Raw genomic sequence first — 1,077,508 nt, forward strand, 5'->3', positions numbered from 1 at the left:
TGTCTGGATCCACAGACATGCTGACTGTTTGCCTCTAAACTTCTATACAGTCACTTGCCAGGCTCCAGGCACCACCTTTGCTGTACTCTCTGGCACAAATATTCTGTATGACACCATTGCTTAAAAGGAGAGTCTTTCAGTTCCCCATCCCTTACTTCCAGGACCAGTATTAACCTGCCCAGGGCATTTAATGAGGTAAATCATCCCTGCTCTCTATCTGGCTGACCAGTTTCATCTGTACAGTCACAAACACAGACAAGGAAATCAACACAATGTGCAGAGGGATTTTAAGAGCAAACCCTCTTTGCTTTAGCATGAAAAACGGACATATCCAGATAGAACAGTCAACTCTCCCCTGACATTTTCTGTGCTTACAGTTATTCTTTAGGATTTGGGTATGTGTCCTGCCAGGATTTGTGAGTTTCTTCTCTTCAAGTACCTCTTTAGCTAAGGCCTTCTCCTTCAAACATGGAATATCACTCTGACCTTTCCAGTCAGCATATTTCAATGTCAGGAATTTTAGAGAATAAAAAATGCTTTTCTCCTCATGGGAAAACCATCCTTTTCAGTGTTTTTCTTAGTTCCTCCTCAGAGTTCAACAGTATGTTATCGGATTTCCCAAATTATCAGAAACTTCCTATTATTTCCTGGGTAAATAAATACATGTACATGACATTTAAATGAGTTAAAATACAGTCCTTTTTCAAAACAACTGAAGTGACCTAAAAAAAATATTGGGATATAAAACCACAAGCAAAAGTGTCAGTAGGACAGAATATAAAGTGTAAGACCTGTCATTTGTAGTTCAGCTGTATCATGTTATCTAATTTTTATTAATAATCTAATTTTTATACTCACATGTGTGAGTTTTATTTACTGAAAGAAAAACATTGGGTGTTGGGTATTGGGTGAGGGTTTTTTTAGGGAGAGTACCATGTTTGTCAAATTCTGTGGTTAACAATGTTATCTCAATGTTTTTCATCTTTCTCTTAATTCATACAATGGCACTGTTTTTACTGCCTGTCTCCCTCGTGTGAGGACAGGGTATTTACTTTCACATACCACATTGTTTGAAAATAATAGTGAAAAGGCACATGAATGGTAGAGATATCTCCCTTGAGGTCTTGAAGGGAAGCTCTGGGAAATTTTAGGGTGGATGTCAAGACAGATCCATGCACTGAATGTGCGTGGTGGGGATTACTGTCACATGAGCCTGCAGAGCTTTAGCACAGTGCTTCATGATACCACAGTGGGTTCTGGCCATCCATACTCTAGCAGCTGATACAGAACCTCTCAAGCTAAAGAAAAACATGGTAAAGGAAGAAAAATCAAATAGTAAGGAAAGCACCTTGGGCAAAAGGCTAATAATGAAGAAGATCTATAGCATTCTTGCTTTTCTGTGGCTGTGCTATAAGGAAGACCTGAATTCATAAGTTCCAGAGAGAAGTTTCTGAAAAAGTGTTCTGCTTCTGCAAACTGGGCAATGTCTTTGAGTCCAGCTCCTGCTGCCACAAATGTCAGAGTCAGTGTTGGAATGAGATCTTGCTACATGGCTTTGCAATGTACTTTGAAATATCGTCACATATAGAAATATACTCTGAAGCAGATAAAGATGCTGCTTTCATTAGAATACTGATTATTAGCAGTCACACAGTAAATGAGTGTAGGTGGGAGGTTCCTGGTATGGCACGAGGACCAATTAAATCCTACTCATTGTCTCCAGCATTCTACTACAGAAGGTGCAAAGAGATATTAGGTCTGACTTTTAAGTGGTCTTTGTAAAATATGCATCTATATTGATAAGATGTACAAGGATCTATCTTTTCCCTGCTGAGCTGAACACCTTTTATTCTCATTATGAATTTATTAGTAGTGCAGGATGTTCAGCAGTACAAAAGAATGTTCTTTTTATCAAACAGTCTTCTGGTAAGTTCTTGTAAGTCACTCTGTTTTAAGGGAAAATGCTGCTCCTCCATTTTGGAATACAGCTAAATGAGAAATCTTGAAAGGAGGGCATCCATGAGATATGCCACTGGCACAAGTGAAAACTGGGGGGTGGTCCAGGGTTGCACGGTCAGAGATTGTTAGTGTCGTTCCAGAAACTCATCACATTCACAGGGGGGTTCAGCAGCATCCTCAGACTAATAAGCTCAAGGGAGTGGGTATCAGCATGGACCCTTCTGACTGGCAGTTAATTTGAAAGATGAAACTTTATTTTTTCCTCCCAAGAACACCTGGCTGAGGAAGAGATGTATTGCCTCTTACTTTCCTTTCTCAAGGTATTTTGCTGCAGCTTAGCCCTAGCAGAGATGAATTACATATTTGGGTTCATATTGTCAGTTTGCCTTTTCACTCCTCAAAAGTAGTTGAAATAAGCTAAAAATTGTATTTGTCCCCATATTCAGCATATCAGCAAGGAACTGCAAAAGCTTGGTGAACTTTAAAACTCGAATTACACATAAAGCTTTGTAGATGTTTCTGTCAAATGAGAAAATGGAAACTAGAAAACAGCAGCATTTCTGTGGCCAGCATTTCAGATGCTTAGGGTGCTGGAAAGAAGGAATAATGGAAGCACTTGTCATAAGCTGGAAAATAGATTTAGTGTGTATAGCATGAGTAAGGTAAACAAACAAGATCAAACAAGAGCTGAGCAGGCTTCTGTGTAACCCAATGCCACACGAAGTGCAACTGCTGAAAGGATTCTGTGAGAGGGGAAATGAAAGTGAGCAGACAAGACAGACGGCACAGTCTAAGTTCAGCGCTTTCTGATGACACTGGAGATTTGCACTCGTTTTGGCAGCTGATTTGGTGTTTTCCCCTGTTGAAAATGAGCTGGGGAAGTGCATTGTGTGCATCTCTTGCACCTCTGGTGACAGAGTCTGCAGATTCTAGATTAAACATGTTCTTGGCAAACAACTAACATCCAGCTCTTTGAGTGCAGTGACTCACCAGGGTGAAAGTTAAGAATATTTAAGAGTTGTGTTGTCTGTATTCTTATGGAAAATGTCTCAGGGTTGATATTTGATATTTTGCCTTTGTGGCCACTTGCTTATTTAGTGGAATAAATTTGCTTTTCCTTTTCTTTTATTCTTCTGTTTGTATCTTGGGATTTTTCTGTATGATGAACTGTGTGATATATTAGGCTCCAAATATGGACAGCACTGACTGAATAGTATTATCATCCCATTCTGATATTCTCAACTAGTAGTAAACATAAAGGGAAGTTCCTCTGCAGTATGCTGAGTACATGCACACATTGCAAAGTTGCTAACACGCTGTACTGTAACATTCTGGTTTTATTGTACAATAACTTTCTCTCATAAAAAAGCTCTCATTCAACTTCTTGTCATACACAGAGATACAGGTTACTACCCTGACAGTACCCAGACAGGGAAATGCAATAAAAAGCACTGCTGACATGCAAATATTTTGGAAGGAAGTGATAAGCACAGGAACTACCTTGGTTTTCAGCATTTTCTTTTCTGTAATCCCACTTTTAGCCATCCCCAAGCATATTCCCTGCCTGCCCGCTGTGATCACAGTTCAGTCACTCAGGCCCAGCTTTCTGGCATTTTTTGTGCCCTGGAAGTCTGTTATTTCTCTGTGGTCTAAAATTGTCAAGGAACTATTTAAGAAGGAATATAAGATTTTCTTTTACGTGTTTATTCCTCTAAGGAGGAAAATTGATTACATCAAAGTCTAAGACCCACAGGGTCAGTTTGCAAGATACAGGCAGAGAACTATCAGGAAATTCTGTGTGCTGCTTTCTAGTTTATCATGTGTAGTCTAGGGAAGCATGAATACGATATGTATAATGTTCTTACTGTGTGTCTTAATGCTTTTATAACCCACTATGTTTCTGATAAGCCAGAATACCTGAAAAACATACTAAAAACTCAGTTGCAGGATTGTTCTTTATTACCCTTTGATATTAGGGCAAGGATCATCTGCACAAGTAATCATAGTAGATTTACACTGGTCAGTTTGTATTTGTTGAGAGCTAAAAATATTTTTCCAGTCTTTATCTGCAACCTTGTAGTCAGGAGACATTATTTTTGCAGAAGAAAGGGCCATTGATCAGGTTTAAATATCATCATAGCAAAAAGCAGTCAAAACAAAGCCTACTGAAAACTGCCTTCCACGAACACAGTAGGTAAAAACTGGTGACACAAATCCCTCCACTGGTACCTTTGTGCTAGATTTGCAGCATTGCAGAATATATTCACTTTACTCTGCTCAGCAGCACAGTCCTGTATCCTGACAGCTGAGTAATGTTCTGCTCACGTCTTCCCTTGTAAAATGAAAAAAGTAGATAATTTAATATAGATGTGACAAGTGCAAGATAGATTTCTAGCCAGCACAGTTCACTGCTGAAAGTATGAGGTTGAAAACCTTCTTTAAAGATAACCAGATTCTTAAATTCTCCCCCATCACCACAGACCTCCCCACCTCCAATTAAACACAATACAGAGAAAACTAAAAACTGAATTTATTCTTTGATCATTTCAGTATGAAAAAAAATCTCTCCTGCCTACTGTTCCATAAAATAAACCAGTGTCTTATTTCTGCCCAAGAACAGGTTTTCTGGGAGACATGCGAGATACAATGCTTTTGTTTTTCTAGTGCTCATTTTTTTGGTCCATCACTGCTTTTCTTTTTTGTAGTTTTTGCTGTCTCCTGAATCACAGAAACAGTTTACTGCTGCTTCTTGTGGCTGTTGTGGCTGTGAACTAAACTTATTACCTTCTTAGGCAAAGCATGACCAACTCTTTCAATCCAAATTACATTTCTGAGTCTGGCAGGATCTGCACTCTGATTTCACTGGCTCCTTAAAAGAAACACATCAGACAATCCCCATACCTGTGTGTGCATGAGACATTCTGAATGCACGGCATTGTTGTGCTGTCCTCATGCTGCAGTGTAAGTCTTATATCCTGTTCTCTGGTCTTCAACCCATTTCTATTCCTCCCTACCATTAGTTGTGTCTGCTGCTACAGCCTTTCTGCTCCAGCCACAGACCAGTGACTCGGTGCTTGAGGCAAGCTGTGCTGTTCCTCTGTTCCTCTCCTTGTCTCCAAGACAACTCAGGAGCAAAGCAGAGCTGTGACTGGTGTGGGAAGTCTACGAGTCTTTGAGGGATAAAGTTGTGTTGAGGTGAGGAGAGTTTAAAAAGGGATCCAGCACCATTGAGGAAGCTGCAGCCGTGGTAACGGAAAAATCAGATTGGATCAGGAAAGGTAGAGGTTAGCATGGGATTCAGCTCTCCTAAATCCCAATGAGCTTTTCCCAAAGTCTTCAATAGTATCATGGATTTATTTGTATTCTTATACTGCCTCTTAAAATCAGTGTTGTAAAAGATCCAAATGGTTGTGACCCATCACTAAATTGATTTCATAGTACCTATTGCTGGCTAAGGTAATCCAATAGCAGAATTTGAAATTTTGGGACAGTGCTTCAGGAATATTGAGAATGGACTTTTTTTTTTTTTTTTTTTTTAATTAACTTAAGAGGGGATTTGCCATTGAGGTGAATGGGTGAAATGTTAGGCTGCTGCCAAACATTAAACCCCCTCATGTTTGCTGCCTCTGGGCATTGACCGGAATGTATCTTTCAACCTGGAGTTTTTCATGCACAGTTATCTATGTCAAAGGAGTAACTTTTTTTTCTGTGCACTTGATGTGGTACACACATGCTGCATCTATCAGGTTCCTCCACCATGCTCAAATGTCCCCACACAAAGGAAGGAATACAAATTAAAGGATTGGATGAAAAAGACCTCTCTTAATGTTTGCGCCAACATCCTGCTTACAAATGACTCAAACACACTAGTTAAGGAGAGAACTAATCTCTTCAAACTAAAAGGAATATTTTAAGCTAGGAACACTTTAACAGCATTACTGAAAAGTTCATAAAGATTGACTGTTTGCCCAAACTTGTAGTGCTGTACTGTTGACTCTGTGTTCAGCCCTGCACAGACAGTAACTCCCATTCACTTTGATGGGAGATTTGCCTGGGGTAGGACTGCAGAGCTGATGCCTAGGATGTTAATTAAATGTACAGTCAGCTGGCCAAAAAGTGGATGGTTGAGTCATAAGGACAGATCTTCCTGGCTTACCTAAGAATACTTCTTAGTATATAATTAAACCACAAAAACTGACATCAAAGTAACGATAAGGGACTAATGTAATGCACATGACCGAGGAAATTCAGGCCAACATTCCTTCCTTTGATCAACTAACTGGGCCAAGCTAGTACACAAGTCTGGGTCTGGATACTCCCTTTCTCAAGCATTGGTAGAGGTGAAGGAGTTAAAACTGATGGAACTGGCTAGATTGGATGAACTGGTTAGGAGGTAATAGTTTTTGTTGCATGTACCTGCAGAATCCCTCCACAATTATGAGACGGGAACAGGGATCTTTAGTTAAAAGGTTTCTCCAGGGTGTGAAGGAACACTCAGAGAGTATGCTCACAGACAGCATACCTCTATAACTTGATCTCCATACTTCATACCACTCCAGACTCCATGAATTTCTGTATCAGCTTATGGGTTTTTTCCCTTGGATGTGATTTCTTTACACTGGGAGAAAGTTTGAGCAGGTGAAGGAATAACACCCCATGGGTGTAAAACTACTCAGGGAGTGCTATTTGCAGGCACAAAGGTACTAGAAGTCTAGGAACAGTGTTTCTATCCCATATCTCTTGAAGCTATAAATCTTAACTTTAGAGATACTTTAAAGCATTCTTGTTTCACATAACATTCTCTTAAGGAAGCTGGAAAAACAAGATGTAGAAGAAAATCTACTGTGAAGTCTTAGCAAAATGAGCTGGGAAACCAAAGTCAAAGAATAAAGATTTACTATAAATAGGGAAGGATATATCAAATGTGGTTCCACAGGGATCTGTCCTGAGCCAGATACTGTTAAAATATTTCATTAGTGACTCCAGTGATAAGATAAAGAATGTTTTTAAATCTGCAGATGCCACAAAGCTTTGAAGGCTCCAGGTATAGAAAACATGATTAGAATTCCAAGGGATCTTAGCAAATTAGAAAGATGGTATGAAAAAAACCCAGGATGCAATTAAAGACAAGTCCAGTTTCTGTGCTTGGACGAGAAGAATCATTCATGGAATCAACTCAGTGAGAAACAATTGACTAATTTACAGTCATATAGGAAAGGAACCAAGGGCTGTAGCTGACTGCAGCTTGAACATGAATGGGCAGTGCCATACTAGTGTTAAAAAAAGTGGGGTGGAGTAATTTTGAGTTCTACAAACAGGAGCACAGCCTGCAAAATGAATAAAGTATTTCTTCTGGTTTACAGCTGTGAAAAGTTCTAAGCTAAGTTAAGGTTTAAGTCTCACATGCAGCAGAACAGAGCAATATAGTGACCTATGAGAAAAGTTTACAAGGTTTGGGGTTGTTTAGACTAGAGGTTAAAAGACTGAGAAGAAACATGATAGCCATCTTCAAATATGGAAAAACGTGATGCAAAGCCAAAGGGAATAACCTTGGACAGGACAGAGAGTGAGTGATTCAAGTGCAAAACAAAATGGTTGCCTAGGCTTTAGGCAAAAGCTTTTTTTGACAATAAAGCTAGTTAAACACAAATTACCTTTACCTTTTTTCATTATGTTGAGGTTAGAAAAAGGGCCTGCCTGGAATGAGAAGGGTATAGTTCAGCACGTCTTGGGGTAGGCACAACATTTTTTCTTGGAGTTCCTTCCTATCCTGTTTTGTAGCATTTTCTGACCTGTTACGAGAGGCTTTAGAAATCTCTCCAGGTGACTCATTTCCGTGCTTACCCCTGGGCTGACCCTGACTGGTAGCTTTAAATCACAGTCTCAGAGCCTCCCAAGGACTGATCCATATTTTGGAGATGCAGGTTGGCCTACTCTTTGGCCAGCTTTCTGAGTTAGCTGAGAGCAGGGTTTATATGATTGGGATTAACAAATGGTTGCATATTGGTTTCCTGACTAGTTTCCTCACTTGGCACCCTAGACAACTATTTTCTGGGATCCTAGGAAGCTGCATCATCAAAGACATGGGTAGTCCCAAAATGACAATTTAATTCTCTTCTTACAATGAAAACAAAATAAAAATTTGTTGGTGGGGCTGTGGGTGTCCAAATTCAGGGGTTGGATGGTTTTTTTCTTATTGAAAAAGTTTCCATTAAAATTGTATCTGAACACTGTTCCAAGGCTATGGGCTCCTGAGGTAGAATATATGCCACAGGAGCCAGACACCTTTATAAATAGGATTATTGAAAGCAACATGGAAGATCTGGTATGTAAATAAGAAGTGACTTAGTGTGGGTAGCGACTGGAAGCCAAGTAACCTCTTTGATTATATTAGAAATTAATTGTAAATTAATTGTAGTTATGCATGGTTCTAGGTTTTGGATTTTTTTTTTTAAATTATGGCCTTGAAGCCTTTTTGACCAAGTATCCAGTGAGGCTTTTTATTTTAAAAAGACTTATTTATTACACTGAATATCTGACTGGTCTGATGTTTTCTTGGCCACATGGAAGGCTGCTGGGTTTTCCTATGTACAACATTTCCAGCAAGAATGACCTTCATTCCAGATTAACAGCAACAAGGAGTATGTTTGTCCTCAACACCAGTCCTCAACAAATAAAGTAAAACTGACAGGCATCCTTAAAGGTTTAAAGGTGGATCACCTATTAAACACTGGGTTAAGCATAAGTTATGTAAGGTCACAGAAAAACAGTAAGCACCAGAAGACTGAAATGGATGGTACTTATCACTGGACAATACCATGTCAATCAAGTGTGAGACATATTAGCTGGAAGTAGACAGATAATTTTATTTCTCTAGGCCCTATTTGATTTTAAAATAACACTAACATTTGTTTTCAAACAGTAGGAGGCAGTGAAAAGTGCTTCAGTGCTTCTGTGTACAACCTGCTTGAAGTTCTTGGGTAAAGACGTTCTTCTCTAGAACAAATTATTTTCCTTCTGCTAATGAGAAAAACCAGGGAAAACAGATTGCAAGATCTTAATAGGCCTTTTTTTTTTTCAGTAGGTTCCATGCCAAATTCTATCCTCGCATGAGCTCTTGAAACCTCTCTGATTTCACAGGGACTTTGTGACTGTAAAAGAATAGATTTTTTGGTCTTCAGGTCTAAAAAGCTTCCTTCTGTATAAAAAGCTTTACACATGGAATGGCTGCTGAAGCAAATTGACTCGAATGGTAGTCAATTTTACACTGCTGCCCTCCCACCTGAAAAGCACTTTCGGTGCCCTACGGAGAAAAGAAATGAAAGAGGAGGGGTAGAAACATGTGCATGCACACACATTTATAGAGAAGAGATGCTTGAGAAGAAGCCTTTAAAAAGTGAGCGAAAATGAAATAGTACTGCGTGCTCTCTGTCCTACATATTTGTTGTACTGAATGGGGAGAGGTGTTTCTACAGGATGGAGCATATCCAGTGAATGCACACTGAGCTAAATTCAGTTCTTATCTGCACTAGGACATTAGCCTCAAATAGCTTTGCTTAAGGGCTAGAATATTCCCTAGTTGAATCTAGGGAAAACGAAGATTTTAAGTTCAAATCAGTTTTAAAAAGATGTATACCTGCTTAGTGTCTTCCTATATTGTAGTTTTTAGGGACAGCTTTTCTACTGATGTTAACCCAGCATATCTCTGTTGAATATGTTATAATTGTACTGGGGTTACATCAGCTAGATTTCTAGCCCCATATCATCAAACTGATCTACAGGTCAAATATTGACCAGATGTCTTTAGTTAAAAGTAAAATGATGTCTTCTGTAAAGAAGGCTCCTGACAGCACTTGACCATGTGCTGGTCATGAAGACTGTGAAAGTCTATTCTAGAAAATAATCTTCAGCATATTTGGTCAAACAGAAGTGCTGCTAATGCAGCAGCTCCGTCAGCAGGGTGAGAACGGGAGCGAGAGGAGACCGCGCCAGGAAAATATGTTGATTATGCAAGGTCTCTATCTTTTGCAACAAGAATGGTGTAGTGATATGACATAAGATTGAACAGCTGTTTCTCTGAACATTTGAGAGCTTTTGGAATATATTTTAAGGATGTCTTCTGTGTCCAAAAGGCAGCCTGTTGGGGGCTGTTCTTGAACACTCTGGCTTTATTTTCAGGGATGTAGCAGAAAGGATACACAAAATAAAATACGACAACTCCAAATGTTGCTCCATCTAGGGCCAGCCTCGTATCCTCATTATGGTACATGGACATTTTTTCATTTTCTATTTTGTTGCTTCTACTTATAAAAGTAGCTACTATATCAAAGGTACAGCAATAAGCATCATATTTACTCTTCAGAGAACTCATGCATCAAGTTTTCTCCTGTTTGCCATTCCAGATCCACTGGGATGACAGAAGGTTTGTGAACTAATTTTTCCTCTTCTAAATTTGGAATTTGACCACTGAGTGCTAGGTTCAAAAGTTATCACTCATACTGTTGGCAGGAAAGTACCTCAGTCTACTCCCACAAATTAAAAAAAGCCTTTAGTAAGGTTTGAAAACCACTAAAATCAGGTTTTGTTTCTTTTTTTTTTTTTTTTTTTTTTACCATACAACCATATTCATGGTAATTCAGGTCCTTCTGGTAAATAAGCAACATCCTCCAGTATGTTGTCTGTCTAAGACAGAATGCTGGAACAGTTACATCACAGCTAGGCTTTCCATCACCACACAGGACACTGTGTAAGAGACAGTTTTCTATTATTGCTCATATAAAATACCTTAAAAAATATTGAAACAAAGTCTGTTTTCAAGGATTTTATCTGATTTCAGAGCTCAAGAAAAATTTCAAACCCCTTCTCAGAATTTCACATCATTATGGAAACCCTTTTTTAAATTCATTATTTTCAGGTAAATTTTCTTCTTTTACATAAACTGAGGCTGTTTGAGTACTGGTGATGGTGACAGTCTTTGCAGTGTTGTCATTGGTTTTCATTTTTCATCTGAAAAAGGTTTTGGTTTATAGTGTGTCTAAGGAAGCATTCCTCTTTACAAATGTTGATTCTATGCTCCTCATTGGTTCAAGATAAGGAGCAGATTCTCAGATATTGTAAATTGTCATAGCTCCATCAACTCATATGCTGATTTAGACAATCTGACTGACTAATTGTAATCATATACATTTTTTCTAATCAGTAGCGATCTTACATTAAAAATAATGTGAGATTTCTATCATCAAAGCATTAGAGTTACACATTATCTTTTGATGAACAGTAATTTGTATGTTTATTTTCATTCATAGGGAAATGTATAATCAATTCTTTCTACCCAGTTCATTTTAATTAGGTAAATGTCTGGATCTATATTAATTATGTCTAAATCTTTAATTTTATTAGGTAGATATGATCTAAACATAGCAGGATCTTGTTCATTGGAACATCTCTTTAATGAAACTTCTTGTTCTCCAAAACTTGGACTATGTGTCCCAATGTGCGTCATTTGTATTGGAAATTCATTATTTATGGGTAGCATATCCCCTCCTGATCAGTTTTATAGAAGTTTAAAACATTTTACATACTAAGTATTCTATTTTCTCTGAATTTGGTCCTGAGTACAGTGTTCCTTAGCTTTCAGTCAGTAATGAAATTATTTAGGATCTGTCACATTCTTTATTTTTCATTTGATCTCTCTTCTACTCCATGTCACCTTGTCATCAGTCAGTACCAGAACCTGGCCTTCAGCTTGCAAAGTTAGTATTTTATTAAAATCATCAGGAAATTAAATGGAGAATTTCAAGAACACTGCTACTTGCATCAGTGGCAACTGTTAATGTGCAAGTCATTTCTGTCCATGTGGATCATAGCAAAGAAATTCAGACATGAGGCAGGGTCACATTATACTTTTGAGTTCATCTGCTATTTCTGTTTTGTGCTTTTCATACCCTCGGTCAACAATTTTAAAGAAAGTGATATGTGTGTGACTTAAGAAGTTACACGGCTCATTAGCTGCACTGTAGCTGACAATCTGATTTCAAAGACTTGTTTCTTAAGTTAGCAGATTTTTAGCACAGCCTAAGACACTTCAGACCCCAGATGTGCGAAGGAATAAAAGAATGAGAGCACTCTTGCCTGTTCCTATTCCTGGGGCTCCCCGAGGAGCAGCAGTTATCCTTGAAAGCTTCTGTGCTAATGCAACTGCTCCTACGAGGAGGAGCCTCCTCAGCTGCCCGCAGGCATAGCAGAATGGAGGAGGGCTTTCAGAAATGTAGGGAGATAAGGCGAAGGAAATGGGCTGGCAGTGATGTTTATCTTAAATTTTAGAGTTCCTAAAGTCACAAACCCTACAACCTGAGTGGATGTTGTAGCTGACAGTACACTTTTCCAAAATCGTCGTGACCCAAAATCACTGAGTTTGATGCGGCTCTAACAAGGACTCACTGAAGCTGGGAGATGAGATCCCTTTAAAAAGCAAAAGAATTTAAGTGGACTTGTGCCTCCTGAAAGAGGGGAGCCAGCTATAAAAGAGCAATTTTCAATCTGCAGCTGAATTAACTAGGAAAATGCAGCTTGCCAGTTATGGACTCTCCTGAATCCATGCCTGTCACTGTGGTGAAGAGGCTCTTTTTCGAAGGACAAACACCCGTAGAGTTGAGGGAAAATGTTTTTTGTGGCTGGCCACGTGAGCTTTTGCTGAAATACCAATTCAAGCACAGAAGCCTGACCTATGACTTTTTCTGTGAGTGTTTTTGAGGCAGAGTCATGCATATTCTGCGATGAATGGAACCTGAAATGAACAGGCTCAGCATTGCTACTAGCAGTGAAGTGCCTGACTATAAATAGTGTACTTCAGTCAATTTTAATCCTGAGAAACAGCATTTATCTCATGACAGTCCCTTCTCTTCTTTTTTCTCTTTCTGTAAACTGCTTCCTCAAAGATCAGTTCAAGCAGATATACAGACACATTAAGTAATAATTATGGTAATGTAAACAACATAAAGGCTAGAACATGTTGAGAAATATATACATCCTCATCAAATGCTAAGATTTGTAATAACCTGCTCCAACTGTACTTTTATTGTAGTCATTCAGTGTAGTCTCACCTGTTTTACCTGTTACTTTTTTATTGTCATAAAATTACAAACTACAGTTATGCTTTGGTCTTCAGCCATACCATGGTACATCACACACACTGGAGGCAGGGCACATGAGCAGAGCCCAGTTCATCTGAATATTTACACGTATGTTTAAATTTAAACATGTGAGCTCTCCTCCATTAAGTGTTGTGCTGACTTGAAGCCTACCTTCTCAGATGATGTCTTAACTTCTTTGCTCGACTGTGCTCTGAGTTTATGAAATATGTGCCTCCTGGTGAGAAAAGAAACCGAAGGCTGGGGCGACATTCACACATCTGTCACGCAAATACTGTTTGTACCTGTGAAGCTGCTTGTGCTATTGGATCTCCTGCCTTGATACGTATGTCCTTTTAGGTGCCCTAGCTGAGAAGCAACTTTGAAATTGTGAGCTAGAGCTATCGAAACCAAAAATACATAAATTGGATGTCTTGTCAGCTAATACCTCTTGCTTTAATGACAATAAAGCCTGCTGACACATGTGGTCGTGGCGAGAAGGCTTTCTGCAGTGTGAATGGAGCAGCTGCTGCTGATCAGGGAGCGAAATCAATGACTCAGCATTCATCAGAAGCATCCTCCTGCTGGTCACCACTGCCAAGTGCCGACTCATCGATTTTCCTCCCTGCTAGGCGTAGACTGCTCTATTTTCTTTACAGCAAGCTTTAAAATGTTTCCAGTGCACTGTACGCAGCTGTCAGCTCCCATTGGTAGGTCTCAGTAGGAGCCCCCCAACACATGAATTGTACTGGGGCTGGGGCATAAATCTCGACTTCGCCCAATGGAGTTTTTCTCGGAGTGCCTGAAGCTCAGCGTGTGTGAATCTACAAATCACCCCATCTACCCCAATCAGCACAAATGAGGTGTTCTGCTCGCCATAAGCTCACTAAATATTGTTTTCTTGCGAAGTGGCAAATGGAACGCAATATGCATGGCTCACAGATTCACAGTCACTGAAACAAATCCAACAGCATGCAGTTGTCATCAAGAAATATGTCTAGGAAAACCTCTACAGCCACGCAGTTTCAGCACAGCATGCGAGTACCAACCAGTTCTTCGATATTCAGACAAAGAGATTGCCATATATAGTGCACATGAGGAGTGCTGTCCTTTGATTTCTCCTTTTAGAAGAAATCATCCTTGCAGCTGTTCTCTGTTGTCCCTCGGTCTTGAATATCTTCTTTATTTAAAGAGACCCTGGAAATCAAAAATAGAGTCAGAAAGGGGTCTTTGTCTGCCAGTATTAAAATCTTGTGAGTCATGTTTTCCCAAATCTTTCACAAAATTCAGTCAGAATTCAGCTCACAGCTTCAACTTCAGGAATACTGTGAAGGTGACTACAAACAATGATATTCATTTAAAATTTGAAAAGCTCATTTAGGCTGAAGTGTGTGATATATTCACATACATCTCTTTTCCGTTTCATTTACAAAGAGCAACAGAATTGTGGAGTTGAACAATAAAGCTTGAAAGGTTTCAGTTCCATTCCATTTTCAAGATGCAAATGAGGCAAGTTCTGAAATCTGCAACCCAGCTTCTACTTGCTGATTTTAATCTAAGAAATGGCATATTTACTAGGCTACTTACTTAAATAGAAGATTTACTTAAAAACAATATCTCACTGTATTAGAGTTGCAAAGATTTTCAGACCCGTAACATTGCTGTTCTCTTCAGAAACAAGGAAATATGCAAATAAGTTGTTATTTATAATAAGCTGCCACTTGCTATGTTTGTAAAATAATTATATTTACCAGTTAATTGACCTTGTGTGCACAATAGGGACGAAAATAAAGAAATGATGCATGAAAATTCAGAGTAACACTGGATTGGATTGATTTGGAAAAGTATATTAACTGTTAATTTTCAAAAATAGCAAGCAATTAATTGCTGCTGTAATGAACATTTGTATTTTACTCTGGCAACCATACTGTGTTAACATAATGCATTGCAAGTCAAGGCAGACCACTTGATTGCAGTGTTTGCACTGTAGTAAGTGCAGTTTTGGTTTAATGTTAAATTTTCATCTCAGATGTTCTCACAGGAATGCAGATGTTGTCCTATTTGTCGGTCTCGTTAAAACCTTTGTCATGTGAGTGCCAGTGCGTGTAGTAACACCTAATAAATTATGTAAAGTGTTGCAGTGTGCTGTACTTGTATGACCATTTCAATATACTGTAATTGTTTTCCACACTTCCCCCACAGGTTAGTCTGGCTTCCAGCAGAGGCAGAAGTGAATAACAAGCCAATCAACATACAAAATATTGAACAGAGCAGCTCAGCCACAGCCATCAGCCAAACATGAGATTAGTGTGTGGTTGCAGACAGGACGGTGAGTCTTTACACTTGGCTTCCTGAGCTTTGCACATCTGCTTCCTGTGTCTTCTGAATCACACTTCTGTTGTTTATTTGTCAAAATAAGTTGTTTCCATGTCAGCAATGGATGATTAATACAATGGCAGAGGTAGGACTAGGTTATGTTCACTACAAATTACCACCTAGGGTCTTCATTTTGCCTGTTTGGAGCTTTGGAACTGTATCCTGAGGAACTGAGGCTGAGCCCCCAGTCTTGATTCTGAATGGTAACTGCAGGTAATGTGGATGATGCTGACCAGCACTTGCAGTGAGCAGCACGTAGGGGACCCTGCTCTGATGTGTAAAGGCACTTCTGGGTTTTCATGAGGAAATTTGATTGCATTTACAGTGTGTGATTCTGCCTCTGCTGTCCCCAAGTGGTACACCTACTGTGGTAGATGTGACTTTTGGGGGCTGCTGTCCAAAGACATTTAGTTTGTGGCTGAATGAGTTGTCTGTAGAACAAACCTGGGTCTGTTATTTGTACTATGGTACTTGGAGGACCTGTTCTTGGTAGATGTTTTGGCCTGTGCCTTTCCATGCATCCCACTAAGCGAGCACCTGCACTGGTGCCAGTCAAGGAAGCTCCTTTCTGTAATGGGAAGAGCTGGCACTGCCAACTCAGCTGAAGCCACAGGTCCTTCTAGATGGGCCACTCTTTACAGATTTTACAAGGTGGCAAATTTCAGTCACTATTTGCCTGTGGTGGTTTAGCCAGTAGTTTGAAAATTAAAATCCCTGAATTGTATGGCAAATCCCCTAAGGCATCCAGCATGGTTTTTTTGTGATTTAACACGTTTTTCCCTCCATTTTTTTGCATTTCTGGAATTCACATACTGTAAGACTAGATGGATAACTGCCTATAATTTGGCTCAGTTCTGGAACAGTCAGGTATCTACAAGTTAGGAAGCATTGACTTTTGCTTGTGTAGGTTGGTGCCATTCTGTGAAACATGTAGAATGTTTTTGCTGTATCTTTTCCAAAATGGAATATTTTACAATCCTGCTCTAGTGCCAGTACACCCTTATGAGAGCAGCTAATCTGTGCTAGTGATTGTGTAAGAATAAAATGGAAAAAAAAAATGAACATAGGAACTTCTCTTCTCTGAATTTATGGCATTACAGTCCTTCCCATGGCAACACAGATAGTCAGATGGTTTGGTAGCAAAGTACAAGCAGGAAGAAAAGGCAAACAATGACAGAGAAAAAAAAAGGCAAAGAAAGCAATGTGATTTTCTCTCAAAATGTAATAACTAAATGGTAGAAGAAAATCCTTATAAATGGTACTGTCTACTTGTAAAGAATATCCTTCATGTGTTCATTTCTTTCTATTAGACTGGCTTGTCTAAAACATATACAGAAAGCCCTTTAATATCCCATTATACTGTATACTAAAGCATTCAGGTCTAATACTATTACTGATAAAGAAACCAAAAGCATATTTACAGAGACTGAATGTCTATAAAGAGCAGATCAAGCAAGTCTCTTGAGAAAGGAAAGTCCCATATCAGATTATTGCATGAAAAAAATAGCGTGCTCATCTCAATTACAGCACCAGTTGGGTTTATTTAAAAAGGAAGTAATTCTGGGTTTATATCATAAAATCACTTTTTTAAGCCTGTAAACATCCAATAAATTAAATTTTTAGATAAGATCCATTTTGCAAAAAGCTATTTATGAAAAGCTTCAAATAATAATTAGAGAGGATTTAATAACCTAATCACTGACTAATACTAGCACACAGTAAGTACTCTGAATTAGATCCTTCTGTGGAGTTACTGTTTTACCTCATCTCATTTGGCAGTTTATTATACAATGTAAGTTGCTCAAGCCTATAATCCCTACACCAGTGAATGTGGGTAGCAGAAAAATTCCGATTGGAGTCTCTTGAGTTTGTAAGTAAAAAATCTTTAATAATGTTTGTCAGGGTAACAATCTAGCTGAACCTAATGCAAAAGCAGAGTACAGTGTTACACTGTAAATGTATGAATATTAATATCTGAAACATAAAAGGAAGTTATGCTGTTTAGCATAAACATAGACAAATTCAATATTGTCGTTATGGTAAAGAATAGTAAAGCATTTTCTTTAAAACTATGTGCATATTATGGCTTGTGTTAACTTTAGTGCTCTACTAAACGTTGTAGGTACTCCACTAAAGATAATATCAGCCCTTTTGTTTATTACAATGTACTTTGAGTCAGACCCTGGAATTAATTTCATTCCTGGTCATGCAATTTACCTTTGAATAAAAATGAGTGAAATGTCACCCTGAGCCTGGCAAGAGAGAGAGAGGGGTGATGGCCCAAAATCAGAAGCACTAACACAGAACAAGTTATATCCCTTAGAACTAAAACTACCACTCTTACTACTTGAATCTTTTCTAGTGAGATTTAATTTAATTTTTAAGAACTTCAGGGCAGGTTAATGAAGGTCTACTCCTGTAATAGGCACAAGGTATTTAAAATGGGTCAAACCAAAACCCTAGACAGACCACTGCAGTACTTTGGGACTTCAAAGTGTGTTAGCAACACTTGGCCATTCTTGCTCTTAGAACTGAAGCTATCAGTGGTCACTACCACCATCCCTCATATTGGAACTGCCTTCAAGGAAGAAAAAGGAAAAATTAAAAACTGTCAGATCAGCAACATGGCCACTTCCATAGGTACTCCTCAGGTGCCATTAAAAAGTTTCCACTGGAGTGGTGATGTGGCAGTGATACAGCCACAAAGATACAGCTCCTAATTACTCCAAGTGGTGTGTGCCCATGGAACTCCACCTGAAAGGCAGTCAGGTGGCCATAACAGGGAAGAGAGAAAACTGAGGATTTTTAGGCTTCGAACAAAAGAGTTTTAAAACGTGTATATATATGCCTGACACAAAGTTAGCACTTAAAACCCTATGTAATTGCATGCACTGTGTTTGTGGAAGTGTCTTATTGCCACTGCATTGCTATTAAAATGCAAAGCAAGTGCAAACATGTCATGTTTATTAAACCACTAAAAAAAATGTTCCGACAGCATTATGGCTTCTGTTTTCAAAGCACAGAAATGGGCAGGGCAAAGAAGGGGGAGGAATCAGAAACCAAATTCTCAGTTTACTCTTTCGTGCCTCATTATTGGAACATACAGTGTGGATTATGTAGTCCTTGGAAATGTCTGCAGTAATAATCTTAAGGTTTAGAATAAATGATCTCAAAGTACATTGCAAATTTAACAGTTTGATATCAGACTTAAGCACGAGATGACTGCAGCTATATCTGAGATTTTCTAGGCAAAAGGCTTACAGCAAGGGAAGAATATGTTCTTTTTTTTTTCCCCCCTCTAAGAAACAGCAAAGGAATCATAGATGTGCAGGATGTAATTATGCAGGCTGAAGTGAAGCCACTTCACTATAGCTAATTCCTTGTCCTTTACAAAATGTGCCACAGATGATTAGGTTGTCAGCTTTAGGTATCATCTGCAGGGTGGCAGCTCCAGTAGCTTACCCAACAACGTGTCCAAGTTTTCAGAGCATGGGATAAATCCTGGCAGGGCAATGTGCAGCATTTCTCCTCGGTTCTTCATGACCCCACGTTCTGCATCAGTAGAGCTGTAGATCCAGTGCCTTCTCATTCATGCTTTCAGCTTAAAGTTTCCATTTATTAAATCAGCCCTTCCATTATCATCATTTATGTACTATTCATACATCATTTCTATCTATTGTAGTACTTCTTCCCAGGATTTAAATAACTCTGGCACCAAATAGCTTGTGCAATCTGAACAAAGAGTCTTAAGCCATCAGAACAGCTTTATCTAAAACATACGTACAAACAAATGAAAAGAAGAACATTATTTGTGTTCTTTTTCTGTTTTATGAATAGGAGTTATGCAGGAATAGAGATACTCAGCATTGAGTACCTTCTGGCAACAGTCAGATGCAGCCCCAACATGAAAAAAGTTGCTATGACTTCAAAATGAACTCTCTCTGCAAGTTCTGGAGCTGTTCCTCACTGTCCAGTTAATTACATATCTTCTTATTTTTTATTATATCTGAGATATTGCTAAAGACTTGATAACCTTGGGCTTGTTTTAAATTTTAGCTCTCTCTTCTAAATCCAAGTGTTAATTTGAGTCTGTTGCTAACACACCTTTCTGGTTAACATCCTTTGGTCTTCTTTAGCTGTTTGTTTCATAAATCTTCAGCCAGCCAGATATCACCAATCCAGCATCATGTCCAGATTTTTAACTTGAAAAACTGCATTGCTGCCATTTCTTTGCATCAGAACTGTTGGATGTTGTGCAACATCACAAATTGCTCTGAGATCATGAGATAAAAATAGACCGTTGGGAATCCAGCAGAGATTTAAGCCAGTAACCACATATAATTCTTGCACTCCAAAGACTTCATTGCAGATGCAGTTTTTGAGAGAACACGTAAAAAAAAAATGTTTTCAAACTAAAGCTAGGCTCAAACTTGGAAATTCCCCTTCAAAAAACCAAAAGTCTACTATGTTAGTAGAGTCGTGCTAGAAAAGAATGGATATGGGGGAAATATGAGTGATGTCTAAGAGGGGCTTCTCCAAGTCCCCACTTTTCCTCAACAGCTCTCAGAGAGCTGATAGAGGGATGGTTCTGGTCATTGCAAGCAGTAGTAGAATGCACTTTAACCTAGGTTTTCTTAGGCCCTTGTGCAGCAGAGGGTGAAGCTCCCAATACACATCTCCCTCTTCTTGTGTATATCTGAAGATATTCAGAATCCTGCTGAAAAAGTAAAATGGGAAGCACTGACATCTATATTCTTTCATATAATGTGTAATGACCCAAGTTGCATGAGCTGTGGCAAGCCCTTGCATATGGTAGGTGAGGAAAAAGGGAACGAGGAGCAGCTGCTATTTAGGCATATTTTACAATTACATTAGTTTTGTTTCATTTCAGTTTCAAAGTGCATATTGTATGTCAAGTTTTGATGAATGTATATTCAAGACAGGAACATTTCATTCATACCTTTTGTATTTTAGGTACAAATTTCAAACGGATGATCAGAAATTACTTTCCCAAACCTGTCAATTCATAGGCTTCTGACAAGGCAATTCTCAATCCATTTGAACCCCCTCTGTCTTTCCTTGCACTCTGTTTTGCTGTGTGTTTCTCTGCATTCTGCTATGTTTCCTTTATGAAATTATACACTTTTATGTCCTACCTCAAGGTGGTTCATAGCATGTAGGAAGTCAGAGTCTGTGTGAAAGGGAGAACCCCTTTCACAGATTGTGGGCAGGACACAAGCACTTTTACTGTCAGTCATTTAGTTTTGGAAAGGTGGGAATGCTGGCTAAACACAGTGCAGCTGCCACCTTGGCTCTCAAAATTGAAATGGCACTGGTACTATATTTAAGAGCACATATAAGAACAAACATGGTTTCTGGTGTTTCACACTTGTGCTTATCTGTTTTTCAAAAGGGGGAGAATTCATTCTTGCATATCCTGTTAAAAAGTTGTACCATAATAACTTGATGCAGGCTGTGCACACCTTCCTTCTCTGGGTAAGTCTGGTCAGAGAACAATGGTTTCAAATTCCTGAGTTAGAGTGTTCAGAATGGAGACTTGCTAACATTGTTTGCTTTTTACTGTGGAGTTCTTGTGTCTGTGATTTGGTTTTGTGTGATAATTTAAGGACAGATGTAGAAACATTCCTTCCTTGCATCCCTGGAAGTAGGCTGGCAGTATTCAATCTTTATTACATTAAGATGATTCAAGGCTGAGAATACTGATGCCACCCTTCCCCCAGCACTCTGTAGACACACAGACACATGCACACAGGCGTGCACACAGAGTATTATCTCTGTTTGCCTTACTAATGTCATTGTGCAATATTCCATTTTTCTCTCTCTTCTTGTCCCCAGGGTCTGTAACAAACCCCTGCTGGACCTTTTATCCACCCACTAAGTCCAGATTAATTTATTATACTCCATCTAGTTTTTGAACTGTTCCTTCTAAATGTGTGATGGGGCTTAGGGCTGTGCAAAGGGGATTCAAGGATAAGGGGAGAAAACATCCTCAGGCTCCAGCTTACAGTGAAAGGTTGTGTTACAGTACGAGCACCTCTACTATTATTATGCATAGCCATGGAAGATGATGCAGGAGGAATGACTGATTAGAGCTCATATTTAGCTAAATTAACATCTCAAGTCCATTTTTTGTGTAAATCTGAGTTCATCATAATCTAAAAGCAAATATTTGCCTTTAATATCTCTGATTTATGCATAGAATACAGTGTACTCTTCATTTCCTTCTTAATTATTATTATTTTTTTAAACAGCTTCCAGGCAGAAAGTCAAAGCCTGCTGTGTTTTATATTATACTCGGCAACTCATTTTCCTGTTTTTTTTAATAAAACATCTAATTAATCCATGTAATCTGAATGCTTTCTGTTTAAACTCAATGTGCTAATGAAAGAACTGAATTAAAATGTAGCTAATTTGTTGTACCTATGTAAGTAATAGGTAGGTAAAAATATATAGAGATTAAAAGTTGAATACTTTATGACTAGTATGTGAATGGTGACTGAAAACAAATAATAATAATAAGGGTAACTTTGAGTAGAAAATGTCTGAAAAAAAGGTTTTTAATTAAGTGAAAATTATGCTCTTCATTTTTGCCATCTCATTTTTGCTCCTTGCATTACATAAGCTGTGTCTGATGATCTTGCATTGGTACCAATAAGACTGCTATTTCTTTTCCCTTTTTGAGAAGTCTCAATGGGAGCTTTTTACAGGATCCTGATAAAAAGAAAGCTTCAAAGATTGTTGCAACTCAGGCCTCTTTATCTTGGGTTGAGCACAATGAATGACTAGTTATGTTAGAAGTTGCTTTATCTCTGTTTGACTCAGCATCTTCTCTGGGGAAAATACAATCAAGAGGAACTGGGGCCAATCATGTATTTAGAAATTAAGTGTGTAACTTCAGGTGGCAAAGTCTGTAATAAAAGAAAGGGATTAGAAAAATGTACCTTTTGATGAATTATCACCAGTACAATTTTTAATGGAATGTTTGTCAGGCTTTTGCATGAAATACCAGCAGCTCTTTAGAATTATTACCTAGACAATTTCCAGTAATGACGAAGTTGAAAATCGATGTAGGAAATATTACTATAGTAAAAGTAAAAAGATGCTTCCAAATGGTAATGTACGAAGCCTCACAAGGGAAAGCTTACTTGCCTATGAAGCTTTCCCAGTAAAAACATTATAAATCATACATAAGTCAGAGTATGAATGAGAAAAAGACAAATAACTATCAAGATAAAGTTTAGAATTACTTAAAGTGTTCATGGTGTGGCACAGACAAATGCAAAGAGAACATGTTTGTTAAGCACGGTCAGCAGAAACCTGGCACCTCACAGTGCCTGAGTGGAAGCTTGGAAGTCCTGTTTTTTTGAAAAATGCATTAGATCCATTTCTCTGCCCTCTTTTACATCTGCACCAAAATCAGTCATGACACATCACTGCTAAGTAGTTGTGTAGCAAATGGAGAGTCATTTTTTACTCAGGAAATCTCACTGTTGAGGCAGTATGATTTTTGCATGGTCTTGCTTTTACCTATTTTTGCAATTGAGCCTACCAAGACAAAAAAGGATGTGTGGCTTCCCCTCTGGCATAGAGTTGGTAATTCACATTTAGATTCCAGCATGAAATCTCAGCCCTGTTGTACCAGTGGCAAAAATGCAAATGACTTAAACAGGAGCAGCAGCCTTCTTATCCCCCCTCCTTTGCTAAATTCAAGATACCATTTGTTCTTTGCAGTGACTATTTACACTGCAAATACAAATGGGCACATTTTAAACTACCCAGGAATCTCAATGTTACCAAATCAGTTGGATTTTTTTTTCTAGATCTAATTTGAAATTAGGATGAGGAATGTCATCACTGATACCATCCTATGGCTTCATTCCTATTGTGCCCAGGATCACTTTGTCTTCATATTGTACAGAACAGTAACAAGAAGATTGTCTCCATCCTTCTTATGGAGTTTTATAAATTATGTGCTGAATGAGGGAGAGCAGGTGGCAAAACAAGGACATGAGTGACGTGGGAAAATCAAATAACAATAAAATAAATGATGTTCAGCAGGGGAGCTTGGGCAACATTTTCTCAACAAAACCACTCTTCTGGGTGGGAAGCTGCTAGAGACATGTACCTTCTGCTGTGTAGGTACAAATAGGACCTACACATGGCTGGCAGCTGGACAGTAACAAAAACAGGAATAGTGACTGCATCCATTTTCCAAGAAATACATACCTATTTATACTGCAATGTTTTGTAATTAATGATCAACTCAAAAAACATCCACGAGATCATAAAAGCAGCTAATAGTGAGCACTGCAGATGCCCAGATTAGTTTCTGTCATAGTTGAAGCCAGAATGACTAATATAGTATTCCACTTCAAAAGAAAGCTTTCTAAAAGATAAGAAAGCAAATAAAGATTCACCGTCTATTTTAACTTTTAAATCGCCACCAAATCATGCTCTTGTATTGCAGAATCCTTACAGAAGTATCTACAAAAGTCTTTTCTGTAGATACATCCTTATTTCAATGTCACCATATCTCACCACTGGCTACAAGTTACCTTCATCACCAACATGTTTCATGGTAAGAGAGTTGGTAAGATCTCAGTCACCTGCCGAGGTAGCTCCACATGGAGCCTCCAGAAAAGATTTCAGATGACATCAGAATTGTCTTTCAAAAGGTTCCTGTTTTAATTTACACAAGGACAGAGGGGTGAATACTGAGCTATTTACAAATTCAGCTGTGCCCTATTTCAGTCTGAGGCAAAGTCACATTGCATAAAGGTAATGCTGTATGCCTGATTCAGATAATTTCTGACAGTTTCCACTTCTCTCTTCTCACCTTGCTTTGGTATGAAGGAAATGCCTTACCAGGGATTTGGGTTGTGTGCTCTCCCAGCACACTGCTTGGCCAAGCACAGCAAGAGCTGGTAATTCCCCTACTATGAAAGCATATCCTCTTTTTTTATATGATGAGCAGGATAGCAGAGTTTCCTGGTCTTTAAAGCCCTGCAAGAACAGCTGGCCAAGGCTGTAAAATGGCAGAGGTGCTGGGAATCAGCTATGGTCTCATTCCCAGCTGGCAGATTGAACAGGCTTCCTGCCTGTGAAAAGATGAGTGGGTTACATAGAGGGATGTTTTGCAAAAGAGAAGGCAGAGAAAGGCTCTATGGCCAGGGATTTCTGGGGTGCTGTAAAGAGCTGGTTTTTGCTGCCTAACTTGCAGAAGATAGGCAGCCCTGGCAATTTTTCCTGTTCTCAGACTGAAAATAACAACTTATTCTAGAGGATTTTTACACCAGAGTGCTGGTAGCTGTCCCTGCATGGTGAGCTCACGTGTGCTGCTGCCTGCTCCTGATGTGAAAGGTAAAGGCATTGCTGTTATTGATGCTATCCTGCTGTTACCCTCTCTTTTTGTGTCATTTTGTCATTCTTCTTCTGCAAAGGCAAAAATTTAGCTGCTTTCTTAAATCTTTGCTGGCAGAGGAAATGTCTTTGGAGCTGCAAAAATGCAGAAAGCCCTTACAGAGGTTCACCATAGCCTACCTATTGCCCCTGCAGGCAGTGCTGCAGGTCTGGCCTGATGGTGATTCGTCTCTCCCTTGCTTTGAAAAGAAAAGAAACAGGAGAAATCATAAAACACACTCAAGTCACTTGATTTGAGGTGGAAGTGCAGTTGTGAGAGCCATTACATAATGACACTTGGAAAATGTAGTTTTGGACACTTGTCTTTATGATTTCACCAGGAAAAAAAAATAATGATGCCTTTTAACTTGTATGTTGACCTTTACTTACTTTTATATTTACCTTGACTTATGTAGATTTGGGTCTCTGTCTACTGCTGGCAATTTTGATGGCAGTTTTGTGTCCTTTGGTACCAAGCACTAGTAACAATCACATTCCTGCAAAAGTAATAAACTGCTGCATAGTGGTTTTAGTTCATCAAAATAGGGCTGCCATATCTTTCCTGTTTTAATCCCTGGCATGGTTCAGTCTCCCTTTGAGTGGGGAAACCACATAAATAGAGGAAAAACTTCTAAAGAGTTCTCTAATAAAAGTCCTGAGATAAGGAGGAGGCTGTTTCAGGTGAGGATTGTTCTTATTTTTTTCTACCCATTGATGCAGATGAGTTCATGTGGCAACACTTTCATTTTAGGAATTCAAACTCAAATAATACTGTTTTTTCCAGTTATTCTGCTCTTGTTAATGACTGAAGCTTAGGCTGAAGCTATGAATTTATTTATGACTTTGACCTCCTTTGAGCCCCAGTTTACTTGGAGTCAAACTGATGATTGCATAGAGGCTATGCCTTTTTATTTTAGCTAACAATCTGAGTTATAGAGGTAGCTTATATTTGAAGCCTTCAACAAATATTTACTAAATGTTTGCCATTTGTGTGGGTAGAAAGGCCCTAGGAAAAAACATTGAGAGGAGCACAAAAGCTGTAATGCACAATAGTGAATGAAGACTAAGCAACACAGTTTTACTAGACAAATCTGAGCATCTGTTTAAGAGGAAAAGTCTGAAGGGGGTCATCCAGTCCTATTAACAATCCTAATACAGTAAATGTTCTGCTCTTTCATACATAAAACTTTTCAGAACTGGTCACACGGACTGGAACTTTTCAGTGTTTACATCCAGGACCAATTGGACAGATGTGTTTAGGGAGGATTGCTGTTTGCTGATGTGATGTGAGGGGGCTAAACACAAGTTCAGCAGCTATTTCTGACTAAACAGGAAATAGCCAAAGCCAGGCTGGCTCCGTGCTTTGTTGTTCTGCAATGTGTCACCTTTACCGAGGATAAAAGTGAGTCAGATATTGAATGTCACTGCTGAAATTACTTTTGTTTGTTAAAACAGGAATGCAAGTTTGTAGAAAACATAAAAGTATCTTCATGTACACACATAATATCTTTTAACATGTTTGAAGCTCTATTTTCAGAAGCCTACTTCAAGTGTACCTAATGCAAAATGTTGCAAAATAATTCTGTAAGGCACAGTTGTTTACTAATAATAGATATTCTATGCAAAGCTGTTTGAAGTGCTGCTTTACAGTCATCTGCTGAATTGAAAAATCCTTTGCAAACAACATTTTTACATTTCAAGGTAACAGTTAAATTATCTAGACTTGGTATCCCACACTCAAAATTCCTCTTTACGCTGGCACAGGGAATACTTATTTTAAGCACATCCAGTAAAATACATATTTTAAATGATATTTTACAGTTCAGTGGTTTCTCTAACCTGGAGATCCCAGATGGAGGTGAAGTTAGCTTAAGAATAGTCCTGTGAGCACAATTATTTCCACTTTGCATACAGAGAAAATGAGCAATGAAAACTGATGGTTTGTTGAAGGTTGCACACAGGTGCTGGCAGTAAGAATAGAACCTGCACTTCTTGCCTCCCACTCCTGTGCTTTCACTGTAAAGCCGCTATTAGGCTTTGCACATCATCCTGTGATTGAGTAACTTTCATTATATCAGTGGAGATTCAGGAATTCTGAGCTAATTAATGCTCTGGCACTTCTCAAACCCTCGTCTGCTCTTTACCTCTGATGGTTCCATAGGGTTCGATGACTTGCAGTGATGTGTCTCTGAAGAGACAACAAAGAAAGGCAAATAAAGGATGGGGAGTCACTAACCTTGTCTGACAAAGGTAGGGGCCATACTCAGAAACATTTGCTTAGGTTTTATAGGCTTCTTATTCTTTTTAAACAGAGGGTGTAAAAGCTTCTAGGAGGGACCCTGTCATGTTAAAATCTGATGGTTTGAAAGTTCTTCCTTATCACTGCCAGCTGCACTGCTCTTCCACTGATTACAGTAAATCACCTGAATTCTCTTTTGAAACTCTGCCTTTTCCACGAGACCAAGGTAAGAACCATGATTCCTATGTAAGCCACAAGGAATCAAGTATTACAAATACTCTGCCAGCTGTACTTCTAAATAATTAGGGAGGGACATAAGCTGCCACTCTTTGATCAGGATCAAACCTCCCAGAAGTTTGGGTTAAGAAGTGTTGCTTCAAATTTTTAACACCACTCTTTACAACCCGCTGTGTGTAGAGTTAACTGTTTTAACTTTTCTGGTAGTAAGAAGATTAATTGTGAAGACAATAAAGAGGCTAAGCTATTAAGAGTGATGAATTTTGGAGCAGGTAATTTTTTCAGTCCAATTAACAGCACATGGCCTGTCAGTAATGGTCGGGCATCAAGAGGCAGTACATTGCAAATAACCAGGAGGACTTAAGAACATTCATCATTAAACTGTAATGCCATCTCAATTCTCACTGTTACTCTTGGTCTCTCTCCACATGGCAAGGGTTTATGTTTTGTTTACATTTTACTTTGGTATTTTAATGTGTTCCAACAACCCACAAGTGGGTCATGAATATGTATATACCCAAAATAGGTAACTTACCATGTTAGAAACAAAATATACAAAGCACAAGTTCTTTCTAAAACTGCTTTTGTTTGGTGTCAACCAAAATCATAGAAATATGATGTTTTGTGAACCTTGGCCTCTAAATATGACTTTAAAATTATCCATGCATACTCATCACTGCAGTAACTGAATGGTCTAAATGGTAAAAAAAAAAATAATATAACTTGCTCTCTAAAAATCTATGAGCAAAACAGTGTGAGGAACACAGGGATGAAATAACTTTACAGTGTTAATAGGGTTTAATATATAAAGCATTAAGCACTGCTGTAGCACTCATAAAACACCATGGCTAATGCTTAAACTTGTTTGACATTGGAGCCTTTTTACTACTTATATTCCAACATATTTACAAATTGAGAAGAGGCTTGTTGAATCTTGTTCCATGATAGACTTCTGAAGTATTCGGGCTGGCAGTTTTCAATTACTTTATTTTGGCTGAGATTCAAAGCAGGACAGCACAGGGGGAGGACGGCGTTGACCAGCTGAAACACAAGGGGAGAACACAAACCTGTAAGAGGAAGAGCCCAAAGACTGGGCTCTTCTTGACATGCATCATTAACTATTAATAGAGATTCATTATTTTGTGGATTTGTCACAATTGGCTCTTAGGACAGGGTGTCTACATGCTTTACTAATTATCCCTAACCTACTTGGAGGCACGTTTGTGAATGCCAGTCATTTACTGCCAATTTACATACTTGGAGGAGGGGTTTGGGGAGAGAGATTCATGATATAAAAACAGGTTAGAGTTAATGCATTAATGTTACCCTCCAGATCACCCTGTGCTATGGCTTGACACACATCCATCTATGTCCTAAATAAACCTAACCTCTTGCATCCTTCACAAGTGACAGGAAAGCTGAACGATTTCCTCAAGATTTCTTGAATTCCTTGGAATAATGTCAGTCATTGTGTGGAATTTTAGGGTGCTTTTAGAGCATGAAATTATATATTTATGATACGGTCCTGATTTACTTATTTTATAAGAAATGTCAATGTTTTCTTTTTGCATAACCCACCTTGCAGTTTGTCAGGAATCATATTCCTAACGATCCATGAGGGAACATAAACCTCCTGTTTGAATGCCTGTTAGTTTATTTTACTCCTTGCCTTGAGGTTTGAAGTGACTTGTTTTCACACAGTAAGAGGGTGGGCAGAGCTCAGGGTGTAGGTGTTGGGTAGTAGCATTAGCCACCCATCCCTAATCCGAGGTGTCATGCCTGACTGTACTGTGCCGTCATCGCCGCACTCGCCGTGCTTTGTCATCATTAAGTGGGTGGCTGCTGTGCCAAGATGCTCCTGTTCAATGAATCAATCGTAAAATGAATGTTAGACTTCTGCAGGGGGAGGTATCGTGCCTCCTTCTGTGACTTCCCACCCCCAAACTTTTTCTTCCTCCTCCTCTGACATGCTGCAACAGCTTTATGAAAATCAAATGCTTTAATTGTAAAACTGCCACTTAATTGACAATACACGGGATTTTTTTCAGTGCTCACCTAGTAGAGATCACTTTATTTGGCATTCTCCTATTTTTTTTCATTTCTCCATCTTACCAAGCAAATTTTAATATTTAAACACATGCCACGTTGTTAAGGAGGCAAGTGTCAGCATAATAGTGAGCTTTAAAGAAGTAGTTTGAAAACTTCACACTTTTTCAGCATTTCTTTTATCCAGGGCTGGGTTCTTTGGTCATCTTAGGCATAGGACCCCTAACATGGAAAGCACCAAGTTCTTCCTGCAGGACAGAGTTCTCCAGAACAGAAGGGTTCTGCTGTACACAGTCTGCTGTGGCTTGAGACTCCCAAGGATTTCACAGTTGCTCCTTCAGCTATTATTTAGGATGATGCCACTCCAAAATACCAACCATTAAGCTCCTCACAACTCCTCCTCTCAAATGTACTGCAGCCTGGAAGTGATTTCAATATGACTGGAGAAAATTTTTGCTTATTCCCTTCGTGAGGGCACCATGAACAGGATGCTCAGTTAATGTAGAGGGGCTGCTGCTGGTATGGGGAGGTCTCTAGCATGCCTTCCACTGATAAAGGGGATTCATTACTTTTCCAGAGCAGTTCCTACACGTATTTAGGCTGAGCATGGTACAAAACTGCCCCCTACCCTGCTGACAAAGCAGTCCTTGGCCTCATTTGCCAGACACAGAAGGGGCTGTGTCCCGCCATGTAGGTCTGTGTCACACATGTCATGAGCATGTTTATGGACACGTGGGTGCTGCAGAGGACTACTGTACTGTGGGGAATTTTAGCAGTCCTGATCAGAATTGGAATAAGCACATCTAAAAAAAAAAAACCAAACACAAAAAAGCAAAATGTAAAATAACCCCAACAAAAAAACCAGGCTGGAGTGAAGCCTGGCAGGATGGAGCCTGTGCAGGGTATCCTGCTGCTGGACCTTCCCAAGAAACTGCAGAGCATTTCTGTGGGGTGCGACTGTTTTAGATGTTGCTTGATATTGATCAGTTTGGAAAGTCTTACCCTTGTCACATAAACCTGTGGAAGAGGGAGTCTCCTCCTAGCATGAGCACTAGTGGTGAGCAGCTTTGCACGCTGTTCAGCTGGCTCACACTGTGTGAGACCAGCTTTTCTCTGCACTCACCTCACTGAGGTTGCCTACAGATAAACGAGGGTCTGTTTTAGCTGTGATTTCTAAGTATCTGCCTGGGGGTTTTTTATCCCATTTATTCAGAAGTGGCTTCTTCTGAAAAAGAGGAGGAGGTGAAGAGATGCAGCTTCCTAGGTAGTAGTAAAGTGCATGCTGCGTGTGCATGACAATATAGGTCTCCGAGGTTTAGTGGATCTGGAATTATGCCATTTGTCTCACACTAATTGAAGCATGTGTCTACAAGTGTGCACTGCAAAATATAGGATAAATGATGGTCATAAAATAAGGGTACTGCATAATCTATCTTATTATTAGATAGGCAGTTACATTTTCAGGTGCTGTGCAAGTATGTTTGTGAAGAAAAGATGCCCTTTTTTGTGTATACATATGTGTATGCATATTAAGCTAATAGGATTTATTTCTGCTAAGCCAGTCTCAGACAACACACAGTCTTTTACAGCTTTTCAAAATCTTTTCTGTACATCCCTCATGTTTAAGACAGCAGCACTTTTAAAATTCTGAGTCCAGAGTTCAACTTAAACCTGCTTCTGTTTGAGAACAAGACATCTCAAAGAGTAAGCATTGTATCTTAAGCATGATTAAACTTCATTTTCTCATGCACTGGAGTCTCTAGAAAAAGGTTTCTGTATTGTGCAGTTTCAAGAGACAGCTGCTGAGGCTGGACTGGATCACAGTTTAAAACAAACTGAATGTTACTGGAAAGAACTGGCATGTCTCTGTTCCTGACAGAGACATTCCATGCAGTATGAAGGTTAGGGTAACGTGGACATCAGTGTAATTTGTCATTACGTTTATTATCATGGTGTACATGAAATCTCATTGTAAATGTTTTCAAGAAAGTGAATTAATGCATTTTTGTTATGTGAGGTTTGATTTCAGCAGCCAGGGCAAGTGGATCTGTGCTACTGACTTCGGGATCAGATATTTATATGTCATTTCTGTCAGTTTTAAATTAAAAAAATCTCTTCAGTCAGTCTTTTATCTTCATTGCTATGTCTACAGTATTGCTCAGCTGTATTGAGCTATGCAAGTGGGTGGGGAAGAAAATGAGAAACTTAGTCATAGTCTAAAGATATCAAACCATTAAGAGAGGAAACACTTCTGCTGTGTGCCTGATCCCTGCAAACAACTGAGGCATCCACTCACAGACTTGGGGAAAAAAAGGGAAAAAAAAAAAACAACGAGGAAAAAAACCAACCCCCAAAGACATTTTCTATCTGTATGCTTCAGTGCATAGCAAGTGGTGTATGCTTTTTAGGCATGATTCACAAGGCAGATTCATGGCAAGTGACTCTAGGTACAGCAGTGGGGGTGGATCTGGATCGTGTAAGGCCAGTGCAGAATGTAGGAAAACATCTTCCTCCCACTCCCCACTAAACAATGTCAAATCAAAAGGTTTACATTGCAGTTTTATTGTTAACACAAGAAGAGATCTGGGTCACACCAAAGGTCCATTTAAACTTATATTCTTTCTAGAATAGTAGTTAGTGTCTGATGCTTAAGGAAGGGTAAAAATGAGGACAGATAGAGACAGACCTGCAAACACTAGTTTGCATTTCTTGTGAGTAGAGGTAGTATTTGAACCACTGTGCCCAGAGCAGCCACTGGAGTTACTCTGTGACTGTCACTCTACTTACACATTACATCTACAACAGTCTGTGAAAGTAAGCCTCTGCAATTTAACTGTGTACTGGGTGAGAAAGTACTTGTCTTTGTTCTTTGTTTTAAGCTTCCTACCTAACTAATGGGTACACTGACAAATTATTGAGATGTGAGGAAAAAAATTATTCATAGGCAGTTTCTCTTTTTTATAGCCCTCCACCTTACCCACTCATTGTTATCACTTTTTCAGTATGAAAAATCCTAATTCTCTCTGTGTAAGAAAGTTATTCTGTACCTTTAAGCAGCATTGTTGCCACTGTTACCTTTTCTGTACTTAAAGAAAAAAAGAACAACCAACCAACGAACCGAGCACAAATACCCACATACAAAATCAAACCATAAAAATAAAAGGAATCATTCAGAAGAAAAGTTCATTAGAAAGGTCAGCTCAAAGCAGAAGTTAGCACCAACTCCACAGCTGAAAGATGACAAAAGTATAACCATGAGGAAATAAGTGCTGTCAGATGCTTGATTTCAAATCCTAATGATTGGTCAGAAGCATGAGAGATATTGTAGTGTTTTCTCTTGGCTAATAGAAAATAAACCCTAGAAAGACTGGGAAAACTCAGGATGGAAGTTATTATCAACATACTCTACAAACTTTTTGCTTGTTTCACTCTCATGCATTCATATTTATTTCAAATGGGTTGATGGCAGCAGCTGATAAATGAGCTGCTGTCAGTTGTAGTCCATTGTGTTTGTCATCAGTGTAAGTTCACTGTAGTCAGTGATGAAATTTCACCTGCTGTGTGAGAGAAAATAAAATGCACAGTTGTGGTTGTAATTAGGGTTGAAAATCAATAGTAAAAGATGTTTTAAAAATGAGAAGGACGGTAAAAGAGAAAATGAGGAGAAAACTGTGAAAATAGAATTAACTGGGGACAGATAAGAACACTGAATGCAGAGGCATATTGGAGGAAATGGAACATTAATCCAAGGTGGAACAACTACAACCACTTTTTGCAAGAGGCTTCATTTTGAGTATAAGAAAGAATGTCTTTTCTAGTAAAAATCTCTCTTCCTGTGGTAGTATGTGCATGTGTATGAGCAGAAAGTGGAGCTGCTAATGGTGCCTTGAAGATCTTCACATTTTTTCTGCTTCATTCCCTTGGTGGCCACCATCCTGGAAAATGAAGGACTTGGATGAAACTCACTTTAGAATTCAGGAGGGGACATACCTGAATTAGTGAGAGAGCAGCATGTCACAGTACAGTTCACAAGAAAGAATGCTGCACCTAATTTTTTTTTTTTTCATTTTCCTTAAAACTATTCTCTAATAGCCTTTGAGACAAAGTGTCTGGGGGTTTGGATATGACCAGATGGCTGAGCACTGAGTAGTCTTCTAAGTTGCTCTTAAAAAGCACCTGTACTAAAAGGGTGGAAAATTGAAAATTCTTGTTGGCTCCACAGGGGATGACTTGTGTTTGGTTTTGATGGAGTGGAATATCTTTGGCTATTGCTGATTATGAAAGGGCTTATTACTGGCTGGGGAGTAGAAAAGGCAAAGCATTTCATTCTCTGCTTTTCTAAGCTTTCACCTCAAGAGCATCAGCTTAGGAAATAGTGTGTCAGAATGTCAAAGAAATGCTCGAGCAGTTTGTTCTTTTTGTTTTATCTTTCTCTAAATATCAAAAACCCTGATCATAGAAAAGACAGTTTTTCTCTTTAATAAGAGTATTTCCAGTACAAAGCTAGTACAATATGACAGGCCAATACAATAACCTTATTAAAGCATCTTCTGTATAACACACAAATGTGTGAAGTGTTTTTTCCTCAATAAATAGCCTTCAGTAAGGTACATGTATTGTGCTTAGGCACTAGACTGCATTCTTGTATCACTTTGAAGCTACATCTGCTATATTTTAAACAGTAGCCAACAAAGTATGACGAGATGGCAGAACAGTTTAATATCATGCCCTTTATCTGCCCAGAGAGCACAAAAGAAAAATAAAGCAAATGGGTAACACAGAAAGGGAGAGCATGTTATTCTATCAGTGCAGACAATTCTGCTCCTGTTTGGCACATCAGTGGTATAATACAGAGATAAAAATGAATCCTTGCACAGTGAACTGAATATTTCCTAGAAGGTCTTGTTGGAAATTGTTTCTGATGTTGTTAGTTAAGGAAGATTTATCAGAGTTTATTTAACAGACATCAGTTTCCCAATGCACAAATCCACATGAAAGTAACATCTCATGGGTATTAATGAACTTTTTTTGAAGGGACAATAAATCTATCAAACAGCTGGCTTTGTAGAGCTTTGGTATATGTCATGTTAAGGAAAGATATCCAATAAGCAAAGAGATTTCATGTGGTTTTTGTAGAAATGTACGAAGGCTAGATGACGTCTGACACTGCGTGCGCTTGTAAGGGAACAAAATGAGAACAAAAAAGGAGGCAGACAGCTGGTTCAAGCCCAGTTCAGCAAACATTGCCCACAAAGAGCAATGTTTGCTTTTACATCTGGGCATACAGGCTTTGTGAGTCAGGGAAGTCTATGGAACTACTCTTAGGAATAAATAACATCCAGTGGGACTCCCTGCTCCTGCAGGCACAGTCACAGTGCACAGAAAGTGTAAGCTGTGGTTAGAGTAGTACTGTAGCTTTCTCATACCTGTTTAAGGAAAGTTTGTGGGCTTCTTTGGTTTGCGTATCTCAAAAACTCCTGTAACTGTAGATAGAAACAACTTAAAATCCAGAGCCTCTGTTGACACACAGTGAGGCTGTGGGTTCCAGAGTCTCTGGAGTCAGCATGTCCCTTGTGCACCTCTGCACACCCTTGCTCCAGACAAGGTGAAATTGGATTCTCGAGCTGAGTATGTGGCACTCCACAGCACTGCTTACATGTGGATCTGAGCTGATTCTCAAGTCCCAGCTTGTTCATCATCAGTGTTGTTTATGCACAAGCCTGTGCTGAAGTGTGGATTTAGGCAAAGCTCCAGAGCACACCCACAGGCAACAGCCCAGCCATTCTCAGCTCCCTGTGGAGAACAGAGCTCCATGGTGCTGGCAGGATGGGTTGGATACCTGGTCCAGCAGCACGAATTCTACTGCCAGTTATCCTGAAGGACAGGGAAGATGGGCTCCAGCTGAGCTGTTAGACAGCAACGTGCACACCTCAAGTCCCACCATGCTGAACTTCATCTTTTCCCCTTTCAGTGGAGGTGTGGCAGATGACAGCTGTGCATCTGCAGGACTGAAGCACCCCCCTCTCACTGCAGGTCCACAGGCTGGTCCTCCACTTATCACATGCACTTCTTTTTTTTGAAAGTAACAGTGGCAATCAGCGAGGAATCCATTTGCTCTAAAAAAAACCTAATTCTCACGTGGTATGAATTGGAAAGTGATTTAATATTTCAGATGGTAATGGTGTGCCTTCACCCTGAATGGTAGAGTAAATGGCTTCCTTATATAAATAGGTAACCCTTAACATTTACATTTTTTAAAATGTCAGGATGTAAAACCAATTGGAAGGTTGAAAGAGGGGGAAGAAGTGTTAGCACTGCATTGTTTACATAGTGTACAGAACACAGCCCTGTAAAACCGTTATAGAAGTCTAAGCTCTGCTAGTTATGGGAAAAAATTGTAAATAACTAGCCATATCTACAAAATCAATTGCTCAGCCTCCTCAGATTGAAAGTTGGCTTAAAATTCATGAGGATTTAAAAATAATGTGCTTCAATTTTTTATTATTCTAGCTCTTGATTATTTTGAGATGTTTTTGTCTTATTTTCAGGCTTTTCTTTTTCACCAGAAGCTCTTGAATCTGATCAGAATTTTGAAGGAAAAATAATTAAAATCCCCTACTACAACACTGCGAGATTACAGTTACAGTTTTTGAGAACTGCCAGTACCTACTGAGATAATGAATCTTTGATCTGATTACAGAGACCTGAGATCTGGAAATTAAAATTTACAGGGCAAGAATTAAGTGAAAATAGAAACAAAAGTACTGAGCAAATCAAAGTAAGGATGAGTGCAGTCTTCAACAAAAACATAGGCCCAGTTCCTCAGATGATGTGAACAGCCATAGAACAGCAAAAGTTTCATTAGCTGAAGAGTCCTGGCCCAGGGATTATCAGCCAGTGTTGATCCAGTGAAAGAATTTGAACTGTATTTCTGCTTTGCAGAAGGAATCCTAGGAAAATTACAGTTTGGTATTAAAGGACCATCATTAATTAAAGTCTGTTATTAGGACCATCATAAGAACTTCGGATTTCTTGAGCATGATGCTCACACCTGCAATAACTGTTGAACATGTGAAGTGATGCTGGTCTCACTGCAGGGGCTGTAGGCCATCCCTACCCTGACCTGCTGAAAAGGAAAGAATCCCCTTAGGTTATCTGGGAGATACAATTCTTAAATAACTGATTTGAATTTGTAGGAGTAGATAGTGTTTATGACTCCTCTCTGCACAAGTATTATTTTTTTAAAGTTCAAATAAACACTATCCTGACACATATTTTCAGTTTTCTATAAGCCATAAAGCACATAGTGATAAGCTTTAATGCCCATAAACTCTAATGCCCATATTATAAAATGTTTCCCTGCAGATGTACAAAAATCTCTAACAAGTTACAGAACTGAGTATATAGACTGTAGAGTTTTGTTCTGAGATGATTCAAGGGACAAATTAATATATAAAACTGGTGAAAGGAGAGAGTTTGCATACAACCAGACCCTCGGTGTAAATTAAGATTAACCTGTACATTTCTTAGGGACTTATGTGACCTAAGGATCTGATTCACACTTTAAATATTTCCTTGCACAATGAAGGAGTATCTTGTAAAATATTCTGAAAAATTGCATTTTTAGGCTTAAATATCTCTAGGAAAATAGGAGGGAACTCCAAAACCTACTGCCACCTCCAAGAGTGGTGTTTCTAGCAAATATTTCCAGGCAGTTGTGCTCCTAAATTCAATTACGCTGGTGGCTCCAGCATAGATCCTGCTGGACAATCATCTACATCATAAAAAGTGCAGGTCATTTGCCACAACTGAGCAAAACTGTCATTTTCTGCCTAAAAGAAGCTGGGGCTAAGCTAAGGCAGAAAATAAATCCTCTGTGACTCATAAAGGGAGCGCTTTTTTAGGTCAGGTCAAGAACAAAGACATTGGCAGCGCAATGCTGAGAGGCTTAGAGTGGTATATCCCTAAGGACAATTCCCGACACCAATAGGAATTTTTTTTCTTGATGGGGTGAATGGTTTTTGAATGGATTTGTAAATGCCCTTAAAATAATCAGTTTATTCAATTAGCAAATTGTCCTATTGTCCTTTAAATATGGAAGAACTATTTTTTTTATTTTTTTTTTTTACCAAATATGATGTTTAGTGTCTGTAGCAGGAGGAGAAAAGAAAGAGATGGCTCTGAGAACAGGAACAGAGTAAATGCTCTGGGGAGGGTGAGGCTGAGAGGGAATGTTACTGCTGCTCTCCCCTCTGCCAGGCACAGGCACACACACTTTCACAGCACTCCACAGTGTGGAGCAGGGAATGGAACAGCCTCCCACCTTGGAGTCGAGGTGTTTGCTAATATTACTGAAATTAAATTATAATTTTACCTCCAACTTCAAATGTTCTTGTGAGTCTTCTTGTTTCTAAGATATTTTTGTTTCCAGAAAAGGCCCAGAATCAAACAGCTGCTTTCCTAATTTCCCACATGCTACATTTTCTACTTTTTTTTCTTTCAAAAACAGCATGCTTAGGTTTTCCTTCCAAATCCCATGGTGCTCAGTAACAGGAACCATCTCGTGGTGTATTTGCAGTGGATCTGCGTGTTAAAGGCTGATACTAACCTAACTCAGATGGGAGAAGGTAAAATCTTTCCTGAAAAAACAGGTAGGAGAGAGTGCAGAAAAACATGGTGTGCTTGCTTGTTTTAGTCCATGACTTCTTCTAGCCTTGGGTTTTGGATTCAGTTCACTTTGAAATGATAAACATTCTTTAGAAAATAATTTTAGAGAGCAGTTTCAGGTTACTTGTTATGTTAACATTGATTTTATTTATTTTTTTTCCCCCAAATACTGTTGTGAGCTAACAGTTTTATACATGTAAATTTTATTCATCCTTCCACTTTTGACCAAGGTTTAGAGTGGGCTGATTTCAGAACTGACGATATGCTCCTTTTCCTGCCCAAGATGTTCCTTTCACACAAACTCTCTACTTCCCCACGAACGCAGGAAACTCTCCTGAAGGCTCTTGTGAACCCCCCCACCCCACCCCAGTAAGTGGATCACTGGGAATAAAATCAATTTCTGCCCTTCACTTCCAGAGCTCCAGGAAAGGTGACAAAGTCCACAAGTTGTAAATGGCCAGTGGAAACCTGACTCCATGCCTTGGGCTCTGTGGGAGACAAGTGAGGGTAATGAGACTGTTCTGGCAAACAGAGATGTTAGAACCCCTGGGAGAGAAGGGACTCTGGAGAAGTTCTTCATCTACTGTACTCATCCATGACTCCTTCCTTTGCTGCTGGAGGGTCATGGACAGAATGAACCTCACAGGACTGAGAGATCTCCCCTGTCCATGTCCCCAAAAGTGGGGCTTCTCTAGAGGTGTGTGTGATGCCATATGGCTCAGTGAATGTCTTCTGTTGAGTCTCTGTTGGTCGAAAAATGGAATTGTACAAATTGTATGTGAGTTAACAGGAAGAGTTTGCTCTTGGGTGGTATTACAGCTCTTGTAACACACCAAATTAGGGAAACTACAAATGCTTGGAAGTTCATAACCAAAGAGGAGACAGGTGGGAACCTCCCTGGATCCCCACTGAACAAAACTCCTCTGGCAGTTGTGACAGAGGTGGGTCTCTCAAGGCAGCCTGACTTGCTGAACTTTGCTTTGAGGAAGTGAACTTAAGCTTTTTCATGGGTCTAATATAAACTTTTCAAGACTTTTCCACATGCTCAGACAGTAGAATGAATGCAAAAATGCCCTGTGAGGAAAGACAGCCCTCCACAATTTTCAGTCTCTGCTAGACCAAGGTGTACTGTAAATCTAACATTAAGTCATTTTCAAGTGGCATTTCTACCCTGACTTTTTAGCTGAAGAGCTTCAGATATAAGCAGCCAAACTTCTGAATCCTCATGAATCCTTGTGGCTCTTTGAAGCTTTGCCCATCATTAATCAGCCCATCCATAAAAAAATATTCCAGACATATGCACCATATGTACATGCATGTGCTTCTGTAACTATTAATAAAACCAGCAATATTGTCGTCTCTATATAATTATAATCCTCACCTTATGGAATTGTCTTCCTAGTGTTTGAGGTTTAAGAAACCAGATCCCCATCTCTGTTGTATAAACATTTTAAAAGCATCACCTAGTTGCAAAGCATTCCCCAGATACATGTTTTTCTTTGAAGATATTCCTGCTAACGATGTGTTATTAGTGTGAAGGGCCAAATTATCTACTCATCTAATTGGTTCAGCTCCACTGTGCCACAGAATTTGACATTATCATTTCTCAGGGTCTAACATAATTCATACAAAAGATCAATTTGTTATACTTATCATGTTAGTATAGAGAACACTTAATAACAGGACATTTAATGCAGCATTAGCTTTCCAGCATTTTTAGTGTAGAGAAAACATCCCTTTTTTCTTAGCATTAATTTAAGCAGTCCTTATTCAAATGGTTTTACCCCTCTGCTTTTATAAATTAACTAATATAATTGTATTGTAAATATTTATCCTCCCTAAATTAATGTGGAATCAAAATTAATTAGTTTGAAAAAATGACTTGCCATTCAATATCACATTTAAACATATACCAAATTAACAGGATAATTCTTCTGCTCTACTCCCTGCTTGTAAAACCTAGCCAGTGAAAACCTCAGGATATGGTTTCCTTGTTCTCAGTTGTCATTAAGCGCGGGCCTCTTTTGACAAGTTTTTGACACATTGCTCTTCCATCAGGTTCCTTACTTTCGATTGTGGAATGACAAGTCTATTTTGTGGCGGTGTGAAATGAACCATGTACTGCTACCGCTGTCTCATGTCTCATAATGGAAGGTTCACAGCATGGACAATTGGGAATTTCTCCAGGCAGGGGAAAAGCACTTATTTTCAACCCCTAGCTTTAATCAATCAAGGAGAAACTGGAAATCGCTGTAAAGTAATGAATGTCAATTTATGTACATGCTATTGATTTTAGAAATTTAATGCTCTGTTTCCCTATTTTGTGTTGACCTTATGAAGCTTAAAGATGAACACAAAAGGTGAATATTCTTGAGACAGAATTGGTTTTCCCCTGGAAATGCGAACAATAGATTTTGTACCTTCTGTGTATGGAAGGGAAAATAAAGAAAAAGGAAAGAGAGGGGGTCATCTGGAACTTAAAGCAAAGGGCTGTACCAAGTCAAGGGATTGGAGGAAACAGGGGCATGTTATTAAACCCGTTTGTTGCAAAATGGACAAAACCATTCCTGCAAGACACATCCCAGTTGTTGTTGTGATCTTGGCACACTGAGGATTTGGGTTATTAAAATTTCCCCTTCGGTTAAGTGCAGTTTTGATTTAACATTTGTTATTTTTATATAAAGTGTGAAGGTATTGTTTTGAATAATTCACTGTTTATCTACCTTGTAGATTGCATGCTTTGTGCTCCTTCATAGCACTCTGACAGAGTGAGAGAGAGATTAGTAAACATGACCCCAGAAGACCTCTGTAAGTGCCTGTCTAGCATAACTTATTGGCTTCACTTTCTCTGCTCTGAGGATCGTTAGCTTTGCTGGATACATTACACACGAGTTTTGCTATTGCTTATCTTCACAAAGTTTACATCTCCCTGGTTTTCATTCCCAGATAAGAAGCTCAGGCACTGTCAGCCTGTACTCTCAGGAACGCGCCCTCTCCCCTGCAGAGCAAGAAAACAATGACTTCAGAGATTATATAATTTGAATCCATGTTGAAAAACCTCATTCTCATAATGTTATTTCTCTAATTCCTCCTAAGCATAAAAAACAATTCCAGTAAGAAACTACATGTTACACTGGTGTTTTAATCAGTCACAACATTCTGCCCCTACAGAAGCAGTAGGAAAACACATACAGAATGTTTTGTTCACTTGGAGGATTTCTTGTTGATCTCCACTGTATATTTGTACAAAAGCTCTCAGGGGACTTCTCATGTTACTTCCCTGAATACACAGTAACAGGATTGCACAGGAAAAGCGCTGGTAGTAGCAGTATGCTCTTACCCAGCATATTCCTCTACAGCTCTGACTAGTGCAAAAATTGAAGCCAGCTCTGAAAGACAGGTTTTTCCCCTCTTTGCAATAGTTTTACAAATGAAATCACAATACTCCCTGAGATTACTAGTGCACTTGACTCCACGATCAATTTACTCCGTTTTCAATATAGACTTTGACAAGGATGATTTGTTTATGCTGTCACACAAATCAGTCTCAGTAAATTAGACCTGTCAAAGTTACTTTTTCTGCACAATACAGTTTGCTTTATTTTTGACACCTGTGCAGTTGGGAAAGCTATTGTAAATAGTGTAAAGTCAGAAGGTAAGCTATCTGCCTTTGGATCCTGCTCCCCGTGTCAAAAATACATCTCCACAGTTCACAGGAGTATTTTGTACTTTATTTGGAATTGATAATGATAAAATTGTTATTCGAAATTTGGATTTTGAATTTAATACCAGTGTGTACTGAAATGCACATGAGAATCAAGGATGCATCTGTGAGAGCATGCAGGCAGCAGAACTTTGTACTGCAGATCAACACATCACCATCAAAGTATCTACACATCATGTCATTGCTGCCTCATTAGCTCCTTTTTTTTAATTACTTTGTCCCCTTTTCATCATTGCATTTTAGCTAAAATCAAGGTCTAGACAGTGTCCTGGGGTCAGCTGGACCTCTTGCATAGCCTTGGCGTCAGTGAGCCCCAGTAAACTGAGGTGAGCTCCCTCCCTGAGGTCTTGCTGCCCTCCGTGTATTGACAGACTGCTTGTGCACTTGTCCTAGGTGGAAGCAACAGCTCAATACTAATGTACCCAAGTTTGTTCCTTCTCATGGCCTGATACATGTGTGACCCAGATCAAAACTGAACCTTGACACCAGATTACACAGCGTGCTTCGGGGAACCGAAGGGGAATAATTGTAATGATAATTTCTTATGATAACAACACACCATTGAATCTGTTTATGAAAATTAGAGTTGTTTAAGTGGGTTAGTCCTATTCTGAAGGGTCAACAAGAAGAGCCCAGATTTATCTGTGTGACAAAGTTGCATCAGTTGTACGTGCATATTTTGGTGCACGATTCTATTTGCCTGCCTTTTTCCGTGCCAGGGAAAACTTTCAGTTTCATTTAGACTGATGTGTGGCCACCCTGAGTTAAACCCCAATAAAGCCACTTTAAACCAGTGTAGCTCAGATGTTTTACGTAACAGGCTGTGTTTAATCTGGAGCAGCCTTTTTACGTCGACAGGCCCTTAGTGCTCATTAAAGCGATGGAGTGATGTCTGCTCAGATCGAGCCTGAGTTTTGCACTTAAGGAAATCTTCCAAATTGAGGAGGAAAAAATGTGAAAATACTGAGGTAAACTGAAATCAATAACTGCTAAAGTAAAACAAGGCACAACAGTGATTATCAGGGTGATCTGCTACTAATTAGCTGAAGAACCAAATTACTTTGGCTCTCTGGTTCCTTAACTCCGCTTCTTACTTTCAATTTACCTATTTCTTTTCAATTTGAATGTTCTGCTAGAAAGTAAAACACTCAGTGCTTAACAGACCTTCATGGTAGAGTTCATTTGATCCAACCAGGCCCAATTTATAGCTTCTTCTCCCTAGAGCCTTTTTATTTGCTAAGATTATGATTTGCTGTTGCAATATTGGGATGTCAACAAAAGAAGCCAGAGACAAATGTTATTGATTGATGGTACCCCGTGTTTCTGCAAGAGAAGTGCTTTATCAACATCATAAAGGACCTTATCCTTTCCAAAAATGGTGGGTTTTGTGGCCATGAAAAACAAGAAGGGTTTTATCATTAACATTGTAAGCAATTTTGTTTCTGTGTGTCCAAGAAATTCCTGGTGCATATTTGAAGTGTCACTTTTTATTTGAAACTGAAAGTAAATAGTAAATGCGGGATTTTTAAAAGGAAACTGATTTTTAGACAACACCATTGTTTATTGTTGCAGTTTTCCCTTTCTTCCCTCCAATTTGCAATTTTGGATAGTCAGGGATTTTTATTATTTTGAGAGTAGAAAAAAATTAGTTGAATGGTCCTGTGTATTTTGTAAGACTTTGTTGCAGAAATCTGTCTCCATAATTGGTAAACTGTCTTGCAAACCATAGCTTGTGTAAGTAGTTTTTACTTATATGAATAATCTCATTTACTTCCTTGGGGCAGGAATACTTAAGTAGTCTTAAGGAATATTTAAAAGATGAGGCTTTTGCTGGCAGTAGTTTTTAACTCATACTATTCTGCTTCCTTTTCTGTCCTTTAATTAATATGTACATGGATCTGACCTCAGAATCAAGAGAGGCTGGATCTCACCGGCTCCAACCGGTGGAACCTGCACTCACCGGAGCAGTTCCAGTGGTTTGGAATAAGGGTCACTTGTGCCTATTAAGCTTTGCCCTTATTTCAGTGTTAGGATATGACGTGCTGCAGGCATTAATGCTGCACATGTGTCTGTTGATAGATTTGACAGATACCCCCCGAGAGCTCTCAGGGCCCCACCTGCACCAACGATCCCCAATGCCCCTGCCCAGCCCCTGGCACCCCGTCCATGGCCCAGGAACCCCTCTGCAGCTGAGCACTGGGGCTGCTGTCCCTGCAGTGTAGGTGTGCATGGCCCCAGCCCTCCTCCTGGAATGTCACTTGGATTCCAATTGACCTTGGACTCTGTGTGTAACCTGCTGTTCACCTTTGGCTCCCTGAGCTGTCACCAGGACCCGCTGCTGTCACTGCCCTGCTCTGCTCGCTGGGCTCAGGTGCTGTGGGGCTGTGCCCTGGGGCTCAGCACCAGCCTGTGCTGTGGGCTCACAGCCCCACTTGTGCTGTTCCCTGATGGGAAAGTCGGGGAGCTGCTTGGAAAAGCTGTTATGGTTTGTGTTTCACACCTCGAGGGAAGCCCAAAGAAGAAGAGTGTATTGGTAGTTTTTGCAACATCCATTAACTTCTAAAAGCTCATTTTTCCTAACAGAGATTTACCATCTCTTACCCCAGAGGATGTGACACTGTCTATTGTCCTTATCTTGCTGATGGTGCTCAAACTCCTTGACTATTGGGAAAAAAAAACAAAACAAAACAAAAAAACAAGCAACTAAAAAAATGGTTTGCACAGATTCCTTACTACAGCTCTGAGCTTGAGATCCTTGCTGAGGCAGAGTTACCAATGAACCTGATGTTTCTTCAGCACACCTGGCCTCAAACAGTGGACAGGCTATTGAAGACTCCAGCTTATCAGTGCTAGGATCAACTTTTCCTTTTTCACTCAAGTCCCTTCCACCCCACTTGCAGTTCCCACCCACATCAATTCCCTTACCTCTTTAAGACATCCTTTCTTTCCCCTTGTCTCTGGCTTCAGTTGCTTACCTACCTCAGCATCATTATCTGATGTGCCCCACTTCTCTCTTTCCTAAGACAAGTATTCCTCCTTCTGGGTACCCTTCCATTGTTTTTTTTTTTCTGGGACCCCCAGCAGGCAAGTAGGAGTGAGGACAGAGGGAAGGTATTTCCCTGTCAGACCAGTCAGAACATGCAAGCCTTGTTATCCAGAACATGTGCACACTCTCCCAGCGCCCCATGCATGCTTCTTACCTGTCAGCCACAGATAACCCAAATAAATTGTCCTGTTGTCTGCATTCAACCCCTGGGCAACATGATGAGTGGATCTAGTCTAATATATGTGCACTATAGGTCTGATTTTTCTGTTAGTTTATGACCACCTGCTTTCCTACAGTTGTATTTGATTTATAGGGTGTAATAATGTGGATGTATTTTTCGTGCAGATGGTACAGCCTCTAACACTACTCAGTAGACCTTGTGCAGAAGGGGGAACGTATCTTGAGATCCTGAAGCTGTGTACAGTTATTGGTGAAGGAGTAATTTGCACTTCTGCAGCTCTCCTTAGTGTGGAAAAGGAACAACTACTAGAGCCAGGAGTTGTTACACCTGGCCAGTGAGTCTGGTACAGCTGTGAAGGTACAAAAGGGCTTCACAGTAGTCATGACCATTGGCATCTGGGGAACAAATTCATCTGTCAGCATTCAAAGCCCTGGTTTAGGGATCTATTCTGCATCTAGTGGCTATCAGAGAGGAGTTTGGGGACTAGATTCTCAGCTGAGGCCAGTTGGACAAGGTTCAGCAGGGCCAAGTGCCAGGTCCTGCCCTTGGGTCACAACAACACCCCTGCAGCTCCAGGCTGGGGGCAGAGTGGCTGGAAAGTGCCTGGCAGGAGAAGACCTGGGAGTGCTGGTCAACAGCAGCTGAACATGGGCCAGTGTGTGCCCGGGTGGCCAGGAAAGCCAATGGCACCTGGCCTGTACCAGCAATAGTGTGACCAGCAGTGACCATCAGGACCAGGGCAGTGACCATCCCCCTGGACTGGGCACAGGTGAGGCCACACCTCAAGTCCTGTGTTCAGTTTTTGGCCCCTCACTGCAGGGAAGACACTGAGGTGCTGGAGCAAGTCCAGAGAAGGGCAACAGAGCTGGAGAAGGGTCTGGAGCACAAGTCTGATGAGCGGCTGAGGGAGCTGAGGGTGTTCATCCTGGAGAAAAGGAGGCTCAAGAGGAGACTTCATCACTCTCTACAACTACCTGAAATGAGGCTGTGGCCGAGGGGGGGTCAGTCTCTTCTCCCAGGTGAGAAGCAATAGGACCAGAGGCCTCAAGTTGTGCCAGGGGAGGTCTAGATTGAGTATCAGGAAAAATTCCTTCATTGGAATTGTCAAAGCACTGGAACAGGCTCCCCAGGGGTAATATTTATACCACCATCCCTGGAGGCATTTAGAAGGGATGCAGATGTGGCACTGAGGGACATGGTAATGTGGTGATTTGGCAGTGCTGCATTAATGGTTGGGCTTGATCATCTTAGAGGTTTTTTCCAATCTAAACAATTCTATGAAATGTTCCTTCAAAGCCAATTCCATGAGGTGCTGGGGCCTTGTTGTAAGGCTGTTAGAATGTTCAGGGAAGGTCATGGCTTCTGGGTATCAGGCAGGATTAAACCCAGAGTTAAACTTGGAGTCTGAATTTTGGAAGCAGCAAATTTGTGCACGGCTGGCCCACAGAGAGAAGGGAAGAAGGTTTGTTAGGATTTGGGTAGTATACAGAGGAATGAGTGCGCATGCTGGGATGGGATTTAAAGTTTCAAACCAATTAGAATTTTAATTGTTTCTTTTTTTCCTGTTTGTTAGCAGTTGTGATTAACTACCCTAGGCCAACAGATAGCTAAAGCACATCCCTGTGTAGGGATGCCACAGCCCTACCTGTTTCAGAAATTTCTAACAATGAGTCCTGAATCATCTCTAAAATATCCACAGTGCTCAAAGACTGTATAAACCTGGTAAAAGCAGCGAGTTTGTTTACTGCTAACAAATTTTAGGGCAAATTGAGAATGTTTATTCTCTAAACACATTCCACTGTAATTTTGAAATGATGGCTTTTTTCCTCTACAAATAACAGTTTCAATATCCTTTGCTTCACGAGTGTTTGATCTAACCGCAGTTGATGTTTAGCCATGGTAACACTCAGGATCTTTTTTTCATGCCTGTTGCTTTTCTGCTCCCCCCCCTCCACTCCCCGAGACAGATTGATTTGGAACCTATCCAAGTTCTCTCAGGAGTGGTATCAAATTCACTCTGTTGTCTCCACACCTGACCCATTCTGGCTTCCTTTAAGCACTAAAACTAGCAAGGGCCCAGCCGTGATGGAAAAAAACCCCCAACAACCAAACAAAAAAATCTCCTTATATGTTATTCCTGTACAGGAAAGGTGGCTAATGGGGGAACAGCGTTTCAATGGATGTATAACAGACTATGTTAAAAGGGAAATTACTAGTCAGGTTTCTTTTTATATCAGATCATATTTTAAAAAGAGGGGAAAATAAATATAGGCATTGCTAGAACAGCTGCAACTACCTCTGCCCCACTCCATCCGTTTATAGGCCTTTACTCATGCAATAATAAGAACAGCCCTTTTCCATATTCACACTTTAAAACACACACTGCAGTTCAACCTGGTGTTTCATGTAATAATCAAACCAATTCCCCTGCTAATAGCTGCACACACATTTGTGCGTCAGTTCTTTAAATACTCAACCTTTGGGAAATAGGCCCAGGGTTGGAGCAGGAGGCACTCAGGCTGAGCATACAATGAGTTTAAATGGAATAAGCTAATTTGTCACTGTTTTGTTATGATTGAATATATGTGTTTAGAATGAAATTTAATTTAAATCCAATTTGTAACATCTCTGTGGGTGGGACAAAGGAAAAAAAAAACCCAAAGGATATATTAACTAGATACTGTACTGTGAATGTAATAGGACTTCTGAGTTTAATGTTCAATTAAAAAGCCCTGCATGTTCTTATTACTGTTTACAGGAGTGGGTTTGGGGGAGATTTATTTTATAAAAAAAACCACTGTACAACCCCTTTTTTTGTCACCAACTCATTCAAACTCTTTACCTAGTACAGTTCAACCATCTGTTATTCTTGAAGGAAAATTCAGTCACAGAGGTATCAAGAGATAAAAAGCTCATTTTCATATAAACATTTGCCTGAGTTGCCATGTTGGATATTTTTTTTTTTTTTTACTCGAGAAAATGAAGATGAATTAGTATCCCTGGCTGTTGTGTTTTGATATGAACCAGAAGAATCTAAGTGGAATAAACAAGCGCGAGCCTTGTGGGCGCTGATCAGTCACAGGCGGCCGCGCTGGGAGCGGCGCTGCACCCGCGCCAGGCTGGGGACCCGCACCCAGCTCTGCCCCCTGCCAGCGCCGAGCCGAGCCTGGCATCCTCTGCCCCCCCACCGCCGCCCGCTGCTGTGAAGTAGCTGGGAAACGTGATGAATGGGAGGAGGAGAAGCAGCGCTTTTCCTGCTGGTCACTGGATTGGCAGTTTGTTATCGGCTGCCTGACTGGGAGGGGTCAGAGTTTCTCGTTGGGGTCCCAGCTGGTAAAAGTCAGGATTGCTTGTTGGGCTGCAGTGAAATGACACTACTTTACGTTGGATTTCTTCTATCAGTTGTTTTTTTTTTCTGTCTCCTTTACTTAAGAAAAATTTTGCAATTATCATATATTAAGCAGGGTGATTAAAGAAGGTTCAGAAAATGATACTACCCCAGGAATGATAAGTCAGAGGGAGGGAGAGAGGGTGAGCAAGAAGGTACTCACTGTCCTTTATGTGAAGCTAGAATCAAGGTATCTAAGTTTGAGTGTATTGGCAATCATTAGTTCATATCACCTTTGCACTGCTTATTTAACCTTGAATGTCTGTATCGAATATATCCTTTAAATAATCGCTATTCATAGATAACATAAATATATACCTATAATAGATCCTGCAAAGACAGATATATTTATTATAGACCCTTAAAATACATACAAATAATTAAATACTTTGTTGCTTATACAGTATGTTCTTTCATTTGCATGTTATTTGCTTAATATTAAGTAAGGACTTATTACAAGCTCTCAAAACAGATATATCCCTTATTGAGTAATTAATACTAATCTTGCAAACACATTAACAACACAGAGGCAGTAATAGCTATCTTAGGAGCTGTTACAGTCCGTCTTATAAATCCTGTCTTAGTGTGTGGATTAGTTCATGTTCCTCTGGAGATGTGAGAATCTACAGCGTTGATCCTGATGCCATGCATGAGGCCGAGTCTGTGGGGATCTCTTCCCCTCCAGAATTTGAGGGTTTTTTGAATGCAGCTCTAACAGTACATTTGAAGTGTATGAACATGTGGGTGGGTGAGAAAGACACATGAAAACCACACCTGCAATTCTGAACTGCTTCAGAGCTTTTCATTGTATTTGACTGGGATTAGGAATAAGCAAATTAGGTCTTTAAAATTAGTATTTAAAAGTTAATAGAAAAAAGTAAGAAACCGCTTTTAGAAAATTTGTTTATTAAAGTCAACAAATAGTGTTGGGGGGTTTTTGGGGTTTTTTTTTGTTTTGTTTTTTTTTTTAAAGTCTCAAGAACCTGCAAGCATAATGTTTTTCCTCAAATATAAATATGCTTTCAGGTTGTGACCTCCAGAAATTACTTCCATAAAGGGAGTGCTGACTGAAATGATTGTAAGCATGATTTTACTGTAATAACTTGCAGAATAGAGATGGTGCAGTAAGTGTGATGGTTTCATATACATTTACTTGAGGCTTTTAAAATCACTTTTGTGGCTAGATGGTAGGGCCACCCTGCTTTATCTTCCATATGTATATTTATATTTGCCTGTCCACAAGAGCTGTATTAGCCTGTCTCTGAGTAGGAAGTGCATGGTATCTCCTGCCAGCATTGCCTACGCTGGCTGTGCTACACCCTCACAGAGCCAGTGATGTTACCTGCTGTCTGTGCCTGCATTAAACTTCCTAGAAATACAAGAGCAATTTTATGGACGCAAAGAGGAGTGTTTTGGGTACAGTCCATGTTTGCAATTCTAATTGGGATTAATAAAGAAAACAGATAGACCATACACACACACACACACAAAGGTACAGTGGCAGAGTATTGATTGAAATTAAATGGGTTCTGTTCATGTAACCAAATTAACTCAAAAGTAAGCTAGGTCCACATTCAAGGATGTGTAAGAGCTGAAGTCATTGTGAATCCAGAACCACTTTCTGAGATCTGAAATACCAGGTTACTGCAAGCATGGCAATAAATATTTATATTTACAGTCTTGTTTGGTTTGAAACTTGGCTTATCACATATTTGCCAGGACAAGAAACACTGTTACATTGATTGACTGTATACAGCATCTCTGACATAGTCTGTCTTAGAAATGAGCGTTCCTTCAGTTTTCATCCTCTTTCCTTTTCATCTGCACTGTCAGATCAGTGTTTGTAGTGGCACAAAAAAGGGGATATGCTACGAATAGTCCAACTTTCATTACACTGGTGCCCAGCAATGCAGAGGTGGATTTCGGTTCATCATGGGAGAGTCACTGTAATTGTCTCAGAGCTTCATTAGCTGTCAGTCCTCCCCTCTGTGTCTGACATGTCAAAACCCAGAGACAAGCTGCTAATTTCTTGTTGAAAGCAGCCACAGTCTCTAGAGCTTGAAAAGATACACAAGCTCCTTCCTTTTATGCTAACACACCTGACAAGTGCCAAATGCTCTTACCTCCTGGTGAAATCTGAAATCAACAGGTTTTATGGGTGCTCAGAACTCTCAAGTGGCTTTTTTAAACACAGAGACTACAGTGCCTTAGCTGAGCTGGGGTTTGGGGGGGTTCTTAGCATCCATCTGTGACTGCCACGTGCATCCTGTTGACAGTGAGCAAATCACTTAGTCCACATCCTTGTCAGCTTCTTGATCTCAAAATGGTGCCCTAACAGGTCTGTGGTAAACTCCTGAGTATTGATAATGTGTTCAGGTTTTATGGTGATGGTTATTTTACAGAAAAATGTCATTAATAATATTTGGATCCTTAAAGTGTTCATATGAAATTGTTCACACTGTGTCTATCCTGACTCCACAACCGGACATGATTTAGGTCCTTCCTAGCTCCTAGTCTTGTTTCCTCGAGATGGAAACTCAAGAGCATGTGTTGGAACCCAACCAGCATGGGTGCACCATGTGGGTGCCTGTGGGTGCACATCTGCCCTACATCTGTAAGATGAGATGCTGTGACAGGCAACACAGTTTGTCTTCTGCTGAAGCTTGACTTTCTCAAGTAGGTTGGAGGCAGCTTGGCAGCTTCGTTATTCCCAGCCTATTCCTAGCGGATCCAAAGCAGTCCTGGGGTAGGTCTGTGAAGGCTGTGGGTTCTGCCTACATGGTTGCCTTCAGCAGCAACATGATAAGCAGCAGCTTGTGGCACCATCACACCCTCCCACACTGGGGATGACTAGAATGTGCAGTTGTCTTCCTTGTTTCCTAATCTAGTACATGATTTTATAGCCCTTGGATCCCGCGCTGATCCCAGACAGGCATACGGATCTCACACAGTGTTACAAAGGAGGAAACCCTGAGAAGTGCTAAACGTCTACAACTTAGGCACAGTTGATAGTGACTCTCAGAATTGCAGCTCTTCTTTCATTAAAGTCTGATGTATGCAACCATTTTGCATTTAAAAAAGAGTTTGTTGTTGGGGTTTATTTTGTATGAATGGCATCGACCAAAGATATTGTCTAAACACACAGATGTTATCTAGTCTTTACTGTGATTGCTTTCTGCAGTTTTGGAGCTGTTAATTTTAGCTCTCCATTTCTACAGCTAGACCTTTTGGCATCTTCATGGAACAGGAGCAGTGTCCTGATTTAGCACAGCTCCATGACACTGACATTGTATAAGTGAAGGAAGGAAATAGCTCCCTTGGTATGTGCTTTTACTGTAAGCAGCATTGGGATATTTGTTGAGATTCATTGAGGACTAGAGGCTGTAAGAAGTTGTGTAGCTTTCCAGCAGAGGACAAGGATATGGAGGCTCCAAGGGAAAGAGACAACATTTTAATTCTAGTAATGCTTACTATCCTCTGCTTCCAGGATGAGCAAAGCAGTAAATATTGAACAAAGAAGTAAATATCAAGCAAAGGATGTTGATTTGTATGCACAGCAATTGTTGGAATAAAAATCAGTTCAGACCCCGGTGACTCTTGCCAGTCCTTGTTATGGCTATAGAGATGTGAATGCACAGAAAGTAAACACAACTTAAAATTCAAGGTACCCATCAGATTGTAACTCCAAATAGATCATTCTCCTTTCCAGAAATGACTGGAAAGTTTCCATAGGAGGGGAGAGGCCTCAGGGGAGCAGGACCTGTGGAACCGTGTTGTGTGGGGAGCTGTATCCCCAGCCCTGAAATGCTGCTGCTATTTCATTTGTTGTTAAGGAACACAAAAATCTATTGCAGAGCAAAACAAAATGAGAACTCTGTATCAGAGTAGATGCCAGACATGCATTAATAAAACAATAAATGAAATTAATAATTTATCCGTGGCTGTTTTTACATTTTGGGTGGGTTGTTTTTGGTTTTTTTTTTTCCTAACACTAGTAGAAGAATATTTCCATTCAAACTAAACTGGAGTGAAATTACTTTTACTATAGATAAAACGTATTCAGATGAGTGGCATGCTTTCCCCACAAAGCTAACTGCAATCCCAATTAACACTTCTCAAAACTGAATTTATTTTTTTCCCCCTACTTCCTAATGAGGTTTTTTCCTCCCTGCTGTCTTGATACAAAGCTTTATGCCGTATGAGTGTGTTCATATGGTGCTTGAGTGCGTTATCTGACCTTGATTGGTGTTTTGGGAGCCAGTTAAATAGATTACATAGAGGTTACCTTGACAACTGTCTTTGCTGATTTAGCAATGCAGTTCATTCTTGGGCACAAGACTCTCAGCAACTGTGGAATTCCACTGACTTCATATTAATCATTAACACAATGTTCTGGGGAGGCTCTGCCGAGCTAGCAATAAGGACTGTATTGAAATTATTTTTTTTACTGGGTAAATGTTATAGACCAAGATATGTTTACAGTATGAAATGTTGTTCACAGTCATAAAATGAAAATATATGTTCCTGTTTATTTTTTCCTCTCTCTTCTAGTTTCAACAATAATATTGGAATAATAAATCTCCTATCATGTCTGATGGGAAAAGATGGTCTTTTAAATGAAACTCTTTCCTTAACATTGATCTTACACTGTACCTTCTTTTAGGTCTGTGCTGTAACCTCGCAGGCATGACAGGTAGTTAAATTCGGTGTGCAAAAGCTTATAAGCCTGGAATCTGATCTCTATTAACTCCAAGGAGATTGCTTCCGATTTACATTAGCCTTACATATGGGTCAGAATCTGGCCCTTTTCAAAAGATGTTTTTTAAAAGACAGCCACTTCCTTTTTCAGAGCTGTTGTCCAAAATTGTTTACAGTAGCTTAAACATTAAAGCTTGTGTGTGACTGGGGCTTTGGGCTTTAAAATTAGTATTTTTACTTTTAAGCACCCAGCTCAACCAGCATTTTGCAGGAGGATGTCAAGATCCTGGGACTGTATTTTGCAAGAGGCTGGAAACCTTGTGGAAATTAGACGAAGTTTTTTATGAATTAAATATGAAAATGAATAATGTAGTCAGAGCAGGGGCCACACCACGGTTTTTCTTCCAATATCATATTCAATGTATCTCATAATGTCTTGTCCATCGTCCCCATTTTCAGTCAGCACCGTTGTACTGCAAATCCAACTGGGTTTTTTGGGTTGAAAATGCGTAACTGAGTCATGCAAAATTTCATGTACAGAGTGAAGAACATAGTTGAGGTCTAGAACACACGGATTTCACATGTGGGGGAAGATTGTATGGAACTGACATTGACTAAATATTTTGTACTGCTATCAGGTGATGAAATACTAAACTGTTTAACTGCCAGCATTAGTTTTCAGAGTTAGTCCATTAAAAATAAGACAGTCATTTGTACTTCCTGGAGCAGTTGTTTGCAAACTCAGAAAGACAGAATTAATCATGGTGTCTTCAGCTCCTGATTGTGAGTTCGTGTTCGCCCAGTTTGAGAAATATTTTCTTTAAGCTGAAATTATGCTGAAGAATAATTTTCCCCACATTTGTTCTTTCATTCTTTGAGCAGTTTGGTGCTGGGCCAGTACCACAGGCATGAGCCCTGTTTTTTATTTGGGGTGAGGTCAGTGCACACATTGCTGGGCCGGGTGCTGCTGGGAGTTGACAGCAGAGCCTGTGGCCACCACAGCTACTGAGGGTTTTTCTAGGTGTTTTCTGCAGAGAGCACTAGAAATAGTTGGAACTTTTCTCCCAACCAGGGTCTGGGAATGGTCATATATTCTTTCTGAAGCCAAGAAGGACCTTTCACTCACTTCAATGTGGAGGCCTCCACTTGACTACACAAAGAGGCAGCTTTATCTAAACTGATTTCAAATTTTTTGGAGGTAGGTGTCTACTATCATTCATAAATGACTTAGGGGGACTTTACAACTGCCTTTGTACTCCTATTTTGCGTCCCCAAGGTTGCCTTGGCATGCTGACAGCATTTGAGACAAAACATTAGAGGCATCAGTGGAAGAGATTGTGGGGCTGAGTTACTGTACCCAAGGACAGTTCTTCCCTGGTCCCCTCCAGCAGAACTCTTCTGCATGCCCAGCTTAGGATTTCTTAGCATAAAAATACACAGGTCTGCAACTGGAGCCTAATTTTGGACATGCACCAAAGTATCTCTGATACAGTATACTTAAATTTATTTTTTGCTAGTGCAAGTAAGATCAGAATCAGTCTGAAGCAGGCTGGTGGGGCTGGCTGGAAGATTTTCAGAAGAACACCCAAATCCTTCACTGTGAGTGGAATTACTTATGGATTGCTTAAGGAAAGAGCAGAACTTTTTTTACTAAAAATTTTAATCTGTCACTTTAAAAGACAGTGAATGTTTCCAATACATGCTCTAGGGTGTTTCACAACTGGCAGAGCTGATTTATTTTGGAGGCCTGTAACCCTGCAAGAATTCAAAAGTATTTTTTGAGGCCTCTGATTTTAAGTTACAGGGTACAGCTGATAGAGATTTCCTTGACACAGTTTCTCTCTTTTCACTTCCAATATCTGAGTTTGAATATTGAGCATAGTGGTGCCCACCTGCCAGCCACCTGATTATGTGGTGCTGCAAAATTGGTCCTCCTGGAGAAGGACATGGAATAGCTAAAGTATAAATAGAGAGAGGGTTGGTTTAGGGTTTTCTGTTGCAACTAGGACAGTTCCTTTTATCAAAGGAACCTACAAGCATGAAACATCTAACTTCTACATTTTGTACTAGAAGAGTTTCCAACTATCTTTGACTCATTTGAAAATCCAAGGATCAACAAAAGTCTTATTTTAGAACAAGATCCATTGCAGACTGCTTTTAGCCCTATGCCATTTTTACATCCATGTACTCATTCCTGCAAGCTGTGACTTCATGTGATCAGAATCCAGCCCATCACTCCATCTGCCTTTCTGACACTGCAGGAAAAGCAGGGAGATATTTTTGTCTTTCCTGATAAATAAATATTTCCCTTGTTCATATGTGAATCCCCTGTGTAAACCTGGTGGCCCTATATACTGATAATTGCCACATTTCAGCATTCACAGGAAAATGGGTTTTCATAAGTATCAAATTACCACCGGTAACAGTTTTAAGAAAATGTAATTTGATGCCAAATATCTATGCATATCAAAGCTTAATGACTAGTTAAGACAAACATCCCATGGTAACATCTGGGATATATCTATGCTTTAGCTATTTAACCAGTGTAGTCAGAAGTTTCCAGGCAGTGTCCATCTGGGCCTGAGAAAATTTTTCCAAGACTATTAGATACAGTTTGAGGTCTACAGACCTGAGATTAATGGCCATTTATAGCTTTTAAATTCTCTGAAACAAAAAAGCAGAAACTTTCACAGGCTCAGATATTACAAGAGCCACTCATGGATTATGAGGAGGATATTTTAATTAGATACTATAGAAATAATGTTAAATTATGAATAGCAGCCAGTGATATATTCTCACAAGACATGGTCAAAACAATCACTACTGAAGTTATGCAAAGAGTTAAATAAGGCTTTCTCCAGGCTGATGAAGCAAGTGGCTCTGGAACCTATTAATTCTTCTCCCGGAGAATACTTCTGTGGTATTGGGGCATGGTTCCTGATGGGCTTTGGACAAAAGACATGTTTAGATGCTGATGCTGGAGGCTGCTCTAACTTATGCTTGGGGACTGTCTAGCAATTAGGTTGGGATCAGGGGATTTCAAAAGTCACCTTTGCACCTCCTGTTTTGAGCTGTAGTGTGCTTTTTTATATTGTATCACAGATCATACCAGGGGAAGGGACTGGAGCAGTAATTTACTGTATTACTTTTCCCTACGCACCAATAAATAGAAAACATTTTGTATTTTTTCCAGATTTATTCTTTTGAAATAACTCCAGAATTTAGGATTGGTACAATATTTGTCTGGGAGGAAAAAAAACCTTAGCAGACTTTCTTTGTTATATATGTTTCTCTAAAAGATCCTTAATGGAACAAGATAATTCCACCTGTGCACCATCATTCAATATAAGGGTGAAGTTGTCAACAGATTGTACAGGGAGATGAGCACTCTGGTTTCCTTCATAGTAAAGTAAGATATATGTGTGTTATTTCCTTACATGTCACCTGGAAGGTTTCCCCTGAGTATTGCCAAGTCATACAATTAACACTGCTGAATTCCCCACAGGACTCTGCACTTCTAATTTTCTACCCACACTAAGACAGTGATTTCAGCCCCAGCCCAGCTTCAGTATTGAGTAGCAGTCAGGTACAGGTAACTAGAAAACTTGTATGACAAAGGCTTTGTTAAAGCAAGACAGAGGACTAGCTTAGAATACAGAATTATTTCTCTGTCTTTGCTTTAGTTTTCTTTTTTTAGGGGGTGGGGAAGTGGGAAAAACAACCTCTCAGGTCAAGGTTGAAGACTTTGTAGTGCAGAACAACAAAGCTTGACTGTGATAATCTACAGAGCACCTGCCCTGAGGATAAACAAACAGTTCACATTTTTGTGCTTTCAAGTACGGTATGAGCAAAATAGCACGAGCAAAAGATCCTTTTGAACCTTATAGAAAAGGGAAAATGGAAATCTTAAGAACAAACAAAATATTTTATATCTTGTGATGGATTTTGTAACAGAAGCTGCAGCATGCAAATTTAATTGATCAAAATCAACAATGTCATTAACTACGTGGTTGGATCCAAGACCAGAAGGTGTTTTCCCACTTTTTACCAGTTCATTCTTGAGCTTAATTTTGTCTTCCATACCCTACACCTTGCTGATGGCAGAAACCCACTGCTCACCTCATGAACCATGCCTGTGTTTAGTTCCTCAGAGTCTTTATTTCACCCTGTTACAGATTCCAAATTCCAACCCATGACTTAGCTCCCCACTGGAATTTTTGGTCAGGGCATTCCTGTTGCTTCACTCTCTGATCCTGTGAGCAGTACAAACTGCATGTACAAACTGCAACTGAAATTTTGCCAATTGATTTATTTTTTTTCTAAGTTGACTGAACAGCTGTTATGATTCTCTCATATCCAGTTTCCCTTAAGCAGGGTGATTTTTCCAAAAAGTTTTCCTAGTTGCTATTCTTTAATAACCTTTCCATGTACTCCAGAACTTCCCAGCACCTCCTTTTCTTTATAGCCTGAATAGTCATATTTTTAGACTCTGCTGTAAACCCTTCTCATAGCTAGTAGAATTTTCATAACTAACACACCACACACCCATCACATGCTCCATGCTGATCATCCCACTGACATACATGCAAGTTTTTTCCTCCCTCTTTTGGATTTCTGTTGTTCTAATATGGTGTTGCTGAGACTCCAGGAGAAGTCTTGCATGATCTCTACTTTGTGCATAATCTACTCTCCAGCCTTTGTGAAAATGTTATTTGGGGTAATCCTTCGAGGAAAAAGTTCCCCTTTCAAGTACAGGACTTTAGTCTTCTAGCACAAACATTGAGCAAATGGGCTTCTCATAACTTTAATTTTACATCAGATGGTATTCTGATTGATACAGAAATTAAAAATGACTGAGGAGGGAGAGCATTTACAGACTGCACAGGGAACCATTAACCAGGAGTATGTTAAGCATGGATAGTGAGCTGTGTGGTGTTCAAAGACAGACCAAGTGAAAGGGAACACAAGCCTCAGGAGTTCACATCAGGCTGAACAGCAACAACTGAGTCCAACAAACAGACACGCTTGGATTTCCTGAGGGCAGACTTTGTCCTGTTTAGGAGACTGGTTGACAGAGTCCCTTGGGAGGCAGTCCTGAAGGGAAAAGGAGTCCAGGAAGGCTGGACATACTTTAGGAAGGACATCTGCACAGGAGCAGGCTGTCCCCATGTATCAGAAGAGGAGTCAGTGAGGAAGAAGACCAGCCCAGCTGCAAAGAGAGATTTGGCTGTAACTCAGGGAAAAAAGGAGAGTTTATGAACTTTGGAAGAAGGGGCAAGCAACTCAGTGGTGGACTTGGCAATGCTGGGTTAACTGTTGGACTTGGTGATCTTAGAGGTCCATCTGAAAAGATTCTATGATTCTAAGCTTGCTGGTGTCCTGAGAGTTGTTATTGACTACAGCCAGGCTCCATCTTGATCCCACCGGAAATCCCTAACAAAATTCCTATTTATTTCCATTGCTGAACAATCCTGGGAATAATAGAAATATCTATATGCAAGGAAAATGTGTATGTGTTTGTGATTCTCCTCTGGGTTCTATTTTCTGTAGAATCAAAGTCCCAGTTCCCATTTCATGATGAATCTAAGTCTTCAGTTCAGCTTCACTTCTGTTAGCACCACAGAGAAATCTCTGACAAGACAGATGTCTGCAGCCACCAGAAGCCTTAAATTGAACACCTAAAAATAGAAAGCTGCAGAATTTATAAATATTTTTGCAAATCAACCTTTTATAACTACCCTCCTTTTGTAGCAGTGGTAGTTAGCATTGAAATCCAAGTATATTTCAGCAAAAGAGAAAGCTGACCAAGCAGCCCAAGAAATTCTGCAGAGTTCTGCAAATTGCAGGAGGCCCAGGGAAGGAAATCACTGCATGCCAAATTTTCCCACTGATTTCTATTGTCTCTACTTATCGTATGTAACACTGGGAATTCATTGTGGAGCACTGTATCTTCCCCCAATTCTTACCTAGCTAATAGCCTGATTATGTTTTATGACTTTGTATTCTCATTCAACATAATTTACTCTTCAGTTAGAAAATAAGACTGTCCCCAGAGAAACAGCCAGCCCTTTGTTCTCTTTGTTCACAAATTAGTTTGGAGAAGGATCGACCGGTAGTGTAGAAAGCCTGTATTGGATCTGCTAAGATCTCTTCCTATTCAGATTTGCTTTCTGTGGCTGGAGGCTACTCTTGATAGTTATTTGGAATGAAATATTGTTCATCCCCTTAACAAAGAGATAGTTGGTTCCATTCAGTACTTCCATGAACCTCAGACAGTGTTTATACAGCACGTATTCAAAACACGCCAGCTATTTCTTACCATCCTATAGTTTCTCTGACCGTGGGCTGGGCTTCTCTTTTGTCAGAGGGCTTCTGTTTACCTGGCATCTTTTTTGGTTCTTTTGTATCTTTCTCTGTGCAATCATTTCCTAAACTGTCTGAGAAAATATGATTATGAAGAGGAAGAACTGCAGAATTCCCCTGAAATAAGTTCCTTCAGCTTTTCTTCCAAAGACTTGCTCCTCTCTCCCCCTATCTCACACCTGAGGCTGGATACTCCCTTCTTCATTTCCCTGACTCCAGCATGTGGATATTGCTGTGGAGCCCACCAGCAGGTCACTGTGGATGATTTCCATTTATATCTCATGTCTCAGTAAACCTCCTCCTGAGGACTTCTCTCTTGTGCATCCCCACAACCCGTTTCTTTCTGGTTTCACATTGCTACTGGATTGACCTGTGCCAGATGAGAAAAAGTCAGGAGACTCTTTTAAATAGAAAGTTACTCAGCCTGACATCTTTGCTGTACAGTATATCTCTCAGAGTTGATCTCTACTACCGAGACTTTGCCAGGAAAGTCAAACCAGTAAAGGCTTCTTGAGAAGGATTGAGTTTGGCATATAAAAACTGTCTGTATTGCTAACCAGGCTTCCCTAGTTACATAAGCCATCCTGCAGAAGATTTCTTTTGCTGCTGTAAATTGTGCCAGCCCAGGTGACTTCCTTTCTAAACTGTTTTGGCAAAATGCTGCCTATGCAAGCATTGTAGGCTAAACAGATCCCTTATGGTGGATTTTTTTGGACCAGGTGAATTCTTTCTATTGCCCTGCTGTGAATATCTGTGAAAATCCAACTTGGGTCAAACCAAAGCCTTTGGTTTAGCTGCAGTAGTGGGAACATGGGAGGAGGAAGGCAAGAGGCCCCTCTATTGAACTTAAATCCTAGGCCCTGCAGCTAAAAAAGCCCCCAACAGATCTCAGTATGCCCAATCCAGCAAAGTAGCTGACAAAGAGATATATAGATATATATAGATATATACATATATATAGATATATAAACTATCACCAGAGGATGTGAGCACTGACAGTGTGTATCCTTCCTCTTCTGTGTGTTGAAGTCATCATGGACAGGACATACTGGGCATTTTCTTATGCTTCTGCAGCCCTTTGAAAATGCTGGGCCAGATGCACAACTCCTTTAGATTAATGCCAGTGCATCTCTTTACACCAGCTGACAGCCTTGCCCACAGTTCACTAAATGCTATTTATTATTTTATTTTGTTTGCTAGAGTGACAATGGAAATGACATTGATACACAGGTCAATTTAATCCTGCTGACATAGCCTCGAGGAGTTTTTTGTTTATTTTTTATTTTTGCCCTTTCCCAAGAGAATCTCCCTTACAGTTTTATATTTGGTAAGGTTTATTAAATAAGATCAGCATATTAGCAGTCTCGTAAGCTTGTTATTTTATGTATCTCTTTATTTCTTTAGCTTTATTAATCGTTATGGTACTTGAAGTTGCTAGCATGAAAAATGCACTGTAAGAATAAATAACCATTATTATCAAAGTGCTTTCATAAAATGATCTGTAGGATTAAATCCTTATTAGAGCAGCATTATTGGTCATGATTATCATTATTATTACATATTAATTAGCAGTACCAAGATAGTGCAGCTTTCAGAGTGATCTTTACCAAAGTCAGTTAAATATGAAGGTTTCAAATTTCAATAGATTTAGTGGTTTAGGACATGGTAGTGGGATTATAGTTAATATTATTTATTCAGTTCAGTACTTGAAAAGAGCTGATGATGTGCTCAATGCTTGCACAGCAGAATTTGCTGCCTGAAACACATGCTCTAAGAAAGGGAAAGGAAATAGTTGCACTAGAGTAGGGCTTTTTTTCTGAATTCTGAAATCCAGGAGTTCAGTGTTGTTTATGGCTCTGCCACTTCCTGCATCTATTTAATTTTGTGCTTTGTCATTTATTTAATATTTCTCTGACTCAGTGTATTGATGTGCATAAAGTATGTTCCACTAATTAATCTGTGTAAAGCATTTTGAATTATAGCTACCACGTAAGAATGGAGCAATTTTTCCCATACCTGAAGAGAAGCTGTAGTTGACACAGATTGCCATGTTATGTGTGTACTTTTCATAGATGTGGTGCCTGTTTGGTTAATGTAACTGTGAGGTGACATGATGGGCAGATTGTGTACAGCACACTTCTCTCTTTTTCTTTTATCTGAAATGATACTATTACTCCTTCCCTTTGATGCAGTAACCTAGTCAAGCTTCAAGAGACATAGGATAAGAAAAGACTGACAAATAAAATATTATTATGGCAGGTGTCACGAGATGGTACTGTTATATAAAGTCTCCCAAGTTCTTTTATTTTCCCACCTTGTTATGTGAGCAAACGTTCAGTCTTTGGAAGACACGCTGTGTTCGTAAATTTTCTTTTGCAAGGTCCTGGATAGAGAAAGTCAAATAAATAATTTGTTTTGTTGCCTCAGCCTCTGGATGGAGTTGTTCTGGAGACAGTTACTCTCCAATAGACAGGCATTAGTACTTGGCTAAATGCCTGAGCAAAGCCATTGCCCTGCTGTTGCCATCTCTCTTCCAGGTCTAATTTTGCTTGTTGCCTTCCCTCTTTATGCCATGCCTCATATGTAGCATCCCAGGATTTTCAGAGGAAAGACTCTGTGTGAGATACAGAAATCCAGCTTAGGCACAGACTCTGCCTGCAAAGCAGGACCAAGTGAGGAACTTAAAAATGACAGTCCCAGAAGAGAGCATATTGAAGGGGAGCTGGTGAGTGAGGCAGGAGGATATGCCTCAGAGAAGGACGGCCTTTCACTCTGGCCTCTGAGTGCATAGGTGTCCCCTGCTACTCTGAAATTGGTCCTAAATATCGATATGCAAAAAGAGCTGACCCTTTCCTACAAAAACAAAGTGAGGGAGAGACCATTTCTTTTTTCGTCTGTTAATTGGGCCTCTTCTAGGAAATTGGAAGCTAAATGTCCCTCTGCCAAAACTGGCATATAGAGCTAAATTTAGGTCTCTCATGTCTCAGAAGGGGCTCTGCCCATCAGGCTTTTTGAGTGCTGTGGGCTCTCTCAGCCTCTTCCACTGACACTGCTCCAGTTTTAGACAGTGAAACACCGGCAGTTGAAAGAATTGCTTGATGAGATGTCCTAACTTTGTAACCTGCCATGTGAGTGATGTAACCTTGTTTTACAGGATCTTCCTGTCGTAACCTTTCTGAATTGAGAAGAGCCAGAAGAGATGAAAGAGATCTGGGTTGAGGTCCCCATCCAGGTGAGGCAGAGTGGGGTTTAAAATGCAGATCACCCAAGTCACAGGCACATCCCCTATCTCCTAGAACATGGGGTTTAGTACATGTTTTAAAGATATCTACTCAACTGGTCCCTGCTGGTTAGTAAATGGTCTCCTGTGCTGAGTAACCTGGTCTAGATTCTTGCCATTAGTGTGCCACGGGGGGCTTAACATATTATGGACATAATGGCTCTTCTTTAAAAGCACCAAACCCTTCTTGCACTCAGTGTCATTTTGGGGTATGCAAGGAATGCACGAGCAGGCTGCTGAGAGCAGCAGCTAGTCATTTGAGCAGTCTGAACTTTTTGCTTGGCTGCCCTATTTAAAATGGGTACCAGTGGAGCAATAGATTGGCATCTGATGTTAGTTAGAAAAAAAACCCTACACATTTAAGTGAAACAGTAACAAAGTGATTTTTTTCTGTAAATCTCTGGAATTAATAACTACAGCTATTTGAGAAGAGAAACAGTATCATTCATACTGAAAAATATTCTCTTCCCTCCCACAGGGGAAGCCTGTGTAGGTGTGGAGCTGTAGTCTGGGAAATTAAAAAATGCAAATTAAAAAATGCAAATGTAAGAGAGAGGCATTGCTTGCTGCAGTGCTCTAAGGGTTTTCTTGAATAGCAGCAAATTAAAGAAATGCTATGTAATCAAAGTTTATATCAAGCCTATGAAAGAAAAGCAGCATTATTTCTAAATATAGTGATAGGACTCTCTGCTCCTGATCCTTTACATTGTGTACATATTACCAGTAAATTACAAAGATACTGTATTATGTGTTTCAACAAGTCCTTGAAGAAAATGCACATTACCCTTTTATGTGCCACTTTATTCTGTTGTATTAAAACATGATGATTAGGAAGGAAAAAGTAGTTGGGCTACTTGTTTTTTCAGCTGGGTTCATTCAGGTTTTTTCACTCCATTTCCCTCTGCTGTCAGTACCAACAAGGGCTTCCCAACCGCAGCTCTTCGCTGCCGATGGTAATACAGGTCAATCACATAAGTGGCATTGATTGTGTGGAAGTTTAGATAGTAGATCTGTTCTGCCTTCTACATCCTCTCTCAATTTATCCCTGCATAACCCTGTCCTCCTGCTTTTCTCAGTTCGACATCAACTTCATTTGTGGTCTGTTTGCAACATTTCCCACAAAAGGCCAACGCAGCCCATCTAGGGAAAATAAATGCACATGCAAATACTATTTGTTCACCGTTTCAAGGTAAGCACAGTGCAGCGAGGAGGAATCCAAGCCACATGGCTACTTAGGAACTTCCCAGCATAAGGGTAGATAAGGGCAATATCCAAATGGATTAACAGCACCGAGAGTGGGCAACGTGGCTGAGGAAGAGAGAATCAGGCAAATGGTGCATCCTAGCAACACCCAGGTAACCTGTGGTCTCCAAGGCAATATGTAACTGGTTTTGAGAGGGATGAGATCGTTGCCAACTAAAATGAAAAATAAGCTGTGATGGAAACTCATATTTATTTGACTGGTAATTACAATCACTTCCACCAGCAGAACTCGGGCACGACTAAGAACAGAGGTGCAGCCATGAACCACATAGCTGGGAGTCTCACCAAAGGTAAGGAAATTAGGTTTTGATTCTTCTGTTTTAAAGAACTTGTATTCCTTTGTGATGTGATGATTTCACAAGTTTCGCTATTTTTTTGTGGTTCTTGGTCATTCCTCTTTGGCAGAAAACTCACTGGGACCAGAGGTTTGTCCATGACTGTCTCTGGGCCCCCACAGAGACTGGGTGGGAAGTAAAATAGAAATGGAAGTTTCATGGAGTCTTCTTTCCTCAAATGTTGCAGGGGCAACTTGCAACCACAGCAAGGTGCAGAGCCTGGAAGTTGTGGAAAGTAGAGCAGATTTGTGTAAAAGCAAAACAGGCCTTACACAAATGCTTGTGGCCAGAGAATTCAGATTCTCTGGACTGAAAATACGCCTGCAGCCTGAGCTGCACACAGAATGCAGCTCTGTGGATTTGGCAGATTGAGCAAATGAAGACTTCAGCAGAATCTCTAGGTACTTGAAAAAACTAGGCCAAGCACACCCAGGTAGATAGCCACTGAATAAAATATTTTTTAGATCCTGATTTTAATTAAAATAAGGCATAACTACCCCATTGTGACACTGCTACAGTTTACAAGTCTTTCTTCATTTATTTAATCAATCAAAGTAGATAAATCAGCAAATAGTGCTTGCAAAGTCTCCTAGATTAAAAGATGAAACTCAGATAACCTCTACCAAATATGTTAATAAAACCAGAATTAGCAAAATCCTCTAAATAACTCTATGGATGAAAAATACTAAAGGGATTTGAAAACAGCTCTTAACAACAGTTGTAAATAGCATATTTTTTAAATTAATACTGTAATATAGGATATGCTGCCTACTGTTCTTTCTCGTTAGGTGTGGATATTTGAATAAAATTAGGCCTGGGTTGAGATATCCTGCAGTAGAAAAAAATGTGGCATTTTCAGCAGCTGTTATCACCATGGTGTGGTGAGGTGGGCAAAGATTCCTCCAGGGCATCTTCTTGAGCTACTTCATATATTTCAATGACTTTTCCTTTCTCTTGGGCTGTCAGAGGGAAGAAAAACAGAACTGCATTGGGGGTGCAAAACACTCACTGGTAGGACTATGAAAGTCACTTATGGTGTGACCTTCACTACCTCAGTGGTGAAAAGATGAACTTCTCCAACCCCAAATGATTACTTCAAAGGAGTCACCATCACTGTTTCTTTACTCACATATTGTATCTTAACAGGCTTTTGTAACTAGCCTAGCTCTGATTCCAGAGTGACAGTTTATTAGAAAAGAACTTAAGTGTTTCCATGATTAGCATTCTAAATACTTCATGGTACGACATATGAAAGGTAGGTCTACCTCTCCTTTGACATTTTAATCCTAAATTGAGGTGGCCACTTAGATTTTACAGTCATCAGTGTGTCTCTGTGGTGTGCATTTAGCAGCTTTGAAACTCTTCCAAATTGTCTGGCTTTAGCTGCTGAGAAGAATCCATTACTCTCAAATTCAAATACCATCATAAAATCTGCTGTAACACCAGGGGTCCTCAAAAGGTCTTTGTCCAATTCACCTAACATTATCAAAGTGCTTGTAACTGGACATTTATGTTACATTCCTAACTTAGTCTATTTTTAATGTAATGGGCATTGGGAAAAGATGGTGAATTTCTCAAGGTCTTAAAAGAATCTAATATATCTTTTCTATTGGGTCTTCTGTTATTTACTCTCATCCCTTGCTCCTGACAGCTAGAGTCAAATTCTGCTAACAGTAGTTACTGGTTTTATGGGTGTATTAGGTGTTCTGCAGCCTTTAAAACAGCCAAAGAAGTTACCGAAGTCATTATCATTTCTATGGCAAAACAAGTCGAGGTGTCAGGCTTGTCATTTTCAAACAAACTAAATCATACCTTCCTGCCCTGACATCACTGGAATTACCCATCTGTTTCCTGTATTTTAGTGCCTTGTTGATTTGAGGAGTGCCCCACTCACGTTTCTAACTAAAAGTGATGTGCTGAAGCACATCAGCAGGCATTGAAGCAAGCTTGCAGCACCTATTCAGTGAAAGGATTGAAGGACTTTTGCCTCTAAAGCTATTAATCTTGTAACTTCCAAGCAGAGAAATCAATGACGTTTTGGAAAGTCAAATTGTTCATAAAGGAACTGTGGGTGGTGTCAGTGAAGAAAAAAAAACATAGTTACTGGAAAATACAGACAAATGTTTGTATTTATTTGATATTGGGTGGTGTGTACGAGAAATGTAGCAAATACCTGTAGCAAGAAACAAACAAGGAAATTTTTGTAAAAGCCTTGTTGACCGAGGAAAGGGGAAAACAGATCTAAAACCAGAAGAAGCAGGGCTGTAAGAAGTAATAATCAAATGCACATAGTAACTAGAGCTGGAGTACAGTGTGTAACCTTTTCCTTCAAATGTGGATTGAAATCTTTCCAAATATCAATTAATCCCTAATCTACCATGCATTTCCTAGTTGCTTCCTGTGCATTATTAATGGACTGGTCACCCTGAGATGAAGGTAGGAAGTAAAAGCAATTAAATTCCTCTCCCACCCCTGCAGATACAATTGACCTAGAGGATTCAGCTACAAGTGAAAATGAAAAAGCTCCAAAAAAGAATAAACATGTCCTTCTTGCTTGAGCCAAACCATGTAGTTTAAAAAGCCACATGCAAAAGCAACAGCAAGCTCTCTTTATATAAAACATCAAATTCTAAGATTCAGGGCTAATCAAGGAAAAAAGCAAGTGCCCAGTCTCTGCTGATTTTTGCTGGTGTTGTTCTGTAACTGAATGAATACTTTGAGCCAGAACTCCAGACACTGATTCTTTTTTCAGTGTAGAAAAGAAAACCCCATCTGTCTCCTGAGAGGTATTGATCCCATTTGAATTTGAAGAAACAATTTTAACTTCATGTTTTTGTGGAGGGTGATGGCCACAGAATTCAGGAAGGTTTCTGACTGTATAATATGGTTAAATCTGGCCTGAGAGGGATACAGTCATCCTAGCCTGCAATTATCACACAGATCAGTCAGCAAGGATAACAAGGAGAGCTCTGTGGCTGTTGTTTGCACTGTAACGTTAAAGACTCGTGTTTGTTTCCACAGTGTTGTAACGCCGAGGTGAAAGTCTATCCCTTTTGCCCTGTTTTCAGCATCATTGGAGATAAATACCAGGCTAAAATAGGCATATTCCCAAATCACCCCGATTGTCCATCTGTTTAGAAAAACTCTCCTACCTTAACAAAGATTATGTTACCAAACTCAGGGTGTATAAAGAACTAACTGGGAAGAGAAGAAGGAGGAAAATACTGACAGTGCCTACACAGGGAAGAAAGAGGAAGGAGTGTCATATGGTTTTGTTCATGCAGAGGGTCCTTTCTGAATGTATGTGAGTGAGGTCCTTGGTTATACCCATCTTGTATGTGACTGGAAGTATTTTCTCACAGTTTTTTTCTCTGTATTTCTTTCTTGGTCTTGTAGGACCACAACATCTTTGAGATATTGCTCAGTTGAGTGACAGGGAGAAGTGAGGGAAGGAAGAAGGAATTATTAAAAATGTGAGCTAGACCTCCTTTTGAGCTCGAGACATTTGGGCTTTCTTATGATAAGAAATCTCAGAGGGGTGGCAAGAGGAATGCAAACAGTTAGAAAAAGAACCAGTGGCCCTGTAGACAAATGGATCATAGGTTTTCTTGAACCCTTATTTTGCTGGTGACAATAAAGGTTTTGACAGCAATATATGGTTCTCTGAATCTGTGCTGATCTCAGGTGAGTCCAGTCCACAGGCAGTGCTGGCTCTTCTGAGTGACTCTTTGGTTTGGTTTAGAAATGAGCACCTGGGTTTGCACAGGAGCCCAAGGTGTGCAAGAAAAGGAATGACTCAAATGTGATCGTTGTGGGAGGGATAAGTCTAGAAACTTCACACTTAGGAACAGCAAGGCTTCAGGGTCATGGGAGTGATGTGGAAATTGTCACAGGAGGGAAGAGGAAACTGAAGTCCAAAGGAAAAGCACAGAGGAGAAGAGCTGGGGGTAAAGTGAAGGAATAAAATTCTGGGAAAGCAGCCATCCTAGGGCTTTGTTGAGCTACTGGCTTTCCACATGGTCATATTTATTTCCTCTGTAACATTGCATGTATTTTTTCAGAATAATTTATGATAAAAAGGGCAAGTTTTTTTGAACATATTAGTTTTTTGCATAAAGCCATCAACTACTTCAAAGGACTTCATTATCTCTTTGGGGATAGTCAGTAGATGTTGCCATTAAGATACACACAGCAAGTGAACCAAATTTGGCTCTCCTTGCCATGCAATCCTGTTGCAGTCAGGAGAATTCCAGCAATAGAAACCAGGGCTAACTCCTGCTAAAAGGGTGAGTTGGGCTCAGAGTGGGGCACAGATGAGGATGACTGGAATGGAAAACAGGAGGTGTTCCTTTTGCATTGTAATGAAGAATGGCTTTAGAAACAGGGAGTCAGAAAGATGGGCTAATATTAGCTAAGACTGAAGTGACCATAAAACCACAGGCAGGATGCACATTGGTATTGTCATAAAATACTCAAACAAAATAATATCAAGTATTAAAAACTGTGCTTACATGCCAGCAAGACTAAAGCAAGAACTGAGTAAAGTGACAGAACATGAGCTTTGGTTGATTCTGCGCCTTTTAATGAGACCATTGTGCCCATTCTTCATAACAATATAAATTAAGGAGAGACTGTCCACTTTGATTTTGAATTTCCATGTTTGTCAAACTGAGTTTCTAAAGTGATTTTTTGCCTCTTTTTCTTTTCAATAGACAAAAAATGTGGAGATCATATTATATTCTGATCACTTGTCAAAATTCCTTTTTTAAAATCAAAGCTGCTTAATGTTCAAGAACCCTTTTTATGCATATAAATTACTATGTTTTACTCTTCTATGATGTAAAACTGATTTTATTAATATTAGCAAAAATGTCCTTGCAGACAGACTGAACTCTTGTGCCTTAACTCAAATCACAGCTAATTATGGCTCAGCTGTAAAGTTATAAACCCTTGAAAAACAAGGTTTATAAGAGAAGTATTGACACAGTCTTAACTATAGCCATGTGAATGGAGCTACTGTAATATTGTTTGGAAATACTGTTCTAAAAGGGAATCTTTTATGAAAAGAGATGCCAGCTGTTCACTTTGGAAACATTTATTTCATTGGCCTGTGATAAAATTGGCTGTGGAAGATATTATTCTGAAACACAGCAAGTTCTTAATTTCATTACGACCTGAAGTCACTGAGGAAGACATGATGCCTAAGAGCTGAGAAAAGAGATTGTCACTGTGTTTTTTGCTTATATTGCTTTTCAACAAATATACACATTTTCTTAGAATAATTCATGGTGGGCAGGCCCTCAGCTGGTCACCAAGTATCTCCTGCTCAGAGCAGGAGAAAATAAAGATGCACCATTTTTATTTCATTTTTGGAACAAAGATTTTATTTTTATTAATGAAACCAAACAAACAAACAAAAAGAAGGCTTAAGAAGGCTTGCTTTTAGAATATATTTTCTGGCTTTGGCAATACTTTGCCAGAAAAGAGCCACTTGCTTTGCTTTGAGGGGCAGAAGTCTTACAAGCATGGCTAGAACCACCTGCCAACTCCAGCCATGCTACACACAGTCCAGAATCACATAGGAATAGGTAGATAATTGGCTTTAACCACAAGAACCCAGAATTTAAAGAGATAGAAGAGAGCGGAGTGTGTCCTGTTGGCTGACTCATGACGATCTGCCATGTGGATTCTGAGTCAAAAAGGTTGCTGTGTCTGGGAGTGAGATCCAGCATCCAAGAGTGCTGGCAGGGGAGATGCAACAGCTGAAAATGCTGCTCCAGTGATGTTTTTCTGAAGAGAACCTAACAGGAAATAGCTGTCTACCCTCAATAATAAGATCTGGCATGAGTCTCTTGTACATCACATGGAGTTGTTCACCTCACAAAATCCCCTTGTCTCAAAAGTAACAGGGAGGTATGGAGTGGTGTAACTCTCTATGTGCCCAGGTACACCTGGGTATGAAGTCCTGAAACATATCCTATATTATCCTATATTATATTCTATATATCTTATATCCTATCATCTTTTAATGGTGCAAAACTCTCAGAAATGCAGGGGAAGAAAGAACTGTTTACCTGAGTTATTTTTCTGTAATGTACATGCAGTGCTAAGACACATCCATGTGTGTTCATTCCTTATTGTTAAATCTTCTTGTCCTTGAACAGTGATGATGAACTTCTTGTACTGGCCAGTGTCTGCTGCTATTATTGACTGCAGTCTCTATCCTCTGCCATGTCATTGAACTTCCATCACCATTGGCTTCATTAGCAATTATTGTTTTGGTGAAAAAAAAATCCTATACCACATATTATGGGATGACCTGAGACCATTATGGAACTGAACGTTCCCATAAGGATAATCTAGCCACAATATATCAAAGTGCTGAGAAAATATCCTTTGTCTCAGGTCATGTAACCAATGTGGCTGTTAAATGTTTTAAAAGCAGTTATATAACTGGCATTTAAAATGTTTTATTGAAAACCCTTAATGCTACTGTAACTAAAATGACCTTTAGTGGAGTAACACACATCACATCTTAAAATGGGATTTGATTAAAAAATATCAAATGTTATAATGTGCTCATGGCTGTACGTGCACCATCCTGTCATACCAACCACAGAGGCAGATGCATTCACTTTGGCTTTTCAATGTTATTTTCAGCTTAAATTTACAACCTAGTTACTTTACAAGGAATGACTGTTATGAGCTTTTAAACATTCCTTGCAATATTTGACATATGAGCACTTTATTATTGGTATTTTTTTATGAACAGGTGGTATCTTTTAAGGCAGATGTTCCTAAACAGAGAGCATTTGATCTAGGGAGAGTTGGCTGATCAGAGGATTTTCACTGGCTTCTCTTCTCTTCCCATGCTATGATTAGATCTTTCTGAGAAACAAAAAATGCATCCATTAATCTGTACTGTCGTACAAGAAACCACAGAATTGCGAGAAAGTAGAAAGGTGATTTTACATGCTAATGCAAAACAAGACAGCTGTGAATTATTTTTTTTTCTCTTAAGAGATTGCCCTTACTAGAAGCAATTTTAAGAGCCCCACAGAGAAACGTAGATGTAAAAAAAAAAATATTAAATGTCATGTTACAAGTCATATACTGCTGATGTTTGGAGTTCTGAAACACAAAATTATCTGAACAGTGAGTGGAAATGTTTTTGAACTCAGGATAACAAAGCTAGAAGTAGAACACAAGTGGAAAAAAAAATCCTTGAATAACAATTGAAATGAGAGATTCTTTACAAAAATGGAGAAATGCCCTCTCTGAGACTACCTGGCCCACTAAGAAACATAATCCTTTTTTCACTTTCAAGTATTCTGAAGAGGGGTAGGTGGAAAAAAACTTACTCCAACATATGAGAGCAAAAGATCTTTTTATCTTTCTGCTTAATTTCCTTATAGCTTTTTTCCCCACAACCTCATGAGCACTGGTCATTCCAAACAGATTATCCTCATTATTTTACAGCTAGGAAGTTCAGTCATAAAGGAGTAAAGCAGGGTGTCCAAGATCACTGAGAAGGCCCAGGATAGGTAGAATCAGGAGCTGAACAGAGTCCTTAACACATGCTTCCATCACATAAATATTCTCCTTACCCCAAATTCCACTCCCAGTGCATATGCAAATATCTCACCCATATTGAACTGATATATGCAGGATGGGCAAGACTTCTGTTGTATATGAGATTGTCTGGAGCAGGATTCTGCAACCCACCAGATGAATTTGTTACTGAAGTGTTTTTAAGTAAACTGAACAAATGCATGGCCAAAATAGACATACAACTTTGAAAAAAAATCCATCCAGAAATACTGGGGGAAAGTTTTTCAGTGTCAGGGAGAGAATGAAGTTTTATATGAATAAAATGGACTTGATAACCTCCCCATGTCTGCTCACACTTTCAGAAAGTCACCTCTGCCCCCACAAACTTACAAGATACAACCACCACCTTGGTGCAATTCTACTAATTGAACATTCAAGGCAATAATTTAGCAACAGCTGTGGCAAATGAGGGAGGGTCCTGCAGGGAGGCAAAGCTTTTTAGGCTTCGTGGGTGCTGCTGGGAAAGAGGCTGCAGGTCTGCAATGGTGAGAGAAAGGCTGAAAAAGAGGAATCACTTGGGGGCTGGAAGCAATTCAGAGTCCTGGAGAAGCCTGGAACCACAATGAGGAAAGATGGGAGCATGAGGTGAGTAGGAAACCTCAGCAAAACAAATGTTGTACTAAAAATTTTTTGAGAAGTGATGCTTTGGGTACCAAATTTATTTCTCTGTGGCTGCCATTTGTCTGTGAAAACTGTAGAGGTTGGCTGGATGAGACAAAGTTGGTGCTGTTATTGCCAGAGCTGCTGCATGTAAAAGGGGACTGATCTCTGGAGCCACGGGTGTGCCTTAGGAAAATGTTTCTGAGTTGCTGAAAGTTAAGAATCCTATTAAATACATTTAAACAAAAGCATGGAGAAACCTCTAATATTGGTAGCAATTGCACAAAACCTCTGGAAGTTGAAACCAACCAAGTGCTGCAAAGAGGGAAGTTTGAGGGAGGTTGAAAATAACTCTAGTTGTGAAGATCATACTGAACAGTCAGATCAGCATTTGTGCTCAGTCAGACCAGGACTTGTCTGCCAGAGAGTTTGATTTTTGCGAAGGGAGAACAATGGAGTCGTGCATGCAAAAAATGATGCTTTGTGGAGGGGAATGTTTCTTGACCAAAAGGAAAAGACAGACTTCGGGAGCATGGGCCAAACTGATGCTTAAAATTTATAAATGGGAGCAAGAAAAATTGGAAGAAATAGAGAAATGGAATAAGCAGAAATTATAATATCCCTCGATAAAGAGCTCCAAAGTCACTGGATAAAATAGCAGGCATAATGGTGGTGGCAGTTCCTGTAATCTGTTGGGCCATGGTGGAGATAGCAGTGAGTTTGTAGTATGTTACTCATTTTGGTACCTTTGCAATAATAACTGAATAGTAACAACAAAACTGTTCTAAGAAATGTCGCTGTGGAGCTGGGAAACCGGAAGGTTTCCTGTGGAATTCCTTCTAAAAGGGAATAACTCAGGGAACAGTGAATCCCAGTAAATGTTTATACACTAAGCCTCACTTGCTGATGAGCAGTTCAGTCCCCCTTCAATATAGGGCCCGGGAGTGGAGCTGGCAATTAATCTCCAATTGCTTGGGTGGGAGCAGTTCACAGCTGAAGGGGCTCTGTGGATTATAAATCTGGCAAGCAAAATGGGAACTCAGAGGACTGGTAATGAGGGAAGTGCCAATAGATAAAGCTATAATCATCAGAACTGTAGGGCAGATAGTTGACACCTATATGGCAATTTTCAATTCAGTAACTAAAGCTAACGGAGTTGCCTAACAACACCACTGAGCTGCGATTACAACTGGCAGCATTATGTAACTGTGACAACCAGACGAAGCGGAAAAAAAAAACCTGAGAGAGAGAAATGCATATATATTTCCAGTCTCAGTTACTGAAGGAGTCTGGGGGATGGAGCCCCATATTTGAAAGCTGCAGAGAGAACATACTCCAATCCATTTCGGATACTCCTCCTCAACACCCCAGGGATCTACACACACATAAAGAAAAGGATTAGACAAAGGCACTTTTTTTTTTTCCCTGCCATGAAAGTGGCACCAGAACCATATTTTTTTCCATTCATTGAATAATGCAATCCAAGTACACTTAAAGAACCTGGAGGCATGGCTAGCCTCAGCTCTAGCCACCAGTATGGAATTTTGCACTGCAATGTTCACATGCTCAAATTTACCATAGCAACCTCCACATCACATTTAATACACAGAGACATCCCTTCTCTTGCCTGTTTAAAGAGCCCTTGTTAAGTGGTTTTGCTGTATTTTAGATGCCAAGATGTCGGTAAGATTGATGGAAGGGTGCACAATCAAACTTGCAAGGAGAGCCTAGCATCTAGCTCATTATGTAAGAGAATTAGCAAGGCAGTTCTTTTGACATGACAGTCCATTATGGCGGCTGTCAATCATACCTTAACATATGCTTTTTTTTGTCCTCTTCGGTGATTTTTTTTTTTTTTAAAAAAAAAAGGTTGTTCCGTTCCTGTTCCTCAATAAGGCAGTGTGTAGATGCTTTGTGTGTGTGTGCACAGTAGCTGGTGCAGATCTAGATGGGCATTGCTTTCTCCACATAATCGCTGGGTAACATATAATTATGCACGCATGTGTAATCTGGACTTGTGTGGCTCTTTGTCCCAATTATATGTGCACAGAGGCTTTAATCTGCTATTGCTTCTCATCCATCTAATAGTTTTGGCCCTTACATATGAGATAGTGGTGCTTAGGTGTTTTGGTGCAGAAATTCAAGGTTTACTACCTGAGGAAAATCCACTTGGAAGGGCAGTTATATTTATTAACTCCCTCTCCAGCAGAGGGAAGAAAAGAACTAAGAGTTGTCCTAATGACAGTGAGACCAGAATAATATCTACCACTTTTCATAAAAATAGTTTCATATAATGAAGAGAGATTAATGAACTAAGCCTGGAAGATTATTCACTGTTAGAGTAGTTGGTAAGTGGGGAAACAGAGGCACAGGGAATCTCAAGTTTCTGATTCCAGTTCAATACCCTTCCCGAAGTCTTCTACAATTGAGCCATCTCCTATATAAAAAGGAACAGAGATGGAAAGGAAGCAACTTCTGAGAAAGGCTCTTTTCATCTCTGGAAAAAAAAAAAAAAAACATCTGAGAGGGGGGAGGGAGAACCAGAAGGACAGATTGCCTCTGAAAAATAAAGAAGGTCATCTGTACAGGCTCATCTTGACTGGTGTGCTCTTTTGAGAGAGATGGTAACTGGCAGTAATGCATACAAGGGAGTCTGGGAAGCTAATACATATCAAACAATAGTGCATTTGCAAACATAGAATATGTATTACAGTAGAATTATCTTTTCATGTTATTTTTAAGAGGAAAAAATACTCTACAAGGCAACTCTTCTAAATTGTAGCTTTGTCTGCTTTGATTCATACATGTACATCAAGCACTATAGTTGAGACTAGGAGTACCCTTTACTGGTTTTGGTCCATTTATGGGAGGGAACGCATGGATAAGTTGGGAAAAGAAGCTTTGTTGCTGCACATCCATCTTTCTGCCACTCCTTTCTTAGTATCTCTTCATTTTAGCCCATGTGAAACCAGTCTTCTGGGGCAACAGAAAGATAGCTGGTAAGACAATGCTGCACCAATGGGAAAGATGTAGCACATCTGTCCTAGTAAAGATGAACTTCCAGAAGGAGGTTGGTTCACTGGGAAAAACAAGGTTCAGCATGATAAAAATGCTTTATCTTGATTAGAACTTTTATTGAGGTGAATAGGAAAATGGGATTGCACTTCAGGAGCCCAGTGAGAATGCAAAGGTTTGGGAAGGTTTCTTCCTGAAGTAAATGTTTTTTCTGAAAAGTCCTTTAAAATATTCTCCAGTTTCTCCCTTAGTTTATCTGGAAAGGAGTGATGTGTGACTCATTGCTTGGTGTTATGGTGTTACCTATAATCCTCGACAGGCCTGGATATCCATATAAATGCAGATAAATTACACCCTCTACCCCAAGGATCACGCAGATTAAGGTTTCTGTCCTGGAAATTGCTGACTGAGGCAAATACTCTTGTTCGCATACATGACAATAATTTCGAAGGGGTCCTCCAGAGCCAAGGCTTAAGAGACCTCCCAGCAGAACAGGTCTTGGACAATTGGTATCATAAACATTGTCTTCCTGCACAAATGGATCAAGCATCATTGACTTCACTGGTACTGCTCAGATGTGCAGTGGTGTGCAGATGTTTGCTTCTGACCTTTTAACGTTATTTTCCATTAAAGATAAATGAATGATGCCCTAAAATACCAAACAGGAGTCCATTCATATCATTCTAACTGACTGTAGGTTAGGTGGTTTTCCCTTCTGTGCTATCATTTGATATTCCTTAATAACTATTCTTCTTTATTTGAGGAGGAGAATATATACACACACAGACACACACAACCTATTAAATAAATTCAAGGATGCTTCCTTCTACTATTTCATCCTGAACCAGCCATGTAGTGACTCCTCTCCTGATCTGGTCTGCAGTGAAATCAATGGGAAATGTTCTATTAAATTCATTTGGCTTCAGATCAGATGCTGCCATTGAAAACTCTAATATAGGCAGCCTGGTCTTTATGATATCTACCATAATGGCACAGTGTGGTCCCAATCCTGCAGTCTGACTCTGGGAAAATCCCAATTGACTTCAATGAGAGCTTTCCTAAACTATAGATTTCACAATCAGGTAATGAGAAGCAATGAGCATACGCTGCCCTCTCTATTAGATCCTGTAGTCAGACTGCTTCTGATGGGCTTCTATAAAGTGATTTTTCTATGGCAATCTGTGCTTGCAGCAGCACCTGCTCTGTTAGTCTCTCAATTCTTCACTTAACAAAACAGCTTGACACCTCAGGTGAAAGATTCTGAAATGTTTTAATTAACTAGCTTGAGCACCATTTGATTTCTATCTCCCTAGATGTTTCAGAAATTCCAAACTGCTTGATTCCGTGACTGCCATCAAACAGGATTTGAATGTATGAAACAGGCTTCTATAAAAGGAGGAAAAGGTGCTGAGTTTATATTGTAAAGTTTATATCAGGCTACTGTAAACACTGTGTGTACACAGCCCGTTATCACTGGGAGATTGGACCAGCAGTATTTCTCAGGCTGCAAGAATAATTCTAGAAATCATGGGCCAAATCTTATAGCTCTGACTTAATCCAAACTCCTATTGATCTTGGAACTTTTGGGTTGAGGCTCATCTTGAGCTCCAGAGAATTAAATGAAAGATCAATGGGAAGAGCAAAAAAACCCACCTAGGGTTTTTTAAAACTATTCATTTTTCAGGTTATTACAAGAATATGCATTTTGGTGGGCTGACATTGCACAGAAGCAATCAGAGCTCTCGGTCATACGAGAACCTCTAGGTCGTACGGTGAAATAATTACTGAAATGTTCTGGCCATATTAGCATAGCTCAGTTCAGTAGGTCAGTGCTGTGCACCTACCACCTCTCAAACAGGGATCAAAGGAAGGCAATAAAACACAGTGCTGGCAATCTTTCTGAGACAGCCCACACCTCGGGCTCCCACGCCCAGCCTGGCTGCTTGGGATGGCACAGGAGAGCTGGAGATACGGGCTGGGTGTCTGACTGCAATGAACAGGTTCCTCTTAAAGAGCTCAAAATGGACCTGTATTGAGCTGGGGCACAGTCAGGCAGGAGTAGCTATTACAGTTTATTTACATGTATCAACCAGAGTTACTTGCTTACAGGATTTGATATAAGGCTTCTGAAAAAAAAAAAATGGGAAAAGTAGGCATGTGCAAGGAAGGAAAGCTATCAGATGTCTCTTGTGGCCAGCAGGAACTTCTTTTAGTCCTGCCAAAATGATGAAAATATACCTTTAGTTAAAAGATAAAAGCTAAAATTCTTCTGTAACAACTTGCCTCCACGATCTGAAATATCACAATGCTTATAAAGGGATGAAAGCAGAACAGTTTTACCAGTACAGCAGCAAAGCACAGTGTACGTTTCTGGAATCTGGGATTTGAACATTATTTAGTCTATATGGAATGGGTTTAAAATGTTCTACACACAGGAAGAAACACCAGTTACCAACAAATCTTTAATAATTGGGAAAGTGCTGCTGGGAGAGAAAAATATCCTTTTTTTTTCTTTTTTTTTTTAATCTGGGGTTATGACACAGGTATCTTTGCAGAATTATGCGGATTACTGCTCTGAAGTCAGAAACCTTAATCTGTAGAGTTTTTTCCCCTCTCACATTAAACCCAGTAAGCTAAATGAAGTGTTCTGTGCTCCATTGTGTCTTTTCATAGTTCCTGAACAGAAGCCAATTTAAATAGTTAAAATCCATTTATGGGTAATGTTCCTCACAAACACTGCACCACTGAGACTATTTGTCTTTCTGAAGTTGTGCTACCGCTCACTGCATTAGCAGTTTAATCAGATTTGTTAATGAATAATGTTTTGCTTGCAAAGTATATCTTACGTGCATTAAGCTCTTAATTGTGGAGTTGCCACAAGCTCTGGATAAAAGGCAGTGCACGCTGAAGGAGTTGGGGAATCCAGATTCCAGCTGGGTTCCTGCTTCCCCTTGTTCCTCTGTGTAATTCCCACTGGCTGGGTAACAGACGCTGGTGAGCCCAGCCTGGCTTAGCTGAACTTTCTGGGTGCTCTGAGTCCTTAGTGGGGCTCAGGTAGCAGGGGCAAAAAAGATGATTTTTGTGGTGTGCATGGTGAGGTTTGGTGGGGTTTGTTTGTTTAGGGTGTCTCTTTTGGTAACTTGTTTATTCCTGGAAATACTAATTTAACCCCCTAGAGTAGTTTCTGTATTGTTGATTACTGATGTGGTTTTCCCTACTGATACCTTTGCTCTAGACTTGGAGTTTACTTTCAGTCTGTGGCTTAGCATTTTAAGAAATTAACCAAAAAATGGAAGTTTGATATAGGTCTTGGGCTGTTTTAGCCTGGTATTTTTTAATGCCCGGTCCTTACTTTCATCTTGAAGTTCATGTCTTTTTCTTAAGTGGATTTAATTTATTAGTCAAATCTATTTACAGTTGGGCATCACAATTCCACAAACTGGGCAGTCCTTATTAAAGTACACGCTAGCTTGTACATTCTGACTTGTGATAAATCACAGTACTGTGTATGAAACTACTCATTTAATTGCAACATAGAACAGTGGGGCAGAAGTAGGAAGTGAGGTTTTATTTCTCTTTGAAGTTAAACACTCCACTTCTCATTTTCTTATCAAGTTTTCAGTTTCATATGCCTTTGAAATACAGCAATTATATAAAACACTGCTTTGAACTATGTCATAGAAAACTGTGTGCCAAATTTTTTTAAGTCCTAGAAGTACATATAAACATTAGTTGTTTCACATAAGATCTTGTTTTGTGGGGCTTTTTGGAATGCAAACTAGAATATTGAATCAGAGTAAGGCACTTCTTTAAGGACATAATGGAGTCTAGAAATCATCAAGTAGGAAATCAGGTCCTGAATCTACATATTAGGGATCAATTCCTTCCTCAATTTGCTTGGCAAAACAATTCTGCAATGTTTTTAATATATCTATTTCCCTCTGTAGGGATTTCATTTTTTTTTTCCTCAGGAAAGACCAGTGTGGTCTCTGGTTGCATTATCTCAAAGTGCCTTCCTTAAAGCATCTTTTTCAATACCGTAAATTGCAACTTTTATTAAGTCATTTTGAAATCTGTCCAGCTTCACAGAAACGAGACAGATGTGTTCATCATCGGGGTGGTTTTGTCTGCTCTGTGCCTTCAGTGTAGGGTTGTGCCCCAGAAACCTGAGGAAGCCCTGGCTGTGCCCACACACAGGGCACAGCTGCCAGTGCTGAGCACTGGCAGTCTTGAGCTATCAAAAGCACCCGTGGGCAGTGAGCTGAGCTCAGTGTTCACTGTCCCTTACCTCAGGTGACACCTCACATGGCTCAGCCGTAAGCAGAGGTGAAGCACTGCCCGTGTGGGAGACCACTCATGAAAGCCATCACAGATCCCTGTTACCAGCACCTTTGCCCATCAGCCCCGTCCTTTGTTGCCTCCCGGCCACTGAGCTCTTTGTGGGAGGCAGCAGCTAATGGTCCTCCGCCCCCTGAATGTCATCAGAAGCTGCCTACACACACCTTCCCCCAGCTGGCTCTGGAGGCAGCAGTCTCAGGTGAAAGGTGGTGCCAACAGCTGGGGCTCTTGGCAGTAGCACAAGGTACTTATTCAGGCAGACTGTATTAAACGTCCCTCTGCCTGCTTCACTCACTTGTTCCTGCCCTTTCCCAGCTGATACAGGGAATTGCTCTGCTTGAGTGGTGCTAATTCAGGAGTACGTTGCTCTCCTGGGTTTTTTTCCTCTAAATAAAATAAATAAATAAATTAAAAAGGAATAAAATAAATTCCTTTGTGCTCTCCTTGCGCAGTGGTTTCACAGGTCGGGATTAGCTGGTAGCACAGCAGCGATGTTGTGGCACCACGGTGGCACAGCTGCTTCCCAGGCAGGGCTGGAGGGCTGGGGGCCCTTCTCCCACGAGGCTCCGCCACCAGGCACCGCGTCCAGCCGGCGGGGCCACCGCCGTGTCCCCAGGGCGGGGTGAGGAGCCCTGGCCGGGGCTGACGCGCCCAGGGCGGGCGCGGGGCCAGCCCCGAGCGGGGTCACACCGCGCACGTCACCGCCACCGACGGCTCCCCTGCTGGCCCGCAGTTCCTTCCTGGCTTTATTTATTCCTTGTGGCGAGCACCAGCTGAATGCTCCGTTTTATCCCCAGCAGGACAGGGCACACCCAGTGAGGAGGAGAAGGGAGAAAGTTCATCGCGGCTCCAGCCAAGGCTGGGAGTCTCCGCGGGGTTACTGTCGACAGGAGCGAGAGAGGCTCATTGGACTGGGGAAATATGAGGAGTAAAACTTAAAGAAGGAGGCAGAGCCAAGCGTGTCAGCTCTACCCAAAGCAGAGCTAGGTAAACCTGCCGCTTACTGGGTCACACCAGCTGCCGTAGCCCTTCTTCCTAGTGAAAAGGCACAAAGAAACCAGATTGTGACTGAAAGCCTGATCTTATGTTTGCTGCTCTGACACTGTATTTTGGTAGTCAGACGGATTGAAATTGTTGAAATTAACGTATATGTGACTGATTGCTTTTGTTGTGTGTACTTCTGTGATGTTTATGTATGGGGTGGCACACCCCAACGTATCCCACTGATTCTGAAGCTGATCCTTCTGCTTTGAGACATCCGTACAAGTTTATCTGACTGTTCTTCCTAATCACTGCAAGGCTTTTATTTAGCACCTATCACTGTGTCAAATTCTTTGTATCTTCTCCCTTCCCAATACACTGTCACTGCTTGCCCTTCAGCTGATTCCTCGGCAGCCCCCTTGGCAGAGAATATTTCAAAATGTTGCTAAGCTGACACCATTTTTCTTCAAGCTTCCCTCATAAATCCAGCAGACTTGGAGGAAGTAATTGCTCCATCTTTGGCTCAAGATAACTTTTGACACCATGTAATGTTTTATAAACACTCGAGAGGCAGGTTTTTCAGGAGAGAAGGCACACTACCTATTATTAAGTGTATGAACAGTCAGCTCTGGCTGATTTTATGCTGGTGTTTAAAAACTTCTGAAGTTTTACTTCAGTAGAACCAGGATTTCACCTTTTTGGTAGACACAGGATGCTCTCAGCTGTTCAGTGTGATTATCAGCAGTCACATCCACACCAAAATTATGATTTCATTTCTTAGTTATGTTCCTGCTTGCAACTGGACACCTCACCCCTAATATTCCTTGGGTAGCTCTGGTATCTTTTTATGTACAGTCGTACTTCCTTTCTGGACACAGTACTGAAATATGACCAGGTGCCAAGGTATAAAGTGCATATGAAGAGCAGACTGGCTCACCAGCACACCAACTAGTGCTGCAGCCAAGGGTTTGTGTACAGGCTACATTTTTGTGTGAACTGAACTATGTATGCTATAAACACTTGAGGGAGAGTCAATGAGAATATTGTTACATAAATAAAGTCATTTATTTTTTTGGCCTAAGAAACTGCTGTGACTAAAACATAGAGGGAGATCAAAGAGGAAAAAAAAATAAGACAGTACTAATTGGTGAGTCCAGCCTCCCTCTTATAAACTGGTCAAGTGGGCCAGTGCAAGTTCTTAAGCCCTGGAATACAACTGGAATAACGCTGCAGAGCATAGGAGAGGGGAGGCTGTTCTTGGCTGGGTCCTGGCTAACATAGACAAGTTATCTAAAGGTGTAGCTGAACCACTGAGCAGCAGCATGTACAGAGAGTGGTGCTGTATTTCACTTGAAAATGAAGCTTTCTCTTTCATTAAGAACACATGTAAATATCTGAGGAAAACTGATTTTTTAGAACACTTGAGGAAATGGGCAAATTAAGTCTGACAGACTAGTGATAGATAAAACAATGAATCTAAGACAAAAGGTGCACCAGGGAATTCTCAAGACATCTTTGATAATAACAAAGCCAAAAGCCCTGTGAGATATGGAAAGATAATTTTCTTTCAAGATATGGATTTTTTTTTTCCTAATTTTCTGACATGCTGTTCCTAGTCAGAGGCCTGGGAGCTTCTCCTCCATCTGCCTGCAATGCTGGGTCTTGCTTGCACAAGACATCACCAGTGAGTAAAGTTACTAAGACTTCATACTCACAAAGTATTTTTTTTATTCCTGTTTTAACAGGAGAAATAAAATATTGAGGCCTTACTAGTATTCAAGAAAGGACAATTAAATGTTCAGAAGCAGGTCATGAGCTTATCTACACTGATGTTAACTAGGATAAAAATCTTAAGAGATTTAAATGCTTATGATTCACAGCGTATGTAAGTACTGACTGATGAGACTTAAGGAAATATTTCCCTCTAGGGCAGGCTTTTCCATAATCAACCATTACAGGCACACTTTCTCTGGTCCACGATACCAGCCTACAGGGACAGCAAGTGTGATCCAGGATGGCAGTTCCCATCTTCCTGCAAGGGGACAGCTGTGGCCGACAATCCCTGTTCTCTGGGAGACGTGCCTATGGCAAATGTACAGCCCATTTGGGGGTTTCATCGGGCAATATGGGGTTTTCCACTTATTTCTTTTTCCTCATTTTAAGCTCCTGCCCAGGTAGCCTCATTGGAAACACTTCTAGAATCACTGTGTGGATTGATTGTTGATCTGATGTTACACCCTACTAGTCAGTGGCTGGTCGAGCAAGGAGTGTTCTCATACATATGTGTTGTTGTTGAAGGCTGGGCTGTGGACTATGCAGAGTATAATTTCAAGACAAGATCACAGTTAGTCTGGAAAAATATATATATATTGGGAAATTACTTAGTATGCTCTACTGTGGTCAGAGTATTTCTTCTGTAGTCATCACATGCCTTACTTCAAGGACAGCAGAAACTGTGAGTGGGACTGGCAGGAAAGCAGGTGTGACTTTGAACAAGTATGGTCCTGTTAGATCAGCAGTGAAACCCATCATCTCCTGCCACCAAAGACAGGGGTCCTGTGAGGCTGCTGCTTTTATGCTGTGAAACTAATGTATGGATACATTTGTAGGAAAAGGGAGGGCTGTCTGAGGTACACAAGTAGGGGGATCAGCAGCTGGGGTGGGTGCCTGCGTCTTGCACTTCCAGGGGGCAGCTTTATACACTCAGTGGAGCAGCTTGGCATCCACTACAGTGCTGTGATCTGTAACAAGTCTCCTGTACCGTGAAGGCACTAAAAGTTGAAATCAACTCCCTTTTCTGTTGACAGCTCTTTATGATCCTCTCACTGGAAATACTGAAGTTTGCAGTTAAAACGGAAATATGTTTAAGAAGTATACTTTTGTCTGTGTTTGCCTTGGCTAGAGGCTGAAGTGAGTACAGTGTGCAAGTGTGGTGCAATAAAAGAGGCTTCAAGAAAGAAAAGAGTATGAGATGTATATGTTACAGATGTAAATATCACTAGCACAGCTGTGCTGCAGAATAAATTGAAAGGTTTATAATGGGTTTCTGTCAAGAGGTTGCATAATGGTTAGGAAGGCGATACATGGTTCAAGTCTAGAAATGGCAGCAGATGGAAAAGTATTGATTTATATTAGTGACACTAGAAAAATAAAGGAAATAATTGAGCTACAGCAGTTAGTTTCATGCTAAAAGAACAGTGTTCACATTCCAGTTGCTTGCTGCTACTAGGTGTCAGGGTGACACCAGGGGAGATGCCTGTATTTCAACCACTGATTAGCAGCTTTGAGGACCAAATAATTTAATAGCTATCAACACGGAATTTAGTGGCATTATTCTGTATTCATCTAGTGCTACTGGAAGCAGAACTTTGTCTTAATAAGAAACAAAACAAACAATCTGTATTTCTACCAGATTCTATGTAAATCACAATTCTGCTCAGCACCGGAGAATGGGGAAGATGTCAAAATGCTACTATAACCTCCTATGTGCTGATCAATCTATACTGACTGACCCTGAATGACTTAAAAAATGATGATATCACTCCACTTTCCACTACTGGACTGGAGTTTACATGAAATGGAGGATCACTAGAGCAGAGCATCCCAAATACCCCTTTGTTCCCAATTAAAATCCATAATGGAGTTGGTAAGGCACAGAAATTTTATCCCTGTACTGAAGGAGGGGTTTTTTTCTGGTCACATAAAGCAAAATCTGTTCCTTTGTGCCACTTTTAGAGGATCTGGCTTTCTAACTTGGGGCTTGTAATTCACCTGTATGGGGGCTGTATCTAGACTGAATGGTTTAGGAGAGTTCCCAGTGGGTCCAAGTTCCCCAGGCATGCAAATTGTTTCCCTGCTGCCCAGGCAGCCAGGCTCCTTCCCATGAAATCAGGAGGGACGATGGTGGATTGCTGGGTCTCCCCTTGGGAGGGGCTACCAAGAGAGCTGAGGCAGGAATCTGAAATGGGAACGTGCTCCTCTATCTTGCAGCTGAGCCTATGGTGTAAGCATGGGCTAAACTCTCAGCTGAAGAGCTGCATGCAAAGGGGGTCCTGCTCTCTCCACTTCTTTACTCTCCCTTCCTTCATCTCTCACTTCTTTTCTGAGCAGAAATGCTGAGCTGAAGCAGGCTGGGTTCCAGTTGAGTCTCATTTCCCACAGGATACTGTGCTGCCCTTTCTTGGAGCTTGGACAGAATTCATTTTGCTTAAATGCAGCTTCTCTTGCAAATGTAGTTGCTTGGAGAGATGCACCTGAATGTAGGTCTTCATGTAACTTAGCCCTGGAACAATAAAAGTTTTGTAAATTAGGATTAGGACTTTAAATCTGAGCCAAAAATTATACAGGGGTCAACTAAGGCTGTGAATTGTGTTGTGCAAAACTATGTGCTTTCGTCAGCCTCTTTGCTCACTTAACTTGTAAGGTACAGGCTCCTCCAGCTGGATTTGCACTGTGGTGAGGCAGCTGTCTGGCAGAGGTGGCCAGAAGTTCACACTGGCAGAGTGAGGCCTGAAGGACCTTTCTTGTATTCCTTTGGAAAGAAGGAGTGTGCCGAGTTCTGGGGCTGCAGCTGACTTATCCTGCCCCAGTAAATGACAGTGCAAAGCAAGAAAGATGACTGGGATTTCTGGAGGGACCTAGGCTTCCTCCTAAAGGAGTGGCTGCTGCAGGAGCAGATGGGATTTGTAGGAACCCCAAGCTCCATCTGTTCACAATAGATGTGATGAGCCCAAGAATCCAGGGCACAGCTGAATGTGATGACCAGCCCAGCACTGTCAGCTGGAGGTGAGGAACAAGTGGGTCAGAGCAGCAAGATTAGAAAACAGGCAGGAAAGCTCTCTTTCAGTAGAAAATAGCAGAAAACACTTTCCACCACTGTTGAAATATACCTGTAGTAGAACCAAAAGTCTAGCAAGACAACCTTCTAAATACCACTGGCTGTCCTTTGAACAACCTTATTTTCCTTTCAAAGTTGCCCACGGTTGTGGCTGTACTGAAGGAACCAGAGCCGACTGCAGCCTGCAACCTTTTACTTAGTGGGTGGAGCTGGCACAGCAGCATTTGTAACCTCAGAAGCTTGAATAACCCAGTTTCTAAAATCATCTTACTCGCCAGCCTATGCAAAGAACATATAATTAGAGCAGCCTTGACTATTTCAGTTGAAACAGCTCTTGCAGCTTCTTGTTAGTTCTGATAACAGGAATGTTGCTGCTTCTGCACTAATTGGTGTAACAATCTTCCGAGGGCTCAGTCCTGCAGTCAGTACGTACCATTCCTGCTGAGCAGGCTGCTCTTAAAACTAAGGGACTGTCAGCCCTGGCAGAGCAGGGAGCAGCATTGGCTGATGTTCTGCAAGTTTTTCTTGCATGAAAGGTAGAAAAGACATTATCAATTGTTATTGATGCAGTTCTTCACTGTAATCTGCTCAGCTAAACATCCATCAGGATGTCCACAGCTAACTTCTGCCAATGTCCACAAGCTTAGCTGTGACCAGGAGCCATCTTTCTCTGCTGCAAAAAATTAGCCCCCATGGGTAAATGATGAGTTTGTCTCAGACAGCATCCCTTGCTAATTAACTCAATACTTCATATGGGGAGAAGCTGCTTAAGCTACCTTGTTACCTTTGACATGTTTGCCGTTCTCCAGGATGGGAGAGCTTACACCTTATTTTGGCTGTGATTCTCAGTTACCACCTGATATATCTTCACCTGCAGCACCAGGGCACCCTTTGCCTCTCCACAGCATAAACTCCTAGAACTGCTCAGCCTCAGATGAGGCCACATTTTAAGTGGACTTGTTTTGTCAGCTGTGGCAATCTCAAACTATAGCTGTGCATGCACAGAAGACCAAACCAACTCTGTATCCCGAAATGCCTGAGATCATCAGAACTTCTCAAAAGGCAAAGCTTCCCTTCGAGAGCCTCGGCTGGTATTGGTGGTGTCAGGCTAATGCATTAGCACACCAGGATCTTGCCCATGTAACATAAGTTAGAGTGGTGTATTTGAAATACTTTAACACAAATTTATCAGTCACTGCCTCTGGGGAATTTGCCTGATATGTTGCAATCATCTGGATATTTTAGCAGAGTTTCAATAGACTTGCGTCAAAATCATTTTGCCATCATCTTGACATAGTAATGTAGTCTCCAGTGACTGCAGTGACATTATTTTGCCATCATCCTGATATCATCTATTACACCACTGTGCTCCCCATGCTCTGGCATTGCTGAGTGCTTTGCCTCATTATATTATTTTCATAAGCTTGCTCTGAAATTAGTGCAAAATAGCTGTGGTTTTCATAGCATGTTACATGCATAGGGGGAGTTCCCTGAAATCAGAAAAGATATTTCAAGTATACTGATCTGTTATTTTAAGAACACTCCAGATTTTTAACATTTTTTCTTTAAATGACCAAAATGTTTAATTCATACAAAAGTGCCAGAAAAAAATGTTCACTTAGGAGGTAAATGATGTTTTCCTCAGATTTTGGCAGGAGTACTGAAAACTGGTTCCAAATTATGCTTTGTTAAACTCTCCATCATTAAAAGCAACATAAACTTAATCTTTTTGGGGTGTATACTGGAGGAAACATTGCTTATTGCAGCCTGAAATAGCCTCAGTATTCTTATGTTTGTGATTCAATGACTCCTATGTTTGGGATCCAGCTTATTTTGAATAAGCTCAGTCCTTGACTGTATCATTTTAAGTCTTGATCACAAACATATCCCAGATATCTTCACAGGCGTGGATAATTTCAGAAATGGATAGTACTGCTGAAGTGTCTCATATAGGGAAAGGCTTAAGTCTGTGCTTAGCCTGGCCACATTTAGCTAAAGCCATCTTAAACTCAGCCATTTTCTGTGGTTAAGACAAACAGTTTCTTCAGTGGGATTGTTCCTGCGAACACTAAGTACACACATAAGTACTTGGAGAATCCAAGAGTGCAAGAGACAGATGTAAAGATTTCCACTGACTTTAGTGGCTTTAAAATGGCTTCAGTAGCTTTACACTGGGTCCATAGAGAGCTTCTACTTCTCAATATTTGTAGAAACAGGAGGATAACTTGAGCTTGGTGCATCAGTCGGTGCACAATGGTGAGCCTCTGGCAATCCTCTAAGTATTGGAGTTTAAAACTTAAGTATGGAAAATGCTGTCTGCTATGTTTCAGCTCTCTGTAAACACTAGGAATGAAGAAGTACAACACTGACATCACTGGAGACCCAGGGCTTGATACTACATAGAAGTTCATATTTTGCAACCTTTTTGTAAATTGCTATAGGGTCCCTGCTTCTTAACACCCTGCCTTGGTGTTCTCATGTCTCTATTCCATGGGTCTCTTTTCCACCTTTTTAGTTAATCACATTTTCTAAAGAGAACAGCAGTAAAAAATTAGGTATCCAATTAAGGCATTAATCCTTTTTTTTCATGCCCTCATAGGAGGCCATCAGATTATAAACAAAAAATGAAAAAAAAATAGTTTGATTATTTCTTAATTGAGGGAAAAGTAGCTGGAGTTTCCATTTTTTTGCTATTGATGTTACTGTTTTCAAAAGTACACACATAGCAGGAGTTTTAAAGTTTCAGCTTTTAAAGTATGTTGTCTCACATTCCAGTACTGATCCTTGCAGTATTGTCTCTTGGTTGGCTGCCCTTTCATTTCTCTTCAATTACAGCTCCCTCAAAAGCTGTATAGAAAAAGATGCAAAAGAATAACACAGGCCATTATTCTGGGCTTTCAGTGGTGATAGACTCCACTATAGCAGACATTCAAATAATGACTGAACTATCACTCCCCTCAGAAGCTGTTCTAACAAAACACCACCAACAAAATTCATGGGTTAGTTAATGTTTAATTGTGACAAGTTATGGGATGATATGGAATCACTTTTTGTTCAAAACCAGAATTATCTCATGGTTCTGTTGGCTATATTAAATCTTCATTAGTCCAAAAATGAGACTGAAATCAGGCCATTCATAGACTGACATCTGCTGAGCTTGCAGATGAATAAAACTTTGTGCTTCTCCCCTACATTCAGTGGGTTGGCAAACAAATAATTATTTTCTGTTTCTATTTTGTTCATACAAAGCCACCAAATCATGGTGCAAATACATGCAATAGTAAATCTCCCATTGTCTCTAACTGGAGCCATGTCTGGGCCCATCTATATGCGAGTTGTAAAGTCTGTCCTGAAAAAAGCTGCCTGGTAACCCTGTGAGTATGCCAGTGATCATAAATGTGGGCTATTTTATAGGGCATGCTGGAAAACTACTTGTGCTAGGGAAAAAGTTCTTGACAGCAGCAGCCACTGTCCCTGGGTACGTCCATTAGTGATTCCTTTGTCAGTAGGAGCAGCTTATCTTCTTAATGCAGCCAAGGGAAGGCTGAATTACTATCAGGAAAACAGGCTAGTAGCTACTACTATAAGCTGAGTGGAAGGAGGAGAATGGGGAGCAGGTTGGTGGGACTGTCCTCTGCTGAGGGGAGTTAGATAAAATCAAAATAGGGTCAGTGTCAAAATGAGAATGTTTAATTAAGAGGCAGCAGCAATGGAGTGAGCAGGGACAGGAGATTACATGAGGTAAAGGGACGGTGGGGAAAAGTGACAAAGACAAAAAGCTCAAGGGTTGTCTTCTAATTATCTGGTTTCTTCTCAAGGAGGGAAGTTGCTTCTGGAAAAGAATCTTTGCAATACTTCAGCAGTTGTGCTGGTAGGAGCTGCAGGAGGAAAGTCTGAGAGTGTTTCATTGATCCTCAGTGAGGAGGGGATGACCCTGGGGAAAAGGACAAGGCTCCTAAAGGGGAGGAGAGGCTGTGTAAGGAGCACCTCTTACATTTCAGTGTAGGTGAATAATAGTAGATGTTCACATCAGGGACAGGCAGGTGGGAAGCCCCTGTTCTCCAAAGGCAGGGAATGGCTTTTGTGAGCCCGTGTACAGAGGCTGGTGGGATGAGGTGTGTGAGGAAGAGCTCAGCGTGAAGGAAAAAGGGCTTTTGCTCTGGGTGCCCACAGGTTGAAACCCAGCACAGTGTTTAAAATGCTTCTGCCAGGCTCTGCTTGCATCTTTCATTTTAAAACAATGAATATAGTTATTCCTAATTTATTGTAGGATGCTCAGAGCTGGCAGAGCACCAGCATTTTCCTCTCTCCTTGGATTAACCCAGCATCCTCTGCATTTCCCTGAGCTGCTGCCACCGGTGTTGTTTTGAATCCTGCAGCACCAGCTCAGTCAATCAATCACCACAATCAGTGCTGGCATTAAGACACAAAATAACATGGAAAAAAATCCACTGTGTAACCCAGGGAAGGGCTGGGTGGCACTGTGAAATCAAGAGCAGATACATCCTGCCAGTGGCTGTATCAGCTCCTCATTCCCTGTTCTCTCTGTGTGTACGTTTGTGTGTGTGTGTGTGTGTGTGCATGTGTTGTGGCTTTTCTCCTTCCTGCTACAAGTTTGAGAAACTTGGCCCAATGTGACAGAAAAATCTACTGAAACAGCAAAATATTTACTGAATCCTCTTTATGCTTCAAATTCAGTCCAGGCTAAGCAGACTGGGGGAAGGATTTGTGTTTAAATAATTAGTTTGATGTATTCTTAATACACGTTTTATTAGCATGTAACTAAGTGTTGTTAACTGAATGAAGTATGTTGTGTAACAGATCACACCTCCTTTACAACTGACGCCCTATGATAGAGATCAGTGCTTGTACAGGAGGGGAATGCGAGAACTCTTGTGCACTTTTCCTTTTCAACCAGCAGACAAGCTCTGCCTCCTTCTGATTCCTCCCCAAATTTATTATCCTTGCAGCGATATCTCATGCTGTGTATGTTCAGATACACTAACTTTCTCATTTTCTGGGAGCTGTGACTTTCTACAGCACTGTGGCTTCAGTGGCCAGAGATGGAGTGAATTTTGTCCAGGACTACTCTGGGTAGGAATGTGAATATTTCTGTGACTGTGAGCTTATTGATTGGTGTTCTAAATACCGTTTAGATTCAACTGTGTCATTTTACACGTGGCTCGATCTGGGTTTAAAGGCATTTGTTGTAGGGATAAATTCTTGCCTAGTGGCCAAGGATCCGATGTCTTCACTGCATGTGTGTTACTTACAGGTTGTTGTGCAGATGCTCCCAAGCAGGGCACGAGGTGCAGCGGGTAGCACACGAGACTGTAACTTGGGCTTCAGCATTTCTATGGTTTAATGAGAGTGCTCAGTACTTTATTTCCCTCTGAAATGAGTTTTTAGCTAGAGCATGGAGTGCAGGTTATGTTTTCACCCAACAGTTCAGTCTCCTGGAAATGTGGAGCAGAACTGTACATTGAGTAAAGCCCCTCCGTGTCCTTCAGCAGCACTTCCAGGCTGAGGGCTGCTGCAGGTGTGAACGGTGGGCAGTTGTGCTGCACCTTGGCAGGGAAAAGGCTGCCAGCTGAGCCCCCGCTTCAGTAAAGTGTTGAAATGTTAGTTCAAGTACAGAGATGCCTGCAGGAGGGATTGCCTCTCTGCTGGAGGTGAAGCACTGGCTTACGCACCTGCTGAGCCGCTGACGCTGTGAGAGGCTGGGATTGCTGTACTGTTGTGCCATTCCAGCATCTAGGCATGGCTTCCACTTCCCCAGAGCAAACTGTCCTTTCAAACTAGGGGAAAAGTAGTCCTCATAAAGGGAAGTGGGTTTTTAGGGGTCATCCAAGTCTGTCACGACTTTAAAAGCATAATTTCTGATGAGCGTAAATGTTGCATACTCTTGAAACCTTCCAAGGAGAGAGGCTCTGCAGCCTCCCCAGGTGATCTTTTCCAGTGCTTAACTAGCTGTAATATTACCAAGTGTTTCCTAATGTTTAACCTAAACTTCCTGTGCTCCTGTTTAACCCAATACTTCTTATTCTATCCGTAGTGGGTAAGGAAGATTACTTACTCCTTTGCTCTTTAAGTGTGTACGTATATTACATATGTAGTCTTTCTCAACCTTTTCCACAGACTATATGAGAACGTTCCTTCCAATTCTCCCTGTAGCTGGTGTTTCCTAGACCTCTATCTACTCTCAGTGCTCTCTGCTAGATCTTTTCTGTTTGGTACCTTTTTTTAAAGCTGAAATGTGTTGCCTCAAACTGGCTACCCTGCTCCAGCTGCCAAAAATCACATTGTATTCTAAGCAAACATCCTCAGACTGGCCTGTGCAGCCATTCTCACTACTGCTGTATGCAGAAAGTAAGTCACTATGATCTAACACACAAGACTGCAGTAGAAGTATTTCACAGAACCAAATCCAGGACAGATGCCTGCAGAAATGTATTTAACAACACAGTTACAGCTTGACAGAGAATTTTGTAGGTGGAGGGAGACCATATTTTTCCTAACTCACTTATGACCGTGAGGAGGCTGATCCTGGAAAGCTTTAATAAAGTTGAGATTTATCTATTGCTTCTCCTCTATTCCCACTAAAGGAAATTAAATTGGTTTAACAAATCTGTGTTTTTGACAAAGCCATGCTAGCTGTTACTCATCTCCTTGTTATTTCCTGAGTGGTTACAAATAATGTGATTGTTTCCGTATTTTTCCAAAAACTGACCTTCACTCACTGCTCTTTAATTCCCCATTACAATCTTTTCCCTCCCTGTAAGGAAACACACACTATGTGCCATTTTTCTGTCTTCTGGATATTCACCCATATTCCCAAAGATCTCCAAAAAAACCACTAACAGTCCTGAGGTTGCTTCAGATAGTCCAGTAGGATACTTTAAGACAAATTGTATCTGACCCAGCCAATTTGAAAGATCTGATTTATCTAAGTACTATTTAATCTGTGTTTTCCCTGATTTCACTGGTGTTTCTCCCTCTTTGTCACTATTGCCGTTTCCTTCCTAACCTCATTTGACATTTTTGGTAAAGATTACAGCAAAAAACCTTTGAGCCCTCAGCCTCTTCAATATCACCTGGCAATAACTTTCCCCATCTTGTTCAATAGCCAACATGTTTTCCTCTCATTATGAAGTATGTTTGCATCATGTTTTCTTGTTATCCTTTCTGCATTAATGTGCTCCCTGTTCGCACTTGACCCTCCTGGTTTGGGCCCTACACTTTCTCTTTTCTTTCCTCCTGGTCTTCAGTAATCTGACCTAGGTTCAACTTTCTGTGCCCTCCTGGTGTTTGAGGTCAGAGAGGAGTTCATGATTTAACTCAGGTGGTTTCTTACAACACTTGTAATGGGTTTGCTGCTTTGGGATAATTTGGACTCATGCTGCTAATAGAACTATTTTAAGGAACTGTCAGCTACTCTGAGTACGTTCCCCATGAGATAATACTCACCAATTCTCTGAGTTTATTTAAACTGGCTTTTTTCAAGTCTACTGCTTCTATTTCCTGTTCATTTTCCCTTCCAGGAGCAGTAAGTTTTCTCATTCCATGATAACTGTCACCAAATTGCCTTCTATTTGCTTATTTCTAAACCTGTTTCTCCTGACTCTTAAAATCAAAAGTAAAGAACCTTCTTCAGCTTTGGTAGCGAGACATTGGCAGCATGGAGTTTATCCTGTGATACCCTGTGTCCCAGCAGGCATCTCCATTAGCCTCCTGCCACGTGCCTCCATCATCTTCAAGCCCAGTGGCCTGGATGTATGATTCATCTTGTTGCCCTCCAAAAGAAGTAGCTCCGTCCATCTGTTCTTTGTGGCTTTACTCTGTACACCCCACACCCCCCCATCGTGATAACACCTGTGTTCATTCCCCCTGTTATTATTAGCTAGGGATTTTCAACTGGTTCATCTCTTCCCATGTTTTACACTGTGAAGTGAATATGTCTATGGACAGCATTTCATCCTTCTTCTCCTTGAACAAACTCCTCTGACTGTATTAATATTCCAGTCATGTGAACTATCCCAACAAGTTTCTTGTGCCAATTAATTCATAATTTTGAGCACGTATTAAAACTTCCAAGTCCTCCTGTTTATTCCCTGTATTTCTTGCATAAGTTCTTGTGATTACTTTTTGTGATTACACCCAGCATCTATCAGGAATAACTCTGTGAAGTCAGCGGGTCGTGTTTTGCTGTCGTTTACATGAATGTCAATCCAAATGATTCTACTGATTGGCAAGAAGTTATTTCAGTCGTACTTATGTGAATGTAAAGGAAGAATTTGGCCCATTGAAATGAATTCTGTGTGAAATAGGTCTGGGCCAGGAGGATTAACATGTTTCTCTAATTGCTAGATGTGTTATATTGTATGTAATCAGTGTAGTGGCAATAAAATATGATCGCCACACCCAGAATATTTCATCACCGAGCTTTTTGGATCCTTTAATTGTCCTTCACTTGTTACTGTGCTCGCATTAATAAGGTGCAGGGGTTTACATAATTTAAAAAATAAAATAATTAAAAAAGAGAAATCTGAAGTGTACATGCAAGCAGACTGTACCATGTAGTTTCTGCCACAGCAAAGCAGCAGAATGAGGTAGAAAAAGTCAGCTTTTGAGGTTTTATTACTTTTTGCTTTGTGATGACTGGCTTCAAGCCCACACATTTCTTGAATACACAATAGGGAGTTGGGCAAGACTGCAGAAATAAATTTTATTAACACACAATCACTGCAGCACCAGACAGAATAATCTCCTTTAGTCTCCTCTAGCTGGCAGAGTCCTCTTTGTACCAGGTCAAGTCAATTAGCAGTATAATGTACGACAGGTTTTATTTAAAAAGGGTTTAATTAAAGTTTTGTTACAAAGCTCATACAAACTAACAATCTGTCTTTTAGGGATATGTATTATCTAGAAATTGATTTTAACTTAAACACTAATTTATAGACTGTCCCCTTTAATAAGTATAATTCCTTGGAAGATATTAAGGTCCTTCTGCCCCAAATAAATTCAGGTCCTGATTCAGCAAAACACGTAATTACTAAGGACTTCAATGAAGCCACTCATGCACTAAAAGCTGAAGGTGTGCTCCAGCACTTTGCTGAATCGGGGCCTTACTGTATAACCCTGCCCTGATTACACACATGGGCCAATTCAGCCATGTCTTTACTCAGAAACATACTGGAAAGAATTTGTGATGTCTTTAAAATATCCCATACAGGCCATTAAGGATGGAAACATTTTCTTCTGCTAGATATAGATGGCTTTCACTAGTCCTGGTATCTTCTCAGTTCTTACATCTAAATGCAGTGATTTACCTGTGCTACCTTTTTAAAAGAAAAAAAATCACCCCACTAATCAGTGGAGTTTTTTTCCTTTTTCTTTTTTCTCTTCCCAAGAAAGCAAAGGCTGGGCTCCCCAGCAGATGCAGCTAAGTAGAGCTGCATTAACTTAAATGGAGCTGTCAGGTTATGCCAATAGAGGATGGTACCTCAAAAATTTAAGTATATTTTTTAAATGAAAACTAGCAGTGTTACTGTAGTGATTGCTAACTATAAACTTTCACCTGATTATAATCCCTACAGAACAATAATACTCTCAAATACTGAAGAGTATCTCACATTTTAGAATAACTTAAAATCATTGTATGTGACCTGTTTTGTTATTCACAAGCTATATAATTTAGAATAAGAAACAGGTGACTATAAAGGATTTCTGTGTAGGAAAGATGATCCCAGGTGTTTTTCTGGCACTCTCCTGGGCACTGTAGTTAACTTACATCAAAACCTCTGGACCATTACTTTTCCCAGTGACCAGGAGGCAGACAAACCGGGCTCTGTAGTCCTCCTCGGAGACACCCCAGAACTTGCTGCATGTTTATAGCATGTGCTGTAGCCAGGAATGCTGGACCCTGCTGGGGCAGCCCCAGTGGGGGGGTCAGACACTTTCCCCACGCTGGGAGCAGTGCTGGGACAGAGCCAGCAGCACCCGTTTTGGCAGCTTGCAGCCAGGAATCCACAACAATGGCCAGAAGACACCAAGAAGCCTTAGAAGGCATCTGTCTTCCCTTCACAGCATATTTGGGAAAGTTGTGCCTTTTTGTTGTAGTGTTTATTACCAAAGCAAAGCCCCCTCATTTTTTATTTTTACTTTCTAAATCTTTGAGACACATGGAACAGCAGGCCAGAATTTGCTTTGATTAATCTCCAATCTGGTTCTACTGTGCTCTTCCCCATGGTGTAAATCTAGACTGCAGCTGGTAGGGGGTTGTATGCTTAAAAAAGCCTCAGCACCAAAACATGCAAAGTAGCAAGCTTGTGTTGCTTACTTCTAAGTCTGAATAGTCTGAAAACCAAAATATAACTCAAATACTACTTTTGCTAATGCCTTCTGCCCCATCCCACCAGAGTTGGGCCAGGGAAGGCAGGTGTGTATTTGAAATGTGTGACAAGGGAATAAAATGAGGGAGGGGGCAAGAAATGAATTCAGAAAAGCTGTAGAAAATAATAAAGAAAAACTGGAGTAGAGTAATAAATTCTGTGGGGCAAGTCCTGCACTGACGGATGCAGTGACAGATCCCTTGATTTCAGGGAGGCTGCTCAGCGATTTTCCCGAGATGACCCTACTTGTTTGAGCAGAGCTGCTGGGTGGGGATGCCTGGCCTGAATATACATCACAGGCTGCCTGCTAGCTAGAAGAACAGGCTTGTTCATTTAAAATTGAATCAGGTTTCAGGCTTAAGTTTGCAACAGGGAAACATAAGAAATGAAGTAGTTTGCAAACAAGTCTTAAGCAATCTGATAGATTCTTAAACAAAACTCTTCAAGACTTCTCCAGGATTATTGCCCAGTCATCTTGCAAGTTAAATGCATGATGGTCAAAGTGTATTTTACCAGACCTAGAAGAGCCCTGGTACCCAATAGGGTGTGAGGTTCCTCAGGAATAACCACCAGGCCTGGGTGTGCACAAGGCACAGCCAGTGCTCCACCAGGCATGGCCAGTGCTCCTCATGGAGGCTGCCAGGCTGAGGGATGACTGGCCCCTGTAATCATGCAGAAATATTTTCACTGCTTGGATTTCTTGTTGGCCAGTTAAGAGGTGTGGGGTATCTTTACTTGCCGTTCTACAAGTCTCTGTGTGACCACGTTATCCACAGTACACGGGGAGAGATGTATTTAAGCACTCGAGTACTGTTTTCCCAGCTCTGCGTACACAGACACACAAGAGCATGCTAGGGGTGGTGGAATGGCTGTGTTTGAACATGTGCAATAGGTGTGAGCACTAAGGAGAGGTGGAGGCTGACAGTATGTGGCAGGGAGAGAGGCAGGGTGTTGGGGTGAGCTGCTGGGAACAGTCGGATGTTGGAAGGTGCACCAGCCAGAGCAGGTGACTGCGCTTTCCGGTGCACCAACTTCCAAGGTCCTGCAGCCTTCCAAACATCTGCAGGTTCAAAGCTAGGCATGTTTTTAGAAGTGCAGTGCAGTTGAGTTTGGGGCCAAATTGATCAGCATTTTAAGAGTTCCAGCCCAGAACTGTAAAGCAAAATAAACCCAGGCCTCCATTTGCCAAAGCCTAATGTGTTAGCCCGCTCTTTCATCCACCCTTTCCTTCCCTCCCCTCCAGAAACAGTCTCACCCAGTTTTACTGCACTGTAATGGAAAATAGGAACCAGAATGCACTGGGATTTTTACCAAATTTTTTAGTGTCCAAATAGGTCCCACAGAGCTCTCACCAGGTGATTTTGGTTCTCTCAGTAAAAGTACCCACCTGGGATAAAATACTAACAGCATTAATCCTAAAAGACAAAATACAACAGAAGAAAGAGTTGCAAAGAATATTAAAATATCTGCATATGAATTTAGCCAGCGTCCACTGTCCTTTTAACATTCAGAGTGATCTTCCTCTGGAAAAAAATAAATTAAGGTCAACACACAAACTTCCTCTGCTTCCTGGAATTCTTACATATTTTCACTATGATAACATGATTTGTGTGTGTGTAAATGCAAGGGGAGAGGCAGCCGAAAGCTGGCGGAGAGCCCCCTCCCCCTCGGTCCTGGGAGAATGCCTGAAGCATGAGCTCAGCTGTTCGGCTCCGCGCATGGTGTCATACACTTCCACAAGCAAATTCACAGTGACATTAAGAAAAGAAGATCTGGGGCCCTAGTCTCTAAAGTGTTCACAGTGTCCACGAGACAGCTCCTACATAAAGGGCTGTTTATTTGTTGAATTAGCAAATTGTTACCCGTGGAGGGGGTTGAAAATATCTGAGCAGTCCTGGGGTTTTCTTTGGTACGGTCACAAAAATGTGTTTTCTTCTATGTTAGTTTGCTCTGAAAGAAGCCCAGGTCTTTTCATTTCTGCTTCTTCCACCCCACCCCCCCATATATAAATACCCATAAAAAAAAAGGTAGCTCACAATTAGCCATTAATTAAGTCTTTTACTGGTTTAAAATAAATAATTGCTGAAAGCTTAGGACGAGGATCTCAGCACAAAGCACATCTGTACAGCATGGTGTGCTTCTGAGAAACAGAATTTAAATGATTTGCATATGGCCACCTAAATATTTAATGGGTTTGCAGTTTAGGAAGGCAGGCTTAAAACTCTGCTGTGCAGCCTATCATATCCTCTGGCTCTGCTGGCTATGTTGGGTCAAATGTGTTGTTATTTTTAGGGCCTGATCCTGGAATTTCAGGAGCTGTCGGAGCACTTGGCACCATTTTAAACAGAGGCTCCTCTCCAGCGTTGTGTCTGTGCACAGCTGAGCCTAGGACATGTTTCAAGTTTCTAAAACTGCTGGAGTGTTTGAGAATCTTTAAGCCAAAACCTGGCAATGTTGTTCCCTTCACAAAGAAGTTTCACATTAGCATGGTATCAGTTCTCAAGCTGCCTTACAGCCCCTTCTTTCTTCCCCTGCCCCACCCCCCCGCCGCCATGGCCCGCTATGTACACGCTCCCAAACCCAGCTAAGCATTTCGTGGGTGTGCAGGGCTGAATGCACATTCACAGGAAACAAAACCGTGAGATACTTTCAAAAATGCAGACACACACAACGCTTCTAGACAGCTACAGGCAGGTGCAGTGTTTACGCTTCAGCTGACTGTCCGGTGTTACAGCGGGACCGAGGCATTCCGATGGGACTGCGCTCCGAGGCCACGGTAAAATATTAACTGAATGGAAAAGTTAAAGAAAAAGAAGCAAGCTCTTCCCAGTGGAATTGTAGCATTCTCTCCTCTTCACATTCTTTTGAGCTCATTCATTCCTTTGAGCTGCAATAACAAGTCAGCTCTTTGTATATGGCAAGACTTGTAATGGAGAAGAGAAGGAAATTCCCTCTGAAGCAGAATCCTGTCTTGCACTTTTTGCAGGGATGGCAATGCTTCTGCTCCAGCCACAGGTAGACTTCTTCCCAATTCCACTTCCAGGCAGCCTGACTCTCTGGCACAGATGCCTGGTCCCTGTGCTTTAGAGATCAAGTCTCCCATCACAAATATGCATCCAAATAACCAGCATTTTTGAAGCCCTCATTCCAAGTACTCCATCAGGTAAACACTGGGGCTGGGGAAGCCAATAGCCCTAGGGATTCTTAATCTCATGCAGAGTCAGGTTTTACTGGCCGAATCCTGGCAATCCAAAATTCCTGTTGACCTCAATGGGAGTTGCAGGTGCTTGAAAACCTCTCAGATTTATGGATCGCTTCATTCATCATTCCACTGCAGCCTTGTCTGGACAGGAAGACAGTAACCTTTAAAGAGCAACACTTCACAACCATTAAGGAACTAATATTTTATGCATTTGTATCACAGTTGGCTCCAAAGCCAACCTTGGCAAGTGTCTGGAGGTTTCTCCTGAGAGTCATTTTGTCTGTTAATACTGCTGCTCTGTTTAAGGTGTTTAAGGGTTGTTTCTCTGATCCTTCTTCATTAGAGGTAATTGAATAGTTTAGGAGCCCAATCGTTGTTTGGCTGAGTCTTCCACTCAACAACCTACTGATTGAATAATCGCTCACAAGACACAGAGGCACAGAAAGATAAGTTTATCGCAATTTTCTAGCTCTCAGAACATCTTCAAAGTGCTTGGCAGGCCACTAATTACATTTTTATAAACAGCTGTGGATTCCAATCTTGCCAAAAAGCAGAAAGATGGCCACAGTTTGTGATTTCAGTTTTCCTACGACTTCATTGGTGACTTCGGCAGCAACATTCACTGCACAAACTCCTCACTTGGGGAAAAAAAATTCCCTCCAGTTGCTTTGCAAGGAGGTTCTGTGCAACCCCAGGTGCCAGCCCCTTCCTGCAGGCTTCCGAGCAGCTCCGTGTTCTTTCTGTGCTAAGAGATTTCATTTCACCACCCCCAGCGAGACAGAGTCTACCTTCTGCCTGAGGCTGAGCTGCAGCTCAGCCATGCCAATTATAAAAGATGCCTCCCAAACGTGTATTCCTGGTTTCCAGAGTGACTCCGAAGTGCTACCACACCTCTCTTTAGAGTGGCTAAAAGTTACCAAGAGGCAGTGTGGTCACAGGGAGTCACATACCGTGGGGATGAGCACAGCATGAATTGCTAACTAGGCAGCCTGGGACACTTGGATTCTCCTCCCAGAACCCCTAAATGACAAAGGCAAATCTCTTATTTTTTTGTGGGTGAGTTGCTGCTTGGCACTGCTGGAACATGCCATGCCTTGCTTCCCTCATATATGGGCATTACACCTATTTGCCTCCTCCCCCCCCCTCTTCAGGCTGCTCTGTGTCAGGTGAGCCCCAGTGAGGAAACTGCTCCATTTCATTGCCATAACTTTCAATCCAGCTGCCTTGAAAACACTTTCCCATAGCCCCTGTGGAAACTGGGATACATGTTCATACCAGCACCTTTCCAAAACCTTTGAAACAGTGTGAATCCTGGGGAATTATGAATGTGTGATTGCTTTCATCCTCAGACTGCTGACTCCCCAAAAGCCTCAGAATCATTGCACCAGAAATTGTATCGAGATCTATGGTTAAGTGTCCAGAGGGCAATGCAGCCCGAGCAGAGTGGCATGACTGCTGCATACAGGGGAAGGAGTACAATAATTCAGCAGCAGGCTCGTTCTAGGGTCACCTGTGCTGTAGATATTTCAAGTCCATCCAATTAAACGATGTTAATTAGTGATGGTTCTTTTTTCTAGAACAATCATAGCTGTTTTTTCCTGTCTAATAATGGATGATGCCACCACCTTCAAAAGTGATTTCTAAGGACTGATTAAGGAATATTTGTTCAACTTAGAGAAGAATGAAGGCCTAGATATATGTTAATATATCCCCATAACACAGAATGGCTTTCTGTTGTTCTCCTCTGTCTGGAACATGAACAATTTATATAGTCTCCTGCTGCATCTAATTAGTGGATCTGATCCTTAAATTGAAACAGTAGAGGCTTGTGATTTTTAAGTCCCACATTTCCAGGCTCTATTATGGAAAAAAGGCTTCATCAAAGACTCAAGAGATGCAGTATTATGATATTTAAAAGCCAGTCAGATACAGCCAGAAAATAAAGGCATGCTCTGAAGCAGTTGCTTGGCTGTCTTGGTTCATATTCACAACACAGAGGGAAGGTAAACTGCTTTCAACATGGATATGTGGGAAGAACTTGGCCTTGCACAACTCCTTCCTTGGTACTAGCCAAGATAAAAATACATCAGGATTACCAGCATCTAGGAAACTAGCATATGGTGCTACCACAGAATGTAATATTAATATATTTAGAAAACCATTATTTTTCTCTTTTTGAGCAGTTTCTCATTAATCGAGATGCCATTCATTCTCTGCCTGGATTTTTCCTGCATTTTTCCCATGAAAAGAGAGGATATGCTTGAATTAATTTAATTGCCAAATGTTTTGTTCAAATAGCTGTGGCAGAAATAACTTTTCCTAGCCAGGTTAAATAGCCCCTTCAGCACAGCAGTTAACACGTATTGTTGCTGTCAGCCCCTCTGCATTGATTTGGGATCATACTGCTATTAGTGCTGAAGTGGCTTGGGAAGTTGCAGTGCTTCCTTTTCTCTCTCCTTTCTTTTTGCTGCAAGAGCAAGAGGGTCTCACCTTAATCTGGGAATAAGTTGTTTTCAAATACTTTAGGAAGAGCCAGACTGCTCAAAAAGAATTCAGGGGTTCATTTCCTCTGTGGGGCTGCACTGTGCATGAGGCAGGCAGGGGGGGACTGGAAGCTGCTTCCCACCTTTTCCATCCTCTCGTGGCAAAATGCAGCTTCCCACAATTTAACGTGTAAAATGCAGGTGATGTTGCTTCAGAAAGCAACTGGAAGGCAGAGCAGAGCCGGGTGATCACCATCACCTCTCTGGGAGGGAACTCCTTTGCCTGTCCCAGCTGCACCAGCCACAGTAGGAGGAAGGGAGGGAAGCTGATTCATGTACCTCTTGCAATCTTTACCTGCAAAGGTTAGACTGGCTGGTCCTGTGAGGGCTGTGCCCTGTTCTGCTGTTCCCAAAGTTAATCTATTCTGTGCTGTACATAAACAAGTGAGGGTGAAGTGAGAAGTCAAAAGAAAATACAATCCTGTTGATTCTGTCATTTCTGCCACCGCTGTCAGCCCTGAAGATTTTTTATTTTTGTAAACAGAGAAGTCATTATGACAGGCAAGCGACTTGAGAAAAGTGATGGTAAAACAGAGGTTTCTTTTTTGGAGAAAAATATAAAACCAAGCCCATTCTCAAACCACTGAGATGGATAGGACCAAAGGGAGCATGCAGCACAGTTGTCAGCATCTTTCTCCAAATCCCACAAATGCCACTGAACTTTCATCAACAGCCAATGATTGAATCATAAAGGTCCAAAACCTTTTGAAATCTCTTGTTGGTCTTTAAAGTCCCCCCCGTCAGTGGGCAGGCAGCCTGGTGCTGTCCACAGGACCGTGTGCCATGTCCTGGCAGCAGCCGCTGCAGCAGTAGGTCAGAGACAGACCTGTCTCCACCCAGGAGTATTTCCCTTGGGAAGGGAAGGCAACAGAGTGGGTAGCTGGGATTAGAGGTGTAAGCACAGCAGAAGTACCAGAAGTAAGTCTTAAGGAGTAATAGGGCCAAAATGAAAAAAATACTGTGGAGGAATGTGCTGGGTAACAAGGAGCAGAAGATGGGCAGGAGAACAGTGGGATCGGGGAGGGGGGACGGTCTGAGAGGACACAAATGCTTGAGCTCCCAAGGGCTCACAGTGGTATTCTCCTTTCAATCTGCCCTTACAAGTGCTGGCAATTCAACTATTGGCCCTATTTTACAGTTACTATATCCATCATCCTTTTGCACTTGCATGTTCTGTAACTGGCTTGTAACAGATCTGTACCTAAAAGTAGTTAAATTCAAGCTGTTTCTTGATTTATATGAGAAGTCCGAGGCTGTCTCGTACTTTTCTTTGGGGGACCTGGAGGGAGGGTAGTGTAATTTCTCAGAATTGTGCCACCTTACTAATTTCAATAACCAAATGTATAATTCCGGATGGATGCCATACTTTTGTTGATGCTGTATCAGACATAGAAATGTATCTTAATAGTTGTTATTCGTTCCTGTACTGAAGGGAAGTAAAGCCATATTTTTTGGCTCAAGAAATCTGACACTAGTTGAGACAACACACATTTTTACAGAAGGCTGCAGCCGCTAGCAAGCGGATGCATATTTATATGACAGGATATGCTCAGTAGCCCTGGGAAACCAAGATTTGAAATCAATAATTTCTAGTAAATCACAAACTGACATTGGCAACATCCTAGTCTGGCTGAATATCTGTATCATCACAGACACTCTTCTTTAATAAACAGAGCATACAATGTTTCATGCATTGGTTTTGCATTTTCTTGACAACTGCATAAAAGTATAATTTCTAAGCATGATCCAAGGGATCTCTGACAAAGGGAAGAGGGTAACATTTGTCTCTGTGGGCTTTATGGTTTTAAATCTCAGGGCCAATTCTGCCATCAGGTAGTTTATGAATATTCATGTAAATTGTTTTGAGTTGAAAAATATGTAACTTTGCCATGTATCTGGCATGGAAAGAAAGGTTTGACAGTCATGAAATAGAAAATGCTTTAAAAAATAGTGTCAGCTGCAGCAAAGAGAGGACAGCTTTAGGAATAAAAGGAAAAATTAAGGAAGAAAGGTGTGTTTCCAAAGGAAAGAAAAATTATATGATCCTATCTTAAAAACAACGAGTATAGAAACATTTTCTCATGCTTAGATATTTAAATTTGGAATATCTTTTATCAGGTATGGGTCAATTCTGCCTTTTTGTTGTCTTCTAGAGGAGTTGAGGCAGGTCCATATGTCCCTGATCATTGCTTGTGTGTATGAACTGTGAGAAACAGCAAGGCTAGAATTATTACTAAACCTTGTTTATGTTGTTATATCTTCTGAGTGGTGTCTTATTGCAGTCAGGTACAGGAGTCAAATAAGTGCGTCCTATTGCCCAGGCCTGTCATTAACTTGGAAATTTGGCAAGTGATGCCTGTCACTGTTTGCTCCTTGATCCAATACCCCGTCCTTGGGCTGTGGAAGCTGGTTTTGTGCCCATCTGGCTGCTGGAGCTCTGCAGCAACTGACAAATGTGAGAACACTGCCGAGAAAAGGCATCTCCTGGGTAGCGACAGGCATTGCTCACACGGGCTCGTTTAGACGATGCCTGTGGGCTCGCGGGTACCTTTCGGTTCAGTGTGTGGTGGTTTTTATTCTTAGATGTAGCTGAGGCTGCAGGTGAAATGCTCAGCCCTGCCATCCCACACACCTGCAGCCCAGCACACAGACTGTGCTTGCTGGGCAGAGCCAGCAGCCGGCATGCCACAAATCAAGGGGGATAATGTTTTATGCACAAGTCAGAAGTGGAAAAATGTCATTAATTAGCAAACATTTCAATGTATTGTTGCTAGCAATAGAGCTATTAGATGGGATATTACATTCGCTTGTATCGTCTTCTGTGCTTTTAATGGAAAATCTTATTAGCTGCAGGAGGTCAGAATTGAAATGTCTGTAAATCTGCTACAAAAACAGTCCATAGAATCACAGAATGGTTTGGGCTGGAAGGGACCTTTAAAGGTCATCTGGTTGAACCCTCCTGCAATGAGCAAGGACATCTTCAGCTATATCAGGTTGCTCGGAGCCCTGTCCAACCTGACCATGAAAGTTTCCTGGGGGTGGGGCATCTACCACTTCTCTGGGCAACCTTTCAGTGTTTCACCACCCTCACATTATAAATCTTCTTCCAAACATCTAATCTAAATTGACCTTCTTTTAGTTTAAACCCATCACCCTTTGGCCTGTTGCAAAAGCCCCTGCTAAAAGGTTTGTTCCCATCTTCCTTCTAGGCCCCCTTTATGTACTGGAAAGTGCTATAAGGTCACCCTGGAACCTTCTCTTCTCCAGGCTGAACACGTTGGTCAAAATTCAGCCTCTCTGTAGATTTTGGCATTGACAAAGGGGCAGCGGGTATTTCATGTTCTTGTAGCATTGCCTCCCAGCCTCAGTCCTGGTGGGGATCTGCATTCAGAGCTCTTTGCAGATTTCTGTATGGCCTGATTGCAAGGGGAGAGAGCGAGAGGTAAAATATCGCAGAGCTAAATCTTGCAGGCTGGATTTGACTCAAGTGAAAGTGGAATGCCTGGATGAGATCCACAGACTCGTGTTTACATGAAAAGATTTTGAGTAGCCGTCTTGAGTTTGGGATGTCAGTAGAGTTGTGATTTTGCCTCGTGCAAGCAAGTCTTGATCATCTGTGTGTTTACCCCAGCACACAGGTAATCCCTTCCACTTCTGAGATACTTGTACATAATGTGAAGCATGTGCTTAAGTGTTTCTCTGAGCTATGCAAATAATTGATTTCTGAGTTTAAAATTTAAGATCAAAGGAGATCAATTTGGAACAGGCATTTGGCAACCAATATAACAACTTCATTTTAACCTGTGCTATAGTGGAAGATACACACTTCATGCTAAGTATCTTTCTGTGGAAATATGAAGAAATTACTCATAGTTGTCATCTCTTAATTCCTAAGCAGGGAGATTAAATTGGTGTCTATTTTTCTGTACAAAAGACAAAGTTTTAATTCACTTAAATTTATATAATTTTCTAAACTAGTTCATGTACCCACTGAAATGGTATCATGGCAGGCCATCCTTTGATGATTTTACCTATACATTCTTCCATGGAAATTCATGTAAATAATGATTTATGGAAGGGAAAGTTGATCAGCTGTGTTCTTCTTTTGTGTCAAATGAAGGTCATGCTGAAACCCTTTAGTTAACTGCTCACAAACACTTTTTCCTTGAAGCTTCTTATTTTCCTAAAAGTAACATTACTTTAAAAAATTAGAATTTATTAGAATTATCAATTATAGACTTTTTCTATATGACTTATAAAATTACTTAATGTAGCAAGCATTACTGAGGAAATTAAAATTGTTTATTGATGCAATTTATCTATTTTCAGGTATTTCCCATATACTTCTAGTAGGAAAAAATCATGTAGTGTTAGAAAAGAGCTAAACTGAAAAAAGGTATATTTAGATTAGATATTACAAAGAAATTCTTCCTTGTGAGGGTGGTGAGGCACTGGCACAGGTTGCCCAGAGAAGCTGTGGCTGCTCCACCCCTGGAAGTGTTCAAGGTCAGGTTGGATGGGGCTCTGAGCAACCTGGTTTAGTGGAAGGTGTCCCTGCCCACGGCAGGGGGTTGGAAGTAGATGGTCTTTAAGGTCCCTTCCAACACAAAACACAGCATCATAGAATGGCTTGAATCTATGAAAAAGAGCATGCAATTTCATGTTCAGAAATGATGTGAGATGCTGCTTTACTCAACACATGGTGTTACTGATGGTGACAGCATCATGGGTTTCAGAAATGAATTGAAATTTTGCATGCATTAGTAATTTCATCCCCAATATATTATGGTGTCCTGTGGGGAAGTACCAAAAGGACATGAGCCTTCCTGGTTCTGAGCATCAGCCAGTTACAGATTGGCTTTGCTTAAAAAGAAACTTGCTAAGAAACTTGCACCACTGCCTGCAATTCAACCTGCAATTGTTCAGTAAAGGTTTCTTTTCTATCTTGTGTTGCATCAGCTATTGCCTGTGGTCAGAGACGAGATACCAAATCAGCTGGATCGCTGATCTGATCTAGCATAAGAAATGCAATGCTGACCAGTCAAACCCAAGGTCCATCTGGCCAAAGCCATTGATTTCCCTTGATTTCAGGTTGCAGATATGTAAGAAGAAAGCATCACATGCTTTCCATCCATCTGGTTCTGACACATTTGTGAATCCTTCAGTGAATCTGTGGTGCATCCTTGGGCTGCTCAGTTGCCGCTTCCCTTCAGTGTGCAAGGCATGCTGTGGAGCATCCCTTGTCTGCTTGGACTTTTGTTGTCCTTTCTGCTGTCAGGAACACCCAGAGGCCAGCTGGGAGTCAGGCATGGTTCTCCTGGGAGAACAGAGTCCCACCATTATGTTTACTTGGATGCTCAGTTTTAGCATGTTTAGTTCACACCAACCTGGGAGATGCAAGTCCTTTTTCTAGCCCTTGGCCATCTTATACTGGCAGTGCCTCTTGCTCATACAACCCATCAAAGCTGTGTCTGAGTGAGTGATCCTTTCCCTTGGTGAACTTAACATTGGGCAGTTATTTAGGAAATTGCAGCTTTCCAGCTAGCAGTTCTCCTTAGGTAAAAAAATAATGCTTTTCAGAACCATCGAGTAAAGGGCTTGTTTAGGGTTCTTTGGTTTGTTATGTTTTCTTGGGGTGGGGTTTTTTTGTCTTGTTTTGGTGTTTAGTTTTTTTGGTTTGGTATTTTTTTTTCCAGAAAAGAGTTCAAAGCACTCTTTTCATCAGTTTGTTGTTTTTCAGATACAGTTATAACTTCTCAGCTCTCAGACTCTGGCTTTTTAATAAGACATCTCCATTTGGAAAGAAACACTAGTTCTATAAAGGAATGAAGCAAACTGTATTTTCTATGTATATTAAAGATGCTAAATGAAATGTGGCAAACTACTGTAAAATTTGTAAAGAATGTGATTAATCACAGCCAGTCAAGCCCAGGTTTGATGGCCAGTGTCAGGGGAAGCATTTGAGGTACTAGGATACATTCTGTCAAGCCTCATGGCCATAACAACAGCCTTGATGCCCTTAGAATTGCCTCTCTCCTGCAAAATCCTACAGCTCACTTTTTCAAAATAAGACAGAAGCACAGCAATAAGATAGTCTGCAATTCGCTTAGGGGAGGCCTAACCTGGGAAGACAAAATACTGCCCCAAAGAAGCCAGTGAAAGTTTTGTTATTGATTCCAGAGCAGCCAGGGATTCCCCCAGGTCAGCTAGAGTAAATATCCCTAAAGAAAGGGGTCATAATTTAATCACCAAAGACCAAAATTGCAGCCTTGGAATCCCCTGCTTAGCCATTACCCATCACTGAAAATGAGTGATCTCTGTGAGGGATTTGCTAAATGCTCACACTGTCTGGAATTAGGCTTCTGTCTACACCCAAACCTGTCCTTGTGCCACTGTACAGCTTTGCCCAATCAGCCCAGTGCACCAGGCTTGGCAGGATGGGAACATGGGCACTGGGCTCCCAGAGTGAAATCCAGGCCCTGAACAGCTCCAGCCATTAGGTTTGGAAAAGAAAATGTTGCCACAATTCTGCTGTGGAGTAACTGATAAAAGCGCTTGTCTCGATTTGACTTTCCTCTGAGAGCACATCCCATCTTAGAGAGGAGAACACAAACCACTAGCTGGCAAGCAGATCCTCTTGGCAACTAAAGGCAGCAGCATAGTTCCTGCTGCTTGAGCAGGCATGGACAGGACTCCTGTACACCCTACTCACATCGTCTTCCTTTTGAGGAAGGCTTTTGGTCTAGTTTTATGAAGTGATCAAAGCAAATGACACTTCTTAGGAAATACTGTCATCTGTCAGGAACTTCAGATGTCTGGCAAGAATCATAAATGACAAAACTTCTGGACCATGACTGGTGTGCACTGTAGGTGCTGCATAGAAAAACTGACATGGTCCCACTGTTCATCATCTGCTCACGGTGTTGTCAGTAGGTCCAGCTACAGAGTGTAGGAATCCCTGTGTGTCCCTTGTTTCATACATGTGTGTTTTAGTCCAAAATGCTCCAGGAAGAAAGATGGGAGCCCTTACACAAACATGTATCTTCAGGGGAGCGTTTCCAACATTGCACACTGGGCAGACAGTGGCACCTCCTTGCAGGTGGAGCTTAATTCCATGATGAATGTGTGTCTTCACTGAGCCTGCTCAGTATGTTAGCTCTTTTAGATCTCATGCTGATGCCCTAATGCTGTGTTTGAGCCTCAGCACCTCAGGCAGGGCTGTAGATTTGATCTGGACAGCAAACCCAAACATAAGTTGTCAATACAACCCCCTCCTTAGACAGTGAAACCTTTTGAGATTTGACCCTCAGAGGCTGTAGAATTCAGGGTGTTTACACCCACACAAGTCTATTATTTTTTGTGCTTCTTTTTTTCAATTGACAAAATACATCAAAGTAATTTTAAATAACGCAGAAGGCAGAAACAATAGAAAAGTGTCCAAACAGTGTAAAGTGAAGTACCACAAATACTGCTCAGGTAAGTGGGCCCATTGTTACAGCTGTCACAGGCAAGGGAAAGGCTTCAGCAAAGCTGAAAACCAGTGTTTCTCTGTTGATGAACTGATATTGCCCAAATTTATTAACTCGGGGTACAAAGATGGGTTTGGTGGTCTATAAGTTTACTGCAAGTTGACGATAATTGCTGTCCAGAAAACTTTCAGGAAAGTGAGGTCAGAGTCTGACTCTACTTTTATATATTTGGCTACAGTAAAAGGGTATTCAAATAACTTTCTTTGTAATTTTATAGAGATAATTTACTAATATTACTATTTCAGGAATGATTTAAGAAATTAGGCACTTTATTACAAATGCTACTAAGTCTTCCACATCTCATCCATTGAGTCAGTGTACTGGGACAGGGTTTCTAGCATCTCTGATCTATCAGCACAAGAGTGACAATTGTACTGATTTAGCAAGGTAATAAAATGAAATTATACCAGCAATTATTTGTAGACCTACTGTGCTCTTCTAGCTGCCTGCAGCTTGCTCTTCCCAGTTCTTTCTGCACAGTCCAAGAAGAGGTCTGAACAGGTTCTCACCTTTCTGTTGGTGGTCTATCAAAATGAATATTCAGAGATTGCAGCTTGTAACAAGCACATTTTTAGTCATATGAGAAGTGTGTGGCTTTATGGGAGCTCCCTATTTTGAATTGTACCTGTCTTCAAAAATACATGCACATAGCACAAAAGGTGAAAATGAAACAACTCTACTGTTCCTTTCTTGGTAACCTGGGCTCACCTGTGTGAGAAGAGTTTAACCCTTTTATGAGTGTTACGAGTGCTGAATATCATATCATAGGGCATAAAGGGACAGGAAGCTACACTCTGTAACAATAACTCAAACCATGCCTCGGGCTCTCTTTTCAGTGGTTTGTGCACTTTGATTTAGAAGGAGAAAAAAAAATCAATTAATTACCAGTACCTTTTTGACCTACCCAACTTTGTGTTAAATGAACCTGAAGCTCTACAAGGAAGGCACTAAACATGCTAAGCAGCTTTTTGTGTGTTAAAATTCGGACCACAGGCTGGATAATTTTCACCTTCATGCCCAGAGAAAAAACATAAAATCCTTGGATCTGTGAGGTGTCCAGTTTCTGTAGAGAAGAAAGTGTTACTTCCCCTTTAAGCCTGGAGCAGTCCGTGTGTGTGTGTGTGTGTGTGAGTGTGCGGTCTGTGTGTGTGAGTGTGTGTGTGTGTCTCCTCCTCTTTGAGTGACACAGCACTTAGATATGCCTATCAGTAACTTAAACCCCACAAACTCCACCTTCTAAGTGAGGAAGCTGTGGGTTGATGGAAATGTAGTGAGCAGATCGAGACAGACAGTGAATCATTAGCAAACTGCAACGCCAGGATGAACTTGTCTGGAACCTAAAAGGCGAAAACAGGCTGCGAGTCCTCTGCGGCGCTGGGTTTGCTCAATACAGCCAAAGTGGATCTAAAAGCCGGTTGATCCCCAGTCCAAGATGCTGCTGGTTTCCCAGCGGGTAGAAGCACCACGGATGGAGCCACATATTCCAGTAAGTCGCATTTGAAATCGATATGGGCCGGGAAAGTAGGAGCTGGTTTAAAAGGACTTAAACACCCTCGGAATAGTTGCTCGCCGGGCTCGGCACGGCCGCAGCCAGGCTGGAAAGTTTGCAGGGGCGGTTCAAGAAGTGCCCACCTTGGGCTGGCTCTGCCCGCGGGTCCCGTGTGCCGGGGCCGCCGGAGGGAAGGGGACAGAAACTTGAGGGGGAAATTTCGCCCTCCCTTATGGCGAGAGCTCAGCTCGGACCACGGAGAGGAGGGAGGGAGAGGGGGGTCCGCGGGCTGTAAAATGGTGGTGAAGAAGATGATTTGCGGTGCGGTCCCGGGCACGGCGGCGGGGCGGCCAGTGCGCGGCGGCGGGGGACGCTCCGTGGGTTTCTGTGTCATTGCTCGGGTAGCGACGCGCTGGGCTGCGGGAAGAGGCGGTGGAGGCTGCGGGAAGGGGCAGTGGATGCTGCCGGGGGCGAGCGGGAGCGGGGACCCGCCGGTGCGCCCGGCGCCGCCAGCCCGCGGGTCCCCGTGTCAGTGCGGCCGGGCGGGCTCAGCCATCGGCGGGGGATTTCCAGCTAAACTTGGATCAGACAGCCAGGGGAGGATAAACCCGTCATAGCCCGGGGACTCCGCCGGGAGGATGTCACGCGTGGAGGGGCTAGCGCCGGTCCCTGTAGTATCATTTTTTTTTTTTAATAACTCCTGGTATTTGTGCTGGCAGTCGCGTGCCTGGTTATTTTGGGAGCCTGAAGCGCACGTTCGATAGGCAGCATTGCGAACAAAAGGCTGACGGCAGAGCCCCGGAGGAGCCCCGGGTTGTTGCCGAGGGCAGCGCGGAGCCCGGCGCTCAGCCCCGCGCTGGCGGAGCTGCGGGCGCGCGTGTGCGGGAGCAGCCCCGAGTGCGGGAGATGGGGCCGGCGCGGCGCGTCCGCCGCTCGCTCCCAGACCATCCGTGTGTTCGGAATAAGAACGCGTGAACAAAACGCGTGCTGACTCACGCTTTAAACTGTTTTGGTTTCTCATGCTGTGATTAAGATCGGGGTTCAGCGCGATCGCAGGGTAAACACGGCGCTCGCTGGCTCCGTCCCACGTCCCCCCCAGGCAGGGGCTGCCCCTCTCCCCCGTCAATAGCCGGTCCCTCCTCCCGGTCCCTCCTCCGCCGCCTATCCCGGCCTGTTGCTCGGTCCGGGACAGCGCCGGGGTTGGGGGCATCGCGGCTTTTGTTCGGCTTTGGCCGGAGGGGGATTGTCACCAGGGTGACTCGGAGGGATCCCGGGGAGAGCGGCCGTTTCTGGGAAGAAAACGGGCTTTGGTTTCCTTTCACACCGCCCGCTCTCCCCTCCCACCCCCGCCCCCCCCCCCGGAACAATAAATTAAAAGGCCGCTTTTGTTTTCCACGGTGCTCCCGGCGGGGGGGGCGGCGGAGCCCGGGGCCAGGCAGCGGGGCCGGGGGGCTCCGCGGAGCCGCGGCCCGGCGGGACCGGGCGGGCAGGTCCCCGGTGCGGGGGACGCGCGGCCGCCGAGCCTCGTCCCGTCGGAAGCCGATAAATCCTTCGGGCACCGGCCGCTCGCAGGGAGCCTCCTGGAAGAGCTTTCCTTCTCCTCCTCCTCCTCGGGCAGCGGGGGGCACCCCGCAGTCCCTCCCCCGACCCTCCAGCGCGGAGATTAACTGCGTCTGGCCCCTTCCGCGGGCCGGGGGCGGAGGCGCCGGGCTCCCACCCCCCCGCCGCCGTGCGGCCGCCCCGGCTGGGGCGGAGGGCGGGCTGTGGGAGCGCCGGGAGGGCGGAACGCTCCCCCGGTTATATAACGCGAGTCTTCCCCTGCTTAGCCCCGTAATCTCCGGGTAATGCCCTAATGCCGGTGCCCCCGGGGGACTGGGGGGCAAAGGGTGGCCGCTGCTCCCGGTGCTCCCCCTCTGGGCCGAGCTGATGGGGGAAATAAAGCTGCTGATGTGCGATGGACCATATGGTGCCTCGGGGAAGCAGGGAGTTGGGACGGCCTTGAACCTGCCGGTGCCGGCAGCTGGGTGCTGGCCCCCCCGCCCCGGGCTTCCCCGGCATCCCGGGGTCGGGGCGGCCCCCGCCGCCCCCAAACCGGGCTGCCCGGCCCGTGTGGTAGCAGTGTGGTACCCCTGTGTGGCAGTGGGGAGGAGCTCGATGCCGGAGGAGAACAGCGGGGGGGAAGGCACTGATAGCGCCCTGGGGAGGAGCCCCCGCCTCGGTGCGGGAAGCCCCCGCGCACGGGGGACTCTTCGCTGCGGCCGCACTCCCGAGTGAAAGGCGGCGAGAGCAGTTGGAGTAAGTTACACGCGAGCACCTAAAAAAGCAGCGATCTAGTGCTGGCACTGCCCATTTTCAGTTCTCTCTCCCTGCCATATGTTTATAGGAGAGAAAAAAAAAAACACTTTGGGAAGGATGCTCTCAGCTGAAGGAGGAGGTGGGCTGGGGGACGAGGTACAAGGAAATTCCATGTTAGGAAAGCATTAGCAAGGGGTGACTTCTAATGTTTTCCTGCCACTGACGTTGACAGTGACACACATGTGTGGGTTGATATTGGAACGTCACAGAGTTTTTAAACTCAACCAGGAAATAGTCTGTTGCTCAGGGATAAAAAACAAATAGTCTGTACTGTAAGGCAGGTAACATGCAGTTAAGAGCCCTTGAGTGAGTGAAAAGCTGTTCAATGTTTAGAATTGAGCAGCTCAAATTTAACTTAGCTTTTTATTTTCAGACATTTTTTTTAATCCTATTTTTAATCCTTTTTCACTAATACTTCAGAATCAGAAAAGCATGTATTGACAGGGCTTCACTTTTGGTCCCTTGTAACTAAGTAGTTCAAACCTGCAAAGTCTCTTGGATTTTTTTTTTAAAGCTAAGGTAGTTGTTAAAGGGTTTGAAGGGGAATTAGTAATTAAAGGAAGCAGTTATATTTTTAAAAATTCTTTTGTATGGCTTCCTGTTAACACAGGTAGGAGCGCTTTATAAATACAGTGGGTTTGGTTTTGCTTTTTTTACTGACCCTGTTATAAATGTTATAGTGTGGCAGCATCCAGAGATTTAAAATGGGATTAGGGAGCTATTGTGCAAGATGCTTTCTGAACATGCAGGAAGATTTGCTGGAAGAGTTCATGATCCCAGGTGTCAGGCTGACACTCTTGCCCTGACTTAAATGGTCAGGGCAACCTGCCTGGATGTGACTGTAGGGCAAGGATTGACCTAAGAATGGGCTTCATGAGAGAGACAAAAGTTAGGGAGGCAGAAGGTAACACAAGGGCAAGGACAACAGTAAGTAAAATCCCTGAGTCGTCCTGTAGGTTAAGTACAGTGCAATTCACTGGTTCCCAGTCATTTAATCAATAAATGTTCTGTGCTACTTGCTACTCTGATGAAAGTTGCCTTAAAATAACTTTTATGAGTGCATAGCCATGGGAATGTGAAGTAAATCTTGTAGGAGCTGTGTCAAATGGGTTTATCCAAACTGGGGGATTGAGTAGTAGAAGGTTGAGCTCCTGAAACAGGGAACGAGGCAGGATTCCCAGGTTTTCATTGTTCCCTGGTGCTGGCTGTGTCAGCGTTTTTCAAGATTTAGGCGAAGGTGACTATAAGTTACGATTCATTAGTAATTGGTATGGTCTCCAAATAAAGATAGTTAAATCAGTTTAAATGGTGCTGGCACCTCTCCAAGGAACCCTCTTTATATCCGACACATTTGCCGCTCACTTCTTTGAGGAACAATTAATATTGTACATTGCTATTTCTTCCTCTGTGGGAAGAGCAGTGGTGTAACTCACTACGAAGGCTTTCTGCCTGATGTTCCAGTTTGACTTGCTTTGTTTAAAAAAAAAAAAAAACCAAAACCAACATTTTGAACTGAAGGAAGCAGAAGACATACCAAGGCTTTGCGTTGAACTATTTTATATCAATATTGATTTTTAAAGGGGGTTTGTGTTATAAAGAGGGAGCTTTTATGCCCCTGAGCTCTTTGGCAATTATCTTCCTGCCATAAATGTTGATACGCACATAATGGATGTAACTAAAAAATCTCCTTATCCCAGCAGAAAAGGCTGACTGTTTGTTGGAGCAGAGAGAATGCTGAGAGTGTGAATAGACAAACCCATATGTCGCTGGTGAGAGAGATAAATGATGGACGAACAGGAGTTGGTTACTATGGATCAGCACAATAAACCAATTCCCATCATACACCTCTCTTAATAATATACCAGTCTCAATGCCATTGACGGGTAACCTAGGTAGCACCAGTCAACTGTAAGTTTTTCAACTGTTCTTTTATACATCTCAAAGAACAGTTGGGACATTTCTAATTTTTTCAGATGTTGAGTGCTAAAATTATGCAGAACTTCCTTCCTTGCCAGTAATTTTCAAGGGGAACTTTAAATCATTGCTGTAAAATGCCAAATGTGCACAGTAGCACTGTGTACTTGTAGTAAGTTTTGTGTTGTGCACCCCTGAAAGGGGTGCCCTTGAAAAGGCAATCGCTTAACAAATATGTGAAGAAACTGGTTGGTGTTTATTAGTACCCTTATTAGGGTTGTTTTTTAGGATTGGACTGGATATTGGAAGATACCAGAATATTGTTTTAAGTGAAAATAGAAAAAAGAATAATGCTGTTCAATTAAAAAAAAAAAAAATCCCAAACCAACCCTGCAGAATAGGCAGTGATATTGATCACAATTTTAACTTTCTGCAACACATTTCAGAGCTGCCAGCAGCTGAAGGGAAACTTTGCAAAACAGTGTGTGCTTGTATCACAGTCTCCTTCCCTTATTCTGTATTACTACTTTTAGTGCTTTGCACAGATAATTGAAGTTTTTATCACTTAAAGGTTTCACTTTATGTTCTTGTCTTCTGGTAGATCTCTTTCATTGCAGTTGCTATGGACTTGCCTGTTAGCTCTGTTCACAATGGAAGTATATCTCAGGGTGACAGTGTAAGCAGGGCTCATGGTTCTTAGGATGCAACTCCATGGTTTTAGAAGTCACCAGTTGCGCTACCAGAGAGCAATGCAGTCAGAGGGATAACGTGCAAATGCAAATGAGCTAGGAAGAATTCTTATTCCTCTTGGGAGCCCTGCTCACTGATAATATTTTTCATTTTTTAAATAGAGGAAAATGTATTACTAAGTCGTTACTTTCTTTCAAGAGGAAAATACCTTCTTTATGCCGCGTTTACTTGCAAAGCTCTTTCAGAGCTGTTTACTTTGGTGTGCACCTTGGATGAACTGCAAGGTGTTTGTTGGGCCTGATGGTAGGAGAGTACACCCAGGTTTCTTCTATCAGGCCCAGACTAGCAGTCCTTTTCTCATTTTGTAGTAGATGAGACTCAGTTTTCATCCTGGAATTATGGGCTCAAGGATCAGGCCCTTGAGTAGGGACGAGGGATTGTTGTGTACCCCTATCCTGCTCACGCTTGACTGAAGGGGGGAATGAAATGGAAGCGAAGCAGGGCTCAGATATTGTCTCTGATGGCTGAATTTTACCTGGATCTTTGCTCCTGTGGGGGACCAGTTGTGCCCAAAGGGAAGAGCAGGAGAAAAAGCTGTGGGTTTCCTTCCTCTACTCCCTACCCCGCAGCCCAACCAGCTGGACTGGCTGGCAGACACGTGCTGTGCCCAGGGAGTGTGTGGCCAGAGGCTGTATCCGTGGGGCCAGTGGAGAGCCAGTGGGGCCCAGGCGTGGGAGATGCAGCGGGATGCAGGATTTCGTACGGCCCTTCACTCCGAGCGCTGCCTCATCGCTACAATGAACCATTGATAAGCGCTGACCTGATTAAAGGGCTGCTGCTCACGGGAGGCTGGGGTGCGCTCCAGGCCTCCGACAGGGCTGCCAGGCTGGACAGCATTCCTCTTTGGGAATGGACAGCCAGGCTGAGGAGGGGGAAAACAGTATTCATTGTCGTGCCCTGTCCAAAGAGATGTGCCGTTGAGATCCACACTGGTTTTCCCTGCAAGGGACTTGGCAGTTTTATTGATAAAGGAGTGTTACATAAGTACCCCATCAGGCATGTCCTAATTTGTTAATAATTGATGATCTGGGTAGTACAGAAATACTGGTGGTGTTAATGGGCTCCCACATGGATCTGCAATCTCTACAGGCCTCCTGTGTGACTTCTACTTGAATTGTAATACAGGCATTTTACTTTTTTTTACTTTTTTTTTTACTTTTTTTTTTTTTTTACTTTTTTTTTATTTTATTTTTTAAATTTACTTGGTGATCCCTCTGCAGGTGCCTGTTGTGCCTTCCTGTTTGGTCAGGGACAGCTGGGGACTCAGTCTGGTGCAGACATGATCTAGATTGCTTCTGCAGGGCTGGGTGTTACCAGTGGGATTGTGTCATCCCATGTCAAACAATCTCTTGAGTAGCAACAGCATTAACCCAGGGAGAAGCCGTTTCTTTGCACCTTCCACCTTTGGAGGGAAGATGTCAGTCCAGTGGGACAGAGGCAGTGATACCTCTGCAATTCCTGCACCAGGATTTGCCATCAAAACCAGGGAGCCAGGACACTTTTCATGAAGCAGAGTGCCTTTCATTTACCCTCCTCCTGATAGGAGGTTGTGTTTGCATGCATTTAAAACCCAGCTACTTTTGTTGTGCCACAGCTAGAGAGATTGGAAAAAACATTTACCTCTGTTGACACACACACAAAAGAAATACTTGCTGGGTATCATCATCATCATCATGATCTGGCTGCCTCCTTCTTCTTGTGTTCTTTTTCTTTTTCTTTTCTGTGGAAGTTTGGTTGTTTTTTTTTTTCTCTAGAATTAAGTACCTCAAAACTCTGAGCTGGTTCGGGAGTTACACCGACCCCAGATATAGCTGGTTACTGCTTTCAGAGTAACCCAGCACTTTTACTCTGTTGTGGGCAATGAAACCCATTACCTGCATTAAAATCCGAAGCAGCAAGGTAACTTTCTAGTTGTGTTGTGAAATATAATGCCATTGTTCGCTTTTATTAACATCTCGAGGTGGATTACACGGCGGTTACAAGCCTGTTCTGCTGGGCAAAAGACTGTCTGTAATTTCAAGTGGCTGATCCTGATCAGGCAGTTCGAGTGGCTGCAGCAACAATCCCGTGGAGCTCTAAATCACATTTGTCACAAGATCTGCCTGGTAGTATTGGCTGCTCGAAGACTTACTCCGACTTCTCAGCATTCCATCCCTTCGGCTGGATCGCAGTGGTGAGGGACTTGCCAATCTTCCCTGTTCTTTGTGCCTAATTCTGAAAGACTGGCAAGCATTATGCTCGGTTTTCTGAAGAGGGCCCTGCTTTACTAAGCTGCCTGTCTGTCAGGGATTAATTTAACCTCTAATTACTACATTTTCTTCACAGTTTGCTGCACACGAGCGTGTTATAACAAAAGCACAAAGAAGTATGTCATTTTATTTAGCCACTACTCTGAAATTAATTTAGGGGGTACAGAGTCAGATCTGACACACTTGGTGTAAAAATAATTGTACTGGCATTAGAATTAAAGTACATAATCTTGTTGTTTCTAATGACACAACAGTACTAGTGTAAATAGTGTTGTTAACTCGTTAGTCATAGCCACAGTAATAGAAGTGATACCTAGTTACAGAAAAGCATTCAAATAAGCATCACAGCAAAAGTTTCCCCAAAATAATTAATGGTTTCCTCAAAATAATGCATGGTTTCTGCTTGATTCCCATCTCACATTTTGGTTTAGGATTACATGTCTAAGAGTAGTTGCTTTTTCTCAAAAGGTGTACCAAATTGCAGTAAACAAACATTTATGATGGCTTGGGTTTCTTCCAGCCTGGATAATGATTTTTTTTTTTTTTTTAAACATGCAGCATCATGGGAACAGTACAAAAGGCCGTATGTCCTCTTCTCCCTGCTCACACTGACATCAGCAGTGCCACAGTTCACGCTGCATTGAGAGCAGCCTGTTGTCTTGAAGGGAGTGAGTCTGCTCCTGTTACGAAACATGGAATGAATTTCTTCTTTTCCAGTTCTGTAATATATAAAACAAAGGCATGGGTTTTTTTTTTTTTTCCTTTGGAAAGGTTAGTCTTGGGAAATGCAGCCTGTCTACAGTTTAGGTAAATGTAGCTAAAAGAGCTGTTGTTACATCAGAAAAGTGCGGTAGTTCTCTTGTTATCCTGCCCCCTGTTCCTCACCTCTGAGCCAGACTTGTTGAAATTATTTTGAAAATGTGATTTCTCACATAGCGTTGGAACTGAAAAATCATTGGTTATGTACTGATAGTTTATTTCTAATGGAGACAGAAGATTGGTTCTATACTTTGTATCACGTATTCAAATTACAAAGCATGGGCCCAACTCACTAATTCTCCTTCAGTAAAAACTGTAACTGCATTTGATGGGAAACTTCCCCTAAAGATTCCCCAAGGTCAGGTAGGACACAGTTACAGAGTCATATCTTGTGTTCCCTTTCTCAGAAGGAGAATTAATGTGGCATCGTTATCCAGGCTTGTGACAACAGTGACACAGGATTGCCAAAAAGACTAATGGAAGGAGAGCGATGATTGATTCCCTTTACAGTAGTAGATCAGGTTATTTCTCTGAATTCTTTCTTCAGTTCTCTCAATTCCCAAACTGTAACCAGTTACTGTAATTATTTACTCTAATTACTTCCAATCTACAAGTAAATCGAACATAAATTAAGATCGACTGATGCGAGGGACGGGATGGTTCAGTGAGCTGACAGTCGGGTATGGAGACACTCTTGCTGGTCAGTAATTCCACAGGATGGTGGTTTCATAGGTGTGTGGAAGGACTGGGAAGTCCCTGCTCTGATTTTTAGGATATGAGTTTTCGTATAACACACTGAAGGTTTTCTAAGGTGGAAACCAAGCCTGAGTAATGCCTATTCTACTTTCAAAGCTGACAAGATTTTCTTTCAAAGGGCCTGAATATCTGTATGTGTGTATTGCTGGAGGAAATTTTTGGAGTAAATAGTTCCCAGGTTCTTACTTGTCTGTTGTAAAATGGGAGTAATAGTGCTTTACCTTTACCTGCACACTAAACATCCTTAACTAGTTCAATAATTCGTAAATCATCAGTGTTTGTTACTAGCTGAGGTCTTTAGAGTCTTTTCAAGTAGTTGGAAATTACATTCAAAATAAGGGCAGGTACATCCTACTGTAAGCCCCCTCAGTATGAACAACTGTTTTATTTCTTTGCTTTGGCTGTAATGCCAACGCAAGTAGATTTTTTTTTTTTTAGTTTTTTTTCCCATGATATCACATCATGGTATCTTTCATTTTGCTGAAACTTCAGAATTCTATGTAGGGGGAAAGAAAATATTTAAAGACAAAAATGGCATCTACCCTCAGGCATGTATTTTAATGTTTCATTTTCTGTTACGGATCTTCATAGGTTAAGTTTTAGGCAAAAGTAATCAGGTCAATATTTTATGAAGACATTTGTAGTACACAGTTCCACTCACCCACGAGAAGCTTTGTCCCTGTGCATTAGTATGTAACATTTAGTATGTAAACATTTGCATTAGTTTAAGAATAATTATGCAACACTCATTTCATGTGGTTATCAGAATAGATATCGAGTATAATTTTACTTTGCTTTGAGTAGATACTTAAAATCTTACTAGGATTTTCACAAGTATTTGTATAAGGAAAAAATATCTGAATGTGTCCAGTATTTCAGGAACTCAGTAGATCATGCTGATGGTCAGGTACTTTATAAGGACTTCACTTTTTTTGTTACTTTAACTTACTTATTTTCCTAATTAACTGTGTTGATTTAGATAAAGTCCCAGAGAAAAACTCAAGTATATACAATCTTCCAGTCAGAAATATAGGCAAAAGGTTTTGATCTCTGAGTGTCAAATGGTGACTCATTAAAAAGGAATTTTTGTTCCTCCCTTTTCAAATGGTTACTCACTACCAAGCAGTAAATATCTAGTTTTGATGCTACTGCATTGAAATGCTTGACATTGTTGGTGTATTAAGTCCAAACTCTGTAAGATTATTTGATCACAGGCTCCATGATTTTTTGTTGTTGCTGTTTTTCTTGATTAAAAAAAACTCACTGGGGGATTTTCTTCAAGCTTTACCCAGTCAGTTTGGGTGCAGACTAAAATGAAATATAGTTGGATTTTAATAACAGAGGACCCTTTCCATACTTTAGGCAGTGGGTCATTCAAATTATTTTTAAACACATAGGACCATGCAAGCACTAATTTTTTTCTAATTTTGCATTGGGTAACATTAGACAAGGACATTGGAATTTGTCTAAATCAAAAAAATGCTCTTTGTTTTCCACATCATGGGCTGTGTGCTAAGCATTTTCTGATACTGCATTGCATAAAGCTGAAAATAAATTGTACTGAAGAGACACAGACAAAATCCAGCCGAAGGCATGCCCTTTTTCTCCATTTCCATATTAATCTTGACTCTCTGAGCCATCTCTTTTGTCTTCCTGTTCTTACCTATTCTACACATTTGATGGAAGGGCACAAAGGCATGTTTGAATCTTCCATCTCATCTCCTCTTCTTATGTATGGATTGGTTGGTTTGAATCTACACAGCATTGGAAAGATGTTTTCTTGGTTACAGCAACACTTATGTTTGACTTGAAGCAGGAGAGTGCATTTTAGCTTTTCAGACTTTATGAGAGGTGAATCTTGGTCCGTGATCCCAGAAGGTAGATCAGCCTTAATTTCAAGTGAAAGTCCTGCATCTTCAAGTAACTTCCCATGTCAGTTAAAGTTCAATATTCTTGAATTCCAGAGATATGGATGAGTCAAACCTGAAGTTTAGGGCAAGTGTGAAGGATGTAAAAGAAAATGTAGATGTTTCTTCTGACGCCGCTCTCCCCTCCCCTTCAGGGCTCCCACAGTCTGTCAGCTGTAACAGAGTGATTTGATTACTTTGTAGTGTTAAGCTAAAAGAATAAATCTGAGTGCCTTGGGAATGGGGAACCAATCCAACAATCAAAACCAAACAAGTTAATAAATGTGAAGCATCTCTGCACGGCGCTGCTGTAGAAATGCTACTTGCAGAAGTGCTTGGGGCAGCCATGGCCCAGTCAATTAGTGTAAGTATGCTCCCTGTACACACCACCATTAACTGGATGCTGGGGGCTGCGCTCTGTGTTCTGAAGGAGAAGTGTGTGTTTTCTGTTGGTTATAAATTATGAAAATCTTTAATGTCGCAGGCTGAACTGTTTATTGCTCACCCTGTCACTTCCCAGTCTCTCTTTCTCTGTGGAAAATGCTTGGCTTTGGCAATCTGGATCGCCCTTTCTTTAAAAGCATTTTGGCTTTACACATCATTTACAAATTTCTATTTTCCCCTTGTCAGTTCTTCTCTCCCCCACCTCAGCATGCCACAAGCTAGATAGAAACAGAGCGTTTCAGTGACTGTCCACAGAGGTGGTTTGAAATCCAAACGATCCACTCAGACTGGTTTCTGCTGCCCACGTGCCAAGCTGCGTACAGTCAGGAGTCACTTGGAAGGACAGTGTACTTAGAAATACTGTGAGCTACAGCAACAGTGTTAAGTGCTGTTGTGTAAGAAGACCTGTACTACTGCCTGCATGGGTAGCTGTTCAGATAAGGCCTGGATTACTTACCAGAGGTCTTGTGCCAGCCTGTAGCTTTAATTTTATCATATCTAAGAAAGGCAGTAATGATGAACTAGCTGGGAAATGACCAATTCTGGCCACCCACAGGACCTCCCTGTGGAGCATCTACGTGTCTGTTATTTCAGGATATTCAATGGTCAGCAAGTCCAGCAAATGTCCATTTGTTGGCGTTCGTGCCTGGAACAGAAACAGGTACAGCCCTTTATATGAGGATGGCAGAAAATGTGCCATTGAGTGCTTTGCCATCTGCTACCCAAACCAGTTCAATAGTGGAGCAAACTGTTAAACTTTACATGGAGCTTAGGTGTTGATTACCTTAAATTACCATCCTGTGGTGCATGTTTGCAATGCCAAGACGATTAGGTGTCATGTATTTTCAAGAAATACACGTTCATTATTAAGAAAGGTTATGCAATAACATCCAGTGGTCATTTCCTTTTGGAGCATAGCTGTGTTGGTAGTGTAGCTCTTGTTTGTGCATTTGTCCTGCTGGGTCCTGGTGAGGAGGTGGACTGGCACTGCCAGCACAAGCTGAGCGGCTCTGCGGCACCAACTGGCCCATCTGTGTGGGCTGGTGCTGCTCAAGCCACAGATGGAGAACCAGAGACCTCGGGGTGTAGAGGTGAAGAGGTCCAAAGTACGAGGAGGCAATGGTAGGGGAGAGAGAGGGATGGGCTGGGGTGGGCTGGGACCAAAGAGAGGGCAAAGCCAAGGAGACAGAAGGAGAGCTGAGGAGGCTGGGCAGGTATCTGGGAGATGATGGAGGGATGGAGGCACAGCAGGTCCAGATCCACCTCAGTAGGGCTGGAATCCCTCCTGTGCCTGGCCCACCAGGTCCAGCATCTCCAACAACTTCCGTTCAAACAGTAAGTGTTTCTTGTGCGCAAGCTCATTCTGTCCTTCTTGAACACTGACTTCCAGGCACTGCTTTTCTTTAATTCTGTTTTTTTCAAGTTCGCAATTCTTGTTTTTCCCTTGTACTCTTGCTTTTATGCCTTTGTTGTGATTGCTCTGCTCCGAGTAGCTCACCCGGTGTCACCTCTCCAGACACAGAGCTGTGGCAGGGAGTGGCTCAGTGCCGGGGCTGCACAGTTCCCACGATCACAAGCATGGTTTGGTTTAGTTTGGTTTGGTTTGGTTTGTCAGGAGGATTTTTCTTTGGGCGAGCTCAGTGCTGGGGCAGCCCAAATATCACACAGCTGGCCTGAGCACACAGCTGCTGTTCCACGTGCAGCTATGGGATGTGCCCCTTGGATTTGAGCCGTGCTAACACTGGGACAAAAGTCAAGGTATGACAGCTCTGCTGTCCTTATTGTGTAAATTGGCTGGTTGGGGCAGAAACAGTGAAGACCGCTTTCACCTGGCTAACCTGCTGCTCGCTGCCAAGTGACAGCAATGGCTGCATGAGCTAAGTTTGAGCTGCAGAAGTTGCTTAAGACATTAAGTAAATAATCTGGCACTTGACCCACATGGAACAGCAGAAGTGCCCGGAGCAGCAGGACTAGCCTGCCCCGGGTCAGCCTTCCCTGGGCCAGCCTCCCAGGCACGTCTGCATGAGACTAGTGCACCTTGCTGGGCACGAGAAGCTGGCTCAGAAGGTCATCTGAAGTGCTAATGAAACATCTCCCCAGATCTCCTTCAACAGAAATTTGGAATCTTAAGGTGGCCTTGGATTCTGTCAGAAAGGCGTTAATGTTCTCTTTTACAGCTGGTTCTGAAGCATTGTAGCTTCTCTGAAGTAAGGAGATGTAATTCAGTGTTTACAAAGGCAGACAGGAAAGTAAAAGACTCTTTGGTTCTCTCTGAGAGCTTTTTCAAATGTAGAAAGAATGAGTCACTCGACATTTCATTACTGAATAGGAGCTGATTTACAAGTGTGTATGCCCCGAGATGAATGTTGGTGGATGAACTCCAATACTTTCCTCCATGACCATGCTGTAAATGGGCTTCAGCCAGTTTGATGTAATTCATTCTGTGGCACTGTGCTGTCTTTTGAAATGGAAGCATCATCCTTCTTATGATCTTCTGAATGCTAGAAGGCCGATTAACGTGGGAATTCCTGATTAGCTTTAATTCAGCTCTACTACTCCAGGAAAGCACAGTTCCTGAATTGCACAAAGAAAGCCTCTTCAAGCACGGATCCAAATCAGCATACTGGAGATCCTGTTGGTAGGTGTGGTGACTATGATTAATATTTACTTGATGCCTTTCATCTTCCAAGTACTTTACACAGAACAAGCATTTCATCTTCACAAAAGATGTATGAGTTAGGTGAAGTAAGTTTTACTCCCTCTGCTTTATTAATAAAGACAGGGAAACGGAAGCAAAGAGATTAAAGTACTTTGCTCATGGTTACAAAGAAGGCCAGCGCTGAAACTGTGTAATTTCAGGTTTCTTTTTCTGTGTCCAGACTAGAGTGTCTTCTTTGTAAGAAGCAGTGGGACAAACTTTGGAGAAAGAACATCGTAAGAATTTTGTGAGGCACCTAAGTAGATGCTGCCACTTAGGCTGGTACCCTGCTGAGGTTGTGCTGCTCTCCCTCGGCACCTCAGTCTCTCATCCACCCTTACAGAGGCATCCCCACAGATTGCTGCTTGAGTTGCAAAGCATCCGTGGACCTTTCCTTAGGCCAATATAATGGCTCAGTTTAGTCACTACTCCGGCTGGACTACTGGAGAAATAGGTGTGTGCTGAGATTTCTGGAATAAAGGAGTCTCTGCTGGAGTGAATATGATGAGATGCATACACAAATTTATTCAACTCAGTGACTTACTGCATTAGAAAGTGCTTAAATTATATTATTGAATTTTAAGCATGCAAGTGGTCTCATTAATATGGAAAAATTATTTGTTTACCTTTGGTTTGGATAGGGCTACTCATAGAGCTCAATTTAAGCATACACTGAAGTTCATTGCCAAATCAGGGCCCTGGTTAACAGCAAAGGCCATGTCACCCTGAACTGCAGACTGGCAGGGAACCTGTTGAGAGCCCAAAGGTAGTTTTTGGTTTAAAGAGCTTCCTATCAAGATGAGTCAGTGGACAAAGCTTAACATCTCAGAAAGTTCTTATCTGAGAAGACATCTGACCTTTTGAAAGAGAAGCTTCCTTTGTAGATGCACAAGTTGTGTGCACCCTCAATCAGATTGTGCAACCAGTTGACTGTAATAGAAATCCTAACCTGGCTCCTCTGGGAGCCTCCCTCCTTCTGTGTGGGGAAGCACCCTTGCCTTTTAGTTCTTCCAGTCCCACCTTAATGAAGGAAAAAAAAGATGCCTTTGCGTGAAATCCAGTCAGAGATTGTGGCTGTAGAAGCCACTTCCTTTTGTCTAGATTTGACTGTAACTTCAGTCTCCTGTTTCACGTGGAGTAACGATTTTAATGCTGCGGTGAGGAATCACTGGGTGGGAGAAGGGAGGCAGGAGAGCAGAGTGGTGCAGCCCTGCTCCCTTGTAAGGCCGTGGTTCAAAATGCTTAATTAGTTGTTTCAAACTGGTGGCTCTTCTCCTTTGAGGCAGCAATGATGTATCAGCAAAAGCTGACCAAATTGATGTAGCAAATCAATTCTATGGTAATCCGTTTATTTAAACTTTGGTACTTAAATTTATAAGCTCTTCTCAAGTGTGCCTGTGCTGCTGTTCATTAGCCCGTATTCTTTTATGCTCTTGCTTGGAGGTTTGTGCTGCAGATAGCAAAATGACCAGGACATGCCACTCGAAACTGCCTCCAAATGTAATTCAAGCAGGTCTGCAATAATAGTACTAAAAGAAGAGCTATTTAGTGGCATTATTAATGGGCAAAGAGTTCAGGCAGGATTATGAAAAAGTAAATTTTTATTAAGAGTGGAGGAGCTAGAAGAATGGACTGATTGCCCTGAGTCCTCTGGGCCCTCGAGCAATCAATTTCCCTTTCTAGTATTCAGTTACTTGCTAATTGTATTGATTTTTATCAAATATGTGTACAAATCAATTTTATATTTTAGTGCTATTAAAAGCTTCCTTCCTTCCTCGCAGGCAGCGCTGCTGTGATCATTCTCATTGTCTTTCTCTATTTTAATGCTTTTATCCTAATGCATATTTTCGTTAGGACACGCATGTTTTTCTTTAGGACATTGGGTTGGGATTTTACCTTGATGCTCAGGGGTGGAGCAAATAGGCGTCACTCAGTCCAAACCTCTGTGAACTTGGTGGAACTGTCTGCTTAAGGAAAAATGGCAGGAAAGGGATGTGTGGTGTCGTAAAATGGGTGGGTGCAAGTGACCACATAGTGTGACCCTCTGAAGAGCAGGAAGCACGGCTGGCGCAGGAGGGCAATTGTGCTGCAGAAAGCTTGTAATGAGAAACAAAGAAGGGGATAAGTGCTGAATGTGATGCACTCTTACTGAATAAATGGGAAAATGAAGGCAGGGTGACAAAAATGAAAACTCCTGTTTTATCAGTATGACCCCCATTGGTGCTGCAAACCAAGTCACTCAGGCACTTCAAGTAAAGTGGATGCTGGAGACGTCTCTGAGCAAAGTAAATGTATTGAGCTCTGAACAAAATAAAACAACATTCTCCATTTGTGTTTGTTTATGCCCATGGCAATTTAAATTGTTCCTGTCAAAGGTACCTATTTTCTGAGATAGCACATGCTCACATTCTCCTTTTAATGTGAGCCACACAGTTTGGAGTTGGGGAGAATCTCTTTGGCTGTGTGTGAGCCTGAGAAATGGACTCTCATGATTGAAATGTTTGCGGTATGTACAGTGCTGCCAAAGATGGGGGGAGACTGAACTTTTAATGGTGTGAGCAGTAGTCATGAGAACAAGGGGAGTCAGAGCTCTGCTTTTTCTCTTGCCTCTGACTTAGTATTACACTGCAGACTTCATGGTGCTGTGTTTTCTGCTCTTATTATCCAGGCACGTGCAAAACAATACTTTTTTGCTTTTCTTCAGGAGAGAAGACTTGTGTTAGCAAGTGTCTGAGTATATACACATTCAGTAAATACACCTCACATTACATCATACAAATACACCTTACATTAAATCATCTAATACAGTGGTACAAACATAGAGCATTTTGTATTTTACATTGATCACTTTAGTCCTTTTGGTTTTGTTCTCCTCCCTGGTTCCACTGATGTTTCTTCATCACACAGCAAACCCAGCTGGGAAAATCAGCAGAAACCACAGCTTTCTCAACCTCTCCTCCCTGCCAGTAGCTGCTTCCAAAGGCAGTGGTGCTGTGGTATGAGAAGACAGACCGAAGCCTGTTCCAATGGCACGTGGGGACCTGGGTGGTGGTTCTCTGGGAGCCCCCAGACAACAGCTCAGTGGGGAGCAGGCATCCTTTGTGCCCCATCACATGGTTTTGCTGCGCTCCCCAGTTGCCACAGTAGCTTTTCTTGCTACAGAGTGCTTGCTATTTTCAGATCCAGTGTAGGCACCACAACCATCACCATCAGGGTAATGTTGTAGAAGCTGGTTAGGAGAAACCAGTCTTATTCTCCTTTGATCCCTGTGCACGGTGAGATTCCTCCCTGAACTGCCAGCTAGAGTGAGGGGGTGTATCCTGTGTGTGTGGATATCTGCCTGCCCCTGGAGCTGGCAGCTCTGTCCCCCCAAGGGCCAGGGCTCCGTGGGAGCAGAGCTGCTGCAGTGCTGCCGCTGGCCCGACATCGCCTGGCAAACCGTGAGCACGTTTTTGTCATTAGGTTTGTACAGCACCTCTTGTACGAGAAATCACAGACTGGATAAGCCGTGTGAGGGGTCATTATAACACAGAGAAGATAAATGTACCGGTTCTGCTGGAGGCTGTCCTCGGGCTGTTTGTTATGTGTCTCTAACACTGTCACTACATCACACACTTCCTCGATCTCCGTATTACCCTACAAGCCTGTCTAATGGGATCCTCTGTTGCTGATTCCGGCTTACCCTGACCTACTTCTTTCTTGTGTCCCAGCAAGCTGTCAGGAGCTATCAGAGCACTGGGAGCTGAAATAAACACTCACTGAGGGGAAAAGCAAGGCTGTCTCTAGTGAATTTAATTAGCTTTGTTTAACTGGCTTGTTTGCTTTGTAAATCACATCATTTTTAGTCAAATTTAAGGGATAAAAAAATCTGTAATTAAAATCAAATGATGCACAACCTTATTAAAAGTCAAGGGTTTTAGAAGTTCTGTACAAAAAGTCATTTAGTTTGTAACACATTTGCACTGCTCTGAATATTTTAGGCAGAAGAAGTATGAAATTGAAATTCTTTTCGGTTTTGGGATCTTTCTTCAGACTGCAAGGAGATTGGGTTTTTTAAAGTCATTATCTTTACCTTTCCTTGAATTTGGATTAAAAATTTGCCATTTTTTTAAATTAAGACTTTGGTCTTTTCAGCAGCATTACAAGCTTGTTGGATAGAATTTTTGAATCCAAATAAAGATTCGTGCTGCTCCTTTCTGCCCTGTGGCCTAAGCATCAGTGTATTATCCATAGTTTGAATCCTTGCTGTTGTGTGAGGCCATGGTTTAAATCCTGGCTTCCCTTTGCACGTCTGTTGCATTTTTGGGCATTGGAACAGAAGTCATTGTAGTTTTGGCTCTGCCAGACAAATGAAGCACTGACTCTGCAAGTCATCACTGGGTTGAATTTGAAAGTGCTTAGAGTGTTTTTATCAGACAGTACATTATGTCTTTCAGATGCTTTACTGTATTTCAGTGTGGCACATATTTCTTTTAACAATTGATGTTCTTGCTCTTGTCAGCGTAGGGTCTAATCCTCTTGCTGCTGAAAATGATAAAAGCCCTATGAATTCCTAATATGTCTTATCAAAATCTGGCTAAAATATAAAACGTCTGACCCTAACTTCTGATTCTTCTTCAGCAGAAATATGTTTCTGCCTTGCACCATGCATGCATATTGATCGAGCCTCCTGAGCACGCGGCTTATAGAGGTACCCCCGTCCTTGTGCTGAGCTGCAGCACGAACAGAAAAGGATTAAAGGACCACTGAGAAAGAAATGGGTATGGATGAACTTGCAGTGTGCAAAAAGGTAAAATGTGGGATAAAATGACTGCCAGAGAGTATGAGAGGAATTAAAAATGCAGTACTTCTTCCCGTCTTTTGAAGAGGACGTAAGATTAGGCAACCTGTAGTACTGCACTGAGAATTACTTGTGGTAATAATTTCATTGAGGGGTATAATGAGCAGCCTGATTGCTCAATGACTTCTGAGTAACTCACTAACTTACGGATCACTGCGAGGTTTCGGAGGAGGAAAAGATAAATGTTCTTTTCTCAGTGGGAGTTTTGGAGGTCCCTTGGCCCCACTTGGAGGGCGTGGTGCTGGAAGGTCTCTGCTGTGCCGAGGTGAAAGTCGTATGGAAGTCTTACCAAAAGAAACACAGGGGGAGACTTCAGCAGTTTGGCAAAACAAGAATAGCCAAGTGAGGGGGATAAACCAGCACCAAGCTGTTGAAGTCAAGCAACCAAATTTTTGGTCTTACAGCAGTGGCGAATGAGGCAAGGGAAGTTGAGATGCCCCAGTTCAATTCAAATATCTCAATGACTCCACTGAACAGAGACCAGAAAATTTGAGGTATTATAACTTCAGGAACTTTGCTCTCATTCTGCAGCTTTACCAGATCCTGTATATCCCTTTTGGATTGAAGTCTTAAGTATTTTTGGCATCTGTAGCTGAGATGTGTAGAGTGGGAGGAATACAAGTACTTCTCCTGGGTCACTGCTCTGGAGAAAGTGGGTGAGGTGGGTATTGTGGAACTTTTGCCATGGGCATGGAAGCAGGCATGTTTTATAATCTGATCCAGTGTGAATAGCAAGAAAAAAAATTATTGTCTGAATACCTGAGCAAGAGATGAGTGGTGGAGCAGGGAGGTATGAAGTGACTGAAGCTAAATGCTCATTTGGACCCATTAGCTGCCAAGCGCTGCTCACTGCAGCTGAGAGCTGGGTGTGAGGACAAGGAGACCTCGGAGCTGTGGGAAAGTGGGAATTTGGTGTGTTTAGCAACAAACATGTGATTAATAGCTGCGTGCCTGTCATCTCTGAGATAGCACCGTCGTCCCTCCATTCATCTCCACGGTGGCTGGGGGAGGGGAGCAGGAGAGTGGCTCTGTGTTCGGGGGGGACATGTGCTCTTGGTGGAAATTGGGAGCCAAGAAAGGGCTCTGTCCCAGCACCTCCCTCCACACACAGAAAACTGCCTGGCATGTTTTGGGCACCACTGTAATCTGAGTAGCAAACATGAAGTTCCAAGCTCCTCATATTTGGCTGCAGTTGTTCTGTTCAATGATGTTTTGATTAGAGGACACAGAAAGGGACAAATGTTCATAAGACTTGAGCAGTTTAACTTAAATCAACCTCCTCCTACCCACTATTGACAGATCAAGAGAACCAATGAGGCATGTTTAATTACACATGCAGACTGCTTTTTTTTTTTTGCCTTTTTTTTTTTTCTCCTCCTGACACAGCAAGGAAAGATTTGATCCTGCAAGAGGTTTTACTGACTGTAAGACGAGCAAGGCTAGGGTGGGGGGTTTTTTTCCATTTTAAATGTAAGTGGAATGTTTTTATCTTCTAGGTCAAATGATTTAATCCGATGCTCTAATGTGACATGGTTTAGCAATCCTTCTGCTCCCCTTCTGCTTGTAATAAGTGACAAAAGTACGGCTCCTTGCTTGATAAATGGGTTAACAGTATTCACAAGGCAGGTAATAGAAATCCATATTAATAGGTGGAAATTGGCTCTTGATGCCAGGCAGGAGATTCTAATGAAAGTATTATTGTTTTAGCTTCCAGCTCCTTTGGAAGGTGAAAGCTAAATGCCCGTATTACGTTCTTATTACCTATTTATCACACCATATAGCTGAGTGGATGTTTATTAAATTACATTCATGTTTAATGCCTGTTTGTATACTTTTCATTCAACATGTTCTCAAAGGAAATTTTCTGGAAGTGTTTCAGAAATGCACAACTATATTCCCATTCTCTTTTTATAAAGTAAACCCATTGTTGCCAACTGTCAATATACAATTGGCTTGGAAATAAAATTGTTTCCTGCTAAGCTATAAAAACCAGCTAAACCTGCTCTATTTAATTTAGGAAATAAATATTTAAAAATCTGAAAAACACACGGTGTTCTTGAGTAGTGTTGATTCTATTCTAGTCTTTGAAAATACCCAAGATCCCAGGAGTTGGGCTTACCTAGTTTCAGCTTTAATTTAGCATTAAATTGCTTCATCAGGGATTTTATATATGACCTTCTGTATGTTTGTGATTCTTTTGAGAATATTTAAAATAGTACTGAATACCATCAAAGATAAGAAATTAGAAGCCTGTTTATTAATACACCTACTTAGGGTGCTTCTCCACTTTTACATTTGTATTTTCCTCTTAAGCAGCACTTTCAATTCATTCCATCAAGATAAAAAAAGAAAAGGAAGGAAAGCAAACTAACAAAAAAACAAACCCAAAACCCAGCACAGCTCAAATATTCCCACATAGCTTTGACCTGCAGAGTGCTGGGATCTCAAGGGCTTTCTGCACATCCTGGGAGGGGAAAAAAAAAAGAGAAGGTGGGCTTGCATTTTCTTCCACCATATTATTGATGGCTCATGCCCCTCATCAGAGCACTGTGACCCTGCAGCTTGGGGGGTGATGCATCTTTGGTCACAGCATGAGTCAGTTGAGGGCCATGGCTGGTAGCCAAGGGCTCCTGGTTGCCTCTCTACCTCATCCTGCAGAGTCACACCACTTCCTTTCCTGACCTGGCATCCTGCACTCACAAACCAGGCAAGAGGGATGCCTGATGTTTGTGGAAGTTGCATGTACTAGTCCTGGGCTGCAGCCACCCATGGCTGGAAATCTGTGCCAGTTTATTTAAGCGATCCCAAACAGGAGGTTTGACTCCCACTCTTACACTGAGAAATAGCTGTAATGCGTAGAAATCTGAAGGGTGTATTCTTTCACTTCACCAGGTTATTATCAGATGCCTCACAAATACCTGGGGCTTGGTGTAGACGACTCCTGTGCTTGCAGAGAGCTTTGGTGGCTCTTGCAGGGCCCCTGACCAGGGATGAAACAGCCCGAGTGCCAGTGAAATGCAGGGGCTCCTGCCCATGAAATCCTGCTCAGGGGATCAGGGGATCAGGCTGTAAGATCTGGTCTTGGATCTTGCAAGAAGACCAAGGTTTTTTTTTTATTCAGAGACTTTGGTAGCTCTTGTCTGCCTGAAGTTTAAGTTCAGTGGAATATTGTATTGATCCCTCAATGCAATCTGTTAAATGCTATTTGAACCAGTCTTACTTGTTTATATTAAGGATAAATAAATAAACCAGAGCTGCCACACACATTTCAGCTCTCTGCAGTGCAGGTAATAATACAAACACTTCTGTAATGAGCAGGTTAGTTACTTGATCACTTTTATTAAAATTTTGCTTCCACTGCCTTTCAAAGAACTAATCTTTGTCATTAGTGGGTCATAACAATGCGCAGTGAACATACTTTCAAGTTAGACTGAATATTATTAACATTTTAAGAACCATTGCGAGCTTAGATTTTATATATGTAAATATATATATATTCGCAGGAGAAAAGGTAATATATATGTGTATATGTATATGTAGAGAGAAACTCCATCTCTGTTAAGCATTTTAGTTGTCATGGGAATAAGCTCTTCAAGCTGTTACTCTTTCAGTTTTAATAATCTTAAGTTCCTTTTCAGTACTTGCTGCTCTCCTTTACTTTTGTGTTCACTCAATTTCATAAAGACTCTATTGGCTAATTAGTTTCATTTCTGCTTATGGTTGATCTCTGATAGTTTTCTTCTTTTGGCTTTTCAAATCTTGATCAGTGCTCCGGTGTGTTTGCTGTAAGCACTGCAGGAAATGATTGTTCTCTCTTCTGTACCCCACTAAAACACATCACAGCACTCGACTGGTTCCCTGTTTTGTAACACCTTTAAAATGTCTTTGTTTGAGTCAAGGTTTCGTAAAACATATTGATAGAAAAGTTGGGTTTGATCCTTTTTCATGTATTGTGACATGAATTTATGTATTTTGTGTATTGTGACATGAAGTACAGCAGAATTTATAGCATTGGAACTCATCTGAGGGACACCCATAATAACACTACTATTTTCTGACCTGCCTTAATTTCTCCTCTTATTCCAGGCATCTATAATTGACTGTGTTAATTTTTTTAATGAAGTTCTTTAAGAGGAGTCTTTGCCAATTGGTGTTTGGGCAAGTCTTTAATAAGATCTTTTATTTCCTAAAGTTTTTATCTTACTCTCCAACAGTTTGCGCATATTTGAGTTTGGATTCTGTCCAAGTCAACACGAAGTGCTTAGCACGGGGCAGAGATCTTGTAGATCCTGCAATAACATGAAAGCAGTTTGTAGCACTGCAAACAACAGTGCAAAACCACTTACAGGTTTAATATGTTTGGATAGGGAATGCCCAAGAAAATGTATTTCTGAGCCTCGTGTTAAGTCACAGTGACGCACAGCCGAGGGCCCGAGGAAAAGTTCAGAAGTGGCAGAGCTTGACGGCGCAGAGAGCAGGGGAGAAACTTGTCGGTGGAGCATTTCTGTGCAGATAGTTTGTCGGCTGTTTATTGATTGCTCAGGTCATTGGTGAAAGGTCAACAGCTCTGCTGTGTCGGCAGATAAAGACAGAGGAATGGCATGTTGAGGTCACATTGGAAAGGAATTCAGTCACGCTAAAGAAAGAACATTTTAAACCTTTATTTACTCAAAAAGGGTTGTGAGGTATCGAGCTTGCACATTTACGACCCTTCAGTGTAAGATTAAGAAACCTTATTCTCGGCTTTCCCTGGGAGTTTTCCCCTTCGCTTTACAATCTGCTTTTAGAGTTGAACCATTTTTAGCTCATTGCTGTAATCCCTTGCTTCTGCTTTTGTGTGGTGCAAAGCATTAGAAGAATATTTCTTCATGCAAAGAAACACTGGTAATTTTTTCTGAATGACCAAATTTTGAAGCGATTATGCCCTATCATTAATTTATTTTTTTCCTCTTTTTTCCTCAAATTGCCTATAGAGTACTGAGCCCTGTTTACAAAGTTTTCTTCTACTGTGTTTTGCTTTTACCCTATATAAAGGTAACTATTACATGGCAGAACTGAGATTTAACACATCTGAAAGGCGAACTATGTTCAGGGCAGAATTTAAATCAGGAGTACTCGGATCTTGTCTGAACAAGGTAACGATGCTGCTTATCAGCTGGTATGTGCTGGGGTTTAGGCAGGCTGGATAAAAACAATCCTTTCCATTTTATTTACCTCTACTAGGAACCAATTTAAATGAAAGCTAATAGGCCATTATTGTACTTTTTAAAAAGTGTTCTTATGCAAACTGCTTAAGTTCACACTTTTAACTAATCCAATGCAGATTTGTTGGGCAGTAAGGTGTAAGGATGGGTGGCTGTTTTCCAGATTTAGGGACCAAAACACCTTCCAATCAGCATGGTATTTTTACTAATGTAAAGTCCTGGTCCAGACCTTCCCAGTCACCAAATTCCACTTAATCCCTGCAAGTCACACAGGGAAGTACACCCAGACACAAAGTGGGTGACAAAGAGCACGTTTGTTTCTTTAGTCGGGTTGGGCACAAAGGCAATAAGCGAGTAAGAATTGCCTGTATAGAAGATGTTAGAAAAGGTTTGTATGTTGGAGATAGGGTTGCTTTGACTGATGATTTTAATATTGTCACTTAGTCTGGGCTTCTAAACTCCAAAATTACATTTAAAAACCCCCCACATCTCTTTCTCTAGTGATTCAAAGCCTCTGAGTTTATTATCAGGGTAGATTTTTTAATATTTTAATATTAAAACTAATAAATCGTGCCTGCTGGATCTTCAAAGACTGCTCAGGTAGTTTGCTTCCCCTCTGCCAGACTTGATGCAAAGCTCCATGAAAAGGTAAACTCTTCTACTTTCATACAGTTTGATAAAGACACTCAGAACTGCTCAGGAAAAGATGCTAAGGAGCACATCCAAGGACTGGGCACATCCCAGCATCCTTGAGCACCCTCTGCATCATCAGTGCCAACAGGACCTTCTCAGCTTTATAGGTTGATATGTTCAGTGCAGTGAGTTCCCTTCTGTACCTTACAAAGAACATAGTAAAAAATAAACATCTCACCTGTATTTTGCAATCACCTTATCTCTGCTCTTCCCCAGCAGCCTGTACGTGGGTGGGGACATGACTGTATTCTTCCAAGCTCTGCCCATTGAGCAGGGGCCACTGGCTGGAAGCAGCTCATGTGCCCTGCTCTGTCACCATCCTAAGAGGACAGAGCAATGGAGAAGCTGCTTCCAGCAGTTGGTGTAAGACATCGGTGGTGGGAGCTGTGTTTTGGGTGAAATTTTGATAATATGAGGAAGAAAGCTGTTCAGAGGCTAAGCCCAATGTGATGACAAGCACAGGATTTATTTAGTCTTAGGGATGTGTGGCAATACTGTGATTCCTCATAGTTTTTCTTCATACTGGAGGAGAGGGGTAAGAGGGGTGTGTATTATGTTAGACGAGTAGTGACTATCATAAAAGAAAAAGACCAAAGTAAAAGTGAATAAACTGAGTTTTAGTTTGTTAAGAAAAAAAAAGGAGTCTTGAGGATGAAATGGATACACTGCTACTTGCCTGTAGTTGCTGAATCACATCCTGCTCCATCCAGAAGTAACTACATGTTGGCACCTAAAGGCTGTTGAGTCACCTCTGCAATATGAACTGGTGATTTACATTCATACAACCAGAAAAGTGTCTCTGTTTAATAGAAAAAAAAATCATTAAAAAACCACTTTTGCAAGGGACTGTCCCAGAAGGACAGGGTTAAGATTTCTGCTGACAGCAGACGGGCAAAACCTTGCCAGAAACCTGCCCCATGTAGCTACTGGGAGAAGGTGGAGAGATGCAAATACCCAGCTGCAGCTGGGTAGGAGTATTGGCCAGGAATATACCCAGGAACACATCCAGGAGGCTGGTGCTGGGGGTGCAGGAGCTACAGCTCTCTCCTTTTTCTTAATACGCAGTCCCTAAACCTGAAGCAGAGCCTGGGGAGCAGACTCCTACAACTACTGGCAGAACAACGTGCCAGCACTGTGCCCAGAACACCGTGACCATGTTTTCTGGTGTGTGTGCCCTCCCATTGCAGAGAATCAGCCCTTTGTCTGAACAACTCCTTTCTCCTTTTCTTTTCTTTCTGAAGTTTTCAGTTGGCGACTGGAAAGGGGGGGAGGGGGGGAGCCTGCAAAGATGAAGCAGCTCATGAAAAGAAAGCTGCTGAATAGGCAAATTGTTTTATCTGGATGGGTTTTGTGTTCCTGACTCTGTGTTGCAAGGGAAGGTACAGTACAAACAGTGTTCTGGCTCACACGCTCCTGCTCCAGCCAGGACATCGCTCTTTCTCCTGCTGCTGCTGCTCGAAAGCCCTGAGCTTGTGTTGTCTTCTTCCTCCTCCCCCTGAAGATATCTGTTCACTGCTGATGGCATTTCTGTTTAGTAACGGCCGTGTTTACACACTAAAAAATGTGAACTAGTCTCAAGGATCCTGCCGCTTTGTGCGCCCCCGCAAAGTGGTATTTCCTATGGCCACAGACTCCAAAAGGGTCCTGTGTTCCCAACCTCACTTGCTTAACAGTCTGGAAAGAAATCTGGGAAGTTGAGGATAAAGCATCTAAGTGAGCTTTAGGAGGAAATGTGGAAGCCCAGGCTTCGAGTGGGGTTCTGAATTGCTCTGCAGTGGCTGAATCTTCTCCTGCTTCTTTTTTCTTCCTTCAGAAAAACTTTAGGAGTAGCTGAGGCTCTGGTCTGCTGGTGGTCACTTCAGTAGCCTGTGTAATCCCAGGATCCAACATGGGATGTGTTGATAGTCTTTGAAACAGAGAGGCAATGGTCTCTGTATTATTAAAGGTCATCAGGCATCTGGTACGAGCTGAAGGGATTTTGTGCTGTGAAGGCAAAGGAGCAAAAAGGGTGTATAAATTTTTAAAGGAAGAAAAGAAGAGGAAAAACAAATGATGGTAAATTTAGTGCTTCAGGTTCAACACAGCAGGGAGGGACAGGAAGGTGGAATGTGTGTGTCCAGGCAAAATAATCCTGATTAAATAAGTCCTGTTGATTCAGGGCCCTTGAAAAGAGAATTCCTCATCTGATGCGACTGGTTTTTTTTCCTCATCCTGCACTGTGTCAGTGAGACACTGAAATGCTCATCAGTAGGGGGGAAAGGAATGGGGCTGGTGGCCCCTTCTGTGCTAAAATCATGATTTAAGAATAAGGGGGGCTTTAGGGCTGCTGGAAGTTTTCTGGTGTTCCATCTGAGAATAAAGTGCTGAGACATCCCCCTGCTGAAAGGTAGGAAGCCAGTGAGCAGGACTCTCTGCAAACACAATGGCTCTATCTTGCTCTATTATGCCACAAAGGAGTGGCTTGCTTAATCTCCGAAATTAATAGAGCAGAGAGGAAACGGCTCTTAAAGAGATGTGTGTCTGCTTCCTTCCTGTGCGGAGCGCGGGGAGCCTGGGGCACCGAGGCAATGTCATTTCACATAACTAGAGGGCTCTTCCTATAAAGGACAATTACAGTAAGTGTAGCGAGGCTGGAATTTTTGACTTTTCAGTGTTTTTTTTCCTGCTAGGGTGGTGGGGATTTTTGTTTAAAACATTACATATTATTTTGGTGAAAGATGATGCGTAAGAGTTTGCCCCGTGTGTACTTTTTCAAGAGATTGATTTTTTTTTTTTAATTTTTTTTTTTGGGTCTGCCTCTTGTTTAGTGACATCAGAGAGAAACCAGCCTGCTGCTCCATTCCCTGCCATGCTTAGTACAATAGTCAAAATGTGTTTTAAGCTGTTGTCCTAGGAGAATGTCAGTTCAACCAGAATTAACGGAGTGTATTCTAGTAGAACAGCTCCTTTTTCACACTGTGTTGGCCCTTTATAGCAGTGTGTTACTCTTGGTGCTAAGCCAAATCGACTGATAAGCAATGCACTAGATTTTCCTGCACGTGGTCAAGGCTGCTCACATCTATCCTAATGTTTTTAGCTTTAGGAAAAGGACCTAGCAATTACAAAACTAAACCCCACCTAGCCACTGTCACTTCAGAGGGAGGGAGAGAAAAAAATTGGCTTGCCAAGAAACCTTCAGGATTTTTTAATTGCTTCAGGGAGAAAGATGGGGAGAGCAGGAAGAGATGCCATGGGGACCAGGGCTCCTGGGTACTGTGCTGCCTCCAGCCCATTTGATTTGGGAACCAAGGGATGCTGCTCAGTATATTTCAGGAACTGACTTTAGTTGGACAGTTGGAGCTATGCTCTGCTTTCATTCTTTAACTTCTGTTAATAATTTATGTGTGATACTGCACAGTAGAAATATTCCTCCAACACTGCATTTTGAACCTCTGTCTGCAGTGGCATAAATGATCCAGCCATGTTGTGCATCTTGTGCATTTATTAGAAAGAAAGGGTGTGTGAGGCGTGTGGGTTTTGAGTTACTATCGGGGGAATCTGTAATAAAATGACTATCTGTAAACTGCAGGACAGTTTGTTCCCTCCTAACAGCATGATGTATTTTACATACGAACAATAGTAGGTTGCTTTGCAGAAAATGTGTTTTTGATATTAGGATTATCAGTGCTGCCACCCCTCGTCCCTCATTTATTATTGGACTCACCGCAACAAAACTGCCAAGCCCTTAGTGCTTTTTCAGCTTTCATTCAGCTGCATGATTTGTAATGACTGTGGTGAGCTGAGGAAAGGAGGAAGTTTAAATTTGGGCGGTTGTGCATCTATCCACAGCTAACGAGGCATCTAATTTCTCTGCAAATCCAATACAGCTTCACCACAGCTCTGGCTGTGGCTTCAAGGATGCCATTATTTGTTTCAGTTTTTTTTTCTTGTACATTTGCCATTGTCTGTGTTTTTTAAGCTTCATCTATTTTTTATTTTTTTTTAATTTATCTGAAAGATGAGATAGAGAACTGACTTTATATCAGTGCTGCTCACCAGTGGAGCAGGAGGCTCAGCAACCTTTGGCTGCCTTACACCCCACTTCCCATGGATGTTCTAACCAGGTACTGGAAAGGGCCAACTCTCAGTGGAGATTGTATTCCTGCAGTGTCCTTTTCCTCTTGAGGCATTTTCAGGAGCACCAAGTAGCTTCATCCATCTGTCCATACCATCACTTTAATGCCCTGCACCAGATCTTGGAGCAGGGACCAACCTTTATCCTGGTTTTGGGCAGGTACCCAGGACCAACCATTGTGACCTTGTCTGTCTTGCAAGGAATTACTGTGATTCACGCAGTACTGGCTGAGAACAGGCAGCAACACAGCACAAGGTGGGATGGCTGCAGTTTAAAATAGAAGATGGCATAATGAAGTTCTTAGGCTAAATGCCAATGTAAAATTAGCATTTAACCTCCCCCTTAGTATTTGCCTGTTAATTAGGTATCACCGTCTATATTGGCATCATTTTTAGAGGTTGTTACAGCAATATTAACATGACTGAAATGCATTGCATGAAGTTATATTACCCATCAAAGTTTTCTCCTGGTGGGGGCTTAGATCATTCAGCCCAGCTGGGAATGGTATTATTTTACTTGTTCTATTATAGACATCTAGACAGATAGACAGCCCTCAGACTTAGAGGAATGTGTCTGCAAGTTGAAATAATAAGTGTATACCAGACAGTCCACAGGATTATAAGGCTATTTAAATGAGAAGAAAAACTGGGGGACAGATGAGAAGGGAGGGAATTATATGGCTTGGAACAATAACCTCTTTCACCTTCCAGCTAGGACTTCTCAAACTGGATCAGGGCACTGGACTTTCTCTTCTTAAAGCCAGGTTCAAGCATCCTGGAGCAGGTTGGATAGAGAGGATTTCCATCACATCCTTTCTTTTGAATTTTTTTCTTTTTACTAAATCTTAATGCAGTGCCTTTCATGCATTTTGATGTGAAGTTTCAAACTTGCATAAAATTTCCACTTCTGGCTGTTCCCTCAAAATAGATGTATAGGTGTGGCCCTGAACTGCTGTTGTTGGACTTCTGTCTGCTCCAGGACCTTTCTGAAATCCTGTAACAGTCTGGGGTCCAGTGTGTGCAGGGCTGCCTGTTTTTCACAATGCCTCCCATTCCCATGCAGTTACTGTCTTTCTTGGGGGCCCCCCAAGGTGTGGGGTCCCATCTGACTGGTCTGTTCATTTTCCCCAGCTCCATTTCCTTCCCGCCTCGTAACCAGCACAGAGTTAGAGGGATGCAGGCTCTGGGGTCCTGTGCACCACAGGAGTACCAGAAGGCAGGCAATTTGCATTTTAATAACTCCCTCATTATGTATTTGTCTGATCTTGTCAATATTTTGCATTTTTTAAATTTTGCTGACTGCAGACGTTGTGGACTATCAAGTCGATAATTAGATTGCCTGATTTTAAACACCTCGGTTATAAATCAGAGCAGTCCGGTTCTACAGCCCAGTGCTGTGCCTGGAGAGCAGCTGCCCTATATATGGAAGGCAGAAGATTTGAGGGAAGCATTGCACACGGGTTTACTGCTGTTAGGAATGCCTTTGGGACCATACTTAAAATGAGAGGGGATCGACCCTTTTTCAGAAATAAAAGTTACAGAAATTAAATCTTTATCACAGGACATAGCATCCCCTTGCCTGTCAAGTGAGTGTGATTCTCCTCACACCAAGCAGGACTGTTGCAAATCTCACCTTTAGTTTATTCCACCTGTCTAATGAGGTGGAGTGTTTTGTTTCACCTAAAGCTTGAGCTAATGGCAAAAGCATTAAATGCAAATTGCACCTTCAGGACCCCCCTTGAATCACACAGCACAGCTTGCACTGCTGTTGATGATGGGTTTATCTCACTGTTGTCTAAGGCTTTGGAATTATAAATGTTTGTGTTAGACATGTACTTTCCCTTCCGTGTAGTGCAGTTATTTGTATTACATGTGGGGTTTGAAACAAGTCAAATACGGTGAGTGCAGAAACAACAAAATCTCTCCAGATGCACAGGTATGTGAGAAGTGAGGGTAAGTGCTGGTATCATTGTAAAAGATGTGGAGATAATTTCATTCTCAAAAGAGGTAACTGTGAGTAGATACACAGAGAAATGCCCACTGAAATCAGCAAGAAAGCTTCCAATTGTTTCAGCAGCTCAGGTCCAGTTATAGAAGAGAATAGGGATTATTCTGAATATAGAATATCCTAAAGACAGATTTCAGAGAGGAAAAGCCCAAGTTCTGCTTTTATTTAAAAAAACATTGCTGATGAGCACTAAGATACCCAAACAGAAATGTGTTTGATGCATGAGGCAGTGGAGAGCCTGGACCCGATGAGATCTGCAGTTGGCATTGGAATGTGGCAGAATGGGTGCTGGGAGGACATCTGCACGAAGGAGCCTCCAAGAACAGGTGAGCACAGACAAGGGCAGGGTTCGCTCCTTTAGATTTGCGTCAGGAACCAAGGGAAAGTTGTGTACAGATGCGTTGGAGAGGGAGGCAAAGCAGCATTAGAGGCTGCATTATTTCTCTTACTGTAAATAGCTTTTCGTTCAGCATGGAAAGACAGCAGCTCTTCCTGGGGTTATTTGCTGTTCTTGCGTGACTGCTTGATGGTTCAGCTCGTTAATGGACCAGGTTTCTATTAAAAGTGTTTAGTTGTTTGACAGCCATGTGGTTCACAAGCCAGGAACTTATTATGTGCTGGTGAAGGCTGCTGCTGCTTTCCTATATGGAGATATACACCTTTTTAAGAGGTAGTAAAAATTCCTCCTGATTCTTGGATTACCCTTAGAGTTAAGCACAAACCATTAGCAAATAGAGGAAATGTACTTGAGGTTAATTCTCCTTCTCTCCCATTCAATCCATGAGCTTCTGCACATTTTAGGGAGAAAAAAAGTTTGGCCTCTTTCAGAAAACCCCAAACCAGTATGTGTCAGTGAGAGATCCAGACCACGGCAATGTGAGAGGTGTCCAGGAATCCTGTGGCAGCTCTGTTTTGGCACAGTGAAACGGGCAGTCCTGATGAATCAGTGTTTTCCAGAGTTGTCTTGGAAGAGCTGCCCAAGGTGCTCCCTCCATCCAAGCCCCATCCCACCTGGCACCCCAGCACCCCGAGCCCTGGGAGCAGGGGCACTTAGTGATGAGCAAAATCTCATCTTGCACAAGTGCTTGGTGAGGAAACGTGGTGACATGGCGTCTGATCAGCTTGCACTGCCGTTCTTGCAGGGGATTGATGTCCTTGGCTGGGCTGAGGAACGGGGCCTCACACTTTGCTGGGGATGCAGCTCTCTCCCAGGAACCCAGCGAGTGCTTTCCTGCAGTGCAGCTTCATGTCCCACACCAGAATCGCTGTATCGTAAATGAGCAAAGTTTATTTTCAGGGAGTTGCTCATATTGACACTTCTGACTTACTGTCTGTCTTGTTACAGAAGAGATTTGTCTCAGAGAAACCAGGAAATGCTCTGTAAGGGTGCAGCTGGAGCAGAAACTTCCTTAAATCAAAGGTCTGCCCCAATGTCACTCTATTTCTCCCACGCGTTATTTTTTGTGTCTTCTCGTGTGCTAAGGGAAAGTGCTTCAAATTGAATTCAGTATTGTGAGTTAGTCCTTCATTGGTCGTGACCAAATATAATACAAATTTGATTTTTCAAAAATGACCAGCAGTACAGATGGCAGGATCTGAAAGAGACTGGATGATCAATTAGGACCTCTAGATTCTCCAGTGCTTCAGTAAGGCATGTTTTCTTGGCAATAAATAGAACCTACAGAAAGGTAAGACAATTATTGTAAAAAGAAAGGACTAATCCAAGAAGGAGATTTTTTTAATTGGAGGATTGATAAATTGTCATGCATTCTTCCTTCAAAGATACACTTATCTGTCCCTGTTAATATATAATAAATGGTGAGGAAAAAGAGGAAAATTGTATTTCAACTTAAGACCTTTAAGAGGAAAAGAGGAGTAGTTTTACTAGAGAAAGACATGCTCTATCTGATTGCTGTTCCTTATTCCTTAGGACCATTAGGCTGTCATTTACACCTGGATAAAGTAAATATAAAATGCTGCCAGGTTAGAACGGTACTATTTTACATCCATTGTCCAAATGATTGCACAAAGAAACAAGGTGAAGGATTAGGTCTGTGTTGGTTTTCTGCCTTGGATTTTTTAATGGAAAAAAAGTGAAGATGACTAAAAGGGAGAAATATAATAGCTGAAACCTCTGTACAAATGTGCTTAATTATAGTACACCTTTTTCGTGCATCAGCACCTCTCATGTCCGTACAGAGCTCAAATAATATCAGTTCTGTAACAGACTTTACACTGGTACCAGAAGAATAAAAAATAGGGGTTTTAATTTTTGTTGATCTTACAAAATTAATTCAGTTAAAAATGCACAGCACGTTTTATGTTTGAGTACAAATAGGTATAAAACAGGCCTTTTTCATTAAAAAAAAAATATATATATATAATTAGGCAATGTTTCTGGCTTTCTGTTTGTTTTTGGCTCCAGATCTGACTCAAATGTTTGTGTAAGAAAGGCTGCACTAAAAAGTGCAAGGTCAGGTCCTGCTGTGCTGCTCAAACGTGTCATGGAGGGAAGGGGAAGAATTGCTGCAATACATAAGGTTGACATTTCCTGCCCGTTTCCTATATCATGTCTGGTAAATCTAGTGACTGAAGCACGGGAAACCAGGTACATTTTCTCTGCAGTTTCTGCAAGCAATTTCAATAGAAAATAAGTTTCTTTTGAAGAACTGAAGCTCTCTTCCGCCAAAGCAACCACAGTGGTGGGATGAGGTGTACAGGGCTGGGTATGTGCCACAGTATGGAAACAATGGTGCTGGTGAGCACTAGGAGGGACTCTACTGAAAATTTTCTTCAGAGAAGTGGCCTTTGTTAGGAACTTGGGAATGGGAGACTGGTGAAATGCTTGTTGGTCAAGGTGGTTGCAATGCTGTCAGGGACCTGGCTTTGAATAGGTAAGTATGGAGGTGAGGGATTGCAGCCTTGGTAAGCACTTGGAACTACTGAAGTTAGTCCATTTGAAGTTTCATTTCCTTCTACAGAGCAGTACCTGACAGCCTCTGTGCCAAGGTGAACTAAAATGGTTACCCCCAGCCACTTCTTAGTGGTTCACCTGTTTCAGCCTCCACTGCATTCACAGTCAGTCAGTGCTTCTCAGCTGCAGTTCAGCTACTTCCACCTGAGGGACTGTCATTTCTTATAGAGGACAGTCATCTTACCGTGCTTCAGATGTCCCTGTTCACCAGCACTGAATAAGATAAGGGGACTTTCTCTTGGTGCAATTCCACTTGAGATTGCTGAGACGACCTGGGTGCAGCACATCCAATGTCCTGCTGAGGTCCCAGCATGGCCCAGAACGGTAGGTCACGTTAACACAGTGCTCACCCACACTAACTAATCCCAGAGCAGCCTTGGCTTTGGAATGTCTGAGCCCCAGGGAAGGAATATGGTCCAGAGTGATGAAGTGATCTCAAGCATCTCTGAAATGAACCTCCTCTCTTTCTCTAGGGTTAAACTGGTGCCCCTTCAATTACCTGAATGCCCTGAAACTTGAAGGTGGACTCAACATGGTGTTTAGTGGCAGATCGGAGCACTTCCAGCAAATCCAAACTTTTGTTCCCAGTTTGCAAGGTCCTTGCATCTCTCCAGTAACACTCCATAGTGCCATCTGGACATGACAGTTTCCTGATCGTTGCAGCAGTTGTATCCTCACTAAACAGTAACAGTAGCTGAAAGAGGAAGTTCCTCCCATTCTTTCAGAAAAAAAGTGAAGCTGCCCTCCAGCTCTGTGCTTTGAGAGAATTCATAGTTCATTCAGGTTTGCAAAGTTTGGTGTGAATGGTTGCATGGGCAGCAACTCACCATCAGCTGCCATCTGGGCAAGCCAGCTCCTCCTGCCCCTTGTCCTTGAAGGCAGACAGGACATCCCCATTTCTGTGGCTGTGGGTGGCTGAAGCCCTTTGGGGAGGAATGAGAAAATTCTCAAGAAGTCACTGGATTCAGTGACAGCTGTGATAAATTAATATAGAAAAAGAGTTTTGCCTTTACTTTCCAACACTGGAAGAAGAGCATGTTCTTGGGCTTGAAAACTTTTAGGGGAAGTAGAGTAATTCTTGTGGGTAAACTGAAATGTCATAACTAAAAGGCAGCAACAGGTTTTTTCATCCTAAACTAGATATGTACAGTTTAAGTGCTCTGACCTTTCAAGAATCTGTTTGCTCAACTCCAGACACCGTGTCTGTATTAGAAAATGGAAGGGTGATTTACTGTTGATGTTCAAAAGCATACGTGAGTTTTCCTGTAATACTGTTGTTTCTTAGCAAAGGCTAAGTCTTGCAACCCACAGTTCCCAGTTAAGGAACCCTTACTGGGATGAGGACCATACCCTAGGATGTCAACCTTGTACTCTGGGTGGAGGAAAAGCCCCTACTCATTTGAAAGTTTAAGTACTTTAAGAAAGGGCTCAGGGGGGGAAAAAAAGAAAACAAAACAAACAAACAAACAAACAAAAATGAACAAACAAAACCACAAAGTGTCTGCAGGTTTTTTTCTTTTTTCTTAACCTGATGCTCAGGTTATGTAATGTGAACACTTTGGACAGATAACTGTGATGCTCTTGATTGAACATGTGCTATGCTTACAAGGGAAAAATAACTCTGACCAAAAAAAAAGAAGAAATGCAGATGAATATTTCAGACATAGTGCACAGTGTGTGCTGCTGCCTGGCCACTGCCTCCTGTGCATCTCAGCCTTGCCCTGATGCTGTTTCCCCAGTGCTCACACCTCCCAGACATGACCATACCTGTGGCAGGGTAGAGGAACTAATGAACACAGTTTGTTTGGAAAGTCCCATCATCATTTAAAGAGTTTTAATAACAGGTGTTTGATAGCACATAGTAATGAGAGAGAAGATAAGTGAAATGTGGAAATGAGGAGCCCATTTGTGAAGCACTCACAAGGTCTAAGGTTTTCTAAGGTTTTCAGGTTATCTTGTCGCCTAGAAATTAAATTAGAGCCAAGTGTCTAGGCTCATCTGCAAACCTCAGCTAAGGCACTTAATGAAAAAAAATAGTTCCTTTACGTGATTCCCTTCCCTTCACCATTAACAGGATATATAGGATTCTATCAGTACTTCCTCTGTAAATCAAGATATTGTCTCCATGTGCAGCTCCAGCTCGGTGTGGAAAGCATTTCATATTCAAAGCTTCGAAGGTCAATCATCTGATTAATGCTGCCATTCCCACGATGAGTGTTTTCTCTCTTTGTGGTAACCTGCAGTTCTGAAATGCCTCATGCAGATGACACTGAAAGCATTTCCTATGCACTCAGACTTGACCCAGCTGCTACAGCAGAACTGGGGGTGCTGCAGCCATTGCAAAAGTTCCTCTAGGGAGTGAAGGAACAAGCTCCAGCCATCCAGGAGGCTTGCGTAAGATAGACCCACTACAGCCAGCAGTAAGTTTCAAGGCTGTTTTTGCCCCTCTGCTGTACATCTTCCTAGAGTTTTACAGAGACCAGGACCACATAAAATATTCCCAAACCGAGCAGCGTGCTTCATCCTGTGTATTCCAAACTACCTCCTCTGTTATGACAGATAACTGCAGTCTGGCTACAAAATCTGTATCAGGGATTGGTAACCCTCCAGGATGGTACTTGGCACTCAAGAGCTAACACATGTTTTTGTTACATGAGCATGAGTCTAATAAAATGGCTCACTGGTTTAATATGCCCCTTTGTAAAAACAAGGCGCAGTTGGGTTTAGAAATTGTGATGATTTGGCAAGTTCAATTATTAACTTCTCTTGCAGGGTTAAGCTTTGACCAGAAATTTGCCATGAACTCACGGGCACATCCTGCTAGGAAACAACATGCAGAAATCCTTCGCTGTCCTACTTGATTTATCTGCACAGTGCAAACTTAGAGTGTAGAGCTGTATTTTCCCTGGAGGAAGCCACAGCAAACTCCATCACCATGCCAGAGTAGCATGTTCTGAGGTTTTATTGTTTCAGTACTTCGATATAGTTCTGCTCTGCTCGAGACCGTGCATTGAAGGAAACTTTGGCAGGTCTTGAACTGACGAGTTTTATAGTCCACTTTCACCATGTTTTGGGAGAAAAGTTGGAATGTGGTGAAGAGCCCGAGCTATGTTAGCTATGCAGTGTCCTGTGGGATTGTTTGTGAACACAGCAGCTAAAGATAGAAGCGCACCACAGAGATGCTAAAAATATTGTCCAACTCTACGGTGGTTGTTTAGCATTTGGAGCGCTATAGTTGGCCTTACACAGACAAAGGGAAGATGCAGTTTTGCAATTTGAATATGCAAATGAAATCCTGATCTTGCAAATGTGCAATCATATGCTTGAATCTAAAAAGACCACTTGTATTCCTGAAGTTAAGCATTGGCACGATTAAGAGTTTAATCAGTCAAATACAGTGTCATCAGAAGTCAGTGTGATTGCAATGCAATGCAGACACTTTGCTTCAAAAAACAGCCAAAAAAAAATCACATTGTGTGATTGAGATCAGATCTTTACATTCCACATGTTGATACTTGGAACCATGTTGTCTGATAAATCATCTCTTATTAACGCAGTAGGTTGCAAACAGTTTCTTCTTTACATTTATATGCATGATTTAGTAAACAGTATTTTAATATCGGTGGGAACACATGCTATGCTTCATAGCTTTCAACTGTGTGACCTTTCAAGGCAGAACAAAAGCCTTAGAAATTAGAGTTTACATAAAAACTGAGAAGTGTAGAAAGCTTAAAAGGCTGTGTAATTCACTTCTGCAGCAAGAACACTATTTTCTCTAACATTGTTTGCACAAGTCAGCATTTATGTTGTCAATTTGCAGTGATGAATGTGTGATTAACATTGCTTCTGGGAGAGAGGGGAACTGGTATCTATAGCAAGTGGAGAGGTTCTCTGGTTAAAACCTAAGTAACTTAGGCATTGCATATTCTGCTAGAGAGAATTTCTCCAACTCCTGTACATTTTTTTTAATTCACTCCTTTAGTTAATAATAACGAATGAACAAAGAGTGAACTCTCATCCCTGATGAAGTCACTGTCCCAAAATATTTATGGAATCATTTAGGTTGAAAAAGACCCAAAATCATCGAATCCAAATGATTTATTTCATTGAGGCCAGGATTTTAATGGCTTTATACAGGATGAAGGCGTCAGGGAGCAGCCTGTGCTTGGCTTGGGGTTTTTAGTACCACTGATGTGCAGAATCCCCTTAAAGGTCCCTGGGTAAGTAACAGTTACTGTTCAAAGAGCATGTTACAGGAGCCAGAGCTGTGTGCTGGTCCAGGAGGAAAGGTGTGTACAAACACCATGTTGCCAATGAACAATGTTCCTATTCCAGTTGATACACACTGAGAATTGTGGAGGTGCTAGGTAGATAGAGATGAAAGTGATGGGATAAAATGAAGTAGGGAGAAACAAATTAAATATTCACTCTTCTGCTTTACAAAACATTTCTGCTTCTATCTGTATGAAGACTTCTCTCTACACCTAGTGGGTCACTCACTAGATTCATCTTTTTTCTCTAAGCGAGGCTTGGTTTTTTGGTTTTGTATTAATCAATATCCTGTTTATTGTTTCATTTTCTGAAAGGCAGAGGAACATCCAGGAGGCTACAAAGGGCAGGAGAGGAGCTTTGGGACATTTCCTTTTCTTGCACATTTCTCCCATCCATCTTAAAGTTGTGTTCCAGTTTCTGATACCACTTATGAGAAGCCTCAAACTGCTCTTTTAAATGTTTAGGTCCCCACCAAGCCTAGAGGAGAGCTCTGGATGCAGTAAGGCATCTCTTTCCAGTACAGACAGTCGGCAGGAGGGCACTGGGCTGGCAGTTGCAAGGAGACTGGTGGTAGCATTCGGGTGCAGCCACACAGGGGAGGCTGGACCTATTATTCTTTGGGAGAGTAAGTGTGAGTACTTCAGCTGTTGGAACAAAAATACCCTTTTTTTTCTGACTGAAATCCCATTGTTTCTTACTGTTCTGTGAATTTCAGAGCTTTTTGTGCCTAGTTTTGACCTAATTGGAAGCTTTGCCTCCAGGCTGTTAATTCCCCAACCATACCTTTTGACAAAATGGCACCAGTAGTTTGGTAAAACTGCAGGAGTAAGTCTTCTGAGATTTTAAAAAATAATGCAATATGTAGCAGAGAAAAAAAGAGTCAAACCGGGTTTTATCTGGTTATCTAGTAAATGGTAAACTTACCTTATAATTTAGGAACATGTACAGCCTGTTTCTTCTACTTGTGGTCATTGCATAACTGTGCCAGTGTTAGGGGATGAAAAAGAGAAGAGAAAAATATGTTACAAATCCTGGGAGACCCAAGTAGCAAAAACATCACTTTTTGCTTAGTGGAGAGGAGCTGCAATTCTCCAGCCTGGCTATTGCCATGAGAAATTAATGTAGTCTACAAAATTACTGCAAAGTGTTCCACAGGACTTTGAAATTAATGGACTATAAAAAAGATATAAAACAATACTGCTGGTATTAAAACTGAGGTAAGATGAGGTAATACTGATAGAAAGGCGTTGAGTCTAGGATTGATCTTGATTTATAGCCAGATAGGAAAGAAATGCTCTTGCACTACAGCTTAAAACCAAGAGGCAGAGAACTTGTTCTGTCTTCAGCTGTCTAGTTAATAACACTTGTCATTAAATGGAACGTGGAAGTTACAGCTAAACAATATGTGTGACGTGATTGCTGTAAGTCTTCAGATGACTAATTGCGAGGCATCTGTACAGAGATCTCCTGCTAGCAGCACAACACAGGAGCAAGCAGTAGTCCTGTTCCTCCAGATCCATTTGTCAACAGCAATTTTTCTCCTGGAAAAATTTCCATTTTAGCAGTGCCATTAATACTGAAAGCAGACGAATTGCTAAGGAAAGACAAGATGGGAAGTCTCTGAACATTTGTTTTGATAGGGCAGATCTCTGTTGGTGCCTCCGAAATGAGTCTGGTGATTCTGTCTGACCTGAAAAGTAGCAATGCTGCTCGTTTGGTTTTTTTTTTTCTTTACAGTGAATGTTACTTGGTCTCTTGCATGCAGCTGGCTTGTGTGGGATGGCAAAATAGGTATATTCTTGGCTGTGTCTTTTTTCTCCTTGGAACTGGTCCTACATTGATCTCTTCATGCGAACATTAGTGATGTTTCCTGTAATTTTACAAAAGGGTATTTAGAAAAAGCTTGTTCACAAACGTGCTGCTCTGTAGCCTGTCAGTTGTTCCAGTTTAAAGCAGGATATAGATCACACATACGTCTGTCATTATGAGCATAATTGCATTCACACAAATCAGTATGAAAAAGTATTTTCTTCCCTTTAATTTTTTGTAAAAATTTAGAAATTTTAGAAATTTACCTTAGGCTCATAGTAGTCCAGGTTGAATTTCCTGTTAGTTTCTGTGGTTTAAACTTATTGTAAGATCACAATTCAGTTCCGGTTTTGTATAGTCATGACGTTTGATCTTCGGGATTTTTGTGCTTACCAGCTGAACGTCCAGGTCTGCAGTCACCTTTTAGAAGTTCACATAGATTTAACAGTCAAACAAGAGACCTGTTGTACTGCAGGAGTGTCACAGGAAAAGGGGATTGATCATAGCTCTGGAGCCACTGTGCAAGGGAGCAAAACCCCGTGTCGTGGTCTCTGGCGACACACACGAGGTGTGTCTGTCAGCCCAGACCCCGGTGGTGCACACAGCTCTGCTGGTTCCTACAGCTTTGCACTCACAACAGGGAGTGTGGAATTTATTAAGGCAAAACACACACCTTATTTTCTTTTTTCCTCTTTTAACACAGCTTGAGGTCCCTGATTTACTGAGGGAATAACTGGAGAAGATCTCAATGAGTGGTGACAGTAATGGGGCAAAGGATCACAGCACACTCCTATCAAGTCAACTGATGTGTGCTGATGGGAGATCAAATTCTACTAATGCAGCAGCAGTGTTTAGGAGGTGTTTTATGTGTGCACAGCTTAAGTAGCAGTTTTGAATCCTTTTTAATATATTTGTTTTAAGGATGGCAGATTTCATATTGCCACTGTAAATTAGAAATTGGGAGAAGCTCTAGTGTCAGGTAAAAATAATCCACATAATGCATACAAGCTAACTAAGAACCAATGTCCTTTCATGGTTAAAGTGACTGCTTACATCCCCGGTTCCTCTTCCTACATCCTCCCTTCCAGTTGCCTGTTTCTGTGAGCATGATGAATAGAAGGAAATCCACCCTGTGAATTTTCCCTATTCGTAATCCTTTCTCCACCACCACACCTCATTATAAATGGATCTGCCACCTTTCCAGCCTAAAAGTACCCAACAGCCCCCAAAGCGGACTCTGCTTTAGCACTCCTTAGCTGAGGAACTGGGGAATTGTTTTTTATAAGCACACTGAAACACGTCTCTGGTAGCTTGGAATCACAGTGTGATCTCTTTCCTGACAATGTGAAATGACAACTTTATGTCCATCCATGCTGAAATCGCTTGAAATCAGAAGGGTCAAACAGCCTAAAGCAGTAGGAAGAATGTGATTTTAGCTTATGTTTAATCTTGGTGTGGAGAAAGTGAATGGTAGTTTTAATTGCTTGAGCCTCCTTGAGTTCTCCTTGTAGACTGAGATGTGACTTCGATAAAGCGCAGTTTATGTTCCTCCTGGTTAGGTACTGCTTTGGCTGCTCACTGGTTGGCAGGAGGCATTTTTTCTCAGATTCAGGTATATAATGTGAGTGTCTGTTACCAAACTGCAGCCAGCATGCAGGAGCAGAAACTTGCAGATGTGCTAAATGCACTTATTGCAGTGCCAGGTCCTGCTGTAGTGGAATGGGATCATTGCCCATAAGCGTTTGGGCTTTGCTGTTCATGTGCAAGCCAGCCTGTTACCCAACACAGCACGTCTGCAAGGAACTGCTGCCGTTTAAGAGGTAATATTATATCAGATCCACTTTCCAGCCTTCAAACACACAGGCACATTCTCACCTCTTTTTCACAAACTGTCCTCAAAGATTAGTAGGACACTAAAATCTATCTAGAGTGTGGATAAATGAGCAATAGAGAGCACAAAACTTTCCAAACTGTGAATTTAAGGCACGGGAGAAAAAATTGTGAAGTTTTCTTGTTTTATGTGGAAAATTGCCAGTTCCATTTTCTCATTGCATGACTGTTTTTGTCAGAACAGATAGAAACATTTTGGACTGATGGGCAGATAGGTCTCGCTGAAGCTTGTTGAAGCCACAGAGGCAGAAGTCTTGATCGCTGAATGCTGCAAACAGTTTGCCTCTGGCAAATACATACTTCCAGTTTTGGCAGTGTCTAGTGTTTGAAAGAGACAGAGAGTGATAGATTCTCTGGTCAGTTCAGTTGAGCAAACCTTAGACTCAGGTTTTATACTTTGCAGAGAGTAAAAACAGTTTGCAATATGCCTTGAGAAAATACTGGGGAAAAAAAGAAGACTTCTACTCATCTCAGGCTTTTGCCTTCCTCAGCCCTTCCACCAAAAATTAAACGTGCTCTCTCTGTCAAAATAATTCAGATATGTCAGATCTTAGCAGCCTGTTGGTGACCTGGATTTCCCAGGTGTTTTACTCTGAAAGGCAAAGCTGCCACCACATTAGGAATCCCAGGATCTGTGGTGAGATGGATGTTTTCTCCACCTACCTCGTCTCCTTTTACCATCATTTCTCTCTTTTCTTCAATCAAGTAAACAAAAAAGCCAACACCTGGGGTTTCCCAAGAGTTACAGGAGTCTTGAGATTGCTAGTGAAAGAAGGTTATCTGATTCCCATTCTGGATATCCCAGTCATGGATCCATAAAATTTGATTTATTAAATCAGGAGAGTCTGCAGCAGTGATGCTGGGTACCGGACAAGGGGCAGGTGGACCAGCTGCTGAGGGGGGATGTGGATGGCAGCATCCCCCTGGTCTCAGTTCTCACTTGGAGTGGCTGCGTAGGTGTGGGAATCACTGCTGTAGGTCGGATCTGTCCATGGCAATGAGTGGGGTGGGGTGGTGCAGATCAATAGTCAGCACCTTGCGGTCGCTGTAAATCAAGGCTTGACTCGCTGACAGGCTGCAGGCACCAGGAAGAGACACAGAAATACCTTGCCTAACATTTTTCCTCTCTCATTTCTGCATTATCTTGACCTAAATATGAATCTTCTGGTGGAAGGGGGGGTCATTATGAGGCTGGAGAAGTGAGACTCTCTGGTGCAGGATGCGGTTGCTCCTTTCTCCTCAATTCCCACCTGCAGGTGAAGGTGTGAGTGACAGGTGGAGAATTAACAGGGCTGGCAGGAGGGCCATGGGGCAGCCTGGATCACAGGGAGAGCTGGGGTGGCAGCTGAGGACAGCTGATGTATTAAGAGAGGAGGAAGGCTGAGTGCTGGCCAGGCAGGGAACCAGTCCAGAGGTGCCCCTTTGGTTGGTTGTTAAAATCCAATGGAACCACCACAGTGGGTATTTATTAACCATTTTTTCTCTCTGCTTCAGTTTTTGTCACTTCCCACCTTCCTTTCTCCCTTTGTTGAGTAATAGTAAGTTACTCAAGGCCAGCACCACCTCCTGAGTGTGGAAGGTGCCTGAAGCCCAAGGTCACCCGAGTGGGCAGGGCACAGCCAAGGACTGGTTTCTCTTGCCAGGTCTGCCTTTCCCTCCTTGCACAAGAGGAGCCTGTGGAGCACTCTGCCCACATGGAGGGAATCAGTTCTGTGTGGACTGGGAGCATGTGACAAATTAGCTGTTTGTAACCACAGCTGTACAGCTTCCGTGGACAGAGCAGCGTAAACAGTTATTATTTATTCTGGTTGTGCTGCCACTGCGAGCTAACAGGGCTACTCCTGTGTGACTCGGGTCTTTCCCAGAAAGAAAGCCTGCTGGTTTAGAGAGGACAGTGGTGCTGGGATCGTGGCACTCTTCACTTCTAAAAGCAAACCTGAGATAATGGAGAACTCATAATCGGATATTCCCCGAATCGGAGGGCCTGCCTTTGTTTCCCAGGTATTCCCAAACAGAAGTTGGCTTGTGCATGCCAGTGCATTTTAATGCATTTTGACAAGGTCGCAAGAGCCCCTTTGTTGCTTGTCTGCTTTGTCCTTGCTTGCACATCTGAATGAAGCTTTCCCATACAGAGCTACAGGCAGCCTCAAGCCAGCTTAGGAGTGTGTGTGTGAGTGTGTGATGCATTTCTAAAATATTTCTCTTCACTTCTCAGGTATTCAGTTTGAAACACAGCTGCCCAATATACTAATCAGCAGAGAAAGGGGAAGAACATATTTTGGTGCTCTTCTCCTTTCTGTTGATTTTGTCAAATTGTGTAAGCCCTCTTGGAAAAAAAAGGAGAAAGGGTTGGAATAAATTGGCTCCTTCCTGTGGAATCTCAGGCCAGATGAAGAAAATGGATAGTAAAAATGTTTTTGGTAAGGGAAGAGTTTACAAAAAGATAGGCTTTAAAGAGGTGGTCTTGAATTGTCTGGGAATACTGCCTGAACATTCTGCAACAAGCAGCTTCTTGAGTTAGTGAGGTCAGGAGCTCCTGGTCCTAAAAGTTGTAGTGCCTTGGTGATGCTCTCCTGCCACTGTTGTGGTTGGCATGTCTGAGCCAGGCTGTGTCCCAGTAACATGAAACTGTGTTGCTGTCCCCTGCACTGGTCAGGGCTGCCACAGCAGCACGTGCATGGGGAGCAGTCACTGGGAGCTGGGCAGGAAACTGCTGGCTCCTCAGAGCCAGCACCAGCCAGGAGAGTGCTGTGTGGGAGTAACAACCACCTGGGGATCCGTGGGGAACGCTGAAACCAACCTCTTAGCCAGCCCAAGGAGGGATTTCTGCATGTAGTGGATACTTCATACTTAAGTGCCTGGTGAAATACTGTCATCTGTTTTTTTTCATTGGTGATGTGCTTGAAGCAGAGGGCTGATGGCACCCAGGTGTCCCTTCTAACCAAAATTATTCTGTGATTTGTTTAGTTGCTTTAAGGAGAGTTATCTTTTTCTCTCAAGTTGGGTCTGTAGTCAAATCTATCTTAAGCAAAGCAGTGCTACTAAATTCTGTGGAGTTATATCTGCCTGCACTGGGAGAAATTGGTCTTCTGGATTTTATGGTCCTTCTACAAATACTCACCTGGGAAACAGGAGTCTTGATTTTCAAGAGAACATGACACTCAATGAATTTCATTCCCTCTCTTACAGCCAGGCTTCTCAGGAGGGCTAAGCAACAGCATCCTATTTAAAAGTCCTATCCCAGTTTTGGAATGCCCATGCCATCTGAAGCTATGGCCTTATTTTATCTGTTTATATCTAGTAATAGTCTTGGGGAAATGGAGTTTTGTTTTCCCATCACATTTATTCCCCAGTGCAACAGTTAAAAAACTATTTTTCAGAGTGTTTAGAAAGCCCACATTTTTCCCCAGTAACTCAGAGCACAGGAATGTCCTATGGCAAAGGAAGAGCTGGCAAGGACATGCATGCCAACATGTCAGCTGGCCAAGGGTGGGAGATCCCCCACCACTTCCTGCCTTAAGGTTCCCAGGGTGCAACTTGGGAATGCACTGTGTTTGTTTTGGATGTGTGAAGCCCCTGTAAAGATTCTCTATACATGTCTGGGTTTTAAATATATGTAGTTATGCTCTACCAACATGTTTCAGCCTACGCAGGGCAACATCTGTTGAAACATGCAACCCTGGCTTAGTTTTAGCAAAGAAAATGAAGGAAAACAATTTCATCCATCATTAGACTAATACTTGGGAGAAGAGTTAGGCCTCATTCCATTTCCTAAAGCTAAGCAAATTTTGGCCTCATCAGCCCAGAGGAGTAAGCAAATGGCTGACGGTTCAGCAGTGTCTGGCTGTGGTGCAGGGACAGTCTCTTCCAGAGAAAGCAGGGATCCCAACCCTGCCCAGCACTGCTGCCCAAAGAGGCACTGGAATCAACTCTCCAGTGTTTTTTGAGCACAACCCGTGTCAAAGCAACTCCATAAGGGATAACTCTTAGGGAGTAAAGGGAAAAAAACCATGTGAAAAGGGCTCTGCCCTAATGCCAAAGCTGCTGTGTCTGTTGGTGGAGGGTAGATGAACTCCTCCTAAAAGCTGATCAGTAATCTGCAGACTTGCCACGATGGTCATGAACAAATATATTCTTTCACTCTCCTTCAAATGTCTGTGTAAGCTGGATACCAGCATGACAATGTCCAATACTAACCCCAAACTGCATCTACAGCCTAAGCAACTGTAGGCACAAATCTGTCATGGTCCCTCTGCCCACCAAGTTAGAAATGAGTGATGAGAGGGCTCTGGTGTGAGTTCAGCTGAGTGAGCCACCAGGCAGCTCTCCCATGTTCCCAGGTCACAACAATATACATTTGTGGGCGATTGCCTGAAGACAGGCTGAGTTCAGGGGTGGCCAGTAGCTGTTTGCACAGTGACCTTCATGTGCACGGTGCAGAAGGAGCCACACATGGTGTACCCACCCTGTGCCCTGCAGCCTCCACATCACACATCCTGTGACACTGTTGTCTGAGAGCACCAAAGTTGCTGCCAGTTGTGGAATGATTTAGGCAAAACTGTGATGTGTTTAAAAAGTAGTGTAAAATTTAGAAATTGGTCATAACCAGCACAACCCTAGAGTGGGTCTGGTTATGCTGGGGTTAGGTGGGAGGGATTTCTCTGGTGATATGAGCTCTTATTAGATGTGAATTTTTTTGATGGCACCAGATGAGTGGCAGCACTGGGAAACATAGCCCAGAGCTGAGAGAGGCTCTACTGTGAGCTGGCTTAGAGGAACCACTGTTCTTTAGTTTTCCCATTGCTGATCAGATACTTTTCTAAATGCTGCCTCCCTCTATTGATAAACAAGGTCATAATGCTTATTTCCCTTAACTTGAAGCACCAATGTTAATGTTCAATTAATCCTGTGACATACAGGTCATGCTTGTTAAAACTGAAAGCCATGGATGATTCTATTTGGAAGAGATTGCCGTATGCTGAATTAGTATGAGAAGTGTTGTTTTCAGTTTCACTTTCTTTATGTGTAGAAGGCAGGTTTCTTTTCCCTAAGATTTGTGGATTTACAACTCCACCATGTCTTGTAGATGAAGATATTTATATAATGGTGTTTTGAAAACACATCCATTTTTATGAATGAGTGGCAATCCTTCAAAGGAGCAAAGCCCACAATGCCTTCGACTTAGAAGAATAAACAAAAATTAAGGAGTTTAGCTGTTATTTACTCTTTCTGGAATCTAAAACGTCTGTGATTAGGAAGCTGGAAAGTCTGTTTAGATAGATAGCTGAGAATTTGTTTTGTTTTGGTTTGTTTAGAAAGTATGCCAGTTATTTCAGATGTTCTGCCTGTAAAGAATGTAAAAGAATTTAGTTGTCTCAGGTCTGAATTTAATCCAAATCACTGGCGGAAGGTCACTAAATTCAGTACAGGGTTTCATTCAGATCTGCCACTTAGACCTAAAAAATGTTACCATAAAAATGTTGGCATGTTTGTTATGCAGGGAGTATAATGTCTTAATTGAAATAGAAACTATTTAAAAAACTTCTATTACAGTTCACATGACAGACAGTGTTTTATAGCTTTAACATCTGTTTTAAGGCCAACACATGAGATTTAGCCTTTGTCTGACTATAACTCTTTTGATTTCAGTAAAGTAGCACCCATTTAAATCCTGATTGAGTTTGCTTCACACGACTGGGTTTTTAATTGTATGATTTGATTTTTTTTTCATCTCCAACCCAGTGTTGCAGTATGGACTTCAGCACACATCAGAATAAGGTCAATAATGGATCCTTTCTTCTTGCTTTTATATTTCCACAGTTACAGGGATCCATTAAAAGAAAACTGGAAGATGACAGCTCTCCTGCCTCCAGTGGCGTGCCTGATGTCATTTTCCCAAATGACAGTAAAAGACTTTGTCTCGATGACGTAAACCTTGCCATGGGCCAGGGTGCCAATCCCAACGTGGCGTGTCCAGAAATGCAAAGTTCTCCGTTCTCCACCGGTCACGGCGCTTCTTCCCTGGCAGTCGCGGGGCATCCGGTGCTCCTGGAAAACAATCACATGAATGGAGGTGGCATTGGCTCCCCGTTTTCAGTGGCACCCAACACGGAAATAAATCAGAAGGGGTCAATAGCAGGGCAAACCAACAACATTGTCCACTACGACGAGAAAGGAAACAGCTTACAGTCTGTGGACCAAGAGCTGCAAGATCTGTTGGAAGAACTGACAAAAATGCCCGATCCTTCTCCCAATGACCTGGATCTGGAGAAGATTTTGTGCAGCAAGGCTGAAGATCCACTTGGTCTGAGTCATTCTCAACCAAGCATAAGTACCACTCCAAAGTCCTCCCCACAGACTTCACACTTGGAGAACCATGTTGCTAACAAAGATTTTTCCCCGGGCTGCAATCCAACCAGTGGAGGATCTCCTCAGATGAGACCAGCGTCTGCTGGAGCCAACTTCCAAGTTCCTCCCTCGAACAAACCTGCTGCATCGCCCATCTCTACAGCAGCTCAGAGCAAGAACCAACCACCACCGATGCTTCCAGTGCCCCTGCCCAACATGCCCAGCTCCAACTGGCACGCTCAGCAGCTAAAGCAGCTGGCAGCAAGCAAGCAGGTGTCTGGTACTAAGCAACAAGTACAGGCTCCCAGCTGGCCAACTATGTCTCCTCCTGGTCTCTCTCCGCCTTACAGGACAGGATCATCCCCACACCATCAACCTTTCAGTCCTCAAAATGTCATGGTGTCTGGCATGCCTGCTAATAATTTACCGGGAAACAACATCCAGAGTCCTCAGAACACTCTGCTTTCAAGCATGACTTCCAGCAGCACCCCATCCAATGGCCCCTCTCCTCCTTATGGGTCTGACAAGCATTCCAGTCCGGCTCTGAACCAGCAGCCCTTCAGCCCACAGAGCTCCATGCTGCCTGCCCTGACAGCAGCCAGCTTACCAGCCAACAGCATTAAAAGTCCACAGAACAACATGGTTGGCAGCATGGCCTCCACAAGTACTGGACCTTCTCCACCATACAGGCCAGAAAAGCTGTCAAGCCCAGCTCTGCATCAGCAGCCTTTCAGTCCTCAAGGTACATTAATCTCTAACATCACTCCCACCAGCAACCCCACAAGTATGCAGAACTCGCTTTTTAAATCAATGACTACAAACCAGACCAAAAATATGAACATAATTATGCAGCAGCCATCCAGTAGCTTACAGCCAGGTCTGGTGAATGAGAGCCCTGTTAACCAAGACCAGTTTTCTTTCAATAACACCAAACCACTGTCTCACTTTGCCTCAGAGTCAGCTACTCAAAAGATGTCCCCTCTGACAGCAGGACAAGGACAGCAGTCTCTCATTCACTATCTCCAGCAGCAGCAGCAGCAGCAGTCTCCAGCCACACAGCAGTCCCAGCAGACCAACAACAGCCAGTTTCTCCAGCAGCAGTTCCGACAGCTGATGCAGCCGCATCGGGTGCAGAGACAGATGCAGCCTGCCACGCTGCCATCTCAGAGCAGACAGGTGAGAACATCTCTTCTGTCTTACATGGCTTGTGTGAAAATATTGAGTCATTTATTTTTTATTTTTACTTTCCTTTGTGTTTGAAACGTGACGTCACTAAACTTCTGGGGTGTGTGCAGTGTATATATGGACAAGGCAATAACAAGGTTCTGGTGTTATCAGAGTAACTTTTTTTTTTCAGTTGTAATATACTGTAATTCCATGCATTGTCTCTTCTAGCCCAGTGGAGAACTTTGTGCTAATAGGCAAAGCACATTTCATATCACTAAAATAATTTTCTTTTATGTGTATAGGTGATATTCTTATTGAACTTATAAGCTGTAGAGATACTGTCATTGCATTTTTCCTGTCATCCTTTCAGTGGGAATATCTTCTTTTTATCTTAGTGCCCTTCAACAAATTCATATCCGTGTTATGCTTCTGAGGCTAGAAAAGATCAGGTGGGGTGAGAAGTGAAGTTAAAATATGTCCTTCATGGACAGCAGGTCAAACAGTACAGCTCCCGAATAGCAAAGAGGCAGACTTGAAATACCTGTTACTGGCATTTGCCAGGAGCCATTCCCTGCTTTGGATGAGGGCCATTCCCCACCCATGGTGATCTGCGATACCGATCGAGCTGGTAAATGCGAAAGTGCAGCTGGCAGAAGGGAGGCACAGCCCTGGTTTCTCTCCAGCCACCTTCTCCCTGAGACTCACAGAGAGGTGTGACTCTGCTACTACCCCAGATAAGAGACACGTACTGTGAACAGGGACTTGGGAGCACAGAAGGGCTTGGGGAGTCAGTCTGAGAGCAGCCTGGGTGTGAGGAATAAACAGTTGTCTTTTTGTTGGGAAGAACAGTTGGGAACACAGCCTCACCACCAAACCAAGGACCTTGTTAGGGTGAACCAGTACTTTGTAAGCAGAGTCCTCCATCAGCTGTGCACAGAGGTCCTCCATCAACTCCTTGGGAAGGACTGAGACACTTCTCTCCCAGCAAACCAGAGACTGATCTCTGAAGCTCTGCTGGGATCCGTGTGAGAGCTGAGCTGGGGAATGCACTCTAGAGCTGGGGTTTCTTTACTCTTCTTCCCTGCTAAGTGACTGGTTCTTATGGAGGTGGACTTCTTCAGTGTAGGTGACTTGGTGTTACCTTGTCCTATGATAGCAATGAGAAATAAGGGGTAGTTACTAAATGTCAGCTTCTTGCTGGTAAATCAATGAGGTGCATTTCCACTCTGCTCTCTTCCAAGTTGTACTCCCTCACTTCATACAGCAGCTTAAAACAGGCAGCAGGGAAGAAGTGGTGACTCCCTGAATTTGTTACACAAATGTAGAACAGGTAACAATATGGCATCTATACTGCACTTCAAAGGGTTATCAATACAAGGCCCTAATTAAACAAAGACTTGGAGCAGTTTTGTTGCTTTAAGTGCATGAGGACCCTGTTTGTGTTCCTCACACAGTAGAGGACCTTACTGCTTTGGGATCTAGATGTATGGATGGACATTCCAGGGAAAGGGAGCAAAGTGCAGCAGCTTCACTAATTATTCCCCACCAGATGTTTTACTCTGGAGGCAGGTGTGGGTGAAGAAACACATTTCCAATGGTTTTTTGCATCTTGGGTGAGGGCTAGTAAGTTGTTAACCACAGTAACATGATCACTTTTGAGCATACGTCCATAACCTTTGAGCATTTCTTTGGCTCCACCGCTGAGTCTGTGGAGTTGCAATATCCCTGTTGGATTCCTGAGGTTTCCTATGCCCCAGTTTTCCCTACTTTGCCTTTGAACCACCTCTGAACCCCCTACATAACTGATTAGCAAAAAAAAAAAAAAAAAAGGGGGGGGGAGGGGGAAGGCAGGGGAGAAAAATTCATGCAGCTTCTCTCTAATTGGCCAAAATAGTCCTTCTTCCAGCAACTTTCCTGGTACTCTGCCTATGCTGCATTTTCAGCTGATTCTCACTGTCAGAGAGAGAGTTATTCTAAGCTGGCTGCTATCAGTAAAGATCAAGGACAGTTAAGACAATGATTACAGGTGATGAGCATTTTACATTTTCAGACTAGTTAGGTAAGCTTATGGTGCCTCCCTCGTTTTACAGGGAAGACTTATTACAGTAATTACACACCAGATGACAGTGCTTCAGCTTTACAGTCTGTTGAGCTGCCGAAGAAAGATGGTGGATGTTCAGGAGTGGAGCATTTTGCAAGATTTTGATAACTTCACTGCAAATCTCATAGAAGGAAATAGATCCTGAGTGCCGAATTAAAAGAAAAATTACATGGGAAAATTATTGTAGGTAGGAATCTTTGAGAGTCTGAGATACTTGCTATGTTTCTTGGAATCTAGCATGGGGATCTGTCATTTGCCTGCAATAGATTTCTTATTTACATTGAGAGCTTGATACTGAATTTTGGGCCCAACCTGCTGTGTACCAGTTTTACTCCATTATAGTGAAGTAGCCCCGGTGACTGTGGTTTGTTTTCCAGCAGCGTACCCAGAGCTGAATTTGAGCTTTGCAGAACCTCAGTGCCAATTCTCTCCTGAGGCAGGTGATGAGTAGGACTTTTCAAGCATAGAGCAGTTGTTTGGTTAAAAGGCAAAATGTTAAAGATTCAGGAGGCAGGGGAAACAACTTCTTCATCTCAGGAATTAGTAGCCTTCCAGTGGAAAAATGCCCTTTTTTAGCCTCATTCACAGAAATTTGCCCAGAGAAAAATAACAGCATTCTCTGGAATGTTGTTTAGTGCTTAAATGTCGTCCCCTTACTCTGTGTGTGTGTTTGCAAATGTGACTAAAATTTATAAAAAGAAGGCATAGTACTTTCTTCTTTGGAGCAAGAGGTGCAGCTTTGTACGGAGGAAGAATGTGGATGGTGGCCAGTTGGAGGGAGAACAATAAACCATGAAATTTGATCCTTGTAGCAAGCACAGCAACATGGGGAAGAGAGCAGCAGCCAGGACATAGACCTGGAGTGAGCATTTTGCTGTTGTTTAAATGCATATTAAAGCAGAGACTCCACGTTCCAAAAGCAGGGGGTTACTCCTGGTGCCTCACAACTCTACCATTCCTGTAGTTAATGACATATCTCTTAAGTGTAATCAGTCTGTGTCCCAGATCCTGTATTGCCTGGACAACTGGTAAATCTGACAGGGGCTAATCTGCCCCCATCTGAAGCACTGTGTCTGTATTGTTGAGCATTGATGGGTATTGATGGAGGCGCTGACAGTTCATATTGTGGGACAGCGCAAAGCCTGGCGGGGGCTCACGCTGCTCTCCTGGGTAAGGGTAGGTTTTAGTTTTATTCCTCTAGGACTGGTGCTTGTGAGTGAAATTGTACTCAAAGGTCTGGACTCGTAAATCCCCGATATAAAGATGGTAGTAAATGCCAGAGAGTCAAAGATAGTCTCCAGAACTATCATACGCAGTTTTGGGGCTTAAGCTTCGCCACTTGACTTTATTGGCTGTTTCTGAGTGCATGAAAAGCTGCATTTGCCCAGGCAGGTTGAATAGTTGGGCATCTCCCTGATTTTCATGTTTAAATAGAGTTTGTACTTGCTGATCTCCTATTCTGGCAAGTCAGATACATTGGGCCCAATTCTGCCTTCAGCAATGCTGATACAACACGCCTGCTCCCAGAAGAGCTCTTCTGTTACTCCCTCCGGTGTGAGAGCAGACACAGGGCTCTGTGCAGGGAAAGGAGGGATCCCCTCCTCCCTGAAGGCAGCAAAACAAGCTGGTGATCTTTGCAGTTGAAGTCAGGCTGCAATAAAATAAACCCTTTGGGTGGCAATTCCCTTTCCAAGCCCATATTGATCTGAGTGAAAACTTGGTAGTCCCGGGAAGGAAGGCAGCATTGCCCACTGCTCTGTGTGTGAAATGCTGAGAACCAAAACACAGCCCAAAAGGTTGTTATGCTGGGGGGATGTGGGTAATAAACAGCCATTGTCTGGGTGGGACACGCTGTGCTTCTCTGAGCTCCTCTTGCGTGGTAGGAACTTGTGCTATTCTTAGAGCTCTCCGCATTCCTGCTGACAACCAGAGAGTTGCATGCTGGATTGTCAGTGAAGGGTGTATTTGTTTCATCTCCATTGCCAAAAATGACAGTAGAGAAAAAATGATAGGAGAAGAGACACAGAGAAAATTAATATTATTTGCAGTAAAAGTGGCTGTATTTTTACTACATGTGGACTGCATGTGAGATGGTGAAGAACACGCCGAAGATTAAAAAAACCTTTGAAAAGCAAAGTGTTTCTTTAACTGTGGTAAAAGCAGCAATACATTAGCTGAGTTGGAAGAGTAAATTGTAGGTTGCAGAGAAACACCAAAACCCCTGAGCTAGATTAAATATACTGGGGGGGGGAAATTAAACAAAAAATCTTGTTTCTGACCATGAGTTCTCAAAATATAGAAACAAAACTGAAGAAGAAACACACTGTTATAAAGAGCAAACTGACCCAGAGCTTAGATGTCAAAGGTTAAATAAATATAATGGAATACAAAATACAGCTTTTATTAATATAAACAGAAATGGTAATACCACAGACTAATTCCTGGGTGTCATATGTTATGTGAAGTTATTTCTGCCTGTGAAGAGTCAGTGCACTGTGGCTGTTAGATGAGACCATTCTGATCCAGCAGCACTTTAGAAGCTCTAATGCAGGTTGATGAACAGTTTGGAAAAGCAGAGAACACAGCCTACAGCATCTGGGTACATACAGTCCTCTTGCAAGTACAGGGAAGAATCGTGGTTCATTTGGGATTTCCAAGATGTCACAAGGAGTCTTGCTAACACATAAAACAACCGTAGTATCATGTATTATTAATAAGACCAAAAATACTGGCCACATTTCATCTGAAGTTTCAATCCCCCATCATTTTTCTTTTAAGTGTCAAACTTATTTTTAAAGCCACTTTCAATGAAGTTCTGCTGGTATCTCTTTTCTCTCTTCTCTTCTCTTACTCTTCTCTTCTCTTCCTCTCCTTTTTCCTTTCCTTCTTTCTGTGAAAAAAGTTTTTAAAATACTACTCTTTTTTTTTTCTTTTACTAATGCTATGGAGGTGAAAACCAGATTTGATTTCAAAGGGCAATGGTAGCACAGTACCAAAACAAAGCCTTTGAGGGATGGAGAGCTTTTGAAGGCAAAGCAACAAGCCCTTCAGCTAATTAAGTGCCTTTGAATAGATGAATAAAGGAAGCTGGTGATGAACCTGGATTACAGAGAGCAATAAGGCTGAGCCTGGAGTTTGGCCTCTACAGATGTAAAAACACCTTCTTGAATGGTCATTTCTGAATTTATATTTATCTGTGCACTTGCAAATGAGTTGATTTTTTTTTTCAAACTTGAAGACTTTCCATTCCCTTTCTCAAGAGAGTTGGAGAGGAGCTTGACTGAAGCTATCCACTGCCATCTTCTCCCTTCCTCCCCTCCCTGTGAATAACTAATGTCAGATAAGTTTTGGAAAGTAAGGAGTAAACCTGTGGAAAGAAGTGGGGTGTTTGGCCTCAACATGTCAACAGTAATATAACATTTGCAGAAGTGCCTTAATCAAGATAAAAAACCTTAGTTCACATCTGGTCTTCTGAGCACATTGCTCTTTTACAGTGTTTTTTTAAATCGCGTGTGTTGTCTTCTTGATTTCAGGTATTTCAAAGCATTCCCCTGTTGTAGTGGAGCCCTTGTAGCCATGTCTTAACCCTCTCACTTCTTTGGCTTGTATTTTAAGATGTTTACAGGCACTGATGTTTCCAGCAGCTCTGCCTAATGCACTCATAATGCCTTCCAGTTTAGCTATCTGTTGTGCTGAAAGCACTCTTGGACACCACACAGCACATCATTAGGGGAAGCAGTCTGCAGAGAAGAAGCTTGTAAATAGGCCAAACCCTTCTGAACACCATGTGGGGAGCATCCTCTCCCACCCTCACCATCGCCCTCCTTTTGGATCCAAAATTAATGCGGACACTCCATCAAAACTGCAGCACTTCCCTTGACCCAGACAGGTCTTTCTCTTGGTTATGACCTGTTTAATAAAATGGAAGATGTTATTCCAGCAGTTTAGCATTTAGGACACAGACAACTCTATGGGAATCTCACTCTGGACAAATTAAAGTCTAATTGGAAAGAAAAAAGAGACTTGGGAAGTACTACAAACACCCATGAGGGGTGCTGGAGGTGCTCAGGAAAGTCTTTCTTTTCATTACCTGCAGGACAATGAAGTGATGTATGTGTGGGCTGGTGGAGTGTTGTCCAGGGTTTTGGTGGAGAAAGAGTAAGTAGTCCTTATGTACTGTGAACATGTAGATGGAAATGTGACTTATCCCAGAGGAATTTAGGGCAAGGTGCTGCATTTTCAGCCTGACAAGGCTGCTTTCAGTGAGTTTCCAAGTGCTCAGGGTAGGGCTTGTGTGTCATTGCAGTGTCCCCTACTCCACTCCTGGCACAGCCATATGCTGAATCAGGCCCCAACTGCACATTTTCTTGCTTCTTTTTTTTTTTTTCCCAGGTAACCCAATTTGCTTTCTTTATTTAAAAAAAAAAAAAATCCATATGCAGAAATCTTTAATTTATAAGCAGTTGAGCAAAAGGTTTTGAACATACATGTTTCCTCAACTGCGCTCTTAGATGCAATGAAGTTATAAACATCCCAGGAATCTAGGGAAAGACTCGGCAACCTTCTCACTGCTTGGCTTCAGGATGGATGCTGTAACTTCCTTCTGTGTATCATTCTTAAAAATAACAACTTGTAGAGTGGTTAGTGATGGCTAAGGCACACCACTTGCATCCTCACTTACAAGTCAGCACACCCATAATTCTTACACTGCAGAGGTGTGTTCATGACCCGGCGTGCTGAGGAATAGCAATGAGGAAATGGTTTCCATGACCCTATTGTACACCCAACTCATTTCAGCTGTGCTGTAAATCCCCATTAATATCAGAACATCTTCATTCCATTTTTCCAACAGTTGTGGAAGATAGGTTTGTTCACCATCTGTATTTTCTGTCTCTTTCTTAGTAAATGGCAGTTATGTTGAACTAAAGGCAGCCTGGCTTTTGGAAAATGTGCTCACTTCCCCAAAACCATGCCCTCCTTACTATCTCAAATTCGATGCCTAAATTAATAAATCATTTTAATACTTTCTGCAGTGATACTGTGAAAGCATGGTGTGCACCCTTGAATTTTGGGGTGCTTTCTACCTAGTGTTGTCTTATCATAGTCTAAAATTACATCTGTACTCCACAATGCAGAAATATGTACAGAACCAAAGTCTAATTTAACAAATAGAATAACAGGCAAACAAATGAGTAGGATAGTCCCTGAGATGCTGTTAAATCCCGTGCCTGGCGCCGGCCGGCGGTCCGGCAGGGTGGGGTGACGGAGCAGCCCACTGCGCCTTTCTGCTCTGCTCCTCTGTCATTTCTGCCTGGCTGCAGTGAGTGCTGCACACCAGCTCGAAGTACAAACATGTTTTGTTTCAGATGCAATACCTAGAAATAACTTTCCTGGTAAAATGAACTCAGTCTCTCTTTTTTTTCTTTGGGCATTTTGGAGAAATTTCAGTGTGTGGGTGGGGGAAAACAAAGCCGAGGCTGTAAACAGGAACTGATATTGTCTGTGTGACTGAATGGGGAGAGAAACTGGACTGGCCTCGGTGGCTCTCTCATACATCTGTGAGTCTGGAAACACTGGGATGATTCACAGTTTGCTGATTAATACAGGAGCAAGCAAAATGGTGTGAATTAACGGCCATTACAGAGCTGCTGGATGGCAAATATCCCCCTAGAACAAATGATGTTTCACGAAGATTGCTTAGAGGAAAAGGTAATGGGTCTTAAATACAAATTAGAAGCAGTCCCATCAAAGCTGTTAACATTAAGGTTTGAAAGCCAAACACTATTATGAGCTGTCTTCAAAAACTGTACATTTAGGAAGCCTATCAGTCTGCCCTGTTGGCTGTGTAATATTTCTGTCTCAAGCACTTTGGACTGTTTCAAGCAGCCGGCACTAATAATTGATAGAAATCCTCAATCAGAATGCAGCAGCTCTTTGTAGGGCTTTGAAGGCTAATCACTCTGTTATATCTTTTAAAGTTAAATTTTTATAGCACATATAAAGGCAAATATTATCATTAGCGGTACATCATTCTGAAAAGTACTGCTGTTAAGAAGTAATCCTGTATTACAGTTTAACCCTTTGCATATAGGAGTGTTAAAAGAAGAAGATAGGAAATGCATTATTTCCGTATAAATAATATTCTCTGTATAACCAGGAAAATTATTTAACATTTGTCACTGAAGTAATGAAAATATGATTCCTTGGATCAGTGTCAGACAGATGCAACTGTGAATGCCGGTTACAGACAAGCTGTGCCAAGTTATTTTCCCCCGTTACAGAATTGATGAGAGACCCACAAGGAGGGTAAGCCCTGTAATGCAGACAAAATAGTATGATATCCCGGTCTAAGACATTACATTAACAGCTTGATCTTGTAAAGATTCAAACACACGCCTAAATTTACGCAGTGGGAGGTCATTCCAGGGCGACTGCAGGATTACTTCTGAGAGCAGAGTGAATCATGTAGGTATCTAGGCTTTGTATGCTCAAGTAAGACCAAAGGTGGAGGAGGATGCAGCAAGGGGCACAACAGTCATTGGCAATGGCATATTAGTGCTGCAATAAAAAAAGAGAGGGAGCTGGAAGCTTTGGTGCACTTGAATCTACCTCAGCTTAACTTTATATCTGAATTATTTTTGGCTTTTCTGGTGACTGTTGTTGTTGTTACTTGGGGTTTTTCCCCCTAGAGGTTAGCACCAGCATTTTGCAAACATGCCAAACTTTGAATAAGTTCATGTTTTAATCAGTCCAGTGATTATATTCTCAGTCCTCTGGGGTTTGTCTTTTGTGGTCATCAGTTGCAGAAGCCACATTTGGCCCTTGCAGGAAGAAAAGCTGCCCCCTCCTATCAGGCACAGTAATAAAAGCAAATGGGCAAAAAAATCTTAACAAAGACTCTTTCCCTCTCTTCTGTGATTGCAGGCTGCTAATGTTAATCTGTTTCTTCCCCTTCCAGCAAGATAAGGACATACTATCCTGAAATATCAGTAGTAGTATTTGTCCTTGCCGTAAACAAATCAGTTTCTCTGAGTGCTTAAATACTCAGGGCCTTTGGAAGCTTCTCTTTGCATAATAAATGTGTTTAATATTTCCTTTACTCTTTGGCATTACTAAGTATAAACTGTTACTGTACTTGATTGAAGGGTAGTTTACATGGCACTTGTACTTGGGTAGTCTGTTTTCTTTCTCTGTTGCTCTGAAGGGTGTGTTTAAGCAATGAATGAGTGATCATATGAGTATTATTTTTTTGTTTTGTACAGCCCCCTTTCCCCCCTCCTTCCCAGCTCAGTCAGCACACTTTCTGCAGCGGTATTTTAGTTTTCTACGTGGAATTGTGGCGTTTTGCAGAATAGCTGCATGATGAGGATGAGATACTTTTTTTCTCCTTTCCCTCCTCTCCCAAGAGATACCCTGTGACTTCCTCTATTAGTCCATTAATCGCCGTAGCTCAAAATTCAGTCTGATCAAAGGAGCAGAACGAGGTTGAAAAGTGCAGATTCCAGCAATTGACTTGACTGTTTAGATTCCCCGCTGAGCTCATTTAGAGCTGGAATTAAGCTATTCCTGCTGTATTTTTCGTCCTTGGCTCGGCAGCAGCGCTGCACCGGGGAGCGCCAAAGGCGGTGCAGCCACTCGCTCCCCCAGCCCGGACCCAGCCTGTGCCAGAGCAGCCTCCCCTCCCCTGTGCCAGGAGAACACTGAGTGATCTTGGCTTAGTTTGATAAGAAGGTCGGTGTTCAGATTGCATTAGTTATTTGACCGCAGAAAAAGTGGAGAACCTGTTCCCTGAAGGTGCGGGAGTAAAATCTTGATGATTCTTTGTTTTTAACTTAAGCATCGAGTTTCCCTCTCTTGCAGCTCTTTGCTGAGGCTGGGGGCACATGGCGTGAGTGGGAAGGGAAGAATTAAAACAAAATGTAAATGGGAAATTTGTAAACAACATGAAGTTTCTTGTAAAAGTTTTCTTTACGCGGTAATGACTCACTTGAGGAACATGGTTTTAATGCGAATTTATACGTGCATTTAGCAACTGGTGCTGTTTTCTCTCATTAATAGTCTGGTTGGTTCTTGTTTGCTTAAGGCAAAAATGCAGACTGCTCATACCTGTGTTGTTTTCTGCAGATTAACATCTGATTTTGCAATTCTTGCACATCTCAAATTCCTGTTGATGTAACTGGGAGTTACAAGTTCTCCAGGAATAGTGTCGGACTCTTGATGTCATTATTTGTGATTCTACAGTTCCCCAAAGTCTGTTAATATCTCTCAAATAGATGAAGAGTAATTTGATGTGTAAGTTCTTATCTCATTAGAGTGAATTATTGTTACTGAAATGTGAAAGGCATTCTATTATCAGGGAATATTATGTATTTAATGGTTTAAGAGTGCTTAAGGTCAAGAAGAACAGAGAAATGCTGATAACATCACCATAGACTGTGTGATGGTCCTGAAATGTGAGTAAATCTTTAACTGAAAAAAGTTTTGCTAGACATACCAGCATTTTCCCATAGTTTAGGACTTCAGCTAAAATCCCCAACATTTATTTATGTTCTACTTTACTTTTTTAAAGGAAATTAAACATTACTATTTAATAAGAACTATTTTATTAAGAAAAAATAGGGGTATTGAGAGGGAATATGGACAAATCCATTTCATGCCCTGTCTGGAGTCTGAGCGTTTTCCTACACAGATGGCATATATCTATATGTCTATAAATTTTATTTTTTAAAAGAACTGTGACCTTCATAAGGGACCTTATGTAGAATAAGATTAGTAAGGAACTCCTGTCCTGGGTGTTCTCCATTCTATGTTGACACAATATATAACATTATTGTGCTTTGGCTTATAGAGGTTTCCTCGAATTTCATCCTTTATAAACCATTTATCAGGATGGTGGGCTAAAATCTTGTTCTGTGTGATTTCTTTTTTTTTTTGTGCTTATGATAGCAGTGTTGAGGCATTTCATAAGATGAAATGCTGTCTAGCTGCATTTAAAATACACATTTTGCATTTTTCTGTCTTGATTGAGCCAGGGGGAGGATACGTACCTGCTGCCCACATTACTGTCAGATTTAACCGAAAGTAGAGTTGAATTGTACTCTGTTCTCCTAAGAGAGCCTATTTGCTTCTCTGACTGGGTACTAAAAGGCTTTTACTGCCCTACTGTACTAACTTTTTCCAAATAAAATATTTTTACCAGTTTCTGAAGAAGTAGCAGAACAAGTACCACCTTAGACATGCTGGAAGGAGTCCTGTGCTGTGGATCATAAACCAAAACAGTTGGCCAGAATAAGGAATTAAAGTAATCCCTGATATTAGGAACATGAAAATGAGATGACCTTCTGTATATGTGGGTTTCTAACCCAGTTGCACCACAGGCTCCCCTCTATCGCTGATCTTCCACACCTTTACTGGGCAGAAAACAAAGACCAGCCATTCAGCTGGGAAACTGGAACTCATGCTTGCAAATGTTACAGACTTTAAATGCATTGTATTTTTAACAGTAGTTCGTGATTGGAATGACAGGAAGGAAATGAGCAGAAAACATCCTATTCTATCTCTATATGAAATCTTGCTTGTGAAAGATACAGTTACCACAATAATGATGGGATGCTAATTGATTCATTGTGCTGGGAGACAAGTGCTGAGCTGAGGAGCCAGCGGGGTCATTTTCTTGCTCCAGCTCCACTTTGGTTGTTTGCTGAGGAAGGGCAGGAGAGGGTTATAAAGCTGCTGCCACTACATTCAGTGCATGTTTTTCTCAGAAAAGAAGAGACACCGCCAGCCAAGATCTCTTTCCTTTGGAAATTGTGGCTGGGAAGGGCCCCTTTGGCTCGGCAGACAAAGTGGGCAGTCAGACAGCCCCTTTCCTGAATCCCAGGCAGGCACCAGACGGCTGAAGGAAGAGAGGCACCAGGCTGAATTAGATTGCCTCCTGCTTTGGACAGTACGGCAGGGAGGCAGGCTTAATTGCTTTGCAGCTGTTCATTTTTTCCCCTTCTCCCTCCCCTGCCTCCTCTCCCTCCTCCCAGCTGACTCCGGCAGCAGCCCCTGCTCCAGCCCCATGGAAACCTCCCCAACTTGGGGGCAGAGTATCAAAGGTTTGTGGACTCGTTTTTATCAGCCTTTGTACCCTTATCTCAAGCCCAGCAGCAAATGGGAACAGAAAGGAAAGTCACTTTTTTTCCTGGGTTAGTTTGTGCACTGGTTTCTGAATGCTGCCGGGACAGGGGACACGTGCCAGGCAGGTGGCTCAGGCGACATCCTGTCGGGAGAGGCAGCAGGGTGTCATCACTGGCAGCTCCTGGCATCTTGTCCAGTGGACAAATCAGGAGAGCCCCCTGTGATGTGGCATTCCCTGCAGCAGGATTTACAAGACATTTGAGATTTCCTCTCCAGAACTGCTGTACTGTTTATGGAGCTCTCCCAGGCTCTTGCCGGGCGGTGTGACTGTCAGCTGGGATGGGTTAGGTGGTACTGTCACTGTAAAACAGCCTCAACACCAACATGTTCTTGCCATGAATATTCAAGGCAAAGCTCCTTTGAACCTTGGAGAACTTGCAGAGTTCTCCAACCCTCAAAAACTGGCTCAGGCCAGACTTGCAGATTTGCATGTATCTCATAATCCCAAACTGTCTGAACCCCACGTTTGTTCAGGAGACAAAGTTTGTTTTCTTAATTGCTCTCACTCCCGGATTTAAAAATTTAAAAACGTGTTTCTGTGCTGAAGTGATGAGACTGCAGGCAGCGTTGTGCTCACCTGCTCTGCAGAGAAGGGCTCTGCTCGCCTGCGACTCAGCTCAGCCAGGCTCTGTTCACCTCCAGCAGCAATGTCAAGCTAACCCAATTTTGCAGCTGGTATTGAGTGCCAGAGGCAAGCTTCGGAGATGTCTCTTTAATTCCTGCACTTGTAGAATTTTGTGTATATTTTCCCTCCAGTTCCACTGACTCACGCAGTCCTTGGGGGCGGAGGCAGGGGGAGAACACGAAGGCTGTAACCCAGGTCTAATTTACCCATCTGGTACAGCCAGTTGTCAGTGAGCCTTTCCCCCCTCTGTCCACAAAGATAGACCCTCTCAGGGGGTCTGTTTGGCCTCCCAGTTATAATTATGGCAACTCTAGTTTCGTACTTGACTGTCCTAGGCCAGTGCACCTCCTCTGCCGGGCTGTGTGTCCGGGTGATAGCATTCCAGGGTGAAATGCTGCTGAGCTGACAGCGCAGGGCACGCAGCCCCGCGTTGTGCAGGAGCACAGGCTGTCGTGGCACGCTGATCTCTTTATTCTGGACCTGCTTATTTTATTATAATATCCTTAACAGCACAAACCAGAACTTGAGGTGGGCACCAGTGCAGGGTTTTGGTGCATTTTTTTTAAGGCACAGAACTGGTAATGGGGATCATTGCTCAGGGCCACTGGAGAGATTGAGGGTGTCATTCCTGGAAAGGGAATGCAGCTACCAGATTCTTCGGTGGTCAGAGGGATTTGTGTCTGTAAGAAATGGATTTAGAAATAAGTTACAGTAGCATGGAAGTGACTTTTTCCTTTTTTTTCTTAATCTGTTCAACATGCAGCTACAAAAGCTCTGCCAGTTAGATTTGAATTAAAACTGGCTCCACAAGGTACAAAGGCTCTCGAGCCTCATTGCCGAGACCGGAAATCCATTGTGGCTCCTGATTAGTGCTGGTGAAATCGGAAACCTTTCTTGGGGCAGATAACAATCTCGCAAATGAAAATATAACCTGTTAATCCTGAATTTTAACAGGATGGTTATGCAACTCCAGGTCAAATCCAGGATGTGTCTTATCCGCGTGCCCCTTGGTCAGAAGGGCTTTGCCAATAGGGCAGTGTGGGGTTGCATCCCTGCAGTACCCTATCCTCAAAGCTCCCCTGCTTTATGGCTGGCCTGTGGCCAGAAGCAGGAGAGGGGTGCTAGGGGTGAGCCTGAGTGCCAAAATTGGGGTTCATGTGTTGGGACTGCCCCTCTGAACCTCTTGGCTCAAGTACCTTAAGATGGAGCCTCTATTTAATGTTCCTCCCTGTGACAGTCACCACTGCCAAAGGAGGGGTGGTCTGGCTGGGGCCAGGCGTGCTTTTGCAGTCCCATAATAGTCCCTTTAATTATGGGTAACAATAAGTTCTGGTTTTTCCTATGTTAATAACAAGTTCCAGGGTATAAATAACTCTTCAATTAAAACAAAACACCTAATGATTTACCATTTGACACCTATGCAGTCTGCCGGAGCCTTGGCTGTGCAAAGAATTTTTTCTCCTGTCCTGAATATTTTATAATTGTTTTACAAAGAGCACATGGATGCTCCAGTCATTAAGAAATGCCAACCAAGGTACATTGTGGCACCAGGGAGCAGAGAACAAATAGCTACGCCCATGCAGCAGCCGGAGGGAATGCTCCTTTCAGACCTGCAGCCCTGGTTTGTTTGACTAGTTCTGTATATTGACCTTTGTTTTTTTAAGAAAAACACAAACAATGAGGATTGCTTTCTTGTAGGACCCATTAACTCCTTCAGAGGCTTTGTGGTGCCTGTTGATGAGAGCAGCACGTGTGGCTATGTACTGCCAACTGGAATACCTTTGCTGTTCCACTTTAGTTGGCTGTTTGCAGGCAGGTGCTTCATAGCCCTTTGTTTTTTTGCTTTTGGAAGAGCCAGTCTGTATGTAAAAATGTATGGAAATAGGCCTGGGGATTTTAATCACATTGGCCAAGGAGATAGGGGCCAGATAGGGGAGAGGGAAATTCACCTCTGCTTTCCGTGGGGAGACATGGAGCACTGACTGTCATTTCCGAGACTGCCTGTGATGTGTTTGATGTGGAGCCTGCGAATGGAGTTGCTTAAATACACAATTGTGCCTAAAAATATAAAAATAAAAGCAGTGCTATTTTAAGCCTCTAGAATCAGGGATTATAAATAGCCCAGCTAGTGTGTTACTCCTGGCTGGGTGTGTCGGTCCTTAAACATCACAACTGTCACTTCCCTTTGAAGCAGCTTGTTGGCTAATGACTGCGGCTGCAGAGCCTCCTCTGCATTCCCATGTTCTCCTGATAAGCACAGGGCAATGATAAGGTGCTCTCCAGGCTGACAGGTCCATCACACCAACCCTCAAATTGCCATCTTGGGGCCAGCAAGCACTCACAAATGGAAGGTGGGCACAGGCTGACATGAGCTGCAGAGCTGGAATTCAGTGGAGGGAGGCAACGTTGGCAGGGTACAGTGGAGCTGGGGCTGCTGAACCCCAGACAAAAGGCAAAAAGCTGCGTGGTTGAGCGCTGGTTTGGGCCTTGTGAGACGAGGATTCGGCGCTCTCCATTGTCGGCCTTTCTCTGTGACTGGTTGGGATTCATCTTCTCCCATCATTTAGGCTCCTCTTGTGGCCAGTGGAGGAAAAGATGTTTAGAGGGTAATTTCAGCTCACCCTAATGTGCACCTCTGAGGTGTGGTGGATGGGCTGTGGTGAGGGAAGCCCGGACAACATGTCTAGGCTTGGCCCTTTGTCTGCTGGAGGTACCTTTATTCCCTGTCTGTGGAAGCAGGAGCAGCTGTGGTGATCCAATATACAAAAGTCTGTGAAGTCAAAAGTCACACAGGTACCTTAAATAGCAAACTTTTGACTTTCTGACTCTCAGAAATCATTTTTGTTTGTCTTTTTTCCAGTGTGGTGGCTGGAAATAAGCACCTTTGATGGTGTGTTCCACAGCCTCTGTACCATGGGCAGGCAGCTGGGGGGCAGGCTCTTCCTTGGTGGCCATTTCCAAGAGGAATTCTGGCCGACTCCTGCACCAAGTGATGATATGTTTATTTGCAATATATGGAGCCAGGAGCTGTCACTGGGTGATAGGGATCTGGAGACTAGTAAACAAAAGAAAGCAAGGTTGGAACTCAGACTGTAAGAAGGCTTGTTTGGTTCTAAAGAAAACAACTATAAAACCAAATAATGATGGTGCTCAAAAAGGTCTAGAGTGGTGTATCTCAGGACAAGGTACAAATGTGTCTTCCAAGCTTTTGCACTGGTAGGTTGCCAAAATCTGGGTTATTCTCCCAGGGAGCTCTAAGCAGCTTGTACCCAGAAGATGAAGCAAAGGGAGCTTGTTGGTCATTTATTCTTTTGAAAACAAATAGAAATGGGCCAGGAATCTCTCCCGGTGTAGCTGAGTCTTCTTCAGAACAGAGGAGCTTATTTCATGTTCTCTCAGTGGAGGAAAGCTTGCAAATAGCCATTTGTAGAAGAAGCAAAACACCCTGATGTGTGAAGGTTTCCAAGAGTTCATGCTGAATTCTTTGTCTGTAGCCTGATAGTAACACAGAGGAGCTGTGTCCGGACAGGATGCTGCCCTAGCACAGCACAAGCCATGATGGTGATAGAGAAGGTGATTTCCATCGGGGCACAAATGGGTGCAACAGCAGTGGTAAATAAAGACCTCACAGGTTCAAACCCTATAAGCTGACAGCTCCATTCCCAAACCTGGATGTCTTCAACTAACCAGCTAAAACCAGTATTTGGCAATCTGCTGACTGCAGTGTGCACCTGCCTTCTGCACACTGCTGGCAGTCAGGAAGTTTCTGGGGGGCCTGGACATGGACCTGAAAAGTTACAGTGAAGTGCCAGGCCAAAAATTGGAGCCTTTGTCTGAAAGTGAAGTTGTTACTTCAGTCTGAAAGCAGAGACTTCTCCCATGGCTTGTGTGGTCAGAGCTGCTCCTGGAGGGCAATGGAAGGACTGATTTAATGCTCCATGTCTCTTTCCTTTTACACTGAACTCTTAATCATGCCTGCGTTTGGCTGCAGCTTAGCAGTGAGTGCAGTGCAGAGCCTGAGACCCCTGGGGTGCCGTGAGCACCTAGATCTCTGCCCTGACCCTGGGGTGTGTTTGCAGCCGAGGTCTGTGGCTCTGGGGATGCACACACACACACACACACACACACACACACACACACACACACATTACGATATGAAGAAGCTCAGTTTGCTTTTTATTCCCTCCCTCCCCCACGCCCCCCCGCCTTCTCCTTTTCTATAATCATTGCAAAACAGGAACAAATGAGTGTGTCACTTTAAACCATGAAACCACTTAGTCCGTAAAGACAGATTTGGCGTCTTTGTGCTGGCAGTGACAGGCCAGCGTCGCTCCATAGTGATCCCACTGTTCTCCTCGGCCCCGCACCCCGCCGCTGCTCCCCACCCCCTCCGAGATTTGCTCCGTGTTTGCCTGCCTCTGTTTTTGTGGTTGGTAACCAGCAGAAGAATGGAATGGATTTAATGATTTGTTGGCTGTGGTGCTGGCATGATTAAGTCAATAAAGCTGCAAGCTGAAAACAGTGTAGTTACAGTATATGACTTTAACCTTGTTAATGCATGTTTATGTCCTCCTGCCCACTGTATAGCTGTACATTGCATAAAGAAGATCTGACCAATCTTTAACCCATTAAATAATTCATAAAGTGAGAGCAGACATCAGCTACTTGCAGAGCGGATCAGTAACCATGGGGTCAGCAATAACTTTGGCTCCCTGGACCATATCCAGCATGTTTAAACTCTGGTGATGTCACCAGGCAAGCTTCTAACCTTAATCATTTGGATGGGAACAAAGGGAAGTTAACTGTTGACATGCAGTGTCTCTGCTGTAGAAACACTTGCGAGCATTCTGCAACATCTTTGCCTCACAGGGAACGTGGCCGAGCTCCAGCCTCCAAGCTTCTTTTGTACGCTTCCCTCCCTCCTTACAGCGAAAGTGTGGCTGGCCAAATGTTCAAAGGCACGTGTTTCTCAGACTCCTATTATCTTAAGTGACAGAGACACCAAAATCCCACAGAATTTCGGGGAAATCTTGGCTGACGTTAGAGGATGGTATTTGGAGGCACTTGGAAGGTTTTCTTCATCGTGGATAAATTTCAAATGAAAAATGTCTCCTGCCATGTAAATGATGGAGAAGGACATATAATGGGGATGGAGCGGGGCTAGGGCTGCAGGAGAGGGTGTGGAGTGAAACTGGATAGTTCTTATGGAAGTAAAAAGTTGTCACGATAAAATATCAAGCAGGACTCGCAGAAAAAATCCTAGGATTCTCACCAATAACTACCTCAGCCAGCCTCTTCTTTTCATACCAGGCAAAACATAGGGCTGACATGTCCTAGCAGCCAACCCTCCCTACACAGCTCCCAGCTGGGCACTGAGGGATTCTCCAGGTGCAGCAATGTCCGTAGCTGTTGGAGCAGCATCTTTTGCAGCACGTAAGGGTCGAGTCACGGGATCACAGGGCATGTGGCTGGGACATGCTGCGCTCCACTGGGCTGTGCAGCCAGGTTGGAGGCCCTGGGGGACCATTACAACTCGGTATAGTTTAGTGCTGTGCTGAGATGCAACCAGCTGCGGCCGGACCTGGAGGAGAGATGCAGAGAGGAGAACATGACAGTGCTTGTACATGGAGTGAAGCAGGAAAAGCCCTTCCACCTCTCACCAGTGAGCAGCAAGAAGCTGCCGCAGGTCTGCGGGGTCATAATCCGAGGGCATGGGAAAGGCGCCATTTCAGGAGCCTGGAGATGTAAGCCCCAGAAAATTACCCTCATCCCCCTTTTCTGGGACTAACTTTAATTCCTTTTGGAGGGAACCTGAGGCAGAGAGAGCAGTGATGTGGCTTGCCCATAGTCACAGGAAGAATCTACATGTGACGAAACTAGACCTGATCTTGTAGCCGAAGTCCATAGGGATGGCTTTGGCCATCCCTATGACTCAGTTGCAAAACAAACTCACCATTCAAGATCACCTCCTTTAGAGGCTTGGGAGCTCACCTGTAATGATCCCATTTTCCACGTCTCCTCTGACGAATTGCATGCTCACAGTCTCATGAGCTGACCCTCCACTGTGTGTCCAGAGGGACACTTCTTGTACAGCTGAACTCCTCAGAGGCCTGAATGCCTGTCTGCATGACACAGAGCCAAGGGTGTTTGCAAACAGACCTCCATGATGTGCATGTCTTCATGACTAGGGCTGCTGAGGCTATTAAAGGCACCCAGGTAAAAACTCTCGCATGGTTATTTGTGAGCCAGATGGCTGCGTACAGCAGAGCATATCTCAGAATCCACCACATCCGCCCAGTAATGAATTTTCCAGGTGCCAAAAGATAGGCACCTTGTGTTGGAGATTAGAGCCAGGACCTTCAGTCTGTTGTTGCCAGAATCTGCAAACAGAGATTGGGAGTGAGACTGACCCCCAGAGCTAGTGCTGATTATTCTCAGTCACTCAGTTTCTTTATGGGTGTGTTATTGAAGACTCTTAACTCAATTTACCCTGCTTTTTTTTTTTTTTTTCTCGGTTTGGGTTTTGCTTTAATCCAGAACAGCAGTCTCTACATCAGAGAAGATGTTCCACAGTTTGTGGCAAGTCAAATCTGATCTGAGGAGAAATTCCATGTTCCGTTTCCTTTGTTTTTAACTCGGAACGTTGTGCGATGCGCCTGAAAATCTTTCTTTACTGGTCTGTTGATTTCGATGAATGAACCCACATACACCCAGTGATGTTTTATTATCACTCACCCACCATAGGGTATAGAGCAGCTGGTAATTTTTGTGCATTGACTGCATTTTTTTTCTGCTTGATGGAAAACAGAGTCTCTCCAAGCATATGCTAATGCTGAATGGGGGGATTCCAACTTCTGACCCATAGCTAATATCCTGCAAGTCACATGAAGCTTCCATGGATTCTTGAGCTGGAGTTCGAAATGCCTACGTTATCAGCAAATAAACACCATTAATTGCTTCTAATATGACATGCAGTGGTTAAATGACAAGTTCCTTATTAATATGTGTGTATATCAGCCTTTTCAGTGTGTATGAGGGGGAGTATGAAGTGGTAAAATTATTTAAAATTAGTGGGGAGTATTTACAGGAAGGCATAAAGAACTGTCATTTGAGGAAAGCAGCATTTTATGTTCTTGTCCCGGATGACCTTGCTCCAAGGACAAATCAGAGCTTGATGAAATGAAGCTGCAGATGGCTAGTGATCTCAACTCTGTAATAATGAAATGACACCAGAAAAAAATGAGACATCTACAGTTTGTAAATACAATCCGAATGGAAGGGGAGAAAAGGGATTTTTTAAGGGGAGATTGAGTTGACTTGGTTACAACAGTTCAGCTTCGGGTGTTTTAATAATAATTTCCATTTAAAAACATAATGGAATTGCTCCTTGTTCCCCATACTCAAGGTCACCTTAATACATTTTTCTTTTTTAACATGTCAATATCTTGGTTTTAAAAATTTGATCATGAGGACTACCTAGTCTCAGCCTACTTTGTATGCATTATTTTAGCATATTATTGATCACAGCATTTTGTTTTGTAAGTCATGGTGGTGATTTTTGACATCTGATACAACCCTTTTTAGATGTTTGACTAGTTTCGTCTGTTAAGAGAGAATAAGGTTTTGAGAGGTTTAACACTGAAAAAGTGATGTGATACTTTGTGCCAGAGCACGCTTTGTTTGTGCACTTACATGAGAAATCAGGAGTAAATCTGCTGAGTTTTGCATGCAGGCGGGTTTTCATGCAAAGGGCTTCTGAGCAACCAACTGCTACTGAGAGTGAACACTTGGGCATCTGCCTCTGCAAATTGATCCTTTGTGTGCAAAGGAAAAGGAAAATTCATGGAAACGTTAACTTGGAGAAAGCAGGGGATTTGCAAAGTCTCAGTGATACAGATCAGCTCACTGCAGTTCGCAGAGCTTTTCAGAAATGGGCAGGTAGAGAACTGATTTATCCCATTTGCTCAAGATTTTATGACTTTCACTTTGTTAGTGTGAAATCTTCAGGGTTTTGGTTTTTTGCCTTTTTTTTTTTTTCAGATCTTTTCTGCTCCCCCTAGTATATAAATTCACCAACTAGTCATTGCATTTCCCTGTAGCAGCTTCTGCCGGGTGTTGAGCTAACTTGGCTCCTTTGGAATCTCATCGACACCTCTGAGAGCATGCCTTGACATAACACAAGGATTACTTGAGTCAAACCACTTTATAGATACGAGATGTTGTAGTTTGTCATCACAGCTAATGCAACCTTGTAGAGACAGGCAGAAGGACTACCAGCTGAAATTGGGTGAGATAAATACAGTTTTAGATTATCTCATTGAATTTATAGGCAAACTGCCCTCCATGAGAATGAGAGCGTGGTGTCAAGGGTTGGAGAATCATGACAGCTGTACAAGCCAAATATAAATATTTTGTTCTTTGCAGAGAATTCAATTTTGGATCTTGACTATATGTTATACAGACAGGTACAAAACACCCATCTCTGCATCTTTGGGTGTATACACAGAAAAACAGTAACAGACACAGTTTATGTTAAAGAATGGTGGGGAGGGATGAGTGCAACCCTAGACTGCTGCTCTCAGGTGGAAGAAAAGTGTGTTAACACTGTGGGCACCCAGTTCCCACTGCCATCAGGGGTCTGGTATAGCCTCCGTGGGTCTCCAGTCTTCCTGAAAGGTTTGCCTTGTGTTTGGGATGGTGGATCAAAGCTGGTCTCCAGGCTGCCTTCACCCGTGGCCTGGGAGTTCACCTGGGCCAGAGGATCTGCTTGCAGGGGAGCTGCTGTTGCTGGAGTCTTGATCGTGCCTCTTTACAAGCAGCACAGTTCCTGGGAGGTTGTGTGTGTCTGTGACACACTATCTCTCCCATCTGGGTTGTCCCTCAGGCTCTTGGCTGCTCCCAAAGCTGTTTCCCATGTTCCTTCTAACAACATGATGCCTCACTGCTTGATTTCCACGTGCCTGCTAAAGGATGCATTTTCATCTAAAAGAAAAATCACTATTGCGATAAATCACTCTGGATTTTCTGTCTTTCTATTGCTCTGATTGCTGTTGCTCTTCAATGACATGTTTTGATGGATGAAACCCGTTCTGAAAATATTGGTAGAGCCTTTGCACAAAAGTGTTAACTAATGTCATTAATTTTTTTAAGAGGGGAAGTGGACTAAGTTCTTATTAAAATTGTGGGTGCATTAGAATTGCACTCTGGATACTTTGATGGGATTTTGTTTTGTTTTGAACAGCATGCAGTATAAGAACAGCTATAGGGAAATGAGTGTTTCATCTGCTTTGCTTTAAGGCAGGAAGGTCCTGATACAATTGCTAGACAGGTGTGGTGATCTTGTCACTGCTCCTAGCAAAGAAGGGGGACTACCTTTCAAGGAAGCTGTGCATGCTCGTGAGGTATGAAAAGAAAGAAACACTTAAAAGAACTTTTTTTTTTTAACAAAACTGTATACCCACAGATCACTTACAGTCTTGAAACAAAGCCTTTTCCTGACTGACAGCCCCCACGATAAGCTTAGAAACTTGAGTCTGGCAGTATTTCACATGCTTGTGTATCAAGTAAATGGGTGAAAGATGGGTAAAAAAAAAAAAAACCAGATCCACTGAACTGCACAGTTTGTTTTATCAATGTTCATACATTGTGCTAAAGCAAACACGCAAACAAACTGAAAGCTTTGGAGTATTTCTAAGCTGAAAGACTGTTTTATCTTGAAGAGCATCTCTGAATTGCCAGCAGAATAGAGGAGGGAAAAAAGACAGAAAACTTCCAAAGAGTAAATGGAGAGCTGTGTTAAAGGCGAGAAGCCGAGGTAACCCCTGACTTCTGTGTGAAGCAAGTGACAGTGGCATCTCACAGACATCACACTCTTGAGTGGGCTGACACGATCCTTCTGCCAAACCGTGACCCTGGATTTTGTTTACCTTATTTTTATGCATTGGCCAAACAGATTCACCATCTTAGTATCTAAGTGGACTAACAGCTGTGGAGGCCATGATCCTTCTTTGTAAAGGTGGCATCAAGGTTTCTTATGGGTCCACACAAGGTTACTACACATCAGGGGTCTACATGTGGCTTCCGTGTGGTTCTAAGACATGAAACTCCTAAAACCATAAAATTGGGTGAGGCATTTTTAATGCTATTAGTGTTTTATTTGCTCAGTCTGTAGTATTTGCAGAGTGGTTGTGCCTATGAGTCTTATTCCTGGGCTTCAGAGCCAAGTGCTGCCCAAGCATGAAGTCCCCACCGCAGAGATGCAGTGCAGCTCCTGGATAGGGTGGGCAGGTGGGAGTGCAGAGAGTAGAGGGGAACAAGGGGCATTAGTTTGAAACCAGTATTTGCATTTCCTCAGCAGAGTGCAGAACTTCCCGTACGTAACACGTGTTCTTAAAATACAGAACACAACTCAGTTGGTGAAACTGCACCCCACCCCTAGAGAAGAGCTGTCCCTGCAGAGAACACGAATCCCCCTGGAGCCCCAGCCCAGCAGCCGGGGCCTGGGAGCGGGTCAGTGGCAGTGGCTCTGCTCAAGACCTGTAGCCATGGTTTTCTGGTTTTGTTTCTTGTTTACTGTGTGATGTCGTGGTAAATACTTCAAACTAAGTTATCTTTGGTTACCAAAAAAAAAAAAAAAAAAATCGAACTGGTGGAAAAAGCAGTTTGTCCCCTTCTCGTACTTAGAGCAAACATCCACCCTGGGCGAGCATTGCCTTTGGTCTTTGGCTTTTGTGCTGCGGCTCATCTCAACAACCCTTCTGCTTTAAGCTCTGTAATCCCTGGATTCAGCTGGATGCCCCACTGGAAGTGGAGGGGATATTTCTCAAATTAGCAGTGTCTTTTGCAATGGAATAAACTTTTTAAATGCAGGTACTGGAAGTATTTTTAATTAGCCACGTTTCCTTTCTTCCACTGCTGCTAATGCTTTCAGTGAGGAAGTGCAGCCTTCTCCCAACTCTGCAAATATCTACCGAAATTTGCAGTGCTGCCTGCCTCTCTCAGTAACCTTGCTGTGACCTGGTTATCTGTTAGAACCACAAAGAATTCAGTCTCTAATTAGTCCATCTGTTAACTATTGAAATTCATGACTTGGTTTTATTGTCTGTGTCTTTACCATAATGCTGAATGGTCTCACCTGGCAGCTTATTTCTTATAAAGCAAATGTGCCTTTCCAAGAGCCATTTTGGTGCAGATAACTGTCTTTTCAGCATTGGACAAATGACTCTGTCTAGCAGCCTGCAGTCCCCTTCCTGCCCTCACTGAAATAAATTGTACATCTCGAATAGCTCTGGGCTTAAGTCAATACAATTTAACATGTACAATTTCTTTGTTATATTCTTTGGAGTTACACCGTAAGAGCAGATGGGAAAGTTTAATAATGATAAATGAGTTTAGTGTTTTCACATAGTCCTAAAAAACAATGAATGTTCTTTATTAAAGATTAGAGGGATTTTTACATACTTGCCAAGGAGCGATTAAAGCTCTGGTTCAGATCCTCGGAAAGTCTTGCTTTTAAATTCTTTTTGGACTGTTTGTTAATGAGGATTCAGAGGAATTAGGGGCCATAAATTTCCTCATTCTCACTTAAGTGAAGCCACAAAGTGATTACTGGATATATAACTAAGTGCTGAGGACTGAAGTTTATCAACCACGTTCACGCAGAACAATTCATCTCCGCGCTTATTTGCTGCAGTTGTGCATCTTGTACGTAGTCAGATGATGTGTCTGGGCAGGTCGAGCTCGCCAGTGGATTTTTGGAAGGATGTAGATTCATGAATGGACGTGGTAGGTCTCAGTGGGACTGCTTGCACGCCTTCCATCAGGCAGTTACCTGATGGTTTGTTGGACCAGGCCCACGCTCGCTGCTGGGCGCGGGAATGGGCAGATGTGTTTGCCCATCGTGCACAGCTGGGCGGCTGCAGGGCACTGGTTTCACTGGGCTGTGCAGTGGCTTTTACAAGTGCAGTCAGTGGTGGAACACTGACACGAGCAGTATACATTCCTGCAAGCCTGGAGCCTGATTCTTTCCTCCTTGCTCTTGAAACTGGTGCATAAGATACAAAGTCGAAACTGCACAGTTAGTCCCAGTGCCTTTTTGAAATTGCCCCACCGGGAAGCCCAGGGAGTGCTGCAGGAGCTCCAGACCTGCTGCGTGAAACTTTGCCTGGCAACAAGAACACACGTTCTCAAACACACTCTCCAATTCCAGGTCTGTGTGGTGTGCCAGTTGGTTAGGGATTCTGACCATATTAATATTAGTTTGGGGAGGGGAGAATGGCAAAAAAACCCTGATACCTACATGCAAATGTCTTTTTTTTTTTTTTTTTTAAGTCAAAGAATCAGAACCCCCTGTAGCCATCTGTACCCTCCATTGTACAGCTCGGCCACACGGCCCCTCGGGTGGGAACACCCACTTCCATCATTCCCGGCCTCAGCACCAGAATCCTCTCTTTGCTGTCTTCCTGTGTTCTGTAGTGGGATTGTCCAAACCACAGATGAGTTAAGATTATGGCTGGTTTGGCTTGGCCTTACTATGGGAAGGAAAGTGATTTTTCTTGGGGAGCGATGAAAAGGAAAAATGTTTAAAGTTCATTAACCTTTGGTACAGATAGCAGTGTCCTTTAGACTACACCAGAGCTATTCTTAGTCGTGACGTGCAAGTGGTTATTTTTTATTGTACAGGAATACAGTAGTTCCCACTAGTGGTGAAAAGAGAGAACTTTTTCCTTTTCCTTTTCCTTTTTGTTTTTTTTTTTTTTTTTTTTTTTGGCTTAACCTAAATGTGAACTTGTAGAAGGCAAGATTTTGAATTAATTCCTTGTCTTTCTATCTATGCTATTTTGTCCTAATTTCCCCCAAAGCAAACTGTATATCTATAGATTGTTTCTTTACTGGCTAATTAAGTGTTATACAACTTTGCTCTGAAAAACTCAACAACCCATTCTGTGTATTTGCAAATGAACTTCACTGATTGTCATTATTGCTATAGGGTGCCTGCAGAAAATCCCATATAATTAAGCTGTTGTACCGCCACAGCACCAGAGCAACAATTAGTAATGTGATTTACACTTCTTTACCATTAATAATATGGAAAAATCAACATTATTTTCTTGATGATGTTTAGGAGAAATTAGAATGAGGTGGACATGATTAGGAAAAGAGACTTTAATGTTATGACTTGTTAATGCAATAGCCCAGAGCAAGACATCAGAATGATTGTCCTTGCACTAAACTCATTTGCTTCAGTAAGCACAGACCCTCTGCACGCAACAAGACAAGTTTGGAGGAAATTGGATAGATGGCAGGGATTTTGGTGGTATGAACATTTCAGTGTCTTTCATGTGCAGAGTACACAAACTGAATCCCTCCACTTTCAAATATTCCCCCAGAGGCAATCTGCATTATTCAAAGCTTAACTGTGGCTGCAGAATCCTGTCTGACATGAAAGCGGAGTGCCAGCTTTACGTGAACTTTCATATTTACATCTGTAGTAAATCATATTTACTTTTTTTCTCCCCTTCTCTTTTTCTGTGGGAGAGAGGGAGTAAAATGGGTAGGAGGGAAGGAGGAGGAGGAGAGATGTCCAGCAGAATTGTAAGCAAAGCACCGGTAATAAAATCTAGTCTTATGAGACTGCCCATGAATAGGAATGATAATGAGAGCAGTGATGAGCTGCAGGTTTGTGTCTTTTAGTAAATTATCTAGCAGGCATTTACATTTCATCAATTGTGCTTTTGCATAATAGACCGAAGTGCTACAACAAAAGGAGGCACCATAAAAATGAGTAATTTCAGTGACCTTCTTGGTAATCCCTCTTACAAAGAATATCTTGGAAGGAGTTGGGTGATTCCTCATAGTGAAGCTTTTGTGGAAAGGTGCCCCAGGCCCGAGAAGCTTTCCTGGTGACAAATGCCTTCCAAGGCTTTCTTCTGACCACTCTGAAACATGGCTCGTATCCTGTTTTCTCCATCTGAGCATGCTTCTAATTGTCAGATGTCAAAAGGCAACAACCATTTTCTTCTTGCTTATCTCCTGATAACATTGATTCTCAAACAAAGGATGTGGGCTTCCATTCTGAAAACAAAGGAAGCATGGCCCAGCTAAGGATGCTGGATATAATATACATACTTCTGCCTGCCAATAATAACAAAACATCATAAATAATGTAGAAGCTGGATGTGAAAATGGAGAATAGGGAATACGCTGGTGCTGCTGTTCCTGGATACAGCACTCACAGATTCTTGTCCTCAGTGAGGCCTTGACTTATTCCCTCATTTTGCTCTTGTATTTCCCTGAATACCTGCCAGGTCTTAAGAGCTCTTTTTTTTTTTCCATTTTGTTTTGTGTCTTCATCATGTTCTTGAATTTTTTTCTTTTCTCCCCAACATGCTCTTTCTTTGGAGGCAAGTCCTCAGCTGTCAAAGCCAACTCAGATCTTCCACTGAGAACTTAAAACAAGGCTGGTTTGCACCAGGCAGGATTTGGACCCACTGCATTCGTTACTGATTTGTGTCCAGGCATTTTTGCATCTTCTCCTTTCCTTTCTCAATGACCTCTCCTCATTCCTCTGATCATGGAACTCACAAAAACCACTTCAATTCCAGGCCCACATTTTCCCCATCTCTCTGAGTTCCTGGTCTGATGGCTCCTTTTCCCCTCTTCTCTCTTTAGTTTGCTCATTTTCTGTAGCCTTCTCCTTTACATTCACGTGCCAAATCCTACCCTGATGCAACTTTCTTTTCCTTCTGTCTTTCAGTGTAACAGTTGGAGAACTGGTGGGAAATGTGACGCTTTACTCACTGCCAGCCAGGCAGCCCTGACTGCAGCAGTGATAGTGAATCAGTTCCACAGCCTTGGGCTACTCGTGAAGAATTTTGGATTAACCTTTTGCTTGTCTCACTTCTTGTTGTGCTGATGCTCAGATATCAGAGCAGTCCCCTGCACCTCACTGTAACACACAGGTCTATGTGAATCCATGAGGTGTTTTGGCCTTGGGACAGCCAAAGACCAGAGAGAGGGCATCAGCAGAGAGGATAAGGGCTTCTGTTGTTACCTCCCTGATGAGATTAATTTTCTTTTTTCCGTCTTTCTTGGCAGGATCAAAATCCTGGAATTGTTGCCAGACTTCAGGAGCCAGGCTCCATCCCAAGTGGGGGCTCTGTGCCGGCACCAGCCACGGTCAATGGGTACACGATGAGGAACCATTTACTGAAGCAGCAAATAATGAAGCGACAGCTGATGCAGGTACGATGCCTCTGTGGGGTGCTGTGCTGTCCCCCTCACTGGGAAGGACAGGACTGACTGGAATGAGGAAATCATCAGTCAGCAAACACCAGGGAGTGACCCTGGAATTGCTAGGCTGAGTCAGACTAAGGCTGTGGTGAGTCTAGGCCAAGAGAAGCCAAGGCCAAGTGCTGCTCAGCAAGTCTCAGAGCAGATCTGCCCCCGCGTATGCAAGGGAAGGATTTGGTCACTTCCATATTGCTGCCGTCATCCTTGGTCAGCCACAGAGCTGGGAGGGAAGATGCAGAGCAGGGAGGCTTGGAGAGTGAGTCAGCCTCAGGAGACATGTTCTCCTTGCTTGCCTTTCTTTCTGGTTCCCTGGGGATTTACCAGAGCAGATGCTAGACTCCAGTTTGTCCAGGATTTGACTGGTCTCTTTAGCAACAGAAGCCCCTGTAGGATGTTTGTAATAGGCTGTGTGAGGAAGCCAGGGTGGGGGAATCCCACAGATGAGTTGGGTGAGGCAGCTCTGACCATGTGCCTCTGACTTTCTGAGCGTGCTGCCCGATTTGGGTCAAGGAGACTCGTTTCTGCAGATGAGAAATGAGATGAGAAGTCGCTCAGTAAAACCCTCAGTGAAGCCGTGTCCTGCCCATTGATCAAACTCCCTTTCAAAGCCAGCTCTGCCTCCCTGATATTGTTTGGCTTCAAGTTTTACTGGGCTGGTCTAACACAGCAGGAGCCAGCCCTCAGCTCCCACCATCCACAGACAGCTCCCCAGGTCACAGCTACTGTTCACAGCAGGGATGCGAGTGCAGTGATAAGTTCTGGGTTCTGGTTCAAATCAGGTCACTTGGAGTAACCCATCTATTCCTTGCTGAAGGAGCACCTGCTGTGGATCCCTGGCTCCCTGTGTTCTGGTTAAAAGTGGCAACCAGCTCACAGGGGGATGGTACACAAGGGCAGAGCCGTCCTCCAGACAGGGTAAAGGCCACCAGTGCTCTCCTGCTTGTGAGTGTGTCCCTGCAATGCTACCACACAGTCCGGTCACTAATGGACTTCTGGACGCTTTTTGTCCCCTGATCTGGTGCTTCAGAGAACACATCCAGATAGTCTGCACTAGAGGTGCTGGGGAGATGCCAGGATTCCTGCAACCTCCAGCTGCAGCACACTTCACTCATAGGCTGATGAATACGGGAGTCTCCACGTTTGTCCAGCTCCCCTTTGGCTGCCTGCACAGCATCTGCTGAAGGCTGTGCTTCCCAACGCTGGGCTGTCATCAGGACACCTTAGCAAGAAGGGCCATGAGAGCAATTGTGGTCTGGAATGAACTGTCTGGGCTGAATCTCATCAGAGGAGGCGGGGGTGTGTATGGAAGAGGTTGTTAATGATAACAGTGGCTACACTTCAAGTGTCTGCTGCTCTTGCTTGTCAAGAGACTACAACTTGACTATTATGCCCCTTGTCTTCCAGGAAAAGCAGAGACAAAACATGCTGGGAGTAACATCTGAGCAGAGGAGTTTGTTTGCAGCTCAGCAGATAAACCAGTTTCAAGGTAAGGAGGGAAATGGCATGCTATGAAAATCCTTAAGAAGCCGGGGCCTGAGGTCTAGTTAAATACGGAGACTTAATGTTTCTCTGCCCTGAATTAAAAGCATTTCACATTTTACCACATATCTTGAGATACCCCCATTTCCTTATGGCTCCAGTATAATTCTGTTACAAATAGCACAGAGGAGAGGCCCATGACATGGAAGAGAAAGAGCAGGAGTTTTTAAAGGTTCTGCCGCATTTCCAGGGCACTCACAGCTAACGTGTCTCTCTGCCCACAGCCGTGCAGCAGCCCCTTCCCGCTGACTGCAACCAGGTGATGCCGGCTCCTCCGCCCAACCACCGCATGCTGCCTTCGAACCCGGCCATGCTGCAGAGCACCCTGGGCTCTGGCATGGCCCCAGCCACTGCCAGCCAGAGCAGTGGGACGATGGTGATGATTCCACACAACCCTGGCAAGCAGCAGGGGATTTTCCCACCTAATTCTGACTTTAACATCCCCCTGCGGCCAAGCCAGAACTCACTGGGCATGAACTCGGGGTGCCAGACGGTGCACAGCCACTCCACTGTGCGGCCGGGAATGCCGATGGGAGGCTTCAGTTCTGGTTCCTTAACAAATCACTCTGCAACACAGCAACACTTGAGGCAGCCGAGTATGCCAAGAATCCCCAATGTCTACCCCAACTCATCTGGCCAGATGTGGACGCCGACTTCTGTGCCAAGGATGCCAAATCAAAGCCAAATGGATACCAGCATGCAGCAGTTCTCCGGGAACACGCTCTTCTCCAAACAGAGCGTGAGGCCGAGCACACCGGGTCAGGCGTTCTCCCAGCAGGCCGTGGTGCCGCCGAATCAGATCGCTCCCGGCGTGCAGGTCAGGCAGATGCAGAAACTGAGCATGGGACAGTCTGGCCAGGGCTTGAGCTCGATGAGTAATCAGAACTTGAGACACAATTTAACCAGGGGACCGTTGCCAGCTATGAATGTTATGAAATCGGTGCCGCAGGGAGTGTCCAGTTTTAACCACCTCAATCCCACCCCAGGCCTCGGCCCACCGAGCTACCCTTCCACTGGGCAGCCGCCCGACGCCTTCAGCAGGATGAGCGCCACTGCGGAGCTGCCGCAGTACGACTTTGTGTCCCAGCACAGCAATTCCATCCTGCCTGCCAACTGCAGCGACACCGACTTCCTCGACTCCCTCATGAAGAACAGCAGCAGCAGCAACGACGAAGAGTGGTTGAACAATCTGACAATGATAGATGACATTTTGGGACAGCACGCTCAAAGCTCTGGACACGTTTAGCTCGGAGAGAAGCAGCCTCGTTGTAAATAACTCGCATATGGCTTCAAACAGAACAGACAACCCATGAAAGCCGCCACCTCGTTCAATACTGAGTGAACAGACTCAGCCAATTCTTTGCCTGCATCAAAGCTTAATATTGGCAGTTTTTCAGATGACTGTATATATTTGAATATTTTGTAAATTATGTTTTCCTAAACCTTAAATGTAGAAGTATTTATACTTCTTTGCTGGACTCTTTGTAAATAAATCTATAGCATAACTTTTGGTTTTATTATAGGGATTTCATTATACCTTGTTATAAATATGCAAATAATATTGTTAGTTTCAGTAATACTGTGTATTACAGCATAAAATACTTATGTTTTTGACATAACTTAACACATGATCTAGGGGTGTCATTGCAACCAGACTAAGCAGAAATCAAATGTGGCATCTGTTCTCTCATATCAAGAGGAAAGATTGAAAAGTTGCATTAAAAAAAAAATAAAATCCCTAAAAGGAGCTGCTGATTCCCCCATAGCTCAGTCTTGCAGCCCAGTCCTGGTATGTAGGTCCCATCCAGGCCCGCAGTGCATACAGGGATCTGTCTGCAGAGATCCCTTTGCCAGATCCTGGGCATGTTCTCAGCTTGATACACTCCAGTAGGTCAATTCGACCCTGACAATGCGCCGTTGCTGTCCTGCAGTGAACGTGTGGTTGTGACGTTCCAGCTGCTGGCCAGGGTGTGTCCATGTGCCCGGGGGTTGCAGGACTGGGGGCTCAGCGTGGCGTGGCCCGTGGTGGGTCACACTGAAGAGGAGGCACTGCCCAGCCTGCAGCCGCTGAACCCGTCAGCGAAAAGGTAGCTCTGGTTTGTGCACCTCTGCCATGTATATTTGTAGTGTACAGGTGATTTGTTCCTGGTTTTAAGGCTTTTCATAATTTCTGTTTTAATGTGAGACTTTTTTCAGGGGAAAAGTCTATAAACATTAATAGTTAATTTTTGATGTTTTTCTGTCAGCTACTATTGTCCTATGTATATTTAAGAGTCTGTTTATAAAAGATTCACTGTACTGTAAACTTCTTAAAATGTTCATACTTTGTGTAATCATATTTTAATAGTCACGTCATACTTCGCAATACATTTGTAATATAACGTCAGCTTCAAGCACAGAATGTTTTTTTCTTCATACCATAATAAACTGCCAGGGGAAAATTGCATATCCTTTATGTGCTCATTTCTCAGCTACAGCATTTCGTACCTGCAGATATTTGAATTAATTTGATTTGTCCAGGATGCTACAACGTCAATCTAATAACATGTACAAATGTGTATGTGCTGTTAGTAGAAGCAGTGGGCTAGATGGAGAGTTGAAGCAGGCTTTAATTTTATTTTAAGATGGGATTGCTTAGGCCCACTGTCCTTTTCCAGTGTAATTATAAGTGAATGTGAAATTAATCTCTGTTGGTTTTTTGTTGTTTTTTTTTTTTTTACATAGCACCATGTTTATTTAAGTGACAGTTCTCGTGTATAAACACCAAGGGTGAGGTGGTGAGGAGGGGACCTTGCTCATTCCGTGACGCCTGCGAGGGCAGTGGCAGGTATGGAATGTCACTCCTTTGACACAGAAATTGTCTGATTGGAGAGCTGATGCCTGTCCTGTGGGAGGCCAGGCTGGGAGGAAGGGTAGGAAGGAACAGGAAAATTTTAGTAACGTTAAGTAAGTGCACAAATAGAATCTGGAGCTATAATTGCCTCCATTTAACCGAGCCAGACGCCGCCCCAGCTTCCTAGAGCTGGTGCAGAAAATGTGTCGGTGCTGCCCTTTGTCCCAGGGCATGCTGTGGGCATGGCAAGGCTGAGGAAATCTCCTGGGGGGATTCCATGCTGGAGGGAGGGGTTTGGCAAGGTCACTCCTATCCTGGAATGGGTCATTCCAGAAGACTGTTCTCCAGAGCTGGATGGCAGAAAACAGCTCCTGGAGTAAAAAATGAGAGGGGATATTCAGGGTTTAAAGCAGCTGGGCCCACACTCTGCTAGTGGTGCTCACATGGGGAGGAGACCACTCCGAGTAAAACCACCCCAGGCATGTCAGGTCCTTCTGGCTTCCTGATGGCACTGGCAGGTCCTCACGGAGCAGCTCTGAGGGGAATGACCCCAACCAGCTTTGTCTCGAGACTGGCATGCACCTGTATGAAACCAGGGCGAGGAGGAAAGAAACCAGTTTTTCCAGCAAAGGAACCCAAACAATTGCCCAAAACAGGCTGTAGAACTCGGTAAGTGTCTGAAAGAGGCAGAAATGCCGACTTGCCTCCAGACAGCAGAGAGGGGGAGAAATGCCCGTGAGTGTGTCTGTGGTGAGGACAAAGGTGAGTTTGTTTGGCTGTGAAAACTGGCACCATTTCAGCAGCTTTTCTGTCACGAGCTGTGTCCTGCCAGGACACAGGGAGCTTCAGGCAGCAGCAGATCTGACCACAGGTCTGGATCCAGAGGCGCCTGAGCCCTCCAGGCCAACAGAACAGCAGGCACTGGTGGCAGAGAAGGCTACTGCCTGCACACTCCTCTTTGGGATATTAATAAAAATAGCAAAAGTGCCATCTTTTCATTCTTCATTTTGCTTGTGTCAATGCACACTTCAGTTTTTCAGTTCTGCAGGATTTGGGTTAAAAACAGTGCAGGGAGGATGTCTTCAAAAGCCAAATATTCCCCACAGAATTTACAGAAAACAGTTTATCTTGTACCTGTGTTGTGTACCCACTTATTTGCACTCTTTTTTTTGTTTGTTTTTGTTTTTATGGGTTTTTTCGGGGGTTTTTTTGGTTGGGCTTTTTGTTTGGTTGGTTTTTTATCTAGCTTTTCAGCTGGTAGAGCTTTTCACCCCTCCATATCCCAGTTCCTTGCGCCTGAGAGGGAATGATGATCCTTCGTTGCCACAGAGGTGGTGTGAAGAGTCAGGACTATATCAAGCTTGGAAGAAGAACAGGACTAAGTATAATTACTATTATCCTGCTGTCTCTGGTTGCACTTGAAACTGCTGATTAGTAAACATGTCTTTTGGGGAGTTGGCACAACCGCAGTGGCCAGTGCCCTGCTTGGGTTGCAGCCCAGGAGTGGGGCTGCTGCCTCTCCCTGGGTCAGCCGGCAGCTCAGGCTGGAGCACAGGCACAGGGATGTGTGGGGTGAAGGCATAATGACTGTGGAGGAACATTTCAGGAATTGGAGCATCAGCATGGCAGTCCTGGTTGGTGTCACAGTTAATGATCACAATAAATTGTCTGTTTTGTTCTGTAAGAAAATACCTCTGTCTGTACTTTGCCTTCCCTTTTCTTCTCTCTGTTTAAAGTGTGAAAATGCCCAAAGTCTTATCCTGCCTTCACTCTCATGGTCTGTGTCACTAAGGTAAATAGTTACAGCTAGTGAGGGCTAGTGAGGGAGTAGCACTAAATATGTCTGCATTGTTCTCCTGCTGTGTTTACTGGACCAGCAGATCACCCCACAAGACATACATAGACTTATGCCACGAGCCAAATTCTGCTGCCTCACATGCAGTGTAAAGACGGAATTGATCTTCTGAAGGCAGTGGTATAGCATGGGATTTGCACAAACATTAATAAGAGCAGCATCTGGTGCTGCGGCAGTGCAAACTGAATTTGGATCTCTAGAATAGTTACAAGGGATGAAGTGTCTGACAGCGCTTGCTGTTGAAAGCCATCATTTATTTTCTGTACAAGTTACGTCACCAGACTGCCCTCATAATTATGGCCATGAAAACAGAGGCAAGGCAGTAAGCTTTTCCTCTTAGGTTCTAAAATAACATCAAATGCCTATAAAGGCCAGAATTTCCAAAGACCTGAGCTCACTAAAAGCCTGTCTCACAGAAGGGTTAGTAGGATAGGTAAGCCAGACTTGCTACAGAAAAATTCTCTTTGTGGATTGTATTAATCTAAAGCAGCCCATTTATGACAAGGGCAGAACAGAAAAACAGTCATTCCTGTCAGACAGTACGCAGGGAGCACCCAGGAATAGATGTCGTGGGAGCCTGGATCAGGCAATTTCCCTGGGAAGCATAGCCCTGACTTATGCAGAACCTGAGCCCTGCTGCTCAGTGGCTCTCTAGGATTGATTACATGTCTGTCCTAAGAAGCTTTCAACAAAGGAAGCTGCACTGATGTTGAAGTGTAAGGTCAAGCTCTCCTCTTGTGTAGGATGTTGTAAATCAGGAGCTATTCCACTGCCTGCCGCAGGGTAACCCCTGATTTACACCACTCTGGGAGCAGAGCGAGCACCTGGCAAGAATCTGGCACTTGTCTCGTGGTCCTGCCTGGATGGCCCCGCACGGTGGGAGAGGAGCCGCAGATGTGCGGGGTGGCCCCAAGAGAGGACGCGCTCCGTGCTGGCACCTGGTCACAGGGCAGGCAAGGACGAGGGGAGGAGTGAGGATGAGCGGCGGTCACTGCACCGGCTCTGCCTCCTTTTCTGCTGCCGTCTGCACTGACGGGCAGGTGGCACACGGCCCCGGGGGGACACTTGGCCCTGGCACATCTGCCCAGCCAGCTATTCAGGCTGAGCTCAGGTTTTGGTGCTTAATGCCAAATTAATGCCTGTTCCACCTTCTATTCCCTGCTGTATATATAGCATATTTTAAAAAAATATATAAAAGAGTCTGGAAGAGAGTGAGGTGTTTTAAATACCAATAAGAGTCTCTCCTGGGCAAGCTAAAACAGAAGTACTGGTCGGCAGCTGCAGGAGTTACTGAGAACTTGAGACTGGCTGGTCAAGAGGCCTCCTGTGTACAATCTTGCATGAAACCGGGGACAGGCGCCTTATTAAAGCAGTCGGGCTGAAACCACTGGTGCTGTAGTTAATCACAGCCATTTTTGTTGCTCCCTCCCGTCTCACTCGATGGGTTTGTAGCACTGTGCAGAACAAATACACTGTTTTATGCACGTCTTGATCCATTTCCCATTACGCGGCAGGTCTGGGACTTGGCTTTCGTCCTCGCTCTGCCCGAGGCAGCCACTCGGCTGACAAGGGCTTGTGCAGTGTGGGGCTGTGTGATTTGGGCTGTGTGTGCTGGTGCTAGGCCGTGTGTGCCCCCTGTGTAACCACATGCACATGACCATGCGCATGGTGAGGCCATGGAGGCCGATTTCTTTGCTTTCTGGAGCTCAGGAAGTAGAGACATTTGGAATTTTTTTTTTTTTCATTTTTATCCAGGTTGGCATTACAGTAGTCTGGGTTGCATCACAGATATGTGTCAATTAAAACAACCCACAGCTACAGCAGTGATTTGTCCCCACAGCCTTAAGAGCCCTTTGCTGCGTGGATGAACCCCACTGCCAGCCTCAACATGTATCAAAGCCAGAAACCAAGTAAGAAGCTCCTGAGGTTTGTGCATCACGTTGTTTTTGTCCTTATCAAGGTTTTTGATGCTGCAATTTAATGTCTGAGCTTTAAACAACTTGGTTGGAGAAAAAAAAAAAGAAATGCCATTTAAGCTCAAAGTTGGATTTGTATTAAAAAAGGACATTTTAATTGTTCTGATGTTGCCTTAATCCCTTTTCAAGGAATGAAAGGACCCGCATGCTGACCCTGCTGGGTTCCACGTCCTGGAGCTGTGCTGTGTTTGATGAATGGTTGGGACAGACAAGACCCAGGGCAGTGGCAGGGGTGGTGAGACTGGTCTATTTTCACTCCCTGAGGGGTAACCAGCCTGAAGCTATAAAGCTGTGAAATATCTTTTTTTCTTTGCTAGTATAGAGCTGTGCTTGACTCCATCCAGCTGCAGAAACATGCTTTGTTTCAAGTTTACAGACTGCTCCTTGTCAGCCCTGCCGACTTTGTATGGCAGCCAGGGAAACAGAATTACCTGGGAGACCGAGACCCTTGTTTCTTTCCTCTTCTCAGCCCATAAATTATTATTCTCCCTCACCTATTAGCTGGCTGGACTCTTTGCCTAAGCGGTTCCCATTAACCCCCTGTTTGAGCCTCACAATCCTTAATAAATATATATGTTTTCCTGTGCTCTTTCAGGATAGTTGATGATGTCCATTAACAGCAGGGGACCGTGAGGCACAAAAGGCTCAGGACTCGAATCCCAAAGATATTTAAGTGCCTAATGAGGCAGGCAGACACCAGTAGGATTTTTCAGCAGCTACTTCTTGCGAGCAGTGGATTGTGTATTCCTGTCAGTGGCTGCGCACAGCTTTGGACTTTGTTTTACAGTTCCGAGAGGATAAGCTGTTTGTTTCTGTATGGCTTGTTGTGGGCAAAATGGGACTGTGAGTCAGGGCCCTCGGTGTCTTAATTTTCCAACCTCAAGAGCCAGTTGGCTCATTCCGGCCAGGGAGAGCATGCAGCCCAGCAGGTAGGCAGTGGAGGATGAGCCATGGATTTCACCTCTCTCCTGTGCAAGCACTTTGCTTTACTCAATGCCTTGTTCCCACCTCTGGGACATGGCACACCTTGTCCTGCCAGAGGGCTTGAGCTCACGTGAAAATGGGAGTGGGTCACTCTTCTTGGCCAATATTCCTGCCTACAAACTCTAGTAAAGTGCCATCTGTGCATCTTGAAGAGCAGGTAGAGTCCTGCTCCTGCTTCAAGCCTCCAGATATTTACTCTGCTAAGGTTTTTGGTTTATGATGTGGTACACTACTAATACTAATGCAGCAAGTACCCAGACAGCTATCAGGGGAAAGAAGTCCTGTGTGGAGATAGCAGGAGAAAAGGGGCAAATTTGAGTTTTGATCCAACGCCAGAGGAAGCAGAAGGTGAAACGAAGGAGGGAGGCAGCACAGATACACTGGAGACAGCATGGCTAGAGCTTCACTTACAGCCTCAGTTGACCCCTCCTCCTAGGGACAGATCCTGTGGCACAGTCACATCCCCACCCAGACCAGGGCGTGCAGAAATGTAATGGTGTTTCTTTGTCAGTGGAGAGCTGGATATGTAAGAGGGTGGGTTTGCTGTGGAATACTCTTTTGCTGCTTTGCAGAGCCCTTTCCTTCCTTCAAGGAGGCTTTCTAGCCTAGTGGTGAGCTCATCACTGTAAATAAGGAGCTGCTGGTGTCTGTGCCTCAGTTTACCTACCCATACAACTGAAATAGTCCCTCATCCACAAATGGTTTGAGGGTAACTGTTTAACACTGATGAAGTGCTTTGAGCAGCTAGGACTGCAAAAGTGCCAGCTATTATTATTAGTTCCATGTCAACCAGATCAAGGAGCCTCCTGGTACCGTAGCAGCCTCCTGCAGCACCTGCTCCCCACACAGCACAGGCCACGCAAAGCAGATTAGCCTACAGCTGGCCTTTTCAGGACAAGGGCAGCAGTTCCCACTGCCTGTGGTGGGGGACTGAGCATCCAAAGAAAAATTTAAACTAAATACTTGGTTGCAACAGGCTGAGTTTTGCTGCTTGAGTGACCGAGAACCCAATCACTTGTTTAAAAGGGAAATGGGGGTTTACATCAGTGAATCTCGGGCCACGTTCTGAATGTACCAGGAAAATTTCTGTGGTGGTGTTGTTCCACAGTTTGTGGGGTAACAGTGCATTTTTAGTTATTTGCAGCCACTGAGAGACTGAGTTCATGCTGTTCAATTACACAAGTACTCCAAGAGGGTATCTGCTCTTGGATTCACAATTCAGCTTTGATGCATTACTTGACCAGTTTTCCCCAAACACTGGAAGTGATTTCTTACAGATCTGGTATTTCTAGCTATTCTGACATTTTAACTAACATGTGCTTGCTTTTTTTTTTTTTTTTTAATCTCCTCACATACCTATATATTTCCTTTATTTTCTTCACGGAATCCTTCACACACCTGTGGACTGCCATGACTGGCTGTAAATAACAGTTGATGGGAATCTAAGGCTGCAAGAAGTGAATGGGTAACTATTTGGAAAGTGACCCCCTTCAGTCTGTTTGAGACCCCTAGACCAAGTGTATTTTGAATTTGGTACAATTAGCCAACAGTGAAAAGTTATTTAGTTGGAGAGGTGTGGGGGTGTACCTAGATAGATACACATAGAAATGATTGCATCAGAGTCATTCTCAGAGGGACCTGGCTAGAAGTGAGTTGTGATATAGATACAGCATTCAACAGAGAGGAGCCAAACATTGTTTACTAGAGGTAGCAAAAAAAGGTCATTGCATCCTGGAATGGTAACCAGTGTACAACCCAGAAAACATGCTCACAGTTCCAGCTGCTGTGCCAAAAGCTAACATGCTGAGCCATGCGTAGATCTGCCATCACAGGCTCACACTTTTCCAGCACTCTGTAATTCATGATGGTATAAAACTGCTTCACCATTTTACCCACTGCTTCATCTTGCAGACATCTCCATGATCGACTGGTTTAGAAACTCAAACCTGACACTTCTTGAGCTTCTTATGGATGGCTAATGTGCCCAAGAGTATAGCAAGACACCATCTGCAACTGTGCTTGGCCTGGCATGAAATCAGACAGGGAGGCTCTTTTCATCTTCTCGCATCTTTGAGGTCTGATCCCTCAAAATAATGTTTTCATTTTAATTGTCTGTCAGTGGGTAATTGTATTCCTGATAGCTGTAGCACCTCCTGTTCCACATCCTCAAATCATCCTCAGACTTAAACTCTGAGCTATTCTAGAGAGCAAATATCTTCTTTGTGTATTTTATGCAGTGCCCAACACAATGAGGCCCTGGTTTCAAGATGCTACAATAATACTACTAATAAATAATAACTCAACACTGAGATTAACACTGCCACACAGAGACCTTCTGATTTGGTACATTAACTTCTTATTCTTTTCATGCTGTGAATGTAAGCTGTAGCTGGAGATAAAAAGTGCTGTGAAGATTACTGTAAGTACTCTGATCTTCTGAACCCTGAATGAGGGTCGCTGTTGTATAATAAATTGCATTAAAATATAAATGAAAAGAAATCATGTACAATTTTTCCAGCAAGAATTATTCACAAGAAGCTTCATGGAAGAAATGACTGCATTAACTCCAATAAAAGCCATTATTTCCTTCAGATGGCTGCTTGAAGCTTTGCTAATTGTCTGAAGAGCCTATATCAACACCTGATGTTATAGTCAGGCTGCTGAAGACCTCACTTGTCTCAGTGATTTTGCAGAACTGAGAAAGGGTTTGTTTCACTCATTAGAGCAACTAAAGAAATTCCACTTCACAATAAAATTATTTTCTCCTATTCACCAGAGTGCAAAGATGAGCCAGGCCAGATGATCCACAGCAGCACTGCTCTTTCAGTCCCACAGGAATGATCCTTGGGACCTCGGGAGTTAAGAGAAAGATCTTTATTGATTGCTGCAATGGAGGTTCCTGCTAACACCACAAATGCCAGTTGGTTTTAATCCTACCCATAAAAGGCAATTTTTTCTAACAATGAAAAAGAAAATTGCATTTGAAACCCATTTTCTCGTCTCCCTACCATGACATATTTAGGCAAACTGACTATGTTGGTGTGTTTTTGGTGTGTTTTCTCTTTTATTATAAAGGATTACACCTTGGAAGAACAAGATTAGATCCATTTTTCCTTACAGAACATGGTTGGGGAAATTTGCATTAAACCAAAATCAGTAAAGCATGAACCCTGGAGAACCCAAAGTTCCTCTCAGTTCCTTGAGCTGAGCACTGGCAGCCTGTGCTGACATAGGCTTGAATCCAACCTGAAGTTCATCACCAACACCTGAAAGTGCAGAATTTCTTCCAAATTAATGTGTCAGCTGGGCTTTGGAGAGAGAAATCAGAAAAGCTCTGGTGAGCAGTAGTGGCTGGAAGAGGTTGCCAACGTTTTGGTTGCCTATCCTTCATAAGCAGTCACTTCTGTTGACAACATGACAGCAAATACTATCATGGAAATCAAGCAAAAAATATGTTCTGATCTAAATAGATGCAGATCCTAAAGAGGTAAGGGGAAAGGCTTTCCAAGTGCTGATCTTTCTGCAGGCTCTCTGGCCGTTCGGCAGCCACAGTTTGCTGCCTGGAGCATGTCTGAGTTTTACAGCTACCTCCTCTTTGTTGGGGGATGATCTGAGAGGGGCTGTGCTGTGTTTTCCAAATGCACAGATATTCCACTGCAAGTAGGAAATGCTGGTTTCCCACCCTGTCAACATCCGTGACTCTTGAACTGTAAACCAAAAATCTTTTCTGACTAGAGCATGTATTTAATTCTGTTGTGACAGCCCATCTCTGTCGTGTTCATCTGCATACTTAAAATTACACTTAAAATAACTCATATGCTGAATTTTAAGTGATTCAGACACTACTGTGGTTTAAGCTGCTCATGTGTGGACCCTGACAGTAGGAGGAAGGTGTTTGGGGGTCCATCTTGCACAGCTTTTTATGCTGATGAAACCGTTTAATGCCAACATGCTTTTGCTTTTACAAGATATTTTACCTTTAACCACTTCAGTCCTGCAGTCTCAGCTGCCCTGTGTCACTAGAGTTCTTTCAGGATTTGAATGAAACCTCAGCCCTTTGGAGAACTTCAGAGCACAGAGCAGAAGCAAAGCACTTAACAGGTATTAGTCTAAAAGGTCCTTCTGTTTTACGAGCTGTAGTTACACATTTAACAGGTAACTTTCTATTGTAATTTACATTTATGTGTACTGGAAGCTTATGCCTTTGTGTGCTATTTAATTTAAGAGGATTTTCTTCTATTTCTCTTAATTAGGGGCATTGTTCTGCTAAAATTAATTCGACTATCAGTTCGGGTAATTCAGTGGATATTACTAGCTTCCATTTGTTTGGTTCTTCTAATCCAAATTCATTCCAGTCCTCTTAAAATCTTTACTTACTATGCAAATTAGGTATGATACATGTGAGAATGAGTTTGTCTTCCTATGAAATGCAGCTATTTCTCAAATAAAACATACTAACTGCTTCTAATATTTGCATGGAGATAATAATAGGGGTTTTTCCTACCTAAATATAGAACCAGTAAGTACCTGATATTAATTTTCTCTGTCTTGAAAGACAAAGAATCAGCATCTAATAGAAGGTATCTGCCTACTAGTCCCAGCAGATGTGTATATTTATGTGCATACACATATTTAGGTATATGCATGCATCAGTGCCAGGTTTTGGTGACGGCAGTGCTGTGTATGCAAACCCAGGTATCTGAAAGCAAGCCAGAATCTGCCTGGTATCACAATAACAAGTATGTACATTCAGCCAGTGTTTCTGAAAATGCTTCCCAAAATACAATTGCTATTTCCAGCCCTTGGGAGCCGCAGGATCCAGAAATACAACAAGCCTCTTATATAACTCACCTTATTGCTATTGTGAGTCAAGCAGCAAGGGGCAGATTATTTTTTTTCAGGGTGCTATAGGTGTTTTATTTGGTAACATGTTACTTGATAAAGAAACGATTAGGCTAATTGAAGGAAAAGCTAGACAGAAATAGGTTAAAGAGGTCTTAAAGTACAGCTTAAAAGAATTAAATCTGGCGGTCTTTATTTAGCAGAGACAAAAATAAACATCAGGTTAAAAACAAAGGACAATGACAGGAAACAAAGGGTGTAAGTAGCACCGGGCTAGAAAAGCAAAAGATGCACTGATATACCATATCTTTTCTAATATCTAACTCCTAAAAGGAAAAAAAATGTACACACGTGAACATACAGACATATCTATGGATGTGTGATATGTTTACCACTGCATTGTCTTTTCCAATTTATCTGTCACAGGCAACTATAACCAAGAGAAAATTACTGTGCATTAAATGGATATAAATAATTTTTCACTTGACCTATGGGCTTGATTTAAAGATGCAGACTCCCCAGCTCCACTTAGTTTTGCCCCCTTACATAACAGTAGGAAAACAAGCTAATATTATTATCAGGTATGCTCCCAAATTGCACTTTGATATCATCAATCTCATAATACCTTGGTTCCCCCTGGCATGGCAGTTCTACATGTGTATTTATTATTTGCATTACCATAGTGCTGCAAGAGCCTGATATGGATTGGGGTCAACACTGAGAGCTTTACAAAGGATGAAATGAGAGAACTAAGGAATCCAGGCAGGATAGGTAATATAATGAACTGTGACCCTGCATTGTAGACATTACAGGAAGGAGAGGTTTGAAGAAAAATTACCAGCAACTTTTGGGCAGTTTATAGGATCTTTTCAAATAAAAGGCAGCCAAAAGAATCCACAGAAGAACCCATTTAAACGCATTACAAGGCTGTGAAAACTGGCATCGTGCGCTGAATGGAGCTGTAGTTAGATGTCAGGAGGGAATGGAAATGGCAAGTAGACAGGCTACTGAGACCTTCCAAAGTAAAGACATGTAGGTAAGAATCCACATGACAGAGTAGGTTGAGCCAGCACAAAGATGGAAAGAGTGGAGTAACATGGTGAAAATGACAGACTAAGAAAAATGGTCACCCTAACAGCATTCTCAATGAGTAAGACAAGGTTATATTTTTCAAGGCCAAAGGAAAGGATGCTGCAGTAATTGAGATTTGAGAAGATGAGAGTTTAGCTATATGGACAGATTTAGACATAGTCTGACCATAAAGGGCTAGGGAAAGGTCTGAGTCAAAGATGATTACATACAGACAGATAATAGCGTAATAGATAAAGTAGAGAGTACTTGTGGGAGAAGGCTTGACACTATTTTAACTGTACTGAGCTGAAAATGACATTAGCATTGTCAATTAACCAGTTTTTATCCAGATGGTCCAGGGATTGGAGGCTGGAGTATTTGTGTGCCGTCTGGGCTGATTACAACCCAGGCACCATATCCTGCAGTACAACAGAGCGAGGACCAGGCTCAGAAATACAGAGACAGCCTAAACATCCCCGAACCATGCTCACACACCAAATGTTAATAAAGCATGCTCTTGCAGGTTCAAATAGTTACCAGGGGAATCATCAGTTAGGGGACTCAAAGCACATTTCTTTCAATTCACATCATCTTCAGTCATCTGACCACGCAGGTGTGGCACTCACGGGGTGTTTGTGACTGTGTGCAGAGGAAGGTGAAGTCCCACAGAAGAGTCATAAGAAGGTACTAGAGATATAAGCTAAGAGTTTATTTAGGAAAGCACGTCAATCTGCAGTAAAGAGGCATAGCTGGGAAAAAACTGAGTGGAAAATGTTGTTTGGGCTGTGGCTGTAGTACACATTACCTCGGGATAAAATGTGGATTAACTAGAGCAGCGACCCAAGGAGAAAGGCCTGGTTAATGTCTACTGGAAGCCAGAAGGCATGTAAGAAACAGTCCCTTAAAAATGTGCCAGTAGGTGCATTAGAAATGTAGAAGGATAAAAAGGGAGAGGTCAGTCACCGAACAAGGGCGGAGAGTATTTCACTTCACAGATTCAAGTAGAATAATAGTTGTGATCATTAGAGGTTATATGAGCAAGAGGCTGTTTGAGACTTTATCTTTTGAAAGAAATGCAAAGGGCATAAGCCAAGTTGGAAAAGATCTAGGACAAAATTGCCGGAAACAAATTTATGAGAACATTTGTGGAGAGCACTTTTAGTGATCTGAGTCACGAAGTGTCAGAAATGAGTAAGGAAAAAAAATCTTTCAGTTTCCATGATGTCAGAGAAAAGCTTTAAAACATGATTTGAATGAAACCTTGAATGAATGATCAAATTAGAAGGATCCTCTCTGTGTATACACACACATATGCGTAGACCTGTACATATAACTGTGTGTATATATATATATATATATATATATATATACATACACCCATACATGATTTATGATTTACAGTTGAAAATACCACACTAGAATCAAGCAAAGCAAGACTTCAAAAACTACATCAGTGAATTTTCTAGCTGATCTTTGCTGAGAGGATGATGTGGCTGAAGTGTCTGGTACAAAATGCATGGTTCACCTCTAAGCGCCTTTAGCTCAGAGTCAGCTCTTCAGATGATGTAAGTATTTATTCATAGACAAAAAATAACTGCCAAAATTAAACTGAAGAAAGACTTTTTCAGGAAGACATAGAAAAGCAGAGGTGATAGTTGTTGGTATGATACTTGTGAACTGGCAGGAGACATTATCCCTCCCAAAGGAGCCGGTGTCAGCCCTGTGCTGGTGTGATGGGGCACTGCTGAGGCTGAGATGTGTCTTGAACTGAGTATTGAGTTCCTAATTGTTCGGAATCTGAAGGGACTCAAGGTTCCTTTTTGTATTGTGTTATTCCCTTATTTTTTCTTTGATCAGCTCTTCTGTGGTATCCAGTCCTGTGAGCAGGGAGGAATTACCCTTCCACTGACAGGGGAACAACTTAAAGTCGGTCACACCTCTGGAGAAGCTGGACATTGTTCTTCTGTAACTCAAAAATATGTTTTATAACATCAAAAAATGCATGGCAATATCACAAATCCCCTTTTCCTGAGAGCATGGAGCATCAGACAACAGTAGAGGGTCCCCAAATCCCACCGTGCCCTCCAGACATCCACAGCTGCTCCCTGTACTGTGACAGCAGGCCAGTTCATAAAGAATTTTTATTTAATTTTTTTTTTTCAATTTTACGCGAGTGAACCCTCTGCCATCTGCATCATCAGTTCTTTTACTTCTTTTATTATAGTGTTTATTTTTATAGTTCACTCTTTTTATCATAGGGGCGGTCAGGGGGCATCCAGGGGCGTCCTTGATCACTCGACCAGCTCGATCTGCTTCACACTGGCCGCACGTCCCTTTCCTTCCCTCCCTTTTCTCCGGGTGTTTCCCTCAGGAACGTTCTATGGGACACGGACAGGGGCGGGGACATCCCCGACCCCTCAGAGACGCCCGACCCCTCACGGCCTCAGGGGCCGCCCCCGCCCCGCCCCTCGGCCCCGCCCCCGCCCCTCGGCCCCGCCCCGACCTTCCCCCCGCCCCCAGACCTCGGCCCCGCCCCCGTCACCCTCAAATTAACCCCGCCCCTCAACCCCGGCCCCGCCCCTCGCCCGCCGCTCCCGGCAGCCCCCGCGGGGTGGGGCGGGCGCGGGCCCGTCACGTGAGCGCCGCTCTGGGGCCCGCGGCGGTGGCGGCGTCGGGAGAGTCGCTGTGGGACCCGTGAGAGCCCGGTGAGGGTCGGTGAGTGTCGGTGTGGGACCCGTGAGAGCCCGGTGAGGGTCGGTGAGTGTCGGTGTGGGACCCGTGAGAGCCCGGTGAGGGTCGGTGTGGGACCCGTGAGAGCCCGGTGAGGGTCGGTGTGGGACCCGTGAGAGCCCGGTGAGGGTCGGTGAGTGTCGGTGTGGGACCCGTGAGAGCCCGGTGAGGGTCGGTGAGTGTCGGTGTGGGACCCGTGAGAGCCCGGTGAGGGTCGGTGAGTGTCGGTGTGGGACCCGTGAGAGCCCGGTGAGGGTCGGTGAGTGTCGGTGTGGGACCCGTGAGAGCCCGGTGAGGGTCGGTGAGTGTCGGTGTGGGACCCGTGAGAGCCCGGTGAGGAGCCGGTGAGTGTCGGTGTGGGACCTGTGAGAGCTCTGTGAGGGTTGGTGTGGAGCCGGTGAGTGTCGGTGGGACCCATGAGAGCCCAGTGAGGGTTGTGTGGAGCCGGGGAGTGCCGGTGAGAGCCCCGGTCGGTGCCCGTGGGCCCGGCGGCTGGCCGGGCTCGGCTGCCCGGGCTGTTCGGGGCCGCTCAGCTCCGGCCTCTCCTGCCTCACGCCCCGACGTGCAGCATCAGTCCGGGAGCAAGATTTCTGCCTTTCCTGCTAAAAGAAGTCCTCCCCAGCGACGTGAAAATACCCCGAGTGCTCTTGGTTCTCTTTCAGACCTTCAAGCCTCTGTAGCGTTCATTTCTGACTGGTTTAAATTTCGTTCGAGGCATGTGACTTCTTTCGGTGTTCACGGCTGAAAAGCTGAAACCTTCCGTCGCAGAGCAAACTTTTTAGTTGATTTAAAGCAAGAAATTACTCTTGAACACGACAGGCTGTTTCTGCTTGCTGGGTTTTGTGCTGTGGCAGTCAAAAAGCATGTTTTCTGTTTTGTGTAGTTGGTGAGTTCTGGTTTGTTTGGTTTAGTTTATCTGTATTTTTTCAGATGTACGTTTATTAAGAGCATAAATAAGGACATTGCACAGAAACCTCCATTTTTATTGGTACTATAGAAAGCAGTAAATTCAGTATTAAATATGTGTAGATGTTAAATGTTTTGAAGTTACCCTATATATTGACTTGTCACAATAGACATTAAGCAAAACTGTGCATATTTAAAGAATACCTTGGCTCTATGGCACAGCACCTGTTCTGGGCAGTGTTGTGCTCACTGCTTGCTAGTGGGCATACATTTGTTTATCATTAGCCAGATTTGAAGGACAAGGTATGTTACGGTACAGGAATAGTGTGACAGAAAGCCAGAAACTCCTTCCTGCTGTAGTTTTCTTTTTAACGTTAATTTGTGGTTTAGGTGGTTAAAAAAAGTTAGGCTGTAGAGTTATTAACAAAGCTGGTAATGAACCTTAACACAGGAACTTCTGGCACTGCATGTGACTTCATTGTGTGGCAGATGTCACAGGAGATGTTACAGAGCTGTTTTCAATAAAACGCAGAATTTTCCCTTTTTGCACTTTTATTTATCGTTCTGTGATTGGTCAGAAGGAAACTTGAAAAAGATGCACTTGCTGAAGAGAGAGACTTATAGCATCATTGAGGCTGAGCAAACTCAGGTGCTAATGTATTCCTGTAGGTAGAGTTACAGTGTTAACTAACAGTACTTAATTTAAAGTGCGAGACTGATTTAATGAGATGTAACTGTAAATCTCTCAAACTGTAAATGTTGTGTGTGTTCTTTTAAAGGAGACAACATACTAGTTTCTCTAAGACCTTGAACTGGTTAGAAATAAGCTTTGTTTCGTGGTCTCTTCCTTCTGCCTTGACCAAGTTACATAGCAACTTTCATATGAGAATCATTCCTGAATGTATTTGGGAAAAGAAACAAATAGCAGTGTTCTTTGGGAAGGCTTGAGAGAGGAAATGCTTGACTGTGTGCAGCAAGATGTCCAAATATGTATGGGGAACATAAGCATGGTTAAAGGTCTGCATAAGACTGATTTTAAAACATTTCAAAACCAGATCTTATAGGTTTAGAAGAAAATGTTCTCAATTCCAATTACTTGATGCCAAGCCTCCTGACACAAGGTAAAACATAAAAAGAACTAGTACTGTTTGTTTCCTTTCTCCAGAATGTTTTAATAGAACTGTTCTGGGGTTTTGCTTCCTTTCTGAAGTTTTATAAAAGTAGTATCAATTGAAATTTTCTGGCAGTGTTAACAATGTTTTCCTACCTGTTCCCTTCCTGTCAGGGGCCAGCTACAGCACGAAAGTCAAAAGTTGTTGGAAAGTTGAAGGAATGACCACACTGTTTTCCTCCCATCTCACTGAAGCAGGTGTATCTATATTTTATACAACTGAAATGACTTATTAAATCTGGAGGCTTCTGAGCAAAAGAACAAAAAGGTAAGTGTCTTTAAGTAGACTGCATTACACCTTTGTATAAGATGAGGTGTGTGTTTTTCAACAAAATCTAATTAATGTGCAACATCTTGGCTGTGTTGTTGCATGTAGTGAGTGGAAAGGCTGTGTGCCAGAAACTGGGATGAGACTGGACCCCTCAATGTGTAACATACACAGGCAGGTGTGGGAAGTATCAAACTCTCTCTGCCTGTTGGTTGAAAGAGAGCACACCCAGAAGTGTGGTGCTGCCCCATGAATGACTTCATCAGGGTAGTCCCAGTCTCCCCTTTCTTAGGCATGGAAGCAAACAGTGGTTTGTGGGTGACTTCATCATAGTCTATAGGGTCACAGTCTATTTAGTCTACTCTTTTAAGCACAGACCAGCTCAGAATGGTACTTTCTCTGTGGCATTATGTGTATTCATGTAGTGGAAGAAGGAACTAAACAGCAGATGACAGAGGATGAGTCTGATGCATTGGTTGTATATGTTCTCAAAGGAAAGTTGGAGAAGGGTCTGAGAAGGGGATGCAATTTGAACTGTTAGTGTCATTTTAGTACTGTTAGTATCTGTGTAACAGATACAATTTCCATTTCTCTTGCGGAATCATCAGTTAAATCTTTAGCAGTAGAACTACAGTGGCCTAAGGGGATATCTTTCAAGAAGAATGAGCAGAGAACAACTGAAAGCTTTCTTAATAGAAAACTTGGAAGCTGTGTTTGCTATCCCATAGGCTTTCCTGTCAACTGCATCAGCTTCTGACAATGTGGGAGGTATGCATTCCCTGCAGGGGATGCAGAGCAGTGAAAATAGACTGGGTGGGTTTAGAAAGCCACAGATCAGCCTTCAGGCAGAGGTTTCCTACAGATGTAATGTTGATTCTAAAGGTAATCTGACAAATGGTTCCTTAAAAAACCCACTTATTTCTGTCATGGCACCTAATCTAGGTAGGTTTAACTGTAAGAGAGAAAACCACTGCTTTCTTTGATCCACTCACAAGACTGAACTTTCATTTAAGAACTCAACTACCAGATTGAATATTAAGAAGCAGTCTGGGAAAAAAGAATCGTGGCAAGAGAAAGGTAATACACATAAAACAAATACAAGATTAGCAATAGGTGAGTACAAGTGGACAGAAATAATTGTTACTGTAAATTGCAAGAAACAGACCTCCAAAAATTGCTGGAAAACAGGCCTTAGCAAATAATTATATGTATTACCACTGAAACAGGTGCTGCTTTTCTTTGTAATGGTGATATAAAGCGTGAAAATTATCTAACGGATCAGAGTCCATCAGCAGATAAGTTATTTAGTGTCCATGATGCCATGTGTCTTACTGTATCATCTGTCTTTGTGAGAGGACTTCTAACTCTCTTACAAGAAAGCTTGCCAGGATAAAAGCTAGGGATATCACCCTAAGCTATGTTTTCAAGATAATTTGAAAGGAGGAAGCAGTTGGGTTGATAATTAGAAAAAAGTAACATTACAAACCTTTATGGTAGGTCTTGTTGGAAGTTGAGATTTACTTTGAAAATAGGGTGGGAGTTAAATTCCATGAGAAATTAAGAGAGTAAAACAAAAACCTTCAAATGGAGGCAGGAGAAATATCAATCAAGGCAGAGCTGAGGACTTTTTTTACTCCCTCCAGCTATTATTTATTCAATACCTGGCTCCAACGTACAAGCTACAAGAATTTTTCTTAAGGAAGGTGTACACAGAAGTGCATAGGGATCTGGTGGTACTGAGATTTTTTTTTTTTTGGCCAAACTTTCTGTCAAGCTGTTGCTGCTTGGTGCCATTTGTAGAATTCCATTGTCAGGATACTGCTTTTTGTTAGTGTGAGGGCTTCCTGCTAATATCTTCAGAACTCCCTGGTATAGTGAGCCTGTGAAATACGAGTGGGCAGGCAACTGGTGCACTTCTAATTTGTTTGGTGAATTAGTCACTTGGCTGTTGTGAATTGTTGTTTGTTTGCATTTGTTCATGTTGAATCCTTTGGGGACAATGACTTGCCCTGTCAAATGCAGGGCACATTAGGGAACAAGAGAATGCTTTTTCTGGGAGATGGAGCGTTTCTGGCTCTTCACAAACAAATTCAGCAGTCCCTGTTGAGTTGTACAGCTGCTCTTCACAGTCTAGTAGAGAGTTGGCTACATGAGGGATTCTGGAGTGCATCTTTCTTAGGGACAGGAAGCCTGGTGTACTTCTGCTGCCTTATTTTTGTTTCTGAGTATATTTCTTCTGTGCTAAAATATAACTGGTTAAATGAGCTCGAAAGAGATGTATTTATGTCTATGGACTTGGTTAGTTGGTTGTGGCACTTTGGTCTCTCTGTGTTTTATTTTGGTTGATTGGTGCTGTTTGGTTAGGGACAGCTGATGTCTGGAAAACTGCCTTCGTTGCTGTAGTTTTTTATTGAGACTTGGTTTTGTATCCCTGTACTCATGCACAGTATTACTAGTGTAATACTATTTTTCTTCTATTTGAAATAATTGCTTATTTGGTCTAGCTGTGAAAATAACTTCATTTCTGTCTAGATTGGCAGATGCCTTGGAGATCTTCATTGATTAACCCCATGCACTGATCGCTTTTGGGTGTCATATAATTGTCCAGTTGTAATTTTTGGAAGTGCTTCATTTATTTTCTGAATTACTGTGACAGCAAATGAAAGGACATAGTAAGTTTTGTAACTATTTAGGAGAGGCCTGGGAGATGCACAGACTTTATTCATTCTTGCACAAACCATTACCTGGAGCAGGATTGTGAGAACTTTGTGTGCTGTGGTTATGAATCTGTGACAGAAATCTAAATGATTCTAGAAGATGTTCTGTTGAACTTTTTGTTGTTTGTTTTTTTGCATAAATCTGACTCTTATAAAAGCAAATAATTCTCGTGCTTATCTCATGCCTGTATATTTTATAAATATATAAACACACAAAAATTTCAACTATAATAATGTGAATCACGAATGTTTCTTCTTCATATTTACCTCTCAGTATATTCTGTAAATGTCTTCGGTGCATGGTATTTTGCAATTTACTTTCCTCAGTCTTTCCACATTAACATACTGAACATTACAGACTATACAATGTGAAAAACTTCCATTTTTCATTGAGCGTTGTCAAAATTGCTGTTGCTCCAAATGATTGATATAGGTACGAATTTGAAAGTGATTTTTTTTGAAGTTTTAATCCAGTGATGGAAGGTAAAATATTAAATGTCTGGAAAGGGGTGCTCACAATTTACTTGATGCAGTTTACTTGAGTGCAGATGTTTGTGGTAGTAATCCTTTGGCAGATGCAGATTATGTTGTTCGGTTGCAAACTACTTTATACATGTAAAGATTTTAGGTTGATAGAAACATGGCTCAGGCAATAGTTAAAATTTTTTTCCTGTGACTCTGGTGTGAAGATGAAGCCTTAAAAGGCTGAGCAAAATGTCAAATGAGCTTTAATTTATTCTTAGGTCATAAACAATGAGAACTGGTTTCACCAGATTGTTGTCAATCGTAACATGTCGTAATAAGAGTCTTGGTGGTCTTTCCAGGTTGCACTGCACACATTCTCTAACCTGTTGGCAGTGAAGAACCTTAAAGGAGCTGGTTGTTTCAAATGTCTCAACCTTCAAAAGCTTGTTTGTGTGTTTTAAAGCTTATTTAGGTTTTTTGTGTGAACGTATGCTTGTGTCTGTTGGCATTTATTCACAAAAAGCAAGTAGGATCCTTGAATTGACTTCTTAAAATCTGGCCCTCAGTGCCTACCCTTTCAAACATTGTGCCTCCATTCCCATGAATCCTAGGAAGCACAAGTATAAATATCATCTTTAATGAACACAGAGATCCCAAACAGTTTAATTGTTATTGTAAGATCATTGGAGCCCACGTTTCTCGATAGTGTTACTATATTAAGTTCTGGTAATTTTAACAAAGCTCTGTTTATTAGTTCAAGTTAAATCCAGTAAAATTGCTTTGTCTCCTTGCTATTCTAGATTCAGGGAAGAATGTTCAACTGTTTGTAACTGCAGAATCTCATAAACAAAGTTGTCTGATTTGTTTTAAATTTGCAGAGTAATTGTACTTCTGTTCAGCTGCTGACAAGCGTGAGCTTTATATGGTTTTCAATTTCTGTGCGAGTGTAGAAGTACATATGGGTGATATTGGGGAATAAAACGTGTTTGCAGTGGAAAACTACTTGCAAGATTTTTTTCCTTGTGTGGAAGGACTGCTGCTGCTCTGTGATAATGAGAAAGTTGTAGCTATTTTAAGGCTATGGTGGACTATGTTTTTTAAGTTGTTCATGGCAATATTACTTTGAGAGGCTGCCAGAAGCTGCTTCTACAATTTGACAGAAAAAGAAATAATATTATAAAGGGAAATATTTCATGTTCATTTTACATCTTTCTGAAAACTTATTTTCTCTTGACATAGAGGAGTCCACTTCCTTAAGGGTTTGTCCTTGTTTGATGGGTACTTTTGATGAGAACTTAGTCTTGTCTGTTGTCTGAAGGTCACACAAGCATAATGTAATCCAGGTTGAAAGGGACTTCAGGAGGCCTTGTTCAAGCCCTTGCTCAAAGGAGGATCAGACCCAGTTGGTCAAAGCTCTATTCAGCTGTGTCTTAGAAACCTCAGAGGACGGAGACTGCAACCTCCTTGCACCCTGTTTTCTCTGCCTGACTTTTACCTTATGGTGCAAAAGGAGGAGTTAGTGTTACTTGACCATAGTTTACTTCTGGAAATGTGGGTGGTTATAAATCTGCTTATTAGTATTTGGGGGTTTTAGGTGTGATTGGATTTCAAAGTAAAATTTTTGCAGCATTAGAAGAATCCTTCCACTTATATACTGATGAAATAACCTGCATTAATTTTAGTGAAAATGTTTGGATTTAAAAAATACCCTGACAGATAATACCTTATCTTCATTACATATTTATTCAACTTGATTAGCTCTGAATAACTCTAATTTGCATCATTAAAGTGTTGAAAATGAAACAGAGTAGTTGGTTGTAGTTCTATAATGAAGTGTTCTATAGAAATTGAAGTCAGATAGCAAATTCATTCTCACTGTAAAGTATGTTGAAAGAAATGAGTCTCATGAAGAGTTGGGGCAATTTTACTCAAAGGAAACTTGCATACACAGAAACACAAATTGCTGCAAGAGCTACAGACACCTTGTTTACTTGAAGTGGCCTGGTGGGATGGCAGCATGGAGGGGAGCTCTGACCTCTGTGATGTCAGGTTCCTCAAAGAGAAATTTTTCTGAGAACCTGAAAGGGTCTGTGCCTGTTTCTTTCAACTTTTCTACATCTCAGTGTAAGTTGTAGTCAGTGTTCTGGGTTATTTCCGAATCTCAACTCACCTCATTTAATTCTACAGTTCAGCCAAAGCTCAGTGAGTGTGCAGTAGGGGGAGGAAATAATACAGAAAGCAAAGGAGGAAACGGAAAGGCTTTTGAAACACTTGGTGCTGTTCCCTGTGTGAGCAGCAGGAGTAACTCGCGATTGGAAGGGATAAGGAACGTCCAGACGAGCTTTTGTTCTGCAGAGCTTCGGCAGTGCTTTGGCTCCAAGGTGAGTGTCCAGGAGCCTGGGTGGGCTTGTGTGACCTCTGCTGAGGTCCTTCCCGTGGCTTCGCTGGGGGAGTAGCTGTAGTTGCAAACTGAACAGCCAGCTCGGGTGTGCCAGTACCTGCTGCAGTCAGAATTTCCATTTTGCTGTGCAGATCTATTCAGGGTTGTCACACCTTCTAAAAGTCACTTTTCTAGGGCTTGTTTGTGCACTCTTGTCTCTCGTGGTTAGTGCAACCTTAATTTAAATTTATGTGAGCTCCAGTTAAAACCGCTTAGTCTCTGCTGACATAGAAAAACTGCTGTGCTGCTGTGCCTCTGTCTGTCTCACCTGGCACTTCTCACTTAAAATACAAATAAAAACCACTTCATGTGGAAAAATTTTTAAAACAGGATTCTAGGTAAGTATATGCCTTTTACCTTTATAGAACGTTAAATTTCTATCGGGGAAGTCATCTGAACAAATATTGGATGTTCATAAGTTAGCATAGTAATATAGCAAAAGTTAAATCTACCTTAAGTTTTGTGGTATTTAAGATACTGCAAGGAAGGAAAAACTGTGAAAGTATCTTTCCTTTAAATTTTATTGTCAAAACATTAGACTCCAGTGTTGCAGTAGTATTTCTGTAAAGGGCAGATTGAAAGGGCAGTGATTTAATTTTGATTTCTAATAGCTTTTCATTTAAACTGTTCACATTGCACTAACATTAGTTCAGGACCACTGTTTCAGTGTTTGGAGAAAACTGAGATAACTGGAGACCCAGAAGGGACACACAGGCTCTGTGGCATTCAGAAGTGTTTTTCTTCATTTTTTTCAACTTAATGTGTGTTCCTTTGTTAAATATTTTTTTGTGGAGGGATCTGATTTTTTTGCTGATAAGCTGTATCACTGAATATTACAAGTCTAAACACAGCGTCAAGTTTCCTGTGTTCTTTATGAGATATGGAAGGCTTGGGCAGCAAACCTGTAGAACTTCAGGTTGTGGTTTCCCACTTTAATCCTGCACAGACACATTCCTGTGCTGTTATAGTACTGTCAAAGCACTTTGCCTCTTGCAGTCGGGTCTGTCGCTGTCACTTGTGTAGGACTGTTGCAGTGTCACTGTCAGCCCACTGCTACACAGGAGCATGGGCTGACTTGTCAAGGTGCAGAGAGATCTGGGCAAACTTTCTGGTGTTGAGAGGGGAGAAAAAGTGCTTATTTAAGACTACAATGTTACATTTATGGAATAGGAACAAAGATTGTGTAGTCTGTAGTGCATTTTCCCCCCCAGACAAACAGAACCCCTTCAAGATTGCTGTGGGATGTCAGATCAGTTGATGAAGGATGTGTGACGAGTGAAAGGGAAGTATGAGTGTTTTCCCAGTGTTACTTCTGGAGACCCCTTGTGCACTGTTGGGAAATTAAGATGTTCATCCTGTGTCGTGAGATTCTGTCTTTTATTAATACCATTTAAAAAATAAATAAAATCCTTTTCCTTCAAGTACGTGAAAGTTGTTCAGACCAGAAGGCTGGACACTCCCTCTTCTGGTGTGCTAACTGAAGCTCCAGTTAGGAAATGGGGGATTGTTTTTAAGTGGAGAAGTACTGTGGAACTCCTGCTGGGGTTTTTTTGTTGTTGTTGTTTTTTAAACTTGAAACACTTAAGTGTATGGACATGCTTGTGACTTCAAGAGCTGTGCAATAATACTCCAGGTAGGTTGCATTTCATAATATGTGTTTCCAGTCACTTGAAACAAGTACTCTAATGTCTGTTGACTGAACTAATAATAGTATTCCAACAACTGAATTCCAGTCTAGAGCTTGAGTCAGAATATTTCTTATAATAAGAACCAATTGCAAAGCTAGTAATGAATTTGTTAGATTTAGATGCTTTTAAAGAGTGACCCTCAATTATGAGGCATTGTGTAGTGTTTTTAATTACCAGTAACTTGCAAAACATTCTTGTAAGTTCTTGATGTCTACCTGTAGACCTCCAAAATCTAAAAATCTCTCCTGTAAATAGTATGTAGTCCAGGAGGAAGTTTAAGTCTCCAATTTGTGCTTACTTGTCAGATACCTGGTATGGCCTCATCGTCAACACCTAAATATAATTCAAACTCCTTGGAGAGTTCAGGTAAAAGGGTGAGTGTAACTTTCTTCATATTTTTATTTTTTTTACATCAGAGTTCTGAGAGATCGTTGTCTTGCATATTTGGTTAGAAAAATGAGTATTTATATGAACTCTTGAATGTATCTACTTATTTTTATTGCTAAAATTCTAATGCAGTTAACTGAGTTGATTTAAATATCTTTTGGAACGGATGGGTGAAGTATTTGCTGTCACAGCTAATGAGAGCCTCCTTCAAATCAGTTCTAATGTACTTTTATCCTTGAAACTTTTTGGCTCTTTTTGCCCCAGAAAGATTCTGTATTGCAATTGCAAAGTTAAACCTTGTTATGTTTGTTTGGCTCAGTTTTAAAATGTTCATCTGCAGTGAAAAATACATTAAGACAATCTAAATGTCATCCCCCTCTGCTTTTTGATGCTGTGCAGCTGAAGAAAATGTAACCTGGGTGCAAGAAAACAGAACCTACTGAACGTGGGAAAGTCACAAAAGAGTAGATTGTGTGTGATAGTTGTGAGTACATTGCTTTAGTAATTTCAGTTGATTTGGTCTTCCAAGTCCGGTCTACTTGGAAAATTAAATGCACAAAATCTGCAGAGAACTTACAGTATAGAAATTTAATTCCAATTTAATGCAAATATAATTGACTGTTCTTTTAGGAGAAAGACTAAAACATGCTTATGTTTCAGATCCGTTCAACCTTTAAATGTTTAATAGCTGCAGTTTAAGATAGTGGTATGTTCCTGTTTTGGTTCAGTCTGTCAGTTCCTACTGTGGCAAAACCTGTTCTTTCCCATGCAGGAATTACTTTTAAGGGGTTTTTTTAATCTGAAACCTGAAGAAATTGTAAATAAAATATGGTGTGCTGTTGTGCTTCTCTTCTCTAGACTCTAAAAGATGGAACTAACTGGGAACAAAATGAAGAAATACCTCGTCTACCAGGAGAGACCAGAGTTACAGGTATAAGCTCTAGAGCTGCCTGATGCCGTGTGTTCAGCACTGGCAAATACATGTATCTTACTGGATTGTTTTGTAGTTTGGCCTGATTTGGGCTGGGGGCCAAAGTAAGTCATGCTGAAATGTCCTGAATTTTTCCAAGTAATTGTGAGAGGGACTTTTTATCACATATCACAAATGACTTTTTCAGCCTTTAACATCTTGATTTCCACCCATAGCAGATCCTCTGATAGAAGGAAATTGCAAGCCAAGTTGTGTCATAACTGTGTTTACAGACTGAGTCGTGCATGTCTAGTGATGAGAGCTCCTCCAAGCTTTCCAAAGTCAGAATTCCACATGCCACCCACCATGTACTGATACCTTGTACAGTAGTGTGGAACCTGAGCCCAAACTGTGACTTCCCTAAGTATTGTCTTGTGCGTCCTTGACACTATAGGACAGGAACAGGGCTACTCTGCCCTTGGTGGCCTTTACATACAGTGATGTTGTAGCATAAGGGAGATTAAAGTATTTTGTTCAGTTTTCTTACTTGATGGAGGATCTTCCTGAATTGGACTTTTTGTTGAGGTCTGTCTTTTTTTTGTGGAGCTTCTCCTCCCCCCGCTGAGGATTTGTTAGGTAGGTTTGTAAACAAGATTGGCTGAGGTGAAAGCAAAGTGGTGATTCAGAGGAAGCAGTTTTGTTTTTAATGAGGAAGGCATGAGGGAGAGGGTGTGGGACTAAGATGGATGTATGATATGATCCTTATAAAAACTGTCTGTGCTTCAGGGCATGACACTGGAAGGAGGGTGCTTGTTGTGGAAGACAGATAAGTAGCTTGGGCTAAAGAAATGAGTGGATTTGATTCCTCAAATTGAAACGTAATGTTTCTCTTCAGCATGCTGAATTCCCTAAACACCTCACAATTTGAACTACTACTTCAAAGCAGAATTGTTTACAGAAAGATGTAATGGCATCAACAGTGTATTTCTTCTGGGATAGTGAATAGAGTGGTACAGTAATAGCAGGACTCACTGTTCTGTGTCCCACCCTCTCCCATGTACTGCTGAGAAAGAGAACACAGATGTAAGCAGGGAAGGCTACTGAAATCTGTGCACTTAATTTGGACAAGTTTACTATATGAGTCGTTCATATTTTTTTAATAATTCTAGTGGATAAAACTCAAATTTATTACTTTTTAAATTCATTCATCTCTGAGTGGCTCTTATGAGTACAGCTCTCTTTTTATTTTACTGCTACTTAACTGATGCTGTCTTTAGGTCTCATTTTGTCTTCTCACAATCTTTAAGAAGTGCTGCATTTCTTACAGACAAGGATGTTATTTATATGTGTCCATTTAATGGCCCGGTTAAAGGAAGAGTGTACATCACAAACTACAGACTGTACCTAAGAAGTGTGGAAAATGTGAGTAATATGCCACAATTACTTCCATGGGATGGGTTGGCTTGAAGTCCCTTCCGTTCACCCCCACTGCCTTTGATTTATTTTGTGGCCAGTTAATTTGTTTTAGTTTTGGCACACATACGCTTGTGGAATTGCATGGGAGGCTTTTTGCTTGAAATGGTCCATAATGTTTGTGGTAACCACATCTTAAATGTGTAATGGCTAAACAGTAATTGCCTTTGTGCCACTGAGAAATCTGTATAAAAACAGAAGTTCTTGAATGTTAAATGTGTTGTAAAAGGGTAATTTTTGCCTGGTAAAATTGGTTTAGTCACACTGAACTGATACCTTTATGTTTTGCCTGTTGGACCTTTCTTCATAGCTGTTCCCTATATAGGGCAATCAATAGAATATAACAGAAGGCATCTTTTAGGATGTTGCCACCTATTTTCTCTGTATCCTGTATTAGGCATGAAATATTTCTGTTGCATGTTAAATTGGATGGTGCTCAAGGCTGTAGGGTGACAGTACAGACTTCATAATATGTTGGGAGGGAAGACTCAGAGGCAGAAACATGCTTTTGCTTCCTGTATGAATTTCATATCTGCTTTCTATTCTGGAATGCATAAGAACATTTTGCTTGAGTCTTCTTTTCAGATTAATCTTTTCCTTACTCAAAACTTCTTTCCTTGCAGGATCCAGTTGTGGTATTGAACGTTCCATTGGGCGTAATTTCAAGGATTGAAAAAATGGGAGGAGCTTCCAGCAGGGGAGAAAACTCTTATGGATTAGATATAACCTGTAAAGTAAGACTTTCCAGTAATTAAATAGGAAACGAAATCTAGAGGTTCCTTTTCTAATTGCCTACCTATTTATAGGAAGGAAAAAGTACATGTTCCTTACAGCTGAATTTAAAAAGAGCTTTTTGGAACTGGACAGGGAAATACCTTTTGTATAAAGGGCTGTGTAACTGTCCTCTCTGCATGCAAGGAGGTTTGGTCTTGCTTTTTGAACCACTAATTGACAAGAGCTTTTGCACACTAGTCTTGCTTTAGGACACTGTTCCTGCATTGCTTCATTATTTCCTTTGTTCTAGGAATTTTTAAAATAATTCTGTTATCTCTGAAAAACACCTCAAATAGGGCCTTTGTAAGCTGTAAAGCCAGCGAGAAGTTTGTGTAACAACCATTTCTATTTTGTTAGTTTCACAAAAAATTGTTGCCATAAAAAAATATGGTCATAGGGGAGTTCCCAGTGGTTAATTCAGGGTCCTTTATTGGACTCATTAATCGAGTGTGTTTGCACATTTGATTCTTAGCAGTTAATGTGCAGAGAGCTTATTTTTGACACTAGTGGTGACAAAATAACCAGAGATGTATTCTACACAGAATATTGACAAATTTTCATTTTGAAAACATAGCATAATTCCCATCCTACAAACATTCAATAGCTTGGGAGGCTTTTTAATGAATCAGATACGGCCCTTTCTGATGGCTTCATGCCCAAGTGGCGTTTGCACCACACAGAGTGTGGTACTGCTTTATTTGTACAGTTCTTAAACTCTATTCTGTTTTATGGGATAAGAAATAAAACTGAACGTTCACAAGGGTTTGAGGTGTGTTGCAAGCAGATTCTAAATCATGTTTAGTGTATAATATAGCATTTGTACAGAGAGAAGCATCTTTCTGCTTTGGTTCACCTAAAAGATAATGGCTTTGTTTTAGGATATGAGGAATTTACGGTTTGCATTAAAACAAGAAGGGCACAGCAGAAGAGATATATTCGAAGTCCTCACAAAATATGCTTTTCCCCAGTCTCATAACTTGGTAAGTTACATCATTTATACTACTGAGTTGTCTCTTAATGCAGAGTTCTTGCCAATTAACTTTAACTGTTTGACCTACTAATGGCTACATTACAGCTGCTTAAAAAGAATAACCATAGAATCTGCTGTCAGCATAAACTAAAAAAAATTAATGCTTCCATTTTGTATATTTACAACAGTTCTATCTATATATTTTGTAAAATTATGGATGCTATATGCTGTACTTCAGGTAAACTGCTGAGCACCTCTGCTCCACACAGATTTCATTGCTTAGAAACTGCAAGTTATCCTCTCTAATTAGGGAATATAATAGTACATGCCTTACTTTATTTCTTGAAAATGTTAAACTATCAGACAATCTCCAAAGCAATGATAAATGTGGATCACCAAGAGTTTTACTTCAGGACAAAAAGACATGGTAAGACAACACTTGTTTTATTGAAGAAATTTATGAAAAATATAACAGGCAGCTAATCCAGTAATGAATTTACACAGATTTATTTTAGGTTAAAAGAGCTATGGAAGTCTTATGGAAGGAATTGAGTGACAATAATGCAAGCTAACCATTATCTTCTATTTCTTTGACAAAATCTGTGTATTGTACTTGGTGTGAATAATTTGGCATCTCTTTAGTAAATGCTGTATTTTGTCCTTTGTAATACTTAGTTTACACTTTATTGGTGTACCTTTATTTAGGATAGTTGTATAAGAGCTCCATTCACAAAATATTGGAGGGTTCTGCTCTGAATTTTTAAGAACTGTGTTCTGAGAATTGTTTGAGTATATGAGGCTGCAGCAAGAATCTTATTTCCTTTTACGAAGATACATGTGAGTCAATGGGCTAGACCCTGTAAACATTTAATTCTTTAAAACTTCTTTGCAGAAATTTTGTGTTCTGTGTGCAAACTGTGAAATGAAAGCATGAGGAAAAATAAATGCTTTTGCTTAGCATATTTTGTAGTGTTGACTAATAGGTCTTTAGAATTTAAACAGATTTCTATATTTGTGTAGTGTGAGCAGTTCTGGTCACAAAGAAGATGAAGTGATTATATCTCTCAACTCTATTGGCATTTTACGTATCTTGCAGTGGAGAATGATTGAATGCATGACAGGATATATGGACTTAGAAAGTATGATGGAAAAGAGGAAGCTATATGTAGAAATATCATTAGGTCCTGGCTTCTGTTTCAAGTAGGACTGTAGATTAGGTTATCCAAGCCAGTTCTGGAATATTTCCTGTGAGGTAGATTCTGTCATGTCTCTGGGCAGTCTCATCCACATGCTCATGGTGAAGAATTTTTTTTCCTTACATTGAGGAGTTGTTGACTTGCATGTGGTGAAAATGGATAAATCAAGTTGTAACTGACTTAGGACTGAGTGCCTTGTGGAATTATTTTTTTAATGGTGTCCAATCCAACTCTAGGGCTTGAATAATATGTTGATGAAATGTGGACTTGTATTAGGTTTTGTCACCCAAAACGACCCGATGATCATCTCTAGTGATGGCAGTGACTAATATGGGGAGTAGTTCACTTCCTGCTTTATTTGCTGGACCTTTTGAACCAAGTAAAACTCATCCTTATATTGCCTGCATGAGTGTAACTTGCCAGTAAAAGTTGCACTCAATAACAAAAGTCTTGGTCGAGGCAGTAGCAATTTTGCCTTTGGATTCAGTAAGACACCGAAGTTGGGAAGATAGTGACAGTGTGGAGCATGGCTGTACTTTGTCTCAGCTATGTCTGAAGCAGGGTATACCCATTAGAAATTATGATTACTTTGGAGTGAAATAAAGTGTTCCTGTGTGACATCTGAAGTTGCACCTGTGTTTATTTTCTAATGGCACAGTGTGGATGAGCCCTTAACTTTACCAGGAGGTAAGCAAGGGTGTGATTCTTTTGGCATTCATTCACTCTGTTTTGACAAGCAGTTTAAATTGATCCTGCCAAAAGTGGGCATTTCTGCCTGTTTTTTCATCCCTGCTGTGGTTTTTCTTGCATGAATTTGAGGCTACATGATAAGCCAGACAGGGAACTGAAAGGAACTAAAGTTAAACAAAAAGATAAAAATAAAAGCTTTACACTAAGTTGTTTCCTGTCTTATTAGACCAATGTGAGAGTGGGGTCAGGGCATCTATGGGTGGATGTGAATGAAGAGAAATGATGGCACTGCCCTTCTCAGTGGCTGGTTTAGAACAAGGTTTCACTGTCTGAATGTGGCAGTGTATCTGAATGGGCTGTGCAGTGCCTGCCTTTCCCTTTGGGTGTACTCTAACACTCTGGCCACGTAGCCAGCTCAGTCAGGGAGATGTTCTGTAAAGAATGTGCTGTGACTCCACATGATAGCTGGATGAAGATGGTGGCCCTCTGCTACTCAAATGCTGAGCTCTTGCTTTTCTCTGGTCTCCTTCTCTCTGCTTTCCAGCCATGTGGTTCATTATTCCTCTAATACCAAACCAGTATTTGTATAATCACTAAGTAAGCCAATGTAGCTCAGTTATCCAGCACAAAATATTCTGTATTCTGGTTAGTCTTGTGCCACTTTTAATAAGTTGAGGAGACCTGTTGTGAAATCATTATGCATTGGAAACAGTGCAAGAGAGGGCATGTGAGTGGAACAGGGAGCAGGGAGGAGAGAAAAGAGGGGATTGTTCTGTTTTTAGTAATGTTAAATGTTAGTTTTGCTCAGACCCCCTTGTGGAACTGCATCCTTGATCTTCAGCTTTTTCAGCAGCACTGATGGTTGTACAGCAAAGGTCTAAAGCTTTATTGTCCTGATTTTTATCTGTATTTTTATATTTTATGTCAGATTTCTGTGTGATTGATCTTCAGCTGTAGTGGAACCATATCCTTAGAGCTGATCCTAAACAGGAACTTGCAGAGATGCCTCTGTTTTCTTCACACTGTACCATTCTCAGACAAATGGATGGTAAATACAGGCCAAAAGATGGAGTGGAGTGTACTTACTGTTTTCAGGATTGGTCTCCATCACCATCCCAACAGCACTGTTTGAGAGCCTGTGATAAATCACAAGTCTGTTCACAACTGTTCCTCAGTGCCTCAGCATTGTCCTTTGTGCTTACTTCCAGCAGCTAATTCTTGTTTGTTTCCAGTTTGAGTACAGGTTGGGTTCAGGTCAAATTGAATCAGTAACATCAAGTAAAATCTGATAGCTCATCTGACTGACAGCTTAGTTGGTAGGGAACAAACAGCTGCTGTTCCTAATCCTCTGTTGCATTTACAAACTTGAACTAATTGAAAGAAAACTGTTGCTGAAAGTGTTTTTAAAAAAGTTTGAAAAAAATAAAACCAAAATAGCCAAACCTCCTGGTGCACCACAAAAGATGAGATATATTTAATCTCTGTAGTTCAGTTTCTGCATAGCAGCTGCTTCACTTCCTGAGCTTATCTTGAAACTACACATCATCATTTTTATAAGATTATTTGCCACCATAATATCTGCATGCTGTGTGTTTATTTCTAAGCGTGATAGCTCTGTGGGAATGCCAGTTTTGATGAGACACTGGTAGTCATGCTGTCTGACTCGGACCTCAAATGATCAAAAGTTAGTTACATAAACACTGCAATGCCTGATCTGAGTTTTTAGATGAACAGGTAAGATGTATCTGGCTGAGTTGTAGTAATGGCATATTAAAGGCGAGGATAATGATACCTTTATTTTTAAATACACACAAAGATTGGCCAAATATTTAATAAATTGTGTATACGTTGTATATTCATTTACAAGTATTTATCTACTGTGATTCCATAAAGAGTAAACATTTAACTACTGTATTTATACTGATATTTATATATTTATATAATATTTATACTGGTAAATAGACTGCTTGCCAAACTGTACCGTCAGACTGCAGCTGCTTTCTCCTTTATCTCACAGAACTATGTTGTATTGTGAGCAACCAGTGTATCACAAATTATTTTTGTGTACAAAATGATAAGGATAAATTGAATGTTGAAGACAAGTACTTTGTCTGTAGGAGACCTGAAAAAGAGACTGCACGTGTTGAAATTGTGGGTTAGCACCTGCAAGGAAGTAAACAATTATTTGTACAGTGGAGCATAAAAAGTAGTTTACCAAAAATGTTACAAGATTTAAAGGCTTTTTTTTGAAGTGAAGTAGTAGTCTTCTGCTTCAAGTGAAGCAGTAGTTGTTTGCTTTTGACTGTGGATCTGCAATGAAATCCCTACCTTCCTTCTGTGCAGAGGCTTTAATTTGCTTTTGCAATGATGAGATGTATGATGAGTCTTGCTTGTTTTTGCCAACTGCAGGTATTGAAAAGTCACAGGCCTTGCACCCTGTAAGTGTTCTGAGTGCTGATTTACTATCTTTTTTTTTTTTATTATTTCTTACCTCTTTAACTCTTTCCTTGATTTCTTCTTTGTTTCCCATGGCAAAAGAATTTGAAACTGATTTATAATTAGTTGATGGGCTAATTGGAATTGATGGACTGGCATCAGACATGTAGCATTAATCTCCATCAAACTTAGAATAGATGTGGTCAGTACATTGGAAGTGACTGAAAGCTATCCTGCTTTGAACCCAAGATGTGAGATAAAATTAATGTAGAGTTGGCTCAGGTACACCTGTACAAACAACAGTTCTGCTTTATGATTATATGTTCTTGATTTAGAAAAACCTGTTCATGATCTAAAAAAAACCGCACTGAAACACTTTTATTTTACTGCAGTATTGTTCTGAACCTGAATATCTTTTGTGTGTAGTGTTTTTTGGTTTTTTTTTTGTTTAATTTACAATAATTTTTGTAAATCAAATCTGGACACGTCTGATGAAGCTGCAGTTGACTTAATTCCTTGGAAAACAGACTTGGTGCAGTAGGAGCTGTGGAGAACAGCTTTTAGTTGGAGAGGCAGGATTAACAGTGAGAGAAGGAATGGAACTTTGTGTGTGGAGGGAAGAAAGAAATGAGTGGAGGTCAGGGTGGAGACTCAGAGTACCTAAAGTATTGTTTAAGGAGAAGGAGGTTTTAGCAAAGATGTACCATAGCTGTGAAGGGAAGGGAAGATCTGTGAAGAAGGTGCAGAACTGGCCAACTTTTTTTTTTTTCTGGTATTTGAAAGGCTTACCTGTGTGAATAATGATGCTCTGAGAGAGGCTGGCAAGGCTTTTCTGCTTTGTGGGGACGTGTGATTCTGATAGCTCGTCATGTAGTTCCTTTCTCTGACCTTCCTCTGCCCTCCACACTCTGAAGGATATAAATACACACCCAGCTGGTCTGTTCTAAATGCCTGTGGGCAGTGAAGTGACCTCCCTGCTCTCATCCCTACACGAGAGCTATGTGTGTATGAGGGGCTCTTATGTGAAGGAACCTGTATCCACAAAAAGCTAAGCCATGTAATTTGACTAAGATGGCACCTCTCAAATCTTACATCAAGTGATAAGAGAACCTATGCATATTATATTGTCAATGGCATAAGTTTTTCTTCCTGTAATTTCTTTCTGTCCCATTTGCCTGCTGTGCTGTAGAATTGCCTTCAGACTGTGTGCCCTGTGAGGTAAAAGCTTCAGCAGAGTTAAGTTAATCAAGACATACACCTACAAGCATACTGCATTTAATCCATAATCTTGGGTTATTTAGGACAAAAGTGGAAATATGTGGGTCATTAGTGCAGATGTGAAACTTGCCTGAACTATAACAAACCGTTCTGGGATCTAAATATGTATTTACCACCTTGACTTCTTTGCTATAATGGGGTTTGTCAGTTTGGTGCATTAGAATAAGAAAATATCCCATTCAACGAAAAGCATCATTCAATAGAAATTACTTAATATTGCTCATTATCACATTTTGTTTCTAAAAGATAAAAGTGATGTCCAAATACATGCTAAAATGGCTTGTACTGACACAGCTCATAAAATACAATTGAATCGAAGCATAGATCTTATGTTTGCTAAAGTGCATGATTCTTGGTATTAAAATGGTTATAAATATGGCTCGCTTGTTACACTCAAGTTAAACTGTAGTTTGAAATTAAATAGAAATATATGAATTGAGTATAAACGTATGCAGAGTATCTGAATGCTCACATAAAAATCCCAGTCCAGATTTTGCTCCATACACCTTTGCATTCGTTGTAGTGTTCTGTGAGTCATTAGATTTCAGAGTTTTGCTGGTTCATCCATTCTACTAGTGAATTTTTTTTATTGAGCAATATAAGAAGAATTTGCACTACCCAGAATGTCAACAGAATTGATGAAGCATAATTGTCCACCTAAATAGTTGTGGTCTGTGTGAGTGAAATCTTTTGTAGCAGATGTGGTAAAGCTGCTGTAGCCAAGCATTTTGAATGAATCATGCTGTACACAGCAGGACATTGTTCTTTCAGAAAAGATTCAATCCTTCCCCTCCTCATGCATAGTAAATTTAACCCTGGTTTTTAAAAGGTGGAAACAAAATACAGTTTTCCACTTGATTTATTGTGAATATTTTTGTGGGTGACGAGCAGTGTAGCTGCCATTTGTTTTTATTTTGGAGCAACAACATTTTTTATTTTTGTCAGTAAAGAACTGTTCTGCATAACAGCTATCACGGTGCCCTGTAATAAACTCATGTGTTTTACTTGATTTATCATGGCTTTAGCTGGGTAATTTTTAAGTTCTCATGAGGAAACTTGCAGTAAGTAGGAACTTAAATAACTTATTCCTGCCTTTAAAACATTTTTTAAGTGATCTGTTAGGATTCCAGTGTTTCTATTTCCTACTGTTATAAGTTTCTCCTTTGTCTCTGGTTCCCTAGTGAATTCTTAGCATAGTTGCTCTTTGGGATCTAGCAAATTCCTTTGGGAGGAGGGGATGGCTCTTGTGTGTAGCTGTTTATTAATAGTTAAGCAAATCAGTTGGATCTATGGCTTCAGATAGTGATATTCTTGTTTTGCTGTATTCCTACTTTGCAGTTAAAATAACCATTTTCAGTTTTGCTGCTTAACTTTTGATACTTGCATGTACTTCTAAGTGAACTTTTTTTTCTGATATGGTGTATGTCCACCTTTTCTTCATCTCTCCCTCCATACCACTTGATACCAGTTTACTTAGAAGAGTTTGTAATGTTTACTTGCACTGCAAGCCTACCCCTTTAAAAATGGCAAAGAAATTCTGAAAACAAAAACTGGGGATGCATTTCTTACTTCTGCAAACCTGCAAGTGAGTGCACTTGCTCTAAAATAGTGACTTAATTTAAAATTCCAGTTTATAAAACCAGTGAGATAAAGTATCTTGTGCGAGCAGTAACATCCTTTTAAAATACTTGTTTATTTGAAATACACGAGGAAAAAAACTCCTCATTTTTGAGGGATTCAGTTTTGTGTTTTGATTAGAGGTGTTTAAACCAGTGTAACCTATTGGGCTGAACAGAATTGCCTGGGGCCATTAGGGGTTGCTTTCAGAAGATCTAAAACCTTGTCCCCCTGGGGCTGTGGTGCCCGTGTGAAGCATTGCTGTACCTCTGTAGCCATAATCATTCATGGCACCTTAGACCACATATTTTTTTCTTGCTTGCTGTGCTTTCTGCATTTCTACTCAGCTCCAGTCTGCACCTGTGAAAATTATGCAGATGGGATGTTTGGTTTAACACCCAATCTTTTAATGCTCTTGAATAGCTAGGAAGCTTTCAGCTCTTTTGTTACAGATGAACTATAATGGCCTCTAGAGTACTTTCTGCTCTGGCTACTGTTGCTCAGTTAGCTCAGGACAACACATTCTCTTCTGTATTTTTTTTTTATTTTTTTGAAGCAACTTTGTTTCATGCTCCTTTTGGCATCTGAAGAATTTGTAGGTCACCAAAATCAATTTTCTCAGTGAAGGAGATTCTTAAAATAAACATTATTTTTGCTTTCATCATAAACTGTAAAAACAAACCAAGTAAAAAAAAAAGGGTTAGTTAGGTAATACAGCCCACTTGGAATTGGTTGAAAGAAGGAGGAAGCTAAAAGGTATGAGGAACTTGTTGGAATGCTGGTTGAGGATGCTGTGTTGTATAAATGAGTCATGAGAGTGAGCAATAAAGCAAGAGAAAAGTAGATAGTGTAACCACATAATTTTCAGTGGCAACTTTTAAATTTTCATGGAGTTTCACAGTAAATAGAATTTCTCTTAGTGAGGATCAGATGGGGAGGGGATGCAGAAAGGCAGCTGCTTCCTAATGGAAATGAATAGCAACTGCAACCTTTTTACACTTTGAATTTAGCATTTAGTGTTGTGTGTAGTAACTGCAGCTGTGCCTATTGGAGGAATTTTGGTGAGAAGATGGTAGTTTACTTCGTGATAATGTGAAATACAGGAAACAAACCATTCTAAAACATTTAAACCTCCTACCAGTAAAAAAGATCCAACTGTTTAAGCTTTATAGTTTTTATTATTTTTTCACCTCCTAACTATTGTCATATTTTCATTATTTCAGTAGCAGATCTGCATCTTCTGTTACTTCTTACTCTTTGCTTTACAGTCTTGGACATACCAGATTTAAATGGAGAGAGTGGGGCTGGCATGGAGCAGTGAGTCCTGTCTTGTGGTGGGGATTAGGGTACAACTGATGATGAGCCCTCATATTTGCCAATACCAGTCCAAGTTTGGTGTAATCAGCTTCTCTTACATCTTACAGCTTTTTTTTGCCTTTGTAAATGAAGAAAAGTTTTCTGAAAATGGATGGATGGTGTACAACCCGATGTCCGAGTACAGGAGACAAGTGAGTTATTAAAGTTGCCGTTGCCTGGTGCTTTCACATCTGACAACTTGCACAGAGGAGTTAGTGTTTGTGCATTGCTCTTACCAGTTTTTGTTATTTGGGGGGGGAGCTGAGAATTGGAGAGGATGGAAATGCAACTTCAAAAAAATGAAAGAGAAGAAATAAAACACTGGAACCTTTAAGAAAACAAGAATGTCACAGGAAGGTAGTCTTTGCTCTTTGAAGGAAGTTATTGATGCTTCTTACAATGTGCCCCTGCTAAGGCCACAAGGGGTGGGGAGAATGTGCCAAATATGTAACTACAGTGTCCTAAACATAGATTTGATTTGGTCTCCTTCTTCCTGAAGTAAAGGGGGGGGGAAAGCAGCTTGTTTTAGAAACAGTGTTACTTTACAGAAATTATCAATGTCTATCAGTATTCTACTGATAGAATAGGTGATTTTGGAAAAATGTCAATGAAAGAGGGTGATATATTTAATTTTAAAATGTCTTTTAGATAATTTATTTTTTGCTTCAAATACAAAATTTAAAAAGATTAAATAGCAAACAATAAGAACTTCCTTATTTTTTATTCCTCTGTAGTTTGTTTTTTTTTGATTCATGGTTCAAGCCTAAGACCCAAAAAAGTGAAAATACAAACACCCACACAAATCCCCATGCTGTGTGTGTGGAGGGCTTATCAGTATTTCTCAGTTTCCTGGAAATGCCTTACTGGGCAGACTGCAACTAGGAGTTGCTCTTTCTCAATCAGAAAGTTACCTTGAATCTTATTTTTAACCTGAAGGTAGTATTGGGCTCCAGGGAAGAAAGGTTATTATGGGACTTCCTCCCACAGCTGCTTAGGACCACAGCAGAGAAAGTGGAAAGGCAGAGCTTTAAGGAAGGAGAGAAGCTAATTTTCTTTCCTCAATCCCACAGTTAAAGAAATACATCTCCTAGTTTCAATCATTGTTTTGTAATTTACTGTAAGAACTCTGTCCATAAGGGTATGAGATGGCTGTGCAGCTGTTTAAGGCTGCAGATCCATCTGCAATGATCTGGTTTGTGTGTTCCTGTAATCTTTTTCTTCTGTTGTTTTGAAACAGTACTTCAGTTAGGTTAAATTGGTAGATTGTTGCCACCATGTGGCCATAATGTCATGTAAAATTCAAGAGCAGAATTAACTATTTGTGCAGCCAAAGACAAGCAGCAAAACCGTGTGTTAACGTTTCAGGGACTGCCTAACGAACGGTGGCGAGTGACTTTTATTAACGAACATTATGGGCTGTGTGACACGTACCCAGCACTCTTGGTCGTGCCATATAACGCAACAGATGAGGATCTCAAGAAAGTTGCTGCCTTTAGGTCCCGAAACAGAATCCCGGTGAGTGTTATGTGATGGAACTTCCCTTAAGGTGCAACTCGTTTTAAGTACACATCCGTACAACTTTCTGCTGAACATGACAAACAGGATGCTTTTTTTGGAAATGCTTACAGCAAAATAGTTATGATTGGCTGGTGGTTCTCACTCCTTGCAACTGGTGTCTTGGCCAAGCCACGCTTCCGTTTTTCCTCCACAACAATCACCCATTCCAGCTTCATTTGTTTAAACTTGACTTTTCTGGTAACAACAGCCAGCAGTGCAGTTTCCCTTTTCTTAATGAAGGATGAGCCATCTGCACTGGTTGGTTGACTACTGCTGGATGCCCATAATGTTATCCTGTCAGCAAACCACAGGGCATTTAAACATAGTTCCAATGGTCAGTCCTAAAATAAGACCTCATGCATGGTTTCTCTAGTGAATTCTTGGGCTTTTCAGTTTGTGCAATTTAAGAAAAACCCATTTGACTTAAGTATATTTCTGTAATGAAAATTCTTTGAGGTAAGAGAATTTTTATGTGTCAGCTCTTTACAGCACTACAGAAAATAGTAATTTCTATCCCAATACTTGTTTTAACTAATATTTGCATTTGGCAAATGTGGAAGATGTGCTGTATTTTTAGCCAGTATTGGAAAGCTGCCTTGAATCTCAGTTAGTTTCAAACAGATGCACAGCTCATATGATAAATATTTATTAGATATGGTATCTACTGACAGACTAGGCCTATAATTGTAAATTTACTATATATATACACACACATATATCTGTATAACATGTAACATGTATAGAATATATATATGTAAAGTATAGAGTGTTCATATAGTTCTTATAACTTACCTGTATCATCCCTGTCATCTCAAAATTCATGACAGGGTTTTTCATATGCCTGTACAGTGAGAGTAATTTCCTTGGGAGTAGTAATTTTGTTAAAATAGTAATTTTAAATAGTAATTTTATTCTTGTCAGGAAATAGCCACTCATGCTCACCTGCACACACACTGGCAGGTCTTGTTTCTGATCTACAGCTCAGAGTGTATTTCAGGGCTGAACACTTTCTGAGGATTGTTTTGGGGGTTTTTTTGAACTCTGATGTTCTTTTACTCTGTAACCCACAACTTTCAGACTGGGTGCGAATGCTCTTTCTTAATATTTTCCAACAATGAATTTGCATTTTTTTGCTTGCTTCTTGGGTTTCTTGCTTATCTTTAATCTCTGGCACAGCATCTGTTCCCCAGGCAGTTCTCTCTCTCTCTTTTGTGGCAAGTCCTCTCCGGCTCAGAACAACAACAAAGGCAGCATGTGCTTTGCTCCAGTGCCTCCTCTTTGTAAAGAGGGCTGAGGAACAAAATGTGCTTTAAAGAGAACAGAAAACATTCAAGATACTGCAGAAAGGTTTAACTTCCCTTCTTTATCCAAAAAAAAAAAAGGGGAAAAGTTGTTCTTGTAGAATCGGAGCATCTTAGTCACTCTTTCTACAATGAGTTCCTTCTTCTGAATTATTTCTTAGTTTCAACAGATACTGCTGTGTCTGTTTCTAGTTTGCTTTTCAGAATTATTTGTGTATTCTAAGACTTGTAGGAAAATAGTAAAATACACAGGATTATATAGTAAGTATGATTTCAGTAAGCATTAAATATGTAAGAGAATGAACTCAAAGAATATTATTAAATTTTATGAGACTACAGTAAAAGCAGGTGAGGTGTCTAGGGATTGTATTTTGACAAAATAAAAGGTGTTAATGTCCATGTTACCTGTTTTAAAGCTTTAAATTTTAAGTTATGATTTTTTTTTATAAAATGCTGCTTTTCTGATGCGTGTGTGCCACGTGAGCAGGTCCTCTCGTGGATTCACCCCGAGACTCAAGCTGTGATTATGCGCTGCAGTCAGCCCCTGGTTGGAATGAGTGGCAAGCGGAATAAAGATGATGAAAGATATCTTGATATCATCAGGGAGGCCAACGGGCAGATCTCCAAACTGACCATCTACGACGCCAGGCCCAATGTCAACGCAGTCGCAAACAAGGTAAACGGATACTTTTAATACCCTAATTTTTGAAGGGAGTGGGGAGGACACTTAGTTTGAAGTTTTCTGTGAGGAGGTTTTGGGGAGTAGTATAATCTTAATGTAGGTAAATTTACATAGTCAAATACATATCTACATAATCAAATACTGAGGCTTAAGGCTGTGAAAGGACATGAGTGCCTAAAGAAAGCAGGGTTTCAGGACCATATGTGGATTTCCAGATATGCTTTACTGTGTCATCAGTCAAGCACAGATCTTAGCATGGGACTGAAATCAGGCATGACTCCCCTCTGCACTGTGAGAACTGGGGAAAGAATTAAGTTAATGTATTATGGACAAACTTAATACACAGATGTGTATTGAAGCATGAAGCACAGTTTGCAGGTTTTTTTAAAGTTCTGTGTATTTCAACCATCTGTTTTAATTAACTCCTGACATGTCTAAATACGAAATGCTCAATCAGAGCAGTGGAAGAAACAGAGTGCATTTCTGGGTCTGAGGGACAATGATCTAAAAAGTGCAAGTCAGTGTTGATCACCACTGGAAAAAGTTTTTGGGAACAGCTGTGAAGATTAGCATAAGCAAAATCTTGGGCTTTGCCACTCATGCATTCCTGTGTTCCTTGTACATAGGTCAAAACCACACAGTCAATAGGAGTTGCAGCAGCCCTAATGCTAAAATTACAATCATTCCTCACCAGGACTTCATAATACTCAAAGGGAAGAGAAAAATACTATCATTTCTTCTTTCAGTGCAGAGCCTGGCAGCTCTGAGACTAACACCACAGTTGAGAAAGGAGATGGGAAGCATAGAGTAGAGATACTGTGCTGCTGTACAGCAATGTAGGTGGTACTCATGGGGAAAGGCTATACTGTGCTTTAGGCTGTTCTCTGATGTGCAGTTGGTGGCTGGAATGGCTTATAAAAGTAAAATTTATTTATCCCTATTCATGGCATGTTTTTACTGTCTGCAAGAAATGCTGCAATTTTGCAGCTCTCTGAGGCTGAGGGAGCTGGGGGTGTTTATGCTGGAGAAAAGGAGGCTCAGGGGGACCTTATCACTCCCTACAACTACCTGAAAAGAGGATGTAGTGAGATGGGGGTTGGTCTGTTCTCCCAAATAACAAGTGATAGGGCAAGAGGAAATGGCCTCAAGTTGTGCCAGGGGAGATTTAAATTTGAAATCAGGAAAAATTTATTCACAGAAAGTTTGGAACAAACAACTGAAATTATATATTGCCCAACTACAAAATAAAGTATAAATAACATTCATTCCCTTCTTGCTCTGTTGAAAGGCTGTTATAACACTGTGCATATGACTAAAGTTAATTTCAGATCTCCTGTTTGTAGGCAACTGGGGGAGGATATGAAGGTGAAGATGCATATCCCAATGCAGAACTTTTCTTCTTGGACATTCACAATATTCACGTCATGCGGGAATCTTTGAAGAAGCTGAAGGACATTGTTTATCCTAATGTGGAAGAATCACACTGGTTGTCCAGTCTGGAATCTACCCACTGGCTAGAACATATAAAGGTAACTGTTCCTTGATTGTTTGAAAAGAGTTTGTCCAGATCTGTTGTATCAGACTTGCTTTCTTTGCTGAGCTTTGAGATAGTCCTGATATGGAACTCATTGAACTACTTGGACTAAAAAAACCAGCATCAGTGAGTGTTGACTTTTTTGCCAACTAATCTGAGAGTATATTATGAGATATCATTACTAAGCAACAGTATTCAGTGTTTGTCTGCCTCAAGTTAAATGTCTTTAATAGAGGAATGAATTCTTAGACTAACTGTCTTTAGGTGTGTGCAAACTGATTTTGGTTTCTGGCAATATAGGACTACAGATAACTGTCATTGTGAAAGATTATTAAATACTTTAGTTGCCAGTATGTATGTGACTTGATTTTGTGAATTACGATTTTGTAAATAAGTCTTGTAAATTTAATTGTAAATTTTGTAATTTTCATCTTGTAGCACAAGTAAAATACTTAAACTGGTAATTCACCAATGTTCTTATTAGTTGACCTCTGAACCTTTTGCTTCAAGTACAGCTGTGCAAAAGTATTTAGAGTATTATGTAATGAATCCTATTTAATAAAATTTTCAATTTATTTTAATATTTGGAAAATAAGCATATTGGAAGGGTCCGAGTTCCTTTTTCCAACAACTGAGATAATTCAGTAATTTAGTTCAAAGAAAGAAGCCAAATGAAATAATACAGAATTTTTAGAGAGTATATCCTAGGGTAAATCCTCTCTTTCTTTAAAAAAGAAGCTTATGTTCTTTGGTTTATCAAGGTTACTGTTTTCTGCCCCGTTTTTTAAGAATTTGCTGTGAGATGAATTTGATCTTACTAAGGGATTAGGGAACCAATCCGTTTCTCTATTTTTATACAAGAAATTTTCTTGATCTCCTAGAAAATTCTTTTCCAATTAACTACACCGCGCTTTTTAGGTCTTTGAACGGAAACACTATTAATTTAGGCACTGTAGATGCAAATAAATCAGTGCAGCATTATCATTTCAGCAGAAGTCAATGTGTGTTGCTTGGTGTGTGTTCCTCCCTGCCAGCTTGTGCTGACAGGGGCAATCCAGGTGGCAGACAAGGTGTCGTCGGGCCGGAGCTCTGTGCTGGTTCACTGCAGCGACGGCTGGGACCGCACGGCACAGCTCACCTCCCTGGCCATGCTGATGCTGGACAGCTACTACAGAACCATCGAAGGCTTTGAAGTCCTGGTGCAAAAGGAGTGGATAAGCTTTGGACACAAGTTCGCATCGGTAAGAATTAAAAGATAATCGAGAGGACCGTGCGGTGTTAAATTTTTAAAAAGGTTTCAACGTTAAGATACTTGGTTTGTGTAAAGGTTTGATAATTCATTTCACTTTTTTGGAATTTGGATTTAAAACATTTCCAGGTAAACTGAGTAGAGCTTTTGTTTTTGGACCAGTTTGGTCAATGGTTTTCTTGCTATTCTTTCTCTGAAAATTCATATTTTGTCCTTTACATCCTTTTTAAAACCACAGAATTGCTAGGCTTACTGTGGTTATTGAGCAAGGAAAATAAGAAGGCAGAAAAATTACATCCTCTGAAACTTTTCTGCCAAAGATCAGAGAAAGCTGGGACGTGAGGTTCTCAGTCACTCTCCCTTTGGACTGTTTTGAATGTCACAAAAAGCAGATGAATGAGTCTGGCCAGTGTATATTGTGATATTTTGAATGCTGCTTCCCAAAATGTTCTAAACTTGTCATTATACCTCTCAAGAGGCTGTCACCAGTAATGCTGGCTCTTGTTCTTTTCAGTTGTCTTCTGGATGCTTAGAAGGTTAAGTAGAAATTGGCCATAGCAAGTCCTTAATATCCACATGTTTATACTGTTTGTGTTAGAAAACTTTTCAAAGTCCAAGTGGAACTTCTACTAAATTTGACAGCTACCCATTTAACCAGGAAACCTGTATGAGCAACCTGGAGAAGCAGAACAGGTTGCCAGGGAAAATGTGCTGTTCCTGCAAACATTACAGCAGTGTTACTTGTTGATGCTGAACCCTGTAATTCACAGTAAGAAGTTTCCAAACCTTCAGTAGAAGGTTCACGTTTAGCTACTCAGCATGAATCCCTTCATTTATGTGTGCTTGTAGGCTGTGGCAGTTTTTGATCTAGTGTTCTAAAGGTGCTTTGAGGCTTAGAAGATTTGCATTTTGGCTGTTGAGAGTGATACCTGATGTAGTCCATCTTTTTGTGTACTTAACTTGTGGTCTTTCAGTAAGGATATGTTCTATATATAAACCTTTAAGTATTCTGTCTTGGTACAGCCACAGGAAAATGTGAAGCCATTGGCTTGACTTTTTATTCTCACATTTTATTTTATATTTTAAAAAAAAGTTAGGATGCAGATAAAATTAGATAGTATAACTAGGAGACTTGTAGCCTAGTGCATGCATTATAGTTTAACACAAAGCTTAAAAAGAAAGATGTATGTCCTTCACCATTATGAATAAATTCAAATAATCTGTGATTCTTTTTGTTAAACCACTCATTTTAGTTGGGTAGTCAAAGGACTGTGTTCTCTCTTTAATGGATAATGTTTTTCTGCTAATAGTGAAGCAAGACTTCACATCCCTTCCAGGTGACTTGCTCAGTCCATTGGTTTATGTCTGACAGTGCAGCAGCAATAAGGATGATTTAAGTAGCTGCTTTTGCTTAAACTGCTATTTTATTTTCCCAATTTGTTCACTCAAGTAGCAATCTTTGCAAATGGTTGAAGCCACTCTTCTTTAGCCACCTGCTGTAATCTGAGAGCACTGTAAATTCTAATGTGATGGATTGTTATGCTTATAGTGAAGGTAGGTCTTTACTGAAGTGTTCTGTAGAAGTGATGGAGTTAGGATCCCTAGAGGGATTTAAAAACCTGTGGGGGACATGGATTAGTGGTGGAGTTGTCAGTGCTGGGTTAATGGCTGGACTTGATGATCTTAAAGGTCTTTTCCAACATGAAAGACTCTGTGAAAAAAACCTGATAATGCAAGCAAAAAATATTTGATCATACATACCCTGGTTTAGTTTGGTAATTATTTGGTTGAGCTGTGAATTTGAATAGTGAGGGCTAGACACTCAGTGCAGTTAAAGCATTTCCTGAACATCACCTCTGAAACCTCCGTTGTGTTTTCCCTCAAGTGAGGAGTTGAGGACTAGGATGTTACTTATATTGTCTGGGGTAGAGAAAGCTTCACATTTTCGTGGAACCAGGGTTGCAATTTGCATTATTTAATATCAAATCACCAAATAGTAGAATACTTAAGTTCCTCTCCATATTTTTTATCTAATGATGTGTGCAAGAAGTTTCCCTGTTGAAAAGGAATTCCCTACACCAACTTTTCTATGTGTAGTGAACTTAGTGCAGTATGCAGTTGATAAAATTGCTTGTTATGTGGAATTTCATTCTAATATGGCAAATACAAGACATAATTATAGATGAAAAATACTCAGACATCCTAAAACTGCTAATGTTAGTGAAAGTAGACAGACTTTTACTCCTTACTGAACACATATATGACTGTTAAAAGATAGCAAGCATTTCAAACCATGAAAACTGAAGAGCAAGGAGGCCAATTTGTTTGTCTTCCCTATAGTGCTTTTCGAGTAATTTGCTACTGTTGACTGAGTTCAGCTGCAATCTCTCATCTCCCTCTATTTCCTGCCACTCAGTTCTATTATTTTAAACTATCTTGCAAGCCATTGTACAGAGTAGTGTAAGGGTTTTATGATTTTTCATGTCCTTAAGACATTAAGCTGGTGATCTTACAGGCAGATAGACAACATCTTAGTTCAACGTACTAAAACTTGCCTGTCTCCTCCAGGCAAGTACATTCAAACAGAATTGTGGAGTTAATAGAATCTCTATTCCCTGAATCTTAACTGTTCTCAGCTATCAGATGCTAAAAGGAAGTAAACAGCTTTTACCAAATGTAAATTTTTTTTCTGTCTGTGGGAAGAATTCCTTTGATTGTTATTTCAGGCTCCTCAGAATAAGTGGTTCACCCAAACTTCAAAAATCTGTATTAATTTTGTGTCAAGAACATGAACATTTCTTTGAGCTCCCTTATGTTTGCTGACTACTTAAGGCTCAAGTGTGAAGGGGGAACAGGGAATTTTGTGTGGGTAGTTTGATCTGGGTTCTCCAGTGGCTTAAAATACAAAAGAAGACAAAGTATGTAACTCAACTTTTGACAGACTTACTATGTAAATATAGTTCAAAATATGTTTTGATTATTTACTAAGTAATGCATGCTTCAACAGTTCTGCTTGTCCAATAACTAACAGGTTTTTGTAACAGGACCAGTTATCACTTTGGAATTTTTTCAGACATGTTTGGAGCAGCTTTGCAGTATTTCTCTATATCTGAATCTCTCCTCCTTGGTGCGGTAGCTCATTTGTAAATTATAAGACCAGGTTGCTCTGTTACAAAAGAATGCTCTAGTACAAAAGAAGAAATAATGTCTGTTGCCATAAAATGCCTGTTTTGGTTAACAGGAGACTGTATTACTTCATTTCAGAGAATAGGCCATGGTGATAAAAATCATGCTGATGCAGACAGATCACCCATCTTCCTCCAGTTTATTGATTGTGTGTGGCAGATGTCTAAACAGGTATGTTGTGTTATTCTTCAGTAATCTCTTCACACTATTACCTTCTGAATCAAACCCATAGATCTTTGTTTTTAGAAATGTATTTGAAGAGGACAGTGTACCCCTCTGCTCTGACCTGTAGTCAAAAAGTGTCTATTTACTTTTAAACTGTGCCATCTCTCTACCCCGTTTCTGAAAGTGATATACAAGCTTGTAGTTACATTGCTTGACATGGCATTGGCTGTGCAGGCACGGCTGATGTGTCCTGGACATTTCTTGGAAACATACTGAGGGATGTTTTGTACCCAGCAGAATGCTTTTACAGGAATTGCATCCAACTGGCTTAATGGAGTCTGTTGTTTCATTTCACCATTCTGTGAAGCTGTCCCTTGAACTGCAGGGACATGTTTTGTCAAAGCTTGAAAAGGAAGCTTGGGATCTTCTGAGTGCTGTGATTTAAATATTGTATGTTCAATAAGTAATGAGACAAAGCAGCGAACTTGGTCTGTTTAAGGGCAAGGATTAGGATGTAAACCTTTTTTTTCCTGTATGGTGCTGCACTATGAGTGTACTATAGACATAAAACATAAAAATGTATCTGTCTTCTATTCTTTTTATAAATTAAAGGCACAGAATTTTGAGAAGAGTTTCTTTTAGTGGCTAGTTTGAGAAAGTTGAACACCTTGTGTCATCTGAACACTTAGTCTACTATGCAGTACATGAAAGTATTACCTTAAAAATTATTTGTACGTGTACCAGGCTTCTAAACTCTACCTTTAGCCTTTTAACCAGGGCATGTGCGTATCTCTCTGCTTTTTCCGTGTAAAGAATGAATTTGTCTTTTCTGGTTTTAGTTTCCTACAGCCTTTGAATTCAATGAGCAGTTCCTGATTACAATCCTGGATCACTTGTACAGCTGCCGCTTTGGTACTTTCTTGTATAACAGCGAGTCTGTCAGAGAAAAAGAGGTTAGTAAAACCACTGCTTGTTTAATTGCATTGTTGTCCTGACTCTAGGTGATTACAGAAAGTTTTGGTTGTATTGTATTTGGTTATAGCCCTTGGCTTTATTCTTCTTAAACAGTAGTTGTGTGCAGTCACTGAAATACTTGTCAAGCATTGATTTTGGAATCTTTCTAATACAGTAACTTGCACTTCGAAGTAAACCAGAAGTGTATTAATTTTAGAATGTAACCATGGCTTCTGTGATGGATTTCCTGATCTTTTTTGCAAATATTTACTGTTCTCATTTCAATTTCGTTTTAGAAAGTGACTGAGAAAACGTTATCGTTATGGTCTTTGATAAACAGTGAAAAATCGAAGTACACCAATCCTTTTTATAGTAAAGAGCTAAACCGAGCACTCTATCCAGTAGCCAGTATGCGTCACTTAGAGCTCTGGGTCAGTTACTACATCAGGTGGAACCCAAGAATTCGGCAACAAGTAAGTAAATTCTCTATAATGGACAAAAAATGCTTTTAGACTTCGGAAATATGAAAGATTTTGTGTTATAACTGACTTGTAGGATAGTACCTGTAATCTGTTCAGGTTTTTAATATTATATTCATAAAGATGGAGAAAAAAGGTGAAAGTAATTACTCATTTCTCTCTCATTTGAACTCCTCAGAACACTGAGCTTTATTTCAGTGTTTAGTAGCAAGTCATCCTCGACTTCTTTCTAGCCCCTTTTCTTGGAGACAGCTGCGGGAACATTTTTTAACGGCATTTGATGCTACTAAATGCTGAATGACAATGCTTAGAAATAGGGCTTGCTGATCCCTGAAGAGTGAGGGCATTAGCATCACAAACATGCTTAGTTGCACTTGCTTAGTCTTTCTCATTTTTCTGAGAGAGGGTATGAAGTTCTTTAGAAATTAAATGACCTTTTCAGTCCTTTCAAAACTGTCTGTATTGATGGCTTCTATTGATGGTAAGATGTAATTTTTTTATTTAACTTTGATGATCCAACTTTGTTTACACTGTGAAGGAAGGCTGTTATTGAAAATTATATAAGTGGCTCAGATTGGAAGCCCAGAAAAGCTTTTATCAAGTTACACATAGTTGAGTTCTGTGCTTTTAATGTTTAGTTTATGGACAGTGGATGTTTGTTACAGTCTTGCTCGAAATCTCAGCAATGCGGCATGTAAAGATAGTGCACAGAGACTAACTTGTCTTTCCTTAACAAGTTGTGGAGGTTTGGGTAGGACAAGATAGAGGGACAATTTCTTTGACAGAAGCAGTCTTCACACTCCAGCCCCTGGAATGAGTCAGGAGTTTTGAAGCAATGCACTTCCTTTTCCACAGCTGATCTCCTGCATTATTTACAGCACTTTAGAAGCTGCAGGGAAGCCAGGCAGTTTGCTAGGGCTTTTTACAAGTATTTTCATTTGAAGTTCTTGTTTTAAAGCTTTTTTTGCTGACTGTGAAAGATGAGGGTGTTTTGCAAAAGGTGAATCCACAGATTTATTTTAGAAAGTGAAAGATTATAAGATATGCAAATTAGCTGTAGATCTACTTAAAAATGCACTTTGTCATTATTCAGGAGAGGTTTTTGGCAGGAGTTTCTTAGTAGAAATGCAAACCCATGTGACAGTATTCCATGCTGCTACTACTGGTCCCTAATTTTCACCATTTTTTTTATACTAAATGCGAGGGGTTTTTTTCTGCTCCTGAAATTTATGCTTCATCTTCACTTAAGCAGCTGAATTGTGAACACATGGCATGAATCATTTTTTTGAGTACCTTTGTAAGTGCCATCACTTCAAAGCATGTTCTGCATCAGACCTCAGTCTAATGAAGAGTCTGGTCTGTCACTAACAAAATCGTTATCCCTACATCACCAATGATCTTAGTACCTGCATTCAGCATTGATCCAACTTCCCCAGTTGCCTCAGCATTCATCATGATCCTCATATGGGTGGGCAGTGAGTGGTGCCCCTCAGAGTGCAGGTTCAGCTGGTTTGGGGAGGCATTTCCATTTGCTCCTGAGACTGCACTGCTGGTAGCTTTGAGTTACAGGCAATTAACTGTGAAACAGCAGCGACTTCTGAACAGGTATATACAGCTGAAGGTAACTTTAGGCTCTGTATCTGCCTTAGAGATTGGCAATACTTCTTTTCCATTTGTTCCATTACTCTGTCTAATAAAGTGGAAGCAGTTAAAATGCTCTCCCAGAGTAATCTCCTGAAAGCCAGGGCAGTTGATTTTAAACATATTTAAGTTTACTTACAGAATTCACTAATAAAGTTTTTTTATTTCACTTGTTCATTTACACTAAGTTGCAAATTTACTATTAAAAACTCAAGTAAATCTCATCAGTGAGAGAAGTTATTTAATCTGAAGACATGGATTTCATAATCTAATCTGGCTAAACACTGTTTTTTAGGGAAGATGGTGAGACATCTGGCCTCTGGAGTCTAAAACCTTTTAATAGTCAAGGAAAAAGCTTTGGACAAGGTATATGAATAGCTACTTTGCACACAATGTTAGATAACAAGAAAATAAAATCTATATGCTCCAGGAAGTGGTGGCTGATTTTACTGAACTCGGACAAACTGTTCTGTGCAAAGGTTTTCTTTGGGGGAGACAAGTGGAAGGCAGTGGGCTCTTGGGTTACAGAAATGAGTATTTCTGTTTAGCTGGAACCTGCTACATGTGCTAGGAAACCACGGATACTGCAGCATCCTGACTGTGTAGAAGTAGTTGGACTGAAGTGATAAGACTAACATGGATCTCTTTCTAGCAGCCAAACCCCGTGGAGCAGCGTTACATGGAGCTCCTTGCGTTACGAGACGATTATATCAGGAGACTTGAAGAGCTACAGATCACAAATAATTCTAAGATACCCAATTCATCAGCCTCATCAACATCTCCCTCACAAATGATGTCCCAAGTACAAACACATTTCTGAAGAAAGTGTTGGCTTCTTTCTATACTGTAGTAGCAAGTGGTGCTTCACATAGATCTATAGCAAAAGGAGGAATATTCTAATGCCTTACGTTAGACTGTCCTAACACAAAGTATTTTAGACTGTCTTTATTTGAGGAGGACTTCAGAACAAACAAAACCAACTCTTTGATTACGTGCCTTTCAGAACCTGTGGACTGGGAACATTATTAATCAACTCATAGTTATGGAGGGCTTTTTAAGAGTTACTTTTGAAAGTCTGGTACAATGGAAATTAAATTGATTTATTGTTTTCATAAGAATGCTTTAATTTATTACATTGTAGGTCATGTTCCTATAAGGAAATTCATGCTCAGTCTTGAATACATGTCGTGAATAAACATATTAATGGCAATAGGAATATTCACATTGTGTAAAATTAGGTATGTGTGTATTCCTGTTAGGAATACATATGAATTCACGAGGTGAAAAATAACTTCTATTATAAGATTTCAGAGAGAAGTGCTGAAACTTTCTGGTTATCATAGAATTCCAAATTTTCCTTTTTTGAAATAGAAATATGGAAGGCATTTCACTGCTATGCTTCTGATTAAAAAGTTCAAATAGCTCAGTAGATATCAAAATAAAAAAAAAACCTTTCTAATTGTAAATTGATTTTATTTAAAAAAAGAAAAACAAATGCCAGTTGTACTGGATTCAGAGAAGTCCTGTTTTGGCTAATTGTTCAGATCTAAAGTATATTGCAAATCATCACTGTGGGCAATATTGGTTCTTTGGATTAATCCAGAATAAAATGTTTCTAAAGACGGTTTATATAATTAAAAACAGACCCACAGAGACATTACTTAAATATCCACCAATAGCCATAGTATTAAAGCTTCTGTTCGTCTTGTTAAAGTAAATGTGCCTGTTTAAAGGAGCTTTTATACCAAAGTAGGGAAAAATTCTCAGTTATAAATAATTTTGAAAACTTGTACATTTATAGTTTACTGTTTAAATTAACTTCTGTGCAGCAAATTTTATTCTTAAGTATTTAAGGGGCTTTGGTATCCAAGATTTGCATATAGTGAGTGCACTTACGTTGAACCTTCCTGTGAGCTCTAGTTTCAAGCCTTCCTTTCACAGGCTTTTTTTAAACCTTTAATTTGTTCATTTCAGGTATTTTTTAAATAGCTGCAAGCATTTCTTATGACAGTACAAACTTTGCTCTTGATATTTAATTAAAATTTTGCATATTCTCATAAGTTTAATGATGTTCAGGCAATCCAGGAAATACTGCAGTTCAGAATCTGCAGAGGACTCTAATATTGTTATTTTTAAGGAGATGTTTTGATGCTTGAGGCTTCTGTCAGTGTAAATTATTGTACATGTGGTGAGTTTTGATCTGCAAGATATAATAGGATTATATATAAATTAAGTTTTGTGTAAGTATATATAATATAGTTTATTAGAAGTTCTGCAGGTTTATAAAGTGTAAATATTTTGCATATGAAAACTAAATTTAAAGCTATAGTTCCATAAAATAAGTCAAAGTTTAGAGGACAGTGAATATTTTTAAAACAGTATTTTTTCAAAGGAATAAAAGTATACCGCCTCTTGATTTAATTCATTATATGCACTGAGTTGCACTATGTTTTTCAGGGAAGTTCAGAGCGTACAACATGTATGTTCTAAATACACAGGATTATACGACTTATTTTGTCCTCTAAATTTCACTCTCCCGTCTGTGTTCTCCAGTATGTGTATCCAAAATAGCAATGTTGTCCCAAAATCTTGACTTGTTAAGGTAAAAAGATGAATTACGTCAGGTAAATGAGGAAGGATACTCAATTGTTCATGATGTACTTTACATTTTAAAAGCTATGCATACTCTGGTATATTTGCCTTCTACTTGCTCGTGGTTTATTAAAAAAAAAGCTATTTTTATTAGAATATTTAAAGTTTCTGTATTTGAGTTGAACATATTGGTGACATCTCTGAGTGGTGTGAAGAATTTCTGAAAATGTAATAGTTTTTACTGTTTAAACACTACATGGTAACCTATTGCATTTGGGAAAGTGTAATATAATGGAAAGGATCTTTTTGCACTTACTCCATTACATATATACCATTTTTCATATTACTGTTCAGCCGAATTTATCTTTGAAGCTCTCTAACAAGGCTCTGTGTGGGCTTGGATTTTTCTCAAGTCAGCAGATAAGATACTTGTTTTAATTCTGTTTTTACATATTAGACCAATATAAGGGTGGTTTTAATCCAATACATATTGGAAGATACTACTTGTGAATGTAGGCAGACAAAGTGGTCAATGTTAACACCTCTCTCCTCTCCCTGTAACGGGGTGATCTGGGCTGTTGTTCTGCACACAGGCTGTGTCTGTACAGCACCTCCTGCTCTGTGCATGCTGCAGGAACAGCTCCCTGCCAGGAACACATCTGGGGAAGCTGCTGAGGTGGTGAAGGAGAGGTGAAGGTGCCGAGTGCCTTTTCCAGGAGGGGTGAAAAAGCAGAGCTGGGATGTCCACATCACCAGCAATGAATGCCCAGTATCCCATAAGAAATGCCCGTCTTGGAATGCTAGTTTAGGGGGTTTTTTATGTGTTCTTACTTCCATGAACCTGAGGAAATAACCTAGTTTTTTTTGCTGGGCTTCAGTTACTTAATTAGAAAGGTGGTTTGTCGAATGCCTTGTTTATTTGCTCATGCCTTACCCCCCCCCAGCATCACTGTTATGGCTGTACCCAAGACATGACTTGTGTGCTACCTCCTGATGTATTGTTAACCTCTGCCTTGAGTTCAGGTGTTGTCTCGCAGCAAGCATCCTGTCGTGCATGAGAAAACGTGTTTTATAACCGAGCAGGATCTCCTCAGTACTACTGTTTCCTCAGTAACCGTGCCGCCCGCCCTCCCTGGACCGCTCCGGAGCCGGGCCCTGCGTGTCGGGCGGCGTTGGGGCGGGGGGAGAGGAGTGAACATCCTCCGTCTGCCGTGTACGTGCGGGGCGGGGAAAATAAAGATGTCAGTGTTGAACCCTCTGTCTCCGACAGCCCTTTCACTGGCGCGCCGTCCGTGAGCTCGGGTGTCCGTGCGGGGGCCGGAGGGGCGGCGGGCCAGGGTGTCCATCCCATCCCATCCATCCCACTCCTCCCGGCCCGGCCCTCCCTCCGCCCGGCCCGGCCCCGCCGCCCGCCCTCGCGGCGCGGGGGCCTCTGGGAAAGCGGCTCCGCCAGGTGACAGCGCTCGGCGCCGCCGGGGCCCCACCGGGCCGGGCTGAGGCGGCGGGGCCGGGCCGGGGCGCCGGGCAGGGCTGGGAGCCCGCCCGCCATCCCGGGGCCATGGAGCGGGCGGCGGCGGCGGCCGGGCCGGCGGTGGAGGGCGGCGGCGGGAGCCGGCGAGCCGTGCGGGCGGGGGGCGCGGCGGCAGCGGGCGCGGGGTCGCGGCAGCCCAGCACCGAGACCCTGGACAGGTGAGCGGGGCCGGAGCCGGCGGGCGGGCGGGACAGGGGGCGGCGGGGCCTGCGCTCCCCGCGGCGCCGGGCGGGGAGGCGGCGGGAGCCCCTCGGGCCGAGCCTCGGCCGAGCGCGGCCCCCCGGCCTCGGGGCGGCCTCGGCGCGGCCTCGGCGGAGCTGCAATCTGGGGGCGGCTGCTGCCCACGGTCCGCGGCGGGAACCGGCTGTTGTCAAAGTTTCCTCTGCGGTTGCCTGTGCCGGCAGTGCCGCCTCCGGCGGGCCGAGGGCTCGGGCGGCCGCGCTCTCGGCCCGGGGCGGGGGCAGCGTCCGTGCAGCCAGCGGGGAGAGCGACCGCGGGCTCGGAGCCTGTTCCCGAGGGTGCTGTGCATGTGCTCGGTCTGCAGAGGTGTGACTGTCCCTGGCACCGCTGTGTGCGACCCCGCTGTGCGCTGTGTGTCGGTGTGCTGCGAACCAACCCTCCCTCCCCAGCCCCCCCGCGGTGTGCCCCGGTGTGCTGTGCGTGTGTCCCGGTGCTGTCCGTGTGTCCGCAGGGGTGTGCCGTGTGTCTCCCTGGCTGTGTGCCTGCAGGTATGTGCGGTGTGTCCCGCTGTCCGTGTGTCCGCAGGTGTGTGCCGTGTGTCCCCCTGGCTGTGTGCCTGCAGGTATGTGCGGTGTGTACCCTGTCCGTGTGTCCACAGGTGTGTGCCGTGTGTCCCCCTGTCTGTGTGCCTGCAGGTATGTGCGGTGTGTCCCGCTGTCCGTGTGTCCGCAGGTGTGTGCCGTGTGTCCCCCTGGCTGTGTACCTGCAGGTATGTGCGGTGTGTCCCGCTGTCCGTGTGTCCGCAGGTGTGTGCCGTGTGTCCCCCTGTCTGTGTGTCCGCAGGTGTGTGCGGTGTGTCCCGCTGTCCGTGTGTCCGCAGGTGTGTGCGGTGTGTCCCCGGTGCCCGGCTGCCCGCGGGATCTCACCGGGACGGTGCCAGGAACTGGGCGCCAGATGGGACCGCGTCTCCTCCAGCAGCTGCTGGCAGTCATTCCTTCATTTAGAAGTTTCCAGCTGAAGGCAGCCTTAAGTGCTGAGCTTAAAATCCTTAAACGAGGAGTTGAAACTAACAGAAACCTCACCGCGATGAAAAATAAATAAGCAAACTTTATTTAGAAATCAGCGCCAGGTTCCAGTCTCTGTATTCTCTTATGTCTCTGTTAGGAGAAACCTGGAGTTTTACATTGTTCATCTAGTGAAGGTGGAAATCAAATGTCTATTTTCTATCACCAAAACATGCACTTTTGTATTCCTTATTAGTGTACTTTCTTATCTTAATTCTCAGCTTTCTTTTCCTAATCCTGTTCTACCCTGAGGAAGTTATAATGTCCATTGGTCATATGGCTTATTTATTTGCCAGTGTGTCAGTAACAGGCCACGCTAATGTGAGTGACTGCAGATGAGACAGAATAGAAAGGCAGTCCTGGTGTGTGCCCCACTTGGCCGATGGTGGGAAGGCAGCGGTGTGATCTCTGGCACACTGACACTTCCTGACACTGGTCCTAGGGGATGGTCCTGCATGCACATTCGTTTTCCTGCTACTATTTTAACTCTGTTGATGTAGTGATCCCTGGTGAAGATAAGCCATAGAGAAATTAATCCTTTTCTTAATTAATAAGTAAATGCTTATTTGAAAACAAACATAGGCAAGCCCTAAAGAGATGTGAGAGAAAGAGAAATAAATGAGATCAGAAAAGGATTACTGTAGGATTTAGCCCTTGCGCTCTTAATTGAAAAACTTAAGTGAAAAGTTTCTCTAAGTGAATCTGGGCTCCAGTTCAGCACTAACCTGAGAGTTATCTTCGTTGTTCAAAGCAGGACTGTCGTAGATCTGTTTTAGGTGCAAAACAACATTGTGAGATCTAGTGCTGTATAGAATGTGCAGGTGGGAAGAAAGCTACTAAAATTTACCAGGAAAGTTTTGGAAGAGCTTTCATTTCAGGTGTGAAGTTGTTGTCACCTGGCAGAGTCAATGCAAGGAAAGACCTCTAGTTAAGTAATAATTGGTCATCTAAGGCTGTTACCCCACCCTCTTAATGTCAGAGGTCTGGTGCACCTGTTGGGTGCTGGGTGTGTATGTATATTCACTTCAGTGTCACGAGATACTTACAGAATCCAAAGCTATTTTATGGATGAATTAAAAAAAAAGATAATTAACATTCCCTTGCTGTATTTGGCTTCTGAATAAGCATTCAATCTGTAGAAGAGCCCAGCTAAATGGTTTGAAGAAAAATGGCAGTTATCTAAGGTGTCAGCTGAGGCTTCAGTGGCACTCAGGGAACAGTTCCCTCTGCCATTGCCAGTTTTTCATCAGATATTGTCATGTTTGAAGACCCAGTGCACTTCAAACTGTCATTGCTTCTCACTCTCAGTTCTGCTTTACTTGAGAGCAGCACTGGTTCAGGTGACTGTTCTCAAATTGCACCGTCTGGGATTTAGTGCAGTTCTGTGGTTCAGATGCTTTAGGGTTCTTACAAACACCCTACACTGCAGAATTCCTTGTTGTGACGTGGAAAGGCCTGCCCTGAAGATTATTCAGAGATTATTTTATGAATTGGAAAAAAACACAGCTAACTAGAAGTTACCCTTTAGAAAACATATATTTTCGACATTTAACATTAATATAGAATACAACACTAGCATAGTTTAAATTCTTTAATACTAGCATAGAGTAATTTAATTCTGAGGATTTGCAGAATAATCAGGAAATATTAATAAGGACAGGAAATATTAATAAGGAGTTTCCTGTTACTTGACCAAACTCATTCTATGAATGGCTTTAAGAAAAAAGTTTGTGAATGGTGAAAAAAATTACACTGGATACGGAACATAATATTTTTATAAGTTCATAGGATCCTAACCTCATTTTTAACCTACTGACAGCTCTGCATCTCTGATTCGATATAATAAAAATCTTTTTCCTAATTTGATCAGCAAAATAGTTGCATTCTGCCCACAGAGCAAGCTAATTTTTATGATGTTAGTGATCACTTACAGTGTTACTTTCTGGATGTGCTCAGTTGCTATGCTGTTTTCAATATACATTTTTAATTACTGCTAAATAATTTAAAATTTCTGGTTTTGTAGCCCGACTGGATCCCACGTGGAATGGTGTAAACAGCTGATAGCTGCGACCATTTCGAGTCAGATTTCAGGGTCTGTCCCATCAGAAGGTGTGTCCAGAGACTACAGGGTAAGTGGCTTGAGGAATACATTGATTTGTTTAAGATAAAAACGTGAATGATCAGGAAAGCCCTTGCTGTCTTGATTAGCAGGTGGTAAGTACCTGAGTGATCACTGAATGTTTCAGAACTAGAAACATGTCATTATGCGTAGGAGTCCTTTGAATCTGCTTTGTGTTTTCCTCCACATTTGGAATAGTGGCATTGAAGTCTACAGAATAATAGTTAACAGAGAGGTGAAAAGAAAATTAAACAGTCAGTGTTTTGCCTAATATGCCAAAAGTGAGTTTTCTTTTGATTACTATATAATAAAATTGGTAGAGTAGATTAACAGTTACAGGTTGAAATGGTTTCTAGTATGTGTCATTCTGAGTACAGAATTGAGCTCTCCAGATTTCACAAAAAATAAATGCATGTCTTTGCTGCTGTGCAGAGAACATAAATGACTATCATTTTTCATGGGGTTTCACCAGAGACAGAGAATTTAACATCAAACAAACAAACAAGTCACCTTTTTCATTCCCTCCCAGCAACTTTGTTGTCACTGAAGTAATGACTGCAGTGTGGTTTACCTGACAGTTCCATTATGCTTTTGTGCCCCTGTTCTTTCACGCTCACTGGCCGTTCTCCCCATGCAGCCAGTCAACTGAACTGTCAGCAGTGGAGCAGGGGCAGTTTTTCTTCTCTCTGCAGGTGTCTCTGGTGTTTCAATTCTCTTTAAGAAGCCCAAGCTGCTGCTTTCTGGATCCCTTTTCCTTCATAGATTTGAAACAGTTTTATGGTCTTCTTGCAGAATGGCCAGAGGAAGATTTTATCTTTTTTTATGTTTAGGTTTTTTTGGTTTAGCTGGATTTTAATTCTGATATGCTCTGTGATTACAAAGTTTGTTATCTGGAAACAGCATATTTTGGATTCAGTGACAGCAGGTGAGATTCAGCCCAAGCCTGAAGATAAGTCCACAAAATGTCTTGGACTATAGCCTGCTTCAAAGTTTACCTCACAGAGTTTCAGACTCTTGGCACAGTCAGCAGCTTATGGAGCACAGCTCCTGCATGCTAGGACAGATGAATTGCAAATGCTTGCTCCAGGTCAAGGCTAACATCTTTGATAAAACACCCTGGGAAACTTTGCATTGCAGCTGTTGATGTTGTATTTGCCCTGTGGATTAAGGACTTCATTTTAATAAAATCCAAGTGTGTAAGCTTGGTGTTCAGTTTATCTCTGAGTTAGAATGCATTCCTCTCGAATAAAGAGCACTTTTTAATTCTCAGTAACCTCCTTCTCTGTACCAAACTCATCTTGGATATTTTTTAACAGGAGTAAATCTTTTAAGGCCTAATTAAAATTCTACTTCATTCTCTGTTTCCTAGGAATGAAAGAAAAGAATATAAGCCCGATGGTTTAAATTCAGATTTTTTTTGTGGATAAATTGTATTTGGCATCATTGCATTCCTGTGGTTTGAAATCCCATATTTGTATATAACTTCATTGAATTCTTTATCCTGGAACGTCTTTAGTTATGTTCAGGACCAGTATCTTGTGAAGCAGTGTCTGTGCTTTAGGAGAGGGTTTCTTTAGCACTTAGCTTCTGCAGAAGTTCAGTGGTACCAATAGTTGCTTAGTCAGTACCAGTAACAGGTTGGGTTTATTCCTTATTACTGTGGAATTCACATATAAAAAGTCAATGCCCATATATAACTCAGATTTCCTTTGAGATGTATTTTCCTTTTGATGCACACTGGTCACCTTCCTTGGTCTTCATTACCTTTGGTTACCTTGAATTGCTGCATTTAGAGACTGTTTTACAACTCAGAACCTTCAGTTTGGGCCAGATTTGAGTGTTTGCTTCTGGAACTGGTCAGGAAGTTCTTTTGCTTTCTGCTTTCATGGAGTATAACCACTGTACCTTTCCACAAGGTACAGTGGTTATACTTCATGGCTGTTAATGCAGGCTTATTGTCTTCTACCTAGAAGGATTACCAGGCTCTTTCTGCTCCTCTCACAATAGTACATTGTAGCTGCATAAAAGGGTGATTAGGAATGAATGTTTCCAAAGAGCTTGGCATTTGTTGCATCACTGAAATGAAGTGTCTGAGATTTTTTTTTTTAGACCAAAACAATCCTGCAAATGAGAGTTACTGGTTCTGCATCGTTTTGTTCTTTCAAAATCTGTCTACAATGTTTGAGAGTAGAGTTCTCTTGAAAATCTGATGAAATAAGATATTTAGCAAATCAGATCTGTGTGTTTCACTGGATAACATTTTATATTTTAACTAACAGGTGTACAGGAGGCCGGTTATACGGGTAAGATTACCTTCGGCGAGCAGTAAACGGCCTCCTACCTGTTTGTCTTTTGTGCTGTGTGAGAGCTTGGTGTGTCAAGCGTTCCTCTTTACACCATTAATGGGTTTTATGAACCAGTCAGACCATTTTGCTATGCAGTGCAACAGCTTCTTCGTCATAGAAGTGCTTTATACACGTTACAATGTTTTCGTGAGCAATAAAAGTCAATGTGTAAGAGAGCAGTATTTTAAAATTATGTTATGAATGTGCAATACTAACTTCAGTTTTATTACATTAATTTTACAAAATGGATGCTTGAAACTGAGGTTTACATGCTTTGGACTGCAGAGTACTGTGTTAGCAGCTCTAACATGTCTATGCTAAAGAATACCAGTGGTAAAAGCGTTACGTCTGTGTCTGTCCTATTTAAATAAGTTCCAAATTCATGTTTGCCTTTGTATGTGTGTTACCAAGCTGTAGAGGATTGAAAGTTAGGTTTGGAGTTAGGCACTAGTGCAATGACCTGCATCTTTTTAATGGTAATTTTGAGACTAGGTCTTGCCCATTGTTCACTGAAGATATAAAAAGGGCATGCCTTGTTTTCTTGCTCCTCTTTCTCAGTATCACTTATGGAGTGAGAAATGATCTGAGGAGTGTTCTGACATTGTTCATCAAATGTGTGGAGCACTTTTATTCAAACAAAGGCCTCTTGTTCAGTCTGAAACCAAGACATGAAGTCTGAATGATTTCTTTTTCTCATCTGTTGTTTACATATTTGAAAATTATGTGTTTAGTCCAATCATACAAATCCACAAGTTGATTTCCTTTTTCTTTTGAATAGATAGCTGTGACTTGAGTAACAAAAATTGGGTTTGTTCAGTGGTTCATAGTTCTTTGTAAAGGCTTTGATCTTTGAATGATCTGCTGTGCTTCTCTGTCTTTCATTTATTTAAAATCTTTTGATGTATTTGCTCCTTGTCCTATTGGTTTTTTTCCAGAAATCACAATATCTACTTTGATTTCAGAAACAATATAATTATGACCTTAAATTTAAGTAATTGCTATTTAATAGAATTTCACCCATAACTAAATGTTAGTAGTCCTCTATAATTTGAAAGAGTTTTTTAATTAATTACAACTTTTTAAACTCATGTAGAGTTCAAATTATCTGAACATATCTGAAGTCCTTCTTCTAAGTTGTTCTTTCTTGAGGGCTTCTGTAAAAATACTGTAAAAAGAAAACTTGACTTTAGCAAACATTTGTAAATTTAGACTGAGGCTGATTTTACAGTCTGACCAAGTGAGAAGTTCTTTGCATGTGAACTGGGAATAACAGACTGTCATGAGCACAACTTCTCCCCAGTTAATAAAAAAAGAAGACAGAAGAGCATTTTTGGCTGAACGTATTAAAACAATTCCTTCATCTGACCTGATGACATTTGTGCTTCTCTCTGGCGTGCATAGGGACCTTATGTTTATTAAAGAAATTTAATTAATATTCAAGATTTGCTGCCAAATGATGCAAAAATAAATTAATATGAAAATGTGAATTGTTTGCATATTTTGCTAGGAGGAGTAATTTTAACTTTTGTAAAGTTTCAAGTAACACCATAGAAGTTACTGGAAAAACATGTAAAACCATAAAGCTGAGAGTTCAATTAAAACACGTTTTACACAGTAAAGCATTTTTAAAGTGTCTAGATAGATCTATTTGATGTCGACCTATTTTTTCTGTGAAAGGTTGCATGAGATTTCCCATAATGCTACCATTGCAAGCTGTACTCAATTTCTTCTATTGATAAGCATGTGGCATACTTGAAATTAATTTTCTTCACTGTAAGGTTGTTTGTCTTAAAAAGACAGTATGTACTTTCATGTTCTTATCTACCAACACTGAGTCTTTTGTGAAAAAGGGAGTGAATTTTTCATTTTGTGTTGTGCCAAATAACAATTAAAGGATGGTGCTAATAGCTTGGATTCCTTTCTGTGGAAAGTTGTGTGCCCAGAGTGGAGGATTTTGAAAAACTAAACTGGAGTTAAAGTATGTGCTGTCTTTTTAAGGAAATTGAAAAAAGGGAAACAAAAAAAAAGAGAAGATTCTGTCCTTTCACCTGTTGTCTGCATTTTTTTTGCTGTTACTTCTCTCTTGCCCTACTGCTGCCTCATGCAAAGCAGGAGATTCAGGATGGACACAATGGCTATCATTCTGAAGCAGAACCTGATCAGGTGGCAAGTTTTACTCGTATTTCATTCATTAACTGTGTAGCAAGGTACTATATATTAGTACTCATACAGTGCATACAAATCTTATATTTCTCATGCAAGAGAATCCCTAAAAAGACATTTAGTGTGTAAATGGTTATGTTCTAGAGTGAGTTTTCAGGTAAAGTCATGTAGTCTAAACTGTAATACTGCAGGTAAGCCCCATCTCACAGAACACATCCATCCTCAATTTGTAAGCACTGGCTAATTCTCTACACATTATTTTTTATGGCTGGGTGCTGAATGTAAAATTCTTTTAGTTTCCAAGGAAGTCTAAAGCCAGAGATCATTTGACCTATCTTTAGAAATTATTCTAAACAAGAGCTTGGGGTAGTTTGGAAGCAGACAGATCCTGCCATTTCTGTGTATGTGGGTCAGAGCTGCAAGACAAAGGGAGAGTTACTTGTTTGCTGTAACATAGCCCATTATATTTATTCCTCATTGAGGATGTAGAAAATAGAAACCTTAATATCTCCTAATTTTGACCTGAGAGAGATGACTTTCTCACATGGTCCTTAAAAGTCCCACAAACCCTTTTATTCTTAATTAAAATCCTTCGTACATTTTAAATCTTAACTGCCAACAAAGGACCCGAAGGATTAATCTTGTATAATTCAGGAATGAAGCCATTTACCTAAAAGAAAATTTATGGAACTAACCCTTATTTTAAAATTGCTAATTGCTATATTTTGTTATTAATTCTTAATCTGACCTTCTGGATCCAAAATTGCTATAATGAACCTATTCCATAATCTGTGGCACTCTCAGTAGGGTGTTGATTGAAATAGAGCATCATAGGGTGCACAGACTTTTTGCTATCAAAACCACAAAGTTAAAATGTTAAATAAATAGTTTCTACCATATAACTCTTTCAGATGAAAATACTCAAATATTAAATAAACAACATTAAAAAAAAATTAAAAAAGAGCTTTAAAATGTTCTCAAGTAGATAAAATACCCAAAATAATACCTGCATTTAGCAAAAGACTAACAAATTATTAATTACAAATTTAGGCTGATCTTATTGTTCATATTTTTGTATGCTATATGTAGCTAGCATGTGAAACTGATTGTTGCATAAATGCTTTGTTACTAATATGTTACTAACGTGCATGTCTGTGCAATATTTATAATACCAAGTTTCGTGTTTGTTCCTTTTTTTTTTAAACTGTGATACTGTTTAGTACAGTTGTGCCTTGTAGAAAAAGACCCACTTCTTGTGTTCCAGTAATCTGGTAGTAAATGCACTTTGCATCAAAATGTATCGATGTGGCACAGATGGAAAGTGAGATTTACTCATGACTTTGGGTTTCTGCCAGGCACTGCGGGATGGAAACAAACTGGCACAGATGGAAGAGGCTCCACTTTTTCCTGGAGAATCAATCAAAGTTATCGGTAAGAGTACTACTGAGTGCTACACTGAATACTATTAAATTGCTAGTTTATCTATTTAAGAATAGAATATTATTTCCTTTTGACTTCTCTTATTTAGTTTAATGCCACTTTAGATTAGCTGATTAGATGTGGATTTCTTTTCTTTGTCTTTTAAATTCAAATGTAGGAAGGAGAAGTCAGTTCCAGAGGATGACTTGCTCTATATAGATAAATCTTTTTTTCAAGGGATAGTCTGTTCCATAGAGGTGTATGGGTTGTATTTCTGCTTGGGGATGCCAAGGATACTTGGTAGATTCAAACTCTTGATAGCAAGGAAGATGAAGTTATGGAAAACTTTAGTTTCCATTTCCTGATGAGATTTATTTCATTTTGGCCTGTGACAGCAAGCTGTGCATGGGCAGTGTAGTACTTGTCTAGAAAACAAGACTAACAAATAAAAGTGAAAATTAAGACATGGGCATATAACTGAATTATTTGGAGGTTGGTTTTGTATGGATCAGTAACTGCCCCTTTGGATGCCCTCCCTAGGGTTGGTGGGGGTGCTTGACAGCTCAGGGCAGGGACCAGAGAATGCCTGCAGGGTGCTGGTTGCCTGCCTGCCCTCCCTGCAGCCCTGCTGGCTGAGCCCAGCCCCAGGTAGGTGCTGAGCAGCAGTGGGACTGAGGAGTTTGATTGCTGAGATAAAGACAACTCTTTCAGTCCTGACAGCCTCTGAAGGAACTGCAGGCTTCCCTATAGAGGTCAAGCATCAAAATCCTACGGAGCTGCCAAAACCTTGCTATTTACAAATAGAAATAGATTGTTTTGGAACAAATGTCTGTAATTGTAAAACAAAGCTTTAGTTGGTCTGTTTTCCAGCTAAGGACGTTATGTACATCTGTCCATTCATGGGAGCAGTCAGTGGGACACTCACAGTGACGGACTTCAGAATGTTTATCAAAAGTGTTGAGAGGGTAAGACTTCACTGTCCATCTGCCTGTTGTTTCAGGTAGGAATGTTGCTGAAGTAGAATTCAGAAAGTGACATATTCAGTGTAAGTGAAGAATGATGTTTCCCAGCAGTCTGTTAAACAGGAATGGTTGTAGTGAAACATACATGAATAATATAAATTTGTGTTCTTCCTAATGTAATAAAATTCATTTATTTCATATACAAATTTCAGGATCCACCTTTTGTTGTCGATGTTCCCCTCGGAGTCATAAGTAGGGTTGAAAAAATTGGAGTACAGAGCCATGGAGAATACTCGTGTGGTATAGAAATAGTTTGCAAGGTAAGGCATGGTAGAGACTTATTAATATTAAAGTATTTTCATTTCATTTTTCTGTAGAAAGAATATACCAGCCCATGTGCTGGTTTTCTGTCTGATCAGTTCCCTATATTTGAACCCTGCTTCATTTAGATAATATATTTCAATTCCTCTTAGGATACTTGCAGTCTTAGACACTTCTGCCTTTTGTCTCAGGAGTGAATTCAAAGGAAAAGTGGCTATTTTTATACCTAGCAACTGTAATGACAGTCCTTATCTAACATAAATGCTTACAGAATTCTGTTCCAATGTGGGTTAGGTGATATCAGTGACTTAGTGCTGCATATACACCTTCCTTCAATCAAATTTCTTACAACTGCCTTTTTTATTTATTTATCCATCACAGACTAAAATAGTGTAACTTACTGTTGACAGGATATGAGAAATTTGCGGCTGGCCTGTAAACAGGAAGAGCAGAACAGATTGGAGATCTTTGAGAACATTGTAACACGAGCATTTCCTGTTTCTAACGGGCTGGTGAGTCTTAAGATGGAGAGGAGGCTGTCACTGGCCTCTTGGTGGAAAGTGTAGGGGAGGAAATGCAAGGCCTGTATAGCAAACTTTGAAATGTTGATTCATAAGATCTGCTGCAGAGTGGGCAGGATGCTCTGACCCTGTTTCCTTTATGCATTAATTCATAAAACATTATGCTGTGTTCTGCTAGTGGTGAAGTTAGTTAATTTGTACATAGCCCTTGAAATCTAGATTTGCCTATTGTTGCTGATTAAAAATACATATGTATTAACTCTTTATTTTCTGCAGTAGATAATTCAGTCTAGAACTTCTGTCTGAAACAACAAATAGGTACAATTAGTCTTATTATTAGTTAGGTGCAGAATTCTATTTCATTTACTTGTGTGGATAAGGAACTGGTTGGGAGGCAGGAAAACAATTTCCTCAACCTGGCATTGCCACTGATGTGTTCTGCCATCAGAGGCAAATAACTTCAACTCTCTCTGTTTCCTATCTTGATTTTGTTAATTTTAGGCTTGTACTTGATGCAGGAAACTGTTTTTCGTCTTCTTACTAGCTCACTTGTCCAGTCTTGACTGAAATGTTTAAGAAGTTTAGAAGTGTTAGATTTGAAATATTGGAATGTTCACTGGTTTGGAGCTTATTGTGCATACAGCCCATCAGGCAGCAATTTATAACTTTGCTTTGTTGTCTTTAGCCTCTTTTTGCATTCAGCTATAAAGAAAAGTTTGCTGTTAATGGCTGGAAAGTGTATGATCCAATGGCAGAATATAAGAGGCAGGTAAGTTATAGAAGTACTTGGTGTATTTTTTTCCTGCATCTCCCCTAGAGCCATTTAAGCAATAAAAAAAAATTACAGAAAACTCAACATTTTCAGCTCTCGCTACATACAGAAACTGTCTACATCTCATGTATAGATAATAAAATACAAGTGGCCTGACTTTGAGTGTGTTGAGCACCTGCTAAAGTTGATGGAGATAACAGGTGCTGAGTACTTGAGCAGATTGTTCTAACTTAACATGGTTCTTAAATCCTCATTTTCCAAGTGCTGTTTCTACAAAATACAGACTTTATAAAAAATTCAGTTTGAATAAGCAGTATTAAGCAGAAGAGTAACTGTAGTTCTTCAGTGTAAATCTGTATTTTCCCAGTTGCAAAAGTGTTTTTATTTCGCTTTATGATCACTTTTTACCTGAGTGTGCAGCCTAATCAAATGGTTATTTTGCACATCAGTTTTAAAGATATAAGTAGGAAAGGCTTTCAGTGTACTGGTTTATGATTCAGTATGAAGACCTAAGTTTATAGCTTATTCAGAAGAAAAATGTGGGCATGCCTATTTTTAAAAAGTACATAGCATATGAAAATTTTCATTGCCCCTAACCTCAGATATGTAAAGGTCTAACCTGAAAAATACAAAACCGTTTTGCTTTCATACAGGGATTGCCCAATGAGAGTTGGAAAATATCCAAAATTAACAGCACCTATGAGCTTTGTGATACATATCCTGCTGTTCTTGTTGTGCCAACCAGTGTAAAGGACGATGACCTCTCAAAAGTGGCAGCATTTAGAGCAAAAGGCAGAGTTCCAGTAAGTGAAACTTCTACAAGGAGATATAAGTGCTTTAATAATTGGTATCTTGCAAGAAATTATCAGAATTCTTTTAGACTTTACTCTTAACAGTGGGATAGCTTCCCTCCTGGAAGGGGACAGGGGGAAGCAAAGAAAGAAGAATTAGGCTCAATGGGTTTAGAGCTGAAGAGAGCTACTCAACTGTGAGTTTAATTGCACGATTATTGTGCTCTGTAGTAAGGTTTTTGTTTGGAGTTAACACTTCTAGGCCACAGTGGTGTCTGGTGCTAAGGCACATATTAGCGTGGTTCTGATTTGGAGTAGAATGTGTTACAGCCATAGTGCTTTGCTTGAGAATAGACAAGATGTGCAGGTAGCATAAGAACCCCTTAAAAACACCACCATCCAACATATTTAATGCTGTAGATCTGCTTAGCAAGGCAGCAGGTCCCCAGACTTCCACATGGAAGTGTTTTTTCTTCCTCCGTTGCTTTTTTTTTTTCCTGATTAATAAGATGCAGTGGTAGGCTTAGTTGCTACTGGAAATAAAAGCTAAGATGTTTGGAACCACTTGGTATTTCAGGCTCAACTTTGGAATGAGCAGTCAGTGCTAGTGTGCTGTCAATATGATTTTGCATCAGCCTGTCCTTAAATCTGCATTTGTTGATTTGCCAGGAAATAATGCCATGTGGTGAGTGTGAATTGTGTAATTCCACTCTTGGCCTGCTGCTTTTATAGTAATGTGGTAAACTAAAATAGTTTTCTTTTATTCCAGGTGTTATCCTGGATTCATCCTGAGAGCCAGGCAACAATAACACGATGCAGTCAACCATCAGTAGGCCCAAATGATAAGCGCTGCAAAGAAGATGAAAAATACTTGCAGACAATAATGGATGCCAATGCTCAGTCTCATAAACTTATCATCTTTGATGCCAGACAGAACAGTGTTGCAGATACAAACAAGGTAGGTTGGGAGCATAACCAGCATTAGTAGTTCTATCTTTATTACAAGACTGGAGATTGAGTAAGAGATGAGGATGTGGAGAACATGATGCTGAAAACTGATAAGAAAGGGTCCCTGAAGAGGGCAGGGGAAGGAAGGTAAGTTACTTGTAGCATTTTGGAAAGGCTGGCAGGCAGCATGAAGATATAGCTGAGAAATTATGCAGTAAAGCTCACAGAAGACCAGAGGTTTCATTAGTAAAGAGGGGAAGTGTCGTGGTTTGGACCTTGTGTTTCCCCTAGAGGCTAAGAAAAGTGGTAGACCCCAAGGGGTGGAAACCCCTGGAAGTTTTGAAGTTCTGTCCAATGGGCGCTCCTGCAAAAATGTCAACATCCCACAAGCTCACCGGAAGAGATGAGTTGTAGTTTGGTTGTTGAGGAGAGGTGGCCATGTTGTGAGCCACGAGGAAGGGGCTCTGAGCCCCTTGGGCCCTCTGGGGCCTCCCAGCCCCTGGCTGGGGGGGGACTACAAAGAGCTGGAACAGTGTTAGACTGGACTGAGTGTCTGTAGTTATGCCGGGAGATGTTTTCCTCCATGGGCGCAGAGCAGCAGCCGGCAAGTACCAGAGAAACGGTGGCAGAGAGCCAGGATAGATAACACCTGAACTGGAGGAGCAGCAGAAGCAACATGCAGCACCAGAGAAAGGACTCCTGGAAGGAGAACCGGGAAAAAGAGAACCAGCAGCCTGAGAGACAGAGTTCTGGGGGTAAGACTGTACCAACCCCCCAAAACTCCTTTGAGATCCCTCTGAGGAAAGAGGGAGATGGACTCCTATTAAGGAGAAGAGTTTTAGACATGCAGCACCAGAGAGAGAGGAGCTGAGAAGCTCAGAGCGTCCCGGAGCTGGACCGGGACGGCCAGATGGAATGCGGGGGGAGTTGACCTTGACTCCCCCCCTTGCACTGCTGCCACGGTGGCAGCCTGAGAGACAGGGCACAGAGGCCCTGCAAGGAGCTGAGTCTCCTGGAGATACCAGACCGTCACGAAGACCCCCCTGTGTCTTCGTGATATGACGTGGTGAAACGACCTTGTCTGGGGTTACGAAGCCCACGGAAGACCCCTCGGTTGTGAAGCGATAGGGCCAAGAGAGATTGGATACCTCCCTCGTGGATGCTGGCAGAAAGCCAGCTATCAGCTGCTGCATGTGGAGAAGACAGACAGACTGCTGCCTCAGAAGATGCTGCTGCTTAAGGACTGGAAGGGATCTGTCCTTCTTTCCCTCCTGGACTTTTATTCGGAGGGGAGAAGAGATCTGATCCACTGTAAATACTATATGTCATGGTAGAGATAGTTGTGATCATGTGTATAATGTGCTATGGTATTTATTTGTACAGTCATTGTAATATTTTCCCTTTCCCCCACTTTGAGTCTGGTGTGTTTTGTCTGGAAAAACCCATCTCACATTAGGTTGAGATGTGCGAGGGGGGATGGAGCTAGGGAATTGGATTTTGGGGCTATCTCAAACCATGACAGGAAGGTATATGGATGTCTTATCATTCTAACCTATTGCAATTAGAATTTCTTTGACCTAAAGGAAAAAGTACTCTGGTTTTTCTTAGAAAAACAAAAGCCAAAAGTCTGCTTATATGTTTTTGTTAGGGCTAAAATATCTCAGCAAATGCTAAAACCTGACCAAAGTAACTCTCTCAACCTTATACTGAAGTCCTGTACATGTTCTTTTCTTTGTCTGTTTTTACTTTTTGAATGACAGGCAAAAGGCGGAGGATATGAAAGTGAAAGTGCCTACCCAAATGCAGAGCTGGTCTTCCTGGAAATTCACAATATCCATGTAATGAGAGAATCCCTGCGGAAACTTAAAGAAATCGTTTATCCTACCATTGATGACACTCGGTGGTTATCAAACCTGGACTCCACACATTGGCTGGAATATATAAGGGTAAGATGCTTTTGATGTAAAAAATCAATTGCTTTGTTGAACCATCTTTTTAACTTGCATTTCTGAAAATGTTACTAAATGGTCACTTTGAGTGCAGCATTTTAAGCATTCCATAATGACTTTGTATTTCCAGTTTTATGTATTGGTAGATAATGAGTTAATTCCTGATAGCACAGTGTCGTATTTACTGTTGGACAGTGTTTTATTTTCTTGAGAAGGAATGTTTGTGAGCGGTTCAGGGTTATCCCTGTTCTTTGGAAGAATGCCCTGGGAATTTCAGATTATATTTGAGCAACGGCCAAAAGGTCTTGACTGTGGATTCTGCAGTCTTTCCCTCCTTCCCTCCTTCAGTGCAATGTTACTGTTCTTGTGATGGGCACCTACATTTCCTTGGGCTGTTTATAGTCAGTGCTCTATCGAGTTATCATCTACTCTATCATTTAACATAATACTTAAATAAATCACTACCACACTCAGTTTCACTAACCTTTGAAATTATTTTAGAGTAGATTATTTCATTACCACATTCACTCCCCCTGTTTATGATGAATATGGATGGATTGCAATTTATTTTATTAGCAGCTGGCTCAAATGTCACTCATGCAAAACATGTTTGGGATTGTTCATTAGTTTTGCACTGTTAAGTAGTGCCTGCTGACAGCTGCAGGTGAGCCAGTAGAGGGAGCAAACAGAAAATTAAGAGTCAAATTTAATAATATTTTGGGAAGCATTTAATTTTCTTGTTCTCTTGAATTTCAACTATTTCAAACACCACAAACTGCAGCTTGATTTCTTAAAAGCTGCCATTCCTGCATGAACAGTCTTGATAGTATTTCCCTGGGCTTTTATCCAAGAATTCCTTGCCTTCCTTGCCTTTGGCTTGTAATAGCATTAACAAATCCACAGCTTTACTCTAACACATCTACTGTTCTCTAGGCTCAGACCAGTGTGACTGTGTCCCAGTTTAATGCAGTACATTACTGGAAATTCAATTTCCTACCCTCGGGCACTGACAGCACTTCAAAGATGGTTGAGGAGTGTCTGGGGAGGCACCAGGAACTGAAGGCAGTAGTAACAGGAGTAGAGTTACTTGGTGCTTTTTGCACACCCAGGGTGTTTCCTTATGCCCTCCAGAATATTTTCTGTCTTTCAGGGTAGAGCTTAATTATTTTTAAATCAATTCTCATTTTCTAAACCAATCCAAAGCCAGTTATTCATTAGGAGCCCTAAGTGAAATGGTTACTAAGTTTTGAAACATCTATAAAGGACAATAATAGTTTGTAGGGGAAGCTGTTTTCTAAAGGCTTTTGTCCAAAGTTGAATAAAGTGCTTTACCTACTCTACACATATTTGCTTAACTAATAGTAACTCTGTTTTCTGTCTCCTCTGCTTATTGCCTGTGTCTGTTCAGTCCTTTATTTCCAGCTGTACTCCTTCAGAGGTACCTGTGTTTTCTTTAGGACAATTTAGAGCAAGTTATTGCATACCTGTATGTTATATAGATTATTATTAGTTTTTTGCTTGTATTGAAGACCAAATTACTTCAATATTTGCACTTTTTTAGTTCAGTAGAGCTTAGTAACTGAAGTAATCAGCAATTAACTTGTTCAGGCCATATAGGCACTTCGGTATTGTTTCTTGGTATTTTCATCCTGGCATCCTTCAGTTTTACCCTAAAAGATATGCTCAGTGAAAGATACAATCAATGAAAATTGTCTCTAAAGCTTGCTTCTTGAAATAGTTTGAAGGCTGGTTTTGTGCACATCTTCTCCAGCAGATGCTGGCTTTCCTACTTCCCAGAAGACGGTTTTGCATGCCTGTGAAGGGAAAAGTGCAAGTATTTAGCAAGATTCCATTTTCTGATGTTGGAATGCAGAATAGGAATTTCTCCTGTGGTCCTATTTTTGGTGGTTGGGTTTTTTTCCCACATATTTTTCGGTGCTGTGAATGGGTCATGTCAGAGACAAATCTTCACAAGAGAGAGTTTAGTTAAGTTTAAAGAAAGCCTAGAGGGTGGCATCAGAGAACAAGAGTGGCAGGTTTTTTAGTGGGGAGAAGAATAACAAGTTCACACAGGTGATCTCAGTCCTGTGCCATCTCTGTCCTTTGCTCTCAGGCATGCTCCTGAATCCAGGCTATTGATGGTCTGTTCAGGGGCTGAATATGACATATACTCCATGCACCAACAAATCAGAACAGACTCCCAGCCAGGGGTTTCTGGTTTGTTTGGGTTGTGTTTTCATTCAGATTAGCTGGATGGTTTGTCCCTTTCTCTAAACTCAGTTTCAGTTGAACTGAAAACAGAGGAAGAAAGAGCGATTGATTAATGTGAAATGGACTTTTAAAACACTGAACTTTCAGCCTTCGGAATAGATTACAGTATTTTTGTCTTTTCATCATAATACAGAATATCAACTAATTTAGAGAAGGGATTCCCAAGCTCCTTTGTTATGTGCTGCTAATAAGGGAGAGCTGCTGGTAAGAACTCTCTCCTGGACAACAGAGTGCACACAGCTTTTGTACCTCTAGGAGTATACCTGACACCATTTGGAAACCTCTAATTTAAAGCAATGTCATTAGGGTGATTATGTAACTAATATGAAATTTTAAAAACATAATGGCTTGAAAAGTATAAAACTATACCTTTTTTTTCAGAGTTTTGGTTAGCATTTAATATGCTTGTTTCTTGAATTTTGTTTGTTGAAGATGCTTCTTGCCGGAGCAGTGAGAATTGCAGATAAAATCGAATCTGGTAAAACCTCTGTGGTGGTTCACTGCAGCGACGGCTGGGACCGAACTGCACAGCTCACTGCACTGGCCATGCTAATGCTGGACAGCTACTACAGAACCATCAAGGGGTTTGAAGTTCTTGTAGAGAAAGAATGGATAAGTTTTGGACACCGATTTGCAATGGTAAGCTGGAAGGTTTAGTGTGGAATTTGTCACCTTCGGTGCTTCTGTTTTGAATAGCATGTTTTCTCACTGTGCTCTGCTGCATTTTGGTTATTATCTCTGGTGTCCTTCTTTTACTGGTCTGAATGTGTCAGAGCATTGTGACCTGATCATTTTTAATGGGAAATCTCTGTGTGAGGTATAATAATAAAGTAAATGAAAATGAAGTGGCTTGAACACGATGGTTAAAAAAAGTCACGTGGCTTTTGTATGAGGAAGAGGGATTGTAACACATTGCTTCATCTCCAGCCAGCTTATGAATGGAGAAACAAGGAAAACAGTTAAGATGTCTATAAGGTAAAATTGCTGGAACCATTACTCTGATTTAAGGTTGAAGTGTTTATTTTAACACATGGGCTAGTGGGGAATTAGAATAAATTGTTGTGACATTCTGTGGGCTCTGACTCTAAGATGGTTTAGGAGAAATGACATGTGGTTATGGCAAGTGGATATGGAATAATCACTGTTTCAGTACAGTTAAAGTAAATGTCTACCAGTTTTACCCACTGGTAGAAATCAATGGCTGTGCAGTAGAAGATGGGGAAACAACAGGCACAGCTTTGTTGACCAAGGGTCTCTCCAGCTCTGCTCAACAGCAGATGCATGTCCGTAAGTGAATATTGGCATGCATTTTTAGTAGTTGGAAAATACAGGTTAGTTATGGAAGATTTGCTTGTCTTGTTCACCACTGGAACATATTTAAGAGTTGCTGAACTTTACAGTGCTGGGAGGGCACTGTAAACACCCCAGACTGAAATGAAGTGTGCTTTGACTTTCAGCGAGTAGGACACGGAGATGATGATCATGCAGATGCTGACAGATCTCCGATTTTCCTTCAGTTCATTGACTGTGTTTGGCAAATGACAAAGCAGGTAAGATGCTTCAGAGGATACTTCTATGAGGTTTCAGTCTTTATCTTGCCAATGTAATTCATGTAGGAGAACACATTCCTTTGCAGTAGCGTGTTTACCGAAGTTGGTTGTGCTGTGGCTGCACTGTGCACACAGAGGGAAAATTTCTGCTCAAAAGTGAGGTACGAGGAGATAGAGTAGAAGTGTTGTCTTGAGACCAAAATACCAGCAATTCTTTTTGTTTAAAATAGGCTTTTGGAGGATTCCTTGATTACATGAATGAGGGTTATTGATAAATGATACAAATTATTTGCATTGCATGTTCACTGGTGGAGTAAATGTTCATATGGATTTATATTGTCTTTAAGAAAGAGCAAAAATCCAGGCTGATTGTGAACTGAGGGCAGGAGAGAGTTCTTCTATATATATCTCAAATGTAGATGTTTTCATTGTTATGCAGACAGGACAGCATTTCTAACATACAAACCTATTCTCTGGTATGTTTTCTTACTTCCACCTCTGGACCAGGGGAGATGTTTGAAATTAGTGATACTTAAGATACCAAAATACTGAGCTTCTCATTTTTGTTCTGAAAAGTTAAATTATCAAATGGATTTAGCCATCATTTTTCTTACAAGGAAAAACCCAAGATTTTTCTGAGCTTCTGTATTGCTGTTCTTTAATAGGGTTACTGAAGTAGATTGTCCACATGAAGGCTTTATTTCCAAGTGAATTATGAGTGCTTGGTACTTGACTCCTTTTTTTTTTTCCTTTTTTTTTCCTTTCCCCCTTTCGCTTTTCTTTTTTTTTTTCCTTTTTTTTCCTCCTAGAAGCTCACATAGGTCTGTGCTGTTATGGTAAAAGCTGTTAGCATAGTATGTGATTTGTTCTGAAGATAGAAGGGTAACAGTCTGGTTCTGTATGATCCTAGCACTTCCAGGTATGTTACGTTAGTCTTCTTGTTCTGAACATGGTTCTTAAAACCTTACACCACAGTTTCCAAAACTTGTATTCAAACCAGTCATCTTTGGTGCTTTATGAAAGTTCCCTGCTGGTACACTGGGCCTTTGTCCAGGGTGTCTTGTAAACTTTCTCTTTCTGTATATCTGTGTTTCAGCATTAATGTGCTGCTTAGTATGGCTAGAGAAAATAAATGTAAAATTCTGTCCCTCTTTCAGAGGAAAGCTAATAACAATAGCAGAGAAAAGCAGTTCTAAACACCTGGTAGGAACAAAAGTCCTCTGGGGAGTTCCTTAATTGAGAGCAGCCTCTTCTATTTTTGTGATCTCCCTTGCTGCCTCTTATTTCTTGCTATAAACAGTTCCCTCTAGTTTAAAAAACAGAAAGGGATGGGGGCAGGGGGAGAATCTGTGAAACATTTTGCCAATACCACATCTGTTCAAAACCTGAATCCAGAAACTGTTCTGAAATTCATGGACACCAGTGGCATTGAAAAATCATTAATGTTACACAGGGAAAGATAGATAACATGGTTCTTGAACAGTTCCTGCCTACTTATTTCTATTTTTTAGTTGACTTGAACACCTAGAGAAGAGATGTGAAGACTGTGATTACCTTGACACGGACTTTGAAAAGCAGGATTCTATTTTATCCTTGTGTAGATAGATCACTTGCTCATAAAACAGTGGTAGTTTCATGCTTCAGAGTTCATGGTAAACATATGTGAAATGTTCCAAAGCCCAAATAAGTGTTAATGGCTGCATGAGGGTGTAAAGGCTCGGGTTTGGGCACGGGCTCAAAGCAAGCAAATTTGCCCTTTTGGGTTCTAAGAGTTACATTCTTAAAACAGTCGACTTAATGTAGTGAGAGAATCTCTAACTTCCCACTAAGATACAAATTTCCAGACAGCTTCAGACAATGAAATTTAATCCTTGACAGCCTTATATTTTCCCTTGGTTTTATGGTCTTCGTGACACACAAATACAATAACAGAGAACTTGAGAGAAGTACATTGACATCAGATTTTAATAAAAAAACATATGGTGAAGTGATTTCCCTCCTCTGTTAGTAAATTCTGGTGATTTTGAATAGCAGATGTCAAATTGGAAAGGCCACATGTGAGCTGATGAAATACTGATGCCCTGTTAAAAATGAAACAGAACTGTAAAATTTGCATGTAGCACTGCAGCATCAGTAGTAACTTTCTACCTTTCATGCACAGAACCCTCACAGGAGGAAAGGTCTGTTTAAAGTTGGCAGACAGTTTCATCCTGTTTGTAACTGGGTGTCAGCTGTTCCTAGAGGTGTATTAGATGCATTTTTCACTGGATTCAGCAGTGCCCTCTGTGTTCAGTATCCAGTCCGTTCTGCAAAGTGCTTCAATGTGAAATGTAAGTGTAGCACAGAACGAGTTCATTGATTAAAAAGCAAGTTTATTTTGCATGTCTCTGAATCAAATGCCACTTGGCATCATAAGACTTAACGAGAGAATTCCTTTTTTTAAGTACCTCCTTTAAAAAAAACCCCTAACAACTCCAGCAGCATCAAGTGGCAGATTTTAATGACCCGTGTGTTTTCTCACAATTAGTGGATTTGACAAGAAGTAAATTTTCATTTGGGGAATTTTTCCACCTGAATCTTCAAACAGACACTAATGGGCTTGGAACTACAGAGGAAGGCATTTTTAGGTCAGTGATTTTTCAGCAGCAGTAATAGAAGCTTTACAGTCTTGATACATCAGCTCCAACAGTACAACTCTTGTATCCAAAGACAGGCCTTCAATAAAGTGCTATCACTTATTAAAAAATTAGTTGGAGTGCAACCACTGATGTATGGAATTTTGCATATGCTTCACTGGATTGGAATAGTGGCCATGTCGGCATCCATCTGATTAGTATGGACCTGTCACAGCACAGAACCCTGATGTGACAAGGCTCATTAAATGCTTTCAGTTAAAGAGGGTCCCTTTAGGAGAGGCTTTGTCTTCAAAGTTTTTTCCAAATATCATTTTGATGCTTTGCAAATTATTTTTGCTCTCTGTATCTGATTGCTGCTTTGGGCTGGACACAGCAGACTGGGGTCTCAGACCCCACTCGATTTTCTCCTGACTTGGTTTGGCACACCTGCTTGTCAAGTTCCGTTCATGCTTATTTAAAATCATAGCTGTTTTGGTAACATCCTTGTTTTCTAATTAAGTTCCAGCACGATTTCCTAGAGAGAGGGAAGTGCTGTAAGTAATAACTTTGGAACATGACTGGAAAAGAGAATTTGATAATCTTAAGTTCCTCTATGTTTTCTGAAAACAAGTGGTTGGGAGGTGAAAACAACCCGTGATTTCTGAGAGAACCCCCAGTGTGAGCTGTGCTGGTGAACAGTGTGCAATCTGTAACAGAGTCAGGAGGAAGGTTCCCATTCACTTTCTGAGTAATGATGTTGATAATTCCCTTACTCAAAATTTTCAGTCAAAAGTTGGTATATATTAGCTTGGAAAGAGAATGTTTTTACAGTGTTTGACTTACATAAATCTTCTTTTAATAGAACATTGTTTAAAACTTAGATCTTTCTGGGTTTAATACAAGCACACCCATTGTGTGTTATTCAGCTCTTTACTTTCAACATGAATAAACATTTGCCTTTCATAAATCACAGATGACACTGAAGAGGAATTTCTGGATCAGCTAGTTCACCCACAGTCCCAGCTGCTGTGTTATTACTCCTAGTTATACTTATTGTCTTCTTTTATTTAAAGTAGCTCTTGAGTCACTTGCCAAGGTGTTCAGTATTCTTCAGTGTCAAATAACAGAAACCAGTCCTCTGCATTTCTCTATATAGCAAGAAATTCTGCCTCATGAATCTGTAGCCTGCCTCTTAGACTTCTATAAAGATTTAGTCCTTTAGTGGGAATGAAAAAATTTTGTTTCATTTGTCCTGAAAATTAGTCTCTCATAACATTCTCTTTCATGTTAATGAGAGAAATGCTACTTCTTAAGTTTTCCTTTAGTCTTCTCAATTTTTTCTTCTTCTAAATGTCTATCATTCCATATCTGTGTTTGCAACCCTTGTCATACTGAACACAAAGTTATTTTGACACATCAAGCCACGTGTAGTCCTATTATAAAATTTGATTGCAGGAGGACTTTTTCTATCTGAATGGTTAACAGCCCATGCAGTTTGCAGTGATTTCTTCCTTTATGATTCTTAAGAGCGCTACAGATTAAAAGAAACATTTTGAGTGTTTTCAGATTTCTAGCTCTTTTTCCTAGAATGTATCAGGTAACCTCTGCTTGTGAATAAAATACCTAATGGTGCTCAGGGGAATAACGGGTCTTTCATTTCAGATGTACAGGATTTACTTTCCAGTACAAAAGAAGAGGGATTAAAGGCTTATTGTATATGGCTGGTAGTAAACTCAAGGGGTGAAATGGAGAAAAGTAACTTACTTGGGTAGAAAGTTAAAGACAAATTTTAAATATATGTTAAACACAATGTATCTGCAGCAGTCTTTATTGTCTAATTCATGCCATGTTAGAAAAGGAAATAACTCTTAAATACCATCATCTTGTTGTTTCTTTTTTTCTTCCCAAAAAATGTTCTTTTGTCTTGTAACGAGATAAAAAGTATATGTATTTAAGAGTATCTCTCTGGAGTGAGAACAGAATACTGTTAGAGCATCCTAAAATGGATTGCTTTGTATCACCAGTTTCACATTAGCTAATGCTTGTACTCTAGTATACTTGGATAACGAATGTAAAGTTTGTCTCTGAGAAGTATTTATAAAGAAGTACATAGGTGGAATGTATTGCAGTGAGAGTTACTGAAATTCCTTAGTTTTCCTTGAAATAATCTCTAAATAATAATAAAAAAAAACCTTACTTGAATCTCTTGGTTATTTCTTATGTCTGAGTTTCTTCCTTTCTACACTGCTTAAAGTAAAGTAATTTTGCCAATTTTTTTATTTCAGTTTCCTGCAGCCTTTGAATTCAACGAGTTATTTTTGATCACCATTCTGGATCACCTTTACAGTTGTCTCTTTGGTACTTTCTTATGCAACTGTGAAAAAGAGAGATTAAAAGAGGTAAATAATTAGTGTTATGCACATTCTTAGTTTGCTGATTTTATAAAAGAATGCTTAGAACATTTGAGCTATGGTTTTGGGATACATTTGTCACATAGTCTTAAAAGACAATGTGCACATGAAATTTTCATGGTATAAGAAATACATACTGAATGTCCTGGTAATAAAGGAGGTGGCACTTCTGTTTCTTTAGTTATTATCTGTTCAGGGGGTTGAGGGTTTTAGTAAGTTGTCTTGCAGGTATTTTTAGCCAACATACACAATTATAAGTAATAGTAATTATCAAATTATATTAGCATTTATTTCACTATTTCCAAAGGAACTCAATGCTGACTTTACAGGTCACTTTAGGACATAGAAGTTATGGTTGAAGACTACAGAAATTATCTAAGTGAAATGAAATGAACTCACTGAAATACTATAGGTTTGTGGGGAAAAAATTTAAAATCTTGTTAATATTCCAAGTACACTTTTGCTTACTTCTGGCTTTGTTGTTTTAATACTTCGTATTTTCCAAAGCAAGTTGCAATTCCATACTACATTCAGCTTTGCTGTTTTCTTGTGGTTTGTCTCTGCTGCTTCTGTAGGGGAAAAGTTGCATGTAAATTCCACAAGATGGAGCTGAATAACACGTTCTCAGCAAATGCAGTGTTTCCAGGCAGCTTTCTTTCATAAATGAATAGTCAGATGTAATTCTCAATAAAGAAATGCAATTTAAGACACAGCGGTAGTAGAAACACATGCTTTACAGTGCTGAAGGAGTGTAAAATTGCAAGATGAATCTGATACAAGTTCAGGTTTACAATCTTTGATCTAACCATTATTATGCTGGTTAAATTTAGGGTAATACAACTTTCAGAAGTGCAAATAAAGGTAAAATAGGCAATTTAAAGCATAGTATCAATTGGTAGGAGCAAGTAGTATGACTGGGAAAATTGAGTAATTATTTTTCACAGGTGCTGTTTTGGATCTTCTAAACAACTGATCACTGATTTTTCTTGTCAAAACCAGTTTATTTTTTTTTGTTTGTTTAGCTGGTGAGTGTGTAGCCATATCTTTAAGTAGCTGTAAACATTGCTGTAAATTATAAGCAGTACAAGTTGCTTTTGCTCATCTGGACTTAGTGTCTCTGAAAATAATATAAATCTCCTTTCTCTGTTAGCCTTGGACCAGCATAAGTGTTCAAATGTTTTGCTAAAGTTTTAAGGCTGTTTAATGATCAGCTTCAGGAAGTGTTCTCAGTCACCTTGCAGTTTTCTAGTAGATAAGGTAAATTTCACAGGCAGAATTACTGATATATAGACATTAACATCATACTTCAAGGTTTTGTAATCCACGTAATTAATTTTTTTACTATTTTTTTTTTCCATCAGGAGGTGAGCACTAAGACTGTGTCACTGTGGTCCTACATAAACAGCCAGTTAGAGGAGTTCACAAATCCTTTCTATGTGAACTATGAAAACCACGTCCTGTATCCTGTTGCCAGCCTGAACCATTTGGAACTGTGGGTGAACTACTACGTCAGGTGGAACCCGAGGATGCGGCCTCAGGTATGAGCTTTCACGTGTCTTTTGTGTTTTAGTGAAGATCACAGAGATTAAGAGAAATTACTGTTTTTTGTAGTGTTGAATGCAGCATTTAATTTCAAAAGTGCTCCTCTGTTGCACGTATTTCAGCTGATAGGGAAAAAGGTGATTGTGTCAAAGAAGATGCAGGATGTGTTCAGACTTGGAAAAAGGATGTTTTCTTTCAAGTCACCAGTAGAATAGGGAGTTACAGTATTACTGTATTGGCTTGTGAAAGGTAACAGATTAACAGTCTTTGATGTCAGAAGATTATTTTTATACCACTTCTGTGATACTTTGTAACCCTTTTTAATACTTTTATTGCCCTTAACCTTCTTGTAGAGTTTTGTGTACCTTTGTTTTTAATCATGTTTTGCCCTTTACCAACAATGACATAAAATATAGCAGCAGTTTCTGAAAGAATTGGAGTATATAATGGCTCATTTTGCAGGCTTTCTAAACTTAGCACCACATAGATGCTTGTTTTCAATTGACCTTTACGATTTCAAGCTGGCATACTAAAGATTAAACACTCACTATACATGCTCCTCGATTCATCCAGTTTTTGTTCTTGTAAGTAACGTCTGCTATTCAGATAAATCTCTCAATCTCGTCAGACAAATACTCCATATGCTCTCATGCTTAGAAGTCTGAAGGAAGAACATTCAGATTTTGTCACAGCCATAATATATCTGAGAGTGCTACACCATCTCTTTATTAAGGTAACATTCCAAGGTACCCCCCAGCATATTATGATAAATTACCTGTATTAAATGACTGCCTGAAAGCTGCTTTCATCTTGGAGTGTTAGAATGAGATGTGAGTTTCAGATTTATTAGACATCCACCAGTCAGAGGCTGTTGTAAAAGATGGTGTTCCAAGGTAGATTTCAAGGACAGTACACTGGTAGAAGTCCAAGTATCTGAGAAGTACCTTGTAAGGTCCTGGAAAAGTCTGGATTAGTTACCTTCTCACTGAGGTGTTTCCTCTGAGCTGCTTTGTTTCTCTTAACTTGTTAAAACTTTGAAAGGTCGCGTATTTTAAGTTTTACCATTTTTAAAGTAAAATTGTCAACTGCTTTTTAGCAAAATAACATCTTTCCTTTAGCCTGTTTGCTGAACACCATTTTGGGTGGTTTATGTGCATTTTAGTGTAACTGACTGCAGCAGTGTCAGTTTATTACTTGTATTTGATTGAGCTCTGTAGGCCCTGAGAGCAAGCAGTCTTTGTAAACACACATGAAAGCTAGTCCTGGTCTGGAAGAGGGGAGGGTGGGGAAGAGATGACATAAGAAAATATCAGAGCTGTCATCTGCTTAGTGACAAGCCCTGCTCACTGTCCTGTCGGAGAGCACTCTGCAGGCACTTTGGCACGTGGGACCCACTGGTCTTCACTGGTCTGTGAGAGCAGGTCCCTCAGATCAGCAGCTGAAGGTAATAAAATGTGATGGTCCTGGTAACTGCCTTAGCTTCACTACCATGTGTTTTTCTTGGAGTACTTATACAACTGTTTCAACTTTTTAGTTCTACCACATAAGCTTTGTCTTGTGGAGATATATCATCCCTTTCCTCTTGTCCCTGGCCTGAATTTATATGATATTTATGACAAATATTTGGAAGTGTTTCCCATCTACTTGGAAAAATTTGCTGCAGAAATAACAGTCTTTTTGATGCAGAATTGCAGTCTAATTATCAAAGCACAAACTCATACAAGCAAGTAAATAAGCTGTCTTTAATCACAATATACTGTGTGCTTTCCTTTGTGTTTCCATTGTCTGATGTCACACCCTGTTAACTGATTCAGTAACATTCAGACTCACCCATTCCATGACAGAAAAAAAGACAATGACCCTTGTGACGCCCAGCAGGTCTTCACTTATCTTCAGTGAAAGAATTTCTTAATCAGTGAATTTATTAAAAGAATGGGCATCCCTGCATACTGATAAAAGGTGATTTTGTTGAATACCTTTTAATGTGTTCTCTTGGTTTTCAACTAAATATAAGGGAAAATAAATTTAATGTTAATGAAGAGCTCTCTGATGAATAAATAGCTCAAGGCAACCTCACGTGCTGTTTCATCAGCTGAAAAAACATCTTCAGGAAATTAGGAAATGTTTATTGTTTTCTAGGAGCTCACCAAAAAGGAGAAATACCCAATAGGTGAATTTAAAGGAAGATGAATAATAATCCTTTAATATAATCAGAAATGGATCTTTCATACCTGTTTTCGACCAACTTTGTGCTAGGGGAGAGAAAACTCATAAGAGCAGAGGGGCAGGTTTTCGTTTGAGGCAATATTTTAGGTTTTCTAATTTCAGCTTGATTAGTGAGCTCAAATCTTTAAATGGACTGAGAGAAGTTAATCATTGCACTTCATTACCTTTTCTATTGGAAATGAGCATATATGACCTTTCATTTTTTTAATTTTAGAATTACTGAATGCCAACTTGATATAACCATTAATTTTTGCATTATTGTACTCTGTCTTCAAATATCTGTGTCTCATCAGACCTTTACCAGCGTGGTTAGGTCTGAGCATACTCTTAATTGCACTAGGACATACAGAGTTTAGGATTATTCTTATGTTCTGTAAAGAAAAGATTACTTAGAATGATATATCTTTAGTTCAATCTGAGTTTTGTGGAAGCCTGAGATGGTGGTTTTGGTAGTGTTTAATTGCATCAAGAACCCTGTTTATTTTGCACTGCAGTAGATCCTGTGCACTTAGGTGACACACAGCCTCTTTCCATAGGGTTCAAAGCTCAAGAGTCTGAGAAGTGAACACTGTGGAAGATTCTAGGTTAAATGTGGATATTTCTTGTAGACTCCCCTTTTGCTAAATTGTGCTTCAGCAAGGTCATTTTAATTCTTAAGTGAAATAAAATGTTCTGTGTTTTGAGTTTGGAGGTGTTACATCATTATTGACTTCTTGTCCCGAGAAAATTAGATAGATTTAAATTCTATCTTACTTGAGTTCATTGACTGAGAAAACTTTTTTCAGATTTGTCCTTCCCTTCAGTTGGAGAAATGCATGTTTGTGTATGACATCTGGAAGATAAGTTCTTCCATTCTCTCATACAGAGGTGTGGGCTCTCTGGGTACCTACTCCTGGGCTTTCAGATGACCCTACTAGTCTGGAATACATAACATAATATGATGCTTTTGAATTTTTTCAGTTGATATATATTTCCCTTTCCTTTTCCATGTAATCATTCTGACCTCTTCTTGACACTGGTTTCAGGAGCTCTGGCTGCCAGATGTCATTAGGTATCTGCTTGGGCAGCTCTGGAAGGTGAGGAGAGCACAGCAATTATATTCCTGAGTATGACTTCTGAAGCAGCAGTGTTTTTGAAGTAGTATACCCTTATCATTCATATATGCAGAGCATGAGTAAAAGTTCTGGTCCTTTTAATTCAAGCTGTGTCTTGCTATGTGAGAGGCAAGGAAGAGAATGTATTTTAGTCACCAAATTTTGCATAGTCCATTAGGATGTGTTTAGTTGTTTTTATGCCTTCTGGGAAGTGGCATTTTAACCCTTGTAGTTAGAAACTAACCCTTGGGCTTAGTTTCATTTTGGTTTTATGTAGGGTTTTTTATTCTTCTATGCCTGATCATTTTCCTTCAAGCTCTGTTCTGTAAATTTGGCCACAGTGTTAGTGATAGTATCACAGGAATCCCTATCATTTTTTCAAATTCATTCTTTTCTTTGTGTGTGGACTGTCATCCAAAGTAAAAGGCTAACACCATCTATAACCTAGAAATTCAGTTCAACTACTGAATCATCTGCTGAAGGCAGTCCTGGAGCTTCTGTTAAAATCCAGGGAAAGTCTGTTGGTAGATTAGCAAAACTCACTCACAGAAATGAAAGGAAAAGGTAGGAATAAGTAAAACTGCTTGTTCAGTATATACAGAAATTACTGTAAAGCATATAAATAGCTTACAATTGCTGCTTTTATTTTATGCTATGTATAGAATTGCAGAAGGGTTGGATGTGTGGAACAGTTGTGATCAGATGTCAGCTGAACTTCACTGTCAATAAACACAAAATATTGTATACTGAAAAGAACAAATAACGTGCTAAATGTCACTGGGAAAATTGCTGAGAATAAACTTGAAAACATAATTACTGACATGCTTTATCCTGCATATAATAGGATAACATAACTTACTGCATGGAACTTACTGTCTGGCATGTGGGATGTTGATATTATTTATCACATTGCTTAGTGTGTTGCTTTCTGAGTATGTTGACATTGGTTGTAATATTTTTAAAAGTTCATACATTTGATTTTAACACCATTTTGTGGCAGGACAAAGCCATTGTGTGGCTCTGGAACTGCTTGGCATTGCTGACCTTGAGTCCATCTTTTTGCATGAAAGAATGGGGTGGGAGATGTCAGAAGGAGCCACCTTGTAGAGTGTTGCCTAGCAAAGGAGATTTCATTCCTGCAGTTAGCAAAGAGTTTCTTGTGAGATGAGGCAAAAGTTTCATGCAGTGCCCGGTAGTTTCTCTCTAACGGGGTGTCAAGATTTCTGCAGATAAAACTCCCAGCATTCAATTTATATGGAATAAAATAGAGACTAACTGCCTATCCTGGGTGCTGAAAGACTCTGTAGTTATTTAAGGAAAAAAAAATCGGTATCCTGTAATGAGCACAGCATCAGAACATGCACAGAATGAGAGAAACTAGTACTGTGCAAATTATCTTCATTTTTGTGAGTTTCTAACATATTTTGAAGGGCAAGCACTCAAATAATTGCTCTCATCTATCAGATGTCTAAATCTAAATGGGCTGTAGGTTTTAACAAGCAATGGCATCAGCTTGTAGCGTGTACAGTTTCCCAAGTCTGGTTGAATCTAGCAGTTGTTTGCAAAAATCTCTGTTCCAATTCCCACCTGGTAGGATTCCTAATAATTTCTGTTTGCTTCTCCTTGCTTTTCCAGAAGGCTAGGGGGTTTTGCTTGGTTTCTCAGGAGCACACCTCTACAATAAGTGTGGAAGTATTGATTATTATTGGAAACCAGTGTCTTCATCATTTGAGACTGGCTTTTGCTGCGAGTATCCTGTTAACTAGGCTTTAAAAGCAAGACTGTCAGAGTTCCAGCTCTTCATGAAGATGAGCAAAAAAGCTCAAGTGAAAGATATTGTTGTCTTTCCAATGCACAGAGTAGGTTTTTGGAAAACTGACAGTCCTAAGTCAAGCAATGAATTTAAAATAACCATTTTCCTCTGCAGCCTTTCTTCCGTGTTGCTAAAATAGATAAAGTGTGCTCGCTGAACAAGACAAAATGCATTCACTGTTGAACAATTTTCATTTGAATGACTGTCCTTGAGCTAGTACAGTAATACACACTAGATATCCATCCAATTAAGACTTGGCAGTGCTATAAGTGAGTAGCTATTATAATTTCTCTTACACGTATCCTTGTGTTGACAAATTTTGCTGTCCAAAAGCACTTGAGGATCCTGAAGGATTCCTTGGGAATGAAAACCTGAAAATCAATACTGAAAGTGAACTGTAGTAATTCTGTGAAGAGGAAGGTTTGAATTTTTGAGGGAATGGAGCTGTCTTACGTCTAGGTAGTTTTTATATGGGATGTAGCATGTAGATTGTATAGCATAATTATAGTTTCTGTGTGGAGATAATTTTAAAAAAACCCAACTTTATCTTTCCCAAGCAGGAATAAATTGTTATAACTGTGAAATGATGTGTGCTGAGAGTTACACTACACCAGGTTCTGATTTTGAAGTATGTGGGTAATTCAGTTTAAAAAATAGTTTCGTGTCAATGCTATTTTAAGCAATAAAGAATGTTTTTAGCAGTGTTCGTCAATATTTTTCAGCTCATTATAGGCAGTAGGTACCTTATATTTAAAGTGTAGGAAAAGTATCTGCTTTGGAATGAAAGAGACAACAAGGTAGGTAATCAGGAAAGTAAAACCCCACCCATTTTAACTGGTTAATTTGCAGAAACCTACAATCTGTTCTTTCCGAGTGAAGAATGTTACTTGGCTCGCTCAGTTTTGCAGCATTTTGCTGCTTCTTACTGTTTGGGGACATGGTTTCAAGAATTGCAAGTATGATTAGCAGTGGGAGAATTATCTCAAGTCTTACAGGGAAAGAGACTGCAAGTACCACAGAGGAGTACCCTGGGGATAAAGGGCAGCTGGCAATACCATGGATCTTAGATACTAGTGTGAGTTTTGTTTTGGAATGATAAACTTCTAATCTGTTTTTTGTAATTTTTATGTGATTAAAGAAATCTATTTCTATTTCTTATAAATAGTTCAGAATTTTTTTATGAGGTTAACCTGTTAACCCACCAAAATCTGTTAAAATTAATGTAGTGCTTCACCTTTATGTTTCTACTTTAATTTTACAGGAATGTTTTGTTAAATCACGGAAATGAAATTTATTGTTTTTCAGCACACTGAGGTAATAATTTGAATAGCACAAGAAAAGCACCCTCAAGAGCAATGGCCAGGCAATTTTCCAGCCCAGGCAAACCACAGATGTGCTGCAGGGTTAGGTTTCATCTGTGTAGGCTCCTCTCGTGCAGCAGAAGTAGGTCTGTGCTTTTCCCTGGCTTATGGACAGGAATAATGGAGCTGGCTGTAGCAGCCAGGTGTTTGTTGCCTGGCAGCATCACTGTGGGGATGCTGGTGTGACAAAGGAAGGGCTGCACACTCTACTGAAATGTGTGGAGTGGAGCAGCACAAATAACTTGAATGCGTCTGGGTGATGGGTCCAGAGTCATCTTTTGAGCTTCCACTCCTAATTTGAGAGGCAGGATGAGAAAGTAGAAAACAGTACAGGTGCTGTCAGCCTCCCAACAAATTCATGTCAGGCAAATCAATTACGTGATTTCTTAACAAGACTGTAATAAAAGCTTGCCTTGGAGACACTACTTGTGCTGTGCAAGGACACACTTCTAGGGTTAAGGTGGTAACAAGATCTTTTAATAAACGATTTTCTTCAAACTTCTTATTCCTTACAGAATCTGTCACTCTTCCACTTCCTTTTATTCTTAACAGTGGCAAAGTAAAGGAGAGCCTTGTTCACAGCAAGCCATTACAGGTGTTATTGTAAAGGTTGTTGGACCTCTTTTCTTCTGAAGAAGGCTTTGTTTGAGAGAGAAATGACATGCTGATATAGAATGGTGTGAGGTGACAAAAATGGAGATAGTTATCTGTAAGAATTTGCATGGAGTGATATAAGAGGAGACACTGACAGCAACAGGTCTGCCTGGGGATACATCTTTAGGAAATGTGGAAAAGAACTAAAGTTCTTTTGTTATTATTATTTTAATGGGTTTTGTGACAAAATTCATTTGACAGTGCTTCATCCTTTTACTTTTACTCCTCCTTCCAAGATGGAAGGAGGCTTCCAGAAAGCGTCATAATTCCAGTTCTGTTTGGTTCTCTGAATGGTTTAATTAAAAAACAAAAACAAACAACCCCCCCCCCCCAACTGCCTAACTTGATGCTGAGGGTTAGGGGTTTTGTTTGGGCATTTTCCTCTGTTTTCACTCTATCTTTTCCCCTTTGAATTTGTTGGGTTTTTTTTATAAACGAGTATTACAGTAGCAGCGTTGAAGACATCTGGGGGAAAAGCCAGGTCCCCATGCCAGGCTGATTTTCAAGTCTTACTATAAGAACTTCTGTAATACTTCAGCTGCCTCTACCACCTTTTCCTTACCCCATGAGTATGTAATTTTAGCATGAACCTTTATCACTAAAAACATCAGTCATTGCTGCTTGAAAATGCTCAAGACTTTTCTAGACTGAATCTGACTTCTTACTTCATGAAATTAAAGTATGTGTTGGGAGTTCAGTGTGTGAAACCTATTTTTGGAACTGTTTTACATCAGTGTGCACCTACATGATGCTGTGTTACTGGCAACCAAAAAGAATCTTTCCTGGGAAAGACTTGAAATAGAAAACCCCTCGTGTTTACACTACTATATGAAATGGCATGGTGGTATTTATGTAGAACTGTCTTGCAATGTTTACATCTAACACACCCTTATTAAAACATGGCCAATAATTTTTTTCCAATTATAAGACCCTTCTCTGCCTTGCTTACAGCTTTGCTGGGCTCTAATGATTTGTATTGAGTCACCAAGTATGTGTGTCTGACTGAATTGTTTTGTAAAACTTCATCCAAGAAGGCTCAGTTGCTTATGGGAATGTGACTAAGAAAAATGTTTTCCCATATGAAAATATGATATTGTGAACTTCTGTTGGGGCGAAGGGCTGTTTTTCTGTAAATATTCCATCTCTAGAGCAAACATGGGATTTTAGTAAGAGAGATTGTGTTTCAGAAACACGCCTGCTCATATCCTGGAAGAAATTCATCCAATTTAGAGGTCTGAGGCTATAACAATCTCAGTGAATTCTCAAGGACTGAGAGTAAATAAAAGGACTGAGAGAGAGAATCTGTGAGAGAGTTATCACTAACTAGGAATAGGATGTAGGACTAAATAATGCTCCAAGTGCTGAAGGTGTTTGCTTTCTGTTCAACCCGTGGAATACAGTCTGGGAAAGTAGGCTGGAGGGGACATGCCTGCAGACAAAGGAAGAGTTGTCCCGTGGGAGAGAGAGCGTGATGCTGCTCCAGAGAAATGAAGTTTCTCCCTGCCTTTCCCCCAGGATTCCTCTGTTGTAAGGGAGCTCACCTGGAGCAGTCATTCTGTGTATGCTCCTTATTTACTGGGTGTCTGCTTGCTACCCACTTGGCCCAATTGCAGAATTCCCAAGTTCTCTGTTAAACCAATTGGAGATCCAAGGTACACAAAATCAGGGAGGTGCCAGCTTCAGATCCTTGTGTGTACAAGTGGAGTGTTAGTACTCCCATACCTCATTAGAGTGCTGTAGAAATAAATTTGTTTCTTGACGTGAGATGAAAGTACAGAAGAGGAAACTTAAACATCTTAAGTTCAGAAGAATAAATAAAAGATGGGGTCAGACATTGCAAAGAAAGCTAAATATTGAATAACTGCTCATTAATTAAGTAGCATCAAACTGTGCATTGAGTAAATGAGGAATACAAGGGGGAAGGCAGTATTTTAATGTTTATTTAGCCAATGATGTATGGTAAGGCTGAATTGAGTTTGGAGAAGTCATCTTCAGTCTGACACCTCCTCATTTTGTGAGAGCATAATTTTGCAGTCTCAATGTTGAAGAGTTTTGTGTGTGACTTGACTAGACACAGACTTTTTAAATGTCATTATTATTATTTAGCTAATTTATTTAAAGGCAGTTCTGCTCTTCAAGGCGGACCTGTGGGGACAACAGCACTTGCGTCAAAGTTGGAGCGTGTGTCTGTTCAGTGAGGTTCTGGGAATGCAGAAGGAGGATTGAGATGTGCAGCCACGCTTTTCCTCCTTGAAGCACTTTACAGAGCGTGCCAGATTGTGCAGCAGCTTTTGTGTAGTGTATCCTGAAAGGATTTGTGGCAGGTTCCCCGAAAGCTGGTTGTGTGGAACTGCTCTTTGTGAGGGCTTGAGCCCTGTGCAGTGGAACACAGCAGCCAATGCCCGTGTGAAAGCTGTCTGAGAGAAATTGGCCTGGTCTGCTGAGTCGTGATTAAGCTGTGCAGAAATCAGGTGTACAGATCTGCGGTGACCCAGGGCTTGTGTGACTAATGATGCCAATGGTAAATCACTGTGCTAGGGACCTAAGTGTTTCAGGGAAATGTCTTCATAAAGAACTGTGAAGTGGGAGTCTGTGAGGAAAGGATCTTTTATTCGGGGAAAAAAATAAATGCAGGGGTTGCTAATTCCTGAAAGTCTCAATCTGCACTGAAATTTGAATTTTCCATAGTATGTGTTAGAGCACCTTGGACAAACTTCATCACCAGACTCAGTTCTGCCATGTTTCTAAGTATATACACTTTCTGTAGGCTGCCTCACAGAAATGAGATTTGCTTTCTGGAGGGTGTGCTTTGTGTCTGCTGTAGATTTGTGGCCTCACTTGCTGAAGAGTTTGTATGGTGGATGCAGGATAAAATTGCAAGAGAGGGAATTCATTGCACAGTGTAGGCAGGGCTCCAGGGTCACTGGGAACTTGGTGGTGTGCAGCGATTGTTCTGCTGAAGACTCAAAAAGTTATGCTTTTAAAATTGCTGGGGATGACATGCTGTATGAATTGATGACTCCCAGGGTACTGGGAGCAGCACTTTTTGAATACACTGAAGTTTCTGTTCGTGGGCTAAGCCACAAACAAGAAAAAAGTGTATGGCCAAAAAATTGTTGACCTAAAAAGACTGCTGGCACTATTTTATTGTTTTAAGTTAGAACCAAAGTTGGAAATTAAATGTTATTTTCCTGTGTCAGAAACATGAGTGTTAGGTTCTGAAAATATGTCAGTCCATGGATTTTGCTGTGCTTCCTTTAAAAAGCCAGAATTCAGAAAAACATAACTTGTGACTCAGTTGTAGTTGATGGCAAGAAGAGAAACCCTTTCTGGTGTTTGCTAACTCCTTCACATAGCACCATGTGAAAATGGCACACTCAGGTGTTCATCCCAGCCCTGTAATCACTTCTAAGCAGTAGGAAGCAATAGGGGGTGAATGCAGTTCCCTGGAGCCTGGCATTCCAGCAGCCCAGTGACAACATCCAGCAATCCATAGGTTTCCCAGTGCTGCATTTCCCCGTGATTGTTGCATCAGCCCCATTAAATTCTTTTCCCATCTTACTCTTTCCAAAAGTTATAAACAATTAGAGTTTATATAGGATAAAATAAATTAAAAGCAATTTACAGTCAAACTTTTTTTGCCTTTCTGTGGAATTTGGAAGAGGGGGAGGTCTCTCTTTGCTTGTCTGAGATAAAAAATCCAGCTGCAAAACCTGGTGTGGCTTGAATCTTCCTTTGGCCATGATATAGTTGAACGTTTCAGATGAACATGAAAAATGGTGAGAACCCTGGTACAAGTGGTGCATCTCTGGTGTCTGTTGCGTACTGTCAGAAGCAGAGGCAGAAACCTGCACAACCCACTTCTTCTGTGAAAGGTTTATTGGAGTGTGACTCTGGGAGGTCCAGCACAAGCACCATTCACTTGGCTGCTGCACTTTTCTCACTGGAAGGGGTCAGGCTCTTGGAAAGATGCCTGGTTAGAAGAGTAACAAGATGCTCCATATGGAGCCAGCTTTGTGAACTCTACTCTCTTTATATAAGTCCTGCCCCCTGGGGCAGGGGAAATAGTTCCCAGGAAAGGCATTTTAAGTTCAGCTGACAGTGGTATTGATAAGGGATACAGGTACATTTATTGGAATATGTTTCACTCTTCTGAATAGATTTCCTGCTGTGTTGTTAAAAGGGGACAGTTTCCTGAAATGCTTCATTTCAAATGACTAAAGAAACACTTTTCCTAGATACTGATATACTGAAAGATGTTGGATTCCTTGTGTTACTTTAAGGCAACAGCAGCAGCATTGCTGGAGAAGATAACTCACTACAAGAGTCAAAGTAAGTCTTTTCTTTCTTTACCTGGCAGGTTCCAATCCACCAAAATCTGAAAGAGCTCCTGGCCATCCGGGCAGAGCTTCAGAAGAAGGTTGAAGATTTGCAGCGGGAAGCTGCTACACGTTCCATTTCTTCCTCCTCTGACAGAGGTTCATCTCCCTCCCATTCTGCCACGCCAGTGCACACCTCTGTGTGATGTGGAACAAAAGCCATGTGAAAAAAAGCAGCATCAGGTAATACAGAGAGGAGGGTGAAATGCTTTTCCCATCACAAAAGGATTGTGAGTGACTTGTAATTGCTATGATCTACATGCCTTATTCTGTGTCTGATATTATCACAATGAGGCCAAAAAGAGCTTCAATAGATGTGATGTATTTTCTTGTTGGCAGTTCCCACATGTGTTTTGACATTCTAGCTAAATCACCAATTGTGAAATTAAACTTTGTTTTGAGCAACTAACAATTTAACCATCCTAAAAAGGAATCCATCTGCCAAGCAGACAGAAAAATGCCTCTCACACTGCGTAGGGTACCATGCCTGGTTGAGAGAATCAGATGAAACGCCACATGATGCTTACACAGAACGTTTTTCTGAATGGGAGCTCCTTATTTCACTCAGTAATATATATATATTTTTTTTTGCTAGAGCGATTTATTTTTTTTAGGGTGATGCACTTGGAAATTGATTTTAAAATAAATGTTTTCCAGTGCAGTCAGTTTTACATTTTGACTAAATATGCCATTAAAAGTGGATGCAGTTAAGCTGGATTTATCGAGTACACCACACTGACTTGTATGATGTAATATATTTGGTAAAGCATGTATTTTAGGTTTTTTAATGCCTTTTGTACAAGTTGAAATAAAGTCTTTTGACTGTTTAGCTTATTGTTCAGTTTCAGCCTCCTGGGCGAGGGGTAAACTTACTCATGTCAAGGTCTTGTACAAAGTAAAAGTTTGTTTTCTAGCAAATGGTAATATTTGGGGTTGGAATGACACCCAGCTGTGTAAATTGTATAGTCTGTATAGCTCCACATTGTTAAGTGTGTTTTGTTTCAGAGTGTACACACGAAATGCAAAGCTGTGTGCATTTATACCCATGTGTATGTGATGTTAAACATATGCATCCTCCCGTGGGTTTAAGCTGTGTGTTCAGAAAATGGATCCTGCCTGTCCAAAATCTTTTGAGGACCTTAACTTGCAATGACTTTGTTTGACAAAGTTTTTGAGTAATATGATAATAATTGGTTTTCTTGAAATAAAGCCTCTTGGCTTTTTGTTTTTTAAGTTCCTACTAGCATTTCTTCCGTAAATGAATAATTTAACTGTGTTTTCGTGTAATATATACATTCTCAACTTTCTTTCATCTCCCCCCCAAAAATACTCATATCAGAGAGATTTGATTACTGTAACATTCCACCTTTTAAAAATTATTCAGTGGCCTTCCTGGAAGGCCCAGAAATGGTGCATGCTGCAAATTTTCCCTGGATTGTTTTCCTTGCCGTGTTTCAATGAAAATGTGGTTCTTCTCCTTAGGACACTTAAATATTGCAGCTCTGCTTTTTGACTCATGCTTGTATTGCTCTGAGTTCTGCTGGTGGGAACTAAGCCCCATTCTTAAGAGCCAGTTGACTCCCTATGCTGATTGTGGGTTTCAGTGACTGTGAGTACTCATTTGTTGCTGCTCATTTGTTCCTAATACGCGTCGGCGCTTTTCTGTCTCATTCTCTGCAGTAACTCCACACAGCACGTAGTTAATGAGCAAGGTGAGCTGCTGAGCACTTTCCTGACTTCAGCTTGGAAAGGCTGAAGTGCTGTATCCAGTCTTAAACGTTTACTGTGCAGTGCAGGGTATTTCAACATGTCCTTTTTACTGTAGTGAATGCTTTTTATAATAGATATTCACGTACAAGAACAGAGTTTGAGAAGGCTTGCAATGTTGCATCTCTTGAACCTCAGGCTTTTTATAAAGACGTGAAAGATGTTTTCCTGTAAAAATGGTTCTGCTGAACAGTGTGCCAGCAGTGAATTTTACATTGCCAAAATATGTTGAGATGGTATTGAATTAAACTCTTCCATACTTTGGATTTCCTTGACATTTTAACTGTATATTAAAGTAAAGCACATTATCTCTAAAATGCAGTGCTAAAGAAAATCTTTTGAAGTTTTTCTCTTTATTGGTGCTAATAATCACAACATTTTCTCTGTAATTATTGCAAAAGTGATGACTGGATTAGCTTGGGCATTCTGAGATTTTTAAAGCTTGGATTCCTAGAGCTAAACTCAGAATTTGGTTTTGCACAGAAGAACACCAGTTATTTCAGCTGACTGGCTGTGTATCCACCAGTTTCAACACAGCTCAGCGAGTCTCTGATCTGCATGAGAGCACTGGGGGAGGGTCCTGGTGTCCTGTGTCAGCACAATGGATGGGTTTGTACGTACTTCACATGGAAATACTCAAAGGTATACTACAGCTCATATGTGCTAGTTAATTGAAGAGGTCACTGTCACCATACTCAGTCTGCTTCCTGATAATCAGATTTTTTTCCTGTTGATTTAACACCTAATTCTGTCATTACTTTTTTATTGCTCAATAAGGTGGTATGGAATTAGTTAAGGAGAGAGCAGAACCCTGTTCCCTGTCTGATGCACTTTGGACAGAACTATCAACTTCTGGTTCAAAAGCTGTAACTTTTTGCTTTGATTTTTGGTTTTGACTCTGCTGGATATAAAGGGAATGTGCAAAGACAGCAAGCAGTTGTGTTTGGCCTGTAGGATTTTCCTGTTGTCAGTGATGTCATTGACAATGTGAGAGGGGGAACAACCCACATCCAGTGTCCCAGAGTGGGATGAAGCCTTGGTAACCAGCTGACACATTTTTTGCTGGTAGAGTAAGTCAAGTGAATCATCAGCATCAGACACTTTGCCATTATAGTTGTTTCAGAGCTGAATTTACATTTCTTTCTCCTTTGTAGATAAAAGTAATATTTTGTTGTTTCATTAAAATGGAAGAAGGCTTTTAAATCTGGTAAACACTCCTATCTGCCTGGTTCTGTTCCCTGCAGAGGCAGCCTTCTCAAGGAGTTAAAGCTTTAAACAAGAAGTGTTTCATTGCTTTCATTTTCCAAGAAAAGCTGTACTAATTCATATGCTGTATTGTAGTAACACCAAGAACAGCTGGTTCTCTATAAGCTGGAAATGAGACAACAACTCTCATTCATGTGCATTAAGCCCCAAAGCAGAGGACATAGTGAAAGGGGCAATTCAGATTATTCCCCAAGTGAAGCATTTATGGTAGAAAACAAAAAGGAATGTCCACTTGCAAAGAGATCACATCTGCTGAAGTAAGTGGGTATCGTAGAGAGCTTCTGCCTGCCAGATCTTGTGCAATTGGGAAGAAAGAGTTTTATCTCCACAAGAAGCACGAGTCAGAAGTAGCTAGTTTGAAATATAAACCACCCTTTTTGACTGTGAGACTGAGCATTGCATCACTATACAAAGGTCAAAAGCTTAGTTTGCACTGCGTGGGAGATTCATCTAGTGGGTGTGAAAATCCAAAGAAAACTTTCCTGGATTTTGCAGGAAACCTAGGGCAGCAAAGAGGGCCAAAACCCAGCCAAAAAGGACCAAACTCAGCCATGCTGAGTGCAGCCAGGGGCACAGGGCACTGCCTCAGGTAGAGCTGCTGGGTGACCTTAAGGGGAGCACACGTGTGCGTGCACGTGTGCAAATACTTCATTTTTACCATTACATTACAGTTTTCATAATGATATTTGGTTTTATCAAAAAGTTCAGTTTGGGGTTTTTTTACATCTTTGGGGTAGTCACAGAAGAGGTGATGTGCTGTAAGGATATAGCCCACCACTTGCAGTTTACTTGCACCATGAAAAAAAAAAAAAGAGAAAAAAATCAAGCTTAAAATGTCTTACTAGTCAACTTGGTTTATTTGGTGTTTTCCAAAGGTAGTCAAATTCTGATTTTCCCCCCATATCCCTTACATGCACATTAACAAAAGGAATCATTTTTTCTGAGAGCGTAACATTCAACCTCTATTTGGAACAGGTTGCTTCTGCAGCAGCAAACAATCTGCCTGCCTTTAAGTGAGAACTTCACTCAAAAGAAAAGAATTCTCTAATTTCACAATCCCGTTGTTTCTGAACTTCCTTTGTTCCTGAACCTCATCTGTTGCAGAAGCAATTTTTAAAGCCTCAGCCTGTCGACTCATCCTATTTTTTCAGAATCTGAAATGGTATTGTGGACTAATTCCACTTTTATCACAACAAATGAGTAGTTAAGGATGACAATAGAGCACTTGTAAGGGTTAGTTAGTGGGGTTGCATGAAAATGACTGAGTTTATAGTGCCAAAAATCTGAAATTCATGTCAGAGTATTCTCAACTGAGGAATCTAAAACAAAGAAAGTACTACAGTACTGCCAAAGGAAAATGCAAGTAATTGAGAGAATAAACAACAGAAAAAGAGCCAGCTGAATTCTTTCAGTTCTCTCTTTTCTCTGTCATTGACAAACCTTTTCTGAATCATTTTATTACCATTAAAAATAGCTTTAGTTAAGCTGAAGAGAGGTCATTAAAAAAGCACAGGTAGTACAGAAACTCTCAGGACATCTGTATATATAGGTTTTGGACTCATGAAAAAAATCCCAGTTTTCCAGTGTTTTGTGGCCTTTCTTTATAAAGTTCATACCATATATACAGAACTTAAATGCAGGATTTTTAAAAATTCCATATTCAGATTTAAAGAGAATATTAATTAAATGAAACTAGAAGTCAGTGCTGGGTCAGCTGTTCCAGAACTCAGATCACTACTAGGAAAATACACAGGAAGCCTCTCAGTTGCTATAATGCCTAAAATATGGATGATGTATAAAATCCCTGTTTCTCAGAGACTGGTCTGGCAGTTCAGATGGAGAAGGGGACAGCAATAATTTGAGCCTTTGCTGACATTTCACACTAAGACTTTGACTTTTGTCCAGTTTTGAAGAGACCAAGTTTAATTTCCTTACTGCAGCATTTGCCAATATTTTCCTATTTGAAATCCTAGAGAAAGAGATCTTGAATCCCGTTACTGGAAATTTTGCGAGTGTTCTCTTTCACTGTGCATTTGTGGATTTCCACATACCCAGACATTACACCAAAGTCAGAGAAAAGCCTTGGGCATAGGAGCAACTTCTGAGTCCCAAAAACTGGGTTGGGTTTTTCAGTGAAACCCCTTGCTGCCTTTTTTTTTTTTTTTACTTTAAACTGCAGAACTGCAGTATTTTGAATTAGACTCGTGTTTCCTCTATGTCCTGATGTAAGAGATTCCCAAAGGAGCAAGAGGGGCTGTGTTCTTTGAGCCACACTGGACTCTGTTGCACTCTCCTCTGGTCAAACAGGGAGAGCAGGGGAAAACCCCTGACCTGCATCTACAGGAACATGGACATGGGCAAAGGGAAGAACGGAATAGTGGTCACTGGATCTAAGCTGGGAAAGCGGCTTCTGGTGATCATCAATGCCATGCTGTAACACTTCATCTACAATAACTTCCAGAAAACACATTTCATGCTACAGCTTTCAGGTGTGTTTGGGTAAGAAAAAAAACAGGTGCTGGTGCTTGGGACTGGAGATTCACAAACTCAGCTGGGCTGGCATCAGAGCGCCTGCATGTGATGATCCAAATCCTGCAGACCACACTTCCTCCATGAAAACCTTTCTCTGGGAGTAAGCACAGAGTGCATCCCATCTCTGTTTCTTCTGCTTCTGTTATGTGAGCAGCCAATAATTAAATATTTTTCTTTCCTATTCCAAACACATCCATAAAACAAAGCAGCAATAGTTTGTAGTAGTATTGTTTTAGCCTAAGTGTTCTGGATAGTCACGAGGCACCTTATAAACCACTGTAGCTGTTCTGCTAGAGCTAGTGTAAGGCTTTAAAAATGCAAGTGTTAAAAAGAGCATAAAGAATTGTGCAGCTATTGCAAAATACTTAACCAAATTACTAGGCAATTTCCTTCCAAATGGAACTGTTAGGCAGCGATACTCCTGGGCTGATTCCCCTCCTGGCAAGGCCTTCTGGAAGCCAGGTCTACCTGAAAGCTGTGAATTTGTACATCAAACTAAAAAGGTTTTTTTTTTAATATGTATTCACAAAATATGGGGTTTGCAAACCAATACAAAATGCTCACATTTTAAGTTTACATATAAATAACGAGTACCTCTTACACTATGTAAAGTGAAATTTCATTCACTTGAGAGCATGCTTTTTTTAAGTAATCATTGATTTGGACAAATGTATTGGAAAGTGGCAGTATCCACATTTTAGCAACAATAAAAAAGGGTTGGGAAGAGATTAGAAATCTAAACAGAAATTCTTGCAAGCTAGTGAAGGTCGGGCCCGGCGGCCCTTTGGCAGCCCCGCAGAGGGCTGTGTGTGCACTCTGTCCTGGGGCAGCCCCACAGAGGGCTGTGTGTGCACTCTGTCCTGGGGCAGCCCAGTGTCCTGCTGAGCACAGCCCAGTGCTTCCCAGACAAGCAGGACAGTGATGGAGGACCTGTCCTCAGGAGATTCTGCCTTTTTTTAAAGGTTAGTCAGTGACACAAAGGGTGAAGCTTAAATCCTTTTTCTGCCTCTGGGTGCCTGGGAGCACTCTCAATAGTTGCTGATAAAAGGAGAAGGTGGGGGGGGACTGCATCTTTTTAAGCCTGGCTTCTGTTCTGGTACTGAGCGTTACAGGTCTTAACAGATACCTCCTTTGTTTATTTTCTTTTCGGTTAAATCTGTCATTTGTTCTAGTGTGACTGAGATCTGAACCTGTCCTTGAAAGCATCCAAACACACACAGCTTTCATTGTGGTGACAACTGAAGGTATCTCATGTCACAAAGACAAACTGTATCATTTCTGCTCCGTTCTGATCTGTAGCACAGCAGAGCATTCAAATGGCATGTGCTGAAAGTGAACACTGCACACACTGCTTTTACCTGTATTTGTGACTTGGCATGAAAAGCAGGTCCTCTGATTTGGTTGAGGAGCCCAGCGCTGTGTGGTGGTGGTGAAGCATCCTGAACTCCTGACTTCGGAGCAGGGCTCAGCCCGAGGCCCCACGTGAGGACCTACCATAGGCACTTCATTTTTAGGTGTAGCTACACTAAGGACTGCAATCCACCCTCAGGAAATGTGCAGCTTTCAACCCCGCCGTTGGAAGTGATGTGCCCAGAGCTGATGGCAGAAGTTGGCTGGAGGTGCTTTGCAGAGGGCTTTGCATGGTTTGGCTTTGGATTGCTATTTACAGGCACTTCACTGTCCTCATACCTGTAAGCTCCTCATTGACCACGGCTGAAGTACCTTCTGTGGGTTTCCATACAGCTGCACACCAATCCTACAATATTACTTCGATGTAAACATAAACCTCTTTACAAAAAGTAAACACATGCTACCAGTCTAACCCTAAAGCCTAGAGCAATAAGAAGCCAGTTCAAGCCTAAGTACACATTAAATAGCTTTGGAGTCAAATTAAATAAAAAGCTAAATTACAAGCATGTTAAGATCTCCATTGCTGCTGAGTATGTTCTAGCTCTGGGTCACGCTTTATATCTTCGCACTGTCTTGTTTTGGTGGTTCTGCTGACTGCGTTTCCAGGACTGAATATTTAACTAGGGAGAAAGAAAAAAAACCATGAGTACAATAGCACATGATGGAACCAGGGCGCAAGCAACGGGCACCGGCACTTGCTGATTGTATGTGACATTGGAAAAGCCTTTGCAGCAGCCTTGATTGTCTGTCACTGAAAGAAGGATCACGCTTCTCTTGTGCAAGACACTCGATGGCTGGATACATGAAAGCTAAATATTAACTGCCATCGTTTGCAGCATGAGCTCCTTGGGTTTTTACCATGGCTTTCCTTTGTGTGCAATAAAGGGGGAAAATCGCTGCGGTGGGTGTTTCACAAAAAACTGCAGCACCACCTAAGCAGTGCCCTCATCAAAGGGACACAGCAGCTCCATGCAGCACCAGGGACTTTAAAGAAGTCCCTGGGTAAAGCAGCTTTTGTGGCCAGATGCAGGCAGGGGTAAGGGACGCAAGGCTCTCACCTTGGGGCTCCTCGCTCACAACAGCTTCCATGTTTTCTCCTTTCACATACTCCGCGTTAAGTCCCTCTGAGAAGTATAATGAACAGAGTGAGATGGGAAGGGTATGAAGTAAAAATTATTTTCTTTGATGCCTTAAAAACTCTGGTGATGGGCCTGTGTGCTGTAAAAGCCAAGATGCCTTTTTGCAACCTCCTCTGCAGTGACAGCAGAGCAGAAGCCTCAGTAACCCACAATCAGTGCTGAGAGACTCGCTGGGTTTCAAAGTGCCCACAGACTCTCCTGGCAGACACAGCTCCCAGCAGTGGCTCTTTTGTCTGAGGCTCTTGCTTCATCTTTATCACGTGAGGCAGCACAGCTAATTCCTGTGCTGAGGCGCTCAGCCTGGAGTGCAGGGAGGAGGAGGAAGGTTTCCCGGCCGGGACTGCTGTGCAGCAGGAGCTGCGCCTCGGCACAGAGATGTGGCACAGCCTCATTAAAAGCTAAGTTATGCAGAGCTTCCAGCAGCAGTTCAGAGCAGGGCTGTGGTGATGAAGCAGGATCCCAGTGCGGTGTCAAATCCCGAATAAGTCCCTTATTTAAATGCAAAGAAGTTCCCAAGGTTTGCAACAAGTGGAGCCCAGGCTAAGGAGCGAGGCTGAGCTCTGCCGAATAAGTCCCTTATTTAAATGCAAAGAAGTTCCCAAGGTTTGCAACAAGTGGAGCCCAGGCTAAGGAGCGAGGCTGAGCTCTGCTGGGTACAGGGGTGGCTGTACAAGGGTGGGCAAGGGGAAGGGGGTGGCACTGCTCCCTGAGGTCCAGCTCAGAGCTGCAGGTGAATTCAGACAGTCTGGGGTGTGCCATGGACCTCAGGCATCCTCTGCAGCTCCCTCTGAAGGATGAGTGAGGGGAGAGGCAGAGGTGGGAGTGCTGTGCTAACTGTAGCATCCGTTAGGGAGGGACCAGAGAAGGGGAGGGGATCGAGCTGTTTGAGAAGGAAGCTTGAGGCAATCAGGCCATGCAGCACACATTTTTTAGGCATCTGAACTTGTTTGCACATCTAAATGCAGCGCGAGGTGTGGCAGAGACTGGCTGTGCCTCACCACCAGGTCTGGATGGAGTTCACTGGTATCTGCCAATGCAGGAGGGAGGCACAGAATGGTGCTGGGGCCAAGCCAAAGCAGTGCCATAGCCCAGGGACACAGCCGGGTACACGGCAGGTGAGGTGTAGGATAAAAAGGTGGGATGAAGATTTCTAGGGAGCACTGTAAATGTCCTTCAGAGGAATCAGCAAATGCTCCTCAGAAGCGACTCAAAGCCGAGGAGCGGAGCCGCAGCCTCGGCCCTGCAGGACAGCTGGGCAAGAGAAACAGTCCAGCCTGTTCCTCCTGTGCCAAGAGAGTGGTCACTGCACACCACCACTGCCTCCGCCCTGACATGTGTTTTGCTGGGATAACACCAAATGCAATTTATGTTTTTCAATAAAAAGCCACTTTTGCAGCGGCTGACAGCTCTTAGATTTCTGTCATGCATTGCAATGCGTCTAAGGCCTGACATTAGCCCAGCATGCCATGTCTGATGGCTTAAATTAATCCTCCTTTATAATTAACTTTAATTTCCTGCCGCCTTTCTGGGGCTTTGTGTCTCTCAGCTTCCCCCTCATCAAAGCCTTTACTCCTTTTTTTTCTTATTATTTATTCTTGCCAAAATAACATTTAAGTGGGGGGAATATATAAGGGGTGTTTCATTCCATCACATTCATTTGACTTTTCCTGCTGATCTAATTTACCAAAATGCTGTTTGTTTCAGGCACAACTGGGAAAATAGCACGATTCCAGCAGAAATTTCCAACCCCAAACACCCTTTCCCTAGAGCAAAGGGGACTCACAGGAGATTTCAACTCATCAATTTAGAAGGGAGCTTCTCCCAGCTTTTGCAAGCCCTCTCCTATAAGGGGCTGCAGGAACCAGGTGGGTGCTATGGGCTGAGGCTGTCAGGCCACTCCTGCAGAGCTTGCACTGAGCAGCTTTGCAGGGCACCTCATGCAGATGGTGTTTTCTGTGAACAGGAAGTTTTGCTGCTTAATTTGCCCTTAAGTGCAGGGACTGCAACACACCTGCTGAGGGTGTGGTGGGCTGAACTCTCCTCTCTCCCGGGCTGCCACAGCTGCAGACACTCCCTCTGCTTCCTCCCCTGCTGCCTGGTGAGTTTTTACTGCCTCTGAGATTTTGGAGGATTTTTTTGGTTTATTTTGGGGTGGGTTTTTTTTTTTTCATATTTACCATGTTTGGTGTTGATACTTTGGTCTTGGGCTGTGACTGTCTGTTGAGGGCCATGCACAGCCCCTGGGGTGGCAGGGGGTCCTGGGGCTGTCACTGCTGGTGGGTACCTGCTTGTGGAAAGCCTGATGTGGTGTAAGGGGGGACTCAACAACCTGTGCTTGGGGCTTTGTTCTGCCAGCCTGGGGGCACTGGGTGCCTGAAACCCCATCTCCAGGCTGGAAAATAGCAGTGGGGTTCAGGGGGAAAATAGGAGTGTGCTTGCTCTGTGCCCCCAGGGTGCTCAGGGAGGGACTTACGCTGGATGCTGAAGCAGAACTTCTTCTGCTGGTAGGAGATGTAGCTGGAGACGGCCCCGATGAGCGCCATGGCCAGGCCGCTGGCGATGCCGGCGATAGTTCCTGTCTCTGCCACTGTGGGGCACAGAGAGAGGGGGGTGCTGTGCAGTAGGGGCATGCACACCACCCATCCCAGCATCCCACTGCTGCCCCCGCATCCATGGCAGCACCTACCTCCACTGTAGCTGTCGTCGGTGTTGCCCTCAGCACCTGCAGAGACACAAGCCCATCAGTGGCCCTGCACCCCTCTGCTCCCCCTGCTGCCGTGCTGGGAGGGGGAGGGCACACAGCAGAGGGGTGGCAGTGCAGCCCTGGGGCTGAGCAGATACCCCTGTGGGGTGCAGCATCTCTGCTGCCCCATGGCTCTACCAGGCTGCCCAGGGCAGCTTGTTGTTGCTGCTCAAGAGGGGTCTGAAGCTGCTCCTCTCTCTCTGTGTGTGCCTGGGGGGAGCTTTGGGGGAGCCTCTGCAGGACACACCTCTGCCTGCATGATAGTTACCCTCATCCCTGCCCTTTGCAGCTCCGCTGCTCTCAGTGTAAGGAGAACACCTGAAAGACTGTCAGAGCATTACACAGCACACTGGTGCCATCACAGGGAGGTGACTGGCTGAGCTCCATCGTGTCAGGGAACCCTCACTTGGCTTTCAGTGTATTTCACCTTCCCTGGAGAAACGGGGCGGGAGGAGAAGCTGCTCCCACTGGAAGCTGCGGTCCTTGCAGAGTCACTTACATCCTGAATTTATGGAAGCAGGTCAGTGTTGTATTAATGCCTCTGATGCGTCCTGTCCTTGGCACAGGGATTCATTAAATGTTGATTGGGCTTGTGGCATTCAGCTCTTTACAAGGCTGCTTTTAATATTTAATACTGTGGATCCTCGCGAGCACACGGGCTTATCCGACGGCTGCTGGTTTTCCCCCTTGTTCCAGACAGTGGTGGTTGTGTGGTGGAAGGCAAATGAAGGTGTGTGCCCTCTCATAGCACTGGGGTGGGCACCTGCCCTCGAGGTGATAGGGGAGATACAGGCCCCACCTGCCCTGGTGGCAGCTGGAGCTGCAGACCCGCCACAGGATCAAAACCAAGCACCTCCAACCGGTAACACCAGGTGTGACCATGGAGGCCAAAAACTCTTCCCCTCGGCTCCACGGCTGGGACCCTTTCTGCCCCTGCCATGGAGGGGAGTGCTGCTCTGTTCAGGGGTCTTTCCAGGAGTGTGGTAGATTATTGCCAAATTACCAGTTTGGTGATTGCTGAGCCTGAGCTGCAACTGCTAAAACAAACAACCGTATGCAGGTCACTGCTTACCCTTCTTCTTGTCCGGGCTGTATCCGCCATCCACGATGCTGAACAGGTCATCATCTGAAATCCCTTTAAAAGAAACAGGAATAAACAGGGTTGGCACCTGTGGGAGCCGTGGCTGTGATGGAGGTTGATGTCATGGCCTGCTCAGACCCCTCTGAGAACTGGGACTGCTGAATAAGCAGTTCTGCTTCTCTCGCGATTACCAGACGTTAACAAAATGTTTAACCCCAGATTATTTTAAGGTCATAGAAGAGGTAACAACTGACTTCAAGTCTAGCTCAAAAGAAATACCCCTAAAACAAAGTTGAAATGCTACTGTATTATTTTTTTACTGAAATGACTGATGTATTTAAGAGTTCACGAAACATTTTGGTACCCGGGCTCAGCTGGCAGTGGAGGAGGCAGGAAAAAGTGGTTTGTGTCTGCAGTTGCCATGCTGCCAGGGACCAGTGTGCTCTTGCCCTGCCTCTGGTGAGACCCTAGCAGCACCAGCTGGGCCTGGGGTCCTGCAGGCAGGAGCTGACCCTTACCCTTCCTTGAGGGACAGAGCAGTCCAGGGGCAGAACTGAGTAGCAGCTCTCGGTACAGGTGAAAGTGGAAATGTTTAACTCATGCAGGATAAGAACAGAGAAACATGGTCTGTGAATCTGCAGCTGAATGAATGGTGGTGTTGAACACCTCGGCTCTGGTCCCAGAGGGAGCCTTGGTGTGCAGCAAGGCGCATGATGGCAGAAGAGACCCAAGGCCGAGCCAGCAGAAGGCTCCTTCTCTGATGCTGAGCCTTGGGAAGGGTTTCCTTTGCCTTAACGGCCTGGAAGAGACTGCCTTATTCATCAGCTTACCACAAAAAACAGATTTATGGGCTTAGTAATGAGTGTAAAAAGAATGAAAGCCCTGACTATGCCAGAGCCTGGAGAGGTCCCAGGCAGTTGAGGGAGCAGCGGTGCCGGGGGAGCGCGTGTGCTGGTTTGCAGCCAGTGCCACGTTCCAGCGGTTCGACACCTCAACCTTTCCTGCAGGAGCCTGAAACCTCAGCAAGCCCAGAATACCAAAGTGCAGACAAGTCACCTAGTTAATACAATGTAATAAAATACCTGACTGTTAATTACGCGTGTGAGCAGGGTATACGGCCATCCCGACATCAATAAACCAGCCGTGCAAAGTCTGTTTCCCAGCTCAAGTGCTCAGGGGAACAATCCTCATAGACAAATGATTCATTCACTGGAGTATTTCAGAGAGGGAAAAAAAACCCTCCCAGCCCATAGCACATGTTATGCTGGGGCTTCAGCCTGCTCTAGATTTACACCTTGGCAATGACTGTGAACCCCAGAAGCACACGCCCTCGGTTAAAGAGCTGTCAGGTACAGGGGCAGGGGAACTCAACAAAACTACTGCAATTTAATGGGTCAAAAGAGACCCTGGGGAAAAAAACCTGCAGACAGAGAGGCAGCAGGTCATTAGGAAGAGCCCCCTCTGCCAGGGACTGTTGAGGCAGGGGCTCCTTCCCTCCCCAGGGCTGAGCTGCCTGCGGAAAATCCCCAGTGTGGGCAGGCAGGGCAAGGGCAGTGGGTGAGGCAGGACCCCAGACCAGGCAGCGCCTGTATCCCTTTATCCCATCACTCAGTGGGGGTGGTGTCTGGCAGTGAGGGGCTGGGGAGGATCTCCTGCAGGTTGCAGGGAATAGCAGGACTGGTGGCAAGCAGGATGGAGAGGAGAGGTCAGCATACCGTCACCTGGCCTTTGATCCGGCCTCCCAGGATCTTTCTTGGGATCGTTCTTATCATCCAAGGCATCAGCCAAGTCAAAATCCATAGGGTCCTTTTCTAGAAAACAAGACCAGGGTTAGCAATGTGGCTTCAGGCTGAGGAGCTCTGCAATTAATTCATTAATCAAGGAAACATTCAGCTTTGCCAGGGAAAAGCACTGTTGAAAGAGATAAGGTCTCTGACACAAGCATCTCCCAGTTCCACTATTCAGCCTTGTGGCAGATCTTCTAAACCCATCCCATTCCATGTCCCTGTGGTGGGAAATGTCATATCCTTCCTGCAGAAACAGTCTCGCCATGGCTGGATTGCCAGGCAATTGGATAAATGAAGCCAGTAGGAAAGGTCAGAGCCACACAGGCACTCCAAGGGCCCAGCCAGTGGAGGGGAATGAGGTCGTTGCATCACCCTGATGTGCTGGCTGGAACAGCCTGTGACTTGATTTCTTGGAGTTATTTTCTTCCACGAATGCCCAGTTGGTCCCCCGAGCAGCCTGGCTCTGAGAGAGGTTATTGCCTCTGCTAAATGGCATCAAAAAGGATGGCATGGAGCCAACTGAGCTCCTCAGCCCTCCCACCAGTGCTCACCTGAGTTTGTTCTGATCCAAAACTGGGGTTTTTTTTAAGCCTGGAAGTGCCTTTTGCCAAAACTCTGCCTGAGCAGGCGGCAAAACACCCGGCTGACAGGGTGCCTAGAGCCTGTGGGGTGGGTGTGCTGGTGGAGCCCAGCCTGGCTGTGCCATGATGGGGAGGACAGCGAGCTCACAGCCTTCCAAAAGGTACAGGGATGAAAAATGTCCAGGAACCACTTAGGGCTCCAGGGAAGTGCAGGGTAATGCTGAGATGCCCTGTCTGCTCTGTGGGTTTTTATATTTGTTTTTTTCTCGAGGTGTCTCATGTGAGCAAGCAGACTAGAGGCTGGGAATACAAGGGCAGTGCCACTGTCATGGCACATCCCAAAGCCTCTGCCTGTGCCAGCAGCAGAGCCAGGGCAAAGCTGCAGGGGCTGTGGGGCTGATGCTCACCTGGATTACGCTTAGGAGGGGCTCTCGTAGTTTTTGGCTGCTTGGTTGTGGTGGTGCGGATGACGTCCCAAAAGCTGTTGTCTGAAGAGAGGGGGAAAAAAAAGACCAAAATTATGTTCCCTTCTAAAACATGGGTTCAGGCAAGTGCTGGGAAGGGAAAGCCCCCTCCCTGCAGGGAGACAGGGGCTGCACTGGGCTGGTTCAGTGCTCTGCTCTCTCCACAGCTTTACTTGACACAGTGGGCACCCCTGCCCGTGGGTCCCTGGGGATGCTTGAGCCCACAGGGCATTACCTGGATTCCCTGGCCTGGGGTAGGGCTTAGAAGTCGGCTTGGCTGGTTTGGTGGTAGTCTCCAGAGGCGTGTCAAAGAAATCAGCCAAATCTAAGTCTGCAGGAGAGAAGGGACTGTCAAACCTCTGCTGTCTGTGGGGATGGTGTGAGGCTGTGGGCAGACATCCTGCCCAGAAGCTCTGCAGGTGCTGTGCACCTGGTGCTGCACCACTGTCAGGGGCTACTGGAGCCCACATCAGCCTGGAGCTGGAAAGGGCATCCAGCCACTCCACTGCTTAACTGTGAGCTACAGCAGAGCCTTCAGACCAGCCTGGCTACCATGCTCTGGCTGCTGCCCACCCCCAGCCCCAGCAACCCCAAAATAATGTGGGGGAGCCTGCCAGTATCGTGCAGCATCTGCTGAGAGCTGCTGCAGATGGGAAGGTGCTGGACACACTCTGCTCCCAGTGCAGCTGCCTGTGAGTGACCAGCTGAACAGGGCATGCATGGGAACGGGGCCAGGGCACGGAAACCCGCTGCAGGAGCCCCTCAGTGCCATCGTTCATCCGAAAAGGACCCCTGGGGAAGAAGAAACTGTCTGAGAAGAAGCCTCAGCATGTGTCCATTTCCCAGGGAGAGTTTACTGGATCGAACAGCCTCTCGTTCGGGCTGCAGTCCAAACGCTGAAGCCCTGCGCGTGCTTCTGGCGCTCGGCTTTTCTTTTCCTTAGCAAAGACCATGGTGTCCAAGGAGTCAGACAGTTGAATTTGCTTAGATTTGTGCCAAGATCCTCGTGCAGGGGTGAGCGGATTCACTTCCGAGCGCTCCCCTGCCGCAGTTTATTTCAGGCTCCTCTGGCGGGGTTGAGCAACGCCGGGCTCCTGTGACCACGCTATATTTAAATAGCACTCTTTGGCCACAACTGAGCCAGAGGAGCTGCTGGCAACAAAACTCGGGTGAATTTAAGGGAGCTTCTTCAACTGTGGCACTGCTGGGAGCCAGCCAGCCAGCACATCTGATGTGCACAGTCAGACAGACACTCTCCCATAGATGGGGAAGTGTTGCCAGGCTGGGACTTTCCATAGAGGTCAGGGATATCTTGGAGTAAAAAAAAAAAAAAAAAAGGAAAGAAAATATCCTCTGGGCTTCCTTCTGGAAGGAAAGCTAGCAGGTGCCACGCAGCCAGGAACAAAAGCCCTTGTGTAGCTGAGCAGTGATTTGTGTCTTTTCCATTAGGATACTGCAAAGTGTGCGAAATTCAGCCTTGGCTGTAAATGCTCTGCTGCCACTTGCCTTCAGCATGGACAGAAATATCAATATTGCATTTCTTTGGCTGCACAGGAGCAGTGCATGTGCACACACTGGCTCCAGCTTCCCTATGGGCAAATGAAGGGGTCCCAAAGCACCTGCTGAGAGCACCACCCAGCCACACACAGGCACCTGTGGGGGCCTACAATGTTCAAATCCCAGTGGGAAGCAAACCCCATGCTGGGCTAAACATGCAAGAAGGTCTCACCTGTTCCACCTGCAGGCTTTCTGGGGCCCTTGGGAGTGGCTGTGACAAAACAGATGGGGAGGAAAAATGTTAATCATGGGCATCAGTGAAAATGTCACCTCTAGACTGAGAATAACCAGCAAAGATTTCACCATGACTTTCCGACGTCTGCATTTGTAGACTCGGGGCCCAGAGCCACGAGCACCCCATGCACAGTGCATGGCCACAGGGAGCAGGACTGCCCACGGACAAGGACAGAGCTCAGTGCTCCACAGGGCACTGCTGTGTCAGGCTGAGCCCTGCCCTCGGGCAGCCACCATCCCACCCCAGCTGGTGAAGAGGAGGGAACGGTAACAATCTGCTCTGAATTAAGGCTCCTGGAGACAGCAGCAAACAAGCAAGAACAGACACTGTACAGAACAGCGTGGAAACCAGAAGTGAGTTGCCAGTGTTTTGTTGTCCCTGGTGGGTCGGTGGGTTCAATGACAGGTAATTTCCAGTGCCGTGTTATGTACAGGAGGTTCCCTGTCAGCTGGAGGGATTTTGGTGACACCCTGATACCCAGATCCCAGCCCCCTGACTGCTCCTGGGCTAAAACAAGATACAGCCAGCCTCTGAGGGGGAAGGGACAATATGGAAACCACTACCTATTAATAGTGGCTGGCATTACCAAGTATATGAATAAATTATGAGCAAGAGCTGTGGCTGCTCCATTCCCATTAATTTCTGTTAGACCGGAGTGGTGCTGCTGGGCTTCATTTCCAGTGTGTCAGTATGGTTTGAAGTGATCCAACTCCAGACCCTGGATTTGCTATTATTCTAGGGCTGACACAATGAATCCAGAGTGGGATGCAGCAGCTGAGGAGGCTGCAGGGACAGCGCTGCCTCTTCCCTCCACTCACTGCTGGGACTCCAGCCTGGGGAATGCCGCTTTCCCTCCATGTGAGGTGGCCATTAGTCATTTCTAACCAGGTCTCCTCACATGCTGTATTAAAGGGCTTGCAAAATGAGTTGAGTCAGCCCTGTGACCAAGCCTGAAACCCCATGGTCTATCCTCTTCCCCTCCTGCTGAACCCGGCATGCAACAGGAGAGCTGCACAGAGCATCCTGACACTGTTCCACATAATCTCCAATGTAACACAGCACAAGTGTCTGCATGTTGTTAGAGTATAGCATAAGAGCTTAAGCTATAACCCTCTTATAGCTTTCACTTAAATACATGTGGGTGTGATCCCAGAGCCCAGCTTCACTCATGGAGCACTCCCTGCTGCCGCCTGGCCGGGCACTAAGTCTGGGGACAGTCACCTTGAGCCACGTGGGGAGGGATGGGCAGCGAGGGGTACTGGGTGTTGGTGTTTGCAGCTCCACCACAGAGTCTCCATGTCTGGGCAGCAAAGTGGAGCCAGAGATGTGTCTGGGTGCAGAGTGATGCTCTTGGGCTCGGCACTGGCAGGAGGTGTGTGATGTCCCAGGGAGGGAGATGAGCTTCCTCCCATCGGGTGCTGTGCCGGCAGTTAGGTTCTCTTTTTTGGGTGTAAAACACCAAATACTGAATCTCAGCATGCCAGCAGTGAGGCACCCCTTTCGGAAGGGAGTTTCCTTTGACTGATGGGCTACAGTGGAACTTAAGTGAAGCAAAGCAGCAACCTAATGTGCCATTTGCTTTCCCAGACACTGCACTGCAATGGCAGCAGGGAAGGACCCAGTGCTGCCCTGCCTGGGTGGGCACAGTGAGCTGTCCTCACCAGCTTGTAACTAATGGAGGCAAGGAAGCCAGAGGGACGTGTTCAGTGCCGTTGCTATGTCGGAACACAGGTGTACTGTGCCTCTGTGGCTCCTCACAGGAATCGGGAAGCGAAGGTCAGCAACCAGCTTCTCCAGGACTGTCCCCAGTCTCAACACAAACCTGGACCCTGTGTCTCCCAGGTAGAGATGATGAGGTAGCTGTATCCTTCACCACCCTCCCACCTGCATCAGATACCAAAGAACAAATTGCATCTATTAACATCTATCTGTTTTCCCCTCTTTAAAACAATACATAAACGTGACTTACGTCGCTTGGTGGTGAGGTCAAACAGGGCGTCTTCTAGGTTGAAGTCATCTGCATCATCCCCATGACCTGGAGACAAAGAATCAGCAATGGGTGTACTCACAAAGTAAACCACCTTTAAATAAGGCATGGCTAGACTCGTTTGCTAAAATTGCTTTAGTTTTTTGCTGTTTTTTTTCCAAGCCTGACCCAACACTGGTGATGAGGAAGACATCGGCCCTCTTCGAATGCTGTGACTGTTAAATTGCAGAGCAGTCATCTTGAGATTTTCCATTTGTCTGCCCTAATGGATGCAGTATAAAGACACATGCTATGCTTAAATTTGTCAAGGAGAGCCTACCAATTCATCTCTTGAGCTGCCACTCATCTGTGGCTGTGCTCACGATTATATGTTTGCTAAACACCATGAAAACATTGGGACAGCGCAGACAAATTCAGTGAAAAACAAAAAAGCCCTATGCCCCTCTTCTCAAGTGCCTTCCAACATCAAAGGCTTCATATGAAAATGCTGCTGCAGGCTGCCAAGCACGACTTAGCATTTCAGAGGCTGCCTGCATCATTCTGCCTCAGAAATGTGAACCAGGACCAAACCCCCATCCCAGGGATATACCTGACAGGCACAGGCAGATTTTTTTTGTTAGAGATGCCTCACCACAACTCCAGTCCCATATCCAAGGGATAACTCGGTGCTACATCATGTTCTCCTGCAACAGGGCCAGCTAATCCTTCCTTTCTCTGTCTTTTTTTCCATGGCATTAATTACTGTTGACTTACCCTAGTTCTGAACGTATTTGTCTTGATAAATTCATGCTTTTACATCTCAGAGCATGCTGAGTAATTAATATCCTTTGGGTTTGCTAAGTACTGCAGCACTGCAAGAGAACATTAAAATGGCTTTCCTCTTATTCCTACTGCTAAATGGATTTAGCTATTGCCACCTGAGCTCCAGCATGCTTCATGAATAAATTTAAAGCTTTACTGACAAGGACAATAACAACGGGAAGGCATCAGTCCATCAGAAAGCAGGTATCAGCATTTCGGTGAAAAACTTCTACTGAGAGTGGTCACTAAGTACTGCAACAGCTGCAGCTCTGGTTCCACTTACTCACACATCACATCTCATCTCGTTTGCCGTCTGTTAAACGTACACTCAGCAAACCTGAGGGTGATGTATGTGCAGGGTCTGCGGCTGGGAAGTCGCTATGGGCTTCTCCCCCCGGCAAAGGCTCGGCATGAGGCACTGCTGAGAGGGGTGTGTAAGGAACGCGTGGCCCAGCCCACGCAGTGCTTCTCATCGAGCTGAACGATGCCGATGCTCCCCTGCCAGCCCGGAGGAACGGCCAGCAGCGGGCAATGCAGGGAAATCCGTGTGAAATCCACGGAGAGGGGCATGTGGAAGAGCCTCTTTCTCAGCGCAGCAGGGCTGTGCCAGGCACTCTCAGCCTCCCTCCCTGCCCCACTCCTCCCTTCCCAAAGTATTTCCCTCTTGGGCCTTATTGCCGGTGAAATATTGGCACTGTGAGGCAGGCAATGCTCTCCTGCTCCGACAGGGTAAAGTCACAGGGCTAACAAGCAGTCTGTCGGTGCAAAGGAGCAAAGTAAGGAACACACAGGACCATCCACAGCTCTGAAAAACACCTGCCCAGCTCCAGCACTTGCACAGGAGGCTGCTGAGCCACCAGCATCCCTGATGAGACCCGACACAATCATCACTGCTGTGGCCAACTGTCCCAGGCTTGTCAGTCTGACAACTTCATGCAGTCTCCCTTTCCCAGCACAGATTTTTTCCCCAGTCTTTACTGGATTTTCCGGAACCAACAGGGCCCCGTCGTTCTCATCCTTCTGTTTTAAACTGTACTTAAAAATAGGTGGAAGGGGAAGCCCACGTCGCGCCTCTGGCAGGATGAGAAGCATTACAAACCCGGCTGGGGGAAGCGCACTGTGGCTGTGATAGCTGGCAGGAGGGATGAGGTGGCAGCACCAACTCACATTGGTATGCCAGGAACCACCCCTTCCCTCTCCCTCGCTCCCTCTGCTCTCCATGATTAAGTAAATATTAAGGCACTGACTTGCTGCGCACCAAGCCCTGTGTTAGCACATCCTCCCTGAGCTTCACCTTCCGTGGAGGAGCCCGAATACAAAGTGGGGGAGTGGACACCTGTGAGGTGTGTGCAGCTCACCCATTCTCCTGCTGAAGGGCCGTGGGGCTTGTGGGCCCTGCAGGGAATAAAAATGCCCCCCCACCACCTGGCTTTGGGAGTCTCACCAGATCCACCAGCTGGGAAGCACTTACACCTCCCTGGGTTTGCTGACAGCTCCCCTTGGCATTTCTCTCCGCAGGACACAAGGAGGGTGCCACTTCCAAAAGCATTCTCTGAAGAGCCAACTGGCATGTGAGGGCGCCCAGGTGGGTTAAAGGTGCTCAGGGCTCTCTGTGCTCTCAGGGCTGATGTAATGTCCTGGGCTGGAGCTGCATCCCGGGGGCTTTCCCACACTGGTGGGAGAGGTGTGAATGCTGCCCAAGGGAGGGTTGGAAAAACTGTCAATGCACTGAATTGCCCAGTGAAACCTTCCCAAGGAGCTGCAGTGCTTGGCACAGCCCATTACCCAGGGCTTTCCCACCGCCATCCACGGCAGACTGACATCCTTTTCCAGGATTCCCATAGGTGTTGGCAAGGATTAATAATAGATTGCCAGTTAATTGAAGCTGACAACATCTCTATTTCATGCAAAGGGTGTTATAGAGACATATTACACCTTTTATGGATCAATAACAGAGCACTGCCGTCACAGGCACGCAAACTCCCCTGCTTGCTCCGACAGATAAGACGGGAACGCTCTCCTCGTTCCTTTATTCCATTATTAAGCAGTAACAAACCCGGCACTTCACAGCCAGACACTGAAAGCCCCACCAGCTCTTGGTACACATTTACCTTGTGCATGCAGTTCTTTGGGAGGCAGCACTGCTTCTCCCTGCACTGTCCTTTGCAAATCCCTTTGCTCTGGAGCCCTGACACTGCTCTGTCATCACTGGAGGAGTGGGGATCCCAAAACCCATCCTCTGATGGGAACCCACACACAGCACACAGTATCTTTACATTAAGGGTTTATACTTTTCAGGAGAAGCCAGGGCACATTCCTACACACCAGCACTGACAGGCTGCTGAGCTGCAGCAGAGTTTGTCAGTAGTGCCCACACAGCAGTCAGGGTCCTGCGTGCCCTGACGTGTCACCTCCCCCACAGGACATCCCTCCACCACCTACAACCCCTTACAGGGCCATAATACCACTGATATGCAAAACCATCCTCTGCTGGCTGCTCAGTGCTGGGGAGCAGTATGGGATCTTCACCAGGGTCAATGACTAGACTAGTTTGGGGTTTTTTTCCCCGACCTTTGCAATGAGTCCTTGGAGGAACTCTGCTCTCTGGCTGCTCAGAGAAAACACACATCCCCAAGGGTAGCTGGGGGTGACTCAAGCCCTGTGTGCCACCAGCCAAGGGCACTGAAGCATCCGTGGGTCTGCAGCTCTACGCTGGGGGGAAACAGGCAAATGAGATGTTTACCACATTGTTCTTTAATCTGACAATCCAAAGAGACCAAGCTGGGACATGGTACCTAATATGAAACCCCCAATCCCAGCATGGGGAGATGGGGGGACCCCAAGGCTGCAGCTGTGCCAGGCAGAAGCTGCAGAACAGGGGTAAGAGTTATGGCCGAGCCAGTGCTGCAGATTCTCCTGCCTCTTGCTGAGTCCCCTCGCCTTGCTGGGGGTATTTTTAATCAGAGCTAGCTGCTCTTTGAAGGTAGAAGGGTTTTGTGCCTTAATGTATTCTCTCCTCATTATTTTCTGTAGCAGGCAGCTCAAACGCACAATTGTACTCGTCAGCTTTTTAGTTTTTACAATTATATATATATTCTAATTAAGCCCCACTGTTTGACAAAGCTTGAATTACAGTATCATAATTCACACCCAGTATATTGCCAGGCCGTCTGCAGCACTCGGAGCGAGGTGTATTCCATTTTTAGCGCCAGCCCACGGATCTCTTTGTGCAATATATATGTGTTTAGCTTCCCTGGGAATTGAGAGCCTGCGACGGTGCGAGATTGACAGCCCGGGAGATTACGGGAGAATGCAAAGCAGGTACAAGGGCAGCGCAAAGTAATTCCAACTGCCTGACTTTCATGCATCTACCTGAGGAGCAACGTGGCAGGTGGGAGAGCAGGAGGAAAGCAGGAAAGTGCGTGCTGAGGTAGCCCAGAAGGGTCTCTCCAGTGACCAGCCTGACCTTTTTGGCTCCACGTTGTGATGTCGGCACACGCAGGTGGTTCCCTGATGCTGGGGGCACCCACAGCTGTGCTGGGGCCTCTGGGCAGGGCGCTGGGGATGGGGTTTGGGTGCAGAGCTGTGTTACTGGGGCTGGACTGAATCCTCGCAGGGGAGTTTCTGCTGTCTCAGCAAAGATACGGCCCCAAAGGTCTGTGGGGAGTAAATGGCTGCTCCTCTGCGGGCACAGGTCTGCCCTGCAGCAGCTGAGGTGTCTCTGGCAGCACTGGGGGTCCCCAGGGACCTCTCCTGGTGCAGGTGAAGGCAGAACACAGCCGGCCAGAGCAGTGATCCTGGTCAGCAGAGAGCAGAGTTTCAGACTTGCCAATGCTCTCCACCGCTGCTGTCTCGGCACTGGCCCCAGCCACTGCCAATGTGTGAGAAATTTACTTGCAAGTGCCAAGCTTCTTGCAAATCCCAAATTCTTATTGACTGCTAAGGCCAAAGCTCAGTTCCACGTGTGTAGGGGGAGCAGTGCTCCTCAGAGCTGAGGTGTCACAGTCTCTGGGAGCAGCACTGGTGGGGCACGTGGCTAAGGGCAGCTTCACTGCAGCTGCACTGCTCTCTGGAGACAGGCCAGGCTGCCTCCTCAGCACAGACATCCTCCTCAAGGTAGTTTTGCCTTGAAAAGCAGACTCTGAACTTCCTCCAGCTCCTCAGCTGCTGGCAGGGAAGACTGGCTGCCCAGAGACATGCCCTGCAAAAACAAGCCGTTGGCAGCCCGCAGGAGCAAGGGGTGGCAGGGCTCTGCTGGGAAGCAAAGTGGGGGAGAAACTCAGGCCCCTGCATCTGCCACAGCAGTGGGACCAACAGCTAATGCCAGGGGTACATCATCCCAGTCAGGGGCACGGCCAGGCAAGAGCAGGGAGACACAGCCCCTGGCTGGGATGATCCCTGCTTCTCGTGGGGGATGAGGGAATGCTGCTGTCCTTGTTCTCTATTCCCAGCGAAACATTTTGATTTCCAGAAGTACTAATCAAAAATCGCTCTTGATTATGGCAAAAACAACCTCTGCTGAATTTTTTTTTTTTAATGCAATTAACAAGGGTATATGGTAATTCTAAGCAATCTCGCTCTTGAGATTAAAGGAAAGCCTGCCAGGAAGCACATGAATAAAGCTTTAAGATGAGAATTTGCATAATGAAGACTTTCTCTTTGTGGAGGGACTGACAGTGGTTGTGTTTGAAACCTATTAACAGAAATGCCTAAAAGCCTCTGCTACAGCCAGGGCGCTGCTGCCCTGACCCATGCTGGCTCCATCACCTACACTGCCCTCCCTGCTGACAGATCCCCACGGGAATCTCAGCTCCACAAGAATCCCAGTTCTGCCCTGTCCTCTGACTGGGCACCTGGGATGGGGCAGGACAGGCAGTGTGGCCCCAGTGTGAGCTCTGCTGGCTGCAGCTCAGGGCATACACCTCCCCTGGGCTCTGAGCCACAGCACAACGCCAAGGTTCTGTGCGCCGGGGCAGCCGGATGAAAAGCAGGTGTCTGTTGCAATTTGATTTCAAGGCTTACTTGGAATAATTTGAATTATTCGGTGGCAGCACACGATACGCTCTACAGCCAGCAGGAGTGATGGAGCTGCTGAGGAAAATGCGACCAGCAAAACCAGCCTGCATCTGGTGGGCTGCAGGCTCCTCAGCAGACACCAGCAGCACCATGAGGTGGGGCCGGGCCAAAAGGCCTCCTTGGTGAGCAGGTGAGCCCTCGCTGGGAGCTGCCCTGCCAGGGGCTGGACCTTCAGGGGACGCAGTGCCCATCCACCATGCACCCTGCTGAAGGCTGCACGAAGGTCTGAGCACATTTTCTCCCCACCTGGGGTGAAAGGACAGACCTCCAGGCTGCTTCCAAAGCACCTGAAGAAGCAGCACCACCCCTCATGCCCTGCTGTGTCCCACAGCCCCGGGAGAGCAGCCAGTGGCTCAGCCTCTGCTGCCACGGCCACACCAGGAGCTGCCAGCAGGTCCCTCTGCAGAGACCAGACAAAAAACACAGCAGGGAGGAGTTTCTCTTCTGCTGCCATCTCGCACAGCCTTTCTCACTCCTCCACAGCAAGATTTAAAACCCCAGAGGGAAGCGCCCTCGACTTCTCTTTCCCAACAGCTGCATCTGGTAACCGGCTCAGAGAGCCCGCTGTATGTACCATGGAGGCTGCTAGGAAATCCTGAAAGCTGAGGGCTAAGGACCAGTGCTGGCCTCTTCTTCCTGAATACTGCCACGTGAGCAGACCCCCTGCTCCAGACCTGTTTGCAGGAGGATGACCTTTGCTACCAGGTTGCTCATTACCCACCATCGTCCTTCTTGGAGCAATGGCAGCTCCCGCCACCAAACCCACCAGCCTCCACCACCAAACCCAACAGCCTCCACCACCAAACCCAACAGCCTCCACCACCAAACCCAACAGCCTCCACCACCAAACCCAACAGCCTCCACCACCAAAACCAACAGCCTCCACCCACACCCAGATGGCTCCCAAAGGGGCAGAAAGCACCCTCAGTCCAGAGGTGTTTCTTCATGCTGAACTCTCATCCCAACATACTCCTTTATCTCAGTGTTTCTCTTTTACTTGATTCTTCCAGTCCCACTCAAGCTGGTGGCAATTACTGTATTTCCACATTTTATTAAAAAGATAAGACAAGAAAGGCTATTGGCTCAGTTGTTGCCACTTGATTTTGATTTTCCAGCCAGCGTGGGGCTGCCAGCTCGGAGCCTGCAGGAGCGTGGCAAAGAGGTCTTTCTCCACATCCCAGTCTGTGACAGAGCAAACTCTGTGTCGGTGTGTCACGGAGCTAAAGCTGGGGGGGGGCCTGCAGGCACCAGCTGGCCACGAGACACTGTGGCTCTGCTGGAGACACCCTAATCCTGGGCTGACGTACTGAGTGCCCGTGGGCAGCCACACAACATCTGTCTGGGGGGGTGCCCATCCCAGGGCCTGCACCACAGGTCATGTCCCGTCAGCCACTGCCACGCAGTGTGACAGGGGTTGGTGTAACAGCAGCAGGGCCATGGAGGAGCCCCAGTGCCTGGGGGACCATCCTGTCATTGCAGGCTGGTTGGGCACGGGCTGCAGCCCCGGTGTTTGTGGCACAGTGAAGGGCCCTTGAATCGCCTTTAATGTGATTCCCACTCCACCCTTTGGGGACAATCCTAAGGAGGAGTATGGATGCATCACATCACCCTCACCAGCAAGCTCTGTGCAGAGACCATTGAGCTGATCTGCTGGATGAAGGTGTCTGATCCCTGAGAGGCTGCTGGACTGGAGCCCTCAGCTCCAAGGGAGACCAGCAAGCCCCTGACCCATTTATGCACCCCAGATTCCACAAAAGCAACCAGCCAGAGGAGTCCCCCTACCACAGAGAGACAAACACCTCTGGGTGCCAGGAGCAACTCTCAACAGCTCAGAGGGAAAAGCAAAGGGCATCACAACCACAGCCAGGAAAGGCTTCACATGGGGGTTTCCCTTGAAATGCCCCAGACCAGCAGCCACTGTCCAGGTCTGCCCCATCTCTGGCTCCACAGCACTGTCCTCTCTCTAACCCCACATGAAACAAACGTTTCACCATCTCTTCCATCCCAGCATGGTCAGAGAGCAGGTAGCCCTGCTCTGGCAAAGCACAAGATGCCAATCGAAACAGGTTTTTTTCAGCATCAGCACTCAAAGTTTTCCAGGTTTCCAGGGCACTCTGCCATCTCTGCACACAGACTGGGTGATGTTTTCTAAGCAACTTTATTATGGTAACTGTTTTTTGAGGTTTGTGTCAGAGAGGGCTCTACCACAGCAGAGCCACCGCCAAAACCTGCTTTCAATTAGTCCCAGATGAATTGCATCAGGAGCAAAAGGCTGAAAGGTTTGGAGCACAAATATTTAAGGTTCCTCCCCTTCTGGGGAGTGCTTGAGCCCAGTTGTACCTGTGACGAGGATGGGATGATGCTCAGCTTTCTGTGCCTGGGCTGAGTACTGAGACATTCCAGCCAAGGACTAAGGAGGGCAAGGGGAGCTCAGGCTGTGCCAGCTCTCACAGGAGCTCTGCAAACCTCTGGCCCTCTTTGGGACTCTGGGAAAATATGCCAGGTAACTCTCAATACCTCAAAGGTGCATCTGATGAGAAAGGGAGTTGTTTTTCCTTTTCACTTTTTTGCTGTTTGTTTGGGATTTTTTTAAGGAAGAAAAATTTATTGTATCTAAAGGGGAAAGGATGTGGACAGCATAATCTTTTTATTCCCAGGCACCAACCACTTTGCAAGTAGCAGAGGGGAAATTAGCACTGACCCCACTGCACAGCATAGGGAGTGGTTAAAGGTGACTTTTTCAGTGATGGAAAAAACAACAGTGTCACCCTGGGTTCAGGTTTGTCCCTGCCAGATGCACTCTGCAGGTGTCTGCTGGATAACTGGATTACTGCTCTGGCAGCAAGGGAAGGGGAGATGTGGGGGTGCTGTGACCCTGCTGCTAAGCAGGCATCAGCCTGTTTTCCCCCTAGACAGGCATGGTCCAATCCAGTGCTGCTGAGAACCAGTCCTGCCTGGGAAAGACAGCTCAGGAGCACGAGGCAGGATCTCACACCACTTTGGGGGCAGCCTTGGCATGTCCTGTGCCTGGCTGTGCTGCTTCCAGCTTTTACCCAGCCTTATCAGGTATAGAGTGGGACACACTGGCCCCAACTCACTTGGGTTGTGATTCTGAGACAAGGTCAAAAAACTCAGCAAGTTCCTTTTCCTCCTATAAGTGTGGGTACAGGGCTGAAAATTGGGGGGGGTGCTGGTTTGTGCAGGGATAGAGCTAATTTTCTTCACAGCAGCTAGTATGGGACTGTGGTTTGGGTTTGTTCTGAGAACACTGTTGATAACTCAGGGCTGTTTTCATCATCACTGAACAGTTCCTATGCAGAGCCAAGGCCTTTTCTGCTCCTCACTCCACCCTACCAGCAAGGGGTTGGGGGTGCAAAGGAGTTGGGAGGGGACACAGCTGGGAGAGCTGACCCCAGCTACCCAAGGGATATCCCAGAACATATGGGTCGTGCTCAGCATATAAAGCTGGGGAGAAGGAAGTGGGGTACACTTGGACTGATGGTGTTTGTCTTCCCAAGTCATCATTACATGTGATAGAGCCCTGCTGTCCTGGGGATGGCTGAACACCTGCCTGTGCTTGGGAAAGGGTGAATGAATACCTTGTTTGCTTTGCTTGTGCATGTGGCTTTTGCTTTACCTACGAAGTGTCTATCTCAACCCACAAGTTTTCTCACTTTTGCCTTTCTGATTTTCTTCCCCATCCCAATATGGGGAAAGTGAGTGAGCAACTGCGTGGGGCTGAGTTGCAAGCTGGGATTAAACTGCAACAGCTGCTTCCATGTTTTCCTGCCTGCTGTCCACCTAGAAAGATTATGATGTACGTTCACATTTTAGTCACTTGATTTCTGCTCACACATTAAATAATGTCTATGAATTTGCCTAGGGCCAAATATGCCTGTTTATCAACCAGACAAAAAATTGTCATGAAAGCATTTTGTTCATAACCCAGTGCAGAACAACTGATGACAAAGTCTGTGATGTAGGAGCCCAGAGAAAACTGAAGCGAGAGATTAAATCCTTATCACCTGATTCCCCATGGAAAAAGATTGTTCTCATCAGATAAAGATCAAGAGAAGATGCTGTAGTTAAAAGTAGGTAAATAGGGAATTGTGTAGTAAAAATGCTGGTTCATCACTTGGGATGTGGTGCTCCTGTCATACCGTGCTACTTAGAAGCAGAGCAGTAGTGGGAATGAAGACTTGGGCAATGCTGACAGATGGAGGGAGGCTCTGGGAGAGCATGGGGGGCTCAGCCTTCTCCTCTGGCTGAGGCATCTGTCTGCCCTGTCACCACAGCTGCACTGTGGGGCTCCTGCCTGGCTGTGCTGTCCCTGCATCCCTGCCTTCCCACAGCACCTTCCCGTGCAAGCATAGGGTATCTGGATCAGGTGGGGGATAGTTGAGACTCCAGCCCCTGCTGCTCGCTGTCTGCACCCTCCTCCTCCTCCTCCCTCACTCCTGCTCTCCCCCTGTTCTGGGTCATTCGGCTCCACTGCTCCCAGAGCATCCCAGATCCAGGCAGTGCTGCCATGGGAAGGAGCCAGCACGGAGAGAGAGCAGGGTGGGGGGCTGCACCCACCAAATAGGAGGCAGCAGCAGAGATCTGCTGGAGATAATTTTGAGCAGGTGGTGCAGGAACTGGTGGTCATTTTTAACCACCCAGCTGGCAGCTGTGAGACCACCCCTCTTGGCTCGCCCACAGAGAGGGAAGCTGTGCCACATCCCTCAGCCTTTTGCACAAGCTCACTTTCAATAACATGAGTTTGGTTCCTTGCTTTCATAGAGCACTTTGGAGAAGCCCCTGAGAAGTGGAGTTTGGGGTGTTTATCCAGCTTTTGCTATCTCCTGTACCCAGCACAGGCTGTGTCCCTATCCCCAAGGGAACAAGTGCTGTATAATCAGAGCACCCTGTGCTATTGATGGGGTATGAAATAATTTAAACATAAAACTAGGAGCTCCCTGAGTTGAAAGAGAAATCCACTAACAGGTCACTTGCTCTCTCTGACCCTACTTGTGGAGGAAACAGCACCAACACTTACAAACCAACTGTTTGTAAAGTGTTACTTTAATTCAAGTGTTGATGCTCTCAGATTTTCTCTGTGAAAGTATCTATACAGTTCACTCAGTTAAGACCATCATTACAAAAAAGAAAGAAGGAATACACTTTCTTTTCAAATATATGTTTAACCTCAATTAAAAATGCTCTATTTTCTGCATGAGGCCAAAGACACATTTGGGGAGCTGTGGCTGTTTTTAAAAGGACCGATGAGCTCAAAGCTTAGTGGTGTCCAGTGGAAATAACAAATTCCAGTTTCCTGGCAAATAATTACACAGAAACTGTGTGGCATGGGCTCAGTGTCTCTTGACAGCGTGTGAGACAGTCTGTCACCAGCAGCAGTAGCTGGTGCCCAGTGAGCAGGGCCAGGCTGAACACCCACCCCAGATGAAGCTCCTGGGGTAGAACCCAGGCTGTGGCTGGGTCACAAAGCAGGGATTTGCCTGGGGGTGAGTGGGGACTCAGGGCAGGCTTGCACCAGCTGGAAGCATCACACTGAATGGGATGCTTTGTGTTTGGGGGCATGCAATCTCTTATGCCCAGTGCTGCACTGGCATCAAGGTGCATGGGGATTTTAGTTCGGAAATGAGAAGGAATTGCTTCACAGAAAGGGTGGTTAAACATTGGACTGCCCTCCCCCCCTGAGAGCTGCTGGACTCACAGTCCCTGGAGGTGTTTAAGAAAAGACTGGATGAGGCACTTAGTGCTGTGGTCTAATTGACACGGGGCTGTGGTCAGTGAAAGGTTGGACTCAGTGATCTCAGAGGTCTTTTCCAACCTAATTGATTCTGTGATTATCTAGCCAAAAGAACTTCCAGGGTGGGAAAATGTGCTGGGCAAAGGGGAAGTTTCACCAATTCTGGGTCTGCCTACCTCTTCAGGCTCTGTAATGGAAATTATGCAAAGCTCCAAGAGGAAGGCTATGTGCCAGATGGCAGGATGGGACCTGGGAAGGTTCTTGCTCCAAATTTAGGTAGAGGTACTCTACATTAGTCTGGTATTAGCTTAGCTCAGATTTTATTGTCTGGAAAGATGTCCCAGGTCCTGCAGTAGCAGGGACACCTGAATGGAGGTGGTTGGTCACCACAGAGATTCATGTTCCACCAAGCTGCTTGCTTTCATCCCACATGGAGATCATACAGAAATCTGACACAGAGATTTTCCCCAAGCTCCTACTCCTAAAGCACACTTTTGACAGCAGACAATGCTTTATGGTCACAGGTTATTGTGCTGTTCAAAATCTTATCATATATCTAACATCTCTTGTGCAGCATGAGCACCTCCTTTGCTGCTCACAGCTGGGGCTGGAAACATCTTCTGGATGTTTAGCTTTTGCCTCTTGCCTTCCCTTGCTGTGGTTACCCCTAAACACCCAACCTGGAGCACATCCTTCTGAAGTGGGATTTCAGTAAGATTATTCCAACTTTGACAAGTTCTTTCTACCCAGACTTCTTTGTGCATGGGCAAATAGTGCATTTCAAAGGGCGAGCAAAATGCTGAGCAGCTCTCTTTTCCCAGCACTTTGTTTGCTGGAGCCAACCCTGTGCCAGCCTGTGGAGCCTTCCAACAGCAGAGAGATGCTGTTCCCAGTGTCCCTCTTCCCTGTCTGAGCCACTGCCTCCAAAATCCTGCCAAGGCCTCTGGTTTTGCTTGTTTTGGCTGTTTTACACATACGTGCTGTGACAGCACTGGATCCCTACAGAAACTTGGCCATCTCCTTCCCTGAAGGTGCTGCTCCTGTGGTTGGGTATCTCAGGGAAGAGGAGCTCACACTCAGCATCAGCTTTCTGCCTGTGGCCCCAGTTCTCCTTCCACAATAAGTTTCTGTGTTTCCTAGACAAGGTTGAAAAGCAATGAAAAAGGATTTTGGAGTCACTGCAAGGCAGTTTTGTAAATCTGCATTAGCATTAACTTCATCCCCATCATGCCAGCAGGCTGAGCTCTCAGATCAAACCCAAATCTGACCCTGAGCAGCTCCACTGAAATCCCTGTGAGTGTACAGGCAGTGTTCTCCTCTCTCTTTGCCACAGCTGACAGGCTCGTATCGGGACTTTCTGTTTCCTCCTCAAAAGCACTGCTCCCTCAGAAATCACGTTCCCGTGCCCACATCCCAAATCACAGCTAGTGGCTCCAGCATCTGGATCCCCAACTTTGAAGTTTCCTTTTCAAAGTCCTTTCATGTTCTGCGTTTTGATGTGCCACGCTCGTCTTCTCCCATTTTTCCTCTGTTCAAGCTCTTCCACCGATTGTGAATTTCAATCGGATTACAAAGGAATTATTGCAAAGCTTTTCGCCTTGCCATCAACGTTATGTAGTTTATTAAACATATGTTTTGTTATTAGAGTAGCTTCAGAAGCACTCTCTAATAAAACCCCAGTTTTTCCTTTAGTTAATTGTAAAGTCAATGCCTTAAACCTCCGACACATATTTTTCCAAGGAGAAACAAATTTGTTTTTAAACCAAGCAGTGCTAAAAGTTTATTCCAGTCAACTCAGGAGATCAATAGACACTTCTGTTTTATGTGCTTTAAGGGCTGAAATGGTTGCAACAGATGTAAGGAAAAAAATCACATTTTTGTAGAGGGGAAAAAAATCCCAAGAGTTAAATGGCCATTTCTGAGCACAAATATCACTAGGCTGATAGAAGAAAAAACTTCAAAATACAAGCAGAAGTATGAAAATTAATTATTTCCATAGCTATGTACACAAATATCTGGTCATGGCACATTTAATTAATGCATATTTGTTCAAAGATCAGAGATAATTTTTAAGAAAACCAATTTGGCTTCTCCTGCTTTGTCATATGCGCTAAAGACACTATCAAAGTAAAAATTATACTTTAAATGTATTACTTTGACTCGCTGCTGATACCTAGTAATTATAACTTTAATAACATAATAATGTATTATAATAAAGATTTTTAGCAGCTTTATACAATGCTGCTATCTCCTTCAGCTTCGCCAACAACACCAAACCAAGCCTTTATCTTCTACTCCAAATAATTCCTCCCTGAAACTCTCCCAGTACATCTGTGGTGAGTGACCCTGGCAAGTGATGGGCACAGAGATGGAGGGTCACTTGGCACCAGCACCCCCTTTTCTGCCAACTGCATCCATGGCTGCCCACTGCAGAGTCTGGACACCTAAAAAAAACACCTGGGAAAGAGATGGCTCCTTTCTGCTTTCTCCATGCTCTCAGCTGGGCACCGTCATGCCAAGCTAGCCCAGAGGAGGCGCCTGCAGTGACTGCAGCCATCTGTGTAACAGTTATATATAGCTAATTATACTGTCTGGTATTACTTTCACATTTAAGTAATTATTGTAATTGTCGGTGGGATACTGTAGTCACACTCGAGAGGAGAGGTGATCTGTGAGACCCTGTCTATGAAGACACAGGTGACAACACGAAGAGTGGCTCGTCACTGCTGAGACAGTAACTTTGAAGGACACGCCCAACTGCTCTTGTCTCCGGTTTGTAAAGTGAAGCTTTTCTCCAATCTTTTCTCACACAACATAAACCATAAAATCCTGCACGTGCCCCTTCTGCCTGTCCTGCAAAGGTAACCTTGTGCTCCCTGCAAGAACAGTGACCTCAGATGTCTAATTTGTTGTCTTTCCATGAAAACGCATCAATGAACTTCTCTACTGGCTTATCACGAGAGTGAGGACAGGAGAAGGGAAACAAAACAACTGTGGAAAGTTCCTTGCTTCACTGTCTTACTGTTTTGCACAAGTATGAGGCTAACCTTGGATGACAAACATAACTACTTTTCTGGAAAAGCCACAAATCTGTGCATTTAAAACATCATGCAACATGCTGGCATAGGGAATGTTTGCCTCTGGCTGCAGCAAAGAGGCTTTGCAGGGTGTTTGGCTTCCTCCACTGCCTCAAAATACTTTAATGCTTCTGCCCCAACTACACTGTGGGAATAAGCCAGAGTTGAGTGGCACTGGGAAACAGTTTGGTGCCCTGTGAGCGATGCCTGTTTCCAGCATTGCGCCCGCAGCCAGATTGGTTGTGGAACAGAGGGAGCACAGGAGCTTGGAGGTGCAGACTGATCAGCACAGCTGTGCCCAATAGTCCACCTGGTGCTGAAGCACACAGTCACGAGTGAAGGGAAATGCAGTGGAATTTGATCAAAGAGAAACCCAAACCCTTTTTTTCTCAATTAAAAAGTGGAGTTTGTTCCTGCTTTACTGGACAGGCACAGACAAGACACGTCAGTCTTGTGTCAGTGGTGGATCCGGACCCCAGCCACAGGAATTACCCTAAGTACCAATTTTGTTGTTTGTTATCGTTAGTTCTTGATAATTTGTAAACCTTCAAGCTTGAAAGAGACTGGGCTGCCCACCACCCACCTTGGGCAGTGCTGAAGCAACTGTTTCAGGACAAGCAGCCAAAAGAAAAGCCAGGGAATAGAGACTATGAAGAAGTGTGATCTCTATTGATGCTCTACTGAGAAGCTGGGATACAAAGCCCTGCCTCAGAAACCCACTGCCTTCCCACCACCTGTTTTTTTCCTGTGGGTACAGGATGATGGCAGGGAGTCTGGACTGGTACCTGAAAGGCCACTTGAGTGCTCAGGTGGGGAATGGCTCCCAAGTCTCTGACAGGGAGCTGCAAAGCTGCTCCAACACGTTTGGGAGAGAGACAGAGGAAGGAGCAAGCATCCACCCACGAGTTGGGAAAGCCACTACCGGATACCGACACAGCGGGGGAGGAACCAGAGACCACGTGGAAAGACTGAAGCCGTGCATCAGGCCCTCGGTTCCGCGTGTCCCGTGTCGGCAGAGCTCTGCACAGGAGTGGTGGCAAGCCCAGAGCCCGCTTACCCTTATACAGTGATTGCCATGGAGAGGCAATTTAAAGCAGCTCAGAGAGGAGACGAACTTAATGTTGTTCAATTACCTGTGAAGCCTCACGCTGGCAAGAATGATTTATGGACGTTTCAGTGAAATTCACTTTGATACAAACACAGCCAAGGATATTTAAGAGCTGGACCCTGCAGCCCAGAGCTCCAAAATGAAACAGAACAGCATTTTTGTTTGCCCACATTGCAAAGAGCCGAGAATGCAAACAGCTTTAGTGTTGACTAAGCAGATTTTTTTTACTATTTTAACATAAATCAGGACTTTATGCACAGTTTCAGCTCAGCCTGTCAATCTGACATCCACCAATTAAAAATGCAGCCGCTAATCTGGTCAGCATAAGCAACTCTGTACCACGCTGTTACCCTTCCAGGTGCACGAGCAGGTAAGTACCAAACACAAACTGAGACTAATTCCAGACTGACTCATGGAAAACCTAATCTAGTCCAACAGCAAAAGCTGTTTGGGGTTCAGTTCACTATTCACTTTGATGATACCCTCTAACCAGTCTATGTTTGCCAGGTGCCTCCTGGCTAATAGCAGGGGTCTTTTTTAGAAAAACTTTCCCGAGGCCTTTTACATAATTGCCTCTTATTTTCTCTGAATAACCTTTAAAAGGGCCTTTTTTTTTTCTATTCACACAAACAGCTTTTTAAGAGTACCTTTTTTTTTTAAGGAAACAAAGAGTTGTGGTGAGCTTTGCATTGATTTTAATTCCTCCCTCGCCCTCCTCCCCCCCCCGGAAAATAAAGGGTATTTTTTCCCCTATCTTCCTAGTTGCTGTTCAGCTGGGACTGATTTCTGGGTTAGGCTATTCTGATCTGCAGAAATAACAGTGGGACTAAAAAAGAGTGAGGATACAACCAGCAGCCCGACAAATTTGGGTCACACAGAGAATCCGCTAATCCAACAGCTCAGTGAGCACAGAGACAGACCCAAACTCCTTTCCCGATGACTCCATGAATCCCTCTGCTTGGGATTAGCTGAGCCCCAGGCTGCTCCAGCGCTTTATACCTGCAGCATCGCACATTCTAAGCACCGCTGTGACACTGTCACCCGGAGGCAGACGCTGCGCTCCGAGATGTGTTCGTCATCATCAGTGACACATAACGCCGGGCTGGAGCCGCCCTACCTGTGGGTACCGGTGCGGGACCGGCCCCACGGCGAGCAGGGGGGACAGAGGCAGGGTCGGCGGGGGCGGGCAGAGCCCAGGGTGGGGATCGGGAGAAGGACAGGGGACACGGATCGTCTGTGGCCCGGCCCCATGCACAGGCTGGCACCCCGCCATCCGCTGCGGAGTCGGGGTGCAGGGCGCAGGGCGGGGCCCAAGGGGTGCAGACCCCCTACCCGGGGCGATCCCCCGGGGGTGCATCCTCCCAGCCGAGGACCCTCCTCGGGGCGCATCTCCGCGGCCCCGTGAGACCCCCGGGGGGAGGCAGCGCGCTGCCGGGGAAAGCATCCCCCGCGAGAAGCCCCCGCGGCGGGGATGGGGATGGGGGTGTGGGTGCGTGCGTGCGACCCCCGCGTCCCCCGGGGGTTCATCCCGCCGGGATACCCCGGGCGGGGGCGGGGGGTCCGCCGGGCCTGGGCCGGGCCCACGCCGCGATCATGCGCAAACCACCCGCGCCGCGCCCCCCGGGGCCCCCCTTCCCCCGGGCCGCCCCCTCCCGCCGCCGCCCCGCCGTGCCCGCGGCCGGGCCGTGCCCTACCTGCGCCCAGCAGCGCCGACAGGGCCAGGAGCAGCCCCAGGAGGCGGCGGCCGACCATGGCGCGGCGGGGCTGCGTCTGCCGCGGGCTCGGCTCCCGACTCCGCCGGGGCGGGACGCGCCGGGGATGGGCGGGCGTTCGGCGCCGCCGCCCCCCGCTCCTCCCGCCGGCCCCGCCACGGCGAGGGGGAGACTCCGCGGAGTCCCCGCGGCCCCCCCGGCGGATCGCTGAGCCCCGGCACCCGCCCGCCTCTTCCCCTCGCGGGGAAAACGCGCACCCTCCCGCCGGGCGTGTGCGGGGCTGCTCCGCATCTGCTCATCCGAGCGGGAGACTCCCCGCGGCAGATAGCGATGGGAAGACGCGCAGGGAACCAGGGAGGGGCTGGGGTTGGGACTGCTGCTGCTGCCGGGATGTGATGGGCGGCGGGGGACCGGCGGCAGCACCCCCGGGGTTTGGGGAGCCGCGTGTGCCCGTGGGCGGGACCCCGGAGCTGCGGGAGCCGCGTGTTTCATCTGGGCAGTGGCAGAGGTGCAGGGATGGAGCGATGGTGCCTGCGCGTGTGCTCTGCGTCGCTCCAGGGAAAATACGGGGGAAGGAGCTGTTGCAGTTTCACCCTTTAATGCCAAATGTTTAACGTGGAGGTTGCGTAGCCATGGAATTGTTGGCTGGAAGCGACCTCTGGAGGTCTCCAGCCCAATGGCCCCCTCGGAGCGGGACCCACGGAGACCAGGTTACATCAATCGAAAACCTCTGAACGCTGCCCCACCTCCCTGGGTGACCAACGGCCGTGCCGCCCCACTGCCTTGTGAGGAAGATTCTGCTGGGTCCAGTCTGCCCTTCCCACTGACCATCACCCCCAGCTGTGTTGACTTTGTCATCTTAATAACTGCCCTTGATTAGCCGTAAACTGCCGTTATACCTTCCCTCAGCCGACTCTTCACGAGAGCAAACAAGCTGCCCCTTGTGCACCAAGTGTTGGACCCTCTTCTCTATAGGTCTTTTGAACGGGGGTAGGAAATTTTATAATAGCACGGTAAATATTTTCTTTGTGATACTTATAGGTTGTTTTGCTACAGAAGAGGGGGTGAGGACGCAGCCTATTTTGTGGAGGAATTCCTGAAGCTTTAGTGGGGACTGAGAGCCTGAAGAAGTGTCTGGGTTATCCCAGTCCCACGCCACCTCACAGCAGCTGGGAGACAGCGCTGCGCCCTGCTGCTCCAGCCACAGGGGAGTTAGTGTCCTCCTTAGAAGTGCCTGGGTCGGAGCATGCGGTGGGATAACAGGGGGAGGGATCCTGTATTGCTGACTTTCCTCTATGGCCACACAGCAAACTGCAGGCTCCCCAATGCCTTGCCTTCCACCAGCGTTCCGGGGGGAAGGTCTGGGTGTGGGTTTCGGTGAGTTAATGTAACTGGGCACGCTCGTGTCGTGCCATCGCAGCTGCAGATGCTTCTGTGCTGTGCAATTCCCTTTGCTGCTGCAGCAACTAAGGGGAGTTACAGGGATCCCAGATACAGAGAAGCGATGCTGGAGAAGGTGCAGTTCAGCTGCTACACAAGGACATTTGTACATTCACAATATTGCTTCTCTCCCTGTTTATACAAAGAGAAACTAGGGATTACAGTCCCGTTCGAGTCAAATTAAAGGAAACTAGCAGGACACCATTTGTACCTTCCCAGCCCGGTTCCCCAATAACCTCTCCATGTGCTATTTGCATTTCAATGGCTTTCCAAGCCTCTGGTAATTGTTGGGGGAGGAGGCGGGTAAAAAGGCTATTATTATATTAGCGTTGGATCAGCTTTAGCAAGCCTGAAGGCATGAGAGAGCATCGTGCAGCTGATGCAACCCGTGACAGTACATTGTTTGCCATTCTGTGTGAGCCCGGGCTGCGCACCGCTGCCTGTGAGTTGATTCATAATTACAAAGAGATGTGTGAATGTAGCACTGAATGGGCAGGAAGGCAGCAGCAGTGCTGAGCTCCGAAGCTGGAGGGAAATAGGGCGGTACGAACCAGGAATTCATATTGGAATAATGCATCTGTCTATAAACTTCCCGACATCCGAGGGTGCCATCCCTGGCTGGTCATGCCCAGCTGGAGCTGGGGCTGTGTGCAGCAGGCACAAGTTGTGTCTTTAAGGGAGGCCGAGCCCAAGGCAGCTGGAGAGCCTGGGGCCTGGCCAGCAAGTGACTCAGCATCGCCTGACCTGTGCCCAGGAGCCCGGGCTATTCTTGGTTCGGGCGGTGTTTAAGGCAGCCGAGGCTTAAATGCTTCCAGTTTCACCACAGAGGATGTGTTGGGAGGCTGGAGCCTCGAACATGTTGCCCAGGGCTGCACTGCTGCCTTCCTGTTGAATCGCTTTCCTCCAAGCTATGACCTTTCCATTTTCTTCTCTTGAGCTAGATTAAAGCTGTAACCTTAAAAAGTGGAATAAACAGCCATCGGAGAAACTTTCAGTGGGAAAATATACTCACTTCCCATTATATTTTAGCAGGTATCATGCTCAATTCTTTTTGCTGCCTTTGAACGTCTGCTCCCTTGGCTTAGCACACTTTTGTCTATCTGAGCAAAATATATGGGCAGGGGAAACACTGATTACGAAAGGTAATGCTGGGTCACACAAAAATCTGATTTAGAATCTTTTTCTTCCTAAATCTATTCAAATAGTTTAGCAGGCTCAGAACATGTAAACCGTTAGATCTCAGAGCCCCTCACAGGCACTAATCAATTACCCTCGGTAAGTGATGGACACATAAAAAGCATCAATTTAGCTGCTACTGAAGTGCTGCTGTTTTAAAAGCAGAACGAACTGTCATGTAGCAATGTACAGCCTTACCACACAGTTAACTGGAAAACAAAAATACACCATTTAAAGTGAGCAATTTCAGAGGCTGAATTACGTTTCCACCTGTGACTGTCTCCTGCCTGAGGTATTGTTTTATAGACCTATTCCCAGATACAATTCTTTTTTAAGTAAAAAAATTGCAATTTTGGGGGTCTTTTAAATTCCTTTATGAAGCTAGAATGCATCTGGTCAAATTTTCTAGATGCCTCATTTTCTAAAGTCTTGATTAAAGTTATGATCCAAGTGGTTCCTTTAAAAAAAAAAAAAAAAGGCAAGCAGCAGCATGAGATGGCAGAGCTACAAGCAGCAGCCCTCAGTCTGCATCACTCAGTAGCCCGCGGCTACTGGACTCGGGGATATTCCCCGGCTCTTCTGTCACAGCTGCATCACCGTGGAGAAGGAAGGAGTGTTTTCCTGGGCAATGGGCTGGCGGGTCGCCATGCTGCCGGCTCTGGTCCTGCGCCAGAGCTGAGATCCAGCAGACTTTCCTCCTTCAGTGCCAGCAGCTGAGCGGAGGGAAGCGGTTTCGGGGCTCGGTTCCCCCCCAGCCCGCAGTGCTCTGTGCTGGCTGCGGTGCCTTGCCTTGTGCAAGTCACGCCTGAGTAGAGCTCCCTGTAAACAGACTCACCTGCTGCTCACCGCTGCCAAGTGCCGAGCACTGCTCGCTATATAACCCTCTTCCCAGAGAGCCGATGCACTGGGGAATATTTGTACAAGCTTATTTTAAGTCTGTCACTTCTCAGCCGACATTAGATGTCTAGACTCCTGCTATAATCAAAGGTGAGAGGTAGGTTCCTAATTACAGCGAATCACACCCTAAAAGATCCCTTGTCTGTATGGGGAGCACGGACACCTTACACAGGTGGTTAAAATGGTTCTGAATGTTGCCTGTTGTGTGCTGGGTCTGCCGCTGTGACTGCAAACAAATACAGGACTGCCTCGCCTTGTGTAAATCAAATGCTTTAGCGGCACTCTTAAGGGAGAAATGTTAGTAGTACTCAAATGGAAATTAACTGGAGAGTGCATTTATTTTTGGCCAGTCCCCTGGGAGCACCTGCCAAGCATTTCCTCTCATTTCAGACCTCGCTGTTCCTGCTGCGAAAGTCTGATGGAGCTTCGAGTCTGGGTCAAGGTGAGTGCCTGGCTCTTCATCAGCTGTCTGTGCCATTTAGAAGGGAAAGAGGAAAGGAAGATAAGCAGCAGGCTGGGTGTGAGGAATGGTGTGCTCCTGTGAGAGCATGCAGGAATGCGAACAGGACTGCTTGTGTATGGTTTATGTGCCAATGAAATCCACCTGCTGGTCCCCAAGCATCCGTGTACAGTTTTAGAACAAAACTATTCAATCATAAATTAAATAGAGAAAATTAATTCTGGCCTTGCTCATTGCAGGATGGCAGCCAATTGCCTAAACCAAGGCTTACTTGTACCCATTTGAAACCAGAGTAACTGGCACAAGCTGTAGTGCCCATGTAAGAGGTTTCCAAGGGTTGTGGACACTCAAGCATTGGTGATGGGGACTTCAGCATCAGGTGGACCAGGCTCTCTCCTTTTGTGGGGACATGACTTGCGTGTGCACAGGCATGTGCCTTGCAGGGAGCCAGGAGGGCCCCGGTGCTGGATGGGAGCTGGCACAGCCAGGCTGCTCCTCTCCCACCTCCCAGCACTGTGTGGCTGGGAGCACACTCAGAGCTGGGTGCTGCTCTGCCCTTCTTATGGCAGGACTTGCAAGCAGAGATGGTTGGGACTTTATTTTATCAGAATAACTCCTATCTCGGATGAAAGGACGCTGGGGCATTGGGGTCAATTTGCATCTTTTGCAAATGCCTTAGAAGCTCATATTTGTTCTCTGGATTCCTGAAAAGCAGAAAAACCTGGTGGGTTTTTTTTGGTGTAGTGGTTGGTTTGTTTTTTTTTTTTAATTTTCCACCAGGGACAGAAGTTGCTGGCTGAGAATCTGAGGTCTGAACCCAAAAAAAACATGTCTCAAGAAGCAGTGTAACTGCTCTGGCCAAGGTTTTTGTTTTCACTCAGCCTACTCCAGAAGTCTGCAGGATCCAAAAGGCAGAGTGTAAGGTGAGGTTCAGTGGATCAATGAACAGCTGTAAAAAAGCTTTCCTGCCTTTCCCAGCAGTTAATAACTTTGTTGCACAGAACTTAGTTTTTCAGAAAGACCTCATGTGATTTTTGGCTGACTGAGGTGAGGGCTGGCGAGGAACGTGCACAGTTACAAATGGGAAGAATTTTTTTTTTACAGGAAAAAAACCCAAACCCTCAGACAAACAAACTTGCTTTCACCAAAATCTTTGTTCCTGTTTCTGAGAGTGTGCAGTATTACCTGCAGTAATAAAACAGTGCATAAAAAGCAGCCTTATTCAGACTGAGAAGTGTGGAAATTGGAGTGCAGAACAGGTAGTGTCAGAGCAATCAAGGTGTCTGCTTGGGATATTTTCCCTCAGGCTGGACAGGGGTGATCTATGTGGCTGGGCTGGTATAATGGCAAAGAGCAGGTATGACTCAGGGCTGATACTGCTTGGGAGGAAAGTGTGTTTGTTGCCAAATTCTGGATGCTGGCTCTTGGAGAAGAGAGATGACTGTCTTCTTGGCTTCTAAACCTAGAGGAGACTTTTAGCGCAGCTAAATTGTACGTGTCCTTTGGGAAGGCTTTTGAGGCCAAAACCACTAAAAAACCCAGACTCTTTCATCTAAATACAGTCCTAGGAAATTACCATCCTCTCAATCTAATGTCTCTCTTGGAGAATGTTATTCCTCTTTTGCAAATAAGGGTTTGCTTGTTTACTCATCCTTCTACCTGTAATGGAAATGTTCCATTAAGTATAGCAGAAGTTATATACAAAGAAGGAAACTGACGCTTATAAAACTCAAGAAGTTTGGGATTATTCTTAAGTTATTGTGTGTAGATTGTTTGTTTGGTTTTCTTTAACCGTGTCATAACATTTTGTAATTGGGCAGTGATTTTATATGAAATATTATTACAGGTTCAAAACCCTGTCAAAAAGTGCTCATATGTCTTTTTTTTTTTCTCTGTGACTCTTCTGTAAATGTGAGAGAGTTAACAACCCAACCCAAAGTGCTGGAGATGGGCAAGTTCTTCTCAGACCAGTGCACAGATGTTCACTTGTTGGGACCATTCAGGCTCACCGCAGGCTGGTGATCTCTACCATGTTAGCTGGATAGATATGAATTTGATGTTTTTAACTTAGTATTATGGGGATAATTTTCTTTTTATCAAAATCTTGAGCCAAGCACAAAATTTGTTGTGCTTGGGCTGGTCTCCACCTTAAGGAATTTGTGACCTGACCCCTGCTGGTGACCCTTACAGTGACACAAGTGGAAGGGGTCACTCAACCTGTTTTTGAAAGAGGTTACTTGCTGACAAACCCTATTGTTTCTACTGCTGATGCCATAGAGTGGATCTCCAGGTGTAATAAAACCCCAGGGCTAACAAAAAGCAGAGCTGGTGGGTGTTTAACTGCTGACTTAATGAACAGAGAAAAATCTGACACTATTTTGACATATGCCTGAAGTGATGCTGTCTTACACTCCTGTAGCTTTGGATTTTGTTCCTGTCTTCATTTTAACTCTTTTCCCTCTTGCTGTTGCTGTCATCATAACACTTTCCTCCCCCCCTTCTCTCCTCCCGTATTCTTTAACATCTTCACGGTTTTGGGGGAAATTACCAGGCTCGTTCTGTCCAGTCGGGGCGGGATGCACGTGGCAATAACAAACCCGCTGAGATGCACAGTCAACGCTCTCCAGCAGAGCAGGCTGACACATCGGGCAGCCCTCCAGCTGCCAGGAGGTGATAGCAAAGTATAAACTCTGCCCTTACTGGAGAACAGAATCAATCCTTTGCTAGCACAAGCCTTGGCAGAAAGCACGTGAGCGCACAGATGTATTCAGGTCTAACACAGTTTGACTGAAGTTTTGTCCTCTGCTTGTCAGCCCAGGTGCTCTGGGCAGGCTTAGAAAGGAATGGTGCTAAAGATCTTACAATCAAAACAGACTCTTATTGCTGGATCATAATGTAACAACCAACTTTCATGCCCAGAGAGAATTCCCACTGATGTCAAAGGTTTTATTTCCACTGAGAAATTGGTAAGCGCTGCGGATTTTGGAATATTATCAACATTAAAACAACAGTCTGGACTGTGTTTTCCCTGCTGTTGTCATGTGAAACACTTAGGGGTGACTATAAGTGTAAGTCTCTGTTACTCTTTCATTTTGTTCATTTGATGGCAGAATTGCTGTCTGCTCAGTTAATTAATTTCTCCTGCTGTGCTCGGGTCTTTCACACAACACTGGGGAAAAAAAAGGTCTTGGAGAGTGAGACAATGTAGCACAAACCCACAAAAGTTGTGAGAGGGACCCAGGGGAGGAGAGAGGTTTGGAAAGCTGGATTTATTGTTTAAAAATGGTTTTCCTGTAGATCACAAGTACATGTGTCACTGCGGAGTCAGCGGTCAGAGCAGCTGAATGGGTAGGAGTTTGCTTGGCCTGCTTGGAAACCCATTATGAAATTCTGTGATAATTCCCTGTAAGCAGGTTCATAAGTGATGGGGAAGCTGTTTCTTCCCGTTCAAAGCTGCCAGACCTTTTTACTGCTGGGAAGAGATTTGTGCTGTCTCCTGTGACTCCACACTGGGAGCCCCACTGGCTCCTTGGGCTCCATTCATTCCCGCCGTGGTCAAGACATGAGCTGTTCCTCACAGGTAAATAGCACTGATGATAATTAAGTTTTCGTTCCCGCATCTTGAGCCAACTGCAGAAGTGTAAATATTGTTATTGCAGTTTTACAGGTGAGGGGAAGACATGTGGGGAGAAATGAAATTAGTCCAGAGAGCTCAGCCTCGTGGCCGTGCTGTGAACTGAGCAGCTTGCACTGATGGGGTGACCTGTGAGAGGCTGGAGAAAGAGACCCTGTGTGTTATTGTTGCTTTGGGAGAGGCTGAAGGACCCCAAAAACATAGAATGGTTTAGGCTGGAAGGGATCTTTTAAAGGTCATCTAGTCCAACTCCCCTGCACTGAGCAGGGACACCTTCAACTAGATCAAGTGTCTCAAAGTCTCAAGAGTCCCATCCAACCTGACCTTGAATGTCTCCAGGGCTGGGGCATCTACCACCTGTCTGGGCAACCCGTGCCAGTGTTTCACCACTCTCATTGTGAAAAAACCTTTTCCTTACAGTTGAGGAAATCAGCTCTCTTTCAGTTAAAACCTTTACCCCTTGTCCTATCGCAACAGCCCCTGCTAAAAAGTTTGTCCCCATCTTTCTTGTAGCCCCTTCAGGCACTGGAAGGTGCTCTAAGGTCTCCCTGGATCCTTCTCTTCTCCAGGCAGAACAACCCCAACTTTCTCATCCTGTCTTTGTAGGAGAGGTGTTCCAGCCCTCTGATTATCTTCATGGCCCTCCTCTGGTCCTGCTCCTGCAGGTCCTTCCTGTGCTGAGGACCCCAGAGCTGGACACAGTACTTCAGGTGCCACTTACTTGGTTCTGTGCAGAACACAGATTCATGAGTCTTTAAGCTGGCTGTGGGCTGGATTGGGCTGAGGTGCATCAGAGCCCAGGCTGGTGGGGCTCTCACAGTACTGTTTCCAGCTGTTAGAGCCAACACTCACCACAGTTCTTTCCTTCTTAGCATCTTTCCGTGGCCGGGGATGGTACTTGGCCCCTTGCTGCTGGGTGCACGGAGATTATAAAATGGTCCATGTCATCTGGTGTGTTTGTGTGTGTTGTGACTCCATGGAAAAGCTCAGTGCTTTGAGCCTACTGTCTTCCAGATGCGATGTCTACCATCCCTGCTCCTCCCGGCGGAGCCAGTGCTGTCCCTGGTGGGAGTGTTTGCTACATCAAAGCCCGGTTTGTGCTGCGAGCCGATGATTTCTCTGGTATATTTACACTTGTAAGGGAAGATTTTTTTTTCCCCTTGTAAATATCACGGCACTTCTGTTGCTTCTGTGCTGGCCCATCTGTGCACCATTTTCACTTGTATTGACTCATGTTCACAGAGTAGTAAGAACTGTCTGTGTTTTAATTTCTTGGTTGGAGTGGGCCCATTTTGCTCTCCCAGTTAGCTCAGAGGCAGATGAGTGCTGGGCTTTCTTTTTCCTAATAACATCTCTGGACTCTATTGCATTTGTAAAGATTTTAATGAAGTAGTTTTCACTTTTCTATTCATATTTTTCAGGACTTCCCATGTTTCTGGGGTTTGTTCTCTGCAGTGAGATGTGCTTTCTGCCTGTTTTCTGCATGGCCGGACATCACTGGCCCCCTCTGAAAGTGGGTACAATGTCTTTAGTCTGTCATAAGGTTTCAAGTTCAGATATTTCAGAATAAGGAAACTTTAGGTTGTTCATGCAGATTGTATTCAGGCCCCTTGCATTGTGCTGTGCTCTTTTTAATGAATGTTCACATACTGATTTTCTCCACCTCTGTCTCTATAGAGTAGACCTCTGTAGAGACACCTCTATCTGTTTTCAGAGTAGCCAGAAGCTATTTATTAAACTACTTTTGAACATTTTGACTTGTCTTTGCTGCTCCCTGTGCACCCAGGGTTGTGTTCATTGTCTGCAGGTCAGACCTTGCTCTGTAGCCAGGCTGATCACAGGCTCTTTTCAGTAGTAGCTGCTTCTCCAGTGCTCTGTTCTGGCCTGGTACCTCAGAGACCCTGCAACCAAAGGACACAAAACCAAAGGGCAACAAAAGTTTGCAGTGAAAGCCCCACCACACCCTGTAGCCTCAGGAGCATCCTTGGTCACTGTTGGATGCTGTGTGTGTTGCCTCACCAGTGTGTCTGGCACAGTGGGGGAACCAAGCTTGCTCAGCACCGAGGGTAGTCAAAGTTATATGGGTATATATATGTCAGAAGCTGAAAACAGCCAAATTTTGATCCTTTTTTCACCCTGAGAATATGAAGAGACGTGTTTCACAACAGTCAAGTCTGCCAGTATTTCAAGGTATTGCTTTTAGAAGCATGGAGATGTGAGAATGTTTCAGTAAATTACGAAAAGATCCTTTTAACAGGGGCAAAGGAGTCTTTTTCATTAAACATATTCTTGGGAAAGATTCAAGCCATTTCAGCCAAAATGAAAGAGTTTAGCCCAAGGCCAAATCCAGCTGGAGAAGTTTTCAACCAAAACAATTAATTATACATGAGGTTACGAGCAACCAAAACTGGAGTTTATACAACAGTCACCTGTAATTACAGCAGCACTCTCAACTCTACCTGGAACATTGGCATCAGTGTCAGTGCAAGTTCTTGGGTGACTCTCTCAGGAAGAACTTTCTTGCAGAGTTATGATAAACCCCAGCTTGCTGTTTTGAGGGCATGGGAGCAAACATTCCATATCAGAAATAATCTGCTTCTGAAAGATGAATTAACTGGTGACTTTCAGAGCAGTGTGTTGTCTGTGTTCAGTGTTTACCCAGGGTCAGGTTTAAATGGGCTATTATGTTCCTGTTGCACGTGGGAGGAAGGGTGTAATGAAGAGGGAGCCTCCTATGACGGGGAACAGCTCAGGCAGGAGGAAACTGGGGTGGCAGAGATTAATGGGGCTGCGTCCCACATGCAATATCTCCATCTGAGCAAGGCTTTCCTGGGAAACTGGAAGGTAACCTCCAGATGATGGAGGTTGTCCGTTGTAAAAGCAGTTCCTTGCTTAGCAGGGAGCGAGGTTGCAGGTGTGTCCTGAATGAACAGTTCCTCATGGAGATGCTCATGCCACACAGACACGGGTGCACATTTGGGAAGCTTGCACGTGGGGTGCTTGCCTCCCTCAGCTGCTAAATTGAGCTGCATGTGAACTCTCTCAGCAGTAGAGGTATGCTGACAAACAGTCATCTCCGGTGATGAAAGGAGTGCAGGTGAGAGGAAATTTTGTGGGAGGAGATCCTGCTCTGAATTTCTCGTGGAAACCGTAATTATGTGATTGAATGCAGAGAGGTATGAGGGTTTCCAGTGTAAGCTCTGAAAAACGCTTAGGGAAGCAGCCTACGGATGAGGCTGCTCATTCAGACCTTATCTACTCATGTGGGAGCGTAGAAATCTAAGCACTCTACCTTATCTCTTCTCCCCCGGGAGATCACTGTTGAGAGAGTCTGACCTCTTGCTTACCGTTTCAAATCAAACCCGGTGTAATAGTGGCTTTGGCCATGCAGTGCCTCAGTCACTTAATGAAATAATCTTGTTCCCTGCCCTTCTGGGTAGATATATGTCTTGCCCAAATACCACTTAAGTGATACCTGGAGGATAGTTGTAACTGAGCAGAGCTGTGCAGAAACATCCTCCCTTACTCCAGGCTTTCCCTGCGGATGCAGAGCTTAAGATGTTCGAGGCTGTGGAATTTTGTCACTCTACACTGGGGCAACTCCTATGTTGTATATGAAGAGGATCCCTGTTTTCCCTTGCTCCTGGGCTTCTGCAGTTCCCTGCAGGTTTAAATTAACTTTGAATCAATGTTGATTAAAAGCAGTCAGTGCAAGGAGATTCCCAGATCTGAAATGAATGTTCTCCAAAAACAAGGACAACTCAGTGCCAGCACAAGGGTATCCATACAAACAACTCTCAGCCAGATCGAGCCAGAATCTGTTTTGCTTTCTCACACTTGGAGCTGGTATATTTTAAAGGATGTCAAGCAGTAAATGTGGCAAAGGGGAAAAATTGTTACAGACTGTATTTGGCAGAAAACCAGCAAAGATAAAATACCATACGTTCTGTGCAATGAGCTCCTACATAAATGATTCATTCACTAGAACACAGCTGGGGTCAACGTCTTCTATTTGAATAGCCCAAAGTTATGCAAATATTTTTATGGAGATTTAAAAAAAAAAAAAAAAAAAAAAGAAAAAGACAATATATTCTGTTCCAATAAAAAAGCTCTTTATCTATGTAACTTTTAAGAATCAAAATCCCACAGGAACAGTGTCACTGTGTTATACACATATATACAGCAGCAAATGACAAGATATACCCTAGAGATGCAAACTCTGAAAAGATTGCTTGTTTTCCTTTGTATTGCCAGCCAAGTCTGTGTTACAAATTGTGTGTGGTGGAGATCACACTATTTCAAAATATCAAATTGCTAATTAAAGAAACTACTCAAGGAAACTTTCCAGTAGAACAATATATGCAGTGGGATAATAGTAGTCACTATTTCTTTAATGAGTTTCTTTCCTAACCAAAATTTCTTACAATGCATTCAGTGCAGCTATTCAGTTAGATTATTATGAATCACATGTGTATTATTTCTGATTCGGTATTAACATAAAAACTTCTGATGAACCATAGTATTACAAAAACAGGTCTGGTGTATAGAATGGCAATATCATTTCTGCTGATGAAAGACTGGAAATGAAGGTCCTTATACAGCAATACAATTTAATGTGTTAATTCCTAGACTTAATTTGCAAAGGTGCTGAGAAACTACAGGTCCAACTGAAGCCAAGGAGGGCAGGGTGTCTCTGTATGGTCAGATATGTTGATCCACGTCCTGAGCATTGCTCTGCAGTGCAACATTGCATTCTGTGGGATCTGAATCAGCAAAAGGTAACAGGAGGGAGAAATCTTTCTTGGTGGGTGTTCTTGTAACATGGTTGATTGAGCTGGTGATTTTCTCAAATACTTATATTTTGCTATGTTGCTGTAATTTAGCCATGTCATCCAAGGGACAGTGTGTACATCACACCTTGCGAAGTGATGCAGGTGGACAAGTCAAGCAAAGAGTAGTTTAGTTGTGTAGCAGAGATAAGAGCACAGAACATAAGAGATCTCTTAAATTCCTTTGTCCCTGTTCTGTGAGAGTATGGTGGTGAAAATACTCCCTTTGGGTTCTGAAGGGAAGTTGACATAATGAGGTAGATTTCCAAAAATATTCCAAGAAGGTGGACAGCTTTTTCAGTGGCTTGTTGTTGGTAACTGGGTGCCTCACTTGGTATTCTTGAAAATCCTTCCTTCCTTCTAATTAACTTCTCTAGTGTCTATTTCATGTTCTCTGGTGAACATGAATGACTTTTTGATCTTGGGTTTTGTATTCCTAAATAGCCATTCTTTGTATTCTCGTCAAATAAAGAAAGCAAACAACCATTTAAAGCAAAGAATGCAAAAGCTTCCTAAGTATAAAGGTAAGGCTTTTCCTCCTCATATGATTGGAGTGGTTACTGGGCATTAGATAAGTAGTCCTTGATGAGTCCTTGGTTTGAATCATAGAATGTGACCATTCCACACAGTCAGAGACCTGTGGAATGATTGTTCCTCAGCTGCCTTAAAAATCTGTCTTGTAGCCTCTGGTGCTCTGAATGATTTAGCCTTTTCTTTATCATCAGATGCGATGATGAGAGTAGTGTTGGGATAATGGCTTTGGATAGTTCTTCCACAGCTGGTCCTCACCCTGACACTGGTTACCATGACTCTTCTGCATGTCCTTCCACTGATTGACTCCCATTCCTTTCCAAATAAGAACTGAGACAAACCCCATGGGAATGAATCACTTGGAGGAGGACAACAGCTTTTTTTACTTACATCAGTAAGACAGTACTGTGGTCAGGCTTCTTTGTGCCATTGTTTTCTTGGCATCTAAACTTCCCTTGGATGTTTGCCATGAGAGTTAGTGGCCAGGTGAGCTGTTTCAAAATATAACCTGTGGAACACGACTGAGGTCAGGGAATACAGATCAGCTTAATTCCCATGTGTCCAAAGCACCCTGTCAAATGAAAAAATATTGGACAGTCTAACAGGTCAGACTTCCCTCACTGGATCCAGACTTGGCTCTTTTGTCTCTAACATATAACAGACAAGCCAAAATCCAGTCACCACTGCCCTGAACACCTCCACAATGTGGGTTGGATGTGGATTCCGTCTACTGGGGAAATCATGAGTCAGTGTTCCAAGATGCAAATAAATGCTGATGGCAGGACTACATCACAGGAAAAAAAATCAGGGAAGAAAGATGGAAAGGATCAAAGACCAGTATATTTTTCTGCCTTAACTGGAGCCATCCCTAGGTGGCTTCTCTCAGTCTGGAAGGCATCATGTTGGATCTGAGAGTTACTGATCTGGGAAGCTGTTGACACCTGAATGGTGGAAAGAGTAGAGAGAAGGAGAAGTTGGTGAAGGGCAGCAAGAGAGCACAGAGTCCCTCACCACTGATGACCATGGGCTCCTTTGTTTTCCTTTGTTTGATGATGGCTATTCCTGCACCGCCTCAGATGCTCTCCCCTTTCCTGCCTTGCAGAGCTTTGCTCTTTGCATCTCAGTGGATTTATTCTACTCCTTATCTAATTTTAATTAAAGCTCCTATCTCCCTCCCCAACATAATCAACTGAAGAAAAATGAGCTGGTAAGTCATTGTTTTTACCACTTTGGCAGCAAACGAATGTTATGTCTGGCACGCTCGGCACCAAGTCAGAAAATGAATCAGCAGCTGTTGTGACAGAAGCTTTTTCCTGAATGGGGAAACAGAGACAAAAAGAAAACAGGCCAAGGGGAGGTTTCTGCAGTGGGCACTGCCAGCCCCCATCACCAAGAGGAAAGTCTTTGCCCTTTGCTGGGGAAGGAGCCCTGGCTGCCGGCGGGGCAGTGGGGACAGGAGCTGTCATTTTGTGACTGATGTCAGCTGGGTGCTGATGCCTGTGGCTGTTCCCAGGAGGGGAGTGATGGGATGAGGGGGTTTATGGAAAGCAAGAGTGACCCAAATCCTTTCAAGCCTTCCTGAAAGCCCCATCTTGGCCAGGTGGGCAGTGGGAGTTCATGCAGGCACATCCATCAAGAAACACTTAACTTGTCCTGGCGTGGCACTGTGGCATGGTTTGTTTTGTGCCTGTCCATGGGAAAAGGATGAATTATTTCTTTGTGTCTGGACAGACTTAGATCATATTTAATTATTTTAAGCGGTAACCTTGCATGTATCATACAGAGCATGAACAAGGTCTTGGAGGAAAGAGTGGTTTATGGTTCACCCAGATCACCCTCATCCTTTTGCTTTATCTAATGGTTAACTTCTCTTAAGGACTGAATTTGCTTTGTGACCTTTGGCATCTGCTGCTTCTTTTACACCAAACGTTTGAGGGCACACGAGAAATGCTTTCGACTAATATTATGGCCTTGTTAATATATTGCAAACTATTTCTACAGGAGCAGCATCAAAATTTTACCTGCTAAATAAATATTGCTGGGCTAAGCTAATACACAGAGTAGATCTGGAGGCATTGCCACAATGCAGCAGACACAGGATCCAGCTGGAGAACTGTACCATTCAACTGGGTGATGACCAACACTGGGGCTCCAGCAGGTTAGTCTGAGGCAGAGAACCAGCCCCTGTATCTCCTTGGAAAGGGCTGATTTTGCTAGACTGTTTTTAATGGGAATTAACAGACAATTAAGCCAACTGAGTGGGAGACTTGCAACCTGCATGGTTCCAGTGAAGTCCAAAGGGACAGTGTGTGGTTGCGAGTCAGTGCAGAGGTTGTCCTGGGTTCGTGGAGGCACTTGTCACAATATTTATAGCTCCTTTCAGGCCAAATGGGCAAGCTATATGTTTGTTCTTTACCCATACCTATACATTCCCTCCTCATCTCTGAAAAACATGCCCACCCTGTCACACACCACCTGTGACATGGGTTGGAACCGGGGTTTCTTCTGTGGCATGCTTGAAGGGACCCTCTGTACCCCTGGTTTTCTCTTACTGAGAGGTATTCATAGTCCAGCCCATGGCTTCACCATGCCAGAAAGCCTTCCTGCTTTTGGTTATGTTTGTCTGGGGTGGGATGGGCTGTTTTATGTTAGTATGACAGAGCACTATGATTACAAGAAGAGTAAAGATGTGGGTCAGGTCCTTTTGACATTTTGTGTATCGACTGACGAGGCTTTCATTGAATTTGCACATTCCTTATTTCCCTTTCAGCTCCCTTCACTGGCTCCCTCATTCCTGTGGAAATGTTGGGCACAAAGCACCTGCAACTTCACATGATCATCCAGTCAGAGGAGAACATGGTACTGACAGCCTGTCCCACCACAGTCAAGGAAAGGTGTTTTGGTAGAGATCTGTTATTCACTGACTGAAGCACTGATGTGACAGTGACAGCCTCCAACATACCACTGCTCTGAGTCCTCAATTACCTGGTTTATACAGGAAAAAAACTTGAGAAGGGTTGTTCTAATATGTGTGTGGTTACTTTAACTTTGGTTTTGTTTTACGACACGTATGCCTGCTGGATTTATAGCCCACCAAGAGGAACCCATTAGACCTCACTTTCTAGGAACACTGCTTTTTATTATCTTAATATTTCATTTATTTTCTCATCCTCATCCTGCAAAATTTTTACATCCAGATGCAGTAGTGCTCTTTTTGCTTGTGTGGCAGCAGCTCAAAGGACCACAGCCCTGCTGGAACAAGGACAGGACCCAGCAACAGCCCAATGTTGCCCCAGAGGCTTCTTTAACTCTTGAGTAACTTCATCCTGAGCTGCTGAGGGCAATGGGAGATGGACCAGTCCTTCAAAGCAACTTCACATCAATCATTCCCAAGTGGGCTTTAAGTTCATTGATCCTGTTTGCAAAGGTGAAAAGGAAGACAAGGTGTGCTACTGGCGAGCATGTGCCGTGCCCACTGAGGTGATGTGGAGGGATGTTTTCCAACCCACATGTAAAGAGTATTGTGCCTGATTCTGAAGGTGTACATGCAGCTTGCTTTACAGGATTTACTGAAGTCACTCCTGATTTGCTCTGGGCTGTGATTATTGAGAGGAAAATGAAGTTCATGGATTATCTGAAGAATCCAAATCAAAGTTGAAGGCAGGAAAGGTGCAGGGAGGTTTCAGGACTGACCATCCACCCCTGCAAGCAGGAGCTACATCTTGAGCAACAGGCAGAGTCCACCTCCTTCAAACCACGGAGTTGCCAGCAGTGCTGACAGCCCTGGGCTCTCTCGCAGCAGCACCCCAGGCATGGCTCAGCCATTTTAAAGGCTCTCATGATCAGGCTGGGGCTCCTGCACATCTGCAGTGCCTTGTCCCTATTTTACATTCACTGAAAGATTTTTGAATGGACTTCAGAAGCCATTAGGAACCCAAATGTCGACTTGCACTTGCAAAATGTCTCTGGTTAATGTTTTCCTACCGACGCTCTGCTTTGCTCCCTGCCTGCCAGAGTTTCCTGTGACCTATTTGAAATATCACTCTCCTAAGTGAAAATGTGCCTCTCTTTTTCAAACTTGCAAAACTCACAAAAATAAATAGCCTAATTTGGCCAGTTAATAGCCCTCTCCTGGGGCTCCTCTCAGCAACTAAGAGGCCTTTTAAATACAACATTTGTGACTGCGTCATTAAAGCTCTGCATGATCCAAGCAGACTAAACCAAAAAGAAAGAAATGCCTTATTTGATCTAAGTTTTCTTTTCTTTTAAATAGTGACACTAGAGACCCATTTATTTTTAATTACACAATTGCTTTATTAAAAGCCTAAATCCTGCAGTCCCTAGTCATTGCTCAGGCAAAACTGCTATCATTGAAGGAAGGACCTGTAGGAGTCAATCCTAAAAATAGGGCAGCTGACAAAGTCTGCCTTTAAAAATGGGTTTGCTTTATTTCTGAAGGATTTCCCAAGTCAAAGAGAACTTGCCTCTGCTTTGCTTTTCAGCTCTGTGGCAATTTGAAAGCTGAATTTAGGAAAGCAGTTGCTCCAGAAAGTGAAACCACCCTCAGTTTTCCTTTCAGACTGACTTTGCTGCCCTTTTTACCCTGAAACACCACCCTCTACAGAGCCATGGTAGTATTTACTGGCATGAGATATGCCTGAGAGTTCATAGAATCATAGAATCTCCTGAATTGGAAGGGACCCACAAGCACAAAGATCATCAAAGGCCAACTCCTGGCCCTGCACAGGACAGCCCCTGAATCCACACCATGTTCCTGGGAGCATCGTCCAAGTGCTCCTTGAACTCTGCCAGGCTTGGTGCTATGTCCAGTTCCCTGCTGGAGCAGTGGGAAGCCCACTTTGAGCCCTGAAACACCTCTCTGCAGCCCTGCTTCACATGTGGGGAATAAATCCAGCTGCTGGGAGACTGACAGAGGGCAGGACTGATCCTGTGCTGCTGATCCTGTGCTACCCAAATGCATTTCTGTCTTTGGACTCTGAAGGTCAGATCTCCTTGCTGGGTTAAGATGATGCTGCTAGAAGTAGGAGAGGGAGCAGGGTAGCCAGCCACATATACTGGATTATATTTCTGGGCTAAACTCCAGAGCCTTCAATTTTATTATCTAATTACCCAACCAAACTCATTCATCTTTATTTTTCAGTCTTTCCCACAGATCCCAGTTTAAATGCAGCTCTGCTATCTGAAGTGCTGCCCAGGCACTCTCTGCTTGGAAAAATTCACAGTTTCTCAGCTTTATTCGCTCAAACTGTGTTTTCTTAGTGTAAAGGATGAGAATGGCAGAAATCCCAGCCCTGGTCAGCAGCAGAGGTCTGCGTTTGGCTGTGCTGAGGTGAAGGTCGCTGCATTATCGTGGGAAAGTGTATAAGGGGAGGTGAAAGAAAGCAAATAAACCTCTAGTTAGAAGCAGGCTTCATCACCTGTGTGACACATCATTAGGTTGCACACAGGGCTTTGTGGTGTGGCTCACTGTGATACACGGCTTTATCACCCAGTATAAACACCAAGAGTTAGTAAATAAGAACAACAGGGGGGAAAAACTGCCCCTCCCAGAAATTAATGAGACATCAGGAGTACATGCATGGAAGATGGAGCCTAAGGAGGGAAAGGTGGTCCATCCTTTTTCTCTTCGGGTCAAAGCAGGGGCTTGGCCCTGCCCTCCCGTTCTTGTGTGCCGGGCTAAGGCGTGGCACGAAACCCCCCAGCCACGCGTGCGGGAGGGGAGCAGGACGTGAGCCCTCCTCTCCATATGTTACTGCCGTGTAGATGTAATCCGTGTCCCATGCTGGGGCAGAGGCTCCTGGTTAGCATAACCCTGCCCCGGGGAGGGGCTTAGCTTGCAAATATATTGCTTTTTCAGTGCTCCTTGCCTTTATTTCCTAAGGGAATGCAGATCCTGGCAGGTTCACTGAGCATCCAGATAAGGTAAATGGCTAGGAAGTAGAAAACTTCTGCCCAGATTTAACAGTATTCCTGTTTGCTCTCCAGTTTACAGGAGCTGGGCAGGGGGAGAGAGGAGAGAGGTGGCAGATGCTGCAGAGCTTGAGGCTGCTGTCTTGCCAGCTTGCCTTCGTTTGAGAGAAGAGAGATGGGAGAGAAGCCCCCATGCAGCCTTTCTCCCTTGGAGGCCTCTTGCAGAAGGAGCCCTCCTGGCACTGCTTCCCAGCCCCAGCATGCAGCCCACTGGATTTGGGGGCTGCCTCAAAGGAGGCTGGGGCAGGGGCACAGATGCTTTGTATTCAGTTTGCCCTCCTGGCCATCGACTGCCCGCTGAAGGTGTTGGTGCTGTGCTGTGCCATGCGAGGAGCTGCTCAGCAGGGCAAGGAAGGCGTGTTGCAGCCCAGGTAGGTTTGTGACAGGAAGGGGGCTCTGGCCAGGCTTGCACTAGTGGAGCAGATGTTCTGCAGGAGGTGGTAGCACCTTATGCAGGACAAGCCTCAATTCTTGCTGAAGGAAGGAGCCTCCTGGGGCAGAGCACATGGAGCAGAAGGGGAAACAGAGATGGGTCTGGTCCAGAGTAGGGAATGAGCAGTGTCTGGTGATGGAGGTGCTGAACCCTTAGTGTGCCAGGTAAAAGCCCATCAGGCTCCCAAGTCATGTTGTGCTTATGGGGGCCTCACTCAGAGATGCTTTCACATGTGGCCACAATTCTGTTCATCCTGCTCCTCTGGTGGCTATGGTATTTCTCCTCACCTCGTCTCTACCTGCTGTTGTCTAGGCTTTCTCCAACCAGGGACCAGCTGACTTTATCTTCCCAGATGTTTCTTGTGATCTCTCCCATTCTAGCTTTTATCCCTGACACAAGCAGCACTTGGAACAATTAACACCTTGTGCTCCTAACATCTTATGGTTTACAAGGCAGCTGGTTACTAGGGCAACAACTGCACTTTTTTCCTTCAGTGTATTGACTGAAAATCAACATTTTATATTAAAGGAAAAGAAAAATAATATTCTCTCTAGCCACAGTGAGTTACAACACCATCTCTCCTGTAATCAAGATATTGCTGAATTATGGTGCTATAAACAAACACTTCTGATATAACCACAAACACTGTGGGACATGTAACACATTGGCAGTATATTTCAAGTGACAAACTCATTTATTGCAGGGAGTGGAGGGAGGAAAAACACCTTTCCAGAAGCCACTGCAAGGAATTACAGCAAAGAATGACCGGAGCTTAAGGATACAGGAACAAAGTAATTCTAACAACCTGGCCGGAACAATGCACTTCAAAGTATGAACAAGATCAGAGCAGTACTGGTAGCTCAGAAGGTGAGGACACAGGACTGGGTTATTTTCTCCCTCCAGGTGGCATAAATCATGATTAATTCCACAGCACTTAATAGAATCACCATGCTCTGAGGCTGATGTAAGGCAGTAGCTCCCAGGAGGTTGGGGAAGCAAGCCCACAGCTATCCCATAACCTTTGTAGGCCAGTGTGGAGGCTTCCCTGCTTGCAGGTGGGACTCGGGTAACAATCATGAATCATTAAGGTACATAACTATCTGGGAGATCAAAGAGATCAGCAGCTTGAGAGGTGAAATTAGCTTGTGCCAGATGCTGTGGAGGCAGAGAATAGGCTGGGAGCTTCTTGCCAAAGAGATTTCATCTCTTGCTGTGTTCCAGGTGGCTGCTGGGTCACTTTGGTCAGTGGGATTGGAAGAGAGCCATCATCTGCCTCCTCGACTGTCTGCCAACCCTGGTGTGTGGTGAGTTCCAGGTCATGAGACTTCCTTGCCCAAACAGGGTGATTTTGTGGGCTGTTTTACTATGCTGCGATGTGCTAGGCTGTTTTGGTAGTGACCTGCTGCCCAAGCTGTTAAATACATGTGAGCTGTCAGTGGTGCCTCTGTTGGCTGTGAGCAGGACTGTGGATGGAGGAGGGGAAGCAGGATGAGCTGGGCAGCTGTTCGGTGTCTCCCCAGCCACATACAAAAGGACAGCCATGCTGTGCAGTGGAAATGGGAGGAGGAAATAGGGATATTGCCTCCCCACATCCTCTTAGTAAACCTGCCCCTGGAATAGGTAATGTATATAACCATCTAGGTGCATACATAAATTTGATCACTTGTGGTCAGGAGCTACCAGTGCTTAAAGCTCATTGTCTTTGTCTTAAAACTTCTGTATTTGTACCAACATGCAGAGTATTAACAGGTTATCAAAAGCTTGCATGGGGTTTGCAGGACTGACTTTGAAGTAAAAAACCTGCTAGATTCTGATGTGAAAGGTGACATAGCTGATGCTACTGGTGAGGATGATCAGGGTGCTATTGCTTCTGGAAGGCTGAGTTTCCAAACATGGCCTTACAAGAACACTGGGGTTCTCTGCCTTTGGTTTTAAGTGAGTTTGGGAGTGAGGGGAATAAAGCGTCAAGCAAACACACCGTAGAGCTTGTAAATGAGCACAAAAATGCATTGAATGGGAGCTGTTCAGCTTACAGACTTCTGATGGGTTTGACAGCTCAGCTCAAAAGTTCCTTGAATAATAGGTCTGTGATTTCTGGCAGCCTGTAAGCACTGAACTTCTTTAGATTTCAAAGCAAATAGATACATCTTAACAAAGACCACCTTGTGTCAGCTATCCTTAAAATTATAGCACATAGATTAAAGTAAAATGTGTGTACTTGTCCCTCCTGGGACACCAGGGAAGGGGAAAGCATTATCAGAATTCTTTAAACTCATCTTAACAGTATTGAACCAATTATTTTGTTAAATCTGGGTTTGTTTTCTGCCTCTCAATGAGAACATTTGAAGTCTATCATTTCCATCATTTACGAGTTACCAGTATGCAAGTGTAAAATTTCCAATTGGAACATATGGTATCAGAGGGAACAAGGGGGAAATATCTGATTGCTCACGCTCCCCAAGCTCCAAATCTACTCCATTTAGTATTTTGCTCACAGTTCCTGCAGGGGGAAATAAAAGAAATCATCTCTGAGCTGAGACCAAGCACTGAACATTTCACCCTGAATAGGAATCTGTTTGAGAAGCTTATAAGCAGCTGAAAAGGGAATAGAATAGAAACTACATTTCTGTTTCTTCACTGGGGTTGTGGCTATGGGCAGCTAAGGGCAGAACCTACTGCTGATAAAGCCCCTCTGAACCTTCTTCTCTGAGTTCTGAAACCTGGTTTGGTGATGTGCCTGAAGCCCATGAAATACCAATTTTCCCTGTGAAAGGAGAGACTCTTGGTGACTGCACTAATAGAGGAACAGACGCTTCACCTGCCTTAACCCAGGTAGTTGCCCCATTTGTTCAGAGGCTTGCCATGGATGTGGAGCGGCCTGGGGTGCTCAAGGGTGGTGAATGAGAATGTGCTGGGAACTGATCCCCAGCCCGCAGGGATGGCTGAGCTGAGGTGTCACAGGAGCCGTGGCTGGTGTGATGGTGGATGGACAGTGTGGGTTTGCAGTCCCTCCCTCTGCCTGCAATGTTGTTGTACCCTGAGGTTTTACACAAAGCTAGGTTCTGGGGTTTTGTCAGTCCAGGCATGAAGGCAAAGTAACGCTGCTGAGGCAGCCTACTCCTGCACAATGGCCTTGCCTCCAGCCAGTGCATGGGGACAGAGCAAGGAGCAGGCCAGACACCAGTTGTTCTCCCTCCCCATGGCATCAGTGAGGCTGGGCATGCAGGCAGTGGGGCTGCTGTGGCCTCTGCAGAGCTCTGCCTCTGAGCCCCAAGGTACCCAGAGGCTGTGCAGACACCTTGCTGGTTGTGCTGCCCGGGCTTACCCCACATCTGAATTTGGCCTGACACTCACCTGCAATGACACAAGACCTTTGAGATCATTGGGCAACACCAGCCATTGGGCACTGAGTAGTCATGATGCTCCTGTAAACAGTCAATCCCTTACTGGCCCCCTGGTACTCCAGTGAGTTGAGCTGTTCCTGCATGGGCATCCCTTTACCTTGTTACAGAGAATGATTGTGCAGACCTTCCCTCTGTGCAGGATAGCAAGTATCCCCTGTGCTTTCCTGCACAGCAGAGGCTTAGCCCTAAGTAACCAGGCTCCAGAATGCAAGAAACTGGCTTCTCACTCTTCATCCTGGCCGAATCAGGAGGGCCTGAGCCTGTAGCCCTGGCAATTGATAGGACCAAATCACAGAATAGGAGCCTTTCACTTGGCAGCATGATGGTTGTGTAGTGCCACATGTACAACCAAATCTATCCTCCCTGCCATTCAGACAGAAAGCAGCTTGTTTTGGAGTAACTTCCCTGGGAGGGGGAGGAACAGATGTTTGAACCAGAAGCGTATGTGACAGTTGGGAGAGACAGCGTGGAAACGCACAGTTGAAAGGAGAAGTCTGATGGGAGTGTGATGACAGCAGCAGGACTTCAGTGACAAGGAGTGGGAAGGAGAACAAGCAGGGAGGAGTGTTACTTCAAAAGCTGAGCAAAGTGCACAAGAAGATGTGTCAGGAAAGCGTCAGAGAAAGGAAGAGAGGAAACGCGAGAGTAGAGACAGGCTTTGGGATCTGTCTGCAAGCATGTGTGACCTGTTGCCTGACAAACAGAGAAAGGAAGGCCTTTTATTCCTCTGCCTTCTTCCACTGAGTTAACTCTTCTTGTGGCCAAGCTGGCTGCCAGTTCTGCTAGAGCTCTTCGAGGTCCCAGTTATAGCTCCTGAAAGGTGAAGCTTCCAATGCTGTTTCAAAGCATGGTGGTCTGGGGGTACAGTGTGGAGGGACTGTAGCAGGGATGGCCAAGCCTTTCCTCTGCCTTTGTAGGGTGGCACAGTAGCTATGTGCCTTGGGGTTTCTGGGCACTGCAAGAGGAGAAGAAGGAGCAGTGACAATCTCACAACAGGCTTCGGCTCTGCAACTGTGCCATGATCACAAGGGCAAGATGCAGAGGAGAGAAAGACAAGTGTGTGTGAGTATTCCTCCTGCAGCAGGGAGGGACCTCTCCAGCAGTGCCTTAGCCTGGTGACATCAATCACAGCTCTGCAGTGTCCAGTTTTACCTTAGTTCAGCAGATGTGCAAGGCAGACTGGGAGTGTGCCGCTGGAGTGTAAAGCCTCTGAGCTGGGGGAGGGGGTCTGTAACTTCTTCGGCTGAGGGATTTACAAAGGCAGTTTTGCAGACCCCTCCCTGTGCTCAGACTCACCACTGACCCCCCCGTATGCCTTGAGAGATGCAAAGTCTTGAGAGATAGTCCATTCTGCTTTGTGTCCTCTTGTAGAGAAGGGAGAATTTCTCTAAGTATGGAGTGAGTCTTGAGATGTGATAATGAAGTGATTGCAAGGTAGATGCCAGCTATGCTGGATAGGCCAGGAGCTGGGATCTGTCTCTGGATGTTGCACAGCTGGTGACTCTCTCCCACTTCACAGACACATTGGCATTTGTTTCTTGGTGAGAAATCTCAGCAAATTAGGGGTCAGGCAATATCACTAATATGGGTGTGCAAGGGGAAAGGCTGTACCAGGGTGATGGAGACAGGTCAGGCTGTGCTATGTCTGGCAGCTCTGGGGGAGAGGGGTCACACCACGGAGCAGCAGAGACCTGTCAGTATGGGCTGTGTAGGGTCGAGGCTCAGCCAGCAAAGCGTTCCTTTGTTTATTTATTTTAAGGAGGAAATGGATGGGGAGGAACGCGAGGGGAAAACAGTGTCAGGACATCACAGCAGTGCAAGGATGTTGAGTGCTGGTGGAGAAACAGCTTGATGAAGGTGTGAAAACCTGAAGTATCTGCCCTTCCTCACCAGGAGAAGCAATGTAGGCGCATGGTAAGGGAGGAAAGTCTGGGCAGCATAAAGATAATGCACAGATGATGTTGGGAGGGTGAAGGTGATGAAGGCCTTTCTGGTGCCTGCTGTATCTGCTGACCCGGCTGCAGGACCCTTCTTGGAGCCAGTCAGAGGAGAGCAGCCATGGGCCCTTCTCACTGATCATTACTTCCAAAGTCATATGGAGAGAATTTGGGCCAGTATGGCTTGTACTGGTTGTTCTTCCCCCAAGGCTGTGGTGTGAGGTCAGGTGGTGAGGGGCAGAAGGAGGGACCTGCAGGCTGCCAGGGTGGTTTCAGAGAGAAGGAGCATGGAGGAACAGGCACCTTGGTATTTTTCACCCAGGAACAATGAACTTCACAGCAGGACAGGGCTGAGCATGCCCCAGATGCTTGGCTTTGTGTAGCAGAATCACACCTTTCTTCCCATTAACTTGCACAGGATCTTGACCTTTGACTTCACAAAGAGTCAGGGTCAGACCCAAGGTGTATTTTCTAAAGGAACTCGTGCAGGTACTGAAATTAAAATCTCATAAGTGAAGACCTGTCTTCCCTTCAGTCTAAGCTCAGAACAACAGAGCAGCCTTTAGTCTCAGGAGATGATATAAAAACCTTCTCAAGGTCTGTGCTCCTTGTGGAAAAAAAATTCAGATGGCTACTTGCTCCAGCTGACAGTGGTCAGCCCTTGATCGATACGATAAGGGTACTGTGTACCAAATCAATCAGGGATTCAACTCCATGCTGCCTCGTACCTGGGAAACAGTGCATCACCAAAGCCTGGAAAGATGCTGGAATATCTCTGGAAAGCAGGCTGCAGAAGAACACAGGTGATTTCTGCCTTAGCCCTCCCAGCCCAGGCTTGCGGGGAAGGTTTCCTTAGGACCGGCAGCCTGGCTTCCTCTGGCTTTTGCTGCAGCCACACTCCTCGGGGAGCAGAGCCATATATCACCCGGCATTTTATGTGTGCCTAGGAAAGGGAGCCTGAATCCCCTTCCTGCACAGAGAGCTGCCAGGCTGGGGGCCAACACACAACCCTCGGCATTTTATTTATTTACTATAAACCTCTTACATAAAGGCTAGGGGATGTTTTTCATTTGCCGTGTTACTGTATGGAATCAATCACTATAAATTCAAATGGAGAGCTGGTAGGAGCACACTTACCTTTTATATAATAATTGTGCAAGCGCCGCTGCCGAACTGCTATTAGGATTATTCAGAGCTTCTCGGATTTCATTGTAAAACATTAGGCTGCGAGAGGTACTGTAAGGGTGTGATTATCCAAAGAAGGTAAGCAGTAGTAAGCGTTGTTGGCCAGAATTACTACAAGAGGGAAGAAATACTGAGTAGCTGGAAGTAGAGGAAGCTGAGGAGCAGCTTCCATTCAGAAATACAGTGCGCTGTGTATGGAGAAATCCCACCTGATTTCTATCTGGATCAACACAGGCTTGACAAGTTTGACTTAAATTGTCATCAGGCGCGATTCAAATCTTTGGCTGAGCGTAGGTGTTAGCCTTGTGCTCCTCTGTGGAAACCATAACACAGACTACGAGTCATGCTGACACTCAAGACAGTGCTGCAAAATCCCACCGGTGTGTCCACACTGGCTTGGGGCATCAGAAAGTTGTGCTCTGCCTTTGATGGGTTTGACTGGTAAGGACCTGTCACAGGTCCAGCTGTGAGCTGGGGGCTGGAAGGGGCTGCCAGCTTGGTGGAAGGGGTGACTGTTCTGCTTGCTGCCCCTGCTGTGGATGCAGTCTCCTCTCCTTCTGAGTAGTGCAAAGAGCTGGGAGACAAGCAGTTGGTGAGGTGGGTGATGGCTTGGCTAGAGGTGCGGACCTGAGAGGAGCAGGGACCCAGGCTGGGGGAACACAGGCAGGGCTCGGTGTCTGGTGACCAGAGAGTCACTGCTCTGAACAGAACCGAGAAAGGACACGGTGCTGGGATGGTGCTTGGCTACCCTGGGACAGGCGTTGACCATCTCACAGTGTCACCTCCGTAGGGACAAGGCATCTGCAACTTCTTCTAGGAGGCAGGAAAAAAGGAGCAATTCTGTGTAGACACTCGTCTGCTGCCTTGATTCTTCACCTGTGATTGAGATTTTAATTTTGCATCCCATATGATTTTCCTGTTGTAACACACGCCTCTGGGCTGTCACTGTAACAATGCCTTTTCTTGGCAGGGAAGGCAGATCTGAAAGGGAGCTCTTGAGCACTCTACTGTGTGAGTTCCTCAAATGATGGCTGTGTTTCTCTCTTGTTCCACCCGTTTTCAAATAATTTTCATGCTGGGAATAAATCTGAGTGCAAAACAATCATGTTCAGCATATGATAACCAGAGACAATTGTACGTACACAAGCAGCCACATGGAAAACAAATGAGCTGATTGAAGGACAAAAAGAGCACAAGACAACCCAGACACCACAGTTACTGTGTTCACAGTAAGATCAAATAACTGCCATTTACATGTAATTACACTTTTTTTTTTTCCCCAGGAAAATGGGATTCTGGAAAACATTTTTACCTCCCCAGTTTATGCAAAAAAAAAAAAAAAAAAAAAACCATCTCCCAACAGTGGTGGGAAAAAACCATCTCCCAACAGCAAAAATACTATGGGCCAATTATACTTAAGCAAGACAAAGTTGAATTCTGTCCTGAATTTAATCTGTGAAATTCCAGTGAATTCAGTGGGGTTTTGTAACCAGAGGTCAGGATTTGGACACTAGTTTATAAATCAAAGAACAGCAGGGCCTGTGCAGGGTCTACGCTATTTGGATATTTTTAAACATACACTGGGCTGCTGCTGATATCCTAAAAGTGTGTTGCCTCTGATGATACAAGGAAGGAAGTTTGGCAGATTTTTTTATTTTTATTTTGCTTTAATCTTTTCAGTATGTTTGTCTTTCTTTTGTCATTGAAGCTGTTTCTCTTTGAAAGGCATCTACTTTTAGTTGGGGGAAAGCATAAAGCTGAGATTTTTGGAAGAATTTTATCAACTACCTTTGTCTTGATATGAGAATTTGTAATTAATTAAAAAAGTTAATTATAGATATACAATACACACCCCAATCTCAATAGACAATGTCTTTTAAACTTGAAATGGGTTAACAAACCTAAAAGAAAATTTAAATAGCGCAATTTTTTAGGAGGAAGTTCATCTTCCTTTAACTGTAAAGTGATTCTTAATATATGTGTGTATACATATGTGTGCCTCTATAAAGAATATGTGCACACATAAATTAAACAACTTAAAAATCATTTTCATTGTAAATATATTTTCTGTTCACTCATTGTAATGTTCCTACACTCCTATGCATAACAGGGATTAAATATGTTAACAAAACAGATATTCGGTGAATGTAAAGCAGAAAGAATTCAGGAGAACTTGGCAGAAATCTACACCCTTTATTATTAAATTCCTTCCCAAATCAATTGTTCCTTCGACATCATCAAAGATCGATGTAAGCACTTGCTGGTAGCAACCTGAGTTGGATACCTTGTCAGAGTCTATGAGCACAGAGTTCCTAGGCTTTTCTGTGATGTAAAGATATTCGTGTAAGTCCCCACTGTGCATTGCAACACTCCCTTTCCTCTCCTTCATTGCTTCATCATCCTGTTGACCTCTCTATCTCCCTGCTGTCCTGCTGACAGGAACACCTGCATGGTCCAGCAGCAGGATTGAACCTCGTGTGCTTTGGTTTTTGCTCAGATCCATCCTCACTGCTGGGCATCACTTGGGAGGCACCTGGACCTCTGGTCTTTCACAAAATATCACCCCCAGGCTCTGGTAGCTCGGGCACTGCTGGCAGTTTGGTCCTTGCCAGCACAGAGGTGTATGCAGGGGAACTGCCCAAGATGGACCCAGCTGCCCTTGCGGGGAGTTGTGGTCCAGATCTCTCTCCAGAACTTGAGGTAGTTACTTTAAAAGCAGCTTGGTGTGCCATGGGAGCTGCTGTCATACTTTGATGACAACGTAACTGTATACAAGTGCACTACTGAAAACATTCCTGCCTCTACTGATAGTTTAATTGGTGGCATTTACTTAATTGTGTATGTTCTCTTTTAGTGGAAATAAACCTAGCATTATGCAACTGAGGATTTTTCCAGGGAGTCGCTCAAGGCTGCTGCGGTAGGAGAGCCCACCTGAGTCAGCCAACAACTTCCAGTTGTTCGAGCTGCTGTTTGCTGTCTGTTGCTATGGTGAAGTGATGGCTCAAAACTGATACCAAAAAGGAAACGATATTTTCTGAACAGATTTATAAGAAGAAAAAAAAAACACATAGGGGAAAGAGAGGTCATGGGAAAGAGTGGGTGAAGCTTAAAGGACTTTGAGGGCTTTCCTGAGCCAATGTTTCTCCTTTGCTTTTTAACTGAAGGTCCACCCAACCCTTTGAAGACAATCCAAGAATCCACCTGTGCAGTGTCACCCTGGTGGGGTTTTTTTATAACCAATTTAATATTCTCCTAAACTGTAAATACTTTCAACTTCACATTCTTCCCTTGCTTTTTGGAAGTTTACATGCATATAGGCAATGTATTAATGTCCTAGCTTTACAGTCAGTTTTTCAGATCTCATGTCCCAACAGTGTAGTGCAGATCACAGATCAAGAAACCTGCTTTACTCTCCACTTTGCAGGACCTATATTTCTAAAAATTAGATTTTTAACCCCTCCTAAAGCCCTGTTGTGCTGGCAGCATGTTTCCCCACCTGGCCAGAATCACCCAATGCTTTCCTTGTTTTCTTACAGCCAGACCTTCAACCTACTTCAGATGCCAGCTGGAGCAGCTGGACTGTGCAATGCAACCCCGCAGCTGATTGCCCAGCAGCCTGACCAGGCAGGGAAGAGACCGAGCTCCTGTGGAGAGAACTTGTTCCTCCTCTCTAGCCAAGGATTTTGTATGTCACTCCCTGTCTCACAGTGACACTGGCGTTTGGAGACAGGCAGCTGGTCTTGAAAAATTACAAACCGTGGCCAGACCCAAAGCTTCATTCAGAAATCCGTTGTGGGACAGCATAGCACCAAGATTATGCTTCTTGAAGAACATTCTCCTCTCTCACATATCTGCATGAGTGGTTTTAGTGCATCATCTCATCTGTATGCCGGGTGCTGTTTGGAAGTGTGGTCAGTGGCAGGATGGCCAAAGAGGAAAGGATGCACACTGGAGTTCAGATATTGCTGAGTGGGGGGTGTGGGTGTGGAGTGGGGGCAGGGGCAGGTATTCATGGGTTTGGAAACAGTTATTTGGTGATCTGAAAGCAACTCTCCTTATAGCAAGATTTCAGGACTGTGAAATAAGTATCCAGTGCAGCTTTCTTGTCCCAGTGCCAGACTCTCTGATTGCTTCGGTTAGTGGCACATCAGTGGTGTCTGAACTACACTTTACCTGCATCATCACTGGCTTCTCTCTAATGTGGGGTCATGCTTCCTTTTATATCCAGCCCTTTGCTGGACTGCTCTTGGGTTGTAATTGCATTGGATTCTTAATAGAGTTTCTTGGTCTGCTGTCACAGCGTGATTGCAAGAACTTGTGTTGCATTGAATGTGGTCTTGATTACTTGCCAATTAAAGTGCAAGGGAAACACTTACAATCTTCTCCTTTAAAATTACATCTAGATTCCATCTCCTCTGAAGGCTATGTGAAACTTGCAGAGATTGTTTCCAGTTGTCCTGTCTTCCCACTTTTAAGTCTTTGGCTTGGTGAGGTAGGTAGATAAATGCGCTTTTTTTTATTTTTTTCATTCATTAAATACCTTTTTCTTTTGTGTGTGTGATTCTTTGCATTGAAAATGGAAGCAGAAAGGCTCTCTGAAGTTGAGTGTTGCTCACTGCTCTTACACCAGGTCGTTTGGGGTTTACAAGGTTTGGGATAGTGCATCTCTAAAAAGAAGATACGTGAAAACAGATGGTCTTGTGGTAGCTGAGCAAGGAAGGAGATGCCTGAAGAAAGTGTGTTGTGGCAGGAAGGATGTGTTAGATGAGGGAGCAGAGACGAGCCAGGAATGTAAGGAGGCAGTGTGCAGGGGGCACTTGATTTCCAGGAGCCTGGTAGCGTAGGAGGTGCTGTACTGCGGTGGCAAATCTCATGGAGCAGGTGTGCAGGGGCAAACTGCCTGCCTGCCACCCCCTGGGCAGCCTGGCAGCGTGTGCTGGGAGCGAGCCAGGGCCGAGGTGTGAAGGGAAGCAAAAACAGGGAGAGGAGAAAGGAAGGAAAAAGCCAAGAGGAATGTGGACAAGATGACAAGATGCAGGGGGAGCCCACCTGTGAAGGTAACAGTGAGTTTCTGTTTATCTTGCCTGTGGTTATACTGCAAGGAGGTTTTGAACTGCTGCCTAGCATGGCTGTCAATTATTTTAACTTGTATTTCTCACCTCAGTCCCCATGAAGTGCATTTGACAATAATTAATTTTGCGTGTGCAACTGGGAGTGTATCCTACTCCTGCAGAGGTGTCAGCTTAATGGGATATGGCTACAGGGGATAACAGTCTGTGCCACCCCACTGGGGAATCTGGGGGGTCACATGCTCATCTGGACTAATATTTAAATTGTTGGAATATTAGGTTTCCCATAGTTGAATTGGTACCAGATTAACCTGTCTCTCTGAACTTACATGCTGCCAAGCTCCTTAAACAGCATTGCTAATTTTATTTTCTACTTTCAGCATGTATTTAAGATAACTCTTTTTGTTTCATAGGTTAAAGAGGAAATATTCTAACTGGCTGAGATCCCAGTGAGCAATTACAAATATTTTATTATAGTTACGGGATTTGGAATTCAGCCTCAGGCCGTGGGCATCAGAAAATCCATGTGTGGAAATCCCACATGTTGTAAGACTAGGAGTGTTTTGTACAGAGGGATTCCTCCTCATCTTGCTGAAGTCAAACTCTTCATCTAAAAATAAAAAGCCCAGCTCTCGGACTTGTAAATCAAACCTCTGCAAAGAGTTTTTGACTATACCAGTTAGAGAAGGGTTAATTGAGCCTCTTCATCTCCATTGCATGTTAACACAGAAGGTCAGTGGTGGGAGAAGCTAGGTCCACACTGAAGGCTTTTGAAACAGCCCCCTAACTAGCCTAATGAATATGCTGGTGAGATGAACAGGTCATTTAACACTTTTCATGTCGCTATTGTCCATCCAACCTTAAATGTCAACTCTGTCACTCTGATAGGCTGGTTCTGCTTAAAAAGGTTTCCTGGCTTTGTTAGATTCCTCAGAGGGATTTCCCCCCCTCCCTTATTCCTAATTGCTGGCAGAACCCTACGGATGTATTTATATCAGCCTTTTCATTCGGGTCAAGTCTTCACTAGAGAATTTTGCCAGTGGGTACAGGTTGTGAAGAGATATGATGTGGATAGAAGTGGAAGCGCCAAATGCAGTTGTAATTATCCTGGTGGAACTGCAACTCAGCGACCACAACGGAATGACTGGCTTTGCTGAGGGCAGGATGGTTTGATACCTCTGATGAAGTGCTGGGATTGCTGTGTCCAACACTAGGAATGTTTCACAGGGCTGGTGAGCAGGAGCTCAGCTGTCTGTGAACCCCCCAAGTCCACTGGGGTGCCATCCTCGAGGCAGGGCTGGGAATGGGGCTGGTGGAGTGCACCTTCTGCTGGCACCTGCCTTGGAGCTCAACCCTCGTGACAGAGTGGGTATCCCCTTCTCTGGTGTTTCTGCCAGGGCTGTGAGCACATCTTTAGTGTGGTGATGTTGAATGTTCAGGTTGCTTGAAAAAACACCTCATGTGAACCAAGTTGCATGCGTTGGTAGAACTGAATATTTTTCACAAATGTTTTCCTGAACTTCCTCACTCTGTGAAACAGCAAGCGTGTGTCTTTTGGGGAGACTTAATTTTTTTCTGTGACCCATGGTGTTCTGTTGTCTAGAAGGCCTCAGAAAATTACTTATCTCAGGAGGACAGCAGGCAGATGGTCCCAGGCTCTCCTGTGAGATTTCTTGTCTCCTGTACTCCTTGCCTTGAATGAGCTCCCCCCACATACCCCCCAGTGGCATGGTCAGGAGCACAACAGCACGGGTAATTCTGATTTAACCACACAGTCATGGGCTCAACATATTCCGAAGGGGGGTAAAGAGCAAAGGGACTGATGCTGTGTTGGTATCCAATACCTCATTGCAGCTATCTGCAGACTTTCTTGGCTTTCTGATACCTGCGTCAGCTGACGGATAAAAAGGTGGAAATTCAGGTATCAGCACTGGAAAATAAAGGCTAATTGGGTGAAATAGCATATCTCCAAGTGTGTATGCTAGAGACCAGAGGAGCTTATGTGGCTATTGCCAGTAAAGCTGCCAAATCCGAGTCCAAGAAGCTCCTTTGTAAGGAAACTGCTTTGACAACGCACTGTGTATTTAAACTGCCCCTCCAGAATGGGAGCCAGGTAACTTTTATTCCCCTTGGAAATTTGTGTGTTTGGGAAGCTTTTCAGCATGATAGCTCATTTTGAGCATATCATTGCATTGAAGGCAATCCAATTCACTGAGATGCTTTACAGTTTCAATGTGTGAATTCACACCAGCCTCCTCCTAGCTAGTTGGTGATTCTGCCCATGATGAAGATAGCCAACAGAACAAGCACAACATGCTCTGCCCAATATTGGACAAGCCCAGTAAGAACATCCCTTCAAGGCATTCACTGTCTCACTGATGGGAATGAGATGGTGGAGGTACCTTGTGATGAGCTGTGGATGAGCTGTGGAGCTGATCAGTGGTGGGAAGGATGTAGTTTCCCTACTACACCCATAGAAGAGTGTTCCACAAAAATCAGTTATGGCTCTGGTCCTTTTCAGCACTTTTGTTTCTGAACAGCTTAAGTACATGGTGGGCCTTAATTTGCTGGACCTCTGGCACAACAGGAGCTGGACACAGCTGTGAGAAGGCCAATCCCACCAAGCTGTCACTAGTGTTCAGGTGAGATCTGGCTGTTGGCTGAAGGATAGGTGAACTTACTCTAGACCTCAGGCAATTACGGGGAGCAGAAGGCGGCGTTTCATTGCAGATGACTTTCCTGAATTTAAAGTATATTTATGTAGTCTGTTGACTTGTTAGAGAACTCAGTGACTCCAGAGTTTTTCACAGCAGCCTCCCTGTTCCATCATCTCCAGCAAAAGAGAAGATATTGTTCCATCTAGGCAGGTAATGGTGTGGTCTCAGGTGTTTGCAGCTCTGCCATTTCCCAGACAGCACCAACAAGATGTACGTGGCCCAGAAGCCTTCCGTGTTTGGCAGCTCTAGCTGAGACTGGTCTTTGCAATCAATCTTCTCAGCAGCAAGCTACTGTAAGTATTGGGAGATGTCTCTTTGCTATGGGACCTTGAACCACATTTTATGCCTCAGTTCTTTTATTCAAGATATTGCCTGGCCTGGGTCCCTGCTGTGGGAGGCAGGGTATGGCTGACGGTTGCTTAAAAACATAGCATGTGTTTGCAAAATAAATCCTACCTGGTGGGAATCAGGTCAGAACTTTCTGAAAGGAAGGTCCAGAACTCTTCATTGAGCTCTCCTAGCATCACTGAAAACCTTGCTGCCTGCTGTGCCAAAAGCCAGGCCTCTTAAAATTTCTTTTGGTTTTGGTTTTCTTTTCATGCTTCCTAAACAAAAAAACCCAAACAACCCCACGAAAAGTTGCCAAACCTACACTTGGGAGTGTGTCCCTGCTCCTGGCTCTATCCTTTTGCACACTCCTTTCCCTTAGCTCTGGTACTCATCTGAGTCCTTGGTGCACTGGTTCAGGCCACTAATCCAGCAGAAAACTAACCTAGCAAAAAAACAGGTAGAATTTTGGGCTTTGTTTACTTTTTGTCGGGTTGGTGAGCTGCCTTGTCTCCCAGAGGGGCCAGGTGAGGACCCAGAGCTGAGCTGTGAGAGGCAGAGGGACTGCATGGCCTGGAAGATGTTACAGCAGAGGGTTGTATTTGCTCAGCCAACTTTCTAGGCTGTTTTCTTGGTGCACGGCAGGAAGGCGCCCGATGCAGGGGCCAGGTGCAATGTGTGGGGCAGAGGCCACTGCAGGAGAATTTCGGCAGTGGCAGTTCTGGGGGCGAGTCGAAACTTTCCCTATGGGGGTTATGTTCACCCATTTGCTACTCAGCCCTCCTCTGCTTTCAAAAGCATGCTGCGAGTGCTAGGATAAAACCTTCAACCCAGCTGTCTCTCAGCTACCAAAATATCTCCTTTGCCCCTTGACCAGCTGTCAAAACTTTCCTGGCCTTCCTAGAACAAGCGTCTTGGGGAATGTTTCTCTTGGCCAGTGAGAAATCGGAGGGATGCTCTGGAGATGACTAGCAGGACTGCATATTCGATGCCCAGTGCCTGTCCTAAGCCAGCTCCTAAACAGCTATCCATCACCTTGGTAATGCTTCCTGCTTGGTGTTCTCTGTAGGATGAAATTGTGGTTCAAGGAAGAAAGTATTTCAGAATAAAAAAATTGTGCAACTCAGGAGCCAAGGAAAAAAAAGCCTTAATTATTCAACTAGTTTAGAACACTTGAAAGTATCCCTAAAAATAGGTGAGAGGGAGGTTTGTCAGCTACAAAGAGATTATCCTGCAGTAGTATTGCTTGTCTTATTTTATGATGATGCTACAGAATACAGTCCCTCAGGTAGCATCATTAATGTTTATGAATGAACCCCTTGTTTTATGTTTTTGGTTTTAGAAAGTAGAAATAGGGCAAGAGGCTAATAAGACTGGTTTTACCATATATGCTTTGGAAAGCCCAAGGACACGGGTACAAGGTCTCCATAAGCATATGGATAACAATTGGATTTTTGGCGCTTGCTAGACTGGCTGAGATGTACCCTAAGGGAGAAATCCAGCCAGGACTGTGGCTAAAATCTTGGGTGAAATTCTGCACACTTCCCAGTGGATCTGTCAGCAGGAGGTTGGCACTCTGTGTTTCATCAGTCGTTTTGTTTTGATCTCTTCCGGCAAAGGCAACCTGTGACCATATGTTGTTATAGCCATAAGCACTTCCACAGGGCAGTATCTGGTAAACCCTGCTGCCTGACAGCGTCTCAGCCCAGGGTGGAGGCTTCTTTTCACTATCTGTTCTTTAAAGAGGGCAACTGTTTCTTCTGGCTATCATAATAGTGCGGCAGTTACGCCCAGCCCATAACAGTATGGGGTGGTTTCTGAGTCTTACCACTCCATCCTTAAAAATAACAGCTCTTTTTTCCGAGCCAACCAACAGTTGTGGTCAGCCACTAATACCAGTTTAACCATTTGGCAGCTGCCCTATAGGAAATAGCTCTTTCAAGAGAGCCAAAGGAGCCTGTGGCCCCAAAGCCGCGCTGGGCTGGTTTCAGTCAGCAGAGCGTGTTTACGGATTTCCTTGTGTGCAACCAGCCTCTTTAATAACAACCAAATCCTGGAAAGTTAATACCAAACAAATTGTGGAAGTATGTTAGAAAGAGTAACTCAAGTTGATCCTTTCGGCGTTTTATTTCCTGAACGAGCGGGCAAAGCTCCGTTCCTCCCCACCAACGTGCAGTTTCTCGCTCTGTAGTTCCTTTTCCATCCATCGCGTGTTGGGACTGTCAGCAGAGTTTACTTTGGGCTCAGTTCCCTCCCTGCTACGCGCAGAGTACCAGCCGGCTCTACAAACAGCGCGCTGCGACTGGAACCGCCCCTTACACGGCTTTAGGGCAGAAATCAGCAATAAAGGGTCAGTGCTACTGTCGCACGGGGTGCTGCCCCAAATCCCTGTGGCTCCGCTGCACTGGCTGCGGGGCTGACTCTCCGGCGGGGCAGCGGCGTGCGCGGCGGGTGAAGCCCCCCGGGGGTCCCGCTGCGGTCCGGGGGTCCCGCAGGGGGGGAATGGAGGCGGGATCCCCGCGCCGAACTCTCCGCGCCCGCCGCGATCCCCTTTTTTTCCTTCCCCCCGGCGGGCGCTTCGTTTTGAATGAATGACTTCACCCGCGCCCGCCAACCGCCGCGCGGCCGCGCTTAATATTCATGAGGCGCCGCGCCAATGAGCGGGCGAGGAGGTTGTTTTAAACGGCAGAGCCCCGCAGCCAATCAGGCCGCTCTCGTAGGCAGCCAACGCGAGGCTGAGCCGCGCCGAGCCCCGCGTCGTGCCCTGCGCTCCGCTCCTGTCCACACTACCGCGAACAATACAGGTACGTGCAGCCCCGCCGCAACTTTTCGGGGGGCGGCTGCCCCCTGCCCGCCCCGCCCTGCCCCCGCGCCTTCGCCCCCTCTGCCCTGCCTTGGCCCCAGCCTGCTTTTTTTTTTTTTTTTCCGCTTTTTTGCCCCCCTTTTTTTTTTTTTAATCGTGTTTTCCGTTTCTTCCGTCCTCTTGAGTTTTGGTTTTTTTTTTTTTTTTTAATCGGAAAAAAAAAATCGGGGAAAATCACCCAAAACTTTGTTTCTCCCCCCCACTCCCCGCCGCCTCTCTCACGCGGGGATCGGCGGTGCCGGGGCAGATGCTGCGCGCAGCTGGCGGGGCGGTGGGCAGCGGGCGAGGCGCAGCCTTTGCCCCCCGTCCTCTTCCCCTGCCCCGCCGAGAGCTTCCCCCGCCGCGGAGGGGCCACCTGCCCCCCGGTGCAGCCCCGTAGCTCCGCGCCGGGCTCCCGTGCCGCCGAGAGTAATATGGCTGGTGCAGCAACTACACCGGGACTAACTCCTCTTCTCCCCCGCATGGGCAGGGATTTTTCTCTGCCGCCTCCTAATGTCGCACGGCAAAACGCGCGGCGCCCTCGGCTTTTATGTGCCCCCTTCCCCGGGTGGGCTCGGTGGGGCTGGCGGCGGTGGGAAAGTTGTCGGCCGTGCGCAGTGCCGTGCCCGCTGTTTATTCTGCATTAATATGGCTGTCGCTTTAGCATCTGACAGGGATAAACCCTGCGCGCTGCGCCCGGCGGTCCCGGCCAGGCAGTTTTTTTCTCGCCGCCGACGCCTCCAAACTCCCCCGATCCCTTCGCTTCTGCCTCCGCTGCTCTTCCCCCACCCGGGAAGGTGTCTTTGGTGGGGCTGCGCCCGCGGCGGGGCCCCGCATCGCCTTCTCCCCGCGCCGCGCCGCCCGTGCTGTGGGCATTAATATGGCTGGCGCTGGAGAGCCCCGGCGAAGGGAAGAAAGACGTGTGAGCGGCACGGCGATAGGGAGGGGGGTCGCGGCGGGGAAAATCTCCTTCCCGGCGCCCCGCCGGGGGCTCAAACCTTTCGCTTTCGCCCCGGCTCCTCTCCCCCCACCTCCTCGTGCCCTCGGACGGGCGCCCGGGGGCCGCCCCGGGGCTCCCCGCACTCTTTTTCTGGCGGCGCGGAGGAGCGTAGCGGCGGCGGTAATGGCTGCACGGGAGCCTTTGTTAGAGAGCGCTGCGCTAGGCAGGGGCCGGGGGGGGGGGGCTCCCGCCCGCGCCCCGGCCCCGCCGCCCCCGTCGCCCGCCGGGGGGCCAGCGGGGAGCCCCTTCGCGGCGGGGGCGGCGTTTTGGCGGGGCCGGCGGCCGGGGGCGGCGGGCGCGGGGGGCCGAGCGCGGCGGAGGGGGAGCGCGGCTTTGTTCGGCGGCGCGGCGGCGGCGGCGCCGGGAGAAGCCATCTTAGCGAGCGGGGCCGGCCCTGGGCGCGGAGCGCGGCCGCCGCCGCCGCTCCCGCTGCCGCTCGCCCCGGCCGCCCGGGGCCGGCCCGGCGCCCCGCGCCCCCGGCCGCCGCCCGGCCCCCCGCCGCCCCCCGCCCGTCGCCCCGCCGCATTTCAGGGGCACTTTCTTTCATCAGGAGGCGTTTCACAAAATGGAAGATGAATTATTGGCGTCTGGCGGAGCCGCCGCTTGCCCCCGCCGGCCCCGGCCCCGCCGCAGGTGCCCGCGCCCCGCGCCGCGGAGCGCGGCCGCCGCCGTGACCTTGGGGGGGCGCGGGTGCGGGAAGGGGCGCGGAGCGGGGCCGGGCCGGGCCGGCGCGACCGCCGCGGGCCGCTCGCCCCTAACTTCGCCCCCAACTCCGCTCCCCTGCCCCGCTCCGCGCCCCGGCCCCCGGTACCGCGGGTTTTCCGCTCCCCGCGGGGGCAGCCTGGCATCCCGGCAGCGGCCGGGACGGGCAGGGAGCCTCGCAGCTACTTGTGCTGCACCTGGGGGGGTTAATGGGCGCAATTAAATATTAACGTTGTGCTAATAAAAGTTGAATTTTCAAACGCCTGGGAAGCTGTAAATAGGAAATATTGTTGCGGGATTATTATTTTTTTTTTTTTTTAATAAAAGGGGAAAAAATTAATGCGGAAGCGGGGAAAGAAATAGAGCCCAAAAGTTAGCATCATCCTCTCGGTGACTTGCTGATCGCATCTTTGCGCTGACCACTATGCCTGGAGCATGTGTCACTTGGTGGAGCAAGAGCAAGCACTGCTCACCTCGCAGGGCTCCACGGGGTCCCATCGTGGTTAAAGTCAGCCTTTATTTGCGCCCTTTTTTATATATGAAAGGTTATTGCACTTTTATGGGGCGAGTAATCTGTCCTACCTTCCTACCTGAGCAGCAGCTGCTAACATGCGAGCTCCAGCTCTTGAACGGATAAGTCACAGCCTGGCACTGTGCACACCCAGTGTGGTAGCCAACTAAAACAAATATTTTATATTAGTTCATATATAAGGCTTAATAGGTAGAAGTATGTATATTTAATAGGCTGCCTCCAGTCTTTTGGACATGATGTAAATATATATTAATGTAAAATTTAAATCCAGTGACTGGTTTCTCTTGGCTTGTCTGCAACCCAAGTGTCAAGGAAGAATAATTTAAGTCTCTGTATTGGGAATGGTAAGAGGTGTCTGGGGGAAGAAAGGCCTGTGTTACTGATGGGACATAATGTCAGGAGAAGGTGGTGTGTATATATAAATATGTGCACACCATATATGTATATATATATAGGTGTATGCATTCATCCATATGTCATTCACTTGTTATTTTTTCCTCCTCTTCTCTGCAGAGTCAAGATGGCTAAAGGTGATCCGAAGAAGCCTAAGGGCAAGATGTCTGCCTATGCCTTCTTTGTGCAGACATGCCGTGAGGAACATAAGAAAAAGAACCCAGAGGTTCCAGTCAACTTTGCAGAGTTTTCCAAGAAGTGCTCAGAGAGGTGGAAGGTACCTTAATTTGTGGCTTCCTCAAGGGATAACTTCTTACAGTATCTGCTAGGATGACGTGTGTGTGTCTGAACACCAAGGGAGCTGGTGCTGTTTTGGTCTGTGAGCCGTTCTTGGCAAGCTGTCCTGGCCATTGATTGCGTGTTGCTGATGCCTGTAGCACTTGTGAAGGTTTCAGCCTGGTATATCTGCTCACTTAGGTGCTTCCACTACAGTCTGGCCTTTTTTCCTCTTCCCAGGCAATGCCCTTTAGCAGTTACCACCTTCTAGACATGTGTCCCGAAGAAGACTCTGGCTGTTCTTGTTCCATTCCCTTTGCTTCCCTCTTACTAAGTATTCTAGTAGTGTCTGTGATTCCTGGTACAGGACCTTCGTCCCCAAGGTGGTCCAGTTAGAAAACAAACAGATTCTGAAACTCCCGTATTGAGTTGGTATGTGTTGGCTTGTTTACATAAAGTTTGCCAGCTATTGAACAGTTGGGTAATCACAGGTTTGGTGTCTTGTTTTTGGGGGTTTTTTTTAGACCATGTCAAGCAAGGAAAAGGCTAAATTTGATGAAATGGCAAAGGCTGATAAGGTACGATATGATAGAGAAATGAAGGACTATGGACCAGCTAAGGGTGGCAAGAAGAAGAAGGACCCCAATGCCCCAAAGCGACCACCGTAAGTAACTTTGAGGCTCTAAATGCACAAGTATTTTCGTTCATTTTCACAGTCTGTGTGTAACACAGGTTTCCACGAAGGAAGTAGATGGGGTCATAGTGTTGGTGTAGCAGGATTGGTAGGGATACTGTCCTGTAGACCTTTTAGGCAGCCTGTAATCTTGAGCATGCAGAGCACTAAGAGTAGTTGTCAATACTTGATACTGTCAAACTCATAGTTATGGAAGACATGGAAGTGACTGTAACATAATGAACCTTGTGTATCTAAGATGAAATTGGGTGGGGGGATACACAACACTTAATTAAAAAGAGCATTGAGTGAAGGCTGCAGATCTGGGCCTCAGTAAAATTGAAACATGTTTGGGTTTGTGTTTCATTTTATAAATAAAAATAAAGTTTCTACTGAGTGTGTGAGTGCACGTTTGAGTGTTGTGGATCAGGGATGGAGGAAGGGAGTGTTCCCCGGGCATGCTGCTGCAATGCTGACTGTCCTCTCGTGTTTCTCCCCAAGGTCTGGCTTCTTCCTCTTCTGTTCAGAGTTCCGCCCCAAGATCAAGTCCTCAAACCCTGGCATATCCATTGGGGATGTAGCGAAGAAACTGGGTGAAATGTGGAACAACCTCAGTGATGCGGAAAAGCAGCCTTATAATAATAAGGCAGCTAAACTGAAGGAGAAGTACGAGAAGGTAAGTCTAGGTGTCACTTGTGCCTCCTCTGTACCGGCTCTTGCATTGATGTGTTTCTGTAATGTAGACCCAGCTCGGGTGGCCCCAGCACAGTGAGCACCTCCAGCTTACAACCCTGTTCTCATCGTGCTGCGCAGCCAAGCTTTGCGTAGGTTGGGGCAGAGCAGGATAGAGAGCCACAGGCGGATTCTAGCGAGGAGGGAGAGCTTTGCCCAGTGATGCACAGTGTTGCTCCAGCAAAGGGTTTGCTGTGCTCTTACAGGAACTTTGTCCCATTATCAGGAAACTTTTAAGAGAGGCTGGGTTCTCATCTCCTCTTCAAAGAAATAACCATAAAACGCAGGGTTCCCAGCCTCCATCATCCGTGGGCAGTTGAGCACCCTGAGGTGTCAGCACACCTGTGTACTCCAGTGCTGGCTGTCTCCCCTCTGGGGGTGCAGCTCTGGAAGGCCAGTCCCTTTTATATAAACACCTGCTGCTGTACAAATGCTCTGTATGTTTGCTGCTTAGAGCAAATTAAGACATCCCCTTGACTTTGCAGGATGTTGCAGACTACAAGTCTAAAGGAAAGTTTGATGGCGCAAAGGGAGCAGCAACCAAAGCTGCTCGGAAAAAGGTAGAGGAAGAAGATGAAGAGGAGGAGGAGGATGAAGAAGAGGAGGATGAAGATGATGATGATGAATAAAACTGTACAATACTTGTCTCCATGTGAATACCATAGAGTAGGGGAAACACCATAAATGAAGCACCTCTTATTCGAGATGGTGTCTCTTGCCCGTATTAGGCTTAATTAAAAAAAAAATTTGGATTCCGATCGCGTTGTAGTTTCTAAAAGTGCTCTAGAAATTGTAACTGGTTTACATGAAGTGGCCATGGGTGTAGTGAGCACCCTGAAACTGTATCAAAGTTGTACATATTTCCAAACGTTTTTAAAATGAAAAGGCGCTCTAGTGTTCTCCTAACTCTGTGCACTTTGCTGTTGGTGTAACAAAGCATTTAAAAATGTTTCAAGCATTTTTTTAATTTGTAAGGTGGTGTTACTATATGGTTATTGGCTAGAAAATCCTGGGTTATAAACTGTACATATCTATAGTTTGTAAAAACTAGACAGATTCTTGTGGTACATGCTTAGAGTTATGATGCCTTAGAGGAGCAGTGATTACTTGGAAAGGCTGTACGTTCCCCGGGGTGCCATGGCCCAAAGCATGCACTGTGAGGGTAGATCTATTTACACTACAGTGGGCGTCCATTTAGCTTAAAGTTGTCTTTCTGTATATAGTGAAATAGCATTCTGCTGCCATTCTTAGTTGTGGAAGGGGGTTCAGCTGGCATGAGAAGTGTATGGATTTTTTTAGTTAAGTGCGGTAGTTTTTAAACTGAAACTGTAGACACCTCTTCATCGTCAACTAAGTGAAGAGCCAGTGCAGCAACTGAAGTTCAAAAACACTCTGTACTTAAACGAATTTGCAACGTTCTGTTTTTTTTGTATGTTTAGAATGCTGAAATGTTTTTGAAGCAAAATAAACAGTATTACATTTTTAAAACTGTTCTTGACAACATTTTAAATTTCTGGTTTTAAAAAAGGATCTTAACAACAGCAAGAGGTTCATTTTGAAGTCTGTGGCATCCCTCAGGGCTGGTGACATAGGAAACATTCTGACTCAAGGATTAAAAAAAAAAAAAAAATTAATAAAAAAATGGTGGCCAGCCAAAACTGGCTGAATTGAAAGAGATGGCTGCTCCAGCTAATATGCAATCGTAACTGTTTATGGCTGAGTGGCATAAGATGCTATGCAAGTTTGAACTTTATTACTTGAACTTGGGAGCCTAAATGAACATTCATGACGTAATTGTTTGTTTGTGTGTGTATATAGCAGCATTCAGAGATGCAGAGAAAGGTAGGTGGCTAGGAATGAGGCTGACACCATGGAATAAGTATAAAAGCATAGTTTGGATTTTTTTTCAGTTGTGTTGGGTAAATTTATAGCCCAAATGCATTGCTGTACATATTAAAATGTGCCTTTTTTGTCCTGTGTTAAACTGTTTCAGACTTGTGGTTTTTTCTAGCCTCTTGATTCGTGGCAGGAGCCAGGCGCCTACCCTAACTCCCTGCTGAAGTAGGAGCGTGGCGCAGGTACTTAGTCTGTGTCCTTTCTCGAACAACGCAAGTTTTAGCAGGAATTGGGTGCTGTGAGGTGGGTTGGGGCAGCTTGGCATGTCTTCCCCCCTTTGTTGACCAACTGGCTGTGTTGAAGTCTTACCTTCTTTCCAAATCCGAGCTGAGGATGTTTTGCAGCCCTTGAAAGCAAAAGGTAACGCCTGGTCTCTAACTGGTGACTCTAATCTCATTTTTCCTTAGCACGGAAATGGCACCAACTGGGAAAACTACAGCACTCCCTCTCTACCCCTGAATTTCTCCCTTGTGCTGGCTGTAGCTAGTAGTTGGTGTTTGCTTGGCAGAGAGGAGGAGGAGATGGGGTGTGCCAGGGTACTCGGATAAATAGCAGGTTAAAGCTGTGGGCTGCTGTGTTCAGCTGATTTAGGAGTCCAGGGTAACTCAGGGGTGTAAATGGTGGGTATGGGCTGCTGCCACTGCTGCTTTGGAGCCAAGCTGTAGATTAATGAGGGCCAGGCTTACAGGCAGTAACTACTTAGAATGTGGTTAAAACTTCTTTGTTGCCTAATTGGGTAGCACATCTGGCTTCCTCTGACTTCTCAGCAACCCTACCATAACTTAACAACAACAGCTTGGCAAAAGTCTGATCTAGTGTTGAGATGAACTGAAACCTGAAAGCGAAACTTTCAGGATGGAGCAAGCTAATAAACTTTCATGAAACATAGCAACATGTAGCAACTTTTATTTTTAAGGCAAAGTTACAGTTTGATCACTTAGAAATACTTTTATAGTTGCTTAATTATGCTAATTTTTAGTGTCTTTAATGCACAAAAAAAACCCAAGTGTGAAATTTGCCCCTATTTTATGGGCAGTTGCATTTTAAAAGCCTCAATAAAGCTGCATCTGGAAAAGAAATAGGTACTTTTGTATTTGCTACCCTTTCTGCATGTCTTCTGATGCAAGGGAGAAGGCAACTGGAGATTCCAGCACGTGGAAATTTGATGGGGAAGTGGTGGAGTAGAATAAAAAAGTGATGGCATCAGTTCAGGAGCTCTAATACTGTTTCTATTGTCTAGTTGGCAAAATCTCCCCTTAGCCACATATGGGAATTAGTGTAGATCACTGCTGTGCAAATCGAGCTTGGCTTTGAATTAACTGCTAGTGAGCTGAGCCCCTATTGATAGTATTAGCAAATGAGGACTAGAGCTGACACCTCTTTGTCTTTGTTATATTGGAAATCTATTGAGTTGCAGAGCTTGATTAAGGTCTTGGGCCTTACAGTACACTGCCTATTGCTGCTCTGCACACACGTAAAATAAGGCATGCCTCGGGAATGCTGTTCAATACAGCGCTAGTGCAGGACTCCAGGGACTCAAGTTTGGGTATTGCAGATGTGATGTTTCTTTCCCCAATACTCTGCTGTTGATAAATACCACAGTGTGGATTTATATAAATAACACAGTTCCACCCCCCCCACTGTTCTCTATTCTGAGATGTCATCTCAAATATTGGGAACTGCTTAATTTTACCCAGCTCCGGTTTTTTTTGATAGAACACCCTCCAAATGCTCTTCCTCTGCTTTGAAATGGTTGTGATGTTTCAGAGCAGACAGTTCTGCTTTGAGCTGCTGCACAGCTCACACTTCTAGTTTGACTTTAGTCCCAAGCCAAGCAGAGTAAATATGTCTCTTATTAACTCCACAATATGTAGAGATGGGTAATAATAAAATAGATTTGGGCAAAGGGAGGGGAGGGATGAAAAGAGACTCTTCCTTGCTTGACTTTGACAGAGCTAGCTTGAGAGTGCCAGCGTTTCCAAAATGTGATGTGTTGCATCCCCCTGTGCCTGCTGAAGTTGGGCTGAGGTGGGGACTGTGGGGGACTAAGGGGCTTGGTTAAGAAAAAGGGAGTGTCCTGGTTCTGCAGCTGTTAAAACCCCGCTCCCTGCTCTGGGGAGGCAGAGGGTGGCTTGGCTGGGCGGGATGGTCCCTCCGGATGCCTAAACCAGTGGCAGAGGTGTGAGAGGTCTTGCTCAAGAGAAAGTGTCTGAGGGTGTTGTGGGGCAGAGACAGCACTGACCCGTGTCATGCAGGTCATTTCCCATGGTTGGTGCTGTTTGATTTGCACTCAGGCCCGTGTGTACTTTTGAGAACACAGTTGCTACCAAAATGCACCACGTCCCTCTGAAATCAAACCAGCTGGGGAGTGAGAGGATGAAGAGGGCTGCTGAGCTGTGCTGTGCAGGGCAGAGCCTGCCTCTGCTGAAAATGAGCCCCGGAGTCCTAGCACTACTCAGGGAGGCAGAGGATACGGCTTGGTACCCTGTGTATTCCAAAATTCAGTTGAGACATGGTAAATGTCTGGTATGAGCCAAATGTGAGCACTTAGACTGGGGGGGGGGCTGAATTGGGGGAGTCCCCCTGAGGGTCTGGGGGTCACTCTCCACAAGCAGGCACAAGGAAAGCCACGTTGCAGGATGGTTTCCTACTGCTGTGTCGGTACCCTAACGCATCTGTGGGGAAGCAGTGCATTAATTTTTCTATAATAAAAATTAATTAAAAATCCTACTCCAAATGCATATTGAATCAATTAGCAGTGAACGTCTGCAGCTCTAATGGAGGTCCATAGGAAGGTGAGAGTCTGCTTTGGGGATAGGGCTGGGGATACAGGCAGAGTGAAAACCTCTCTCTTATCTGCTCCCTTTGAACAGCTGATTTTTAGGTAGTTTTATTCACTCCTAATAAACCCTGCAGGAACAGCAGTGAGGTGCAAGGGCTTCTGTTGGCTCTGGGTCAGGCGGTGGCAGGTGAATGGCTTTTCACTTCCAGCCTCCAGCACAATTCTGGCAGCTGCCTCAAGTTTGTTTTCCCTCTGCTCACTCAAGCTGTTGCTTCCCAGGCAGAGGAACATCCCCTAAGTAAGCCCTCTTCTGCTGCAGGTTTTGGGAAGCTTGGATGAGGAGGAGCAGCTGAGATGGGAAGTCCCCACTGGGGTGAGAGCAGGAAGCTGCATTTCTGGCCAAGCTTCCTGATGAGCCCCACACTCCCCTCTCTGAATATTCACCCGAGCTGGCTTTCCTCTAAAGGATAACGGGAGGAACTGTGACAAGTGGCATATTTATTTCTTTCTACTAGGGCTGCACCACATTTTAATGCAATAAACTGAATTGCAAATCACAGCAGCACTGCAAACACAGTGTGCTGGAGACCCTGTTAGGAAGCTGTTGCTCTTTAAATGTGTGTCAGCTTGCAGTGGGGAAGGGAGCAAATAACCAGCATGCCTGAGGGGAGGGTTCATCCCCTATGAGGTATCTTTGTCCCTTTCTGGCAGGCTGGGCTCCAGTGGGAGTGTGATGTGTGCTTGCCCGTGCTTGGGCAGCATTTGGCAAAGCACTTTGCAAACATCTCATCCTTCCAATAGGTCTGATCTGTACGTGGTAAAGCAGTATGTGGATGAGGGGGAGTGTTCCTTGGCTGTGCTAACAGTCTTGATTGGAGTTGTCTGCTGCTAAGAGCTCTTCCCTGAGCACCCTCCTGCACCTGGATCCCTAAATTAGGCAGGAGGAAGCAGCACAGCCCTGGTGGAGCTGACAGCAATGTATTCTGAGTGGTGAGTACCTCCTTCTCTTGTTCCTGGATGTGGCATGTCCTCACAGAAACATTGTGAAGTGGCTAAACCAGGGCTAGTCTTTTATGGAGCAGGGATGGTAGGTGACCCTTCCAGAAGTGGAGAGCCTGAATGTTGAGCAGCAAGCTGGTGCTGTGGTGGAGCTAAGACCTTTGGAGGCTGGGATGGATAAAAGCAAATCTTTGTCTTGTTGAGATGAAAATGCATTAACTGTGGTAAAGGGATGTCTGTCCTGTGTGCCCTGACACGGTTGACATTTTGTCCCTGGCTGAATCCAGCAGCCAGGAAAACCACAGCTGGGAACCAAGCCTTGCTGTGGGGCTGGGCGTTCTGATGGTATTTGTGGTTGACTTTTGAGCCCATGAGTTGCTTTTTCTTCCCAGCCCGTCCCCTTTGCAAAGCCCCTTCAGGTATTTCAAGTCAGAAAAATGCTCTTTTTTAAAATATTAATCAAACATGGCCTGGCTTTGTTGTTGTAAGAGCTTATTGCTTGTAAGTGTTTTTAACTGCTGCTTTGTGAAGCTTAAAATTTGCCTTATTTAGTTTAGAAAATTAATACCCGTAGCAGGATGAAGTGGTTTGAGGGATTGCTTGAGACAAATGCCTCTTGTCTGCTGCTAATGACTGTGTGATTGCTCTTTTACTGTATGTTACCTGGGATGTACCAGCAGTAATTAATGGTCCTGCAAAAGAGACTTGAGAAAAGTGTAAGCGGGGACAATTTGGTCTCCAGTTTTCTTACAAAATGTGTTGGTGGAGTTTTGTTTGCTTTAGCTTTGTAGCTCAGACTGGGGTTCTTCCCTGGACTTGCCTTCTGCAGTTATTTAAGGTAGCTGCTACCTGCAGCTGCTAGCCAAGGTTCCTCCCCAGTAGCAGGGAGAGCAGAAGGAAACTTGCTGGGTTTTCTGTGGCTTTATTTCATTGCTTCATATAGTAACTTAGTTTTTGTAAACTGCTGGGAAGTTTTTCAAAGCAAGCTCAAAGATCAAGGTGTTGTGTTAAAAGTCTTAGAAGAGAACCCTTTCTTTGAAGGGTTTGTCTGAAAGTAGACTAAAACGTGACCAAATAGAATCATTGAATGGTTTGGGTTGGAAGGGACTTTAAAGATCATCTCATTCCAACCCCCCACCATGGGCAGGGACACCTTCCACTAAACCTGGTTTCATAGACCTCCTGGCTTTTAAAGATCCTATTCTTCACCTGTTTAATTTCCTCCTCACCTCCCATTCCCTGCCCAGCTCTCCCTCATTCCAGTGCAGCAGCCGTGCTCAGTACATCCAACCCAGTGGCTTATTTGAGGTGGTGTAATTTACACCCAGGTTTTGGGAGCAGACTGGCTGGTGTTTTCCCAGTAGTTGGATCACTTAGGGAAGATCTTCAGCTATCGTGGGCTGTTGCTCTGTGCCAGCTCAGACACCCACTGGTGCTATTCCCCTGAGATTTTTGTGCTCACAGCACCATCGGGGTGAGGGTGGAGGTTACAGGGGTGCAGGAGCTGCTGCTCCAGGAGTGTGCTGGACCAGCCGGCACGTGTGGGGTTGAACGGTTGTGATGGAGGTGGGAAATGGGAGCAGGAGGCAGCTGAGGGGTGCGGGTCTCCAGGTCTTGAGCAGACGGCATCCAGCCCACAGGGTCTCTCTCTGTGTCGGGGACCATATGGTGCAGTATTTCACAGCCGGCCCTGTGTGATAAGGTTCGGCAGCGAGTATAGATGAAAGGGAAGGGGTGGTCCCAGAAATGTTTGCTGCTGCTTGTGCTTGGGTCTCTCGTGGAGATGGTGACTGCCAATGAAATAGGTTAGGTTATGCCACAGCTGGGCTGGACACACCTTCTCATGGCAGGGACAGGAATGGGCTGCTGTGGGGTGAGATAAGGTGTTAGTTAATGTGTCAGTGGGAAGCACCTTCATATATATCCTCATCCTGCCAAACCTGAGGTTCCTGCCCATCAGAGGCACTTTGGTAGGGTCTCTTCCCCATTTACCTCTTTCCAGGCCGTGCTTGGTTAGTGGGGCTGTGCCAGAGCAGGTGGCAGAGCCACACGATGAGAGCCTCTCCTAGCACAGAGCTGCAGATCTTTGTGATTTGGAAGTGGGATTGCCTCCAGCCCCAGAACCCCAGGGGAGTGAGAGCCTCCCTCTTGCTAGGAGTGCTTGGGCAACCCCATGGGGAGGGTCCTGACAAGGGCTCAGGATGCCCATGGTGGGAGATGGGATCCTGCCAGAGGAGCTGCCGGTTTGCTAGAAACCTCCTAAATATGGACATGATTATTTTTATTTATTTCTTTGCTTGCTCTGGAATCTTTGCATTTTTCCCTTAATCCTAGAGGAAAATCAGCAGTGCCCTGCATGCATGTGACATGGCTGTGCACAAACTCCTTTTGTGACTTCTTTCATGGGAGAGAAACATATTCAGGAAAAGCAAGGCCCTAACAACAGGAATCAAGTGTTTCTAAATATGGACATCCCTTTTTGGACTAAAAAGTCTTTTTTGTACCATGCATATTTCCCCTGTTAATCATTTCCTTTTGTTCCTTGCAAACTTGGGTCCTCCAATGTTATAGAAGGAATTATAGCCTCTCTGTTTGTAAACTTTCCTTTATGATCCATGAACTGCCTTGCATGTTGGACGGATTTCTCTTTAATGTGGTTGGAAAGGCCAGCACTCTGGTTACTCACCCTTGGCTTTCCCTTTTTTTTAAAAAACAGTCATATTTGGCCTCAGCCCATCTCGAAATATTGGGGATTTTACAGGCCATTGAGCTTTGCCTGGTCCTATTCACTGCTTTTGTATTGCACTAATTGGCTTGATAAAGAAGGGCCTGGGCTCTGTGAGGCGCTTCTCCTCCAAGGTGAAATGTGAGATGGAGGGGGAAATATTCAGATGTTCACTAGCAGTTATGCTCGCTGGATAATCTGAATGCATCAGAAATGAGCTAGAGCTCAGACAAAGTAGAGGATTAGGAGTCTGAGATGGGCGAGCGGGTGGACATCTGGAAGCCTGCTGTTTAGCTCGTCTGCTGGGGTGGGTTGTGTCTTCAGTATATGGGTTATAGGCACCGAAAATGAACAGCAAGCTGGGATCTCTGTGGATATATTCCAAAATAACAATTTCTGTTGTTATTTACGGAGGACCCCACCCTCCCCAGCAGAGCTGCGTGCGTTCAAGCTCCCCCTCTGACGCTGGAGGGACATGCTCCGATGGCACTGTTTGTAAGCACCACCTCTGCCGGCTGCTCTGAGGTTTTGGGGAGAAGCCTCGCACACCCCCGTGGCTGGTGTTACAGTGGATGCTCAGGCCCTGGGTTGCACAGTGCTCCCTGTGATTTTGGACAGGCGCCCAAACAGAGCCCCAACAGAAAAGCAACTGCTTGGGGGAGGAGGAGAGAAATCCAACTCGGGGCTTCTGAGCCCTTCCCGTGTGCAGAGCCCAGTTCTCCCGAAGTTGAGCTTGCTGTTACAGCACGGGGCTGCTTCTGCCCGCACCAGCATCTGCTGTGGAGCATTGTCTGCCTGGGGTCAGCTTCCCCCGCCCCATCCCGCTCTCCCCTGCAGCCCCTTGTCCTGATCCCTGCGGGCACGAGGATGTGACTCGGTCCTCAGAGCGCGGGTGGAACAGAGTTTTCTTCATTTGATGATGAAATAGGAGTTGAAAAATCCTTCTGCCTTTTTGAAAACACAGTGTTGGAGAAGGAATTACAAATATGTTGTGAACAGAAATAGCGGACTAGTGGTTTGGTTTGTTTTTCCCCCAAAAAGTAATTTCTTTCTCAGCTTCTCGGCGTGTTCTCCCTTTCTGCTCCTCCATCTCCAGCACTTTGCTCATGTTTCCATCCCCTTTCTGGACAACCTGCCCTGGCAGCTTCAATTTTGGCCACAGCTGCAACGTCACTAAATGTGGCTGTACACAGCTGGAGCCTTGCAGTGCTCCCAGCAAATACCCACTGCTGCTGGAATAGTGTCTCACCTGCCAACAGGTGGGAAGCAGAAACATCACACTGAGCAAGCTGGCCTTGTGAGGTTCCTTGTTCAGGGGAGCAGTGTAATTCTCACCCTACCCCGTTTCTGGCAAAGCCAAAGCAAAGTGGCTTGAGGGGAAGGTAAAGAGGGGACCTCCAGGCATGAATGCGTCACCCTGAGGCAGATGCACGAGGTTGTGCTGCTTTGGGTCATGCTTGGGGTGATAAAAGCAGGGGAATTTTTAATTAAAAAGAATAATCAATACTGCAGAAGAGAGGCAAGTACCAGGGCAGTAGGGACCTGGGAAGGCCTGGTTGAAGGACATGATGCCCCAGGGAATTAAAGCAGGACTGAGGAGTGAGCCCGAAGCAGACTCTTCTGTGTGGCAGCATCCACTGAAAGTGCTGACTCAGCGATACGTGCCCGTGTCATGTCAAAGCTGTGCAAAATTCAGGGAGAGAAGGAAAGCACCGTTTCCATTTTTTTTGTAGTTTGTGGGGGATGTTCTTGTTTTGCCTGTCAGCTACACACAAACTCATCTGGCCCGTGGTGCTCTGGGTACAGCACCGATGGGTGGCGGTTCCTGCTGAGCTGCCCTTTTTTATCACCTGTTTTTGGCAAAACTGCCTTGTTTTTATTTGTGAAGACCTTACTGGGGAGCAGAGCTGGGTCCTGGCAGGCACTGGCAGCATTTTTACTTGGCGCCTCTATGACCTACTGGGGCTGAAATGCGATGTCTTATATTTTCTCCATGTGAGCTTAGGGAGCTGCTGCTGAGGGCGACCTGCAGGTGCTGGGTGGTGTGTGGGTACACAGGTAAACCAACTCCTTTGTTGGGATCAGAACACTGAGGATCCTGCCTCTCGGTCTGTGCTGGCTGCACCTTTTGTCTGGAGAGATGGAGGTCTGGAGGAGTGGTACAACACTGCTGCCATCACCTGTGGGCACCCTGGAAGCCAAACCTCTGGAAAGCTGGATTCAAAATCCTCCTTTTCATCCCAGGATGAGAGGAAGAGTATGTTTTACCTGAAAAGCAGGGCCAGAAAGGTGTGTCTGTGCTGTGGGGGGACTCCAGATTTTACACAGACTAAGTGCAGTTAAGCATCACGGTCCCAATTCTTCTGCCAGCAGCTCAATGCATTGGAATTGCTCCATGCCAGAGGCAGAGCCTGAGGGGCTGCCCAGGGGTTTTAGGAGCCCCATGGCAGGGACAGGGCACCCTGCAGCTCCCTGATACTCTTCTGGGCTGGCAAAGCCTTTGCTGTGAGTGGAGGGTCCAGGTTTGGAGGAGGCAGCCCTGAGCCCCAGGTCAGTTCCCCAGCTTCAGCGGGGGATGCTCCTGCAAACAGGAGCTGCTGGGAGTTTGCATCCCCCTCGGCCTCAGCCCCAAAGGAAGCCTAAAGCCTCGGTCAATAATAAGCTTATAAGACAGTAAATCTTGGTAATGAGAAAAACAGAAGACGGCATCTGCTCAACACAATGGTGCTGTGTATGGTCTGGTAAACAGCTATTGAAAGGAGTTGCCCGTTATCAGAAGGGTTGCAGCTGAACAGCCCAATTTCCCTGTAGGATCGGGGGGTTTCACTGCCCCCAGCCCTTTGGAGTGGCTGCTGGAATCCTGTTGGGGCTGAGCATGGGGAGAGGTGACCTGTTGCCCACAAGGCTGGGTATTTGCCCGCAGGCACAGCAGCCCCTGCCGTGAGACCAGAGGCAAGTTGCCATTGCCCTTGTGATGTGTGGAGCTGGAGGTGGGACCTTCACAGTGGTTGTCTTCTTCTTCTCCTGTGCCCATTCCAACACCTCCTTGCAATGGCTGCACTGAGAGATGTACATAACTTTGGAGGGTGCTCTGCTGCAAATGGTTGGGGTAAAAATGGGAAACAGTTTCTTCTCTTGTCGTGTCTTTGGAGATGCCAAAGTGAGATGACGTGATGGGCAACAGGCACCTGAGCATGAATGAGTTGTGCAGGGGGCAGCAAGAAAAGGAAGAGTCTGGATCACCTGAAATCCACTGGGATGAACCTGGTGCCCATGCGGTGGGAGCTGGCAGTGATCTTGCTCCTGCTCCAACTGTGTGAAGCCAGGTCTGCAAAATGGGGAGGAGGAGGAGGAGGAGGGGAGAGTTAAGGGGAAGGAATCTGCATATGGTGTGTAATGCATTTATGAATTGGGTCTTTAATAATTTACATTACCAGTTTAATACTTTGAATACAAATTATCTTGCCCATATGCTGTGCTGACAAACATAAAAATGGAGTAATCAAAGCTGTAATAGCACTACAGCAAAAAGACATAAAATGCCACTAGAAGGCTTAGGATAAATTATTGCATGCACACACTAGCTCTACGGCTCCCTGGTGCCAAAGGATGCATTGCAATTTCTTCCTTAGACTTTGCATTTGGGCTTGAGAACTGGTGCAGTATCAGGAGCACTGCTCAACATTCTGTAAGATGGGCAGCGTTTAACAAAGAAAAGGAAAGAAAAAAAGGCTCAGACTTGTTTGATAAACACCACAATTTAAATTCTTCTCCTGCATTACATGGGCTACCAAGAAAATATAGCCCTCTTATTTGTAGGGAGCCCCCTTCTTCTTCCAGCAGGGTTATTTGCATGTATTATAAACTGCAGTACTGGCTTGCCATCTTCAGGCAGCTGCCACACACTGCACAGCATCTCTGTGCATCCTTGTCCATCCCTGTGCTAGTTGGAAGTGGTGGGTCCAGCCTGGGTCCACAAGGGATGCCTAAACAAGAATGCACCAAGTGATCTAGGCAGTGGGCAGCATCAGTCCAGGAAATCTAGGCAGTGGGCAGCATCAGTCCAGGAAAAACAAAAGTTTCACCTCATTCCTCTTCACAACTGTACCTGCTCCCTTCTGATGCCTAAGTTCTGAGGGGCTGGAGAAGGTGGGAGAGGATGAAACAGTCCTGGGCCTTTGGTGCTGCTTTTTGGCCATTCTTGGGCTGCAGTTTGGGTACAAGGAAACAGTATGGGTGGCCCTGAGAGCTTGTGGATTCTGCAGGTGACTTAGTGGTTTGTTTTTAACAGTCTTTTGGTGCATGTGTGCTGGTGTACCAGGCATCCCGAAGGGCATGGGGCTCTGCAGCAAAAGGAGCAGGTTTGCTGCTGAGCACAACAGCAAGTTGTGCTCACAGGGAATAGCTGCAGTTTGTAGATGTCAGTAGACCTTGTGTTGTACCTTGTGGCAGAGCCTCTGCTTTTAAATACAAACCCGTTCATTGGTGCCACATCTCAAACGCATCCCAGCTACAGGCAATCTTTCACAGAAAGAGCCATTTAAGGCTCACATTTGCATACACTGAATTTCTCAGCTATCAAGGTTACTCCATGCTGTAATCCATTCTGTGCTTCTAATACGATCAGTGAAAAATGAGGCTTCTTCCCAAATAAATCATCAGCGATGAAGGAAATGGTGGTTTTCCTTAAGGCCTGAGGTTCCTGTGGTAGCAATGTCTTTTCCAAAAGTCAGAGAAATCTGGGCAGGCTCCTTCTGTGCTGCCTGAGCTCACTACCAGTCACCCAAGGACCCAAACCCTTTGTATATGAATGAGTTTTTCCTGCCTTTACCTCCCCCAGGATCTGCTGGTGTGTGTCTCCCTGGAATGTGGTACCAGCAGCTGGGATGTAGCACCCCCAAAGGCTTGTGTTGCCACTCTTTGGCTCATCCATTAATCCATGCATTGGTACACACATACCTCTCTCTAATATACTGAGAGGAATGGATGCCAGTGTTTGGAATCCTGTGTCCTGGTGCAGTGGTTTTGTTCAGGGCTGCAGGAAGAGAGAGCAAGCACCCTCCTCCTGCCCACCCTGCCTGTCCCTGTGCTCCACCTTGCTCAGCTTCTCATGCGCCCCCAAAGCCTGGGTTTCCCTCTGAACAGGGCATTTTGAAGCAGTCTCATTCCACCCCCCTGGCTCTGGGGAGCAGTCATGTGGCACAGAAACCCTATTATTGCAGCCAAAACCCTTGGTGCAGAGGGAGCATGAGCTTGTCCTGCCAGGGGCGATGGTAGCTGCCTGGGTGGGCAAAGGTACCTGCATGGGCCAGAATGGGGAGGGACAGGTGGGCATCCAGCCCCTACTGGAAGAACTTTTCCCATTGCCAGGTCTTCTGGAGAATAAGGCCCTCACTGATCCTTTTGCTCCACAAATAAATTGGATGGATCAAGACCACAATGAGAAATATCCCCATCCTCATCCAGAAGGGATTTTCAGCATAAAAGGCTTTATGTGACTCATAAACTCTAACATTTATTTCTGCACACGAGGTAAATATTTCCCTCTCTGAACGTCTAAGCAATGCAATTTTGTTTGAAGCCTCCATTTGTTTAAGTCTGGAGGTGACAATAATTCACCTGTTTTCCCTTCCTGTGTTCCCCCAAGCAATGGCATAAGCCAAAATAGAGCAAACTCAGCTCTGGCTGTTTGTCACTTGTCAGCTCCCTCCTTCAAATATGTTCAGATGAGCTTTGTCCTGGAGTTTACATTTGGGCACCTTCTGATCTCTAGCTGTTGGTAAATGGCCCTGCATTCTCCTGTTTAGAGGAAGAAAAACAGCACACCTGTATGCAGCCACTGCCAGGGCAAGCAGGAAAGAGAGACATAACTTAATCTAACTCCAGATAAATCACGATTTCACAGCAATCTGCCTGCCACAGGCAGTTGAGAGTCCGATCTCCTTGGCACCGTAACAACACTTGTCACTCAATGTCCCAAAGAGACCTGCTCATGGCCAGAGATCACAGATGACTGAGAAGATGCCTGCAGTTGTAAATGCCATCAATCTGGAGAGAAGAAACACTCCCAGGAGCCAATGTCAGATGGGGATGTACGAAGTCAGTGCTTGTCTCTGCAGAGCATGGGATGTGCCCATGGGCCACACAGATCCCCAGCCTCACACCTCCCCAGGTCTGTTGCCACCTGAAGCTCCAGCAGATCCAGGAAGGCAGAGTGCTGCCAGTCCTCTTCCCTGGGAGGGCTTGGGTCTCCAGCTTTCGGAGGCCCACTATGTAGACCCCACACCCCTCTCAGGAAGGGGGACCAAAGTAGGGGGTAGCTGCAGAGGGGCAGAGGTGTTGGGGGGTGGCCTTGAGGCACTGTCTGCTTTTGCTCTTTGAGGGAGATGAGAAAAGGATGTTCCCATTCCAGTGGTAGACATGGCTTCTGGTTCCTCTGCCCCTGCTCTCCTGTTCCCACCCAGGACTCCCCTGTTCCCCCTGCAGCTCCCAATGCCTGTTCTCCAGGACATGTCCACATCCAAGCCTAAACTCAATGCTAACGTGCACAGCCTGTTTCTTTATCTGTCTGCCTCTTTTTTTCTTTTTTTTTCCTTTTTTTTTTTAAAGGAAACTGAATCCAAGGCTGCCATGTAGTGATGATGATGACATTATTGTTAGTCATTATTTCTATTTCCATAGCTCCAAGAGGCGGAGAACAGAGTCCCACTAAGTTAAATGCAGCACATGCTGTAACAAAAAGACAGTTTGGGTGCCAAACAACTCACAATCTTCTTTTAAATGTAAGGAATGTAAAATTAAGATTACTATAGCAACATCTTGCCCACGTTGCACACAGATAGGATTTGTTGGTCTTTATATATATATATGCGTGTGTGTATGTGTATATATATGTAACGTACATATACAAATCCTAAATATCTCTGGCAACTTTCCTTATAGTTGAATTTATATTTAATTTCAAGCTCTCTGTATCTCAGAGAGATAAGTTTGCATCCAGCTTTCCTTCAGCAGCCTTGCCTTTTCCTTCAGGCTACTTTGTGCACACTGCATGCCAGGCTCAAGTCCCCTCTGCCTGGGGAGAGCACTTGGCCCCTGGTTGGGAGCAGGGACAAGCCCTGACTGGAGCGGGGGTCATCCCATCTACTGGGGGTTTCATTTTAAGTGGGTACAACCCTGTTAAACCTTATAACTGACTTAATGTTAAAACTCCAAATTTGCTTTCTTCAGTAAGGTTTTAGGAGAGTAGGGTGAACCTGAGACATGCAAATCCCAAATTTTTCTTCCCATCTCTCTTCTTTCAAGTTACTAGTTCAACTTTAAATGAAATTTCCTATGAGTTATGAACTGCAGCTCTCATTTCTTCTCCATGACTGAATAAAACCTGTGCCCAGAAATGCCTGTGGGGAGGGCAGAGCACACCCAGGAGCTGAGGGAAAGGCAGCAGGAGGACAGATGCTCTACAGCTTAGTGTCCCTTAAATTCTCCAGGAAAGCAGCAGAAATGCAAGCACAGTTTTCACCTTGTTGCAGAGGTAAGTGGAGTTACTGATAAAGGAGAATTTTAACACCTCCAGATCTGAGGAGCTGTCTTTGCTTACGAGTCTACAATCAGGGAGGAGGGGAAAACCAGGCACCAAACTGTGCTCAAGAGATCCAAAGGGTACTGCTTTCTGCCAAAGAAAGACACATCCGAGGGATACCCACTTCTCCTGAGGAGCAGGAGGAACTTGCAGCTCGTTTGTAGCAGCTTTGAGGAGCTGTGCAGTCGAACGTGCACAGTTGGAGGGCTGGTGGATTTGCTGTTTTGAGACCAGACTGTAGTGGAGATCTGAGAACCAAAACTGAAAACGTCTGCTGGCAGGTCTGGATGGAGAAGCTGGAAAGCAGCCTGGAGTTGCCAGCTGCAGATTTCTGGTGTCTCTGACTTAGCAGAATTAAATACAAGGAAATAAATCACAGGCAGCACTGCCTGCAGGGTCTAGAAGGAAAGCAAAGTGGCTGGGGTGAGGCAGGTGAGCAACCCCACTTCCCAGCATGTCTGTGGGCATGGCAGAAGCGGAAGAGTGAAGAAGGGATCTGCATGGCACAGAGGGGCCAGCTTTCAAGGCCCACGTAGGCAAACACAATGGCTTTTCTTCAGACAGAACTGCTCTATGAGCAGGAATCAATACCCTTCTGCAGAGCCTGCAAAAATGCTGACGGGTGTAAGTGTGCAGAGCTGATGCCGAGTAGGAGGTTTCTGGATGGAGCTATTGAAGAGATGGGCAGGACAGAGCAGGCGTGAGTGACGCTTCACACAAATGCTGGGTGCTGGTGTGGATCTTACAGTGGCAGCAGAAGGTACAGGGGCAGCTGAAGATCGGATCAGGCAATGGGGAGTGGGTTGAAGACCAGTGGAAATTCATGAGCAATCATGTGTTATAGGGCAGAGCAAAGTGATCGTTGTAAGATGGGCACTCAGCTGTTTGCTGCAGGAAAGTTGTCCCTTTGCTGAATCAGCCCTGACTCTGGGCTAATCCATAGGCAGAAGAGACATTGCTACCTCCTTCCCCAAAGGAAGGACTAAAGGCAGGCGCCAGGGGTCTGACAGGGCAGCAGGACTGGCAACCTGGCCTGGGAGGAGCCAGCAAGGTCTGTAGGGCTTAAGAAGCCATCTCCAAGATCGTTGTTTAAAATGCACACACATTTTCTCATCCTTTTCTCTGGAAAGGGAACCCACCAAGACAAGAGACTGTTTATGATGAAAGTTAGTTCTGGGCTTCTATGGGTAAGGGCAGCTGCTGTGGGCAGTGTGAGCACCAGTGCACTGGGTAAAGGTTTGGTGTGCAACCTCAGCCCAGAGACCTGGTTGTTCACCCCTTGGAAATGCTGTGGAGCTTTGCAGGTGTGCTGGAGTGTCCAGTGAAATCAGGGCTTTTGGTGTGAGTACGCCAAGAGAAGGGAATAATTTCCCTTTCCCCAAGGGGTGCAGAGTTTCCCATCTGGGGGCTGCACATTGCTGATACGTACCAAAGTGGCAGCCTGAGGAAAGGGAATCTCTTCACTGGGGAAAAAACTTTGGCTTTGGAGTCAACTGGCTGCAGCCCCTCTGTTAACTCTGCCACGCTGACGCTGTGGGTGGCTGCACTTCCGTAGGGGCAGGTGGGTACCACATGTCCTCCTTGGCTTCACGGCACTGCTGTGCCAGCCATCATCCCCATCCCCTCTCCACTTTTTATTTCTCTTGACCCCCGTGTTCCCATCAGCCAGTTTTAAGCAAGCCTGCCACCAAGACCATAATCGGTTCCCATGTCCTCCTATTTATGCTCTCACCCAGCAATTTGCGCAGAGCTGTCGAGCTCTCTACTCATAATTGACAGGGGAAAGCAATCTGCTTCACAAGAGGAAACATCTCCACCGGCTGCTGGATCTGAGCAGGCTATTTCCCATAATGAGGATGAAGTAAAACAGGATCTCACTAACAGCCGCGGATGTAGCTGAGCCCTCATTACTGCAGGCGCAGAGGTGCTGTTTGGGACATAATTAAGAGCTTGATATTTGGAGTGCAGTGTGTCGCACTGTCCTTCCCATGCTGCTGCCTCATAGCAAGGCAGTTAAGAGCCAAGTGCTCCTCAAGTTTGCTCGAGTCACAGCTCCCACAGTCCAGGCTGCAGGAGGGGCTGCTTGGGGAAAAGGGAAAGCTCTTTTCTTTCTTAAGACAGTTGTTTCTCTCCTTGCAGAGGGTGACCGTGGCAAATTTCAGCCTTAGCACTGGAAAGCAGCTGCCAATGGCAATGGCTTGCACTGTCCCCAGCTGGAAAAGCAGCTTGGACTTGGTGTGGGCAGAATGTTTGCAAGTGGGTGTGCATCTGGGTGAACTGCAGTGCAAGTAGGGGATGGGAAGGGCGGGAATGTGGAGGGGAGAGTCCCCAGAGCACCTCAGCAGTTTCTGTCTCACACTGTTCCCGCCCGACAAGGCAAGGTGCCTGAGCCATGCTGAATGTCTGAGGTGCTGCACAAACTTTTGGGGGTGTTGAAGATAAGAGCAACCACCTCTGCTTGGACACTATCCATGGAGAGGAGAGCTTTCCCTCCAGGCTCTCAGGAAGGTAGCCAGTCTTATCTCCTAGAGGCCCAAACCCCACCAGCTGGATCATTTCCATATCTTTCCTTCTGCAGGACTGTCACCTGGGCAGAGTCCTCTGCTACCACTGGGCTGAACATCCTCCCTTGGCAGCCTGCACAGCAACCAGGCTGCCTTTGCTGGGAGCAGGCCCTCTGATTTGGGATTTTTTTGGGGCAGGATTTAGTAAAATCATTGAAAACCCCCACGTTTTGTCCTAGCACCTTGAGACCTGTAGTAAGACCTGTAGCAAGACCTGTTCTAACCTGGCCCAGCGCAGGATGCTGCCTGACACAGCTGGTGGTGAGAGCTACCCCAATGCCCAGCAGGTGTGTGCCCAGGGACACGGAACTGGGTTCAAGCCACTGATGGTGCTGCAGGGAAGAGCTGGAGTTTCTGCGCACGCATCGGAAGGGCTGGAGTTATTTGCTAGCAGAGACTGTACAAATCCCATGCATAATTCAGCTCTGCCATACAAATCATCCCACCAGTAAAAGCCTTTTCAGAAAGCACGATTTGATTGCAACAAACTTTGACCCAAATGTGCTGCAGCCGACAGCCCCGTATGACAGGTTTTAAACTTTTGCCGTCACTTCCTTCTGAGAGGCAGAGTGAATCTAGGTCACCCTCCCTTGCTTGTTTGTAATGAGGCTAATTCTGATTTCATTCATGTTGCATCCTTGAGTTTGAGATGGGGGGAAAAAAATGGGAGATTTGAAAAGGCAAGTCAGCCTCAAAGTCATTCTTCCTAAATCCCATCTTGGAGCAAAGGAAGTGGTTTGATGTTGCGTCCCAAGGCAACATTGATGGTGTCGTTTAATATTCAGGGTAGAAAAGGAATACAAAGTTTTTCTTCTTTCCCTTTTTATTTAGATTGCAGTGTTAAGCAGTTGAGCTGAATGAACAGGCCTGTGTCCGCAGCTTTTTGGACGATTAACAAAAAGGCCTATTCTGGGTGAGTGAGCTGTGAGCTCTGCGTGAGGCTGCTGCTCCAGGGACAAAGAGGGGAAGTGGCTGAACACGAGGTTATTAGTTTGTCTGGAGTTTCCAGGCAAGCACGACGGCACAAATAGAGCCGCTTGTTTGTTGATCTGTTCTGCGAAGGCAGCTCGGGGCAAGCTACTGTACTCATCTGTTTATTGCTGAAGCAGCCAGTGCTGTTTTTCCCAAGACTGGGATTCTCCTACGCCATGCGCAGGACGGCTGTGCTGCCTCTGCAGTAAACAGCTGCACAGTCCAAATGGACAAGAAAAAGTTTGGGAGAGAGGAACTACCGCTGTATGTGTTTGGCTAGAGAGCTGCAGGTGGATAATGGTGATTCCCTCTCTGATAATGGTTTGGAAACAACTCTGCTTCCCAGACACATGCTGGATTTAAGGACAGAATTGAGTTATTTGCTCTAGGGAAACCACTAACCTGCCCTGTGATCCTGGTGGTCCCTGTGCTCCTGGTGCCTGCTTTTGCAGGGAGGGAGTTACAGATCAAAGACACCTTGCCTGCACCCTGCCTGCAACTAAGTCAGCATAGAAGTTCAGGGGGAGGTTTCCTGGTGCCCTGATTTTCTGTCTTTCTGCTTTATTCTCATGTCTCTTCCTTCCTTTGAAGTGGGACACCAAGGCACCTTTGAATGAGCTCATGTTGGAATTCTGGATTTTCCATCCTGGTATTCCTTATCCAGTGCTAACCTACGTGTTCTAGGGAATGCCCAGGGGGCCACTAATTATTTTGGTAAGCATGAGGAGTTCCCCAGGTCCAGCTAAAGGGAATGGGTATGTCACTGTCACTTATCAGGCTCAGTCAAAATAGCAAGACAAATTGGCCTTAAATATGCCGAATTCTGTAGAGTAGTATTTGTGGAGAACAGCCATTGTCTTTGTATATTTGACAAAAGTTAATTGTCTCTGTGACAAAATCAGTGTAGTAGTCAGCCTCTCCCTGTATAGGAGGAGAAAAAAAATCCTTCATTTATAAGCGATTCATTAAGTAGCATTAAAGCTGTCTCTGAAGACAAAATAATCTTTTTAAAGAGGACTCATGGTAGTGAGAAGGAAGATTAATGCCTCAGCTATTTTTCAATTATGTAAGCTTTCATTTATTACAGTATACCTGGATTAACTCTTACTAAGCTGTGTGCCCTGGTAGGTAGGTTTGGGAAGGGGGGGTGTTTTGTGCCCCTGGACACGAGGCAGGGGCACAGAGAGAGGGATGAACAATTCTCTGCACATAGCTGCTGTGATGGGTGTGAGTGGCACGGCAGGAGTGCCCCTCTCAGCCTCACCATTACCAAAGCTGTGACATTTTTGCACAAGGAGTGTGCATTTATGGTGCTTCAACATTTTACAGTGATTACATTCTACTTGATCTTCCTGTTTGCATACAGGTACACACCCTCCCCAGTGTAGTTTGGGTACTGAAGAGCTCTGGTTTCTGACTCTAATTCAGTTGCCTTCTCCTGCGATCGTGTTCATGATCCTTGCACAAGCAAATGAGCCTAAATTCTTCTAACACACTGGGGATACTCTTATTTCAGTATGATTTATGTCAGCGGTTTCCAGTAAAGTGTAATTAAAAAGGTCTTATTGATACCTCTACCTTCATTTTTTTCCCTTGCCACTGCCTCCTAGAGTCTTGTCTTAATTGAAGCAGTGAGGAGACCATTTAGCAGGAAGGTGGGAGGAAACAGCCTCAATATCATTCATCTAAATCACTCTCGTTGCTCACTACATCTATCAAAATTTCTTCTAAGTGTCTTACGAGAGATTAGTTGCTGCAACTGTGCAGATGCACACGTGCCTGGTAGAGCTCTGCAGGCCTTCCCATCCAGGGCACACACACCAAGGTGTGGAAGAAGGCTGCTTTTTGCAGGTATAAATTATGCACCAAAATAAGTTGGGCAGCTTTGGTGCTCTTGCCAACACACCTGTATATAAAGTTCAGGTCCTCTGAAGTCACGTCCCAGCTCTCCACAGCTGAAAACCACCCGAGAGCATCTTAAAAGTGGTGCAAAAGCTGTCAGGGAAGAGCAGAGTGAAGGTGAAAGGTGCTGAAAGGATCTGTCCATATGAGCTGACCCTGCTTCTGTACCACAGGTAGGTCCTGAACACAGAGCAGCTAAAAGTCTGCAAAACTATGCAGAATTCAGTGCAGAGTCAAAAGGAAGCCCAAAGAAGCTCAACTTCAAGCCAAAATGCTCTTTTACAATTTGAGAATTCAGGACTTTGATCATTACCTTTAAAAACTCCGTTTTTGTTTCAAAACTGAGTGGTCTCCAGCCACGGGGAAAAGGGAAAGAGACATTTAAGGCAGGTTGTCTCATCAAAGGTCTGAGTGCAGATGCGGGGCTGGCTCTGAACTCGCACCACCAGCCTGGGACAGACCCTGTTTGCTGCTGTTTTCGGCTGTGCTGTGCTGCTGCTTGTACTCTGCCGGCGGGGAATGAGCCATCAAAGCGTTCGCTTTCAGCTTTGTTATTGATTCACTCGACCGGGCAGTTGTAAAACCCCCATGACGGGTTGTGACACAGGCTCTATGTTTGCTTGGGCACTTTGACCTGCACGCAGAGGGGTGGCTTTGGGCCGAAGCCAGAGGAGGTGGCGATGGGCAGCCCCAGCGCCCCTGCCCTCTGTCCTGCCCCCACCCGGGCTCCAGCACAGCGTCCTGACTGATGCTGAGCAGCCCTGCTATGGAGTCAGTCTGAGAGAGTTGGAGTTGTTCAGCCTGGAAAAGGTTCCAGGGACACCTTACAGCATCTTCCAGTACCTAAAGGGCTACAAAAGAGCTGGAAGAGAAGTTGTAGATGCTCCCTCCCTGGGAGTGGTCAAGGCCAGGTTGGATGGGGCTCTGAGCAACCTGGTCTTAGTGGAAGGTGTCCCTGCCCACAGCCAGGGGATTGGAACTGTGTGATCTTGAAGGTCTGTCCCAATCCAAACCATTCTACAGTTCCATATTATCCGTAAAACTTATGTTCTGATTTTGTTTTCTAAACAAAGCTGAGAGTTCATGTGGTTGCAGTATTGCGGCCACAGTCTGACCACAGAGGCTTGGTCTCTTCTCGCTCATGCTGGTGTGGAATGAAACAGAATGTGCCGGGAAGCCCCAGCCGCGGGTCTGGGCTGCGGGAATCCCGGCTGCGTGCTGTTTTCCTGCGGCTGAGAAGCGTGCCAGGGCGCTGGCTCGAGTTTAAATTGTTGCTGAGGCTTCCGCATCGCACACATTGCAACCGGTAAAAGGTATTACACCGAAAGCGAATGGTATATTATTCCGTGGCGTAAGTGGTTGAAAAAAGTCCCTGTGGGGATGGGTTTGCCTCGGGGGTGGCTGGCTGGGAGCGGAGCCGCGGGGCAGCGGGAAACACAGGCAGAGGGAAATACAGGCAGAGGGAATCCTTCAGCTACTCGGAAAACGTCCGAGGGCGGGAGCGTCCCGGCAGCAGCGCAGGCTGGAGGCGCTCCCGGCCGGCCGGGAGGGTGACTGGCGGGCGGGCGGGCAGGGGGTGCGGGGCCGGTGGCCCCGAGCGGCCGTCGGCGAGTCCCCCCCGAGGGTGCGGGGGTCCCCCCGCCCGGGCCCGCCCCGCGCTGCCCGGCGCGGCCGCGCGGTGGCGCCATCGGCCCGGGAGCGGCGCGGAGCCCCCGCGCACCGCGAGCCCCCGCCCCGGGCAGGGCGGCGGCGCCGCGGGGAGGGGGCGGCGGGAGCGCCCCGGGACGGGCCCGCGCGGGGCCTGGGGTGCGCTCCTCCCCGCGCCGGCCCGGCGGGGAGCGCTGCCGTCGGGGCGGGAGGAGGAGGAGGGGCCCCGGCGGCGGCGGCGGCGGCGCGGGCAGAGGCGCGCATGGAGCGGCCGGGGAGCAACGGGAGCTGCCCGGGCTGCCGGCTGGAGGGGGGCCCGGCGGCGGGGGCCGCCACGGGCCTGGCGGCCGTGCTTATCTTCACCATCGTGGTGGACGTGCTGGGCAACGCGCTGGTCATCCTGTCCGTGCTGCGGAACAAGAAGCTCCGCAACGCCGGTGAGCGCGGGGCGGGCGCGGGGGGCGGCGGCGGGCGGAGCGGAGCGGAGCGGCCCCGCACCGCGCCCCGGGCTCCGCTGCTCCGGCCCCGCACGGCCCCGCGGCCCGCTGGCGGCGGGGCAGGAGCCCGCGGGGGGCGGCGGGGGCAGGACCGCAGCCCCGCAGCGGAGCCGTGAGGGCATCTCCGCTGGGGACCCCCGGGTCCGAGCTGCCCCAGCCGACGGGTCCGAGCTGCCGGGGAGCCGGAGCAGCGCCCGCCCGTCTGTCCTCTCCGGTGAGCGGGCTGCCGTCGGGTTCCCGGCTCGCTCTCTGTCCGTCCCGTCCCGCTGCTGCTGTCCTCCGACTTTTCGAAACTTCTGTCCCCCAGAGGCAGCTGCACGTGGAGGAGCCCGAACTCAGGTAAAACCCACGTCCCTCCACCCGACCCGCGCTGGGAGGAGCGGGGCAGAGGCGCAGGTGAGAACTCCGAGTGCCGTGTCAGGTGCGGAGGAAGAGCGCTCGGGTTTTTGAGACGAGTCCATTACAACGCTGAACACTTGCTTTTGTGTTCCAGCCTTGCAAATGTTTTAGTATTTTCATCGTAAAGCTGCGATGCTGAAAGCAGAGTAAGATTTTACATGATTTTTTCCATGGGTAATTTGGAAGTCTGCTTTGAAGCCTTATGTATTAACCTCCCTAATGAATTAATCCAGGAAAATTGTGCAGTGGATACTATTAAACGTCTTTAAGAAGGCTTTATGGTTTGAGGGTGTAAATTTTTTTTCCTTCAAAGTCTTGTTATTTTAACAAATAGTACTGGATATCAATTTTAGCAAAGTAATATTGGATGTAAGTTGCTCTGTAAGGAGTTTCAAGTAGTGTGTTGCTTAAACTGTACTGTAGCATATGTTTTGCTGAGGAGTACACCGCTGTCTGCTTTTATAGAGAAAGACATAAAATGACCTTCAGTTTCATAGCTTGTAAAGTGGTTTTAATGAAATATCTCCAGTGTTCATGATGTGTTGTAAGCATTTTGAGACGCTGATCTCTGTCTCTCTCGGTCCTCCCTGACTATGGAGTAACTCAACAGAGTTCTGTAAAAGTACCTGATGGGTAAGGCTGACGGGACAATTTCTCCCCAGTGCCTTTAATATTTGATTGATTCATTAATGATAGGTAGTACAGAAATGGCCATTGGCTTGAGCAGGTGAGTTGCTCTTTAACTGGTACACAAAACGCTGCCCCTAGTACCCACAGTACACAGACATGCTGTACTGGGTTTATGAGAAATTTAGTATGGTTGGAAAAGGTATTTGCTGTTCCCTTCAGCTTTGCTTTAAAATGTGGGTGTTGCGAGCTTGTGATCAGTGGTTCTGGGAAAGAAAAAGAGACACCCTTCCCTTCTCCCAAGATAACTAGTGGTTAATGTTATCTGGCTGGTTGGGAAGCAAGCAGATTTGAGTCTATTAACTGCTTTTATTACCTTCAAACTGTTAATCGCTTGAATGTGTTTCTTGTTTTAAGACTGCCTCTGCTGTGAGTTGAGTTAAAGTTCTTGTGGAAGTGAAAAGAGCAACTTTCTCTTGAAGTGATCATGGAGATATTTTCCAAATCTTAATCCTTGTCAGTAGCTTGTTGTCTGCTCTCCATACAAGCTATTGGGGTGTATGAGTAAAGCTAACACAAGTTGCTCACCTTCCTGATCTGAGGGAAGGTGGCTCTTTTTGTACACAAAACTTGAGTGGGGAATTCAGTGTGACAGGCTTTGAAGCAGTGGTAAGGTCAGGAGACCCATCCTGCTTTATTCACCTGAGTTCACTTCTGCTTCTCCTTCAGTCACAGCCTAAACTGGGAATGCCTGTGCCCAATCACTAAAGTTCAACAGCAGAAGGGTGACATGGTCAGGTTGATGGTGATGGTCTGAAGTTCAGTAAGATTAAATGTCTAACCAGCATCTAACTGTTGTCTTTTTGCTGAGAAGATCATGTGTGTTTAGGATGTTCAGACAATACTGCTTCTCTCCATGTTGGGAAAAAAGCAGTCTGTCAGCCTTCTTGGACCCAGGACAAAAAGTCAGGGATCTCAGCTCAGTTCATGCTCCTCCTGACATGTGAACAGCCACGTGAATGAGAGGGGCTCAGTTGGAGCCCGGCAGCCAGTTTGAAGTCCTTTGGACAAAGAGTTTATCTGCTCATGTGCAAACATACCCTAAGCCAGTTCAATAAATGAAAAGGGCACCTGTGATGGCTGTGTCAGCTCTTGTCAAATCCTGGAAGCGCCAAGCTTCGTTCCCTCCATTTCTGGAGCAAGCCCATGCAAGGTTGTCCAGCTGGACCTAAAACTGCATTGGCAGGATAAGCTGTGTTCAGGCTGGGATGTGTAACTGGCACTGCTTCAGTAGCCGTGGTGGGTGATCACTCTTGTGAGGATGGGGTTTTTGGTCCTTTCCCCTGGACTTCCCTGCAGTACTTGTCACATTTCGGCATCTCTGCTCTGCACGCAGCTGCAACGGGCAGAGTACGAGTGTGTCTGTAGGGCAGGGTCTCATATCAGCAGTTGCCTGGAGCTGAATGAGGAGAAGGAGGTGGGCGGTGCTTGTGGGCAGAGGAAATCGGGATTCACTGAAAGCCACAGGCTTCCTCTGTGATGGACAGTTCGCGTTCAGTCAGTCTTGCTGGAGAACTGCTGGCGTTAAACTTTCCTACATTCAGCTACCCGGACACTTGTAGTTGTTTGTGTGGTCAGAGAGGTTCAATCAAAGCTGCAGGCTTTGGTCTGTATGTTCACAGTGCAGGACAATTATGTGATTGAGGGTGAAGGGCGTGGGAAATAACTCTGCTCCTCTGGCAGGAGAGATGTCTGTCTGTCTTTATGGGAGAGGTGAACTTCTATGGCAATTGAAAACTCTGACAAACCTGGCCACCCTGATATCCCTGCTCTGGGGGAGTTGGGAAGCAAAAGAACTCCCCTGTAAAACTTACCAAGAGAAATCACATTACTCCACTTTCCATGTGGGAAGGTGTAAGGTATGTTGATGTGTCCAGTGTTGTTACTGGAAGGTGCTCAGAGTGCTGAGCACAGATTAGGACCCAAGTGGGAAATAATATGAGTGAGCCATGTATTATGTGGCACGTGCAGGATCAGGACCAGCCAAAGGCTGCTGGCATGGCTGAGTTGACAGCTTTCCATTTCTGCCTCTGGCTAGCTTTACAAGTGTGAAAATCAGCACTAAAACCAGCCAATGTTTTTCAATGAGTTAGCCTGCTCCCTGGGCAGAGGCTCTGCAATACCCTTCTCTAGCTCTTCTGAACTCACTGCAAACTTAGGCACACAGCCCAAACATGCATTCCCTGGAAACCCACGTCTCCCAGCAGTGCTGCCTGGAGCTTTGTGTGCAGAGAGCAATTTCTGCTGCCTCACGGGCCCTTTTCCCTCTTGGGAACGTCATCTCTTGGGGGATCCAAAACCTCTGTGGGGGCAGGCAGTGCAGGTATAATTCTAACGAGGTCACTGGGCTCAACTGGCTCTTAAATCCTCTGGATATACACTATACACTGCTGTTTGCACAGTGTGGGGGATTTTGTTCTTGGGCTGTCACACCAGCCAAAGTCAGGCGTCACACAGAAGTCTGCGTGTATTATGTCAACACAGTTACCTTTGTCAGCCAAATGCAAACTCTCAGAAGAAACACTAGATCCGTTTGACAAGCCCTCCAGCCAGAAAACTGTGTTGACTAACAGGAGTTGTGTTTCCACCCCCTGATTGCTGGCTGCTCCCTGCCCTGCCGGGAGCATGGGCAGGGTGACCAGCCTGCACTTCCCGGGTCAGCCGTTTGCCCTCTGGAAATACTGGCGCAGTGCTAAGTTTTTGTTTGCTTGAGCGGGGTTTTTTATTTATTATTCCAAGACCTCTGGAACTTCCTGGCTGGCCTGGGACATGTTTCTGGTGTTTTGTTTTGTTTTTTTTTTTTTTTTTCTTTTAAGTCAGTGTTGGGAATTTGGTGAGCTCCTTCATATGCTCTGAGTGCAAGTTTTCTAGCTACAGATGTGAAGGATGGTTAGCAGATGGTGTTGGGTATCTTCCCAACTGACTTTTCAGAGAATTTTGCTTCTATAGCTGAGATTTAAGTCATCCTTATTTACAAAGATAAAAAGTATTGCTTATATTTCCACCATCTTGTATATCAGGATACTTTCACTTTTTTAGCATCAAGCCTATTGTATTGATAAATGGTTGCTTTTTTTCCTGATGTACCTATTGCCAGTAGTTATTTTGATATCTTTTAGCTTTCTTTATTAAATGTGTTGATTTCTAGCTCTAATTTTATAGCGAGTTCTCAATTTGTTACATATTTATTTTTAAATTTGTGTCTTGTCTTAAAAAATTCTTATTTTAAACCACATAAACATTTTTTTTAAACATAGTATTGCTGGTTTTGGTGCGAAGGAGGGCTCTACTAAGGCATCTTTAAACATTTCCCAATAAGGATTGTCACAGTTACTTATATTTAGGTGTTTTCTCTCAGTTATTTTTGTTTGATTGTTTCTAGTTTTGGGAAACTGACCTTTTAGAGATGTTGTGTTGGACCATGTTCTGTTTCCTTACCTCAAATGCAGTTGAGAGCTCTGATTGGTTTTCTTTCAGCTACTGCAGGATTTCCTTGTCCTAGAAAGCTATCTATATGTAGGTGTGTTGAGATTTATTTTTTTTTTTTTAGCACCACAAACCCTCCAGCATCTGCCACAAGCCTGAAATTACATCTCTTCTTGCTGTAGATTGTGGGTAGATGCTTCAGGAGCTGCTCATCTGTTCTGCTGATTCATTTGTCTACAGCAGACTCCCACCAGTGCTGCTGATGTACCCAGCCTCTGGCCCTCTGAAGTGTGGGGGACCCTGCCCAGGTGGCTGGGCTTTTGGGGGGGCTCTACTGAGGGAAATGTGCTGTTTATTGATTAAACAGTTCAAAGGTTGCAGGGACTCCGGGGTCTTCCCTTCCCCACTCGCTGTGTCCTCTGGTGTGGGAGGGGGACACCTGGCATGCCCCCAACTGGGATGGGCACCTGTGACATCCAACGGATGAGCTGCTGACAAATGGTCCCACTGCTTCTTCTCTGCTGTTGGTGGGGGATAATCCATGTCAATGTTCTCTTTTAGCTTCGTTGTTGACTCACCCAGCTGGTTGGTGATGAATTCGCCGTATCAAGCTGACTGTCAGTGCTGCTCCCTGTACCACCAACCATGGGAATGGTACCTGCAGCATTAGGGCTGCTCTGGAGAAGCCTGGCTGGGGCTGGGGCTTGGGCTTGGCATGGTGATGGCATGGGCTGTGGGGTTGGTGCAGAGAAGTTGCTGGAAGTGGTCTGTTGTGGGGGGTGTACCTGAGTGGGCTCTGGGAGTGGCAGAGCAGGAGTGCAGTTGGGGATGTGTCGATCCCTCCCTGCATCCCTCTGCTGCAGCCCCCTGCCCCCATGGCAGGCAGGTGCTGGAGTGGTGCCATTGGCTGCAGGAGGTGGGAGAAGCAGGAGTGGCAGTAGGATGAAACCTTTGACAAAATCAATTTGGATTAAGGTGAAGAGTGAACTTCAAGCATAATAGCAGTGCAAAGTGGGGAACAGTCTTGATCTGTCTTTTTCTAGAAGGTAACTTGCATAGTGAGACACAGGCATGTCCACAGCTTGGTCCATGTCAGAGCTGTCCAAGAGGTCCATGTCCAAGCTGATGTGGAGAGGTCTCCAACAGCATCACCTTCAGCTGTTCCAGCTTTGGTGAGGGTTCAGGTTGGGTTCCCACCCAGGGCCTGGCACATCCCTCCTTCCAGCAATGCTGCACTGGGTTTCTCCTGGGCTGTGGGAGCAGCGTGGTGCCCAGAGTGCTGAGGAGGAGGCTCAGAGCCACCATCCTGCTCAGAGTGGCATTTGTGACCCTGTTCTCTGCTGCTCCCATGCTGTACTCCAGGAGCTCTGGAGGAAGCGGCAGCTCCCTCAGGCATGAGCAGCTCCTAAGTTGCTTTGGAGTGCAGTAGCTTCAGAATATTTCTAAATTGGTCCTTCATGCAACTCCATAGGGGTTCCCAAGGGGATTCCATCCCCTCAACTCTGTGAGGTCAAAGCCATCGATATTTGGGTTTGCTTCTTTTTTTTTTTTTTTCTGTTTTTGTTTTTCGAGGAAAAAAACCCCTTCATGTAATTGCAAGTATTTTAGGAGTGTTGGATCTCAGGAGCCCCTTTATGAAAGTTTGTGTAACTTCCAGCAGATATCTCTGCTCTCCCTACTCCCAGGTGTTGGTTTTCAGGACAACCCCAGTTTGGAGCAGGACTTGGACACAGCATTGTAACTTGTGGGTGTGTGGCTGGGGAGTGGAGTTGAAGCACTGTTAGTCACTCAGTAAGTCAGCAGTACTCAGCATGCACTTCAGGTGTACCAGTGGTTTAAGAGCCAGATGGTATGTGGTCAAGTGAGTGATTATATGATAAATACATGGTTTGAGAGGAATGAATCAGGTTTCCACTAGAAACAGTAATTCTGGCATTTCTGAACTGAGGAATATTTGTCTTTGCAATGTTTAACAAAAATTCTGTTACACACATAGGTCTCTATAAAGTTACTCACAAATTAGTTGAAACAAAAATCCTATAATTAGTCAGATTTTCATCTTGTATCATGTAAAATAATACCCAGCCTACCCAGGAAGGCCACCCTATGGACCTTTGAACAAGAGAGCAAGCCAGGTTCAGCCCAGTGCTGAGCTCCTGTTCTCCCTTTCTCAACCCTTCCAAGCCCTTTGCCCTTCCCTGTCTCTAGAAAAGGTTCTTCTTTTTCTCTTTTCAGCCCCAAAGGACATTGCTGCCCTAGGACTTGATGTTCCTGGAATTTTTGGAGAGCCAAGTAGTTAATGGTAAATAATTAATTACGTTGCAGACAGTCCTTCAACATGAGCTGGAACGCGTTTTGGGAAGGGAGAAGGTGGGCATACCGGCCCAAAGTAACTGTTCCCTGTGATTAATTAAAAGGCTCAGAAGTATCATCTGATAGCCTATAAAGAAAATGGAAATTAATTTAGGGATGAGGTTTGTGTGCTTTTTTTTTTTTATTTTGTTTGCATTTTGTTGTTTGCATTTTGTTTGCTTTTCCCTCTCTGCTGAAATACCCCTGCCCAGCCTTTTTAGGGGTTTACATTTGCCCTCACAATGCATTTGTCAGCACTTGGTTTTGGGGCCTCTGTGGGCCAGCAGAGAGTCCCTGGCTCAGAGGAGAGCAGGGTCACAGCAGCCTTGGCAGGAGGGATCCAGGCTTCCCTCTCTGCTGGTGAGGGAAGAACTGATGAGAGCTGTGTTTTTAGGCATGCTGATAGAGGAGGGAAGGTTTGGGGGTGTCAGGGAAGGCATGTGAGGTTCCCACTCCTGTCCCTGAGGGAACAGTGGGACAGGGATGGCAGCATGATGGCACTTCCCCTGTGCTGCTGTCGGTTTTTCTTGGCCGGTTCCTAGGAAAATGGATTATACCACATTCAAAATATTCACTACTGGATTTAATAATATTGCAAAAATAGCTTACATACAAAAATGTATTTCTTTCAGAACCTTATGGTATTCCATGGAAATGCGTTCTGTTTATCTGCCGGCGTTGCCAAGCATGTACTCCGAAGCCAGTGTTCATGCAAGTCATCACTCTTTTAAACAGAATACAAGAACAATAGCCTGTGTCATTAGCTTGGCCCCGTGCTGTCTGAGGACAGTGGCTGTGTGTTGTATCATTCCCTACCTGCAGCTTTTCACTGAAGTTGTCTGGGTCATATCTTTGTGTTGGCATCGCCAGAGAGGCGCCCTGGGGAGCAGAGCCAGGGCTGAGTGGCTGGGAAGCCTCCTTCCACCACTACACCTTTGCCAACTTAGTTTGTTTTTCAGCCTCTGCACCTATAGAGACTGTTCTTCAGTCTCTGCATGTCAAGGGCCTTCCTCCTCATCCTTTCTTTGGAGATGCTCTGGAAGTTTCTGGACACTGCCTCAGTTGAGGAGTAGCTGGGAAGGTGGTGAAGGTCTCTCAACCCTGTCCTGATGTCTTCTCTGCAGAGCTGAGTGAGCCAGCCCAAATAAAAGCAAACCCCAGTCCCTGGGATTGATTCCTCAGCTGAATGAGGTAGCCCAGCCTTACAGCACCCCTAGGACAGACCTGTGGCTTCTCTGCATTGTCGGGGAGGAGGAGATCAGAGCTGAAATTCAGGAAGAGTTTGGCTAGTGGTGCCACGAGGATGTGGCATAAGGAGCATTAACTTTACCTCAAGTGTAGTAAACACTCTTTCCAGTTCCTGGTACAAAGATTAAAAGCAAGGCATGGAAACAAAAATAACCCTGGAGTAATCTTCCAGTAGCATTTGGAAGAGTCTGGAGCTGGCAAAGTTAATATTTCTGCTTTCCTCTCAAGCTTCCCTCTCATCTCCACTCTTCTGACTCTTGGTGGGGGGCAGATCATGCTCTCACGATCAGTATCTGTTAATATCTGACTGAAAGTATCTGTCTCTTTTGAGGTTTGCACTGTTAGCTTATTTACAAATGGCCAGTATGATCTCAGCAGCTCAATAAACAGCAGGGGCAAAGATCATGGAATCATAGAATAGTTTAGGTTGAAATGGACCTTTAAAGGTCATCTGGTCTAACCCCTCTGCACTGAGCAGGGATGTCCTCAACTAAATAAAGTTGTTCAGAGACCTGTCCAACCTGACCTTGAATGTTTCCAGGGATGGGGCATTTACCACCTCTCTGGGCAACCACTTTCGGTGTTTCACCATCCTTATTGTAAAATACTTTTTCCTGGTATTTAATCTAAATCTACCCTCTTTTAGTTTAAAACCATTACCCCTTGTCCTGCTGCAACAACCCCTGCTAAAAAGTCTGTCCCCATCTTTCTTGTAGACCCCTTTAGGTACTGGAAGGTGATCTAAGGTCTCCCTGGAGCCTTCCCTTCTCCAGGCAGAACAACCCCAACTCTCTTAATCTTTCCTCCATAGGAGGGGTGTTCCAAGATGAAGATGATTTAAAGAGTTAGCTGTCCTCTGCTTTCCATCACTAGTTCTTTCTATTTTCTTTCCAGCCTTTCCAAAAATATTGGCACCATCTCTGGGGTTTTCAGTGCTGTGCTCTGCAGGGAGAAATTAGGCTTGAATGAGGTATACTGGTCCCTTTTGTGTAAAAGTAGATGTTGTCAAGGCAGAGATTATATCTTGGCTTTTCCAAGGGAAGACTAGAAATGGTAAAAACCTCTTCTACCGTACCTAAGATGTGAGCATTAAGTCAATGGTGAGCTCTGCCTTTATGTCTTATGTCTTAAACAATCTTTTTATTAATCAAAACTGATTAGGCAAAGTTATTTGGACTAAGTTGAAAGCTTGCTGACAAAAGTCTTTAGAGTCAGTGTAGCTGATAGGCACTGAAATGGTCAGATATTGCAGTATGGATTGCAAGCTCTGCCTCTCTCATGCTCATCTGTAGGGAAGGCAGAACCGTGAGACGAAAAACACAGGTGTGACCTGTGCCAGCTGTGCCCTTGCACAGCACCCTGTGTTTTAAGGGTTCAACAAACCCAGCCTGTTGGAAGGTGCCCTTCTCAGATCACTTCTCGCCCAGGTTAGGAGTGGACTGAACATCTAGGCATAGGTAGTGCTCTTCTGGTCCTTAAGGGGTAGAATGAGAGAGTGGTTTTGTTTGGAAGGGACCTTAAAGATCATCTCATTCCATGCCCACTGGCACCAGTGTTATCATCATAGCCAATTTGTTAGGCAGTGCACTCATGTTGTTCCTGACAGGTGCTGATGAGCCAGTTCTTAACAACCCAAGACTTTGCTGGAGAGTTCAGAGGGCTCTGCTTTCAGGAGGACAAAACATTCCCTGCCTGCTCTAGATTCCTATGGAAAGGTGAGGTGATGCTGTCTGCCACCACCTAGCTCAAAGTCCTTCCAAAAGGCAAGTCAGGACAGAGGAGCTGGAAACTGAGAGAAAACCTAAGTGGGAAAACCAAGGTTTCTCATGCAAGACAGTGAGGATGTAAAACTGACTTGCCCTGCCTAATTAGGACAATAGACTAATTAAGTAATGAGAGAAGCCTTTCCAGTGTGAATGTACCATTGGAAGCCATTAATTAAAAGTCTTACTAAATCCCAGGTTAGGCAAAGCCTTTGATAATAGTGTGCAAGAGCAAGAAATAACCAGCATTGTGTCCCTTAGCACATACACAGCCTTCTCCGCCTTCTCTGCAGAGTTTTTAAAATAATAAATTTGCTTTGGAATAAATTATACAGATATGGAAACAGAACAGAGGGGAAGCAACAAACAGGGCTTACAAGGAGCTAGACTGTTTCAGTCTTGCTGTGGCAGCATCTGTTCTTCCTTACTGGTATTTTGACTCCAGTTCTCTCATTTGTTATTTCCTTTTTGAGACAAATTTCTCCCAGGAGAGGCTGGATTTCTTCTGATTGATTGTTAGCCTTACAAAACCAGTTGCTGCTGCTGGGCTGTTCCCATTGCTTTGACAGACCAGGCTTTTACAGTTTTATCTTTGAAAGTGATTCTTTTGCCCATTTGTAACAAATGTGTAAAGATACCCCATTTTCCTCCCATGTGGAATGAAGACAAATGATCAAACTCTGACACCTTTTTCCTGGAATGTGATCCTAGTTTGTAATCAACCTTTCTACCACAGAAGATAAAATTTGACAGAGGTGGCTGGCATGAAGGCACTTCTGGTGTAAAGGGAAGGGTGGTTGTGCTGTAAAGTTGTGTACTGTGGTCCTGAGGTTGTTGCCATACAGCTCTAGGATTAGGGTGATACACCTGTGTTGTAAGGGTCCTTACTGCAAACCTGGGGTGTTGTTGTACCAAGCCCTTGGCCACAAGCTGTCCTTAGCTGGGGTAAAATTCTCCCCAAACTGGAATGGGAGGATATAGCATGTCAATGAAGAGGGAGGGCTGAGCAGCCCTTTGCTGAGATTTAGCTTTCTGCCTTGGACATCTAATTCATTTTGAAATAGAAAGCTGACCAGTTATTCTACACTGCGTCATGCAAGAAAAGCACTTCTTTTTTTAAAGAAGAAGAGAAGCCGGTTCCTGCAAAGCATTAGTTTTGTGTTTGTCCTTCCACAAACCCTTGCTTCTCTAATTCTGCTGAGACTGATCTTTCACCGAGGAAACGAGGAAGGCTGGGGAAAGATGCTGCGTTTGGGGCATCTAAACGCGCTCGGTTGCTGACTGCAGGATGAGGATGCCAGCACAGACAGGCTCCTGGCAGTGTGTTGCACTTCTGTCTTTGGAAACCAGTGACCTTTTTTGTTCTGTTGGGTCTGTTTTAACTCTTGGACTTTCCTCAAAGCAGGGTTCTCAGTGTGTGCTGAATCCTTTCTAAAGTATTTGGATTGAATTCAAATTGGCAGCCCACTAAATACTGTAAGTAGCTGGTGGCAAAGCTGCATTTGTTGTGGCATCCTGGCTGCAGTGCCACAAGCAGAGCATAGTGTGTTCCCCTTTGCATAAGAGGGACAGATGGTTGGCACTGTGTCGTGAGCGTTGGTGTTTTAATTCTACCAGTAATGCAGGTAGAGTGGGTGCTTGTCCCAGGACACGGCTGTCCCTGCTGGGTCACTTGCACTGGTTTTGCAGAGAGGAGATGGTGCTGTGTGCTGCAGGAGGCTGCCTGGGAGCCTGCCATGCCAGTGCTGTGTGTAGGGCTGGCCCTGCTGTGGCCCTGCTGAAGGCTGGAGCACTGACCTAAGAGCTGCCATGCTGATGGGGACTGCAGAGCTTGGCAAGTCGCTGCTGGGAACAAAGGCAATGGATGTGACATATGTTGTGTCCATGTGTAGGACAGTGAGTGCCTGTCCTGTTGTCCTGCTGTGCTGTGCATTCCTGGGGGCAGGAGAGTGGGGGAAAACAGGGTGGATTCAGGAGAGAGAATGACCCTTGCCCTCCCAGGCATCCTAGAACTCAAAACAGAATCACAAAATCATTAAGGTTGTAAAAGACCTCCAAGATCATTGAATCCAACTGTTAATCTAACACTGCCAGGTCCGTCACTTATCCATTTCCCTACGTGCCACATCTACGTGGTTTTTTTAACACTTCCACCAGTTTCATTGCTCTTCTTTGGACACAAATCACTTGAATATTACTTGAACATCTAATGGGAAGATAGATCCTTTGCAATCATGCTAAAAAGATACTGTATAAAAGTCTTCTGATTTGGGACCTTTTGTCCTTCTGATTGGTGCTGACTTTAAAGGAGATGAGGTCTCTACTAGAGTGGCCTTGAAGTGGCACAGGAATAGAACAGGGAAAGCTGTTGTGGAAGTTCCCTGCAGTGTTGGCGAAAGGACAGTCTGAAGTTGAAGTGTCCTTCAGTGGCAAAAGAGATCAAGGTAGTTTTGAATACAACCCCTTTCTTACACCCCTGCCTGTGATCTCTGTGGCTGTGTACTTGTCAAAAATGGTTTTCAGTTTCCTGTTGTGGAGGGTGTGAGTGGTTAGAAAGCTCTTGTGCTGGCTTTCTGGGCAGCTGTGAACAAACCTCAGTGCTGTTGATATCACCACCACAAAACTGGGCCTGGCAACATTTATTCTTATCCTTCACCCTTGGGAAAGTAAGACAGAAGATGTGATTTATTTAGCATGATGATGAGCTGTGGGGCTGTAACGAGAACATCCTTTCCAGGGAACTGCTGCTGGACCAACACACTTCAGACCCACTATGTGCTGCTTTCTTTCTCCTAGACAAGGAGATTTAGAGCTGTGATACCTGGAAGAAGCTAAGATGTATTTGTGTCCATCTATCCTGCTTTCAGCTGGGATAGAGTTAATTTGCTTCCTAGTAGCTGGTACAGTGCTGTGTTTTTGATTTAGGACTAGGGGAATGTTGATAACACACTGATGTTTTAGTTGTTGCTAAGCTTGATTTAGTGTTTACACTAACTCAAGACTTTTCAGCTTCTCATGCTGCCCTGCCAGCAAGGGGACTGTGGTGCTCAAGAAGCTGGAATGGGACATAGCCTGGACAGCCGACCCCAGCTGATCAAAGGGATATTCCAGACTATAAGTCATCACACTCAGCATATAAATTTTGGGGAAAACTGGCCCGGGGTTGCTGCTCAGGGACTGACTGAGCATCAGTTGGCAGGTCCTGAGCAATTGCACTGTGTTTCACTTGTTTTGTGTGTTCTGATTCTGTTATTATTGTTATTACTTCCTTTCCAATTATGTCCTATTAAACTGTCTTTATCTCAACACACAAATTTTGCCTTTTTTTTTTTTTCCCAATTTGCTCCTCCATCCCATTGGAAGGAGAGGAAACTTAGTGAAAGGCTGTGTGATGTTTAGTTACTTGCTGGGTTAAACCGTGACACCACCTCGTGTTCTGGTTTACTTTACTTCTGTCAGAAGTGCCTAGTTTGCATTTTAACAGCTTCAGCAGGGATAACGCTTCTTCCTCTTGAATAATGCTGGTGGTAGGATGTGAGATGTATAGATCAGCCTCCTGTGGGGCTACAGTTTCACCTCACATTGTATTAGTTTCTCTGTCTCATTTCTTCTCCCTTCGTTTAAAGTTACTTTTGCTTTTAGGTGCATTTCCAAGCTGTGGAAAGCTACTGACATTCAGAAACTCTCAACCTTCATCACCAAGAGCACAGTTCTTCTGCATTCTCTGTCAGAAAGTGTATTATAATTCATTATTCTGCTAATACCTAAGTTTTCAAATGCTTAGGGGTTGTTTTTTAAATACATTAACTCCATTAATTCAGAAGGCACATGTCTGCTAATGCATCAAATCTAGTCCTTATGCCTCTTGTATTTCTCTGTCTTCCTCACAATCATGCTGTATTAATTTCTTCAGGGACTGACAGTGTCTGCCTATAACTGTGGTGGCAGAAGTAAAAAGCCAGCTGAAATTCAGAGCAGGACAAGGCAATCTTGATATGGAATTTGAAAGTGCTGCAAAATTATACATAAAAGAGATCAAGCACCTCTGCTTCTGCCCTTTCCCTTCCCTCTGAGTAGTAAATGACTTGCATTAAAACAGTTTAGCTGAACAACAAAACACAGGTAGATGTAAGCAGCAAAAAGACAGAAATAGAGCAAGAGGAATCCAAAATGATTTTGGGAAGCAGCATGGTGCCTTTTAACTTAAGATCTGTGTTCTGAATCATTGTGCAGAAACATAACCCTTAGTCCATGTAAATGGATTTCAATAGTGTGAGATGAAGTTTGGTGTTTGGGTTTGCTTTCAATAAGCACACTGTTTTGGGGTCACCTCTGCTGTCATCTCAGTCCCCCCTTTCCTTTCCCATGGAAATGGGCCAAGGCAGTTTCATGCTGGGAAGTGATGTAAAGGCAATGAGCAGGGTTTCACAGCATGGAAAATATTTGCTCTCTTCTGCCAGTCTTCTCCTTCCTTTTCCTTAATCTCTGAACATCTCCATGCATAATCTCATCTATAATTATAGCTGCATTGAAACCAAGAGCATGGTATCTATTAATCACTTAATTAATATTTATTTGTTCACATAAATTTAATTCTTTTTCACCTATGTTAAAAAACAGATTTTTATTTGCCATCGTTCAAAGTCAAGAATGTAGAGCGTATTTAAAAAAACACAGACAAAACCAACCCTTTTTCTGTTTGAGGGGAAAAAAATCCCAACCACAACCCGTGTTCTAGCCTTCCCAAGTATTTAAGCAAAAGTAGTCATTGTCTTTAAGAAGTTAAACTTGTTGAGTTTTAACTACATAACCCTTTAAGGTGGTTGTGGAAAGGAAAGATCTGGGGTATGTGTCCAGTTTGTTGTCTGGCTCTGGGATGTCTGTTTTTTCAAAGCAGCACCTGGGGAGGTTTAAGGGGCTCTAAAGGTATAACAGGAGTGAGTTAGCCTTGCAACCTGCCCTGTCCCTTTGCTGTGAGCAGGGACCATGCTTGGGCTGCCAGACTGGAGCTCCTGTGCTGCTTGGCCCAGGCACTCACACACCGACACGAGTGACTCGTGTGCCCTGTCATCTTACCAAAAGTTACAACTTCTGCAAAAGAAGATATTGTTTTATCAGTGATTCTGGCAGCTCAGGCAGGGATTTCTGTGAGCAGCTGACTTAAAGGCTAGAGGGACCAAACAGGGATGCATGGTTCATGTTGTTCTGAGAAAACAGAGATGAGCCTTCAAAGCTGGATTGTGCTGGCAAACACAGCCAACCAAGTTGTTTGAACTGAGCAGTGGAATTTTGAATTTGATAATTGGTAGACAGAAGTTTTCTTGAAATGTGCTGGTTAAAGAAAAGTAATGATTGCATCACTCGGATACCAATACATCATAGAATTGTTTAGATTGGAAAAGATGTCCAAGATCACTGAATCTGCCTGTTAAGCCAATACTGCCATATTCACCACTAATCCATGTCCCTCAATGCCACATGTACAAGTCTTTTAAATCCCTCCAGGGATGGTGACTCAACTATGTCCCTGGTTAGCCTGTTCCGAAGCTTGATAACTCTTTCAGTGAAGAATTTTTTCTTCATATCCAATCTAAACTTCTCTGGGACAAATTGAGGCCATTTCCTCTTGTCGTGTTGCTTGTTACCTGGGAGGAGAGACTGATCCCCACCTGGCCACAGCCTCCTTTCAGGGAGTTGTAGGGAGGGAAAAGGTCCTCCCCGAGTCTCCTTTTCTCCAGCCTAAACACCTCCATCTCCCTCAGCTGCTGATCATCAGACTTGTGCTCCAGATCCTTCACTGGCTCTGTTGCCTTTCTCTGGACACGTTCCAGCTCCTCAGTGACCTTCTTATCATGAGGGGACCAAAACTGAACACAACATTTGAGGTGTGGCCTCACCAGTGCCAAGTACAGGGGGACAATCACTGCCTGTCATCCTAGCTCGTGGCTTTATCTAATTCAATGTTTGATTTAGATTCTAATTTTTCACCCCATTCAGAAAACTTCCCTGAACAAGGAGCAGGAAGGACTATGGAAAGCTGAGCATGTGTTGGCTCTTGTGGCTCAGCCTTCTACAGTCTTATTCCTCATCTAACTAGCAAAGCGTGATAACTAGAGGGCAGCATTTTGTATAAACTAATCAAGACAACCCAGTGTCTTGCAGGGTTGTGCAGAGCAGGTTGTAAATCAGGCAGTGCCTCTTAAGATTCCATGTGGCTTCCTCTCCTTCTCTGAGTAGATAAAAGGAGTATGAAAGAGAGCAGGTATTGCTCATGCCAACTTTACACATGATGCTTCTTTTAGGAATGTTTCCTTCTCCAAAGAGCCAAATAAGAACTGTCATCCTGAAAATGATGACTGATTAAGAAACTGCAACATGGAAATTTTAGGAGAGGGAACAGCATGTGACCCTTATAAAGGGCTGTAGCAACTGTGGAGAACAAACAACTGGATTTGGTTCCTGGCGATACCTTTAAAAATTCAAACGTGAAGTAACCCGAGAGGAGCTGATTGTGCAGCTGTGTGCATCACTGGTGGTGTGCTCTGGTTTTGCTCCAACGCCTTCAAGCCAAAACTTTGGAAGAGTTTCAGTACAAAAAGTACATTGTAATTACACAGTGGTTAAAAAGATATCGTTTCTTGACAGAAGTGTATCTGGCCAAATTTTAAAGACTTTATTTTCCTCTTCTTCCATGTCTACTTCTGTTTAAGACCTGTTTTGCAACAATGGCAGTAAAACCAAAGCTTTTTTACTTTAGAATGTGGCGGAAGATAATGCAGATTTATTGGCTGGATGTATTTTATTAACAGCACCATGGGGGAAGCCTAATTCTGATTTATTTGCAGAAATTTCACCATTTGGCAGTGCTGTCTGGCAGACTTCCTCTTGATTTTCAAGTGACTGAATATTAGGGTTGATCTGAGTAGAAAGTTTTGTTTGAATGGGAACTTCAACTAGAGATTACCTATGAACTTTCTTGAGATCCTGAGACACACACGTGAATGTTAAGAGTTTAGAAGAAGCCAGTAGTTCCTGATCAATTCAGTCTTTTTGAAAAGTTTGAAATAGAACTTTTCCAAAAGCTTTTGTCTAAATTTAAATGGACTGTTTATAGCAACCAGCCAATAATATAATATACTGAGCAAAATGTGCTGAGCATGTGAAGCAAACAGGGTTATTAAGCCGTGAATAAATCATTGGTTCAAATCAACTTGCGGTAACGATAGTGCCCATTTAAAGAAAATGTACCACGTAATTCAAAGTGTTTTAGAAATAATAATAATAATTACATTCTTAATCACCAGGAGGCAATGTTTCTTTCCCTTATGGCTGAGGAAACCTTAGTAATGCAGGATTTATACTTCTCTAGATATAAGCCTTTAATTTCCCCATGGCAATCATATTGGACAAATGCCATTGTATGGGATTATTCCCCTCTGCTGAATGGGGAAAGGCAAAGAAAGATTACAAATTTGGCCCTGTATATTGTTTTAGCAAGAGAATGACTTTGACTCTTAATTTCTCTACTATGGGGAATTGCTATGTCCAGATTTGAGTTTTGGTATTTAGAATTGGAACAAACAGACAGAATTCACTGCAGACTGGAGAAGGTTGATTCCAGCTTGTCAAAATACTTTATTACTGCTGAAAAATGTAAATATAAGCATATAAGGTAAAATTGAACTTTTCAAGGCAGCTCCTTCTGGCAGTTGGCACGGGGCACAGGACCAGATGACCCTCGGGTCTGCTTTGATGTGGCTGTTCTCATGCTGAGAGTGTTCATCAACCCTTTGGTCTCCATGAGGTATGGGAAAATACTACCTTAGCAGACCTCTGTGGATTAATTCAGTGTGGTAAATATTGATGTTATTTGTTTGGCTTTCTGGAAACTTTTTGCTTCTAGTGAAGTAGTAGTGAAGTCCAAGGCATTATTTATATAGAGAGCTGAAAACACAGGGTACTAAACCAGAAGGAAAGCAATCAAAAAATGACCTTTCTAAGAGCTTGTCAAAGACACCATGTATTACAACTCCTTGCCTTAGTACTGTGATTTCTGGGGAAGCCTGTTATTTATTATATGGGAAATAACTATTTGACTTCATACACTTTAGATATATACAAGTATATTCCCAATCAAGAGGGAGAATTTAAAGTTACTTTATGAGCAAATACTTTCTGCAGTTTTTACTTTTTATGGTGCTTGATGCTTTTCATCCTCCTAAAACTCGAAAACAGGACAGTTCATGCCATGGGATGGGATGAGGTGGAGTTTGAAGAATAGAAAAGCACCAGAAACAACTTCTTAACTTATAATGTTGCCTACAACTCCCTGCTAAATACATCCTTCAAAAGCATTTTTAAAGTGGTGGTCCTGATGTTGTTGCCACAGGAGCAGTGTGAGTGTTCCTGCTCGCTTCAGTACACCAGGATCAGCCCTGTTGGGAGTGTCCTGAGTGGCAAAAAAGGGGAAAGAGGGAATTTACCCTTGAGACTTGCCAGTCCTGAGAAGGCAGATACCAGGTGGGTTAGATTTCCTATAGTATCAGGTTTCCCGCCGCAGCTGCTTTGCTGAAAAATAGAAGAAAGCACCAAGGGAGTGGGATAGAAATGAGAAAGAGAGGAATGGTAAGGATCTGAAGGATTCCATAGTCTGTGGGATGTGGATTTATGGGCCTCATAAAAGGGCTCATGGTTTTCTGCTTTTCCTAGTGAGAAGTAGTCATCCAGTTCTGTTCTCTTGAAGAGAAGGATAATTTATGCTCTCAGCATGAGTGCTATTCCCAATTTTCCACATCCTTTCAGTGCCTCCACCATGTTGTGTGAAGATTTCTTTTTGCCAGGAAAGGTTGGACCAAATGATCCTTGGGGCCACCTTCCAACCTGGTATCCTATAATTCTATGATCAAGTGTGTATGTTGGTTCTTGTTATTTTTTTTGCCTTATGTGGTTGTGTGGTGTCCTCCATTAAGGCTTCTGTGACTGTATCTCTGGGAAAGGTGGGTAGATAGGTAATCATTCTCATAATACTGTGAGCCAGAGTCAAAATCTGGGTAATTATCTAAATGACTGCGCACCTCGTAGGCTGCAGAGTTGAAGAAATTTGTGGCTTCCAAGCTGGAATTTATCTAATATCTGGTTTTGTGTTGGATATTATGTGGGTAATTCACATTGTGTCATTCAAGTTTGCAAAATACATCTCCAGAGTATTGGCTTTTGGATGGTTAGTAATGAACATTAATCATAATTACAGGCATGTCATTCTTTGAACTTTTGAATTTGTGTCCTCTCAGTGTTTATGTGACTGTTGCACCAGCTGCAAATATTGTTGTAAACACAAGACCACATCCATGGAAAGAAATCTGTAAATGATCAGGAGACTGTGATGGATACTGAAGTAGGGCTTTCCTTTCATGGAATTTAAATAGTGTCAGCAGTGCTGTTACCTTCCCAACACATTTTCCCTTTTCTTCATAATACAAAGAAGAGCAAACTTTGCCTTCCTTTACAACAGAGCCCTGCACATGGATAACAATCCAAATTATTCCTGATACCATCTTTATATAGCATTTGCACATTGCAGGAGAATGTGTAAGTGAAAGAGGGTAAATATTTAGAGAAGGTACTCTCATAGCCTAGCTAAAGGGTGTGTGACATGGACACATCACCCCCAAATGTGTACTAGACTGCACTGTGGTGAGGTGGGGCACAAAGCATCTTTCTCATCATGTGCCAAAAGAGGCTGGACCCAATACTTCCAAGAATCAGGAGGGTTGGGTTTGTTTCCAGAGGGCTTGTTCCCACGCAGTCTCCAGCATGCTGCCCTGGCTCGGGCTGCGTGTTGTGAGCAGAGCATTTCAATTTCCAGCTCTGCCTATAGGGAAATGAAGGAGCATGTGTTTTAGGACCTACTACTTCTCCTTGCAGAGGTCACACTAGTTCAGTGAGAACTGGATCTGGCTTCCCATGACACAGCAATCTGAGGGGAAGAAATAAGTGAATCCCGTTTTAAATGGATAATGTGAAATGCAGATGTGTCAGTCTGCCTTGCCCTGCTGTCTACAGGAACAGGGCTGAACCTTGTGTTGCTGCTGACATGGGTCTTGCATTGTTCCCTGAAAGTGTCAGAAGTGGAAGGCAAGCTGCACTTTTTGGGTCCCTAGAGGGAGTGTGCCATGCCCCCACCCCCTGACTTCCCCAGCATCCCTCCATCCTTGTCCCCTTCCTCCCTCACAACCAGTCTCCAGGTTTTGGTCTTCCTTCAACCCAATCCTGTATGCAAACAACAGAGAGAAATGGGAGTGGGTATCATTTTCCTTCTGCTGTCACATCCATCACAGAACGAATTGAGGCATGGCTTATGAACTTCAGGTGAACTAGCAGAAGTTCCAAGCATCGTCCTGCACATTCTGCTCTTGCTCCTGATTTTTCTCTATTCATTGAGTGCAACCTCATGTTGGGGATTTTTTTTTTTTTTTGCATGGTGAGGAAGAATAAAATAGTGGGTTTGTCATCTTCAGAAATTAAGGTTTTAATGTAAAACTTCCCTGGGGATAAAACCCAATACAACACTTCAGTTTTATAAAGAAAGTAAAAGAGCTTGAAGCCACAGTGAAATATTCTGCTCCTATTTTGTTCATTAAGAAATTTCTTCTTGGTTGATGCACTGGAAATTCCATTTTCTGAAGTAATAATGCAAAAATTGTGTTGTAGCAGAAGCCAAACACTCTTGTTCCAAACCAAAGGCTGTTTGTACAACCTGTATACTGGAGTGTGCCAGGAAGTATGCAAGGAAAGAGCAGTGACACTCCAGATGCCACACTTTGCCAATCCTCCCATTTTCAGTTTTTTTAAATTACCAAGTTTATTTTATGTTTTGGATGGAATAACACAGATCCAGATCCAACAAACAGTTTGTCTTCAGTGACCTGATAAATCGTTCTTAATTTTCTGGAATACCTAAATTTCATTTAGGTAAGGAAAGGCAAAAAAAAGCACACTTTTCAGGGCACTGCCAAGTAGAAGATTAAGTCAGCATCAAATCCATTAGGGAACTGATTTTTCTATGTTAGCTAACACCATCTCAGCCTCTTTGTCTGACTTTTTTTGTTTTCCTTACGTTGCAATTTGGGTAACCCACCATCTCACTGCTGTATTGCTGCATTACATGGTGGCTGCTCTGCTAAAACCAGGTTTACTGCCCTCTTAAATTTTTTTTAAGCAGATTTAATTTAGTTTTATTTTTTTCCTTGGAGGCTTTTTCTTCTTCTGCAAATGTACCATTTCTTTGAAAACTCATTTCTGGGACTATTCATTCCTAGTCATTGTAGGCTGCTGCAGAACATGCCTGCAACATTGAAGTTGCCTCTATGAATTGTGCATGTATATGTGTCCATTATTATTCAGTGCCAGCTTTGAGTTTCCTTTCTGGAAACCTGTTCCTGGTCTCCATGGTGCATTTGCTTGCAGTTTTCTTGGAGGTCTTTGTTTTCCTGGAGACTTTTTTTACCTTTGGAATATTTCTGATGTGTCTGTCTTTTCTGGATTCTTTGCTAATTTCCTGATCTTGGATTTTTCAAGTTCTACCAAGAAATGTGTATGCTGACAATTTTCCCCGCCTTTGCCAGTGTTGCTGAAACAATCAGGATTTATGGAAAAAGTAATGACTTAGAGGAGACTTCTACTAATAACTTCTTGCCCACAATGAGTTTTCATCTTTTAATTTGAGATGTTGAAGATGACTTAGTTGTCATCTTCAAGGGTCAAGGGTGTTGTGATGTTAGCTCTGATTTTCTTAGCCTTTAGCATCATTTGTACAGAAGATTAAAGTGTTGATCATCAAAATGAAACCAATTTTTGCATAGGCTGGTTCTGCTTTTTGTTGAATAAGACCTAGTGAGAGATGTGTAAGCAAGAGGAGCCTGAAGGGGAAGCCAAGGCTGGACCTCAGTTCTTTAATCTATAGTCTCTGGGTACAGGGAATTAGCTTTGGGCTCCAGTTACAAAGAGGGGATTGTCTGCAGGCTGTGTGTGACCACCTCTGTTCCAACACAGGCATAAGTAAGACAAGGAACACTCATAGTTTACCCCTGAGCCGCACCACTGCTTTCTCAGATGCTGACCTGTGAGGCCGTAGGCACCTTCTACCCTGTTCCAGAGGGACAACGGTGTGGTTGTTCTTATGCAGTGTGATTTGGACACTTCAGACACACAATGGACCTTTGAAATTATCCCCTAAAAACCAGCTGGTGAGGTTTCTCTGGAAGAGATTGTCAAGTGCTTTGTAAACTGACACGGGCTGCAGGCGTGGAAGCGTTTCCTGTGACCGCATTCAGTTGCATCCAGTTTAGAGCGTGAAAGAATTTCAAGTCAAGTGGAAACTGCGGAGTAACTGCTGGATGCCGTAGTCCAAGTTAGGAGTTAATCAAGGGCTCTTCTGATTCAGAACACTGTGAATTCCATGTTAACCCTCCTAGCTCTATCCTTTTCCAGGACCAGCAGCTCCAGTCATTGCACCTCTAAGCAGCAAAACGCGCCTCTGGTACCATGGTGGGGGAACGACTCCATATAATTGTGTGGGAAGTGAAGTTCAGCATTTCTCATCAAAACTCTTTTTGCTGTGGGGGGTTGAGGGGAATGCCAGGACCACCACAGCCTCTGCCAGTTTTATGCCACTTCTTTTGATAATTCTTGCGTATCTCAGGCTCCTGAGCCCGTTCTGCACGGGGCTGTTCAGAATGAAGTGTTCAGGGTGGGAGCACTACCCCAGAGCCAGAAGGTGAGCATGTCAGAAATATTTTAATTTCTGTTCTGCCTTGCAGTGAATGACATCCTTGTTCTTTTAGGTATCAGTGAATCCAAGGGAGTCAGATCTTCTACTGGCAGAGGCAGTGGCTTGCTCATACTATATGGCAATTAACTGGAAAAGTCCTTACTTGAAACAAGGACTTTTGTCCTTAGGTTCAGTTTTCCAATACGAGATTAGCTCTGACTAATTAAATGCAGAATTACGCACTGCAATCACCTCCTGTCCTCTAAAGAAACAGAGAATAAAACCTGTCAGCACTGTACCCTCCCGCTGTGGGATAATCTGGAGCTGGCTGGCTGGTTATGTACTTAATTTGTTTGGTTTGTCAGTGTTTATTTTTGGCCTGGTTGAAGCAAAATCCCCTCAGGAAATCAGCATCCTTCGGCAAAATGTGTAGCTTGGCTTGCGAGATATTTTTTCAGCCCTGAGAACTCCCTGTGGTTGCTGTGGTACCTCCACAAAATCAACTTCAGGTGTGACTTGTATAAACCTTGTGCAGTCCTGTTCCCTCCTGGAAATCCCAGCAGTTTTCATGGGTGAGACCAGTGCCTGGTGGTGTAGAGAATTTGGGAGTGCTGATATTTGGTGACGGGTGGGGCCTTGACCTATCTGGGAAGAAGGAAATGTGTGGTCTGGTCCAGGATGGCATTGCTGTCACTGCTGAGTACTTGCATATTATGAAGGAATATTGGAACACCAAGTGAATAACAGTAAAATTCAGTCTGGTAAGATTTATTGGAGGATTTAAGATGATACCAGATTAACATATTCATAGGGTTTTAGGAGCTGCTTGGGTATTAAGAGTTACCTTTTAATCTGAAAACTTAGCTAGGGTCTGATGTCTCTTCTGTGATAATGATTCAGTCTGTCTTTATAAGAGGTTGAATTTCTTTACATGATGTTTTCAGACTGAGGGATGAAAAGAGGGAAAATGGCCCTTAATTTTAACAAGTTCCCATTTGGTTTAACAGCTACTGTGAGGTCTGCCTTGTCTTTTCGGCTGTATTTGCCACTTTGGCAGTGTGTTTCTGGCTGTTGGAGTCATACAGAGTTTTAATGAAGTGCAACACTTTTCTTTTTCTTTTCCCCACGGCTGTTATTTGTCATTTGATAAAACTCTGCCTTGTGAGAGTTTTATTCCTAAATAAATGATAAAAGGACAGCTAATATCAGAAGGCATTGCTGGCATGAGAGTTTCTGCTTTGTTGCCAACATAGGAGAATCCATTACTCTCCTTTTAAAGGATGTGTTGTGTGGCTGAATTTGGGAAAGACTTTCAGCTCCTGAGGGAACCAAAGTCGACTTCTTCCCCTGTTCTGCCCTTTGGTGCTGTCCTGTCCTAGTTAGCAGTTACACTCCACGCCCTGCGTTCCCAGTGCCAAGACACTGACTTCTGTCAATCACTGCGGGTTTGTTTTTCATTGTGGTGCAGTAAATGCTGTTTGTTTCTCCACTGTGCTCCCAAATGAAGGCTGTGAGACGTGCTGAGTCAGCAGACGTGGACCTGTGCTCCTTGGGGTTCACCTTCCCCCCTTGGAGTGGGGGATAGGGTGGTCAGAGCTGGGTGACGTGATAGCCTGTGCACAGTGTGCCTCTGGGGAGGCTCTTGGGTGGTTCAGGCTGAAGAGTTTGCTGCAAGATCTGGACTCTGTTATTTTGTGTAAATCTCTTACTGAAGCTGCAAATCCTAGTTCCTGCTAGCTCTGACGTTACAAATAACCTCCTGATTCCTTGGAGTATAGGCAGATCTTGACTGAGCTGTTTGAGTGTTAGACACTTCACGGGGTTGTGCAAGGGTGTTCCTGCCAGGCTGAAGGTGACTCCCATGCTCTCAGAGCTGCCTAAATGAATGTACATTGGTGTACTCCCGTGCCTGACGGGGGAGTACACACCATAGCACACCATGCTGCCAGCTCTGCTTGGGAAGCAGAGAGTGTTTGCTGGACTCCACTCGCTAATGTGCAAAGCTCTCGTCCATTGCCAGCAATGTGCCAAGGAAATTTTTTGACAGAATCTCTGCAAACATCTTTGTAGTTCATGCTAAGCCTGCCTTGCATCTCCCTGTCCTCTCTGTGTGCTTCTAGTTACTTGCCTTTGGGGCTCCCTGTGAAGGAGAAGGTGGACAACATGCTGAGAGTTTTCGTTGCCTAGCTTAATACGTCTGTGTTACACTGCCAAGGACTTGGAACTGTCATCCTTTCTAACCCTGCCAAATCAGCCCCATCTCAGGAAGGTATTTTTAATGATATGTGATATTCCAACTACCCTTAAGATTTCACTATGATTTATGACATCAGTGATTGTGACAAGCATTTCTCACTATAAGACTCTATATTCAGCCCATGCTTTGTTTCATCCTTAAATCTTCTCTTCATTTGGAGTTAGTTCATAAACAAAATTACTTTATTGATGACAGATAGCAACATGGGATTTCAGCAATTAAATGAAAAATAGCAGGGAATCCTGCTAAGGAGAGGAAATGGAGGGTCACAAATGGCTCTGAAGAGACTTGAAGGCAGGAATTAATATCTTATGCTTAATGAATGACAGCTCTTTAAAAAATACCGTTGTTAGATAAAGCAGTATAGGACTGGAGAAGAGAGCTTTTCAGAAACTGCATAGAGAAAGAGAGGTTTTTCTTTTAGAAATTTAGGAATCTTGACCATTTCTCTTGTCTTTGGAGAGGAAGGCAAATGGAAGTGTGACCCCTAAAACTGATAAAAATTCAAACACTTCAGGAGCAAAAGGCGGTGTGAAAAGCCATAGCTCTTCCTCTATTTTTTTCCCTGCCTGGGGGGAGATCTCACACTGTCTGAAGGTGCTGTTCAGTTATTCCTTTGTTTCTGAGATTACTCAACCAGCACATGCCTAAACCCCTTTTTTGTAGGAGGCAGGGTAGAATGTAGCTTGGATTTGAATAAGGGCAATATCTATGTAGAAGTCATAGAGTCATAGATTCATCAAGGTTGGAAAAGACGTCTAAGAGCATCAAGTCCAACCATTAACCCAACACTGCCATGCTCTTGACTAAACCATGTCCACAGCTGCCACATTCACACTTTTTTTGAATGCTTCAAGGGATGGTGATTCCACCACTTCTCTAGGCAGCCTGTTCCAAGTGAAGAAATGCTCCTTCTTGTCAGTAATTTTTAGGAGGAGATGCTCTTACTGAGGGGGATGGTCAGCCGACCTTGCAGGGTCCCTTTCACTCTGTTGTTGCTGATGGGTTTCATAGTCAAACCCTTGGCTATACAAACACTGAAGGGGGGAGCAGAGTCTCCCTTAACAACCACCAATTGACTTAAAAGGCCCACTTAGGGTTAACATGTAAAGGGTTGCATGCAGCCCTCTCCAAGCCTCCCTGTTTCCTGATGGGAGTCAAGTTACATTTTACCACTTTCAGATATGGTGGTGTGGATGTTAAGTAGCTTCAGAGAGAAGAAATCTCTTTGATTTATTTCTTGCTGAGAAAAGTTCAAAAAGTTCATTAGAGGGAAAAAGGGAAACGGGGAGAAAAGTTTTAAGGGGACACTGAAAGCACCATCACTTGATGGTGATTATACAACTCTAAAAGTAGGCCTGCCCTTATCACTGCAGATGAGAAAGTAGGACTCGGGTATTTCAGGATTAGGCAATTGAGCTAAGTACGTCAGAGTTTCTTTGGCTTATGTGGCTGGCCTTTTTTCAGCATCTTTTATTCTTTCTGTGCTTTTTTTTCTTTTTTTTTTTTTTTTTTTTGAGGGCAAAACATTGTGTGGGAGCAGGATGCAGTGATGCTCTTGTATTGGAAGCTGTTGATAGCAGAAGTGTCTGCCAGCCTCATCAATTATTATCCACAAGTGTGAGATCTGCCTTTGAACGTATGTATTGCTGCCTACAAGTCTGACTTCTGACTTCAAGATGTTCCTCTAGTCACTGAGGTGTCACAGTCCCATGGAGTCTTATTCACCTTCAAGCCAGATGGATATTATCCACCATTAGACTCCCACTGAGCTCAGTGTTAGAGCACACCCCCTTGAACCATTTGTTCACACAGATTCATGTTGGAACATGTTTACTGTGTACTTTAATGCAAAAACGTATTATCTCTTTTAATAGACCCACACATTGCACCTCAAAGATAAGTAAGTTTAATAAGTCCTTAGGAATAAACAGAAGCAGATGCCAATGAATTTGCCAATACATTTGGGACTCCCTAGTCCAAGTTTCTCATGTGATTGATCATTCTTGTTGCTCTTTCTCCACCCAACCTTGACACAAGTCCTGTAAACCCTGTGGAACATCTGGAGTGAAGCTTTTGACGGTGTTCTGGGAAACACTGATTTTTGGACTCCTTTCTGGGAAAAGGAGGGCATGAGAGCATTTTTTTCCCCTGCCAGTATCATTATTGCTCTTGCTGAATCAACTTTAACTGTTTGCATTGGTCTTTTGCTGATGTAATTGTATCAGAGTCCCTAAAGTGTTTGCAGGTGAAAGTAACTCTTCATGGGATTAGTAGTCCAATGGGATTAGTAAATAGTTATGAATTGACCAGGAGTTCCAGAACAGATTTTCTTTTACTTTCTATGCTTCTATTTGCATGAAGTACTTCTCTCACAGTTCCCATAGTCTTGACGAAGCCATCAAACCTTGGGTCTCTTTCTTTGCTCATCCATAATGTAAGGAGTATTACTCCTCTTCCTAGCAAATTGTGAAGCTCAACCTCAGGTAGCTCAAACTTTTTCCTTGCTATAGGGCTGGATGCTGGGTTTGGAGGACTAACTATGGACAGGAATGTAAGCAGCTCCCAGTCATTTCCTGTCCCTCATGGCAGTGTTTCTCTTCCAGCCTCATCCTCGCTGCATGTGCATACTGTGGCTGTACCTGCCTCATTACCAATTTTAGTGTGAGAACACAGGAGAAACACATGTGGGCTGTATGGAATTCTGTGATCTAAATCCACCCCATGGGAATTTTTTGTATAACCTGCTTTTGTAACACTGGCCACCAATTTTTTAAAAAAAGCACGTTAAGGCCATCAGAAGAAAAGCCTCACAATTGCAGCACAGCACTGTAAGGCATACCAGGACTGTGCTGTAGCCTGCAACGAGACTATCACCTTGGAGATAATTTGGGTCCAAATTGCGTTTCTTTTCCTAACTGTAGGTAGGAAACTCTGCTGTGCAGAAGTAGAATAAATATCTTACCATGATTATCACCCTGCTACTGCTCTAACACCCAAGCCTTCATTTAGGTAACCTCTAATCAGTTCAGTACTTAACTAGCAGTACTTAACAAAAGTTGAGCAGAGTGGAGCTGGTTTGTTACCAAGGCCATTTATGAGCAATCTAGTACATGCTCAGCATGTCTCCATTGACACCAGAGTGTGTTGGGCCCTGCCCATGAGTCATGGTCAGGGATGTCTTTGCTTGGCCAGTGAATTCCTCACCCCAAGCCCAAATCAAGGAGGGACCAACTATGATTTAGGGAGGCATCCAGCCATTGACTGATCAGATCATAGGGTGCAAACTTGGTGCATGAGACAGGAAGACCCAAGTAGGTTAAGTCTGGGGAATATCCAAGGAGTGAGGATGGAGAGAAGCAGGTCTGCTTTCCTCCATTCCCTGCCAGCCCTATTTTCAGCCTGTTTACTCAACACATTGTTTATAGCAAGAGGAAAAGGATGCTGTGCCGTTACATTGAGGACAGATTTAAGGCAAATCTAAGCTGTACAAAAAAGGACTGCTAAGGCACATGAAAGGCAGCTCTGTCAGGGCACACTGCAGTGTTCATTTGGCTATGAGCAAGGCAGCTTCCTGCTGTAGGCTGTGCATCCCACAGCTCTCTGCATGATGGCTCTCTTCCTTACATCCCTGCATTCCCCTTTCTTTGACACCTGCTTTCAAGACAGCTTTTCTTCATTAATAAACCTAATATTTGCCCTGTAATACTCTTAAGAAAAGTGCAGACTGGTACAACTTAAATTTCATGTCTTTCTAGACAGCTTGCAGGGGTAGCAGATTGACAAGCCCACTTGTGCTGCATTCATTTCAGACTGGCCCTACCTATGTGAGATCAGATTCTGGTTCAAGGAATGGCATTTGTTTACCCTCTTCAGAACAGATGAGAAAAGAATTTCAGCCAAATAATCTGTATGGCATGGACTAATCTGTCTTGGCAATGGAGAACTGAAATTCATTAAGTTCCTGAGGAGGCAAGATCAGCTAGGCAGGGAAACAGCCTGCAGAACAACCCGGAGTGGGGAAAGCAGATCACCTTCTCTGGCATGTGAGCCCATCTCTGCCTCCCCGAGGTGAGGATGCTCAGAGCACAGCTGCTCTGTCTTAGTAACTGTACCCAGACTAACTCTGTTCTTAGCTCAAGCTCTTCTGTTACTATTCCTCTAATTATTGATTTAGGCTTGGTTATTTCATATTTTGATTACCTTTTTGGTCTAAAAATTACCTCTATCTTTGTACAGCAAGTGACTTTGTATGTTAGTCTCTTGCTCTTGTTGGACAGAGTGCTAGAGGAGATACTGATGCCAGGATCAGTACGTGTTAGAGGTCAGATCAGTCTGTTAGAGGCTGGATTTGGGGCAGCATACTGTGTTGTGCTGGTCTGTGTCCAGACTGAGCTTTTTCCTTATGCACTAGGCTCGACTTGCTCTCCTCTGAAGTTGGGTTCTGTACAATGCTACTTTGTTTCAAGTCTGAATTTTTGAAAAGGTTATTAAGGTCTACCTTGAAAATGGCATCCGAGTTTGGTATCATGGAACCTGTGTGTGTACACAAACAACCCTCATAAAGCGGCCTTTAACACCTCCTGGGAAAGCCGGCTGCTTGGAGTCTCCCCCTCTTTGCCTTGGACAGTCCTCACCTCACACAACTCCTTCAGTCCATCCTAAGGCTTAATCAACAGACTTACCACAGCCTGCCTCTAACAGACTTGAACAAGATTTGGTTGAGAATGAATTAAAGGCTAAATGGCCTTCACTGATAGAAACATTTTTGTCTGGTAACTTTTTTTTTAGTAGGTTCATAATTTCTATATACAATTAAAAAGAGTTACAAGATAAAAACCCACCTCCTGTTCCCACCAACTAAGCAGAAAAGGCTGGGACTAGGGAGACTGATCCCTGGGATGGCAAGGCTGGGATGTCAAGCTGTTAATTGTGGCAGGGTAACATCTGCTCCTTTTGAGTGGATGTCCGTGGGTGTAGTGGCTGGTGCCCGTCACCAAGGTTTAGTCAACAAACCATGCTGGTGAGGCACAGGGAGGAGAAGGAGCAGCTCCTGGGCTCAGCTGTGGTGGCTCAGCAGGGCTCTCCAGGGCAGTCAGACAGGATTTTTATCAATAAAATCAGCTGTGTGTTCACATCCGACTGTATGCTCTGCCTGACAGCTGCCTAGGAATCGGTTGCTTGCACACAGCCCCTTTCCAGGCCAGGAACACACTTTGACCAGCAACAATTGCAAAAGAGCATTATTAAGTCTATTAAGCCTGAGTTCACAGATTTTTTTCTAGAATAGTAACAGATGGCAAATGGTGGCAGTACAGCTGCTGGGACCTGGAGAGGATGGATGTTGGTTTGTCATTTCAATGGATGCTGGCAATAATAATGTTTTGTGTTTATACAGGGCCTTTCCTCTTTCAGGGCACTTTACAAACCAGGTGAGAAATAATGGACTTGGAATTAACGTGGGCTGGTAAAGCTTGCCCCTGTGCCCATGTGGCCAGTATGGGAGGGTAAACATAGGGGCATTGGCCTGCACTCCCTACACAGCCTGGATGTGAATTAGGTGACTTCTTAAAATCACATAGAGCCACTCAGCAGGGATTTCAGGCAGAAGGAGACAGCTGGAATTCAGAGGGTGACACTGGTATCTGAGGTGTCAAGTGTGAGTTTAGGTACCTGGACTCACTCTCCTTTGGCTGCATGGGGTTTTGTTTAGGCTCTTCCCAGAGACCACTGTCTCCCAAGAGAAGCTGCCTTAAGGAGTAGGTGTCCATCAGCCATGGTGTCCTTGCAGAGTCAGACACTGCAGCCAGTGCCATGCAGGCTCAGCTGGTGCTGACAGAGGTGCTGAGGCTTCCTCTTGCTCGGTGCAAATTGGAGGGTTGTCCCAAGGGCCTCCTGCCTCCGACACTTGCTCTCCATCAGCCTTGCTGCGATTTGCTGTGAAGGCAGGAGGTGTTTCCAGGCCCATCTTTAGTCCAAGAATTTGGAAGTGATACAGGGAAGAACCAAGATTTTAAGTGGATTGGCTCTCTATCTCACAGCTTTAGTGCAGGCGATGAGTTCAGTGGATAAAACAGTGAAATGTCAGGAGTCTGGAACCCATAACCAGAAGGGGCACTTTTTAGCACTTTTTTTGTATTTATTAAGAGCTGGATCAAGACCACCACTTATTCCTCCTCCATTACTAGCAGATTCAGTGGTCATAGTTGCATCCAGGAAAAACATCACACTAACAAGAGCTAAGTTTAGAAATCCAGAAGAATTGCAGCATTGTGGTTTTCCCTCATGAAAAGGGTCAGAATTTCCAGGAAAACACAGGAAGAAGTCATTAAAAGGCACTTAACTGAACAGAAAACAGTATTTTTAGAAATTTGAAAATTTTTGGAGGTAGGTAAAATGTCAACTTTACATTGTTTCCCCTTTCTTTATACTGTGTTCAGATCATCTTTTCAGGAAGGTTTGCCTAAGCTGAGCAGGACATGTTAGGATTAATGGGGAATAATGGGGAAACTTGCCAAACAGTGTTTCTCTGGGATGGTCTAAGAACTTCTTTTTGTTTATAAAATATCTGGAACTCTGAAAATGGGGAAGTCGCTCTGCACTGGTACAGAAGAGGGCTGACCACTTTTTAAGGGTTCAGAAGAAGATGTAATTAAAATACTTTTTATTCATTCAAGAGTGAATGTCCAGCTACCATCTGCGTCACAGCCAGAGAAAAATCCTCCCCTTTACATTGTTTTCACTGTAAGGGTAACTGATATAAGGAAAGATATGAAATCATGTGAACAGGGCTGGTCTCTAATTTCCAGCCCATTTCCCCAGACCTCTGAGCTCAGCCAGGACTGTGAATCTCATTGGCCTTAGCCAGAGGAAAGTTATGATTCTCTGGGGTGTGAGCACTGCCAACTCATGCCCTTCACTGCGTTCTATCAGAGCAGCTGAAGGCATGGCTCAAATATGGTTTTGGCAGCAATACAATTAAAAGGTCATGACCTAAAGTAAGTGTAAAATTCAGTAATCCAGTCCTTCACCTGGCAATGTAAGCAATTCTTTAGCCATCAGCCGAAAGAATATATGGTGCATAACAAAATAAATGTAATTGAAACAGGGGGGAGGTCTGGTCCTTTCTTCTCTGGTAAATACTGGGATGTTTTTCTCCTCCTCCTGGAAGCAAGTCTCTCTCGCGGGTCCAGAGGGAAAGGCAGCTTTCACAGCTGGAGCGAGGTACTGATGAGAAGGCTCATGTAACTGATGGTCGTGGCTCCAAAATGATGCCAAAGCACCTGGTCAAGGAAGACAGAGGAGGAGGAGAGTTCCTTCTGCAAACTACCTCCTGCACTGCCTTGGCCATGCTCCTGTGCATCTACAGGGCTGGCACAAGGCAGGGAGCAGCTCTAAGTGCCCACAGTTTTCCCATGGGGAATGATGCCAACAAACAAGGTAATGGTAGCCCAGCACATGCTGCTGTTCTTTGTCTTCACGGTTGTGCCAAGAGATCTCAAAGGACTATTTTCAGGAAAAAGTTAAATTATTCTGGAGTTTTACACATTTTTTAGGACCTTGATGATGTCCTTAAATTGGATATTTCTGTGTTCTCTAACCTTATGTCCTAAGGATACTATGGGTTGGCAATACCTCCTGTCCTTTGTGTTATTACCCTCTGTATCATTTTGTGCAGCACTGTCAGGATTTGAGAGCAGCTGGCAGCCCAACTGCACTGTCTGTTTAACTGCAGGAAACCACGCTTTATCCCCCTCTGAATCCTAATGGAGTAATGATAACAGATAATTAATTGAATGCCTTTTCCTTTCTTTTGTTTATTCCTCTCTTTGAAAGGACTCCCTAAATACACAAATAAAATCCTCAATTAAAATTTATGGATTAATGAATTGAACAACAAATATTTTTTTTTCCCCCCTATTGCCTGTATCTCAGGGAGAGTTTCTCCAGTTTTCACTTGTGCTCCCCTGTCAAACATTTTCAGTTGTCAAAATGAGTAAGTACATGCTGGGCTGTCATGTGGGCATGTCAGATGTATTAGTGCTTATCAGAACGGTGGAAAGAGATGGCAGTTAACAGTCTGGGATTCCTCCTGTGCCATTGTCTGTGGTGTTCACAGTGCCCTGGAATCCGGGAGCTTGCATGGAGCAGTGCCATAGGTCATGGTCCCCAACAGAAGGATGGTTCTTAATGTGCTTTGGTGGGGTAAATATTGTCTACCCCAGAAATGACCCTTTAGAGTTGGTGATATAAGAAATGCTTGTCAGAGCAAGGGCTGCAGGAACAGCATCCCCCAACACCAGGGCATTGTTACCCATTTAAACTGCAGCAGTACATGATCAATATGATTGCACGTGGTCAATGGTATCTTTATGTTATAAAAGGAAGAAAATTGATCGGAAAGTGTTTTCTATGAACTGCCACTTAGTTTGCAGAACACACTTCAGATCTGTAGGCTGGAGGTTAGTGACACACAAGCAATCACACAGCAAAGTGGCAGGTAAAAACAAACAGGAAAAGGAGACTATCAGAGGTAATAAAGAGTCTTGTTGCATGCTGAATAAAGCTCTTTATGACTTTTATCTTTTCGCTTGGGGCAAACAGTACATTTTGTTTCTGCTTTGCAGTGAGCATAAGCTTTGGAGGGTTAAACAGAGAGTATTAGATTATGATAAGTGGTCATCAGAGGCTTGCTTTACAGTCATTGCCTGTTAAATTGTTTACTGAACCTCATTATATATATATCTCTGTGAGGTTGACGTGTGTCTTACTTCCAGTTTATCTGGGACACATGCGTCTGTTGACTTTTTCATAAAACCTGAATGAACAAACATAAAGTTTAAGATTCTATTTATTGTAAGCTGTGGCTTGTCATTATGATAGTAAAAAGTCACTGCAAACATACCAGTCACACCAATAAACTTTTAGCATTATGTCATTGTGTATCTTAGCACCTTTTCCTCAATGTAGGTTTTTAGACTTGCTTTTCTGCAGCTGTCAGTTATTCTGGTAGCAGCTGGACAGATGCCAGGGTCTGATGTCACTGCTGGGAAGAGGTTGGAGCAGCAAGGTGACTGGTCATGCAGTGAGCCCCCTGGCACTCATGTCCATTGTGCTCATGGGTCAGCTTCTCACTTGCCACCTTTGAGGCTGTTGTATGTGGTTTTGTTTGCCTCAAAATGCCGTGCTGGGCACTGTCTATTTGGACTCAAATCCCTGCACAGTGGCTGGGAGGAAGGGGCAGCCTGGACAGCAGGCTCAGTTGGAGCTGGACTGTGCCAGCTAGCAGAAGTTGATCCACACAACTGTATTTCTGGTGCAAATACTGTCATTCAGGACAATTCAGTTTCAGCGTTGGCTTTACAAAATAACAGTACTGACTTCAGGTTGCATTGAGCATCTCTGTCTTGTTCACCTGAAGGAAGCAGTTCTGTAGCTGTGTAATACTTCAGCAAAGAATGTGAATGTGAGAGAGCTTTATATGGATAACAGAGAAAAAAGAGGTTTGGGTGCTTGCTTTGGACGTTTTGAGATGTAGAAAAAGATACAATTTTCGTAAAAATATTTTACCTCCCTCCTCCTCCCTCCTTGCCTTTTACCCTCTCCTGTAGGTTCAGGATACCTAAACCACAGCCTGTAAAGGACAGCCCACAGCTGCTGTGTGGGAACAGTAGGGAGAGGCTGGATCTCTAGGACTGGAATTTGAGCACCAGGGGATTTCCAACAACCTCTTGAGGCAGGCAGGGCCAGTGACCCTGCTGTTTCTACAGCGGTGCTCAGTTAATCTCTGTGGAACAGTACCACAGAATGAAAGTCAGGTGCTGTTGGGGCAGCCTGCCAGTGAAGAGCTTTACGTATGTGGTTTATTGATTTGCAGAATTCATTGAGGTATTTCCACATTTCTTAGAACCAGGGCTTGACAATAAGTCCTCATATAAACTGTGTCATTGGATAATCCAGGCAAAATGAGAGGCAGGGCCAGGGAACTGCTGAAGTACAGGAGCAGAGTTAGAATGAACAGAAATAGATTTATGGGAGGGAGAGGGGGAGCTCAAAGACAGGAATACTAGGGTAGAAGATGTTCTGGGATAAATTCCCGCTTGTATTATTTGCACATGTCTATAATCTGCTCAAGCAACTAGGCTTCAGGTTGTTTTGGGGTGGGGGTTTTTTTCCAAACAATTGTGGATTACACTGTGAACAGTGTATTGTACCTCTATAACCTAAGCTTTGAGTTGGACTTCTGTAATATAAAAGGATTTATAGTTTCTCTGAAAATGTAGCCAAGTCTGTATTACCAGTATCCATGTGTTAGACATGCTTTTCTCCACCATCCCTCCCTCTTTATGTGTTACTCCATAACTGGGGGATGGAGCACAGTGGCACACAAACCAGTTTATACTAAGTAGAAGTTAAAAAAGGAACGGAAAATGTGAAAGCTAATAAGGAAATACAGTCACATGCCAATAAAGATAAAAAGATACATCTGAAAATAGTGTCACAGAAGCAGATAAATTTAAGTTGGAGATAAAGTCCTGATGGTATTATTTATGGGCAAGACTCTTTTGTTTTATCATGGAAAAATGTAAAAAAAGCAGTGATGAAGATCATGTATCCAGTAGGATACTGGTCTTTACCTTCCCTAAAAGACACATTAGATGGCTTAATATTCTGCAGTGTCTTTGGGAATGAGGGTCTCATCTCATCCTCTGGAGGGAAAGACATGAGCTATTTGCCACAGAGCTCGGCACACAGTGGTCTCACAGCAAACCAGGGATTGTGAGGCTGAAGCAATGTTTAACCCAAGTTACTCCTATTTTAATAATTAGCCAATAGCACAGAGCATCAGTGCATGGCCTGGGAACCTGTGCATGGTGGCTGGTGGTGCCACCTTGGCCATACTGGGCTGATCCCCAAGCAGGAGGGACACCCCAGGGGTATTTGACAGGGTTGCTGTGAAGGATGCCCATGGCAACAGCTTTCCCACCAGGCACTCCAAGCCCTTTGTTATGGGCAAAGCCAGCCCCTGGGGACATGGGGTGCAGGCCAGGGCCCATCTTTCTCCCAGTGGACCGGTCACAGACGAGCACCATTAGAAAACTGAAATCTTTTGTTAAGATTTGATTAGAATTTTAATTATTTTTAATTATTATTATTTCATTATTTTTTAATTAAGATTAAATGTCTTAAGATTAAGGGGCCTTTGTGGCCCATGAGGTTTATGGGGCCTATGGGGTCTATGGTGCTGCTCATGTGCTCGCTGTGGGCCAGGAAATGATCTCCTCTTGTCAACCTGAAAGGAGAGAGAGGGATTTGTAGAGGCTGCCTGGCTCCCACCAGCCAACACCTGCTGGGACAAGGATGCGGGAGATGATGGGGCTGCAGAGGTGGGGTGCACAGAGAGCCTCATCCTCCTGTTCCCTGCCATTCTTGGCTCTCACTGTCTCCTTTTCCTGCTTTTGGGGCTCCAGCCCATGGCAGGCCCAGCAGCTCAGCTGCCTGCACTGGCTGTGGTGCTACCTGGCAGCAGGACATGACCAGGACAGGACTTGTGCCACCACGGCCTCTGTCCCTGGGCCCCCTTGTCCTAGCTGGGATGGCTACCAGTGCTTCTCCAGTTCTGTGTGCAGGAATGCCATGATGGCCTGTCCCCACAGAGGGCTGAAGCCTGGCCCTGGCTGCCCTGAGGCTGCTGCTGGTCCATGTGCAGGGAAAAGGAGAAGGAGCTGTGGGAGGTGTGGAATGGAGGTGGCAGCCTTGTCACAGTGCCAGTGAACCTGACCCTGTCCCTCAGCTGGAGCCTCCTCTTGCATATTCTGCTTTGGTGGCATGCAGTGTGCCACCTCTTTTCAGTACTCAGTCATTAAGAATGCACTGATTTTCAGGACTGACCTTCCAGTGTCTGTTATATGGGTCTGACCTTCCCATTCATCTCACCAGAAGAAAATTATGAAGTTGAGCGCTTCCCAAATAAAATGGAAGATGGTTTTCTTTCTGTGAAATAGTACTGAGTGAACCTTTCTGACCATATTTTCAGGCACCTAGCACCCTGCCTGTGCCATAGATGTGCCAGCTGACAGGGGAGCTGAGGCTGCAAGGTGAAAGCCTGGGGCAGAGGAGGGCAAGTTTGCTCCCCACATGGAAGAGATTATTCTTCTCTTGATAAAACCATCTCATTTTCTCCCCGCTGGAGCAACATGCAATGAAGTCGTGTCAAAATAGTACACATAATACTGTGCTCTTGGATTGAATCCAAACTGTGAAGAGCATCCTGTGAATATTATTTTTATAGATTTTTTCCTTTATATTTTTTACTTCCACACAACTATTCAAGTTAGTGAAGAAAGACTGGTGGAGACTGCTTATTTATCCCAGCAGCTGGCAGTGATGTGAGACTAATAATTTTCCCTATGATTTTACTAAGCTTTGGATTAAATCCACTGATGTGCTGTCTTAACTAGGAAATACTCAGCTTTGTTCTGTTTTGCCTGATTCAGAACTGGGTGCTGAATGTGACTCTCATCCCCAGCAAAGGCAGAGACGTGCTCTCCAGCTGCGTGTGTATTTAAACGTGTATCCCAGTGAAGAGTTGTGGTCCTATCAGTTGAGTCTGTCTCCAGGCGTCCTCTGGAAGTCTCCTAAATTGGGTTGCTGATACCTCTCTGTTTCTCTGCCTTGAAAATGGTTTTGGAAAAACTTTCCAAAATGAAATCCTGGTGCTGGGGACGCATTTTGTTGAAGTGCATATTTTTGATAGAATGAATAAAATTGGTTCAGAAGAGCGTTCCATCTCTGTGGCGCCTGCACCATCACAGCTTAGAACCAGTGGTTCTGCCCTTGAGAGTGGCACAAATGGAGTTATTTACATAGGGACCAGCTTTGGTGACCGCATTTTATAGAGCTCTCAGTAAGTTATTAAATCAGCAAGAAAGCAGCACTGAGGCCCAGCAACCAAAGAAGCTGTGTGCTCTGGTAAACCTCTCTATGTAAAATTTCTCTCTGAAAAGATTTCAGCACTCCACATGACCTCCACTAATACTTATTTTTAAGTGACACTGTGTCAGCTGCCTCAGCTCCACAGTGCCGGGGGCTGTTCCCAAGTCTGGACTGTTTTCCGGTCAGCATGCAGTGGCCTGATATGAACTGTTGACTTGTCCTGATGGTTTTTGTTGGCACAAACATAGCAATGAGCCAACTGCAATAGCAATGGGACCATGCTTTCCGACAGCCCTTGGGTGTGTTTTCCAAGTCCTAAAGCCACTGACCTGGCTGAACTGAGATTTGAGAGTCCTTTCATGGATACTACAGAAAAATACCTCTTTTTAGTGATTTTTTAAAAAATATATGTATTCTAGTAGACAGCAGGATAGGAGGGTTTGAAGAGGAAGTGCAGGTGTGAACAGTTGTCTGGGATGTTGCCTGTATCATATAAGGGCAGAGGTGTTAACACCTTAAATGTGTTACACATAGCCTCTACTGTATATATACACTCTCTCTATATATATTTATATAGATCTACTATCTAGTAATGTTTTCCTTTACACCACTGCGGATACACCTCAAAGTAGCAGAGTTTGGTAAACCACTACTTTTTCTAGTGTGCTGCCCTAGAGTTTCAAGTTCCAAAAGGAGACTAGAGTGAAGCCCATGAGAAGAGTTAGGCCTAAAGAGGAGTTCTGAGTTGCAAGTTGTCTATCTGGACGTATGTTAACCTCTCGTGGTCTCTTTTTCTTTTCTGTAGGCAACATCTTTGTCGTCAGTTTGTCCGTCGCAGACCTTGTGGTTGCAGTTTATCCATACCCTCTGATCTTGAGTGCCATCTTCCATAATGGATGGACCATGGGAAATGTCCACTGCCAGATAAGCGGGTTCCTGATGGGCTTAAGTGTCATCGGGTCCATTTTCAACATCACGGCGATCGCAATCAACCGCTATTGCTACATCTGCCACAGCCTTCGGTACGACAAGCTCTTCAACCTGAAGAACACCTGCTGCTATCTCTGCCTGACCTGGATACTCACGGTGGTGGCCATTGTGCCAAACTTCTTTGTTGGTTCCTTGCAGTATGACCCCCGGATTTACTCCTGCACCTTTGCCCAGACGGTGAGTACGTCCTACACCATCACAGTGGTGGTCGTTCACTTCATCGTCCCGCTGTCCGTCGTGACGTTTTGCTACCTACGGATCTGGATTTTAGTGATTCAGGTCAAACACCGGGTGAGACAAGACTGCAAGCAGAAGCTCAGAGCAGCTGACATCCGGAACTTCTTGACTATGTTTGTGGTTTTTGTCCTTTTTGCTGTGTGCTGGGGACCATTAAACTTTATTGGCCTTGCTGTTTCCATTAATCCTTCAAAAGTGCAGCCACACATTCCAGAATGGCTTTTTGTCCTGAGCTATTTTATGGCCTATTTCAACAGCTGCCTCAATGCTGTGATCTATGGGCTTCTTAACCAGAATTTTAGGAAAGAGTACAAAAGGATATTGCTGACACTGTGGACTCCCAGGTTGCTGTTCATCGACGTGTCCAAGGGCGGGACAGAAGGGATGAAAAGCAAGCATTCTCCAGCCATAACAACCAACAACAACCACGCTGAAATACACTTATGAGTCAGGACATACTATTTATTCTGGATTACAATTGTATATATAGTATATAAGAGCCTTTCTAGCTGTGTGCATTGCACAGCTGGTGTTGCCTGACCCCTCATGCAAGGAAGGAGTCTGCTACCTTTCATGCTTAGCTTCCTGCTGCAGCATCAAGGCTTCGAGTGAGGAATGTCAGAATGGAAAGGACTGATTTTTTTTTCATGTGCCGTCTTTCACTGTGTGCCTCATTAATAGGTTTGGTTGCTTTTGCCACAAACATGCCAATACCCCAAAAGGGAAGCGTTCAGAGTGCATGGAGAAATGCAGTTATGCTTGAAATGCAACCTTCAGGAGACAGCAAAATTGCCATTTATTACATGTAAACCTTTCTCCCCTCCCTCTGAATTCTATTTTTCTAGCATTAGCTTAACCCATACTATATAAAATGAAGTTTAAACTGCATGGCTTTTTACCTTTTAGTTAGGTAAAGGCTGTATTAGCCAGCAGGCATACATATGGGCCTGGTGACTTCCACTGTGTGTGCGTTCACTTCCCTTTTTCTTTCCTCTTAAGATTTAGAAGCAAGCCTGGACTAGATGTGAGGCAGGCAGAATCCAGACCAGTGAGTGTCTGATGCACTCATTTTAATTGAATATCTACAAATATTAAGTACCCTTGCACTCTCCTTCCCAGGCCATGAGTAAGAATATAACGTATGACATAATCTAATTGCAGGAAGATACTTGGAGCCTGATTCTAATTTAGGCAGTATCCTGTCATGGCCAGCATTCATTCCAAATGTCTCTTACAAGTCACTGCTACATGAACATCATAAAAAAAAAAAAAAAAGAACATAGCAGAGTCCCATCTGTGTAATGCAGATGCTGGCTTTTAGGTTCCAGTACCATTTACACTTGGAGGAAAAGGGAGAAGGGGAAGGCAGTGTTCCAAAAATCCTTGCTTTTGCCCACCACAGAACATGAATTTGCTGTGGGGAGAAAAAGTGGACTTTTTTTTTTATTTTATTCATGTATAAAACTGTAATTAACGCATGGAGCTGGGAGACAAAAGCTACTTAAGCATAATTATGCATCAATTCTGTTAAAGCCTGAAGTGTGCTATCTGTATGATTGGAAACAATGTCCTGAAGTGCTGGGGAGTCCACTATCACATTAGTAACAAGCACATGGGCAAAGATAAGGCTATTTCTTTAATGGAGCGTGTGTGATGGCAGCTCTCTGTAAATATGATGACTTCTTTGTTTTCTTAGTTTCATTGTGAATTCATCTCTTTATGCTTTTAAATATGTGGATCTTGCTTTGAAACTGTCCCATAAAATCAACAGGTAAAACTCCCCCTGGTGTAACTGTGCCTTCAGGCTAGCACACCTGACTTAGTGCAGGTGCACCGAGTGGCACAGTGGGGAGAGGAGCAGGTCTGAGCCCCCGGTGAGGACAGCAGGCAGCCCTGCCCCTGGTTGAAGACAGTGGTCTTTTCTCTTTGGTTCTAGTCAAAGCAGGACTAGTTCACAGGGCTGAACCCTGAAACACTTGAGACCAGACTTTGCAGTATCATGTAGGCACCTGGAGATGGAGGCACGTAGGATTTCCCAAACCCCTGGCCGGGCTGTGTGCCTAATCCATAGTGATGATAGCGAGCCATTTGTGCGTTGCTTGCTTAAAGCAACTTGCTGCTGAATGTTCTGCTGATTCTTGGGGGGAAGAGGAGTTGAGAGAAGTTAAGTCCCTTCATTAAGTGGGCCAAGAAACTCTGCATGAGTTCTGCAGTGTGCCTGCTGCCATGTGGGGTCTCTGCAGTACCAGGGGGGTCCCTGCATTTGTAGAGCGCCCTGGCACTTTATGAAGTTTCAAACTTGAACATCTCAGCCACTTCAGATGATTGTTGTTTTAAAATGCACTGCAGCCAGCCTCCCATAATAGGAATCAAACAGAGTTCTGTTTTGGCCTCTTAATATGCCTGAGCATGGCCAAATAAAGGTATTTTGACCCTCAGAAAAAAACGTGGTCTGTTTGCCTTCCAGAAAAACCACCCTGGGTGAATTCACACCATTCCATGCAAGCAAAATCATTTGGAGTTAAACTAGGATAAGAAAAGCACTGAGGAATCCATAACTGCAGGGAGTGTTTGTCCCATTTCGCCAGGGAGATGTCCTGTGTTCCATGACTAGTCTTCAAAGTCATTTGCAATTAGCCACGACAGTGTTAGTTAGACTCACATTAGCAAATAATTTGATGCATCTAGCACCAAGGGAAACGTACTCCTTTAAGACAATCATGAAGAATCTTGTGCATGTTTGCCAAATATCTCAGATACCCCAAAACTGGGGTTTCATCTTTACGGATCCTTGTCTTTTTAACTGAATGTTCAGTGAAGGCAATGTGGTTTGTTTTTTTTTTTTTAATTTAAGCTTGTATTTGCACTATTTCTTATTCAGGCTCCGAAGTAACAGCCAGCAAGTATTTGAACCAAACCAAGTCCAAAGAGGTCCCAAACAGGCAAGCTGTGAGAGTCCCTGCTACACCTGGTAGGAAGGGGAGCAGCAGGAGGGTGGTAGGTCATCTCTCCAGGACTCACAGAGAGTCACTGAACCAAACTATGCAAAATGGTAGTGGAATCTGCTCATCTTCTGCTGTTGGGTCTGAGCCTAACTCCTGCCCAGGTCTCCACAGGGCACAGGCTCAGTCCCTGCTGTGCTGGGGTGGATCTGAGCAGCTCCCTGAACGTGCAGGCCCTGCTACCACTGCAGGGTGGGGATGAGTCTGTGATGGGCACTGTCCATCTGACAGCACAAAGAGCCCTGGCATGACCTGTTCAGAAGGGCTCTGGGTGGCCCAGTGAAGGTGCCCAGAGCCGGGCTGATGCAGCCACCATGGTTGGAGTCCTGAGCTCAGTCTTGCTGGAGCTGAGGTTTGCAATATGAACCATGAAAAGCAGGGAACATGGCCTCGAACACTGTGCCATTTGCTAGCACTTTGATAGAGGCAGCACTTAGGATAGGATAGAGTTTTATATTGACTTATTTAAAAACTACCCAAGCAGCTCCTTATTTTTATGTTAAGAAATGGTTAACAGGGTACAGAGAATTTATTTTTGTTAACAGTTGTTTACAGAAAAAGGGAAGTGTGTTATAACAGGGAATCCTGAGCAGTGTCACAGTTTACCTGTGGGAATCTAGCTTTAATCCAAATTTGAGATTTCAAGGGGATCCCACCGCTTAAATCATGCTCTGACAATTCCACCTGCTGCATACCTGGCCTTAACTCTCTCTGAGATCTCACATAAAGTGATTTCATATCACTTGCTCTAGATTTGACCTGGTGGTGTTGAATACCTATTCTAGCCCCAAACTCTAAGATTGTTGTAGTGGAAACTTGTGGAGAGTCAGTAGTGCTGTGAAAGAAGATGATTCTCTTGCCATGAAGAAATATTTTTGGATATTGCTAATGAATGTTGTTTAATCTATTTAAGAAGAATGTAACCAATATATTTATATATAAATGTGTATTGCATATGCTGTTTCCATTTTATTGTTTAATTAAGAATCGTTCAGTATACTTTCCTATTGCTATTTTTGTTCATAAAGTAGATTCATTCCCTTTACTTGTTAAAACTGTAATAAATCTGCCATTGGACTGCTTATTGATATTTCTTTTCCACTTGCAGTTATTTTTTAATAAATATTTGGAACAACAGCTTGGGTTTTGTTGACTCCCACAAAGCAGATTGAATTGACAAATGAGTTCAGGTATAACTCAGCTGTCCAGCTTAGACCTGGAAGTGAATGACCCAGAACATCTGAGACACATCCTTGGATTCATGTGTTTTCTTCCACCTGCTGTGAGCCAGCTGCCTGCTGCACCCTGGCCTTCCTCATCAGGGAAGAAACTTTCTCTGTGCTGCTGTTGGTCTCCTCACTGTGTGTCCCTCCAAGGCCCTTTGCCTTTCTTGTGCCCATGTGTATCCACTGGGTGCTGTGGAAGCAGAGTTTGTCACAGCCATTTCCTTGCCCTTTCCTGGGAAGGAAAGCACGGCCAAGCTGTGAACAGGAGGGTGTGAGAGGGTGGTCACAAGTCGGGGCACAAGGTGGCATTGGGTTGTAGGCAAGGGGTGGAGACAGAGAGTCACCCTGGGCTGGAGGCACTGTGAGGGCTGACACGCACTTTCTCCATTCAGGAGCTTTGTGAGCATGAAGACTGCTGTATCCAAGATGTTCTATCTGTGTTCTTTCCCCACCTCTGTTTTTGGGCAGATTTTGCTGTATTCCTGCAGTTCTTCAGCCAACAGGTTCTGTCCATAGGCTGCACCAATTATATTTCCATGCTGACTTAAGCTGGTTTTTGGGGAGTCTCAGTGCTGCTTCCGAAGCGGGGGAGATGGGAGTATGGAGTCATCCAGTTGTAACTGCAACCTGAGCTCCTGTTTCCTAACCAGATGTCACATGAAACTGTGGTGTTAAGGTAGTAAAGGCTGAGATTATCCACTAAAGAGTTGCTGAAAAACCATGGAGCAGACGTGTTGAATGAACAGGCAGTGTTCATTCAGTGACATCCCAGAGCAGTACTGCTACTTTTTTTTGCTAATCTTTTCCAACAGGCACTGGACTTCACCTGCTGCTTCCACAGTAAAGCCTGCAATGCTCAGTGATGGGACACACTGAAAGCACTGTTAATTATAGTTGCAGATGCCAAAATGTCTCTCTGAGCAGAGCTGCTAGAAAACCCTTGCACAGACTTGTACCTGCTGTTTCTGCCGCATGGAACCGAATGAATCAAACTGTCAGAAGTGAGGCAGTGTTATTTATTTACTTACTTGCCACAAAGTAATAGTAACTGGGAGATAAGATAGAGCTATAAAAGGCAAGAGGTGTGATAATTCAATACCAGGATAAAATCTCACTCATGGTGACTATTTGGAAGTCAATATTTGTCCTAATGTATTTCCTTCCAAGCTTATAATTTATAACATGAAGTCACTCAATAAAGAGCTACTGCATATGTGTTTAGAATTTTATTGGAAAAATGTAAATTACTGGACCTAATGCAGTATTTCTTAGCATAAAAACCCTGAGATAAGAAATGCAGAATGGGTTCTTGCAAGAACTCTGTGATGGGATATGCAAATTTTTTTTGCTGGTGATAAGAACCATAAAATTTGTATCTCTCATGAACTACAGTTGTGAAGGGAAGCTCCATAATATTGTTAACTGAATTTTCACTTTGTAATTCTTGTTTATAGTATCCATTATTCATGTACTATAAGTAATGCACTGTACAGCAGAGATAGAATTTAGAGTCCATGGTCAGTTTCCAGAGCAACCAAGGTGGGTCTGAACCATTAACTGAAATATGTTTCTATGTTTTCTGCCAAGCATGGTCTCCTGATAAGGTTTTTAGCTCAACTGATTGCTTCTAAGAGGTCAGGGAAACTTTAATGTCTTTTAGATTAGTTGCAATGTCTGTGCAGTCACAGCTTGCTTAGATTACCTTTTAAATAGACTTGAGTCATCAAACCATTTTATAAGTCTGTCCAGTTGGAGCACATAATTTATTTTGTATCTAGATATTTTATCACAGCACGTTTAATAAACTGTTACGTTTTTCCTTCTACATTGTACTCCTTCTGTGTGCAAAATTTTTGAATTTCCCTGTAAATAAGATGCAAAATTTTTTCCTCAACTGTAAGCAGGTTGCTTTACCTGGAGGTAGGTTTCCACTGGTTTTGATAACTGTGTAGGATAGAAATACTAATGTGACATCAAAATACGACCATCTCCTGGGTGAAAAGTGACAGCTGTTTTGCAATCAAAAAAAAAAAAAAATAGGCATGGAAAAAAGTCCAAAATAGTTTGCAGGAAGTAATTTAAATAGACATTTCTGGTTGAAGTAAGAGAGGAATATTTGGAGGGATTGTACATACTCAAACTGGGACCTGGCCAGGACAATGAAGTTAATGAACCCCTTAATATAAAAAATGGGATTTTTATGACACAGGGACACACAGCTGGCACAAAGCCGGATGTCTGGCTGCAGGATCCCCTGTGACATGAGCAGAGAAACAGGAAATACAGAAAGGACAACTAAAGAAACCTAGAGAAGACCAGAGCATACTTCGGAAAATATTAGATGCATGCATGCACTGGTAGTTAATATAAAAGTTTAGCAAGATTTTCCTTTTTGGTCTGCTTTCTCTTTTCCCTCCCCAGCTGCGATTCAGTTGTAAATAAAATGAAGGACCATTTTGTTTTGGTTTGGTGGTGGCTTTTGAGAGCCTCAAGCACAGCTGGGCCAGGCAGGCCTGGGATGGGGCTGATGGGCTGATGAGCTACCCCTGTGCAGGAGGTGTCACACCCACCTCCATGGGATTAAATTCCCCTGGGGAGAGGACGTGTTTTCCTGGGCAATGTATGGCAAGAAAAGGTTGAAGCTGCTGTGCTGTGGCTGCCAGAGGGGCCCTGGGGGCATTACAGGGCTCCAGCATCCAGTGAAACCAGGACCATGTCCAGTTGCAAGGGGGACTGGTGAGACTAAAACCATGAGAGGTGCCTCGCTGAGGTAGGAGGGGCTTGTTTTGCCCCAAGAGTGGGGGTGCTGAGAGACTGAGGCTTGCTTCCTTGGCACAGTGCTCTTTTTGTGGGGAAGTCAAAAGATGTTCTGGAAAGCAGATGTCTCCTGTGAAAAAACAGAGGTGCTCTATCCTGGAAGCTTTTTTACCTGCTGATGGTGATGCAGGAATTAAGGTGACAACAAGGGGGTTTTTTTTGAAATGCAGAACCTGTCCCTGTTGTTGCCCTACACTGGCAGTTCTGCTGCACAGCCCACCCCTGCCCCACAGTACCTGTCCCTGCAGAGCTGCTGTGTTTGTGATGGAGCTGGTGACACTGAGCCCCAGTGCACCCAGCCCAGCCTGGGGGATGTGAGAAATGAGAAAGACGTAGGCAATGAGACAGGCTAAACCCTCTTTGGGTTAGTCATAACCACGCTGGCATGAAAGCAGCCCTTGTCTGCAAACCTTGAGGGCAATTGCTTCCACATGAGACTCTCTCCTGATATGTCCTATACCAGAAATTTCTCTCCTTCCCCTCCTGCTCAGGGCTCACCCCTTGCCTGCAGGCCAGCATTGAAACAGAGGAATAGACAGGTGAAGGAAAAGAGCTGCACTTAGACCTGAAGCCCTTTGGATTCTAGAGTAGATCTTATGCTACTTTCCTCATTGTATAGAAATGTATATGTGTGTGTGTGTATTTATATTTACACATCCTGGGTTTTCCTAAAGCAATCAAGACCAGTCATATCTTACAAAGTATTGACTGCATAAAAGTTCTGGTTTTTTTTCTCCTGGGTACTTCAGAGCAGATGGAAAATGCAGCAGGTGCTGCTAATGTTTTTCTACCCTTAGGAAGACTTGTCACAGTTACCTGTTTATCTTATTTTGACATTTTATTGCCTGAAACTGCTCTGTAACATAAAAGCACATGCAGGGCGGTTAGAGGTGAAATCTTACAGATTCACTTGAACAACTGAAAATCAATAAGCTACAAGCAAGTAAAAAAAATATCTTTTTCTGTGTATGTAGAGGAAGGTTGGTATTTTTATTTTTACTGAGGAAATACCATGGAATCACAGAATGATTTGGGTTGGAAGGGACCACAAATGCTCATATAGGCCCAACCTCCCTGCCATGGGCAGACACACATTCCACTAGACCATGTTGCTCAGAGCCCCATCCAACCTGGCTTTGAACCCTTCTGGGGATGGGGCGTTCACAGCTTCTCTGGGAAATCTTTGCCAGTGACTCACCACCCTCACAGGGAACAACTTCTTCCTTATATCTAATCTAAACCAGCCCTCGATCAGATTGAAGCCATTACTCCTAGTCCTGTCATTCTATGCCCTTGTAAAAATCTCTCTCCAGCTCTCTTGTAGCCCCTTCAGGTACTGGAAGGTGCTGAAAGGTCTCCCTGGAGACCATGTATTCTCATCAGGGAATCCAGGGGTTTGCATTTTGTGTATTAGTGACTGGAAAGTGTAAAATGAGCTTTGCTTTAGCTGCCATGCATGTGCTTTTTCCTTTGCTTTTTCAGTAGGTGATGGAAGCCTCTGTTTATTTTTACCATGTTCTCAGGACTGCACAGAAGTAGAATTAGGAGACTGGTAATACAGACATTGAAGGGGTTTTGTGCCCAGCATGTTTAAAAAGTGAAGTTTATAGAAGATGAAAAGCAAGGCCAGTCCTGCTGGCTGGTCTGCATGAGTCCTGCTCTGCAGCAGTGCCTTTGTAAGAGCTCAGTGCCTTTGTAAGAGCTCAAAACTGGGGATGCTTCTCCCCTGCTGATCCCATCTGAGGAGTGGAGAGATTTGGCCAGGCTTTATTCCAAGAAGAAAATAAAGAGTTTGTTTGTAACTGGGGGTCCTTGGGCTGGCAGACTGATGTTTCGGATGCCAGACCTTTCCCTTGCTTTCTTCTCTGATGCTGAAATTTTGAAAAACAATGAATAGTTTTTACTTCTCCCACCCTAATAGGTGGCATCTTGCAAGTGCTTGTAGCTGGTTGCTCGCCTTGGAGTGCGTTCCTGGGTGGTGTTGTTTGAGGAATTGCTGTTACATATAAGTGACCTCTTAACAGGGGCACTGAGCTGGGTTGGAACAGCCCAGCTGGTGATAATAGCTGGGGTGGTAATTGCACAATCTCTCCATCTTGGTGCTTTGTGGAGTATGGTAATCAGGCCTTTGGGTAAGTAACAAATTGCACCTCCTGAACTGCACTGTCCCCAGGGGCTGCAGCAGAGAGTACTTATTACAGCCTGGGATGGATGTGGGATGGCCACCTTGTAGCAATTTCTGTAGGTCTTCTCAATTCTGAATTTGCTGGTAACTCCGACTTCTTCACTGTGCAGTCACATCTGAAATTCACTTTTGAGCCTTTGAAGTAAAATGAATCCTGAACAACTAACTGAATTCAGAACTTTCAGATGAGAATTATGTCTTAGTATTTAACAGAAATTAATATTAGCCATTAAACCTCTCAGCTGCTAATTAAATGGACTATTTCTATGTTATGTGTAAATCCATCCATATCTTCACATTGCAGGCAAATAGAATTTCATTAAGGCACTTCAGTAACTGTGAAGGGACAGCAGCAGCATTTTGGGGTATTTTGGTTCTAGTGAATTATGTCACTGTCTTGTATGGATTACTAAATACTTTAATGATATGTCTTGTAGAATTTATTTTTTGTTTTGGCAGGACCATTAGGATGATAAATGGCTTGTCAAGGAAGAGTAAGTTACAGCTGAGCTCAGAGGAGGTGCTTGAATCTTTGAGTCCATAGTTGCTCTAAGTTATTAAAAGGGTGTGTAAAAAGAGCTCGATAACTTTGTATACAAGTCTATTTGTCAGACTTACTGTGTATCAAACACTGATTTAAGCTGTGTTCCTTTATATGATCAATGTGGAAAGGCTCCCTTTTCCCAGCCTCTGTTCTCATAGCTTTTTGGTTAGCAGCTGGTATTGACTTGGTTTTCTAGATATTGCATCAGCTTGAAGAGTGGGTGCTACCTAGTGGCTGAAGCAGAGGACTGAGTAGAGGTGACAAGTCAGGACATCTTGCTTCTGTTCTTGCCTCTTTCTGCTTGTTTTGTGACCTTGAAATGAAGTGTGGTTTACCTTTGGTTCAGAGGTATGGTTAATTACACTGCAAAGCACTGAGGATGAGACAATTATGTTATCTAAGGGAATTGCATAATGATTAAGCCTTAATTTGCTATGTGGTTTCTTTCTTTCTCATTACCTCTGCTGAAGCAGGACCTTTGAAATGAAAATCTAAGGTGAACATACTTTTTAAAAGTGTAGAGGACTAAATGAGTCAGCTGTGACAAGGGTTTGCATAGCCTTTTGTTACATATTGGCCTGGGTCTTGGTCCTGGGTAACAGTTTATCACATTGCTGCAGTCCCCTGGTACTTTATTTTTTTTTTTAACTGATGTGCTGCTGTGTGGGAGCTGATGTGGGGGGAGGGAAGAAAAAAGCCTGCAAAACCCAAATACCATGTGGCAGAAAAACACTGACAACAAAGAAGCACAGCCATCTGAGTTTTGATCTGGTCTTCTAGCTCATGATCCCCCCACCACCCCAAACGTGATGTATGAAAGGCAGGAATATGTTCACTTTGCTATTGATGCTTCTTGTGCAGGTTGGATGTGGGTTTACTTGTAAGGATAATAACTTGTCAGTGGGGGAAGTTATCTAAGCAGGACACTTGGATGTCAAACACTGTGACCAGAAAGATTCCCAGGTACCAAAATGGAGTTGTGATCTGCTCAGCCTTGGAAGGGGTGGGATCTTTTTTTTTTTCTGTAGCAGAGCAAGTGTTGTGGGAACAGAGCAGTGGAGGAAAAAACAGATCTGCAGGCCATGTTTGATTTGATTAAATGTGTCATTATCAGTAACACATTAGAGTCCAGTCAAGCCAATTCATCATTTCCCTCGTGGTATTTATTGAGTTGTTTTAATGCAGACATAAGACTGATTTTATTTTGGTTTATTTGGTGTTCATACTAATGTGTACTGTCTAATTCTACTGTATGCAGGGGTTGTGATAACTTAAATGAGCCAGTTTTTATGGTGAAAAATGACTAATGAAAATGAAACATCGATTTGCTGCAATACTCTTTGGCCCTACTGAGTAATTCTTCCTCCAGTATTGGGTCATGCATATGTACTTGTGGACTAAACTCCTCCTGTGATGTAGTAGGGAGTAAACAGTAAGACTGACCTTTTTCCTTTGTTTCCCAGGAAAATGAACAAGACTAATTTCACTGAAAGCTGTGGTTATGCTAATGTAAAACTAGTGTAGGAGGAGAACTGGGCTCAATCCAGTATGATTTGGTTTCATCAGTTAGAAATTAGGACTGTTGGAGGTTTAAGTGGCAACAAAAAATGAAATTGAGAAGTGATTTATTGGTATAAGTATAAATAGATTTAAAAATAAATTGAAGATTGCTGCAGGAGTTCACGTGTAGACAAAATTAGCAGCATTTTTGTCTGTGGGGGAAAAGTACCATGTTCAGCTGACATGGGGCTAGGGATTTAACTGGAGTTGGTAGGCAAAAGCAGCAGCCCTTCTAAGAAGGCAGTGCAGGAATTACTGTCTGTGTGTGAGGCTGGGGGTCAATCTGTCTCACTATATCGATTCCTTTTGGTATTAAAAAATCATTTCTGTACTTTACAAAGCTACATCGTGTCTGAATTGAATTTTCTTAAATCCAAAGGAAGATTGTATTTGGAGAGAGAAATTGGAGATACTGCATTAACATATATATGAGCACACACAGGTAATATTGTTACTGCTAGAGTCTCTCAAGCTGAGGAAAAGTAGTGGTGGCCGTGTGAACTCGTGAGAGATACATTCATGTAGAAAATGTATATTTTAAGCTACAGTGAAGGCCTGTCAAAACTGAAGCATAATAGCTTGTGCTCTCAACAAGAATATCTTATCACTTAGATTAGAATCGTTTAGCTTGGAAAAGACCTTTAAGAACACAAAGTCCAACCCAGCACTGCCAAGTCCAGCACTAATCCATGTCTCCAAGTGCCATGTCTGTGTTTTTTAAATCCCTTCAGGGATGGTGACTCCACCACTTCACTGGACAGCCTGTTCCAGTGCTTGATCACCCTTTCAGAGAAGAAATTTTTCCTAATATCCATTCTGAACATCCCCTGGAGCAACTTGAGGTCATTTCTCCTTGTCCTGTCACTTGTTGCCTGGGAGAAGAGACTGATCCCCACCTGGCCACAACCTCCTTTCAGGTAGTTGTAGAGAGTGATAAGGTCCCTTCTGAGCCTCCTTTTTTCCAGAATAAACACCCTCAGCCACTCATCAGACTTGTGCTCTAGACCCTTCCCCAGCTCCATTGCCCTTCTCTAGACATGCTCCTTGTCGTGAGGGGCCCAAAACTGGACACAGGACTCAAGGTGTGGCCTCACTAGTGCCCAGCACAGGGGGATGGTCACTGCCCTGGTCCTGCTGGCCACCCTACTGCTGGTACAGGCCAGGTGCCATTGGCCTTCCTTGGCCAGCTGCTGTCAACCACCCCCCAGGTCCTTTCCCACTGAGCCGCTTTCCAGCCACTCTACCCCCAGCCTGGAGCCCTGCAAAGCTTTGTTTTGTTGAACCTCATACATTTGGCCTTGCCCCAACAGTCCAGCCCATCCAGATCCTGCTGCAGAATCTTCCTACACCCCCCCAGATCAACACTCCTGCCCATCTTGGTGCCATATGCAAACTGACTGAGGGTGCCCTCGATCCCCTCATCCAGATAATTGATAAAGATAATAAACAGCACTGGCCCCAACAGAAACTGTCACAATTAGCTGTAAAATTGCATCCACTGCTTCAGATTGTCAGCTGCATTGAGGCCTTACTGCTACTAATTCACTTGGGATGAATTTTTTTTTTAGATGGGACAAGACTCGTGAGGGGTAAATGTTTTGCAGACAATTTCACAGCTGCTGTGAAATTAGATATTCAATTATATTGTCTGCTGGGTTTCATTATTCAGAAAGATATCTAAGGCTTTTGTAACATCCTTTTCTAAATTATTTAACTGATTTTAGGACTGTTGTCAGCTGTGTGAAATTCCACCTAAATGCTTGTCCCCGGGCCAGCTTCATGCAAGCAGCTTGTGCAGTGACATACTGGCTCTATGCCATGTGCCTTAGATACCTGTTTCTCTCCATTTCCCTGCTACTGGGGCTTGGGTGATTTCAGTGCTCAAATACAGCCCTAAAATGATGTACTACAGTGGAGTTAGGCAGGAATCCTGAGAAATGTGGGCGTGAATTAGGAGACCACCTCAGCACTGGACTCAGCTGGCCAATGGAGATCTTTGAACACCAGTCTGGCTCCCTCTGGACTGCTTTTGGCTCTAGATGAGATCATAATATTATTGTTATTCTAGTAAAGAATAATTACCATGATGGTATTTCTTTCTGTGAAGGGAAGTGCAATCACTTCTTCCTTTGACTTACTTCCGATAAGCTGGTTAAATCTGCTATTAAATGAAGGTGTTCTGTTTTGGGCCTTCTATTCTGTTAACAGTGGAGGGTATGAGTCAAAAGGGAAAAGGAACACCAATAAAGTGGGCAAAGAGGAAGATGAACAGTGGTTACTCTGAGGGGATTCCCTGGTCGTGGGATCTACGTGCTCAGTCAGACCAGAGCTCTGCAGTCACTTGTGCCAATAATACCATCTCTAGTGGCTTGGCCTTTGGGGTGCAATTCTGCCAGAGTCCTTCACAGTGCACAGTACTGCTTGGGAAAGTCTGTGGAAGGGGCTTTGGTAGCCAGCCAAGCCCTGGTCAGTCCTCATTCAATGTTTGTGTTTTCTTGTCAGCATAAAATATGCTTGGGAGTCCAGTGATAGGAAATGGGGACTAATGAGTCTGGAGGAAACACTGAAAGATACCAGGATTACTGCTCCTGTCTTTCCTTGTTTCCACTTCTGTCCTCACTTCACTGACTGTGCTTGGCCAGTTCCAAACTGAGAGGATGGCTAGAGCATCAGTGACCAGGTGGCTCACTGTTGTAGGACTCCAGCAAAGCTGAGTGCAAGAAAAGCTAAGAAATACCAAGCAGGTATTTGCAGTGATGAGGTGAAAAAAATGCATTTATTGATTACTTTTCAGGGTGAATCAATCTTAAAAAGAAGAGCCAAAAAGACTCTTTTTATTATAACATTATTAAGACTTGACTTGGGCAAACTGCCACTATAGCAATTACTGTACTTTGCTGTTCTTAAGACTCCCTATGAGACAGGGTTAAGAGGTGAAACCATTTGTTATTCCTCTAGTATCCAAATAATATAAATTATGTGTCCTGTAACATTTGGTAGGACTAGACTTCTAAGAGAAATCAGAAGCTCAATTATTCATGTTCTATCAATATTTCATGCATAAGAAGAGGCATTTATGTGAGCCTCGTGAGATTTTTAAGCCTCCTTTATTTTTGTGTTGTATTTAGGGAAATACTTTAACTCTGGAAATGGGCCTATAAACTGATGCATGCACTTAATTCATCTGAAGTTGTCCTGCTCAGCTGCAACTTCAAAACAGAACGATGGGACCATGCCATAGTCAATCCTCATCATGGTGCAGATCCCTCTTCTGAATATAGTGTGGGACATGGAGCTCTTGAGACATGATGGGAAGTCTTGCTGTTAACTTAGCAGGATGGTGGAGCAGATCCCATCTGGGTGACATGCACCTCAGTTTTGAGGACTTTGTGCACACAACTACAAATTACATAGGTGTCCAGAGGGAAGCTTCACTGAAATACAGGTCACAGAGCCCAGCAGTCTTTTTCAGAAGCCTTACCTTGTTAATCTTTAGGATATAACCTTGGAGAGTTGCATGTTCCCATCCAACAAATGAGATGAAATTGTTTGCTCTGCCGATGTGCAAAGATGCTTAAGTGGTCCCCATCTTGACTCTCCTGTGTTCAAACTTATAAGCCTATACTTGAATTTGAGTTGCTCTGGTGAGGAGAGAGAAATGCCCAGAGTAGGCTGAATCCTCTATTGGTGAGTACCATAATAAAGCCTAGATAAAAGGAAAGAGCATTTCAGAAAACCCAGGGGAATAAAACCTGGTGATTTCTACAGGGATAAGGTTCATGGAGATGGGCAGGAAGCTTTCACTGAAGGACTCATCGTGTTGCAGCCCTGCAGTGGCTTCCCTCTGGCATGCCCTGGTCCTAACAGGGGGATGTTGAGGGGAGAGCTTGTGGCAGAAAAGGAAGATGAACCAAAACACTTGGTCTCTTCCACTCCAGCATATCTATTAACCCAAACGTTGCCCATTGTTTGAGTTACCTTTCTTGTCTGCACTCTTCTCCCTGATGTATTAAGAAAAAAAAAAAACAAACCTGCTTTTTGGCTAATCTGATTATGATCAGGTCACAGCCATTCAAAAAAAAAAAAAAACAACAAACAACCAAAAAAAAAAAATTCCCTTTCTGAAGTCTTCCCTTTGTGCCATGGTTCAGCTTTGATGTTTTATTAGAGCAGCAGAGTTCACACTGCTGTAATCAAAGGGCAGCTGGTACTTCAGTACAAACCTGGATTCCCAAGAGTCTCGTAACTCGCCTGTAAAACAAGTAAATAGCTGTTGTCTTGTAAAACTGAGGTATTGTCTTAAAAGTATTAATGCCTTCTCCTCCCTTTACCTTTCTGTTTGCCGCACCCTTCCCACCACCAAGGCTTCCCCCAATACTCCTGCTCAAATTTAAGCATACTGCAAGCAAGCAAACAGCTGATGTTGGCAGAAGGAATGGTCAGGTGAGGGAACAGAGAGGAATACATGCTCCTTGGAATGTGGCATTTTTTTCTGTTGTGTAGAGCTGTCCTGTGGATGTTTTACTCGGTTTTAAAAGCATCAGTGACATCTAAACAAATTAGGGTAAGTGGAAAAACAATTCGAACTTGAATGATGCTCTAGGATTGAAAATGGCTCCTATATTTTTGGGCCTCTTCCTACTGCAAGAGCTGAAGGCTTCTCAAAGGGTTGGAGAAGTCCTGTGAAGAACCTCCCAGTGTGCTTTGACTATGACTTTTCAGTGATGCTCTGCATCAATCATGCTTCCAACAACACTCTGCAGTGTCAAAATGGCACTAAACATTAAACAGAATCATTGTAATTTGCATATGAGTTTGCCCTGGCTGTACACTTTACCTCTAAGTTTGGTCAAGTTAGATGCTTCAAAAAAGGAAAAAAAATTGCTGTCAGCTTGCTTTAGGATCAATTGAAATACCTAATAAGTCTAATAACTTTTTAAAAAATGATGCTTATTTCTGCTGCTGTCCCTTGAGGTATATCTGTATCTAATACTGACTGACTACAGCAGTACACTCTGCACTTTTTCGTCAATTTTCCATTCATTACCTACTGCTGATGGCAACACTTTCCTTACATCTTTATCTTGAGTCACCATGTTCTGTTATTTGGAAGAGGGGTTGATACTTGCTGTGTTCTTGCAGCAATATCCAGTATCATTAGGCTTGAAGTTAGCTGCAAGTATCGGTCTGTGTTCCACTGCTAGTACTAATTGATGTCAGTTTTAATTTTGTGAATCCCTGACTATTTGGATGTGTTTATATATATACAAGTATACAGAATGCCTGTCTAAAACATCATGTCACTGGTGTTTGTGGGAAGCGCTGGGATCTCCTGTGAAGCATCTTAATTAGTTTTGCCTTTCATGTTGGCATCCTAAATTCTAGGCTTGAGTTATGTATTAGATTCCCCCCCCCTTGTTTGTCAAAACAGAACAACTTCTTTAGAGCAGAACGTAATGCAAATATTAATTAAAACTGACAGGTCCAATTGATGTCACCTATTTTTAAGAGGAAGAAAAAAAAACTGAGTAAGAAAAATCTATTCTGCCTTTGTTGAAGCTGACTGAAACGTGATTACTGAAATCTGTGAGCACAGAATGAAGCTCCCTATTCTGCTTCTGCTGTTCCTTGAGGCAGGAGTCAGCCACCCGTGACTTCAGAGAGCAGAGCTGTTGCCCATGGGGGAAGGACAGCAATCCCAACTCCCAGTTTGCTTTCAACGCTGATGTGCTGCAGTCACCAAGAGGTGGTTTGGTGTTACCTGCTGGCAGATGGCCTTTGGCCACATGTGCAATCTGAAGAGATCAGCTTGTGGGGTCATATGTGAGTGTTGGGACAGTAATCATCAGCTCTGTCTCTTCAAGGTGCTCTAGAGACTGCTCAGAAGGAGTGCCTTGGTTTGAGCCTCCCAGTTTGTATCCTACAGGAGCATTGCCCATGCCACTACAGGCAGAGTGGTGAAAGCAGCCTCTTTCAGCTGCTGTTTGGCAGGGGGAAAGGCAGGTGCTGCCCACAGAGTACTGGCTGTTGTCAGAGCTGACAGGAGCGTGGGAGCCCTTATTGTGTAGCAAGGAGTTTGGATGGCTGATAATTACTTCTTTCCCTCCCTCCCTGGGAGGCAGAAGGTGTTAGAGGCACCTAATTATCATAAAAACCCAAGAAGTTCTTCAGTTTAAATCTGGTTTTCTTCCAACACGGAGCACTGCATCATTTCCAGTGCGTCCTGGTGGTACTGATGGGGTTCTGATTGGCCCAATAAGTAGTAAATGCCTACACTTATTTGGTGAAGTGCATTTCCTTGATGGTGAGACATGTAGGTGCTGAGAACAAAATTATTTCCTGTGTGGATAGACACCATGTGTTCAGTGCAACCCTAGCGTGCATAAACCTTCATAAATACAAAAATATATTAGATATGCTCTGATCATGTCTTAAAAGAATCTTTGTGCTATGATGATCAGTGCCTAGTATTCCCTTTCAGTCTGCATGCACAACTAGTGATAGCTACTATTTATATGTTTCTTTTTTTCCATGTCTTGTGAAGACTCTCCCGCTGCTCTCCAAAAGCCTGGTTCTTTCTTGTGGCTGTTACTCTTTAAGCCACCCCTGGGATCCATCAGTGTGTCAGCTGCAGTGCCCAGTGAGCTTCTGAGTGCTGGAAGAGTCCCTAGGTCAGTGAGTTTTTTTCCTTACTCTTCTGGCAGCCCTCTTTGCCTGGGAAGGAAAGACTATTATGGAAGAAAGCCATTGCCTTTTACTTCCTCCAAATCAAACCCTGTTTTTTCATTGGCATGATGGAGTATTACTCAGGAAAAACCCATTGCTCATGTTTGACTTTTTTTGTTATTTCAGAAAACCCAACACCCCTTCTTTCTTTCTGAACCATTGTAGCTTATTGCAGTGGCTGGAATGGGTTGGTTTGTCTGTAGCTTGAGAATGAATTTCCAAGAAATATCTGAGTATCTCTTTAATTAGAATTCACACTTCTTGTTGAGCTTTGAGACTAAAACTCTTGTAAACAAGCCTTTCAGAGCACAAAACACTTGAGAGAGGCTCCATGACGCTCCAGGGAAGCAGGCTGGTATAATCCATTTGCACAGATGACACTCGGGGGGCAGTACTGTGGCAGTCTGCTGAAGGCAAATAATGGCTCCCATTTTTTTTTAATGTCTGGGCTTCTGCAGGGTGAATGGAATATCTGTGTTTTTCAAATGAGGATTGAAGGCCAGATGCAGGGCTGGGCTTGTGCCAGTTGTGGTTTTTAAAGTTTAGGTCTGGAATATGACATGAGCTGCAGTGAGGCACGTGGAAAATCAGATGTCTTAAAAGGCAAAGTAGCAATCAGTAACCTGACTTAAGTGAGACCATGGGAGACACTGGGGACACTGATCTGCAGTCTTCTCTCTAGGGAAGGTAACTCCCTGCTCTGGAGTTGCAGGAGAAGCTCTCTGCCTGGGACATGAGGCCTGTCTGCTTGTGCAGCAGGCACCATTGCTGCCACCCAGGTCAGATCTAACCTGTGCTGGTGGGTCACTGTTGTTCCCAACACCTGAGCTACCTGAGTGGGACACTGCCAGGGCTGTGAAAAAGCAGAAGTGAAGTACCTGAAGTCAGCCAACATGAATCCACATCTTGCCTCTTGAGATGCAGCAGTGAAATTCAGGCAGAGATAGGTAGGTGCTAAATAACACATCCCTTAGAGCATGGCCATGGTGCTGCAGCTGAGCCTCATGGGGCAGATGCTGTGGTAAGAGACACCAAGGAGCAGGAGGAAGAGCAAGTGGCTCTGAGCTCTGGAACACAGAGGAGCAGATCGATGGCTCCGTAAGGATCTTCCCAATGGCTTCTGTTCATACCAGACAAACTGCTCCAGCAGGAGAGGAGAATATTGAATACAGAGCTGAGAAGAAAAAAACCTAAACCTGCTACAAATGTGTTCTTTGTAACCCTTAGGCAGCCAATTCTATTCTAAGTGAAGCCCCATGTGACTTGGACCCATTTCCAGGGAATCACAGTAGTACAAGTATACCAGACTTTATGCCACTGATCACCAAGGAATTGGTGTAATCACTGGTAAAGATCTAATCCTTATTTATGAGAAAACCTTTCTCTGGTGACAGTGCAGCCTTGCTTCTTTACATTTTTGAAACAGGTGAGCACAGACCTGAGGGAGTTGTCTGGGCACTTCCAATTTTCCATCCATATGTTAACAGCTTCAGCAATGGGAAATAAAAGCTTTTCATTGTTTGGCAGCAGGTAATGGTGTGATGTGAGCCTGTACCACTCTTAACAATTAATACCACATTAAAACCAACAGGCAAGAAACCTGCTTTTAAGTAAGAGTGCAGTCTCAAGTGAAAGTTATCATGGCAAAAGCTGTCCTTTCAGCACCATCTCTGTTGGAGTTGAGTAAGGGGCACAGTAGGGACTGGATTTCCACACATGACCCAGGGTTGGGCTCTCTCTGACCTGAGCAAGTGAGTGGAGCTGTTGGAAAGGACAGTCAGTGGGACTGATGGAGGGAGATGAGGCAGAGCAGACTGGGGTCTGGCTGCTTTTCCTACAAGCTGTGTCTCCCTTCTCACTGCCTCCTCCTGGTGTGACCTGTGGGGAGCTGAATGCTTTTGCACCAGAAACATGGTGATAACCTGGATGTTATCACAGTAATGGCTTGGCTGCTGCAGGTTGCTGTGAGCACACAGCTCTCCCCAGAACAGCAGCATGTTTCTGGGGAATAGCTGGGTAACACTGCTCAGCAGGGAGAGGGCAGCTCCAGAGCAAACCCTTCATGGCTGAGGGCAGCACAGGTTGCCATGGGCCCAGGGGCTTTTAGCTCCCTGAGTGCTGGGGCTCATGTCTGGGCCTGGGAGAACCACTGCTTTATCCTGAGACAATTTTCTTCCAGTATCTTATCCCACTGTGGTAGTGCAATCCAGTTGACAGGTCACACTGGGATGCAGTCTAAAGCTGCACTTGCTGACTGCTTTATTCTGAATGAGTCCTGGCAAGCAGCCCATGGGCTGTAACATGGCCAGCTAACAGCAGGCTTAATGTGTATCTGAGCTGGATAGTTAAAGCCTCAGCAAAAGTAACTGGAAGATGCTCCTAAAACATTTCATAGGAAAAACTGTATTTTTTTCCATGGAATTGCAAATAAGAGTACTATTCTTTGGCTGAATTTCTTAGTGTATGAAATTCTGAATTATTGTCATTGCTGATTTTGAGAAAAGCCATGAATTGGGATCAGCTGAGAGGAGCTCAGCTCACCTAATGTCAGCCTGCTGTTTCTACCCAAGATCTTGGCTTGTGACTGAGTGAAGCATGGAATCCATCTACCAGATGCAGAAAAGATCTGTTCTAACATCTGTCCAGCATGATAGTCACATCTTTCTGTGATGGATATCACAGTTTATTTAACTGCCCTGGGTAAAGTGCAGTTAAATTGCCAAAATACTTGGCCAGTTTTGCACTTCATGCAGTTTTCCAAGGTTAATGTTTCTCCTATTTAATTACTAGAGGTAGTGAAGCGAAGATTGACAGATGACTAAAACCAAAAAATGTTGCAGGTTTAGGTAACTTGCAAGTAATACTGGAGATATGAGACTACTGAAATGCTGCTGTTTCATAACCAGCTTTGCACATGTAACCCTGCTAATAGCAAAGATACTAAAAATTTTGTATAGTGATATCTTCTTAGAGACGGGGGTGTTTAGTTACAATGTGGGTTGGATGCTGTTATTTTCTAACTACTGTTAAATTACAAATTTTCTGGTTTTCTCTTAACACTAGCTACTGCTTTTCTTGCTCTCTGGTGTTTTACCTGACAGATACCTCAAGCTTTCTCTCCTTAACAGCTCAAATCATGTTCAAAGTAGAGTATTGTTAATAATGACACCAGGCATCTGTCTTTCTGAAGGCAGATATTGAAAATTCAAAGCTAGAAGACACAAGCAGAGACCAGCAATATTTGAACGTAAAATCTGACATCAGTTTAGATTCTGGCTTTAGTGCTGATAATCTCTCAGAAATGTCAAATGCAGAGTCCCTGAGGGTAATTTTTCTTTTCCTTGAGATGAAGGAAGGAAGAGAATTGTCTGGAAATGCAGAGTTTAAACCTTGAACACTGGTTCATACATCATTTTTTGAAGTGAGAGACATTTAAGTTTTTATTTTTTCTCATGTTTACAAGTGCTACACAAGTGAAATCCAGCTTTGCTCTATTAGACTGAGAAAGCTTCTTCAGCAACTGGTGTTGGGAGGTGCTGAGGCCCTTGGTGTAGCACAGCAGAAGCTGTTGTAGTCTAAGAAACGGCGCTTCTGAGCTGTTCAGCACCTGGGTGCTCCTTCCACATGGTTCTCTGGCCAGCTGAGCAATCCTAATGGCTTGACCTCAGTATGGTTTTTAAAGACTTCTGGATCAGGATCAAGGGTGGGTGTTGTTTTGCCCTCAAAATGCCTGAGTTACGTCAATGACTTGGATTTATTTGAAAACTTAGGAAGGAAATAGAGCAGTAGCAAAGGGGAAGGCAGCTGAAAAATAAAGATATGGCTCAGGGTCAGCGATACGTAGAAATAATCAACATAATATTTTTGAGAAATGCTATTAATGCTAGAAAGCTGTGTCTAAATGAAGACTACATTGACCCATGATACTTAACCCCTGAATCACTCAGTAAATAAGGACACTTGGTGTTCCCTGGCATGGCTTGTTCATGGATACTTGATTTAGGATTGGGGTGTAAAGGCTGCATCGTGCTCAAGTTGGGCTCAGCAGGTGAGGATCATGCCCTAGTGATTAAAAAATGAGGTTAATGTAAATCAACAGTGACACATTTTATTGTTCTATTGTTGTTGTTTTTTTTCCCCTTGGTTCTTCTGCAAGGAATTTAAACATCAGGAAGTAGCTTCATTTTTCTTATGGAAATTTTCAGCACAGACAGACCTTTCTGTTGCAGGGGAGATAACTGACATTTGACTGTCACAAATATGCAGAACTTTTCTCCATTGCTTGGAATTTGCAGGACCTCTTTCTGTGGAGTACTCATGATCTGTACAGTAGAGAGGATATGTGGAGACTAAACAGCTCTTTTTAAAAACAATAAGAGGAGCAGAACATGTGAAGTGAATGCCTTGTAGTATAAATCCATTGTGTGTTTGCATCCTGCCACTGTATGTCAGACACAGGCTTGAATTAGTTAATCTGAAGAAAGTAGGGTAAAAATTCTCCTCTTTCCTGAGGGACCACGAAGGAGTCAGCTGAACAACCTGAATGAGGTCACCCACAAACTGCTGGTGGCTCTGACCTGACTCTTGCAATGGGATTGCATATTGAGTGCCTGAGCTAACTAAGTGTGGCTCAGAAAGTCTGCATAAAATTTTTTTTTCCCCAGATAATTTTGAAGAAGATGTGGGTTTCTTGCCTAGACTACTCTTGTCCCCAAGTTTTTAGTGTAGTCAGGAGCATGATTTAGTCCATGAATGAGAGAAGTCTTGTCTTTCCCCCCCTTTTGTCCATTTAGTGATAGTTATGCTTTTGATTTGCAAGGTTTAATCCTCAGGGAAGCCTCGAGGAGTACATTCTCTGGGTGCTCTGAGGCTGGCAAACAGTTTTGCTCCCAGGTATGGATGCAGCTTCATGGTGGTGGAGGATGCTCTCTTTGAAAGAGGTACTGGCTGTGTACATGGAAGGATGGATAGGTATTGTAATGTTTTTTACCTAAGCAACTTCTCCTTGATGTTTGTCCTGCTCTCAGCCCAAAGTAGACAGGAACAAGCATAGGAGCAGAGATGGAGCCCTACTGAAGCCTTTTAACTGCTCGTGGTAACTAATGGCACTGGTGTGGTTGTGCCTGTCAGTCAACAGCACCCAGTCCTAGCAAATCCTGAGTAGGTCTTGGATAAAGATCCTGGTGCTGTTTATTCAAGATCTGGAATCACAGGGAAACTTGGCCATGGGAAGAAAGAGAATCACACAGATTGAAGAGTATAAAGGAAAACCTCTGGGCCTGACAATCGGGGAATATCTGTGAGTTGTTTTCTGAGATGTACAGGATGTCTTGTTTTGAGGCAGAATAAATAAGAGATCCTTGTGTTCTACTGAAATGCAGTTAAGGGTCAGACTTGGAAGGAATTTCTTGACTGGGTTAATGAGACTGAAATCATCTTTTTTAGTCATGGTTCAAAATTTTGGACTAACTTTCTGCAAATTAATTCTCTGCAGCTTCATCACAAGGAGTTGGAAGCTCAGAGTGGCCTGCTCTCCCAGTCTGTTCCTTAACAATTATTGAAGAAATATAATCAAACTCTTGATTTAATTTCTTCTCATTTGGCTCTACTGGTTCTTTCCCTGGGCTCAACCAGAGACCAGCAGTGATGGAGATGGAGATTAGTGGTGATCAATCTAATTTAGTGGTTGGTACATCTCCAGTGAACTTAAATGGACTATAGTTAATCTAGTTTTCAAGTATGCTTGTGTTGTGAGTGCAAGTTAAAATTTGCTTTATATGCCTCTTACCAGATGGCCTTACAGCTAAAAGTATCAGAGTGGGAGGAAGGAGATCTGGCATTAGTTTGTAGCTTTTCTACAGCTTCTCTATCTCATCTTGTCATGACTCAGTAAGGAATTCTCCTCAACACAGCGACTTAAAAACCTCTTCCCCCCCATTTCTTTTGGAGTAAGAGCAGCACACATGGTTACCACAGCTCAGCTTGTGTGGAGCCTTAGAATCACAGAATGGTTTGGGTTGGAGGGAACCTTAAAGACCATCTAGTTCCAAACACCCTGCCATGGGCAGAGACATCTGCCACTAGACCAGGTAGCTCCAAACCCCATCCAACCTGACTTTGAACACTTCCAGGGATGGGGCATCCACAGCTTCTCTGGCCAACCTGTGCCAGGGCCTCACAGGGGAGAATTTCTTCCTAATATCTAATTTGAGTCTGCCCTCTGTCATTTTAAAGCCATTCCCCTTTGTTCTGTCACTCCATGTCCTTGTAAGAAGCCCCTCTCCAGCTTTTTTTGTAGCCCCTTTAGGTACTGGAAGTTGCTATAAAGTCTACCTGGAACCTTCTCTATTTCAGGCTGAAAAAATCTTGGGAGTTTGTTCTTTCACACTTGATTCTGCATCAGGTAAAGGTCTTCTTGCACTACTAGTAGGTGAACTTAATGAAATAAAAAACATTATTATTTTTTAAATTTTATTACCTATATTCTAAGATAAACCTGGGGCCAACATCTCTGATGATCAGGTTGCTACTGAGTTCTGTGCCTCACTGACTGTGCAATTAACCACACAAAACAAATTAGAATGCAAATAGCAATGAAAGTTGTGCAGGTGAGAAAATGCTGATGCGTGCTGCTAGTAAAGGTGGACATATGAGGACTTTCTTGCCTTTCTTTTATCTCTACTGCTGTTTAGTTTCTATATTTCCAAAGGCTAACAACCAGAAATGAGGCATTGAAAGGATGTTTCACTTAAATCTTTTCCCCTCCAGCCTTTCATGTGGATGTCCAGGTAAGCCTCTAAAATGTATAAACTATATTTATAAAAAATTCTTCCCTGACAAAATGAGGCTAATTCAGATTCTTAGAGTTTTACGACTCAGCTGAATGCAGAAGCCCAGGTGTATTAATTTTTTTTTTAATTCCCTTTTAATCTTCAGAAGGCAGCATGTTCAATAATTGCTGTTTGATGCAAAAATATTTCTGATTCTCCCTCATTAGAGCTTACCTTTACCACTTGCAAAATTCTAGGGCTGTAAACCCCTCTCTCACTTGAATGTGTAATTTGTGAAATGAATGGGAGGGCAGAGAGGGGAGAGGAACATCCCAGGGCAGCTCCTTGCTTTGGTGGGGACACACAGGCATGAGGTGGAGTGTGGTGCAATGACACCCACAGGGTGCAGGTGGGCTTGAGGGTTGCCAAAAGTGAGGAAAAGCAGCAAAACTGAAATTAGCCAAGATAGTAGGAGGTTGCCCAGGAATCTTCTATGCATATCTGGTGGTTTGGACTGCAAGTCCCTTGCCCTTGTAGATGCTGAGATGCTCAGGTTGCCCAGAGGGGTGGCAGATGCCCCATCCCTGTAAACGTTCAAGGTCAGGTTGGACAGGTCTCTGAGCAACTTTATCTTGGTCCAGTAACAATGCACAGATTTTTGTGTTAGAGGAAATCCTTATTCTGTCATATGGCAAGGCATGTCAAAAATGAGAAACAGCAAAAGATTTGATGTTATTTTCTCTTTAACAGTTCTTTGATTCTATGACAAAGGTGAAAATGACCTCTAAGATCACCAAGTCCAACCACTAACCCTGCACCACCATATTCACCACTAAATCCCCAAGTGGTATTTTCCAAAATAACTGCTCACATAAAAAAAACCCAACAAAACACCACGACTTTTGATGCCACAGTATTGTGTAATCTTCAACTACAATTTGTGTTAAGTAGTTTATTGCAATTTAAGGTAGAGCTTGTAGTAGGATCTTGGTGTAAAGCAGGCCTGGTTTGCTTTAGCTCACACAGATGAAGGTGCAGAAGCCACTTTTCAAGGCCTTCCAGCCCCATGTTTTAGGGAAGTGTATTTCCAGTCACTGGATGGGAGGCTGTGGAGTGGGACGTGCTCAAGCAGGAGCTGGCAGGAGATATCTTTGCAGAGGTGTGGGAGACCACCCTTTCTATCTTCCAGCATGCTGTATTTGTAGGAAAACATCACTTTTCCTCCAGGCTCTGACAAGGTCTGGTGGAGGATGGCCATGCTTCCAGGCACAGCTGGGGTGCTCATCCAAAAGCACCCCCTTGGGCAATCTGGATGAATTCTTTGATACAGCCTACCCTCCGTTTCTGAGGGATTCTATTCTCTTTTTCAAAGTAACAGTTAAAACAGTTGGTAATGGCACTGTGTCTGTGGATGGATTTTCCTCAAGCTCCCCTAGATGACAATTTGCTGTAGGGTGTTTTGTACATTTTACCTTGTTCTTAATATTCACCTTATGCAATCCGTGAGTTATGAAGAACTACATAATACAGCAGTTATTATGCTGTTTTGAGGATTCAGAGCCAGGTAATGAAAAAGCTGAGAAACCTGCAACCATAAATTGTTAATCCATGCTCAGTATTATTTTAATATTTAAATATTAAAAAATTAAAGTTCACCGTATCATTTATATTAACTGTATCTTCTATGTCATGATTTGGTGCTCTTGTGTCTTCCTTCCAGCAGCAAGTCATTACACTTTATTGTCTAGGCTAGAAGGGAGTAATAAAATAAAATCTCCTTTTTCATAAATAACTGGATTGTATCATAAGACTATCAGCAGTGACTTGTTTTACGGCTAACCTTACTGAAAGTCACTGTTTCCAATGGTAGCATGAATTACAGCAGCACAAGAACAACGTGCCCTGAGGATGGGGAAAAAAATCATGGCATGTAAAAATGTTTCTTGGAATGAATTTATTGATGTTGTGTCATCCCTCAATGAAATAAAAATCATATCTATATGAAAAATCATTAAGCAAGGCATGGAAGTGATTGTGAAATCCAAATCTTGAGTATTGATACTGATTTGTTGTATGGTTGAGAGGGTTTGGAAAGTTAAAGAAAGATAGTTTATAGTGATGAACTTTATTACAGTCACAGCATTCTCTGAAATTTCCCTTGTGAACTGTAGCTGAATGAGAATTTATCACCTGACATAGATTTCCACCTGAAAAAAATCACTGGCATGTCACTTTTAGGGAGTTTTCTATGCTGAGAAGGCTTCTTCCAGGCTTTTGTTTCTGCATGTCAGCTTTCTGAACTGATAATTCCTGGAAATAGTGTCAGTAACTCCAGTGTCAACCTTCTTCCCTTTGAGTCTCCCGTTCAGTGCCCAACACCCAGGGCAGGGGTTGTGTCCCTGGATGAGCTCTGTGCTTTCTGGGGCTTCTCCCAAGGTCATGGTGAAAAGGAGACTTGAGGATCTGAACAGGACCCTGATCTCTTCCCACAGGTTTAGTATTCCCAGACTCCAACCCAGAGGCCTGGCTGCTGTAGGGATTTCTCTATGACACAGCACTGGCATGTGCATCTGGATGGGCACAGTCACTGCTCTCCCCAGTGAGTGTGAACCCTTCAGGTTAATTGCAAATGTTTTATGTGAACTCAGCTGTTCTCCTACGTGTATCTCCTCGGGTTCTGCAAATTACCTTTCTCTGATGGATTCCAACACGTTGTGCCACATCCAGGCTGACATTTTGATTATGTATTATTTGCATTGTCGAAGAAATTAACAGTTGAAGCAGCTGAAGCTTTTCAGGATATTTTTCCCCAAATAAATTGTATTTTGAGCGCCAGCCAGATTCTCCATATGGCTAAAATGTACTAGAACAGAAAGACAATTAGCATGGCTTAATAAACTTCATGCATGGTTTGCTATTGCAATATCAGAAAGAAAACAAATATAGCCACTAGTTCTCCTTGGAATAACTTTGTTAAATTACTGTCGTTTGAAATGAACTCTTTTATGGCTTATGGCTGATATAATTTGCATTGTGATAGGTAAAGCAGCGTTCTGTATGTTTAGTGCCTTTGGATGTGATGCAGGCCTGCTTGGGTATTGTATAAATTTTCTCCCCAGTGAGAGGGGAAAGATAATAAATTGAGTTTTGGTATGGAGCAGAAAGCAATGGATTTGGGGGACACTTGGGGCTCTATTCCAGACTGTACCATGCAGCACAACTTTTGCTGGTGGCTTTTTAACCTATTTTCAGTCTTTGCCAATTTGCTTTTCTTGGTTAAATGCTGTGTTTTGAGAGCCAGACCTTGCTGGGCACACAGACCAACTTTCCCCATGTCTTTCACCAAGTGGTGAGGTGTCCATAGGTACATTTGTGCTGATGCATTTAATCTGTCAGCAGAGGATACTGCTGAGCACACTGCTAATTGCTGCTGATTCAGCATCTGAGTTTGGTATGTGTAGCATGGGGGGGGAAGCAAGCCCAACGTGTCTGAATTGTGACTTAAATGAGCTCTGCACAGATAAATCTGGCAGTCAAACGCTCACAAAAGTTTGTGTTTGGGTTTTGGGCATGAATGATTTAGAGAAGACAACTGTGTGTGTGTATGAGATTTGCAGGGCTCAGGGTGTTATGCTGTATTGTGGCCATGAAGGTGTTGTGAGAATCAGGGATAAACTGTGCCCTTAGGACACCACTAGTTCCCTGCACATGGCCTGCCCATGGTGACAGTGTTCAGATCACCCTGTGGTAGGAAAACCTGCTCTGCTTACCACAGGTGTCTTCTTGGATGCTTCTAGGTGTGGGGTTACACAGAAGGATCTTCTAGTCTCACCACAGAGATGCTGGTGCTGGATCTCATGCTCCCAAACCTCTGTTCAGCATTTGGCACTGAAGGAGGATGAGCCTGGGCTTGTTTCCCCTCAAGGAATGGCAGATATCTCCTTGCTACTGATGCAGTTTGTCTCCCATGTTTTCATGAATGAGAGTGCCTGTGAAAAACATTTTATTTACAGACCACTAGTTTGGAAGCACTTGATGTTTTAATTAACTTTGGGGGGTTATGGTCAGAATGGTTCACACAGCTATTCCATAGCCTGATTGGAATCTCTCTGGATTCAGAACGCATCCACCCTAATGCCTTCGGAACACATGAGTGAGTTTGGATTACCAATGTGCACAGGATGAATGTTTCTATTACCCCATCATCATTATCATCACCATTTTACTCCTTGCTAGCAGAGTTGACAGTGAGGCTGTAATTAGTATTGATTGTGCAAGGTGGCAGGAGTAATGGGGAAGGTGTTACAAGAGAGGGGCAGGCTGTGATTCCCTCACACTAGTACTGCTGGCAGCCTGTGGGTGCAGTACTATTTAGAGAAGGGGGAAATGCTGCTAGAAAGCAATCTTCCCTGGGAACACTGTTTTCTAGCACTCTGGGCTTAGGAGGTCACAGTTCAGCTCTGGCAGTATGTGAGTCTCTGGGCTGCCACCCATGCCATGGGCTTAGGAGTATTTCTCTGCTGATTTCTGTTCCATAAAGAAAAATACTGCAGGTAGGAAAAAACTTCAGTAACTACCACAAGTATGTAAGGTTTCTTATCTCACCTTAGTGAATGCCTCTCTCAGACTGCTTTTCTTGGGTAGGAGATCCACACCATTTCCATGCTGTGCCTGCTCATATCACCCTGTGACATATCTTGTAGTTTTTTTCCTGTAACCTTTGTATTCCGCTGTTTCACGATGCATTTGGTGGATTCACTCCTGTTGATTTAGAGAAGTAACAATTTCAAAATATTTTCTTTTCCTGTAGCGCACTGCAGCAAGCTGGCACCCCAGGTCTGCAGTCTGTGCTTAACTGCTTGCAGCTGACACCAGGCTCTTGAAAATACTGCTTTGGCACAAAAAAAGAGATGTTTGCCACATGGAAAAACCTGTAGAGAGAGTACAGTGCTCTGAAGCTCTGTCTCTGGGGCCTCAGCCTCAGTGAGTCATTCAGGGATGCCAGTCAGGGTGTGGGGGAATCCCTCTGGCTTCATGCAAAAGCAAAGAGGAAGTGGAGCTGTGGGTAGGAGATACCCAGCCAGTAAAGCTCGTGAAGGTCCTTGCGGTAATGCTGGGGGGAAATCTGCCTTCACTGCCTTGTCATCGCTCTGCAGGAGCTGCACATGGAATTGGTGCTGGTACAAACTGGAGCAAAGCGTGGTCGAGTGTGTGTCGGCTGCCTCTGCGAGCCACAAACCTGCTCAGTTGAGAATAGCTGAGATGAATGGCATGTCTGAACACAGCACATAAATAATTGTATGGGTAGCTTAGTGCTCCCATGCCAGTGTGTATAAATATTCATATTATTCCATGAATCTGTCATTATGTGCAAGTGCTTCATCTTTCCAACTTTACTCCTGCCAAAAGTCCTCACTCATGGAAACACTCTCACTGGAGGCAATCAGATGATTGATGTGAGTAAAGGGCTGGGGGAGCTCTTCTAACAGCCTGATTTACAGCAGTATTTCATTCCTAATTTCTGCACACTGGGAAACAAAACCCAAACACAAACTCAGCTGTTTTTGAGAGACTTTCTCACTGTAGGGTTCTTAACTTCATGAGGACTGAATGAAACTACAGAGCTTTTCCCCAGCTGCTAATCGTCTGTGTCTGCTCATTATTATCAGCAACGTTAGTGAAGTAATTTCAGGGGCTGAATCCTGTCTCCTGAGCTGCTGCTTTCCACAGTCTCAGCCAGGCTTCTGGCATGGATCATAGCCCACAGGAGTGGCTCCCTTGTTATGGGTTGTTGCAGTTAGTGCAGGGTGAAATAGCTGGGAAGTGATGGAAGAGCGAAGCGTGCTCTGAACTCTGATACCTCTGGAGCATATATTCAAAAATACTAAAGTTTCCCTTACTGAGGTTTTAGTGTGGCTGTATCTCCTGTACTAAGTTCCTAATGCTCTCTGCATTAAACTGGATGGTGTTACCCACCATGGCAGGTTCAGGGAGCCTTGATACTTACAGCAAGCTATCTGGGGGAAAATGAACAGCAGAAAAGGGGCATCAACTCCAACAAAATTATCATTTCCATAATAAATCTTCATATGAAAGATGAATATTACTTAATTTAATTTTGCCCTTTTGGAGTGCTGATTCCTGCTTTAATCAACCAGCCATGGATGGTAACTAGTAAGGTTGATTTAAGTTGTTTTTAACAAGAGGAGAAGTGTTAACTATGACAAGCCCAAGTTTCCCTGAGAAATGCCAGTTAGATTCCCACCATTGTGGGAATGATACCAACTGGTAGTTTCCACACGATTCTTCTCCCTCCCCAAGACTTTTTTTCAGCAGTTATTAGCAGTGCTGAAACAGAACAAGTTGTGTCAGCCCTTGCTTGAGATGCAAGAGCTCTCAGACTCTTAGGAGGCTGTGGAAGAAAGAAACTGCCTGTGTGAAAGATGTTTGGAGGGAGATGAACCTCCTGTTTGTGCTTCTAGAGAAAAGCTGAGACCTTTATTTCCAGAGCTGGGGGGGAAGAGTCCTGGGGCACTGGTCATCTGTTCCATGGGTTGTGGTGGAACTGTTTTGCCCCTGCTCTGTGACAAGGCAGTTGTATTTTTGGCTTTCTGGGCGTGCTTCAGAAATGTTGGTTGATTTTTGTAACCCTTTTCTGGATGTGTTCAGCTAAGTCCTGCCTTGTCTTTCTGGGATGTGGAGGAGAAACTACTCAATCCAATCAGTCTTTTGTCTTCCCTTTGTAGGACCTGAACCCAGTCAAAGAAAAAGTTTGAGGGAGCACCTTGTGATTGGGAATATCAGATGAGGCTACATGGTGACCCCTCTAGGATCCACAGGCAACACATGAGCTGGCCAGGGCACCAGGCTGGCAGCCCTTCTTGGAGAACGTGTACCAGGAGTAGGAGAGGGCAGAGAAGGAAGCAAATGCAGCCTAGAGGAGGCACAACCAAGCTTACAGGGCAGGTGGGAGAACCAGCTCCTGGTGTCCTCTCTTTACACCCAGCATGACAAGGCAGGGAATCCAGAGGGAGAGCACAAGTAAACTTAACAAAACCAAAAATAATCTCACGTTTATATATCCAGCAAATTGTAATAGCTGTAATCCTTAAACATGTATTTAATTGAATGGCATGTAAGATTTCATCTTTATTGTTTACTGGGCAAGCAGGACAGACAGTGCTTATGCTGCAGCTTTGTTTCAGTGCATTTTTTTTTTTATTTTGGAAAACAACCAAATGTACTGGACTGCAAGATGGACTATTTGCTTGCAAAATGTCTTTTTGCTATCAAAACTGATTCCAATCGTGAACACAGTCGCCCACCACTATTGACAAACTTGTTTTCATTTCCATATTCTTCTACATATTCTCTTCTTCAAGAACTTTGAAACAGCAGAGGTGGATGGTGCCTACAGCTTCTGCTCAGTTCAGAACTGAAGAGAAAGGCTTTGCATTTTCCAGCAAGTGGCTTCTCTTGGTGTGGCTGACAGACACAGAGGCTCTGGGTGATGCTGTTCCCCAGATCCATCCATGCCTAGTGAAGGGACAAGGACCAGACTTTTTGCTCTTTTGTCTTATTGCCTCCTGCTGGCATCAGTGCTTGAGATGGCATCTGTCTGCCACCCTGGGTATGGCATTTTGGACAGAACCTTGTCCTGCCACATTCCAAATTACAGCATCGGAGCATGAGCGGGTGTTGTTGCCTATCAGCTGAGGTGCAGCAGCTGACTGTCTGTGTGCTCCTAACTGGCTGAAAATACCCTCTCTGCTGAGTTTGTGTAAACCTTGAGTTGCAAAGAGAGACACTGCAATAAGTACAGGCTGATACTAGAGAGAGAAGGGATCAGTGCTTTCCCATATGGCTTTCATGGTCACATGCCTCATCTGTACTGTTTCTACGCCTTCTCATGCTTAAATCCTGGTGTTGAGTGTAGAAGAGCGTGGATCAAAATGAACACAAACGCTGGTGCCAATTAAAACTCCCATTGGAGAAAAAGTGTTGGCAGTTTTCCCAAAAGTATCCTTTTCTCTGTTTTCATGGTTGTGTAGGGCTGCTAATTTCCCCATGATGAGTCACTGGAAGCATTTATAGAGGTGTAAGAGGGATTTCATGCTCTAAATATAGTCTCAAGTCAGCCCACATGGAGCAACCACAGGAGCTGGCTGCTGAACTAGTAAATACAACTCAGTGCTGGTCCCAGCTCCTCCTGACTGATGGGGTTTTGCAGGAAAGGAACAGTGAGTTACAGAGCAGGAAAAGAATCAGCATGTGTAGGCTGGGGCCACAGGCCTGAGATCACAACATGGTGAGATAAATCACAAGATGCAGATGAATGTGGGTGACAATGGGAGCCCTTTTTTGATAGCCTGTTCTCAGCTCCTCTTTCAAGCAGTAGTCAGGTTGCAGCTGTCCCCATCTTTCCTGGCACTAGCTGTTGCCTTCTGTAGTTTAGTTTAAAGGAAGGAATATGGTGGTTTCTCACCAGTTAAGTCAATACTTGCTTGGATCTCAGCTTTGGCAATCCAAATTTTTTCCTAAGTGTTTTATTTGCAATGATTCCAAAGCTGGGTGGGTAAAGATCTCTTAAGTCTTTCTGTGTTTGAATAAACCTAGTGGAAAGTTTTGAAGGCTGATGTACTCCTGGTTTTAGGTCACTTAAAGGAAAATCCATCAGAAAGAATCAGACAAACCTCTGCCTTCCAGTGGTAAGAATTACCTGAGACTTATTTCTGCTCTAGTTGTTAATTACTAAAAATTTAATGTGAAATTAGATGCTGCAAGAAATGTTGATTTCTTGCTATACATTTTGAAAACGTGATGTATGTGAAACTGTCAGTAAACCATGAAAGGAAATCATCTGCTTATTTGACATTTGACCTACATTTTACCTGATGGGAGGAATCCTCTACAGGTCATAAACTATAACCTAAATTCATGATAAAGCCAGAGTAATGACCTGTGTGTACAGGTGTTGTGGTTTAATCCCAGCTGGCAACTTGGGGTCAGTTGGGGTCAGCTGTCCTGGCTGTGTTCCCCCAACCCCATGTGCACCCCCAGCCTCTTGCTGGTGGGGTGAGGAGCCAAAAAGGCCTTGTCTCTGTGTAAGTGCTTCTCAGGAACAGTACTCAACACAAATCCCAAACACAGCCCCAGACTAGTTACTATGAAGATAATGGACTCTACCCCAGCCTAAACCAGCACAACAGGACTACAGATGATCTGAAAATTTTTATTGTATTAGCTCTAATGGACTTTTCAAAGTTACCTTGAACATAGCGTAGGAAAAAGATTGCCTGCATGCTTTATACTATCTGAAATCTATATGATGACTTTAGAATTCATTTAGGCAGAACTGGCTGTAAAAGGAGCTAGAAATATTTCAGAGTTTAGACAGACCCTAAAAGTCAATTTATAGGAAGGCTTCTCAAAGCAGAAATTATCTACTTGGGAACAACCCCAATAAATGCACAAAACTGCTTTGCCAATACGAAAAATGAAACTGTATATTAAACGAGTACTTTACTCTTCATTAATTCTGCTGTACTTTCATCCCTTCCCTGTGACTGTTCCTCCCAGGCCAGGGCTGGGCAGAGGCAGCTCCTCTCCCTACACCTGCATAACTGAGCTCACTCTCCCACTGGGGTGGGTGTCGCTGTGATCACGTTAGTGTGTGAGCCAGAACAGACAATTACAGAGGTATTTGCACACATCATCTCCCTCCACAGCATTTTTGCTATGCAGACACTGGAGGGAGGGTGTCTTGAGCTACTTAGTGAAGTAAATGACGTGGGGGACAAAGCTAAACAACTCCTGCTTTTTCCTGTTCTCCTGGCCCCTGGTGGTGTTAGCTGTGAGGTGTGACAGCTTTGGGGGTACTTACTTTGGTTTTCTCAATCAGTTTGCTTATTTTGGGCTAATTAACCACATCCCTCTCGGTGTGTTTCCAAAGAGGTTATCTTCAGACTGCTCTTTGTTTGCCTACAAGGTCTCTGGGCTCCTGTGTCATGACAAGTGTGTGATGGGTGTCCTCATCTGTTCGGGGTGCAGGATGTGCTACCAGGGCACTTTCCTGCTGCCAAGTACATCTGCTGGCAGTAAGCCTGGAGGGTGGCTCTGCTGATAACATTGTGGTGTCCATCAAGCTAACATGAATTAGAAAGTTCATTTTGTAAGATTTTATCAATGCTCTTTGGCAAAGTGTTTGGCCAAGGCTAGCACATTTGTTTTTTTTTCTGTGAGCAGATAAGACCCCTTTGATGCTGAAAGATCCTGAGCTCTGGTAAGAACAACACTTGCTTGGTTTTCACTGACCCACTGGGATGTGGCTTTCTCTAGCCCCAAGGCCTGAGCCTGCTCCCTGTCTGCAAAGCAAATGAAATGAAGGATTCATTAATGTATTTATGTTCAAATGAAGTAAAACAGCTCAAATGGGAGAGCCCAGCAAGCAGCAAATATAGGGGGCCAAGGGATGCTCCACCCCAATGGTGTATTGTGCTCACACAGGTTAGTGCCAGGAGGAAAAACTTGGTATTGGACTTGTATCCTGGGAGGCTTTGAGCCTCTGGACTTGCAGCATCTCAGCTGGAATAATGTGTTTGAGCCTAATGCTGTGTTTTAATTACTACTTTGAGGGTAACACCTGTGTCTTGGCTGGACAAAAGGTAAAGGAAGGTAAAGCATTTTGTTTATTTTTCAGGCAGTCTAGTGCTGTCACAAAGACAGTGATGGAAACGTGGGCTGGGATGCAGGGGTAAGTCACTGGGGTATCTGTTCCAGCAGTGAGGGCAGCCAATGTCAGCTGAAACTAATGTCAAAACTCAAAGTGGGGATGCTGCAGAGTCCTTTTTCCACTGCCTGAGCTGCTCATTCCTGCCCTGTAACCCTTGGTCTCCCCTGGCACTGGCAGGGGTGTTATGAGGCTATGCAGGGGGCAGGACTTGGTTAGAAGTCTACATCAACCTGCAATAAAAAACCAATTTTGGTCTAAACCAGTCCTCCAGTGTTGCTTTTCCGAGTGCAGGAGGGAAGGGCAAGAGCAGAGAGGAACCAGCTCTTTGCTTTAAGTGATGCTTTCTGTTAGCTTAAGGCACTCATGAAATTACAGTGTAGGCAAACACGTGTGGCTGTGTGTGGGAGCTGCCCTGCCTGCTGCCAGCACAGGACACGGAACAAGGAAATTTGCAAGAAATGTCGTCTTTGAGAAGATTAATGAGGCCTGTGGCAGCCTTGGTGGGTGTGCCTCTCGTGCTCCAGTGCGTGCAAGGGCGGAAAATGCAACCTTTGATCCAGCACTAATGGATTCACTGGTTGTGTGTGAAATGTCCAAGCGCCCCACTCGCTCGTGCCGTGGGCACACGGCAGCACGTGGCTGCTGGAGGGCTCGAGGGCTGACCCTGCCTGTAACTGCAGAGGGGGACCAGGGAGAGCTGTGGTGACACTTGGTGTTTGTGGCTGGAAACACAAGAAAAAAAAAAAGAGGAAATGCATCTCTCTAATTACATATGTTTATTGTCTACAAAAACGAACACAGTTTTTAACGTCACACTTGCATGTTAAACTGGCTACTTGTATTTCTACGGGTTGTGGTTTTATTTTAAGGGCAATTTAGAGCAAGAGAAAGGAAGGGTTAAATCCCTTGACTTCAAGAAAACTGACAGGGAACATGCTTTTGTTTTAGCACATCCTGACAGCTGTTTAGTTGGGTTTTCTACGTATGGTTTGGGAAGTATGATGGGAGCCCAGATCATAAATGCATAGGTCACAGAGTTACCATCCTTCCACGAGAGGACTCTCTTCCCACCCTCAGAGTGCTTTGCTATGTTCCACAAATGCTGTGTTAGGCACCAGTTTGCTCTAAGTATGGAATAACTTGTTACTTTCTGGGAAATCAAGGAGCTGTTCTGCTGCTGTGAAAGCACGTGGCCTGGCTGTGTGCAGTAGCAGGGGGCAGCACTCAGGAGCATGGAAGATCCATGCAAGTCCTTCCAAACAGATTCTTCCCTTTTATCATCCTGGTCTTGTGTGCTGTGGCTCCAGAAGGCCCATGCACATTGCCCCAGTCCACCCAGGCAGCATCACTGCATCCAGCAAAAGTGGGGACTGAGTTTCCTGGGAGTGCCAAGCTAGTATATCCAGCTGCCAAAAAGTGTTGGCATCTGGCAGACCAGGTCTGGGACCCCAAGTTGACTTGGGTGCCATCCAGGCACCTACCTGCTTTCGAGTATCAGAGCAATATTTCACTAAGTAGATAGCTCTTCAAATTGGATTGGTTGAGCAGTAGGTCCCTGGTTCTTGGAAGCTTCTTGGTGGAGGAGAGAAGTCCTGAGCTCCTGGCTTGGCTCTCTGTGGGGTCTATGGAAGTAGCTAGAACTTTTTGAATGGTGGCCCTTCCTTTTGGGTGCAGTGTGTCACAGGGCTGGGACCTGGCTCCCCTTGGTGGTACAACAGCTGTGCACAAATGGTCTGTCATCAATGGCAGCAGCATCTCTGGGGTTTGGTGGGCAGTGGGAAAGGATGGACCCCTCCCCGGGGTGAGGGACTGCAACCCTCACCTGCCACCTACGGACAATGGCCTCAGCAAGGCAGGGCCTGGATAAGGAGCATGAAATATGGGTGATAAACTGTCAGTTGTCATCATTCAATGCAGAGTTAAAAATGTGGAGAGGCTGCTCCGTCGTCTTTCCTGCCAGAAGAAAAGTTTCACTGTCTTTCTTTAATTCACCATATTTAGTGGTGAATTAAAAATGGAAATGGAAAGAATTTGCTGAGGCTCTCAAGAAGACGAATGATTGTGTCATGTGTTACCTCTCCTCTTTCAGCCATGCTCTTCCTGTTCTTTCTACTTGAGTGAGGTGTGTAAGGAAATCCCATGGCTGGAGAGGAGACCTCAGGTGTGTTGTCAGGGTGTGCTGACCCTGGGCAGGTGGCACAAATTTGGGCTTTCATATGTGCAACTGTGGGGTTGCTTCCTTTCTGTTTTTTAATCTGGGTAATTTTCCCAGCTCTCTGTTCTCGGTATACAAAGATATTTTTGGAATTAAGCTCATGAAATGTTTTTTCCTTCGTGATTGATAGATAAATATCACAAGCTTCCGAGCAAATAAATTCCCCCCTCCTGCTTTCCCTGCTCAGCAGTCACCCAGAGGACTCATGCTGCTGCATTAATCTGTATGCAAGCAATCAGGTTCGTAATCTGTGCCAATAAAGGGATTTATGGTCTCACAGAGCACAGAGGCTACATTCAATCTTGCTGACAGCACTAGGGTATGCCCCATTTAGTTGTCGGAAGACAGCAGGGTGTTATTTCCTTGCTGACTTTAAAGTGATTTCTGTGACCTGAAGGACACGAGTGTGAGGAAGACTGAGGACTTTTAAAGCCCGTTTGTGCAGAATCTATTTTGGAGTGCAGAAAGAGTCTCTAACACCTGCATGAAACAAATAACAACAGTCTTTATTTCCACTAACCTAATCTTAAGTTATGATCTGATGCCTGCACTTGCTGTGCTCTGATGGGGGCCATAGGAATGCTGGTAGGATCTGAGGTTCCTTTAGGCCCTGCAGTGTTTGCTGCTGAGTTGATTCTCCAAGGAGCCCACACCCCATTTACATATGACAGATGGGCAAGAAGCTTCTCTACACGCCATGGCCAAAGATGTGGTCTCTGCTTTTTTGGCTACCCTGGAAATATAATTTTACCTGGAGTACAAGCTGGGGCAGAAACTATTCTATTTCTCTGTGCTTGCTAAGCTGGTATTTAGGCTGTTGCAATTTTGCCTATAGCTATTTCGGGTTCTTTATTAGATCTGGGGTGTGACTTTCAGCTCTATTAAAGCATTGACTTAAGCATTGATTGCTGTGATTGTTACACGAAGGCCAAGTTAGGCTGGCTTATTACTTGGAACAAACTGGAAAGTCTCTCTATGCCCTCTGACAGATCCCAGGGTAAACTGTAGGATGAACACGATTGCTGAGATGTCCCAGGTCAGTGGAGTCAGGAGGACCACCTACCTAATGTGTGTGTCACTGGGGGCAACTTCCATCAGTAGTGGACATAGTATAGTGTGGAGTGATGTTGTGTCTTGCAAACATAAATTTAATCTAAATGACATTTAAGTGACATTTAAATGAAAATGGTTCAGTACTTTTAAGAGATTGAAGGTGTCAGAATGCTCTTGGAGTGACCAAACTGGCTAGAAAGGGGGGAAAGGCTGTGTCTAAGAAGCACAAGTCAAAGAAAAGACAGGAGATGGTGTTTTTTCAAAGCTATTTTCCTGTCAGCAGCTGGAGTGTGGGAGTCCAGCCTCATGGGAGATTCCTGTAGAGATCTGTTGTTCCATGTGAGTTCACCTGTAACCACTTTATCCGACTCATAAATCCTAACACCCCCTCACACTCCATTCTGAAGTACCTGCTCCACAGATTCCTTGGTGTGACAACATGACCAAACTGAGCAACAAGAATAAAAATCTCTACAACTTCCTTGACGTCATCCTTCCGTGCTGCGTCCATGCAGGACGTGGCTCTTGTGAGCTTTGCCACCTGCTTCAGCACACAGTCACTCCTTTCTCAGTTTGACCTTTTCATTAAAACTACCAGGAAGCCCCAAGTTTCTGTCTGGGATTGAGCCCTTCCATGTCTGTAAGCAGTTTAAGAAAAATGAAATGCAAAGGTTAGCAGGAGGCTTGCGGAGACTTTGCTAAACAGGTGGCCATGTCATGGTCTCTTATTAAATAAACAGAACAAGTCTGGAAATCATCCAAGAGACAAAGAGGTGTTGACATTCTCATTTTCATTGCTGCATTTAAAATTTTAACTGTTTCTTACCACTGTAAAATATGATTGTGAGCTTTTTGAGCATCAGTGACAGCACAGTGTTTTCAAGCAGGCTTTCTGTTTCAGCACCTCTCGGGGATGAGTGCTCCTCCAGACCTGTGCCTTCCATGTAGGAAACAGCAGAGGGAAGAGATTCCCATGCAGTATTAATTCAAGAATAGGAATGAAAGTCCCTCAAGACATCTGGCAAAGCCAAGGAACTCGAAGTAGTTGAGAGGTATGAAAGGGGAACTTGCCAGTACGGGCAGTATATAAACCCAGAGCAGACAGAGTACCTGGGACAATGGCTTTATCATTGAGTGGGGTGAGGTGTCTATTGAAAATAAAATGCACAATTCCAGAGAAGCAGAGGCGTTGCTAATGGCCCAAAGCTAAGGCAATGATTAACACAGCATTAATTTTATTTGCATTTTACTCTATTCTTTTAAAGCCTTATGGGGAAGAAAAACTTATGGGGTCAGAAAGAGGCACAGTTTTCCAGTACCATGCCCAGGCAAATAGATGCATAAATCCCATTAGCAGTAATGGAAATCAGTTGTCTAACCCAAGTAATTGAAATTGTGTGCTGAATTTGCTTTCTTCCACAGTAGTGGCTCTGACTCCTGCCTCTTTGGTTTTTGTTGGTAAATAAAACAGGCTTTGTTTCTATCAGGACCATGCATAAAGAAAATGTCATCTTCCAGATCTGAAGGTAGTGCAAGAGCTGCAGAATCATCAGGACTTCTTGGCAAAGACTAGTTGCCAGATGAAAGTGGGGACAGAGGGATACTACCATAAGGGATGTGCTAGGCTGTGTCTGGACAGATATGTGTGGAGTATCAATTGGTGTCCAAGAGATTGTACTTGCATGGCTCATCTTTGTTCCCTGCTGAGGCAGGATTATATGATTCCCTGTGTTTTCTAAAAAAAGCACCACTGTACTGTCCTGCTGGGATCAAGGATGTGAGCCTCCAAGCTAGGTGTAGAATTGCTCCAGGCCAGGAATTGCTACTTTTTAAAAATTTTAACTAGATTTAACAAGTCACATTCTTTTGGTAAAACTAGTTCTTCCTTGAGGGCTACTTGAATTTACTCTCAGCTTCCAGTGGGATTTTAGCGTGGGCAAGACAAGGAAAGGAGGACAGGAGTGAGTTATCATCAGAGCCCTTACTGGCCCCAGGTGTTTTCCCCCGGTAAAACTGTGTGCCTCTAAAGCTTGGATGTGCTCTTGACAGGTCAGGTCTTGCAATCTGCATGGTGCCTCCTCCTGAGGATATGAGACAGCTCTGCAGGCAGCCACTGCCTTGTCCTGCCTGTCGCCTTTGGGATGTGGACACGTTTGTGTGTGAGCAACAGGACTGACCTGGGCTCCAAAACCTCCTGGACAGATGAGCTCCTGTGCTGTGTAAAGACTCCTGGTTGGTTCTGGGTGCTTCTGGATGGCTCCACACAAAGCAGCTGTGGGGAGAATCCAGCACAGCATCTAATTAACAGAGGAGTCTCCCAGCAGGTGACAGGCTCTGAGGGCCATTGAGTCATGTGATTTTGCTCAGTAGTTTGTATCTGCACATCCTGGGGTACAAGGAGGAAGAAGCCTTTTCAGGAAAGATGTGGTTAGCTGAAACATGAGAGTCGGTCAAATACGTGTTGTTGATGTTCCAGCACTGGGCAATTCTGATTTGCCCCAACTTCTGCTGGATAACCAAATCCTTAATGAGGTGGGGTTTTTTTTAGAAAGCTGTGTTCCTCACACACAAGCGTGTCCACATCCCAAATGTGACAGGTAGGACAAGGCAGAGTGGCTTCCTGCAGTGTCATGCAGCTTTGGCAGTCAGGAGGCATGTTCAGTTCTGTCCATCAGCCCTTTTGCAAATGAGAAGCAGCAGTGTTGGTTAGGACAGGATTATTATTCCTGCTGTGTTAACACTCACACGAGTAGCAAATACATTCATAGTGGATTGAGAAATTACTGTGAAAGTTGCAATTCAGACGTTTGGGTATGGTCAGGAAATTGTTTATCAATTTTTTTTCTAGTTTATAAACCTGGAAATGAGATTCTATGGAAGTTCCTTCATTGGCAGCACAGCTGGGAGAGACTGATGAGTGTCCGTTGCTCTGCAGAAGGATTGGATCAGGTACCAAGTTATGTAGGCATGATATCTTCATTTTAGATCTAATAGGAAATTCATTTTTTGGCCTGGAGCTCACAGGCCTAATGAGCCTACTGCTACCTGCCAGCTGGTGGTATCTGTTTCTGTGTAAATCTCCTTTTCACTGGGAAATCAAGAGTGACTTGCCTGAATTCAACTCACAGTGTTAGTGGGTTTATGATTTTACAACTGCTTCTTGTGATTTATCAGTTAATGGTCTTTCAATTCACTTTGATCTACACTGATGTATCTATACTAATCTTAAACCATAATGTCATGCAACTCAAGGAGTCATAAAGTCGTTCACTTAAGTGAAGAAGATGGTGAACTAACATGGTGATCTTTATCAGCCATAGCTGGCGGTTTTGCAACAGAGTTATCTGGATGGGACATTCAGTTGTGTTATCTTTTCATTCTTTTGTGTTTGTGTAACATATTAGTCTTCCTGTGATTTTGCTTGGGTTCATGCAAGATTATGGGTTCATGTCCATCTGCTTATTCTGGCCATCTATTTCTTTCCAGCCTTCTGGAACACCCATAGCATTCCAAGCTTTGTCAGAAGTCAACACTAAAGGATGCTAGTGTGTGTCAGGGGAAGTGGAATAATAACTGTTGCCTGTAGGTATCTCTCTTCAGCCAAATTATTCTTCTGTGATACCCAGAAATGATCAGGTGCAATGAAATTCATTCTCATTCTACAGACCCTTGTGCAAGAGAGATCCTCTGAGGCTCATGGACTTCACAGCTGTCCCTTGATCTGGAGTATTAGTGATAAATGCCAATGTCAGCTTTCTCTAGGCAGTTTTTCTAAGCTTTTATTTTTCTGGCAACTCCAGCTTATCAACTTTATAAGTTTGCTTGTATTCCAAGTTTTGACATTTTTTCCCATTAAAACTCCCTAAAGGTAAATGTTATTTCTTCACAGCAGCCTGTAGCTGGGTTTGGGACATTTTTAGACTATCAGTTTCAGGGAAGACTCAGGTGATGGTTGAGGAGACAATTACTGCTGTTTGGTTTCCCACAAATTTACTTAGACTGAGATATTGGTGTAAGTTTGACTGCAATGAGAGTCACCTCTGTGGTATTAAGAATCCAGAAGGAGGCACCAGGGGTGGACTGCCTCCCTTCTGTAGGCCCCTGGTAAATAGCTGCCTTGACCATGTTGGTCAAGCCCTTCAGAAACCCCAGGGTAGCCCTGTGTGTGCAGCTGTAAACATCACAAGGCACAATAACTGAGTCTGTCTAAGAAGTAAATGTGTTGCAGCTTGGCTCACCCCAAGTAGTCAAGACCTTCTGTGCCCTTAGCACTTGTGTTGTTTTGATATAACTGCATTGAGGGTGGAAAAACGTGCAGCAGTGGGGAATGGCTGAACCCAAAGGACTCTCTGTACCTTACTAAAAATAGTGTCATTTAAAAAAAAAACAACCAACGACAGTTTTTTTGCTGTTCTGTTAGGGGAATGACAGGACAACTTGGCCAAACATATTTAAAATGTGAGCTTTGAGGGATAGAAGAGATGATGTTTCCAGTTGCAGTGGATCCAGTGTCAAAATGAATGCGTGGTATAAGTAATCACAGAATCTCATAGATTGGTTCAGGCTGGAAGGGACCTTAAAGATCATCTAGTTCTACCCCCGTTGTCATGGGCAGGGACACCTTCCACCAGACCGATCACATCCATCAAATCCATATTTCTCCAATTTAGAAACAAGGATGTTGTGCAGGACATGTCAAACACTTTGCACAAGTCCAAGTAGAAGATGTCAGTCGCTCTTCCCATAAGCTTTGATCAGTTCCTTATCCATCCCCAGGCAGAGCTCCATGCACCCCAGTTGGTCATTGACACAGAGAGCAACACCCCCTCCTCCTCTCCCCTGCCTGTCCTTCCTAAAAAGCCTGTATCCCTATTCCCCATGTGTTTGCACAAGGTGAGACACCTCTGCATCCCGTGTGTGTGTTCAGCCTTCAAAGAGATTAACACTGATTGTTGGCTGTCTTATAATAGCACCCTGCCAGTGCTGCAAGAGGTGTGTGAAATGTGGCAGCAGTGCTCAGAAATGCACAGGACCATGGACAAAAAGCTGTAAGACCCTAATTGGCAATATTCCCAGTGAAGGTACCTAGAGGATGTTTGCTCCAGTCTCCCAAGCAGACCTGCAGTTATCTTCACTGGGTGTTTTCAGCCAAATCACAGTGTGTCCTCCAGAAAAGCAGATGTTCTTCACAAAATCCAGTCTGATAGAACTGGAATGGTTGTAAGAAGCTGAAGGCAATGGAGCAAAAAAGACGATCCCTTTGGACAGACAGATTAGGATGGGTATTTTGTTGCAGGGAGGGAGGCAGTGTGGAAACACTGATCAACTGAGATTAAAAATAAAGCCAGGAACCAGTTCTCAGCTAAATGAATGCAGAGGACAATGGCCTGTGCCATTACTTATCTTTAGGAGGGACAGAATTGGAGAATGACGATGATTTATAAATATGGAGGGGGGAGATTGTTTTGGTATTAAAAGTTAACAAATTAAGCATCAAAATACAGAGCTAAGATGAAATGTAATTATTCTTTTCAGTACTTAGAGCATATTGGAGAGGCTTGTCTTCATTTCTATGTTCATTTAATAATTTGCATAGCATAACACAAACTAGAGATATTTATGGAACCCTCAGATATAGTAAATTATAAGGCAGTACCAATTTTTCTTGATTAAATCGATATGAAGTCTAGGTACACAAGATAAAACCCTGCTTCTGGCACTGTTGTATAATGTTCTGATTTGAACTGAAACATCTTAGTTGGCTGAAAAACAGCCCTGAATATTTCACAGGTCTTTAAAGGGGTGTTGTGCTCGCATCCCATTTCCCCATGTGGCTTTCTATTTTAAACCAGGCTGAATTTTGGTGCAGGGTTCTAAATACATGTAGTATCTAGAATATTGTCTCTCTGTGTTCTTATTCATTAGAAGGAAGTTAATTGCATTGCTAGTTGCTTCATTTCATCTTTCTTAAAGCATAAACAGAGTCCATTATGGTTCATGCCTCAGAGTAAATCAGGATTTTTATGAATGTGAACAAGATATCTTCTCAGTCACTTAAGAATGAAGGTTAGCATCTCTCAAACCCATTGAAGAGTATGGGTATGTTTTCAAAGCTCAAAATACAGAAACTACTATTAAAATATCCTCTCTGTCATTTTTAATGTCATTTTTGCCCCCTTCCTCAACTCTAAAAAGAGGCAGAAAATAAAACAACATAGTAATAACTCTTTCAGAGTGAGCCCTTGTTCCTAATGCAGGCATGATTTAATGCTTATTGTTTCTTCGCCAACTTAATTCTTCTAACTTCTGGCATGTCCACAGTGTAAAGTCAGCCCAGATTTCAAATGCTTTTTCATTTCCAAAAGGGTATGTGATTTATATGTTCTGCAATGACTAGCAGAGCTGCCCTCTGGTAGGGGGAGAGGTAAAATAAGGGTACGCTCTCAGCAAACAGCTGTTGCTCTAAGATGAGGTTACTTGTCCAAGTCAGGAGTTGGGGAGACCTGAAGAGTTTGGTGTTCTAAGTATAGGGAGAAATTTTGGCATCTTACTGAAATGACTGTGAGAAGTATTAAGCTGTGTGCAGGATTTCTGTTGTGTCGTCTAAGCAGTGTCCTAGGTAGCGGCACATATGAATTATTTTGACTTCACTTCTCCCCAGTCCTGCCTACACACTTAATTTGGTGCATTGCAAGTAGGTGCTAATGGCACCATGTGAGAAGCCTTTGCAAGAATGGCTTCTGAACACTGCAGCTAAACAAAATGCCTCAAAATTAATATTATTATTTTTCTGTAGAGGAGAGTCACTGCAGCAAGCAGGTTTTTACAGATAACCTCCAGCTCCCTGCAGGCACAGAGCCACTTTCGTGGGGGTTCTCATCTGAAGGTATTAAGTTCTGTTTGAGATTTGCTTTCTGCATGGAGTAAATCCCTCATTTTAGTCAAATGCAAGGTTTTGGGAAAAAAATCTAAGTGTTTTTTAGTTAACATTAAGGATAAACTTTTCAGGAGTACCTAGAGAAAAATGCTGTGGATCTGATTTACAAAGACATTTTAGCTGGTTAAATTATGGAGGGAGGGTTACTGGGAGTTATAGAAATGGAAGGGCACCTCATTCTTCTTGCAGTCACACTTGCTAGGATTTTTGACTTTTCCTGTCCTTCTCACTAAGCACCGCTCTGAACCTTGAGGGAATTAAATAGTTTTTTGCATAAGCAGCCTAAAGCTGCACAGGCATGGTTGCAAATTTAGCCAGATAGGCGGCTTCCCCTGAGAACAGCCTCCTACAGCTTGTCTTGGCAGTAGTATTTGCTGAGGGATGTCTCGGTGGATGAAGTTCACAGGCATAGTCCTACACTTTGTGTAGCTTGGATGTTGCTCAGACAGTTTGCTCCTCATTGTTTGTTTCCTTGGAACTGTGTTGGGTTTGGTTTTTCACTCTGTGGGCAACTCTGTTTGCTGTGGGAAGTCTTCACTGCATAAAGACATCCTAGCAAAGCCAAGTGCAATAGTTCCTACAGTTGTTTCTCATTTGAGTATTACTTTCAATGCCCTTAAAAGCACTGGTGTTCCAAGCAGATACTTCATATAGGTGTTCTGTACCATCTGGTGGGAGCTACTTTCACCCACTAGAAAGTACTTAATAATTAAAAGTGCTGATCTCTAGAATGCTGCTTACTAAGCAAGTGAGCAGGAGTGGAGAGCTGCTTCAGATAGCGAGGTATATCCATGCCATCTACAGGTAGAAGAATGAAGCTGGGAATGTGCAACTTTGACATCTCCCATGCTGTCTGGGTTTGCTCTCTTGCATCCTGCTACAGGTGGCAATCAACTCTGCCACGAGCTGCAGTGACCAGCAGGAAGGGGCAAGGGCAGCACCCTGGCTATGGACCCCCCTTGCTCCCTCTCTGGCAGGGTTGGTGTAGGCAGCAGGGAAACAGCAATTTCGTGGTGTGTGGCTGGGACTGTGTGAGCAGCTCTGAGGTTTGTGTTCCTCTGTCAACTCGGCAGGAGACAGGAGAGGTGCCCAGTTGTGGGTGCCATGGTGTTCCTCCATGGTACAGAAGAGCCTGAAGAAAGTCATCCAAAAACAGGCTGCTGAAACAGGGTTCCAATAAAATCACCATGATCAAGGGGAGAAGGTGAAAGTGTTTTATGGGAAGGGAATGAGTGGAGGAAGTCAGTGGAGCCCAACAATTTGTCAGGGAAGAGAGAACTTTTTAATTGACTGTCAAACCATAACCTTGGAAACCTAAGGAGAAGAGGCATCAGCATGTCTGTCAGCACAGATAGGCATCAATCTTCCCTGGTGAGACAGCAACATGATTACTTCTGGGATAATGTCAACAACCTGGAAGTGCAGTAAGCTGATTTGGCCTGTTACAAAGGAAGAGAGGAGGTGGGATGCACCTCCTCCCCACGTTTATTCAAAGCTCTTTCATTTAAATAGATTGTTTACAGCTACATTTTTTTATTAGGAGAAATTAAAGCCTATATATTTATTTTGAAAGATTCACTTTATTATGGCCTGTTCCAAAATAAGGTCAAACTGAGGACAAATATCATCTTAACAATTTTCTTTCCGTATTTCCTAATGTTTTTGTGATTTTTCTTCATCTTAGCCGAAGATGTCCTAGCAAAACATATGTAGTGGTTGATAGGAAATACTACAAATACCTTTAATTTTAGCAGAAAAAAACCCACCTTGAATTATCAGGAATATTTTACTTAAGAACAATTTATTATCTGGAAAAGATTTGGAACCAGTCAGCAGTCTTGCACATCCCATGATGGGAGCTCATCTCCTGACCAACATCCAGCATTATTGATAGAGCACCTGAGGCAGTTGTCTGTCCCACTTTGCATGGAGTTGATGTGTCACAGAAGCCCTCTTATAACCTTGATAAGGAGCAACTTCACTATCTTGTTCCAGGTAGTTTTGTCTGCCCTAAAACATGAGAAAAAACACTACTCCCACTCTGCTTTCCAGCTCTGTGGAGTCATGGGCTTCATCCAGGACTTCTTGCCCATGGAAGTATGTGTCCAGAACAAACTGTTGCTTCTTGGAGGGACCATTAAACATCCTTCTCTACCTACTTCTCTGGTCACCTGCATCTCTTCTGGCAGCTCTGTAAGACCAGAGTGGCCCCTGTCTGCTGTGCTCGGAGAGGCACATATTCAGAACATTATCACTTCGTCCACATGTTCTTCATGCTGTGCTTCCAGCTCAGAACTCAAACACCCTGCTGGGCAGTAAAGGCAGATCAGGAGAAGTCTTAAGCAAGGGGGAGTGCAGAGGCACTCGACCTGCCTTGGTCTATGGCAGAGATTATGAGTAGCGTTGTGCACAGAGTCGGTTGCTCTTTTTGCTGATGGATGGCTGAACTGTCCGGTGTTACAAACACTGATATTTTTTCTGTTCTTGATGAAATGGAAACCACAAAAAATTAACTTTGCATCAAATTAGGTGCTCTTAATAACAAGTAGTTTTGGTTGATCCATGGCTGTTTGATTTAGCTTTGTTTTTTTTCACCCTACTTGTTATGCTCCAGATAAACTACAGCAGTTCTTTTTAAAAGGGAAAATGTACTGAGCTTTTGAAAAACTTTGGATTATAGATGTAATGTACAGTGACTATGTGACATGATGAGATTTCTACTGTAGTCATTCTGCCTAGAAAAAAAGAAGGCTGTTTTCTGGTACTGAAATGCATCTACTGATGAACATGGTCTCTGCTCTCTTCACTTTAGTTGTGCAAGGGCCATGGGAACGAGGTGTATGTTGTAAATGAGGTTATGTCAAGACACTGTGATTTATGACCATAATACCAGAGTCTTGTCTCTACGTCTTTGCACAACTTATCCTAATAACATCTACTGTTATCTGGGAGGAAAAAGTGAACCTTAGCTTACAGCACAATTTATATTAATTGCATATCCCTTTTACATACCTGGACCAAACTTTTGCTCATTGTTTTGCAGAAGTTTAGGGGAGGTAATCAACAATACCATGCCCTGTTGTACAGCACATTTCAAACAATTAGTATGACATTTTCTGAATTAAAAATAACTAGTAGCATAAATGATCAAAGTGGTTTGTCAAAAAGGAAACATCTGTGCTCATTGAAAAGCTTTGAAGGCACCAGCCCATTAACACCCATTAAATTGATGATATATGGGGCTGTGCTAGAGAGCAGGCTTTGTGGACAGCTTGGGGTATGTTAATTTTATCCCTGAGGTGCTGACAATTACTTAAAAAGCCCTTTGGTGTATCTTACCTTCTTTATCCCCACCTGTTCTGCTTTTGGAAGCACAGCACTTTGGCTGGAGGGTCCCATGTGCAAAGAGAGGGTGCAAGGGTATTAAGGGATGTGTGAGTACCCTGTACATGGGCTGACCCTGACACTCTGTCCTATGGGGTCCAACAGGCAACTTCTGATTATTCAAGCACATCTTCAGTTGCCTTCCCAGTTGCTGATGGAAAGAGGAGGTGAATGATTGGAGACAACAACCATTGGTGACAGAAGGATTTACAAGGAGACCTTAGGCAGATCTCTGGGGCTTGGCCCTGCATTGTTTGCTGTTCACCCACAGACAAAACATGGATTAACACAGGCTCAAAAGCTTATCCTCAGCCAGTATGTGTGTAGATGAATACACGTAAGGGGTGTATGAGGTGTATGGTATGATATGGCACCAGGAGAGTGATTTTGCAAATGATTCCAGGCTTTGGAAGATTTGAGTGGTCCTTTTTTTCTATTTTTTTAGAGGACCCACAATGCCACATTTGCTATACAGATCTCAGCATGGACTGTTGTAGTGCCTGGAGTTGGGAGGACAGGAACCAGGACTGGACGAGGAGGATCGATGCTGCCGCTCCTGGGCATGCAGGGCTGGCTCACTGCAGCTCGTGGAGAAGTATGTTTAGAGTCTCCTACTGGCTTTGTTACATTAGCAAGTTTAGCACAGTTTCTCTTTCACAGTGTGGGGTTTTTTAGCACTTAATTGAAGGCTAATTGGAAATTGTATGTCGATTTTAAAGGGATGGAAAAAGTGACTCCTTTGACATTGCTGGGAATAAACATCCCATGAATTTCCACAAAGGTTGGTGTGGAGATCCCAAAAGGGGAGTGTCAGTGTCTAGTCTGTGAGTGGTCAATCTGCCAAGGCTAAAATCTGCTGAATTTAGGAGAAAACTGATCTCCTGAACTTGGGTGTATATTGCCCCATGGAAATGTTTTCCTAAAAAAAATTATCTACATATGAAATGAACACTTTTTTTTATCCTTTGTTCAATACACATAGCTGAATTTTCCCAATCTAGGAAGTGCTTGCCCTTGCAACAACCTCTGGACTGGGCTGCAACATTTCTGTAACCTTGTTTCATTGCAGGAGAAGTGGGTTGCAGGAGCCTGCAGGATTCATTTGTGAGAACATTTAGCTACAGAGGAGAGAGGTGAGCCCTGGTGTTCCAAACCCAAGGTTAGTCCCTTAACCCCGGATCAATCTTCTTACCTTTAAATTGATTTATGTGTAGGATTTCACTTCTTTATGCTTGTGTATACCATAACTTATGCAGACACACTCTGCATTAACAGCATTCATATGTGCAGAATATAGGGGTCCTTACATTACATGTTTGAATGCACATTTTGACTAAAGAGGGAGCATTGCATGGATGCAAACAATTGTTTTCATGTCATATGAGGATGTCTGTTTCAGACTCACCTCCAATTTAAAGTGTAGATCCCTTTTTGTTATTCATGCTGTAGAGACACCATATTTAGCCCCTTCTGGAAAACTGGGCTTTTTAGCCTTTGGGACTGAAGTTAGTTGACTAGTTAGTCAAGTTGATTAGTTTGTCAAACTGGGAAGCCTGCTGATAGATTCAGAGGAGCAAGATAGGATGCTTTGGTTTAAAGGTAAAAGTTGAAGGTGCAGTCTGCTGCCAAAGCCCAGTTGTTTACTTCTGTCCACAGCAGTCAATTATACTGACTCAATTCCTCTTGATATACACCTCAGCTACTAACAAGTTCAGCCAACAAATGTCTGATGTAGAAAGAAGTAGAAAAACGGAGTTTTAGCCCAGAAACTCTAGGTATGTTGTGCCATTAAGACATTTTTATGCTCTCTGCTCAGCTCCACTGCATAAAAATTCCTACCAGCCCTTTTAAATTTAAGCAAATTAAGGGCACACACTGAACTACTTGTTATTAATATCTCAGCACTATTTTCTAATTCCCAATTCATACTTGAAATGGATTAAACTGCTAATCCTTGACAAGGCAGCAGAATTTGAAGCTAATTTATTGATGTGCTCTTTTAAGAAATTTTGGGTTTCTTGTCTATAAATTAAATTTAAACAGAGCCTTCAAGGTCCTCTCCAAGTTAGAGAGCAGAGCTCTGTGTGCTCACACACCACATGTCCTTGAGCTTGCTGTGCAGTGTGGCTGGGGAGGGGTTGCCTTGGTTTTAAAGGGATGTGTTTGTGCGTTGATAGCTGTTTCTTAAGGCTGCCTGTGCCAATGGCTTCTCCATCCCACCCCATTTGAACTGTCTTGGTTCACCTTGACTACCTCTCCAACTTCTTGTCTTCCACTAAGCTTTTGCTCCTGTCCCCAGCTCAGGCATTGCTCTGTGCTGTAGGTGGTGTTTAATGAGCTGTCCCAGATGTGGGATGTCAGTGCTGAGCCTGGAAAAGGCTCTGTTGTTCTGCAGGGAATTGTTTTCGAGTCCTTGCACATTTTTTATCACCTTGGAGCCTAATCTTGCGCTTAGTCCTGTATGTTTATGTTAGTAACATACTCCTTTACCGAAGAAAGTTGATTGTTTTCAGAATAATGCAATTATGTGGCTATTGTTGCTTTCCTTGGTTGTTGTTCTCTTGCCTGGGAAGGAGTAAACACCGTGGAAGCTTAGAATAAAGCTGCTGGTAGGAATCTGTGCTCTGTGCCCTGCTCAACACTGAGCAGAGCTGCCCTTTGCTTGCCCTTTGCCCAAGCCTTTTCCAACCACACAGCCACTTTTACAGCTCCAGGAAAGACAACAGGAATAGCCTGTGCATCCCTATCAGTCTCCTGAGCCATGTTGGCTGCTGGGCTAGGCTGTCACAGGAGGAGGCATCTCAGCTGTGCTTGAGTGGCCCAGTCATTTGAACTCTAGGAAAAGCAGGTAGCCAACAACATCCTCTTGACTGTGGCTGATGCTCCAGTGAACCCTGCATGGACACTGAGACATCAATATAGCTTCCTTTGGGTGGTTTGATTTCTTGTCCTACTAATAATTTTGAGGGGTTTGACATTTCTGTCTCTTGTAAGGTCAAAAACTTGGACTATTTAAAGCAATTTCATGCCAGCCCTGCCTCCCTTGTCCTGTCTGTTGTCCCAGACATTTTTGTCTTAGAAATGTAAAAAAAAAAAAATGTTTTGTCGATTTTAAAAGCACCTCATAATTTGACAAATAAGTTGAAATGAAAGCTTCCATGAAGAATATTTAAAAAATGGCAATTATCACCTCAGACATTTCTGGGAGCAATTGACAGCAAGTTTTATCAAAATCTAAATCGCTTTGGAATTAAAAAAGGCAAATTGCTAATGAACCCAAATGAAACTTTCTGACAAACTGACTGCAGTAACAGTGTTCTTGCCAGCTCTGAAAAAAGTCTTTTATTTAAGACAACCTGTGATTCCAGGCATCACAGTAGGAAGTAACTGTCTTGATGCAGATGTGTTTTTAAAACAAAGAGAAATGCAGGTGGAAAGGGACCAACACAGTACATCAGAAGAGGATGCAACCAATGCCACCTCACTCCAGCCAGTGCAGGGATGACCAAGGCAGTTTAATATATGCCTTAATATGGGTAGGACATAAGGCAGCTCTCCTCCTCAGTCTTTAAAGGTCCCATGTACCAAGTTTTTCCTTAGGTATTTGCAGTGAAGCACTGATTTTCACAAATGCTGGGCCAGAGGAGTCACCTGCAGCCACTGCACCTCCTTCCCCATGTCCCTTTGCCTCACAGGGCTCCTTCCCAGTCCCCGTGGTGGGAGCCACTCTGCTCTTGCTCTCCAGCACTGTTTGGCTGTGCTTCAAATGCTGCTACCTGGACTCATTCCTGAACTCATTACAGCAGGTATTTCCTCTATGTTTTTGCGCAAATCGCAGTGTTTGTCCTGCTGGATCCTCTTTTCTGCATCAGAATTTATCAGCATGTTTTGGGAAAAAGTGCACTCAGGCTTCTATATCCTTCTGGCTGTCCAAAGTTACCCATGGAATAAGGAGAATGTACACATGTACCCGTGAGCAAATACCAGCTCGTTTTTGTCTCTTTATCACGCTTTCTGCAACATTGCTGTGAAGAACTTCTATGCCTGGCTGTCCTTAAAGGGTTCTCAGTTAGCTCAATAAAGTTTTGGAAATTCAGGAGAGAGTGAAACTTGTAATTCCCAAATGCTCGGGCTGGGTTGGTGGGGTTGATAACTGGTGAAAGTAATGCTTGCCCAGGGCTCTTTAGGTGGTGGATGGGAGTTCCTGACAGAGATTTTTCCATCCTGAGACCAAACACATTCCCACCTGTGTGGAACACAGAGTGAGCCCAGCTGGGTTTCCTGGAATGCTTTGTCCTCTCCCCAGGCAACGGCTTCTAAGTGGAAAAAGCAAATGGTGTCTCTGAGCCTGGGTATGGCAGGCGTGGGAGTGAGTATCAGGAGATGATTCCTAGCAGAATCCATAGTCTGGAAAGTTATATGCACACAAAATTGTCTCAATATAGTGTTTGCTTCACTGCTAATAAGGCTGCATGCCAGAGAGAGGACAAGACTAGATCTGCCTGGCATTTGAGGCTGGTTTTCACAGGAGGCAGGACTGGCTCCCATTTACACTGCTGAAAATTCTCTGACAAAAAGCCAGTGGCTAAGACATGTAATGTTAATTACAGATAATGTCGACTGAAATACCTGGAGGAGACAGGCAATAGCTGCAGTCTTTAGAATCCAAAGGGACTTGTCTGAGTAGCATTAATTTTTAACGCTTCAATCAGGATAAAATCCCTCTGCAGAGTCTTAAGAGGAGTAGGAGTAGTCTGTTTAATTTTTTTAATATAACCTGAAGGAGAAAGCAATAATTTCAGCAATCTCTAGTGATGACAAAACCCTTAACTGGACAATGGGAAAAACAAACTCCTCAGTTTCACCGAAGACATTTAAAACTAAGCTGAAGCCAGACAGAGAACAGCATTTCCATTATCTTTATAAGCCATTCCATAAGATTTAAATCTCTCGCATGCTCTTTTTCTTTTTTTTTTTTTTTCCTAGGTGAGATTTCGTGCTGCCCTGATACACACTTCCCTCCTAAAGCTGAAAGGCTTTTGCCCAGGGAAAGGCAGTTTTCTCCTCTCTCCTGCTGCTACGCTTTTGTACCTGGCTGTGGGGTGAACCATGCAGGGAGCACCTGCATGGTGTGGAAGGGGAGCAGCAATGGGAGACTCTCTGCACCCCCAGCAGCTCTTCATCCCTCTCTGATAAAACCCTTCCTCGCCAGAACACAATAGTGTGTTAATAACCTTTCAGAAGCCAGAGCTGTATTCTACAGGTGTTCGAGGCATATGGCTTCTCCTCTATTAGCAATGCAAATTTAATCAACTGGAATAATATTCAAAGGGTTGGCTCAGCATGAGCCAACAGCCAACAAGCGGTTGTCACTTTTCCCTGCTTTTGACAAACATGAGAAAGATCTTTGATTAAAACTTCAATTCTCCTTAAAACCAATATCCCTTTGAATGAAAGGAAGAGATGTCCTCTAGAAATTCTATTGTATTTCCACTGTCACTTCCCAAAAAACCTGCTTTTTACGTCCAGATTTCAGCAACATCAGAGAGAAAAATCTGTTACTTTCCAGTTGAAAAGCAATCCCTGTCACCAAGTGTGCTGTAATTCAGCAAAGTGACAAAGTTCAGGTCGATCTGCATATTTTCCCGTGTGGGACTTTTATTGCATTTCAGTTTAATTTCATATCACGATGCTGTTTGTTGTTCCATGGCTCTTGTTAACAGCTTCAATATGCTGGATGTCTTCTCCTCTGCCTGTCAAAGAGTGTCAGGTCACTGGGTTTATAGACTTCACCGCAGAGCAGAAGTCTGGAGTGTTTCGGTGCCCTGCTGGCTGCAGCAGCACTGCCTTGATAACCATGGTGGCATTCCTGGGAGGCAGCAGTGTAGTCATCTTTAATTCATGTTGTATCACAGGTGCCACAACTGAGTAGGAGACTCCCTTCACTGACCCCTTTCCAGCTTAGCACAGTCCTATGCTGCTGGAAGGGGATGTTCTTGTTCTTCTGGGTACTTTGGGGAGCTTTGCAGTGTTTCTGGGCCAACATGGGCCCTCTTGCCACACAGAGGACTGACTCTGACCACAGATTACTGATAGAGCTGATATTTTTCTTCTGGTTGACACACCAGGTTTGACCTGATGGCACTTCACTGGAGCTCACTGATGCTGGTGAAGACAAGGTCCGGTCCTTGTCTCCAAAACAGCTGTACCCACATCCTGTGGTAGGTAAAACTGCTTCTCTTTTCTTTTTGCCTATGCAAGGCATGTGGTGGTGCACCCCAGGGTGGCCTCCTCTTGTCATCTGTGCAGTCAAAGGAAACTGTAGCATCATCTAATTGTGGGAGGGCTACAAGACTTCACTTAAAATTTTGGATAACTTTTGTCACTTTATTTTTCATTCACTTAGAAAAGGTAAAATTACCACAGCAGATAATTGTGGTAGTAGTTTTCTCATGTTCTTGTTCATTAAATGCTGATCGACAAAGGTTTGCTAGCAACTCTACTATTTCAAATAATGGCATCATTTACAGGACTAGAAAAAACTTTTTATTGAAAGTCCCTTTATCTAAAAGGGTCCTGCATGACACATCCGTTTGATCATGAAAAATATCAAAGTCCATCTATTATTGCAAGATGCAGAAGTAGATTCTGTGGTGAATGATAAAGCAGGGCTTGACTTACTCTGTAGCCTTTGTGCTACAGCAGTGAGAGGATTGTATCTATCTGCTGCCTTCCCAGGACCGTCTGGATGCAGTGGCCTGTAAGTCTGCAGCAGTGGCTGAGGTTTGTCTGTGAGATATGAACTTACCAGGCATGTGGAAACACTGTGAGGAGATGGGACAAACCTGGGTGCCGTGTTTCCATGAAGGAAATATGAATATGGCCAGCCTGAGGAAAATACAAAGGTAGAACACAAATGCTGGACTTAGCAACCAGAGTCTACCTCTGGCAGGATTGGAGCGATGGCAGGCAGGTCTCTGAGATACCTCCTCCCAGCATGCTGCTCCTGGGGCTGTTCTGTCCCTGCTGCTGCTGTCTGCATCCCTTCCTTGCTTGGGAAAAGGCACCTCACTGCCCTGAACCTTGTGGATGGGGTCCCCTCACCCTGCCTGAGGCTCTGTGATTTACGCAGGAGCTTGTCTGCAGGCTGCTTGCAGAGTTGTCTGTTGCTGATAAGTTAAGTGTTGCGGCCAGCGTGTTTCTGGCCCCTGCCAAGTATGTGCAGTGCTTCCTGAGACACAGTCTGCTCCTTGCTTGAGTGTTTGAGAGCTGCCCCTGAGCCCTCGAGTGCCATCACCCTGCCCCTTCACCCGTGTGTGCCCTCCAGCCTAATGCTGGTGGTTCATGGGAGGGCTGCTGGGAATTGTCTGAGCGCTCCACGGGGCCAGAGGCTGGAGGCTTCTGTGGGCAGGCTGGCACCCGTGGCCTTGGGATGTGCTGTTGGCTCTACCACCTCCTTGGCAGGGCTGTGGTGATGGTCAGGTCATGTGGGAGGAGGTAGTGACACTGGAGGGCCAGGAGCAGACCTCCACCACCACAAGGAGAGTGGGACAGAAGGGTGAGCAATGGTCACAGCTCATGAGGGAGATGCAAGATGCCTCTGGAGCAGGGGAATGGAGGCAAACATCCACCCTCCCAGGGAAGCAAAGCCTTGGGGCTCCTGATGCATCATCATACAGGACTGTGGGGAGCAGAGATGGAGTGGTGAGCACAAGCAGTGTTCTCACTGCACTCCACAGGGTGCAGGTCTTGCATGTGACTTTCACAGAGCTTTTATTTTTGTTTGCCTGGGGAAAAGTACACTTCAGCATCTCTTCTTGTTATGTCGTTTCTTCTTCTAGTAGCCAGACAGGGCAGCATGACTGCCTGAATGTCTGTTGTGATTCTGGGGTTGTGGCTTGGTTTGGGTTTCTTGGTTTTAATAGAACTTGTTCAGTGCTGAGAAGCAGTGAGCAAAGACTCTTTGGGCACTTTGAATCCCTTGATTGCTGATTTTTGTTTACTTCAACCTCTTGAAAAGCAAAGCACTTCTTATCTCTGCACGGGAGATGAAACCATCTCTTCAGCTGCAGCCTATTTAAAAAGGGTGTTTTTCTGATGCCTGTGTTTCCCCCTGAGAAAACATGAAACACAATGGAAGGAGTTTAAGCAAAAAGCCAAAGTCCTTGGACTGCAAAGGCATCAAAGCTGAGCTACTTTCCTTTGAAAATAGTCTTGGGTGGGCTGTGATTATTCCTAAGTATTTATAATGCCACCCATCAGACAGGTTTTATCCTAACTAATTTTGTCTTACATTTCTTGATGGTTTTATCTATTATTTTTTACTTTTGATGCACTTAGCTAAATAAGCTCAAATATGGTCCCAGGAGTAAATCCATCTCTGGGAGGTGGTGCAACCTGGGACCAAGCTGTGCAGGCAGCCCTCCCCAGGAGCTCAGTCCTCCCCAGCCCAGCAGAGTGGCTTCTGCATTGGTTGTGTGTACCCAGAACTGGGTGTCCTATTAGTACCACTACCCTGTGTGACCCTCTCTGTGCTCTAAATCCATTCCTAAAGAGCTCTTGCAATAAACTTTCCTCCTGAGCTTGAATGTCTACAAACACAAGTGATTCTGACTGTTCCCAACACGTTCCTGTTAGCCTCGATCAGGCCAGCACAATAAGGTAGTTCAGTATTTTGCTTATTTGCATATAGTTGCTTCATTAGACTTTTTCTTTTGTTCAGATTGCTAGTTGTTAGTTTTGAGGTTTTTTTCATTTACATTGAATTTTTGATCTTGTAAATTGGCTGTTGTCAGGATAGCTGCAAGCCAAGAGAAAATAATGGGCCCCAGAATAGAAACAATGAGATCAGAAGTGAAAAAGGTCCCAGCAAGATAAAAAAACGGAAAAAAAAAACATGAGGGGAAGATTTTGTCTCTCTAGCTCACACAAATCAGGAATTTATCCTGCAGGAAACCTTGCTGGTATCAATGGGGTGAGTATGGTGAGTGTAAGTGTAACCTGACCCACAGAAGAACATGCTTCCAGTTTCCTTGCTTGGAGTTCCTGGGCTCCCAGCAGCCTTTCTAAATGATGATGGTTCCCTCTGTCCACATGCTCCAGGGGTTGGAGGTCTCCAGAGCTACTCTCCATGACTGCATCACACACCTGAGTGGGTGAGTGACATCTCTGCCCATGCATGTTAGCTCTTTCTCATTCCTCTGTAAATGGCAGGGTGCTCTTGTGGGGTTCTGCAGCCCTTTGACAGCAATGAAATTCGGATTTGTCCCAAATCCCTCTCACCACCTCTTTTCAGGGAAAATAAACTACTGCTGGAGGTTGGGTTGGTTACTTGGTTTTTGATTGTGTTTGATCTGTGAAATTCCCAAGGACTCTGCTTTTTAGCAGTGGGAGTGCAAAGCCAAGCAAAACCTACTGGGAAAGAGCAAGACTCATCTGGCAGCAAAGGGGATGGGCTGCACAGTGCATCAGTCTGAACTGCACTGCCCTGTTCCAGCAGCGTGGCTGCCCTGGGCAGGCTGCTGTGGACTGTCCCCTCTGCCTTGGGGTTGTCTTGCCCTGACACCCTGGTCTGGAGTGTCCCTTGCAATCCATCTCCCTTTTGTTGCTTCCATCATCAGCAACAAATAGTTCACATGTATTATCCCTGCAGAGCAATGGCTGTGGGTTGTGGAAGGGTGCTAGAGGGAGAGCTGAGACTGGGCTCAGCATAGGGAGGCAGAGAAGGAGCCATGCTGTGCTTGATGCTCTCCTGTTGCATCTTCCTGCAGGAAAAGCCATATTTGCCATGCTCTGTGCCTGTGTATGCCTCTCCACAGAACTGCCAGGTCTAAAATTAAAAGTGGTAGCCCCTAGTAAAGGGCAAGTCAAATCTACATGGGACTCCAAGATGAATATTTACTCTCTCTTGTGTTCTGGCACCTGGAAAAGGAGATGTTGTCTCGAGGCAACCACTTTGAGGAGGATTCTTCCATCTGGATTGGCTCCTTTATGCCCATGAAACTCAGTGGAGGAGAGAGATGATCCCAAGAGGTCCCTTCAAGAAAAGTCAGACTGGGCTGTGAGGTACCTATTGCTTGGCTCAGATATTCTGTGATAAAACAAAGGAACAGCACACCTCAGATAGCTGACTGTGGAGTTTGATTCAGTGAGGGAATTAGTGAAAATGGGATTGGAAAAGGGAGCTTTTAGGAAAGTTTAATCTACAGATGGAGATGCAGTGAGTTTTATAGCTTCAGATACAGAGAGCTTCTGACAGCTAAAACAATGAAGGATGCAAAAACAGTCACTGTAGGAAGTATCCATAACTTCATCAACCAGCCCTCTGTGCCAAAAAGAAGGGAAAACAGGCAAACTGAAAAGAGAAGTGTCACACTGTTACTGCTGGTGAGTGACACAGCTGCTAGATTTATTTAGAGCCTGGAACTAATAGCTGCACTGAATGATATACAGCAGATTTGGGTGATGTATGAATACAACCCAAGCTCGAAAATTTCACAAGACAGTTTTTCAAGGCAGGAATTGTTAAGAGGTGCCCTTTACACATCACCAGCTAAGTGGTGTGTGCTCGCTGTTCAGAGCTACTGTGCCAGTTGGACAGCTGCCAGGCTTGTAATGCTGCTCTAAAAGGGATCACTTGCCATGTGGAGGTTTTGTATTTTCTGTTATCCAAACAGACTCACTTGAATGTTAATTTGTTCCCGGCTGCCAAGGACCCAACTCTGCAAAAAGCTGAGCCCTGTGGCTGCTGGAGGGGTTGTTCCCATCCCTCCTCTGCCGGAGTGGGGCTGGAGGCACGTGTTGGGGACGCTGGCTTGCTGCAGTCAGGGATCTGCAATCTGTCATTGGGATGTAAAACATCCAGCCACAAAGGCATTTCCTTCTTTCAAAGTGCAATGCTGTGGCCTTGGGATAAAAAAAAAAAAAAGAGAAAAGGACAGCAGCTTTTCTCTCTCATGGGAGGTGGCAACTGGAGAGGGCAGAATACTTGGATAAGAAAAGGCCTCTTGGGATTTGGAGCTGGGCTACTGTGATGTACCCTGGTCCTTGGTCGGAGCCTGACAGGGGACAACAGAGTGACATTGTGAGTGTGGGCATGTCAGGGTTGGGTGATTCAACCCTGGTGGGTTCAAAGCTAAAGCAACCAGGAGCCTTTCCTGGGCCATCAGCTCATTGCTCCCACAGTGTTTGGGCACCCAGATCCTTTAGAGGCAGGTTGGGGTTCCCTGTGGCTTGGAGGGGCCCTCAGACATTCTTGCCATCCCCCTTTTACCTTGTCCTTTTCAAGGTGGCAAAGTAGCAGCCAGTGGCCTTGGCCTGGGTTCCAAAAGGAATGTTTGCATCTCCTTTCTAGTTCTTTTCAGTGTTTGCAGTATCTTTTGATGGAAATACATAGATTTTTCCATGTTCATGTGGGCAGAAGAAAAGACAACCGGGGGATGTCCTGAGCTGCCTGGGGGCTGTAGATGAGATGGGAGTGAAATACTGATGGAGACTAAAGCAGATGGGAGAGGGCAGCAGTGTAGAGGGTGTGATGGAGGGCAGAGGGTCCCCTCTTGGTGGGATTAGTGCACAGACAGTGGGATGCAGCCTGTTTGGCATGTCCTGTTGCCAGCCTCAGGCTAGAGCTTTCATTTCTCTGGGCAAGAGCAGTGAGAGGACACCAGGCTGTGGCAGTGGTACCACGCTGATGTTTGGTGTGAGACACTGGATCCATGGGGATGCAAGGGAAAGGCTCTGACATGTTCACTCGTAGGTGTGTAAGCCATTGGAAAGTCAAAAGGCACAGGCAAATCCCATTATCGGGTGGCATGTGTTTAATAAGGGACTGGGATCTGCACTGAAGCTTCTCTGCTTTGACTATAAGGCACCCAAATAGGTTTACATTTAACTAAATCTTCCTCCTCCTGCTTAATTACTGTATCAACATTTTTGGATGCTTAAAGAAAAATGTAATTTTTTGTTGTCTGTTTTTAGACAAGGAAAAAATGGGAGACTGTTCAAAATGTGATTAAATATTTAAAGCACAGTTTCTATTTAGAAACTGGCACTTTATCAAGTTAAACAACCCATTACACTCATAATCATGCTCCATCTTTTGGGGCACAATGCCTTTTGCATCTTTTGAAATGAGTATTTGTGTCATCACTCAGCATGCTCTGAGGGGAAATTAATCTTCCATTGCATTGTTTCATTTTACTGCTGGCTGAAATAATATTTTCAATATCTTTTTCATTGTTTATTTGCCTTTTTTTTTTGACACATGACTTACAGAGGAAATTTGAAAACAAGTCACACAACTGAGATCCCTGATAAGCTTCTTAAACTCCTTAAATATTCAGCTTGAACATTCTGCCATTAGTGTGCTTGGAGTAATTGCTTTTTTCCCCACTAGCAGATGCAGTCACTGCAGCTTTGAGAATTGCTGTGATCTTAAGGCTTGTCTGGGGTTAGGTGATCAAACACTTAGAGATGTGGCTTTTGCAAAACAGCAGTGGTCAGTCCTGGGGGATGGAGCCCTTGGAAAGCCCTGTGAAGGCCAGATGGAAGAATTGAATCCTAGACTTCTGTAAGGACCAGTGATGTCAGAGCACATCCCAAACACCAGTGGACAGGTAGGGGATCACAGGCCTGTTGCAGCAGTGGCATCCCAGGTGTGAGAACTGAGGCTGTGCCTTCCCAATCCCAGGCAAGTGGGAAGTAGGCACTCTCCCACATTCTGTGTGCCAAGCAAAGATCCTCTCTGTGCCAGCTGGGTGATCTCTGCAGCACTCTGTTTAGTAAGTGAGGGTACACCTTGGTGAGAAGTGCAGCTGCCATTCATTACCCTTACTGCATGCACAGTAATGGTGATTTGAGCAGAATTCTCTTCCTTTCCAGTGTTACATCAAGGAAAATTTTCCTATTTTTTTACCTCTAAAACTAACAGTGGCAGGCTGCTGCCTCTTTGAATGTAGTGTCTGCTTTATATGACAAGGCTGACTTAGAAAAATGTTGCATTCATCGACTGCAAGCTGTGACAATGTTTTAAAGCCCTGTATCTTTTTGCAAATGTAATATTTTTCATGGAATAACTGCAAGGTGTGGGTTATTTGCATTAAGAGACTCTCAGTGAATGCTTGCAGGTTAATCTTACAGCATATAACATATAACTAGTGCTGTAAAAGGATAGCGACTGCAGCAGCAAAGCCATCACTTGCACTTTATGTGTTGGAAGTGATGAGGTGGTATCAACAGAGCAAGCAACTGAGCAAAATTTATTATTGTTTCTGGGCTGAAAGGCAGTTTGATGTCTAGATGTAAAAGAAATGTGACCAGATCACATTCTCTGCTCTATGCCTCACACTTGGAACCGGCGCCCAGCTTTTTCAAAGATGTTTCCTGCCACTGCTGCCAATTCATTTACCATAACGAGTCCAAGCATCCCCTGGCACTGTAAGTTAGTTCCCACCTATGTCCCAAAAGCCCGAGTGCCGTGTTTTCTCAAAATGAACTCATCAGAACACACACTTTCTGTCAAGCATTTCCCATGCCAGTTCTTTCCCAGGGGATTACCAAACACAGAGTTGCATCAGCTGAGACTGATGTACCTGGTCTTCTGCAGCTCTGCCCCTATCTGAAGTTCTACACTTCAGCAGTGGCTTTACATGTCACACATTTTTATTTTCTTCTTAGGTTTCTTGTTTTTCTATGGTAGTTCATGTGAGAAGTCTGATCAGCTTGTTAGTGTATGATAAGCAGTTATATACTTAAGATCAACTCCAGGGTCAAAGTCTCTGAGGTTTACTGTAACTGCTGGTATTAATTAAGTTTCTTGTTATCTACTAGTGCCAAGCAAGGGAGCTTCAAACAACACTCAGAGTACAGACAAAGTCTCTTACACACCTGGTTATGTTTGGTTTCCTTCAGAGCTAACTCCCAGTTCACTGAGTAGGAGGAATATTCACAGGCATTGCTGTAATGTGCTGGCTCTTGGAAACCTGAAATGATGTTTCTTTCCCATAATGTGGGGACAGCATTTATAATCTTACACTGAAATAATGCAATGCATCAGTGGGTTATTCTTTTTTTGCAGAAATGAGTGTTGTTTATTAGGTGAGATATTTCTTCATCCCAAATTTTCAGGACACAGTTATTTCCTTGGTGAATATGAGTAATTTGCACACATTCTGCTACATTTCCTGTTTGGTTCTGAGGGAAATACTTGCAGCATCCAGCCTAGAGGGTTTGTTCCTGAAGTTGACATGACTTAAAATACCAAAGTACTGAGGGAAATGCAAGGAATAGGTAAATATAGCTGTTGTTATTGTCAACATTCATAAACTCAATTAGGTTGAAAAAGATCATCAAGTTCAGCTATTAACCCAGCACTGGTCCACCACTGAACCCTGTCTCCAAGTGCCACATCTACATGGGTTTTAAACCCCTACAGGGATGATGATTCCACCACTTCCCTAAGCAGCCTGTTCCATAACCCTTTCTGTGAAGAATTTCTTCCTAGTATCCAATCTAAACCTCCTGTGATGCAACTTGAGGCTATTTCCTCTTGCTCTATTGCATGTTGCTTGAGAGAAGAGACCAAGCCCCATCACTCCAACCTCCTTTTGGGCAGTTGTAAAGACTGATAAGGTCCCCCCGAGCCTCCTTTTCTCCAGGATAAACACCCCCAGCTCCCTCACCACAGCAAATCTTACACTGTTGTAGAATGGTACTAAATTCTGAAATGACAGGGGCGAGGTGAACTGCTAGCAGCACATTTGCATAGGTGGGAAAACCAAATGAGCACTGTTAAAGCTGAAGTAAAAACCCCAGTGATACAGCAGACTGTAGAAGGTTACAAATTAGGAGAAGCTTGAATATGTATGGATATTTTATAACTCCATCGTAGGATAATTTAAAGCACAGGCCAAGCAGCAGTGAGAAAAGACTTAGGGATATAATTTTTACACAGTATTTAGTCATATATTAAATGTTTACAATATACCCCTTTCTCAGAACCCAGCCTACAGGGAAGAATATTCTGTTTCTGTGGAAAAGTGCTTGTCTGAGTGAGGAAACAGGTCAGGAGGGGCTTATTTACCCTCTGTGAAAAGATTATGATGCTTGCTAGGAGGGGCAGGTTGGAGGGGGCCATCTAGAATAGTTGGATACAACTCCAGGTAGTGACTGGAGGTCATAAATAAATAAAATCAATAAATAAGTAGCATCCTGGAATTTGTTCCCAACACTGAATATGTTGTAAATTGGGTGCTAAAGCAGGAGATGTGTGTGCCTGTAAAACAAGCCCAGCTATGAAGAGAACTGTGTGCAGAGATGTGCTTGCAACTGTGATTCAGCTGTACACAGGAGGTGGGGTGGGGTTGTGATGCCTCCCATATGCTCTTACCTCCTGTTCTCCTGCTACCTGTGGTGGTCTTCCAAGTAGATTTACTTCCTAAATAAAAAATACTGGACAGTAAATGTAAATTGCTGTAATAATTTACTCACTCCTGCTGTGTTTACCATAAACCTTGGATAAGAATAGTTGTACATTTAGGAAGCCTGACTGCCTCCTAAATCACGAGAACGAGAGATTCTATTGGGTGATAAATACTGCAAATTAAAGTATTCATTTCTTGTAAATGTTCAACAATTTCAGACTGGCCATGATTTTCCTTTATTTTTGCAGGTACCAAAGTGGGGCACTTTAATAGAACGATAACCTCGGTGCTTGCCCAGTCAGGGTTGGAAAGCACACAGAGCCTTGTCTTTCTGTTGAACTCTGTAAACCCAGCTCTAACCTATTGTACCATTGCAAATGCAACTTTCTTTTTCTTTGTTGAAGGGACAACATAACCAGGCCTTTCTTACCCGACAGTGCAACTGAAGGACCCGCCGTGCTGCACCTGGATGTGGTGGAAAGTTCGATGGCTTCAGCAGCTCTGAGCTGTGCTCCAGCTGCCCAGCATGATGTCTGCTTAAAAGGGCAGCTGTGCAACCAGGGAACACACCTGATTATTTCCTGATCATGGCTGTCCTGCGTAAAGGTACGCTGCTATTTTAAACCCCTGTCACTGCAGTGGTGTGCATGCCTTGTAACCGTCTGCTCTTCTTTCCGCCTGTCTGTCACCGGGTGGCTGTTGTTGATGATTTATAGGATGATATTTCAGACCTCATTAACCAACATAAGAGCATCTATGTGCTAATTTCATCCTGTCAAATATTATTTGTGATAAACATGCTGGTAGTTTCACCCAGTGGGGTTTATTGACTAAAACAGCAATGAGGCAGTGCCCACACACTGATCTGGTGGGTCTGTCATTAGTGAGCAGGCTGGTGGATACAGCCCTGCTCAGCCATCATGTGCTCGTGGAACCAGCCCTGCTCAGCATCTGTCAGATGAGAGAGCCCCATTCAGCAATCCCTGCTACTGTCAATGGAAAGGTAACACTTGGAGCCCTCCCTTTCCCTGGTAATTTCCAGTGTCTTTAAAAGCAGACTCATAGCACAGCTCCATATGTGGGTATTTTCTTTTTATCTTAAAGCTCACGCCAGCATTCGTAGCTCAGGCAACAAAATGTTATTTATTTCAAGAGCTACTGAGGTACCATCTGTCAGCAAAGCAAGAAAAATAGCAGTTTCTGAGGGCACAGCTGGTCTCACGGCTGCTGGCTTTGGGTGCTGGGACCCAACTTTCCTTTCAGTAATGCTCCACACTTGCTCCAAACTATGGAATGATTGGGGGTGACACCCTCAACATACTTGTTTTTCTCTGTGCTACCAGAGACTACTTTTGATGTGTGGTTTCTAGAGAAGATTCAGGAAACAAGGCTAGGTTATTAATCCCACATTCCTATTCAGGGCAAATTGCTTTTGCCAGGAAAGGTTACGTTAAAACAGTGCTTGTCTTACAGCCAACTCCAGAGAGGCCAAAATCAGTGAGCAGAAACTCCAGAGAGCAACAAGGCTACAGGACAGACTCTACTCTGTTTCCTGGCTGGCCGGTGAGGCTGAATGCAGACAGCATCCCTGGCAGCTTAGGATGAGACTTCATTTTTCTCTACTCCAAAATAACTACAGCCCATATGGCATTTGCTGACACTTGTAAAACTAGAAAATGATCCAACTTCCCTGCAATGGGAGTGCTGGGGTCAAAGAAAGAAGGTGGTGCTGGAGAAGGCTGTACATGCAGGGCTGAGGATAGGTGAGGTGCCTGTGAGATCCAGCCTGTAAAGCTATAGGGGAAGGCTTCTGGAGAGGACTGTTTCCTCTACAGGCTGCTGGTGGGGATGCCTGCAGCAGGAGCACCTTCACCATATCTTACCCTCCCGCTTGCCCTGGGCACAGAGCAAGGAGTGGGCAGCTGAGCACTAAGGATTTGTTACAGGACTCACTTAACGCTGTTGTACAAGCTGTGGTACCAGCCTGGGATGCTTGTTAGGAAGGCAGGCTGTTGGTGCAACATAAACAATAATAAATCCTGCTGAAATAGCTATTCTGTGGCTAAATATTTCCAATATTTAGAAAAAGAGTTCTATGTATTTATTAAAGGCTACAACTGCTGTGGTGAGGATTGGTACTGCTGGTACCCATCTAGATGAACAGATGGTGCTTCTCCTGTGTTTTGTTACTGCTGTCACAGATGGGAGAGCTCCTGTTTGAGGAAAGCCCTGTTTGGCAAGTGTTGCCTGCTGGGGTTTGGGATGAAGAAAGTAGCCTGGATGTCAGGTCCTGGCAATCTCTGTCCAAGACTCCATGACCTCTGACATAGATGGGCACTCTGTAAGCGTCACCAGTAGATAGGGCAAAGCTAGGTTAAAAAAAGGTGTTATAAGCCTTCTGTGCCAGCTTTTAGTCACCTCTGATGTTTCACCACAGCCCAGGCAGATTTGCAGAGGGAGGGAGGCTTTTTAAAGTGTGTCATCTTTTGCATTGCTTCCCTGCTGTGGTGCATGCTCCAATACTGCGGGGCAGAGTGTGTGGCACCACTGCTGTTAAATCCATCCTAGCAGAGACCAGTGAGACCTATTTGGCTGCTGCTCCAGCAAGGGAAGCTTTGCATTGCTCCCACTGTTCCTCAACCTGCATCCAGCAGCCTTCAACATCTGCCCACAAGACCTGACTGCAGTGCCCTGGGTTTACCCACATATTAACACATAGAGCACATCCAATCTGAAGAAGAATCTGTGCCTGGGCCCTTATCTTGCAAACCCAGGTAGCTGAACTTTTGTACTGCAAAGCCATGTGTGGCTTTTATCCGGGCAGACTTCTATTGGAGTGGCCAAAGCTGCTGTGGAGTGCACTGGGGAGGAAGATTTTTGGAGTAATTTCCAGGGTCCTTCCCACCTTGCTCCCCAGGCCACTCTAAAAGCTTTGTTTTGGCACATCATAAAAGCCATGGGTGGTTTGGCAACCAGACAAGCCACCGGTTGTCTTGTCTCAGTAACCCTGCCTGCATTACCAGCTCCCAGCTTAAGCTCCTGTGCTGGCTGGGTGCACCTCCTGACGCTCACTGAGGCTGTCATGTTGCCAGAGAAATGTTTCAGCAGCTGCAGTCTGACTCCAACTGCTCTTAAAATCCCATTTACAGGATTTCCTCTCTGCTTTGCAGGGAGACAGTCCTAAGCAACGTGCTTAGTTGCTTGACAGGCTCTTCTGGCAGCTTCAGCAGTGAAATGCGGCAGAAAAAGGGCAGGATGGCCCTTGATCCTAAAATATTCTCGTTCTTCTCTACCTATCATTGATTCTACCGCTCAATTTCCCAGCAAGAGTAAGTCTAAATAATTTAAAGGTAGGGATCCTTCCTACTCTGAAAAGCTTCTTAATAGAATTGTAGCTTGAAGGAACATTTTTCATTTTCTTAATCACAGGAAAAAAGTTCTGGAGATGATCATCAATATCAGCACTTCTCCAAAAGTCACAAGCCTAGAACTGTTCAGGATTTATTTTTCTTCTTATTTCTATTTTTTATATAATTTGAATGCACAACCGAAATAACGAGAATGAAATTAAAAAGAATTGAAGCAAATGGGCTTTGTTTCCACAGAAGTCTGTTAATGAGCAGAGTATTGATATTCACTTTAGGAATGAGCCTTGGAAAGTTCAGTAATAGGATTTCTATTTTAACTCTCCTGCCTTAAATCTTAATTTACCTCTGCAGCACCTCCAGTTTTCAGAAGAACAAGCAGTAAAGAGGTTGTTCTTTGTCAGGAGATGCTTCAGGATATTTCTGTATGTTGGCAGAGGGACACGCAGGCTTCTCAAGGGATTGCTTTGGGTCCCTGCACCAGCATCCAAACTTCTGAGTGCCCTGCTCTGAACTGGACATGCAGGTGCTCGGGGATGCTCAGCTGGCTCAGTTACAGCCTGCCAGCTCCATACCCCCTCAGATCCTTAGGAATCCATTTTCGTAGATTTTTATTTGATAGCTTGATGGAAACTATCAAGCTATTTTTTTTCAGGATTTTTTTTTCTTTTCTGATAAATTTCACTTACCATATTTACACAAAGACCTCTCTGTCCCCAGATCTGATCCAGCAGTCCCTGCTCTTTGCCCAGCTCCATGTCTCGCTGTGGGCACTGAGCCCCATCACGCCGGGCACGAAGCCTCTGTGATGCACCCACTGTTGCCTTCCTGTGTTTTCAAAACGTCCCCATCACTTAACTACACCAATTTAAAGAATAACACTCAGATGATTCTCAGTACCATCTGCCTAAACATTGCTTTTTCTAGGAAGTCAATTAAGCTATAGTGCTTCTTTGTAGAGAACGATGGCTGCACTCTGATGAGAAATGCACTTGATAATTTAATAGGCATTTTGTCTTTTTTCTAACAAGCTGTGTTGATTTCTGAGAGGTCTGCTATTCACTAAGGGAGGAAAATGTATGAACTGAAGTAAAACATAGAAGATTCATTAATGTGAAGAATGTTTAATCTCTGCAAACTAAAAATATAAAGCTTGTGAGCTATTTAGATTATTGGCATTTCTGAAATTTCTTTATTATTCAGATGTTAAGACAGTGTGTGGGACAAATGGCAGCTATTTAAATTAAAAAGAATTGTTTTGAAATAATGGAAATAATAATGCTGCTACTTTTGAAGTAAGAAAAAGAATACTCTCAAGGTCAAAATCAAAATGTTCAGTGATTTTTCAGGGCTCCAGTTTGAACGAACCGGTCCCAGGCTGCGAGAGGACTTTTTGACATTTCAGTTCACAGAAGTTTTTGACCGTTTTTGGAATGTGGCAAATCTTCGAAGTCTCAAATGCAATATGATTGGAAAACTCTTTCCCACTCAGGCCTGGTGCTTTAATTGACCGTCTGTGGCAGAACTGTGGAGCTGGTTGTAACAGCCAGGTGGGCTTTAGCCAAGGGCGATGACTCCTCAGCCTGGCAATCACACTGAAGGTGGTTTCAGTTGAATGTTTTCCATCTTTGGCCCCTACACAGGTTGGATTTTATGGAAGCGATTCTGAAAATGAGTTAGCTTATCAGTTAGAAAACAAATGGGATTTTATTTTTATTTACTTTAGAGCGGTGTTAGCACATCTAGCTGTGCACAGGCACAGCAATGTTTGTTGGCAGATGGTGAGTCTGAGGCTGAAAACTGCTCCTGGGAGAGCCTTTTGGGGCTGGGGGAGAGCAGCAGTGTTTTGCTGTGCTGACAGCCATGGCCCTAAGGACTGCGAGGGTGTGATGACTGAGGCTGCTTCACCCCTCCTCTCTGGGAAACACAGCAGAGTTTTTCCCTGGGAGAGGGCTGGGAAAGGCCCAATAATCCCGTTGACTGTAGCACAGTTAGTAAACAACAGAGCAAACTTCATAAAGGACACCAGGTTTTAGGATGCTTTCAGTTAACTTGAGAGCAATGTAAGGTTTATGTAGCAGTTAATAATGTGGTATAGGCTCCTTACAGGTTTACTGGTCTCTGTATCGTGAAAGTTACAGTTCTTGCTACTGAGCTGAAAGCTGTGAATATAATGTCCTGAGACTAAACTCTGCTGCTTTTTGTAAGTGAGTGTATGTAAATGCCAGAGAGAAGAACAGGGTGTAAAACTGCAGGGATTATGCCTGAAACAAGAGCAAACAGACAGATTTCATGTTTACGGCACTGAAGAAATGTGAAATGGCCGTCTGCCAAAGGTTCATGTGAGCTCTCAAATGGTACTGTGAGGTAAAACAATATTGTGATTTAACCAGAGGGTGAGTAATGCTGCTTCTGGCAGCTGCACAGGAGCTGGAAATATTTGCATAGCCTACACCTAAGGATCTTCTCCAGATCCTGCTGGCAGTGCTCCTATGGAAATGTCAGGTCCTGGCACCTGGGCAGGGACCCAAATACTGGGTCCTGGGGCTTAAAGGGCGAATGTTGTTCTGATGCTGGCAGAGATTCCTCACCTGAACAACACCCAACAGAAGCTCCTGGAAAAACCCCAAATACCTTTTAATTGAAATGTATGATTTGGTTTTAAAAAAACCAAATGTTACTGCAATAGTTGAGGTGAGGACTGAATGAAATGAAGCTGCTTCATTTGATTAAAAGCTGTAAATTAGTTTTGGAACAGGATTGAGTCTTGTGGCTGGACAGGACCAAACTCTAAGTCCCTGTGCTGGCATCTGCCATTGGACACCATCGGACTTTGTGCTGAGCTTGCTTGAATCATATGGGTTTAATCTGCATTTTATATGGCAAACACCCTCCCTGCTCTTCCCCTTTCTATCTCAGAAATGACATCTTCAAGTTTAGGTAAAGGCTGTAATTCCCCTGTTCCCAAAAGACCCTTCTGAAACGTGTACACCATTCAAACACTGCTCTTAGTCATCCCTTCCCAGGGTGCAGGCACAGCTCAAGGCCAACTTGGCATGATTGTAGTTCCGAGTGATTAAAATTTATGGTGGCTAATCTGTCAGAAACCATAAGTTAGAGCAGCATTTGGCTGATCAAGTGCATTATCTGATAACTGCTGGTAACTTCTGCTGTGTGATCTACAGCCTGATTCAGAGGGAAAGGTATTTAACCTGCAGCAGCTTATGAGACTAGAAAAAAATAATAAAACCCAATGTAGACTTAAGGGAAAAAGATAAAACAGAAGTTATTGGAAAGCAGCTGGTGAAACGGTTGAGTTGTTACAGCATCAGCAGTAATCAACAGCCCTGCTAAACTGTTGGGCTGCGTGACCTTGGCTGGGAGCAGGTATGGAATGGGGCAGTCTAAGTCAGGCTAGCAAAACTGCAGGCAAATGAGGAGATAAAATAGCAGCCTTTCAAAACTGATCCTGTTCAAGGGCACCAGAAAGGATTTCCAAGGCGAATTTTTTTTTTTTTTTGCAGAATTTAATTAAAGTGCTTTGAAATTTCTGGGAAGCGAAAAATTGCTTGGCAGGATTGTTGGATTTCGGCGCAGTGAAGGCTGAAGAGTGAGCCCTCGCTGGTGGCCAGGAAGTGGAAATGTGCTTGGTTGGGTCTCATTTTGGAAAGTCTCAGGATCGCCATCAGCAATGTAGGCATCCCAGGCATGGAGGGATAGTAGGAGGCAGGGATCAGCAGGCAGCCATAGACAGGCTTGGCTTTGCATGCTGCGAAGCTCCCTCTTTCCCACCCTACTCAGCAACCGTATAAGGTTACTTTGACTCATTTCAAAAATCTTCTGGAGATGATGTTGGTCATCCAAGCTTCTCACAGCCTGCCTGTGGAGAAGTATTAAACAGTTTATGCACTTTTCCTTCAGCCTGCCACAATGTTATTTATGTTCCCATTTCTGCTGCTGAGGCTGTAGCTCTGCATGGAGGGGTTGGGTTTGGTGCTGCTCTGACCACACACAGCGAGACAGGGCACAGTGGCCTTCCCATCCCTCCTACCACCTATTTGCTGCTGTGTGGTCCCTGTGTTTTCTAGGTCAGGCTGCAATTTACTCAGAGGTTCATTGAGCTAATGGCCCATGCAAGTGCCAGCCTGAGGATGAGGGACTCGTTGCCCACCTCCAGGCAATGAATCCAGCAGCCCTTTGCCATCGCAGAGCACCACGTCCCATTGAGGAGGGCTGAGGTAGCTTTGCTTTAGAAAGGGGAAATGTGCTGATGAATTAGGAGCAGTGACAGGCTCCCAAAAGGACTTGTCCTTTCTTTTTAATAAGGTGGTTTTCTTTGTAACCTCCCCATCATTTTTAATAAGCTCTTGTGCTGTCAAAGCCACACTTGGCTATCTTTCTCATTTTCCATCTGCTTATGAAAAGGGCTTACGAGAGATGAATGTTTAAGAGGAGATTCTGTTGAGGATGGCTGCCCTGTGCAAGCAATCAGGGTTCCCATCTGGGGTTTCTCTGGTTGGGTTTTCCAAAATAATGTTTCTGAAATGGGCAGCACACCCTGGCACACGTGTATGGCTCAGGCTCCTTTCTGAAGGGGGCTTGAGGTAGAGGCCAAGAGGGTTGTTGTGGTGAGGTAACAAAGAAAGGTTTATCCCATAAATTTAATTTTCTTTCTCTTCTTGTGTCTACTGGAACTGTACCTGTATTGCTAAGTGGGAATATGGTCCAGCTGCCTAGGAGTGATCACATCAGTCAATCTTTTTAGCAAGCTTTCTTTAAAAGGTTTAAGTGTGATATCAAAGTGATTCATCTTTAAATTCAGTCTGAATGCTTTATCATGCAGAACTGGAAACTCTTGTTCAAAGCTGTCCCAAACAGTCCTGTGAAAGGCAGAAATTAGCCAGCAGATCGTCCTCACCATGTCTGCCTTGGAGTGATTTGTTGCAGCAAAATGAAACTGTTCAAAAGTAATAAATAAAAAAAGAAATCCTTTTCATCAGTGCAAGGAGAATGTAGTCTCTATAATTTATTATGGCAGTGACAAAGACATCTATTGCATGTGACTAACTTTTGGATCCAGTAAAGATTTCCTACAGCTTCTGTCCTCTTCCTTCTTGCAAGACATTACCCTGGCCCAGAGATATTGGCCATGCCCTCCAGCCCCAGCTCCCACAGCGACCAACAGGAGCTATGTTTTTGGCTCTTTCTGCCTCAAGCAGCTTGTTAAAATGTAAGTCTCTTCCCAGATAAGTGAGAGGGACCCTTGCAGTGCATCGCAGCAGCGTTGGTATCACAGTGTGCAGTGGTGCTTTTGTTTGCCCGTGGGGATGAGTGTGTTGTTGCTGAAACTCATACAGCGTGTTCAAAAAGGAGAGGTACTTTGCATATTCCTGCTTCACTGTTCTCAGTGAGTGACAGTCATCTGATTTAATTAAAGAGTAATTCTGCTAAACCTAAGAAGTATATTAGTCAATGATATTTCCTAAAGCTTTGTCTGGATAAATTTATATATTTTTTCCATTGTAGAAATACCTCAAACAAAATATGGAGCTTCTTTAGCCACTCTTTTTGCTTCTAAGAGTCTGAAACTTTTTTTTTTTTTTTTTAATCTAAAAATAGCAATGAGACTTATGAAGGGCTGCGGTAGATTCAAAACAATTCCTGGTAGCCTTTCCAAGGCAATATTCCTCCTTCTTTTCATGATGTCCCAAACCCTCTGTATGCTTGCCAGGCTGCCTTTTGTCTCACACTGCTTGGGAAAGCTGCAATGTCCCCCTGAAAGGGGAAACGAGCTGTGTGCCCTAAACCAGCCTGCTCTGCTATGTCCTCACTTGGCCCTGTGTACCCAGAAACACTCAAAGACTCATCTACAGCCGGCTCAGGGCAATGGCAGGTGAGGACATTGCCACAGGTCCTTGAGGGAGATACTAAAGCCAGAAGAGAGATCGAGCCCTGCTCTCACCTCTCGCTTCCTACACATCACCCATGTTTTCTCAACAGCCCCTTGAGGCAGGGGGAGAAAAGCCCCCCAGCTTCCAGGCTCTGACAGCTGCCTGGCCGTGGATAACACAGACATCAAGGTAGAAATAATGCCACCTCCAACCATAAGCTACCCTTGAAATTTTAATTGGGTTGTTACACTGAGATGAAATGTGCTTTCTACTTTTTAATGTGTTTATTAAGTTGGCATATATGATTTATTATATCCTTAATTATTAATTTTCTTGTTCATAAGTGCCTGGATTTTTTTGTAAATTATGAGATAGGGAAGCGTAATGCTGTCACAGAGGAACCTTAAGTGAAATGAAGAGTTTGGCTTCTTAATGCAATTTATATTTATGAGAAACTAATATAAGATGATTTTATATTATCAAAGTAATATAACAAATGCAAGATGATTAAAATAATTATGGTCAAATAGGTCTAATATGAACTAATGTGAGCAGAAACTGAACAACTGTAGAATTTAGGCCCTAGTTTTGCAAAAACTCAATTTTGTGGGTAGGCAGGCTGTCCTGCATTAAGTCCCAAGTTTGAAGAAAGTTACTCAGCATTGCTCAAGGCTACCTAATATTCTGTTTTCTGTAAAGTAGGGTTTGATCTAAGGCAAAATTGGACATGGGATATATTCAAGCACAGTTTTTGCTTGGACTCATTCTCACGAAACTTTACCTACTGAGTGTTTGCAGAAGATGCTTGCCAAGAGTGTAGTGACCAAGGCTGGATTAAATTGATTTAATTCAAGTTCATAGTTTCTGGGGAGTTTTTTATACCACCATGCGTGAAAAGAAAGCTCAAGTAGTGGGTCTAGTTGTAACAGGCACAGACTACCTTGAATAGCAGTGAGTGTCATTCAGATAAGGAAAAGAACCAGCATTATACCACTTCAATAAGTTACAAGCACAGGGCACAATTGACACTTTTATTAGTACAGGTGAGAAGTGTTCTGAGCCTGTACAGAACTTACTCCTGTACTTTCAGAGCTCCGTACTCGGTGCTCCGTCTGACTGAAGTTTCATAACCAAGCCATTCTGAAATAACTAGTCACTGCAGGCAAATAGAAGAAATCTACTTGAATCCCTTGCATTAAATGTTCCTTTAATTCACAGCAATTTCATTTTCATAGAACTGTATGTGCTGTATGAGGACAGCGATGTTTTCATTCTGTAATTCCAGTTCAAGGGGGGAAAAAAGCAATAATAATTGAATCCCTATTTCAAACTACTACCTGACAAATATTTTTTTCCCTGATACAAATAAAGGAGTTGTCAGAATTCGCTTTTCTCAAATGTCAAGGTCAGCTAGAGGTTTGTAAATTAGTTCATGCCAAGAGAAACTAATGAACCAGTTAAAAAACTGATATAGAGGTTTGGCTCTGTGAACATGTTGGTTAATCATCTGACAGCCCACTAAATATGCTTTTGATTACTTTCTTGGCTTTATTTCTGTATTTAATTTGAATAAATCATAGTCATACCTCAGTTTACTGGGAGACACATATCTCCACTGGGGTCTTCTTGGAACCTTTTTTGGTTTTCTATTAAATAAGTATAAAGCTCTATACCATTATGTGGAATAATCATAGCAGTTAGCATATAGACATTTTAGATACATCAGTATCAGTGTAACATAAAACAGGAATACAGGTCATAGGGTTTTTTAAAGGAATAATCTACTCAAGTGAATGGGTAGCTCTGGTGGACTTTGCAAACACTGTGGGGTGATCATTTTCCAAGGACCAATACCCCAAATGCTGTCACAACTATTAAAACCTCCCACCCACACTCTGGAGAAAAGAGGAATAAGGATTCAGTTACAGGCATCCATGGAAACTTCATCATCACAGAGCTCTGAGGATCCCAACAGACCTAAACCAGGCAAGGAGCAGGCAGCCTCCTTGCCAAGAGCAGGGGCCTGTCCAGACACTGGCAGCAGGAACATCTGAGGTATCTTTCCTCAGCTTGCTCAGTGTTCCAGACATTTTTAATTCTGTGCCATCACCTTGATGTCTTTTCATGGATTGTGTGAACCTCATTGCCTCTCACTGGAGAGGCAACAGCAGATCTGCAGAGGCTGTAAAACCTTTGCCTGAGGTTTTCCTGATGACAACTTCATGACTGGGCTGTTTCCTCTCCTGGTTTATTGCAGTGCTTTCCTCTCAGTTTTCATCAGCTCACGGAAAAATCACAGCCACTGGCTCATGAAAATGCAGATTTCTTTTTCCTCTCCTAATTCCAGCTTCATTCTTTCGTAAGAGGGGAATTGAGGTTTTAAGTCAATAGCTTGACTACATCTAATGTGAATTGATGGTAGACACAAGCAGCTTAATACTGCATTTCAGCTCCTTCATTTCTGTTGGAACTCAAGTACATTCTTCAGAATCAATGTCCCCCAGGCGTGTGATGCTCTGCTGACACCCTGACAGATGCAGCTGATCCCTTTTACTGTGAAACACAGCAGTGCCAGTTCAGCCAGGAGGGGAAGAGTCCATCTGAGGATTACAGAGATGTGAGAATAGCAAATGGATGAGTCATGAGGACCCTCTTTCCACACCCTTGGGAAGAGGACACATCAGCACCCCAGCTGAGGGAGAGGATCCCCTGGATAGCTCCCAGAGAAGGCAGCTCAAGAATGAGAAGGTAAGAGGAAGTTTTCCCTCTCCCCAGCCCTTCCTGTGGTGCCTGGATGTGGCAGCCAGGGCTGGACCACTCACCTGACACACCTGGCCAGGGCTTCACCCACTGAGGAGACCAAGTCCCTCCAGGGGATCAATGGCCACAGAGGGACACCCCCTCCCAGGGATTCCTGGCATCTGCTTGTACTTCCAGCTCTCTGTATTTCTCAGATCAAAATTCCCACTGACCTCAGCGGTCCAGACTGCCAGGCCATTTAAAGCCTTTCAGAAGGAGCAATTTAAATAAACACGTGATCTGACCTCCCAGAGGAGGGCACATAATTAAGCACTAATTTGAGCAACATTTTAAAAGCCATTATGGATTTTATTTGCAGCTCAGTAACTACTTAAATGTCTGGCTCTAGGGCAAGAGAGTGATGTGCATTCTTACTGGATGGGGAAGGTGCTCTCCGTGGGCAGTGTGTGTTTGGACACTTTTTGGTGGTGTTTCTGAGAGCTAAAGGAGAGAGTGGTTCAGTGCTATCTTGGTTTTGCAACACAGATGTATTTTAATCAGGACTAAATTGCTGACAGAGCATTGGAACATGACAATCTCACATTTGTTTCACTCATCACCAACACAAGTGATGAAACCAAAACAGATAATTAGAGCCTACAATAAAACAAAAGCATTTACAGTAGGTATTACTAGAGGAGAAAGTGGAGCTGATTTCTAATCACAGAATCATTAAGGCTGGAAAAGACCTTTCAGACATCAAGTCCAACCATCAACCCAGCACCACTGCCATGTTCACCATTAAATCATGTCCTCAAGTGCCATATCCACATGTTTTTTGAACACTTCCAGGGATGGTGACATTAGGGTCCCTCAACCCCTCATGACACTGGGGTTATGGTCTCTCCCGTGTCACTCATTAGTTAAGGACAGTGGGCAAGTCCCAGCAAAAGATCCCAAAGCTACACCCTGTAGCATTCATCTGACCTATCATCTCTTGGTGTTCCCCACAGGACATTTCTGCGTTGCCTCACAGTTCAAAGAAAGCAGATTATCTAACAGAGAAGTAAAAACATTTCTCTGATTTAAGTAATTAAATGTTAAGACCATTGAAAGAGAGCAGAAAATTCCATTGTACAGCAACAAAAAAAAATTGAGCAAAGGAATGCAAAAAAAAAAAGGAAACTGGGTACAGTTTTATTTATCTATCTAAGGGCAGCAGGAAAATACTGATGTCATTGATGTTCTGACTGCAAAACGTGGTCCTGTGTGTGAAGGATTGGCAAGCTGCTGGCTACCCTGCCCCATGGCCTGTCCCTGTGTGGGCAGCTCACCGCAGGGACATTCTCACCTTTTGGCCTTTTCAGCTCCAGAACTCAGAAGCAGATATTTCTTTTGGAACATAAAGCTTACAGGGCTTCAGATGTTTTAAGAGCCCAGGCCAGTGTTGTGCTTATTAGTCTGAGAAATATTTCTTCCTCCTCTGAAATCCTGAATCAGCTTTTGGTCTCAGATCTTACATCAGAGGTTACCACTGGTTGTGTTGGTTTTCAACAGTTCACTCTCTAGCTGTGTGTCCAACAATGAATTGCCTAGTTAATCTCTGCAGTATTCCACATCCTGACCCTGCTACATTACCTTAAAACATAAAAAAAAAAAAAAGCACAGGAATGACAACAAAAACAACAGTGGCTGCATCCCTGGGAGCCCTGAGACCTGTTACCTGGGGTGTGATTAACCACCTGCTTTGTGCAGTACTAGCAAGAGCACTCAGGGAAGAATTAGCAACCTGAGGAGAGCACAATTACACCTTAAATCTTGGCCTTGGCCAAGTGGCAGTCTACATTAATATATAATGGTATAAGCTAAATCAAGAAACGTAAATAGAGAGGACTACCTTGCATTAGCTTCCACGTGGATCCAGAAGAAATGAAATAACAGTTTCTGATTTGGAAAAAAACTGAATTGAGGCCAGCTTTTTCTTGGAGGACATATCATAACTACTTATGTTAATAACTGCTAGCCTTGACCTAGAATAAAACATAGCTGGATTATTTTCTAATTGTTCTACAATTATGATAGAAAAAACAAAGGGAAATATGTATCTATATTAAATGTGTACCATTACACTGAACATCTGTGAGCTCTGAGTAAGGCAAAGTGACAGCTGGTGATAGACTGTGTTTTGAGGCTAAAAGTACAGATTTTGGGGCTGATAGTTGTTCCATGAGTGGTTTATTGTCTCTGACTTCTGCATTTTTTGATAGAGACCATGTCAGGTTGGGGCTTTTACAGCAGGTGAGGTACACAGCCATGTATGGAACAGGAAGATGGGAGTCTGGGCATGGCTTTGTGCATACTGAGCTGGATTCAGGGCTTGCAGTGACCTGCACAGAGGCTCCTGGCAGCACTCTTACTGTGACAGAGTGTGTGCAGGTTGGGTTCCACATTGACAAACCTGTGAAAGAGCACCAATAAAAGGGTGATAGAATGAACAGTTCTTGGTGACAACCCATTGCAGAAACCACACTGAAGAGGGATTACTGGATAGAAAGCAATGGCAAGATCACATAAACAAGCATTGCTAGAGGCGTGGTAAGAGGTGTTGTGCTGTGCTGTGCTCAGAGGAAGGGCTGGGTTTACTGCAGCCCAAATCCCTGTGGGAAAGACAGAGAACTAGCGAGACACACGGATTTTCAAGCAAACACTCAAGTGCAGCATTGATGTTAACCCTTGTCAGGTCCCCATATGACTCCAAGTGGTCAGGCTCTTCCTCACTACCTGCTTGATTCACACCATTGCCCTAATTAGCCTAATTGGGACCCAGCCAATTCCCCTATTGCTCCTTGTTAAATTAGTTTCACTCAGGTAGGGGCAGTGGGAGATTTGTGGCTGGTGAGCTCTGCCTGTGGGCCACAGTTTCTCTTGTTTGGGCTACTCTGTCCTGACATTTATAGTGGCACTTTAGGGACTCCTGGCTCCCTGAGTGTCCTGGGGTGCCTTTGACCCTTCAAGCTGTCACAATTCCACAGCAGTCTGGCTCCTCTGGATCAGCTGAGCCAGCAGCATCCAATACCTGCACCCAAGAGGACAAGACTTGCCCCTCACGTTTCGGTAGAAGGTAAGATAATGAAAGTTCAGTGCCCTGTGGTTGTGCTTGGAGTGTGCAAGCCTGTGTCTTTCCAGCAGTTTTCCAGGGGAGATGGTCTCAGCAGGTGGTTGCTTTCCAGCTTTGTTCTTCCTGCTCTGTCACAGGGCAGTCAGGCTGATCTTTGTGGATGAGCTGTGGCAGTGCTGTGGGAGGTTGTGTCTGCTCCAAGGCCCATCCAGCCTGCGTGGGCTTTCACACCCACTCTGCCTCTGAGGGTGGGGGTACTACTTGGCCCTTTCTCTCTGTAGTGAGAGGTAGAGGCACAAGCCCAGTGAAGCCTTCCTGGTTGTCTGCCTTTCTGGTTTGTGGGCATCTGGAGCAAGTTCAGCTGCAAAGACATAGATGGACCATGGAGATCTTATAGTTCAACTTGAGATTGTCATTCAGAAGTAGTGGGGTAATTATCTTTCTAAATTTGTGTGTTTTGACAATGCAGAAAACAATTTAGAGTCAAACAGGGGTCAATTGACTTGTTTTGTTCTTGTTCTAGAATGACAAAATGTGAATTATTACACCATCAGTGTGCGAGGGTTGATGATAAGCAGAGAAATATGTCAAGTCTCTGTCCTGCCCGGAATGAAGACTTCACCTTTGTGTGCTCTGGGTTCAGTTTGTTGGAATACAGCAGGCAGCATGGAAAGCAAATAGGAGCTCTGTGCTAGGTGTGCTTGCAAAGAGACACAGGTGGAAACCAAAGTTCAGGTGAGGAAATCACTGAACGAGCTCAGCATATGAAGAGGCTGGTTGCTTTGCTGAAGGATGGCAGGTGACAGAAGAGGTGAGAGAATAAGGGTGCCTGAACAGGGCCAGCAATTGATTTGGCTGTAGAAAGTGTGTTTGCAAAGGCTAATCTCTGAAAATAATTGGCATGACCAAATCTATCTCTTAATTCATGTACAGTCAGGCTACTGCCTAGTATATCCTGCCCATCTCACTTAACATCCAAGAGCTAGCAGCAGTTTGTGCCAGGAATATGGGATGACTCATTTGAGCTGTTTTGTTTGAAGAAATCAGGTCCCTTTTTGCGCTGGTTATTCTGAAGCCTTTGTCTCTCTCACTGAGAAGAGCAAAGTATGCCCAGAAGATGTGGAAGGGTTTTTTTTCAATATGCAAATAATGTCCTTCACTAAGTTTATTCTTTGTCTAAGTAGAGGTGAAGGGTGCCCTCCATGTTTTGACAAAAGGTGGTACAGCACATGCACACCAGGCAAGAAGTTGTTCTTAGGCTGTCTATGGCTGTCACCTAATTTAGCATCATGGGATAGTTGAGGTGAGCAGGCAGCTCTGGAGATGGGACAGTCCAGCCCTTCTCGGAGCAGAACCAGCTAGAGCAGGCTGTCCTGTGCCATCCCCACTTGGGTTTTGAGTATGTCCAAGGTCAGAGTCCACAACTTCTCTGGGCAACCTGTTCTTGTATTTGACTACACTCACAGTAAAAACAAACAAACAAACAAAAAGCTTTAACTTTTAAACAAAACTGCCTATATTTCAGTTTTGTCCTGTCACTGTGCCCAGAGCAGTCCATGGAGTAGAGTTCTTTGCTGTCACTCCATCAGGTGTAAGATCCCCATGGAGGCATCTCAAGCCTGAATGTATTTTTATCTTTTCCAGAATATGTGATTCAGCTGCCAAACTTGGATAAGCACAGATTGTTATATCCATCTTTTCCCCTCTCATCCCCCAACACCACATTTTTATTGGTCTGTTCTTGCCAGCTGTTGCTCTATTTGCTATCACCCTCTTCCAGAGGACTGGATGATTTTCCTGGATGCCAGTCAGCCTCCTGTGCCCTTCACGTCATCCTCTTTCCTGTGGCATGTATGCTCCTGGGCTGAAGGGTGATAGTGGTTTGGTGGTCAGCTTGAAATTAAGTACCCAAAAGCTGGCCAGACCTTGGGCCAGGAATGGAGTTTTTTTCCTGAGGAGAAAAAGGAGATAAACTTGACCTCCCCTAGTACATATGTTCAGTAAGGCAGCAGCTGTAGAGCTGCCAAGAGGAACTCAGGAGAAAAGTGAAATGTGTGGCTTTGGGTTTTTTTTTCTCTGTTTTCCAATAGAAGGAGGCATTCTTCATCTAGCACAGTAAACTACTAAGCCTCTAGGTCATAAAAAAATTAAATAGTTTAAATAGTAAAATAATAATTTTAAATCAGGCACAGAGTTGGCATTGCAGCTCTGCTCCCCCCAAGAGCTCTGTGTGTGCTCTGGAGCTGGCACTTGCAGAACTCCATTATTCCCGACAAGTGCTCAAAGCAGGAATTGGCCCTTGAAAAGAGTCGTGGAAAATAATCCCAGAGCTGGCAGGCTCAGCCAAAAAGGATGGGCTCCTTCCAGGCTGAACCCTGCGAGTAGGTGGGGCTGGGGACCAGCTGGAGATATTGTCCAGTTTCTGTAACCAAGTGTGTTTGTCCATATCTCTCAAATAAGAGGAGTACTGGTTCACAGCTCCCATGTCCTCAACAGCTACTTCTCCTGCTGGGATCAGAGAGAGAAGGCAGGTAGAGGTTCAGGGCTTCACAATCATGTTCCTTTAGAGCAGCAGAATCTTTATTTAGACAAGGAGCTGAGAAGCTGAACCTGAAAATAAACAGGTTTTATCCTTTCGTGTCTGATTATTTATTTTTTCCCTCACAAACAAATATTCTTTCGTACATGTAAATACCAACATTTCCTTCAAAAAACTTCCAGCAGAGGTCTGAAATAGTTGTGTCTCCAGAAAGTCACATTATTTGAATAATTCCTGCTTCAGACAGGCATTTAGGAAACAAAGTTGTCTGTAAGTAAAGCATTCCCTTTTTCGCAGTGAAGAAAGCAGTACTTTGAAGATTATAACTCTCAAACATTCATGGTTTTTACAGCTGTGCTTATACTGCATTCATATTTCTACTGGAAATGACAATTTTGTGTTTAAGGAGTTGTCAAACTGTTTTTCTGTTGACTGAAATGTTGATGTTGCAAGTTGCATAGAGCAAGTGGGAAACTCTAACCCCAGGATAGCTAGCAAAGTTTTAATGCATGTTGAGGGCTGAGAAAAGCATAAAATTTCATAATTGTTTTGTAAATGAAAATTCCTTCCCCAAAGCCCTTCCCCATTTCAGCAGCTGCTCTAAATTTCTCTGTTTTGGGAATTTTGTAATAGTTTGAAACACCTCTCTCCGATCCTGTGCCATCAAGCATGCTGATCTGCTTTTTGGTTTATTAGCTTAAAATGTCTTATAGATCTGTGTCTTTATTTCCTTGCAAGTCAGGCAGAACCCCGAAGTTTCTCTTTCCATGTTTGTGGCTGTTATAACCAAAATGAAATAAATTTTGCCCAGTCTAACAGCCATGACCTTTTCAATCTCAAGTGCTTGTACTGAATTCCATCTGAGTTAGCAATTTTTCCTCCAGCACTCAGAAAAAACTCTCTGGCCTATGAATAACTTTAACAAATGCAAAAACTGGTTGCTAATCAGACACAGAAATGTCTGCATTTGGTGAGATTTGTGAAGCTGGTGGCTCTCAACATGTGGACTGCTGCCAAAGGGCACCTGGGAAGGAGGTGAGCTGGTATTTGCAACCAGGCTCTTCTGCCACAGGAACATCTGGGGCGAGGAGTTGATCTGATCAGTAGAGCTTAAGCAGCACTTAATTTGTTGCTACTGACCTTCCAGCAGAGGCACCAGACACTGTGATCAAACACCAGGCTGTTCAACCAAGATTAAAGGTGCCTACTTCTAATTTCCTTTGCTAATAACATGGCCAAACTTGTTGTGGTGGACAAAACACCCACACACCGTGAGGGAAGAAGGTGTGAGAGGACAGTGAGGTGGACTAAGAACTGGCAGATCCCTGAGGGTCCTAATCAGGGCCACAGGATCTAGCTGGGGACCTGTCACTAGTGGTGTCCCCCAAGGTTCAATACTGGGCCCAGGACTGTTTAGCTTACTCATCAGTGGACTGGAGAGCCAGGGGTAGCTGAACCAATGTTTGGCTGGTGGGCAGTTAGTCTGGCAGGGGGAGATGAAGCCAGTAGAGATACCCCCTCTGTCCTAAGCAGGCTGAGACACTCTGTGTTTGTTTTTGTAGCCTTACACAGGAAAAAAAAAGACTAGTTATTGTGAGAAACGTGCCATATGTTATTGCATATGGCTGAAACATCTGCATATGTAACCAAGGATGTGATGAGTTTCTGGTGCAAATCTAACAGTGAAGGAATTATCTTTTGGAAATTTTTTATTCATTTTTTTTCAACTCTCTCTAAAACTCTGAGGGAAGTCAACCTTGGCTTCATCTTCACGGGATTTCATAAAACCTAGAGGGACCAGTACACATAGACTGTATAGATGTTTTCACACCTTCAATTATGCTTTTTGTCCCTCAGTGCTTCCTGTGACTCATAAAAGTAGTACAATATAAAGAAATCACAGTGTACTGCACATCCAATGGTGACACTGTTAAGGTAAAGAATTTAATAGAGTTACAAAAATAAACTGGACAACAACAAAAAAATCTGTAGTTATAGCAGTTCAGATAAAATGGGATAAAGAAAACTGCTCTCATGCTTAAAGATGTCACTGATAGCCCAGCTGACTAGTTAACCCAAGACATCCAGGAGCAGTGATCACAGGAGATCTGTTCATTGTGCATGTAAATCCTTCTATTTTCCCCAAAGTTACAGTGTCTTTATCAAGAAGGAGTTTATAAAACACTGGTTTTGTGTTGTGTTCATACAGCTCCCAGCACAAGGGAATCTCCCATCCTGGCAAAAATTGTTAGACTAGAATGGTTAGTAAAAATATGACATACCAGGAAATAAACTGATATTTGTCTAAATTCCCACTAAGCTAGGGAGATGCCATGGGGATCTGAGGGATAAAGTGCTTCTCCTTGCTGGAGAGATAGATAGAGCTTTTCACATGAAAGCAAAAAGTTCCTGCTCGTTCAGTTGTATTTGTGGTGCAAAATTCTCAATCACATGTAAATTCCCCTGAACTTTTAAGTCAGAAGTCAGAGATTCACAGAATTGTTTAGATGGAAAAGAGCTCTAGGATGATCGAGTCCAACTCTTAACCCAGCATTGCCACACTCATCACTAAACCATGTCCCTAAGTGCCACATCTCCAAGTCTGTGGATCTTGGTTGTTTCCACCTTTCAGGAGCGGCTTTGTGGGTTTTAATCCCTTAAACTTGCGGGGTTTGCACTTGCTCCAGGGAAGCGCCTGCTGTGCTGTGGGCTCAGATGGGCAAAGGGGTGGCAAGGAGACTGGGGGAATTGCCAGGCACTTCTGAAGTATTCCACTCATACAAGTCCCTGCCCATGAAAGAGTTGCCTGCCCATCCAGGCATCGCTCACAAACCTCTCCAAATAACTGCATAGTTTCAAGACAGCTATAATTGGGTGTAATAAATGCTATCGTAATGAAATCTCCTCATAATGGGGATACTTGCTCCTTAATTCAGTATTAAAATGATCTATTTCAATATTGAATCAACACTTTAGAAAAATCAATGAAAAAATACATTGTAAAGCTATCTGATTTGTGGATGATCTTAGGTGAAAACCATTGATAAATGAGAGAAAAGACCCCAGACTGAAGCACTGTGCTTCAAAATAACACAAAGTAAGAAATAATATAGCATCAGTTTATTCAGTATTGCTTCCAATCTGCTCTTATATGTCAGAGATATGAGAACATATGATTCCTACAGAAGGTTTCTTGGATGGCAAAAATTCCTAGATACTACTTGAATTATGTTCCAATAGCTCAGCATTTGTGGAAGGTGTCATCTAATTAAACCAGAATTTTAAAGTACCAGACAGCATGAAGACCAGTAATAAGAGAGCAAGATCCATCTGTATTACAGATGGGATGTGCAACTCTAATAGTATGGCTTCAGGCAATGTTTAATTGAGTAGTTAAATTATCTTTTCCAGACGGGAAAATAAATTATTGCTCATCTCTCCAATTTATTTTAGCTTCTCCACATTCTGTTTCCTGAGGGAGTGCTGAGGGAGCATGGGACATCCCCAGATATGCCTGGGATGATTTATTCTCCCCATGCACCATAATTCCCCCTTCAAGGAGGATGTCTTGTATGCATGTGGAAGTCAGTGTGTACGTAACTGCTCTGTTCTCCTCTTTTCTTGCAAGGAATGTCTGCTTTATCACTGTGGTGCTAATCACAGCTATGGGTTACGTGTGTGTGTGGTTTTATACATATTCTTTTTGAAAATGCAGGAGAGAAAATTACTGGTTCAGCATCCTTCAGTCAAATCAGGAGCACGTGTCTCGTTGGAGCTGTGCAGTTTGCCCAAGAAGCTTTTCCAAGCTTTGGGACAGCCTGGAAATCTTCACTTTGACTCACAGCATTTTGTAGTGTGGGATTATTTAGGGAAATTGTGTCAAATTTCAGACTATTATTCCTCAGTTGCCCAAACTCAGGCAAATAAGCACACAGAAATGCATGATACTCTGTGTAGTATGTGGGAGCAGAACTTAAAATGCTGGAAATTTTCAGTTAATTAAGTATTGGATCCACAGGATTACAGATCTCCAGCTGGATGAACATTGTCCATGGTCAAGGGTCTGCATATGAGCATAGCTACGTGAGTGTGTGCTAATTTCTCTTTATGCTGGCTACAGGGGCACAGCTGGTATTCGATCTGGGATGAAATCTCCTGCTCCAAAGTCACTCCTTGGAAAGTCTTGAGCAGATTTGCGTTGCCTGGTTGGGTTGGTACCCGGCCACTGGGTTGTGTTGTGTGACTGGGGTGTTTTTGATGGAGACTAAAAACAAATTTCTCACATCTTGCAGAACCACAGCCTGAATCCCCCATGATTTCTGAATATTTGTGAATGTAATAACAGGCCTCTGTGTGTGGCAGAAAGCTAGACACAGTCTGCCCGCTTCCAAACAAAGTGAAAGCAAGTCGTGACTTGCTTTCCAGTTGGCCACATCCCAGCCATAGGTCGTGACGGTGGTCTAGATGAGATAACCATGTTCTCTTTGTGTGGCCTTAAATTCTGCCAAAATTCTAGGGGACAGAGGGTGAAGTAGCTTTTAAAGCACTTAAGGAGGAAAGGGTCTGTACTAGTGCAGCAACAAGGGCACAGCTCCCTGGGACAGAACATGTGCATCTGCTAAAGGGAATATCCCTCTGCAAGCACCAGCAGTTTGGGAGCTGGGAGTTACATAGCCCTTCTACCTGTGATGGAAAGGATGGGTGTCCCTACAATGACAATTTAATTTTTAAAAGAAGGGAGCACAGGCACTTTCTAAGCTGCCTGGAGCATGAATTTAGTACACATAGTTTCTGAAAGGACTTTACTAGCCAACTTCTTCTCGATAAGCCTGTATCTCCTAGGCCAGTCTAAGTTGGGCCTTTCAAGCAGACAGCCCTGAGGCACTGCTCTGTGTCAGGATCAGGACTTTAAGGCTGTCTGCACAGTAAGGATGCAAAGCTTGTTCTGCACCCAGGATTATATATAGGAAGGAAAGTATGCCTCCTCAAACTGCTTGCTGCTCTGCAGCTGAGTGTACCCTTTCAGAGGTTATTATAACCCAGAAGGAGCACTGAATTTGCACTTACACTGCTGCTGGCACCTCAACTAGTTCATTGAGAAATAGCACTCGCACTCCTGCTGCGGTGTGATGACTCTTCCAGGGTCACCATGATCCTTGAGTCTCAACATCTCAAAGTATGAAAAGTGTATCTGTCTTCAACAGAAACTAGTTGCTATTTGTGATTCAGACAGAGTTCTACTCCTTGGGCTGCTCAAGGAGAAGATGAGTGAAGGTCGTGGACCTTTGTGCTAGTGCTGATGGCCACCCTGGGGCTCCCTGCAGGGCATGGCCAGGCCTCCTGGGCTCCACTGACCTCCTGTCGCTCTGCAGGAGCTGTGCTTGAAGGGATTGGTGCACTGCACATCAACCCAGACAGGCACTGGCCCAAGTATGGGGCATGTGCAGCTCTCCAAGGGGAGAATGCCAGACAGAAAACTGCATGGAGCAGCTGGCTGAGGCTCCTGTGACACTACCACACAGCCAGGGTGCTTGCAGCTGAGCCTTCCCCACTGCTGCAGTGACTTTTTCCACATGGAGCATCACTAGTTGTCTTTGAATACCTGAATCTGTCTTCTGTCAGTTGTGCCCAGTACCAAAACCAACTGCACAGTGCTGGGTTGCTGTTTGCTGCCCGGCCGCCCAATCCATCCACTTCCCACTGGCTGGGGGTTTGACCCACCTCTGAGCCCACTAATCTTGGGTGATGACCTAGAGTTTCTCAGGGCCAAAACACCACCAAGAAAAAGCAGCGTGCCTTTTTAGTAGGTCCACACCCAGGGCATTGCTTCTCTGTGCCTGCTTTTCACTGTCCCCAGTTTAGTTCTGGCACCCCAACTTTAGCTCTTGTCACCATGCTGTCTCACACCCCAAGTGAGGAGAGTGATGCTTCAGTTCACACCCCTCGCCTGGTGAGTGACCCTTCAAAGAAATCCGTGTAGTGACACAAGTGATTTTTATTGAGTCGTAGGACTGTATTTTATGCTCTGAAGGAACATTTACTTCATATAAAGGCTTTGACATTTTTATAGAAGTGGCTATAACTGTGTTATTTCATACAAAGAAGAATTTATTAAGCCTGGATCTGAATCTCCTTTTTATGTTATGCAAACGACTAATAACAACCCTTCTTCATTACCAGCTCAGTGCTCGGGCCAGGGCTATTAAATCCCCCCTTCCTTCAGTCTGCATCTATCAGGCTGCCACATTAGGCTGCAACATCATCAGAATTCATAAAACCAGCCCAGACTTGTACTGGGATTCGAGGCAGCAAAATTAAAACCTGAGTTGCAGAACACAATGTTTCTTTGGCTGTTGTTGAGGTATTTGGGGGCACGGTCTGTTGACTGAGGCATGACAACACCTTCATCACTTGCAATTATAAAAAAATTTCACAATCACCATATAGTAGGGAAAAATAAAGGTTCATTTCTCTCACTGCTCTGCTCAGATTACACATTCTGCTTTTTGTATTTTCAGGAGTGGTTTCCACTGTGTACCATCCGGATGTGCAATCTTCCCCTCCAGCACTGCTACTCCTTTCTCTGCTCTTGTCCTGGAGGTGGCTACAGAGGAGGGTATGTGACACTTGGAAGGGCTACTGGGATGTGCCTGGGAAGACTCCATTGCATTCTGGGTGATCTTTAGACCTTCACACTTGTAAGACTAAACTCAGTTCTCTGAAAAATCTTTCAGTGGGTTGGAGATTTGCTTGGGGATTTTGTGATACACTAGATGTTTAAAAGCAATAAGGACTTTACCTCACGTAAAGTCAACAGAACAGAGAAGTTCTTGAGAGAATAGCCATCCTGGGCTCATCTGTGGCTGGATATTTGGGGACAGTCCCCCAGGAGTCAGGCGTGCATTGTACTTTCGTGGTGTATCCCAAAAGAAAAGCCCATTTTTTCCTCAGTCTGGGATGACCACCCCACCCCTGAATCTGGGTAAATGAGCTGAGGACAAGAGTTGTTTCTCTGGCTTCTGCATGTTCTGAAAATACAGCTGAATTGAGTCTTGTAGGTGAGAAAAGCAGAGGAAGACCTTTTTTTGTGGATGTGGATAGGATTTTGTGTGGGCTAAACACCAACTGTTCAGCATCTTTTGTGGATGGATCCAGCCCAACCGATCTGAAGTGGCATGCGCTGAGCAAAAAAATACATATCTGAGGGAGTTTCTAGCCATCATCTATGGAAGAAAGGGAGAAGAAAAAGGCATTCCTGTGAGTTTCATGTTCTTGGCAGGGGAAAGTCAGTGCTCTTGCTAGAGCAATTCCAGGAGCTGTAATTATGCTTTTGTGTATCAAAGGAGAAGGGTGTTTACACCCAACCTCGTCTCTGGGTAGATGAGATGTTCTGTCTTGTGAAATTGTCACCTTCAGGCTGGCTGCTCTCACACTGCTAATGCAGAGCACAATTTTCCCCTGCAGTGTAGTTGTAGCAACCTGCCAATGTTCACCCAAGGCAACACCAGTTTTCCCTGCTTTCATGGCCTTTAGGTCAGACTCTGGCCTGACAGAGAGTGCTAATGCAGATTCTTCAGAGCTCAGTCTGTGACTTCCATTATAAAACATTAACTCTATAAAAAAAGAAATGTGTTAGTATTCCAGCAAAACACAGAGATAATTTAGATACAGGGTAATTACCTGTAGTGAACCCTGGATTGATGTGAGCATCAGTCTGCTCTTTCTGGATTCATGTCCAGCCTTTCACTGGCACTCCTGGGCATGCCCCAGGTCCGTTGCAGAAATGGCTGTGCCGAACACCCACGGTCCCAGGGCAAGGACAGCCATGGGCTGGGGGCTCTGCTGGCAGCTGGGTCCTCAAAGGTGCTGCTGTGGTCTGGGTAAGATACCCAAATGCAGGGTTTGGGTATCTTACAGTTCACTGATGAGTAGAGCAGGTAAGGACTACAAAGCTTCAGCCTAAAAATGAAAAATAGTTGCTGGATTATGAAATATTATGCAATTAAACTAACATATTTTTTCCCATTTAATAGCCAGAAATAAACTTCTTTGATTATGGCTCAGCTGCCTTTCCCCCTCTACCAAAATAATTTCAGAAAAGTGCAGCCTGCCTCTAGAAACAGCTTAAAAACAAGGGGTTTAATGAAACAGAGTTAAACAAAACCCCAGACCCAGTCATCCTTCCCACCCAGGGCTGCGAGACGTTCACGGCCACCCAAGCCTGATCTGAGGGCTCAGCACAGCGATGCTGAACAGAGGACCCCGCAGCCCGGGGGGTCGCGGACACGGGTGGGTGGGTGGGATGGTGCCGGGGGGGCTCCTCGGCGGCGGGTGCTCATTCCCTGCTGCGCAGCTCCATCTAGGGGCTGCTGCCTGCCCGGGACCCGGGAGCAGCCGGAGCCCAGCATCTCCCGGGCAGGATTCCGGGAAAGGGCAGCTCCAGGAAAGGGAATGCCGTGGCTGTAGGAGCCCCAGAGTGTGCCAGCTCCGGAGCTGCCTCCAGCCCTGCTCAGGGGTATGGGAGCGAGAAGGATTTTGTTATCTAACGTGCTGCAGCCCTGGCATCAGCAGGATTTGAGCCTGGGAAGCGCAAACAGGATGCAGTTGTTTGGGCAGGCAGAGGTGACTCTTCTTTGTGATGGCACTGGACACATTGCTCAGGCTCTTAGAAGCAACTCTCTTTCCATTAGGTCTCAAACCTAATCTGAATAAATTTCTTCACTGAAAGGGTGGTCAAGCATTAGAAAAGGCTCCCCAGGCAAGTGGTAGAATCACCATCCCTGGAAGTGTTCAAAAAACGTGTGGATGGGGTGCTTGTGAACAGGGTTTAGTGGTGGACTTGTCACTGTTATGTTAAGGATTGGACTCGATGATCTTGGAGGGGAAGTTTCTGGTATGGTTTTCTGTGTTGTACTATGTAGAAAGGACTTTCATGAGGACCAGGTCTGAGGTTCTCTGAGGAGGACCTTGTTTTTCAGCTCCTCAGGAAGCTCATGTCCCATGAAGCTGTTCAGGGGGGAGGAAAACAGATGATTATCAATGTTGGGCTCTGGGGGGGAATGGGACATTGCAGCCTTTACAGGTGCCATGAAGGGAAAGAAAAAGCAAACCCCATGGCATTATGCATTTTCCTTTATAGGAGAAATAAACCCTAAAAATGTGCAGATTCTGAATGTCTAACATAGGGAAAGGGCTGGGGAAGTCCAACTGTGAGCCAAGTCACTCTGCTCCAGGCTTACCGGAGAGCTGGTGAGTGGTAATATGACCAAGGACTAATTGCCTTCAAATAACTGGAAAGCCAGCTCCAGGGCAGCTACAGCTGACAGGGAACCTGCTAGCTCTATCTGAAGCATATTCAGGAGCAGATCAGCAGCAGCGAGAGTCTGCACATAAAGTCAAGACTCGCAAGGATTTGCTAGTTAATGTTGCCAGAGGAAAGATTGCAGTTATGCCACAGCAGTGAAAGGAACACCCTAATCCTCAACTGAGTTTGCTGACAACCACAGTTACATCACACCCATTTTTCAATGTTTTAGATTAATTTTGAGGGGGTCCTTCTAAACTGAAGAAAAATTGGCCAGAAAATGAGATCTTTTCTCTTCTGTATGCAACAGTCACCATGTCTTAACATAAGGTTTCATTAAAGGCCAAATTCCTATCAGTCTCAGCAGAAAGAGTAACAAGCAAAGGAAAGACCAGCAAGCGAAAACACCTCGTTGCAAGAAAGAGTCAGGGAGACTCAATGAAATGTGATTATTTATTTAGAAAGTAATTGCTTTATCACTGGTAGATGTCAGTGAAACAGAAACATTCATCACCAGCCTGGAGCTACCACCGAGCTAACGTTCACATTCCCATGCCCTGTATGCCATGTACTGAGGTGTACGCTGTTTGCTGCAGCCAGATCAGTTGTGGATGAGGGGGAGAAAGGGTAGCAGTCCTTTGGTGTCCTGGTGAAAGGCCTGGCAGAGGTAAAGGGGTGTTTTCTCGTTTTCACATAGGTAGCAGAAGTGTGTGCCTGTCATGGGGCAGAGACGTGAGGTAATGGAAAGTTACGACAGTGGAAAGCAAATAGAATCCTGCCCAGGCTTCTGCACCTCCAGGTCCTCTAAGGCTCCCTGTTCTTCAGCAGCTTGTCAAAACACACAGGTCCCTACATGCAAAACAATTACAGAGGAGCACTGATGTGTTTGCCTGTGTGCTGAAAAGACTAAAGGTAGTGAGAAGCCTTCACCTGAAAGGAGGGGCCATCGTGTCAAAAGGAAAGGTTGAGAAATACTGGCCTCTGCAGCACACAGGGTGCTTTACCCCCTTCACATCTCCCTATGACTGCACCCCGTCCAGCCAAAGTCTCTGGATCACGGTCCTTCACTGCCTGCTGGAGAGCTGCTCCAAAGATCCCTATCTGTCCCTGTGTTCACAAAGAGGTCTCCAGTGGCAGGCTTGAGTATTTTGTCTTTTCTGTGCTACTGTATGTAGAAAATCAGAAAAAATTAAGTCTAAATCCTGACACCCTCTGAGAGCTTAAGCTGTTTCCCAACGTGAGTTTTAAAGGCTGTGACTTGGGTCCCTGGTGAGGTCTCGGAGGAGTTGTGGTGGTTCCACATGTCTAGGGAGAGGACCACCAGTTCTGGTGTGCAGAGGAAGTGGTGACTTTCTCCCCTCTTTTTGATGTCTCCAGATATGAAAATCTCCAGAGCTCCAGATTTTCATATCCCATACCCCTTCTGCGGTTAAAAAACAAACAGACACATATTTGCATTTTTAAGATGTACAAATGAACCATCCCCATAGATATTTGACTACATGGTTGTGCAGTGACACTTTCTGTACTTGCCTTTTTCCTGGAGCAAAGCGAGCATGTGTGCTTTGGATTAGGCAAAGTGTTTCACTGAGAGACTTCACTGAGAGCAAGGACACGCTGTTGATTCACTCTGCAGCATCTCCTGGTGACTTGCTCCTCCTTGTGCCTAACAGGAAAGCTGGGTAAAGAGAGAAGCCTGACTTGCACCTCTCCATCCTTGGTGGAGAAAATATGAAGTGTGCTACTCAGTAAATTAAATACATGCATAAATTAAATACATGCATTCGTGGTGCCTTTGAGAAGTGTTCATTCACCCGAAAGCTGAACTCAGGCTCTGGCTGGATTTATAAATGTCTTTTGGGTGAGTACAGGATCCAAACAAATAATTCCTGTCTCTGTAGCTGGCCTTGGAGAATTTTATTAGCTAATTAAGGTGCCAAATGCAAAGGACAGAACTGAAGCCACAGTGTCAGTTAAAATTTAGTTACTCTGTTAATTGAGTTGAGGAAGTCTGGATTATATCATAAGCTGCTGGCATCCTGTATGGCTATTAGAATATTACCATTCATTTTACTGGAGAATGCAAATAGCATCACTGTCATACTGAAGGATGGCATAGCATGTAACAGGATGGTGGAAAAGCTGGTAATTTTATAAAAGTTTATAAATTTTTGTGTGTGGATGGCCTAGTGAGCTGGATCTCTGCAATGCTTTCCAGGACACAGGACGAACAGGGACTATTTTTTGTGTCAATGCAATGAAAATAACATACAGATTCTCTGGAGCAGGGAGAAGGGAAAGCAATTTTCATGTAATTGATGTTGTGAAGCTTATCAGAAATTCTTCACTTTTAGGACTGTTTCAACAATGAAATTACAGGTTTTTAAATCCTCCCACACAATGCAGTCATATAGTAATATCACTAATTGTTGTGATACAGTATTATTTACTCCCAAGTACTGCCTTTTTTATTGCTGGTTTAAAGTACATGTGTCTGTATGTGTTTGTATCTATCAATCTTCTGTCTAAACCAAATCTCTCTGCTTAGCTTGAGAGTCCTGTGGGTCCTCTGCACTCAGCCTGTGCCAGAATGTTGACTGCCCACGGCAGAGCTGCAGGTAAGCTGAAGCTTTGGGAGTGGATGCTTCCACCACAAAGCCAAAGGTTTTAGGAAGTGGAGAGATCCAGCAGTGTCTAGGAGAATCTGAAGTCTGTATTTCTGATATTTCTGGGGGGAGCGTGGAGACAATTTTAATTCTTTTTTCTCTATGGTGATACATGGAAACAATGTTCCCTAAAACATGCTCTTTACTGGTCAGCCACACAGGGTGATTTTTATTTTATCCTAATTCCCAGTGTGTCTGTCTATACAGTGTGGACACAGCTGGCTCGTGGATCTCACTTGGTAATACTATTTGTTTGAATTCTGGTGACTACTCAAATGCACCAATGACTACTGCAAAGGCTGCTTTGAATACAGCAGCTGTTCTTTCCACCTTATCTTCTATGTTTTGCACCTGCACACAAATATACAAAGCCCATAACTTTATCTCGCATATGCAAAATGATCTTCAAGGGCATCAACAGAAAACAGGGGCAAACAATAATTAAATACATGCATTTATCCCAGTTGCTTTACTTTTACTTATTTATCAGCAACACAGTAGTTTCAAGTAAAAAGTCCTCAGAAGACTGATTCCCTTTCATTAAAGGGAAAAAACACCTATCTCATGCACATAACCATGACATGAAAAATGCAAGTTTAAGTCTCTCCTTTGCCTCGATCTGGACAAGTTTCTATGACTTGGGCAGGCTTTTTAGTATCAGATATGGGAATGGGGGTCCTAGAAATATTTAGCTGAATTTTTGGAGGTTTGACTGCTCCACTAATAACTTCTTAAAGATCTACAGTTTCTAGTGCCAGCTCCTTACAGCACCTGGACAAAGATTTCCCCAATTCTGGTTATAAAAAGATGGCAAGAGGTCTGCCAGGACATGATTAGAGCCAGAAAACTTTGATTTCTAATTAATTAATTAATTAACTTTAAAGGAGTTTGGGACTTTGAGATCTAATCAAAATGAGGTCTTTATTTCATAAATTGGATTATTTTCAGAACATATGCATTTCAGAACAGAAAATTTGCATTTATGTCCCGGAATGAGCTTATGGAGTACTTTTACCCCTGTACTGTCCTTTCAAGGACTTAATGTTAGTAGTAGGTGAAGTAACCGTAATATTACACATCTGCCAAGAGAAGTAATTTTTTTGTTCACCATGTCACTTTTACAAATATCAGGTTTTTTCAGGTATCCTTTTTAAGTATGTGGGGTTTTGGTTTGTTTCATTTTGTTTCTGACGCTGTGAGATGAAGGTAAAACACGATCCAATTCCTTCTTGAAATGATGGTTCGAGACCCCGAGGGCCTGTGCTGCTTCAGCACTCACCTGCAGGAAAGGGAAGGCTGCAATCCTGCTGCTGAGGGTATCTTTTGAAGGAAAAGGTCTGTCATCCCAGAGCTAGTAGGCATAAAGTATTACAGTTCCCATTGCACAAAACAACAGCCTTTTTACGAGCAGACATTATTCAAGCCATAAAACCCGTGCATGTTTCCGTCCTCTGTTAAATGTGTCTCTAGATCTATCCAGGGAACAACTGCTTTTCCAGTTTATTTGTACGGGTGGAGTTGAGGAACACATTTAATGTTTGTTGCACAATTCCCTGCTATTCAGACTTATGGATTGCTCTTTCCCTACTGCTCCCAGTGCACTGCAGCCCTGGCCACATCCGTCCCAGCATGGAGCTGAGTGAGCCAACCCCAAAACATGCTCTGATGGTACAAGGTATTGCCTAGTTGCATTTCCTCTACCTACCATCTTTCTTCCAGTGGTGCCTGTGAATTCAGCAGGAGAACAGGGTTTTTTTCTGTGTCACCTGCTGGGACTCAGTGCTGCCCAGCTGTCCCCACTTGGTGCCTGCAGAGTGTTGGTTGCCAAAGGAAAACCCACTCCAGGAGCAAGCTGGCAAAGATGTAATGGGGATGATGGCAGGTAGAGTTCATGCCTGTGCCTCAGCCCTAATTGGTTTTCTAGTATAAGTGCAGGTAAATTCCTTAGAGAATCAGATAAGGAAGATAAAAGCCTAACACAAAATAAATGGAGAAGACCCCCCTACACTCCTAAATGAATGGTTTTAGTGCTTCTGTGTTTGGATATAAATGTAGAAACACTTCTAGTTTTCTATGGTTTTTATGGGCACTTAGAGCAGCCCAATTGTTCTGTACTTGCTGAATATTTTTTTCTTGGAAAATTTCTAGTGTTAACTAAAAATTGATCTCCTCTTTGTGACTAAACCTTTTAGCAAAGGTGGACAGTGTTCGTGATCTGCCTTAGCTAAACAATACTGTGTCATATTAATCGGATGTGAATTTTTTGCACACATGATCATGTTACAAACAAGGAACAAATTTTCATCAAATGAACAGGTAGAACTTCTCTAAATTTAATTGTTGTTGGTATTTTATTGTTTTATCCTGATATAGTGGCAAATAAATTATAGAATTATCCACCTCACCACCCCTGCATTTTCCTGCCCCAGAAAAGAGAGTTACACTAATGGAAAAGGGATGTTGAGGTTTATTTGGTGCTAGAAAACAGTAACAGAAAAACTGAATGCTATGGAACTCCAAGTTGTAGACTTCAAAGGGAACACACCTGTTATGCTTTACTAGCTGGGTCCTGTGTTCTAGACAATAAGTCTAGTCCATAGACAATAAATTAATTTCCTAGGAATTAATAACTCCTTATTATGATTGATTAGCTACAAAAATCTGAAAAGTTTGACCTCTGCTATAAGTATAGGCACTGTCATGTCTCAGTGGTTGGGGGTAACAAGCTGAACATCATTAATCCATCCTTTGGAAGATCTTCTTTGTAGATAAGGCTTTGATCCACAACATTCTCCTTGAGCTAAGAGGGAGTGCCTGAGTCTCTGCACAGTCACAGCCAGGTGCTGGTTTGATGTTGCCTGTGCTTGGGAGTGGAAACAACCACTCAGGTGAACAGTGCAATGAAAACAGTCCATTAACTGGTGGAGTTACATCATGTCTGGGGAGCTCAAAGAACAGAAACTGCAGCCGTGCAATGGAGAAAGTACACTTCAGTAAAGACCCTACTGGGGCTCCTGTCATGCCTTACCAATACTAAGATTTATTGTATTTCAAGGGCTTTGTTGTGGTCTCTTTAGGTTGAGAGTTTCCTTTCGTGTGTTGGATGTTCCTGTTAATGTCAAAGCTAGTTGTCATGGCAATTTTTAAATTGTTTAATGGGCTTTTTAAGTCTTCTAGAGTTTAAATCATACTGTACTGCATTGGGTTTGCATGGCAAGGTTTTTGCAGAGAAGGCTACAGGGTGAGAAGATACCAGAAGCTTCCCCTATGTCCAACAAAGCCAATGCCAGCCGGCTCCGAGATAACCTGCTACTGGTCAAGGCTGAGCCCATCAGAAACATCACCCCATAACTCTCCATCTTCCAGAAAACCTTTTGCACTTTCCAAAGCTAACTATAGCCCAAATAGCAGTGGTAAAGAGATATGTTTTCTGGGCTTTGTGCTAATATACACTACTTTTTGGAAAAGTACCGTCCCCCCCAAAACTGCAAAAGAATTCTACAACATCTGCTCTATGGTCAGCACTGTTTGTCTGGGCAGAGGTATAGAATGTCTCATTCTGGTTTAATTGCATGTAACATGTAAAACTTTTACTACATTTGCCTCTACAAAAAAAGATTTCTCTTTCTTTCAGTATCTAGAGTCTCACCTGAAATTGGTAAATATTAGTTGACTTCTATCAGCTGTGGGAATGAAGCCTTTCCCACTCTGTTAACGTAGGTGCCTCAGGTATTTCACAATGCCTGTGGAAGGCAGCCACTTCATCAGTAGCCCAGTGTTTTCATTGCAGAATGACAGCAGTAATAGCAGGAGGTGAAAATTACACTGTGAGACTTCTAAGCTCTATTAGCTAAGAGGGGTGTCTAAACTCTTTGCTCTAACTTATCCTGGAATGTGCAATAACAGGTAATCTAGTCCTATAATGCTTAGATAAACGACTTCTTTGCTAACCCAAGCATTGATGTTACTGTGGTTGTATTTCCACAGCACCTGGGTGGGCAACTATGCAGCATGCTCTATGCTTGTTGGGCTTTCAGCCTGGATTATCACAAAGAGTTTTAAACAGAGTCAGCCAATCCATTCATTTTACCTTTCATTAAACTCACCTCTTTTTTTCTGGGGTGTAGAGGTTGACAGAACAGATAAATAGAGTATTTACAGTAATGCTGGAGTCAAGAACATGAAGAAACTGAAAGAGGAAGGGGTTGGTAGGAAAAGCTAACATCTCTAATTAGATCAACAGAAAAAACCCACAGTGTTCTAGCACAGAAGTCCTCATTATTCAGCAACAGAGACTTACAGTCCCTACAATTGTCTAAGCTCTATCAGATGGTGTAATAAAAGACTTTATTGCTCCCTACAAATGCCAGGTCTCTTATATAGGAATTGTCCCACTACACTGCATATCCAGTCATAAATGTTATATATCCTTCCCCCTAGCACAGCAAACCATGACTTGAAATAAAACCCTGTCTGACATCTTCCTGCTCTTCTACCCCATCTCCTCTGGGGCTAAGCTCTAACCATGTACAAACACTTACTAATTGTAAGCAAGTGGATAACAGTTTCAAAGCTAAGGCTGCACAATACTACTTGCTTGCTGCTGGGAAATGTAATTTCAAAAGCCAGACCCTTGGATCACTTGGCACTTCTGCTAGACCAGGCCATGCAACTGAGCTTGTTATTGGTTCCAGTAACTACAGTCCATTCCCTGCTTCTGCTCCTTTTCTGGTCATCTTCCTTTCTGATATATTACCATGGAAACAAATCTTGAAAAAAGAAGTATTCACAAGCAGGTGGTTTTGGTTTTAGATACCATCTCTTGAGTTTTCACATTTACAGCACTGGTCCTGTTGGGGGCATTCTCTTTCTCCAGCTGCCACTAGATGGTATTGCTTCAGCAGGCACCTTCCCACCTGCTCTGCACCCTTCCTGAGACACAGACCACCAAAAAAGCAGGGGCTGGCTTTATTTTTTATATTCTTCAAGCATCTCCTGGCAAATGTTGTTGAGGACAATGTCTTAGAAAAGCAGATATTTAGTCTCGGAATTGACAGCTTCTTGTGCTTGCAGCACAGTTTCTGCTTAAGGGCAAGTTTTGTATTTGCTCTATAATCCAGAAGGTAAGACAGGTCTGTAGTCTGCCTGAAATTTCAGAATTCAGGTATCGAACCTGAAGCAAACAGGCAAAACTTCGTATGCTCCAAGTCTTTTAAATAACTAACACGAAAACACGAATGAAAAGCTTATTTTTCTCTCACAGTTGCAAAATTTTTCTAATAGTTTTGTATTTCCTTTCTGTGCTCGCAAAAGAAAAGCAGTTGAACATACAGGAAGTCATTCAGCAAAATCATTATAAGTCTAGTAGATGAAAGCATTAGTGTGATAAGATATGAAGTAATTTTATATTAAAAGTTAATGACTTGGACTGTTCAGCCTTAGGAGATTCACTACTTTCTAATCCTTTATGCACATCTTTATGGTAAGTTTATACGATGTGAAACTTATTCCACTTTTATGTTTCCATGTTTTGTTCTTTTCTTATTAAACTGACTTATGTCATTATTTTTCCTACTGGAGAAACAAACAGGAAAGTCAAACCAGAAGTGGAAAGAACATCATCTAGCGATTAAATGTTCTCCGCATCCACATTCATACTTTTTTAATCATACGATTTATATCTTAACTATAACTTAACTTCACTGATTTTTTTGATACATTATTTTTATTCATTGAGAAATAAACTCAATTCATTGAGTAAACAAAACCTGCTCCCACAGGTTTGTGGAATTTTGTGAGTGGCTAGCTTGATTTTAATTAGATGTTTTGAAGAACTAGTTGGAAGGTTTAAAGTAGTGTTGCACAGCAAACCCTCCTTGCATCCCCATCCAACTGAGTAGAGGCTACAAAAACCCCCCTTGTCCACACCAGCCCTCTTCTGCCCCCCTCATGCAAACTGTCTCTCTTGCTGGTTCAGCTGGCAGTGGAATCAAACATTAGGAGGAGTGTTCTATTTTAAAAGAGCATAAAATTGGTTGGTTTACAGTGAAAGTGTGACCACAAGAGCCAGACCTGACCCTGTAAGCACTGAACTGCCTGAGCTGTGCTGCATCTGAACGAGCAGGAAAGAGTCGCCAGCCAAGCTTACGTTCATTGCTGGGAAAAAAAATGCTTCTAACAACATTCAACTTCTTTCTCACATATACTGGAGAAAACATAATAAAAGGCCTCACTATGCAGAATCAGAGGGCAGAAAATGAGTGCTGAAGACAGTGTTGCTCCTTGCCTTCCACCTTTACACACTACAGCTGCCAGTGCAATTTAGTGTCCCTTGCCTCTAGCCCAGGCAGAAGAAACTCACTCTGAGTAAGGTCTGAGAGACAAGCACACAGCAGGAACCACCAAGAACAAAGTGCTTGTTTCCTGATCTTACTGATTGCAAGGAAAACAAACCTCTCGTATTTCTTCTCTTGCAGGGCAGCAGGATGCCATTCTGGCCCAGGAGGGAAAGAAGAGGCCACTGTGCTGTGTAGCACTGCAGCAAGAAGCAGGGCAGAGGCCACCGTGCTGGGCTGCAGGAATGCTGGATATCTGCACACTGCAGGAAAACATGAGGAAGGAGTCATGTGTGGAGTTAGTGACTCACACAATTAAGATTTGGCATGGCTGAGTGGGAAGATAGCAACATGGCTTTCCCATAAAAGGGGCAAATATGTTATTGCTGTGGTATATGAGATTTAATTAAATAGCAAGGTCAATTCAACTGCTTCCAGAGCTTTTGTTTGGAAGCTTGCAAGGCTTTGTTTCCTGCTAAAGCTGTTCATTGAGTATTACCAATTAGTTCCCCTGAAAATGAGACTGATTTCATAGCAGAGACTGTAACACTCTGGGCTTCTGTTGAAAAGCTGTGTTCAAGTCAGTTCCTTGGTGAGTATTTAAGCAGAGTAGCTTCAACAGGAACATGAATTAATAGCTTGAACAGAGTATCACCTTGGAAATGCTTACTGCCCACCAGGCTAGAGGAGAGTGAAGTCTGCCTGAGTCCTTAGTCTCTCATTTGCAGCACCTGTTAGTTATTACCTGTTTCTCTCAGATTTTGACCAGAAGTTTTTTCTTTGTCTGGAGAAGGAATTTCAATTTAGTGCCAGGAGAGCAGGAAACCTTTAAATGAACAAACCCTCCTCCTAGCAGGACCACATAGAGACGATTTGCAGTTTCCTTTTAGCAAATGCCTTAGCCCTGTGTTATTTCCTTTATGGTGTTTTGTACTGGTGATTTCATCAAAATGTGTCAGTTCCATGAGGTTTTTTGGCTCCAAGACCACTGCCATTTGCTGGTAAGCCTTGACCTTTACCCAAGACATCTGATGGCAATTTTGCTGTGCACAGACACTCTCCATCTCCCTCAAGGAAAGCACCCATACAGTGGCACTGATTGCGCTGCTGTTTCGAGCTGGCAGAGAACCTGCACAGGGTGGTTTTCTCTGTAGAGTCAACTCTGCTCAAGCCCAGCAGAAGCTGCTGCCATGGTCCAGACCCCAGGCTGCCCTCCATTGCTCCATCCCCTCTTCCCTCAGTCCCTCCATCTCTCCACCCTTCTGTCCCTGCATGCCTCCATCCTTCCATCCCTTCATCCCTTAGTCCCTCAATCTCTCAATCCCTTCATCCCTCCATCCATCCATCCCTTCATGCCTCCATCCCTTTGTCCCTCCTTCCCTCTGTCTCTTCACCCCTATATTGCTGTATCCCTGCCTCCCTCCATCCTTGCATCCCTTTGTTCCTCCACCCCTCCATCCCTCCACCCCTCCATCTTTCCATCTCTCCATCCCTCTGTCTCTCCATCCTTTTGTCCCTCCATCCCTTCATTCCTCCATCCGTCCATCTTTTCATCCCTTCACCCCTGCATCCCTCCATCCCTTCATTCCGCATCCCTCGATCCTTTTATCCCTCGATCCTTTTATCCCTCCATCCCTCCACTCCTCCCTCCATCTCTCCCCTTCCCGGCGGGGTCCCCCGCGCTGCAGTTCCCACCTCCCACCGCTAGGCCGCGCCATCCCGGCGGTTGCTATGGCGACAGCGGCGCTGCCCCTCCGCGCAGGCGCGGTGGCTGCCGCGGGTGCTGAGGCGGCGCAGGGGCCGCGGCGGGGCCGCCATGGAGCGGTTCGGGCCCGGGCCCGTGAGCGCCGTGCCCGTGGCCGAGTTCAGGCCGTGAGTGCCGGGGCGCGGGCAGGGGGAGGGCTCGGCGGCGGGACGGCCGGGCGGCGGGATGCGGGGAGGGCTGCGCGCTAGGCCGCGGCGGGCGGGGAGGGCGCCCGGCACCGCCGGGAGGCCTCCTGGGGGAACCGGGGGAGAGCGTTCGCGGGGCGGGAGCGGCTGGTGGAGGGACCGCAGTGGGAGGAGGAGGAGGAGACCCCGGGTTTGCCTGGGTCCCCCCGAAACCCAGCGTGGAGGCTGCCGGGCCGCAGCGTACCGCTCCGAGCCGGGCTGAGCTCCGAGCCGGGCTGAGCTCCGAGCCGGGCTGAGCTCCGAGCCGGGCTGAGCTCCGAGCCGGGCTGAGCTCCGAGCCGGGCTGAGCTTACACACGAATGTTTGTTTTTGCTGCGTAGGGAAAGCGGTGAGAGTATGTCAGTGTAAGAAAAGTATTTGTCAGCAGTGGAGTTTTTAACTTTGGTAATAAGCTGGAGGTCATCTTACTCTTCTGTGGGTAAGTGCTGATAGAAGAGTTTCTGATTTCCGTAGGAAGATTCTGAGTGGAGTTGTGCTCGCCACTCCCGAGACCCCGAGGCAAACGCTAGTAAAGGAAAAGATTCCGAATGCCCTTCTTTTTTTATGCTGCCTAAATGACCAGCACATGGCCGGCAGGAAGTGCTGTTGGCTGCAGTGTACGAGCTGTGCGCGGCTGCACGTGACTGTCAGAGGATGAGAATTTTTTTCCCCACTTCCACTTTTTTTCCAAAGAAACGTCAAGATTAAAACTGATTTCAAGCAATACGCTATGGCACAGATATGTCTCGATAAAACTTTTCGAAACTACTTGCGCAAAAAATGCTTTGAAGGTGCCTGGGAGTTTTAAGAATTATGTATCCCTGACTTGAGTTGGCTTTTGTGCATATTTGTGTTTCTAAGTCCTTAAGGACACATGCCCTTGAATCAGGGAGTCTTTGAAAGTCACAAGGATATTGCCTGGCTGATGCGTTTGCTTGAGCATAAAATGATGTGGTCAGCCAGGCAGAGTGAGTGAGAACTGGTGGAAGCACACACAAAACAAGCTCTGTGTGGTGTTTTGTAAACATAAAACCTGTTCTAGCAGATCAAGTTCAGGGAGACCTTACCAAGAACATAATCCTTCATAGTGATTCTCTGGGTTTAAGTCTGTGAAGGCAAAAGAAGTTTTGGTGTATTGCCTCCATGTTCTGAGTGTTGCTACAGTTATTCCAGCTTTCTTAATGGAAGCTGATAACTTATTTTTAAGTAGAGGACCAATACCCCCAAAAAAGGGAACTTTCAGTAGTTAACTGTTAAAATCATTCTGTGTACTTCCCTCTATATCCCAGCCTGTAGAATTTGTCATTTTCCCGGACTTGTAGTTACTGAAAAAAAAAGAAAAAGAAATGAACTTGGCAAGTTTTAATGCAGAAAACTGTCATGTGACAAGTGCACGTGACTGATATTAGATATTTAATAATTATGTGATAGTATACTGATAAATGTATTAACATAACTCCCCTAAGTTGTTAATGCTTGCAAAGCAGTAACAGGGAAAAAAATCTAATGATTGTTTTTAATCTTGTTTTTGAGCTCTGACTGGCAGAATCATTACATCATTTTGAATACTCTCATTTTTATTGCAGCAAACAAATGCATATCCCAAGTCTTTTGCTTCTAAACAGTACATTTACTCAGTTCTTGAACAGTAATTTGCTTTGGTTTGGGACAAGTTCTTGTCCTGTTTCAGGTGTGTATATTGTGACTTTCTTCTGTGTGTAACTTCTCTTATTTATTTCAGAAATGAGGGTTCATTAACATCAACTTTAAGAACGCTTCTGTTCTTCACAGCTCTAATGATTACATTACCAGTTGGGCTATATTTTTCATCAAAGGCTTATGTATTTGAAGGTAATTCTGCTTCTGCCAATTAGTATTATTATTACAAAAAAAAAGAGGAAAAGCACAATCCTGTAATAGCATCTTTATTCTTCCTGTTTTGTTTCCTTCTGCAGACCAAAGGTTCCGTAATGTCTAATTAGAACAGAAAATTATATAAATGGTCAATGCATCCTTCCCTGCATTGTGATCTGCAATCCAGTGTTTGCTGTTTGTTATGCAGTGGCTTATATAGCACAGAGGTGCATTGTTCCCCTTACCTAAAGGGTATCTAACACCACCCTACAGCAGACTTTTGTCAGAATCATCAGGGATATGTTTCCTGCAGGTATTGCAAACTAATCATGTGTTCAGGGCAGAATAATGTTGTTTGTGGAGTTTCTCTTTTGCTTTTTAAAACATCTGTACTTGTAAGTGTAAACAAGTTAATTCATATATGCAATTTCAGATATTGAATGTGGTTGCTTGTAGAACTTTAATTTAAAAAAAGAAGGAAGAGGGATTTTTAACTGTTTGTTCGAACAGCTAGCCATGTTGTAGTCTCAATTCTGCAAGGCTTTAATACTTTTCTCCTGCAGTACTATCTCCTTCAGAAGTGGGGAGGAGGGAGGGAGAAGGCAGCTGCTTTTAGGAGCAGTTTGTGAGTATGAAACTGAGTTGTTCCAAGGCTGTTCTCTTTGGTGTGTACTGCTGTATGTAGTACACAGAAGGCTCAAAGCTTGTTAAGTAACTTTCAAGATCCCTTTTAGCTTTTTTTTTTATCTGAAGTGTAGCAAACTGAGCCTTAACTTCACTGTTAATGACAAGATCTGTCAGCACTGAAAGGATTGAGCTTGTCTTTGAAGGGTGGTATTTTTGGAGTGGTGTAATGTGTGGTTTTTGGTTTACTCTTTATGGGATTTTGTTGGGTTTTTCTTAAATTAATTAAGGCAAACAATATTTTGGTGTTTGCTCTTCCGATATTTGAAGGCTTATTTCATATGAGATGTATTCATGTAATTTAGCTGGTGGGGAGTTACTGTTTTATGGTCTAAATATAGAAGGTAACAGTCCTCTAAATGTAATTGTTCCACTGTTTTCTCCTGTTAAAGTGGCAAATAAATTACAGAATTCTCCCCCTTCTTCCCTCCCCCCACCCCCTCATTTTCCTGCCCCGCAAAGAGCGTTAGGAAAAAAGGATGTTGAGGTTTATTTGGTGCTGGAAGATAGCAGCAGAAAATGTTGTAGATAAGCTGTTGACATCAAATCCCAGGGTATTTTATCTTAAACATTGAACACTGCAGTGTTGCTTTGTTCCAAAAGTAGTTTCAGGGTCTTTGACTATCACGGTGAATTCTTTCCTACGAATCATTTTGAGCTCAGTCTTTTGATACAGGAGCACTTGTAACTTTGGCCTTTAGGAAGAATTGTGACTTGCCTTGTCAGAGTTCCTAATAACTGATATTCTTTACTCTCTTTGTTTTCCCAGGTTCCTTAGGAATGTCGGACAGAGACAGCTATTTCTATGCTGCCATTGTGGCTGTAGTTACTGTTCACGTGGTGCTTGCTCTCTTTGTTTATGTAGCGTGGAACGAGGGCTCGCGGCAGTGGCGGGAAGGCAAACAGGACTAGAACGAAGATCATGTCGTCTGCTGTCTACAGACTGTAAATCAAGGGGTTTTTGTGAGCTGAAGGAAAAGCGTTCTTCAAAATGTATAATACACGTGTACAAAAGGAGGCTGGTGCCTCAGCTGTGGTTGAAATAAGACTTGTGCTCATCTTGCCTGTGTACCCTTGTTTTCTGTGATGTTGATGGAAGTTGTTCTTTAGCCAGCCTCTGTTACATCGGGCTGAGGAGGTCTTCACCTGCAATTAGAATGGAATAATTATATATTTTTGAAAACTCCTGTAGCTATTTTTGCCTCTGAAATAACATTGGCATGAAGCAAGCATTACATTTTCAAGGAATTAAATTGCTAGTTAAAAAAGCTGCGTTACTTACTGTCCAACTATAGTGGAAAAGATTGAATTTCACTTTGCTGTGGATAGTTTCCTGATTTGTGGGGAGTGTTGTTTAACCCCAGCCAGCAACTGAGCACCATGCAGCTGCTCACTTACTCTGCCCTCCCAGTGGGATGAGTGGAGGAATCAGGAAAGCAAAGTGAGAAAACTCATGGATTGAGATAAAGACAGTTTAATAGGTAAAGCAAAAGCTGCACACTCAAGTGTGCTTGTTTTCAGCACAAATCCAAACCATAGCCCCATGGTAGCTATTATGAAGAAAATTACCTCCATCCCAGCCAAAACCAGCTCAGTGGGAGAGGTGTAATTAATACATTTCTGAGTTTAGAAGTAATTTCAAGAAACAGAATTCTTTAGGAACTCAGGTGATGTCTTTCTAATGTGAAATACAACTTTTTTGTTTGTTTTCAAATATATTTTTTATTGCAGTGTAAAATTCAATCTTCAATTTCCCTTTATCTTGATGATGCAAAGGAAAGGGCATAGCATATTTTTTGTATGTCTTTACACAGGTATGTATCTCCTTGATATTTGCTAAAGGATGCAGTTGGATTTCCTGTGGTGAAGCAGTGTCAGTAACAGCTATAAGCTGCTGGAATGGATGGCAGGGGAAGGACCAAGAGAAACAAGCTGTATCCATCTGTAAATGGTGTCCTTTATGAAGCAGAGAACACAAGAGTGACCACATAGAAAATTGCCTTCTCTTCATGAATACTTACTTGTACACTGTGAAATGATACAATATGTTGATTGTTTTCTTTCTTCCTTGGTTGTGTGTATAACTTTCTCTAGTCAAACCATAGTGAGATTTTTTGTGTTGTGGGATAACCCGAATTTCATTCCACTTCTGTGCTGTTAGCAAGCTTTTTAGTCTCTGGATAAAAAACTCTCCTAAGGTTCCAGCAAGGCATAAAACTTTCCTAACACTGATAATGGCTGTTAAGCTGTTGTGCTTGAGGTTCTTCTGTTAATTTGAGTTTTCCAGATTAAGGTATTGGTTTAGCCTTTTTTTGAAGTCTTTTGCATAATATGGGGCTTGGCTTGGTTTTGGTGCTGCATATGTCCATGATAGAACCTAGGCATAAATGAGACAGAAATTGGTTATCTCCAGTGGTTTGAGGAATGTGTCACCAAGTCTCAGTCCTCTCTTATCCACCCCAGTGCCAGGTGTGCACAGGCATAGACACCATGGCACACTAATGCAAATCAACTTTTACACTTTGCTTCTGACATGTTAACTTTTCTCATCCAGACCCCTGTTGGCAGGTTGCTGCCAGCAAACTGAAGAATCGTCTGAGTACTTGAAACACAAAGTTAGTTTGTCTGTGGGCATGTTGGCTTCCCATTCTCCAGTGTATGAACTGTGCATTGTAGAACAAATACTTCCTTTTAATAAAGAACTACCCTGCAATACAAGATCTGGTAAACAAGCACGTGTGCTGAATAGTTTTTGAATAATGTGTTTAATATATATAGAACAGCATAAAGGAAATATGTAGCACTGCTCACAGTGGAGAAAAAATGAACAGTTAAACCTATGGTAAAAGGATGTTGAGGTTTACTTGGTGTGGAAGACAGTAACAGAAAAACTGAATGTTCTAGAACTCTAAGGTGTTTATTTCAATAGGAGCACACCTGTTGTTCTTTACTAGCTGGGTTCTGTGCTCTATATCTATTTTATGTTTCATGTAGCAGAATCCCTAGACAATAAGTTAATTTCCTAGAAATAACAGGGAGATTTTTTCCTTACTATAGCTGTACTACAAAAATCTGAAAAGTTTGACCTCTGCTATAAGTATAGGCACTGTCATGTCTCAGCAGTTGGGGGTAACAAGCTGAGCATTAATCCATCCTTTGGAAGATCTTTGTAGATAAGACTTTGATCCACAACATTCTCCTTGAGATAAGAGGGGAGTGCCTGAGTCTCTGCACAGTCAGAGCCAGGTGCTGGTTTGATGTTGCCTGTGCTTGGGAGTGGAAACAACCACTCAGGTGAACAGTGCAATGAAAACAGTCCATTAACTGGTGGAATTACATCATGTCTGGGGAGCTCAAAGAACAGAAACTGCAGCCGTGCAATGGAGAAAGTAACACCGAGTAGAAATCCTACTGGGGCTCCTGTCATGCCTTACCAATACTAAGATATTTTCAAGGGTTTTGCTGTGATCTCTAGGTTGAGAGTTTCCTTTCATGTGTTGGATGTTCCTGTTAATGTCAAAGCTAGTTGTCATGGCAATTTTTAAATTGTTTAATGGTCATTGTATTAGTGTTTAAATAATACTGTACTGCATTGGGTTTGCGTGGCAAGGTTTTGGTAGTGGCAGGGGCTATACAGGTGTTGCTTCTGTGAGAAGATGCTGGAAGGTTTCTGCTGGGTTCAACAGAGCCAAGGCTGGCTGGCTCCAAGGTGGACCCACCACTGGCCAAGGCCGAGCCCTTCAGCGGCAGTGGTAGTGCCTCTGGAAAGCAGAAAAAATCCTGTGCAATTGGAGCCAGAGAGAAGAATAAAAACATGTGGGAGCAACAGCTCTGCAGACACTCAGGTCAGTGAAAGTGAGCAGCTTTGGCTTGAGCTTAGGGATGCCTGACTTAAATCACTATTACCTGCCAGCACTGAGTAGGAAGTCTGTAGAATGAATGGTTGATTAAGGTACATGAACTGGAAGCAGTCTTGATAGTACATTTGAAACAAAATAAAACACTGCCTACTTATTTTTTGCATTGTAAGAGAGGGCCTAGTAATAACTCTTACTTAACATTTAAAGAAACCAAACACGAAACCCCAGGAAAACAGCCTAACACAAAAACAACAAACCGACCATCCCAAAAGATGTTATTTTCTCTCTCAGGCTGATGGCAGGTTTAGGCTGTGATTTTGCCACGCTGCAAGGGCAGCAGGGCAAACTAGAGGGCAGGCTTGGCTACCTGATTGCTGTGATGAGTGAGGGAAGGTGTGGTGCTGGATGAAAAATTATGTTCTCAGTGCATTGGTGAACAGTAAAATGTTTGATGTTATTGCAATTTTGATGGCTTTTAGACTGCTGTATTATGGTATTCAATTGTTACTGTAGTTAAAGAAACTGTGCTTAGGCTTCTGACAGCCCACGCAGTGGGACAGGGTGTGCTGAGAGCCTCAGGCAGGGGATGAGTAAGAGATGGGAAAGCAAAGGGCTCTTAAATAGCAAACTGAGCCAGACATGTATTACTACAAAATAGCCTAATATGGGTATGAATGAAATTTAGATAAACTGCAGCCCATGGGGCAAGAGGAGGAAGGGGTCCTGTGAAGCAAAGGAGTGATTTGGGGAGACAGGGTGAGGGCTGGAATGTGCTAGCCTGGCTTGAGACATGATGACTGAGGCACCATATGCTTTGTTTGGAAGTGTTTATTCCACTGCTTTCCAGGGGATTATGCAAAACCATTGATCTGAAATATTAAATGTAAATCATACAAACTAGTGAGCTAATTCCATTTTTAACTTGCAGCTAAAGTTATTTGTAGGTTGACAGCTTTGCTGTGTGAGATCTGGGACACACTTATTCACTTTGTCTTGTACAAACCAGGATTGTTACTGGTTCTGAGTCGTCTCTCAGGGCACGGTCAAGCTCTTGGAGTGTAAATTTTTCTTTAAAAATACCAAAGAGCAACTGCCACTTCAATGTTTCATTAGCTCCAATCAATTGTCAGTTTAAGGGAAACACAGAAGGTGCTTGTTTAAGTTGACAGAAAGCAGTGCTTGCTGTGTCACTGCAAGAGGAGGCCCTCAGATGCTTGAATGGGGCTTGCAAGAAGAAGAAATTGCTGTGTGATTCGGGGCCCCCAGAGTCATTCTCTTCTCTAAAGACATGCCAGTGTCTGGATTTCTCAAATGGTGCATAGAGCTTGAGTCTCTTTGTTAGAAACAAATCATGGTGTTGGGTAACAATGATGAGGTCTAGTAAGGTGAGATGGAGGTAAACTCTTGGGAATTGAGTTCTGTTTGAACCTGAAGCAGTAAGAAAAAGGATGGGGGAAATGCATGTGGATTTCTGTAGAAAGTGGCTTTTTAGGTGCTGGTCTCCCAGTTCTGAAACCAAGAGACAGAGCCCGTGGACGTCCTGTTTCAAAAGGCAGGGATACTGACTGGGAAGCTTTGTGGGGAAGGATGCCCAGGATGAAGAGCTAGGAAAGTTGAGTAGTTAATTTGATGACTGTCTGGCTGAATGCCTGGGACTGAGTTTTCTTGGTGCTGGTTTGCTGTCATGCTTCACAACCCTCTTTGTCCTACTGGCTTTGGATGGCTTGTTCTTGCTGAGATGATTCCCCTGTGTGCCCAGTGTTTCGAGGGGTGATCAGGTGCTTACCTGCAACTGTGCTCTTGCAACAGTACGAACTACTCATAGGCCCAAAAAAAAAAGCTGTTGATGCTTATAGTTGGCATATGACACAGCATGGTTTAATAGTTTTAGTGGAAATGGCCCAGGGCATAGGCACAGGGGATATGTTATTAATTAAAACTGTTTTTAATTGAAGGATGATTTATGAGTGAAAGTAACAGCAGTCAAGTCAAAGTTTAAGAAGAAACACTGTTGTGGGTGTTGGCCCCTGCTGCAGGCACCACTGGGAGCCATTTAATACCTTTGCAGTTTTTCATCCTCAAGATGCAGTTTCTCTTAGCATGCTTGAGTCATTAACATGGTTCTGCTGATGTTGGAGATCAACTGGAAGTTTAACTTCACAGCTGGAATGCTTCATATTGCTCATTTCAAGGGAATGAGTCTTTTACATGTAGGGGGGTTTATGTCTGATACAGAGAAGACAGAAAGAACCCACTTTGCTCTCAAACCATGTCACACTTTGAGCCCTTTCCTAGAATAATTCCTACAGAATTAGCAAGCATTGGGTAATTCTTAATGTGAAGCCTTATGATAGAGCACTTTCCTTTACAAACTTGTGTTATGTCTGCAATACAGTGTTTTTTTCTTCAGTGTAAAGTGTACCCTCCCTAGAAAATCCAAACCAAAGGTGATTCTGATGATTTGGGTGTTAAAAACTGTTTTGATTGCTGTTGCCCAACATCCCTGAGACTTGCTGGGTAGACACTGAATTCTGTGTGCCCTGTGTTTAGAGGAGTCGTCTGTTTATCTTAGTGCTTAGTGGCTTTAACATAGCTCCCAGTTTTACTAAGTGAAAACTGGACCTTGTTTTTTATATGTGAATTATAATGGGATCTCTCTGCATGATAATGACTGATATGTTAGATTAAGCCAGTTCCTTTCTTCCTATCTAGCATTTATTTCTAAACTGTTATACTTCTGGAAGCAAATATTTCCTATAGTGTGACATCTCTTGTGATCCCTAGTTAAGATTACATTGAGCTTTGTAGGGAGAGACGAGGGTTTTATACCACTTGGTAGGGATTTTCCTTTCCTACCCATATATTTTCGGAATTGTTTGTGCTATCAGCTCTGATACCTGAGACATGACATCGGTAACGTCAGAGGAAAAAAATTTCCAATTTTATAGACAGTTCCTGTATCAGGTATTTATTTGTCATAGGCCTTGGGTGGAGTAATTAACACCAGAACAGCAGCATATTTCTGTGTTGTCATTTGCTTATAAGATTCAGAATAGTCCAACTCTGTAGTCAAATGTAGTTTTATTTTAGCATATTACAAATCTTAAGAACGTGTAAGTGCACTGAGTAGCGTTGGCAGTGGGATCCAGGCGGCCTTCACTTGTCCAGCTCTGAAAGAAAACTACATTGAGCCTTTTGGTAAGGAAATACTAGAGAGTCCCTTGGGAATGCATCATGGATGCAGCTCGTCAAGAAGCTTGTCCATGCCAAAATGCTGTGTTTGCTTTATATAAAGCTTATGCAAGGGATTAATTTGGAAGCAGAGCTGAGTGGCTTGTGAACTTTCCACCTCGGGTCAGCTGCACTCTGGCTGCATGGTCCAAATTGCAATTTGATGGGATAAACGACTTTTGTGTGCTTTTTATGGACTTTGTTCAAAGAGTGAACAGGTAATTCATCACAGCAGGTAATTCTGCACAGCACCAGAACTAATTTGCTACTGTTTGACTCAGGGGTAGATGGAGTTGCTTTGCTGTGGCAGATCCCAGGTTCAGAAATGGAGGGCAGGTGGGGGAAGTGACTGCAACTTGAATTTTTTTACCCATTGCTCTGCCAAAAATATCTGCCATTCACCTCCATCCATCCACAGGGATTTTCTAGGGATTGTTTCTGGTGAGATCTTGAATCAGTGGCTACTTGGACTGTTACCTAATTTTGCTTAGCTTGATGTTCTCTTCAAAGTCTGTGCAGCTCACATTGTAGCCCACAGTTTTCTTCTTTTTGAGTTCTGAGTATTCCATTAAACCCCTCTTTCAGCACTTTTCTTGACATTGTTCAGCTGGCTTTAGACTTTCCTGGGTTTCTTTCGGGTACACCTTTTCTCTGCCTCATCATTTCCTTCTACATCCTTCTAAAATCTTAAAGTAATAAAAAAGGCTCATTGAAATTTGCACAGCACTGGAGGCTGGTGCTGCACTTGAACTGTGTGATTCCATTATCCTTTCAGTGGTGTTAGCTCTGTGCTTTTGTCCTACTTCACACTTCAAGAGCACAACCCTTCATTTGCCCAAAAGGTTGAGCTGGGAATGAGTTCAGTGGTCAGGGTGCAGTATATCTGGGGGAAGGGTTGGGAGAATACATCAGTGAGCAAATGATAAAGGAATTAAACTAACATGCAGACCCTAATTCTTCACGTATGCCTTGGTGTATGTTCATGTCTTAGTCTTAGCTCTAAGTGGTGTATTGTTTGGGAAAGTACATTCAAGCATGACTAATCTGCATTTGTCTCCCTCTCCCAAAACATTATTTCATTTGAAATGTTTTATTTTTCTGTACTTAAAGAATATTCTTTTATAATCCAAAAGCTATTTTTCATTTTTTCTAGAACAATTGGTTGGAGTGTTTCTATTAATCTTTCTATTATTTAAGCACTTTTATCTGCAATACACAATAGAAACAAATGAATTGATTTTTTTGAGACAAGCTTGCTTTTTATCCTACAAAAACGATGACTCATGAGATTCATCCAGCCCTCATCTGTATTCCTCCCCCAGCTAATAAGTTAAATTCGAGTTTTGTGTTTGTATTAAAAGACAGCCTGTGCTTACCTCGCCAGGAAGCTTGTTTGAACATGGAGTTCAGAAGAGGAAAATTCCTTGCCACAGTAAAACTGTTCTTTGGGCATTAAGGAGCTTTGCAAAGTTTGCTCCCTAAGTGAAGAAAACAGCATTGGATTTAATTAATTGCCCACATTTGGAGTGATCCTAGACTGGCATGCTTGTAAGTCTTCATGGTGATGGCAGAAGATTTGTGGCTCTGATATATGAAGAAACAGCAAAAGGCAGAGACCTGTAATACTTTGTCTTTGAGCCTGTTAATTCTGCACATAGAGAGTATCAGGATGTACAAGATGCTACACTGATCTCAGATGAAAACACCCTCTATTTTCATTCTGACTGAAACAATCCTGCAGAGTGCTGGTGTAACTAAGAAGGAAGTGTAGAGCATGGGGATGGGTGCAGGTACTTCAACTCGGTGTTGCTGTTCTCACCAATGTGGTGAGAAGGCACCCTTAGCTGGAGCTGATTCCATATTAATGCAGCCAAGCCTATTTAAAGCTAAAATGAGGAATGGCCTTGCAGCTCCATGGTGTGGATGGACAATGGGGTTTAGCTGAGAGGAGAGAGCCTTATCAATACAATTCATTGTATAAAAATAGCCAGTTTCTCTGCAAAGCTGGGGATTTTGCATTGGGTTTTTTAAACTAAGAAAGGTCTTCTGAGCATCCAAGTATTCCTTTTTAGTGAAGTCTGAAGAGGTACAGCAAAAGAAGAAGCTGTCCAGAAAGAATTTCACGATCTCTGCATCAGCTTGTTCCTGTTTGGACACTGCACATGAAATTCTGCCTTGCGGATGTTGAGATGACTGGTACTTAACTAAGAAAAGATTGATGAGATTGATTTTCCAGAAACAATAAAAACTTCACACGTATCCCTTCCCTTCACCTTCCCCTGAGGTGGGAGGGACGCGCTGTAATTACAGAGGCTGCACAATAGACATGTCCAGCCAGAACTATAAGCTCCTTCCTATATAACTCCAACTAAGGCCAGACTATCTATGGATTCCTGTTTAAAGGGTTTTGGAGATTTTGCAGCACTTCTGCTTTCCTGGAACTCTCCACAGCAATTATGCTGCTGTGAATGGAGCTCTTGATAGATGAACCTGCAGAAGTGCATGGGATTGAGCTGTGATCTGTACAGCAAAGGCTTAACAGAATCTGCAAGAATGAAGGATGAAAGCAACCTAAACCATGAACTTCACATTTTCTAATGGAGAAAAACACTTTGAGCAGACACAGCATAGGGGAGGAAGAAGAAATTCCACCATGGCAGAAGTGGGGAGTTGAACTCAAAGACTGAAGGCTCCAGAAGGTGATTCACACTCCTGCCTTACAACTCAGTTAGGATTATGGTTGCAGGTGCAGCAAGCACCAGAAGCTTAGGTGAGACAATCCTGCCAAACAGTATTAGGCAGCTGTATGAATAGGCAAGGAATGTCTTTATAGTTTGACAGGTAATATTTAGTTTCTCCCACCCCATCTCCAGACAGCTGCAAGAGAAAAATACTGTGATTGACTGTAGGCCAGTAGGCCAAGAGAGATTTTTACATTTCTGTAACAGAGTGGATTTCATTTCATGGACACTTTAGCACTAGGACTGACCTAAGTGCAAGTCAGGGGGGTTTTGTTTTGGATGCATTTCCCTTAGATGCTATCAGCAGCTTTTCTTAATTTGATTTTCATGAGTAATGTATTGGTTGGACATAATCCTGTGCGTGGACCGAATGTAATATTCCAAACTTAAGAAGGTAAACAAATTCCCAAAGCAAAAGGCACTCTTGGAGACTTCCAAAGCCTCCCTTATGATAAAAGTAATTTCAAAGTAAATATATGTGTGCTGAAAAACATTCAATTTCAGAGAAAAGTAATTTAAGCAGCATGTATTTTTCAGTTTGATGGTGTTCCATATAACACGGTATTAGTTTCCTCATTCATTTGTAAGCGTCTGCTCATTAAGCAAGATCTTCTTTACAAAGTGTAGGGGCTGTTTAAATGCTTTAGGGGATGAGCATATTTATTATGAGCTGATAATCCTTGTAACTTGTTACATTAAAATATAAATGGATTATAGTCCGATGAGAAGCATGAAAGTGATTACTAAACTGTGGAAATAAATGTGCTAGAACCCTAAATAGTGTAATAATCCTCTAAGGGGAAATTGCACCTCATTCATTTATAATTGTATTGTGATGGCTTTGTTTTAGTCCAACTTTGAGTCAATGCCTCCATGAAAATCTCATGACTTGCCTTCCAAAATGACATCAAAGATGAAAGGAGAAAAACAGTCTTGACAAAACCAGGTCACTACATCAGCAAGAGCAGAGTGGGCTGAGCAGCTCTGCTTCCTAAATCAAAGCCTTGCTGCAGGAGCACTGCCACGCTCCCGTTAGTGTGTCACAAGTGCCGTTCTCAGCAGCGAGGGACCGAAAAGTGTCACAACAGCAGAAAAAGGACTGAAGGCCTTGGTCAGAGCCTGGTGCCTCTCCTCTCAGAGCACTGCTGTGCTGAGGTGAGAATGTGGAGGTCCTTGAGGCATCCCTTCTGGGGGATGTCCTAGTCCCAGCTATGATGGAATACACAAGGAATGAGGTGGAATAGTGAATCCTTTGTGCCTAAATCAAGCAAAAGTCCTGGCAAAGGATCTGAGGTGTTCTGCTAGCCCTGTGCTTCCAGAAAAGCAAAGGTCCTTTCCTAGTCTTGGCTAGGAACTCCCAGCACTAGGAGAGATTAAGAGTCTTCTAAAGCATCCACATCTGAACCGTGAGGGAAACGTATGAGCCTGGGGCCCACCTCGGTCTGCCTACAGAGCAAGGAGCTGTCAGGAAACCATCCTATTCCTCTCCTGCCACAGTTCCTTTGCGTCCCCAAAAGAGCTGTCCATTGAGGGACCGAGAGGGGGGATTTGAGTACACATGCAGGGCCATGCAGGCTGCTTTGAAATTGCCATTTGGTCAAAGTAACTCCTTCGTGTACAGTTTGACTGTCTGTAATTGTGGGGTGGGACATAGATGACATTCATGAACAGGGCTCTGCTCTTCGGTCCTTTGCAGCTGTGCCCTCCAGGCTGTTTTGTAAAGGGTCAATTTAGTAAAGGGCCAAAACTTAATGAGATAATTATACCGGTAGAGCTTGGTAATTAATATTGAGTACAATCTACTGTAACATATTGCTAGTTTTACGTGTGTTTTGTGCTATGTGGGAGTGCTGAGGTGTACTTGTTTGCTGCTGTCTGGTGGAGAGAGGGTGAAAAATCCTGCAGGAAGAAGGAAATGTGCTTCCCATATTTTGGGCTTTTAATTAAATTACCTGCAGTGGCAGCAATGGCAAAGTGCCAGGGCTTCTCCTGAGACTGAGCACTTTGCAGAGAGGGAGCCTGGGTGCAGGAGGCTCATACAGGTGTCTGTTCAAGAGCAGCATCTGTTCTGGGTAACAAGCTCACCCTTTGCGTTGATGATTTACTTTACCTAATGAAGAAGAGACCCTTACTTGTGTCTTTGACCATGTGGGTGCAAGGCCAGAGTTTCGGTGTTTCCACGTTAGTAGCAGTAACAGCACATGATCTCTGGCAGGTTTCACTAAAGCCATCCAGCAGCCCATGTAGCAGATGCTAATGGAAGCCACATGGCACAAGCTTTGTTCTTTCTATGGGGTACCTCAGGCAGGATTTACCAAAAGCACAGACCACTTCGGGCTTGGAATGACACACTGCACATCTCCTAATGCAGACACTACTGTGCACTGGAGTCTGCTCCTCCCCTCGAGATCCAGCATTTCCCCAGCTGCACCTTGTTGGCAGAGACATCCCAGTTTCCAGCCGAAGTAGCTCATCAGGGGATTCAGATCAGCTGCCCCTCCCCACAGTGTTCTCTTGATGCACCGCAAGTGCTGCAGGGGCACAGGGAGGAGGAGGCACCGGGGCATGGGGGGGTCCATGGCCAGGGGGAGGCTGTGATGGTACCAAGCAAATGAAAAGCAAGGACTGGCATATGCCCTGACACAACAGGTCATCCAGAGGAGGAAACTAGGGGAGGAAAAGAGAAACTTACTTTTGTGATATTATGAAGACTTGCCTTGGTTTCATCTCAGTTAATATCTCTGAGTTAATATCTCAGTGCAAAGTAGTTGACTTCTATCACCTGAGACTTCTCTGTGTAGGAATTTGAGCAGAGCAAGCTAATAATGACTCTGGCTCATTGGGATTTAAAATGGAATTCTTGCTTCTTGGTGTAAATGGAGAGTGATAGCGTAGCATGTGGGAGGTCTTTAATCTTCTGGATTTATTACATTTTGTAGGATTCTAATGGGTTTTTTGGAGCTTTTTGTTTCATCTTGATTGCTGGTAGAGGCAAGCAGGTGACTAAAGGTACACACAGAGCATTTTAATGGAGCTTTTTCCTGAAACCATCTGAGCGGCCAAGCCCCCTCTGACCACAGCCCCGCCCTCCCATCTGCATTTCATAAGGGTATTACCACTGTAATTAATAGGAGTTGTATAACAGTACCTAATTAAACTCTGATCATATAGTGTAAATTTAACTTGATTATCGTTAGCCTCAGTGAACTCTGCAGGAGATTAATCCTGGTGATTCACTCAGCACAGAAGCAACAGCAGCAGCTCTGCGGAGGACCAAAATATTAGTGAACAGCGATGCTCTGCACCCCGAAACCCTGCAAGGTAAGTCCCGGTACCGACGGTAGCACTGGTGTCAGGGAGGGGACTATGCTGGGACTGGAGTCTCCCTGTTTTCAGATTGGTTAAAAGCCACTGGGATGCCAGCAGGCTGCTACGGCGCAGTTCTTAAAAGCACTGAATAAGGAGTCTGTGAGAGGATTATGGCTTACATAAGAGTTTTATGTCTGTCCTAAAGCTACAGCCCCTATGCATTTGTGTGCTGTGTACTGTGTCTGCCAGTGATTCATGGACACCAGAATATCCTGAATGACTACAAACCACATTTTGTTTATGATTGTTTCAGTTGTCTTCTGAAAACTGGCGAGGTTTTGTCCGTGGGAACACAGAAAAGGCAGTAATTTATTTATTTATATTAATTACTGCATATTAAAATGCTGTGTGCTTTGCTTCTGCACATTGTGCTAGAGAATTCTTTGCAAAAAAACAAACAAGCCTTTTGTAAAATACTGGGTTTTTCTGTATCTAGTCCAGATGTACAGGGCATGGGGTTTGTCCTGTCTTTGGCTGAGCACATCTGTTTGTTTGCTGCTATTAATAGTTTAATCAATGGGGCTGATTCCTGCATATTCTCCATCTGACAGTAGCCCAGAAGACCCAGATGACAGCAAAAAAAGGTCTTTTGTATGTGTCACTTTTTTCTTTCCTTTTTTTTTTCTTGTTTGTTGCTTAATTAAAAGCAAAGGGAAAGTTTTACTCTTGTTTGCATGAATGGTCACATCAAACAGTACAGGAAAATCTAGGCCAAGCTGCATTCAGCAGTCTAAGGAACATATTATACCAGTGCACCGCTTCCTTTCATAGTAGTAATGCCTCATAATAAACGTCAGACACCCTTTGAACTTTGTTTGATACCGTTAGCTTTGCTTTTCACAAGTACCCCAAAGCCCATCTTGCCCCCCCGAGCTCGCCGTGGTTGTTAGGAGATGTGTCCGTGTGGGATGGGAAGGAGAGGGATGCGCGCGGGATGCATCCTCGCCGCCTGCAGAAACGGTGCCGGTTATATAACGCCCTCGCTGGGTAACGAGGTGAAACTCTGTCAACTCTTCTGCAGGAGCTTTCAGAGGGTTAGGGGCTGCTGGCTGGCTGAAGGGTAAGTCAGGGACGTGTTTCCTCGGGGTGGGGCGTGTGGCGGGGTGCACACGCAGGTGTGAGTGTGTACGGTGCTGAAAATGAGCTCCAGGGCTGAGATGTGGGTGCAGGCGACGGTACCTCAATCAAACACGGCCACTCTGCACAGTTAGCACCTTGCCTGAAACAGATCGTTTTATGGTATTGCTGCTTTGTGAAACAGCTCTGTGACTTGTTTGTGCTGTCTGTCTGTTTTCCTCTAATATATCTGAAACACAATTAAGAATAAGCTGTGCTTAAGCCACAATGGCTTTCCCTTAATATTGGTAATAACACTTTGTGAGAGAAGGCTGTGCTCAGGCAGTGAAACAGTCCAAGATGCTGGTACTATTCAGAATGTAACTTGTTGGGGCTTTGCTGATGTTTTTTGCACTTGCTGTTGTTTCTTGCACTTGCAGAGCTGTGCCTGTTTGCAGCTCAGCTGCTACATTTGCTTGTCCGAGCAAATGCTACATTTGTTTGTTTGTGTTGACTGCTGAGTGCATGCTGGATGACTGTGTCCATGGGTGCTGGATATCCACGTCTGTTTTGATTTAAGACTGAACTATAGATCTGGATGTGCTTGCCACTGTCATGGAAGAGCTACTCGTGTGCGTAGCACTCTCATGGAGCTACTGTCAAACGTGCCTCTCAGAGCAGAAATGAGTCTTGGTTCGCAGCAAGATGAACAAAGAGAATGCCTGAGCTTTTGGGGTTATGTTTGCACTGCAAGTGCATATGTGCCTAAAGTATGGAGGAGTTACTGGGGAAACTAGTGGCTCCCTTACAGAGACAGAAGGGCTGCAGAGTGGGGCTGTGCATTCACAGCCCAGTTAGCTGTAAGCTCAAAAGATTCAAACAGTGAGAAACAGACTAAATGGACCTAAATAAGCAAGAGATCTGAATTATTCACAAACAGAAGTGTTTGTTCCTTAACAGTCAGGTGCCTGAATCCAGAGCAGCCTCAGGCCATGGGACTGGCATTGTGAGGGTGAGCATTGTCCTAAAATGAACTGTGCAACAGAAAAATCACTTAGTATGAGATACAGGCTCGTATTCCCCTGGGACTGAGAATCTCTTGTACTCAATTTTTAGACTCTTTTTTTTGTATAATCTAAAAGGTACTTACTTGATGCCACAATTCCTGTCACTTTGGCTTTTGCATTTGTTCCTTACAATATTCAGCTGGAATAGCAGCTTGCCGGGGCCCACATCCTATTTCATCTTTGTTCTCCTTCTCTAGGCATGCTTGGGGCTGGTAGTCTCGTAGATCTGACTGGTCCTTGGCTGATTTTGTGGCCCTTGTGTGAGGAGATGAGTGTAAGAAGAGGTGGAGGTTTTTGGCTTGGTTTGATTTTTTTTTTTTTAAATTTTTAATCCGAAACAGAATGCGTTTTGTTTTTGGTCTGGGATAGCAATGCAGCTGAAAACTAGTGTCTGTTAGACCTGTTCCTCAACAGGACTCTCAGGACCCGAAGCATGGTGTCACAGTGCACTCTCCTGACCATCCTGTCCCTCCCTCACTTGTGCTACATCACCCATCATTCATGCCAGATGTAGAAACCAGAAGCAGTAGACTATATTGAGGTTCCAAGTGGTGCTATGCTTTGGCAAGAGGAAAGGAGATACTTGGGGTTATGCTGCCTCTGTTTCATCCACTTTAGTTGTCTCCATGTGAGCTGGCTTCAGGTGGTTGGAAGCTAATCAGCCAGTTTGGTCCTTGGCTTAAAACTGAACCACAACAACTTCAGTCACACCAGGGCTGGAAAGCTCAGCTTCAGTCTACCAGGCTCCCTACTTCTGGGATAGGGTGTATTGGAATAGAAGCAGCAGAGGACTGGCCCGGAGACAAAGACTGCTAAATGCACATAATCATAAAAATCATTCTAATAATTAGAAGTGTTAGGCAGCCTTGCTGGGAACTTAAACATAGAAGCCAAGAGTCAATCACACCTCAAAAACTATGTTCCACTGCCTCCTTGAGCTAATTTCTGTCTTGCTGGGGAGGTGGATGGGCAGAAACCTCTGCTTTTCCTTTCCAGGAGGGAGAGAGTTAGTCTTGTGTGCATCAGCAACGCAGCAGTACCCCCAGAACGGCAAAGACAGCAAAGGAGTTAGACCATCCAATGCTGCAAGCCCCTGAGCACTGGGTACATCATTGAGGCTAAGTAGAAGGCCATAAGTGACAATAGGTAGAGAAATATCATGCAGCTGCCTAGTTTTTCATACATGATCACTGGGGTGCTGGTGACTTTGTAACTTCTGAAGCCCCATAGCTGAGCCCACAGGGTCCCAGTTGCCGCTTGCACATGGTGAGCCTTGCCCTATATATCAAGCAGACTTCTCTGTGTGCTTGCCTGTGTTTAATTACCATTATGAAATGGTAATAAAAAATTTAAAATGTCATTACAGTGTGGTGCAGAGATGGGATTTGCAGTCCAACTGCAAGTCTCCTATTGGCGAAGCTGCTCCAAGTTTATCTGAACTCTGACACTGGGTAGTTGTTCCCCTCTATGAAAGGTTCTCTGAGCAGGCTGATGTGGTTCGTGTTGTTTGTCACTAACTTACCTGGATATGACTGTGTCAGCAACTCTCCTGAGTCTTTCCCATAGTGGAAATTTAGCCTGGTTAAAGCTCCTACCAGCCAGATGCCTCAGCAAGAGCAGTGCTTTGCCCAAGGAGTAACTTGCTTCTTGAAGGAGAGTTATTTTGATGCAGACAAGGGTCATTAGGACTGCACTGACTTCCTGACATTGGCACCCATTCTAGGAAAATCCCCATGGCAATAATTTAATGCCACTGAGCATCTCTCTCTGGTGCAGCTGCAAGAACAGTGCTGTCTCTGAGAGAGCAGAGACATGGCACTGTGTTACAGCACGGGGCTGATGCACAGCATCTCTGCATCTATTAGTTGACAGCCATCCTACCAAAGGTACCTGCAGGTAGTTTGCTTCCTCTGCAACATCCAGAGACAAGCCCAAAAAAGAAACTTTGGAATTGTGAATGAAACTTGAGAACTGTAAATGTTTGTGTGCGTTGATTGCTACAAGAGTAGGTAAAGAAAAGTCCTGGAGAAATTCTTGGGCCAAGCAGTGTAGAAGCACTTCATGTAACAGAGAATCTGAGCTGAGTGGGCTGGTGCGTGTGTTCATGTTGCTGTCTGTCTACCCTGGCATGATTTTGGCCTTTAAATTGTACACATATTTTACTTTTTTCCCCTGTTTTGTTAACATCCTTAGAACAGGGCTCTGTGGTGTGGTCCAGGGCAGCTACTGGGGCCAGCAAGAGCTGATGAGAGGCAGCCAGGGGGCAGGACTGGACCTCCATGGGGCTGGGCAGGAGACTGCTCTGGGGCAGGGGCCATGGGATCTCCACAGAGCTATTCCCTGGCTAAATGGTCCAGAACAGGAGCAGCACCACCACACCCCTGCTCCTCCCCAAACTCCTCATTTTGCTTTCTGATGGTGCCTGGCACATGAAACCCCCCTCACTTACAGGCCAGGAGGAGGCTGTCTTCCACAGGCTGCTGTGTGTGTGCCTGGGATACAGCCACAGCACTAGTAGGAGCAGAGAGCCTGAACAGCACTAGGAGCATCCTAAAGGGTCCCCCTACAACCTGGGGTTCTGTTTAAACCTTTACATCATTAGCAGTGAAACTGGTTCTGTTCTTTGACTTGAACTTTTTATAATAAAAGGTAGACTTAACTATAAATGGTATTGTTTGCCAGAATCTGATTGACTCAGACAATTTTCTTCCTAGTTGAAGTATTTTTTGCAAGAATTAACATAGTTTATTAATACCAAACTTGTTTGAACATTGTAATATTGTAACACAAACACCTATACTTAGGAAGCAGAGGTCTTCCTCTGCATGTATCCTTCTCTGCCTACCTGAAAGAGTAGTCCAGCTCTTAACTGTTACCTTGGGGAAGGTGCTGAGCCCTGTCAACTGGGAAAAGACGTGCTGATGTTGTCTGATACCTTGGGCAGCTAAGCCTGAGGCAGACCAATAAATTGCATTGTTTTCATTGACTCTGGTAGCCTTTTTATTAGATTGCCATTCCCTTCACAGACTCAAGGACCATAGTAATCAAGGTAAGCATAGATGAGTAACCAAGGTAAGCATAGATGCTTAGCTATCCCAGTCCCTCTGACATGGCAGTCCATTGAACCTATTTTCTGTTCTGACCTCATCTTAGCTAGAATTTGATTTTGAGTCTTTGGGTGGATTGGGCAGCCCCCTGCTCAAAGCACTGCTTCAGAAAATACTGTGCCAGGCTGTATGTTTATTAATAAGCTGATTTTACAAGGAGATGGAGCACCATGTCTGAGCTCTCGTGGCAGGGCTAGCTAATGATATTGGACAGCAAGCAACTGTCACTTTTGCTAAATCTGTCATATTGCAAGTAAGCTGCTTAAAGCATGCAGTGGAGGTGGGCAGAATGACAGTCTAATCCACCTTAGGGCTCTACCCAAAGTGAAATGTGGAGTCTGCTTTTCTCAAGAACGCAGTTGTACCTTGGAAACTGTTGTCTCAGAGGCACAAAGAAAGCTAAGAAGCAGAACAGGCATCAGCTTTGCTGAATAAAGTCCATCTGTGTGTCTGCTAAAGGGCTTCTAGACCCTCATCCCTGAGTAATGATAAAATAGGATTGCTGAGGAACAGAAGTGACATTGAATTTGTCAGAAAACATATCTTTGTACATTTCTTAGCAATGCAGCACAGATTTGCAACCAAATCTGAGGATTTCCTTATACAGAAAAGGAGAACACTGTGAGACCCGGTCAGCAGAACTGGACTCTCAGCAAAGCTTTCACAGGTGGGAGCTGGGGAAGTAGCACACAAAGAGGATCTTGGTGATCTCTTTCTGTTTCCAGTGCAGCAAGATGCCATTTCCTGACCTAGAGACCCCACTGTGACCTCACCTGCACCAGTTCAAGTGCAACCTGTGGGCTCTGCGATTGCTGTGTGATGGGTTTGGGGAGGGAGGAAGAAAGGTGTGGGCACCAACTTCTGCTGACACCTTCCTGCACCACCTCCCGCTGACGTTCAGCCCTAGGTCATTCTTCCTTGTTGCTATGTTAGGTGTGACTGTCCCTTCATGCCTCTGTGGTAGGAAAACACCGTATTTTTCCCAGGTTTCTCCCTCCCTTTTTACAGGTGAAACTACACCCGTGCATCACAAGACACAACATGTTTTTCAGAAACGATCCCCCATTTTGGCCTCATTTGGCCAAAGTGCGTAGCACTTCCTTGAGTTTGAGTAGATAAATAATCATGTTGATGGAAGTGCTGCTTAATATTAAACTAAGTCTGTTGCTGAATCAGCTCCTTGAGCTTTGGCAACCTTCGTGCTACAGAAGTATTTATACATGTAAACATTAGATTGTAGATATAGTTTCTTCAGATAATGCTGCAGCATATGGGGCACAGGGCTGAACTTTATGGGGCAATAAAACTGAGTGCTGAAGGCTGTGAATAGTTTCCTCTTCACAGGTCTTTATATCTGCTTTTAACAACTAATCTTCAGTGGCATTTAATAGTTTTTAAAAATATCTTCATTACCCTCAAATTGTCCTGTCCCCTGTGCAGTGCTCCACATGTGGAGGTTGTTTGATGGTACTGTGGTCTTTCCTGGGGTTGCACGAGAAGCTCCACGTGAGATCGGGACGCTGTATTAAGCTGGGACTGTAGATTGTGCATAAAGTTTGAAGGCTGTAACTTACAATATGCATTTTGAAGTGATGGGGCTGTACAAAATATGCTTGGAATGAGCTTCAGGAGACCTTCAGCTTTGTGGCTCCCCACAAGGAGATCCCCAACAGTCAAAGGTAGAGATGTGCCTACACGACTCCAAGAATTAAAGCCTAAGAAAAAAAGACAAGAAAGTGGTTTTAAATGCTATCAGGAAATGGAGATGGGAGACAAATTAAATGCCTTATTAAAATCACTTAGTGGCAGGGCTGTAGGTTCAGTGTGGAATCCCTGGCAGTCAGCCCACCAACGCCAACAACAATCACATGCCTCCAAGATACAGAGCTGAGGTCCCTCCGTTTCCTACAGATAGCAGGGAGCACATGAGGCTCATTGATGGCCATCATAGACAATGGGCTTTGCTGCCAAGAATAACAGTTCAGGAGAAACTGGTTTAAGACCAAAGAAGGGAGTTCTATATTCTGCTCCTTTCAATCTCTGCTCCATTGGCACAGTAATGGCAAAGTAGCTGAAAGCTAATCTTTTTAATATGTCTCTCCAAGCATAATCCTTCAACCATGCAAGCGTGATTTTTCACACAAAGGAGGTTGGGAGTGGCAGAAGTGCCTTTTCAAGGGCAGGATTTGCTTGAGTTGGTCATGAAAGTGCGCCCTGAGGGCTGCTGAATCAGGTTGCTAGTAAAAGTCAAGAGCATTTTAATGTAGAAGATGTTTATGTTCTTTCTTGAAGTGTTATAATGAGGATACAGCGATAGCATCAGGGAAACAGGGTCACAGAGTGGAGGCCTGGGAAAGCACATGCCCGGCTCCTCTGGTGCTTACCTTGGGATATGTTTTGGTTACTGACCACTAAACATAGCAAAACTGGACCTGCATTATCACCCTACTGAATTTCAGAAAGTTTGTTGTGTCTTACTGGAAATCAAGCTTCGTCATTGATAGCTTTAACCAGCTGTATTATAGAGGCTGTTGAAAAATACTCTGTTACCATCACAGCACTCTTATTTTTATCTTCAGGAGGAAGTACATGTTGAAATTACCTTTTGGTTTCCCAAAGACGAAGACGTTTCTAACTGGAATGGTATCTATGAATACATGTAACTTTTTTTAAAGGTAGGAAAGTGTTTTCTGGTAGAGTTATACACTTTGTTTGTGAGTTCTCTGCAGTCTTCACCTCCATAGAACTGGGTGGGGATTTTTCGATGGCTTTAGCAATTACTTAGGAGATGATGGACAGTCTAAGGTTTTGAATACTCTTTAGATGACTCTTTACTATGAGGCCTATGAGGTTATGTTGCATTGCCACTGGAGAGATCCAATGACGCATTTATGCCTAAAAAATACTCCCCAAATTAGCCCACCTACCAGACAGGAGATCCACCTTGAAGGCCTTTCTGGGAACCATGCATGAACAGTGATGGAGAGCACTCCAAACAAGAGATTTCTTGGGAACTGGGCCCTTTTCAGGCATTTCAGTTTGGATGTCCTGAGCCACTTTTCGGAAGTTTAATACTATTTATCTCAAGTGAATCTGGCCGTGGGCGTTGGGTTTTTTTGAGGAATTTAGTTTTAAATGACATTTCCCCTGTCTAGATCTTTATCATCATTAGAAGGGAACTTACTCTGATTTCATGTAAGCTACTGCTGGCTCTCACAAGCACGGCTGTGTTTACACAAGCCAGGATTTGTTCCTGGAAAGTGGGAAGGTGGGCACTGCTCCCGCTGGTGTGTTGTGGGGGACAGTTCTGCAGCTTGGCTTCGTCTTGATTGCTTAACTGTAAGTTCTCTTTGGGCTCTACAAGAGGGTATTCTGCAGCAGTTCTCACAGTCTGACATCCCCCAGCTACCCATAAATGCATGCTAAAGCTGTTAATTTTATTTTGGGTGTTTTCATTTGGTTGTTTTGGGGGAGGAGAGCTGGGTTGGGTTTGATCCTTTTAAGCTGGGTGCTGTGGTTAAGGCTCCTTCTTAAATGTTCTAACCAAAGAAACTGAGCCATATTAGAAATAACATGGGTACCATTTACAACCTTGCCTCTGCTGAAGGAAAACTACTGAAACACAAAAGCTGTGAAAAACTGTGACTGAATTTTTAACTTGTGCAGCAGCACTTTGTTGAACAGTGATGGACCTCAGCATGAGCTCAGGTTTCACTACAGCACTTGCTGAATAAGGGGCTAAATTAATAACATCAAGTAATAGTTGGTGCAAGAACTGCCTTCAGCTGTGTAGGAAATACAGGACTGTATTTTCTTTTTTCATTGCAGCACCAAAATGAAGAATTCACTTTGCATTCACCAGTGCTGAAATTTGGTGGGTTGCAATGGATTTGCATTGAAAAAAGGCTCAGTCACAGTGCACTGGGTGACAGTGCTGTTGGAACAGAAGCTACCACTGGTATTTGGAAACAGCTCTTGTATGGAAGAAAAAAGGGCCATTAAGAGATTGTTCTGTGAAATAGTTCCAGACAAAGCACTAAGCACACAGCAGCGTGTAGGAGAAGAAAAACGTGCATTAAGGCTTCTCTGTTGTATGAGTCACCAAAACTTATGTAAATATGCCTTCTTATAAGCCATATTTATCTTATTCGTGTAGAGGAAGCAATAGTAATGCCTCTGTCTTTCAGATGTAGGTATAGAGTATAGTGTTTTGATAAGCATCATTGCATATGTCCATTTTCCCTGTGGATCACAGAAGGCAAAAAACCAACTAAAAGCAATTCACCGTGACTGTTACTTGGAAACTTTAACAAAGTCACAGACCCTCTAGTCCAGGATGGCAGTGCTATCTAATCCGTATTTGAAAGACAGGTATGACAGTCTGAACAACATCTCAGTTTAAAGTAAGCTTCCTTTTTTTTTTTTTTTTGCTGGTATGTATCTCTGCACATGCTTCAGCAGGGAGTCGATGCGAAAGTTAAGAGGCTTTGTTAGTATAGTTGCAGTTTTCTTGAAATTTGTCTGAACTGAGTTGTAGCTGGCCAGTGAGAACTGGAAAGAAATAAAATGATTTGACACCAAGAAAAAAGATCTCAGATTGTGTTGGTTCCAAGTCAGAAAAGGGCTGTGATAGCCTGCCAGCATGAGTCACGTATTTTGGGAGTGTTTGTGCCTCATGCTCTGTTCCCTAATAGAAGACACTTCTCTTTTGGACAACTTGTGCAATCAGTCCATCTACTTTAAAGATAAATATATGTATATTAATAATGAGAAGGATACTAACAGATTGACATTTCATGGGACTTTAGGGATGAACCTCTGTATGCTGAAGTCAGAGGCAGCTTTGCCATTAAAAAGGGTATTTAGTCACTGCATAGTCTAACAGTGCAAGTGCCTTAATAGACCAGAGTTATTTAAAGGGCATCATGTAAATGTCAAACAAGGGTCAACTGGGATTTCTTGTGCCTTATTTTGTGAGTAACTAGGGCTTGGAAACTAGATTTTAGAAATCTATCCGTATGTGGAATACTTTAGAAATTCACCTAAACGTAAATAAGTAACAGACCGAACATTCCTAGGTTCTAGTGCTTGGATTTTGAGAGCTGCAGAGTATTTTAAAGGGCTGGTGTCTGCAAAGAAAAGGAGGCTTTTTTGTTGTGATTTACGTTGAGCTTTGGAGATGGACCATCCTTTCAACCACAGACATACCCCCATGCTACAACCTATAAACAACCTAGGGAAAACCCTGAGGTCTTTGTTCTGCCTTATCCTGGCTCTCTCCTTCCTGGTGTGTTTGCCTGATGTTTGAACTCTGTGTAAGTTGACCCAGGGCATCCTAGAGTTTCAGCTCTGGAGCCCAGGAGAGCAGAAAGGATGCTCTTGGCTCCAGCACCCTAACTGGCTTGTCCTTTGTCTAGGGCAGCGCAAGTTATTCTTTCCAAGCAAATATTTACTAAGTAAATAGCAGGGGAGAGTTCGTATACAATTTGTTGGCATTACGTCAATGAAGATTCATCCTGCTGTGTGTTTTAGAAGTTTAATTAACATGAGCTTTGCAATATGTGTTGGAAAGTAAATAGCAGGCATATCTTTATTTACCTGGCAGAAGAGTAATGCTTCTCTGGAAGGAGATGTGAAAGCTTTTCCTAGCACATGCGACTCTATTCACTGGTATCATGCAGGCCATTCTGCAGCACACACGCTTCTTAAATCCCCTGTAAGCCCAAATATCAGGCTTAGGGGAGAATTAAGTGCTGTACAGATTCATGGTGAGCCTTTGCACAGGGAGTGAGTTTCATCTGAATACTGTGCAGACAGTCAGACCTGAGACTGAAGGAGATGAATAACTCCATCAGTTTGGCTGTTGTGCAGAGCTGTTTATGGAAAACATATCAGATGCACAGGCTGGCGCTGCTTTGTGGATTTTACCATGTCAGTGATCAAAAATATCCAACATGAGCAGAATACCCACAACTGAGCTGTTTTCATTTGGAAGGACTCCTTGGCTGACAACTTGGCTGTCCACTGAATTATAAATCTCAGCCAGCAGCATTTTACAATAGAGTCCTGATATAACCTTTAGCAGAGAACCACAGATGGCAACCATGTGAGAAGGCTACTGTGCTTTTGGTGCCGTCTGCGCTATAATCGCTCCCATAACCAGTGCGTCGTATCCTATAAGGGATGCATTATCCTCTGATGTCTCATCCACGAAGTCTGGTTCTGGGGCCTTGCACATTATTGACACAGGAGGTTTCCATTGGGGATTCCAAGGTACAGCCTGATCCATGGTGAAAAGTCACTGCCAGCGATGGGAGCTCTAGTTAGAGACAAGAAATCACACCTTACTGGAGCTGTCAGCCTTATGAATGCTGCCCTGTGAACTTTTCACTATCTGAACAAGGAGTCCTCATTAGCTTCCCTGGAATCACCTGCATGTTGAGTGTCAGGGATAGGTGTACACATCTTCAGGGCTTGGGATCAGCATGGAAGGAGAAAAGCCCTCCTTTGAGAGAGGTCCTTCCCACATGATCATATCCTGGCTCACAGGCAAAGTCTGTTCTCCCTAGACTGCATCCCCCAGTCCACTGGAGATGTTCTCATGCTTTCTCTGGTCTTTTTGGTGTAGCATCTCACATCTGAGATAACATTGTGTTTGTAACTCTCTTTTTTTCCAAGAAGAGTTTTCATCATTTTATAAGCAGCTAAAACGTGCATAGCCACTAACTTCTCTATTAATATAACATTTACAACAGGCTTAACAACAAGGAACAGATTTCTTGTTCAAGATCAGCCGTTTGAACAGTCAAACTTCTCTTACCTTTCTCAATACTTCCATTTGCATGTAGCTGACCTTTCCTCCTCCTTCATTCCTATTCCTCTTCCAGTTTTGTTCTTCAAGTATAATTTAAATGATGTTTGGTGTGAATTAAATGCTAAAGAAATGCTTTTGATTGCTGTTATGCTCGTGTTGTCAACTCTGTTATTCTAAGGCATCAGATTGATAAATGGTTTTCTAACACCCTGATACAATGAATATTTTTCCAGGTTGTCATTATAGAGGAGTAGAGTAGAGTAGATGTGTATTTTTTCCAAGGTTATGCAAAAATAGGCATGGTGTTTGCTAATTGTCCCTCATCTCCCCATACGTGTTTGCTGCTCTGCCACTGTGAATAGGTTGTTACTGGTTGGTTTGTTTGTAGCCATCCCCTGCACTCGGACAGAGAAATTGCAGTGGGTGATGGTTTTTCTCTGGACCTCTTTAAAACTCTTCTTTCATCTGCCTCCTGATTTTGCTCTGCTTATTGAAATTTCATGCATTCTGGGGGGCTGGTAGCCCAGATGTTTTCATGACAATGGTGTCTTTATCATTGGGATTTCATAATTAGGCACTTATTTTTTTTACAATACAGTCATTCTGAGTTTTTTGTGTAATAAGCAGTTAGATATTATAATTTGCTAGAGATGCATTTTTTCTAAGTATGGACCAGAATAGATTTTAATTTTACAATTTCAGAGATCTAAATTAGACATTGTAGTAAAGAAAAATTACTTTTTATGTCTATTAGAACATTTACTTTTGTGTTGTTCTTATGCCAGCCAAAGTGAAATACATCCATATGTTTTTAATCTTAGGTTAAGTTAAAACTGCTGGTGAAAAAAAAATGGTGGGAAAATTCTTTGTGATGATGCAAGAAAATGTAGCTAGAATTTTTAAGATACTGCAGTGCTCTGTCCCCTCCTGCTCTGCAATGGGGAAGTCCAAGTGTCAAAAGAAATAAAATCTTAGTCAGTTTGAGCCAGCTGGAAGGTGGAATAACTCCAAGACATTTTGTTCTGGTTATTTCAACCACTTCTTTTTGGATGTAGCTGGAATGTTCAACCAAAAGTAATTTCATTTCCACCTCTTCCTATTTTGTGTGTGTGTGTTTCAGCTGAGAGATACAGTGGAAGTAATTGCCTGCAAAAATGGGCATATTCCAGCAGAGTCATTTCCCATAATTTCTCTTAGAAGCTCACTTTCTAATGTCGCTCACTCTGTCTTACTACTCTTATTTCTTTTCCCTGATGTGCAGTAAAATATTAATCCTTTCAAAAGTTAAGCCTGAGTTTAACTTTTGCTTCTTAATGGCAAGTATTAAACACTGATTTCTAAGGATGTTCACTGCAGCAGATTTAGTTGCAAAGAGCACTGGATAAATATAATTTCTGTTTCTGTACCTCTTTAATTTCTAGTAGAAAACTGCCTGAAAACTTTACCCTAGTCCATCTCCATTTTTGTTTTGATGGGAAAACTCCTGATGGCTTTAGGCAAACAAAATGCTTTGAAGTTGTAGATGTTTTTCTGGACTGGGGCTTCATTAAGCTCTGAAATGTCAGGGCTGTGCTGAGATAACCCTGGCACTCACAGAAGTCTTCTTTGGTTTTACCAGACTTTTAGGTGTTGATGGCTGTTGCTGTTGCCCTGTTGAAGGGAGAACAGGCATGGAGAGCAGCTTTTGCTGGTCACAGATGTCTTTAAGTCTTCCCTGTCTTTAAAGGCTGCTCTCTGAACACCACATCAGGGCAGGCTGAGGGAGCTGGATTGAAAACAGCTAAAGCAGCGCTGCAGAGGTAAAACAGGTGTCCCTCATTAAGTGTTCCCTTGGACAGTTTCTTTGCCTGTGGCTGTGATGTTGACGGTGGCACTGGTTCTGTGGACAAAATTCAAGGTTGCTCCATGTGTCAGCACGATGGACTCTCAGGTCCAAACTCTGCTGCGTGGAACATGCAGGTTCAGATGGTGGCTGTCAAGGACTTGATGTTAGAAACCAGTCTCTGTACTCCTGTCTAACCTAAACAGATTTTATGGTCAGCATGAAGTAAATGATAACCATATCTGGTCTAACTCTTCCCAACTGGACCCACTATTTCCCTCTAAAAAGTTAAGTAAGAGGTGACGTCGCAGTCTGAGCTAGGGGTGGCTTTCATGTTACGTGGTGCTCAAAAAGTAGGTTACTGGGTCAGGAACAGCAAGTTCTGACTGTTTGCCAGCTCGGCCTTTTTTTTTTTTTCCCGTGATGTTTATACTGCTGTGACCTGCCACGCTGAAATGAGTCTAAAATGAATGCGAGCAGTGCTTCAAACCAGCGAGATGGGTTTGATTGAACTTGTCCTTCTATACTTGCATCAGATTATCAGTTCACAGGATGCTTGCTGTATGGTGGCTTCCTTTTTTGAAATGAAAAGTAAAGCTAATTGGAATCCAGTGGCTAAAAAAAAAGGCCATCCTTTTTAAATTATTAACTTGAATCCAAAAAACTTTCTAAACTCACTGGAGAGTGAAGAGACATGGGCTCACACAGAATTCAGTACTAGGAGAATTTACTCCCAGATCCAGGGTTGTGTTGAAGAACATCCCTTGAGATATCTGCAGAATTTGAATCTAGCTCAGAACAGGGAATTTTGGAGTAATTGGCTATCACCAATTTGAAATGACCCCCAGCTGCTTGCACTGTTTTGTCCAAGACTAGTTCCTCCCCCTGCGGGCATTCTGTCCTTTTTAGCCTCCTGAAAGCCAGAGCTCAACACTGTGCTGCAGGGCATGAGGACAGAGGGCAGCTGCTGACAGCGTTGAATCCCTGAAAGGGAGCAAAGTGCCAGGCTGAGGGTGGAAAACCTGACAAAGAATTACAGCCTCCTTCCCAGCAGGAGCACAGGGGCAGGAGGATGACGATTGGACTCAATAATCTTAAAGATCTAAAGCCGAATCCTAAATGCTGCTATGACTGTATGTTTCTATGACTGCAGAGGTGAAGCTGACTCAGACTGTACATGGGTTTGTACCTGCCCCAAGCATCAGACCCCACGGTCTCTGTGTGCTGGGTGATGGCAGCCTGGGAACAGATTGCTTGTCCCATTGCTGCCATGGGCTCCTTCACCCCACGACTGGAGTGTGAAGACATGAGCAGTGGCTGCTCTATCCACAGGGCTGGCACAAGCCCTTTCTGGGCCTGCCTTTCTGGCTGCCATTAACACCAGTGGCACACAGCTGGACTGCCCAGCCTTGCAGCTGGACATAAAATTTTATATCCAAAGGGAAATTCCTTTGGGTTGGAGGCAAGTTTTCCTCTTGCTCAGTGCCTTTGTGCCCAGATTTCTAATCCTGATACTGCAACCCTCCTCCTTCTGGTGAAGTGCAAAGAGTGGGATGGGTGGCCTGGCTTCAAATATTTGAATAATCTCACCAACAAAAATATTATTCAAAGCAAAGCCTCAAAATACGCTCAGTGGCTCACTGCCAAAGCTGACTTAAGAGGAAACTATGTGGGCCATTCAGTCAAGTGATTCATCGAGCTTTCAGTGCTCCTGAAAACTCATCTAAAAGAAATTAAAGAGAGAAAAAAAAAAAAGGCAGGATTCAGAGAGATTGCACCTCTGAAAATCTCTGTCTTCAATCAGAGAGAGCTTTCTGCTGCCAGACCAGATGCAGCAGGACAGAGAAGGAACAGCATCACTTAGTGCTCATTGCGGAGCTAAAATGGCATCTCATCACAACGCATCAGCAGCACTCCCAGAAAATGGTCCGTGCAGCCTGCAAAGGCCACCCTCAGCACTGAGGTTTGCACTGGCCTCTTCATGTTTCTTGTCCACAACTTGAGAATATCTGACTTTCTGCAACTGGAGGAGAACTGTGTTGCTCAAAGAAGGGCGAGGTGAGTAATGCAGCTAATAAATTCACAAATGTCCGTATTTCAAAGCAGGGATAGCTCATTTTCTCACCATTTAATGAAATGCAGTCAAACTGCAGCACCTCTTAGAAGACCTGTTATTTATGAGACTATCAACCTCTCAGAGCAGCAAAGGTTCCCCACTGGCGACAGCTCAGCAGGGCCCTGGTTATCACAGCTGACTTACAGTTCCCTCTCTGCTGGCAATCAGTTCAGCCACTACCAGAGAATATATGTTAAGCCTCACCCCAAAGACCCCAGTCCTGTGAGGTGCCAAGTGTTTGGTGTGGGAAGCAGTGTTACAAGAGGCAGCTAGGAGATGAACAGCTCACCCCCTGTGTGCACCCTCTTTCTTAGAAGGCTGGATCAGATTCTTAGCTGATAAAAGTAGACATGGCTCTGTTGCCTTCAGCAGGGCTGTGCTGATGTATGCTGGTGCAGAATCTGGTGTCTATTTAGAAGCAGAAGCTCTAAAGCTTTGAGAGACATGCATTTAAAATGCAAAATAGCCACCGTTAGTCCTTGCTGGCCTCATTTCTTAGGGGATCGTGTTAGAGCAAACTTGTCCTGGAAGTTGACCCGTATGAAGATCCACAGCTTTCTCTTGTGCTCCAAGTCCTTGGTGAGTTTGCAGGCACTGTGAAGCTTGATCCTGCCTTCCCCCATCCTATTGCAGGGTTAGTGAAGGAAGTGATGGTCTGCTGGTTAGAGAGTGCTGCCACAGCACACATGCTCACTTCTGCTTCTGCCCTTGCACTGCTTTGGGATGTGATCTTATGCAAAGCCCGTAGCTGTGCCTGGCCTTGATTTCTCTCTCTGAAAAACAATGACGACAGCACTACGTGAGTTCTTTTACCTATCCTTTTCTTTGGGGGAGGTGGAAATTGACATAAAAGAGCAGAAATCTGCGTCTGCTCTTCATCCCTGCTGCACAAATAGCTTCCCAGCCCACTTCAACAGCTGCAACATGAAAGTAAAAATATCAAAGCCTGATATATAAGAGTTCTGCTTTGGAACTTCCAAACCATTATTACAGCAAAGAAGTGCCCTAATAATACTCTGCTTCCAGTCAAGGAAGATACATGCTCTCTGGAATGGAGAGACATGGACTTGATAGATGGACCAGTGGTAAGGAATTGGCTGGATGATCCCACTCAAGAGTTGTGGTCGATGGCTCAGTTGTGGTCAATGACTCCATGTCCAATGGAGACCAGTGACTTGTGGCATTTCTCAAGGCTCAGTATTGGGACCAGTGCTTTTAACATCTTTGTCGGTGACATGGGGAGTGGGATCAAGTGCAAGTTTGCTGAAAACACTGAGCTGTGTGGAGCAGTTGACACGTTGCTGGGAAGGGATGCCATCCAGGGGGACCTGGACAGGCTTGAGAAGTGGGCTGTGAGAACCTAATGAAGCTCAACAAAGCCTAGTGCAACGTCCTGCACCTGGTTCAGGGAAATCTCAAGCACAAACACAGGCTGGGCAGAGAATGGACTGAGAACAGCCCTAGCAAAAAGGATTCAGGGGTGCTTGTAGATGAGAAGCTGGACAAGAGCCAGCCATGCTGTGTCCTGGGCTGCAACAAAAGCAGTGAGACCAGCAAGTCAAGGGAGGGGATTCTGCCCCTCTACTCTGCTCATGTAGCACCCCACCTTGAGTACTGCATCCAATGTAAGAAGGACATGGACCTGTTGGAGCAAGTCCAAAGGAGGCTGCAAAGGTGCTCAGAGGGCTGGAGCACCTCTCAGATGGAGGCAGGCTGAGAGAGCTGGGGCATGGAGTAATAGGACAAGGAGGAATGGCTTTAAACTGACAGAGGGCAGGATTACATTAGGTGTTAGGAAGAAATTCTTCCCTGTGAAGGTGATGAGGCCCTGGCACAGGTTACCCAGAGAGGCTGTGGCTGCCCCATCCCTGCAAGTGTCCAAGGCCAGGTTGGATGGGGCTTGGAGCAACCTGGTCTAGTGGAAGGTGTCCCTGCCCATGGCCGGGGTATTGGAACTAGGTGATCTTTAAGGTCCCTTCCAACCCAGCCCAAGTTCTATGGTTTCATGATACTCTCCATGCACAGGATACTGATCTATGAATCTATAGTTACACTTAACAAGATGCAACAGTCACTCAGGGGACTGATAATAGGATATAGAGTCCTTTATCTCTGTGTCATGTGTTGAAATCCAGACCAGGCCTTTAGCAATTAAAAGGTCTTACCATCTGATGTCTGTCCAGTGACCTGTGCAAAAGGAGCCTCGGCTCAGCAACCAGTGCCTAAACATTTCAGGTTTTAGGTTGCTGGATTTTTTTCCTCTCTTTTCCTTTTTGCTTTTGAAGGGAGGAAACTGTCTTTTGCAATCCCTTCCCTGCTGTCTTTAGCACCATGGCCAGCTGTCTCTAGGCAGGCAAGCAGCCAGGCAGACATGGGGCTGTGGTGTTTTCCTTGCCTAAAGATGGTTTTCCAAAGCAAAGCTGAAGTACGTTGGAGCAAGACCCTTGGGAGAGCAGCCAGCACTGGCTCTACTCATACTGAGTTTGTTTGGGGACTAAATACACAGTTGTTTTCTCTTGGCTTCTTAATACAGCAGCTATTTAGGCATATAAAAATAATAGCTCATAAAGTATGATGCATGGGTTTCCTCTCTTTCTGTTTCTCACATGAAAAAATACCCCAAATATTTATTTTCAAGAATTATTTGAAAAATGGGAGAGAACGAAGAAAACCTTTACTTATTGCTGCATTTTCATTCAGGCACAGACATGTTTGTGTTCTATTAATTTATGGTGAGCCTTTATATTATATATATCTTTCCCATTTATTTATACCTGCTAAGATCTATTTTTTTTTTCCGTCTGAAAACAGCCGGTGAGTGTGAAAGGCTCCATAGTTACCATTCACTGTGACAAGTGCTGTGAGGAAGGAGGTATTTTCTTTTTCTGTCCTCAAAACCGGGCCATGCTAATGTTCACACACAGATGTTTGTGTTTGAGAGAGTTTTATAGCAGCAAAGACCATTGTTATCAATGGCTGGTCAAGCACAGAATTCAAATTCTCTGCGAGCTGAACCCAGGTCTGTGACTTGCAGCTGTGCTTTGAACAGTCCCCTCTAAGTGATGGGAACTGGAGCTTCTCAGGGGCTGGGCAGCCCCATCTTGGTAGTCATGTGTGACTCAGTGAAACTGGCTGGTTCCTCTGCCACCACCTCCACCCCACTGGGACCACCAAGGAGGATTCATGGCTGCCCTTCCCTGTAGGATGGTGAGCCTGGCACTGACTTCCCCAGATCACAGGCACCCAGGAACCAACCTACTGCCACAGTCCTCACCCAGCTCTAGAGAAAGGTCCCACCTCCCACACCTTCAGGCTCTTGTGAAACATCATCAGTTTTGGGGGGAAATGGAAAGCAGGGAAGGAGAGGATGCAACTGAACCCCAATTGCTTGGAATGTTTCAGCCAAGACTGCCACTTCCAAGCAGCTCTTGAACAATGTTTTCCATGGTGGAGATCTCAGTCCCTCCAACTGGAAATATTGTAGCGTGGCAAGACATTGCTCTTCTTTCCTCTGTTTCCAAAGGTGCACCTACTCCCAGATAGAGGTCCTAAGGAACATTTGCCCAATGGCATGCCAGAACAGCAGGACTAGGAATTTCCCACTTCCCTTTTCTCAGTATCTGTGAGAGCTTTGAATTCTTTCATCAGTTTACATCCTCTCACACAACCACCAGCATATCCATCAGCAGAGCCTTTATCTAGCGGGAAGGAAATGCAAACAGAACCTGTGAGCCAGGTCGCTGACTGATGGGTGTCACTGTTGGTCTGCTCGTGGCAGTTCACACTGATTAAAATCATGGTACAGCAGTCCCTGTGCTCCAGTAAGCTCCACAGTTATTGAGATGTTACCTCAGGATCTAAAATTTTGGCCCAGAATCATTAGCTTTGTGAGAGCCTGGCATGAGAGCTGGGGATTTCTCCCTTTCATAGAAATTTATAATACATTGTGATATTCCAAAAATTGGCAAGTGTTTTCCTTCTGTGTTAGTAAGGAGGACCCCTGTTATAACAAGGGAAGGCAATAGGTAATACAACCGAAGTTTGTAGAGGGCAGTTTCTAACAAATTCCTTTGGGTCATCTCTTTATGAGAGCACTGGCCTGGTGTACCTGCCTGAGCTCCCAGATTCAGGGAGAAAGATTAGCTTGTGTGCAGAGCAGGGTGGCTGCTGGAGCTATGTGAGCTGTTCTCACGTGAAGAAACCCTGCTCTACCTTAGACTTCCAAGAGGAATAATGGACTCATTGGGGAACTTTTGCAGAAATCAAGCTTGGATCCAGCCTTGCTTGCTAAGCTCAATGGTGGACACGCCAAATCCGTGCTGCTTCTATGCTCAGTACCTCAATTATCTTTGTGCTGCACCCACTCACTGGACCTGTTCCATCTCTCCATCTGCTCCCCAGCACTTGGAGTAGTAAAACTCTTTAAAGAAGCTAAGTTGAGCCTGATCCAAATATCCCAGGGAGACATGAGCCCTGTTGCCTCCATCACCACAGCATGGCTAATCCCAAACCTGCCTGCAGGTACCTGAGGTGATGCTGAGCAACGCTCCTGGAGACAGGAATGATGCTGTCAGACCTCATTGCTCAGAGTCCAGAGGTGTCAGTGGTCCCACTATGTCCATTTCCTCTCTGGTGTTTGAAATGCAAGTCAGCTAACGCCTGGAGTATCTGTCTATGGCATAGGAGGCGATTTGCAGAATTTACATCAGAATATAATGAATATATCTACAGGGAGAATTCCTCACTGGATACTTTTGTTTCAGATTTTGGGAGGTGCCAAAGGAGAGGAGATTGAGAATCTCTACTTTGAATGAACTAGAGATTTGAATTTTCTTCCTTTCTGGGTTTGCTATCCACCCATCCATACAGACACTTCTCAGGCTGCTTTTGTGTTTTTCCCTTTTTGTGTTTAACAGTCTGAGCTGATGATGGACAGAGATGCCATTAAGATAAAGCACCTGTACTGTACACAGAAGGATCACAAGCATCCTCTTGGACACCCTTAATAAAATGTTTGACTCTTTTTTAAAGACTGAAGAGAGCTGTGACACAGATCAAATCCTCAGATTCTTGTCAGCTCTTGGTCTGCTCATCTCTCTGCAGCTCCCCAGATGCTCGATGGTATTACTTAGGTGAATTAAGTGAATAAAGCCAAGCTTGAGCATGAGCTACATTTTCTCAATTGCAGCAAAATACATTTGGTGGTTTTTTTTGTTGTTCTTATGAATAGGAAGTGATTGAGGCAAATGAATTCTAGAGTAGACTTTTTTGGTGAGTTTTGGTCATGACAGCGAGTGATTACCTTTTAAATACTAGAAAAGTCTTGAGAGCCCACAGCAGGCTATCTTCATGCCTGTTGCTTATGGCTATTTAATTGTCCCCCATGAAGCACCAAGTTAGGAAGATTAACTGGAAACTGGGCAAATCAGCCATTTTCAGGAGGGTTTGAAAATGCTTGGAGAATGTAGTTGCCTTGACCCCAGACTTGCCAAAGCCCACAGTGAAGGAGCAGTGAACTCTGAGCTCTCTGCAGCTGAGTGAGCACAGTGAGCCCTGAACAGCCTCTTTCCAGGGCTGTGAGGCAGCAAAAGCCAGCTTTATCTATGTTTCACCTGAAATTACAGAAATCACTCTCTTTTCTGCTCCTGCTGGTCACCCCTTTCAATTTTGTGTTACTTGATAACGAGGTTTGAAATGGGTCTGGCATTGCAGGGGGCATGCTCAGGGGGGACTGTGCGGGTCAGGGGCCTGTGGCCAAGCAGATGTGCAGCAGCTCAGGACTGCTGGAGCCCTTCTCTTCTTGGACTGAAGGGCTCTGACTGCTTGTGGCATTTGCTGGCTGAGGAAGGGCCATTAATTCCAGCTCCATGTCTGAATCCCAATGGGAATAATTGCACAGTGCCTACCAGAGAAGCCCGCTGTGATTTTGGCAGGAAAGCAGCTCCCCCACACCTCCTGCCCCAGGTCAGTGCATCCTGCACTTCTGCTGCTTCACTGCTGCCTTTTACCATAGGCTTGGATGGACTTCCCATAGCCATGTGTGCCTGTCCTTCTGTCTGGATTTTTCGCTGCACTCTGGGTCTCCTTCAGCTTAAAGGCTCTGTTTCAGTCTTTTAGGACATTATTTCATTCCTCTGTGGCTTGGGGTTTTCTGTAGGCAGGGCATTTGCCACTGTTGGTCTGACAGAAGCAAGCAGGGGTTACTTAACTACCCACATCCTCTAAAAATAGAAATTTACAGCTCCGAAGTACTTAGACACATTTTCATTAGTGTATACAGTGAGCTTTCTCCCAGCTATCCCAGTCTATTAATAACAGCTCCAAAACCTTTGGTTTGCCCAAGCGTTTAGGAAAATTCACTTTTTCCAGACAGTGGCTGTTGGTATTTCTGTACTCTGAGATCAGAGCTGCCATCCTGTTCAAACACTTGCTGATGGAAAGGGGGTGCATGGCTCACTCACCCAGTTCTTTCTTCCCTGTGGTCTGCTCTTCCCCAAGGAGCACAAAAAACCATGTCTTTACTTACCCTTTTACTAAGAACTGACCACAGAGAAGGGGACAGAGAGGAATCAGAAAATTTGGATATACAGTATAGAGTAGGAAATAGCAGGGAGAGAGAAAAAGCAGCAGAGAGAAGAAAGCATGGAAATAAGGTGCCTTTTTGCTGCAAAAGGATTAGCTGAGAGTCAGCTTTCAGATGCTTTTTAAATAAGGCATTCTCCTGGAAAATACGGATCCTGATCGATTCTAAAACCCTCGGGGATTTTTGAGGTCAGAGCTTCCCTGGGAAAGGGGACAAATTAAGCATCAGTGCCATTTGCAAATGCAGTTGTTACTTTTCAGTGATAAATGCAACCAAAAGATTTCATGTAGTTTTACTTTAGGTTTCAAGTAAAAATGTTCTTTTGTTATTTCCACACATGCCCCATTAAAAACTAAGGGCAGGTTCTTGTAGCTTGGACAGTGAGGCTTGCCTTGGATGGTTAATACAAATAGCAATGCATGGATGATGCAGGGAGGACCAGCTCTGCAGGAGGTGTGATTCACACGGACATATCAGCCCCACACTGGCAAGGGGCTGTTGTGAGCACCCTGTGGCCCCACGGTGCCTGTGGGTCATTTGCCCCTTTTACCTTTCCATGAGGCTCAGGCTCAGAGCAGGCAGTTTTCCTTCTTGCTGTTGTTTTCCTGACACTTTCAGGCAATCATAGAGTGGCTTGGGTTAGAAGGGAACCTTAAAGATCATCCAGTTCCAATCCCCTGCCATGCAGGGACACCTTCCACTAGACCATGTTGCTCAGGGCTCCATCCAACCTGGCCTTGAACACTTCCAGGGATGGGGCAGCCACAACTTCTCTGGGCAACCTGTGCTAGGTGCTCACCATCCTCACAGGGAAGAATTTCTTCCTAATATCTAATCTAACCCTGTCCTCTATCCGTTTAAAGCCATTCCCCCTTGTCCTATCATTCCATGCCCTTGTCAAAAGTCCCTCTCCAGCTCTGTGGTGTCCCTGTTTAGGTACTGTAAGATGCTATAGGGAAGCCTTTCTTATACATATATTCCTTATATATATTTCTCTGCATCCTTCCTAATGTTTGCCATAACCCAGCCCTGAGATGTTTGCAGCCTGTGAGGTGCAGTTCTTCTGTGCAGAACAACATTCCCTCCCTCTCTGTCCTTCCTTAATTCTCTACTTGCAACTGAAAAGACTTAGTTGACACACAAGTTGATTCCTGACAATCCAGGAAAAAGCTGCCCCATCCATTTGTCTTGAGAGTACAGCTCAGCCCCTGCTCTGGCTCTGCAGTCCTGCCACTTATTTGCATTTTTCTGTACATGGTTCTTTCCATTTCCACACGTTAATCTTTCTTTAAGACTCTACCCCACGCTGAACAGACAGGAGGCACAGATGGCTTGATGCAGGTTTGGGTTTGGTTTTTTTTAAACTCTTTAATTTCTGCAGTCCATTGAACAGCAGCAAAGTTTAAGTTACATAAATATTAAATATATTATTTTCAATGGAAATTGCACCTGCTTGCCTAACCTTTCACTACTTGCCTAGTGCTCAGGAACATTTCAGCTTAATTTTCTGGTGTAGCATTTGGTTGCTGGGGAAGAGATGGCAGTCCTTCTGTGCTATGGAAATCACCTCAGGCTGGTTGGTTCATCTCAGCTGGTTCCCCTGGGAATAATTTTGGGACATCCTTTGGAAGTTCTTTCTCCTTGGCACTTTTAAACAGCCTTCATGCTACCAGAGATCAACTTCAGCCCCTACTATGGACTCAGTTTCAGGGTTTCAAGGTCTGGTCAATGGAGATACTTTGCAGCCCATGAACTGTAGGTGAACGCCTAAATTAGCATATGAAGTATGTGCTTTGAGTGTATCCCGCCTCATTGTTTATGAGCAGGGGAGTAAGAGCATGCAGCCCTGGGCTGATGATCCTCTCTGGGTTGGCACAGCAGCTGCCCAGGACCTGCACTCTGGATCTGGGCCAGTGTCCTGGGGAGGGTCCCTTTGCAGGCTTCCCTGGGCCATCCCTGCCTGGTGACCACAGACAAAAGGGGATACAACCTGGCCACTTGTCCTTTCCTGCTGAGGGATGGATTGTCTCCTCTATTTCAAACCCAAGCCTCAGCTGAACCACACAGAGGGGCAGTGTGTTTCAGAGATGGACCTGATTTTTGAAATGCTGCTAGAACTCCTTGTGAGAAGTCGCAGAATAGATTAAAAATTTCCTCAGGCACTTCATCACTTCCCCAGTTGCAGGTTTCTCCCTGTGGTGGGTGACACAGGTGCTGTGGCAGTGAGGTTGTTCTGGCATGGGGCAGCTGGTTGGGGCTGCTTTTGGAGGTGCTCTTGTGTGGTGCCTCCTACAGCCCCACTCCCTGCTCACTGAGCTGCCACTAGCAATTGGGACTCCTCCATTATATTTTAAAAAGCTGGTTAGAGACTGATTTAAAAAATACAAATCTGTCACACTGACAATGTAGATTTTTTAATGTGCTCAAGCTTTAAAATCGTCTGTTTTGACTTTTTCCAAAGTTTCCTTTTTGGCAGCTCAATTGCAGTGCTCCCTGCTGGGACTGATGTAAGGGGAAGAAAGGGCATAATGTACTTAAAAGTGTAAAGGGTGTATGTTTATTCCCCTGAACCGAATAAGTGGCAAACCCAGAGGGTGAATCAGATAAGTTCATTAGCTATATACTTTTAACTTTCTTTCCACCAATTATGATGAAGTTTTGTACCTCCCTGTCAGGTCTGCCATATAGTAATACTGGATAGTCATGTAGGTTTTATACTAACAGCAGAGAGTGAAGGCATTGATCCTAGCTCTGAAATACAGAGCTCATTAAAATAGGATTGAAGGTATCTAATATAGTTATATTTTCTATTTGTATTCAAAAATGGCCAGCTTCACTATATGGGGCAAATTCAGAATAGTTCCGCTGAAGTCACAAAGCCCAAATTTACACCCTCAGAAACATGAAATCAATCTCTCCAAAGAGTTCTCGGAAAACTTGAGTTTCATGTTTCTAGATGAGTTCACTTACATGATTTCAGAAGAAAATTTTTACAAATGCAGAGAAATAGAGAGAGGGAAGGAGAGTTCCTCTTTCCTACCCCACAGCCCCAAGAGCCTGGGCAAGTAGGGGCCCAGAGTCGGACACAGTCCACAGTACATGGAAAGGGTCAGGATGCAGAGAGATGTGGGGACTAGACACTGGCATGGTCCAAGATCACGATGCAAGTCCCAGTGTGTGTTTATCAGCCCCTCTGTGCTGCTCTTCCATTCATCTAAACCAGCACAGTGTGCTGCCCACTGCTGCCATCTCCAGCTCTGCAAAGAGTTTTCATGAGAAATGGGCTGTCTTTTAACCACTGCCTGGTCCTCTGGCCACCACACCAGGGCTGCCCTCACTCCATCCCATCCTCCATTTGTCCTGGTGTTCATCTTGGCTCTTGTGGCATAGTCTCTCTGTCAGCTTGAACTCTGCTTGTACTTTTTTTCCTTCTGAGCTTAGAGATCCATGTTTTGGCACATCCTCTTGAACAGCTTCAACCAAGCGTGAAGGGAGGCATGGTGCTGATCTGCAGTGCTGCAGTGCCAAGGGATTCCTGGCAGCAGACGTGACCCTGCAGTTTCCCATACAGTTGGGTTTGCATCAAGGTTCAACTCACCCTTTTGCTAAGCATCCGAGTCCATCTGCTGCTCGGGGATGCTGACTGCGTGTAGTCTAGTCTTGCCTCGTACATGATGAACTTCTGTCCTTCTCAACTGGTTTTGAATGAGTGTCTGAGGTCTACACTCCTTTCTGGCCAGTTTGCAGGAGATTGTTTTTCCACATAGTGCCCAGCTTATGGACCCTCTTGCTTGGTTTTGATTTCAGTGCTGAAGGTTGCACATCAGTCTCCAGTTGTAAGAATTACAACCATCATGCTCAGGGCTGTATTTTCCCTTCCACCCTGCCATGAGTACAGGAAATCCAGCACCAGGGCTTGAAGAGGAGTGACACTGATTCCACAAAGTGACTCCCCTGTGCAAGAGCAGGATCGGGGTTACTAGGTGGAGGGGCCTGGCAGAAGGGACTGAAACCATCAGGCACAGACAGAGAGACCTTTCTCTGAACCTCTCAGTGTGAGATTTAACCCTAAGCCCAGCAGCAATAACTCCAGTCCTTACAGCTCTCCCATTGCTGGAAGAAGTTAGGGTCATGGTTATAACTAAAAGATTCCTGAGCTGAGAGTCAATGCTGGGAGAGTTTTCTCTGCTCTTGGGGCTGGCTGCCTGCCATTAGCATGATGCCACTCATCCAACCCTCAGACAGATTAACCATCAAAAATAATAATAGAAAAGACTACTGCAGCCTCCATAGGTGCAGTCCCAAGGGTGCTGGAGGTGGCTGAGGAATGGCTTCATCTCACGTTTAAGTCTCTTGAGAAAGAGCTACTGCATCTCACTGCAATTCTTCCATCTTCATGATTGCAGCTACTTCTGTACCTGTGTACTTTTGCAAGTTACTGGGCTTAAAAGTCCATGAACAAAAATTCAGCTCTCTTCTCACTTTATGTATCTTCATCATTAATGTTAGGTGAACATAGAGAATCGTGGTTAAAACACACCTTAAACACCAAAAATCAAAAGAAATAAATTTATTAAGGAAGGAAGGAAAAATCCCAGCACAGTGGAGGATGAATCATGCCATTTTTTCCCAGTTGCATTTTTAAGTCCCCAACAAAATACTGGCCTATTCATTAGTCAGATGGTTTCTCTTTTTCTAGGAAGGTGACGCAGGAAAATAAGATGTTCCTTCCTTTTCCAAATTACAGAAGCAAAAAATGGTGTCTTTATGCAAGCTGACTAGTGAATTGTTGCAAGGCTGCTACTGCAAATACTGCTTGATAAGAGACTCCAAGCCTTGGCCATATAGGTATATATTTTATGTTCATCACAATTTGAATACACAAGTGCAATACACATTTCAAAATAAAATGCAACATCAAAGAACACTCTGCTGCCCATTGTAGAGGGTCTGTGAAGATAATGAAGTAACCCGCTCACAATTGTTCTTTTGCAGCAAGTGCTGGTACATTTTTAAGCTACTGACAAGCCTGTTAAATAACTGGCCATCTTTTAAGCTCGGCACCCTGGAGTGTAGGAGGCAAATAACTCTCAGGGGGGATTTAACACAGTTATGTAAAATAATCTGAAGCCATTCTGGTTGCTCCAGAAAGATTATAATTAAGAGCAGGGTTGGTTTTTTTAATGTCTGCTATTATCAGTTGATTCATAACAAAGCAAAACAAAAGTCCTGTTCTTATTTGTTTGAGAAGCAGTTTCTGTTCCTCTCGTGAAGAGGAAGGGGATTTGGACATGCTGCTGAATGCTCTGCTCTGAGTCTGGGTATTTATGTCACAGAATATCTTTTGAATAGTAATTTTTAACATCTGATTAATCTTCCATTCTGTTTGAGCAGAGAAGCACTGTCATGCTGGGCTAGGTGTAAAGGCACTCAGCACTCCCTAACCAGCATCACCCTCTGTAAAGGCTTGCAGGCAAAATCCCTGGTGTTGGTGTTCAGCTTTGACGGTCGAGAGGTTGGCAGCTGCTCTGCCTAAACTTGGGGGAACAGATTTTGTTCCATAGGAGCCTGTGACAAGTAGATTTTAAAGCAGTCCTCTGGCATCCTAACACGTACCTAGGATGCACACAGAGCACAACCCACACGCCCTGTATGCATTGGGTTTCTGTGCTGCTGCCTGATAGGTAGTGGGGTGAGGAGAGTACCTCTGGACTGAGTTGTATCTTCTGTACTTTGATACCTTCTAGTTTAATCCATTTCTCTCCTGTCTCCCCTCACCACGTCTTCTGCTCCCTTGTTCACCCCTGCCCTCCACATGGTAAGTTTTCTTATAACCTTGATAAAATAGTTTTTGAATTACCTTGGCTCTGTCATGGATTAAAGAGAAAATCCATCACCATGCTGGCTGGCTGGGGCAGGAGTTTGGCTATCTGTGCCGTTGCATCAGCTGCTGCTTGTGCCACATGTCTGAGGAGCCCTGAGAAGGAAACCCTCAGCTCGTGTTTGGTAAGCTCCTATAGCCAAGGCAGATAAGCCACTGTGCTGCTGCTGGTCTCGCACAGCTACAGGGTTAAACCACAGTGGCCAGAGTGGAGGGAGCATTGTGGAATTTATTAACTGGTACTCACTCAGTTTTTTTAGTGGTGCTGCCTTTTTTTTATTCTGCTATAACTAAAGCAGAACTTCTCGCAGATGACTGTGTTTAGGGTTGTTTGGATGCCCCGCAATATGTTCACATATTTTCCACTGCTGAATGAAAAGGAGAAAAAGAGCATGATACTTGTTGTAGGTCTCTGCCTTGCCTGTGGATGGTCTAGATTTCTGCATAGCTGCTTCTCTGTTACATGGGGCTTTCAGATTTCACTATTGATTAGAGTGGTTGCTTTTCTAATTAAAAGAATTCCCAAGTCTAACTATTGACTTGGGCAGTAAATGTTCCGGATTATTAAAGATAAGAGGCTTTAGTCAGAAAATATGGTACCCTCTCTCGCAAAAGAGGTCAGTGTAACTCGAGCAAAAGAGTGTCCTAAAAATCAGAAAACAAGTGGAGGAAACGGGAAAGTAGGAGCGAGGCAAATGCTGCTTATGTAATCACGGCAGAGCAAGTAGGACAGAGGAGGGAGCGGGCAGTCGCGCTCGGCGTTCGCGTGCCCGCTTCTCAAAGCACAACTGCACGTGTGGCTCATGTCCCTTCTGTGTGGGGGGCTGATCTCACCCAGCAGTCTGTAAGATGGAACAGAGTGCAGATGTACTTTGCCCGTCGTGAAATGACAGCAGTGGGAAAGCATCTCCTGTTGGGATGAACTCTCACAGGGCTTCAGTGTACAGCTGCTTGTGGTAGGTCAGGGGGGTTTTGGAGGTATACTTCGACCCCTTCTATAAAATACTCCTTTTCAGCTCTTGACACACAGCCCCAAAATATTACAACAGCCCAACCATTTCTGGAAAACAGAATTTTCTGCGTTGAGGCTGAAGTCACCCGGCAGCCTCCCATGCCATGCCCAACAAACTGCTTGTCCATGGCAAGAGATGGGCCCTTCCAGGCAACCATCATCATGTTGGAGCCAGAGTCTTTGAAGGAGCCTCTCACCCTCCACTGTTTCTAGAAACAAGCCAGCACAATTAGCTGGGAGTCAGCACTGAGTTCTTAAATAACTGAACTTGTTGAGAAATGAATCCTGCCCTGGAGAACCTGAGTTACTTGAGGTAATGCATAATTACCCTTGCTGGAAGTTACTCACACCTCTGGGCATAGGTCTTGTACGTGGTTCTCAGTGTGTACTGGTAGTTACAGGGTTTGCAACATTTTATTTGTACACTCACATCCATCACCTGAGGACATCAAATTCCTGCTTATAAGTGTCAATAGACAGGTATGCTGCTGGACAAACAGAAGTGAGTGTACATCAGTGATGGAGGTACTAAGCCAGCCTTGGCACTGGGGGTGTGATCTGAAGCTCTGCTTGGTCTCAGGCACATGGAGACACTGGGCCCCTTTGATGCTGAACAAACACAGAGGGGAGCAGCAGTCAGGGCTCACAGGAATGTCAAGTGTAAGATGGTGCTGGAGGCAGTGGTGAATCCAGTGAGCAATGGGAGAAAGGCAGGATGACCAGGAGGTTTGGCCAGGGTGGCTCTGAAGGACCATGCTAAGCCTTTGCAATAAGCTTCTTCCAAAATATTCTCCTTCACAGTGACACCAGGGTTACAAACAGTCAGATTTTAATAAACACACACTCGTAGGTGGAAAAACTAAACATGTCTTTGGTCCTGCTCTCTTCCCATCAATAACAGGTCTTTTTTTTTTCCATTCTCCACCTCAATTTTGTCATTTTTCCTTTGCTTTTAGAGAGCTTTTCCTTGCATCAGATGACTTTTTCCACTTCCTTGTATAAATTTTACCCTTGTCTCCAGTCCTGAAGTATTTATAGCTCAATGGCACACATAACCATTGGGCATACAGTAATTTCTCTTTGAATACTTTCCATATCTCTCCGGTGTGCTTTTCCACCCACACATGTTCCATTGCCTTATCCCGAAGGATGTCTTTATTCCTCCTTTATGCTTTTGGTGTCTCTATTGTTTTTTTCATGTCTTTCTTCTTGATGGGTTGGGTGTTTTTGCACATCACACAGCTTGAAAAAAATTTCCCTTCAGACTCTTTCATTGAATCAAATCTTATTCATCTGATATGCACACAGACTAAAATTCCATCCTGAGTAAAAGAGTGACCTACCTGCTGCAGGGAACCTATTTTTGAAGAATTTTGGGGACAAAGGCCTCAAATTGGCCTCCGCAGAGGGAGTAACTTCACCCACAAAGGAGTCCCACTGTCCACAGCACAATAGTGACCCTGAGAGTTGTAATTGTGTTTAGATATTTCTGTTGTTGTCATTCTCTTTCCTATAGTATTTTTGCAATGAAGTAGAAAACTGGAAATCTTTTTTTTTTTTTTTTAATATTGACACAGTTTTTCTCATGAAAAAGTAAGAATAATAGTGATTCAAATTGTGCAGTTACTTTCTTCTTCTTCTTCCCTATGTATGGTAATACATAGGGAATAACTACCTATGGCAAGCACATTGCTTTTGCTTTGCTATGGACTGATGGAGAGTAATGCATCAGAGCACACAGATGGGAAGGCAGGCTCACAGGATTGAAAGTAATGACTCTGAACAAAACTTTGAGTCATAGTTAAATAGTGCATTAGTTAGAAGGACTACAGTCAGGGATATGAAGTTACATTACTTCTGTTGGTGCAAGCCTTCCTTTAATTCAAGAAGGGGGATGAAAAGCTGCAGAGGAACAAGAGTGACAGAGGGACTGGAAAATGTGTGTTTTGGTGAAGGTGTCCACAAGTTCCATCAGCTTGGCTTACCAAAGAAAAGGTTTAGGGCTGACTTGGCTGCAGTCTAGAAAGAGCTAATATTCCTAAGAAGAAACACTTAAGAGCAGGAAGCCCTCCAGTTTAGCACATGAAGACATAATGAGAGTCAGTGGCTGGAAGTTGAAGTTAGAATTCCTAAATCAATTCAATTTGCACAGGTCGTTATGGCTCATCAGAGATCAGAACAGTGCAGGGCAGTTTCAAGGCAGACAGACTTTCTTACATGCCACTGGTTGGCTCAAAGGTGCTCCCAGCCATGGACACTGGCAGCACTACCTCATGTACCCACATGTAAGGACAGCAGAGAGTGGCTGGTGGTCACAGGCCACGCAGGTTGGTGGCATATCTAACACTCTTTGGGTGCTTGAGCACTAGTTTAGGCAGCAGTTAATCCAGACATCGCATGTGCTGCATCAATGCCTAGAGCACTGATGAGATGGCCAAGATAGATATAGGTTATAGGAGCAATATTACCCTTTATAAAGAAATGCTGCAAGAAATATAACACTGTTTGGCCTGATTTTCAAAGATAAAGAGCAGCAATGAGTTGAAATTTCCTTAGCATTTCTGAAAATCAAGCCATAACTAATTAACCCCTGCATGTCTGTGTGCCTAATTATTTTTTTCCACTTGACTTAAAAGAGGAAACGAGAAACTTCAGGCTTCTCAAAACTTTGCATCAAGTTTGTGGCATAGTCAGAACTCAGAAGATCCTGATTAATCTCCCCATCACTACTTCTTCCCCCTTTGTAATTAAGTGAGCTTTTACCATCATCAATGCAATCTATTATATAGCACAGACCATATAAGCTACAGGACAAACCTCAAGAATACACCTGACTGCATTCCCGTTCAGAGCTGCGATACACCAGCCGGGAGCACATCCTGCCTTTAATTATACTGAAGAGGTCTTGGTGATTTGGTGTCCTACATCAGTATTAGGAAGCTTGGGCATTGAATTGCTATAAATCAGGAGCTTTGCTGCTCTCACAACAAGCCCAGTGGGAGCCTGACTTTCTCAAAGAGCTTAATTAAAGAGTGCTTATTGTCAGCTCACCCCTGTAGCCCATTAGAGCTCCGCAGAGATTTCTGTTCTCCAACATCATTGTGAAAAGTGGGACAGCTCTTGCTTCTTAGGAAGCTCTGTGTTCATAATCACTTCCTCACATGTCAATACGGTCCTGGTGATCTTATAGTCATGTTGCAATTAGTTGGTGATAGGTGTGAACAGGGCATATCTGAATAACTGTTTATGGAGATCTCATTGGCTAGACAGTTATTCAACATAGTCATAATTTGCCTCCTAGACAGTGCTTTCTCTGGCTATATCTTTGTGTGCTTGAAAAAGCAAAAGTAATGTGTGACATTTCCAAAAAGCAGTGATTTTTCTCTCAGAAGAGTGTACATCCCTGCCCTCTGAGGGATGCAGCCCCTTGTGATTTACAGAGAGAACCCAAGTTCCCCTGCCGTGGAGGCCCTTCAAAACATTACTGACTATTGTCTTGAAATCCATGTCACTGTAGAGTTGTGCTGTAGTTAAATGAATTATTCAGACCATCACCTCTGCTGGTTGGTAGAACCGGCTTTATTTTTTTTCTGTGCATAAGACTGGTGTACTTGGGCCCCAGTCAGTCTCATCCATCTTCAACAGGATATTTGCATGCACTTTAATATTGAAAAAACAGTTGCCACCAGACATTAGGATGCACAGTCAGGGGAATGGGTAGGAAGAGAGTGGTTGTGTTTTAGGTCTGTACCTGTGCTGTCCATTGGTGGTATCGTCACTCACAGATGTGGAACAGAGAGGATCGTGCTGTCATTGGGGTTTCACTTGCACCGCTCCTGATGCAAGGCCACTTGTGGGTCAGATCCTTCCCAGGCTTGTCCCACCCGCTCCCCAAGCTGTGCAGAAGCCTCCAGGCACAGTCATCACCAAGTGTACCCTGGGAGTGCTGAGAGGGAGTTTTTTAATTTGATTCAGAATGGACACTTCTCCCCATTGCACAGGCACAAATGGCCACCTTCCTGCATGCTGGGCTTGGGCAGTGTTGCAGCCAGGCAAACCAGGGCATTGCACAGTTTCTGGCTCTGCTGGCTAACCCACATCCCAAAGGAGCTGAGAGGACACATTGATTCAGGTTTGTCCATTACTAAGTACTATTTCCCAATGCATTTATGGAGTCATCCTGCCTCCAAATTTCAGCCCAGAGAGGTCAGAGATATTTGAAGACTTAGAAAGAAATTTTGGACAGCAAAAAATAAGAAATCTCAGGGGTCTAGACTATGCAAGTCCTTCTTAGAACTTTCTCATAATTTATGATTGCACTCATGAATCAATCTAGTATTAATTAAACTCTGGCCAACTATATGTGCCAATAAGATTAAGGAGCAAAGTGTAGGCTGTCATCCTGCCAGTGGCTATTTCCAGTGAAAAACTGACTTTAACAAAGCATATGATAGACAGAAAGCTCTTTGCATTGATACCACAAGGAAAAGACTGTTCTGAATATATGCTATGCTGGCCAGAGAGGTTGTGGGGTCTCCTTCTGCAGGGATACTCAAAACCCTCCTGGATGTGGTCCTGTGAAACCTATTCTCGGTGAACTTGCTTTAGCAAGGGGTTTGGACTATATGATATTCAAAGGTCCCTTCTTCCCCCAACCACTCTGTGATTCTGTGATTTACTCTGCTCTAGTATCCTCTGCACGTTGTCACTTTTCATCTGATGCATTTAGGTCTCAACTTGTCCTTTTAGAGAAGGATAGTGACAGGCTGCTCTAGGCTGCCCACATTAGACTTCTCAGTCTGGGCCGGTTGCGTCCCATATTGAAGGATATTGATTAATTTTGACAGTGCCTGAAATATGTTCCTGCATTAGCAATGAACTACATACTTTGCAAACTTATGGTGCTGTAGCAACATCTGGAAGTCCCTTCTTGAAAAAAACACTCCATTTGGAATGGTGGTAAGAGCAGATCACAATAGTGTGGTACATGGGAAGAGACTTAAGGTATTGATGGGCACACCCCAACGTCCTGGCAGCATTGAAGGCAACACTCTGCACCCTGTGTATCTGCTGGCATGAACCTCAGGGGTCTCTCCCTTCCCTCCTTAGGATGGGTCTTCTAAAATCTCCAGAGCTCTATCTCTTGCATGCAATGTTTCACACACTCGCCTAGTTCCTTCAAACAGAACAGTCAGCCCTCTGAAGCTGTATGTATCATGTTTCACTGAAAACTGGCACCTGATAATTTTAGTTGAAAATTCTACCTGATAAACTAACTGAGAAAAATTCAAACTCCTGGGCTTTACCTCTTCCTTTCCCCCAAAATGTCTTAAAACTGAAAGCTCTGCTCCATCGAATCAGAAATTAAGATCTATGAGCTTGAGTATACTGAATGTCACAGTACTTCTTATTAATGCACACCCAAAGCTACTCCTTCATTCCCACTTTAACCAGATTATGATAGTAAGTAGGATAAAATTTTCCTCCTTATTTACTAAAATTATACTGGCAAGGAAAATGTATTTTGCACGATCACTTCTCAGTCTGAAATACTTCTAGGCTAAATATATTCTTCTAAGATACATGCTTTGGGCATCTGTTTTCAAGCTGCATTCTTCCTGCAAGCAGCACAGAAGATGCTGTTCTTTGCCATCACTGTGCACAGCGTAGGTAGATCTAAAAAGAGAATTCTGCCTGAAGATTTCTGTTGTCTTTTTGTTCAGTCAAAGGATATAGCATTAATTTCTCCCATTTTGAATTGCACACAAAATGCAGTCGTACGCCTGGCTGGAAATCTTGGTTATACCTTCCAAGCTAATCTAAAAATACAGCTCAGGCCCTGCAGTCCCAAAAAATTAAATCCAGTGCTCCAACATGCAGGGGAGCCTAAGAGAGTGAGCTTCTTCATGGCACTGTTCTCTCCTCTCGTTACAAAAGAGAGTTGATTTTCACAAAGGCTTAGTTCCCTTTAAAATTTTGCCCATTATAAGTTTTATGAGGACACAGAAGCAAAGGTCCCTTCTATTACCATTCTGAGAGGATTTTAAGAGAATGCAGGTAAATTCTCTCCCCATCAGACCTCATGAGGGAAGGGATACCTCTTCTCTCCCTCTGGGAAGTGTAAGCAATACTAGTTTGGTAATAAAAAAGTATTGCCTCATTGTGAAGCCTTATTTTTACAAGTGTCCGACTTGTGCAAAGTTCAGTGTCTCACCTTGACTGATCAACAGTGTATATTATTCCAAAACACTCTCCAAGACAACTCTTTTCAGCCTTAGAGGTCATGCTTAAATAGGCCACCGCAAGGAGGCCACAAGTCCCACCCAGGCAGTTTTGCTCTGTGAAAAATTTCAGTATTTGTTTCTAGCATTTGCATCCGGGCTCTTGTTTGTTAGATCAAGCAAAATGTTCATTTGCTTCCACTCATTTGAATGAGGAAAGGTCACGATACAGAGACATTAAGTCATAGGATCATTGACTCATAGAATAGTTTGGGTTGGAAAGGACCTTTAAAGGTCATTTTGTCCAACCCCCTTGCACTGAGCAGGCGCATCTTCAAGTAGATCAGGTTGCTCAGAGCCCCCTCCAACCTGACCTTGAATGTTTCTGGGGATGGGCCACCTACAACCTCTCTGGGCAACTTCTGCCAGTGTTTCACCATCCTCATTATAAAAAACTTGTAGTCTAAATTGATGGTTTTTTTAGTTTAAAGCCCTTACCCTTTGTGCCCTGACAACAGGCCTGGCTAAAAGGGCTGTCCCTTTGTAGCTGTGAGCAGCAGAAAAGCTACATAAAGGAGGAAATGATTCTTTCAAGGATGACAAATAATTACTATCTGGGATGCCTTAGCTCTGCCAGTCAGACTCGGGATGAAGTCTGCCCTGTGGATAACCAGATTTCCAGCATCCACTGCACAGGATTCAAATGCTTTTGCATCTTATTTCCATTTACTGTGCAGTGTGTTAGTGCTGCAGCTGTTGTGAGCAGGGGAAGCTGCACATTCAAATCTCTGCTTTGGCCTGGGCGGAGGAAAGCTCACATTGCTCCTGGTCAGGCACAGTGATGAGAGTAGCCTGGATTTTTGAAGTGCACTGTCTAGATGACTTGGAAAGATGACTCGAAAGACCCATGTTCAGAAGAGTGTTCTGATCCAGAAAAGCAGCCCCAAAAAAGCAAACAGACCATCTTTCATTCTTTTCATAATTAATTGATGGGCAGAAGCCAGTACACTGAGATCCCCGGGTCTGAAAATCTGAACAATAAAAAGCAAGCAATTGTCACAGAGAGCAGAAGTTCTCCCAGCTCCCTCTCTTCCCTAGCCTGTCAGCACACCCTTAGACTTATCTGGGTTGGGTCACAGCCAGCTTGCCCTCATTCAAGCCCTGATCCTGGCAGGACAGTAGGTAAGCCGATCAACTGCTCCAGCCAGCTCCAGCAGCCGAGACCTGAAATAGAAACGCGCAGCTGAATGTTGGCCATGCCCAGGGAGATCTCCATGTCCTCATCGAGGGAGGAGGAGGACACCTTCCCCAGAGATCATTTGGTTGCTTCCTGGCCCCAGACTGTTTTGGTCAGTGATAGTAAAGGCACCTGATGTTCATGTGGACAGTGGGTTTTGCCTGTGGCAAGTAGGAAATAACAAAGTCAATCAGTTCAGTCAATCACCTCAAACTCTAAGTCCTTCTTTTAGAGGAAAACGTGTCTTGCCCATCCTCACCACCAGCTGTGGCTCAAACCTTCTGTACTGAAGTATGAAGGTTCAAAAAACCCCCAAAGCTGTAGTCTCATGCTCACTAATCTGTGATGGAAGCTGCTTTTCAAAGAGGACTGATTCTGTGAAATTAAGAGATGCTCTCCAAGCACACAGGGACTGTGATGAAACACTGAGACGTGATGAGGAATGCAGGATCTGCATGGGACCACATGCTGCATCCTCCGCCAGGAGGGCAGGAGCTGCAGGCCTGGTTGAATCAGGAGGGCTGTTGGTCTAGCCCAGGCACCAGCAGTGTGTCCTGGGCATACACAGGCAGGCAGTAAAAAGTTTGGGTTTAATCATGTCTTGAAAAACTCTTTACTTCCTCCTAACACAATGGTCACTTTTTTGACCTCTGTTCTCCCTCTCCACCACTGTCACTGGAGGCACTGTGTTCTCAGCACTGACACCAGATGTGTTGAGGAGTGACTGCAGTGCCCATGCCACTCAGAAACAGTGGGGTGGTAAGACACAGAGGGCTGTGCTTGCTGAGGATTTATGAAAGTACCTGCAACAGGAACAGCCTGTTTCTTTCTCATCCTTATAGATGAAAGGGTAACCTGGCCCCTAGAATGAAACGCTGATTTTCAGTGAAAAAACTAATTGGGTCTTCTTATCACTTTCAGTATTTTGACCTGTCTGCAGTTTTTTGTACTGGTTCTCATACTTCAGCCATTCTTAAGAGGTTTCTTTGATCTGATATGACTTTATTCACAAGAAGCTACATATTTACTTACTGAAGGGAAGACAGCCAGAAAGGTTTCTAAGCAGATACAAATGTGTGAACAGTTAAGCAGAGACTATTAGATCAGCTTGTGTAACAGCATGATTGATGGGTAGGTAACATTTAGTCAGCCACCTGCTCAAGGAGTTGGGATGGAGAGCATGTCACCCCAGCACTTTTTGAGGCACGGAAATCACACAGGCTGCTCCTGTCAGGACTTATGAGTGCCCCAAAATACTTCTCCTTTCATCTCTCCTCTTTAGTGCAAAACTGGTCTGTCCAGGGAATACAAGTCAAAACAAACACGTGGAGCTGGTGGGCAGTGATTACATAAAAGTGTTCAGTGTGGAAAAACCCCAACCTTTCAATCTGAACAAAGGCCTGAAGTCACTGTTAATTCTTTGCAAAATTTACCACCCACAGAAGCAGGAAGGGTTAAAGGCACAGATCAGGCAAAACTCTTTCTTGGCCATCAAGGCCACTGTATTCAACTGAAGTATCTAAGTGCTTTATATGGTTCTGTTATTCACTTGGGGCCGCACATGAGCAGCATTTCCTAAGATGCTGTTAAAGGATATGTTGGTTCCTTGCAGTGCATATTGGATTCCACATCTTAAGAAACACTTTAAAATGAAAAAAAAAAAATAATTGTAAACTATTGCTTCCATATGTGAGTGGAAACTAATTTAATTATGAAATGAAATTCCTATACAGCACTGCCAAAAGGGCAAACTGAGAACTTCACCAAAAGGAGAAAATTGTCAGTCTTTCAGCACATAACCATTTTGTTCTGAACAGCAGCAATTATGGAAATGGGCAGAAGACTGTTTCACTGATGATAAATCTACAATATGTCAAGGAATATTTGAAGATTCATATTTAATTACTGTGACTACACGAATTAAACAGTGGAAAAAAGTTGTCAATGCTGTTTTTTAAAGTAGGGAAATAGATCCAAAGCCAAAAGCAACATCATTAACGTCGGTAACTAAAAGGAAGAGAATTTCCCTCTGGGCTAAACCTTGTGATAAAGGAGAGATGTCACTTGTTATGCACTTTTGAACATGTCTGGCAAGGTTAAGAGGTAAATAGCCAGAATAATTATCATCTATGTTGGTAATGGTTTTCTCAGCCACATATTTACTCTGAGCACATTCTTGGTGTTTCAGGTTACTCATAACTCTTGATCACAATTCGTTGGGCTTTTTTTTAACCTCCAGAAATTATTTTAAGGCAAATAACTTTAGAAAACTCCACGCTCCACTAGTTGGCCCAGGCAGGGCAGAGCTTCAGTAAGTTCTTATGATAAAGTAAAGGCAACCTACATCCAACTTGGTGGCGTTTGCTCACCCTGTGTCACAGGCCGTGCCTGTTGGGGAGCCACACAAGGTTTGGCATGAGGAAGCACATCTGCCAAAGGGAAGTGTGGGCTTGCAGGTTGTTTAGAGCTGCAGGTTAACCAGGATGAACACAGCAAGGACTGTGTGTGCTTTGTTTTAGTGCATAGCTCTGATCAGTGGCAGCATGCCACAACTGCTCCATGTGAATGGGGAAAGGTGTTTTCAGAAGCCTCTTCTGGAACAAGTGCTACAGGGTATGAAATCCTTTCCCTGCAGTGGGCTGGCTGGCACAGGGAGTGCCCTCCATCCCCAAACTGCCTACGGTGTCCAGCAGTCATGCAGCCACCCAGGTACACCACAAACAAGGGTTCAAGGAGAGGACTATGGTGAGTTGTTCCTGTTTGATCAGAGGTAGAGATGCACTGAGCTCACTGAAGTTTTCCCCAGCAGCTGGTCTGCCCTGATGGGGCAGCTTTTGGCTGCAGAGTTCATTCCATCTTCTTGCAGTGAGAGCCATGCTAAGGTACTGGCCCAGGAGGTGTGGGTGAAAATGCTAGTCTTAACCCTGCTGTGCTGTGGGGCCTCACAGGAAATTTTTTTACCTGAATTGCTCATCATAAAATAAGCAGAGGTTTTTTGTAAGGATTACCTTTGCAAGGCATTTTCAGATGTAATACTGAAAGGGGCGTGTAAGTACCAAATAATAGATAATATTGTACACCAGGAAATATCCCACCATAAAATGCAGAAGAATTAATCACTGTGCCTGAAAAACCTATACTTAATTGGACACAGAATTTTGTAGGATGTATGAATGGGAGCGAGTCCTTAGGAAGATGCTCTGTGTGAAGTGGAATGTGTGCCACAGTGCTTCAGTTGTCATGGCAAGTATTCGTATTTCCCATGGCAACAGAACCAGTAAATAACTGCATAAAAAGCTTTGTCTAGTGACCAGGGCACAAGTTATTTCTCTCATCAGCATCCTTAACTTCAGCACTCTGCTGGAGATGAAACACTGAAAGGCAAGTGTTTCCTTCGGCTTGTGACATGTTTCCTCTTCATAGTTTCATTATGATTCACCCACCAGTTGCTGTGCTAGTGACACTATCTGTGCCATGTACGTAGTGCTGCGTGGTGTCTGAATTAACTGAAGGAGATGATGACAGGGCAGCAAACCCACAGCGAGTGCTGCTTTTGTAGAGCTTTGTGTGAGTGCTGCCTAATGCAGGTCACTTGTGTTCTTCAAGTGAAAGGACTGAAGCTCTACAAGAAAACTTTTTAAAATTTGTTTTCCAAGTCTCTTGCTCTTGTTTTTTTCCTTGGTTGAATTGATTTATTCTGCAAACTAGCACCGCCAGCAGTGTTAAGGGCAGGCAGAAGTATTGCATGGACAAGAGAAGGATGAAAACTCAGGTGAACTAGATGTCACTACGACAGCAATGATGCTCCAAAGAAAAACAGTCTTTTCCTTTAATGAAAAGTAATTTGTTGTAAGCTAGCATTTTCCTAAACAGTGTTTTTCAGTGCTCTGAGAACCGCTGGGCTCTGCTTTGCAGGACCATATTGTTTGTATCCTGTGCTGAATGCAAAAAAACCCAACAAAAAGCCCAAATCCACACAAAACAAAACAAAACTCACCTCTTCAGGCTCATCTGGCTGCCTGTAAATGTGCCAGGAAGGTGCTGCTTGGCTCACCAGAGAAAATGGATGATCCCCTGGAGTAAGAAGGCAAAGGGGGTTTCTTGATGAGGAGAAGACCAGAAGAATTTGATCCTAAGACATTCAGGGGTGCAATGAAAGGTTTGGGGTCAGGATGAGAAGTGTGGCAGTACATAACCGCCCACATGGTCACCATCATATCTGGGCCAAGTAAAGAGACAAGCTGTCCAAAGGAAAAAACTGCAATCCATTTCCCAGGTCTAACTTCTGCAAAACATTTCCTGAGTTTCATGACAAGCTTGGTCATTAGGCAGCTCCTCTCTCCAATCCCAGCCCTTCATTCACAAGCCCTGACCAAAACTGATCTTGATATTCCTGTTTAGATGAGAAAACTTCAACTGTCTTGTATAATCATTTTCTGTAGACACACAAAAATGCACTTAGAGCTGCATAATAGAACCTGATTTCACCAGGTTAGTCACAGGTTCATTTTTACTTATTAGGACTGACTTTTTGCAACACTGCTTGTAGACAAAATCTGACACATAATACTAGTTTCCAGAATCATAGTCAATTCATTGATGGTGTTCAGCACCTCCCCTATGCCCAGAAAAACCATGTGCTTTTCTGTGAGTAGAGAGTGCAATAATATCCCACGCAGTTCTGAATATTTTTTGACACATTTCAGTATCATTTTGTGATAGAAACACAGTGATAAAGTCTCACAGACTTACGGTTTAACTTGCTTTTGTTTAGGTATGAGCAGAGTGGCACAGCCTCAGCAACATGTGATGCTTTCAATCCATCCTGCTCCCTGGGTGAAATCTCTGTTGAATATCAGGTCACTTGTTTTATGCATTCATGAACTTATTGAGATTTCTGTGTTTTCAAAAAAAGGCAGAAAAAAACCAGTGGAAAACAGTGGAAGTTACCCAAGAACCCTGTTGACTTTGGTGCACTTGGGATAAAGGACACACATTTTCTTTCCTGTTTATCCTAAAAGACCATTAAGGGAGGTGTTTGGAGAGCTCTGCCCTGGGGCTTGTGCTTCAGGCTTCTGTCCTTTTCAGTGTCTAAGTTGTGTTGTCAGTGGTCCCTCAAGACAATCAGGCTGCTTAGTTCTTCTAAAGAACCACCTGCACAGCCTGTGCTTAAAAAGCCACAGCTTGACATTTATAATCCAACTGTCAAACTATGCCTGGTCTTTGTCTTGGAAAGGAAGATGTTACCTTCCTTACAAAGTGAAATCGGGCAGTAGCTTCTCCCAGCCCCTTGTTTCAGGTCGTAGTGCTGAGGGAGGTCTCCCCACCAGCAAGGCTGCACAGGGGCCACTGGAACTGCCCTACTTTGTGCCTGCAAGTCACAGCCATCCAAATGCCACTCTCCAACCCTGTTACCCAATTTTGGCTGGAGATTAGGATGCAGTTGGGAGCCCTCTGGCTGCAGCCCAGTCCAGGCAGAACAGTGGAGGTGAGTGGCAGTAGCTGGGAGTAGATGGGAAAGTATGGATGGAGGCAGCTCCTGTCCCAGCACAGCCTTCCCAACCTGTGCGTTCTTTGTCACCCAAATGTCCAACCTGGGGGTCTGGTCACACCCTGGGTTATAGTGGGAAGTTAAGGTGACAAGGACAGCTTTCCCTCTGCCGTGTTTGGTCAGGAGCTCACTGGGTCTTGTTCAGGAGTCAGTCATTGCTGCTCTAACTCAGGATGTTGAAAACTCCATAAGGTGATGATGTTACCATTGCATCTGCTCTGGGTAAAGGCCCAAGAGGAGAAGTGGAAACTTTCAGTGCAAGGAACAGTTGACCTTCATAATTCCCGACTCCTGTGTATAGAATAACTCAGAATGGACAAGTAGTAGAGAGAAGCTTTGAAGCATTACCATCTTGTATGAATAAAGCTTAGCATCAGCATAAGTATTAATAGGAAATATCCATGTTTATCAACGTGGATTTAATGTGCTAAGTGGTAACTACTGTGATTTACTAAGAAGGATGCACCTGCAGATGAGGGACAGTAATTCTGTACTGACTTGTCTGTTCTTCCTCTGCGCTTCACCCATGGGCACTACTACAGCTGTTGCTGTTGCCTAATGCTCCCTCTGCCATTTGTCCTCTGCCTGCTGAATTCAGGGGGATTTGGGCCTTTAACATAATTATTATTAAGTTTCTATTTTATATCCCCGTTCAAGAGGCCCCTCCGTAGCTGATTATACTAATCAGAGGTGACTTAACCCATATTTAAATGCAGCAGCCTGAATTTGTCTTCAGCACAGCCTCCAGAAGATATGAACCCAGCATCAAAGAAAATTAATTCTTAGGTACGTTATCCTAGGGGATCAAGTTAAAATGTGGTCAAAGAGCTTTAGCTTTAGCTTGTATGCTCTCATGAAAGGATGTGGGCAGAAGGCGGCAGACATGCTCTTGTTTGTGCAAGTTTTCCCCCCTCCCTTGTTTGAGTTAGGTAGAATAACAGATCACAAGCATACTTATCAGAAAATATTGTACTGCAGTTAAGAGAGAACGCTTTTTCTATTACAAAAATAATAATTATCATTGGGAGTATGATCAGCCACATTAAAAGTATTCTTTAATCTTTTTCCAGGTCAAAAAACTGACTTGGGCACCTCTCAGGTTTTCAAATAAATACATTCATTTATCTGGCCATGGTATTACTCCCGCACAAGGAAATACAGGGCCTTAAACACACCCAAAGTTTGGATACCACTCTTGCTTCTCTAAGAACCATTTAAACCATTTATTTTCTACAAAATAAGGTGCTGGTTGATGGAAATGCAAATATTCTAGCTGGTTCTCAAAGGCTTAGGTGGAATTTTGTCCTAAATGGTGATTAACTCATATATGTTCCTAATCCTTTAAAGCAGTTGCATAAAGATTCCAAGTGGCCCTCGAAGATGCTGGGTGGGAGAGTAAGTAGCTCCTTCTAGCCCACTGGAATGCAAGATTTTCTGCTAAGGGGGAAATCCTGTTCACAGTGGAGTAAATGTGGTTTTTGCTCTGCTTTTAATGGAGTTTCCGTTCCTTTTTCTGAACTTAAATGAGAATGGGATTTTACCCATCTCCTCACATGACTGTGGCGCGAACCTGAATTCTATTTTTGAGTCTTTTTAAATGGGGAAAATTAAGGTGAAACTAAATAAGCCCCAATACATCTCCAGACGGAAAAGGGCTCCTAATTGTTGGGTGTTGCCTGAAGCAGAGACGTGAGCTCTAAGCAAACAGTCCCAGCAGCACAGCAGCAGCGCCAGCAGTGCTCTGGCTGCCGGGGAAGCTGCTGCGTCACCTGGCTGTGCTGTGCTTACAGGTGGCAGCGTTGTGCCTGACCCAAGTGCCCTTCCTTCTCCCCACCACAAGTGCAATTGATGTTTGGGATGAGGAAAAGGTCACCATACCACAGAAAGGAAAATGCACTGCTATTTCCAGGAGTTTTCAGTGAAAGTTCAGACCTCACAAAGATAAGGCTAGATAAGGAATTGCAGGGACAGAGTTCACACGGGCAAACTCTTGGGCAGTATATTTTTATGTTGCAAGTAAATGAGACTAAAATATTCCACAAACTTTCACTATATTCTTTATATTAAATCCAGTAGTTAGTTATTCATGCCCCAGCTTTGATTTTGTTAAATAACCAATACCATAATTCAGAGGCAAGAATTTAATCCACAAAAAGTTCTGTCCTTGGAGAAGATCAAAGTGAGTCCTGTGGTGTTAAGCACGCACCTACAGTACTTGATCCTGAAAAAAATTAAATGCATGTTTCAATCAGCCAATCCCTTCTTACTGGTTCCCATGCATTAATCTAAGCCTCTGCCTGAACATTTTCAGTGCTAGGAGCAAGGACCTGTGGAGATGTCCACAACGCGAGAGCAGGGGTCTGAAAAAGTAGCAAGCAAACAGGTGAGAACCCCAGCAGGCTTTGATGGCAATGGCACTTCATTCCTCTGCATCTACCAGCACTACAGGAAGAGATTGAAAGTCTCTTGGGTGACACAAATACGCACGATAAGTACGTACAGAGAACACAAAGGTGAAATGGCCCTGCTTATCAGGCACAATTAAAATGAATAGAGGATGACTAATAAAGAGGCAGTTTAAAATCTTTACATGACACAGTGTCAAGGCAACAGTGTTGTGCAATAGCACTGACACAATTAACGCTGTGTCCCTGCCTTGGGTAGAGCTGGGTTCCCTCTGGCCTCGCCCGTGCGCTCCCATGGCAAGCGCTGGGTGGGCTCCGCCGCTCCAGCTCTCCGCTCACTGCCGCATCCGGAGCCACAGCGAGGCCCGCGCAGAACCGGCCACCTCGGAGCAAGGCAAGGGTGTTTTTTTTCCACTTTGTCATCTCTATTATTCTCTTTCCTTTTAGTTTGTATTACCCCAGCCTCACTACTCTGTGAAAAGGGAGTTGAATTCATGTTGAATTTCTGGGCGCGCTTTGGAGTGAAATGAGGCTGAGCTGCCCCATCCTGAATTAGGAGATGGTTCTCGACTTAGCGCTGGGCAACGCAAGCATTTCCTGGGTAGGAATTTTTGCAGTTTGTAATTCAAAAGCTCCGGATGAGATTGCGAATGGGAGTGTGATCTTCCAAAATACAGCCGAAGTTATCCCTCTAGTTCATCATTTAATTGTATTAGTGCTTAATGGTGTCTGCCAGGCTGCAGGATTCGCCTACGCAGCAGGGACAGGCTGGGTTTTATATATATATATGTTCATATATGTATATATATGTATATATACGTATATACACACACAAGAACATATATAACAAAATATATAAGAATATATATAAGAACAACAAAGAATATAAATATATATATGTATATTCTTTGTTGTTCTAATTTTCCAGCCAAAACCAGCTCTCTCTTGGTTTTATTGCTGCTGGCATGTCTTTGCAATGCAGCATTGTTAAAAACTAACAATATAAACAAATTTGAGGCTATGCCAACAATCACTGAGCAGAGCCAAAGCTGCCCAGTGCTGTAACTTGCTGAGCAGTGTGTGAATTTTGCTGTGGCAGAAATGTCTGTTTCCCCATTCTGTTTTAGCTTTTGGAAAGATCTTGGCGGAAAGAGTGTTATTCTAGATGAGATAATTAAAGTAATTTACATGAAAACTCCTTCACCATTGCTGTGGGAGGAGGGGGCCCTGTGTCTGCCCAGCCTGATGGCTCTAGATGCCAGGGCCTGCAGGGGAGTTGGTTGAAACACTTCCAAGAAAACACGATTTCTGGTCAGAAGATAATATTTTTGCAATTATCAGATGAAGTGGTATTTCCCAGTGGTTTGCTTTATTAGAAGAGAGTGTAGATGCTGTCTGCTGTGCTGGCCAGGCTTGAAGGATGGGGGTGGCCATGGAAGTGTCCCAGCAGTGCAAGCACACCTGGCCAGCTGCCGGCACAACTCAGGGCAATGGCTATGGCAGTTGTACCTTGAGGGGAAACCTAGTGCAGCCCCTTTGGGGCCATATCCTGCTTCCCTGCGCTGCCCACAGCATCGATGTGTGGGTGCTTAAGTTGTAAGTGCCTCAGTTGCAGAGTGCATTGTTTTCATTATTCTCAGTCTACTCCCCCAAATGTGTATCTCCATGCCCATGTAGGGGGACAATGGCATCCCCTCAGTGATGGTCACTGGAGTGACAGGGCTGCATTGCACACTGCAGAGACACAGCTTAAGTCAAGTAAAAGTAGAGAGAAACTCTGCACTTGATACCTGTTTATATCTTGCCTGAAAGGGAGCAAGAAGGATTTTTCCCCACATGAACGAGGAAAGGGTTGCTGTGTTTGGTGTGACGAGGCCGCATGACTCAAAAAAAGCACTCTAAGTGGGAAAAAGAGATTGGCCACTTGTGGCAGGCAGCACAGCCAAGCTATTTGCTTTGCTTCCAATAAGAAAGTAAGTAATAAATATTAACTGCATGCAAAGGTGCCCTTTCTCTTGTCCTCATCAATAGCAGCTGATACTCCTCAGGCTTATTACTGTAACAACGTCACTTCCCTTTCCTCACTGGCATCAGGTTTATATTAAAAAACTCACAGCAAAGTGTTTTGTCCACTGTCCCCTTTTTGGTTCTGCTTTTGTCTTCTGTGCTGTGCTTTGGGGTACATGTGGGGAAGGGGACATGCAGGCTCCGTGCCTGCCTATCTGCCTGCCTGCCCCCTTCCTCCAGCAGAACTGAGGGCTGGGAGAGGAACAGGAAATTTGGCTGAGCAAAGAAAGCCAGGGGCGAGGATGCCAGCTGTGGGAAAGGGCTAGTGGGCAATAATGTGCTCCCAGAGGGAGCAATCTCCCAGCATTGCATAGGATGAGGAGCAGCTTTCCGAAAAGAGCTGAAGGGAAGGAAAAAAAAAAACCACACACACACAAAAATCTAATTTGTTGGTAAGAGAGTGCACTCAGTTTTGGAAGGGGATTACATGATGCAGCTGCTTGCTTGCCCGAGGCCGGGGTCAGGGACCCAGCGATGTTCGCCCAGGTCGCTCTGTGGCATGACTCAGGCTCTTCCCACCGCAGCGCCGGTGCCCTCCCGGCAATGCCTTGAGAAGAGAGAGGAAGGGCCTGCAGACCAGGCTTGATGCCCCAGCTTTAGTGCCTACTCCTTCCAGATACAAAAAGGAGCATGGACCAAACCCGGGAGATAGGCAGGAGCCCATGTCACGAGTGAGAAGCAGTCCCAGCCCGAGTCTCCGGCGGCCCCGCGGCAGCGCCAGCGGGACCCGCTGCTCCAGCCGCCGGCTGCGGCTCCGCGCCCGCAGCTGGGCACGGCTGTAGGCGCGGAAAGGGAGAAGGAGAAGCCCGATGTCCTTGGAGAGGAGGGAAAATAGTTACAATGGAGAAAGGGAATTAAAAAAAAAAAATCTTTGAGGAAGGAAGCAGCAAATGTTAAATGGGTGAGTCACGGTACGGGATGACTAATCCCGTCAGGGCACAGCTCGTGCCGCGCAGGGAATCGGTGCCGCGCGGGGAGCGCAGAACGGCTGCGGGACCCGGCGGGCAGCGGGGGCCGGGCCGCGCTCCGCTCCGCGCAGCAAGAGCCGGTCAGGGAGCGAGGGAGGGCCGGTCCCGGCCGGGCTCCGCGGCCGAGGCCACCCCGCGGCCGGTGCCCGCGGACCGGCGGCGGTGACCTACTTTCCGCCGGCTCCTCCCGGCGCACGGCACCGCCGCTCCCCGCGCCACCTGCCCGGCCCCGCGCCCAAGGAGGTGCGCGCCGCTCCCGGCCGCTCCCCCCGGGCCGCTCCCCCGGGCGCTCCGCCCCGCGCTCTCCCCGCCGCGGTGCCGGTGCGGCGGGTGCCGGTGCCGGTGTCGGCGGGGCGGGGGAGCAGCGCGCCTGTGCAGTGCCGGGGGGCCGGGCCCAGCCCGCCGCGTTACACAACCGGCCGCCGCGACAGGCGAGTTTCACAAGTCCCGCCGCGGCCGCCCCGCAGCCCGCGCCCACCCTGCGCACACCCCCGCGCCGCGCACCGCCCGCACTGCCCCCGCCCTGCCCGCGCCCATGCCATGTCACCGCCGGGCTGCGGGACCCCGCGGCCAGCGGTAACCCCTGCCGCCGAGGGGGCACCGCGCCGGGGCTGGGCATGGCACTGAGAGCGGCTCCGGGACGCGCATCCTCCTAGACGGTACGTACGGACCCTGCCGGGGTGAGGGGTGCGGGGGGATCCCCGCACTTGTAGCCCGCGAGGAGCTAGGGGAGCCCGGGAAGAGCTGCGGGTCCGGTGCGCGGCACCCGCCGCTCCGCTCTGCCCTGCCCTCGTCCGACGCTGCCAGGACCGTCCCAGGTAAGTTCTGTAGAGGAAAATTGGCAGCCGCAACTCAAGTCCTCTGATTTCCCCCTAAAAAAAAACGTGTACCGGCAGGACGGGCACGGGACGCAGGGCAGGTTGCCCGGGGTCTCTGGCTGTAGAGGGCAGGCGGGAAGGGGGGCTCCGGGGCGGGGATGCTGGAGCGCGGCACATCTCGAGGCCGGGCACCGACATCCCCGTCCCGCAGCGGCCGCGGACCCCCGGGCACGGAGAGGCTCGGGAATAGCCATGGGCTGAGCGCAGCTGAGAGCTGCGGGGATTTGGGGTTGTAGCAAACCGATTTTCGGGAGTCTGAAATGGGTCTGATCGTAGTCTGCAAGTTCCGTCGCTGAGGGAATGTGTTTTGCTGAAAACAGTGCGGGGAAAAACCTCCGAAATGAGTTTTGCACCTAAAGATAGCATTTGAGATCCAGGTTGAAAAGTTACTCCTCCAGCAAGGGTTATTGTGTTGTTTGATTTTATAGCATGTTTACATTATAAACGGGGAATCATGAAGGCTTTGAAAGTCCCTCATATGTTTCAGCCGTGGATTTGTGAATGATAACTCCAAGCCTTGGTCCTTAGTGGCAGAAATTGTGAACTGATTGCTCTGGGTAGCTCACACTGGAAGCACAGGTCGGAGCTGAGCCCTGTGTGACTCATCAGTGAGGTGTCACACGCGCTTTGGAGAGCTGTTGTCCTTTGTAAAGTGCCACAATCCCCGAAGGCAGGAGGCTCCTGAGCCATGGCAGAACAGGTCTCTCCTCGGTGGATTTTGGAGAAGTCCAGCACATCAGTCCTTTTTGGGTCACCTAAGTGCCAAGTACCCCTGATTCCTGAATGAAGTTATCTTCTTCAGCTGTAAAGTGGCCCCGGAGATAATGTCCCTGAAATCAAAGCTCTTAAAATGCCCCATGTCGTACCCACTTGGGAGGGTGCAGGATCACCTGGGAGGGCAGGGTTATTTATTGGCTGAAGTTTATTTTGTTGTGTGTGGTGAAAGCAGTGGTGCTGGTTTCGCTGATGGGATGAGATGTTCTGGTGTAGACATGAGAAAATGCTAGGAGTTGCTTCATTTTTGAGCAGAATATTGGTGGTCCTCTGTCCTTATTTTGCTGGATCACTGCTGGCTAAAAATCCCTAGCTCTGGAAATGGGAATTTGCCTTAAAGAGACAGCTTCATAGGTTTGATATGTAGGCTTTACAGTCATCACAGGTCCTACGGATGTTGTATGAAGCAGTAGATAATTTCAGGAGTACACAGTGTGAAGCCCTGGCACTGGCTATCTGACAACATGTGCTGTTTCGGCTGGGAATTTGTGTAATTTTTATAAACTTCCTGTGCTGCAATGCCTCTACCACAGTTATCCAGTCAGAAGAAATACATTTGGTTTTTTGTTTTTTTTAGAAACTGTATTTAAAAAAAATAAAATAATCGTTTTCCCGTAATGTGCTAATCAGAGTAAGCCAGTGTGTCAGTGCTGCACTGGGGAAGAACAGAGCCCCGTGCACTGATGCACCGTAACAACAGCACGCGGGGGCTCTGCGGCTGACGGAGCCCTGACAAATGCAGCAGCCACTAATGAGGAGAGGAGGCTCCAGAGTAAGCCAAAAGTGGAAGTTTGTGTGCAAGGGAGGCATTCGTATCTCTTGGGCTAAACATGTTTACTACTGAATCTTTAGAATTCTTCTGGAAGATGTAATAGGAAAAATGCAAATGGCTTTAGGAGTGGTTGCTTGCTGCTCATTTGTTCTGTTCATTCCAAGCTGTGGATTACAGTTACTTGATTTAGAGGGAAAAGTAAAATTGGTTCGACTTTTTTTTATAAACTGCACACTTCAGTAAGATATATGATACATGTTCCCGGTTTTAGCCGCTGAGACTATGTCTGTATTAAATTATTTTGTTGGTTTATGGCACACATCAAGTACACAAAAATAGCTCAGGGTTAAAGATTAAAATTAGCAAATGAGTAGTTCATAATTAAAGTCTCATGATGGAGGAAGGAACATTACAGCGCAGAGATACTGATGTTGAATACAATTTCTACTCATTAGTAATATCAAAAAATTGGTAGGATGTCTTTACAGTTTGGAGCCAGGGCTTGTCTATGCACAGAAGTTGCATTGTTTTGCCCTAAATTACGCAACCTCCCAGGATTCACATGTAATGGTACAAAGGTTTTAATGCCAGCATAGCTCATTCCTTCAAGATTGGAGGAATAAGCTATGTGCCTATACCACAACAACTGAATTCAGGCTTATACTGGGACAGTTATGGATCCTAGTGGACTAATATGGCTTTAACCAAAATAGTACAACCTATAAAACCCAAAATAGTATGAACCAGTCTTTTCTGGTACTATTGAAATTACAGAACTCTCTACCAGTTCAGTTCCAAATCTGTATTAGGGAAGTCAGGCAGGTAAAGCAACTGTATTTATTTGTTAGGACCTGGGTGAGCCCTTTCTCTCCCATGAATCCTGGCTCGATGGGGGCCGTGCTCTGCTCCATGTGCCACACGTTGTCCCGCTGCAACAGCGACTGCGCCCATCGGCACAGCCACAGCGGCACGGCTCGCCTGGCTGCAGCTTTGCTGGGTCTGCCCCGTTCTGCCACCCAGGCTGAGGCCATTTCTCTTTTTTCCTGGTTTCTCTGCTACTTTTGGTGCCCACAGGACTGTATAGCACAGCACGACTTGCCTTGTGGCCTGTATGCTGAAGGAGCAATGCCCCCAGGCAGAAGTCCTGCGAGACCCTAATTATTGTTACTCCAGCCTCACTTAAGCCCAGGTTTAAGCGAGGTTGATGTGGTGGCAGGCCCTGACAAGCACACTGGGCTTGCTGGCTGCACATCTGCCTAGCTTCAGAACCACCAGATTCAGTCAAACTGCAGATGTGTGTGCAATTAATGAGAGACTTTTACCTACTTCATATTCCTTTATTGGCTTTGGCCTTGTCTACATGGGGAGATTACACCAATTTAGTTTAAGTCTGTTTTTAAAGTGATTTGATTAACCTGATGTGACCTCACATAAGGATATTCTTATTTTGGTTCGAATTAGCTTATTTGAGTTCAACCAAAACCTGCACTTAGTCAATTTGCACAGAACCGAAATTAGATGTGTCTAAACTGAAAGGAGAACTGATGTCTCTAAATAATGACACAACTTTCTCATGAAAGCAGAACCTTCTGCAGAATCTGGAACAGAGTGTAATTACTAACAAATCTGAAGGCAACTGAAAACTATTCATAGCAAAGTTTAAAAAAAAAAAACAGGCAAAACTTAAATATCTTAGTGAGACAAATGAAGCAGTACCAATAATCTCAGTCCTGGAATACTGAAAGCAGTGGCACAGGGCTTGGATGGCTTGCAAAAAGATTCTCCCATGGCTCTTCAGGTGCAAAAGAGGGCAAGCATTTGTGTTCTATACCTGGACTCCCTATACAGTCAAAAATAAAAAAGCAATGCAGGAACTATAGACTGGCAGGTTTGAATGCAATAGTACTCAGCATCTCATGACGTATTTTGTAGGAAAAAATAATTAGACGTGGAAATAATGAGGAAGCAGGCTAAATTACAACAAGATTTCATCAAGGGTGGATTGTGCTAAACTAATCTAATGTCTTTTTTGTATAACAGTTTATTTAGGTGGGGTAAGGCAGGAATGTAGTTTATCTAAAGACAAGCATTTGATACCATGCCCCACAGGACATTATTGCCTAAAATAAAGATGGTCGTTCAAGACAAGAATTGAAAAGTGGAAAAGGAACTGGCCAAGGAAAAGATGCAACTGTTGCCTGAGAATAAAGTTATCTGGATGGAGAGAGGTATTCAGAGAAAGTCATCAGCATGGAGGGAGATTAGTAGTGTTCCTCCCATGGGATGAGGCTTGGGCCTGTTGAAAGGATCCACTCTGACCTGTGTACAGTGTCTTGGGTGTGTGCCCAGGAGCTGTGTGGAATGACAAAAACTTGGGAGGTATTGTCAATACGGAGGAGGATCAGATTATCATGTGAAAGGAATTTAGATGACTTTGTTGATCGGAGTGATAGACATAAAATGACATTTAATAGTGCTGAGTGCGAAAGTTTAAGCATGGAGACCAGTAACGAGAATTTCCAGTGTGAAACAGGAGCTCATCAGCTCCTGTCCACGACAGAAGGGAGAGATGTGTATGCACTGGCTGCTCAGAAGATACTTGAGAGCAAGCAGTGGCATACAGCTGTGAAGGAGACCACTGACATCCTTGGATACCGAAGGAAAAAAATCTGAGAGATTCAGGGAAATGTGATACAATCATTGTGCAAATCATCATGCAGAGCATCAATGCAAGAGCTTTCCATCGTTTGTGGAGTAGTTCATTGGGATTTTGCATACCTCCGGACACCCTGTCAAGAAAATGTTAAATTACAACAGTAGGAGGGCTAAAGATGTGGTTACACAAACAAACCATCTGCTATATGAAATGAGGTTAAACACCATCATTTGTTTAGCTCTGTCCAGTTGAACAAATGAAGAGACAGGTTACAGGGTTTTTTTACACACAATTGGTACTAAATAGCAAGAAAGCAGCAAAAAATAAGATAAAATATAGCATCTGCACAAGATCAAATTGTTTAAGTTGGTCATGAATATATTTGGATGCCAAATTAGAAGAAAGCTTCTAGCTACCTAAGGATTGAAGTTGTGTAAGAGTCTTTCAATTAGGGTAGTTTTGAGATAGATCTTGATAATCTTATGAAAGAGATTATACAATTAAATTAGAGAGTTCCCGGAGATAGGAAATTACATTTGCAGAGTTCTTTGGTCTGCAGTATAGTCATATTTTTAATGTGTGGTTGAAAGGAGAAGGGACCTGATTTGTTTACACTTTTAACCCCATGCATCAAGGCTTCTGCTGTTTTTCTGGGAGCTGAGAAAAGAATTAATTTTCCCTGTTGCTGCAGATTTGAGTCTTTTTTCTCCCATATCTGCCTTCCTCTCAAGCACTAGGCATTGCAAATGTGCAGTGCAGAGACTCCTTGTAGCATTAGACAGGCACAGTTGCCTGCAGTTTTTTCTGGCATGCTCCCTGCTTTAACCTGGTCATCAGATTTTGGGCCAAAGAGGTGTTCTTCCTTCAGACTGTGTTCCCAATAACCATATTTTACTTCATGGTGTATTTTCTGTGATTTGTTGCTAGTGTTAATCAACTTGGTGTGGCTACAAGGACAGGCAGTGCTGGCAGTGATCTTCACCTGCCCTTTGCTGTGTCACAGCATAGTTTAAATCTTGCATGCTTCTGATGTGTATCATAAGTTTGTTGTATGATGAGGATGTGTTCTGGACTGTCTGGTGCTTCTCAGCAGGTTGAAGAGATGTTATTAAGTAGCCATTAACAGAGTTGTTTTCCAAGACTGGAGTGCTGGGGTTAGTGCTCCCTTTTGACTTGGTATTCCTAAAACTAGTTGGAAATCTGGGCTTAATATCAGCTCTGCTCTGGTGCTGATCAGAGCAAAATTCTGTTAAGTCATGCAGGATAGCCTCTAGAAGAAAAAAGCGATTGCTGATAGATTAGTAATTTTAAAAACACAGTTTAGTTAGAGGAAAGCTGAATGTATAATGACCATCTTATTACAAGAAAGAGAGAAGGAAAGAAATAAAACAAGACAGAAAGGAAGCAGGCAAGAAAGGAAGAAAATAGCACAACTTAGCCTGCAGCAGAGATCACCTGCTAAGCTGCCTGTAAAGGGAAATTGAAATATGGAAAAAGGCAGCTCAGAGGGGGATAACACTGAGATGGTAGAAGAGGAAGTGCGTTAACCAAACTCCATGGAGCTGTTGAAATGCATTGAATCATCTGACTGTGACTTGTGTTCTTAGGCAAATACAATTGTATAATTGATTAATTTGTCGACATTCCTTTAGTGCATAACGCTATGGTAACCAAGAGGCTCACTAAACATTGCCGTGGAGAGCACTGCAAAATACATCGTTCCTTAGGAGGGAGGCAGAGCGAGACCTTGGAGCTCTGACTTTGCAGGACTGATGCACACGCACAGACACACACAAGTGCACACCTGAGTAGCTGGAATTGGCCTCCTGTTAATGGTGGTGGAAGGTGAGCATAGGGCAGTTTGCTGCTGATGTACTTGTTGTGGGTGTGATTGAAGGGGTGACACTGGCTAACGACTGCCTTGAATACTGGTGCCACCTGATCTCGGCAGAGCAGATGGGCTGGGGACAACTATACCACCCTCCTGCTGGGTCCCTGACACCTGGGGGTCCCGAGCAGGCAGGGAGACCAAAGGGCTTAGTCTTCCCTGCACCACTGCTCCCATGGCGTGGAGGGCTGTGCCACCCTGCACATCACCCTCCATCAGCTTCTGGGACCTCGGTCCTCCAAGGCTGCTCTGCAGGGGCCTGTTGTGTGAAACAGAAATGTGTTCTCAGAGTTTTACACTGAGTTCCCAGGGCTTGGCTGGCTGCTGTGTGGTACCTGCAGTTGTACCTTCACTGCTCCCTGTGCCCTGTGCCCCCTGGGCAGAGGTTTCAGCCCCTCTGTACCCAACAGCAGTGTCACAGCTCAGCAGACACTTGCACTGGACCTCTGTCTCCCCCCATTAGTGTTCCCCCCCACCTGTAAGTGTGAGGTGCTTTGAGTGTCAGCTACAGGCAGATTGATTGTTGACAAACTGCCCAAGCTTAGGTAAGATTTTTCGAGTATGTAGCAATGGCAGGAATCATATCCATAAAAATGCTAATCTCCTCTCTTGCTTCATCTGTTCAGCCCACAAACACATGCATGCACACATTCTTAAAAGAAATTAATAAGGTTTGTTGGTTCTTTTCTGGGCTCAGCCTACTTTTATCTTAGTTTAATGTACAACACAGTGCAGCACGTTGCTTCAGACCAATACAGTTTTGACCATAAGGAACATACTAAGTAAACCGTTTTTTGAGTAATTAATGAACAATAGATGAGCTGATAAGAGCTCCCATTGCCTATAATTATTTTGCATAGTCATGGCAGCATTATAGGAAGATTTTCAAGCCAATGCAGAAGCATTATCTGAAGGGAATGAGATGAACCCCTGGCTCTGATGAAGACAAAGGCTGAACTTCCACCAGCTTCTGTGCAGTGAGGACCTCTCCCAGAGTATCAGCTGAAGAGAAGAATAAATGCCCCTGGGAGTCAGTCCTTGGGCTTAGGCTGTTTGAAGTTCTCCTGCACAAACTGCAAATATGTGTTTATGTATAGAGGAGGATGCTGTGTGTTTGGTCCACTGTTGGCTTGTCACAGCAAAGGCAGCAATTAGAGAGGCTGTAATAGCTGGGCAGGGTTACACCCCTTGCTGAGGAAGTTTGACCATAAACCTGTTTGTCCTGTCTCTGAGTGCAATGTACACTGGCTTGATTTACAGTGACTTAAAAATATTCACACTGATCAAACTGTTTCCAATTAAATTTTATTAAGTGATGTATTAAGTGTGTGTGTTAAGTGACTCACATGAGGAAAAAAGGTGGGACTTTGGTTGGCTCCGCTACTGATGTATATATTAAAGATGAGTATTAACAGTTTGACTTTTTTTTCAAATAGAATAATCGTGATGGCTTCCTTTTGGGGCAGGCTTTTAATGGAAAGGGTACAGCAGGAAGTATTAATAAAACAAACTCTTTGTGCTAATCTTAACACCTTCATTTTTCTATTTAATTTTGCTTATGCAGAGGGTTGAACCTTGTCATTAGTGGAGACAATGTGTCAACATAAGAAAAGTGAGTTACTGTTAGAGTAGGAAAGTATATATGATTCTGCAATAGTCCTGATATGTTGTCTGGAAAGGAAAAAGATCCATTGTCTAAAATGGGAGAAGAATAAATGCAACAGACTAAAATTGCCACTAAACCAGTTGGAAACTAAAAATAAGGCTGCGTCAGAACTCCATCTTATCCAGGGCACCTGTTTTGAATCTGGAGCTGAATTCCTTATATTGGATATATTCATAGTTAAAAAGGCAACCAGTAGAGCCATCAAGATCTGGAGTGTTAGAATGATTAGTTTGTTGGTAGTAGCCTGTTGTGACTAGAGCAGAATCTCTGTTTTCACTTGAGAGACAATGATAAGACTAACACCAGGAAGAACAACTTCTGTGTTTTGATTTTTTTTTTAAGGAAAACATATGGATATTAATAAATGATCCATCTGGGATATTATCTTTCTTAAAATTGTCCTTAGTGTATTATATTAACAAACATGAATTTGATTGTACAGTAAGTAAAATTTTATAAATATAAATCATCAACTTATTTCAAAAGTTGCAGTGCCAATGAAACTATTCTGGGATTTTCTAGTATAGTCTGGTTTAAATTGTTTGAATGAGAAGATATACTGGTGAATAAATCAGATAATGAGCTGCTTTACATAGAAGACATAATGCCTATTTATGATGTATAGAAGTCCTAAGAGAGATGAATTGCCAGTTTAATCTTCTTTGGAATGTGTTTGAAATCTATTTTTATGTGGCATTTCTGACTGTGCCAGAGATTACTGTTCAGACACTTACACAGACTTCATTTCTATCCGAATTACAGCTCTACAAGGTCCATTGCAGGCAAAAGTTCATTTACTTCAGTTGTTTTTATTTAGTTCCTTGACCTTGAGGTAAAATTTTTAGTGATTAAAGGTGTTGCCAAAAGTTTTCTTCTGACCTAGTTGCTCAGAACTTAGGAAGCCCAGTTATCCCCCTGGATGCACCTTACCAGAAGGAGCAGTAATACAGATCAGCTCTTTTGTCATTTGCATCTTTGGCACGATGTGGCAGAGCTTTGCAGTTGACCCGAGAGGGACTAAGATTTCTCCCTTGCTCTGTGCAGAAATGAAGAGTATATCGAGATAAATACTTCTTTTTCCTGCCTTTTTTTTTTTTCTAAGTCCTCGTGATAAGTTTCCTATGGAAAAGGGGATTGCTGGATGAATTAAATCAGTTTAACTAAACAGTAGATTTCTCTCTCTAATGGTACATTGGCATTGATCATTTACCCATGAAACAGCTTTTATTTGAGAAAAAATCATGGAATTTATTTTTGTGTCTTTCCTGACGTGAATGTCGTGCTTTATGAGGGAGTCACAATCAGCTTTACTAGCAGCTGATTTTTCTCCCAGCCTTGCAACACTTGCAGCAGCTTCAATCAAAGGGCTCTGATGGGGAAACATTGCTGGAAGGTTGGCAGGCAGTGCTGGAGCCTGGCGGAGCAGGATTGCTGCTCTGCATAGTGGAAGCATCTGGGAGATATTAAAAACTTTTGACAGGAGTAGGAAGATAATTCTCGAGATAATTCTGTGTCAAGCTCTGCTCTAACTTCTATCTCCTGCCAGGCTTCCCAAGCCCTGGGTCATAAGGTTAGAGAAAATTATGGGCTGATTGTGTCATCCTTCACCTGTAGACGCAGAGCCTCCCCATTGCAGTCAGTCACCACCAGGCCCGGAGAGTCTGTCGTCACCCTCCTATTAAGGATGACTGTTTCTAAAACATTAACATTCATGTCAGGTCTAGATAGGGATCAGCAGAGGCTTAAATCATTGTCAGGAACAGATGTGAGATACCTAATCAGTTATTTCCTAAGGAAAATTAGTTTGATTGCATGAATAGTGGTAAATATTTCATTCAGCAATTCAGCTACTACAGCAATGGTAAACAAGCTTCTGAGGCTGAAGAGAAGCATTTTGTGGTACTGTACTTGATTTCTTATTCATTTCAACTTTAGTGTAGAAAGAAGCTTAGGTACTTTGGATTACATTTTGTGACTGCACTGATCATAACCAGGGTCTCACTTTGAAGACAGCCAAACACAGAATCACTGAAAGATTTCGGTTGGAAGAAACCTTAAAAATACCCACTGCCATGGGCAGGGACACCTTTCACTAAAGGAAGCCCCTTCCAACCCCTTCCACTCAGGGTCCCATACAGTTTGGCCTTGAACACTTCCAGGAATGGGGCATCCGCAGCTTCTCTGGTCAAGTTGAGCCACTGCCTTGCCAACCTCATAGTGAAGAATTCCCTCCTAACATCTAATTTAAATCTCTCCTCTTTTGGTTTAAAAACATTCCCCCTTGTCCTATATCTATCTGCCTATGTAAAAAGCCACTCTTCCTCTTTTTTATAAGCTCTCTTTAGTCCTTGAATGCTGCAATGAGGTCTCCCCAGAGCCTTCTCTTCTCCAGGCTGAACAACCTCATCTCCCTTAGCCTGTCTCCATAGCAGAGGTGCTCCATCCCTCTCATCATTTTTGTGGCCCTCCTCTGGAGTTGATCCACATCCTTCTTGTGCTGAGGACCCCAGAGCTGGATGCAATACTCCAGTTGGGTCTCATGAGGGCAGAATAGAGGGGGAGAATCACAATCCTTAATATCCCTAACCCTAATAAACACGGCCAGCTCAATCCCGGTTTTTGATGTGCAGCACTTGTCCGCAGGATGAGCACAAAGCTGGAGGTTCTGCCCCTGGGAGATGTTCATGGCACAGGAATAAATTTTGGCTTTGATAGGAAGATGCCTGAGCACCAAAGTCTCCAACCTCTGCTTCAGTTTTGCACTGCCCAGCTGGTGCCAGGCTCTGGTGGTGAGCACAGTCCTCGGGTGGTAGGTGAGCCAGGATTAGGTGCTCTCTGCCCCTTTGGTCAGTCACTGCTTGGCATCTTGGCTGGCTCTTTGAAGCATTTACTCTACATAAGCAAAAATTACGCATACAGCTTTAATTTTTTGTTTGTTTTGCCCTCCTCACTTGTTAAAAACAAAACCGAATTAAATTGGAAGAAACTTTGGCATTAAATCAGGGTGGGTGTAATACCAATTTCAGTGAAGTAGGTAAATGTGTCATTATTGATCTTTTGAAAAAGGACTAATGAGAGGACGGAAAGGAAGGAGGAAGTTAGCTTTTCTCTCTGCCTAATTGAATGTTTTCTCTGTTTGAGTTTCAGTTAAACTACTGTGTAGTTTGCTTGTGATTTTTAGCAGATGTGCACAAAAGCAGTGCATGGAGGAAGGAGGCTGGGAGTACAGATGATGTTTGCTTCTCAAACATGATGTGGAATTCTGAGGAAACTGGCGCTGCCAGCTAAAGGTCATGAGCGTTTTTAACTTCTGCTGCTGGCTTCATACTGCTGTGTAGATATTTGACAGGGATCTTGCTGGCCTTGGTGGTGTTACGTAGTCAGATTATCACAGAAACAAGCTCCATGTGGTTTTTTGCATGTACGTTACAGTGTGATTCTTTCCATCAACTGGTCTTAATGTGTATTTTCTTAGCCAGCCTGATTTTGTTCTGTTAAATACAGTAGTGGACATTGTTAGTATATGGATACACAATTGAAGGTGTCAGGAAAGCCCTAGGTAATAAATTCATGTTTGCTGTAATTCAGAAAACACAAATTAATCCTGCTGGTTTCACCCAAGAATTACACAGATGGTTAAAAATAGAGGCATGTGCCAATGAATCTGTCTAAATGAAGGGCAAACTCTTCAATGCCCTTTTCACTATGTCCCAGGTGAAATATGTTCTCACACTGCAGCCTTTTCAGCTGGCCTGATCTCTTACTTGAAAATCAAGGACTGTCATCCTTGTCAGTCACCTCCACACAGCCAGGATTGCTCAGCAGGATGGCAGCATCCATTGCTATTGCCATTAACTTACTTAGTAGTGGAGGGTTATCCTTTGGGAGAGATGGACCCATGTATTTCATTTTGTGATTGTATTGGAGTCTTGATTTTTACTGATACTAGGAGGATTCTTAGTCCTGGGCTATTGCAGGTGTGAAATAAAGCCTATTTTAAAATGTTCTGCATGCTTGCACAGTTGTAGTAACCCACAGACAGCATTTAGATCTACAGAAAAACATGTATGTCCTTAATTGCAGGGATGCCCATCCTGGTGGAACAGGACCAGTTCTCTGTCCTGCATCCTCCCTCAGCTGTTGGTGAGAAATCCCCCCATCTGTGACAGTGGGTGACAGGGGACCCTGCATTCTGCAGCACTGTCAGAGCAGCTAAAGAGATCAGAGCCCCTTTGAGGGCATGGCAGCAGAAATGTTGCTGTTTGATCCATTCCCTTTCCCCTGACCTCTGTGTTTACTCAAATCTTTTTTACATTGACGTTATCTCAGAGGGACACATCTTCTCCAGTCTTCAACAGTTAAAAAAAGGACAAGAATCCCCAAAGTGAATTGGACATTCAAGCATGCTGAGTCATATTTTGTTATTATGGCTGATTATCCAGCCAGCCATGCAAATAAACTGCAGGGGGAAAAAAGGATGTGTGTGAATAGCTTATCTACAACAGAATGAGGCCTTGGGTCTTTGTGCATAATGACAATAATGACCTAGTAGAAAAGTGTTCCAGTGACTGACATATTTGCAGTCTAAAAAAGATAACAAAGTAATGAGAGAGAGATCTGTGTATGTTTATCTTGTCTTTTCTTCTTTCTGAAGGGAAGTTTTACTTTCTCATTATGTTTCTAGTGCATATTAATGGTACCATACAGAATGATGAAAATGATCGCAGTTAATTGTTTAAATATTCCTTTATTCCTGAAGCATTCGAAACAAATAACTGTCTTGTGAGGAGTTAGTTGAGAAGTGATGTGGGCAAGATAGTGCAAAAGAGAATATTGGATGTAAAGTTAAAAGCGCCTCAGAGAAGAGAAGGAAAAGTGTGTGGGGGTGGGTGTTTTAAAAAAGGACAAAACCCAGTTATATTATTAACAATACCAGTTATATTATTAGCAATATACCAGTTATATTATTAGCAATACCAGCATAAGTGGCAGCAATTTTTCTTGAAAAAGACTTGTAAATTTCAATAGTTCAAATCCATCCTTTGTGTAACAGTGATGGAATTACCTTTGGATCAACATCTTCTCTGTTGCATAAGTCTTCTAGTGTTACTTAATGCAAATACTACAAATGAGTATGACTTTGTCCAAAATGCATTTGCTGACCTATATTTATCATCTGTCTTCTTCATAGCAAACAAGAGGAGACATCTGTGGAGAAGGTCTGGTAGCCACAGAAAATATTTTGCGTGGTAGTGTCTAAGTGGTACCATTATAAGCTATTCTCAGCTCAAAGAGCACTTCTTTAGGGCAGCTGAAATACCAATGTATGTTTGGTGTTTGGGCCCCTTTGCGACCATATTATATATTTGTAATGCAGGAAGTAAAACGCTGGATGGAAAAGTGCCACTTCAGGACACCTGAGAGTGATTTTGGAAATTGTGAGTAATGAGGGGAGTTTCTCACAACAATGCTCAAGTCTAGCCCTTAATCATACACTTGAAACAAGTGGGCTTAGACCTTACGAAAGGTGTTTACTTATTCAGCTTTAAGGCACAGGCCTTGATCGGATTAGCAGAGTTTGAACAGGAACAGCAGCAAATAGAATCAAATGAGTGTGAACGATGCTGCTGTGCTCTCTATTAGAAAAATATCTGCCAGCTGCCATTGCAGAGTATAATCCTGCAAGGTGCTGACGCCTCCAGTTCCCATTGCCCGAGGGAGCTGAACCAGGGCACTTCAGGCGTGCAGCTCCCATTACCCACCTTGGCTGAACAATGTTTTTTCTCTGAAATCCTTCTTTTCCCTGTTATATAAAGGCTGGTTCTTTTCTGCCTCCTCCTTCTTGAAAGGCTCTTGATGCTTACAGGGACTGAGTGCATTGCTGGTTATTCTCAGCTGCAAGATTACAGAGGATGGCAGCGGTAAGGTCAGTGGGGCATGAACATGGCTCAGCTGGAGAGCAGATGTGAGCAGATCTTTTAAGGAAAGCAGCTGAAATTCTGGGAGCCAAATGAGGATAAGACAAATTGTGAAATCTAAGGCTTTATTTGAATTCCTTTTGATTTAGGTGCACATTATACCTGGAATGCTCCAGAATTAAATACACCAGGAGCGTAAAGAAGTTCCTTATGCTTGAACTTGAACGCAGGAAGCCAAAGATGTAAAATGAGGTCAGTTAGCTCAGCTGCAGTGAATCCTTTGATATTCATTTAATGGATAAGTAGATAAAACTCTAAGTAAGCTTGCATGGGAGACTTTGAATTTTAACTACTAAAGCTCTTTATAATTTTCTCACAGGTCTTTTACATAGACTGGACATTAGGAGGCTTTTCTTTATAGGGAGGATGGTCAAACATTGGAACAGGCTTCCTGGAGAGACCACTCGGAGAGGTGGTCAATTCCCCAAGCCCGTCAACATTTAGGAGGCATTTGGACAGTGCTTGTAATACCATACTTTAACTTTTGGTCAGCCCTGAAGTGGTCAGGCATGGACTAGATGATCATTCGAAGTCCCTTTTAACTGAAATATTCTGTTCTGTTCTATTCTATTCAGCAGTTAAACAGTACAGACAGCTAGTGCTCTTCCACTTCTGCTGCAATATGACTGCAGGTCTCCTTAACCTGTTTTCTCATCTCTTCTGCCTCTGAACCAGAGATGAGAGACTCTGGGAGATCCATTTTGTTAGTCTTTGGATTGGGGATTTTTATCTGAAATCAAAAAGTTGAAATCTGGATCAGGAGCTGGATTCTTCTCTGGCACAGAGAGACTTTCAATCCGATTCAGACCTATCTGTAATTCTTTTGCCATAGTATTTCCCTTTATTGAATAGCTTCCTTATGTATTAAGTTCCACAAATTCCAGGCTGGTGATATACATGGTAAACAGATTGCAACAGAGAGCAGATTTAATTACTCAGGTCTAGGATTACTGAAGCAGAACATTTTTTTCTTCATGTTGTTTGAACAGGGAGAAGAATCTTCCCTTTTTTTATTTATAGGAAGAAGTTTGAGATCAAATGACTCTGAGCTGCCTTTTCATTGGTCAGTCAGCCATCACTAGAGGAAAAAATAATGAACTGGGCTTTTTTTCCCCCTCCTTCATTCGAAAATCAGGTCTTACCAGTGCTGCTTATTTAACAGAGTTCTAAGACTATAGTCTTAGATGCTTCAGGAAGCTTATTTTAGGAGGGAAGACTTGACTCAATGCCAATAGACAGAGCTAATCATCAGGACATCTGGATTCACTTCTTAACTCTGCTGCGTGACCTTGGGTCAATGATTTAGGTCAAGCTTTTCCAAAATGTTTAGTATTTGTAGGTGCTTATGCTGGGTTTCAGTATTACTGAAAATTAGGTTGTAACTGCATTTACTCTTTCAAACTCAGCTTCCCAAAACTGGGACACTTGTAAAAAAGAGACAGAAGTAAAATGTGTGCCCCTGTTTCCTCACTTGTACAGCAAGGATGGATAACTGTGTTTGTAGAGTGTGCTGAGACTTCCTGATGTAAAAGCATCAGAGAGGAGAAAGGATGGCAGCAAGCTGCTTGCAAAGCATCAGAAAAGTAGCCATTGTTCAGTAGAAATCAAAGGATGCTGAACAAGGACCAGACTTTCAAGACCTCCCACATCACCAGCTGAAGGACTCCTCAGACTGTGTGGAGGACCAAGCAGATCTAAGGAAGTGCAGAAATGACAGAGCGAAGGTTGGCAGCTGTCTACAGACTGTCTGTGCAGCTTCCAGCCCATCCAGCTGCCTTCCCACCTGCTGCCCAATGGGAGCAGAGGAGCAGCTGAATTGCACTTTCTTGGCAGAGGGATCCAGAGACATAGCACTGATCATGGTCAGGGCATCATAGATGTAGGAAGCTGTGTGCTTCCAGCAGGCTCTGCTTTGTGTCACATACAGGCTGTGCATGCTGGAGAGGGGCAGACCTGCTGTGCAGGGGTGGAGCAGCTGTGCTAAACACCTGGTCAGGTAGTGGAAGAGTCCTGAGAGTATCAGGCTCCTTTCATGAAATGGGCTATGGAGCTGCTACACTCTTCTTACTTATATGGGTGATAAGTACATCTCTTCCACGGGTGCATCCTGACTCCAAGATCGACTGTGGTTGCTATCGGGCTTTGGAGTGAGCCATAGCATATTTATAGGGTGATAGCCAGGGAGTAATGATTGTAGACAGAAGATGTTCAAGTTTGAAAGAAAATCCTCCAGTCCATAAATAGCTCCCACCATCTGCTGGTCCTGCAACCCGGGAGGAGATGGAATGTGAAGTCAAGTTATATACAGTGTTATTCCTCTTCTGTAGCAGAGCACTTTGGAAGTGTGGTCCTGGAACCACCTAGGACCCACTCACTCCTGACCCCTGCTTTTACTGTGCAAGGCAAGCAGCCTTCAGGCCTTAATGTTTATATTTGCAGTATGAGTTCAACCTCCAGCACAAGCAAACACAAAGCACAAGTGCTCATCTTCTCATCTGTGCTGTCCTTGAGCATCTGAAATGCATTTTATATACAAAACAGAGAAAGGCAAAGAAACAAAGCAAAAATGTATTGTTTTAGGAGAAAAAGAGAACAGCTGAAGACATGAATGCTACTATTGCCTCTTTCAATGAACTGGTAGTTGCTGGGGTGTTCTCTTAGTGAGAAGAGTAGACAAGAACGTATTTAGTTTAATTAGCTGATTTTCTTCGCTATCTAATGATTACATTTATTCTGTGCACAGGGAGAGCATAAGGCACAAAAGCAGGCAGTTTAATGACACACAGACTTTCTGTAGTTCTCTGCTTAGGATGAGTAAATAGAAGAGAAGAGAAATTACAAGAGGGATTTCAGGGTAACACATCCAAAAAGGCAGCTTTGACGTGTTTGTCCTAGTATCTACATAGTTGCCAAAACAAAATCCAAACCCAAAAAAGGACAGGATGACCTCACTTAATGCCATCAATGCAGTTGATGCAAACTGTGTCCTCTTGGTGGGAGTAACGCACAGCACCTCCCAGGGAGACGCTCCAGCTGGTGATCCCTGGAAACAGAGCAGGAGGTGTTCGGGTGCCCAGCACGCTCTTCACAGGCAGGAGATAACTCTGCTGACATAGCAGAGTGTTGGCTTCTTTTAAAAATGTTCCTATCTGGTTTGCTCTGGTGGTGTTAAAACTATTCCGAATGAAACCCTGAAATGAGCTGGAATTTCAACACCAGGTTTATGATCGGATGCTGTTCAAATTGCTTAAGCTGCAGAACCAATAGCTTTGGGAGGGATTTTTTAGCTTGTTAAGCCTCTATTTTCATTGCCAAAATCTGCTGGGTTAACCTTCCCACACCCCCTGCTCCTTTGTGATTTGCCAGAGAAGTGAGTATGATAGGAAGTGGCCTGAGGCAGGAGTGAGGGAGCTCTGCTCACCTCCCTCCCCATGCACCCAACAGGAATGGTTACTTAACTCTCAGCACCAGGAGGTGAGCACTGCAGGAGTCATCCTGAATGTCACCACTGCTTTCCTGGGCAGAAATTGCTCTCAGTATTTTTTTGCAAATTGCTCTGAAGTAAAAGGTGTTTATATTTATGTGTCTATGCACTCACCCACACACACATGCATTTGCACACAGAAGCAGAGCTTTGAGAGCTGGAAATTTTGGAGAACATTCTGTTCAAAAGACTTTTGACCATTTGCTTTCAATATTCCTGTCTTCTCTTTATCTCTGTGTACCTTTCCTGGAAGTAGTGCCATGAAAATACACATGTCAACTGCTGCTGAAGGATTAACTGTGGACAACTGTCTTTGCTCCCATCCTACAGGAGGGAAAGTGGTGTTATTATTTGAGGATTATTTGGCTCTGTGTCTGAGTCAGGTGTGTTAAAAGAATTGTTTATAGGTTGGATATCATAATTTCATACTAGAACACACATTTACCTTTCCTGTAGTAACTGGATAGCCACAAATGTATGCAGGTATTCATCCAAGACTGCAGGGGAAGTATTATTTGCATATGTGTTTTTATCGTACCCTCCTTGTGCCGGGAGAAGTATAGTTTTCTACTGCTTAGGGTGGTGAATCAGCAGTTCTGCATTTTGCCATGCTTTGAGAATTTTAAGGGGCTATTAGACAAATTGGTAGAATTAATTAGATGCATGCTCTTCTTGTTACAGAAACCCCAGAGACATTATAAATAATATTGTACAGTGTTGTCTCTTTACTCTGCAAGGTTCAGTAATTTGCTAGAACAGAACAAACTTGGCCAGCTATTTTCTCCAGGATCTGACAAAAATCCTAGAGAACAAAGTGTTACACTCATCTTTTCTTTTCAAGTGTCTGTTAGTTCTTAATGTTTTTCTGCCATTCTTTTGTCAGAAACACCATATACTGGTTAAAAAAAAAGACAAAAAACCAAAACCAACAAAAACCCAACACATCACCATTGTTCCTCCCTCTATCTTTCGTTTCACTTCTGTGCTGAATCTCAGTGTTCCGATACAGTCTTTTTTTATGGCGTAATTGTTTTGTATAATCCATTTTCTTTGGGCACTTCTTAGCTTCTGTCTGAAGCTGTTACTGTTATAATGAATGTAGTCATAAATCTGTCACAGGTAACAAGCTAAATTTAGAGCTCAATAAGCCAGGGGAGAGTAGGCTGTAGATAAGTGAGTGTGTTGAGATGCAGTAGTTACAATAGTGGCACAAAAAGTCCATTTCTGACAGGTTGACAAAGGGGGAACACAGAACATTTGGTTCCCTCACCAATTGACCACCATCACCTATGTTCCAGTAAACAGAGATGCTGTGTGAAAATATAAGTACAGTCATGGCATGTCTGTGTGTGCTGTGACACCCCAAAAGACTGACAGGATGTGTTAGCTGCCACGGATGGGTGTGCTGTGCTGGACCACTTCCCTCAGCCATCCCATGGTGTGGGTGTAGGGTGGTGTTTCTGTAAAGTTTGGAGCTGCACAACACTACTACTGAACTGAGGGAGATCCCAGTTCCTGAAAAGAGGGTCTGAAACTGGGATTGGGAGCTATCAGGCAGGACAGGACCCAGTGCTCCTGAGGCCAGTGTGGCATGGGAGCCAACACCCATCGGATCCCCACCAGCACGATCCCTGAGGCAGCGCGTCCCTAAACAGAGCTTGGCAGTCATGTGTGCCTCAGACCTGGGCAAGCCAAGTTCCCACAGTGAAAGGGCTGAGTGATTGTCAAAACTGAGATCTTTGTAACAGTTCTTTCTCTTTTGAGAAGAGGAAAGTGAAGAACGCGGAGAAGAAAAAGCAGTGGAAAGATGAAGGGAGGTGATATAAGAAACAACAAGATGGAGAGAAACCACATTCAAGGATATCCAATTCTCTGAATTGCAGTCCAATAGATGTTAAGTAAGGGAGATAAGTGGAAGAAGGGCAAGAAAGAGTGAAGAACAACAGAAGGCAAGGCATGGCAAAGGAAAGTAGAGGGTGAAATGCAAGCAGAAAAAATTAAGCAAGCAGATCAAATAACGCAGATACGCAACTGCCACACCTGTTTTAGTCTTTGCTTGTCTGCCTGGTGCTTTCACACCGAGCTGTGACAGAGCTGTGGTGAGGCCGTACCCTGTGGGATTCTCTGGTGGAGGGGAATGTCACAGCTGTGCCGAGCAGCTACTACTGCTATTGCCCACTCCTGTGGCACCAGGACAAACATTTGTCGGGAGTGTGGGTAAGTTTGTCGTTGACACTGCTCAGAGTAAGAGAAATGCCTTTGCAGAGGAGGGCTGTGAGAGCCGCTGCCTTGGCTTTCCTCCGTGCTCTGTGTGACAGGACAGTGCCCAGCAGTGGGTGGCACAGGACCAGGGCCAGGGATTCGATGCTCCTGGGCATCAGCAGAGGTGCTGATCCTTTCTGTGCTAAACAGCCGTAAAGATTCAGCTGCACTGTTTGGTTTTTCAAATGCCATTTGCATAAGCATCTTGTTGTTGAATCAGTAGCAGTTTACTGAAGAGGTTAAATTCTGTCTTTTAAAAACAAAATCAGCTGTTTAGCTGCCAACAACAGTCATGCCCTCCTGTTGCCTCAGGGAGAATGAAACATTGGCATACTGACATATAAATCATATTGTTGGAGAATGCATTAACTCTCTTATTTATGACTGCATTGTGCCACACAGTGCTGCATCTTGTAATTGAGAGCTCTCTGATGAATTCATTGCATGTAAAATCTGTGGAAATAATTATCACAGCACATTTCCATAATTAAAATATTTCCTACATTATAGATTTGAAAAGTCCCTAACTGCTGTATGTTACTGAAATGCAAAATTCTGTGAAAATTTAAATACAAGCAAAACAAAGGTTTTATGCATAGTGAGTGTTTTTCATTTCAGTGAGTTGTTATAGTTGGAAAAAGCAATCCAATCATCTGGATTCAGGGACCCTTTTTAGTTGACCCATGAAAGCTTTATTCATTGCTGATCATGAAGAGATGGGCAGCATCACAGGCAGAATGATCTTTGCCTTGCCATTAGTGACAAAGCCAAATAATTAAAATTAAATCTATAATGAAACATTCATAGGAACCGTTAGTTTCAGGACATAATTCTTACTAATGTTATGTCCCATTAAGAGTTATCCTAAGGTAATGTTAATATTTTGATGATTTGCAGCAAGTCAATAAATAAACATTTTCTTTAGTCAGAAGTTTGCAGTTTTAGATAACTCCTGAAGTCAGATAGTTCTGCAAAACAAAGAATTTTTTTTAAAATTCCCCCTTCCATTCTCTCTTCAGTAAAAAATGGGCCAGAATATTGCAGATAGCATGGAGTAATGCTTTAACTATTAGCTGTGTGTTTGTGAAGTCCATTTGTCTTGTTAAGGCTGTCATTTGGCTACATTACCCTTTCTGTAACCCTGGAAACAACTTCAAATACTGTGTTATTTGAAAAGTCTAAAACATGGCATGCCCTTAAAATGCTATGAAGGTTTTTTGAGACTCCCTGTACAAAGAAAGAAAAAAAATCTTTTCCTTTTACAGAGGGCATTAAACATGATGGGTCTGCATTGCTTTGTGAGAAAGCTGATCCTCACCTATTGTAGATGGGGTGAGAAATGATGCCAGCAACATGGACTAGTTTCCTCTTTACCTGCCCACAGAGTTCAGGAATCCCTCTGTCTAAGGGAGGGAGAGGATTTTCAGGAGGCAATAAATAAATTTTGATCCCTCTGGTTAATACAGTTAAGGTCAAAGAGATTCTATCTGGAGCTATTTAAAACACTCTTAACCTGCAGACATACTGCTGTCAGTAGTGCTAAGTGCCTTATCTGGCTGAGGAGTGTGTACAACCCTTATGAAACTATTCTTAAGTATTCTGGTTACTATATTTAGCTCTGTCTCATAACAAGACAAAAAGCACTTAGCTAAATGTAGTCCTGAAGTGCTTAATCCGATTAAGAATATTCTGTCCTTAGGTGTCTTCTACTAAGACTTTTTCTAGCTCACCATCCTGCTGCATCATGCAAAAAGCTTTTCTTTGTGTTTGGGCCTGTGAATTCTTTTGTGGCCATTTGTTCTGTTAGCGCCTCGAAGTCTGGTGTTGTCCAAGGGCATCGCTCACATGCATTAGGAAGCCTCATCCCCCCACCCCAGCAGCTCACACCAGCCTTCCTGCAGAGGGGTGTGATTGCTGCTGCTGGAGATGGGAGAAGCTGGGCTTCATTTCCCAGTTTAGACTCAGTGAGCACTAACTGGAGTGTTGACTCTCTCAGTGACCAAACAACTTCCCTCAACTCGCTGCTGTTCAAGCTGGCTGGCAGGCCAACCATGTGAATGAGGCAGAAAACCCACCAGGCTTCCCAGGAGTTTTCAGTTGTTAGACAGCCTGTGGGCAAAGTTTCTACATAAAGCTTTACCCTCCAAGGTCGGGAAGAATCCTTTTCTTTGGCTGAATTTTTGCATGCTTAAGTCTGGATACAAAGAACATTCCCTGAAAAATTGTGGTAGGTCTGTTTGTGTATCCACAAGCGTTTTTTTTCACAATTTAACCCATTGCTTTTAAAAGAGTTTTCTTTATACCTGCGTATCTCTGAACTTGTCACAGGTCACCAAAATTTCTGTAGGGATCGTTCTTCTAGAGGAGAAACAGCTGTATGGTTGTGATAGAACAGCCCTGACGGATGAGCAGCAGGGTCTGTGATAAGCACCTCAGCTCTGCAGTAGCTAAATAGGGTAACAAATAAGATCACACGCTCCCTTTGAACTGGAAGAAAAGCGTGTAACTTGACTAGCGTACAACCGCTGAGAGAACAGAAGCAGAGCAGATCCACTAAGTTTAAACTTGCTACGCAGGTGTTGTTATCAGTTGCAGCTTCACTGAGGGTGTCAGGAGTTGTGTGATATTTTCCCTGGAAGTTCATATTCCAAACTGAAAATAATCCCTTCATCCCAACTCCATTTTTTACTGGTTCGCTTACCACTGAAGCACATCAGATATTTTATATGTTACCCTTATACTTCTGCTGTGTCAGAAGGTTCAAGCCTCTTGCAGTAACTTCCATATTACAGTTTATAGTGACTGTATCACTTTATCTGAGCCAATTTTTTTTTTTGAGCACATGGACTGACATAATTTCATTTATCAGCCGTGAGCAGGAATTTGGCCTGTTTTCTTGAGTTACTCACCTAAGCCTCCCCTGCAAGTCCTGTCACCATATCACTGTTCGGGATCTGTGTTGCTCATGGTTTTTAGCTTCAGCCACACAATGCCCCCACCCTGTCCTGGCTGCCCTCTCCAGCGTGCTCGCCTGACGTGTGTCCCTTGTAGCAGTTTTCCAGCCAGCTTCTTGTGTGCCCTTTCCTTTGAGGTGTTTTCACTAGCTGGAGAAACAAACAAGCTCCTGCTAGTACTTTAGATGATCCAAATGAGGGATATGTTTCTTTGTTCACCACAGTTACAAGTATGCAACCCCTGGTAGTGGCAGCGAGCTTTTTGCAGTGTCCTGAGCTGATGTTGGAACTAATGGTAACAGGAGAAACAACCATGAACCTGGGCTCAGAGTGGGGAGGCCCTTCAGGGTCATTAGCAGCTTGTTAAACTTGGAAGCCCAGCACTTGGCTGCTGTGGGAGGTATTACTGCCAGCCATGGACAGTCTGGTTGTGTTCGTGTCCTTCCTGAGAGTGAAGCTCATCTGAAGCCAAACAAGTTTTGACAGTGATGGTTTCCGAGGGGGCAGTCCTGTGGTGTGGGTATGGCCAGGAGTTCAGGGTGTGCGTTGGTAAGCATTTAAATCCCAAATGAAAAGGAGATTTTGTGTGTCCCATCAGCGGCAAATCTTAATGGGAGGCCTTAGGTCAATCCACTGGTGGGTGGTTGGGGCTTGCACTGACTTTCGCTGGTCATGTTTGTCTCAAAGGAGGTTTTGGTTGCACGATTGGATAGATGAGGTACAGATCATACTTTCTGGTTTTCACAGCACACATACCAGGTAAACTGTCATACTTTGGAAGAAGTCCAATCAATCCTTAGTGGCTCCAAGCTAGTAGGGCTATTCCACCACCCTGCTGAGACACATGGCTTTTTGGACATGAGAGGTCACATTGGCTTTCCCAGGCTGCTCCTGTGGCAGCAGTAGTGCCCACAGAGCCAGGAGCCCGAGAACTTGGTCCAGTTCCCATTGCTGGAGGCTTTGCTGAGCTTTCATCAGTCATATTGAGCATGTTTCTAGTTTGTGGTGGTAGACTTTTCTGAGACTGAAGTGATTGCTGCTCTCTAGTCTGTCTTGCCTGCAACCATGTTTTAACTGGACTTGCTTTTCATTCCAGGATTAATTTTTCTCCGTCTCTATTTACATGGTGATAAGAAGTGCTAATCCCACTCTGTCAGTCTGGACTGATGAATCTGAGGAATAGAACAGGTAACTTCTAATTTGGCTTGTAGCTTTTGGTGACTCAAGCAGTAAGAACCACTCCCTTCCCATGGAGTGCATTCATATTTTGGAACAAAAGAATTCATACAGTTTCTTCTGCCCAGGTTGTCTTCAGGGAGGGAGATCTTTGCCCTGGAGCAGGCAAGGAAAGATAAAAATGTGTAGCTTTTGCTATGAGCAGCATCTTTGACGTCCTGTCAGTTGTGGGTGGTTTTATTTTGTGCTACTTTTATAGCCACCAAGTTCTTTGAGCTTGGAGTAGTCTCAAAACAGAAAAAATCTTTTGGATGTACCTGTTGAAAGATGCCCCTTGGGTGCTGGGCAATGTGGGAGGGTTTTGTAGCAAGAGTGCTCGCTAGAGGTGGAGGTAGATTGGCACTGATGCTGGTTAGGGGTGCGGTTTCCTTTTTGGAGGTGTCTGAGGGAGGTAAAATCCAGCAGAGCTGACCCGGGCGATGCAGCGTGAAGTGATGGCAACTGTCTCACCTGCACCCGCCTGGCTTCCCATCCCTTGGATTTAGCCCATCTGATTCACAGAAAGCAAGGCACCAGTGAAGAAGTTACCCTTGTGTTGAATTTTCCATCATTTGATGGGGCTCGAGAGTACTGTGTCCTTACTGGGAGTTGTTGCCAACTGTTCTCCTTACCTGTGCTGCAAGAACAGGTAAGACGAAGGCAGCAGCACGCAGTGGCTGTTCTGATGCAGGAGTATATAGAACCCAGGGAACCCAGGTCACATTCCCTTCTTTTCTTTGTTTAGTGCCAGGTGAGGAAATTCTAATTTGAAGTCTTGGGTATGAACCCCAGTACTGGGACACAGCTCTGATGATGTGGGGCAAGTCCACCAGTGCAAGCGGCAGCCATTGGCTGCAGGATGCTTTGGATGAACCTGTCTATCATATCATCTCTTAGATATCCTGATAGTAGCCTGCTGTTGCCTAATACTAATCCTTTAGGGGATTAGCACAGTTTCTTTCTTTCTTCTATGTCCTTCCACTGGGAAAGAAATCTCAGATGTATTTCAAGCAGCGCAGTGCTCAAAATCAATTGGCAGCCTGTGATTGCCCAAAACAGGGCCAGGCGAGGTGCTACCTGGTACAGACAGTGTCAAATCAGCTCTCACATTTGCAGGGAAGATGCTGGCTGCTGCGCAGAGTTAAGTGCTTCGGCAGGATTCCCTATCCTGGTGCAGAGGGGAGTACAAAGGCAGGCTGAAGGGCTGCTGGCTTTCAGCTCTTTCCCTCTAAAGTCATGGTTATTGTAGTTGTATGGGCGTGTAGCAACGGTTTCACTTCTCAAGCCTCAGTAGCTGACTGAGCGAGCAAGGAAGTACATAACAAGAGTGAAGTTTGGGAAAGGGAAGATTGAAACATCCAGGAGGTCTTAAAGTACAAACCAGTAAGCTCCATATTTTGACATTCTTAGAAAGATCAGGAAATATGTTTGAGTAAGTACTTCTGTCTTTTCCTTCCAGAGCCCTGTGTTGTGTAAACGAACTGATGGATGAAGATGAGAAGGACAGGGCAAAGAGGTATGTCAGGATTCACGCCTGGAGGAGAACTGTAAACGCTGTGTTCAGTGCTTGACAAAGTACTTGACAGTGCTGATGTCAAAGCCCCCATGCAGTTTACACTGTGTGTATAGAGGACCACAAGCAACATAATGAAGTCACCATTTTCAGGCTTCTCATAGTGTTTGACCACTCCTACCATGAGTTAATCGGCTGAGTGGTCCTTAAATTACATTGTTGTGCCCTCAGGATCTCATCCCATGGCTATTTATTATCTTGATGCAGGACTTCTGACCTGAGATTTTATTGGCATCAAGCAGCATTGCCCAGCTGGGGTAGAGTTCCCCATGAAACTTAGAGAGCGGTCCTGCTTTAGCATGGGTATGAGTTAGTTTCCCATCAGAGAAGCATTTGGCTTAGTTCTAATTAGTCATCATACACAAGTGCCAAAACAGAGATGGCTGTGAACATAAATGCTGGATCTGAGAATCTCCAAATGCCAACCTGAATATGAATGGAAATGCTTTCTGCATACCACACTCAGTCTAGATCACAGGAAGTATGTATCATCATGAATACACTCGTAAAGCAAATTAATTACTCATGGAAAATGTTGTATGAAAATAGGATTTTCTCAGATATGAGTATTGGAAAGAACATTTTGGAAGAAACTGAATGGATTTGCTTCCTCGTTTATTGTTTTTAATGGAGGGGAAAACCCTAATGAAACATTCTTAAATTGTATTAATGTGAGCTGGAAACTAGTCTGTGGTTCTGCAGTTAGACTCCCAACACAGTGTTCTGCTGGGACAGGGCAGTTTACCTCATCCTGGTTTGAGCCACAGGTCTTTCATTCTGCTTAGTGGCATTTATGTTTCTGTCGCTCAGGGCATCACGCAACAAATCTGAAAAGAAGAGGAGAGACCAGTTCAATGTCCTCATTAAAGAGCTTTGCACGATGCTGCAGGGCCATGGCCACCCTCTCAAGATGGACAAGTCCACAATACTGCAGAGGACCATCGACTTCCTACAGAAGCAGAAAGGTACTGGAGGGTGCTGGCTCTGCATCTGCCCAGCAGACAGTGTCCACTCAGAAATCGAAAACTCTTTTTCCCAAGCACCTCAGACCTCCAGAGAGGGCATGAGCCTAAGTGAGGGGCAGAGTAAGGCACAGAAGTTGGCCTCAGGAAATGGGCTAGAGTGCTGACCAGTTAAATATAGACAGATTTGAAAAGATACTCTTTAATGGAGAGACATCATTTCCCTCACTGGCCTCCACATCCCTTGGCCTGCTTTGTACACTCTCAAACAGAGCATGAGGGAGGAAAAACTGAGGAACAGCACCCACTACAAAAGCAAGGGGAAAGGGTTTTCTAAGCCATGCTCCCAGGTCTCCTGGATTAGGAGATGACTGAGTGCAGCCTTTCCTGCTGCCTGGGCACTCCCGAGAGCCTTACTGAAACAGCTCCAGAGTCACAGACACCTTCTGCTCACAGGAATGCTCTACCACTCTGAAATTAGCCCTCTGACCATAATTTTGGAAGGATATCTTCAGACCACCCAAAATATCTCCATTTCCCTTTCCCTTTCTTGATTTCTAATGTATTTGTATCATGATGACATAGAAGATGAGTGTTGCATGCAAGAAGGATTTGTGTGAAGAATGATCTGTGGATGATTCCTCTGAAAGCCCTCTTTAAAGAAATCTAGTGTTACTTGAAAAGGAAAAAAAAATCTAAGTAGCATGACTCATGTTGCTTTTTTGATGTTTTCTCTTTAAGAAATCACAGCACAGACAGAAGCCTGTGAGATTAGACAAGACTGGAAGCCTTCATTTCTTAGCAACGAGGAGTTCACCCAGTTGATGTTAGAGGTAAGAAGAAATTAAAGCTGCATAGATTAGTGAGAAGTAATCAGTTCAGTGGAGTAGTTCAGAGACGTACAGTTCTTTTTCACCTGTAGGTCCCAATGCTAATGATTTCTACTCTTGCTGGCACATACAATACAAATCTGACAGAGACCAGTGTGCTAAATGTGCTTTGCAGACACAGAATTAAAAATATGATTGCTTCCCCTGAAAGATAAACAGCTTTTCATTTAGGAATGGAGACTGATTTGGCCCAGTTTTGACCTGGTGAGAGAGGGAAAAGAGAATTTCCCTTCTCAGAAGAGCTGCTGGAGCTAGCAGTTTTAGGGAAAACTTGAAAGGACCTGAAAAAGCAGAGCAGCTCTCTTCCTCCCACATCCCATTAGCCAGGCAGCATCGCTCTGCTGCCTCTGCAGCTGCTTGCTGTGCGCTGCTGTACTTGTGATGTGAGTGCTGTCTCTTGTGCTTGGATTGCCTTTCAGTGCATTCAGGAGAACAGCTCTGATACTCCCACCTCTAAAATGCTTCACTGGTCTAGAAACACCCCACAAGCCTACATTCTTCCTTTCTTAAGGCCATGACTCTGGGTCTGTGCTCGTGCTCCTCTGGCGAGGACATCTGCCCTGTGTGGGCAGCTGCTGCTCTTTGCCCCACCAAAATAAGGGTGTATGCTGGGCTGAGCTGGGAGGTGCTGCAGTGTCTTAGTTACTCCTTTTCATCGGGATGTCATGACTCACCTCCCTGGAAGAGTCTGTTCATTTTTTCTGGGAATCTCTCTCACCAAACAAGCTAGCTTGTTCCAGCTGAATCAAAACAAATTCCCCCCTTAGATGGGAAGTGGCGGGGAGAGCGAGCCCTTCAATAACTGCTGACTTGCTGGACTTTGTTAGACTTTGCCATTTAAGCAGTTTGCTTAAAATCAGTGTTTTTTTTCCCAGAGAGGACTTATTTTGAGCAAAGGCAGTGAGGTGGGAGAGATGATGAGTGCTGCATCTTTGGCTCCCTGTATCTAATCTGCAGAGCAGCCTAACTATGTCTTCAGAAGAGCTGGCTTTGTGCACGGTGCTGACCAGCTATTAAACCTCCCAGATCTTGATGTTAGAGAAGAATAGGGACAGACACTGAGTAAATGGTACAAGGAGATGTTGTGAAGAATAGGGAGAACACTCGAGGAGGAAAGCACAGGCAGTGACTTAAAAGGGACAGAGAGCTTTGACTCTGGGACAGAAACCACTGTGAACATGAAAGGGGAAACAAAACAAGCCTTAAAATTGTTTTGTCACTAGCCTTAAAAATCAGTACTTTAATCAAAATAAATAATGCTTTAAATCTTCTCCATATTGTCCATAAATTGCTAAAAATAAATCATTGTATCATTTTTCCATCTCTGCTTATCCATCCATCCATCCATCCATCCATCCATCCATCCATCCATCCATCCATCCATCCACAGTGCTGGGTTTGCCATGATGATATCTACCATCTCCTTACGCACTGAGTTTGTTAACTGTTGTGTAACTCAGAACACATAATGAAGTGACTGAAGTCACTGGGACTGTGTGGGTGTTGAAATTCTAAGCATCACTGTTTTGCTGCATGTTAAATAAATGCTCACTGGGTGAAAAATACAAGTCAATTTAAGAATAATGAGCAAATAAGAATATAAAAAGAATGTTGAATTAGACAGCATGTATAATTTTTGGTTTTCCACATTGAACTATCATTTCCGTGATTAATTTCTGCTAAGTTTAGGCTGTTGGAAGCATCACTAAAGAATCAATTAGCCTATTATATTCTAAGTTGCTACCTTTCATAATTCTTTTTTTTTTTCTTTTTTGTCTGCCTATTATCATTAGGCACTGGATGGCTTTCTCATTGCTCTTACCACTGATGGGATTATTATTTATGTATCTGATAGTGTTTCGTCTCTGCTCGGACACTTACCGGTAAGTTCTGACCACTCAATATGAGGCTCATTATTTCAGGACTGAATCTATGCTCTTCTAATGACACTGGGTTTTCCTACTTCTAGCCCATAGTCTTCAGTAACAAATGTGTGGCCTCAGAGCTTTCTGGGAGAATTTCTAGAAACCAGTTAGCTGTTAGGTGCATAAATTTCAGCTTGACCCCTCAAATCTCTTAATCTGGTGCCAAGCATGAGGCACCAACAATGCTATATAAGAGGGCAGATTTAAGCACATGGGTAGGTGAATGTCCTGGTGTGCAAAGAACAAATCCGTGCTGACATTTTGGTAGAACCCCTTTAGTCAGGATGTGTGGGTTGATCAGCATTGAATCACTTGCAGGTCAAGATGATTTTGCCAGATGTTCAGCCTAGAAGACAAATGGAGGATGTGAGGAGGAGCTGTCTCACTTCTGTCATGCTTCCAAAGGAAAATGTTTCACATTTTCATTTTGAAATGAGACTTATCATCATGTTACATTCCTGTGGTACCAGGGTTTCTTCTCCTACTTACATCTCCCTGAACTGAGGGGGCAAACTCTGGGACTTGTTCAACGTTCTGCAAATAGATAGTAACCCTGGGGTAAAATAACCTAAGGGCTGTGTTCTGCCCTAGATCCATCTGCAGATTGACTGGGCTTCCTTGTCTTAGGCATCAGCTAGATTGGCAGTGTCTGTGCTCTGCTGCGGGATGAAAAGGTGTGTGGTTGTGTCAGGCTGTACTGCTGAACATGACAAAGCATTCTTTTGTATCAGTCAGATTTGGTGGACCAAAATATATTAAACTTTCTGCCTGAGCGGGAACAGAGTGAAGTGTACAAGCTCCTTTCTCCACATGTGCTCATGACAGATCCTGTTGCAACTGATTTTCTAAATGGTAAGCTCTGCTCCTGTCTGTCAGTCAGGGAAGTTTGCCAAAGGCGAACAGCTCCCAGGGGAGCCTGCACAGGGTTCTCCAGCTATTTAATTCTTCTGCCTGCCACTGCTGTTTTACTGCATTTGTGGGTTTTAGTGCATCACATCATCTAATGTTCCTGTGTGTTCCCAATACTTGCTCTTTGATTTGGGCAGTCTTTGTTTTACTGTCTGCTTTGTCCCGTAGGACAGTGAAGTTGCCCGCATTACATGTTTTTCCTCCTACCTGAACAGTCCATCCAGATCTGTATTGCTGGCTGCTGTCCCACCCCCAGAATGTCTCTTTCTCCTAGAAAATGTCCCCAGCACCAGAACAGGCAGCAGCATCTTTCTATCATCCACGTTTTACCAAGGCTATGTTGGCTTCCCTCTTTCCCAGTGGGTTCACCATGACTGAGCAGCACTGGCCTCCCCTCCCTGCTGCCCTGTGAGCATCAGTGGGAGCTGAGCAGCCCTTGTGCTGATGGTGCTCTGCCCTGAGGGTGGTTTCCCTCTGGCTGAAGGCCGCGTGGTCTAATCCATAGAGTTCAGACTTGGGGCAGAAAACTGGATGAGAGCTTGGCACGGTGCCCTCCACTGCTAATGGAGAGGCTTAGGGTGAGTTCAGTGCCCTTTGGATCTGGGCCCTACTGAGCAGTGCCAGAGCAGAGTACTGCAATGTCATGTGTGAAATTCTGCAAACTATGAAGTCAGGGGAAAATCCCCCTGATCGGTATAGCCAGGGCTTCACTCCTGGAGTACTGGAGCAAAGCCATTTGAGAAAGGGTGAGAATACATTTCCTCAAACAGAACCAGCTGATAATTGCTCCTAGTATTTATATGTTTATTGTCGGGTTTCAAGAGCATCTCAGAAGGGTGTGCTCAAATACCACAGCACAGGGTTGGTGTAAGCACCTGATAAATTCAGTATGTGAGTGTGTTAAAGTACAGACTTCTAGTAACATTGCCTGTGTCTCCCTCTCTTTCTCTCATTTCAGCAGAAAAACAAATAGAGTTTTGCTGCCATTTAGCAAGAGGCAGTTTAGATCCAAATGAACCCCTGATGTATGAATATGTGAAATTTGTAGTGGATTTTAAATATTTTACTCATGGTAAGTTACTGCTCCAGCCTACCTTCTTCACCTCTTTCATTTAAATTGTGTCCTTATCTGTAGCATCCTAAAGACCTTGTTCAGCTGAAAATGCCCTGTAATTGTCAGGGATGGAATGAGCTGTGGATATATTGAATATTTTTTTCGTACGAAAGTGGTGGTGAGGCTGTTGTTCAGAAGAGTGCACTCTCCTGCATGCTGTGCCTAAAGCTGATACCAGACTGATAACACCTCCATTTGACCCACTGCCAATTGTAAAGCAGCCTACTTATTCAAATAAGCGGTAAAATATGCTATTCTGTTTCACTCGTGTCAGTGAAATGACACTTTACAAAGATTAAATAGTTTGATATACCTGTAAAATCCTGAATCTTGCAAATTTTGACCTGGAGAAAGGCTGACAGGGAGACTGCAGCTGCACACTGCGAGCTGCTCAGAGCTGTCTTATGAAGCTCCCCTGCAAGCCAGGGATAGGTGGTTACAACTGTGTAACTTGGAGCCTAAAGGGTCATGCTTTAAATAACGTCAACGTGTATCAGTGTGGCATCACTTTGTGGGTAGGAGGAGTTGGTTGCTGGGGTGTCATCAGTCACTGTACCTGTCTTAACATGAAAAAAAAGCTCTCCTTCCTCATCTTCTTAAATAAATTGTCTGGTTGTGTCTAGTGCCTACACCCTCCTGTAATGGCTTTGAGTCAGCTATTGCACGAGCTTTCAGGTCAGCCACGGAGGAGCAGATTTGCCTCGTAGCGACTGTTCGTCTTGTCACACCGCAGTTCTTAAAGGTGAGACCTCTGTGCCTGCACCTCCACCCTGCCTGGGGCTCAGCCGGTGCCCGGCTCGGTGGGCAAGTGGGAGCCGTGCTGAGGCAGCCTCTCAGGGAGCAGCACTGAGTGCTTGTGCAGGGTGTTAGTAAAGAAGAGAGGACACCGCTGCGTTTGGGAGTGGGAGATGACATAAGTGTGTATTTTGGAAAGAGGAGGTATAAAGCGAGAAGAGGTTGTGTGATGGGCTGTCCCAGCGCGGGCAGCCCGGGAAGCACCAGGACAAGGTGACCAGCTACACCACTTGGGAATTTGCAGCCTTCAAAGGCATGCATCCCACCACCCTTGGTGTAAGGAAGCCACTTGCACCTTAAAACAGTGTTTCATGGTTGAAACCGTGTCTCATGGTTGAGTAAGTGTCCCGTGGTGCAGTGCAGTGATGACAGGGATAACGACCGTAGGTGCTGCTTGCTCAAGGGGGACGTTAGCCACTTAAATATCCATATTCACATACCAATATTTGCAAAAAGCTGGGAAATTTTGCCTACAGAGTGCAAGATGAGACCCTTGGACTATTTATCCTAGCTCTGAAATTCAGCTCAGGGTAAATTATTCAACCACTTTTCATCACTTCATGCATCGATAAAACAAGGTGTATACGTTCCTTAGAGGAAAATAAGTCAAGTGCTTTATAAGCACTGCATTTTTGCTGTGGTTTATTATATCAACAAGATGTATCCTTGGTCTTGATAGCAGGCTCCTTTTGTCATTTCATAGAATTAAATGTCTCAATGTGCCAACTGTGTTGCAGGAGCTCTGCAACGTTGAAGAGCCATGTGAAGAATTCACGTCGAGGCATAGTTTAGAATGGAAGTTTTTATTCTTGGACCACAGGTAAGAGATTTGGGTTTAGTCACTGAAGAATAAATAAACTGCAGTTTAAAAATAGGAAACTTTGTGTAGCTATTGCCAGAGATCCCAAGTGGAATAGTTCTAATTAGGTGAGACTGAGTAAGAAACACTATTGTGAACTTACTAGGCATCCTTAAGTGCTTCACTCTTTTCCATATTTTAGGCAGGTAAGAAACCGTAAAAAATACTGGAAAACATCTAGAAAAATGTCAAACTTCACCAAGATAATAAGTCATTGAAACTGAGCAGTGTCAGTCCTGTTCCCTGTGTGGGTTTAGTTCTTTTGTTTTACCACTACAGCTTCCAGGCATCCTTCTAAATCTTTTGCGGTGTCAATAAGTTTTTGATTTTTCACCTTGAGAAATGATAGAATTTATGAAAATAAAAGAAAAAGCAGCAGATTCTAAGATTTAATTTGTATTAGTTTTTGACAATGCCATACGGTGGGCTAGGATTCAGCTTGGTGAATGAAACAGACTGGAACTGCTTTATTAAGCTGATTAATATAGGATTCATTTTCTTCAAAAGAAGCTAGAGGGTTTTGTTCACTTTTACTTCTCTGTATTTGACATGTATGTATAAGCACATTGCAAAATGCTACTCTTTCCGCTATCCCTCCTCTTGTGAGCTGTGCAAAGATAGTCATTACTAGAAATAGAAGACTGGTAAATAAGGCTGTAAGGAAAAAATATCCATCAGGAAAAAACCCTAAATATCATCTGCACATGTAGAACAAGAAGGAGAGAGAGTACATATAAATTATTATTAATTTATAGTTTATTAATTTATTAATTTTATAACTTTCATTTGTATAGTACACAAGATGTGTCCCTCACACATAATGTTTTGAAGCATGGAGGAACTGACCCTGTGACAGCCCTACAGTTGATGCTGTTTAGTTTGGGACAGTCAGATCATTACTCGTGTATGGAAATCTTGCTGGAGTGGCTTTGTTAGACTTTAATTGGCCTGTCCAATAATGCATGTTTTCAGAATCAGCTGATTAACGTTAAGATTTATAAAAGAGCCCTAAGCCCCTTACTTCACCGATGGAGTGAGCTGCTGTGTCCCAGCAGCTCCTGTGAATAAGGTGAGCAGGAACTACTTTGAAACCTGACAAAGAGTCTTCTGATGAATCTGGGTTATGACTCAGAGAGGAATCTCTGTGCCAGGTGCTTGCAGCCACTCCAGTCCCACTGATACCCCCAGCGAGGAAACCATTGTTACTGAGAGGAGATTAAACTGATGCAGATGCTGAGGCAGACTTTGTGACAGCCCCAGATGCAAGTGGTGAGCTCAGACCCAAGAATGAGCATGAGATCGTAGGGGTTGTCTCATTTAATCATTGATTCAAACTGCTCTCCAGTACAGTCTGCAGGATGCTGTGAAATGTTGCTGTTTCTTGCTTATTTGCATCAACACAGGCTGCCTGATGCTGAGATATGCCATCAGCAGGGGCAGAGGGTTCCCAGCAGGAGCTGGAATCGGGACCTTTCCTATCATGATCACAACTTAAATCAGAGTAAAGATGGATAGTGCAAAAAGGATTCCACAGATCTGGAATAACATGATAAAAACAGGGAAAATCTGTATTCTGGGTCTTTATGTAAATATGTATAGAGGAAGAAAGCCTGTCAATTTTCATAATGGTCTATTCCTCTTCTACACCATGGTACTGTTCTTATTTTCCCTTCATTTATTGAAAGAGTGCATCTGAAAGGCTCTCTGAAGACTGTGCATTCCCATTTGCACAGTGAGTTGCAGGTCTCAAGGCTGGAACTTAAGCTAACAAAACGCTTTTAAATTGCTCCACAGGCAAGGCAGCTCCTTGTCAAATGACAGATGAGGAAAATTTTGTGATTGCTTTCTCATATAAAGAGCCCTGGCAATATTCAGGAAAGTATAATACTTTCCTGATCAGCTTAAGTGTTTATCTGATGTGCATCTCAAAGACATTATTATATTGAATATAAGTATGTTATCAAAAATAGGAGAGAAAGTGATGTGTTCTGCCAAAGAGACAGCAAGGAAGGACACTTTCATAAATACACATATTATCATCATTAACAGAAATCTGGGTCACATGAGGGAAAGGAACACAGTGCTCTATGAAAAGTTACTTGAAAAAGTAAAGCTGCATTGTGGCAGAGACCACTGTGTACTCAGCACACGCTGTTTCAAGAGATTTGCTATTGAGAGGAGGACTGGCTTTCCCAGCTAACCCCTTGTGCTGAGACTCAGGAACTCCTGCTCACACCTTGATCCTCTTGGGACTGCTGTTTAGCAGACCCCTAGCTGTCTTCCTTTTCTCCCCATTTCCCATCTGGTGCCAGGCTGCCTGCAGTTGTGGGGAAGAGGGAGGTTATAGACCTGCCTGGCCTCTCTTTAGTTGACTAATCTATGTGCACTGTGTCTCTTAGGAGTGCAAATGTAGAGCTGGGTGCCTTAACCAAGAGAGAACTTCCCACATTAATAACCAAGGAACTCAGGACTGATCCATCCAAATCCAAATGTACTATATTTAAATCACTTTTTACTTCTATTCTTAGCCACTTTATGGCATTCACCTTCCTTAAGAGTACTTAGCACACCAAGAGAAAGGCAGCGGGGGAGGCAGGTTTGATAAGGCACCATCCCCTTCAGCCTGCCCTGTTATGAGTCATTAACCATTTCACTAACACACCGCCACCTTATTCCTGAGAAACACACTGATCTTGGCAGGTGAGCCCCACACTATCAGCATATCCTGCAGCCAGAACAAACAAATCTAGAATTGACAGCACAATAGTGAGGTAAGTCACTGCAGTGTGCCTATCTAAATACTTCATTGATTCCTTATCTACCTACCAAAGCTAAAGCACTCCTAAATCAGCCCTGTACCTATTGCTATCTATACTACCAGCACAGGAAGTTTTGCTGGCTAAAATTTCCCAAATTTTTCCATGACAGGCATTGCTTTTTCTCTTACCCAAGCTGGTCCTGACACACACTGCAGCTTCCCACTTGCTCTTTCTTCTACAGTTCCTACCCAGATGACATTTACATCCAACCTACTGGATAATTTTACTCCAGCTCCAAGTTGTTATGCACAGGAGCAGCCGTAGCGTTTCTCAAGCTGCGTCTCACAAGCATCCTTAATGAATTGAGTCACTCGCATACGTACATGCCTTTCTCTACACCCACGTAATGAATAGGCTATGAAACAGTAAACACATACCTTTTCATTTTCTCAGTTTTTACCTCTCCCTCGCTGTGGTTTTTTTTGTTTTGTTTGTCTGTGATGATACCTTGTTGCGTATATGAAAACCCATTCCTGATTTCTCTGCCGAGTGAACGATCGAGGTTTTTGTTGCTGGTATCACAGCCTATCTGCCAGGATGTCAAAGCATCAGGTTTTGTGCTCATTCCCTCCCCTTTGCTTCCTTTCTAGGGCTCCACCTATTATAGGATACTTACCCTTTGAGGTTCTGGGAACGTCAGGGTATGATTACTACCACGCAGATGACCTGGAGCTTCTTGCTAGGTGCCATGAACACTGTAAGTTCCCCTCCCTCTGCAGCCTGCCTGTCTTTGATCTCGTTTGTCACTTGTGCAAAACCCTTTACTGTCGTCACAAAAAGCATCTTCTTCACAAGGGAATTCTCTCTTTCCATGGCAGACTGTCATAGCTGATGCTTATCAGGGAGGTTGAAATCTGCAGAATTCACTCAGATCAGGAGCTGTGTGTGCAGGTTTCCTAAATTGGCAGATATCTTGTTTGAGCACAGGTTGTCTGAGATTAATAGATTGGAAGTCAAAACTTTTCCCCCTCTGCCCCCCGTTTGTGAGGGCAGCCCCAAAACCCTGTGAGTTTTGTTGATTGTCACAGTTCATGGGTTCTTGCTGTTCACCCTGGGCTCCAGAACCAGCCATGGGGTTCAGCTCACCAAAAGGCCTTCTGAAAGCAACATTTGGTTCATCTACCTGTGCAGCTTGTTGTTGTGAACCTCACTTACTCATTAGTAAAATGCTTCTGGAGATTCAGAATTTTTTTAAATACAGAAGTACCAAATACAGTTTCCCTGTGGGTAAAGATGGCTCATGTTTGGTCGACCTGAAAGTAAAGCAGCAAAGCAGAAGAGTCCAGTTCAGGCTGATGTATGAACACCAGAGAAGGTTGACTGAGTTCATCTTTGTGCAAGGAGAAATAGTGTGACCTGTGGGAGCCAGGGCACAGGGAGAACTTCGCTTGAGGACCGTGTCAGTGCAGCCTGCTGAAGGCTAGAGCTGATGCAAGGAAGGGCAAGAGGTGTCTGCATATGTGGTCTACTCTTAATCAGTGTGCTGTTCCTACCAGATGTGAGATGCCTTACCTCTGAGTTCATGATTTTTCCATTTTATTAGGTGCATTTCAGACTGAGATATTTAGCCAGAATTATGTCTGTCCTCCACTGGCTTTGCTTTACCAGGCAAAAATTGCAATAAAAAATGACTACATACTTTGTAAAATGCATCTAGGTAATCAGATATTTTGCTAAGAAATATTACTTAGAGGTTTCCTGTGGGAAAACTGTCTGTTTGTCTCTCTATTATCTCTGCTTGAAAGGAGAGTGTTTTGTCAAAAGGAAACAAGGACACCCCAGGGAGTGGAGCAAGTGGGATGCTGTAATTACTCTGAGATGCAGAGCAGTGCAATGTAGGGACCAAGAAATTCCACAGCCCCCCAGCCCACTGGAGTGAGACAAGCTGCTTCACCTCTGAGTTGCAAACCACCCCCATCTCTACCAAGTACCCTCTTCCACTTTACAAGTATGAGGTGCCGAAGGGCCTAGTAGAGGATGGAGAAAATAACTTCTCTGATTGTTGTTTCCCTGCTGATTTCTCTGCCCTCTCAAGGCAAAGCACTGGTACAGCAGCTGTCAGGGAGGCAGGTTGCCTGACTGAGTGCACGGAGGAGGCTGTGAAAGGGGCAGACACAAGTCGTGTCAAGCTCAGCAAGTGTGTCAATGGGAATATTAAGAGTGTTTTAATTGCTTTAACGTACAGTACTTCTTAGTCCTGTTTGCTTAAAAGACCATTCAGACAGAAGTGACCTACTTAAGCAGACAGTGTCCTTTTAGTAATGTGTGTGTGCAGTTTGATGTAGACTCAAACTGTACTGAGAGTGGGCCAGATCACTCAGCAGAGAATTGATTGCATGATTTATGTTCTACATCCCTACTAGCCATGGATTTCTCTTACATATTAAAGGAGTATTCGCACAACACACCTGTAGGAAGGGATCTTTTTACTGCACAAGGGAAGGTGCTGGCAAAATGACTTGGAGAAGTTGCTCCAGGACATCTCTGCCATGACCAGGAGCTGAGGGATCCCTAGCACAGCATGTTAGCCAGAAGACCTCTGCTAAGTGCTTCATCTAAAGGCCATCACTGTTAATGGGATCACTAAAGAAGTTAGTCCTGATATTTTAACAAAGTAGAGTGATGGTGAGTGAACACACATGGGATAGTGTGGCTTGATAAGTTCCTGTTTGTTAGGTTGACAACTCTGGGCAAGCATCTTGCCTACTGCCAAGTGAAATGGATTTGCTGAAACCACATTTGTATGTTAGTTTACATTAATTATTGGTATTTTATGTGAACATGTTTCATTTTGTACTCCCAGCAGTCCAGAACAATTAGTGTGGTTAATGTAGTTCCCCTTATTATTTTCCAGTTGTAGTACAGCACTTGAGATTTTTCTGGATGTAGGCTGATATGTACCAGGTCTGCTGTATTTAGGTGATCTCTTGGAAGAAAACTCTCAAACTGCTAAAACTCCACTATCTTATTGTTTATTGGGATTCTGACTTCACACCTTCAGTGTCCGAAATGCATTCTCATGTACGTGTGAAAGGCAAGTACTTTAAATAGTGGTATTTATGCTTATTTCAGGGGAGCCCATGAATAAGTTATAGGTATATAGCTAGTGATAGTTATACCAGTTATAAGAGCAATCTCAAAATACCAAAGGACACTCCTGAAAGTTAGCAGAAAAGGACCCAAACAAAAGCTGAGTACATGGTTGTGTATCATCTGTCGTGTTTATAAAGCTCAAGAGCCATTTTGGCACTGCCACAGTCTGTGAGAGGTGTGTGGCACTCAGTGGTTTTTCTAATTACCTTTGCACCAGGAAATCCCTGTTTGCTATAAATTGCTTTCTTTTTTTGTTAAACAGTGATGCAGTTTGGAAAAGGAAAGTCCTGTTACTATCGATTCCTGACCAAAGGCCAGCAGTGGATATGGCTGCAGACACACTACTACATCACCTACCACCAGTGGAATTCCAAGCCCGAATTCATCGTTTGCACTCACCTGGTAGTTAGGTAGGACCAAGCACCAAACCCTTCACAGAGTGTGTCTCAGTGTTCAACCATTACTTTTTCTAGTTCTGTTTTGTGTTAACCAAGTATTTGCTGTGCCTACTGACGCATTAAGATGGTATGTAATTCCATAAAACTATTATGACAGGGAACATGTATTTTCATTACTCTTTTTCCTTTTTCATCAACCGGGCCAAAAACCTGGAAGCCACTGTTGGCCAAGTCTACCAGTGTGTTACATTCCCCTTTTATCCCTAGTGATGACATGGCCATTGAAAGATTTAAAGCTGTTAAAAATCAGGTGGCTTTATGGTCATGAATGGGATCGTATATCTCCTACAAAACGTTTTGATCAGAGTTTTAAATATTTATGACTTGAAGTTAGCTGCTGGCTTGCAAGCCTTATTCCTCACCCCAAATCCAGCTCAAGATCCTCCCCTAGTGGAAAGCTGCTTACCCTGAGTTCCAACCCGTGCTGGAAGGCAGTGCATGTGTGGGATGCTCTGTGATATGAGCCTTCTGGAGGGGGATCTGCTTTATTACCACTGCCATCATTACAGGCTCTGCAGTCCTGGGTGCAGTGGGATGGGACACTGCTCTGTTGTTTCTGATCTGTGGAATTACTCACAGATTGCTAGGCTCTATGATGATGTTCCTTCAAGTACCTTGTATATTGAGAGAGTGTGAGTGCATTGTGCAAAGCTTGGGACTCAATATGAAAACTTCACAGCGGCCTGTATAGTAAGATAGTTACCTCAGAGTAAACAATATCTAGACTGAAAAACTGGATTTGAAATGGGTTTTGGTTTTTTTGGGTTTTTTAGTTATGCAGAAGTTCGGGCTGAGAGAAGGCGAGATCTTGGCCTTGAAGAGTCATCAATTGAACTGGCATCCTCTTCTCTAAAGGTACCGTGTCCCTTCACAATTGAGTAAGAAGGTGTTTAAACCAAACCGAGTAGTCATTTACCAATCTTAGGAAAATACCTGTTATTGCTTCTCCTTTTTCTTTATTCCCATTTTGTTCCAAGCCTTCAGCTGGGTTATGACTCAGGCAGATCCTGAGAAGTTTTCCTCTGCATAGCTCTAAACTGCCCAGCTTGGCTCAAGGCAGGCTGGATGAGCTTTGAGCAACCTGGTCTTAGTGGAAGGTGTCCCTGCCCTTAGCAGAGGGATTGAAACTAGATGATCTTTAAGGTCCCTTCCCACTCAGAGCATTCTCTGATTCCATAATAACTGCAAATTCAGCAGTTCAGTTTCTCTGTTCTGCTCCTTGTTATCTTTCTGAGACCATTACACAAACAACAGGTTAAACCTCCCTAGCTCAGAAGCAGAAAAGCAGAGCTGGAGATGGAGGTTAGATTGCTGTTCCTGTCACCCTTAGTAAGGTGCAGAGGATCCAAGTGCAGGGCAATATTACAGGGTACCTGTTTTGCTAGTGCCAAGCTGTCACTGATAATCAGATGAAGATTGGAAGTGAAGGGAAAACACTTATCCCAGATTTTAGTTCTACTGTTGGATCGCATCTGTTGGATTGTGACCAGAGCATTTACTTCTATGGCTTGAATCTGGCATCTCAACACACCTGCCCAGTTGACAAGGTCATTTTAATTACTTTTAAGTTCTTCCTCTCAGTAGTTTACAGATAAGACCACCAAAGTAATTTCAAGTGGATTGTTGTGCAGTTATCATTCCATTAGCTTCATTGATCTTCAAACATTACTCTGTGGGAGGTCAGGCTGTTCCCCTCTGTGCATGTGCTGCCTGGTTCCTGCCCAGAACAGCCTGCTGGGAGCCACTGCTTCCCAGGGAGCAGCAAGTGGGGTTACAGCTCCCAGCATCACCCTGTACCTGTCCCCCTCAGGAGACGTTTGCTGTAGGTTCTCCTGGGGCTGCAGCTGATGTCCCCATGCCACTGCTCCACATATCTTCCAGATCATCTCTCTCCATCTCTGCAATGGATAAAACCATTCCCCAGCCAGCCCCTCGGGCTGCCTTCTCTCATTCCCCCCTGCCACCACACCCCAGTGTGCCACAGCCAACCAGCTGTGACGTTCCTGAAGAAATCCGGCAGAAAGGAGCTGACTTTAAAAGCTTATTTCCTTTTGCCCACAGCTCTGTGGGCAGGGAAGCAGGAGAGTGGCACGCTGGAGCAGGGGACACGGGCAGGAATCCCCATGGCATTTGCCTGACACGTGGTGTGTCCCTTCCACTGCTGCTCACTGTCATCCGATGGGTGTCCCAGGCACCTCCCCAAGCCGGGGTGCCTCGGGCATGATTCTGAAGGTCGTGTCTACCTGAAGGCTTTAGGGTGAACAGAGTGAGCGGGATTTGGTGCTGCACACCCAGCCGGTTGTTTTTCTCTGCAAACAAATGGTCAGGGAGGTGGAGGTCCCCTCCAGTGCCATCCCCCCCCCACTGACGATCTCACCGCTTGTGCTTCGCTCCCCGCAGAGCCACAGCAGCTACCTGGACGTGGGGCAGTGCGGCAGCAGCCAGGACGCCAGCCGGGAGGGAGTGTCCCTGTCATCCCACAGCTCCCGGCGCTCCTCGCACACCGCCCTCTCCGACTCCACGTGTAGGTGCCAGCGCGGCCGGGGACAGCCCAGCATGGGGGCAAGGAGTGGGCTGGAGGGCAGAGCAGCCTCCAAAATACTGAGGTTCTGCTGGAGGTGACCGAGCCGGGGTGGGAGGGAAATGCTCAGCACTGGGACCGACATACTGTGTCATAAAAAGTTACGGTGCAGCAACAGAGCCACGGCGACGTGCTGCCTCCTCCCTCTTAGCCCACTGCTGGTGTGAGAGCAGTGGTCCCTCGGTTTGTCACCAGCTGAGGGTCACGGCTGTTTGCTGTGGCTCAGAGGACAGGAGGTGGCTCGCTAGCTTGACTGAGCCTCGAATCTTACTGACAAAAGTTTTATTTTGGGATAATATAATTTTATTGTGGGGTGTCTGCTGCTAAATCCCTGCAGAAGGAGCTCAGAAGGATGCCTGCCTTGCTGGCAGCTTCATCCCAGCTCCTGCGAGTGCCACCCCTGCCCTGGGAGTGACAGTGAGGTAACCACAGTGCCCGTGCAGGGCTGTGTGTAGGAAACAACTCAGGAGACTTTTCTTGAAATACTTGCCATGGGGACAGTGGGAATCTCATCTGGAGACACCCATGGAGGGTAGACTGAGACATGAGGTTGGCATCAGAATGGACCCCAATGAGTCGGGCAGGAAGCCAGAGGGACCACAGAGGGGCAGTTTGGGGACCCGCTTTGGCAGCGCTTGGGTCACTGTTCATCTGTACATGCAGAACTCAGGCTCAGCCAGGGTACCCAGGCACAGGGCTGCTGTATCATGGTGAACTGTCTCTTTTCCAGCCACGTCATCCATGCGGCGCACGGACACCAGCACTCCCACCCGGCCGTCAGTGCCCGGGGGTCAGGCAGAGAAGGCAGCCCTGCGGCTGGCATCAGTCGGAAGCACTCAGGTCAGTGGTCCTGGCAAGGAAAAGCCTTTCTGAGGCTGTTAAAGAAACCTTGATCTTTCCCTCAAAGATGCTGGATCCCCTGCTCTGAGTGTGCTGGGATGTCTCAGGGCTGTGGGGAGCAGCACTGGCTGGCAGAGCCAGTGGAGGGATGCCAGAGGCTCCTCTGCTTCCTCCTTTCAGGATTCATTTTGCTCCTCCAGGCTAAATGGCTTCTCACGCCACCAACCTGTTTTTCTTGGGGTTTGTACACATGAAATGGCCTTTATCCAAAATAGATGCTGACACTAAGGACTTGCAATTAGCAGGGGCATGCAGGAGCTTAAATTCTCCCTTCAGAGTGATTCTCAGACCTGCACATGGAGTTGTCTAATTCCCTGCACTTGTTCATCCCTGGTATGGGCGGGTACAGCACCAGCTCTATGCTGGAGGTGCTATGGACCTACAGTAAGGCAAAGTTTTCATTTCTAGGCCATAGCCACTCCTCAAGCCCCTGGTGAACACCTCCCTCAGCACCCTGTGGCTCAGCTGGCAGTCCCCTCCCAGCACCCTGTGATGGTACGTGGTTTATCTTTATTAAGTGCAGTGGTGTGACCAGTCACTGGGGCAGCCTTGGTGGCTCTGATTCACTACCCACCTCCTTGCTTGCTCGTCCCAGAGCGGGGACAAGGTTTCTGTGCCCTTTCTGTTGCTGTTACTAAGATTTACCTGAAACCAAATTATTGCAACCACTTATTTCAGTGAGCAGACAGAGCAGGTGGGACACCCAAGGAAGTAGTGCAGAAGTTTTATACTTGTCAAAAGCATTGGAGGCTGCTGAAGGCTCCTACCTGAATCTGTAGCAGCTAATTACAGGCTGATACAATGATGAAGTTTTATTCCCCTGGGGATGCCATGAAAGATTTGAGTTAGACCAGGAAAAGAAAAAACAAAAACCACAAGAAAAATGTGGGAGTCATAAATCATAACAGTGAGATCCATCCTCACAGAGCTTTGATGTCAGTGTAGTAAATGTTCAGACTATAAAGCAGGAATTGAAGACGGCCAGCATAGGTGTGAAGGATGGACCCCCAGGTGGGATTGCAGTGTAACTTGGGCCTGACATTTGACAAATACCATCAGCAGCACAACTGAAAGCCGGGCCAGGAGGTGTAGCAAGGGTTTGGATGCGGTGGCCCAAAACCAGCAGGGTGTTACCTGTGTATAAACACAGAAATTTATTAGACCAGCACCTGGAGGGAGGCACTGAGTGTGAGCCAGATGTGTTCCTGCTCTGGAACTACAGTGGTACTTTGTTTAAATATGCAATTGCCATTTTTTGTCAGCACCATTTTTTTTACAGCAAAAACTGAAAAGCAGTCATTTTTCTGCAGCCAACATCACGTATGAATGTCAGTAGCAGACTGGTCCTACCCTGTGATCTTTTTTTCTGTTATCTGCAGCCCGTGTACCACTTCCCGACCCAACTGGGGATGATGCATCAGCTGAAAGAGCAGCTGGAGGAGAGGACTCGCATACTGCAAGCTGACATCAAGACTCAGCAAGAAGAACTCCACGTCATCAAGGAGCAACTCCAGTTAGTGCAGGACTCCAACCTGCAGGTACTTGCTGTCCCAGGGACTCCCAAACTCACCAACCATTTCCTTTTCCTTTGAGCACACAGATCAGTAACAAAGTTGTCTGTGGTGAAAGCATTAGGAAATGAACTCTGGACAAATTGGTAATTTGGTCTCAGGCGTGGGAGTGGTGTCTCCAGAGAGCTGAGTGATATCAGTACATGGCTAAGTACTGAATCAGTAATATTCATGATTTACAGAAAAAGCAATCCCAAATTAATCCCAAGTCCTCTCTGTACGAAAAGTTTGGTGGTTCAGTATCTGATCAGTGCTGCTGGATCCTTTGTGCCACTCCTGAAAAACAGCAAACACAATGGATCTGGAATGGTCATGGCCCTGAATAAATATTTGACCCAAGCTAACATTTGATTTTCTGTTACTCCTGGTTCACTTTGCCCCCGGATGTAGAGATGCTGCTGCTGCAGTGTTATTTCTCCCAGGCAGTACCACCAACAACTCATGTGTCTCTTTTACTTAAAGATGCTGATGCAGCAGCCAATCCCTGTGGTCTTTAACAACGTGCAGCACCCGAGCCCCAGGAGGCCACCGCCCCAGGGGACACCCAGGCAGAGCACAACCAAGAAGTCACAACAGCCAGGCCTCGTGGGGACGAAGCACTACTGCAGCAGCCACCTGCCCTCACCGCGCCAGTTCCTCAGGGACCCCCACAGCATGGCCACCCAGGTCACTGCCTGCTTCCTTGTCTTCATCATTCCCATTCCTGGCTTTTAAATATTTGCCTGCCTTTTAAATATTTGCCCTCCCTCTCATGGTCCTGTGCATCCCCTCTATGTTGGTTTTTCTGCGCTGCTGGCATTACAGAATTTGTGTTGAGAGTCAGTTGTGAATAATGTCGTTCAACAGTAAAAGTAAAAGCCAGGTAGCCGAAAAGCATTTGAACCTGGGGACTGCTGGGCCCTCCTGGTGACCCTGGGGAGGAACTGAGTGGGAAGTGTGGGCTCTCAGTCACTTGTGTTCATGATTGCAACACAATGCTCGTTTGTAGCCACTGAGAGTTGTGGCTTCACAACACAGGAACGTAGGCATCGTTTGGAAAGATTAGTTTTCCTCTGCCCAAAGAGTCTTGGAAAGCAGGTTTGAAAAACAGTTTTGTCATCACTAGACCTAAATCCACTATTAAGATGGTCATTTCCCCTTGAGAAAGACTTGAATTCTCCAAAAGCAAAAAAGGCTTTCTGAGCTCTTTTTGCTGCTCTAAAGGACAGATGAGAAGCTTTCCTTGGGGACTTTGAATTTACACTTCCCCTCTTAAGCTGTTCTCCTCCCCCTCAATCCTTTTGTACTCTGATTTCTCAAGGGACTGTCTGTCTCTGCTGCTGGCAATGCCAGCACCTGCCCTGCAGGGACAATAAATGCCAATGGGTTGGCTGTCCTGAAAAGATAGGCTGTTTCTACTGCTGTGTTCAGGAACAATGTCCTATTGTTCCTTCCCCTTTTTCCATCTGCACACTGTAAGCACTTATTTAAACCTTCTGTTAGGGAGCTTTAAAACTTACATGGGTATCTCTGTTTCAGGTACAGCAGCAGCAGCAGCACCTAATGAGAGGAAGCCAAGGCCAGCAAGCGTGTCTGCCAGGGCAGGCAAGCATTTCAGTGCCCCTCTACAACAACCCCATGGTGTTCTCACAAACACACCCCATTGCAGTGGCTGCACAGATGCCGCCTGACAGCAGCGAGAGGCAACCACAGTCTGAGTACAGCCAGGACAGGAGCCTCAGGTACCCACAGCCCTGCCTTCCAAGTAGCTCAGTAAGCTTTGGACATCTGCTGCTGTTAGAGGAGTAAACAGCTAGAAAGACTAGAAAAACTAGTCTTTCCCAAACCTGTGTCTTGTGTGTTCTGAAGCTGTAGAGTGCCTTTTTTCCAGGCAGGACAAGTGCTGTGGCAATGCCTTTTTTTTATATGCTGCTGGAAACATCATATAAAACATATACAACTGTCCCAAACTATTCAACTACCTTTCAGAGAGACAGGGCCTACAAGATCCAGCTGTTCCAAAATATTGTTTAAGGAAACAGGATAAACCATAGAGGTCTCATCATCTATAAAATGTATTTCTCACATGAAAAATGTAGCAAATTTCAGCTCACCTCGGCAAGTCCATTAGAATCATATAATCACAGAAAGGTTTGGATTGGGAGGGATCTTAAAGAGCACGTAGGGACCCTTATGCCATGGCAGGGACACCTTGCACTAGACCAGGTGGGTCAGAACCCTGTCCAGTCTGGCCTTGAACACTTCCAGGGGTGGGGCAGCCACAGTTTTGTAGGGCTTCACCACTCTCACAGGGAAGAATTTCTTCCTAAGATCTAATCTAACCTTACCCTTTGTCAATTTAAAGCCGTTCTCCCCTTGTCCTGTCACTATTTGCCTTTGTAGAAAGCCCCTTCAGGCACTGGAAGGGGCTCAAAAGTCTCCCTGGAGCCTTCTCTTCTCCAGGCTGAACAACCCCAACTCTCTCAACCTGTCTCCATAGGAGAGATGTGATGTCATAAGAAGCATCCTGTTCCATTAGTTAGTTTTCAAGGTGGTGGTTTGCCTGCTTTCATGGAGAATTTTCAGGGATTTGTTTCTAGAGACTGACAGGAGCTTGAACCTCTTCTTTCCCTGACCATCCTCTGTTTTGTTCCACTGCAGGATGCTGTTGGATCAATCCATCCAAGCCATGATGCCTGCAGCCAACAGCAGTGGCCAGGCTGTACAGAGCAGTGCCAGCAGGCAGCAAGGAAAGTGAGTCTTTGCTGGCCCTTGTTTTCCTGCAGTGTTTTAGCAGGGGACTTTATGGCATTAAAAATAACTTGGCAAAACTTGTACCTGATCACGCAAACACGAACAGTCTCAGTCTGAAATGAAGCAAAAGTTCAACTGGTTAGGAGAAAAAGTAATGAGAATATTTTTTAACTACAAAAAACTTTATGATAAATAAAGTGCTTTGGAAAAAAAGAATCAACCGTTCTCTGGCTTTTGCAAATCATAAAATGCCTAACCAAGACATGGAGATTTACAGCCTTAAAAACCTTAATTTTCTGCATTTCCAGTCCGTGTTTGGTGGGGAGGGGGAAATCTGGGGCCTGTTGTTGCCAGGATCTGTGTGGTTTGACAATCCCTGCTCCAGTCTGGTTCCTGCACCACCTGGACTCCTCAGTGCCTATTCTAGTGGTGGGTCTGGGTTTGGGTTCTTACACCTGATTTTCCTCCTCGTGGCAGATTCGTTGTGGAGCAGCAGACCCTGCCTCCCCCAGCACAGGTACAGCCAGTCACCTGTAGCACCGTCCGACCTCCAGCCCCATCGCCCATTTTCTCCCCATCTCTGATGATCCCACACACCAGCTTCACATCCCACCAGGCCAACACACCGGTTCATCTCCACCAGTGGCCACAGCAACAGGCTGCACAGCACCGTCTCTACCTTCAGGTATTGGAGCACAGGTTTCTGAGGAGGCACAGGGATGGCTTTGGGGCCGGTTGGGGGTTTTTTTTTGAAGGAATGGGGCTTACTTGCCTGATCAAACTTGATCAGTGCACTTGCACATCCTCCATTCCCGTTGTATCTGCACATAGCCACGTGCTCAGCCTTTCTAGGCTGCACCTACTCAAGGCCGTTATGTTCCCACACACTCAGTTATCACCTAGTGTTCAGTTTTTAAAACACAGCTTTTCATACAGAGGAGCTCTGGTGGGAAGCTTACTGTAGACATGAAACACGATAAGAGAGAAGCTGTTTTTAAAACATGCCTCTTACTGTTATGTCTCAGCAGGGCAAGGTTTTTACCAGCTGCTATCATGGCTTCTGTTTTAATAAATGGGTATTTCACAACACAAATCTCTGGAGAAGGTGATTTTGGTTTTTCAACACAGTTTTCATCAGTGTATGCTGAACCAGTGATGCTGCCAAGGAGAGGGGTTGTTGAAACTAGTCATTAATTATTAACACACTCTTCCAGCCTTGCCTGGTTGGCAGAGGTAAGTTACAGTCCTCCAGGCAAAGATGGCAGAAAAGAAAGCAGCAGGAGCTGAAAGCAGCCACACAGCAGGACTGGATTTATAGTGAGAAGTGAATTGTTGTTGTCAGCAAATGTGGGCATGAGCCATCCCTACTTTGGGTACGTGTCCTCATGAGCTGCACTGAGGTCCAGAGGACCAGCAATAGGGATGGCAGAATGATGATGCTGGGACAGATAAGTAGCTCCAGGGCAACAGAAAACCAGGCTTTGGTATCACAATGTCTTTCATAGGGGGTTAACCAGTAAGTCCCCGTCTTTGGGATACCGGCCACAGGGTCACATGGCTGAGGTCACTCTACAACCTCTTCATTGCTTGCCTGAAGGTCCTTCCCATGGAATATGAAAGTTGCACATCCTGCACATTTTACCATGCATCTAAGTAGCTTTTGAAGGTCTCCATTCCTGCTGGGCCCTCCATGGGGATGGTGGGACAGATGGGTTCTGCTTCCCCTCCGTACTCTCTGTCATTGTTAGTTGTGCTGACAGCAACAGCATCCCAAGGGATAAAACTCATACCCTCAGTGGGTAGAGGTTACCTTTAGGACTTCATACACACACTCCTGGGTATGAGTCTCAGCACTGGCCCTGCAGCAAGAGAGGGAATGGCTGGATGATGGGGCAGGTCTGATCTCTCAGATTTGTGTCTCCCAACAGATGCAAGGTCCTGAGCTGGTGCCTGGGGGTCCAACGCAGCGCATCTTCCAGCCACCCCACGCTCCACAGCAGAACCCCCTGAGCTACTTCCTCCACCCGCAGCAGCAGAGCCACCACGCGCAGGGCCAGCCCTGCAACCTGCCTGACCTGCCCGAGATGCAGCTGCCCTGAATGTTGGCTCTGGGAGGCAGGGACCACGTGGCTGCAGCTGCTCAGCACCCCGGGCGCACGCAGGGGAGAGCGCGGTGCCGTCAGAGCACGGGACAGGTGAGGTCGGGCTCTGTGGGAAGGTGGTGGCTGGAGGAACAGTCCCCAGTGGGGATGGATGGCTCCAGGAGCACCCTATCCATTGGGATTTCCATGCAACCAGTCCATAATGCTGCTCTGGCAGCTGTTTGTGCCCTGGCCTAGCACCGTGGTGCAACTGGAGGCAGTGGCTTTCTGGCTGCAGGGAGGTCAGTTATCAGGTCGCCTTGAAGCTTGGTTTGCAATGGAGAAAACCCTTTTCCATTCAGGACTTCAGTGCTGAAAGTCACTGTGAATTTAAGCCCAGCATTTGAAGCACATAGACAGACTGTACTGGTCCACAGGACGCCGTTGGATTACCGTGTACATAACTCGTTTTGCTGTAGTAGGTCCATTGTGGATTTTTTGTCCCCTTTTTTCTATACCTCAGTCCCACAGTTTTTTGTTTTCCAGGAGATTGGATAATGCTGCTAATTTACATAACACCACTTTTGCCTGAATTTCTTACTGTTATACCAGCTCACATCGCAGCTAGTACAATATTTGTCATGTTTTATTTTTGGTTAACAAGTGCATAGAAATTTATAGGGTTTTTACTCCCTGTAGCCAAATATTTTTCAGGTTACAGACAAAGAATCCTTACTCCTTCTATTTCTGTTTTTTTTTGTTTCATTTAGAGTGACGTAGTTGTGTATGTTTCTATACATAAAAACAAACAAACATGCATAGACTGGCATATGACAGCAAACTTTCTGGTTTTGCTAGGTCATGTTTCGATTTGGCACACCCAAAATGTATGATCACAACACAGGCGATGTTACAAGCCCATAGGGTCAGCAATAAATTGTATTTTTGTAAATTGTCACTTTTTAACTATAAGTTTATATTTATGAATTGAAAAACAAGTTTATTCCTCAGTGGGTGTATAGTTAAGTGTCCCTACTGTTTGTGTCTTTCCAAAGGAAAAATGAAAATGTACATTTTTGAGGCGTTAGTAGCTGAGTACTACCTATGGGCACTGTTAGAGGCCAAAGGCAGGAGATGGGTTAGGCCATTACTTTGCAAAATAATTATTAGTTAGGACCAAGTCCATCTAGCAGTAAAGGTCCACCTGACAGTCAGAGCAAAGTTTAGGGAGGGGTTAGTTTGTAATGTCAAAACCAAGCAAACCGTGTTTCTTTTTTTTTTGCCTTTTTTTTGGCATTTGTTTCCTTTTTTATCTTGTGCAAGCTGCTTGCTTGGCTCTTTGTAGCACTACAGCAGGTGGACGCTGTTACTGGTGTTACTGGTGGAGCAGCCTTTGGCACAAGCAGCCCTGTGTTTCAAGAAAAAGGGGAAAGTGGGAACGTGTCAAAGCAATAGCTACAGCTAATGGTACCTTGAGCTCTCCAATGCCATAAGCACAGATCTGTTATAGCTCTATCTATGTAGCTGTAGCTGTAGCTGTATGTCTATAGCTGGCTCACTTGCCCCCAGAAGCCACGCATTTTCTGTGCTGCAGCACTGGGAGGATTTCGTTAACTTTGGGCCCAGGCTGAGCTTGGGGGGCAGAAGAACAGGACTGTTTCAGTGTGGGTGAACAAGGCTGTGGCAGCCAGAGTCTCCTGGAGAACTCAGGAGTGAAACAGAAGTGTGACAGCTCTGCCTCAGACAGGATTTTGGCTGCAGCCTCCCTGCTGCCTGGTGGGGTCCAGCAGGGCTCCCCCAGCCCCTGTACACCAGAGGCTGTTCCCCAGCAATTTTTCTCGGGAAGGGAATGTGTTTTTTCTGTGCCACATTGCCTGGGGTGAGGATGGTGGGAGGACAGGCTGCTGGAGCAGGGGCCAGCCAGGAGCTTTCAGGGGGCCGGTGCAAGGCACTAACCAGGGTTGTGCCTTGTCAGCTCAGTCCCTGACTGGGCCCCAGCCCAGCCAGAACATGCAGCCCTGGACAATGGGCAGCAGAGCAGCTGCTCTCAGACACAGCCTGAACCAGCCCCTTCATTTCAAACCACAACAAGAAATTCTGGGTACAGCAGAGCCACAGGCCAGAGCCACGGCACTGCTGGTAGTGGGATGTGGAGCACCTGCCTTTGCAGAACAACCTGGAGCTGAAATAATAACACGTCACCCCTTGGCTCTTACAGCCCAAGCCCTGGAGAGAGCAGGGGGGATTTCCTGCCCTGGCATTTGTGCTGCAACAAGGGCCAGCACAGAGCCCTTGGGGTAGATAACTTTATTTTTTTTTTCAAAGCACTATGACTTTTAGGGTCTCCCTCTCCTCAAGACAGCGGGATTGCTCATGAGGCTGTGGCAGGAGGGCGTTGTATTTTTGGGAGTTGTTTGGGGGTTTTTCCCACCATAGCCTTGGAACATAATGTCAGAGGGGAGGCAAACATACATCTGTGTTAGGGGTCCACCACTGTACAGTTTGTGGCTCAGGGTGGCTTGCAGGAGGGAAAGGTCGAGCATCTTCCTGGCTTGCCCGTTAAACCTGCATCATCCCAGTCCACCACCATGGCTGGTGTGCAGTGTCCCAGCCACCTATGGCAGGTGCCAGTCTCAGAGGTGGTGGTGGTTGGGGTCAAGGGCTTGGGGAGTGTATTTTTTTAACAGTGCTTGGTAGGGAGGCAGCTGAGGCAGAGCAGTTTTCCAGCACTGCTGTGGCTTTGACAGCGAGTGAAAGAAGAGGGTTGGGAAGGGGTTTGGGGGAGGTGGGGGGTGGTGGGTGTGCCGGATGGGGCCGTGCCATAGGCACAACCCTTCTGATGGCAGGGAGGGCTGGGGGGGCACTGTGCCCCTGCTTGCAGCCTCTCAGCGAGGAGCACAGGAGCTTTGTGAGGATGTTTACATGTTAGATCAGCCTTGCTGAAACAAGAGACCTAAAAACGCACTTTATCATGTGCCCCCCTTTATTCCCAGTGCCCACCCTAGCCACTGGCCTCGCTGCTGGTGGGCAGGGGGGGCTGCACAGTCCCAGGCACTGCCTCACAGGTAGGGCCTTGTTTTCCAGACATGCTCCAAAGGACAAAATCCCACCATCCCTTTCTGGGGCTTGCTCAGTCCCTGCTCAGTCTGCCTCCAGCTGAGGGAGGGAAGGCTGAGTCAGGGCCATGGGGTTTTTGCCTTATATTGTCACTCACTCTCAAAAAAATATATGGATAAATAAATCTCTTTATTCAGGTTGATTTGTATTTGTTTACCTCGGTATTAGCTATGACCTGTGTTTTTAGGACTCATTTGGAATTGAGGGTTGCTGGTGGGTTTGGTTCACACACCCCCAGCTGCAACAAGAGAGCACAAGTGTGACTTGTTGGTGACAAGCAGAGGGCAGGAAAGTGACAGATGGCACCTGCAGCGGGGTCGGGCTCCAGTGTCGGTGTCAACCTATCAGTCATTAATGTTCTGAGGTTTTCTAGTACACAAGTACCTATATATCTCTCTCTCTATATAGATATATGTATTTTTAATATGCATATATATGTATGCACACATATATCTATATATAAATATATATAGGCCACACAATTCCAGACCTCTGAAAACACAGGCAGCTTTAATTAATAAAGTCTTGCACTTTTAGCATATTTGTACATATAAGCTAAAGCCTGGTGGGTATAATCAGGCTGGTTTGACAAACACAATGAAAAGTTACTGTACATATTGTATATATTCCATGCAAAAAAAAAAAGAAAAAAGAAAATAAGAAAAAGTCTAGAATTGAGTATAAATCTTGGTTTATTTTATATGATGTTGAATATAAATAAATTTATAAATGTTACTATTCTTAAAAGTATTTTGTAATGGGAAAAAGAAAGTGTCTTATGAAGATGAACAGTAAAGATTTTATTCTTGTTTTGAATCTATGTCCCTGCATAGCTCCATTGAATGGGAGCCTGTGCATTTTGACAAGCTTTAAACAGATTGTACATAGTATTTAAAAAAAAAAAAAAGATAAGAAGAAATAAAATAATACTTGTAAGGCCTCTTGCACACTATGTGTTGTTGTTATTCCCTGGGTGGCGTGGGTTCATTGGGGATCAGAATCTGATCCCTGCTCTCCAGGAAGAACAAGAGCAGCAGCGTCACAGATTCATGTGCACAAACTGCTGAAGGGATGGGGCTCAAGAGGGAGACTGGGATTTCATGACCAGTGCCAGAAGCAATAGGGGGAATGCATCAGTTAGAAAGAACAAGGCATCAGAGTCAGTTTGGACACATCTGCACACTGTAAATGTTTAATCTGGATGCTAAAAGCCAGTGACAGTACTGGTCTCGCTCACTCACCATCTCAGCACTGAACTCAGCTCAGGCTGTAACAAAGCTTAACTAGTCCCAGACCTCAGAATCTGGGTCTCCATTTTTCCTCCATTGCTGGGAGGCTGGCATCCCAGCTTGGGTTTTGCCTTAGTCCTTGTTTTGGAAAGCACTAAGTGTGGCTTTAACATGGAAAACGCTCTTGAAGGAACTTCTGCAACAGACCATCACGAGAAATAATACTGCTTCAAACACAGATTTGTTTCTTTTTAAAGTGAAACAATGCTTTATTTAACACCTCATTTGTCTTACAGTACTTCTTCATACAATACATTGTATAAAAGCCAATCTGTCAACACAAACGTGTTGCCTTCTTGGTAAAGTGACAAGGCTATAGCAAAAAAGACAAAATAGTCTATTTTTCTGGAAACAAATTGGAATATTTTCTGCTTTAGTCCAGATAGCAACTGAAATCGCAATCAAGAACCTTGTATGATACAACTGAATGAGAAACTTCTAGTAAAGTCAACACACAGCTATTTCTTAGTCACTATGGTAGTAAACTCTTCTAAAATTACATTATTATCCAGCCATTAGAGTGATGAACAAGTGGCTTCGTTTAGGAATGGATGGAAACTGAGTGGGGTTTTTTTTAATCACATGGCAGTGGCCATTTCCATGTCCTGGGAAATGCTACCAGCTGAATTACCATCAGTTCTCCCCCAGGGTGAAAAGAGTTGGTATTTTTATTATTTGAGCCAATCCCAGCTGCCAGAAAGGACCGCGCAGCCTCTGCTGACAGCCACTGCCAGTGTGTCGGGGTAAGCAGGACACAGCTGCCAAGTCACCCTGGTGATGCAATTCTCAAACTGTACAAACAGCACCACTAATTTTTAGCAATCTATACCCTACCTACAACTGTCTATTTTGTACTGAATGATGCACCTTCATTTATTTCCTATGTCTGAACCAGAAAAATAGAAAGACAGAAAACTTCATAGAAACTTACAGAAAAAAAAAGGAACAGAGATGAGTGAAGTGACGCATCAGAACTCACTTAACCACGCTGCTTCCTGTTCGTGAATGAACTGTTCAAAGTTCAAACACACACATAAAAATTTCCAAGTTACAATTTGAATGGAAAGTCCCCCCTTGGGAAGTAGCTGAGTAATACCGTGTCAGATGCTCTGCAACCACCAGACTCCTCCTGCATAATTCCCTGCTACATGTGGCAGCTGCCCTCCTGCAACACCAATGTGCACACCCCAGAGTCCTCATGAGATGGAATGAGAGTCTGGGTTCATCTTTGCATCACCAGCTTCATCTGACCAAAAAGCTGTATGGCACAGGGATCTCTGTACCTGCCTAGACAGGGCTCTGAAGTGAAGGCATCACCCTTTGGGAGTGGAGAGGGAAAAAGCTGCTATTGCTCTAGCTCCACCAAACCCAACTAAACCTGCATTTAATTGTTAGCCAGTCCATCTGGAATAGGGACGGAAGGAGCTAGAATAGGAAAGGGAAGGAAATCAGCTAGACACTAACTCCAGAATTACTGTCACAAGCAGAACTCAAGTGTCCCTCAGTGTTATGGTGCACTGTGGAATCAGCCCAGCAAACACACCTCAGGGTCACAATCCTTTGAAATAACTGGCACTTGCTACATCTAGATCTCCCCAAAGGATCAGCCCACAATCCAGAGACTCCAAAAGGAAGAATCTGCCAGTGAGGCAGTTGCCTGAGTGCTGTCAGCCTGCTGAAAGTGACCTTGCTCCACATGCTCCATCCTGCTGAGACTGGTCACTGTGACTAGCCTTCCTGGATCAGCCTACAGGTTGTCCTGTATTACAGAAACAATTTAAAGACATCACTCTTTGGGGGAAAAATAATAAAAAAATTGAACAGAAAATCCATGCAGTTAATAAAAGTTAGTGTTCCCCTACATATCCTAACTTCTTACCTTAAATCTGTTTATATATATATGCTGGTAATCTCTCTTTATACATAGATATAATAGCTGAGAAGAGCTACTGCCTAACTGGCAATGGCTCCACAGTCTCTTGGATTGGCACTAATAGAAAAGGGAATTGTAAAAAGGTGCTCAGTTTGCATAACCAGGTAACAACAGAAGGCTGCTGTACTTTGCAAGTTCCTTCTGTACTTGGATCGTAACATCTTGGCTCTCAAACTAAAAAAATGTCCTTGAGTTTTAAGACTTCCATATCTCTGCTTAGCAAATAGTTCACAGCTTTGACTACTTCTTGGCATAAACAATATCTGTCATAAACCTACAAAAGCTTTTGGGATGGGCAGCTGCATCTACTTTCATGGGGTTCCATTAATTTTGTCACAGCTATTTGCAGAATTACTCACTGATCAAACCTTATCTGAGTACATCTTGGACTAGAACTACAGTATCATCTGCTTTGCCTTTCTAAACAACTTTGGGAAAACAGTGAGTAAATACATTTTAAATTAAGTAACACAGTGTGGCCCTGCTTATCCATATCCACATAAATGGATAAATTAGTTCTTATATTTTACGCATAAAAATACAAATCAGCACTATATTGTATCAAGTGCAATTACTTTGTAAAGGCTTTTGAAAAAAGCTTCCTCATTTCTCACATATATGATATAACTTCTGAACTGACTGTTCATTCAATAAAACTTTATTTATTTTACATTAATACCTGAGAGTATGGGGGAGAGTATAGGACAATTCATAAATTCATTTTTCCTGATGAAAACTGTATTTAACATCGATTGTAATGATGGCATTTCACAAAGTGCCTGTAACACAAGCCAGAACTTCATTTTATTCTTCATTCATATTAGTATTGCAAGAAAAACCTCAGAGAATGATACCACCACCGTTCTGCTTCTTTACAAAAAACATGCACAGTATAAAAATAATGCTGCTCTGCAGAGAAAGATTGTCATACAGGCTTTGGAAATAGACATTTTAACTAGTTTAGCACAGAGTCTCAGTTTACTTTGCTGTTCTTTTTAAAAGACAAGCTCTTTCCCTCTTTCTCTAAACCCCTTCTAGCACCAGCTACCAAAGATTCAAGGTCAAATTTCTCAGCATTAACGCTGGCAGAGCTTGCCTCCACAGGATTTCTACTATATCATTTTTTATATATTAAAATTTCAAGTCAGATTCAAGGGGATTTTTTTGCTCCCTTGAATCCTGGCTGATGGAAAATATTACAGCAGCAATAACCCAGAGTGCTACAGAAAAGAAATAGTAATTATAAGTTGAGGTATGGACTCAGGGTAGGCAAAGGAGCAATTGCAATCTGTCCCTTCAGCATTCAGCTAAAGATGGTCTGTGCTTGGTCTTTGCAAACACCAGCAAAACTCTATATTTCATCAATATGCTCTTAAGAAGCTCCTCTTGCCAGATAAAGGACAACCACCACCATGTGGTCAGACAGATTTAGCCACTGCTTTCCCTTGATTTCAACCAGCAATATTAGCTTCTGCATCCATGTGCAGCCTGGATGACCAAATAAGCTTCCATCCTTTTCACCTGCATTGTAGGAGGATTGGTATGAAAATGGGAAAGAGAGCTCTAAGCTGAGCTAGAAAGGCAGGAAACCAGTTGTTTATTGCAAAAACAGACGTGGGCTGGGAGAATGCAGTCTGAAAACTGCTGACAAGGGGCTGGAATCTGCAAGAGTCCAGGCCCGTGGGTATCATCAAAGCAGAGGAATTGAGAGCAGGGCACTTCCTTCTCTAATCTCATGCTTTTGTGCCTACCACACCCTCCATTTTTAGCCTTCACCCTGCTTTGACTCCAGTCCCCATGCAAGTTTGGAAATAACTAATGAAACTAATGTGGATGACAACCTCTAAGCTCTTGATACTCCTTTTAAGTGAAAACGGCAGGAAGTCATTCCTCTTATCATAGTAACAGAAATTAACCTGGAAATAGAAATGAACACACTGTAACAGCAGTCATTCAGATAGGTTTGCAACAGGTCACACCCAGTATTTCCAAGCAACGTTGCATATTTTACTAACATGGTAAAGACAGTTTATTATCCAGTCCTTTTTTTTTTTTTTTGGAGTGAAACTTATGAATAATGCAAGAAAGTGATTGTGCTTCAAACTATTTTTATTTACATTACATACCAGTAATCTGATATTTAAAGCTAACTCTGCAAATGTCTTTCTCTATGTAAACACCAGACTTGATTTCCTTAGTTGCAACCTTCATTTGTAAGCGCTTTGTGGTTAATTCAGAGTCAAAGGTAAATAAAATTACACTCTGGTTCTTGCTTTAAGTTGTAAATTTTTAGCACTCTCTATTTTAACTTTTATGTCATGAGGTTTTTCAAAAAATCTCACAAAGGCCGGCTCATTTAATAAGGATGCCAGAATCTGTTCAAAGGCAAAAGACCATTCATGGTTCCCTCTCAAACTCTGTGCTCTACTGCCTTCAGTCTGCTCAGAGCTGCTTTCCTCCTGCCCTTCCCTGGGGATTTCAGCAGGCACCTCTGTAATGTGAACTCCACTTGGGACTGGTGATGCAGGACTCTGCAGCCTTCTCCCAACTTCTTCCATTTTCAGCAGGAGGCTGGTAACCACCGCGATAGCCCGATATAACAGCTCCTCCTCGGGATCCCCATGGAACAGATTGTACAGAGTCTTTGAGAACTGGATGAACTGAGACTACAAAGAGATACCAGAGGAGACTATTCAGAGAACAACAACACAACTGTCCTTCCTGTCTGACTACAGACTGTGCAATCAGCCCAGTGCCTGCTGCTGCCAGGCACCTGGTATGGCTGCTGTAGTGACAGCACGGGCACGGACCAGCCCTGATAAACCTACCTGGGTCTCAAAGTCCCTCTCTTCATAAGCTACAGCAGTTTTACAAACACATAGTCTGATGATTAATGTGAAGGTCTGAAATTTAAGGGATCCTACAAATCCTTTAGAAATATTGTAACAGGACTTAAAGGATAAACTTTCAAGTCAAAACCAGACTTAAATAAGACTCAGACAGATAGTTTACCTGATTCATTCTTGGCAAATCCTTAATGTTTTCTTCTTTTTTAAGAAGTTCATCTTGCCATTGCTTCAGATATGCCTGAATATCAACCTTCCCCTTCGCTATTTGACAAAAGGGGAAAAAAAAAAGGGAAAAAAAAAAGTGAACAAAAAAGAACCAAGAGCTTCCCATGAGGCATGATGAGCAAAAGGAACTGGTACCCTCAGTGTCATTCCTTCTCAACAGAGTGGTAAGGCCAAGGACTAAACAGGATCAGAGTTTCTACTACCCTCTCACCCATAGGACATAAAAGTGTATAGAATGTTAGCAGTACACTAAGGACAATGTTACTTAATGTACTTTCTCACCACACGCTTTCCTGGCTCTACTCCCCCAAAAGACACAGTTACAAAATGTGTCACCAGAATTCTTTACCTTTTTCTGGGCTGCTCTTCAAAGAATCACTTCCAAGACTATCCCCAACAGATGAAACTACAATTGAGGAGAAGAAAAAGAAGAAAGAGGTATTTATTTGAGAAAAGAGGACCAATGGTTCATTTCCTTTATCAAAAATTCCTTCCTTAAGGAGCAAGACCCTCAACAGCCCCTGTGTTCTCAGCACAGATTAGGTCAAGAAGAAACTACATGGTAAGATTTGTATGCTTTCAATAAAAATAGAAGCCACTGTGAGGTAGGAGATCACAAAAGAAACTGCCATCAGTTATACTAAACAAATAATGTTCATGGTGCACAACTTGAACAGTGATAAGAACAGTACCTGTATATTACAGATAAGGTACTGTGGGTAGATTTCAAAAACCAGAAAGCATCTGTCTTCCAAAGAAGTAAAATCACAGAGCTTTCCAAACAGAGTATTTGAAACAGTATTTTATTATTTCCATAAACTTAGACCCCACGAAATTTTTTCAGCTCACTTGCTTTAAAATGAAAGCAAAGGAGTTTGAAACACTTGCTTATGTGTCTCAAAATAATTATGGATTTAGATATTTTATTTCTTGAGGAGGAAAAATATTATCCCTTTAAGCCTGGGATGGAAAAGTGAAGGCTGCTTACTATGCTGAAAAATACTGACCAAATACACTTCCCTATTTCCATATGAACACTCACAGTCTTTAAATTCAACCATCAGACAAGCTACCCACAAATTCTTTAATTAACTGTAACTACTACAGAAGAACTTTGCAGAGGATTCTGTTAACAGTGATATGATTTACTGGATTTAGCAGTTTTCAGAAGGGAGCTCCTCATTTTTCATGAGATAATTAACAGATTCCTTCTAATATTCTGCAGGCAAAGCCTCACACTCTGGAGCTTACCACTGAGTTGGCTGAAGTGAATCAGTTCATCTTTTGAAAGATCATCCCCTTTGGAAGGGCTTAGAGATTCTATTTCAGTAAAAGCTGCAATAAATAATTGAATAAAGTAGGTTTGGGGCTCTCAAGCATTATCAAAGCAGTGATAAAGACAACAAAGGCCAGAAATAGCTCTCCCCAAATGCCACTGCCCCTCACTTACCTGGAGGGATGTGCAACTTAAAAAGAAGCTTGAGTTTGTCAGTGAAGCTTCCATTATACATGGTATCTGTTAGAGGAAAGAGAACAGTGTTCAACTGGACCAAACTTTAAAACACCCTCTTAACCTAAACAAATGCAACCCAGGGAGGTTGGAACTGGACGTGTGCCCTGCCTTACAGGGAGTATAATTAGAGATGAAACCTAAGGAAAGCTGTATCACCTGTGCTGAGCCTGAGGTTTGCCTACACTGATGTCTATGACTTACTAAAATAAAATGTCTACATAATGTCTATGACTTACTAAAATAAAACCACAGCACCAAAGAAACATAGCACTAATGTCTTCTCAGCATTTCCCTCATATTTCTGTTTCCTGAACAATACCACTTTGAAAAGAATGAACAGAACAGAACAATGAGTCAAGAAAACTTTCAGTTCCCCAGAGATATGAGGCATTGGTCATCTTGCACGATCTGTGTGAGAGATGACTTAGTATGGGGAAACATTTATCATCAAGCAAACAAGCTGAGCGATGAGATCACACCATTTCCTAATTTTCAGATTCTGGATGGCAAAGCTGTATTTAAACTTAATCTCGATTGGGATTATTCTGTCACATGATAAAAACAGTGTGTGGAAGATGACACAGCCCAGCTCCCAAGACGGAGCTCCCCTGCGAGTGTGCCAACACTCGTGTTGTTCCCGTACCAAGGACACAGGCAAACTGTTTGAAGTTTATAAGGCAATCGGAGCTCTCATCTATTAGTCTGAATGTCCACAGTGCAAGTGAGTCTCTGTTTGCACAGTGTGACCAGGGGCTCAGGAGATGACAGAGAACCCTGAACTGCTGGCAATCAATCCGATACTGCTCAAGGTACGGCAGACTGGCATCATGATGCTGCAAGACAGGACTGTTTACGCTCCAGTAACAGGAAAGAAAGTGCTCCTTCTGCAAAGGAAAGACAAAATATTAGTTTTCTGAAACAACAAGTCTCTCTGGATGAAAGATGTGAGAATTTATGTAATTAGATTTAAAGCTGGCAGGTAAAACATATGTTGAATCTTTTACCTCAATTTACTAAAATCATTTCACAGCCTACCATTAAGATGGCTATTTGGTAAGTGAGGAAGAAGGCACATTACCTTGAACAATTCATAAAGCTCTTCAAGTTCACTAGGACTGAATCTTACTTCTTGAGACACAACACGTAGCTGAAACAAAAAAAAGAAAAAATTAAAGACTCTTCCCTCTTTGGAATAAGACCATAGAATAAAATTATGGGAGACTTAACATTATATTAAAAGACACTGTGCACATTCCAGGTTTGGGTATGTCACAATTAGAAGTAAGAACTGCACTTCTTTTTAAAAGCAATCAGAAGATTATAGACCAAAAGAAATAATTTCTCAAAAAAAAAAAAAGCTTGAAGCTAGAAAACTAGTCACATTACTTGCATACATGGAGCCTACACTATGAAACCCAGGAGATAAAACCTCAATTATTTATAATGATATATAGCTTCCTTTAAATGGGCAAATGCATGCTCAGCTCTCAACAGTGAAGCTGAATCCTCCTTTTTAAAGCCAAGTAAAAAAAAAAATTGTTCACAGTTTTTAAAACAAGGCTGCTACAAGAGCAGCTTCCATCTGCACAATATGTATGTTTTGTAAAATGAAATACAACAGTTACCATCTTATCATAACCACCAGCATTTAGTATCAGTTGCTACAAGCCACATTTACTACAGAAAGAAGCACTGGTGGTTGAACAGACTCGTATGATCATCAGTTCTTGGAAACAAGCCACTGAAGAGAACAGGCCAACAAAGGAAGCACCTCGCAACCTCCACCTTCATTCAGTAGCCTGAACTAAAAAGATGATATAGGCAGATGAAAAGCTGCCACAATGCCAGACATCCACACACATCACAGACAAGAAGTTGAATGTAGTACAATGACCTCTTCGGTGCTGCTTTCTCAGAGTAAAAATGCAGGTGAATAATTGTTTTACTGTACAGTGCTCTATGCCTCTGAGAGAAATGCATTTACAATTTAACAACAGCAGATACAAATATCGGTCAGACTGTTCCAACCCACACAAAGTGAGAGATACTCCAGCCTTTAGAAGTGGTCAGAGATGGTGTCACTTGCAATGAGACCAGAAGGTCACACTGTGGCTCAGAGACTGAAAACATCACAGGCCAAACCTCAGTTAACAGACACCCTGCAGACAGGAGGGGCTTCAGCGTACAAACTTATATATTTGGCCCTGGAAAATGCAGCTCTTTTCAGAGCTTTCCAAAAGGGAAGGGTTAAGCTCTTGCAAGTCACTCACCACATTCTGCTTGGTCGTAGCTTCCAAGGTCTGGATCACATAAAGCCTGTTCCTGCAGCGCATGCTCTCAACATCCTCATAGCGAATATCACCGTATCTCTAGGAAGAAAAGCACCATTCCATGCAATCAGCTGTTGCTAGACACATCTAGGCAGATGTTTTTGCCTTTCTTGCATCTAAGTACAACACAGGTATGGACACAAAGGAAGATCTCAGAAACTCCGAGAAACAAATAATTTATTAGAGCACTAAGCTTCTCCCTAACCAGTGTAAATTTTAAAAGTGTTTAAAAGGTGTTTCAAACAGTGATGGAGAAACAGAAGAAAAAAGAAACTGGAGTAGTTCAATGTGTGGGAAGACAAAGGAAGGGATTTTACTGTGTGTTGGCTCTATACCCAACTCTGCTATCACATGGTGACTAATACTTGCAGGGCAGCAAAGTCTAAGACGTGCATGTTGTCAGGGTTTGAAGTTCACTCTAGGGAAATTTAGAAATAAGCTAAGTAATTTCTGAACTATTCCTGGCTGCCTCTGGAATTTCTGAAGTCTGAGCACTAGAGTAGAATAAATACATTTACCTTTAAGAAAAAGTGGGATGGTAGGCAAAAACTAAAAACAAATTCTCAGAGAAATCACGCAACAGATTATTAAACAATTAAAATCTAAACAGAAACCAATAAATCAAACCAGGCCAACATTCTTTCTCAAGACTTTCACATAATCTCATTTATCTTGTGAACACCCATACAAAGCAACAGTATCACAAAGAATATCTCTGTTCACTTCTTCATAACTTGTAACTAGACCTATCTGCAGAATGACAACTCTCCATTGCAGCAATCTTCCCATTTTGAAATTTATTTTATTTACATAGTGACATGAAAATAACACCCTTCACCAGACCAGAACTGTGTTGAAATTAACTGTCTGGTCAAAATGGGAAGAAGGAAATTGTCTCTCACTTTGTATCAGCAGTTCTCAAACATGGGGTTGTGGCACTTACCAGCACTGAAGAAACCTAGTTTCAACTGAAGATAAAAATTTGCATCTGAAAAAGGGGTGGTTATGAGAGAGATATGGGGATATGGGCCTAAGAACAGGGCTGCCAACTTGGAACTGGGAGATTCAGGTTCAAAGTTTTGCCCAAAACTGTTCAAAAGCCATACCAAATTATTGCTTTGGTGCAGTTCCCTGCCTGCAAAGGCAGGGGAAGAAGAAAAGCAGTTTCTTTTGCTTTGTCTGTCAGTCACGATGCCAGGTCTGTGAAAGCTTCAGCTTCCACTTCTGAATGCACTACACAGCACTTCATTAGTTACCATCTCTGGTCTCCAATCTGCAAGTATTCATCCTCACTTTGAGAACTCACCATGACAAGAAAGACCCAGAATAGTTTTCAATTTTTCTTTCAAGAATCTTAAAGTGTTTCCCATACATGATTTTCCAGTATAACATTCTTGTGAAACAATACTGATAGCAGAACAGACTTTTATATGATTAGCCCAATGCTAAAAAGACAGTTCAAGTGAAATTGAATTTCTGATTCTTGACATTGTTCACCCCATTAAAAGCAATGCCTTCTTCTCAGTAAAAAATCAAAAAAGACAATTTCTAAATTACACAAATTACAGTTAGTTAATCTTTTGTGAGTCAAAGTCAGGACATTTTTTCAAAAGAAATGAACTGTGGAACTTTTAGTAGAAACATATCAATGAGAATCAGAATAGAAAAATTATTATACATATAAAAGAAACCAGTTAATAGGAAAAAAAATGTGAACAAATCTTTTATCTTGGCTTCCTTTCACTTCTGAGCAGAAGCTCTGGGTTGAGCAGAAACCTATCTACAAACACAGTAACACTCTGACAGAAATCACACCAAGGGAAAAAATGCCTCACGAAAATCTGGGGAAAAATAGGAGAAGCTAGATGTATTTCCTCCCCAATTAAGAGCTCCAAAGCTTAACATTGCAGAAACCAAACTTGCAAATTGAAAGAAAGTGCTAAAAGAGCATAACTGCTCTTCTTCACCCAATACATTTCTAAATGGTCATCTAACCCATACAATAAACTACCCAAGTACACAGTTTCCTGTACACATTGTTATGTCAAATGTTACCACTGACTGCAATGTGCAGTCTCAAATTAGTAAATACAAAGGTATTTGTATATACCAATAATATACTAATGTATATACTAATAATGTCAATGAGGGATGGTAATACATGACCTCTGATGAATATAGGGAACTCCTAGATTCAGGAGGAGACTAAAAAGTACAGACTAGAAAGCACATTCCAAGCAGTTAAAACCCCAAAACAACACAAAACCAAACCTGTTCCATAACCTATAAGGTTTTCAGTGAGGTTGAACAAAATACAGAGCCCCATTTCTACCAATCTAGGCAGATTTTCTACCCTAGTTTGTACAATGCAGCTGCAGTATTTTTAAAGTTGCCTATGAAACAAACACTGCATGGGATGCAAAAACATACCCACAAGAACACGTACTTCATTTGACTCTCGAATCAAATCAGTGATGTCCACTTTGGGGTGGTCACTCTTTGTATCGCTGAGGTTGGAGCCTTGCTGCACAGCTGGAGGCAAAGGACTGTCTTTGTTAGTGACACTGTCAAAAAATCTGCACAAAGCAAACACATGAGAAATCAGCAGGAACCAGTTTATCACCAGATAACAACAGCATTGGCATCTACTGAAGAAAAAGTGTACAGAGAATGGGAAATAGCAAAGAATATGAGAATCAGTAGCAAAAATGTGTTGTAATAGTAACAAAGGCAGACGAATGTGGGAACTGCCCACCCAGAGAAGGTTCCAGCCTTGGGAGGTTTTAGTCAATACATTAGTGATGTATTGGCTGATATGATCTAATGTGAGCAGCAACCGTTTCTGGAGTGGGAAGTTAAACTAGACTCTTGCCAAAGTCCCTTCCACTTGGCATTTCCCTAGTTCTCTAATCCATCTAGCAGGGTTATACTATATGACTGGGAGAGAGAAAAAAGCTTGTCCTGAACTGTGAACGAGGCAATCTTAATTCCCCCAGATGCATAAGCCAAAGACATGCCTGATCTGCACCTGCTTAGCAGACCTGCATCACCAGCCTAAACAGATCCATCAGGGAGGCTAGAATTTGCAATAAACACCAGGCTGTATGGTCTTTTATAATGAAAATTACATCTTTCTCAATGATTCTGTAAATCCCAGACAAACATGTAACATTTAAAAGCCTCATATTTACAGCAGCTGCTACCAGCTCAAAAGAATAACAGTTACACTGATACCTGTTGAGAACGGTGACTGCTTCTGCATCATCCTTACAAGTGAGCAACTTCTCCATGTTGTATTCCAGCACTGCGAGGCCCAGCTGCAAGATTGCCTTTATTCCATCATAGAAGAAACAGTCCACCACATTGACTGCACTTTCAATAGGCAACACACTGATAAAAAGGGTAAGGAACCAGGAGAGAGAGACCGAGGAGAAAAAAGTCATGTCCGTCATGTGGTCTGTCAACTGAGGCAGGTGAACCCTGATGAGCTCCTCAAACACTGCCTGATCTACCAAGGCACCTGCAGGGAAAGGATAACAAAACCACCACCCAAATCTTAATACAGAGAAGCACACTTTTCTCAGAGCACCAGCCAGAAATAAAGGCCCTGTCCTAACGCAGCTCTGTTATAAAAGCACACACAGGCCCAGCAGCATGGAATCATTGGCTCCCTTCCCTCAGCTGGAAGCTGTGCACTCCATGCATGGTCCAGAGCCTTGCTGCATCCTTAAAGGGTGTTAGCACTTCAGTGAGTGCATGGCTGCTTCCAGTGACTCCCCTGACAGCCAGCACACCCTCTCTGCAATGAGAGAGAAACTTCATATCCAACGTGCTTCCAGCATATACACCTGTAAGAACTGCATAGGAGATCAAAGGCTAAGTCTGGACCTGGAGTAACTCTTTTTCCTTTATTTAAGCTGGCTGAGTTTAAAATAAATAATATGAATTGCAGTTATAATTCCAAAAGAACAGTATAATAGTCTAATTGACTACTTCCTGCGTAGTTGTGCCTAGAGTAATGACAATATCTGAAAATCACATCCAGTCTTATTTAAGGAGGAGCCATGGGATGTTCTCTGTAACCTCCATTTTCTATTCCACAATACTGAACCAAATTCAACAGTTTCTCTCCACTGGTCAGTCTTTATCTCATTCCTTACATTTGTTCTTACAAATTCATTTACATTCAATTCTAGATAGATAAAAAGACAGATGGATGTTACCAATGATTCGACGATTGAAGTAATCAGGGAGCATCCTTTCACACACAGCAACCAAAAGCCAGAAGGCTTCCTCCTCTTTAGCATACAGCAGAAGCACTGATGTCAGAATATTCATTGCCTTTAACATTTAAACAGGAAAGGAAACATTTACAAGGAAAGATGGCTAAACCACAACTGTTATCATTAGTCAGAATTTATATTTCTGAAAGCACTTTGCAGCACGTTTTTAGAGTGCTGGGATAACCTACAGCCATATCCAGTATAAGGCTTTTACTTCCATATTATTAAAAACAGAACATAGTACTTGAATGGGCTGCCCAGAGAGGTGGTGGATTCACCATCCCTGGAGATTTTTAAATGCAGATTGGACGTGGCACTGAGTGCCATGATCTAGTGAATGGACTGGATTTGGACCAAGGGTTGGACTCGATGATCTCGGAGGTCTTTTCCAACCCAATCGATTCTATGATTCTAACTATGTAAAAATATTTTTAAATGCTAAATGGCTAGTTAGAACACAAACACATACATGAAGTGCCCATGACAGCATTTATCAACAAATTCAAGTACAAGTAAAAACTCATGTTACACAGTAAGATGAAATAAGCAAAGTTTGTGAACCACTGAGCAAGAAACCATCACACATTTCTATGACTGATTTTATGCAGTTCTACTATACTGCCATCATGAGCTAATACTTAGACAACCAACACTAAGACTCTCAAAACTGCTGTACCTGACAATATCCAATTTGAGGATTCCTGTATGCATAAGCTGTAAGAACTCTCCTGAGTGCAGAAATGCCTGTGTCACTTTGAAAAGCAGGATGCTCGGGTAAGGAGCGACGCAAATCCCGTTCGATTTCATCAGTAGCCAAAGTGCACGTTCCTAAGGACTTTTCCACCAACTCAGTGTAATAACCAGGGTTGGATGCCATGTCATTTACAGCACCTGCCAAAACAGTGTTGCATGATATTAGAGGACAATAGTAAAGTAACTGTGTGATTGTCTGCAATTTATATAAAAACTTCTGGTGGCTATTGAGGTACCTCATGAATCTCCAGATATTACTGTAGTAATGTATTAGAGTAATCCTACTGAAATTAATGGAATTACTCTGAAATGAAAACAGAAAAGCTAAATAAAATAAGGCTTGGAGGAAATCTAAGTCACTTCCCATTATAAAGTTGATTTTTACTTACTTTTTTGTTTGTTTGGGGAGGGGGGCTTCCTTTCACCTACAATTTTGCCCAACTTTTCTGAGGAACACAATACCTTTTCATTTGTAGAGCTGAGAATAGATTGGGAAAACCAGGCAAAAGACTAATATTTATCTAATTATGTCAGCACCTCCTAAGACAGAGATATTGGGCTGGTAAGAGGAGTATAAATGCCTGTGTAATCCTCAAAGAACACTGGCAAAGACAGATCCATGTTCACACATGCTCAAAAGGAACAACCATACAGTAGGCTGAATGAGGAGGATAAAATGCATTTGTTACAATAAATAGATCCTCTAGAAGAGGAGAAAGCTCTGCCCAGGAACACAGTGAGCACAGCTAGCAGATAAGGTGGCTCCTCCAAATCTTCAGCTTGTTTTCTGAATCTGACACAGGCTTCCTGTGTGACCCTGATCAAGCCAGTGGCTGCTGCTTTTCTGAGTGTTTCAATGAACAGGAACAGAAGTGCTGCAGAGCAGGGTCTTAATTCCCTGGGCCTCTATTTCCTCAAGTTATGTGCTCTGACACAGGTGTGTTCTACAGAAGGAGGTGACAAAAGCACACTCAGAGCTTGGACAAGAGATCTCATATGTGTAAGACAATCCACAATTCCTGTATAGCTCACTCTTTAAACCAAGCAAAAGCATGTAAGCAAACAGCTGCTTGTAACTGGGGCCAAATTCTCTGCCAGGAAAACATTTTCTGTGTGTCTGGTAACACTATCATCTCCAAAAGCTTAAACCAAAACAACACAGTCCCACAAACATGCTTTTCTTTCTAGCAAGTGAAGAGGCTTTGCTGAAACTGACTGTCCCCTGGAACAGCACTTATTACTATTATTATGTTTCAATGGAGTTTGTTGTAAAATAAGCAAATTCTTGTTCATGATTTTGAAATGACTTTCTTCAGAAAGATTTGGACAAAATGCCAGAGGTAAGAGCACTTTTTGTTAGACTAGAAGTCAATAACTAGACTATTGTCAGTAACTAGAACATCCATACAGTACAGTTCCAAAAAGAGTCAATTAGACTTGTTATGCAATACCTGAGAAGAGCAGCCAGAGCTCTCCTCTTAAGGCCTCTGGGATCCCTCTTACAACCAGATCTTGAGTCTTCTTTGTTCGAAACATACTGACACCATGTCCTCGCTCGGCAAAGAGGATGTTCCATGACTGTTCTTTCATTTTTTCTTTCAACTGTGAAAAGCAGAAGACAACAAGCATTACATATCCTGGTAGATTCTCCTCAGGTTTCAGAGAAAAAAAGTAAATTTTGCTCCCAGTTATATTTATATAAACTGGAAATTACGGTGTTAGCATCTGTATTGATGTGTGAAATGAATGCTGAAGCAAATCAGAGCAAAATCCAGCCTATGCATAGCACAAGTTTGGCATAAAATGCCATCTCCTACATGACCTACTATTCTTTAAAGTATATGATTACAAGAAAGTCTACACCAGATCGGACAAAAGGTAAATCTAATCCAGTGTCTCACCTGACACAAACCAACAAGTGCCACAGCACAGTAAGGTCAAACAAACATTTCTTTGAAGTAAAGCAACAGTTGATAAGGTGCTCCAGCTCATGTAAAGCTCCAGGGCTGAGAGAGGGTGAACATTTCTGTGCATGCAGCACTAAGATTTAACATTGTTAAAACAATTAAAGTTGCCAAAAAGGACAAGTAGATTTTGTCCACTTTTGCTCAAAATACCATAAAAAGCAGAATTTTAAAATCTGGATTCCCTTTTGTCCTGCCCAAAGGACAGGACATTTATTTTCTGATATTTTTACTATAAAAAAACTTCATATCTTAGTTTACCCAGTTCTGCTGAAAGACTTATTTTCAAATAAAATCTGCTTTCTTGCATACACTATGGAGAAGCAAAAATTTGATGTCCTGCAGCAAAAACAATTAAATAAACATTCTCCAGAGCATAACTTTGTTAGACAGGAGTGCAAAAGAATCAAGCAAGGAAGAAATTAAGTCAATTTCTTATAACATCCTCCTTGCTCCCAAAGAGTTTGTAGTGACTTTGTATCTTGACAATTCAGATAGAAATGAAACATGCTCACTATCATAAAACAAACAGCCAACTCTTCCCTGAGGGGTGGAAGAGCAGGAGAAATTAGCTCCATGAAGATAAGGCACATCATTATTACACAAGATGAGCAGAAAATTGAATGGAGCCATGAAGAAGCACCCTGTGGACTCCAAATACAGAAAATGAAGATGAAAGAAGACTGGCAAAGCCCCAGAGGAAATCAGCAGCCTTGCTGGAATACATTTTGATAAATCTCAGTCCTTTGCAATTAAATTCCCCAAGCTGTTGGCCATTTTATCCCTTACCATTTTGGAGTCAAGATTCTCAGCATCCTGAGGATGGTAGACAGTCATTAAGGCTTCTGTACCGACTGTTTTGCTGTTATCTCTCTGACCCATCTTTGATGGTCCTGCATCAAAATCCTTTGTATGATCAGAGGCAGAACCAGCTGCAACCTTGAAAAAAATTTAACAGTGGTAGGTACATACTGCAAATGTAATAAATAATGCTTCTTAGGGATGTGTTGTCATTGGTTTCTTATTTTTCATGCCTGAAACCACACATACAGACTTCTTTATATCTAGAAACAACCTTACAATCATTCTTCAACTTCCTCAGTCAAATAAGAGGCCAACAAAAACTGACAGAGCTACACTTAATTTTACATCACACAAGTGGAATTTTGTTTTAATGTAAATGGTCTGAAGGCAAGAGATGGGAACATGTTTTTTCAAAAGAGAAAATTAAAAAAATTTAGACAACTTGAAATCTAGAGGTACAGTGGACACTGTACTATCTTGTGTCTAGAGTCAGGCTTAACTATAAGAATATTGCATTACACAGCAAAGCACTGACAATGATACATAAACTCTTAGTAAGACCACACCACCCGATTCCTAGAAAGAGGTTTTAAGAAATTAGAATTAGCAGAGCAGTTACCTCTGTAGTTATGATGTGCTGTGGACTTGAAGTTGCACTGCATTTTATTCTGAGCTTTGCCACAAGCTGTTCGAAATCTCTAAGCTCTGTGAAACGAAAAGCTGTTTTTCCTTTGGTACTAATGCTGACTCCTCTGCTGGCTGGATCTGCCTTATCCACCCCTGTGACCTACGGAACCAAGGACACATAAATTAGGCAAGATATTTTACCAGCTTACTTCTAAAAGAGCAAACTTATTAAAAATACACATGTAAATGAAACAGTAGGTATGAAGCACCACACAGATTAGTAACACAAGTTACAATTTGAAAGGTTAGTGGCCTGGAGCTATTTTAGCACAAGGTACTAAGAATTATGCAATAGATTTTTGACAGAGTACCAGAAATCTTCAAAAAGGTTTTCCCAGTTGCGAGTTCTCAGTTTGAAAGTCTTGTCTCCTTATACCTGCTGAAGCTGTTGCCTTTTTTTTACCCTCCAAAAGCAGACAAAACATGACTTTTGCAAGTAATCAAATGAAACAAGTTTTACAAGACTGAATTTCCACTGGGAATACCCTGTCAAAGACAGCTGTCATAACACATGACAGCAGGAGCTGACTTTAATTGCCATGATGGAACAGTCACAGATTAGAGCAGTTAATACACTTTAATCATGCAAGTACAAGTATGACAATCATGAAGATCTAGGCTGACTGACATCACATTGTTAAAGAATGGAAAACCACTGAAATGAGGTAACTCTGCAGTTCTGTAGAACAAACAGTGAGAGACTGACAGTCCACAAGAATAAATTTAGAGTCAGCTCCTTTAAAGCAGCCTCATCTTGTTTTTCACAGCTTATGAAAGTCTTTATTGTTTGCAGGACTGTTTACAGATAATCAAAGAAATTGCTTTATCTAGGTGGGAAACATGAAGTGTTGCTGAAATTAGTACAGCTCACCCTCTATTTCAGGTGTCTTATGTCAGGCAGTGTGTACACAGAGCATGTAAAGCAATTACAGAGCAATTATAGAACCTGGTTAATTTGTAGGCTATTGTAATCTGGATGTTGGTGAAAAGCTTTTAACAGTGGAAGACTGAAATGGGCCAGTGCCCATTCCCCACATGAAGTCAAGACAGTGATGGAGAGTTGTTTGGGTTTTTTTCTCCCAAGTCATTCTGCAGTCTGCTATAGTACTCTACAGAAATACCAATGCTGTGTCCTTTACTATATGGTCCTTATTCAGTCTGGTGAGACTATCAGCTGTAATGGCATTGCTACTTGCTCACTTGACAACTGGATTTTCCTATTGACTTTTGAAGAGACAGCACTGCTCAACTGTTGCAAAAAGAATTGCACTATTGAGCCAAGAAACACAGCAGAGTGATTATTAATCTTCAAGATCCTCTATCGTCTACAATTCTTTACTTTTTATCTCAAGAATTAATATCTCTCATTAACTCAACTTCAAGAACTAAGCAATTTTTTTTTTTAAGTATTAAAAAGTTTGGATTCTGTACCCAGCAAAGCTGCTGGTGTACCTGGCAGACTTGCAGTTCACATTACCTCTCTTAGTGGAATGATTACACTGCACAGGCTGCCATCCTGGCTAGCAAAGCAGATGTAGTTTTCTGAAATGCACATTTTTCCATGAGTATTGTAATGAATGAAAGGAACCCATAAGAAGCACTCATGAACTTCCTTCAAGGTCTCTTCTTTAGGTAGCCTGAAGAATGCAGTAAACTGCTCACTGTGGGCACGGCTCTCTAGGCCTCTGGATTAAAACAAAACAAAACAAAAAGGCAGGAAAGAGACAAGAAAAATTGAATGAGTTTTAAATGCCTTTACAAATACGAAAGTCGAAAATATCTTGGGAAAGATAGTAAAACATCATTATTTCCCATAATCCATGGGGTCAGTCTGGAGGGTTCAGTGTTTTGCTGAAAGAGGCAACAAAGGGTTGGACCACACCTACCTGTACAGCCACTTAACAAAATACTTAAATACATAACTGAACAGGAATAAATTCAATCATGTCCTTCCACAGTAAAGCACTGTGCTGAATCAGGGCCTATAGGTAGTGCAGAAAAAGATACTAACAGGCTAATCTGCTCTGTCTCTCCACACATCAGAGTAATCTCTTTAAAACAAGTTTTGGCTTGACAGAGGGTTAATTAGGTAGAAATGCAGCACATGTTGTAAACATCTGCCATATCCTAATTCTCTACAGATAACTGCAGCCAGAAACAATGTTTTGGTTGTAGAGCAACATCCCTCTCCAGCACTGCTACCAAACTTAGGGATCAATTACCCAGGAAATATAACCTAAACCAGGCTTTATTATCTGTGTACTATAAAACAAAATAGCTTTTTTTTTCTTGAGTCATGGGTGCATGCAGCTTTAAATAGAAACATTTCTTAGAAAAATGCTTTATCATAATTTCTAATTTGCAGATAGGTAACATTTTCCAACAGTGTCCCCTTCCATTTTCCAATTTAGTCCCTTTATGTGACTTAAAATCACCTAACAATAGACTTCCTTTTCCTAGTTACTTTTTACAGTAAATAGCTGTGGTCCACAGATCAAAACCAGAACATCTGAGGGAGAATTTGAACAGCTCTTTGAGGAAAGGCAGTATGTTCTTCAACAGAAGCCAGAACTGAAAAGAAACCATAAAACTACTACAAGGAATAATTACACACCTTTCTTGAGAAGGAAGGACCCTGACCACCAGGTTACTTACATTCATGGGTTTCCTACAGCCCAAAATGCTGTTGCAAATAAGGAAAGCCATGAATCCATCTGCAACTCATCAGTTTTATCACCCACCTCCAGGGGCAGAAAAGCCATGCAGTTATCATTTACAGGTTTATTAAATGATTTCTTCTCCACCTTATCCTTCCTCATCAGGTCTCTCTGGAGACAGCACAGCTCCATTTTGAACTTTCTAATCCTAAATGCTGCAAGAACTCCTTTTCAAAATTCAAACTACTATAAACATTATAGTTGGAAGAACAGCTCTGAAGGTTTGATCACCTCCTGTCTCCATATAGACTTTGGATCCTGCAAAGTAACAATAAATTACAATGCCTAACATGGCTTTGGTCCTACATTTTAATGAGACATTTGGTTAAGAGAACATCACCTTTGCTGACATTTACAGATCTCCTGGAGACAAGGATTCTCTTCCCCTTTGCCTAAACAAGTACTGGGCCCTGAGCAGATAAACTCTGTGTAATACATTACCTCTTGGTGATCTGCAGAGGGTCATGAAGGACTAGATCATTTTCAAATGTTTCCTTGTCAAAAAGTCTCCTAACAGCATAGTTTGCCAGCTGCTCCATAAGAAGGAATGTTTCGCTAATGTGCAAAAACATGGAAAAATAATGATCTTCCCCACGGGAGCATACATGAATGCTCTCTGTCAGAATCACATTGGAAGTCTTCTCAAGTCTTGATATTTCATCCCAAGAGATAATAAGTTTTACTGAAAATACAAATATAAGGAGATGTGAGTCACTTCTCAGTAGCTACTACCCTCGTATTAAAAAAAGCAAAGCCGTAGTCAGCAGCACTGATAAATTATAATTAAGCAACATAGCTAAATGATAGCACACTTGGAAAGGGCTACAAACTAACAAGCACAAAACCCATTCTCCTCACATTTCCTAAAACATAATTCGATAAGAAAGAGTTTTATAGAAAGAAAAACCTTAAAAGACACACCATGTATGACAACACAAGCTTACACCACCTTTTCTTTGCTCCTATGTGAAACTGCAAATGGCAAACACACACCATCATATGAGCCAACCCCCTTCAACAGCTCACCAACAGGGCTGCTTAAATTAAATCAACCATGTATTGGCATGCAGAGAAACTGTAACCATTAGCTATGGCATCTCCCAGTACAGATAAAAATTAGCTTTGAAAGCATCCTCTTTTTTTTATCCTTTCAATTTTTCACATAAATACAGTTACAGTTCACACTATTTGAGGCATTTGTTTGGGCATTTCAAGCTAATGTTTGAAAACAGGGGAAAAAAAGGTATGTGCAATTATCACCAATGTGTAGAGCACCCATGTGACATATTAAGACTGTGTGTGAAGACATAACTGCAATCCTCACAGACTGAGTTAATAATGCACATGAACTAAAGATGATGGACAGCTTTTAGCTACAGTCAACTGCAACTGTCTGTCTTCTTTCTGAAGTTTGTATGGAGGAAGCAAACTAATGGATATTGTGTAGTAAGTTACACAAATGTATTAATTTCCATAAATTATGTTATGCTGGCAGTTTTTTCTCTCCTGTGTCGACGTCTGCTCACATGGCAAAATAGCTCCCTTGGGAAAAATTCTTCTTAATCTGAAAGACAGCAGTAAAGCACGAAGGGACTGGGCTTAGCATCCAGACTAATTTACCTTCTGCTCCAAGCAAAAATGAGTAAAAGCTAAGGAAGTTGGTACTAAGATAAAGCCATCCTTGACAGGGCACTCTGCCCTTCCAGTAACTGCACGAGTAATAGGTAATCAACTTCTCCTGCTCTGGCAATCCAAAACACTTCTCAAACTTCATAAGACCTTCACGAAACTTCTCAGGATCATCTTCTTTTACAAAAGAACTTTTTCCCTCTTCAGCAATCAAACCCTAAAACAAAAAAATCCTGTTAGTTTATATTTGCATCCATGTGAGTGAGTGTCATATATGCACCTGCCTACACACAGCACAGCGTTCTCTGAAGAGGAGAGTAAGTTTCAGAACAGGAAGAATAGTCTGAGGATCAAAACACAGGTCACAAATCAAATGTGCTATTTCAAACTCATCCACCAAGCTTCCCACACAACAAAGGCAAGACACACATTCCCGGGTCTCTTCTTCTGAAAGAAACATATTTTCCTCACTTAATCCCAAGAGTTTCTGGGTTAAATATTTAGCATATATAGAGTAAACTGTTGCACTTTCACAAAAAGAGACCATACACTTCCCAGGCACTGTTAAAATTATGATGAAATAATTTATCGACAGTTTTAGACCACTATCTAAAGGCATTGATCATTTACCAAGAGAAGTTTATGTCAAACAACCTTGAAGGGCAGAGAAACACGAACAATGGAGTGTGTTAAAGTTAACAGTCACATATTATTCAACCAGAATTAGGTAGCATTACAATACTGTACTTTGATATTCTACAGATGACATATCATGCACGTATCGTTAGAGGAAAAAAATACTTAGCTTAGTCATGTGCCTGTTACTTACTCTTATCTTTCCCTGGACAAAGCTCGTAATATCTTCATTTGAATCAAATACAGATAAAGTCTTCATAACATTGTGTTCTAACCACTCCCAGTGTTCTGTTATTTCTTCTCTGCTGGATCCTGATTAAAAGAGAAAGTTAGTATTGCTTAAAATCAGAAGAGACTTTCACTAAAAGTATTAATCAAGAGAATACTTAGCAAATTCCTGATTTGCAGAATACTTTAGTTACACAAGTCCAAATCATAAGTCTCAAATTTCTTGTTACCTCTTGTGTACACTGCAAAGGTACCCAGTGTACATTAAACATGTGCAATGCTGTGTTTTTATCTTTCAAGCCCTTTATGCAGCTCTATTTCTGGCCTTTAGATCCAGAAGCATCACAGCTTTGTCAGCATTGTGTGGGCTCGGTGCTAAAGCCTGACTTGGACTGACAGTTCCTTCCTCCCCAGCACAGACTCAGCATCGCCACAACACTCCCAGTCTAATAGTCTAGAATGTGGGAAATGTGAGACCAAACACATGAGGCTCGGAAGAAAATGAAATCTAGGCCTTTGATACCCTCAGCTCTTTGATCACTGGCCCGTAACAGCTTCCAGAGCAGAACTCCAAGACTGGGACCTGCTGTGCAAAACCCCTTCTAACACATGAGGACATAAAGCAAACATCACCAGGAGGCAGCAAAGATTGAGATGACATGAGTGAAACAGTAGAGTTCCAGCAAATTCACTACTGAGTTAGTGCTTCAAAGACAGGTGACTCCTCAACACATGCTGGGGGACAGGGAGAGGGAAAGAGAGAGATAGAATTCATATAAGTTTGAATAAAGGCATTCTAGAATATAAATTAATTGGCAGCTCCATCCTCCAGAAGAATGCTCACAAATCAAATCAGTCAGTGTAATTACATACTTCCAATACCCCCAAGCAAGAACACACCTTTAACAATTGCTTTTTTCTCAACTTACTTTGTAAGGGCTAATTAAAAACTCCACAGAATTAATTAAAGTGGCCTTGGGAATGAACAGAAATTGCTCTAAATACAGTTAAATAGTCAGACTGTATTACACTGGGTAGATTTGCAACAACACTTAAAAAATTATATCAAGAGTAATTAACACAGCAATTAAAGAGTGAAAGTAATTTTTTTCCTCAGACTACACATGTAGACCAATTATTTGAGTCACAGTGTAAATCAGAAGCACAGAGGGGAAATAGTAAAGATGAAACTGTTTAAAAATTGTTTAAATGGTTTAGGAGCACTGTTTCAGACCCTTCATATATAAAGCAAGAACAAAGTGTCATCCCATCAATTTCTTCATGGAACAAACAATCTGTTTTCTGATAAAAAGTACAATTACACATGTAGCCTTTTGGTGTAAAGTATGTTTGTGCAGCACAGAATTTATACAAATTTAGTCCTAAAATGAAGACTATCCTTTGTATTTTCCCAAGGGCTGACCTGATGGCAGTAGGATTCCCCAGGGTATACTTCCAACAGACGTATCAAAGTACCTTTTCAACAGCCTGTCACCACCAGTTCTGATGATGTCAGAAGTGGTCCTGAAATGTATTTACTGCCAATTCACAAACTGTTCAAATTCCATCCACTTTATAAGGCTGCCCTTTTCAAGTGACATGCAACGAATTACATTAAATTAAAGCTACAAGAACAAATCTGTATTTTCAAAACAGCTAACTGCATAGAGAAGACAGCAAGAGGCACAAGTTTTCATTTAAGGTGACACACTGCGGATTCCTAATAAAGAGAGAACTGCAAAATCCAATGTAAAAACAGTGTAACAGTTCCTAGGGCAATTACTCATGCACGTGTGTTTGCAAAATGGCAGATTTCCTGCAAAGCTCATCTTTTGCCACAGGCACCTAAAAGGAAGGCTGAGAGCCCAGTGAAGTCTAGATGGAGTTTTGCTTCCTTAAAGAACACTATTAATTAAAATACATCAAAGCAAGGAAAATTAACTAAAATACATGGTTCTCTTTCCCTGTACTACAGATGCATTCAGAGTTTTCAAAAAAACTAAGAAATAGATTAATTCCACAACAATGACTCTTTAGCATTAAACCAGATGCAATATTAATTGATTTCAACATGAAGTTAAGACCGTGCCTCAGAAGAAAAAACAATGATGCATGCAAAGAATAACAGGCTCCTCTTAGCTTTGGGGATGGAGGCCTCTTTGGACACCCAGTAGTTAAGTAGCCTGTATAAAGCGATTAAGACTTCATTTTCAGGAGAAGTTACAAAACTTAAAGTGAAAATAAAAAACTAAAAAAAAACTTAAAACAAACAAACAAAAACCAAAACAAAACAAAACAAAAACAAACAATCAAACAAACAAACAAAAAACCAAAACAAAACAAAAACCAAACACATACTCCACCCTTAAGGTTAATTTACTTTTCCATTCCTACTGATTAATAATGCAACACGAGAAAGAGAGAGAACCTTTTAGACTATGAGAGCAACAGATATGAGGAATAATTCAGCTCTGACCATGACTGGGAACCTGGCTTGTTTTAACATGCAAAGACAAACCAGATAAAAGTATTAGGATAAGCAGCTACTGTTATTCCTACCTACAGCACACTTTGGGATAAGTTGACCCTTAGGAGTCCATCCTGAACTGCGTCAAGTTATACCTGCAGCTTACAGAAGAAAAGATTGTGCCTCTGTCACTCTGTGAGCTCCCAAAGGCCTTGGTACCTGATGGACCCCTGGAGAAGGCAGGAGATCAGAAGGTGATCAATAGGAAGAGCCCAGGGACCTATTCCGAACAACTGGAACCACTGCTGTCAATCTCAGGTTCACAAATGATTTTAAACCAATTAGAGGGGATGAGAATGAATAACGATAAAAGAGGATTAATCCAAAAAATGGACCCCATACTTTGCACCCTCTTTTTTCCCTGTATAAGCCCAGGACGTACCGCACGCGATGGACCAGTAGACCTGAGAGTCTGGAGTCTGGTGCAGGATGCGAAACGGGGCCACTTTTGATGTAGAGTCCAACACTGCATCTAATGTTCCCACGAGAAGACCTGTGGGGTTCAAGGAAATGTACACAGCACAGTGAAACTGAAGTTTGGAAACGTACACTCCCCTCTGACTCATTTCTTAAGGAACAGGAATGCTGCCCAAGTGAGGACTATTGAACTCTGAGAAAACACAAAGCACAATTGAGCACAAAATACTCCCAGAGGAACTTCTTTGGGAGGTGATCATGTTTAGATCCAGTAAAAGCCATTACAGACACACAATGAGGGTGAAGTTTTTTGATATGACCCCCATGGAAGCGACAGCCATGCAGTGTGGGAAACCAGGGGACAACTGGAAACGTAACAGGGCAGCAGCTCCCAGCCTTCAGTGAGCACAAGCAGTAATTGAACAATCTCTTAATTAGTCATTGACTAGTTGTTCTGTTTTCCAGTCACAGGAAAGAGCCCTTGGAAGACCATAATTGGCTATATCACCTCTCTGCCACTAAGTATTGAATTAGCTTCCATTAAACAGAATACAGAACAAAATATACTAATTTCATTAAGGAGATAATTTCATCTCTCCAGAACTGGGAGTAAAATGTTTCCTGGGAAAATTAGTGTGTATTTTATATTGGCCAGCAAATCATTCTCTCTCGCTGCACAGTAATAAAAATATTAGCCCAGATATCTTAACAGTTCCTTTAAAATATAAGGATCAGGGAATTCTAAAAGAAAAATCCATACTGAAGAAAAAACACAAGCTTTTAGTTCCTGATGCACAATAAAACCTTTTCTTGTTACAACACGAGCAAAAATACAAGCAACAGGATCTTATGCTTCTTTCCTGTATTTCCTATGTTTGCATCCTTCTGGCATGGCCACAGAATCAGAAAGTTCAACTGAAGCAAAGCTACTGAAGCAAGCACACAAGGCTCTTATTCTCCTACCAAAGAACAGCAAAACAAGAGATGACATTACCCAAAAAAGCAAAACACAACTACCCAGAGATGCTGTAAAGTCTGTTCCACAAACCTGCTGAGATCACGGATGCAAGGTATTCCCAAAAAGTGCTATTTGGGGAGAGACCTGGCATGCAAAGTTAATATATCCCTTACAGCACCTTTAAATCTTTAAATACTCTTCCCTGTTTAAAGAAAATGATCTTTTGATTCTAGCTTTTAATATACTATAGAAGCACTAGATTTAGACAATTTCAAATGCATCCCTGAAAAGTTATTTCAGAAATTTTAGGTTGGCTTCTTGTACTTTGTGTTCCACTTTCTTTCCATTAACCCCCTCTGGAATTCTGAAAAATAGCATCTGTAAAAGAATACAAGAAAGCAAAATATGGCAAAATTGAGACATTTAGACACTCATCCTCAAAGCATGCATTTCCTAAGGATACACCTTCAGCATAGAGCCTGTGGGACTATCTTACTGTGACTATTCAAGTTCCAGAATGCTTTTGCTTCTCTTCAAAATCATGGAAGTAAATAAATATAAAAAACACACACACAAACCCAAACAAAGAAACAAAAACAACAACAAACCAAAACAGACCAGTACTTTACATCAAACAAAAACACTCTCTGGTCTTTCTGCAATTCATAGATTGAAAGTTGCTGTTGGAAAGTAAAATTATTTTGTAGTTCCTGACGGAAGAAAGACATTGAATAAGTAACAACACTTATGTCTGTTTAAAGAGCTTTGGCTTACTGAATGAGTCATGACACTGAGCTGATCTCAAAGTTGGCTTTGCTTCAGCATGATTTCATTCACAATTCTCCTAATAACATTTTCTGTTATAATATACAGTGCAAGGACATTATTGAGCATTTATGAGGCTAATGCAATTTGGCTTGAGCCAAGGGTTACCACAGCACACTAGAAAGCAGCACTCCTCAAAATGCCATCACAGCTTTCACCTGCTTGGAAGGACATTAGATTTTAGACACACTAAACTGTACCAGGTCACTTCAGCAGTCCCACCAGTCAGTGTTGCTGTGTCCAGGAATGGCATCTTGGACTACAGGTTTGTGCTTAAGCCGATCAACACACCCTTAGTACAGTACAATTCCATTAGTACAAACTAATTCCATGACTATGGCCACTGGCACAGCTGTGAGGAATAAGCTGAGGATCACTCACCTTCCTATCCTAGTCCTGAAAGTGCACCATGAGCTGCCAATGTTTGGAATACTTTATTATCAGTCAGGGTTTCTGTAACCTCAAGTTCTTGGGTGATTCTCAGAAAGCACTCCATTAGATTGTTATTTCCCAAAGGGAACCAATTTTAGGGACAACCTACAGAGGGTCACCTACTTTCATCTCTGTTCAGTGTGAGACCCCACAGTCTCTCCTGGGGATTCCACCTAAATCATCCTCCTGCCTTGCTCAGGGAATGAATTCAGCTGTACCTACAGAAGGTGGTGCGTATTTATGGAGAAAGTGCTCTGCTTTTAGAAAACATTTTCAGTTTCATAGCTGCCTGAGTAAAACTACCAGGAAATATCTTAAATACTTCAGTAAATGGGGTAAAATACCTTAGAAAAAAAAAAAAAAGAGGGAATTCAGAATAGGTTTGAAATATGGATGTGTTCTTCACAAGAGTTTATAAAAGCCTTGGTCAGCAAAATACCAACATTAGCTCAGGGACATGCCCCAAAAACATATCAGCAATGAATTTTGCTCTCAATGGTACCAAGTTAGGGCAATAAAGTCAGTATGTTACACGTCAATAACTGCCCAGCATTTTGCCATTTGGAAGCAACACCACTTTGTTCTTCAATATTTATTTCACCAAGTACATCCAGAGAGTACTAATATTGGCAGAGTTTTGGGTCCTTTTCAACCCACAATCTCAAAGATTTTTTTGCTCCTGAAATAGCATCAGTTACAGTTTTTTTATTGCTAAGGGTCTGCTTTATTTACAGCAATTTGATTCCTTCCTATCCTTTGTGGGAGTAGTGTAATGCAAACACTAATATCAGTTTTCTTTTACTGATGAAGAATCAGAAGCAAACATGCTTCTTTTTTTTAAAAGAGCACTGTTCTTCTGAAGCAAAGTTAGCACAGGTCTGGTCTCTCCTCTAACGCTTAACAGTGCCTTTGATGTCAGTAATTAATTACAGTAAAAGTCAAGGGTTTTCCCTACCTTTCTAAGCACAGCACATACAACAAGCAGGGAAGACTAATTCCAATGATATATATCACTTTTAAGTTTTTCTACTCTCACAGTTGCATTTTACTTATCTTTCTCAAGCAGAAAGAGGCAAAACAAAACTGTGGAAGCAGAAAACAATTTGTTTGCTCACATTTCAGTGAAAGACTGCAATTTTATGACACCAAATGCTCATTCACGTCACTACTCCTGAAATACCCATCTCCTAATCAAGGTCCTGCCTAAACTAGAACCAAAGCAAGAGCTTTGTGACCAGCATGCTTAATCTCACTAGACTTTGGTTACAGCACATGCATCCATGACTATATTCTTATCCACACACTCTGGAAAACCTGAGCACCTCTCCCAGAGTGGCTCTGCAGAAGGCAGAACAACCAGAGGACATGGTCACACAGTTGCACTGCCAGACACACAGTCACACTTTGGGACAGTCCATCACATGATAATTATCCAGTGGAGAACCAGTCAGACAGGTTACAGCACCTGTATCCTTAGGGGAGGTCTAAAATGGAAAGAGATTGAAATGTAAAGTTAAGCAGGTGCACATCTGCAGGAAGAGAGCCAAGGTTGAGCACAACCAGTACAAGGTGTTACTGTCACTGTGCTGGGTGCGCACACAGGCCACAACAGCTCCCTGTATCACCTACAGATTACAAACTAGCCCTGCTGTAACTGTCAGTCCAAAGGGGTCAACCAAACAAATCCAGCTGCAGCCTTCATTCTACACCTAGGGCTGCACCAGAATTCCCTGCCTTCCTTCAGGTAACTGTCTCTGCTGTCATTTATCTTTTGCTCCTTGGTCTGTATCTTTCTCCAGGTACTGGCTGCTTCCTCAAAACTCAAATCTCCCTTCCTTAAAGCCCGTCTAACCAAGTGTACCCCTGCATTTTTGCGAATCTTTTGCTGCTGCCTCCTCAATCAGTCCCTGTTACTGCTATTCAAACCTTGCAGCACTGCCCATCCTTCTCCCCATTCCTGTCTTGAGGCATTGCCCCCTCTTCCCTCACGACCGACCGGGTCTTGTGCTGCTGCCTGCCTCCTTCACTCATAACCCCCCAGTCCCTCAGTGCTGCCAAGTCACCTCCAGCCTTGTCTCACCAGCTGCAAAATGCTCTTCAGGACAGCAAGATTTTACTGGTACATCTGTGATGACTTCCTTAGACAACAGCTGTGCTTTTCTTTTTCCTAAAGGAAGCTCTAATTTTCTTGAGTGACACACAGCAACACAAACTTAGGCATAGCAAATCATGCTGGCTTATATCTAGCCAAGTTCGAATATTTCAAAACCTGCAAACACAAATGTAACTGCATTTTTATCCAACTGTCCTGTTAATCTTAAGAACACCTCACTCTTTTTGTTTCTGTCCAGTGAAAAACTTAACTTGCTCAGATGAAATCTACCGAGAGTCCATAAGAAAAGCCAGAGAAATAAAACATGCAATGTCAACTAAAAAAAAAGCTTAGTACAGTAACTACCCCATCCAATTGTTTTCCCACACTGTGAAGAGCCATCAAGGATAGGAGAGCAGTGATAGAAGCCTCACCTTCATCAAAACCCGAAGGGCATCAGGAAGGCCAGCTGTCTGCCAGCTGTGAGCCTATGAAGAGGTTTTCAGATGAACAACTATTTCCAGTTTTCATTGTTTCATTTCAATCACAGTCCTTAAATGAATTTTATCACACAAAAAGACAACCTTCATACCAAATCCATTTCCTTGGCTTCCAAATATATCAAGGCAGAGAAGAGGCCATCAAGCCTGATCCTCACAAGACTTCCAAGCCTTATCATCCTTGGTTCTAAGCCAAAGCCTGACATTAGCTATCTATCTATAATATGCCAAGAAGACAACCTGAGGGTTTGGGATGCTTTCTTTTCACACTTTCCATGCGCCCTGCCAGTGGTTCAGATGCCAGTGAAGAATGTCCCACCTCCAGCTGTGAGGGACATTTCTACATCTGAATGTCATCAGCCAGAAGTTTGGACTTTGTGGTTTCATCCAGCAGAATTGATAAATGTTTCCACAGGACAACATGGCTCATGTTTAACATAGCTTGCTTTAGGATGACACAATTAGAGAGAGCCCTGAGACATGCAAAACACTCGAGAACCACATCCCACCACGGAACAATTTTGGGCTGATTCCCTGCAGCTCTTTTCTCCTTGACAGGGTCAATGACAGACACCACCAGACTATGAAGGAGTCGGTTCTAGTCAGAATAGCCACCACCACCACCACCACCGAGGTCTCAGCGGTAGCTGGGGCCCCTGCAGAGCCGAATGATACAAACAGACAAGAATTAGAAACTCGGCTCCATACCGCGAAGTTCTCATGGAATAGTTTATTATACAGTGGCCAATGCCCTGTCACTTTCCTGACCCACCCCTCCCGACAAGCTCCATCAGATCACATACGTGCTTTTAAAGTAAGAGACCAGAAATGCCTGAGCAGGAGCTCATCTCAAGCAGCCCCAGATGCACAGAGGAAAAGGGCTTTGGAAATGAGCGTTTTGCCAAAGCAAGCCCGATCCGTCCTTCTCCAGCCGTGTCCCCTTCCACCGAGCTGCCCGTGGAGCGGCGCCGGGCTGCGCTGGGGCAGAGGCTGCTCGGAGCCCCGGCCCTGCCCGGTGACCGTCCTCGCCGAGCTCTGCTGCACCTGGGGCCGAAAGGAGGGACAGGAGAGCCCCGGGAGAAACCCACGAAGCTCCAGGGCTCTCGAACTCGGACGGGCGCCCTCCCTGCCCCGCTGGCCGGGGGTCCCGGGGTCGGCAGACCGCCTTCTCCTGCCCCAGCCCTGCCCCTGCCCCCGGCAGTACCTGCCAGCCCGCCTCCGCCCTCCTCGCCGTAGCCCCGCCGCCTCTGCAGCACGAAGTACTGGTTGGAGCGCTCCTGCACCCACAGCTTGAGGGCATTTTTCAGCAGCACCTCCTCGGGCTTCAGCCACATCGCGCAGCCCCTCGCGCCGCTTCGCCCCGGCCCCGGCCCCGGCCCCGCTCCGCGCTCGCAGCTGCGGTGCCAGGCAGGGGAGACCGGGGGGGCTGTAGGGGGGCCGCCCCGAGGCACGATGGGAGCTGTAGTCCTCGCCGCCGAAAGGGCTTCGCAGCGCTGCTGTCTCAGGACTACAGCTCCCGCCGGGCCCTGCGCGGCCGGGGACGCGTGGCGGCGCTGCCGGTGCGGGGGGGCCCCGCTCGCAGCCCCCGCGGCCCGCTGGGGATCGGGGTGTCCCGGCACTGCCGCGCCCCGGGTGCAGGGAGAAGCTCTTGTGCCGCTCCCGCACACTCCCCCTCCCCTGCTCCTGCCCCAGGCGGGGCGGAGGTTGCTGTGGCCGCTCTGCCCGTGGCACAAGTCCCGTGTTCAGTTCTGGCCCAGCCCGCAGGACAGACAGACAGACGTCACCACGGACGGTGTTTGGCTCCCAGGTGTGTGTTCCTGGCAGCGCTCAGCCTTGCGCTGCCGCGGAGGCTGGGGCAAGGAGAGAAACGGGGAAAACCCCCAGGCCGGCAGGGATGCGTGAGCACCACCCAGCACGGCAGCCCAGACCCCCAGCTCCAGGAGCAGACATATGATCGGCGTTCCCTGTTTACCTTCCACATTACATAACGACAATCTGCCTCACTGCTTCCATCACACAGCACAATTCAATGCTAAAATTTGCCTTAACAGCAGCTTGACTTGTGGTCTCAGTGTTTTCATGATTTGCCTGCAAGACTTTCAGCATTTGTCCTCAATGACTGGCTCTTCAGGTTATCTGCAGACTGACTTTACCAGTTGTTCTGCACTAGAATAAATCAATTTATCATGTTAAGGAACAAGACAGTGGCTTTCAGACTCATCAGGATTGCACTTGCATATCAGCTTTTACTACAGTCGTCTGTGTTGATGTCTTCTCCTGATTTCATTGAATCATCATAAAATGGTTTAGGGTAGAAGGGACCTTAAAGATCATCCAGTTCCAACCCCCCTGCCATGGGCAGGGACACCTCCCACTAGACCAAGTTGCTCAGAGCCCCATCCAGCCTGGCCTTGAACACTTCCAGGGATGGGGCAGCCACAGCTTCTCTGGGCAACCTATGCCAGTGCCTCACCATCCTCACCAAGAAGAGTTTCTTCCTAATATCTAATGTATATCTGCTCTCTGTCAGTTTAAAGCCATTCCCCCTTGTCCTTTAAAAAGTGCCTCTTCACCTTTCTTGTAGGCTCCCTTCAAGTACTGGAAGGCCCTAGTTATGTCACCCTGAAGCCAGGCTGAACAATACCAGTTTTCTCAGCCCTTCCTTCTAGGAGAGGTGCTCTGTCCCTCTAATCATCTTGCTGGCCTCCTCCTCCAGCAGGTCAATGTCCTTCCTGTGCTGGAGATCCCAGGGCTGCAGCACTCCACGTGGGGTCTCACCAGAGCAGAGTAGAGGGGAAGAACCCCTGCCTTGACCTGCTGCCCACATTGCTTTGGATGCAGCCCAGGACAAATTTAGTTTTCTGGGTTCCAAGTGCACATTGCTGGATCATGTCCAGCCACTCATCCACCAGCAAAAAGAGCAGATTTAAAGAGTAGTTCCCTCACATCCTGGTTTCAAAAAATCAGGTGCTAGGACTATTCTGCCATACATACCTGGCAGCCAAGGACTTCCCAAGGCTGTGGGATGACCTCAGGACTTGCTTTGTATGGACACTGGTCAGCACAGCATAATCCCCAGCTTCCCAAAAAGTCAGGATCACAACCACCCAGCTGCTCAGTCTGCCTGTCACTGAGCCCCTGCTCTTGCTGGTTCTTCTCCAATCTCTTCACTATGTCCTAAGGAGCTCCAAATATCTCCCTGCGGCCTTACACTTGAAAGGACTATACTTCCTAAATGGTATCTTTTGGAGCTGACAAAAAGCACAAACAAAAGCTTTGCAGGGGTGGAAGCCCCACTGTCTCCTCTGATCCAGGTTGCTGATGCTGGACACTTCCCAGAGTTACTGTCTTTTCCTACCTCCATGCAAGATTCACTCCTGGTCCTGACAGAACCTGTCATTTGCTACAACTGAATTGAGTAAATCTTCCTGTTTCCCAGGAACTTCCCTGCAGTTTCCTTCCCTTAGCACTCTCTTTCCAGCATAATTGACCTTCCTAAGATTTCAAGGATAATGCTTTATTGATTGTGTATCATACAAAAAAATCCAGCACACAATTGTTTAAACTCAGCCTCTAATTTGAGCTCTTTCTAAAAAAAATTGTGCACATCATGCACTAACTACACGTTGCAATCTTGGCACTTTTGCTTTATCCTGCCTTCCTTCATGCCTTTCAATAGTACTTCACTACCAAAACAGCTGGTGCCAGCACTGGTCTATTTGTGAGAACAGGCACAGCAAGGTTTTGCCAAGCACTCACAGAATCTGTTTGGCAATGCCTGTCCAGTTCCAGCTGTGTAACAACCACCTACTCAAAGGCACCAGTGTGAAAGCAGACCTGAGTGTGCAGCTACATTTAACTCATGGGGAGGCTTCAAAACTGGGTGAATTGTACTGGCACGAAACATTTTTTTTTCTTTTCTTCCAATCACTCATTGCACCACAGCAAGAGAAGCTGTAGTATTAAAAAGTTTCACCTTTAGGACTGAATGTAGGTTTAGCTAATACTGTTCTCTTACCTGTTTTTGTAACAGAATAGGAAGCAACAAATTTCTGGTGCTCTACCTTTACTAGAAAGGAAAAATTAAATAGAAGTCATTAGCCAGCATGTGGTAACTTAACACAGATCAAACATTAATGAGACAAGGCAAACAACTCCCACATGCACTGGCACACAGCTCTTCATGAGGCAGTTTCTTCCATCCCCCACCTGAGTAACAGACATTGCTGCAGATTTACCAGCTGAACCAACAGAACGGTTCCTGCCCAGATCCTGCTCTTCTAAGAGCATTCCCAGAGAGAGTGTTTACCATTTCATTGTCCACAATTAGACAAGCCCTTGGATATAAGAAATTAAGGACTTAACACAGATTTTCTGAGATGCCCTTGGCATTTCCTACCCTTTTAGCTTGCCTTTTGGTGACTCACACATGCTGGACATGTTAGGACATACATTGCTTGCTTATGTAAGACTCAAACTTTGTTAACTGGATAAATATTTAACAGTAAAATGCTACTGCTTGGAAAATGTCTGTTTCGTTTTCCTCTCCTTGTTTCAAGGTCTTGGATGTCTTCCTTTTTTCCATTCCCTCAGGCATTCGATTCTTAATCAAATAGTGTTAAGATGCAAAGAGTGCCCTTCTATCAGCTTGGAAGAATTTATTTATAGCCACTTGAAAACTTTCTTAATCAGTGCATAATCATGCTACAGTCTAATCATGCATTCTACAGCAACAAAGATCCATTTAGTGCTGCAGAATTTTTATTTCACTTATTAAAGACCTCCTAGAAATTGTAAATTACTTCCTTCAAATAACCATAGTCAATATCATATAAATAAATAGCTATATAAATAAGTGTTGGCTGCATTCTGCATATTTAACAGTTGAACAACCCGTGCATGAATGCTACAATTTAGTTTCAAGTTTCTCTTGAAACCAAAATTAAATTGCCAAAGCCAGTAGATTTTCTTTGGTCTCTTCCAACCTGCCAGCCATTATGCTGCTGCAGGAGTGCAGCCCCATTCAAATCTGCACAGGATAAACATCAGTTTAAACCTGGGTGAAAAGACAGGGCTACCTTCTGTGCTGGTGTGTGTTAAACATGCAAGGATATTATGTTAAATCACACAGCCGAGGTATCCTGTCCAACTGTTACTAAGTCACTTGAGAAGTGCAGATCTTTCCACCTAAAGGCTGAGATAGACTTAAGTCTCTCCATTTTATGGGAAGAGTCCAACTGCCCTTGTGACTCAAACTGCTTTTACTGTTTGCAGCCCCATCATAAGTCCTGCATTTTCCCTTAAGCAAAAATCTCAGCTGAAACTATATTTCTATAGGAACACCTGAAAGTTTTCCTCAATATTAGAAATTGGTATTATTTTGCTTTGGGATTTAAAATGAAGTCCTGCTGTTGTAAAGCCTGGTTTACAAGACAGCTCAGTAATCCAACCCCAGGTGACAAAGCTTCCACTCTTGCAGGGATTAAAAAAAAAAATCTTTCCCAGTCCCCCTTTGAGAGCACACAAATGTTCAAGTGGAGTGTCTAGATCAGAGCTTTCCTGGGGGAGAGAGGTGACAGCAATGAGTAAACACTTCCAGATGATGCTGGAGCCTGTTCAGTTTGCTCTTTGGGGGCAGAAGAATCGACATGTCTGTGTGACTCAACGGGAATATTAACTGAGTCAACAGGCAGACATTTTAGCAACTGTTACAACTCATAGGCACATAATTTCCATTATCTTACACACAAAGTTAGTGTATCTGTAGCAAACCCCAAAACTACTGCACAATAACAACAGGTTTGTACTGCATTTTGGGAATCCTCAGGCATATTCCTGTTGGCCTCTTGCTTAGAGGAAAGAGTCTGCTGTGTGACAGTGCTCATATATATGTATACATGACCCAGAGCCATTCAAGCCCGTAGCATCACCAAAAACAAATGAAAAATCTGCTGCACAGTCCCCTAAGCGGGGTCAGAAAGACAGCTGCTATCCATGGAAACTTGGAAGTACAAAGTGGGAGTGGAGCTTTGAAATTTCTTTAAAGCAGTCTGACAGCCACAGACCCAAGGTCAGTATCACAGATGGTGTTCATGAAAGTTACACTTTCATTTTTAAACAAAGCCCCTTGCATAGCTACTAGTTACAAACAAATCTGCACAGACAAGGACATGGTAGACTCACAAGTTGAGCTGCAAAACTAGAAAACCATTGAGTTCTGCCTAGCTCAAATAGAGATACAAATGCTGCATTTGTTCCTTTAGCAGTAGGTCACATTTGATATAAGAGTCTCTGAAAATCAGCATAAGTGCCCCGAGTTCCAAGCAAGCCCATGTCTTGACGGAACACATACACATCATCTGATCCTACAGCAGTACAGGTTCATCAGTGTGAGCTGCTGCACCCCCTACTACTCCACTAGAGCATTCCTTGTGCATCCACATTACCCTTAGAAATACGAGTACTGGGAAAAAGGCAAGTTTGTTGCTCTTAAAAGACAGTAAATATAAAGCTTGAATTATATTAAAGGAAGCAACACACATGATTGGAACAAAACAAAAAAAGTGCCTTTCAATGCATTGAATTTATCTGAATTTCCCCCCCCTTTTTTTTTCTTGAACATCAAATCTTGCCCCCAGTTGAACACAAGACTGGCAGTGATTTCATGACAGTGTATCCTCATGAGATTCTACTACATTACAGCATACACACCACAATAAATTTATAGAAACTTTGTGAAATGGAAACGAAAATGAAATTAAGTGCTCAGGGGTTGCACATTTACTGCTTGGCTGTTGCTTTCTCTACTCTGCACTTCAGAGGGAAAGGCAAATTACAGCTTCAGAGTGGAGTCTGACTATAGTCAGCTTTGCAATTAGAGTTTTCTAGACTGCCTCGTGCTGAACATGCCTCCAAGAACAATTCAGAGGTACATCAAGCAGCTCACTGAACACACCTTAAACTGCTTGGCTTTCTTTTATATTGAGTACAGCTACTAGCTTTAAGCTCTTAACACAATTTCAATCCATGTAACGGTAGCATCCTGCACATAATTAGCACTCCTTAGTCCAAGTACTTTGAGCAAACACGGCTGATTTTTGAGTTTCAGGGTTGTGGGACAGGGCAAATTCAGCATCTGCTTCCATATGAGAGTTGGTAATATTTCAAGTCAGTCAGGATCATCAAAAATAGAGTTTTATTTACATTTTCATATTCAAATTCAATACAAATTATGAAATATTTACAACCATTTAATTTGTACTATAACTAATAAAATGCATTGCTTTTCCCCTCCAGATTCTGAAGTTCTTTATTGCAGGCTTTAAGGCAAAGTCCTGCTAATATTAGAAACTAGTCAAAGAGACAGAGGTAAAAAAATAAAGTGCATTTGTAAGACATCCTTAGTTACCTTTGCTGGGCAAGGCCAAGTCACTTACTATTGAGGCACCCAGTGTTCCTCCTTGACCCCATCCCAACTCCACACAGGTGGCAGACAGCTTCTCCAACCCTCTGTCACACTCACAGGACGTCAGCTCTCCCTGCAGCTTGTGCACTTGAGCAAGACAACACACAGCAACAGAGCAGCATCTTTCAGAGGCTGCATCATTTTCTGAACAAAACACAGCAGATCCTTTGGGAAGAATCTATCTTTTCATCTTCAGTTTACTCTTTCTGAAGTCATCCCAGATTCCCACAAAGCAAGGACTCTGGTATGCTGCTGGTGCTAGAGATGGTTATAACTCCCCAAGTCACTTGAGGATCTTTCAGACTGTTTAACATTAACAAGGCTTGAAAAGTTCCTGCAGTTGTTCCCTTTACGGTACTGTGCAAGTCAGATTTGGCCTGTCAGCTTGCAGCTTTCTTTTCTTCCCCTTTAGGAATGTGTGGTTGGCAGGTTGGAGTTGAGAGGTAGAGAATCAGTTGGTTTCCTAGAGAACCAAAAGACACTGTGGACAAAATCCAGTTTTACAAGCATTAGTTCGCACTTTTCTCCTATCAAATTAGTGCACTGAAACATTAAATACAGCGTTGTTCAAAAAAACCTCGTGTGTTGTAAATAAGCATTACACCAGATCAAAAATTAATTTGTTTACAATGAAAATCCACTTGAATTAAAACAATAAACAACAAAAAAAAAAACCCAACTCAAAACACTTCCCAGTAGAGACAGCTACAACATAAAGAATCTTCTCATTTAAACAACTCAAGCACTGAAGAGAAGCTTTGTTGAAGATGGAACTTTTGTTTTAGTGTTAGAATCTGCTGGTTTTCTTTATATTTAAGACAGCTTTATCTGAAGAGTGCTAAAACTCACGTGGGAAATGCAGTTTTAAGAAAGGCAAACCATACAATTGTGATTTGAACAAGTCTATTTATCTAAACATTGCCAGCGCAGTATTTTCTGCAGCAGTCTTGCAATTTTTGGTATATATGGAATGGCAGTAGGCAGCTCCTTGCAGAAGGCTTGCACCATGGCTGGGCACGTCCTTAGAGCGTGACTTCACAAACGACCCTGCCCTCAGAAGCTGGCGTTTCGTCTCCCTCAAAACCCGGGTTGTCACCCTGCGAAAGGGCAGTCACAGTGGAGGGCTGGGATTCTTCATTTACAGGAGGTGTGTTGTCATCTGTCCAGAACAAAACCAAGTCAAGGCAAGTTAAGAAGTGTCACAAGCCAGCTTTATTACCTTAAAGCTCACTTGATTTCCAGAAGCTCACTGCAGTGGTCCTTTCCCAGCACTTCTCCTGCAGAGTTGGAAAGCCAAGGCCATGCTCCAACTACCACTCTTCTGCTGCCCCTCCTTAGTTTGTGAGCCCATTCTTGACACCAGTTGTCATTTCTAGAGATACCTGCTCAGCTCAGTAGTGCTGAGCAAGCAGAGGCTGTGTGCTCAAGCCACAGAAGGCCCTAGGAAGCTATGAAATCCAACTAAGAGATTGTCAGTTCTTGTATCTTTAGAGCTGCTGAAGGCATCAGGACCAACTCCTAGAGACCAGGTTCAGGATAAACTGGGGGGGCCACACTGGTTCATAGAGGATGGCCTTCTCCTTACAGATTGACCTTGTTCAGATGATGTTCCTGTGTGTCCTTCCCACTCCAAGCAAGGATACAAGAGAGCCTGAGCCATGTAACTAACTAATCCAGCATCACTCTAGTTGCCTGTAGGGATGCAATTAGTTCAAAAAGATTAAGTATTTGGAAAAGCTGACAGTCTTTTCAAATTAACTGAATTTCAAATTCTCTGAAAGTGTTCAAGTATGACTCAGCCCTGGTAAAACCTGAAATTGTTCAAAAAGATTAAGTATTTGGAAAAGCTGACAGTCTTTTCAAATTAACTGATTTTCAAATTCTCTGAAAGTGTTCAAGTATGACTCAGCCCTGGTAAAACCTGAAATTTAGTTGAAGCACCTGTCATCTCTCTCCTGCACCCTCTAAACTGGAGCAGGATGGAGTCCCCATAAGTTTTCTGTAAATAAGTAACTACTTAAAGCAGATAGATCTGGTGGCAAGGCAACACTCACTCCTCCAACTGAAATCTCCACAAAGAGATGAGGGACATCTTTGGAAAAATCTCTTTGCCCTTGAAGTAGTAAGCCTCTGATTTTTTAACTGCTCTTTTCACAGGTTTCATCTTTTAATTCACGCTAAGGTTGTGTTTCATTTGAAAATAAAGATTGAGTGTCAGATCAAGTGTAAAACAAAAGGGAAGATCAAGCCTTGTGAGATGTTATTACTGCAAACCCCCCTAATTCACAGCCTAAGCAGCTAAGTGCAATGCAGTCCAGCAAGACAGAAGAAAAAGTAGACATACTTTCTGATGGTGCATGTGCTTCCTGAGCAGATTCCTCTGGGCCCTGTACGGAATCATATCCAGATGATGCTGTCTCACTGAGATTATCATCTTCATTAACCATAGTGACAGTGGATAGAGGTCTCTGCCCACTGGATCCTGAGGCTTGCACAGACTCAGACCGTGTTTCTACATCCATCTTTGTGGAAAAAAAAAAAGAGAAAATGGTTTAAGTTAAAACTTGATAGGACGCTGCATCTTTCCAGGAGACCAATACTTGCAAGGACTGAGTCCAGGGCACTTTTACCCATAGATAAAAAAAATAAATTTGCATAAAAGTTCTGCTGTTAACCTCCAACATCCCAGGGGAAAACCAGTTATGGTCTAATTGAATGGGAAGTTCAGACACAGTTTCTGCATTTTTCACTCATTTACTGCCCAGTACCACAAAAAGAGAGTCTTCCTTCCATTCAGTGCAGATATGACTCCCCCAGGCAAATTCTGGCACACATTTTAGCTGGTCCAGGCAGTGTCAGGCACTGGCAAAAGCAGTTTCCCCTGGCACTTGCAGCAATGAGCAATTAAAGAACACATAACACCTCAGAAATTCCTGATGTATCCTAGGAAATCATGTGGCTCCAGGAATGATGTCCATGCTAACACATTCACTTTTCAAGGACTCTGGGTACTGAGGAACTGAACAGAAGTTTCAGGGACAGTATGAGCTGTTGAAGTCTGCCTGAAGCTTTGATAAACACCCTTAGCTGCAAGCACAAGAGTTAAGAGCGATTCTTCCATGCATGACAGTCAGCTTTGGCTGACGTTCTGCCCAAGGCTTTAGGTGATACCAACTCAGACCAGGTCAGCTGCAGGTTTCCCTAAAAGGGACACAGCAGTCCTGTAGCATCTGGCCACTGACATGGCAACACCTGGGCTTACCACCAGTGCTCTAGAGGCAGCAAGAAATAGCTCAGGATGTGGTTACTACATCAGTGTAATGCTGACAATGGCAGCTGCCACTGTGACAGAATGCTGGCTTACCTCAACACCCAAAACTTTGAGGATGTCACATTTGCACAGTGGACACGTCCCATGTTCCAGAAGCCAGGGGTCAATACAGGTCTTGTGGAAGACATGGCTGGTAGAAGAAGGTAGCCAACAGGTTAGGCTTCATACCAGGAAGACTGCTTATATGCCACCCGTGAAGAACTCTTTGGTAACACTGAGAATTTATTCCTTCTAGAGTGGACAACCTTATTTTGCCTCAAGTTTCAGTTGAAAGTTATAGATAGTTGATCTCTCAGCCTGTAGCTGGTTTGTGCTTATTAGTATCTTGATACAACTTGCTAGAATTCAGCATTATCATTTTTGCTATACCAATCTAAAGCTTTTGTTCTTCCAAATCCATTTTCAAATACATTCCCAGCGGATAATTTAACAAAATACGATTACTGACGTCTCAGCCTCAGCTTTAAGGTTAACCTCTGTCTTGCAGATGCAGATGACTAAATAGCACTTATTTCTGTTAGAACTACATAGACAAATCATCTCACAGAGTAATGTCCTCGAGATAAACTGTACTCCCACCCATTTGCTTTGTCTGTGCAATCACTGTGTATTCCAAGTGGATATTTGGCAGGCTGTGCACTCAAGAAAGTAAATATAGTTCAGCCACCACAGATGCAAATTTGTGCTTCTATTAAGACATTCACTTCCACAATGGGTCTAAATTAGGCCACAGATTTAGGAGGATGACTTGAAATCCTGTAATCTGCCTGTTCCCTCAGCCTGAATAGAAACAGCAAGGCAGACAGGCACTGCTCAGTATTAATCAGTTCTATTATGAGACAAGTGCAGAGATCACCACATCCAGTGCTCAGTAGCCCATGGCCCAGTAGGATCCAAAGATTCTCCAGTTCAGCCCACATCACCAGCACTTCCTTCTAGCTGCACCAACTTAACGATCAGAGTACAACCTGAAACTTCCTGGATGCCTGACTATTTTAAGTCCTTGGATTTACCACTGGTTTTGTGTATCTGCAACTATAAATGCCTTCAGTTTGACTCTCTGGACAAGAATGCCCTTGGCAAACACCCACACCCCAGGGACTCAGATACCACCAGTGTGACTCACAGGACCATTTGATTGCTTGCTTCTTTCATAAATACAGTTAAATGCTTTCAACAAGTAAAGTCTAAGTGTTGAGGTCAACCATCAAAATGAAGTGTGTTCTTGCAGTAAATATCAGTTTATAACTCATGTGAGAGAGAATTTAATATGGCTGATACTGGCAGAGATCACCACTGGTGAAGATTACTAAGTCCATCCAGTCATCTTAAGCATGTGCCTCTTAGAGCTGCATTTGGGCCCGGGAGGAATGAAACATCACAAATGTATGGAAAGCAATCTTAGAGCAAAGCATAACGCAGCAAAGTTCAGAAGAAGTTACTCCACTCTTACCTCAGTAAGTCATGCTTTGTTTTCAAGTTCATATCAAGATTATCAGGGTTTATAGGGAAATAATGAGAAGTCAGGTCTCCTATCAGCCAGAAGTATCTGGAGCTTGTCTGAAAGTTTCTGTACTCATGGCACTTAGTTCATTACTAAGCAAGACTACTCATGAGCATAAACGTGACAAGACAACCGATTAAGCATTCATCCATGCCTGAAAGCTTATTCAGTTCTGGTTTTTTCTAAAGTATTAAGCATGAGATCAAGGAATTTGGTTGATAACATCCTAGCAGCCCAACTTTGTGTTATCAAAACAGCTTAAGAGGTCCTACTGCTTGGGAGCAGAGAAAGCCTTTGCAAAACTGTAACCTGGTGCAAAGGGAACTCCAGCTCAGATCTGACAGCGTTTGACAGACAGCACTGCTCACCACACAACACCAGCTACAGATTTTGCTATTCTACAGAACTTTTTCGTACATCAAAATTTTTCCAAGTGCTTTTTGTAACCCTCCCCAAAGGTTATGAAACCTCTTCCAGTACACAATTTGTGCAATTCACATGACAGCCCTCTGATTTTTAGACGCTTGGCCAGAGCAGTCCCATTCAGCAGGCACAGGGGGAATCCCACAGAACAATTTTCCTTAAGTCCTGAAGGAGCTTAATTCCTCACCTTAGGAGCAACCCCAGCCTTTGTGCTACACTACTGGGCTTCCACAGCAGTAAGATACAACAGGGGAGAATTCTAGAAAAATAAACTGCTATAGTTCTGTTTTGGTCTCTATTTCAGAGGATGCATACAAGAAGAGAAATGCCTTCTTCTAAACTACAAAAGCCAATATGGTTTAACAAGTTTAGCAGAAGCACAACCCCCTTAGTAAGCAGTAACTTAAGGGACAAGAAATGGGCAACATTTTGCCAGTTACCTGCAATTTAGTGGTAACATTCTTATGTATCAGCAAGGGAATGAATCTTTAAAAAGCCCTGGCATGCCCTTGAGGGGCACTGTGGTCTGCCAAGTGATGCCTGTCAGTCCGCTCATGGGGAAGTTATGAACACAGGCCATTGGGGCACACTAAAAGAGCATATTTACACAGTTCCTGTTGTTCAAAACATTGTTTTGACAGAGATTCAAGAATGCTTGCTGTGTAACAACTTGATTAAAGTTTGATGAGCTTTGTTAGCACAGCAGAAGGAACAGCAAGTAACAGCCATGCTTACAGATTTTGGGTAAAGGGGTAGTTTAGAAGACAACTTACTTGCAAGTCAGAACACGCATTACGTCATTTGGCTTGTACTGTTCAAAGCACACAACACAGGAATCCCCATCTGGACCAATCTCCTAAAATAGTGAAATGAATTTATAGCATTAACAGACTTTGAAAGCTTCCTCTGAACTCCAATCAGATTTACTGCAGACAAAGGGGTCTAGCTAAAGTCATTCAAGATGTTCCCACATATAATCTTATATAAACACACTGTGTGGATTACTCACATTCAAGCTGACACTTCAACAGAAGCATTTAAAGTTTAAACCCATGGTTTAGAATTTCAGCTTGGATTACTGGAGGCAGTACTGTAGAGGTTTAGAAACTGCTAGCTCCAGTTTTAGTTACAAAAAGAAAAGCCAGGGAAGCTGATTAGATATACTAGTTTACCTTTAAGCATCTGTGCCAGCAAAATTAGGACCCCTCACCTCAGCAAGACTACAAGCAAGCAGCTATCAAAATAACCCGATTTATAAGAATATAAGGAAGTCTTGCAGCCTGGAAAAGGACATGGTCTGAAAGAGGAACTGTCTCTGCCACCAACAGTCACGAGCTCAGAGAAACTTCTGCATCCTGCTCCAGTACTATGGACCACTCTCCAGGCTCTGTGCAAACTGTGCCATAACATACATGAGGTCATAGGATCAGTCCTACCTTGTCCCCTTCCTTCAGGGTGCGCAGCTGCATCTCTTCAATGGCCTTCTTAGCCCTGGCCCGTAGTCGTCGCTGTGACAGAAAGCAGTCCTGGTTAATTAAACACGGTCATTTTTCTATTAAGTTACTAATACTCACCCGGGTGCCTACCAGCAAGCAGGCAACAGTTTTAGAACCCAGATGTTATCACAACAAGCCAAGTAAGCATGACCATGCTATTTCAAGAGACCATGAAACAGAGTTTCAGGACATACTGATGTGGTTATTGACTAGATGATTCACCAACAAGGCACTAGCATCTGCTTTGCTTTTACCCAACCTTTTCACGAGCACAGGAATTCCAAGGGTTTCTCTTGATCAGATTAGACCCAACCAAAACAAACAGAAGCCTTCAAACTGACTTGGTACAGAATACTGAACACTGAGTCCAACACTCAATAGTTTTACTCACTTTATGGCACCCTCCTGCCACACACTCACGTCCTGATGAACAGTGAGAGATTCTGCACCGACCAGCCCACTCACCTCCAACGCACCCTCAACTACTCCTCTGTCCCCACCGATTTACAGCTTGCCTGGCAACTGTTGGTGTCCAGCTGTCAATGCAACACTGGAATTAGCCCAGGAGCCAACTCCTCTGCTTAAAGGTCACAGGTTGGGGCTGTTCCACCAACACAAAGAATAGGACTGTCCTCTCCCTCACCGGTGCACTTACTGCCTCAGGACATGGAGGCGTATCAGGCAGCTCTGGAACTGCTGTCCCAGCACAGCACTTACTTCAGGGACAGACCAGTCTTCAGTTTTGCAGCTAACCAAAAAGCCTCTTTCCAATTCAGCTGCTCTGTGCAGGAGCCCTGCACTGTTAGCTTTCCAGCATTCCATCTCCTTAGGCATTTTAGCCCAGTCACATGAATCCTTTCCAAGTGCAGTGCTGGTGGCACAAGTACAAAAGGACAAGTGGGTGGAAGGCTGCTGCTGACACGTAATAAACTCACAAGGACTGGCTATTCAAGTCTGCACAAGATTCCCTGTGCTGAAGCACTTAATGGCAAACAACTTGATTTATACGGTCACCTGAGAGACTGTCAAGCAGTTTTGGTGCAAAATGAGCTATTTGTGTATCAGTATTATTTTGGTGACCTAAGACAGAGCATCCATGTGCAGGTTTTTGAGAGTTTAATAGCTGATAATTATTAACAACTATCAAGGAAGAGACAGATAGAATCCAAAGGTAGAGGATGCAAACACATTTTCAGGCAGATTTTTGTAGGAACAAGAAGTAGATGAGTTTTCTTGGAAGCTTTTGCTGAAGACATGAATGTATGTTTCCGTATGTCACTTATGGTTAACTTTGGAATGATGTTCCCCTTGTCAGTGTTTGAGAGAGCAGCCATGTACTGCTTTTTACTGAGGCCCCTAGAAGTCTGAGCAGCAAATGTGGTAAAAATCAACATGTGGTAACATCAACAGAGGAAGAATGCAGCAATATTAGCACTTCTCATACATAGCCAGAACTGTCACCATTACTTGTTATTAAATGAAAACTGAACTTTCTAGGAATGTACTCCCTCACTTGGTATCTCATCTACACATCTCGTGTCAGGCCAAGCATATTAGACAGGACCCAACTGGCTGCATTGTTAATAATTTACCGAAACAATATTTTAAGTTTTGCATAGGCACCAGTTTAATTGCTCTTCATTAAATGCACCAATGGCAAAGTCACCTTTAACATTGATTTTGGCAAGTACAGCAGAACACCCCTCCAGGGGATGGAGAAAAGAAGCAAGAGGAAGATTTTTATTGAATAGTCTACCAGGATACTTGAGCCTGGAATGTCAAAGCATTTTGCAAAGTCAAGTTTTTCAAGCAAATGTTAAATGTTAATTACGTTAGAAGTCTGAAAGTCCCAACCCAGCAACTCTAGAAAAAAATAGCTAAGTTGAGGAAAAATAATCAAGATATTACAAAACAGGCCATGTCCCAGCTCCTATCCAGGCTCTGGTATGTTGAAATAGTGAGGTACCTAATTGGGAAAAATAGGTTTGCAGTCGCTTAGTCCTCAGCCTTCCCCAGTCCAACACTGCTGATTTTACCTCCAGCCCTTTCTGCATAAGGGGGGGCAGAGTGCCTTCCTGGCACCCTGTGAGCATGGTCATGGCAATGCAGACAAGAAAGCTCTAAGGAGGTCAGGAACTCCTGCTTTTCTCCTGTAAGCTAAGGAAGTTCTTCCCCACAGGTAGCTACTGCCATGGACACAGTTTTGAATTGTGGAAAGTTGAGCAACTCACCTCCTCCAAAGCCATTAGTTAGGTAATTTCTCAGCTGCAACATCTAATCTTTATGAAATCAATGGAAGCAAAGATTTGAGCTGAAATTAGAAACCAGGTCACTGATAATATCATGGGCCATTTTGCATTATTAAGAAAGGTTACTATATTGAGGAACTGAATTTGTCAGTGCTCTGCTGACTAAAAAGGTAGCAAGCCATCCTACCACACTTGTCTTTGCTCACTAACCACATGATGCAGCAAGAGACTGCAGAGGTGGGGACTTAAATTTCAAGCCCAGAAGAAAAGATGCATTCAAGAAGGAACTAGCAGGTTGCAAACAGATAGCTCATGAGGAAAGAGCCACTCTGTTTTAACTAACTGTGGTAGGGACATACGTGCTACTAAACTTCTCTTCTCGCTTGGACCAGAAGACAATGTGACTGGCTCTTCTCAATAGTCACTCAATTTTTAAAGAAACCCTTCACAAGCTGCAGCACATCATTATCACATATCACTATTAGCTCATTGTACCACTCCAGAGAGTCATTCAAAAGTGTTTCTTTGGTTCCAGTGGCTGACTGACCCCTTAAAAGACTCCTCACACAACAGCAAGATAATCCCACAGGGAAGGTCAAAAAAGCAGAGACTTTGAAGAGCAGTAAAGGGATGCATTCAGAGCAACACTGAAGTGCTGAAACAACATGATTTTCAGTGCACTTCGAAAAGAGGGAGAATCTGTAACACTTCATTATCAATACACTTGACTGTTCCCTAAAGACACTTCCCAAAAGAACATGTAACCCTTCCGCACCTGTGCAAGAAAGGAGACAAAACACACTCTTTTACTCCACCAACTAACACAGTCAACTGTTTTCTCCAGACAGTTTACTTTTTGCTGTTCTTAAGGAAAGTTTTAAGCTGCTCAAAGGTGTATCTCTTAGTGCTTTAAAGATCACATGCCTTCCTGTGGAACAAACAAATTCAGTCATTTTGGAGCTTAACCAGCATTTTGCCCTTCAGATCCACACCACGGAGGCCTGGGGATATAAAAAAATCAATGGCACTGACTCACCTGCTCCCTGGACTGGGCCCTTGCAACAATGAGTCTCCGAGCAGAGTAAGAGACATAGCAGCCCAAGGTTGCTGCTGCAACAACGAAAAACGACACGGAGATGAAGAGGATGGTGAAGATATTCATGGAGAGGTTGCGCTTCTTCCCCACTTCGATGACCATTGTCACTCTCATGCCGCTCTGAATCCGCCGCAGGATCTCCATGCCTTTCAGGTTGCCAATCATAATTGCAACAATCTTTTCAGCACCTGCAAAGGAGAAGGGGAATCCACGTACAGTTACCAGGTCTTGTACCAGTGTCTTAGATGTTCAAGTGCTACAGTAAAGACTGTGGGAAGTTTCTAACTGGTATTTGTGGATTCACCATGAGCTGACTGAGCAAGTGTCATCACCATATGCTTGTCCAGTTGAAAGGTACATTCAATTACCTGTGAGCTGCATATTTAGAGCATATTTAGAGTATGTTTAGAATTCACTCATCTCCATAGCACTCCTCACTCATATATAGGACACTCACTGTCCTATTTAGACACAACACTTTGGTGATTTACATTTTAATATGCCTTTGAACTACACAAAGTTAAAAATAAATCCTCTACAGAGTGAGGTCATGGAGGATTGCAGTATCTGTGTGGGAATTGCTTCCTGTAATGGATCCGACTTCTTTCCTGTTCCGCTGCCACTTCTTAACACCTCTTTTCTAAATTTGACAGTACTGTTGAGTACTTCCCCAGACACTGAGCAGTCAAAGCCATAGATCAGCCTTTGCTTCTGTATTCTCAGCAGCAATTGAGAAATGATTTGAGTGAAATTTGGTTGTGAACTATAAATGTTTTTGTGAGTTTCTAATGCAAATTCAGAGGGAAGCAAATATGGAGGGAGGTATGCTCAGCTTTTAAACAGTTGGTGGCAAGATGGCAAACACCATCCCGATTTTAACAACAAGTTTTATTTACTCAGTTGAACACCATGACAAGTCAAAGGAACAAAAAGTTTTATGGTAGGAAGAAATTTCAACCAACTCCAGTCCCCAAGTACAGACCAGAAGAAACTGCTTTCCTTTTAGTGACACGCAAGGGCTTGAGGACATTTGATACCATTTGCAGGAACTTCAGACAGTCCCAATATAACAGAGAAGCTCTTAAGAGGTAAAGATAAAAAACAAACAAACAAACAAACAAAAAACGGGGAGAAAGGGAGATGAGTAAATTATCACTGGTATCTCTCTAAACTAAATACAAGAAAAATAGATTTGAAAACCAGCTGATCAGGAGTTCTACTGCATTAAACCATCACCTGCACAACATTCATAATAGACATTGCATGGTGGAGGAACAAAAGACTGTTACAGAAGTGCTATTTTTAGCTAACCTCCCAGCCAAACACTTTTATGGGGAGACAAATTGTTTGTCCCTCTGCTAAGAGAAACCTTACCCAACTTTCAGATACCAAAAAACTAGAATTGGTGCTAAATCACAAAGGCTGTCATTGGAGAAAGTGCTCATTAGTTTGCCAGCTTGTTCACATAATGTCTGTGACCCAGCATGGCAAGCAACCCTCCTTAGTGGGACTAAACTTAAATGAGGACATCACACAGAAAAGAGGAAAAAGTAATTTAAAAAATAAAAACCAGCCAACCTGCAACTACTGTCCTTTAGGATGAACTAGGGGTTATACATCAGTTAGAAAATGAGCCGGAGTCAGGTGTCAGGAGCAAGCAAAGAATTAAGCATGGGTCAAGTCAGATGCTGAGACATGCTTTCATAAGCATGGAAGAAAGTGTGAAAGATCAGGCTATAACAACGAGAAAATAAAAAGCCTACCAAAAAAAGCAAAAAAAGGCTTGTTCTGCCTTATGTCCCTTCGCTTCTGCACGTCTCACAGCAAATATAGCTTGTGGTTATGCACAACACAAGACGCAGCGTGGGGACTCCTCTTAATGAAACATCACCATCAGCCTGCAAAACCACTCCAGCTACTAAGCCATCTGCTGTGGATGAGTTTTACCCTTAAAGAAAAAAACATCTTCCATTTAAGTCTCAAGCTGATCAGTTCACAAAGATGCCTTCAGATGACAGCTTTAATTCCTCCTCACTCTTTTCACCCCCAGAGATTTCTCTTGCAATTTCAGCTCTGCTTTAGACAAGCACATGCAAGCACCAGCTGCTGGCTTTGACACTGGCTCAACAAGGGCAGAAGAGTGGCCATTTCCATCAGCACCACGTTTAGGACAACTGCTGTGCTTCTAGAATAAGAGCATTAGGATCACTCCCACCCAACACTCCCTGAGCTGCTGGATGGGTCCCACCTTGACAGGTACTGAAACGTGTTACGGTGGCCTTGAAACAACGACCTGGACAGAGACTCAAGCATCACACTGGAAACAAGGTATTTGAGGGGACATCTGCAGAGGTGTCCCAAGCACAGCAGCTGCCCTCAACTGTCAGCTGTCTAACCCCCCAGACTGTAGCAAAGCAAAAGAAAAGTCAGTTAGTTGTGCATGGCAAAAACCTCACAGAAACCCAAGCTCATCATCCAGGTGCTGTCAGCTTTTGTGGTTCAGGTAAAGTTTCTCTAACAGTTTTTAAAGGACACTAGAAGGTGAAATTAAGCTGCTGCCTGTTTGGCTAATAATGGGCTCACTGCTAAACAGAAGCAAGACCTGTTTAGTTAAACATTTCCCAGCCTCTTTCCTTTCTCATTCCCTGTGAAACTGGAGAGGGTAAGTTATTCAAGTCTTTAGAGAAACACAGCCTGCCTCTGTAGATTTGGAGTTTTGCAGGAGGTACCTGCTGGTCAAAATCTGGAGGAAATGGGTTAGCACAGATAAAGCACAAGAACCTAACTGGTGTGTTGTGGCAGGGAAGAGCTGGGGCACAAGCAGATTGGGCACACAAGGACAGTGCATGACTGGGATCAAAGTTTTACCTTCCTGTATCAGGTTGACTTAAATGCAAAGCAGAGTTTGCATCTATTTATACCAATATCAATACCTATATTAAACACTGCCCTGCAAAGACTTCACTTGTTCTGCCATTACACTTCTGCTCCCTGTAAACATGAAGTTGAGGGTTTGGCAATTCAGGAGAGAAATGCAATGTGTAAGGGCAGCATAGAGCTGGGAGCATTAACTTTTGCATAGTAAACACCTGTCTTTTCATATTCATTTAGAGAGATTATTATAATCCAGTACTAATCTTGTGCGTGCTACAGATAAATCTATCGTGAACCAAGAAAATTCTAAGTCCTGGAGAACATTCACCCCACAATATCCAGCAGACTGCAATGGAACCTAATCCATGCTTAACAGCAGTCACTTCTAGTAATAAAATCACAATCTGCTCATGCATTAAAGCACATCAAGGCAAGGTTCAGATCTCAGGGTCAAACAATCCCCTGACCAAAGACAACTCAAGGACTCCAGCCCTAAGTCAGCTCCTCTACCCCCACTCAAAAGTAGTTTCTCAGCTTGTTCAGGCATTGGAACCATTTTGCAGTGTTTAAACCAAGCAAATTCCGCTTCAATTAAGACATGAAAGACCCCTTCATTTTGGTTTAAAGGTCTCAGTGTAGCTTTGGGCAAATTCCATAGACTGTTCTTTTCTTGGATAGCAAAAGCCAAACCCCTATAATGTCTCTATCACCATTTACCATGAACAGGATGTAATATTGTTAGGGGACCTTTTCCTCTTTGGGAGCAGACCAAGCTGCAACACCATTTGGCGAAAACATGTGAGGAAGGCAACAATTCTGAGGGCATTTTTAAGAAAGAAGGTATAAAAGATGACAAGTAGGCAAGTTATTTCAGAACAAGGAAAAGCTAGCATGCCATACACAAACTCCAACATTTTTGCTTCTGTAATTTCCCCCCCCTTTCTGAAATTCCAAAGTTTTGTATCATCTTTAAGTGGAGTGAAATTAAGTTTCTTTCACTTTGTCCAGAGAGTGCCTGTGCAACCTGCGCCTCTGCCGTGGTACAACTGTGTTGTTTCTCCCCAGAACCAAAGCAGCTCACACTTCACTCAGGAATACCCCCACACAGCCCTTGGTCCTGTGGAACCTGCAATCCATTTCAACAGCCCCAGCTGACCACCATGTGAGCCACTCACTCAGAAAGTGCAGAATGGAAGAAATTACTTCTGATTTTGAATGTTCACATACAAAAAAAAAAAAAAGGCAAAATAAAAAAAAAACCAAAAAGCAGACTTTGGAGTTTGAATTCTCAAAGAAAGGTCAGGCTCTCCTTAACCAGAGCAGAATCAATATCTGAAGGCTCTTTCAAGAGATTAAATACAAACTCTGAACTTGATGGCTGTATCTTTGCTTTTATCTATATGATATGGTACTTTCAGCACACAAAATCAGCACTAGCTGTGTCTTCAGCCTTAGTCAAAGAGGTAGAGGTATTCCCCTGGTACCCCTCCAACTCCAGCATCAGCAGAAAGGCATTAGGACATCAAGCCGTCTCCTGTACTTTAACATGAAAGACACTGTCAGTTGACACTCCAAGCATTTCCCACCAGATCAGCACACCTGACTCCTCAGGCATGTAAGAGGAGTATCTGATATACCAGCTTCAGGTTTAAAAAAAAAAAAAAAAAAAAAAAAAAAGAAAAAGACATCTTGAATATTGCTTATCTCACTATACTGGGATTTCTGGTGGTTATCAAACAGGCCTGTACAAGCTTAATGTTATCTGTTACAGTAGGAAGGAAAATAAACTACCATTGTACACAGACTGATCTGGTATTACTGACGTGACGTAATTCACCTCAGGTGGCAGGCGAGCACTGCACACAGAAGCCATCATGTCTCAGCACTACACCACTCCAGGGACACAAGGGCTCTCCCTGGCCTCAGACACCAGGAAACCAGAGCCTGCAGGCCAGCTCTGCTCTCATCCATGGTACACTGTGGACAAAAAAGGGTGCTGACTGCTCTCGTCCAGATGCATAAGGCAAAATCTGATCAGGAATGTGCCCATCCCCACAATCATCCTCCATCGCAGACACTGTCAGAGGAAACGCCTTTATTGCCCTGCAATAAGCTCTCCCCTTTGCAAGAGGGGAGGGTGACTGAACTCATAGTTCAGGAACAACTTAAGCCTGGATAAGCTGACATGTTCACAGGCTTGTCCCTTCTCCTTCCCCTGCTCTGCCTGTTCTCCACTCCAAACATTACCTGGCACCAAGACAAAAGAATTGCTCACTTCCACGCTATTTTGCAGTTATTTAAAGTAACAGCCCCTTGTGACCTCAGTTTTTTGATTGAACTGTCTTCTTCCTCACACTATCTCCTAGGCTTAATTAAATCTACTTTCAGCTTGCTTTACTTGACAGATGGCACTGTGCCTGATCTCTTCCTCCTCAACACACAAGCCTTTCAGCTCCCAGAGGTAAACATTCACACAAAATCATGGAATGGCTGGGGTGGGAAACAACCTCTGGAAATCATCTAGTCCAACCCCCCTGCTAAAGCAGGTTCACCCAGAACAGGTTGCACAGGATCACATCCAGACAACTTTTGAATATCTCCAGTGAGAGAGACTCCACATCCTCTCTGGGTAGCCTGTTCCAGTGCTGTCACCCTCACAGTAAAGTTTTTCCTCCTATTCAGGTGGAACTTTTTGTGTTTCAGTTTGTGCCTGTTACCCCTTGTTCTGTCACTGGGCACCACTGAAGAGACTTTGGTCCCATCCTCTTGACACCCATTCTTAACATATTTTTTGTTGAAAATAAAACATATTTTATTGATGAGGTCCCTCAGTCTTCTCCAGGCTGAACAGGCCCAGCTCCCACGGTTTTCCTCACAGGAGAAATACTCCAGTCCCTCATCATCTTCATAGCCCTTCCCTGGGCTCAGTCCAGGTGCTTTTCCTAATGCACCCCATTTGGGGTGCCTTTGGCCTTCTTGGCACAAGTGGCTCATAGAGAGTTTGCTGTCCACCAGGACCCCCAGGGCCTTCTCCACAGAGCCACTCTCCAGCAGGTCAGCCCCCAGACTGTACTGGTGCCTGGGGTTATTTCTCCCTAGGTGCAGGACCCGTGTTGAACCTTCTCCACCCAGCTCTCCAGCCTGCCCAGGCTTCACTGAATAGCAGCACAGACTTCTGGTGTACCAGCCACTCATCCCAGTTCTGTATCATCAGCAAAATTGCTCAGGGCATGTGCTGTCCCTTCATCCATGTCACGGATGAATACGGTGAACAAGACAGTAAGACACACGAAAAAGTGTTAAAAGGTGGCAGGAATACTCAGGAATGAAAGGCAAGGTCTTAAAAAGAAACGAAATTTTTAAAAAGGGGGAGAGGAGCATTACAGAAATTTAAATATGAGGCAGAGCCTTAGAAGAGTAAGGACAGCACAGTGAGATTAGAAGAAAGGGAAGAAGAGAAATTCCCTGATACCTGGTGTTAGTGTTGCAGAAAAGGAACTCCTCTGGAGAGTTCATGCCCACAGTGGTCTTTGCCTGGAGGAACATGCCACCACATGCTCCTCACCAACACAGCATTTATTAATGGGACTAATGCCTAAGGAGACTCCTCGGAGAGGATGGCCTCCAGATGGGCCAAACGTTACTGTGGAGAAGGAAGATTTCCACACTAGGAAGTGAGGGGAAACTTTACCAAACAGGCTGAGTGTCTGAAGGAGCACAGCAAGACCAAAGGTAGTTTTACATGATGTGAGTTTCCATTGGTCCACAGGGGATACTGGAGGTGGAAACAAACCTGTACTCTATTTAGTTTAGACAGTGTTATTATGTGTCGAGTGGATCCAACAATTACCAGCCTTTTTCTTTCCCCCCCTCCCCTTTCTGAGCCTTTAAGACCTATGTAAATGCTCTCAGGCCCTAAATCTTAGAACATTTATAACATGACATCATCATTTAAAACAGCATCCAAAACAGTAACACTTATTAAGGGCACAGAGATTAATGAGACCTGTCGGATGGCTCTCTTCACGTGCTCTTTGGTCAGTGGCACTTGCAAGAGTAAAGTATCACCTTTCAATCTAGCAAACAGCATCTAATATCCCCTGGAGAAACAGAGAGCAACATTCCCTAATGAAAATTCTTTGCTGAATTTACTCAACAGCTTTCAGCAGTTTTGATTTAGTAAATACATTGCTCACCCTCTTTGAATGAGATTGAGCTCACCGCTAAATATCCCTTGCTCTCCACATGCTGGTGGCAGCTAAGTGCTCACTGGGAACAAGTGAGTTTGAGAAAGCTAATGGTAAAATGATGTAAGTCAGCACAGTGTAAGCCAGAAGGCATCTGTCTGTGGAAAGATGACAGCTCACACTGGATACAGTGGGGAACCGTGCTGAGCTGATCACTGTGTGCTCACCAGCACATTCAGGACTGGAGGCAAACAAGCACTGTCATTGTTTTAAGGACATGATGTCCCACACAATGAAGCCTCTGCTACCACAGCTGTCACTTAGGATTTTAATTCATCCTTTCACATTTCAACAGCCCAGTAAACCCAAAGAGCAAGGGCACTTCACAGACCTATTTCAGGCTATCTAAAGGGTGATGCCTTTTCCTGCGGTTTTCCATGGCACAGAGGTACCTAAATTATATCACAAAGAGCAATGGCAGGGATCAGAAGTTGTCAATAGCACTAGTTAGTCTATCCAGCTTCTCAGTGCCTCTCCTGCTTGCTCACAGAGCTTGGTGCTGTGGGCAGCCCCAACTCACTGTCACACTGTCACACCCCACCTTACCCTGCAGGTGGGGAGATCAGCCAGACCCACGTACCAGGGCTGGTTGTCTGAATGCCACTACAGCTGTGACATTAATTTACTCTAAACCAGGCAGCCAGGAGAACCAAACTGAGCACATAAAGACAAATTTGCAGCACATACAAATGGAAGAGTTAATTCTCAGATGCAAAGAGCTACAGACTCCAGACACTACGGACTGCAAATACCATTGAGGCACAGCAGATGCATGCAAGGTCCTTCTCAAAAAGGAGTGCTGGTAGGAAGGGCTAAATAATCTGCAGTGTCTCACCTGGCCATGGCCAGGTAACATGAGAGAGCAAGTGTCATCAATTAGACCTTGCATGCTCATTCCTCACCTCAGATGTCCTCAGCACAATTCTTCACTCACTGCAAAGGAGAGGTACTCTAGTTGTTTACAGAATGCTTACAAAGCTTCAGCCTGCCTTGGGATTACAATTCTGTCTCAATCTTTAACAGTTTTACAGCTCACATCAGCCTTTTAATACCATGAAGAAGTTTTAGCTTGTTTCTGAAGATCACACCTCATACAAAGTTGGAGCAGAGCACAATTAGACACTTTTGCCATACACTGTTTTCTCTAAGCATATGGAGATAAGCCTCTACCTCAGTGAAATTCCTGCAGAACAAGTTAAGTGGCTGTGCTACATATTTAACCTTTCCTTCCCCTTTCACCCACTGATACAAGTTTACACTTGAACCAGATCTTGTTAGCCTGAGACATGCTGTTACTGCTTTAGCCAGAATTATTCAGCTGTGTTCCCCCAGAATAAGCCTTCTTCAGATCAGGTGATGTGCTTCTCAAGTCTAGAGTTATACCACAAGAAAGAAACCAAAGAAAATTTTCACAGTTGCTTTCTGACCTGCAAGGAATCCTTCTCCACCAGCTGCAGGGACATAATGAACACCAAAGAACACTTTCCATGGGTACTACCACAGCCCCAAGCCACCTAACAGCCTGGTTCTACCTTAAGGCAAGGTCCACCTTTAAAACAAATCAACTCTTGCCCTGCACTTTTCCCCCCCACATGTTGCTGGTTTTCTCCAATCAAATGTCTTTTCCAGAAGGTCAATAGAGATTACAGAGAGGTGCAGTTATGAGCACACAGAACTGTACTTTGAAACCTTGCTCAGCCTGCCACAGAGCGGTACCATCTCCTTAAACTGCCCACAATTAAAACTCAAGTTTGCTAATTGATACAGGTTTGTGCTTATAAAAGCACAAAGTAAACGTTACTTTGGACTCCATGAAATTCTTGGCATTCTACATGTTAAAGATGATTAGGCAGGACTTGATCATATCTGATTTGGCTATTTATTGTGTTCTGTTGTTTTTATTGTCAGGGTGGATTGTTTTGTTGGGTTGTTTTTGTTGTTTAGTTGGGGTTTTCTTTGGTTTTGGGTTTTTTGGTTTTGGGGGGTTTCTCTGTTGTTGTTTTTGTGTGTGTGTGTGTGTGTTTGGGAGGTTTTTTTTTGGGGGGGTTGGTTTTTTGTTTATTTGTTTGGTTTTTTAAATTGGCACACCAAAAGGTTATATCAGAGCACTGATACGAGCAATAAGGAATTCATCAGACCAAACATGATAAGAAAAAATTCTCTGGAAGAAGGATGAGTAGGACAAACACTGCTTCAAATACAGGCCCATTTAAGTCTAAACAATAAAGTTGCTTCAAAAGCCAAGTTTGACAGCCCCAGAAAAGCACACACAGCACTTTCAGATAAGGTTCTCTTACTAACTTCATGTTTTGTTGCTACCAAGGTTCTGTGAAGAAAAGCATGTTGTGCCATATATTTTATCAAAGCCCCATATATTTTATCAGAAAAGGAGATCTTCCTTCTCTGTCAGGCAGATGACAGCTCCTGCCCTCAGCACTGCTGGCAGGAGGAGATGCTACCCCAGGTATGTCAAAGCTCTGAGGCTTTTGCCCCAGCAAAGACATCTCCCCACTACTTCCCATTGCCTCAGCTTGGAGGAAGTGCTTGGCTTTGTCTGGTTTCACTTGATGGCATATGATAGCCCCAGTTAGAGCAGAAATGAAGCCAATGAGGAAACTCAGACTGTGAAGTCACCGTTAGCACAGCTACAGCCGTTACAGCCACGGCGGGAGCTGTACTTGCACAAAAACAGTTCTTTTTGAGCCGGGCCACCTTCAACGCTGCCTCCAGAAGAGCTGGGGCATCCAGTGCCACCAACAGAGGCCAGGAGACCCATCCCAAAGCACAGTTCAGCAAAGGGCAGTATGACCAGCTCTCACCTCCTAAGTTTGAGGTGCAGTGCTGTAGGCTGACCTCATCAGCATTACACAAGCAGTATCCTGCACTTGGCAAACTCAGTGAGGCTGGTGACTTGTAGCTCGCTTCACCTCAGCTGGGCTGTGTTCAAAGCCTGCAATGTTTGTCAGGTTTGGCTGGAGAGCACTGGCTCCCAGAAGGAGCAGAAGGCAGGACTGGCCCAAGCACAGCATGTCACCAAAGCCCCATAAGCAGAAGGAAGAGCACTGCTGTGGGAAGAGGCAAGAACAGGGACTCACAGACAAACGTGGTGCTAGAGGAAGAACTCAAGCCCAGAGAAGAAGGGAGGCTGGAACAGGAAAGAAAGTGAGGGACTAAAACAAGGACAAGCAACAGCAGCAACAAGCTTAGCCCAGTAATTGTGCTAGGACATGGCAAGGAGGAGTCACGCAGATTAAATATGTGGTTTGACAGAAGCTGTCTTCTCCAAGCAGTCCCTGTCCTATTTGTCTGCAGTTCAGCTGGGAAGTTTCAACATGCCCTCAAGCCAGTAACCCATCACACAGGATAATGAGGACAGCTAGAGCCACTCTGACATAAATGCCTCAGCAGAAAACTTAAGGACAGCACAGGAAAAGGAGGGAGCTCCTCTTGGAGCAGACCCTGCAGAGAGCACACGGCTTATTTCAAGAGGCAGCTCCTGGCAAGGTTAAGATGCTTTAAGTCTCCCAGCAGCCAGGATGGAGGAGAGGGCAGGAGCACATAGCCCTTCCCCTCAAGAATAGGTTCAGCAGTGACCTACCCAAGCCAGCAGTGCCAAGGGAGCTCCTCCAAGAGCTGCAGGATTAGGCAGGCACACAGTGAACAGGGCTCAAGGCAGGGATGCTCCCGTCAGTTCAGCAGGAGGAACTCGCCCAGCAATAGCCAGATCTCAATAGCATTTGTCAGCTGATGATTTGATTACATAAGAAAGCTCTGCCTCAGAAAGGTCTGTCCAGACTGTACGTTTTGAATTCTTAAAGCAGAGTACCAACAGTCCTACAGTTCATTAAGATTGCACACAGTGAAAATCCAGAGGCAGCTACTGTTTCCTTGTCTCACCAGAACACTTGCCTTCATAGCTAACAGACAGAAATCCTCTCCACCCCTTCTAAGAGGGGTCCTGCAAGGATATAACTGTTTTTTTAACCACTCAAAGTTTGAAGATGCACCGTTTTCTTTTTTCACCTTTTTATTTCACTCCAGATGTGGCTTTCCAAAACAGCACCACTTCACAGAATTCCAACATGCCCAGCAGGTGTGTGCACATCTGTCAAACAGCTGGACAGAGCCACCAAAGCCACTCACCCTGCTCAGGCTGTCACCAGAAGGCATTTACACAGCCTTCAGCCTAGTGCTGCAGGTAACATTAGCCTAAACACAGTCAAATCTCATTCTTCATTTGAGAGATGGGCAGGTCAGGGAAAAAAAAACAAAACACTTCTGGCAAGTAGGAGACTTTCTCCAGCAAGAGAAGAGGGGCTCTGTCATCAGCGTCTCTAAACCGAAAAATAACCTTCAAAGGGATTCAGCTTCTTCCATTGCAAGGGGAATTTTACTGCTGAAAAGTTACCTACAGAAGAGTCTCGTGCTCCATCTCTTTTTGAGCTGGTTAGTGGAGGCATAGGGAGAAATGCTGTCTGAGCATGGAAACCCAGCCTATTTCACGGCCCAAATCAACTCCACACACTTTACAGGCTTAAAAAACCTCAGCATCCACCACTGCTGGCGGATACCGGCTCAGGCCAGAAACCCAAACCAAGCGGAGACATCGCCAGCCCCGCACACCTACAGCCCGGGCCCGGCCCGGCCAGAGCGCTCGGGGAGCGCCCGCTCGCCCTCAGCCCCAGCCCCCGCCGCAGCTTTCGCGAATGGTTACTCATTAATCAGAGGAAAACCAACAGCAGCCACAGCGCGCGGAACAGCACCGGCCAGAAACTCCCCCGGTGCGGGAGAGGCTGGGACATTCCCGGCTGTTACTGAGGAGCCGCGCTGGGATGCGCGGCGGGGGCCGAGCCCGGGCAGTGCCCCGTTCCCGCACCGCTCCCAGCGCGGGGCCCCCTCTCTGCCCAAGCCCGCCCGCCCCCGGCGCTCACCGTGGTGGGACATGGGCAGCACCTCGTTGCCGGTGCCGCGGTAGTTGTAGATGACGGCGGCGGCGGCGCCGCGCTCCGCGGCCAGGCGGATCTTGTCGGCGAAGGAGCAGCCGCCACCGCGCTGGATGAGGGCGAGCCAGCCCGGGGAGCCGCCGCCGGGCGGGGGGGCCCCGCTGAAGTTGGTGAGCGCGCTGCAGGCGTTGAAGGCGTCGGGGCTGTCGGGCAGCACCAGCAGCCCCTCGGCCGACTGCAGCGGCGAGTCCAGCCCGTACAGGCCGCTCTCGCCCGCCTCCCACCCGCTCCGGTTGCGGTCCGCGCCGCTCTCCCACGACACGTTCAGCCAGGCGGTCCAGGCCGCGGCCGCCGCCGCCCCGCGGGGACCGGGCGGCGGGACGGCACAAAGCAGCGCGGCCAGCGCCAGCAGCGCGGCCCCCGACGGCATCCCCGCACGGCCCGGCCCGGCCGCGCCGCCGCCTAAAGCCGCCGCCGCGGCTGCCGGGGGAGGAGCGGGGCCGCCCCCGCCGCGGCCCGCCCCCCGCACCACACCGCCCGCCGCCGCGGCCCCGCGGGGAACCCCCCGCCCCGCCGCGACCCCCACCGGAACGGAGACCCCCGAGCGCTGCGGCCCCGACGGTGGTGAGCGGGGTGCGCATCCAGGCGTCCCCCTCGCCGGATCTCCTCCCGGGGCAGTGCGGCACCAACACGTTTTTCCCGGGGGGACGCGGAGGGTCACCCACCCGGGTCACCTCTGACAAGTGATGGTTCCTGCTGACATCGCCTCTCGGGGCGATGGCTGACCCCCCGCGTGCCTCTCAGGAAGGGGGGCTCACCCCCTCCTTCACCACCCGGCACAGCAGTCCCCTCACCCAGCCCGCACCAGTGCCCACAGCCCACGGAGCACCGGGGGCTGGCTGTGGGGACCCCTGGAACGGGCGACCCCTGACGCCCCACAGGCACAGAGGCACCAGCACGTGGTGCCCGGCCGAGAGACAGCCGCTTCCCGCCGCCGAGTTCATGTTTGCTGAACGTTCCACAGCGAGCCATGACAGTCCTGCCGGGGAGCTGGCTTGTGGAGCACTGAGTTAGCACTATTCACTCACCGGCCATTGGTGCCCCTGTCATTCAAGAGATGCTATAAACCTGTCACTTCAGCCAACAACCCCTTTTTCTATTTATGTACTAGTTGTGTTTGCGTGGTTAATTATTATTTGATCTATGGAGCTCGCAACTAGAAGTCCTGTTTCTCCAGGGCCTTGCAGTTATTTCTAGGGCAGCCAGTTTGCAGGCACCAGTCCCTTGCTCTGGCACATACACGTTTTTGCCAGGTTGTCCCACATCAGGCAGTGAAGTCAGAGTGCTGGCAGTCACTGCAACCATGAGCGTGACAGGCTGTAGAGCCCTGCCAGGGAATTTGAGGCAACAAAGGAAAATAATAGGAGAAAGAACAACATTTCAAGCTCCTCTTCTCCACAGAGCCACTCTTCTGACTGAGAGGCTCTGTTCCTATCAGCTGCTCCGCAGGAATTGCCTGCAGCCCCAGGAGCTGCTCAAACACATCCCCATGCAGCCACGTGTCACTACGTGCAGGCTGGGACTTTGGGTGGGACCTCATCATTGAGAAAGGAATATTCCTGGGCAGTGATTGCATGGCACAAGATCAGCTGCTGCCTATGCAATTGCCAAATTAATTAGTGTAAACACAGAGTTCAACCCTTAGTTGAACTGCTTAGTTTTTCCACCAGGCTTTGGGATAAGTCTGAATCCATGTGGTTGATAACCAGGAACTTGCTGTCCACCTGCACTGCCCATTTCCCATCCCTTGCCCTGTGCTAAGAGCATCACACTGAGCGTTACACAGTCAAACCCAGCTCAGGTTTGAAGGCCTCCCTAGGGGTGGGGCTTCAGAACGGGTTCGCTCCACTTCAAAATCAACCCTGTCCACCAGCGTCCACCCCCTCCAGCACAGCAGCTACAGGTTTTGGAAGCTCAGTAGCCCAGGGAGATTGGTTTGGTTTTGCTACTGCAATAGCAGCGTGCAGAGCAGGTAATGAAGAGCAGATGAAGCAATTTGCTCAAGATCAATACTGCTAAATACACAAAGCTTACTAAGCGAACCTTTTTGTCCTAACCTAAAGAAACCTCTCATTTGCTCATTCCACATTTAAGTAAAAAACTTATTTCAAAAGTAACAGCTCTACCTATAATCAGAAGTAAATCTATAAGCAATCAGAGAGATGTGGTTTTGTTTTGAAACCTGTTCCATGTAGGGGCAGCGAAGAACTTAACACCTCCCTGAAAATATAACCAAGCTTTATGCAATCAACAGCAGCCAATCTGCTCAGCCTCAAATGCCTCCAAAGGGATGTTTAGCCCTGGTGTTTTCATGGAAGGGGCTTGGTCAGATGACTTGCTCCAGAGTAGGAAAACTAGGTGTGCACTAAAGTATCCCAAGTTTTTAAGCCATCTGAAAACAAAATTAAGATACGAAAATGTAGTTTGTGACTGAGCTTAGGCACTATTCAGAATTAGAACAATGTAGAAAAAAAAAAGGCAAGATCTAGCTTGCAAAGCACATACCTGTGCTGCAGACACTTGTAGGTTCATTTGTGTCCACTAACCTCGAAAAATAAACCAGTGTCTTCAAAGCAGACACCAAGGCTTTCTCTACATCACTCTCTAAAATAATTTGCAAGTGAAAAGCAGTACTAACTTCAGAGACTCAACCCTTTGGCTACACTGCACCAAGCTCAGAACTTAACAGCAGGGTCTTTCTTACTAAGCACTCAAGTCAAGGCTCAAATTGCATAATACATTGTTTTCCCCATTGAATTTCTGGAGGAGAGCAACCATCACCCATAAACACCCCTGTTTCCTCAGAGCCCAGCTGTGCTGTCCTGAACCCAACTGCAGAGAAAGAAATGGCCACATTTCAGCTCTTCACACCCTTTTACTCACCAGGATGCAACATCACGATGGGGTGGTTGCCTTTGCCCTGTGAATTGTAGATCACAGCTGCTGTTGCGCCCTTTCTGGTTGCCACCTGAATTTTTTCAGTAAAATTGCAATTGCCTCTTTCGATCAGTGCTATCCACGGCTCGCTCGTGACAGTGAACTCAGTATTTTTGTCACAGGCTTGATGATTCTCAGATGTTGGAATGCCCACAAGCCCCTGGGCACTGAGTCGAGGAGAATTGAAGCCATACAGGCCACATTCGCAGCGCTCAAACACAGTAATGTTGGTGGTGCTGTCGAAATAGAACAAACCTACAGAGGCCATCACAGACATTGCCTCTGTAGTGTTAAATAAAATTAAAAAATCCAGCAGGAGACAGAAAAACCACAACTGCTCGACTTGCTTCATTGCTTCTTCCTAGCAGTGGAAAATGTAGATGTCCAGATGTCTTTTCAGCTGCTGGTGATCCCTGTTGGAGCACAGCCTGCTGCAGAGTTGCAGCAGGAACCCGACACCACCCAGGTGAGCTCTCCAAGTGTCAGGGAGCTCAGCGTACGCGTTGCCAGGTCCGGAACCCTGTGGACACGCCCAACGATTGCGGGGTAGCGGCGCAGGCGGAATGTCCTGCGGCCCAAACTTCCTGCTCCTTCTGCACAACACACATCACTCTCCCCCTCCTTCTCTCCCATCACCCCACAAACTCTGCCTTCCATGATGCTTCCCAAGACAGTGCTCAGGTGCCCTGCTCCTGTTGCAACCCGAGTGTCACTGCAGAGGAACAGGTCACCTTTCATGCAGTTACATAAGCTCAGGGTCCTCACTTCAGGATCAATCTGTGATGCAAATGGCCTTGTTACAAAGGTCAAAAGTGAGGGGGATGTATTAGAAATTATTAGAAAATTTATCCTTCTTACAGACAAAGATAACCAAGTCATTCCCTGCATTTCTCCTTTCGCATTCTTTCAGCCATCTACTCTGTTGGGTCCAGCTTGTTCTGGTGTTTATAATGGAATGATTGTGCTATTCTTTTATACCAATGCAAAAGATGTAGAATCCTCTGAACTGAACACAGAAGCAAACTACCTCTGTCAGCCCATTTTCACATTCTAGCTTACTTTCAAGCACACTGAGGTGTTCGAATGATTATCACACAATTCTCCATTTCTGGCTGCAGGCTCTAGAGACTCTTTTTCTAATTTAGTCAGGGTCATATTCCCCAACAATTACTGGTATCACCTCTTGTTTTCTTAGATTAGAACAGAAAAAATGAAAACCTTACCAATGTGGACTCTCCAGTCCACAATGAAAATAAAGGACAAGTTGTAAAGTTGTCAAGACCTTTTTTTCGTGGTTTTCTGCAAATGTTATGCCGCAAACACAGTGGTGAAAGCCAAGAGAAGCTGCAATTGGTGGCACATATTGTGACAGAAGCTCGACCTAGTTCTCCAAGACAGGTCCTTGAAAAGAGGAAACATGACTCGGGAGAAGATTCCTGGAAAACTGAAACAGCTTTCAAGAAGTGAAACAAACAATGCAAAGAAACAGTCCAAAGTGTTTACATATATTAATTGATTTATTTATATTCTTCACTTTTCTGTGTTGCACTAGTTCTACATCCCATTAATTCCAAATTGATCTTACCTCTAAGACCTACGACTTAGCAAGTTTTGTACTCTTAGAAGTACCATTAGCTACATACAGTTTGCCTTCCCCTGTTTTTTTATTTTTTTTAAATTAGTGCTGGCAACATAAGAACCATCCCCAAGAATGGAAACATAATGCAAATGTAAGATTTCAGAGTACAGTGCTTTGGTCGGATATGAACTCTACAGGTAGGGAATGTGCTCCAATGGCATTTTACCCTCAGCTGTGGCAGTACACAGCAGCAAGAAAGGTGATTCCTGTGACGCTGTGCAGGAGTCAAGACTCAGTATCTTGGCTTACCATGGCAAAGTTAACATGCTTTGACAGACTCAGGATCAAAAATATTTTGGTTTTATACTTGTGTCAATAAACACCAAGTGAAATGAACCAGCCAGCAGGTTTCTTTGCAGAGAGGACCTTTGCTCCAGTGTGACAGTGGTGGTTTGGCAGGCAGGAGGGAGACAGGCAGAGTGGTGGAACCACATACTAACACTGCAGCACTTCAGCAACTGAAGTCACCATATTAAGTCCAGTTTAACTTAGGGGGGGTAGTGCCTCTATGGATTGATCCAGAGCAATAAAATTCAAAGTCTGCTACAAGCATTGAATATTCTCCAGGTACACACTGCAAGAGTAAATATCTCTCGTTTCCAGCTCTTGCCATGAAAAATTTCAAACAATACTCACGTAAAATAAATTTATATCCTCTAACGTCTTAAGTGGATGATCTGTATTCCACACCATTCCGATATTTCTTTCAGAGTTATTAAGTCCTAACATGCAGGATGAAGTGATTAATGTTTAAAATGTTTAAAACTAAGCAGTGCAATACAGCAACAGCCTTTGCTGCATTTTTATGGCATCTACCTAGGGAGGGGCCCACTTACAAAACCACTTCTGTTCTTCAAGGACGTGCTGTGCACCAGTCTGGGAAGGGCCAGCAACTGGCTCTGCTTTCCTGCCATGCCACGAGCACAGAAGGTGTGTTTCACACCAGCACAGCCTGAAACTCAGGGAATCTTCTAAGAAGTGAAAAAAGTTCTTTCTTCTGTAATTTCTTGCTTGTGTTCTCTGTTGTTTTGACTGGGCACCACTGAGAGGAGCCTGGCTCCATCATATTTACCCTCCCTGGCCTCATCAGGAGTTTGTACACATGGTTGAGAATCCCTCAAGCCTTCTCCACCCCAGCTCTCACAGCCTCTCCTTGCAGCAGCTCCTGCTGGTGGAGGGCTCTGTGCCCTCCCTGTGTCTGCACCTCCCACTGCATCAGGGACACAAACCAAGTAGATGATTTTCTTGGGCAATAAGTGGAAGAATTTAGTTTACACTGTGAGAACATTGACTTCGTGGAGGCATCTGGATGACTGTTAGCAGGGCCACTGACTTCACAAGGAATAAACAAAAAGGGAAGTTCATGGCATCTGCTTTTATACGGATGTTCTTGGAAGTTCATTTGTTTTCACATTCAAGTCCCACAAACTTTTCAGAGGTCGGACAAAGAGCCTGACTCTTTCTATGGGAAAGAGAAGAGTTGGTGCAAAATGTGCTGTAAACCATAAATTACGTTGAATATCACATAAACAATATTTTGGAGAGGTAAGATGGGGAGCCTGACCAAGATTTTATACCAGCTTTCAAAAGAAAAGGTAAACTCAAACTCCTTTGTCAGGCATTTAGGCCACAAGTTTAAAATAGGTATTGCACCGACAGCTAGTAAGTTCCTATCTCAAAATTCTTTTGGGAGAACAAAAGTTAGACTTGGAGGTTACAGAATATCCTGGAAACAGGTTGGAAGGAAATGCAGATCCACAGCCATTTCTTTCAGTTATTGTCAGGTTTGCTAATAATTTCTATACGACAGCCGAGCTGAGGTATCAGTTTGTTCCCTGCTGTACAGGACTTCTGCCAGGGTCCTGCTTTTCCCGAGTCACAGCGGCTGTAACCGGGAGAGAGTTGGTTTTCACTGGCTCTGAGTAAACGCCTCGGAGAAAACCCTTCAGAAAACACCTGAAAATTCAGCTGAGCCGCTCTGTTGGGCTGGCACCCAAAGGGCAGCAGGAACAGTGTCTCGGTGCCATCATTCCAACCCCCCGCACTCTCCCGAGGTTTCCCGGCGGGAGAACGGGAACGGCGCCGGGGGCACAGCGCCCCCTGCCGGCCGCGCCCGGCGCCCCGCGCGCAGAACGGAGCCCCAAAAACACCCCAAAGCACCCCAAAACACCGCGTTTAGACTCGGCTCTGTGCCAAAGACTGCATCGCTCCTGGGGCTCCCGTTTGCTTTTTACGGAGCGGTGCTGGAAAACTGTTAGTACAGACGCATATTCCATTTCCTTTCCGGAGAAAATCAAGGGTTGGAGCTGCTCCAAAGAGCCGTGTTTCTGCCAGCACAAGCGGAGTCTCTGCACCGCTGGATCAGCCTAATGTCATGCAAAGAAGACACAAACACCTGCAGAAAACCTTCCCGATTAGAGCGGTGATAGGACAAGGTGGAATTGCTTCACACCGACAGAGGGCAGGGTTAGATAAGATACTGGGGAAAAATTCTTCCCTGCGATGGTGGGGAGGCCCTGGCACAGGTTGCCCAGAAGAAGCTGCCCCATTCCTGGTATTGTTCAAGGCCAGGTTGGACAGGGCTTTGAGCAACTTGGTCTAGTGGAAGGTGTCCCTGCCCATGGCAGGGGGGTTGGAACTAGATAATCTTTAAGATCCCCTCCAATTCAAACCATTTTATGATGATTCAATGACGATGACGATCATTTTCCCGCCAGTGATTTGTGTAATCAGAGAGGAATGGGAAAGTAGTTACTAATATTTTGACCTCTAAAATTTTCCACAGTAAAAGCTCCTAATAAATCAGTTTTATCTCAGGGTTGTGTTTGTGTAAAACAACAAACTAATACCCAGTATCAAGGAAAACTGATAAACAGGTAAAAGGACTTGCGGTAGAGGATGAGGAAGGAGTCAACATGATGGGAATTTTTTTCTCCTCGTTCCTACTCCGCAACTTTAAATTATCTTGTTTCCTGCACAGCTGGACTTTGCCCAGAACAAACTATTTCATTCCTGTAAGACTAATTGGGTGTGTTATGATGTGAAACACACACGTAACATTGTACTGTTGTAACAGAAAATAAGGTTGGCTGGAAAGCTCTGTTGATTTTATGGTAAAATCAACAAGAAGGGACGAGGATGGTGAGAAACTTCCCACCAAGGCCTAACACACAGGCAAGGTGCTGGGATCCCTGTAGCCTGCACAGTAGCAGAGAATACAGATGATGGCTGAAGACATCAGGGCTGGCCCCAAGCAAGAAGCATCTTTTAACCCCAGAGGCTGCTGCTCCTGCTTTTTTCAGGAGCCCTCAGATCACTGTCAGCAGCAGGGCAGATTTTTCTTTCACTGCTCTGCCAACAGGGCATCTCATCTGCAAAGGTTCCCTACCCAAATGGAAGAGAGGATTAACCACCAAATCTCCTCAGACCTCTCTGGGAGATGCCACCATTGCAGATTCCAGCCAAACAGGAGATTTCCTTCCCCACCCCTGTGAACAACTCTGCTGGAAAAAAAAAATAATAAAATTCTCCAAGCACTCTGGCCCCTAGTGCTGTGCTGCAATGACCCCTCTGTCTCAGGCTTTCCCTGTTTTACCTAAAGGACATATGGCTGCACACTTTGCACTGAGAAACAAATACAGGGACAAGATGCTTCTCTTTTAGTGATTAGTTAAAGAACTCATAACACTGAAGTATTTTGTCCCCACTGTGTGTAACAAAGGTGACTACTCCCCTGATTTATAAACCCACTTTGCCATCAAATAAATCATACTATCTACTTTAACCCTGCAGCACGACTATGGGAAATAGTCTTATAAAAATCACAATTTGTCTTTGAGAAAACTAAATGAATTAAGAAAGATGGGACTTCACGTCTCATGAAGTACACTCTCAGGTGATATATCTGTTGCTTTCAAGATTTAAAATAACTTTTTAGTGCTAGAAAAAAAACCCAAACACTTTAAAAATCAGTATCTGCTTTCAGAGCTCATCATAAATATTTATCTTCTCTCTGGAGTCTAGTCTAACAGTTGAGTTGGTGGCATCACAGTCACACAGTGTTCCATTGCCAGGTCCCAATTCCCTTCTCCCCAGCTGACCTCAGCAGAATGGGCCACCCTGCTCCCATCGCCTTGGGCCAGCTGGGGCCACCACTGCTTTCAAGAAACACAGCTGGCACCAGTTTTGCAGCTACATAAACCCAGTACAATTCTTTCTTTATTCATCCAGTGTCAGTACGAGCTAGGACACTCCAAAACCAAACAGAAAAAAGCAAGTTAATCCGAATCTTGACATGCCAGCCACTGGAGTCAAAATCCCCTTCTCCAGAGGCAGAACAAAAGCTTTGGTTTCATTGCCACACAGTTCCAATAAAACAATTAAGCACCATTTGCAAGCTCTGAGTCTGTCATGGCGTCAGGAGAGTCAGAGTTGTGGCAGTAAAACCAGCCATTGCACTCTGAGTGCCGTACAGCTCATTTTTTATTGTGTTGGGCAATTCCTATCAGGCAAACAAGCCTCAAATCAAAGCATTCCTGGAGCAGCTCCACCAAAGCATAGTTCAAGGAATTGGCTATGTATATGTGTACTTTGTACTAAAATGCTTAATAGGCAGGTTGACCTGGAGGTACACACAGAAATAAAAGCCAAGCAATACAGTATCACAATGACGTTCTCAGACCTCCCCTCGTGACAGAACCATAGCTATTAGGGCCAGAATAGGGGATAATAATAATTTTGTCTAAACTTTCATCAGGCAATTGGGGAATCATAGGACAGGCTGAACTTAGGCACTATTCAGAACGAATAAGAACAATTTAGGAAAGGAAAAAGAAAAGCAATATCTAGCTTGCAAACTGCAAAGCACATACCTGTGCTGCAGACACTTGTAGGTTCATTTGTGTCCACTAACCTCGAAAAATAAACCAGTGTCTTCAAAGCAGACACCAAGGCTTTCTCTACATCACTCTCTAAAATAATTTGCAAGTGAAAAGCAGTACTAACTTCAGAGACTCAACCCTTTGGCTACACTGCACCAAGCTCAGAACTTAACAGCAGGGTCTTTCTTACTAAGCACTCAAGGCAAGGCTCAAATTGCATAATACATTGTTTTCCCCATTGCATTTCTGGATTAGAGTAACCATCACCCATAAACACCCCTGTTTCCTCAGAGCCCAGCTGTGCTGTCCTGAACCCAACTGCAGAGAAAGAAATGGCCACATTTCAGCTCTTCACACCCTTTTACTCACCAGGATGAAACATCACGATGGGGTGGCTGCCTTTGCCCTGTGAATTGTAGATCACAGCTGCTGTTGCGCCCTTTCTGGTTGCCACCTGAATTTTTTCAGTAAAATTGCAATTGCCTCTTTCGATCAGTGCTATCCACGGCTCGCTCGTGACAGTGAACTCAGTATTTTTGTCACAGGCTTGATGATTCTCAGATGTTGGAATGCCCACAAGCCCCTGGGCACTGAGTCGAGGAGAATTGAAGCCATACAGGCCACATTCGCAGCGCTCAAACACAGTAATGTTGGTGGTGCTGTCGAAATAGAACAAACCTACAGAGGCCATCACAGACATTGCCTCTGTAGTGTTAAATAAAATTAAAAAATCCAGCAGGAGACAGAAAAACCACAACTGCTCGACTTGCTTCATTGCTTCTTCCTAGCAGTGGAAAATGTAGATGTCCAGATGTCTTTTCAGCTGCTGGTGATCCCTGTTGGAGCACAGCCTGCTGCAGAGTTGCAGCAGGAACCCGACACCACCCAGGTGAGCTCTCCAAGTGTCAGGGAGCTCAGCGTACGCGTTGCCAGGTCCGGAACCCTGTGGACACGCCCAACGATTGCGGGGTAGCGGCGCAGGCGGAATGTCCTGCGGCCCAAACTTCCTGCTCCTTCTGCACAACACACATCACTCTCCCCCTCCTTCTCTCCCATCACCCCACAAACTCTGCCTTCCATGATGCTTCCCAAGACAGTGCTCAAGTGCCCTGCTCCTGTTGCAACTCGAGTGTCACTGCAGAGGAACAGGTCACCTTTCATGCAGTTACATAAGCTCAGGGTCCTCACTTCAGGATCAATCTGTGATGCAAATGGCCTTGTTACAAAGGTCAAAAGTGAGGGGGATGTATTAGAAATTATTAGAAAATTTATCCTTCTTACAGACAAAGATAACCAAGTCATTCTAAGCTGCAATTGGTGGCACATATTGTGACAGAAGCTCTAGTTCTCCAAGACAGGCCCTTGAAAAGAGGAAACATGACTCGGGAGAAGATTCCTGGAAAACTGAAACAGCTTTCAAGAAGTGAAATAAAAAATGCAAAGAAACAGTCCAAGGTGTTTACATATATGAATTCATTTATTTATATTCTTCACTTTTCTGTGTTGCACTAGTTCTACATCCCATTAATTCCAAATTGATCTTACCTCTAAGACCTACAACTTAGCAAGTTTTGTACTCTTAGAAGTACCATTAGCTACATACAGTTTGCTTTCCCCTGTTTTTCTTTGAAATTAATGCTGGCAACATAAGAACCATCCCCAAGAACCAAAACATAATGCAAATGTAAGATTTCAGAGTACAGTGCTTTGGTCGGATATGAATTCTACAGGTAGGGAATGTGCTCCAATGGCATTTTACCCTCAGCTGTGGCAGTACACAGCAGCAAGAAAGGTGATTCCTGTGACGCTGTGCAGGAGTCAAGACTCAGTATCTTGGCTTACCATGGCAAAGTTAACATGCTTTGACAGACTCAGGATCAAAAATATTTTAGTTCCTGCACCGGTGGGAAGCTGCAAGATTGCCAGACAAGAAGTTTAACAATAAAGTGAAGAAGAAGCTAAAAGACACCGTGGTCTTGGCGTGGGTGCGGGTGGAAAAGGAGCTTCGTGACTCTGGCCGGGACCGCCCTGGGCGAAACGGGAACGGACAGACGGACAAACATCGCCGGTGCTTCGGTGGCGGCGGCAGCTGCGACTCTACCGACCCGCTCTTGCTCTTCTTCCTCCTCTCCCTCTCCCGGTTTCCCTCTCCCGTTCCCGGTCTCCCTCTACACCTGCCGGCCCGGGCCTTGCCCCCGGCCCGCTCCGTCCCCGCCCTGGGCGGGCTGTGGCGCTGCTGGGCGGGCCGCTCCGGCTGGGCTGGGACGGCCGCCCTCGGCTCCGCCTGCCCCTGCCCCGACCCCTGTCCCTGTCCCTGTCCCTGCCCCTGCCCCGGCCCCACTCCCAGCTCCGGCCCCGCCGCCTCCCGGGGCCGGTGGGCCCACACTCTGCGGGTGCCCAGCCCGAGCCGCCGTGCCCGCTCCGGGGGAGGAACCTCGGCCCGGGGCGGTTGTGGGGCCGTGGGGACCGTGCCGGGTCCGGCCCGAGCGCTGCCGGCCGCGGGTGGCCCGCTGGGAGGGCGAAAGAGCCCTTCGAGGAGCGGTGCCGGGTGGGTTCGCTGCCAGGGACCCGCCCTAGGGATGGAGCCCGGGTGAGTGGCGGGGCCGGAGGAGGAGCAGGAGGAGGAGCAGGAGCAGGAGGAGGAGCAGGAGGACGGGCTCAGTCTGCCGCTCCCCTTGGCTCACAGGTGGCCATCAGATGCGTGTCCCGGCGTCGCATGTGGCAGTGGGGCGAGCTCGTCAGTGACCGGGGCCAGCGAGAGAAACCCGGGAGATGGCAGTGGGTACATGAGCATCTTGCTCGTGCAGCTACTGAGGAGATTGTTGTTGTCCTCCCATGGTTGGCTGGAGGAGGTGGCACATGTGTTCAATAGTTTCTGAAATCAAATCGATCTGAGGTGACCCCAAATGACAGTTTTCAGCTTGGTCAAGCTGTGTCTCAGCTGTTCTCTGAACAGTTCTCTTCCCTATCTATTACTTCACAACTGCTCCCTCTTTTTTCCCCCAGTGAGTTCCCAGCTCATCATGTTCTTCAAGTTGCTTACACACTCCTTCCTTTATATGTAAAAAATGCATACGTACACGCCCATATATAGATATACTAAAAATATATGGATGGATAGAGATTGCCCACACACCTCTAACTCTGGCATCACTTACCTTCTGAGCTGGTGGCCAAGTGACTTTTTCCCAGCTCTGTGTGAGTAGCTGTACAAGAGCTAAACTGAGCAGCATTTAGAAGCAGTTTAAAGATTTCTAGGCAGGAACTGTAGCTGATGACCATCTGTGTAACTCCTCATATTCATCAGGAGGGGGTGCTGGTTCTTTATCGATATGGAACAATGGAGAGACAAGACTGGAAAAACTCAGCTCTCTGGATTTGTCCAACCTGGGGAGCAACAGAAATGCCGTCTGACTGCTTTTGTGGACACAAGGTACAAGGAGCTCCAGTGACAGAGAGTCAAATGGGCTGGTGGCAGGTTAAGTCCTCTTTCAGGACATCATACAGTGGCACAGGACAAAGCTGCTGTCACACAATCCATTGGTATTTATAACTTTTATTTGCAATACTTTAGGTCCAAGTTTCAAACTGCAATATTTTTACACTCAAGACACAGTCATGCACAATCCATATTTCAATTTCCTATTGCTTCAACCACAATTTAAAATAACTTAATATTGGAAACAAAACCCAAAATCTTTAAAAAAAGGATGCTGAGGTCAGTAAGATGGATCCATGCCATCAGCACATTTACAAAGTAAATAACTTAGTTCTCTTTTTAAAAAGATCGGTTACCTCTTAATCCAAAGTTACAGAAGATTTTTCACTACACATGTTTTTTGTTTTTATCTTTCATCTTTTTCTTTTTTCTGTTTTTTTTCCTTTTAGTTTTTCTTTTTCTTTTTTTTTAAACAGATAACACGTCCTAAAAAAGGAATGTACAGCAAAATGAGATACATTTCTGATAGACAATGAAAATGTAGGCTCCTCCTCTGTTTACTTTTGTCTGGATACCCTGAAGAAAAAAAATCTAGCAGACACCAGCATAAGTGTAACCTGGTTGCTTTGGACTAAACTGGAGTTTAGCACTGGTGACATCCTGATCCACTCAAGAGTTGCAGAATTCTTCTGCAGATCTGCTCAAACCATCTGTCTGCAGGCACAGCACCTGCAGTGCCGACACACCAGTGCACCAGAATCACTCCGTTATTCCCCCCCTGAATTTGGGCTCTGCCCAAGGAGGGGGTGCTACGGTCTGTGCAGTCCTTTGCTACGAGTTCCCATCTGGAGAAGCTCCCCTTCTGCTGGCTTACCTGCTAAGGCAGACACCGGCAGCCACTCGCACCTGAAGGGCTGAGGCTTTTCCCCTGCTGCTGTGCTACAGACTGACTTAGCAGCATTGCTGAACATGGAGATACACACAGTGACCAAGAGCAGTTGACTTTGTACACCTTAAGCCCAAAGGTCAAAAATCTCAGCAGACACGGATAGAAGAGACTTGCAGGCTCCCTGTTTGCTGTGTTGATCCACATCTGACTGGCATCTGACCAGCTTTGCATGGTGAAGAATAAGAACAAGGGGCACCTCCCTCCCACCCAAGCGACCCCTCTGGCCCTGGAACTCAGGGCACTGTCAGCACCTGCTTCTTAAATGACCAGTTCTGCTGTCACTGAAACCAACCAAATTCTTGCTGACTCCAGAGGGAGCAGCAGCAGTGCCTGGATTTGATTGCTAAGTCTAGGACAGGGCTGGACAAACAACACACACAGCATGCAGCAGCAAATTGACCTGACTTTCAAAACAATCACTTGCCACTATTCCTTCACATTTACAATAGCATCACACCAGCCTGAGCCACCTGGCAGCCCTCAATGCCAGCATGGAATTCAGATGGCAGGCCCTGAGCTCCCGGAGTACACACCAGAGGTGATGACTCCCTCTCCAGACCAAGCTTACAGATGAAAAGACTGCTGTGAACAGGCAGCTCAAAGGGCAGAGAAATGAGGGTCTTATCTTTATCTGTGCCAGTTACACAGTCTTGGGCAGCAGCCCCTGAGCACACTAGGAACAGAGAGCACAGAAAGAGGGACAAAACCAGTCAAGCACAGAGACTGGAAAGACCTGGGACAGGTCACTCGCTGCTTCAGTTCTCTCTTTAGGAAAGCTCTTTTCTGTTTCAAACCCCTGAAAGGCATGGAGGGGCAGACAGGGGGTGACATGCAAACAGTATTCATGTTTTCACTTCACACATTCACTTTCTCAGTATTCTAGAAGAAACTGGCTTAACAGTATTCTTCTCTCAGAGTCATCTAGTTTAGCCTTAGCAGCTCAGGAGCTAAAGGAGCTGAAGCCTTGGGCCACAAGAGCTGACCAAGAGGAAACTTTTTGATCAAACCAATGCTGCTAACACAGACCTAGCTGAATCCAGCAGACAGAATCATGGAATTGTAGAATCCTTTAGGTTGGAAAAGACCTCTGAGTTCACTGTTAACCCAGCACTGCCAATCTCCCACTAAACCATGTCCCCAAGTGCCACATCTACATGTCTTTTTAAAAGCTCCAGGGATGGTGACTCAACCACTGCCCTGGGCAGCCTGTCCCATGCTTGACCACCCTTTCAGTAAAGGAATTTTTCCTAACAGCCAATCTAAATCTCCCCTGGCACAACTTGAGGCCATTTCCTCTGTAATTAGGAGGTCAACCCTGACCTGGCTACAACCTCCTTTCATGTAGTTGTAGAGAGCAATGAGCCTCATTTTCTCCAAGCTAAACACCCCCAGCTCCCTCAGCTGCTCCTCATCAGACCCTTCCCCAGCTCCATTGTCCCCTGGACACACTTGAGCACCTAAATGACTTTCTTCTTGTGAGGGGCCCAAAACTGAACACAGGGTCCAGAACTGAACAGAGGATTTGAGGTGTGGCCTCACCAGTGCCCAGTACAGGGGGATGGTCACTGCTCTGGTCCTGCTGACCCCACTATTGCTGGTACAGGCCAGGATGTCATTGGCCTTCCTGGCCACCTGGGCATATGCTGACTGAATCAGCTGCTGTCAACCAGCACCCCCGGGTCCTTTTCGTCCAGGTATGAATGGAATGAAGAAGATAAGGACCAAGGCAACAATTCCAAGACAGTGAAGTAATGTCTGAAGGTGGCCAGATCAGTGACAGTGAAAATCTATAAGAAATCAAGTGACCACCAACCAGAATTAAGTGATTGGACTTGGGGATCAGGTGGTATTGGGTATAATTGAGAGGGATGAATTGGGGTATGGGTCCCTCTCTGGAGGTACCAGCTCGACCTCTCACCTGAGAACTAATAACAGAGGAAGTGGAAGCCTTCACTCAAACCTTGTATTCGTCAGCAGGATACCAGGGTCAGAGCCTGTTACAGTAACTGGCATAAACCTGTAACATCACAGAGTTGTGATTCAAAGGTGTGTACACATGTGCCTGACAGCTCTTCTGATCTGCATTCACAGCTGCCAACTTGGGCCATTGTGCCCAAACACAGCCCTTTTGGCTTTGTACATAAGCTGGCCAAGGCAGATGTTGCTAGCAAGCTTCACAGAAACCCAGCATGATCTCCAAGCAGCTGTGAATGTGGTGCCACCAAACAGAGCAGAAGGCACCTGACACAAAGGTGCTGAAGCTGATGCGTGGTCTGCTGGAAAACCATGCAGGGCAAAGCCACTGTGCTCACAGGCTATTAAATCAATTAGCAGTTTTCAGTATTTCCACCTTTAACTAATGATACTGCCCCCCCATTTCCTCAGTCAGGGTCAGATTCCAGCAGAACCCAAGCACTTGCCTGGGGGAATTGCTAAGCAGCAAGAACAAAGTTTGCAGGCTTGTACGTGGGGCACTCCAAAGGGCACCCATGAAAAGCAAGTGGGCATCCATCCCTTCTTCTCTTTCCTATAAGACCTTCTTTCTTTTGAGATGGCTCTTGTCACCAAAGGTACATGCAACCACTGCTAGGCTCAGGCCAGTGATGGTTTGTAGGCACAATGCACGCCTAGGATTATGGCAATTGGCTCTAAACTGCACCCAAAGAGAGATGTATAAGCAACATTCTGCAAGCTTCAGCCAGAAAAATAAAATTACCCTGTAGGCTCAAGGACAGACACAAGCAAAGAGAAGTTTTAAAGATCCCTGAATTGTAAATCACACTTAAAGAAACCTCGGATGGTTTCTGCTGAAAGGCAAGGGATGTCCTTTGCCTGCTTCCTGAAAACTGGGGATAAAATTGAAGATATTTACCTGGCCAGGGAAGAGGAGAGGGGAAGAAAAAAAAAATATGAACACTTATATTTATAGGTCTTCATCAGCTTGCCCCATCACCCATCATTAAAGTTGCTGCACATCTGGGCATGAGTGAACAGTCCACCAGAAAGGTGTGTACACCAGGAAGGTGTGTACACCACTGCCTTGATTATGTGTAGCAAGGCAAAGATGGCACTAGTGTGCATGCCCTGGATGTCAAGCAGAGAAACTCTGGCTCCTGCCTTTAATGGTAGATGTTACAGGGCTCTCTCTGGCCCTTCGCTCACTGGATTGCTCAGGACTGGACTAAGGACTACTAAGTATTTACATGCTCAGTGTGAGGAATATTCAGTAGCCACACCAAGGACTATATATTGGAAATAACCACCATAGGGACAATAGAGTACGGTGACATTTCCTACAACTAGAGGACAGGAGACAGGTACTTACTCCCTTCTCGTGCTGACTGGAATGTGCTTCATTTTTGGTGGCAGGACATGGGGAAACACTGACCTAAAGACCTGCCAAAGTGCAGCCACTGGCCTCAAAGAAACTCAGCACAAACCCTTGAGTTCATTTGTGTGTAGTGGAATGGCCAACCAGTAGCCAAAGATGAAGAACAAACACACACGTATTTACAAAAGCACTGGACACAAGAAGTGAGAATGCAACCCCAGCCCAAGTTTGGGATCCAACCCTGAGAGCACTGTAAGATCCACCCCCGTGCAGGTTCCCAGGAGTGCATGCAGGAGCTGTATGGAATTTTACATAGGTATGGTTATCTTTTTTTTCTCTTTTTCTTAAATAAATAAACTTTTCTGTGCTTCTCAAACTTCCCTGACTTTACTGCTATCATGCTTCTGTCCCAAAACACATTAAAACCACAGTGCACTATCGGCTCATTTTCACACATCTTCACTGCAGGGATGGGAATCATAATCAAGCTCTTGGATAGGGTATTTTATAGTTTAATTTAAAAATTAAGACAATGAACCAATCCTTTAAAACCTTGGAATGGAAGTGTCTGAAACTTTTTTAGTTTTCATTTTGCAACAAAAACAGCCTATTTCTAATACTTCAGAAAAATATATATAACTGATTGCTTAATCTGAGGATAGCAGTCAGAAACCCCAAGATAGTTCCAGAAATGTAAGATATTTGTCTCTTTCCTTTCTGCAAGGTCATGCTATTGTCAATCCTAATATACTCTGTGAGCCTGTAAATCATGTACAAGACTTGACCACTTCAAGATTGGATTTTTATGGTTTTGTGTTGTTGGTTTTTTTTAATATATCTACGTCTGTTCTACATTTCCTATCCAAGTTGGGAGGATATAAACACAGCTGCAATCTTTCAGTACCTAGTGAGTGAAAATTTAATGCCAGAGACTGTCTCAAGCATGGAACCACAGGGATACTGGAGGTGTGTTTCCCTGCATGTCACACAGCCTCAGCTGGGCAAGTACAGCCCATGCTGAAAAAAGCCACTGGCAGAGATTATTTCTGCTGAATCTTGTCTGCCTCCCAGGAATTGGTTTTAGAAGAAAAATCTCTAGCTTTGCTGATGCAAAGAAAAATAAATATAGTATTTAATAAAATAAAAAGTTAAGGCCTCCTAGGACAGCGGTTGTCTTTAAAAAGTCAGTGCCAACAATGTTCTGTATGCTGGGGCATACACAGATTAGAAAAAAAAAACACCACCTACCATTTGATTTTCCTGTTTTTAAAATCTGTTATCTTCTGGGAAGTTATGGTTGTGGGGTCTTTTTGAAGCGGAGATGCTGAAATACGTACAGGTAAAGAAAATAAATAGGAAATTCCCCCTCCAATCAAATAGTGTAGTTTGTCAACAGAAGTATTTAGACTGTATGTCCAGCAAACATGTGCCATTACGAAGTGCTTTCCTTTTAAAGGACGGCTGTCTGTTCCTTTGTGGGTAGGAAAAAATAAAAGCAATACTGGAAACAGAAACAGTCACTCATTTCTTCACTTCTTACAGGAATACACACGTTCCATTCTGATGAATGCTTTACACGTTGAGGGCAGCCCATCTCCAGCCTGAATTACTCTTTCACAAGGAAGTCTCTCCCACAGACACAGAACTTGAGCTGACAGAGAAAAATGGGACCTCACAAGAAGGAAACAAAGTCTTTTGAATAGAACAGAATCATTCAGGTTGGAAAAGACCACTGAGCTCATTGAGGCCAACTGTTAAGCCAGCACTGCCATGCCCCCACTACACCACATTCCCAAGTGCCACATCTACACGTCTTTTAAAAATACCTATAGGGATGGTGACTCAACTACTGCCCTGCACAGCCTCTTCCTAGGCTTGACCACCCTTTCAGTGAAGAATTTTTTCCTATATCCAATCTAAATCTGCCCTGGTGCAACTTGTGGCCATTTCCTCTTGTCCCATCACTTGTTATTTGGGAGAAGAGACCTATTCCCCCACAGCTCTAATCTTCTTCCAGGTAGTTGTACATTGCTGGTTCATGTTCAGCCACTAGTGACCAACACCCAGGTCCTTTTCCACTGGGCAGCTTTCCAGCCACTCTGCTCCAGCCTGGAGCTGCAGGGGGTTGTTGTGACCCAAGGGCAGGACCTGGCACTTGGCCTTGTTGCACCTTGTCCAATTGGCCTCAGCCCATGGATCCAGCCTGTCCAGATCCCTCTGCAGAGCCCCTCCTACCCTCCAGCAGATCAACACTCCTACACAACATAGTATCATCTGCAAAATGACTGAGGGTGCCCTTGATCCCTTGATCCTCTCATCCAGATGATCAATAAAGACATTAAACAGGACTGGCCCCAGTACTGAGCCCTGGGGAACAGCACTGGTGACCAGCCCCAGCTGGATGTAACTCCATTCCCCACCACTCTCTGGGCCCGGCCATCCAGTCAGTTTTTTACCCAGGGAACAGTGCACCCATACAAGCCATGAGCAGCCAGTTTCTCCAGGAGAATGCTGTGGGAAATGGTGTCAAAGGCTTTACTAAGGTCCAGGTAGACACATGCACAGCCTTTCCCTCATCCACCAGGCGGGTCACGTTGTCATAAGAGGAGATCAGGCTGGTCAGGCAGGACCCACCTTTCACAAACCCACGTTGGCCGGGCCTGATGCCCTGGCTGTCCTGTATGTGCTGTGTGATGGCACTCAAGATGATCTGCTCCATGACCTTCCCTGGCACCAAGGTCAGGCTGACACACCTGGAGTTCCCTGGATCCTCCTTCTGGCCTTTCTTGTACATCGGTGTCACATTTGCTGATCTCCAGTCACTTGGCACCTTCCCCTTGGCCAGGACTGCTGGTAAATGATGGAAAATGTCTCCATGAGCTCTTCCACCATGTCCTCAGTACCCTTGGGTGGATCCCATCCAGCCCCAGAGCCTTGTGAGTGTTGAAGTGGTGTAGCAGGTCGCTGACCATTTCCCTTTGGATTATGGGGGCTGCATTCTGCTCCCCACTTCTGTCTTCCAGCTCAGAGGGCTGGGTGCCTGGAGAGCAACTGGTCCTACTATTAAAGACTGAAGCAAAGAAAGCTCGCATACACTCCTCCCCCTATTCACCCCCTCTGGCAGCTCTGGCCCTAAGAGGAGGAGTTCCTCTCCCACAGATATGCTCACCATCTGCTGTGCCATGGCCTGTTTGCCTGCCCTGGCTGCTCCCACTCCCCAGGGCTTTCTTTATGGGGGCAAAGCTTGGTTGCTTTTGGCCCACCCAGGTCCCGTCAGCCACTGTTGCACCAGCTGTGGGCTCCTGGAGGCTCCCTTGGCTTCCCCTGAGGTTCCCTTGGTTCAGGAAACTGGAGCTGCTCGCCTTGGCATGCTGTCTGGCCATCTGAAAAATTGTACCTGTTGTGCTCCCCAGGAAACCAGGAAAAGTTAATTCCTACTCAGCAGTGGTAACTCAGGGAGCATTGTCTCCGTCTGCTGCCTCAGCCAAAGACACTGGGACGGACAGTGTGAGCGAGGATGGGTCAGTCTGCAGCAGTAAGGACACTTGCCACACAAAGGCTGCAACGAAACAGGAAGCCAAAGTCAAACAAGCTCATGGCCTGATTCAAGACCAGCCCAAGCACCCTTCGTTCCTGCTGGCCAGACATGAAGGCAGTGAGTACCTTAAAGGCTACTGAGCCCTTTGCAGGACCAGGCTGGAACATGAAGATCTATAGCAGAAAGCTGTGTTACTGTGGGGTTTTTTTTGCTCACTGGGTGCGTGTTGCTTCAGTTGCTGTTTTAAAGGTCTTGCATGAGTTGTACTCCTAAAACACAGCAACAAATACGCCGTGCAAATGCTTTTGCTGAGTGAAGCCACATTGCGTCTTTCTTTCAGAAATGAATAAATAAAACACAAATTGCATACTGAAACTGTTCTGCTCCCTTCCAAATCCGCTGACTAGCCAAGCACAATCCTCAGGCACATCCCCAGCTCCCTCCTCCCGGCAACTCAGAGCTGCACTGCGCAGTGCCTGCTGCACGCCGGACAGCAGAGAGCGGACTGGCTTGGTGCCTCTGGATATTTCTGTAATCCACTCTGCACTTCACACGTTTGCTCTGGCTCAGTGCACAACTCCAGGTTCTAAGGCGCCTTCTTCCGGAGCTGGCGGCTGCACTGGCTCCTGCAGATCTGAACTGCGCAGGTTGTTCCTCGGGGCAGTCTTGGTTCCCACAGCAGAATTCCTCTGCCTAAAGGATGCTCACCTGTGTGGGAGCCTGCGGAGCAGCCTGGCTCCCTCCCCCTCTGCTGAGAGTGCTGCAGACACTCCCAGCCTTTCCCAGGAGCTACAAGACAACCAGGAGAAGAGCAGGCATCCTCAGAAGAGACCGCTCCGCTCTGTTTTGCCCTTCTCTACTCCTGCAGAGACTCAAGATGGCAAATCCCACCAGGCTGCACATTTCACAGCATGGCCACGATTCACCTCGGGAGCAGCCCATACCCAGTTTGGCTCTGAGATGGGGTGATTAGTCCAGTCCCAGGAAGAGGCGAGCACCCAGGGCCAGGCTGCTGCCACTTGCCGCTACAATGCCTTCTTCCAGCCTGGCTCTGTGGATGCTGAGGCTGCCCTGTGCTCTGCCAGGGCTCTGCTGGAGCTCAGCACTGGGCAAGGCTGGGCCTGCTCTCACCTCACACTGCTGTGGCAGCTTTGCATCAGATGAGCCCTTTCTGAGCAACCAACTGATCTTTCTGCTTTTTCAGTTGAGTAAGACTCTCATCCAGGCAAAGAGATTGCAGTTAGTGATACAAATCCAACTGGCAAGAACCAAAACACTACACAGTCCCAGCTGAACACCTGTATCTCCACAGGATGTTTTGTCTGCCCCACTCTTCATTCCTTTTTGGTTGGAAATGCAATTGCACTTTCTTCCTCATCTAGAAGTACCACGACTGGGCAAAAACTGGTGAGTGGGCCATATTCAAAAGGCAGTGCAGTCTGGAGTTGATGAATGAAGAATTGCCCTTCTCAATTCCAAACCATACCAAAAACCCCATAAACAGGACTTTACATCGTTAAGAAAGAACTGACAATTTAAAAGTGAATGTACAGCTTATTCACAGGGTGAGAAGGAAGGGAATCTTCCAACTGAATTTGCTTTACCTTGGAAATGATTGAGGCAGCAAAGCATTTTCTGTCATTACCTCTCTGTCCTTAGCCCCATTTCATCTTAAAAATAAATTAAGGAGCCAGAAAGCAGGAAGAAGACAAATGATAATTTTTTACTCCTTGAGGAACTGGGGTGGTCCTACCACCATGACTGTGACCGTTGGTTTGTTCATCCATCCATCTGTCCCGCAGCACGAGAGTTGAGGTTTTACAGAGTCTGTGTTCTCAGTCCTGCTCTGAGCTGGCAGGGCAGAAAGCCGACCTGAAGTGCTAGCGGCTGCTGTTCTTAATCGCTTCCTTCGCTGCAATGATCAGAGGAGTGAGGCTGGAGAGGGGCTTGGCTAATTTTAAAAATGGATGCTGCCCAAAGGAAAAAAAAAAAAAAAAGAAAGGAACCATTAGTTTCCAAACTCAGTTCCTCACAGGCTCAAGGAGGATTCCTCTGGTTACCAGAAATACACAGAAATAGGACTGAGGGGAGTCAGACTAGACGGCCGTTAAAGGTTCCTTCCAACCCAAACCTTTCTAGGCATCAGGGGCACCCGATGCCTTTGAGTTTATCTGATGAGAAAATCGATACCTCAGGCAGCTGTTTCACCTGTAGTCACTTCCCATCTTACCTGCAGAAGCTCCTTGGCAGACCCTCGCCTGTCCACATCCATCTCCAGGCAGCAGTTGAGAAAGTCTCGAAACACAGCAGAGAGTCGCTCAGGGTTCTGCAGCTCCGGTGTCCCGTTTGTGGCTATCAGATACAGCGCCTGGAATAAAAACAGGGCACTACTGTTTCATTCATACCCAGAACTGCTCACAAAGACACAAATTTTTAAGCTGCAGTCTCCAGTGGCAGTTTCTTCCCTGGCAGAGGGCTGGAGATGATTTTTCTATACCAACGAAAAGAAAAATCCTGATGCAGTCACAGCTATTCCAACACCAAAATGATCTTGCCTTGACAGCTGATTTCATTGGCTGACCTAGTTAGTAGGAACTACATCAGCAAACGCATATTTTGCTTCTCCAAGTATTGACACCAGCTTTACAAACTGTTTTTAAAGAGTCAGTGTGGTCTAAATATATTATTTCAAAAGATTATTACATCAAATGCATCTCTGCAGTGCTCACTGGTCTCTAAAGTACAGCTTCCATAAAACAAAAGTAATCAAGTTTTCTGCTCTGTTCTTGATAAAAAATGGTTACCGGATGAAAAAAAAAACCAAATCCATCATCTTACTGTTGGATAAAGAAGCAGAAACATTTGGAGCCTCACGTTCAACACAGAAACATTAAGTTGCATGCACAAATATATTATGATGAAAAGGCATAATTGGGTAGACAGGAGCCACCTGCAACTATGTCTTTCAGCAGTCTCTACATTCCAGATCAGCTCCACTTATGTGGTAGAAGAAAAACTTTTAATGGTCTCATCAGAAAAAGGAGTAATTCCATCCCTATGGTAACCCTCTGCTAATTCTGATACTCAAGTAAATGCATTAATGATGTTCCCATCTCAGAAACTGCCAGGCAAGAAACAGGAGGTTTGGGTAGTTGGATTACTGAAAGCTCAAGCTTGATGACATGGAGAAAGTGGCTGGGCTATGAAAGAAATATGTTCATTACGTATTTCAAGAAATCCAACAACTACTGTGTGCCATCAGCTAAAAATCTTTGCTGTAAAAATCAGTCTTGCTTATAAGCTCTCCTGTTTGGAGGCAGCTGAGACTGCCTCCAAAGAGTTCTGTGCCTGCAGGTACAGCTGCAATGCTTTTCATAACAGTTCTTCAATTGGAGAAACTTGCCACTGAAAAATTCTTGTCATTCAGAGATACGGCTCAAAGAAAGCTCAAAAAGTGCATGACAAATTTCAAGCACTGCTGAAGGCCAAAATGGCAAGTTTCTGCACTGGCACATGTCACTTCTCTTCTAAGGTTCTCCCAGTGATGCAATCAAAGCTGCAGCAGATGCTGATGTGCTCCAGGAACATTTTTAGAAGTGGGCCTTCACAGAACGAATTCAAGCTGATGTGAATGGGATTTTATCTCATGGAAGACAAAATATGGCACAGATTAGAAAGGCAGTGGTATCTGATAGTATTTCACCTTACCCTGAGAGGATTTTCATTAAGGTAGGGAGGTTCTCCTTCCACCATTTCTATTGCCATGATCCCAAGTGACCAGATGTCCACCTTGGGGCCGTATGCTTTTCTTGTTACAACTTCTGGTGCCATCCAGTAAGGAGTCCCCACCATTGTGCTCCGTTTACTCTGCTCTGGGGTGATCTGAGCACAGAAGCCAAAATCAGCTGAGGAGAAAAACAAATACTGTTGAAGCCAGTTTGAATCATGAAAGCAAGTAAAAGAATTCCCCATTTTAAGTCTGAGAATGCAGTGCTGAATCAAGCTGGAAAAGCAGTGTTTCCTCAGGGCTGTAGTCAGGGAAATACAGAATTGGCCAGTTAAAGAAACCCTGAAATTTCATACAGTGGCTTTTATTCATTCACTTGAAGCTTTAGATTGTAACTCCCTCTGCTCTGGAAGGGACACACACAAAGCAAAGCCACTCCTGACACCTTGTTCCTCTCTAGACCTCTCTGTACATTGCAGCTGTGCCCTTAGCTTGCAGCAGGGCTCCGTGCACGCCCAAAAACACCATTTTTGGGGTATTGCCGGTCACTCAAAAGCAGCCCCACACCACATCCCAGGAACACTGCACTTGACCAAGAACACCTACTCAATTTGACAGATCCATCCATCCCAAGAAGAATATTGTCACTTTTGATGTCTCTGTGAATCACTTGGTTGGAATGAAGGAAATCCAGGGCTTGCAGGCACTGGTGGAGAAAAAAAGAAACATGAGGGTAAAAAGTCACAATGTGATTTCATCACACAAAAAAAGGACATGGCTCTATGAGATTTCCTTTCCAGGGCAATGGTGAGTAATGGCAGAACACGGTGCTGTCAAGAGGAAGAGCTTGCTGCTTCAACACTCTTAAGAGTCCTATCTTTCTGAGTGAAGGCAGATCAGCTTTTGGAAGAGACACGTCAATTGTTGCTAAAGACAAACACAGACAGAATGATGCTGCTGCAGTGGACATGCCCTTTCTTCTCTGTATAATAACAGCAACACAGAAACAGAAGCAGCACTCTGTCTGTGCAAACCAAAGCACAAGGGGGACCCCTCACCTCCCGACAGACAGCAGCTATCTGTCCTTCATCCATACACGTCTCGGTGACAACGTCGGTCAAAGAGCCTCCAGCCAAGTACTCCATCACCACCCACAGCTCATCACCCACAAGGTAGCTGAAAGGAGAAAACAGTGGTGTGGAGATGAATGTGCATAGCTAACTTACCTAATAATCATAGCTCTACAGCTGATTTTTGTTTCCAGGTCACTTTTAAGCGAAGACAGAATAAAATGAATAAAGGACATTCCTTCTAGGTTCTACAGTACTTGGAATCTGTGCAGTCTAAATGGGAAAGGCACATCCATGAAAAAGAAGATGTCTTAGGTGACAAGCAAGTGAAAAATGCAGTTTAGTAATGGTGAAGATAAATCTGGAATCGGCACATGCCACCAGCCAGTTCACCATCTTAACTCATAAATTCCACCATTAACTCTGGGAACAAGGCAATACAACTTTCAGACTCATCCATGAGAGGAAGGTGTGCACCACTGAGGTCAGAAGTTGATCAAGTGTTTGGAAACTTGCAAAAAAATACATCCAGAAACAGGAAAGAAAATTTAAAACTGGCAGATTAGGTGTTTCTGGAAACAAGAACCTAGTCTTGCATCCACAGTAATGGAAAATTGTTGGGAAAAGCCCAAAGGAAATAATTTCTACATAAGACATAGAAAAAACCAAACCCCAGAACAACATGGAGGTAGTGAACTGACAGGCTGTCATTTTAGTAAGATATGGTCGGTCCAGGTTTTTGAAAACAAGGTTTCAAACTACATATGCCAGAAAAGATTAATGCAGAGCAAATGCCATCCACTGGAGATGTGCAGAGAAATAATAAAGAGCTCCATGTTCTGCCAGTGACCAAAGGAGTTTTTTGATCTTTGGTTTGCAGTGTGTAAACAAATATTCATGTGATAATACCAGAACTACTTACCTGTCTAAGTAGTTAACAATATTAGGATTCTTATTTTCCCTCATGACCAGGATTTCATTGATAATTAGTTCCTTTTTGGGCTGCTGTTGGAGATTCATTTGCTTTATGGCCACCTGAAATTACATTGAAAACCATTAACCTGAGTAGTCTGTTGCACAAGATCAGAATGAACAAGGAGTGAGTAATTATATGATTTTTGACTGTATCAGCAACTGCTGCTATTCTTGGTTGCTTAACAAAGCAAACATAGACATACATTATGGATAAAATGCTATCCTAAAAAGATCATTAAGGGTCCACAACAAAAATACAATCCTAGCAATTCCCAACTTCTTGAATTCTGATTTTGCTCTTGTAAGGAACATTTGTTAACACACTTTACACTTGCAGTTACTGTCCGGGTTTAAAAAGAAATAATCCATGCTTTGGTATTTTATGGATATACGCAGGGTTAAAAGGAGGTCTTAGGGCTTTTAGACCCCTTGGAAACCCCAATCTAGGCACAGTTAGCAAGTACAGCACTGCAGGTGGATAAGAAACTACCAGTAAGATTCACATCTCAGTCTTTGCTGACAGCCAGAAATGAGAACTCAGGAATCTGAAGCTGGAGCCCCAAAGAGCAGTGGGATTCTCCAAGACACTACCTCGGCTGCTTATTACTAACAGGATGACCATAATGAGCTGTCATTGACACCAGAGCAAAACACCACTCTATTCTTACCAGCTGCAGTATGACTAAAACACAAAATTGTGCCCAAAACATGACCTCTCCTTAATTATACCTTGAAGATCAAACACATAATGGAAGAAATGGTAATCAGTATTACTGTCCAAACCTGAGATTAAGATAAATTAGGCCCAAATGATGGCAGTCACCATCAGTTTGTTGATGCAATAGCTTTGGTAATTAAGACTGAGCCAGCATGTCCTTCTCTGAAAGATACCACTGCCCTCCTTCTTTCTTGTAGTTAATATGGACAAAGTCTTCCTGAAATTAAGTGATGTAACAAAACTATTTATTCCTCACAGCAAGAGGGGAATCTGTGACCACTGTCATGTGACCTGTCTCATTATGACAGATCTTTCAACATCACAAGTTGTATTGCTAACCTATCTGTGGCCACATGCATAGGCAGATTTTATGCTGTAGATACAGAGCTAAACATCTGAACCAGCATTCTCTGCAAAAGCACAGCTTCATGCACACTGGGGAACAGAGACGCAGCAATTTCTAAACCAATACATTTACACTGGTAGTAAAACATCTACTTTTTATCAGCACAAAAGCTTGCTGGGATTTCTTAACAGATCTCTCTCCATTAAAAAAAAACATTCAGGGATTATGTAACACGGTACCAGGGTGGGACCAACAACAGTGCAGAGAGCACCAACCTGTTCTGAAGACAAAATAAAAAATAAATCTCTTACAATTGGCCTTAAAAACTATGGGTGAAGCATCCAGCCAAGCACAGAGAGCACCAAGGCCCTTACTGATCCCAGGAATTCGCAGGCACCTTTTCAGGCATTTCTCAACACCTCAGTTCCAGCGTTGCTGGAAAGTGTATGGCCATAGTAAGTGTTCAGTTACTGAGGCACAGAACCACATTGCCCTTAAAGAGCTTCCACTGAAAAGCTGAAGACAGCAGATGGATTTTGCCAGCTGACACCAGTACATGCTTCAGAGGAACAGCTTTTGCAGGAAAGATGTACTGGCCACCCAAAGCTCCACCCACAGCTCAGACCAGAGGGGAGAGCACTCAACAGCTGCAAAATCTACTGGGATTTTTGACACTTACCTCTTGTCCTGTGGCGATGTCAATGGCCGTATAAACAGTTCCTGAAGCCCTAGAAAGAAAACAGCAGCAAAGAACTGAGAAAAGGTTTAGTCCCTGGGAGTGAAAGCTAGCCCAGAGAGGAGATCTCTGCTGCCTGGAGTGTTTATAAAATACCTGGGTTCATTGACTCTTCAGTCAACAGCACAGCAGCCCATCAACTCTCAGCCATCCGGGGTGTCCAAGAGAAAAATAAGCCCAACATGAAGGAAAAGAGCTGGTGCAAATCTCCAAGGTACACACCAAACCATTTTAATTCAAAACCTAAGGGGGAGGGTGTCTACAAAAACTGGAATGTAATAGATTTAAAACTTTTCCATTTTGCCTTGTTGTATTTAGGGTGCTTTTTTTTCCTTTTTTCCTTTGTGTCTCTGTGCATGTGTTTTTTCCATGGAATGTAACATACAGTCCAGTTGGGCCTTCTCACACCTCTTATCTGAATCCATCTGGCAAACTCGGGTAATACCACACTCTCATTCTGAGAACCCTGAGCACATGACAGCCATCTGAGGAAAGGATCTAAACACAGCTTTCTCCAGCATGCAAGGAAACAGTTCTCCAGCCATCCTGAGAGGTCACAGCTAGAGCAGGTTAAGGAACCTATTGTTTCAGCACCTTCTGAGGCAGTGCCTCACAGCCCAGCCCTGCTGCAGACAGACATGCCAGCTTCAGCTGTGCAGCACTTTGGGTGCTCCTGAGCATCCTGTTTCATTACTTTCCTGATGATTTTTTGCTTCAGGATCTTTCCCTATCAGTGTAAATTGACCTGTGGTATTACAGGCATGAGTTGGTTATGGCAGCACACTCACTCTCTAAGGAGGGCATGCAGTCTTCAGGCTGTACTAAAAGTTGGAGGAAATCAATTTAGATACCCTTTTAGGTCAGCTATTGGCCACTTGTCTTTCCACCAGCTCTCAAGGTACTCCAAGGCTCACTCCTAGGACTATCAAAATAAAAGACCGTGAGGGTGACGCTCACGTTCTCACGGTGACAGCAGTCATCTGCTTCACAGGCATGTTTATTCTGCTCTCACTTCTTCAGCTGACACTTCTGAGAGATGGGAACAGCCCTAAGTGTCCACTGACATTTTACAAATGACAGGAAGAACCAAAGCTTCAAGCAGAAAGCAAGCTGGAATTTGAGAAGGGGTTTTTATACAATGAATGGAGCAGAAACACCTTCCCACAAGGGCCTTACCAAACCAGAGAGATCCAAGATAAAACTTGCCAGAGGAAGAGCATGAGCGTGTGTCTGCCTTTCTGCAGTATGTATCCATTCTAGGTCAGCAACAGGCTACCCTGAGCTCAAACCTCACAAATAGTTAAGGCAGAAAAATATCTCCTGATGCCAGTAAACAGCTTCTGTCCTACACTGACAGCGGCGTGATCCTGGTGTGACACAGATGGTGCCAGCCCTCCTGGAACTACAGCACTGCCAAGGAAACTGTGACGGTGCAGGCAGTCCATATTTAAAATGCAAGTCAGATACCTAATTTTGAGGCAAGCTCTTTTGTTCTTGCCTCCTCACATAGGAAGTATTTCAAATCAATCTGATTTACAGTAAGCAAAGCTGAGTTTCAAAAGGGAATAGCTTGGGTGATTACTTTCAGTAAATGCCTAAAACCTGCAGGATCCATAAAGCACCTGCCATCACGCAGATGATGCATTTTTCTCTCAAGTGCATCAACACTGTGTCTATTACTGAACTTTTGCTTTTTACCACCTCTGCTAGAAAAGAGAGCTTTTCCTTTAATCTCCTGTTTCAGTTTCTAAACTATGTGGTTATAGTTTAGAATATTGTTTTAACCAAAGTGTCGGAAAGAAATGTTATTGAGAACTGTTATCTGAGTTGCTCTTTTAGGTAATAAAAGTTTTTTCTCCTTTGCTGAGTGCAGTGTATTATTTTGAGACACACAAAAATTATTTCTCCGAAGAAAACAAGCAAACAAGTGCTGCACACTTGACGGACAGGAGATCTTCCAGGTCCTGCTCCTTGCCACAGACAAGATACTGCCAGCATCAAGTTGACTTTGATGATGCCTTCTGACCACAGTTGCAAGTTCTGATCAGTACTGAGAGATAGAAGGATCTAAACCCAGTGTCTGAACATGCTTGGAGCTTGCCTGACTTCATGCTTGATATTACACCAGCAAAACACGTGGCTCGTGGTTCTGCATAAGTAACTGGGATTGGACTTACCCTTGGCCAATTTTTTCAAATCGAGTATACTTCTTCTTAGGATCTCCCACGCTCACAATGCTCCCTGAAAGAAACAAAATGCAAGATGTTGACTTCAAAATGGAGATCCCGCCTTCCAGCAGATCCGAAATGCAGCCCCATTGCTGAGCCCTTTGTAGTCAGTTGGGTGACAACAACAGCAACACCAGAGGCAGCTCCGTAGCACAGGTGGCCTCTGCAAAGACTGATTTCCTACAGTCCTCTAAAGGGTCACCTCGACAGGAAACAAAGCACATGGAGAAACATTAAGAGCAGATAGAGATCAGAAAAGAACAGGTACCAATGCAAGAGTTTGTCCTCTACAAACATTAAGGAGAGCTGGAACAACAGTGCCCTTATTTTCTTGGGAATAAACACTCTGATGCAACAAAAGGTTTAATACTTCTGAAGATTAAATGCACCTTGGGTTCTGGAATATTTTTTTATGAAAAGGCACCATTTCCAGAGCAGGAAGAACATTGGAAAAGTGTTTCCAGGAGAGGAGGGGATCTTCTCAACCTATCAGGAGTTTGCCAAAAGAATGCCTTTATCCTTTTAAAGAACAGCATCTCATGTTATCATCAAGAATGATGGCATTTTAGATCTAGGACCTCCATGACTGATTACCAGGCTAAGTTCTGAAGACAATCTTGCTTGTGCTGCTTGAGGAACCACACTGCTTGTCTTCAACCTGACACAGATCAGTCACAACCACTGGACTCCCCCTCTCAACACTGTCCACACACTGGTCTTCACAAACCAGCACAAGTGGAATGGGTAGCAAAGGACAGCAATGCCTCTCGAGTGCTGGTGACATGGACAGCTGCCCAAATGAGATGCTGATCCTTTCACAAGTCCAGGTGATGTGATGCAGAAGACAGCCCAGAGTCCTCTGGTCACGTTCTTCTCTACTGAAGAGTTATTCTGTAGTGAAAACCCGCTCTAGAGAAGCAGAATGACCTTTTGGTTTATGGTATGTGTTTCAACGAGATGAAACTATGAAAAGTTAACCAGGTTCTGAAAGCACTACACCCTCAGCTTGGGTTCCAGATGATCCAGTTCCTCTGACCCTTGCAGGCTGGCACAGCAGGGCAGGACCACTTCAGGATACTTGAGACTGTGTTGGAATTCCAGGCCAGTGGGCAGGCTCCCGCTGCCATCCACAACGGGCACTGCCTGGCATTCCTGGAGCGCTGGGAGAGGGGAGCAAGTACTGTGGGGCAAAGGAAACCTCCTCTCCTGCAGCTCCCATTAGCACTCTTGCCAAGGGCTGCAAAATTATTTTAGCAGGGAGTGCACCAGATGGTGTTGATGCCCTGTCTTCTTGCCGTGCTGGCAGGCAGGATTCCTGGCTAGGCATCCGGTCACATGCCCATTTGGATGCTAAAGCCTCTGCTCCAGAAAAATGGCCTTGACAGGGGGAAGACATGTTTGTTACTACTTAGAGTGAATGGTGCATCACCTAGTTTTGTTTTGGAAGCACAGGTAAACAAATAAGTGTATGTTTGTATTTGTCATACAGGGATACTGCCAGATCAGTAAAAAAAAATATGCTGTGGATCACTGGAAGTCTTTCCTTCTGAACTCATCTTAAACTATTTCCATGATGTAAATTCCAAGGTAAATCTTTAGAAGTCATTTGCATTGAGCCATCACCTTAGGCTTCATTGCCTGCATTTTAGCTAGGAAATCACTGGACCAGAAAAAACAATATTGTTTCTTTAATTAAGCCTTCAGATTTGTTTGAGTCTATCAGATTTTGGCTCTTTCATGAGACACAAACACAATATCCTAATTATTGCTTTCTTTCCTTCCTGTTCAGACTCCCTACATCTCCGAGTGGGCAAGAAGGCATCAAACAGAGCAAGATTTAATTGCAGCTTTCAGTGGCACCAACTCCAGGATGGGTGATGGAGCCAGACTGTCTCACACCCTGTGGCTCACAACCCCAGGAGGCTCTGCAGCAGTAAACCAAACGCTGTTGGAATGCTGTGCTCAGCCTGGCTGGACAACAGGAACAACACTGTGCTGTCTGTATGGCTAGGTGCTATTTTCAGCAAGTTAATGGAACCGTGTACCTATTAGAACAGGTATCAGAAGTTCCTCCAAGTTCATTAACATTAGAAAAGAATAAAGAAGACTGAAGAAGAAAGATTTTGAAAAATCATTTTTCCAAATTCACCACTGATTTTGCAGTTCAGATTTTCAGCGTTTTTCCTCAAGACTTGAGTAGCTTCTTTCCTAAGTTAGTTGTTTGTGGCTGATTCCCTGTGCTTAGGCCAATGCACATCAAATTTTGCAGCATTAATATCAACAAAGTGACAGGTATGCAGCTCCCGCTCAGACCAGCACTCACTACTGTGGACAAAAGATAGACATATCAGCTATTTTGATGTCTTTAAGCACTTTCCTTTATCAAGTCCTAAATTAAGTGGATAAGAAAGCAGAATTGGGCCAGTTCTGTTTTACAGTTATCAGTAGAACATAGTCATGATTTCATTACAGACAGAATTTTGTTTGATCTTATCTCGGTAATACAGGCTTTCCTCACTAATAAAACTCTGAAAGCTCTAAAAGAACTAAAGGTATTTCAAGAAGAAAAGAATTATGAAAGCAATTTCAGATAAAAGAGGGTATGGGACATCTTCCTAAAAGTAGCATAAAAACAGTTGTGGGGGAAGTAGGCAAGGTGAAGTGGTCATACGAGATAAAACAAAACAGAACGAGCACCACACTGCCTAAATATAATTAGTCCAGGACTCTAACAAAAAAGCATCCTCCCCATTTTCAGATAGCTTCATGAAAGCACAAAAAGATTTTCATTGTCCACATCACAATTTGCCCAAGGCAGACCAGACCTTCAGACCTTGCTCACTCGGTATCAAATTGTTAAGAAAGAAAAAGCATGAAAGCATGTAACACTTCAAAGATATAACCCCCAACAACTCAAGAGCTCAGTCCTAACTCAGCCTATACAGAAGCTAAGCTTGAATAAATGATACACACGCTTATGTTCATAATGCAGGGTACCTGCAGATCTCAGCCTGCCTCAAGCATTTAGCATCAGTTGAAGAAGCACAATTCCTCTCTCTGTAAGCTGACATACCTGCAGGTAACTATCTGCTCTGGAATTTATTTCATTCTGCCTTCAGCTAAAGCTATTGAACTTATCCCTTGGATACTCCCTAATGGCACTGAGATTCATGTCAACCTGGTAAGGGTGCAGAACACTAAGCAAGCAGCTGAAATCTCACAGCTAAGGAAGGTCTCAGCCTCTGCAGTCACACCAGCCATCAGTGGCAAGGCAGGTATGACAAAAAGGTGGAGCCTTGACAACCACTCTGAAGAAGCCACAGCCAGACTGCAGCCCCTTATGAGCAGTCGCTCCCTTTGAAGACACAGTATTATTGGCTTTGAGATCAGACACAAGGAGGTGTAAATCAAAATGCTTTTTGTACTAACAGTTAATGGTAAACACAGAGTAAACTGGGATCTGTTCTGAACCCAACCAAGAACACAGCACTGGCAGCTATTAATAAAAATATTATAAAGCTATTATACAAATATTTTCTTTAATTTTCGGGCACATTGAAACACCTTTTTCCTCTCTATCCAAGGTGTCAACTGATTTTCTGACAAAAATCAGGACGTATCACTGACAAAATTGTAGAATCCTTATAAAAACAAACTATAGAAGTAGGAGCAGTAATAACAGTCATAAGAAGGACAGTAAGAGAATAGCTGGGGCAGGAGAGTTACTTGAGGCTGAAAGAATAAGCTTAATGCTGCAGTTGTCTACTGTTAAAAAAAAACACACCAAAAAAACGCCCCATGAACGAAAACCCAAAACCCAACAGATTTCTGCAAAGTATTTTGGCTCTGATGACTTGTGAGAAGTCAGGAGTCTAAAGAGAATTTAGGAACCCAAATATTCTGTTCAATTGGCCATTAGCACACAGGAGTTCACTAGGTCACTCACTAGGTCCCAGCCTTCTGCTCAACCAGAAACAACCTCTGCTTTTGCCTTTAGAGCAGGAAGCAGCTCAGACAAACCCAATCCAGCCTGACCTGCCCTCAGAAGCAGGAGGAACACCCTCCCTCAAAGCTCAACAACAGTTTCTGCAGGGAGCTTTAAGTGGCTCTGTGACACTGAACTGAGGAGGAACATTTGGTACAGCTAATGCTGAGATATGCACAAAATACACTGTTCTAGCAGACATAAAATACACAATACATACTCAGTTTCTCTAGGATCTCCTCATCTGTCATCTTGGATTTTTTCCGCTGCCGGTCTGTGTTTCTGTACAGAGTGTTTGTGTTTGAGTTTTCAGGTTGGGGAGTGGTGGCTTCTTTAGCTGGTGCTGGTGCAGCGGCAGGTTCAATGACAGAGCGTGTGTAGATCTGTGAGAAGAAATTATCTCGTGTCAGGAAGATGGCAGAGATCTCCCCAAGATCATATTTCGAATGTAAACCCTTAGGAAGATGGTGTCAGTGACATCCAGGGCTCTAAAACTGTTTGGTTTTGCTGCCCACTTCTCATACTGAATGGGCAAAAAATGAAGGGTTACAAGTTCATGGCCAGTTTCACATTCAATTTTCATGGATTTTCTGAAAAAGTCCGTGGAGAGGAGCAAGTACCTCAAGGGACAGTGTGTCCTACATATTCTGCCAGGTATATGAACTGTGTCTTTGGACTGCTCTCTCTGCTGACAGGGAGCCTGCACATGTACTGTGGACAAACTGGCTCACTTTTACACCCACAGCATCATGAAGAGAAAGTCACAGCCCCTGCCAGAATTCCAGGAACCTGACACCTAAGCACGAAAGCTGGAAACTGATTTTCCAGGTGTCAGTGGCTGGGATGAAGCACTGTCATGGCAGGACCCCAGCCCTCAGAGTCTTCAGCCATGAACGACAAGTGCTGTCTGATCAGAAACTTGCAGCTCTGCACTGCACCAAATACAGTGCTAACCAAAGCTGGCACTTACTGATTTTGTATGTTCAGGCCGTGGGGCGATAACAGGTGGAGGTTCATTGTCATCTTCTTCCTCTTCATCATCTTCATCCTCTTCTTCAGACACAGAGGGAGCCAGAGGAGGTTCTGATGCTGTTTTTGTGCTCTGTGGACAGACAGTAGTGTGAGTGACAGTCACCATTCTGCCACTTTGGAGCTTTGATAGTTACATACAACCTTAGTCTTCCAGAGATCAGAATCCAATCTAGACATGCACGTGCTCCTATGGGCCTCAGTTCTAACTTACAGCACAACACAATTTAAAGGTATTTAAAGTTAGGTGAGTTGAACTCCACCAGTCCCAGCTGCTGCTCAGAGGCACAGAGTTATATCATGTCATCCCAAATTTTGCTGGTAAAACAAAAAAATTAAAATGTGCCTTGTGAAGTGTTTACCAACTGCTTTCCAGCTGGCTAGAAGAGGCCACTTAAGAGAACTGAAGCAAACTGAAGGCACCATTCTACATATTCACATCTCATTGGCACTCTCTTTAAAATGTCACCCCTTCGGTCCAGAAGAAATACCAGTAAGGGAAGCCCACAGCAAACAGGGAGGCCTGAGTTGCTAACTTTGGAAAGCTGACGTGCTGACTGTCTCACTACTGCCTCTGTCTGCTAGAAGAAAACACCACAGCATCTGCCAAGGTGTCCATACAAGGCTTACAGTGCTCTGGTGAACACCACACTTCCTCTGAAAAGTGTGTTTTATTAAAGATAAGGGAAGTGGCATCGACTGAAAATCTGAAGCATGAATATTCAAGGATAATTTTTCATTTCATTATGCACAGTCTGCTGTGTAATCACAAACCTCACATGAAGTTGCTTAACATTTAAAAATAAAAGCCAAATTCCCATTCAGTCACTTGCTATTTAATGCACTAACAATAACCCTAATAAATTTGGTCACTATTAATGTGGATGTCATTCCTACATCTCTGGGAATGCTCTTGCAATTCAGCATTAATTAGAGTGGATGGTTATTTAAAACTTTCTTTCAATGGTTCCAGTGAGTTACATATCAATTATAATCTGATTTATATTCAGCTATATATCCAGCTGTACTAAGGAGAAATCATGAAATTCGATAGAAATGGGATTCTAAGTTGTTAAAAGTAAATTAAAATGGGCTCATTAGACAGTACTGCATACTGTTGTGAATTATATATTCCATTGTGGCTAAAACCGGCAAGCAATCTTCTGTCTGCAAAATAAGACTTTCACTTGTTTCAAAGCAATTAAACAGAATGAAAAAACAACCAAGGAAAGCCCATGGCTTGCTGCATAATTCTGAAACACCAGGGGCATCAAAGGTTACTTTCCCACTCACCGAAGGATGGGCTTCTATGTATCCATGGGCGCTTTTATCTGCAGAGAGCAAGGGAAAATGAACCAGATGTTGTTAGGAAAAAAACCTGACCATTGTAGGGAATCCCACAGAACAAGTTAACACCACCCCTCCAGGAGAAACAGTTTCTTTACACAGCAAAGAAGAGAACGGGACAAAATTCTAGATTGTGTCTAATTTTTGCCCTGTTTGCCAGTAAATTTGGTCAAGAAAATGCAAATTGTTCTTTAACAATCAATGCTTCTGTTCCACCCAAGAGCTAAAGCAGCTTTTTCTCCTCTCTTTCCTGTGTTTTATTTTTTTAAATAAATTGCATGCACTCATTCTAATTAGCTTGTGACAACGTATCCCCAGAAAAGCTTCCCCAAAATCCCCCTTAAGCATGGCAGTTCTATTCTGACACAGCACAGGAACAGAACTATTTCGAAGTTTGCATTTCTTAATAAAGGGAATCACTATTTTAGTGCACAGTGAGTGTAAGTTTAGTCAAATCCTTTAATTACGGAATTTGGAAAATTCTGGAGATAAGTGCAGTTTTTAAAGGGACTTGTGAGAAGCTTTCCTAGTCTGCATTTTGGAAGTTGTCTTGGTTGAACCATCGAACTAAGGAAATCACAGCTCCAGTGCCACAGACGATGCTGTGGAGGGAATGGAACCCTGCAGGTTACATTCCAAAGCTGCCCACACCCCACTGCCTACAAATACCTCCTTTTTAGCTGAAGTTGTTGACAGGAGCTCTACCAAACTAATGGTATCTTAATGGCAATTTTGTTTCAAAATCTTGGTTAGTTCTAAAAACCAGCGACAAAAAAAAGTCACCGTTTCAACGTTTCAATGACATTTGGAGGAGATGTGGAATTCATTTTAGGATAATTGGTTCAGTTTGCTTCTTGACCACTTGAACATTGAATTTTGCTCTGACTCATTTTGAAGCCTGACCTTCCTTTTTCACAGGAAGAAGTCAACTTACCTCCTGACGTAAAGCTCATGTATTTCTGGTTGTTAACTGTTTCTTTGGAATCATAAAATTTGAGAACATCTAGAACAGCCTGTGGGTTCTTCTTCTGCTCCAGTTTTGTTATGTTGGAGGTCTGTAGTAGCCTGGCCCACTGCTCTGGAATGCCCTGTAGTTGTCAAGTGCAAAAAAAAGTGGGTTTAGAGTATTTAAAATCCACAGCCTCACAGATCTTTACCAAGATCCCATGTTCCCTGTAGCACAAATTTACTTGCAGAAATTTTGACTGACACCTCACAATTAAAATTAGATGCAATCATTCTCTTCTCTATCAACATCTAGATAAAACCAGGACCCAACTTTAAAAAGAAAAGAAAGTAATGACTGTGAGAGGAAAAAAAGTGCATGAAACTCCTCTGGAAATCAACTCTGCTCTTCCATGGAATAATGATTTAAGGCTTAGCTTGTTTGCCTGGTGATTCAGTGCAGACATAACAAGACAATTATTCTCTATTGGTGGACAACACAGTGTCTTTTAGGAGCTTTACACTGGACTTTTCATGCTTAGGAATGCAAACACATTTTGCTGAAATGATCACTGCTGTCTGATTACAAGGTGAACCCCACCCTGATACAGTTCATTTTCAGCATACCAGGGAACACTGTGGGGTAAACAATCCGTCTTTCAGCTCTCAAAAGCATGACACTGAGGTGTCCCACTGCTGCAAAGGATGCCTCTAAGTTCTCTACTGCAAACATACAGAAACCAGGGACTCGGAAAACAGGCTGAGAGTCCCAAAGCCTTGGATGAATTCTTGGACATCTTATGGGTGAGGGTGGCATTTGAAAATTGATCCAATTGCTGAAAGCCGCAGCTCTACACTGGAATTCTATTTATAAAAACTTGCTTTAGTTACCCAGGATGGTTCCCTAAATTTGACAGCCTGTCATTTCCCCCCTTTACTGCACAGCTGACAGCGACCAGTGAATTGTAGGGCTCACTGAAGAAAAACGACACCTTGGCCTTGGTGCCACCCCAATCTACTTTCATACAGCTTCTTCCTCAGAAGTTCTCCACAAAACAATGTGTGACATGGGCCTCCAAAGTTTAGGATTGATGAAAAAAAGAGTGGGAAAAGCCAAGCAACAAATCTACTGCACACACATCAACCTGCTGCTGCAGTGCTATGACATCTCAAAGAAGCATTTGGGGCCTGTGACGCACCTCTGGGAGCTTCCCTGGGCACATCTGTGAGCCATAGAGATCTGGCTGCAATGGACGTAAATAAAGAAAGAAAAGAAAGTTAAAACAGAATGTGGGACAACTCAGAAGGTGGCAGGAGGAGGAAACCAATGGGCCAAAATGGGCAAGTCCCATCTAAAATGGGAGTTACGAGGCGGATACCAAACAGATCCGGCGGCGGATGGGCTACAGGAAGGCAGGCTTAGGAAAACAGAAAAATCACAACCATTCCAAAGTTTGGAAGCATCATTCCCCCTCCTCTTGCTTTTAAACCAGTTTTTCTCTCCCTCATAAAAATACATTCCTGAGAATTAATGGTAAGTGACTGAAAAAATTACTTGTGATTTCCTGTCTCAATTAAAAAAAAAACCAAACAAAAAACTATTGGGCTTTTGCTGTTTGCCGAGTTTTGAAGCCAGGTTAACACTTTTGAATGGCTCTATACAAGTTTTTTCCAAGTTTGGGGGTTCTGCAGCCCTGAGATCACCACTGGCCAGTGAGTGAGTCCCCAAAGTGCAGTGGAGAGAGCAGCCAGTCAGATTGTGAAATCTGGGAGGTTGTGTATGGCCACAACTCAAATAATCTATACGTGTCAGACTGAAAATCAGGACAACTGTAAAGAAATGCTTGATTTGATTAGGAATGTGCAACTTCTTTGGATCTACAGCCACAACTTTTCCCACTTACTAATGTCATAATCTTGAAGCTTTAAAAGTTTGGTGGGTGACCACATTTTCTTCTAGATTGGGGATGAGGAAACAGCTTCAAACATGCATCTCTTACAAAGAACACTCCCCAAAGCCCTGCTAACCACACTCCCTCCTCCATTCAGAAAATGCAACTGTTTCTTCAAATAAAGGAACATAAAGCTCTAGCAGCATGCTCCCACCCAACAGTTTCCAACCAGTTTTATTCTCTGCTTTAAAAGCCCTACTTCTTAGCAAATGTGGTTGCTCCAAGCACAGTGAAATGGAGACATAACATCTGCTCATGATGGACAGCACAGCCTGGTGCTCAAGCCTGAAAGCCAGAACTCAGGAGCCCATGCAACTGTGCATTGGGATGCAACTACCAACAGTCAGGGGATGCAGCTGGGGGTGATGGTTGGGTGTCAGAGAATGGCCCAGTGGGTTGCACATAACCAGGAGAGCAGGCACGACTGGCATGACAGCTGCAGGAATTAGAAACAAACAAAAAACCCCAACCCATACATTTGCACATTTATCCAACACTTCCATGGCACTTCCAAACTTTTGAAAGAGACAGACAGCGTGATCACTAGACAGTGGGAATATTTATCCATGACATGGCTAGTGGAAGTTCCTTCAGCAGGACCTACTTACCACATGACTACCCAGCTGATACACGGGTTCTATCCAGGTTGGGACAAATCAAACAAGCCTAATGTAATCTGTGATTAGCTGGGACTGACATCCAGTTCTTAATGATGCAAAAACTCCCTTGCTTTCACTGGTATTTGACTCCCCTAAGGACTGCAGCATAAGCCCTGTGCTGGCAAGATGCACAGGGGAAGTCACCTGTCCCTTTGGTTCCTTTTGAATTGGTTAGAGCCCTCTCAGACTGCAGCACTGCACTTCCACACTTCAGTGCTATTGCAGAAATATTGTGTGGTTGCAAAATAGCAGCCATCTAATCTGCACTGTTTGGAAAGGGGAAAAGATATTAAAAAGGAACTGTGCTACAGCAACAAAGCTGGATATATTTAGTCATGTAGAACTGCTGTGCTCTATAAAAGGGCAGGACCTGTGCTGGCGGCATCTGACACAAAATAAAAAAATAAAAAAGCAAAAATCTCTAATGCTAAAGCAAAAAGCTCTGCTGCTATCATCATGTTTTGACACACAGGATGATAATAACAACATTCAAAATGATCCAAATCGTGACCCCTGAAATACTTATAGAGTGTTTGTGCTCAGAACCAAAGTGCATTAAGCTTGACATCCCTCCTTTTTGTTCCAGCTGGCAGTGACATGAACCAACTGGGACCCTCACCACAAGTCAGACTATGGAGAACACAACTGTGACCCATCGTGTTTGCACAGAGCCAGAAGGAAAAGGTCTGAAGTACAGGGTAGAATTAAAGGTAGAAGGTTGGAAGGAAGAACAGATAGAGAATAAGAAGAGCTGAACGTTTAGTGGGGAGAGAAGGGAAGGAGGAAATGCAAAGACAGACAGGAAGAAGTGATGCAAACACAAAAGGGAGAAAACAAAAGCAGAAAGTAACATAACATATAATACAATACAAAGATAAGGAGAATGGCACAGAAGATTAACTTGAACAATAAAGTGGCTACAGGGAGAGAAAGAGAGGAAAAATGGGAAAAGCCAGGACAGACAGCACAGAAAAAACAACTTTAAAAGCTTTATGCTAAGTTTCTGATAAAAAATGACCACATCTGGGCTTTTTAAATGAGCATTTAGTCAACCCCCAGGGTTTGGCACAGAATAAATTTTATATATGACACCTATTTAAAAAGGCTAATTAACTAGTTCGCTTATTTTAAATGTAGTTGTATTTCCTAATTACAAAGGATAATTCAATTTCACTACCCCTTTGAAGATATGCTGTCATTAAATGTGTCTTTTTCTCTTCTACTGTTATTACTACTGTTGCTACTGCTACTGTAGGATACAGAAAGTTTCCAGCTTTCTGAAACGTCTTTGCAAAAAAAAAAAAAAAGTGGCAATCAAAAGAAAAAAATCATTAAAAAATCACGTTTAGGATTCAAATTCCAAAAATTGGCCATCCTTTGTCCAGGCAAATGATTTGTCCCATCCTGTTTCGTGTATGCAGCCAGTCAGCACTACCACACTTCATTCACAATTTGACACAGGGTGATTACACAGTCTGACCACTCAGCTCACAGGGCACTACAGGTGGCACAGAGAGAGTTGCTAATGCTTCCTCTCACCTCCACAGCTCAACCACACATAAGCTCACTGCCATCTCAGCTTTAAGGGACTAATGGGTTCTGCACCTAACTATTAGTCTGAGAAAAAATGCTCTGAAACCCCCTGCACGCTTCAGAGAGCTTCTATCAACTCATTTTTCCCAACACTTCATGCACTTTGTCAAGATACAAGTAGCTGACAGCTATTCCATTAATACACAAAGGCTAGATATGTGTTTGATCATCTCAGGTGTCAATGTATTTTAAAGAAATTAAATTACAGTGAATGGACTTCCATAATGCTGCTGTTTTCTGGGTATCTCCAAGGGCTGCCTGCAGAGCACATGGACTTTGCATTTTGAGGCTGGTTGTCTACTATGCACGTGTGTGGGGGCTTTTTATGCTTTTCCAAAGACACTGAAAAACCAACTCTTGTAGCAGCTTGGGGGACTGATAAAAGCATACACCTACGTCCTTCCTAGTTTTCATTTTCCACAGACACTCTGCTGACAATCCTTGGAGGAAAAAAAAAAAAGCAGCCTGAATCACAAGTTAAACACTCCAGATCCTAAGCCCAACAAAGAAAAGTCTCTGTCTTCACAGCCTGGGTGCTGTCATCTGATGTTTCTGGCAATAGGAGGTTATTTTACCATCAAGAAACTAGAAGCTCTGGTAAGTATGAAATACAGTAGTTACTTACTGTGAATTCTCCTGTGACGGCATCAAATCCCACATGAATGGTATGTTCAAAGTCTGAAGGAAGAGAGATCTCAGGACGTTCTTTTTCTTTCTTCTTGTTGGCTAGAGGCAAAATGTTAACAAGCACTTATTTTCTGTACAGCTTTTCATTTAAAACTTCTCACAATCAGCGTGCTCAAAATAGTATTTTAAAAGTGGAAAACAAATCAATTAACATCCATCTAACTTGACAAACAGATCCAAGCTAATACAACACCAGCCGGTCAAGTCCTGTTGGGGAAGGTCTAGAAGGTGTTATTTTGTTTTGTTTTTCTTTCAGCCACTGTACTTGCTGCCAAAGCAAGCTGCTCATGAAGTAGCCTTCTTAGGCTATCTCTAACCAGTAGGATTTCTATTATCAGTTCTTCTTTTCACTGAGATTTCATATCTAGCAACTAACTCCTGTTTGTTAACTTCACTCTGTGGGTTTCTGTGGAAGTAAATCACACAGGATACATCTGTGTATGGATCTTTTTTCTTCCAATGTGGTTTGAACCTGTTTCAAAATCAGCCAAATTAGAGAGGAGAGGTTTTTAAGACAACTGGGTTCCTAGAGGTTCTGTGAAAACTGGCAGCTCAGGAGGTGACGACTCTGCCAAGTAAAAGGCTGAAGCAGCAGCTCTGTATTAGAAAACAGAGAATCTGCACAGCAACAGGATCCCACAAATGCCACTGGAAAAGCTTCATTTGAGCTCTCAATTAACTAAGACATATAATCATAAAACAGGCTTTATGAGTCTCCAGAAATTTGTTGTTTTTAAATCATTCCACCAGTATTCCCAGAGTGTGGAGTGTCTTACTGAAGCAGACAGGCCTGGAAGTCAGTCAGCCTGCATATGCTTCTCATCTCTCTCTCCCTCTACCACCTTTTGAAAGTAATGTGGTCATCCATCTCCTGCGCTTCTGACAGCTGACAAGTGTCACTTCAGCCCAGTTTTATTGACCCTGATAAAGAATGAGTGGAATAAAGGCTGAGAGAAGCTGCCTTCACTTTCCTTCAGTGTTTTAGTATTACGTTTGCCAGCTCTGTAAGTTCACTCAGGGGTCTCATCCAAAGGCTGAACTCACTGTGTATCAGCACCGCTCCCAGCCTGGGTCTGTCTTTGCTCACAGGCAGTACCTCCATGAGGCCTGTCTTTGCACATCTTTCTTATTCTACCTTACAGCCTCCTTTAGGTGGAAGATGCTCTACTCTTCATCCAGAGTATTTTGAATGTTTCTAGTACTTTCTCTGCATTGCTGCATTTATCCTCCTTAAATAATTGTCACCTTTTCTCTGTGCTGCACGCCCCTACCCAACGTTCATTGATGAAACAGTTTCATTTAGCATTCAGTAAAGATGGCAGCAATATCTCAAACAGAAATGCAAAGGCTTTTCCCCTTTTTTTATTGCTTAGTTGATGTTTAATTTTCAGGACAGATGTTGCCAGTTAGAAGATATCATCTCTATGCAAATAACAACACTGGCTTCTACTACCTCATCATTTGCAAGCAAATGCAGTGAAAATTAGATTTAAAGAATTATCAAATTCCATTCACAGTAACAGTCAAATCTAGAAGCAAAATAAGGGATTACAGAAAACATTCCATCAAAAGCAGCACTTGTACATTCTAGGACTCTCCTGCAGGAGGACAAGTGTTCTAGATCATTCCCCAAGATATGGCTCATCTGCTTCATGGACCTCTGCCTACCAGACTGTGATACAACACCTGTGGTCCAAATGCTGATAAACTATAAATGAAATACAGAATTAAGCATCTCTTTACAACACCCTCACCTCTCCCCAGTCTAAAAACTTTGACACTTCTGGGTCCTGCAGATCAAATCACTTCTATTTCATACACACTGGTAAAATGATACAAAAAGGCATGGCTTCTTTGAAGCACTGACTGACTGGATTCAAGGGGTTTGTACTGGACATGCTATTTGATTTTCTTGTAAATGCCCCTCACAATACCCTCCTGCTGCATAGCACTTAGCCAGGAAGGCCTCCACACCACCTCAGCACCTATTACAGATTAAAATAGAACAAGGAAAGATTGTTCTGTCTCCCACGGTCTGCATCACCATCATCATCACCATTATGTTAAAAGAGAAGTTGTTTGGGAGAAAAATGTGACTCAGCTAAGTGGCAGCTTTTCTCCAGAGACAGAGGAAGGGTTTAACCTCATGCTTACGCCCTCCTGTTTGCTCACCTCCTCTTCAGCTCATTCTGTTCCTTCCTCCATCTCTCTTCCTTCCATTCTCCCTCATGCCATCCTCTCATTTTCCTTCCTGCTCTGGTCCTCCTGTCCCACCCCAGCAGCCTTGTCATTTTCCTTTCCTCCATTTATCCTTACCCTGCTGAGTTTTCCTCCTTCTCTCTTGTTTTTCTGTACAGCAGCCAACCAGATGCCTAAAGGCCAGACTCTGCACCCACCTGCAACCAAGTCTAAAGCAGCTTCAATGGAAGTGATACCATTCACCCAGTAACCTTAACACAGATGGACCTCTGCACCTGAAAGGGGCATCTGAGCTGTGGTGGGCCAGCTTCCCTCTGATTTCTTCAGGCCTTCATGGAGCCACCAGTGCACACACAGTATTAATTTATTTCACAGCAATTACAGATGATTTAATGAAAGAAGAACAAGGCTGGATCAAACAAGTGATACAACACACAGAAAGTCATTACTTTCTGCTCTCAATTCTGCTGAGGTAACACCTCTGCTGAAAGGAAGCACTAATGCTGTGAACTGCATTGTGGCTCCCATCACCATCATTAGCTCTGAGACAGGAAGGCCAATTTCACAGCTTCAGCACAGGCTATGAGGGAATAGGTTCAGCTCCTTGTTCAACAAGGATTGCCTGTGTGGCACTGGAGATTCATTTCAATTGTCTGCCTTGGCTTCCTGCCCTCAGGAAATGGGATACCTTACCCCAGAGATTAGAGAGAGAAAGGAGTACGAGGTCAGGTGCTCTGGGAAGGAGCAGGACACTACTGCCTACACAGCTTATATCAACTGTAGATGCACAGAAGGGCCCCACAGAGCCATCAATGGCTTGCCAAAATAACTGAAAATGCTGCAGTCCAGCAGGGGAGTGACTGCAAAGATTCCTGGTGTCCAGGCACAGCAGTCCTGGAACACAACCACCTTGGAGGGAACGCACTGTACCACATCCATCCTCGCATCCCTCCTGTCTGGAGAGCAAAGGAAAGACAACAAAGTCCCTGCAGGTTTAGGCAGAAACACCCTGCCATGGTGTTTTCTTCACATTTTGTTTACTTCTACCGGTGGTGAACTATTAATATAACACTGTGATGCTGCAAAGCACTGCACTAGATGAAAGCAGCCGTATCAGTCACCTTCTGTTTTATAAGCAGGACTCTCAAAAATGTGTCACAGAGTCTGTGAAGCACACACAGACCAGCTGATACCATGACCCACAAACCAACCCTGCAATGAAACCACCTCAAGGGGCTTGGCCAGTCAAGCTAAACTTCCTCCATTTATTAGTTCACCCAACAAAATTAAGCTATAAATCTTACCTTACTTTTCCTCACAGTCACATTTAAAATCACGACACTTGTATATTTTCTAAGACTGCTCTGACTGGTAGTTAATTACATTTTTAATGTCAGTGATCACTTCCAGGAGGGATTTTTTCTGGATCTCCCCTTTTCTGCATGTATTTCACACAGCACCTCCTATTTAAGAAATGCTCCCTCAGAGAGGGATAATACCATCCTGCTAGCACTCAGGGGAAGAAGTGACCCAAGTCTTTCCAGGAATTAAAAAAGCCGGGAGAGGTTTTCATTTTGACCTTTAAAAAGAATCAATGGAAAATTAACTTTGTTCTCAGAAAGGGACATTTGGGGGAACACACTGCAGAGTGAACGGGGCCAGGTCTGCCTGAGGAATGGGCCCATCCAGTCACAGCCTTCCCACGAGAGGGGTCTGCAGGACTGCCTGTGGCTGAGGGCAGGAGCGGGGCTGACACTGTGCCTTCTACTGCCTGTGAGGAGTTCTGAATGCCAGGCTACCTCCAACTGCTCCACACTACCTGTGGTAAAGACTCATGAATGCAGCAGCTAAGCAGCACAAGTGAGCTGGAGCTCCAAGGGAATGACCACAGCTCCATAGTTCTGAGCTCTCCTCGAAGGGACAGTGACACACATTGAAGGCAGAATTCCTCTTGAAATCCATCTGGATTTTGTGCTGCTGATCACAACCAGTTTTCAGTCCACCTCACTGCACACTTATCTAGACTGTATTTCATCAGTTTGTCTGTGAGGGTGCTGTGGGAGGCTCTGCTGAACACCTTACAAAAGCAGAAGTAACAACCATTGCTCTGCCTTCACCACCAAGCCTGTCATCTCAAGGTAAAAGGCTGTCAGTATAGCTCAGCATGAACTCTCTGTAAATCTGTGCTGACTATTCCTGATTGCATTCTTATCCTTCATTTGTGTGGAAATGGTTTCCAGGAGGATTTGCTCTACTACTTTCCCAAGGAACAAGGTGAGGCTGACTGGTCTGCATTTCCTCAGATCCTCCTTCTTAAAGGCAGACATGATATTTGCTTTGTTTGTCATCAGGAACATCCTCCAGTCACCCCAACCTTTCCAAGAGTGGCCTTGCAGTGACATCAGCCAGCTCCTTCAGCATTTGTGGGTGCAGCCCATCAGTTCCCTTGGCATTAGAAAAAAAAGGAGACCCCTTCTCTTCATTCTGTCAATACACTAAGTAAAAAAAAACCGCCTCCTTTCTGCAAATGCATTTCAAAGAATGCAACTGGAATTCTGTTCGCTGCATGTTTAAAAGACTCTCTTGCTGTAATCACAGTTTGTAGGTTTTAAACCAAGCCATTCTGTGTCCACTCTCACTGCAAAAGCAACAAGAAAGAAGAGCCTTGCTCCTCTTACTGGAATGTAAGTGCTCTAAAAAACCCCTCAAAGTGTCAGGCATACTGCCCTCTCACTTCTGCGAATGTATTTCCAAAAGTACACAACCTCGTCTGTTTTTACTGCTAATGCAAAGCAAAATCCAAAGGAAAGGATTCCCCAGCTTAACTATAAAGTTATTTTTAAAAGGCAAGTTGCACAATGTGGGCACATTTTAGTGGCTTTTCGGAGACAAGAAAGTAACTGACTGAACACCTCCCCCTCTTTCCAAACATGTTTCTAGAGCAATTGGAACAGAAGGCTTTGGTACCAAGGTCTGCAACCGAAACAGAAAGAAAACAGTGGCAGAAAGTAAACACCACAACCACCAACCACCAGAAAGCACAGAGATGGAGCCACCCATCTGCACTGCTGATACTTTACTTTTATCCCCTCCTCCTGGAAAGATGGAGCGCAGCCTGGCTTTCTTGTTCTTCTCCTCGGGGGCCATGGGAAGCGGTTTCGAGCTGTGGTTCAGTGCTGAAGAATCGCGGTTGTTGCTGTTCATTCTCAACGGTGGGGCTGGAGGTTTCTCTTCAATATCCAGACTATCGGACATCTTCAGCAGCCCTCACAGCCTCCTGCAAAGCAGAACACAGAACATGCCTGTGAAGGGAGGATGCCAAGGCTGCTGGGCTGGGGGGGGAAGGGGGGTGAGAAAAGACTTCTGGTAGAATAAGAAAACCTCTCTGTTAGAGGTTTGGTCTGAATAAAGTTACCGCTGGTAACTAGAAATAAATTCAGTGGCCAATTCCTAAAAACCACTGTATTATCCCTGTTACAGGCTTTTTAAGTATTTGCTTATAACTTTTTCCCTGTAGTTGTTTACAATCCAAATTTTCTTCTAAAACAGACTTCCAAAGTAAAATTTAAATGATTTACTGAAACTACCTGGCATTGTAGTCAATCATTTTTATGAGGTAAGAAACAAAGTGCATGTTGAGGGGATATGGGTAACAGGCATTAAAACTCTGTTCCCTCCCTGCTATGTTTTGAGAGCTTAGGGCTTCAAAAGGAACAATCTTCTCAAAAGAAACTCATTTTGAAGTACGAATTAAAAAACTTTCTTACACATAAAAATGAGTATGTGTTTACCTTAAAATCAGCCAAAGTTGGAAAATGTTCATATCCTGAAAACAATCCAAGTCTCATTCTGTCCTGCTACCACACAGGTCTGCTCCCACGGGAGGTGCTCACCTCCACTTGCACACTGAACCACAGGCAGCCACCGTCCAGGTGTTGCTCCCTAGAGCTTTGCCTGCAGGCACAGATGTGTGGAAAAGATTACACAGTCCCAACTAATGGAGTCATGAACTGGAGGCAGTTGTCAGAGAGGATCACACCACCTGGGAAAGCACAAGAAAACCACGATCCCCAGGATGTGCCTGGCCCCCATGAGAGGGCTGTACCCACACAGCCCCACTGTCCAGTAAAGAGCTGCTCTGGCAATGGAGGGACACAGCCCACACTCCTATGGAAGCACTAATGTGCTTTATATCACTCAGGAACAGCTATAACCGTGCCCAGGCTAGGGCCTGTGCCAATCTAGTTTTCAAGTACAGACTAGCCTATTTACCTAAAGAACTAAATGCTTTTGTAGATTTAGGTCAAACAGTTAATATTACTAATCTTTGTGATTTCCATCCTGAAATGCAGAAGGTTTTCTAGTAAGGAAGGAAGGGGGGTAATAGCCAGTGATGAAAACTACTGTAAGGTAACAGGGAGAACCACTCGTGCTCTGTGTGTTATCCTGGGGAAGGGACAGCCCATGATGTTCAGGTACTTTTGCACAGAGATGGGTGATGGAGTTCTCAGCCTTTGAAGCCCAGCAGAGACACCTGGATATGTCTCCCTGTCTCTCCAGCAATTCTCGCAGAGCAGGAGCTCATGCAAAAGAGGTTTTTATTTTCTCTTTAACCCACCTACAAATAGCTTTCCAGTGCCAAAATCAGGCTTCACTCCCGAGACTGCTGGCGTGAGGCCGACCACAGGAGCACCAGGGCACGTTTTCGGCTTCTTATCAAAAGCAAGGCGGTTATTCTGTGAAGTCCATTATGGGGCACAGTCTCAGCTGTCCCTTAGAATGGGACAACTGTATCTGCCACTGCATCTATTTGTAAACAATGCCAGTTTGCTGAAATAGGTCCTCCCATGGGATTTCATTCCACAAAGAATACTATTAACGGTTTCTGGCCCAATTTGCCTATGATGTAATTATTTCCAAGATTTTGAAAGGAACACTATATTTTGTTCAGAGCTGTTTCAGGCTCAGTTTCAAGAACTGTACAAAGCTCTTTTATTCATTTCTAAAACAGAAAAAAAAAAGAGGGGGGAAGATAGCCTAAAAGGTTTAACGGTTGATATTAACTTTCTAAAGCTGGTCTAAATGAAGACTAAAGCAAACCACAAGATAATACACACCAAGAGAATTACAATTTATGGTTTTCCTGATCAGAGCCCATCTGATCTTCCATTCATTCTAATTTTGAGGATTTCCATGTACCACTGTATTACAACAAAAGAACGCTCACTATCACATAAGACTTCAGATTTTAAATATTTTGTACGGATTCACTCCAACCCCAACTTAAAGAAAATCTGTAAACAGTGGAGGGCCAACAAGATATATCCAGCTGAGAAAACTCTCAAGTTTACACTGCAGAGAAATGTCAACAGCAAACAGCCCAAGCTAGACTCTATCCTGGGGCCAGGTTTTCCCATCTTAATAAGAAGTCCTTGGTCCCACTAGTCTAGTTCTGCATAGGCCAACTTCATCAAAAACCACCTTCTGTCTACTGCAAATTATTACAGCATATCCATATATTCAGTTAGTCAAATTCTGGTGTTCTTTCTCTTTTTTCTTTAGCCTTTTGTTGTTGTTGTTGTTTGGGGGAGGGAGATTTGAAGGGGGGGAGGGTGGGTGGGTGGTTTGTTTGGGGTTTTTTTAATAATCCTACCAATTCCTGCCTCCCAGAAATAATATCTGCTACCTTATCCTTTCATACCTCATCTCCTGTTCGCAGAGACACAAGTCTCTCCACTCAAAACACACCTTGGTTTCATGAGTTTTTCCTACACCTCCTGGCAGGCTCCCAGGCAACCCTGCTCTCTGTAACCTCGTCTCAGCTCAACATGCAAAGTGTTGATGTTTGCATTCTGCCCTGGAGAGAGACAGTCACAAAACTTCCATTTCTTAGGTGCAAGATGAATTCCCAAGTCTCTGAATCCTTGTTGATCCAAGTTTCTATGCAGTACCTCAAGAAGCACATAATCCTCTGAACACCTTCTCCCAAGAAGCTATTGAAAGCAAACCCCTCAACAAGACAAAAACAGCCTCCACTTCCCACTTGTGACAGAACCACAAATTCTAGAACAATGCTGAAGTGACACAGCCCATGCCCCAAACCCACAGGACTCTGACTGAAGGCTATGGAACAGTTCCAAGGACTCTGAGCAAATGTTCCCTAGCCCTTCTAAGCTCAGGGAGCCAGTATGGCATTGGTTTACACTCCTGTCACAGTTTTCAGACTTTTCCTGCAGCCCTGAGTGCTAGAAAGTAAATTTTTAAAAGCAGAAGTGAGATTGCAGAATAATTCTGCAGTGGAGATGAGATCCTGGCAAATCCTGCACACAGACCTGTGGAACACTGTGCCTGGGTTCTGAGCACTGCAACAACAGAGCTGCCAGAGCACCCACCATGGCTGTGAGAGCCACCCAGGCTGTCAACAGGGACAGCTTTTGGAAGAGGCCAGCCTGTGCTCACCAAGAGGATGGAGTGCACAATCAACAGTATTTTCCTCATCTCAGTCCTCAAGGACCCCATGAGTGCAACCAAGGTAGTGTTGGTAACCCTTTTAAAAGTGTGAAGTTGCACAACTACCTCCTGCCAGAGAAAATTCTTTTCAATGCCTATTGGCTTTAAGGAAGCATTTAAAGAGACAGACTGTTGCACCAAAATACAAGAGTGTATTTGAATGTGTTAGCTAGAGCTTCCAGCCAAGTGGCAAAAGCTAAAATTAAGTTCTCAGCCAGGTCAGTTGCTTCTACACAACTATCACAGAGTTCTACAAGATGATCCATTGTCCCTTCCCTTCCCCCCTACCTCTTCCAATCACCAGTTTTGTTAAGTGTGAAGACAAACACTGACTTTAAATATATGGTATTCAGCTTCTCTGTGACTCAATTCCCCCTTTGCAAAAGCCTGTCTTATAATATTTTTGCATCTAGTTCCTGCCAAGCTAGGGAGGAGAGGAAGGAAGATATTTGAAGCAATGTCTTCAAAACAACACACACACACAAAATTTGTTCAATTCAGTTCAAGTTCAGAGCAGAATCTCACGCTGGGCCTTGATCTCAGTAAGCTCTTCACCCCTGTGTATCTGGGAAACACTGTGGATAGACCTTGAATAGCTTTCTTAAGTTAGCCCCCTTATTTCAAAGTCTGCAGCATTCAGACATGACTGGTTCCAATTAGAACTCACAAATAGTATCCTGTTTGCAGAGACACTGGTGCTCATTTTCAAAGCCTCAGAGATACTATTGCAGCTTGTGATGCAGCAAAACTGTCTCCAAGATCCCTTGACTGGAAGGAACCATGCCAATTTTCAGGCAGTAGCTTTACAAATGTAACTTGAAGATACAAGACTCACTCTTTGTTTATAAATATACTTCCTGAAAAAAGATATTTATTACTTAGTTGTATGGGCCAAATTTTGCTCCCAGTGACACTCATCCATTTCCAAAAATCAATGGTGATGTAACTGAGAAGGATTCTCTCTAGATTTTGAGTAATGAGACACTCTGTTTGTTAAGGTATTTATAGAGTACTTTCCTGCCCAGTTCAGACCTGTATGTGCTTTTCTACATCTGCACACTTCCTTGCAGTTTTCTTACAGTTCCTCTAAAGAGCAGTCAGTGAGTTGCACAGAACAGATGCAACCACAGCTTCACTGCTTTCGTGCAAGATGCTTTACTCTGCAAAACCTGGTTAGGCTAAAATAAGATACTGAGGCCTTTTTGATAAAAAGGGCCATATCCAACATCAGCTGAAGCAGAGACAACTCTGCCTGGGTACTGAGGGCCCATAACACCCTAGGGTGGTCTGTGCCCACCCCTGGGTGCCTGCAGATCACAGGTGGGTGTGTGGGGCTGGCTCTGCAGGCAGGGCAGACCCACCCGGGGTGCTCTGAGGAGTAAAGACATCTTTTTCTGCGACCTTTCCCACGTGCACGTGTTGCCAACAACGACTGCATCCCTTCTTTATACAACCCTGAAAAAAGGAGGCATTCACACAAACTACAGAAGGAATTATAACCCCAGAAACATCAAGAACGCTTCCCTTTCATACAACTGTCTCAAAGCACAATACAAACATTTGCCAATTAAACTTCCCCATTCCCCTCACAGGCAGGTAAACATGCTCTGAGCTGAACAAATTATTCAAACTGAGTAATTTCTTTGATGAATGTACTCTCTGTTCCTGTTTGCAAACACCCTGTAAGCAGCTTATGATTTCCGCCAATATATTCATTTATTCAGAAGTTATCCTCTGTACTTGCTACAAGTGACTTTTGGCCTCTGAACTAGCTGTTCATAAGAAGCTCTCTGTGTGGAGGGGATATTTTGAATTCAGGTTGGATCCAAGTAAAACTACCTGGGTCACAAGTACTTGGAATGAAACATCCATTTTGAGATGGGATAAACAAGCTTCTGTTAGGAACTGCGGCATTAAGAGTTTTACATAGTGACTTACTAATACTGGCTCAAAATTCCCTCTCGACTGTGCACTTGCAGCAATAGTGCCAAAAGAACAAATACAGAAGGGATGTTTGCACAGGAGCTGTGAATTTAATGGTTTTGACTAAATATTTCTTCTAATTTAAATTATTATGTCCTTTGTCTGGACCTCAAGTCACTCAGTTTAATTGCTAAGAGCTGGGAATGGACCAAAACAGTGGAGCTTGTCACAACTGATGGAAACAACCTGCAAACATATTTCCCCCCCCCCCCTGCTAATTTACATTTGACAGCATTTCTCAGTCCATGGCCTTTGAGGATCCATCTCCCCTCCTCACAAGCGTAGCCTACCCATTTAACTACATTTCTTTCTACAACTCTCCAACTCCTTCTCTGCAAACTGCCAGGGCAACCACAGGCAACACTTCACAAAATGCATCTGACTTTCGTCTCCCAACACCCTTCAGCCCACCCTCTTTACAAATCTCTTCCCACACGGTCAAACTCGCTGCTGCTCTGCAGACTCCCAGTGCCCCGTGCCTGCTCCCACTACAAAAGTTTCACAGCTCCTCACACAGGTTCACTTTTCCAAGTGCAACAAGTATTGGGACTTGCCCAGGTTTTAACAGAGCACCTCTCCCTTTCTGTCTCCATACAAAGCCATAGCTGTTCAGGCTGTGGTCCCAAAAAGCAAAACATGGAATTATTTTTGCATAATAAAGCCAGGGGTGTTTAAAGTTAGGTGTATATTTAAGGGCTGCACATTACAGTATATTAAAGGCTGCCGTGCTTAATGTACAAGACAGTGTGAACAATGATGCTGGGGCTTCAGCATAGCTGTGGGACACTGTGAAAGAAAAACTGGAGAATTCTTCTCCACCCCGCTGAGCCCTAGAGAACAACCTGAGCCCAACATATTTTCTTTGTGGGTGTTTTTTGATCACATCAAAACAAACACAGTCCATTCAAACTGTGCTCATGCTGGAGTCCTGGCCACTTAATAAACCACTTGAGCTTTGGGATGGTTACATGACCTGGGAGGGGAAGAAGTGTGTGTACAGAGGGTGTGGGAGAGTGAAACAGCTTTTTTGATGAAAGCTCGTCCAGGCATTCATTAATACATCTCATCACAGACCAGCAAGGAAAGGAAGTTTATTCCCACGGGTTACGTTAAGTGAGCAGTTCACAGCATCACAGCATCAGGAGATGGCCTGGAAACTGGTAATTATTTTTGATAGGAAAAGTGACTTAACTTCATATGACAAAGGTATGGACACAGCACACAATGATCATGCAGGAAAACCAGTTGGATCACGAGGACACTTCTGCCACCCAGAGAGAGTGAGGGGAGAGCTTCCACCATCCTGATTGCCTTGGGAAGAGCCACCAGCACCTCCACCCACTCATACCCAATCCCAGACAGCTACATTGGTATTTCTGTCATGTGTTTTTGAATCATGGTTTGAAACAAAAAGGTTGTGCTCTAAGCTACTGAATCTGGAGACATGTTGAGACTGACAGAGCAATGGACACTCCAAGGAGAGCTAAAGGAGAAAAAAGTGAAGGACATCACACCCTTTTTTTTTTTCTTTTAAGGTAATGCAAAACACTTAACTGGGATAGATAAGAAACAATGAAAAAGTATCAAGAAAAGGTATTAATATGCAAGAGGAATACAAAAACCCCTTACCCACTCCCTGTTTGCTTTTTATTTAGACAGCTGAAGGTCTCCACAAAGCTGAAAAGGATGTCTCAAAATCAACTGTGCTTCTCAAATATCCCTCATTTCACAGTACTGTATTCCTTGCCCTTGTCTACACACGAAAGAGCCTGTGTGAAATGAAATGTGGATTTAAACCATTGTAGATAGAATGAAATAATTCTCCATATGGACTTTATTATTTCTAGATGAGAGCTTAAGCCTGAGGTTCACTTTTGTTCTCTAGGAGGACTCAAATGTAAACAAAGAAAAGCTACTTATTGGAGACACCAACATCATGACTGCCACACTAAAAATTTCAAGACCTTAATTCAGATTAAAACCAGCCAAGACAAATGGTTTGAGTTCTAATTTGAGTTGGCAACTGGAAGTCAATCTTGAAGCACTGTCCAAGATCGGGTATGAGAAGCCAGACTCAACTGCAAGCTACTGACCATTAAAGTGGACCAGTCTGACCCCAACTCACCTGAAGGCAGCAATCCCTTGGCCACAGGAAGGCTCTGTAACCCATGTTGGACCTTTTCCAGGTTCAAGCTGAACACTTGTGGCTCACTTAGTTGACCAGTCAACCCACATACAGAGTAAAAGGGTCTGTGCTCTTCAGATATTGCCTTTTTCGGGTACAAGACAGAATCATAGCAGTGTCTCAGAAATGTCTCAACTCACTGATTGTGTCAGTTCAGCTGGAGAACACAAAGCCCCAAGGAGGTCCAGAAAACCCAAACCCAGGCCTGCTCCTTACAGGAACATTTAAGAGTGCAACAGATATAAGGTTGCTCCCATCACTATTCAGTATCAAAGGAAGCCTCTTCTTGCTTGGACTTCCATAATAAAACTTATATATATAAAAAAGTCCTTGAATTCATATTTTCCGAGCACCCTAAACTTCTACTGAACTGCAGCTGGTGCACTAGGGCTGCTTTTAATAAACCACTTGGCACCTTACCTATTATGTTTTTCATTTTGTTTACATTTAAAAAGAATCAAACAAAGTTTGGAACAAGAAAGAAGAGGAAAAAAGAATAAAGGACCAGTTTCCCTGTTCCTCATATTCTCTGCAGGTGTCAGTGCTTTCTCTGCTCTTGCACAGTTTATTCTCTGCTTGACATACTCACAGAAGATGTGCCATGATAAACACGACCAGGTGAACCTCCAGCCCAGCACCACTCCAAAGCTTACCAAAGAAATGTCCATGGCCCTTTTCCCAGCAATGGTCCCCATGGGCAGACCAAGAGCTGGTTTTGCCTCCAGACACACGTGTGCAGCTCTCCAGGAAGGCAGCAAGAGGGAGGGTACCCTGTGCTGACCACAACTACACGCTGCTGAAGCACTGGCCTGTGCCCCACTAAACACAATGCAGTCCAAGCCAACAACCACCACAGAACTCTGCAAGAGACAAGGAAGCAGCAATATAATGCAGTAGTTGAAAGTTATAGACAGTTGTAATTTTCTAGTACCTTCCAGTCACCTTTTAGCTCATTTTGCCTTTGCAATCCTTAGCTGAGAAACTTGCTGTAGTAAATAACACTAAACCTCTGTGTCAGACGAGAAGGATGTATCTGACATTCAAAAGACTTAACTCAAGGCCACCCCAGGATTTGGGAGACAAACCACACTCCAAGAAGGAGAAATAAAGAACGGGGAGTCTGCTGGATGTCCCCAGCTCTGCTACTGTGGGGCTGGATAAAGACCTCTAACCAGGAGAGCATGGGATGGACTTGAGGCTTCCAAATGCCACAAGCAGAGACAGAGACCAACACCACATGAGAAGATTTGCTATACCCAACTTCCCAAGGCATGCCTGGAAGGAGTCAGCTCCTGCCTCCAAGTAAGGAAAGGCTAGGCTGCCACATGCCTTTTACCTGGGAGGTGGATACAGTCCAGATTCTGCATCAGCTCTTTAGGGCACTAGGGCAGGAAGGCATTCATATCCCCATTCACTTCCTCAGGGACAACATTTTGCCTTTTATTCTTTGCCAGGCCTTTTATTTACAGCTGACTAACTTCATATATCTAATATTCACCTGCTACGTTAGTGATCTTATCGTGTGTAATGGCCCATCTACCTTGGGGGAATTATGGATCTGGAGCAGTCACAGGGGGAAATGGAGCAGTCTCTGTGTGCACTTATTTATTTCCAGTTGCCAGCTAGACCTTGGCTTCAGAGCAGCAGGGTGGGAAGACGAGGAGAACAAATGTACAAATGCTATTCTTAAATAGGTCAGGGGAGAAATGACACCTATGTGCACAAAGCCAAACAAGATACACACACAGGATCTGTTGTTTTCTCAGCTACCACAATGGTCTGATATTTTTAAACTGCTTAAATGGGGATTCAGCATTTAACACTTCAGCGCTCAAAAAATAATCTTCTGCTCCATAGTGGTGGAGCAGTGGAGATTCCTTCTTGCCTGACTTCACATTACAACAGAGAAAACAGTTCACCATCTTCTTAAGACCTAAATGAAAAAATAAAGCTGTTTGGGGAACTATTCACAACTCCCCTGCACTTGTCCACAGCCTCCTGCAGAGTCTGCAACTACCAACTAAAGACACTGGGCTCAGCAGGGGACTAAAGCTCCCCAAGGTGGTGGTGTCCAGGTCACTCCATCCTCAGTCACTGTACAGGAGAATGCTTGAGCCAGCAGGGACCGTTCTAGTTTTGGAAATCACACTGTACCTATGCCACAAATCCCAGTTAGAACAACTGGTAGTAGTCCCACGTCTGGGCTTCATTCCTGTTTCCTGCGAATTTTCACTAGGACAAACCACTGAGCTTCTCCCTACAACCACAGATGCCTTGTCTGAAGAACCTGGGAGCGCATTCGCAAGTCATTGATGCAAAAGGACTCAATTTTTTTGATATAAGCAGACATGAGCCAAGTCACTTCTGTTCCCAACACATCAGGGTACCCCCATCTCAAGGTCTCTGTCCAGAACACGCAGAGCACCAGCTCCTGTGAAAGGGAAGTGCCTCCATTGCTCAGTGGGTGTTTCTAAAGCAGCCTGAGGTCCTGATGCAAATCCCTACAAAAGTACCAACTCCCAGAGCAGCAGCTGACACTAATGCAATCCTGTATCAGGTCAAAGAAGGCACCAAAAATAAGAAACCATCAAAAGGCACAGAAACAAGTAAACAAACAAAAAAGCAAGGGAAGACAAAAGAGGACGACAACAACAGGACCCAAAATAGATTCCTTGTGCCACACACACATATCAGATTTATGGTAAAAAAGCTTTGCAAAAAAACTTGTTCTCAAAACAGCCCATCAACATTTACTCTGCTGCTGGAGGAAGCCTACTACTGTCTGACACCCTTACTTTCTATTTACAACAACTTCAGGCTTAAAGGAAAACCAAAGTACATTAATTGAGGATTTTTATGAGGCACAAAATGACAGCTGCATTGTTATACATTCTATAAGCAGCAAAGTAGGCTGAGAAATGGGGAGGACATCAGAGAAGCAGTATCCAAGGCCAGAAGATTCCCAAGAAAACCTTAACACCTCCTCCACCTGCCTTTATTCCCAGTCATTAAAAAGGCCAGGTGGGCACTAGGACACACACCCTGGTGAGCCTGCAAGAGGGCACTGAGACAGCCAGTGAGGAGGCAAATCCAGCTGCACTGACACGGCACGAGACAGCTCGAGACCCTCCAGCTTGGAGAGCAGACAGAAGATGGGAAGTCTCCATGTTTGCTTCATATAGAGCCACAGAGCCTTGCAATTCTGTGCTGGAATTTCAATGGGCCTGTGAAACAACGTGCCCCGCTCCCAGTACTGACAAACTCCAGCTGATTTTGGAACTGTAAAGAGCATTTCCATGTGTGCACAGACAGCAGCAAACTGCTGCTCCTTGACAGCCACTGCCACCTCAGATGGGTACCTGGCTACAAAATGCCCACATCCACAACATGAACACGTTCCTTTCCAGGCCCCATCCCAAGAGGAACAGTAGAAGCAATAGGAAGGCAGTGGGATACACTGCCAGCCTCCAGGCTCACAGCACCCTCAGCTCTGCCTTGCTACAGACCAGTGCCTGGAGCTGGTCTTCACCAGGGGAGAGGAACAGGGCTCTGCCTCTTGTTTTGTTTCCTTGCAGGGCATATTGAGATACAGAGCCACATGCTGAGGGGACCAGCATGAGACATTGCCACAGAACTCACAAATAACCTCAGACAACTGTCTGAGGTTGCACACTGTCTTCGTGTGCCCTTTCCTGTTCTGTGAGGAACTCAGCTCTCTCCCTCGCTTCTTAATGTAGATGAGAGGTTGCTTCTATTTTGTCACATCTATGAGACTTTAAAGAACCTAATAAAGAACCAATTTAGTTTCAGAAATCTGTCAGCAATTGTGTTGTTAGTCAGCACACAGTACATGCACTACAGTGTCAACAATCTGGAGAACAAAGGAAGAAGAGAAAATGGACAACAAACTATCTCCTATGAGTTGAGAAAACAGGAAGTACTGGGGGGAGATCAACCTCTGGAAATGCTGGATTGCTAGGACAAAAAAGGGTCAACAGAAGTGAGAACAGAGCCTGTACACTGATCTGTCCCTGAGGAGGAAAAGACAAGAAAACTGCAGGCAAAATAATTTTACTAAGTGGCAGAAAATGAGAAATGAGCAAGACACTGTTGCCAGGATCAGTGTCTAAAAAAAAACCCAACAGAGAACAGCTGATATATTGTCTGGTCTCAGACAAAATGAACCTGTCTAAAGGCACTATTGTTTAGGCAAAATTGTGCAGCAAAGACTAAATGCTCTGGTTACAGAGTCGTGCGTCACCGTGTCTATGAGTAACCAAAGAGATACTAGAGGTGTCCCAGTGAGATGGGTAACAGCCCCAGACATGCACCATCTGCATTACAGGGAGCCTGATCTCACTCTAGGGAAATGCCCCCAAACAGCTCAGCCCCCTGGACCATCCAGTGAGCGTGGGAGAGTGACAGGCCCAGAGAGTGAGAGCATTGGCATTGTGCTTAAAGGAACCCAGGACACACAGAGACACAGACTGCCTGAAAATACAGGCTCTGTGGTCCAGAGCACAGCACAGGGAGATGCAAACAGAACAAGGCTCAGCTCAGAGCAATGCAGTAAGCACACACAGAAAGTAGAATAACTTTACAATGCAGTTTCTCCAGAAAGTAAATAACAAGTGTGAATGCAGTACCTGAGGATGCTCCTGCGGAAGGAAGGATCTCTGCAGTACAACCTCAGCAGACAGACTCTCAAAAGTCAGGCTGTGCCCAAGAAGCTGCCAGCCACTCTACAGCTATGTTTGCTGCTGTGCCTTTAAATCAAAGACAAATTTGATTCCAGCTGGATTTTAGAGCCAGCTGCAGTGATAAGAGGCAATCTTAGACTGAAGAAATGCCACCAAACCTTGAAAATGTAGAATAAAAAAAGTGTTCTGAGGTCAGTGGACAAATACAAGATTTTAATAAAAAACACCTCACAAAACCAGAGGCATTATCACTCTATCTTGACAAAAGCTGAGGCAGCCACAGCCACAGCCTGTTCCTGAGCTGGAGACCCAGACCAGCCTTTGTCTCTTCAGCCACGCAAAGAAGCTGGTACACAAGAAGTTGCTCTGCCACTACTATGATTTTTCAGCTCCTCTCTAATTTACAGCCTTAGGCAGATGGCTGCTTTTCCTTGCCCAGCCCTGAGGTACCGAAGTCCTACACAGCAGCTCACAGCAACACCAAGATGTCTCAGCAGCAAACCCAAGGAGAGCAAGAATGGAAAGTCAGTGCCCCATCCCATTCACCAGCTGATGCCTAACAGCTCACAAAATCCATCTGCTCAGACAGAAAAGGAGCCACCAGCTACACTCCCTGCAACATGACATGTCCACCACGCCTTACTAGTCACCAGCAGTGTCTGGGTCACAAGCCCAGCAGAAAGGACCATGAAAACAGCCCCATGGAGCACTTCTGAGGGGTAATTGCCCCTGTTCTTCAGAGAGCATCAGCCTTCAGCACTTCCTGGCTGGTCACTAATGGCAGCAAAGACATGCAGAAAGGGAAACTTTACAGAATGACATGTGCAGGTCCCAGTGGAAGAGAAGACAGGAGATTAACACACCAAATTATTCCCCAATTCTAATGGGAGACTCCAAGAGATATCAGCATGCCACAGCCAGTAATGCATTACTGGCTTCTTGATGGGCCAGATCACAAGAAAAAAAAACCCACTGCCCTCTCTTTGCATGACTACATGTCATGATACAGCAGCCAGCACTGTCCTCAAAACTTCTGTCCATAACAGGCACCATCAGAGTGCCCCTGTCCTGGGTGAAACAAGTTACAGCAACTTGTACCTGCTTACGCTCCAGTTTTACTAGCACTGCTTGGCAGATCAGAGATCCACCCCACCAGTGAGACACACAGACCTGGGCTAGGAGAAAGCTACAGTAGAAAACCAGGCAAAGATCTACTCATGTAAATGTTCAGGGGCTTTTTACCCCACCCTGTGATAAATTTCAGAAGGAAACTTAAGAGCAGACTCCTTCTAGGAAAAGGTAGTAACCACTCATCCTCTTTTGCAAAATTAATTATTTCTTGCAGCTCAAACAGCTCTTATTTGTCATCAGAAACAAAATAAGACAGCAAAACCTTAGTGTACCAGGAGAGTGAAAATATTTACCTTGCATTGAGTAAACTTTTCCCAAGGTGCAGGTACAACTGTAAACAGGAGGAAATGTTAAGAAGAAAAGACACGGTAAAAGCTGTTTGCAACTACACACCTCAAAGCCAGAAGGGATATGAAACTGGATCTCCTCTCTTCAGGAGTAAAAAAAATTGTCACAAAGAACCACAAATTATTTATTAAAGAGAGTATGATACCACAGGGAAACAAAACAAAACCTAAAATAATCTAGATGTAGACATTTTTATCAAGAGAAACCAGATAACAGTATAAGGAAGACAACTCTCTCCTTTATTATCTTTAATTCAATTCTGCTTATCAGCATCGTCATTACAGCTGAAAGTGCAAAGACTTACACACATTTCAAGTCTTATTCAATTCCCACCAAAGTATCCGAATAGACTCCAGTAATGTTGTATCAGATTTCTATGGGCCCTTCCAATCTGAGAGCTAAACACTCCTTTAAGAACTAAATGAATTCAGCTTCCTTGCCTTTGTGAGGAAAAGCCCTGGCTGCCTGCCCTTTCTCTGACTCAGACACACTTGGCCCAGCCATGAGAAGGGCTACGTTCCCTCTGCTCCCACCGAAGTCAAGGGCATCTCTAAGGCTCAGCACGCCGAAAACCAGGCTGTCTGCCACAGGGGCCAACGCCAGGATGCCAGCTAGTAAATGCACAAACCCTGGGAGGAAAGAAAGTGTGAAGGCAAAGCCCGTGGCTCAGAATAGGCAGCCCTGTGCCGCTTTCTGAGCGTGCCAGGCACATGGAAGTCCTGCTGCACCAGTGGGCACGATTCTCCATTTCACCCTGGGACCTGCGAGTCTAATTTGGGCTGACGCAGAATGGTGCACACTGAACGAGCCTCTGCTGCAAAATGTGGACTGTCACATCATGGTTTATTACTGTTTCATTATCTTTAGACTCTTCAGCCTGCAACAGCTCCCAAATAAATTCAACATTTAACAGATCTTGTTTCTCCATTACTTCCTGTGTTTTAAAATATTTTTCTTCCATTATCTAGAAAATATTTATACAGAATGGTAACATTTTGTGCACCTGAAGTCTGATTTATCTCAGGTTTATAAAGCCCTTCACCAGCTACAATTAAGTAAATCCCTTGACACAATATAGGTAAATGCCAGTAGCAGCCATCCCTAATTCTAATAATCTCACAAAACACTTCTGGAGCTCAGTGAATTCTTATTAGACAAATCATACACTTGTCTGCAGAGCCAGAATCCTGGGTTTTCCACTGCTGAAAGTCTCAGCCTTTCAGCCTAAATAGAAAAAGCACTAAAGGCAGACACTGCAGACTGTACACCACATAGCCTGTGCCACCCAGAGTTCACCCTTGGCATCAGAAATTGGACACAGCTTACCTGAGCTACCCAGAGCACAGATCCCAGTCAGCAAAGAGCTTACAAACTAGGAAATCAATGCACAGAGATTAAATTACCACTGCAAATTACCCCTAATAAATCTACGGATGTAAAAATCATATAAATCAACAAACATGCCACCACCTGTCCCTCTGTCCCTGATACACACCTCAGGAGCCCAAACTTCCCCTCTTGCTGCCAAGCATTCACCACTAGCAGTTGTAAGCTCTCCAGCTAAAAAATGCAACTGAAGTGCCCTGATTCTGCCCCCCGTACACAGAGCATCTAATATATCAAATCTATATTCTGAATTAAATTGTACAAAGCATCTCCGGTACTCCAGGGAACAGCAATCACTGTCAGCTGGAAACAGTGACAGCAAAATCATCTTTTGCCCTAGTGTACTGCTGCACTTGCTAGATCTCCACCATCCAGAACAGCCCAGTGCAGATACAGGTCTGTGGAAAGTTCACATCATCATCCCTCTATCTTGAGCTATCACGTATTTGCAGCACTAACTCTTATGTACCACACACTTGCCTTGCCCTTGGAAAGGTGCACACCCTCTGCTATGTTCACCTTCACATTCTGACATTCAAACACTCGCCTGCAGCTCTAGGGGGTAGGTGTACCTGATCCCACTCCTCACTGAATACTCTACATGCATTGCCCATATCCCCTCTGCATGTCTGCAGCCCCTGATCCCCTTCTGCTACATCACTTAGTGGCTGATTTCTTTCCAAAAATTAATTACTCTTGACATCCCCATAATTTCTCAATGAGAGCTGAGGCCTTTTAAAAATACAGCCTTCAATGTCCAAATCAAATCCAACAATGAGAAGGACTTTTCCCGTCTCACCTCCCTGTGCAGGAGCACAGGAAGAAATTACAGGAATTTGATGTTCTCTTCTGCTCTGTAACTGACTTATCAAGGGGACTCTGGCCGGTTGCATAATCACAATGTGCCTCAATTCTCTCATTTCTCAGTGGCTACAATTACTCTGTAACAAATCCCTGGTCACTTGGGACTGATCCTGTACTTCAGATCCTGCCTCCCTGCAGGCATGTTGCAATCTGACAGGCACAGGCCAAGCTCCTGGGAAAGCCAAGGTCTCTGATTGGAGCTGGGCATGAATTTTTCAGCAAGTTACATGTCAGTGGCTTGAAAGAGAATCTTTTCATGGGAATATGCCACTGTTCTGGAAGGCTTCATCAGAAGGATGACAAGAAAGAGAGGGAAGAGCGTTTCTGTTTCCTCAGAGAGCATCTGAAGAAAGTGCAGGCTTTGGGCTGCTAACAGGAGTGGGAAACCCAGGCTGAATGCAGGCACCAGCCTTGCAGGCAGGGGATCCAGATTCCTCAGCACAGTTTTTCCATTCCTCTGTGAAAACTTAATAGCATTTCTTCCACTCCCACTCTTTTCTAAAAAGCTTTAAAAGATCTTAGTGCCAGGGAGATATAGAAGAGAAAACCACTTCCTACCTGGCCCTACAAGAGGGAGAGCTCAGGTTCCACTTACCTGGAAGTGGTGCTGTGTACACACAGTGACCAGGGTATCACGAGATGAGAATCTAAGCATGTCAGAATCTCCACTCAACCTCCCTCCAACACAGAACCAGCCTGCTGGCCAACTCCCAGGGATTCTGTGCGGATTATTAATTAATTAATGGCTAGTGAGTGCTTACAAAAGGTAGAAGGTGAGAGATTGCTGTTATTTTCCAGTATTATCATGGCTTTCTGACACATAAGCCACAGGCAACTTGGATCTAGCCTTCCTATGAATCTGTGATGCTGGATTCTACACAAATCAGTTCTTCCAAACACAACATGTGAGTTATAACAAGTGATTGATGATCTTGGCCTAGAACTTTTTAAGAGAGCTCTGGAGATGGGCACAGGGCCACACACTCCTAATATGCAAAGGCAGTTGTGACATCGCTGTGCCCCAGGAGACTATTTGAAGAAGCCCTTCTGCCAAAAGCTACTGTTCACCCAGAGATGCTGGCAGAGAGGAAGATGTGTCTCTACTAAACCATTTCTATGTAGCATCTGCTGACTTAGCCTAAAGTGCCACCAAAGGGGTTTGGGATAACTTTCCAACCTCACAGTGACAAAGGCTGAGGCAGACATTCTTCCAGCTTGGCACTACGGACAGTAACTCTCACCAGAGTGGAGAAGAGGATCACCAGGACTTGGATCTACTGGAATTTATCACCTTCCCTTCAGCTCCTTCCCCCAAACTGTCAACATGGAAAACACTGATCAAGTGCCTCCTTAGAAAACTACTTATTACAATCTAAACTGTAATGTCAACACATCTAAAGCTGGTCTAACTCTTTCAGCAGCCAATATTACTTAATTTGAGAATCCAATTGCACAAAATGGATCAAAGCTAAGGCTGGAATTTGCACAAGCACGTTTACACTGGGTGTCTACACCACTCAAAGCAGAGGATTTCTAAATTAAACTCAGGCTGCTGCCATTTTTCTGACAAGCCCAGAACTTCTTTCTAGTAGCTAAAGGGGGCTACAAGAAAGCCTCCTCTTGTAGCTGGAGAGGGATGTTTTACAAGGACATGCAGTTGTTTTGGTGCCCCAGGAATTACACACCTCTACTCTTTACACAACTACCCTCAGTAAAAAATCTGCTTTAACTACTTGCTGGCAACAGCTGTCAAAAATCCAATTTATGTCTATGTATGTGCACACAGCAGAAATTAAGTGTTTCTCATCCAGCTTTCTCACTAATCTCCTTTTTACCAAACCCTGTGGATGTAGGGTAATGTGACATTAAAAGGACTCGGGCAGATTATCAGTGCAGGCAGTGTGCAACACCTCCATTTCTAGGTGTGCAATCGCCTGTAATTCCTGATAATGCACCTTCCCAAAGGCTTTGGCAAAATGTGCCTTTGCGGTAGAACATCAAGAGACAATGAGGCAATAAATTCTCCTCTCCATCCTGTCTTTCAAGAGATAAACGACTTGGCAAGTTGAGTGATAAAGAACCAATCTAATTATGTGTCATTAAGCTGCAACTAATACCGGTAGAGAATGGATAAGGGCCTGCTGGTTAGAAATGCTATCAAGGAAAATCTAAGATGTGGCATTAAGGCACATCTTGAAAATAGAACACATTTTGTGCTTCTCCTAGAAATACTTAATTCTATTCCAAGCCATCACCTCTTGTTGTTGTATTTGACAACAAGATCAGAAAACACTGCCAGACCTCACTGCACAGCTCATTTGCTCCTCATGCAAGGCCTCCACCTGAATCCATGCCTGGACTTCCCTGAACCAAATTCCTGTGTTGCATATCTTACCCGTAAACTACTTGCCAACTATGACCAAAACTTCTTTCATTTGCCTTCAAAGAATATGATGGGATTCAGTAATGTACCAGAGAAATTACTGCCCATTTCGGGTGCACACGGAAGGCAGTGCTCAGCTCCCATGGAAATCCAGCTCCGGCTGCATGTGCCTCACCATCCATGTGGAGAGCAAGTAGTTCTATTCATCTGCCAAGCAGGAGTTTCTTAGGCTTACTGAGCACACACACCCGCACATTACCCTCGGGGCCTGGCCAAGTTTAACATCTTCAGTATCAAGAACCCACCTAAACTTGTGAAGTATTCCATATTTTTAACAGGTCACTCCGAGAAGCTGTGGATGCCTCATCCCTGGAAGTATTCAAGGCCAGATCGGATGGAGTTCTGAGCAACCCGGTCTAGTGAGAGGTGTCCTTGTTCATGGCAGGAGGTTGGAATTAGATGGTCTTTAAGGTCCCTTCCAACCAAACAATTTTGTGATTCTATATGACTGAGACAGTTCCTGGTGGTTCCACAGATCATTCAGGTCCTGACCTCTGACATCACCACAGCAGGGGTTAAACAGTGGTTCTGGTATTTGCAATGGAAAAACTGGGACCTGCTTAAGGATCTGGGACTGCATTCCTTTAAGTATGAAACAGGATTCATATCAAATAATACACATCTTTGATGACTTGTGAGCTGAAGAGGAAAGTTGCCCTTTGACTAGTTCCACCGATTTCTATGATAGAGAAGTATGAAGAAAAAAAATCATAAACCCCCTTCTGATCTGTCTTCTGATCCCACAAAAAATTTCCACGTGGTCAGTATGCGACCAGCCACCAAGGCAGATTCTGTGCCAGTTTTCTGGGCTTGTACCATTCTAAGCTCAATAGTCTCACAACAGTTGAAAGCTGGGCCCTTTATCAGAAGGTGAGTGTCCCATGTTACTGATGGAACTCAGCCATGATTATCTGGGTAGACCATTATACTCTTCTAGCAATTATCATCAGGACTAATATAACTTTGGCTGCTGCAAACTGTAAGAGTGTCTTGATCTGATTTACATTCAGGAACATTATATAATAAGGTGCAACATATGATCCTAGTCTCACAAGCTGATACTGCAGACTGTGTAAATGGAGATGAATCACTTCCCAAGTCTTTGCAGAAGGTTTGTTTGCCCTCATAGAAAAAAGTTTCCATTCCTCCAAAGGCCACATGGAGTGCAGAACCACATATTCTTTCCTGTCTATAAGGAAGCACCTCCAGGGTAAAAGCTCTTTTCTGAGTGACTGGACCTACATCTGCAGCCATGCACAAAATGCCTGTCCCAAGACCTCCTGAGAAAGGAAATCTTGTGAGAAGTAAAGGACTTTGAAGGGAGTTACAGAAAGAATGAACATGTGCTGGAGAACAATAGAAATCTTCAGACCATGTTCCAATTGCAAATGCTCTTTAGGTGCCATACGAACATGAGGACTGATGTGTTATTAAACACAGCTATTTTATAAACCTCATTTCTGTAAATTAAATGAGAACTTGAAATCAGGCCATATAATTGGAGGCAGAACTTGGCCAAAAGCCATTATTTTTCATAAGGACTGGCCTCTAGGCCAGCAGGTGTTTCATTAAGCGCCCAGATAGTTAACTCAGACTAAGGGAACAGTAGTGACAGATTACTTTTTGCTGACAGCAACCCGACCACTGAGCCCTGACACAGGTTTGAAAATCCATTCCGGTCCCAGAAGCCTGACTGCAAAACAATTCAAGATGTGGCAAGACACACATCCTCTATATCTAAGACTTACCTAGGATGCTGCTTGAAGTTTGTTTTCCCCTGCTCTTTCAATTCTATCCTGTTTATATGTCTAGCAATTAAAGCTAAAGGAGAGAGTGGTAAGATTTTTCCAAACATCACAGGAAAAAATACAGGAAAACTGTCTTCCCATAAAGTATCAGGCCAGAGCTGCAATTACATTTTCACTTGTTTTACCAGACCCATAAAATACCACTTGTGCTGAACAGGTGCAGGGTGACACATCAAGTTTTAAGTATTGCTCAAACTGAACAAGAGCACGGGCGAGTCCCTGAGTTGAGGGGAACCAGCTTTCTGGAATGACACCAGCACAAGCCCAGTGTGGCAATAATTCAGGCCTCTCCTTCTGCCTTCACTGTGAAGCTCAGACATTAATACAGAAATGCAGCTCCCCAGGTTGTGGGATCCTGGGTACCAGAAATTCTGCTCAGTGTAAGTCTCAGGCAAAGCACAGGGAAGGAGAGTCCAGAGGAACAGTCTCTAAGATGTGGTTCCAGCATCCACAGCTGGCCTAAATTTTACTCCACGCCAGGAAGCAGCTCCTTTCTCACAGATGGCTGCTGTTATACAGCACTGACACCCACCACGGAGCAACTGGGCATGCAATATTAATAGCATCAATGAGAAAATTAGGAGCCCACATCAAAGCACTGTAAGTTGTTTTTGTAATATTTGCCTTGAAAACTAGGTGGAAAAGGAAAGGTATTACACTTGGCTAAGCATGTTTAGAGGACTTTTTTTGTAAGATGTGATTCTGCAGCTTTCAAACACGCACACATATGCAGAATGACCCTAAGGATGGGGGAATGCTGCTGTCAGCTGTAACTCAGCAAATCACAAGTTGCATGAAGAAATAAAAATCAATGTTGCTCTGAAATTTAGCCTGGCAGAAAAGTCAAAGCTATCACAACAATACAGCTGGGAATTTCTGCTGTGAACATGGTTTTCCTACATCATGGTCATCCCCTTGGAATTTGAGTCCAAAGATTCTGATCTGCACTGCACTGAAACCCTGCACTCAACAGAAGTTCTGAATTCAACAGAAGCAAACCAATAACGCAAATGTAGTACAAACTCATTTGCTAGAAGTTTTCTAGTAACAGATAATGATATAAGAGCATAATCAATTAATCTAATTAATAATCTCCCCTCCTCCATTAAAACACTGACATTGGACCAAACTACATAGAGCCTGTTTGCATCAACAGTGGCAGCACAGCTGAAACATGGGTGAAAATGCTATCAGCCATGTAATCTCCGTAAAATGACCCTTGGATTTGGGGATTTAATAAATTAGGGACAAGTACAAACCACAGAAATATTATCATGAGGATATAGTGACTGTTACTGTGTCCCTTTTGACTGGAATTGGGACTTCTCAGCCACAGTCAAGTCTCCACATGGGCACAGCCCGATCTGAGCTCCTCTGCCTGCACTCCAAACAACTCTATGCACGTGTCTGCTCTGAGAGCTGTAAAGGCATGTGAGTGTGGATGTGCCCACGCCCTGCAAGGTGTCCATCATCGTCCTGTCCTGCTGACAGCTACAGGCGTCTGTCACTTCAGCTTGGAGGACGTGTGCTCCACCACTGCATGACACAGCGAAGTCTTCATGTGATTCTAGATGCGTTTCTCTGATAGCTGTGCTACTTTAACATCCACCCACAGTGAGAACCTGACATCTTTTTAAGTAGTTTGTTGAGACACTACAACCTGATGACTCAACTTAGTTATTTGTCTTAATCTGCAACAGACCTTGGAGCTGCACAGTGAAATAAGTATAGGCTACTTCCTCTCAGAGCAGGTGAAAGATGGAATTAACAACTAATCCATCTGCTGTACTCTGCTCAGTTAACTGGTTTCATTTTGAATCAAGCCCTGCCTCTCTTCTGCTTCATCCCATCTTACACATGTGCAGCATCCCTGCCTGGGCTGGCGCTCAGGCCAGACAGTCTGAAATTACATCACTGGCATCTTGATGCAGCTTAGATGTCATCACCTCAGGTTACATAGGAACCCAGGACTGGGAGAGATCCACTGGGTCACCAAGTCCAGTCCCTGCTGTCTAGGCAACCACATCACCTACCCCCTTTGTAAATGAATCAAAAATAGTTACGAACCACACTCCACTGGGCACACCCCAGGGTAGGCATGAATGATACACTGTGGTCTAAACTGACTTAGGAAAAAGTACACAGACACATCCAAGACAAATTAGAAACTGCAGTAGGCAGGGAGGCAGCTTAGTCCAATGGCCAGGGAATGGGACAGGCAGGAAGAAGGCTGGGGCCTGCCGGCAGCTCCCATGCTTCCCGTTCCACCGGCAGTGGCTCCATCCCTCAGGTTCCTCTGGGCTGAGACCAAGACAACAACATTGTCCCTCCTTCCTTCTTAGATTGCTTTCAGCGTTACAGACAAAATGAGGGACACAAGAACTAACTATTTTTATCCACTTAATCTCCCCAGCAGGGTTTAAAGCCCATTTTAAAGCCCTCCTTTGCAATTCAGTCTGTGGATAATTTGCTACCTGCATCTCCATGAAGTTTAACCTGTCATAGCCTGGCAAAGGTGTAATTTCATCCTCGGGCTCTTCTGACTTAAGACTATGGAGCTTCTCTTTGTGGATACAGTATCAAAGCAATAGCTCTGAGAGACAACAGCCCTTTGCATCTCACAACCCATGCATTATTCTCTCTAAACATAGTTTAACAGGTCGGAATCAAAACTTTTTCTCACCCCTTATGTCTCCTCCCCACTGTGCACACTTTAAGAAAGAACAAACACAGATAAGAGCAGCAGACAGAGACACAGAGAGAGGATGGTTTATCCCACAGGCAGAGGATTACTGCATCATGATGTAATGACCTTGTTCAGAAAAGAAAAAGGTTACTTACACGACAGCATGAGTTGTAGAAATACCAGCTCCTTTCCAGAACAGGGTAAAATAATGTCCATTTAAAGTTACGCTGAAGACGATGTAAAACACTTGTCCAGTGAACTGGAGAAAGACCAAACTTCAGCCCAACTGGTCTGGGTATAATCCCTCTCCAGACACACATAACACACTGAACCAAGCAAGCAAGAGTATTGCTCAGCTAAGAATGCAGGGAAAGGAGATACCATTCCACTTTCTATGTGTTTGCATCTTCAAACATCCAAGAGTCCCCTCTGTACTCTAAAAAGTACAGGGCAAAATCAGCCACTTTTGTGTTTCACTTCAGGTGCAAACTACTACACAGCCAACTGTTTCATTTGCCCCCTGTGAAGACTTTATTTGTATTTTTATTGCCTGTTTCCCTCCCCTGGAACAAGTGGAGGGAGGAAGGCCACATGATGCCCATATACGAAGCAATCCCATGAAAGAATAAATTGAGGTCAGGCTTGTTCTCTCTGTTTAGACAACATTTAGGGCATCTTTGGCCATGACTAAAACTCCAAGGCTGAGTTAATCACATTTGTGACTACAGGTTCCTCAAAGGGACTTGTTTCTAATGAATTTTAAAATGCTATGAAAATAACAGGTATGTTATTTACCACTGAAAACACTGTAAAAGAACACTGATGCTACTGCCCCAGTACAGCACGCTTATTTCTCTGCACTGTTGTTATTCTGCTAAAGTGAAGCGTATGTTATTAAAGCAAATATTTACCAACAGATACTACAGTGGTGAAAGTAATAGAGTCCTTCCATGTAAAAATAGGCTTCCAACAGGAAATAAAAGGTATTTGGCAAGTCTTAGCCCGCCAAGGGCAACTGCTACATGTCCTGTTTCCAGGACAAGAAAGCCCTCCAGTTACTCCAGATACTTCCAGTGGTGAATGCTGAGCTTGTCTGGTAAGTTTTCCGAGCCCAGTGGAAATCCTGCAGCAGACACTGAAACCTCTGAGTCTGAATTGGCACCAGATGCTTTGGAAAACAAGAGAATTGCATTTTGTTACAGGAATATGAGAAGGCCAAAATGCTTTATTTGTCAGCACAGGAACAGTCACTCTTCTAAGAACATGAATATTTTGTTAAGTTGTTACAAAATCAGACTCTTCCAAGGAAACCCTGCACTGAGGAACAGTGCCATGTGCCAACTTACAGTGCTCTCTACACGTGTATGAGACAGGAAATGTATTTTCTATAGTAGATGAACAGCAATGACAGCCTTCAGACTAGAGCATGGCATATAATTTGCAGCAAATTCCAACCTCTCAAGAAGCAGCCTACAATATCTCTCTACTAGCTCGAAGTCTCCATACAAAGCCTAACTCAACATCCTGCGTTTACTGCAGTGTTTCTTCTCAATTAAACCAAGGAAAAGTGTATTAGCCATACATCAAAACTGCATTGCAGCTAGAACTGCCAATTACTTATGGCAAAAGTAGGCTGATTCATCCGACTGTATGTGGGCCTTGGCTGGAGTTTTCCCAAAACGCTACAAGAAAAGAAGAAAACCTCAGTGAACCTCCCCCTCATTCCCACTCCCTCCTCCCCCCCAAATCACAGTCAAGAGGCCTGTGCTTGCAAAAGCAGCATTTCCTGAAGAATTCTTTATCCAAATCACTCCTTTTCTAAATTCAGACGAAACACACAACAACTCAAAATATATTTGCATATGATATATACGCGTACAAGGACACCCCTCCCAAACACTCACAAGCAAAATGCAATGCAAAGTGCCTAAAACACCCCTAAATCCCCAGTCCACTGGGATCCCTACATCTCCCATTGCAAATCCCGTGGCCACCTGTGTAGCATGTAATGGCTACCTGACAACACTCACTTGGCAACCAGCCTGAGCAGGGGGTGGGGGGCCTTGTCTCTTTGCTCAGAACACTCACAGAACAGAACATTTCTGCTAAGCACAAGCACATCCTAAATCCAGACCCTTTAACAAGCTCCCTGTTCCAATGCATTTAACACCTAACATATCACAAATAGCAATTTGCCATCCAACATGTCCCTCCTTCAGGCTTGTGTGTTTCAAATGAGCCTTGTGGCCTCGGGGTGCCAGTGCTCTTCTCTCCCTGGCACTGCTGGATGGAAGAACCACAGGTCTGCTTTGGAAAAGGACACAGCAAGTAACGTTTCACGTAAATTGTCCTCATTAGTTGAAATGGACCCACTCAGGTACCTTCTAGCCTAGGTTTTCAATGTCCTCGGCCACACCACCACCCCTATTCCCCACAGCGAGTTCAGGACACAAAAGTTCAATCATGTTTGCTTCTAACTGCTGTCTTCCATCGCTATGACAGCACCCTACCGATGACCTTGGGCATCTGACTTCATCCTTTTGTTTCCAGCGTGTCTGACAGGAGTCAACCTGGCATCCAGCCTCCCCTGGAGCAGTCAGGCCCTGCCTTAACACATCTCTTGTTTTTTTCCAGGCCTGACCTTAAGCCATTTATTGTAAATCTTTAAAACAGTTTTCACAGAAAATATGCTTTGAGATCCTCAGAGTGCAGAAAAGATGTTTGAAGCATGCACCTACTGCTCACTGCCTTCTGGCACCAACATTCAAAATTCCAGCGAGCACAGCGGGAGAGAGCCTGAGCTGCCTTTTCCATGGCTGAGGGCACGGGTGGTCAGACATGGCCAGCTCCATGGATCACAGCACAATGCCTCACCAACACTGCAGGGCAGACCAGTGCAAGGCATCTTCTGCAATGATCCCACCAACAAAAGCCAACAGCCTAATGAAAACTTATACTTTAGAGGCTGTTTGGAATATGCAAGAGCACAGTTTTTACCTCTCCTTGCCCAAAAGTAAGTCCTATTATGGGTTGACTTTTACACTGTGTTTACCAGACTGCTCCTGGGGTACACACACAGCTATGGGTAATTTCTGTTCCAGTACACAAGCAATTACACTTGGGAAAAGCACTGCAATAGATTCAGTCCTCAAACAGAGAATCACACCTGTATAGCTGTACCCGTGAGGCCAAGCTCTGCCATTCTGCTGGGATCAGCAATGCAAACACCGTGAAATACAGCTCAAAAAGTACTCAAGAATCTGGTAACAGACCTTGTGTCAGGTGCAGGTCTGGAAACTTCATTCACGTGCTGTTGCTCACTAAAAAGTGAGAGGACAGAGATCTTGCCACATCAAGGACTTAGAACTGGAAAACTACCTCATATCCATATTCCTATTGCTTTTCCTTATTCCATGAAGAAGCCTGGCATTCACCCTTGCATGTCCAGAGTGCACCACAGACCATGGGAGAAGACCGACCATGCCCTGAAGAACACATTGCTCAAAAGCTCTCACTGTCTGTATTACAGGTCTTAGATGTTTTGTGGACAATTTACTTCTGAAACCCACAAAGGTAGCAGTAGTTCCAGCATTTCAGTAGGACTGCAGCTTTCAAAAAGGGTCCAGGACACAACCTCTGTGTGTGAACTGTCAATATCCTGCAGAAAAGAATAAGACTCCACTCCCAGATGACTCCTTCTGAAGTGCTTAACATTATTCACTAATGCCACCAGAAAGGAGGATTCTGCATTCCCCTAGTGAGAGGGAACAAGAGCACGGACAGAAGGTGTGGGACAGGATGTGGGGCAGAAATGAAAGGGAAGACTGTCCCCACAGACTGCCACTCTAGATACTTTCAAATACTACCCCACCTCTTTCTGTTCCATGCATCCTATGAAGTGCAAGGAGCCTCCTCAAAAAGAAACAAACCAGGGAGCAAATCTGTCTGCTTTAGTCTTTTTCCTTGCTAAAAATCTTACTTCTTCCCAACTTGAATTTCCAAAGTCTCTGGAACGAAGAGAGGAGAGTCATAGCACAGCACAGCTAATGCAGACCATATCTGTGGGAAATAAATAACCGGGATGCCAACCTGAGCTGGCTAGGCCTGCTAAAAAGATCAAAGGAGGATGTAAGCAGCTCTTTTCTGGAGCAGGCAGGCATCGTTTCAGTCGTTGAAATATTCATGCACCAATAGGAGCTGTGGTATCAATGTCAGTCCCTGATACAAACAAACCTGAGCTCAAAGCATGACAATCTGTGTTGTGCAGAGCAGAATCACAATTAAAAGCATTTTCCAAGCCTCCATTTCTGCATGCACATATTTGACAGTTTTTCTGGTGACACTTCAAGAGCATCCCAAATCCAAGTCCACAATCTTCTGCCTGTGAGGGCAGGAGACATTAAAAACAGTTTTAGCAAATGCCCAGGGTTTTAATTGTGTGCCTTCCATTCTCCCCTCTCAGGTTTACCATGCACCAGCAGCCCTGTGTTTCATCTGGGGAGTGGCTGGGTGCACCTGATAAATACGAGCTGGCATCTGGGCACTGCAGGTTGAATCAAGACTCTCTGCAGGGAAGCGCATGGAAAATTTCTGATCTGGAGGATTTTCTCCTTCACAATAGGGAATAGAGAAGGAGGAGACAGAAAACGGAAAACATTAGGCCTTTCACTCCCCTTGAGAGACACACAGAAGTACTTTCCAGCGCCCTTTCCAAATAAAGCAAACAGTAATTTTTTGATGCCAGCAAATGGACAGGGTCTGGGGAGGCCACAGAGCTGCTGCCCCTTCAACAGCACCGTCTGGAGAAATGAGCACAGCCAGGTAACACGGGAAGAAGATGTTTTAGTACTCCCCTAGTCACGTGCAGCCGGCTGTGCACACACCCTGCAGAGCAGTGCTGAGCCTGCTAAGGTGCCAGAGCATTTTCAACACTTGAAGATTAGAAGGGAAATGAGAATGGTCCAGCTCTGGAGCCTGTGCTGTACTGCAATGTCAAAGTAGCACCTTGTTCCAGGCTTAAGGGGATCTACAGCTGGACAGAAATGACACTGCAGTACCCTGACTTGTGGCAAAGCCAAGCTGGACCCCAGCACAGCTCTCACTGGTCCATGTGTGAGGTATCATTTCAGAAGTCAAGGGGTCACATCCAAATCTTTGCTTCCATTTCCCAGAGAAAGGACACTTTTGCCCTCAGGATAGCAAAGAAACATGTAAAACTTTCCCAAAGATTCCCTGAACATGTTTTGGGGTCCAAACTGCCTTAATTTGCTTCTGATGGCAATAAAAGAGTACACATGACCAGAGAAGAGTAAAGGATGTGTATCCAACCTTAACTGTGCTGTTCCCCATCTTTACAAGCCTTACATGGTGCTATATCAGAGTGTCTCCCACCTGTACCACACCGAGCCCCAAAGCCAGCCCTGTCACATGCAGGCACTGAAAACCAATCACACTGTGGAACTGGTAGCAAAGATTCCAGGGCAGAGATATGCTTTGCTCTGCATCAGTCAAGAGTCAGCTGCATCTGCCCATGCACTATTAGATAAGCAACTGAAAACAAGAAATAACATTGGTAAATAAGCACACTGAATATATAACAACACTATTTTACCCCTAAATACTTAATGCACACAGTCATGCTGGTAAGTCTTTAGACCAAAACAAAGCAACATTCACAGTAGAGGTTTCCCAACTGAGCAGGACATGCCCCAGTTTAAGAGGGACATGATTTCTAAGTCTGCCTCTAGAAGGGACGATATGACACTGGACATCCCAGCACCCAGAGGTGCACTTAGCCCATTGCTCTGAATCAGACTTGCAGCTTGGGCTGGTGGCACATGCTGACACAAAGATCCTCCCAGCCCAGAAGCCAAAGACCTGGAACGCTTGTAGGCTTGCCTGTCCCCCATAGAGCTTCCTGGGTCAAGAGCTCCAAAAGCTGGGGACACGAGACTGCATCAACAAGATCACACAAAGGCTTCCTGGTCTGACTGGGTGGATGCCCACACTGCTTGTCCAGAGCAAGGTGTCCCCACCTGCCACGTCCCACACCACCTGGTTGAGATGGTGAGTGCCACCTTGCAGCCCAATTACCTGTCTCAGGAAACCCAAGAAGCCAACTCATAAACAGGGCACTGCCAGAGCTAAGCTGCAGCTGTGCAACTGAACATGCAAAATGAAGGCTGTCCCCAACAAAGCACAGTGCTACACTTGCTGTTTGCTGCACACAAGCCACAGCTGCTGATATTCACCTGGAAAAGATCTCCAAAACTCCATGCACTGAGCCTGACCACTAGCAAACCACAGATACTTGTGTCATATTTTTCCACTACAGAATTGCTCCTAGGAGCAGAAGACACAGCAGCGACAGCAGGTCTGAGATAAGAGGTTCACATCAGCGTCTCTACCTGTGCTGACCCGGGCCCAGTGAAACCTACCAATTACCACTTGGCCTAATGCCATTCTTCAAGTAACAGGCAAATCAAAGCCAACATAAAAGAAGGAGAAGATACACAAGTTCAACTGTTTGTGTCTGAAAGGTAAAAAGCAAAATAGAGCTGCAGGGAGAAAATGCCAGCTAAACACAAAATAGCACTGGCAAGTGAAAAGGTTTATTTCTGCAGGTGTAAGTTAATTCCTGTTCCTCCTTCCCCCTCCTACTGCTGCCCTCCCCATTAAGTTCCTGGGAGAAAAGCTTCAAGCACCTTTGGCATGAGCTAAGGATAGTAATGAAAGAGGAAGATCCCACTGGGCTCTCGCCTGCCCACTGTGTAGCACAGCAAGGAACAGAAATCAGTACTCAAACCAGCAAGGCACAAACTGACAGCACTGTTAATGTCCCAAAGTCACAGGGTGTCCAACCAGAGCAGCAGCGGAAGCCAAATCTGGCAACATCCCCCCTGTGACCAGTTCTGTGCAGACATGGCTAAAATTAAGGAGGAGTTGAAGGCAGATCTGAAAGACCTTCAGCTTCCCAGCTGGTTTTGATCCCAGAACACTGGCAGCTCCAGGAACACTTGGATCCACAGTCACAATTAAAGTATTAAAAGAAAAAGAGAAGAAGGCTTTAGGCAGAGGGAACAGGAACTGAAATGGGACTATCCCCACAAACCGGCTCTCCTCTAGGAGCAAATGCTGCCAGGCTAACACAGGAGCTTGGTTTGTTATGGCCAACAATATGTGGCAGAGCTGAATGTGCCTCACCTATCCCTGCAACTGCATGTACAAAAGCTGCAAAGAAATACAGGAGACGGGAGGAAGACAATCTCTTGTGCCCAGTTTTGTTTTTCCAGACCTTGTGAGCTGGCTCAGGACACACAGGACAATCTGGACTCCAACTTCCACATTTTTTGAGTTTTGGTCAGATCCTTACATAGAAACTGCCCAGGGAACAGTCTACTCGGAAAGGTAAAGTTTTCTCCTGTGGGCCCCCCCTTACACAGTTCTACTGGGCTTGTTAGCTTAGAGGGTACAAAGCCCCCACCAGACAGCCCCTACAAAAAGCCAGCACGCTCATGCTGAAGCCCTGAGGTGAACGAGGCCCAAGTCCAGGGCCTGTGACAGCCAAAGCAGCTCACCCTGGGCATTGCCTCCTGCAGCACTGCTGCCACAGCTGCCTCCTAAACTGTTGCTGCTGCAAGCAGTGGCCCATGAGGCCGGAAACTTAATACTGTAACAGGAGCTCAGGGCTCACAGGAGCTACTGAGACTTACTTTTAGTTATCCAGAGTCACTCAGCGAAGAAATGCCATCCATGCAGCTCTCAGTTCACAGCACAACCTCCTCTGCAGCCCAGAGGCAGCTGCAGCCCCTCACCCATGAAGTCAGGCACCCCCCAGCCCCCCACACCATGCGGGCCACAAGCTCCTCTGCCCAATTCCACGCTCTAGGAATGCAGCTCCAACCCATGCAGCCGCAAGCACCGCTCTCCCTCACCAGCCTGTGCTCACCGCAGAAAACCCGGGCTCAGGGCAATCCTTCCCTTCCATGCAAATAACCTGTCACGGCATCCTTCACTCCTCGGCCTTGAACAACCCACCAGCCCACGTGCCAGGCCTGAAACCCACTACAGCCGACTCCAGATTTACTCTGTATTCTGCTCACATCGCTGGGCAACCTGTGACTGGAAGCCTGAGGCTCCTCTGCAGCCACGTGCCCCACTTCCACTTCCCCCTTCCCTGGGCAGAGCGTCCTCCTCCCGGGCAGCTCTGGAGATGCGCCCGGGCCCCCTTCTCCCCGTCTGACAGCCACGGAGAAGGTGGATTCACACGAGAGGAGCCAGGGCAGACGATCTCATGTCATCACCCCTCCAGCCGCAGCGCTCCCTTCCCTGTCCCCTCGGGCTGGCAGGCACAGCCTGGCTCCGGCCCTCCCGACAGCCCGTCCTCCTCCTCCTCTTCCTCCCCGCTCCGAGGCGGTTCATGTCTGAGAGTGGCTCAGCTCATCTCCGGCCTCCAGGTTCTCTGTGCTGAACGGCATCCCGGACCGTGCCCAGGAGGACAACAAAAAGCAGGCTCCCCTCTCCCGCAGCCCCGGGCAGGTGGGGCAAAAGAGACACAAAGCCTTTAGGAGCGTCTGCCACCCACAGACACCCAGGCTGTTCACTGCTGGCACGCACTGTGCCCACCTCGCAAACGGAGCCACGCGGGGAGAGGCAAAATCCAGCCGCTCGTCACCCCTTGGGGCTGCAGGTCCCGAAACAGCCCCGCTCTTCCCATCCCGGGCCCACCATCTCTTTCAGCTGCCGCTCACTTTGAAGCCATGGCTTCTGCTGCCTGAATTTCCTCAGCCTTCCACATTCAATACCTCACTGCATTTAAAGCACGGCTCGTTTCTGGCACCGGTGAAAACTGGATCTGAAAACTGCCTCGATGACCAAAACAAGGTGCCACTCGTGCCGAGCGCATCCCCCCTTCCCGGAGGAGGGGAGCCTGGAGCAGCCAGACATCACGCCGAAGCACTCCCTCGGCTGCCTGGTGTAAAAGTCTGGGACAAAGGGACAACCCAGCACAGGGACCGGCTCCAGTGTGGCATCAGGCACCACCAGGCACGCACAGGGAGAGACCACCCTTCCCTGAACGGATTTCGAGAAAAACTTGGCAGGTGCTGCTGAACGGGTCAATCGGATGCGCGTTGTCAATAACGAGTATTAAAAAAAAAAAATTAAAAAAATAAAAAAAGGAAAAGGCGGAGTTATTTATAGCCCAGAATTTCTCACTCCTCTGCAGAAGCGCAGCCCAGAGGCGGCATTGTTGGGAGACGGGGAACACACGCACCGCGGCCGCGTTCATGGCCGGTGCCGGTGCTGACACAACTTCAGCCCGGGCCGCGGCTCTGCGGCTCGGGGAGCCCTCCCCGCAGGACACCGGTCTCCGGCCACCGCCGGCCGCCCGGCAGCACAGGTGTCACTCACGGCAGCGGCACCGCGGAGACGCAGCGACAACCCCGGCACCGGCGCAGCCCGGCCCTGCCCGCGGCATCCTCCACCCATCGCCGGCACAGACGGGGCGCCGCAGCCGCGGCCACGGGCACCGCGCTCCGCCGGCGGCCGCAGGGCCCGGCCGGGGTTATCGGGAGCCGCGGTGGGTCACTGCAGCCCGGCCGGGTTACCGGGAGCCCCGGTCGGTCATTGCAGCCCGGTCGGGTTACCGGGAGCCGCGGTGGGTCAGTGCAGCCTGGCCGGGTTCCCCGGAGCGGCAGTGGGTCAGTGCAGCCCGGCCGGGTTACCTGGAGCTCGGTCGGTCATCGCCGCCCCGCCCGTCCCCCGCCGCCGCCGCCGCCGCCGAGCGCCCCCCGGGCGCGGCCCGTCCCCCCGCGCCGCCAATCGCCGCGCGCCCGCCCGCCCCGCGCGTCGCGGGGCCGCCGCAGCCGCGCCGGCGCAGCCAATGGGCGAGGCGGGCGGCGGGTGACGACACACGGGCCGGGGCTGGGGCTGGGGGCAAATCTTGTGTTTCAAGGCAGCCGCGCAGGGAAAGCGCGGCGCGGGGGGGTGGCCGCCCGCCAAGCCCCTTCCCCAGGAGCCCCCTCGGGGGTGCGCGGGCACCTCGGAGGCGTGACTGGCACCGGCCGGTGCCGGAATGGGTCCTGCGAGGCGTCATAACGCTGCCTGGTCTTCGTCGGCTGGGAATAGGAAATGCACCGTGAAATTCGGGGCTCCCCCGGATGACGTTGCGTGTGACAGCTTGTGGGCTTCTCCAGTCCGCATCCAAACGTGGGAGAAACCCAGCAGGCAGCGACGCTGGAGCAACCAGCTCCGGCCACTCCTGCGACAAAGAGGGCACTTCCCTGCAAGGATCCCCAAACGCACCAGAAGGAAAATCTTATTCACGGTCTGTGTTTTCTTTTCTCCTTCATTCATTTCGAATTACGCTTCCCCAGGCAGAGCGTCGTCCCGTTCCTGCTCCTCCGAGTTCAGCTCCTCCATGAAAGGTCTCAAAACTAGAAACAGACCCTGCTTTGATGAGGATGACCTCACGTTTGCAGTATTTCCAGGAAAAAAAAAATCCACATAAGAACAGGACCGATTTTAGAAGCCCCGGGGCAGAGCCCGCGGACAGGCGGCAGTGCCGGGTCCGAGCTCGGGGCTGTGCCCGGTCCCGGGGCTGGCAGGACACTCTGCCAGCTGCTGTCCTGCCCGTCCGAGCGCAATGGAAAGGGCTGTGTTGTTACATACCAAAGTGGGCATCCCTTTGACCAAATTTTTTTTTGTTTGTTTGGTGTTTTTTCCTGATGGAGAGGCACAAGGTGTGTTTAACAACACATTATGCATCAGCCACGGGCAAGCAATGAAGACTGCCTTCTGTAGGCTGCTGCTGCCAAAGGCGAGGCAGGTCACACGTACCAAGAGGAGATAACAAACCCTCCCAGCCCCACCACACGGCATGTGATCTTCTCTGACCACGACTGGTCACACTGTTGCCCTAGAGCTCGTTCAAAGGACAGGTTCTCCAGAAGCAGGAGCTCACTGAGTCACCCAATCCACACTGACGTGACAAGCAGCCCCCACTGAATCACCACCATCCCTTCCTGCTGTACGCCGAGGTCTCACCAAGGTTTTCTTCCCCAGTATGAGTCAAATCTGTCACTTGGCTGGCTGGCTCTGCAGGATCACAGTCAAGCCATGGAGCAAGTTGTCAGTGCTATTTCCCTCCCCACAGAGAAATAACCCAGTGGACAGGTAACTCTCAGGATCCTCTAAGGTCAGCAGGAATCCTGCAGAGCTGCTGTCCTTTGACAGTGGAATAAAAGGCCTTCCACATTCTGCTGCAAGTAGTGTCCACCCTGGTGACAGCACACTGTAAATCCAAGAGCGATGTCCCTGCAAAGATTTTGGGGAATGTCCCTTGACTGCAGTGATTAAGGGAGTGCAGCTGACACTGTCAGGGTCCCCACAGTCTCACCCAGCCCTGCAAACCACACTGGCTGCTGCAAACTGCTGTTTAAAACAGCCCAGAGTTAGAAAGGACTGAGCAGGTGGGGGACCAGTGGTACCCAGCCACCTTCAGAGTGAAAATTATTCCTGATGGCTCAGAAACAGAAGGTGGGTCGTTTATCAGCCCCACATCCCTGCACACCACACACCATGGGAGATCTGTGTCCCATTCCAAAGGAGGGAAACAGCTCAAGAAAAGCTACAGAGAGAACACCAAGTCAGGCAATTACAGATGTTGGGATTGAACCTGTGGGTGAATCACTTCCATTCATTTTTAAAAGTCCAACTAAAAACTAGTTTTAGCATAAACTATTAGCAAAATTGCTCTTATAAGCATGATAAGAAAACTGCAGCCTAGTGCCTTGGCTCCTGTCTGACTTTTCCGAAGGCTGGGCGAGAGCACATGAAGGAAGAGTTTCAGTTTCCTTTGCCCTGTGAAAGAGCAGAAACTTGACTCTGTTACTGCATGTAGTGAAAAAGCAAGATCAGATCCCTTACTCACAGCCTTGTCCAAAGTTAGAACTCTCCTGAGAGCCAAAGAAACCTTGCAACTATTGACTCTGCATGTGGAGTTTTTCCTGAAAACCACAGAGGGTTTTTGATCCTCTGCATTTCAGCCTTCCTGGGTTCTCCAGCTACCTTTAAGATACTGGATGGGAGCCAACTGTTCCATACCTGATAGGAAGCTGATTTGGCATGCTTGTCCCATGCCATCCTGGGAAAGGAGACTAAGAGAGGAAGCAAAAGCAAAGGCCACAAAGCCGCAGAGCTCCCTTGCTCCTCATCCCAGCCATACATGAGGCTGACCCTGTGGGAGCTGGAGGGCTCCTCCACACACCATGAGCAGCTGAGTGTCCTGACAACAGGCACATTGCTCAAGCACATTGCTGGGAGGGGGAAAAACAGAGTGACTGCATGGTCAAGGCACCCACACAGTCCCGGGGTGCTGGGCTTGGCAGTGCAAGCTGGACTTGCTCCACGGGCTGGGCTGGGCCAGACCTGCAGAGCATGGCTGAGCCTGATCCAGCCCAGACATGGACATGGTGACAGTTTTTTCCCCATAGGGCATGGAAAAGCAGGCCAGTCCCTGCTAGACATCAGTCCCATGTGACTGTCACATGGGTGTCCAAGCAAGTTGGAAATACTTCAAGGCTCTGAATGCCCATGAGGTCCAAGCCTCTGAGGCCTGCAAGGCCTGCCCAAACCCTGTATGTTCAGGAGCCACCTGGTCTCTGAGCAGGGGTCTCATCCTGCAGAAGCAATCTCAGAAGCTGCCCTAATTTGAGCCCCAATGCCCAATGCTTTAGGAGTCTGAGAAGCAGGAGGAAGGACTTGGCTGCACCAGGTCCATCACAAGCTCCTTTCTTTTGTACTAAAATAGGCAGGGCTGGCTGTATCACAACCATCCATGCTGGAGTGTCTCTGTGTTGGGCTGTGCACAAGCTTCCCAGCCCCTCCTTGGGGCACTCCCAACCCTGAGTGGCCCAGGGGCAACTCCTCCCTGAAGATGCAACCCCATGGAAATTCAGGACCAGGTAGCCAACACAGCATAGCAAGGGAAAGAAATATTAGCTCTGAGCAGCAAATAGCCGTCTTGTAGCCTCCAAAAGATGCCTGAGGACTTCAGAAGCCAAATGCCAGGTAACCTCACCTCTTAGATCTCATCAGCTAGAACCTCCCAAACTGATGGCAGTGCTGCAGACTCACACTGCCTGACCAGCACCCTGCCCTGTGCCACAGGGGTGTGCAAGGCTAAATGTCTCAGCGAAGGACACCGAGCACTGGCATTTTTGTAAACCAAACATACACTTAGCTGGGATGGCCAGGGAGTTTGAAAAAAAAAAAAAAAGTCTTTCTTGAGCAAAAAGATGAATCCTTTCAAAGAGCTGCCTGATCCTGCTTTCAAAGGGAATGTGCTCAAGCAGAACAGGAATTCAGGAAAGCTCTGCATCTGCACATCTGCAGGATGCCTAGTGCTATGTAGGATGTAACTTTAATGGGCTATGCAGTTCCAGAGGTGGCTCACATACACCCCAGTGAAGGCATACGGTCATGGAGCAGACCCCTCTGCTTCAGCAGGGCAGGAAAGTGGACACAGTCTCCATCTGCACCAGAACTGGTTCTGCCACGTTTATCACACCTCACTGGCAAACATGACACAATCTGAGCAATACAGCGTGACTGCTGCTGGGGTATCAGGTTTTCATGGGAAGAGGATATCCCATTAAGTATCCCATTAATCTCCCACACTTAGTGGTAGCTGCCAGAGAGCTCATCCTACAACTCTGACAACTAACTCCCATCCCCACTAACAAAATTCCAACAAGTAGGAACCTACTGTGGCCCCTCACAGCTGGGCTATTGCAGTACCCTACAGTTCTCCCCTGTGCCAGGCTGCGAGTCACAGTCCCGCTCCTCACCAAGGCTGCACTACAAGGGGGGCTCTGGGGGCCCCTCCATCAGCCCTGCCAAGCCCAGGCAGCTCCAGGGGGCTCTGAAACGGCACCGCAGCAGGACTGGATTAGCTGTGCTGGGAGCTGATGTGGGGAGCGCTGGGGGGAAGGGACACGGAGGGAAGCCAAAAGCCAACAATTAAATCTGGGGGCCTGCTTGGCCCATGATGTCATGGCTTCCCAGCGCCCCGGCGATTGGCTGCGGGTGAGCATCTGCTGGGAGCTGGGGATGGTTATTTGCCTGAGGTTCAGACCTTTCCCAGCGGCTCTGAATCAGGCTGGTTGTCCTGACAACCTGGATAGTGGCAGCTCCTGATAACCACGTAATGAGGCTGTCACAAAAAGGAGCCCCTCCGTCAGAGAGGTTTAGGGATCATTAATGTTCCGAGGGAGCGTGAGAGAAGAAGAGGTAAGGGGACCATCTGGCGATGCTGGAGCACGTCAACAGCCTCCCTTGGAAAGAAGCTTCATTAGACAGGAACCACCTACCGACACGTAGCGATGGGAACAGGCAGGCTGCCTGCCAGCAGCGAGGGGGTCCCAACTGCTCAGCTGTGGGATCTGCTGTATGCTGAGATCCAGGCAAAGACAGAGCAAGGAGGACACACAAGTGCTGCCTGGGAACGATTTGAGTTGCTGAGCACGAGGCAGTAATGCAGCCTGGGACAAGTGACACGGTGAGGCTGGCACACAGAGGCCTTCCTACTGTGCTGCTGCTCTCACATGCTCCCTCTTAGAGGGTAAGGCACTGAAAGACTCTGTTCCTTAGTTTACCCTATTTGCAGGCAACTTCTTTGAATGGCTAGAATACCTTCCCACCACCATGCCTGTCCTTCTGCACGGGGCAGGGCACAGACTGGCAGCAACACAGCTCATTCAAAGAGAATTCATGCATGACTCTGCTGTCCTGAGCATCCTCTCAGCTCAGGTGCAAGACAGGACAGAGATGCCCCTTGTCCTTACTGGAGACTGAACCTGAGGGAATCACGCAAAGCACCAAACAGTGTCTTCCCCTGAGATCTACACATGCACTGTCTTCTCATCCCAGGAAACTCTTTGTCTTTCATCTTGTCTTTGTGAAACATTCACCCTGTACTCAAGAGAACCATGAGGTACCTCCCTCTGGCAGCAGTAAGAGTGGATTGGGGTGCTGCAGTCTGAAACCTTCATGGATGGCAATAATACCCCAGCTTGGAGAAGCTCAGTTGCCAGATTACTGATCCCCAGGACCAGGTCCCTGGAGAAGAATGCCCACGTTCACATTAAATAACACTTTTTAGAAACACTTCCCTGCAAAATTTTGCAGTCTGAATCTTTCCTAAGAGGAGACAGAAATTACCTCCATAGATAACTCCTTATGAATCCTACAGCAATGATTGACAGAATGCGTCTTTTATGTAATTTTCATCTGTTTTAAAAATATCTACTGTAAACACTTGCTTAAGTCAGTGTAAGACTTTATTAATGAAGTTTTCCTATTAAAAGCTGCTGTACTTTTAGCTTATATTTTTACCTCAAACCGTAATTTCCCTACTCAAAATTAGCGCTTCAACTGTGGATTTAACTGAGACGTAATAAGACTATTAACACATGTCAATTAAATACCAATCAACTACTAAAGACTGCATTTAATAGACACATTTCTTAATATACCACTGCTATACCTCATTAAAATGGTGTTGAATCTTCACAACTGTTGTAAACAATCAAGTGGGATATAATCCACCTCCACGAACTAGTAAAACTTAATTTAGTGCTGTCCTATTGGGGGAACTGTGTGATATAAAATTCAAAGCTGAGACAAAGATACAGTTGATTGCACGTAACAGAAATACTCTCAGAATTATAGTAGGCACTGGGTTCACAAACCCTGCCTCTCTCAGAAAGGACAGGAATGCCTGCAAGGAGATCCCCATACTGGAATAGGGTTTTGCAAGAGGGAAACAATATGAGCCAATACTGCTTAAACTTGCAATCCTACCCAAGCTGTAATTAATGATTCTTCTCCACGAGAAGTTGTACAGCCCAGCAGCATTGCTCCTCCAGTTTTGGCAGAGGGGAAACTGAGGCAAAGAGCTGCTCAGGCTGGGCAGCAGCTCAGTGGCAGCGGTGCAGTAACCTCCCAGTGGAATCGCCTCCCACGGATCCCCGGTGTCACTCCCAGGCCCCTTTTTTTTTTTTTTGGAAATTGCAATTTAAATCACCTTCCAGCAGGTGTAGCAGGACTAACAGCTTGAATGTATCAAGCCCTACCTTAACACAGCTTGTAAACAGAACACATCACAGCTTCCTGCAGAAACGGCAATGGGATCCAGAATTTTTCAGGAGAATCCCTGTAAAGTCCAATTCTGTCTAGTTTGCACTTAAACATCTCCCATCCTCCTTCTTGGGGAACATCTCATTTGACTGAACACAAGCAAAGACGACCCACATACCTGCTGGATTTTATCTGCTCAAGATGTTGAATCCAATCTGCTCTCAGGATTGAGAAAGCCAAGATTCACCCTATCTATCCAAACAGCACGGAACAGTTTCCAGTTCTTCCTGGCATCAGAGGTGCTGAGATTCTGAGATGCAGCACATTAGCCCAGACCCAGAGGAGTGTGGCCAAGCTGTCACGGCCCAGCACAAACACGAGAGTTACTGACCCGTGACCATGCACAACCCCCTGCACTACAATGTCTCAGCAGAGGTGAGAGATCAGTTCTCATGTAGGAACAGCTCCACATTATGCTTTAAGGGCACAATCTGACAGTAAAACCACCACAGCAAGATGGGCCAGTGCAGCAAATTTATCATCTCCAAAAATTGTCATTCAACACTGATTCTTCATTGGAACAGTCACACATCACCCTGCCCCTGTTTTCAACCTGCAAAATGCCTAGAGCTGAGTGAGACACATAAAAACCATTCTCCAATCTGTTTATATTTGTTTTAATATGAAATGCATTTGCCACCATACTAGATTTTTAGACAAGTTATTCTCCATTTTTTTCCCCAATTAATTGTGAGCAGGAATGACACCAATTCTTACCTGCTGGGAGACATCAAAACAGAGAGGCTCAAGAGGTGAAATGTCACCATTTTACAGGCTGTGTTCAGGCTTAGCCATGCTGTGGCAGTGTCTGGAGCTGGGGTTTTAATTTACATTCACCTCCATGTAATCATTAGGACTAATTACTGCAGCACTGAGGTGGAGTAAGTGTGAAGCAGCCCTGCCTGCACAGCCCTCAGCTCTTGACACCTGAGCTCAGCTCTGTGCTCAGAACACATGTGACAGCAGGAGACCTGCTGAGCTCCCACCTCGATGTACAGACTTGGAAGGTGTCAACCACTGGTGGTACCTGGTATTTTGGGGTTTCAGAAATGCTGAATATAGAGGCTAATACAGAGTCTGTGACTGTCCAGAGCATCTCAGCATCCCAGAACAAACCACATGGAGGTGATGTCCAAAGGGAAGGTATGAAAATGAACTGATTAAAGCCAATAAGGCTGTTAGAAGATGAAATGGCTTTAACACCTTTTACACTGGAACCACTATCAAATCTTTTTAATGCCTGTTTCTTGGTCAGACATGTCTGCAATAAAAAAAATCATCCTCTCTGGCTCTTTTCCACTCAATGCAGTTGTGCTTCAGGAGGAGAAAGGACTTAGGCAGGGATTCAGGCCTTTTTTTTGGCACTCCATCACCAGAAGATTTCACGTGGGGGATGATACTGGACTGAAGATACTGGAGTGTTGTTTGCTGTGGAAGAGAAGCAGTGTTGAGCAGTTGCCAGGAAAATTTTGCCATGTTTCATCTCCTGCTGCCTTCAGAGTACTCTGGGGAAAGCAGGAAAGTCTGATGCCACTGAAGTCCAGGATTTCCCTATGAGCCCTGAGACAGGCTCCATGGGAGCAGGAAGGGAGCCAACCTGTGAAGGGTGCAGCAGTGCACTACAAAACAGGATGGAGATACAGACTCACGCCCAGAAACAGATAAGCTGAAGAGGAAATATTCAGCTCCCTCTTGAAGATCCACTCTTCCCACAGCAAATGTTGTGAATCTGAGAATTAACTTCATACTGGATGAGTATGAACTCTGATTTCACAGCTATGGCAACTCCAGTGGTGTCACGGGTGAGTATGAACAAAGGTGCTATGGATGGAAAACACATGGCACTGCATGATGGCTTGGAGGGCTGGAGAACGCTGGGTTACTGGTGTGTTGCAATGCAAAGGTTCTATAGGCATCAGGATAACATCAGCCCAGAGGGTCTGGAGAAGAAAAAGGTCTTTATGTGGTTCCTATTCCACAAATGAAGACTTCATTGCCTGGAGAATATCTCATGACAGTTAGGGTTTATTGCCATGCCAGCTCAGGGCAGTGCCCTCCCAGCAGCTGGAAGACCAGAGACAAGGGCTGTCTGTGGTCTTACAGCACATACCAGCCTGCAAGACCAAAGCCTTACAATTAGAAAAAGCATGATAAAGACTGTGTGTCTTGACTTAGAGAACACCCTTCCCCAGCTTGCCGGGGTTGTGACCTGGAAAATTAAAATGCAAGAAACTCTCCGGCTGCTGACCAGGCAAAGTGGTTGATACTGTTTTAAACAATCAATGGCTCTCAGCTATAGCACAGAGGCACCAACTGCACTGGCTGAAGTGTCCCTCTTCCCTTTAGTTTGCCCAATGCCAGCTAAAGCAGCAGGACTGACTCTGTCTTGGTGATACAAACAACTTGCACCAGCTGAATATTCCTCTGAAACCCAATTCAGTGAGACACTTCAAACAAGGTCTCAGGAAGTTGGTCCAGAGGAAGAACTACTGTCTTTGCAAGACTGACCACATCATGATAGTAAATGGAGAATGTGCTAAACCCCAAACTTATATGTATTGAGAGGAGCTATTAGAGCCTAAAACACAACCTTGCCTCCAAGACAACCTCAACACACCTACTTCTTTAAAGGAGAATATCCCACTCCCCTCCTCATCACTGTCTGTGAACCCTCCAGCACCTTCCTTCCCTTTCTCCCCCGTAACTCTGCACACACTTGCAGCTCTTCACTGCAAAGCCAGTAAAGTGTGCCAGATCTGTTCATGCCAAGCACTGTTTCTACTGTTTGTCTCTAAACTCTTGGTTTTCTTTGGCCACAAAGAGAATTCCACAAGAAATAGTAAAGGCTGGTCACCTAGGTAAGCACGTGTGCAGGTACAAGAAGTTCGTTCCACAGATTTATCTTCCATGTCACTGAGAAAGTTAGTCTGCTCTGACACAGCATAGACAGGACCAACCATTAGTTTGAAGACAGAAGGCCACTATCCCAGAAATAATCTTTTAATCATGAATTCAGAGCTCAGAGGCAGTGCAGCATGAGTTTTCTGACAAAATAGAGAGAGGATGAGACCTGCTGGAGACCTTTTCAAATCACTTTCAGTGATCAGCTTCTTTAGAAAGCTCAAGGAAACATCAGTTTCTGCATGTATCCATAGGATGGGAGAACACTTAATTTATGGCAACTTTATGGAAGTTTTGTTCTCCATCCAGTACAGATCAAAAACAAATGTAAAAATGCATTTCAAGAATCATGAAGATGACCTTTTGAGTCAAGGATATAAAGCACAACAGTGCAGCCCTCACCACCAGCTGTGAAAGTCAGGTGTTCAGAGAATACAGTCAGGTTTATTAATCTGGTGCTTAAAGATGTCACCTAATCAAGAGCTGGGATCAGGAAGAAATCCCCAGCTGACATTAAAATGTTAAATACAGTGGACTGAATCCAATTATTATTTCTATTGGAATTGCTAATCTATGAGATGGGGCTGGAGAGTCTGATTTCCAAGATAAACACATGACAGCAGTGCCACTGGAGATGGGGCTGATTGAAGCTTCTGACCTGTTCCGTGCTGTTGTGCCCAGTCAGACTCCCACCCCGAGCCTGCCAACATGTGGGCAGCCAGGAAGCTCCCATGGGATCAGGGAATCCCTGTCACAGCAATGGTGTCTGGGTGTTCTCATGCATCACAAAGGCTACAAACGTGCATGGTTGCCCAACTGTTCTGCTAACCTCCATGTTCCATGAGATATTTCCTTCTTTTGGTACCCATAAAATCCAAGGGATTTATGATCCCTGGTAAACCCAGCATACAAACAGAGAAACCGTCTCCTTCTGTGAGCAAATTAATTTCTCTTGTAAAAGGACTCACATTAGGCCTTCAGGTCTTCAGCTAAGGTACCAAGACAGCCTTCCTTGTCATGGAAGTGCCTTTGCAGGTAGATGGTAAGTCTCCCTGCCAGTCTGAGCTGCTTCAATGCAAGGATATGTCATAAACCTTCCTCTCCCCCAAAAATCCTTCACTGAATGAGAGGAAAATGACTGGGGTGTGTTGACAGCTTTCAACTCCCTGAAATGACTTCATGAAGTTTTACAGGGACCCAGCCCAACCAAGAACAATCACCCTTAAAATAGAAATTAAAATTAAACACCTTTATTTTTTCATGGGAAAAAAGCACCATGTTCCGTTGGAGCATCCACTCCACCTCTGTGTCACTCTGACACTTCCAGTGACACTTCCATTGACTTCTGCCAATGGCCCATGGAGCCCACCAGGATGGGGTCACCACACTCAGTATCCACCTCCCAATATCCCTCCTCTGCTGTATGGAGCAGGGAATGGCTCCATACAAACAATCTTTACAATGAAAGGTCCCATCCCATATGGGGGCCACTGTCAGAGAGGAACAGAGCCAGAGGCTGGATTTGGTGGCATCCCACCTACTGTCCTGATGCCATTCACACTGGACTCCAACCTACAGGGTGCAGCCAAATATCACAGGTGATTCCCTGACATTACTCCAGTTTACATCAGTGTGAGTGAGACAGGGCTCCTGCCCCCACTTTTCCTGTGCTACCAGCACGGCTTTACTGTGCAGCTGCCAGTGTGAATGCCAACCCAGGCTGCCTCTGGCTTTCTGCAGGACCCAGACTCTCACGCTTCAGTGCATCCTTGCAGTTGAAACAAGATGTTTGCTCATACATATTTTTAATCCTGTTGCTACCCTGGCTCCTTCTCGTTAGCCTCCTTGCACAGCCGTTGGTTCCACACCAGGGAAACAGGCCAATTATCTTGAACAGCCCAGGGAGAGCCACTGCTCGAGGAGGTGCTGGGTGCTTATCCCAGCGGGAACAACTGCTCTCCCATGGTGAGGGGAGGAAATCCCAGAAGTTCAGAAAGTCTCAGCAAGGCAGGGATGGAAATGCCAGATGAATTCCTCATCATCAGAGGAAGAGAAAAACCATCCTGCTGGCACATATTGAGTGTTACCTGGCACACAGCCCTGCAGATGCAGGTAAGGAGCCATTTCTGGAGAGAGCAGCTCCTTGGGGCAGAGCTCTGGGACTGACGCGGGGCTGGCCAGCTCCAGGGCACACTCACTTTTTACAGGACAAAGTCACATATGGCCACTGACTCAAAGCTGGACAGTACAGACATTTGTTGCTGGGTGGGATGGCTCGCTCACCTATTGTCAGCATTTCAGCTCCCACTGACTTGGACTGAAGCTCCCAAGGGATCACCTTAGCCAAGCGCAGTCACCCTGAACACACCGTCTCCTTGGAGCTGACACCTGCAGGTCAAGCTACAGTCAAGGCTACCAGAAGACAGCCTGATCCCACTCTCCCTGTGCACAGGGCAGACACATCAAGCCTGGGCTGCAGTATGTGACACAGAAGAAGGTAAGTAAGACACAAGCAGTATGGCTTTCAGCTAAGCCAAAATCTCTCTGTTTACTTTTCTACACAGACATCATCAGAGAGACCCACCCCTGCTCCTTCAACTTGTCATCACACAAGACATGGGCTCTACCTCCCCTAAGAGATCTGATGTGTCATTTCAGGCTGAGGCATTTGGAGTCAAGCTCCTCCTATTCCCAAGGAGTTAAGTGACTGTACAGTCTTAGCTACACTTACACTGGTGTCTGCAGTGAGGGAAGGGGAGGCTGACTTGCCCTTTGGAGGTCCAGCCCCTTCTCCACCCTCCTCCCCCAAGCCCTGCACCAGCAAAATGGATTTTCACACTGAATCATGCACACAGCCTTGGGCAGCCCCACATGACTTTATGTGGCAGCCACGCTCCTTCTGAAACACTGCGTGGTCCAGAACAGATTGTCTGCACAGCAAGGTGAATCACAGCTGTGAGCAAAATCTCTGGCCGATTGCTATGGCAAAGAGACTGGCATTGCTTCATACTACTGCTGCCAATTATCTCCTGCTTGCACAACGAATCCCTTATCACCTTCCCTCACCAAAGCCGGGCAGAAGGAGCTTTGCAGACTTTGCTTTTGCCTCACTAATCATTGCTGGGTTGACAAGTCCCATGGACCGGGAACAGACTAATCTTCTCAGAAATAGAGCCCATACCTTGCCTTCATTGGCTGCTGAAAATGTGCCCTCAGATGACCTGTGATGCCATTTTTGTCTTCTAATGGAAGCTGAATGTCACTGCTCTCCCCATCAGGAACAAATGCCAGCAGACCGAAGCCCCAGTTCTGGCCACTACTCACACCAGACATCATCTGGACAGGTCTGTCCCAGGAGAGGCACCAGGCAGGCACGTGCCACCCCATCTGATTCCAGCATACCTGGTGCTGTGCAGGCCATCCTGTTGTCAAAAAACCCCAAATTTTGGCAGTGACATCACTGAACTAGCAGGGCTGCATCACTACATGTCCCTCCAGTGTCCTTGTACCCACCAGGCCTGGAAAGAGGAGCTGCTCCAAACAGAAATGGGGTGGAGGGTCTCACCAACCCCAGGCTATCTGCTTCCTGCAGCACTGACCACCTGCCCTAGAGTGTCTGAATTCAGCATGTGAATGCTGCCCTATCCTGCACTTTTGCTACACGTGCCCAGAAGTGATTGTGGCCCTTCAAAACCCTGAGACCATGTTGTGTATTCATGATGCCATCTGCTGGCACCTTCTCCCTTAATTAACCTTTCCAAAGCCACTTTGTGGGGTGTGGAGCTCTTCAGACCCAGAGCACACAGGAACCATTGGCTCCTGTCCCCTTCCCAGGGGAAAAAGTCTGTGCCTTCTCCAGTATCCCAAACTCTCTGTTCTCATCAGCTGCAGGAAATAAATCAGGTGGATTCATTACATAATCTGTAATAAACAAGAACTGTTTAAGTAAAATGAACATGTTTTCCTGGTAGGGAAAGGATAACAGTGAAGGAAATACTTGAGATCTCAAGAGATTCTTTGTGATGCTTCTGCTAACTGGAAAAGAAGACACCAATGCAAAAAATATCCATCCAACATATACACATACTGGCTTCTTCCTCGAAAGACTGCCTGGCCTCTGGAACCTCAGTTTCTCAGGACTGCAGCTGGAAAGAGAACCCCCAAGATTCAGCTACCCAGGTATCTTGCAGAGTGTACTTAGAGGCAGAAAGAATGGCTCTGCCATGAGTGATCTCAACAGGGAATCACCACACTTGCAGTGATAGGCACTGAGGGACAAAGACGGGTAATTTATCCAGTTTATTTGGGAAAGAGAAGCAAGGGGATCCCAAACATGCACACTATTCACAGAGGAATATTTAATTAAAGGGGCCCAAGTTAAAAGCATCTGCTGGACACCACTGCTTATTTTTCTCCCCCAAAATATCCAGGACACTTAGCAGAGCCTCCATACTACCCGAGCTGTGCCCACTGAAGGAGAGCCATGGAACACCTACCCTCATCAGGGCAATAATTACTCTCATGGGAGCTTTCTGAAAAAAGTCTGGCAAAATTAAAGAAGCTGGCAACAGTGGGAACATGCCAATCTAACTGACAAGTAATATGAAGGCTGCTGAGAGATGAAGAGCAAAGGATTGGAGCACAGAGGATAAAACACATCCAAAAGTGCAACAGAATCACACTAGGACGGATTAAGTCTCCTTAGTACAAGCTCTGGAAAGAGCAGAGACACTTCATCTCTGAGCCACACAGGCTTAGGATTTGTCTTCTTTCATGGCTGTCCTTGACAGGGAGCCAAACTCACCCTTTTACATTCACAATTAACGCCCTGCAGGGCAAGATCTTCTTACTGCCTTGTACAGACATACACATCAGCCTTCCCTGACATCACAGCACCCACTACCCCTTTCCCTTCCCTTTCCTTCCTTCCACTCCCTGTTCACTCACCCACTCCTGTTTGCTTTTTCACTTTCACACAGGAAAAATTCTTAGAATTGGAGCCAGAAAGATACTCGTTCTTCCAAGAGCCACTGCAAAGCAGAAGGCTTAGATCCTAAACTCTCCCAGGAAGGCAGCTGAGTTATGCACACACCTCATGATAAAAGTGATTAACCATCATTACCAGGTTGCTGTAGTGTCAGTTCTGGAGCTCGCTCTAAAAAGGACAATGTCTGATGGCACTGAGTTTAGCAAAAGAGATAGAAAAAAGAATTTAAAGTCCAGAAAATCCATCTTTCAGAGAGATGAAATGAGCTCATTGCCTGTAATTTAGTAATGAGAAGGTTAAAATGCACCTCACTCTCAGTCTGTATGTACCTGTGCAGTGAAAAATCCTGAGATTAGTGGATGCTTGAGCCTTTTTTAATTTTAAGCAAAAGCATGATGAAAAACACAAAAAAGACGAAGCTGGAGATAAGTAAGGGGAGCATTTTTAGACCAAAGAAATGCACCACTGAAATCATTTACTAAGTGAAGCAGTAGATTCTCTGACTTACAGTTTCTGCATCCCCACTGGATGTCTGTCTAAATGGCCTGCTCAAACCTAAGTACAAGGTATTGAGCTTGAAGTAGAAATCTTTGGATAAAAGATTTCAGATGGGAGGTCAGACTGTATGGTTAGAACTGTCCCATCCTCTTGTGAACAGGGCCACAATGGGAAAGCTGGAATCTGAGAACTGGCAGCCAAAGAACAATAGGACACAGTAGTAATAGTCTCCCATTACCTGGAATCACAATACCATTAACTCAGAATTTTAGGAGGGAGAATATTAATTTGCCTGCCCAGGTTTTCTCCACCAGTAATGAAAAATTAAGGAGATGTATAGTATGACTCATACAGACAGTACACAGTAAACAAATAATGAAAATAAACCATTGGAATATGCAGTTTGGGAACTCCTGTACCATATGTGCTATTATTTATTAATTGTATTCCCATAGCAATATATGTCTGCTGCACCCTGCAGTCTAAAGCCCCTTGCTTCCTAAGTGTTAATTAGGGCTCACAGTAAATGCAGAGAAGTGAAGGAAGTGTGTTCATCTCTCTCCTACGCTTGTAAAGCCCCAGAAGCAAAACCCAAAGTGACTTCCATGAGGTCACGAGTGAATCAATAGCACTGCCAGAAACAGAGCTCAAAACTCCTGGCTTCCAGGTTCTTCCCACAGAGAGAGAAAGATTCGTAACAAATCCCTGAAGAGGAGGGAATGAGCAAGAAAATCACAGTGTGCAGTCTGCCTGTCCTCACAGGTGAGTTAATTAGACTGTGGCCTAATTAAAACACAGCCTTTGCATCTCGCCTTTCTTTCTTGATGATGTTGGCAGCAGGTGTAGGTTGCCCATAAGTAAAAAATGCAAGCCAGCTTCTAACCTTGGAGAGAGTGGAACAGCCCTAGAATGGGGTGAGAAACCCAGTGACTGCAATGTGGAACCTACTGTGCTCATGGAAAGCTTCACTGGAAACAGATGCCTGCAAGACAGAGGGAAAGAAATGAAGATAAAAAAGGCTCCTCCTCCCAGTGCTTCCCTCCACTGTAAACTTGGGTTTAGAAGCACCAAACACTTGCCAATTCAAATGAAGTTCCCAGGTGTTTGGCACCTCTAGAAAGCAGATCCTGCACCTAGCAATTATAACCAACAAGAGCCCAATATGCTTTTAATGGCTGGAGTTAAAGACTGTTTCAGACAAAAACTGCAAAAACAAGTGGCAATCACATACCTCTGAATCCTAGGGAAACTGGGGAAATGAGGACATTACTTGTGTTATGATAACTCTCCTCCCTTTCTGCCAGGAACACAGTAGGAATGGAAGGGACACAACTTAACAACAGGCCATGAAAATGAAGCATTAACCAAAGATTTAGCCTGCACACACAAACCCTCACAAATGGGAAAACTCTACCACGATAAAAAGAATTTTTATGTCTGAAGATTGTTTTTAGAGGGCAATGGTCAGGTCAATGAAAAGGCTGGGTTTAACTTGCTTAATCTCCAGCGAGTTTTAAGGGTCTGACCAGGAACTCACTGGAAAAACCCAACTGTGGTCGTCACCCGCCCGTTGTGCAGAGGCAGAGGGGTCACGAGCACAAGCAGCAGCCTGTCCCTGCTGGGGAAGGGAGACTTGCTGGTGCCAAGGGAAGAGTGCAGCCAAGGTTCTTATGGAAACCTGCAGTTCACATGAGGATGAACAAAATAAAATACCAAAGTCTCCCACTACAGAATCAGTTCATGAGTGACAAGAGGTGAAATGCTGAACTCAAGACAAGCAAGCGCGTGCAGGAGGGCTGAGCCGCAGAGCCAGAGCACTCAGGAGATGCCCAAGGCAGCTTCACCCAGGCTGCACATCCAGTGTAATTCTCCATCGAGACAGACACCCTCCAGACTCAGATAATGCTGGAAAGAGTAAGTATTTGGCAGATAAAAAGGCAAAAAAAAAAAATCTGTAAACTCAAAAGGTAAAAGACATTAATCTCGCCCTTAATAACTCACAGATGTATTTTTCCCTATCTCGTCTGCAAACATTTCAAAACAGTGTTGCACTTCCCACTGAACCATGATGCCCACAGAAGGGAACTCAAATAAGATGATATAGTGAATTGAAAATGAAGCTTCCAAAAGCATTTGAGATAATGGAAGAGAAAAGGAGGGATCAGAAGCAGCAATGAATGAACACAGAGACAGGATTTCTCTGTACAGCAGAACTCTGCGCTTCAAAATCACGTGGAAATCCCAGCTTTCCTGGTTGTAACAGGAAACAGCCCAGGAGATGGACTGAAGGCTCTGAGGCAATTCATTTTCCAACAAGACAATGCAGTCTGCAGCCAGAGCATCACATTGCAGTCATGCTGCCTGTTACTCAGTGTGAAAAAAGATCAAAGAGCAAGTGGGAACCGATGCAGCGAGGCACGGTGCGAGTCTGCAGCCACACTGTTCTCTCTCTCACAGCTGAAAGCAAGGAGGGCCTGCACCTACACAGAGAGGACACTGATAATGCCCCTTCCCCTGCCTGATGGAGTGCCCTGAACACTCTGAGAGCCCCAGGCACATCCAGCAGGCACTGCTGGCTCACTCCAGCACAGCAGGGTTGAACAAGCCAGAATTCCAGAAAGGTCTGGCTGCAAAATAAGCCAAGGAAGTGCATATCTTTATGAACTTTCATCAGCTTCCAGTCTCTTTGCTATTTTGCTGTCACCTATCACTAAAATTAAATAATGTTTGGTCTTGTTACTGGGTTAACCAAGAGACATTCCAGACACAGAAAGTCAAACTCAGTCTAACCTGCTGGATACTTGCTCCTGGTATATTTGACAGGAAAGCACAGCACAAGAGGGAGAGAACAGGGGACTCATTTCTTGGAAATGTAAATGCCTGATGCCTTACCCAACCCATAAAAGAAATATTGCAAAGGGGTTGGAGACACATTAGATTTGTAATTGGGATGATCCTATAAAGGCATATCAGTAACTACTGATAAACAGCATGGAAAAGCCTTTTTCATAGATCCACAAAGGATCTGGGACAGAGAACATCAGCAGCACAATGTAATGTCCAGCCCTCACACACTGTCTTTACAATGGTCAGTCAATATTCCTGCAAAGCTGCCTGCTTGTGTTTCATATCTGTACTAACTTCCATGCCCATTTTGGTCCTGATCTCAAAAAGGTACTGTTTATCTCTTCTTCCCAGTTCTGTACAGCCACGAGCTGCTCATAGATTTCTGTGACTTGAGAAGTCAGGATAAGGATGCTCCAAAACCCAAAGCAAAACAAAACAGTGCTGGATGCTCCTCTGGTCACCAAAAATACAGGGCAGCACTGTACTATGGATGCAAAGCTTTCTGCTACTCAGACAGCATTTTAGGAGGATTCCTGGGTTTCTTCTGTCTTCCTGATGCTTCCTTACAAATCAGGCTCTCTCCCTGTCTGGTTCTCCTGTGCTAGAAGTCTCGTTACAGCTGCAGGGAAAGGCAAGCCATTTTGCTTGCATGGCTGCCTCTGCATTTCAGGCTGATTTGTATGAGACGCTGCCACCCAGCACAATTTGCATACACACCAAAACGCGGGACCTGCTCAAAAGGAAGCAGGAAAACCATTCGTCTCTCCTCTTGGAAAAGGTTAATGGCATGGATTCTTTGCAAATGTTTACTATTAAGTGTTTCCTAAGCCTCTGAGCTATAGAATTTGTACATAAAAGGAGGTTCACCCTCTTCCCCCAGTCCCACAATCCTATTTGCTTCAGATTAACATGAGTGACCTCTACTTCACTTGAGCTTATTCATTGCCCACAGAGCAGGGCCTGGTTTTACTGAATTATTTCCCTGCCATCATGAAGTGCTATACAGCTGCATAGGAGGGGACAAGGCTGCAGATGCAGGTGTTAGCCTTCTAGAACATTAACCATTCAACACCCAGACAAGATTCCTATGTAATCCTCATCCAGATCAGGACGGTTGCAGAAAACTATGACATAAGGACAAGATACCTGGACTTAACACACCAGAACACTGGGCCCAAAAGTGTGATAAAGAAAACAGGGGTGAACTACATCCCAGTAATTACATGAGATCATACATGTCAGGGGACAAAGCAGCCCTGCCATGAAACACCCCATCTCAGCACCTCTTGCAGCTCCCTCCCTCTCTGTCCTCAGTTGTGTCAGTCACCCAACGTGCCCCACACTTGCTGTCTTAAGAGTGCATGAGAGGCTCTGGGGTGGATGCTCTTTGAAATGGCTTAATTTAAATTGACATATGAAGTGTCACCTCCAAATTAAGCCAGGCTGAAGAAAACCCTTCGGGACTTTTCCATCCCTTCTTCTCTCTCTCTTCCTTCCCCTCTCACTTCACTTTAAAAGAGGGCTTACACGTCATTCACCTCTCTGGCCATCAACAGAAAACAACTCGTACCTGAAAGGTGTCTTCAGCTGAACACTAAGGGCAGGGAAGATGTGCCCTCATTTCCTCAGTCCTCCAAGAATAACAGCCCAGACTGAAGTCCCTCCGTAAGTCAGATCTCCTGTGTCAGACACAAACCCAAATTATTCTGGCACATAAGCACATATCTGTGCTGAAAGAATGGCCACTGGGCAATTAAAATCTGTCTCAGTCCTTTGTTCTCCAGGCAGGCTGCCTGATTGAGTGGACCCTTTTACTTAGGAAAACAAATATTAGGCCCGATCTTCAGCTGGCAGAAAGCCACACAGTGCCATCAATTCTTCTGTTACCCTGACTGAAATTTTGACCTATGTCTTCCAAATACACTGAAGCTCTTACTTGCTGCTTGCACCTCCCATACCTTCAAATGGCACAATAACTCCACTCACTACTTTTGCAGACCAGGACAGATTTTCTCACACCTCATTGCATCAGGCTCACAGTGACCACCCTGTGCAGCACCTGGGCTGCCTGGCAAATCTTGTTCTGATATGGACAATACTGCTTCAGGTTTGGGAGCTTTTGCTGTGATTTGCAAATAATCAGAGTTCAGACACAGCCCATAAATACTGTATTTAAATGTTCCACTCATTACTACAAAAGAAGATCCTGCCTAGAGAAGCAGAGACTGAAACTCAAAGCAGAGCAGACAAGTATAAAGGACTGATGGCAATAACTGTCCTTCTCTCGTGGAGCAAGAGAATACTTTCAGCACCCAGGCTGTCCCAACAAATATTCCATCCTATAGCTTTTCAAAGAATTACATATCATTCCTTACTCTGCACAGACAAGAATTTGCTTTCGCATCCAGTGAATGGTGGCTGGGTTTTTGGTTTAAAAAACAAAAACATGTATTTACTGAAAATAACATGTGACTCTTGTCATGAGAAAAGCCATTTTAAACAGTCCAGAACCTGGGGGAACCAGCCACAACAGAGGGTGTTGTGTGGGCCCCTCTTCAACACACACATACTGATCTCCAGTATGTGAGTGCTGTAAAAATAAGCCAGAGACTAACAAAGACTGGTAGGATAATCAGAATAAGGCAGACTCCTCTAAGGGAGACCGGAGTAACCAGCTTTTTTTAGCTTAACCAAGCAGAGGCTGAGAGGGGTCATCACTGCAATCCAGAAATAACTCAAAGGCAAACACCAAGGAAGAAAAATAGCTAGTCAAGATCAGTGACTAGAAATAAACAAAGAAGAATTAGAAGGCCATGAGCAAATCTGAACTGGAAATTCTAATGTTTCTATTACCAGAAGGGTGAGGCAGAAGCTACTTTTCAACTGAAATAATGGTGGAAAGAAACCCCTAACCCTCTTTGGGTGTTTATAAAGCAGACTAGGAGATGGTACCTGCAGTCAGCAGGACTGAATCAGACACCCTTGAGCTTCCTCACTATACTGGGTGCTCAGCTCAAACCCAAAGAAGGGGAAAAAAAGCTAACGTAGAGAAAAATGTCAATATTCGCCACTGCTGTCAAAAATTTCTCATTAAAACTAGGCCACAGAGGCAGCAAGCTGTGCAAGGAGGAGAAAAATGGCCTCTCAGTGAATTCAGGCTCCCTGATCATTTGTGTTCCTCCATCACAAACACAGACACTTGCCCCATACTTGCTCTCCAACATGAATTGCCAGTTGGGATTTTCCTGTAACACGTCTACAGGGAGGCATCAGGAAATTCTCTGTAAAAGCTATTGGAATAACTCTACCCAAAAGCACTCTCTTGCAGTGAAGAAAACTGTTAAAGAGGAAAAGCAGTCAAGTTTTTCTGGTCTCCTATTTAGTCTTTGTACCTAGAATTTGCAGGAATCAGAAAGGAATAGAAATGCTTCCATCTCTAATTATAACTTTTCAAAGGAATTATGCTTGGTTTTTTCCCCAAAAAACCCTCTCCATCAACATTTGTAAACTATGGCCCAAGAGATATGAAATGCAGAAAGTCCTTCCCCAAGGAGAATTTAATCTCAATATAGTTGGAGCACAGCACATGCACATACAGGCCCAGATGCTTGCAATTCTCATGGACAAAAGGGTTTCTTGTATACAGATGGTTCTCAGCTACAACCCAACTGACTGAGGAAGGTTTTATCATTACACTTCCACCCATACATTTTCAAGGCACACTGGTCAGCAATGGAACAGATCCTCTGAAGACACCTGTAAGTCATTCCTACTACTACCCAAGAAGGAATTAATCAATATATTAGTCTCCAGGCACTCACTAAGGGATCAGACCACTACAGGAAGGATGCCTGCCCCTGTCCTACACCACTTAGAACCCACCAGAAAAGGAGATGACAGGACAGGGAGCTGAAGCAACAGAGAGTACAGAAACTAAACCTCAGTTAGTTCCTATCGGCCTCCCAGCAGAGAGAGGTTTCAAGGAATTATCAAAGAAAAACCAACCCAGTAAAATGGAGGTTAGCTCAGAATTGATGAGTTTTTCAGAGGCACAGTGATGTCACCAGAGAATCAGCAACTGGGTCTCTCAGGACCGACAGAGCAAAACTAATGATAAACATCTTGATCCAGCCAGGTGAGCCTGCTTAGGAGATGCTGCCTGGAAGAGCCCCAAAGACCCAGCTCTCACTTGAAGGAGGCAGTTCCTTCCAGTTTTCAAAAATATGACCAACATCTATTTTAGTTTAATCACAGGAGCAAACTTAATTAACAGGGATGGTACAGTGGAAGGCTGTGCAAAATAACTTACTGGATTTCTCTTTCTTCTTTCCCACAGAAAAGAAGTTGTTTGTCAGTCCCATTGGAATGCCTTTGATCTCAACACTGATCTAAGCAACGAAACAAGAAGAAATGAAGGAAAAAATTAAAAAGGCTCTCTAGAAGAGAGCATCCATCTTCTCTCCACAGGCTGCTTTGCCTCTGCCTCCCCAGACACAAGCAGGTGACTCCTGAGAGCTGACAGGGTACAATGCAGAGAACAGCCCCACACACCCTGACGTGCCTCAGGCACTTTTGTGAGGCTCTACCAGATCCTCCATTCTGCTCTGTTTCTGCTAAATATATTAATAAGTGACCAAGGTTTATTGTGCTACAGCTCCAATTTACAGTCATGCATAGTGCTTTTCTCAACAGCATTCTCCCTTTAAATTCCCATGAGTAGGGAAGCACAGTCCATGAAGTTTAAGGATCTACTGTACTGTGAATTCTGAAGCCACCATCACTGCTAGATTAAAACTGCACTGGCTGGGACTATCTAAAAAACCACAGTTATCAGCCCTCCACAGGCTTGCAGAGGGTCAGGGCTGCCAGGCAGAGAAACCTAAAATTCAAGAAAGACTCTCTGTGTATTAGGTCCTAATTTAGACACGGCTTGGGTATTTCAGCACTCACTGAAGTTTAGGCATGTGAGTCGTCTCACTGAAGTCACAGGAGCTCTTCATGAGCTCAGAAGTTAGACACACATTAAGCACCCTCCTGACTTGTGACTTTGGATCATAAAGGCTGTGAAGCAGCCTCTGCTGCTCAATCCCGCCTTGTGCAGCCCTTTGCATGACGATCATATCTACCCTGGGATCTCAGAACCACTGTGTAATAATTATTCAATCTAAATTACATCAGCTGAGATCAGGTTACGCTCAAGTTTGGCTTTTCCTGGAAAAACTGAAAGCATCCATAGACATGCATTGCCTCCTCTGATGTCAGCAAAAATTTTGCTACTGATTTCATGAAAACTGGGATTTCATTGCAGCATTTAATGCTCTGAGTGTCACTAAGTAAAAGTGGGACTGTCCCAGATTTCCCTACAGTTGTTAAACAAGAGAGTTATCAGTTCTAAAGACAAAAGCAGAACAGTAAACTACTTGCAGTGATGATGATAATTGGAGGGGAAAAAGAGGAGAATTAATATTTCTCTGCAGCACTGGATGTTCCCAGCAAATGCTAGAAATGGCAACAGTATTCAGTGACAGATAGTTTGTTGTTCACAGAAGGCTTTCTTGTAATCCCAATTTTTTACCTCTTTAGCCTTTAATTAACAAAATTTCTGCCTGGTTTTGCACTGGCCCTCTGCAATCTGCAAGCTGCCCAGCCAGTCACAGAGTAGAAGAGAGCCTGAACACTAACCCTGAGACCCAGGAAAGGTCCTCCCTGCTTCAGAGACCCTGGCAAACCTCATCCAGGGTGAGGCTGCCGTGCCCAGCTGGGGGCAGAGCAAGCACCAAGTCCCAGAAACAGGTAAATAGTTTGGGATCCTTTTGGCACAAACACTCCTGTTGAGGGGAAGGGAAAGGTCCTCTGTATTCACACCCCATGAGGGATTGCACAGCCACACCTGCTGCTGGGTGTCACACAGGCAGGATCACACCACAGGCAAGGGAGAAACTGGGTCCTTAAGTCACAGAAACTCAAGTCAACCTGTCCAGTTGATGTTCTCAGGAGAACATTCAATTCAGATAGTTTCCTCAACCACCCTGAAGCTCTGTTTGTGATCAGTTAATTGAGACCTACAGCAATGACAGTAACTTGATAAATCTCAGTGTGCAGGAGGTCATTTTTAAAGCATCATTATGTGCATTAGAAAGCTTTAGCACTCACAACTCTATAATTATGATCAAGCCTTATCTGGCATTACCTAGCATTGGGAAGAGTGAGGTGGGGGTAGTTTGGTTTAATTCCTAATCTAATTAAAATTCTCTTCTGTTCCAGCAGCCAAAGCCATCTTCCATTTAAGAACATAGCAATGCCTACCTGCAATTATGAAATAAGTAATTTCATTTAAAAGCAACTGTTACATACAAAAAACTCTTGCACCTTGGATATCCTGATGGAAAAACATGAATTAAAAATCTTTAACACAGAGCTGGCCAACTCTGGTTCCCTACAGCCCAGTACTGCTGTAAAATAAAAATTTACAAAGGTGGAAAGCTCACAGCTTTGCAGGGCAAAGGCACAGCTGTATTTCATACCTCACAAAACTTATTCTGTGCAGCACAGACTTGAAAGTAAATTTTTGGGGTGAGGGTAGGGGAGGATGCTTGGATCTCTGCACAGTTGCTGGGTACAGTTACAAAGCTATTAGCCTCACTGTGAGAATTACAGGGCAAAACACCACATCTTGAATAATTCAGAAGTCAGCTTGAAGGACGGTAGCAATTCCTTCTCACTTTAAATCCTGTCTCCCTCTTCCCCACACTGATCTCCTGGGACTCCACTAAACATAAAGCAGCAGGCAATAAACATACCAGCCATTACCACAGACAGATGCATAAAGCCCCACTCCCTCCCTTCTCCACCATGTGCCCATCAGAAAGGAATCTCCCATCCATCCTCTTCTTTCTGCTGACTTGGAGTGAGAAAGGGAAAGCAAAATATTATTGATCTGATCTCCAAATTCAAAAGTGCAGAGCATCCCCAGGCTCCAAGAGAGGAAATCCCTGGTAAGGTCATGTCAATAGTGTCCTCTGCCCTGCAATACTTCTCACAGCTGATTAAACTTTCAAGGTGCCCAACATTACAGCTATGGGGTGAAGTCAGAAAGTCCAACTGGGGTTTATAAATCCCAGTTTAACAAATGCACACTGCAATTTATGAACATGGTACATTAATGGCTGGGCTCGGCATCACTAAATCAGTCCCTCCTGCTACAAGTATGAAGTCAAGATGGATAAACCAGAGCATTTCATTTAGGGTGATTTACATTGCAGATAAATCAACATTCATCACTGAACGATTTGTTAACACACTGCAGGATCTTCTAATCACTTTCTGGTTTTCCACCCATCGAAACTTTTTGAAATTACATCACTAAATCCCAGACTAGAGGGGCAGGGCCATGAATCAAGTCTCGGGGGCAGAACCAAGGAGGCTTATGGTGCCAAGTGATGGTTTGGTTGGGCTGGGCTGGGTGGTAAGACAGATGGGTTCAGTTCTGGGGCTTCTTGCACAAACTGGAACCCAAACTTCACAGGAGATCCACTCCCCTGTCTTGCTCTACAATTCCTCAGTCCCATGCCTCCACATATGAAAGTGAGACCAGAGCACATCCCCCTGAAGGTTGGATCGTGAGGAAAAACACCTTCAGAAGAGCACAGAGTGTTAAAACACTACTTGCAGCTACACTGCAAGGCAGTCAGGGATTTTGGCCACCCCAGAGAGCCACGAGAAGAAGCTGAGGTCTCCCTCAAGGTGACAGAGTAAGCTATGATTCTATTCTATTCTATTCTATTCTATTCTATTCTATTCTATTCTATTCTATTCTATTCTATACTAAATACTTGCTAGTAAGGGAATCAGAAAACCATTCAGCCTCTGATGTATTGGTAAAATTTTGGAGGACTGCACAGCAGAGGGGCTGAACAGAGCCAGCAAAAAGGTATACACCACAACTACTTCTCCAGTATCTTTACTCAACCATTTCCATAGCTACAGAACATGGCCCTCAAAGGCAGGGAGATCCCAAGGACAACTTTCCTCCTGCATCTCAGGATAGATGACTTCAGGTCCTGGTTCCACCCTCATCTGTCTCTTCTCCATGTCATTCTCTGTCCCTGTTTCCTCAGCTGTGAAGGGGAAATTAGGAAAGTGGTCTCATTTATAAAGCACTTTGAGATAAGCTGACGACAAATGCACTAGAAGAGTGATTTGTTCTTCAGGCATGACTTCTGATCTCAGGGGTTGCTCAGTCTTCCAGCATCTACAGATCTAAAGACTCAGATCTAAAGCACTTAGGCTCTCTCTGTATTACATTTCACAGTCCTGATAAATTCTCTTTTTCCTCCTCCCAGAAACCCAGAAGTTTGATTTCTTGTGCAAAGCTGATAACTTCTCCATCACCAAAGCATTCCAAATTAGTCAGAATCCAAAATACAAGAGGCAAGTGTGTCTCTTTAGGTTTCCACCTATTAAAAAAATCCTTTTTCAACAGTTAGGCCTTGGCAGCTACTGCTTTTCACAGAAAAAACTCCTGTCCTGTTTGGCCAACCTTCTGTTTCAGCTTTCCTGTTGGAGTGTAGCGCTGAGAAAGCAATACTGGAGTAATCTGCAGTTCAGCAGACATGGAGTTGATTTGCCCTGTCAATGAATCACTGTCTGACTGGTGCATCCATTTATTTCAGCAGCATTTGAATTGATCTAAGGGAGATACTTGCTGAAATGCTGTTACACAGATGCAAATAGTTCTTATAAAATTCCTACACACAACAGCAACACATTCCATGCTGTTCAGGAAGCCACTCACAAAGTCCTGTCTGTAAGGGATGGAAAAGCAGCACCAGAAAATTAGGACTGACTCTGAAAGGCATTTGGTTGGATTTACTTTCCCTTTACCTTAAGCACACACAGGAGAGGTTTGTGCCAGCAGGAGATGTCAGAGGGAATGCTCCAGAGAGAGGAATGGCCCGGCCACCACAGAACAGGCAACAACAGGCCTTTCCCTGGGCTTGAAGCAGCTGCATCCTGCAGTCCAGTGGGATGCATCCCTCTGTGCCAGATAAACCCAGAGCTCATGTCACACTCAGGGCAGTGACAACGGGACAACCACCCCCTTTGGTGCCCTCACAAAAGCCCCCCTGTTCCCTTCCTCACCCTGTCCAGACTGAGAGAAATGAAACTGCCCCTCAACAGCGCTCTGACTGTTGTACGATGTATATAAACACACACAGAGAGAAATATACATTTATATACACTTATATATATACATTTTGTTCATACATTTGTGTATATATACATATACCCATAAATATTATATTCTGGACACAACAGTATGAACTGAAAGAGCTCAAGGTCAAGTGCTTTAGTCGGAGACTTTCCAAGCCCAGAGTATCTGCTTGTTCCTTCCCTCACTGCTCCAGCTGTGCCAGCAGAGAAAACATCCTGATAAGACTGTGCTTTTACCAGTACAGAACCACTTTGATGAGGTGCCTGGGTACAGTGAAAGCACAAAGCTTTGCTGGAATCACTGTTCTCCCCACCAGCAAAGGTTAGAGGGGCAGGGAGTGCTGGTGTGGCCCCAGTGGTCCAAGTCACACCTAGACTGTGAGCCTTAAACAACCCTACAAGTACACCCAAGCAAAACAAACCAAAGAACCTTACTCCCAAACCTCAGCCTCTGTAGTGGGGAATGATCCCCTTCAACTCCATAATTACTTTAACAATTTGGCAATCTCGCTGGATTCTGACACTTTTGGAATGCCATGATCCAGAGATGCGTGCTGAGAACAAAGCAGAACTCGAGTGTCATTTTAAATACTAACTTGTGCTTTTAAGTGGAGTGCATGGTTATGGGCACATGAGACATCACAGTGCTGCTGAGCTCTGGTGGAACTCACGCCTTGCATTAACTGCAGGAGCTGTAAGCCCAGAACCAGCGTGCTTTGGCTCCTGGATATAGGGCAGATTCCAAACCTTACCAAGTGCTCATGGCTAGGCTTCGTGAACGAAGACTTGGGAAGGGCTCTACCAAGTGCTAGCACAAAGTTATATCACCTTATTTGTGTAGTCTCTCCCACAATGGGGACTTGAGATCTACCCTTCAAATATTTACACACACACTTCACACACCAGACTAGACACAGCTGAAGCAGAGCTGTGGGTATGCATAATACACCTTTTTTTCCCTATGATATTGTTATGAAGTAGGAGGTGAGATTATTCACATATTAGGCCTTCAGTCTCCAGGGAACTGTCTGTGATTTCTATATTTATACTTTCAGGGTTGTCACAGAAAACACTGCAAGAGATTTTGATCTTGAAAACTGATGCAAATTAAAAAAAAAATAAATTGTTGGCATTTCCACCTCATCCCCAAAGCTCAGGAAAACACAGGCTCTCAGATTTTTTCCCTGCTCTTTCTTAAAACAAAAGGACAGAGTAAAGCAGCAGGAAGCCATCACACAAATGGCAATCATAAAATTGATCAGGCCATCAAACAACTGTCATCAAGAAGTAGAAAACAGATTAATGAGCATTCATTATTGACTGGTCAAGTAGCCTGGCAACAGTTCTCTTCAAACGCTGACAACAGCAGGACTCTCTAATCACGTCTAAGCAGGACAGGACCTTTCTTATGCCACTGGGCAGCACAGCCCTGGCCTTTTGCTCTTCACCACATGGGGGAGATTAAACAGAACTTAGATGCAATACTGGCTGCTGTCTAACCACAAATATTCCAAAATCTGAACTCCCTATCATGTAAGCACCAAGAAAAATGTGCAAATCTAGATTAAGAGATGCATAATTAAATATCTTGAACAGCTTATCACAGGTTGCTGCCTCTTAACCAAACAAAAATACTAAAGTTTTGAAGATGAGCAACAAACAAGTCGTAAGAAAATGCAAGGGTTCACATGGTGGACATCCAGGTCCCTGCAATGTCAGTGCCACTCCACGGCCTGCAGAACTGCTCAAGCTGGATCAACTTTATTATAAAGGAAGGGTCTGTAGGCTGGGCAGATTCTGAGAGCAATCCTGCTCTCCAGTGCACTGCCCAGGTCCACTCTTCAAGTCTGGGCATTGAACTACCCTAATTTTACACGTAGCTCAGCATATGTGGCTACACAGATTACCTTTTTTGGATCTGGCCAGTTCAGACAGGATGCACACACATTCCAGGTCATCGCCCCACGTGCTCCCAGTCAAAGCAGCCCAACTCCAAGGACCTTCCAAGCACAGAGCAGAGGATATTTATTTTATCAGGTTTCTGAAGAAGTTCAAGAACATTTTACAAAGGGCAGTGAAAGGGGTGGAAATCACCTTATGTCAGCAGTTGGCTCAAGACATATGGGCTTGATGGTTTGAATGCTGCCAAGACTGGGATTGTGTTGTTCTCGTGCAGCAGATGAACTGCAGCCTTGTATACAGTAGGTGCTGGCAGTTGTGTGAAGAAGAATATTCTACATCAATGAATCAAAAGTGGGTGGGTGGCTTTTTAGGTTGCTTGAGGGACTGCTTCAATTAGGTAAAAATAAACAAAGACTCCTCTTCTATGCACAGAGACAGGGCGGACTCACCTGCCATGTGTTACATGTGTCCAATTCCTTAGATACAAAACAGAGAAAAAAGAGTGTGAACAGGCTGGTATGGTACTACACAAGCCTCTCTGTCCTCTCCCCAGTACTGCTGCCCCTCTCCTGAAGGAACTGAAACACACAGCAGAAGATAATCCAAGCACAGACCAGAATTTAGTCTAAGCCAGTATCGGTAAGATTCAGGTAACTCCAAAGCTCTGAGATAAAACACTATTATCAGCAAAGGAAATTACCTTTTTAACACCATATATTTTCCTAAACTAATAAATCTTCATGCTATGAACCCCTGTTTTTTGTAATGGGGACAAACACCCTCTCTGCTGCCCTTGCATCAGTTCAAGTCCTTCCTCCCTGCATGTTCCTTACCAGCAGCACCCTTTTTTCTAAACTAAGCAACAGTAGAAGTAAAAATACCACTACCAAAAAGAAAAAAAACAACCAAACAAACCCAAACAGAAAATCCCAGCTGTCACAATGAATCACTTCCCAAAGGGAAGATGTTCTGGGATGCTGATATTTCACAGTATTGTGAAGTCCTGGTTTGAGACCAAAGACCCAAAAATTGCTCCAGGATAACCTTTGGCCTAAATTATCATCTGAGGTCCCAATGATTTTTACACACACAAGTAACCTCTTTCCCTCCCACCACTCTTCTGCTTTTGGCTTCAGATTTCCACAGAGAAGAATTAAAAAACTCAATCCCCACAGGCCATTTTATTTATTTATGGGCAGAATTCTCTCAGTTCTTTTACTGCTTTTCCCATTGCTACCAGACAATGTTCAGATGCCCTTCTGTTTGTGTTATCCATGTACAGCTAAATTACATTTAATTCAATTATGAGTGAAAGCCACAGGAAGCCAATATGACAACTCCACTAGATAATCTTCCACTTCCCTGCCACAATTTCATCCATAAGGTCCTTTTCTCATTTTACTTCAGGATTCCTGGCTGCCTCACAGTCTGATTTGCTTATTTTAAGACAAAAGCAGTTATGTTTCTTTTTAGTCACGTCAAAGATTTTTAATATAAGTAGAGATAAATGAAGTTTCGAGACAACATATTTCTTAGATAGTCAAATAGTTCCTTTTCACACTGTTAAATTAGAAAAAGTAAATGGTTAATTTTCAGCAGCAGGAGGGACATTAGTCTTGCTGTGTGCTTCTAACAGAGATGCATGCACAAAAATCACTGTGCACTGCACAAAATATAAATAACTAAAATAAAATAAAGCTATATAATTATATGGCATTTTAATGGGATTTTATAATTATATTGCACTTTAATGGGATTTGGACAATTAACTCCCTCCAGCTCTTTGCAAATCTCTGCCTTAGGCAATGACCTTGTGTCAGTGCCCACCCCAAACCAATGTATAAAACAAATTCTAGGGTGACTGATGTCTCTGCTGAGGTACAGTCACGTCCACAACAAAACCAGCCACTGCTGCCCTGTTGCAGTGGCCAGAACACACAGCAGGAGTGCTCTGTGTAGCCATAAGCCAACGGGGGATTTCACCACACAGAATGTAATGCTGAGAGCCTGGGACAAGTAATCACATCCCATCCGCTTCCTTCTGCTCCACAGTCCAGCAAGGCTGACTGACAGGGAAGAGCATCATTTCATCAGACACTAATGCCACATCTTAAATGAATATGGAGGGGGATGTTGTCTTGGGAACCTCTCTGATGAACCTGTGCCAACCTGTCTCTCTTTTAAGGGCTGGCAAGGCAGGACAAGTTCACAGATGTAAACTTATGGGCAGGAAATCTAAATTCTCCCTGGGAACTACATTTCTAAATAAAACCCATCCTTTCAGTGCAGTGCTATTTATAAGGGCAGCAAGTTTATACTGCTCATTCCCTATTTAGTTTAGCCCTTCTCTAATATTCATTATCTCACTCTCGACTTCTCGCTGTCTGCATATCCATTGTCACCTCTCATTTAGGAGTGACTCATTCTTAAAAGGATTTAGTCAGCTGTGAACAGCCAAGCTGAGCTCTGTGCATGGCATAGCCAGGGAAAGAGAAACTTCAGAAATGTCTGGACAGATCTATTCAGATAATTTCCTCTGCAGACAGAGCAAGTAGGCAGTCCAAAATAATCCACCTTGAGTCTCTGGGAATTTTACTCCAGAATTTAGGGTCAAATTATTGCTGCTGTCATGCAGACTTTAGATGGCTAAAGGTTCAGGAGCCTTCTCCTCCACTTCATTGCTGCCCATCACGCCCCTCCAAAGCAGCAGATATTTATCTCACCTTCTCCTAAGCACAAGAAGCAAACCAGAACATTTCACCATCTGTCCAGCAGCAACGTCCAAGAGCACAGATTTGACCCACTATCCCATTCTTCTATGTGCCATAAAAAGCCTTCCCTGAGGAACTCACCATCTTTTGTCCCTTGTTAAGGCAGGGGTGCCTTCTAGTGGGACTCATCTGAAAACATTGCTCTGTTAGATCCCATCTCCTCAGCTGACGGCCACCTGTTCTCCTGATGAACTGGCTGGGATGGTGGCTCACAGGACCAAAGGGGAACTGGGTGGGTGGCTCACAGGTCCACCCAGGAAGCTTCTTATAGCACAGGAGGTCAGGAGAAGTGAGCAGCTGCTGTTGGGGCTTGAGGGAAGGGCACACTGTGCAACCCTCACATCTGTGGGAAATGACAAGGCAGCCTCAGAGTCCAAGGTAGCTGGGTACTGCACTGTACTTACTCACTAGGGAAAAAAAAGCAAGCCCTATATTATTGAGAATTTGCTTTTAAGTTTCAAGAGCGTGGCTGAAGATCACAGAGGTGTCCAAAAAGCTGTGCTAGCAAAATGCATCCAGCTTCCTCTTCAAATGAGCCTAATAAACTGGGAAAACCCTGTCAGTCTGAATATACTGTAAGTTAGTGAGGCGCGCGTTTAGTCCCCGACAAGGCTGATTTCCACGCTGCAGTCACGTGCAGTTCAACCCAAGAGGATGACAACTTACCACAATGCCTCACCTCTCTGTGGCATAAGTGCTCCTGCTTTTGGGGTTTTGTTCAGAAGGACAAAAGAAGTCCATCCCTTTCTTCCTCACCCACACCCCCTGAGCCTGCACGGGCTGGCTGTGCACTCAACTCAGCTATGTCACAATGGAACAGCTTTCTGCCCACAACAAGGTCAGTTCTCCCTGGGACTGTCCTGCCAGTTCCTGGCATGGAAACGTCCACTCTGCCTTTCAAATTCCAATCTGCAAAACAAAGCCATCCCAGAAAAAGACACAACCTGAGAGATAAAGGACACAAAACAGTAAAGATTCACCCTGCTCTTCTGCTCTTCTTACCAGAAAAGGGCAAAAGTCAAAACCGGTTTTGATCAAAGCCCTGTTGTTGCTGAAAGTGGTACATCTGAGGGATGGAAAAGGCAGGCAGATAAAGGGTTCTAATTTTGGTATATCCTGCTTACAGATACACCACATAGTAAATCACCCCAAACCAAAGCAGATGCCAGCAGAACTGGTGTCACGAGAGCAACACTGAATCCAGACCTTGGTTTCAGTATCTATACCAGAACAAAACATGGCACACAGATGTCCACACCAGGACACTGCTTATGTTGTGCTGATTTTCCTTTCACCTTCCCCTTGCTTACATCTCCTGGCAAATTATACTCCTCACCAAAAAAAAAAAAAGTTTGCTGAAGGTAGAAAACTAGAATGTTTGCTGAAACCAGACTGCAAGACAATCAGAGAGTAAGTGTTGCATCTGCAAAGAAGCATTTCCCTGCAGAACTAATTCCAGAAGCCATTTTCATCCAATTAACGAGGTGAAACAAACTGTTGCTAGGCCAAAGGAATTTGCTTAGCCAACCTATCTGGACGCTGTTTCCGCAGCTTTCATTACAAGAAGCTGGCAACATGAGTTCTCTTTCCTGAAATCAGCAGGATCAAACAAGAAATAGCCTCTCATGGATCAAAACCACACATGATGGCAACTGCTACTATCCAAATTACACAGCAGAAAACCAACTGGACAGACACAGTCAAGCAGATCATGAAACTAAACCCACTTAAAAAAAAAATATTGGGTTTTGTTGAATGCAATTCAGTTCAGATTATAAATCCTTAAGAATTTGTCACAAGGTATAGCTGTACCACATTTCCAAAAGAAAATAAAATTGAGGAAAATCACTCATCCTACAGAAAGAGGGAAAACAAACAAAAAAAGAAAATGGGGAACTCATTTCTTGAATAAGAGTTCCCTAAGAGATGTTCAGCTTGCTCGGTCACAGCTTAGCACACGTCAGGCAAATCTTGTGGATAAGAGAGGACAGAACCTAGATCAACCAATTTCTTGTTCTCCCTATTCAGACTAAATTTACTTTTCACATTATGAGTGTATTAAATTGAAAAACACTGGGCAGGGAGCTCAGCAGGGAGCCCCCATTCTCTCTAGTGCTTCTCCTGCTGCAAGAGACAACAAATCTCTTCTCGCTAACCCATGTATTATAAGGAAATCCTTAACAGTCTGGGGTGTAGATCATATCACAAAATATAGTAAGACCTTGTAGGAGGAGCGCTGTCAGGTTCCAAATGGTGGTTGTCTCACCACAGCATTAGGAAACAAAAATTCATTTGCGCTGATCTCTTGCAAAGTTGAACATTTAGACCATCTCTTTGGCACCAAGCAATCCACTTGCATCTTGAACCCTTCCCACATCTTGCAACAGTGAACAAACAGCCCTGAGCAGCAGGGACTTTTCTTCTTACAGAAACTCTTCACCCAACTTTTACACCCCTCCACCCCGCAGTGATTCAGAAAGAGATTAGAAAATACTCCTTGTAATTAGCAACCCAGTCAAATTAGATTCACATTGTTCCTCCTTTAGCTAAACTATGCCTGCAATCCTCTCTTTAGCTCTGGTTAACCACTGTTTGTCAGTCAGGTCCAGCATACAGATGAAATCCAAGCAGCGTGTTCCCCGCTGGCGTCACCGGCCGGGATGCTCCCTCCGCTTCCCCTGGGCACTGCCAGACGCAGGAGGAGCCAAGGCAAAGGCACACAGCAAAGCTGCTCTACCGGGAGAAAAAACACCCAAGGTGCTTCTCATCAGAGCTCCTGAAACTCACCCCCCGCTCTTGTCTTCCAGCCTTCCTCCCTGGGAGCATCCTGAATACAAAACGTATGAAAAGCACATGGGGAGACAGGAGGAGGGAGGGGAGTGGAAGTGAACATTGCTATCATGAAAATTGTCAAAGCTTCCTTCTCTTTTCTACTCCTAGATACAAAAGTAGGAGTAAGGAGATCGATTTTCTTCCTCTTTATTGTCCCCCCCCCTTTTATTTTCTATCTTTCCAAGCCTCTCCAATTTTGGCAAAGTACAGAGTGGCAAAATTACACTGTTGCCTTTTTCTCCTCAGTTTTGCTTTGGAAATTTTTTATAGGATGGGTTTTCTCAGTTTGGGTTTTTTCCCCCAAAGAGTGGGGAAAAGAAAATACAAAAGAAAATATCACTCTAAAGACCCTAAGCTTTATTCATGCAACTGTATGATGAATTAAAAAATGCTGAGGGTGGTGGAACGGAACATTCAAGAAAAACCAAAGTAAGAAAAAAAAAATCAAACACAAAAGGAATGATTTCTTTCAAAATAAAACTAGAGTTTTGATTCCTTTGCACCCCTCCATCAAAGAATAGGAAAGTATTTTATTCCAATTTTGTATAACTTTCTACCAAAGCCTTTTTAGGGGTAATAAAAAGTAATTTTAATTCTGTGCTTTAATTTTTAAAGCACAACAGCTTGGCACATACCATGAAAGGTGCCTGGTGTGCTATTGCACTTTGTAACCAAGGCAAGACTTTCCAGAGAGCAACTATGGAAGCCAAAAAGCAGCCTGAACTTTTAGATCAAAAACTCTTGCTCTACACAGGAAAAATTTTATTACAAACATACTCCCTTTCCTAAAGGGAGCCCACACATGCCCTAACAGTTCACCTTGAGTTAGGAAATTCCCTTTCACCAGCACTGGCAGCGCACGTGCTGCTTGCTGTCATCAAAGGAAAATTCGGTGGGCAGGAAAGGAGGGGGAGAGGTGTTGGTGTTGGGGAATTTGTCAGCTGCAGAATCAGAGAGTAATTTCTAAAACCCTAAACACTTCAGCAATAAATGTGCATCCCTCAGGAGGTGCAAGCCCTGTGATGGCCTCCCCGTCAGCGAGGAAGCCGCAGGAGGACAGAACCACACCTGCTGAAGGACAACCAGGAATGGGAATTCACCTGGCAGAGTGCACAAAACACAGCAGCAAACCAAAACTCAGGATGGAGACATCCTGGGATTCATGCCCTACCTGGGCACATATTTGATTTCCACACTCCCCTCAGCAATGAGGGGAGGGCACGGCTGGCCTGGCAGCGGGGGCACCTCCCAGAGGCATCTGAGCAAAGCAGGAAACCTCCCACCAGCACTCACAGAGAAGGTACAGAATCCACAGCTTTGCCAAGTGAAGCATCCAGGAGGGACAGCTGGACATGCAAACCAAAAGCAAGGTTTCCAATGAGCATTTGTTTATAATGGATCAATCCCAACACAACCCTAATCCCCTCACTGCTTCCCCAGTTCACACCTCTCACCTCTCGCCAGGTCCCTTGGATTCAAGGGTGAAGACACTCCTGCCTTTCCTGCCCCTGCTACAGCACAACAGCCTCCAGAAAGGCAGCAGAGGGCCAAGCAGAAAGAAATGAGCTTTAGTTTGCCCCAGCACCCATTGCCAGCCTCTCCTGGAGCCTCACACCCCAGCCCTGGGCTGATCCAAAGTACCCAGTGCCTCAGTCAAAGCCCCTCTGGCTCTGGGAGCTGGCTACAGATTCATCCTCAGGGAGGTTTGAACCTAAGGTCTGATCCAAGTGCTTTTCTACACAGGCAAATTCAGATCCAAATGAACATCCACGGTCAGGCCCCACACCCCGTGCCAGGGTGGCCGGAATGCGGGTGTGAGAGATGTTCGGGCTCAGGCTGCCTTGGCAGCTCTCCTGGTGCCACGAGTGAAAAGTCCACAACCCTGAGGAGTCAGACTGAGAACCTCCCTTCACACCACTGACCAGAGGGGTTTGTAGGTCAAGTGCCCAGAAAACAAGGACCTGGACAAAAGAATATGAAAATCAAATGGGAATAAAACATAGAAAGATGGGAAGAAGGGAGACATAGGATGCATGACTGACATTTTATAGTCTCCACCCCAGTTTGCTGTCCCTAAAAGCCCTCAATGTGGCAGCAAAGCAATTATGCCTCACTCCAAAGCTACCAAGAGCAGTGGGAATCCCCTTACTGGGTTTGTGGGGTTCAGGTCCACAAGGCAGCGATGGATGGGTTTCCCTGGGGATGTGGGCAGGACTGCCATCAGATCTCTGAACTTCACCCATTTCCCCTCTGGAGGGCTGGGGAAGAATTCCCCACCAGAAGCCACATTTGAAGGTTCTCCTGGGAATGGCAGATCTTCCCGTCTCAGCGGATGCCCAGGAGCATGGACTATCCTCCTGATAACAAAGACATGTCTTTCTGCCTGAGACATCCCAGGCATTTCCCAGAAGTCCCTGTGTGGCTCAGAGCAGTTACCTTTCAAAGTAATATCTTTTTAATTTGCTCAAGGACACTTTGTGGTGCCATTAAAGTTTCTCTCCAGCAAACATGCTATTACACAGCTTGGAAACCTAATTAAACAACATGTACAATTTCTTTCAGCAGCTAATGCAGCACAGAGGAAGATGATCTGCCACGCTCTTACTTCAGTGCCACTTCCAAAGAAGCTCTGAAGTCTCTGGGCAGGCAAACAGTCCCATTCTGCCCCCCTATCACACCTCTTCTGATCATGCAGAATGATTCTGTGCAAAAGGGGATCCTCTCAGAGAGCAGATGCTGCAGCCTACAAGCCTCACAACTGACTGCCCTCCACATTGTCTTTGCTTCAGAGCTGCCAAAGCTGTTAGCACCGGTAAAATTTTACTACATCTTCAAATCCCACTGTGTGGTTTTCCTTGAAGACACTTCTTGGTAGATAATTCTTATAGTCCAGCCCCTTTTATGCAATAAGGTCTTTCTGCTGTTACCCATAGCACAGCATTTCAGTCTGAACTTCTCCTTTCTCTCTCAAGGTAAAATAGAGAAAGAAATTACTGATTTCTAACAAGATTTTTCAGACCTCCTTCTCTATTTCTCTGCATAAAAGCATACAATAATAATATGAAAAATTAGCAAACTGTTGTTAACTTGCCACACTTTCCTGAGACTCTAAATACCAATTTCTATTTTCTCCTCATTTGGATTTTTTGTAACATCATTCCTACAAATGAAGGGTTAAACTGAGTCACAGCTTAATGCATTCCCAATTATATTGCTGAAATGAGAAAAAAAAAAAGTCAATCTTGGGGGGGATCAATGCTTTGCTTCCATAGAATAAACAACCCCACTCAGTGGTTTGCTAATTTATCAACATTCATTTCAAAAAGAAGCTTTATTGGGAGTGCAATACCTTTTGTTTCCCTGGAAATGGAGGGTTTGCCTTGCCTCTCCTACATGGAATGAGAGAGAGCAAATCCACCCAAAGTGATCTGACAGCTCTCAGTGTTACTAATAATACTTCAATACAAGCAGTTCCCCGATTGTATCACCAGAAGTAGTCACTGATAAAGGACACCAAAAGGCAATATCCCCTGTGGAGATTGGGAGCATCAGGTAAATTCCTTCATTGTGCTCTCAAGTGCCCAGGGCTTATCAGCAAGGCTATGAGGACTGTGTTACCTTGTCAGGAAAAGAGTCTGGACCTGCAGGGCCAAAAGACAACTGAATCATCAGAGTTCAGTGAGTAAGTCATTTAACAGGAGCCTTGTTAGCTGTATTGCATTAGTCACACAGGAGGTTTCCCTCTCGCTCCTGGAGCTGGTGGAGGGCACACCTGTGTGGGATCTCTGCTGGACCCTCACACTACAGACATAACCACCAAGACAGATCTATTTTGTAGCCTCTTCCTGATGAGAGACGAACCCAAGGAAAAGTCTGAAGTCCTTAAAGCTCCATCTCTGCCAGAATCCTCCCTTGAGTTTAAACATTGCTTTAGTTTGGCTCAAAATGCTCAGCACTGTTTTGACACAAACCTTGTCTGTAATGAGCAGGAGCAGCTTCACCTCTGCCACAGCCAAGACTCGTCCTGAGCCACACAGCAACCCTTCCATGCAGGGAGCAGTCCCCCAGCTGTCCTCCTCCCCACCCACTGGAGAGGCTGGGAAAGCAGGAAATCCTTCTTGATCTTCTGTGAACAAGCCCTCTGTCACAAACCCATATTCCAAGGACCAGGGGGAACACTAATTAAAGGAGCAAATATGCCCTGGTTTTGAATATGCAGGCAGCTCCTCGACACAGCCTGGATTTCAAACCAGCTGGCTCTTTGTGGGGCAAACAGCTGCTGGATTTGTCAGGCTTCATTGCCTGTTCAGCCCAGCACCGGGCTGCAGATCCACTGAAAGAGATTTCCACCAACACATGCAAGACTCTACCTTCTCCTCCCTCAAGCAGGCACATAAGCCATCCCTTTAAATAGGGTCAGCGTTAATTAACCCACTTTAAGCCCCTTTATGCAGAAAAGAGAATACTTTTCTCTTTCTGTGGACACACAGTTTCACCTGCCAGCTACCACTGCATTGTACTAAACAGCTCCCTTCTTTCACTAGCAGGGAGAGGGATTTTGTGTTCCCCCCACGTTCAGGAAGATCCCCAGCAAACAGAGAAAGGCCTCCTACAGCAGAACACGTAGGTGGAAATATCAGCTTATTGCACGGAAAAGCACAAGGAGAACTGTGGAATGAAAGGCTTATTCAGAGCACTCTGTTAGGAAGGTTTGGCTTGGCACTTTTCACAGAGGGACTTTTGGTTTTGGTGTATATACACTAATTGGAAAAACAAGCAGGTAGAACATATAGCATGCACCCACATTAAGGACTCTCCTTTCTTTACTGCTATTCACACACACACACATTTCTATTGTCCTCACTCAAATGCCAAGTCATCTTCTTTCCCCATCAAAAGACCTACAAAGCCCAGAGGACCCCCTGGAAAAAATATTTCTATTACAGCATCTTTTAAATATAAAAAGCATCTCAAAGTAAAGACTGAGCATAAGACTTACTAATTGGCTGTCAATAACTCAAACACAGATTCACATGTTTCATGCCAGACTTACCTGTAAAAAAATATAAAGAAACAAAATATATTGATTCCCAAAATTTTATGTTGGGTAATTTTCTCCCTTTTTATTTCTGTTTTAAAACTTTAGGCTATTTTAAAGCTACAGAATTCTGGTTATTTGCTGGCCTTGATCCTGGACTTTCAAAAAAGCCAATCTTCACTGCAAAAAGACCAAAAAGTGTAATTACAGGGAAAGTGTTATCCTTAGACTGAAGTCTAGCAGAGATGCAGCACTGCCATCCCAGCCTTGAGTGCTCAGCGAGGTAAATTCCACTGGGAAGAGTACGAGGTTCAATCAGTGACCTTGGGGTAAAAGCTGGAATATCACTAACTTCCAGCACTTGAAAATCAAGAGTCAGGATTAAAAGTAAATACATACAAACAGAAGTCTTGGGGCTGGGGACAGAGGAAGGTTTCTCCTCTTTGGATCAAATTTTCACTTTCATGGATGAGGAACACAGGAAATTACTTCCTAAGGGATGCTGAGACTTTCCCCTGAATCCAAGAGCTGAGGCCTTAAGGAAAACCTCAAAACAGCAACATGTGTAATAAAATAACACTGCAAGATGCAAAATTAAGACTTTGCACCAGCATCCACAACCCCTCTTTTTCAAAGACAAAATTCTAGATTTCCCTAGTTTTACTTCAGAATATTCCCCACAGAAAGATCCTTTCTGGCTTCCCTTTGCTATCGTGTGTTTTCCTCTGCTTCCCCCTCCCTTTAACCTAATTTGTTCCTTAGATGTAAATCTCAACTATGTCGATTTCATAACCAGCTCATAATATTTTTACATTAATATTTCACATTATAAAAGACTAAAAAGACTGTATGAAGAAAACCCTACTGTGATTTCTTGTTTCTGCCTCAGAAACTGTGTTGTTTACCACAGTCCACATTTACCACACTATAGGGCAGGTATGGTACAGCTCTGTGTGTGTGTCATATATCCACATTTCTTCTCTCCACCCCAGCTGTGGATGTCTGACTACTGGACCCCAGGCATGATTTTAATGGGTGATTTTTATAGGTGTGACAGCTGGAGTAAAGCACTTAGCACTTGTGAAAACCAGGTCTCTTGGCTCCACAGCCAACCTGGGCATTCAAAAATCATTACTCAGATCCTAAAAAATAATGAGATTGGCTTAGAAATAAAGATGGGTTTAGATATTACAGGTTTTATTTGCCTTATGGTGTTTATGCCTTTTGCAGCTTCAAGCCTTCTTTTTTATTCCAACAGGGAGAATTAGAAACTGTCTTTTAAATGAAAACAGAGACTCTTCCCATAAATCACCTGACTTCTGGAGCTAGGATTTTAGGAAAAATATACAACCTCATCAGATTGATGATTCATAGTGACTAGCAGCACATACCCCCATTAGAAGCATGTTTTCTTCTACAGGCTTCTTGCAGGCAAAAAAAAGGTATTGGAATTGTCTTCTCCCCTTGTGGATGCTGTTACCCAATTTCTCCCCATCATCACAAAGGGGACACCTACATTCAATAATCAAACACATTTGCACTGGCACTTACAGATCTATACAAAGTGTATTTCAGGGGAAACCTCTTACACTGTTAGAAGTGTCACACTCACTTCATACAGCCTGAGACACACCAGGAGAGTCTGTGCCCTTTGGCTGTATGAGAGAGACATCAAGGCTCTACTGAATCCACCAATGTCTCCCCAGGTTTGAGATGCAATGTTCATCAAGTAGCCTGAAGCCTGGCTATTTGGGAGGCCCTGATGCAAAAACTTCCAAAGCTCTAGGGAAGGTTTAAGGTAAGATTTAGCCTTGTATCTTACTCACTTTGAGGGTGGGAGATAAGGGAGCAGCACATTAATTATACATATCCCAATACATCAGCCAACCTCCTCCTCCAGCACTCCCATATAGGCATGACAAACCAGCCCTAAGGTGACAAAAGCCTTCCAGACATCAGAGAGGCTGATCAGTGGCACACTAGGGATGCACTTGCAAGTTCTCTCTTGAATTAAAAAATGCAAATGATACTACAGACAGAGGGGGTTTTTAACTTACATTTATATATTTCAGCCTTGCCACACTCTTTGAGTTCTGTTGTTGAGTTCTTTTCTGGAAGAAGAGGGATGGCAAGGTGATACAACTATTAGAGTAAATAATCAAATACAACCTTTGCATGAGACAAGACTCCATCCACTCTCTCAGGATCTCAAGCTGGCAGGAAGGTCACACCTCCATCTCCTCCCATTTAAGGGGGCAGGCCATGTCCTTGCACTCCTTTGGTGGCTGCATAACAATGTTTGTAAGATGGCACTGCAAAACAGTAAGATTTGGTGCTGTAGGTCACCCTGGAGTGCAAGATGGTCGAGACACTTAACGGGTTACTAGGATGAAAGCTTTTAAGATGGCTTTTAAGAGCCATCATGGCTGTTTCCAAGTTATTCTTCCAAGGTGTAAGTCCACCTCCTTTTCCAAGAAGTTTTCTTCGAAGGAGAGCAGCAACGTACCATTGACATGATGATGCAAAGGCCCCAGGGCAGGGATCAGGACTTGGTAGCTCTTTATTGATGCTTCACTTCCAACACTATAACCAGAATCAGTTTTGTCTGGAGATGGTGCAGCTAAGGTGCAGCTTAATTGAAGTTAATTTTCCTACCACTTCCACCTGTGTTGGATAACTTAAGGACATTCAGCTATCAGTGCAATCAGAGATGGAGTTATACAAAGGTGGAGAGAATGGGATGTACAGCCACTGCAAAAGAAGAACGAATGCAGGAGCAAAGATCATCACAATCCATCCTGCTTAAGATAATCTGAGAGGTCTCTCTTTATATAACACAGTTTGGGAAGAGATATGCACACTCACTGCCTCCCTTTTCTCCCTGCAAACTCCCCATGCTGCTCTAATAAGAGTCCCTGGTAAAACAAACTAAACACACACAGCTTTTCAAAGAAGGCATCAATGCCCTAAAATAAATAATCCTTTAAACCCTTGTGCATTGCGGCACTTGCTGGGCCTTAGGCAGGGAGAAAACAAGACAAACTGCAGCTGTGAAATATGAAGTAAGACAGGAATGAGAAAACATTCCTTTCTCCTAAGGAAGCATATGCAGAGCTGCAAGCATTTTGATCTACCAGTTTAAATTAGGCCTTGCAAATCAGCTGCCTCGTACACACACTGGGAAAGAGCTCCTGCTGAGCACGTGTAGTACGGACCTGCAAGCAGAAGGTGTCCCAGCAGCACCAGGAGATGAACAGAACCAGCAGGAGGAAAACAGCAGTCCTGCTCTTCCCAGCTCCTCTGCTGTTACTGTTTTATTCAGTTTTCTTCCTTGCCTGTATTCTGCTAGAACTTTTTCTGCTTAGAAGGGAACCATGGCTGTGCACAAATGCAAGGATAAATATCACATCACAAGATGTTTTTTAAGGTTTAAATATGTTTTAATCTGCAGGTATAAGGTGAGTACTCATGAGAATTCTGGGAAAGGAGAAGCTGGATAGCTCTTGTTTTCCAGCCAACCGTCATCCCAACATGGCCCGGTACACTCAGCTCAGGTGCTCTATTAGAGGCACTTTTGCTCAGCCTTTCCCTGGCTTTGGAAAGTGGGAGTTATAATTAGTAGCTTCCAGAGCCCATCCACTGTGTCTAACTCTATGTTACATCTGAAAAACGGCAAATGAACAAGTCCCAACTTTCTAGTGCTAGTTCCTGGTTAACTGTGAAGCTTTGAACCTCTCATACGTGGTTCAGTGCTTGCACTAGCTCTGCAGATGGATCTATAGGGCCACATTCACAAGCAGATGCCTCCATGTGCTGAACAACTTCCACATGGACAGCTGGCAGTACAGCAGAGCAGCAGCCCCTAAACAGCCTGGCAATGTACCTGCGGTCAGTGCCCGACTTTACAAGGATCTGATCATCCTGAGAAATGGAAGAGTAATCAGCAATCTGCAAGCGTGTCTTATGTACTCACATCTCCATGCAAGTTCAGCACCTCAGCTGAGAAGAGCCAAAGGGGACATTCTTGTCTGCTTCCCTCTCATCCTGCAGAATGCCACATCTCCCCTTTCTTCACCTGTTTTACACCAGCACTCCACTAAGACAGTTTCTTAAACAAGGATTCTTTTCCGTGTGCCAAATGCAGGAACGGCATGTAAGTAATCCCAGAAAGTGAGGGAGATGGATTCTATGATTCTATTACCTAGAGTGATTTCTAGAGCAATCTTTCATATCCCAGTGTTCAACTTAGTCCCCCAGATACAAATATTTTCCCCTCTATGCCTGTCTCAGGGACTTCCTTCTAGTTTTTACAGCAAACACTACTGGGTTTTAGATTTTCTGAAATACAGATTCACCCAGAAACTTTAAAGAGTGCAAATACATGCTGTTAAGATATTAGTCTCTCTTCTAAAACATATATATAATATTAGATCCACCTCTGCTGAATTTCACATGACCTTGGTACAACTTACATGAATACTGACACTAAAGAGAAGCCTTCTCCTCATTGTCTTCATTTAAGGGAAAGAGGTCCAGCTTTGTATTTCCAATGCCTCCAGATTAAGCAAAGGATGGTACTGAAGAACACCTTTGTTGGCTCTGTTGTACTGTCAAGCACTTGAGAGAGGGATGGGAAAGAACCAGCATTGTGCAACAATCCCCTTCTACAGTGTAATTAACTCTCATTTTCCCTGGCCCTGCAGTGCTTGTCTCCCTCACCCATAACTGAAAGAAACAACAGAAAGCTCTGGAGGCAAGGGAGGGGACAAAAGCAGCTGCTGAAAGTGGTTCTCCCTGTTGGCTGTACTGCTTACTTAGGTAACTGGCTATTTCTTTTCATCACAGAGGTCACTGTAAATAAATTCTGCACACACATTAAGTTGAAATGGAGCAATCAGGAGAGTCAGCATCCAAAACCCAAAATTACACTCTCACTGTATCACCCAACAGCTTGGGCAACCTGTTCCTTTCTCATTCTGCCATAATGTGCTCCTTCACCAGGACACCACAAAAAGCTTCACATCAGCTGAGACCACATTGCTTTACCGTGGCCTCATCGTTTCCCCACACCTCAAACACCTTCAGTTCCCCTTATGCCCTCACTGTGAGCAGTTTGGGGCTGAACCTGGCACAGCCCTAACATTCCCAGTGCCAATCCAGGCCTGGGGACACAAGGCACAGTATTAGCCATGCCTCACTTCCTCACCTGTAAGATGGAAGCCAAGATGCTGTTTTCTACAGGAGGCTGCAGGCTGGGGGTCAGATCAGGAGCAGCCACTCACCCCTGGCAGGGATGGAGCAGGAGACATGCCAGTTGTGAGCTTTGTGTGCTCTGCCTCTTTGGAGACCACCAACCCAGGCAGCAGGGCAGAAGGACCCGGCTTGCTGACTACCAGTTGAACTATCCTGACTTGTACCTGATGGGCACTTAATAATGAGCAATCTAAGTACTCACATGCTGAACAGAAGGAGGAATTGCTTTCTAATTAGAGCCCTGGACACCAAAAGAACCATATAGCTAATAAGCACAAACAGAATCATCATTAGAGGAGACTTTATTACGTACTTACAACTGAGATTGTAGCCATTTGTCCTGACAATAGCTTGGGCAAAACTGATCCGTGGTGTCCTTTAAACCTCAACTGGTTTAATTAGACTAGTTGAGGATACTTTGATACCCCATCCCTTTAGCCTCTCTAAAAATAATCCTGTTTTATGTCCTATTTATTAATTTTGATTTATATCAAGACAGTCTTCTGTTTCTCTAGGGGGCATTTACAAAAGTTAAAATGCAGAGCCAGCCAATAAATCCATCCAGTACCTAATGAAATGACCTTCCAAGGAAGTAAAACCCTATCACCCTGAAAAGCCAGAGAAGCCTTTGTTGAATTTGCTGAAGGTAACTATAGCTTGAAAGATGGTATCTCTGCCTAAGAGGTTGGAAAAAGTGGTGGCTATCATGTTTGAGTGTATTATTAAAAGTGACAGTTATCTCTGTATGCTTACAATTGCAACTTCTGATTTCCTAGACTATAACAAATGCACCACTGCTGTTCTGGATGGCCTAGCATTAATAAAGCAAACCAATTTTGAATGCCCAAGGCCGGGACCTCAGGGACAGCAGATGGTGCCCAGGATACTCATTCTCACATTAGCATAAGAATAGTATGGAGTGGGTCACAGATTGCCTTTAAGCAAGCTTTCAGTTGTCCACACAGTCTCTGCTTCCTACCAAATGAGACAACAGCATTGTTTGGGATTTTTAATTTAGGTAATCGGGGCTTCATTACATAAAATGTATTTCACAAGCAAGTCAAGCAATAAAGAAATCCATCTCCTTTGTAACAACTTGCACTCGATAAGCACCTTATTCAAACTTTGCACACACAACAGAAGGAAATGAACAGCCTTTGTTCATATGCATTAAAACACTTTAGACAAACTACATTAGAGTTCTTAAAATTAGAGCTTTTTTTTCTTTAAATTGCTTCTAATTTTGCATGCAATCAATTGCAGCTGTAATTACTTGTAAGCACAAATGGTATATTCATTGATATCCAACTTGACTCTCTCATTGAGAACCAGAAGAAATCCCAAATAGAAAATTGGAAATTGTGCTTCAAATTCTTTAAAAAGAGCATGAAATCCACACGCTTACTTGGATTCAAAATTAAGACTGTCCTGATCTCAAAAGAGGCAAAACTTCACCCCATTCCTAATTTAAGCCTCAGAGTTAAGTAAAAAGGAGCCAAGGTCTGGACTCTCCAGAGAGAACTCCAGATCAAGACTCAGGACATCATATGCAAACTTTCACAAGATATTCTGCCCTTTCTGGGACCCATAGGTAAGTTCCACTTTAACTAAGGTGTCTCACAGAATGTGAGACATCAATAATGAACATAGCCTTTGTGCTTAAGTGTCTGTCTTCTTGGCTGAATTAATGCAGATTTCTGAATTAATTAATTAATAATTAATTTCTGATTTCTGAAAAAATGCTCTGCAGTCCTTTTATAGTTCACACTTTGTGCCTCTTGGACGGGGATGCTAAGCTGAGTTTCTTTCCTGGTTGGTTATTAACCATCAAGAGAATGTTTCAACTCCACTCATCACATGCATCAGGCAAATCAAATCTGGAAAAACATACAAGAAGAAGCCAGTTTATGGAAAACCAGGAAGCACATTAACTGAGAGATGACCTACTACCTCACAAGCTCTCTGCATGAAACATAAAGAAAGGCAGAGCTCATTTCATTTTTTTTCTTCATCCGAGAAACATGAACAAAAAAAAGGGGTGTTATTTCCACTCCCAAACCCAAGGGATTAAAGAGGGGCTAAAACAATCCACACAGGCATCATGTGCCCAGATCCCTCTTCCTCATCACTGCACTTACTCTAGGAAATAGCAGTCATGGCTTCACCTGCTTGGATCCCTCTTGATATTCCCATGATGGGAACTTCTGAAGCAAAGACTGGTATTAAAAATCTGCAGGGTGTCCAGTAGATGGTTAACCTCACTTCAAGTCAAAAGTGCAAAGCTCTAGGGATGACAGTGCCATGGATTCACTAGAATGGATCTTGGCAGGCTCAACAAGCCCTTAGCTTCACAAGCTGTTCTCCAAAACAAGCCTGACAAAGAGCTAGCAAAGGCAAGTCACTCCACACCACAGGCACACCCCAGATTCCAGACATGGGTGATGGTAAGGCAGCTGAGAGTTACAGATTTACATACAACACAAACTGGCACAAGGAACAGATGAAAATCTTTTGTTGATGTTGCTGTTCTTGTTTCTCATGTAACACAGTTTTCATTCCCTAAAGCCAGTGTACTAATTGCCAACTGAAAATAAGTCATTTCATCATCTTACTTGAATAAATACCAATAGTTCTTGAGCTTGACTGGAAAATTCAAGAAGCCATATCTGGGCAGTGAAAGCAAATGACTATTTCTGTATCTTGCTCAGCACATTTCCTTCTATATGAACTACATGAAAATTATGAATTCTCTAGAAACACAATGGAATTAGGGAAAGCTTTTGAATAAAGTGGAGGATGTTTTGGGTCACAAGGTCACTGGGCTCCACTGAATTATGAAGGTCCTTTCCTGGCTAAGGAGTTCAGAAGGTGGCTGAGGATTTTGTAGTTGACAGATGAAATATGTTAAAACAACAAGGACAGGGACTGGAAGCTGGTTCCCTATGTAGTTATAAGCAGAGCTGTTTAGGGCTTATTTTTCAGAACTGTTGAGTTTCAAGAATTTCAATTTTCATTGGACTTCCTTCCAATCAGATACTTCTGGGGATGGAAGTTCTAAAACTTGTAGCAAATGAGAATTTACAACCTTGCCACAGGAACATGGCCCACTGGAAAGACTCTCTGCTCAATACTCAGTATTGTTTAACAGAGAGAAAATGTAAATCTAGCAGCATTTCTTGACACCACCTTTGGGGAAAGAACCTTCCACTGTTGCAGATATCTCCTTCTAAGTGATTCCAGAAGGTGAGCAGATGCAGAGAGGTGGTAACACTTGCTGGAGGGGAAATGTCATCTCCTCCTGTCAGTGCTAAGGCTTCTCACACTCGTCACAGAGTGAGAATGAGTGATAGAAAGAAGACAAACACAAAGATTACAGTAAAACACCATGTAAAGATATTATGCTACTTTTCTGGTGGATATTTACAGCCAGAGAGTTGGGATGTGTCTGTAAAAGTAGTATTTTTAAATTATCTCTAATATCTAATTTATTCTTCTCAGATTCTGTTAAGCAGCCAACTTGGGGTGTTCTACAGAAAAAACCCACACTGTAGCTATAGCACTGCAGGCAACTGCTGAATGTTCTGTAAAAACATAAACAGTTTCTTGCCTGCAAATCTGCTCTCCATCATACTTCTCATCTTTCACTCCTCAGTTCCCAAGATACCAGAATTTCCTCAGTTCTGTGGTTACCTAGAGTTTTCTCATGGAAACAAGCACCAAACACATCATGAAGAAAACAAACAATAGGCAAAAATCCCCTAAAAACAACCCTTCAGCTTATTATTACCTTATTCTTCCTGTGTGGGCTCAGAGCCAAAGATATTCCAGCCACTGCTGAGGAGATCAGTGGTAAAAGTCATTAGCTGTTAGCAGAGGAAAAATCTTAAAATAAACAGTTCTTCAAGGTATAATTTTTCCCCTGATAAAAATTAAAGAAGGGCAAAGCCAAGAGACCGCTCCATCTCCCCCCTTCATTAATTAATAATATAAGCACTAACCTGAAAATGAAAATGGACAGTTTCTTTAAGCCTATGGGAAAACTCCAGAAAACAGGCAAAAGGCTCCTGTCCCATTTGTCACATGGCTGCCACGATCTGCGGGTGGTGTGGCAGAAACGAAATCCCACACTGTGACGAAACCTCGTGTCATCTGTCGTGGGCATGTGCCCCCCCCCCCCCCCCCCCCCCCCCCCCCCGAGCTCTCTGTGGTGAACAAGGGCCTGGGCTGGCACTGCTCTGAAGTGCCCTTCTGAATTTGAAAGAGGAGGATATTCCATTTCAGTCCTTGGAACTGTTAAGGATTTCCAGAGAAATGGTAGTTAAAGACCTGCCAGCCCAAAATGTGCTGCACTTACGGAGCTTTTGTATGATTTGCCTCTAGCTGTCCTTGCAAAGAGTGAGGATAATACATAGTGTGTTACAGAGACCTAAAAGAGATAAATAAAACTAATTTTCTGTCTGGGAGAGGCAAAGTGCAGGGAGGTTAAGGAACAATACAGCCTCTCACAGCCAGGCAATGGGAGAATCAGGGATAGAATCCAAATAAGCTGATATAGTCCTGTGACCTCAGCACTGAATGGGTATCTTCCTGTACTTATGACCCTCTTTCTCAGATAAGTTTGTCCTGCCAATGTGTACTCCAAGGAGTGACCATGCTGGTCTGGGAGTCCCAGCTGCAGGAGCTTGTGCAGATGAGGAGAGAAGGTTCCTTCAGTAACAGTCTCTCCAGAGCTGCTTCTGGGGGTCAGCAATCTTATTGCCTTGTTTGGTTTTGGGCTCTTCCTGACTTTTCATTTAATCTGGAGGATTTGATTCACAGTTTCTCAGCAATTAACTGTTTTCCTTAGAAGGGCTAATCAAACTTTTATGAGGCCCTTGAGCAATGGAAAAACTGATGACATACATTAAAGATTAGGTGTGGAGCAAAACTGAAGATTAGGGCAAACACTTCTATTGAGTTCAATGGAATTAGATTGGGATTTCTATGCATATCTTTTCCTGCTAATCTAATCCATATTTTTATGTATTTGTGTAACTACCTCAGCACCCTGAAAGAGGGAACTGGTAACCTCTCCCATACTTTACTTAGTTTCTCTATGGATATCACTATCACCAGGAAAAAACCAGGATTCTCTGGCTGCCTGCAGTGCACCCTCACATCGGTGCTTCATGGGGCTACAGAACTACCACTTCCACTATGAAGTGGGCAGATACAAGCAATTAAGAAATGTTTTCTGCCTGCAGCATTGATAACTAAAACCTAGAACTCATCAACCAGGCAGTCATCCAGACAATGAACTTAACAAGACTCAAAAAGGGATTAGAAATGCAGACAAATATGGTCCACCACAGAATTCTGGCATGGTGTCCATGTTAATCCTTCCTGTACCACTGCTCCAATCATAGCCTCACAGAATGGTTTGCGTAGGAAGGGACCTTAAAGATCATCCAGTTCCAACCCTCCTTGCATGGGCAGGGACATCTTACACGAGACTAGGCTGCTCCAAGTCCTATCCAACCTGGCCTTGAACACTTCCAGGGATGGGGCAGCCACAGCTTCTCTGGGCAACCTGTGCCAGGGCCTCACCACCCCACATGTTATGAACTCCTTAACCTGGCAGAAAGGCTGCAGTGCCACAGCCTCTGCCCTGCCTGCTCAGACCTGAGCTGTACAGGCACCCACAGGGGGGGTGAACGGGATGTTTTTGATGGCTAGGGCTGGGAGGTGGACAAGGAAGAGAGGCTGTCCTGCAGATAGGCAGGAGTGACCATGTGGCTGGGAAATAGCTCTCAGCAATGTTAAGCTGATGGTGCAGACCTGAATCACCCAACTGAATACTTACATACTCAGCAATACTTGCTTTCTTACTCCCCAAAACCTTCAGCAAAGATGCTGCAGCCTCCCTAGGTAGCCTATTCTAGAATTTAGTATCACTGCTGCTGGAAAGCATCCTTAAATTTATAATGATAAACTTCTGAAAAACATATTAATCTGTGTGCTGGTCTGTGAAGGCAAGAAAACGAGCTGCAATGTGGGGAAAAGGACAGCAAGTCCTGGGCCACCCAAGACAAGTCATATCAGGCTAGAACAGCACAGTAGGTGACCTTCAGACCTACTCTAATATGGCAGTTCTTATGCTTCTACACAAATAAAGCGTTCACACCAACTGCCAGACAGCAGGTCAGTTTTTCCAGCTGATCCTCTGTCTTATTATGTAAGATATGTTATTTGATATTGCTCTCTGCTAACCCCTGCATAAATTAGCCATTAAGGACTAGAACAGAAATTATCACTGAAAATTCAATCAGCGTTTCACTGATTTTTTTAATACATCACCATGTGTAGGTCAAAGTGCATTATCCTGCTTGAGCCTATTGGAAAAGATATCATTAATCAGCTGCATACAATCTAACAACAACAGTAGAGAAAAGAGCAGTGGTCCAGGAAAAGGGCGGGAGGGTAAAAGTTAAATCTGAACTTCTCAACTTCAGCACAAATGGTGTATTTAGGAGAGGACATTATCCATTATTTCACCTACAAAGGTGTTTTTATCTCCTAAATGGTTTCATTTCCGATCTGCTTTGGCTGACACATGTTCATGTATCACAGAATCACAGAATATCCTGAGTTGAAAGGAACCCACAAGGATCATCGAGTCCAACTCCTGGCCCGGCACAGAGCACCCCACTAATTCCACCATGTGTCTGAGAACATTGTCCAAATGGTTCTTGAACTCTGTCAGGCTTAGTGCTGTGATCACTTCCCTGGGGAGCCTGCTCCAGTGCTCAAACATCCTCTGGATGAAGAACCTTTCCCTAATATCCCACCTAAACCTCTCCTGGCACAGCTTCATGCTGTTCCAAAGCTCTTGTTCATGAGGCCTAGTGACATGCGAGGCCAGCGCAGGTGATCATATCTTTCTCTTTCCCTTTCCCACAGAAATTTATCAAATCTGCAGTGTTCGATGCTCAAGGTCTCAAGCTGCCTTGCAGAAAATGCTGCCAGCTGATGGTGTCCAAGGTTTGAAGTTTGGGAAACTGCTGACACACTGGTTGGTGACTTTGCTTGGGGCACAGTCAAACAGTGCAGTGTTAGGGAAGGAAATGTCTTAACCATACAAATATGACAGGATGGATCCACTCCAAAATCAAACTAATCCCTTAGGAAAAAACATGTCAACAAATGGGGTTGATGACATGAAACTGCAAGAGGCTTACGGAAAACCCCACAGGTGGACGAAGACACATCAATTCAGCCCTTCACCCAGTCCTGTAACATGGCCTGCAGTCTGTCACATAATGCTGGATTTGAAGGCAGGATTTAGGAGACAGGTTCATTGCCAGGCTACAGCTGTGCCAATCTTAACTTCACATCAGAGCAAACCACATGAGGATCTTAGTGCACTACATATGCTCTCACACTACCACTGCCTCCAAACCCCTGTCTGAACAAGGTCTAGTGAGAGAAAAAAAATCAGAAAACAAAAAAAACTGTAAGGCTGCCTACAGTGTGCAGCACCTTTTCACATCTCTTCTATCCTCACTTTCTCTCTAATCTATCTATCTATCTATCTATCTATCTATGTCTACCAAGATGGAAACAGACTCTTCCAAGAGATGTCCAGTGAAAGGTAAGACACATACTGAAACACTGGGAATTCTGATTAGATTTTTTTTTTTCATAAGGATGGTCAAACACTGAAATTGCATCAGAGAGGTAGTGGGATCTCCATTTTTGGAGATATTTTTTAATTTAACTGAACCAAGGCCTGCTAAAAATTGGTCCTGCTTTGAGCAGCAGGTTGGACTAGATCACCTCCACAGGTCACGTACATCCTAAATTATTCTGTGATTTTTCTTGGGTATATTTGGAACCATACCTTAAGGCTTTAATAAATATTAATAACTTTCTATAATACTTAAGCTGACCCTCTGCACTGATGAAGAATGGAGACAGGCTGCTGGTGATAAGATGAATAATAATGAATAAGATGGTGATATTAGATGAATAATAACACTACCCACGAAATACCCCCAACAGTCAGTATCCACTCTGGAGAGCTCTACACTCAGAAACCTTCTCCAGTGCACTCAGTGAACACTTCATCCACCATGAAGTGTGTCCAGGGACATGGTATCCATCCCCTGCTATGCTCAACAGACCAGGACCCTGTGACTACAGACAACTGGTTCCATAGTGAAACCTTCTAGAACGTGGTGCACTATAAGAAAGATTACTGGAGAGAAAGATCATAATAAAAAATCCTATGGGATCTCAAAATGCATCTTATTCTATCTGAAGGGCTAAGGCTTCAACTAGGCAATTTTAAGGCACTTGCTTAATCTTAGAGAGCACTGTGAGAGACTGGGAATATTTACATATACTGGAATAGTTATGATCTGATTATTTAAAGTGATATCTATTGATGCCCAAAGGTATTTTTGGGCCCATACTTTCTCCACTGACTGTCTGTTTTCATGTAGTTGTTTGCCAACTACTGACAATCTGTTTAGAAATATCAGGGAACATGAAATCCGGAGGTGTATCAGTGTGTGAGCGTCCACTCCAAAACCTCTGTGAAAATAACCTTCAGAGATGGCAATCAGCCAGAGATGCAGTCTGAAGCCAGCTAAGACACAAATAAATATTCATGGCAGCTAAGGATTTTGTATTTAATACCATTCTGCTAATGCAGATAAATATTCAGATTTCCTTGGCTCCTGGAGAGTAAACCCAGTTTAAAAGAGAAATCCACACAACAGCATTCAAATAACATTGCCACTGCTGGGAGGGGTTTGGGGGGAGGTGTTATCTTAATTTTTAAAGACCAAGATGAAATCTCTGCAATTCAAAGCTCTACATCAGAAAACAGACACAGAAAGACTCATGCTTCCCTGTAGATCACTGGATCACTGCTGCCTCATGGCAGAGGGATGGCTCTACCTGTACTATACTGTTCAGCACTGTGCTCTACCTCTACCTTTCAGGACTGTATTTCAGGAGCAGATAAAGCACCTCTCACTTACCTTGACATCTTTACAATGAACAATATAATTCAAAGTTAATATGTTACTACTTTTACTCCTACCCCCTGCTCAGCCTTCTCTGTGTTAAGGCAAATGTTTATGTGGTATAAATCCCAAGCTCACCACTGAGCGTAACCAACTCTGAAGTGATGATTACCTTCCCAAGACTCAGTTTACACAAAAGATCCATAGTTGAGTTAGGTTTAGCCATGCTATTGCAGCTGTTAACTGTGTTACAGCAGCAGATCTACACGACCACCTAACTAGGATAACTGTGTTCCATAGCCCATTATTAAAACTCTTAAAACAATTAACCACCTGACTCTCACACCCCAGCTGGATGCTACATGAAGCTGTGACTGCAGGACCACTGATAAGTCACTTCACTCCCTCACACATAAGTCAGGAGCCTAATTCACATGATTCAGAACATGAACTTTTAAATTGTTTTCAACACACCTTCAGACTTCGTGGAAGGAAATGAGCAAGATGACAGATGGACCTATTGTTTTTTCTTTTTTTCACAAAACAGTTCTCAGTCTGAATTATCTCACTGCTTTTTAATCCTTCTGTGCCATACCTTCATTTCTAGAAGTCTATGTAGATCAACACTTGCACTTTCTCTTCCCTTGTCATTGTAGTTTCTGTAAAATGTTAAGAGAGGAAGGCAAGTAGCTCCTAAATATCTCTGTCACACTTGTGACTGGACAAAAAGAGATGAAAGGAAAGGAACTGGAAGTGCAGCCACAAGACAGTGAGAGGCCAGGGTGCTTTCCCCAGTTTTTCACTGGCCTTGAGTAAATCACTTCCCTTACATGTTGCTATACATTTAAAGTCATATTAAATTGTTCAGGCTTCTGGCAGAACTTCTGAAGTACAAGGCTCAGCTACCAGGTTTGAGATATCAAAGCACTCTGGAATTCAAGGTGTTCAGCTCTCTTAGACAACAAACACAAATTTAAAAAGGCAAATTAAGATAAATATAATCGGCACATTCATGATCCCTAGTTAAGAAGTACTTTCAACCTAAGAGCTACTGGAATACCCCTCTCCATTCAGCTTGTCAGCCTCTCTACCTTTTAAAACATATACCAGAGATCACAGCAGTCAACACATTTATTCTCTCAGTTAAGATATACTTATTCTTAACTGAGTCTTTGTATGATCCTGACAATTCTCACTCAAATGAGAATGACTTGAAGCCATACAGACCACAAGTTTCACCTTTGTGAAGAAAACTATTTACACGTGGGGGTGCAATAGTTTATTAGAGCAGTTACTTCTTTAAAAGAGTGGAAAAGATGGTATGGTGTTCCAGTGGCAAATAAGTCATCCCTGCCAGGACCTCTGTTAGGGATTTTGCTGCAACAAAATTTTTAAAGGATGTCAGTGCTCACTATCTCTGTTGGACAGAGCGTGCCCAGAGTCTGCCAAAAGAGAAAACCTGAAGGCTGCACTGAAGTGACACTAACAGGGCAGAGGTGAGCTCTGCACCTGACCCAAAGGGAAGGCACCTAATTTAACCTTCTGTCTTGTTTCAGTAGAAGTCTACAGCGCTCATCTCCATTTCTAGTATTCTAAAATTCACCATTACCAATCTCTTAAACTGCTCAGCCAGTTGATGGTGATCCCTTAAATTAGGGCATCAGATCCAAACTGGGAAGGCTAGACAGGCAGATGGATTATGTCTCCAGCAATAGAAGGAGTCTGAGAATGTGATTGGCTCCAAAGGCGCCCCATTCCAACTAATGTCTTCCTGTGAGTCTGGAAGTGCCTCATGCAAAGACACTCAAGACCATCCCGTTGAACCTCAAGATTAAAAAATAACAAAGGTAAAGTTGCGAAAATGTTTAATATGTGAAAAGCAACTGATCCTAAGATACTGGAATGGGAAGTCACTGAAGGTACACCCGGCATGGGACTGAGCACATCTTGCCCAAAGGACAAGCAGCCTGTCTCGCCGGTGGCTCACAGGAGGAGCCTGCAGAGCCCTTGGCCTCCCCCCCCTCCCGCACCCGCCGAGCTCCCGGTGCCCTCCTGCAGCCACAGCCCCGCAGCGCAGCACCGGGTCCGCAGCATCCAGGCCCAACGAGCGCCGCCAGGCACATCCCAGAGCCTTTCCCATAGAGCCCGTTCTCCCTGGAGCCTCACACTGACCAGAACCCCCAGCACAGAGGGGAGGGTTCGGGGTGGTCTGAAGGCACAGATTCGGGACCTACCGAAGAGAGCCGGGTACTGACCAACAGCTCGGGGCTCTCCCCGGTGCCCCCCCAGCTGCAGCCGCGCACGGACCCCCGGCCGGGCTTTGTTACCGGGGCCGTGGGTGCCGGGGCCCCCGATCCCCTCCGGCCGGGGCAGGGCAGGGCCGTGCCGGCCACGCCAGGTACGAACGCAAAGCACAGACCTTCTCCCTGGCCTCTCCGCGGGGAGGCTGCGCCCGTCCTGCCGGCCGCGGCCGCGGCGCCGGCGGGGAGCTGGGTCCGGCCGCGCCGCCTCACCGGCCGCACATCGATGTGCCGCCGGCAGCTCGCCGCGCTGCTCTCCACCCCCTCCTTCCAGGGGGACAAAAACGGGGGTGGCGGAGGGGGGGGAACCTTCCTATTATTATTATTATTCTAATATATTCTGGGGGCTTGTGGTTCCTGCAGCCAGGCGGAAGTGAACCCGCTTTCGTCCCCCTCCTCCTTCCGCGATGCTCCGGGGTGGATGCGGGAGGTCCCCGCAGCCCAGGGAGAGCTCCCGGGCCCCGCTGCCCGCAGCGGCGCCCCGGTCCCTGGGGGGGGGGAGGAGGTGCCGTTCCCGAGAGGCAGAGGTTGCTTTGAAATCAAAAAGGGGGGGATGATTTTCTCCACCGCAGTGAGGGCGGGCTGGCGGAGCTCGGTGCCCGCAGGGAGCGGCGGTGCCCGGTGCGCTCGGCGGCCCCGCTGGAGCCCCGGGCGGGCAGCGCTGGCAGCGGTGCCCTCAGTGACGGGCGGGCACAGCTCGAAAGGAAAGGCTGTAAAACGCAGCGAAAGGCAAAGGTGTCTCCTGGCTCCGTAGTGACATCCCGTGGTGCGGGGCCACTACTGCCGAAGGCCCCCCGAGCTCCGGCGGAGCAGCCGCGCACCCAGCCCGGAGCAGCGCCGGGGGCATCCTTCAGAGACCCGAATCACCGTCAGTGGCTTGGTTTTAAACCAGCCTTCTGCCCTGTGCTGCTGCAGAACTGCGCTGCTCTCTGGCACTGTGGGGATTTGAGCCCTACAAAGGTGTTCCAGAGAACGTCAGAGCAGCGAGGGCTCAGAGCTGAACAGTGCCGCTGGCCCCGTGCCTGCACTGGGGAGCAGAATGAGAGACACCAAATGAACATACAGTTAACTAAGGTTAATGTTAATTTCTTAATTTAGCATGTGCCATCATGCTGAATCAGACTTGCAGAACATCTTCCCCCAGCCAAGAGTCACCGGAGTAGAGATGAGGTGGTGAAACCCAGTCCCTCCCTTAGAGAATTCCCCTATCCACCTCCCCTGTCACACAACACACTGGGATGCTCCAATGGCCTGTGGCAGAGAAGGCAAGAAGAGAAAGATAGTGAAAGAGAGCTGAGCACATGGACCAAAACATCACAACCTGTCCCTAGGCAGGAGGAAAGCTGGAAGTCAGCACTGAACAGGCACAGCTGAGCTAACTGGATTCCAGCTCGCAGGGATGCCACTAGTAATGAGGACTCGGTGGCATCAACCTAAAAATGTCTTCACAGCCCCTGGCAAGCTTGGTAAGATCCATGCCACCATGTTTACAAAGCTCAGATTGCCCAGATCAGAAAGATTAAGGCTAGCCTGGGCAGGCCTGAACACACAGCAACTGAAACTCCTGATAATTATTTTGGAGCATGCGGATACTGGTGGTAGGTGGATTGGAAAAGATTCTTCAAAACTCTGCTATAGGAGTAACATCAGATGATGCACATGTTCAGAAGAGATGGCTGGGACACTCTTTACTGAGATCTCTGTTGACCCCAGAAGTCAACTGCTCATCGTGGTGGAACTTAACCCCAGTAAAATTCTGGTGCTGCCCCTTCTTCCTTGTAGAAACAGTGCAATGGTCAATGATGCTGACATCTGTTTTGTCCAGTGGCTCATTTTGGACCTGCCATTCTGGGCTGTGCAGATTCATTTCTGTGCTCAGTTTTGTGTTAAACATTTCCTTCCCATCCCAACAGCAACACAGTTGCTTAGTCAGCTGCTGCATCTGTCTCACAGCCTCAGGATGTCTGCAGCCTCCACGCTGCCAGGGGATGGCTGAACAGCCACGTCAGCAGAAATGCCCTCTTCCAGGCAGGACTGGTCAGAAGATTGCACCTCATCCTGAGGAGTGCACACGTGGACACACTGGTGCATAAATTGTGTCTTGCAGCTTAATTACTGGAACTCCCTGTGCTTTGAAATAAACCACAGCTGGTGTTAAAATACAGCAGATGTCTGCTTAGCAAGAGAGAGCAGCCTGGTGCTTTGCTCACCCTGGTTTCTTCTAAGTACAGACTTTGGTCCTCTTTTCTGTTATCCAAAGCCCTTCATAATCTTCCACAGCCAGCTCCTGCTGGAGCACTGCAACCATTGACCAAGGGGTAAGACAAGAGTGTGGGAGTTTCATCTTTCCCAGGCAGGATTTCTGTACTGTGGAACTTACTTTGCCTCATGGAGATACAAATAACCCAGATCTCAATGCAGGCTGAAGCAAAAGCAAAAATTCTCTCCTCAGCTTCATTTCTTCACACAAAAACATGCAGAGAACACTAGTACACAGCCCAACAAACCCAAGCCCTATAAAGTAATCAAGCTATTCCTCTTAGTGGCTAGCTAGAAGGAAAGGCAGAGAAGGAAAAAGCGTTTTTCTGTTTTAAAATACTTGGGAGGCACACAAGGACCACAGAGATGGGAACCATCTAAATATATATAAAGACAATCCATCTGTTGTAATCCAGCAGTTTCATAAAACCAATGAAAAAAATTGACAGTTTCATGAAACCACTAAAGCACTGTTGATACTTTCAAGTTTCTTAAATTCGTCTCCAATGTGTATGAATGTAGGAAATCAACCATCTTCTGTCAGATTCCTGAACTGCACAGGAAAAGAAAAAGGCTGTACATGAAGCTGATGCAAACAAATCCATGACGTAAATTAAAGCAAATTGCCATTAACAATCTAACACAAACTATTAGAAATTTCTGTTCACACCCCAAAATACATTTCTGATTTTCATATGTCAGTACACACATCCATCCATCACTACCCCTCTTCCATCCCATGGATCTCAAAGCATCTCACAGATGGTGCTTAAATGAAGCCTTACAACACCTCCAGTCTTTCTCCACAGGGAACAGAGAGGCACAGGGATGTGCTTATTGTCTAGCAGGAAGTATTAGAACGACCAGAAAGGTGCTGGTATCTGCACATAAGCCTTGCTCTTATTACTAGATAGCACTTCCAGTGCTTGTCTGCTCATAATTATACAAAGTTGTTCTCTTAAAGACTGCCCTGAGCTATCCACTGACAGCTTTGCAGGCAGAGCAGGGCACAGAAGCAGTTTTGCTTCATCCCAATGGGTGGTGCCTCTTCTCCGCTCTGTGTCTGAGGAGTCACATAGCAGCTATGGAGCAGCACTCATTAATACACTGTGAATTTACACCAGCTTTGGTTGGTTTCAAATGCTCGTCTTGTGGTACAGCCAGGTGATAGGTATGGGAAACAGCTAAAGGTTTCCATACATCAGGGAATCCTACAAAACATACAGGAAGAGTATCAACCACCATCTCACATGTTGATGTGTGTTCTGAGACCTCCCAGCAAAGCAGGTTTGTCTGGGAAGTAGGAAAACAAATGTGCATTAAGCCAGAGAGCTGTAGTAGCTCAGTAAAGTACCTTGCAAGTATTTCCCATTAAATGTTCAGGCAAGTTTAGCTTCCTCCCTTCCCTCTCCTCTTCAATATATGCACACACTCCATCTCAGTGTGATTTATGGTCCAGTCCTGCTGTGATCTTTCTCTGGGTAAACCTCTGTGCCCAGACTGCAAGCTGAGAGCACAAGTATGAGGAACAGGCAGCACAGAAGATTTGACAGGTTAGCCCCTAAAAATTTCTCCAGTTAAATTACAGAGATACCCACACAGCTACCAAAGTACGTGTCCACCAACACTATTTATTAAAAAGGCACCAGTGTTAAAGTGAAAGTACCCAAAAATCAGTCCCCCAGCCCATAACCAAAGCCCTGCCTTGGTATGATGGTAAATGGAGAGTGTTACATATGGAATATGAGACTACCGTGGCTATGGACATCTTATATGATAGAACAAAAGAGGGAGTTGGCCATAGTTGGTCACTTCTGGAGATCATCTCTGGGTTACCTTTGTAATATCCTCTTCTACTTTCCTAGTTTTGTTTAAGTTTTTCTTCTATAACTTGGCAACTGATGTCTCACTGTTATTATCAGTATTTTATTAATGATATACTGTCAGTGTCTATAAAAAGTACGTATTTCAACTGATAAATGCTACAATATGAAAAAACAATCTGCTGTTAATAAAACACAGATAAATTCCCAAAGGAAATAAATGGTCTTAAAACCCACAAACTTGAAGTAAAAAACCACTCTGCTGGGTTTGAAGTAATTACAAGAGAAAAATGATGAAGACTGTTTCTTCCCAAAACTTGGCAATTTTTATGTCATGCTACTTATATTATTATTGAAAAATGGTGCTTTTATTCACTACCACTTCTTTTACTTTGGCCAGTGCTGCAGCCAAACATCTGCTTGTTAATTTAGCAGAGTAAATTGATGGTTAGTAATTCAGGAGTTTCCAAAGAAGATCCCCACAGACATTTCCTAAGGAAAATCCTCTCTAAAGCTCTGTAAGGATGCACTTAGGAGGGAAGAAGAGTGAAGAAACAGAAAGATCCAGACAAAGCATCCAAGTGAATGTTTCGACAAGTTAGGCTCTTCTCCCGAAATGTCTCAGTGGAGGTTTGGGGACAAGTTTTCAGCTGAAGGCATTCCAAAGCTCAGAGTGCAAGCTTCACACTGAACATGCCACTGTGACTGAAGAAAGCTGTGAGTGCAGGAAATGAGGCTAAAAGCAATGATGAGGTAGCAGATAGTTCACTGTTCAAAGGATTCATTTCTTTCCCTTCTGTCTTTAGAGAGTGGCAGAGGAAAATTAATCATGATTGTTATAGTTACACATTGTGAGCCTGTTCTTCCTGCAAGCACACTGACCTGTCTCTATGCTGGAAAAATTCTCAGGAGGCAGCCCAGCTTCACCAAATACATCCCAACAGACGGAATCCTGTATATCCAGGATTTAAGAGACAAATCCCCCAAAATCCTACTGTCTAAGCAGATACAACCCAGACAATCGTCATCAAGCCTCCCAGGTCCTTGGCTTACACTGTCTCTACGTGCCGTGCCAGGGTAATGGAGAAGTGTCAGACCTTGGGATCCTCCCAGAGCAGGTACAAAAAAGGCACATTACATCACCACACTCTGGCAGCATTCCCACCAAATGCCCTTTCATTCATACTGTTGACAATCAGTTATCATGCAACAGGGTTGAGACAAAAAAAATAACACTACTGGCAAAAATAGTGTATTTGCCAAATGATTTTAAAAAGACCTAAAAGGAGCAGCACAAATAAAAGTGTAAATAGTCTTACTATCCTCACAAGGCAATTGCATCTGTTAGGCTGAACAGATAAATGTAAAAAAATTTTAAGTAATAGTAATAGTGAGTTTCTTGCAGGCTAACTACACAGCCCTGGAGACTGAACCCTCAGACTATCCACAGACCATGGCAGCATAGAGGAAAAGAAGCATCTTTCCAGCACTCTCCAGAGCAGTGCCTGAAGCCCAGGAATGTCTTCTCCCAAAGGCAGTGAGGAAACCTGCGTACCAAGAGGAAAAATTGTATGTTTTTTGTGCCTGTGACACACCTGCTCAAGCACACTCCAGGTTTTTTTCAGCAGTATGAACTGAAGGTGTTATTTTCTTACAGTATGAGGGTGTCACACTGTGAGTTCAGCAGCACTGGGGTAAAAGTGAGGCATTCACTGGGGTACAAACTATGTCGGGATCAAATTCTGTACTTTTCAGCCTGTTCTGAAAATAAACAGTCCCTGAGTACTGCTGGCCTTCTTTTTCCAGACTCCATTAGTTAAATGTACAATGTTAGGACATAACTCAAGGCTTTGCACTCTCTGGGCTGCTATTTATTGCTAGCAACAAAGACATTCACCACGACGTGCACAAGTAATTGTGCAGCTATTTCCTAAGCAATACTTCCTCACCACCACTAAGGGACAGTGTTTCCTACATTTCTACTGAAAGGAATGCCATATCTGCAAGTTCAGGTTTAATTAGCAATGGCTAATGCCTCCTTTTAGTGCTTGAAGTGTTTTACATTTTATGTTAGGTTTGTTTAATAAGTAAGTTGTTCATGACACAGTGAATTACAGGCCCATTTATTGTACTTTCACTACTGCTAGGAGGTTACGCTGACAAAACAAGTGTATTAGGGACTTCTAAGCCTAAGAGGATGGCTAGTCTATAGTAAAAGGTTTACAATGAGGTGTCAATCAAAAGGCATAAACAGCTTCACAAAACACATCCCTTTTTGCATATTATTATTTTCCAAATACCTAATTTGTGTCTGTGAAAACCTCTTAAACTGTCCTCATCTGTGCTGACAATTCAAATATTGGCATATGTGCAACCTAATTCTCTTTGATAGGTACTGATTCCTTTTCTATTTATACCAGACACACTTCAGCCATTGGCTTCACTCAGAGTGAAGATAAAGCCTGCTATATTCAGAGGCAGAACTTCACTAGCAGTCCCATTTCTTCAGGAATATTTTGTGTTTTGGAAAATAGTTTAACCAACTTAAAAGACTCCATTAAGTAACTTTCTCTCAATTTATGTTTCTGAAAAATACTCTGAAAGTCCCACTCTCACCAGAAAGTAATTTATGTATGGAAAGGCTCTGGCTTATTACAAAAGGCCAAGTTTTTATATGACAATATAACAGAAGTACCTGGTTTTCCTTATTTTCATGCTCACACAACTAAGGAATGTCCATGAAGAAATTGTTACAGTGATAACAAATTACTGTATCAAGCTCAGAGCTGTATGATTTCAAGACCATATCCCAACATTCTTTTTGGTGCCTCAAACATTTAAAGACATTAAAATTTGATGGCTACAACATTAATAGCTGTACACTCAAGCTGACAGTGTAGCTGCACAACCAAAATCCAATTCTTTTTCTCTTCAGTGAGAGAAAGCACAAGGCACATTATATCCAATTAATAAAGAACAATTAAAAAAAAATCATGAGTCCCACGAACAGAAGGCTTCCCAAATTCTGTACTCTGCTGAATAGTACATCTAACCTTATCTGTGCAGATAATCCAGTGCAATTAGCCCCAACTGGTGCTAGCAGGGGACAGTGGCATAGCCAAGAAATGGATATTTTTAGTACCCACCATCTAACCCTGCCCTGTAATTAACTGCAGAGCCCCACAGATTTCTGCCTGATTAGCTGTTCAGCTAATGAGAGGCTCCAGACTCAGCTACCATGAACCCTGAATTACCTGCCATTCATGGACCAGTCTCTGTGACTGCCCAGAGCCCAGCACAGGTGCAGAGCTGGGCTGCAGGAGGGACACAAAGAGCAAAAGGGGGCCCCGTGCAAACCGTGCACAACTCCTCTGACTCCAGTCACACATATTGAATGCTTTGGATGGTTATGCACATGGGAGAAAAAACTGGCAGTTGCTGTATGGTCATTACACAAGATATAAAATGTTTGGCTTTTAATTAAGATCTACAATATCAATGTCACAAAATGAGTCTGAAATTACAAGAGCGGGAGCTGATCTGATTGTAAAAAGCTCAGCTATTCAATTGAAGGCCAATACTTGGTCATAACCAGAGAAAAGTTGAGGTCAGGAGTCCAAGTTCAGGAGTGGAGAAAATAAGAAGCTGAAGGAAACATTATATCCTCCAATAATCCTCGCAGGAGATATGATTTCAGCATGAAAGGATGCAGTCCAGCTTTCAAGTCTCCAAGCAAAAATCGTTCTACTATAACTCCACTGTGAGATAAAAGCAGATATGTGATCTAGCAATACTGGCCTCTTTCACTGGTGTTTTTATTGGTGCTGCCCTCCATATTAAAGAAAACAAACACTCTGCTTTTAATATTAAAGATAACTCCAATAGGTCTCCTTTAGAGAACCTTTCTTTGTTAATCCATGTCTTGTAATACAGTGATCCTTGTGTTAGTTTGGAAAGTGGTCTGTAAAAGGAAAAGCAAGCCCAGGATTGGCTTTTTTAAAAAATTCTACCCAGTTTGGAGGCTTTTGTTTGAGTGTTTTGGGGTTTTTTTCTGTATCGGCTTCTTCTTCTTTCTCTTTTAAAGGGTCATGGTGGAAGAATAAATAAGGCTGTCACCTCATATGTGGTTCTCCTATTTCTTAACTGAGGAAAATGGAGATTTGGATCCTGATGAGACCTGAAATACCCGAAGGAATGCATAAATACATGAAAGAGCATGTTTTTTAATAGTAATATCACTTGGTAGCACACTAAGATGAAACTCAGGTCTGTGGTAATTCTGCTCTGAGCTGATGGGCACCTCCACAAAAACCATTTCTGTGTCTCAGTTTCTAAAAAAGATAACCTGAAATGTCCACAAGTTTTAAAGTTTCTTCAGATATGACAGTGCAGTATAATAACAGTGCCAGCCATGAAATCATCAGATGAGCTAAGCTGTGGTACCCCCCGGTCAGCAGAGCCTCCTGTCATCACATGGGGCACCTACATTTGGGCAGTGCAACACAGAACACTGCTGAAGTCCTGCTCCCTGCTCTTGCTTCATAATGTCTCTGGATTCAAATGGAAAGGGTTGTTAAGGATGCAGCATTAATTTTGCTCTCACTGTACTGCCAGATGGCAGTTTTTGTAGGATCACAGAATGGTTTGGGTTGGAAGGGACCTTAAAGACCAACTCATACCAACTCCCCTGCCACGGGCAGGGACACCTTCCACTAGCCCAGGTTGCTCAGAGCCATATCCAACGTGGCCTTGAACACTTCCAGAGATGAGGCAGCCACAGCTTCTCTGGGCAACCCGTGCCAGTGCCTCACTATCCTCACAATGAAGAATTTTTTCCTGATATCTAATACAAACCTGCCCTCTGTCCATTTAAAAACATTCCCCCTCAACTTATTAATTTTCTTGTATTTAAATCAAATATTGTTAAACATTCCTTAAACTAGTTCTGTCAGTTAGTCAAAAAATGTGGCACAGAAGAACCAAAAAAGCAACTAATTGCTGACATTAATGAGTTCAAGTAAATTGAACTGACACTTTCCTGCCTGCTTACACTAGCCATGAATTTTGCCTGTAAAATGTCTCATGATCAATCAATGGTATAATACTTGTAATTCTGAATGCACAGAATAGGGTGGGGCTCTTCAGTGATAGAATCACCTCATCAATTCTCCTCCTGAAGCAAGATGAACACACTGACCGATACATCACTTTTGCTTTCCATATGATTCTGCCAACAGGAAGTCTTGTTAATAGTTATGGATGCCAGTGTCAATAGGAACAAAAAAAAAGTGTATTTGGTGAAACAGAGGTTAGAAATATTTTCATTTCTCTTTTTTGTTTGCCAGCTGCTTATAGCAATGGATATCACAATTTACATCATTGATGCATACTTGGATGAGCTGGACCACAAGATAGGATGCTGTTGACCTGATCGTTTCTGCAACCAAGATAGGTCACACATAACTCTGCAACATTAGTAACATCCAGATTCCTGTTTCCCACAATGGAGTCCTCATTACTGCCTAAGGACAGCGTTTAACACTATGTATTTACCCATCATGACAACAATCTGGGGAGAAGGCAACAAATTAAAAATGAAAACACTGAGGAAACCATCTCCTCTTTGATTAGAGTGCCACAGCTACTGCCCCGAACCATATCCTCCTAAAGGAGGGAGACATTGGCCTTGGTAATTAGCCAGACATCAAAACCTTCCTAGGGAACTCCTCCTCCTGAGAGGCACATGAAGATCAGGACAGGCTGTCTAAACACAGCGAGCCTCCTCTCCCTTGCTGGGTTATTTTCCTTCTCTGTAGGGGAGCTCCAGCCAGGGGAAACTCCAGCTTTAACAGAAGGTGGCTTGGTTTCCTCCCTGTTTTTATAGCAAGAACAAGCTACAAAGGCACCCTTTCGATAATATCTATTTCTTCAAAGTCAAGTTCTCCACGGTACTGAAACATTTGAAACTTCAGTTCTGCTTTCACTGCAGTTTTATTCAGCTACTGTATTTCTAACACAGCTGGAACACCAGTACCCCAATCTGAAGTGTACTGATGTCAAACAGCAAAAGACACCTCATGACTCCATATGCTCTGCTCATTCCGAGGAAATGTCTAGAGCCTCACTCACTCATGGAATACTGTTTTATGTTCAACAGGTCAGAGATGCAACATCAGCAGGGACCAGAGACCCAGTATGGGCTTTCCACCTCTAGGACAGACAGGACCCAAAGGAATAAAGGTCTCATCTGCTGGGACCTGGGCTCCAAACGGCGGAACTCCTGCTCACTGCAGTTCAGATGCCATGCCTTATAGGTACTTATAGGGAAATTGTATCAGCATTAAAAACATCAAAATTGGATTATACTTGGACACATGCTGGCAAAGTATTTGCAATGGATTCAGAATAGCTGGAGATTGGCCACATCCACATAATATTCCTAAAGTTGGATAAAATTTAACAGCAGTAAATTAGGAAACTTTGCCAACTCCAAAGCACTACCTCAAACTTGGGCCAAAATGATGCACTGGCACTCAAATGCTCTAGAAAGATTTTTCCCTTCTGCCAAAAACTGTTGATCAGATAAGAAGATCTGGGCTGTGGACCACAGGGATAGGGATGCTGTTTCTGGAGGAGGCTAGGCTTTGGAAAAGGGCCTTTTTGGCAAAAACTAAGGAAGTTGCAAACAAAAACCTAAAATATTTGCAGAGCTCTGTGTAGAGGGCAGAGGAGCGGGGCTGCTGGGGCATCTGTAAGTCCCAGTGAAGAGCACTGGGGACCATGGATACTCTCCCCAACCACCACTCCGTGTTTCTCAATGATGAGGAAAATGGAAAACTGAATTGTTACGGTGCATAGAGACATTCCTTCCAGAGAGGTATTTAGAGCACAATCAGAAGTGGGGGAGAGTGTAGAAGACAGAAGGAACAAAAAAGTATTAAAAGGGTGAGACAAGCTGTTGGCACCTCTGTCTTTTGCCACATCTCAGTCCTAGTGCCTATTGAGCCAAACTGTGAAATCCGTATTTATTTTGCAGACCTGTGAGGCTGCTCACGCCTGGCAGTGCTGCCCCCAGGCACTTACACACTGCCCTGCCTGGCCCCCTGGAACCCCACAAACACATGAGACCATATGCAACCACCCCGGAGAAGCAGCACAGCCTCAGAGAGCCATTCTCTCTTCTTCGGGATTGTTCAGTGCGATATTTAAAAGATTCTCCCCATCTCTTAGAAGTGAAGCGGGGGGAGGATCTGTCTGATTGTATCTGTGACCCTGGCAACTCTTCACAAGCGGAGACAGCTGAGTCACTAATATTTAGAAAAATAACATAATTGACTGTATTCAGGCCTGTGGAGGACCCCTGCTGGGTATTCACAGTTAAACATTAGCAACTCGGTCATTCCTGGCAGCCTTTGTGAAGGGTTGCCAGGGCTGTAGATTCAATTAGATGACCTCCAACAAACTGATTTCCACTGCAAATATCTTTAAAAAAATATATTAAATCCCCAATAAATACAGTGAAATTGGAGGAGACAGCCCTTCCTACCTCATTGAATGTCCCAAATCACCCCACAGCCCCAGCTAGATGCCTGCCTGGATGTTCTGCATGCCCGGGCTCTATTATCACTGCTGCCTAATGTGATTTAGCCCTGTCTGTGGACTGCACTCTTTAAATCTGAGAATGTGACAGTGTCGCGGTTGGATGCAGATTAGGATACAAAATGATATTGAAAAGGTAAAAACATTTGCATGTATCTTTCTTTTCCTTGTCACTGGGCAGGGGTGACAATTCTTTTACCACTACTTTTTATCTTCAGACAGCTTTTTTTCCATTACTAACCACTGAATCATTTTGATGTAAGAGGAACTAAGATGAATCACTAGATCCAGTGTTTTGTACTACCCATTGCAATACATTGTGCATTACACTGAGCTGAAATATTTGCTTTATTCCCAGTAATCTATACTAAAGGTGATTCATGTGCCACTAAGGCATCTGGGAATGAGATTTTTAAATTCTGGTTTATGCATAGAGTTTTATGATAAGCCCTACAATAAAACAACCTGTGTGGACACTGTTTGTTAACACTATCATAATAAAATCAGCTAACACCTAAATTACACTTTGTAATTGCTTCTCATAATGTCTGTCTCCTCAGACTACAGGATTTCATTTCAGTCAACATACTCTGCCCTGGTAAATTGGTTCTCAGCTCAACTTTTTTGTTTGCTGCTTTTCTATCCTAAATAATTCTGAACAGCTACCAAATCCTCATCTTTTTTGTACACATAAATGTTTGAGGAAATATAAAGAAGCAGAGCAGTGCTGGATTCTCAATATGTCCCTCTAGAGAGAAGCTTAACAAAACAATGTTTTAAAATAATATATCCCATTGTTGGAGTTACAATGAGATATTAATTCAGCAGCAAAAAAATTGTAATAGGATAAGAGGTACTATGAAATGATTATCCAGAGAGCCACTAACTAGCATTTTGTCACATGGCATTGTAATTATTCTTTGTACATGGTGCTAAAGAATATACTAAGGGTATTTACAGAGAAGAAACTTTTCTTTACATATAGTGTAAATTGGTATATGGAACAGAGACACTGCATGGAGTTAAGTCTGATTTTTTTTCCCCTCAATGTTCCCTGCTGAGCAGTGCCACAATTAATCAAGCTTTCTAGGTTTTAGTTAATTGCTGGACCCCAATAAATTGGTTTGTACTGGCACTGGTCCAGGTCTGATAATTTCACAGCCTTGCAAACTGCTGCATGTTCACACAAGAACCTTGAAAGCAGGGAGCTGGGATAAAAAAAGAATAAAAGAAACTCTTGTTCTGTGACGTTCCATTAATACTTAAAAAGCCAGCCCACAAGCAACAGTGTCTTCACTGTTTGTTTTACTCCATGTGTTTTATACTGATGCTTTTAATGATGAAATGAAATCCCCCCTTTCCTCGTTTTAAACTTTTTTCTGTAGATAGTTATTCACAAAGAGCCATTTCTAATTTCACCAGTGTCCTCTTGGACGTTTCCACTGTTCCCATCCTCTGTTGAAAATTCATTGTGACTTTTTGACACACCTCGGCTATTTCTACCCCCTCTCTCTACAGTTTTGTTCATGTAAAAGGATCACCATCTTCTGGTGAAGAAAAGTTCAAGACTGGCTTTATGAACTAAACAAGAGAGATGAGTGGTCCCCCAGTCTGGTCTAACTCAGTGCTGGTGAGTGCCCTCTCAGTCAGTCAGATGCTGCAAGGCAGAGGACAGCGGGGCTTTTCCTAAGCCTGCAGCCAGAACCAAGCAGGCTGGAGTCACAGTTTAGTGTTAGTCAATGCATTTGGGTCTGTTGTGAGTAAGCACACAATATTGTCACCAGTGGCAAAGACAGCTCCACAGCTATTAGTTCATTTTACAACTGAGCTCAGTTACACGGAGGACTTTGCGTCCTCGGCTGTCGCTGGTCGCAATGGGATTTGTGAGTGCTCAGCCCCTGGCAGGCTCTGGCTCCATGCTGGCACATATTTGACTTTGTTCTCCCTAGAGAAGGCTCATTTGGCAAGTTCAGTTTTACTAATGGGTTTCAAAAGCACTCTCACACCAGCAAGTTTCTAAGCAAAAGAATTACATAATACCCGAGGTGTTCGGTAACCTCGCTGTTATTGTCTTTGGCTTACCAAGGCGAGATTAGCAGCACTAATCACGGTTTATAAAAGTATATTTGAATTGCAATTGGAGCCTCATTCAGCCTGCCTTGACTCCTTCTGTCATGCCTTGGGAGACAGGACTGACTGGGTTTATCTGGTGGATCTCAGCTGCAGAGAAATGCCTCAGCAAGTGGATCTTTCTCATGGTATGATCAGTCTGTAAGATTTGTTCCTGCTTTTCTCATGCATGGTTATACCCTCAGTAAGTGCAAAACTCCAGCAAATTTCTACCAGGTGTGATTCTAGTCAACAATTGCAATGGCAAAAAAAGAATGTCTGTTGTTTTTATGTGGACTATACCATCTTCTGCTGCTTTCAAGAATGTGTGGTAGTGAAAAAACAATGAAGGTGAAGCTGCTCCCAGAAATCAGAAATAATCACTTATACAGATTCTTTGATGCTGCTTTTCACTTGCTGAAAATAGTCACTGAGATGTTGTTGCATGCTACCTGGATTTACACTTTGGTGGAAGCATTAATTGTAAGTAGTGCAGGCTTCCTGCCCACAAAATGCTGTTCAGGCAGGAATTATAGATGAGAGTTTGGACTGAAGATTTGGACTTCCTGTCTTGAGAAAAAAAATGGCCCTTTCAGTTTTTTGAATAAACTAGGAATTTAGAGCTTTATTCTCAACTATTTTATTGATGTTGTGCCTCCAACACTCATTACATTCAATACAACATTAAATAACACAAAAGGAATTCATTACTACTATGAATGCTAGAAGAAGACAAAAAGCCAAATCTGGCACGGCTACATAATCTTTTTTATAATAGGTAAATTAGATTAACACAGAGAATAGGTTAGAAATCACTGGTTTCTGTCAAAGATTACAATGTACTGTACCTCTGACAGTAAGATGTACCTGTTTGAGAGTTTCTGAATTGGACATTCAACTCTCTGGGCAAGAAGGTACAAGAAAAGAGATGACAGAGAGGAAAACTTTCTGTGAATGTAATAAAAATCAGCCCTTTCACAATTTCAATGTAGTTTGTGTAGATTCCTTGGGGTCTTTTGAAAATTTGAGTAGCATTTGCTTCTACATATCTTGGTGATGACACTTCACTACTATTGCACTCTCAGTAAAGCACTGAGTACTAGTGTTTTGATACACAACAGGGAAGCTCATGCAGCTCATGAATATACCAAAAAAATGTATATTCCTACAAATTGCCTTGGAATCTTTCACATTACAGATATGAAAGAGAATGATAGAATCATAATTACAGCTGCATGCACTCTGTGGTGGTAATAGGTATCTTATTAATATCTGGAATTGTTTAGATTAGATTAGATTAGATTAGATTAGAAAAGAAACACCTGCAGATAAGCACTTCGAAATCAATGCAGAATTCAGGAGGGCTTCACTTCTGAGTACATATATCTATTCCATACCAACACACTGAGTGCATATATCTATTCCATACCAACACACTGGGATTCTTGACACCCCACCCAGCAAAACATCATTTGCTCTATGATGGAGTGGAAAATTGTGTGGTTCCCTTCTCCCGCATTTTCATGTTTGCTGCTGGCAGCTCTTGTGACTCTCTTCTTACCTGGGTATTTGGAAGGGGAATTTAGAGACCTGTCTTTTATTTGCATTTTTTCACAGAACAATGAAAGATTTTCAGCTAATCTTCAGTCCCAGCTGAATATATCCACATCAAAGTAATGAGGAATTGGGCTGCAATTTGACATTTTATGTAATGCTGTTGTTGTTTAGCAAACTGAATTGAAATCTCAGGTTCACTTCATCCATCTGTCTCACTGGTAAATAAATTAATTAATTTCTAGTGCTAGAGGACTGACAACCCACTGCAGATGAAGTCAGTGCTAAGAATGAACAGGAGGGTGGAGAATGCTCATGACCATCCTATGCCATAATCACAAAATTATGCACATCTGAAGCCCTCTTTGTTGAACAGTATATGTGAAGTCTGCTTGGGGAACATCCAGATTGTATTCCCTGTATAATAGTTGGGAGGGTTGATCCAAACCACAAAAACTAATTTAGAATTTTTTTTAAAATCCTGGGAATAATTTTTAGCATCTTAAGATTCATTTTCCAAAGAGCTTCACTGAATTTATAGGACTGCAAAAACCAAAGGAATTCATTACATTAAGAACTTCCTTTCATACTTTTTTAGAGTGAAAATTTGACCATATATAAACAGAACAAAAAAAAAAAGGACAGGGAAGTAAATGGAAGTTGTGTCATGTGTCTAACATCTCTCAGAGCTCAATGGCTGTTCCAATTAAGAAAATTCCACATGGTGTGTAAACATGTTAGCATTGGCATGAATCTTTTATCCTGTTTTTTCCCCCTCACACAAACTGAGAAATAATAGCAGGATACCTACATGCTGCTCAGTCACTGTGAGGCACAGCACAGGGACACGGACTTCCACTGTCAGTGTCCCATTATTAGCTGCTTAACTTCCATTATCTGTAATGAGAATTACATGGCTAAATCTCTGTGCTTTTAAAAATTTAGGGCATCCTTGAATCTCTAATGCTCACTATGAGGAGCAATTCTTTCCTGCCTGGACAACTAGGATGCAGAGCATATTCAGGCAGTGAGTTCTGGGCAGCACGAAGGGTAACAAGTACATATCAGATGCCTTCCAGAGCTCCCTGTGTCCCATGTGTGCAGCAGCCCTGAACTTCACACGTTGCAGTAACAGCCCACTGCTGAGCAAGAGCATGGGGCAAGGTGTCTGTAAGTCCCATCAGTGCTGTGGTCTAAGGGGAATAAGACAGACCCCCTAACATGGGGCTGTATTAGTTGTGAGACAGGACAAAGCATAACGGGCTGTGGTGAGACACAAAGAGTAGTGGCTTGTACTTGTGCTTACTCCTGGGTGAGGCTTGGGCAGAGCTGGGAAAAGAAGAACAGCCTGGGCACGGGTGCACCACTAGAAGGATCCATGGGCACTGGCAAACCCTTCCAGCTCAGCAAGGATCAGTCATTGAGAGGCCACCTGTGAACATTCCATTCAGGCACAATGTCCAGCATGTGCCACATTATGCTTTGGCCTAACAACCGTAACCCTGGCTGTGACACTACGCCATGGGAAGATGAATGACGAGACACAGAGGCAGCCTTTGTACGTGACCAAGAAAGGGGCAGATCCTGACAATGTTAAACTGCGTCATCACTCAAAAGCCCTCAGGGACATCCCAGCAACCAATGAACAGCACAGCTTGAGCAGCAGGATCAGGACTAGGAGTCAGACTAGGGCAGCTTTTGCCTTTGGAAGTCTGGGTTTCCCCCAAGTTGCCCATTCATTGAGTCCCAAGCCTTCACTTCAGAGAAAGGCTCTTTCAACCAATTTTCTACAGCCTAAATCTGACAAAGAGTGGGAAAAGGAATCTGTTTTGTATATCTCCGTGTTCAGAAAAGGTCTTACACCTGAATTAGTATCTCCAGAGACCATTAGACACCATCATCTTCTGAAATAGTCTTACAGAGTGCAGTGGAAAGTGCTGGCATCTGTAGCAACTTTTCCAAAGCACTCTTCAGGCCAAATAAGGAATTTCTTTCCAAAGAATCTCTCTGCAAAAGAATTCAGGTCACACAGTCTATAGAAAATATTTCATTTCTCATTACTACTACACTGACTATGCATAAAGAGTACTGTAACAATTACTGCTGTCTTTACACAGAGAAGTGTCTCAGCACAGAGAAGGAAATCCATGGGATAACCACCGTCTAGAGGAAGCTTGACAGAGGTGGGTAGCTCTGTTGGGTGAGTTGTTCTGGAGGACGTCTACACAGTAAAACTGAGCTTTGCCCAGGCCCAAAGCTGCATCTACCAAAGTCATGTTGATGCTATAAACTCAGACTATCGAGACTGTCTACAAAGACCTGTGGATTCCTACTCACAAAGATTTGCTACAGCACCATTTCAGTCATAGATCTGAGTGTCTGTTATTCATGCACAATTTATCTCACAGGTTGGGCCTGCACAGTCTAACCCAGCACAACGCCTAAAGGAACATAACTACAGCCCCACTCCACGATTTAGAAGCATATGTGCACACACTTAATCCTTCTGTCCATGAATACACCTCTGCAGGACCAGAGCTTGCACAGCACAGGTTCTCTGCTTTCATGTGCAAATTACAGTCATATTTCTGATTACTTTCTCCATTTGCCCGTCCTTCTTTCATACAGTGGCTCTTCCAAAACTATCAGCCTGCAACAGTAGCCATCACATTCAGGAGTAAGCACTTTAAGTGAGGATTTTTCCATAGGAACATGGATTACTGCCAATGCACAGCAAGGAAAAGAGTAGCAGAGTGACACAGAAGTAGGCATGGAGCAGTGTTTTCAAAATGCTTAGCTCCAGTACTTTCTCTTTTCCTTATTTCATATTAAGGGTTATGAAGTTGCATTTGACTAACACACAGCCCTGGTTACTCATGAAGTAACACTACAAAACCCTTAGTAAGTTATCTATCCCTTTCTCATGCAGTATAAGATTTCACCATACACTGTACCTTCAGTATTTTGTCCAGCTAAGATACAATGGAAGAAATGAAAGTTCTACTCAATTTTCAGCCTTCTGAAAATATCTCTCAAGCCTGAGAGGTGTATGACCTCCTAGCAGTGCTCCCCAAACACCCTGGTCCCAAACTAGGGGAAATAGGTTGTAATTTGTTTCTCCACATGATTTCTTTTCATACCTCACCCTTTTTCTCAGATCATTTATCAAGAGTTCACTGATCTCTTCTTATTAGTTACAGGGGCTACAAGAAGACAGAAAAAGAATGTTTGACCAAGCATATAATGAGTCATGGGTTTAATTTAGTTCCACCAGAATCTCAATGTGACCTTGAAACCTTCTAACACAATAAATCAGAGCAGAGGATATCAGCAGAAGGTGTCTGGCAGATCCCAGTGGATGCTAACTCCGGTCGGCTCTGCTCCGGAGGGCACCCCTCCTGGGACAATCCCATTAAAGAGCCGTCTCGGTGTGGAGTCCTCTCTCCAAGAAAGCCGCCCGTGGGGCTCTGTCACCCAGCCCGCAGCTCGTTTGAAGGCACCGGAGCGCGGTCCCGCCGCCTGGGTGCGGGTCCCGCTGCCCGCAGGTGGTTCCCGCAGGAGGAAGGGGAACGCGGAGGGCGGGCGGGCTCCGAGCCCCCTGTGCGGGGTCGTCCCTCTCGGAGCCCCCCGGGGCGGAGCGGCCCCTCCCCGGCCGTGTCAGTCAGGCCGCGGTGCCGGGCGCGGGGCGCGGGGCGCGGGCGCGGCGGGGCCGGGGCGGGAGGCGGCCCCGCTCACCCCGCTCACCCCGCCTCCCGCCGCCGCTCCAGCGCCGCCGGGGCTGCGGGGCCGGACCCGCCGCCGAGCATCCTCCGGCCGCGGGGTCTCGCTGCGCTCCCCGCCGGGGCAGGAGGCGGTGGCAGGTGCCCCAGCCCGGGACTTTCCGGAGCGCCCGCCCCGCAGCTCGGGAGTAGCGGATCCCCCCCTCTCCGCTCCCGTCCATCAGTCGGGGGTCGGGGGCTGGCGGCGGCAGGACCCCGTCGTTCCCCTGCTCGCCCCCTCGCCACCGAAGCGAAGGAGAGACCTAAAAGCCGCTGGAGAAGACGATGGCAACGTGAGCGGGCAGCGGAGCCGCCTGTCCGGAGCCCCGCCGTCCCCGGCGGAGCGGAGCGCGGAGCCGCGCGGTGCCCCAGCGCTGTTCGCGGCGGTCCCCGAGCGGAGCGGAGCGGCCTCCAGCCCTGCCCCAGGTTTGTGAGCTCTGCCGTCCGAGGCGCGGCCCCGGGGAAGGCGCGGTCCCGCTGCCGGAGCTGCGGCACAGGCAGCCCAGCGGGGGCACCCGACGCCTCCCGGGCTTCCCGGGGGCACCGCGGGCACCTGGCCGGGCCCGGGGCAGGGGGGCAGCCCCCGGCCCGAGCTCCCCTCCCGGCCCCGGGCGGGGCTGAGGGCGCTCCCCGGGCAGGCGCCCAAGGGGCGGCTGTTCTGTCAGAGCAGCGGGAGCCGGGAGGCTCCGGCCGCGGCTCGGTGCGAGACCCGCCCGCTCACAGACACCCCGCCAGCCACCCCCGACGGCAGCGCCGGGGCTCGCAGGGAGAAAGCCTCGGGGAGAGCGGAGGGAGAGGGTTCGCGCTCCGGCTGATGCAGGGGGAGCGCGGCCGTCGGGGCAGGACCGCTGTCCCCGCCGCTCCATCGCCGCAACCCCGCGCCTCGCAGTCTCTGCCAGCTACCCTCGGCACTGCCTTTTCTGGCTTTTTTCGGTTTTTTTTTTTCTCATTAATCATAAAACGTGGCGAGACCGAACACTGCTTCTTGAAGTTACCAAACTGGGATCTTTGGAGGGCGAGGCGTTAAAAAGAGCCCCATCCGCCTTATTTCACTAAGTAATTTATGTAAGAAGGGGATCACTTTCATTGTTTCTACTATGCAGAAAACACACCAATAATTAACAGGTTAATCCTAACTGAGATTATTTAAATACAGGAATATTTTTAGGACATTGCCCTTTGGGGAAATAAAGGGAGTGTGCTAATAGTGAAAAGTATGTGTTTATATTTGGAGTAACAACAATACAGAAATTAAAGAGAATTAAGAAAGACATCAAAAGTCTCCATCCCCTTTCTGTTATTAACTCCTCCATCTCACATTACCGTGCAGCATTTCTGAGCGTAAGCAGTCCAAGTTTTAAAATGTTCTTCCTTTTGAAGACCTGACATTTAAAATGGATGGATTTCTGAGCCTTTCTATTCCAACTAACCAACCTAGCTAACAGGTAAAGTGCTGCACAAAGAATAATTGTGTGCCATTGATAATTATTGTTTGCTTAAGCAACCCCCAAGAAGGCCAAAATATTTAAACATTCAGATTTCTGCTAGTCTCAGTGATGTGCTACTGTTGTTCTCAATGTACACATGATGTCCTGGGACTAAATTATGAGGTTTTAATTTTAAACAGGTTTTTAAAAGGATGTTTGGCTTCAGAATGTCCTATGTGATTTGAATATGTTGAAAGGAAAAAAAATGACTTAAACCTTTCTTCTGAAATTGAAATATTATTCTCAGCTTCCAAAGTCGAAATGGAAAGTTATGTTTTGTTACTGCACAGGGAGTGTGCTTTAAAAAAAGTGCTTTTGTGTTGGTTTGTTTTTTAATATCTTTTCAGATGCAATTTGCATTATTTTGAATGAGATTTCTGAGTACAGACAGAGTAGTTGCACAGGCTTGATTAGTTAAGGAAGATGTCCATTTTGGTTGTGTTTGGGGAACATAGACAAAAGGCAATAAAACTACTGATAAAATCAGATCACTCACCCTTTATTACAGTATCCTAGTTCTCAACAGTCATAATAGAAAGATTTTAATTTTAAGGGCTCATTAACTGTTCAGTGAGTTTCTCTAAGTTATCCACAACTTAGTCTTGACTATACATATATAAATTATTATTTCTGCCTTGATTACCTGTGACCTGAAACATATTCCTGTGCAGTTCTGTTATTTACATGAAATCTGAAGAGGTCCAATCAGTTTACAAAACACATTGTTTATCTTTCCAGTAGTGACTCTTTTTGGTTTTTTGAAACTTTTGTAAAACTAATAATGAATCCATATCAAGGCTCTTAAAATCAACCCCAGCTCTTTCCAACATTGTAAGTTATGGACAAGTGCACTCTGGGAAGATAATGCTTTTGTAATGAATTCTGATAAATAGCAAAGCACCAAAATAGTTCTCAGTTTAGAATTTTAGGTTTGCTATCAAAAACAAATTCTACTTTAGTTAATTAGTTTCTTTAAAATAATTCACCTTTTAAAAACCAGAAAAAAAAGATAAACAGAATGGCACTTGCAGCAAGTACAATACCACATCTGCACCACACAGAGAAGAATATATTAAGCTTTGCTCCATATGCAAGATTTTGACATTAAAGATCTGCAGGAATGAAGATGACTTGTCATTCCCCCATTCTACTCTCAGCTATCAAGGCAACGGAAGGGTTAAGTCTAGAAAAATTAATTATACACAGTCACAGAACAATAGTGGTTGGGAGAGGGGCGAAGGGGCGAGTTGAATAGTGGTGGAAGCCTATTAGATGTGGTGAGGAAAACTCCCAGTGACTGAAGCGTGGCCAGGGGCTCACCCTGAGCAGGGATTCCCATAGTGTAGGGCTGGGACTCCAGGGACACCCAAAGTTAATTTTACGAAGAAGCAAACATGTCACAACTGAGACCTGTATGTCCTGAGACACACTCAAAAGACATGCTCTACAAGAGCATCTTCCAAACTAGTCTCTTGGGGAAGAGAACTTTTAAGAATTTAGGTTGCTTACTTGCCAGATTTCTCTGCTTTGGAATAAAATAAGGACTTTTTTAGAAGAAATACCAGTTTTCAGCTTTCATGAATGGGAATATGTCCCCTTTTAAAAATGAAATGATCTGAAGGCAAAGCTGTTTCCATGAAGGGAAGATCCATGATACAGACAGATTTTATTGTTCTGACAGTTTAGGATTTCTGTGTGCTGGATGAAATCACTAAGTATCTTACAAGATTTTATTTTAATTAATTTAATCTTTTCTTCACAACAGCTCAACATTCTCTACTTGGAGGCTCTTTCTTTTCCTTTTGCTGATAAAGATGAGAAAAAAGTGGATATTGGAGGATTTTCATTTTATCTTTTTTGGCGTGCTCTGTCTCCTTTTCATAGATGGAGGTAAACTAGAACAAGTAAAACGTAAGTAGACTTCAAACAAAGTTGTCATATTCACCCAAATTGGACATTTTCCTTCTATTTTCAGATGTCATTCAGAAAAGAATGTCCTGTACCTTCTAACTTTCTTCCTCCTTCTAATCCTGCATTTAGTAGAATCAGGTCACACCCACACTTGGGGCAGTTTCCTAAAGCTGTACAGGTTACACTGCATGATAAAGAATATAAAACATCAATTGGAGAATCTGTTTTATTTCAAATATCCTGAGTCAAGAGTGTGCTTAATTCCATTTTAGTAACCTCTGTAAACATCTGACAGATTATCTGGAATCTGTCCCATGTGTAAGACTGTAGTGCTCAAGTTTTCAGCTAGTGTAAAGCTCGGCCAAGACTGTTCTGTTGTGTTGTAAAAACAACCTCATATGAACTGGATTAAGTACATCCTTTGAGAAAATTAAGAGTCTAAGCACTGTCAAAAACTTGATGAGAAGAATTGAAAAGAATACAAACAAAACAAAGGGAGTATTTCTACAAAGCCTGTTATCCGCGGGAGATGTTAACACATTTCAGAAATCATGGCAAGGAGGAATAACTACCCAAATAAGTCTAGGAGTTATTGACTGCTCCTGTTAATAGCTTTCTGGAATGCTCTTCCAACCTGCACAGGTTGTTTTTTGGCCTTCTTCTTACAAAGGACATTGTTTGCCCTTGAGAAGTAATTAAAATTTTTAGCCTCAGTCTCAGCAGCTTCTGCTTCCAAGGAAGTAGATTTGAAGAAAAAAAAAAAAAAAAAGGAAAAAGGAGAGTGAGTTGCAGAAAGGCCCCCTGCCCTGCTGAACTCACTCACAGGGAAACTGTGTGCAGGTATCACGGTTCAAAAAAAACAGAGTCAGAAATTATCAAACTCCACTTTGGCTGTCTGCTTTTTCATATCCTGCATTTCATTTGTCATGCTTCTGTGTGAAGGGAAAGCAGATCACTTCACAGTTTCTAACAGTTCCTAGCTCTTGCTACCTTCTTCTAGCCCAGTAAATATGAATAATGTCCCTTGCATGGATTATCACGTGGAAGACAAGTATTTTGTTAGATACCCTGAAGTATCATCTATACTGAGATTAATGAAATAAACTGAATTTGAATCATGGAATCATAGGATTGGGATATCCTTAAGACAACAGGAAGGAATTCTCACATGGAAACACATGAGAAACACCCTTTTATTGAAGAGATTTGAGTTTTCAATGTGAAACCATAATGTGACAGGGAGAGACAGGACAGTAATGTCTGACAGATATATGGGTTCCTGCAAAACTGCACCTGCGAGATTAAAAGTGCTTAATGAAAAGAAAGATCTTAAAATATTTTGAAAGTTGATGCATAAATTATTTCACAAAAATGAGTACAAATTGTTCTGAAATACTAGCACAAACTTATTACATTGTTAAAATATGGAGTTACTGAACATGCAGTGTAAGCACAGTGCATTTATCTTCCCTTTGCAGGCCCCTTGTTCAAGATCTCTCTGTGGTACAAAGTGGGATATCCCAGAGTTGGGCCAATTGCTTTGGGTTTGCCCTGAAAAGGTTTGGTTTACTATAAGTCTGTCTGAGTGATCAGGCACTTTAATTTTCTTACATAAACAGGATCTTAGCCTGAGTTTTTGCAGGTGGAAGGATAAACTCACCTGTATGAAAGCCATTTTATCAGCTGTTTCAGGAGTTGAAATTTTGGAAAGATAGGAGAACACATCATTTACTTTGGTTTGGGAGGTTAGAAAAAAACAGCACGTGAAACTAAGGATGTTTCCATTGTGTGATTCTCCAGGGAAAGAACAAATAGTTTAGAAAACTCTGCACGCCCAAATACACTTTGTATGAACAGAATGGAAACATTCATTCATAGCTCTTTCAACTCTTTTTTACAGATTCAGATACATACTGTGTGTTTCAAGATAAGAAGTATCGTGTAGGAGAAAGATGGCATCCTTATCTAGAACCCTATGGCCTTGTTTACTGCGTTAATTGTCTTTGCTCAGAGGTAGGACTGCTGACTTATTGATCTTACAACTTATTCTACTTGCTTCACTGACTAGAATCCTTTTTGTTGCAGCTACAATTTGACAAAGCCCAAACCTGTTTTCATTAGTGGGTCCTGATCATGCTACAGGAAATAGAGGCAGGTGATCCTAGCAAAGGGAAAAAATTAACAGAGAAGGCCAATGCTGGCAAAAAATACTTGCATGGCATAAACAAAACAGCTCCTTAACTAGCCAGAAGCCTTGTCAATGCTGAGCATTACATATTGACTCATCAGGCCCCCCTACCAACATACAATCCTTGCAGTTCCATCAATATGGATGATTATGCTGAACCTGAATTTGGTGGTGCTTTGATCTGTGTACAGTGCCAACATCTTCAGGAGCATTTCTGCCTTAAAGTGTTGAAGGAACAGGCTTGGATATAGCTGTTAGTAAAGGTCAGTGAAAGAAGAATGAGATGATGAACCATGAGAAAAGGGTATGGGGAGCACAGAGAATTGGATAAAATGTGAAAGGACAGCTCCTTGACTCCCATCAGTAGATGGCTGATGCAAAAACACAGCAGTCAGAGGTCCCCATAGTATGTAATATACAGCTGGTGGAGAGAGGCAGGAAAATGAGAGCAGAATATGTCCCTTGGAGTACTTTAAAATAAACAATAAGGGATCTTAGTCACTAACACATGAGACACTCCAGATGCTGAGTTTTGTCTGCTGTATTTAATGCAAAATAAAATATTCCTGGCTATTTTCCCTCCCTGCAAGTGTAAAATATTGGGCCCCTGTGCAGCACTTGCTCTGAGGGAATCTGCTACTACAATTTAGTGCAGAGATGCACAAACAGTAGTCCCACGAGCTTGGCTGCAGCTCAGATCTATGCAGCAGAATGCAGCTGTAAGAGCAAAAAAAAAAAAAAAAGAGCAGGAAGATAAGGAAAAGTCCTTATTTAGAGCAAAAAAGGAGTTTCCATTCATCTTTTGCTGATGTATATGCAAAGTTGAAAACTCTCTCAAGAGTCTGCATGGAGTAAAATGCTCATTAAATTGCTGTAAGGATATGTCTTGAGTGGGGATTAAATTAACTGGAAACCCTAGAGATCTGGATACAAATCATTGCTTGGTGATTTTTAGGAAGATGCCAGACAGTCTGGAGGGATGGGAAAGTGCATGGTGTGCTCCTCTAGAGGACAGCACTGCTGGGACCCAGACATACCCACACACCCCCACGCACCGTGAGGCTCCAGCAAATGGAGTCTGTTTTATTTCTTTCCTTCGCACTTGGGCACAGAAAACAAAGTGACAGTTCAGGGCAGAAGGTTTAGTAAAGATGGAAACTGCTGATGGTAGTCCCCAGTACATACAACTCAGGAGTGAACTCGACTCTACTCCCTTGTTTGCTGTGTTTTACCTTTGGTGTACTGTGAGGATGCAAAAAGTGACCTGGTGTTATTTCAGCAGTGAAGATGCTGAGGGATCTCTGGGATGTGACTCTTGTTGTCTGGAAGGAAGACTCCAAATAACAACTGCAGCATGCAGCCACTCATTTGAGCTTTGTCCTGGCCAAGAACATGCCCTCAGAACATTGACCTATAGTAAAAGTTCCTGATTCCTTCAGGGACCCTTAACAATTTATAATTTTAACAAAGTAAAGGCATTAGAAAACATGCCATGACATAGCACAAGCACAGACCGTAAACCATAAACCAGCATAAAAAATTAAAGTGTGCCACAGAGAGCAAATAAGAGACACTTAAATGTAACCCACCTATGATTCCCTCAGTAAGGCAAAGGGTATGTACAGAGGCTGAAGCAGCAACTGATTCCCTCACACTGCAGAGGAAAGCAAAAAAATCCCCAGGGATCTTCATCATCACTGTGATCAAAATGTCTTTGCTGGCCTCAAACCTCATGATCCAGATGATCTCTGCACAAAACAAGTCATATCAGCCAGGCAACAGACAGAGATTTCTGCTCCATGCTCCGTCTCTAAACAACAGTCTGTCTGTCCATCCCCCAGCACGCACAATTATGTTTAAGAAAAAAACGAAACAAATTAACTAACTAAACAGAGACCAAATTATTCAGCCTGGAATTAAAAAAAAAAAAAACTTTCCTGTTTTTGTGTGTATGTAGTATTGTATTTTTACAAGTTTAGAATTTACATACTTAAGCCAGAGTAAAACTAAACATAATTCAGTGTTCTCACCCTGTTCCCCCTTTCTTTTACAACCCCTCCTCCCACCCCCAGTTCACAGGGGAGCCTGTTGACTGTTACTGTCAAGTAAATTTGAGCACTCACAATTTGTTAGATCATTATTTTACTCTCTAAAATACAGCAACTTTTTGCTTGTGTTCATAGTCAGATCTGCAGACTTCAGGAGCTAAGCCAACTGCTCTCCACACTCAGCACTGATAGCCTAGCTCGGGAAGAGGTGCATTGGCACTCTTTGGTACCTGATGCAGAAATGCTGATCATGGCCCTGGCTCACAGGGACCAACAGGCACTTGAGCTCTGCTCTGGTCAGTAGGGCTTGGCCTCCCAAACACCACTGTGAATCCAAGTGTAAGATCAGTCTCACTAAGCACCAGATCAGTTAAAACAGTTCTGTCCTGCTGCCCACAGTGGAGTCCTGCTGGCAGATCAGAGCAGCAAAGTTGGCCTGCAGAATTTTGTCACAGCTGATCATGCACAGAAAGTAAACATTCACCTCAGGAGATTCCGCAGGATGTAAAATGAAAAAGGGAGTGAGGTCATGGAACAGGACAAGTCAGCAGCATGCAGCCAGGTCAGCAGGCAGTGCCAGCCTTTCTTCCACAGCAGTGCTTTACAGGCTCTCCAGTGAGAGTCTGCTGGGCAAGGAGCTGTGTGGACCAGGGATAGTCCCTATCCTGTGAAGGTCCTACAGCCCCAAATTTACTCCTCCTCAACAAAATCAGTATATTTAATTTCAGTCATCATTGGAAACAGATGGTGATACCATTTTTAGTGTCTCTTTCCAAAGCAGATGCACAAATGTGGCTCGTGGCTAGCAATGATCTAACAGTATGATTCCAGCCTGTGGTCTGCAGATATTTAGGAGTCAATGAATTATTTTGAAAGAGATGACTAGAAAGGCCTACACATCTGCTGTCTAAGGAAGTCTGCACCTCCCCTGGAAACATTTCAGTGTTCTAGAAGGCATATGAAAATGAAGTGGGTTTGGTCCTGACACCACCTAAAACTAGTCATAGCATGGTATCAGTGTTCATGCTGAAAGATCTTTCTTGCTATAAACATGAGCAACTCAGAGCTAAATTAGAAGGATGAATTATAGATGGGAAGTAGGAATTTGAAATGGATAGTCTTTTCTGGTGACACACACCGGAGAATGAAAATTCCCTGTGTTTTAATTATAAATCAAACTTAGATGTGGTCAAATAGAATATTATGTTAATGACATGAATAATGAACCCTATTCCCAAGACTTACTCATATTTCTTAGAAAAATGGCTACTTACCAACTGGTGTTTTTGTCTACTGGGAAACCCATAAAATGAAAACAAAAGACTCTCCACAGTTTTCAGGAACAATTACAGACACTATTGTCTCTTGTGGTCTTGAACTAACCCTCAGTAGGGGATATCTCAGAGACCTACCATTAATTATCCATGTCTTAGTTTTGGAAATGCAATTCCTAAGTGTAATCAGCTCAAAAGAAAAAGACAAATTGAGATTGTTGCAATCCATTTTTAGACACTTCCTCTGATTTTAAGGTTTGTATGGATTTCTGACCTTCAGCATAAATTCAAAGGCAGTAGAAGTAGTCTGGGCTTAGCTTGGCATGAGTGAAACCAGAATGTTGTAAAAAGTCTTTTTTTTTTTTTAATATCTGGACATAGAATAGAGAACATAGAAATTTGTTAGACATTTCATTAAAGTATTATGCATTATGTTCCACCTGCAGAATGGAAATGTACTGTGCAGCAGAATAAGATGCCCAAGTCTACACTGTCCTTCCCCTGTGCATGTACCACAGCTGTGCTGCCCACGATGCCCAGGTAATTCTATTAATGACAAACAAACAGTCCTTTCTGAAATAGTTATTTAATATGTTGAATAACAGCAAAATTAAATGTATGTGCTGGAAAACTTCTGTGAAGTAAACATCCTCCTATATCCATTAAGGTCATGAGAGGCTTGTCCTACATAAGTTATAGTATTTCCCATGGTGGTTTCTTCATAGGAAATCAGAAATATAGATTTGGGATGGGATCAGGTAAGCTACCAAGTCCAGTTCCCTGCAGTGCAGGCAGAAGATAGCAGAAGTTTCATTGACTGTCCACTCTCCACTTTTATCTCTAAACTCCATCACAATAAAACACCCTCCCACAAACTTCCTGAGTTTCTGCTTTTGGTGCTTTTCATAAGAGCAGGCTAAAATTTATGGTTATTTGCAATGGTTCTCTGTTAACAAGCGATTGAAAATAGCTGTGGCAAACGTGCATTTGTATAGTATCACTGTACAACCAGTCTGGTAACATTTGCCTTTTACATCTCAAGTCCAGGCATAGCTTCATAATTAGTAGAGACTGTTGTAAATCATAGAAGCAGTGCTGTAGAAGTTTATGACTATATAAATCCAATTGGATATGTATAGTAAATTCTTCCAGACTGTACATTTATTATATGCTCATTATTAAGAGCCACTGTATGAAAGAGGCTAAGCAGAATCTTTCACGAGGCTGTTACAGCATTCCCGACATGGCCTAATGGCTGGTAGATTTGATTGGAGCTTTTCCCCTAAATGTCTGTCTTAGTGGCACCCCACATTTCCACTTATAAAAGAGTATTCATGCAGCATCACAGAAAGGGGTTTTATTTGACTTTCTTCAGAGAGTTTCATTGTCTGAGCAAAAGAGCTGTTCCCTGCCCAAAACCTGTGAGCTGAAGGCAGGAGGCAATGGCGGAGGGACGGGAGTGCACAAGAAGGGAGCTGTTCAGCTGGGATGGGAGTGTGTTCACTGCACTTACTGGGTAAAAAGGGCATCCACCCATCAATTTGGGGTAGGATTCATCTACCCTGGCAATTATATACACTCTCTCTCAGATATGTATATCAATATCTGATCTAGGTATCTAGAATCCCTTTTTAATCAGTGACAAGGAAGAACCATTTCAAGCATATAACTCGTCTGATGCCATGATGCCACTGTTGTGTCCTAGGATGAGATTGAGCCCATTCAACTCTAGATTCAACATTTTGGCATTTAGTTGATGATAGAGTTCTATCTATGATGGTCTAATACATTGGAAAGAAAGTTTGTAAGGCAGTATGCTTTCTTTGGCCAACTACTACTGTTAGTTAAAATGGTAAGATGCTGGGAACACAAACCCCTCTTCTGTTTCCAGATCAAAAGCAGGACTGGTGTGCCCAAAATCTGGCCTGTTTTTCCAGGTAATCTAGGCATTAGTTGGCAAGGGAATCATCTAGATACCCTTTATAGCTGTTGGAAACATGATGTCTGAGAGGGTGACATCCTGTTACCCAGAATGAGAAGACTTTTCCTGAAGATGTCTGTCACTCTCCACTGATTATTGAGGGAGCACAAGAAAATAGCTTATGCTAGATGCTTACTTTTTTGACAGCTTAAGATAAATCACAGAAGTCCTACTCAGTATGTAATTGGCATCTGTACTCAGGAACTTTTTCTTTTCATTTTTTAGTATCTTTGCAATAGAAACATAATTCTTCTAGATTGACTGTTTTTTCTTCAAGTGCTCTTTGGTAGTGAACTGTTTGGCTTTTCTTCAGTTCATAAGGTTGTAAATGCCATGATACATACCAAGATTTTAAAACATTCTACAATGGCCTAGTAAGGAAGAGTAAGGACCCCTGTAAACTCTCAAATCCATCTTATCAAATTAAGTTCTTGCTAATAATAGTCTTCAGCTGGAATTTTGTACTCTGTGTTTAAACTGATAAATACAGAAAATTATCAGAATGAGCCTTTCTTGAATTGTGACCCATTATCTTCTCTTAGCTGCCCCTACAGTCTATTGGCTACCTATGATGGGCCATTACATTGTTAACTGGGCACCATCTCATTAAAATGAGAGTCCCACTAAGGTCTATTTTTACTCTACATGAATCTGTAACTCAGATAGATCTGCTCCAGTGTTAGGCAAGAGAGAACCAGGAATCTCCTGTGATGTCAGGGGTTATTTGCATTCTGCTTTCTGCAGTGTATCATATTTGGTGCTCCATCTTCAGTGGTAATGTTCATGCCTGATCTGAATAGGAATCTTCAGCATTCTTGCACATCTTGTGCCAGCTTTCCATTCCTGTGTGTCTGGCATACAATGTCTTCTGTGCAACATGCCATGATATGCAGGAAATTCACTTCTCTGGTTTCCCTGGTTATTTTCTAATAGGACATGTGAGAGCTCTGGCCATTGGCCATCAGTTGGAATCACTCTCATAAGTGCTCGTTATATTCTGTCACGTGATGTTTCCCCTCCGTTTCTCAGGCTGCATTTCAGAAGTGAGTAGTGAAGTCAGAGTGACCTTCTCTTCTCTTGCCTCTCTGCAGGCCTTGTAGAGTGTAACTGCCCAAATCACTGCCTCCTTATTTAATGAAGCAGAGGTAATGCCAGGAGGCAGCAACTTTTATTGGACACCAAACTTCTTAGCTACCTAAGTGGAGGAGCTGTTGAAGGGATTCCTTTGAGAAAAGTTGGCACTGCTCTCCCCCTGGAATTAATCTCTCCTGCATCCATAGTGACACTGGACTTGCTGACACAAAGAGATGCAGTGTTTGTATCCTGTCTCCCTGGCAGCAGACACTATGAATCTTAAGTAGTTGTCAGACATGTTATGAAGCATCTTCTACTTTCCCCAGAGGTTCGATCCTACCAGCTTCTACCACAGATTCACCACTAACTTTTTCCTTTTTTTTGAAACCTATTCTTTCTAGAATTGGCAAAATGCCTTGTGTCTTGTATAGATCTAGATATTCCTTCCTTTTGCAACTCTGCAAAGTATTTTACCATCTGAATTGCATTCTTATCATGACACATGTGTAACCAAAAATACTATGTTCACATTCACTGAGACTCTTTACACGGTGATGAGACCCAAAAGGACATCACAGGCTTCTGAGCTTGCACTCCTTCCTTCCACCTTTAGGATGCTCCAGGCATCATCAGAGGAGAGGTAATTTGTAGTCAGGGAGAGAATTCACCATCATTCTTAGATCTGGATCAGCTCTTGATCTAGAGTGGACTTCAGACCTCCTGCCTTCTGTCATGAAAATAAACTTCATGTGCAAATTCTTCAAGCGTTTATCTGCGTCTGTCTTTTATGGCACTACTACAGACAGTGCCTTTAAAACTGGAACATTTATTGTAGATTGTATAATTTCTACATACAACAATTCCAAATGAAAGCATTTAGAGTCTGGTCAAAGATAAAATTTTTGAGTACACTCTGGAATATGTAAATCTAAGATGGGAAAAGCTTACATCAGAAGCGAAGATTCACGACTGCAGGATTTAGAAAGGCTTTCTATATTCCACTTGCTGGTTTGATCTCTCAGCAGATAAGGCTACATGCTGATGTATGAACCAGTCCATCTGGCTCCAGTGTTTTTTAAGCCTGCTGCCCTGACTAAACACACTTGCTTCCAAGAACATTCATTATTAGTAACACATTAAAGTGTGAGCTTCTTTGGTACTATGATTTTTCTTTATCAAATTCAAACCACTTTTCTGATGAACTTTTGTTGTTCTTTAGATATTGAAATAACAACAAAATGCCAGGTGGTACCTGTATGCATAGCTGGTCTAAAGATCGACCAGATGAGGTATCTGACAATAGTGGTCTGAGAATATCACCTAAAAATAAGTGAGGCTATGTCTGCATGGTAGACTGCAGCATGACTCAGTAATACCTGAGTCTTTGAACTAGCTACTTTAGATCCTGGGAGCAGCCTAGTTAGGACAGTGCAGAACTCACTGCACTGCAAAACTCCCTTAAGAAGCAGGAAAAATGCGCCTGCCATGAGCTCAGTGCAACCTTTGCTCAGCAACTCCCAAAAACTGAGCTAGTCCAGGGGACACCCTGCACTCTGCAGGGTAGATGTGCTCAACGACTCAGCCTTGCAAGGTGCAGAGCATGCAAAGCACCTGCTGACCTGATACACGTCGTGTAAGCAAACACAGAAGCGTGTGTGTGATGCAGTGCATCTTGCACTGAATTACAACCAAAATTCCAACCCTGGCAGCTGGAGTGCTCCAGTGGAGTGATTTTCCATTGCAGAATGCACATACAATAAACCATTTGGTGAAGAGGTTTTGGGTTCCACCCAGGTCACACACCAGAGCTCCCAGGCTCTCAGTGCTGGTCTTCTTACCCTTCAATTCACTAACATTTTTGGGATGGAGGAAGGCATATTGTGCCCAACTCTTCCATTCTTTATGCAGGTCTTTTTTTTTCTACCACTTATCCTTCTCATATCACCAAGTGAGAGAGTCCCAAAAATGGGTAGTTGTCAGATAGTTCAAATAAATTATTTATTTGGAAGTAAATCTGATTTAGAAATACAATGATACCAACATTCCAGGGAGATGTCGAATTTTTTCCTATTGATGTGTGCTCAGATAATTCGGATTGTTTTGGGATTTGCCTTTGTCACCAGCTTCATAAGGAATGTTTGCTATCACAGCCAGATTGAGGTTATTGCTTGTTTCCATTCTGCTTTTCTGACCATAAAAACTCAAAAATCCATCTGTACATCAGCATCCAAAATACACTGAAAAATACATATCTTCCCACGTGGATGACAGAACTTCCATTCTTTGGACTGACATGATAGGATAGGATAAGCTGCTCAGAATTTTTCCAAGGTAACTTCCAAGACCTTCAAAGAAGATTCAGAGAGGATTCAAAATGCACCAAAGCTCCACTCAATTTGTTCCCTTGGCGGGAAAGTGATTGGTAGACTCACATAATAGTTCAACTTGAGAGCAGGAATTAAAGTAGAGCGACCTAGAAAGTGTTTTATGAGTCCTTCAGAGTTGCTGGGCAATTGCTGGGCAATTTTTTATGCCACTATAAAAGAAAACACAGGAAATTAAGCTGCAGAAAATATATTAAAATAATGTGAAGAGCTTGACTTTAGCCCTAGAAAGCTAAAAAACAACCAACAGCTTTTTGAATGTTTTAACTGAAACTACATCTTTGCCTTGAATCTGTATGAAAGTTCATACTGTCTAGATAAGGTGCTACTAGTTCCTTCAAGCAATGAATTTCATACACCTTCTACCGTCTGACCATATTAAAGACTAGCTGTGGTGATTAACTCTGAATTACCTTGGAGTTTTTAGAGCTTAACCTGGTCCTTGAAGTTATTTTAATGCAAAGCATTTTGTGGCTTAATATTGTTGACACCTGCACCTCCAAGAGGCACATATGGATTTTGTTTAGAGCTTGTGTTTGCAGTTTTTGGATAGTGCACAACTTTTCCATCCACATTTACTGTCAGCCTCGGCCACTGCTTTTAAAACAACATCGTTGCACTGCTTTTGTGCACATCCTCTGTGTTTTTTTAAATCACAGATTTGTAATAATTTGGATTCTGATGCATGACTGAAGGAAAAGGCTAAATGCAGACAGACTGACAGTTGATCCACTAGTCTACTATAGTCAATCAACAAATTTCTATTAATATCGACAGTCTTTGGACTAAGTCTCCTATGAAAACAGATGCAGTTACTGACTGTGATATAGTTACCTCTCTAGAAATTCTAAGTAATATGGTAGAAATATGAGACAGGAGATGAACGGGGAAACTGCCTTTTCGCTGTACCACACAGAGTAGGTGTTTGGGCCAGCTTCCAAATCTATTTAGTTCAATGGACTTCAGACCTTGAGGTGACATGTTCATGTAGAGTGGAAACAAAAGCAGAGAGAAGAAATTAAGCAAAAGAATTTTTCACAGGGAAGAAATCCATTTGATCTCTTACGCTGTGCTATAATTCCCCAAGGACCTCCAGCCACAAAGGTTATTTAAAATAACAGCTGACCCCTAGAAGATAACCTTGCATCAAAACAGTGATGGTTTTCAGTCAGAGGTTCCTGTATTTCCATGAGATGATGAATAATGACTTCATTCTGGTGATGAAGTAGCTCTAGAATATTTGTGGTTTACCCTTCTTGATGTGACAGGGGTAAAAACATCCTTTCAGCAGGTGGTAGTTTTGACTTTGAAACAGCCAGTGTGCAATAGCACTTTTCCCCCCCACGTGCTCAGTTTAGATACTCAGGCTCAGTTTAGATACCCAGCCCTGAAGTTGCACTAGGAGCAGGTCTGGGATTTGTCGAACTGAGTCTATGGTGCTCACTAGTTTCCTGTCTTTCTGAGGCAAAGACCTTCACAGATACTGAGGAAAGTTCAGTAAATCAGTACATTTCTGGAGAAAACAGCATGTGTTATCCCAGGTCCCATGACACTTGTGCTCTGCAGTGTCCCTTGCTGCCTGTGATACAGAGATTCCTTACTCTCTTTTCTTTATCCCCTCTGCATTTGGCCACTCTCACCAATTAGTCCCAGCATAGCACACTCCTACTGTGCTGGCCAAAATGTGATCACAGAAAGTGAGCCACAGCAGCAGAATGGGGTAATCTGTATTCTCAGCTATTTGCTTCTTTGCACTGGCCTTCTGGTACAAATGGGTCAGCATTAGTTGGATCTCTGGGTACAAAGGAAACCTACTGTTGTTACTGTACCTTAGTTTCACTGGAACTGCAGGAAAATAGGCAAGTTCTCTGTATTATATAATTTCTGCATGAAATGCTCTGCATAAACACAGAAGAATATAATTTATGCAATCCTTTTTCCATATAAACACAAGGATTTTTTTTAAAGAATTTTTATAAAATACAGTTTGGTTTGAACATGTAGCATCAGGGTTAGTTCAATCAACAGAGTTGTTCCAGATTTATTCAACATAACTATGATCAAAATCTCACTGACTGTCACTCTCCCAGTGAGCTGCAATAATCCGTTTCTACAGGATGCTTCCCTCACCTCTTTAAGTCTTAGGCTGCTCTGTTTTGAATTTGTAAGGATCAGATTATCAACACGTATTTATTCCTCCATTCCAAATACGTCTCATACTGAATAGCTGTTTCTTATATACAATAACCATGTTCCTTTAGCTTGTGTGTAGCAGAGGGAAGAGCCTAACATGGATGATTTCTGCCTGGAGGCAGGCTTCTTCATCTTTTACTTGGAATGTTACTAGCACTTAGATTTCTCCAGGACTGGTAAGATCTTTGGCTGAACCCCTTGGAATGTATCACCAAGGCAAGAGTGGTCAAAGGACTTATTACCACTTCTTCAGAGCTCTGATTCCTTTGGTGAAAGAAGGCTGGTTCGGTCACTGGTAATCAGAGCAGCTCCAGGGCTGCTCACATCTTTACATGCTTATCTAGCTGTCAAAGTGGCTGTTCCAGCAACAGGAAGGGGCACATATCATTTTAAATGCTGGAGAGAGTTTAGCCCTGGTCCTCTCAAAATGAATGTTGAAGTAATGTGATTTACTCACTTTCTGTTTTCTTCTTGCACATCAGGGTGACAGAGGATCCAAACATGTTCCAACTGGCTGTGCAAGCAAAAGTAACTAGAAAAGTAAACTCACAGAATCACAGAATATTTGGGTTGGAGGGGACCTTAAAGATCATCCAGTTCCAACCCCCTGCCATGGGCAGGGACACCTTCCACTAGCCCAGGTTGCTCAGAGCCCCATCCAACCTGACCTTGAATACTTCCAGGGATGGGGCAGTCACAGCTCCTCTGGGCACTGTCCCAGTGCCTCACCACCCTCACAGTAATGAATTTCTTCCTAATATTTAATATAAATCTGCTCTCTTTCACTTTGAATCCATTTCCCATTCAGAAAAAAGCTGTTGCACTGGGAGGCACAGTTCCTACTCTGCATGTCTCTGGCTCAGTATAGGGCTCCTGCTATGAATGATAGTGCTCAGAAGTAGCAACTTGGGAAAGTCTCGTAATACACAAACACAAAGTGAATTTCATTGCACAACTCCTGTGGGTGACAGCCTGTTTCATGTTAAACACATTTCAGTGGTGGAGGAAAACACAGTATTTTTTACATTGCATTGGCCTTTGAGAACTGAAACCTGCATTCTGGAGTAGCTGAAGAAAGCTAGAGAGGTAACAAGGTGAATAACATAAAGAAAGCTTCTAACATTTTATCTTTAATTCTCTCTTCCCTGCATTTCATGCATCCAGCTCCTCACAGAAATTGCAGTCAGTGCAAGGTAGCCTTTTATTCTGCATTGCTGCCATTTCTTTCAGTCCATTTTGTAGATTGTAACTCCACCTGCAGGTTTTTATCCAGAAATGTAATTTTCTACACATTAATAACTTATCCCATTACTGTTATTACAGACTACTTCAAGTAGTATTTTGGGACCTCCTAGAATTAATCTTTCACAGTGGAGCATGGAGCCCATTGTGCTGGCCTTTAACATTGCTATGAAAAACACCAAAAGTCTCAGTAAGCAAGAATCATCCCTGTATCTTTCTACTGAATTACATGTACATTACCCTTCAGAATGATTTGCTTTTAGGCAAAAGACCTGGACTCCATGAAGGAGGAGAATTAACTATTTTTTAACAAGGATACCTAGGGGTATGTGCAACTCCAACACAAGCAAAGAGTTTTCCAAAACCAAATGTCAGGTCATCAGTGCTGCTCACTTGTATTGGACAGTGTGTGTGCCTGAGCTGATTCAGGTCTTATAAAACTTTCAATAAGCAAAATGGGGAGAAGTACTTTTCATATTCTAATCATGTTCCCCTCTGGCATTAGAAATGCTCATGGTCTGCACATTTCCAAGAATTGGGTTTTATTTTGATCTTCATTGTTGCTCTCTATGTGTGGCTTCTGAAGAGGTAACCTGTAATTCTTAGGCCAGTTTTAAATGTGAAAGCAAGTGATATGGCCTCGTGATGTTTTTACAACTTGAGGTGACCTTATTTCTGTACAGAAGCAGCATGTGAGATGACCAGTTAGCTGGTGTCCAAAGATAGTTTCCTGCACCAGGATACAGTCTAGAGAGCTCTGAAGTACGTCTTGCAACTAAACTGACTCTCCCAATTGTGTTCATTAAGTAGCAAAACTCCTGGGAATACAAGTGAATGTACAGGAGAGATGTCAGTGCAAACCAATGTCCTGGAGTTACAGCAGAAATCAGTTGCTTGTCTAGTGAATAGGGTTCCAAAACAATCTTCAGCCTCTTGGTCTGTACATGCTCAGTGTTGATTCAGAAAACATGTTTCATAAAATCCTCTCTGGATTCAAATTCATAATCTATCATCTGTCTGCTTAAAAAAACCCAGACTATCTGCAAAACAGTTCCCAGTATGGTAAGTTTCTTAAGGCATTAGACCTAGTGATTGATTTCATATTGTTTAGCACTTGATTGTTTTTATAAGGGTGGTTAATAAAATAGACAAACTGTAAAACCCAAGCGAGGCTGAACGCCCAGCCTTTCTGCTGGATGTTAAAAGTAAACGACAGTAAATGACATTAGGTGATTCTGAATGTTGCTGTTTAAAAATAGTTTTTAAGTCAGCAAGCCAAGAGTCTGTAGGATTTTTGAAAACTGTTCTTTGCCAGATGTTCTGATACTAAAATAAGCAATGGTGAGAGTGTTAAATACTAACATGAATGGTCAGAGTATTGTATAAGAAAGTACCTCACAGAGATGCAATAAAACCTCACAGACTCTTCGTGAGGTGCTGTGCAGGTCCCAGCAGACCCTGCTGAGGGTTATGCAGTAGCAGGAGCTTTGCCTGCACCTTCCTTGTCTAATTTGTGCAGTCCCCATTTCAGGAGGACACTCACTGCCACTGTTACTGTCTGCAGGTCAGTAAAACCCAGCACAGTGACTTTCAGAAAGCCAAGATGCTTGGTCTCATTGTCCACAATGGCAAAGACACCCAAAAGCAATTGATTTTCTCAGTTTGAAGGTCAGATGTCACATCATAAATACTTCACTGATTATCATGCCATGACTGTACTGATTCTGAGGTGGCTTTACCAGTTTGTTAGTTAGTGTCTAAATTGTTTGATAGTAATTGTACCTGCACCTCTTGTCTTTGTCCAGAAGGATCCAAGTTCAACACTTAATTGATTGTACTAAGGCCTGGATCCTAAAGCCCTTCCTCAAGCAAGTCAGCCCCCATTTCCCAAAAGGCTACTTTGCCCATAGCTCGTCACTGCTTTTCACTCTCTACACATAAATACTTTTACAGAAGTAACCACTGTTTCAAACATCAGGAACTGCTCATGGAATTTGTCTAAGCTATTCAAGGGATTAGTTGCAGATAAATGATGCTCTTCTGCTTCATATCCAAGTAAGGGTAAATCATCTCAGGATCAAGAATTTATAACAACCCAAGAAGGAATAGAGTTGTAAACAGAAAAAGCTAAAAGATGATGTTTCCAAAACTGACTGTGATCCATGTGACACAGCTTCTGTTTCTCCCATGAGACTGGAAAGTTCCAGAAGCCAGGAAGGCCTGGTCTGTGTACATGTATGACTGCCCTCAGACCTTGGCCCTTGGACACCTCAGGTCATGGGTAGACTATCAGGAACCCAGAAAGGCTTCCACAAAAAAAATCTGTGATTGGAGCAGATTCCATTAAACCAGAAAATTTCCATAACGTCTGTGGTTTATCAAATTCATATCTAACACTGTTTTGTCAGACTATCAGGAAAGCACTGGTGCTGCAGTTCACACCACAGTAGCATCCCTTCATGGCAAACATTTTGCCATACTGTTTCTTCACAGGCTCTGTCAAATGAACCACAATTCATGAAATACATGCACTACACGTTCATAGTGAACTTCCACATCGGGCTGTACAACAGATCTTAGTTGATACAAATCTTGTTTGTATGGATCAACAGTTCCTCATAGTTCAAGCATCTATCTCAATCTCAAAAAGTGGCATTCAAGCAAGTACCTTGGCTGAGTCCTGAAGGAAACCTTTCTACTGCCTTCATTGGGGCTAGAATTTACCTTGAGTGTGTGGGACATCAGTGAAAAACAGCCAAGGTAGGCAAAAGGAGCTGGACAGAATCCCATGTTTGGAAGAGAGGAATGGTTGGATATAAGGTTTCAAGCATAGCCACCATAGTCTCCAATTGCTTTTAAAAAAAAACTTTTTAAGCTAAACCATTTTTTATACAGTTGTATTCTGTTGTCTGTTTGTAAAATCTGAAAGATTTCTTCAGCCAGGTTCAACCTTTAAAGTTACTTACAGGATAAATTCAAATCCATAGCAAGTCATGGGAAGCCCAGGTCTTACATCTTGGCCCCTGCAGTTCCCTCATGCTCATGCTGGTGAGAAAGGTCTGCTCTCCATATTGCAGACTCATGGTCTTATCTCGATTGTGCTAAAATTGTAGGCAAATGTAAGTATGGCCTCAGCCTCTATACAGAAGCCTGAGCCCTTATAGAATAAATGCCAATGACAGAAACAGAGATAATTCCTTTTTGATTGAAGCTATAACATCTTTACTCTGCATGTTGTATGTTGCTTCCACTGACGTGCGAAGAATGCCAGAAAAAAAGCTCATATTGAACCCAGTTAATTAAAAGGATTCACACAGATGGTTTGCCTGGTACTTTACAGAGGCAGCTAATTAAAGCAATGTTAGTCAGCACCATTAAAATGCCAGATAAAGCTTTTGGAACAATCCTGATTAGGCAGCAAGGTTTACAAATAGAGCTTTGAGCAATGCAGTGTATTTGCAGTTAATTACACTAATTCTAACCTGTCTTAACTAAGGCACAGAATCATGCATGCTGATACCAATATTAATGACAAGATTTTTTAAAGCTCAAATGTGGCACTTATTAAAACAATCCACAATGACTCTAATTTCACATTCTACAGGAGAATATGATATCATGGGGGAGTCTGAACTCCTCTAATTAGCCATGATTTAAAGAGCACTAGGAAAAAAACAAAGGAAAGTACTAGTTGAAGAAAGTCAGTCACACACTAGAAAAGTGAGAGAGAGAAAAACTGCACCAGACACAAGTTATATTTAGACACAGAATATAAACAAAGCTTCCTTGCAGGTTCAGGCCGATGCTGTGTTTGGAGATGATCAGTTGTGCTCTCCAATATGCTGTCTCCAATATATGACTGTATATATTTTTTTGCAATAGCAGCAGTGTGGTCTTGAGCTGAAAACTTCTTCTAAACCTTATTCTGAGCAATGAAATAGGTCCTGTCACTTAATGTGCTAATAGATAATCATATGGACAGGTGTGTGCAGCATAGGACTTAAACCATGGTCTTACTCCCTGTAATTGAAACTTGACTTTTCTTACAATTATTTCATCAAATAAGGCTTCAACTCCCTGAAAGGATGTTGTAGTGAGGTGGGTGTCAGTCTCTCCTCACAAGTAACAAGTGGCAGGATGAGAGGAAATGGCCTCGAGTTGTGCCAGGGGAGGTTTACGTTAGGTATTAGGTAGGATGTTTACATGGACAGGGCTGTGAAGCATTGGAACATGCTGCCCAGGGAAGTGGAGGAGTCACCATCCCTGGAAGTGTTCAAAAAATGTGTGGATATGGCACTTGAGGACATGGTTTAATTGTGAACGTGGTGGTGGTGCTGGGTTGATGGTTGGACTTGATCTTAAAGGTCTTTTCCAACCCCAAGGATCCCATGATGCTATGATTCAAAATAGCAATAGAATTTCATCCCATATTCCAAAGATAGGGAGATGCATGTGTGTTTTAGGCTGCATGACATGATTTAGCTATTACAGGCCTAACTTCTATGATCAACTTAAAAGAAATATAGATGAAAACAACTACCTAGTGCAACTCTCTACCATCATTTTCCAAGCAATAGAAGCTTCACCATCCTCCTTCTTTATTTAGAAGCCACAGTTTAAAGGCATTTGGTGATTTCATACTGAGCTGAGTGATGTGGCATATACCAAGGTATGTCTGCAGTAAAATTTACTCTCTTCATCCAATACCCAGAGAAGTCACTATGAGTCATTCAGGTATTGGTCTTTGCAAATGTCAGACCACAAGCCAAACACTGCTTTTGGACAGGCATCCCACATGGGCACAGCAACATCCTGCAGAGGCTGTGTGAACAGGGCCTCATATCCAGTCAAGAACCATCTGTATTCTCCTTTCATTTCTCCTTCCATTTTCAGTTCTTTCCAGTTTTACTGCTCTCCCAGCTGCCCAAGGGGCAAGGAGATAACTAAAGGTTTGTCTATCTCTCCTGCTTTCTGTGAGCTGACTCTCAGAAAGCCCAAGAAACTATGGAGATACAAGTTTTGGGAGGTAGCACAGTCCTGAGATGTGCCTCTTTATCCATGTTTTCCAATATTTGTGCCTAAGTGGTAGCTGAATCTGTCACTGGAATCTTTGGCTGATGACTTGCAAAGGATGTGTCTTAGTTGGAGCACACATCTTGCCATTCCAGAATGTTCAGTACTAGCAAACATACAGAAAGGGTCAAAAGCACTGCATTTCTATGCCAAACACAGGTGTTGTCAGAGCTCCATACTCTTTATAAGATTTTGGAAAGGTATCATTGGACACCCTTTATTGCACTTGAAATAACGATATATGTGATGATTCAAAGGAGGAAGTGCAAATAACGTGTGTCAGGCAATGAAATGTCAGGCAAGGAACATTGTAGTACATGTATGTTCCACAGCCAGATTTGACATTTACCATTCAAAATATTATTAACATTTGATGGACCAGTGTAACTAGATATATGCTTTTATGGAAAACTAAATGTTAATGTTTAATGCCAGTGCATGGCGGCAGAAAACCGCTCTTTCACTTGAGCTCCCAGCTGAAAAATGGGCATTCTGTGGTATCATGATTTCACAAAAAAATCTCTCCAGGTTTATCTGATAGGTAATGAAAGGAGCTGTAGCAAAACCTGAATTTTCAGGTCAAGTTTCTTTTACATGAAAGCCCAAACCCTCTGCATGAAATTTCAGCTGCATTCCTAGAAATTTGCAGTGATTCGGGCTCCAGAGAACAAACACTTCACTGTTACTTCCATAGAGCTCTTGTTTGAAATGTTTTTTCCCCTGCTGAGATACTAAATTCATGTGAATGTAAATGTATAGTGCCAGGTTCACTGCCCAAGCAGAATCAAGTGGCTTATATTTCATAGGTAAAGTGTAATCCCTTTGCACAGTTTATCAACTGCTAACGGTTAAACAGTCTAGGAGATGTTTTAGCATAAGGCATGGATAGCTTAGTGTCTTAGAAGAACACTTAACCCATGTGGTGCAGAACTCAATGTGATACTGAGGTGAAACAGGAGGTTTCAGGGTTTGAATTGACACTGCCACATTGTGCACTTTGTCATATGCCCTGAGTTCTGCCAACAAAGTGTACTCATTTGCACATCTGACATTAAAACATGCACATCAGAGGAAAATCAACGTTCAGGTGGCTTTTGACATCTGCCTTAGACAAGTTTTGCCCATTTTGAAAACAACAGCAGCAATGAATAGTGAGGAAGAAACACTTGCTTAGTGCATAAACTCTCTCAACATAGTTCCATCATCAGTACTGCTGCTCCTCTACCAGAACTTTTGTGCCTATGGATGGTGTGGAACCATGCATGGAATCATGCATACCCTGTGGCACAACCTGCTAACCTGCAATTAAGTCTCCTATGGGCTACAAGACTACAAATCATTAAAAAAAAAGACACCAGTACTAAGAAGGGGGAAACCATGCCAGAACAGTGCTACTGATAGTGGGATTCTGTGTGTATACAGCACCTAATGCCTTCTACATTAAAGTCTAAAAGAACCATGTAAATGTAACAAGTGGGCACATAACTGCACCCATCTGTCCTGATACCAAATGCTACAGAACAAGAGAAAATACTGCATCATGAGACAGGGCCATTAGTGCTGGCATTGCAGTTGATCATCAGCATCCTAAGATTAACTGGGACAGTCAACTCAAAGTGTGAATTACTAAAATTCACCAAGATAGCAGCATGAGAATATCACTTGTACTTTGTAGGATGACAAAACTTGTCCTTCCTTAACAAAGAGAAATGAGGGAGAAGGGAAGCTTTTCCTCCCCCATATTTATGATATTGCAAGTTATCAAGAACATTTGCATGAAGTGTTCCTTTCCCATTGCTTCCAGAGGACTCCCTTTTCTCAGTAAGCAGCAAAATCACCGGGAAATCCTGTGAATACAATGGCACCACCTACCATCACGGCGAAATGTTTGTGGCTGAGGGGCTTTTCCAGAATAGGCAAGCAAACCAGTGTGCCCAGTGCAGCTGCTCAGTAAGTAACACAATTTGACAGAGCCCTGCTCTGTCTATGCTCCAGTTCTCCTTTCTAGAAGACATGACACTGAATTATAAGCAATACATAGCAAAGGCTGGGAATTGAGAATTAATGCTGAAACTCATGAGAGTGCTCAGAGCCAGTGTGCAGCACCTGGTAAATGACAGGCGAGCTCTTACACACAGTGCACAAAGCATACCCTGTCAAACATCTGCTCTAAGTGAGCTTACAGTGCAGAGGCAGCAGGTAAAATATTGCTGCTTGGCATATATAGAATATTTCGCTTCAACCTGACTGGAAAATGTAGCACTAAGCCAATGACTGATTTCATTTGGACTGAGCTGATAAGTAAAGGGCCCCAAGGCTGGGAGCGGACAGCTCTGAACTGGCACTGGGCCAGAGAGCCATTCCTGAGATGTCACCAATTCAAATCCAGTATATTTGAGCACTCACCCAGTGACTCTTCAGAGCCAGTGTCTGAACCATGACATCCCTACCAATCCAAACAGCTCTTCAGTATCAACTATTGGCAACTCTGTACCTCCTCTTATCAAATCACCATCATATTCTTCATTAACTAAGAATTTAACAGGCCAAGTAGTGAACAGACTGTTCAGACTTTTCATTGGTTTAATATTCTGCTTTTGCATAGAGTGGCATTTATGTAAACATGGATTTAAGTGTGTCCATAAAAAAATGAATATACAGAAAAATTAATGACTCCTTCTAAATTCCCCTTGTGTTTTACTGGCAGGAAGGAAATGTGTACTGTGGGTTGAAGACTTGTCCCAAATTAACTTGCTCTTTCCCAGTTTCTGTTCCGGAGTCCTGCTGTCCAGTTTGCAGAGGTAAGTTCAAGGACAGGCTCTGAATTTACTCCTTTCCATGTCAGAGCCCTGTCTGTGCAGCAGTTCTGTCACTCAGGACACTATCTGCAAGTTTCCCATGTAATTACAATCCAATGCATGTTGGGAAATTAAACCATGAGTGCCAGCAGGGTAACATGGCTACCTTTGTTCTCCTAAATTGAAACAAGGAGAGAACTGATGATAAAGTTGCATCCCCATAATGAGGTAAATCAAGGCTTCAAATGAGGTATTGAAATAGCTGCCATTACTCTCGGTAGAAAAGCTTTATAATAAAAGATGAGCTTCTATCTGACAGGTTACAAGACCTGCTCAAGTTGTGCAGAATTTCAATTCAAAGGCAAGGGCAATTACTCTGGTTTAAATTAGGTGTTAACCTATATTCAGGTGACTTCAGTATTTTACTAGCAATTGCATTTTAGATCTTGTACACACAGGGAAGTTGATTCTAGGGGCCTTCCCAGCCTTTCTGAATGTCTAAACCTAAAGGCCTGTCTAAAAGCCCATCAAAATGTCTGAGAATTTCTAAATGTATTCTATATCTGTATTGTGGCATTTGAATCATCACTTCTAGGGTATCTAAGTATCTATGGCCTGTTCTCAAAGATGCAGATAAGCACCTAAATGTACCTTTGGTTTTCAGAAGTACCACTCTTGATACCAGTGATACCAGGATGCTTTGAAAAACTCTTGCACCTCTGCTTGCACTTTTGTGCAGCTGTACTCTTTTGATATTCTGCTTGTCTGAACTCACTGCTATTGCGTGGTAAAAATAAGGAGTATTATATAGTTGGTTGTGTAATATTTGCTGTGGTGCAAGAGTTGTGAAACACAAGCTAGCATAGTCCCAGAGTTCCTGACCTGAGGAGTTGATTGAGTTCACACGCTGGACCAAAAGCTCTGGGCAGGGAAGGGCTGAGCCAGCAAGAAGGTAATTCAAAGTGCATCAGTGCTGATAATGAAGCACGATGCAGAGGGAGCACCACACGCTCTGAGGGAACAAGGTCCTGCACAGAACAAGGTCCTGGACAGAACAAGGTCCTGGACAGAAGCTGTGTAGTCACGTCAGAACAGCAGGCTGTCACAGCCACTCACCCTGGGGAGGTGCAGTGCTAGTTAACTTACTTGTGGCACCAAGTAGGACCTGAGCTAATCTCTCCAGAGGGCAGTGCTGTGTGCTGTGTAAATACGTCAGCTCAGTCAGAACAAGCAGGAGGGTCTCTGTGCAGTGCTCCTTTGCCCAGAGATTGTCCCTCAGTCCCACTGCTTTGCTGTTACTCCACAGTATCTTCACAAATCTTGAAATGTTTTGCCAGGCAAACTGCTTATAAAGCTTTCTGTTCTCAATCAGGCAAGGTGATAGCCCTGGCTTCCCAGGGTGAAATACAGTGATACACTGTTTTAAATGTAATACTTTGACAGTTAATTAAAGTAAATCCTTATTAATCATGTGATTTCTCTTCCCATGTAGTTATTTGAGCTGTATTTGAAACCAGACTCTTCCATTTACAAAAATCAATTTGACTTTCAAAGTATAAACTGTCAGACATAGCTAGACAGTAAACCAGCCTTACACTGGAGAAATCAGTCACTTCAGCCAGTCACTAATGAGAAACCAGTTCATTTGCATTTCCATATGAGAGGTGAGATTAAATCGGATTATGCAGTAGAGGCGACCCACTGTCTCCACTGATGCAGGGCTTATTTAATGTATTCTTCTGTCTACTACTCTTATTTAAAAATGTTAAAATGATTATTTATCTCATAATCAGCTTTATCCTTTTCAATATGGCATAAGCTGTTTTATCTCTCCTCTGTGATTCTTATGAAATGAAAAGCTAAACCAAATGTTTGCATCAAGATCTAACACAGCTCTTGGGGAGGAAACTGTGAGTCAGTTTCTGCTCCCTGCATGGCCAAATAGATTAATATATTAAAGTTTGTTGATTTTTATATTCATTCCTCTACCACTATTCACTAAATACAGCTGTAAAGCCAGGTGAAACTTTTCCCCTCTGTATTCCCCAAGGTGTCTCACAGTTACTCCTCTAACTGACACTGCTCTGCTTCACGTGCAGGAGATGGAGAATTATCATGGGAACATTCTGATGGAGATATCTTCCGGCAGCCAGCCAACAGGGAAGCTGTAAGTGGGACCTACAATTTAAAAACATATTTTCTTGCTGTGCCGTGCATGACAGTGTATTGGGGGAAAAAGAGAAAAGGATGATAACAGGTCTGAATACCTATTGTTTCATCCTGGGTTCTGTGAATCTAGCCCAAAATAGGTTTCTTCCACTCAACCTGAATTCACGAATCCTGCTGAATTATAAACTCCCATGAGCTCCTGTGGATTCTGGATTTGGTCTTTGTTGTATATGCTGTATAAGAATAAAATTCAACAGCATTTTGTTTGCTATTCAAGCATTGTTTTTAAATCATAATTGCAAACACTTCCTTCCCAGTTTACATACATATATATGTATTTACTCCAGGGGCTTCATTATCTGTGGGGCTAAGAGTTTCCATTAACAACTTACTCCTCAAGAAATAATTTTTATAACAGCATTTGGAGAGAATCTGAAAACCTTTTGAGCACTACCCAAATACATGAACCAACAGGTCTTTAGATGAGTGGGAAGAACCATGCCTGATAAAAGGAGTGCTATAATCTACACTATTCCTTCAGGTCCATGGCCATTTTGAAAAATGATTCTCTGAAAACAGTGGTTTTGCTCTAGAAAGCATTCTGTGCACTACTACTACTACTACTACTACTACTACTACTGCTGCTGCTGCTGCTGCTGCTTTCCTTTGCAAATGGAATGAGATTTCCTAGTCTGTAAAACACATTCTAGTAAGGCTCTGCTCAGGCTGTGCAAGGCTAACTTGGGCCTTGCATGACAGTTTCAAGCTGCAAGCAAAGAAAAATCTGGGCAGTCATTCTGGATGTGCTCTGCCACTGGAGCCATGGTAGAAAGCAATTTTTATGAAAAAAACTAGACGGGCTTAAAATTCTTCTCATCTGCTCTTAAAGTAGAGTAGAACAGAGTAAGTAGAGTAAGATCAGTAAAGTAGATATCTAGCTCTGAACACCATTTTGAATAAATAGAGCAAAATAGGCACATCTGGGTTGTGGTTCTTCTTATGCTCTAGAGATCCACACCAGCTCAAGTTCTAAAACTGCCTCTCTGTCCATTGACAATTAGGGACTTCAGATGACCAACTCAGATAAAGACACCTACATTGACATACAAGACTGGAGAGATGAGTTAGATCTGCACGTGTGGTTAATGATGTCTGATGAGAGTGGCCACACTTGTTGCCTGTGTTAAGCTCCTAGTACAGCCCCTTTCCCCATGTTCATTGGAATAAGACATTTACTTTCCTGCTCTCTTTCTGTCCCCAAACAGAGACACTCATACCATCGCTCCCACTACGACCTGTCACCGGGCTCTGTGAGGCAGGTAGTCAATATTCCACGATTTCCCAATGCCAGGAGTAACCGTGGAGTCCTGCCGGACCCCCAGCAAGCCTCAGGCACAATAGTACAAATCGTCATCAACAACAAGCATAAGCACGGACGAGGTAAAGACAAGTACTTCTTACAGTATTGCTCTGGGTCAGGAATCAATCACCTACAGCTCAGAGAGACTTCTCAAAATATCCAGCAGAATCTTGGGGATTCACACTGGTATCAAGAAAGCCAGTGCAAATCAGGGAGGCAGAAAGCAATCAGCTATTCAGGGTATGAAATTCCCTCTGGAGCGAGATCAATTCTGCCTGCACAGACAACAGTGCATTTCACTCTGCAAAGGCACCACACAACTGTGTTGCTCTCTGAGTTACTTTGTGGGATTGTGCTCCACAATTCTGAGAACTCATGCAGTGTTTACCAGGGGAGTGAGTGCTTTGTGCCACAGAGGACACCACGATGCCTTTAGATTCAACAACTTGTTCACACAGTGGCTCGTCCCATAGGAAACTGTTCATGGTTATTTTCTTTACACTCTGTCTTATTTTGTAACTTTACTGGTCATAAACAGCTTATATTTAAACTGCCCTACAAATCTCAGACCGTAAAGTATCAGGGGGTTTTCTGCCTCCAAGGATTAGCAAATTATGCTTATGAAAGATAGTATCATGTCTTCCCCCACCTTAAACTTCTTGTTTGACACAGTGGGATGGAAGGGGTGCTTTTTGTCCCCCATGACTGATATAAGAGGCAGAGCAGGCAATTAGCCTGTACTTGATGCCTGAGCTGTGAAAAGGCAAATCTAACCAAGGTAATGAATCTCACTCTAAGAATCCTTTATTGCCCTCTGCTAATAGAATATAGGACATACTACGTTATGTGGACAGCAGAATTTTGAGCCCATATGGCAAACCATATTCAAGTTATATTCCTTATGCACTAGAGGAAGGACAAAAATAAAGGGAAAATACCAATTCACCAGTTAGTGGGGCAGCAGGTTTTGTACAATAAAAAGGGTGGGATGCACAGTGGGTGTACCTTGGAGAACAGAGGTTTGCAGGAACAGGTCTAGGAAGACATAAAAAAAATAACTGTACAAACACATGCTCAAAAGAGCATCTATCCACAAATACCAGTCAGTGTGCACTTAGAAACTACCCACAAAGAGTTAAAAGCCCTTGTATTAGGGCCAACTAATCTTTTAAGGTATTAACTAACAGAAGGAATGTTGGCTATAGGATCTTTGTTATCCACCTGAACAAGCATGAAAAAACATTCAGATCATGCCAGTGTTTTATGCTGAATCTAGGAGCAGGAATCTCCAGGCAGGGCAATGTCTTTGACATGTAATTCACACATGAAGACATCATCAAAGCAGTTTCTAACTGACTTGTTTCAGCAAATAAAGAGCATACAGACGAATAGCATAGTTCTGGATGCAGCATAATTTCAGACACTCACTGCCTGGAGAGTGTCTGAGAGATCCCCATGATGGAAACAGGAATGCTGACCACATGTTTTCTTTTGTTCCAGTGCAATTAACAAGTGTTCTATTAATTAATGCACATGCCCCTTGAGACGCATTTCAACAAGTTAAAAAATAAACACACAACAACTCTCCTGACGTGGAAATACTGTGTAGTTGTGGGGATACAGATTTACCATTCTGAACATGAAAAGCACTAAAAACAGGGTATCAGGGAACCAGGAGTTATTTGCTGTATTTTGTTTTCTACTAGAGGCTTCATCTTCTCCCTTAGAGTAATTATTTAACTGTTCTGTGCTAAACAACCCTTAGAAACAGAAAATATGTATCACACAATGTCCTGTATTATCCCTTCACCTGTCAGGGAGAAATCATGGAGTATTTATGTCCATAAAGGATCTGGAGAACTCTGGATGGGGAAAAAAATCCCTATAAGCATAGATATAACTAATAATATGATATTTGAGCATGTAAGAAGCCTGCTGAGCAGCTGAGTACTTACCGTTTTTCTCATTTATAGTTTTTTCTCCCATGTTCTTAGTACACAGATAAAACATGGCTTTTTATTTGAGAAACAAATTGTTTCCTACCTCTAAAATAAAACCATGTCTTAAGAAAGAGTTAAAAAGTAGCAATTTAGAAACCAAATGATAGCATAACCCCATGAAAGAAAATACATTGCAAAAAACACTCCCCATAAATCTCAGTAACTCAGTAAAGTATAAGGCAGTTGGTTACATCTGTTACCAGTTAGATATAAATTTCAGATTACAGATAAAAATTAAATTGCTTTTGAAAGTTACAGGCAAAATTGGAACATATTTTACAAATAAAAACATTAATAAAAATGATGGCATATTAGAAGAATTGGAAATATTTACAACATATCCCAGCTTCACTTCAGTTGCTTTTAGAAATCAGGCTGTGTCCTTTATTTCACCTTGTTAGGATTAGTTTGCATTTTTCTTTGTGTTTATAAAATATTTAAAAATAAAGAAGTAGGGTTTATAGGACAAATGCAAACATGGTGTAAAGTGATATAATTCCCATCAACTGCTGGGTGACCCAAAGTGGCTTCTACCAGGCATATATTTTTCCACTCTCCTTGTGTCAGCTGTATTTCTCTGACTCCCAAGGGCTCTGATGAATAAATATTCTGAGGCTCTTAGATGCCATTAGAATGAAATTTCAGTCCCATATGCATCCTTTCATGTTAATGTTTTCTTGTGATTCCAAAAGCCAAATGGCTCTATATACCTATAGACATATATATTTCCACAAAGGACATTAAACTTCATTTTGCAACATTCCCTTGCTTTGTTCTGTGTGTTATGTAGCAGAACTCTCATGCAAAAGCAATAAAAGGCCCAGGTGGCACTAATCCATCCTGCTGATAGCATGGCTCTCTTCAGCTATGGCTGAAGCTGTGTAGATGACTCAGTAGCAAATAACATGATTCTGTCATCTGAAAATTCAATTCCAGCAGCCAGAGCCACTGTAGCAGGCTGTGTCCTGTGTGTGGACTGAGATTAGGAGGGGAAGGAGGAGTGAGTTTTATGAGCTGGTTAATGGTGCACAACTGAAATGCACGGGGGGGGAGCCAGTCAGATACTTGACTCAGCCACCTTCACTGTTTTCCTCAAAACAGCAATGGACATCACCATCAGCAGAGTTGAAATCAAGGCAAAACTGCTCAGAAAAGGGTGATCACAGGCTCAGACTCATTTTAAGTAACAAAACTCCAAGTTAAAATTACCAAGCAGAGAAATGAGCCAGACACTAACAGATGACATATGGAGACATTGCTTTAAACAAATGTGCATGAATCAAACAAATGTGTATAGAGAGGTAGGCAGTGAACATACCTTTTCCAGTTGTACTTTTTCTTCTTTTTGTTTTCTTTCGTAGTTTGTGTTTCAAATGGCAAAACCTACTCTCATGGTGAATCTTGGCATCCTAATCTCCGGGCCTTTGGAATCGTAGAGTGTGTGTTGTGCACCTGCAACATCACCAAACAAGAATGTAAGAAAATTCACTGTCCAGAACAATATCCCTGCAAATACCCTCAGAAAGTAGAAGGAAAATGCTGTAAAGTCTGTCCAGGTAAAACAAAGTTGATCACAGACCATCTTTTTGCTGTGCATGTTAAGGGGCTTGGCTCAAGCCTTCCGGTCACAATAACTGATGCAAACGGCAGGAGCTGTGCCCGTTCTGAGGTGTGTGAGAAGTCTCAGTGGGGGACAGGCAGAGCTGCCTGGCCAGCTCTGCTCTCACTGCTGCTCCTCAAACAGGGGCCATGCTGCCTGGCACATGTGTTCTGATCAGTCACTGCCTTTCTTTCTGCTGTTAGCACGACTTCCTTAGCGCTCATTTCCAAAGAGAGTGTTGCAGAAATGTATACAGAAAGTTCATTACTGTCATAAGACTCCCGTCCTTCCCCCACCACAGTGCCCACAGAACTTTCAAATCATTTTATAGCTTGTGAAATTTGTGTGGAGATAACATCATTTCTGCTTTTTAAAACGTACCAGAAGGATTCAGAACTCTGATTGGTGTCAGTTACGTAACTTAACCCATAAAATAAATACTAGCTTATCACAGATTTAGCACTGTGTCTTTTCTGCACTAATGATAAAACTTATGTAGACATTACTAAAATAAATGCCTACAGCCAGTGAAAAATCTGCTAACAGGAATCTGCTGAGGGTCTGCCAAATGACCAGCCATGTTGCATGTGATACAAAGGGTAAAGGAGTGTCCAGTTCCCTTATGTGCCTTTAAACTTCTTCTCTAATCTGTACAGCCCATTTCTGTTTGTTTGCTGATGCACTGGGCAGAAATGCTCAGCCATATATAGAATGCACACTTCCCATCTTTTGCTGGCCTTGCTTACTGGGGAAAAAAGCAATGCCAGTAGGCAGGCAGGAGATGTGTTATCTAGAGCTTTTGGAAGCAGAGATCTGCAGCTTTCAGTAGAAGAACATCCAACAAAACCTGGCTAACAGGCTTCAACTGAAAATTTAATGGCAAAAAGAAAGTTACTGTCTTGTTCTTTGAGATTCTGTGTGCCCATTTTAAAGAAAGCTGAATCTCTTCCTGCTGTCTGTCTTGTATGTGTGGAGAATTATTAGGTGTTTCCACAAACAGAAGTCTAAGCCTCTGAGTTGCATCATCTCTCTTACATTCTTGTCCAACTTCCAATTGCAAACAGAATAATTACAATTTCTGCTTATATGCTCTACAACTTTACCAGGTGGGCAAAAGATAATGTGCCCTGTGGCTAGCCCAGGCTTGCACTGGCCAGCTGGCTGCTGCTGAGCAAAGTGCAAACCTCCTGGATTCTGCCTGCCCTTCTCTTCAGCAAAGCATGAATTTGGTTTCCTTCACTCTGACCAACCACCAATTTTCATTTAGTTATTACCTCTGAGATTTCTGCCATTATTTCAAATATTCTTGAAAAGGGGACAACAGATTTAAAAATTGTGAGGAGTCTCCCAGACCACATGGTGTTATAGCTCGTTTCCTTAGGAGACTGGATTATAACTATGAATACTGTCTTGCCTCCATGAACAGGCCACCAGAACCAGAACAGAACACTGTTAAGTGTCTGGGGCTTAGCTGGAGATGGATTTGAGTGGCCATACAAATGAAAATTCTACTTTTAAGCTAAACCTGCTTGGCTATTGGTGCCAAGTAAGTTCTGGAGGACTCGATTACAGCTGTAGTAGGTGTTTTGTGCTTTTTTTTTCTTTAACAGAAGATGTGCCAAGTCAAACCTTTGACAACAAAGATTACTTCTGTGGGAAAGAGACATTTCCTGTCTATGAATCCGTTTTCACAGAAGAAGGAGAAACCATCAGGAAAATTGCAATAGAGATTGAAAAGCCACCTCAGATAGAAATACATGTGTGGACAATTAGAAAAGGTGAGTTGAACAAGTTCTTTCTTTAAACAGTGTATAATCTGCCATTAAAATCCCAGAATAGTTTAGAGATCCAAACATTTTGAGACTGCTGTTCTTCTGGCTCTTTAGGATATCATTGTTACAGCCACTTCCAACACAGACAAGTTTTGCTGAATAAAACCCACTAGAAACACACAAAGCTGTAGTTCTGCAAACTCTTACCCTTCATTGGGAGCAAAGACACAATGACAAACAGGTTGTCAGCAATATTCTGTGTAATTTATTTCAGAGAAATGAGTTTGAACCAAGTGCCTGGAGGCTCTTATATAGGATGGACCAAAAAGCTTTCCATTGAAATCAGTCTATCCTGTCTGTCGTAGTGATGCTACATCCATGATGGCCTAGAATATGGGCCAAAAATGTGTTAAGGATGGAAACAATATCTTTTACTAGACTAACTGGTAAAATTAGAACAAAATAGAAAAGTATCGAGAAGCACTGGTGCAAATCATGAACTTTCAGTGTAATAAAAATTATCTTCAGCCTCCTAAAAATCAAATCTACTTAATCTATTTTGAATCCTCCCATAGTGCAGCCCTGTACATGGAAATGATACATCTCTAGAATGTGCTTTAAAGCAGAAACCTAAGGCCAAAGTGGGAGCAGAAAAGAAGTCACAGAACATTGGATGGTTCACACGTACCATGAGTGTTCAAGAAGCCACAAAGCCTCATAATGATTTGACAGTGGTGTTGTGTGCTGGCTCATGACAGGCAAAATGGTATCTGCAAAATGATACTGTTTTTCTCCAAGACACTGGGATTTTTGGCTTCTCTTGTAATCTTACATTTATGCATAATAAGGAAAGATTCAGCTATTTTGGAAAAGAATTGGCTGATTCTCACACCCCTCACAATCCATGGAAAGATTTACAAGGGAGTAGCAAAAAAATGGGTGGGGGAGGTTGGAAAACAGAATAAAAAAGAAAGAATAGTCTGAAAATTTTACAAAAAGGCAGGTTTAGAACAACGGGCACATTTCCAGTAACATGCATTTCTCATTTCTTTGCTGAAGGGATTCTGCGTCACTTCTATGTTGAAAAAGTGTCCAAAAGAGAATTTGAAGAACTTCCTTACTTCAAGCTGATAACAAGGACAACGCTTAGTAAGTAAAATTCTGACCTCTTGAGGTTTCTACTCTTCATATTATCATAGCAGTGAAAAACATTCTCTGTTACTCAACACAGTGAAATGGATGTACTAACTTTTCCTCCTCGATTTCTTCTTTGTATTTCATCGAGTTTGGGATTTTGATAGTAGTTGGCAACTAGTAATTCAGCTGATTTAACATACAGATATTTTAAGATACAGATATTTTTATTTCCTAGTTCTTTTGCATTATAACTTGTAATTTTTTCTACAATTTTTTTTCTAATTAAGAAGTCTTTTTCCCAGGGATAATATATTCTTAATGATATAGGCCTATTGAGATACAGTAATCTTTTCATAGAAGTTCCGTAATTTTTTGCTGTCAGCCTTCCTTAGTTTGCCATTGTTATCTGTAATGTAGTATTCTAGTTATCAGGACAGCATGCATTCATATCAAAATTATCAAAAATGTTAATTACAGGCACGTAGACAGAGTTCATAGCACATAAACACTTAGATGTGTTGCTTCCCACTTCCAAATACTTTGGTTTGCCAGGATATCCATTGTCATAAGTGGTTGAATAAACAGAGCCAACTTACAGGACTACTTAATTAAAGAAAATAATAATAATATTCTGGTCCTTGTTTATCATTTTTAATAAGGTTATTTTTCATGGAATATGTTACGTGATTGTAAGATACTTCGAATATTTTCCATGGGAGGACTGGACATTCCCTCTTTGACTATTGTGAATCAGTTGGTTTGCAGAGTGCTTATAAATGTCTTCAAAGTTCCCTGTGCCCTTTTCTAAGTCAGTATCTGTCTCCTTTGTGTTTTTGTTTTCAGGCCAGTGGAAAATATTTAGCGAGGGAGAAGCTCAGATCAGCCAAATGTGTGAAAGCAGAGTGTGCAGGACTGAGCTCGAGGATTTGGTAAAGGTTTTGTACCTTGAAAAGTCTGAAAAGGGTCACTGTTAAGGGAGACAGCACTGGAGGGAAAAACACAAGAAAACTTATGAAAACTTGGATCTGCAGCTGGACTGCAGGCTTATTTTGCTTAAGTCAACAGTTGCCCTAAAACCCCAAACTATAATGCAGTAATTATTCACATCATGCACAGCAAATTTGCTGCTTTATGTGTAGTGGTCTGTGTCAACCATTCAAATATCTCCTCCAAAAGACTAGGAGGCTCTGTATTACTGGTGGGGGAAGGAGAAAGAGAGACTGTGCTTTCCCAGAGTTGCATTTCTTTATGAGTTAAAAAGAGAAAACAGAACATTATTATTACTATTATTATTTGGCAAATTATTCAAACTATTGAAAAGAAGGACACCTAATAAATGTGCAGGAGTTATAGAGAGCATTATTTCCTGTGCTAAATTTATACCATTTCTGGTGTTGAAATGACTCATGGATTTCTCTTAGTAGTGGAGGAAAAATACAAGTGATACAATACTTGTGCTGGAACATAAAAAGCAGATTTAAACTAACAAACTCCTAAGCAGCCTGCCTTTGGGATGATGTCTTGTAGTTGAGCAAACAAAGTCCATAAACTGAACAGCAGGTGTTAGTGGCAATCACTGTATTTTTGTAGCAATTGGAGCAAATGTTCGCTTTTAAGTGGTTTTCACTGTTTCCTCCACCCACTTCTCTAAAAAATGTGAAGTTTAGCTCCCTATCACAGCCCTAATAACTTCATTATTCTGGGCCCTATTAACACATGGTCTTGGCTGATAAACCACCTTCTAAAGTGATGGGGCAGAAGGTAGTGAAGTATTAGCAGTGTTTTCAAAACACCTAGAGCGTTAAACCTCACAATTAATAACTCCTCAAAAGTTGTGACAGGGATTAATTTATTTGTTCTGATTTGTTACAAACCTAACCTTGGGCATTTTTCTGAGAATGACCTCTCACTTCTCACGCTTCAAGGACATCTCTCTGCCATGACAAACACCAAACAGCTACAGCAGGCCTTTAGAGCACAAGAGCTCTCTGACAACTGTTGTGAAGAAAAACAAATCTGAGTCTGTTAAATTTAGTATAGCATGTCTACTTATTCTGCAGAATAAGTGTAAGTATAATTTAAAAACTGTTTTCTCTGAAGAGTCACCAAAATCCTGCACTGCACTATGGATGTAATGTTGGATTAAATGCCAAGATGCAAGTGACTCTGCCTGCTTTTGCTCCCATTTTCTACTCCACAAGCAGACAGGAATACTGCTGTTCAAACACATGCTAGGCAACAAAGCTTTATGGAAATGGCCTGAGCCAAGGGCTGGGGCTTCACAGGGAGTAAAATCAACAGTGAGAGCAAAGATTTTGAGGTTTGTTATTCTGCCAGTGACAGCACTCCAGGGTGTCCCCATTCCTAAAGGGATGAAGGTGTGGCAGGGGTTGGTACTGGATGCCAAAAGCCTGTTCAGGCAGAGCCTCCCCATCCTGAGGCGATCCTTGGCTTGAGCAGCAGGCCCTGGCAGCCTCCATCAGCACCACAGGCCTCAGGATCAGGCTTCTCCATAGCACCCAGGTCCTGCCTGTGCCGCCTGAGCCTCGGGAGGAGTGGGATACAGGGCTTCTCAAGCAAGAGGAGCAAATGAGGAGAACAGACATGAAGGTGAACAAAAGGCTGAAGGGAATTAGAGAATACATACAGGGTGATCTCAGGACCCCCCTGCTGTCCCTAGGCCTGGAGAGAGAGCAGATACAATCTGGGAATACTGGCCATTTGAAAGTACAGCAAGTTGAAATGCAGGAACACCTGGCCATGAGAAGTCCTCTATCACTGTTCATTAAAGGAGAGCTAACTGAACTGTCCCACCACCTTTCCACGGGGACTGTAGCTTTCATAAGTCCTGTCCTGGTGTTGGACAGGGGCGTAGCATATCCAAACCAAGGTCCTGAGACCTCACTGCACCAGTGTAACTGTGGAAGCAGCAGTTTGCCATCAGCAGCACGCACTGCAGTGGCATCTACTGGGTTAAAATGTGCTGCAGAAGTGTAGAATTTTATTATAAATCTTTAGGAAGAGGTTCTGAGGAACTGTAGCATCTGGTGAGAAAATCAGCAGTTGATTTCTCACCTAACAGGCATTGTCTGTTTGTAGCAGTAGCTGGTGAAAAAAGACTAAGTGGAAAGTGTACAGTGTTTGTAATTTTTTTTTATGAAGAAGGCAACCTGCTTTTTGTATTTGTGACAGGACAGGTGGAATCCAGATTGTATATTTATTTTATAATAAACACTTTTTAAGAAAAGCAAAAACAATCATAAGCATAATTTAGTAAAATGTAGCGGTGCATTTTTCCAGTTTCTGGTCACTTAAGACAACAAAATACACAGTGTCATGTTTTTCATTCTCTTCATGAGATGTATGTCTGTTACAGTACTTATTTATGTACTTGTATCACTTTGACCTGGTTTGATAAATTAATAAACCCTGACATTGATAATAAAACAAGATGGTTTGCATATGGTGCTGTTGTGTCAAGATGTTTGGTTTCAGTTCCCTGTTTGCAGTCTGGCTGCTGCCACCTCAGAGAAGCTAAAGCCACATGCCCAGCTGGGTGCAGTGTGTGGCTGCCTGCTGTGAAGTCAGCCCTGAGCTATGGAACAATCAGATTGGGAAATACCCAATTTAATTCAGCTTTAACCTACCCACCATGCTAAATTTTAGAAATCAAAGCACTGACATTCTTATATGGAAACCTACTCAAGAAGAAATCTCTCTGACAACAGAGGGAACAGTACAGGACATACTGCTTTCTGGGCAATACATATTCTGAAGCTCAAAATAATTGGGGAAATGTTGATGGAATCAATCTGCTGTAATGACTAAAATGAGAAGGCTTTCAGAAACATAAGAAAAAGATGTAAAACATTAACTCATACATGGCTAGCAGTGTAACTAAAATGGAGAGTATCAGCCTTGGCAAAGATGAGTGTTCAAAGTAAATCACTTTGTACATCAATTAGTACATCAAATCTGAAATTCAGGATCTCTCTGGAAATTCCTAATGAAATTCATTTCTGTTATTTCATGACACCCTTCATATTTATTTTCACCATCTTTTCATTTTAGCAAGGAATCTGCTACAAGAATCCTTTCCATGAGAACACTCCTTAGGAACATGTACTTACTCTGCTTCCTTAACTATGTGAGGGGTGTTCTCCTTCCTGCTGGTTGCAGATTGAAAGTCAATAACACTCAGGGTTGCACAGCTGCATCCCCATTGAATGTATACTCTTGATTTCATAACATCCAAATGCCTCTTAGCAGCACATTAAATCTTATTTCTCACTTCACTCCTATTCCCCTCTCATGTCACAGGGATCATCTCTGGCTCCACATGACTCCACAGGCCAAGAGAGGCAGGGTACTGAGACCAGACCCCTATTCACTGCTATGTTCTTCTGAAAATACTTTTAAATGTACCTACACGAGTACAAGAGAAAGAATGTGTCAGCTTAACTAATGCTCTCATCTTCCTACACTCTCCATTAAAAAAAAGGTCAAAGCATTTCACAATTCAGATGATGACTCCTTCCAAAATAATTGATAGCACATGAAGTATTTGCGTAATGTTGGTGTGCTCTGGTGCCTATTGTGTTATCCATCTAAGATAAAAGCCAAGATTTTTGTAATTTATTGTGGGAGGGGTGAAAATTTACAAAGTTAATCCTTATTTCCATTTATTGCTTTTGTTTGAGGTTTGAAAAATGTCTTCATCTTCTGATCTGAGGTTTTGAACCGTTTTACTTCTTGGGTAAAGTATGTCTGCAACTGCATGAGTATATTGAATACGAACCCACAACCCTCCCTTCTCACATAACACCAACCCAACTGTGAGCAAGAATGCAAAGCATCCAAAGCAAAAACAAATAATTGATTTTAACTTGGCAAAAGAGTTTTTAATGTAGACACACTGGATGATAGTTCAGCATGTTCACAAAGTGAGCCTGACTGCACTACCACTTAAAGTAAAAACTCCCAATTTGTCCTCAAGTGACCTCAGCTCAAGAGACACAGTACATCACACTAAGTTTTACGTGTAGTTGACTGCTACAAAGAGCACCCATAGTTAGTTGATCTCCACATCAAAATCAAATCTATCTCCTATAGCTTTACTTTCCTGTTTCTTCTTTATTTGTTTGTTTCAGGATCAACACCACAAAATCAGGTGTGTTAAGGCTATGATAACTTAAAACTGCATTCTGTTCCCATTGATGTAAACAGCAAAAGTCCCAGTCTCTTTAAGAAGGGTCCCTGGAGGACTCGTACCAATACACACTGTACTGACATTAAACCCACTGTAATGTGCTCTAATATTTAATGTGTACCAAAGGTACATTTTATACTTTTCACAGGTAGATTCTCAGTCACTTCATGTTCCTCAGCCAGAACTGTTGCTCTAGCCTGTTCCTCTCCAGCCCAGTTCTCCCCTCTGTCAGCAGCTAGGATGGGACAATGAATTTGAGTTCTAATTCTAGAGGCATAAATAGGAGTCAAGTGATGCTTAAGGTTTATGTACTGGGGTATTTTTGTTCCACATCTCTAAATGGGAAGAGTCAGACTTTCCTCTTAACAAATCCAGCTTGACATTAACATGGCATTTATTATCATTTCCTGTACTAAAGTGTTGTGCAGCACAGCCAGGTTGTATCCTGCTAAATACGCAGTTTGTGGTAGCTGCACTCAATAGAGACTGAAAGTTCCTACATAAACTTTTCTTAGTGTACCCAGGGTGGAATGGGAAGTGTTGTAGAAGCATCAAACAAGAAAAGTGAGCTCTTGGGCCAGCTTTTTCCTCAGTGAAATAAAAAGACATTATGTAGAAGTATTTATAGTTATGGCTGCATAACTATCCATAAACTAAACAGTCACCAACTAATCAGTCTTCAGAAAGGTCTTCCTAGAAAAAGGAAGATTTTAAATGCAGTTATTTAGTTAACAAAAAAAATATTCTTAGAGACACATGTACAGCTCCAAGTGATGATATGTTCCAGAAGGCTGGGTTTTTGTATCTGAGATCATATTTTCAATTCTGTGCTATTAGAAAATATTTCCTTGTTTTGAATGCCTTATTATATATTCACATAAGCTAAGTCTCACAAAATCTTTGGGTTTAGGTCTAGCCAGACAGTGACATCCTTTCAAAAAGGGTCCAATGACAACATTAAAAAGCATTAGAGGGTGTTTACTATCAGAACTGATTATCCACTAAGTTTAACTTTGCCATTTATATTAATGCAAACCAGGTGTAAAATTATGCAACCAAATCCTACCAGTAGCCCTTCTCACTCACTTCACACTATGTAAATTATGATAACCAAGTCAAAATTGAAAAAAAAAGTGATTTTGAGCTTCAGCAAATGTGCTGGAAATAAAACCCCTGCTGCTATTTTGTTTGAAAGACTTAGTTTATAAATTATGGATTGTCTTCACAAGTGAGAGGAAAAAATTGCAGATTCTTGTAGTAATTCAGCCTAGAGTCTCTTATTTTGCAATCATAAGCAACTGAAAGATTCAATTGATAATAATGGTCAAGGCCCATGGAGACTTAAGAACTTACAACAGCTTTTCCCACCCTGATTTTTCTTCTTACTTCAAAGTCAGACGTTTTTTAAAGACCTTTGCACTGATGAGTCCCTGCTGAAGGGACTGGGCGCTTCCCATGACATCAGCTTATAACAAGCTCCCAATTTCTTTATAGTCTGCATGTGTTGGGAATTATTTACCCCATCTAAATCATGTCCATGATGAGATCACTCTATCATAACATGAGACAAAACTATCATAACTACCATGCTCATGATGATCACGACTCACACTAATACATAGAGTGCCTAGGAAAATGCAGTCACTGACTTACTTTTCAAGCAAGAAGTTAAGCAAACCCTAGAGAAACTGAGAAACTCCTGACAATTGAGAGACTGCATTTGAACACTGAATGTTGCAAAGTGCAGCTCTTTTTACTGGCCTCTCAATTATTTTTTTTTTGTTTTGGCTATAATTAAAATGTTGAAAGGATCATTTATTAGAACAGTCCCTCTAGAATGAAGCTGCAGCAAAATCAATCTACTGAAAGATTCTTGAAGCCATGAGTCCAGTACCAGGCAAATGGGCTTTCCCATTTCTTAGATTACACAGCTCAGACATACCAGAAACTCAACTGTTCCCTTAAAATACATTTCCCCGTAAATCTACATAATAGTCTCTGAAGGTTTTTGTGAAACTCAGTAGAAAGAGATACATCAAGTAGGATTTCAAAGAAAATTATCAGATCAAATTCTGTGTAACCACATTAGAGGGACATCTGACCCAACAGAGGAATGAGCACTTCAATCTGGACAGAAGGCACATGAAAAAATTTAGGGAAAATATGATATTGTCTGTTATAAGTGTAAGGAAAAATATTTTTCTCATCTTCCCATTTTCATTTTAAATTGCAGTTTTCAGAGCCAATGCATATCATTCAATGCTACTCCTGCTGAACAACTTGTGAAATCTTAATAGATTTCCAAACTGAAGTTCCCAGGGGACTGCTTAGCCCAGAGGATTAGTAAAGAGGGTAGAGCAGTTGTCACTTTGAGTTCTACTTCAGGGCAGTGGGCTGAACCCAGCAGACCAGCTTTTATTTCCATCTCAGAAAACACATTCAAAGATCTTGCTTGTGAAAAAAGATTGCTCTGGTCTAACACATGAAAGGTAGTCAAGGTGAAACCCAGGACCTCTTCTGGTCTCAATTGGCCAGTGCATCTTAAATCCACTGCTACTGTTCTACAATATGTTACCTAACATATATTACCAAATAAATAGCTAAAAACTGTAGACTTCTCACTGGTATCAAAATAACCTGATTTCTATCGAGCATCTCCTCTCTATCAGCAGCCCTCCAGTCCCAGAGCTAAGGACACCTTCTTGTACCTATTCCACTCTGAAAAAAATTCTGGTAAAATGAGATTTTGTAACCCAAAAAAGCAGGAGAGCCAAAATCTGCTTCCTAAGAACTCCTGATGACCTAGCTGGGAGAAACTCGGGAAAATTCCAGCACTGCTGCCAGGGAAATCACAAAGGATCCTGGCCCATTTCTGCAAAGAACTTGTGAAAAGCCAGTCTGCCCCTGCCAACAGCATAACTGCTATTGTCACTAATTGCCAACTGAGAGAGAATCCCTGAAGAAAGTTGGTGATCAGGCTTTGGAGAGCTCAGAATGATGTAATGTTTGACAATAAGCTTTTGACTCAAAGCAGGTAGTCCAACAAGTTGAAAGTGCATTTAGATAAAATATTTTATAAAACAAAAGCTTCAGGTGCCACATAAACTCTTCAATTTGAAGATTTGACTGTTGTGTAAGAGATGCCAAAACTGGGGAGGAAATGAGAAAATTTGACATAAACCTTTCAAAATGAGCTTTTAAATAAGTTAAAACAGACTGTTGTGCTCTTTCTTACACCTTTAATTTTGCCCTACAAGCTAACTACTTTGGATATGCTTACATCTCTTTTCTCCATTATAAAATCTCATTAACTCCTCACTGGAAACACATCATCTTCCACTATCTTGATAAAACTCATTTTTCAAAAATAATAAATAAAAATAAGGTGAAAACAAGCTTAAGGCAGTGATGGAACTCTTTTATGAATAGGTGCTGTCTGTGCCAATACAGTCTGTTTAATCACAGCCTAACATTTTAATTATGTATATAGCTAAGCAGATTTGCTTGCATTGGCTTAATTATTCTGCATGATAATATGAACAAAGGGCCTCTGTTAAAGTAATCAACAAGAATTTTAGCTGGCTGAGTTTCCTCAAATGTTCCAAGAGCAATGAAAGATCTGATCATTAAGCATTTACTGCCCCTGAGAGCTATTTTAAACCTGTTCCCTTCATATCACAGCTGGCCTCAAATTCTTTTTATCTGAAAGCCTAGTAAGACAGAACAAAAGAATGTTTCTCGTTTGGAGTGAGCTGTCTGTGTCATCTGTGTGATGTTCACTAGCAGGAGATGTCTATCTTAATGAGCTTTTGGCCAGGAACAGCGCTGCCACTTTCTAACTTTTGTCCAGTTCACAGGGCTCCTAATGCAGGGTGTGCTGGATGTGTTAGAATTGTAAATGAGCCCCAGCAACTGCACATTGCCCGAGGATCCCACAGTAACAATTAAGCACCAGAGTCTGCTCTTGGGGGCCTCTCCTGCCAGATAATTGACCCCGACGGGAGCTATGCAGAGAACCCACGCTGAAGGTGAGGACGCAGAACAGAAGGGAAGGTTCATTATCTTGCAATGAAAGGGAAGTTAGCACCAATGGGAACTGGGTTTTAAAGGACCAAAGGGTTAAAGCTTTCACTTTTTGGAGTCATTTACCATTAATTTCTCCTTTGCCCAACAGAAGCCGACTGTTTTGAAATACACTCCTTTTTCAGTGGGCCCTGGGAAACAGGTCAGTGCTAGCCATGTAAACCCTCCAAATCTAGCCATGTATATGGAAAAAGAGTCCAAGAATGCTAGAAAGTTGTGCAGAATAAGACACAACAATAATAAAGACACGTCTTGATTAAAAAGCTAAACATCCTGCCACTGTAAAAACTTTCCACATAAAATGTGGAAGCTCTGAAAGAAAACCAACAGTCAGTGTATTACAACAAGACATGATCCCTCTGGTACCCTGTGACAGCTGAAGTCCAAGTACTTTCTGATCCCATTTGCCAAAATGTTGGTGATAAATACAGCAAGAAAGAATTCAGGAAGTTCTAAAAACCTGTTAGCTTATTATGTGAGAGGCAGGTTTACTGGGGGGAACAGGGAGGACTGCTCCACTTGCAGGCAACCCCGTGGAGTATATGTTTCATCCACATGACTGAGCAGAAGCTGTAGCACTATATGTCACCATGTCACCACCCCACCTAATTCAATTACACATCCAGCCTGTATCAGTGTGATATTTCTCCTGTTCAGTAGCATTTACTCCTGAATCTGCACTCTTGTTTTGCTCTCAGCCTGCTGCCTCTGGTGCTGCCCAGCTGTCTCAGCCCTATACATTCACCCTCATTCCCTGTCCCAATCGCTCCTGGCAACAGGTCTTATCATTTTCCTTAGGCTTATCATTCCTCCTTGCTTTTCAGTTCCTCTGCCCCTCAGACTGCAAAGCACATTCCTTTCAAAATTCTTATTTATGCAGTTGATCATATCAGTGAAAAGGCAGTGGTGATGGATGATCTTTTTGAATAAACTTGTGCCAAAAAGAATGAGCATAGCTGAAGGGAGAAAGTGTGCTGTCACATTGTTCAGTGGGGAGGCATCAATCCCAGGAGCCTGTCCTGCTATTCAAGAAAGTATCTCTAGGTGACAGTCACATTGTTAACACACTACATCACTAAACAAGTCAATAATAAATATGTATTTTTCAGTTCTCACTCATTAACAAAGTCAAAGCCATGCTAGAACTGACTATTCACAGGATCTTACTTCCTTCATCTATATTCTAGTCCAGTCTCTGAAGCTTTTCCCTTGCCTCATCTGCATTTTTCCTCATTATTTTCTCCTTCCACAAATTCAATTAGTTTTGGCCACCAACTCAGAAATACCAAAAGCTACTGGAGAACACTGTGGGGCTTTTTTCTGCATCTTATTGGCAAGGATTGCTGTTAAAAACCCTGAAAAATAAAAGGAGAAATAAAATGAGGCAAAACAATGACTGAAACTCCTACAATGCACCTGTGGTTTTAGAGAGCTGGATGTTTGTGAGTGGTTAGTTTGCTTTCCTCAAATCTGCCCTTTTGAGACACAGACATTCACTCCTGGTAGGAGATGGTCAGAAGGAAGGAAGCAGAACTGTTACAGCTGTGCTGATGAGGGAAGGCTCTACAATGGAAAAGAAAGGGTGAAGAAACCACCACACCAGTCTTGTCCTGTGTCTTGCTGCAGAACTACGGTTGAATGACTTTGCAAATTCTTGAGCAGTTTCCTGTGCAGCACTTCATTGTTTGCTTTCATGCAAGCTGTGGTCTTGGCTCCCACGTTTGGTTTACTTCCTCTGTAGGGTGAACCTGACTTCCAGACATGTTTCCATTACCACAGCAATTAGAGTGGACCATGAAATATTCACAGCCACATGCCTGGTCACAGCAAAAAAAACTATTCCCTTAAACTGTTTTCCAATGGGAATATAAGGCCATGATGCCTCTGGGAAGAAGGGCAGGTAACAGATCTCTACCAGTCCCACCCCAAGAGCTATACTGGGCCAAGCCCCAGCTTTTATAGCTCAAGTTTCACTGTTTTCAAGTAGATTGTCCCCAGCACATGGCTGAACAAACAAATAAGACATCTCAAACTTCACTGTGGTGTCACCCCAAAAATGCAAATCCCAGAATTTATCTGGATCATCAGATTTCATTTTGGGGGGTCCAAAAATATCCACAAAGCTCTGGAAACATCAGAACCTCACCAGAAAATGCAAAGAGAAGTATTTTCTCATACTTGTCCATTTCTCTGGCTTGCAATTCCAAAAAACTGTGGTTAACAGAAGAGTTCTCCCACTCAAGTTGTTTTTATGTAATTCACATTCATTTATTAATCCTGGCATCCGAAAATATAGCTCTATATTAGACACATTCTGATTTTCATTTGGAACCAATTTTAGAATTAATCACCTTTGATTTGGGGGGAAGACAATCCCAATTCCCTGTAGTGGATTTGCCTCGATATGCAGAGAAAGTCAGCAAGAGGTTCCCCAGGAAAACAGGATGTGATGTAAGAGTGCCACTATGTTAATGTCAAACAGTTACCACCAGGAACTATCTACACCCCAAGATCTTAACCAAACCTTGCTTTTCTCCTTGTTTGATCTAGTGACTGATTCAAAACTGGTAAAAAAAAAAAATTTCTTCTGCCAGCAGTCTTTGAAATCTTGTGGCAGGAGACCACACACAGGAATCCAGAGTGTTAAAAATAGATTAGAAACTTATGTGAGTAAGACAATCAATATTTAAACCCCTAATAATTTCATTTTTATAATGTGACAGCAAGAAAGAAGCAAATATGAACTGATTTCTGGCAGTATGCAGTGTTAGCATTCTGGCATCGTTTTCCATACACAGATCTACCAAAATAGAAACAACAACCATTAAAGCAGTTTAAAAAAATAAACTTGCTTTCACTACAGATAATAACACTTCTCCCCACCCTGAAAAAACATCCTTTTATTTGTCAAGTCAAGAAAAAAGGTCATGACAGTTTTCATAAAATTTGGACAATTTTCAGCCAGCTCTAACAACGACAAATGACAGCTGAGAGTCGTAAAGTCAGTGTAGGAGGGAGGGAGAGCTCTGCACTGAGGGATTCATGCTTCCCTGTATTTGCATTTCTGTATTATTGCTATTTTATGTGTTTAGAAAGAATTTATACACATAGACATCCAGCCCTAAATTTATGCCTGCTTTCAGGCAGTTATACCTCTGTCTCTCCTGCCTGTCCTTCCAGTTCTTTCTTAATAACTCCAGCCTATCCGGGTGTACTTCTGGAAAAGCCCCAACTATAGTTCTCTATAAAAAGAAGTTTGTGAAAAAATATTACATTCATCCTGCCTCTCTCCACATCATTTCCTTTTCTGACTGTGCTGGTTTTGGTTTGGATGGAGTTAATTTTCTCCATAGTAGCTGGTATGGCCCTGAGATTTGGATTTCTGCTGGAAACAATGCTGATAATTCAGGGATGTTTTCCTGATTGCTGAGTGCTTACACACAGCCAAGGCCTTTTCTGTTCCACACCAGTGAGGAAGCTGAGGGTGCACAAGGACGTGGGAGGTGACATAGCCAGGACAGTGGATCCCCACTGACCCAAGGGATATTCCAGACCATACGGCCTCGTGCTCAGCAATAAACTGGGGGGAAGAAGAAGGAAGAGGGGGGCACCAGAGCTGTCCTCTTGTGTGTAATGCTGACAGCCCAATGGAAGCTGGGCAGCAACCACCTGTGAGAACCAATCTCTAGGATGCCAATCACATTCTGAAGATGTGAACATATCTCCCAGAGCAAAATCCAGCCTCTTCTGATGGAGCATGTTGAGTAGCACAGCACAGGGGCACTGCCTGCCATGCATATACTCCAAGCAGCATCCTTGCTGGCAGAAGGGTTTTTCAGGGCTGTAAGATGTTGGTTACACACTGCTTAGTTCTCTTATGGACTACTGAAGTAGCTGCTCGCTGTGGCAGTGAGATTCCACCAACGATTTTTTCCTAAGTGAGGAGATCTTCATCCAGGATGTCAGAGCCACTCCATCCCTGCACTAACAAAGGACAAGAGCAGAGTAAACCAGGACAAGGTTTACAAGGGTTTTGTCCTACATTTTCAAACTGGGTTTTGGTTGTGCAGATTCAGAGTCACCTGGCAGAAACCTCAGAACACCTTTTATTTAAAAATGAATCTTTCCCCAATATCTCAAATTAGACACCCAAAGAATTAATAAATCTGCAGCACTAACATTCAGCTTCCTATTTTCACTAGAAGCAGCTTTTGCAAGGATCATTTAATTCTTCTGTTTCATCTAGCATTGAGGCTTGTAAAATCCTTTGAGGATCCCTACCAGGAATTCATCAACATGAAGGATATATACTTGGAAGATCATAATCAAGTCAATCAAGGGGAGAAATTCAAAAGGTTTGCCACTAAAGGAATCAAACATAAAAGCCTCCCTGGGGGGAAGAGGTTTATGTACCATGCCTGGCCTATGTTAAGAAAATTAAAACTCGTTTCACAACATAAAAGAGCCAAAGTGTCAAGTCACTAAAACCAGTTTCCAGTACAGATGCCCTTTTCCAGACTGGTTTATGAGGGAAATACAAATTTATAATACACTTAAAGAAACACAACTGACAAAAACATAACTAAGGGATATACAAGGCAGACAGCACAGAACATAAATTAAACAAGGACAATTTAAATGCAATTTAGCAGCCATCCATGTTGCTATAACGAAGAACTACTCTGTTTATATACATGGCAAACTTCTTACTTTTTTTCAAAGGAAATATTTGCAGAGTAGATAATTCTAAGTATCTGCCTAACATAAGAGTTGAGGTTTGCTGTTATTATTTCCCAGAGTCTATTCAGATAAGGGTAGCAGTGCATGAGAAAGAGAATCCAGACTGCTGCTGGGAGATGTGTTTCAATGAATGAAAAATGGACTTGGGTTTGTTGCTTTTTGGTTCTGTTGGAATAGGTAATTCTCCTCTTCCCTACCACTCGTTCAGCAACTTTGTTTGGAAAGCCTGAATATTTAAGGTGACACATATTTTAAATACATAGTTCAGAGCAGGATGGAAAAAAAATCAGTTTTCTGAAGAAGGTTGTCAGTGTTCTCCAGAAAAGGAGAACAGGGTATAAACTGATTGTTACAGGGTGCATGTCAAAAAACAAAGTATCGCTTTTCCTGGCATGCAAAAAGGATCCCCTACTAGTTGCTTTCCAAAACTGTCATTCCCCTTTGAAACTGTGTCATATAGAGGACTAAGTAGAAATGAAATAGAAAATTTGAAAAATGAACAGAAAAATGGGGCTTTTTAAACTTGCAGGAGTAAGATGACCTCTATTTTTATGTCAGTAGGGTTTTGGGAAATGCAGATATATAACTGGCCAAACATTTTGTTGCCTCCAAGAAGAGCCATAAAGAATCTGGTGGAGATTTTTCAAAGCTGCCTTAGGGGATGGATGTCTAATCCCCATTAAAATTAACAAAAACTGGCTCCTCAAACCCAGTCAATGGCTTTGAAGAATCAGCTCCGTGGGGGTACTATGTAGTATCAAAGAGCAGGGATGAGTTGTATGGTTAACTGCATCGCATGGGAGGCACTTGTTTGTTCATCTGAATAAAAATGAAGCAAAAATAATAATAGAGATTGAGCTAAATACCCAGACAGATTTTCCCAATGGGTTTTAATAACTTTAAACATTGTGGAAGGTTTTATAATGGTAACTGGAATTCTCTGACTGAACTCAAGACTTAGATTTTTTGGGTGTAATGATACAATGTAGCAAAGCATTATTGGCTAGAATACAGTTACTTATTTTTAAGTGTTCCAATATTCTCATTTTATTCTCTTAAGGTTAAAGACAAGCTATTAGATAGTAAGAAAGAAACCAAATTAATTAAATGTGAATGTAAGTGGTGAGAACTTCCAACTATCCAAATAACAGCTGCATTAAGGTTGAACTAATTATTTCTTTTTTGTGAACATTATTAATTCTGAACACTTTGAAACAATTTCCACCGACTGGACTTAAAAAGTATTTTTAATTTAAGACCTTATATTATATTATTTTTATGAACTGCTGTTCTTACTAAGAATTGGTAATATCCATGGCAGAAGGGTTGGAAGCAGATGATCTTTAAGGTCCCTTCCAACCCAAACCATTCTATGGTTCTCTGATTCTATAATAAAAATACCTTAGAGTATTTTATACTTAGAGGCAGCAACTTAAAAGTTGATAAATTTCAATCCAGAACAAGAATCACTAGAACTTATAGATACAGGATATATTTGAAGAAAAGGTCTAAAGAAGTACATGAATAAAAATATCAACAGTTCTGTAAGACTGGATCAATAGTTCATATTCAGGAATTTGTTATAATTTCTTTCGGTGGGATTCCCAAAAAATACACTGAGTATGGGCAACCCATTCTGTTTCCCCGGCGTTATCCAGGATAAAACCTTCTGAGAGACTGAAGATGAACTGCAATTTAAAAATCACGTGCTCTTGCTTCATTCATAGGAAGAAAACTCTTCCCTAGAAAGACTCCCACAACAAAAGATAAAATGGCTTCTTTTGAGATTATGTATAAAATCTTTTTCTTTTAGCCTCTTTCAATATTTGGAGGTGGTGTTTGTTGCAATGCAGAAAAATACACACGAAATGAAATGGGAGCTTTGACAGTATTAAGTTTTCTTTTCAGTTAAACAACTCCTGCCTTCTCAGACAACCCACACTTGGCAGAAGCATTTCACTCAGCTTTTCCTCTGACCTCTGGTTTAAGGGTTTTATTTCCACAGAATAAAATGAGAGTGGGTCCATACTTAGGTGCCAAATTGGGGTGAAAGTCACCACAAAAACATGAATAATGTTCAACACTACCAGAAGTAAATTAAGTCTAACTAAACAAGCCATGGCAAACAGAGTAAACTCACACTCTAAGGTGGATGTTCACACAGAAGGCAGCTATAAACTGAGTGTGGCCTGCAAATCAATCAGCCCCCTGCCTCTACCTAATGAGACCCTTTTCTTTATTGCATTTTTATAGACTTATAAAAGCAGTATAGGATGGATTATATGGGCTGTCTGTCTACCCTGTCCATCTGTCACTGTGCTATTGGTGTTCACCCCCACAGACCAGGATAGTACTTGACAGAGGTTGGAACTTAAAGGAATACGGAGGTGATTGAGAGACTTTTAAATAAATAACAAAACACCACCAGACATAGAACCACCTCCCCACTAAAACACCGATTTCAACAATACCAGTTTGTAACAAGGAGTGTAAAATGAAAATGAGTCAACAGTAAAACTCCTCCACAAATGCAGCACAAGGCTTCAATAGCCTTTGTGTGAGACGTGTATGAATGTCAGTCCTAATTCACGTTAAAAACACAGACAATTTCTCAGAACTCTAAATGGAACATAATTACTTAAAAAAACAGGTTATGTCTATTTGGGTAGAATTATTTCAAAGTTCTAGGATAATGACTTCTTTTAACATGCATTACACAAAAGACATTTTTGGAGCTATTCCCATAGAATCAAAGCTTTCCTGTTCACGTAACTCATTTTTGTGATTTTTTATTTTGTCAGTGTTGCTGTAAACAATGTGCTGCCCATGGCAGGGAGGGGAGAGGAGAAATTGTTTAAGGAAAAGTAGTCATCCCTCCACAGAATTTTGTAGTTACATTTACCAGCTGCATAAGTGTTCTGATAAACTGCCAAAAAGGGTCACTATAAAGCAACACTGCTTTAAAGTTTTAATCCCTATTAAAGGAAATTATCTGGACTCTCTCCAGAAACATTTTGGGGGGGGAGAAAGGGGCAAAAGCTTCCGCAGAAGATCAAATGTTGTTGATTATAAATTCATTACCAGCATAGCTGCTAACTTCAGTAAATTAACAAGGAACTTTTATTACATCCAATCAAGGTCTTGTTAAAGATAACAAGTTCTTTTCATTCCTTGTATTTGTATAACAGTCACTTTTCTGGAACTCATCAAAGCTTGTTGCGAATCCATGTGAAAGTACTACTCTCCTTTTTAACTGCTTTTTAAAAAAATAATGAAACCTTATGATCACAGTGAAAATGCATTGATTATGTTAAAATATTCCAAAATAGAAGATTGGGAATTATAGAGAAATCTGCCCCAGTATCAGCAAAGAGACTGATATTCCATAGCAGAAGAGTCCTAAAATGATGAGTTTTTCCACACTTATGTTTTATTTTGTTTGTACAGAAGCAGCCTAGTTAAACAGTCTCTTTAGGAAATCTGATAGTGCAACAAAGATCCATTACGGTTTCATTCAAATATTAATTGCTAAAAAGCTATTTTACATAATCAGTTCAACCACATGATTCTGTTAGGAATCCTTTTTTTATCAAATAACCAAAAGTAGGAGGGAAGAATGTTTTGCTTTGAAGCTTCTCACTAATAATACATTTTACAGCAAGTTAAGGATTTTCTAAAAAGATAACTACTTCAAAAGCAAAGATCTTGGTGACAGGCTGTTGTACTGAGTTCCCTTTCTTACATGCCATGCTATAAATACATATTTTTCATGCATTTCATTTGTCTGCTGTCCAACTTTACCAGTGATGAAAGAAACCTTTCTGGAAACTATTTAAGAAAGTTCCAATGCCCACTGAAATCAATGTCTAGACTGGATTAGTTTAATATGAGAAGTTTTCATATAAAACTTAAAATTATCCCTACAATAAAGTATGATAAAAGCATACACAATTGATGAGCGTCATCATTTTAAACAAGGCAATGCAAAACAGTTTTTCTCAGTCCCACCCCTCTAGCAGTACTAGAAGAAAATAAAGCCAAATGGATAATGCATGCCTTTTTAGGTAATCAACTAAAAATCCTTCTAATATACAGTAATGTATTTCCACATTTTTAAACATTTTTTCCTACAGTCAATCAGTAGCTTATTGCTTATTACTAACACTGCTTGAAGCCTTTTGTTCTAACAAGCTAATATTTAAGTAGAAGCTTTTACTGAAAGTGTAGTTCTTTTGTTTATTTCTTTTCCATGTCTGTTGGCCAAACTGAAATACTCATGCACAGAAAAGCTGAACGTGAAGATGGTCATTTCTTCTCCTCCCAGTAGGACACAAGTTGTATCTGGGCAGCTTTCCATTGTCTGTTGTCCCGGCATAGAAGTGTTTGAAAATCCTCTGTAGAGGCACAGTCCAAAAGTCAAGAGGTGAAGCTGAGAGAGCAGCCACCTGCAGTCTTTTTATTTCTGCATAATATCAAATACATTAGACTTAAAATGTTCTTGGACAGCTCTAGCATCCTGTAATTCCCATGTAATGCATCCCTCCTCCCTGAAGCAGTCTAAGGTTCATTGGCTGTGCTTAGATAAAAACAGTCATTGTTAATAACTAACATTATGTAAGGAGCTGATGGAAGGCCTAGGGAGCAGCACTGTGGTTTAAAGCACTGGCACTCACTTGCCACAGGAGAATCAGTGCTGAATGCTGCCACTGATTTTCTGTGGAGCCTCAAACAAGTCACTTCATTTTTGTGACATCTCCTTTGTGCTCTGCAGACCAAGGAAGGGAGAGTTCTAGTGTTCTGCTGCTGGTTTGGGACTGGTTTGGCCCTTGCTCTTAGCCTGGGTCTCTCAGCTACCTCAGAACATGAACAGAGCAGCTTTTTCTTTGGAGCCACCTTGGTACATGAAGAGAAAAAAGTACTGGACAGAACGTGAGATTTAAGAGGTGAAAACAGGTGTCCCACATACACCCAAGTGTCCCACATTTTTCACTGAACAGGAAAAGCCTTGCTCAAGCTGAGCTGAGCTATGTTGTCCTGGCATTTCTGGAGGATGCAGGGTTCCTTGCAGACCCAGGACATAAGATGCTGCTCTGTCACTACAGAACTGGTTCTCTCCTAGAACATAAGAGGTTCTCTGCAGAACACAGCAAGGCAATACCTGTGTTCAATAAGTGGGTCTTTCCTGCCACAGGATGCACAGTCACAACGAGACCTAGAAAGGCCAAAAAAGAAAACAACAGGCACCTAACTTAAAAAAAAAACAAAGGAGCTGAAATGAAGTTGTCCAGAAAAGATAAGGATTGATGAGGGAAGAGGAATCATAGAGAAGGAAGACAAAGTGGACTCTGTTCACAAAAATCTCTCTTAGAGGATCATAACAATAAATTGGCCCTGTGTGCCAGCAGCTGCCACAAATTAGATATGGTTCCTCTTTATCTGTGTTTAAACAAATCTGCTGTCATCTAAGTTTGGTGACACATGATCTAGAACACCAAGAAAATTCAGTCAGCTTACCCTTTAGAAGTAGGTCCTTGTTTTAGCAGCAGCCAAGGCTGACAGACATTTTTCTTGGGCTGGGGACTTTTCCCTTCTTCAAAACAAGGAAAATGTCAGGAAAGCTACTCTGCCACAGTTGGCATGTAACAAAATATACTGAAGATTTTTCTCTCAGCAAGAGGCAGAAAGAAACACTAACAAAATCATGCCACTCCCCCCCAAAATACATGAGGATTTGTTTTCTGTATTAAAAACTTAAAAATGTAACAGCCTCTGAACAGAAAATATTAAATAACAAGGTATATATAAGGTCAGTAACAACACTCATACATACATTTCCTCCTTTGAACCACAGATTTATTGGCTCATGCAGGATACATAACTATTCTCCACCTTGTACAAATCAGAAGCAACAATCTCTGCCATTGATATTTATCACGTGTTCAAATGCGGATTCAAATTTGAACATTTAAAACTGAAAAAAATGACCTTAATAGTTATACAAAAATGTTTCCTTCTAGTACCAACAGCAATTACACATCATTAAATATAAGCTAAACCTCCCATGGGTTTTTTTCTCCTTTATTTGTTTGCTTTGTTTCTATACTAGTCTTTCATCCCATTAAATTCAATGGTCAAATCAGTCACTGTTATCTGTTTTAAGGATCATTTCATAATTAACCAAATGGAAAAAAAAATCAGGCTGTTTCCAATTCTCTAAAACCCAGTCTTACCCACCCACTCCAACATCTGCAGATAGTAAGCACAGTGTGTCTCTTCATTAATATTAATAATGTTAGTTAATATCTACACACAATAATCTTTTGATCTATACTGGGACTGTTTGTAAGGCCCAGTTCTGCAGTCATTGCTCAGGCAAAACTAACTCGAGAATCAAAGAGAGCTTAGCTCAATTAAAGGCTGGAGCTCTTTGCTCTTGGCAGTAAGAGCACTGGAAGAGTCCCATAAAAAGCAGCAGTGTTAGGGGGATATTTGCCTTTGCATTCAGCAGCTGCAAGAAGGTGTCTCAGCTCTGGGAGTCAGCCCCGTTTCAGTAAAGCAACTGCTCGTGGCAGTACATGAACAAATTTTCTGTGGAGCCAACAGGTTTTAGCAGGAACCCATTATGTTCTGCCACAGTTTCAGTGTCTCTTAAAATTTCAGAAGGGACAATAATTAAGAAGTAATAATTTAAAACTGATTTCAAGTCTTTGAGGTTTGTGTTTCTGAGTTTTTCTCACAACAAGGGGCTCAAGAATTTCTTTTGTAAACTAAGACACTTGTAGAATCAAATTATTCTAGCAGCTGAGGCCCTAGGAAAAAAAAATGCTAAAAATCATTTAAAAAAATTAGTTATTTCTGTTTGTCCTACAGACTCATAATTACCTTCCATGGCAGTTCAAGGACAACGACAAGAAAATCAGTTTTCTGAAATATGGAATTTCTTTTTATAATGCTTATCATTCAGTTCTGTTTATTTCAAACTTCTGCAGGTTTCATTTTGTATTTACAAAAGCCCTGACTGCAGAATCATGTTAAATCAGAGGGTTTTTTTGCCCAGGGTTTTTCCTCTTAATGGATAAGGCTAGAAAGGCGATTTCTGTTGGTTTAGGTGGCTTAGAGACCAAACTCCCTCCAGACATGTTCTTTTGAGGAATGCTGCTGCAACCATTCCAGACAAAAGAGATGCAAGAAAATTTGGGTTTCTGTGACCAAAAAGTGGTGATTGCATTCATTCACTGAAGGCTGAGCAGACTGTATTTCAGCAGTTGATGGTTATTCCCAGAACATGCAATTAAAATGCAGCTGTTCATTAGGAAAACGATACACTTTTCTTGCATAAGTAAGGGGCAAATAAAGGGGTCATTTTTGGTCTGAAGTCAGTCTGTGAATAAAAGCTGGATAGGAGATTTGAAATACAATTTGATAACCTGCTATAAAGAGGCAAGACTTGAATCAAGAGCAACAATAAGCTTTTAAAATTTGAAAACGTGACTTGGAAAAAGTCTTCAAAATTACTTTAAATGGTCAAAAAAAGCAATATTAGCAACCCACTGAATTTAGCTAGTTGCAGCATCAGAAATTTCTAGGAACTTTTCTTCCTCAAAATAAATATCAGCCCCAAAAATATGAAGTCTCATAAACAATAATTTATGCAATATTTTAAAAATTCACAGAAGAATTAAAGGGTAGATTCTTACTTTCACATAGACTTTTGTTATTGCTATATCAAGTCAGAAGTCTTCCAAACTGCCAGGTTTATTCCTTGTTTAAGGTCAGTTTTATTTATCGCAATATGAAAATGACCTTTCTGCAAATACAGAGTGACTGTATGGTGTGGGGGTTGATCTGGTTGTTATCTAAAATAAGAAAAGAAAACCACTTGCTGCTATGCTTTTCATTCACCTCCTTATTCAGCACTGACTCACATTCCTCTAAATGTTTGGACCTGGGGGAAAAACAGCTCCATGTTTGCAGTCTGATACCAGCAAACTCTCAAAGGGCGCTATACAATCCAAATTTCACAAAACCTGGTCATGCAGGATTCCCTGTCCATGAGACAGAAGTGGTTCTTGTCCCAAGACTTGTGGATTTATCCACAAGTAAGTCCTTTCCAGTCTAGGATCCTTCACTGAGGTAGCAGGCATGTTTTGGCATTCTTCCTCAAAACTTGTTTTTGCTCTCTAATTCAAATATCCATCAGTAAAAATTGCTGGCTGGGAGTTGCACTCTGCTCAGAAAGGGGAGATTGGTTTATCTACTGCAGTTTCACAAGGAACAAGGGCTGGAAATGTAACATAGCTACTGAAGAGAGTAAGACACAAAAAATACAATTTAAAGAGGTGTGTTTTAGTTACCCCAGTAACATGGTCCACACCCTTGGCTATTAGGAGATAAAGCCTGCTTGTTCATTAATTAGAGAAAGGCCTTGTCCAAAGATTACATCAATGAAGTAAAGCAATATGATTGCGCCAATAAAGTTTTCATTGCACAGACACCAATTGAATAAAGGTGATTCTTACCTCTAGGGCATAATCTACCTTTATTCCAGTAACTGCATCTAAGGTATGACTAAGCATTACTGTATAATTTTAATAAAAAACAATTCAGACTAACCCATCCATACCTCCAAAAATTATGTGCACTCTCACTTCCAGTTCATTCTCAGTCAAGTATCAATATTTAGAACAGTCATTTACATTTTTATATTAAACCATGCTTATTCAGACACATCTCCTCAGAGACCTAACTTGCCAAGGTCATCTTATGTGTATAAATTCCTACGTCAGAGGCCATATTATGAATTATTAAAACTAAGGGGAAAAAACTGCATTGGATTATTAGCTTTGCATTATTCATTTTCATATTTATCACGAGACCAGGAAGAATATATGAAAATACATGCTTTTCATCTCTGAAAACATGCTTATCCAATTCAGTTTCAAATCAAACCAGATAACAGATAATGTAAATTGAATGAAAAAATTAAATTATTACCTAATGTGAGGAAACCAGACTACTCATGAGAACTAGCAGCCACAAGGCTGCCAGTTTTCATCCTCAACAAGAATTTCTCAGGGTCTTTTTCGCCTTCAAAAGCAAGAGTTTTCTTGCCCAAATCTCAGCGGGAAGCCGTCTGAGTCAAGAATAATTTTTACAGTTCACAACCTGAAACTTCAGGATATAAATAAAACCACCAGATAAGATATTTATACCAATATTCGGCTATACCTAGGAAGAGACAGCAATACAGAGAGAGATTTCAAACTTCTCCATTAAACTTCAACACTTAACATTCCAAATCTGAACAGCGTTTTGTGGAATAGAACATACACAGGAAAGTTAAACTTCCATTTGGTCCCGTGCAGGGCTAAGGATTGGACTCAATGATCCTTGTGGGTTCCTTCCACCTCAGCATATTCTGTGATTCTGTGAATTTCTATGCAGTACATTTGTCAAGCGAGGGAAGAAGCCACCAGGTCCAACACACTAAAATTTGCAACATGTGAAGTGATGTTCTTAAGGTCATGTTTAGAGAGATTGTTCAATACCCTCTCTTATATTCTGCAGTTATCAGAGCTCACACATTACAATTATATCCATTTGTAGGCATCAAAACAAAAACATCTGCCTTCAGAAACCATGAGCCACTTGCATCATACACTGACTTCAGTATATTTTGCAGACACTCATTTCAAATAGAGACTTTCTTCAGGTGTGCACAACTCCAGTCAGCCAGAGTGCCTTCTCTTTTCAGTGTACTTTAAAAAGCAAATGTTGAAAAGGCATGTTCCTTCCTCCTTTGCAGTGAATGGATTGTTTGAGGAAATGGGAGTATTAACCGTGATAGAGCTACCCTTTTTGTCAAATTCTTTCACAAAGAGATCACTGCTTCTGGGACCCACAGGCCCATGTATTATTCACAGACCACACACTGGGAGGAGATACATTGACCTCAGGTCTGTTACATCACCATTAGTGTTACTCCACCCAGGATCTGAATAGTTCATTTGGATGAAGTTTCAGAAGTTATCAAGAGCAGCCCATATAATAAGCCACGAACTTGGGCTGATTCAGTTTTGAAAGTCTAAACAGCACTCAGGGAGTCAAAGAGGCAAAATTTTCCATAGTTTTTTGGGGGGGTTGGTGTGGATTTTTTAATTCAGATTACAGATTCTCTACTTTATTGCTTGGTCCCAAGGAAATGAGAGAAAGCTTTCATCTGTACTCATTTATCTTATCTGTCATTTAGAAGAATCATATAAAAATCCCTTCTGGATGACACAGCCTCCTGAATTCTACAAGCTGGATGTGAGCAAAAAGCACAGTCTCCAGGGCCAGACCGCAGGGTTCTCCTTTTGTACAGCTGAAGCAACATGGAGCAAGTGAGAAATTACTGAGGATTCCTTCCCTTGACACAAGGGATCCTTTGGGCAGATGGATGACAGGGTAACCTGCTTTACTCAACAAATGCACATCCTTCCTGGGGCCTGTCAGGGGTTTTAAGCAACTAAATGGATTGGGAGCAGACATAACAATGTAAAAAGTCTTTGGGCAGCAGAATAAAGGACTGCAGCCCAGCCTTGAATGTGTGCTAAATTAGACTAAAAGCCAGAATATTATTAAGACTGAGGAAACAGAGAGAGACCTGGCTTCCATGTCCTTCTCTCTTCAGATGTACTGAGCACAAACCTAGCAAGAGAGAGAATCGTGCTTATGGTTTTCCATGTCTCAATCCATTTATCCTTTCATGTGCCCATAGGACAATGGGCGGAAGTAACGGAGAGGGTTAATGGCTTCACTGCAGTTGACTGGTGTTGAAGCCAGGGCAGATGTGGGCTTTAATTAGAAAGCAGCTGCACATACATAAACCACAGAGTGACAGTGTGAATGCAGACCTCTTGCAAAAGCACATACCTTTAATCTGCATTTGTCTGTGGTTTTAGGGGGAAGTGTTTTAGCAGAATTCTATCCAGGAGCTCAAAGGAGATAGAAGGAAAAAGTACATATATGTCTAAAATTCAGAAAAGGACACTAAGAATGTAAACAGAAAAGAATAAAAATAACCACATAGATCAAGTTCCTCAGCACCAAAACAGAGCAGTAAAGTTTTCCATTACCTTTCACAGAATAGAGCTCTCCCACTCTGAGCAAGGCTCCAGCTGTTCTCAGGGCTTTCCCTTGAGCATTGATTATGCTGGACATCCTGTGAACCCCCCACAAACTGGTAATTATATCTAGAATTGAGCCCTTTAGGAATTCAGGTACCCAATTTGCTAGGAATACCACAGAGGAGGAGGGGGAAATCATGAACAACAAATTTACTCTGTTAATTTTTACCATGGTCCACTGGGTCAAATGTGGAGGTTCCCTTGTCAGGAGGCAGGTCAGTGCAGAGGAAGCAGAGCCACCAGACAAGTCAGGTGCTGCACACTCTTTTCCCATCTAGAGGCAGCAGCAAAACTGTGCATCCTGCTCCCAGTATAAAAAGTGGGTTATCTATAAAGGCCCAGCAAGTCCATTAAGTCTGAAGCCCACAGGCTCATTCCGCCTGTGTATAAGTATATACCCGAGTACTCCAGAGAGAACAACTTTTGGCCCTTCCAGTATCCAGAGGAGTGTCCATGTCCTGCCTCATCATATGCACTGCACATGCAGTGTCAATGGGTGCACTGCACTTCATGTTGTCAGCTCTTCAATGGATCTGAACATAGAGAAGAGGGTGGACAAGCTGGGAATTTTTATATCTCACATATACGCCAGTAAACCATTCCCCCTTCTGTCTTGAATGCAGTCTTACACTTTTAAGACACTTACTATCCACTGACTTTCTCACTCCACCAGTGTAGATTATTCGGATGAGAAGTCTCTGGCCTTCAAAAAGAAACAGAGAGATAGAGGACAGTCCTGTCAGCAATTGAAGCAACCCCACAAGCTTCTGTAATAGCACATTGGCTCCTGGCAGGATCTGTGGACTGTGGAGAGAGGAAGCCAAACTGGAGCAGGTTTTCTGGCGGGACTTGTGACCCCACAGAAGGCCCACGTGGGAGCAGTCAATTCCTGAAGGACTGCACCCCACAGGAGGGACCAACACGGGTGCCGTTTGTGAAGAACTGCAGCCCGCGGGAAGGACCCACGTTGGGAGAAGTTCTCATAATCAGTCAAAAAAAAAAAAAGCTGGGAGAAATCTTGTGTAGACAAAACTGCCTTACTTCTAAATCCATATTGGAGTCCATCACTTCAGTAACCCTGGCACACACACACAGACAGCGTGACCTTCAGTTGACAGATGAGAGCAGTCCAGAGTCTTGGATCCTGTTTAAAAGCCGCCAGTGAATCACTGCCAAAGGACAGCTCACTGCTGGCCTGGTTAGTGGGGAAGCCACTCAGGCACCAAAGCTGGCTGGGTAACACAGGTGCCAAAGCAACAGCACATAACATGAACCAGAGGGGCAAGAGCGAAAACAACTAGTAGTAACTCCAATATCAGCTTTTCCCTCTTTTCAACTGTAATAAAGTGCCTATATATCCATAGGCAGACACTCTAATGAAGGGCCTGATTTCCAAAACAATTGAGTCTCCAGTAGTTTCTGTGGAAACTGCTATAAAAAAAATCAATTCTCTTACAAGGGACTAAAAATACATTTGCATAGCTAAAGCTGGGCCACTGTTCTTAACAAGAGCATCTTAATATTTTGGTTTACATATTGTAACAGTTGGAGATGGCACAAGGCTGATCAGTAAACTGATTAAAGTGGGATTAGAACATAAAATCAGTATTAATTGTATAAGCAAAAGCCAAGATTGGTAACCTTTTATGTGGAGACCATGCAGACTGAATATTAAAGGGGAAAAACTCCAGAGAAACCTGCCAGATTTTCTTTGCTGCAGCCAGTTGGGAAGGGAGGAGCAGAAGAAAAGAGATATTCAAAGAAATAAAAAAGGGGAAAGGAAAACAGGCGATTAAACATTCCTTTGTTAGATTAATAGCCTGAAATAATTCAGGATGACAATATTTTTTAATTCCACACAAACACTTGGGCCCGCTAGTCTGAGAATTTTGTACCTCGTCCTCATAACTGATGCAAGTCAAAGTGCCAGAGTTATGGGGATTACTGCCACAGAATGCTGTAATTTTAAGATCTGCAACAGGACACCAAAGGGTTCCACCCTCTGCTATCTTCCTTTAGAAACTGATAGAAAGAAATAAAAAACATTTACAAAGACAATGCTTGGAGTGATGGTTTCAGCAAAGGAACATAATGAGACACTTCCCCCCCCCATTAAACATCCCACACACACACATTACACCATTATGGATCTATCCTTTTATGACAGCTTTTAAGGCAAATTCTATACACGACTGTAACAGAAGAAATCATAGAATCATAGAATGGTTTGGAAGATCATCTAGTTCCAATCCCCTGCCATGGGCAGGGACAGCTTCCACTTAAAGCAGAAATCAACTGTCAGGTTCAAGAGAAACCACCCCTTCATAAAGGCAGATGAATCTGGAAGTACTGGTCACCCACACAGTCCCTAACTGGACCACTGCTTAATGCAGGTTATGATTCGCTCCCATTTAATTTGTGGATATGAACCACATCTCCTTCATTCCCCAAATACCCCAGTGATGGCTGCTGGCATCTCTGTGCACAGAAAAGTAACTAGTAAAATATTTAATATATTGCAGCTTCTTCAATTCAACCTAACTGCAGGAAATAGCCCTTTTGTCTGTCAGTGCTTCAGGAACCAGTTGCCAGCACCTGATAAAATACTGGTAGACCTTAGAAGCACAGGAGCTACCAGCATAGAGTGAATAATCTGTGAGTGAACTGCACTGCCTCCAAGTGAAATCTTTCTACCCCAATCTTCAGCTATAAAATAATGTGCTGCAGTAATTTCCCAGCACCCATATTGTGCTGCAGCTACTTTTTCATGTACCTTCTTTCATACAAAGCATATTGAAGTGAGGAGTGATGGGAAGGTCAGATTTGTTTTGGAAAAGTCCAAAAGCTCTTTCTGTAGCACAGTTATTAGGAGAGGTCTGAGAAGGCCCAGTGGCAATGATATATAGATAAACATCTGCATTCCTTACATACCACAATCATTTTAGCTTCAAGCAGAACTTCACACTTCCAATGCTAAGCAGATTGTGTATGTGCCAATTAGACACCCAAATTCTCTCCCCCCATTTGGTGTCAGGTATCCATTTGATAATTTGCTTTTGCATTATGAAGAGCCATGACTGACTCAGTGATCCTTTCTTTAGATTTGTCAAAGCTCTCTCACATGCTGAGCAAACATTTAGCCCCCTTACAATACTGTATAAGCGGACTCTTTAGTCAAAAATATTCCACTACCTTAGAGTTGCATTGCAAAGATCCCCAACTATTTTATGCACTGCCTATTTAAAAAATAAATAAAGATTGAATTACATTCCTGAGCCCAGGATCCTCTTGCACTATACAAATGTAAGTATTTAATTTGGCTTTCCCTGTTTATGTTAGTTTGTTTTAGTTGCTCTGTGTCTTACTCAACCACAAGAATGCAGTATAATTGGACTTATTCAGTACTGTGTGTTTTTGGCTGCTTTTTGCTTCACAGTAAAAAAAAAAAAAAAAAAAAAAAAATGGTTTTAAAGAAGGTCTAAAAGTGTTTTTTGTTCCTTAGTTGTGAAACTAAAAACTAGACAAACAAGCAAAAGAAATTTCATACTGAGAGCCTGCAAATAAAGGCATAGAGTTAAAAATGAACTGTTTGTAGCATTGGTGAAGGGAAGAGGATTGCCAGCCTGTAGAGACTGAAGTCTGTTGCTCATCCCTGCAGAAACATGTTGGAGATCAGAACTGTGCAGTACCTGCTCCAGAACCCTCTTGCCAGTGTAAGCTGGTTTATGGCAGGTACAAGGGAGAAGAGGAAGAAACTGCACAACAGTGATGGGGTGGCCTTCCCTGGGAAAGTTAATTCTAACCCACAAGATCCCAGAGGTACCAAAATCCTGCTTCAGCTCCCGCTGTAGGAAATGGGAAGACTGCTGCTGTCTGTAGAAGAAGCAGCTGCAGGTTGCAGGAGGTTGTCTCAGCACCACAGTGCCTCATGCCCAAGCAGCAGAACTGACAATCCCAGTCACAGAATCACATAATCATTTAGGTTGGAAAAGACCTCCAAGATAATTGAGTCCAACCTTTGACTGATCACCACCATGCCAACTAAACCATAGCACTAAGTGCCACATCCAGTCATTTCCTGAACACCTCCAGGGATGGTGATTCCACCACCTCCCTGGGCAGCCTGTTCCAATCCTTTACAACCCTCTGTATGAAGAATTTCCTCCTGATGTCCAACCAGAACCTCTCTGGTGCAGCTTGAGGTCATGTCCTCTCACCCCATCCCTGGTTGCCTGGGAGAAGAGGCCGATCCCCACCTTGCTACAACCTTCTTTTGTGGATCCTCACAGATCTTAGAGGGCATCAGTAGAGCTTAAAGATGCAGGGATGGCATCTGGGACAATATGGAAGAAACTTTGTGACTGGTGTTACTTTTGGTATCTTCACTTAGATCCACACTAGTTTACAAGCACATAAAGCTTCCCTAAAAAGACATTGAGGATTCTCCTCTGAAACATGATTTTTCTGGTAAGATAAACTCAGCCTAAGCAATCACTCCCATCCAGCTCCAATAGCTTTTCAGTGCAAAGTGCACGGTCAGGGTCGGGGCTGGAATGTGAAGTCCGGCCCTTCCCAGCACAGGGAACGTGCCCGAGAGCGAGTCTGGCTGAGGGAGGCTTAGGGCAGCTCTGTAGATGCTTTTGCCTATTTCCATGAATGTGTTAAATGAACAACAACCAAACCAAAACAAATCACCACAGGAGGCTGAAAGCAGCAGCACCCAGAGCAACTATAATCAAATATTCAGAAGTAGCTCCCAATTAGTTTTTAAACGCCCAAGAAAGATGTCCCACCCAGAAGCCCCATTTGCCACGTTTTAAAAGACTGATTTTCTTATGCTGAATTCTACACCACAAAAAGCTCTATCCAGTCATAAAAAGCTCAGTAATTTTACTAAAATTGCTGGAATTTCGGATCTTTATGTTTCATAATATTTTATAAATGAAAATTGGATTGTACAAGTATTTGTAATGAAAATTTATTCTATGTCTTGTTCTAGTGCTTGGTTGTTCATGAACACAGTGCACAAAACTGATTCTATACTCAGTTTTAAAATGCATTTACAGCAAGAATTGCATTAGCAAAATAAAGAACAGCAAAAGGGGAGCAAAATAAGGAATAGCAAAAGAGGAGCACTGTAAAGCAGAGGCACACCCTTCTGAGACAGAAAGCAAAGCAACACCCATGAGTAATAAATAAATAATTCATCACAAATTTTATACCTTACTGTTTGCTGTTTCAGGGGCCAATACATAATACTTTGCAGATGCCATCTACTGGGGAAGTAGGAAATCATGTAGTAAATAAAATAACTTACTTAGGGAACAGTTTTTAAAATTGCATAATTTCTTTACTTATGTTAGCTGTTGCAGCAAGAAAAGTGACCAAAGCAACTGTCTCTTAAGCATTTAAGATGAGCCAAAAAGAAACTGGGGAAATGTAGGCACATGAATGTTAACATCACTGAGACAGCAATCAGAGTAGAAATAGGGGTTTTTAACTAAACACTGATCATAAAGCTCAGGAAAAAACCCATTTAAACCCAGAGAGATTAGATGCTCACAGACCTAAAGGTCTCATACTCTCATTGTTTATACCATGCTGCCCTCTAGCAACTGAAAACCACTGCACAGCATTCATGAAGGGTTTGCTCAGAACACAGGTTGGTTTTTCTTTTCAAGAAGTGTTTGTCGTTTGCCTCAACTGTCCTTTAAACTGCATTTTAAAGCTCTTATTTGGTAAATTTTCTTCAATAGTTTAATAGAAACAGCAAAATTGGCTACTTACCTGCAAGGGTGAAAGTTAAACATATTTGGAGACAGCTACTGCTTTATAAAGATATCTATACCTGACTAATCTTTGCTTCATTAGACCACCTTATTCCCTGATATGTTATCAGGGAATGTGGCTCCAGCCCTTTGCTTACTCAGTGCAAACTGCACTGTGAGGAAAACAGTCTGGTGCCAGTGAACTTCATCAATGGCTCCACAGGTCCCTAAAAACCTACAGAGGATCTCTAAGTAGTGCAAGTTTTTTCTTGCACTACTTGTACAGGACACCTTCCAGTTCAAGGCTGGAACTATAAACCCCAACCATACCAGATCCACTCATGGGTCTGACACACCCTAATCCATTTTGGCCCTCCCACACCTTTCCCCCCATAATTTGTGATCACCCTCTGCTGCTAACTCAATCCACCTGGGAATTGAGATGCCAACAAAATACAGTCACTGAAATTAAAAATTAAATTAACAATTTTTAAGGGCACTTATAAAACAGATAGTTACAACTGCATTTCTTCTTTGGCCTGATAAAACATATGAAAATTCCCAAGGCCTGTGATGATATTCAAGCCTAGGTACATTCACCTCTAAGGCACCTTAAACAGTACCACTGAAGTCAGTAAGAGCTACAGACAGACATACAGACTTTTCTGAGTGCCTGACCTAAACAGGAGGTCAGATTCTGACCTCTAATTGAGTTGAAAGCTGCTGCAAAAGGGCTTCATTTAGAAAATCTTGTTTGAATTAAAACTAACCCAAAGTGGCTCCAGTCCTAAAGTGGAGAGAAACACAAATAAATATTCTGATTAAATGGCTTCCATGATTACAAACAACAAATGAACACAAGTTTACTGTTAGGCATCTCAAGAAAAGCACCAGAAATGCTGACAAAACAAGGGCGAGCTGACAGCCACTGGGCTAAGGGAGGCTCTTCAGCTACCTGCAAGACCAAACTGTTCTTTGAAATGATGCACAATTGGAAAGTTACAGCAAAGTAAAGGTCAGGCATCAATAGAAACATAACTCAAAAGGCTAAGAAATTCATATTTTACAGAGTATATTCCCTGAGGACCTAGCAGAAGATCACTGCTGTCATATGAATTGAGCTGAGGAAATATTGAGAGGAAGATGTCAGACAGATGCATTTGAGTCCCTGCTTCCATCCCTGCTATCCCCCCAGGCTGAATTAGGCTGCCACAGCTACAGCACCCTGGGCTGGGTGACTCGAGAAGGCCACCCTGACCTGCACAGCCTTCTTCCTCTCTTTCTTCTCAATGTCTTTCGTAGACAGCCCAAGTGAAGGGGGTGTGACTACCAGGAACAGCACTTTGGACTAGAATATCTCAGCTGTGTACTTGAGGAGGTTTTTGTATTGCCCAAATAGGAGAACAAAGTTGATTGTTAAATATCGAACATTAAATAAACATGAAATAAACATATGGGGGGTGAAGGCAGGGTAATGTATCTGCCTTAGGGACAGCAGTGTACTGAAATTTCATTTTACAGTAAACTGCTATTTTGTATCTACTGAGAACTTCATATTAAACTCAAAGAATTTCCGTTAACATTTTCCCCATAAATTTAGACCTTGGGAGGGGTTTATAAGTGACACTACTGAAAAGCATGCTGCAGTAGTGGAAAAATGTGTTACATGGAACAAATCAGTAGATTAAAACCTCCAGCTCCATTTGTCCAAACAAATATTCTTTTCCATTAACCATAACACAGGAATCCCGTACCACAGTCTTTGAGGTTGATTATGTGAAACTGCTTTTAAATATTACTTTTGAGTTTCTCTTTTTAACTAACCAGTGGGACATTCTTAAAATACCATCATTTAATATAAACAACAACACTTTTTGAAATGTTCAGCTTCTTGTCCACACCCAATTTGCTGAAAGGTCAGAATTAGAACCACTGGGATTCATACTGGATAATTTTTCAATGTGTTATAACCAATAATTGTGAAATAGCACAGTTAAATTTTAAGTAGGATTCTACAGGCCTCAGGCAAAATTCCTACTGTAGTCATGAGAAATTTTTCTTGAGAAAAGACCAAGGGATTAAACTGTTGAAGGAAAAGAATAATTTTATGAAGCCCTGCTGGTCAGTTTACACATCAGATAAACTTGTGTTGAAACTGGCAGGATATTTGGACAGGAATGGCAAAACTATCTGACCCAATTAGACCTGATTCAGCTACTGCAAAATCTCATCTCTGGAAATCAAATGTTTTGCATATGTAGGGAAAGACTAGAAAGACCTAGTACTGAAAAAACTTATGAAAATTACACTGAATCAAAAGAATGGTTAAATATAGTTCTAATAGTCCTAAAGAAAGTCCTATTGCAATATATACTTATTTTCAGGTACATACTTCAGTGCTTTCCTGATCGAAGATATTAATGAACACGTCTTCTATTAACAGTACTTTCTAGACTGAGAAATTCAAAACTTCAAGAGTGTCTGTAGCTATAAAAAATGTTTGACATCTTCACTCATAGGAAAAACACCATGAGCTGATAAAAATACCACTGCCATGGAGAAAGCAGACAGAGCAAAATGCTCAAAGGGACAGAAAAGGTAGCAAGGAGTCTCTGAGGAGAAGGAAAATTTTGGAATGATGGCAAACCCTGTAAAACCTTAATTTCAAACATTGTGTTTTATTCTTCTTTGTTTGGTTTGTTGGTTTTTTTTTTCTTCTCCTCTTCTTCTTCTTTATTATTATAAATTCACTACCCTACCTCAAAGGCCCACTGACACACTGTTTGTCTATGCATACTTGCCCAGGATATTTAGATAGTCTGACTGCAGGCAGCAGAGATATACAAAGTGTGTTTAAAGAAGAGGGACCTCTAAGCCATCGTAGAAGAGAATCACTGCACGGAGACAGATAATGATGGTGAGAGAAGGGAAAGGCAATGCAGCAGCTGCAATAGCCAATTTTCCCCACAGCCAACATATCAAACAGAATGACACTGATGGGCTTCAGGCTGCAGCTGACTTTTAATGGAACCTTTCCTGGTTCGTACACTTCAGAGTAAAACGAAGTTCAACAATAAAGCTCTAACTCTTTTCACAAAAGCCCGTGCATTTAGAAACTGGGCTAGTCACATCTCTGAGAATAAGTATCTTTCCTTTTCCTCACTGTGAAGCTCATCCCAAGAAAGGATGTACCAATTATCTAACTCAACTTCTATACACATCTGAAATGGGTAAGTTTAGAAAGAAGAATTATTTGGATTTATAGCTGTGTAATGGAGTAGAACCAGGACCATTTTACTCACTATTTTCCCTAACATTTGGAATAAAACTTTTGGTAATGGAGTTGTTAGTATTCAGGAGTCAGTTGCTTTGGAGTACTCTAGTTTATATCATTGTATATATAAAACTGAACAAATACAGTAAGGCCAAATTGAACATTTAATAACATGGGAATAAGCGTGGATTTGATGGTTGTTAATAGCAATTTCTGACTATATCCTCTTACTTTGCTAAGACAAACCTGCAATCCTTGGGCCAAGCAGATGCAGAATGTATCAAATTAATACCTTAGGGCAAGGAATACAATGTGATGTTTCATTATAAACTCAGGGAAGCAAACTATATCCTTGACATACTCTGCTCCCAGACATTGCTGAGGCCATTGATAATTCTTTATGTCTCATGTGAGGATCACCAGAGGAAATCTCTGGAACTAGTCATTAATCAAACAAAGCATAGCACAGAGTTAGAATTTTTGAAATGGTGCCAAAAGCATTTGTGGAGATTTGCAATGACAACTGATGAGAAACTCAATGCCTAGAGGGAGAAAGGGTTGTGGCTTTCCTCAGATTTTGTTTGGTTTTTTCTTTTTTTTATTTTCTTTTTCATTGATTGCTACAGAATCTTTATAAGGAAAATCTTCCAGTCAGTCCTTTGTAGAAAAGAAAATCAATTTTACAAACAGTTTCTATTATACTGGCACCTTTCCTGTTTTTATACAGAATGAGACTTATCCATTCTAACAACAGGTCTCCAACTAAAATACAGGGCAACAGAATGAGTCTGGAATAGAGTAGGGTGGGATGAGCCACAGTCAGAATGCACTTGGCAAGAGAAACTGTTATAAAAGTGGGTTTTAAACACAAAGGAGAACGTCCCAGACAGTAGAGCAGAAAGGTAAAAAGTAGAAGAGAAAAAATGAGTGAAGAGATTCTGGTAGATAACAGCAACTGATGGTGTCTAATTAACCTTAGCTGAAATGAGAGAAATATATTCTATCAAGCACTTCTGAATCAGTTGCCAGGTACAAGAAGAGATCTTACTTTTCAGGTTCCTGTCATAAAATGATATATTTTGCACATTTTTGCACACTGCCTAGAGAAACAGCTCTAGCTACTGAAATATGGAAAAAGACAGTTGCAGTAATCAAGGTCATTAACCTCAGGTTGCCCTGTCCTACCAAACCTGGACCCTTACTGTTCAAACAATTCAGATAGACACAGTCTTCAAGGCATTAACACTTATTCTTATGATATTCCTTGGGTTTTTTTTTTATCCCAAGTTACTTCAGGTAAGTTAATCCTTAAAGTTTTCATAGTGCAGTGTCAGGTACAGTGCTTTTATTTTCCCACTTATTTTACCAGGGCTGGCATTTGAGGCCTTGTTTCCAACCATGGTTACAGTTTTGGACAATGCAAAGTGTCATTTTTGCACCAACTCTGTCATTGTCATATAAAGATAATTATCTGTCAGTCCCCTGGAAATCTTCCTACTTCAGTGATTTACACGTGCCAGACATAATTTCGAAGTTCATGCTCCCTAAAGAACTTTCCTCATAAGGAAAACAATTGGTGACATCCTGCCCAGTGAAGTGTGTAAAACATTCACCTCTATTTTCCAGTTTATTTTGCTCAACAAGTTTTTGTAATGGAGTTCTCATTTACACCCACACTAGTCTGGTGACTCAATTTCACTGGTAGAAATAGAATTTTGTTTCTCCAGATCAGCCAACACTACAGGCAAGTCTCTCACACATTATGGGATGCTCAAATCCAAATCCTGATGTGCAGAGAGACAGATGATTTATAGATCACAGCAGACTCACGACAGGCTCACAGATAAGTCAGTCCTGGTAGGATAGCACTAGTTTCAGGTATTTCTCCACTTCTTTCCAGGGAAATCAAAGGAAAAAGACAGTATTTAGCTTACACTGGGCGCTCAGGCAAAACTCAAGTCATATGATATTAAAGAAATGACTCAGTTGAAGAAAAGAAGAACAAGACCATTCAAACATTTAATTCTCATGAGCGTGTTAGGTAATTTAGAGGTACCATGACATAAAGCATCATGCTTAGTGGAAGATGTACTTTCTCTATACATCTACTTGATAGGCACCATAAGCATTAGTGTTTCACTATAAGAAGGATGAATGTATGCTAATGCCTTTGTTTCCATGCCAAACCACCCATCTGTTCACTGCTCAGAATTCTGTCACGCTCTTTTCTTTTCACTTTTGCCCTATGCTATATTTAAGTTTAAAAAATACAAATGTATGCATTATCATATATATGTAATTTATGATCTAGACTCTCAGTACTAATGAAATTCAACAATGAGAGAATAGAACAAAGAGAGAAGGGTTCTGAATGCTAAGTTTCCAATTGTTCGAGATGCAGCACTGCTTTATTGCATTGCATTAGCAACCTCTTCATAACACAGAGAGACAAAAAGTGTTTGAATTAATTACCTCATTTGTGAGGGGGGAAAAAAAATCTCATTTTTTAGTGCATAGTTCATCTGCTAACACACAGACACTAATGACAGTCTTATGCTGATATTTCACCAGCAGTGCACCACACATGATGAATTACCCACTAGTTGTCATTACTACTGGCTTTAGGTTTTATTAACTTATGAAAAAGGTGCCTACAAAGTTTTTTGTATTATCACTTGCTGCTTCAAAGACAGGAACAGAGGTTTGCATTAGGAGTTTTTAGGAGATTAGTTATCAGACTTCCTGAGCTCACCATGAAATTTATGATATATATTTATATGCCAGCACTAGATGTGTGTAAGTGCTTCCTGCCTGTTGTCTGAGAGTGAATACTGCAACATGAGTCACAATTATTCAGTCCATAATTTCTAATATCCTACATTTCCTCTTGGTCAGCAGAAGTACTTCAGAAAGAGCCTGCTGGGGTATAAATACAAATTAAATGACCAGACTACTTCAGGGATTGTCTACTTTTTCAGCTCCTAGAGAAACATTTATGTTCAGAACAGTTAGAACTGTAAATAGAACAAAAGACTTGATAATGGGCCTTTTTCTCCAAAGCACCTACATTCACATACTCACAGCATCTTCAGGATGAAATGCTCAGACACTCTTAGAGAAGTACAGCTTCATCAAGTCAAGTGGACAGTCCTACCAGAATGATTAAGTGATCACACATCACTGTGGTTGAAGCACATTAGGCATTTTGTGCTCCCTGTGATACCATTATTCTTTGGCACATATTAGAAAACTGATGTTAAACCAAAAGCACATTCTGAAGTAATGGTGATATTCGGCTCTTTCCTCAGATGCACAATTGCTTTCCAAAGCAGCAGCTTCTCATAATCCAGTCCCATGTGGCTTGAATCTAACTAAGTTGCAGCACTGAACCCTTTTCCCTTTCCAGTGTCATTTCAAAGAAAACTGGGGAGTAGCTCCTAGTCCATGCTCTGGCAGCTTTAATACTGGCCTAAGTAGGTTACTGAGGATTGCTTTTGGTGCTACTTGGGAAACTTAACTGATGTCAAGCCAATGTACCCAGCTTTGTGCCAACTGCTTCTTGTTCTCTTCTAAATTAGGGAAGTAACATTAAAAAGTGCTGGGGAACAAGCTGAGGGCTGGGGCTAAAGTACACTGTGCTCTAGTGGTCTGTGCAAGCACAAGGGATCCACAGGGAACACCTACAGACCAGAACAACCTGCAGTAGTCTTTAAGCTTCTGTAATTTGTTCTGGGCACAGTATAGAGATACCAGGGTCCCCTCCAAGGCTGTGCCAAACAATTCTTGATATTTTGTCCAAAAGTCAGTGTTTGCAGAAAAGTTCCTAAAATGTTGTGCCTGCCTTCCTTCCTGCCTTCCTTCCTTCCTTTCTTCCTTCATCCTTCCTGCCTGCCTTCCTGTCTCAAAACTTTCCCTGAAATCCCTTTCATTCTGTGGGACCACAGACAGCTTAAAGGGGGTATTTTGCATTTATCCCACACAAGATTGAGCTTTCCAGAAGTTAGAACTCTGCAAAACATTGGCTTGCCTGACAGCTCTGAAATTTAGGAAACAGGGCATTGCTATAAAATATTGTCACGACATCACAGATATTACAATTGAAAGAATTTTTTTCTAAATCATATTTCCTCTTCCATCTGCTATTGCAGAACTTTCTTCCACGCTGAACTCTTAAGGGTTAACTGGCATTGGGTGGAGGAGGGGGAAATCAGAGGTCAGCTCATGTTCTGATACCGGTGAACTCACAAGTTACTCCTTAAGCATGTGGTTTCATCCTAGGTTCTTCCTGCCAGCAATTTCTCACTTTAATCACACACCCACAGCAACCCAGATCTTTAAATTCAGCAATTCTTTCTCAGGTTTCAGCAAGTCATTGGCAGCCTGAGCTATTTTTGGGATATTTTCTCTACTGCAGATGCAGCTCAGGAAAACGCAGGGAGCATGCTAAAGACCTGCAGCTATTTGCCTTGTACAATTTGCTCATTTCTCGTTATTTCTCTGTTTTCCTGCACTCATCACTTAAAGGACAATCTTTCTTGCAAACAAAATCCCCGGAGCCTGATTAGAGGGACTGAAGGCTCCCAGACACGGATTGCCTGCCAGCCACAGCACGGTAAGGACATGGACACTTTTGGCTAGCCTTGCATTGCAGCTTTTTAAGCTTTGCTGAACGTTTATTTGTGTCCATCGCTTCCAAATCAACACTGCTGGCATGGCAGGCAGTCTCCAGCTCCTGGTCTCCATTTTCATTCCCTAAAATCCTCAGCACTTGTAAGTAACACATTTATACTCACCGTCTCTCTTTGTGTGTTCTAGAAATCAATGACTGACACTAATTTTGATCAGTTCCGGGGGTCGGGGTTTTGTTCTTTACATTCTAGCATCTCTTGGACATCTGTAATTTGCAATCCTGATTGAAACTGTGGGTATTTTTATTGCCTGATCTTCCCTGTTGAAGGTATATTGTTAGTCTTATTATTTAGCTCAGCAAATTATTCAAATCAGGGAGTGGTTTTGTGTACGGTAAATGGAAACATTATAAAAAAGCCCTGCTCCTGCTGATTTACAGTTAAATACATCGCTCTCCTGCCTTGTGTGCCGGCTCTGCTCGAATACCTTTAGGCTGCCACAGAGCAAGCAGTACACAAACACTACAAAGGCACTGACAGCACAAAACCAATGCAGCAGATCGAGCTGAACTAAAAATGCCTAGGTTTTCTACTTTCACAGAAATGCACCAAGTAACCTCTGCAAGAATGGTGAAATTCCAATTTTATAGGACATACTGTTTTATTGAAATACTTGTAAAAATAGTTTAGCATCCTCAGGGACATTTTACTTGTACATACTGCTGCAGGAAGATGAACACAGTTCATGTCTAATCAATGTACAAACCAGATTCTGGGAATCTCTGATGAAAGAAAGTGGAAAAGGGATTCTTAGAAAAACTGGAATTGCTTTATGCTTTATCCTTTCATGTTCAGTAATACGATGATTGCAGACAATTCTCCTGAGGGTTTAGTGTACATCATCCAAATATTTCACTGCAACTTAGTGTTTGTTGTCCTTTTAGGAGAGCTTTTAGAAAGCCTGACTTTGTACTAGAGGTGGGAAGACCTTCAGACTAATCAATCAAAGCTACCTGTGTCTGCTGCCAAGCAGACTATGCCAGAAAAGAGCATAGTCAACAATTGTATTTCCATAATATTTACTATCAAAATGCTTAGACATTACCGTCTGCAGCAGAAACAAAAGTTAGCACAGCCTTTGAAACAGTATTTTAGGAACTTATTTTGTTCAGTTTCCAGTTTGCAAATGTTTCTTGAGTGATGTATAAAACCGATAGAGGGATGGGAGAAATGCTAAATGTGCATATGAGTAGAATGAAGGTCTTTAAGGCTTAATTTTCAGTATGGGAAAAGTTCTGGTGTTGATATGGAAAGAATTTTAAAAAAAAAAGCCATGCAGGATGTAATGGCTTACAACTCAGACACTAGAAGCAAAAAGTGAAAATTTCAACTGGTATCAGTAGATTTAGGATCAGATTCTGAAAGTGGTATTTTTGCTTCTGAAAGCCTCAACAATTTGGAGGCAATTTTAATGATACTGTCAATGTTGCTTCTGATACCTGAGCCTGGCTCTCTCCTCCAACTGGTGAATCTCTGCCTCAGTTTCACTGAAGTCACGGATACAATATTAGCTGAATGGAAACAGGAATCAATCCTTTAGTCCTGAGTCCATCTTATACTCAATCCCAAATGTTAGCACTCAGCTTGATTGAAATCTCGAGACTCGACACATTTCCCAGAGACCACAGGAAGAAAGATGGATGTGTGTCACTGAAAGTTAGGAAAGCATCTGATTGTTTACTGTTAACAGAGGAACTGATGTGTCATTAGACAAGTGACAAGGCATGCATGGGAAGCTACATCAGGTGCTTCTCAAAAAACCAAAGTTACTCTCAGCACAAACAGAAGTCAAATGAAGGAAGTCTTACTGACAGGACAGGTCTGTGCAGAACTGAGTGTTTTGGGAATACAATGAGATAAACTCAATACAGTGACTACACCTGTACAGATAACAGTTCAAGTGGTGCTTGTTTGGATTAATTTTAGAAAATGTCACACTAAATTGTGCCATTGACAAAAACTGTTATTAGAAAGACAACACGTTTCACAGTATGGGCAGAGAGGAAATAATCAGAATAATGAGAAAGCAGATGCCCTCTAGGATATAATAACTGTTTATTTTTAAAGCAAACTGTTGCATCCAGGTGCTCTTTGGAAACTGAAAACCCAGTCCTTTTTAGAGGAGGAATACAGACTGTGGAAATTAGCAACTCTCCAGACCTTTCCAACTGAGGGATACACTCCTGCCATGCTAATACACTTCTTTTGTGTGTGTGCATATACATTAAATCAGACACACACAAGATAAAAAAGATTAACTGACTCTGTAAAAGTACTAATTTATAATTCAGCAGCAGTTATGATGCCAGGCACTTCATAATTCATACTTAATGATCCTTGCCTAGAAACAAGTATATATAAAGGGCTAATGGATATCAATAAGGGCAATGGCTAAAGAGGAACCCATGCTGATGTACAGTAGATCTTGTTCTAAGTCAGAATATGAGTCAAAAGCACAATTATTCCTCAGAATATCACAGAAGTGGGTTCCTCCACTTTTAATGACATCCTCAGACACATACTAAAGTTGCAATAAAATTGTACATGAGCAAAGCCATGGTAACTGGCCAGTTATATACTCTTATTTTCCCCCCCAAGTTTACTTTTTTCAATTTTGCCTTAAAAATCAGTTTAAATTGGTCCTGCACTACTCTGCAAATGGCTAGACTAAAAGCACCCATGTCTCAGTGGCTCCACTGACATGCAGTAACTGCAACAACCTGATCAGATGGCTGAGCCCTTCATTAAAATTGAAGGGACAGTTTTATTTTTCCTGGATGTCACTTTGCACCAGACTAATACTATTAAATCCAGTTGAGGGACTGTGTTGAAAGAGGATTCATCAACAAAAATTGAATAGCACAAGAATTCTTCAAGGACTGGGTCTGAATTTTAATAGTTGTATAAGGCAAGGCTCTGCAACAAAAAACGGAAAAATTTTGCTGGTGTGCTCGAGTATATCAGGAGGCAGCATCAGTTCAGAGGAGGAATATCACAGGGTAGCAGAAATTAGAGGAAATGTAGTAGGAATTTAAGGCTCGTGGTAGGCAGGAATGAACAAATGAGGGAGCAGCCTAAGTGACAAACTACAGACTTGTGTGAGAGGAGGCAGGCACTCGCTTGGCTAGTCCCAGTAGCTCAGCTTTGTCTTCCCTGTAGCTGCTGAGCCCTGGCAGCACTAGCACTCCCCAGCCTCCTCCCAGATGGCAGCAGAGGGATGAAAATGCTCTGCAGCCTGTTTCTCCTGGATCCTTCCATGTCCATTTCTTCCCACATCATCCCACAGCAGGATGGGGCCTTGGCCCATTTCTGGCTCTCACTTCAACCCCAACATCAACTTCTGATAACAGTTAGAGAAGCATTGGGAGGTATAAAAGCTACCTGGGAAGGAGGAGAGAAGGGCTACAATGCCTGGACAGCAGAGTGAGAGTAGCAGAGGAATGGAGATGTAACAGGACATCCTGGAGGAGTGTGTGAAGAGACAGGTAGACAAAGTGCAGCCGCCTCCACCCAAAATTTCCCGGTGTGATACAGCTGAGAAAAAGACAAAAGCATTTCACAGTACACCATCAAAGATAGAGATACTGGAGACAGCACAGCACTGAGGGCATCCTACAGGTATGGGTGAGTCCCTGTTTGGAATAGGATCTAGTTCTTGTCACTCACAGAAAGATCAATGTGTATCATAACAGTGAGGCAGGAATATGAAGGCTATTGGTAAAGACAACATCAGGGAAATTAATTATTTAAGATGTATGACAATGCTGGCCCAAGAACAAACAGATATAAATTGAAGATAGCAATTAGAGTTAGAATACACTGAAGCAGTGAGATGGGAGAAAGAATCCTAATTATCCTCTTATTAAGGTGAAGTATCTTCAATTACCAAAAGCACTGCCTGTTTTTGCAAGTTGCTGCAACGTTATAATCGCTCCAGGACTGTTTTCTAGGTCACTGTCATACATGTTAATGTGAGATCAGAATCAACCTCTGGGTGTGATATGGATAGGTGCTATAAATTTACTTTAGCAATATTGCTGCCTTTGACATCCTTTCTCTGTACAAACACTAAGATAACATCGATGCTGTAACATCAGCCTCTTTAAGATACACAAATGAAAATATCACTTCGAGTTGAAGAAGAACAAATGGAGCAAACTTGGTTCTTGTTGATATTCTGAAGAATCTTGGAAATCTGTTCTGAGGCTGCACAGATTAGGTGTATTTTAATTGTAAACAAGAACCAAAAAGTTATTTCTATGTGAAGTTTTTCCTCTATTGCTCAAAAACCAAGTGGACCTGGTAGTCCCACAGGCTGCTCTGCAGTATTTTAATTATCTTGAGATTGTAAAGCAGTGAGCTCTCACATCAGCAACAGAGAGTACAATATATCCAAGAGATCTGTTTAAAAGATTATGTGTCTGAGGCTACATAAAACAGTGGTTACAAGAAACAGTTTAACTGTAGTCACTGGGTAATTTTACTTTAGCTGTGCTGAAAAGAAATAAATTCTTTGGATGAAAAGACTAGATTTCTGGTATTGACAAAATCTAATTTGTTGCCCAAAAATAAGTAAAATTGTTGAAATAGGTAAGCTGGACAGTTTAAAATGTCACCCATATAAAGACTGATTTAGTTGAATCACTTGATAATTTTCTTTAAAACTAGTTGGGAAAACAAACCCTCGACATTAACGTTTCATGAATTTCTGTGATAATGCTTTGTAGGCTGCAAGCTAAATATAGTCCCTGATACCATTTTTTGGCTTTCTAGACATTGGTTCCAGTTAAACACATCTGCAATGGATTCCTTAACCTTCCCCATCAAATATCTCAACCTTTCTTCAGTCAGTTCCAGTGGATATTTCTCTACTTTTGTGGATTCTTGATTGACTTTGGTTTTACTACATGTGATGATCAAGTTAGAAATGATAAGAAAGAGAATCATTACCAAAGGCATCTAAAAATTACATTTATTCTTAGAAATCCCATCCCAAGTCAGCAAGGCACGTCACTGACAGATACTAATGACATACAGCAGCTCCTACCTCCAACTTCTTATTATCAATATCTTTTCCTCTGCCACGTCCTGTTAGTAATTGAAGTCACTAACTTTATCTAAAGCTAAATAAAGTATACTAACTCAAAGAATATAATTTATCGATGCAGGAATGGTCTACTAAATGTAAATACTATTTTTAACAAGGATAGCAAATGCAAGCAAAATTTGGTTCTCATTAACACTGGTTCACATTTATCCCTACATTATTTATGCTGTGACTGTCTTTTTTTGATGCCAGATGCAACATTGAGCTGTTAGTCCTCAAAATTTGAAGGTATAAAATGGTTGAAACAAATCACTTTTCTGTTTGCAAAGTAAAAGCAAAAGGCCTCAGCTGGGAAAGAGGAAAGAGATTATTATCCCTAAGTATGAGAAAGCCTTCAGATAAGATATTGATCCTGTCATATTTATGTCTAATAATTCCACCATTTTAGAGGGAAACAAACAATATTTCAGTCTTGCAGAGCATGCTGACATCACACAGCCTCCAAATTAGTTCTTTCATGCAGTTTGTCTGTGCTGGTGTTATTAATAGGCACACTAAAATGGGAACTTCACCCTGGCTCAGCTTCGACTCACTGCATGGCCTTGGGCATCACATAACCTCTGTCTCCAGTTCTCTATCTGCATAATGCATTTGTCTATCTGGTGACTTTGCAGAGTCATGGGGCAAAGAAATGAGTCACTTCACAGAATTTTTAGATTGGAATACGCTGGCTTCCCTTATAATCTCTGTGCACTTTTATAATACAGTTCCTGAATTTTAACATAAACCTGACTTTTTCATAAAGGCAATCAAACTGTTTAAACAGAGGAAAGAACTCTTTAATACTTCCAAATTAAACCTCCTAGGATTAGTACCTTGAAAGAAAAGAATGGAACCATAGTCACATAAGACAGCTTGCAGTCTCACAGCCCAAAATACCTTTATCTGATGTTTTCTATAAAGCTCCTTACTGCCCAGGGGAGAAGGAAGAAAGAAGGCAGCTTAATTTCTCACCATGAAAAGAAATAACAGATTACATAGTCAGTAAAATCTGCACTGAAAAGTATGGTCTGGGCATAACAGATGGAAGAATCTGTCAACTACTCTCCATTATTCAACTGGCAGTGAAATGAGCTGTATTATTTTGGAATCTAAACTGGCTCTGAGTGCAAGAGAGTCATATTCATTTGACTGCACCAAAGGATATAAATCCACTGTGTGGCTGAGATGACTTGCCCAAAGCTAATTAAGTTAGTTATACGCTTAGTTAATTTTTTTCCTCTTGCCCATTGAAACTAATTAAATTTTCTCTAGAATATAACTTCCCTGCTCCAAGTCTGACCCTTTGTGTCTTGAAGGGACAAAAAAACCCTTCCATCAAGGAAGCCCCTGAGAGGACTTTCAGGGCAGTGACATGCAGTACTCAAATATTCATTTATTTATAACAGGAGCCTAAAGTAGATGCAAAAATAGATTACAGAGTCATCTGACATTGGTTTAAAATACAAAGGTGGACAAAGCAAGCACATTAATTATCAAAAGTTGAATAGTTCATCACTGATTATTGCTTCAGTGAATGCTGCAGCTTTACAAAGCCCAGACATCCAGCAAACAACTGATGCCTCATTAGATACAATCAACTGAATCTTTCAAGATGATATCCTTGGATGCTCACTCATCCATTGTTGTCTTATTTTTTCTTATGACTTGATTTATTCTTTGCTTTCCTTAGGGTCTAGATCAAAAGTGGACATTAATGTAAAGGAATATTTATAATCCTGAGATACATGAGACCCATGATGAGCAGATCTCCTGATAGCACAACTCCCAGAGATGCCCTTCCATTTCTAATTATATCACTAAAAGCAGTGAGAAAAAACGATGTATTGCCCAAATAGGGCTCCATGTAGGTACAAGTGAATGCGTAGCAGGTTCCTGGGCTTGGAAGCACCTTGTCCATTCCACAAAAAAAAGAATTCAGAGTTCCAACCTAACTCATAGCTTGTGTCCTCATGGAACTTGGCAACAGGGTGAGGAATTAAAAAAACTCTAAAGCTGATCTAATCACTAATAATGACATGATTATTATGACAACTACAAATTTATGATACATCTAGTCTGACAATGCTATTTTAGGACAACAGGTCAAATGAGGATGCAAAAAACCCAAGGTCTAATTCATTCCCAGTGTAAACTGGCAGTATTCCCCTTGATTTCAATGAGAGATTTACTTGTTCACTCCAGTTCTAATTTTAAGTCAGTATCTTTCCAATATTTAGGATTGAATTGCACTAGCCTAAAAACTACTCACTTTTAAACTCAAATGGACCTCCAGGGAGTTGGGGGAAAGGCATATTTTCATGTGTATGCATTTAGACAGTACATGTAGATTTACTGTTATTGGAGTAACTTACCCATGTAGAGAGAAAAGTTATTAAAAAAAATAAAATTAAAAAGCTTCAGAGGCAGAGCAGAAAGAGCCAGTTTAAAATATCTGTGTGGTTCTTTTATGTCCAGATAACCAGAAAGCAACACTCAAAAGAGGAAAGAATAGAAGGAGTCACTGAAATAGACAATAACAAGGCAGAAAGAACAAGCAGAACCTTAGATACATGTAATCTGCTTGTGTTGTTTAAGCAACAACAATAAATTCAAACATTAAACCAGAATGAGATGCTTCTACTTTTTTTGGTTTGTGGAAAATGGGATTTTGGTTTCATTGTGACACAACCAAATGGGAGTTTCAAAACAGCAAAATTTCCTGAGGAAGGGAAATTTTGAGTTGTGCTATGTGAAATATGTGAGTCATGTTAGTCTGTAAATTGCAGTAAAACACAGAAAGATACTGCACCCCACTGCAACCCAAACTGTAACAGCAATGAGACCAGAGCATCAGTACTAGCCCACAGTCAAACCAAAAGTATTGCCACAGAAAGTTCGAGATTCTGGAGAAAACACTTCACCATAGGTTGGACTATCTTTATAATGCTGTGGTGATAAAGCACATATTTAAATACTTCACTGTATTATCAGAGGGATTTTGCCACAGAGTAGCTCTATAGAGGGAAAAATTAAGAGAGAACTGAGGCAGCCAAGTGGTCCATTATATCTTCTCAGAAGACAAAACAGTGAATCATTTATGATTATTTTGATCATCAAAACCACTGGGTTTAGACCTTAGCTATAAATACATTTTTTTAATGTGGTTGTTGATCTACTATTTAATGATGGTTCATTAAAAGATGAGGTTGCCCAAGATCTGTATCCATTACCATTAAAGGATAAGTGTTGAGGACTTGTGGATAGGTGCTGCTTATTGACTTTCATATCTTGCATAAATATCGTGGCCACAAGTCTATGACTCAGTCAGGTCAGAGTGTGCTGCTCAAAAGTCTCCACAAATGTCAAGCAACCAGTATTTTATATATTGAAATTCCTGAACCAGTATTTTATATATTGAAACATAAAAAGAAATGCAAGTTTTATAAAAGCACGGGGCTTGCATGGTAGTTTCTGAACTGATAGGTTACTTTCAATAATCACCTAAATTTTCACCCAGTGTAACTATTGCTCTGCATCAAAAGGAAAAGAAATGGCCTGGGCTCCATCGCCTGGATGGCACTGCGAGCTTCTGCCACTAGAGTGTGTCAAGGCATATGTGAGGAATAAACCTCTTCACACGCTGTATCCTTCAAACTATTACCAGAGAGTTGGACAAAGACAAGTAGCTTGAATGTACCATTTTTCTGATTTACTGCTTGGCTGCTGGAATTTGTCTAAAGGATCAGACTACTAAGGAAAGGTCTCACCTCATTAGTCTGCATATGCTGTGCACCGGGATTTTCATATGGATGCTGAACAACACAGGCATCCAGAAACAGTCCAGCCAATTTTAAGATCCCTTACACTGTGACTGTGTTTTCAGTTCAATGTCAATGAAATATCCCTTCCAGCTAAGACTCTTACTTTGATGCAGTACAATAACTCTGTTATTTTGTATTGAAAAGTCAGCACAGCCAGTCAATGTATGTAAATCTCTCCCTCCTTGCTGCTCTCTGCCGGATGTGTGCAGTTGCAGTAAAATTTGGGGGGCAAAAAACCCCCACATATCCATAAAAAACCTGCTGACAATCTGAAAATATACTGAAAATCTGTGCTGAGAATAGAGATGTTCCGGTGTATTTAAAAAATCAGTTTGAAGAGAAACTGTAAAAGCCCCTCTCTTTGATAGTAAAAAAAAAATCAGAACAGTTAAAATTAGAAAAGCGTAGGCATAAAGCATTGCCAGTATCAAACAGAGTATGTTGAAATGTACACATTTGGAAACGCTAAAAATCAGGATCTGCCTCCATACTTTCCTGAATCAAGGCTTGTCCCCTTCTCCATCTGTAAAACTGCACTGAGTGTGCTCCTTTTCTCTCTCTTTTTGCTCATTTTTGCCTCTTCAGATTGCAAACACTTATTAGCTGTTTTGAATACAGAGGCTCACTCTCAGTAACAGTTTTTCACTGTCCATAATGTCACCTGTTTGCTGAAGATTTTAGCTACTGGACCAACCCTAATAACTTTTCTTTAAAATACAATAAAACCCAAACCAAACACAACCAAACAACTACTACTTGAGAGATTAGGAATCCTACACACAAATCTGTAGTCACATACATGCTCAAGTGATGTTCTGAATGGAGACATGTAGCACTTGATTTCATTATCTACTTTACTTCTCTTAGGAAAGGTCTGCTAAGCTTGTCTTGGAAACTGCAGCAGCTTTCTGAGCTTCTAAAGGTCAACAGTGTTAGAGTGACAATGATGACTGAGCAAAACACCTTCTGAAACCCTTAAGCATCCTCCTAAGTCAGCCACATAGGGTCAAAACAGACAATGGGAGAAGAACCCCAGATGAGAATATTCTGCCTTTGAGTTGCTGAGGGCATGAGACTCTTATGGGACACCTGGAGTTCTCATCACCTGCTCTGTAACTTTACAGGAAAATTTTACATGTCGTGTCTATTCGAAATGAAATGGTGGCTGACAAGAGAACAAGGAACACAAAAGAAAAGAATAGGAACACAAAGCAGAAGGGAAAGATCTGAGACCAATAAAGTGTCTTTTGCTCAGTGTATGCTGAGTTAAGGGTACCTTAGGCAGGTATCCCACAGTCCCAGCAGAACTAAGAGATCCTGCTTTCCATGTGCAGCCTGCTGAAATCACAAATCCCTACAGATGACATTTGAGCCCCAAAGGATCGCAGCACAGCACGGGCAGAGCACGCAGCAAGGCTCGAGGTCTAGCACTGGTACAGAGCAGGGAGGAACTACAGCCCTACACACTCACAGTCACCTGAGAACACACAGGGCACCTGAAAACTCTCAGGGCAGTGTCTCGTGAAGATTTCACAAACAGAACCAAGCAAGTGAAGTTTTCTCCAGTTCAATGACCAAATCAAAAAGTCGGAAAGAAGCAAGCACAAACCTCAGTTCAAACAGAGCTCACACAATACCTTTTTTCTTACAAATAGTAATTTCCATTTGGAGTAAGTCTGAATACTATAATTTAAAATAATATTATTCATTACCTTTTTAAAAAACCTCATTTTTTGCTTTTATAATTTGAAATGGAAAATAGTATTTCAATTTCAAAATACGAACAATTTTATTTTAAGCATGTTAAAATATTTCCTTTAAAACCCAAGGAAATGTTTAATTTTTCCTATTATTTCAGTTGAAACTATTTTAGTTCAACCTAATCTCAAAAATGGTCCCAGTCCTTTCAAACTTCTTTTATTCTACGAATTTAAAAATCATTCAAAATTTTTGTCCACCTCTATTCATAAAGTCAAGCAACATTTTGGCCTTACAATCTTGGGAAAGGAAATACTCAAGAGCCTTTCTAAAATACCTTTCCATTTCCCACCACCGTGTCCCTAGCTGATATTCCTTGTAGCCTCCAGCAGCAACAGCTCTGCCCTCAGCGTGGCAGAGTCCCTCATTAAATATTTTCCAGAAGTAGAGTGTGAAGGCTGGAGAGTGAACTTGCTGCTTTTATAGAGGGAAGAACACCCAGGAGAAGGTATTTAAATTATGTCCTGAGGCAGAATGAAGTTGATTTATGTCAGGGATTATTTTTATCTCTCCAGTCAACTCGCAGTTATGCAGCGCAGTGTGCCCAGGCCCAGCCGGGCAGCGCTGCTCGGTACCAGCCCCCGCCAGTGTTTGGCACCAAAGCGAGCTCAGCAGCAGGTGGGGCTGTGCCCTCCTGCAGCCCTTGGCACGGCCCGCGGGAAGGGTTTCCCTGCTCAGGTGGGCACCACACGGACACAGTTTGCAGCACAAAGCAGCCTTCACTTGCAGATCGCCCCAGGAATTCCAGAGACTGCTGGGTTTGGCTCCTGCATCTACCACTCCACCCTTGTCCCAGCATATTGATGGAAAAATGGGATGGTTATGATGGATGCCATGCCCCATTCTTCAGTCACATGCTGCCTCTAAATATCTCTAATCTGTGCTGAGATCAGGTTAGCTGAACTATGGACACCCGGGATCCTTCTCCCTTCTTCTTTGGTCTGGCTCTGGCACAGGAGCAAATATACTCTTCCATGCTTGAGACCTCAATCCCAAGTGCACGACCTTTCAGAAAGCCTTGGATAACCCCCCAACCAATTATCTCTGCAGAATAACAACAGGAAAACAAAGCCAAAACTCCACAACTGTGAAATTACCTCTGGAAGAGGAATGGCTATTTCCTCAAGACCTTTTTTCTCTGAAAAAGGTGCTGTATTTACTGAGATTTTAACATGCAGAAGCATGTATGAAGTTGCCTGAAAGCACATGATCTAAAACATTAAACCTCTGCATTTAATTTTCATGGGTAGAGAAAGAAAATCAGTAAAATATGCAATAAATAAATTCTAGTTTTTAGAATAAAAAAATAGAGTAAATGTTTCCGAGCAGCCTGCTAAAATAAATTACTTGGATTTTAAAATTCTCTTCCGGTGTTTGAAATTAAAATATTGTGCCACATTTCCAGCACTTGCAAGTAAGAACAAATTCATTATGAACTAACACAAAACTACATTTTCCTGTACCACTGGTGAACATGCAGTGAGGTGCAAGGTCACAAATAAACTTAAATGCATTTGTATGTTAACAAATGTCATGATGTATATGGCTGAATTTTAATCATCTAGGGAATGTAACTCCTAAATTACAGAAGGTAAGGAACTAAATGGATTCTCTACATCTTTTCTGTTAGCTGTGAGTGGCATGTCATGCATTCCCTAGCACTGAGAAAGGACAACAATGTGGACAAGGAAGGACTTCCATTCAGAGGCCATCGAGTAGCTTGAACTTTATGATGTGCAGCTTTTTATCTTTTTTCTTCTTTTAAATTTTCTAAGTAAAAATACCACCTATTTTAAGAGACCTCCCCATCATTCCTATGGGATAATAACATCTAATGTGATCAGATGAAATTTTGCACAGCAGTTTGCAAGAAAGAGAACTATTTCTTAATCTCCATTTTACATAAACAAAGCTGATAATAGCAAACCTTCTGGTGAATAAATTATTAGCAATTACACTTAATTTGGGTAGTGCATTCTATCAGAGCACTCAGCAGTAGACAAACGCAGTTTGAGAGAGGTTTGTTCTCTACCAGTAAAATAACAGGCTGAGGTCACTTCAAACAAATGTTTGAAATGCAATGTGTCATTAGTATTTCAATCACTGCCAATTGCCTTTACTTACTATAATTATTGTTTCATAAGATTTAGAACAAACATGTTTTGCTATCTGCTCCAAGACAGTTTATCACAAATTGAGGTGATTCAGATTGAGACTTGTCTTATTGTAAGCACGTTCTGAATCTTAGACTTTAATCCTTACAAATTATTCAAATTTTCTCACAACTGTACCTGTTTCCTCTAAAAAATAAGGTAAATCTTGTATGGATTTGCCCTTCCTTCTCAGAGGTGGCTGTCCCTCTGATTCTCTTAGTCAGGACTCGCCCATTCCTAGTATTAAATAATTTCTACCATTTTTCCTTTCCTAATTTTCAAAAAAGAATCTTAGTGACCACAGTTTTCTGATTTTGTCAGAAGTATCTAATTTACAGCTTTTACCAAGCAAATTATGAGCAAACACTGGAATAATTTACTTGCAATCTCATGCGTTGGCAATGAACAGAAACCCACCTGGTAATGTTTCTCATGATAATTTTTTGCACATTGATGTTGGATAATGAGCAGCAGTGGCCTTGTGAGGGAGGATATGGTTGGAACACTCATGACGTGACATTGACTTGGGTGATTTATCCAACATTTTTAAATGTCTTCTGATGTCTTAACTTCAAAGGGGTTATAGTAAGGTAATGCCACCAGATTTTCATAAGTAAAAAGTACATACATTTTTCCTTGTCATCAGTTGGAGAGCTATCACAGCATTTCTCTTATTGTGGCCTTCTTTATAATAACAATTATCTCAAATATTGACAACCATAGATACATTGTAATATTAAATGGTGTATAAACAAACATCTTTCTGACAGATATTAAATGTTTTAAAATAGAAACTTCAAAAGTTTTGTAAGTAATGAATTCATAGTGTATCAGCTTTGAAAAAAAAAAAAAAAAACAAAACAAAACAGAACCTCCAAACTCAAATTTATCTTCCAAGGGAAAAAAGCTGTATGCAGCACACTTAGCATGCATGGCTATTATCATCTCCTTAGTCTTGGAATCTGTGAATCCAAGGGTTCATAGCCCTCACTTCATACATCACAGACAGTACAGATTTCCTGCATTGTCCTCATGGAACCCATAAGAATTGAAACTCTGCATTAAGGCAATAATTGTAATCAAACCACATACTTCACCCAGCAATCCACAGGCCTAAGGAATGAGGTAGTTTACCTGATGCACAATTAGTTTCCCTGATACACATTTAGTTTTTATCTGTTGGATTTAGGCTTGGGTATTTTTCACCTTCCTTTGAAGCATCAGCTCAGCCTTTGTTGTCTGGATATCCATCCAAACTCTACCCACCCAGATCAAGTCAGAAGTTAAATGAGATAGTGCCAGTAGACTTTTAAAATTAAAAGCAATGTGATTCAGCAGTGTATAAAGTACATTCTTTCATTGACAACTATGCAACTTCTAAAGTTCATCTGGTGATTCTTGTTCCAAAGCAGAAAGACATCATTTGATCTTCATTTAACAGTTTCTCAAATAATTACACAAACTTCTCCACAAACACTGTATAGTACACGTGGCTTTTCTGACATTTTGGTTAATTTTTCCCTAGTAGTGACAACTAAATAATTGGACTAGAAAGGTGTACAATTCTGTTACAGAATTCTGTTTTGATTAATATGTTTCTAGTCTTCATGACCCTTTTCATGATTGTATAGCACATCCCTCACCCTCCACAATCTTGAGCCCCTTCTTCCCTCTGTACTTCCTCCCTGCTCTGCATTTTTTGGTTTTACAATCCTTTTTCTCAAGTCCACAGCCCAGGTCTCTCATGGAGTCCACCTGATGACAGGCTGCAGCTTCAGACCTCTGAGTGAGATAAATATGAATACATTTGATGTGGCTTTTTTCCCCTCCTGATTATCAGCATGATAACACAGTTGATGGCAACACAGCTGTGTTAAAGCCTGGGCTGCTGCTAAGGAGAAGGGAACTTGGGAAAATGTACTAACAACGTGATTTTAAAATCTACATGTGCACAAGGTCTTCCACACACCTCCTTACCTCTATACTGGGAAAAGGAATACAGAAGTAACATATGGCATTATTTCTCTATTCCTTGGATAACCAAGGAGGGCTACCTATGGGGTCAGAACGTGTATAGAAAATAACAATCTTCTTCCCTCCATTTCCATCAAGGCTATCAAGATCTATGTAAGATTTGGGGACACAAGAATTTTGCCCCTGCTTAGTGCTAACAGCATTTAGAACAGTCTTAATTTGATCTACTTCTCTTTTCTGTTTATGTCCTTGGTGCAAGTAGTTCAAAGAACAGGATTTTACTCATCTCCCTTCTCTTCTGCAAGTCCTCTGTGCTGTTTTCAGAACTTTGTTCTCAGCATCTCTTACTTCTCTGTCTGCCTGGCAGACAAGGCAACCTTTGGGACCCCTGTGCTATTAAAGTCATCACAGGGCAGAAGTTCAATTCATGGAAGAGCTGTCTCCTGCCTGGCTGAGAGCAGTATGCTAATGTGACAGCTTGGCAAGTATTTGAGAATGTCACTTCTAGCAAAATAACTGTCCTGAATGGTATTTGTCATATATACAACCACATATCTATCAACAAAAAAAACCCTACAAAATTCAACTCTAATATATATTTCAAATGAGATGCCCACAGGCACTTATAACATGAGTACATGTCAGTAGCCATATGTGCTGTAATCCTCCTCTTTATACATAGACCCAGCATAATCCTTTCATGCACCATGTATCTAATCTGTATTCTCTGCTTTGGAAGCAAGATTAATCTCAAAATTTCAGAATTAATTCAAAGGCATTAAATAGCATATAAATCTTCATTTCTTTGGCTACCAAGCAGTTAAAGAATGTGGTGAATGACCAAATCATTTGTGCTACCATTTCAGTTCAGGTTCTTCAGAGCCCTGCAGCTGAACTATAGCCGGGTATTTAATGCAGAATTGTATCTTTTGGGGAAATGTGTTATTTTTAAATGCTTAATAATTATGAATTCATTTGCCATTCTTTTTATAAGCTGGGGATCATAATGAACTCATCTGTTATTCATGTGAATGTCAAATGTGTTCCCACGGGAGTTTTATTCTAATTCACTATTAGTTAGTGGACTCATAAAATAAAATGTTATCCATTTTTTACTCTGAACATGTAATGCTTGGTAATTGTTCATCAAAGGGCAAATGTAACATTTTTCTTTGATAACTTTCAGTTCTGATTTAACCAGTTTAAAGAAAAAGGTTTAGAGTAAGGGTACTTTCAGAAGCAGAAGTAGATTTGATAAGCTGTGACTCTTCCATTTAAAATGCAATGAATTAGATTATCATAGGCTAGATTTAAAAATGTATCTGTATTATACTATAAGCATACATGCTTGAACTACATGCATTCAACATAACAAGACAAACCTTACCTTGATATACAACATTTAAAGACAGTTCAATGAAAGACATGTTTCAGTATTCATGAGGTGACCACAACAGTTTTCAGGCAGCTGTTCTATTGCAACAGAAAATTTAGAGGTGAGAGACTTACAGGTCACTGCAGAACTTGAATATGATGACACTGGGCAGTGGGACTTTGACCTGTGAAAACAAACACAAAGTAGGCAATGGAAAAACAGAAAATTCAGACACTGGTATGATTTTTTTAGAGAGTTAAATACATGGGATTTTTTATTAAATTATTTTAAAATTTCTTCTAAATCCCTGATCTAAATTGAATGTTAGCTGTAAGAACCTAGCCCATGAATGGATACCCATGAAATAATTCAGCAGCATTTCCTTAGGTCTGATGTGCTGTGCTAGGGTTCTCTGCAAGTATGCCATGAGGTAGTCCCAGTCTTGAAATGCTCTTTAGAAATGCTAACCAAAATGAATGAGTTATTAGAGAGAAGCATTTTAAAAGATGGTTACAAACCCAGAATTCTATTTATAATTGGAGCCACTAGATTAATATATTTATAGATTTACTTTAAAATACACAAGCAGGGAAGTTCTTTTTTTCATTTGAAGCATCAAGGATATGTTTTTAGTATTAAGGATGGAAACAGTAATTTTCTCAAATCAAATGCACAGTATTTAAATCAAAACATATTACCCCTGTGCAGTCTCTGGCAGTCAGTAAGTTATTAGAATATTAACCATGAAGAAACCATTGAGAAAAACAAACATGCAAACCAAAGCTTAGATATGAGTCTGGATGATCACAGATATTTCTAGATGTTAAAGACTGTAATTTCACCTTATATATGGTTAGCAGGAAAATGTCATAAGGAACAGTGCTTCCTGAATGCTATGACTTAGTTCACAATTGAAGAAATATTATTTATTTTACTCTTTAAAATACATTTAAATAATGATCATATTAAAAACAAAACATCTGCTTTTACTTGCCATAATGGCAGACTGAATTATATGGATAACGTGAAAAAAGGAATATCAGAAATAGTGAATGAAAGGAAGAGTGCACAGAGGAGTAATGCCTACTATGCCAAGAACTGGTGAAACCTTGTTGAAGCTTCATGTTTATCAGCTGCTTTGTATTCAAAATGAATATAATGTGCTTATTTTATACATTAAACAACTGTGACAGAAATTATCACCCCCCAGCAGGCAGCCTGAAGGCCCTTCCCTAGAGTGAGAATACAAACGTGGGAGATAAGAAGAATGAGAAGACATAAAGTTTTGTTTAATGAAATTTGTGTGGGATGGATGTGGATCTATATAAATATCACTTTCCTTGAAAGCAGAGGCTAGCTCAGGAGACCTGGGAACTGACAAATCATTCATCAGTTTACAAGGGAACCCACAGGTTTAAAAGGCCTGGGTTTGAACTCATCATTCTGTAATGGTGAAATTCTATTGACCTCATTGGAGTGATTTGATTTATACAGGTCTGAAAGGAGAACTGACTTTTGCAACAGAAAGTACATCAGAAAATATTACGTTGGAGAACAGGAATTCTTCTGAAAGGAAGCAGTAAAACTAATGAATGTGTAACTGAATAAGTGAGGTACCGAATGCTACCAGTTCCTACAGGTTCAACTTCATTCAGAAACTTGCAGGAGCTGGGGTTCAGGCTTGCTAGTCTCTTCTAAAGCCATAAAGATACAAGAAAGGGTTATGGATTCGGTGCTCATGAGTTGTTTGACTTTTCCTACCGCACTCAAAAGAGAAAAAGAAGAAGAATTTGCAGGACTGAATATGTGAAAGCAGAGAGGGGTGAGGCTGAGAGGTGACTCCAAAGTACTGTGAGCATCAGGCCCTGCTGGGGCTGCACTCACAAACTGCCAATGATGAAAGTAACAACTGCAGTGAGAAGGGTTTTACTGGAGCCCTGCTGGCTTTTTGCCACGGAGGGTAACACCTGCTGTTAACTAACATTCTATTTATATCTCAAGTCTCTTTTAAGACAATGTATTTAGTGCTTTTAGCAGTTACAAGTTGATAGGCTGGAGGGCCAGCACCTTTATGGCAAAAAAAATGGCATTTGTCTGCTTTTTCTTTGAGCAGAAAAGAGGAAGATAAGTGCACCAAAGTGACATAAATAGTGATTTTATTAAACCAGTCACAGAAAGGAGGATCAACATTTCATTCAGGGTGACATGTACAGATCAGAAGCACTGGAAGACACAAGGTTAAGCAATTTGGGCATGGAGTATAAAGAATGCTGATACTTCTAGGGGAAAAGGAAAAAAATACAATCAATAAATAGCAATATGTTACAATACCGAAGAAGGAGAAATACTTATGAGTGCCATGCATCTATTTAGAAGCTGAAATAGTCTACTGTAGCTAACAAACATTCTTTCAAAACAATAGCCAAAGTATTTCATTAGATGAGACTAAAACCTTTCAATATCAAGTGATTAGATGTTCCCACCTGGAACAGTGGAAGCAGTTCTTGGCCATCTTAAGATTCACAGATTCTATTATAGAAGTTAGAATGGTAAAGGGCAAGCAGAAGGATTCACAGAGGTTTTACTGCTCACAAAGATTAAAGAAAAAAGTTCTTCAGTCTCTGGAGAAAAGAACAGTATATCTCATTTCTCTGAAAGGAACAGAGAGATGACAGCTTCAATGCTATCTGAGCAGTGCAAAATAGTAGAGCAAGGGAGCATGAACCTGAGCTAAGAACTGGCCATTAGAAGAATGGAGGCAGAATTCCTTCAGACCAAAACCTAGAGATAACATGTGCAAAAAGATTGCAAAAGAAGGAACCAAATCATTTCACAAGAAAATTAAATAACATCTGAAAAAGGAAGCTCAACACAGTCTCACATCAAAAAGAACAAAATGTATGCCTGTTGTCTTCCTTATACGGAAGCACTTCTGTCATTCTTATCAATTAACATAGTTAACAATCAATTAGTGTTGTTAAAATTCCCCTCTTCTGAAATTCCTGTTCCTTGCATTAACTAAATCGATAGGAAAGTTTCATTTTGATGTTTTTATATGAGATATTAAATCAAGTGTGGGCTGCTTGGGATGGTTAAAGGTCTAGTGCAATTCTTAGGAATAAACAGGCACGTAATTGTGGTGTCCTGACCAGATTTTAATTCTTAGCAAAAAATCACCACGCATTCTATCTTCCTAATTCACTCACTCATTTGAAAATTAATGATTACATTTTCTTCCTAATACACCTCAATTTTTGTGTTGTATTTGACTGTTGCCAGGGTTCATTGGGGGGGTCTGTATGACTGCACTGGATTCACCAGTGTATTTTTCTAATTACCTGAAAACACTTAAAGCTCTGAATCTTTAGAAGTGAGAAATGCTATTAATACATATGGTTGCTCTACAGTGGTGGAAAATATTTTGTGAAGGAGACCAACTACAAACAGCCAAGTCAAAAAATATGTCCTAAGGCTTATTATTAATGTATCAGCTAGCACAAATCTCTGTACCTCCACTGACCTCAATGAAGCCATGGTGAATTTATACTGACAATACAGCTATGTAAGCTACATCTTCTTTTACCACTGTACAATGGAAAAATACATTCAAAAAGGATAGGATATTGCATTAACATAATATCTGAGGAGCATTCCAGATCACAGAATTAACTGAAAAGAATTCCATTAAAATGCTGCTACAACTCTCACCTTTCATTTATTACAAGCTCTTTGAACCTTAAGTTTTTAATTTAATAACTTTTCTGATTCCACTGACACATTTAATGTTTTTATCTCTAGTTCAAAAACTGCCCAGTCCTAGGTTATTTACTTTCATAAATAACATTTTAGAACGTGTGGTGATTTTTTGCTTTTCTTGTTTGCTTGCTTTGGGAGGTTCATTTAGTGGGACTTCTGTTTGATTGTTTGTTTGGGGTGTTTTGGTGTGTTTTTTTTAACAAACTAATGCCCAGTTTTGCAGTGCAACGGGACCAAACCCTAAGTTTGTGTAAGAGTGAAAAATGTCTGTAAAACAATATTAATTTTAAAATAACACAGATTGGATTCACAGTATGGTAAAATTATAACACAGCTCATAATATGAAACAGGGCCAGGATTCCAGTAACACAACATGTGAGGACTTTTTGTCTGCTGGCTGGTATCACATCCTGAGATGATTTTTGTACAAGGTTTTTTAGCAGAGACTTCAATAGGGGTTTGATATATGGAACAATAGCAGGATATGGCCTCTAACTGGTAGGAACAATTGCTGTTCTCAGACATGTGCAAGTTAACTTTCATTAACTTATTGGATTTTGTGCACATTTTCTGGCCTAGATTCAGTGCTGCATCTAATTTCTCCTGGGGACAGCTGAGACAGGGAGTGTACTGAAGAACAGTAACTACTCTGTCTAAGCAGAATATACTAAGGAAAACTCACATGAGTCTAAAGAGCATGATAGAACAGTTGGGGAATAATGTGAGACAGTAATACAAGCAAACCCACTTTCGTCCCAGCTACACTCACAAAGCCTTGTAGGCTGCAGGGCAAGGGAAGAGTTGCCTAGACTGGCTCCACAATGGGTGAAAACTCCTCAGACCAAAGGAATTTTCAGCATGTAAATCTTCCAGTTTTATGGCAGGCCCATCCAAAAAAGCTCATTATGATGGAAAGATACAAAGACAGAATTTAACCTTTGCATTTTGGAATATGTAAGTACAGACTCTTTTCTAGAATAATAACTAACTCCATAGACATGTTGCTTACACAGCTCAAGTTTTGAAGTTGTTGAGGGTTGTTTTATAGAATTTTTGGTGGTATAACGTTTTCTTTAGTTCTAAGAAAGTGGAATATTATATATTTTGAAAAGAGGGCCTTCTGTTTCCTTTTCTTTCATTGCCTGGCTCTGATTTTTCTACAGTCTCAAGCATAAACCAATACCCTTCTTGTTCAAGGCCCTTTATCTTTCCTCAACTGGTTTTCTTCACCTATTATTTAAAATTCAAACACTTCTGTTATTTCTGACAGTTTCCCCATAAATATGTGCAATGTAGCTTTAGGCTGCATCTCCTAATTTTTCAGTAGCACTGTTTAAACTGCCCAAGGCCATTAATTCACAATTTTGTGTAGCCACTCCAACAGGCCAACACAGACTTTTGTGCAGCCCTCTGATAAACCAGACTGGAGAACTGATTTGGCTGAAAAATAATTGAGGGAAAAGAGTGTTTTCCAACTTGATCTTCTGCCTCACATCTGCACAAACAGCTGCATGAACACAACAGAATGGGTGGGGCAGGAAGGAGAACAATTAGCTGAGGTAGAGCTGCTTAAACCAACATTACTAGTCCTGCAGAAATGCACATGGAACCAGAGCCTAAATGTGCTATTTTAAGTACCCTTTTAAATCCCTCACCTGTCACAGTGCCTATTAAAAGAATTGGTACTAATAAGGCAAGGATTATATCACTCCCGCTTACCGATGGAGCCCAATTTTGGATCACAGTTTCCTTGTTCTGGTTGATTTGTCTTTTAACTAGATTGAAGGATACTGAGAACATAAATCATCTTTTGGGCCACTTGAGAACAATATGACTTCTACTACAGTCAGTGCAAATTTTACCTTGGATTCAAAAAGAATTGGATCATGTGTGTTAGGATATCATTTCCCCTAGATACTAGTCATTCTGATTTTCTTGTTTAAGAAGGGCAATCCTTCAGAGCAGGTTTGGGTCACTGAGAAATATCTTTCTACAAATAACTCTGTTTTCCTTAGAATAATTTCTTTGACAGCTCTTTTCAAGAATAATGGTTGTGATTTTTAATTAAAACATTAATTTTAATCTCTTACTTGTAATAAGTGACAATACTGAAATCACTGGGGCTTTAGAACACGAGGTGAGCAATACTGCTAAACAGCTGGAGTCATAAAGGAGAGCTACATCCCACCTAAATTAAACTGACCTAATTGCACTTCCATTCTGACTCTGCTTGTACTGCTAAAGAGTTTGGGTTTTGTACAGAATTCACTCAGTATATTTGACTGCATATGAGACACAACCAAAAAGTCATCAACTAACAGGAGAGAATGTGCTGAAGTTAGCAAACTACAGAAGTACTGTAGAAGTTCAGAAGAACTGAACATATTCAGGGTTCCTTGTAATCAGAAATGTAAAGGTACTCAAGACTTAACTGACCCAAAGGGCCAATGAAACACATGTTGCAGTGAACTGAAACGATCTTATCCAAAGAATAAACGCTCCTTCAAACATAAATAGAAATTTTTCACTTAGCTATGAAAAACGTTTTGTGAGTCTGCAGTTCTCTCCACTTCAAGATATTTGATAATACAATTGTGTCTTTCTGACTCCACTAATTTCCACAGTTGTGTTTGTATATTTATTGTTGTCTTTACATGGAGATTTGGTATGCTTGAACTGTACTGAGGTAAAACAGGAGCACAACTACAGGCAAATACAACAAAGAACATCTGCAGGAGTGGAAAAAGCAAGGTGTTTTTAATAGATAAGTAACACATGTAGTTTAGCCTTTCATTCAAGGACCATTACAATACAATATTTAATCAAAAAGTTATCCCTATGCATTATCAATAGTCTTGATATTGCATAAGGATATCAGTCCTACCTCTGAGACTTACACTGAACCTTCCAAATATCTGTCCCTGTGGAGTGAACGATTTATATTTGTGTGTGTATCACAGGCTTTTGCAATTACTTAATATTTTTTATAAATATTAGTGTTAAATAATATAGAATGTTAAAAAAATTAGAAAAAGAATTCAATACCTGGAGAAACTGTTTTCCCAAAAGCAACAGAAGGTGTCACTGCTAACTGATTTTAAACAAATGAATCCCTAAGGAGAAAACACTGCCTTTGTTTTGAAAGAAACTTGCAAGTTGTTTGAGAGAGGGGAACTGGGTTCTCTTCTCAAGTATTCTCCAGCTCCAAACATAAACATTACATTTAAAAATGGAAAAGACTGCTTCACACCATCTAATTCTTCTCCTTTCTGTTTGCTGTATTCCCTGCAGCTGTTTCACCTCAGGCTATGATTCACAGTCAAAGCAAGAGGAGTTTAGGCCAGTATTTGGACAGAAAGGCTCAAAGGGCTTTTTAACCCATTAGTATTAGCCCTCTAGTGATTGGGGATTTTCTCTTCAAATCCATAATTTAAGATCCAGCCAAAATTAAGATCATGAGGATATTGGATAAACCATTTCCAACAAGAAATGTAAAACTGAGCCTCTAAGTAGTCTGTGACTGAAAACTTTTTCTATACTGCATTCTAGCTTGGGTAACGGCTGCGTCTCTCTAAACTTGTGATATTATTTTAACTCGATGTGGCAGTCCTTGCCCCTTGTCTTCCTCGATACTGTAGTGTTGCTATTCTATGTTAAACAGCTGTTACATCCCATGCCAGAGATGGCTGCATAACACTGACGGGTGAGGTGTTATTTTCTAAATATACAGACAGACAGATTTTGAAGTACTTTACGGCTCTTTGCAAGCCTCTCCATAAATTGAGATATATCTATATATGAGGCTAATGTAAAACAGTAATATAAAACACATTTCCCCTGCCACCCTTGTAGCTTGTTAAGCTTAATTTTAGATGTCTGGAGGACAGCAGGAACTCACATCTTTTTTTCCCTGGATTTCCTTTCCCTAGAGGTCTCTCCCGGGCTGCAGGCACCCAGGGCCATGGTCTCACCGGGTCAGGGCTGCTGGCTCTGTAGCTGCGGGCCTGCACTCTGAGCTGCTATTTATTGGTTGTGAAGCAATTGCCAAAGCTGTAATTAAAAAAAAACATATATATCTATATAAAATATAATATATACATAAAGCCCGTGGCTTTTAGCCATCACGATTGCATGTTTAATAGGTGCATCCAAGCACTCTCTGCAGGCTCCCAGCCTGCCGGCTCCAACACAGCCCCCCCCTCCTCTTCCCCAGAGAAAGGCATCTCAGGTCACTTGAATTATTTAGCGGGGTGTTTTTAACCATCTCAAGGGCTTTGCTCCTGCCGTGCGGCGCCTGCAGAGCTCGGGTTTGTGGGTTTATTTTTTTTTTTTTTAGCACGCGAGGTGGAGTTGCTCCACTTCCCTGGCAGAAGGAGGAGATAAAGCGCGGTGGGGGGGGAAGGCGACAGGGGCGGCTCGGCGTGTGGAGGGGAGGGGAAAGGCCGCCACACCTGCGGGCCGCGCTGCCCCCTCCACCCCGGCCCTGCCCGCCGGGGCCGCTCACCGGGTCACTCTAACGCAGCTCTCTCTGTCTCTCCCCCACCCTCCTCTCCCTCCCGCTCCTCATTCATCGCTCCCTCTCCCGCCCCCTCCCCGTGCAGGCGGAGCGGGCGCGGCAGGAGGCGGAGCGGGCCGCCGCACGTCCCCCGGCCGGCCGGCCGGCCCCCCCGCCATGGGTCGGAAGCGCTGCGTGGGGGGAGACGGCTCCAAGATGGCGGCGGGTTGCTGCGGGGTGAAGAAGCAGAAACTCTCCAGCTCCCCTCCCTCGGGCTCGGCCGGCCCGGGCGGCGGCGGCGGCGGCTCCCACTGCGGCGGGGCGGCGGCGGCGGGGGGCGAGCCGGGGGCGCTGCCCCCGCCGGGGGGCCCCCGCCTGAACGGCCTCGGGGGGCTGGCGGGGGGCGCCGCCGGCTGCGCCCTGTCCCCGCCGCTGCCGCCCAGCTGCGGCGGGGGCCCCGCCGGCCTCTCCCCGCCGTCCGCCTCGCTGCTCGCCTCCCCCGGCTCCGGCGGGCCCGGCTGCAGGAAGATGGTGGTGTCGGCCGAGATGTGCTGCTTCTGCTTCGATGTGCTCTACTGTCACCTGTACGGATACCAGCCCCCGCGGAGCCCCCGCTTCACCAACGACCCATAGTGAGTATCGCCGCGACCGCCCGCGTGGGCGCCTCGTGCGCGCCCGTCCCGCCCGGCTCCCCCCGGCCGGGCGCCCTCCCCTCCCTCCCTCCCTCCCCGCTGGCTCCCGCCTCCCGCCCGGCACCTTCCCCGCTGCTGCCGCCCGGCCGCTGTCCTCGCCTGGCCCCGCGCCTGTCCCGCGGCCCGGCCCGCGGGCGCCCCCGCTCCCCGGAGCCGCGCTGCCCTCCCGCGCCCGGCTCGCCCCGGGGAGCTCCGCGCTGCCCGCCCGCTCCGTGACCCCTGCCCGGCCCCTCTCGGCCCGGCGCGCTGGTGGCATCTCTCCCCCGTGATCCCTGACCCGGCAGCGCCCTGCTCCGAGCAGCCGCCTTTGTGCCGCGCTCCGGGCTCCGCGGCCACCTCCGGCCGCCGCTCCCCGCTCCCGGGCTCTGTTCGGTAGCGCCCGAGTCGCTCGCTCCCCGCCTATTTCACCCGTAGTCCTTACTGGGACCCCTTCACTAGTCAGCCTCTCACTGTCCATGTGTTCTGCATGAGTGCGGGCCTCTCCTTCACCAGTGCTGGATGGTGAGTACAGTGTAAGAGCCCTGTCGTGCGAATCCCGGATTTGTGAGCACTGGTGTACTTGTACATTCCCTGTGCCAGGCACTCGTAAAGGCTACTTTGGTCTCAAACCGTGCAGAGTCCTTGCTTTGTAGCGACTCCTGAAGATCACCCAATGTTAGACATCCCTGAGTCCCTGAGTAATCCACCACATCAAATTCCCGGAGTTTTGAATAGATCACATAAACACCTGTTACTCCCATTCTCCCTCTGCCTCCCAAGCTTCCTTGCAAGAGTGTCCACCAAGGGCCTGTTTCATTCCCATCCCCGGCCACTCTTGTTCAGTGTCTGTGCCCCACTGCCTTCGGAGGTGACCCGCCAGGATGGCGGTGCCTGGCATGTCAGCACCTGCAGCCTGCCTGCGCCGGGGAGCGGGCGTGCTGCTGCAGACAGAGTTCAGACACTTCAGGGAGTAACTTCTCTCTGACAGGAAGTTACTTCCTCTCAGCTGGGATGAGTTACTGAGTCGCTGCATGTTCCAAGTCCGTTTGAGTGCAAAGTTAACCTAAAGGGTTGTGGAAATTGAGTTTCCGCTGTTTTACTTTGCTTTTAAATGGGATGGAGCTCATGTGGTGAGTTTCCATGCTCCAGCTGAGACTCGAGTGCGTTGGTCCACCAAAGTGCATGTCACTTCTTTCCTCTTATATATGGCATGACTACTGAGTCTGTGAGAACCTGTGCTTTATCAGTACTTTATGAATACAATGTTTTGTGTATGTCCTAGACCCTCGTGCACCCACACCGATGCAAATGGTTATCATGTAGTCTGTGTTTCATTAATGAGATGCAGTGTATGCTTCTTGGTGTTTAAAAATGTGATGTATTAATGATCTTATTTGTAGTCCTTGCTGTTCTAACACCCAGGATCTATACATCTCTTGCATACTTTCAGCTGCTGTCATGACAACCCAGCTCTGTGGATTCCTACTTAACCTGCCACCCCAGCAAGTCTTCCCTATATGCTCTTCATAACTCCCATGTGATTTCATCAGAGTACCAATAATGAAAGGAGGGCAGGGAGACTCCACTGTGAGTTTCTTTACCCAGGTCTTTTGCAAATCCATGTCTGTCCTTTTGTAGATACCAACTGTTTAGGAACTGCTGCTCTGAGTAGCCATTTTGCTGTGCATTGTCCTGTGTCTTTTCTCCATCCCAGACCACTATAGGTTGCAACATCAGCTTTGTGCCGTTTCACTCTTTTGTTGCTGTAAGAGAGTTGAATTCTGTCTGTGTCTCTCTGTAATAATATTGTTATGTTGTTTATTTGTATTGCAGAATGTTTAGTTGAACAGATTAGTGCTACCCTCTCTGTTTTATTAGTGGAGGAAACTGAGGCAGGGGTAAAGATCTCAACACAGAAATGTTTTCCATTAAGCACTTTTTTTTCTTCTTAGTAAGCAACAGATCACTTTTTTCATCTGACTTCTTACTTTAACAAGAACACAATAGCAAATCAAGTAAAATTGTTTGAATTTTTCTGAAATTCATATGTTTGCTTCAGTGTTCTTAAGATTTAGTTTCTAGACTTGGTGAAAAGTTGCTGCATCAATGGACTTCTGAAAATGGCACTGCCCTTTAAAATTAGTAATGTCATTTTTGCTTATTCCCATGCCTGTGCCAGCCTGCACGGTTGATCTGATGATAATTTTATATTTTTCCCTGGTTACTTTTCAGAGTTTGGTTCTCTCTAGATCGTTGCATGGCTTCACAAACACTTGTGCCCGCACAAGTGTGAGGTGGGAATAAGCAGACAGATGGCAGAACTGCTGCTTTCAGCAGCCTTGTGAGCTGATTATGTTTGTGCAGTTGGGGAAGCAACTTTGAAAAAGTTGTTCAGTATTGCATGTAAAATTCTAGGTCGGTGAATAAATTGCTCTGGCTAGGTGTTCAGAGGCAGCATGATTTCTAGCCTTCATAAGATTTGCAGGCAGTCTTATCGATAACTGGGTAGCTCACAAAGATAGGATGTTGACTTTGAAGCTGAGCTTCATCCTGTACAGCAAAAAAAAAACCTGAATGAAAACTGGCATTTTTTAGTGAATGTGTATTGTAGCTTTCTGCCTGGAATGCTTTTAAAAGGAGGTTTTGCCCATAGACTGAAACATCTGTTCTAAGAGTAGTAGTCTAAAATAAGGGTTTGTATGTGAAATTTAGAATTTCTTTTTTAATTACGTTAATTACAGGGAGGATGAAAGACCTGTGAGCAGGTATCTTGACACAAACATGACTCATGTTCCTTGCAGGTCTTTGAACAATGAAACTGGGCACGATCAAAGAAAAGCAGGTGGCTGAATCACTTGGACAAGGGGTTCTGGCGTGTTGTCTTTAGAACAAAACCTGCTTGTGACACCTCCAGATTTTTCTAACTTTTTGATGCCAAGATGAGGACAGCGTCAGGGCAGGAAATCCAAGGCAGTTATTAGGAACAAGTGGAGATGCCTGTTTTGAGAGAGTGCAGGTTTTGGACTTAAGACAGCCCATGCATGGATGAAGTAGTTGGCATTTTCCTATCCCTGCAGTTCCTGAAGCACAGAGAATGGGGTGTTGGTCGCGGGTATTGCGAGGGAGCTGTTGGGTTGGAGAGGGTGACTCATGGAGTCAAAAGAAGATAGCTGGAAGATACTGAATCTCTCCAGCAGTTTTCTGACGAGAGTAGACTCAGCAAGTCCTTCCAACCATGGGCTTTCTCTCCTCTTATAGGCTCCATTGATCTGCTGACATTTTGTTCTGTCACTCTTTAATTGAAGAACTTTCTCCTGCCTGTAATTTAACTTCACTTTGAGTTGCTCTCTGAGGCGCCCTTTCCCTTCTTCGTGGGGTATGTCCTGAAGGGCATATGCTTTGCTTCTACCAGTGTGATGGCTCTCAAACTACATGTGCCAAAGGGATGAAGAAATTATCCTGGAGGTGTGGACACTGACAGAAAATTTGAAAATTGCTGATCCAGACAAAGTGTCATTTAGACACTGTTTTTGAAACTGTTTAATGAGTAAAGTTACTGAACACTGCAGTTGTTCAGGAGCAGATTTTCTAGAAGTATCCATAGAAATTAATTGTAAGAGGAAGAGTTGTAAAAACATTTTAACCCACTCACTTAGGGAGAAGGAAACCTGAGGAGCCTAATTTTCCTATGTTTCTTACCTTTCTGACAAGTAACTTGCATATCTTTATTTGCTTTCTTATTTGGTCTTGTGCAATATACCCTGTGCCACCATGATCAGTGGAAACAATATCATGTCCTGTCTTCCACTGTGGAGGTGGAAAAGGACTACCCCCAGTGTGAAGGGGCTCACTATTGTTTTTCTTTTAGTAGGAAAGTATTTGAGTGGAAGTGCAAGAAAGTTGTGACAAGATGGGAAGGGTAAGTGTGTGAAGAGGAGTTCAGTTGAAGCTGTGCTGTGGGGAATGAGGAGGACTTTTTTCTTAAAGAATCTCACATCTCTGCTCACTGTAAAGATTTCCCTTGGCACACAGAAATCACCTATCTGAGTTTTTGATCCTCCACAGTGTCTGCCTCAAGCTCTTCAGCTTGCCTGCTTTAGTGTCAACATCTCTGTGGGGAAGACATTGTCTGACAATCCAGCTGGCTCTTTTGCCAGTTGTTTGCTTTTTATAGTCCCTTGCTGAAGGTTGCCTGCTAGTGAACAGGATTGATTTAGTGGTGACCACCTGTACTTGATGCAATTTGAAGGGGGAGTTGTTTGTTCTGCTTCTGTCATCTGGTACTTGGCAACCAAGAACAAGAGTTTGCAGCTGGAATAGCTAATGTGGCCTGTGCCCTGCTCCCCATCTGGCTGAGCAGCTCTTGGGAAAGATGTTTACCACTAGTGCCTTACATCAAATGCCTGGATGATGGCTTGCTCATGTCCCTCTAGTCTGGCAGGGGGATGTGCCAGAGGCATGAGGTGGTGTCTGTAGCTGGCCTGCATTCCTGTGGTGGATCTGGTGCTCCAGGGAACTGACAGCCCTGTGCACGTGTGGAAGTGTTGCTGGCTACCATGTTCCTTGTCACAGGAATAATCTGCATGGCTTGACCATCTTCTGTGATTGAAAACCTCTGGATTAAAATATTTTCTAGGTGATAACCAGTTTTCTTGAAGACTTAGCTTGGAAATTTACCTATTCCTTTCTTTCTTGATGACTTGTAGTATTTTGCAGCAACTGTTTGTTTGGCTACAGGACAGAGATACAGATATGCTGCCATGATCATGTCCCTGACCTTTGTATTTAATCGTGTTTTCAGGTCTGAGATCTGTTAATTTACATAATCTGGAACGATATGGGGTAGCAGTTCTACACTAGCTTAATATTTTGTTATTTGAGTTTGGAAACATTTCAATTCAATGCAATTTAAAAATACAGTTAGCTAGTCTTGTTCCTGTTAGTTTTGAAACTTTCAAAGAAAGTTGTGATTCTGCTCAAAGTGAGTGTAACTTGACCCTGTAGTAGAGAAATGGTTCTAGGGTTTGTTACTAGCCACCCAGTTTTTTTCGTTACTTACTGTGTCTTGATAATATGTTGGCAATAGTGGTAGCGAATTGCTGGTAGTTTAGACAGAAATAGTTTAAAATCTTCCTGTACAGCCCAAAGCTGATTTTTTTCCACAGTATTAGCTGTCTGTTGCTTTCATTTAAGCATTGAAGAAAGATTAGGCTTCTCTGTAGATGTGTACATCTGCTTACACATACGTGTAAATAAAAATGTTATGGCTTGCAGTTGATAGGATTTCATGCTTTTCTCAATTTCTTGTTTCTTGGCTGCTGCCCGACTTCCTGTTTTAGTCTCTACAATTTACTGTAATGTTTAAAGTTGGAACCTTTTGCTTGACTCCTTGCTTGCTTTACTGTATGTTTCTTTACAAGCATTTTTGTGAAACTTTACCTGGAAGCTTACCAAAGTATGAATTTCGTATCGTCTTTAAAAACCCAACAATGTTCTCAACTTCCTCTGCAGTTCCTACTCAAAATTGAGCTGTACCTATTGACATTACTAGTCTTGATGCCAGAAGTTTGAAATTTTGTTGTTTCTCTGCAGGAGTTGGTGGTGTGGCGGTGGAGACTTACACTGTTGTGTGGCAGACTCTGTGCAATAATTTGTATTTATTGTCACACTTGAACATTACACAACAGCTATAATGATTGCTTGGTCATGGCTAAAGATCAACACCAGTCACAAAACAAAAAACAGAGCAAGGAAACACACAGACAGGGAAGTGTTCTTTCATGTCTCTGTGTCTGACTTTATTCTGGATTTCATGTGTACATTATGTACATTTGTATAAGCTTTAGTATTTTCTTCTGGCTTAACAGGGTCTTTACTGTTGAGTGTTAAATGTTGGAATATGAAGTGGTGTTTTTTTCAGAGTGGCATTCTGTGGTAGGCGCTTTTAAAATACAGTGCAGTAGAAAATGTGTATTTTGGCTGGCGTTGGCAGTGCTCAGCAGGGAATTCCCAGCATATTTGAAAGCAGGACTGGTGAATGTATCTTGGTGCAGCAGAGAGGGAAAAGGGATAAAGTTGCATAGCTTCAGAAAGAACTTGCCTTTGCCAGTACGTTCATCTTCTGATATGATTGGTGAATGGAGAAAATAATGCCGTGTTAAACTCCAGATTAGGTTAACTGTAATTTGAGGGCTTTTTCCTTAATAAGCTTATTTTAGTTGTCTGTTCTTATGTCTAAATGAGGTAGTTTCTGTTAGTGCAGGGGATCGCATTACTCACAGTCTTAAGGATGGATGCTGGTTTTGTTTGTTCAGCTAAAAGCAGTCCCCACAAAGTTATAATAAATGCTCTGATTCTCTGCAGTACTGGTTCTGCGGAAGGGAATTGTTGTCATACCCCTTGTAGGGTGAGGAGTCAGTAACCACCTCTCCCTGTGCCAGCAGTCTGGTCATTCATTTTTATTGCTGCCTTTGGTTTAATTACATTCGTCTAGTTTGTCATATTTTCTTTTACTCTGTCTTGTACTTTATCTTCTCAGTAAATATTTCCATGCAAATTTTGGCATTGTTTTTGACTTTAACCTGTCTGCCTGTGAGAAAAATGTTTTGTGTCTAGATTTGGCTTACTTCACATGTGCACTAACTTTAATATTCATTGCTAGAAATTGTTGAGGGGTTAATGATTTAAGAATGCTAATATTTTGAGTTGCTCAAAGAGTGTGCAGTTCTGCCTCCTCTTTAGCTGTGAGTTGAAGGATGTTGTCTCTTAGGACACCTTTATAATTGTAATGGTATTTAGAATTGAATACTAAACTGAGAAATTTAATGTTGGCCCGTTTTGTTGTTGACAGTTAAGAGGTAACCAGGAAACAAGTTTGGAACCCTGCTAACTCAGTTTGCTTAGTTTACAGATCTAGACTGTGACCACTCAATGAATGAAATACATTTATCTAGTCCAAAGTTTTTGGTTCTCCAAGACTCCTGCAATAATTAGTGGAGCAAGCTCAGTATGTCAATCTGTCTGTTTTTACAGTAAGTACTTGTTTACGGTTAACTGCAGGTTTTCCATAGCATCAAATTATTGTCTTCAGAAGAAGTGTTAGTTGTTTGAGCCATATACTGGTGGATTATGTGGCAAGAGTTTCCACGGAAGGCAGGAAATATGCAAATTATTTAAAAATAATAGTACACTAATCAGAGTTTGGCCAATACAGAAACTGTTGCTAGGCTGGAGGCCAAAACAAGTCCAGTCAGGCCCTGACCCTCATTAGCAAAGCATTGTGAAAATACTTGACCTTTTTTTGATGTTTATGCTCCTATGGAGTGGGGTATTATATTGGTATGCAGTTTAGCATTGCAGAGTTTACATTTAAATAACAGGATGGGGCAGCTCTACTGCAGTTAATCAACACAGTCTCAAAAACATGTCCTTGATAACAAAGCATGTTGGGGAGTGCAATAGCCCTCAAATGGAATGTGGCTTTTAAGTTAGTCCAGTGCTGCATTTCCTTACTGTTTGATAGTGCTGTGGTATATGCTGACTGACCAAAAACTGTGGTGTTTATCAGTCCAGCATCATAAACAACAGTCGGCATCTTTCCTGGGCTACTCTTACAACCTTTTAAAAAACCCTTCGTTTTCATAACCAGGGTGTTGGCAAAAGGGATCAATGGAAAGGCTCCATTACTTAAGTGGGATACCTCCCTGCTTCATTGACCAGAAACATGTCTTTAGTGAGTTTTTTTTATTTTTTTTTTTGCATTTGTCACGTCTTCAGAACTGCTGTCCCCTAACACATTGTGTCTAGGCCTTACAGGATATGCCTTACGTTTTTATAATCTGACTGGGCTTTGATAGCTTCCTGGAAGGCAGTGCTTGCTGTGAGTACGTGGATATTGCTTTGCCACGCTGAGTATTGCAGCCAGGGTTGTTAAAGTGCTAATTTCAGGCGGATGACATCTTACGGAATGCAGAACAGCTCCGCCGAGTTGTGGCAAGGTCACTGGGACAGCAGCCACACAGAGATCTGTACGTCTTCCCAGAGCACTTGTCTTTCTGTCTTATGAAAGTTCTCACGATCCTTAATGGTATATAAAACATAATTTTTTACCTTTCTTTCCTTTAGCTTGAACTCTGTGGCATTTTTGGCAAGGTTGGGCCTTGCCAAAAGGGGCTGTAGTAATTGTAGTAGATGAGCCGTAGGCATAAAACACTTCCCTTGTTTTCCATGTGGCACTTCGTACAGAGATAGGAATTGTGTGGGTGAAACTCAAGAGTTCATGAGCTTCAGATGTATTAAGGAAAAGCAAAGTGATCCTCCACTGATGGACAGCAGTGTGGGCCAAGTAAATCTGGTTGCTTCCAGCTCCTTTTTCCAGGAGACCAAAAGACTATAAGTATTGACTGCCACACCCAGTTTTTCTTACTCAGTGAGTACAAGGATAAGTTTAGCTGCCAATGAATGGCAAGTTTGCAAGGCAGTTCTTTTCTGTATAAATAAACATGCTAAAAGATTGACTTTTGGGGAAGATGGTGTGCTAGATAGACATCCCTTGTAAGCTTTATAAGGAGGAAAAAATATTTTTGTAGTCCTCAGTGCTTTGACCGTCCCATTAAGCAGGCAATGAAAGCGTTGCACCAACCTTCTCTAAGTAGTGTTTCTGCAGAGAGAGTGCTGGAGGCAGAGCAAGTGGTTGAAAAACCCACAGAAAAGGTATAGTGAAGGAAGAAGGCCTCTTCAAAGAGTGCTGCAGTGCCTGAAGGGAGGTGAGTAGTTGCAAACGAACTATCTCTTAAGCATGAGGGGAACAAAGCTTCAGCAAGGCACTGGCCCAGAAGAAAAACTGCAAACCAAGCAGTAGAAGGCAAGTTCTTTCCATGCAGTGTTGTACAAGCACTTATCCAAACTCTGAAGAAGCAAATGAACATCCAAATGGAAATGTAATATTAAAACCAATCCCTATTAAGATTCTGATAGAATGTGAAATTGTAGTAATTAGACTCACTCTTCCTTAAGAAATAGGAGCAGGGTTCTGGTTCAGTTCAACTAAAATTGATGAGGTAGAGAAGAGGCACATGGCAGAAATCAGAAATCTTATGTGGGATAAGATAATATCACCATGATATCAGAATTCCTGTAAAATACTGGGGCTAAACATGCAAGGAAGAAAGATTGGTGCTGTTCATTTGGAAGGAATGCTGGATAAAACCAAGCATTAAAAATGAAGTGTTACAAAGAAACATAAATAGAAGAGAAATTACCTTTTCCTTAATTCACAGGAAAAAGATTGAAGTGGAACAAGTATTCCTGTGTACCCTTACAATTGCAGTCTCTTTTTACCGCAGGGATGAATTATTGCAGTTTGCTGTGCTTGGACAGCTTGGGCTTTTAACATAGAAATCTAAGCCACTGCAAAAAGTAGCTCCAAGCAGTATCTCTTTTTGGGAGAATATGAAATCTGTCCTTAGGGTTATTTGGTGCTGGCAGCTTTTTTTGGTGGTTTTTATTTTTCTTTTTTCCTTTTGGACGATTTCGAGAATGTTAAATTTCTTTATATATGTAATGTTGATGGCTTGGAATAACCTACTCAAAGACTACCTACTACCCTATGCCATGCTGCTAATTTAAATATGTTTTCTTCTTTTTTAAGTGTGTCAAGATGTCAGCAGCAGATGAGTCTTACTTGTCCTGAGCTGAAGGTATTTACACTAGACAAGGTAGATGAAGATATAGAGGAAGGTAATGAGCACTCTGCTGCTACAATGAGAGATTCTTACTCTTTCTCTGACTGGTAGTCCTCTAATTGTGTGGATCACAGACATTCATCAAAAAATTAGGCAACATAAGTGTAATGTGCTTTCTTGATTGTTGTTTTATGTAGAATGTTTAATGAAAATTACTTTAGAGGAGAAAACTAGGGCAGTTCAGAGTGGTCTCTGACATCTTGGCACTAAATTTTAGGGTTTTGGAGATGCCAGAAATTTCTTGGAAGAGGCCATTGCAGAGAGATCAGCAGTGTTCAGATGGTTCGACAGATAAGGCCTCTATTTATGTTTGATTGGAGTAGTCAAAAAAGAAAGAGGCAATCTTACATAAAAAACTTGAATGACTGTTGGACTTCTGAGTGTTTCTGGGGTTTTGCAGGTTCTGTCCAACTTCTCTGTATGCAAGTTATTAGAGGAGTCAAGTGGGACTTGAAGGATGAATCACTGCAGTGAGGTTTGGAAGACTTTTGTTTTGTTCCTGACCATGTGATTATTGTGGACAAGCGTGGATGAGATCCTCAATCTCTGTACTTATGTTCTTACTGAAAAAAAACTGAGGCACCTCAACCTCCTTGTCAAGTTAGTAGTGAGAGAAATTGGCTCTTGTTGCGATTGTTCTTTCCCTTGACTGGATTACCCTGCCAGGAAGCTCTCCAGACTCAGCTCAGGATATTTTTGCCTAAATTGGCAACTGGGAGGCATACACTTCCCTTTTTTTATTTCTTTTTTTTTTCCTCCTTTTTTTAAACCAATCCATTATATCTGAAATGAATCACAGTTGTATTCACGTTAACTTGAATCCTTTAAAGGCTATTGTTGCTTCTCAATTAAGTCACAGAATTTTCAATGATTTTTTTTTTTTCCAGGATAGTTTTTTTTTCAGTTTTGGGTTCTCATAGTCACGGTATCCTCCTTCATATTTTTAGGCTACTGTTCAGTGAATCCTTTCTTTCAGAATGGTTTAGACAGTTTTGAGTTTGCTAGTGCAAGTTGAAGACAAGACCTTACAAAAATCATATTGCATAAGTGTTTCTGCTCTAGAAGATGTTTCTCGTGTTTCTGTTTGAGTCACACGAACAGCATTTTTTTTATGGACACTTTAGAACTGAGGGGGGGTTATGGTTACATATTCCCTGCCCTGCTACAGAGCTGTCGCTCTGTAGAGAGACGAGGTCTCTTGATTTCCCAAGTGTTGGAAGTGGAGATGACCAGAAAGAGAAGGTAGGGTGGCAAGAAAGGTACAAGCAATGATGATATAATGATACTTCCCTAAGTATTTTTCTAGTCTTCCGGAAATTGCAGTTTGGATGTCTGGAGCCAGAAGTGGTGTCTTTTACCAGTAACGCTCCCCAACACCCCACCCACTCCACAGCAGTGGGTAGATTATAATGAAATTTTAGTGAGGCGAAGTTGGAAAGAGGATCCAACTATCCAATCATTCCTACTATGCAGGAATGATTGAAATACTTCAGGGGCTATGCTGTTAGAACTGAGACGGCAATCAATATTTTATAGAGCAATTTCATGTACTTCAGGAGTAAATAAAAACTGATTCTGTAAGTTAGGAGTTTTTGTTTCTCTCCTTAATGGTTTCCTGGTATTGCCAGTTGACTGTCAGTTATTACTTAGCCTTCATTATGCTATAGATATGTAAAGGGCAAGTGGCTATTTTAAAGAGTAATTCTCAGTAAGAACAGAAAAGTATTAAATACAATTTTACAAGAGAGTGGCTGAGAGCTTACTTGTAAAATTTTATGGTTCTGCTGCTCTCAGGAGAAAGACATTTTGTGTTTGTAGAGCAGGGCAGCCAGAGTGCTTGGAAGTGTGAGATCAGCTTGCAAAGGAAGATGAGAAGAGCTGGGCTGCTTTAGAGGATCAGAACAATAGCTGAGAAGGATACTGATGCTTTTCTTTCATAAGAAAGATTATTATTGGAAATAGTCACGATAGATGAAGTTTATTATCCTAAGGACGAACCCTCCGTAGGTAGTTTCTGGTAGAAAGTTATTTACTTTTTACCAGATTACTTGTTGCAGTGTGAGTTTGGAGATGCCTATGTTGATGCTGTCTGACCTGGTTAGGTCTTGCAGGATTGCTAACTTAGTAAGTGGGGGGGGGGTTTCTCTAATTAATTGGTTTGCTTTGGCAGAGAAACTTTTACCATTCTTTTCACTCTTTTTGGTTTGAGTAAGATTTATGACTTTCTTGAGGTGGAAATGAATAAAGGCAAACACTGGTCAATAACGGAGCTGTGTGGAGGTAATGAATTTGGAGAATGTTGTGTGTATAAATAACATTTCACTGGATTGGAACCGAACCATAACTCAGTAACTATTCACGTTGAACAGGGATATTGCTTTTCTGAACACACTATCTTTGCTGTTAATAAGAAACATTGCCAAAATAAAACTCAAGGAAATGGCGATTCAAATGGCAAACAAAGTATTTGTTAAGCAGTAATTTTTTTTGAAGTAGTGATACTGGAGGCTTTACTATTTGACTTCAACCAACTAATAAAATGGATTTTTTTTATGCACAGCAATTCATGACAGCAAAGGGATGGAGCAGTTTGGGAGCACAGTTCCTATGAAAGGGAGTAACAGGGTGCTGAAAAGACAGGCTCACCCTGAGGTGTCTCAGAGTTGGGGTTTCTGTGCTTACCTTGAAATGTCAGAAGACTTCAAATTGATAGGTTTTGAAATTGTGGTACATGAACAACTTTTAAAGCAAACCTGAGTTTTGGTGAGTTGTTTGTGTCGTTTTGTTTCGTTTTTTTTAAACAAAACCAGCAAATCAGCAGTGATACAGTAGGTGATCCTTGCTTCTACGGCTGGTAATATGGTTATTGTTTATCAGTGTTTTTATATGGTGGTCCTTTCTGTTCCCCCTCATCTCAGTTGAGGTTTCTCCCATCAGCTGAAGGATGGCCACTGCTACCTGTGTTTTGGGCTTGGATGCAATTGAGGGAGTGGCAGCTTAAAGGAGGTAAAACTGGAGATGATGGTCAAAGGGAAGAGGAGTTTGACCTCTCACCATGAGGTGGAACATGCCAGCACCTCATGTGTGGTCTGGCACAGAGCTGAGTGCTGTTGATGGGGTAGATGCTGTACCAGTGGGTCTACCTGAGCAAGGTCAAGTGTGTAAATCCATCCTTTAGTTTTCAGTAAAGTTTGCTGATCACAGTGTAGACCGACCTGTCCCAGTTTACTGAAAGAAAAATGGGTGCCAACCTCCAGCTGTCAGATCTGGTGAACAGAAGTTGCAGCTTGGAGTCTGGTCGGGGAGTGAGACAGCAGTTGAATTCTTCTGCCTTGGAAGGGGTGAAAATAGGAGACCTGGCACCTTGAAGTGTTGCAGTGAGAAATCCAAAAAGGAACAACTTGGACCTCTCAGTTGTTTTCAAGGGATTTACGGCCTTTTTGGTTGTCCTTTAAAGCCATGTGCCATTATGTGTGTTGATTTTAAAAATATGTAGGAGTAGGAAGGTTGAATCTTTTGGAATAAAGATGCATCTTCATTGGTTTGACCTTTAGAAAGTTCATTGATTAACTAATGTACAGATCTAATAGCAATAAAATAATATTCCTCTTTAGGTCAGTGATTTATGTCAGTTATGGTTATGTGGGATCTGCTCATAGGTGGTGAGCTGTTGGAGTTTTTCGGGTAGTATATCAAATAAGTATCTTGAACAAAACCAGCACATTTATACTGTATATTTTTGTGACATAGTTGTAGGATGCAGTATTTTCAGAGAACTCCTGGTACTGTTTTGGAAAGGCTATATATATAATTTTGCTGGTGTGCAATGCAGTTGTAATTTTGTGTTAGCTTCAGAAATGGGTAGTTTTCAAGGTTAATTGGAAGACGTAGTTAGCTTTTTGCTTTCATAAAATGATATCTAGTGAAGAAAAAACGAAACAAAGCATGAACACCTAGATTTTAATGCATCAAAATTAAAATTCACCCTGGTTATTTTCCAGAGTTTCCAGTCTGAGATGGTTTTTGAAATTCAGTTTTGACATTTGAAGGGATCTTACTGAAGGTGTTCTATACATAGTTATGAAACTGTTTGGGTCTCATGTGGCGTTTGAGAGAATATTTAGTTTTAGAAAGAAATGTTTAAGCTTTGTTTGGAAACGTTGTAGTCGATTTGCTTGAGATTAATTCTAGGTCTTCCAGCATTTTGTTATGCTTTAGTATTGTTAGTGTTGAATAGCTGACTATCTTATGCAGCATATTTGTGTCCTGCAAGCCACTTGAATGACATTAGAGAACTGGAGTGCAGTTTCACAACCTGACTTCACTCACATACCAAACCTATTGCAGGCATAATGAATGCTGTGACTGTACTCTGCTTGTTTGGGGAAGTAATGTGAGTTAAATGCAACTTTTGGATGAGACTGCATGTCCATGGCAAACAAAACATCCTCGTATACGTGCCCCACACCCTCACTTGTACTACTTGCATTGATCAGTGTATGCTGGCGGTGCTGTTTCTGCTTGATAAGTCAGCAGCAGATACTCTGCTGCTTTTTGTTAGGTTATTTTTTTTGCTGAGTTTTAAGACTTTTTTTGCTGAGTCTTTTAGCATGCTAAATGCCAGAGCTGGCTTAAGGGATTGGATCTTCCCATGTGGTCTGGGGAGAGATGGGACCCTTGCAACCAGTCATTATTAATGACAGTAGAGAGAGTACTTGAGCTTCAACCTGATTCCCCCCCCCCCCCAGACTCACCTCAGTGACTTTTTTCAGCTTTTAGCACCATCAGCAGGTAGATCAGTGCCTACAAGTACATCCAGAAGCTATGGAAGAAAAAGTAATCACATAATGACAGACTTTCTTTCGTGAATCTGCTGTTAGCAGCATTGCCAATTGTTTGCCCTACATCCAATTCCCCAGTCATCAGAACAAAGCTTACAGGCTGCTATATGAGGCTAAACAGGGTTATGGGATTTTTTTTTTTCCCCTCGTTGAGTTCATCTGGGTGCATCACAGTGCTTTTAAGCACGTAGTTGCAAACATTGCAACGTACAACAAACCTTTGCATTGTGATTTTGAGATGGTGAAGGAACCTGCAGTATGTAGCAGAAGCATGTGCAGGTTGTCACAGAAAGTCTTGAGCCTCTTTTGAGTGGCTGAAAATTACATTTACAAATTTTTTTTCTGAATAATCCTGAGTGATCACTTCCACAAGATTAGATGGTATTCAACCCAGATATCCAATGAGTCCAACAGCTCAGTCCCCAAATTCAGAGGAATTTGTAAGTTGGCACCAGCATGAGGGAGGGGAAGTGTTGTGGTCTTGGTAGGATTTTCTCTCACAGAAGGTGTGCATGCTCTTTGCAACAGACTGGTTGTCTGTGTACAGCAGTCAGATCCACCGCCACTTTGCAGGGATGGAAATTGCATTTTCTTTTCTGTAGTGCCAGTCCCTTTAGGGTCTTTAGTGTGCCCTGGAGTTACAGTGGCAACCTGTTGCCCAGCAGTTCTTCAGTGTCAGGTTTGGAGCTGTCCTGTGCAGGTCTGTGCTGGCCCACGTGAACCATGTCTGACTTGTCCATTCAACCTCATGATTCCTCTGTACTTAGTTCAAGTTGACCTTGTCCCTCTGACCTATATACCATAAAGATAAGGTGTGAGTGTCTCCCCAGTTGCTTCACCAGTAAAGACTGGGAACAGAGTGTTCCACTGAGCTTCTCTGCATTGGTGCTGTGTCCCTTTTTCATCTTGGTCTAGTTTTTCTAGTTGGTTTCCTGCTTTTGATGTAGTTGAATAACTTTGCAAGGTGCTACCCAAACATATTAAGTTCTTTATTTACTGTTTACTTTTGACCTACGGTCTGTTTTGTAATCTCTTCTGTTCTCATTAGGCAAGCTTTCTGTTTTTAAAAGCTGATCTCTCAGATTTGCTCCCTAACTTCCCTATTCAGTCATGCAGGATGCAGGCTTTTGTTGCTGGGGCTGATGTGTCCCTTGGACTGCTTTTGTTTTCTTTTCTAACTGTGATGATGTTTTACCTGATCTTTTAATACAGTTTTGTCTGCTTTTGTTGCTTCCTCCACCCTCCACCCCCCTGCCCTTCTTAGGATTGTGTATGTTTAGGTTGGTTTGTTGTTTGGGTTGTTTTTGAGAGGAAATAGGTTTGGGAAGAATGCTTTTTTTTTTTTTTTTACACTGTACCCTTAAAATTAATTATCCATGTGCTAAATAATTTTATGTCCCACTGTATTCAACTGCGATGTTGAAATATAATTGCATTGCAGACACTTACAAAGCAGCTTTCCTATCAATGTCCTTTAGCCAGGTCCTGTGTACCACTCAAAACCAAACCAAAAATGGCATCTTTTCAAGTAGGTCCTAGCACGAATTTTCAAGGCAGAAGTCATTACTTGGGAAAAAAAAATAAATCTCTGCATGCCATTCTGATGAGTCACAGGGTTCACGTTATATCAGGAGATTTCAGTTGCCCACTGTTACTACCTTTCTTAAACTTTATAAGCTCCCTAAACTGGTAGTGCAGTTGATGCATCTTTTTTACTTCGTTATGCGACTTCTACCGTAGTTCATTGGGCTTCTCTTCTCCTGTAATGCTTTATGGCATTAAATATTTGTATATCCTTTGCACACAGTACCATTCCCCAGCTGCCTGTTGTTTGTCATTCCCATTGGAATTGCTGACTAAGCTGGTAAGCTCTCAGCATTACAGTGTATTGATTTGTCCTCCTTCTACCAGGTCTTGGAGATGCTTGTTACTTCCAGGGTGTCAGGTGAGGCCAAGCGTTTGGCTTCCCACGTGTTACTTCTGAAATTCCCAGCAGTAGTGCAGAGAAGTGTTTGTTAGTTCCAAAACTCTTACTAGTCATGCCAGTCTGTCTGACTCTGGCATGACTTATGTGCATGCCTAATAAGTTCTTCCTGTTCCCATCATGCCTAAATCCCTTCCCTCTGTATCACTGACTTCCCATCTCAGCCTCCCTCCCAGGCCTCGCATGTGGATCTGGCAGCACTTGAGAAAGTAAAGCCGTGGAAATCCTGAATGTAATTCTTCTGTCCATTGACCTCACCTTACTCACTAGAGAATCCATCCTGTGATTCCATATGCTACTGTTACTAGTGTCAGTTCAGTGGACTGCTGTGTTGTTTGGTTGGGTTTTGGTTTTGTTTTGGTTTTTGATTCTTGTGGTTTTGGGGTTTTTTTTGCTGAATCACCAAGTAGTCAGAGGAGAAGCCCTGAGAGGTTGCTGCCTCTGCATCTGCTGGGCATTGTGCCAGCTGATTGTCAGATATCACAAATACAGTGAGCTGCGTGTCTGGTGAAGTCATCCGATAACCCCACCTGCTTCTTCCTACTCTTAGTTCTGTCTCCTGCAAGGAGGATTCCTGGTTTGACAGGATGCAGAGGGTGGATTATTTCAAAGAGATTAGCTCTGACCCAACTTATGTCCACGTGGAAGCTAGAGATGGCAAAAGACATGATGAAGCATGGGAGAAAAAACAAGCAGACTACATGAGAGCACCTTTTTTAGTGGCATTGCTAATTATTGAGTATAAAACTGCAGTGAGGTTCATAGGAAACAATGGAGTTTTTGAAAGTTTTTAGATTTGTTTCTTCATAATGAAGGCAGAACCCTAAACTTGTCAGTCTTCAAATAGAAAAAGTGCATTTTTTGGAAGCGAAATTACTGTATTGCAGACAACAGCTGTGTGTCTGTGTGAACTTGTGTTTGGTAAGAGACCATGAAAGAGCTGATGTTGCCAGTGAGGATCCACTTAGCCCTCTATGTTGTCTCCCAGGGATGGCCAATGGCAGATGCTATTGGAAGAATATAACAGGGAAAGCCTGTGAAGATGCTTCTTTCACTTCCTATACTACAGCTAGTGTCTTTGTGTTTATGGGTTGTCTAAGTGTATGGCTGGTGACAGCATGTAGTAACCTGTGTACTTGCTCTGAAAATGATGCTTTGTTATCTTGATGTCTGAGAGTAACTGAGGCACAGCTGCTGTGTTCTGAAAATGAGGCCTCAACCAGATACACTGGCTCTGTGTTACTGCATCCCTGTGTCACTGGCTGCAGTGTGTTCCTCTCCCAGAGGGATCAGTGACCAGTCATCTGCCCTGTCACTAACACACTCCTTTGGTCCCCAAGTGTGTTCTTGTTCAAGGTTAGCCTGGTTATGTTTACCTCAGGAGCAGTTTTGTTCTGTCTTGTGCTTTGCCTAATCTGCTAAAGCAGCAATGTGTCTGAAAGCTCCTCTGCTTTTTCCAGCAGTATAGACTGTTCTAATGAAAGTAATGACCTTTCTTTAATACTCTTACTGCTGTTCCTTGTTGTTTAAGCAGCACTGCATGTTGTTTCTTCTTGTGAGGGCAGATATAAGCAGTGATCATCCTTACCCTTTTTCACTGCTGCACCTTTTACCTCTTCACTTTTTGAGCTGATGTCCCTGTGTGCACAGTGACACAGAGCAGAGAGTCAAACTTGGTCTACATTAAACTGGCAAAAAGGAGAGAGAGACTTTTAACCAGATCAGTTCCCCAGTCACACATCTGTTGAAGAACAAGAGAGGAGGCTGTCAGGGGATGGGAGGTTGGGTGAGGCTGTTTTTATTTAATCAGGAACTCTGAACTTCACTGTTACTCAACCCTCAATGCAGTCATTTGTTATTTAAGGGGTGGGAGGACAAAGAGAGATCATCTAGTTCATTTGAAGGCATGATATCCCTGTGTTCTGTACCTGTGCTGACTGACAGATGTCTGTCTTACAAGCATCCAGAATGAATAGCAGACATTACTTTCAAACCATTGAGAACTCTGTGATTTTGAATCATTTTTGTCCATCTTAAAAGTGCTGTCCTATGTCTTTCCTGTATCAAAATATAAATTCCATTTGACTCTAATTCTAGCACTGTATTTAGTCTGTCTTTGAACCCTTGTCTCACTGGTTAAATTACATGTCCAAGTTCTATACAAATAGTGCAGTCTAGAGTGCATTGATTTAATAGTAATTCTGGTGATCCAAAAGATGAATTTATTCCAGCTGTTGAGTTAGTGAAGTCTGAATTAGAGGGTAAATTCAGATTCTGCTGAGACTTGTTTTATGGCTCCTCTTGCAACATTATCATGAGCTTCTTAACCACTTCCAAAATAATCGAATGTTTACTAGATTTTCAAAGTTAAGCATTTTTAAAATTCTAAAAATTTGAAAGTATACTCTAATGTATCTTGTTGAATGATTTCTAGCGTTTCAAGTCTCTTGCAAGCTACTGTTATGCAGTGGACCTTTAGAATATGTAGTTTAAAATGAGAAGAAGCAATGATTGTTAAAGGAATGATTTTGAATGTTTGGATGAATTGCAGTCTCTCCTGTTAGTGGACAGCTTGGCATATAAGTTTTGTAACATATTACTACTATTAAAAAATCCCATGTAGTTCCAGGTTTTTTCCTTAGGTTTCTTTAAATATTTCTCATTCCTTTGAACTAAGTTCCATTTAAGCAGAGAACTCCTGTGTGTTAATTTCTCACAGGCTTGGCAAATTATAAATTATTGGCATAAAATTTTTGTTCATCTGTTTATGTTGTGCCCTTAGGTGCTTATGTCTCAGCATGCATTGTGCATTTGGCAACTAACAGAAAGCATTTTAAAGGTCCAAATGGATGCCTTTATGACTGTATGCCTAGTGTCTTGCAGTATAAAGTGTCTGAACTTAATTAACAGAGTTATTTTCCAGAACAAATTGCATACATTGCATTGCCTGCTTCTACTCGTTGATCTAATATTTTGAAAGAACGTGTCTCACAGTTAACTGAAATTCATTAAAAAATAAGTTATGATTCGTCTGTAGCAGGAGAGTCCCAGTTATAGCTTTAATAAAATTTGGTGTGACCTTTTAATAACTGCAGCTCATGGCTTTTACTGATGGCTTGACTTACTGCTTCAGGTAATACTACAGCAGAACAAAAAAAAAAGTTTATAAAAATCCAGCATCCCTGTTGCTAATGGTCACAGGCAGTTTGGATAAAACTGTCAAGTAATCAGAAGGAAAAATTTAGTATCTTCATTGGCAATGAGAACAGACTCTCTTTTAAGGTAGTATGTGTATACTCTAAAGGTAGGAGTACTTTGTTAAGCTGCTGTCTGAAATCTATGCAAAACAATATTCTCTGGCTCTTGGTTTGTAGTAAATATGCAGCAACTACTTGTGAACATGGAATTGTTTGCTCTCTTCAAAGAATGGAAATGATGCTGTGGCAGAAAGCTTCCAGACTTTTAGTGCCTGAAGAATGCTTTTTCTCTATCAAATTTCAAAACTAATTTTATGCCTGAGTCACTCTGCTGGTGATAGAAGGGGAAACGTTATACCAGCACCTCAAAACTAATGTTTGCTGCATTCTTGCTAGTGACTTCTAAGGACAGGCACATCTAGGAGCTGCAGCTGTTCTTATCTCATCTCTTTAACACTCTCTTCACTGTTCTTTTATGGGTAGAAGTTCTGGGTTCCTTATACAGCTTTCTAAAACATTTTAGATGTGATGTTCTTAAAACATTTTGGTTTGGATACATTCATGGAATTTTAGGAAAGGTTTCTGCTGAATCCTTTCAAAGCATTAATTGCAAAAAAATTACCACTGAAAGTACTTTCACTGGAAATATTTTAGCTCATCCAGTTTGTATCATAAACTGTACATGAGATCTTCGATGGTACTGAAATTGTTTCAACTTTGATTTGCAAAGCTTCCAATGATATGTTTTTAGGGTGACTATATTGCACCCTTTAAAATGTTTTTCTTTAACATGGCTATCTCTAATTCAGGACTTGCTCCTCCCCAAGAGGAGATTCCATAGTGTTGCTTTGGGAGGATAAGTAGGGCCAGTCCTTGTTAATTTAAAGGCTTGTTAGTTTAGTAACGTGGCTACATTTGGACATGGCCTACATGTGTTTTGAGCTCATTTTCAGATATGGGAGCCGCATGTGGTTTGAAGTTGCTCCCTTTCTTTGAAAATTGGGTGTGGAGGTGACTTTGGGTGGGACCTGTCTGGTTCGAAACACTTAAAATGCAGCCAAAGTTACTTGGTGCAAATTATTTATTGGCTCAAATGCACTATTTTCCTGGTGTTTCAGTCGACAGCTACCAAAGGGAACATAAAATAGTGTAATGTCTTCTGGGCAATGAGAAAGGCAGAAATATCCAAGGAGAAAATACCAACTTTGCTTTGTGAATAGTTTTTGTTAACAAACCACTAGTTTCAATGTATAATCTGAAGTTAGTTTGATTTGATTAGAAGAAGTCCAATGGATGACTAATAATAGAGGTATCAGGAAAACAAAAGTATATTTGTTCAGAACATTTAAATATGCCCCATAGAAAGTCATAATCAGGTGATTGCATATTCTGAAGTAATAACATTAGCAGTTTGTAATGACACTGAATTGATTTATTAACTTCATAAAGTCTGATTTTTCTGCTCTGGTTCATAATTGTGCAACTGGGGAAAAAGAATTGCTTAAGTAGGTCAGCATAAATGTGAAGAGTTTTATAATGTACATATATTGTTATATGATTTTATTAAACGTTAGAAATTATAGTGTCTTAATAACCTAGAATATGATGACACTTGTTCTTGGGTGCTTTTGACATTAGAGTGGAATTTTATCTGGAATTACAGTCCTTACTCTGGATGCATTTAATAAGCATCTGCACTGTCTTGAAAGATTAAGCATTATTATGATAAGAGAAGTTCCAAAAAACTTTAAACTTTGCATGTCAAAATCCACTTTCTCGTAATTTTTGTCATTTTTTTGGGGAAATGCTGAAGGCTCCAAAAGTTTTAATCAAAATGATGGTTCCAGACTTCATGAAAGCAAATAGAGATTCATTTAGGGAGAAAGTCTTCAACCTTCACTGACTTGTAATGGGCACGTGGAATGCAATGACTTGAATATTACATTATTTTTTCTCCCCCCCCTTTTTTACAAGTTGGTTACAAAGGGAGATAAAGTGTGAGGAAGGTAGAGGGAGGACAGAAAAGGAAGAGGAGATGAAAGGATTGAGGGAATGGAAACAAAGGATAAAAACACATGAAATACAGAAACAAGCACAATGGGCAGAAGAATGAATTTTGACATGTAATGAGTTCAGAGTGTGATGGAGACAGGAGTACACGCTTTGCAGTACCTTGCCACATCTCAAATTGTGCGAGGCTGGTCGTGCTGATCAGAGGAGTGTTCTGTGCTGATGGCTCTGTCACAACACTGTGTACAGTTCAGCAGTTCCTCATCGAGTGCTTAATAAGAGCCAGAATTGTCTAGGCCAAGTGCAGAGCCATCCTATCTGCTCCCACACATATGGCACTGTGCTGCTCAGATAAACATGCTCGCCTCAAGTAGCTCAGGGATGTCTACATGTCTTCAAGCTGTGTTGCTCCCTCTAGACCTGTGCTGAGAGACTTGTAGGCACCTTTAACAAAAAGAATTATGTGTAAAACAACAAGCCTTTTTTAAAAAACATAGGTGGTAATTTACTGTCTTTAGTAATTGATGGTGTTGAAATAGAGATGAGTGGTTGGTTTTGAGGAGTAGGTTTGTATGTTTGCCCTGCTGGTCAGGACTTGGATAGGATTAGCAGAAGTTTACAAGCTAGAAGGCTAAACTGACTAAAGTCAGAGGTAAATATGGAAGAGCAAGGGATCATGGTGTGCGTGATCACAGAAAATACTGTGATAATACTCTGGTGAGGAGCCTTGGCATCACAAGTGCTGTGTCTTAAGGAGAATGGAACCCCTCGTCTCATTCTGGTAGTTCCATTCTTCCTTGATATCTTTTATTATTTAAGACTAACAGACACATTCTACTTGGCATTCAGAGGAAGGTGAAAAAACTTTTCTCTTTCCCCACTGTTCCTTCACTTCCACAGTCTTTTGAAGGAGTTATGAATTTTCCATTTTATTCCTTCTTGCTTTTTTCTTCCTCTTATCTACTCTCAAATCATGTCCTCCCCTCCCTGTTTTGTGTGGGTGACGGCTTCATGCCACTGTTCTTCATCATTGCAAAGAGTATTTTCAGTTTGAAATGACTAATGGTTTCCCCGTTGCATGGATGATTGTGACAAGAAATAGTAAACATAAAGGCTGTGCTAACACTGCTGTTGCTAAGATCTGCAGCCAAGGTGCTGGAATAACCTTGTGATATTGCATTGGCTAATTCTTGGGTCATACTTGGAAAGCTTTCTTCACAGCTGTATGGGTTGGAAATATTTTTAAGGCTTGATTTTTAAAATTTTTCTATTATTATTATTATTTTAAAAAAACCCTTCTAAATTAAAAAACAGAGCCATGCCTATATTCTCTCTGGCCTGACTGCATAGGATCTGTTGGATCTTTACTTCAGCTTGATCTTACTATCTTGGAGATGCAGATGGCTTTAGTGACTAATGTACAACCCCAGGGGCTGATGCTCTGAAGATACTCAATTCTAGATGACTTCAATTAACTTAATGATTTAGCACCTGATTATCAGATGTATAAACCTGATACCTACTGATTAAGTTATAAAACAGCTTGATGACTTGGAGTTTGTGGTAGACAGGAGCTGTGGCTGTAGTTTGAAGCAGTATGAGCTGCTGAACTGGTACGTCCTCTTGGTTAGTGTGTGCATACTCAGCTGTGTGTCTGTGCAGGCACCCTGACACATCAGTCCATTGTACAGACTCAATTTATACCCAGTTGAAGTTGTAATTTTGGGAATTTGGGGAAGAAACATTCCAGTTGAGAGGAAAATTCAAGTGTCTCCCCTTAAAACTGAGATATATAGGCCTCAAAAATTCATCAGTACCCCTGGGCAATGAAGCGAGTAATTAGTTCATCTGTAAGGAAGATGCAATCCTGAGGAATTTCCAGGTGCATTGTGACCTGTAAGTGCTGCAGACTAAGTGCTTTTACTTTGCCACCTGTACTGCCCTGAAGAATATCTCTGTGGAGAATATAATGATTTCAAAGGTTGTTTCTTGAAAGTGCATCTGAGGAACTGTAAATACTCAAATCCTTTTTTAGCAATGCTAAATAAGCCTACATAACCAACGTGTGTGATTTCTGAGGCATTCTGGATTTTGTTACATGTCAATATTTATTTTAGCAAAGTGAACAGCAAACTTTGGAACATATGTCATAGAAATTCAATTTGTTTCATGAAGTTGATTGATTGTCTTTTGGGAGTTGGAGGTAGAAGGTACAAAACAACAACTCTTTGTCGTTTGTTTTGACATTTTTGTCGGTACTGTCTGAGCATACCTAAAATTTCTTGTCATCCCCTTAAAAATTGTTACTTGTACCTTCTCTTTTCTGGAATGCTGCCTATGCTGCCTGAGCTCTGCTAATACAGTGTACAAGAACAGCAGCTCTGCTGCAGCTGAAGAAGCAGACTCATCATCTGGCTCTGTTTGTGAATTTATGTCCATTTTTAAAAGGAATTTTGAATGTGATCTTAATTAAGGTGTTGTAGGTTCACTTCAGACAACGACCTACCAGTCAGCAGTCCTTTTATTTTTAACCCTGATTATACTGTTGTTTAAACTAGGTATTCTTAAAATAGTAGCTGCTTTCTGACCTTCCTTAAGATTAGCTGCTTAGGTAAGCAGAACTTGCTAACAAATTCACACCTAGCAGCTCAGGTTTGAGGCTGATCCCTCTAGGGCATGTGATGATTTCAGAAAAGCCACCGAATATACTAAGTGTGTTATATGCCTAATGACAGAAATCTCTGAATGTTTGTTTCTGAAATACAGTAGTTGGAAGAGTTGCTCATTTGATCATTTAGTCCTGAGAGTGACTGAAAGAATATGCTGCACCCTCAAAAGTAATTAATAACATTTTCAGTAATTGTATAGTATTTTAATTCAAAGATTACAGATCTTCCAGTTTCTGAAGGCAGTAGGTTGTAGTGATTGGTTTTGGATTGCCACATATTGGCCATAATGAACCTTCTTTGCTGACTAAACATGTTGAAGGCATAGTGCAGTATAGACTGGTTTTAAGAATTTCGGGATGTTTCCCCCATGGAAGAAGAATGTTATCACAAAATATATTTCCCTGTTCGGGGAAATTTATGGTTGATGTGTTCCAATCTTTATGGATTTTGCTGGATGGCATTATCCTAGTAAGTTGGGGGTTCTTGTGTATATATGCACAGTTGGACACAGGCAGGGAAATGGATTTAAGACACTTTACTCAGTACCTAACTCTTTTTTCAATTGTGTAAAACTAGTCAAGCAAGTTGTGCTTTTATTAACTCCTGGCAAAATATGTGTTAAATGGCACTGCAGTGGAAAAACTAACTTTTTGTTTGCATCTAGCCCGGAGACTCTTTATATTGGCTTTCAGAATAGGAAAAATATCATCCATGGGCTTCTCTAAATTTTCACTTCAGAGCCCACTTTGAACTTGAGATGAAGAAACTGGTTTCTGTTCTTGAATCAGAAAATGTTGAATAGCACCTAGAACCTCACTGAAGCTACTCAGTCTTATAGTCCTTGAAGCAATAAATAATTAATGTTTTCTGATCCTTCAAATGTGGTCAATACCACATATCTCTCTTTCTCTATTCAATCCCATAATTCTGCTGTATAGAAGGAAACATGCAGAAGTGTCAGATGAACGTGGGGTTTTCAGATTTTTTAACTTTTTTTTAATCCTGGAGGTTTTTAATGACCATTTTCTCTCCCACAGTTTAACACACAGTTTCAGGTGTGAATTATTCTCTTTGTTCTCTTACGTTTCATCATACAAAATCAAAGAGAGTCAGCAGTGAACATCAGGAGGCTGTTTGGTCTCATCTCTTGTTAAAGGGTTAATAAGTTTACAGCACTCCAGCCCAACAGGCTCTTTGACTCTTGTGAGATATGCAGGTTCAAAGTTCTTTAAACAAAAAGAGGACTCAGGTCTCCAGCAGGCCATCATCCTTTGCTGTACATCATCGGATAACAGGGACTCCCAGCATTGCATCTGCTGCCCCTTCTGCTTTTTACTAAAGATTTTTAGGTCTAACAATATGTTGCTCAAAAAAACCCCCTCCTTTTTATTTTAAGAAAAACAGATGAAAATAAGAACTTTTTCAGGTTGAAAATGTACCAATTTCCTTATATGGTTTTGACATCAGTATCTGTGGAGTTTGGCACCTTAGCCTCAGATTTGCAGTTAAGTTAGATAGCAAGTTTATTTGTGTGTTACTGGCTTTAAAACAAGAAAAGCACTGCGGGCTTGAGGAAGATAGGCAAGCAGCTGAAACCAAGGATACCAGTAAAAAGTTAAAGAGCATCACTAGAAAGAAAAAGATTCTTTTCTCTGCATAGCTTGTCTAGCTTCTGTGAGCAGGTTTCCTATGGTCTTTGTTTAGTGTAAGACTAGAAATGCTCTGTAAAGGCTTGGACTCGACATTATGCTGTAAGAATACTAAAATGTAGAATTTGGTGTTTCTAGTTCAAGAATGGAACCATCAGTGCAGGTGCAAGACCTTCCTGTGTAATTCTGCCTCCAGTTCTGGACGTGGGTGTTCGAGAAGGCAAATTTAAACTGAAAAAGTGTAGCGATGAGATGTGATGGTCAGAATGGAAAGGTCCCCTTTGAGAGGAAAGTGAATGAGCACAACCCATTCAGCTCAGCAAAGTGAAGTCTGAAGAGGCATATGAATTCTTTCTATAAATACTGTGGGAATAATCACCAGGAAGGGAAAGAACTATTTAAACTAAAGGACAATGTTGGCACAAGAATAGCTAGGTACAAGCTGACTGGGAAACCATTTCGTCAGGAAATAAAAACGATTGCAGAGATTCTGAACTTCAGAATTTTAAGGCAACTTTCCCATTTTTCCGTTTTGGGGATTTTGTTCCCATTATTTCTACTTTTCACACGTAGAATGTGGATCATTTATGAACAGAATTATATAACATAATTATATAATTATTTCTTACGGTAGCAGGAGCCCTGAAGGTACCTTCTTGAATCTTGAAGATTTAAGTCAGTGACTGTTCTGAACCTTTGGTCCACATTACACTTTGAAGACATCTGTGATGGTAATTAAGTAATTCTGTTCAGTAGGCTTAGATCTTCTGTGTAGACATGCTGATACCTTTAGTGGCTCCTGGGGAGCAATACAGAAGTTGAAAGGTTGGAAAAACATCTTTAGTCAGAGTTTTTGGTGTATGGAATGTATGGCTGCCAGTGGTGCTTCATTTACCCACCTTAGTGTGAACATACCACTATTACAAAAGTGTATGCATATAACCTTTGTGTTTTCTGTTGCTACTCATTGACATGGACCTTCAAAGTATATGCAAATGTTTCAGTACTATTTGACATTCAGTGGTGGTCTCTGGTCTTCTGTTGTCCTTTTAAAGCAGCAGTAATGCTGCATCCCAGAAGGAATTCAGTTTTGACAAGAAAGTAAATGTGTATAGGTTTCCCTGAATTACAGCCTTCTACTAAGTGTATTACAGCTAATAAATCTCATAATCCAAAGGTAAAGGTCAAGAGAATAATCCTAAAGTCCAGTTTGAATCTTATTCATGCTTGTTTCTGTGCAAGGGGAGTGAGTGTCTTCAGTGCCGTTGCAATCTAATAACTTTGCTGATGGCATTAAGGGCAACTAGGATACCTTTCTTGAAAATGGTAGTAAAATGCCACTTTTGGAGAATAATGTAATAGCCCACATTCTGCTAAATGTTAGGTAATGGCTTTATGGTCTCCAGTGTTTATTAAACAACTTTAAAAAAGAGAGGGGGGTGGCAGTCAAAAAGAAATAAAAGGAAATCCAAAAGAAAACTATGACTTCAGCTTCCTCTTTTATTCATCATCATTGAAAGAAGGGAACTTGTCCAGCTTAATTGAGTAAGGAGGAAGTTGCTGTACCAGCAGGTAATAGCAACAGGTTTTAGAAGGTTAGGAGAGGACTGGATGCAGCTGCATTGGTGCTGTAGGGACTGAGGGACATTTCTTTTTCTGCCATCACGTGATGAATATCTTGTGCCACACCAGACAAAGCGAATGGAATGGAAGGATAAAAGGGATAGCAGCTTCTCCTTGAGAGTCCAATACTTCACACACTCCCAGTACAATTTCACCCAGCTCTTTTATGCTGTGCAATCTTGCAGTGACTGATCTACTCATATAATAAAGCTCCTAGCCTTAGTATGTTTTTAAAATCTCAGCATAGCTGGAAAGGGAGGTAGTGTTTCACAAAGCAGAGAAACTTGCAGAATATATTTTTAGTGATCCTTCAGATGAGGAGTCAGACAAGGCAGTTACCAAAGGTTGTCTTTCCGTGCAGCACTGTTAATCTTACAGTGCACTGTTGTAAATCTACTCATTATTTGCAGCTAATAGATGTAATAGAAGATGATTCTTACTTTTTGATGCAGCCAACTTGGCTCTTGTGAATTTGTGGATTTTTGACTCCACCTATGCTTCTGTATCTGCTCCCTTCCTTCAGGGCACCTGTGTGATATTTGTGTTTGCTTTGTCTCCTGCTTCTCAGCTGCTACCCTGAGGTGGGTTACCTCATGTTAGACCTCTTGGTCTTCACAGCGATGGCTCTGGGCTGTAGTAAAGAGACTGTGCAGGAAACAGCTGTAAAGAAAACCAAAAGGGGTGTACATGTGTATGATGCTGAAGAGCAGTGCCTCATCAAATGGCTTTGGCAAGAAGTCAGCTGTGCATCCTTAAGTGTGTATGTGGTGGTCACAGGTGCTCAGAATGTCAGAGATGCACCTTGTTTCTGTCAGCTTTAGTGCAGTGGGGCTGTAGTCTTCAGAGCAAGAGTTAGAATTGAGACATGTTCAACTCACTAAGAGATTTTGCTCCACTCCTGGTCATTTTTAAATACTAACTTGGGATTCATAGAGAAAATTCCCTTTCCTCAGGCCATTCTTTAAAGGGTGTTCCGAAGTTTTCTTGTCTTCCAAGGATTTCTGTTTCTTGCCAGCAGTGTTAAGGACCAAAGTATTTGTGTTCAGGAGGAGGGATGGGCTAGTGTGACAGGGGTATTTTTCCCTTCCATAAAGGGTTCCTGATGTACAGGTCTCTTAAGGCAAGGCTTTTCCCATTCACAGGAGAAGGTTAATGAGGGACACTGAGCGTATCAGATCTGTTACCAAGAGCTTTCATTCTGTCCGTAAACTATTCCAGTAATCTTATTTTCTATTATATCACATGATATAATAGAGTTGTTTTAGAGATTTGGCCCCCCGTTGCCTGAAATGGAAGGGCACTGTTGCTGAAATTTCACACCAACTGTCAAAATTGCTTCTGTGATCATGTCTCTTTTTTTCCTCCCTCAAACAGCCCACTGTTTGTAACGTGGAAGATCGGGCGAGATAAACGATTGCGTGGATGCATAGGTACTTTTTCCGCCATGAACCTGCATTCAGGACTCAGGGAGTACACACTTACTAGGTAAGATTTTGTTTTCTGGAGCCTTGACTTATGTATTGAACTAGTCTGTTGAGGAGATGATAGGTGTGCTTTGGGTTTTTTGGCTGTGTCGTGTACTGATCAACGAAAACCTGTGTGTCCTTTTGATGCTAAGTGTATTGCCTGGTTGGTTGAGTACTGGTGCCATGAGGCTATGCTCTCAGTTAAAAACCATAAGTTGAGCCTATTTTCTTTTTATTGGTCTGGAAACTACTCTCTAGTAACTTATTGTAACTGACTATTATAGTATTTTTTCCAGTGTTCAGACAAATTTTAACCTTAATAGTTAATGTCAGGGCAGAAGACCAGAAAGTCAGATTTGGGGATTATCCTATTCACGCTTCTAAAACAGCAGGTATTCTCACCTCTTCTCCATCAGGTGCTTCCAATCAGCTGCAGTTAATTTAATGCTACAAATTTCCATTACATGTTACTCTTCAGATACATCCCAGCCCCTGAGTGGGAAGCTTCTGGATGAGGGAGGTAAGTGATGATAATCCTTCACTCCCTGGCAGCATAATCCTTCATTTTTTGATCTACACCTAAATTCATTCACCTTAATATTGTTCCATTTCCTTTGCATAGAGTGAAAACTAATAAGTTTATCACTAGAGCTAGTAGCAAGCTTTCTACTCGTGTTTTTCTAAGAGTTTTCTTAAGTTTATTCTCTAAAGAATCAATGGAATTTTGTTCCTCTCAGTTAAAATAGACTTCATAGTGCTTTAAAATAGAAGCTACATTCTGGCATGTGTAGACCTCTAAAATTGTCATCACTTAAAATAATTAGTGCTTCCAGATCATTCTAGATTTGAGGCTTTCCTCCATTACAGGATCTTCTTCTTTGCTGTTAAAATGCCTTGTCAATCCTAGTATTAAGTAATATTAAAATGGGACATGTTCTTTCTTACTTGTCTCCTTAGTTAGTTGCAACTTGAAGTTCATTTCATGCTTCTCTGCTCAGCTTGAAGAAATCAACTGCTCATCTCCTGGAGTCCTTGCAGACTTCTGAAAGACCTAGTTACCTTTATTGTGTTCAGTTTATTTATTATGTGTTCTGGAATGTTTCTACTTGTGTCCTTTAAAACCTCAGCAATCAAAATGGTCAATGAGAAAATCTCTTAATAAAATTCAAAGCAATTTCTTTGCTGAAGGTTAAAAGTCTTAAAATCTTAACCATTAGTGAGCCAGACTGGATGAAGGACAGCTTGCCCCCTGCACTGGAGAGCATTTCATTTAGATGTACCCTTTACAGTGCCTGATCAAGAACAATGAGCTTGTACAGAAAATTTCCCCCTAAGACTAGGAGGAAGGTGATAGCCAAAAAAATAGTCTTTGTTCCTCATAGACTTTAACATTCTCACAATTCAGACGGGGCTGTACTCTTAAATATCTTTAAAAATGCTCCTAAGATTCCTGTCACTGCATTCTGACTCTGAAAACCGAATTCAAAATACATGAAAAGTGATAGAAATTAAAGGAACTGAAATATTTTCATTGCAATATTTAAATGATGACCACGTGCTGTGGAAGTTTATCCTAGGCTATTCAGAGTACAAATAGTTTGGTAACTTTCAAGATGAGAAAAAAATGGAACTATATACCAACCTGTTTTTCAAAAATCTTCATGAGAACATAGGTTGTCTTAAAATTAAATACTATATTCGTGACATATTGGATTTTGTTACCTTTTATGAGGAACCCTTTTTATGGCACCCAGAACATTCCATGTTGTTTTTTGAAACAAAAGCAAACAACCAAACTTCACATATGACCACTGAAATGTAAAGTTCATATCTGTAAGTATGGAAAAGGTGTTCCCTTCTATCAGTCATTTAAAAAATGAAAGAGAGGCTTACCTGTGATCAGCTTCCTTCATAATATTGGTTGTTTCAACCACAGAACATTTGAGGAATAACAGAAACACCTTTGGAACATCTGTGAGCTTTCAGAGTTCGGAGCTTGACAGGCCTCCTTGGGAGGGATCAGAAACTAGGACATTATAGCTTGATCCTGGAGTATGTGGGCAATAGGCTCCTGCAGAAGACATGAAAATTCCTGAAAGAGGAAAACTTCTTCAAGGCAGAAATTAATCAACAAAGTAGGTAGAATGAGAATGGACTTCTACTTCAGAAAGTGGAACTTGACCAAAATTTTCAGTCGAGGATACAGGCAGATATTCTGCTGCCTTTATTTTCCTTTGACACTGGGAGGCATTTTTCTTTGGTGATTTTGAAGATACAGCGTGGATAAACAGAACTAGGTTGTTTGTCTAGTTCATTCTTATCTTTTTCAGCACCTCCTGTGGAATTGTGGCCCAGCTTTCAGTGAGTAAAACGGTACAGAAAAACAACTGTTCATAAATGCCCTGGCGCTTAGAGATCAAAATATCCGCAATTTCCTTCACACATAATTTTATTACAAATATGCTGAATAGTCCTTAGGATCACAATAAATGAGTTTTTCTTTATTTCTAGTAGTGGTCTCTGGTTGTGTATTGTATACAGTGTATAGCATACACATCTCTATCTGCATACAGTAGTGTAGTTTCTTCAAAGTAGCACAAAGATAATTCCTCGAGGAATCTGAAGTGAACAATTTCTTTCTTGGGACACCCCTGCCCTACACTTTTTGGGGTCTGTAAACAAAAATGGTGATGATGTGTAACCATTTTACGCTCTGTACGTTGTCATGTGGTATTGCCAGTATGTTACAAACAGGAAATTTATGTGGAATGATTCATCATTAATTGGATGCATCTGCCTAAGTTGTGAGGAGGGATGAGAATACCCATAGTAAAAACACTAATGCTGTATCCTAATAAAATCTACATGTTAGAATTTGATTTTCTCTGCAGTTATATCAGTGAAACACAGGGGAAAGGGCATGTATTATAAAATCTTCTGCATAACTTCATGAAAAGATAGATTTTGATGTAGTGATTTTTATTTGCTTTTACTACAAGATTAGTTGGGTAATAATCTAACCATGTCCAAATGTTACACAGTGTTGAATATTGCATTTAGAATGTAGAAAATTTTACCGTGGGCAAAATAGTCTTTTAGACTGTGTTAATTGAATATCCCACCTGAATGCGTAAAAATAAACCAATCCAGATGATGAAAATACCTTATGTTTTACAGCTTCTTCAAGAAAATACACTGAACTTGGAAGCAGGTTACCACAGAAATTCATAACAGGTTGATAAATTACTTTTTCATGTATTCTGTACAGCAGTAAGACTTAGGTTTTGGCATTGAAGTTTTAAACTCCTGCTCTCATACATTTGAGAAACTGGATGAAATGCTTTCATTTGTTCATTTTAGTTTTGGTTTTCTACCTATTTCATAGAATTTAAGTCATATTTTATGACTAATGAATGTAACAAGTCTAGGTGTATAAGTTTTAACTCTGCTGGTTTATGCTGTCAAGGCTAGAATATCTGTTTGGGGAGGGAAATAGTAGAGAAGAGGCAGATAAAGGGAGATGTTACACAACAGAGCCTCCTGTCATAGGAGAAAGTAGTGAAGAAAAATTGGAGCAGTCCAAGGCAGAAGTGTATTAGGCTAATGGCTGAAAACTGGATTTAAATCTTAAAATAATATGTAAACCACTCTCCTTTAACAAGCATAGACCTGTCTCTACTGACTACCTGATGTAATCAGTCTTTTTGTTGTATGTTCTACTTACCACTCCACCTGAGGGAAATATGACTGCTCTCAGACATTCAGCCTAGATGTGGTTGATCAAGAAAAGAAAACAAAGAGAAGCTTGGGATGAGAATCACAAGATTGAAGGAAATGAAACCTGCAAGCCAACTTTCTCATAACTGAATTTGGGTGTACATTCCATATGAGGATTTGGCTACCACTGGCATCAAGTACTGCTCTTTGTCAGCAATTTCAAGAGTCTCAGTCCATGCTGCTGCAATGTTGCCTGCCTTCTCTGTGAAAAACACTGACCCTTTCCTCCTGTTCCAGAGTTAACCATCCAACTGCAAGACAACAGTATGGCAAGCTAATTTAAGGGGTAAAATTGAAAAATATTTAATGACTGATCACATTAATATTGACATTGGTCTTATTTGCTGAAGACTAGAGGCAAGTATTTGTGTAGACAGGACAACTTCCCTCTTGTGTTTAGCTGAGGTTAGTACTTGTTTAACCCTGTAATGAGCCCCTGCAGCTCAGTGCTAACTTCCCAAAGCCTTTACCATCAGGCACTGTTGCTGTGGGTGTAGACAGTCATTGCCACTGATCCAGGGCAAGATGTACTCATCTGTCTGACTGCAATTTTTTGAACTGTGGTGCTGGGGGAATTATGTGTTTTTGAAGCTGTTGTGACCTTCACTATTCACAGATGTCATAGATTGAATTAATTCCTGCAAGTATCATTTCATGTAATATTTCAGAGCATATTGTTGCTTCTGTTGCATATTCTGCTTGTTGTCCATTGATAATACTTTGCAACCTGTCTTATTTTTGGCTTTGATTTATAGTGAGCCACTGCCAAAAGTTGGCTTTTTTTTATTATTCTATTCATACACTGTCTGATGGCCATCAGTGAAAAATGCCTGATAATTGTGAGGTGAAGCTTACACTGTCATGTTGGAAACTAAGAGACTGACCCCCACATGGCTGCAGCCTCCTTGCAGGTAGAGAGCAGTAAGGTCTCCCCTGAGCTTCCTTTGCTCCAGGCTGAACACTCCCAGACTAAACAACCCTCACTTATGCCATCATATTCCCTTACTGGGCAACAAGGTTCTGTCCTAGAGTGTTTGCAGTTAGGAGTGAGTTCAGAGCATCCTGCATTCCTGTGGAGATTGGTAGTTGAGAATGTTGCCATGGCATGGGCATCTCCCAGTGACCATTGTAAGACAGATCCTGCTCACAGGACAGTCAGCAGCAGAGGGAATGGCTGTTTCTCATTCCTTCATAGCAGTTTCCAGTCAGTAAGGCTCCTTAGCAAAAGAAACAGGTGTCTGAGCCAAAGCCACATTTGAAAGAGATTTGGAAAAATATAAGCACTTAATGGGTTTATTATATACAGGTATATTTGTATATGGTACATACGGCACATATGAATCGTGAGTCAGAACTGGGCCAAAGTGTATTAAGGCAGTTCAGCAGTAAACTTTGCTTTACAAATTAGAAGATGTATATAGATATATATAGTGTTGACCATGGTGTTGACTTCCAGAGGTATTAATAATATAGTGTCTTAGAACCCCTTTCTGTTTTCCAAAATGCTTCTGGTAAAATATAAAAATAAGGCACCTGATCTTAAAACACTGACTGATGACTTCTAATGAAACTGAGGCAAAATGACTTTAATACATAGGCATTTTGTACTGGCTCATGGCTTTGCCTGCCGTGTCATCTTTATGTAGATGAGACTTCACTGAGACTTGAAGCTGTTCACATTTCTAAATTTTATCTAAGCCAAAAAAAAAAGCCAGTTGCTTTGACTTTGCTTGTGGACATCGACTTTACAAATAACAACCACTTTAATTTGGGTAAATCCTCACATCTGTTATAGTAGAATATATGTTTAGTGATAAAATGGTTTGTGGTGTAAACTCACAATACTGGAAACTCTAAATGAAGTATATAAATCTGAATTTATTGAGCCAGCCTTAGTTACTCTGTGTGAGTCAGTTCAGTAAATAGGTCTGTAATGATTTTGTGCACACAGTGCCAGGTCGTTTTTTCAGGGAACTGTTGCTTAACAGAACTGTCTGCTGCCTTTTCTCAAAGGGCAAAGCTTAAATACCATACTGGCTCTAGAACTGGGAAAAAAATGCAAATTTTTTCTTTAATGGTGGGTTAAATGTTTCTCCTTATTTAGTTATGAAATGAAAATCATGTTGTTTAGGAGAGAAGAGTATGCCTTAGGGAATATATGTCTCTTGCACATTGTGTGTTGGGGATGTGATAATTCTACCCTTATTTTTTTCTTTATTAAAAAAAACAAAACCAGAAAAACCTAAACAAAAGGGTTACAGGTTTTGTAATTGTTGGTCTATTATTCCTGAGAAAAACCTTGCTAGACCCTTGGACCTAATAGTAGATGATAGTCTGTTTCCTTAGCAACACTTCATGAAAGAAAGCAAAAGAAAACACCACAAATGGAAGGACAGTCCTTAGATTATTATCCTTATGAAAGGAGGAGAGCATAATGATGCCCTACCAAAGCTTTTTCGATAGATCCAGGCTTATCAAATATTGATAACTACTTTACTGTTTCACTGGGGAAACTGAATTGTAGAATATGAATTCTTTGGCACAGAGGAATGCATTGCTGCGTTTTGTGAAGTAAACCTACTTTGTGAGTTGACTTTTTGTGGAAGGTAGCTGGAAATCAAGAAAAAATGGAATTTATAATTAAAAAGTATTACAAAATTGCTCTATCTATGTAAAGTGGCTCCGTGAAGTTTACAGGGGATTTTATTGAGACTGTCATAAGTTTAAAGTTTCAGCAATAGAATTTAGTGTAACTAAGGAAACTATCAAGATTTGAAATACTTCTTTCATCATCTTATTTTAAAACACGTGCATTAAAAATTGTGATTTTTCAAAAATGTGCTTCTTATAAAGTGCATGCTTAGAGAAAGACATGCTTAAGCAGGGTAACTTGCATCAGTTGATGTAACTTGTGGTATTTTGAATAAATGAGATGTACCTGAAATTTGATTGAATGTGAGTGAGTAACTGGGGATATCCAGCAGTTACTCAGACTTCCCAGATGGGTGTCGGGGAGGAGCCGTGTCATTTGTGACTCCCGTCTTTCCCACGATGAGCTTGCATTTCGTGTTCTTCCCACACAGTCTCCTATTATGTGAAGAAAATGATGCACACCCTGTAAGTTCAAAGTCAGAGTTCTACTTGAGTTGAAACACTAGTTTGGTTTTAAGTCAGATTTGTATTTGTCTTTGAATATTAGTTGACAGAAGTGTTTGGGAGGGAGGGTGGAGGCAGGGGAACTGGCCAGCCTGGCTATCCTAGCAAAGCTCTATGTTGCCATAACTCACTTTTCCATTACTAGCATGGATAGTTGTTGGTACTTCCATGGGTTTTGGTCAACTTTTTCATCTTTTTGTATGAGACTCTTAATGGGAACTTCTTCAAAACATTACCTGAAAATCTTTCAGAATGGAATTTGCTTTCGAGACTTTCAATGACTTAACCTATTTCTTAAGCACTACAAAGACATGCTGAGTTATAGCCCAGAGCTGAAGAATACAGGACAAACCTGTGTGCTCCCAGCAGACAGGGGCACAGGTGAAGTGTTTCTCAGAGCACTTGAACTGTAAGGAAAGGATTTGTGCGTTTGGAAACAGGACAGAATGGAAGAAGTCAGCATAGAACTTACCTGCTTCTGGTCAAGTTTTTCTCTCTGGCTCTTCTCAGCTTAGCAGTAGATGTTAATTTTCAATACAGAGTAAGGGTCATTTTCCATAACTTTATTGTGAAGGCAGTAGGACATACACTGCACAGACTGGCCAGTGCTTACAAGTACTAAATGTGAGTCGTCCTAAGACTCTGGAAATTGAGGTGCAGCTGTGGTGTATTAGATATATATTAGATACCTTGCCCAGTAGAAGTAAACTTTGGCTCAAGGAACTAATTTTTGCTGAAATCTGATGTTTTAATACCAGTTAGCAGAGATTAAGCAAGGTCACAGGAAAAAGAACTGTCTCATGCTTTTAAGCTGTTAAAATCTTTAAACTCTGCAGCTTTGTGTGGGAGGCACTGTGGGAAAGGAGTCTCAATTAAAGTTTTGAGTCTGTCAGCACCTCCTCCATTTAGGTGTTTTCTGATGCTTCCTTTTAAGACTGTATAAAGAAGAAATAGCATGAACCGGGTGTGGTAAACTGGGCTCCAAAAGCCCTTCTTATCCCTGTTTACTTTAACACAAAGGTTTGAAGCTTTTGAAATCGTATTTTACCCCTTTCCAAAGACCAGAGTAACGAGAATTAAAATGCTCTTGTAAACTCTAGCAGAGTTTTCTGGTATTTTTAAATAGTACCAACAGGTACCTATTTCCAAAAACCATTCTTGTTGACGCCAGAAAGAGAGAATTGTGTCCTTTCCAGAGCTGTGCAGTCAAGGTGGTAGAAAAGCTCTTGGAAGAATAAATAGCAAATCCACTGCTGGGACACAAGCAGCCATATAGAACCCTGAAGAATGTCTGAAGGCATCTAAACTTAGACACACTTCTGAGGTAGTCCTAAGGTCTTCCAGGCCCAATCACTGCACTTATTTCAACTTGTATCGTGGGTGTATTGGTAAGCAAGTGATCTCGGAGCTGGAAGGAAGAGATGACAGGGAGGAAAGTTGACTGTCTTGAAGTTCATCATTTACAAATGACTTAAGTTTTACTGTTCATCTGCTGCATTGTAGAGAGTAATATATATGTACTTGAAAATAACAGGGTTTTTCTTTTTTAGCATTATTTTAAAATTTAATGTTAGTTACAGGAGCAGTCCAGTTTTGTCTCTTCCCACTGAATTGCTGACACTCTTTTTGGATTCTGACATTTTCAGCTGCACTGCTTATAAAAAAGTATGCAGTGCTATATGCACTCCAAACGTGTATATTGGTGATAGCCTTTATTTTAGAAACAGAAATTGAATGTACTTTGACTTTATTTTTTTTTTTGGCTATGTAAATAACGGTGTATGGATGCAGTTTACAAAGCATCTACTGCTGTGAAAGTATGTAAATAAACAGTTGCTTAGTAATAATTGTTTAGAACCAAAAAATATTTCTAACCTTAGAGATTCCTGCTTTTATGTGACTTTTCAAAACTTTAATTAAGCTTTTCTAAATATAGTTGTAACTTACACACAAAGAATAGCTTTTGACCGTGGTGGAGAAGAGCTTTTTTTGGCCATCAATACCAATTTCAGTAGAACTGAAAACACTCTGTTCCTCAAGCAGGGATATTCACTGTGGGGGAGTGGTGACATGTGCCTGTGTCTTAAAAATAATACACAGGCTACGAAGTGTCAGCTCACATGCTTAAATTTAGGTTCACTGTTCAGATGCAGTGGTATAATCTTTATTTCTTAGTGCAGATTACTTGAATTAAAGGGTCAATTGTCAGGCAAGCAGTCTCTCAGGTTGGAGAAGTACAGTGTATAAATAACTCCCACAAGAACTTGGGGAACTGGTCCAGATGTTAAGGAGTGCTCAGCTGAGCCTGGGCACAGCTCCTGGGAACTTCCCATCTGTCAGAAGCTGCAACCCCAGCTTCATTGAAAAGGGCCTTTGTGATAATGGCATTTGCTAGCAGTTGTGTAAGTCAGAATATGAGGTCAGGTATAGCAAACTTTTATCAGCAAGGAAATGTGATTTTTTTTTTTTTTGTTTTCAGTGAATTTTTCAGTTGATTAAAATTTCCTTAGCTTTAATTTGTTTTGATTTGACAAGGGAAAAGCAGAAAAGCTCTTAGTTTCTTGAACAGCACAACTTTCTCATACTTCAAGCAATTTTGATGACTTACACTTCTAGGATACCACAAACTGAAATAGGTCCCAAGCTTCCTGTAACATGCAATTAATTCACCACTTTACTTGCAATTAGGCTGGTATCTAATGTTTTCAGTGCTTATTGAGAAATAAAAGCCAGATTAGAAATACATTCACACTGGTACATTCAAACAGTGTTTCTTAGTTTAGAAGACTGTTCGTTTTTTCATTTGGTGTTGCTAAAGTGAATGATTTAGAATAAAAATGTATTTAGTATGTAATAAAAAGGTTAAGTAATTATTTTTCTTCAAATATTGGCTTCTATCCAATTTAACAGAAGTGTCAGTGTAAAGCCAAAATATAATGTGACTCAGTTGTATGAAAGCTGAAAGAGATATGAGTGTCTGTGTGTAAGAAAAAAAAGTTCTGTGTGCATATGTATGCATTTAACAGCTTCAGTTCTTATGGAATTAAAAAGAGCTTTTTCTGTTGTCTCCGGGCCAGTTGCTTCCAGGCTGTTGTTAAAGCCCCACAGGTAGCATTGGTTTTGCCATGAAGAAGAAGTGCTTGTTATACACATGTACACAAAGAAGGGAAAGGGGAAATGTAATTTTAAAGGAACTGAGAGGTCGTTGCAACCTCAGTTCTCCAGCAGGGCATCACTGCTTTTCACCACAGATATTTTATGTGCTCTGTCAAGAAATTGTTTCTGGGTTTGTTGCTGTTCCCAGAAGCTTCTACACAATTTGCAAGCTGGTTAGCTGGCCCTTTCTCATCTGTGCTGAGGATGCATTCTGCAGTTTGCTCACTTAGCTACAGAGAGGCTTTTTTCCTTTGACCTAGACTGCTAATCCCTCATTGCAAAGAGCAGCAGCTGTGCTTTGTCTGTGGAGGTCTCTGCACCACATGCAGCCTCATTCGCCAGAGCCACCCCTCTTTGTGTGCTCTGCTTTTTCAATTACTGAAAGGGTGACTTTCTGGTTTGCTGCTCAGAAAACCCTCTTCAGGTTTGGGGAAGTCTACAATGCATGAATTATTTTTTTTTTTTTTTTGAACATGCAGATTTCTAAGAGCTGTTACATATGATTTCACAAAACTGTATTTGACTAAAGCATTCCTGACATTCAGGAGGTGAAACACTTCTGAACTGCTTTTTAGAAAAGATGATGAAATCTATTTCCATTTAAATATTAACCACTCTAGATAGATGTGCTGAATGCCTCTAGTGGGTATGATTACGAATAAACCAATTTTGTGTGTGTCTCCACATTGTATCCTCATTTAACACTGAATAATCGGTCTTCATTTGCTCTTCATGTAATTCCCTTGGTTAAACATATGTAGCAATGCAAGATGGTCGTGGTAGTTAAAAGCTGAGTTGGCACAAGCAGAGAACTGTCTTTTTCTGGTTTAGGCTTTACTGCAGTGAATGGCAAAACTCCTACTATCTTCAAAGGCAGAAGAATTTGGCCTGTAGTTTCTCTAAGAAGATATGATGTAAAATATTTATTTACTAAGCACATTTTTCAAATGTATGCAGTGCCGTTGAGTTAAATGCATTCCTTGAATACTTAAGTTATGGGTTTTGAGGCTATAGACAGATGTAGCCTAACGTGGACCTTTTGCCTTTTCTTCATTTCAGAACTTCCTTTTCATTCCGCTTGAGCTCTTTTTATTTGCTGCTCAAAACCTGGTTTAGAGGGGAAAACATATACAGAGAGACAGCTGGCAGACTTGGAACTGAATGTACTGTTTAGCTGAGCTTGCAAAGGTTCTGTTGCTTGGGCATCTTGACCTTAGAAAGAGTGAATGCCCCATCCAGGCACTTCTGTAAGCTGAGTAGGTTGCAGGTGGCACTAAATGTGCCACCCCAAGTAGACAGAATTGTGACAGAAAACTGGAAGGGATAAAGGGATGAAATGGTGACCTGCTCTCATGAGAGAGAAGTGGCAGAGTTGCAAACAGGAGAGCAAGAAGGTGGCTTACAGACAGCTTTGTGTGTGGAGGATAAAGGGAAGGAAATGCAGGAAGTGAAGCTTCCAGCTGAATAGAATGTGTTTATGCATCTAAAACATACTCTGGTTTTTAATTGGGTATTTGTAGAGGTAATGAACAATCATAGCTTAATCTGTTAATGATATTCAGGTATGAAGTAAAAACCTGCACAGAAACAAAATGAACAGAACAAAATGTTGAAAAGTCTTGTTTGTTCCCTTAAATAAGGATTACATTTTGTTGATGCAGCAGTTCTGATAGCTGCATTCTAGAATGGTTTCATGGTAGCAGGAGCAAGTGCCTAGAAACCAAAATTCTCATGAAATAAGGAGGGACCATTTCTTTCCCTGAGGTCTTGTTACATGTGATGTGCCACAAGGGATTCATCTTGTGCCTGTCTTTTTTACTATATTTATAAAAACACTGAGAATTAGTAAGGTACCATGAGCTCATATACCAACCGTTACACTGGCAGCACTCGGATCTGCATCTCTGCAGCTGAACTCACAGGATGTGTGTGAGATTGCACTTAGCTAAAAAACAGTTGGTTTAAACATAATCCAAGCTGAGTTGTGATATTGATAAAACACATATCTTGACAACAAGCCAGGATATTATTCTATGTCCTGTATTTTGAGTGGTCATGTTCCAGTTGGTAAGGCAGTGTAGACCTTGGGCTGTTTTCAGTTTATGTACTTGTTAAAGAATTTCAAGCTGGATTCTGTCACCTCTCATTTAATTTCTCAGACCAGTACCTTCATATTTCAACATGTTTTCTTGTCTTAACCTTTTTTCATGCAACACCCCAAGTAAGTGAATACAATTGAGCAACCTGGTCTGGTGGCAGGTGTCCCTGCCCATGGCAGGTGATTGGAACTCGATGATCTTTAGGGTCCCCTCCAGCTAAAACCATCCTGTGATTCTGGGATTTTTTTTTTCCTTCTCAATTGAGTTACTGCATAATCTACTATGTCTTTCACTTACCTCATGCTTAACCTGATTATATATATTCAATTTGTCCATCACTGTGGTTTCAAAGTCCTGATCAAAAACCACAGTTTCTGTGTTTGTGGCAGACAACACCAAAACTGAGCTTAACAGTAACACTCCATCCCCAGCAACTTACTTAATTGTTTTTAAAGTGAGTCTTTGACAAGTAATAAAAATTCAACTGCATCGTACTTTTATGTAAAAATAGAGTTTATAGTATTTCTGGTGACAAAAAAATGCCAAGAAAATGAAGTAGTCTTCTGTTCTAGAATTTCAACAGCATAATAAACTTTTTACAGGCTGCAGGAAATGGAAGATGTAAATATTTGAATTATCTTCATGTATTTATATATAATTGCTTTGCTGAGATGTTTAGAAACATATTTTTCCATATGTGCTTAAGATGAGGCTTTTTAAAGTTCATAATAAATTAAAAATACTTCATGTTAATTTGTTCTTTTTTAAAGTTATGACTTGAACGTAGCTTTAGAGGGGGAGCAATATTTTGTGAATTGCTTGAATGAGAGTTGAATTCAGCAATAATGTGGTCTTAAAGATTTTTGTCTTGACTTCAGTATCTATTTTGAAGTAAAATGGTGATGTTAGATCAATATTGAGAGACATGCTGGAGATGTAAAGAATTCTAGAGACTTTTTATGCTTCTGGGGATTTGGGTGATTAATGTCTCTCAAGCTGTATAGTTCTAAGTGTAATTGAGCAGTTCATTTTTTTTAATTATCTAAACTTTGCCATCTGCTGGAGAGCCTTTTAGTGACATTATAATTTAGTCCAGTTGGAGCTCAATTAGAGTTTTCTGACTAGTCTGTTATCATGTGTTCGCCAAACAAAAACCTACACGCTGAACCCTGGTCAGTTCTGTTACTCAGTTTTTAAATTAGCATCTGGAATCACTGTGACAGGCTTACTGCATTATGTTGGGAGATTGTTTTGGTGTTTTTATGTAGCAAACCAGGACATTTCCATGGCAATTGTCACCTTTCAGCTTCCTGAATGTATATGACACAAATTTTCACGCCTTTTTGAATACCATTGTCCTCATTTATCTCAGCATGATGGCAGATGCAGGGTGAGGTGAGGGATAATACAGAAAAGAAGCTGCCACCTGCAAACTCCTGTGTACAGCTGCTGAACTGATGTTCCCCTGTAGTCAGAAAATACTCTTCAGGGTCCATGCTGAGCAATTCCCAGTGCAGACAACCGTGGTGCTTGGATATTCCTGACTACCTTGGTTCAGTTTGAGCAGTATAGAGTGTATGGAACAAGCAGTTACAGTTCTCTTCCTCCACTCAGGCAAATGCACAGTAATCACACACTTTGGGCTGTGGTTTGCTCTGAGCTCTCCTGTCACTGACTCCCCTGTGTGATGGGAGGACTGGGTTTAGCCCACGTACATCAGGGTGTACCTCTGAACTGTTACTGAAGTTAAGATTTTAATTTTTTTCCAGTGTAACAGGGCATATTGTGTAGTAATGCAGAATGATTTCCCCACACCCTGCTGGGCAAAAACTATGAGAAAAATGCAGAGTCCTTACCTTATTTGGGCTTTCTTCACATTAAAGGAGAAAAGTTAAGTCCTTTAGAACCACAGAAGCAATGTAGTGTAAAATTTTTGCTTTCAGGAAACAGTAAGGAAGTTAAAGCCATAGGAACTTGACTCTTACGAATGTAATTAGGAACCTACAATATTACTCTGTGAATCTTTTTAGTTCTAACTGAACGTTTTGATGGGAGCAGGTTACAGGAGCTATGACTTTTATGATCATACTTTTCCACTTTAAGTCCATAACAGCACGTACACAGAATCCTCTTAAACTTTAAGGACCTCTCCATAGAAGCCTTTGTTGTTTTCTTCATACATTCTGGCAGTAAGAAAAAGAAATTAATTTCAGGGATTATGTCCACACATAACATCAGTCTGGCAAAATGATGGACTGGATTTATTTGGAAGAATCCAAAGTGTCATGGAATAGTTCTCTGGGTAATTGTCAGAGCAGTAGAAAAAATCATCTTTGTTTCTCTTTGTGCTAAAAAGTTCTGAATTTTAACTTTTACAGCTTCATGCATATGAGCTTTCTTTTCTTAAAAGAAATTTTGTAATGGTGAGTCAGTGAGGAGTTTGATGGTTTTCACCTGGTACATAAGGCTGACAGACCCAGCTGAAGAACCAGCAGCAGTTAAACCTCCAGGAGTTTTCAGCCAGTGGTCACTGGGCAGGTGCATGTAAGGTCTGTGTCTTAACAAGTGCTCACAGTGACTGCAGAGTCCCTGGGCAGCTTCTCAGACCATGTTGGTCCTTCTGTGTGTGCTGGGGACTCGATCCGAGCCAGGGGAAGAAATCAAGAGTAAAATAAGCATTTGTCTGGAAATATTCAGTACCCCTGGAAATATTCTGTGAGGACCTCTTCTGTTGATTTAGACAACTGGTGAACTTGTTTGTGGAAAAACAAGGTCCCAGAATCTTATCAGCAGTACCAGTGTGGTTTGGTTTTTAATTGTGGGTGTGGATTGCACAATACACGTGTGCACACACCAAAATACTCTTAAGAATATGATCGAAGCCATTAAATAAGGAGGACATAGAGAGTTTATTTTAGGAACCTCTGGATGCCTAAAATAGAGACTTAATTGTCTTATGTAGTGAAGAAATGCAGGTTGCCTTTTCTGATAATCTTTTCTTTGCACTTAATTTATGTACATACTCTGATTTGTTTTTTAAAGGATGATATCCTTTTCCAGGCTAAAATAACTATCTAGAAGAGAGTAGCAGGTTATTACTTCTTCCAATTAAATTAATTACATGTCTGAATTCACACAGATTAGAAGAGAGACTTTCTGGCATACTTCACTCTTGTGGAGTAGAAAAAAGTTATCCAAGAGCCCAAATGCTAGACCAATATTTTATTTTCCCACCTAGAATACTGTTGCCATTACCTGCACTGTGCTTGTAAAACCAGCTGAGAACTTGAGAGATGTATTTCTGTGCCACACAACAAGTGTGTATTTCTTTTTTTACACTGCAACTGCCACTTAGTAATGTAATGTGCAGGAAGTATAAATGTTGTTCTTTCCCTTTCTGTCTCCCAGATGTAAGGGAGGGTTCAGGAAAAGCACGTCATTCACAGTTGTTTTGTTTCCTGGAAATTTTTCCAGTCTGACCCCAAAAAAAGACGACAATATAAATAAATTCTTCCTCGCATTCAACCGATTTGATGTTGCATATAAATCACTGCTTGAAATCTCCATTTAAGTTGGCAAAACTCTGCTGGTCATAAATAAAACTAGGAGAAGGCTGACCTGTGGGTTGTGTTGGGCTGTCTGATCTCTTATGCTGACAGCTAGGAGAATTTTATTCATAGTAATTTCACTTTCTGAAGTAGAGCACACTCTGCCCTGTTTTTCTGGCATAAAAATTAATTGCATGTCGTGACTTGGAAGCTGTTAGTTTTCTCTGGTCTCTGCCAAACTGAGCTATGAGAGCTGATTTTCATTAGGAAAATACTGGTGGTCTGTTTAAGCATTCCTTAATTTCTTCCTGTTGAAGTTACTGAATGAAAAAGTAAAAATCTGAACTAACTTCATTGCTCAGTAACCCAGCAATGGAATGGAAGAAACAACAAATGGTTGGGGTTTTTTTCTCTCTGATCCCCTGGCACCCAGTGTCTCTTGTTGCTGTAATTTCTTCACTGTTCCCTAAAATCCAGTGAGCTTGCCACTCATTAATTTCAGGATGTTTTGAATTAATTGAAGAACAATATCTGGGCCCTTTGGGCTCAGTTCATTGACAGAGGACCATTTCTTTGTTAAATACATCTTCAAAGGTGATTCTACTAACCGTAGCTCTCTCAGTGAAAGAATCCAGAATCTCAGGGTTATACTTACTGAGCTAAATGAATTTAAGTCCTTTTCCTACCATCTGAAAGTAGTGCCAATGTACTGTTTATCAGAAGGTAATAGTTAATAAAATAAGATCTTTAGCTTATTTTTCATAACTCTACTGATGTTGTTGGAAGAGTTGTTTGGATGCCAAAAAGTTACAGTTTGGTTTAGCTGTGTTCAATATCAGAAACTGTTTAAGAGAAAATTGACTGTAGTAGAGTGAACTGAAAAAATACTGGAAAAGTAATTTTCTTAAATTGGATTAAATTTATTGGTTCTATTTTGATTAATCTCGTGGGAGCTACGTTTCTACATGGTAGGCTGAGCAGATTGTGAAAGAGGCTGTCACAGAGAGATTTTTAGGAGTCGGGGATCTTGGATTCTATTCTTGATTCTGTCACTGACTCACCGTGTAAGCCTCTAAAATTGTGTGAGTCACTTGATGTCTCTCCCTCATTCACACTTCCTATAAAAGTGAGTATTCCTTATATCATGGCCAGTGTTTGACAGCTTCCTTTGCATCTCCTTCTCCTGTGTCATGTTTAAGCCTCTGAAGTACTTTCCAGCAATGTACAAAACTGTATGAGATTTTGCATAAACTATCTGTCCTGTGTAGGTCTGTAGATGTGATTGTCCCCAAAAAGGAGCTTTAGTGATTGTTTTCATGGTTAATATTTGTCATTAAATAAAAATCAGCAAAATACTAGGAATTCAATTTATCTAGTACCTTCATTCGTTTACACTGAAATCCTCCTTTGCTATTTTGATGCTTATATGCTATGAGACCTTTTCGAAGGATCTTTTAAATTCAATCACAAAGAATTTGAGGCACTTCTAAACAGAGTAATGTAACTCCATTGCTATTTCTTATTTCCCCAGTTGTGTCCTGCTGTTTGTTACCCATCTGCCACATCCCATTTAGGAACCATAGGTTCTTAAAGACTGAATCTGACTTTTTTTAAAAAAGCATTTTTATAGCCTGCAGAAATTACAGATGGACAATACATTGTTGTATTGCATTTTGATTCACCTGCTCATACTGTTATTTCAGGTTATTCCAAGAACTTCTCTGGTGGTATTTTATAAAAAACAAGATGTAGTCTTAAGGAACATAAATATATAAGGAGTATAATTTTTTTTTTATCTAAACATGCTGTTTGTCACAGTAACTCAAATACTTTAAACAATTTCCTGTTCTTTAAATATTCAATGTCTTTAAAGTGTTTGCAAGCTTTTCTGTATCCCAAATACAGGGGGAGTGGTACGTGGAAAATGAAATTATTGAAAAACATTTCCTATGGCCAAATAAACTTCATTTGAAGAAAAGCTGAGATTTGTAAAGTACAGCTCAGCTGAAGGAAAACTGATAGTTGAGTAACACTTTGTTTTGGGTTTTTTCTTAACTGGCAATTACTTGATTTTAGTAGGACACCCAAGACTGCATGAATATTTAACTGGAAAGGCCATGCGTGTGTGTGCATACATTTTGTGTCTAAAAATAGGTTTGTTTGAACAGGATTCAATTCTGACTTTGCCTGCTTCACTTTTAACATGGAGCAGAACTCCATGTGGAAAAACTGATGCCTGTTATTGGCCAGCTAGAATTCCCCTTGCTTGGCACTACCCTTTTTCAACTCGTCACTACCATGTACTTTCATTTAGTCAGCAGTAATATATGTAAATTAGTTCTGGGCATGAAGGAATAAAGAACAGATGGCTTAGAAAATGCTTTTGAAATTAGGGGGGTTTTTTTTAAAAGTAGTTTTGAACTCTGCCTGATTTTTCCAACTTCTTTTACTAATTATTTGCATTTACCCTTTCTTAATTCTAAGTTTAACATAACAAATGTGGAGTTAATATTTTTTAAACTTGGTATCTGATATGCCAGATTTCACTCCTTTTCCTAACAGAAGAATTGACAGAAAAACATGGCATTAAATAAGACTGCAAAATCACATTTTAATGCTACAAAAGTACAGAACTAAGTCTCCTGTGCTAATTGAGAGTGCTGACACACGGGTATACAGTGACTTTTCATTCTGAGCTCAGACCAGTAACAAGCTTTTGAGGAAAGCAAGTGTACATTACCTTGTCTTGTTTTCTGCTTGCTGAGAGTTGGTCACCAAGAGGCACAGGGACATGCCAAGGGAGGTCTGAGTCTGAATTTACATCTGTAGAGGTCTGTAGAGAGTATGAGGTGTGTGGTACGTGCCAAACTGCTGCCTCTACAAACTGTTATTCTTTCTTCCTGGAACTGCAAAAGTAAGAGCTCATACAAAGATTTTTATCCTTGATAAGTAAGTGTTGAGATCTGCTGACATTTGTGAGAGTGATGCCACTCTGTGAAGCATTGAGGGCTTAGGTTTGCACAGCATGGACAGCTGCCCCTGAGGAACTCTACTGGGCACCATCCACTTGTTCCACTGGCACCATTAGAACAGTCATAGATGGTGATTGATTTGCTGCCCACAGAGATGAAGTTTAAGGTCAAGGACAATGGCTGAATTCTGAAGGGAAGCATCTCTGATGCCATATGTCTCCTGCTAACCAAGCATTGAAAAAAGACAATAATGAAAGCAGTTAATCTGCAAAGAGATGATACAAAGCTAATCTGCTCTTAGGTTTGCAAAAGGTATCTGGAACTTGCTTCAGAGTTTCAACCCTGGTAGTAAGAAAAGAATGACTGAGAAGATGACTGATACTCTAACTGTCAAACAGAGCACTTAAACAGTTCTCAGCTTTTAAAGTGACGCCCAAACTCATTAGGGAAGGGCTATTAAGTTTTAATGTAGTTCTTCTGAAACTGGCATCTGATATAATTTTAGTGTGATAAATTTTGTTAGCAGACAGTATTTCATGTGTAGGTAGCTGGTACAAATAAATGCTCTCCTGTTGGCATTTCCCTTCAGTATGTTTTGTTCCAATTTCTAATTATTTGTCAACACAGATTTCTCCAGGTAGACCTTGGTTTTAAACAACAAAAAGGGCAGAACTTGTAATGTGGGGTGTGGAGACGGGGAAAGGAGGAATAGAATAGCAGTAATATTCTGTATAGAGCAGTCACAGTGGTGTCAGAGACTGTTACTCAAATCTCTGGTCTTGTTCTGCCAGATATCTCACTTACCTTCAGCAGCAGGAGTGCTGAGACAGGATCAGGATCTGTGCAGGGGTGTCTGTAGTCACGGAGGTGTTAAGGAGGAATTTTCCAGCAAGCTGTGCAGATAAAATAGCACCTGGCAGTTCAGCAGGAACTAGGTATAGTTGAAATGGCTCTATCATTTGATAAACAATATTTTAGTTGTCCCGCGGTGGTTACGTGAAAAGAAGGTATTTGTGCCAGTTGTCACATTACTGAAGAACGGAACAGGCCAGCTGAGCTTGCTGATAAGTGTGCAATGTTCAGTGCGTGGTGCTGCTTCCACCAGAACTGAACCACTTGGTTTGCTGTATGTGCCTGAGGCTTTTATGCCTCTGTGTGCCTTTCTGCTCCCACTGTGTTCAGGTGAAGGTTTCATATCTCAGCTTTTTATTAATATTTAAATTTACCATCGTTTCTCTAATCTTGTTTCAGATTATTAGCTCAGGATTTGAGTGGACTGGCTGAGATATGAGTTACACGAGCATGGGATGAGGTTTGTTTCTGCACAACTTGAAGAATGTTAAGTTACAGATAGCTTATCATCTAGTAATGCCAGTGCAGCAGATCCTCAGTGAGTGGAAATTTGCCTGAGATGTTCACTGCTAACATTGTGGATATCAGGTTTACACCCACAGCAGACAACCTTTACCTCAAAAAGTTGACATTCACAGTGGATTTTGGCAGCCTTAGAAATTGGAATTCAGTGATAAACCCCTACTATCAAATTGTGGGGGGATGGAAAGTATTTTGAAGGTTGCAAATTATTACAATATGGGAAATTTTGCATGGTAAGATTGTTGCATAAATTATGAAAAGCGGATTTAAAAAAATATTGGCAATGTCCACACATACAGTTGTTACCTGTATGTATTTGATAACAGAATTGTTGTTTGATGAAGTAATGTTTGGCTGTTTGGTTGCATCTCAGTATACTGAGTGTTTTAATAGATTGGTTATGTGAGAGAGGTGCAGCAGACCTCAGGAGGGTGAGACATCTGCATATAAACAAACTCGTGGTAGCAATGGATTTGAAGTGGATTGGGGTTTCTGAACATAATTTTTTAGTAAAGGGTGTGGGTAAAATGTTAAAAGCATGTATACATACACTTACCAAATACACCCAAGAAAGGTTTTAAGTGCAGATACCATTTCTGACTCAAGTATTTTAAGCTATAACAGCTGGATTCCTGGGGAGTGTTCCAGGAAGGTACCCCTGCACCTTTAATGTGACCATGTTCTTATATTCATTCATTTTGCTAACTGCTGTTGGTTATTACTTAATACTGGGGTAGATGGACTTCTGGTTCAAGCTGTCCCTGTGTTCCAAGTGTCCTCCCTTTATATCTGTATGTTTATTCCCCCTGCTATGTGGAGGGATAAGAAAGCTGAATTAGCTGTTGGTATTTTTGGATGTTGCTGTTTGGCAGTGGCTGTAGGAGTTATCTCTGATGTTGCTCCAAGCACTAGAGAGCAGAGGATGGTAACTCTGCCTGGTTCCAGCAGTTACAAAGCTAGCTTTGCAAACCCCATCAACAAAATCTTGGAGAATTACTGCCTTTTGATACATTTTCATTAGAAGTCATTAGTTAAATATTACAGACATTAGGCTTTAGATCTCTTTAATGTTCCCAGTTCTTCACAGGTCTGTGTAGACCTGTGTATACTATGTAAATGGCAACAGAATTTATCTTGGGTAGTTACTTGTCCCAGCATCATCTCTCACATCTATGGCAATTTCAGCTGGAGTTGCCTAAAATTATTTCTAAATAATGGGTAGCCTAGGCCTGCTGTTATTGAATTATATAATTAATTTGCCTTCATAATGGAAATCTAAATTTTTGACCTATTATGTAATGTAAAAATACCAAAGCTTGGAGAAAGGCTTCTAGTCTAAATTTCAGTACTATGTTCTGTTTTGTAATTGTAGCGTGTCTGCAACAAGAAGTCTGCCTTCCCCCAACCCAGGAAAATATAGGTCCTATTTTAACTCTTCAATGTATGGTATTAATTCTTGAAGGAAAGCTATTTGTGGTTATACTTAGGGTGATTTCTATTAGTTAAACCTTACATGTTGGGTTTTTTCTCATGTGTCCTTACTTAGTCTGCTTTAATAAAGTTATATTACTTTTTATACAAAACAGTGATTTCTGATGCAGAGACTTCAGCCATATTCTAACTCCATGGCTGTGGCTGTAATTATATCAGCTAATGGCAACCACTGGCTGGAGGCCAAGTAAAACAATTAAGAACGATCTGAATGTTAGGTGAAACAATGAGACACGTGAGGAGTTTGGTAGTGCTTTAGTAAGTCTCTTAAATTCTCTTTACTCACCAAAAAGCTCAGTTAGTAGATCACTGTTTTTGTTGGAGATGAGCACGTTTGTATTCACGTCATACTTCAAAGCTTAAGAGAATAAAAAATTGAGCTGCCATCCTCACTTTAACCTTCCCTATGCCAATTTAACTGGTTCTTAACCAAACTTATGCAAGTAGGTTTTTACAAATGTTCTCACTCGTGGTACTGCTTGCTGTCTGTTAACTGCTGTGTGTTTCCAACGTGCTGGACTGTGCACAGATAGCTCCTTTCAGGAGGGGATTTTACCCCACTAGGTGTGTTTGTCTGTAGAATGGTATGTCAGCCCGTGGATTAGCTGTTTGCAGCTTCCTTGTTACTAATCATGACATCTGCTTTGCAGAACCTCCTCAAGTCCTGTAGGTTTACAGGTCTGTAGAGCCCTTGAATGTTTTTATATTCACCCTTGAATTTTATATTCACCTTTGCTAGTAACCATGAATATTATTTGTTTGTATTTTTTTGACTGAATAATTAAGTTCTACAATTTGATTACTGTATTAAGTGTTTGATCACTGCAGACTATAGAATTTCCCCTTCCACTTCATGTTGTGAAGTTTAATCCTTTTTGAAAGGGATTTACAAGTTGCAAGTGGAAGAGCTATTGGTTTTGTAACTTCTTCCAAAAGCTTTCTGCTGCTTCATTAATAAGATTGTCACAGTAGCAAAACCAACTCAGGAAGGAATGACCCTCAGAACACCTGACTGTGGCCAGCCAAGATCTGAAACAAATACCTAAGGAAAAAGTTGGAAATATTGATCCATGTGTTACACTGGTGACTGGATTATCAAACCGGTCATCATTTCATCAGGATTTTTTTTTGTCCGTTATACTCTTCAGATGATTCATTAGATCCTTGAAATTAAAAAAAAAAAAAAATCCTTTGAAATTCTGTTTTGTCTTCAACAGTGCCCTTAAAGATAGTCGTTTCCCCCCAATGACGAGGGATGAGCTGCCACGGCTTTTCTGCTCAGTGTCTCTACTCACTAACTTTGAAGATGTATGTGACTACCTGGATTGGGAGGTAAGAATGTCAGATGTCTTTTAAGAAAATGATTTTGATACCATGAACATCTGTAGCCAAAGTCACACTGTTTAAATGATCTGCATATATTACTGCAGCTGTCACTGTGTTGCACTCTATACACGTGGTTATGTGCATAGATTCAAGAGTTCCTTTTTGATAGAACTGTCATCACCTTAAAAGTGGGAGCCATGAAAATGGAATAAAGTTGTGGGTTTGCCCACTTAGGCACTCAGGGTGGTCTTAGTGTCTAAGACTCCATCAAGCAAAGTGTTGTCTGAGCAAAGGTGTCCTGAGGCCTTGTTTGCAGCATAGCAAACACAGAAATGTGGTAGATCAGTCCATGGGCTCTGGAAAGGGGATGTTCCAGCATGGAAGCGAATAATCCGATGTATGCTTCTGGAAACAAACACTGCAAAAAAATGGAATCCTGGAACAAGCTGTCTTATTTAGCTTGTAGGAGCAAGATATTTGTCTTTCCCAAAACTTATTTGCTTTTGGAGTGAGTGGCCTGCACAGACCCCACAAAGCCTGTGTACAATGAGGCCAAATAAATCACTGCTCCTGGTTTTCTTTGCTCTTACGCATGGAGCTGAATCTGTTTTAATTGCCAGGTTCTAGGAAACCTGCCTGCATTCCCTGGGAACAGCAGCATCAAAGAGACTGAGAAGCAGATGCTGACGTATGTGTGGTAGAGTGTGCTGACGGAAGTGTTAGTCTGTAGTATTCTGCTTTTCCCCAAATTATTTGGCATTAGACACTTGAAAAAACAAGCCTCTAGACTTAAGATGAACTTCTCATCTCAGTCATTGTGTTGTTTTGCTCTTTGAGTCTGTATTTGAGTGGACATCAAAAAAAATCTGAAATTGTCATGCCATAGCAGATGTGCTATAATGCCAGAGACACCACACAAGCTACAGTGTTTCCCTTTAATAATAATTTAGCCCTATTAAATATTTAGAATTTTTTGAGAGAAAAAGAGGTTTTCTGTTCTATTTACACATAAAAATATATATTGAATAGAAACTGTATTTGTTGTTAGAACACTAAAAGGCTTTGCTGTCTCAGAAAGAAGGTATCCAGCAGTAACCTCAGCATTATGAATTTAACAGTAGCTGAAAATTAACAAAAATGTGTTTCCTATTCACCTCATAATGGCAAGGGCTTCTTACCTTCCAGTAATTCTGAGTTGGATGAATCCAGGTTTTCTTTGGGGTTTATCAGCATTTTCTCCGTAATCAGAAATACTCATTTTTTTATGTAATGTCAGACCAAGAATAAATCTTAGCTGAAACTGTGTGTGCATTCTCAATAAGGTATTTTTTCAGAGAAGTTGTCTGCCTTGTCACTGAGCTGTTCACGTACTTTAAACAGTATTTTCAAGTAATCAAACTGTAGTGACTTAATAGTAAACCAAGCTAGAAATCAAAATGGTGGAATTTTTCTCCTTCACTAGGTTGAGTTTTGGTAGCAATCATTGTGATGTTTTTAATTTAATTTCATTTATTATAATTCATAAAAAATCAGACTGTGAACACACTCTCAACATGTGAAGTGCATAATGAAATAGTATTTAGGTCGGTGCATGTAGTAGCTTAGAAATACTATTAGATGCTGTTTTATCATCTCAGTAATACATTTAGAAGATGACCCAAATACTCATCCTTAAAGAAAAGCTGAAACCAAAGCCTGAGTTCAAAAATCCACTCTCCCTTGGAAAGATTGGTTTTAACTTTGTTCCTTGGGAGGCTGCTGGTTCATAACGAATACTGTGTTAAACAAAGGAAGCTTTTACTTTTTATGTCCTTTCTGTACTTTACTGCAGACTCTGTGAGACTTGTTAACAGCAGTGTAATCAAGCTTAATGCAGAACTCTAGCCTTGCTGAGTTCTGGATGATTTTACAGATTTTCACAATTCTTGTTGTAAAAGCTCTGACTTCCGAGGGAAGAATGGAGGGGTCAAAAATGTAATAGTCCTTGTGTTATCCATTTGCTTAGTTGCTGTCTCCTATTTCATTTAAGTTATTTTAATTATAGGGTTTTAAAACTTTTAGCAAATTCCTTTGAGTTCTAAGAAATGGTCCCAAAGTAGGTTTTCATGCAAAAGGGCCTGGGGGGCAGGGAGGTGATATATAAATATGAGGGGGAAAAAAATTGTAATTGCTAGTCCTTAAAAGAATGACTCATCGCTGTGTGCCCGTCAGTGAGATGGCTCATGTCACCCATGTTTCTTTTAAGAGAGCTGCAGTTATGCAATATTAATGGCAAAAGGACATTTCAGGATGTCTAGAGTATGATGTAAAGAGATTCTGCATCTTTCATCTCTTGTAATGCTGAGATCATCCTGAAAAACATCAACCTGGTTAGAAGACCCTGTGACCGTAGGTGTTCTACTGATGGTCTTGTGGGAGCCAGTTCAGCAGTTTGCTGACAAAGGCCACAATATTTCAAAATTTCCAATTCAGGCAACTCACAGTGCTCTAGGGACTTAGAGACAAGGTCATCTGAAGACACATCTCAGGAGTGTCTCCAATATCCTGAAGCAGAGTCGTAGATCTTCTTTTCTCTGATTAAGAAATTACCTTCCCAAACTAAATAAATGAATATTTCAGTTGTAAATAATGATGCAAGATCCTTTTCCATCACAAACTTCAGTCAAGTAAACAGGAGATATGTATGAATTTGCTGCCTTCAGCTCCCACAAGGCCTTTAGCCTGTGTGCACTGGTTTAAATATTAACTTAAATAGTTGTAGCCAATAATGTTGACTGAAAGGTAGCTTTTCAGTGTTGACAAAGTAGGTACATTTAAAAGTTGTGGAAAACCTTTCCTGCCTGCAAGTGCAGCGACACCAACAGCTCTTGTAGCTTCTGTTCCTTAGAACAGAGAAGGAGTCTTGATCTCAATGTTTTATTTTCTTAGGACAATATTCAGTGGTCCCCTGTATGTAAATACACAAGATCTGATGTTTAGGTGCTTATCCAAATTCCCCATGGACAGTCTAATGAGAATGATGTTATTTCTTCCTCTCAGGATGGTTGGAGAGTCAGTCCAAGGGGAACAGATTACTGAACTGTGTTTGGAACTTTGGGATGGAACAGTATTTAACAGGAGGGTTTCTTGAACTTTGATTTCAAAGTGGGTTTTGGAACAATTTTTTCTTAGATGTAGATACAGAGAGAGGTATTGTGGGCAGTAATTTAGCAAGTGCCAGAGGACTTGGCAAAACAATAAATGTGGTGTGTGCCTGTTTTCTCCCATCCAATGGTGTATGTAATTGAGGAATTCATTAGAATTTGATATGTAAAAATGAATATGAATGTGTTTAAATATGCAACAAAGCCTGAATTTCTGTTAAGGTCACTTCAGAAGTGAAGTTTAAAGCAATCCTTAGGTTTTGTTTTAGTCTATTAGCTTGAATTATAATTGTCAGTGGACCTAATTTTAGGTAGCCTCTGACCACCTACACAACAGGCCAGAAAGTTTAAAGCTACAAGTACTGGATTTATAGGATACAGTATTTCATGTTCTAAAGCCCCATAGAAATATTTCTGTTGGAGGAGGTTGGTTTTTGCCTTTCTGAGTGTCTCCTTATCTCACTTTCCTCTCCCAATAGCAACAGTTTAAATAGATTCCTACCCACGTGGGAGGCTGAAGCACAATGGTGTGGTGGTTGTGCAGCTCTGGAGGATACCTGTAGGTAGCAATTTCCCTAATCAATGGTACCAGACGAGACAGAACTCAAACTCCATCTGCAGAAGATTGGGTTGTTTTTCTGAGCTGCACAGACAGATGTTGTTGTTCTACAAAATGTTGCCAGTAGTGTATCAGTATTTTTAGTTTGGGAAGCAGCCCCAAGGCTGTGTGTGAAGGTGTTTGCTGGTCCTGGGAGGAATGATGGTTACAGTCAATGCCTTCCAAACACAGACCCAGCCCTTACCTTCCCATCTCAGAGAGGGATGTTTTGGGAAATCTCACAGAAGTTTTCATTACTGTGGGAACACTGATTTCTCGAAGTCAAAACAAATTCCAAACTGTGCCCATGCCAGTCTTAGTGTGGATCATTCTTATTTCGCTTGTGTGTGGCTTTCATTTATTTAACTCAAGCCTGGTTTTGATTTAACTGGAGCTGAACAATGAAAAGCCATTTGTACTGGACTGAGAGTCCTGCTCAGCAATGCAGTTGGAATCCATGCTCCACAGAATCTTAGGAAATTTTCCCAACTGTGGGTGCAGTTGTTTTGCCTTGTTCATTCTGCTGTACATCCATTTTTTCTACAGGCATGGGCCTAAAACTCCATTAAGATGATGGTTGGTGAGAACCATCCCGAGCAGTGATAGAGTTTGAATGTTGCATCATACTTAATACATCACTAGTGCTCCTGCTTAGTTGCTGGTGAATCCTGTGGGGTCACTGTTACGCAAGAGGCTTGTGTAGCATTTAGAATCTCATATTCTGCAGGATTTGAAGGTGTGCAAAACCTGGAAATATTTAATCTTTAGTGCTTAGGCAACCGAATATAGACAGCAATAACATCATCAGCTGCAAAAACACACTGGTTTTGGAATAAACTCAGTAGGCTCATTTCAGTTTCTAACACTGTTTTATTTTACTTTCAGGCCCTTTGGGTTCATAATTACATCATCTGAGTATACAGATTTGATCTCTCTGGCTATTAGATATCCATGTTATGAAAGTTGGGGTTTAGGAGTGTTTGGTAATGAAATTCCTTGTTAAAATCTGAGACTAACAAGTTCAGTTCACTGTGAAGTTTCATTTTTCCTATTTATAAACAATGGTCAATTCCTAGGGAAACTCTTTGAGGCCATGACCAGCCACAAGAGACTCTTCCAACCATTTCTCCATGCTTATATCATATATAAAGAAGGAAAAGATTAAAAAACAAACTCTTAATATAAGCAAATAAGATAACTGAAGAAGTGATAGAGCTTTGTAAATATGCCTTATTTGTTTCTTGACTGCCATGCAGTTAGAGTGAAATAAGTTGTCTCTGGAAAAACTGTTACAGCATTTTTTGTTTAATTTTGTGTTCACAAGGAAGTGCCACACCAAATAACATGATTCCTGTTAAACATCAACTATTCATTTTCTCATACAATGTTGGGAACTTTGGATTTAAATGGAAATAACATCGTGGTTGTGTGGGCATGAAAATAAAAATGTCCATCTACTAATGCTTTGTGTTTATGCACAGAATTCAAAAGCAACTGAAAACTTTCTGGCAATGGAATATCTTTTATGGCATTCCTGATCTCAGCACAGGTACTCTCCACAGAATTATTGTACCTTGGAAACAGAGGGGCTTAAAAATGCCCTGGAAAGGTGTGCCCAGCCTTTATTCTGTTTTGGTTTTAAATTTTTTTGGCACTTCAACTTTTATCTCCATCCAGCTCCTTGGTATTGGTAATCTTGGTTTCCATGCTGGCATTTTGCCATGCTGCAATACTTAGTAGCATGGAAATAGGAGTTTGAAGCTGAGTATTTCGGAATATTTCCTTTTCCTTGTCATATGTTAGCAGAAATTTTGAAGGCTCCAGGCTTGAGTTCGTAGTGTGACAAATCTGTGATCGTTCAGTTGTTGCTTTGAACTAAATTAATGCTCTTAACTGAAGCCTCATTAGGTGTGGCAGCTCTTTAGTTGTGTGCAGATTGTAGCTGGTGACCAGGTGATTTTATTGGCAGCAGCATTGCTCACAGTGTCAAAGGAGACAGTAAACTTGGAGACAGAAGGACTTTTGCACCACAGCTGGTTTTCCTGCAGCCCAGGAATGAAGGAAGCTCCATGGTGTGGAGTGGAGGAACATCCCTGTGCCACTGCTGAGTTTACGTGGCCGTGAGGTGAACACCTCCCAAAAGGGTCATACCCGCTGCGGTGCTGCCCCCTGAAACTCTGCAAAATGGTGTTAACCACTGAAAGGTTCATGTTTTGGGTCTTATCATGTTAGAAATCTGTACTTTTTTTCTGGTAATGTACTAATAAAGCTGCTGATTTCTTGCAGGTGGGTGTACATGGCATTAGAATAGAATTCATCAACGAGAAAGGATCAAAGCGCACGGCCACCTACTTACCGGAGGTTGCAAAGGAGCAAGGTCATTGTTGCACTTTATTTCATATGATCTGGTGAAGAATTTAAACATACCTATAAATCTAAAATGCAATATTTGACCTTGCACTGATGTCAGATGATGGAGCAATACTTAATTGTAAGAAGACTCTTATATAAAATGCCAATTACATGCCTGTGTCAGTCCTCTATGGGGATTCAGTAAACTGTAGCTGTTTTTTGAGCCAGTCATAAATGCAGCATAGCTGTAGGAAAATAAAATATGGAGGGGTGATACAGTGCTTTCAGCCAGGCTAACAGTTGTTAAAAGCTGCCAATTTTTGTATAGTTGTTAGTCTGTGATATTAGGGACATGCAGAAGCTCTGCTAAGTGATGGGATGCCTGGGCAATTATCCTAACAGCTGATTTATTCCTGAATTCCCAGAGATCAAGTTGCTTTTCAGTTGGGTACTTTTTGCTAGTACTTAACTCCTCTTACCAACATTGACTTCCCAGGGTTTTTGATGGATGGAAGAGAATTATTTTCAATTTGAAGGTCCAAAGTAATGGCAGTGAAATTCCCTTTTAATAGAGGCACAGCTTTAAGTTTGTGAATTTAAAAAGCTAGAGTAGATTTTGTTGAATAATCATCTTTTGGACCATTTTTTCGGCCAAGCAGCTCTGATTCAAAGGTCGATGGTGTGTTTCAGTCTGTCTCAATCTTTTACATTTTGCATTGCTGCTTTTTTTTTCCCTCTCTTTCCTTTTTATATTTTTATATTTGTTTGTCCTCAAAGGGTTTGGCTGATACCTTTACTGAGGATCATCTTTAATTGATAATTCTCTTCCCAAATAGTTGCTTAAAAGTCTAGAGTCATTCCAGGCTTTTTTTTTAAATTTGGGAGTGGGGGGGGGGGGGGTGCAGGAGGAGGGACGTGTTTAAATTTCTAAATAATTTTAGTAGACCATACATTACAATCTGACTCTTTAAGTCTCCAAAACTACCCATTTGTATTTTGTATGTACCCAAAACTACTGGGGTTTTTTGAGTTTTCTCATGTAACAGTGTGACTAATGTATTGCATCTTTTGGAAACAGCATGTCTAACAGCTACTTAAAATATTAGGCTTTCTAAAATCAACAAGTAGGAGTTTTGAATAGCGTAAAGATTTTATTCAGAATAGCAATGATTCTTTATTTTTAATCCATCACTTCTTCTATTACCCAGACACCTATAATGTAATATATAGTAGTTCTAAAAGTACACATATCGCTGTAAATTTAAGTGATATTTATGAAGAAGTTCTGATCTCTGGAATTCTCTGCACATGTTCAACTAATAATTCTTTTCAATTTTACTTTATAACGAAATTTAATTTTCCATAGCCATTTATAGTGTATAAAGTGACTGTGATACATGATCATACCTGAGCGTTTGGGAGAAGTTAAATTTTATCTCTCACCTCCAGTCTCTGACACCTGGGTAGAGTGGCTTCACTTTTAGAATATTTCAACTGTAAAATCATATATAAAAAATACATTTTGTTTGTAGAGTGAACTGTGTGTGTGAAGCAATCCTGTATGTCATGTTTCCTTCAGCTGTTCTGAAGTAGGGAAGAATGTTCTGGTCTCTACCGAACGTCAGCAGGGCCTCTGTCCTTAACAGCACCACACCCCGTTCTGTGTTTTTGCAACATCTGTTCTTATTGCTGGATTTCTCACTAATTTTTGCTACTGTAAAATTCAACAGGATGGGACCACATTCAAACCATAGATTCCTTATTGAGGAAAGGAGGCTACAAAGCTCCGATTACTAATGAGTTCAGGAAAACAATAAAGCTAACCAGGTACGCACCGGGATACCCACCTTAGTCCTCTTTTGTAATGCTGTGAGTGTTCATTCCTGGTAAGTGCTCCTCGCAGATGGTAACAGTAACCCTTCCTGGATATGTCATTAATGATCTCTATGTTTTCACAAGAGCAGTATGGACCTTGGAGGATCTGTATTAGTGGCACTAAGCAAGAAGTAAGAGGCAGCTGTTCAGTACCAGGGCACGTATAAATCAGGGTACCTGCAGATTTCATTTAGCTCTGCATGTTCCCAACAGTGCTTTCCCAGTGTGTTCCTTGGCTGTAGGGGGTGGTCAGGGCTGTGGTTAACAGGGATTACTTGCCCTTGTCAGGCTGTATTTGGGCAGATGGTGTGTGGTGGGGCTGCTGCTGTACATCACAGAGGCCCCTTGGTACCCCTGGATTCTCAGAGAAAGTTTTGAGTCTCTTTTATTCCCTGTGGAGTACAGGTTTCCCTGATCTTAAGGTGTGAGACATGCAAGCCATGTACTGCTTTGACAGCCAGTGTACCAGTGAAACTATGTCAGGGTATTCTCAGGAGCGAGGACAAGAATTTAATATTTTATTTCATACTAGTTTAGTCTGATTTTGCTAATTTAATAAAATGTGGTCTTGAGGGCTCTGTGGGAGCCAAACTCTTTTAGAATTAGCAGCAGATACTCTGCCTGTAATATTGTAGCTACGTGGTGAAGGGTGGAGGATTGAATGTCTATAAGAATGGCTCTAAAGCTCTTTATTTGTATAAGCTTGCACTGTAAAATGACTGCTGAACTTTACTTACCTAGTTATCTGTGGAGAAATAGGAATTTTTAAAATTTTATGTTATAAGGAATTCTTGATCATTTGTACTCTTCAGGGAGATAAAGATTTTGTGTCTCAATGACTGTTCAGAATTCTGGATTCTTGTAGGAATCTAATTATTGTGGAGTAGCTCTGAGTAAGAAAAACATGCTATTCTGAAGGTAAAAATTAGGGAGGAAGGATTTACAGAATCCAGCCACATTTCCAAATGCAGAACCCCAATTTCCTTTTAATTTATTTCAGCTGCACACCTTGTTATCTTTCGTTCAGAAAGAACAGAAGCTATCTGGAGATAGCTGAGGGCAAGAGTAACAGTGCTATAGTTCACCAATGACAATTTCTGTACACCTTAGTAAATAAGGAATATATTTTTCCTAGAAACAAAAATTCTGTAATTCTTCTTGCTATGTGATTTTGTTTGGAGCAACAGCATGGGAGCACAAAACAAACAAAAACCACCCTAAAACTCACACACCCCCCACCACCAAAAGAAACCACCGAAAGCCATGTGTTTGCTGTATTTCAGTTCACAACAATGAAACTGCTACCAAAATCAGTGGCCTCATAAGTGGAATGAACAAGCTATAATTTTTGATGTTCAGAAGAAGTATTTTTTTGACTGTCTGTTGTACTTGCCTAAAACCTCAGCTACTGCTGACAGGTTAGAGACAGTAGTATTAAAACAGTGACTGTTTCCCAGCATTAAACAACCTGTTTGAGAACCTCATTCTAATACCTTATTGTCATATACAAAATTATCTACTGGAAGAGTGGAATAAGGGCTTCTAACTTCTTTTTTAAGTCTGTAAATTAAAGTAAATGTCCTGTGTGTGAAGAAAGCTTTAGGCTGGTTAAAACTAATCTGTCACTATCTTCACTTCAAGTTAATACCCAGCAATTACAGCCATGTTTTGAAAGAGGGAACTAAATAATAGTAGCACTGAAGGACTTGTACCAGTTGTAGGGGTCTGGAATGCAGAGGGACAGATTCTCTTCCATCTGCTGAGCTGTGCAGAGGTCCCATGGTTGGTTCTGAAGTGTGGGGATTCCACTCCCAGCCCAGCTCTCCCACTGGGTGCTGCGCTCCGTCCCCACCGATTCCAGAACAGCTGCAGCTGCTCCCCTCAGCAGGGCCCAGTGGTTGTTGGTTAAATCATGTTCCTTGTTGTCAAACAATACTGATGCAAGTTTATCCAAATTATTTGATGCCAGGGCCTGGATTCTGCTTTTATTTACATAGAACTGGCCAGTGTTCTCGTGGGACCTCTCCATTATTTTTCAACCATCTTGAGAGTCAGGAGAGGTCCCAGTTGAGTGGAAGTTTGCACATGTTCTGTTTTTAGGAAGGGTGGTTAGTACAGTCATAGGTTTCTATTCCCTCTACATCGAGCAGCACAATAGGCAACCATTTTTAACAGTTCTGCTTGCCTAAAATATTTTTTATGAGCACTTACGTTGTGATTTGTGATGTGATTCAGGAATGACCCTGACCATTGTGGCAGTTCCCTCCCTGCCCTTGTGCAGCTGAAGTCAGTCCTACTCCCAGTATCAGAAGTATGGAGTTGTTATCTCTCAACAAACCACCGGTGTAGCATTTCTAGTGCTACTTGCACCTTCCTGGTAACAGGTCCTGAATTGGCTTCTTCGCTCTTTTCCAGGTACCGCAGTGAGAAGATGACGATGAGCTACACAGAGTACCTTGCCCATCGTCAGCATCATCACTTCCAGAATGGTATTGGGCACCCCCTTCCACCATACAACCATTATTCCTGACACTGAGCCGCATGACCAGTCACTGGACCTCTCTGCAGACCTCTTCCCAGGAGACCCTGCCCCTTCTTGGTCTAGCTATCTCTATTACTGTACCATTTTATGATGATAGTTTCCGTTGCCATGTTGAGGCTCCTTAGTTGGTTCAGCTCATCATGGCAACGGGAGGGAAAACTGGGTTACTACAAAGATCCCATACTTTTTTATTATCTATTCACTGCAGATTTTTTTGCAGCATATACCCTTGGGTTTTGTATGAAAATTTAAATTTCTACTTCATTAACATTGAATTATATCAATCAAGGCTTTCTGTGACTGTGGATGGAAGGAAGAGTTTAAGGATTGCAGTTAGGGATGCTTTGCTTAGCAAAAAGGCATTCATGGCTTATGCATTCATAGGTGTGACAGGGAACGAAACATATCAGATTCAGGTATTAAAGGAGACAATGAATTGCATTTTCATAACATTCTTAATAATGTGTGTACAATATCTCACCCTCACAGTAAAGATTCCATGTACCTTTGTACATGATCTTCAGACCCAGCACATGCAGCCGGAGTGCCAAGGCTGACACACAGAATGCTTTTTTTTTTGGATGAAGAGAAGCGATTACATGTGCAGTGAGAGGTGATGTTAACGTGGCAGCATTTTCAGAATCAAGTGGCCTAATTGGTAGGGCATGACATAATCCAGCAGGCTCCCAGATCCCTTTGTCTCCCATTCTGTGCTGGGAATCATGGGCAACTCAGCCCTGTCAAGACTCGTCATTATAATGCATTTGTAATGAGATGATGCCTTTCTGATGACTCAAATTAGGAGTGACATTTATTTTCTAAAAACAGGTTGGTGAGTAGCAGATGTCATATTAGGAAGAAAATGGATTTAGATTTTAGTGCCTTTGACTATAACATAACTATATACTTATATATGAAATTCATAGGAAACATATAGCAAGTACTCCAGATGTTCTAGCAAACCCTGTTGAAGCTGCTATGGCATCAGGGTTTTGGACATTTTTTTTTCTTTAAAGTGAGATTATTTTTTTTTAATAGTGAACTTATTTCGGAAAAGAGAAATCCCAGTTTTGTTCTTTCATCTGCACTTGAACTTGTTGAGTTTTTTCAAGTCATGAATAGTTCAATCAAGTTAACTATTGTTTAAGAAAAGAAAAAAAAAGACTGTTGTGAGACAGCCAGGACAAGTATGCCATAATGTTACATGTTTTCATCTATTGCAGGAATAGTGCTTGAGAGCTGTAAGTACTGTGTAATAATTCTGATACCCCTCCACACAGTAGAAGAAAGAAAACCGATTGGAACTTTTTCCTGCTGTAAAAATAGGATTTAGTAAAAGGTATGTGTGGTATATTTGCAAGCCCAGTCGATGGCAGGAGCTCACTCCTTCCTCCTGTGCCTGCAGAACTCCCACTGCTGCCTGTTGCAGCTCAGTGCGTGTTCTAGGGGACAGCACAGGCCGTCTGTTACAGAAAAGACCTTCCTAATATGTGTTAGTAAACCACAGTAAGCAGAAATTCCAGTTATTTTGAATAACGAATGTTTGTAAATATAGAGAGATATAAAATTCAAGTAGATGAAATCCGTTAAAATTCAGTTGTTATAAAAAAAATTGGACTAACTGTAAAGATGTTTCAATAGGGTTTCAAAACCAGATAAGGATAAATTATGCTCATCCCTTAAGCGAGGTTAGCTCTGCCACTTAATTTCTATGGAGGTTCTTGTAGAAGGTCTCTGATATTCCTTCATCCACAGCATTTATGTCCAAATATTACCATTTTCAGTTGCAATGCCTTAATTTATAAGCGGAGGGCCTGAAATTTCAGGAGCCAAGAGATGCCAGCCAGAAGCTGCAAAAATTAGTAGATGTTTATACAGAGGCTATTTTGGATGATACTGTTGTCTTGTTTCTACTTGGGGATCACTTTTAGATGAATTAGTCTTCAAGTGGAAATGTGAACAAGTGGCTACCTGATAGAGTTGTGTTGGTTTTTTTTCTTGCCCTTATAGGGAACCTGAGCACAAACTGAATCATTCTGCTGCAAAAAAAAAAAAAGTCATCCAACCCCATCTTTATCTGTCATCTCGTTACAGCTCGCTCGTGCTTCTGCATGAGCTCATTGTTAGAAGTTTTTTAAAAAGATCTATTATATATAAAAATATATATGTATTGAAAGGTGCTAATCAACCTCAAGAAGGTCACGTGACTGGTCATGCGGATCTAAAATCATATCAGATTTTTTAAAAAATCTTCGATATATGCAGATGTTATACAGAATTTCTTACCAGTGTAATAATGATATACTGATGAATAAACAATCCTGCAGGTTTTTAAGGACAAGGTCAGCAATACTTCCCACCATGGCTTGGGGGAGAAAAGGATAGTTTTGTCTCCTTTTTGTATACAGCATAATGCACAATGCATTTTTGTCTATCTCTTAGTAGCTGTTGCTTAAAAATATAGTTAAAGGGTGTTATACAAACTGTAAAGGTGTGCTTTTGAACCGAGCTCATGCCAGACCCTTCTGGACCAGAGTTTTGTATCACTAATTAAAAAACTGTTACAGAGTCTGTGGTCAATCAGATTGTATGATATTTCTCTCAAAGATTGGAATAATCAGTCTACCTACAGTGTTTCTAGGGCACCTACCTCCTCAGCACACAGTGCTGAAACTGCTGCAGATTGTTTCTGTGTAATTGTGGGTTTCTTTGTACCAAACGTGCAGCTCACTGTGACATGCACTGGAACAGAATAGGTCTGTTTGCTTAAAGCTGATCAACAATTGCTCTCACAAATGTCATTCCCTTGGAGTTATGTTTAAGTACCTTTTAGTTGTATTGTTTGGGTTAGTTACAGATGTTTTTCATTTGGGGTACTTTATAGAAGTTAAGGTACAACCAAGTAGCTTATATTTCACTGTTTGTTAAGTTGAAATGCTGATTTTTTTTTTTTTAATGAGCACTACTCAGTTTGCCTTATTCCATTAAGGAGATTGTTGGGGGCTTTTTTTCATTCTCTTGCTTAATGTTCCTAAAAACCCTGTTCTGTAAACTGAGCTCGACAAACCAAACCGTAGACTTGACGTGGAGCTGTTACTTAGTGATGCTTCAAGTGGCCTTCCCGCTGCCGCCGCAGCTCTGCCGCACCATCCCCGCGCTGCTGCCACGGCAGGGAGGGCACAGCCCTTCCTGACCTCAGAGACACTCTGGAGCCCAGGGGGGCACAGCCACTGGCACACCTGGCGTTTGTATACGGACCTCTACTTGTCTTCAACCGTGCGGGTTTTTAAAATTGTTGTCTGGAGTAGGTTACATCTCTTATGTGTGTTAGATCGAACCAAAGAAGCCTCCAGCCATGCCCAAATGCTGCTCCTAAAGCCTGCCTTCCAGTCCTTACAAAATCCCTGCAGGATTAAATGTGTTAACTTTTTTATTTTTGTACAGTTTCTAACTGATTTTTGCTAGTGATGTTAATTAAGTTTATTTGGGGAGTCTGAATATCTCCTCCATTTAAATAAACTGGTGACTTTCCTTTTATGTTAAAAAAAAAAAAGTTAAAAAAAAAAAAAAAAAAAAAAAAGAGAAACCCAAAGTGTGCCTCTCAGATTTAAGGGTTTCTGGTTACATTTATTCTTAAGACCAGCAATGATTCTTTATATACAAAGATATGTTTTCCTCATTTTTTTATTACTGTTAAAGAAAAAAAATAAAAAAGAAAAACCTCTTTCTTTGCTCTGGACCCAGTAATTGCGCTGGTACATAAACGCACTGAGAAAACAAACTTTTGTTTGAAACTTTTGTAACAACTTATGACTGTTTTTGTATATCAAAGTTGATTCTTTTCAAGATATTTGGATCTAGTTTCTAAGTTATTTTAGCGTTTTATATGTTACAAAAAAAAAAAAAAAAAAAAGAAATTACTTTAAATTGTTCACCAGCATCTTGAGTTATCTTCAATGCCATGGTGACACACAGTGGGCTTAGAGCTACCTGGAGTAGCTTGTAAGGCCTCGCTCTTTTCCTTCCTTCCTTAGCAACTTGATTGATTACAATAATATCACAGATTACCTGAACCCCCTTCCTTTATAACTAGATCCTCCTTCCTTCCACATTTAATTGCTATTAGTGTGAAGAAACTGTTGAAATGGGCATTTAATATAAGTACGGCTTAAAAAGAGAAAAATGAGGAAAAAGAAAAAAAAATGCTAGAAGGTTATCTGTGGGTCTGTGAGATATGGCTGTGGAAAGATATTGTAGTAGTTTTAACACTATTGTTATTACCTTTTAAATCATTTACCCAATAAAATAAGGAAAAAGAATCACCATTTCTTTTTATGTCTCTCTGCTTAATTGTGTGGCTTGGTCAATGTTTTTATTTAAGCATTTGTACCTGGTCTTAATGTCAAAGGCTAATGGTGTGTTAGAAATATTTTCTTGGGATTAACTGTCTTTCCCTTTTGTCTGCTGTAGGAGCAGACTGGGGGACAGGTACCTGCAGCTTTCAGTCTAATTCAGAAGGGAGTCACTCACCACTCCAAGTTAAATCATTTATATTAGTTACATTAGTTATTATTTATATCAGTATATTTATTGGTATTTATATCAATTGCTAGTTCAGTTTTATACTTTTTATGTTGAACTTTACACATGGAATTCTGTCCAGGCCTGAGCTTCTTCCTGTGACACAGGGAAGTGGTTTCAGTCTTTTTAAGCAAAATTTGCTTGCAGAACCAGTTGTACTGGTGTAACCAGTACATGGCCTACACCACTTACAGACAGATTGGTCAGCACAATATTGTTGCAAAATGTGTATCAAAGAATCTCTGTCAAAGCCCCAGTCCAGCTGATGGCAAAGCAAAGTACCCAGAGAGGCAAAACCCCGTTGGAAAACTTTGTTCCCTGAGCCAAATTCTTGGTGCACCGAGAGACACTTTCTGCTGAGTCCTTTGTAGGATAATTCCTGAGACAAAGCATTCCCTCTCCATGGAACTCAGGTCTGATTTTAGAAGGGGTGTGTTTGCCTGTGCCTAATGCAATATTCATAGTTCTGCTGGCTGTAGATGCAAAGTCTTTGAAAACAAACCAGTGGGATCCATGTAACCTTTGGATGTTGAAGACTGATGCAGCCATTGCTCCACTTGCTCCAAACCTGCCCAAGTAAATAGCTTCCATTGCTGGTTTTGTATCTCACAGCTTTGGTATCATTAGTCTGAACTGCATAAAACCTTCCTAAAACCCTCAGGTCATTGAAATGTAGAGCTAGTTATCACTTCCTACCCAGAGTTTCCAACTCTTCTCAGTACTTTAGCCAACTCTGCTGTTATCATGCTATTAAAAAAATCAAACTAACAGAGTAATATTGAGGCTGGTTCAGAGATGGAAACTCGCTTATTCTTACGTATTTGGTGGTACTAAACAATGAAAGGCTGATTTCCAGTTAGTTATAGAGAGCTGTTGAGAATAATTAGCAGTGCCTGAAAAGGGAAATTGCTTTCTTGGTTCATCTCAGGCTGCTGTACAGCACCACACTGTATTTCTACTTAAAGCTGTTATATCAGGGTTTATACTGTTCCAGAGAAATTAAGCTGGATAATTGATTTTGTTCCCCAGCTGCCTGAAAAATTAAAACCTCTAAGATGCATATATAATTATACAGGTGGGCATATCCAGTGTGTTCTTTTTCCAGGAACAGTATTTGCCAGGAACCTCACACAAGGAAATAACCTGCTTGTCTGAGCTACACTGGGTGACAAGAATACATTTATCTAGATTGCAATAATATCAATTACAGCCAGAAGCATTTCTGAAGTGCATTAAAACTACTTTGCCATCACCTCTGGTCTGGGGCTGTCCAAGTACAGTACTGCAGCAGCTTTCTGAACAAAGTTTTGAGCTGAAAACTTCTGTACGTGTTCTCCCACCTTCTGCTAAAGTGCCATGAAATGGGAACTATAAGACTGCCAAATCTGGGGTAGGAACAGTGGAGGAAGCCTCATGGTACTGTAACACTCTTTCCTGAGCTCTTTACCTGAAAGACAAGGACAGGAAATATTTAAACAGTGATTAAAGGACTTATGTCCCACAGTGAGCTCTGCCAGTAAACTCAGGCTGTTGCTGACTGGCAGGTAGCAGGCACAGGTCATACTGAACTGCTTAAGACTTTCAGAAATCCCAGTAACCATTGTTCTCCCAGGAACTGCTGTGTGCAAATGGATGACATCAGGCAGTACAGACTGTTTCAGACAGAAACCTCTGTATTTTGTCCTGAGTTATAATTGGCTAATATTTAGTGCCTCTGTGACTCTTGACTGTTAATGTTACAAACTGAAGTGTAAAGGCAATTTTGGTTTTCTTACCTAATTATAAAAAGTCTTAAGCAAGACAAACTCCAGGCCTGGCAAAATTAGAATGATAACAAAACTGTCCAGTATCCATTAAAATGCATTTATTTGTTTTAATTCAAAGTTTTAACAACTATTTGCCCAATGATCTGTACTTAGGGCACAACAACAAAAAAAAATCCCATCATCAGACCAAAATACAAAAACAAGTACACAAATTACCCCGTATTTGTAAAGTTACCTCATAACCAAGGTTTAGCACATTAAAAAGTTTACAAAATTCATAACACTCTTACAAATTATTCAGAACTAACAGCATATGTGGCAGTTGAGCCCATCCACGTCCACCCTTGCCCTTGCCAAACAATTATGTGCCTGGACAATGCTGTGCTGGAACTAGAGGGTGGGGTAACCAGATCTGCAAGTTTCCAAAGACCCCTTTGTGGTCCAGCCCAGCTCCAGCTCCCTGGCACAGCGTGGATGGGGAGAGCAGGGAGTGCTCACTGGTCTGCCTGCTGCGTTCTCTGCAGCATTGGGATAATGACTCAGTAAATGCAGAAATAATTTAAAAAAGTACAAAATTGACCCTGAAGAAAAATAAAATTATTTATAAAACAGCTTGGCTTTGACTAAGTTACACCAACAGCTGCAAGACAGATTTACAGCAATATCACTTAGAGTACGAGATCACAAAATCAACAGATTCCTTATGAGTCTTGTCACCATAAAACTGAAAGCATCAAAGCTGACCTGTCTGCCTATAGAAACCTTGCACCTCCTACCTGGGCTGACTGGGCCCTCTTCCTGGCTTTTGGCCTTTTCAGAGCTTTGTTAACAATTAGGACTAATTTAATTCCTAAGAATCCACCTCGAGTGAAACAATTGCAACACAAGAAAACAGCACAACTCTATTTTCCATTAGCTATGGATGCATAGAAAAACAAGTGCTTCTGGTTTAGATGCAAGACTTAGGACATAAAAGTACAGTCATTTAACAGTTGCAAATACCATTTCTGAAAGGAAAATACAATTGGGCTTTACAAAATGATATCAAATATACACAAATATCAAAACCCTGATTGTGGCCAGGAAGAGAAATTACAATTAGGTACTCTCTCACCTCAAGATTTGCAAATGGACTGACTTTTCCTGTCTCCCAAGTTCAGCAAGGCAGCAGCTGCTCAAGCACACGTAGGCTTTGCCTATAAGCAGCATTTTTGAACTGTAAGAAGCTGAACCAAAACCAGCTCCAGGTGTGTGTTCATAGACTGGCTTTTCATCAGTTTATACGTGCATGGTTCATTTTCACCCTTCAAAAGAAACAAGATGCAAATTCTCCTTTGGTGGTTAAATAGCAAGAAGCTAAATGAATAAATGAATAGATAAAGCTCAGACACTGTTCAGTGTCTGAGTCCTTGGAAAAATAGCACTGCAGGGGTCCTGGACAGCTAAAGCTGTGGCACAAGGCAGTGGGTGCAGAAATGATACTGGCTCCCTTCTGTGCTTTGGAGGGCTGCATAAACAAACCCATCAGTAAACAAGTTTATTAAAGTTAATAATGCTCCATTTATGGGTACATTTGGAGGGAAATGTAGCCACTCGGTGGCAGCAGGAGCAGTTTCCTTGCTCCTTGTTTCTTTTGAAGTGCCTACAGTACTATTAGAGGGCTCTGTTCAGACCCCTTAATACATACCAGTGTCTCTGTGAAGGCCAGGCAGCAGCACTGCACAAGGATTTTTTTCTGGGATTGTGCCCAACTTGCTCTTGGACAGTAAATGAGCCCACTTTGGGGTGAGATTTTACACTCAGCTTCAGCAGTGGGGAATAGCGGGTGTGGCTGTCAGCCCAACTCCTGCCCCCACCTATTGCCAGTGTTGCCACCACAAAGGACTGGGGCACATTTGGCCAGGAGGACCAGGACAAGCCTTCACTTGTACACGGCACTGCAGCTCTGTAAAATCTCAGCACCAGGTACCGGGCAACAGCTTCAAGTTCTCTTGACATGGATTGTGTGCGTAATACCCCAGCAGAGAAAGCAGTTGGCTCCCAGGAGCAGCAGGAGAGTTTTGTTCTTTCATTTCCAGCATAAATAAGCATAAAAGCAACCGAAGAAATCATCTGTATAGTGTACAGCTGTATAGTATGCCTATAAAAGAAACCTTTAGGGGAAAAGAAAAATCAGCCTCTGTGAGGGAAAACAACAAATACCTGCTACAGAGATGAAGCTTTCCTGTTCTTCCCCATATCCTGCATGCACATGAAACAAGCTCTGGCTGATGCACATTCCCAACAGATACCAGAGATAGATGAGGAGTAAAGGGTAAAGGATGTGAAGTTCCATGATGGTTTCTTCAAAAAGTTTGTTCCCTTTCTGCTCCTGTTCTGACCTGCCCCTCCCTTCAGTGGAGCCTCAGCCTCGCTCTCCCTTCTCTCTCAAGGAATTGCGGATGCAGTTCCTTGTAGTGGCTCACCATCACCAAACATGAAATATTAAGTTTTAAAAGCCTTCAAAAAGGGGCACAGGGAGGGAGGGAATAATTGTGACTTTTGGGCCTGTCACTACAGGAAAGACATTGGGGCTCTGGAGCACGTCCAAAACAAAGCAACAGAGCTGCTGAAGGGTCTGGAGCACAAGTCTGATGAGTGGGAGCTGAGTGGGCTCAGCCTGGAGGAGGCTCAAGGTGGACTTTGTCACAGCTCAGATCCAGGGTGGGAAGGAGGGCAGCAGTGACCACTCAGTGGCTCTGCTGTCACAGCCAGTGGTGCAAGAGGTACAACTGCACCAGGAATCCCTTCAGCCAAACTGCCCAGGGATTTCCCTCATGTCAGCTCTGCCATTCCTCCTACTGAATTTTAAGTCAGCCAGAAGAGCTAACAAATTTTGCATTCCAAGCAAAGAGCCTGCACTGAGTGAGACACCTGAGCTCATTTAAATGCTCCTGCAGTTTTAATTGACCAGAGGCAGTCAATGGTGGCAAACAGCAGCTGCTTTATACTTGTTTGGAATGCCCTGAAGCATATGACTATAAATAGGAAATGCTATAGTTTAAAAAAAAAAAAAAAAAAAAAAAAAAGACTGCTACCTATAGAAATGTTTCTATTAACTACAATATTCTGAGGGGAAAAAAGGAAAGATTCTTTAAAAAACAGGAAAGATTTTTTTAAAAAAACAAAAAACTTTAAGTTAAGCAAATAATAATGCTAAATAGTATTTGGCAAAATTTGGCTAAAATCATTCTATTGTAATACTAAATATTCCTTCTAAACAGAATTGAATCCAACATAAGGCATTTTGCCGAATTCTTAAGTAAATAAATAAACCATGATTGGTAGTTGACAGTAGCTACAGGTTGGGAAGAATCAGTATTTTGCTCAGCACTGCACAGGGGATGAAGTATATTAATAAGGGACAGGCTTTAACATCCAGCATTGGCATCTCCCAGCAATGCCCATCACAAAGGACTGAATCTGCTGAAACAACCAGCAAGAACTTCCATCCCTTCAGCAGCTCATCCAGTGATCTTCCACAGATGGATTCAGGCCTTCAATGCCAACACATTCTTTCTTTAGACCCCGCTTCAGAAGATATTCCCAGTTTTCCTGAGGCAGCAGGGAGAGTCCACAGTGGAATTCCTCATGTACCAACACTGACTGACAGTGAACTCTGTGTTAAATCAGGTGCTTATCTTCTGAGTTGAATTCTAATTAAAAACATGAGGAGCCACATAGTCTGTGTAACTCACACCAGCTCTATATGCCTGAGGGACAGTTCAGGTATATGCTGCATGTTCTCAAATTGTAAGCATACATGTATCTATTCTCTTGTATGTGTATATATGTATATATATGTACACATACAAACACACAGAGCAAGGCAGGGAAGAAAACCAGAAACTAGTCTGTAAATCAGAATGTGGGACAATATATTTCTGATTGAGGTGGACTTTTTTTAATCATACAGAATAAAAATATTTGAAGTAGCCACTTCTTCCTTTGCCAATGAAAATTTTTCTTTTTTAAGGAAAACAGACAAAAAGCCCAAAATCAACCACTTCTTGTTCTTACTTTTCCCTCCTGAGGTATAAATGACTGTACCCTAACTTCAGAACATCCCTTCAGGTGATCCAGCTGAAGGAGGTATGGTGGTTTTGGTTTATCTTACAAGTCACAGCTTTGATAACATAATGAGTCTATAAATTGCAACAAACTTCTGTGCAACAAAAACCTGCAGCCTCAAAACCCAACAGCCTGTGACACAGACTCACAGTTCTGGAAGAACACACTCAGGATTTCCCATCTTTCTGCCCAACAGTTTCTCCTCTAGCCTTGCAAAATTTGAACAGGTACACACTTCACTGTTTATCATTCTGCCCATCTACATCCTGTTCTCCAAAAGACATGTTGACAGAAGATTTATTCTTACCAGTAAACTGGAACATGTTCTTTTCAGTAGAGGCCTGCACTGATCTGACATTCCTGTTTGTACCTGTATTTTAAAATCGGTACACTGAATGTAAAAGAGCTGTAGGGAGAGAACAGTTTCAGTTTGTTCCTTCTTTAACCAGTCTACTCAGCAAGGAGCAGTGTAGACAGAGCAGGAATGTTTCAAAAGCTACTAAGTAAAAAAAAAAAAAAAAGAGAACTCTGATCTTTACAATGGATTTTGTATCTCCACTCCTTCTCCGGCCTAAGCTAAGTGAAAAAAACATTTTGTTCAAAGTCTGGACAGAAGAGTGGATGCAATATCTTATCATGGCTTCTACATAACATGGTCTTTTGAAATTATTTCAACATGATTTTTTTCTATTCACCCAAATAAAAGCATCTCCAAAGCATCAAGATATGATGGGACTTCACTAGATGGATATTTATCCACAGCAGCTTAAGAATTAAGTAGTTGATTTAAAAAACAAACCAAAAAAAGTATTGTTTGAATGAGTTATTGTTCCCCAACATTTTCAACCAGCTTAAAGAAAGTACAGTAGAACCTCACTCCTTTGCACTTACAACTGGGAGATTAACATTGTTTCCTGTGGCTGTTTTGGAACATTCAGGTTCTAAGAGTTAAGCCAGGGTGATGTGGTTCAACATGTGTTCGTTCACATCTCTGGAGTGTTGCAATGCAGCATTATTTCCTATCCCATGATATAACTGTACTTATATTTAATGGAAAATCAGTCAAAACAAAGTAGCACTGCCACTCTCTTTGCTGGAATGTAGACAGGTCCTGGCCTAACTTTAAATGTTGGCTTAGCAAGATTCTACTGTAATCTATACAAAATGTATAAAACACAAACCTTTCCCAGAATAAGGCCACTAATTTTGCCATTGGCAATAGGCAGTGAGAAACAGCAGGTAAAAAAAAACCCCTCACTTGATTACAAAGGTGTTTCTGAGGCAATAAACTGTGGGGAGAAGTATAAAGCCATTGTCCTCTCATCCCTCCTCCTGGTTTTCCAGTATAGGTGTCTCTGCTTCCTGCACGACTCCACAGGGAGAAATTTCAGTCTATTTTCTTAGCTGGGAGTCTGAGCAAGTCCATGCTACATTTAAAGATGGGGACAGCACTGTAAAACAGTAGGATTACAAGCTTCCCATGGGTCATGGTCATGACAGTCTGATGTCCACACGCCCAGACTCGATACCAGGGCCCGTAAAAAGGATCTGAGACCGCTGGGCACAACATGTTGTTCAAATTCACTTCTGTAACCTGGGAAAGTGACAACAAATTTATAAATTAAACAATATTTTTGCTTTGCACCGATTCAGACACCTAAACTGGTAATTTTTGAAATTACCATAATAACAGAAAAATGTTTAGGTGACGCTTTCGCTCGACACAAATAGGGCAGCTTCCAGAAATAAAGCAGATCCAAATTTCATTGTGCATTTAATAGATGGATTTATGCAGGTACATAACCAAACTATGAAATATTTTACCAATGGTTGAAAGACACAAGATACAAATGCTTGTTAGAACATGCAATTTGCATACAGGTAGCCTTATCAAAAATTTGCATTGCAAGTTCTTATCCATGTGGATCTGGACACTGTGGAACAAAGTAGTCAGTGGTGTTACTTTGGATGTACTTGCAAATACCCATTTATTAACCTGTGTTTACTTACCAGTCCCAGAATCTGCAAGATGCTGAAGTGATACACAAACATAAACCCTGTGGATAAAAGAGCCCACCAGAAATTGCAGAGTGGCTCTGGAGTGTAGATACCTTGAAAAGAAAGGAACACATTAGTATTCAGCTGCATTGCTGTGTCCATCAAACACTCAACAATAATCCTCTCTCTCCTGCTCTGTGCATGTCAGGGCATCTGGCTTGAGCTGATAACCTACTCAATACCATCACAGTAATTAATATTTGAGAGCTTTAATTCTTACCTGGAGCATCCTGAACAGCTTCTTCCCTCCTTCTGGTCCAGCAGTAAAAATATGCAATATGTTATCTCATTACATTTACCTATTTTTCACCAACACCATTGATTTTTACCTCAATCTTCCTTCCACCACAGAAGTACCATATGATTTTAAGACACAGTGTACAATGAGTCTTCAAAAATCAGGTTATTTATACTTAAACAGCTGCTTCTTGCAGGGACTATGCCTTCAGCGTGCACAGAACTGATTTAGGCAGCAGCAGGTCCTGCACAGCACTGTATTAGAGCACAGCATTGCCATTCCCTAATTTTATGGTTGTTTAACAACTATCAAAAAGGAACTTGCAGCAATAATGCCAAGAAAGAGAAAAGCTGTATAAAGTAGTCAATCCATCAATGAGAGGTTTTGCTTTTAAATGAAAACTGTTGTGGAGATATTTTCAGGTATACACTACAAGCAGTGGTAGTATACCTACACTGTAATCAGTAGATATCACAGATACTGTAAAATACTTTTTCCCTTCAAAGGAAATAGCAGATACCATGTTATTTCCACCTTTCTCTCTCCTCCTGAAAGCAGGTTTTGTCTATTTACTGACAAAACACAATGTTCCCTGATCTAGAATGTACCGAGGAAATCAGATCTAATAAAAGTACCCACAGATACATGACTATTTTGGGAATTAAATATTCAAATTTCATACAGTGAGAACAAAACCAGTTTAGAGAGTTCTTAAGACTCTTACTAGCAGCCATGAAAGTTTTAGTGTAAGATATGTGGAAAAAATAATATTTTCCTTATGACTTTAATAACTTCAACCTCAGAACACAAAAGAAAGATGCACAATGTCATACTGCTCAGCTGCTGTAAGAGTTCCAGAGGATTATAAAAATACACTGGCAATTTTTATCTGCCTTTATCTGCTCTCTGATCCATTAGATATTATTAAACATTGGGATGTGTATCCAGTACTCAAAGGACAGCTTACAGCACAGAGTGCAATATTGATACCAGCCTTTGCTGGCACATTCAGTAATTACCAGGAAGTAATTACAGACTTCAGCATACGCTGTACAAGGCTACTGAGAACTCAAATAACTCTCCACATGCAGAGTTCAGCGACCACAGAACCCACCAGACCACAGCTGCTGTGAATATGCCTATGTATGTAGATAAATACAAGTAACTGCTGTTCCCACATCCCCGTATAATGGTGCATCCCTTTTCATGATTAAAGTCTCTAGAGGAATGCCTCCTCAATCTGTTGCCCTTTTAAAATTCTTTTCTGCATAGTTTTCCTCCATAGTTTCCTCCATCATGCCAGTTCAGATTGATTTTGCAGTAGCTGCCCGAAACAAGTTCGGTTAAACAGCATTTTGTGAACGGCACAAAATCAAAGTTACCCACACGCTGCTGTCTAAAGCTGCACAAGAACACAAGTGCTCTGCTGCCAATCCCCAGAGCAAGACACTGATTGCCTGTTTGAATGACAGCAGCACATCTGCACCCCACACGTCACTCCCTGGCTTTAATGAGAGGCTGTATTACTGTAATTAGCCAAGGTACGGCTGCACACCGTGTTTCACTGAGCAAGCTGGGACTTGGTGCATCCATGATAAACAGGAGCACAGAAGCTGCTTGGAAAGCAAAAAGCAGCTTGTAAGATTGCTTACCCAGCAGGAAGGTGAAGTTCAGAAGTGTCTGAACTGTAAAATCTAAAGGTAAAAACCAACTCTCCATGAATAGCTTTAAGCTCTACAGGTAGAGGGAAAAAATTCCCAACAGTAATTCTTGGAATGCAAGTGTGAGCTTAGAGCTGGCATCCTATTTAGAAAATGGTACAGGAGTCTTTACTTAAATAGCAACGATATTCATTAAACTCCATGGCCTGAAAACATCAGCTATGTGACACCACCTTGAATATGGTTTTTCATTACAGAGAGCAAGAGGAGGAACCAGCTTTGCTGTCAGAATGCAGGAGATCATGGCTCTATTTTTGGCTGCACCAACTTTAGGTGACCTGGTCAAGCTTTACAGAAACTCTTTGTGCTCCTTCCTCAGCTGTAAAGAAAACATTGTTTGACTTGCAAAATTTATTTATATTGTCTTTGAAGTCCTAGGTGTATGTTTAACCTAGATACATAACACAACATAAAATTTAAATAAGGTATCAAAGCAGTTCCTTGGGAACAGGCTAAACCAAATTAGGTTTCACGTGAACTCATCTGTTGGCAGTTGCCTGTGCTACTTCAAAAGTATTTGACAAAGCCTGGTGGTTGGAAAGCTAAAATACAGAGACCCCCATATCCAAGTGATTTACAGTGCAGGTAGGGTATGAACACCAAAACAGACAAGTGGACCCAGCTATGAAATGAGAATGGAGTGAGACAGCAGTCATTAAAAGACCAAGGAAATTGCACAAGATGACAACAGGATCCATGGCATAATTTGGCTTTGAACCCAGACTTCTCATGTCCAGCTTCAATCTAGTCAGAGAATCATGTTTCAGAGGTCCCTCAAGAGAGCTGTTCAGGTTCCCTCAGCCAAGAATTTCACTCTGCTACATTCTCTCTCTGTTGCAAAACTCCAAAAATGCATCAGCAACTCTCGCTCTCTACAGATTTTTGGGCTTGCTTTGTAATAGAAAAATCCTCCCTTGTTAGACTTTGGAATCCTGAAAATAATGGTGTGACTTTCAGCAGCAGCATTATTTGGCCATCAAGGGACAAACTGGAAACATTGACCTCCACAGGAAAACATCTCATAGTGCTCTGCATTCCCAAGTGTGCTTTGGGAAACTAATTTTAAATTCATACCTGGGATATTTTCTGTACCTTTCTCATTAGATAAATAACCACTATAGATTTTACTACTCTACAGTCCTGCTATTCAGCAGATGGCTGTTTAATGGAGAGCATGGTCTCCTTTCCATAGTACACAGTCTGTTAACAGAGACACACAAACAGGAAAACTGAGACCCAGCTGAGGGGTTGTTTCAAGGGCCTGTGTTGGCTTTGGCAAAAGCTTCTGCTGCTTGAGTGGGAAATCAATTTTAACAGGTAATAGCAGAGAGTTTCACTCTCTATTTGCTAAGGATCATGGGCAATTCTTATACATTAAGCATTTAAAAAATTTAATCCAACTGCCAGTCTGGCACTAATCTCATTCTCAAAAAGAGTCATGGCCCAGACAGTTGAGACCATTCCAAATCAGGGTCATCTTGGTAGGCTGTATATTTGCTCCTGTGTTGAAATAGCATGGCAGGGGATATGTCAGTTTAAATTAAACTTCAATACTTCAATAGCATTGATAGGAAGGATTCCACATAGATCAAAGAGTTAGGCATTCTTTGTCTGCTTCTGCAACAAAATTTTGTTGACCTTGAACATGCCAAGTTGTTTACTTTGCCATCGAGGAAATGGAAGCATGACTTTAAAAATCTAAAAATCAACAAAGACTCCATTTCTTTTATACTGCTGCCCCCACAATGTCTTGTGTTAGTTCAAGTGTTCTTATGAACCATTATTTTTATCTAAAATTCTCAGTACATAGGCTTGTAAAAATTTGAGCGCAACTTAATAGAAAGTGATACTCCCTTTGTAATTCTCTGAAAGCATAATGAAGGAGAAAATTACTCCTTTGTTTGAATTAGAACCTAGATATAGTACGAATTTTTAATTTAGTAAGGTTTTAAATAATCTCTTTAATGTCTTGGGTTTCCATTCCCCACTACATTTGATAGAGCTTTATGAGTTTTCCAGCACTGCACACTCTCCTTCAGTAGTCTCACAATTACAAGACCACCTGCTTAAACCAAAACTCACAGCAACTATTACAGTTCTCTCATTTTCAAGCCTACAAAAATGTGAGGGCAAATTTATTTTCATTTTATTTCCCTTGATCAAAGGGTTAATTCTAATTGTTTGGCCTATTGAGCTGGCCTAGAGACCAAACTTCCTATCCAGAGGAAAACAGGAAAAAAATGTTCTCAAGAGGATGATCCTGAAATCCACTGTTTCCCCTACAGCTGTTCAGACTCCATGTGTAGACTTCAAAATACTACCTTATGCCAGGAGGTTTCTGTTTCCCCTCAGTGCCAGCTGCTCTCATCACAACCAGCTCACACAGGGATCTTATATTACCTGCTCCACTCAGGAACCACTTTTTATTCTCCATAAAGAATCAGCAGGAGTTCTTCCTCTTCCTTCAGACAGCAGCAGCTCTTCTAGATACTGGTACCTGCCCCTCTAAATTTCTTCCTCTCCTAGAGAGAGATTTCATTTTCCAAACGAACTGTAACTGCCCAGGGCATAAAGCTCAGAGGGTCACAGAACAGACATGTCCCCTTCTCTTCCTCTCCAGGTCTCTTAAATCATCAAACAGGATTGTTCTGGAATGATCAAGCTACAAAGGAGACTGAGCCTGCAGCCAGAGTGACAGCACACAGCCACCCTGCTGCTCAAAGTGCCACAGGACAAGCACAGCTGGACAGCAAACCAGACATTTATGTCTAATACGTGGGGTGCAGCAGGCAGACAAAAGCTGGAATGGGAACATGGAACTGCCAGCAGGAGAGTAGGGGAATAATACATAAGAGTTGACAGATCTCCAAGCAGTTCAGAGGTTCAGTGAGAGAGCTGTTACATTATCAAGGATGGAGATGAACTAGAGGTATTACTACCTAAATATGTCCAAGTATAAAGTGATACTTTTCCTGGATTACTACTAAGGTATATAATAAAACCTGCTTTACAACTCCTTTAAAAAGCTAAGGATAGATCTAGCCAAACACAGGTAGAGTGTCGCAAAGGAGAAAAGTGGCTGAACAAAGGGTGCAACAGCTAAAAAAAAAAATCTTTAAATATGGTAATCCCCCACTCTAGACAGCAAGTCCTAACAGCCAATGGAGAGCACAAATTTCAATCCCCCATTGCTTTAATTGCACTTTCCTAGTTTACAGCCATCAGGAAAAATGATCCTTTCGTCTGTACTTGGTATCTGTGTTCTACATCAGCTTCCCCTCGGGTCAGACACGCTGCACTGCCCCCACAGAGCTGCTTCTGCCCAGCTTCTGAAGCGTGACTGAGGCATTCATTCTCCGTGAGAGGGGAAAAAAAGAGGAAAAAAAATAAATCAACTTCTCCTGATTTTCTGACAATGCCAAAGAACTTCTCTCTTTTGATGCCACTTTTGAAGACTCTCAGATCAACAAAGAAAAGGGCGCTAGGACTTGAGTCAGAGAGACTGGATCTTCGTTGCTTATAAAGATATAGCACTCGCCTTAAAAGAAGAAAGTTCTGACTCTACTCCCAGCAAACAACTCAATTATTTGGGGTGTCTGTGTCTGTCCACTTGTGCACAGCAAATCAGCTCTTAAAACACTTAGGGCCGGACCACGGGACTGTCCAGAATCTGCAAGGCCATTACTGTCAGATTCAGCTCCAGAAAAAGGATTTCTCCCCCCAAAAAACCACGACCCCCCCGAACCCCTTCCCGGCCCGCACCTCGCGGACGAACCCGCTGGAACCGGGAATTCCCGGCTCGCGCAGCTCCCCCTGGCGGCCGCGGCCCCACAGCGCGACCGCTCCGGGGTATCCCGGAACTCCAGGTGCGGCTCTTCGGGAACAAAATCCTGGAAAACCTCAGCACCAACATCCTCTTCCACTTGCTGAAGTCCCTAAGGCAACTAAATAAGGCTGGCGATCACGAGACAGAATATCTCTGAGCTCCACTGAGAGGGAGCTGCTATAAATTAACCCTTATTTCAATCTGTTGTGGGCTAACATCATTTGCTCACTGCTCTAAGGAAATAACAATTTCACTTCGATTAAATCTCAATATGATTTGAAGTTCTGAAATAAGGTGCACACCTAACCTTGTCAAATCTACCTGAAAACCTGACCAAACCAGCTTAAGGACCAAGACAGTCAGGAACTGAGAGTCTCTAAAGCTGATGCAGTGCAAATTCGATTTTTTTTCCATTATCTTAAGAGTATACAGTTAAAAAACTAAGCTGTCCTGAACACCACTAGTACCTGGATCTCAGAGGATCAGGTTAATGCACTGGTGCAATAGTTGTGGCAGTTTGAGACATGACACTTCCTCAGCTGCCATCTTCCTCAGCCTTCTCCCTGCAGTCTGTACCCCAGTGACAGAAAGTATAATTATCAGATCATACTCATATGCTTCAGAAAACCAGCTCACTTGTAGAAAGAAGCAGTCTGAGGAGCTTTTTGATGAAGGTGTTGGTTCCATGCTCTAAATCTGCACTGCTGTGGTTCTGGTCTTCTGCCTCCCACCTTGACCATTCATGGCACCTCCCTTTTCCCAGTGCCCACACTCACCTGACATGACAGTGAACCAACACAAACTACAAAAGCATTTGGACTTTTTTGACAGAGAAGCAAGGGTCTCATTTCCTAAGGACAAGAGAAAACAGTGACCTGCAGGTCACTGTTCAGCCCATCCAGTTATTTCTGGAATGCTGTGGCCTATCCAGATGCATCCTGTAATTTTGGGGAGCAGCCACAGGTGACACAAGGTAAGATTCATCCAGAAAAATAAAAGTGCCAACTGCAGACATATTTCATGTAAGAACTGTCTTGAGTTAGGGATCTTCTGTGCTGGCCTGTTACGTCCACACTGCATCTATTTTGCATGAGAGTCTCTTAGTGCAGCCAAGAAAGATAAGCCACTGTGCATAAACATTAATTTTGTCTGGCACAAATGTGTATGTATGTATACACATACGAACTTGGGAAGAAGATATGTTAAGAAAGGGAAGTAGGGAAACTTACATTCACTCAGTACAGAGGGGAGAGAAAGAGAGAAAGAAGACTTAATCCCCAAGAGGGAATATGCCCTTGAGCTTCAGTGAGTTCACTTTGCTACGCTGAAGCCTGAGTTCTAAAAGTCTCTCTCTCACCAATGTGCTGCTAAGTGTGGTAAAGCCCCCACACTTATGGGGTCAGGAGGGACATGAAGGTGATGCTGCCAGTGCATCATGACCTGTCTGCACCACAGTAATGAATAGCAGGAAGACACTAAAAATAAATCATTGCAGCCTTTGTTTGCTGTCACCCAATTTCCTTTCAAAAAGGAAACGTTTCAGCAGGGAGTCGAATGCGTGTGCATGACTGGGGTGATACCTGATTAGCACATCAGCAAACATGGGTGTGCAGTTTTGCATGGACTGAGCCTCAAATCCACTCTGCTTCAGGTGTTCTGCTCACCCTGCCTCTGAGAAATGTTTGGACCCCATAAAGGCCAGATGTCCAGTAAAAGTGAAGTCGTACATTTTTCCATATGCAATCCATTCCTTGTCATTTTTCCAGTTTTCTACCCTCCAATTACTTCTCTCAGCCACAATCCATAGATTCACTGTTGCAAATTTCTATTTAGAATACAGAAACTGAGCTGCATGCTGCTCAATGTCAGTGACAGAAAAAAGCAATTTTCACAAGATATACTTAGGATAAAGGCCTGTGTAATCTACCCAGAAGGTACTTTAAACAGAGGTGCTAGTGAAATGACAAAACACTAACAAATGTTTTCAGGCTTAGTAATTTTTCCATCAAAAATCATGCATCAGGTCACCTGTGGCACCATAACTAATGCAGGAGTTGATGGATGTTAATGAATTACAGTCAGTCAGGTGACAAGAAGGCAAGTGCATAAGACATGGAACAGTTATTAGTTACACAGCCTAGAGCAATCTCAATCGACAGATTTAGCCAACCAAGCTCTTTGGCAATTTCAATGCCATCACATCAACATTAGATGGCAGCAAATACCCGTAAGGTAATACAGGGCAGGAGTTAAGAAAACTGGACCAGGGTGACAATCCCCAACCCTTCAAACTGCAAATACAGTCCTGTCTGTCCCAGGTCCTGAAAAACCTCAAGACTCTCTACTTCAAAACAAAAAGCCAAGCCAAACCAAAAAAAAACCCAAAACTTAAATGAACATATCAAGTGACATCCAAAGCCAAACCTTAAGGCAGAGAACATACATGTCAAAATGATGTCAGACGGGAACTTCAAGGCCACCAAGTGATTTACTGACATCCCAAGAGCTTGGTTTGTCACTGCCTACAGAGTACTCCATGGCTGATTACACTTTTTCCCCCCCTGCTCCCCACACTTCTGCAAAGACTGGGATTTTGTATCACTTCTACAACCACACTGCACTTTAGCATTATTTGCCAGAATTTTAGGATACCAAGGATGGATTAAAATTAAATGTGGCTGTCATATCTCTCTGGTAAGAGAAAGAAGCAGAATGAAGTTTCGAAGTATGATACTTCACTTTTTCCCTTGAATCATTTTTGTTTAGTTTTCACTCAGCAGGTTACAGTGCAATACAGTCACTATAACACAGAGGTTATTGAAGGATTGTAAGTCACTGCTGGTATAAAATCCATTCTGTTGAATCAGTTGTAAGAGGTTGATTCTGCTTGTTCTGAGCATTGTCTAAACTGCATCCCATTGGTTCACATCACATAATCAGGGTTTTCATTAAAGGCAACTGAACCCCTGGACCCTGAGTTATCTTTTATTGCCTAAATAAAACAATTCAGCTCTGCTAGAAAATGCAGCCGGAGGCATGTGAACGCTAGAGGGGAGCAGAGCATCACATCAGCTGAATACACACTGCATTCCCTTCTGAGGAAAAATCACTGGCCAGGGGAACAATTTGGGATTCCCAGACTTACCGAACTATTATGGCATAAGTGAATGCAAGATGGAAATCTTGTTAGAAGAGATAACAAGCAAGTTAGTTCATGTCACTAATATGTGTCACTGCATTTCATTAGAGCTTCAGAATTTCTGTAACCTGCCTGACTAGACAACTAATATTTACTGGGATGTAATCATGATTTTTTTTTTCAGCTCATTTTAAGTTCCAGCACTGAGAAGGCAAAGGTCTTAAAAATACATCCCCCCACCAACTTGAGAGTGTTACAAAGTGGCAGAGATGCTACTCAAAAAGACAGTGCACATTATACCAATACACCCTTGGTATCCCTTTGGGTAATAGACCCATTTTTTTTGATTTCCATTTCACTGCCTGACACAAGTTGGTGTTACCTGGATTACAACTCCAACATTAGAACATTAGAAACTATTAAGTAACAACAGGGAAAACTGGTTTAAAAAAGGGTAAGAATGAAATTGGTGGTATCCAGTAAGCACATTTTCTTCATTGCATGGGACCAATTCAGTCCATATGGAGTAAACTGTTAACATACCTCCTTTCTGCAGCAGATAGATGGGCACAACGTAAAGCATCACATGCTGGATATAATAAATTTCCATTTCAAATGGGAGCTGTGGGAAAAGGAAAATATTTGTAAATATTTTTCGTCACTAATAACCAAGTTACAAGGAATCATTCTCCTTAGGACCTATGACAATGCATGGAGCTCAGTTATTTTATCACCTATGCATATTGACAAAGAGCTGACATTAATGGTCAGTGCCTTGAAAGTACCCTGAAACTGTACCCATTCCACTCCCCTTACCACAAATGGAAGGCAGCACTTCCAATAGACAATTCCCAAAGTGAGCCAGAAGCACAACACCGAAGGAATAGCATAAGATTGTTCTTTTTCCTTTCTTTGCTTGCATAAATTACCAATAACAATGCAAACCCTTCCAGTAATCAAACCAGACTGTGGCTTGTCTGTTGGAAGGAGAGAGGGGGAGAAAAGTTTTCCCTTTCTATTGCTGTTCTGAGACACTGAAGCATTGAAACAGATGCATTACAGAAATTTCTACATTAACAGAAGAGAGGTTGAAACATAGTTTGGTTTTCTTCCTAAATAGCAGTCAATGAACAGCTGGTAATTAACATAGTGATCTTCTAAATTCAACTACAATTCTTATATCCTATTTTTAATGTAAAAGATGCTAAAACCAACAGCCAGATTCTGCCAGTCCTGGCATCCCCCAGCTGAATGTCTGTGCCCTGATGGCAACCTCCAAGGTGTTCAGTCAGCTCCAGGGAGACTAGGCTAACAAACCTTTCCATACAATCTGTTGGGTTATTCTGTATCAGAACATAAACCCAAGCAAGGTAATGGTATGCAAAAAGAAGAACTTCATGGAAGTTGTGAGGTTTCCTGAACTTGAACCTTTCCTGCTGTCCCTTGTCGAAGGGCACAGAGAGAAAAGTGAGGGAATTAAAATTTGGGAAGGGGCTAAAGTAGTTTTCCTAATTGGAGAAAAAGCTGCACCTCTCCCACTTCAGAAACAATTGCTCCTGAATATAAACACCATAACGTGAGGCAGGCACTCCTGCCAAGGAGCATTCTCTGGTTATCTCTGGTTTCAAAAGGGCTTCCACACTCGGAGTTGTGAGGGTCCCTTACACAAACACTGCGCTCAGGACACTCCTCAGAACAGAGGAACAGTTGTTTATGCTGCAGAAGTGTTGACAATATTTTTTTTGTGTGTAAAACAAAACATCTTTTTCCCCCACTGTAAGAGATGGATTGTTCTGAAGCCTGGCTGATCATGCAAGTGCATTTCCTGCTGTAGAGCTGCAGAGTTTCTGTACAACCAAGCACTCAAGTTGCACAGCCAGGCTACAACAAACAGAAAATGAAAAAACACACCAGAGGAACTATAAAGTTGTACTGAGCAACTGGCTCACCTGGACCTAAATGCCTTGTCTATAAACTGTTTTATCAATAAAAGATTCACTCACAGATAGCAGAGAGGCACCTTCTACATGCAAAGAGAAACTGTAAGTGAAGATAAGCACAGGGGATCACCCAGCAGCTGGTTTTCAGTGGGCAAGCAGGTTAACACTTTGCTGTTTTCTGAAAGTAGTACTCTTCCCTCTGTTAAATATTTGTATCTTGGCTCAAGCACCATACTGTGCAAGAGCACTTCCTCCATCACTCTGTACAATCACTGCAGAATATGGCAGAAAAGGAATAGAAAGAATTCAACTCCCAGGTTCTGGTCTTTCCTGTAGCACATCCAGCACACAGCCCAGCAAACATCAAATGTTGCACTGTACCAGCCACCCTCTTAGACATTACCATCACTAACACACTCATACCAGTTTAATGCACACAGCATGTACAACTGCCCAGAGATGCACCAGCCTTGGCTTTATCACCTACCAGCAACCCAAGCACAATCTCTCAGTAGCCCCCAACTGTTCCCGTTGTTCTTCCTTGTGCCAGTTAGATAAAGCCAGTTTAGAGATGACTTCATGAGCTACCATGACCTGTTTCACTTTGCTGTGCAGGCACAGGCACTTCAGGAAAACTGAATTATTACTTCAAGAATCAGCAGGCAATGGTTGGAGTGTGCATGGAATGTACTCAAAGTCCTGCTCAGAGTATGATTCTGCTCCTAACACAGATTTTGAATGTGTACCTCTCTGGCCAAACAGTTCTAATAATAGAAAATAGCAGCTTCTGGAAACATTAAAACTGCACCATTTCAGCCATGTGAGCAGAGACAACAAGTCCAACACCTTTGGGACATGTCCTGTTTTTTACTTTATCTATATCAACATTTTCAGGACATCAGCTTGCAAAAAAAAAAAAAAAAAGCCAACCCACTTTCAAACCAGTAGAAAGAGTTTCCTTTAAAATTTGATTAATGCAATATGAAAGCTCAAACAAATCCAGCTACTCTCCAAACACTTGGAGTCTTTGTGCCAGTTAAATGAATTTACCCACCTAGCCTGGTTATCAGGACCTACACTGTGTTCCATGTAACATAAACACAGAGTAAAAAGAAATCTTTCTACTCCTGTATATCCTCTTATACCTTTCTAGGGTCCTACTTGGGAACCTAACAAGCCAATCCCCTTAGCATCTTCTCTACTTAAGAGTCACAAAAGATTACCCTATGATTAGAGTGAATAATTAATGCTGACCAAGAATTAATCACATCATGAGAAAGGGATGAAATTATGAGGTAAAATTAAAATACCCTTAATTTCTGAAAGGAAAAGAACTCACAAAATAATATTGCAAATTCTGAATAAGAACTGAACAAGCTGACTGCATAAGAAACAATTTTATCTCTATCCAGTGTCTATTCCAATGCACAAAATTTAATTCCATCAGCACATCATAAATAATGTAGCAAATAACTGGAGTATTTAGGTGCCAAATAAATACAAGTGGGTGCATCGGTTGCATCTGTTAATTGTTGACACCTCAACATCATGCCAAGGCAGGAAAATATTTTCTTGGAAAGAACAGAATAGACTGACCTCATCTTTCAGGCTACATTTGTTTGGAACACTATCCCAGGTACCCATTATAGTCCAACAAGATTTTTGACAAGCACAGTTTAACTGAAAGATTAAAACAACAAAAGGTAGAAACTTTCTTCTGTAGGTGCAGTGAATATCTCAACTCTCCATTTCCACTGCCAAGAGACCACTATCTAAGAATAATTTTGAAATTACTGAGGTTCTAAAAAAAAAAAAATTAACAGATGCATGACAAGAAAATGGAAACCATGAAATTATGCCAGAAGCTTCAACCAATTTATTTTTCAGGATAATTTAATGTTGAAGTAGTTATACAAAAAGAATACTTACAATGCATTCAGTAATGTAAGTGGTAGCAAAAGCATGTGACCCAACAGCCTGTGCCACAAAATGTTGTAAGAGGTGTTCTGGAAATTACATTGAACAGGTTAACACTTGGAAGCAAAACCCTGATATCCACTGAATCATCCATCAGCTGGTGAAGCAATGATCCTCTTCCATTCTCTATCTCCTGCCTTTTGCCCCTTTCAGATTATTGGTAAGCACAAATAAAACTGCACATCTAATATCTTTTCCTGCATCTCACTGCGTTCATCTCCCTAATGATACACAACCTGCCAGCTATTATGCACATGCCTCCTGCTGAACTTGCCAAATTAGCAGGTGTCTCCAAACAGAGACTACAGATCAGCACCATTATCTGCTGCCTGCAAGATTCCAAACAATCCCATGGAAGAGGGAGCTTTAGGACAACGTCAGCCGAGGACAACGAAAAACCTACCACAAGACAACATCCAACTGTATATCAAATAATTCACAAAGACAAAACACATTTTACACTCTGAAAGGCACCAGGGAGGCCTTTTGGCACTCAGGGCCATGCATCTGTTTGGCACAATCCCTCAAAGTGATGGGAGGCACCAGTCTCCTGCTCTCCAGCTCCACTGACCTCAGAACTCTCTCTGCCCCAGACCATCTCCCTCCCCACGCTGGGTTAGGTGACCAATTTTTCATGCTCTTTGTGCCACACACTATATATTACAACTATTTACAGACATATCTAAGTATATAAATTTTTGTATGAAACACACAAAAATATGACACAAAATATCATAAAACTGAAATTTGAAGTTGCTGCATAGAGACACGACAGTTCTCGACAACCAAAAGTTTTTCACTTAGATACTATAAACCAGAGCAGACAGCTCAGACAAAATTATTGAGGTTCTTTTGAAATTCCTACTAAGTTTTAGGAGACATTTCCTGCTTTCAGGACAACGTCAGCATAAACAACTACAGTGGTAGTTGTGGAGCTGAATGTCTGTCTGCCACGAGAGAATCTGGGTCAAAGCAGCAGCACTCTACAACATCACCCACATTATCTTGTGCCAGAAGAAACATTGAAAAGAGAAAAGCTGTTAGGCCAAAAATATCCTATGTTGTATTTACTCCAAAAATATTTGCTCTTGGACATTGTCCTTTGGCTCCTCCAATCCTAATTATGGAGACAATTTTGTGAATAGTCTGCATCTTTCTTGTTTAATCACCACTGCCCTAATATGAGTGACATCTATGATCGTGGCAGAGAAAACAAAAGCTAATGAGTTATTAAATACTGCAACATTTTATCCTTCAAAGGTTACCCAGGAAAATAATTTTGTCATGCTTAAGGTTATATTTACTTGAAAACTAGATGGCTTTAAATACAAAATAAAAAGATTTATCCTTATCAGGAAAAAATCCCACTTGTTTTATTCATTTGATGCCCTTCAGCAGTATCAAGTTTTAATAAAACAATTGCAAACTGCACATAAGCATAAGTTTATACCTAATCTTATTTAGACAGTTAATATCTGCAAAGGGAGAGCCAATAACAAGATTTGCAATGGAGTCTGAAGTCCACAACAATTTTGTTAATAATATTAATTCATGTGCCATATGGCCAATAGGTTTAAGAATCTTACTAGGCACAACAATAGGTTAACTTTTTGTCCAGGAGACTGGAGTTTTATAGCAGATTTGAAAACTTAGATGGGAAAAAGGAAACCTGCTGTGCCTAATCTTGGGAGAGAGGGGTTGACAGCCAAGAACAACATTTGGCATTTTCCAGGCCAGAGGAATCTTACATTTACACAGAGTCTGAAAAGCCTGGAACTGAATTTTGACCACATGCCACCAGGTTAACCTGTGAAAGCCTCTTTCAAAGCCATTAAAGTTTCCTCTCCTTTAAGGCCAGGAGGGAACTGATGCTTGGAATGCAGCAGTGTTGGTTTTTCACACCGAGTCACAGACACCCCAAAAATACAGTGGTATTTTGGCTCCACTGTAATGACCTGTACTGGGAATCTACAGCCTGGTAAAATAAACTTTAAAAGGCCAAACAAAGCAAAGCTCTGACATCTTTCCAAAGAAAATCTTTTAGAAACAAATTAAAAAGAAGGAAGAAAACTACAGTACACTCACCAGGCGTGTATTAACAACAGGAAACAGCAATGCCAACAGGGCCCCATTCAGCATGTGCATCTGCAACCTTAGGAAAAAGATGGGATACTCTTTTCACAGATGGAAATCCAATGCAGTGCTTTCACTTATTTTACGTAGTATCTCTTCAATAAAAGGTAGCAAGACACTTAAAATTCTTTTGGCTTGAATTTGAATAAAGTCACTGTTAAATGCAATTAATGAGATACTGGTAAATGCAATAACCAGGACAAAAACATATATTTAAATACACATTTGTAGAATTTCCTAAAGTAGGACTGCTTTCTATAATAAGCTCTGGATTCCTAGAAAGCCTGGACTGTCCATAATCCTGTTCATGATGCAAGCTGCTAGATAGCTGGAATTCTGCTGTTCACTTGTCTTCCAGAGCTTAAAATAGCATATTTGATAACAGTTTCTATCCTGCTTAACCCTACGAATGTATAGCTTCAAAGAAAAGCTTCAGGAATCTGAAAGAAGTCCCTTAAATAAAAGAACTACATTTATCAAAATGCAACAGCAAGTCCTAAACAAAGCATGAGGCAGGACAGTAGTGTCATAATACTGTATTTTATGCAGTTTTCAACCATCTTTTTCTGAACCACTGTTGCATCACAGGAACAGAAAAATTGTATCTTATATAAAGGAGACTGAAACAGTTTGGGTACTAAGTAAAGCATAAACTGCCACCAACCACCGAACCACTGCCTGTCATAAACTGTTAGGAATTTAAAAGGAATTTGATGGGGGGGACGAGGGGGACAAGGTATTACAACTTTAAAACAGTCTTTCACACATAATTTATATGCTGTCAGGGTGTCAAAATAGAAATACTCAATCTGAAAAAAAAAAAAAAAAAACAAAACAACAAACCAACAAATATTGTGGCCTCTGCCCTATAACCTTTAGCAAAGATTTCCTGGACACCAGACATGCTCTTCACACTCTTCAAGATGGAGAAGCTGACACAGGATCTCTATAATCCCAGCACAAAAAATAAGGAACAATGGGGAAAAGTTGCAGAGAGAAGGTAGGAGGCATTCCCCCAGCATCATTTTTCCAAGAAATGTCCAGAATTAGACAAGAAAGAGCTGAATTTAATGTTGGGGTGGCAATTACAGCCATTTCTGACCACCATTCTGCCTAGGAAGTCCCCTGACCTTCCCCACAACACAACTAATTCAGTCCTTTAGCTGCTCACTGGACTCTGCTGCCCATTAGAGCCTCATGCACATTAGAAACTCTTGTGGTTCGTAAAGTAACATGCAGTATTTTAGGAAAGATTGCATGGATTTGAGAAATACCCAGGTCAGCAAGAATTTGCATTAACTATTTAACCTTACCTATCCACAATTTTAAAATTAGACTCATACTGTATGCATGGCCTTCAATGAGGCCCAGTTACTAATTTTTACTGAGGATAATAAAAAGGTGCAAGGCCCATGACACAAATTAATCTGCATTAACTCCTCTGTTACTGAGCTAATTCATGTTCAAAAGGGAGGCCAAACCCACCATAGAGAAGCACCAAGGGTATGTGACCCAACACTCACCCTTTAAGCTCTGATTCCCTTCAATGTATCATTTTTCAATCCAACCAATATGCATTTCCAACTCCATATAAAACTTAATCACTGCTTAAGTCATAAAATACTAACTTCTAAAATACATTATGAAAGTAGACAGAAGTGTAGCAAGGAAGAGGTATTACCTGAAGAGAATCATTGCAGTCCGACATGGGGGACAGGCGAGAAGAAAAATCTGAAACATCAGAAACAAATTTACATTAATGACATGACCTCTTTTAGACTCCATTTTCTAAATCTTTCCTACCCAGTTCTGCATGTCACAAATCATTGCTAACCAGAAGAACTGTTTTGCAGCAGAGCTAGAAAAGACTAAAAATCTTGAAAAAATTAAAAGGTCTCACTTTACCCACATAAAAAGGATTTAAGCAGTATGAGCAGCACCAAGAGTTCAGTGCCAAACAAACAAGCCAAATTCTAGCCTGTTGTTATTGGCATTATAAAAGGTCTCTCAAAAAGCAGATTACTGTATTAGCAATCATTTTCTACAGCAGGTCCCTTAACCCTCAATCATGATAAGGTCCTTGCTGTGCTAAAGACCAGCATTTACAGCACCACCACTGCCCTTCCCTTCAGCAGTGCCAGATCCAGCTCTTGAGGGTCCCACACAAGATGCCTGTCTCTGAAAGCCTCCTAATACTTCCCAAAACAAGGCTACCACAGTACCTGCTCTATGTGTAAGCTTAGCAGTCACCTTTAAATGCTTCCATTGTCACACTCAGAGTATTTGGAAACTACTGTAAAAATGTCACCAATTATTAGCCACCAAAAGTAACTGAATACAATGGGAGTAGCATGTTTGTTTTTCTTTTCAGGTCATACTCCTACTATAAACAGGACCTGATCTAAATTTTTATATAATAAAGTTCTGTTGATTTGCTAAAATGCCCCATCTAAATTTAGAGGACAAGCATCATCCTTTTATATACTGACACAAGATACGTGTTGCTTTTGAAGCACAATTAATACTGCCATGAAACAAATTCTGCTCTTCCAAGATAAATTTTTTTCTTTCTCTTTCCTACATCTTAAAAAAAAAAATAGAAAACTACAGATTGAGCTTTTTCTTTATATGCACAAATTAATCAAACCAGAAATGTGTCTTAATCACACCAGACATTTCTTTTTCTAATGCACTGCAGAGTGTTCCAACTACTCCATGGTAGAGCAAAAGCTACAATACACGTCTGTACACTGAATCTCAGTGCTGAGGGTAAAAACCAGCTCACATTTAAAAAGGATGGCACTGCTACAAAGACTCAGATGGACATACCAATTTAAAACACTTCACTACCATGGAGACAGGCAAAGGAGAGAACAAGATTCACAGCTGCTTATTTTTACTTCAACTCTACTGAAAGAAACATTTTTAGGAACTGATGAGGGAAAAATAAATATTTAACACTTTTAAGCATGCAAATCCCTCTGTTAGGGGGGATCTTTCACAAAATAAGCCTGACTTCCATTTTTTACGACAGCAGAAAAATCATAACCAGAATGTTTATGTTAAAACTCAGGATTATGGAACAGATCTTCAAATGCTTCAGCTGTCAGCTGCAAATTTTCTCCTTTGTCTAACATTTCCCAGTTTCTTTGACGTGTTAGAATGCCACGTTTCACCACCAGTTTTAGTAATCAACATTTCAAAAATCAAGACTAGTAAAAATCTCAAGAGCTATTCTCAAAAGATATGTACAATCTTTTGTTCAAAATGGAACAGCAATACTGCCTCTGAACTAAAGAAAAACACCTCTTCAAATACCTATTAATTGAATGTTATTGCCTCACTCCATGAGCTAAATAGGGAGAGCTCACTGATTTTGTTTGTTTGGTCCTATGAGTTGGCTGGATTTCCGCTTTTCTTTTATTCCAGAACGTTCCAAATCTCCACAAAATACTACACATAAGAGCTCCTCTCAAAAGTATTTTAATGGCACTAATTTTCAGTCAGTACACTGCGGCAGAGAGGGAAGTCAAAACTTGTCATGAAAAGCTTTTCTTCCACCAGCCTTAGCCCTGCTGAGACAGAAACATGCATAACAAAGATCATCTTGTTTGATCAACAAACTAAAGAGACAAAAGACAATTCAATAGGTAGTGGGGAAGAACAGAACTAGTCACACAATTCTAACCATTCCAGATTCAGCATCACACGAAGTAGCACTCCTGAGATCAATGGGAACACTTACAGATGTCTGAGTAGCTCCTGGCAGAAGACAGCCAAGCACAGGACGAGTAAAACCCCTGCATCTCACACACACAGCACGGATTTCATTTACCTTTCAAAACCGCAGCTTGTCTGTCCCTGAGCCGCCTGTTTGATTTAGTATCTCCTTGCAGCAGACTGGAAACACATCTTTCTTTTCAAACACTGCAGTCCTGATCACTTAACCAGATCATAAATTGATTGGTTTAGTGTACTATTTCAGAATGAAAGTTTCAAGAGGTTATACTTTAATTTCTACTGGCAATATTCAGAGCAATGTGAAAAATTCGGGGAAACCAGATTATTCCAAAATTGGAATGAATTTAAAACAAAAGGAAAAAAAGCAAGAGAGAGACAGGCTTTGGTCAATCTGCACTGAAATAAAACTTTTCACCCTCTTAGGTGTATCCAAGTACTCTCCAGAGCAGAAGAGATTAAAAGGTATGTTTAAAAGGTATGTTTAAAAGGTATGTTTAAAAGGTATGTTTAAAAGGCTAAGATACAATAAAGTATACTTACCCAAGAGTGGTAGGGTTAAGTGTACTTTACTGTACTTATAAAAACCATCCATTTTCCCACACAAGACAAGGAACATCTAAGCAGAGGGACAATTTAAGAGATATAAAAGTCTTGGTTAATTAACTCAAAACTTAATTTTAAAGTAAGTTCAAAATAATCATTCTATCATTTATCAGGAAGTAACAGTTTAACAGCTCCACCTTATAGCTTTGACTTGGCATTTCTTTCTGCATAAACTATCAATTCAGCCCTACCACTTATAAGCCATCATTTGCTTTCTGAAAGGTAACTGAAATAAAAATCATACCCGTGGTTTGACAAGCTCAGACTGCCACATCTGAAAAAGATGTGACATTCCAGTTGCTAAATAGCAGCAAGTTGAATGTATTTAATATTTTAGCATAAAAACCACAGCTGCCTCACTGTCACACAGCTTTAGGGATTAATGTGTCCTGTGGAATTGCTAACCTAATGTGAAGGATACTCATGATTCAAAGCAACACTGCTGGCAGAGCATTAAGAAATACTTCAATAAAAGTAGCTTCTGTGTTACATAAACCAGACTCAGGGAGCACAAGAAGCTGCCTGTCCCTGCTTTCCACCTCCCAGCTTCCCAGTTCTACCCAGGGATGGATGAGGTGTAGCAAGTTGAACAGTTTCCATCCTCTATAATCTAATGTATTGTAAATTATATATGTTCATTAGGACAGATATTCTAGATTAATCTCCCCTTCCACAGGTTTAGTTTTTTAACTGATAAACCTATACTCACCCTCTTTCCTTTTAGAGTCTTAGGTAAAAGATTTCTAGATTTCTCATATTTTAGGATTAATTATTAACATGACTCAGGTCTTTCTATGCGTGCATTAGCTTTAGTTATCACATCTTAGTATTTCAGAGGTCACTGAAGTTACTTTTCCTTTTTTCCCCTCACCACTTTATGCACCAGTCCTTCACTAGTAGTGGGTTACTTCATTCCCCATTCTAAAATCAGTGCTTTAACAAAACCTGACAATCAAAAAAGCAAAAGTCCGATTTCTTAAGAAAATCTAAATTCAGTGTAAATTAAATTAAATTACATCTAAATCTGTCAGTGACACTGCAGGAGCTTGCATGAGTTCACAATAAAATTTTTACATGCACTTTCACATACACTCACTTTTGTTACGTCTTCCTCCCAAACAAGATGTTTTGCATCAGTTTCCTACAGAAGCAAAATCATCACAGCAAAGTCCTGCTCTACTCGGCCTCAAGTCACCAATACGTTTTTTCCTGTTGCAGTTCAAAATCCCTCAATTTGTTGGATTTTACAACAGAAATTTGTGATCTTTAAAACCAGCAGGATAATAAATATCTTACTACAGCCAATTTTTGCCAAAGAAACAGAAACAGCAACACAATCCATAAAAAACTAAGGCATACAGCACCACATTCCTGATAATTTAAGCTGGCATTTCACTAACCAACAAAGTATCACAGTACAAACAATTAAATTGGCTTGACACTAATTACTTGGCCATCTGAATAAACATAAACCCTCACCACATCAATCTAAAGCCCTGAGGAAGTGTCACCAGAAACATGAGTGCCATTACACCCTTTGCAGGCTTTGAATTCATGGCTCAGGACTCGTGGGGAACATCAAGGTTCAAATTGCTGCAGGGAATGGACAACCCCTGCAGTAAAACTCATCATCTGTGACTGGCAGTGCAAACATTTACAGCAGGGCAAGGAGACAGCACAGAAGGGTTTCTTAGACTGGAAGGTGAAAGACATCCCAATCCTTGGAATTTATAAGGTGTCCAGTATGGTCACTGCTGCTGTTTTAGTCCACCACCCCACTGAGGTTCCTAAAGGCCTCAGGCAGCGACTCCTGAAACATCAGTTTAAGTCACCAGCAAACAACCTACATGAAATGGTGGGTGAAACTGCCAAATAGGATAAAAAAAATCCTTCCTAAAAATATATTGCAGCCAACAGTGATACATTATAACACACTGAAACAATATAAATAGCTCTGTTCTCAAAAAAAAGAAACTAAACAGAAGAGGAAAAAAGAAAAGAGGCCTGTCCCTCTCTAATATGTTGCTCAAACTACACATGTGGCCCTTTGAATTATATTTGCTTTAAATCTGTGATGATCTCATCAAAACAAACCAATATCTGGTTACTTAATCATTCATCTAGTGGTCTTTAGATGATAACCCACAGTGTAAATATTTGGGGTCAGAGAAAGTTAAGCTTTTTCATATACCATTTCCAACCATTCAGTTCCTACTCCAGTTTAGAGAGGAAGATTACCCTGTGTCAGTTCCCTGCTTGTTATATTCTTTTCTCCTAAAAGTACCCAGAATAAAGGAGAGAATTACCTAGCCTCAAGCACAGAGGCATTTCCAAATTCTAGCAACTTCAAAGCAAAGGCTTAACCAAGAGCTTTAAACTCCAGTTCCTCAGCTCAAACATTGACCAGCACCATGACACATTCCCGTGGTCCCTGTCACCTGGACTAAAGGGCACATTTTCAGCTCAGGATAAAGCATCACAGGCCAAATCTTGTTTAAATTAAAATGGCTGAACCATAATCTTCTGAAACAAAGAAAACCGTGAATCACAGCCTTAAGACACATTTGCTATCCTTTCTATACTAAATTAAAAATGTCTATTATTTCTGAATAGGAATCCTTGCCATTACTTCTCCATTTCTCTACTATATGCTGGGATTTACTAAAAATAAACACAGCGGTGAAACGAAGTATATACTATGTTAAAACTATCACAGAAAAGCTTTTCCTCAGCTCACCAAGTAATTACTACATTAATTACAGTATCAGTAAAAGCCTCTAAACTTCAGTTGACAGTGTTTTTGAAACACAACAAAATCATTGCTTAAAACCAAATTGTAACAATTAAGAAAAGGCTGACAGTTCTCAGAACCAGGGGCAGATCAAACCACCCGAGCACGCCCTGGTGTTCTGAAAGCCACACTCATAATCTGGAGCATCACAGACCCAGCATAAAGGAAGTGAAGAAGTGTCTCCTGATCTGCCACTTCCTATCTGTGCCCCTGAGGCTGCCCTCACCTTCCTGGGGGTAAAATGCCCTCTTTTGCAAGAAATGAGGTTTGCAACTGAGAAACACCAGTGCTTTCAGTGCTCCTTCCCTAAATGTGAAATGAAGAACTGCTACATGAACACAAGGGTTGTGATTGAAGAGTTAGAAAAATTTATAGCCTAAAGAATACAGAACAGATAAAGAAAATTGGGTTGATATCATTGGTTTTGACACTGCAAGGCATGAAACCCTTTCACCTCACAGAAGTAATTCTGTAGGTGTTCTGATGCTCATACACAGGGAGACAACACTTATGCAGACACTTCTCAACAAGCACATTCTGGCTGCTGCCAAAAGTCTCCTTCACAAAACTTGCAAAGAAATCAATAGTGCTGTGATTGGCTCTTGAGGGAACCCTCCCTCTTCCACTGCTGAATCAGAAATTTAAGACTTCCTTCACAGACAATTTCAGTACCACAGTTCTGTGTCCTAAAATACTGGAAAGGATTAGTGTCTTCAAAACATAAACCTGGTTCCTTACACATATGCTGAATTTTTTCCTGCTATGCAAAGGCCAATAGGTTTGCAACACCCTAAGGATTTAATGTTTCCCTCTTAGGATACCCTTTTATGCCAGGTTTACAGCAGCAGCACTTGCTCCAGTTATATCCCCAGTCCTAAAAGGCAAGTGGTTTGTGGTTTGTTTTTTTTTTTTTAAACAGAAGTATTCAAATAATTTTCACAAAGACCATTCTTTACATGAAGAAAGAGTTCAGTATGAATTCCTTCATAGACATCTCCCCTTGATGTACCAAACATTAGCTAAGCATTGTACTGCACAAACCAAGCCCATCCCCATCCAACAGCTGGCAGAGAAACCAAATAAGTTTCCATTAATCTTTGTTTCAAAATACATATAATTTTTTTAAGAGTTTAAATATTTATCTCTCAATGATGCTGCACTTATGACACTGGTGAAGAAACACCCTTCTTCCTCCAGAAGCTATGCAAGAAGCCAAAACCCAGAGCAGGGCTGGAAATGATTATCACTGTTTGTAGATAATTCAGCCAGGTGACAGGGCAGCAACAAATTCTCTGAAGCTGATTAACCACAACAACTGTTCAGGTAGTTAAATATGTTTACTTCACTGACACTTCCTCCTTACAATGACACATCTAAGCTAATTCTTTCCACTTATGAAAAGACTTGATTTGAACAGAAGTTGGCATGATAGGCAGAAATTAGACACCTGATCAAAACAGACTCATTTGTAGAACCCAGTAGCCCTAATATTACTCAGTTTTGTCTTCCCAAACGCACCACACATCTAAATCCCATATTATTTTGATCTCATTTCAGTCTTAGGTCTTTTAAGAGCAGAACTTTAGCTTTTATGCAGAGAAAATCCGAAGGATAACTTCTAGTTCCGAATATTTTTGGCTCAGAGCCCAGAGCCTTTGTTGCTGAGGTGAAGAAAATGAAAAGAGAAATGGAGTGAAAGAAGAGCCCTTTAACAACAGCTACGGTTGGCTTCTCTTTGAAGTGATCCTGATTGTTGTAGTACCTTTCATCTCTTCACCTCCTACTTTGTTCATCCTATTATTTAGACATGGTAGCAGGGTTATGTATAAACTACTGCAAGAACAGAAGTGAAAGATAAATTATATTGTCATATATTTCACCTTGCCAACCTGTTGCCCTTCAGATATTTAGGCCAAAAATCAATGCTTGCAAGATTACACCTATCTATTACTTGTCTGCTGCTGGAAGTCATTGACTATCCCTATGTCTAACCTGGTGTCTCTGTGGAAAGCTGTTGGTTTTGCCATTATTTTCATCCTCTACATTAAGCCCAAGCCTGTTTCTAAATGAAGGGCCCAACTTCTGCATTTTGCTGACATACTCACCTTCTCAATTTCACAAATGCTGGAACATCATTTCTAATGAGGAATTAGCACAGGATTATTTTTAAAAGCTTCACAATTGGTCAAAAAGAGATTCAGAACAGCCCATGCCTGACTACAGGGCTCAAGTCTCCATCTCCTTGGGGAAGGCATTATTGAAAGAAGTGAACAGTCCTTGCTCCCCCAGGGAGCATTTTGCTGAACGTCATAACATCCTATCATAAAGACAACTAAACTTTCAAATCCTACTGCTAACATATCCCCACCTCCTTTCTGGAGAATTACTAGGAAAATTTCCCAGTTATCACTGAGTATTGACTAGAAATGGAATGTGGCTGCATGATTTCATTTTAATTACTTCTACACTGTCATTCCATAACTTCAGTCCCAATGCTGACTAACTGATTGCACAGCAATCACTACCCCTTCACAGGAAGGAAGTGTCCTATGCTGTAAACTACCGAGCAAGCATTGCATCACGGCCTAGGAATTTACATAACCTACTAATTAAGTTCCGGAACTGTAAATTAATTGCTGTAAAGGTCTTGAATATCACTGTACCACTCTTGAAATAATCCCCATCTCCCTCAAACCTCTGGTACAACCAGAAAAGATGTTTCCCGTCCTGTTAGGAAATGCTCTCCAGGTGTGAATGTAACAACTGGCTTGATCTGATTCAGCCCAGATCACTTTGCATCCTGCAGTGGGAGACCAAGAATGGCACTGATCCAATATTACTGATCCTAGACAGTTGTTACCACGCCAGCTTTTATGAAAGCCTTTTTGACACTCTTCTAAGTTGTTTCTAATCTTCTAAGCTGAGGATTCAACATTAGCAAAATTAAACAAAGTAATAATTTTGTCTCCCGCCCTTCTTACCAAGCTCAGTGGGACTGACAGTTAAGTACATCTACAGGAGTATTAACAAACAAGCTTCTAGGCTTTAGATATCCCAGTTCAGTAACTGTTTATCTATGTATCCTTCTATGTATCCATTATTTTGAAATCTATACAAGTTGCACATTTTTACACATCAGCAACAAGTCATTAAAACACATGGTTTATCCACAGGTATTAGGCCATATCACCTTGTTCAACTCCATGTATGAGACACAGGTAACACCTGCTTCCTTACTGCTCAGTTGCTAAGATTAGAAAGGTAAACCAACAAAGAATAATTTATTTCTCCAACACCTTCACAAAACACATTCACACCCAAAGAAGTCACTCGCTTGAAAAAGTTGCACAGAGATTACACAGCTGCTTTCGCAATTATCCTGTTCTCTTTAGGTTTGGTGCAACTTTGAGCACTACTGTCAGTGGAAACAGTCTCTTCTAGTCTTGAAACAAGGATCAGGTGAAAGCAAGTGCTGAGAAAACCTTAATTATTTACATTTTCAACCAGAGATTCGGACATTAATCATAGCTACAATTTCACCTTTTCGTCTGACTCAGGTTACTTGAGAGGTTTCACTTAAGCTGACTAAAAACTGAGTTTAAAATGTTTATATCAATTCTTAGCATTTGTACTTTTGCTATGCACTTTTGGTCCACAAACAGACTACGGGAAAAATACTGCCTTGCAAGTACACCACAAGAGCCAACTTCCAGGTGACCCTACACAAGCCTTACCTGCATCATGGTGACCACATGGCAGGGATTCAGGAGGTAAATGACAGTCCTGGTGGCAAACTTGAAGCCCACCTCCAGTCCAAAGATGAGGCAGAGCAGCACCAGGAGCACGTTCTTGCCCAAGCTCTCCTGCTTAGTCTGGGGCTGCTGCAGCAGATTCTCCAGCTCCCTGAGGTGCAGATGCCTGAGCTTCCCCAAGGACAGGAGGATCTCCACGATGCCTACGCTGAGGAAGACCAAACTCTCCAGCAAGCGCTGCTTCCCCGAGAGAAAGGCAGCGCATTCAGGCCCTCCATTGCCGGCAAAGCTGGGGTCCACCCCCCCATACATCCAGTCCAGGAGGTTGTGGAGGCTGTAGCGAGACATGGCGGGACGGTGCCTCTTCTCCAGGAACAGGTACGAGCAAGACGGAATCAAAGCCAAAATTCTGCCGGGCTGACGAAACATGAAACGTCCAGAGGTTCCCTTTGCAGTCCTTCCTTCCCGGGCTCCAGGAGAACGGGGCAGCTCCGCCCGGGGCAAGGGCAATTCTTCACTCTCCCTTCCGATGCCCGGAGGAGCCCCGCTCGCAGCAGCCTGCGGGGAGGGAGAGGCCGCAGCTGCACGGAGCCTGTGAGCTCCGGAGCCTCGGAGCTCCAGACCCCCCGCCCCGGGACCCCTTCTCTTCCCACCCGGCTCTACCGCCCACCCCCGCCGCTCTCCCCTTCCCCACCGTGCAGGGCTGCCCTTACCCGCGGTCAGCGCTGTGACCTGCCCGCCCCCTCCCTCCCTTCCTCCCTCCGCCCGGTCCCATTCCCGGTCCCCCGCCGTCCCCGCATCCCCCGGCGCGGCGCGGCCGCGGTACCTCCGCGGGCAGGCGGGTGTCAGGGAGCGGCAGGCCCAGCGCCCCCGGCCATGGCGCCGGCCCCGGCGAAGGGAAGGGACGGGAAGGAGGAAGCAACGCTCCGCTCGGCGGCAGCGCCGGCACGGCCGAGACTCCGGGCCCGAGCGGGCGGGCCGCTCCCCGCGGCTGGCCCGGCCCCTGCCCGGCGCCGCAGCATCACCCCACCGACGTGCCTGACTCACGCCGAAAAATGGACGTGTCCCCCCGAATTGGCTGCGCCCGGCCGCCCGCTCCTCCCTCCGCCCCGGCTGCGCCCGCCTCCCGCCGCTCCCCATCGCCTCCCTCCGCCGCTGCTCCCTCGGCGGGCTGCGCGATCCCCGTCCTCGGCTCCCTCCTGCCTGTTGCCTCTGCTCTCGTCTGGCTGCTCCCCTCCCTCCTCCTCCTCGCCCTTATCGCAGTCAGCCCCACGCAGCTGCCCGCGGTTCGCCCCCTCGGGAAGAAGGGAAGGACCGGGCACAGCTCTGCACGCCCGTCACCGTGGTCCCGTTCGCCGACCCGCTCGGCAGCGGCCTTAACTCGATAAACGAGTTTTTCAAGTGCCATTGCAGCTGGTGTAGGTCGGCCAAGGAATGGCAGTGGCCCGCGCAAGAAAGGACAAATCCAAGCGGGGCTCCAGCTCCAAACCCGAGTGGGGCTCCAGCCCAGTCCCGGTCTGGACGCCTGCAGGTACGTGCAGCCAGGTGTGCCCGGTGCCATTCACAGAGCACAGAGCCAGGTCTTTGTGCCTACACGATTTACTGCCACGTGTGCCAGACCGAGCCCTGTGCAGCAGAAGCCAGATTTGGTTCCTAGTTTGTGGGTTTGTGAAGCAGTTGTACTGTAAACATGTATCTGAAAGGCAAAGGTCTGTGGAGATGTAGCTGGAGTAGTGGGTTAAGGGGGTGTTGTTGAGGCAATTGGAGCCATGGACATCCCCTGAGAGCTGTCTTATCCTTCAGATTTTATTTCACATAACCTGCGTGCAGCACATCTTTCCATCCTGACCATTACAACTGGGCTGCCCTTCTCCGCAGGACAGCACTAGGACAGCTCTGTTTCAGGTCAAACTGTTGAGCCTGCTTAATTCCACAAATAAGTTTGAAAAAAACACGATCAGGTATCAATACTGTCTCACTCAAAGGGATTTCCGTGTAGAAAGAGGGGCAGCAGCCCCTGGTCTGTAAAGCTGGAGGCAGTATGTGAATGCCATTCTACTGTGGAAGAAATTAGTCTCTTTTTGGGAAATAAGGTGTCCCATCAGGCTTTTTCAAGGTCTTCAGGGGCTCCTATCCACAATTAGAGCTTGATAAGAATTCTACAAAATGCTGTTTTCTCAGTCACTGCTGACTCATCAAAACACCTAAACCTGCAGCACAAACCTCCTGCAAATATCTCCCCCATTAACACACACACGTGCCATATACACACACCTCCTGCCCCAACCTGCCTGTGAGGCCTGAATACTCAAACCAAGCAACTCAGCACTAACACCAATATTTGGCAGTTCTTTTCTTCCTCTATTTCTAAAACACAGGATTACTGCTCACAGAGATAAGCACAGAGTATTTTCTCTCAGGGGTCTCCCAATTTGATAATTTGCTGCCATGTGCAACCTGGAACAGATCTGTCCCCTTCTACTCCCTTGCTCACATACAAGAAGACATTCTGCTGCTAGAAGCAATCCCAGGCAGTTTTATATCTTACTTCTGCATTTCACTCAGTCTCTCACCTTTGGCAGTGTCTGTGGTCTGTTTCTCACACTTCTTTCCTGAGCTTTCCTTTGGTGAAGTGAAAAACCCCTTTTATTAGAACAGTAATATGCTGTCAGGTGTTGGTATCTCTGATGTGACTTCTTTAGAATAGGGCCTAGCCACAAGAATATAGTGGCTTGGTTGGGTGGTTTGGGGTTGTTGTGGGGTTTTTTTGGAGACTGCCAGTGGAGAATAACTGGATGAGAATGTTAAAGTGGGGCAGCATTTTCCTCACAAAAAAGAGCATTTGCAAAATGACAGCTTGTCCATAGAAGAGGAAGGAAAAAGAACAGCTAAATAAAAACAGATGTCATGAAAGATAAGGACTTAAGCAATCAGTACTTAAGACCTCATAGGAAGGAAGTCTAAAGAAATGAGTTAAGAAAAGGAATGATGCTTTAGAAAATAATTTGAAAGGCACATTTATCCCAGTTGTGAGTAAGATAGAAATAACAGTAAGCTTAGCTTGACCACATCATGAGGTCTCCCTTGACCTTTAAGCACACAAAGAAAACACAAAGGAAGACGGGTCAAATTATTAAGAAAAAGAAAGACTAAAAAAGGTAGTGCTGCAAAACCATTGAACTATCAAGAGCTATCCTTAAGTATATTCATACTAAGAAAGAGATAGAGAAATTATTATTCCTTTACTCAATAGAGAAGAAAATGTTAACAAATTATAAAGAAAGCTAAAGGGATTGTTGCACCTGTTGTATCAGACTTACAAAAAAGATCATGCACAAGCAGATAGTTAAGACTGGTGACACTGAGAACAAAATTGTCTCAGCCCAGAGTAGGTAAAGAACAGATAAGGAACACTCGGATGAACTGAATATTTTCAAATAGTTTGAGTCTAGCGATCATAATCAAAAGACAGCTGAAGAATGACTGAATTAAGAAGGTGAATGAGAAGCTGAAAAAACCAGAAGAGGTAACTGTAAATTGCTGTTATCAAAGTGGGGTTGGAGCCAGAGAAATACAGCTTGATTTAAGTGTAATTAACTGAATCCATGGAAAAATCCTGGGACAAGTAACCTCCCAGACTATTATTAGCACCTAGATGATAACCAAGGAACAATAGCAGCCAACATGGATCTGTTAAAAATAAATCACACCAGATAACTTGATGTTCTCCTCCAGTAGGGAACAGGCCTTGTGGATAGGAAAGAGCCTGTTGTCAGTTTGATTATGTTTATGACACTTACATGACATTTTCATTAAAAAGTTAGAGAAATATGACCTGGATAAACATATTATAAGGTATGTACAAAATTGACTGCATAACAAGCAGTATTTCATAATATGCATTAGTTTTCTGTCAAAAGGAAAGAATATATTGCTGGTTTTCTAGAGCCTGTCTTCAGTCTGGGTCTTTTTGTTGTTAACAATATAAATAATGGAACAGAGAACACACTTATTAATTTTGCAGGTGATGCAAAGCTGGGGGTGTGGAACACAGAATTCCATTTTGAAACATTTTTGACCATTCAGAAACATGCTTTTAAATCAACAATACAGAAGACATTCAGTAAGATCAAATTGCATCATAGTTCAGCACATTATACTGGTATAAGCCACCTGGTATAAATCATCCCTGCTGTTCCTCTTCCCCTTGCTTCTCATTTTCTCTCACACTGTCTTATGCCAGCGTAAGTTTTTCTGAGGCTCTGTTGTTGACTGTATGAGGAAGCTGATTAACATCACAATTATGATTCCAGAGGCAGGTGTAACCTGGAGCACTTTGTTGATCTATTTGTTCCTACTTTGAGTCATGGCAATGGTGAGGTGACCTGCTGATTTCTTGTCGTGCTGTGATTTTCCACTCATTAGGTAAAAGGAACATAGTTGCTAGAAAACTGAATATCCTGGTACAACTGATATTTCTCTGCACCAGCACAATATTGATAATTCGTGTTCAGATTATGATCCAATACAAATCCAAAAGATCTGGTTCTCTGATCTTGAGCTGAACTGGCCTAGGCACAGTTCCTTCATTCTCTCTCAGTTTCTTCAGCTTCATTGAAAAGCATCTGCAAATAAGAATTTTGTAGTATTGATTGAACACTAAGCCATTGCTCTTTTCTGTTTATTAACCATTTCTCCTCATCCTTTCTCTAAATAATTTAGGATCTTACTAAGATCCACTGTAAACATATGTATCTCCTATGTCAATAGAAAAGGCTCCCTGAAAGCAGTAAATTCCTGCAACTAAAATGTTTGCACAAGAGCCTGAGGCTTGCTCTTGTACCTAGCATGAGATTTATTTTTCTGTCAGTGGCTTCTTTAAATATAAAAATGGTGAAATCTAATGTTAATCCATGAAGAAATGCCAGGCCCTGAGTGCACCAGTAGTCCTGCAGCCCCAGTCTTCCCCCAGGCTGGGCAGTGCCTCTGTTCCCAGCTCTGTCCTTCGCTGTTCCTGACTTGTTGACTGGGTTTCCCAGACTGACCTTGGACCCAGCCTGTCACCCCTCATTTCCCTAATGATCCCTGGGCTCTCACAGCACCTGTCACCATTCCAGCCCTGTTCCCTGGGTGCTGTAGGACTGTGCCCTTGTTGTTCAGGTCACTGCCCCTGTCCCTGTGTGGTCGCTCTCGGCCCCTTAATTGCTGCCTCACTGCCCCTCTGTCACTGCTCCCTGACAAGGTATGAGATCTAAAGGCAGCTCGTGCTCCCTCTGTAAAACAAAACTCTGCATCTTGTCTCTCCCTAATGTGTCATTTGCAAATTCCATCTTAAGTGAGCCTGGAAGTAAAGGCGAGGCCTGAAGTCTTGTATGAAGTAGATGCCACCAACAAGCATCAGAAGTTGGACTTCAAAGCAGAAGGACTAAAAGACCTTAATTCTTATTTTAAAAGCATTTAAGCACGTGCTTAGCTTAAGCACGTCCTTAAATGCTTTGGATTTAATTATGTAAATTGAGACATTTCCTCACCATCAAGCTCTGCTGCTGTACTTTAGAAATGTGATTGTACACATCAGTATGTAGTTAAACCTGTAGATTTATTAGAAACTCTGTGCCCTGCTATATAGGAGTTGTAAAAAAAAAACCCAACAAACAACAGCAAAACAACAAAAACCCACAAGTTAATGAGCAACAAAGTAAATAGTATTTTAAGTCCTGAAATGTTTCTGGTGAGTAAAATACTCATGGATATAGTTGAAGACATCAGCAGAATGAGTTTGAATGGCTTGAAAATCATAGTTGTAGTTCTATGTTCTTGTTCTAGATAGAGACAAGAAAGCCTTGTGTGAGAATTGCCTACCCAAGACAGGAAGAAAAGAGGGCACCTGGACTGAAGGGAAATTCAGGAATGGTGACAGGAAAGTTTTGCAAAGAGTTGGGATTAGGCGGCCCAGTAAAGAACAGCTGTTTACTTATAAGGTTTTTTAATAAAAGAGCGTGAACATTACATGCAGGATCTTTGATCTTTGGAGATACAAATGGAGTCAGAGTCAGCAACAAATGTATCACTCTCATAGGTTTAAAATGGAAGCTGGACTGAGACTCCTTGTTTGTAATTTTTTGTCTGAAGAACAGTACTGGGCACAGCATTGCAGTCTGAAATACGCTTTGAGCTGTCAGAATGAGACTTGGAACAGCCTCTGGGCAGCACTTGCAGACTATGGGCATGAATATATTCAAGTAGTGTGCACAGAAAGCAACAGCACTGGTAAACCAGAAGGCCTGTTTCTGTACAAAATAGAAACCTAAGTCTCTTTGGATTTCTACTGACATCCTACCGCTTTTCACTTGGCCTTCTTGTTTCATTCCTTGTAGCCCGGGAATTAAATCAAATGTACTTTCCCTTCACAAAGTAGGACAATTGCTCCCCTACTGTGCTTAAATCTTCAGAAGTGTATACATGTACATGCTTCCTCTCTCCTTATTTTCAGTGTGGTTTTTGCTTTTAGGATGACTGTGATACCCCAGGCTGAGCTCCACCAACTCCTGAAATATTTTTATAGTCTTAGGAAAATTCTTCTCCTTTTATCCACTTTTCAGAAAGTAATCAAACACAGGATCATGTGGAGGGCAGTGGGACTGCAAGCAATGCTTTGCTGGCTACACTAGAGGCTTATTACTTGCTTTGTTTTACTGAGCATGAACATGGGAAATAGGCTGCGATAATTCAGATACTCCTGCTCGCTCCACTTCTCCTGATGGAGCCATTGCCAGGTTTATACCCTGGCACTGGCACACAACACACCTTTAGATCTGACATAAATGTCTGTACTTGCTGCAGGTATGAGATGCTGGGTAAGGGCTCTCTCAGCCTCGAGAGGTGTCCCTGCCCAAGGGGGAGACCATCACTGTGCAGCTGCCACCCAGGGCAGCTCAGTGGTCTCAGAGGGCTACAGGTATTTATAGCAAAACCACTCAGGACAGCGTAGGGGGTGTTTTTTTGTACTTATTTTGCTGTTTTATTGATTTTTTTCCTTCTTGCTACAAATCATGGGTTCATAGAGATTCTTCCATCACTTTTCTGACTTCCCTCTGTTGAGTCAGTTGCTCACATGTATTTTTTATGAATTTAAAGGAAGGCTTGTGGTAAAGTAATTGCTGACTTCCTCTCAAGTAATTTTCTTGAGAGAAGGATGAAAAGCAGTTGCATTTATCATCCCTCTCCCTGTCAGTTAATTTAGCTAGAACATATGCTAGACAATACTGAAAAAATAAGTAAATGTCAACTAGAAACATTCAAAATAGAGGCTTAAGAAGCATATCACATCTTCATGTTTTTTAATCTGATGGACTGAAAATAATTATATAAAGCACAAACAGAAACTTCTTAGATGACAACTGTGTGAACCAGCTTCTCACTGATTCATATTTCTGTCATGTTTGCTGTATTTGACTTAGTTTTTGCCTTATATAAAATGCTGCAGTATTAATAGACACAAAACCAGTTGGATGTAAAAGCAGGGAAAAATGAAGAAGTATTATAAAGGAGCAAGGCTTACTCTGAGAGAAAGAAAATCATAGTTAACAGCTCATCTGTACATTGATTACTTTATCTCTGTTGAAATGAAAGGTTCAAACAGTACAGTCAGTCTGCAATACAGGTGGAGGAGACATCTGAGAAATTAAGATTCATTTCTTCGTAAGTTCCTATGTTAAATGAGTAAAGGGATTCTCTTAAATTTTTTGAAGCTTAGAGAAAAATATTTTTGTTGAGTGTGAAAAATGTATCTGTTATAAAACATATGTGTTCTTAAGAAAATTAAAATTCCCATCCAGATCTTCTCCTAAAACTTGAAGTATCTTGAGAACTAACAGAAAGAAGATGACTGCTCTTTTCACACATCAGTAGCCAAACATTTTATGCCTTAGAGTGCTCCCTTTTGTGTTTATGTCCTGTGTTGTTTAGTTTTCAAGGCATTTGCTTTGTTCCATATCCAGTGCTAGCCCCATATTATTGCTAAGTATAATAAAAGGCATTTCACAAAGAACCATCCAAACTCTTTCTCTTGGAAGCTCAGCATTAACAGTGCTTTCCTCACTCTCTGATTGTTTGTCAGAGCTGATTTTAGCTGTGATTGCTATATGTAGGAGGTATGTGCTTCTCTAAAGCTACATAGATATGCAGGGAGAAGAACCTGTGCTTTCTATTTTTGTTCTATTTTGCTACAGTTTATTGAGCACATTGACATCCATGATGACTTACTGAAAACCCTTTTAGTTATGACTGAATTCTTTGTTTTAAAACCCAAAATCTAACTTCAGGTTATGAGACGCTCTGTCACTACCTATAAACCTCAGCCTGAGAGATTCAGAACACTGTGTCTTCCCTAACCTTCTGTGTGGAATTTGCCTTTGTTATTAATACCACAGTGACATTTGGTATTCAAAGTCAGGGAACCACTATATTTAACACAATGTAAAACAAATTTAATGCCAGTATCAGAAACAGCACAAAAGGTAGGAAAGAGAACCATGACATGATGTAATCTCTGGTTATTTTAAGTTATATGAAATTTCTATAATTTTATTCTGTCGAGGAATAGTATGTGGTCAGGCTATTATTTCATATTATTGTGTTATCACTGTGTATTTTTATGTCTTGTGATATTTGGGGAGGAGGTGTTCAATACCTCAGCTTTACAGTGATTGATCAGGTAGTGTACATTTTTCACAAAGATTTCTGAGCCAAACATGGGGTCTGTTAGACCCTCCTATCATTTGCTAGCACGCACAGATATCACTCACACACTTTTAGCATTTCTGTGAATATAATCCATGAAATTAGATGCTTTAAAATACCAAAAGGCTGCTCTTATACCCTTGTACTGGGTTTGCATGGCAAGGATTTGGTAGCAGGGGGGCTACAGGGGTGGCTTCTGTGAGGAGCAGCCAGAAACTTCCCCTGTGTCCGACAGAGCCAAGACCAGCCAGCTTTAGGATGGACTTGCTGCTTGTCAAGGCCAAGCCCATCAGTGACAGTGGCAGCACCTCTGGGATAACGTGTTTAAGAAGGGGGAAAAGAAATGAGTGAGAATATGTGAGAGAAACAACTGTGCAGGCACCAAGGTCAGTGAGGAAGGAGGAACTGCTCCAGGTGCCAAGGCAGAGATTCCCCTGCAGCCCCTGGTGAAGACCATGGTTAGGCACGGCTTTGGAGGTTATCTTAGGAAATTATTGAGGAAAAATGGGTATATTCACGTGTTTTCTGTGCAAGTTAATGCATTTAAGCTCTTTGTTAGAGAAAGGTTTATTTAACCATTTTATTCAGCAGACTGTAAGGAACTCCGAGCCCTCTAGTGGTTGGTCACCCTCTGAAATTCTCATTCTAACGGTCTGTACACCAATACAATAACCCCCCATCCTTTGTTTTCAGTAGCAGCACGATTTTTGTTGTTTTATTTCTTGAGGATGTTGTTATGACTGCTTTCTACACATAAGAAATGAAATAGTAAAACCTCACTATTAATCATGCTGAGAGTTTGAGCTGTACAGACTGGAGAAGAGAGGACTCCAGGGAGACCTTATAGAACCTTCCAGTACCAATGGGGGCTAGAAGAGAGCTGGAGAGGGACTCTTGACAAGGGCATGGAGTGACAGGACAAGAGGGAATGGCTTTAAACTGACGGAGGCCTGGTTTAGATTAGATCTTGGGAAGAAATTCTGTATTGTTGAGGGTGGTGAGGCCCTGGCACAGGTTGCACAGAGAAGCTGTGGATGCCCTGGAAGTGTTCAATGCCGGGTTGGATGGGGCTTGGAGCAACTTGGGATAGTGGAAGGTGTCCCTGCCCGTGGCAGGGGATTTGAATGAGATTCCACCCAAGCCATTCTCTGATTCTATGAATTGGACTATTTCTATTCTAATGATACATGACACACCTTCATGACACGTGATGCTCTTGTACAAGGGAGTTTTACTTTAAATACCAAGAATATGGGCCTGTTTCTGCAAAAGGAATGATGGCCTTGTGGTCACTGAGGGCTTGTCAGGCACCTAGGCACACCAAGCATTTTGATAGAACAAATGTTGGGAAAAGGTGTCAATATTTGCAGAAAGGAAGGCAGGAATTGTGTTCTCTCATGTTAGATCTGAAAAAGTGATTTTGTAGTTCTCTGATGAAATGGGGTAGGAAGGAACTAGCTCTAAACTGCAGCAGTCACAGGACTGAAATTTAGTGCTAAATAACTTGAATTAAGTTTTCTTGAAATATGTAAGGATTACATTTTTTGGAAAGGAGATGATGTGTAAATATAAGAAGGTTGGGGTTTTTTAGTAGGCCAATATAATGCAATGTTTGAAGGAAAAAAGAAAATACCTATCTTATGAAGATTTATTATTTTGTCTTATGTTCTTATCTTGGTATGAGATGAATCATGCAGTCAATGGTTCCTTTATTCACCCTACACCAGTGTATGCTTGCTAACAGTTTCCAGTAATAGAATGGGGGAGGCAAAAGAGTTTTTATTTTTCAGGTCTGTGTTTTCCAGATAGCTCAGCTCCTCTTGGCCTCTTTCGCAAACCTTAAAAATATTTACCACAGAGCTCTCTATATTTATCAGGATTCAGGGCTTGTGTACGTGTGAGCATTTTCACAGCTTGGCTGTTGCATTCATCATGCTTCAGTGCTAGGTGCATTTCTGTTTTTTCCCCTGGCTGATTGCTGGGAAGATTTCTTCCACAATCCCAACCCTGACACAATCTTTTCTTGCCCAGATGGGGGCTCAGGGCTATGGAACTCAGTGCAGGTGTGTTACCCAGCACATCATACAGTCGCAGTAGCAGATTTTTCTGTTAAGAAACTCTGACTAACTGTGAAAAAAGTCAGCCAAATTTTTTTCCTTAAAGCCTTCTTCACTAGAAACAGAGAGGGCAGAAACTGTAATGTGGGCACATAGCTCAGGAGCATGTCAGTGAAAAAATTATCCAGTAAAAGGGGAAAGAAATAACAAAAATACTTATATTCCAGCTTGAAACATTTCAGGTTATTCCTGTTTTTCAGATCCGTTTGCTGCTGTTTATAAAGTCCAAAGAGCACAAATGCCCACTAGATGAGCAAAGAAAACTCTAGAGGTTCAGCCACACAAGCAGAATAAGGTACAGTTTTCTCACTAAAAGATTCTTTAAAATGTTCACAATAACCCTATTTCTGTAATTTCTGTGAAATTCTGTGATCTGCAAATTACGTAAAGGAATCTAGGATACTTAAATTATACTTGGTATCTATATAAAATCTTCTTTTCTTTGAAAAAACAAAACAAAAAACCCAAAATCCAAACCAACAGGAATGAAACCTTAAGTCAAGCAGATGAGTGCAATTTATTATGGTGAACATTCAGCCAAAGCCTGTGTTATCTGTAGCATGACACACAGTTCTTACACTTTCACTGTGTGAAACAGTCAAAATGTCAGCAGTTGGTATTTTGAGACTATTTATTTTATAGAGATTGAAGTACATTGAGTTGTAGACATGTAGGCAGTACAGCCATGAACTAATGTCACAGAGCAGATGTGTGTGACCTTCTCAGGTGAGGCTCCCACCCCTTTGATCTCACATGGAGACACTGAGTGTGCATCAGTGAACACACCTCTGCTTCAAGACAGGATTTTCTCCATTGCCATATGTGTCAAACTCCTCTTCTCTAGAGGATTTTTTTAAGAGGGAAATTAGGCTAGACTTCTGCATTCTGCAGTTAACCTTTCATCACAAAATTATTTGCTTTTGTAATGGAGAACAAGAATTAAAATTGCACAGCAGGTGGCAGTCCCGGTCCTGCTTGATTTTAGCCTAGTTTGTACCCGGGAGGAAAAGTCAGGCTTCCAGAACTCTAGTGGTTACCACTATTAAACAGCTGTCCTTTCCCTTCTTGGAAACAGCTGATTTTTAGCAAAGAAATGGAAATTACCTGGGCCACTGGTCGCTGCCATACTACAAAGGCAGAATGGTTTGGGGGAAGATCACTTGAAAATAAAATCAGTAAAGTATGAGAGCAGCACAAGTCACTGGCAATTTGGGATAGAACCCGTGGTGTAGATGTAAGCTGTGTCAACAGAATGTCAAAATAAATGGTAAATCAAATTCTTGATAATCCTGCTTGTGTACTGCTCCACAGCCACCCCGATACATCTGCCTGTGAGCAGAAGCAAGAGGGTCCCACAGTATATTTTTGGATGTTGAATGGCCTGAATAATCTGAAATACTTTGGCTAAACTGCAAGGAGTAGAGCATAGTAGTGTAAAGCTTGAAGAACTGAGGATGCAAAATTCTCTAACAGATCTTGAAATTTAATTCCTGAAATGTAATTCTTCCCTCTCCTCTTCATTCTCCTCTTAATTCTTCCCTCCTTGAACCTTAAAAGGGGAATGTGCTAGGAAAAGGGAGGGGAGAGGTTCATATCTTCTTTGCAAATGGGGTAGTTTGTTTTGAAATGTCATGAATGATAATTCTCAGCAATTCCTCTCACCAGCTGCAGCATTTGCACCCTTTCTGTCTCCAGACAAGTCTAAAAACCATGACATTAGTCTTGAGTATTACACATCCTTGTTCACATCCTTGTTCGATTTCCTCGCCTGTCCTATGGGGGAAAAAGCAGGAATCCTTCTGGGAATACATTGGTCATTAGATAAAAACTTGACAGCATTTATTTATAATTATTTTGGGTTAATGGCAGGCATTTAAAACTTGATTTGCTAAAACTATTTGTTTATTTGCCTGAATGTGACTTTTCCCATTTGGCTGAGCTATCACCTAACACCCAGGGCAATGTCTTAGACCCACAGACTTAGGAGGTTATTAGGCTTAGTTGGTATTATTACTGTAGACCTCCTGAGGTATTGAATATGGCTTGCTTATTTTAAACTTTTTAATCCAGTATTAAGAGGAATTGCCATTAAGTTACACCATAGAAAAATAATAAGTCTAAAGTTAAATCTCGTGTGGTTGGTTCAAAACTGTTTAAGCCTCCTGTTCATCACAAATCCTCTAACACTTTTCCTGAACTCTGTGTCCTGGACTGACATTTGGGCTACTCCCAACTTTTCTCCTGCAGGGTGTTACTGTCAGTGCTGATCAATAATGCCTGAAGGAAAAATAACCATTCTGCTGTTTGTAGCCTTGATAATGAGGAGATAAGTGAGGCATCTCATCAGGCCCAGTAATATGGTTGGATGAAGTAATGAAAATAATATTCTAAAACTTGGTAAGACATGGAATTGCTCAGGCTGTTTGTTCAGTGGGTATAATGTACCTTTTGTTACCCTGTCTATTTTTGCACTGCCTTCTCATTTTCTCAAGCTGCTACAAGTCTTTTATGTGAGGATGCTTCTATTGTGTAATAATGAAGGAGTTAAATTATCTAGGTAGCATTGGCTAAAGCTGAAACTCCTGGCATCATCTTTCTTAACTATCATTGTCTGGTAAGAAAATAGGCAGGTAAGGAATACTGTTCATCTGAACAAGAAGAAACTGTTATCAGGGTATTTGTCAGCTGTGTGTAATACTGATACCTGGGCAGGCCTGTGGAGCCAGATCCCATGGCAGATATGGGGGGTGTCTGCTTTCAGGCAGTTTTGGGTTCTGAATACAAGAGGAGCAGGGGCAGAGAACAGCTCAGAATCCAGTAGTTCCTCTTCCCAACCCAGTGCCTGTGAACTCGCTGTCAGAACTCGGCTTCATTCACACACATTTACTTCTTCTACAACTACTACAACAATTATTTTTGCAAACAATTTGCATATATAGTGTCATGTGAATAAATTAAATAACTGACTCCAAGAATCAACTTGCAGTAGAACCACTGACAGAAACAAAAGCATAGTCCTTAGAGGTATTGTGTAAATGAAGCATATTCTATTAATATTTCTTGCCTGTATGACGTTAATTGTAAAACTGAGGAACAACATGTACCCGTAGGTAGCAGCCACTGATATGACAAACTGATTGTGTAAGTAGAATTCTCTTCTGTTTTCATGGCAAAAGGGAAGTCCATGTCACCAGTGTGAGCATTTAAAAGTCATAGTTTTGTTACCTTTACCACAGTGTTACAGACTGAATTTCACCTGGACTCTCCATTAAAAGTGCTTTTACTTTACAGATCTGAGTGCTGAGTCAAATCCTTGATCCCACAGGAAGATTTTTAAGCTAAGAATTTCAAATATCTTTTTGAAAGACAGTGTTAAGCAGCACTTCCCATCTTTGTCTGGCATTTCTGTTCTTTTTCATGGGCAGACATTCTGTGTACCACAAAGGTTATGAATGGAAACAGATCAATTTAGATGCAAAGATTTTGACAATGAAGTTACTATGCAAAGGAAATGTTGACTTGTTGACTGGAAAATGCTATTAAGAATGTAGGAACTTGTTACTCTGGCATCTTTGTCCATGTAAGCAAGAGCTTTTATAGACCTAAGTGGACAGGAGAGGTAAAAGTTTATGTGGGGAATGTTTTGTGGGTGACTTCTAAACAATCTGAAAAAGGTGACCAAGAAAAAAGAATCATATTTTTCTTACACTGTTTAGTGTAAAATGCAAAATCTCTGAAGGGGTCTGTACCACTACTGCAAACTGTGCATGAATAACACTTCTCTCCTGGAATTTGTGTTCCTTTTTCAATGGTCCACAGTGCTATTGAGGTAACTGTGCTGGGCTGATGGCAAACAGTGCAGTGATCAACCAACCTCTGAAGAAAGAGGTTGAGCTAGAAAAAACAAGATATGACTGAAAGATTTGCTGCAAAGGTAGAATTAAAAGAATGTAATTTGAATTCTGTCAAAATCCTGACTTTTTTGACAAGCTGGGTAAATGAGCTTCTTACAGGTACACTGTCCAGTAAATCATGACAGAAAGCTGCAAGACTGTCTTGTAAGGGCTCCCTTGCAAGTTCAGGAACAGGCTGAGACAGAACTGCTGGAGCATGTCAGGGCAGATTGGCAGCTTGCTGTAATTGAGACAGGATGTGCAGAGTATTTTAGTACGGGAAGGATACCTGCTTGCTTTAAAGCATATACAATACTTGTGTCCTTGGGCTAGAGTTTTGTGTTGAGGCTCCATCATTTTACCCTCTGGGCACAGCAATCTCTGAAACAAAAAGAGAGTATATCTGATGAAAGCAGGATTAGTTTGTACTGATTCTTATAGGGATTTACAACCATGGAAACAGATGTTCCAAGAGTCATTTACAGATTGTTTAAAAAAAATCACACACAAGGCTGTTCATAATAACAAGATGACTTCATAAAACTTGTATAAGTAGATTGCCAATCTATTACCAAATAATTTTCAGAAATTTCTCTTAGATGTAATTTTAAGTGAATAAGTATAGAAAAGAGCTCACAGTTCGTCAGTGTTAAGGACTATTTGTTATTTTTTTTGCTTTAAGAAATGAAATAGCAAAAACCAACAGAAACACACCATTTAATCTTTGTGTAATAGATGAATTGTTGCATAGGAAGCCAGTTACTGTAAAATGAGTAAGTATTCCTTTCTGCACCAAACTATGGTTTGGGCACGAGATTAGGTCTGTCCTTCATGCAATCTACTGATGCATATTTGCCCCTGAGACTTACAGGAATGACCACAAACAGATAAGCAATAAGTTGAGTCATTCTAACCTTACCAGCAGTACTTCTCACAATAGAAATTCGGAGAATTATGTGCACATGCAACTGCTCCCTGTGAGAATTATATGCATGGGAACATCACAGAGAATATTGCTTGTACTTCCCTGTTTCATGTACCTTGGAAATGCAGTGGAAGTGGCAGCCAGCCCACAGACACACATGCTTAGGACTTGTGTTATTTTTTGAAATAGAGTATTGTATTTTTATAAAAATTGAGCTCAGATGAAAAATTGGAACAGAGTTAACATGAATTTTTTTTTTTTTACTATCTAAATTTAAAAAAATTATTGTGGAAAAAAGTATCAATTAGGAGCTGTCCTTGCTGTTTCTATCAAGACAAACTTCTGCCATCACATATGTAAATAGAAAAACTATTGAGGTCAAGGTCCTCACTGAATTTTGGTCTTTGCTGTAATGAATTCCCCAAATGGTTTCATACTAAATTAGGGCATCATATTTAAAATGCTATGATTCCTTTAAAGGAAACTGTAATACTCAAGAGATATTGATGATGAAAGTTTGGAACAGACTGGAAGAAGACAATTTTTTAGCCCTAATCTATCCTAATCTAATGGGCTCTTTGTAGTAAGTCTGGCTTGTTGTGGCTGTTAATTGTGGTTGTGCACTTTAGACTGGATCTTGTGAAAATTTACATAAAACATTTCAATTTTTATACCATTTCATTTTATTTCTTTTTAATGTCTCTAGGCAGCACTAGAATATATTTCATTATGTGACAACTACTCAAAGTCTTCTTTGTTCAAAGTTCCCTCTAAAATCCATTTTAAATCTAGTGATTGTTCTACTAATAAGACATGTAACTGTTTGCACCAACAAAATTAAATTCAGAGTGCCACATCTTTCCTTAGATTTATTGTGGTATAGATCAAAAATATCTCTGTCAATACTGCTTTCCCTTCTTAAAATGTATATTCTCCAGTCAGGCATTCCTTGTTCCTACTGCATCCTGTTTGGGATCTAACACTCTAAGGCTTTGCTCCAGATGGGGCATTTCAGTGTTGTCATAAATGGTAGAACAAGAGAACAGTGCAGGTGCATTCCCCTTTGGCTTTGTGCCACTCTCAGTGCTACTGCCTGTGAGTGCTGGTTGGACCCAAGATCAGTAGATAACGGCTTGGAGAAGAGAATTATGGGGGAAAAAAGAAAACCAGAATTCATGAGCTCTCATTGCTCTGGTGTCTTGAAGCCTCAGCAGGCAGAATGCTACTGTCAGGCATTACCTCTGGAAAAGGAAGTAGCTCTAAACATGGCACACATCTGAGCAGGTAATGAAGGCGATGTTTTTGCAAAATACAGGTGTTATGTGCAAGCAGGTACATGTTGCTGCTTCATGCATGGAATATGGCTTAAACCAATTATGTAATTACATCATGCAAGTATATGTTCAGTACTTGCAAGCTGCTGTTCATTTTTCTACACAGTGACTCATAGTGAGAAGTCACATTTGTGTACCTCAGGGGAACAAAACTGATTACAGGATTTCAGTTCAGAAAACCTATCAGACTTTGTCTCTACTTTCCCTCTGCTCCCTCCCCCAAACACCCAGTATTTTGGCTGGAGATGTAATAAGGGTTTTTTATTCTTTATGTAAAAATATAGAAATCTGTTATTCTATGACATTTGTTATAAGCAGATTGCAGATAATATTTGAATCTGGTTTCAGGTATAAGTCTAAGGGGGGAGTGGAACTAGCTGAACAAAAACCATCAAAGAACAAAACAAATCATATGTTTGGAAGCAGCCCCTTCTCTTAAAATGCCACACTTTATTCACAGCCATCCTTCAGTTCCCCCTGCTTGAAATTCCTCCTTGGAATGCACTTCTTGGGAGAGATCAGTAATCCTTTGTGACACCAAATGTGTATGACTGACTGCTAGGTTGGTTTTGTTGTGTTTTCTTTTAAAACCAGAGAGTTGGTTTAAAAAGGTGTGGAGTGGAAAGAAGTGCGTTAGTCCCAATTGCAGAGTTAAAGTGTAGGTCCAAAGTGCTTCAGCTTTTGCT

The 1,077,508-nt window shown here is 43.1% G+C and overlaps 15 protein-coding genes and 1 long non-coding RNA gene across 58 annotated transcripts; 11 read left to right on the top strand and 5 right to left on the bottom strand.

Moving 5' to 3' along the window:
* Positions 1–110,452: 110,452 nt before the first annotated feature.
* On the top strand, positions 110,453–195,308 carry MAMLD1 (mastermind like domain containing 1). The gene is made up of 5 exons (XM_051787032.1): positions 110,453–110,884; positions 158,343–160,046; positions 188,042–188,188; positions 189,641–189,722; positions 190,000–195,308. The coding sequence occupies exons 1-5, from the start codon at positions 110,831–110,833 to the stop codon at positions 191,019–191,021; spliced, it is 3,009 nt and encodes a 1,002-aa protein (XP_051642992.1). The 5' UTR covers positions 110,453–110,830; the 3' UTR covers positions 191,022–195,308.
* Positions 195,309–205,932: 10,624 nt separating this feature from the next.
* On the top strand, positions 205,933–245,401 carry MTM1 (myotubularin 1). 16 transcript variants are annotated; one of them, XM_051787311.1, is made up of 17 exons: positions 206,368–206,410; positions 208,258–208,411; positions 213,781–213,974; positions 216,027–216,095; positions 216,967–217,039; positions 218,346–218,440; positions 219,115–219,225; positions 220,144–220,245; positions 228,877–228,960; positions 230,174–230,323; positions 232,154–232,342; positions 233,692–233,877; positions 234,917–235,123; positions 238,396–238,488; positions 239,322–239,435; positions 239,733–239,909; positions 242,209–245,401. In XM_051787311.1, exons 4-17 carry the CDS (start codon positions 216,036–216,038, stop codon positions 242,374–242,376), a joined length of 1,809 nt encoding a protein of 602 aa, XP_051643271.1. In that variant the 5' UTR covers positions 206,368–206,410; positions 208,258–208,411; positions 213,781–213,974; positions 216,027–216,035; the 3' UTR covers positions 242,377–245,401. The 16 variants fall into 16 exon arrangements, with proteins under 16 accessions (XP_051643195.1, XP_051643190.1, XP_051643170.1 ...); XM_051787235.1 differs by lacking the exons at positions 206,368–206,410; positions 213,781–213,974 and adding an exon at positions 205,933–206,041; XM_051787230.1 differs by lacking the exons at positions 206,368–206,410; positions 213,781–213,974 and adding an exon at positions 205,940–206,093.
* Positions 244,681–248,940, top strand: LOC127471406 (uncharacterized). The gene is made up of 3 exons (XM_051788275.1): positions 244,681–244,705; positions 245,874–246,517; positions 246,703–248,940. The coding sequence occupies exons 1-3, from the start codon at positions 244,681–244,683 to the stop codon at positions 246,958–246,960; spliced, it is 927 nt and encodes a 308-aa protein (XP_051644235.1). The 3' UTR covers positions 246,961–248,940.
* On the top strand, positions 245,736–284,382 carry MTMR1 (myotubularin related protein 1). Of its 4 annotated transcripts, XM_051787163.1 has the most exons (17): positions 245,736–245,837; positions 248,947–249,052; positions 251,322–251,345; positions 253,500–253,550; positions 254,906–254,981; positions 255,840–255,934; positions 256,144–256,251; positions 256,663–256,764; positions 257,459–257,542; positions 258,199–258,348; positions 259,106–259,294; positions 261,045–261,230; positions 263,937–264,143; positions 264,962–265,054; positions 269,955–270,068; positions 271,442–271,618; positions 283,131–284,382. In XM_051787163.1, the coding sequence occupies exons 5-17, from the start codon at positions 254,936–254,938 to the stop codon at positions 283,293–283,295; spliced, it is 1,716 nt and encodes a 571-aa protein (XP_051643123.1). In that variant the 5' UTR covers positions 245,736–245,837; positions 248,947–249,052; positions 251,322–251,345; positions 253,500–253,550; positions 254,906–254,935; the 3' UTR covers positions 283,296–284,382. The 4 variants fall into 4 exon arrangements, with proteins under 4 accessions (XP_051643123.1, XP_051643141.1, XP_051643132.1 ...); XM_051787181.1 differs by lacking the exon at positions 253,500–253,550; XM_051787172.1 differs by lacking the exon at positions 251,322–251,345.
* A 3,979-nt stretch (positions 284,383–288,361) lies between these two features.
* Positions 288,362–319,342, bottom strand: CD99L2 (CD99 molecule like 2). Of its 2 annotated transcripts, none has more exons than XM_051787598.1 (11): positions 319,207–319,342; positions 301,681–301,746; positions 299,649–299,687; positions 298,155–298,250; positions 297,863–297,943; positions 296,809–296,898; positions 295,079–295,141; positions 293,950–293,985; positions 293,737–293,850; positions 291,183–291,248; positions 288,362–290,744 (listed from the first exon to the last, which is right to left on the bottom strand). In XM_051787598.1, exons 1-11 carry the CDS (start codon positions 319,262–319,264, stop codon positions 290,680–290,682), a joined length of 774 nt encoding a protein of 257 aa, XP_051643558.1. In that variant the 5' UTR covers positions 319,265–319,342; the 3' UTR covers positions 288,362–290,679. The 2 variants fall into 2 exon arrangements, with proteins under 2 accessions (XP_051643558.1, XP_051643547.1); XM_051787587.1 differs by having other exon boundaries at positions 296,803–296,898.
* Positions 319,343–355,924: 36,582 nt separating this feature from the next.
* Positions 355,925–362,067, top strand: HMGB3 (high mobility group box 3). 2 transcript variants are annotated; one of them, XM_051787624.1, is made up of 5 exons: positions 355,925–356,058; positions 358,844–359,000; positions 359,524–359,663; positions 360,174–360,348; positions 360,890–362,067. In XM_051787624.1, exons 2-5 carry the CDS (start codon positions 358,851–358,853, stop codon positions 361,031–361,033), a joined length of 609 nt encoding a protein of 202 aa, XP_051643584.1. In that variant the 5' UTR covers positions 355,925–356,058; positions 358,844–358,850; the 3' UTR covers positions 361,034–362,067. The 2 variants fall into 2 exon arrangements, with proteins under 2 accessions (XP_051643584.1, XP_051643574.1); XM_051787614.1 differs by lacking the exon at positions 355,925–356,058 and adding an exon at positions 357,608–357,729.
* A 14,169-nt stretch (positions 362,068–376,236) lies between these two features.
* GPR50 (G protein-coupled receptor 50) lies at positions 376,237–525,027 on the top strand. Of its 4 annotated transcripts, XM_051787542.1 has the most exons (3): positions 383,713–383,910; positions 422,613–422,974; positions 523,703–525,027. In XM_051787542.1, the coding sequence occupies exons 1-3, from the start codon at positions 383,736–383,738 to the stop codon at positions 523,757–523,759; spliced, it is 594 nt and encodes a 197-aa protein (XP_051643502.1). In that variant the 5' UTR covers positions 383,713–383,735; the 3' UTR covers positions 523,760–525,027. The 4 variants fall into 4 exon arrangements, with proteins under 4 accessions (XP_051643492.1, XP_051643502.1, XP_051643486.1 ...); XM_051787532.1 differs by lacking the exons at positions 383,713–383,910; positions 523,703–525,027 and adding an exon at positions 376,237–376,340 and having other exon boundaries at positions 422,613–429,118; XM_051787526.1 differs by lacking the exon at positions 523,703–525,027 and having other exon boundaries at positions 422,613–429,118.
* Positions 397,057–714,040, bottom strand: RNF128 (ring finger protein 128). Of its 4 annotated transcripts, XM_051787447.1 has the most exons (8): positions 703,251–703,729; positions 691,139–691,386; positions 687,794–687,865; positions 687,131–687,213; positions 684,464–684,560; positions 683,444–683,621; positions 682,109–682,258; positions 397,057–397,067 (listed from the first exon to the last, which is right to left on the bottom strand). In XM_051787447.1, exons 1-7 carry the CDS (start codon positions 703,690–703,692, stop codon positions 682,122–682,124), a joined length of 1,257 nt encoding a protein of 418 aa, XP_051643407.1. In that variant the 5' UTR covers positions 703,693–703,729; the 3' UTR covers positions 397,057–397,067; positions 682,109–682,121. The 4 variants fall into 4 exon arrangements, with proteins under 4 accessions (XP_051643407.1, XP_051643427.1, XP_051643416.1 ...); XM_051787467.1 differs by lacking the exons at positions 397,057–397,067; positions 703,251–703,729 and adding an exon at positions 713,148–714,040 and having other exon boundaries at positions 680,809–682,258; XM_051787456.1 differs by lacking the exons at positions 397,057–397,067; positions 703,251–703,729 and adding an exon at positions 706,206–707,329 and having other exon boundaries at positions 680,809–682,258.
* LOC127471128 (uncharacterized) lies at positions 456,344–517,163 on the top strand. Its single transcript, XR_007904575.1, has 4 exons — positions 456,344–456,572; positions 488,009–488,210; positions 511,775–511,872; positions 517,109–517,163. It is a non-coding gene; the product is annotated as an uncharacterized LOC127471128 (long non-coding RNA).
* VMA21 (vacuolar ATPase assembly factor VMA21) lies at positions 525,329–529,099 on the top strand. The gene is made up of 3 exons (XM_051787697.1): positions 525,329–525,433; positions 527,232–527,341; positions 528,798–529,099. The coding sequence occupies exons 1-3, from the start codon at positions 525,378–525,380 to the stop codon at positions 528,938–528,940; spliced, it is 309 nt and encodes a 102-aa protein (XP_051643657.1). The 5' UTR covers positions 525,329–525,377; the 3' UTR covers positions 528,941–529,099.
* PASD1 (PAS domain containing repressor 1) lies at positions 541,096–639,547 on the top strand. Of its 8 annotated transcripts, none has more exons than XM_051787071.1 (22): positions 541,096–541,181; positions 613,545–613,636; positions 615,123–615,179; positions 616,047–616,201; positions 616,940–617,031; positions 618,882–618,971; positions 619,745–619,865; positions 620,881–620,994; positions 621,660–621,778; positions 622,569–622,651; positions 626,100–626,206; positions 628,865–629,012; positions 629,834–629,915; positions 631,461–631,584; positions 632,372–632,481; positions 632,950–633,036; positions 633,921–634,079; positions 634,575–634,778; positions 635,631–635,833; positions 636,753–636,845; positions 637,323–637,530; positions 638,774–639,547. In XM_051787071.1, the coding sequence occupies exons 3-22, from the start codon at positions 615,148–615,150 to the stop codon at positions 638,942–638,944; spliced, it is 2,502 nt and encodes an 833-aa protein (XP_051643031.1). In that variant the 5' UTR covers positions 541,096–541,181; positions 613,545–613,636; positions 615,123–615,147; the 3' UTR covers positions 638,945–639,547. The 8 variants fall into 8 exon arrangements, with proteins under 8 accessions (XP_051643031.1, XP_051643021.1, XP_051643051.1 ...); XM_051787061.1 differs by lacking the exon at positions 541,096–541,181 and adding an exon at positions 542,219–542,289; XM_051787091.1 differs by lacking the exon at positions 541,096–541,181 and adding an exon at positions 588,829–589,795 and having other exon boundaries at positions 620,884–620,994.
* On the bottom strand, positions 643,513–675,758 carry TBC1D8B (TBC1 domain family member 8B). The gene is made up of 21 exons (XM_051787018.1): positions 674,839–675,758; positions 668,793–668,903; positions 665,849–665,967; positions 665,011–665,236; positions 663,832–664,072; positions 662,151–662,358; positions 660,606–660,773; positions 659,972–660,121; positions 658,670–658,820; positions 657,142–657,356; positions 656,406–656,523; positions 655,417–655,702; positions 654,629–654,758; positions 652,123–652,221; positions 650,931–650,999; positions 650,496–650,736; positions 649,790–649,855; positions 649,591–649,674; positions 648,689–648,745; positions 648,278–648,375; positions 643,513–647,931 (listed from the first exon to the last, which is right to left on the bottom strand). The coding sequence occupies exons 1-21, from the start codon at positions 674,966–674,968 to the stop codon at positions 647,521–647,523; spliced, it is 3,378 nt and encodes a 1,125-aa protein (XP_051642978.1). The 5' UTR covers positions 674,969–675,758; the 3' UTR covers positions 643,513–647,520.
* Positions 714,041–725,739: 11,699 nt separating the features above from the next.
* Positions 725,740–891,758, bottom strand: PAK3 (p21 (RAC1) activated kinase 3). Of its 5 annotated transcripts, none has more exons than XM_051787383.1 (15): positions 891,631–891,758; positions 751,312–751,508; positions 745,971–746,071; positions 741,131–741,284; positions 740,143–740,180; positions 738,791–738,922; positions 738,041–738,203; positions 733,785–733,848; positions 731,551–731,599; positions 729,755–729,867; positions 728,821–728,938; positions 728,369–728,468; positions 727,744–727,940; positions 726,266–726,403; positions 725,740–726,005 (listed from the first exon to the last, which is right to left on the bottom strand). In XM_051787383.1, the coding sequence occupies exons 2-15, from the start codon at positions 751,484–751,486 to the stop codon at positions 725,916–725,918; spliced, it is 1,632 nt and encodes a 543-aa protein (XP_051643343.1). In that variant the 5' UTR covers positions 751,487–751,508; positions 891,631–891,758; the 3' UTR covers positions 725,740–725,915. The 5 variants fall into 5 exon arrangements, with proteins under 5 accessions (XP_051643343.1, XP_051643353.1, XP_051643363.1 ...); XM_051787393.1 differs by lacking the exon at positions 891,631–891,758 and adding an exon at positions 784,001–784,065; XM_051787403.1 differs by lacking the exon at positions 891,631–891,758 and adding an exon at positions 783,687–783,799.
* On the top strand, positions 859,430–898,509 carry CHRDL1 (chordin like 1). Of its 2 annotated transcripts, none has more exons than XM_051787346.1 (12): positions 859,430–859,556; positions 862,383–862,528; positions 864,429–864,541; positions 868,485–868,578; positions 883,790–883,935; positions 884,693–884,786; positions 886,883–886,950; positions 888,218–888,392; positions 891,674–891,868; positions 893,523–893,690; positions 894,744–894,833; positions 895,665–898,509. In XM_051787346.1, the coding sequence occupies exons 2-12, from the start codon at positions 862,432–862,434 to the stop codon at positions 895,793–895,795; spliced, it is 1,371 nt and encodes a 456-aa protein (XP_051643306.1). In that variant the 5' UTR covers positions 859,430–859,556; positions 862,383–862,431; the 3' UTR covers positions 895,796–898,509. The 2 variants fall into 2 exon arrangements, with proteins under 2 accessions (XP_051643306.1, XP_051643316.1); XM_051787356.1 differs by having other exon boundaries at positions 893,526–893,690.
* A 34,530-nt stretch (positions 898,510–933,039) lies between these two features.
* Positions 933,040–1,025,757, top strand: AMMECR1 (AMMECR nuclear protein 1). Of its 3 annotated transcripts, XM_051787480.1 has the most exons (7): positions 933,040–933,675; positions 958,280–958,805; positions 987,935–988,045; positions 1,010,817–1,010,931; positions 1,016,953–1,017,043; positions 1,018,749–1,018,845; positions 1,021,309–1,025,757. In XM_051787480.1, the coding sequence occupies exons 1-7, from the start codon at positions 933,504–933,506 to the stop codon at positions 1,021,421–1,021,423; spliced, it is 1,227 nt and encodes a 408-aa protein (XP_051643440.1). In that variant the 5' UTR covers positions 933,040–933,503; the 3' UTR covers positions 1,021,424–1,025,757. The 3 variants fall into 3 exon arrangements, 2 of the variants coding, with proteins under 2 accessions (XP_051643440.1, XP_051643451.1); XR_007904531.1 differs by lacking the exons at positions 1,018,749–1,018,845; positions 1,021,309–1,025,757 and adding an exon at positions 988,443–988,546 and having other exon boundaries at positions 933,042–933,675; XM_051787491.1 differs by lacking the exon at positions 933,040–933,675 and having other exon boundaries at positions 958,095–958,805.
* Positions 1,025,758–1,027,865: 2,108 nt separating this feature from the next.
* TMEM164 (transmembrane protein 164) lies at positions 1,027,866–1,061,036 on the bottom strand. Of its 3 annotated transcripts, XR_007904563.1 has the most exons (8): positions 1,060,638–1,061,036; positions 1,059,794–1,060,369; positions 1,050,606–1,050,655; positions 1,048,877–1,048,943; positions 1,043,418–1,043,496; positions 1,033,903–1,034,003; positions 1,032,200–1,033,486; positions 1,027,866–1,029,935 (listed from the first exon to the last, which is right to left on the bottom strand). XR_007904563.1 is itself a non-coding variant. In XM_051787556.1 (7 exons), the coding sequence occupies exons 2-7, from the start codon at positions 1,060,238–1,060,240 to the stop codon at positions 1,033,280–1,033,282; spliced, it is 951 nt and encodes a 316-aa protein (XP_051643516.1). In that variant the 5' UTR covers positions 1,060,241–1,060,369; positions 1,060,638–1,061,036; the 3' UTR covers positions 1,027,866–1,033,279. The 3 variants fall into 3 exon arrangements, 2 of the variants coding, with proteins under 2 accessions (XP_051643516.1, XP_051643526.1); XM_051787556.1 differs by having other exon boundaries at positions 1,027,866–1,033,486; XM_051787566.1 differs by lacking the exon at positions 1,060,638–1,061,036 and having other exon boundaries at positions 1,027,866–1,033,486; positions 1,059,794–1,060,424.
* Between the last annotated feature and the right edge of the window lie 16,472 nt (positions 1,061,037–1,077,508).

The sequence above is a fragment of the Manacus candei genome, unplaced genomic scaffold (genome assembly GCF_025592945.1).
Source record: "Manacus candei isolate 608988 ecotype Guabito, Panama unplaced genomic scaffold, ASM2559294v1 h1tg000003l, whole genome shotgun sequence".
NCBI classification, from domain to species: domain Eukaryota; kingdom Metazoa; phylum Chordata; class Aves; order Passeriformes; family Pipridae; genus Manacus; species Manacus candei.

What these genes read in the sequence shown, in the direction of transcription:
- TBC1D8B (XM_051787018.1), bottom strand. Translation starts at nt 674,968, where the DNA reads ATGTGGCTGAAGCCCGAGGAGGTGCTGCTGAAAAATGCCCTCAAGCTG. An exon ending in AGAATCTTGACTCCAAAATG is followed by an intron (nt 658,821 to 659,971) that starts GTAAGGGATAAA and finishes TGCTTTTCACAG; the next exon opens with TTGAAAGAAAAAATGAAAGA. An exon ending in GAAGAGCAGCCCAGAAAAAG is followed by an intron (nt 648,376 to 648,688) that starts GTAAAGAATTCT and finishes TTTGTCAAATAG; the next exon opens with CGAAGGGGAAGGTTGATATT.
- RNF128 (XM_051787447.1), bottom strand. Translation starts at nt 703,692, where the DNA reads ATGCCGTCGGGGGCCGCGCTGCTGGCGCTGGCCGCGCTGCTTTGTGCC. An exon ending in GCTGCCCATGTCCCACCACG is followed by an intron (nt 691,387 to 703,250) that starts GTGAGCGCCGGG and finishes TCTCCTTTGCAG; the next exon opens with GTGCTGAAAAGATTGTTGCA. An exon ending in GGGCCCAGTCCAGGGAGCAG is followed by an intron (nt 687,866 to 691,138) that starts GTGAGTCAGTGC and finishes TTTCTGTCACAG; the next exon opens with CGACGACTACGGGCCAGGGC.
- MTM1 (XM_051787235.1), top strand. Translation starts at nt 216,036, where the DNA reads ATGGCCTCATCGTCAACACCTAAATATAATTCAAACTCCTTGGAGAGT. An exon ending in TGGAGAGTTCAGGTAAAAGG is followed by an intron (nt 216,096 to 216,966) that starts GTGAGTGTAACT and finishes TCTCTTCTCTAG; the next exon opens with ACTCTAAAAGATGGAACTAA. An exon ending in TTGGACACAAGTTCGCATCG is followed by an intron (nt 235,124 to 238,395) that starts GTAAGAATTAAA and finishes ACTTCATTTCAG; the next exon opens with AGAATAGGCCATGGTGATAA.
- PASD1 (XM_051787071.1), top strand. Translation starts at nt 615,148, where the DNA reads ATGGATGAAGATGAGAAGGACAGGGCAAAGAG. An exon ending in TCACCCAGTTGATGTTAGAG is followed by an intron (nt 617,032 to 618,881) that starts GTAAGAAGAAAT and finishes TATTATCATTAG; the next exon opens with GCACTGGATGGCTTTCTCAT. An exon ending in GCCAGCAGGCAGCAAGGAAA is followed by an intron (nt 636,846 to 637,322) that starts GTGAGTCTTTGC and finishes TCCTCGTGGCAG; the next exon opens with ATTCGTTGTGGAGCAGCAGA.
- MTMR1 (XM_051787163.1), top strand. Translation starts at nt 254,936, where the DNA reads ATGGAAGAGGCTCCACTTTTTCCTGGAGAATCAATCAAAGTTATCG. An exon ending in TTCCTGTTTCTAACGGGCTG is followed by an intron (nt 256,765 to 257,458) that starts GTGAGTCTTAAG and finishes TGTTGTCTTTAG; the next exon opens with CCTCTTTTTGCATTCAGCTA. An exon ending in GAGCAAAAGGCAGAGTTCCA is followed by an intron (nt 258,349 to 259,105) that starts GTAAGTGAAACT and finishes CTTTTATTCCAG; the next exon opens with GTGTTATCCTGGATTCATCC.
- CHRDL1 (XM_051787346.1), top strand. Translation starts at nt 862,432, where the DNA reads ATGAGAAAAAAGTGGATATTGGAGGATTTTCATTTTATCTTTTTTGGC. An exon ending in TTAATTGTCTTTGCTCAGAG is followed by an intron (nt 864,542 to 868,484) that starts GTAGGACTGCTG and finishes TTCCACCTGCAG; the next exon opens with AATGGAAATGTACTGTGCAG. An exon ending in CTGCTGTCCAGTTTGCAGAG is followed by an intron (nt 884,787 to 886,882) that starts GTAAGTTCAAGG and finishes CTTCACGTGCAG; the next exon opens with GAGATGGAGAATTATCATGG.
- GPR50 (XM_051787526.1), top strand. Translation starts at nt 383,736, where the DNA reads ATGGAGCGGCCGGGGAGCAACGGGAGCTGCCCGGGCTGCCGGCTGGAG. An exon ending in CAAGAAGCTCCGCAACGCCG is followed by an intron (nt 383,911 to 422,612) that starts GTGAGCGCGGGG and finishes TCTTTTCTGTAG; the next exon opens with GCAACATCTTTGTCGTCAGT.
- PAK3 (XM_051787383.1), bottom strand. Translation starts at nt 751,486, where the DNA reads ATGTCCGATAGTCTGGATATTGAAGAGAAACCTCCAGCCCCACCGTTG. An exon ending in ACATAGAAGCCCATCCTTCG is followed by an intron (nt 738,923 to 740,142) that starts GTGAGTGGGAAA and finishes GTCTGTCCACAG; the next exon opens with AGCACAAAAACAGCATCAGA. An exon ending in TTTGAAAAAATTGGCCAAGG is followed by an intron (nt 731,600 to 733,784) that starts GTAAGTCCAATC and finishes TTTTCTTTCTAG; the next exon opens with GGCTTCAGGAACTGTTTATA.
- AMMECR1 (XM_051787480.1), top strand. Translation starts at nt 933,504, where the DNA reads ATGCTAAAGACCTGCAGCTATTTGCCTTGTACAATTTGCTCATTTCTC. An exon ending in AGGGAGTACACACTTACTAG is followed by an intron (nt 988,046 to 1,010,816) that starts GTAAGATTTTGT and finishes TGTCTTCAACAG; the next exon opens with TGCCCTTAAAGATAGTCGTT. An exon ending in AAAACAATAAAGCTAACCAG is followed by an intron (nt 1,018,846 to 1,021,308) that starts GTACGCACCGGG and finishes GCTCTTTTCCAG; the next exon opens with GTACCGCAGTGAGAAGATGA.
- HMGB3 (XM_051787614.1), top strand. Translation starts at nt 357,662, where the DNA reads ATGGAAGATGAATTATTGGCGTCTGGCGGAGCCGCCGCTTGCCCCCGC. An exon ending in AGTGCTCAGAGAGGTGGAAG is followed by an intron (nt 359,001 to 359,523) that starts GTACCTTAATTT and finishes GGTTTTTTTTAG; the next exon opens with ACCATGTCAAGCAAGGAAAA. An exon ending in TGAAGGAGAAGTACGAGAAG is followed by an intron (nt 360,349 to 360,889) that starts GTAAGTCTAGGT and finishes TTGACTTTGCAG; the next exon opens with GATGTTGCAGACTACAAGTC.
- MAMLD1 (XM_051787032.1), top strand. Translation starts at nt 110,831, where the DNA reads ATGCTGCTGGTTTCCCAGCGGGTAGAAGCACCACGGATGGAGCCACAT. An exon ending in TGCCATCTCAGAGCAGACAG is followed by an intron (nt 160,047 to 188,041) that starts GTGAGAACATCT and finishes CTTTCTTGGCAG; the next exon opens with GATCAAAATCCTGGAATTGT. An exon ending in GCAGATAAACCAGTTTCAAG is followed by an intron (nt 189,723 to 189,999) that starts GTAAGGAGGGAA and finishes CTCTGCCCACAG; the next exon opens with CCGTGCAGCAGCCCCTTCCC.
- TMEM164 (XM_051787556.1), bottom strand. Translation starts at nt 1,060,240, where the DNA reads ATGTTTCGTCAGCCCGGCAGAATTTTGGCTTTGATTCCGTCTTGCTCG. An exon ending in ACTGCAATGATTCTCTTCAG is followed by an intron (nt 1,048,944 to 1,050,605) that starts GTAATACCTCTT and finishes CTTTTTCCTAAG; the next exon opens with GTTGCAGATGCACATGCTGA. An exon ending in TCTTGCAGATTCTGGGACTG is followed by an intron (nt 1,033,487 to 1,033,902) that starts GTAAGTAAACAC and finishes TCACTTTCCCAG; the next exon opens with GTTACAGAAGTGAATTTGAA.
- LOC127471406 (XM_051788275.1), top strand. Translation starts at nt 244,681, where the DNA reads ATGTTAACACCTCTCTCCTCTCCCT. An exon ending in AACACCTCTCTCCTCTCCCT is followed by an intron (nt 244,706 to 245,873) that starts GTAACGGGGTGA and finishes CGGGCGGGACAG; the next exon opens with GGGGCGGCGGGGCCTGCGCT. An exon ending in CCCTGTCCGTGTGTCCACAG is followed by an intron (nt 246,518 to 246,702) that starts GTGTGTGCCGTG and finishes GTGTGTCCGCAG; the next exon opens with GTGTGTGCGGTGTGTCCCGC.
- CD99L2 (XM_051787587.1), bottom strand. Translation starts at nt 319,264, where the DNA reads ATGGTCGGCCGCCGCCTCCTGGGGCTGCTCCTGGCCCTGTCGGCGCTG. An exon ending in TGACCTCACCACCAAGCGAC is followed by an intron (nt 299,688 to 301,680) that starts GTAAGTCACGTT and finishes GTTTTGTCACAG; the next exon opens with CCACTCCCAAGGGCCCCAGA. An exon ending in CCCTCCTAAGCGTAATCCAG is followed by an intron (nt 296,899 to 297,862) that starts GTGAGCATCAGC and finishes CTTGTTTTCTAG; the next exon opens with AAAAGGACCCTATGGATTTT.
- VMA21 (XM_051787697.1), top strand. Translation starts at nt 525,378, where the DNA reads ATGGAGCGGTTCGGGCCCGGGCCCGTGAGCGCCGTGCCCGTGGCCGAG. An exon ending in CCCGTGGCCGAGTTCAGGCC is followed by an intron (nt 525,434 to 527,231) that starts GTGAGTGCCGGG and finishes TATTTATTTCAG; the next exon opens with AAATGAGGGTTCATTAACAT. An exon ending in AAAGGCTTATGTATTTGAAG is followed by an intron (nt 527,342 to 528,797) that starts GTAATTCTGCTT and finishes TTGTTTTCCCAG; the next exon opens with GTTCCTTAGGAATGTCGGAC.